We start from the raw sequence: 993,986 nt of genomic DNA on the forward strand, positions 1-993,986 counted from the left end.
GGAAGCAGATGCAGTATGTCTCACATCTCAGTAAAGCTTCCCAGAGACCAACAGTGGGTTCCCCCATGAATTTTCTAATGGCGCCAATCAACACTGCCTATGTAAGGCAAGGCCTCACCAGATGGAGAAAGCTCAACTTTTCCTACGCCCTTGAACTTTTGTTCTCTGGGCTTATTATTATGATTCCAGAACAAGAATTTGCTCTATAAAAGCAATCTATGGCTTTGGTTCGAGAGAACGTTTACCAGCATTGGGCTTTTCTGTTTCTTTTCTTTAACTAAACAGCTTCAGCAAGGCTATTTCCCTAACAGGAAAGAGAAATCAGAGTAAGCACCTGTGTTTCTCTGCTCTCCATCTCTGCCACTTGATTCCCAGTGTTCTAGAAAGTCCATTTACTTGGAGTTGTCTACTTCTGACTCTGAATCAATATCCTTTTATATGAATGCCTGACACTGAGTTTGTGTGAGGACCATGATGCCACCATAATATGTTTGTATTAATTCTCTGAAGATTTTCACTGAAAATAAAACAATCAAAATGTGTTTGTAAAGAACTCATGGATCCCTGCATCTACATTTACGCACCAAAGCTCCATGGTTTACATCTAACAGATACACATGTGTTTTGACAGAAGAATATATATTTGAGATAAAACAGGCCTCTTCTCAGGGAGTTGGGGCGGAGCTGACATGGATGTGTTCTTATTTATCAGTTAGAGTCTAATTCAAGCAAAAGGGAATGCATTGGAAGGGTCTCAGGGACTTGTAGAATGGATGGCAGGTTGAGGCACTGGTTTTGGAAATGGGATGGAGATAAGGCAGATCCTGAGAGCTAGAAGTTCAGTCATTTTCCACATCCTCAGTGAGTGGCAAGTACTTGGATTTGCAATTCCACCAGATGGCCTCAAAGAGGCTGAGGCAATTCCATGAAAGGAAATTTAGGTGCTATTAGGAAGGGAGAATAGAGAAAGGGCAATGGAAATCTGACAGCTATCCACAGCAGCAGGTAGCTCAGATAAGTTACATTATTTAAAGAAGAGGAGCATGGCCAGCTTTCTCTTATTATGAAAAAAATTACAGGCTTAAAATAAATAGGCCTAAAATCTTGGACATAAGGGAATTCAATTTCTAAAATCTAGTTCTGTAAACAAATAACCACTAATGGCCAGAAGGAAGATTATCAGATTGGGTATTTGCGTTTAATTTCTCAACCTACCACATTCCAAGAGCAGATTTATAGTCACTGGTGGGGAATGTTTCAGGGAACATTTGAGGTCAGGGAAATGTGGTCATTTGCGTTTTGAAGCACAGGTCTGTATGTTTCTACAGCTGTTGATTTACCAGCTCCTCTGGGGATGGACAGGCTTAGTTCATTTTGGCCGAGATACAGCAAGGCTGACTGATTCTCTCTGGTCTCAGAAATTATGGTTTTCCTTGTTTAGTACATCTGACAAGAGCGGGGGCTGGGGAAGGGTCGTCAACTGTAAAAGATGGTGGCATTTGCCATGTGTTGCTCAATTTGGGGATCTAGCATATTAGTCAAAAGGGGATTTGGGAGGAAATGAAGTTTGTCATGGTGGACCAGAGAGTTCATATCACTAATGGCAGAAAAATGTCCGCTTCTGTTTCTATTTTAAAAAATTAAACAATTATTACATTATTTTAACTTCAAAGGGGAACAGTTTGAAAGCCCCTGAGTGGTTGGTGGGCAGCCCAGGGTACTAACAACTCAGCCCCTCAGTCTGCTGACCCCTACAAGCAGCTGTTGTTGTTGTTAGGTTCCATTGAGTTGATTCCCACTCACAGCGATTCCACGTGGTAAAGTAGGACTGCCACATACGGTTTTCTTGGCTGTAATCTTTACAGAAGCAGATCACCAGGTCTTTTCTTCCGACAGGGCCACTGGGTGGATTCAAACTGCCAATCTTCCGGTTAGCAGCTGAGCACTTAACCGTTGCACTGCCAGGGCACCTCTACGGGCAGCTAATACACAATCTGAAACCATTTCCATTGTTTAATTTATATCCATAATGAATCTCTGATTAAAGGAAACTTAAGGAATACCACTGATGAAAATGAAGGCTGCTGAGGAGATAGAATAGTGAATAGAATACTATTCCTGCAAATTTGCCATAGCATAATCCTTACCAGATTGCTTAGTTGTTTTCATCTGATCAAAATTAAATTGGTTCAATATTAAAAACTAAAAATATAACAATGACATCCAATTTTGCTTGTCATTTGTTAGGAATAAAAACTATCTGCACCTGTGTTGTGTCATTTGCCAAGGAGTGCTTCCAATTAGCAGTCTGAACCCTTTCTTCTCTTGTCATTTAGAAGCAGAATTGACACTTAGCTCTCTCTAAAAACCTCAGTTATTAAAACCCAGATTTTTAAAAACACAATGCAAAGATTCAAAAACAGTTCACAGAATAAGTTTCTATTTTTGAACATTTTAAAAATCTTTTTAAAAAAATTAATTTTTATTCTTGTTGAGAATATACACTGCAGAATATACACCAATTTAACAATTTCTACATGCGCAATTCAGTGACCCTGATTACATTCGTCCAGTTGTGCAATCATTCTCACTGCCCTTTTCCAAACTGTTCCTCCCCATAGACATAAACTCGGTGCCCTCAGAGTTCCTTATCTAATCTTTTGAGTTGCTGTTGTCAGTTTGATCCCATATAGATAGTTCTTAAAAGAGCACATGCTCAAGGCAGCCATTCTTCACTAGTTAAGGCAAACTATTTTTTGGTTTTAAGAAGATTTCGGGGGTGTTTTTGGTTTAAGGTTTAAAGATTATCTCAGGGCAATGTTTCAGGGGTTCATCCCACCTCCATGGCATAAGTACTTAACTTTGAATCTGTGTTTGAATCTACATTTGTCACAAAATACGTTACTTTAAAATTAGTTGATAATTCATACTCTGTCTAACGTAACCAATTTAAAGTAAATGAAACAGTGCATGTCTCTTCTTAAATGTGATGTTGTTGTTGTTGTTTGGTGCCCGTGAGTTGATTCTGACTCATAGCGACCCCATGTGACAGAGTAGAACCTGCCCGCGTAGGGTTTTCTAGGTTGTAATCTTTACAGGAGCAGGTCACCAGGGCTTTATCCCATGGAGCAGCAGGTGTGTTCAAATAGCTGACCTTTCAGTTAACAGCCCAGTGCTTAACCATTGAGCTACCAAGTTTCCTTCTTATATGTGATAAAGCTGACATAAAGAAATACTTTCATAACAGTTGGGGCCTTTTGGCTGCAGTGGAAACTAACTGATTGCAACAGTAAGAGATGGCATGGGAATGTAAGGCTTTAGCCCTTGAACCACCTCCCCAAGTTTTCTTCAACTCTGTCCCCACCCAAACCACAAGTAAACCAGAATCTGAAAATACCAACAATCTTGCTATGTAAATGCTGGGTGCACAGTGCTGTCCCTTAGATCCTTCACTTGAAAATCCAGAGCTTCCACTAAAATCAACTCTTGCCAATGAAGGCACAAAAGACTGTGAGTTGCAAGTGGGAAAGCTCAAAGAATGGAGAAAAGTCTGAGCCACCAGCCTCAGAACAGCTCCAGGAACCCGGGTAACAGGAACTAGTGGGCAGTCTCTTCAGACGCGGACGTTCGCATTTTCTCAAAGCTTTTGTTGAGAATTGGATATGATTTGCCAAATTTCTTTTCAGGAGCATTTTGTGAGCCTCTTCCTTCTGTGGCTGCTCCAAGCTGGGTGCTCTGATGGTCTCTTGTCTGTGGTCTCAGCCTCCGCCCAATTCTATGTACATGTTTATACAACCTTCCTACAGTGTCTGGCATGAACCACATTCATCCAGGCACAATTCATGAGCTTCACCTACTTTATCTCTTTTGTGACCGGTTAGTCCTGAGACTAACATTCCCAAGAGTCACTACCTTTGGCCCTGTGTGTGGCAGACACTTCTCATTACCTACTCGATAACCATTATCCTCTTTTTCCTAGTTACCAGAAACCCAATTTTGTCCAGAGTGGCACCATGCACAGCTAAAATGTCGTTCTTTCTGATGCCTTTGCTACAGGGAGAACACATGACATGGATCTGAGTCTTGCAGAAAGCCTTCCGGGGATTTCTGGAATTCTTCTGCTTCTGTGATATAGAACCATTTCATCTTCCTTCTCTTCATCTTCATGTTCTTGCCTGGAATATGGACACAAGGATGGAGATGGAGCAGCCATTTTGAGACCATGAGGTATTGAACATGAAACCAAAAGTTAAAAATGCTAAGGGTAACAGGGTAGAAGGATACAAGGAGTCCAGAATGGGATGTTGTGGAGGCCATATCTGCCTGTAACCTTTGTTGGCCCCAGGGCAAAAGTACAAATGGAGGCCTACATGTTGTTGTTAGTTGCCCTCAAATCTATTCTGACTCATGGTGACCCCATGTGCAGAGTAGAACTGTGCTCCAGAAGGTTTTCAAGGCTGTGACCTTTCAGAAGCAGACCATCAGGCCTGTCTTCCAAGGCACCTTGGGGTGAGTTCGAACTACCAACCTAGTAAAGCACTTAACTGTTTGTACCACCCAAGGACTCCCATGGGCCTAGATGTTGCTATTAGGTATCGTCAAGTCAGTTCCAACTCATGGTGACCCTGTAGGACAGACTAGAACTTCCCCATGTGCTTTTCTTGGCTGTAATCTTTACAGAAGCAGATCACCAAGGCTTTCTCCCATGGAACATCTGGGTGGGTTCAAACTGCCAACCTTTCAGTTAGCAGCTGAGCACTTAACTATTGTGCCACCAGGGCTTCTGAAGGCCTACATAACCATGTCTAAATTTAAAAAATTATCAATCAAGTGAACAAACTGTTAAATAAAATATGTTCTTCCCTCCTACCTTGACAATACACTTCATAATGACAAATTTTAAAAATATGCACAAAGCTATAATGGTGATGCAGTGGTTAAGAGCTCAGCTGCTAACCAAAAGGTCAGCAGTTCTAGTCCACCAGCCACTCCTTGGAAACCCTATGGGACAGTTCTACTCTGTCCTGTAGGGTAACTATGGTTCAGAATTGACTCAATGGCAATGGGTTTGGTTTTTTGTTATGATGTTTATATGACAACGTCAGCAAAATATCAAAGACAGCTCAATATTTTAGTATTCTTTTCTGTATTCCAGCAAAGATTAGTCAATTGTGGATTATGATTCAGGACTTTACTGTGCCTTAGAACCTCAGTTATCACTGTAGAGGGGCATGGACACAACAATGTTGGGCGAGGCCTATCTGAATGAATGACTAAACTAAAACCACAACATAACCTATAAGTTCTGTTTTTTTTTTTTAAAGTAAATCTTGAATTTGGGCTTGTTTCGTTATGACTTATATCCTTCTCAAGAAAAAAAATACAAAACTCTTTTATTTTGTTAGTTTGAAGATATTTTTGGCTTGATTCTAGATGATTGCAATTTTACTCTACTTGTATGTCTTAACAGTGCTCTGAAAACCAAGCTCAGCTGAATAATTATGAAAACAGTTTTCCTAAGATAGAGTTTAAAGGAGTCCTTTATAAAGATTCATGATGGATGATAGCTTTCTCTTTTCTAAATAGCAATTGCACAGGTCACGCAGAAGGCAAACTTAATAGGTAGCTATTATGTCAAACCACAAAGAACCTTGGATTCTGTGGTGGCTGGTTCTCTGACCTCGCTGCCAACACTCAGAGACTTAAATCTTCTTGTGGTTTCAGATTCAGAAATGTACTCTTTCCATAACCCTTCTTGGATGAGTTGTCAAAGGGAAATGCTTCCAGAATCATCTTCATAAGAGCAGCTATGCTTCAGAAGAGTGGTTGTAAGTTCATAAAGGTTCAAACTATACCCAAGACTCTTAATGTACACAGACCAGACACAGGGCTTTTAGAAGACAGTTCTTGCTGATATCCTAAAGCCTACAAAGCTCTCCCAGGCCTGTGAGATCAGCCAGGCCTCAATCCATAGACTTAATCATATGAATTTTCAGTTTATTTCTACTTGTGGTCTAGACTAAGTTCTTGTCCACAGCCCCCACAGCGCTAATGTCTTCTGTCATCCTGCAGGAAGACTTGTTTCTTTGAGGACTTAGTCTCTTTTTCTCTTCAATTTTTACTCTACTGAAGTTAATTAATCTTTCTCCAACTATCTTCTACTTCCCTTAATCTGGATACCGCTTTGCTATTGTTTTACTTATGCAGAAGCTCTTGCTCTTGTAACATCCTATAGTAAATACATTGCTGTGCACATGCACACAGAAGGCACTGAAAGACAATGCATTCAGGTAGAAACAATCTGCTTTGAGAGGAGGTTATGCCTTACCTCAAGTTCATTTCTCTAGAATCTGAAAGATTACAATTTAGAAACTAGAATCTAGCATATGCCTCATTGGTGCAGGGAATTGTGGCTTAAAGTCAGGAAAGGTGTGTGTCAGGGTTGTATTCTCTCACCATATTTATTCAATCTGTATGCTGAACAAATAATCCAAGAAGCTAGACTATATGAAGAAGAATGGGGCATCGGGATTGGAGGAAGACTCATTAACAACCTGTGATATGCAGATAACACAACCTTGCTTGCTGAAAGTGAAGAGGCCTTGAAGCACTTACTGATGAAGATCAAGGGCTACAACCTTCAGTATGGGTTACATCTCAACATAAAGAACACAAAAATCCTCACAACTGGGTAACATCATGACAAATGGAGAAAAGATTAAAGATGTCAAGGATTTCATTTTACTTGAATCCGCAATCAACATCCATGGAAACAGCAGTCAAGAAATCAAAAGAAGCATTGCATTGGGCAAATCTGCTGCAAAAGACCTCTTTAAAGTGTTCAAAAGCAAAGATATCACTGTAAGGACTAAGGTGCACCTGACCTAAGCCATGGTGTTTTCAGTCACTTCATATGCATGTGAAAGCTGGACAATGAATAAGGAAGACTGAAGAAGAATTGATGTCTTTGAATTACAGTGTTGGCAAAGAATATTGAATACACCAGGGACTGCCAAAAGAATGGACAAATCTGTCTTGGAAGATGTACAACCAGAATGCTCCTTGGAAGCATACTTTGGACATGTTATCAGAAGGGATCAGTCCCTGGAGAAGGACAACATACTTGGTAAAGTAGGGGGTCATTGAAGAAGAGGAAGACCCTCAAGAAGATGGATTGACACAGTGGCTGCAACATTGAGCTCAAACATAACAATGAATGTGAGGATGGCACAGGGCCTAGCAGTGTTTCATTCTGTTGTACATAGAGTTGCTACATGTCGGAACCCTTTCCAAGGCACCTAGCAACAACCATTACGAACATCTTTCTGGTAGTCTCTACTTTCAGCCAAGATCCATCTGACATCAGCAGTGATATCCCTTATTCCACACCTTCTTCTGCATCTGGCTTGAATTTTTGACAGTTCCCTGTCAATGTATTGGTGTAAATATTTTTTAATTACTTTCAGCAAAATTTTACTTGCATGTGATATTAATGATATTGTTCAATGATTTCCACGTTCTGTTGGATCAGCTTTCTTTGGGATGAGCACAAATATGGATCTCTTCCAGTTGCTTAGCCATGTAGCTGTTGTCCACATTTCTTGGCACAGATGAGTGAGCACTTCCACCATTGCATCCATTTGTTAAAACATCTCAATTGATGTTCTGTCAACTCCTGGAGCCTTGCTTTTCACCATCGCCTTCAGTGCAGCTTGGACTTTTCCTTCACAACCATAGGTTCTTGATCATATGCTACTTTCTAAAATGGTTGAACATCGATCAAATTGTTTTAGTACGGTGACTGTGTATTCATTCCATCTTCTTTTGATGCTTCCTGAACTACTCAATATTTTGCCTGTAGAATCCTTCAGCATTGCAACTCAAGGCATGAATTTTTTTCTTCAGTTCTTTTAGCTTGAGAAATGCTGAGCGTGTTCTTTCCTTTTGGTTTTCTAACTCCAGGTCTTTGCACTTTTCATTATAATACTTTGTCTTCTTGAGCTGCCCTTTGAAATCTTCTGTTCAGCTGTTTTATTTCATCATTTCTTCCATTTGCTTTAGCTACTCAACATTCAGGAGCAAGTTTCAGAGGCTCTTCTGACATCCATTTTGGTCTTTTCTTTCTTTCTTGTCTTTTAAATAACCTTTTGCTTTCTTCATGTATGACCCTGATATCTCTGATGTCATCCCAAAATTTGTCTGGTCTTTGGTCATTAATGTTCAGTAAGTCAAATCTATTCCTGAGATGGTCTCTAAACTCAGGTGGGATATACCCAAGGTCATACTTTGGTGCTCATGGATTTAATTTTCTTCAGCTTCAACTTGAACTTGCATATGAGCAATTAATGGGCTGTTCCACAGTTGGCCTCTGGCCTTGTTCTGATTGATGATATTGAGCTTCTCCATCGTCTCTTTCCACAGATGTAGTCTATTTGATTCCTATGTATTCCATCAGGTGAGTTCTACATGTATAGTCACTGTTTATGTTGGTGAAAAAAGGTATTTGCAGTGAATAAGTCTTTGGTCTTACAAAATTCTATCATCCAATCTCCAGCATCGTTTCTATCACCAAGGCCATATTTTTCAACTACTGATCCTTCTTTTTTGTTTCTAACTTTCACATTCCAATCACCAGTAATTATCAATGCATCTTGATTGCATGTTTGATCAATTTCAGGCTGTAGTATTTGGTAAACATCTTCAGTGCCTTCCTCTTTGAAGTTGGTGAATGGTTTGTAAATTTGAATAATAGTTGTATTAACTGGTCATCCTTGTAGATGTATGGATATTATCCTGTCACAGAATATTATACTTCAGGATAGACCTTGAAATGTTTTTTTTGTGTGTGTGTGTGTGTGCTTTAGTGAAAGTTTATGGTACAAATTAGTTTCTCATTCAAAAATTTATACACAATTGTTTTGTGAAATTGTTTTCAATTCCCACAATGTGTCAGCACTCTCCCCTTTTCCACCATGGGTTCCCCAAGTCCATCCATCCAGTTTTTCTGTCCCTTCCGGCCTTCTCATCTTTGCTTTTGGGCAGTGTTGTCTGTTTGGTCTGGTATACTTGATTGAGCTAAGAAGCATGTTTCTCATGTGTGTTATTGTTTATTTTATAGGCCTGTGTAACCTTTGGTTGAAAGGAGGACTTTGGGAGTGGCTTCAGTTCTGAGTTAGCAGGGTATAAAATGTTCTTTTTGATGACGAATGTGACGCCATTCTTCTTCAATTTGTCATTCCCAGTATAATAGACAATATGATTGTCCCAATCAAAATGGCCAATACCAGTCCATTTCAGCTAACTAATGGCTAGGATATCAATCTTTATGCATTCCATTTCATTTTTGATGACTTCCAGATTTCCTAGATTCATATTTGTACATTTCCACGTTCACATTATTAATGGACGTTTGGAGCTCTTACTTATCATTTTGAGTCATGCCACCTCAGCAAATGAAGGTCCTGAAAGCTTGACTCCATCTATGTCCTTAAAGTTGTCTCTACTTTCAGGAAGCATCTCTTCCCCAGTCATACTTTGAGTGCCTTCCAACCTAAGGGGCTCATCTTCTGGCACTGTATCAGACAATGTTCCACGGCTGTTCATAAGGTTTTCAGTGGCAAATTTTTTCAGAAGTAGATTGCCGGGCCTTTCTTCCTAGTCTGTCTTAGTCTGGAAGCTCAACTGAAACCTGTCCATCATGAGTAACCCTGCTGGTATTTGAAATACCAGTGGCATAGCTTCCAGCATCACAGCAACAATCAAGCCACCAAAGAACAACAAATTGACAGAAGAGTGAATGAGTTATCACTGTAACTTCTATGATTAACACCTTCCAGTTCACAAACACCATATATAATCACATTGGTGCCTCATATGAACTCTTCTGGGCATGTAGCATAGATAATAGTATGTCTATTTTAGAGATGATAAGACTGAGGCTTAGCAAGTTTAAACATATTGGCCAAGATCAAGTAGCTGCTGGTGAGTGCCAGAATCAGGACTCCCTGCTCTCAAAGGGAAGAGGAGGGTGGGTACTCTGTGTAGTGCTGTGTGAAGGGGATATTTTGGAAGATTCCTATAATAAACTGAACTATACTGTACAGCTTGAAGTGGTTCTATAAGGAGACTGTCTGACCCTGGTTTCTCCACCCCATGCCAACACGGGCAGGTCTGGGTCCCCTTGTCACATGAGCTAAAGGTAGTTTCCTCCATGACATTGCTGTTGACTCAGGACTCTCATGACACTTTATCTGTCACTGTTTTTCAAAACAACAAGTATTTTTATAGAAATAGACCCTTTTACTACCTCTCTGGGTCATTTCCACAAAGTTTAAGAAAAATACTTGGTAAAAGAAACCATTCATTTTGGCTTCGCCCAGTAGTTTGATTTTGAGATGGCAGAGTACACCATTTGTTGTTGTCGTTGATGTTGCCCTCAAAACAAGGAGAGCAAGAAACATAAACACCTTGACCCTAGATAAAACCAGGAGCGAATGTTACAACTGAACTACGGTTAATGAGCACCACCCTCTCTGTCAGTTTGTTGTACTGTAGTGGCTATGATGCTGGAAACTATGCCATCGGTATTTCACATATCAGCAGGGTCACCCATGGTGGGCAGGTTTCAGAGGAGCTTTCAGACTAAGACATATGTGTAAAAAAGGCCTGGTGATCTACTTCTGAAAATCAGCTAGTGAAAACCTCATGGATCACAACAGAGCATTGTCCAATATGGTGCTAGAAGGTGCAAATACACCAATGATCATGAAGATGATGCAGGATGGCAATGTTCCGTTCTATTACACACAAGGTCATCATGAGTTGGAGTTCAGCTCATAGCAATTACCAACGACAACGTGATAATGAAGGGGGAAGCACATGGCAGCATGAGAAGACATAGAGGTAGGCACAGCTCTCCCTGCACTCACCTGGGCAGGCTCAGGGGCGGAAGGTGCCATTTTCTGTGGACAGGCCAGGATGAGGGGAGAGCTGAGGACAATGGCGTTTTTATAAGAAGCAGTTAGGTTAAGAGGAAGACCCTCAACGAGGTGGATTGACACAGTGGCTGCAACAATGAGCTCAAGCACAAAAATGATTGTAAGGATGGCTCAGGACCGGGCAGTGTTTCGTTCTGTTGTGCATAGGGTCACTATGAGTCGGAACCGACTTGATGGCACCTAACAACAACAACAACAACAAGTTAGGTACTGCCAGCCATTTCTCTTGCTTCAGTCAGACTCATAGCAGGGTTCTTATCGACGACACCAGGGAATCTCCTGAAGGGCTTTAAAATATGCTGATGCCCAGGTCTCAGCCCAGACTCTCCTCGGTTCAGAGGTGTAGTTGGGGCTGAGAACCACTGAGGTAGACTGAGCCTTCTGGCCAACAACACCCCTCCAGGCATGACTTCCTCCCCAGAGCAGTTGTTTAGATGATTGAGGAGTCTGGGAGAAGGAACTGGGCTCCACCTACCACCTCTCTCCCTCTGCACTTTAAGATCTACTGGCCTGCAGAGAACAGGTGACCCATCAACTCTAACCCACTTGGGGAGGCTGCCATTCTCCAGTACCGCTGAGTGGGTGAACTTAATTCTAGGGTACAGTGGGAGGATGCTCCCTTGGCCAGCAGACAAGAAAACACCTCTGAACAGCCTCAACAGTAAGAAAGCTGATATTTTGGTTTCCATCTCTCTGAATCCAGCATCCATCTCTCGGCGCTGTCTTGGGAGATGGCAGTGGTGATTCAGCGGTAGAATTCTCATCTTCCATGCAGAAGACCCAAATGTCATGACTCAAAATGAAAATAAACAGCTGTAAACATCCATTAATAATCAAAATGTGAAATGCACAAAGTATGCATCTAGGAAAATTGGAAGTGGTCAAAAATGACATGGAATGCATAAAGATCAATATCCTAGGCCTTAGTGAGCTGAAATGGACTGGTATTGGCCATTTTGAATCAGACAATCATATAAGCTACGGAGCCAGGAATGACAAATTGAAGAGGAATGGTGTTTCATTCATCACCAAAAAGAACATTTCAAGATCTATCCTGAAGTACAATGCTGTCAGTGACAGGACAATATTCATATGCCTAGAAGGAAAACCAGTTAATATGGCTATTATTCAAATTTATGCACCAACCACAAATGCCAAAGATGAAGAAATTGAAGATTTTTACCAACTTCTGCAGTCTGAAATTGGTCAAACATGCAATCAAGATGCATTGATAATTATCAGTGATTGAAATGTGAAAGTTGGAAACAAAGAAGGATTGGTAGTTGGAAAATATGGCCTTGGTGACAGAAATGATGCATGATAGAATTTTGCAAGACCAATAACTTATTCATTGCAAATACCTTTTTTAACGACATAAATGGCAACTATAAACATGGACCTCATGAGTTGGAATACACAGGAATCAAATTGACTACCTCTGTGAAAAGAGATGATGGAGAAGCTCAACATCATCAGTCAGGACAACGTAAGTGTCCGACTGTGGAACAGACCATCAATTGCTCATATTCAAGTTCAAGTTGAAGCTGAAGAAAAATAAAACAAGCCCATGAGAGCCAAAGTATGACCTTGAGTATATCCCACCTGAATTTAGAGACCATCTCAAGAATAGACTTGATGCATTGAATACTAATGAACGAAGAGCAAACAAGCTGTGAGATAACATCAATAAAATCATACATGAAGAAAGCAAAAGGTCATTAAAAAGACAGGAAAGAAAGAAAAGACTAAAATGGATGTCAGAAGAGATTCTGAAACTTGCTCTTGAACATAGAGTAGCTAAAGCAAATGGAAGAAATGATGACGTAAAACAGCTGAACAGCAGATTTCAAAGGTTGGCTTGAGAAGGCAAAGTAAAATATCATAATGAAATGTGCAAAGGCCTGGAGTTACAAAACCAAAAGAGAAAAACATGCTCAACATTCCTCAAGCTGAAAGAACTGAAGAAAAATTCAAGCCTCAAGTTGCAATATTGAAGGATTCTAGGGGGAAAATACTGAACTACACAGGAAGCATCAAAAGAAGATAGAAGGAATATACAGTCACTATACCAAAAAGAATTGGTTCATGTTCAGTCATTTCAGTAGGCAGCATATGATCAAGAGCTGATGGCACTGAAAGACAAAGTCCAAGCTGTAATGAAGACATTGGCAGAAAATCAAGGCTCCAGGAACTGACGGAATACCAACTGAGATGTTTCAACAAATGGATGCAGCACTGGAAGCACTTACACGTCTATGCCAAGAAATTTGGAAGATAACTATCTAGCCAACCAACTGGAACAGATCTATATTTTTGCCCATTCCAAAGAAAAATGACCCAATAGAGTGCAGAAATTATCAAAAAATATCATTAATATTTCATGCAAGTAAAATGTTGCTGAAATAATTCAAAAGCGGTCCTAGCAATATATCGACAGGGATCTGTCAGAAATTCAAGCCACATTCAGAAGATTCAGACATCATGCTGATGTCAGATGGATCTTGGCTGAAAGCAGAGAATACCAGAAAGATGTTCACCTGTGTTTTTTTGACTATGCAAAAGCATTTGACCGTGTGGATCATAACAAATTATGGATAACATTGTAAAGAATGGGAATTCCAGAACACTTAATTGTGCTCGTGAAGAACCTATACACAGACCAAGAGGCAGTCATTCGAACAGAAGAAGGGGTTACTGCGTTGTTTAAAGTCAAGAAAGGTGTATGTCAGGGTTGTATGCTTTCACCATACTTATTGAATTTGTACACTGAACAAATAATCCAAGAATCTGAGTTATATGAAGAAGAATGCAGCATCAGGATTGGAGGAAGACTCGCTAACAACCTGCAATATGCAGATGACACAACCTTGCTTGCTGAAAGCGAAGAGGTCTTAAAGCACTTACTGATGAAGATCAAAGACCACAGCCTTCAGTTTGGATTACGCCTTAACATAAAGAAAACAAAAATCCTCACAAATGGACCAGTAAGCAACATCATGATAAATGGAGAAAAGATTGAAGTTGTTGAGAGTTTCATTTTACTTGGATCCACAATCAACGCTCATGGAAGCTGCAGTCAAGAAATCAAATGATGTACTGCATTGAGCAAATCTGCTGCAAAAGATCTCTTTAAAGTGTTAAAAAGCAAAGATGTCACTTGGAGAACCAGGGTGAACCTGACCCAAGCCGTGGTATTTTCAGTTGCCTCATATTTTTTTTTCATATGCATTCAAAAACTGGACAATGGATAAGGAACAGCAAAGAGGCATTGATGCCTTTGAATTGTGATGTTGGCGAAGAATATTGAATATATCATCGACTGCCAGAAGAATAAACGAATCTGTCTTGGAAGGAGTACAGCCAGAATGCTCTTTAGAAGCAAGGATGGCGAGATTTTGTCTTAGGTACTTTGAACATACCATCAGGAGGGACCAGTCCCTGGAGAAGGACATCATGCTTGATAAAGTAGAGGGTCAGTGAAAGACAGGAAGACCCTCAACGAAATGTATTGACACAGTGGCTGCAATGATGGGCTCAGGCATAGCAACTATTGTGAGGATGGCGCAGGACCAGGCAATGTTTAGTTCTGTTGTACATATGGTTGCTGTGAGCTGGATCAGAATCGACAGCACCTAACAACAACTACATGCAGAAGACCCAGGTTCAATTCCCAGCTATGCATCTCATGTGCAACTACCACCCATCTGTCAGTGGAGGCTCACATGTCGCTGTGATGCTGAACAGATTTCAGCAGAGCTTTCAGACTAAGGCAAACTAGGATGAAAGGCCTGGTGATCTGCTTTTGGAAAGCAGCCAGTGAATACCCTGCAGATTACAACAGTCCAGCCTACAAACAATCATGGGGATGGTGCAGGTCTGGGCAGTATTTTGTTCTGTTGTGCATGGGGTGACCAGGAGTTGGGGAATGACTCTGCTCAATAGCAGCCTTTCGTGTGCAAAGTAGAACTGAGCTAGGGTTTTTTAAGTCTGTGACTTACTGGAAGCAGATAGCTAAGCCTGTCTTCCAAGGCACTTTTGGGCGGGTTCAAACCAACAACCTTTCTGGCTAATAATTTAGTGCTTAAGCATTTGAGCCACCCAGGAAGGAACTCTTTACAACGCAGTTGGTGGTGTTTAAGGCAAAATAAATCTGCATACATTGTGGTGGTGGGAGGCCTGTGCATGAAGGATTGGGGCCAAGGGAAAACATGGCTCTGAGCAGCAGGAATGGCTAGTAGAGAGGAAGAAGAAGAGGTGGCTGCTTGGATGGCTGCAGGGAAGGAGGCAGCAGTGACAGGGAGGGAACTTCCAGAGGCTCCCTGGTTCTTCATGAACTGAAAGTACATTGCTGTGCTGTGCTGCGCTGCGCTGCGCTGCGCTGTGCTGTGCTCCAAAGCCGCCTCCCTCTTCCCCCACAGAACCACAATCCAAGAGCGGTGGAAAGACTGAAACCAACTGTTTCGGCCTGGGATTGGGCAAATGTAGGCCTTGTACCTCCAGCTCCCAGTTCTTTAAAGACTTCTAGGAACCACAGAGGCCTGGCTGGGCAAACAAAGTGGATACAGAATGGAACACAAAAGGAGCTGTTTGCTTATGGGGGATTACGTTTATGTTAATGGTGGTGGAATGATTTGGAAAAGGACAGCAAGAATAGTACTCAATTTGAAGAATGTAATCATTGTCAATGCATTGTGCATGTAGAAATTGAGATGGTGCATGTGCTATTATGCGTATTTTCACTACAATACAAAAAAGCTATTCATGAATTTGTTACATTTGTCTTTTTTATTGTTGTTGAAAACATACACAGTAAGACATACACCAACTCAACAATTTCTACATGGACAATTCAGTGACATTGATTATATTCTTCAAATTGTGCAACCATTCTCACCCTCCTTTTTCAAATTGTTCCTCCCTTCCTTCCGCCTATGCTTCCTATCTAACTTTTTGAGTTGCTGTTGTCCAATATGCATTACATTTATATCTTATTGCAAACTACATTGCCTTAAAAAAATTTTTTTTTAAATGATCCAAATCTAGTAATCCATCGGAAGATGCCTGGATAGGCCTTTTGGAGACCAAGTGAGGACGCACTGATCCTCAGCACAGCTGAGGATGCAAATTTCTATAGACAGTGTCTCAGGATTAATGTCAGGAAGATGAGGAGGTGCACCCTTTCTAATGATCAAGGATTTTGTAATTTACTCCTTTTCCTCTATTTTTTGAATGATTATCTCCCCAAAAATCTGTTTTTCAATAAATATATATATAAAAAAGTCTGGCTGTGCATATAACCTACACCTTTCCTCTTAAGAAAATACATCCTTTTCTGAGATGTAGTACAAAGAAAGTTTTTCTTCCTCATGTGAAGTAGGAAACCCGGGTGGCGTAGTGGTTAAGGTGCTACGGCTGCTAACCGAAGGGTTGGCAGTTCAAATCCGCCAGGTGCTCCTTGGAAACTCTGTGGGGCAGTTCTACTCTGTCCTATCAGGTCGCTATGAGTCGGAATAGACTTGACGGCACTGGGTTTGGTTTTTTTCATGTAAAGTAAGGATTTTTGAGATCTGAAGGGTAAACATCTATCCTAAAAAAAAAAAAAGTAATTAATATTTCTACCTCTGACCACAGAATTGCTTAATAATTAGCATGGGTTTAGTCTTCACCAGATGCCACTTACATTCACCCTAAGGTATCCCTTATATGGACTGCCTATCCTAAAATCCTCCTGTCTGGCACTTTGTTTTACTATGGTGGTTTTCACATTGCTATGATGCTAAGTTACGATACTGTTATTGCAAAACCAACAGGGTCACCCACGGTGGACAAGTTTCAGTGGAGCTTCCGGACGAAGACAGAATAGGAAGAAAGGTTTGGCAATCTAATTCCAAAAATTTGCCAGTAAAAACCATCACTGTCTGACTCACTTGCTTCAGATATATCATCAGGAGGGATCAGTTGGTAGAGGAGGACATCACGTTTGGTGAAGTAGAGGGCCAATGAGGGCATGGGAGACCCTCGATGAGATGACTGGCACAATAGCCACAATGATGGACACAAACGTGCCTGCGATCGTGAAGGTGATGCAGGATGGGGCAACGTTTTGTTCTGTTGTTCATAAGGTCGCCATGAGTTGGAGTGGACTCAATGGCCACTAACAAAAACAACATCCTAATGTAGAGCCAGCTGCTCAGATAATCACTCCCCCAGCATTGAGTCCTTGTGGTAGATGGTCATGTAAATGCACATTCACTGTCGCCAGGAGCCGTGCAAAGCAGCCGCTCATCCGTCACTCATGGCAGCTCAGACCACTAGCAGCTGTGAGATGCCCATGAACAAGTTCTTTGTCCTCAAGAGATGAAGAAAGTCCAGGAGTCTGTTTACTACAGAGCTCCCAGTCAGAACAGTGTTTCAGTATTCGCGAGGTCTGCAACCTTCATAAGGTAGCTTCTACTCAGGAAAGCTGCTGATAGAAAATTAAAGCCCTTTACAAGTTTTGAGTCATCCCCTTTACAACTAGCTTAAGTAGCTTCATGTTTCCCACTCCTCCGTTACAAAAAATGTTTCAAACCACAAGTGCCCCATCCTCTGCTCAACCAGGCAAAATAAACACACACACCAGCAATGTCAGCACCGGCCTCTAGGTGGGGGAAGGGGGAAGAAGACCAAAATCCTAACAGCTCTGCAGCCATTCCCATAAGTCCATTCTGACACTGAGCAGTGTTGGCCAATGGGAAGCGTAACAAGAATTTCCTTTTAGGCTGAGTTATAGAAAGCTTTCGCTGTTGTTTTGGCTGGGGAGTGGGGGGTATTGAGGGGGAGAGGGGATCAGAATTTCCTGGTCCTTTTAACTATTGACCTATAATCCTGCACACATCTCTCCTCTTCTAGGTTGGCTATCATTATGCCAGATGGGGTCTTTCCACATAGCTGCCCCAAACCCTGCAGACCCCAATATCAAACACATTCCCAACAGGCAGGAAGATTGCTTAAGTCATACTGATGGCAATCTGGGCAGTCTGCCAAGTTCAGTCACGTGGTCTTTTCCTTCTGGGTAGTGTCCCCCTACATAATGATGAATGCCCTAGAATTAGGCCTGACCCAGAGTGGTAATTTTGTGTTAGTGGAAGGGTCAGGCATATCATTTAACTGATACAGACCTGAGTCCGAGAACCAGCTCTGGAGTTAACTGTGTGACAATGAGCAAACCATTGACATTGTTCTGGGACTCTTGGTCTGTAAATGGAGTCCTTGGCAGCTAATGACAACTAACAACAACTACATTGTAAAAATGCCTTGTCTTCTGGGGATTTAATAAACCAGGAATCTGGTCTGGAGGACAGGTTTATCTCTAGTGGAGGACGGTTCGCTTTGTTATTCTGATGATGATGATATTCCATGAGCACGATATTCCATGAGCACATCTCTTCACACTGTTCTCAGATTAACCAGCAACATCTGGTTGGATGACTGGGTTTGGTTTCACTGTTGCCAAGGGAGGTGCTGACTGGTTGGCACAAATATTCAGTATACTTGGCAATGATATTACTATATTTATTCTGGTTTATTAATTTATACTTTGTTTTCTGTGAGTTATATTACTGTAACTCAATCTAGAAAAATAATTTCTGAACATCCAAAGCTGTTGACCAGGTCCTGGAACCTTTCAGGCCTCACCAAAGCACTTCAGCTGAGGCCAAGTCTGCAACAGCCGGGAAGTCCACCTCATGTCTTAATTTTGTTGGTATGGAAACTGAGGCACAGGGTGTTTAAGTAACTTGCCCCAAATCATGCAGGGAGTAGTAGAACTGAGATGAAAGTCTAAGTTTCTGATTCTAAGTTTTTCATACATGTTGCTTCTCAATGGAAAGCAGGAAGAAAGGAAGTTCTGGGCTTTAGATAAGAATGTTCTAACGATTAATCGGAGTCCCTGAGTGGTGCAAATGATTAACACGCTTGTCTGCTAACCCAAAGCTTGGTGGTTTGAGTCAACTCAGGGACTCCTAAAAAGAAAGTCCTGGCTATCTGCTTCTGAAAAATCCGTCACTGAAAACCCTATGCAGCACAGTTGTACTCTGACACATGGGGTCACCATGAGTTGGAAATGAGTCAATGGCAACACATTATTGATTAATTATGCATTACCTGCACCATACACGCACTCCTTGCTGTCGAGTTGATGAATGGATTCTGACTCATAGTGACCTTACAGAACAGAGTATAACTTCCCATAGGGTTTCCAAGGCTGTAAATTTTTATGGAAGCTGACCACCACATTGTTCTTCTGTGGAGTGGCTAGTGGATTTGAACTACTCACCTTCTGGTTAGCGGCCAAGTGCTTAACCACTGCACCATCAGGGCTTCTATCACCATACACATGGAACCTGGTATCTTCAAGCCTAAAACATCCTCCTCTGACCCTGCATCTTCCTCCAGCCCATTTTACCTGTCTCTGTCCCTGTTGGCTTACTATCATCATTCTTCTGCCCCCAACCACATCCTGTTGCCAAATCCAAGAATCTGTCCCCTTCTCATCAAGTCCCTTCCACAGGACTTGATCAAGTTGAGCACTTTTTCTTGAAACTCTTTCTTGCCTTGACTACTGCAATGGGTTAAATCGTGTCCCCCAAAAGATATGTCTAAGCCCTGGTATCTCTGAATGTGACCTTATTTAGAAATAGAGTCTTCGCAAATGTAATTAAGTTAAAGATTTTGAGATTAGGTCATCATGGATTTAGGGTGGACCTTAAATCCAATGACTAGTGTCCTTATAAGAGAAAGGACAGGGAGATTTGAGACAGAAGGACAGAGAGAAGATGGCCATGTGAAAACAGGGGCAGAGATAGGAATGATGCTGCCACAACCTAAGGAACTCCAGGAGCCACCAGAAGGTGGAAGAGGCAAGGAAGGATTCTCCACTATGGCCTTCAGAGGAAGTGTGGAACTGTCAATACCTGATTTTGGACATATGGCCTCCAGAACTGTGAGAATGAATTTCTGTTGTTTTAAGTCATCCAGTGTTGATAATTTGTTATGGTAGTCCTAGGAAACTAATACAACTTCCTTGGCAATATATTTTGCAGACCCTATAGAATCCTATGGTTTACTGCTTCCTCCCTGTTCATGTGACCTCCATATTTGTACCCATTTCAAAAAAGGTGATCCAAAAGAATGAGGAAATTATTCAACAATATCATTAATATCACACACAAGTAAAATTTTGCTGAAGATCATTCAAAATCAGTACATTGACAGGAACTGCCAGAAATCCAAGATGGATTCAGAAGAAGACATGGAACAAGGGATATCATTGCTGATGGACCTTGGCTGAAAGCAGAGAATACCAAAAAGATGTTTACCTGCGTTTATTGACTATGCAAAGGCATTCGATTGTATGGGCCATAACAAATTATGGATAACATTACAAAAAATGGGAATTCCAGAACACTTAATAGTGCTCATGAGAAACCTGTACATAGACCAAGAGGCAGTTGTTTGAACAGAACAAGGAGATACTGCATGGTTTAAAATCAGGAAAGGTGTGCGTCAGGATTGTATCCTTTCACTATACTTATTCAATCTGTATGTTCAGCAAATAATTCGAGAAGCAGGGCTATGTGAAGAAGTCAGCATCAAGACTGGAGGAAGACTCATTAACAGCCTGCATTACACAGATGACAATCCTGCTTGCTGAACGTGAAGAGAATTTGAAGAACTTAGCGATGAAGATCAAAGGCCACAGCCTTCAGTATGGATTGCATTTTAACATAAAGAAAACAAAAATCCTCACAACTGGACCAATAAGGAACATCATGCTAAAGAGAGAAAAGGTTGACATTGTTAAGGATTTCATTTTATTTGAATCCATAATCAACACCCATGGAAGCAGCAGTCAGGAAATAAAACAAAAATTGCATTGGGCAAATCTGCTACAAAAGACCTCTTTAAAGTGTTAAAAAACAAGATGTCTTCCTGAATAAACTGAATGCTTTGAAGGCCAGTGTAGCAGGGATAGGGGTCTGGGGACCATGATTTCAGGGGACATCTGAGTCAATTGGCATAATAAAATCTATTAAGGAAACGTTCTGCATCCCACTTTGAAGAGTGGCATCTGGGGTCTTAAACGCTAGCAAGCAGCCATCTAAGATGCATCAATTGGTTTCAACCCACCTGGACCAAAGGAGAATGAAGAACACCAAGGACACAAGGTAATTATGAGCCCAAGAGACAGAAAGGGCCACATGAACCAGAGACTACATCATCCTGAGACCAGAAGAACTAGATGGTGTCTGGCTACAACCAATGACTACCCTGACAGGGAACACAACAGAGAACCCCTGAGGAAGCAGGAGAGCAGTAGGATGCAAACCCCAAATTCTCATAAAAAAACCAGACTTAATGGTCTGACTGAGACTGAAAGGACCCTGGTGGTCATGGCCCCCAGACCTTTTGTTGGCCCAGGTCAGGAACCATTCCCGAAGCCAACTCTTCAGACAGGGATTGGACTGGACAATGGGTTGGAGAGGGATGCAGGTGAGGAGTGAGCTTCTTGGATCAGGTGGACACTTGAGGCTATGTTGGCATCTTCTGTCTGGAGGGGAGATGAGAGGGTAGGGGGGATAGAAGCTGGCTAAATGGACACGAAAAGAGAGAGTGGAGGGAGAGAGCAGACTGTCTCATTAGCGGGAGGGTAATTGGGAGTATGTAGCAAGGTGTATATAAGTTTTTGTGTGAGAGACTGACTTGATTCGTAAACTTTAACTTAAAGCACAATAAAAATTATATATATATAAAAAAAGCAAAGATGTCACTTTAAGGACTAAGGTGCGCCTGATCCAAGCCGTGGTGTTTTCAATCACCTCACACGCGTGTGAAAGCTGGACAATGAATAAGGAAGACTAAAGAAGAATTGATGCTTTTGAATCAGGGTGTTGGCGAAGAATATTGAATATACCATGGACTGCCAGAACAAACAAATATGTCTTGGAAGAAGTATAACCAGAATGCTCTTTAGAAGCAAGAATGGCGAGACTTGTCTCACATACTTGGGACATGTTATCAGGAAGGATCAGTCCCTGGAGAAGGACATCATGCTTGGCAAAGTAGAGGGTCAGTGGAAAAGAGGAAGAGTCTCAATGAGATGTTGCAGTGGCTGCAACAATGGGCTTGAGGATAACAACAATTTTGAGGATGGCACGGGACCAGGCAGTGTTTCGTTCCGTTGTACGTAGGGTCATTATGAGTTGGAACCAACTCAGCGACGCCTAAAAATGACAACATAGGCTCCTACAGTTTACTGTTTCCTCCTCCTCAATGTGACCTCTGCTAGCTGGTATTCCCAGGGCTTACTCTGAGCACCCTTCTGAGCCCCTTTCTATTCTCTAACTGCACTCTGCCCCTATGTCAATCCATCAAGTGCCACCACCTTAAATACTCCCAAGTGTTTACCCCCAGCCCAGGCCATCTCCTTTGGTACTATTCTCTGGAGCACCCTGACTGATACACCAAGCTCTTTATTGCCACCAAGACTTCGCATGGACTGCCTTCTCTGCCCCCTTTCACTGGCTCTGTTCTCGGTATGGCTGGCTCTTTTTCACCTGTCTTGGTTTAGATTTCACCTCCTGGAAAGGCTTCCCCAACAACACTTCCAGAAGCCACTATCCATCACTTCCATTGTTTTCCATGACTAACCCTGCTTTAAGGAGCCCTGGTAGTGCAAAGGTTAAGTACTTGGCTGCTAACCAAAAGATTGGCAGTTGGAACTCACCCAGTGTCTCTGCCAGGGAAAGGCCTGATGATCTGTTCTTGTAAAGATTGTTGTTGTTAGGTGCCTTTGAGTTGGTTCCGACTCATACTGACCCTATGTACATCCTCACAATTGTTGTTGTGCTTGAGCCCCTTGTTGCAGCCACTATGTCAATCCGTCTCCTTGAGGGTTTTCCTCTTTTATGTAGACCCTTTACTTTAGCAAGCATGATGTCCTTCTCAGGGACTGGTTCCTCCTGGTAACATATCCCAAGTATGTGAGACCGAATCTCACCACCCTTGCTCCTAATGAGTATTCTGGCTGTACTTCTTCCAAGACAGATTTGTTTGTCCTTCTGGCAGTCCATGGTATTTTCAATATTCTTCACCAACACCTTAATTCAAAAGCATCAATTCTTCTTTAGTCTTCCTTATTCATTGTCCAGCTTTCACATGCGTGTAAAGTGACTGAAAACATCACGGCTTGGATCAGGCGCACCTTAGTCCTTAAAGTGACATCCTTGCTTTTTAACACTTTAAAGAGGTCTTTTACAGCAGATTTGCCCAATGCGATTTTCGTTTGATTTCCTGACTGCTGCTTCCATGGGTGTTGATTATGGATCCAAATAAAATGAAATCCTTGACAACTTCAATCATTTCTCCATTTATGATGATGTTGCTTATTGGTCCAGTTGTGAGGATTTTTGTTTTCTTTATGTTAAGATGTAATCCATACTGACGGCCGTAGTCTTTGATCTTCATCAGTAAGTGCTTCAAGTCCTCTTCACTTTCAGCAAGCAAGGTTGTGTCATTTGCATATCTCAGGTTGTTAATGAGCCTTCCTCCAATGCTGCTGCCATGTTCTTCTTCATAAAATCCAGCTTCTCGAATTATTTGCTCAGCATACAAATTGAGTAAGTATGGTGAAAGGATACAACCCTGATGCACACCTTTCCTGACTTTAAACCACACAGTATCCCCTTGTTCTGATCAAACAACTGGCTCTTGGTCTATGTACAGGTTCCTCATGAGCAATTAAGTGTTCTAGAATTCCCATTCTTTGCAGTGTTATGCATACTTTGTAATGATCCACGCGGTCGAATGCCTTTGCATAGGCAACAAAACACAGGTAAACATCCTTCTGGTATTCTCTGCTTTCGGCCAAGGTCCATCTGACATCAGCAATGATATCGCTTGTTCCACATCCTCTCCTGAATCTGGCTTAAATTTCTGGCAGTTCCCTGTCAATGTACTGATGCAATCACTTTTGAATGATCTTCAGCAAAATTTTACTTGTGTGTGTGTGTGTGTGGTTGTGATATTAATGGTGTTGTTTGATAATTTCCGCATTCTTTGGGATCACTTTTCTTTGGAATGGGCACAAATATGGATCTGCTCCTGTCAGTTGGCTAAGTAGCTGTCTTCCAAATTTCTTGGCGTAGATGAGTGAGCACGTCCAGTGCTGCATCAGTTTGTTGAAACATCTCAATTGGTATTCTGTCAATTCCTGGAGCCTTATTTTTTTGCCAATGCCTTCATTGCAGCTTGGACTTCTTTCTTCAGCACCATCATTTCTTGATCATATGCTACCTCCTGAAATTGTTGAACATCAACCAATTCTTTTTGGTATAGTGACTCTGTGTATTCCTTCCATCTTCTTTTGATGCTTCCTGTGTTGTTCAATATTTTCCCTGTAGAATCCTTCGATATTGCAACTCGAGGCTTGAGTTATTTCTTGAGTTCTTTTAGCTTGAGAAATGCCAAACGTGTTCTTCCCTTTTGGTTTTCTAACTCTAGATCCTTGCACATTTCATTATAATACTTTATATTGTCTTCTTGAGCCACCCTTTGATATATTCTGTTCAGCTCTTTTACTTGGTCATTTCTTCCTTTCGCTTTAGCTACTCTATGTGAAGGAGCAAGTCTCAGTCTCTTCTGGCACCCATTTTGGTCTTTCCTGTCTTTTTAATGACCTGACCTCTTGCTTTCTTCATGTATGATGTCTTTGATTCCTTCCACAACTTGTCTGGTCTTCAGTAGCTAGTGTCAACCTCTATTTTTTCCTCTTTTTCACTGACCCTCTACCAAACATGATGTCCATTTCCAGGGACAGGTCCATTCTGATAACATTAAGGACCAGTCCTATAATGATTACAGCCTAAAAAACCCTACAGGGTGGTTTTACTCTGTCACAGGGGATGTCTATGACTTGGAATCCACTCAGTAGTACCCAAACAACAACAATCCTGCTTACTTCCTTTATAGCACTTATCACGCTTTTTGATTGTGGGTTTATTTGTGTTTACAAGTTTATAGGCTGTGATTCCCATGTCAGAGTGCAAGTTCCACAGAGGCAAAGACCATACCAATTCTATTCACTAACATGTCCAGCGCCTAGCCCCATGCCTAGCACATAGGAAACACTCAAAAGATATTTGTTAAATAACTAAAGTACTCTTTGCACCTCTTTCTAGAATTCAGTGAGTGAGTGATAAGTCATATTCTCTATACTCAATACAGAGTCCCCAGGTGGTGCAAATGATTAACGTGCTAGACTGCTCACTGAAAGGCTGCTGGTTGGAGCCCACCCAGAGATGCTTTGGAAGAAAAGCTTGGCAATTTATTTCTGAAAAATCAGCCATTGAAAACCCTGTGGAGCACAGTTCTACTTTGACACACATGGGGTCGCTGTAATTTGGAGTTGACTTGAGGTAATTCATATCTGAGGGAAGAATTGACAACTGTATTATTCCAGTTCTTAGCAGGGAATAACTAGCTTATTCAAACTGGGTAATTTGAGATGAATTTATTTACAAACGTATGGGCAAGACACTGGATTAGTAACTGGGGGTGTGTATGGGAAGTGTTACCACCCTTAGGTCTGCAGGGGCCAGGGACTATATGGAGAGCAGAATACCAGGGGACCTTCCCAGGTTTCCATCTGTTGTTGCTGTTATTAGTTGCTGTCAAGCCTACTCCAGCTCATGGCGACCCCAAGTAAAACACACAAAAAACATTACCCTGTCCTACATTATCTCCAAGACTGCCAATATTTTCAAGTCCATTGTTGTGGCCACTGGTGTTTTGAATTCCTTCCAACCTAAGGGGCTCATCTCCCAGCACTGTATCGGACAATGTTCTATTGTAATCTACAGGGTTTTCATAGGTTAATTTTTAGAAGTAGGTTTCCAGACTTCTCCTCCTAGTCTGTCTGAGTCTAGAAGTTCTAATGAAACCTGTCCACCATGGGCCACCCTGCTGGCATTTGAAATACCAGTGGCATAACTTCCAGGATCATAGCAATATGCAAACCACCACAGTACGACAGACTGCCAAAAGGGTACTGGTTCCACCTTTAGCCCTCCAAAATTTTACTGCTGTGCTGTTTCCCTGGGCAATCTCATGATTTACTTTACCAACATACTGATTGCTCTTGAATCAGCATCTTTAGCCCCAGTCTCTCTTCTGGGCTACAGACAACAGGTATTTCCTGCTGCCTGGAAACAACACTCTGCATCTGGATGCCCTGCAGGACCTCAGAGTCATTTGGTAATGAGGAGTGCTAGAACCTCAGCCATATTTACCTTCTCTCTTTCTCTTGCACTCAGGGCTAAACAGACACCAAGTCTACTGACTCTTCCACCTAACATCCTTGCACCTTTCCCTGTCCCTTCCTCCACCCATACCCAAGTCCAGTCTCTTATCATCTCTCTTGGGATAGTCCAACAGCCACTCAGCCGGTCTTCCTGCCTCCAGCCTTTCCTAATGTATTTCTGATTGAGTTTCTCCCAGGCTGAACCCTTTGATAGTGCCTCTTATTGCCTGCAGGACCAAGTTCAAGCTCCTGAGCATGGCCTCCAAGGCGTGGATCTCTCTGGTGCAACCTTTCCTCCTTCATGCATTAACTGGGGGCTTGGCAAACAATGGCCTTAGAACTGTTTTTTTTTTTTAATGTTTTTTGTTGAGATATAATTCACATATCATAAATTTCATCCTTTTAAAGTGTACAGTTCACAGTGCTTTTTAGTATATTCGCAGGGTTGTGCAACTATCACCATTATCTAATTTCAGCACCTTTTTGTCATCTAAAAAAGGAACCTCACACCCATTAGCAGTCACTCTCTATTTTCCCAACCCCTCCAGCCCAAGATAACCACAAATCTACTTTCTGCCTATAGAGTCTTGCCTGTTCAGGATATTTCATACAAGTGGAGTCATACAGTGTGTAGCCTTTTGTCTGGCTTCTTTCACTTAGTATAATGTTTTCAAGATTCACCCATGTTGTAGCATCTATAAGTACTTCATTCCTTTTTATGGCTGAATAATACTCTTTGTGTGGATATACCATATTTTATCCACTTACCATATTTTATCCACTCATCAGTAATGGACATTTAGATTGTTTCAACTTTTTGGTTTTTATGTATAATGCTTCTATGAACATTTATGTACACATTTTTGTGTGGACATATATTTTCAATTCTCTCAGATATATCTAGGAGTGGAATTGCTGTATCATATGGTAACTCTATGTTTAACTTTTTGAGGGACTGCCAAACTATTTTCCAAAGAAGCTGCACCATTTCACATTCCCACCACCAATGTATGAGGGTTCCAATTTCTCCACATCCTCACTCAACACTTATTATTATCCGTGTTTTTGATAATAGCTATCCTAGTGGATATGTCTCAAGACTTCTTGTTTTTGTACAGTCTGATAACTAAAAATGGTTTTTACGTTTTTTTAAAGGGTTGTAGAACACACACACATATGCATGCGCGCGCGCGCACACACACACGCACGGGGAACATGCAACAGAGATTGTATGTGGCCCACAAAGCCTAAGAGATTTCCTATTTGGCCCTTTACAGAGCAAGTTTGCCAACCCCATATTCCTCTAGTCCAGAGAAAAAAATTACTTTCAACTCTGTTCTTTTGTTCACTCTGGTCTCTCTAGCTTAAATGCCTTCCTTTTTTTTTTTGACCTATTAAAAGCGTGTAAGGCCTAGTTTAAATCTCATTTCCTTGGGGAAAGCTTTCCTGAGTTCTTCACACTTCTAATTATATTTCCATGCTATGTAGCATTTTGTGAATACTTCCATTATATAGGCTTGTAGCATTCATCTCCTCATTCATGTTTTTTACTCCCTAGAGCCTGAGATTCTTGAGGCTACAGATTGAGTTTTTTTTTTCTTTCTTCTTTCTATTCCAAGTTTAGTGCTGAGTACACAAGTGTACTGAATTAATAATGAAGGCACAGAAGGATAAAACAAACTCTTTGCCCTCAGAAAGCTCAAAATGTAATTGAATGGAATATTATTCTGCCATAAAGGGAAACGAAGTCCTGATACATGCTATGACATGAATGAACCTTGAAGACATGATGCTGAGTGAAATAAATCAGTCACAAAAGGACAAACATCATGTGACCCCACTTATATGAAACATCTAGAATAGGCAAGTGTATAGAGACCCAAGTTTATTAGTGGTTACCAGGGGTGGGGGGAAGAAGACCCAATGCTTTGAGAACCTGAACTTCTGTTAAGGGTGATGGAAAAAAAATTCGGGAATGGATAATGGTGATGAACATAATTAATGTCACTAAAGTGTACATGTGAAGACAGCTGAAATGTCAAATGTGTTGTTACATATGTATTTACCACTGTAAAAAAATATAACTGTGGAGGCATCGCTTTCATCATAGGAGTGTGGTAAGTTGTAGAGACAATTCATTATTCAAGTGGTGTTTTCTGAGTGTATGCCTGTGCCCAGCACTGTGGTAGGTGCCAGGGACACACCTGAGAACAAGGAGGGAGCCTTCCAGCTCTCAGGAACGGAAGTTCTTGTCCTGTCTCGGCCGTCCCTGTGATTGCCTGGTCAATTCAACCACCTGGGCTGGCCAAGCAGGTCCCTCCTCCTCCATGCTGGCATGTTCTTCCACGATGGTGCTCCCCAACACTAAACAGCTCAGCACTAGCGGGTGATGGCCCAGAGCCGTGGCAGGCACCAGGCTTGTTTATCAGATCTCCCAGGCTCTTTCCAAGCCTTTGAATAAGATTAAACTTCCCCACCCCTTTGTGCTTGGGGATGGCCATTTTGACTTGCTTTGGCCAACAGAATGTAAGTGGAACTGAGTTGTGCCACTGCTGGGTAGAACCTTTAGGGGTCCCTGCGGCAGTGCTTAAGCGCTTGGCTGCTAACTGAAAGGTCGGGGATTGGAACCCACCAGCTACCCTGTGGGAGAAAGATGTGGCAGTCTGTTTCTATAAAGATTTACAGCCTTGGAAACCCTGTGGGGCAGTTCTACTCAGTCCTATAGGATTGCTATCAGTCAGAATTGACTCAAGGGCAACAGGTTTTCCAGTGTGATTTGTCATGTTTTTCTATTCCCAGGCTACACTGATCATGAGAGAATGAGGTGACTCTCCTGAATAGAAACCTCTGACCCATGCTGGACAGAACTCGTGGGACTGGGAGGTTGTTTGGGGTGCTGCCAGACCTAGCCAGTCCTAACCAACACACACCTTCCTGGCTGTGGGCATTCACCACCAGGGGAGCACCTAGAGGGGCTGCTGGCAGGGGGCGGGGGGGCTGACCTAGGTCCTGAAGTACAGGTCGGGCAGGGGTAGGAGGCGAGGGAAATGAGAGGGCCAGAAAGGACCCAAGGTGAGAATATGCCCTTTTCCTAGACCTTGGTGCTGCCCGCTGGAAAATGTTAACTGAGATCACTATTTGCAAAGACCTCATCCCATCTTTATTTTTATTCCAAAGGTAAAACTGCTTTGAGAAAAACCGTTACCCAATTTACCCCCTAGGAAGAGATTACGTTATAGAGCATTTTATTGTAGCCCTTGGGTGAACACGAATCAACCGTTCACTGTGGATCTTGTTTTGCTTTACAATGGATTCAGCAGTAAAATTTTTCTGCTCTTGTTGGATCACAAAAACACTCAGTTCCGGAGCACAGATGAGAGAAAAGAAAAACCACCACCTCGCATTGCCGCGGAGTCGATTCCGACTCATGGCGACTCCGTGTTTCAGAGTAGAACTGCTCCGTAGGGTTTTCATGGCTGTAATCTTTATGTAAGTAGATCGTCGAACCCTTCTTCGAAGCACCACTGAGCAGGTTTGAACTACCAACCTTTCAGTTAGTAATCAAGCACTTAACGGTTTGTGCCACCTAGGGACTCCAAAAGAAAAACAGCTGGTGTGTTTTCAGCACGACTGCAGGATAACAATGGTCAAGGCCTCTTGAAATGAATCATGTTCTTGTCCAAAGAGCAATTGGTGAGATCCGGTGATTGCATTGTGTGACCTGTCTTATGCAAGAAAGTCAAGTGCTAACTAATGAAGCTGGACTGGAATTCCTCACTGAAGTTTGATAAATGCTCCACATTCTTGCTGCAGGTGACATGTCAGTTTTCTGTAACTTTCATTAGCCCCATTGTTTAGAAATAATGGCATGAATTATTTTGGTACTGATACGAGCTAATTTATAAAAACTGTGTTAGGACTGAGGTGTTGATTGAATTCCAGGCAAATACTGTGACCAGCATGGCTCATTGCTTGTCAAGGAAAATTGTCATTGCTATTTTACTTGCTGGGGCTACCAGATAAAACAGAGAAACACATGTCCCAGCAAGGGTCCCCTGCAGGTGGTCTATCCTGACTAATGCAAAGCTGCTTTTCTCAATGACAGAAGGAGAGAAGGAACAAATGGTTACGCTTCACTGGTCAAGTGGTTGAATAACATTCTTCTGGGCCAAGAAGCACAGGTGCAGATAGATGTTTTCTCTGCTGGGAGTGTGCAAGCGGGGTTTTATGGGCTGAAAACTCCTATCAGAAGTTGATAAGGGAGGTTCTGGGCCATTGGCTCTTTGCTGATTGGAGAAGTATTTTGTCAGCCCAAAGTGTGAAAACACCTAAAGATGAATCATGCACGTGGGCCAGGTACTCCACAAAAAAATGATCAGTTAGCGTAAACACACACACACACACATGCTAACCTTAAACCTTGTAATCAGACCTTCTGAGGAAGTTGTGGAAAGTACACAGATAATGTGTAAACTCCCTCTGACTCCCAATTACAAGCAGAAAGTGAAATCTGACTGAAGAAAATGAAAGAATACCGTGAGGGAGCCATGGTCATAAGAAAGAAGCCAAGAGACTGAGGGACATGTGAAAAAAGGGTCATTGTGGATGGGTGGCCAGCCCCTGCACTGTCAAGGCTCCCCATGTGTGAGCATCCAGCGGCTTTGAAATGCCAATGGATTGAGCCATCTGCTTCTGCTCTACCCACTGCCTCCTCCGTGACTTCAGCCACCTGGTCCCTTAGAAGTGCAGTCCCAGGGCAAACTCCCTTACTGTGGTGCTGTGTTATCCATGACGTAGTGGCTGAGAAATGGGGCCACCAGTGGTTCAGTAGTAGAATCCTCACCTTCTATACGGTAGTCCTGGGTTCGATTCCTGGCTGATGCACCTCATGCACAGCCATCACCCATCTGTCAATGGAGGCTTGAGTGCTTTTATAATGCTGAGCAGATTTTAGCAGAGCTTCCAGACTAAGACTAGCAAGAAAGGCCTGGTGATCTACTTCTGAAGATGAGCCAATTAAAACTTTATGGATCACAACAGCCCAGTCCACCACAGATCACAGGGATGGCACAGGACCACGCAGCATTTCGTTCCATTGTGAATAGGGTCATCATGAGTCAGGGGCTGACTCAATGGCAGCTAACAAGTGGCTAAGGAAGGGCTTCCCAGAGTTAAGTTACAAAGTCGAGTGACTGAGAGCATTCCAAGACTGGAATTCTGAATGTTTTATAAATAATCTATCACAGACTTACATCTTCCATCACACAAATACCAAATTCCTAGAGGGCAGCGCTGTACCTAACTCTTCCACACAGTTTCCACCGCAGCTGCCTGTGGTGGAAAACCTCCCAGGACAGGGCTGTTCACTGAGTGGCGGAGGTCTCCATCAAAGAGTCAGAACTTATGACCTGGTTATTTTTTTCTTTTGGGGGCCTGATCTTCATAGTAATGAATGGAACTGGGAAGTATTTACATATGCCTGGGGCTCAGAACTCTAGGGATTTTATCATGGGAGATGAGTCAATAATCATGAATTTTATAGGTAAAGAAAATGAGTCATCCAGCACTCAATGTCAAGGTCAGGATTGGCTTCCCAGTGGTCAGCTTCAACCGCTACTACCCCAGGGTGCCTGTACTGATTTCTCCACTTCTCCCTGAGCCCTGGTTGGCCGGTGCTGCCCTCTAATGCCTCGCTTGGGTCTCCTGACTCCAAAATTCCCCCCTCTTTGAACTGCCTTGACCTTATGGCTCTGTTCTCCCTGGTGCCCTGTGAGAGGCCAGACCATAAGACTGCACTGAAAACAGGGTGACTGTATGCCCTAAGCAGTTACACAGATTCTGCCAACAAGTTTGGGGTCAACAAGCAACCTTAAAATGGGTGGAAGGAAGAAAAAAATCGAGAGAACGAAACACGGGCTGGCATTCGTCCACAACATTTCACCCACAAACTGGTTTAGGCCAGTGAGACAGGATGTTCTGCAGAGCAAAGATCATGTGATTACACAGTGTGAACAAACAGATGGTGTATCATTAACAAAATGCAAGGCTGCAATCCGTAGTCTCTCCAGGGTGTCTGTAACCCAGGCGATTTAATTAAAAGCATAAAAAAATAAAAAGTGACAAAGGCCAAAGTTTCGTACTGTTCAAAATCCACCCACTCATCAGAGTGGAGGGGCTGTCCTTAAAGGAAAGGTTCCCATATCTGCCCTTCCATCAAGTGTGACTGATGGCAGGCTGACAGCGTCTTTAGATCTGGGCTAGTGGGCATCTGTGGGGAGCCGGCCACGCAGGTGTGTTGCCAGGCAGAACAAGGGCAGCTCAGGGACAGTGCCAGCTCCCCTCCCCTTGCCCATGGGGAGACACACAGGAGAACAGTTGAGGCATGGAATGGAAAGTCAAAGCGTTCTGAGGATGGGAGGCCCAGGCCTTGTGCACAGTGAGGTGGCTAGGAGGCCCCCAGAGCCTGATCAGGAAGCTACTATCCTGGCAGAGGGCCCAGGCAGAAACGTGGGCTCCATCCGAGGCACGATCAACACAGTCTGCATGCGATGCTCCACTCTGCTACACACCCAGAGCCCCTGCCATTAAGCAACAGCTTAACCTGATTGTCAGGGGCACGTGTTAGGGCTGAAAAGTCTTCTCTCCAAAGTCCTGCTCCACCATGAGTCTCCCATGGCACCATCACAAAGTGAGTGGCTTCTGAGAATAGAAATGTATTTTCTCACTGTTCTGGAGGCTAGGAGTCCGAGATCAGGGTGTTGGCAGGGCCACACTCTCTCTGAAGGCTCTAGGGGATGATCCTTTCTTGTCTTTCCCAGGCATTCCTGGGCTTGCAGCTGCAGCATAATTCTGTCATTGCATGGAGTCCTTCCTGTCTGCCTCTCTTCTCCCGTTTTATAAGGACACCACTCAGATTGAATTCCCCCACACATCTGTTTGTCATACAGTTGTGGCTTGTATGTTGCTATGATGCTGGAAGCTATGCCACCAGTATTTCAAATACCAGCAGGGTCATCCATGGTGGACAGGTTTCAGTGGAGCTTCCAGACTAAAATAGACTAGGAAGAAAAGCCTGGCAATCTACTTCCAAAAATTAGGCAATGAAAACCCTATGGACCACAACGGAACATCGTCTGATATAGTGCTGGAAGACGAGCCCCATAGGCTGGAAGACACTCAATATACACAGTGGACACAACACTGAACTGAAGCATACCAATGATCATGAAAATGGGCAATGCTTCATTCTGTTGTATGTAGGGTCGTGAAGAATTGGAGCTGACTTGAAAACAATTAACAACAGCAACAGATTAGATTAGGCTCCACCCTACTGTATTCCAACCTCATGTTAACTGATAACATCTTAAACTGATAACTATTTCTAAACAGAGTCACATTCATAGGTACAGAGGTTAGGAATTCAAGATCTCTTTCTGGGGACACAATTCAATCCCTAATACACATCTACCAGTGGTGGCTCTGGACTGAAGTAGGCCTCCGTTTTCTCACCTGTAAAATTGTGATTGCCTTTTACTCTCAGGAGGAGTAAATGGGCTGGGCAGGTAAAGGACAGAGGACACTGGATGTGTTCTGTACTGAAGAATAATGTTGTTGGTGCCATTAACCGGGCTCCCCCTTAGGGTGGTGGCTTGTGTCCCATGGCTCCTTCCAACAGGAGGTGCATTAACCACCATGCTGAGTGAGAAGACAGGCTCCACTGCAGTGGTGACACTGAGCTGAAGGCTGCACCAGAAAACAAAAGCAGGGGAACAGGCAGGGCAGGGAGGTACAAAGGTGCACAGCCTGAGCCAGCCACATTGAGAAGGCCCCTGCAGTGGCAGGAAGATAGGGAGGCACCAGTTCACAGAGGATGCAAGCAATATCCAGGGACTTTATCCATTGGCAATGAGGAGTCACTGGAACTTCTGTGGATGAAATTGGTGAGAACAGATATGTGTCTTTAAAAAGGTTCTTCTGCATTTCGAGCAAAGATTCTATAGAAGAATTCTGATCAAAGCGGAGAGGATGCAGAACAGAATTTTAAATTCTCATGAAATCCAGATTTTCTGGGGCCACTGAGGCTGGATGAACCCCTAAAATTATTGCCCTGAGATAATCTTTAAACCTTAAACCAAAATATCCCCTGAAGTCTTAAACCAAACAATAGTTTAGCTTTACTAGTAAAGAAAGAGCATTGTGCTCAAATTGACAACAACAACTCAAAAGATTAGATAGGAAGGTTAGGGGTAGTGAGTTTATGTTAATGGAAAGGAACAATTCAGAAAAGCAGGGTGAGAATGGCTGCACAACTTGAAGAATGTAATCAATGTCACTGAATTGTACATGTAGAAATTGTTGAATTGGTGTATGTTTTGCTGTGTTATTTCCGAGAACAATATAAATAAATAAGTTCTTTTGTCAGTTGAAGGCAATGGAGCTAGTTGGGCCATGGTGAGTGATTGCAGGAGAAGAGTGCTGAGGATTTTACACTGCAGCAGGGGAAACGATAGGGGAGAAATAATGGATAGACTGGAGAGAGTTGGAAAGAGTGTAGGAATCTGTGAGGTAGGATGTTTTGATTTTTTAAAAAATGTGTAATCATGAACTTCAGAGCATGTAAATTAAAACCAGTTGCCACTGACTCAATTCCAACTCATGGCGAGCCCATGCGTGTCAGAGTAGAACTGTGCTCCATAGGGTTTTCAATGGCTGATTTTTTGGAAATATATTTCCAGGCCTTTCTTCCAAGGCACCTCTGAGTGGACTCGAACCTCCAACCTTTTGGTTACCAACTGAGTGTGTTAAACATTCGTACTACTCAGGGACTCTAATCTGAAAAATAAATGATAAGAATTTGGAGGAATTGTTGGTACGTCAACATCTATGGAGGTCGGTCACTTTCTAGATTGGGAAAACCCTAAGTAGAATATAAGTTGGATATAGCTTGATCTTAGCATAGTAGTGCATCCTAAATAAGCAGAAATCAGACCCCAAAGGCTTGGACAGAGATGCACATGTATACTGAAGGCTTTCTTCAGTGGCTGGCAAAGGGGGGACCACATAGCCCAACATATGCAATATTGCCATCTCTTCTCTCAGCACTCACTCATGATTTACTAGTACTTAGTACCCAAGGAGCCATGTTGGCACAGTGGTTAAGAGCTTGACTGTTAACCAGCAGGTCAGCAGTTTGAACCCACCAGCCGCTCCACAGAAGAAAGATATGACAGTCTGCTTCTGTTGCAGTTCTACTCTGTCCTACAGGTCCCCTAGGAGTTGGAATCGACTCAACAGCAATGTTTTTTGTTTTTTTGAGCCCCCTTTACATGCTCTACTCTAGATGCTCAGGATTGTGAGCAAGACCCTGAAGTCTCTGCTCTATGGAACTGGTGTTCTAGTGGGAGAAGGCAGACCAGCAAAAAAATAAGTAGATCATGTCAGATGGTAATTACTTTAGATTAGCCAGGCAGAAAGATCTCTCAGTTGCTTAAACTCTGGTCTGAATGACAAGAAAGATCCAGCCAGACAATGATTTGTATTTGAGGAAGAACCTTCTAAGCAGAGGGAACAGCTTGCGCAAAAACCCTGAGATGGAAACGAGCCTGACATGTTTCTGGAAAGGAGGTCAATGTAGCTGGAGCTCAGAGAGCAAAGAGGTGGAATGGTATGAGGTGGGTTGGAGAGTTCGTGAGGGATCAGATTACAAAGGCCTTTTAAACCTGGATAAAGGGTCTAATTTTTACTCCAGATGTGTAGAATAGCCACAGAGAGTTTGAGCAGACAAGTGGTGTCATCTGATCTATATTTTTAAGTGAGCATCCTGAGGCAGTCTGGAGAATGGCCTAGGGGTGTTGGTGGTGGAAGCAGGGAGGAAACCACTGCAGAATCCAGGCATGAGATGATGGCAGTGCGGATCATCCTCAGTGGGCTGAAGTGGGTGGCATGGGCTATGCCTTGGGCAGACAGGACTCGCTGAAGGATGAGAAGGTGAAAATGAAGGAAAAAGAAATCAAGGATACTTTCTAGATTTTAGGCTTAAGCAACTAGGTGATTAGTGATTCTTATACTTTGGAAGGGAGCACTAAGAGAGGAGCAGGTTTGGGAAAAGTAGAGGCTGAGACACCCATTAGACCTCCATGAGGAAGGCCAAGAAAGCAAGTTGGATACATGTGGAGCTCTGAGGAAAGGAGACACCGATTGGGAGAAACGAGACACCGATTGGGAGGCCATTGGCATGGATCTGGAGGGAGACAATGAGGGAGAATGCTTATATACGTGAGAAAGGCCCAGAACAAAGTGGCAGGCACTCCAACACTCAAAAGTTGAACAGAAAAATGGGGGAAGGCAGAGACTCAAACAAATACGTGTACACCAATATTCATTGCAGCATTATTCGCAATAGCCAAAAGTTAGAAACAACCCATGTGTCCAGGAACAGATGAATGGATAAACAAAATGTGGTCTGTCCACACAATGGAATATTATTCAGCCATGAAGAGAAATGAAGTTCTGATACATGCTACAGCATGGATGGACTTTGAAGATATTATGCTGAGTGAAATAACTCAGACATAAAAGGACAAATATTGGATGATCCCACTTATGTGAAATATCTAGAACAGGCAAATCCACAGACACAGAAAGTGGATTAGAAGTCACCAGGGGCTGGGGGAGGGGCGAGTGGGAAATCATTGCTTAAGGAATACAAAGTTTCTGTTTGAGGTGATGAAAAGGTTTTGGAAATAAATGGTGCTGATGGTTGCACAACATGGTGAATGTAATTACTGTCATTGAATTTTACACTTAAAAATGGTTGAAAGAGCCATTAAAAATAACAAACACCCCATTCTCACTGATTGGTTACTTTAATGAGCGAATGTAATGTGCAGTCAAAGAACGGAGTGGTCAGGTGTGTCAAATACTCCTGAAAGACCAGGTAAGGTGAAGTCAGAGGCAGACAACACAGAGACCCTTCCAAGATCAGCCTTAGCACAGTGGTGGAGCTGGAAGCAGGATTGGAGTGGGTTGAGGAGAAAATATGGGGTGAAGAAGTGGAGACATAAACTGTAGAGACGTCTTCAAGAAGGAGAGCAGGCTCATTACTCAGAGGATACTGAACTTCTCTTAGAGGTGATGCCAGTTTGGAAATGGTTAATGGTCGTGGTTGAACAACTCGATGAACCTAACGAATGTCGCCGCGTTGTGCAGGTAAGAGATGTTAAAATGGTAAATGTTTTGTTACGTATATGTTTAGCACAATTTTAAAAAAAGGAGAACAGGGAAATGGGGCAGTAGATGGAGAGGGGTGTGTCGAAGGAGGTTTGCTTTTGTTTTTTAAAGACAGGAGTTTCTAAGGCAAGCGGTAGGTGGATAGGTATGATCTAGAGGGGTGGGAAGTTGACACAAGAGAGTGGGAGGATAGTTTCAGGATCAATGTTCTTGAGAAGTCAAGATGGGAGGGGATCCAGAGGACAGATAAAGGGATGGCCTTAGGACAGCCTCCATATGTTTACTGATTATTTTATGCTGCTTGATGTATCAATAAGGAGCCCTGGTGGCACAGTGGTTAAGTGCTTGACTGGTAACCAAAAGGTTGGCGGTTTGAACCTACCAGCCACTCCACAGGGGAAAGATGTGCAGTCTGCTTCTGTAAAGATTACAGCCTTGGAAACCCTGTGGGGCAGTTCTACCCTGTCCTATAGGGTTCCTGTGAGTTGGAATCGACTCAATGACAATGTGTTTTGAGCCTATCAATACCTGAGGGAGAGATCCTGATAAATTTGTCAATTTCTCTTCTACTTCTATCAATTTTTTATTTATATAGCTTGAGACCTTTTTGCTAGGGGCATGTATGTTTAAAATTGTTGTATCTTCCTGGTGAATTAATAACATTTTCACTATATAGTGACCTTTTCTGTCTTCAAGTCTATTTTTTGTGATATTAATATAGTTATTCCAATTATCTTTTGGTCAGTAGTTTCCTTTTCCATCATTTTACGATCAACTTTTCCTACCCTTTTCCTTTAGGTGTCTCTCAAACAGGATTTGTTAAGATTCAATATAATAATTTCTGCCTTTTATCTCCTGGGTTTCATCCATTGATATTTTAAGGGATTATGGCTATTGTGATGCATAAGTTTCTACCATCTTAATGAGGGGGCATTAGAGGGCATGGCTACCAAGATCATTTATCTTTGCCAGTAATCAAAGAGCATGATCTGACAATTCAGGTGTGTTGATTGTCTTTGACCACTTCACAATAGTACTTTTATGAACAGTTTTGCATCTTGAGAAAATGTTATTTTCCAATAAAGTATGAAGACAACACCAAATCTTTGGGAAATTAATGAATCCACATCATTTCCCAAAACTTTTCTCAGGAAACCCCCAGAGACAGGATAATGTTGGGGGCAAAGCATGGGTTGGGGGCAAAGAACAGGCCTCTAGTCTTGGCTCTGCCACTTTCTAGCTATATGGCTTGGGATAAGTTCCTTAATCTCTCTGAGTCTTATTTCTTCAAGTGGGAATTGAGCCACATTCATCCCTCTGGGATTTTTACCATGAAAATGTAAGTGCCTGGTGCATAGCAGGTGCTCAGCAGGTGATTATGCCATTCTTCTTCTCCTCCCCCTTACCAGGGCCAGGACCTTGATGATGTCAGGAACATCCCGCAAACATTAGAAATCAGATGTGACATTGTGATTATTACTTATTAGAATCACTTTGTTTCCTGACTCAGGCGATTCATTGCAACCAAAAGAAAGATTCGTGTTGTTCCAGCTGATAAAAATTTTGCAAAACAATAGATGCTTTATTTCATCAGTGTTGGTTATGATGTCAGCTCACTCTGATATTGATTCCAGCTAATTACGAGTGTTTGAACTTTCTGAAGCTTTTTCTTTGCATATTTGTCTTAGGGCACTTAAAGTGTGACTTAGGTAACACGATTACCTTCTCAGGAATTCGTCGAGATCAAACCACAGATCTGAGTCTTTGAAATTGTGCCAGAAGGAATAAAAAGTTCCCAGTGCGTAAGAGCAGAAAAGCACGAGGAAGCTAAGGTGTTCAAAATTCACACCTTGTGTAGATGAAGTATTCTCTTTTCTGTGCAGTTTTGACCAATCAGATGCTAATAGAACAAGATATTGTTAACCATCTGTCACAGGTCTGGTCTTGCTACTTTTCCCTCATTTTTATCATCAAACATTTTGAGTGTCGATGTTGTTGTTGTTGGTAGCTGCCATTGAGTTGGCTCTGACTCATGGCAATCCCATTCACAATGGAATGAAACACTGTCCAGTCATTCACCATCACCATGATTGGTTGCTGACTGGACCATTGTGATCCACAGGGTTTTCACTGGTTGATTTTCAGTAGGTCACCAGGCCTTTCTTACTAGTACATCTTAGTCTGGAAGATCCATCGAAACCTGTCAGTATCGAAGGTGTTAGAATTAAATAATTTAAATGTAATTGATCATTTGGCCAGAAGGTATTTGAGTATCTGCTCAGTGCTCAATATTATGTTCATGCTCCCAAGAAGTTTGGAATCTAATATGGAATCAAAAAAGGAAGCATGAGAGAGAGGAAGTAGGAAATGCATATGCAACAGGAAAACCAGGCCACCAATTTGAGTTTTTCATGCATTCGTGGTTTGGCTAAGTTGGAAACATGGGTTAACCATGGGTTAACAGGTTTTCTAAAGAGGTTAATGGTAGACAGGTTAGGCACACAAAGTCTTGCATGCACCAGCAATGACTGCCACTTGCTGGCTGTGTGATCTTGGGCAAATCACTTTATCTTTCTGCACTCCTGTGTAGGCAGATGGTGGGGTGTTTCCACAACCATGAATATAGAATGATGGTACCTTCTTCAGAAGGTAGTTGTGAAGAGTAAATGAGTCAATTTATATAAAGTGCTTGCTGCAATCTTGGGCTTTCTAACCAACGCGCAGGGCATACAGGTGTGCTTCAAATGGGCTCAAGACATATTGACCCCAGGTACCTGGCTATGAGCACCCCCATTTGTTTCCCCCAGCATGCCTAAAACACTACATTTCCCGTGAGTGTCACAATGTTGCAAAGCGTGAACAGCACCCCTACTTCTGGTTCTCAAGTCTGAGAGTGTAGGCGTCCTGGTAGATGAGAGCTCTGCAGCGCATGAGGCCACAGTCAAGAGTTTGTCTTCAGTCTATTATCAGAGGTTTTCAAGCTTCTGTTTGATCCCTTGGCAGCAAAAATATTTGATACTTGTGACCACAGTAAAAGCAACTGAAGTGATCTGTGCCTCTTCTGTTATCAAGAGTCAAAATACAATTTGAATGAAAAATGTGAACAATGATTCTTCAGCTGATGCATTTGGACCAGGGCTACATTCCTACCCTCTTCTCCCATCACTCCATCTCTCAGATAAATTAAAGGCTGTCACTCCTTAATGATGTCATGTGGGGGAGTGGCTGGCCCTGTGCCGCCCTCTCCACCTCAGGACCAGAGGAGTTCAGGGATTCAGACTGACTGTGCCCCAACACACGCAAACAGGGAATGTCACACCCCCTGGAAGGTGAGGGAGACACATGGAACTCTTACACTCTTCACTCTATTTTTGTGGATGTTTGACAATTTCCATAATTAAAAGTTTTAAAAATTTGCACTGATTAAAAGACCCTTATATAGGATAATGAATGATATAGAACTATGATTCTTTTATTTTTGTTCTTAAGAAATTTTGTAAACAATCCAGAAGGTCCTTGTGCACCAATAACTTGTTTCTTGCTCTCTGATTTTTCTCCTTTCTGTCTTTTTGAGACTAGAGTTTATTAAAAGCAATAAACCATGAGTTGAGGTGTTCGTTGTTAGCTGCTATGGAGTTGGCCCAACAGGATGAGACTATTGTGATCCATAGGGTTTTCACTCGTTGATTCTTTGTAAGTGGATTGCCAGGTCTTTCTTCCTAGTTCATCTTAGTCTGGAAGCTCTGCTGAAACCTGGTCAGCATCATAGCAACACACAAGCCTCTGCTGACAGATGGGTGGTGGCTGCCCTGAAGTGCATAGGGATAGAACCTGGGTCTCTCACATGGAAGGTGAGAATTCTACCACTGAACCACCACTGCCCCTGAGTTAATGTTGTTGTTAGTCGACCCCATGTGTGTCAGAGTAGAGCTGTGCTCCACAGAGTTTTCAAGGCTGTGACCTTTTGGAGACAGGAAGCCAGGCTTGTATTCTGAAGCCCCTCTGGGTGGGTTTGAACTGCTAACCTTTGACAAGTAGTCAATCGCTTAACCATTTGTGTCACTCAGGGATGAGTTAAGGTAAATAGATACCAAATTAATAATAGTATAACAGCAGCAGCAAATATTTATACACTGAGTGTATAAGAGATAGGCACTTTTTTAAGCACCACAACCCAGTGGGTAGTTACTATTGTTATCCCCATTTTATAAATGCTAAAACGGAGGCACAGAAAGGTTAAGTAACTTGCCCATGGTCACACAGCCAGTAAGTGACAGAACCAGGATTCAAATGCAAGCCATCTGGTCTCATACTTCATGCTTTTTGACTATACAGTGTTGCACCAAAGTTTGACTTTGGCCCTGGTATTTGACCAAAATCTGCTATTTGACTTTGGCTTTGGAGGGACAGAAAGCCAAATGCCCACCTCAGTGCCATTTCTGGATCTCTGAACTTGCAAATGATCAATGAGTGTGTGATTGCATAGGCTACCACCATAGGGAGTCAGTTTAAATAAGAATATAATTAGCATAGTATGTTAATATCCATACATTCCATTTCAAATGCAGGTATTTTAGATACTCCTTGGAGACAGCAACTTCTATATCTCAAAATTTTGTCATAATTTGCGTAATCCATAATTATTATTGCATGAATAAAATGCTGCAGCAATTGATGATTGTGAAAGCTGTTAATTTTATGTAGAAAAAACCATAATTAGGAAAGCTAAAAAAAGGTAAATATATAGAGAAATAGACTGACAGCTAATATGAATAGTGAGGATGTGTTAGCTGGATAACCTTAAGAAGAACATTATACCAAGAAAGGTTTATAATATTTTAAATAATTGTGTAAGGCAGGATAAGAGAGAGAGAGATCATATCATAGTTCTGGTTGCAGAATTGTCTAACGGCTCGCATTTACAACATTAAACAAGACATTTAAGAAGTATATTTAATTTGTAGACAAATCCATTTTAGATTTTGGGCCTTTCAAGTAAGAGCCCTATTTGAGAGTCTTCACGTCTTGCAGGATGAATTAAAAGCAGAATGTCAGTTTTGCCACCTCCAAATTTCACAAAGAGAAAAAGTCTCCAAAACCATGCAGAGCAACATTCATGATGGATTATCTTCTATCTAGAAATGAAGACTGTGTTAGAGAAAAGTGAAAGATACCGTTTTGTTCTCCCGCCATCAATTGAAAGTAAACAGCTATTTAATGGCAGAACCACGCCCACAGGAGTGAAATAGGAGTTGACAATGCTGAGAATGTTTTTTTGTACACTATAATGTTAAATCTTTTAAAAATATGACTACCAAGTTTTTTAAATTCTACTACTTGAATATTTTATATATAATTTCAGATGCTTTACTATATTCCAGAAGCTGATTCTATAAGATATATTCATTTTTGGCAAAATACTGACTTTAGTTTAACATTGGTCAAAATGTGCTAAATTCCATAAAATAAGAATGAAATTTAAAGTTACCTTAAAAATTATAAAATTCAGTACAGAATTACAAAGCAATAATTATGGAAAATAAGAAATTCAAATATGGGACAGGGAAGAACTTACAAGATCCAACATTGGAAGGTAAAGAGCACGTTATCAGAGATGACCACAAGCTGAGTAATAGCTGCCACAAAAAACAAACAAAAACAACCTAGCATGGTTTGGGAGCATAAATCTGGCTCTGCATTTTGCATCAAACATTTATGAAATGTTAAATCTAGTGGGGGTTAGCAGTGACATATAGACATTGGACAAGGTGTAGAACTAACATGAAAATTATTTTTTTGTTGTTAAATTTTTTTAAATAATTTTTATTGTGCTTTAAGTGAAAGTTTACCAATCAAGTCAGTCTGTCACATATAAGCTTATATACACCTTACTCCATACTCCCACTTACTCTCCCCCTAATGAGTCAGCCCGCTCCCTCCTTCCAGTCTCTCCTTTCGTGACAATTTTGCCAGTTTCTAACCCTCTCTACCCTCCTATCTCCTCTCCAGACAGGAGATGCCAACACAGTCTCAAGTGTCCACCTGATACAAGTAGCTCACTCTTCATCAGCATCTCTCTCCAACCCACTGTCCAGTCCCTTCCATGTCTGATGAGTTGTCTTCGGGAATGGTTCCCGTCCTGGGCCTACAGAAGGTTTGGGGACCATGACCTCCGGGATTTCTCTAGTCTCAGTCAGACCATTAAGTCTGGTCTTTTTATGAGAATTTGGGGTCTGCATCCCAGAAAATTTTTTTTTTTAATGAATAGTTAAATGAGCCAGAATCGTTTCCTCAATAGAACAGTTGGCTAAGAGGCATCTTGATCACTTTTTCGAGAATGTGAAGGCTTTTCATAGAAGGATGCAAAAATGTTTTCCATGTCTATGTTCGTTGCTGTTAGGTGCCATCAAGTCTGTTTCGACTCATAGTGACCCTATAGGACAGAGTAGAACTGCCCTGTAGGGTTTCCAAGGAGCAGCTGGTGGATTTGAATTGCCAAACTTTCTGGTTAGCAGCTGAGTTCTTAAACACTACACCACCAGGGCTCCTCCATGTCTATGGAGGTCTGAAAAACAGCCAAACTGTTTCACTAAAATCAAGCTTCTTAGGAAAGATTCTATGCCTTTGTAAATCGATCAATCCGAAGACATTTAGTGAGCCCAGATTATTTGCCAGTCTGTGTTAGGCACTGGTGATAAATGAATAGATGGACATGACCCCTGCTGACCAGGTAGAGGAGGGTCGTGCCCCAGATATTAGGGACCACAGCCCTGGGGCTCAGGGCCCCTGAGCTTGTCTCAGGCATACCAAAATTTTGGAGATCTGAAAAATCGTATTGGTGACTAAATACAGAGAAAACCTGAAAAATGAAGTTAATTCACACGTAAGCATCAATTAAATGTAATATTACATCTACATTGCTAGCTTATAATTTATAAATCATAAAAATTCCATTACATTTGCAAGTTACCTGTAGGTTACATATTTTACTCCTTGCATGAATTCCCAGGCTTGCATGATGCTTGCTGAAATTGTCTTGACCAACCATAAATTAAAGGAGTTATTTCCAAACAAATAATTTTAAAAAGCAAAATCAGAAAAGTTGTTTCAAATAATTTATGCAAAGAAGTACATTTACTGTGGGACTCGACTGTATTTTAATATGTTTGATGTGGTGTTGGGGGGGCCCACCTGTAAGAGTCCTTGGATCTAAGGGTATTAAAACAGCTCTGCAACAGATGAGAGGTTTGTTTTGCTTTTGTGATTATATAAATGTACAACCTTTGCATATTTCCAAAGATACTAGAAGGTACACAAATGGAAATTTAAGGTAAACCCACATTTAGAGTCAACCACTAACATTTTGGTGAAAATACTTTCCAGTTTTCTTATGTCTTATATACATATAAGCAGATGTATGATATAATTCCCATACCATGCAATCGCCCTATTTAAAGTGTACAATTCAGTGGCTTTTAGTATACTCACCGTGCTATGCAACTTTCATCACAATCTTTTTCATTACCTGAAAAAGAAACCCTGTGTCCATGAGCAGTCATTTTCCGTTTCTCCCTAGCCCTTTCTCCTTCCCTGCTGTGCCAGCGCCTGGCAGTCACTGATCTACTTTCTGTATCTGTGGATTTTCCTTTTCCGGACATTTCATATAATATGTGGTTCTTGGTGACTGGCTTCTTTAAGTTTCATCCATGTATCAGTAGCATGTATCAGTACTGTATTCCTTTTTATGGCTCAACAATATTCCATTGTATGGATATACACCACTTTATCTACCCATTCATCAGTTGATGGACATTTGGGTGGTTTCCACTTTTTTCACTATTATGGATAATGCTGCTGTGAACATCTTTGCATACATTTTTGTGTAGATGTATGTTTTCATTTCTCTTGGGTATGTACATAGGAGTGGATTTCCTGGATCACAAGATAATTCTTTGTTTAACCTTTTGAGGAACTGCCAGACTATTTCCCAAAGTGACAGGACCATTTTATATTCCCATTTGTAATGTGTGAACATTTCAATTTCTCCACATCCTCTTCAACCCCTGTCATTGTCTTTTTTCTTATAGCCTCCCTCGTGAATGTAAAGTGGTACATAAATAGACTTTTGTTGTCATTGTTGTTGTTAGGTGCCGTCGAGTCAGTTCCAACTTATAGCAACCCTATGTACAACAGAATGAAACACTGCTCGGTCCTGTGCCATCCTCACAGTCGTTGTTATGCTCCAGCCCATTGTTGCAGACACTCTTTTTAAACAGGAGAAAAACAGAAGAGGTGACTCAATATGTGTTATTTTGCTAATTACTTTTTCATGTAGCATTATATGATGGACATCATTCCATGTTAAGAAATACAAATCTTGTACCATAATTTTAAGGGAGCCCTGGTGGCACAATAATTAAGCGCTCACAAGCTAACCAAAAGTTTGGTGGTTCCAATGCTCACCGACGCCATGAAAGAAAGACCTGGCGATCTGCTTCTGTAAAGTTTTCAGCCAAGAAAACCATATGGGGAACTTCTACTCTGTCACATCGGATCACTGTGAGTTGGCATAGGCTCAATGGCAAACAACAGCAATAACGGCTATGACCACCACAATTTTAAATATCTACATGGTTTTTTGCTGAAAATCAAAAACTAAACCTGGTGTCATGGGGTTCAACTCATGGAGACCCCGTGTACTTCAGAGTAGAACTCCATTCCACAGGATTTTCTTGGCTATAATCTTACCACCCAGGGCCTGTTGAAAGGAGACTCAATAATTTATTTAACTAACTGCTATTGTTGAACATTTCAGTTACTTTCCATGTTTGCTATTACATACAGCACTGCAGTGGTCGACCTTATACTTTTCTGTATATCTTTTTGTATTTGTCGCTTCTGCCATATGTTAAAACTTAGAACTTTTTCATTTTTAAGATCTTTGATATATATTGGCAAGGATTACTTCACTAAAATTCCACCCAGGTAGCCGTCTAAGATGCATCAGTTGGTCTCAATCCACCTGGAGCAAAGGAGAATGAATAACACCAGAGACACAAGGTAATTATGAGCCCAGGAGACAGAAAGGACCACATAAGTCATCAGACTACATCAGCCTGAAACCAAAAGAACTAGATGGCACCTGGCTACAACCGATGACTGCCCTGACAGGGATCACAACAGAGAATCCCTGATGCAGCAGGAGAGCAGTGGAATGCAGACCTCAAATTCTCGTAAAAAGGCCAGACTTAATGGTCTGACTGAGACTAGAAGGACTCCGGAGGTCATGGTCCCCAGACCTTCTGTTAGCCCAAGACTGGAACCATTCCCAAAGCCGACTCTTCAGACAGGGATTGGACTGGACTGAAAGATAGAAAATGATACTGGTGAGGAGTGAGCTTCTTGGCTCAAGCAGCCACATGAGACTACGTGGGCAGCTCCTGTCTGGAGGGGAGACGAGAAGGCGGAGGGGGACAGGAGCTGGCTGAAGGGACACGGGGAAGACAGTGTGGTGAGGAGGGATGTGCTGTCTCATTGGGGGGAGAGCAACTAGGAGGACATAGCAAAGCATACAAATTTTTGTAAGAGAGACTGTCTTGATTTGTAAACTTTCACTTAAAGCACAATTTAAAAAAAAAAAAAGCTGTAACCTTCAGAAGCAGATCACCAGGACTTTCTTCTAGGTCCCCCACGTGGGGTTCAAACCACCAACCTTTAGGGCTAATAGTCAAGTAGTTAACAATTTGCACCACCCAGGAACTTTTTTTTTTTTTTTTAATCTCATTTTCATTCAAATGTTCGTGATTACTAATGTGATGAAATATCTTTTCACATGTTTATTAGCCATTTAAAAAATTTTTTAAGTTACAGTCTTTGTTTTAGTATCATTGTATTAAGCTTATTGATTCGTAAAACCTTTTTAGATATTGTACCTGTGATTTTTATGTTTGTAGAAAATAAATTTGTCATCAGTCTGTTAACTCTAATTATAGTGTTAACTCTGAAAGAAACAGGTGACTAATTCAAGCTGGGTAATTGGAGCAGAACTTATTTCCAAAGGTAGAGAAGTATAAATACTTATTCAAATCTCTCTCTCTCTCTCTTTTTTTTTTCTATTATATGGTTTCTGGCTGTGGTACAGAAAGATTTTTGTTTTTGTTTTTCTCATCTCTACCTTATGGCAACATTTACCTATGTTGTCAAATACTTTAATTTTTTTTAAACACTAACTCTTTAATCCATTTTGCATTTACTTTTATGTAAGGCGTGAGGTAAAGATCTGTTTTCCCAAGTCGTGAGCCAGTGTTCTCAAAATTATTTGTTAAATAATCTTTCCCAGATGAGCCAACATGCTGTCTTTTATCCTATACTTAATTTTCATTTTTCCCTGGGTCTCTTTCTGAACTTACTATTCTCCATCACTTGTTATTTTGACTCCTATAGCTTGATAACTTTTAGAGTAAATTCCTCTTCAAAACTACTTCTCAAAAAAAAAAAAAAAAAAAGGCTTAAGCTATTCTTCACATAGTCCTTCCAAACAAATTTTACAATTAGTCAATTTCTAAAAACAAAACAAAAATTTTTAAATCCTAGTGTAATTTTTTTATTACTGTGGTAAATATGCCTGTAATAAAGCACTTGCCATTTCAACCCTCTTCATTTGTACAGTTGAGTGACATTAAGTCCATCATGTTCAGCCGTCACTCTTAACCATTCCCAAATTTTTCTGTCACCCTCAACAGCAGCTGTGTCCCCTCCCAATGGGATTTTGAATTGAGTTACATTTATAGAGTAATCTTAGGGAAGAGTTGACAGCTGTATTATTTAAGTTACCCAAAGGAAATATGTGGCTCTTTTGAACTAGGTGATTTGAGCAGAATTTATTTACAAAACTACATCAAGACACTGGGATTAGGAGCTGGGTGTGTATGTTTGTGGAGGTGGAGGTGTGCTGCCCCTACCTCTGAAGGGGCCAGGAGCTATACGGAGAACAGGTTATCTGTATGGAGGTGCCATCTGAAGGAGCTGTGACCTTTGGGTACACTTCTCCTGACCTCTGTCTCCTGCTGGTGCCTGCCACTGGCCAAACCCAACCAGAAGACAGAGGGCAAAGGTTCGCAGACAGGCGAGCCTCTTGGGCTCAGAGCAGGGTGGGGAAGGGTGGAGGCTGGCCTTGAAGGGCACATGCCACATGACCAGCTGAGCAGCCTGACAATATTATGTCACTGAACAAAATAGATGCAAAGCTGAAAAGTTGCTGCTGTTAGTTGCCGTCCAGTCAACTCCAAATCATGGCAACCCCATGTGTGCAGAGTAGAATGCTCCACAGAGTTTTCAAGGCTGTGATCTTACAGAAGCTGATCTCCAGGCCTGTCTTCCAAGGCGCCTCTGGGTGGCTTTGAACCGCCAAGCTTTCAGCTAGTAGTCCGGCACTTAACTGTGTTGAAATAAGAAAGTTAAAAAAAAAAAAAAAGACATTCGTTGTAAGGGAGATTTCATTCCCAAACAAAACCCATTGCATTGAGTCAATTCTGACTAATAGTGACCCTACAGAATGGAGTAGAACTGCCCCATAGGTTTTCCAAGGTGTAGCTGGTGGATTCAAACTGCTGATCTTTTAGTTATCAGCCAAGCTTTTAACCACTGAACCACCAGGTCTCTTTCTATTCCCAAGGACCCCAAAACTATTAAATCTACAATTAGGTGTGGGCTCAGGGCCTGTCTTAGTTACCTAGTGCTGCTGTAATACAAATACCACAAGTGAGTGGCTTTAAAGAACAGAAATGTATTTTCTCATGGTTCAGGAGACTAGAAGTCCAAATTCAGGGCGTGGCCATCAAGGGAGGCCTTTCTTTGTCTATTCCAGCTTATAGTAGCCGCCAGCAATCCTTGTAGGTGTGTCTGTCTTCCTCTTCTTCCTGTGTGTCTCTGCATCCATTCTGCTTTTTTTTATAACTCAGAAGTGATTAGCTTTAGAACCCACTCTACTTGAGTATGGCTTAATTAACGTAACAAAGAAAATTCTATTTCCAAATAAGATCATATTTACAGGTAGGTATTGTTAGTTGCCATTGAGTTGGCTCCAACTCATGATGACCTATGTATAACAGAACAAAACGATGCTTTGTCCTGCACCATTTTCATCATCTTTGATGCATCAGGTTTTCACTGGCTAATTTTTGGAAGTAGATCTCCAGGCCTTTCTTCCTACTCTGTCTTAGTCTAGAAGCTCTGCTGAAAACTGTCCACCACGAGTGACCCTGCTGGTATTTGAAATACCAGTGGCACAGCTTCCAGCATCACTGAAACATGCAAACAACCACAATACAACGAACTGACAGATGGGTGGCGGATTTACGGAGATGGGACCAGGATTTCGACACATATTTTGGGGGGACACAATTCAATCCATATCAGGGCCCTTCCTCTGTACTCTGAGGACTCTTTTCTCTCCCTATTCCTGTTTATCCTTCCTACTTATGGCGGACAGATTTATAAATAAAAATACCAGACAGCTAGTTAAATTTGAATTTCAGATAAGAACAAATAGTTTTTCAGTGTAAATATGTTCCAGGTGGAGTCCCTGGGTAGTGCAAACGGTTAGCACTTGGCTAAAAGCCAAAAGGTTGGAGGTTCAAGTCCACCCAGAGGCACCTTGAAAGAAAGGCCTGGTGATCTACTTCCAAAAAATTAGCCATTGAAAACCCTATGGAGCAAAGTTCTACTCTGACACACATGGGGCCACCATGAGTCAGAGTCCACTCCATGGCAACTGGTACATGTCTCACGCAACAATCTCTCCAGCAGCACTATCCCTGCTGGACTGGACTCACAAGAGTGGGTATCACGACCTAGTCCTCAAGCAGAACGCTGAACAGAATCACTAACAAAGTCTGAAAGTGCTCGTGTGCACCATTGCTCATTTATTTAGACCCAGTCAAAAGCAAACAGAACACTTTAAATTTATATTTAAGTCGCATTTTAATTTCTCTGTTGTAGGCCAGAGAAACCACAGGATGGGGGTGTAATGATGGCGGCAATCTGCCCAGGGAGCCTGAGACCACCTGCAAACTCACCCTGGTTTCAGGCAGCCCCTGTGGATGCCACCTCTGCTGTGTCCTGCCTGACTCCTCACGGGACCTGCATCTTGAACCACCTTGGCCCCAGGTGCCTCTGAGGCTGCACGGGGAGTTAGAATGGCCTAGAATTGTCCCAATTACATTGTTGGGTTGTTTCAGCAGAAAATAGGGAGAAGAGGGAGTCAAATATGTGGACATGATCCTTAAAGACCTTAATGATGGATGGTTTGGCATCCACCGACAACCCCATAGAAGCAGGTTGAATCAGAGCTGAGATTTTTTTTCCTCTGCTGAGATTGTTGACTCTGAGAAGGGTGATAGCATGAGAATTATTATATCAGTTGTTTTGAGTATGTGCCTAATAAGCCTAAATCATGGTGTTCAAACTATAGCCAAGTCACTTTCCTTTCCTCTAGGTCCATGAACAGCCAGTACAGGTCCTATTTTCGACGGGGACCAGAGAAGAACTTGTGAGTTAACAAGAAAAATGCATCGCACCTGGACAAACAACATAAAGCAGATGGTCTGTAAGAGAAGAAGGGTCAGTAGCGTTATAATCACATAAAAGGCAAAAGCATTATTCAGAAATTTATGATGAACTGTTTACCATCTCCCCTGAGAGCTGAACAAGAGGAAATTGGTTAAAATCACAATAAGAAGTTTACATTACAGTAAGAAAACACACACACACACACACACACACACACACACCCCACCCACAACGAGTGGTCCTGGATAAGATTATTGTAGTTAGGGTGGGATATAAATGTTTTGGTGCCTATTTCCCCAATATAGAGACCCTGGCATGTACATTTTGTGGGGGCTTAAACCACAGAGCTTTGAAGTTCAGAGGGATCCAAAGCTCTATGAAACCTGTTTATGAACCAGCATCTTAGATGAAAACATCAGTGATGGCAGACATCTGAATATTTGCCTAAGCAAACTTGGCTTCGGTGTTCTGCCCAGGTTTGGTGCCACTTCTCGTAAAGGCTACTTTGGATTAGGCATTACATCATCCCCTCCTTTATGAGCTGAAATTATAAAATATCAAGAGATGAAATTAAACATATGGGGCTGGGGGTTGTGAGACGTTCAGCTCTGACGATCTTTCTCAAGATAATGACATAAGGAGGCTTATTCACCAAACATGACAGCCTCTTCCTTGTTTGGACAGTGACTCGCCCAACAGAGTTGTTTTGGAAGCAACTAGAAATAGAATCGATTGCTGTTTGCTATGATATCAAAAACATGTGTCTTGGGCTGGGAGAAGAGAAAACAAAGAGGCAGCAAACGATTAGGGAGTGTTTTAAACCAGGCTATGCTTTGGAACATTTACAGAAATAAATGTATATTCTAGAAGCCATGACATACTCATGAAAATCCTTTTTATGAGAAACAGTAAAGCAAAAATCAGCCTTTGGTTCACCTGGAGCTCGTTTCCCCCAGAGTATTGTGGGTAATTGTAAGTCTGTTGCCCCTGGCTTCCTGGCACATCTCAGGTGGGACGACACTCTAATCAGCCCCAGGGGCCCATTCCTGTCCTTTTATTCTCATTTTATGGGAACATTAGTGGTTTTGGTCGTAGAATTCTAGCCTTCCACGCGAGAGACCCGGGCTTAATTCCCAGCCAATGGACCTCATGTGCAGCCACCACCCGTCTGTTAGTGGAGGCTTGTGTGCTGCTGTGATGAACAGGTTTCAGCAGAGCTTCCAAACGAAGCAGACCAGAAAGAAAGACCTGGCAATCTACTTCCAAAAGTCAGCCAGCGAAAACCCGATGGGTCACAATGGTCCGACCCATAACCAAGGGCCGGGCAGTGTTTCTCTTCTCTTCTCGTCTCATCTCGTCTATTCTCATCTCTTCTCTTTTCCTTACTTCCTCTTTCCTCTTCTTTCTTCCACCCATCCTTTCTTCATTCCATCCTTTTCTTCCTCCCTTTCCTTTCTTTCTATCTCCCCTCACCCTTTCGCTTTCTCCTTCCTCCTCTTTACTTTCTTCCCTCCCTCCCTCCCTCTCTTTTTAATGCCCCTTCTAATTCTTTTGCTCTTGTAATTCTCCCTTCCCCGACCTCATCTCTCTTATAGACAGCCATTCTAATGTATTTGGTGGGTATCATTTGGTTTTATAAGATCTTGCAATTGATGTACTGCTGTTTAAGTACATATATTTTTGTAACTTTTTATTTTAATATAATTTCAAATTTACTGAAAGTTACAAGAATAGCACAAGGAACTCTCGTATACCCTTTACCCAGACTCACTAATGGTTAATGTTCTGCCCCACTGTGCTTCATTCCCTCTCTCTGTCTACACACACACACACACACACACGTATATAAATATTTTTTTTCCCCTGAACCATTTAAGAGTAAGTAGGAAGCACTATGCCTCTAAATATTCCAATGTGTATTTCCTGAGAACTAAGAAGATATTCTCTTACACAACCGCAGTACAATGATCGAAATCAGGACATTTAATATTAATATAAAGCCATTCATTTTCTAACCCACATTCCATACTCAAATGTCATCTGCTGTACCAACAATGTCCCTTTTAGCTATTTCTCAGGGTCCAGGACCTAATCCAAAATGGCAGAGTGCATTCAGTCACACTCATCTCTTCTGTCTACTCTTGGCATAACTGGGCTCTTCTTTTCTCTCAGGTCTTAGTTTAGAAGTCACGTCCCTGGCTACTTATCCTGAGGTGGGTCTGTTACCCTTTCCCACAGCACTTTGTTCTTTAACTTCTCTCTCTCTATCCACATCCTTGTTTATTATCTTCCCCTCCGCTAAAGTCGATGTCCAGGGACATGGTCCTTGAGGATGGGTTCAACGAGTAGATGCTGGGATTGCCTGTCGCCACCGCACTTCTGAGCCGTGTGACCTCAGGAAACTTTAGTCCCAGTTTGTCCATCTGTGGAATGAGGGTGATGACTGTATCCACTTTGCTGAAGTTTTCTGGCGATTAAATGGATCTGTTAGGAGAATGAAATGAATCAATCTATGTCAAGCCCTAAGAACAGTTCCCCTCCTCACAGCCCCTCTTCTTGCCCCTCCCCCATCCTCCTCCTCCCCAGCTTCTAATTCTCCCCCTCCTCCTCCCCCTTTTCCTTCTCTTCCTCCTTCTCTCCTCCCTCTCCTTTTGTTTCCTCTTCCTTTTCCTTTTTCATCTTCATCATCACCATCATCTTCATCATTGTAGTCATTGTCTAGCATAGCACCTGGCACACAGTAAGTACTCAATAAAATACGTGTTGAACACTGGTGGCATAGTGGTTAAGTGCTACGGCTGCTAACCAAAGGGTCGGCAGTTCAAATCCGCCAGGCACTCCTTGGAAACTCTATGGGGCAGTTCTACTCTGTCCTATAGGGTCGCTATGAGTCGGAATTGACTTGACGGCACTGGGTTTGGTTTTTGGTTTTGGCTGACTGAGTTTAGACTGAGGAAACAACATTTTGTGATATCTCAGGCAGTGGGAGGCACAGAAAAAAGTGAAGAGTAGCAACAAAGCTTTTAGAGCTGTGCCGATCATCTTATTAAGCCACTCCATTCTGCGTATCACGACAAGTAGACGAGAGATGAGAAAAAGGAGATTCATGGGGTCCAACATGGGGGGGGTGAGCACTTTAACTTGATTTCCTGTGTACACAGGTATTGTGGGGGTATAATGTGACTGGTGTAGCAGTGTGGTGTGTGAGCATGTCACTAGGGAAAAGGGGGACTCCCTAGAGGAACATCATCATCATCATCACCTCTCTGTGAACCGAGCACTGATTATATGCCAGACTTCCTGTCTGCAAGGCAGTTTTGCGTTCCCCGCTTTGCAGATGAGGCATCAAAAGCATGGAGAGGGTAAGGCCACACAGGAGGCCACTCAGTGGTGGAACTGAGACCAACCAGGGACCTGAAAGGTGGTGGGCAGAGCCTATAGGGAGAGGAAGTGATAACTGTCTTCCCCTGAAACCGGAAACAAGAAGAGACAATGGAGAAGCAGCAATTTGTGGAGATTAATGTGACAGAACTCTGGAAGTCCACCCCATGAGTCCATTTTTCCCTGCCATATAAGTCAATTTCTAAGAGTGAGGGTGGGGAGGGGTATTGGAGACTGAATGAAAGATCTTCTATAGTAGGGGTTAGAGTCTCAAAGTGGTGCAAACAGTTAATGATCTCGACTACTAACCAAAAGGTTGAAGGTTCAAGTCCACCCAGAGATACCTTAGAAAAAAGGCCTGGTGATCTACTTCCAAAAATCAGCCGTGGAATATCTTATGGAGAACAGCTCTCTGACACACACGGGGTCACCATGAGTCAGAGTCAACTCAAAGGCAACAGCTTATAGTAGGAGCTGGGGGAATTATGCTAGAAAGAAAATGAGAGATGTATAAAAAAGACTGACCAGCTTGTGCAGCTTGAGTCTGCAGTTGGCCAATCCACAGGGTCCTGTGTATTCCAGAACTTTCTTTGACTTGGGAGCAGGAATAGAGAAGGTGGTTGGAGGTGAACAGGGAAGGGGTTAGGTGAACTGGTGCAGGGATGGGGTCCTGGGCTCAGGGCTCTGGGGTGGAGAGGGTCCGGGTGCCCGGGAGGCCTCACCACAATGAGTCAGTGTCCATGTTGACTCAGGAGGGAGGTCATGCTCTCCATAAACTAGGAGCGGTCATGGCCGAGGGAGGAGAGAGGCCAAGGCCAGGACCTTTGGACATGTCCACATGCAAGGAGGAGGGAGAAGAAGTGGCTGGGGGGGAGGGTGGACAAGAGAGTGTTGCATCCTAGAAGTGGAGTCCACAGAGTAACGGGGCAGGGTCCTCAAGGACAAGGCCATGAGGGTGACCAGGGCACTGTCAGGGACTCAGTTGCTTCAGGTGCCCGATTTCAAAACATGGAGTAAAGAAATGGCATCGGTGTAGTCTAGCACCTAAAACACAAGAAACACAAAATGTGTTTCTTTCTTTCAGAACTGTAAGCAGCCAAGGCTAGCCCAGCCCTTCCCATCGGGCCCCTGCCCTACATCATCTCTCTCTACCATGCTACAGGGAAGCTGAGTTGGGGTGGAGGCCAGGGTGGCTCCGGGGGGCCTGACTTCAGAGGAAGCTGCTTGATCCTCTGTGGAACTGTCATGTGGAAAATCTGTCTCATGGTCATCTCGACATTGCTGAGGCCCAGAGATGAAATAACAACATGGTCTTTGAGCATCTCATCCATTTTGGCTAATGTGAACAAAACGTTGTCACTGGGTGAGGATTTAGGAAAAGCCCTGACCAGTGTCAAGGGTGCTTGCTTTTTTGTTGCTGTTACTCCTTTCAGGCCCCCCAGGAAAGTGCAGACGTCTCCTTTCCCTATCCCTTCCCCAGAAGAGGGGCTTTGAAAAGGTCTGAGCTTCTTACTTGTACCCCCTGGTAGACCCGTTGCCCATCAAGTCGATTCTGACTCATAGCATCCCTATAAGACAGAGTTGAACTGTCCCATGGAGTTTCCAAGGCTGTAAATCTTTACGGAAACAGACTGCCACATCTTTCTCCCATGGTGTGGCTGGTGGGTTTGAACTGTAGACCTTTCGATTAGCAGATTAGCACTTAACCAGTTTACCACCAGGACTCCTACTCCCTGGTGGGGGGAGGTAAAAAGTTCTTTTTATTTGAGGCTCACTGAGGAGGTTTCATTGGATTGTCCCACAGTGAGAGAGGAGACTCACCCAAGGGTGAAAAAAGAGGGCAAATATGCCCCCCTACCCCAAGGCAGAAAGCTTGTGTAGGCCTGGGGAATGGGTGTGGGGACTTGGGGAGGGTGGAGGGTATCCTTGTTGGGTAGGGCAGGGGCTGCAGATCCATGACAGCCCTTGACCTTGACAGGGACCTCTAGGGTCTCATTGGCCAGAAGAGAGCTGGTAAGAGGCTCTGGGAACTCAAACCTGGGAGAGGAGGCCCCAGCTTCCATGCACCGAAGCTGGGCTTTTCCTTCTGTTCCAGAGTCTTGGATGAGCCAAGGAGGGACAAACGTACACTAGTAGTGACTGGCATTGCTGCCTACCTTGCCTGGTAGGAGTCGAAAGCCAGGCTATGTTTGATTTAGAAACATACTGTGACCGTTCTTGCATCCCAGGCCTTGCTGTAGGGGTGCAAGAGCCCACAGTTCTTGCTGTGGGTCCCATTCATTCCTGCCCTGCCCCAAAGCAGCCAGGTGGCTTTGGCACACGTGTCCTAGGTTTTAATAAATTTACATGGAAATCTTTGAACTCCTTTTTTTTTGTGTGGTAAAAAAATACATAACAAAACATTTGCAAATTCAACAATTTGTACCTGTATAATTCAGAGCCATTATGTTCTTCATGTTATACAACCATTACCGCTATCTTCTTCCAGATGATTTCACCACCATTGACAGAAACTCAGTGCCCCCTAGGCAATGACTCTCCTTGCCCCTTCCCTCCCACCACTGGGAACCACTAATAAACTTTGATCTCTATACGCTTGCCTACTTCATATAAGTAGGATCATACATATTTGTCTTTTGAGGACTGACTGATTTCACTCAGCATAATGTTTTCAAGATTCATCCATGTTGCAGCATGTCAAATTACTTAAAAAATTTTTTATTATGGTAAAATACATATAACATAAAATTTGCCATTTTAACCATTCTTAAGTGGACAATTTAATGGCATTAATTGCACTCAACATGTTGTGCGACCATCACCACTATTTACTTCCAAAGCTTTTCCATCACCCCGGACAGAAACTCTGTACCCATTAAGTACTAACTCCCTATTCCAAACTTACTTTTAACAAGAGATATTGAAAAACTAAGCTATCTTATCTTCAAAAAAAAAATGTGTATGCATTCACCCATAAAGAGAAATTAAGCCCTGATACATTCTATGATGTGGATGAACCTTGAAAACATTATGTTGAATGAAATAAGTCAGACATGAAAGGACCCCACGTATACAAAATACCTAGAGCAGGCAAATGCATAGATAGAAAAGTTTGTTAGTGGTTACCAGCGGTAGGTAAAAAAAAAAAAAAAGCAGGGGGAAATGGGGAGTTATTACTTAAGGGGTACTAAATTTCTGTTTGGAGTGTTGAAAAACTTTAGGAAATAGTGGTGATGTTTCCACAACATGGTGAATGTAATTAATGTTGCTGAATTGTACACTTGAAAATAGCTAATATTAAGAACCTGCACACAAGTGCTTACAGAAGCTTTATTCACAGTTGCCCAAAATTGGAAGCAACCAAGATGCCCTTCAATAGGTGAATGGATAAATGAACTGTGGTACATCCATATGATGGAGGATTAAAACCCCATTGTCGAGGAGCCGATTGCAACTCATAGCAACCCTATAGGACAGAGTAGAACTGCCCCATAGAGTTTCCAAGGAGCGCCTGAAGGATTCGAACTGCCGATCTTTTGGTTAGCAGCCGTAGCTCTTGTCCACTACACCAACAGGGTTTCCACAATGGAGGATTATTCAGTGTTAAAAAGAAATGAGCTATCAAGCCATGAAAAGACATGGAGGAATCTTAAATTCGTACTGCTGAGTGAAAGTAGCCAGTCTTGAAAAGGCTATATACTGTTCTGTTCTAACTATATGACATTCTGGGAAAGAAAAAACTATAGAGAGAGTGGAAGGGGGCCAGGGGGAGGGAGGAGGCCTATGAATATGCAGAGCCCAGGGCATTTTAAGGGCAGTGAAACTATTCTGTATGATACTGTAATGGGGGACACATAACATTATGCACTTGTCAAAACCCATAGGACCGTACACCAGAGAGTGAGCCCTAATGTAAACTATGGACTTTAGTTCATAATCATGTATCAACATTGATTCAATTGTAGTGAATGTATCACAGGAATGAAGATGTTAACAAGAGGAGAAGCAGTGTGCAGGGGGGAGAGGGTGTATGGGAACTCTATACTTTCAGCATGATTTTTCTGTAAACCTAAAACTGCTCTATAGGGTCGCTATGAGTCGGAATCGACTTGATGGTGACAGGGCTTTTTCGTTGCATGTTTGTTTTAAAACTGCTCTAAAAAATAATCTAATTTTAGAAAATGGTTAAAACAATGAATTTTTATGTATATTTTACCAAACAAAATGTGTGCATTCATCTCATGTCCCAGTGTGCACTCTGGCTCCAGACAAGGAGGCCACGGAAACAGGAGGTTGTGATTTCACCCCGATGCCAGGATGGCTCTGTAAACAGGAGGGACGACGCGTGTCACAGCCCGGCTGACACCCTCCCTGGGTGCACAGTGATTACAGACTGGACGGCACGTATTACGGGAGGCGAGGCTCTGACCCTGCCACCCTTGTGACTGTCACCTTTGCACGTGGCAAGTCACTTCTCAGTTTCCTGACAGCCCAGCAGTTCTTTAGGACCAGGAACTTTTTTTTTTTTTTCAAATTTCACTCCAAGATCTTTGCCATCCCCCCAGCCTGTACACAGCCCCAGGCTAAGCACTTCCGGTATGGCTGCTGTAAGGAAGACTGTCACTGCTCAGCCCGATTATATCATGATTATTTATATTCTATGCCTTCTCTTTCAAGAATATTTTTTTGACATTTGCCTTCTGGCAGAACAGGGGCCCGTGAGTGGGAGTTGCGGGGAGGTGGATTTTGGCTGAACACAAGAAAGCATTTTCTTAGCTAGAGCAGTTCAAAAATGGAACGGCCTGACTCAGAAGACAGTGTGTCGCAGCCTGGATAAGATCCTCATGCAGTCCCCCAGAAATGCCCTGCCCACACTCAGAGAGAAGTTTGCAGGGACTGATGGTAACAGTCTATTTCTGAGCACCTACTATGTGCTCATCATTGCTGACGTCAGATGGATCTTGGCTGAGAGCAGAGAATACCAGAAAGATGTTTACCTGTGTTTTATGGACTTTGCAAAGGCTTTCGACTGTGTGGATCATAACAAATTATGGATAACATTGCAAAGAATGGGAATTCCAGAACACTTAATCGTGCTCATGAGGAACCTGTACCTAGATCAAGAGGCAGTTGTTCGGACAGAACAAGGGGATACTGCGTGGTTTGAAGTCAGGAAAGGTGTGTGTCAGGGTTGCATCCTTTCACCATACCTACTCAATCTGTATGCCGAGCAAGTAATCCGAGAAGCTGGACTATATGAAGGTGAACAGGGCATCAAGATTGGTAGAAGACTCATTAACAACCTGTACTATGCAGATGACACAACCTTGCTTGCTGAAAGTGAAGAGGACTTGAAACACTTACTGATGAAGATCAAAGACCACAGCCTTCAGTATGGATTGCGACTCAACATAAAGAAAACAAAAATCCTCATAACTGGACCAATAAGCAACATCATGATAAATGGAGAAAAGATCGAAGTTGCCAAGGATTTCATTTTACTTGGATCCACAATCAACAGCCATGGAAGCAGCAGTCAAGAAATCAAAAGACACGTTACATTAGGCAAATATGCTGCAAAATACCTCTTTAAGTGTTGAAAAGTAAAGATGCCACATTGAAGACTAAGGTGCTCTTGACCCAGGCCATGGTATTTTCAATCGCATCATATGTGAAAACTGGACAACGAATAAGGAAGACAGAAGAAGAATTGAGGCCTTTGAATTGTGGTGTTGGCGAAGAACATTGGATATACCATGCGCTGCCAAAAGAACGAACAAATCTGTCTTGGAAGAAGTATAATCAGAACGCTCCTTAGAAGCAAGGATGGCAAGACTACATCTTACATACTTCGGACTTGTTGTCAGGAGAGATCAGTCCCTAGAGAAGGACATCATGCTTGGTAAAGTATAGGGTCAACAAATAAGAGGGAGACCCTCAACGAGATGGATTGACATGGTGGCTGCAACAATGGGCTCAAGCTTAATGATTGTGGGCACGGTGCAGGACCAGGCAGTGTTTTGTTCTGTGATACATAAGGTTGCTATGAGTCAGAACCAACTCGACAGCACCTAACAACAACAACAACAACAACTATGTGCCCTGGCGGCTCAATGATTAAGAGCTCGGCATCTAACAAAAAGGTCGGCAGTTTGAATCCACCAGCCACTCCTTGGAAACCCTATGGGGCTGTTCCACTCTGTCCTATAGGGTTGCAATGAGTCGGAATTGACTTGATGGCAGCCCTGGTGGCATAGTCGTTGAGAGTTCGTCTGATAAGGAAAAGTTGGGCAGTTCAAATCCACTAGCTGCTCCTTTGGACATGTTATCAGGAGAAATCACTCCCTGGAGAAAGGCATCATGCTTGGTAAAGTAGAGCGTCAACAAAAAAGAGGAAGGCCCTCGACAAGATGGACTGATACAGTGGCTGCAACAATGGGCTCAAGCATAATAACGATTTTGAGAATGGTGCAGGATTGGGCAGTGTTTCATTCTGTTGTACATAGGGTCACTATGAGTCAGAATTAACTCCACTGCATCTAACAACAGCTGCTCCTCGGAAATCCTATGGGGCAGTTCTACTCTGTCCTAAGAGTCTAAAGACCTGGTACCACAGCGGTTAAGAGCTCTGCTGCTAGCCAAAACGTCATCAGTTTTCAGAGTGGTAGGGGCCTGCAGACCATGGTTTCAGGGGACATCTAGGTCAATTGGCACAACAAAGTGTATTAAGAAAATGTTCTGCGTTCCACTTTGGTGAGTGGTGTCTATGGTCTTAGAAGCTAGCAAGCAGCCATCTAAGAGGCATCAATTGTTCCCAACCCACCTGGAGCAAAGGAGAATGAAGAACACCAAAGACACAAGGAAAATACTAGCCCAAGACACAAAAAGGGCCACATAAAACAGAGACTCCATCAGCCTGAGACCAGAAGAACTAGATGGTGCCCAGCTACCACCAATGACTGCCCTGACAAGGAACACAACAGAGAGTCCCTGACGGAGCAGGAGAAAAGTAGAGTGCAGAACTCAAATTCTAGTAAAAAGACCAGACTTAACGTTCAGACTGAGACTGGAGGAACCCCAGAATACATGGCCCCCCGACTCTGTTAACCCAGAACTAAATACATTCCCGAAGCCAACTCTTCAGACAAAGATTAGACTGGACTATAAGACATAAAATGATACTCACGAAGAGTGTGATTTTTAGTTCAAGTAGATACGCGAGACTAAATGGGCAGCTCCTGTCCAGAGGTGAGATGAGAAGGCGGAAAGGGATAGGAGCTGGTTGAATGGACGTGGGAAATCCAGGGTGGAAAGGAGGAGTGTGCTGTCACATTACAGGGAGAGCAACTAGGGTCACAAAACAATGTGTGTATAAATTTTTGTATGTGAAACTAACTTGAGCTATAAACTTTCACCTAAAACACAATAAAATATAACAAAAAAAATTTTTTTAAAAAAAGGTCAGCAGTTTGAACCCATCAGCTGCTGAGTGGAAGAAAGATGTGGCAGTCAGCTTCAGTAAAGTTTACAGCATTGGAAAATCTATGCGCAGCTCTGCTCTGTCCTATAGGCTGCTATGAGTCAGAATCAACTTGATGGCAACGGGTTTACTATGTGCCAGGCATGGTTCAAAGCACTTTTTTTTTTTTAATTGTCCTGTAAATATACATAACAAAACATTTGCCAACTGAAGAATTTTTACATGTACAATTTAGTGACATTGATTACATTTTTTAAATAATATTTTACTATGTTTTCGGTGAGATTTTTACACATCAAATTAGGTTCCCATTTGACAATTTCTACACAAATTGTTCAACGACTTCAGTTACATTTTTCACAACATGTCAACATTCTCTTTAACTGTGTTCTGCTTGTAACAGCGATCACACTCTTCATGTTGTACAACCATTATCACGATCCTTTTCTGAGTTAGTCCACCACCATTAACATCAACTCTGTGCCCCCTAAACAGTAACTCCCTCTTTCTCCCCTCCCCCGTCCCTGGTAACCACTAATGAGCTTTGGTTTTTATATATTTGTCTATCGGCAGTTCAAATCCACCAGGTGCTCCTTGGAAACTCTATGGGGCAGTTCTACTTTATCCTCTAGGGTGCCTATGAGTCAGAATCGACTCGACGGCACTGAGTTTTTTTTTTTTTTCGTATAAGTGGAATCATACAGTATTTGTCCTTTTGTGATTGACTTCTTTGCTTAGCGTAATGTCTTCAAGCTTCATCCATGTTGTTGCATGCATCAGGACCTCATTTCTCTTTATAGCTGATTCATATTTCATTGCACATATATGCTTGTTTACCCCGCTTTACGGAAGTTCACTTTACCCCACTTCTGTTTTGCAGAAGACTTACACTAATACCTGTTTTCGATAACCAAAAGAAATCGGAAGAGGATTTTTGCTTTTACAAAAAAAGGCAAAAAGCAAAAGTAGTGTTCAGCACTCATTTTGTGGTGAACCGTTAAAGAGGTAGCATGCACCCTGAGCAGCAAGAGCAGTGTCACCAAGCTCCTTCCCTGGGAACTACACTGTGCAAACATTATTTCTACTTTATATGGGCTGTGTATTTTTCATATCATTCCTGCTTTTATTATGTTAGTGTTATTTTAGGTTTTATGTGTTATTTGGTAGGTTATTTTGGGGGCCTGGGAATGCTCAAAAATTTTTCGCGTATAAATTAACGGTAATTGCTTCTCCACTTTACGCCATTTTGGTTTATGGAAGTTTTCAGAAGAATGCTCTGTTTTCAGATAGCGAGGGAAACCTGTGCCTCATTTTGTTTATCCATTCATCTGTTGATGGACATTTCAGTTATTTCCACCTTTTGGCTATTGTGAACATGCTTCAGTGAGCGTTGGTATACAAGTTTCTGTGCTCCTGTCTAAGCACTTTTATGCTAATAAAGTCATTGAATCTTCAAACAACCCCACGAAGCAGGCACTATTACGGCTTATTATTACCTTCATTTTAAAGCTGAAAAAACTGAGACACAAGGAGGTTCAGTAACCTGCCCAAGTCACAGGGAGCCCAGGTCAACACCTATGCAGTCTAACTCCAGATCCCATGCTTGTATCCGCTGCACTTTGTGATCCAGAGAGTTATGTAACAGAGCGCGGTGACCAGCTGCTCTGTGCTAAAAGATAGTTGACAGCATGAAACCCTGGGTTAGAAGTCAGGAGGACTGCTAGATTCCAGAGTCAAGACAACATCTGTTGACAAGAACTCTCTGAAAGGAAGCCCTATGATGGCCTGGCTGACTTTCTGCCCCAGCTCAGGGGAGTGGGCATGTGGAATGCAGAAATACAGGACCCACCACTCACAGGCTTCGCATCAAGTTAGTTTTGCCCCACCCACCATGCACCCTAGTTCTATGAACTGGATTCTTGCCCTGTTCCTGCCAATGAGTCCCTGGCTTTTGCTGCAGTTGCAGGAATCTGTCTCAGACTTTTCCCTAAGGCCTTGGTCATCTGCCCAGGATGACAATGTCTCTTATACTGCCTTACGGGGAAGTGGCAAGAACATCAGCCGTGGAATGTGGGCTTGAAGCCTGAATCTACCACCCCTGGAGAAATTGCTTACATTTCTAATCCTTATTTTCCATGGCTATAGATAGGAATAATATACCTATTTCATAAGACTGTGGTGGAGATCCCAGTGTACTATCACACAAAAGTGCCTAGCATGCAGCAAGACTCTACAGACACTGGTTGACTTTCCACTGTTTCCCACCACCATCTAGATTGGATTCCGACACTCAGCCCAGCCCTCAGACATTTAGCCCGTAAGGGACAGCCTGGGCCAGATGGGTGCCTTCTAAAAAAGACAGTTCAACAAAGTCCAAGGAAGAAAGAATTCTCTTGCATATGCATTTGCCCAGTAGTGGAAAGAGTGAGAGGGACCCTCCCTTTGAACCACTGCTCTGAGTCAGATAACTCTGGTGCCTCTTAGCTCGAGGACCTGCTATGTTTGTAAAATGAGAAATGACCAGAATATTCCTTACACTCCCTCTAGCTCTAAGGTGTTCTGATTCATGACCAAGGGAAGAAGGAAAACATGTATATAATAAAATAAAATGCTTTCTGTTGTGGTCCAAGAAAGAGGACAGAACTAATAAATCATAATCCAGCCCCCGTACTGCTCGGAAATTTGGGCTCTAGCATGAAGATGCTTGCTCTGGTTTCCTTATGCTTTTATTTCACAAAGGCCCAAAGACATGACATTTACTAATGCCTTGATAATAGATTCTAATCAGGTGAATTGCCCTAAAGGCTGTAACTTTACACTATACAGGCTTCTCTGGGAAATCTTAAGTGTTTATGTGTCACTTAGCTACAAGTAAAAGTACTTCACAAGCATTACCCATATTTATGTTTTCCTTGCAATAGTTCTGTTGTTAGTTGCCCTCTAGTCAGCTCGGACTCACGGTGACCTTGTGCGTAACAGAACAAACGTTGCTGAGTCCTGCGTGATTGTTGGTATGCTTGAGTCCGTTAGTGGCTATCGTGTCAATTCATCCCATTGAGGGCCTCCCTCACTTTCCCTCTACCAAACACGATGACCTATTCTAGCAACTGATCTTTCCTGATGACATGTCCAAAGTAAGCCTGTCAAAGTCTAGCCATCCTCATTTTTAAGGGACATTCTGGTTGCATTTCTTCTAAGACTGAAGTGTTCATTTTCATTTTAGGACGTTTTGAATATGAGTCTCCTCCTTTGGGGTGGAAAATTGTCTGCCACTAATTTGGGTAGAAAAAAAGGTCTCAGACAATTGATATAGGTCACAACCCCAGACTTTGCAGGTTGTTTGGAAGGGCCAAGGAGCCATTCTCAGCCCAGAAGAGGATTAGCTTGGGTGCCACTGGATTGTAGCATCATCTGAAGAGCTTCTTGTTGGCGATTTTACAATGTCCATGAAAAGGAACATGGGGGTGCTTTCTTTTCTGGGTGCATTCTGAGTTAGGTTATAATCTGGAAGAGGAGACTCCAGCCTGCCAATCTGTAAATTTCTTAAACCTTTTCTACAAAATATTTCCAAGGTCTCTTGGAGAATAATGACAAAGTAAGATCCACTATGTATACACCTCACATGGCTCCCTATCAATGGCCCATGGTGAGCTGGTCCCAGATGCAAGCATGGAAGTCGTCAGGCCTGTCAGGAGCAAAATTGAAGAGGGCTGGGGCATTGGTCTGGGGCTTTATCTTTTGTCTCCTCCCTTTTACCTGCTTACAGGTCCTCCTTTTTACAGGTATTTGTATTTTAAAAGAGAACTTTGTTGGTCCAAATGGATTTTGTAGAGGTGAAATGTAGGTGTCAGATAACTCACAAACTTGGGGAGTTCCCAAGGCTGCACGTCTGCTCCCACCTCCCCCCATATACCTTCTTCTCCATGACACAGCCCCCATCTATAGCATCGGGGCTACATAGCCCAACTTCCAAAGCCCTCCACAGGTTGTCCTAGCTTTACCCCTAGACAATTCTGTCGCCAATCTTTAGCACACACTCCAAAAAACCCAAGCCAAACTCGTTGACATCAAGCCGATTCCAACTCATAGCGACCCTGTAGGACAGAGTATAACTGCCTCATAGAGTTTCCAAGGAGCACCTGGTGGATTCCAACTGCCGATCTTTTGGTTAGCAGCCATAGCACTCAACCACTACACCACCTGGGTTTCCCAGTACACCCCAGTGTCCTGTTTTTCTACAAATGACATCCTAACTCCCACTGTAGGATCGGGCTTGTGTTGTTTCTTCTAGCTGGAATGGCCTTCCTTTCTTCTCCACCATTTGATCCCATCCATCTTGCAAGGGGCTACTCTGGACCCACCACTCTGCCAGTGAGCTGGCCCTGCTGATGGCACCTTTATCTGAACTTCTGTTGAGCATAGGGCCCCTACAATGAAATGGGCACAGAACTTCTGTTTTGTCATTGTAAGCCCAAGGTACACACCCATCAAACATCCTGATTATTTTCTTTTCCATTTGTTTGCAAATAAAAGTGAGTATACTGAAGATTTAATTGGCACCCAGTTTAACGCACAAGCAAATCTCAATTGAAATAAGAACCTTAACAATATCTATTTCACTGTAACTTGGCTGGTTAACCCAACTTTACAAATAAAAATATTATTTCCTGAGTTCAGAACGAGTTAAAACAAAAAAAGTCCTTTCTTCCCCTCAAAACAAACAAAAAAACCACAGCCCATGATTCTCAGTGGTTTGGCAGTTATGATGTAGTTTGGCAGTCACAGGATGATGTGATCACCTCGATGATGAGATTTGATATAATGTGATCACCTCTATGATGGGATCTGCTGTGAGTGGCCAATCAGTTGAAAGGGAGTTTCCTTGGGGGTGTGGCCTGCATCAAATATAAGCAGATTCTCCGGCAAGGCTAGTGGGCTTTTGCTCCTGCTGGCTCGTCTTCATCTGACTTCTAGGTTCTCGGGACTTGAGCTAGCAGCTTACCTGTGGTCTTGCCTGCAGATCTTGGAATTTGTCGGTCTTTGAAGCCTGTGAGCAAGAGCCCTCCTCTCTGGCCTGCTGATCCTGGGCTACGTGAATCAGGAGAAGTCTCTTTCCTTACCCACAGACTTGGGAAATTCCAGCCTCTATAACTGTGTGAGCCATTTCCTTTATATAAATTTCTCTATGTAGGTATTTATATGCTTTACTGGCTTTGCTTCTCTAGAGAACCCAGCATAAGACACTAATTTAGGTTATGATGCTAAATTAGGCCTCATGTTTTCAATTCATTCCCCAATCATCACATTTTTAAAAGAGCAAAAATTATAGCTCATTGTTTCAAAGAGGATTATAGTAATTCTATCTAGTCCCGATTTATTCATCACCCTCCTTATTCTATCCTGCTCTATGGCAGAAGGTATATTTAGTAACTTCTCCTCCCATTGCTCCCCAAGACAAGGATCTTAGGTGCTGTGAAACTTCTCACAATAAATCTGGATCCTGGAGTGGCACTTCAAATGCAAACACACTGTTTTCTACCATTATTAATTCTAAAAATTCTTTGTTGCCAAACAAACATACTTTAACTAAACTGGTTCAGGAAGCTGGAGGCATCTGGTTATCTGAAGCCCTGGATTTTTACGAGCAGAAAAATGGGTCTTACCATGTACTTGGAATCATAAGATACTTTTGGGGATTGATTGAAAGACCCTGGTGATCTTGATTCTCATCTTGCCTGGTGCCTTTTGGTAGGTGAGGAAGCCAGGGGTTGGATCAGGTGAGTAGTTGGCCTCAGGCTGTGTTGGCCATGCCTATAGGGCTACACAGGCCCAGTGTGGGGGTCACCTGACTACCAGGCCCAGCCTGGGGTCACTGACCATGCAGGCCCAGCCTGGGGACTCCTTCTACCACACCCATGGCTCTGGAGGACAGGAGGCCTGTCCTTGTAACACACAAACTCCAAAGTGCAGGATCCTAGGGCTTTGGCCTGGCTGGTTCTCTAGGGGAGATGGGATGATACTCATGGGAAGGACTTTGGGCAAAGGTAGGGGCATATCTACAGAAAACAGCCGCTGTGGCAAGCACTGACATTGCACCCCTGGCCGAACATCTGACACCCATCTTTTAGATAACTTTATCATAATATCAGCTCAAAAACACAAGTCAAGCTCATTTTCAGGAATGGTGAGTGTGGGAGGTACTGAGATAGGGTGCTGAATATGGGGGCGGAGAAGGGCCTGCCTTCTTCCTGGCTTCTCAGCACCAACAGATCTCTGCTTGGCAAGAATCGTAGGGATTCCGTAGAGCTGGTGTTACACTCCCTTGTTGCTTTTTGGTGGGTTCGAGGTTCCTATTAACAACCTTGGGAAATAGGAGTTTTCTTTCTTGCATGTGAGCAAATATATGTTTGGAAATGCCACCAACCACCAGTTGCCATTGAGTCAAGTCCGATTTACTGTGACCCCATGTGTGTCAGGGTAGAAATGCACTCTATAAGGTTTTCAGTGGCTGATTTTTTGGAAGCAGACCATCAAGCTTTTCTTCTGAGGTGCCTCTGGGTGGACTTGAACCTCCAATCTTTCAGGTAGCAGCTGAGCACGTTAACTTTTTTCACTACCCAGGGACTCCATGTCTGTTAATATAAGTTTGGAAATACAGTCTGGGGTGCCCACAGCTCTGCAGTGCTCTGGGCTGTTGGCCCTGGAACAGCAACTACTGACAGCTTTGTAAAGCTGGGGGAAATTAAGGCAGGAAAGTGTAATATACTGGGGTGCCTAGGTCTGTGGGTTAGAGGAAGCTTCTGGAAAACCGGGAGCCTCTGCCACGCAGGCTGGTGACTGGTCTGCCTCACGGCTCATTAGCCCCGTGGCCGAGTGCCCAGAGGTGGGTGGAAAGGAACAGGTGGTTACTCTCTGGAACATCATAAAATCCCTGCAAAGCATGTGCTTCGTTTTCAAGAAAGGTTGCCAAATCCTTGCCCTGGAAATGATTTCCAGATCTTTCTACTAGAAAAAAGTTTAATTTGGAGAATGAGGGAGAAAATGCAAAGTCCTGGAAGGAACAACCAATTTAGAATAAAGCTCCAAGATCTTTGAAAAAAAGGGGAGGAATGATCATATGAGAGAGCCTGTTCTCAGGACAGAGGTCCCCCACTTCTGCAAAGGAAACAAACAAACCATGGCAGAAGCCACATAGCTCTGGGCTGGCCCATACTACCTGTGTTTCCCCCCCTTAACCGTTCCTTCCACAGACTTCTGACTAGCTAAGAATTCACATGGATCTGCATGGACCCACGGCCCCCTTTTCCAGCTTGGAGAAAACCGTATTGTGTTTATTTGGCTCTTCTCCGCAAGCTGAACGCCACATACCACAGGCTGAGAGGGCCCCCAAACGTGGGCTCGTGGTCACGGCAAGTTGCATTAATCACAGTTTCTACTAGCTGGTCCTCAGGAACACTGCTCTGCTGAGCGGCTGATCTGTTGAAAGCCAGGGAGCACTGAGTCATCCCTTCTTTCAACCACGACATACTTCTGGGAATGTGAAGAGTACTCGGACGACGTGACATTCCTTAGCTCCCTGTCGTCAGTCAACTGGCCACTTCCTTTCTGGTCATGTTGCATCATCTTTCAGAACAGGACTAAACAAATGTACTTGAAACTTACATGCCTGTAGGAAAGAAGGCGGAGTACACATGGGAGCCCCACCCCTCCCTTCATAACACAGCCCTGTTATCCTGCCCCAGAAGAAGAGGAGGTGACCGTGATTGGCAATTGTTCTCTGGCATTTCCACAGGTAGGACAACATTATATAAGTTCTAGGCTGATCTCATAATTGTGAAAAATGACAACATGACGTTCAAGACAGGTCTCTTTCGCAATACATGAGCCTAAGACATGTGTGTATAAGTCAGTTTTGCTGACGGGCACTGAAGTTTTGAAACTCTCTGCCCCTTCACAGGAAAGGTAAGTGATCTCTGTAAAACCTTTGGCCTGTGGGCAAATGTTGGTACATCTGAAACCCAGAAAAATGTTATTTATTAACAGTAGAATTAATAAACAAACATGGAGGGCTTGCCAAGGGGGTGGTGCTGACGGTGAAGGATGCAAAGGTGAACCCAAAGGGAAACTGCCCTCAAGGCAGGGGGGTCCTGCTTGGTGGTGGAGCCTGAATCCTCGAGGCACCTCATGTGGTGGGAGGATGGGGGTGCACCAAGTAGTGTGCTGGGAGCGGGGAGAATTGAACCCTACCCAGGGAGGGTCAAGGAGTCTTGGTGGTGCAGTGGTTAAGTGCTTGACCACTAACTGAAGGTTGGCAGTTCAAGCCCACCAGCAGCTCCAAGGGAGGAAGATGTGGCAGTCTGCTTCCATAAGGATTACAGCCTTGGAAACCCCGTAAGGCAGTTCTGTTCTGTCCTATAGAGTCATACCATGAGTTGGAATTGACTATACAGCAAGGGATTTGGTTTGGCTTTGGTTTAGGGAGGATCTGAGACAAGGAGCTCCATAGGTAGGCTGGGAGGCTGGGCTGGGGGTGGGGGCGTACAGAACACCAGTCTGCACGTGTGCGATAGGAACGTCACATAGAGGGGTGGGAAAGACGACAACAACAATAGTTGCCATGGAGTAGACGCCAACTCATGGCAACCCCATGCTTGTCAGAGAAGAACTATGTTCCACAGAGTTTTCAGTGGCTGAGTTTTCGGAAGTGGATCACCAGGACTTTCTTCCGAGGCTCTTCTGAGTGGACTGGAATCTCCAGCCTTTTGGTTAGCAGCTGAGCACTTAACTGTTTGTACCACCCAGGGTTGCAGGGGTAGGAAAGTGAAGAAAAAACCCACAGATGGGGGGAGGGGGGCTAAAGCAGAGCACAGGCAGCTGGAGGTGAGGCTGGGCTGCTACGCAGGCAGGACCAGGCTGGAAGGAGACAGTGGCATGCAAGCCATTGAGACCCTCGAGTAGAAGAGCGCTCAGAGCTGTGGGATACAGAGGTTATCCTGGAGGCAGAGGGAATTGCAGCCTGAACACGGTTGAAGGTGGGGACCAGTTAGGGAGCCATGTTAGGGCTGTAAGTGGCCTGGGGCTGGGCTTCAGTGAAGGCAGAGGCTGCAGTGGTAATAGTAATGAAAGCTAATCATAACTCCCTCTTTTGAGAGCTTACCTTGTGATCGGGGTGATGCTAAGCACTTACCTGAGTTATCTCACATTAACATCAGAGCAGCATCTCTAAGTGGCAGGTCTCTTATTGCCCCATCTTATGATGAAGAAACTGAGGCTCAGAGGAGGGCAGTGATCGCTCGTGGTCACACAGTTTGTAAGCAGCAGAGCCAGGATTTAAACAGAGGTCTGTCTGGTGCCAGAGTTCAACCCCAACCACACCCTGTACTGTGGAATAACAGAACTGCTTGAAACTCAGTTACCTGAGGAAGAGAGAAGGCAGTGTCTACCAGGGGATGACAGTGACTAAGATGGGGGCAGGCAGGTGAGGAGGAGGAACATTGAACTAGTTTGGTTGGACCCAATGGAAATTTGATGCCAGCAAAACATCCATTAGTAGTGTTGACAGCCTGTGATTGCAGTGATAGGCCAGAGCTCAGATAAATTACTGGGGTTAGAAGTGTGGACTTGTTAAAGGGAGGATGTTGGAATATACCACCACAGGGAGACAGCGAGGTGCAAACAGTACTTACTATGGGAGCATAAGCTGGGGAGCACAACCAGGCACTGGGCTAAATGCATCCCTGTGACAACCTTGTGACACAGGTACTATTGCCATCTTCATTTCCTAGATGAGAAAACAGAAGCTTGGAGACATTGAGCAACTCCCCTAACGCCACATGGCTAGTAAGTGATAAAGTTGGGGCTCCAGCCAAATGAATCTCAAGGGCATTTGCACAGATACAATATGAGGAGAATTCACCCCACAGGGGTTAGAAAGCTGCACAGAGGAAATGTAGGTTCCTCCAGTTTCATTTTGTTTGTGTATCTGTCCTGTATTCTCTAAATTGTCTCCAGTTAATATGCTCAGTTTTCCAACAGGAAAAAAAAATGGCGGAAAAAGCAAAAAGGTGGAAGTGTAAATGGGTAGACTTTTTGGAAGACCATGTGCCAATGTCCAGCAAGAGCTGAAAATTTGACATCTTACTTGACTCAGCATTCCATTTTTAGAAGATAATCAAAGAAGCAGGCAGAGTTTTGTGTACAACGATGTTTAAAGCAGTCACTCCAGGCCCTGAACAATCGGACCGACAGACACCAGGCTCATTCACCTGTATTTCCTGTTGTGTTTGGTTGCACCACCATCTAGCACCATCTAGCATCTAGGAGTAATTCTAGATTCTTCCTTCTCTCTTCCTAAGAAGTTGCACTGAGTTGACCCCAACTCATGCTGACCGCATGTGTGTCAGAGTAGAACTCTGCTCCAGAGCTGTTATGGATTGAATTGTGTCCCCCCAAAAAGTATGTCAACTTGGCTAGGCCATGATTCCCAGTATTGTGTGATTGTCTTCCATTTTGTGATTTGATGTAATTACCTATGTGTTGTAAATCCTAACCTCTATGATATTAATCCCATTGAACTGGGAGCCCTGGTGGTGCACTAGTTAAGTGCTTGGCTGCTAACCAAAAGGTTGGCTGTTCGAATCCACCAGCTGCTCCTTGGAAACTCTATAGGACAGTTCTACTCTGGCCTATAGGGTTGCTTTGAGTCAGAATCAACTTGAAGGCAATGGGTTTTTATGATGTTAATGAGGCAGGATTAGAGGCAGTTATGTTAATGAGGCAGGATACAATCTACAGGATTAGGTTGTGTCTTGAGTCAATCTCTTTTGAGATATAAAAGAGAGAATCAAGCAGAGAGGAGAGGGAGCTCATTACCACCAAGCAAGAAGAGCCAGGAATAGAGTGCATCCTTTGGACCCTGGGTCCCTGTGCTGAGGAGCTCCTAGACCAGGGGAAGATTGATAACAAGGACCTTCCTCTAGAACCGATAGAGAGAGAAATCTTTCCCTAGAACTGGCACCTTGAATTCAGACTTCTAGCCTCCTAAACTGTGAGAGAATAAATTTGTTTGTTAAAGCCATCCATTTGTGATGTTTCTGTTATAGCAGCACTAGATAACTACGACGAGATGGGCTTCAATGGCTGATTTTTTAGCAGTAGACCACCAGGCCTTTCTTCTGAGATGCCTCTGGGTGGACTCAAACCTCCAGCCTTTCAGTTAGCACCCAGTGTGTTAACCATTTGCACTGTCCAGGACTCCTCTCTCTTTCTATGCACATTTTCTTGGTCCTTTAAAAAAAAAACCCAACATCCCTTTAAATACACTCTCTCCTTTCTAACCTCATGGCTACGGCCTTAGTCAGGCTTTCCTTGTCCCTTCTCTAGACCAACTCAACAGGGCCATTCTCCACATCCCCCTCTAAATGCTATTTGAATATCGGATGCACACACAGGACACTGCTCCCATCCCCTGCAGAATAAAATATTTCTTTAAACTACAGCAAATAATGAAGTGATGAGCATCTGTGCATATACAGCTTGTTTTTCTCATTTGAGTTATTTCCTTGGGATAAATTCCCAGGAATGGAATTCCAAGGTTAAAGTGTATGGCTATCTGTATGTATTAACACTGCCACACTTCTGAAACTGAGCATGAAAGCACTTATTTTTCCTTGATTCTTCTCCATCAGAAACATTTTTAGAGTATCTAGGGGAAAAAAAAAATTAGAATTTTTGTGTCCTAACTCTGCCTTGGGAGCCCTGGTGGCGCAGTGGTTAAGTGCTACAGCTGCTAACCAAGAGGTCACCAGCTCGAATCCACCAGGTGCTCCTTGGAAACTCTATGGGGCAGTTCTAGTCTGTCCTACAGGGTTGCTATGAGAAAGCAGTGTTTTTTGTTTTTTTTAAACTCTGCCTCTATTGTACTTTTTCCCCTTCTTAAATCAGGCCCAAGTTATCTTCTTATGGAGAAAGATTATTTTAATTTAAAAATGTGTGTATATAAGCAACCCTCTTCCAGGTTTTTGTTTGATTTTTCAATTTTGCTCTTAACATGCAGGTTATTGCTTCAGGCTCTGGAAACTTTTTCCTGATTGGCAGGTACTTCCCAAGTTTTGCAATATGGCAATTTCTTTCCAGTGAGCTCTTCGAAAAAACTGGCCAGGTGTGGTTGGGAGCTGGGCTTCCTTTCTTCTCGGTTTTCCAAGGAAATAGGAAAAAAAAAAAAAAACTGGGAGGTGTCATCTGTGTTCTAGTGGATAATTCATTCTCGCTGACATAATGAGCCATTTTCTCTTTTTAATGAAGGTAGGAATTTGCTAGGAGGGGCCTCTGAGTCTGGAGATAAAGAAGCTGTCCTCTGAATGAACTTTTTAGCAGTTTGGGAGGAAACTTCAGAATTTTCACTAGAAAAAAATGACAACTGAATAAGTGACTGGGCATCCTCCTCTCTGTCTGTGGAATTATTTCAGGAATCCTATCTGAGGAGATCAGTGACATGGGTACCTTTTAATGCCTAAAAAAAAAAAAAAAAAAGTTGCTGACTCACAGGGAGCCCATGTGTGTCAGAGTAGAGCTGTGCTCCATAGGTGTTATAGACGGAATTATGTCCCCCCAAATTATATGTTGTAAATCTTAACCTCTTGGAATAAGTTGTCTTTGTTACCCTAATGAGGCAGGAATAGTATAGGGTGTATCTTGAATCAATCTCTTTTGAGATATAAAAGAGATTAAACAAGGCAGCAGAGCAGAGACAGGGAAGACACATGTCCAGCCACATGAAGATCACCCAGGAGCAGAAGCTAAAAGAGACAAGGACCTTCCTTCAGAGTCAACAGAGAGAGAAAGCCATCCCCCTAGAGCCAGTACCCCAAGTTCAGACTTCTAGCCTTCTAAACTGTGAGAAAATAATTTGTTAAAGCTGCCTGCTTGTAGTATTTCTGTTATAGTAGCACTAGATAACTAGATAACTAAGACAATAAGGTTTTTAATGGCTGTGATTTTTTTTGGAAGCAGATTGCCAGGCCTCTCTTCTGCCTTTAATGCTAGACTGATATTATATGATCTTTTTGGGGCTAGTGAGGGGATTTTGTAAAGACTTAAATTATCAACGTAAAGCATTGGCCTCAAATAAAGCTTATCATCTCCAGGCCAAGTATTTTCCAGCTACATACCAGTTGCCATTAACTTGATTCCATCTCGTGGCAACCACATGCGTTCAGAGTAGAACTCCTCCACCGGGTTTTCAAGACTGTGACCTTTCAGAAGCCAATCAGGCCTTTCTTCCGAGGTGTCTCTGGGAGGGTTCCAACATCCAAGTGCTTAACCATTTATACTGCCTAGAGACCTCTTTCCACTACCAGTCTATCAGAGGCACTGGATTATATGAAGAACAACACAATAACAGGATTAAAGGATTAGACAGACTCTTTAACAACCTGCAATATGTAGATGACACAGTCTTGATTGCTGAAAGTAAAGAGGGCTTAAAGCACTTAATGATGAAGGTCAAAGTCTACAGCCTTCAGTATGGATTACACCTCAATATAAAGAAAACAAAAATCCTCACAACTGGACCAATAAGCGATACCATGATAAATGAAGAAAAGATTGAAGTTGTCAAGGATTTCATTTTACTTAAGTCCACAATCAATGCCCATGGAAGCAGCAGTCAAGAAATCAAACGATGTATTGCATGAGGCAAATCTGCTGCAAAAGATCTCTTTAAAGTGTTAAAAATCACAGATGTCACCTTGAAGACTAAGGTGTGCCTGACCCAAGTGATGGCCTTTTCAGTCACCTCATATGCATGAGAAAGCTGAAAAATGAATAAAGCAGACCAAAGAAGAATTGATGCATTTGAATTATGATATTGGTGAAGAATATTGAATATACCATGGACTGCCAGAAGAATGAATAAATCTGTCTTGGAAAAAGTACAGCCAGAGTGCTCCTTAGAAGCAAGGATGATGAGACTTGGTCTCACTTCCGACATATCAGCAGAAGGAACCACTCCCCAGAGAAGGATATCATGCTTGGTAAACTAGAGGGTCAGCTAAAAAGAAGAAGACCCTCAATGAGATGAATTGACACAATAGCTGCAACAATGGGCTCAAACATAACTACTAGTGTGAGGATGGTGAAGGGCTGGGCAACATTTTGTTCTGTTGTACATGGGGTTGCTAGGAGTCAGAACCAACTCAGCAGAATCTAACAACAACAGCAAGAAGGGAATCCTTTCAGGTAAAAAAAAAAAAAAAAAAAAAACTCCTAACAACAACAACAAAAAAGTCCTGGGCCAGGTGGCTTCACTGGAGAATTCTACCAAACATTCAGAGAAGAACTCATACCAGTACTACTCAAACTGTTTCAGAACATAGAAAAGGAAGGGATACTTCCAAATTCATTCTATGAAGCCAGCATACCCTGATACCAAAACCAGGCAAAGACACCACAAAAAAAGAAAATTACAGACCAATTAACTCTCATGAATACAAATACAAAAATTCTCAACAAAATTCTAGCCAATAGAATTCAGCATCATATAAAAAAAAATAATACACCATGACCAAGCAGGATTCATACCAGGTATGCAAGGATGGTTCAATGTTAGAAAATCAATCAACATAATCCACCACATAAATAAAATAAAATAATCACATGATCATCTCAATCCACACAGAAAAGGAGTTCAACAAAGTCCAACACCAATTCCTGATAAAAAAAACTCTCAGTATTATAGGTATAGAAGGGAAATTCCTCAACATAATAAAGGGCATCAATACAAAACCAACAGCCAGCATCATTCTTAATGGAGAGAGGCTGAAAACATTCCTCTTGAGAACAGAGACAAGACAAGGATGCCCTTTATAATCCTATTTAACATTGTGCTGGAAGTCCTAGATAAAGCAATAAGGAAAGAAAAAGAAACAAAGGGCATCCAGATTAGTAAGGAAGAATTAAAACTGTCCCTACTTGCCGATTATGTGATTATATATAAAGAAACCCCAAAAGACTTCATGAGAAAACTACTGGAACTAATAGATTCAGCAGACTAGCAGGATACAAGAAAAACATACAAAACTCAGTTGGATTCCTATACACAAAGAGAACTATGAAAAGGAAATTAGGAAAACAATGCCATTTATAACAGCCCCTAAAAAAACAAAATACTTAGGAATAAATCTAACCAAGGATGTGAAAGACTCATACAAAGAACACTATAACACAAAGGACTCCTTTCAGGTACATACCAAAAAACCAAGCCCTTTGCTGTCGAGTGATTTCCAACTCACAGCGACCCTATAGGACAGAGTAGAACTACCCCACAGGGTTTCCAAGGAGCAGCTGGTGAATTCAAACTGTCCACCTTTTGGTTTGCAGCTGAGCTCTAGCCAAAAGGGCTCCACCAGGGCTCCATAGCCTTCCCCAAACAAGGACGATCTGGGAAACACTCTTTTCAAATTCCTTTATCAACCTTCTGCGCTCACCTATTATCTCACCTGCTGTCTCATTCTCACAGATGAGCCAGCTATCACAAAGGAACATCCCCCTCTTCCCTCTACAAATAAACAGACCCACTCATACTTATCCTCATCCTATCTCCCTTGCAATCTGTTCAATAGAGGTTCCTGGCAGGCCCCCTGCTCATGCTACCCTAAAGCCTTCTGTTATTTCCTCTGGCCCTACGCTCTCCACCCCGACCCAGCTTCCTTCGTCTTGTTATCTCCCTGTGCCTTCCTTCCTTCTGCTGTTGGTTCATGCAGTGCTTCCTCAAAGCCCCTCCGTGTGTTCTCCTGGCATCTTGCTGCCCTCCTTCCAAGCACCAATACGGGGTCTTTTCAGCTCATTTGTGTCAGTATTTGTTCACTGTCTCCTCAACTTGACTGTGAGTCTGTTGGAGGCAGCGGCGCTGCTCATGATATCTCCAGTGGTTCATTCAGCCCAAACCCATGAGCCCAGACCTGAAAATGAGTTGCAAAGTCAAGGAGAAGGCACAACCTCAGAGTGCCAGGGAGGTGGGCAATGGTGCTGAACAGATCCTCCATGGGGAAAAGGTCTTGGGTTTTGATTCCTTTATTCAAGTTGATGTAATGCATTAGTATTAATACCAGAGGAGGTGGTAGCTATTTAGACAGAAGCACACTCAGAAGGCCTGTGGACACTTAGCAATCTCTCGCCTCCAATCTATCACCTGGTCAAAGCCTCCATCAGCTCTTAAGTAGACCATTCAAAAATTCTTCAGTGATGTGCTTCCTCCTTCCACCTGACTCTACAAGATTACCCTCTACGTAGCAGCTAGAATAATTGTCTAACAATTCAAACAAAATTACACCACTGCCCACTCATAACTTAGCATGACTTACCACCCGTTAGTGCCTAGTGCCTGAGTGGTACAAATGGCTAACACATTCGGGTGCTGACTGAAAGTCTGGAGGTCCCAGTCTATGCAGAGCCGCCTCAGAAGAAACTCCTGGTGGTCTGCTTCTGAAAAAGCAGACACTGCAAACCCTGTGGAGCACAGTTCTACTCTGACACCCATGAGTCGGGGTCATCTGGACAGAAACTGGTTTTACCAACCCGTTAGAACAAATCCTAGCCTTTTCTTGGCGGCCCTGGCCTGACCCTCCTCCTACTCTCTTCTCACCCCTCTGCTGTGGCCATACTGGCCTCTTTTAGGTTCTTCACACACTCAAGGCTTGTTTCCATTCTGGGCTCCTTCCCTCCCCCCAGAAATCTCTTCCCGCAGCTCTCCCCAGGGCTGCCCCCTCCATTTCAGGTCTACACTTAATTGTCACCTCCCAGGCACCCTGCTCTTGTATTGTCCTGTTTTGTTTCTTCCTAGGCTTATCTCCATCTGAGTTTTTATTATTGTTGTTTATTTTCTTGTTGATGTGTTTGTTGTTGTTGTTAGCTGCCATCTAGTTGCTCTGACTCATGGTGACCCCATGTGCAATGGAACGAAACACTAACTGGTCCTGCACCATTCATCCCCATGATCGGTTGCCAGTCAGACTATTGTGATCCACAGGGTTTTCACTGGCTTTTTTTTTCAGAAGCTGATCTCCAGGCCTTTCTTCCTAGTCCATCTTAGTCTGGAAGCTTTGCTGAAACCTGTTCAACATCATAGCAACACACAAGTCTCTACTGACAGATGGGTGGTGGCTGCACACAAGGTGCTTTGGCTAGGAATTGAACTGTCAGTTTTCTGGCATGGAAGGTGAGAGTTCTACCATTGAACCACCACTGCCCCCTTGGTTGATGTGTTTACTAGTACCCACCTTTTCCTTCAGAAATGAAGGTTCCCAAGAGCAGAGGCCTGTGCATCTATGCATCTCATCTAGCATTTCAAGGCTAAGTCTTCTGTGCCAAGAAGAATATCTGGGACAGCATAGGCTTGCTGAGTGGAAGAGTGAAGAAAATTTGAATTATTGTTAATTAAGAAAATTTGATTGAGGTGAAGAAAAAATACAGACAGTTAGGATAGCAAGAGCCCTAGGGTTCATCTAATCCCATACAACATCCCTGAGGTGGACATCAGACTTGATCTGACCACTCGCAGTGACAGGGAGCTACGTATGGCTCAGCAGACATAGGGGTGATCAACAAGAGTGACCAATGAGGTGACCCAATGAGGTGACACTACGCATCTTTCATGTGCTAATTTATTCATTGCAGCCCTAGTGGAGCACTGATTAAAGCATTCAGCTGCTAACCAAAAAGTCGGTGGTTTGAACCCACCAGCCGCTATGCAGGAGAAAGATGTGGCCAGCCGCTATGCAGGAGAAAGATGTGGCCATCACCTTCTGTAAAGATTACAACCTTGGAAACCCTATGGGGCAGCTCTACTCTGTCCTTTAGGGTTGCTATGAATCGGACTCGACAGCAATGGATTTTTGGTTTTAATTTACTAATCTCACCGTTACGGATTGAACTGTGTCCCCCCAAAACATGTGTCAACTTGGCTAGGCCACGATTCCCAGTTTTGTTTGATTGTCCACCATTTTGTCATCTGATGTGATTTTCCTATGTTTTGGAAATTCATCTCTATGATGTTAATGAGATGGGATTAGCAGCAGTTATGTTAATGAGGCAGGACTCAATCTATAAGATTAGGTTTGTCTTAAGCCGATCTTTTTTGAGATTGAAAAGAGAGAAATGAGCAGAGAGACATGGGGACCTCATACTACCAAGAAAGCAGTGCTAGGAGCTGAGCGTGCCCTTTGGACCCGGGGTTCCTGCATGGAAAAGCTGCTCAATCAGGGGAAGATTGATGGCAAGGAACTTCTTCCAGAGTTGACAGAGAGAAAGCTTTCCCCTAGAGCTGGCACCCTGAATTCGAACTTCTAGCCTACTAGACTATGAGAGAATGAACTTGTTTGTTGAAGCCATCCACTTGTGGTATTTCTGTTATAGCAGCACTAGATAACTAAGACCCACTCTCCACTCTAATTCCACCACTTAGCATAGCTTTTATTGAGCACATTCTCAATGGGGAATGCAGACATATAAGAAAAAAATAACGTAATTTGGTACTACAGGTGTGAGAGCTGTACCAGGTAGCACGGGAGGAGGCTGATGGTGAAGCCTAGGTTTAAATTCCAGCTTTGCCCTTTCCTAGCTGTGTCTCGGCATTGATAAAACACTTGTAAAGATTAAAAGGGATGGTGGAGGAAAGTGCCCCTCATAATGCCTACCACGTAATAAATGCCCCATAAATATTTGTTTCCCTTCTCCCATACAGTGGACAGGTGCAATGGTTAAGTACTTAGCTGTTAACCAAAAGGTTGGCAGTTTGAACCCACCCAGTGGCTCCATGAGAGAAAGACCTGACAACTAGTCCCTTAAAGATAGTTGTTGGGAGGCAGTCCAAGATGGTGGAGTAGTCAGGTGTTTCATAACATCCCTCTTGCAACAAAGAGCCAAGAAAACAAGTGAATTCAATATAGATGACAACTTTGGAACCCTGAGCATCAAAGACAAGGCTCAAGAATCAAGTGGAAGGAGAGACAGTATAAAAACAGTAGACATGGAGAATTATGGATCACTGGTGTCCTGCTACCTGAACCTGCATAATGTGGCCATATTGAGACAAAGCAAGCAGCATTCTCAGCCAAAACCCCATCACCTGGTGCAGCCAAACAGGTGTGACTCTGCAGTCATGTCCAGAGCCAGGCAGGAGTGCTTCCCACCCAGCAGAAGTTAAGTGGATGCACCCCACCCACCATGCCTACTCCAGCCCAATGTGCCAGAGGCCCACAGGTCTGTAGGGTCCCCCACCCTTTTCTCTCATCCCCCCACCTCATATGCAATTGTAGCACCCACCACTGCCCCACCCCCTAAGCTAGACCCATACCAGGGGCCCACTGGCCTGCAGCACCTCCTACAGCACCAGCAGTGCCTCCCATTCCCTTCAGCCACCCACACCAGAGTCTCATGGTTCTGCAGTGCCTCCTACAGTGCTGGCAGTGACTCCCACTTCCTCCAACCACCTGTGCCGGAGACTTGAAGACCAGTAGTACCTCCTACTCCTTCCAGCCATCTGCACTGGGGTTCTGAGGGCTGGTGGAGCCTCCCATTCCCTCCAGCTGCCCCCACTGGGGGTCCAAAGACCAGTGAAGCCTCTTACTCCCTCCAGCCACCTGCGCTGGGAGCCCAAGGACTGGCTGCACAACCTCCCCATGACGTGCTCTAGCGGACAGGGGCATGCCCTCCAAACAGGCACCTAAGAACAGGCAACATCCCCCCTGCCTTGCCCTCTGCAGTGCCCCCATCCCTGCAACAGGAGGCTTGTAACTGCTCCAAACACCACCACACAGCCCTTCCTGCCCATGACCACAGTGAGAGTTTCCACACCACCCACCTGGTAACTAACTGACAACCTGGGCACCCTAATCCTGACCACCCAGCAATCAGCAGAACACACACACAACACCCAACCCAATGACCAGGGAGAACACCCCCTGCACCCATGGCCAGGTAATCAGCCAGACAGATACATCACCTCACCAGAAATGCCAGCTACATTCTCAGCAGCCCCACAAGACCCAGTAAACAGAGATCCATGCTCATACACACAGTTACTGGCCCACCTACCCAGAGATAGGAGGTAAGAGCTTTAATGTAGCCAGATTAAAGACCAGAGTAGTATACACACTGCCTACTTGGATAAATCAAATCAAATCAAAACAAAACAATACAAAAATACAGGACACAGCAAACAAACAGACAATAAATAAATAACTTCTTGATTCCTTGGAGACAACAGATGATATAGAATCACATAAAGAAGCAGGAGAAGATGGCTCCAGCAAGTGAAAAATTGAAGAACCAGAAAACCTTCTGGAGGAAGAAACGGCAATGGAACTACCTGGTAAGAAATTCAAAAGACTAATATATAGAGCTGTCCAAGAGATCAAGGAAAACACAGACAAAACCAAGGAAAACAGACAAAATCAAGAAAAACACAGGCAAAACAATAGAAGAACTCAGGAAAACAATACTAGAACAAAATGACAAAATAAACAGACAAGTAGAAACCATACAAACACAGCAACTAGAAACCAAAAAGATTAACAATAAAATTTCGGAAATAGACAACTCAATAGAAAGATATTGGAGCAGAATTGAAACAATGGAAGACAAAATCAGTGAATTTGAAGACAGATCCCTTGGCACCAATTTGTTTGAGAAAAATCAGAAAAAAGAATGAAGAAAGCCTAAGAATTATGTGGGACACTATCAAGAGGAGATCGGAGATCCAGAACAGGGAGAAGCAATGGAAAACACAGAGAAAACTACCAAAGATTTGCTGGCAGAAACCTTCCCTAATATCGTGAAAGATGAGAAGATATCAGCCCAAAAGCTCAATAAAATCCATACAGGGTATACCCTAAAGGGAAGTCACCAAGACATATCATAATCAAACTTGCCAAAACCAAAGACAAAGAAAAATCCTGAGATCAGCTCAGGAAAAATGAAAAGTTGCCTACAAAGGGGAAACAAGACAAAGCTCTGATTACTCACAGAAACCATGCAAGCAAGAAAGCAATGAGATGGCGTACATAAAACCTTCAAAGAAAAAATTGCCAACCAAGAGTTATATATCCAACAAAACTGTCTCTCAAATATGATCACAAAATTAGGACATTTCCAGATAAACAGAAAGTAAGGGAATTTGTAAAAACCAGACCAAACTACAAGAAATATTAAAGGGAGTACTTTGAACAGAGAATCAACAACATCAGACAATAGCCTGAGATTAGGACACAGGACAGCATCAGCTAGATATAATTCTCGAAAATAAAACAAAACTAAAAGACTGAAAACAGGGAAACAGAGACTTCAATCTATCAATGATGATTACATCAAAACAAAAAAGAGGAAATAAACAGTGTAGTTACAGAACTTTTATATGGAGAGGAAGTCAAGGCAATATCAAGAAATAAGACTGGTTTAAACTTAGGAAGATAAAGGTAAGTTTCAAGGTAACCACAAAGAAAGTTAACAAATGTACTCATCAAAATAAAAAAAGAAGAAAAACATAAAGACTCAGTAAACACACACACACACAAAAAAAACACAAAATCAACAACAATGAAAGAAAAGAAAATCCACAAACAGAAAGAACTCAGCACAGAAAATTAAGTGGAACAAAGAAACCATCAATACCACAAAAAAAAGTACAACAAAATGACAGCAATAAACTCATACCTATTGATAATCACACTGAATGTAAATGCCTTTAAGGCACCAATAAAAGGATGGAGAGTGGCAGAATGGATTACAAAAAGAAAAGAAAAAAAAAACACTACTCATCAATATGCTGTCTGTAAGATATGCACTTTACACACAAAGGCATAACCTAAAACTGAAGGAATAGAAAAATTATATCTCAAGCAAATAATAACCAAAAAGAACAGAAGCGGTAATATCAATCTCTGATAAAATAGACTTTAAGGCAAAATCCACCATAAAAGATAAGGAAGGAAATAATATAATAATTAAAGGGTCAATTCACCAGGAGAACATAACCATAATAAATATATACGCACTTAATGACAGGGCTCCAAAATGCATAAAGCAAACTCTAACAGCATTGAAAAGAGAAATAGACAGCTCCAAAATAATAGTATGAGACTTCAACACACCACTTTGGGTGAAGGACAGAGCATCTGGAAAGAAACCCAGCAAAGACACAGGAGATCAAAATGCAACAATCAAGCAACTTAACTCATAGATGTACACAGAATACTCCACCCAACAGCAGCAAAGTATACATTCTTTTCTAATGCACATGGGACATTCTCCAGAACAGACCACATTTTAGGCAACAAAGCAACCCTCCATAAAATCCAAAACATCGAAATAATACAAAGCATTCTCTCTGATCGCAGCACCATAAAAATAGAAATCAATAATAGGAAGAGCAAGGGAAAAAAATCAAATACATGGTGTCATGAATTGAATTGTGTCCCCCAAAAATATCTGTCAACTTGGCTAGGTCATGATTCCCTTGTATGATTGTCTACAATTTTATCTTCTGATGTGATTTCCTATGTGTTATAAATCCTAGGATTAGTGGCAGTTATACTAATGTGGTCTACAAAACTAATAGTGTCTTAAGCCAATCTCTTTTGAGATATAAAAGATAGAAGCAAGCAGAGAGACATGGGGACCTCATACCACCAAGAAAGCAATACTGGAAGCAGAGTGCATTCTTTGGGCCTGAGGTTCCTGCACTGAGATGCTCCCAGACCAAGGGACGACTGAGGACAAGGACCTTCCTCCAGAGCTGACACAGAGAGAAAGCATTCCCCTGGAGCTTGTGCCCTGAATTTGGACTTCTAGCCTACTGGACTGTGAGAGAATAAATTTCTCTTTCTTAAAGCTATCCCCTTGTGGTATTTCTGTTATAGCAGCACTAGATGACTAAGACAAATAGAAACTAAATAACATCTTGCTTAAAAACCCACTGGGTATAGAGGAAATCAAAGATAGAATAAAAGAATTCCTAGAATCGAACGGGAATGAAAACACATCTTATCAAAACCTTTGGGACACAGCAAAACCAGCACTTAAAACTCAATTTATAGCAATAAACACATGCATCAAAAAAGAAGGTCCAAAATTCAAATATTAATCCTACAACTTGAACAAATAGAAAAAGGGCAGCAAAAGAAGGCCACAATCATCAGAAGAAAGAAAATAATAAAAATTAGAGCAGAAATAAATGAAATAGAGAACAGAAGAACAATAGACTCAACAAGACTAGAAGGTGGTTCTTTGAAAGGATCAACAAAACCAACAAACCATTCGCCTAACTGACAAAAGGGAAGCGGGGGAGGAAGCAAATTACCTGAACAAGAAATAAGATGGGCAACATTACAACAGAACCAACTGAAATAAAAAAGATCATAACAATACTAGGAAAAAATTGTACTCCAGCAAATTTGAAAATCTAGAGGAAATGGACACATTTCTAGACAAATACTACTACCTAAAGAAACAAACCGAGGTAGAAAAACTGAACAGACCCATAACAAAAGAAGAGAATGAAGAGGTAAAAAAAAATCTCCCAACAACAACAACAAAAAAACCTGGCCTGGACAGCTTCATTGGAGTATTCTACCAAATACTCAGAGAAGAGCACACCACTACTACTCAAACTATTTCAGAGCATAGAAAAGGAAGGAATACTGCCAAACTCATTCTATGAAGCCAATATAATCTTGATACCAAAGCCAGGCAAAGATACCACAAAGAAAGAACATTATAGACTAATATCTCTCATGAATATAGATACAAAAATGCTCAACAAAATTCTAGCCAATAGTATTCAACAGCATATTAAAAAAATGATTCATCGTGACCAAGTGGGATTCATACCAGGTATGCAAGGATGATTCTACATTAAAAAATCAACCAACATAATCCACCACATAAATAAAACAAACAAAAATAATCACACGATCACCTCAATTATTGCTGAAGTGGCATTTGATAAAGTCCAACACCCATTCCTGATATAAACTCTCAGCAAAATAGGAACAGAAGGGTAATTCCTCAGCATAATAAAGGACATTCATACAAAACCAACAGCCAACATTATTCTCAATGGAGACAGACTGAAAGCATTCCCCTTGAGAATGGGAACCAGACAAGGATGCCCTTTATCACTACTCTTACTTGACATTGTGCTGGAAATCCTAGCTAGAGCAGCAAGGAAAGAAAAAGAAATAAAGAGCATCCAAATTGATAAGGAAGAAGTAAAACTATCCCTATTTGCAGATTATATGATCCCATACATAGAAAACCGTTCCACAAGATTCCACAAGAAAGCTACTGGAACTAATAGAAGGATTTAGCAAAGTAGCAGATACAAGATCAACATACAAAAATCAGTTGGATTCCTCTACACCAACAAAGAGAACTTTGAAAAGGAAATCATGAAAACAATAGCTCTCCAAAAGATAAAATACTTCGGAATAAATCTAACCAGGAATGTAAAAGACCTATACAAAGAAAACTACAAAATGCTACTGTAAGAAAGCAAAAGTGACATACATAAATGGAAAAACATATCATGCTCGTGGATAGGAAGACTCAACATTGTGAAAAGGTCAATTTTACCCAATGTAATCTACAGATATAAGGTAACCTTGATCCACATTCCAACAGTACTCTTTAACGAGATGGAAAAACTAATCATTAACTTTATATGGAAAGGAAAGAGGCCCCAGATAAGTAAAGTATTACTGAAGAAGAAGGATGAAGTAGGAGACCTCACACTACCTGATCTCAGAACCTACTATACAGCCATGGTAGTCAAAATAGCCTGGTACTGGTACAATGACAGACACGTAGACCAATGGAACAGAACTGAGAACCCAGATGTAAATATATCCACCTATGGACAGTTGACCTTTGACAAAGGGTCAAAGCCCATTACAAGGGAGAAAAGACAGTCTCTTTAACAAACCGTGCTGGCGAAACTGGTGTCCATTCGTAAAAAAAAAAAATGAAACAGGATCCATACCTCACACCATACACAAAAATTAACTCAAAATGGATCAAAGACCTATACACGAAACCTAAAACCATAAAGATCATGGAAAAAAAAATAGGAACAAACACTAGGGCCCTAATATATGGCATAAATATAATACCAAACATAACTAAAAATGCACAAACAGCAGAAGATGAACTAGATAAATGGGACCTCCTAAAAATTTGATGCTATGCTTATCAAAAGACTTCTCCAAAAGACTAAAAAGAGAACTCACGGACCAGGAAAAAAATTTTGGCTACAACATATCCGACAAGGGTCTAATCTCTAAAATTTATAGAAAATTTCAACACCTCAACAACAAAAACACAAACAATCTTATTAAAAAATGAGCAAAGGATATTGTCATGGATTGAATTATGTCCCCCCAAAAATGTGTGTATCAACTTGGTTAGGCCATGATTCCCAGTATTCTGTGATTGTCCTCTACTTTGTGATTGTAATTTAAGTTAAAGAAGATAAGGGTGGGATTGTAATACCCTTACCAGGTCACATCCCTGATCCATTGTAAAGGCAGCTTCCCTGCAGTGTGGCCTGCACCTCCTTTTATCTCTCAAGAGATAAAAGGAAAGGGAAGTAAGCAGAAAGTTGGGGACCTCATACCACCAAGAAAGCAGAGCTGGGAATAGAGCACATCCTTTGGACCTCAGGTTCTTGTGCTGAGATGTTCCTGTGCGGAGATGCTCCCAGATCAAAGGAAGACTGAAGATGAGGACCCTCCTCCAGAGCTGACACAGAGAGAAAGCCTTCGCCTGGAGCCTGCACCCTGAATTTGGACTTTTAGCCTACTTTACTATGAGAGAATAAATTTCTTCGTTAAAGCCATCCACTTGTGGTATTTCCGTTATAGCAGCACTAGATGACTAAGACAGATATGAACAGACACTTCACCAAAGAGGATATTCTGACAGCTGACAAACACATGAGGAAACGCTTCTGATAATTATCCATCAGAGAAATGCAAATGAAAACTACAATGAGATACCATCTCACCCCGACATTACTAGCACTAATCAAAAAACCAGAAAATAACAAATGTTGGAGAGGTTGTGGAGAGATTGGAACTCTTGTACACTGCTGGTGGGAATGTAAAATGGTACAACCACTATGGAAAACAGCAGTATGGCACTTCCTTAAAGACCTAGAAATAGAAATACCATATGACCCAGCAATCCCACTCCTAGGTATATATCCTAAAGAAATAAGAGTTGTGACATGAATAGACATATGCACACCCATGTCCACTGCAGCATTATTCATAATAGAAAAAAGATGGAAACAACCTAAGTGCCCATCAACAGATGAATGGATTAACAAACTGTGTTACATACACACAATGAAATACTATGCAATGATAAAGAATAGTGACAAAACTGCAACCATGGATGAATTTGGAGGACATTATGCCGAGTGAAATAAGTTAATCACAAAAGGACAAATATTGCATGAGACCACTATTATAAAGAAACAAGAAAAGATTTACACATAGAAAAACAAAAACAAACAAATAAAAACATTCTTTGATGGTTGCCAGGGATGGGAGGGGAAGGGACGGATAGTAGACACATGTTAATTCTGGTGAAGGGAAAGGCAATACACAATATCGGGAAAGTCAGCCGAACATGACCAAGGCATAGGAGGACACTGAGAAGAACAAAAGAACAAAGGGCAGCAATGGTAATTACCACAGCAGGGACAATCCTGCAACAATAGCATTAACAAACACTAATTTATGAATGGATACATAGGTAGATAGGTTTGCCAAGAGGTGTAGAAGAGTGTATGGGAACACACCCACCTACAGATATAAGTTTGGTGGTGGATATTTCTACATACATAACTGTAGGTGCTGCTTGTGTATTAACACAGACCATAGAGCACACAAGGGCCACAGTCAGGGCAACTTCTTAGACATAACCAAACAGCTGGTGGGACAAAGTTCCTAGACTCCAAGGCAAAGGACCATAGACTTGGGGGACATCTACGTTAATTGGCACAACACAGTCTATAAAGACAAAGTTCAGCATACTACTTTGTTGAGTAGCATCCAGAGTCTTAAAAGCTTTACAGCAGCATCTAAGATACATCTGTTGGTCTCTTACCATCTGGAACAAAGGAGAGTGAAGAAAACCAAAGATTCAAGGGGGATCACATGAACCACAGCCTACACGACCCTGAGACCAGAAGAACGAGATGGTGCCCAGCTACCACACCAACCACTCTCACTGGGATCACAACAGAGGGTCCCGGACAGAGTGGGAGAAAAAATGTAGAACAAAAAATCAAATTCACAAAAAAGTCCAGACTTACTGGTCTGACAGAGACTGAAGGAACCCCTGAGATTATGGCCCTAAGACACCTTTCTGAACTGGAAATGAAGCCACTCCTGGAGACCACCTTTTAGCCAAAAACCATAGACAGGCCCATAAAATACAGTAACACCCAAGAGGAACATGCTTCTTAGAACAATCAATTATACAAGATGAAAAGGGCAACATTTGCCCAAAAGCAAAGATGAAAAGGCAGGAAGGGATCAAAAATCATGACAAAAGGAAACAGGGAATCCAGGGTGGAAATAGGGAGAGTGCTGACACATTGTGTGGAATGAAATTAGTGTTGCAGAACACTTTACGTACAAACTATCAAATGGGAGATTAAAAAAAAAAAAAGATTGCTGTTGCTGTTCTTAGGTGCCATGGAGTCTAGACGACTCCAACTCATAGCAACCCTATGCATAACAGAACAAAACGCTATCTGGTCCTTCACCATTCTCATAATCATCGTTATTCTTGAGCCCATTGTTGCACCCACTGTGTCAATCCATCTCATTAAGGGTCTTCCTCTTTTTCGATGATGATCTACTTTACCGAGCATGATGTCCTTCTCCAGGGCTTGGTCCTTCCTGATAACATGTTCAAAGTAAGTGAGATGAAGTACCGCCATCTTTGCTTCTAAGGAGCCTTCTGACTGTTCTTCCTGGAAGACAGATTTGTTCGTTCTTCTTGCAGTCCATAGTTTATTCAATATTCTTCACCAACACTGTAGTTTTAAATGCTTCAATTCTTCTTTTTTCATTGCCCAGTTTTTGTATGCATATGAGACAATTGCTTGAGTCAGGAGCACCTTAGTCGTCAAAGTGACATCTTTATTTTTTTAAGATTTTAAAGAGATCTTTTGCCAAAGATTTGCCCGATGCAATACATTGTTTGATTTCTTAAAGACTGTTGTTGTTAGGTGCCATAGAGTTGGTTCATACTCATAGCGACTCTATGTATAACAATGAAACACTGCCCTATCCTGTGTCATCCTCACAATCATTGTTATGTTTGAGTCCATTGTTGCAGCCACCTTTTCAATCCATCTCATCAAGGGTCTTCCTCTTTTTTGCTTACCCTCTACTTTACCAAGCATGATGTCCTTCTCCAGGGACTGGTTCCTCGTGATAACATATCCAAAGTATGTGAGATGAAGTCCCACCATCCTCTCTTCCATGGAGCACTATAGCTGTATTTTTTCCAAGACAGACTTGTTCATTCTTCTGGCAGTCCATGGTATTTTCAATATTCTTTGCCAACACCATAATTCAAGAGCATCAATTCATCGGTCTTCCTTATTCATTGCCCAACTTTCCCATGCATATGAGGTGATTGAAAATATCATGGCTTTGGTCAGGCATGCTTTAGTTCTCAAAGTGACATCTTTAATTTAATTGTCATTAAAAAGATAAGAAAAAAAGAAAAGACCAAAATGGATGTCAGAAGAGACTCTGAAACTTTGCTCTTGAACGTCAAACAGCTAAACTGAAAGGAAGAAATGATGAAGTAAAAGAGCTGAACAGAAGATTTCAAAGTGCAGCTCCAGAAGACAAAGTAGAGTATTATAACTACATGTACAAAGACCTGGAGATAGAAAAACAAAAGGGAAGAACACGATCGGCATTTCTCAAACTGAAAGAACTGAAAAAAAAGCCTCGAGTTGCAATATTGAAGGATTCTACGGGGAAAATATTAAATGACACAGGAAACATCAAAAGAAGATGGAAGAAAAACACAGAGTCACTATACCAAAAAGAATTGGCCGAAGATCAACCATTTCAGGAGCCAGCATATGATCAGGAACTGATGGTACTAAAGGAAGAAGTTCAAGCTACACTGAAGACACTGGCAAAAAACAAGGCTCCAGCAATTGACAGAATACCAATTGAGATGTTTCCACAAAAAGATGCAGTGCTAAAATTGCTCACTCGTCTATGCCAAGAAGTTTGGAAGACAGCTACCTGGCCAACCAACTGCAAGAGATCCATATTTATGCCTGTTACCAAGAAAGGTGATACAAGAGAACATGGAAATTATTAAACAATATCATTAACATCACACACAAATAAAATTTTGCTGAAGATCATTCAAAAGTGGCAGCAGCAGTATATCAACAGGGAACTGTCAGAAATTCAAGCAGATTCAGAAGAGGATTTGGAACCCCGGGATATCATTGCTGATGTCAGATGGATCCTGGCTGAAAGTAGAGAATACCAGAAAGATGTTTACTTGTGTTTTATTGACCACACAAATGGATTCAACTGTGTGGATAATAATAAATTACAGATAACATTGCAAGGAGTGGGAATTCCAGAACACTTAATTGTGCTTATGAGGAACCTGTACATAGATCAAGAGGCAGTCATTCAAACAGGACAAGGGGGTTGCTGTGTGATTTAAAGTCGGGAAAGATATGCGTCAGGGTTGCATCCTTTCACCATACTTATTCAATCTGCATGCTGAGCAAATAATCTGAGAAGCTGGACTATATACGACAAAGAATAGGGCTTCAGTATTGAAGAAGACTCATTAACAACCTGCATTATACAGATGACAGAACCATGCATGCCGAAAGTGAATAGGATTTGAAGCACTTACTGAGGAAAATCAAAGACTATGGCTTTCAGTATGGATTACACCTCAACATAAAGAAAATAAAAATCCTCACAACTGGACCAATAAGCAACATCATGATAAATGGGGAAAAGATTAAAGTTGTTGAAGATTTCATTTATTTGCATCCACAATCAACACCCATGGAAGCAGCAGTCAAGAAATCAAAAGACGCGTTGCACTGGGCAAATGGGCTGCAAAAGACATTTTAAAGATTTGAAAAACAAAGATGTCACCCTGAAGACTAAGGTGCGCCTGACCCAAGCCATGGTGTTTTCAATCACCTCATATGCATGCGAGAGCTGGAGGATGAATAAGGAAAAGACCAAAGAATTGATGCCTTTGAATTGTGGTGTTGGTGAAGAATACTGAATATACCATGGACTGTCAAAAGAACGAACAAATCTGTTTTGGAAGAAGTATAATCAGAATGTTCCTTAGAAGCAAGGATGGTGAGACTATGTCTCACATACTTTGGACATGTTATCAGAAGGGACCAGTCCCTGGAGAAGGACACCATGCTTGGTAAAGTAGAGGGTCAGCGAAAAAGAGGAAGCCCCTCAACGAGGTGGATTGACACAGTGGCTACAACAATGGGTTCAACTATAACAATGATTGTGAGGATGGAGCAGGACCGGGCAGTGTTTTGTTCTGTTATACATAGGGGTCGTTATGAGATGGAACTGACTAGACAGCATCTAACAGCAACAACAACAACAAAGAGGTGTTTTGCATTAGATTTGCACAATACAAACCTGGCAGTTTATATCTGAAAAAATTGGCCAGCGAAAACCTTATGAATAGCAGCGGAACATTGTCGTAAAGATTACAGCCTAGGAGACCCTATGCAGTAGTTCTACTCTGTCACACGGGGTCACTATGAGTTGGAATAGGGCACCCAAGAACAACAACAACTTTGTTACAGCAGTTTAGCCTTCACCTCCTTAATACAAGCATTTTCCCAGAAGGCTTCCCCCAAGGTGTTGATTTAGAATTGGACACTAAAGGATACGTAGGAATTTATCAACAAAAGGGTGGGGTGGATGAAAATTCCAGAAAGAACAAGCAACATGTATGTCAAAGTCTGGAGGCATGAAAGTCCTCAGCTTATTCCAGACACTGTTTCTCCATAAAAATGCCTTTCTGTTAAAAACAGAAATTCCTGGGGCTCCCACCACCCCCTCCCAGGCCTTCTGAAGTGGACTCCACAGGGGAGGGGCCAAGAATCTGATTTTTGACCTAGTGCCTCTGGTCATTCTCATGACCAGCAAGCTTAGGAAACCTTCGGCAGGTGTTCAGACCTCCATGGAAGTATCAGAACCTGTCCGGGAAAGCCGGATGGAGCCAAGAGCAAATGGTCTCGGATCTCATGAGGAATTTGAACTTTATCACCCAGGCCAATTGCTTCTTATCTTTTCTTTGGGGGAAGAGGTCACAAATTCTTTTAGATATTTAATGAAGGGTATAAACCCTTCCCAGAAAACCCTCCCCCAGCCCCTCTCCCCATATTCGAACACACTTTCAGGGACCCAAGAATCCGCTCTGGACCCCAGTGTAAGAACCTCATGGGTTACTCCAATCGAGAGGGGAAAGTGATTGGAGCAAAAGACAACTCTTCTCTCAGGGTAAAGTTGGAAAGGCAGGGCCCATAGCAGGAAGGCTAGCTACAAGGGCCCTGAGAAGCAAGGGGGGGATAGCAGTCTGAATCCAGTGGAGTTTCCGGGAATAAAGGAGAGAGATTAGAGACAGGAAGGATGACAGGTCATGGTGACTAAGAACTAGATAAGAGTCTGGAGGGGGCAGAATTCAAAGATGAGGCTTCCAGCTTTGAGAGCAGTATGGAGAGGGAACGTAAGAGAAGCGGGGTGGGGTGGGGTGGGGTGACAGTGACTTCAGCTCTTTGACATGACCAGTTTACAATGATGAGTGGAAGAGCTGTGAGGAATTCAGGCAGAGAGTCCTGGAAAGTGGTGGAAATTCAAAGTGCTCAAATTCAACTTCAGTTCACGTAAATTGAGTTTCAATTCAGGTTTAGAAGAGGGCCCAGGCTGAAGATTTGGAGGCTCTTTGGGTATGGGTGACACCTGATTTCCTGGTGCCATGGCTTCCTTCAGGGAGAGGCTGGAAAATGAGGACACAAAAAGCAAGACCCTAGAGACCCCAGCCTCTGAAGGACAGGTGGCAGAGGAGCCCAGGAAAGAAGGAGAGTGACTAAGGGCAGAAAGGTCAATTGGAAGGAGCCCTGACCACCACCATTGGATTGGGCTACTCAGAGGCCACTGGGGAACCTAAAAAGAGTCTTTCTTTGACAACTGTGCCTTGGTTATGTAAGTGAATGTCCTTGTCCTTAGTAAAGATGTATCCAAGCATTTAGGGACAAGGGGATGTGATGTCTACAACTTACAAGTAATTTGGAAAAAATACAGTGTATGTATTTCGAGAGAGAACAATAAAGCAAGCAGGGCAAAATGATAACAAGCAAAGAGTCTGGGCAAAGGGCTTGTGGGAGCTGTTTGTAATATTCTTACAACTTTTCTTTAAGTTTATAGAAAAATAAAAATCACCTTGTTTTAAAAAGAGCACCAAGGTGGACACCGGTGGGTTAGCACCTTTAGACTTTACTTTGGAAAAGTTTACTGGTGAAGGAAAGGCAAACGGGGGACAATGATAATTTGAGGGGTGACTTTTTCCATAAGATGAGGGGCAGAGAGGCTAGGAGGTGCTTGAGCATATTTGCTGGCTGGAAACATTGTGCCAGAGAAGGCAGAGGAGGCCACAGGGTAAGGAAGGGTCAGGGAGATGGAAAGGAAGAGACCAACAAGGTGGAGAAACCCCAAGCCTGTAGGATGGAGAGTAGAGGCCCGCCTTGGAGAGGAATGGGGCCTTCTCTTCTGAGTGCAGAAGAAGCAGAATAGAAGCCAAAGAGGCTGTCTGTTGGGAAAGAAGGGGAGGTGCACAGGGGACTGAGAAGGTAAGAGTTTCCTCCTGGGTGAGAGTGGAGACTCTGGGTGGCACAAACCATTAAAAGTTTGGTTACTACCCAAAAGGTTGGCTGTTAGAATTCACCCAGAGGTGCCTAGGAAGAAAGGCCTGGCAATCTACTTCCAGAAGGTCACTGCCATGAAAACCCTCTAGAGCACAGTTCTCTGCCTGCACACATGGGGTTGCTATGAGTCACAATCCACCTGAAGGCCAAGTGGTTTGGATTTTTGTTTCCCACTTAGAGGTGGGAAACGTGCCCCTGTGTGATGACTTCCCTCCCCACTAGCGTTGACAGGGAACAACTCCGGACCCAGCCAGACCTGCGTTAGACTGTTGAAGTACAATTGGAGGGGGCGGGGCTCCCGCCCACCTGGCCACGCCTCCGGGAGACCGCAGCCACAGGAAGCCATTGCCCTTTTAAGGCGCGGTCGGCAGGGCGGTGAGTCAGCGCCCCACCGCCCACGTGGTGGGTGCGGGCGGCCCGCCCCCGCGCGCCCCCGCGCATATTGGGGTCCGGGAGGCGGTGGCGGCCGCGGGCGGGACCGCGATGCGGGAAGTGGGCGCGCAGCGTAGGCTAGGCTGTTCCTCTGCGCCAGGCGTCCTCCAGCGCTGATGGAAGTTCTTTTTATGCCTTTTCAAGTGAGCACTTGCACGGTGGCACCTTCTTGTCGCTCTAGTGCCTGGAAGAAATGTACGGAGCTATTTATAGCCCATGTGTATTTTGATGCAACTCCTGCTGTATGTGGATGCAAGCCTGAGCAAGGGGCGCTGGGGTAAATCCTGGCTTTCCTACCACACATATTAGCGCCGTCTACGACCTGAGGGAGCCCCTCGCGTCCGGGAAACGCACAGACCGATATTCAGATGCTGGGCTAGGCCAGTCACAAGCTCAGGCACACGCAGGGATTGTGCAACCCATGCGTCCCCGCAGGGCGCTGTCGTTTCATCAGAGTTCCTCCCCAGCCTACCCCAGGCTGCAGGTGTGAAATCAGAGACCCAAGACTGGCAGGTGAGGCGCAGGAGGGGACTAGGGTGACGCAGTGGGCACAAAATTTAAGGGTGAAGGGGGACACCAAAAAACTCAGTAATCAAATAATATTTTAATGCAACGTTTTAAAAAATCAAAATGCAAGCAGTTTGTGATGAACAAAATACCAAATTTTTAAGTAAAGGCCAGCTCAGCGGCTTGAAGGAGACAGGAAGCTGATGGAATGCCAGGCCTCACCCTCCACTCCCCCGTCTCTCCGCAGTCCTCAATACCTGCTTTCCAGGGTCTGGCAGGTAAATGGGGGAGGAGCTGTGGCTGGCCTGTAGTTTTTCCTTATTGAGAGTACAATACCCTTTGTTTAGAAAATAGGTTTGTCCTCAAAGGATGCCTTAGGCACCAGTTGCCTTGCCCCTTGAGGGGCGGGAGGGGACCCCTAGGCCTGCTAACAGGGTTGGTCCCGAGGCTGATCCAAGTCTTTGGGGTGGAGCCACATTTGGGGCCATCAAGGATTCTGGATGCAAATGATGTAAGTCAATGTGTAAAAACACATTCACATAAAACAGGGCACAGCTCCCCTGAAGCCCACCCCCACGTGCAGTGTGGCTGAACCCCACAGGCCCCCAGTTCCACAGAAGGGAAGGGGGTCTCCTCACTCCCCCCTTTGCCTCCCTGCCCTTTCCCCCTTGGCCCCTGTCTACAATCACTTTCAAGAAAGACATTTGGATTTGTGAAAATGAAACTTTGCAAACCTGGTTTCAATCCCCCCCCCTCACCCCACCTCTCCCCCTAGGTAGCTGTTCCCCTCTGATGTCAGGCTTTTGAGAAAAATGATTGTCTAGCTTTGGATTCGATCTCCAGGTCAGACACACCCATCCTGGACCATTTTCCTGGTCCCTGCAGGGCACAGTGAGAGACACTGAACCCCCCTTGAGGGAGACAGTTTGGAGCACAGAGAGACTTCATCAGGTGACACGGATGATGGAATGGGGTCCCATGAAGACTCACTGCCCTCTCCTTCCATTCCATTCCAACGTTTGATGGAACGTGCTCTGTGCCCAAGAGAGAGGCACTTAAGAAATGTAAGAATACAGACAGATAGCCAGCGTGTGGTTGACTGTGACTCATGGCGACCTTTAAACACAATAGAACACAATGTTGCCCTGTTATGCACCATCCTCACCATCATAGGCTTGCTCGAGTCTATCATTGTGACTATTGTGTCAATGAATTGTACGGAGGGTTTCCGTCACCCTTGTTGGCCCTCAGCCTCACCAAACATGATGTCCTCCTCTAGGTGCTGCTGATCCTCCTGACCACTTGTCTAAAGCAACAGAGCCGGACAGTGTTCTGTTGCAATCCATAAAGTTTTCACTGGCTAATTTTCAGTAGATCACCAGGCCTTTCTTCCTAGTCTTAGTCTGGCAACTCCACTGAAACCTGTCCACCATGGGTGTCCCTGCTGGTATTTGAAATATCAGTGGCATTGCTTCCGGCATCACAGGGTCCTGCAAGCCATCATAGTACGACCAACTGACAGATGGGTGATAAGTAAGAATATAAGATGTGACATAAAGAAATGGATTTCAGAGCTGCCATATACTGTCCCCTTCCCATGTATTAATTCCTGGGGGTTCCCCAAGAGAGTGCAGACACGTAGTCCTGGAAGACAATCCTAGCAAAAAAACAAAAACCTTGATTTTGACTTGAATGTTTGGATACTTTTGCTATGTAAGTAGCTTCCTTGGGCCTGGGGAAACCTTTAAGGGTAATTTTTGGGACACTCAGCAGCCAGGCACTGCCCAGCTGCTGAAAAAAGCCCATCTTGGCTCTTTTTACATTTGCCTAGAGCACCTAGAGGAGTTCCTGGGTGGTGCAAACAGTTAACTGCTGCTAACTGAAAGGTTGGAGGTTTGAGTCCACACAGAGGTGTCTTGGAAGAAAGGCCTGGTGATCTACTTCCAAAAAATCAGCCATTGAAAACCCTATGGAGTACAGTTCTACTCTGACACACATGGGGTCACCGTGAGTCAGAATCGAATGGCAACTGTTTTTTGTTGTTTTTTTTAGAACAGCTGGATGTTACACTATCTCTCATGAGCCAGGGCGTTTTGAATTTATTTTGCATTTATTCTGTAACTACCCGGATTTGGCTGAGGTCATCCCTCCTTCAGCTCTAGCCTGGGGTGGGCGGGTGGGGGAAGTTTACTGTAAACCCCATTCCCTAGCAGTTGAGTTTAAAAAGGAACCGAGTATAATGCTCTTTTTGTTGGATTTTGCTTTTTCTTTTTCCAGAAAATGGGTCTGTGGGTGGCAGCAGACCCACAGTGCGTGGCAGAAATTCCGCAGCCTTGGGGTCTGTTATTTGGCTCCTGCCTGGAGTCCCCACAAGCCGCCTGGGGTGCCTTGCATACATTTTGTTTGTGGGTGGCAGGATGGATGGACCCAGGGCAAGGAGGAAGTGCAAAGGGGAAGGAGAACCACTAAAAGAGAGAGATGAGGCAGAAAAGACTTATGCCTAAACTGGCCTACCAGGGGCCAGGGAGCTCCTTCCAAGACCACCCTCATTCCAGATGGCCACAATACCACTGCAGTGTGGGTCTGGGCTTCCCACACCCTCGCCTGGGAGACCATTCACTGTTGGCGGATTTGTAGCATTAGGTGTTTCATCTACTCTTCGTGCCTCTCCTGTAGGAGGAGAAGAGGAACCCTGGTGGCACAGTGATTAAGAGCTTGGCTGCTAACCAAAAAGTCAGTGGTTCGAACCCACCAGGCGCTCCGTGGGAGAAAGATACGCTAGTCTGCTTCTGTAAAGATTTACAGCCTTGGAAACCCTGTGGGGCAGTTCTACTCTGTTCTATAGGGTTTCTGTGAGACTCAGAGGTGTAAGGAGGGGGGATAGAGGGGGCACTTCCCCCCGGGGGGCAAGGCCAAGAGGGTGCCAGATGAGGGTGCAAATCCCAGCCCCTCCCATCCAAACTTAGAGACTGCCCCAAGCGCTTGTCATTACCCTCACTATGCCTTCGACCCCACTGCGTTTTGGTTTAGGAGGAGAAGGGTTATTTCTGTCTGTTTGGATGCTGGTTGGAAGCCTCCTCACCTGGCAGGGCACTGAGTCACTAAGCTATTAGGCAAAACACCCCTTCTCAAATCAGATTTCAACTTTGAGCTATTTAAAACAATGCTTCCTTCTCTTGATTTCATTCCTTTATGTTTTATTCATTTAAAGGGTTATTTATTGAATAGTTTTGAAAATTATGAAGCTCAGAAGAGCAAAAAGGCACAAGCATTTTTAACGTTACAGTAGGCATTGTCGTTGTTAGCTGCCGTGGAGTTGGCCCCTGACTCATGGCGACCCCATGCACAATGGGATGAAACGCTGCCTGGTCCTGCACAGTCCCCATGATGCATTGGGGATCAGACTGTTGTGATCCATATGGTTTTCATTGTCTGATCTCAGAAGTACATCGCCAGGCCTTTCTTCTTTGTCTTAGTCTGGAAGCTGCACTAAAACCTGTGTAGCATCACAGCAACACGCAAGCCTCCACTGATATATGGTGGTAGCCATGCATGAGGTGCATTGGTTGGGAATAGAACCCAGGGCTCCCACGTGGGAGGCAAGAATTCTTCCACTGAACCACCAATGTCCCTACATTAGACATAACACTCTGCTTTAACTGTACAGTTTTCTGTGATTTGGGCCTAATTTGCTTATGTACATAATAAAATCAGGTCTATATTCATCTGGAGATGGGATGAGTGTTTAAAAATATAGTTTGGTAAAACATCAACCTGTTAGAAGAGAACAGTCTAAGTAAGGAACACTTGTCATGTTTCTATACATGAGTGAGGGTCAGTCTTGGCATCAGCTGAAACTGACAGATTTCAAAAGCAAGGGCTTCAGAAGCAGCCAGGGCTCCAGTTAATGCTGTCCTTCTAAAGCTACATTGAGGGCAGTGTGGTTCAGGGGTGGAATTCTCCGCTTCCATCAGGGGATCCAGGTTCAGTTCCTGGCCGACGTATCTCACGTGCAACTACCATCCGTCTGTCAGTGGAAGCTTGTGTATTGCTATCGTGATGATTAGGAAGAATGGCCTGGCAAACCACTTTTGAAAACCAGCCAATGAAAACCTTATGTGTCCTCAGGAAGGCCTGTCCCCTCCATTCATGAGAGTTCTAGGACTGAGATCTTTAGGAAACCAGGAAATAAGAATCGACTCAACGGCGAAGGGTTTGGTTTTCTTTTTGGTGTTAAATGGTTTACCCTTTTCTAAATAATGACAGTCACATTAACCTTAATTTATTTTATCTCATCAACTTCACTACTTTTGGAATATGTAGTAATTTACATACATGTTGTAAAAGATCAGAGGGAAAACATTTTGTCTACGTAGGAGAAAAACATGTTTATCACAATTTTAGAAGCCCTCATTTTGTATGTTAGTACAGGCAGTTCCTGGGTTACTAACGCCCAACTGACGGACAATACGTACTTGCCCTTTCATGTTACGTAAATTTGCCCTCACTTTGAAAAGATGGAACCAACAACACATTCTTTGATGGAACTCGCAACAAATTCTTCATCACAATCACCTTAACAAGCTGCATATTCAGCTTTTAAATCATTGAAAGAGCTTCGAGCCTTTTCTTGCACTAAACCAAAACCAAAGCTGTTGCCCCTGATGGATTCCAACTCACGGCGACCCTATAGGACAGAGTAGAGCTGCCTCATAGGGTTTCCAAGGAGTGGCTGGTAGATTCGAACTGCCAACCTTTTGGTTAGCCGCCGTAGCTCCTAACCGCTATGCCACCAGGGCTCGTATTGCACTAAAGCAAGGCTAAATAAGAACTGTATGCACCTATTCCAACTTACCTACAAATTCTTAAAAACACACTCAGGAACTGATCTCGGTGGTAACCCGAGGACTGCCTGTAATTTAATGTTGCTTTAAATGAATCTTCTCTATGCCCTAGATCTGGTTTGGATTTCTTTTCAAAATTGGATTTTGGATATAATAAAGCTAAGTTTATTTTAAAATATTCTACAGTTAGATGAAGATGGGTGTTTCTATATAATTTCATCTGATCTGTAAGATTTTATTATCTGATAAATAATTGGGGAAAGTAGCATCTCATGTATCAACACAGCATGGAACCATTTGACAAACTCTCTCTAGACCTCTTTGTCTCCCCAGTATCCCCAAGAATATCCATTTCCGGAGTCTGGAGACAAACAGGTGAGAGACTTTTCCTGACTGTAGGGACTTACCAGTTTAAAACAACACAAATGTGAAACCTTTTCTTCCTTGGAGATTTTTCTTCCCATTTGCTGGTGATTCACCACCTGGGCTGTCACTGGCTGTGCTCCTTGGCAGTCATTTGCTGATACTAGCCCAGCCTTTATTCCTGATCCTGGGTAGGAGACAAGGTGAAAGTGCGAGGAGGAAGTGGCTCAAAGCTCCCTAGGGATGGGGGCGGGGAGGAGCCAGAGTGGTAAGCCAGGCGGGGTCATCACCCTCACGCCACCCTTACATGCGTCTTCCTCATCGTCATCACCATTCTTACTACTGTAACTTCCATTAAGTGTCCACACACGGCGTGTGCAGAACGGAAGCAGGTGCTTCACGTGCGTCAACCCACAGCCACAGAGGGTCATAATCCCTCCTGGGGTTCCATTCCTCTCCAAGACGACATTGCGGGCACCAGCGAGGGGTGTGCTTAGGTGTGTTTCCTGCCTGAGAAGAGCAGCAAATGCAAGCTGGCCGCTGGGTCCAAACAGACCCCCAAAAAAACAGTTACCGTCAGTTGATTCCAACTCATGCGACCCCAAGTGTGCAGAGTAGAACTGTGCTCTATGAGGTTTTCAAGGCTATGGTATCTCAAAAGCAGATTGCCAGGCATTTCTTCCCAGGTGCCTCTAGGTGGGTTCGAGCCACCAATCTCTTAGTAGTTCAGCGCTTAACCATTTGTGCCGCCCACAGACTCCTAGGTCCAAAGAGAAGACCTGCCAAATCAGGCCACTCTATGTTTTGGCTTCTCAGAGAAGATGAAGCATTGTTAAAAATAACATGTTCATTCACTCAACAGATATTGGAGCCCCTGTAATAAACAGGCATTGTGCTATTGCTGGGGTCATGGGTGAACCAGACACACCCCCTGCCCTCGGTTTAATGGCTCATGGAAACGAACAAGCCCTACAATCTAGTATGAATGGAGGAAATAAGCATTCTAAGACACTGCTCATTCTAAGCCCAGGACAAGATCAAAGACAGCACAGACTGTGGCAAACAGAAGAAAGAAGGAAGATGAGTCTTCTGCGAGACTCAGGACCTCACATGCTCCAGTGTTAGGGGGGTCAGAAACAGAGCCCTGGGGGGAGGGCCCTGTAAAGGAAAGAGAACAGAGTCCCAGTGAGGAGCACACGTTCTGGAGAAGCAGGTCAAGGACGCTGTCCCTGGGAGAAAGGGATGAGTCACAGGCTGGGCACTCCCTGCCTGGAAGGGCAGGGCCAAGGGCTGTAACATAGCCATGGGAAATATGTTGTCTCCCTGGGTGTTACGTGGCCAGCCAACCTGACGCTGTCCACCCAGTGGCCACCGGTCCAGGAGGCACCATTCAGAGCCTGTGGAATCCTGGGCTCCACATTGAAGGGCCCAAAACAGGGAGACAGACTTTATGCTGTTCTCATAGCATACTGTAGGCCACCTGGGGACATTGGGAAAAATCCATCCTGTTTCAGGTAGAGCTCCTCAAATGTGCAGAATGCAGAGCAGAGGAGGGAGACGGTATCCACAGGCATCCGCTGGAAGCCTCCATCCACCAAAATCTGATGGCAGCATTTATTCCTTCACCCACCAGTATGCACTGAGCATCACCCATGTCCCAGGCACTGTGATAGGTGCCAGGGACCCAGTAGTGAACAGGCTAGACCTGGTCCCTGTCCTCCTGGAGCTGACATTTGAGTGGCAGGAAGCAAGCAAAAACCAAAACCAAGCATGTAAACAGATTAATTGCAAGTTGACTTAAGTGCTATGAAGAAACAAGGGGCTAATATGGAGAATATCTGAGGGGAATGTACAGAGGAAGGGGTAATCAGAGGAAGCCTTCTGGAGGATGTGAAATTTACCCTGAGACCTAAAGGAAGAGAAGAAGGTAGCTAAGCTTGGGGGTGGGGGGAGGGGGGTGGTTAGGGGAGAGACAGCAGGTGCAAAGGCCTTGAGGCAGGGAAGAGATGGGCATATTTAAGGAATGGAAAGAGTAGGATGAGGTGGTATGGAATGAGATCCAGGGCTTTCGGAGTTTTCAGCAAGGAGGTCACCTGATCTGCTTTATGTTTTAAGAAGGCCATTTTCTCTGCTACGGAGACTAGATTGTGGGGGGTTCTAAGAAATTCTTGACTTGCCTTGTTAGTGATTCTATCTCTCAGAGGAACTACTCCCAGGGAATGGCCACCATATGGGGAAGCTGTTAGCCAAGAGAAATGATAGAAACCTGAAAATAAGCAAGTATATCATCTTACCAGTACCAGTTACCATCGAGTTGATTCCAACTCGTGGTGACCCCATGCATGTCAGAGTAGGCCTGTGCTGCATAGGGTTTTCAGTGACTGATTTTTCAGATGTGGATCATTGGGCCTTTCTTCCGAGCTGCCTCTGGGTTGGCTTGAACCCGGTCTTAGTTTTCTCGTGCTGCTACAACAGAAATACCGCAAATAGATGGCTTTAACAAACCGAAGTTTATTCTCTCACAGTTTAGGAGGTTAGAAGTCTGAATTCAGGGTGCCAGCTCAAAGGGAAAGCTGTCTCTCTCTGTTGACTCTGGAGGAAGATCCTTGTCATCAATCGTCCCCTGGTCTAGGAGCCTCTCAGTGCAGGGACCCCTGGTCCGAAGGATGCGCTCTGTTCTTGGCACTACTTTCTTGGTGGTATGAGGTCCCTCAGCTTTGGGCAGTCCCATTATCCTAGTCCATCTGAATGGTGATCCTGCCCCCTTGGCCCCGGCAGGCCCTGTTCTTCTGTACCTTGGGTATGGCAGTCCTGTCCCTTCAGCTTTGGGCAGTGGATCTGGCCCCATCCCTCTGGCATGCATGAAAGGCAGCCCCACACTCTGGTCCTGAGTTGGTGAAGATCTGACTCTTTGAAATCTAGGAGCCTGTGGCCTCACCCTTTGAAACCCCAGAGGCCACGGCCCCACCCTTTGAGACCTCATGACTCTACTCTTAGAGACCCCAGAGGTCATGGAACTACCCATTGAGACTGAAGCAGCTCTGTTTCCTGTGTTCCATGTCTTTTCAGCTTCTGCTTCCTGGTTCCTTTGCCTCTCAGCCCCTTGCTGCTGGGGCAAGTGTTCCAAAGCTCTTTAGCTCTACTGATAAATGCCTGGAGGTGCCCCCACTCCACCAGGAAGCCTCCTGCACAAAGGCACTCTACTCTCTTCCTCCATGGGTCAGCTCCAGCGCTGTCTCGCAATGGTCTCCTAGTTCTGCCACTGCCATTTCTCTGCTGCTGCTTTTTGCCGTCTGTGCCATCTCCAGTGTAACAGCTGTCCTCACTTCCTTCTGAGTCCTCATCAGAATTGTCTTTGGTGCCCATAACTCCACCAACAGTCTCTTCAAGGCAATCTAGAATTTTACTGTTAGGCACTTTAAAACTCTTCCAGCCTCTACCCATTCAGTTTCAAAACTGCTTCCACACTTCAGGTATCTATTAGAGCAGCACCCCACTCTCAGTACCAAACTCTATCATAGTTACCTAGCGCTGCTATAACAGAAACACCACAAGTGAATGGCTTCAACAAAGAGAAATTTATTCTCTCACAGTTTAGTAGGCTAGAAGTCCAAATTCAGGGTACCAGCTCCAGGGGAAGACTTTCTCAGCTCTGGGGGAAGGTCCTTGTCATTGATCTTCCCCTGGTTTAGGAACTCAGCACAGGGACCCCGAGTCCAAAGGACATGTTCCCTTCTGGTTCTTGCTTAGTGGTAATGAGATCCCTCTAAGAAGTTGGGGGACACCGACCTAAGGGCATCACAGACCTCTTATTGCTCAATCTCGGGTGACATCCTCCTCCCTGGTAGCCAGGACCTGGACCTGAGACCTGGGCTTAGCTAATTGGATGCTGCTGCCTGACATCTGTGGAAGCAGGGCTGCTAGACAGTATCCTTGGCAAAGCCAGCGGAGATTGCGCAGGTAGCTGCATTGTTGTGTGCCATCAAGTCAATTCTGACTCATAGCAACACCATAGGCTATAGTTTTTATGGAAGCCGATCACCAGGTCTTTTCTTTTGCAGAGCCGCTGGTGGGTTTAAACTATAAACTATCAATCTTTCAGTTAGCAGCCCAGTGCTTAACCATTATGCCACCAGGACTCCTTCCTGTAAAGATTACAGCCTAGAAAACCCTATGGGGCAGTTCTACTCTGTCACATGGGGTTGTTATGAATCAATCTGATGACATCTAAAAGAAAAAAATACGATGGTGAAAATGGTTACCACACTCAGCTGCTAACCAGAAGGTTGGTGGTTTGAGTCTACCCAGAGGTGCCTCAGAAGAAAGGCCTGGCAATCTAATTCTAAAAAATCAGCCGTTGAAAATCCTATGGAGCACAGTTCTACTCTGACACACATGAGGTTGCCAAAAGTCGAGGGCAACTGGTTTGTCTTGTTTTTACAGCGTATGTGTGCAGTGTCTATCTAGTTCCAGCTGTTTTTAAAGCCTGACTCCAAGCCTTCCTAGTGGTTGCTGCCTCTCTCAATATCTTTCCAATAGATTGCCTTTCCATTTATAATAGCCAGAGTTGGTTTCACCCTTTGTAACTAAGAATCATGAATGGTCCCTTGCCCTTGAAGGGTTAATACTCCAGGCAGTTGAAAGTTGATTAGAAGTCTGGAGACATTGCAGCAGGGTTGAGGAATGGAAAATGCGTTCTTTTATCTGGTCCTAGGGTGCTTGATGGAGTCTTTAGGTGGCACAATGGGTTAAGCATTTGGCTACTAACTGAGAAGTTGGCAGCTCGAATCCACCCAGAGGCACTTTGGAAGAAAGCCCTGGCCATCTAAACAAATAATTTCTTTTATAAGGATCAGCACAAAGCTGGTCGCTATGAGGCGGAGGTTAAAGATGTCCCAAATGTCCAACTTTTCCAAGCTGCTGTACCACTCCGTCATCTGTATCTGTAACATCAACTGCTCCCTCCCCTCTCAGTGCTCTCCCTCCTGTCTTTGATTCCCTAATTTGCTGCAAAGCCTCACAGAACTCAAACTGTATAAAGGAAATGGCTCACGAGGTCGTGGAAACTGGCAAGTCCCAAATTCGTAGGTTGGGCATAGGCCTCTCGCAACCAACGTGGCTGCAGGAGCTGACAAACCCAAACTGGCAGGCAGCTCAGACCACAGGCAGCTGGCTCACAAGGCTGTGAAAGGTGCCGAATCAGGTCACACGATAGGCCGCTGGCCCAATACACTGTGAAGGCTGGCGAATCTCTGAATCAGCAGGTAAGACAGCAGGCCTCTGGGGAAGGTCAGTAGATCAGGAAGCAGACACGGGATCCAGACAGAAAGAGAGCCTTGCCAGGAGACACACATTTATCTTAGATGCAGGCCACACCCCAGGGAAGGGTATAACTTTAGTGAGGTTGGGGGTTGAGTCACTCCCTCCTGCAAGGCTACGACCCAAGACACACCTTATACCAGTCTTGCCTCATCAACTTGTAGAGGTCAGGATCCACAGCACATAAAATGGAGAACAACCACACAATGAACAACCATGGCCCAGCCAAGTCAACCCAGCCACCACAGTTTCCATATACCTTACTTGCATAGTCCCATTCAATCATTGTGTGTGAGTCACAAAGACCATGGCTAGACGGGCCTTATTAAGTAATTCATTGCACCGCACGATCTACTTCTGAAAGATCATAGCCATTGAAAACATGGAGCACAGTTATACTCTGGAGCACATTGGGTTGCCATGGGTCGGAATCCACTCAACAACTGGTTGGTTGGTTTAGGGTGCTTCATTGGCAGGGGGAGAGAGCAAGCAAGACCTGGAGCTGAGAAAGTAGCTGATGGAGGGGGATCTGCAGTGCGGGGGACCTGGGCTGTACTCTAAGCAAGGAGAGCTGTCGGTTTCTAAGATGAGAATGATGTGACATGATCCAAGAGTGAAGTATGGGGTGGACACAGTGGAAGTGATAATAGATTGTCCTGAGAAGTGAGCTGGGGCAGTGGGAGGAGATCATGTAGGAACAACTCAGGAGTAGAAGGGGCAGGTCGGGGACTTGGTGGAGCCAGTTGGGAGAAGGAGGAAGAGGAGGAAGGAGCTAAGAGGGAGAAGATGACAAGGGCTTTGAGTCATAACCTCCAGCTTTTGCCTTCACTACAGATAAAAATGATTGAATTCAAGGCTTCAAGGAAATGGAAAGCAGTTCTCCAGAGACCCTGGGCTTCCAGCTGTCTCAGCAGCAGTCTTACTGGTTTGCAGGGAAGGGACAGGGGGTGGTCCCAGGGCTTGCTGAGTAAACACTGTGCTTCCCCACCAATGTGCATGTAAAAGCTTTATACTTCACAGGAGTAGCTTGAAGAACCTTGGTTCTGTGAGTATATGCTGCTGTGGGAGCTGAGAGGTTTGGCTGGGGACTGTTGAGGATTTACTGGGGCCGGTCATAAATCCTCTTCCCCCACTGAGTTTATGACAATAATGGTGATGATGAAATTTAACATTTCAAGAGCTTCCTTGAAATGTTCCAGACGCTTCTAAGTGCTTGACACGTTTTAACTTATATTTAATAATCACAGCTTTAGGAGTGTTGTTGTTGTTAGATGCCCTCCAGTCAGCTCTGACTCATGGAGACCTTTTGTATAACAACATGAAACATTGTCTGGTCCTGTACCATCTTCATAATCATTGGTATGTTTGAGTCCATTAGTGGCTATAGTGTCAATCCATCTCATTGAGGGTTTCCCTCATTTTCGCTGACCCTCTGTTTTACCAACCATGATCTTCTTTTCTAGGGACTGGTCTTTCCTGATGCCATGTTTGAAGCAAGTGAGCTGAAGTCTTGCCATCCTCGCTTCTAAGGAGCATTCTGGCTGTCCTTCTTCTGCTCCAGGAAACGGGTACTCTTGTTATCCCCATATTCCAGGGCAATCGAGAGAGAAGTGCAGGAGTCGACAGGTGGAAGCCAGTGTCCCCTTCGTTACTGAACCGTGGGGACTTTGGAGAACATGGCTTAGGCTTGCTCGGTTTGCTGGCCAGTGGACTTGCTATTTCTCCACTAAATTAACAAGACATACCCAGTGAAGGTCGCTGGTGGCTCTTTACAAAGGCCAGGCCTCATCACCCACGGACTTCTGTCCCTGTCACAGTCTAAGCCCCAGGGAGCAGGGCAGAGCCAACATGGAGAGAGGGAGGGGGCACTGAGCCCTGCCTAGCCCCTTCTCCCAAATGCATCCACCAGGGAAGCTGCTCCCTCTCAGGGGAGGACTGAGTGAGGGGCAGAGAGAGGCCCCCAGAGTCCCTCCATCACAGGACCCCACATAGAGAATCTTCCCCAACCTGGACCAAGAAAAGGCTGACATGCTCACTGGGAGGTTAGTAGTGGTTTTTTCTGACACGGAGAACACAGTGTTGCTAGAAGGAAGGGTTGTCATTGTTAGCTGCCATCAAGTAGGCCCCTGACTCATGGCAACCCCATGTGTTACAAAGTAGAACTAACTGCTCCATGGGGTTTTCTTGGATGCAGTCTTTATGGAAGCAGTTCTCCAGTCCTTTCTTCTTCTTCTTCCTCTTCCTCTTCTTTCTTCTTCTTCTTCCTTCTTCTTCTCTTTGAACGTACGAGTTGATGGATTTTTTTAAGAGAGCACACGTGTTTAACCAGCAGTCAGATAAAGAAACAGAACAGTATCTGCACACAGAAGCCTCTGTGTACCCAGTCTTAGTCACCACTGCCCTCTCCCCCAAAGGTTTCCAATCTCCTGGCTTTTTTATCACCATAGATTAATTTTGCCTGTTTTGAATTTTATATCAATTAAATCACAGAGAATATATTCTTTTGCATCTGGCTTCTTTTTTCAACATTATGTTTGTGGGATTGATCCACACTGTTACATGTAGCATTTGTCCATTCACGTTCATTTCTAGACAGAATTGTGGAATGAATGAATTGTATGGGTACACCACAGTTTATTTTATGCAGTCTCCTGTGGGTGGACATTTGGGTTGTTCCCAGCTTTTGACTATTAAGAATAGCGCCCCTAAGAACATCTTCTGGTGCTAAGATGTAAATATTTCTGTTGGATAAATGCCTGGGAGCAGAATTGCTGGATCATAGGTTATGAGTATATTAGGTGTATGGCAGTAGTAGATACTGTTAAACATTTTTTTCTAAAGTAATTGTATCAAATTAAATTTCCACAAATGTATGAGTTTCAGTTGCTGTCTTATTTATCTAGTACTGCTATAGCAGAAATACCATCAGTGGATGGCTTTAACAAAGAGAAGTTTATTCTCTCAGAGTCCAGTAGGCTAGAAGTCCGAATTCAGGGCACTGGCTCCAGGGAAGGCTTTCTTTCTCTGTGAGCTCTGGAGGAAGGTCCTTGTGATACAGTCTTCCCATGGTCTAGGAGCATCTCAGTGCAGAAACCTCAGGTCCAAAGGATGTGCTCTGCTCCCGGCACTGTTTTCTTGGTGGTATGAGGTCCCTGCTCTCTGCTAGCTTCCCTCTCCTTTTATCTCTTGAGAGATAAAAGGTGGTACAAACCATACCCCAGGGAAACTCCCTTTACATTGGATCAGGGATATGACCTGGTAAGGGTGTTACAATCCCACCTTAATCCTCTTTAACATAAAATTGCAATCACAAAATGGAGGACAGCCACACAATACTGGGAATCATGACCTAACCAAGTTAATACACACATTTTGGGGGGGGGACATAATTCAATCTATGATATTCTACCCTTTGGCCGCACAAAAAATCATATCTTTGCAACATGCAAGACATATTCATCCCATCGTATCAGAGCAAAAGTCTCAACTCCAAGTCCAAAATCTAAAAATTCCTCTTCATCTGTGAAATCTAGAATACAAGTAATCTGCTTCCAGATGTACAATAATGGCAGAACAGGCACAAGCTAGACATTTCCATTACAAATGGAAGAAACTGGGGGAAAAGAAGGCATAACAGGCACCAAGCAAGTGAGCAGAACACATTACGTTAGCCATCATGGCTTTGAAAATAATCCTTTGTTCTCTGAGACAATTTACACAATGGCCCTGCCTACCAGTCTTTAGGTATTGAACACACTCTTCAGATTCTAAGTGGAGGCCCCTTGGCCCTGGGCTTCAGCTCCGCCTTCCAGGCTCACTGGGACAGCAACTCTGCTCCCTTGGCTTTAGGTGCACCATTCTCACAGTCCATCTGAGTGGCAACTCCACCCTTAGAAACACCAGAGGCCAGGGCTCTACCTTGTGAAACCTCAGAGGTCAGGGTCATACCTTTTGAGAATAAGGCAGCTCAGCTTCTTGTGTTCCTTGTCTCTTCAGCTTCTGCTTCCTGGTTTCTTGCCCTCTCGGCTCCTCGGGCCTCACACCCACATCTGCCCTGCTGGGGCAAGTGTTCCAAAGCTCTGTAGCTCCAGCAATAAGTGCCTACAGGGCACCCCACTCCACCAGGAGGCTTCCTGCGCACAGGCATCCAGCTTTCTTACTCCGTGGGCCAGCAAGCCTAGCTCCACCAATAAGTACCTGGAGGTACCACACTCAGCCAGGAAGCCTCCTGTGCACAGGCACTCGGCTCTCTCGCTCAGTGGTATCTGGCACTCGCCTCCTGGTTCTTCTGTTGCTGGTTCTCTGTCATTGCTGCTTCTCTGCCCCTGAAGGTTCTCTGCTGCTGCTGGCCCTCTGTCACTGCTGCACTCTATCCATTCACAGTTTCAAAACCACTTCCACATTTTAGGTGTCTGTTAGAGCAGCACCCCACTTTCTCAGTACCAAATTCTGTATTAGTCATCTAGTGCTGCTATAACAGAAATACCACAAGTGAATGGCTTTAACAAAGAGAAGTTTATTCCCTCACAGTCCAGTAGGCTAGAAGTCCATATTCAGGGCACCGGCTCCAGGGGAGGCTTTCTTTGTCTGTCAGCTCTGGAGGAAGGTCTTTGTGATGCATCAGTCTTCCCTTGGTCTGGGAGCATCTCAGCGCAGGAACCTTAGGTCCAAAGGATATGCTCTGCTCCCAGTGCTGCTTTCTTGGTGGTATGAGGTCCCCATTCTCTGCTAGCTTCCCTTTCCTTTTATCTCTTGAGAGATAAAAGGTGATGCAAGCCACAGCCCAGAGAAACTCCCTTTACATTGGATCAGGGATATGACCTAGTAAAGGTTTTACAATCCCACCCTAACCCTCTTTAACATAAAATTACAATCACAAAATGGAGGACAACCACACAATACTGGGAATCATGGCCTAACCAAGTTAATACACACATTTTGTGGGGGACATAATCCATGACAGTTGCTCTTCATCTTTACCAATACTTGGTATTGTTAATCTTCTTAATTTTACCCATTTTCTGTTGGGTTGCCTGTGTTTTTCTTTCTATTTTATTTATTGTGCTTTAGGTGAAAGTTTACAACTCACGTTAATTTTTCATACAAAAATTTATACACATATTGTTTTGTGACATTAGTTGCAATCCCCTTAATGCGACAGCACACTCCCCCTTTCCACTCTGGGTTCCCTGTGCCCTTTCAACCGGTTCCTGTCCCTTCCTGCCTTCTCATCCTGCCTCCGGACAGAAGCTTTGCATTTGGTCTCATGTATCTGATTGAACCAAAAAGCACATTCCTCACATGTGTTATTTTTTTGTCTCATAGTCCTGTCTAATCTTTGTCTGAAGAGTAGGCTTCCGGAATGGTTTTAGTTCTGGGTTAACAGAGCGTCCGGGGGCCAGGCCTTTCTTCTGAAGAGCTGCTGGATGAGTTCGAAACAGCCGGCCTTTGGGTTAGCAACTGATCACAAACCGTGTGTTCTACCCAGTCTCCTTAGAAGGAGGTGAGGATCCTTAAATTTAGAAGCCACAAGGACAAGGGGGTGTAAGGACTGGGCATTGACCAAAAGCCTCCAGAGCATGAAGGTGGAGAGGTGGTTGTTGTTAGGTGCTGTCGAGTCAGTTCTGACTCATAGCGACCCTATGTACAACAAAACACTGCCTGGTCCTGCACCATCCTCTTGATCGTTGTTATGCTTGAGCCCATTGTTGCAGCCACTGTGTCAATCCATCTCATTGACAGTCTTCCTCTTTTCCACTGACCCTTTACTTTACTGAGCATGATGTGCTTCTCCAGGGACCAATCCCTCCTGATACCATGTCCAAAGTAAGTGAGATGAAGTCTCAAGTCTCGACATCCTCGCTTCTAAGGAGCATTCAGGCTGTATTGCTTCCAAGACAGATTTGTTTGTTCTTTTGGCAGTCCAGGGTATATTCGATATTCTTCACCAACACCACAATTCAAAGACATCAATTCTTCTTGTGTCTTCTTTGTTCATTGTCCAGCTTTCATATTCGTATGAAAAAAAAAAAGTATGAGGTGATGGAAAACACCATTGCTTGGGTCAGGCGCACCTTAGTCCTTAAAGTGGCATCAGTGATATTGATAGGTGGAGAGGAGGGGGCAGAAATGAGGGTTGATGAGCAGGCAGGATCTATAAGGTCATGTTTGATTCTTTAGGTGTAGGGGCGAAGGTGACCCCTGAGTTCCCAGAACTATTCACTGAGACCTGGGTTCCATGAGGAGAAACATAGGTCAGTTTTAAATAGCTAAGAGATTTTTGGCCCCATGGGACACCCAGTGGGAGATACCAAACTAAAAACCAAACCTGTTGGCATCAAGTCGATTCTGACTCAGAGCGACCTTATAGGCAGAGGTGTAACTAAGGTATGGCAAGTAGGACATATGTCCTGGACAGCGCTTGAGGAGGGGTGCTAATGAGCAGTTTCTATTGGCCATCGCTGTTTCCATCACCAGCTGTGAGAGATCATCTAGCAATTTAAAAGTAATTGCCATAGGCACTATTTTCCGTAGTAGGCCCCTGGCTATAGGACAGAATAGAACTGCCCCACAGGGTTTCCAAAGCTGTAATCTTTATGGGAGCAGACATCTTTCTGCTACATCTTTCTGCAGCGGAGCAGCTGACAGGTTTGAACCTCTGACCTTTTGGTTAACAGCCGAGCGCTTAGCCACTATGCCACCAGGGCTCCTTCCTTTGGGAAATACTGGATAAAAATGCACATTTGAAGTCATCAGCCCATCCGTTGAGCAAGTATTTATTCAGCACCTAATATGTGCCAGGCGCTTTCCTAAGTGCTGGGAACGTCACATGAGAAAGATATCTGACCATATTCCCGACCACTTGGAACTTAGAATCTAGTGGGAGAGACAGACATACAACAAAACACATATAAGTAAAACCACCACCCCCCCCAAAAAAAACCCACTGCCGTTGAGTCGATTCCGACTCATAGCGACCCTACAGGACAGAGTAGAACTGCCCCATAGAGTTTCCAAGGAGCGCCTATCGGATCTGAACTGCCGACCTCTTGGTTAGCAGCTGTAGCACTTAATCACTACGCCACCAGGGTTTCCATATAAGTGAATACACGATGGCAAATTAAGTTCTAGGAGAGAATAACTGGGGGCTCAGGGAAAGTGTCTCATGAGTAAGCAGGAGATGACTATGCCTAGGAAAGGGAAGAGCACTCCAGGCTGGGAGAGCAACCATGTGGCACATGCAAAGGCCCTGTGGCAGAGGTTGGTGCGCTCAGGGAGTAAAAACGAAGCCAATGTGTTGGAGAGTCATGAGCACAGAGAGCTGCAGAGAGGAGGCTGAAAAAGTAGGCAGGATTGATTCTAGGTCCCATGGGAGGTTATCAAAGAGTTTTATGCAAGGAGTGAGAGGAGGCTCCTGAAATTAGTTCAGGCAGGAAATTCTGATGGCTTGGACTAGGGCGATGGCAGTGGAGATGGACAAAGGGGATGGATTTGAGAAATATTTTGGAGATAGAATCACTAAGCCTTGGTGATGAGTTGGATTTGGAGAGTGAGGGAGAAAGAGAGCAGAAAGACTCCCAGATTTCTGTTTGAACACCTGGTGAAGAGTGTTCCTGCTTACCAAGAGAAGAACTAGGTGGGGAGCCAGTGGACAAGCTCTGTCCTGTGCACGTTGAGTTTGAGATGCCACAAGATATCCAAGGGGAGATGTCAAACTGCTGATTGGAGACAAGGGCCTAGAGCTTGGACCAGATGTCAGGGCCACAGATAAAAAAGTGGGAAACATCAGCTTATTGATGATGTTTAAAGTCAACTTTTAGAGTGATCAGATAAGCTAGCCCAGGACCCAGTCCTGGGAAACCCCAATATTTTAGACAGTGGGTGGAGAAGTCTCTGGTGCAGGAAGCCAGAGGTGGTAGCTCAAGCAGTGAGAGTGGGTGAGATGTCCTGGGGTAGGAGTTTAGGGGGTGCAGTGGTTATACTGGAGAAAAGGATTGGTGTTGTTGTTAGCTGCCATTGAATTGCCTCCAATTCATGGTGAACCTACGTACAATGGAACGAAATGTTGCCTGGTCCTGTGGCATCCCCGTGATCAGTTGCTGGCTGGACTGTTGTGATCCACAGGGTTTTTACTGGCTGATTTTCGGAAGTAGATTTTTCTTGCTAGTCCATCTTAGTCTAGAAGCTCTGCAGAAACCTGTGCAGCATCATAACAACACACAAGCCTCCACTGGCAGATGGGTGGTGGTTGCGCATGAGGTACATTGGCTGGGAATGAAATCCAGGTCTACCACGTGGAAGACAAGAATGCTACCACTGAACCACCGCTGTCCCCAGAGAAAAGAATAGGATTCCCCTAAATATTTGAAGAACGACCATACATGAGAACGTAGACTCATTTTGTCTTTACTCACGGTATGGTTTTTGTCTTAACATAAGGAAAAATTGCCCAAACCCAGAACTGTGCAGAGGTGGTCTAAATGATCTAGAGGGAATTCAGCTTTAGATGGATGGTAGGAGGAGATGATCTTTTAACTTTGAGATGTTACTATTCTAGTTTATGTCCTCCCCACCTGTCTGTCATACTTAGTTTGTCGTACTCTGGCGGCTTGTGTGTTGCTCTGAGGCTGGGAGCTATGGCACCAGAATTTCAAATACCAGCAGGGTCACCCATGGTGGACAGGTTCCAGTGGAGTTTACAGACTGACAGACTAGAAAGAAAGGCCTGGTGATCTACTTCCGAAAATGTCCGTGAAAACCCTATAGATCACAACAGAATACTGTCTGAAAGAGTGCTAGGAGATGATGCCCCTAGGTTGGAAAGCACTCAGAATACACTATGGCAGCAAAAATGGGCTGGAGCATAGCAACAATTATGAGGATGGTGGAGGACTGGGCAGTATTTCGTTCTGTTGTAAATGAGGGCACCATGAGTCGGAGTCAACTCAATGACAATAGCTTAAGTCCTACAAAAGGGAAAGAAAAATTTGCTTTACGTCAGAGCTAGCCTTTTTATAAAAATATAAGTAAACTCAGTCATTGGACACGCGTTTACAATGGTCCTATAGTGCTCTGGGCACGGGAACGTAGAGGTGACTGACATGGGCAAAGCTGCCCTGCCTTGGTGGAGTTTAGGGATGGACACACTCAGTTTCCTCTTTATGTGCATATTTACCTTTTATCCAGAAACTGCATGTCAGTGGTCATTTCTGTATTTTTTAATTGATCACTGGAGCATAGCAAAAGATGAGCGTTGAAAAGACAAATGGATCAGTTCAACAACACATTAAGTCAAGAGGTTAAAAATATGGTCCCCAGCATTTACAAAGTTGAGTAGACATGTGCCTGTTCCATTCTCTCATCAAGTGAAACGTCCCCTTTCATTAAAAAAAAAATCCATGTATTTACCGCTGATGTAACCCGCAATGATGCAGGTGGTTAGACAGGATGTTTCAGTCCTGAGTAACTGGTGGTACAGATGCTTCATTCATCCCTCCCAGACATCTCTAAGCAGCAGGTCTGTGCCAAAGGAAGCCGTATAAACAAAAGCAGAAGTATTTGAAGCAAATAACAGCTCATGTGGTTTGCCCCTTTCTCAAAAACATCTCACTCATATTTCTTTCAATTTGCCTTGTCCCCCTTTAGAAAGGACCCTGTAGTGGTTACTAGCCCTTGTTATTCCTTCATCAGATATTTATAGGAGGCTTTTATGTGCAGGAAGGAGTCCTGGTGGCACAGTGGTTAAGTGCTAGGCTGCTAACCGGAAGGTCAGCGGTTTGAACCCACAAGCTGCTCTGTGGGAGAAAGATGCAGCAGTCTGCCTCCTTAAAGATGACAGCCTTGGAAACCCTATGGGGCAGTTCTACCCTGTATTATATGGTCACTATGAGTAAGAATTGACTCGATGGCAGTGGGTTTTTTTGTGCAGAGGGGCATTCATGGGTGGCACAAACAGTTAAGCCCTGGGCTGCAAACTGAAAGGTTGGCGGTTTGAGTTCACCCAGAGGCACCTCAAAAGAAAGGCCTACCAATCTACTTCCAAAAAATCAGCCATTGAAATCCTGTGGAGCAGTTCTACTCTGACACACATGGGAATTGTCTCCATGGCAAGTGGTGCTGCCCGGTGAATGGGTGCACCAGACAGATGTGGTCCTGGCCCCCATGGGGAATGGAGAGTTCTCCATGGCAGGGTTTTCTGAGTGCAAACAACAGGAACCAAGCCTGACTAAAATAAATGAGGGTTGGGGGAAGGATACAGGGAAGCTCGTAGAATGAAAGGAGAAGCTGAACAAGCAGGCCAGTGCGGCAGGCAAGGATAGATGGGGTTTGTCAAGAGAGCAGCAGCTAAAGGAGAAGTAAATCTGCTCCAGTTGTTTGCTCATCATCGCACATTCTAAGACCATTGTGCTCAGGGTCAAATTCTAGAAGTGGGAGCATGATTGATCAAGCTTCTGCCACACCCTCTGGGAAGGTGAGGTGTATTGGCTGACACCACACAATGGGGGAGAGTTAATTTCTCCAAGGAAAGTCCATTACATTCTAAACTTGTTGCTGTCAGTCCATTCCAACTCATAGGGACCCTACAGGACAGAGTAAAACTGTCCCGTAGGGTTTCAAAGGAGCAGCTAGTGGGTTCAAACTGCTAACTTTTTGGTTAGCAGCCACAGCTCTTAACCACTGTACCATCAAAATGCATGTTCTAGTATGCATTAAAACATATAAAAGAAGGAGAGATATATACCATCATCATGGATAAGAATATTCAGGATCTCATAAAGATACCCACCCATTGAAACCCTTTGCCATCAAGTTGATTCCTGACTCATAGTGACCCTATAGGACAGAGTAGGCCTGCCCCATAGGGTTTCCAAGGGTCGGCTGGTAGATTCGAACTGCTGGCCTTTTGGTTAGCAGCTGAGCTCTTAACCACTATGCCACTGGGGCTCTATAAAGATGTCAGTATACCTCATATTAATATATAAATTCAATATAATACCAATAACAATTTTAAAAAAGAAGTTTTGAGGATGTGACAAGCTTATTCTGAAGTGTAAATGGAAGAGCAAACGACCAAAATGAGTTAAGACCATTTTGAAGGAGAACAAGGTGGGAGGTTGGGGAACTTGCCTGGATAAATATCAGGACTTATTATAAAGCTATAGGAATCAAGATCTGTGGTATTGGCATAGAAATAGACAAATGGCCTAATGGAACAGAACCCAGAAACAAACCCACACATGTATGGAGTTTTGATATATGATAGATGTGGCACTGTAGATTAGTGATACAGGGATGATAGACTAGTCAATAATTGGTGCTGAACAAATGACTATGCATATGGAAAAAATAAATCAAGCCCCCACTTCATACCAAACACAAAAGTAAATTTTAGGTGAACTAAATGTAAAGCAAAATTTGAAAACATTTGGAAGAAAATTCAGGAGACTATATTAAGAAAGGATTTCTTAACCAAGACACAGAAAGTACAATCCATAAATAAATAAGTAAAAGGTTAACTTTTTAGAAAAGTTGTTGTTAGGTGCTGTCAAGCCAATTCCACTTATAGCGACACCATGTGACAGAGTAGAACTGCCCCATAGGGTTTTCTTGAAATAATCATTATGGAAGCAGATCTCCAGGTCTTTCTCCTGAGGAGCGATTGGGTGGGTTCTAACTGACAAACTTTTGGTTAGCTGTGCACTTAACATTTAGACTACCAGGGTTCCTTTTAGGGAAGTTAGGGACAGCCTATTAGAAAAATTAGATGTTGTTGATTAACTTCTGCTACACCGTGACCATCTTTTTGATTGCACTGATTGGATATTGTAGAGAGAAATGTTAAAGATGAAGAAATTGAAGTTTTTTTTTTTGTTTTTTTTTTACCAACTCCTGTGGTCTGAAATTGATTAAACATGCAATCAAGATGCCTGGATAAATACTGGAGATTGGAATGAGAAAGTTGGAAACAAAAAGAATTGGTAGTTAGAAAGTATGGCCTTGGTAATAGAAATGATACCAGCGATCACATGATAGAATTTTTCAAGACCAAAGACCTATTTATTGCAAACACCTTTTTTCAATAACATAAATGGTGACTCTACACGTGGACCTCGCTGGATGCAACACACAGGAATCAAATTGACTACATCTATGGAAAAAGATGATGGGAAAGCTCATCATCAGTCAGAACAAGGCCAGGAATGGACTGCAAAACAGATCATCAATTGCTCATATGGAAGTTCAAGTTGATGCTGAAGAAAATTAAAACAAGTCCAAGAGAGCCAAAATACAACCTTGAGTGTATCCCACCTGAATTTAGAGACCACCTCAAGAATAGAATTGATGCATTGAACACAAAGGACAGAAGATTAGACGAGTTGTGGGGTGACATCAAGAACATCATACATGAAGAAAGCAAAAAAATCATTAAACAGACAGGAAAGAAAGAAAAAAACAACAAACAAAAAGACTAAAATGGATGTCAGAAGAGTCTCTGAAACCCGCTCTTGAACGTAGAGTAGCTAAAGCCAAAGAAAGAAACGATGAAGTAAAAGAGCTGAACAGAAGATTTCAAAGGATGGCTCAAGAAGACAACATAAAGTATTATAATAAAATGTGCAAAGTCCTGGAGTTAGAAAACCAGAGGGGAAGAAATGTTTGACATTTCTCAAGCTGAAAGAACTGAGGAAAAAAATCCAAACATTGAGTTGCAATAATGAAGGAGTCTATAGGTAAAAAATTGAATGACGTAGGAAGCATCAAAAGACGAAAGGAATACACGGAATCACTGTACCAAAAAGAATTGGTCGATGTTAAACCATTTCAGTAGGTAGCATATGATCAAGAACCAATGGTACTAAAGAAAGTAGTCCAAGGTACACTGAGGGCATTAGCAAAAGAACCAAAAAAAAAAAAAAAGCCCAGTGCTGTCGAGTCAATTCCGACTCATAGCGACCCTATAGGACAGAGTAGAACTGCTCCGTAGAGTTTCCAAGGAGTGCCTAGCGGATTCGAACTGCTGACCTTTGGTTAGCAGCCGTAAGCACTTAAACACTACACCACCACTAGCGAAAGAAAGTCTCCAGTAATTGATGGAATACCGATGGAGACGTTTCAACAAAGGGATGCAACACTGAAAGTGCTCATTTTTCTATGCTAAGAAATTTGGAAGACAGCTACTGGGCCAACCAACTGGAAGAGACCCATATTCATGCCATTCCAAAGAAAAGTGATTCAACAGAATGTGGAAATTATTGAACAATAGCGTTGATATTATATGCAAGTAAAATTATGCTGAAGATAATTCAAACACTGTTGCAGCAGTACATCGACAGGAATTGCCAGAAATTCAAGTTGGATTCAGAAGAGGATGTGGAAAAAGGGATATCAGTAATGATGTCAGATGGATCTTAGCCACACGCAGAGATTAGGAGAAAGATATTTACTTGTGTTTTATTGACAAGGAGAAGGCATTTTACTGCGTGGATTATAACAAATTATGGATAACATTGCAAAGAACAGGAATTTCAGAACACTTAATCGTGCTCATGAGGAACCTGTACATAGACCAAGAGGCAATTGTTTGGACAGAACAAGGGGACACTGCGTGGCTTAAAATCAGGAAAGGTGTGCATCAGAATTGTATCCTTTAACCATATTGATTCAATCTGTATGCTTCAGCAAATAATTCCAGAAAGTGAACTATATGGAGAAGAACAGGGCTTCAGAATTGGAGGAAGACTCATTAACAAACTGCATTATACAGGTGGTACAACCTTGCTTGCTGAAAGTGAAGATGAAGCACTTACTGATGAAGATCAAAGACTACAGCCTTCGGTATGGATTACACCTCAACATAAAGAAAACAAAAATCCTCACAACTGGAACAGTAGGCAACATCATGATACCAAAAAACCCATTACCATCGAGTCAATTCTGACTCATAGTGACCCTATAGGACAGAGTAGAACTCCATAGGGTTCCCAAGGAGCGGCTGGTGGACTCAAACAGCTTACCTTTTGGTTAGCAGCTCAGCTCTTAACCCCTATGCCAACAGGGCTACTGAAGTTGTCAAGGATTTCATTTTACTTGGATCCACAATCAACACCCATGGAAGAAGCAGTCAAGAAATCAAAGTATGTTTTGCGTTGGGCAAATCTGCTGCTAAAGACCTCTTTAAACTGTTAATAAGCAAAAATGCCACTTTGAGGCCTAAGGAATGCCTGACTCAAGCTATGGTATTTTCAATCACCTCGTAAGCATATGGAAAGCTGGACAATGAATAAGGAAGACAGAAGTAGAATTGATGCACGTCTATTATGGTGTTGGCAAAGAATATTGAATATTCCATGAACTGCCAAAAGAATGAACAAATCTGTCTTGGAAGAAGTACAACCAGAATGCTCCTTAGAAGTGAGAATGGCGAGACTTCGTCTCACTTTGGACATATTATCAGGAGGGACCAGTCCCTGGAGAGGGACATCATGCTTGATAAAGTAGAAGGTCAGCTAAAAAGAGGAAGACCCTTGAGGAGATGGATTTACATGGTAGCTGCAACAATGGGCTCAAACATAGCTAGGGCTGTGAGGATGGCACAGGACTGTGCAGTGTTTCATTCTGCCGTGCATAGAGTTGCTATGAGTCGGAACCGACGCTACGGCACCTAACAACAGTAACACCTGAGACCATCTTTTCAATTGCACAGGTTCAGATATTGGAGAGAGAAAAGCATTCCTGATTTCCCTAGGGCAATTCAACTAAGGGAATTAGCGAACAGAGGAGCCCTCGTGGGTTATGGTTAAGCTCTCGGCTGTTAACTGAAAGGTCAGCAGATTGAACCCACCAGCTGATCTGTGGGAGAAAAGACCAGATGATTTCCCATAAAGATTAAAACAAACGAACAAACAAAAAAATTAAACCCATTGTCATCCTCTCAATTCCAACTCATAGTGACCCTAAAGGGCAGAGTAGGGCTGCCCCATAGGATTTCCAAGGCTGTAATCTTTAGGGAAGCTGACTGCCACATCTTTCTCATGAGAGTGGCTAGTGGGTTTGAACCCCTGAGCTTTTGGTTAACAGCCGAGTGGTTAACCACTGCACCACCAGGGCTCCTTCCCTGTAAAGTTTACAGCCTAGGAAACCCTATGGGGCAGTTCTAGTTGGCCCTATAGGGTTGCTATGAGTTGAACTCAACTCCATGGCACACAACAACTAATTTCAGTGCAAACAGCTTGTCCTCAACAACTGAACATAGGGAAAATAAACATCTGAGTCCGGTGGCTGCCATTTCCACCAAAAAAAAAAAAAAAAACCATAAAATGAAAACACCAACAGCAAATGGGGCAATGGTATTCGTGATGACTGAGTTCTAGTCCTCCACAAGAATACAGTAGCTTTGGTTGTTTCACAACCAAGTGAGTTTGTTTCCAACTGTAAAAGTGACTCATTCAGTGCCGGGTATCAACTTTATGGCCTTTCTCTGGGGGTAAAAACTGGAAAGTGCCTGAGAAAATATCTGTTTGAAATCTAAAGTGCTCCAGATAGATCCTGTTGCTTGTAGGACCAAGAGCTGATGGGGAGCTAGCAAATAATTAGATTATTTTGGTAATAAAGCTTGATATGTCCATAATAAAAGTTAATGAGTATGTGCATACTTTCAGACATTTCAAAAGAGTCCAGACTGAACATATTAAAAGGAATCTTTGTGTGTTTCCTCTGTAGAATTCCACTGAGAAGGATGTTGAAAGTTACTTCAAGACCAGCCTAAAGCCATTACTATGTATGTGTGTGTGTTGTTTTCTTTTGTCATCCAAATGGCCCACTTAGAAAAGCTCTGTTAGGTCTCTCAAAGTAGGCCTAGGCTGTAAACCACATGTCAAATAGCATGGAAACATTGATGTCAAAGGCAGAACACTTTAAAAAAGATAAAATAACATTTTCCTTGTAGTATTTGAAGCTTTCATTTCTTTTCTAAATGCAGTAAATACATCTTTCTTTCCCCACTGGAAAGATAATAGAATAGAAACAGAAAGTTGGTCGTAAATAGTTATATTCTGTTATGTTGTCGTGTTAAGTGTCATCGAGTGGGCTCTGACTCATAGCGACCCCATGCGTAACAGAATGAAACATTGCCCGGTCTTGCACCATGCTCACAATCATTGCTATGTTTGAGCCCATTGTTGCAGCCACTGTGTCAATCTATCTTCCTCTTTTTCACTGACCCTCTACCAAGCATGATGTCCTTTTCCAGGGACTGGTCCCTCTTGATAACATGTACAAAGTAAGTGAGATGAAGTCTCACCATACTCACTGCTAAGGAACATTCCGGCTGTACTTCTTCCAAGACAGATTTGTTCTGGCAGTCCATGGTATATTCAATATTCTTTGCCAATACCATAATTCAAATGCATCAATTCTTCTTTGGTCTTCCTTATTCATTGTCCAGCTTTCACATGCATATGAGGCAGTTGAAAATACCATGGCTTGAGTCAGGTGCATCTTAGTCCTCAAAGTGATGTCTTTGCTTTTTAACACTTTAAAGAGGTCTTTTGAAGCAGATTTACCCAGTGCAGTTAGTCTGATTTCTTGATTACCGCTTCCATGGGGGTTGATTGTTTAAGTAAAATGAAATCTTTGACGACTTCAATATTTTCTCTGTTTATCATCATGTTGCTTATTCTGTTATAATTGTAGAATTTTATAATTAGGAAGACCCTCAGAAGTCCTCCAGTCCAAACTTTCCCCGTCATAGAAGAGGAAATCAAAGGTCAGAAAAGTTGACTGACTTATCTAAGATCACCAGCTTCAGGTCCCTGGAGAGTTAACACATTCAAGACTAAATTTTGACTTTATGCATTTAAAATCAAGAATGCTCATAGTTAAGTCAATAGTTAAGATGATCACTTTGATATTTCATTTATTCATCCAATAAACAGTGAGCACCTACTGTGTGCCAGGCACAGGTCTCGATATTGGAACCACAGCTGTGACTATAGCTGACCTTATGGAGCTGATGTTTAGTGGGAGGGGAGGGAGATGCAGTGAACAAGGAATTCCACAGAATCAGTGCTGTGATGGAGCTAGGGGGCCCAGGAAGTCCCCTTTGAAAAGGTGATGTTTGAACTGAGACCTGGGTGAAAAGGAAGCAGCCTGCAAACTGAAGAGGAAGTGCCTACACCAGCAGAGAAGCACAAGGAACTGGGATGGAGGGCACACGGTTCAGGAGCCTTCAGGGTGGCTGGAGGGCCCTGAGCTAGGAGGCAGGGGGCTGCAAGGAGGGAGGCTGCCAGATGGGCCAAGATAAGGAGACTGGGTTTATCCAAGTCTAGTGGGAGCCTTGGGAGAGTTTGAAGGGAGTGATGGATCTGACTTCCAGTTTCTGAAGCATTATTTGGCTGCCATAGCAAGAAGGATGAATGGTGGAGGGGAGAAAATGGGGAGGAGCCTTCTGCAAGTGTCCAAGCAAGCCAATGGTGGTTTAGGTGAGGTGGGCGTGGTGGAGATGGAGGACAGTGCATGAATTCAAGACTCAGTGGCTTGAGTTGATGAGAGCCTGGCTACCTTGGATTGTTGCTAACTGGAAGGTTAGAGGTTCAAGTCCACCTATAGGTGCCTTGGAAGAAAGGTCTGTCCATTTATTTCGAAAAAATCAGTGATTAGAAACTGCATGGAGTACAGTTTCACTCCAACATACATGGGGTCAACATGAGTTGAATCAACTCATGGCAAGCGGTTATGATGCGCAGGTACTGTTCTGAGGTGCTAGGGTTGCAGCCACGTAGAAGACTGACCAGGCCCCTGCCCCTGGGGAAAGAGATGTACAATAAACAGATGTGCAATTAAATAAATAAATAAGCCAATCTCAGAAATCCATAAGGGCTTAGAAGTGAATTAAAGAGGTAAAGGGGTGGAGAGTTGCCTGGGCTCTTTGGTGAGAGCCGGTAACAAACACAAGGCTCGTGGGAGGGGTGGTCATGCCTGCCCCTGTAGATGGGGACAGGATTTTCATCTTCACCCTCAGGGCAAAGGAAGTCACCAATGGTGTTCAGCCAGGAAATGGCCCTGTCAGGTTTGTGGTTGAGAAATGTCCCTTTGGCTTCACTGAGGACAGTGGACTGGAGGCAGCAAGAGTGGACCCTAGAGATCAAAGGAGACTCGGTGGTTTGGATGGCAGAGGAGGGCATTCTGAGCAGAAGGAGAGGCAGTGAACACAGAGTGGTGTGGATGAGTGGACCCAACGTGTTCAGAGAGTAAAAGCTGCAGGGCCTGGTGAAGAATGGGTCAGGGAGGGCATGAAAGTGGAGTCCAGGAGGAAACCCAAGTTCCTGGGGAGAAGAGATGGAGAGAGGAGTTCATGAATGGTGTAACCGGTTAAGCACGAGCCTACTAACCAAAAAGTTGGCAGTTTGAATCTACCCAGAGGCCCCTTGGAAGAAAGAAAGACCTGGTGATATGCTTCTGAAAGGTCACAGCCATGAAAACCTTATGGAGCAGTTCTTCTCTGCAACACATGAGGTCACCATGAGACCCGACAGCAACTATTTTTTTTGTTAGAGCTAGAGAGGGTGCCATTTAATGAGAATGGAACCTGAATGACATCAGCTTTGGAAGACGATCTTGAGTTGAGTTTGAGGTACCTATGGATAAGGCGGAGGAGAGTTGGAAAAATGCAGGTGCGGAAAGTATGTGAATTTGAAATATTTCAGGGGGAAACAATAAGACTGTTAATTACATTGGATACTGGGGATGAGGGAGAGGGAAGTGACAAGGATGCCTTAGGTTTCCAGCTTATACCATTTAGAAACACGGTGGTACTGTTTTGTGGGGAGTGTCTTTCTAGTTTGTCACTTACCGTTCACGTTTGTTTTGAGTGGGGTCCTGGGTGATGCAAATGGTTAATGCACTCAGCTGCTAGTGGAAAGGTTGAAAGTTGGAGTCCAACAGAGGTGCATAAAGAAAGGCCTGATGACCTATTTCCAAAAATATGCCATTGAAAACCCTATGGAGCACCATTCTACTCTGACACACACGGGGTTGCCATGAATTGGAGCTGAAAGAATTTAGTTCACCGTAAAAGAGTAGTTTGTATGTTTTATTACCATTAGAGTGAAACACACGTTGGTCAAAGAAATCTGGGGCCATATTAAACAAATATCCTAGAACTAAAGACCTCAGTATCCTCTGAGAAATAATTTCAGGTCATGTGTAAACCCAGGGCTGAACTCATCATTTCTTCTAATATCAGAAGCTGAGTTTGCTTATGATGAAATCCCACATCATAATCTTAACTAAAATCGCTGAATTCCAGGTGCTACTAAGGAAAGTTTAGATTGTAAGTTGACACAGCATTCTTGTCCCAACCTGGGAAAGCTATTACCTGAAAGTTGTACACACCTACTGAATTGCTTCTTAAACAAAACAAAAGCAGTTTCCCTTGTTCCGAATACAAGCTTTCAGCCACAAAAATTAATTACATCACCTATAAAATTAGCCTTGTGTTTTGCATCCAAAGGTCAATGTTCAGACAGAGAAATGGTTTAGTGCCTTCAAACTCAGGGCTCAGCACATAAATATTGATCACACCGAGGACAGGAACTCATTGTACATGGTTTGTTTGCCTTATCAGGTAGTTACCTGGGGCAAAGAGTCCACGTCTGCTTCCTGTCCCGATTTCTCTTGCCCAAGAACTTGGGCAGTTGTTTATTTGACAGAGTGTTCTGTCCCATCCGCTTTCTTCTGGGAATAAAGGCACGGATGCTAAACAAATACATCACCTGGTCTGCAGATACCTCACTTCTGCAATGGGGAGAGTTCCAGGTGTTGGCTGGAGGATCCAACGTCATCTGTGAAAGAGAAAACAGCTGCTCTGTCCGCAGGAGAAGAGGAAGCATGCAATTGCCCCACGGAGGATTTTTTGCTTGCTTTGGTTAGGGTTTCAAATGTTCTCAATGGTTTTCATGGAATGTCTTGTCAAGCTTTTGATAGTGAAAATGAAATCACAGAGATATAGGCGGGCGATGAGCACAAACATGATCCGTGGCAAAAACACACCCTTCTGTTTTATTACAGTTTTCTATGTTTATAAAACTTGAGTGTTAGTGAAACATTGGCCAACTTGGCTTTCATCTGCCCACGTATTTATTTTGGCCATTCTTAGCGTTTATTTCGCAAGTTCTCATATTAACTAACTCAGGCAATTTTTACATAAGAAAGTTCAACTGGGCTCTGTGCCACAAGTTCAACTCTGCATTCTCCGTCTCCTGATGTGGGTCCTAAGGAATGGGTTTCTGTACCTTCTTGACAGAAATCCAAGTTAGACTAAATGAAAATATGCAGGCAGCCTCTGTCAACAAACTATTGTTCATGTTTTCTTACCCTGAAATATCCTAGTTCTTTCTTACTAATCATCAATACACTTGTGTGGTTATATCTGAATCTATTTTGCATCTCTTATTTTAGTCTTTTCTACCCATGGAGCTACGGGGCCATTGGTAGTTCAGGGGTAGGATCCTTACCTTCCATGCAGAAGACCAGGACTCAATTCCTGGGCAATGCACTTTATGTGCAGTCAACCACTATCTGTCAGTGGGGGCTTGCGTGTTGCTATGATGCAAACCAGGTTTCAGTGGAGCTTCTAGACTAAGATGGACTAGGAAGAAAGGCCTGGTGAAAATCAGCCAGTGAGAACCCTAAGGAACACAATGATTCCATCCACAACCCATCATGGGAACAATGGAGGACCGGGTAGCATTTCCTTCTGTTATGCATGGGGTTGCCATGAGTTGGGGGCTGACTGGATGGCAGCTCATGATAACAACAACTCATGGAGCTACTAATTCTAAACACTTTACTAGCAATTGTGCATTGTTACATTCTAATTTGCATTCCTTTTATTGCTTACTAGCTTGATTGGCCATTTGAATCTCCTCTTTCCGAATTTTCTGCTATCCTTTGCCCACCTTTTCTACTGGAGCTTTAATATCACATCCATAAAGGATACCAAGAATATCAACACTTCTTTTGCTGTAGAAAACCACCAAATACTCAGTGGACACGTAAGATGTCCAACCTGTAAACCTGTTGCCATCGAGTCTATTCTGACTCATAGCAATCTGTGAGTGTGACAATATAGTTATGAGTATGTGTGTCTTCTGACATCTACTCTGAATAACCTCTCTGACACCAACTGCAAATGCAGTTGATCTTCCTCTGACTCTCACCACACAGAATGAGGTCAGATGTCACACATTAAGGAACACAGTCCTCTAGACTGCCAAGTCTGCCTAAGACCTTAGACACCAGCTGTAAGTTCAGTCATTCCCAGGACACCTGTCCTATGACATGCTGGCTACAAATTCAGGGGCTCCCACTGCCTACTCTAACTAAACACTAGCCACAGTCTTGAAGGTCCCCAGGACACCTGCACTTGTGACCAACTGGCTAAAAATTCCAGGCTTCCTGTTACCTTCTTGGATTTGCTAACTTGGTAGAATGACTCACATAATCCAGGAAAGCACTGTACTTACAGTTTTATTACAAAGGAAACAAAAGAAGACCCACATAAAGTGAGGTCTGGAAGGTCCCCAATGAGGAATTTCTGTGTCCCTAAGGATGCGTTACCCTCCCAGTGTATCGCTATCTATCACCAAACAGAGAAGCTCATCTGAGCTTTAGTGTCCAAAGTTTTTAATGGGTTCTCACTCTATAAGCATGATTGATTGAGTCTCTGCCCATGTCGTTAAACTCAATCTCCAGCCCCTTCTCCTCCCTAGAGGTCAGGCTTATATCACTTGGTGGATTTTCCTGGCATGGCCAGCCACCACACAACATAAACCACCGCATTAACATAACCTGTCTGGTGTGGTCCTGAGGCTTCTAATCTCTTGGGAAATGCCAAGGGTTTAGAGGTTACCTTCCAGGAACCAAGAACAAAGACCAAATTCTTTGGGTAAAGTTAGTTCTTCGCCTCACAGCACCTTTCTAGTTCAGGCACAGTGCATTTGCTCTTTTATTTGTTCTAAATGTAGCCAAGTTTCATGAGATAATCCTTCCAACTAATTTTCCAAAATTCAGTAAACAAATTCATGGTAATATCCAGTGACCTTATGAGGAGGTATCTTGGTCCATCTTGTCCATTGTTGGATTCCAGTACCTAGAACTTCCTGGACCAAGCAGTTTTTTCTGTTTCTTGTCTCTCCCTACCACCCTTCCTTACCTTCCTCTCAAATACCTGGCCATGAGTGCCATGTGTGCTGCCTTTTGATGGGCTGGGCCATGCCACTAGGCTGGGGAGCCACTGGCACACAGCTTCCTGGGTCCATGCTACCATGCCTTAGTCCTTAGGCTCCCTTGGGGCATTTTGTTGTAGTTGTTATTTTATTTATTTATTCATTATTATTTGGTTTTGGCTTCTGTTTCTTTCTCTTCTTTCCCACACCCACTTAGCTCCACACATCACATCCTCCCCCTTCCCTCCTGCCTAACTGCACTGCATGCTAAACACTGCACCCCTGAGTGGCACAGGTGAAAACTACCAGATCCTGCCCTGCACTAACCTCCAGCCCTGCCCGTCGGTGCAAGTACATGCCATAAATGACCCATTGCCAACCCTTCCTCTCTGCTGGACCTACCCTGCTGTACCATAGCTGAGCGATGGGCCCTGCTCATGTGGCAAGGTGATGAGAAGTATTGTGCCCACAGACATGCAAACAACAAAGAACACCCAGCCTGCCTGCCCTGACATAACCAAATAAAACAAAAAAGCAGAATGAAACAAATCTACAATCAATAAATGAAGAAAATAATTCCTGAATGTCCTGAAGACAGCAGACAATATCAAAACATATAAAATAACAGGAGAGGATGGCTCCAGAAAGCATACAAAATAAAGTACCAGACGACCTAGTAGAAACAAAGGGACTACATTTGCTATTTGATAGGGAATTCTAAACTTTGATATTCAGGGCTCTCCAAGAGATGAAGGAAAATGACGGCAAAAATAGAGAAAAAATAGACAAAATCATGGAAAAGACAGGCAAAACAATGGATGAATTCAAGGAAAAAAAAGTCAAAATAAACAACTAGAAATCAGACAAAAACAGCAATTAGAAATTCAAAATGTGAACAAAAAGATTTCCGAAATGGACAATGCCATAGAAGGTTTTAGGAGCAAGTTTCAATCAATGGAAGACAGGATCAGCTAAATTGAAGACAAATTCTTGGCTACCACTTTGTTTGAGGAAAAATCAGAGAAAAGAATGAAGACAAAGAAACCCTGAGAACGATGTGGGATACAATCAAAAGCAAAAATTTGCATGTGATCAGAGTTCCAGAACAGAGGGAGAAAATGGAAAACACAGAGAGGATCATGAAAATTTACTGACAGAAAACTTCCCTAATATCATGAAAGATGAAAAGCTGACCATCTAAGAAGTTCAATGAACCCCATGTATGATAGACTCCAAAAGAAAAACACCAAGTCATATCATAATCACACTCACTAAAAGCAAAGATAAAGAATCCTGAGAGCAGCTTGTGAAAAATAAAAACTCACATACAGAGAGGAAACAACAAGACTAAACTCTGATTACTCAGCAGAAACCATGCAGGCAAGAAGGCAATGGGACGAAATATATAAAACCTTGAAAGAAAAAAATTGCCAACCAAGAATAATATACCCTGCAAAACTCTCACTTAAATATGGTGGTGACATTAGGACATTTCCAGATAAACAGAAATTAAGGGAATATGTAAAAACCAAACCAAACTTACAAGAATTAATAAGAGAGTCATTCAGTTAGAGAACCAACAACATCAGACAACAGCCTTAATCTAGGGCACAAGACTGCATCAGCCAGATACCAACTCAGGTAATGAAGTCTCGAAGATAAAACAGAACTAAAAAAATTTACAACAGGGAACCAGAGAGGTCAGTCTGTGAATGACAACATGGTCAGAACAATAAAAGAAGGAATAAATGACATGTAGGCACAGAACTTTCAAATGGAGAGAAAGTCAAGGTGATATCAAGTAATAAAAGACTGGTTCAAACTGAGGAAGATAAGAGTAAACTTCAAGATAACCACAAAAAAGTTAACACACCTACTCATCAAAATAAAGAAGAAAAACATAAAGTCTTAGTAAACACAAAACAAAAAATCTACGAGCAAAAGGAATTCAGAACAGGAGAGTAAGAGGAACAAATAAAGCATCAGCATGAAAAAAAACTTACAAAATGACAGCAATAAGTTCACACCTACCAATAATCAACTGAATGTAAATGGCTTAAATGCATCTGTAAAGAGACAGAGAGTGAAGGAATGGATTAAAAAACAGGACTTATCAAAATGCCACCTTAGAAACAAAGACATAAATATATTAAAAATCAAAGGATGGAAAAAAAATATCAAGCAAACAGCAACCCCCCGCCCCCCCAAAAAAAGCTGGAGTGGCAATACTAATTTCAGATAAAATAGACTTTAAAACAAATCCACTAAAAAGGATGAAAGACATTATATAATGATTAAAGGGACAATCCACCATGAAGACATAACTATAATAAATATCTACACACCCAACGACAGGCTCCAAAATACATAAAACAAACTCTAACAGCACTGAAAAGAGAAATTGCCAGTTCCACGAGAATAGTAGGAGACTTCAAAACACCACTCTCGATAAAGGACAGAGCATATAGAAAAAAACTCAACAAAGGTATAGAAGATCTAAAGGCCACAATCATCCAACTTGACCTCATAGACATATGTAGAACACTCCACCCAACAGCTGCAAAGTACACATCCTTTTCCAACACACTTGGAACCTTTTCCAGAATAGACCACATCTTAGGCCACAAAGCAACCCTCAACAAAATCAGATCATTGAGATAATACAAAGTATCTTCTCTGAGCACAATGCCATAAAAGTAGAAATTAATAACAGGAAGAGCAAGGGGAAAAAATCAAATATATATATGGAAACCGAATAACACTTAAAAACCACTGGGTAATAGAAGAAATCAAAGAGGGAATCAAAAAATTCCTAGAATCAAATAAAAACACATTGAACTAAGACCTCTGGGGTGTGGCAAAGGCAATGCTCAAATGTGAATTTATAGCAATAGATGTACATATCAAAAAAGAAGAAAGGGGCAAAATCAAAACATTAGCTACACAATTCAAGCAAATAGAAAAAGAACAGCAAAAGAAGCCCACAGCCACCAGAAGAAAGGAAATAATAAAGATCAGAGCAGAAATAAATGAAATAGAGAATAGAAAAACAATAGAAAGAATCAACAAAACCAAAAGTTGGTTCTTTGAAACGATCAGCAAAATCGACAAACCATTGGCCAAACTGGCAAAAGAAAAACATGAGTGGAAGCAAATAACCCAAATAAGAACCGAAATGAAGGCCTTTATGACTGACCCAAAATGGGATCATAACAGAGTACTATGAAAAACTATACTCCAACAAATATGAAAACTTAGAGGAAATGGACAAATTGCTAGAAACACACTACTTACCCAAAGTAACACAAACTGAAGTTGAATATCTGAACAGCCCATAACAAGAGATTGAAAAGGTAATAACAAAACTCCCAACCCAAAAAAGCCCTGGTCCAGATGGTTTCACTGAGAATTCTACCAAACATTCAGAGAAAGACGTACACCAGTACTACTCAAACTATTTCAGAACATAGAAAAAGAAGGGATACTTTCGAATTCATTCTATGAAGCCAGTATAACCCTGATAGGAAAATCAGGCAAAGACACCACAAAAAAAGAATATTACAGATCTGTATCTCTAATGAATATAGAAGCAAAAATTCTCAACAAAGTTCTAGCCAATAGAACTCAGGATCATATCAAAAAAATAATATCAAGTGCAATTCATACCAGGTATGCAAGGATAGTTCAGTATTACAAAATCAATCAACATAATTCACCACATAAATAAAAGAATCACATGATCATCTCAATCAATGAAGAAAAGGCATTGGAAAAGTCCAACACCCGTTCCTGATAATAACTCTCAGTAAAATAGGTATAGAAGGGCATCTATACAAAACCATCTCATAGGGTCTCTATGAGTCAGAATTGATTCAGCGGCAAGGGGTTTGGTTTTGGCATGCAAAACCAAAAGTCAACATCATCCTTAATGGAGAGAGGCTGGATGCATTCCCCTTAAGGAACGAGATAAGGTTGCCCTTAATCACCACTCCTGTTTAACATTGTGCTGGACGTCCTAGCTAGAGCAATTAGGTAAGAAAAAGAAATAAAGGGCATTCAAATTTACCAAAAGAAGTAAAACTGTTCCTAATTGTGGATGATATGATACTGACCCAAGCCATGGTGTTTTCAATCACCTCATATGTGTGCAAAGGCTGGAAGATGAATAAGGAAGATGGAAGAAGAACTGATGTCTTTGAATTGTGCTGTTGGTGAAGAATATTGAATATTCCATGGACTGCCAGAAGAATGAACAAATCTGTCTTGGAAGAAGTACAACAAGAATGCTCCTTAGAAGCAAGGATGGCAGAACTACATCTCACATACTTTGGACTTATTATTAGGAGGGATCAGTCCCTGGAAAATGATATCATGCTTGGTAAAGTAGAGGTTCAGCGAAAAAAAGGAAGATCCTCAGCAAGATGGATTGACACAGTGTCTGCAACAATGGGCTCAAGCATTACAATAATCAGTGAGGATGGCACAGGACTAGGCAGTGTTTTGTTCTGTTGTAGATAGGGTTGCTATGAGTTGGAATCAACCTGATGGCACCTAAGATCAACAACAATAACATGATACTATACATAGAAAACCCAAAAGACTCCACAAGAAAACTACTGGATTCAGCAGAAGAGAAGGATACAAGAAAAATATACAAAAATTGGTTGGATTCCTACACACCAATAAAGAGAACTGTGAAAAGAAAAGAAAGTCAGGAGAACAATGCCATTTATAATAGCCCCCTGCCAAAAAAAAAAAAAAAACTTAGGAATACATCTACCCAGGGATGTAAAAGACTTATACAAAGAAAACTACAAAACTCTATTGTAAGAAACCAGAAGAGATCTACATAAATGGAAAAACATACCATGCTCGTGGATAGGTAGACTCGACATTGTGAAAATGTCAATTCTACCCAAAGCAATCTACAGATACAACATAATCCCGATCCAAATACCAACAGCATTCTTTAAAGAGATGGGAAAACTAATCATTAACTTTATATGGAAAGGGAAAAGTCTCCAGATAAGTAAAGCACTATTGAAGAAGAAGAATAAAGTAGGAGGACTTGCACTACCTGACCTCAGTATCTACTATACAGCTACAGAGGCAAAACAACCTGGTACTGGTACAACAGACACATTGCCCAATTTAGAACCCAGATGTAAATTCGTCCACCTATAGTCACCTAATCATCAACAAAGGCTCACAGTCCATCAAATGGGGAAAACACAGCCTTTTTAACAAATGGTCCTGGCAAAGCTGGATATCCATCTGCAAAAAAATGAAACAGGACTCATACCTAACAGCATACACAAAAACTACTTCAAAATGGATCAAAAACCTAAATAAAAAACCAAAAACAATAAAGGTCATAGAAGAAAAAAATAAGGACAATGCTAGAGGCCCTAATACACAGCATAAACAGGACACAATCCATAACTGACAATACACAAAAAACAGAAGATAAGCTAGATAACAGGGCTCTTCTAAAAATTAAACACTTATGCTCATCGAAAGACTTCACCAAAAGAGTAAAAAGAGAACCTACAGACTGGGGGAAAAAAAACGTTGGCTACGACAAATCCAACAAAGGTCTAATCTCTAAAATCTACAGGAAAATTAAACACCTCTGCAACAAAAAGACAAATAATCCAATTAAAAAATGGGCAAAGGACATGAACAGACACCTCACCAAAGAAGGCATTCAGGCGGCTAAAAGACAAAAAAGGAAATTCTCACGATCACTAGCCGTCAGAGAAATGCAAGTCAAAACCACGATGAGATACTATCTCACCCCAACATAACTGACATGAATCAAAAAAACAGAAAATAATGAATGTTGGAGAGGCTTCAGGGAGATCGGGACTCTTATGCACTGCTGGTGGGAATACAAAATAGCACAACCATTTTGGAAAACAATATGGCACTTCTTTAAAAAGTTAGAAATAGAAATACCATATGATCCAGCAATCCCACACCTAGGAATATATCCTACAGAAATAACAGCTGTCACAGGTATAGACATATGCCCACCCATGTTCATCACAGCATTGTTCACAATAGCAAAAAGATGGAAACAACCTAGGTGCCGATCAGCGGATGAATGGATAAACAAACTGTGGTACATAAACACAATGGAATACTGTGCAACCATAAAGAACAATGATGAATCTGTGAAACATCTCACAACATGGATGAATCTTAAGGGCATTACGCTGAGTGAAATAAGTCAATCACAAAAGGACAAATATTATATGAGATCAAAATTATAAAAACTCATGAAGAGGTTTACATACAAAAAGAAACAATCTTTGATGGTTACAAGGGAGGGAAGTGGTGGGGAGGGAAAAACACTAAGTAGACAATAGATAATGGGTAAATACAGTGAAGGGTAGACAGTACACAATACTAGGGAAGCCAGCACAACTTGACCAAGGCAAGGTCATGGAAGCTCCATAGACACATCCAAACTCCCTGAGGGATGGAATTACTGGACTGAGGGCGGGGGACCATGGTCTCAGGGAACATCTAGCTCAACTGACATAACATAGTTTATAATGAAAATGTTCTACATCATACTTTGGTGAGTAATGTCTGGAGTCTTAAAAGCTTGTGAGCAACCATCTAACATACTCCACTGGTCTCACCCCATTGGAAGCAAGGGAGAATGAAGAAAACCAAAGACACAAGGGAAAGATTAATCCAAAGGACTAATGGACCATAAGTGCCACAGCCTCCACCAGACTGAGTCCAGCACAATTAGATGGTGCCCTGCTACCACCACTGCTCTGACAGGGATCACAACAGAGGGTCCCTGACAGAGCTGGAGAAAAATGTTGAACAAAATTCTAACTCACACACAGAAGACCAGACTTACTGATCTGATACAGACTGGAGAAACCGCAAAAGTACAGCCCCCAGACTCCCTTTTAACTCAGTAGTGAAGTCACTCCTGAGGTTCACACTTCAGCCAAAGATTAGACAGGCCCATAAAACAAATGAGACTGAATGGACACACCAGCCCAGGAACAAGGACGAGAAGGCAAGAGAGGATAGGAAAGCTGGTAACGGGGAACCTAAGGTTGAGAAGCGGAGAGTGTTGACATGTTGTGGGGTTGGCAACCAATGTCACAAAACAATATGTGTATTAATTGTTTAATAAGAAACTAATTTGCTTTGTAAACCCTCATCTAAAACATAATAATAAAAGAAATGCATATGATATCCTAAGTTTTATACAAAGATAAAAAAAGGTAGAGACATATTTTTAGTTTTCCTTTCAAAATCCTTTGGATGTATTTTATAGGCTTTTAGCCGTGGTGCTATATTAAGCCTATGTCTTCATTGGAATGATCCACTCTAGCTGCTAGGATCTTTGTTCTCCTTAACTCTTACATAAGGGAGCTTATTATTCCTGGATGGCACAAATAGTTAAGCACTCAACTACTAAAAAGAAGGGTGGTGGTTCACACCCACCCAGAGGCACCTTGGAAGAAAAGCCTGGCTATTTGCTTCCATATGATCACAGCTTTAAAAATCCTATGGAGCAGTTCTACTCTGTACACATGGTGTTGCCATTAGTTGGAATTGACTCTATGTCAACTAAATATATTTCTTTTTTGATCTTATAATTTTTATTACAACGCCAAATTTCCCTAATTCACTGGCTTGTACTTGTCTACCTTGAAACTAATTTGCAGGGCTATACAAACCCCACTTACATGGGGAGCAGGCAATACACCACCTCTGTGGAATGATCTAAGCAATTCCAGGAGAACCTCCTGCTCCAGGACACTTAATTGTGCTCATGAGGATATAGACCAACAGGCAATTATTGTAACAGAACAAGGGGATGCTGCATGGTTTAAAGTCAGGAAAGGTGTGCATCAGTGTTGTATCCTTTCACCATACTTATTCAGTCCGTATGTTGAGTAAATAATCTGAGAAGCTAGGCTATATGAAGAAGAATACAACATCGGGATTGGAGGAAAACTCATTAACGACCTTAGATATGCAGATGACCCAACCTTGCTTGCTGAAAGTGAAGAGGACTTGAAGCACTTACTGATGAAGATTGAAGACCACAGCCTTCAGTATGTATTGTACCTCAACATAAAGAAAACAAAAGTCCTCACAACTGAACCAATAAGCAACATCATGATAAATGGAGAAAAGATTGAAGTTGTCAAGGATTTCATTTTACTTGGACCCACAACCAACGTTCATGGAAGCAGCAGTCAATAAATCAAATGATGTATTGCACTGGGCAAATCTGCTGCAAAAGACCTCTTTAATGTGTTAAAAAGCAAACATGTCACCTTGAGAACTAAGGTGCGCCTGACCCAAGTCATAGTATTTTCAATTGCCTCATATGCATGTGAAAGCTGAACAATAAATAAGGAAGACTGAAGGGGAATGGACACCTCTGAATTATGATGTTGGCAAGGAATATTGAATATACTATGGGCTGCCAGAAGAACGAACAAATCTGTTTTGGAAGAAGTACAGCCAGAATGCTCCTTAGAAGTGAGGATGGCGAGACTTCATCTCACTTGCTTTGGACATGTTATTAGGAGGGATCAGTCCCTGGAGAAGGACATCATGCTTGGTAAAGAAGAGGGTTAGTGGAAAAGAAGAAGACCCTCAACAAGAAGGATTGACACAGTGGTTGCAACAATGGGCTCAAGCATAACAACAATTGTGAGCATGGCACAGGACCGGGCAGTGTTTCGTTCCGTGGTACATAGGGTTGCTATGAGTCTGAACTGACTTGATGGCACCTAACAACAACAACGAAAACAACAAATGTGCTGTCGAGTCAATTCCAACTCATATTGACCCCATGAGACAGGGTAGAACTACCCCATAGGGTTTTCTAGGCTGTAATGTTTATGGGTCCCAAAAGGTTTCGGGACCTTCACTTGCTGATGTGGCACGACTCAAAATGAGAAGAAACAGCTGCAACCATCCATTAATAATCAGAACCTGGAATGTACAAGGTATGAATCTAGGAAAATTGGAAATCATCAAAAATGAAATGGAGCGCATAAACATCAATATCCTAGGCATTAGTGAGCTGAAATGGACTGGTATTGGCCATTTTGAATTGGACAATCATATAGTCTACTATGCTGGGAATGACAACTCGAAGAGGAATGGTGTTGCATTCATTGTGAAAAAGAATGTTTCAAGATCTATCCTGAAGTACAACACTGTCAGTGATAGGATAATATCCATACGCCTACAAGGAAGACCAGTTAATACAGCCATTATTCAAATTTATGCACCAACCACTAGGGCCAAAGATGAAGAAATAGAAGATTTTTATCAGCTGCTGCAGTCTGAAATTGATCGAACATGCGATCAAGTTGCACTGATAATTACTGGTGATTGGAATGTGAAAGTTGGAAACGAAGAAGGGTCAGTAGTCGGAAAATATGGCTTTGGTGATAGAAACAATGCCAGAGATCGAATGATAGAATTTTGCACGACCAATGACTTCGTCATTGCAAATACCTTCTTTCACCAACATAAATGGCGACTATACAGATGGGCCTCACCAGATGGAACACACAGAAGTCAAATTGACTACATCTGTGGAAAGAGACGATGGAAAACCTCAATATTATCAGTCAGAACAAGGCCAGGGGCTGACTGTGGAACAGACCATCAATTGCTCGTATGCAAGTTCAAGCTGAAACTGAAGAAAATCAGAGCAAGTCCACAAGAGCCAAAATATGACCTTGAATATATCCCACCTGAATTTAGAGACCATCTCAAGAACAGATTTGACGCATTGAACACTAGTGACTGAAGACCAGACGAGTTGTGGAATGCCATCAAGGACGTCATCCATGAAGAAAGCAAGAGATCACTGAAAAGACAGGAAAGAAAGAAAAGACCAAGATGGATGTCAGAGGAAACTCTGAAACTTGCTCTTGAGCATCGAGCAGCTACAGCCAAAGGAAGAATTGATGAAGTAAAAGAACTGAACAGAAGATTTCAAAGGACCTCTCGAGAAGACAAAGTATTATAATGACATGTGCAAAGAGCTTGAGATGGAAAACCAAAAGGGAAGAACACGCTCAGCGTTTCTCAAGCTGAAAGAACTGAAAAAAAAAAAAAATTCAAGCCTCGAGTTGCAATAGTGAAGGATTCCATGGGGAAAATATTAAACGACGCAGGAAGCATCAAAAGAAGATGGAAGGAATACACACTCATTACACAAAAAAGAATTAGTCGATATTCAACCATTTCAAGAGATGGCATATGATCAGGAACCAACGGTACTGAAGGAAGAAGTCCAAGCTGCTCTGGAGGCATTGGCGAAAAACAAGGCTTCAGGAATTGATGGAATATCAATTGATATGTTTCAACAAACAGATGCAGCACTGGAGGTGCTCACTCGTCTATGCCAAGAAATATGGAAGACAGCTTCCTGGCCAACTCACTGGAAGAGATCCATATTTGTGCCTGTTTCCAAGAAAGGTGATCCAACCGAATGTGGAAATTATAGAACAATATCATTAATAGCACACGCAAGCAAAATTTTGCTGAAGATCATTCAAAAACAGCTGCAGCAGTATATCGACAGGGAACTGCCAGAAATTCAGGCCGGTTTCAGAAGAGTACGTGGAACCAGGGATATCATTGCTGATGTCAGATGGATCCTGGCTGAAAGCAGAGAATACCAGAAGGATGTTTACCTGTGTTTTATTGACTATGCAAAGGTATTCAACTTTATGGGTCATAACAAACCATGGGTAACACTGCGAAGAATGGGAATACCAGAACACTTCATTGTGCTCCTGAGGAACCTTTACATAGATCAAGAGGCAGTTGTTCAGACAGAACAACGGGGTACTGATTGGTTTAAAGTCAGGAAAGGTGTGCATCGGGGTCGTATTCTTTCACCATACCTATTTAATCTGTATGCTTAGCAAATAATCGGAGAAGCTGGACTATATGAAGAAGAATGGGGCATCAGGATTGGAGGAAGACTCATCACCAACCTGCCTTATGCAGATGACACAACCTTGCTTGCTGAAAGTGAAGAGGACCTGAAGCACTTACTAATGAAGATCAAAGACCACAACATAAAGAAAACAAAAATCCTCACAACTGGACCAATGAGCAACATCATGATAAATGGAGAAAAGATTGAAGTTGTCAAGGATTTCATTTTACTTGGATCCACAATCAACAGCCATGGAAGCAGCAGTCAAGCAATCAAAAGACACATTGCATTGGGCAAATCTGCTGCAAAGGACCTCTTCAAAGCGTTGAAGAGCAAAGATGTCACCCTGAAGACTAAGGTGCTCCTGACCCAAGCCATGGTATTTTCAATCACATCATATGCATGTGAAAGCTGGACAATGAATAAGAAAGACTGAAGAAGAGTTGACGCTTTTGAATTGTGGCGTTGGCGAAGAATATTGAATACACTGTGGACTGCCAAAAGAACGAACAAATCTGTCTTGGAAGAAGTGCAGCCAGAATGCTCCTTAGAGGCAAGGATGGCGAGACTACGTCTTACATACTTTGGACATGTTGTCAGGAGGGATCAGTCCCTGGAGAAGGACATCATGCTTGGCAGAGTACAGAGTCAGCGGAAAAGAGGAAGACCCTCAACGAGGTGGATTGCAACAATGAGCTCAAGGATAACAACGATTGTAAGGATGGCGCAGGACCGGGCAGTGTTTTGTTCTGTTGTGCATAGGGTCGCTATGAATCGGAACCGACTCGACGGCACCTAACAACAATGTTTACGGGAGCAGGTCGCCAGGTCTTTCCCCAAGGAGCAGCTGGGTAGGTTTGAACAACCAACCTTTCAGTTAGCAGCTTAGTACTTAACCATTGCACAAGGGCTCCTTTTTACTGGGATAGGCATACATTGAGTCACCTTAAGTCTTGGTAAGAACCAACTTAAGAGATTGTTCAAGGAACTCAAGCCTAGGAGTGGTGGAACCAGGATTCCCATTCGACTGTCTGGTGACATGTGTTCCAAATGAGGGTTGTCATCCCCCGATATCATTCACTTACTGCACCCGTCCTACCATCCCCCCCAAACATGCTTGGAATTACTTCTTGGAATTCGATTAGAATTTAAAGGACTTGGAATTTAACTCCAGCTCTGCCATTAAGCAGCTCAGATATTGTAACTGAACTGTTTCACTTTACTCACCCCAGTTACCTCATTTGTAAAATGCGCAGATTAGACCTAATGCCATACAAGATTCCTTCCAGCCCTAACAATCTGTGGTACATAAATTCCCATCTTAACCACATGCACTTCCATGTGTGTTGAGCCTGGATTCTGTGCTCTTGTCTATAAAATGGGGTTATTTAGAGACTTCAGCACTCTCTGAGAAATAGTTCAAACCATGCATTATCCCAGGGCTGAGTCCAAGATTCCTGTTATACTATAGCCGTTTTTGGTTTTTTTTAGGTGAAAGTTTACGGCTCAAGTTAGTTTCTCATACAAAAATTTATATACACATTGTTTTGTGACCTAGTTGCTCTCCCTATAATGTGACAGCACACTCCTCCTTTCCGCCCCAGATTTCCAGTGTACATTCAACCAGCTCCTATCCCTTTCTGCCTTCTCATCTCACCTCCAGACAGGAGATACCCATTTAGTCTCGTGTATCTACTTGAAATAAGCACACTCTTCACGAGTATCATTTTATGTCTTATAGCCCAGTCTATTTTTTGTCTGAAGAGTTGGCTTTGGGAATGGTTTTAGTTCTGGATTAACAGAGTCTGGGGGCCATGTCTTCTGGGGTTCCTCCAGTCTCAGACCATTAAGTCTGGTCTTTTTACTAGAATTTGAGTTCTGCACCCTACTTTTCTCCTGCTCTGTCAGAGACTCTCTGTTGTGTTCCCTTGGTGGTAGCCAGGCACCATCTAGTTCTTCTGGTCTCAGGCTGATGGATTCTCTGTTTTATGTGGCCCTTTTTGTCTTTTTTTTTTTTTTTTGTCTCTTGGGCTAATATTTTCCTTGTGTCTTTGGTGTTCTTCATTCTCCTTTGCTCCAGGGGGGTTGGGACCAATTGATGTATCTTAGATGGCCGCTCACTAGTTTTTAATACCCTAGACGCCACTCACCAAAGTGGGTTGCAGAACATTTTCTTTAATAAACTTTGCTATGCCCTGAAACCATGGACCTTACACCCCTGTCCCTGCTACTCTGTCCCTCAAAGTATTTGGTCATGTTCAGGAAACTTCTCAGCTTTTGGTTTAGTCCAGTTTTGCTGACTTCTCCTATATCGTGTGTTATCCTTCCCTTCACCTAAGATAATTCTTGTTTACTGTCTCATTAGTGAATTCCCCTCTCCCTCCTTCCCCACCCTCGTAACCACCAAAGAATGTTTTCTTCTGTATTTAAACCTTTTCTTAAGTTCTTGTAATAGCGGTCTCGTAAAATATTTGTCCTTTTCGACTAATTTCCCTCAGCATAATGCCTTCCAGATTCATCCATGTTATGAGATGTTTCTTGGATTCATTGTTGTTCTTTATCATTGTGTACTATTCCATTGTGTGACTATACCACAATTTTTTTATCCATTCGGCCTTTGGTGGGCACTTAGGTTGTTTCCATCTTTTTGCTATTCTGAACAGTGCTTCAGTGAACATAGGTGTGCATATATCTATTATGTGACCACTCTTATTCCTCTAGGAAATATTCCAAGGAGTGGGATTGCTGGTACTTCTATTTCTAGCTTTTTAAGGAAGTGCCAAATCGGTTTCCAAAGTGTTGTACCATTTGAATGGCTAAAATCATGAGCATTTCCTCATGTATCTGTTAGCCACCTGAATGTCTTCTTTGGTGAAGAGCCTGTTCATATCCTTTGCCCATTTTTGAATTGGGTTATTTACCTTTTTGTTGTTTTGCAGTATCTTGTAGATTTTAGAGATTAGACCCTGAGCAGATATGTGGTAGTCAAAACTTTTTCCCAGTCTGTAGGTTGTCTTTTTACTCTTCTGGTGAAGTCTTTTGATGAGCATAAGTGTTTGATTTTTAGGAGCTCCTAGTTAGCTAGTTTCTCTTCTGGTGTTTGTGCATTGTTAGTTATGTTTTGTATTCTCTTTATGCTATGTTTTAGGGCTCCTGGTGTTGTCCCTGTATTTTCTTCCATGATTTTTATTGTTTTAGGCTTTATATTTAGGTCTTTGATTCATTTTGAGTTAGTTTTTGTGCGTGGTGTGAGTTATGGGTCTTGTTTCATTTTTTTGCAGATGGATATACAGTTATGCCAGCACCGTCTGTTAGAGAGACTGTCTTTTCCCCATTTAAAGGACTTTGGGCCTTTGTCAAACATCAGCTGCTCATAGGTAGATGAATTTACATATGGATTCTCAATTCTGTTCCATTGGTCTATGTATCTATTGTTGTACCAGTACCAGGCTGTTTTGACTATCATGGCAGTATAATAGGTTCTAAAGTCAGGTAGTGCAAGGCCTCCTACTTTGTTCTTCTTCTTCAGTAATGCTTTTCTTATCCAGGTCTCTTCCTTTTCCATATGAAGTTGGTGATTTGTTTCTCCATCTCATTAAAAAATGTCGTTGGAATTTGGATTGGGATTGCTTTGTATCTGTAGATCGCTTTGGGTAGAATTGACATTTTCACAATGTTGAGTCTTCCTATCCATGAGCAAGGTATGTTTTTCCACTTATTTAGGTCTCTTGTTTTCTTGCAGTAGCATCTTGTAGTTTTCTTTGTATAGGTCTTTTATGTCTCTGGCTAGATTTAATCCCTAGGTATGTTATCTTTTGGGGGCTATTGTAAATGGTATTGATATGGTGATTTCCTCTTCGAAATTCTCTTTGTTGGTGTAGAGGAATCCAACTGATTTTTGTATGTTTATCTTGTATCATGATACTTTGCTGAAATCTTCTATTAGTTCCAGTTGTTTTCTTGTGAATTCTTTGAGGTTTTCTGTAAGATCTATAAGATCTCATTATCTGTAAATAGGGGTACTTTTACACAATAGCCATTTCTGAATGAAAATGCAACACTATGTAAGCTAAGGCTGGGGGGAAATGATTAGAAATCATTTGCTCAGCCTATCTGGCTGTATGGAGCCCTGGTGGCACAGTGGTTAAGAGCTTGGCTGCTAACCAAAAGATCGGCAGTTCCAATCCAGCAGCTGTTCCTTGGAAATCCTATGGGGCAGTTCTCTGTCCTATAGGGTTCACTATTTTTTTAAATCGACTTGACAGCAATGGGTTTGGTGGTTTGGTTTGTTGTCTATAAACCATGTGACTAGATTTTTCTAAGACTTGTAATGATATTAATAATAATGGAAATAGGGACTACCTTATGCAATAGACATTTTTATATAAAATGCTATGTAAGATAAGGCCAGGAGGATATGACTAAAAATATAGTGTTTGGGATGGCAATAAAAAGGCAGCCGGTTCAAACATAAACCAAAAAACCAAAACCCGTTGCCATCGAGTCGATTCCAACTCATAGCCACCCTATAGGACAGAGTAAAACTGCCCCATAGGGTTTCCAAGAATAGCTGGTGGATTCGAACTGCTAATATTTTGGTTAGTAGCTGAGCTCTTAACCACTGTACCACCAGGACTCCAGTTCCAACACAGAATTTTATTACATTTTGTTGTTTGTTGTTACATGCCGTAGAGTCGATTTTCAACTCATAGGGCCTCATGTGACAGCGTAGAACTGTCGGTGATTGGAACTCACCTAGCGGCTCCATGGGAGAAAAGACCTGGCAATCTGCTCCTGTAAAGATTATAGCTTAGGAAACTCTATGGAGCAGCTCTACTCTGTCACATGGGATTGCTATGAGTCAAAAATCGACTCAGTGGCACCTAACAACAACAACTCACCTGTCTAGTTCCTCCTTGCCCTTTAGGACTGATTTCCTTCTTCATTCTCTCTGCCATTGTGGGCTGGGTTTAGTATCTTCACCTGTATTCCTCTCTGAGGTCACACATTTGACATTGCATTGAGATTGCTTGTTAATGGCATGAATCTTACCCATACTCAGGGGCACAGAAACATCCATTTCAATTATTCGTGGTCAATGCAATAAAAGACGCACATCAAGTATACCACTTCTAGTAGTGTCTACTATATATGGAGTGACTAAGAGAATTAAACAATATATCTAGAAAGGTGGAAATTCAAATAATAAAAATTGGAAGATTATTTGGCTCTACTAGAGCTTCTATGAGTCGGAAAGGACTCCACGCCACCTAACAACAACAACAGAACTACAAAAGCAGTTCGAAAATTATAGCTAACCTTGAATGTTAGTAAATCAAGAAATGGAAGAAAACAATTTGGAAAATGAGAAATTGTTTAAGTGTTTGACTTTAGTAAAGAACATAATAAAAGAGACCTCAATAATTTCTTAGGTTTTTGTTTTGTTTGTTTTGATAGGTGCCATTGAGTCAGCTCCTACACATAGCCACCCCACGCACAACAGAATGAAACACTGCTGGGTCCTGCACCATCCTCACAATAATTGCTACATTTGAACCCATTGTTGCAGCCACTGTATCAATCCATTTTCTTGAGGATCTTTTCCGTTTCCTTGAGGGTCCTCTTTTTCACTGACTCTCTACCAAGCATGATGTGCTTCTCCAGGGACTGGTCTCTCCTGATAACATGTCCAAAGTAAGCAAGACAAAGTCTCACTATCCTAGCTTCTAAGGAGCTTTCTGGGTGGACTTCATCCAAGACAGATTTGTTCATTCTTCTGGCAATCCATGGTATATTCAATATTCTTTACCTACACCATAATTGAAAGGCATCAATTCTTCTTCGGTCTTCCTTATTCATTGTCCAGCTTTCACATTCATATGAGGTAATTGAAAATACTATGGCTTGGGTCTGGGGCATCTTAATCCTCAAAGTGACATCTTAGCTCTTTAACCTTTTAAAGATGTCTTTTGGAGCAGATTTGCCCAATGCAATATGTCGTTTGATTTCTTCACTGCTGCTTCCATGGATGTTGATTGTGGATCGAAGAAAAATGAAATCCTTGGCAACTTCAGTCTTTTCTCCATTTATCATGATGTTGCTCATTGGTCCAGTTGTGAGAATTTTTGTTTTGTTTATGTTGAGGTGCAATCCATACTGAAGGCTGTGGTCTTTCATCTTCATTAATAAGTGCTTCAAGTCCTCTTCACTTTCAGCAACCAAGGCTGTGTCATCTGCATATGGCAAGTTGGTAATGAGTCTTCCTCCAATCCTGATGCCCCATTCTTCTTCATATACTCCAGCTTCTCAGATTATTTGTTCAGCATAGATTGAATGAATATGGTGAAAGGATACAACCCTGAAGCAAGCCTTTTCTGATTTTGAATCGTGCAATATCCTCTTGTTCTTTTTGAACAACTGCCTCTTGTTCTATGTACAGGTACCACACAATGACGTATTCTGGAATTCCCATTCTTTGCAATGTTATCCATAATTTGTTATGATCCACACAGTCGAATACTCTTGCATAGTCAATAAAACACAAGTAAATATCTTTCTCTGCTTTTAGCCAGGATCCATCTGACACTGGCAATGATATCCCTCATTCCAAGTCCTCTTCTGAACCTGGCTTGAATTTCTGGCAGTTCTCTGTTGATATATTGCTGCAACCATTTATGAATTATCTTCAGCATAATTTTACTTGTGTGTGATATTAATATTGTTCAATAATTTCTAAATTCCATTGGATCACCTTTCTTTGGAATGGGCATGAATATGGATCTCTTCCCATCTTTGTTAGCTTTACAAAAAAGAAATGTTCCAGTTATTAAAGTTATCATCAATTTGATGAATTATCTTTGTGCTGTAGCTTAAAAAAAAAGATATCTGTGAAAAAAAAATGCAGCACTGAAGGTGCTCACTCCCCTATGCCAAGAAATTTGGAAGACAGCTAACTGGCCAACTGACTGGGCAAGATCCATATTTATGCCCGTGATAATCTTATTTCAAATAAACAAGCCATAAATTTTGAGCACTGATAATATAGGGAACTATTGTTAATTATTTTGATGGGATAATGTGTGTGTGTGTTTCTAAAGAATCCTTATCTTATAGAGATATGTACTGAAAAACGTACAGATGAAATAATACCTGGAATTTGCTTTGGAGTGTTGGTGGGGGCTGGGCAGGGTATTGTTGAAGCTGGGTGATGGGTCCTTGGGGAATCATGACACCCTTTTCCTATTTTTATTTATATTGAAATTTTTCATAATAAAAAATTTAAAAATGTTTCAAAGGATTTATAAACAAATTTATAACGTGGTTTCCCCATGTCCATCCTTCATTGCTATTTGCTTTCCCATTCCAGGTCTCTGTTCTGCCTTGTCCCTTGTCCTGCTTGACGATTCAGTTGCTACGAGGCATCTTTATATCCAGTGTCTTTAATCTGCCAGCAGATTTTCTTCTTCAGTAAGAATATTCTTCTCAAATTGCCCCCAACTAATCAGAGAAGAGACATTGGTTTTCTTTTCTATCCTTTTTCTGGCCTTCCTTAACTGTTTTTTCCATCACAAGAAAGAAGCCAAAAATGAGAATTATAGTGTTTCCAAGCAAGTGGGGAGTATCTGTGTGTGGCTTTTTCTAGTCTTAAAAAAGAAGCCTCTCTTCTAACAAGTATTATCCACTAAGAGAGACTCTGACATTCACATCCATTGGGACTCTCTGATGTTTTCCCGGGAAACTTTATCTCAGATACTGACTATTTTCTAATCCAGAGTCCTTCAGATTGTTGAAAGACCTACTACCCTACCCTATGAGTACAAATCTTTTCATTTAAGCAAAAAACTTAACAGATTTATGGCTTTTCTGAAAATTATGGTAAATAGGTATGTAACAAAACATTTGCCATTTCAACAATTTTCACATGTACAATTGAGTGACATGAATTGTGTTCATCATGTTGTTCAACCAGCACCCTTAGCCGTTTCCAGAATGTTCCATCACCTTTAATAGAAGTTCAGTGTCCTCTAAGTATTGTGCCTTCCTCTCTCCTCCCTCACACTTGCCCACGGTAACCACTAACAAACTCTGGATTTATTGATTTTTTATTAAATCTCTAAAAAGACACCCATGGTGGAAATTAACATCTCAAAATTCTTCCCAGGAAAACCTTCTCATAAAATCAGAATCCAGATGTGCCAGTTGCCACTTGCCCCAGGCAAATGAAGATTTAGGATACTGTTGATGGTGTTTCTATTTCTGTTAGGAAGGGAGTCAACTCGTAGTTTTGTGATGTTCAGTACAATAGTTTTCAAAATGGAACCTATATCTGAAATCTGTTTCCCATTCTCTGTTAAGAACATTTTTGTTTGTTTTGTATGTTATGAATAGTCTCATTGTGAAGATTTTAAAATGTTTTACATATGATCACAGTCCTTGGGTGGTGCAAATGATTAAGACACTCGCCTGCTAACGGACAGGTTAGAGGTTGCAGTCCACCCACAGGAGCCTCAGAAGAAAGACCTGGCAATCTACTTCCAAAAAATCAGCCATTGAAAACCCTATGGAGCACAGTTCTACTCTGACACACATGGGATCGCCATGAGTCAGAGTCAACTTTACGGCAACTGGTAACATATGATAATTCATCAAAACTTTGATTTCTCCAAAGAGGGAGAAATACTAATTCATAGATTAAAAATCAAACATTGAAAAATGCAGGTGTATTGGCTGCTGGGATAGCATAATAAGAATTAACATCCCCAATATCTTAACCTCTAAACGGACAAAATAGTCAATGCGGCAGAAACCCTTCTCCTCTGGGACTATTGCCTTTTGCATTCCGATTAAACAAGTGCTCTGGAGGACAAGCGGAACGGGGATAAATCTGCTCCTTTCCCTTTTTCCTAATTGAATATTGCTTCTGTTCGCAGTCAGCTGCTTTCACTGCCATCCCCAGCTCCTCTCAGAAAGGGGGTGTGTGCAGCTTCGTGAGCAAAGCTCCAAAGCACCATGGTGACATTATCCCATAAAAGTGTCTTCTCTTATTTTCAAGGTAAACAAATGTTATTGCCACCAGGAAATAGGCCACATGAAAAGAAACTTCGGGAACCTGGAAGAGTTGCCCAGACAGTAATTCTCTTCAGTTTCTAAGTTCATTACCCTCATTAACTGAAGTCAATGGGACAAAACACCAGGCTTCTCAAAAGACTCATCAACACGAAGCCTATCTATTTTAGACCTGTGAGCATAAAATAATTAAGCTTATTTTTCTTCTTGTTCACATTATGTTTTCCTTTTTTTTCCCCTTCTGATAACTACGCCTTATAATACCAATTGACCAACCAAAAATAAATAAATAAGCCAAACCCATTGCCATCAAGCCAATTCTGACTCACAGTGACCATATAGGACAGAGTAGAACTGCCCCACAGGGTTTTCAAGGAGCAGCTGGTTGGATTCAAACTGCCAACCTTTTGGTTAGCAGCCGAGTTCTCAACCACTGTGCCACCAGGGTCCCATCAGTTGACCAACTGTTGTCAAATCGATTCCAACTCATGGCAACCCTATGTGTATCAGAGTAGAACAGTGCACTACAGGGTTTTCCATGGCTGATTTTTTTTGGAAACAGATCGCTAGGCCTTTCTTCCAACGTGCCTGTGGGTGGGCTTGAATTTCCAACCTTTCAATTAGCAGCCAAGCGCATTCACTGTTTGCACTGCCCATAATACAGATTTCATATTCTGTATTAGAAAGTACTGTTGATCATGATCGATGATTTGATGGTGGGGGATGAACAGGGATGGATTACCCAATGTGCAAGGTAAACATGTGTTTAGGGCATCAACAAAACAAAGACACCAGTTGTCCAAAGCAAAGACCCATAGACGTCAAGCAGACAGGACACAAGGAAAAGTGAGCACCACAGTGGAAGGGAATTGGCAGGGCACTAAATGAAACTGATACCAGCTCCAGTGCGTGAGAATGTGCTGGCCAGAAATAAAGTTCACAAAGGGTCATGAGGATGCCCATGCACAAGGTTGTTTAAGCAAGAGGCCCCTACTACTTCAACACCTTCATTGACATCTTATAGTCACCTACTGTGTAATTGAAACTCCTTATCTCAGCAGGTCTCCTGGGAGTATACTATTTCTTTCCAATAAACAAGAGGTGGGGGTAGACTGTCAAAGCTAACTCTTGCTACAGTCACTCACTAAAAATTTTATAATCCAGTTCATCTCATTCCACTAACATAGCCACTTTTGCATTCAATCACTAATATTATAGTTTCATTTTAAAAAAGAAGCTACACCATAGATAGCTAAGACACACGCACATATGCACATATATGTATATATATATATATATATATATAACTCACATATCCCATTTGAATGCATGAGCAGGCAGAGGAGGGGAACCACAGATTATCAGTGTTTAGGGCCTTCATAGGCTTTAATCTAGCCCTGGAGATGAACATCAGTATCCAAAACCTTTCTGGTTTAGACAGTAGCTACAGAAGTAAGAGGTATCACAGGTAAATTGGTAAGAAATATGGGTGCCAATGGTGAAAGAATAACTCCTCTGAAGATGCAAGGGCCTCCATCTCCTTGAAATTTCTGGGAATCTGGGGATCTGAGATATGTCAGGACTTTCCCTCCAAAGTAAAGGGCAAGCTGCTGCAAAAAGATATGTTGAAGTCCTAAATCCTGGTTCTTGTGAATGTGACTTTATCTGGAAATAGGGCCTCTGTAGAGGTAATTAGTTACGATGAGATCATACTAGAGTAACGTGGGCCTGTAATCCAACATGACTGGTGTTCTTATAAGAGGAGAGGAGACAGGGAGAACACGGTGAATACAGAAGCAAAGACTGAGGTGGTACATTTACAAGACAAGGAACACCAAGGGTTGCTGGGAACCACCAGAAGCTAGAAGAGGCAAGAAAGGAGTCACCCCATGAATCTTCAGAGAGTGCAGCCCTGCTAACACCTTGATTTCAGACTTCTGACCTCCAGAACTGTGAGAGAATAAATTTCTCTTGTTTCGAGCCACCCAGTTTGTGGTAATTCCTTACGGCAGCCCTAGGAAATAAATACAGTCCCCTCCGTTAAGTAAGAAAAAGGCATGTGCTTGAGAGATGGCTGGATTTTGGAGGCAACATATGCCACATATGGATGCATTTACTGGTGGTGCAAAGGTTAAGTGCTCAGCTACTAATTGAAAGGTTGGTGGTTCAAACCCACTCAGTGGCTTTGTAGGAGAAAGACATGGCAATCTGCTCCCATAAAGATTACAGCTTAGAAAACCCTATGGGGCAGATCTACTCTGTCACATGGAATCACTGTGAATCAAAATTGACTCAACAGCACCTAACAATAATTTACTGGGTGATCCCAAAAACCACCAGTTTTGAGAGGGCACAAGAGTGAGAGAAGGCTCGTCAGCTAGACAAAGTACAATGCAAGTGGCTCTGACCCTTTGCACTAATGGCCCAGCCATATACCCTTGGCAGTCACTGGTCTTATGATGCACACCAACCCTAGAAGTACTGGCTTTCTATATATGACACTGAAATGGCCCCCTGAAACGTCAGGCAGGATGTCAGCTGGGAGTCCAGAACTTGAGAAGGTGGGAACTACCTTCAGGAGGTAGCTTGCTCCCACCCTAAGGCCATGCTTGGTGCTCTTTCTCTACCGTGAAAATATGTACATCCAGGGACCCATGTGTGGAGGTGGGAGCGATGCCCCTTTTCATTACACCCAAAATGTTTCCTCCCTGCTCCCTCTACTCTAGGCTCTGCTAGTTTAAAGATTCTAGTCTCCAGGGAACACAATAATGGTTCTACCTGAGACTCTGACCAGGCTATTTTCTGAATCTGAAGACTTTGGATGAATAGCTCCCTCTCTCCCAGAAGGGAAAGAGTTTACAATGTTGGCTGAAACAATGGATCCTATTAAGGGTATATTAGTTTTCTAGGGCTGCCATAACAAAGTACCGGCAGTCCCTGGGTTATGAAATTCCAACTTACAGACAACTCATACTTGCCCTTTAATGTTATGTAAATTTGCCCTCCTTTCACCATACTTATTCCATCTGTATCCTGAGGAAATAATCTGAGAAGCTGGACTATATGAAGAAAAAGTGGGCATCAGAATTGGAGGAGACTCATTAACAACCTGTGATATGCAGATGACACAACCTTGCTTGCTAAAAGTGAAACACTTACTGATGAAGATCAAAGACTACAGCCTTGAGTATGGATTGCACCTCAACATAAAGAAAACAAAAATCCTCACAACTGGACCAATAAGCAACATCATGATAAATGGAAAAAAGATTGAAGTTGCCAAGGATTTCATTTTTCTTGGATCCACAATCAACACCGGTGGTAGCAGCAATGAAGAAATCAAACGACATATTGCATTGCCCAAAATCTGCTGCAAAAGACCTCTTTAAAGTGTTAAAAAGCAAAGGTGTTACTTTGAGGACTAAGGTGCACCTGACCTGAGCCATGGGATTTTCAATTGCCTCATATGCATGTGAAAGCAGAACAATGAATAAGGAGGACTGAAGAAAAATTGATGCCTTTGAATTATGGTGTGGGCAAAGAATATTGAATATACCATGCACTGCAGAAGAACAAACATATCTGTCTTGGAAGAGGTACAGCCAGAGTGCTCCCTGGAAGCATGGATGGTAAGACTTCATCTCACTTACTTTGGACATGTTATCAGGAGGGACCAGGCCCTGGAAAAGAACAACATGCTTGGTAAAGTAGAGGCTTAGTGAAAAAAAGAAAGACGCTCAACGAGTTGGATTGCTACAATGGCTGCAACAATGGGATCAAACATAGCAATGATTGTGAACAAGGTGCAAGACGGGGCAGTGTTTTGTTCTGTTGTACCTAGGGTTGCTACCCACTCCACAGCACCTAACAACAACAACAAATTTGCCCTCACTTTGAAACGATTGAACCAACCCCTAAAAACAAAACAAAAAAAACCGTTGCTGTTGAGTCGATTCCGACTCATAGAGACCCTATAGGACAGAGTAGAATTGCCCCACAGGGTTGAATCAGCCCCTACTCACAACAAATTCTTCATCACAATCACCTTCACTTGCTGCAAGTGCAGCTTTTAAATCATTGCAAAGGCTTTGAGCATTTTCTCGAATTAAAGGAAGGCTAAATAAGAAACTTATGCACCTATTACCAACTTACATATTCAAAGGTGCAGTTAGGAACAGGTCTCATTCATAACTCAGGGACTGCCTGTACTACAAACTTGATGACTTAAAGCAATAGAAATTTATTGTCTCACAATTCTGGAGGGCATTTGGAAATCAAGGTGTCAGCAGGGTTGGTTCTTTCTGCAGGTTCTGAGGAAGAATCTATTCCATGCCATTCTCCTAGCTTCTGGTATTGCCAGTAATCCTTGGCGTTCCTTGACTTGTAGACACATCACTCCAATATCTGCAGTTGTCTTCACCTAGTGTCTTCCCCTGTGTGTCTGTGTCTCTGTTTTCTCTTCTTATAAGGACAAGAGACAGTGGATTAGAGCCCACCCTAAGACAAAACAAAAACCCACTACAGTCAAGTCAATTCCAACTCATAGGAACCCAAAAAGGTTTCCAAGGCTGTAAATCTCTACTGAAGTGGCCTACCCTACTTTACCTTAGCTAATTACATCTGCGAAGTCCCTATTTACAAATAAGGTCACATTCTGAAATTCCAGGTGGACATGAATTTTGAAGGAATACTATTCAACCCAGTGCAAAAAGGAATAAGGTAGCTGCTACATAATGGTGACACGGGGTCCTGATTCTGAACCTGAGGAATCTCCTGAGGCTCTTCCTTATTCTGCCTTGCCCAGATGCAAGGACTGACGGGAGGCTCCTGCAGCCCTGCCTACAGCCATTTCCCAGCTCCAGCAGGCCCCATACATTCTTCCTATTGGGGGCTCCACTGCTTCCTATCACGTCAATCATATTAAAAGGCACTCATAGTCCACATTACATATTTATGTTATTAAATTGTTTTAAAAATTATTGTGGTAAAATATATATAACATAAATTTGCCATTTTAACCATTTCAAATATACAATTCAGTGACATTAATTACATTCGCAATGTTGTACAACCATCATTTTAAACATTCACTTTCTTGATACTGCCTTTTGATGCATAAAAATTGTTAATTTTGATGAAGTCCAACTTAACTATTTTGTCTTTTGCTGCTCATGCTTTTGGTATCATGTCTAAGAATCTATTGTCAAAAACAAGGTCTTGAAGATTTACCCTATGTTTTCTTGAATGATATTAAATTTTTGAAGAAAACCCACCCAGTGCCATCGAGTTGATTCGGACTCCTAGGGACCCTATAGGACAGAGTAGAACTGCCCCATGGAGTTTCCAAGGAGCGCCTGGTGGATTCGAACTGCCAACCCTTTGGTTAGCAGCCTTAGCACTTAACCACATGCCACCAGAAGAATGTTTTATAATTTTGCCTTTGATATTATTATTAATTTTGATTTTTAGTATTCTGTCTCTGTGTTATTTTATATATATATATATATATAGCCAACATTTCTTTCAGATCTCAGTCATGTCCAAAAGTCCTTAGAATGTCTTTTGGCTCTAAGCATTGTACCTCAAGTGCCTAGGGGATGGAACAACTTTGTCCATGTAGAAAGACCACATGGCCAGGATCAAACATCTCCTAAATGAAGGTGTGGATCACCCCAACCAGCATAAAATTGGAACCAGCTAAGGATGCTGGTCAAGGGCAAATGAACAGGAATGCATGTCTGTACGTACATAAGCATGTAAATATGTGTTTGTTTAAGATTAATTTGCCTCCTCTTTTTCTTTCTTTGCTCCACTATTGCATGTAGATATTCACAGTGGCTAAATTTGCCTTGTAACCCATAGTTTGCACAATGCCAAGATGGGATTGTGATAGAACAAGAGGAACAACAAATTTTCCTCCTGATCCTGAACTTGAAACTGGATGCAGTAGTGTATGAGCTATTAGGTATTGGATGGTGTTTTAGACTGTGTTCTCTAGAGATGTAAAACATATAAATATATAGAGAGATTTATAGTAAGGAAATGGCTCATGCAGTTGTAGAGACTAGAACATCCCAAGTCCATGGGTCAGGCTGGAGGCTTTCTCCTGATTCATGTAGCTGCAGGTGCTGGCTAACCCAAGATTGGCAAATCAGACATCAGGGCTCTGGCTGACAGGCTGCAAAGACTAACAAATCCCAAGATCAGCAGTCCAGATGGCAGGCAAGCTGCTAGCTTAGGTCCCAAGAACCAGAGGTCAGATGAACAGGAGCCAGCTGCAGGATCCAGAGTGAGCAAAGGCCCCACGAGTTTCACCAGAAAGTCCACCTATATTGGATGCAGGCCACACAACAAGGAAACTCCCTTTCAACTGATTAGCCACTCACAGCAGATCCATCATGGAGGTGATCACATTATATCAAATCTCACCATAGAGGTGATCACATCATTATACGACTACCAAACTACATAGTAACTGCAAAACCACTGAGAATCATGGCCCAGCCAAGGTGACAGACAGCATTAATGATCACAGATGGTAAGGAGGTTCATTTTCATTTGCATATATAATAGTTGTATTTTACTTGGGGCAGTTCTGAAATTATTTGTATATAAAGCAGAATGTATGTGGTTGTTGGGTAATCTGAGGTTGGACTGTAATGAATATCTGTTATTTTTGCTTGCCTAGTATTCATTCTTAAAGTGTCAGTGAAAAAGAGGAAGACCTTCAATGAGATGGGTGGATGCAGTGACTGCAACAATGGGCCCAAACATAGCAATGATTATAAAGATGATGCAGAACCAGGTGGTGTTCTGTTTTGTTGTACATAGGGTCACTATGAGTTGGAATTGACTCAACAGCCCCTAACACCAACAACAACAGCCTTCATTCTTCTGTCTTCTGCTGTAGTGCCCCAATGCTGGTTGGGAATCTGCCCCTCTCCCATTGGATACAGTCTTGATAAAACTGTCAGTTAAAATGTTCCTCTTCCCACAGCCTCTGCCAGCCTAAGCCCAGAAGAATTAAATGGTGCACAGCTACCACCACCAACCTCTCTGACAGGGATCACAATAGAAGGTCCCAGAGACAGTGGGAGAAAAATGTAGAACAAAATTCAAATTCACAAAAAAAGACTTACTGGTCTGACAGGAACTGGAGGAACCCCAAAGACTATGGTCTCCAGACACCCTTCTAACTCAGAATTGAAGCCACTCCTGAAGTTCAGCTTTCAGACAAAGATTAGACAGGCTTATAAAACAAAAAAATAACACATGTGAGGAATATACTTCTTAATTCAATCGTGTATATGCGACCAAATGAGCAACTCCTGCCCAAAAGCAAAGATGAGAAGGCAGGAAGAGACAGGAAAACTGGATGAATGGACACAAGGAACCCAGAGTGGAAACGGGAATAGTGCTGACGCATTGCAGGCATTGCAAGCAGTGTCACAAAAGGAAACTAATTTGCTCTGTAAACTTTCACCTACAGCACAATAAAATTTAAAAAAAAAAAAAGATTACAGCCAAGAAGAAAAAATGTTCCTCCCTCTCCTGCCAAGTGCTGCATATGTAATTCAAGTTAAGTCAATCAGATGCTCTCTCCCTAAAGTTGGAATCCTTAGCAGAATTACACAAAAGTTTAAAATGGCCAGAACTGGGCCATCCCAGGGGGAGCATTATGATGAAATTAGGGTTTCATTTCTGTGACTTAGATCCTTGTTCTTCTTTCTAAGTCTGGTTCTTCATCTTCCCTTTTATTACTATGAGTTGCTCCATCTCCTTCTAATAAATTCCATTTTAGCTTAAATTGGCCAGAGTCATTGTTTCTGCTTGTAACCAAAGACTCCTAAGAAGAGATGGTGGTTGAACCCACGGTAGCAGATAGAACCAGCCCAGGAGCATGCATGGTGAGAATAGAAAATAAGGGACAATAGAGAAAGAGGCAGTGACATAGGTGACTCTAAGGTGCAGCCCAAAGGCTGAAGGAAGGGCAGAGGGTCAGTGAGACAAAGCCAAGGGGAGACATAATTATACACTGGAGCAACTGGGCGGCAGGGTCAGAATCTGCGGGGAGGTCAAGGGCTGATACGGGCCCACTGGATTCACTGATAGGGACGTCATTGTTGACCTGGATGAGAGCATGAAATTTCAGCCTAGGGATGGGGAAAGTTTGCTTTTAATGGGTTGAGAAGTCAGTAGAAATGAAGCTGTAGAGAGAGAGCACAGACAATATCTTAAAATATTGGTTGGGACATAGACCAGATAAAAGTGGCTTTCACAAGATGGAAGCCTTGTTTCTCTCTCACATAAATTTCAAACACACATCTGTTCCATGAGGTCATCCTGCCTACCCCAGCTCCTTCTACAAGTTGCTGTACTGCCCTCAAGTAGGTTGTCCTTGCCCATGTGGTCAAAGCCAGTTCACATTCTCATGCCCATGGTCCAATCATCAGGAAGGGGAAGGGGAAAGCCAAGGGCAAAACTTCTTTGAGAGACATTTCCTAAGAGCTTCCCACACCTCCCCCATTCAGATCCACAGGCTGAAACTTAGGGGCACAACCATGCCTGCTGGCCAGAAAGGCTGGCAATGCCAGCATGTGGCCAACCAAACTAAGGGGGTTTGTTTCCAAAAGAAAAAAAAAGGGGAGGAGAGGACAAAAGGGAACCAGTGAAATCCCTACTCTCAGACAGCTTTGCCAAGCAGTTAAGTTGTAAAAAAAAAAAAAAAGAGAGAGATGGGGAATAGCTGGAGGGGCAGTGAATGAAGAGGAGAAAGAGAGAGACCAATGTTGAGGCTGTAAGAAGGAGAGATAATCAATGGAGGGAGATCTCAGAAAAGGAGGGCACAGTAGAGTCAGTGCACAGACAGAGAACTTGGCCTTGGGTAGGTGGAAGGACCCCTTTGTACTGTCACAGGAGGGAAGAATGGGAGAAAATACAAGGAGGCTTGCGGGGTTGGTGGCCAGAAGTAGAGGGCATCCATTGGCTGCAATTTTCTCTGTAAAATAGGAAATAAAATCTCCTGCAACGATTGAGTGAGAAAGGGGACGGCTTGGTGTTTGAGATCAGGGAGAAGGCTTGAAATCGTCCTTGTTGAGAAGGGCTGGTTAGGGAAGCATGACGGATGGCTTGGCAGAACTGAGGGCACCTGAAGCTGATGACCATGCGTAGGATAGCCCCAGTCTTTGTGGCTGGGAGATTTCCACTCGTGGAGCAAGGCAGTCCAGGTGCAGGTTTTAAGAAACCAGATAGCTGGTGTATTCCTTTCCTGTGGCTGCTGTAACAAAATATCACAACCTTTAAACAAGAGAAATGTATTCTCTCACAGTTCTGGAGCCTAGAAGGCTGAAATCAAGGCATCAGCAGGACCACACTCTTCTGAAGGCTCTAGGGGTAGGTCCTTCCTTGTCTCTTCCAGCTTCTGGTGGCCCCAGGTGTTCCTTGGCTTGTGAAAGCATCTTTCCAATCTCCGCCTCCGTTTTCACGTGGCTGGCATCCCTCTGTGCCTGTCTCTGCAACTTTTCTTGTAAGAATACCAGGCCTCATTCTACCTGATTTTAGAACATGTTGTACAGCCACAGTAGTCAAAACAGTGTGGTACTGGTACAACAGGCACATAGACCAATGGAACGGAATTGAGAACCCAGATATAAATCCACCCACATATGAGCAGCTGATATTTGACAAAGGCCCAGTGTCAGTTAATTGGGGAAAAGATAGTCTTTTTAACAAATGGTGCTGGCATAACTGGATATCCATTTGCAAAAAAATGAAACAGGACCCATACCTCACGCCATGCACAAAAACTAACTCTAAGTGGATCAAAGACCTAAACATAAAGACTAAAACAATAAAGATCATGGAAGAAAAAATAGGGACAACGTTAGGAGCCCTAATACAAGGCATAAGCAGAATATAAAACATTAATAAAAATGACGAAGAGAAACCAGATAACTGGGAGCTCCTAAAAATCAAACACCTATGCTCATCTAAAGACTTCACCAAAAGAGTAAAAAGACCACCTACAGATTGGGAAAAAAAATTTAGCTATGACATCTCTGACCAGCGCCTGATCTCAAAAATCTATATGGTTCTATTAAAACTCAACCACAAAAAAGATAAACAACCCAATTAAAAATTGGGCAAACGATATGAACACGCACTTCACTAAAGAAGCTATTCAGGTGGCTAACAGATACATGAGAAAATGCTCTCGATCGTTAGCCATTAGAGAAATACAAATTGAAACTACGATGAGATTCCATCTCACTCCAACAAGGCTGGCATTAATCCAAAAAACACAAAATAATAAATGTTGGAGAGGCTGTGGAGAGATTAGAACTCTTATACACTGCTGGTGGGAATGTAAAATGGTACAACCACTTTGGAAATCTATCTGGTGTTTCCTTAAAAAGTTAGAAATAGAACTACCATACAACCCAGAAATCCCACTCCTCGGAATATACCCTAGAGAAATAAAAGCCTTTACGTGAACAGATATATGCACACCCACGTTTATTGCAGCACTGTTTACAATAGCAAAAAGCTGGAAGCAACCAAGGTGTCCATCAACGGATGAATGGATAAATAAATTACGGTATATTCACGCAATGGAATACTATGCATCGATAAAGAACAGTGATGAATCTGTGAAACATTTCATAACATGGAGGAACCTGGAAGGCATTATGCTGAGTGAAATTAGTCAGATGCAAAAGGACAAATATTGTATAAGACCACTATTATAAGATCTTGAGAAATAGTTTAAACTGAGAAGAACACATTCTTTTGTGGTTATGAGAGCGGGGAGGGAGGGAGGGTGGGAGAGGGTTATTTACTGATTAGATAGTAGATAAGAACTACTTTAGGTGAAGGGAAGGACAACACTCAATACAGGGAAGGTCAGCTCAACTGGACTGGACCAAAAGCAAAGAAGTTTCCTGAATAAACTGAATGCTTCGAAGGTCAGCGGAGCAAGGGTGGGGGTTTGGGGACTATGGCTTCAGGGGACATCTAAGTCAATTGGCAAAATAAATTCTATTAAGAAAACATTCTGCATCCCACTTTGAAGTGTGGCGTCTGGGGTCTTAAATGCTAATAAGCGGCCATCTAAGATGAATCAGTTGGTCTCAACCCACCTGGATCAAAGAACAATGAAGAACACCAAGGTCACAAGATAATTATGAGCCCAAGAGACAGAAAGGGCCACATGAACTAGAGACTACACCATCCTGAGACCAGAAGAACTAGATGGTGCCCAGCTACAACCGATGACTGCCCTGACAGGGAGCACAACAGAGAACCCCTGAGGGAACAGGAGAACAGTGGGATGCAGACCCCAAATTCTCATAAAAAGACCAGACTTAATGGTCTGACTGAAACTAGAAGAATCCTGGCGGTCATGGTCCCCAAACCTTCTGTTGGCCCAGGACAGGAACCATTCCTGAAGACAACTCATCAGACATGGATTGGACTGGACAATGGGTTGGAGAGAGATGGTGATGAGGAGTGAGCTATTTGTATCAGGTGGACACTTGAGACTGTGTTGGCATCTCCTGTCTAGAGGGGAGATGGGAGGGTAGAGGGGGTTAGAAACTGGCAAAACGGTCACGAAAGGAGAGACTGGAAGGAGGGAGCGGGCTGACTCATTTGGGGGAGAGTAAGTGGGAATATGTAGTAAGGTGTGTATATGTTTATATGTGAGAGACTGACTTGATTTGTAAACTTTCACTTAAAGCACAATAAAAATTATTTTAAAAAAAAGAATACCAGTCATAAAGAGATCAGGGCCCATTGTAATGATTCATCTTGTTGTTGTTGTTAGGTGCCATCAAGTTGCCTCCGATTCATAGTGACCCTATGTACAACAGAATGAAACATTGCCAGGTCCTGTGCCATCCTCACAATCATTATGCTTGAGCCCATTGTTGCAGTCACTGTGTTAGTCCATCTCATTGTGGGTCTTCCTCTCTTTTTCTAACCCTCTACTTTACCAAGTATGACATCCTTCTCCAGGGACTGGTCCCTCCTGATTCTATGTCGCCTCAGCAGCCCAATTTCCAAATAAGTAAATAAGTTCACATTCACAGGTACTCGGGGTTAGGACTTCAACCTATCTTTTGGGGGGAGGCACAATTCATCTCCTAACAGTTGGGCTTATCCAGTCAAAGTCCATATGAGGAAAGAAAGGAAGATGCTTTTATTGGAACAATGACACAAACATTTCAACACATCTCAGAGAATGCAGAACAGGAAAACACCTTGTGTGTGCCATAACAGACCTGGGGGAGAGTACTGGTGAGAATCCATAAAGTCAGACTTACACTTTTTCAGGGAATGCATGCATTTTTCTGAACAATGAGCATCATTCATTAATGTGGAACAAGCACAGACATTTTTTATTATGTTCAGAAAGATGTTGAGAGATGAGCAATAATGACCTTGCCCAGTCCACAAGTGGGGGAGGAGAGGCTGGTTGCCCTGCAGTGTGGGGGCAGCACAGGAAGGATACGGTCACCAGCCCTGGATCATCATAATTAGCGAGCGTCACGGGTAGAGAGTTTTACAGTCAGTAATAGTTTTCTGTAAATGAAAATTGCTCCTTCTCGATGGGCAATTTAGTTATATCTGAGTTAATCCGGGAAAGTATTATTCATCCCAGCTAAGACACGTATGAGTCAGCCAGTAGGCATCACCCACAGATGGAAAGAGGCACCCTTGTCCTTGCAGGTCTCAGAAGGTCACTCCAGTGGCCAGTGGTTTGAAGTTGTTTGTGCTCTGTCTTAAGTGTGTCTACATGAAGCCAGTAGGGTAACTGGTGATAGGATGGGGGAAGAGGGTCTTCCATAGCCTTCTCCTCCCAGACTCAACCAAGTTCATCATCTACATGCCAAATGTAGCCAAAAGACTTTCATTTTCCCTGTCATCATCTCCTTCACTATCAGTTTCCATGTGGAGCCAAGTTCTTGGGACGTGATTAGTATAATAACAACTACTACCTTTTTTCCTCAAGGTGATGCCCCCAGTTAAGTTGTATGCAACTTTCCACAAATGGGGGCAATGGTGGTTCAGTGGTAAAATTCTCCCCTTCCATGTGGGAGATCCAGGTTTGATTTCTGGCGTCATATGCAGCCATCACCTATCTGTCAGTAGAGACTTGTAGGTTGCTATAATGCTGAAAAGATTTCAGCAGAGCTTCCAGACTAAGCTGGACTAGGAAGAAAGGCCCGGCAATCTACTTCCCAAAATCAGCCAATGAAAACTCTATGGATCATAGTGGTCCAATCCACAACGCATCATGGGGATGGTGCAAGACCGGGCAGTATTTTGTTCCCTTGCACATGAGGCCACCATGAGTCAGGGACTGACTCAGTGGCAGCTAACAGCAATAACAATTATCAATAGGGAGACCAGAAAGAGAAAAGAAAGCTTCCACCTGCTTTTAAATGCATTCTGAAATCCAAACTTGAATGTAATGAATTTATTACTTTAAGTACATTATTTTGTAGTGTGTGAGTGTTCCCTGAAAGCTCAGCATAGCCAAACATTTTACCTTTTGAAACCTGGTAGAAGGTAAGTCACCCAAGTTTAAACCGAGTTTGGGAATGATCATTCACTCACTCCTGAGCACCCTGGCACCTGTTGGTCCCTGGCAGCACCCTCAGGAACCAAGGGCTGTCTGGGAGAATTACACAAAGCCCTTTATTCTCCAGCACCGCTTTGCCACTTTGTTTTTAGTGGGGCCATTTGCCAATAATGATAGCACCTTGTATTTATATACCTGTTACCCTTTGCTGTCGAGTCGATTCCAACCCATAGCGACCCTATAGGACAGAGTAGAACTGCCCCAAAGGGTTTCCAGGGAGTGGCTGAGGGATTCGAACTGCTGACCTTTTGTTTAGCAGCTGAGCTCTTAACCATTGTGCCACCAGGACTCCTGCATTTATATAGTAACTACAATTTCAATTTTGAATAAAGTTTCAATATCGAATATACTGTGGAAGAAGTACAGCCCAAGTGTTTCTTAGAAGCGAGGATAGCAAGACTTCATCTCATAGACTTTGCATGTGTTGTCAGGAGGGATCAGTCCCTGAAGAAGGACATCATGCTTGGCAAAGTAGAGGATCAGCGGAAAAGAGGAAGACCCTTGATGAGATGGATTGACACAGTGGCTGCAACAATGGGCTCAAGCATAACAATGATTGTGAGGATGGCGCAGGACCAGGCGATGTTTCGTTCTGTTGTGCGTGGCGTTACTGTGAGTCGGAACTGATTCCATGGCACCTAACAACAACGAAATTTCAGCACGATGCCTCCACGGTGTACAATATTTGTGTCCAGTGGGAAAAAAATAATATTCCCCATTTTATTATGGACAAAACGAGCCCAGAGCCCTTTATTTCTTGGGGAGAATCAGGCAGATTGCCTCTGGGCAGAGAATGGAAAATGTGTGTCAGTGGAGTGTGGATTAAGCTATTTGCCAAACATGATTTATTCCACTCACTGCAATTACGGTACAAATGAGTCATAAATACTATAATGATATGTGTAGATTTTTAAACATTAACCTAAATTTTCAAAGTTAGGATAACCATGGACTTAGGGTAAACTTGTAGAATGGGAGATTCTATTTTAAATGTATTTTAAAAACCAAATTCATTGCATTCGAGTCAATTCGAACTCCTAGCGACCCTATAGGACAGAGTAGAACTGTCCCATTGGGTTTCCAAGGAGCGGCTGGTAGATCGAACTGCTGGCCTTTTGGTTAACAGCTGAATGCTTAACCACTGTACCACCAGGGATCCTTAAATGTACATAAATGCCACCAAGTCCTCCGTTTATGCAGTACCTTTCTGTGGCTCTCCAGGTGTTGTTAAAAGGACAAATTAGCTTAGAAGGAAATAAGTCTGCTCATAAAAATAATTATAACTTAGCTACTATGTTTCAAGGTGTGCCCACGGGGCATAAGTGGTTAAGTGCTTGGCTGCTAATGGAAAGGTTAATGGTTCAAATCCACCCAGAGATAACTTGGAAGAAAGGCCTGTCGATCTGCTTCTGAAAGGTCACAGCCATAAAAATCCTATGGAGCACAGGAGGTCACCGTGAATCGGAATCGACTCCACGGAGACTAGTTTTGTAGATTTAGTATGTTTCAAGCTGTGCTGGCTGAATTCAAAGCAGATTGTAATCCTTGCATCTCATCTCCTTTCATTTATAATCAGGCGTTTGTTTGCTGGTGACATGAACTTTCTTCCCCCAATATATGTACACACACACAGTAGTGAATGGCTACAAGGACAAGGAAAACCCACCCAGAGCTCTGTGGGAAAAAAGACCTGGCGATCTACTCCCGTAAAGATTACAGCCTAGGAAACCCTATGGGGCAGTTCTACTTTGTCACATGCGGTTGCTATGAGTCTGAATCAATTTGACACAGCCAACAACAACAACACAGTATCAGACACTTCTGGGCCTCACTTCAAGTCCTGTCAGCCTCCCCCTTATTCCAGTGGGTTTGAGCAGGCTTCCACCAGCTTTGCCCAGAGGCAGCTGCACCTGCCTTAAGCCCATGGGAGCCTCTCTAGTTTCCTGTGTCCACCTTCTCTGATAGAGCGTGGGAGGCAAGGACCAACCATCATGTACTTCTGCCCAGCCCAGAGTGTGGGGAGATAGAGCCCCAGGGCTGCTCTTGACCAGCGGGGACAGGAGCTGGTAGGTACCTTCTCCCCCACCTTACCCCAGGAGGACAGTTCTGAGGCTCCTTTCATAAGGCTTCTCAGGGACCCACCAGATGCAATGACCTGGCCAACTCAGTAACTCATTCTTGTGTTGGCTTTCCCCCGCTTTTGTCTGCCTCCCCAACCTTCACTTCTGCTTTCTCAACTGGCACTCCCAAGTAAACTGTCTTCACAAAAGCCTTTCTTAGGCTCTGCTTTGGGGGGACCCAGATGAGGAGTAACTTGAGTTTATTTCACGAAAAAGTTCATTTAATTATTACTTCTAACAACATTTTTTATTTTCTACTCATGGAAATTAAATTAAATTTTCATACTCCGTTACAGTCTTATCAGTTAAACGTCACTTTCTCATAATGGGGAAACCGTGGTGGTTAAGTGCTAACCAAAGGGTCGGCAGTTCGAATCCTCGAGGTGCTCCTTGGAAACCCTGTGGGGCAGTTCTACTCTGTCCTATAGGGTCACTATGAATCAGAATTGATTTAACAGCAATGGATTCGGTTTGGTTTGGTCTCATAATGAGAAGCCCTGGCTGCTCAGTGGTTAAAGCGCTTCGCTGCTAACCTAAAGGTCGGCAGTTCGAACCCAATAGCTGCTCCATGGAAAAGATATGGTAGTCTGCGTCCATAAAGGTTTACAGCCTTGGAAACCCCGTAGGGCAGTTCTACTCTGTCCTACAGGGTTGCTGTGAGTCGGAATTGACTTGACAGCAACTGGTTTTACAGATCTCATAATGACACCTGCTGGAATGTTGCCTGTAACGTCTAAACAGCTAATCTACCTGTCAACCTTAAGAGGCAGGGTAGGGCAGTGGGAAGGAAGTGGACTTTGGAGTCAAACTGCCCGAGCTGCTAGTCCAGCCCTACCCTTTGCTGAATGTGTGCCCTTGGGCAAGTCACTTAACTTCTGGGAGTCTCAACCACCTCATTTGTGAGATGACTGTACCACAGTAAAACTAGACATTAACGACAAAGCAAGAAGACCTTTACATCTGGACATTTAAAAACCTCAAATAACTCTTAAATCAGTGAAGAAATTTAAAATAAATATACAATGAAAATATAACCTACTGAAATCTCTTTGCAAGAACTAGAGCAATCTTCAAAGGAAAATTTATAACATTTACCTATATATCAGTAAAAATGAAAATAAATGAGTTAAACATACAAATTAGGAAACAGACATACAAAAGAGGACAAAATCTGGGGAGGGAAAAAAATGACCACACTCTGGAAAGGCTGCTTAAGGAAAAAGAAAAAAGAAACAATGCTAAGAATGAAAAAGGGAGGAAAAAAAAAAACTACTAAATTAGCCTCCCACCACCCACCCACTGCCGTCGAGTCGATCTCAACTCATAGTGACCCTATAGGACAGAGTAGAACTGCCTAACAAAATTAGCAGAGACTTCAAATATAGTAAGAGATACTATAACCAACTTCATGCCAGTGAAGGTGAAAAACTTAAATTAAATGGCAAATTCCTAGAAAAATATATAACTTGTCAAAACTGACTGGAGAAGAAAATCCAATTCTCCTACGTTAATTTATAAATATAGCACAGTTCCAATGAGAGTACTATTAGGCTTTTTTCTGGAGCTAGACAAGTTGATTATAAAGGTCGTTTGGAAGAATAAACAAGGAATAGCCAGGAAAGCATAAGTAAATAAATGTAACGGCGGGAGATTTTTACCCCATCCAGATATTAAATACATAAGAGTAAATCTAGCAAAGATATACAAGACCTCTGCATAGAAAACTACAAAACATTAGTGGAATTAGTTTATAAGGCCCAAACACATGCTCATGAATTAGAATACTCAACTTTGTAAAGACATCAATTCTACCCAATTCCATCTACAGATTCAACGGAATACCAGTACAAATCTCAGCAGGAGTGTGTGTGTGTGTGTGTGAGAGAGAGAGAGAGAGGGTGTGTGTGTATAAAAATTAAAAAACGGATTTAAAAATGTATATGGAAATGCAAAGATCTAACAATCTAAAATAATCCTGAAGAAGAAAGACAAAACTGGAGGACCTACTCAACCCTGGTGCGTAGTGGTTAAGAGTGACAGCTGCCAACCAAAAGTCGGCAGTTCAATGTACCAGACGCTCCTTGGAAACCCAATGGGGCAGCTCTGCTCTGTCCTGTAGGGTTACTAGTAGTCAGAATCGACTTGACGGCAACAGGTTTTTAATTTACTATTTTAGGTATCAAGACTTTTGGGTTGTTTCCAATCTTTTGCTATTATGCATAGTGCTGTACTGAATTGCCTTTCGGATATATGCCGTTTTGGCATTTTTGCAGTGTATCTTTGGGATACATTCCTAAGAATGTGGTTGAGCACACTTTTGGATTAAAATCCATTTGCTTTTATATTTTGTAAACTGTGCATTCATATCTTTAGTCCATTCTTCTATGGGAGCATAGCCCCATTTTCTTCATTTTTAGAAGCTTTTTATATATTAAGTATTATTGACCTGAACCATATGAAATTGCTATTTTGTTAGGTCAAAAATTTTCAAATACCACCAACTTCAAGTGGTTCCTCCTATTATATTAATCCTTTTGTCTATGATAAATTTATAAATATTTCCCTACTTTGTCATTTCTCTTTTTGCTTAGTTTATACTGTTTTTTTGGCCACACAAATTTTATATTTTTATGTAAACACATTTATTAATCCTTTTCCTTACTGTTTCTGGAATTTGAGTCATAGTTATGAAAATTTCTTCTCTCCTACTTTATAGAGGAATTTTCTCATATTTTCTTCATTTTTACATCTAAATTTCTAATCTATTTGAAATTTATCTTGCTGTATGGCGTAAAAATAGGCTCAATTATATATTTTTCCCATATGTCTTCCAGGTATCTCAATACCACTTACTAAAATTTTTTCACTGATTTCAAATGTCATCTGAATTATGTGTTAAATTTCTGTTGGCAATTAGGTCTATATCTGGATTTTCTAATCTGTTTGATTTGTCTGTCTACATATGCATATACTAATACCATGCTGTTTTAATTATAGAGGCTTTATAATGTGCTTTAATGTTCTTTGAAACTATTATAAATGGTACCTTATTTTTTAATTTTCAAATTGTTACTGATATATAGCAGTATGATTGATTTTTCACACCGATGTATTCAGTGACCTTGTTAAATTTGCTTATTAATTCTAGTAGGTTATCAATTTATCAACCAACTGTGAATAGTGACAATTCTATTTCTTCCTTTTAACTCTTCATACTCCCTCACCCCACCCTTACTGCTCTGGCTGGGACCTCTAGTGTAATATTTGCTGTAGGATTTTTGTATATACTTATAACAATTAAAGGGAGCCCTGATGGCACGATGGCTAAGTGCTCAGAGGTTAACCAAAAGGTTAGTTGTTCAAACCTACCACTTGCTCCGTGGGAGAAGGACCTACAGATTGGCTCCTGTAAAGATTACAGCCTAGGAAACCCTATAGGGGCAGGTCTACTCTGTCACATTACTAATTTGCTGAAGGCATTCATCATAAGTGGATACTGAATTTTATAAAATGATTTTTCTGCATATATTGAGATGCTCATATTATTTTTCTTATTCTGATAAATGTGGTAAATTTATCATGCATTCCTGAAATAAACCTAGTTTGGTCATGATATATTAACCTTTATATATAATCACTGAAATGGATTTCCTAAGATTTTGTTTAGGATCTTATAAACAATAATCACAAGAGAGATTTTTCTTTCTTTTGCTGCCCTTGTCAGATTTTGGTATTGAGTTGATGCTGACCTCATAAAATGATTTGGGAAGTGTTCTTTCTTTTTCTATTGGTGTCATGTCTTTCCTAGATGTTCGAAAGAGTTCAGTGATGAACCCACCTGGGCGTGGAGTTATTGGTAAGAAGATTTTAAATTATGGGTCTGATTTAACAGACAAAAAAAAAATTGCTGTCAAGTCAATTCCAACTCATATAGTCCCATGTGTTTCAGAGTAGACCTGCACACCATAGAGTTTTCAGTAGCTCATTTTTCAGAAGTACACGGATAGGCCTTTCTCCCTAGTCACCTGGGCATAGACTCGAACCACCAACCTTTTAGTTAGTGGCCAAGTGCTCGCCGTACAGATTGAATAAATATGGTGAAAAGATACAACTCCAACGCACCCCTTTCTTGACTTTAAACCACACAGTATCCACTTGTTCTGTTCATACAACTGCCTCTTGGTCTATGCACAGGTTTTGAATGTGCACAATTAAGTGTTCTGGAATTCACGTTCTTCTCAATGCTATCCATAATTTGTTATGATCCACACAGTTGAATGCCTTTGCACAGTCAATAAAAAATACAGGTAAATATCTTTCTGGTATTCTCTGCTTTCAGCCAAGATCCATCTGACATCAGCAATGATATCCCTTTTTCCACGTCCTTTTTTTAATCCAGCTTGACTTTCTGGGCAGTTCCCTGTTGATGTACTGCTGCAACCACTTTTGAATGATCTTCAGCAAAATCTCACTTGTGTGTGATATTAATGATATTGTTAGATTATTTCTTCCTTCTGTTGCATTATCTGTCTTTGGAATGGGCACGTATATGGATCTCTTCCAGTCAATTGTCCAGGTAGCTGTCTTCCAAAATTCTTGGCATAGACAAGTGAGTGCTTCCAGCATTGCATCCATTTGCTGAAACATCTCCGTTGGTATTCGGTGGATTCCTGGAGCTTTGTTTTCCACTAGTACCTTCAGTGCAGCTTGGACTTCTTCTTTCAATACCATTGGTTCTTGATCATATGCTACCTCCTGAAATGGTTGAATGTCAACCAGGTCTTCTTGGGACAGGGACTCTGTGTATTCCTTCCATCTACTTTTGATACTTTCTGCATAAAGAGTACAGCCTTGGAAATCCTACAGGGCAATTCTACTCTGCCTTGTAGAGTTGCGATGAGTTGGAATCGACTTGACGGCAACGGGTTTGGTTTTTTGGTGGTTCTGTGTTAACTTTTCTCCCTTTGTTTTCTTCTTTTGAATTAATTATTTTAATTATTTCATCTCTCCATTAACTTGTTAGCTATACATTCTTTTACTGTTCTGGTGTTGGCTATCCTAGAGATTACAGTGTACAGCCTTTATTTATTAAAGTCTAAAGTAAATTAGTATTTTTACTACTCGGATAATGCAAGGACCTCATGGCATTTTAACTCTATCTTTCTTTCACCTTTTGTGCCATTGTTGTCACATATTTAAATTCTGTATGTATTTTTATGTATTTTAACCTCCAATAAGACTTCCCATTATTGTTTTTGTAATCAACATTCATTAGATTTACCTACATTTTTACTCCTTCTGTTGCTTTCCATTCCATCCTGGGTCCCCACACTTCCCTCTGGGATCATTTTCCTTCTGCCTAATGAATCCTCTTAACCCTTCCCTTAATGTCAATCTGCTGGTGCCAGACTATCTCAGTGTTTATTTGTCTTAAAATGTCTTAATTTGCCTTCATATTTTAATCGTATTTTCTCCAGGTAGAGAATAGAATTCAACACAATTCCTGTAAAAATTCCAACTGCCTTTTTGATAGGACAAGCTAATCCTAAAATCCATATGGACTTGCAAAGGACCCCAAATAGCCAAAAGCAACGTTAAAAAAGAACAAATTTGGATGATTCACACTTCCAGATTTCAAAACCTATTATGAAGTTACGGGAATCAAGACAGTGTGGTAGCAGTATAAGGATAGACATATAGATCAATGGAATAGAACTGAGAATCCAGAAATAAATGCATACATTTATGGTCAATTGATTTTTGATAAGGGTGCCAAGACTATTCAGTGGGGGAAAGAAGAGCCTTTTCAGTAAATGGTGCTGAGGCAACTGGATATCCTAAAGCAAAAGAATGAAGTTGGGCTGCTATCTCACACTATTATAGGAAAATGAACTCAAAATTGATCAAAGACCTAAATGTAAGAGCTAACACTATAAAACTCTTTGGAGGAAACATAGATATAAATCTTCATGACCTTCGATTAGGCAACAGTTTCTTAGACATAATACCAAAAACACAAGCAACCAAGGAAAAAATTTTTTAAAAGAATTTATAAATGAGAATAGCTTATAATTTTCTTTTATTGTATTAGTTTCCTAGGGCTGCTGTAACAAAATACCACAAATTGAGTGGCTTAAAACTACGGAAATTTATTGTCACAGTTCTAGAGGCTAAAAGCCTGAAATCAAGATGTCTGCAGAGCCATGTTCACTCTCTGAAGGCTCTAGGGAAGAATCTTTCCTTTCCTCTTCCTAGCTTCTGGTGGTTCTTGCACTCCTTGGTGTTCCTTGCCTTATAGATGCATCACTTCAGTTTCTGCCACTATCTCCGTATGGCCATCTTCCCTCTGTCTCTTCCATTTTTATAAAGACACCACTCAGGTTGGATTACCACCCACCCTACTCCAATATGATCCCATGTTAACCTCATTGGTAACATTTTAAAGACTGTGTTTCCAAACAAGGTCATGTTCACAACTACCAGGTGCTTCTGGGTAGCCTTGAATGTCCAACCTTTTTCTTAGTAGTTGAGAGTGTTAACCATTTGTACCACCAAAGAGATATGTATATGTAGACATATACTCATCTGCGAATGAGTACTCATAGTATACAGTATAGAAATACATATTATCTCCCTTTCAGTTCTTTGACTGCTTATACAAAAGACTAAAGATTTCGCAGTAATATACTTTGATTCAGGCAACCCTAGACTTACATATCCTAGTTGGGCTTTGGGTGTCTGCCCTTGCCTGGGACTGGAGGTACTTCCAACTAGAAAGGAGGAGAGTATAGAGAGCCCATGTGACCAAAGATCTAAGGTGCATCCTCCAATAAGCTTTATCGATGCTGAATTGGATATTGAGATTTTCATCTTTTTGACTTTCATGTCTATTTTGGGGTAGAACTTGGGAGGGAAGCTTCACACACCTATCATATAAAATTGAAAATCCCCAATGCTTATTATAAGAAAGACAATAAAATCATCTTATACTGAGAGGAGCCACCTGTATAGCCCTGTTCCATTCTTCTGCTTAAGCCACTCCCTTTGCCCACAACACTCCTGCCCTCCCGTCTACTCCTCCACCAGCCAGTGTGAGGCCTCCCTATCTGTCTACTCCCACTGACCCCTGTAGTCCATACCCTCTTCCTGGGGCCTGAACTAAGGTATTTTGTACCTATTTTTGTATTGTGGGAGTCCCCCAGTGGTGCAAATGGTTAATGCACTCAGATGCTAACTGGAAGGCTGGTGGTTTGAGTCCACCCAGAGGCACCTCAGAAGAAAGGCCTGGTGAACTACTTTCAAAAAAGCAGCCATTGAAATCCTTATGGAGCACAGTTCTACCCTGTCACACATAGGGTCACCATGAGTCGGAATCAGCTCAACGGCAACAGGCTTAGCTTTAGTTTATTGTTATTGTTGAGTTGTTATTGTTCTGAGCTTCTGGAAGACAGGGGAGTGAGATTGATGATACGTTGAGGTACTTTCCAACTGTCAAAATGTTTCCTTCTCTTGCTTTAATCATTTATTTGGAGGATCCATGATTTTATTGTACAAGAGAGCTGACCTCTCCTGTGTGTCCGAGCAACGGTCTTCCCAAGTTCTCCTGCTGTCCCCTGTGTGGCTCCGGCATGTCAGCCTAGCCCAGGGCTGTCAACTGTGCCGAGGTAAGTCTGGCTGATTTCATCTGAGATGCTGCTTTATTTGGAATTTTTATTAACTTGTTTCGTTCCATCGCTTCCAACTCCACATGTGTTCCATCCTCCTCCACAGGTCACATGGAAATGAAGCTTTTTATGAAGTTTCCCTCTGTTTAAACTGGAAAATTGGCAGCTGTGGGATTTCGAAGTGAGTCGGAAACTGTGCCGCGCTTGCGACATCACACTTCTAAAGATGAGGGACGTTTACGAGTTTGTTTATAAAAAGAGGCACAGCGAGAGTTGTGTTGACTTGGCTCTGCTTTGGAATTTTGACTATCCTAGATAACATCTCAACATAAACAGTTCTCACTTGTCCTTCCTGCAAGGAAAGGGGCTCGAGAGTGGACAGGAATGAAGTTCGATGAGATCAGTTAGCATTCCTGGGGTGGGTAGACGACTTCCATCAGGAATTGGTTTCCTTATTCTTAGGAATTGAACTGTGTCCCAAAACCCAATTTATTGTGAATCCTAACCCCTATACCCTATGGGGCAGTTTTACTGTGTCCTGTAGGGTCAATGGAAACCCTGGTGGAATAGTGGTTAAGAGCTACGGCTACTAACCAAAAAGGTCGGCAGTTCAAATCCACCAGGCACTCCTTGAAAACCCTATGGGGCAGTTCTACTCCGTCCTATAGGGTCACTGTGAGTTGGAATCTACTCAACGGCAATAGGTTTGGTGTTTTTTGGTTTTATAGGATTGATATGAGTCAGAATTTATTGGACGGCAGTGGGTTATACCTGTGGATGTAATCCCATTTGGGAATAGGGTTTTTTTGCTACGCTAATGACGCCATATCACTGTAGGGTGTGTCTTAAACCTTACCACTTTTTAGGTATAAAAGGAACAGATCAGGCACATAAGCAAACCCACTGTTTTGGGGTCAATTCCAACTTATAGCGACCCTACAGGATAGAGTAGAACTGCCCCATAGGGTTTCCAAGGCTGTAATCTTTATGGAAGCAGATTGCCACATCTTTCAGAGTAATGGCTGATGGGCTCAAACCCATGACCTTTCAGTTAGCAGCTGAACACTTACCTATTTCTCACCACCAGGGCACAGAAGCAAGGAAGCACCAATGGAAGAAAGGTAGATGCCATGTGGAAATCACCAAGGAACCAAGGGACACCGGGGCTAGAGAAGCTGAGACAAGGATCTTCCCCCCAGAGCCAAAAGAGAGAGAACCTTCCCCTAGAACCAGTGTCCTGAATTTAGGCTGCTAGCCTCCTACTGTGAGAAAATCACTTTTTGTTCTCCAAAATCGCCCGCTTGTAGTATTTCTGTTATAGCAACACTAGGAAACTAAGACACTTACTTTCCTCTTGACACTCTCCCGCCCCCAAAGCAAATGTGCCTTTCCAGAAAGATGGGTCTTAGAATGTCACAGCATTTATTGGGAGCAAGCAGGCAGCTGTGAGAGTAGGTGGTACGGATTTGACCAATCTAGGTCACAGAACAGTGAAGATGGAGAGAGGGTGCCAGGAAAGCTGACCAGGGGGCAGGAGGGATGAGGAAAGCCCTTTTCCTTAGAACTAGATTCTTGATGCAAGGAAACCTGGGCTGGAAAATAAATGGGCCTAATCAGTTCCAGACTGGCTCATTCACATAACTCTTGTTCACTGTATGTCACGCCAGCCCTCTACTGGCCCCAGTGACACCAAGGTACACAACTCCGCCAAGCTCAAAGAGCTGCCCAGTTAGCCAGGAAGACAGACAAGGAAACAAAGGCCACAGTATAGTGGCTGATCTGGGGTGAAGAGGCCAGATAACAGGCCAGGGGAGTCAGCAAAGGCTCGGAGGAGGGTCGCTGAGCTGACCCTGAGCTGATGCATTTCAGCTTGCCCTATTTCAAGGAGAAGGGAGAGGAGGGTCCTATAAAGGCCTAAAAACAATGATGGATCTTGGCAGAACTCCCAAATTGTGTATAGTGGTGCTGCCATTACAGTGTCTACACTTTACAAAAAGTCAAGAAGGTCTATGATGGTACTTTCTGCACAAGAAGACAGTTCAGAGGTCAGTTCCTCCCAAGTACGGGTGGCACAAACAGTTTGTGCTTGTCTACTAACCAAAAGGGGGGTAGTTACTGTGGGAAAAAAAAAGAGCCAGCCATCTGCTTACAGAAATATTAACCAAAAAAAAAAAAAAACCTACCCCATTGCCGTTGAGTCAATTCCAACTCATAGCCATCTTACAGGAGAGAGTAGAACTGCCCCATAGGGCTTCCAAGGAGCAGCTGGTGGATTCAAACTGCTGTTTTACTCTGTAACACACAAGGTCGCCATGTGACTGGATGGCACAAGACAATGACAGCATATGGTCAGGCATAACACCAACATGAACCTTCTGATGAGAAATGTCTTTCAACTGAATTCAAGGTTGCAAGCCAGAGGCACTGGACAGGTGGCAGGGACTGGCGAGCCTCCTGGCAAGGAGGCTGGAGGCAGGAAGGGTCTCTGCCCACCTTCCTTCCTTACACACCGTGGACCTCTGCCAAGGTCTGGATTCTGGGGACTCACTTTCACTGGGAACAACAGCTCCAGGGCCTCACCTTCTAAGTGGGGTGGGTGTGGGGCCAGTGCTGGGTCACCTTGGGTGTACCTTCAGACTCTGAAGAAGTGAAAAGTGGGGACAGTAAAGAACGATCTCTACCCACAGGGTCTGAAGGAATCACGCCCACTCAGGCTGTTGCAGGAACCCAGCTCTTCCCAGACTTAGGACCCCTGGCTGAGACTGAGCAGGAATCAGAAGTGCAGGATGAATTTATACTTATTTCCTTTAAACTTTTAACTCAGAAGACCAAGAAAATTTGATTTCAGAGATTCTGATTCCTTTTGACCTCAGTTTGCAAGGGAATTTAATCTTTGAGGAGCCCTGGTGGCACAATGGTTAAGTACTCAGCTGCTAACCAAAAGGTTGGCAGTTTGAATCCTTGGAAACCCTATGGGGCAGTTTTGTTCTGTCCTGTAGGGTTGCTATGAGTTGGCAACGGGTTTGTTTTTAATCTTTGCACTTCACTGACTCTCCAGAAACATGGCAATGGGCTACTGTTGTTAGGTGCTACAGAGTTGGCTCCAACTCATGGCAACCCATGTACAACAAAACGAAATGTTGCCTGGTCCTGCGCCATCTTCAAGGTCATTGGTATGCTTGAATCCATTGTTGTGGCCACTGTGTATTTTGAGTATCTTCCAACCTAGGGGCTCATTTTCCAGCACTATATAGGACAATGTTCTGTTGTGACTCATTGGCTAAATTTCAGAAGTAGATCATCAGGCCTTTCTTCCTAGTCTGTCTTAGTTTGAAAGTTCTGCTGAAACCAGTCCACCATGGGCGACCCTACTGGTATTTGAAATACTGGTTGCATAGCTTCCAGCATCATAGCAACTTGCAAGACACCGCTGTGCAACAAACTGTCATATGGGTGGTGTAATTATTCACACAGTAATCAAAAAGTAACAACAATAGTGGAAAATAAGTTCTCCTCATTGACTTCATTCCCTTTCAGCACCTGAAATGAATACTGTGAACTGGCTGAGGATGTCCTTATTAACTTAGCCACAGAGGAGAGCTTTTAACCTCACATGCAACATATCCTAACCAGCCAAGTTAATGACATGGTTCCAAAAATGATAACATTCATTGATTATTGATTAATAGATTGATGACAGCCCAGAATGAGGTCTCTAGTGACATGACACATGGCACAGACATCTAAAGTCTCTTAAAAGAATGTTGTATTAGTGAGGATAGGGTAGGCTAAGGGCACAAATAAATCCCAAATCCCATAAATAATTCCCAAGTCTCAGTGGTTCAACTCAGCAAGGGGTTCTTTTCCCTCTACTTCAGTCCACTGAGGAGCCCTGGCAACAAGTGGTTAAGTGCTCAGCTGCTACCAAAAGGTCAGTGGTTTGAACCCACCAGTGACTCCACAAGAGAAAGATGTGATAGTCTGCTCCCATAAAAATTACAGCCCAAGAAACTCTATGGGGCAGTTCTACTCTGTCCTATAGGGTTTCTATGAGTCAGAATTGACGGATGGCAAGAGGTTTGGTTTTCAGTCCAGTGCTGGTTAGGTGGCTATCCTCCAACAGTGACCCAGGAATCCAGCCCTCTTCTATCTTACAACTCTGCCATCTATAAGTTCTTTGCTAACAGCACGTGGATGAGAGAGCAAGAGTAGAGCTCGTACATGTTCTTAACTGCTTTGAACTGATCGTACCCCATCACTTCCACTCACATTCCCATTGACAAGAACTCAGTCACATGGCCCCACCCTGACCCAAGGGAGGCTGGGAAATGTAGTCTTCCTGTGTACCCAGGAAGAGGAAATGGTGTGGTGAATAGAGAGTGTTTTCCAGGCCCCATGTATGCAGAAAATCATTGTCTTCATTGTGTTTAATTAGGACCTAAGACCTATCAGCAAACATACAAAGCTTCGTAAGATCAGCTCACTTTTGAAAGTGCTCAAGATGAAATCTGGATCCTTTGTGGATGAAAATTTTCCTCTAGTCAGTTCAGTGCTTATACAACTGCTATTTCTAACTCTGATCAAAAACAAGAAGTGTCTTGACATTACTGAAAAAGAAGAAAAAATGGGAGGCCTCACACTACCTGATTTTAGAACATATCATACCGCCACACTAGTCAAAACAGCCTGGTACTGGTACAACAGATACATGGACCAATGGAACAGAATTGAGAATCCAGACGTAAATCTATGCACATATGAGCAGCTGATATTTGACAAAGGCCCAAAGTCTGTTAAATGGGAAAGAGACAGTCTCTTTAACAAATGGTGCTGGCGTAACTGGATATCCACCTGCAAAAAAAGGAAACAAGACCCAACCTCACACCATGCACAAAAACCAACTCAAAATGGATCAAAGACCTAAATATAAAATCTAAAATGATAAAGATCATGGAAGAAAAAATAGGGACAATGCTAGGAGCCCTAATACATGGCATAAACAGTATACGAAAGATTACTAACAATGTATAAACACCAGAAAAGAAACTAGATAACTGGGAGCTCCTAGAAGTCAAACACCTATGCTCATCCAAAGACTTCACCAAAAGAGTGAAAAGATTACCTACAGACTGAGAAGAAACTTTTAGTTATGACATTTCCAGTCAGTGTCTGATCCCTAAAATCTACATGATACTGCAAAAACTCAACTACAAAAAAAGACAACCCATTTAAAAAATAGGCAAAGGATATGAACAGGTACTTCACTAAAGAAGACATTCAGGTAGCTAACAGATACATAAGGAAATGCGCACGATCATTAGCCATTAGAGAAATGCAAATCAAAACTGCAATGAGATTCCATCTCACTCCAACACAGTTTTCATTAATCCAAAAAAATGTTGGAGAGGTTGTGGAGAGACTGGAATATTTATACACTGCTGGTGGGAATATAAAATGGTACAGCCACTTTGGAAATTGATTTGGCGCTTCCTTAAAAAGCTAGAGATAGAACTACCATGTGATCCAACAATCCCACTCCTTGGAATACACCCTAGAGAAATAAGAGCCTTCACACAAACAGATACATGACACCCATGCTCGTTGCAGTACTGTTTACAATAGCAAAAAGATGGAAGCAACCAACATGCCCATCAATGTATGAATGGATGAATAAATTATGGTATATTCACACAATGGAATACCAGGCATCCATAAAGAACAATGATGAATCCGTGAAACCTTTCATAACATGGAGGGATCTGGAAGGCATTATGCTGAGTAAAATTAGTCAGTTGCAAAAGGATAAATATTGTTTGAGACCACTATTATAAGAACTCGAGGAACAGTTTAAACAGAGAAGAAAATATTCTTTGATGGTTATGAGGGTGGGGAGGGAGGAAGGGAGAGGAATATTCACTAATTAGATAGTAGATAAGAACTATTTTAGGTGAAGGGAAAGACAACACACAATACAGGAGAGGTTAGCACAAGTGGGCTAAACCAAAAGCAAAGAAGATTCCTGAACAAACTGAACACTTCAAAGGCCAGCATAGTAGGGGTGGGGGTTTGGGGACCATGGTTTCAGGGGACATCAAAGTCAATTGGCATAATAAAGTCTATTAAGAAAACACTCTGCATCCCACTTTGGAGAGTGGCGTATGAGGTCTTAAACACTAGCAGGCAGCCATCTAAAAAGCATCAATTGGTCTCAACCCACCTGGAGCAAAGGAGAATGAAGAACACCAAAGAAACAAGGTAATTATGAGCCCAAGAGACAGAAAGGGCCACATAAACCAGAGATTTCATCACCCTGAGACCGGAAGAACTAGATGGTGCCCAGCTACCACCGCTCACTGCCCTGACAGGGAATACAACAGAGAATCCCTGATGAAGCAGGAGAACAGTGGGATGCAGATCTTAAATTCTCGTAAAAACAAAGGGCTTAGTGGTCTGACTGAGACTGGAGGGACCCCAGAGGTCATGATCCCTGGACCCTTTGATTGCCCAAGATTGGAACCATTCCCAAAATCAACTCTACAGAGAGGGATTGGCCTGGACTATAAGACAGACAATGATGCTGGTCAAGAGTGAACTTCATGGCTCAAGTAGACACATGAGACTATGTGGGCGACGCCTGTCTGGTGGCAAGATAAGAAAGGAAGAGGGGGACAGGAGCTGGTTGAATGGACATGGGGAATACAGGGTAGAGAGGAGGAATGTGCTGTCTCATTAAGGGGAGAACAGCTGGGAGTGCACAGCAGGGTGTGTATGGCTTTTTGTATGAGAGTCTGACTTGATTCGTAAACTTTCACCTAAAGCACAATAAATAAATTAAATAAAAAAAGGAGTGTCTTGAGTCCCATGAGCAAAAAACTGGGAGCTCTGCCATGTGCATCTTCGCACATGTAAACGTCTTGGTGGCTAAGGGAACAGGAATCCATGATGCCAAGGAGTTCCCCAGCACCTGAAGGAAACAGAATTAACTGTAGTAATTCACTGCCCTATGAAAATGGGAAGTTTTATGAAGCAAAAAAAAATTAAAGTTCTTTAAATTTTAGTAATTATTGTAAATGCCTAAAAGTACCCAGCAATAAAACCTGTGCTAATAAAAACACACCCTGCAGTAGAAGCATTTGTTCCTTGCAGGGATTATGCTGATTAAACAGTCGTAAACATGGCCCCAGAGAGCGCTATGCTTTTCTGTGTCATAATGCTAACTGGCTGACACTGTAAAGGACAAATGGTGACAACTGGGATGACAGGAAATGAAGCCAAGCAGGCCTTTAGGAGAGGCCTGAGTGTAAGGCAGGTATATCATGTTTATTTTTATTGATTGTATTTTTGATTTGATATTCCATACTAAAGCATTCAGTATGAGCAATGATAAGAACAGCATCTATCAGTCGGCAGGATCATTCAAATTATGTTAAAGTTGGCACATTTATAAGGAGCCCTGGTGCTGCAGTGGTTAAGCACTCAACTGCTCATCAAAAGGTCCGCAGTTCCAACCCACCAGCCACCAGCTGCTCCATGGGAGCAAGATGTAGCCGTCGACTTCCTTAAAGATTACGGCCTTGGAAACCCTATGGGGGAGTTCTACTCTGTTCTGCAGGGTCTCTATGTGTTGGAATCGATTCGAAAGCACATTTATGACACTAGGAGCTTTCACGTGGCTGTGATTCACTGTTTTATCTCCAGGAACAGCTGACGGAAGAAAATAAGTGGCTAAGTGACCAAATGTAGCAGGAGATCTGTGTCAGCCAACGCAAAGGCTTTTTTAAACAAAATACTTTTATGCTATATAAACAACCGGAGTCCTGGTGACACACGAGCCCTGGTGACACCACGGTTAAGAGCTCAGGCTGCTAACTAAAAGGCTGGCAGTTTGAATCCACCACCAGTCACTCCTTGGAAACCCTATGAGACAGTTCTACTCTGTTCTATAGGGTCACTATGAGTCAGAATCGACTTGACGGCAATGGGTTATGTAAACAACCAGGAGTTGCAGGTATATACATAGGAGAAAATGAGAGTTTGAGGGATGACCCAGTCACACCAGAATGGGTAGATGTTAAACCTGAGCTCTGAATGCGGAAGTTAATTAATAGGACGGTAAATTTAGCTCTAGTAATTATGCATTCAGAGACCTGTATTAGTTCCCCAGGGCTGATGTAACAAAATTCCACAAATGGGGTGGCTTATAAGCACAGAAATTGATTATCTCAGAGTTCTGGAAAGTCCAAATGAGGGTGTCGGTGGTGTTGATTCCTCCTGAGGCTCTGAGAGAGAAAGCCTCTCTCCCTCCTAACGCTCCAGGCATTCCTTGACTTGCAGCTGCGGAGTCCCAAGACGGGCTTCCTGTGTCTCCCTGTCTCTGTGTCTCTTCTCCTCTTTTGTTAGGAAACCACTCTCATTGAATTAGGACCCACCCTGCTCTAGTATGACCTCATGTTAACCTAACTGATAACATCTTCACAGGTCATATTTCCAAACGAGGTCACATTCACAGGTACAGGGGTTAGATCTTCAACATATCTTCCTGGAGGACACAATTTAACCCACACCAAAACCCATCCATTTTTAGGAAAGGAAATACAGCAGCCGGCCTTGTGTTCTGCAGTGTTCTCAGGGGGCTGTCGGTGCCCCTCAAGGACAGTCTTCAGGACACTGTCATGCAAAGGAGGCACACATTGCCAGCACCATGTGGTATAAATGCATGCGGTTTATTGGGGTAAAGCATTTAAGCAGAGGAGCAATGGAGCGCACACGACACCCTGAGCTCTCATTGCCCCCCGGACAGGTAAGCTTAGGCCAGGCGTAGTGGGACTGGGAGCATCAGGGGAGGAGCTCCAGGAGAGGGACCTGTGATGCCCAGATAGTCACGGGGAAGGGAGCAGGAACATACCTAGGTGAGTCTGTGACAAGGAACTTCCTTCCTGGTGGAGAAACTGGTCTGCTTAAAAGGGGGTATCTGTTGAGTTCACTCAGAGCCACGGAACCAGCGTCTTGCTCAGCTACTGAAAGGGCAGAGGAAATGAGCCTCGGGGCACCAGGGATAATCTCTCCTCACAGGGTCGGGGGCTGGAGTGTTGTGGACATTGAGAGGGCGGGGCCAAGATAGCTAGACCAGGACAGGCCTGAACAATGAAGAATCTCCCCGTATACCTCCCAGCTTTTGAGCGGTCCGCACAACTTTCAGACATCCTCCCAACATTCATGCAGTTAAAAAGCCTCTTTATATTCAGATCCTAGAACATAACTCCATTTTACGTACAAAGTACTTTTTTGCCCACTGGGTTTTGCAGAATGCAACAACTGTGTAAATCGGGAGCATATAGTATTTTGTTCTGTTCATATCTTTGCCCAGAGTTGTTCAGCACATCAGAAAGTGACGTTGCCATATACATACCAAGTACGGTGTTTGAGCTGTTCCCGCCACACTCCCATGCCAGGCTGTAAGCACAGAGGCTGCGTTCGTGGAGATCCTACATACGTGTGTGCAAGCACCTGCCAGACTCAGTATGCCTTCTGGTGTCGCAGTGGTTTTAAAACAGGTCAACAAATTCTTGGACACTTCTCCCTTCAAGAGGTGGAGCTCAGTTACCCTCCACTTGAGTGTGGATTAGGCTGAACTCTGGTGGCTCTGTGGTTAAGCTCTCAGCTGCTAACCAAAAGGTCGGCAGTTTGAACCCACTATCCACTCTATGGGAGAAAGATGTGACAATCTGCTCCTGTAAAGATTACAGCCTTGGAAACCCTATGGGGCAGCTCTGCTTTGTCCTCTAGGGCTCCTATAAGTAGGAATTGACCTGACAGCAGTGGGTTTTGGCAAGTGTGGGTTAAGGAATAGAAAATGGCAGCAATGATTGGGTCACTTCCTAAAGCTAGGTGCTAAAAAACATTGCAGCTTCCTCTCCCTTTCTCTCATATCACTCACTCTGGGAAGCCAGCTAATATATTGAGAGGACTCTTGTTATGGATTGAATTGGGTCTCCCAATAATGTGTGTCAACTTGGCTAGGCTATGATTCCCAGTTTTGTGTGGTTGTCCTCCATTTTGTGATCTGATGTAATTATCCTATGTGTTTTAAATTCTAACCTCTATGATGTTAATGAGGCAGAATTAGAGGCAGTTATGTTAATGAGGCAGGACACAAGCAACAGGATTAGTTTGTATCTTGAGTCAGTCTCTTTTGAGATATAAGACAGAAGTGAGCAGAGAAGAAAGGGACCTCAGTACCACCAAGAAAGAAGGAAGAGCCAGGAGTGGAGTGAGTCCTTTGGACCAGGGGTCTGAGTGCTGAGAAGCTCCTAGACCAGGGGAAGATTGATGATCAGGACCTTCCCCCAGAGCCAACAGACAGAGAAAAATCTTCCCCTGAACCTGGTGCCCTGAATTCAGACTTCTAGCCTCCTAGACTGTGAGAGAATAAATTTTTGCCTGTTAAAGCCATCCACTTGTGCTATATCTGTTATAACAGCATGAGATAACTAAGATAATGCTCAAGCCACCCTCTGGAGAGATCCTTGTGTCAAGGACCAGAGGCCTCCGGCCAACAACCATATGTGATCTTAGAAGCAAATCCTCCAGCCCCAGTCAAACCTTCAGATGACTTCAGCTCTGGCCAACAGCTTGACTACAACCTTAGAAGAGAACCTGAGCCAGAACAACCCAGCTAAGCCACTCCTGAATTCCTGGCCCACAGAAACTGTGAGATAATAAATACTTGTTGTTTTAAGCTGTGGGTTTAGGGGGCAATTTGTTAACACGGCAACACATAATCAATAGAATTTCTTACCTTAGACTGCAATTTACCTATTCGAACACATATTATTATATGACATCTTTATTTCTCCTTTATTTTATAATTAGGATATGATGACGAGTGACTGGAATTTTATTTGTATAGGTAAATTTGTATTATCTATGAATGTCATTAGGTAAGTAGAGGAACACCGGGTCTGTTTGGGTTGAGAATCTGAGAATCACTAGAGTCATGGAACAAACAAAAGGCTGTAGAAGGAGGAGGGGCTCTGGTGACGTCATGGTTAGCGCTGGCCTGCTAACTAGAAGGTCTGCAGTTTGAACCTACCAGGGATTCCCCACTAGAAAAGACCTGGCAATCTGCTCCCATAAACACTACAGCCTAGGAAATCCTATGGGACAGTTCTACTCTGTCCTATAGGGTCACTAAGAGTTGGAATCCACCGGACAGCATACAACCTCCACAGAGGGAGAAGAAAACTCTTTTTCTGGTTCTGCTATTCAAAAGCTGCATGACCTCATGCAAGTCACTTAATATCTCCAGGCCTCGGCCTCCTTGTTTTTGAAGTGTTGAGGTTGCACTACATCATCTTGCAGAGGCTTCCCGTTTGGGACTTCGTAATACATGAGTGAAGCTGTCTGCAGGCCCCAAAGCCCTTGATCTTGATTGCAATATGGTTAAAAATTCATCTGGAAGTAATTTCTAAAAGCAATTTAAAAGATTAAATGTGATGTATTAGACTTCCTAGAAAATATGACCAACAACGTTATGTTCTCAATTCTTCACCAAACACCTTTAATGCTGTGTGTATTCCAAGAGACAATTCTTATAACAAATGAGCAGAGTTTTTTCTGTTGTTGCTGTTGTAAAAATATAGAAACACTGCATTTGCTGATTTGTGAGCAGAGCTTTTGAAGGCCAGTTGTTGTTGTTAGCTGCTGTCAAGTCGGCTCCCGGCTCATGGTGACCACATGCGCAATGGCACGAGATGCTACCTAGTCCTGTGTCCTCTCCATGTTTGGTTGCAGATCAGTTCTGTTGTGATCCTCAGGGTTTTTCATTAGCTGATTTTCAGAAGTAGATTGCCAGGCCTTTCTTCCTAGTCTATCTCAGCCTGGAAGCTCTGTTGAAACCTGTTGAGCATCACAGCAACATGCAAGCCTCCACTGACAGACAGGTGGTGGCTGCACATGAGGTGCACTGGCTGGGAGGCAAATCTAAGTCTCCCATGTGAAAGGCAAGAATTCTACTACATCGCCAAAATTCCAAGGAGATGGACAATTCAGTAGCTACGATAACCAAAAATCCTCTCTGCTGTCCTGCCTCAGTTCCTCATAGTGTTTAACAAACGGCCTCACCACCTTCAGGGGTCCCTTCTCAGCAGCCCCTGGCATTTTTTCTGGAAAGGAGCCAGCAAATTGTTTTCCAATGGTATTTCTTAAAGGAAGCAACAGGAGGCAGACCAACCTTGCTTATAGTCTGAACACTCATGGCCAGTTTGGGGCATGGACCTGATGGGCTTCGTTGGCTTCATCAGCATCCTATAGCTAACCCAGTGGCGAGCCTCAAGGTTAGTGAGCTGGCTGCTTCCAAACGCAGGCCCTCGAGTAAAGAACCTAATTCTATTTGAAAGAGACGACCGCTGCTGACCAGGTGTCTTCTGAATGGATAAGTCCAGTCCATTGAGCTTAGTTGAAAAACAAGTTAAATGGAGTAAAAAAAAATCTCTTGAAGAGAGAGAACAACGCTGGCTGTGTTGGTGCCGTAAACGGAATTTGGCTCAGCAGGGGCAACTGTTTTCATCCCAGAAAGGATCACGGAGCTCTTAAGGGAAGTTTCCAAGAAACAGAAAAATAGTCCCAATTCAAGTTGCGGTAAATAATGAGGTGTCTGTCCGTTGGCAACTGAAATGTTGAGCCCAAGTGAAGTTGAAAGTGGGGAAGGCGATGAATACGCTGTAAGAGGCGGACTCATTGAAGGAGAAAACAAAGCATTTTAATTAATACCGACCGACTCACACACAGAAGGAACATCATGGTGGGAGGCCAGAGCAGAGATTTGTGGAGGTGGGAGGGTCCCGGCCCTTGTTGGTCCAGTTTAAATGCAGACGAGGCTCTTAGCACTCCAACTCCATCATGGAGTACAATGTACACCGAGGGCAGCGAGGGAGAGCTGTGACTTCTGTTCCATTGAAGTTCAAAAAGAACCTAAATGAGGTTAGTGGGAAAATTCAGTCAGGAAACAATGCTTTAAGTCATGCAAAAGTAGAAATAAGAGCCCAGAGGCATCAGAAATCATTCAATTCTAAAAAAAAATTTTTTTTAATTTTTTTTTTTTTTTTTTTATTCTACTGCCTTAAAAATTATTCAGGGCTCCTTCCTGGACAACAAAAACTATTTAAGAGGATGCTTTTGAGTGCGTAATTACTCCAAAGATCTTACTTTAGTTAGAAGAAGATTTGAGCCTCGGTTATAGATCACACTCCCCCTGGGTGGTGCAAATGGTTAAGGCCCTCGACCTGTAACTGAATAGTTGGAGGTTCAAGTCCACCCAGAGGTGCCTCAGAAGAAAGGCCTGGTGATCAACTTCTGAAAAAATCAGCCATCGAAAACCCGGTGGCCCACGATCCTGCTCTGACACACGGGGTCACCACAAGCTGGAGTCAACTTGAGGACAAGTGTCTTTTTTTTTTTTGACAACTGTCTTTTTATATTTTGAAACATTCTAATAATTTGTAAATGCAAGAATCCAAGAGTTTGATGCTATTTTTATTTTATTTTTACTGATTTTTTTGCTCTTTAACTTGCTTTTATCATAAAAAGAGCACACAGTCCTTGTAAAGCAACAATCACCACGAAGAGAACTGAAGTGCCTGAATTTAAAGGGTAAAGATACCTGCCCTGCTCCGATATCACTCTCCAGGAGGAGACCAGCTGCCCTCGGCCGAGTCCCACTTACGGCAATCCCATGTGTTTCAGAGTAGAGCTGTGCTCTCTATGGTTTTCATGGCTGTAACCTTTCAGAAGTAGATCTCCAAGGCCTTTCTTCTGAGGAGCCTCTAGGTAGATTCAAACCATCAACCTTTCGGGTAGCAGCCAAGTGCTTAACCATTTGTACCACTCGGGGACTAATTGTCCAGGGATGGACACTAGCATTTTATATATAGTTCCATGTGTAGGATTCCAGGTCCTTTCTTGGTTTATACAAACTGTATAAACATGTATCTCTTTTTTTTCTAAACTTCTACATATCTGCTTCTGTAAAGATTTCAGCCTAGGAAACCTTATGGGGCAGTTCTACTCTGTCATTGGGGTCGCTATGAGTTGGAATTGACTTGAGGGCGAACAACAACAACAGGTATAAAAAAGTAAAACCAACATTTACACATTCCTTTCCCTTGAGCAGTATAATCGCTAGTCTGAACCATGATCTAAACCAGAACACTTTCTCTCGGGAGAAGCCACCACTCAAAATGCCAAGTGCGGGAGTCAGAGCCACATTCTCACCTCCTTTCAACCTCCATAGTTGTTGAGATGATCCCAGTTACAGAGCCAAGATCCCAAGCTGGGTTGAACCTTGTAGCTCAGCCAGTCACTAAAAAGAAATGTAGATTATATTTAAGAACCCGTGGTGACTTGGAACATAGGTCTTAACCCGACTCTTCAAGGAGTGCCCGTAAGTCCAAAGCTGATTGTTTCATACCAGTCCAAGCTTTGGATGTTCTTTGAGGAAAACGCGAAAGGGAATATAGAAGAGCAATTTCATTAAAACGAGAAGGACAAATGAGTCCTTGTGTGAAAAGAATTTCTAAGACCCAAGAAACCTTTAGTGTCTAAACCCATCCAAAACTCTCAGGAGCTTGGTTTCTCAGTGTGGTCCCGGTTTCACCTACCCAGAAGTACCAAGCATGTTTGTTAAACTTGTCATCCAAGATCTACTGTTACAGATTGAATTGTGTCCCCCCAAAATATAGGTTGGGGTACTAATCCCTGGCCCCTGGGACCTTGTTTGGAAATAGGATCTTTGAAGATCTTACCAGATTAACATGAGGTCATGTTAGTGTGGGTCCTTAGCCCATCTGAGCGATGTCTTGTAAAAGAGGAGACAGATGTAGAGATATAGAGAGAGGAAGAACAGCCATATGACCACGGAGGCAGACACAGCTGCAAGGCAAGGAAACACAAAGGAATGCCTGGGGCTACCAAAAGCTGAAAGATGTTCCCCTAGAGTGGACAGAGAGAACATGGCACTACTGACACCCTGAATTCAAACTCTTAACCTCATGAAGATACGAAATTTCTGTTCTTTAAAGCCACTCAGTTTGTGGTATTTTGTTACAGCAGCCCCAGAAAACTAAGACACCAACTGAATCAGAATCTCTAGGTGATAGAAACAAGCATTTTAAAAAGCACCTCAATTGGCACTTAGCCACACAAGAATGTGAGAACCATTGCCCAAGAGGAGCGTTGGGCTTCATTTGAGAGGGAAGCCCTGTCTCCTCTTCTCTGGGGCTTACTCCAGGCTGCCTGGGGTTCTGATTCCACTTTGCCCCAGCCCTTCAGGACAGTCCAGGGTCCTGGTCTTGGTTCCAAAGGCTCTTTATAAGGAGGGTATATGTTTGGCAATCAGAATTCATTTTCCTGCAGCAGTATTACAGTGATGTTCCTGGACCAGCCCGTAACAATCTTTGGTATTAGCAGCACAACTTCAACTGAACCCATTCTAGTTGTTGTTTGTTGCCATTGAGTTGGCTCTGACTCATGGTGACCCCACGGATAACAGAATGAAACGTTGCCCGGTCCTGTGCCAGCTTCATGACCATTGGTGTTTGAGTCCTGGTCCCATTCTAGTTAGGTCAGATAAACGTATGTGTCTGCTTAGCCCTCTGCCAAGCATTGCAGAAGGGCACATAAACGAGTCCTGGAGTTTGTGATGTAGTGTAATTAGAGGGACTGTGATTTCGTGACTCTTTTCTTATGAAAACAGATCTTCTGGGTTCAAACTCAAGGTTTCAGGGTGGCTGCTGCTCCCCCAACCAGCAGAGTTGTAGCGATAGGAATAGTGTGAGTGTGTGTGGGTGTAGGGCACATCTGTGTGTGTGTCAGCATGTGTGCGTGCATATGTGAGTGTACATGTGTGCGCATGTCTGTGTGCACCTCTGTGTGTCCTGAGTGCATGTGTGAGTGTGCACCTCTGTGTGTGCATGCGTGCATCGGGCATGCGTGTGTATGTGTGTACAGGGAATGTCAGAGCCATAGAAGCACCCCTGAAGAGTGGAAAGCAGTATTAATTTGAGGACTGTAATAGCTGTTAACTACACACAATGTAAGAAAATGTGTCTTTCTCTACAACATGTGTGTAAACACTCTTTTCATGCACACACGCATCCACACGCACAGCCCCCTGGCCTTTGAACTGCCCGTATCTTCTGAATTAAGCGGCAAAAGACAGCCTGTGATGGGTCACCACCATTCTAAATCAAGGAATGGGATTGGGGGAGGGATTAGCCAGAGAAGATGGGATGCTGCTGTCCCCGGGAGCCTCAGCCTGGTCAGTGCAGGTCGTGGGGTGGAGCCCAGGCTGAGAGGCCTCAGCCTGAATTTGTTCAGCTGCACCCAACATCCAGCCCAGTGCCGGTGGAGAGTATGTGTTCCACTAACAGTCGCTGGATGAATGAGTGAATGACCCCAGAGAAGGGCTGACTGTACTGCACCCCAGTTCTATAGGAGGGCTTGGGGGACAGGGTGCAGGCCTATGACCTACCCAGTTCTGAGTTCAAATTCCTGCTCCAGCCCCTGACTTTGTGTTTGCTCACCCTCGCCAAGTCTCAGGGACCAAAAGAAATGGTGGGGATGATGCCAACTCCACCCAATTGTGAGGATTCCATGAGGTTGACACACAGAACCTTAACACAGCCCTGACACAAGGTCTGTTATTAAAAACCATGTTCATGTAAGACCACTTGGCTGCAGGCTTTGCAGTGTGTTCACAAAGTATAGGGAAAACCTGACCTTAGAACCGAGAGGCTCTGCACTGGCCAAGAATGCTTAGAAGGGGCCACTTCCTGGATTTTGTGGAAGGCTCCCTCAGACAGCAGGAACTGGGTCCTACGCACTCAACCCCAGGAAACTCGCCAAAGGTAGGGCTCTTCCACCACCTGGTGGACAAATTGGTATGGCAGCTAAGGTGAGCAGGCCCTCGACTCGCTGCACACTGCCTGTGGTCTGTTTCTACAGGGGATTTTCTCTGTATCGTTTGAGCCACAGCTGGTTTGTGCAATTATTCACACTACTCCCAGGTGTGCAAGGAAACTCTCGCTTATTTATTTACCTGTAACTGATCTGATCTCTTTCCTGAAACACCACCAGCCGGTTTGGAGGCTGTTTGGGAGAGGGAAATCTCTCTATTTACTCCATCACTGAGTCCTAGGGTATTTTCCTCCTAGAAGCCAGCTAATCCAGCACCACTATGTCACTGCCGCCCTCTCCCACCTGGGCTGGTCAGTAACTTTGGTCAAACCGGATCTAAATGGAGTCCAATCAGATCATTGGAACAGCCCCTTTGGGTCTGACTTGGTCTCTTTAGGATAATAACTTTGTCCTCGTGTTCCTTTCTAGGATGTAGCTAGGGGACAGGTAAGGGGCTCACCTGATCTCCTGGTGGGGGTAGGGGGGTGGCTCCTGGATTTGGTAGACCCCTGCCATTCTGAGGATTCTGCTGTGAAGTTGGCAGGGACCTTGCTGCCTCAGGTCCCTGCCTAGCCCTGGAGACCCCTCTGGGTCTCTTTGCCATAGTACCCGCACACCTCCTGGTCTTCCCACATGGAGGCTGAGGGTCACTGAGGTGCCCCTACCTCCAGTGGGGCCATGGCAACTCAGCATCCATGCACCCAATGGGAACCAAGGGAGGCTCACCGGCAACCTAGACCAGCATGCTGCTCTGCTCTCCTGGCTGGGCTGCAGCCACTAGGTGAGTGTGGGGCTGCTCGCCCAAAATTGACTCCTCCCAGGTCAGGAGCAATGTGAGCCCCTGCCCGGAGAGCAGCTGGGGAAGCCCCTTGACCATTACCTCCCTCTTTGCCCTCCCCTCTCCCCCTGCCATCCTCCCAAGTGCCCAGGGACCTAGGGGTGGGCTTCTTTCTCTTGTGTGTCCTCCATGTTCTGTCGGCCTCCTTTGAGGCTGGTCTCCTGGTTAGACCTCCTGACAGAGACCAGATCCAGACCGTTTCACTCCTCTACACTGTGGTAGTAGGCTTGTCCACCTGTTCCTTGGAAGGTTAAAGGTCAAAGATTTTTTTTTTTTTATTCCTTTATCAACAGTGCCTAGATTTAAAGCCTTTTCTTTTGCTGCAAACTCCAAATTTGAATATCAGAAACTGGATATTAACTTTTGCCTTCCTGGCATTCCCAATCTCCCCCTCCCTCCCATCGCCTCCGCCAGGCAGACAAAAGCTAAAGCAGCCCCAGCAGCAGAGCCACCCACCCCCACACCCATTTCTTCCCCTTCTGAAGTAGGGCCACCTTTCCCAGAGGCCCTGCAATTGGTTGTAGCTTGTCACTGAGTCCCAGCCAATGGAATGTGAGTGGGAGGGGCCTCTTGAAGGCCTGGCCCCACCCACAAGCCTTCTCTCTTCCTTCTGCGTCCATCAGCACAGAGTTAGGTTGCAGGATCCCAGGTCCCTGGATGACTGTGTGGAGCCCTCACCCATCAGGAACCACCCCTTGGACATCACATGGGTGAGAAGTAGACTTACTGTGTCAAGTCCCTGAGATGTTGAGGTTTACCGGTTGCAACCACTAACGAAATCACGGGTCATTTTGTGTGTAAGTGGAAAATAGAAGGGCCCGTGAGTATTTTTGTTTTTCAAACTGTTACTCCTGTTACTGTTGTTAGCTGCTGCTGAGTTGGTTCAGCTCATGGTGACCCCATGAACAACAGAACTGGACCACTGTGATTTTCAGAAGTAGATCACCAGGCCTTTCTTCCTAGTCTGTCTTAGTCTAAAAGCTTTGCCAAAATCTGTTCAGCATCACAGCAACCCTCTTCCATACGGAAGGCGAGGATTCTACCACTGAACCACTCTGCCCTCACTCCTGTAACAGAGATAAAATAAAATGGAAAAAGTCTTTTCCACCTTCTCCTCTACCTGGCCTCATATGGGGCCCTCTCTGCTACACCTCTCCTTCTTGATCTCATTGTCCACAGTCGTAGCCTCAGTTAGCTCCCATGTGCAGACCCATCTCCAGACCCACATCTCTGACGGCCTGGCCTACGTCCCTACTAGGATGCCTCAAAGGCTCCTCAAAGTCAGTGTGTTCCAAACTAAACCTATGACAGTCCCCCCACTACAAACCCCACTTTCTGCTCAAGGTGCTCAAGTTGGAAACTTCCTGGCACCCCCCGCTGTCCCTTCCACGCCTCCTACCTTCGATCTATCACCAAGCCCTGTTGGTTTTACCTTGTAAATATGTAGCCAATCCATCGCCTCTGTCCCTCCACCGTCACCGCCATCCCCTCCCACCTGGGCCATTGTGTAACCTCCTACCTGGTGCACCCACATCCCTCCTGGTCCCATCCAATCTGTTTCCCACCTTGAGCTGTATGGTCTTTTCAAAATATTAATATTATTTACGTAACCCCCCCCCAAATAAAAATTTCTAGATTTCTCATTGCTTTTAGAAAAAGACAACAGCCTAGTTCTGCCAGCTGGGCTCAACCTACCTCTCCGGACTCACCCCACCCCTTCCTTCAGCTCTTGTGGTCACATGTCCTCTCCTCTGATAAGGGCTCTGCTCCACCTGGGACATGCTGCTTTTCCTACTCAGCCTTCAATTCTCCTCTCAAGTGCCACTTCGTCAAATGACCCTCCCCGACTAGGTCAAATCCCCCTATTATAAACTTTCCTAGAACCATGTACCTCCCCTCAGTAGCGCTCCCTGCTATTGCAACTTTATTGGAGGCTGTATCCTTTGCTGTATCATTATTTGATTCAGCCCTCCTTGGTTCTACCCCAGGGCCTTTGCACTGCTCTGCCTGACATGACCTTCCCCCAGTTATCAGCATGGCTCATCCCTCACCTCCTCCAACTCTTTTCTCAAATGTCACCTTCTAGGTAAAGACTCGTCAACAACCCTATTTAAAGCTGCAACACCATCCCTTCTCCAAACCCCACCCATGATAACTTCATTCCCTGGGTAGTTTCTATCTTTTGACATACCCTTTATTTATTTGTCTTGTTTAATGTGTGTCTCTTCTAAAATGTCACTCCATGCAGTTAGAGACTTTTGTCTGTGTTCTGGGTGCCTAGGACAGTGCACAGAGTCAGGACCCAAAAGATTTGTTAGATAAACAAGTGGATGCAGTACAAACTTTCTAGGCAGGAGTGACTTAGCCATTAGGTACAGCAGGCGCAGGCCAACACCACGCAACACTTTTGGAGCCCTATGAAAATGTTTTAGTTTCTTTTAAATTCAGAAGGAAAAAACTGAACTTTGGGGTCAAATAAAATTCTTTAATATTTAATAGTAATACATTCATAAGGAGCCCTAGTGGCACAATGGCTAAGCGCTCAGCTACTAACCAAAAAGCTTGGTGGCTCAAATCCAATGCTCCTCAGGAGAAAGACCTGTAAACAATAATCTCCAAAGATTGTTGTTGTTACCTGCCGTTGAGTCAGTTCTGACTCACAGCGACCCTAAGTACAACAGAATGCAACACTGGCTGGTCCTATGCCAGCCTCACAATCATTGCTATGTTTGAGCACACTGTTGCAGCCATGGTGTCAATCCATCTCTTTGAGGGTCTTCCGCCTTTTCGCTGACCCTCTGCTTTACCGAGCATGATGTCTTTCTCCAGGGACGGGTCCCTCCTGATAACATGTCCAAAGTATGTGTGACAAGTCTTGTCATCCTTGCTTCTAAGGAGCACTCTGGCTGTACTTCTTCCAAGACAGACTTGTTTTCTTCTGGCAGTCCTAGGAAACCCTATGGGGCAGTTCTACTCTGCCGCATGAGGTCGCTATAAGTAGCAATCAACGTGATGGCACCTAACAACAGCACTCATTTTTACATCAACGCAGTGGTAAAATATAGTTTTTATTTATGTATTTTATGGAGGAAGGGTCCCCTCGGGCAAAAGTGCCTACAGCGCAGAAAAGTCGTAGTGCGCCCCGGTGTCTGGGGCTGGGGAGGGCTGGAAACCTGCCGCGCCCCGCCCGCCCGGCGGTGCCACTTTAAGGATGCTCTGCGGGTACCGGCGCCGGCGGCGGGGATGCAGGCGTGACGTCACGGCCCCGCCCGGCGGGGTGATGCTGCGGCAGCGGCGGTGGGCCGGGGGCGGCGGGGCCGGGACCGAGCTGCGCGCGCGGCAGGCGGGGACCCAGCCTCGGCCAGGGATGCCTCCTGTCTCGACCCACAGGTACCACCCTTTCCTCCCGGGCCTGGCACGGCTGCCCGGGCTCTGTACTGGGGGCGCCTCGACTTAGGCCCCAGGGGATCTGAGCGCCCAGTTTGGGCTGGAGCTTGACACCAAGACCTTTGTTCTTCTTGGATGTCTACTTAATTGAACTGTAAATGAGCCCCCATCTTGACCTCTGAGTGTGGAACCCTCAGGCCCAGAGGGGGGTAGCCGCTTGGTGACAGATTTATTTCACCCTTCGCCAGGAAGGAGAGGAAACCCAGGATCTGCCCTAGGCTTCTGCTCTGTGTAGAGCCTCGGCAGGCCTGCTCCCGGATCACCTGGGCAGGTGTCATCAGCTTCCGCTTCCCCCCTTGCCCGAGGCTGAACCCTCTTGATCCCCAAGGGCCGTTGTCTAACCCCTCCGGGCACCAGGGTTAAGCTTAGGAAGAGCACCAAGGATTTCTGCTTTCTCGAGTCGCCAGTCAAGGTTGAAACGAGAGGCTTCTAAGCCACTCAGTTCATTCCGTCCTCGACAATAAATATCTTCTCAAATGACTTCGGGGGTTACCATTATGTTTCTGTTTTTCAGCTTTTGTAAGGAAGTGGAGTCAGGCGCTTGTGAAATCCAAGTTCGGTGTGCAGCCTGACCTGGGGGTTTTCAGGATAAATTGACCACTGGGTAGGACCCAAATTGCCAAAGACAGAAAGTGAGAAATGGGCCGATACAGTAACTAGCTTAGTAAGTACAGCCCCCTAAGTCCACAGGGCCCCATAGTGGTCTGGGCAGATTTCCTTGGACTACTGAAATGGGAATCGGTAGAAGAAAGAAGAATGGGGAAAGGAAAGTGACCACAAGTGGCCCCATTGAGGGAAGAACCCTTCTCATATAGAGAAGTGGAGAAAGAAATGAAGGGTTTTGCCACACATAGTAAAATAATTTTCATAATTTTAAGCATTCTAATTACATGGACATTGTTTATTTTTATTAATCATTTGCCTCTTCAGCTTTCTTTGGGGTTCATTACTTTAAGCATTCTCTGAGTTCTGAAAGTACAGTAGTGTGTCTGGTGTATAACTTTTTGGGGGCCCAGGGTTATGTGAGCAGTTTTCTTTGGCTGAGTAAATGGTGGTGTAGTGTGATAAACACAGTCTGATGAATATCTGCAATGGGTATTAAAATTCTACTTCATTATTTTATATTTCACTTCCACTCCTTTTTTATGGTATCATTCAAAAATGATTTTTTAGAAGAATTTTTATTGTGGTAATAAAAATATGTATAAAAAACCATTTGCCAATTCAACATCTTTTATCTACAATTTAGTGACATTGATTGTGTTCATCATGTCATGCCACCATCACCCTATCTTTTTTCAAATGTTTCCACCACCATTAACAGAAACTCAGTGCACCCTAAGCAATGGCTGCCCCTTCTCCACTCCCTTCCACTAATAAGCTTTGGTCTCTGTTTATTTGCTTATTTAATCTAAGTGGAATCATACACTATTTGTCCTTTAATGACTGAAGTATTTGACTGAGCCTAATGTTTTCAAGGTCCATCCGTATTGTAGCATGTATCGGGACTTCATTTCTCTTTATGACTGAGTAATATTCCATTTCATGTATGTACCACATTCTATTGATCCATTCATCTGTTGATGGACGCTTCAGTTGTTTCCACCTTTTGGCTACTGTGAATAGTGCTGCAATGAACATTGATGTACAGGTTTCTGTTTGTGTTCCTGCTCTCAATTCTTTCCGGTATATACGGAGGACTGGGCTTGCTGGGTCATATCATAGTTCTGCTTAACTTTTTGAGAAACTGCCAAATTGTTTTCCACAGTGGCTGTACCATTTTGAATTCCCACCTGCAATGGATGAGGGTTCCAATTTCCCCACATCCTCACCAGCACTTGTTGTTTTCCTTTTTTATTTATTTTTTTTAATCATAGTGATTCTACTGGCAGTGAGGTGGTATCTGATTGTGGTTTTGATTTACATCTCCCTAATGACTGATGAAGTTGAGCATCTCTTCATGTGCTTGTTGGCTACCTGTATGTACTCTTTCTTGAAATGTCTGTTCAAGTCCTTTGCCCATTTTTCAGTTGGGTTGTTTATCTTTTTGTTAAGTTGTAGGAGTTCTTTATACATTCTGGATATTGAACCCTTATCAGTGGTTCCCAAACATTTTCTCCCCATCTGTAAACTGTCTCTTCAGAAATGTCTTTTTTAAATGTTTCTTAGAATGAACATTCATGAATAGCTTTTAATAAATGTATCTTACTATAAAAGGGTAATACCGAGCCACAAATCTGAAGGTAAGTTGTTAATGAAGACTTTTTTCAAGCTCAAGTTTAATTCTGGTTTAGATGCTAAAGGGGGTTTAAGTTGGGGATGTGAGGGTCTCACTTTGATAGGGCAGGCTGTAGTGTGTGTTTTAAAGCTGGGGGAGGTGGAGAGAGGATGGCGGAATTGTCACATCACAGGTAGAGTGAGCTAATAGTCTATTTTAAGTAAAAAGGGTCCCCTTTTTCAAAAATATACTTCTTTCATATGCTGTTTAAAGCTGAAATGCCTTCAAACTGGGCCCACAGTTCTTCGTTCCAAAATTAAAGGTAAAGTTTGTAATGCATATGAACTTAGTTGACACTATGGTGTAAAAATGCTGCCAGGAGAGAGAGGGTAAGATGTGCAGTCTGCATGAAGGGCAAGGGGCTGAGCACAGGCTGGAAGGGAGCTGGCCGCTGAGGCTGAATGTGGGGCTGTGACCTGCAGGTATAGTCAGTCATGTTCTGCAACACACCTGCTGCAAAAGGTCTCACTTCTGACTTCTAGAGACAGTCTTACTATGCAGTGTTCCAACTGGCACTCCATTTCTGTGGTTTCAATGAATGAAACCCCAGGGGATGCTAACGGCTACCTGGTTTTTGGAGGCAACACTAGCCAATAAACAGATATATAGGTCTATATAAGGCCTGATGAGGATGGCTCAGGACCAGGCAGTGTTTTGTTCTGTTGTGCATAGGGTCGCTATGAGTCAGAATCGACTTGACGGCACCTAACAACAACAACATAGGGCCTGAGCTAGACCCAGTAAAGAACATAAGCAAGGAGCTTAGCCTTTTAAATTTTACTCTTCATAAAGGAATTATGTCTTTAATAAAACATGTGAGAGAAGACTGAGTCTCTGGCTATGTCACTACAGTATAAAATCTATCTCTTAGCCAGGCTTCAAGCCCTGCAGGATCAGCTAATCCCTCCATGATGGCTTCATCTCTCAGCACACCTCCAGTGTGTCCAACTGTTGTACACATTTCCTTTACATGGTGCTTCCCACTGCTTAGAGCCCCATTCCTCCACTTTTTCACCTAACTCAGGGGCAAGAATGATGTCTTTCTCTTATCTCTGTGATCTCAGTGTCATGGTACCCAGCACTTAGCTATATGGAAGGATGAGTGGGTAGATGGGTGTTTGCAAGGGTGGACGGGTGGATGGGGGGATGGTGGATGAGACAGTGTATGGAAGGTTGGGTGGGTGGGTGGATATGTTGATGGATGGGTGGATGGATGAATATTTGGAAGAGGTAGATGGGTAGGTAGGAGGATGAGTGGATGAGTGGTATAGAATAGCAGATGGAAGGATGGATAGGTGTGTGGGTGTATGGAAGGAAGGAAAGAAGGGTAGATGGGTTGATGGGAGGGTGGGAGGATGGGAGGGTTGGTGGGCGGTGGCTGTTCGGAAGGGTGGATGGGTAAATGGGTAGATGGTGGATGAGAGAATGGATGAAAAGCTGGGTGGATATGTGGATGGATGGGTGGATGTTTGGAAGAGGAGATGGGGATGGAGGATGGGTTGATGGATGCATATAGAAGATGGAAGGATGGACAGGTGAATGTGTGGAAGAAAAGAAAGAAAGAAGGACAAAAAAGGAAGGAAGGAAAAATGAATGGAAGGGTGGATGGGTTAATGGGATGATGGGTGGTTGAGCTGTTGGTTGGATGGATGGATGGATGGATGGATGGATGGATGGATGGATGGATGGATGGATGGATGGATGGATGGATGGATGGATGGATGGAGGATGGATGGATGGATGGATGGATGGATGGATGGATGGATGGATGGATGGATGGATGGATGGATGGATGGATGTGTCATTGGGTTAACACAATATTCTGAATCCTGCTGGGGGCTCTCTAGATCCATTCATCTCCACCATTGGTATCTTCTGAAGAGAAGGAGGACAATCCCTGAGTGGGTGGGATGGTGGTGGGAGTTTAGGATGCAAATCAAGAGTGAGGAATTTTAGAATGATTCATGAAGAAGTTATTGACTAGCATTAGTGACAAGGGAGGTGATATGGTAAGTTAATGTCAGAAATAAGGGCCTCATTTCTAAAGCCTAAAACTAATTTCGAAAGAAAGTCTGTAATATTTATATTTGTAAATGACAAGCATCCTGGTCAGGAAACCTATGAACGTTGAGAATGTTTTTGTAAGTATGGGATCACTCAGGACCAGATTAAGGCATGTGAAGGCCCTAAGCACTGATAATCTGTGGTGCCACTTCCTCTGCTTACTCATGCATTTGGATGGGATATGTGAGTTATATATATGCGTATATATGTGTGTGTGTGTGTTTTAGCTACCCTTAATGTAACTTCTTTTTAAATGCAGCTATAATATTAGCAAATGAATGCAAAAGTGGTGGATACCATTTCACCAGAATGAGGTGAACTGGATTATATATCATTTTTAGTGGGTGCAGAGTACTAAGATTTTTACTATATACCACATTTGCTGCAAAAAGAATATTCCACATGTTCTACAACAAAGAAAATGAGTCAGTGAACTTAGCTGTTTCAATAAATCAATGTAGAATTCTGTTGATCTCCCACAACAAAACACTGACTTTCACCATTTTGCTTTAAATGGCTCATACTTCAATTTTGATGCTTGTTTCTTGATAAATGCTATGACTATAAATGAAAAGATGTCATAAAAGAAAATTTAATGATCAGAAAACAAATATTACAAGAAATTACTGTATTTTATTTTTAGATCTTTCATCTCTAACGTATTATAATTAAAAACATTTCTTTCTATTCTTTGCTCTTACAAATTCTTCAATGATTTCATCACAATCCAGCTGTCAAACATTATCTACTTCCATAATGAATCGTGTCTTTCTTGAATCGTTGTATGCTGAGGGTTTTTTAGTCTCTTTAGGGATGACAATGAGCGTTCTGTTGTGCAGTTTGTGATCATTAAAGTTAGGAATATGGGTAAAGCCATTTCAACATTAGGAAATACGCATTGTATTTTATCTTCTGTTATGGAATCATACATGCCTATGTGAGTAAAATTTGTCTTTCCTGAATCTGTAAACTTAGTTCTCATGTAAGAATGAAATTGTCGTACTTCTCTGTAAAGGTTTGTATTTAAGTCATCGGGATAAGCCTGCCCTAATTTCTTGGCTGCCTTCATGCATTCTTCATCAGGTATATCCACATTGTTTAAGAAGGAAAACCTATTTGAAAGAACTTCATACACTTTCGCCCTTCTTTTCATGCAAGATTCAAGCGTGTCAGTAATGGTGTAGGATGTGCTTATGCGAAATTGATCTCTGGCACTCAATACTTCTGAAGCACTTCCGTCATGTACTTGTTTCTTTCAGGTGCTTCTGTGACACCGAACTGCTTGATAATCAATATTTGCTTTGTTGTGTTTTCCAATTTTTCAAGATCTTCTCTTCAATTATGGAAATAGCCTGTTAATGGCTGGTAGAGAGCTATGCATGCCTTTACATTTACTTCGGAATCTTGGAAAGCTTGACTCATCTGATGAAAATGCTGCAATATGTTATTCCATATAACTGACATAAATATACACGCTCGTGTTTGCATTTTTGTTGGTGATGTTTTCAGCTTCTCTTCTGGTATCTTCTTTTTGTATCTGGGCTTCAGCGATACTTTCTAAGGCATCTAGCTTCTGAGTGTAAGGTTCCAGGACTGCACTCGTTGGCTCAGCATGCATTTCCCAACGTGTATTAGAAAGACATTTTAATACTCCATCGTTGCCTAAATGTGTTTTAAGAACTTCCCACCAGCGATTGCTGTACATGCATGCCATTGCTGCTGAGTTGATTCCAATTCATAGCAACCTTATAAGACAGAATAGAATTGCCCTGTAGGGTTTCTGAGGAGTGGCTGGTAGATTCAAACCGCAGACCTTTTGGTTAGCAGCAGCACTGTGCCACTAGGGTTCCAGCAGTGAGTAAAGGTGGCAAAAAATGGGTAGAGTAACTGAACAGTAGGGAAAAAAAATCAACTGCTTCCGGACAACAGTCTACTGTGTTACGTCCTACAAGGTTAAGTGACTGTGCAGCACATGGCGTGAAAATGGCATATTATTACATTCTAAAATTTTCTGTTACATGCCTTTATAATGCCCTGACATATTGGCAGCATTATTATAGGGCTGGCCTCTGTAGCTGGAAAAATCAATTTTGCAAACTTCACATAAATAGTGAAGTACTTGATTTGCAATTTATTCACCAGTCTGACTTTTTAAACTAGTAAATGTGACAAATTGCTGGACAGGTTTTCTATCTGTTGGAGATACATATCTTAAAACAATTCTTAGCTGATCTGTATGAGAGAGATCAGGAGTTGAATCTACAAACAAATATCAGACTATACTTATTTTACTGAAAATAGTTGATCAAACATTATCAGTTTATTAAGTTTATTAACTCTTCATACGTTGTTTTAGGTATATATGATGGGTTGCCCTTTTTGTGTTACCATATTTTGAGATATGACCTGCTAAAAGTGGATCAAACTGGCAACAAGTTCAAGTAAACCCCAAAATTTCTATTTTGTGGGGATCCAAACACTTCATTTCTTCCTTGAAAAGATAGTCCACATTCAGCCATTGTTAAAATGACAGCAACAACATATTGCAAACAGCTTTCCAATACTGATATTCTTCATTAATTTGTTTCCGGTTCAAGAGTTAAACCAAAGCCATGTCTATGGTTTAAATATGACTACATACAATCTCTGTGAGTTGAATTGTTTTCACGTTTACCAATCATGTTAGAGTTGTGCCAATTGTTAAATACATCCGTAGCAAATTGAGAAATGATTTAGGACTGAATAGTTTGCAAACAAAATGATATACAGAGCCAACTGATGGAGAATACAGTAGACACTCCTTCTTATAATTTTCACCATTATCTTTGCGCCCTAGAAATATATTCTGGCTACAGAACCTTACGAGTATTTTGAAATGGTCCGCTGTGATGTTGACAATCACTTGGCCCTCTTTTGGTCCAACAATTTACATCTTTAGAAGCAAAATTATCCACAAAGCAAGATCTGTAATTCTGTTATTGGTGGGGTCTACAGATGCAACATTTCAGATTCTAAAATAATTTCACTTTCTACACCATTATTAATTTTTTCACTACAGCAAGGAATGGATGCAGAATTTGGAACAAATTCTATTATATTGGAATTGCTATTAGTAATTTCAGCAGTAGTGGTACTAGTACAATGATTTGCACCCAATAAACTCAAGCGCTTAATGGAAGAAGTCTGTTCTGACTCATCATGTTTTAAAAAGGAAGTTAATTTCAGAATTGTCTTTAGGGATTCATAAACCCCTTTCTTTTTATCTTCTGTGAGCTTTGGTTTTTGTGCTCCACTTAGTTGTTACCATTCCATTTTACCTGGATATAAAATTATGTCACCTTTTAAATTTGGGTCTACCATAGAACATAAATTAGAATAATTGAAAATAAATAAAATTTATAAAACAAGTAAAATTTATAAAATAAAATTTACATTCAAATTTGGACATTAACATGAAAATTAGTAAGTAAAAAAATTGATTTTGGCACACGTGATTTTGTTCTTCAGGTCTGAGATAGTCAAAAGAAATAGTACTTACAAGGCGGTAGGAAATAATTTCATTCGTTTGTCATACTATGTTTGTTAGAAAGCCCTTTGCAGATCTCCATGAGTGTTTTTTGTCTTGAAATAATGCTTAAAATCTTGCACACTCGCTTTCCATTGTACTTCAGGATAGATCTTGGAATGTTCTTTTTGACGGTGAATGCAATGCTATTCCTCTTCAATTTGTCATTCTCCATAGAGTATACCATATGATTGTTCAATTCATAATGGCCAATACCAGTCCATTTCAGCTCACTAATGCCTAGGATATCAATCTTTATGTGTTCCATTTCATTTTTGATGACTTCCAAGTTTCCTAGATTCATACTTCATACATTCCAGGCTCCAATTATTAATGGATATTTGCAGCTGTTTGTTCTCATTTTGAGTTGTGCCACATCAGTAAATGAAGGTCCTGAAAGCTTGACTCCATTATCATCATTAAGGGTGACTCTACTTTGAGGAGGCAGCTGTTCCCCATTCATCTTTTGCGTGCCTTTCAACCTGAGGGGCTCATCTTCGGGCACTATATCAGACAATGCTCCACTGCTATACAGAAGATTTCACTGGCTAATTTTTTCAGAAGTAGACCTCCAGGTCCTTCTTCCTAGTCTTTCTCAGTCTGGAAGCTCTCCTGAAATCTATCCACCAAGTGTGACACTGCTGGTATTTGAAATACTGGTGGCATAGCTTCCAGCATCACAGCAACATGCAAGCAACCACAGTATAAAAAACTGACAGATAAGTGGTGGCCTAAGTCGTTGGCATTATGAAAATTGCTCAAAAAAAAAAAAAAAGAACTTGCAGATTGGGAAGGATCTATTTCTCATTCCTCTCTGGCTCTTTTGCCCCTTACTTTCGTAAATTATAACCCCATTAAGTGTATTCAAGATGGGGTGGGGGTGATTTATTTCTTCAGCAAGAGCATTTTAAAATACTGTAAAAGTCTCAGTTCTTCTGATTTGACTAAAAACTCACTCATTCACCTGAAATGAATGGATTTTTGTTAACCTCATTCAGCTGCCTTTAGGTGAGGAGGACATGCACCCGTTAGAGAGTGGAGGTATTGCTGCGACCTTCCATCATGTGAAGGAAGGCACTCACACCACCCTGAGTGCTTGAGGTGCCCGTAGGGTGTTCCTGCACCACGTCTGATCTCAACTCCTGTCTTATCTAGAGCTGCCGTAACAAAAAATACCACAAGTGGGTGGCTGTAAGAACAGATGTGTATTTTCTCACAGTTCTGGAGGCTAAAAGTCCAAATCAAGGTCTCAGTCATGTTGATTCCTTCTGTAGGCCTCTCTCCTGGTTTCTTGTGTATGCTAATGATCCTTGGTGTTCCTTTGCTTGTAGATGGGTCCTCACATGGCGGTTTCCCCCTGTGTGTCTCTGTGTCTATTCTGCTGTTTTTATACGACACCACTTAGAAGATATTAGGTTTAGGACCCACCTTAACTCTGATATGGTCTCATTAACATAACAAAAGAAACCCCTATTTCCAAACAGGGTCATATTTACAGGTACAGGGGTTAGGACTTCATCATTTCTTTGGGGGGGACACAATTCAGTCCATTAACACTTGCTCTCTGGTCCCCCGGGACCTTCAGAGAAGGGTAAAATTTGCCCTGGAAATAGCCCACGGGTCCTAAAAGAGGCTGGTGTCCTTTAGGGCCCAAGAAGCACCATGAGGCTGTTGGCTGTGCTCACTCCCTTAGGAGCCCATTTGTCTGACCCTCCTGGCAGGGCCTCCATTTGGGGGAGGGTCCCTTTGAGTGTCAGTGCGGAGACCCAAAGGACTGGGGTCTTCAGTGTGAGTAGGGAGAGACTGTCAGGACTTGGTCTCCATGGGCTGATGGGCTGGCCGCATGTGACGGTGGAGCCTATCACACCATCCACATGCGCAGGCTCGACTTTTGGGGGAACTCTGTTTGACTCTAAAGGTTCTCCAGCATGAATTCAACCTTTCTTGTATGAGAAGGGTGAGCAAATGCCGGTTCAGGGGGCGTTACTCAGAGAAATTGACTCTTAACAGTGGAGACCCTGGGTGAAGTAACTGTTGCCCCCGAATGGTCTTTCCTCACAGGCACACCCTCCAGCCCTCCCTACGATGATCCCCCCGGCGAGCAATACCCCTCCGGGAGAGGCCTTCTTCCCTACTTTGGCTCCTCAGGACTTCTGGAGGTCTCAGGTCTCGGGCTACTCGGGGTCTGTGACCCGGCACATCAGCCATCGGGCCAACAACTTCAAACGACACCCCAAAAGGAGGAAGTGCATCCGTCCCTCTCCACCCCCACCCCCCAACACCCCATGTCCTATTGAGCTGGTAGACTTTGGGGACCTGCACCCCCAGAGGTCCTTCCGGGAGCTGCTCTTCAATGGCTGCATTCTGTTTGGTATCGAGTTCAGCTATGCCATGGAGACCGCGTATGTGACCCCGGTGCTCCTGCAGATGGGCCTGCCTGACCAGCTCTACAGCCTAGTGTGGTTCATCAGCCCCATCCTTGGTGAGCCCCACCTCAGCCCCAATGGTGTATGGCCTCCAGAAAATTCTGGAAACCTCCAGAAGCTTAGCAGCTTGAGGGTCATGAGGGGACAAGGGAGAAACAAGAGTTGGATTCCACTCATTAGTATGGGGCTGTAGAAAAACGCAGGTATGACTGGTCATACCCCATATTATAAGTTACTTTATCTAACCCAGACAATAGAACAGGAATTTAGCAAACCCCAAGGATTACCATCATCTGTGCCAACCTATCACTGGAGAATCCAGACGAGTTTTGGCATCTGGGAAGTCCTGAAATTTCTTGGAATCTCACGGAAGGACATGACTAATTATAGCCTCACAGGTTCTAAGTAGAAAATTTAAGGAGAGGCCAAGTGATTTGTGAATCTGTTTATCTGTTCTCTAGCTGAGGGTTTTGCGTTTCATCATCTTAATCTTGATGCATTGAGATGTATGAGTGCAGGCATTTTAGGAATGTGATGAGATCAAGTTCCAGTGTTTGTCCCAATGGGCCATGCAGACCCAAGAAATGACCACTGGTCTGCTCTCTTTCAGGATTCCTACTGCAGCCTCTGTTGGGTGCTTGGAGTGACCGATGTACCTCAAGGTTTGGAAGGAGGCGCCCTTTCATTCTTGTCCTGGCTATAGGTCTGTTGTTTTGGCATTGAAATAAAATGAGAAAAAAAAAAAAAAAAAAAAGACCAATTGCTTCCTTTTAGGAAAATCTAAAAGAGTCTAAAGAGTCTTGGCCAAAGTAGTCACCTACAAAACTCGGGGCCCTTGTTAGAGTGTTGGCAGGGGGACCTCATAACCCAGCCTAGTCAACTGTGAGAACGTTCACTCTGATCATTTTTAAAAAGTTTTTTTTTAATTTAAAGATTTGTCAATAAAGTTCATCTCACTCCTGCTCTGCTTGGTGAAATAAAAATCCTGGTCCAAGTGCAAAAAATGGTGTCTTCAGGTGACTTCCAGTCAGTTCTGCTTGAAGTTTGATTTTAAAAGTTCCTGGGGCTCTACAGAGTCTAGCTTTGCATAGCAAAATGTCCAGACGGAGCTGGTCTGCGTTTTCTCTGGGTGACTCTTTGTTTTGCTGTCTCCAGGGGCGTTCCTGGGCCTCTCCCTCTTGCTGAACGGCAGGGACATAGGGATAGCCCTGGCTGACACGGCGAACAACCACAAGTGGGGCATCCTGCTCACTGTGTGCGGGGTGGTGCTGATGGACTTCAGCGCGGACTCTGCCGATAACCCCAGCCACGCCTACATGATGGATGTCTGCAGCCCCATGGACCAGGACCGTGGGCTGAACATCCACGCCCTCCTGGCAGGTACCCATCACAACCCCTTTCAGCATGGGGCGGGGGGAGGGGGGCAGCACATGTTTGCAGAGCCACATGTCCACGTGTGCATTTTCAAGTCCCATCCTCACTCCCTGCTTTAAAAAATTGGTTGTTAAAAATTCCAGTATATGGATAAATATGGAAGTGATTGAAAAAGCATAGTTCAAATAATACATTTCAACAATATTATATATGGTTATTGTTGAGGTGCGTGTGTGTGTACATGTGTATGTTGTTATTAGCTGCTGTCCAGTTGGCCCCTGACTCATGGTGACTCCATGCACATTGGAACAAAATGCTGCCCAATCCTGCACCATCCCCACGATTGGCTACGGATTGAACTGTCATGATCCATAGGGTGTTCGTTGGCTGATTTCCAGAAGTAGATTGCCAGGCCTTTCTTCCTAGTCCATCTTAGTCTAGAAGCTCTACTGAAACCCGTTCAGCATAACAACAACATGGAAGCCTCCTCCGACAGACGGGTGGTGGCTTCTCATGAGGTGCTTTGGCTGGGAATCAAACCTGGGTCTTCTGCATGGAAAGCGAGAATTCTACCACTGCCCCACCACTGCCTCTGTTGTATATATGTACATATACATGCCTGTGCAGAGCCTACTGAAGTCAGGAACAAGGCAAGAATGACCACTAACCCTACTAAGCCAATGCAATTAGACAGTAGATCTAAACAAGAAGTGGAGAGGGCCAAAAACATCAGCACTGGCATCAATGCTTGTACTTGTGGAAAATTCACAGAATTAACTGCAAAAGATTAAAAGAATTTAGTACGATGCTTGGTCATTAAAGTTTTATATAAAAATCAATATCTGTAGCTTTCCTGTTTCAAACACTTGCCTTGTTACAAAATAAAACGGAAGGCAAAATCCTATTTAAAATAGCAGTCAAAAAGATTTTTTAAAATCAAGGAAAAGACCTAAGATGTGGGCAGGACCTGCAGGAAGACTTCGAATGGCCTGGTGGTTGGAGGCACGGGCTCTGGGATCTGAAAGCCTGAATAGGTTCTTGGCTGCTCCACTTATTGTGAGGCGTTAGGACAAAAACTTCTTGGCTTCTCCAAGCCTTAGTCGCTTCATCTAGAACATATTGTTGATCTTTGGCCCAACGGTTGAGTGCTTCCATAAAGATTAAACCAAACCCACTGCTGTTGAGTCGATTCTGATGCATAGCCACCCTATAAGGTTTCCAAGGCAGTTATCATTTACAGAAGCAGACTGCTACATCTTTTTCCCTGGGAGCGGCTAGTGGGTTCAAACCCCCAACCTTTTGGTTAGCAGCTGAGCTCTTTAACCACTGTACTACCAGGGCTCCATAAAGATTTTTTTAAAAAAAAAAAAAAACAGCTTAGAAAACCCTATGAAGTGCAGTTCTACTCTGACACACATGGGATCACTATGAGTAGGAATCAACTGTTTTTGTTTGCTTTTAAGTATCCCTCTAAGAAAGGAAACCACCCCTCTTTTTAAAAAGATTTTTTTTATTGTGGTGAAATCAATATGACAAAACATTTACCATTTCAGTCATTTTTACGTGTTAAATTCCCTGCTTTGTGTGACTGTCACCACTATCCATTCCAAAGTTTTTCATCGCCCTTAACAGAAACTCAGTACCCCTTAGCAATAACTACCCATTTCCCCCTCCCCCCCACTCACCCCTGGTAACCACTAATAACCTTTGTCCCTATGCATTTTCCTATTCTGGATGTTTCATGAGTGGAATGATACAATATTTTTCATTTTATATCTGACGGATTTCACTCAGCATAATGTTGTTGATGGAGCCCTGATGGCACAGTGGTTAAGAGCTACCGCTGCTAACCAAAAAGTCAGCAGTTCAAATCCACCAGCTGCTTCTTGGAATCCCTATGGGGCAGTTCTACTCTGTTCTATAGGGTTGCTATGAGTGGGAACCGACGAGACGGCACAAAACAACAACGTTGTTGAGGTTCATGTATGTTGTGGCATGTATCAGAACTTTATTTCTCTTTATGGCTGAGTAGTAGTCCATCGTATGGATGGACCACATTGTGTTTATCCATCATCTGTTGATGGACACGTGCATTGTTTCCACCTTTTGGCTATTGTGAACAATGGTGCACCGAACATTGGTGTAGGTCCCTGGGTGGCTCAAACGGTTTGCGCTTAGCTACTAATTGAAAAGTTGATGGTTCAAATCCACCCTTCGACAGCATGGAAGAAAAGCCTGGTGATCTACTTCCATAAGATTACAACCATTGGAAACCCTATGGAATGCAGTTTTCCTCTGACACACTTGGGGTCACCATGAGTTAGAATTGGCTGGACAGCAACGGGTTTGGTTTGGGTTTGGTGTGGACATTGGTGTACAGGATTCATAAATCTCTGGGATTTTCTCTACCTGTCTGCAGAGGGAATTTACACTCTGCTTCTCTCCATAGGTCTCGGAGGAGGGTTTGGCTATGTTGTCGGGGGAATCCACTGGGACAAAACCAGCTTCGGGAGAGCCCTGGGTGGGCAGCTCCGAGTCATTTACATCTTCACCGCGGTCACCCTGAGCATCACCACCGTCCTAACCCTGGTCAGCATCCCGGAGCGCCCCCTGCGGCCCCTGGGCGAGAAGAGGCCCACCATGAAGAGTCCCAGCCTGCCCTTGCCCCCTTCCCCGCCTGTTTTGTTCGAGGAAAGTGCTGGTGAGAATGTCCCTTCTCACACTGCCACCAACTTGTACGCAAGCTTCACCAGCCCCATCTCTCCTCTCAGCCCCCTCACGCCAAAATACGGCAGCTTCATCAGCAGGGACAGCTCCCTGACAGGGCTCAGCGAGTTCGCCTCCTCCTTCGGCACCTCCAACATAGACAGCGTCCTCATAGACTGCTTCACGGGTGGCCAGGACAGCTACCTGGCCCTTCCCGGCAGCTTTCCCAGACAGACCATCAGTGTCAGCTTCCCCCGGGTCCCCGAGGGCTTCTACCACCAGGACCACCGGCTTCTGGAGCGCAGAGAGGCCGCCCTGACCTCCAGCTCAGATGGAGACATCTTAAGGGTGGGCTCCTTGGACACCTCAAAGCCACGATCGTCGGGGATCCTGAAGAGGCCCCAGACCTTGGCCATTCCAGATGCTGCAGGAGGAAGTTGTCCAGAAACCAGCAGGAGAAGGAATGTGACCTTCAGCCAACAGGTAAAAAAGCAAACCTCAGAGCGGGGGGCGCCGTGGGGTGTTAGATGACAAAGAGGGAGAGACTCTGAGAACGAAATCCCTGGGCCATCACTGAGGTATTAAAGAGTGCATTGATCTAAATAGACAACTTCATAAACATTTACCTCTCTGCTGACACATGAGTAAACAAATTCTGTCTGAAAGCGAGTCCCAGAGATGACGCTGTTCACGGCACCTAAGTGTAAATAAACCTGCTAAGTATAAACTGTCAAGGACCCCTGGTGGCACAACAGTTAAGTGCTCAGCTGCTAACTGAAAGGTCGGTGGCTTGACCCCACCCAGCAGCTTTGTGAGAGAAAAGACCTGGCAATTTGCTCCCATAAAGATCACAACCTGAGAACCCAGTAGGGCCGTTCTACTCTGTAGGGTCTCTGTGGGTCGGAATCAACTCAACGGCCCACAGCAACAACCGTAATCTGGCTACACACTAAACTGACAAACTGACAACTCTTTTAAACTCTGCCTCATATACCCAAAGGTCATTCAGGCCAGGAGTGTGCCTCTAGTGAGTTTGTTACACGCATCCTGTGCATTTTGTTTGTTTCTAATCTTCCTTCCCAGTGTCTGCAGCCCATTTTGGCTGAGAGAATCTGGTGTCAAAGAATTCAGGAAAGGCAGAAACCGAATGTAGTAAAGCCTGGCAGATGCTCTGGGCTTTCTCCTACTTCTGATGTTGTCTCTCCTGGCATCTGATATTGAAAACCCTGGTGGGGTAGTGGTTAAGAGCTATGGCTGCTAACCAAAAGGTTGGCAGTTCGAATCCACCAGCCGCTCCTTGGAAACCCTATGGGGCAGTCCTACCCTGTCCTATAGGGCCGCTATGAGTCAGAATCGAAGTGATGGCAATGGGTTTTTTGTTTTTGTTTTTTTTTTTTTTGCATCTAATATAGCTAACTCCTAGAGGCAGTAAAAACTCTGGGCTCTAAAAGGCAGTGATATGTTCTCCTATGAAGGCAAAGAAACTTCCAGAAGACTGTATGAGTTGTATTTAGTATACACCATGTTGGCTGAAGGGCCATGAGCTGGTTTGTGGGGTTTTACCAGCTTTCAGAATCCATGATCTTGAGGAGGTGATTTTAAATAAAAGAGAGGTTATTTTTTCATGTAAAGCAGGTGTAAAAGTAACGGTGCCCTGCCTGTCCTCAGGGGGCGTTTCAGGATGAGGGATAATTTCGATAAGATCTTGGAGTTCCTTAAGCATGTTGTTGTTGGTACCTGCCGTCAAGTTGGCCCCGGTTCATGGCAATCCTATGCGCAACAGAACAAAAGGCTGCCTAGTCCCGTGCAGTCCCTATGATCAGTTGCAGATCAGACTGTTGTGATCCGTGGGTTCTCATTGTCTGATTTTCAGAAGTAGATTGCCAGGCCTTTCTTCCTGGTCCATCCTAGTCTGGAAGCTTCACTGAAATCAATTCAGCATCATAACAACCCACAGGCCTCCACTGACAGGTGATGGCTGCATATGAGGTGCACTGGTTGGTCATCAAACCCAAGTTTCCCACATGGAAGGTGAGAATTCTACCCTTGAACCACCACTGTGCTCTTCTTGGGCATGAGTCCTATAAAACCCTGTTGAACCTGCACAGGTCCCTCCTGGGAGGTGCTACTGAAGACCGGGTGACTGAACACACAGCCCAACGAGATACGTGTGCTGGGGCCGCAGACGCCGCACATGGCTGTGTGTCACTGATGCGGTGCCCTGGCTCTGCCCACCCGTCTCGCATCCACATAGGACCCTGATGAACATGTCCTACTGTTCTGCTTCACCCCAGGGGGCAGATGCCCCTCCTCTGTGCCTAGGAAGACTCTCTGAATGACATCCTCTCACTGGAGACATATTCTGAGGTGGCAGCTCATTTTCTCTTTGTAATTGTTTGTCTTATTGACTTTTCTGGAGTGCATTCACACCTTTATGCTATTTGCATTATCTCTTATTGTTAGTGGAAACCCTGGTGGCATAGTGATTAAGTGCTACGGCTGCTAACTAACAGGTCAGCAGTTCAAATCCACCAGGCGCCCCTTGGAAACTCTATGGGGCAGTTCTACTCTGTCCTATAGGATCGCTATGAGTTGGAATCGACTCGACAGCAGTAGGTTTGGTTTTTGTTTTTTTCTCATTGTTAGTGTTCCTTTTAGTCCAGAGAGGGTAATTTTCACTTTCAATAATGCAAATCTAGTTTTGGCCTAATATACTAGTTACCAGCTGCCATCGAGTCATGGGGATCCCATGTGTTTCAGAGTAGAACTACTCTACAGGGTTTTCAAGGGCTGTGAACTTTCAGAAGTAGATCACCAGACCTTTCTTCTGAGGTATCTCTGGGTGGTTTGAACCACCAACCTTTCAGTTAGTAGCCAAGCTCTTAACCATTTGTGCTGCCCAGGGACTCCTTCCATTCTCTCGAACTTCATCTTGAGGAAGGATGCTGTGAACGTCATCTGAGTCATTGTAAAGCAGTCTTGATGTTCCCTGTGGCCATCTCAAGTGGTTTACGATGAGCTGCTAACCTAACTCTGTAACACATGGGGTCACCATGAGTTGGGGCAAGTCCATGGCAACTGGTAGTAGTGGTGGTAGACATCTCATGAGCTGATGTCTGGAAAGAGTGAAGAACTGAAAACCACCAGAGAGCTAGGAAATCCAGTGGTTGTCAAAGGAAAGAGATGATCTAACTGCTCAAGTCAAGGGCATTTTTAGCCGCATTCTTGATGAGACCAGAGTAATTAAGTTTACCAGGCCTCTTGTCAGCACGGGCTCATCCTGTCCTGCTTCAAAACCTCCAAACTGGCTTCTAGATACAGTAGTTCTTTAGATCTGGTTGAAAATCTCATTTGAATCTTTTTTTTTTTTCCCCCTTCTATTTCCATTCTCCATAAAGTATAGTTTAAGAATTTACTGGTCCTATTGCGAAATTTTCAGGTAAGTATAAATGATCATCTAACTACAAAGACAGTGGCCCAGATGGGGACGTAGGTGTAATTTTAGCAGTCTCCTCCAGCAGGCAGGGGTGACAAACTCCATGTATACGGTGCCCTTGGAACAAGTACTGTAAAATCTTTACTTCCTTTTTTAACCTGGGATATTCAGGTGTGGACAGCCTCACAAGCTTCCCCTCACCCCCACTCCAATTGAGCAGCCTCTCATCTTTATTCTCGAAACCTTTAACTTCCAAAATGACTCTTTTCATCTGACTGGAGTTCATACTACAAATGGTGGCAGAGCTGTTGTGGAATGAAACCTTCTCATTCCAGGATAGATAGATGATGGATGGATGGGTGGGTGGGTGAGCGGGCGGGCGGGTGGGCGGATGGATGGATGGATGATAGGAGAGAGAGAGGGATGATAGAGAGAGAGCTTCCTTCGAGTTGGCTCTGACTCATGGTGACCTTATGTACAACAGAATGAAATGTTACCTGGTTCTGCATCATCCTTAAAATCGCTGAAATGTTCGAGTCCATCATTGCAGCTATTGTTCCATCTCCCTCACCGTCAATGACCCTCTCCTTCACCAAATGTGATGTCTTCCTCCAGCGATTGATCCCTCCTGATGACGTGTCCAAAGCAAGCGAGTCAGACAATGTTCTGTTGTGATCCATATGGTTTTCATTGGCTAATTTTTGGCAATAGATCTCCAGGCCTTTCTTTCTGGTTTGTCTTAGTCTGGAAGCTCTGCCGAAACCCATCCACCATCAATGACCCTGCTGTTATCTGAAATAGCAATAGCATAGCTTCTGGCATCACAGCAACACTCAAGCCACCACAGTATGACAGACTGACAGATGGTGGTAGCCATTCCAGGAAGAGTTAAGCAAATAATGTCAGAGTATTTGTCCATCAAACGTTGTTTTTGAGTCCCAGAATGAAATCTAACCCTCACTTGTTGAAGTTTCAATTCTGTGACAATGGAAGTGTCTTGGATCCATCGTGACTCCTTGTCAAGGGTTGTGGTAAATGAATTGGTTCCTTGGCATGTTGACTTGGCCACCCTGTCCTCTGGGTAGATAGGAGTTCCACCTGTCCAGAAAGAATTCTGTATAGACCTCCCCAATCACCTTGAAATACGTCTTTCACAGCCTGCTCTTATGGAAAAGGAGGGACTCTGCAATGTTTAGATTTGAACTGACCTGTATTTCTTTTATTAACATTTATTTCAAATTTTGCAAGGTATAACTTACTCCCTGTGGCACAGATCTCGCAGCCAAATCATGGGCACACTCATGGTAAAATTCTATTCTTAGCTGCTTCTGAGTCTCTGAGGGGACACCCGTAAGTGGTTTCTACCATGCAAAGTGGTACTTGATGCTCGGTCAACCCCGTCTAATAAGAAGACAGCCTCACAGCCTTTACTTGTTCTGTTTCTGATTGACATTTTCATCACAGCAAAATATATACTTCCTTGGGGAGGACCCAGATTCGATGCTCTGATGGGTGGGCTTCGGTGGGCTTCCTCTGCAGGTGGCGAACATCTTACTGAATGGTGTGAAGTATGAGAGTGAGCTGACCGGCTCCAGTGAGCAGGCAGAGCAGCCACTGTCCATGAGGCGCCTTTGCTCCACCATCTGCAACATGCCCAAGGCACTCCGCAACCTCTGCATCAACCACTTCCTGGGTGAGCTCATGGCAAAGCCTCCCTGTGTGTCCCTGCCCTGTTGCTCTATGGTGGGGAATGGGGCCACATGACCCAGGGTTCTTGTCCCCATTGTCCTCCCAAGACACCCCAAAGCCTCAATTCACAGGAGTTGTCTCTGAAAAGGAAACTCCCTCCCGAGAGGGCATGGAAGCCATGGGTTTAGCCACCCAATCCCCTGGGCAGGCGTGGGGGTGGTGCCTGCCCTGGAAGACAGCCCCACTTCTCCAGGAAGGGGCAGCTCCAAATTAAACCAGGCATTACCGATGAGAAGGCCAGATACCTGAGTCTCTACTGTTGGCTCTGATTCAAAGCGACCCCATGTACAACAGAACAAAACATTGCCCAGCTCTGCACCATCTTCACAATCGTTGGTATGTTTGAGTCCATTGTTGCAGCCCTTATGTAGTGCCAACCTAGGGGGCTCATCTTGCAGCACTATATTGGACAGTGTTCTGTTGTCATCCATAGGATTTTCATTGGCTAATTTTCAGAAGTAGCTCTCCAGGCCTTTCTTCCTAGTCTGTCTTAGCCTGGAAGCTCTGCTCAAACCTGTCCATCACGGGTGACCGTGCTCGTGTTTGAAATACCAGGGGCATAGCTTCTAGCATCATAGCAACACGTAAGCCACCACGGTATGACAAATTGACAGATGAGTGGTGGATATCAACGTTTGGGCCTCCTAATTTCTCCCACGCATAGCTAGAGCATTACAATTCCGGTTTTGTCCCTTGAAGAGGAGAGACCAGGGAGCAGGGTGGGGCGGCTGGAAGGAGGAGGAGTGGAGATTAGCTGTCCTCTCAGCAGCAACACTCAGAGAAAGTGCAGAGTGCAAAACCTTCACACAATAGAGCCTATATTTATAAAAGTATACGTGTATTTTAAAACAGACTGAAAGGAAATTTACAAACACAATAAAAGACATTATCTCTGGGTAGCACCACTCTGGGTAATTTTCTTCTTACAGTTTTTGTAACTACAGAAATTACTCGTTACTTTTATAATCAGTAAAAATATGTTAGGAGTCCCTGGGTGGCACAAACAGTTACATGCTCAGCTACTAACCAAAAGGTTGGCGGTTCAAATCCACCCAGCGGCACCTCAGAAGACAGGCCTGGTGATCTGCTTCTGAAAGGTCACAGCCTTGAAAACCCTATGGAGCGGTTCTACTCTGCACACATGGAGTCACCATGAATCGGAGCTGACTCGACAGCAATGAGTAAGAACACGTTGGTTAAAGGAAGGGCCGAGATAGAACACTCACTCTTTCTCTCCTCTGCCCAGGGTGGCTCTCATTTGAGGGGATGCTGCTCTTCTACACGGACTTCATGGGCGAGGTGGTGTTTCAGGGGAACCCCAAGGCCCCACACACGTCGGAGGAATATCAGAAGTACAACAGCGGCGTCACCATGGGCTGCTGGGGGATGTGCATCTACGCCTTCAGCGCTGCCTTCTACTCAGGTGCCCGCCACTGGGGCAGGGTGCAGGCGGGCGTCTCTGGGGGTGCTGTCCTCTAGTGCATTGCTGGAGTGGGTCCACTAAGGAATGTTTGCATCACTACTGTTGTGGTTAGTTGCCATCGAGTTGATTCTGATTCAATTCATTTGGTGAAACTGCTGTCCTTTCTCAGTCACTAAGCAACCGCTAAGGGCCTGCCAGGTGCACCGCTCCACGCAGGGCAGTGGGAGCGGGTTGTGCAGGGGTGGGTCCTCTGAGCACCAGCCTCCCTAGAACTGGGGACTTGGGAGCGTCTAGACCACCGAGCAGAAAGGGTTGGGCGGAGGGAGAGAGGACACGATAGGGGCCCAGGGATGAACCATGAGGTCACCCCCCATGCAGCACCTCATATCTATCCCACTGGGTAGCAACTGGTCCAGAGAGAGGTGGATTGTGACAGTGAGAATGGGGGCAGGTGGAGCGAGAGCATTGTAGCCAGAGAATCAAGAGCACCGGTGGAGGTGGGGGGCAGAGTGTGAGATGGCCCTGGGCTTTGGGGCCCTGGTGACCCATGACGCTTTGTGTCAGGGACACAGGAGGGAGAGCGGCTTCACACTGGGACACCGGGTGCCATACCAGTACGGAACCTGGCTGGGAGACAAAACAGGCAAATCTGAGAGGTCAGCACACTTTTTCCGTAAAGGGCCAGATAGTAGATACCTCGTGCTTTGATGGCCGCACAGTCTCTGCCTCAACTACTCCACTCAGCCGCTGCAGCACAGAAGTAGCCGTAGACAATACATAAATGAACAGGGGGCTGTGTCCCGAGGAAGCTGTGTTCACGTTGACTGCAATCTGAATTTTGTACCATTTTCACACGCTACAAACTACTCTTTTGCTTTTTTCCAACCACTTAAAAACGTGGAAACCTTTCTCATCTCGTGAGCGTGCAAACACAGGCTGGTCCTGAGAGCTCCGGGTTTACCGAGCCCAGTTCTTTTTTAGTGAATTCGAGTCTCGCAGCCCAGGGAAGCAGAATTAGGACTTGGGGCGGGGTGGGGGGTGGGGGCGGCAGGCGAGAGCATAGTAGGGAAGAATTTGTTGGGTTACATTGAACTCTGCTGATGCGTCGGTGTCTGGAGGTTTTCAGTTCTTCTCCAGCTGGGGTGCAGTCACAATGCTGGTGCAAATGGTGAGCATGTGTGACTGCTAACCAAAAAGTTGGAGGTTCAAGTCCACCCAGAGGTGCTTTGGAAGAAATGCCTGGCAATGTACTTCTGAAAAATCAGATATTGGAAACCCTGTGGAGCACAGTTCTACTCTGACACACATGGGGTCACCATGAGTTGGAAGAGACTCCACAGCAGCTCATTAGAGCTGGGGTGGATCCCCATGGGGAAACAACCCGTTTTGTTTGATTCTGGAAAGCAAAGGTGTCTGTACCTCACAGTGGTCACAAGGACGATGGTGGCCACAAGATGAGAGGTTGGTGTCCCCATTTTTGGTAAGAAACAGAGAACTCCAGAATCTGCACAAATCATGGAGGCTTAGCTCAAACCCCTAAATCCCTGAGCCTCTTTGGTGTTTCAACCCCAAGACCCTGGGGACCTGACTGGGGCCAGTGTGAACCCCAGGTTCTGCCATCCACCTGGACAGCCTTGTCCTGGGCATCCCCTGGAGCTGCCAGGGGTCCCTCAGCCCTGTCCCAGGCTCCCCCAGCAGGTGTTCCGGTTCGAAGAGAGCTGTGTGCCATCTCCCACTGCTGTGGCCTTTGGGGTTGGGCCGGTGGAGGGGAGCCTTGTTGCTGGGTACTGAGGCGGCTCGCTGACTCTCCTCCCGCCTGCAGCCATCCTTGAGAAGCTGGAGGAGTACCTCAGCACCCGCACGCTGTACTTCATCGCCTACCTCGCCTTCGGGCTGGGCACCGGGCTCGCCACTCTCTCACGGAATCTCTACGTGGTCCTGTCCCTGTGCGTCACCTACGGGGTTCTGTTCTCCACCCTGTGCACCCTGCCCTACTCGCTCCTCTGTGACTACTACCAGAGCAAGAAGGTAGGCGCCTCCCTCTGCCCTGCCTTGGTCCGTGAAAAGGTTGGCTTCGCAGAACAAACCCCACCCAGAAAGTGTCCCTCGGAACCAGCTACAGAATCTGCAGGGCCCAGGGCAAAATGAAAATGGGGGTTCTCTTGTTCCAAAATTAAGGATTTTAAGATGGTGACAACAGGGTCACCTGAGTGCTGGGCCCTGTGTGACTGCCCTAAGACCAACCCTGATGTCCCCTTCCGCCTTGCTTCCTTTGCAAGAGCTCCCTCCAAACCTTGCACACCTCTGGTGGCAGCTGCCTCGTGCGTAAGGGAAACTGGGAGGTAGGGAGAGCAGAAAGGAAGGCCCACCCGCCTTTTCTTCTCTTTTGGCGGGCTTCTGGGTCACCTGTTAGCGCAGGTCCAAGCAATTCGGAGCCTAGGGTGAGGCAGGTGAGACATTCACCTTGGGCACAAAAAACTCAATAATCATGGTAAATGTGTGAGTGTGATTTTTTTTTTTTAATTAATTTTTATTATGCTTTAAGTGAAAGTTTACAAATCAGGTCAGTCTATCAGGAAAATTTATATACACTTTGCCATACACTCCTAATTACTCTCCCTCTGATGACATAGCACAGTACTTCCCTCCACTCTCTCTCCTCGTGTCCACTCGGGTAGCTTCTGACCCCCTCCCGCCCTCTCATCTCCCCTCCAGACAGGTGATGCCAACATAGTCTCATGTGTCCACTTGATTCAAGAAGCACATTCTGCACCAGTACCATTTTCCATCCCCTATTCCAGTCTAATCCCTGTCTGAAGAGTTGGCTTTGGGAATGGTTCCTGCCCTGGGCTAACGTAAGGTCTGGGGACCATGGCCTCCAGGGTCCCTCCAGTCCCAGTCTGACCATTAAGTCTGGTCTTTTTACAAGAAGTTGAGGTCTGCATCCCACTGCTCTCCTGCTCCCTCAGGGTTTGCTACTGTGATCTTTTAAAAAATCAAAATTAATGACAAAATTCCATGATGAACCAAACGTCAACGTTTTCAAGAAAGACAGGACTAGTAACAGTGCTGTATGGAGCCATATTAGGGTCTGAGACGAAGGGAAAAATCAGGAACTGTGATCTTGTCTTTATTTAAAATGTTGCTGTCTGGCTCATCATGGATTTTGCTTTAACAGCTCTTTTGAGAGAGAACTCACATGCCACAAAAGTCCACAGGTTTAAAGTGTGCCAGTCAGTGGTTTTCAGTACGTTCAGGGTCACGCGACCATCACCACAATCAACTTTAGAATATTTTTGTCACCCCAAAAACAAACCGTACCCATTAGCAAGCACTCCCCATCTCCTCCTGATACCCTGAGCCCCTAGACAATCACTCATCTGCTTTCTGTCTCTGTGGATTTGCCTGTTCTGGGTGTTGTAATGAGTCGAAATCAACTCGACGGCAATGGGTTCGGTTTGTTTGGTCTTGGGTGGTGTGGGTGGTGTTATTGAGTGCTGTCGAGTCAATTTTGACTCATAGTGATCTCGTATGACACAGCAGAATTGCCCCACAGGGTTTCCTGGGCTGAAATCTTTACGGAAGCAGATCGCAAGGTTCTTTTCTTCCACGGAGCCACTGGGTGGAATTGAACCACCAACCTTTCAGTTAGCAGCTGAGTTTGTAATTGTTGTGCCACCAGGGCGCCTTCCTATTCTGGATGTTTCGGACGAATGGGGTCATACAGCATGTGCTCTTGTGTGGCTGTCTTACTTCCCCTAGCATAATGTTTTCAAGGTTCATCCATGTTGTAGCTTTTATCAGAACTTTCTTTCTTTTTATGGCCAAATTAACACTCCCTGGATTTTCTGCAGTAACTTTGGTATTTTAAAATACTGCACTAAAATGTCATCTTGATTACTGAGTTTTTTGCTATGAGTCGCAATCGACTCGATGGCAGTGGGTGCTAATGTTGTGCCCCAGGATGGCCTGTGGAGCATGGTGATATGCAGTAAGCAGTTCAGAGTCTGACAGATTCAGCTGAGCTCTCGGCTGCTAACCCAAAGGTTAGAGGTTTGAGTCCACCCAGAGGTGCCTTGGAAGAAAGGCCTGGTGACGTACTTCTGAAAAATCAGCCATTGCAAATCCTATGGAGCAGTTCTACTCTGACACACATGGGGTCACGATGAGTTGGACCCAATAGCAACTGGTTGGTTATAGGCACTGTATCTGACAACGGTTAAGAAAGGGGATGAACCAGAACTCAGGATAGTTGTCTCGCAGGGCAGACTGTTTGTCTTGCAGGTGTGAGTGAAGGGAAAAAACCCAAATGCTTTGAGCCGGGAGAGCGTCTGTGCTGCCTTGGCCCTACCAGAGCCTGCGCTCCCGCCCGATTAGTCATGGATTCTTTCGATTGTTGTCATCCCTCTGAACACAAATATTATTAAACTCTTGGCTGAACTCCCTGTGCGCGCCAGCCCTGGAAAATGTGAACCCGCTGTGCGTGGGCTGCTCGGCCTCTTGGGCCTGCAGGAGACGTGGGCTCGGGTGCATTGCAGTGAGTCCAGCGTTGGCCTGGGCGGGTCCTGCTGACGCGTGTCTTGTGACTCAGTTTGCAGGGTCCAGCGCGGATGGCACCAGGCGGGGCATGGGCGTGGACATCTCCCTGCTCAGTTGCCAGTACTTCCTAGCCCAGATTCTGGTCTCCCTGGTCCTGGGGCCCCTGACCTCGGCTGTGGGCAGTGCCAAGGGTGTGATGTACTTCTCCAGCCTTGTGTCCTTCCTTGGTTGCCTATACTCCTCCCTGTTTGTCATTTACGAAATCCCTCCCGGTGATGCTGCGGACGAGGAGCACCGGCCCCTCCTGCTGAATGTGTGACACGCCCCTCCTAACCCCCCAGCCTCAACCTTGGACTCAGGCCTGTCCTGGGGTCTCAGGAGCAGGCCGAACTGGGAGGGCCCAGGTGGGCAGGGAGCTGGGTTTCATGTTGGATGTAAATATGTTATAAAACAATAAATGACAGCAGCAAAGCCTGCAGCGTCTAGTCGTGGCTCTCCTGAGGGGTGAGAGGTCGCCTGGGGACTGGGCTACTTTCATGGGTTGTGGCAGGACGTTGTAAGAGTCATTTATTGGAAGAAAAGGTCTAACTCAGTGGTTCTCAAATGGGAACAATTTTTTTCCCCTGGGAGACTTTTGGCAATGTTAAGGTATTTTTGGTTGTTGCAACTCAGGGTGAGGGTGGGGAAGTACTACCAGCCAGGGATGGTATTAAACATCTTACATTGCACAGGACAGCCCCCACAACAAAGAATAACCCAGCCCCAAATGTCAACAATGCTGAGGTCCTGTACATTGCATCTTGGGGACAGATTAGGGCATACAATGCTTGTGAGCCAGAAGGCCTCATAGTCTTTCATTCATTGATTCACTCATCCACCCAACCTTTGCAGCCATTGCAAATCCTATGGAGTTCTACTCTGACACACATGGGGTCACCACAAGTTGGACTCAATGGCAACTGGTTGGTTATAGGCATCATATCTGACAAAGGTTAAGAAAGGGGATGAACCAGAACCCAGGATAGTTGTCTCGCAGGGCAGACTGTCTTACAGGTGTGAGTGAAGGGAAAAAACCCAAATGCTTTGAGCCGGGAGAGCGTCTGTGCTGCCTTGGCCCTACCAGAGCCAACCATACATCCACCTACCCACCATCCATCCAGCATCCACTCAACATCTGTCCATCCATTCATCCACCCAACATCTACCCACATCCAACCATCCACCCACCTACTATCCATCCACCCAACATCCATCCATCCATCCACCCATCCACCCGCCCACCCATCCGTCCGTCCATCCATCCATCCATCTTTCATCCATCCACCATCTACCATTCATCCATTTATTTATCTACCATCCTTCCATCTATCCACTCATCCATCATCCTTCCATCCTACAGATATCCATCAGGTGCCCAGAGTGTGCCTGGCACTGCTAGGTGCTAGGGATCTGCCTTCACGGAGTTGACATGGCAACAGGAGAGATGGAGCCTACACTGAAGGTTCTATAACTGAAGATAGCGGTAAGTGCTGTGAACATAAGCAGGGCAGGAGGACAGCACGACAGGGGCAGGGAGCCAGGCTATCCTAGGGAGAATGACAGGGACAGGTTCTCTAATACCATTTGAGCAGTGCCCTTTGCAGCTAGGGAGTGATACCCGAGGTTAGAACCTGCTTTTTGTACTTGAGAGATCGCAGGGACCAAGATGCTTGGATCATAAAATGCCCCATGAAGTAGGAACACACAGCTGAACGGCACCTGTGTGAACACCCATCCTGCTCTCTGACTCGACAGATCCGTGACTCAGAGTTAAGAGAAAGAAGGCCAGGGCAGAGCCCATACTTCCCCCTCCACCCTCCATCATTCATCCCACAGATGCACACCACTCACCTACTGCACAGGCGCCCTCTGGGCCTGGAATGCGGGGGAGGGGGGTCTATAAACCCGCACCTACCTTCCAGCTCCTAATGTGTGCAGGCACCCACTGGGCCTTGAGTGCGTGGGGGACATAAGGACCTACACCCATCTTCTAGCCCCTACTGCGTGGGCCTTGAGTGCATGGAAAACATAAAAGACCGCACCTGCCTTCCAGCCCCTACGTGTGCAGATGCCCTCCTGATGTGCAGAAACCCCACAGGACACACAGGGCTACGCCTGCCTCCAGTACCCATTTATGGACTTGGATGAAGCTCAGACTTCTCATGGATTTCAAAGTCTCTGAAGGGCCTTGACCATCCTCCCATCACCTGACATCCCAGGTGAGGTGGACTATGGTTATTGACGGTCGTCCCGCCAACCAGGCTGTGAGCGATATGATGGCAGGGTTGTGGCCAAGACAGTGTGCCCACAGCACTAGAATTGGGCCTGGTATAAAGTCGGTACCTCCCTCACGATGCTTGATAATGTCCATAAGTTTGGGGGACATACCGCACATCCCCAATCACAGGTCCAAAATAAGCAACAAGGGTCCTGGGCTCACCACCAGCCTCAGAGGAGAGTCTGGGGTTTATGGAAGGGAGTATGTTCCATCCTCTGCTCTGTGACCCGGACGGCCAGCAGGGCAGGAAAACCATGACCCTCTGTGGGACACTTCAGCTACCCCACCACCTTGGCCATGCTCTTTTTACCTCAGTTACAACCTCCCCACTTCATCCATGAACTCCCCACCTGGGCCACAGCCTCCACACCTCATCCATGAATTCCTCACCTGGGCCACGGCCTCCTCAGTGCCCACCTGCTGCCCTCCTTGAGCCAAGGCGGTCCTACAGAGTCGCTGGGGCCCAGGCCTCTCCTCTCCATCCCCCTGATCTGGTCTAGGGTCTCTGCCTGTCCTTTGCCTCCAGCCTGTCCTTGCCAACCACCTTTCATCCTGCAGCTGGGGCAGCTAAAAACATGGGTCTGAGCCTCTCCCTCTCCCAACACCTCCCATGGCTGCTCAGATCTAAACTCCTCATGCCCAGTCTGGGCCTGTCTTTCCAGCTCTCGACTCCTGTATTCTATACTGTAGCCCTGACTCCTTAGGAGCTACAGACATACTCCACACCCCTGCCCACACTCTCATCGAAGATGAAGTGGCTTCCCAACTCTTCTCTACCCATCCATATCTGACTCAGCCATTTAGACCCATCTAGAATGCCCATGGCAGCAGCAGTCAAGAAATTAAAAGCCGTACTGCACTGGGCAAATCTGCTGCAAAAGACCTCTTTAAAATGTTAAAAACCAAAGATGTCACTTTGAAGTGCACCTTACCCAAGCCATGGTGTTTTCAATTATCTTATGTGCATTCGAAAGCTGGACAATGAATAAGGAATAAGGAAGACCAGAAAAGAATTGACACATTTGAATTATGGTGTTGGCGAAGAATATTGAATATACCATGGACCGCCAGAATAATGAACAAATCTGTCTTGGAAGAAGTACAGTTCTTTAGAAACAAAGATGATGAGTCTTCATCTCACGTACTTCGGCCGTGTTATCAGGAGGGACAAGTCCCTGGAGAAGGACATCACGTTTGGTAGAGGGTCACTGAAAAAGAGGAAGACCCTCAACGAGATGGACTGACACAAAGGCTACAATAGGCTCAAACATATCAACAACTGTGAGAATGGCAAAAGGAAACTCTGGTGGCGCAGTGGCTAAGTGCTCCAGCTGCTAACCAAAGGGTCGGCAGTTCAAATCCACCAGGTGCTCCTTGGAAACTCTATGGGGCAGTTCTACTCTGTCCTATAGGGTCGCTATGAGTCGGAATCGACTCGACTGCACTGGTTTTTTTTTTTCTGGGTGAGAATGGCACAGGACTGGGCAACATGTCATTCTGTTGTACGGTGGTTTGCTGAGTTGGAACTGACTCGACCGCACCTAACAACAACAAAACACCACGTTCTCTGTGCAGCCCACCCTGGTTGGAATCCATGAGTCCTCTTCCTGTGCCTTCATGCCATGTCATTTTGCCCTTTGTGGCTACAACCCAAGTGAGGTTATGAGCCAAGTGGGGTTCTGTGCTAAATGTGGATTCCCACCAAGTGGGGTCCCGCACTAAGCGAGGTGGGTCTTGTCGTCCTGCTTCATGTGTAGGTGAAGCACAGAGAGCTCAGTGACCTTCCAAAGTCGCACAGCTCTTTTGTGGTCTCCTTGGGCCCACAACCCAGTCCCAGGTCCTTAGTCCCATGCTTCGTCTGGGATCCTAGGCCCGTCCTCTCCATACCTAAGTTGCTTAGAAAACCTTTAGTTTTCCAGAACATGAGGTGTTGGATGGTTATCCTCTGGTCTGGGCTGTTTCTGCCAGAATTGCTCAAATCTTTGAGAGATGAATAGGTAGGCTCCCCTTCTTGCTTTGGCTTGTTTACCCTGGGCCCTCCTCCTAGACCTTTCTAAGTAAACACAGTTGCTTTTTGCACGCAGGAAAAGCTGTTCTCGACCCCTCTAAGAATCTGCCCTGTGTCAGGCACTATGCAGGGACATGGGCATGCTGCCCTGTCCAGCTCAGGCTTCCCTTCAAGCTCCCCAAAGTGGCCTTGAACTTCAGGTCTGTTCCCACCAGATGGCAGTGGGAACCAAGTCACAGAATCAAAACTGCATGGCCCAGGAAGTGCTGAAAGCCACGCCCTTTTGTTTTCCACAGCTCAGAAAACCACTTTCTTTACTTACAAATTCACTTTAAGACCAAGCTATGCTGATGAAAATTGTCACAGTTACTTGTTGAGCCTCACAATGAACTGAGAGGAGTGGAACTGCCCCACACAGTTTCCTAGGCTATCTTTATGGGAGCAGATTGCCAGGTCTTTTCTTCCGCAGAAGTGGCTGATGGGTTCAAATTGCAGACCTTTTGGGTAGCAGCCGAACGCTTAACCATTGTGCCACCAGGGCTCCTTGCGACCACCCTAGGAAGGTGGAATGTTACCTCTTTTACAGATCTGAGCCCTGAGAAAACTCAAGTACCTGGCCTGGGTCATACAGCACATAAGTAGTGGGGCTGGGATTTGAACCTGGGGCATCAGACTCCAGGCCTCACGGTGCTAAATATCTTTGGAGCCAATACTGAAGCCCACCAGGCCCTTGAGGCCAGGCAGCCTCTGCTCCCATCTTCTGTGCTACCCACATGGCTGCCAGGACCTCGCTGGGAGCTCAGGTCCAAGGGGGCTTCTCATTCCATTCAGAGGAACAGAGGCAGGAAAGCCTCTTGCTTGTGGTCCAGTGGCCATGGGACACCCTCTCAGACTATTCAAAACAAAACAAAAACCATGCTGCCGAATTCTGAAGCCACTTCTGACTTCTTTCCTCAGGTGACTTGAAAATTGTTCCCTGGTGCTCCTTGGACACAAACACCCCCAACTTCCTCTGAGAGCCATCCACAGAGTTTAAGAAGGACGCTGGAGGCAGGGCAAAAGGAACCTATCATGAGATCACAGCTCCCATCAGGTTTATCTTGAGGCTGGTGGCCTAACCCCGGGCTACCTTTGGGATACTGGGAACTGGGTGTGGCGTGTCCTTCCCATTTGGCTGCATTTTCCAACACAATGGCAGTCATTTCCCTCGAATATGCCCGAACCAGCAGCTGCTTGGGCCAACAAAGTCAGGAGCTCTTGGTTTTTTTCCTGCACTTAGAGAGCATTCGCCCAGTCCACACGGTGGTGGTCTGTCTTCATCGCTGGCTGTGAGCAGGTTCTGAGATCGCCTTCTGGGGAGACTTGGAGAGGCAAAGTAGCAGATGTTGGGCTTGGGGGCACATGTGGGGTTCAGCTGGGCCCATCACAGCTGCTCAGGGGGACTTCTCCCGGGGCTATAGGGCTATGGTTCTTAGAAATCATCCACCGCTGAAAATCCACTCGAAGTACATTTACTGAGCACCTACTGTTTATGTCCCAGGTGCTGGGGACTCAGCAGGGAACAAAAGAAACTCCATCTTCAGACAAAGTCTTTGCCCTCCTAGTAACACCTGCCCCTGGGCCCTGCCCCACCACCCGCAGCCTCTGGGCTTCACCTCCCCAGCACACTCATCACTCGGGGGCTATTGGGCCCCCTTGGCCTCCAATTCTCACCCTTTCTTCACTGCCATCTCCACACCCCTGCCTTTTTTTTTGGGGGGGGGGGGTATTTATTGTGCTTTAAAGTTTACAAATCAAGTCAGTCTCTCATAGAAAAACTTACACACACCTTGCTATGTACTCCTAGCTGCTCCCCCCCTAATGAGACAGCACACTCCTCCTCTCCACCCTGTATTCCCCATGTCCATTCAACCAGCTCCTGACCCCATCTTTCTTCTTGTCTCGCCTCCAGACAGGAGTTGCCCACATAGTCTCATGTGTCTACTGGAGCCAGGAAGATCACTCCTCTTCAGTATCATCTATCTTATAGTCCAGTCCAATCCCTGTCTGAAGAATTGGCTTCCGGAATGGTTTCAGTCTTGGGCTAACAAAGGGCCCAGGACCATGACCTCCAGGGTCCCTCCAGTCTCAAACCATTAAGCCTGGTCTTTTTACAGCAATTTGAGATCTGCATCCCACTGTTCTCCTGCTCCCTCAGGGGTTCTCTGTTGTGTTCCCTGTCAGGGCAGCGAAGGTGGTAGCTGGGCACCATCTAGTTCTTCTGGTCTCAGGCTAATTTAGTCTCTGGTTTATGTGGGCCTTTCTGTCTCTTGGGCTCATCTTTACCATATGTCTCTGGTGTTCTTCATTCTCCTTTGCTCCAGGTCCACACTCCTGCTCTTGCTGTGACCTTTGCCCTCACAACAGGTCCCCACTCAGGCCTTTTACAAAATACTCATTATCACAGGCACAGGCCTTCTCCCCTGGGTTATCTGAGGGGACCCTGGCTTGTGCCTGTCGCCTGGCAGCCCAGAGGGTGGGCACCTGGGCCTTGGCTGTCTTTGTAACCACTGCCACCTGGTGGCCAGGATCAGGAGGGTAGGTATTTCAAATCCATTTTGTAGGGGAGTGGAGGGGACTGTGAGTGACAACTGGTGACCAGGCTCATAGAAAACCGGCCTCTACCTAAACAGCTCAACAGTTTCAGGGTCCTTCCAGGGCCAAGTGAGTCTTAAAGCTCTATCTTAAATCTAATTCACCACACCAGGAATTCACACCTCAGCTGTTCACCAGAGGCCACACTATAAAGCTGATTCCCCCCAAAACTTCTAAGAATGACTTAAACCAGGCTGGAGACAGAGCCGCACTAGTGTCTTGAGAGACACTAGAGCAAACAGCAAACGCAGCTGGCGGGGGGAGTGGAGAGCACCAAGATGAAGGGAGAGACTTAAGGACAGAGAGAGGTCACCCCATGCCACGCGGAGGGTGACTGGCTCCCCAAGAAGTGCTTTCTGACACAATCTGGATTGAGTTTAAAGGCTCTCACTATCTGGATGTTCAGGCCGTTGACTCTACAGCATGTCTGCACTTTGTCACCAGGGAGCCTCCCTCTGCGGGGCCCCTTAACTTATTCATTTGTTCATTCAGCAAACATTCACCAAGCAAGTGCCTTCCCCATCCTAGAACCTGATCTAGTAATGAGGCGTCCAGGGCAGGGGGAGCCAGGAGGCCCACAGACAGCAAACACGGAGCTGGGTTGGGGGACACAGGGGCAGCTCCTGCAGCCTGGGTCCCTGATATGCCAAAAGGAAACCACAATTACAGGGACTTGGACGCTGCTCCTGGCAGACTGCTACTCAAGAAGCCACCTTGTGGGGAGCAGAGAACTGCGGCCCAGAACTGCCGGAGCTCCTGAGGCAGTTGGGAACCCAGCAAGGGTCCAGGGAGAGGACAATTTGGGTACAGAGACCTCTAAGGACCGACAATGTCATGCAGGAGAATCCTGCGAGAGCAGGAGAGTCCCAGGGCCAAGCCTGTGGCAGGGGCTGCAGCAAGAGGCTGCTAAGGCCCAGAAGGGGTCATGGTCCCCATCCATGGTGGAACCTGGAGCTCCCGCCCCCAAACTGTACACTACAGATAGGTAAGTAAATACAATTAAGCCTGTGCATACTTTGCTTACTGGTTAATCTGCCCCTGTATGTACCTCCAAAATTTGAGTTGGAATCTTTACCCTTGTACCTGTGTGATCCTGTGTGGAAATAAGGTTTTATGTTTATGAGGCCACGACAGCATAGGGTTATGTCCTAATCACTTCCGAGTTATAAACAGATTAGACATACACAGGGGCACATACTGGGGAAGACAGATGCCATATGAGGATCGCCAAGGAACCAAGGAACGCCCAGGACTACTGACAAGGAAGGAATCAATGTGGCCAAGACTCTGAGAAGACAAATCTATTTCTTCAAGCCTCCTACTTATGGTATTTGTGTTACAGCAGCCTAAGACAGAGTCCAGTGCAGGACAGACACTTCTGTGGTCTTGGGGCCTGTTAGCTGGACTCCAGGTGTCTGAGTAACTGGTCCTGTTCCCAACTCCAAGTTCAGAAAAGGACCTGGACCCAACTAGGCTGCCAGGAGAGGCTGAGAGTGCCAAGAGAAGTCTATGTTGATGCCAATTACAAAGCCCGAGGTCTCACCCTGTGGCTCAGAGGGCATATTGTAAGGTCCAAGTCTGGTGAGGGGCTCCCAGCTCAGATGAGGGTCCGTCATGCCTCCTCTAGCTTCCATGTGGAAGCACTTCAGCTGAGACCCTCACTCATCAGCTGTTGGCAACCACAATTGTACTCCTCTGCGGTGGGAATTTTGGGGGGTCTGGAAGATTGTGACTCCACACCTCCGCTGGTCATCCTTACCCATCGGATTAAATGACTCTGATTTACCCAGGCGGTGTCTTACCATGGACGTTTGTCAATATGGTGGCCATGCGCCTGGCTACACTCCCAGTCCTACTGACATCCCTAAAAAGTGCCATTTTCTCTGCCCATGCTGTAGCAGAAGGGTCTGCTGAGCCACTATGCCAAGCTGCGGTTTCATTCTCAGGAGTAAGAGGCAGAGGGGCACATGGGTGCCAGTTCATCTGGGTAGCACAGAGGTGAAGGCCCGGTTGGGGCCACAGTTGCTAGGTAAGAGCAGCCTCCATCCTCTCCAACAATCGAGCACATCCAGCAGGTATGCATTCAGTTCCTTCCCCGCGGCAGGCCCTGTTCCTCAGGGGAGCATGGCAGGGTGGTGACAATGGCCACTTGCCACAAACCTGAGAAACTATGGCCCCTTGTCCAGCTCTGAGGGCCATTTCTGCAGCGTACAGCTACGTATCGATTCACAAGATATTATTCTTGTCATTCAACCTTCCTGAAATTTGTCACTGCCCATTAAAAGCTGAAGTTTCATGAAAAGTATAGTCTAGATGAGAGGCCAGCAAAGATGGCACCCTGAGGCTCATCCATGCACCCTTCCCTCTGCAACCCCACTGGCCCAATCCTGCCCTCTGAACTCAGGCCCAGAACAACTGCCCACACACCTCCATGGCTAGTCTGCAGAGCAACACCTTACTGCAGCCCTCTGTTCTCCCCAATCACTGAAGCTGCTAGGCAGGACTGTCGCTGGCTAAGGACAGAGGAAACACTTTTGTGTATGCCACTCAGGCCCCTCGGCTCAGCAAAGCTTTTTCATGCCCTGGATTGGGCAGTGCCTGACAGCGTGGTTTCCCAAGCCTTTAGTGGTGTGCTGCAGACCCTGCCTGAGGACAGGTTACCAGTAGTAAGCTCCTGGGTTGCTCTTGCATCGTCTCACAAACATCTGGAAGCTTCCGGCCACATCCCAGATGACCACTGCTCCAGGAACATTCTTGGTGCTTCAGGAAACCGCCCTAGACAGTTTCTGAAATGACTGCATGAAGCCATTCTGGTGAACACTGCCCCCTTGTGGCCACATCCACACCTTACTGGGAGTCCGCTATACCTTCAGTGGATGAGACCTCCATAGGGGCAGGGGTGAATCCTCAACCTGGAGGGCAAACCTAAGCACAGGATGGTTTGGGGGACACTGGAGGCCTCAGGGAGCAGAAGGTAAAAGGCAGGAGGCACAGCCAAGAGTAAGAGCAGGTGAGGCGCTTCATGCCGACACCCTTGCAGGGTTGTCCACCACCAATTACAGAGGTGTGGGGTAACTGCAGGGGGAAAGAGGGACTTAGAAAGGGGAGGAGATGGTGTCCTTAGGCCTATTCTGAGGCCCTTCCTCCCAGATGTCACAGACACGGAATTTTCTGGAAGCCACTCTGGGAGGCAAACAGTGTGCTGTCACCAGCAGAGTCTCCAGCAGCAAGGAATACCAGACGCTCTGCTGCCCCCTACCCACCCTGGGGCACAGGTTAGGGGCAATGGCAATCTCCCACCCACTCACATGAATGAGACAGTTACTGGCCAACACCCAAGTGTTGTAGTGTAGCTTGGTTTTATTTATGTCCACAAATATTTCAAAAAAAATTACAAAATACTCAAATGGAGAGAACACAGAAGTCACAATTTCTGGGTGTCTACTCTGTTTACACTGTGTCATCTCATGGCAAACTACTCATATATATACATTTAGCTTCAGATATATATAAACGCAGCGAGCCAGAGTGTACACTCTGCTCTGCTGCTGCTGCAGTGGAGCACGAAGCTCAACCTCGACGATACTGAACAAGATACGTACGAAACACAGAAAAGCCAACCCAAAACTTCAAACAAAAGGAAGGAAAATCCAAAAGGAAACCAACAGTCGGGGCTGAAAGACACCGTGAGGGTCCGGGGCCATCCTAAACAACTGCCGCTGATCAGGGAAGGGGTCCAGGTTTGGATTTTTTAAGTGGAAGAATCTAAGTGCTTCACCTTGGGATATGGGGAGAAAACCAAAACCTAACAAGAAAACACCTTCAGACAGTTTTCAAGTACAGACTGCAGAGTACTTCACTCTCTTGTCTTCTTTGGAAAAATGGATGCTGGAGAGAGGAGGCGATGAAGGGTTCACTAAATGGTGGCCAGTGTGCTCCACCAGAAAAGAACGAGGGACGGAGAGCAGGTGGGTGGTGATGGCACAGGCGTCTGGAGCCGCGGGAGCCATGGGAACACAGTTTCCCACCCAGAGTCCTGCGTGGCACCACCTCAGTCAGAGCAGCAGAACCAACTTCCCTGATGGCCGCCACCACCACCCAGAGGGAAAACCACCGCCTTCATGCCAGTGAGGCCAGAAGTTTGATGATCAAGGGTTAATTTGAACTTGCCTCCCTTAAGGAGCTTAAGTTAAGGCAAAAATGGAATGAGAGAAAAGAAAAAACTACAAATATTTTCAACAGATAAAACCACCCTCTCTGTATCCCCACTGAAACCAACCATGGTGATAACAGAAACTGGAAATGCCCCTGATGCAGGTTTGAATCCAGAACCTGAATCAAGAGCCAATACCTGCTGGTTTCTTCCTGCCCCCATGCAGCTGGGGCCCTGGGCTCACCTCGTGTCCACTGACCCACAAGTGTCTCTCTCATGGTCCGACAATTCTTTGAAACGACCACCATATACAACTGTTTACAACGGCAGAAATAGCCCTCAAGAATCTGAGAGAAAAGGAACGGAAGAGGTCATGCCCGGGTGGAAAGCGTGACCACAGATGCAGACATCCCAGCATCTCCCCACCCTCTGCTTGGGCGAAAGTGCATGTTAGCAACTGGAAAGGAGAGGGAGGCCCTCTCTCACCAGGACAGCTGTGCTCTCAAGGGCCTGCCCCCTAAAAAGTGGAACCTCCGAGGTGGAGGAAGCCTGCTTTCTAACTCCACATTTGCAGCTAGGACTCTTGTTCCTACTTCCAGGATGAAGCTTGGGACTCAGCCGGTTTCCCAGGTGGGTTGCCTGCTCCTGGGGCAGAAATACAAGCTGCCACCCACACATCAACTGCAAGGTCTCAACTCGCTCAAAAGCAGTCTGGGTCTATGGCAAGGATGACTGGGTGTGTGTCCTCGCCTCAAGAACATCCGAATGATGACGTGCGTTCATCCTACTACTGCCCTAAAGGCAGACTTCGAACAGATTCCTTTGGCAAACATGTGTCCCGGGTCTTTCATGTGCTGAGTTATTTGTATGGAATCATTGTCTTTAACTTTCTAGAATGTTTATGAAATTTTCATAGTATTAAAAGAGAACTCATCCAGAACAATCAAATATGTATGCATAGAAATCTATAAGGAAATCTACAACCAGACACACACAAACATGTGCTTTCTAGCCCACAGAGAAAGAACCAAGGTGACACCGGGAAAAGAAAACAGACATTTAACTCCTGCATGGCTGGTGCAAAATGAAAGGGGTTCAATCTAACAGACGTCTGCACCACTGGCAAAGCACACGCTAGGAACAGACAGAAGCGAAAAATCAAAGCAGCCAAACAAAGACACAGTTTGTAACACTGTCCCTGCAAACCCCTGGATGCTCACTGTTGTGCCGGCATCTAGTCCCAAGCTTCTGCCCACTTGTAATTAGTAACGCCCATCTGCTCCCTTTAATTAAAGGGATAATTATATATAACTTTTTATTAAAAAATCAACTCTGTATTCTGTCAATAGCTGGTAGGAATTCACAATTAGTGACATGGCTGGAAAAAAATAGATGAGAATAGTAGTTTGTGGGAGGGGAAAAAAAAAGGCTGTTCTAAAATTATTTATTTACAGACTTAAAAAGCCATGCTGCAGAACTTTCTCAAATTATGAAGATTTCCTACAATGTATTAAAATAAAAGATTTCTTAAAAATTATAGTTCTTGGATTCCAAATTCATATATGCCGCCTGTCTGCAAACCTTGTGGGTTTTGGAACACACGTAACTGAGTGTGTCTGCACGCACAGTGAAGGGTGTGAAGTGGATTCTAGCACCTACTGAGAAACTAAGGAAGGAAGAGAAAACTAAAGCCAAACCCCAAGATTGCAGGGAAGGTTTCTGAATGGTCAGTCCAGTCCAGGACTCACTAAGTTTCTGGGGACTGTCATGCAGGGAGACCCAAACCAGTCTCAAGGAATCCTCTCTACAAACGAACACTAGGATGCTGATACATTTTTAGTTGTGGGGTTTTTAAATATATAAAGAAATCTTTAGAAGATAATTCTTTTTGCTTTTGCAGCTCCTATTGTATGTAAAAAGTCCTGTTTCTTCCCCCAAGAACTGGGGTTTCCACAGCCAGCGTTAACAAATAAATAACTTATAACTGCTTGTCACCTTCTTTCTTCAGTCGACTGGAAAGGAAGAAAAGGGTACTCAGCATCAGGCCTGGACAGGTGCCGAGCAGGTGGCTCGAGGGTCCCCAACCCTGCCCTAAGTGGCCTCCTGCATAAGTGACTGGCCCTCCCCCTCTCCCTTCAGGGTGGCCACTGCCCTCTGGGCTCTCTGTGACCAGCGTGGGTGGGGGCTGTTATCTGGCTGGGCCAGTGGCCAGCTGCACACATGCAGCGGCTGCCTCATGGGAAGGACCCCTGCCTTGGGGCCCGTATGACTCACCTGTAATAATCTTCCTGACTTGGTAGGTGGCCGCCATGCATGTGGGGGTGTCCGTGCAGCCACTGCTGCTCCATGGCCAGTCTCTGCAGCTCGGCCGACTGGGCATGCATGGCCTGCAGCTGGTGGGCTGCTGACATAGGGGGCGGGATGGCCCCCGGCAGGTCTCGAGGGTAGGGGGTACCTGCCAGACACACAACAGCCTCTGCTACAGGAATGGCATGGCATGGCATGGCTGGCTAGGACAGCCTGCCCACCACCTCTGCACCACTGGCTGTGGACGGTCCAGCCAGTCCTCCCCAGGCTCTGCAGAAAGGGGCCATGACAGCAGAGCCCCTAGGTTCCCCCTGCTGGGACTCCCCAATCCCCCAGGCCACCTGGGCTCCCTTCTCCTCCTTCAGGCCTCAGATGAAGACAGCCTTTCCCCTGCACCCTCAAGTAAACCAGGCGCCTCTGTGGCTCTCCCATTTTACATGCTCATCTCCCTGGCTCTCATCATGCTGCTTTGTCATCTACACAGCTCCCCCTGGAGGGGGCAGAGTTGGCCTGTCTTGCACACTCACGAGGTGCCAGTCAGTATGTGTTTGAGTACACCAATGATTAGCCGAGGGCAAGGGACCCGACCACTACCCCAACTCCACACTGGATCCTACCCCTCCCCGTGTCGACCCAAGTCTCACCCACGTCCCCTGAGTACAGCAGGTGAATTCTTACCAAACACTGGATGACGAAGCATCTCGTGCTCATGAGGCGGCTGTCCAAGAAGAGGGTTGGGGAGGGTGCCAGGGGGGTAGGGGAAGCGAGCCAGGTGTGGGCCTGCGGTCAAGGGGTCAACCAGTGGGTGTACAGGGCCTGCAGAACCTAGAAAAGGACAAAACCCCAGATGCAGGCGGTGCCCAGCTTGGGGGTCTCAGCACTCCACCCTCCTTGGCTGGGATTCCTGCTGAGCTCCTTCTCACCAACCCTGGTCACCAGGGCTGCAAGCACCATTTGGCTGCCAGCCACCCTCATCTAAAGCAGCTGCTCCTGTGGCTCACCTTCAATGAGTGCTCCAGAAAGGAGACCATGTAAACTGCATTTCTTCCTCTCGTTTCTGAGTGCCCCCTAAAGGCCACGATCCCCTGCTGGTTGTAGAGAGCCTTGCCTGCCTGCCTGACCTGTAACGTGTTCAAGTCTCTGCCCAGCCAGTGTCCCTAGCCCCCAGAGCTGCCTCCTGGTCCTTCACCCTCAGAGCCCAAAGGACCCACAGAATGTGTGGGGCCGGCAGGGCTGGTCTGCTGCTGCCTGATGCTGTTGGCAGGGGCTAGGCTCCGCAGTTCCCCTTGCTGGCAGCAAATCTTGTGGTCCTCCTTTCAGAATGCCACTCTTCCTCACCATCTCCTGCCCTAATCCTCTGTTCCAGGTGCCACCAGCCCTGGAAATGGTGTCTCCTCCCCTTCTTCCTGCCTTCTTTCCAGTCACACCCTCTCGTTGGTCCTGGGCAGCCAGCAAGCTCTGGCCTCAGGGCCTTTGCTGTTGTTCTTCCTCTGCATGAAGACGCTTTCTCCTCAGACCGCAGACTCATCCCCTCACCCTTCAAGTCTTGGTTCAAGTGTTACCGCTGGGGGAGGCTGTCCTGAATGTCCCTCCCCACACCCCACGGGATGTCTGCCCTGTTCTCGCCCCAGCTTTATTTCCCTCCAGAAGACTTAGCACTGGTCACAAGCTGACATCTATTTACTGTCTCCTGAAGCTGGAAGGTAAACCTGGATGGGGTTCTGCTGTATCTCCAACACCCAGAACTGAGCTGGGCAGGCCACGGTGCTCAAAAAACATGCTGAGTGAATGAGTGATAAGCAAGTACAAGAGCCGGCAATGGACTACTGGCCCTCATGTGGCATTACGGCACACCTGCTGGTTACAACAGCACCTAAAAGGCCAGCACAGGTGTCATCGCGCTCTCTGCAGCCTGTCCTACAGATTGGGCCCTGCCTCCTGCCCCACTCGCCTCAGCAAGCGCAGGCCACTTCTTGCCACCCTGACGACCTTCTCCACAGGGCCTAGGCTGCCCGGCACAGGGCCAAGAACCTGAGCTAGAGACAGGCGTGCCACTGGGCCCAGGGAACTGCCAGCCAAAGGCCCTGGGTTAGGGGCATCTCTGGGGACTCAAAGAGACAAAGGCTATCTGTGAGTCAAGCAGAAGTACGATTTCTAGGTGGATGAATGACTATTCTAAGGCCGGTCAGGAATCAGGTGATGGTTCAGGAACACATCTCTGCCCCTTTGAGAGCAACTCCATCTCTGGGCAGGCTCCTGACCTCCCCACTCCCAACCTACTTCACCACAGAGCGCCCCACACTAGGGCACCCACCTTGATGGAGTGGGTCCTGCTGGTGGAGGTGGAGGTGTGAGTGGATGTGGGAGTGCTGGTGGTGGTGTGGCGTCACGTTGAACATCTGCAGCCGCGCCAGGGGGTCGCTGGTCAGTGAGGCCATGCGCTCAGCGTGGATCCGCTCAGCTGCCAGTCTATCTGGGTAGCTCATTTCAGGCCGAAGCTGGGGGCCTGCCAGGGCCAGTCTCTCCCTCTCCAAGGGGTTCAGGCCCGGGTGGAATGAAGCAAAAGGATGGGGGCCAGCAGTGGGGGGGATGGTGAGGGCACTGTGCCGGGCGAAGTGCTCCATGGGGTTGGTGGCTGGGTGCAGGGGGTCCAGCTCCGGGGGCTTCACCTCAAAGCCCGGCTTCATCCTCTCCCGCAACTCGCGCTCCCGGATCTCCCGCTCTCGGATCTCGCGTTCCCGGAGCTCCCGCTCACGGATGGTGGGGTCAACATTGTAGAGGCCAGGCATGTGGTAGGCCAGTAAGGGGTCGGTGGGGTTGAGGGGCATGTAGAAGGGGTGGTTGCGGTTGGTGGGCGACATGACGTGGGGCCGTGCATACTCGCTCAGAGTCCGGAGGGCAGGCGTGTCGGGCCCAATGTACGGGGGCACTGCGGCAATGGTGGTGGGTGGGGGCTCGAAGGATGGCCGCATGTGGCCAGGACCACTGAGCTGGGGATCGCTGAGACGGCCTTCATGTGCTGAGCTGGACGCCTTCTGCTGCAGGAGAGGAGAGCATGAACCTGGCGCTTTCATTGCAGAGGTGGGCCCTGCCCTGCTCCCATCCTGCATCCCAACCTGAGTCCTGGCCCAGGACTGACTGGCCAGGCACAGGGACATGATCCAGACCCTGCTGGGGCCACACGTGCCTTAGTCTCACTTGCCTGCCAGCTTCCCCTGTCCCTTGATGAGTTTACGTATCTCGGAGAGAATGTGTATGGGTATCTGAGTGTGTATCCGTGAGTGAGAGCGAGAGCCAGTGAAAGAGAGATGGAAAGATAGGGAAGAGAGAGCATGCACCAGGTGCTAAGAGGCTAGGGGTCCCTCTCCTTCACCCCAGAGGCAGGTGCCTGGTGACCCAGCCTATGATGGCACCACTGTGCAGCGCTGATGGAGGGAACTGACATGGTCTGGTCACAGCTCAGAGTACTTGGCTCTTCTCCCAGATGCTCCCTTTAGTTTCTCTTACGCTCCTTCAAATTACTGGAGAAGGGCAAGTCCCTTCCTGGAAGGTCTCCCCACCCCCATGCCAAAGCTCTGCCCACCCCCACGCAGGCTGTCACCAAGTGACAGCCTGTGGATCAGCTTGGCCCTGCAAGGGAGAAGCGAAGGGGTATGTGGCAAGCATCTGGGGAAAGAGCAAGGCTGAGCACTGGCTCTACCAGGTGCCAAGTGGGGTGGCTCAGGGACGTGCGACATCCTCAGAAAATCTTGGGGTTCAGGCCTTTAAATAGCACCCCACCCTCTGGCTGCCATGAAGACAAACCAGGTGGTTCCCAACACAGGGGTTACAGCCACACCCCTCTGGGTCTGGCCAGTGCACTCCTCCTGCACACACAGGAAATGGGGTCTGGGCCACCCCCACCCAGCCCGACACCAGGACTCACAGCTGCACGCTCGGCCTCGCGCTCGCGCTCGCGCTCCCGCTCACGCTCTTTCTCCTTCTCCTTCTCACGCTCCCGCTCCTCACGGGCTTTCTGCTCAGCCTCCCGCTTGGCCTTCTCAATGGCCTCCTCCCTCTTCTTGGCCAGTTTGGACCCCGCCAGAGGCATGAAGTACAGGTCTGTCCGTGCACACGAGTTGTAGCCCCGGTCCAGGTGTTTGTAGAACCTGAGAATGACCACACCTCTCACTAGAGGCCTCTGCTGAGGCCTCACCTGCCAGGCTCCCACCCAACCCCACCTGTCCCCCACTTGCTGCCCACCTGCCCAGGGCCTAGACTCCTAGGAGCCATACCTGGCCGACTGGCTGGCATGGCTGGGGGTGTCCACCACGGTGGGCTCCGGGGATGGGCTCCTTGGTGGGGGCGGGGGGCTCTCTGGCTCCTCGGCCTCTTCCAGAGCCTCTTCCTTTATCTGGACAGTGGGGAGAGGGCAGGACGTGCCCCCAGGCATGCTGCCCCCTGAAGAAACAGCAGCAGAGCAGGGTGGCTGGGCCGAGGTACCAGGTCCCGCAGGTGGAGTGGAGGTGGAGGGGCAGGCCGGAGGGGTGATGGAAGGAGGGCCCCCAGGGACAAAGGGGTGCTGAGCGAATGAGGGCTGGGGGGCCACCTGGTGTAGGCCTGATGTGGGGTGGGCAGCAGCAGTGGGGGGCAGGCTCTGGCTCTGGGTCAGCACGGGGGGCTGGGCGGGGGAGGAGGGCAAAGGCTGGCTCTGTGGCATGAGCTGCAGGGGTGGAGGGTGGGCCGAGGGGGGGTGGTGTGTGGACAGGGAGCTCAGGGGCTTCAGTGCTGGTGGGGGCGGTAGGTTGGCATTCATGGAGAAGGGGGAGGGCCCTGAGAGGTGAGGTGGGTGCTTGTGCGCCTGTGGTGCAGGCAGTTGGGGAATGGGCGTGGTGGGGGGGGGCTTGATGTGAGGCATGGCCAAGGGGGCCGGTGGCAAGGGCTGCTCACGTGGGGGCTGCTGTGACTGCAATGCTGCCTGAGAGGCAGGGAGCTGCAGGGTGCTATGAGGGTGGGCTGCTGCCTGAGGGGCCCCTAGGGGGGCCTGGCCTTGGGTGGCCTGGGGAGGGAGGCCAAAGGGCTGAGGCGGGCCCGGATGCTGCAACAGAGGACCAGCCTGTAAACTGTGAGGGCCAGGTGGGCCCTGACTGTGCAGGGAGGGCTGGGCGTGAGGCTGGGCTGTGGTCTGGCCAGCCGGCCCGGTCAGAGGCTGCAGCGGAGGATGTGGTGAGGGCAGCCGCTGAGGGTGCAGGGCGGGTGCCTGCTGGATGTGGGTGTGGGGAGCAGGTGCCGTGGAAGCCTGCGGCTGGTTTGGAGGCTGGGAAGCTGAGGGGGAGCCCTGGGGAAGACCTGCTGGGACAGAGGGCGTGGGCCCTGAAGTGGAGTGCTGGGTGGCTCCTGGCGGGGCTGTGGAGGGAGTTGGGGCTGCCCCACTGGGAGCCTGCAAGGCTGGGGGCTGGGCCTGCAGCATCTGCTGCTGAGCCGAGGAGTCCGAGTCACTCTCGTTGTCCTGGGGGCTGGGGATGCTGGGGGACGTGCTGCGATTGTCCTGGTCGATGTCTTTGGGGTCACTGCTGCCCTCATCATTGACACTGCGACTGTCTGAACTCTCTCCCTCGCCTTCAGATGGTGAGTTGGGCCGGCTGATCTCCTAGAGCCCGAGAGAAGAAGGATGAAGGCTGCAGGAGAGTAGGGCCACTCTCTGCCCAGCACTGCTAGCACCAGACACACAATAAAACTTGCACAGGTGAAGCAGCAAGGTGGGCCCCACACTGTCCTGGGCCATGACTCTAGCGGCCTCCCTGAGAGACAGGGTACTGCCAGTCCCCAGTGAGATCTGGGCTGGGGCTTCTCAACAGGCATTATGGCGGCCAGCTGTACTCAACAGGGCTCAGCTGCAAAACTCACCTGGGTCTTGGTTTTCTTGGAGTTGGTCCTGTCCACCTCCTCCGTGTCTGAGGCTACCTTCTCCCGCTGGCGCTTGGTGCTCTTAAGAGGCGATGAGGCTTCTTCCTTAACCTTCTGTAGTGGGGAAGCCCACAGGGGCACGTCAGGCCAAGAGAGCACGTCCCATCAGCCTCAGTGAGGAGATGGTGACAGCTCGAAGACCCTCTGCTCCCTCACTCTGAGCTCATCTCCAGACGCAAGCAGGGCCAGGAAGGAACATGTATCCGGGAATGGGAATCACTTTGCATTGTGGGGAGGGAGACCTTCCAACTGCCTCCACTCTGCCTCTGAGGCCTTGGGAAACTGAAGGCCTTGGGAAACTGAAAGCAGAGGAAGCTCCCAGAGGGGAAGGACCAAAGGTCAGTGCAGGGAGCTCAGCTGGATGCCCTCTCTCTAGGACCCAGGCCTCCAATCTGCAGCCTTCAGGCCAGGGCAATCCTGGTGCCCCAGAGAGGATCCACTAAGGAGCTGTGGCCCAGGCTGAGAGAACTGAACACCAACTCCAGCCACACCAGGTTTTAATGGGAGGGGGGACTAAGCAGCCCCCAGCTGCCTGTCCCCAGCACCTCACCTTGGCCGATTTCTTCACTGTCTCTGATTTACTGTCATTGCTGGAGGTGCTGGCAGCGCTGGGTGAGTTCCGGCCACTGGAGCGGATGTCTTCATTGATGGGTGAGGCACGACCATCAGGACTGGCTGGTTGCTTCTTCCGACCACTGCGTAGTGTAGACATCTGCCACCCCAAACAGGAGGCTGGTGAGATTGGATTCCCACTCCCCGCAGGGACCCATCTGAGCCCAACATACACACGGAGCCCACCTTCTCTGGTAGCAAATGGAGCCCCCTGGCCAGCAGTAGGGACCCTGCCTCTCCCTCATTGCTCTGGAGGTTGACTGGCGCTATGGCGGGAGGTGAGGTGACTGAGTGGGCTCACATGGAAAAGACAGCAATTCTCAACTTAGACCCAAAGCATTCATCTCAAGAGACCACCCTGGAAGATGTCTGCTGGAAATGACGAGGCTTTCTGAGAGGCAGGAAGTCAGCCAGGGCAGTGTGCTCTCCAACTTTCTCCATACTGACAAGTACACACAAGCCATCTCTGAATCACCTCATGCTTTCTGTTTATTCCATGTAACTGCCCACTCTCCCAATGCAACCAAACTAAACCCTTGCTGACTTACTCTGACAGGATGGGAAGTGACCCAAAGAGATGAAGCTGCCAAATAACGTAGCTCAACTCCTAAAACCACCATTCCTGCAAAGCCTTGATGGCTCAGAGACTATGGCACAATGCTGAACGTTGGTTCACCAGCCCCTCCTAGACGAGCAGCAGCTAGGCTGCCAGGAGACAGCAGCCATGATGGGTCACCAGGGTCCAAGGAAGGCAGACAGCACCACCCATCTGTCAGAGGAGCCCTGGGGGGGGGGGCAGTGCTAGAGGGAGGGACCCTGAAGACGCCTCTCTTCCCAAGGTCCTGCCACATTTATGACCTGAGAAACAAAGTCTCTTTATGGAAGCGGCCATGAGTGAGTAGAAAAATGTACCACAAGTTTAAACTTGAAAAAAACAAAAAAAAACAAAAGAGTCTGCAAGATTAAAATAGCAAAGATATACCACACCAGAGGTGACTGGCGCACGGGAGAGAGGGAGTGTGAGGTGCTCAAAGAGACTGCCCTGAGTCAGAGACCCACGACCATGCTCTCTGAAACCCAGCTCAGAATGTGCACCTCCACCCTCAGCTCCCCAAAGAAGGCTGGAGAGGGAGAGAACCAAGTGCTCTTCCCAGCTCCACACTGGAAGCCAATGTCTTTGGGCAATTACTGTCACTTCAAGGGGCCTGTTTCTCTGCCTAAAATAAAACACACTACTACTTCCTCTTCTGGTGGGCACAGCCTTCGAGCATCCACCTGAGCTGGAGCTGCGTCAGAGCCCCATGGTTAGAGGGCCGGGTGGGTGCGTGGGAGACTCACCGAGCCACGACTCCGCCGCGTCCTCATGCTATGCTTCCCACTGAGCCCATCATCCTCCTCTTTGACGGGTTTGAACATAAATGGTGGGGGATCCACTGGCTTCTCGATGGGGGGGAGCTCGCCGTACTTCTTGAAGTGGATGCGGCAATCCGTGCAGAGCAGGATGTTCTCCCGGCCACCGTGGTGCCAGTCTTTAGAGGCTGTGTGAGGGGAAAGGTGAGGGTGGGTGTCTCCTTGGGGACAGCTGAGCAAGAAGCGCCTTTCTGTGGGAGCCCAGCCCAATGATGGCACCACGAGACCCATGTAGCACTGGGCTGGACAGACATCTGTTACTCAGACAACACAGGCGCCAGGGCTGCCCTGCTTCCTCCCAGTCTGGAGAGGTTTCAGAAACACCTGTTCATCACCCTGCCTCACTGCTGGGTACCCAGGAGGAACTCACAGCAGGCTCCCAGGAACCACAGTTGAGTAAGTCCTTCCTACCAACTGGACAATACCCAATGCTGACTGCTAAACAGGCGAGTGAAATCAATAAAGATTTTTTACTTTCTCAGCCCGGAAACACAAGGCAAATGTTCAGAACCTGGAAGCAGTAAAGCCCCCGCCCCCGCCCCACCCCTCCCAACCTGGAGATGAGGCACTCACTGGTGGTGAAGCAGTGGCGGCAGGCGTATCCCTTCAGCTCCTGCTCACTGTCCTCACTGTCGAAGTCATCCTCGCTGGCTGAACTCAGGTCCACTGGCACAGCGGGCACATATGGGGTGAGGGAGGGAGCATTAGGCTCGGCTAAGACACAGGGCACCCTGTGACCTCTGGCCTGCCCCAGCTCTGAGTCAAAGTGGCTCGACATGCTCAGGCGAGCAGAATTCATGAAGGACCACTCTGAATTCCTGAGGGGCAGTCAGCAGAATGAAGGGTTTATGTGCGAGGGGTGGAACTCTACGGCTTACCCGGGCAGATTTTGGGGGCTAATGTCACCACACTGGCATCTTGGGGCGGCTGGCATGGAGGCCTCTGACTGGCTGGATTTGACTTCGGAAAGTATACCCATGATGCTTTCCTGCCTCGCCCAGGCATCCTACAGAATTCCCTTTCCACTGAGCCATGCCCTGCGTCAGAACTTCTGGCCATTTGCATGTGTGACACCAGCGGCCTCAGGAGCAGGGCCTGGGCCTGACAGAGTGCAAGACATTATTCCTATGGTCCAGTTTTCTAGGGAGTGAAGGAGGAGTCATGGGTGGGCCTCACTGTCATCTTGAATTGCATTTCAGATCAGACCCAAGAGGAGGATGTTAGAAAGCACTTGTTTCTTCTCAGGAAAAAAGAAAACATTAATTTGACCATATTACTACCAAAAGTACAATAAGAACTAATACATCATCTACCAGAAAAATCTTCTCTTTAAGTACCAAAAATAGCTCAGGCCAAGGTCAAGACAAACTTTTGTAAAAAACTAAAATGACGTTGGATTTATTAATTAAAATGCAGCAATAATTTAAGAAACTTTCCCTACTGGTCCTAAGTCAGAGCTACATTTAGGTCATGCTTCACACACATAGGCACACAGGCACAACACATGCACTGATTCCCGGAGCCATCGGCTCCAAACCCAACTCCTGTGCAAAGACCAGCAACATGAGGTCTCCCTGGTGTGCTGGCACAGGGCATGGGTTCCATGGATGTGGCTAGGTATGAAAAGTCTCCCACCACCTACTGCAGTGTCAAGACCTTGCCCTCACTTACAGAATTCACTAGAGGGGGGCCTGGAGGGTGTGTTGACAGGTGTGGATGCTGTTCGGGTTTTAATCCTCCTGAACACGGCCTGCCTGCGGTGCCGGCGATGGGCCCGGGAGCTGGCTGCTTCAGGGGTTTTCTTCCAGTAGTAGTAGAAGGTGATTAGTTCCCCCTGCAAGAAAGAAGAGCTGGCTGTGAGCTCAAGTGTACACAGGGGTTTGAGTTTTAGATGTCCCCCATACTCCCTCTTCTGCCAGGAGTAGGTGAGTGAGTACAAGGAAGAATTCGCTCCTGGAGCTGTGAGCTGCCCGGCGGCTGCGCTGATGGGCCTGTTGAGACACAGGGCACAACTGCCAGGCATCAAGAACATTCGTTCATTCAGTAAATATCTGTGGGGTGCCTACTACTACGTGCCAGATACCTCGATGTCCTGAACACTGAGGCACATCAATAAACAGACAAGGAGAAAAAAATCCCTGTCCTTATGGAGCTTTCATCCTGTCTGTGTGTGTCTAAGTGTGCAGAGGATGTGGTCTTCACAGCATTCCAGTGAAATCATACCCACAATGCCTGGTCAGTTAGACTGCCCTAGAAACAAACACAGAAATTCAAGGAGGTGTGAGGGACTCAGACTAAGCAGAAGGGTCAGGAAAACAGAGACCAAAACCCAGGAGAATGCCCGACAGCCCGTACTTAGACAAGCTAGCACTAAGTCCTGAAGGTGATGACTGGGGTTTGACAAAGAAAGATTAAGAGGGGACCAACAGTGGTGCCAGTGCAGAGAAGAAACATCACACGTCACAAGGTCAGCCTTTATGGCTAAAGGAGCTCTTCTTCTTATGGCCCAGCAGGAAGGGAGGCAAGTCAGCTTTTTGAAAATACAGCAAGGGGATACAAGACCTAATGCAACTTAAAAAAGAAAAAGGCCTGGCCGGTAACCCTACTCCCAGGGGCTCAGTAGGCCTGTTCCTGTCACACCATGTATACAAACGGCAAAAGGGCACCCTGGTGAACTAAAGACTGATTTCTTAAACATCAAGATAAAGTATCTTTACCTGAGATTTTTAAGGCATCTTCTAAAACAGTGAGAGCCTCGTTCACATAGCTCTTTTCTGATTAAATCAATGTTGTAGAAAGTCAATTAACTCAGGCCAGACTACCACCATACCCTGTAACAACAGGCTCAAAAATACCAACAATTATGAGGTTGGAGCAAGACCAGGTGATGTTTCATTCTGTTAGACATAAAATAAGGTCACTCTGAGATGCAGCCAACTCCACGGCACCTAACAACACAGTGTCCTGGAAGCCACCCTGGGCGATCTGAGCCCAAAGGTGGAATGGCTTGGACAGGCACTACTCTGCCTGACTGAAAGCTCATTGTCCAGCAAATGGAGGAGTCAAGAAAAGAGAAGGCAAAGGCTTTGTTCTCCAGTGACCTAAAATCTTGTTGGAAAGACTGAAGTTGGGGAGACTAAAATAGACATATCAAAAAAGCATAAGTATCATACAACAAACTCTTGTGATTGTACCCAATCACAAGGGGTTTCACGAAAAACATTCCCAGAGCAAGTGGTGTTCAAGGATAATGACAACAAGTAAACTAACTGACAGAGAAGTGGGCATATTTTAGGTGTGCAAATGGCTTCTGCAAAGCAGGAAACATATACGTGCTGGAGGGGGATCTACAAAAATACCAGAGCTGGATATTTGCCTGGGCATTTTTCTGAGAAGTGGGATCACAGCCACCATGAGATCCTTGAAGGAAGACTATCACCAAGGAACTTCCGACACTTCCATAAACCTATCATTTCTTGGAGCTATGGATGTTATGTCCGTCTTTCCAATTACCACTTAACATGCTGTTTTGGTTCTGAATTAAAGATTCTTTCGTGTCACGCAAAAAGCCTCCTGCTCAAGCCCAGGTGAGTTCTCTCAGCCCAATACCTGTTCAACACTGGCTTAAAATCTGGAGATGTTTATGTGAGCAGCAGCTGGCCTTCAACTCAGGCTGACATGACTAGGAGCTCCTCAGACAAAAGCTACCAAATACCCCACTGCACCTCTCACCCCCAGGACTCAAAGCATTTCCCAGTCTGGACTTATTATCTCATTTTTCCCTTTATGTCTTAAAGTCCAGAACTGGCAAATGAACAAAGGAACCAGCAAAAAGTCAACACAGATTCCTCCTCCTGTCCCAGTTGCTACTGCAGGGAAGGGAGAGAGAAGCACCAGAGGAGCCAACCCTGCCTTATTTTCTCAGCAGGAGGCTACTGAAGGACCCCATTTGTACCCCACCCTTTGTGCTGGGGACCAGAAAGAAAGGCCACCAAAGGGTTTTAAGCAGGAGTGACATGATCTGGCCTCCATTTTAAAGGTATACCCTGGCTGCTGGGTTGGGAGGAGATCAGTTAGACAGCTACTGAACTAATCCAGGCAACAGATGATGACAGACCAACTGCCAGCAATGGAGGAAACGGTAGAAGTGATGGGTTTTAGGGCATATTTTCAAGGTAAAGCCAAGATTTGCTGATGGATTAAATGTGGGCTCTGAGAAAAAGGAAGAGTCAAGGATGAACCCAAGATTCCTGGCCAAGCAACTGAAAGAATGGAGTCAGCTGAGTGGGCTTTGGAGAAAGAGATCAGGAGATTGGTTTTAGACACGGTAAGTGTGAGATGCCGACCTAGCATTCCAGTCCAGGTGCTGACCAGGCAGCTGGAATATGAGCTAAGTTCAGGGGAGAGAGAGGCCTGTCTCTCTCTCTCCTTTAGCCTGGTAGGGCCATGAAATGTGTTCAACTTCTCCCTCTCCCTCCATTTAATCCACTCCTTCCTCTCACTCAGTCACAGCCTACTAGATGGGACCTCAGAGGCCCAATGGCTGGCTGCCTTTACAATCAACCAGAAGAGGCTGTAAAATGCAGTTTCTCAGGCCCCTACACTAAATCAGGTTCCCCAGGGAGTGCAGTTAACAAGCTCCCCATGTGATTCTGACGTACAGCCAGGTTTGGAAAGCATCTGTCCAATCAAAACCGTTTTACAGATAAAGAAACCAAAGCCTGTAGAAAAGAAGACTGTGCCTGTGAGCTGGAGGCAGTGTCTCAGGCTCCCTAGACAGTGTTCTACTCACCAGACCACACTGTCTCCTACTTTCCTCGGTCTCTCATCCCAGGCAATCATTAAAAAATCAATTTAAATGAATAGCAATATAAAAATAACTTCTAGATTCTCTCCTTTTTGACCATTTCTCTTCCCTTCTCTTGTCTCTAATAAAATACTGGTTGGTATCTGTGTTGTCATTTTATTAGGCCAGAAATTACTCTCACATCATGCATCAAGACCCCCTTTGAGGCATTCACTACTTCAGCAATGACAAGAGGGCGCTAAGTACTGGCCAGGGCTCTGAGGGCCACAGTCTGGAGTGGACCCTCTTTGAGGAAGCACGACAGGCTAATATGTAACGGGTGAAACACCACCCTGGGCCAGCGAGGCCAAGCAGCTGACCACCGAGGATGAACAGGAGCGTGGGCACACATACACACCAACTCTCAGTTCCGTGATACGGTAACTGAACAGAAAGGGAAAAGGCAGGAAGGGACTTGCTTTTCTTCTGATCTGTTTCTCCATCACATGCTACTCTACGAATGTAGGCTACAGCTGTCCCAGTGGGGACTAGGGCATCCTGAGCCCCTAAAGTCATGATCTAGAACCTCCTAACTCCTGGCCACTTTAGGTCCTACCTTGGGTATTCATTTATCTACACTAATCCTCTGGTGTTGGCTGGAGTGAACAAACTCATAAAGCTACTGAAATAAAACTGACCTGGCCCTAGTTTTCCTATGAGGAAATATGGAACAGAAGCCAAGGCAGGTTCCAGTTACCCTTCAAATGCTGTCAGGGTAGCACACTTCATCAGTTCAAAAGGTCAGGTGGTATAATAACTCAGGGCCCAAGTTCCAAGGATTGAAAGGGGGAAAAAAAAAAAAACCCCAAAGTGGGTTCACCTCCTCTCTTAGCCTGAATCATTTCAGGGGCTAGGGGATGACAGAGGCCTAGGATATAAAAGGAAATGTGAAGCTATAGGAGATGGGAGGGAACAAAGATGGGAGGGAAAAGCGGGTGGGAAGGTGCTACCCAGGTTTCTGCCAAACCTCAGTCTTACTTGATGGTCTTGACATTTCTAAACAGCACTTGTCTGTAACACAATATTGCCTCACACAGTTAAAACTGATTATTTCTGTTTCTCAAATAGGAATGTTTTGAAAGAGTCTCAAATGATTTTAAAAGGTAGCATAATTCATGGATTAAAAAAGAAGCCAAAGTTGAAGGAGGCTAAGAGACTGGCCGAAAGCCAGATACCAGACAGAAAAAAAGGCTCAGGCAATGTTCAGGTTCAAAACTTTAAACCTCTGCTGCTGCACCATGTCCTCTGGTAGGATGTGAGAAAATCAGGACACGAAAGAAAGAAACCTAATTCTAAAATAAACATCAACTGTGCCCATTATTTAAGTAACAGTTTTTGAACAAGACTAAGGAGTCCCAAATAGATTTCAACAGGTTAGGGCCAACAATCAAAATGACCAATGAAGAAAGACCCTCCACCACAAGTATAAAATTATAGCTGATGACAAAATGAAAGAATATACATTTAAAAATTGAAGCCAGGGAGATGGGGAGCCTGGAACTTTCATACATTGCTGGTGGGAATGAAAAATGGTCAAACCACTTTGTAATACTGTCTGGCAGTTCTTATACCATATGACCCAACAATTCTACTTGTGTGTGTTTACCCAAAAGAATTAAAAACATGCCACACAAAGACTTTTACACAACAGTTCATAGAAGCTTTATTCTTTTCTTTTCAGAACTTTGCCCTATTTGTTTTGGCGGGACTTTTTTTTTCCTTTCTTTTTTTTTTAATTGTACTTCAGATGAAGGTTTACAGAACAAACTAATTTCTCATCAGTTAGTGTACACATTGTTCTATGATACAGGTTTAGAAGCTTTATTCTTAATAGCCAAAAACCAAAAACAAACCAAATGCCCATCAAGAAGAGAATGGATCAACAAATTATGGAATAATACTTGGCAATAAAAAGGAACAAACTACAAATGCAACAACGATGAATCTCAAAAACATCATGTTGAATGAAAGAAGTCAGACATAAGAGTACATACTATATGAGCCTATTTGAGAAAAGGCACAAAAGTCACAAAAAGCAAATTAGTGCTTGCCTAAGGCCAAGGTATGGAACTACCTGCAAAAGGACCCAAGAGAACTTTTTGAGGTGACTGAAATATTCTATAAGTCAACTGTGGTGTTATTTATGTGCACAGCCCTGGCGGCAAAGTGGTTAAGAGCCTGACTGCTAACCAAGAGAGTGTCAGTTCGAATTCACCAGCCACTCCTAGGAAACCCTATGGGGCAGTTCTATTCTGTCCTATAGGGTTGCTATGAGTTGGAATTGGCTCGACAGCAACGAGTTTGGGTTTTTTCGTTTTTTTATAGTTGTTAAGGAGCCGTGGTGGTGCAAATGGTTAATTGCCAAACTACTAAACTGGAAGGCTAGCAGTTCAAATTCACCCAGGGCCACCTTGACAGAAAGGCCTATCGAGCTACCCTCCAAAAGACCACAGCCATTAAAAACTCTTTGGTGCACAGTTTTACTCGGAAACACATGGGGTCGTCATAAGTCAATATCAACTCAACAGCAACTAGTTTTTTTTTTTTTGTTCATACAGTTACCCAAACTCACTGAACTGTGTACTTAAAGTGGGTGTAGTTTTATGGTATGTAACTTCTACCTCAACAAATACTGACTTCAAAAAAAAGAAAACAAATCCAGGCCAGGTTTTATTAGTTGCCTCTCAACCACTGTAATGTCTCAGGGATCAAGCATTGGAATGGAGCGAATCTAGGCGGATTAGAAGCAGCATACTGGTGACTGCATGGGTGGCTAGGTCTTGAGCACAAACAAAAGAACATGTTGGGAAAGGCTTTGGTTCTACAAATAGGGAGTGAAGCAGCTCTGGGCCTCACCAGGAATGAAGTCAATTGAACTTTCATCAAACATGCATAGTGTGTACTGCAGAGACCCGCCACATATAAATTCAATGAACAAAAGCTGTTGCAGAAATCAATAGCTTACTGAAACATTAACACAGGCAATCATTGATCAAAGGCAGCTTCACAAAGGCAGCCTTGCAAATTAGCTCCTGCTTTTGCTTGCAAGCAAACACAGAGGTATAAACGTTGTCGACATGAACGGCCTATAATGATCATTTTGTTCCTGGTGATCTCACCTCATCTCACAACAAGGTCTCAGAGTCAACACATCTTACATCTCGGGACTGTAATTGCACACAGCATGATGAACTAAACTGGTTTAGTGCCTGAGCAAAGGAGGAAAAGAAAGGGGTGAAGGCATCTCCAGTTGACAGCATTATGGGCTGCAGCTCCTGCCAAGAGAAGTGTTCAACTCCATCAGTATATATTTAGCAGACACACTCACTCTCTGACTCCTTTCTTTTTTTGTGGGAAAGAGGGGTGGTAGGAGAGACTGAATTTTTCCAAGAGGTCATATGCAAGAAGCCACTGACAATGATACAATTTTGGCTCCTGGACTGAGGTAGCAGCTTTCCTCCCAGGGCATGATCTCCACACAGCAGAGGTCTTCTCCCTGGCTATACACTCAGCCAGGGCTGGAAAAATAAGCACCATCATGCTTCTCTGATTTTCCACAAAAAGAAAAACAAGGGCTGGGGGAGTAGGGGGGGAGTGAAGAGGAAAGCAGCAGCTCAGCGCAGTGCTTGATCTGGGTGCGTTGGGAGGCAGAAGAGACAAAGAACAGGAGCATGGAGAGAAGAGCCAGGGTGACAAAGGCTCCAGGCACCCGTGCCTTGTAATCCAGAGGCCTCCTGGGCTTGGCTGTTTGTAGTTACTAGAAGGGCTGTTTCCTCCTCCTCGGCCACCATTTTACATCTGTGCCCTCCTGTGTCAGGCTGCGAGCCCACCAAGCTCACTCACACATGACACAACATGTAAAGGCAGGCTTCATCAACAGCTCCCTGCACTGCCTGGGCAATCCAGCTGAAGCCACAGGGGCTGGGGCTGGGGCTGGTCAGTCCTGCCAATTCGATGCTAGACAGTTCTTCTATGGGTAGAGGGCCCAGTTCTCCTTTACCTGGGTTAACAGCTAATGAGCAGCATGTTCCAGGAGCTGAATGGGCACCACAGCACGCATGTGCACAGACATGTGTGGGCTGGAGTAGGGAATTGACAGCCTAGTGCTACCGGGGCTCTCCTTCCTGTCTTGCAAGCAGGTCAACTTACCTGCAGGCATCTGGTAAGCTAAAGCAGTGCCCGCAAACATAATGGAGACTTAATTTCCCTCAGGCATTGCAATGGTAAGGGAGGAGAACTGTAACTTGTCCTGACCAATTAAAACATTTCTTTTAAGTAAAATAAGCCACATGTCTTCCCTTTCATAAGGAGCCTTGGGGGAATCAAAGTGTAGAGCCAATGCTGAGAGGGGAGGCACGGTAAGTATTCCAAGTATCAAAGGCTCACTCTTAGCAAGCCTGTGTGTCCCCAGAGTGGAACACAGGAGCAAAGAGCTCCTCCTCCCCAGCTCTCTTATGCCCAGCACTAACTCCTCAGACAGGAGCCCTCCGGGAGGCTGGTGTGGAGGCAGGAAAAGGAGTCAATTCTTTTTGTCTCATATAAGAAGCAGAAGGGTACACCCAAGATTGGGTCCAGATTTTTTTTGTGATTATAGTGTGTTATTTCCTGAGAAGAGGGTGGGAGAGCTGTGGCAGACGAGACCCTGGGGCCCCAACACAGAGTGTCCACGGTGCTTACAGCCTGCCATCTACTATCACGTCTTTTCTTTAGATGTTAGGGAAGGTACATGTTTCAATTCAGTGCATAGAGCAGTGTTCCTTTAACTTCCACCCTCCTCACAACATGATTCCACAATTGCCAGAGAAGAATGATGAAGATCGCTGGTTCTACAGCTGTTAAGGCAGGCCCTGGAAATCCAGTGTCCAGTTCCTTGTACATGCAGACAGAGGGAGCGAGGGAATGAATGAATAGGAAGAATGAATATAAGTATGCATGAACAAAGGCAGGATCTAATCCTGGGCCCTGCACTAGAGTGAGCACACCCACCGCAGAATGTAGCCACCACCATCAGTGCCTTCTCCACTGGTGAGAGGAAGCTGCAATTAATTTCATCTTCACCACAAAGTTTCAACAGGTATTGTTCCTAGGCCAAGCACTGCTTACTAAAATGAGAGGCAGCCGGGGAGACAGCGATGGGGATGTAGGCTTGGAAGCTGCTCAAGCATAACGGGTTTATAGACACAGCTTCTTTCTGAAGCTACTTTACAGGGTATTTCTCTGAGTTCCAACAATTTTGCTCTTTTGCTCCCAAGCCTACCTACTACTGTCAGCTTTGACAACAGGCTGAGCTGCCTGTAATTATGTGATGGGACAGGACCTGCTATGTGGCAGAGCTGATGAACGTACACCTCCGCACACAATTGAGACCCCCTACCCCCCATCCCGCTGCAGGGGTTAGAAAGTAAGCATTTAGAAGAAACTATCTTAATTCTTTAAGACATTTTATTAACTGTGGAGTCCCTGGATGGTGCAAACGGTTAACGTGCTTGGCTGCTAAATGAATGGTTGGAGGTTCGAGTACACCCAGAGGTGTCTTGTAAAAAAGGCCTTGTGATGTACTTTGGAAAAATCAGCAACTGAAAACTTGATGGATCACAGGTCTACTCTGACACAATGTAATTACCAGCAGTCGGAGTAGACTCAATGGCAACTGGTTTTGTACTTTTTTAAAAAATTAATGCTCCTATGCTAAATATTCAAATATGAATATGTATGGAAAGAGTGGCTAAACCATCTCTATAAACCAAAAACCAAACCAGTTGTCAACGAGTTGGTTCCACTTAGGGCAACCTACAAATCTAAGTGCTAATGTGCAATTCGTTAGAAATCAAGGTGGTGTTTCACTGCTAAAATTTTATTTGAAAAAATATGCTAAAATTATCATCTGGCTCCTTTCTCTGGTGGTCCAGGTAAAGAGGGTGAAGAAACACCTACTGCTTACTTACTGGAGTGATCTAAAACTTTTTTTCTTAAGGTGTATTTTTCCAGGAAGAACTTGCAGCAAGCAATGAATAGTTATGAAGCAAGGCCCCCCAACCAAGCAGAGGCAGGAGAGAGAAGGAAACATGCTGTAGAGCTGTGTCTCAGACTTCATTCCCCAAACCGGGCCTCAAGAATGGTCAAGGTCCCAGAGGAGCTAGCCATGAACACTGTCTCCTGGGGCGGGGGGCGGGGGCTGCTCTACTGGAGAGATCTGAGCCCAAGGCAGAGCTCACCTCCTCCAGTTCCACAGCCGACTCTGCCTGGGCATTACAGCCGCATTCTTTCTTGGCAAAAGAAACTACTAATTCGAGGGCAGTGAAGCAAGTTAGCAAAATTTCCTGGCATGTAATCCTAAGCAAGTCATTCTTTCCTTTCACTCCTTGACATTCCCAGGGCAGTATCTGACAACTGTTTAGAACATCTGAGGTGAGAAGCTGGGCACTGGGTAGAACCATCAGCTATGTTTAGGAGCAGCCACCTTTTACAGATCTTTTTCCAGTGGGTTGCTGATTGTCTTTCAGCAATGACTCTGATAATTAAAGCAGTGTTCTCCTGGGCTCTTTCTTTTGTTAACCAACCAAATACCCTAATCCCTAAAGGAACCCCTGCCCACTGTCAGCTGGCTCTGCTGCTAATCATTCAATACTACCCTCTGTGGTCTCAGTGTGCACTTCGGAGAATGATGATCTGCTTGAAGGCACGCAGTAGAGAGGTGGCATTCTAGAATCACAGTCTCCTGTGCAAGAGGCTGGCGGGGGGCGGTGGGGGGGTCTGGTCTGACCCGCTGTTCAAGAGGAAGACCCTGCTGCAAAAGCCAGGCAGTGAGGAGGCAGCCTGTTCCTGGGCAGAGTACAGGGCATCCCTCCCTCCTTACCACCCTCCAGCTCCTCTGCTGGGGGAAGGCAAATGGGGTAGGGGAGGTGGTGGGAGAAGACTCTGCAAGTATGTGGAGGTCTCCTCGGCTTAACCTGTTTGTCATGGCAAGGCCTGACTGAAATACTCGGAGATGAGCCTGAAGCAGGTACCCTTTTTTAAAAAAAAATCCCAGTTGAGCGAGTTAAAAAAAAAAATATATATATATATATATAAAACCATTAAATTTGTTCAGTCCAAGGAACTGGAACAGATCAAGTCTAGCTCTTTTACCAAAATTGTACTAAGACCTTCTAAAATCTTGTTGTTTTAGTTGCTTCTATGGATTGAATTGTGCCCCCCCCCCCCCCCCCAAAAAAAATAGGTGTTGGAATCCTAACCCCTCTATCTGTGGATGTAATCCCATTTGGGAATACAGTTTTGTTATTTTTAATGAGGCCACACTGATGTAGGGTGTGTCTTAAACCTACTCACTTTTGAGATATAAAAATGACAGGTCAGGCACAGCGAAGCAAGCACCAATGAAAGGGAAGACACATGTCACAGGGAGATTACCATGGAATCAAGAAATGCCGGGTCTATACAAATGGAAAGACATCTTTCCCCAGGGTCTACAAAGGGAGAGCGAGAAAACTTTCCCCTAGAGCCAGTGCCCGGAATTGGGACTTCTCGCAGCCTAAACTGAGAAAATAAAATTCTGTTCTTTAAAGCCATCCACCTGTGGTAGTTCTGTTATTGGAGCGGTAAGACAGTTATTGGCCTCAGAGCCATCTGCAGATCCCACCTCTGGTCCCATACCTCTGCCACCTCCACTCAGACGTCCGGACTTGAGGTCCTGCTATGGCCCCTCACTGGTTTGGCCTGTCCCCTCCCACACTGAGACTTGGTTAGACTTCCCAAGGCCCAGCTCTGACCTATTCCTGTCCCTCTCCAAATGAGCAATGGTTCCTCAGGGCCCGGCTGCCTCATACTTCTCCCAGGCCTTCCCCTCTGCCCCCGAAGACTTTTCTACCATATCCCTCACCTCCCATGGCCTTTGGCTTATGCCAAATACACAGTTGGTTGGCTGCTACTCAGTGCTTTTCTTCTGCCTGCAGAATGCAGCCCCATGGAACTCTCACTACCCCACCTCGATTTCTGTGACCAAGTCCTCCCCACCACTCAAGGCTCAACTCAGTACAGAGGCCACCTTTTCCTTAAAGTCTTTCTTTCGCCCCCCAGCCCCATTAATATGACGTCTTTTTCACTCCTGTAACTTAATTTCTGCCTCTCTTCTGGCATGTACAGGTTCTCCCTTGGGCTGCAACCATGAATGAGCCTGTCCAGCTTCCCAAAGTCTGTGTCCATTTCATCTTTGAGTACCCTGCAGTTCTAGAACATCTTGAATACCCAGCATATAGGTATTCAGTAATCATGTGATGGAACGAACATTTCCTGAGAATTAAAATTCACCTGAATAAGTCAACTGAAACTAACTCTAAAATGATAAAAGTATTAAAGATAGGGGTTGCCAACTTTTTATTTTGCCAGGTAAGGTCATTAAAAATAATTGCTTCCTGAGCATAGAAAAGGACAGGATATTCCCAAACTCATTCTATGAAGCCAGCATATCCCTGATACCAAAACCAGGTAAAGACACCATGAGAAAAGAAAATTACTGACCTACACCCCTCAGGAACTTAGATGCAAAAATCCTCAGCAAAATTCTAGCCAACAGAATGCAACAACATATCAAAAAATTAATTCACCATGACCAAGTGGGATTCATTTTTTTTTTATGCAGGTATGGTTCAACATTAGAAAAACAATTAAAGAATCACATGATTTTATCAATTGATACAGAAAAGGCATTTGACAAAGTTCAACACCCATTCATGATAAAAATGCTCAGCAAAATAGGAATAGAAGGAAAATTTCTCAACATAATAAAGGGCATTTATACAAAGCCAAGAGCCAGCATCAACCTAAATGGAGAGAGTCTGAAAGCATTCACCTTGAGATCAGGAACCAGACAAGAATGCCCTTTATCAACACTCTTATTTAACATTGTGCTGGAAGTCCTAGCCAGAGCAATTAGGCTAGGTAAAGAAATAAAGGGCATCCAGATTGGCAAGGAAGAAGTAAAAGTATCTCTGTTTGCAGACGACATGATCTTATACACAGAAAACCAAGGAATTCTCAAGAAAACTACTGAAATTGAGAGAAGATTTCAGCAGAGTATCAGGTTACAAGATAAACATACAAAAATCAGTTGGATTCCTCTACACCAACAAAAAAGAACATTGAAGAAGAAACCACCAAATCAATGCCATTTACAGTAGCCCCCAAGAAGATAAAATACTTAGGAATAAATCTTACAAGAGATGTAAAAGACTTATACAAAGAAAACTACAAAATGCTTCTGCAAGAAACCAAAAGAGACCTACATAAGTGGAAAAACTTACCTTCCTCATGGATAGGAAGACTTAACATTGTAAAAAATGTCTATTCTATCAAAAGCGATCTATAGATACAATGCAATTCCGATCCAAATTCCAATGACATTTTTTAATGAGATGGAGAAACAAATCACCAACTTCATATGGAAGGGAAAGAGGCCCCGGATAAGTAAAGCATTACTGAAAAAGAAGAACAAAGTGGTGGGCCTCACTCTACCTGATTTTAGAACCTATTATACCACCACAGTAGTCAAAATAGCCTGGTACTGGTACAACAGATACATAGACCAATGGAACAGAATTCAGAATCCAGACATAAATCCATCCACATACGAGCAGTTGATATTTGACAAAGGCCCCAAAGCAGTTAAATGGGGAAAAGACAGTCTTTTTAACAAATGGTGCTGGCATAACTGGATATCTGTCTGCAAAAAAAATGAAACAAGACCCATATCTCACTCCATGCACAAAAACGAGCTCAAAATGGATCAAAGACCTAAATATAAAATCTAAAACGATAAAGATCATGGAAGAAAAAATTGGGACAATGTTACGAGCCCTAATTCAAGGCACAAACAGTATACAAAACATCACTAACAATGTAGAAGAAAAACTAGATAACTGGGAGCTCCTAAAAATCAAACACCCATGCTCATCCAAAGACTTCACCAAAAGAGTAAAAAGACTACCTACAGACTGGGAAAATGTTTTTAGCTCTGACATTTCTGATCAGTGCCTGATCTCTAAAGTCTACGTGATACTGCAAAAACTTAACTACTAAAAGACAAATAACCCAATTAAAAAACGGGCAGAAGATATGAACAGGCACTTCACTAAAGAAGACATTCAGGTAGCTACCAGATACATGAGGAAATGCTCACGATCATTAGCCATAGAGAAATGCAAATCAAAACTACAATGAGATTCCATCTCACTCCAACAAGGCTGGCATTAATCCAAAAAACACAAAATAATAAGCATGGAGAGGTAATGGAGAGGCCGGAACACTTATACGCTGCTGGTGGGAATGTAAAATGGTACGACCACTTTGGAAATTGGTTTGGCGCTTCCTTAAAAAGCTAGAAATAGAACTACCATACGATCCAGCAATCTCACTCCTTGGAATATATCCTAGAGAAATAAGAACCTTTACACAAACAGATGTATGCACACCCATGTTCACTGCAGCACTGTTTACAATAGCAAAAAGATGGAAACAACCAAGGTGCCCATCAATGCATGAATTGATAAATAAATTATGGTATAATCACACAATGGAATATCACGCATCAATAAAGAACAGTGATGAATCTTGGAAACATTTCCTAACATGGAGGAATCTGGAAGGCATTTATACTGAGTGAAATTAGTCAGTTGCAGAAGGGCAAATATTGTGTAAGACCACTATTATAAGAACTCAAGAAAAAGTTTAAACAGAAGAAAATATTCTTTGATGGTTACAAGGGGGGGGGAGGGAGGGAGGGAGTGGGTTTTCACTAATTAGATAGTAGATAAGAACCATTTTAGGTGAAGGGAAAGACAACACACAATACAGGAGAGGTCAGCACAACTGGACTAAACCAAAAGCAAAGAAGTTTCCTGAATAAACTGAATGCTTCAAAGGACAGTGTAGCAGGGGCAGCGGTTTGGGGACCATGGTTTCAGGAGACATCTAAGTCAACTGGCATAATAAGATCTATTAAGAAAACATTCTGCATCCCACTTTCGAAAGCAGCATCTGGGGTATTTAATGCTAGCAAGTGGCCCTCTAAGATGCATCAATAGGTCTCAACCCACCTGGACCAAAGGAGAACAAAGAACACCAAGGACACGAGGTAATTACAAGCCCAAGAGACAGAAAGGGCCACATAAACCAGGGACTACATCAGCCTGAGACCAGAAGAACTAGATGGTGCTCGGCTACAGCTGATGACTGCCCATACAGGGAACACAACAGAGAACTCCTGAGGGCGCAGGAGAGCAGTGGGATGCAGACCCCGAATTCTTGTAAAAAGACCAGACTTAATGGTCTGACTGCGACTAGAAGGACCCCAGTGGTCATGGCTCCCAGACCTTCTGTTAGCCCAGGATAGGAATCATTCCCAAAGCCAATTCTTCAGACAGGGATTCGACTGGACAATGGGACAGAAAAAGATGCTGGTGAAGAATGAGCTTCTTGGATAAACTAGACACATGAGACTATGTTGGCATCTCCTATCTAGAGGGGAGATGAAAGGGCAGATGGGATTAGAAGCTGGTGGAATGGATATGAAAAGAGAGAGTGGAAGGAAGGAGAGAGCTGTCTCATTAAGGGGAGAGCAATTAGGAGTACATAGCAAGGTGTACATAAATTTTTGTATGAGAGACTGACTTGATTTGTAAACTTTCACTTAAAGTACAATTTAAAAAAATATTTAAAAAAAAAAAAAAAGAATTGACCGCCCCCCCCCCCCAAACAAACACACTTAATAGGCACAAGTATGTAATCAAAATTGTTGTCATAACCCTGGTGGGCAATATTAGAAATATTTTCTACTGCCCACACGAAGAACAAACCCATGGACTATGTGAGATGGACACTGGGAGCCCACATCCATGAGGGTCCCCAATCTGCTCACCCTGCCTACTGCAACAGGAAACGCCCTCTGGCCTACCTATTTTTGGCTCTGGGCTACATATGTCACAGAGATGCACCAAGTATGTGGGCCCTTGCCTAACTCTTGTTTCAAAAGCAGGATGCTTCCTTCCCCAGGAAGGCTGAGAGCTTAGACAAGGCACAGTTCCTAAAGCAATACGGGTTCTCCCTGAGCTAGACGCTACAGAGGGATCTTTCTAAATTACTTCCAGCTAGAAGCATCTATTTAAAGTTTTGGCTTTGATCTGTGCTCCAAACCATGGAATTGGTTCGAGGGCCACAGGGTAGATATTCTGAACCTCTTCACCCTTGTTGTTGTCCTGCCCTTCAAAGAGCTCCGTTAAAAAAAAAAAACAAAACTTTTTGATTGGAGCCCCAGTGGTACAGTGGTTAAGAGCTCTGCTGCTAACCAAAAGGTTGGCAGTTCAAGTCCACCAGCCGCTCCCTGGAAACTCTACCGGGCAGTTCTACTCTGTCCTGTAGGGTCACAGAATCGACTCGACAGAAATAAGTCTGGTTTGGTTTTTCGCTATCGATTGATCGAGCAATTCCACTTAACCAAAAACAACAAGCAAACAAACAGATCTGGAAATGACTCACTTGAAGACAGAGCTAAAGACCACCTAAAATGGTCTAAAGCCTGGACTGAATTACGGGGCCCCCAGTTGTGTGGGCCACCACCTGCTGCTGGCACAGGTGCCCTGGGTGGTCCCAGCAAAGTGACAGGACTGGCCTTCACTTAACACAGAGCTTGTACCCTAGGGCCTACTCTCGAGCGTTTATTTTAGGTTTTACTGAGCTATTTGTTTAAGTAAAGACTATTAACATTTAAATGTAATAATGCCAACACCAGGAATCTCGTTTTCTCAGTAGGGCCTCCCAAACTTCAAGATTTCATTCGCTGAAATCCGTTTTCTTTCCCACAGGCTGAATACTTCATTATTTCCTGAATTCATTTTACTGAAGTTCAGCAACAAGGCAAGTGGGATTTCACTGCTGTTGGTTCTACCACCACATCACCTTTCTTAGAATTCCCAGTTCCTGTAACAAAACCACAATTCTACCAGCAAAGGGGAAGAAGAAAGAGTGGGAAAAAGAAAGCCATAAAACTGTTAAAACCGCCATTCTCCATCTCATAAACATTTTTCTATTTATCGGCCCTTCATTATATGTGCAATCTTATTATCCCTGCACAGCATCAAAGTGACATCCGTCAGGGTCACCCTATAAAATATACATCGGCAGTGTAACACTTAATGATGGGAGTGGGACGAGAGATGAAGGATAAGGGAGGAGGTTTGCTGCAGGGTGCTTTAGAGGGACCGTCATTCATGTCTATGCATTTCCCAAGGTGATAACTGAATGACAGGGGCTGGAGGGAAATCCATTTTGAGCTCAGAAAGGATAGTTAGGAGGAAAATGTTTTTGTATCGGAAGAATGTAATAACTGCCAGGAAGTGAGCACAGCTATTCTAGCAACATTGCTTCATGTATTTTATGGTTTTTATGGATGCAGAGCAAATTATCAAGTACAATCTGTTCCTGCAAGTTGAATTTTAAAATAAAGGACAGACTTCTTCATTACAGAGAATGGAGGGGAATACAATTTTGTCATTGTATCATGTTTATTTAATAAAAGGAGCAGCAGTAAAGATTACTCTTCAAAGCACAAACACACAATTACAGTACCATACTCTCTTAAGATGTGAAATGTCTCATCTCCCTTGCCTGAATTCTGGATTTAACCTAAGGTAAAAAAAAAAATTTTTTTTAAAGATCTTAGAAAAATCCAGACCAGCTTGTGAACTGAATCTGTGCTCATCTGAGCTCTTGTCTCACATGTGTGGCAGGGGCAGTCGTTTCTCACAGCCTGCGAGCACAGAGATTGGTACTGGAGCCATCCTCACACAAGCCAAGTGCAGGGCTTCATGGTTAGATTCTAGGAATGGAACCCAGAGAATCAGAAGGTGAGAATCACAAAGTCCTCCTGCCTGGGAGGCCGGCTTACGGAGTTGATCAGCAGCAGGGGAGACCCAGGTGGCAGTCCCCAAGTTAGCCTGGGGAAGAAGAAAAGGCATGGGAAAACGGAAAATAGCTGTCACTTACAACTCTGGCCCCCATGTGTGCACTTTTAGACCCCCTATATGTGGGGGCCAAATCTCCTAGCTGATTCCCGCAGCTCCTGACCACAGGTTTTCCACCCAGTTTTCCTCACAACTGCTTTGGTAACGACTCAGGAAAACCAGCCCAACCACGGAATACCTCCCAGATGCTTTGGGTCTCCATCTTCAAACAAATCTAAGACAGGTGGCTCGCTTGGAGGGATACAGGAAGACCATAAGATGGACAAACAGCTGCCAGTGGAACACAAAGGAAGTACCACCCCCACCTTCCCAGAGTTCCTGCAGGCTGAATTTTAAACCACTTTAATTCTTCGGGTCAGTTCCCACAGGCAAGGGCCAAACTCCACCAGGCCTGCCCTGCCCCCCAAGCACTGCATTCGCCGTGATCTGCCAACCGAGGAAGGGGAGGCCACATAGCGTTCATCTCAGGGACCAGAAAACACATGTGAGAACTCTGAACACAGCGCCCTGTGGTCCCGGGGATCTCCAGGAGATTATTCTGGGATACTTATTCAACAATTTAGAAAACACACACAATGTGTATCACCATGGGATTGGGTTGTAATTTATGAAAACTAAGGAGCGTCCTGGAGGTTAAGTGGTTAAACTCTTGGTTGCTAACCCAAAGATCTGTGGTTGGGACCCACCAGCAGCTCCACGGGAGAAAGATGGAGCAACCTGCTTCTGTAAAGATTACAGCCTTGGAAACCCTATGAAGCAATTCTACTCTTTCCTATGGGTCACTGAATCGGAATCAACTCTACTTGACAGGTTTTTTTTTTTTTTTTTTTTAATGAAAACTATGTGTGGATCCCCTAATTGCAGTTTGTGATATGGCTTGGAGGGTTCCTCCTCAAGGGTTATGGTCACCTCTAAGAGGCCCAGGAAGGTATGGCTGGCACAACCCCCCAAGCCCCCACACCACCAAAGGCTGTTATGCGTATGGAGTCCTGTAAGGCACATGGTCGATTTTTCAGGATTTCTGCATTACTGAGCTGCTTAGGGAACTCGGAAAGACGCTGCTGCCACTGTGGCACTGATTATCCAAGGAGAGCTGGGAGCTTCCTTGGCCACACAATACAGACGTCACAAAAGCAGGTAGGCCTAGAACTCTGAAACAAACCATGTGGTAGGGAAGATGCTCTTGGGCTCACTGGGATCTCTCCTCCCTGACGCAGTATGGCTCACCTTTAAAATTACTGTGCCTTATGTTTGCATCAAAGTCCTGCTAACTCTTGTTCTGGAGACAAACTGCCAATGTTGGTATCACAAGTGACCTCCCCACTGAACTAACTGGGAGTGTGGCAGGGAGAGGTATGCGAAAGTGCTGCCGGGGAATATCGTATAACCACACTCCTTCACCCAGTCTCAAACCAGAGGCTGGTTTGAGACATGAAGGTGTTCTTGGCCCTCTCTTGGGAAGTAATTTTTCCTTTGTGCCCCGTGTGGTTAAAGGTCACCCTTGGGCATTAACCATCTCTAACAAAGAGCTACACATTGCTCTGCATTCTTATTGTGCAAACCTGAGATCCCAGAAACAATTCGAAAAAGTCAATACATTTTTCATTAATTCAAGAGCTTTAAAAGCTTGAAAGTTTCCAGTTGTGGAAAGCCTCAACAACTGGCCTTTACTCAGTTCTGCTTAACATTCCAATAGAAGTGAAAACTGTTTGCGTTTAGGGAGAGCAGGAAGGTAAAAGTTTCCCTGTGAGGTGACTTCAGACTTGGGCCTGTGGCCAGGAGACCCACTCCCGTGAAGAAAGAACCAAAGTGGGGGTGGTGAGGCAGGCCAAAAAGCAGGACCCCCCCAGCCTCCCCTCAGGGCCTGGGCCTTTCAGAGCCCACTGCTGTTCTAACGGCTGCCTGGACTTTTCCAGCCCCATCTCCTACAACATTTGGCTTCGAGAGTCCTGCCCTCAGAAAAAAGGGGCTGATGCTTTTTCACTGTGTTGCCTCTGGCCCCCAGACCCTCTGAGTGGACTCCTGGAATGCCTTTCTCTGTTGCTGCCAGCCTACTCCCCAATTTCATTTGTTGTAATCCTAGCCAACTTTTGAGGCTTCTAATCATATATGGCACCTCATACATGCTATCTTTCCTGACCCACAGGGGCTGAGTTCTTTATAGCTCTGTTTCCAAGACTGCCAACTCGCTCCTACTTAGTTGCGACCCTTTCTTTCATGGTTTATACGTCACCAAATCTGGTAGGATAGTAAATTGCATCTATGACTTGCTTTGCCTCCTCTCCTTCCCAAACTGGACTCTAAACTGCATGTGAACAGGGCATGTGGCCACTCTAAGCTTTCTATCTCCAGCAATAATTAGCAGAGTGCCCGGCATGAAATACGTGCTCAGTAGCTGCTCAGTGACTTGAAGTAAGCTGCAGCACAGATACCCAGATACACTTCACCAGGGAATACACAAAACTGAGAAGTCACTAATATTCATAAAAATGATATATTTCAGTTCTGGAGATAAGAAACTTGGAAAACTCTTAGTGAAGTTTTTCAAAATTGAGATAAACATGTGTAGATGGGGAATCAGTTGTGGGCATCAAAACTCTTCAAGATGACTAAGTATCTCCACAGGACTATATCTATTTGTACACTAAAGTAAAAAATGAGTACCCTGATTCATTTTATTAGTTACAGTAACTCTCAAAAAAGAGAACGGCTTCCCTCTGCTGAGAATGCCCGAGTGTAAGACGAGGAAGGCGCTGCACAGGCAGTGGCGGTGCACGTGTGCCCAATGTGCACGCTGACGCCACTAGAACAGATGCCTTTTGTTTTTCTTACGAATCTGTCATGAACCACACAAACCCTGGCTTGAACTGTTCCAGGGCTGAGTCTTAACTTGAATTAACAAAGCTCTACGAGGATATACACTCTGGTCCAGCAATCCTTTTGGCACTAAAGAATAACTTCCATTTTTCTGAGGCTGGATGTTTCCTCTTTTCCTGCTGTGAGAATCTTCTGGATGTGTCAAGTGCACTCAGGAAGGTGGTTAGAGCCCAATGTTTTAAAGGGGAGTGGGTGAAAACACAGGCCAAAGCTCAGAAACAGGAGACACTGGGCACCAGACTCCTCTCAGGTGTCAGAGTTCAAACAGGCGTTCTAGGGGCAGGTAGCAAGTGACTCTGGCAGCGTGCCCACAGGCTAGTTGTCCTGCTGTGGCCTGACATGCTGACCCAGCGGTGACAGATCACTGCCTGTGAAAGTGTGCACACTTTCCCCCAGTTTTGCTGCAGTGACCTTAAGCCCACCTCTGTGCCCACAAGTACTCCAATGTCAGCAGAACCAGGTGGTACTCAAAGCTCCCCCACATGAATGAGAACATTCACTTCCTAAATTACTGCCTTGGTAATTTGGTCAAATTGGGGGAGGAGGAAGCAAAAGGGAGAAAGAGAAAAGAAGGGAGAGAGGGAGGAAGGGAGGGAGAAAGGCTAAGGAGAAAGAAAGGAGAGAGGCAATTAACTGAATCTCTTTCTCAACTGAGGTTCCTCATCTGAACCACAGAACTCAGACAACAGAGTAACTATTTTCTCAATTCTCCTAAGAATGAACAGAATATTCTAGATGCACAGGAACAGCGTTTATACGTTACACACAAGGGAAGCTTAGGGTATCAGGTGCAACTCTCAGAACTCTGAGAAAGGCTGGCACGGGCTGTACAATCTTGGGCAAGTTATCGAACTTCTCTAGGCCTCTGGTTCTTCATTTTAAAAATGGAGAAAAATAACAGCATCCCACTCATAACAGTTGTGATATTCAAAGAGCTGATACATACAAAACACTTAGTACAGTGCTTGGCATATTGTAAAATATCCATAAATGTGTGCTTTTTATTATTATTCGTTATATGACACTGGAACAAACCAGAAAGACCAGAGTGGTTGTGGCTGGCTGCAAGGCTTATTCTTTTGCCTCACTGGAAAATAACTGCATTACCTTCACATGTCAAATACAGAGCCCTCATTGAGGGAAAGCAAACAAACCCAATTTTTCTAGAAACAGCAGAAACATTAAATATTTTTAAAATTCTGACTTAAAAGAGCAGAATTGGACTGAATTGGGTACAAGTAAAATTATATTTAAGAAGAAACAAAGTTCTGAATGGTTCTAATGTTTTACACGGACCTGGACAACGAGTGAAGATGTATTCTGGGGTGGGTTATATCCATCACTGTGAGCCACAAGGTATTAAGGTCAAGCTCTGGTAATACCAGAAATTTCCCCAGTGTGGCCAAACAAGACCCAACACACCTTCTGCTGCAAATGACTGCTTCTCAGTCATTAACTACATCCAGTCGTTAACATATATTCGGCACAGACCAAAATACCACAGTGACCCAGAATTTACCTCTGAAATCCAGTGATGCAAAAGATAAGGCTTTACCTGCCTAGGTCCCTGTTCTTGTCCTAAGTTCTTTCCAGTCCTTCACAAGGCTCTCGTTTCTTCTCTGTAAACTGGGGATGGCTCAGCAGTACCTCCTCCTTGACAGGGTTGCAGTTAGGATTAAGGTCCCTAAGAGGGGCCTGGCACATATGCGCAATAAATGGCAGCTATTATTTTTATTCTCAGTTTCCATTTGGGAAAGCACTAGAAACTTAGAACTAAGTTCATCTTAAAGGACTATTTTAATTAACTGAATTAAAAAAAAAATCCTTCAAATAATGTTCTCTGCACGAACTCAACCAGGCAAATGACTTCCTTCCTCTCTCACGTCCCCCCAAAAACTACAAGTACTTTATCTAGTCAGAGAAGAAGGGAATGTTAAAGATAATGGAGGATATGGACATTTGGGGCAAGATCACAATCTGAGAGATAGCACAGGTCAAAGAGATGAACATTCTTTGACACATATCCAACAGCCTCCTAGAGATGACATGATGCAACTTAAAAGCCCAGTCCTGGCTTCCATTCTTAGGTAACAGCAAGAGAATGAGAACAAACAGCCTAATTAAACATTTCAGAAGAACTAAGAACAAACCCATGAGAATGCACCTGCCAATCTGTGGCAGGCTAATCTGGGGCTTACCAGCCATCCTCCAACTTCAATTCAGCATTACTCTGATGTGCACATTGTAAAGGTCCAGCTTGGGGGACTTGCAACATCCCATTATTTAATATCATGATGCTATAACTCCCATCTCAAAAGTGTCAGGGGTCATATATTTATGTCAAAAGTTATGCCTAATTATAATGAATTCTATTACCCAACTTTAAAAATATTCTCTTACACTAATGTGGAACATCCTAGAGTTTTAATATATCAACTCCAGATTGAAAATTGCTGGTTTAACATGACAAACTACTTAAACAGAGAAAAGATCTAAAAGACTTCTAGGAACATAAGCCAGAAAGAAACATATTTCTGATGCTGAGCTGAGGCTGGCAACAATGTTTTACAACTCCCAATATCACTGCAAAGCCTCCTTGAGCCCACTGACTCACGTGGGGGCACACTGCGGGCTGCCCTTCTACCACTGTGCTGCGTAATCAGGGCGCTGTGGGGGAGGGGTGTCTGAAGTCCAGTATCCTCCTGGGTTATGTGCATCCTCCTCTTGCTGCCCCACTTCTTCCCCTTGGGAAATGGTGTCATTTATGTAATGCTCCCCCACACCTCAGGTAAAGAGACTGTGCTGATGTGCCCAGAAAATTAATGTGCTGCTCTGGATGCACTGGGGTCCTGAAGCAACTACATCCTGAGCACGGTTAATCAGAAGAGGGAGGGATCCTGTCCTGGGAACTCACGCAATCACTTCAACAGTGACTGCCATTCGGCAGCAAATAAAGAGGCAGATGTTCCCTGCTTAAGACAACCGCAGAGGTAAGAGTTCGTATGCTAACCCTAGATAAGAGGAGAATTGGCCTGATGAGTAGCATTTAAAACTTCTTGTCACATATGATCTGGATCAGGAAGGCTCTGACGCCACAACCAGATGGATGCCGTGAAGGCTTTTTCTTTGCTCCCTGTAGTTACAGGGAACAGCACAGTTCTGTACACCTTATTCAACTGTTCCCAAGAAGCTGCTCATGAAGAAGTCAAGGACTACATGCTTTTCAATTACATGACTTAAATTCTAACAAGTCTCAACTAAACTTTGTCTCAGCCCAGCGAGCAGGAATGAGAGTCCCTGTATCTTCTAAGTATAATGCAGGATAACCCCTCCATTAACAGCTGCAGGCTAATTCCTCCAGGAAGTATGTGGAAGGAGAAGCCAGTTTAATGACACCACAATGCACTGGACAGCTAAGAATCTAGAATAGGGCCTCCTCTCAGGACAACTAACTCTGCTTCTCCAACGACTCAATGAAACAAAACAGGAAGGAGGGGGCTGGACTACACTGAGAGAGAAAGATAATCAAATACCATGTGGAACCTTGTCATGATCCTGATTTAAGCTAATCAATTATCAAAATGCATGGTAAGGACAACTGGGGAAATGTGATCATAGATTGGACATTGTTGTTTTTAGGTGCCATCGACTCAGTTCCAACTCACAGTGATCCTGTATACAACAGACGAAAACACTGCCCGGTTCTGTGCCATCCGCATGATCTTTGTTATGCTTGAGCCCACTGTTGCAGCCACTGTGTCAGTCCATCTCGTTGAGGGTCTTCCTCCTTTTCACTGACCCTCTACTCTACCAAGCATCATGTCCTTCTGCAGGGACTGATCCCTCCTGATAACATGCCCAAAGTACTGAGACAAAGTCTCACCATCCTCACTTCTAAGGAGCATTCTGGCTGTACTTCTTCCAAGACAGATTTGTTCGTTCTTCTGGCAGTCCATGGTATATTCAATCTTCTTCACCAACACCACAATTCAAAGGTGTCAATTCTTCAGTCTTCCTTATTCATCATCCAGCTTTTGCATGCACATGACGCAATTAAGAACACCTCAGTCCTTAAAGTCACATCTTTGCTTTTTAACACTTTAAAGAGGTCTTTCGCAGCAGATTTCCCCAACGCAGTACATCGTCTGGTTTCCTGACTGCTGTTTCTGTGAATGCTGATTGTGGATCAAAGTAAAATGAAACTTCTGACAACCTCAATCTTTTCTCCGTTTATCGTGATGTTGCTTATTGGTCCAGTTGTGAGGATTTTTATTTTATGTTGAGGTCTAATCCATACTGATGGCTGTGGTCTTTGATCTTCATCAGTAAGTGCTTCAAGTCCTCTTCACTTTCAATCAGCAAGTTGTGTCACTGCATATTGCAGGTTGGCAATGAGTCTTCCTCCAATCCTGATGCCGCATTCTTCTTCATACAGTCCAGCTTCTCAGATTATTTCCTCAGCATACAGACTAAGTATAGTGAAAGGATACAACCCTGACACACACCTTTCCTCACTTTAAATCGCACAGTATCTCCTTGTTATTTGGGCACAACTGCCTCTTCATCTATATACAGGTTCCTCATGAGCACACGTTAAGTGTTCCAGGATTCCCATTCTTCACAATGTTATCCATAATTTCTTATGATCCACACAGTCGAATGCCTTCACGTAGTCAATAAAACACAGGTAAATATCTTTCTGGTATTCTCTGCTTTCAGCCATTATCCATATGACGTCAGCAGTGATCCCCCATGTGTCTTGTCAGTTTGTCGTACTGTGGGGGTTTGCGTGTTGCTGTGATGCTGGAAGCTATGCCACCAGTATTCAGATACCAGCAGGGTCACCCATGGAGGACAGATTTCAGCTGAGCTTCCGGACTAAGACAGACTAGGAAGAAGGACCTGGCAGTCTACTTCTGAAAAACATTAGCCAGTGAAAACCTTATAAATAGCAGCGGAACATCGTCTGATACAGTGCTGGAAGATGAGCCCCCCAGGTTGGAAGGCACTCAAAAGATGACTGGGGAAGAGCTGCCTCCTCAAAGTAGAGTCGACCTGAATGACGTGGATGGACTTAAGCTTTCAGGACCTTCATTTGCTGTTGTGGCACGACTCAAAATGAGAAGAAACAGCTGCAAACATCCATTAATAATTGGAACCTGCAATGTACGAAGTATGAATCTAGGAAAATTGCAAATCGTCAAAAATGAAATGGAATGCATAAACATCAATATCCTAGGTGTTAGTGAGCTGAAATGGACTGGTACTGGCTGTTCTGAATCAGATAATCATATAGTCTACTATGCTGGGAACGACAACTTGAAGAGGAATGGTATTGCATTCATCGTCAAAAAGAACGTTTCAAGATCTATCCTGAAGTACAACGGCTGTCAGTGATAGGATATGCTTAGAGGAAGACCAGTTAATACGACTGTTATTCAAATTTACGTACCAACCACTAGGGCCAAAGATGAAGAAATAGAAGATTTTTATCAGCTGCTGCGGTCTGAAATTGATCAAACATGCAATCAAGATGCACTGATAATTACTGGTGATTGGAATGCAAAAGTTGGAAGCAAAGAAGTACCAAACCAAAAAAAGAAGGACCAGTAGTTGGAAAACACACTCTTGGTGATAGAAACAATGCCAGAGATCGAATGACAGAATTTTGCAAGACCAGCGACTTCTTCATTGCAAATACCTTCTTTCACCAACATAAACAGCGACTATACAGATGGACCTCGCCAGAGGGAACACACAGAAATCAAATTGACTACATCTGTGGAAAGAGATGATGGAAAAGCTCAATATCATCAGTCAGAACAAGGCCAGGGGCCGACTGTGGAACACACCATCAATTGCTCATATGCAAGTTCAAGCCGAAACTGAAGAAAATCAGAGCAAGTCCACGAGAGCCAAAATATGACCTTGAGTATATCCCACCTGAATTTAGAGACCATCTCAAGAATAGATTTAACGCACTGAACACTAGTGACTGAAGACCAGATGAGTTGTGGAAGACATCAAGGACATCATCCATGAAGAGAGCAAGAGGTCATTGAAAAGAAAGGCAAGAAAGAAAAGACCAAGACAGGATGTCAGGAGACTCTGAAACTTGCTCTCGAACGTCGAGCAGCTAAAGCAAAAGGAAGTATTGATGAAGTAAAAGAACTGAACTGAAGATTTCAAAGGGCCTCTCGAGAAGACAAAGTAAAGTATTATAATGACACGTGCAAAGAGCTTGAGATGGAAAACCAAAAGGGAAGAACACGCTCAGCGTTTCTCAAGCTGAAAGAACTGAAAAAAAAAAAAAAATTCAAGCCTCGAGTTGCAATAGTGAAGGATTCCATGGGGAAAATATTAAACGACGCAGGAAGCATCAAAAGAAGATGGAAGGAATACACACTCACTATACAAAAAAGAATTAGTCAATATTCAACCATTTCAAGAGATGGCATATGATCAGGAACCAACGGTACTGAAGGAAGAAGTCCAAGCTGCTCTGGAGGCACTGGCGAAAAACAAGGCTTCAGGAATTGATGGAATATCAATTGATATGTTTCAACAAACAGATGCAGCGCTGGAGGTGCTCACTCGTCTATGCCAAGAAATATGGAAGACAGCTTCCTGGTCAACTCACTGGAAGAGATCCATATTTGTGCCTATTTCCAAGAAAGGTGATCCAACCGAATGTGGAAATTATAGAACAATATCATTAATATCACACGCAAGCAAAATTTTGCTGAAGATCATTCAAAAATGGCTGCAGCAGTATATCGACAGGGAACTGCCAGAAATTCAGGCCGGTTTCAGAAGAGTACGTGGAACCAGGGATATCATTGCTGATGTCAGATGGATCCTGGCTAAAAGCAGAGAATACCACAAGGATGTTTACCTGTGTTTTATTGACTATGCAAAGGCATTTGACTGTGTGGATCATTACAAATTATGGATAACGGTGCAAAGATTGGGAATTCCAGAACACTTCATTGTGCTCACAAGGAACCTTTACATAGATCAAGAGGCAGGTGTTCGGACAGAACAAGGGGATACTGATTGGTTTAAAGTCAGGAAAGGTGTGCGTCAGGGTTGTATTCTTTCACCATGCTTATTCAATCTGTATGCTGAGCAAATAATTCGAGAAGCTGGACTATATGAAGAAGAATGGGGCGTCAGGATTGGAGGAAGACTCATTAACAACCTGCGTCATGAAGGTGACATAACCTTGCTTGCTGACAGTGAAGAGGACTTGAAGCACTTACTAATGAAGATCAAAGACCACAGCCTTCAGTATGGATGGCACCTCAACACAAAGAAAACAAAAATCCTCTCAACTGGACCAATGAGCAACATCATGATAAATGGAGAAAAGACTGAAGTTGTCAAAAATTTCATTTTACTTGAATCCAAAATCAACAGCCATGGAAGCAGCAGTCAAGAAATCAAAAGACGCATTGCACTGGGTAAATCTGCTGCAAAGGACCTCTTCAAAGTGTTGAAGAGCAAAGATGTCACCCTGAAGACTACGGTGCGCCTGACCCAAGCCATGGTATTTTCAATCACATCATACGCATGTGAAAGCTGGACAATGAATAAGGAAGACCGAAGAAGAGCTGAAGCCTTTAAATTGTGGTGTTGGCAAAGAATATTGAATATACCATGGACTGCCAAAAGAACGAACAAATCTATCTTGGAAGAAGTACACCAGAATGCTCCTTAGAAGCAAGGATGGCGAGACTGCGTCTTACATACTTTGGACATGTTGTCAGGAGGGATCAGTCCCTCGAGAAGGACATCATGCCTGGCAAAGTACAAGGTCGTGGAAAAGAGGAAGACCCTCAACAAGGTGGATTGACACGGTAGCTGCAACAATGAGCTCAAGTATAACAACGATTATAAGGATGGCTCAGGACCGGGCAGTGTTTCGTTCTGTTGTGCATTAGGTCGCTATGAGTCGCAACTGACTCGAGGGCATGTAACAACATCAGCAATGATATCCCTTGTTCCATATCCTCTTCGGAATTGGGCTTGGCAGTTCCCTGTCGATGTGCTGCTGCAACCACTTTTGAGTGATCTTCAGCAAAATTTTATTTGTGTATGATATTAATGATATCGTTTGATAATTTCTAAATTTGGTTGGATCCCCTTTCTTTGGAATAGGCATAAATATGGATCTCTTCCAGATGCTTGGTCAGGTTGCTATCTTCCAAATTTCTTGGCATAGATGAGTGAGCACTTCCAGGGCTACACTGTTTGTTGAAAGATCTAAATTGGTGTTCTGTCAACTCCTGGACCACTGTTTTCCACCAACGTCTTCAGTGTAGCTTGGACTTCTTCCTTCAGTACCACTGATTCTTGATCATATGCTACCTCCTGAAATGGTTAAACATCGACCAATTCTTTTTGGTCAGTGGCTCTGTGTATTCCTTCTACCTTCTTTTGATGCTTCCTGCATCATTCAGTATTTTGCCCATAGAATCCTTCACTATCGCAACTCGAGGCTTGAATTTTTTCTTCAGTTCTTTCAGCTTGAGAAATGCCGAGCATGTTCTTCCCTTTTGGTTTTCTAATGCCATATTTTTGCACATGTCATTATAATACTTCATTGGACATTAAGTAATATCAAAGCATGATCAGCAGTACTTTTTGTTGGTTATGATAATGGCAACGTGGTTGTGTAACAAAACATCCGGTTTTTAGTGGTGCACAATAAAATATACATATATAAGTGAAATGATGTGATGGCTGAGATATTTTTAAATCTTTCAAGCAGAAAAAGTAAAAAAGGTAGGTGAAGCAAAGGTGGTACATTTTGAGAACTGCTAAATCTGAGTAATGAGTTTACTGTACTGTTGGATTCTTATTCAGTTTTGAATTTAACGTACAAAAAAGTCACCACTCATCCATTTATAGAACCTTCCAAAATTAATGGGGCAGGCTACCTGAAGTTGTGGGAAGCACCTCAGGAGCATGTGTGTCTCGGAAGATGACAATTGGCCATGAGCATGCCAATCATGGGCATATTTCTCAACCGATAAAACGACTGTAATCACTTCAGCAACAATCTGAAAAATGAACCAAAAGCAGCATCTGACAAGTCCCTCCTGCTCACATTCTCCTCTAGGGCCTGCCCAAACGACAGTCGCATAGGGCTATTTCTGCCAGCCATCTGGGATCTTGGGTTCTCTATCTTCCTTTCCCAGAATTCCTAGGAAGACTAGGTCAAGCGTGGCCTTTGGCCTATGCTGCTCTCTAGAGGAAGCATAGGGAGAATACGTAGCTCTTGAATTGTTCTAGTTGTATTTGAGTTTAGTATGTTCACTGCGTAAAATAAAATCGGAATGGATTTCACATACAAATGAATGGTCAAATGAATAACACCAGTAGTCTCACAATATAATGAATGAACTATTAACATGCTTTATGACAGCCCCGTGGTCCCTCCTTGGAGAGTCTCAAGCTGCCTATGTGCCCCCTGCCCAACTAGAAAGTCAAGTCTCCTCAGGAGGCCGTGAGGTAAAGCACCCATACGCAAACTGCCATCAAGGTGATTCTGACTCATAGTGACCCTACAGGACAGAGGAGAACTGCCCCATAGGTTTCCCAAGGAGCAGCTGGTAGATTTCAAACTGCTGACTTTTTTGGTTAGTAGCCAAGCTCTTAACCACTACGCCACCAGGGCTCTGAGGTAAAGCACAGTCCCTGATAAAGTCACAACTGATCCAACAGACACTCTGGACCGATTCCTGAATGCTGAATGGTAGTACGAACAGGTGAGGCATCGGTGGCTCAGCCACCACTCATCTGTCAGTGGAGGCTTCTGTGTTGTTATGGTGCTGAACAGGTTTCAGTGGAGCTTCCACACTAAGATGGGTTAGGAAGAAGGGCCTGGTGATCTACTTCTGAAAGCCCTACAGATCACAATGGTTCGATCCTTACTCTTTATCAGGAGAATGGCGCAGGATCGGTCATAGTGTTTTGTTCCATTGTGCATGGGGATGCATGAGTCAGCGGTAGGCTCAAGGGCAGCTAACAACAACAGGGGCTGGTACGAGGCTACTTGGTAAGAGTTTTAAGCCCTGCTTTACGTTAACTCACAAAGGAAATAGGCATTCCCTAGGTGCAAAAAGGACCCTTCAGAGTTTCAGATAATGATGTATTTCCAGCTCCTGGTGGCAAGACAACACAGCACAGAACAAACCCATAGCCCAGGGAGTCCTAATAAGGTACTAAAACAAAATCCTGGTTGAGAAGAATCAAAGGAAATGCAAAGTAGCATGGTTTCCAAGCACATAATAAGTAATTTACACGAATGCAGACTTCTGACCCAATTGGTCTAAATATCAGCATATTTAAAAAAGGTGTAGTACTGTGGTTAACTAATCTCTCCTTAACAATTACTCATTAGAAACAGAAAGACAATACACACATACACACAAAACCTTGCCGTTGAGTCGATTCCGACCCATAGCGACCCTACAGGTCAGAGTAGAACTGCTCTATAGAGTTTCCAAGGAGCACCTGGTGGATTTGAACTGCTGACCTTATGGTTAGCAGCTTTAGCACTTAACCACAACGCCACGAGGATATACATATATATAAGTTGCATCCTGCATACATAAGGGGCTGAGCTTCTGTTAAGGATGATAAAAAAAATCTCGAAATGGATGGTGGTGACAGTTGTACAACATGATGATCGTGGTTAATGTCACCGATTTGCACATGTAAACAATGCTGAAATGGCAAATGTTTTGTTACCTACATCCAACCAATACATTACTGTCGAATCAACTCCAACTCATAGCAACCCTATAGGACAGAGTAGAGCTGCCCCATAAGGTTTCCGAGGACTGCCTGGTGGATTCCAACTGCCGACCTTTTGGTTTGTAGCACATAGCTCTTAACCACTACTACACCAGAGTTTCCAATATCTACATACTTACCACAATTAAAAAAAATCATAAGGGGAAAATAGAGCCAAGAGAACTTCTTAGGAACCTTTCTCATTCCAAGGCAAGAGGTACTTCCCACATCTGGGCACTACTAATAGTGACAGCAACAACTGTGAAGATGGCACAGGACTGGGCAATGTTTTATTCTGTTGTACGTCGGGTTGCTATAAGTCAGAACCAACTCCACAGCACCTAACAACAACAACAATGAGAACATTCACGAGGCTGTATTAGCTCGTGTAGTACTGTCCCATAAAGACATGAAACCCACACACACAAGGTTTCCCTCTCCACAGGCTACAGCTGTGAAGGCAGCAAAGGCATAATCCCACTGGCTGGACAAAGCAAACCGAGAAGCAGCCCCAAATTCTTTGGGTTGAATTTTAAAGTTTACCTCAAAGAGATAAAATAGGTGATAAAGGCTTTGAAATCTATTCTATCTATATTCTCTCAAGAGAAGGATGCAACATGGGATGTAGGAAATAAGTACGCGGGAGAAAGAATGAAAATGTGACTTGGAGAAACTGTCAAAGTAGGAAAGTGCGGAGTAAAGAAAACTCAGAACCCAAGTGGATCTAGAGATTCAGTGCAGTTTTATTCAAAATCCCAACTGTTATGTTTGTGGAACAAGGCAAGCTGACTCTAGAGCAGCCGTCTAATATACAACTATTGGTCTCTACTCATCTAGAGCAAATGAAAAAGAAAGAAACCAAAGACACAAAGAACAAACTAGTTTACAGAACCCATGGTCTACATGAATGACATCACCTGCCCTGAGACTCAAAGAACTAGATGGTGCCTGGCTACCAATACCGAGGGTTCAGACTTTAGACTCAGTAGATGGTCCTGGATAGAACGGGAGAAAAAAAAAATGTAGAACAAAACTCAAACTCCTGAAAAAAGGTCTGACTCACTGGACCTGTAGAGACTAGATGAACTCCGAAGACTACCTCCCTGAAATACTTTAAATTGGAACTCAGACCATTCCCAGAGGTCACCTTTCAGCCAAATGACAGGCTGGCCCATAAAAGAAATAATACTGCCTGTGAATACCGTGCTCCTCAAAATAAGTCTAGGTGAAATCAAATGGTAAACATTTACCCTAGACCAAAGATGAGAAGGCAAGGGGGAACAAGGAAGCTAAACTAACAGAAACAGAACCACCAAAATAGAAATAACAAGAATGCTGATGATAGATTGTAAAGAATGTAACCAATGTCACTGAACAATATGCATAAAAATTGTTAAACAAGAACCCAGCTTCCTGTATAAACTTTCACCAAAACCACAATCAAGTATTTTTTAAATAAAGACAAGCTGACTCCAAAAATTTTAAAGAACAAAGGAGTCAATAATTAAGACACCTCTGAAAAATAAGAACAAGGTGAGAAACTTGCTACAAAAACATTAACGATCATTCTAAAGCTAGACAGTAATGTACTAGTACAGGGATAGACAAATAGACTAATGGAACAAAACAGAACCCAGTAACAGATTCATGCATTTATGGAAACGTCATTTCTTGGCAATACAAATCAATGAAGAAAAGGTGGACTTCTCACACCTGCTTACACATATAGAAAATATATACCATACACAATATGTAATCAATTCCAGGGAATTAAAGAGACTTAAATAGGAAAACCAAAACTGTAAAACTTTTGATGTTGTTAGTTGCCACTGAGTTGATTCGGACTCCTGGAAATCCCAAGTGTGCAGAGGGAACTCCACGCCACAGGGTTTCAGGGCTGTGACCTTTCAGAGGCAGATGGCCAGGCCTTACTACTAAGGCATCTCTGAGTGGGTCTGAACCACCAACCTTTCGGTTAATAGTTCAGTGCTTAACAATTTGTGCCACCCAGGCACTCCATAAAAAAAGACAACAAACACAGGAGACTGCCCTTACAGCTAAGGAAGAAAGGCCTGGCTATCTAATTCCATGAGATTACTGCCACTGAAAAGCCTATGGAGTGCAGTTCTACTCCGACACTTGTGGGGTCACTATGAGTTGGAATCAGTTTGATGGCAATGGATTTTTCTTTTTTGGCCTTTACAACCAAAAAGCAAGATTTCTTAAATAATTTACCAAAAGCTCAAATCATACATAAAGGAAAAGGCAGATAAATTTAACTACAGTAAAACTAAGAATATATTATCTTAACCCTACCATAAAGAATATAAAAGGATAATACAGAAACTGGAAGCAGATATCTGCAACAGACATGAAAAAAGTGTAGTAACTAGAAGTCTCACAAATCAAAAAGAAAAAGACAATTGAAAAATGAGCAAAAGATCTATATAGGCCCTTCATGGATGAGGAAACATACATGGCCAATAAACGCATTATAAGGTATCTAACATCATTAGTAATCATGGAAATACAAATTAAAACTACTCAGATATTTCAAACTCACAACATTTGCAAATATTTTAAATGTTTGATTCTATCACGTGCTGGCAAGAATGTGAAATTACTGGAACTATTAAACATACCTGGAAAAAATATTGGATTAATTTGGTAAAATTGAAGGTATTTATATCCTAAAGCCCAGAAAAAGGCCCTGCTGGCACAGTGGTTAAACCACTCAGCTGCTAACTGAAAGGTTAGCAGCTCAAATTTACCAGCTGCTCTGTGGGAGAAAGATGTGGCGGTCTGCTTCTGCAAAGATTTACAGCCTTGGAGACCCTATGGGGCAGTTCTACTCTATCCTACAGGGATGACAGGAGTAAGAACTGACTCGACAGTAGTGGATTTAGATTTTTTGGTTTAGAGCCCAGAAATTCCATTCCTTGGGTATGAGGACCAGGAGATATGTACAAAAATGTTCACAATGACACTGTCTGCAAGAGCAAAAAAAGAGAACCAACAGGAGTATCCACCAACAGCAGAAAAAATAAATAAAAGGTGTTACATTCAAACAACACCGTGAAATCTTAATACATACGACATGGTTGAATCTCAGAACATAAAGGTGAATGAAAAGAGCAAGGTGAAGAAGTACATTCTTCCACAATGATTCCATTTATATAAATCTCAAAAACTAAACAATATATTGTATAGAGATACAAACACATGACGCAAGCCATAAAGAAAACGAAGGGAATGATAACGGAATAGTCAGGATGGTAGTTATCTCTGAGTGGAGAGGACAGGAGATGGAATTGGAGACGGGACCATCCATATAATCTAAAACTGCATGGTGGAACACGGGAGTTCATTTCTATACCATAAACATATTTTACAAAGATTCTTTTTTAATCTCCTCAATATTTACTAAAAACATTTAGAAAAATAGAGGATTGTCAAACATTCTAATTCTGCTATCTCAGAAAGGTTTCTCACCTCAACAAAGAATTTGGAAGCCATACGCGAGTACACTGAGAAAGCCAGAACTTGAAGGGACTGCCTTGTTTTTCCATGTTTCAGGAGTTTCCCTCCTTTGATAGGTGCAGTCTTATCACTTTTCTATCACTCTTTACTCGTGGAAAGTATTTGTTTTCCTTCTCTAACAGCTTTCCACCTTATACAGGTTCCAGTTTTTACAGGTTTTACTGTATTCCCTGTTCCTTAGACAACAGGACAAGAGGTTTACTCTGCTCCAGGCTCAGCCATTTCCACATTACAAATAGTTTCTCTTCTACCTAATCTCACTTCTCCCCACCCCACAACTGCCCATCATTTTAAAGTTGCTGCCTGACCGCCTCAGTTTGCCCGGTGCAAGGATCTCACACTTTGGTCTCCTGTTATCTATGTATGTGATCTCCTCAAACTTCAACGTGGACCTCAAGTTTCAGGTCTCAAACCTCTCCTTCTTTTACTCACCTCCACAGGGTCCTGCTGGGATCACTGTTTTCGTGAGTGACCTTAAGGAAAGCATCTGAAATGATATTCTAAGTTAGAAAACCATGTGTGTGCTCAAAGGGTGACATGAAGACCCTCCCAAGGGCTAGTTTTCAAAATTATCCAAATTGGCATCAAGTAACCTGAATTATGCTTCTAAATAGGCCAAAAATGACCACCCTGTGGATAACAAGTTTCCATGTTCATGTACAGAAAGTACAAATAGGCTCAAGTGGCACAAAGAATATGTCTGTGTAATCAAAAACCTCCCAACAACTTATATGTGACAGACTGATTGGATTTGTAAACGTTCACTTGAAGCTTAATAAAAGTTAATAATAATAATTAAAAAAAAAAAACCTCCCAACAAAGAAAAGTCCTGGGCCAGATGGACTCACTGAGGAATTCTACCAAACATTTATAGAAGTGAGTTAAATTCTTGTAAAACGTTTCCAAAAAATAGAAGAGGAAAGAACACTTCCTAGCTCATTCTATGAGGCTAGCATCACCCTGATGATACAGCCAGAAAAATACACCAAAAAAGAAAACTACAGACCAATATTCCCCATGAATGTAGATGCAAAAATTCTCAGAAAAAAACCCAGCAAATTGAATTCAAAAGCGTATTAAAAGGACTATACATAATGATCAAAGGATTTATCCTAGGAATGCAAGGGTGGTTCAACATTAGAAAATCAATCAGTGTAATACACCACATTAACAGAATAAAGGAAAAGAATCAAAATGATCATCTCAATCAAAGCAAAGAAGGTATTTGAGAAAATCCAACACCCTTTCATGATAAAAAGACTCAATAAGCTAGGAATAGAAGGGAATTCCTTAACTGATAAAGGACATTTATGAAAAACTCACAGCTGACATCACATTCAATGGAGGAAGACTGACAGCTTCCCCAATAAGATCATGAAAAGGACAAGGATGCCCACTCTCACCGCTGCTATTCAACAGTGTACAGAAGTCCTCTACCACCTATCTGTTAATTTGTCATACTATAAAGTGAAAAGTTGGTACACAGAAAATATACATCCACTCCTCACTCATTGACACAGTTAGGTTCCAAACACCAGGTCATTCCCCAAAAATTGACATTATGCGAAAATGGAGGATAATCCATCAGATCACAAAATGGAGGGTGACTACATCATTACACAACTGCCAGGTTACACCATCACACAACTACCAAATCACATCATTATACAACTGCCATATTACAACATTACATAACTGTCAAATCACATCATTATATAACTGCCAAATCATACCATCACATAACTGCCAAACCACTGAGAATCATGGCCCAGCCAAGCTGACATATAAACTTAACCATCACAGCCAGTATTACTCTTGTCTCGCACCTCAGGGTTTGTTGCTGCCAGATGTATGTAGTTAATAGGCAAAATAGACAGCAGATTTTTTTACAACTGTCGTAAATGTGAAACGTTGGATAACGAGATAGATAAGTGAGGAGCAGGTGTAAAACCCTTATTGAAAGAAATTAAAGACCTAAATAAATGGCGGACATTTCATGTTCATGGACTGAAGACTTAATATTGTTAAGGTGTCAATACTACCCAAAGTAATGTATAGATTCAAGGCAATCGAAATTCCAACAGTCTTCTTTGCCAAAATGAAAAAGCCAACTCTCAAATTTATATGAAACAGCAAGGAACCCCGAATAGTCAAAGCAATCTTGGAAAAGAAGGACAAAGTAGGAGGATGCACACATCCTGATTTCAAAACATACTACAGAGCTACAGTAATCAAAACAGCCTGGCATTGGTATGATGACAGACACATAGACCAATGGAAAAGAATTGAGAGTCCCGAAATAAACTCATACATCTATGGTCAACTGATTTTTGACAAGGGTACTAAGTCCATTCAACAGGGAAAGAATTGTCTTTTTAATAAATGGTGCTGGGACAACTGGATTTCCACGTGAAAAAATGAAGCCAGACCCATACGTAATCCATATACTATATAAAAAGTAACTCAAAATGGATCAAAGACCTAAATGTGAGAACTAAAACCATAAAACTCTTAGACGAAAACATATGAGTAATGCTTCAGAACCTAGTTTTTAACAATGCATTCTTAGGTATGACACCAAAACCACAAGCAGTAAAAGACAAAATAGGTAAATTAGACTTCATCAAAATTAAAAACTTCTGTGCATCAAAGGACCTTATCATTAATCTGAAGAGACAACCTATAGACTGGGAGAAAAGTTTTGGAAACCATACATGTGGTAATAGTTTAATGACCATAATATATAAAGAGCTCCTACAGTGTAAAAACAAAAGATAGCACAATCGAAAATAGGTGAAGGAACAGAATAGGCATTTCACCAAAGACGACATATAAATGGCAAATAAGCACATGAAAAGATGTTAAAAAACCAAGCCAGTTGTTGTAGAATTGCTTCTGACCCATGGCTACTCTATCTGTGTCAAGGTAGAGCTGTGCTCCACAGGGATTTCAACGGCTATGACCTTTCGGAGGTAGATCACCAGGTCTTTGTTCTGTCGTGCCTCTGGGTGGTAGCCAAGCACTTAACTGTGCTACCCAGGAACTTGTTGTTGTTGGGAGATATCACCAAGTTGATTCCGACTCATAGTAACCCCATGTGACAGAGCAGAACTGCCCCACAGGGTTTTCCTGGCTGTAATCTTTACAGAAGCAGACCACCAAGTCTTTCTTCTGCAGAGCAGCTGGGTGGGTTAGACTGCCAATCTTTCAATTAGCAGTTGAGCACTTAACCATTTGTGCCACCAGGGATCCTCCAAAATCCAACCCGTTGCCATCAAGTTGATTCCAACTCATAGTGATCCTACAGGACACAGCAGAACTGCCCCACAGGGTTTCCAAGGTGACACTGGGGGATTCGAACTGCTGACCTTTTTGGTTAGCAGCTGAGCTCTTAACTACGGCTCCACCAGGGCTCCTAGGAGATGTAACTCTACAGTCACAATGGGATACCACTTCACCCCCACTAGAATACCTATGATTTAAAAAAAAAAATCCAGATGTTGGTGAGGATCTAGAGAAACTGGAATATGCTCCCATTGCCGGTAAACCAAAAAGCAAACCTACTGCTGTCGAGTTTATTCCGACTCATGGTGACACTATAGGACAGAGCAGAGCTGCCCCATAGAGTTTCCAAGGAGCAGCTGGTGAATTCGAACTGCGAACCTTCTGGTTAGCAGCCAAATGCTTAACCACTGCACCACTAAGGCCCCCCCATTGCTGGTAGGAATGTAAAATGATACAGTTGTTATGGAAAAGTTTGGCAGTTCCATATGACTCAGCAATCCTGGATATATACCCAAAAGAACTGAAAGTAGGATCACAAACAGAACCTTGTACACTAATGTTCACTGCAGCACTATTCACAATAGCCAAAAGATGGAATCAACTTAAACGTCCATCAGTAGATGAATAAATTGTGGAACATATTACTCTGCCATAAAAGAAACGAAGTCCTGATATATGCTAATAACATGGATGAATCTGGAATACATTTTATTAAGTGAAATAAGTCAGGCAAAAAAGGACAAATATTGTATGATCCTACTTACATGAAATATCCAGAACAGGCAAATGCATAGAAAACAAAGCTCATTAGTGATTACCAGGGATGGGAAGAAGAGAGAAAGGGGGAGTCTTTGCATAGGAGGCACTGAGTTTCTATTAATGGTGGTGGAATAATTTGGAAACGGATAGTGGTGATGGTTACACAACGTGATGAATGTAACCAATGTCATCGAATCATACATGTAAAAAATGTTAAATAGGCAGATGCTTTGCTATATATATTTTATACAATAAAACAAATTTTTTCAAAAAGAACATGTTTGTGAACTAAAGTCAACTCATTCTTGTTTGTGTAAAGCACAGAAAACTAAGTATGTATATGCAGAGACAAAGCACTCAAATTCTCATCCCCCAACATGGTGGGGTGTGTCATGCCACTGTCTTGCTCCTCACAGCAATTCCAGAAATAAACGTCATCTTCTTATAAACGTCATCTTCTTACCATCATTCATTGATTTAAAAATGTTTTTGTCATTTGGTTTAGTGAATGTGCCTACTTTAGTAAAGTCCAACAGCAGAGACAAGCATTCAAGAGCCAAGGCTGCTGTGCCTCTTGTTTGTATAAACATCTTAGGCAAGAACTCTCCAACTCTCTCACCCGCCAAGTATGCCTCCAGCCATAAGAAACAACCAGGAGGAAGGGAGCAGAATTCTCTTCAGTTAACTGATGATTTTGTGGTCAATCTGAGGTTTCACTCCAGCTTAAAATTGAGGAAGCTGCTCCCCTAGAAGGCAGGAGATCACTTATCTCAGCAACTAGTCAACTGCAATGAGGAACTAAAAAGGTGCTAACAGAGCTATCTACCTACTGGGTAAACCAGGGAGTCTTTTTTTTTTTTTTTACAAGCACGAGGAATGAGATACAACTAGGGATTCACCTTCAGGCTGAGAGAAGTGGAGGAGCCAGAGAGGATCACAAATGGTTTCACTACTTCCCTCTTTTACAGAAGCCTCACTGTAACTTCCAGATGGAACAGCCCAAAGGCTAAGTGGTGCATGGCTTCACCTACCCAAAAAACCCAGTTTTGTTTGTTTGTTTGTTTGTTTCCCATTAACCCAAAAACCAAACCCACTGCCATCGAGTTGATTCTGATTCACAGCGACCCTACAGGACAGAGTAGAACTGCCCCATAGTGTTTCCAAGGAGCGGCTAGTGGACTTGAACTGCCCACCTTTTGATTAGCAGTCACAACTCTTAAGCACTGTGCCACCAGGGCTCCAGTGAGGAGCAAATCACGGCAGCAGTGGCGCCTGGCTTTTAAACACATCTACTTCTAGGCCTGTCAAGATCCAGAGCCAAACTGAACTCAGTTTCTTTGGCGGAAGTGAAAATATGCCATGGGTTAAGGACACAAGCAGTTAGATGGTGAGGGTATACACATAAGGTGGCAGGTATGCACAGAAAAAGAACACTAGATCCCAATATCCAAGAACTGGAAGCCACCTGTGAGCTAAAGCAGAGCCATTCTGCCACCACCAGAGGTGTCCTGTGATTCCCCTGCAGGAGCAGAACAGGAGGACACAGAAGAACAAAGTCAGCTGCTATCCCCACTCCAGACAGCTTTTTTCCCACAGAAGGAGGTTTTGGCCCTTCACCACTTCGCCCTCACCCCAGTTTGGGGAGCCACTTATCTGGTGAATGGGAATGAACCTGGTATGCTCGGTTCAGTGGCGCAGTTAGTTTTTGGAGCTAGCTGCCCACAAGGAGCATGTGACCTTTGACCCTCCTCTCTGGGGACAGGTGCTTCCCCTGGCCACTAGGTTAGGTCCCCTAATTGGAACTATATCATTGCAAGAGGCAGGATTCTGGCCCCCATTTGCCACTCCTCATTCAGAATTCAGAGAAGAAAGAAGGCGTGCTATTTACCTGGGTCCCCTGATAGAGCCAAATAATTGTGAAGATAGAGTCTCAGAAACCCAAGTCCAAAATTTTCCCAACTAAATTTCTTTTACCTGGTAGATATTAATCAAACAAAACCTACGGCTAATCGTATTTACCCAATTAAACTATTACAATCAGTTTCGTTAGGAAATTTTTCTATTCTTGCATAAAATAAACACAGATAAACATCTTAAAATTAGCTTGTTCAAAAATGAACTCCAAACTTATTTCCCATCTTAATAACAGCACTTCCACCTACGAAGGAGCTCACACAAACCTAGGAATCTTCCTTGAGCCTGTTCTCTCCCTTACCCACCACAGCCAATCCAACACCAAATCCCACTGGTCCAGTCCCTGCCTTCACTGCCAACACCCTCATCCGATCCCTTATCATTCCTTTCCTGATCACTCCAATAGTCTCCTACTGGATTCCTCAACTTCCACTCCTCACCCACAACAACTAGTTTCTCATCCTGTCTTAAAAAATAATAAGAAAAGGCAAATCTGATATTACTTCCCTGTTTGAATTTTTTTAATGGCTTATCCCTGTTCTTAGGATAAAAATACAGCAAGGTGTTCAAGAGCATGGATTCTGAAGCCAGACTGCCTGAGATCAAATTCTGGCTACACTACGTCCTACTGTAAAAAAAAAAAAAAAAAAAAAAATCAACCTTTTTGAACTTCAGTTTCCTTAATATGTAGTTCTAATCACAAATTAGATGAGTCAATGCACAGAAGGCACTAGAACAGTGCCCGACACCATCAGGAGATGTACACTATTACTGTTACTGTAGCCTGCAAGGTCACCACAACATCCTCCTTTTTGCTGGGTGCACTCCAGCTACAATTATTTTCTTTAGTTACAACTGAGTTCCAAACACCTGATCTAGGGTTTTTGAACTGGCTGGTCCTTTGGCCTCAAGAGCTCTTCTGATTCCACGCTTCCCTCTTCATTCTAGGCATATTCAACTAAATGTAACATATTCAGAGAGGCCTTTCTTGAAGTTAAGTACCTCTGCTGTAATTTCTCATAATACCCAGTTACTTTTTCTTTACAGCACTTATCAGGATTTATAATTATATACTTAAAGGATTATTCACTTAATTGGTCTTGTTCATAGATATAAAAGACCATGAACCAGGAAAGATATTCTTTTGTTTACTGCTATATTTCCAGCAACTAAGATAATGTTCAGCGCTCTGTAGATCTTCAACCAATATCTGTGGAATTGATGAGTATAAGGTACTTTGATACTAACTTGAGGCAACGGTGATTGAGTAGTAGAATTCTTGCCTTCCATGTTAGAGATTCAGGTTTGATTCCTGGCCAAAGCACCTCACGCACAGCCACCACTCCTCTGTCAGGAGAGGCTTGCATAGTGCTATGATGTGGGACTAGTTTCAGTGGAGCTCCTAGACTAAGAAGGAACAGAAAGAAAGGCCTGACGATCTACTTCTGAAAATCAGCCAATGAAAAGCCTACGGATCACAATGGTCTGGTCTGCAACCGATCACGGGGATGGTGCTGGACCGAGCAGCATTTCGCTCCATTGTGCACGGGATTGCCTGAGTTGGCGGCCAACTCAATGGCACTAAACTTTACAATATCAACTTGATTTATCTTTTTAGATTATCTAAAAAAAACTCACATGCTCAAGAGGTTACAAATTAAGCACAATGCCTCATTCTTATGAGATTAAAAATCTTACAGAAGACCTTATAAGAAACAGAAACCATCAAAATATACAACTGAAAAATCAAAAAAGGCCAAATGTAACCAAATCCTTCTGTTATCCTTTTAGTCTAATACTTTTACCTAACCTGGATACTGAATATCTGCAACAAGCTTAGGAGACACACTTTTCCCACTGTTACATCTCATTTTTCATTTCTAACTTTTGGTAAAATTTCTGCAGATAAAATATTCAATCCTCCCTGTTAACATTAAACACCTGCTTTTTGAACACAGTCCACACATCACCTTCTTCTTCCTTCTAGGTGCTTTCATTATGGCTTCAAAAAGTATTCAGCATTCACACTGCTGGGAAAGTTCACCTACAAGGATGTGGAGGCCCTAATGAGTTGTGCCCAGCATTTGTTAAGCCAGCACACCAGAGCAAGTATCTGCTGCAACATTATGGTGAGAACATTTCTGTTAAGTGGGTCATCTTGTCTGGAAAATTACAAACCCTGAAGGGATGCTTGCAATGAAAGTTTCAGCCATTCCTGAAGCAGCATGTTGACTGATTCAAGTGACACACGTGGAATGGCAGAACTGCAGTAACCATGACTGTACCATCCCAGTGGTCATTTTCAAGGGTTTCTATTTCATACAAGATGACATAAAAATTCTAATCTACATAGAAAAGAGTAAAAAAAGTTTTAACTTGATACTACCCAGTGTGTATGTGCAATAAAAACAGTAATAAAGTTTACTGTGAAACTATAAGAGGGAGTATGTGGTAAGCTTATTCTTAAGAAGGTATAAGAAGGTGCTCAGTCTGGACTTTTGTAGGAATTAGTCCTTAAATCCCCGTTCAACCTACCCAGGATACTACTTTGCATTATTTTATTTTACCTTTCCAGATATTTCTTTGATTTTTTTTCAAGTCTTAAGCCCTTTCCTTAAGTTCACCAATTGCTCTAGAAGGATCTAAATGTTACAGTTCTCATCTCCATCCCCATTAAGGGTAATAGGTGCCAAGGAAGATGTAGTGCTCTATCTAGTGAAGCCAGTGTGACCAGCGGCCCAAAGCTATGAGCCACAAAATCCATATCTTCTGAGCTTTTCCACTGGAGCACTAGCTAGACAGCAAGCACTACCCAGAAGACCTTGTTTCTCTTGCCAAGTCTAAACCTGCTAGACTTTGGGTGAGCACTCCTCTTCCCCATGCCTCATTTAATTCTACTGATAAAATGCAGCTGGTTTCTGACCCTAACAAGTCAAGATGCTTTAAGAATAATATGGAATGTTCATAAGGCATACTGGACTCCTCCCAACAAAAGGATCTAAACACAAACAAGGCATTATCTCTTTTATTAACATCTGTCAAATAGCATAGGTAAGATAAAACAATAACCTTCAACTCAGAGGCACCCAGAGCTGGGCAACTAAACCAGAGATAATGAAATCAACGGAAGTTTGAAAACATCGAGTTAATTATGGATTTACTGGCATTCTGGTAAAAATAAAATCCATGTAAACTGGAGTTTAAAATATCTCAAGACAAAACATGAAAATGTAAAAATAATTTTTTAAAACTTCCTTTATTTTCTCTCTAAATAATTTGAAGGGCAATTAGAAACTTCATATAACAAGAGCTCAAGGCCCAGTCTTACACCATGAAGAATGACCACCACCAATCTCTACCTGGCTTACATTACAGAAACATCTCTATAGTGTTGTCAAAAGATAACCTTTGATTTCTCCATTAAAGGTTCCTGAGAGTTTGAAGATAGCAAGATGGACGAATGAAGACTAATACTTTAGGAAGGCCAAATCAGCTGCACTTCTTGATATTCTATAATCCCAAATTTCTATTTCTAATTAAGATATTCTAACTGCACAGATATGGCAGAGTCAAATCCAATGCAAATTCACAAAATTCATCTTGGGCACAAAACTCACAGACCTTTCCTCATTGTTATTTGAAAAACTTAACAGAAATCTTGACTAAAAGTGACCTGACATACTATGGACAATTCCACATGGTACAATGTTTTTTTGTTTTTTATTATTTTTTTTTTGCTTTTAGTTTCTCAAAATATTCTAGGCTTGACAACACTACACAGGCCAAGATCATTTGACCATCACCTGCTCAATTAACCCTCACAGCCGCCCTAGGAGGTAAGTAATATTATCTCCATTTTATAGATTAGAGAACTAAGGCACAGAGAGATCAAGTAACTTGCCCCCAGGACAAAGAGATTGGAAAAAAAATTCACATACATTCCCATTTTCTAGTAATTTTATGTAAGGTGGAAGAAGTTACTCTAGAGATGATGGATTCATAAGTCACAGAAACTCACAACAGGAAGAGAAGCCTTTATCATCACTCAGTGCTTAAGGCTTGAGATGGGGAATGAGCAAGTAAAAAGTGATGACAAATTACAGTCTGAGTCCCAACTCTTAGCCATTGTCACCGAACTGCTTCAAGAGATTGTCATGAAGATGAAATAAGGTGAAATACGTGAAAATGTTATGTAAACCATAAAAGACATTCAAATGTATTTTTATATCACCATGTGGCAGTTTTCACATGAAGTTACACTTGTTTTATGTTTGTTTAGTAGACTGTAAGGGCAGAGAAAATACCTTACTAATTTTTATATCCTCAAGCATATACCAAAAGAGTCATCCATATAGGAGCTCAAATGTCTGTTGAGTGACTGACTGAATAAATGTCTAAATAAAATAAAAGAGAAGAAAACACATTTTAAGGACAAATGAGTCAAGAAGCATCAACTTGGAAAGCTTGTTACTTAATACTAAGCCTTCAGATAAGGTGCTCAGTATTTTCCTTAGTAAGATATTATATGTTATCCCCCCCCCCCCGGAATAAATCAAGTACTAGGGAACTAAAAATAAACTTAATAATACCCAAAAATGAGCAATTTCCTCTTTGGCCTTGTTTGTATTACCAGTTTAGGAAAAAAAGAAACCTTATTTCCTGTTCAGCTGTGCAGGCATCTGAGGACACTTGAGACTGGAGAGAGGAAGAAGAAAAGTGCAAGCAATGGTGGATTTAGAAGAGCAGCATGTTTGCTAATGACTTTGAACAAGGGGCTTTGAGGTAACAGTGCCAAACCTGTCTGGATCTTTCTGTAAACAGGTTAACTTCCTAAATTCTTTTGTGGGTATGTAAGACATCTGTGCTTCTAAACAATGAAAAAACAAACAAAACCTCAAATGAAAGAATGCAGTGAGAGTGCAGCAGGAACTATCAAGGGCCCGACTGGCTGAGCTGAGGAGGTGTTTGGATAAAAGGGAACAGTGAGAGCCCAAAGAGAACGGGGACAAATGAGACGTAACATTCAGATACTATCATTTCTAGTACTTACTAGTCTGCTCTGACAAGGCACAGAGTACAACCTCTCTCCCTATGCTTAAAGGATGGGCAGTCCCATAACTACTGACACAGAATGGATTCCAGAGAAAGATCTGCCTTCCAAGGAACTTTAGCAAAAGCTTTCGCACAAGTGCTAAGAGCATTAATGATTAATGAAAAAACACAAAATAGCTGGGCAGAGATAATCTCTTGGCAACGTATGATAATTCTCTTACTTCTATCCTCCAAGGACACAACGTGAACACCTACGACAGCAGTGAGAACAAGTGGAAGGAGAGGGAGGTATCCGTGGGGTGCTCGGAGGGGGCAAGGGCTGCCGTGGTATCACTTAGAATCCAGTCCGTGATAACGATTTTTCTATGTGGCCCAAACTTGAACCCCAGCTTCTAGATCTTAATTCAATGTGGTGATTGTTGTCCATGCCAAAATTAAAAAGCTGATAAAGTTGAAGAATAATGCGACAGGAACATGGCTTGAGAGATATCAAAACTCACATAAAAAGAGCCTCTCCTCTTGGAATCAGTTCCCTATTATCAAATACGAGGGGGGAATGCAGTTCTCCATTATCAAATCCTCTTACTCTCGACTAGTGATGGAATTTGGGAGGAATGCAACAGAATTCTTAAGACTTCTCAGCTATAAGCAGGACTGTCACCGCCTTTCAGCTGTGGATAACAATTAATGCAGTCAACAGTCTAATAAATCTAGTTTAGCAGTATGAAGCACTGCCATTACTCCTCTTTGTAATTATACTCTCAAAGGTAAAAAAAGCTCAAATTAAGTTTAAGAAAAATTTTACTGAGATGAAATTCATATAAAATTAACCACTTGACGGTGTATGGCTCAGCGGCACGTAGTGCATTCACAAGTTGTGCGGCCATCACCTCTGTCCAGCTCCAAAATACTTCCATCACCCCCAAGGAGACCCAGCACCCACTGAGCAGTCCAAATTAAGTCTTTTTTTTTTTTTTTTAAAGCTAATCATATTCATTCTGATATATCATGCTTTCCTACAAAGTGTCAGTTTATTCACTTTTAACAGAGTCTTCTCATTTTAAGGTTAAGTAAAAATTCAGAGTAGTGGGGATCAATACTCAGCAATAAAAGCTTTCCAATCTGTCCTGTGACGGTAAGACAGCCACGGAGAGCAAGTGTATGCCCCTGGGAGGAAATGATACCAGTGGCTGACACTTATCAAATGCCTACTATGTGACAGGTGCTGCATCTGCAACAGCGTCACACAGTGGCTAAGCATGGGCACTCTACAGCCAAGCCACCCGATTTGAGTCCTGATTCAGTGTGCTCTGTGTATCCTTTGGGCAAGTCAGCGTAACTTCTCTACCTCAGTTTCCTCATAGTCCTAACGTGAAGATAACAACAGGCCTTATATTTCACTGAGTTGCTACTGAGATTAAATGAGTGTAAAGTACTTAGAATAGTACCTGGCACATAATAAAAAACCCTCAATTCATTACCTATAATCACTGCCATCTTAATTTTCACTATAATTCTTTGAGGTAGATTCTATTTATGCTCCCATTTTCCTAGTGAGGAACCTAAATTTTACTGTGTCTAAACGACTTATCAAAAACTCCCAGTGAATGAGTGGCAGAGCTAGGCTCTGAACCCTACTTTGAGTTCTGTTTTCTGAGCAAATACACTGCAAAATCTATCATGGAACAAAATCTATCTTGTGATACTGACCAAATTAAGCAAAATCATGTGTGAAAACGTAAAAACCTCAACATGTCTCAAACTCTGCAACCCAAGTGGCAGCAAACCCAGCTTTCTATTCTTCTGATGACTCTTGATCCTTTGACACCCATCACCTCTGCCCTCCATGTACAATCAGCCCCTGGGTCTTCTGGTCTTTTCCATTCTCCCCGAGTACTACCCCCCGACTTCAGGGACTCAATATTCAGATTCCAACTACTACAATCTTCTGTTATTTGTCCTTTCTGGTTCCAGGTTATTTTCCAATAAACACTGCTGCCAGAGTAATCTTCAAAAAGGCTTATTTCAACCTTCAACTTTAGTTCAGCAATATAAATATTTCTAGTGCACCTACATGCAAAGCACTATGGCAGAGATAAATACAGCAAGACAGTCTGAAAAAGAAGCGTAAGATGGAATTCAGTAAGCAGAGCCAGATAAATGTCATAAGAGAGGTACACGCTCTATGAGATTTCAAAGGGAGTGATTATAGGTACTGCATCTCCTTTAGGTGAGGAAAGGATTAATGACGGAAATCAGCTTCGCAAATGTATAGGGTTTTCCACCCGGAGTAATGCAGGGGCAGGCATTCTGAGCAGGAAACTGCAGGAAGAAATACAGGACAGAAAAGGTAGCCAGGTGCTTCGCTAGGGCTTGAGGCGCACAAAAGGCCTTGAGTACCAGGTCAAAGAGTATTTAATTCGGCAGATAAACCTCCACAGCTCCCCAACAATCGTACATTTAAGGGCAGCTATTTTTTTACTATCTAGCCTCCAATGAACACCCCAGCACTATAACCCTGCACCCACAGTCATCCCCCTCAAACACAAAGCCCTCACTTCTGTGCAGTGCTTTCCCCTGGCCCTGTGGGCTCTGCTCAGGAACAGTTCTCCACCTCTCCCCTACTGCAGCTTTATTCTCCTCATCACAGAAAATTATACACACTCAAGACTTAGCTCAAGTCTCACCTTCTTCCTGAAGTGTTTCTCAGCCATCCCAGTCTAAACTGAAACCTTATACTCTTAACTCCTATAGAAATTGTCATCTCTACAACTTATTTGCCAATTAATCGTGCCATGCTTCTAATATCTCTGCTATCAGTCTTAAGTTTTTTTTTTCCTTTTTCTGATTATTTAATACATATACTTGTGTCTTAACTCCCCAGTGAGGTATTCTTTATAACTCTAGAGTTGGGGGCGGGAGGCCTAAATCTGATGATCACCAGAAAATACTGAGGAGTTTAAAAATAGATTTCATTAGGCAACTCTGATGACCAGCTGCGTATGGGATCCACTGCCTCATGGGATCTTGTCCAGGGCCTTGCCATACTCTGAATAATTAGCTATTACTATAGAAATCTGTGATTTTTATTTTTTGTATCAGTAAGAAATAGGTGCATAAAAATTAGAATAGTTTGAGATAATTTCTATTCCATTTAGTCCAACTTGAACTTTAAAAAAATCTAAGCGCTATTGCGTGTGTGTGTGTGCGCATATAAAACATCAGACCAAATTTTCAGCTCCGGTGAGGCTGAGAGTTCAAAAGAGTTTGTGGGAGAAGGGGTAAAAAGAATCATGCTACAAATGTTCTACAGGACTCTCCATTTTTTTCACAAGAAAATAAAAACAAAACAAAAAAACCCAAAACCTAAGGCTCAAAAATTTACTTCATCAAAACAAGCAAAATTAACACTGGTCACAATTGTTAAATTAATGAATACTGAGGGTAAAAGTCCAAAAAGCTGTCTGCAGAGTTGGGGGTGGACCAGTGTTACCCTTAGGAACACCGCTCACACATGCTCCTTTAGCCACCCATTTCTATTTGGTGAATTGTACATTTGAAGCACAAAACTTGGAAAAGAGGAAGCAAGCTGTGCTGGTCATGATAGAATTCTGTCTTTTTGAAAGCAACAGGCTTCCAGAACCTACCCCAGAAGAAAGCAGGGCCACACTTATCCCAAGAGAAAGACACCGAGCAGATTCCGGGACACCCATCAAACAGAAGAATCCATCCCAGTGCCCTTTGCTGGCTCACGAGAAGAACAGCTCTTGGACACAAAGGGATTACATATACTTACACTCCGGCACTGTAAGTTAGCCAAGGAATCCTGTTGTGCTCAACGAATTCCTATGATAATAATAAACTCACTTTCCTCCTATAAAAAGCAAGCCTCGCCCCAAACACACACTACAGAGGTTCTGCAATTAACCCTACCACTTTTAGGGCCCAGCTCTCAGCTCACTCCCACTTCCTGACCTGGATGATGCCTGTGAGAGCCCCATTTTTTCATGTTGCTGCACCTCAGCTTCTTCCTCTGTGCATGTGAAGTCACACTGGGTTTCCTCACAGGCCAATAGGGAGCACAGCTGAAACCAGGTATGGAAGGTGTTCTGAGTTGCAACGATGAAAAGAGTTATAAAGACAAAGTCAAGGCAATATTTACAACATTTTTAAGCTGCAACCATTTTTTTCTTTTGATATGGGGAACCACAGGAGATCAAGAGTGTCACTGTTGACTCCTGCTCTAGAAGCCTCTTGCCTCTGCCTGGTAGAAACCCCAAGAGAGGTCTACCATGATTTTTAACCTGACTACCAAAATCAAGACAAGTTGCACAATGGTTTCCTTGAACACTTTTAGTAGAGGTGTGGGAAATGGGCGCAGCTTACATAGCTTGTTACATTCTTTCTAGGAAAGTAGCCGTTAAAAGTAGAAAGCTAGCTTCCTAGACATATCCAAACAACTCATGGGATTGGTTTACTGGGTTAAAAGGTTTAGGACCACAGTCTTGGGGGACAATTTCGTCAACTGGCATAACACAGCTCATAAAGACAATGTTCTACATCCTAGTTTGATGAGAAGTGCCTGCGATCTTAAACACTTGTGAGAGGCTATCCAAGATACAACTATTGGTCTCATACGGAGCAAAAGAGAATGAAGAAAATCAAAGTCTCAAAGAAGAAACTAGTCTGTGGGACTTACAGCCCACACAAACCATGACCTCTTCTCACCTGAGACTAGAAGAACTAGATGGTGCCCGACTACCACTACTGACCATTCTGACCAGGGACACAATAAAAGGTCCCAGACAGAATGGGAAAAAAACAAACAAAATTCAAATTCCTAAAAAAGGCCAAATCTACTGGACCAGTAGAGAGACTATTGTCCTAAGATACCCTCTGAACTTGCAACTGAAGCTATTTCTGGAGCTCACCTTTCAGCCAAGTAACAGACTGGCTTTTAAAGTAAACAATATCACCCATGATTAACGTGCTCTCTTAAACAATCAACTACATGAGACCAAATGGTCAACATTTACCCGAAAGCAAAGAAGAGAAGGCAAGGAGGGAAAGGGAAGCTAGATCAATGGAAACAGAATAGAAGAGAAATAATGAGAATGCTGACACATTGTGAAAATTGTAACCAATGGCACAGAACAGTTTTTACACAAATTGTTAAATGGGAACCTAATTTGCCGTGTAAACTTTCACTGAAAACGCAATGAAATATTATTTAAAAAAAGAAAACCACTTCAGAGAAAGTTTTTCCCCTTGTCTCTTTCTGCCACAAAATCCTGGCACTGGACTCTACTGGGTTGCAGCTGCTTGTGTAATAAAATGCTTAACCTTGGCTAAATTAACCTCCTTAGACATAAGAGAAGGGGGAGCAGGGAGCAACATTAAGCTGATGGGAAGTAAACCTAATCAAAGCGGAACAGTAACAAAGGGCAGCAGAAACATTTCTACTGTATCACATCCCACAGGCTGGCCAAGAGCCCAGAATTTTCATTACAACTTTTCAAAGAGAAGGAGAAAAAATATTTCACAGAAGCATTATCAAGGCCCCAACCCAGGACGCCCTGCTGTACAACCAAAATTTGTGAGCAGTCGGCCTTTCATGGAGTCAAAACCCCAGCATGTGGAAAGTGTCAGGCCCTCTGTAGAGAAGGAGGGGTTCTTAGAAGGACTACCGTTTTGTTTTGCACTGAAGTCTCGGAGCTTCACAGATCATTAAAGGTTTCTGAACCACAGAGAATGAAGGACAGAGTTAAGGAAATAAATCAAAAGTTCCTCTGGGATGCACAAATGCCTGCTTGGAACAGGCTTTCACCACAAATATCCTCCACATTAAACAACAGGGAGGACTTTTCAAAATAAAAGCAGCAAAGAGATTCACTTTGTTATAAGCAATGTGCTTTCTTTTTTGGTGTGAAGGTTATATGTGCTATGCAAAACGCCTCCTGCCGTGAGGTCTAGGGGGAGGTGGATGTGGGGCCAGAGGCAAGGAGGGTGGTGAAAGAAAACAAGAATAAGTGAACATAAAATGAAAGAGAAATGCTCGGCTTGAGGGCACTCTAAAAAAGTTAAAATTCCTTGTAGTTACCTTAGGGGTAGAATATGAGGTGGTGGAGTGGTATTAGAAAAACAGTTTCTATCATATTTATTTCTTGCCATCCTTGCCTAAGAATTGAAATAATTTTTCCACAGCCAGAAAGGTTCTCTTGCTTTTCTTCAACACACAAAGGTGAAGACAGGGAAACAGACCATGTCATCTTGAACACAAGATGCAGAAGCATTAGTTGTTTCAAAACCAGCAGAGGGAGTACGGCAGTTAAGAACAGGAAATGGTCAACCCAATCTAAGCACTTGCCCTTATCCCAGACTATGGTTGTGAAGATGAGTTATATGACCTTCTGAGCTTGCTCTCAGAAGCCCTGGTGGTACAGTGGTTAAGCATTTGGCTGCCTCTCCATGGGACAAAGATGTGGACCCTGTCCTATAGGGTTGCTAAAAGTTGACCTTGCTCTCATGTTATTCAGCAACAGTAAACAGAGTAAAATGCTAGACTACCTACTCAGACTGTTACTCAGCTTATTATAAGACCAGGTGAGGGAGGAGAAGTGGAGCTACCCATACCATCAGGATAAAAAACAAACAAACCCACTGCTGACTCATTACGACTCTGAAGGAGAGAACAGAACTGCCCCATTGGGTTTCCAAGGCTGTGATCTTCACGGAAGCAGACTGCCACATCTTTGTCCTACAGGACACTGGTGGTTTTCAAACCACAGACCTTTCCGGTTAGCAGTCGAGCACTTTCACCATTGCACTACCAGTGCTCCTTACTGTCAGGATTCATTTACTATAATGGTATTTTTTGGAGTCCTCCCCCCACTAATCTGGAAGTGGAAGTAAGGGATCCAGGGAGGAGAAAGGCAGAAAATCCATTTGGAAACTTGACAGCAAGCACCAGAGCAACGATTTCACCTGAAAGTCCAGGGCTCCCACTTTATTTAGTCTGTGGACTGCATATTTCCAAAATTTTATTTAGGGGGTGGGTGGGAGGAGAGCTTTCTTTCAACAGCTGGTTTGAAACAAAAGCAGCAAACAGATGTCTGCTAAATGACTGTTCTCTTAATCTTCAGCCACAGTTTACCAAAACATATAGGAATGATGCCAATATGATCAGCATGGTCCTGGTTCCCAGGGAGTGCCTGGGTTTGGGGCAGTGATTAAAGCTAATGGTCTATCCCATGAGAAAAAAGACTACTATTTCACGCATGATCACACTGTGGTTTGGGTCAGCTCCAGGCATTAAAAAGGCCTAATTGACAGTTAGTCTGGGGATGTACTGCTCTATCAGGTAACACCTTTTATTAAGTCCTAGTATTAACACTTTCTCAATGTAGGAAATGATAACTGGGTTAAAAATACTCAAGATGGGCTCAGCTCAACAGAATAAACAGAATCTATAACATGACTGAGTACCACACTAGTGAGTGGGCACTGAGTTGACACCTATGCCTTGCTGAACTTGGGGACAGGGAGTGGGAGCGGTCTGTCTGCTCTATGCTGCTGGGGCTGTCTGCCATGTTCTCCTTTTTCTGCGTGGATAGCATTAGAGAGACACAAACTACAAAGGCCTGGAGGAGTTCACCTAGAATGATGGAGGATGCAGAAGCATGCTTGGACAGCACAGAGCCAGCAACCTGGGTGGGGGCATGGAAACTACCCTGACAACAGCTGAAGAAGGGTGATAGCAATTATTCAGCATGTCTCCAAAGGGCAGGACCAGGACAATATGGAAGGTAAGGTGGTTCAAATTTCAGCTCATTAAAAGGAAGACATTTCAAACAATGGAGTGGCCCAAAAGAACTATCATTGCATTTAACGAGCTCAATGTTACTAGATGTTCAGAAGCAGCAGGGCAGTCACTTTGTCAAGAATGCTGCAGAGGATTCAGGTACTGGAAAAATACGTCAATAGACCACGAGGACCCTTCAAGGATCATGCTTTGGCGAGGCACTTCAAACAAGTTTTAACATTTTAAAACACCTACCTATCCTTCAAAAAGAAAACCCTGGTGGCATAGTGGTTAAGAGCTACTGCTGCTAACCAAAAGGTTGGCAGTTCCAATCTACCAGGTGTTCCTTGGAAACCCTATGGAGCGGGTCTACTCTGTCCTATAGGGTCGCTATGAGTCGGAATCGACTCAATGGCAATAGGTTATCCTTCCAAAACTTCAGACCTTAACTCCATGTTTTCAAGGATGCACATGACTCCCCAAGCCCTCATCTTCAGGTCCTCTGACTCCCATCAACACTGAGTGTCCATATACAACCAGGCACTTTGTTCCCCTCCAACCTGCACTGTGGTAACCAAACAGAGAGATCCCAGGGAGCAGAGCCATGTCTCTTATTTTCTCACCAGGGGCAACATGCTCGGTAAGTTCTTGCCGAAAAACTGGTATTAGGAATATACTATAAACTTTTTACATTCACACTATCTAGTTAAACAACCTAAATCACTGATTTCTAGAGAAACTATACAACAAATATAAGTATTTACAGACATACCTGGTAAGGTAAAGTACTTAGCATATGGGAAAACTGTAATTTGAAATTGGTAATTAGAACAGAACACAGTGCAAAAGAAAATACACTTTAGTTTGCATATAAGCCGAACATACTAGACAAATGGATATTATTTGCAAACTTGCATATCTTAATATAAATACAAAATGACAACATAAAGAAGCATTATTTGTCCTTTAAATGCATTATCCTCGTGGACATAAAATGGCACAGAGAGGCAGATGGGCTTTTCTCCTGAGACACTTGGTAGGTTTACATGGTCAAAAGAAATAAGAACTTTGAGTTTTAATAAGTAAGTTAACGCAAAAGACAGAGCCAATTTAAAAATTTACCAGAAGAGTTTTTTTTTTTTTTTTTTAATTAAAAACTCACGTTCTCAGAATGTCTAGAGAGTTTGACCCCAACTCACTGGCTGCCTGCTCTGCTGAAAATGGCCATGTTGAAACTGGCCATTCGCTGGGCCTATTTCCTTTCATTTCTTCCTATCATTATACAAGTTCCAGATTCTCCTTCCAAAGCTGGAACACCTCTCTTGACAAGGCCACAAACCACTGACCTGATTCAACGCACCTTCTTATTAGCACATTTTCAAAACAGAGTATTTGCGGCAAGGAGAACCAAGTTTTGATCTTAGGAGGCACGTACCTAAATCAATAATCACCAAATCCCAAAGGCACTGGCTGGACATATGCTGCTCCAGCCCTCCAAACAACCAAACACCAAAAAGTCGCTATTTCTGGCCATACTCAAGAAAAATCTAAACCCAGAATATGGGAACAAAGAGACACTGGTGGCAGCTGAAAACTCATAACCAAAGCATCACAGGAGGAAATCTGAATCTATATAAATACATTTACTTCTCATTTACTGTCTCATTATCCAACATTTCACATTTACGACAACAGTAAAAAATCTACTTTCTGACTCTTTTGTGCATCAACAAGAAGGCAGGCATGGTGGCAAAAGCTGCGGGGCATCCCTGCCCTCGAGGGGGGTCTCCCGGTGGTCCCCAGGAAGGGGGGCAGCACTGCCCCGTGCCCTCCTGCCTGCGAAGGCACCACGTCCAGCTGCCACACAGTGCCGGCTTCCTCCACGGCCGTGAGGCCAGCCAGCGCCTGTTCTGGGTTCCCAGGTCCTATGAAGCCCAAAGCCCTGCAGTTCAAAACTGCTGTGGGGAGGGAAGGAAGGAAAGAGAGAGGCACTGGAGATGGTATTTGGAAAAAATGTCTGTGAGTTTAATGACATCCAAAGTGAGCCAGGCTCCCAGTGCCCTTGCAGGAAGCACAGACCCTCAGTGACTCACCAGGCCTAGAGGGCAGAGCAGGCTCCAGGGTTGTGAAAGCAGGGCTTGCAGGGGTGGGAATGAGCCCTGGAGGTGGCTCCGCAAGGGAAGCTCTGAGCCAGCACAGGAGGAAGGTGAAATGGTTAAACTGTGGGCCCTCCAGTCACACAGGCCGGCTTTATCCAGCTTTATCTCCTCCAAACCTCCTTCTCCACAGAGGAATGATCCATAACTGGACTCATCACAGTGATGACACATCGGTAAATCTTAGCTGTTGTTACTTCTAGGATCATGTTTTCTTAAAAAAAAAAAAGGACAACAGGATGATCTGAAAACAGAAAATAAAAATCCTCCTTTTCCATGTAAGGCCGATTTTTGCTTAACGACCTGGTCTTTGGAACCTAACTGTCGATGAGTGAGGAGTGGGTGTACTGTTCAGAGCATCCTCAGTGATGCTTCACTCACACAGCAGAGGCACAGGATAAAAATTCCAGAGGCTGTTTTCAAGATAAAAAATGACATATGATGGTGACTCACTAACAGACTGAAAAGAGAAGGGAAAAAAAAAAAAACCATAAACAGTCATCAGAACCTTTCAAAGCTGCAGAAATCTGGCAACACTGAACCTCCTCCACCTCCCCTGGCTCTCATCTCCAGCACTCGCGTGTGTACACACACATATACAAACACACTTTACCGGTCGTTCTGAAGCCAAGCTGCAACTGGCTAATGGCTTACTCTATTGCTTAAAACAATATTTTATTCTTGACTCACTCAATAAACCTGCTGAGAAAAATAAACAATGGGTTTCAATCTTATAAATACATAAGCTAGAAAACAGAACCAGTGTGCAAAGAGTAAGCTGATTTACTGCCTGTGATAAACAGAAACAGGAAGGTCCAGTGTGGCAGTGAACCCCAAGGCCTAGTTCTACTCTCTTTGGACTCTCGAGTTAGCAAGGATTTTCTGTCCATTACACGAAGTCCAAGGCCTGGGATGTTCTGGTCTTTAAAACAGCATTCAAGTAGATTATGAGAACACAGAACAAAAGATGAGGTAAATTTTTTCTTAAAAGCATTGAGGAGTTTTAATCTACTTTTAGGACCAATAATTACATGGCTATGGTTACAACGCAGTTTTATCCCCATATGTGTGTGCACGTGAGTACGCGCACACACGTATTTCATTTTAACAAACATTAGGTAAAGGCCTGTTATAAGACACTAAGGGTGATATAAACAGAACAAAAAATTCACTGCCGTTGAGTTGATTCTGACTCATAGTGGACCTATAGGACAGACGAGAACTGCCCCATAGGGTTTCCAAGGAGTGGTTAGTAGACTGGAACTGCTGGTTAGCATCTGTAGCTCTTAACCAATGCACCACCAGGATCCCAGAGGGGATATAAAAAGGTGTTTCGATGAGGTCCCTACCGTGCAGGCCTTACATTCTATATAAACACAAACACCTCTAAATGTGTATAGAAATGCATCAAAGTAAAGACAAAGCAAAGTTCAAAGTACAGGGCTAAGATAAAATTCTGCTAAGAGAGATGAGCCTGTGTTATGGCAATCGGACCATATAGGAAAGGGCTCACCTGGCCTCCAATGACATGCAGGAGAGCAGGACCTCTATAAATGAGTCTGGACACTCTCTATACAGTGACTATAATTTTCCAGAAAAGAACAGAAGCCTGGCTGACCCCTTTACTTGACTGAGTTCCATGAAGGTAAGTACCCTCTCACTCTGATATGGATTAAATGTGTCCCACCAAAACATGTGTTGAAATTCTAACCCCTATACCTGTGGATGTATGTGATCCTATTTGGAAACAGAGGTTTCTTTTTATGTTAATGTGGTCATAACAGTGTAAGGTGTGTCCTGAATCCAATCACTTCTGAGTTATAAAGAGCAGCATAGACACAGAGACAAACAATCAAAGGCAGATGCCATGTGGCGATCACCAAGACCCATGGAATGCCCAGGGTTAGTGACAAGGAAGCTAGTGACAAAACCCAGATTTGGACTTTTAGCTGCCAGAACTGTGAGAAAATTAATTTCTGTTCTCTAATAGAGTCATTTGTTTGTGGCGCTTCTTACAGCAGCACTAGGAAACTAAGACACAGTCAACTCAGATATCCCACCCTATACAGCACAGGCTCTGGGTTATCAAAGGGTCCCAGGAAACTCCCAACTTTTATAACTCTGATGCTTTAGACATCTCAAAGGCCAAATCCTGGGAATTACGATGACACAATTTAAAGGACCCAAAAAGGATTTAAGATGACCTGTAAGCAGAACAATCATATTTCCGAAGTGGAAAAAAAGCAAGGATCACTGATACTGAAATTTAATTGGAAAATTAAACATTTCAAAAAGAAAACTTAGCTAATGGAATTCTAGTGTCTCTAGAAAAGTTTATCCTGCATTTTCCTGTTTCCTTAACACAATTAATGGTTTTTGAATTATGTGAAACAGAAATAAAAAACTAGGGGGGAGGGGGTAGCTGGCTTTCCCACTGGTGAGTAGCTATGAATCATGTGAATAAGGCTGTAGTTAACGTTTTACTTCACGTTTCAAAACAATACAATTAATTTCTACTTTAATTTTCCTAAGTGAATTGCTCAAGGGTATAACTTCAAATAAGATTAAAATAAACCAATTATTCAAGACACATTTTAATATCCGTTTTCTAACAGAAAGATTTTTAGAACATCAGCAAACAGGGTTTTCAAGTCAAAATGGGCTCACAGATCTTATGAGGCTAAAAGGTATCTTATGATATAAAAAGTGAGCTGAGTGGATAAACACATTGAATATAAAATATAACCACAGTAATCACAACTTGTAATTCTTTTTAAAGACCATTTCAAACCTTCCATTTGTTTTACTAGCTTATAAAAATGGTTGAGTCTATTTAGGGTTAAATGTCATAAATGTCTCCACCTAAAAGTCACCTAGGTAACCAAGAGCCAGTCAAATCATAAGAAATACAGGCTAATGAATACCAAGAGCATATAAATTTCACCCTTGTAAGCAGCATTTCGTTCAATAGTAACTTTAAAAGTCCAAGGTGTTTTTCGTTTGAGTGCAGTTTCTACAAGTAACACATTTCATATAATTAAAAGCACTCTCATGCCATTCCCACTAGTTCTGATACATAGGATAAGGCTGGGGACAGACAACAGCATATATCTAAGGCCCTTGGCTAAAAAAATTCTCCTAAACTTTTAAGGCCTCCTTTTCTTTCCAACATCTACACTAAAAGTTTCTTACATGCAAATTACTTAACTGCTTTACTTACACAAGAGAACCAGCCAATCTCTCTTCAGTTACTGTAGTCAAAACAGGACCATTGCCCAGTCAAATATCCATACAGTTTAGGTTATCAGAGGTTAACAGATTCAAGCGTCTACTCCATTTTAATAGGAACAAACCCCCTGCACTGGAATCGCTATAGGATCATAGTAGTTGCTGCCAAAATGCAGTGCCTGTTTATACTGGCAATCACTTTTGCCTCGAATGGAAAATTCTAGCTGTCTTCATCTATGTGAGAATAAGTTATTAATGGAAAAGGTATGGCATACAAAGGTTTCTCCTTGTGCCTATCCTGCCAAGCCCTCAAAGTACTTATATTTTTCATGTGTAAGGGATGCCAGTGAAAGAAGACAAAACCTGAAAATACTATAAACCTGATATGTAAACTTCATATCAATAAGAGACAGTCATCCTTTCAAATAAAAAGGTTTCTGTTTGATATTAAAACAGGGTCTAGCCTAGTCTAACTCACATCCTATGATCAGATGCCACAAGGTAAGGAGAAGGACTGGTTTTTATATGAAATAAGGCCGGCGTTACAACTGTGCTTCTAGGAAAAAGCAGGCGTGAAAGAGAGGAAGACGGAAGCTATTAAAGAAATCGTATCATTGATAGTGAAAATAAGCCCTGACCCTATTCTGTATGTTTGAAATACTTTGTAATAACATGAAAAACAAAATCCAGCCCTGTGAAACAATTTACAATTTTAATAGAATAAATGTCTACATAGGCTTTGTTGTTGTTGTTAGGTGTCATCAAGTCTGTTCTGACTCATAGCAACCCATGTTCAACAGAAGGAAACACTGCCTAGTCCTGTGCGATCCTCACAATCCTTGCGATGTCTGAGCCCACAGTTGTAGCCACTGTGTCAATCCATCTCTCCTTGAGGGTCTTCCTCTTTTTCGCTGACCCTCTACTTTACCAAGCATGATGTCCTTCTCCAGGGACTGGTCCCTCCTGATAACATGTCTGAAGTACGTAAAATGAAGTCTTGCCATCCTCATTTCCAAGGAGCACTCTGGCTGTACTTCTGCTAACGCAGAATTGCTAGTTCTGGCAGTTCATGATATTCTTTGCCAACACCATAAATTAAAAGTATCAATGCTTCTGTCTTCCTTATTCATTGTCCAGCTTTTGCATGCATATGAGGCATATACCATGGCTTGGGTCAGGCATGATAGGATTTTCCAAGTCTGCATTACTATAAACAGCAGCACTTCCTAAACTTTAAAGTCCTTTTGAATCACCAGAGGAGCTTATCAAAATGCAGATTCTGGTTCAATAGGAATGCCTCCCCCTCCATCCCCATTCTGCACTTTTAAATAAGCTCCAGGTGCTGATGCTGGCCTGAGCACCTCAATGTGAATAGCAAGGACACTGGATATTTGTAGCAGAGGTACTAGGTTTAAAACTAGAGACTTTATAAAGTATCATTATGTAGCTACAACACATTTGCCTGTTCTCAATGGTATCAACCTATTCAGGAAGTCCGTACTTTGTTATGTAACATTAGATTAGGCATTACTGAAGCTAGAAAACTGTTTACCTAAAGCTATAATCTGAGGTTAAATAAAACTTCATGCTGAAAGCTCACACTGAAATACTAGAGTCATTTTTAACCCTCTTAGTATTAACAGTATCTTGATTACTCAGTCTTGAAATCCTTTCTCAACAGTGTTTGTTCTTTGCTGGGAAAATACGCCCTATGTAAAAGACGTTTTGCCTGAAGAAAAGAACTAATACTCAGTGCTTATATATATATTTAATAGAATCATTTCCAGAAATGTGGCTGAGAAAGGTGGATAATTTTCATTATTATTTCCCAAATTAAAAATTTAAATCTCCAATACTTTTCATTCCAGTATCCAAAGTTCAAAATAAAACAAAACAAAACCACATCAAAACTGGCTGCCTTCACTGGGCTCTTGCTTCCATTCAAAAAACAGTGACACATGTTCAGTATAGAAAACCAAGATGAAAGCAGACTTGCATGCTCACAAATTAATTTTTTGTCTTCCTGAAGACTGAGCTACGACAAGTGCCTCTTCTCTAGTTTCCATCTTGTATGTGCTGCTCAAGAGAAGATGGTCTTGTAGCTTAGCTCTCACTTCTCTTCTACCCAAACACACTTCTGGAGAGAGTTCAAGGTCCGCCAGTTGACCTCTAAGCCACAATTATGGACTAAGTCTCAGTGAACCAGCTCATGCAACCTTCTCTCCAGCCATGCTACAGTGTACTTGCTGGACACATTTCACGATTTCCTACCTTCATGCCTTTCCTCGTGATACTTCTTCCAGCTGGAAAGCAACTTTTCCTGTACCCTCCTGACCATGGCCTGTCAAAATCGTGTCCTTCTTTCAAGTCCCAGTTCAAATGGCCATACCCTGCAAGGGCCTTCCGGAAGCCCCTAGCCTCTGTGTTCATTTTGTGGGTTCTGAACCTCCACCAGGGCCTTTAGCACATACTACACCACGCAACGCAGCATGTAAGTGGTTCATCTCCCTGGCTAGAATGCCACCTCCCCAGGGGGCAGCGATGGTGCCTTGCTCCTCCTTTATAGGTACCCCCCCATTACAACGCTCAGTGGGTGCCCCAAATTTTAAAAAGTTGAACTATGCAAAATGTTTAGCTCTGGAAATGCGAAGTGAGTGAAAATGAGTTTCTAGCATAGTAAATATTAATGCACCACCAACTGGGTTTAGAAATAACATGAGCTTAGCCTTTATTGGTCTAGGTGCCCAAAAACGAAGCTAAAGCAATGAGGGTGAGAGTGTAGTATATGCCTTTTTACCTTCTGTCTCCCTCCAAAAGCTAGGGCTTTGGGGGCAGATCGAATTGTCCTCTGGCTAACCTATGCTGCACCTGAGACAAGAACGGCAGTGCCAGGTCACTAAGTGCTCCCTGTCAACCATCAAACACTAGCTGAATTTGTCTGAGTAACAGTAGCTAGAGCTGTACACAAAGGCCAGGATTCAAGGGACAATCATCCAAGTGCCAGACATGGAAAGTCTTTGGTTCAAATAATACAAACACATTCTCAGCCTGCAAGAAGATATGTGCTGCTGCCAATTGAGTAATCATCTCAAGGTTTTGAAGAAAATTGCAGTGTAATAAAAATCAAAATTATTTTTGAACCATCCATTACTTGGGAGTATTCATAACATGAGGTAATTAAGATTTAACTTCACTGATCATATAACACATTATATACATATGTTTATACTGTATAACATATATTATATACACGTTTATATATATCTATACCTATTGGCAACTAGTATCTACCTATCTACATTAAGCCGCCTATTTTTTCAGGTGCTAATATCAAAGGTCATGTAATTCATCTTCCCAACAATCAAGTGACAGTGCTCAAAGCAAAGCTAAGAGGCCCAGTCCCCCATGATCTTCTCCGAAGCTCAGCTACACAGCTCAGCTCACTGTGATTTATGCAAATGTACTAACACACAAGACTCTGATGTGGTTCAGGCCAAACTGTGTCTTGAGGGAGAAGAGGTAAACAGCCAAGGTGAATCTGAGATGCTCTGCCAAGACTTCTTACCGTAATTTACAAACTAATTATATAACCTACAAGCATATTGAGGCAACACAAATAGTTCTAGAGAAAAGGGAGAATTGAGGAGAAAGACAATAAACTATAGGGTATTTGCACAACCATGATACTAAAACATTTGACTTCCATTTATTCTCTTGGGTACTGTGAGGTTAACATGTAATATCCATTCAACTAAACCTCTATAAACATGTTGGTTTTCCACAACCAGAGCCACTATTCCCACTTCAGTGGGTAACAGTATCCAGAGGAAAGCCAGATTTAGCTCCTTTGTAATAAACACCAGAAACCAAAAGAGTTAGAAAAGCTGTTTATACCCATGTCTACCAGGAACCTTTCTCTGACATAGCATCACTGCACTGAATGAACTGTTAAGACTGGAAGTCTCTTCAACAGAGCTTCAAAGCCCAGGAAATACAGCCTTTAAGCTAGCCACTACCTTCTACTCCCTTTAGTTTTTCAATTAAAAGTGGTTTTGGCAAGACAGGTTAATGAAAAACAGATAATTTTTTTTTTTTTTTTTAATACAGGGTCAATACGTTTAGAAGTGGAAAAGTAAGTAACTGTACTTTTCATAATATTTAGCTACTGTATGTAGTATACAGGGTAGATAAGAAGAAAAATCATCTGTGTTTTTATGAACTTTTTTATAGACAATATCTCATTTAAATTCTCACACCAATTCTACCTACTACCTGTTGCCGATGAGTTGATTCTGGCTCATAGTGATCCTACAGGACCGAGAAGAACTGCCCCATAGGGTTTCTAAGGAGTGGTTGGTGGACTTGAACTGCCAATCTTTTGGTTAGCAGCCGCAGCTCTTAACCACTGCGCCATCAGGGCTCCATGACAATTCTAGGGGGCAAGAATTATCACCCTATTTTACAGACACAGAAATTATAGGAGAGACAGGTTGAACACCCTATGTCAGGTCCCATAGCAGGGGAGGCACAGGTAAGAACCATCACTTCACTCGCAGGCACATCAACAGCAGAAGATGTCCAAGCATTTTATAAAAAGATTGTAGTACCAACAAAACCCTCATACAAAGAAACATTATTATAGAAAATAATTTCCCAGTTCTTGTCAGGATTTGACCTGAATTTCCCAATGAATAGCTCAAAGCAGACCCCCTTCCCATAAAAAACAAAACAAAGCAAAACCCCATTGCTGTCAAGTTGATTCTGACTCATAGTGACCCTATAAGACAGAGTAGAACTGCCCCATAGGGTTTCCAAGGCTGTAATCTTTGTGGAAGCAGACTGCCATGTCTTTCTCCCACGGAGCAGCTAGTGGATTCGAACTGGGACCCTTTCAGTTAGCAGCTGAGCACTTAACCACTGCACCACAAGGGCTCCTTCAAGGCAGACCAACAGTTAAAAGAGATCATCAGAGTACTACAGTTACCGGTAAGGCCAAGAATAGCACACAGGTCTGCTGACCCTCACTCCGATGCCCAATCAGGCGTTTTCTTTTGGATGCTGACACCCTTCTGATGTTTCAAGTCATTTGAGAACAGCAAATAAATCAGTTAATAATTCTGGTAGATAGAACAAAAAACGTATTTGCTATAAAAAGGAACAGGATCATAAGATTTTTCCAAGGAAGCTTTAAACCAAGAATACTGGTACCTGAAAATTTTCTTTTCTTCTGCAGTAAAAATGAGCAATAACCTTTGTCCTCCCCTCCCCCTAGATTGTGAATGATTAGCATGGCTATGCTGATAATCTAGGAAAATGTAAAATGAGTGCAACTTCCAGCTGATTAAAATACAGATTCAATGCAAATGACAGCAGGACACTAGGAATGCCTAGCAAAGGTCAAGCCAAGATCACCCCCCTCCCCCATCCAGAAACAACTCTCCCATCAATTCCAGTGGCCCCACCCTGAGGAAGATGCTGGAAACACAGGAAGACTGCTGGGTGCCAGAGGAAAAGTAAGGAAAGGGGCCACATGATTGGTAAACAGGGACAGCAGAGGAGTGATGGAGAAGGGTCTCAATGTCTCAAGAAAGAGGTGCCTGGGAAAGAAGATCAGAGAACTAGCTCAAAAGGAAAAGACTATTTACTGAGTCCGACATCATCAGTAATAAGGGACAGCTGAGAAGAGATGAAAACTGGATTAGAAGAGCCTTACCTAGGTTGAAGATTATTCAGATCCATTTCTACTGAAGAGAGAAAAATGCTAGATAAAATTACCTACTGTTTCCAAATGCTAGATAGTAGTTCTCATATTTAATGCTTAATCTTGTTATAAATTTTTTTTAAACAAAAAGATAAAATATTTGTTGAGAGATTTCGTATATCAAATTCTTCATGGTTTGCCATTTTGAGCAGAGCACAGGGATCAACAGAATGTACTGAGAGGTTAGAATCTAGCCTATCACATCTTCAGGACATATCTACTGACGGATCGCTCTCATTTTCACTCAGCCAAACCAACATCCCTACAATTAGGGTAAAGGCACTTCAAGTTCTAAAAGTACATATCAAACTTCAAATAACTACAACACGGAGAAAAGTTGTGTTCCCCTTTCACTGTTCCACATTAAACATCTCTTTCCCATCTGTTCTATAAAAAACAATAAATATGTTGCTTGTATATAATTACATAGCATACATTTTGATCAATGTTTATATAACAGTTCTCCCTTTCTTTAACCATTCTCAAGATGAGCCATCTCAACATAACTGGATGTATAATAAATATTAACAGTTTAATCTAATTAGCATCGACTGACGCAAACCATCAATTTTACATGAAATCTCAGAACTCTTCTTCCCCCTGCTATGAGCTATCATTGTTCTTAAGGTATTATATAGAAAAAGTGTCCAGAAACAGCTCATTTTTAAAAAACAGAATCATAATAAGAGAAAATCCATAAACACCATCCAATTAGAAAACAAAAACAAAAAAACCCATCCACTTTTAGAATGGATTTCTTCTTCCATATCCTCCCTCTACTCCCTAAAAAAAAAACAGCTTGATGTTTAAGCAGATTAAATACTCCCCCTAGCCCCCACGCGCTGAAGAGCGCTCTTCCCATTTCTGGGTCCCAGCAAATACTGCGAAGTGGGTGGTCCTACTCCACCTAGAAGGAAGACTCTTCCCCACCTCCTCCATTAAAAAAACTACCTGGAAAAAGATCTGGAGGGCAGGCAATTATAGGTCAACAAGACTGAACCCCTCCCCCAGCATTCTCTTCATTTAACTTCACTCTGAAGCTTCCTCAGTAAACTCTCTTACCCCACGTTTGTCAGGAGTATTTAGTCAGATGTGACTCACAGCTTAGTAGAATATCAAAGGAATTTTTAAAAGCCCCATTTAAGCAACTTATAAGAACCCCTGTGTATTTGTCTAATGAAAAGTACAAACGTTTAGGGCTAGTATATAAAAACTACTCCTCAAAACACAGCAACACTAAATAGAGAAAAATTCCCAATATAACTCATAGTGTATTTGGCTACAAACCTTTAAATTCTACTGTGGGTTTGGTTGATAGCTTTTGCCAATTACCAAATCCAAACTATTGATAAATGACATTTCCTATTTCAGCTACTGTATTTAAAATTAAATGTTAATTCCCCACTCCCACCACCAACTAACCCTCTGTTCCCAAAGACTTTTCTGTTCTTACAGTTACAACAGAAGTCTGCTTTCTCCAGAGGGATAGGCATAATCTAATGTCTAAAATCATGAGCTAAAACTGAAAGGACAGTAAACAAATAGGGTCCTGGAGGGCAGCCTGAGTCTGAGCACCACACAGGGTTAAAGGAGACCATTTCATAAGATCAAATGCTGAGAAGCAGCAAGAGCAAAGAGGAAAAAATCAAGTTACACAAAGTCTGATTGTACTCACTGTTTCCTTATTGGGAAGCAGCTCCTTTCTAATTCTGAAGAAGTTCTTGCCGTACTGCCTGAGCCCCTTAACGAAGCGTTTCTGTGATAAAAGAAACAAAAATGGAATGTAAAAACCAAAAACAAAACAGGATGTCAGCAAAGCAAAGATGTCTGCAATCAGCAGAATAACAACCACAAAAAAGTCTTAGCTAGGGAATACTGACTAGTCTGGGTGGGAGAAATATTTCGGCAGCACCGCTGGGACCCACGGGCCAGGGCAGGCCCCGGACGCCTCATCAGACCCCCCATCCCACGCACACCACACAGGTCACTGCGTTGAAGAGAAGAACGTCCCCTGTCGGAAGCTAAGCAGCAATCTGTCCCCTCCGTGGCACCAAACACAGTGTCTGCATTGGTCCACGAAGGTATAAACAGCAAACGGGCTCCGTGTTTCAAGAAAACAGCACAACTGCTCTTCACCTGAGAATGAAGATTCCCAGAAATGTCGAGCAGGAGAGAGGGAAACTGAACCAAACCTGGTGACTCTTCTCCAGAAAGGCATCCGAGGGGATTAAAAAGCCCCTCCGTTAATCCGAAGAATTCACCAGGAAAGCACCGACATCGCGGAAGCCCACTGGGAGCCCAAATCCCTGCTGGCCTACCCTGCCATCTCCGTCATTAAAAGCCACTCCGAGCCACCGAATAAAGAATGCTGGGCACCCTTCCTTCCTCCTGACGCTTCCCTCACCCTCCCCTCCCCGCCCCCATTTCCTTAGCAGTCTCAGACTCTCCCCCAAACCCAGCCGGGAGACTTTCACTTTGTCCCATTCCTCCCAGGCAACTCCCTCCCCGCCCCGGTGGAGGCAGCTCCGTTGCCCAGGCCCCCACCTCGGGGGCGAAGCCTGGTCCCTCCACGCGCGCGTGCGGCCGACACTCGCACACCTCCCCGGGGCCCCCGTCAGCCACAGGTATGCGGGGCCAAGCCGGCCGCACAGTCCGGGCGCAAGAGACCACCGCCGAGGCCGCCGCCTGTCACTCGGCTCCGGCTCCACAAAGCATAGGGAGGCGGCGGCCGAGGAGGCTCGCGTGTGACCGCGGCGGGGCCGCGCGGCGGGCACGGGGCGCGGGGGGCGCAGGGCTGGGGCTGCCGCCGCTGGGGGAGGAGGCTGGAGCGGCGCAGAGCCGGCGCGGCCGCGGGCGGCTGCAAAAGGCGGCCTGGATCAGCGCGCCGCCGCCCCCACCCAGCCCCCGCCCCGGGGCTCCAGCCTCTCGTGACTCGTGTCTCAGTTTCTCCACTCCGAACGGGAGTAAAATCCAGGGCAGCAAAGCCCCCAAACTTCCTCCTACCGCGGCGAGGGTGCGCCCGCGGGCCCCGGGGAGCGCAGCGCGGCACTCGGGGCCCTGCTCTCGGAGCTCAGCCCCAGCCGCGCGGTCACCATTCCGCCCTCCGGGGGACAGCTAGCGGCGCGATAGCAGGGCTCTCACCAGCCCCACCCAGCGCCCCGGGCAGCGAAGTGGGGGGCTGGCCCCAACGACCCCCCCACCCCCACCCCGGCACTCCCTTCCAGCTTTGCGACGCTGGGACGATGCACCTAGGCGTCCACTCTCGCCAGGCCCCGGACATTAACCGGCACCTCGCTGGGAGCCTTTTCACAACTAAATCACCGCGGAGCTTCCCAGCCAATAAATCACCTGCCCACCGGGAAGAAGCGTCCCTCCCACTCCTCGTGCGGTGAAGACTTCACTGATTCAACCAGCCGGGCCAATTCGGCGAGGGGCCAGGCTGGGCCTGCAAGACTGGTCTGCAACCTCCTATTCCAGTTCTGAAAGCTCTACATTTTCGAATTTCACCCCTTTCTAATATATGACTCATTATTGCTAATTCTCAATATAATTCATATAGTTCAAAGGAAAAATCCGTCAGGACACAAGCAGCACACTCTCTAGTCTGAAGAGTGACCTTTTGTTACTTGAAAAATGATGATTCTATGATCAACACACATCCTGAGCCGCTTGTGTAGTGGGTTGGGCACTGGAGGTACAGACAGGCCTGGGATGGGCCTGCCCTCAAGGAGCTCCAGGCCAGAGGCAGGCATGTCAACAGATGCTGCTCATGGCCTGTAAGAAGAGGGTCCGAGGAACAAAGAGCAGTGGGAGGAACAGGAAAAGGAAGCAACTTATTCTGCTTGCTGAGGTCTCAGAAGACAGGACAAAGAAGAACATGAGCCTTCCAGGTGGGCTCCAGTAGGGATTCCAACAGAGGCCTGGGCCAGGAAGAGCACACAGAACACTCTGGGAACTGCCAGGAGGACAGGATGTGCAGAATGGAGTGCCAGCAGATAAGACTGAAGAGGTAGGGGAGGCTCAGATTGCAGAGAGCCTTTGAGGCCACACTGAAGAGTTATAGTCCTAATTGTAGGCTGATGGAGATGGTTAAACATGAGCATTACATGGGAAGACTGGGGAAGGACTGCTCCAGGTGGTAGTGTGGCATACAATGGGGACTGGGGACAGACTGGCTACAATGCATAGAGGCTAGTTAAAGAGGTTGGTGAGAGAGTGCAGGTGAGAAATGAGGAAGACCAACTACTTGCACATTCAACCTCAGTCATCAGAATTCATGCTTTTTAATCCACCCCTTCCACTAGCCACTCCTTGGAACCCTATAGAGCAGTTCTACTCTCCTACAGGGTCGCTATGAATCAGAACCAACTCAATGACAATGGGTTTTTTGGTTTGGAATCCACCCTTTAAGTACTTAAGTATTTACCGAGCACTGCTGGGAGGGATTAAAAAAAGTAGCCATGGACCTTTACTAAACTATGATTCATTTTTCGTAAGTAGGACCAATGTATGAAGTTGTAACAGAACAATCCAAGACATTATCCAGCCAAGCATAGAATAGTGAGGTGCACCTCATCAGTGCAGCAAAGGTGCCAAGAATAAGGGTGGACTCAAGTAGTCCATAGGAGCCTGGATGCATTCACCCAGCCAGTGGGGCAAGGGCCAAATGGTGAAGGTTGGACAGCATTTGTAGAGGTGGAGGGGATGTGAGAGGGCCCTCCATGAAAGGCACAGGTGGAGAATGGGAGGTGAGTTATGTGAGAGAAAGTCCAATGGAGCTGAGGTGGACAATCTGGCATGAGTCAGATAGTGAATGGCAGAACCACGAAACCTGAATGTAGGCTTGATGCCAAGTGATACACAACAGATTTACTAGGAGGGGCCAGCACAATGAAGACAGCATCTGAGAAAGGCTGATTCTGGGACATTGGCTAATGTGACAGAGTTGGACACACCTGAGTTCAAATTCCTACTCTTCTATTTATTATGATGTAATCCTCTGAAGATCATCCATTCAACTAATAATCATTAAGCACCAACCACATGTATTTATTCAAAATCCATACAATCTAAGAAGGAAGCACTAGTATTATTCCCATTTTACAGACAAGGAATCTGTGGTATAGATAGTTAAATAACCAGACCAAGGTCATCCAACTCTTAGGAGGCAAAGCCAAAATTCAAACGCAAGCAAAATCTAGCCCCAAAATCCATGTTCTTAACTGCCAACACTCTCTGTAAAATGGAGATAAGAGCCTACAATCATATTCTGTCATGGTACCATTATTGTGACCCTGCCCTTTCCTGTTAGCCCCAATATCAAATCACCAAGTCCTCAGTATTCTTCCCTTAAGAAAGGTCTCTCAAGGCCCTCCTTTCTACTGTGAGATCCCAGGCCAGGTACTAATAGCTAGCCTGTTGACTCATCTACCCATTCCAGCCATCTTATAAGCCTCTGCTAAGGATTTTTTCAAAACCACAGATTTCAGCATGTGACTCTCACACTGTCTTGCCCCCAGCCCACACCTAAGAATAGCACTTTGACCTCTGCAAGAGGGCCCTGAATTCAAGGCCATCCAAGATCCTGTCCCTGCCTACCTTTCCAACCAGATGCCCTATGACCCACACTGTGACCTCTGAGTTCAAGACTTAGGGTACCTTTTCTGCTCCTCTCGATAGCCTACCAAGATACCTCCATGTCTATCCAAACTCAAATCCCCCCTACTCCAAAATGATCACTCCCTCCCATTCATTTGGCATTTATTAATTTATAACACCTCATTTACCCATAGAGTCTATAAGCTCTGAAAGGGCAAGAATTATATCTTTTATGACCTTGCCTCCCTATAACACTAGGCAGTTGGTGCTCACCAAGTATTTGATATGTAAGTGAAACAAGCCAGGAGACAATGAAGAGTCTGTGGTAGGGTGGTCACAGTAGACATGGACTGGTAAGAACTGAAGGGCCTATTTTGACCTCTGATGACAGAGTTGACCTTGGCTCCACGGTACCATACTCTCTCGGTTTTCCTCATTACCACTTGGCCTAGTTCTCTACTTAACGTCTAAATGTTGGGAGTGTCCTCAAGGTTTCATTCTAGGCCTTCTGCTCTCCAAACTCCCTCCCAAGATGATCTCCACCATTCCACTGGCTCTAAATATCATCAAGTATTTCTAAGAGAAAATCTATGCTCTAAACCCATTGGGAATACTCACTTAATATCTCATAGACATCTCAAAACTATTTCCAGAAATATGAATCTGGCATTTGATGGTGTGAGGACAGATGTACCACAGCTCTTAATGTATACCAACACTATGCTATTGAGACCAAAGCACCATCGGCCTCACTTAAAAAAAAAAAAAGGGAAGTAAAAGCTTTGTGTGGCCTGTACTGTTACTTCTCTATGGAAAGCCACAACGCCTCAAAACTAGCAAAACATCTGTTTCTCAGAGACCAGCCTTTACCTTGTGGTTTACCAGAAATGTAGAGTAGCTTTTAAAAATGAAACAAAGCCAACCCATTCAGAGTAGTCAATGATTGGAATAGATCAATATGTTAAACAGGTTTCTGGGGCATTGGTCTCCTTTCCCTCTATAAATTCATCTTTCTTCAAATGAAGACCATGAGGTTTTTAAGGCCTTAATTTAATGATTAACACTATCAACTTATAAATACCTGTTACCCATTGCCATTGAGTTGATTCTGACTCACAGTGACCCTACTGGGTAGAGTAGAACTGCCCCATAGGGTTTCCAAGGCTGTAATCTTTACTGAAGCAGATTGCCAGTCTTTCCCCTGCAGAGTGGCTGGTGGGTTTGAACCACCGACCTTTCTGTTAGCAACTGAGCGCTTAACCACTGCATAACCAGGGCTCCTTATTAACTTATAAATAGACAGGTACTATAAGCTTCTATGGAAACCCCGGTAGCATAGTGGTTAAGAGATATGTCTGCTAACCAAAAGGTTGGCAGTTCGAATCCACCAGGCACTCCATGGAAACTATGGGGCAATTCTACTCTGTCCTAGAGGGTTGCTATGAGTCAGAATTGACTGGAATCAACTCGATGGCAATGGAGTATAAACTTCTAAGGATCCCTGGTGGCGCAGTGGTTAAGAGGTCAGCTGCTAACTAAAAGGTTGGCAGTTCGAATCTACTAGCTGCTCCCTGGAAAGTCTATGAGGCAGCTCTACTCTGTCCTACAGAGTTGCTATGAGTTGGAATCAACTTGACAGCAATGGGTTTTTTTTTTTTTTTTTTCATGAATGTAATCTGTTTCTTAATACCCCTCTGCATTCAGCATTTCCAGCGCTGAAATTCAAGGAATCAGGAATTATTTCTACCTCCACTAACTTTTCTGTCCCTGACAGTGTATACATATTAAAATATCAGAATACCAAGAGTGAAGGAGAAAGAAGAATGTCTTCGTTTAAAAGGCAACAAGTAACTTCAGCTCAGTTCCTGCTCCTAGTGCTGAGCAGCCCCACTTCTTACGCTCCAACAAGGCTTGCAGCCACTCTCAGACAAGCAGGTTCTGTGAATATCTTGGGGTGGCTGGCACTTGTTTCTCTGGTGCTGCTCTTGTCTAACAATATGACTGGACGCTCCTTGGGAAAACAAACAAGTCCTTTTTTATTTCTGAATCCCCACAGCCAGATGACATCCCAAAGTAAAGATACATTTATGGCTAGGAGATTTTTCTTTGCTTTGTTTTAAAACTTAGTTCATGACTGTGTTCCAACTTGTGCTCCCAGTTGTAACAGTTTTCCATTACCGAGCTAAAACTATATATCACCATTAGGAGTTACCTACCTATAAGTTCCAAAAAATATATATATATAAGTTCCTAGTACAGAAAATTTAACTCCTGGCTTTAAAAGCACTACCTGAACACAGTATTGTTGAACTTAAGTTTTAACATAATCTGGAAATCTCTGTTCCTCATTTTTGGTAGAATAGAAAGAATGTAAGAACCAAGCTCAGAAGTCCTGGGATCTAGTCTTCTCCTCTGTTTCACGAACGAAACAGCCACTTTTGAAATGGGAGGTACTAACAGGAATAAAAATCATCGGGTCAAAATGCAATAACATTATTGCTTACTATACTAGGTTCAAAAGCTCCTCATGCTACTTCTGGCCTGCCCCTGTGCCAGAGCCTGCCAGGCCTGAGTGTGTGTGGGCAATGACCACGTGAGCCTCCCCATGCTGACCCTCCCAGCCCTCGGGGTGGCAGTGAGGGCCTCAGATAAGTAACTCCATCATTAACCCTACTGCTCTGCACAAAAATCATCAATTTTTATATGTGCCACAGTATGGAAAAGGTAGGGAAGCACTGCCCTATGCAACAATAAATGGCTGCCACTTACTGTGTGACCTAGATGCACTGACTCATGTGATCATCACAACCACCTTAGGAGGTAGGAGCTATTTATTAATATCTCCATTTCACAGATGGGAAAACTAATCAGTCACCAAGTCTTTGGGATGGCAAGTGAAAACAAACAGGGAGGCTCAGAGGCAGGGTGGGACCTAGGAGTAGAGTGAAGGGAAGGGCACAGATCAGGATGCAATGGGGTGTCTGTTGTCTGTAATTGCATTTCAGGATTTTAAGTGTTTCAAAGACAGTCTCAAAATGTCTTCAGTGTCATACCAAATGCACAAAAAAATAAATCTGTAAACAGGCAAATAAAGGCTATATTCCTGTAACTTATTCTTGTCTCAATTTTTTCATCTTTTAAATTGGCAGTAAATAAATAAACAGACTCCACCCCATCTATCTGAAAAGAATTATTCTGAATATCTAGTTGGAGAGCACATACAAAATTCCTGGGCAAAGAGTAAATCTTTCAAAGAGCAAGTGTGGTATCCACTCATCTACATGTGACATTCCCAGCTCGGCTCATCTCTGTGTCAACTCCAGTGCTGGGTCTGACCTGTGTCTGCAGCAGGGAAGAGAAGCAGGAGAGAGAGGCGAAGCTACAGAAATGGCTAAAAGATAACTCTGCATTAACCCCTGGCTGAGAGCTTTCAAAATTAACTGCCTCTGGTGAATTTTAACTAGTGTATCACAGTCAGAAACTCACCATGACTTCTGCAAAGCGACTTCCACTCAGTCCTCTTACATAACTGTTTGGAAAACACTGTAGGTATTAAAATCATTCCCACTGTGAAAATGGCTCCTTCTGCTCTACCCTGTTTTCTGCCCAAAATTTAATGTTAATAACTTATCAGTTTTCAGGGGACTAAAGAGCAGGCGGACCTACAAGTAAGCAAACCACGGTGCCCCCCAGTCGAGATACAAGTGACACTGTAAGCCAAGCAGTGAGCAACGGGAGTAGATCCACTGCTCTTCTGAAGGCAGAGAGAGGCAGAAGAAAATCAAGACTGTCCCAAATGGGGTCCTTTGGTAATGAGAATACTGATGGCAGGTACGAGAAATTGGCACTTTTTCAAACATTTGTATTATGTGATGCTTACCTGTTGATCAGCGGCTTTTACTGACGACCACTAGATGAAAACTTATTAGCATTTCACCCATATAACCCTGTTGTTATAGACTCCCATCACCCCATATCTAAAACGCAGTTCCTTCTTTTTACTGTTGATACTACCTTTTATTGTTGTTAGGTGCTGTCGAGTCAGTTCCAACCCATAGCGACCCTGCGTATGACAGAATGAAACACTGCCCGGTCTGCGCCATCCTCACAATTGTCACGCTTGAGCCCATTGTTGCAGCCACTGTGTCAATCCATCTCATTGAGGGTCTTCTTCTATTTTGGTGACCCTGCCTTAAGATGCATAATTTGGTTTTTGGTTTTTTAGTATTTAAGATACTAACAAAAGAGTGACCTGAGTAAGGCACTATTTTTTCAACAAACAGTGCCAGAATCAATTTGCTGGGAGGACATGTATCAAAACTCATATTCAGCAAGCAAGCCATGGTGGGCATTTCCATGATTTGCAATATGTTGATCCTGATTTCTCACTCCACTTTATGTAGTTTTTGGACAATTTATCAGCATTATCCTCAGAAGCTAGTAACAATAGTTTAAAGACAGCAAACGGGATAATAATTTTAAATAACAATCACATTTTCTTGATGATTCTCAAATCTCTCCCTATATCTGATGTTTCACCCAAGTTAAGACTTGAACCTATACTTTCTATTCAGAGTTAAGTCTTCATGGTTGCAGGACATCATCATCTCAACATGGACACCGATAGGTCCTAGGCATCCCTCCTCTTCAAGGCAGCCCAATTATGAACTCAGAGAACTAACTTTCTCAAGTTACCCACACCCATACAGCTCCCTCAGGCCTCTATGCTGAAGCGGGGTATTAGCACAAGTGCCATACTTGCCACAGTACACTCTCCAAGGTAGGTCTCACTGGGTCCATTCTATCCTGCCCCAAAAAACCAAACTGATTGTGACTCATAGTGACCCTATAAGACAGAGTACAACTGCCCCCATAGAATTTCCAAGGAGTGGCTGCTGGATTCCAATTGCTGACCTTTTAGTTGGCAGCCACAGCTCTTTATCACTGTGCTACCAGGGTTCCATCCTACCCAAAGCCATCACTAATCACCATCAGGGCAAGCATTCAAGCCATGCCAGTGACAACAGAGCTGTCCTAGCACAGTAAGTGGGAGCTGCTAAGTGTTTTTATGTGCTAATTTCATGAAACACGTATTAATACATGCCCTAGCGGTGATCCAGCGTTACTGGGGGTAGGTCCCTCCAGGCATCCCCCTTCTTCCTCCAGATACTTTGACAAAGGCCTGTCATGAGCAATGGGAATCTACTTGACAGAAACTGGACTCATTATCCCCCCTCACCTTACTGTATGCACCAGTGCTGAGCTCTTGTATTCCCTTCCTGTATGCACCCTAAGATCCCCCAGCACAACCAATTCCATAACCACTGACTAGAGAGTTTCACCTCAACTGCTGAGTTCTTATGAAGGACAGTTACCTGGAGTCTCATTAGGTACTAAATCCTTCCAGAAATGTTCTATCCACCCCAAAGCCCAAGGGGCCTAAAGTCTGCCACCTCAGTAACTTTGCAGAACTTTAGCTCCATCTGGGGACACCTATCCTCACCACTTCCCATCAGAATCTGTCATAGGATCAAGTCTGTTTGCCTTAAAGTTCCATCTGTAACTTTTCCCTAATTCACATATCTAAGACCTCAAATCTCCCCAACTTCTCTCAGTGGGGTAGCTCACATTCTCTTAGCTAGTTTCCTGTGTCCCTAGGGCTCTCAACTGCAGCAGAGTTCTCCTGAAAGAAATCCCTAGCTTTTCCTCTGTTCCTGTTCCCGCTCCTTTTCCCACCACTTCCATCAATCCCCAAATCCTCTGGATTCATTCTTGTTTGGTGTGTTCCTTTCTGGTTTTGCGGCGACTCTGCTGACTGCAGGTCCATGTCACTCCATGCGGGATTACTGCACTAATCTTCCCAGGCCTCAGTGTCTCTCCGCTCCTCCCATTCTGCATATTAATATGCCCTCTTCTTTGAAACCCTGCAGTGATTGCTAGCAGGTTCAAACCACAATTGGTTCGCAGTCACCTATTCAACCTTGTAGTCAAGTAATTAGTGCAGTTCCCCCTCCTGATTCCATTCTCTGGGTCTTCGCAAATGCCTTTTCTTCTCCCCTCTGCTCATACAAATACATCAAATCAACTAATATTTATTGAGTACTACTTACAGTGAAAACACTGGGTCAAGATCATAGGCACTGAGCTAGGAGTAATTCAATTTCAATTCCATCCCCACCATGGGGTCCACTTTGCTCTCTCCCTTCCCTAGACAACAATTGTGTTTACTGTTAGAATTAACAACACTACTGCCATTGGAGTGTCTACCCATCTCCCACCAGACGGTGGACTCCTTTCCAGCAAGAGCTAAGTGTTTTACGTCTTTGTAATCCGCAAGGAGTAGCTAGTAGATAGGAACCAAGCAATATGACACTTGTTGGATGGCTGAATGAATGCTGTTTTTGGTCCTAGAGTTTTCCCCAAGACACAATGCATGTTTGGTATGATGGAGACAAAATTTTAATCAATTTTAGATTTATGTTCCTTTTTCCTAGTAACAGTGGAGAAGTAAACAAGATTTCAAAAAAAAAAAAGGGGGGGATTACTTGCTTGCTTGGACTCTAGGTGCAGAAAACATTCTTTTTTATCTACTCATATTAGAGGAATTAAAAAAAAAAAAAAAAGCACCTTAAAAGGAAACGTTATATACACACTAACGTAAAATTCTTAAACCAAAAACAGTGTCAAAGAATGTATGCTGCATATCCATGTTAAAATTTTCCCCACAAAACAGCTTAAATGAACCATTGATAATCTTCCAATTAGACTTCCTCAATCTGCATGTTTCACAACTCTTTATAACTTTAGTCTACACACAGCTCTTATCACTGTATGATATGATATATGGTAAGATTCTGTACATACAAGGGAAGGGGCTTTGTTTTGTCCACAACCATATCCCCAGCACCTAGAACAGCACTTGGCACATATGGCAGGTGATCAACAACCACCGCTTGCGTGAACAGGTGAATGGATCTGGAGGGGAGCGGGCTTAATCGCCCCACAATGCTATTTGTTCTCTCTTCATCTACTCTCCAGTTTGACTCACCATCTCCTGCAATGTATTTACTGTTAAGTTTCTGACTTGCTAACTGCCACCTATGAAATAATTAGATGCCCGAATTTCCTCTCAATTCAAACTTACAAGTCCCACTAGAGAAACCAAGCCATTCACTCCATGATGTCAGCTCAACATCCAGGATGAAGCCAATAATTCCCTGACCCGTTCAAAAACCCACTGCCGTCGTGTCGATTCCAACTCATGGCAACCCTATCAACTTGATGGCACACAACAACAGAACACAGCAGAACTTCCCCATAGGGTTTCCAAGGCTATATAATCTTTATGAAAGCAGACTGCCATGTCTTTCTACCCTGAAGCAGTTGGTGGGTTCAAACTGCAACCATTCTGTTAGCAGCTGAGCACTTAACCACTGCATCACCAGGGCTCCTTCCCAGGCGGTCTCAAATGTCAAATAAAATTCACTTCATTTTTCATTCAAAGACTACATGCCCAATGGGAAAAAGACCTCACGTTGGATGGTTTACATACCAACTGGGCCCACGAGCAAAGGCCATTGAGCCATTCTATATGTCTTTGTCAACGTCCCCCTGAGTTTAGAAGATTATGTTGAACACACAGAAGTCCTTTCATTATTACAGGCCTAGCAAAAAGCACTGTCACTGGGTGACTATCAAAAAGTATGCTTCAGTGGACTTTCAAGTCAAATGAGAACTGGCTAGTTTAAGCAGCAGCATTAACAGATGTAGAAATACTGCCAGCTAAGTACCTCTTGTCAATTACGGTTACACAGCTACACCCAACTTAAAAATAACCCAATGCTCAAATGGGCATTAGAGGCTCCTACTCTCCCTGTGATGTCACTGTACAGTCTCCACATAAATGCCCCTGTAACGCGGTCATAAACAGATCAATAAAAAGTTCACCTTTCCTTGGCAAAGTAGGTCTCAGCACAAGAAGAAAGAGGCATAAACTGAAAAAAGAAATATTTTATAAACTACAGGGGAACAAAAAAGTACAAATCTTTAGTTACCAGCCTTTTGCAAAAAGTACAAGTGAAAGAGTCTAGAACAGTGGCTGTCTAATAAAAATAGAATGTGAGTCATAAATGTAAGCCCAAGATGTAATTTTTAATTTCCTAGTAGTGCCTTATTTTAAAAAAGTAAAAAGAAACTGGAAAATTTTAATGATACATTTTATTTAACTTGATATATCCAAACAAAATATCATTTTAACATGTAATCAACATAAGAAGTTATTCAATATTGTGCTTTTTTTTTCCCATACCTACTCAGCAAAATTCAGTGTGTATCTTACACTTACAGTACATTTCAATAGACATATGTGGCTACCATACTGGACAATGTGGTTCTAGAATGATCCTTCTTTTTTTGTAAAATATTAAAACGCTAAAAGCACTGGAAGTTTTCCATTAGGGTGATGAAATAACTAAACTATCTCCTCACGTATCAATTATCTCTATATCCAATATTTCGCATTTACAATTATCTTGATATCCAGTATTTCGCATTTACGACAACAGCAAAAAATCTATTATCTGACTATTTTGCACATTAATGATGTACGTCTAGAAGTAAAAAACACTGAGGTGAGAGGCTTTGATGGTTATGTGTCAACTTGTCTGGGCCATGTTCTCAGTGATTTGCCAGTTATGTAATGATGTAGTTTGGCCATTATGTAACGATGTAGCCATCCTCTATTTTTGTGATCTGATGTGGTCATTCTCCATTTTCACATAACACCAATTTCACATAATGAGCTGATCTCTGGAAGCTAACCATGCTGAAATATGAGGAGAGGCTGTATATTTTTAGAATTATGGGTACTGGTACCAGAGAGTCCTAAAAGAAATAAAATCATATGTTGTTGTTTTTAGGTGCTGTTGAGTCGGTTCTGACTCATAGTGACCCTATGTACAAAAGAACGTAACAGTGCCATCTTCACAATGATCCCATTGTTGCAGCCACTGTATCTCGTCAAGGATCTTCCTCTCTTTCTCTGACCCTCTACCCTACACCAAGCATGATGTCCTTTGCCATGGACGGGTCCCTCCTGATAACATGTCCAAAGTATGAGAAACAAAGTCTCACCATCTTATTTTAAGGAGCATTCTGGCTGTACTTCTTCCAAGAGATATTTGTTCGTTCTTCTGGCAGCTCATGGTATATTCGATATTCTTTGCCAATACCATAATTGAAATGCATCAATTCTTCTTCAGTCTTCCTTACTCATTGCCCAGCTTTTGCATTCATAGGAAGCGAATGAAAACACAGTGGCTTGGGCCAGGCGCACCTTAGTCCTTGAGGTGACATCCTTACATTTTAACACTTTAAAGAAGTCTTTTTTAGCAGATTCGTTCAATGCAATACATCGTTTGATTTTTGCTGCTTCCATGGGTGTTGACTGTAGATTCAAGTAAAATGAAATCATTAACAACTGCAATATTTTCTCCGTTTATCATGATGTTGTTTACCAGTCCAGTTGTAAGGATTTTTATTTCCTTTATGTTGAAATGTAATCCATACTGAAGGTGGCAGTCTTTGATCTTCATCAGGAAGTGCTTCAAATCCTCTTAATTTCCAGCAAGCAAGGTTGTATCATCTGCATATTATAGGCTATTAATGAGTCTTCCTCCAATCCTGATGTCACTTTCTTCTTTAAATAAACCAGCTTCTCAGATTACTTGCTCAGCATACAGACTAAGTCTGATGAAAGGATTCAACCCTGATGAACACCTTTCCTGACTTTAAACCATGCAGTATCCCTTTGTTCTGTTTAAACAACTGCCTCTTGTATAGGCCTATGTACAGGTTCCTCATGAGCACAATTAAGTGTTCTAGAATTCCCATTCTTCCCAATGCTATCCAAAATTTGCTATGATCCACACAGTCAAATGCCTATGCACAGTCAATAAAACAGATAAATATCTTTCTGGTATTCTCTGCTTTCAGCCAAGAGCCAGCCATCTGACATCAGCAATGATATCCCTCATTCCACGTCTTCTTCTGAATCTGGCTTGAATTTCTGGTGGTTCCCTGTTGATGTACTGCCCAACTGTTTTTGAATTACCCTCAGCATAATTTTACTTATGTGTGATATTAATGATATTGTTCGATAATTTCCACATTCCACTGGATCACCTTTCTTTGGAATAGGTCCGTATATGGATCTGTTCCAGCTGGTTGGCCAGGCTGTCTTCTAAATTTCTTGGCATAGAGAAGTGCGTACTTCCAGTGTTGCACTGTTTGTGGAAACATCTTAATTGATAATCCATCAATTTCTGGAGCCTTATCTTTCACCACTACCTTCAGTGCAGCTTGGACTTCCTCCTGCAGTACCATCAGTTCTTGACCATATGCTACCTCTTGAAGTGGTTGAATATTGACCAATTCTTTTTGATACAGTGACTCTGTGTATTTGTTCCATCTACTTTTGATGCTTCCTGTGTCATTTCAATTTTTTGCCTACAGAATCCTTCATATTGCCAGTCAAGGCTTGAACGTTTTCTTCAGTTCTTTCAGCTTGAGAAATGCCAAGTGTGTTCTTCCCTTTTGGTTTTCTAACTCTAGGTCTTTGCAGATTTCATTATAATACTTTACTTTGTCTTCTTAAGCTTCCCTTTGAAATCTTCTGTTCAGCTCTTTTACTTCATCATCTCTTCCTTTCACTTTGGCTATTCGACATTCAAGAACAAGTTTCGGAGTCTCTTCTGATGCCCATTTTGGCCTTTTTTTCCCCCTGCCTTTAATGACCTTTTACTGTCTTCATGCATGACGTCCTTGAAGCCATCCTACAACTCAACTGGTCTTCAGTCATTAGTGTTCAATGCGTCAAACCTATTCTTGTATATAAATTCAGGTGGTTTTAATTTTCTTTACCTTGAACTTGTATAGGAGCAATTGATGGGTCTGTTCTGCAGTCAGCCCCCGGCCTTGTTCTGACTAATGGTACTGACCTTCTCCATCATCTCTTTCCACAAATGTAGTAGATTTGATTCCTGTGTATTCCATTTGGCGAGGTCTACATGGCAGTCGCAATTTATGTAGTTGAAGAAAAGTATTTGCAATGAGTAAGTTGTTGGACTTGCAAAATTCTCTCATGCAATCTCCAGTATTGTTTCTATCACCATGGCCACACTTTCCAACTACTGATCCTTCTTTGTTTCCTACTATTGTGTTCCAATTACCAGTAATTATCAATGCATCTTGATTACATGTTTTATCAATTTCAAACTGCAGAAGTTGGTAAGTGTCTTCAATTTCTTCATCTTGGCCCCTAGGGGTTGGTGCATAAATTTGAATAATATTAGTTCTATTAACTGGTCTTTCTTGTAGGTATATGGTATCATCCTATCACTGACAGTGCTGTACTTTGGGACAGATCTTGAAATGTTCTTTTTGTTGATAAATATGATGCCATTCCTCTTCAATTTGTCATTCCCAGCATAGTAGGCCAAATGATTGTCTGATTCAAAATGGCCAATACCAGTCCATTTCAGCTCACTGATGCCTAAGATATTATCTTCAAGAGTTTCATTTCATTTCTGACAATTTCCAATTTTCCTTGATTCATACTTCGTACATTTCAGGTTCCGATTATTAATGGATGTTTGCAGCTGTTTCTTCTCATTTTGAGTCATGCCACATCATCAAATAAAGGTCCCAAAAGCTTTACTCCATCCATATCATTAAGACTGACTCTACTTTGTAAAGTTGGCTCTTCCCCAGTCATCTTTTTAGTGCCTTCCAACCTGAGGTGGCTCACCTTCTGGCACTATATTAGACAATGTTCCACTGCTACCCATATTTATTTTATAATTACCAGTAAGTAAAATCTATCTTCCAGAACAACTCAACCAAATTCAAAAGCCATTATAAAACAGGGTAAACTGAGGCCCTAACAAGTAATAGGCCCTAACAACGCTGCTCCTACCATAGAGAGGCTCCTGGTCTTTCCGTTTCCCTTTCATGACAACAGGACATGGGCCTTGTTCAGGTAAAGGAAGAGCCCCCCAAAAAGGAAGAAAATCAATGATCAAATATTTAGAAAAGATGGTAGGGGTGGTGGTCTTAATTACAAAAGCCAAACCTCAGATATAAGGCCAACCTACACGGTGGTAAATGGTCACGGTTTTCTATTTTGGACACCCTATTTAGTTTTGCACTGTCCCCATACAAGATGGTTGTCACATTCAAAAGAGTTTCTCAAGGGAGGATCTCAAAATCAGGGGCTGATATTAGGCCTCCCCATGAGGCTGCTCTGCTGGTTTTTGTTTGGAATAATATCACTCCCATGACACCTCATTCTTGCAGAAAATATTGGTATTAAGGGAGCATGAACACAGCTGTGTGTAAACTGCACACACGAACAGATTAGATCTAATACAAACCTGCTAATAATGCATTTACATACGTAGCTGGATACACTGGGCTGCATGCAGAGTAGAGTTTGAGTTCCAAAGTATTTCCCTAAAATTTTACAAGAAGAAATACTCAGGTTGCTGCTAAGTCAGGCTTGGACCCTGCAGAAAGTGCCCAGAAATAGATACCTCATCCTCGTTTATAATCTTGTAGACATTAGAGACTCTATCTATAAAGGAGAAAACTGAAAAAGAGCCGTTAAACCATACTTTTATAGGAAAAATAAATCAATATAGGAGAATTTTCACAGTTGAGAGGTTATAATTATTAAATTTTTTTGGAGGGGGGAGGCAAGAGAAGGCAGTGTAGGCAGAAGCAGGAACAAGAAAGAATCTGGAAGTACAGGATTCAGGAGTCCTAAAATGAGACAGCTCTCCCTTCTCCTCCCACGGATGCCTAAACACACAAAGAGGAAGACCGACTTAAATGCCTGCTAAAATAGTGTATAAATAAGGCAGGGTCTTTGGATTTTTCAGCCAATCTTGAAAAGTAGTGAGAAAAGAGTGATTATTCCATGTATCATGCAGCCTCGAGGCTAGAGCACGGCTCCTCACCTTGGGTGGCTCACTCAGAGACCAGCATTCTACGTGCACTGCGCTAAAGCAGGACTCAGACATAGGCTAGAGGGAAGCTGGGCTCCGTGTCTGTGCTGGATTCTACCAGGGCCTTACAGATAACCTCAGGCAAGCCACTCAGCTCCCTGGGCCTGAGTTTCTCATGGAAAGATGATATCCCAACATCCTGATTTACCACAAAAAGTATTTTTAAAATGCTGAGTGTTCCAGTAAAAAAGTTAAAGAAATAAAAAGGTAATAATCCAACTAAGTAAAAATACTACCCGATACATATGTGGCTAGACACATAATAGCAACAAGCTCACTACAGGCCACAATTTGAGTCTTTCAAATTTTTTTTGCAATAAAACCCTCCCAAGAATATTCTTTCTCATTTTTTTCTTGATATGGTTTGTATAAACTCCTGGTTTGAAAAAATAAAAAAAAAGAAAAGAAACGGTTCCATTTCTTAGGCTTGGGTTTACGGTGCTTACAGCTTCACCAATAAATCACCTCCCAATCTGGGCTTGGAAAAGCACTGGCCATGGTTTGATTGCTCCAGCCTAAGGTTGCCAGGCAACCAACACAAGGGGGAAGTCTGAGAACTGCTGACAGATAGCCAAGTGGCTGAAACAACAGGCTTCTCTCTGTCAAAAATGTGTTTCGGAGAGCCACTTCCCCACCTCTGCTCTCTACTAAACACTACATGATTGTAAAATCAAAATCAAAAGGCTACTGTAATAAAAACACACTTCCTGCTCAATTACTAATTGTTGAAAAGCTGTGGGGAGGTCCAGATCACACAGTGGATGGCAACGGAAACGTGATACTGTAAATGAGATAAAGTCAGCAGCATGCAAAAAACCCTATCTAAATGCAGCTCTGCAGCTTAAGTCAGGGGACTGGAGCATGGAGCAGATCAGCTGCCTAAGAAAGCACCAGAAAGAATAAATTTTAACATGCTGAAGAAACAAACCAAACAGTAAGAAAGAAGCCCCAGGTTAAGATTACTTAATAAAAAAACCAAGAACATTCTCAATTGTGAAACACAATTTGAAGATAATGAATGTTTTCCTTCTCAAGTGGATTTCCTGTGGCAGCACAGGGGCAAGGAAGGCCAATGACCCTAGGGAACCACGCCCCCTGGCGCTTCTGGGGGGATTCCCTAATGCTAACTTGTAAACTGGGTTACAGGAGAAAGGAAGACGCTAGCACCCTTGGATAATGCCTAGTGATACCAGGTCTGAGGTCTGAAATGTTTAATGCACCATTTTAAATACCTACAGCGTGTGCCCCAAACCAGTAACACTATGCCAGAGTCATGCTGAGCGTCTGCTCTATTTAGTATGAAACCACTTTATTGAAACTGCCATCTTGGACATTTTGGAAACTGCAGGATTTAGAAACAGCCAGCACTTAGAGTACGGTTCTTAATCTTCTCTGTGCCATGGACCCCTCTGGCAGTCTAGTAAATTCTAAGCCATTCTCAAAAACTGTTTTTAAATGTAAAAATCATATGGGATTACAAAGGAAATCAGTTATAGTGAAACTGTTATCAAAATATTAAAAGAGGTATGACAGAGTAATGTACATGCTTTATTAAGGTATTAAATAAGACTAACAGAGGGGTTTGTTTATTTTTTCTGTGGGTTTTACTTTTGGGGGGCTGTTTTGGTTTTTGCTTTATAAACTCCTGGAGGGCATGCACAGTCATTTATTCAACACTTAATCACTAACACAATGTGCAGCCTGGTTTACTGCTCAGGACTGGCTGGCTGAGTCCTGGAAAAAGTCTACCAGGCCACCTGCTGGCCCTCTCCACACCGCCAGCCTGGAGTCCACTGCTGACCAACTTTGCCTGAGTTTTCCCAGTGCCCTGGGTCAGACCAGGCACGCATGGTTTGTAGGGCCACAGTCTGCAAACTAGATGTGCAGACATGAAAGACTTTGGGGGAATTTATTTCCAGGTCCTCAACTTTCACAGGTTCTTTTTCCTAAAATTCATCTACCTGAGAACGCTCTCCTGAGGGAGAAGCCCAGCTTCCTCTTTCCCACCTCCCCTTCCCTAACTGCTCTCTTCTCACTTTACTAAAAAAGGCACAACTCTTACCAACCTGCGGTGCTACCACAGGCACTGCCCCAGGTGAGATCTCCAGGGCCCCAAACAAAGGGTCAACTGGAAAGACTGCTGTTGTGAGTATAGACACAGTAAACAACTCTAAGGCTAGATAAAAAAGCTTATGCAGCAAGCCAGCCAAGTTCCAATTTGCTTTCAACAAAATTGAAGGAGTCCTAGTAGAGGTGTCACCTGATAGACTGTTGAAAATCATGTCTGGTGATAAATTGTGATTTTCTGGCATTATTATGGAAAGAAAAAAAATAACTGAATGACACTACCAAAACTATCACTCCCCTCTACTTATTCATGTAAACAGGGTCTCTGGGTGTTAACATCTACATACAAATGAAGAATAAGAATAAAATTGATGCAGAACACTTCCTCATTCTAATAGTAATATTCATCTAAGAACTAATGTGTTTAAAAAGCCCCACTGATCTCATTTCCAGGAAGGAATTATTAAACAAAAAGTAAAGTTATATGAACATTTATATTTATGTTGTTTTGATCAACTGTAGACTAATAATAATGATTACACAAAGTATTTTTACTTTAACACTTAATAGTTTTATGGTTAAAGGAAGTAATATGTACACATATTTTGATACACACACTTTTGTTGCAGGGGAGAGTGAAAGGGTGACCCAACAATAGACTACAATAGACTCTCAAGCACAAAATGCATTACATTATGAATAAAGTCCGTGGAGAAGTAGAATGAAAATATAAGTTAAAGGAGAAAAGACAAGATGTAAAATTTGAGTGCTAAAAAAGAGCTCATTTGGGTATATTTAAAATAGATGTCGTTGTGATCCATAGGGTTTTCACTGGCTGATTTTTTAAAGTAGATCGCTAGGCCTTTCTTCCTAGTTTGTCTTAGTCTGGAAGCTTGCTGTAACCTGTGAAGCATCATAGCAACACACAAACCTCCACTGAAAGACAGGTGATGGCTGCACTTGTGGTGTGTTGGCTGGAAATCTAACCCAGGTCTTCTGTGTGTCATCGTTATTGTTAGGTGCCATTGAGTTGATTTAAACTCATAGTGACCCCATGTGACAGCAGAACTGCCCCATAGGGCTTCCAGGCTGTAACCTTTACAGGAGCAGATGATCAGGTCTTTCTCTCTTGGAGCCACTGGGTGGGCCTGAACTGCATGCTTCCACATCTCAGCTAGATTCATTAGACTCTGGTTTTACTCAACTAAACCAAATTGTTGTCGTTAGGTGCTGTCAAGTTGGTTCTGACTCACAGCAACCTTATGTATAATAGAATGTAACATTGCCCAGTCCTGCGCCATTCTCACAATCTTGGCTGTGTTTGAGCCCACTGTTGCAGCCACTGTGTCAATCTACATTACTAAAAATACATGTTACTCTCTATAGAACCAAGATAGGTTGTACCACTGCAGAAGTGCTGTTCCACCAAGGTACAAACTATTATTTATTTGAATTCCAAAACTGAATTCACTGTTCAGGAACAGTGAAGAGCTTACACTCTTCAGTACGCGGATTACAGCGCCCAGCGATCTGTATTCTATCACTCCAGCTTCAAGTTCCAAAAAAACCATTTGGGTTGGAACGTTGTGTTAAAAAGGACTCTGAAGTTTCATTTCAGCTTACTGGGAGACAGTGCTGTGTTAGACAGTGTCTGCAATGAACACTGGAAGAGGATGTGGGTGGCACTTGCACTGCATATTTGCTACCCCTGCTCTAGATTCCACTCACACAGGCCCCTGCTGGTCCCTGAACAAGCCCTGCGCTCTACTGCCTCTGTACTGCCTTACATGGTACTTCCTCTGCCTGGGAATCCTGTGCAACATTGCTATGAAGCCTTTCTTGGGCTGGACTATCCAGCTTTGATTTCTGAGTTCCTCCACTCACTACTGGTGTGGCCCTGAGCAATTTTACTTACTATCTCATGCCTAGATTCTATCATCCTCCTCTGTGCTCCTATCCTTCTGTGCACCCCATCATGGAAATTCTCACCTTTCTTCCAGCACTGGGTTTTTGGGGATTTTTTTGTTTGTTTGTTTTTTTAATGCTGCTTCAGGTGACGGTTTGCAGAGCGAATTAGTTTCTTATTAAACAATTAATACACATATTGTTTCGTGACATTGGTTGCCAATCCTGCAACTGTCAACACCCTCCCCTTGTCAACCTTGGGTTCCCCATTTCCATTTGTCCAACTTTCCTGTCACTTCCTGCCTTCTCACCCTTGCCCCTAGGCAGGTGTGCCCATTGAGTCTCATATACATGGTTGAGCTACATGTATTACTGTTTGTTTTATGGGCCTGGCTAGTCTTTGGCTGAAGGATGAGCCTTAGGAGTGACTTCAATACTGAGTTAAAAGGGGGTCCGGGGCTGGAACCATTCCTGAAGCTCACTTTTAAAACAGGGATTGGACTGAACTATAAGATAAAAAATGATACTGGTGAGGAGTCAGCTTCTTGGCTCAAGTGCCTGAGACTATGTGGGCTGCTCCTGTCTGGAGGCAAGATGAGAAGGCAGAAGGGGGCGGGCGCTGGTTGAATGGTCACGGTGAATACAGGGTGGACAGGAGGAGTGTGCTATCTCATTAGGGGGAGAACAGCTAGGAGTACATAGCAAGATGTGTGTAAGTTTTTATATGAAAAATTGATTTGTAAACTTTCACTTAAAGCATAATAAATTAAAAAAAAAAAAAAGGGTACCCGGGGGCAGCATTCGGTTCTTGGCATCCAAGTCCACCACTGCCATTAGAATATTACCTCCTCAAGGCGGCATGGTCCTGTCTGGGGCCACCTGAGATGCAGAGTGCTTTGTATATGACGGGCCTTAGGGTAAATGTTTTTTCAATGGCAGTTCTATTATCAGTACCTGAGATATTTAGAGATGGAAGGGACCTTAAGAGGGCATATTTAAGTAACATTCTCATTTCTTAGACAGGATCAATGTTTGCCCAACCTACAGCAGCTGGTCCAAGGCACAGACTCAACCATAAATCAGATTTATCAACACCTTTGTTTTCCACCACCAAATTTTATCTTCTCTGCATAAATACACTAAAGAAACTATTACATTACTAGTAGGTGATTTTCTACAGAGAGATGAAAAGTCAAAGAGAGTGGTGGGTCCAGACTTTCTGGAGCCTTGGATGAACCCCTGAAACTATTTCACTAAGATAATCTTTAAAACGTAAACCAGAAAAATCCTCTTATTAGCTTAACTAGAAAGGAATGTCTGCCTTGAGCATTATGCTCTTTTAAGATATATCTATATGGGAACAAATGGACGATGGCAACTCGCAAGATGAGACAGAAACCTTACAGGGCAGTGAGTTTATACTAATGGGAGAGGAACAACTCAGAAAAGGAGGGTAAGAATGGTTAAATGACTTGAGGAATGTAATTAATGTCACTGAACTGTATGTGTAGAAACTTGAATTGGTGTATGTTTTTGCTGTGTATATTCTCAACAACAACAAAACAAAATAAATTTCAAAAAAGAAGAGGTAAGGGGAGGGGATAGAAAGGAAAAGAAAAAAAAAGAGGGAGAGTTGGAGTTTCTTGTTTCGGAGCAAATCACGAGCCAAAGAATAACAGGGCACACTGGCAGCACACATTCCAGAAAAAACCTTCCATATCAGCAGTGGATTTCTTTCCTGTGGTTTATTTGCCAGATCACATGACTGGCTGACCATTCAGCGGGGACAGCCCCGAGGCCTAAGATCAGTCTCTGCAGCTTTCTCCCCAGGCTGGCAGAAGACCCAGGGTACTCTGACTGAGGCAGGCTGGCATTGACAGGACCTTCTCAACACAATCTAAGATGGGTAACTGGAAAAAAATTTCTTGAGGCCTAACAAAGGATGAAAAAAATGTTCTTTACAATGAAGAAATGAATCATCCACCCATCAAGCTCCCTCATGTCTTTTTTCCACTTTAGGCCCTTAGGCCTGTTTGATAAAATGTATTTCGCTAAGGAAGCATCAAAGAAAACCAAACTGTAGTGACTCTTAAAAGGAAGCCCCTGAGCTAGACAGGACCCCAAAAGAAACCCACTTTTCCTGGTTCCTTCTTTACTGGCTACTAGCCAGAGAGAACATTCATCCGAAGCTACCACTGATTATTAAGGTTTTAACAAGAGCGAGATTCTTCTCTTCTAATTTTTTTCCTAACTCAAAAAATCATGAAAATGTTTTAAAGAATCTTTGGAAAAAAATGGTGTCACACTAAGCCTCATGCATAGGTTTTTGCTTTAAAGACTATTACGGGATTTAGCTTCCATACAAAGTTCCCATCTCTCCTCTCAGCCAAATTCAGTCTGTTCTAAGCTCTCAAAAGTTCTTGAGTCTTGAAGGCCTTTCTGGTCCTGATAATGAGCATCATATAGGCAATTTATGAGACATAATCCTAAAGATCACCAGATAAAGGCTAAGTGATTTGAATTATCAGGAAAACACACGCCATCATTCTTGATTGACTTGGATTATCAGTAGTATCCTTTGCCCAAACTTACTTAGAAGAATAATAACATGAAATGGGAAGCTGATTCCACTCTAACTCAGTCTCTTTGTAGCATAATTGGTTAAATCTTCAAAGCACCTACCTAAATTCAATTTACTTATGCTAACTGGGGTGGGGGGGGGGGGCGGGGGCTGGCCTTTCCCATTAGAATGCAAACTCCATGAGAACAGTGTGTGCACTGTTCTATCATCTATCCACCTCCAGAGCTTACTAAGTGCCTAGTATTTATTGAGTGACTGAGGTAATAATAATAATAAAAAAAAAATAGCCAGACTATATTCTGAGGCCAACACTACCACCTGCAATCTTAATTCTACATATTCTTCCATTCACAAAATTCTGCCTCTTCACCACTCTCCTCAAACTTCAAATTCTACATGTTAATTCAACTCAATTCAATTCAGCGCTTAAAAATGTAATGAGCCCCAGTTAGGGGTAAGGGGCTCAGATAAACAGATCAGCCCTCAGAAAACCGCATCATCTAGCAGAGCTGTGCATGGGGCTGACTCTTAGTCTCTTTCATCCACTGCACCTAAAATGACCACTGATGGCACACACTTCCTTTTCACCCCTTTCCCTGTTACACTCACCCCAATCCAGATTAGATCTACTTCTGACCAAGGACATTTGACTCTAGCAATCTCTCAATTGGCTTCTCATACTAGGGCCCCTAGAGACCTATTACCTTTTTTCTCTTGGTTCTTGAAACGTCCCCATACCAAAAGCTCCCCCTCCATAATATTCCTCTTCTACTTACTCATGAGCTTCACTCAAACTGGGTAACCCGCTACTAGCCAACCACCCCACATTCTTTTATGCCTTTGTTCTTCCCATTAAATCTACCAACTCTGCCTGGTGAAATTCATCCTTCAAGGTTGCTCTCAAATAACACCTCCTCCACAGAGCCCTTCCTGATCTCCCCTTCCAAGAATGGGGAGCATCATGTTCACGTCTGTATCCCTTATGGTCCCTAGCACAATGTCAGGAGCGGAACAGGCACTCAGGAAAAGCTTTACATTGTGTGATTGCTACCTCCTCTCTAGGTTGCCTATGGTGACAATGTTAAGCACTTAACACTCAAATAAGAACACCACATTGAGATGTGAGACACCTGTCACACTGCCAGGTAATGAGAAGGTGAGTGCTAACTCATGCTGAGACCTCAGCAGCTAAAGAACAAATGCAGCTTACTAATTTAAAGTCTGCGGTAAATTCTCTTCCTTTTGTACAAGGGAATCAGTATTGTTTTTTAATCTTGCTTCTAAAATGCTAAGCTTAATAAAAAAAAAAAAAATCACTTGAAAAATACAGAAAAGAAAAAACGAACAATGATGGGAGCAAAAGATTCAACTAAAGGAAGACTGACAACGGTGAACATGTGGATGAACGGGGCTTTACAAGTGTCCAGTAAGAATTGCACAGAGTAAGGTACATAAGCGCAGTTGAATTAAATGTAATATAAGATGAAAAAGAAGTCCTCCCTCTGGCTGGAGGTGTGTATAATTTTTTAAGGCAACTCTAAAGTTGGTTTCCATGAACAGGCAACACTGCTTGGTTTTGCTCTTTAGAAATCCACACCACTCCTCCATTTTGTAAAGACATTCAGGTGAAGGAGAGTGCCACCTCTCCTGCCTCCCCTCCCCCCACATTTCCTCATAACAATGGACTACTTACTTGAATGCCTGAAATTATTCCAAGCCGGTGGAGGGTAATGTGGTGGAATGCTTACTGACTCCTCTAAATGGATGAGCAACTGCATGATCCAACTCCAACTGTGGCCTAAAAAGCAAGCTAAATCTAAGTGGATCCTCTGAATGCTTGACAGCACACCTCCAACAAAAAAAAAAAGGTAAACTGATTATAAAGTCAGACGGTGGGAGACAAGCTACTAAGATCAGGCAGCTCTAGGGCCAAACACTTGGGAAGTAACCACAAAGCTGACAAAGAAGTTGGGCTGTCTCGTGTCTCAAAGGGTGATCTGAAATGATACTTTTCCAAGTTTTGTTACTGCTAAGAATTCCATTGTTATGTATTAGATTGAAAGGGAAGATTCCAAATACTCAGAGACCATTCCTTCTACTCTTTAAGCTGCTTTTGGAAATTTGGAGTAGGTTTGCCTGATGAAATCTACTGTCCCAAGTGGTAGTCTGCTGGAACCATGGGAATGATCACCACAGACAAGTAGCCCGATGTGTTCGACAAAAAAAGCTATTTTATTTTTTAGATTAATGTTAGATGGGTTTTGGGTCCCCAGTAAACTGGTTCCCCATATCTGTGCTTAACAAGCTCTTGTTGAAATCATTTTCTAAAATTCCCCTTGCAAAAAGCTATACCCAAGCCTGCCTATCTCTCTTACTCTAATTAGAGGCCCTAGATGGACAAAGAAAATGACTAATATTTAGGCTGACTGACTTGTTCAGAAAGCAGCTTATTAGCAAAAGTTTGTGACACCTCCACAAACTTAAACAATGGCTCCCAGAGAGGACTCAGAGCTGCTGGCAGAAGGACAAGTGGTTGCCGTAACACAATGCAGAGCAACTGGTTCATCCTTTTCTCTTCTCCACTGTAGCCCATAATACTCAGTCACACGCACCGCTATGTAGTCTATAAGATTTTGTTTTATTACTGCTGATGAGAAAAATTAGAAAGCTAAATGTTCAATAAAAAAATTATAAACCAGCTTGTAAGGCTACATAAGGAACTCTTAGTACTGGAAGGACACTTGTGTGTGTGCAAATTTCTTAAATAGGAATGACTCCAATAGCTTAGATAAAACATCTGGTCCATTTTACCTGAGAAGTAAAAGACTGGGAGTCACCTTGGAATACATCCTAGAGAAATAAGAGCCTTTACACAAACAGATATACGCATACCTGTGTTCGTTGCAGCACTGCTTACAATAGCAAAAAGATGGAAGCAACTAAGGTGCCCATCAACCGATGAATGGATAAATAAATTACAGTACAGTCACACAATGGAATACTATGCATAATAAAGAACAATGATGAATCCGTGAAACATTTCATAACATGGAGGAATCTGGAAGGCATTATGCTGAGTGAAATTAGTCAGTCACAAAAGGACAAATACTGTATGAGCCCACTATTATAAGAGCTAGAGAGATACTTTAAACAGAGAAGAAAATATTCTTTGATGGTTATGAGAGTGGGAAGGGAGGGAGGGAGAGGGGTATTCACTAATTAGATAGTAGATAAGTACCATTTTAGGTGAAGGGAAAGACAACACACAATACAGGAGAAGTCTGCACAACTGGACTAAACCAAAAGCAAAGAAGTTTCCTGAATAAACTGAACACTTCGAAGGCCAGCGTAGCAAGGGCGGGGCTTTGGGGACCATGGTTTCAGGAACACCTAGGTCAACTGGCATAATAAAATCTACTAAGAAAACATTCTGCAACCCACTTCGGAGAGCAGCATCTGGGGTCTTCAACACTAGCAAGCGGCCATCTAAGGTGCATCAATCGGACTCAATCCACCTGGAGCAAAGGAGAATGAAGAACACCAAAGACACAAGGTAGTTATGAGCCCAAGAGACAGAAAGGGCCACATAAATCAGAGACTACATCGGCTTGAGACCAGAAGAACTAGATGGTGCCCAGCTACAACCTATGACTGCCCTGACAGGAAACACAACAGAGAACCCCTAAGGGAGCAGGAAAGCAGTGGGATGCAGACCTCAAATTCTCGTAAAAAGACCAGACTTAATGGTTTGACTGAGACTAGAAGGACTCCGGAGGTCATGGCCTCCAGACCTTCTGTTAGCCCAAGACAGGAACCATTCCCAAAACCAACTCCTCAGGCAGGGATTGGACTGGACCTTGGGATAGAAAATGATACTGGTGAGGAGTGAGCTTCTTGGATCAAGTAGACACATGAGACTATGTGGGCAGCTCCTGTCTGGAGGTGAGATGAGAGGGCAGAGTGGGTCAGAGGCAGGACGAATGGACACGAAAATAGAGAGTGGGCAGAAGGAGTGTGCCATCTCATAAGGGGGAGAGCAACTAGGAATATATAGCGAAGTATATATAAATTTTTGTATGAGAGACTGACTTGATTTGTAAACTTTCACTTAAAACACAAAAAAACTTTTTAAAAAAACGTATATGCAAAAAAAAAAAAAGACTGGGAGTGGACAGCAGACTGAGAATGGCATGAGATACAGATTTCCTGTCAAACACACCTGACAGCAATCTTAGTAAGTTTGTCTTTTTCCCCTTCCTTCTCCTTTCCTTATCATTCCTTTGATAAGAAAACTAAGATCCAAGGGGGACTCGACTTCCCTGAGGCCACAAAGGTGGGTGTCAGTCTGAGGGCTGGTATCCAGTCCTTTGACTTTCAGGCCAGTGTTCTTCCCACAAGCCCTCTTGCTTGTGCCGTTCCCTCAAGCCCAACAATGAGTCTTCTAGACAGGAGAGAGGACATGACTTCTCTTCTTTCCTTCCAGACTCAGGATACTGGGGCAATGGCAGTCAAAGCTTTAACTATTCAGGGTATCTTAGGGCACTCTGATTTCTTAACATTTAATAAAATGATTTCTTAACGTTTAATAAAATGCTTCAGAATGTCAAGAGTATATACACTTAAAAAACAAGCTCTAGACACATACTTTAAATATTTACACACAGCGTTGGTAAACTTTTTAGCCCTCAAGCAGTACGGTGAAATTTCAGTCGTTCTGCTCCATTTCACTTACTTTTTGGTTCTTTTTTTACTTGAGGTACAATTGCACTTTTCCTTACCTCCTCCTTATTTGTTCTTTGGAATATTTATTTGATACTTCTAGTTCCCACTGCCGGAATTAACTGTACAGAATCTAGTTCTTCACAAGAGAAGAAAATATTCCAAAGGTGATAACGTAAGAGGAGCACACTAGAGGTTTCAAGGAAATTTGAGATCAGAGGTATGTTACACACACATCACAGTCTCAAACAAGACTGCCCAAGACAACCAGGCAGCCTTCAGAAACAGATTAGCAAACGAACATGCTGCTTTCGAAAGAGTTACAGGCTGTGCCGGAAGACATGCTGGTCAGGGTGGCTGGATGAACACTGGGCTATCTGCTGTGCCTCTTTCATTCCCTCTCTCCATTACTCAGTCTCTCTCACAGCAGAACATCTCAGCCACACACATTATCAACAAGTATTACGTGATGCTGAGAGAGAATGAGCTTTTTTTACTGGGACAAGAAATAGTTGCAACAATGGACTTAAACATACCAATGATTATGAAGATGGTACTGGACTAGGCACCATTTTAAGTTTTGTTCTGTTATACATAAGGTTGCCCTGAGTCAGAGCTGGCTTGATGGCAACTAATAACAAAAACAACAAGAAAATAAAACCACAGACCACTGGAAGGGGTTGGTTTCTCCTTCCAAGAGAAGCTACTGAGAAGAAAAGAGTGGGAAACTGTCTGTTTAATTCTGTAGTGCTTAAATGTGCACTGGCCCTGTGCAGTTGAAGGAGAAACCTCCCTTGACTGCAGTGGTTCAGATGCCCAGCCAAATGGGCCACTCCACTGAAGTGATTGGAGCATCTAGAGGAGAAGACAAACTCTGCTAGCTTTCTCTTTTATTCAACCAAGTCAAACTATGTTTTCTGATTATCAACCTTACACCAGGTCCTGGGCTAGGACCTGAGGATACAAGAATTAAGCTATAGTCCCTGCCCTCGAGAGTTCCTAGTCTAGTGTGAAGGGAGCCATAGGAACACCCATCACAACACAGTGGAGCAGATCCCAAAACAATTGCATGTGCTCTAAGCCTCAGTGGGAGCCCTGAGAACTGGACTATGCCCTGGCCTTCATCAGTAAAGGGTCATCCCTCATTCCAAAGTATCTCATGAAAGTCTGAACTTCTCACGAGAATGACGGTGCTGGAGAAAGAAAAATAACAAAACACTACTAAAGAATATTAAGCCACAACCCAGCATTCTCGTGAATGTAGCATTAAGCCTCCAGATACTGAGGATAATCATCTCAGGCTAGGACCAAGCAAATGCCAGTTGAAGAAAAAATGTGGTCACTGATCAGTGTCAAAAAAGCAATTCTAGACAGTGAGTGTCAAAAGCCCGGTTTTTAGTCCGAGGGGAGAATATTTTGAAAACATTTTCTCTTTCCACTAGGTGGTATAATTCAGGGGATGATATCTACTCCAGCCCAGCCCAGCTAGGCTATCCAAAATCTTCACTTCCTGAAGTACAAGAGTCAGGAAATGTCTGATGACATGAGTATATGCTACTCTGATAGAGGTTCTTGCTGCCTACTTAGGAAAAAATAGCTCTTCTCACAATGCTGAATTCATAGTAAATATTTGTAGTAAACATTGTCTAAAAGATGCTTCAAAACGGGCTCATCCCTCAGATTTCCTCTAAGTTTAGTGCTGGCCACCATGCCCTTTGTTGGCACAGCTGGGGATGTGACAATCCGGTAGAGAGACATGACAGAGAATTGTTTCCACTCATTTATATATGATGTTAACAAACATCAGTATCCTGTGAGTTTAAGTAGAAAAAAACAATCATAACAATTATTCAGGGCTCTTTGAAGAAAACTTGTACCGAGCAAAATTTTCACATCATTGCCACCAACATGCCTCATCCACCTACTTGCCCCAATCTTTCAAAATATGTAAAAAGTCACACAGATCTGACTTCAAATCCTGACTCTACCTCTCAGCAGCTGGGCACAGCCTCCTTGTCCTAAAACAGGGATGACACACACCTCATGGAGTAATGTTGATAATTAAAAAAGAAAATGGCAGCAAGTGTCTGGCACAGAGCTGGCCATGCACTGTGTGCTCACTAAGGTTACTCTCCTTCCTCAGTTCACTGGAAATGTCAGCAGTGGGGAGAAAAATGGAGGTCAAAATTCTGCCAATGATGTCATTTAAGGATCAAAGAAAAAGCCCTGAAGAATGATGGGCACAAGGCCTGTTACAAAACCAAAAAGCTTCAATCCGGACACAATGAGCTGGTACAGGAGTCAGGAATGCATGACTCAGAATGCTACATAACTGAAATCATGAAAATGCAGCCATGGAAGATGTTATGAAAGGAAGAAACTGAACAGCTTTGGTTGTCTTGCTCATTAATTAAAAAACGAGGTACAAATTTGGTGTGAACCACACAGGCATAAGATCCTTCAGAATTTGGATTTCTATGACCTTCTGACCTTATATCCTCTTACTTTACCTTAGCTCCATCCACATTGGCATCCTTGCCATTCCTGGAGCACATTCCCAAACATGCTTCCACCTCAGGGCCTTGGCATTTTGTTTGCCTAGGCCCAAATGCTTTGCAATGCTAGTTCCCTCACCTTTTTTAGGTCTTTATTCAAAAGTGACCTTCCTTGGCTACTCTAATTAAAAATTCAATGCCCCCACCCCTGTATTTCACATTCCTTCCCTATGTTTTCTCTCTTTAGCACTTAGTTAATACACTGTATATCTCACTGTTTATTATCTATCTTCCCCACCAGAATGTCAGCTCTATGAGGGTAGAAATTTTTGTTTGTTCACTGCTGTGTCTCCAACACGTAAAATAATACCTGGTTGAGTGTCAGTGCTCTATAAATATTTGTGGAATGAGTGAATGAATTTCATCCAGACACCTAAAATCAGACCTAAGTAACTAGATAAACAACGTGAAGGATTCCTGTCTTATGTTCAGATGGCTTCAACCACAATGGAGAACGGGCCGTCTTGCTCCAAGCTCCAATAGAAAATGTAAGAAACGCAGAGGTCAAAAGAAAGACTCTGGTCCTCCATGCTAAATTGGTGAGCCAAATGTCAAGAACTTAACCTGTCTTTCTCCCTATATGACCATCAAACATATTCAGCTTCCTAATATCTTGTACTCTATACATATGGAAAGTACACTGGAATCCACCCATATAAAGGTGTTTTAGAAAAATGTCTCAGTACAGCAGTCTTAGTGTCATTTACCAGAATGGAGGATGTTAGGGGAAGAAGAATGACAAAATACTACTGGGAAATATTAAAAAACCAGAAGAGCACTCTATCGAATGTAGCAATTAGGGGGCTGTTGAGGCCATTATTAGTTCTACCTGAAAGAGATGTTAGATTCAAGACGGAAGTATGCGAGAGAGGAGACAGCTTTATGTGAGGTAAAACTTTCTCTCATTGTAGATTTCCATTTTTTACTCCTGTTTCCTTTCCCCAACCCTGAATTCTCTTTACCAAGCTAATATGTTTCACTTGTGAAAATATTAAGGCTCCAATGTCACTATACATAAAATGTTACATACATACACATTAAAACTGACTCCAGCTCTGTTGCTAAGAAACTACAGAAGAAAAGAGGTTTCCATTCTCTTCAATTATAAAATAACCACTTTGTCTATGGGAGAACAAATGCAATCTCTCAAGTCCCCTTGTGTCCTGTTCTCATTTTTCAAATGAACAGAGGAAGATGATCGAGAGTGGCTGAAAGTATATGCTATCTCCATTTTTTAACATGCCCTTGAAAATGAAATGGAAAACATGGTTTCAATAACCAACTGTTCTAGTGTTTATTAATCTTTCAAGTTGAAGATTCCCCCTAGTGCTCCCCCTGAGCAAAAATGAAAAATGCTCCATAAAACTACTCTGATTTAAAAACATTATCCTAATCAAAAAAGAATAATTTAGAGTATGCTTGTATTCAATGTAGGGTTACATTCCAGGTCCTCTGTTCTGTTCTCCACAGCCCCAAAGCCTGAACATGCACATGTGCACACACACACAGAGAATCCTGAAAAACAGCACAAATATTTTATTGTTGACTTAAAAGAAATTATCTAAAAATAGGGCCAGGAAATAACAAACTAAAAAAAAAAAAAAAAAAAATGGATTTGTTAAAGAAGATGTGATAAAGGACAACCTTGTGTAAAAGAAAGAGTAACGGGCAAACTAATGTCTTTGACCACAGTCTAAAGAGCAAGCCTAGAAAGCAATAAAGCCATATACATGAGGAGAGGTAAGGTCACAGCTGAAACTTGTGGATTTAACCCAGAGGCAACGTCTGCTGACATGAAATACTGAAATAAATTTCTGAAATATCTTCCTTTTCAATGCTTTTCCTACCTCATTTACGGAAGAATTTTAAAGTGCATTTCTCTTTACAACTTGTTAGATAGTAGAATCTTTCCGCAAACTGACAAAATTGATTGCCTTACACCAACTTTTCTGTATATATAATTGATTTTTAATTCACTGTCTCATTTCTGAAAGGACTTGACAATAAACTCTATCTAGAGTATCCAGTTCTTTAAAGAAGGATTTGGTTCAAAGGGTGGTGGGAGTTAATCATGGGAAAAAAAGTTCCATTTCATCAATACTTGAAAACATTAGGCAAATTTCACCTAAATCTACATTTTTCTTTTTTAATATTAATGAATAATTTTACCATAGACCATAAGAATACTTAACAAGGAGTGAGGTCAACATTTGTGTAAGTACAATGCCAACATTTACATTCCTCTTACTCTTTCTACCCTCATACCTAAGAATCAAATTGTTCATAGAAACACTATTGACTCAGTTTAACACTGGAAAGAGTAGTTAGCAGAGGGAAAAAATCTACTTCAACCCTATGGGGCAGTTCTACTCGGTCTTATAGGATTGCTGTGAATCAAAATCGACTTGGTGGCAACAGGTTTAAAGTCTCTATTACGTATTGCATTAAATATAAAATGTCTCTATATTCCAGGCTAACAGCAGTTTCCAAGTGAATTCTAAAATTTCTTTAAATGAAAATTTCTTTAGAAAGTGGGAATTTCAATGTTATGATTCAATTTATATATATGCAAAACTGTACATAAATTAAGATCATAATTGCATACAACCATGTCTATACGTGAACAAAGTACGGAAGAGAGCAAGAAATCAACTGCTATATTTGAGTGATGGTATGTTAGCAGTGAGTTTTAAAATCCTCTTTAATGTTTTTTATAATGATGCTCTAACAAGAGGAAAACAGCACATACAATTTAAAAAAGGAGAAGACACTGAATGGGTTCATATTAGATGACTTACAGGATCCTGTTAACATCATCTTTCTTTGAATGACTACATAAAATGGCCAGCAATTCTGGAAATGTTACTATATTCCTAAAATTAATATCACATAATTAAATCTTCCCTTAGTTGCAGATATAAAATTTAAAACTAAAGACCAGTATTATGGACATCTTAAAGACCCATGTAATGATAACTGTGGGCTGTGGATGCTTCTCTTCTCCTTTGTCATTGTTCCCCTCTCTGCTGTCACCTCCACAATCCCCTGCTGCTATAGGACCTGAACTTTGGTTTTGCTGTTAATTCCATTTTCTACAGCTACCACACAAACAGTAAATAAAATTCATTGTATTTTTGCCTCACTAAGCAGCTCTGTCTTCTGGCACAACCAGATGCCTGGCATGAAAAGAGTGAACAATGAAAACAATGTTTTTTTTGGAGCCGACGTTCCAAAAAGGGCGTAACAAAGGCATTGGAAGATGATGCTGGGGAAAGACACCGTGCAAATAGATGTGGGTATTCTGTGTAAGTAATTCCCTGACCGGCCGCATGAGTTCATTGGATTACAAATATTCAGAAAATTAGCTCACCATGTCTTGTAAATTTTGAAAGAAGGATTTTCATTTATATTCATGATAAGCAGCAGTTTAAAATGAAGGAAGGTTTAGATGTTTTAAAATTTATGAACTTGTAAATCCATGTACGTGGGCAATTAAGGTTAATCACCACCAATGATGAACTCTCTTTGGATAAAAAATTTCATAGGTTATTTGTATCTAGGTTGCTCACAACATATTACCTCAAAATTGGTATAAAATATTTACCCAGGACGAAAAAGAAACACCCTCCAGTAATATCGGAAGCAGCAAAACCTTCACCTTGTGTAACACCCGGAGTTTTGTTACAAGCTAATTTTTGCTAAAAGCTAATTCAACATGAAAATAATTTCAAAAACCAACTCCGGCCAAATAGATGGAAAGCAAAGGGTGAAATGCACAGCTCAGTGGAGCACCCAACCTTACAATCTTGCAAGTCAGGCCAAACTCCCTGACTCCACAAGGAAAATGCAGGCCCTGAATTTTAAAAAAGAATTCAATTAGCATCCCCAGTATTTCCATAACCAACAGCTGAATGCTAATTAAGAGCACAGCATCAAGCAGCAATGGAATCCCAGTGCAATAAGCAACAACACAACAGCAGCAAATGCTACCTTCAGCTTGCATGCATAAATGAACAGAATTAATAACTATCCAAGCATGGAAGGGTGACTTAATCTGTTTCGATTAGGTGCAGTTCAGCCTGGGGCCTTTGTGTTATATTTAAATGTGTTCATCATGTTTAATTAAAAACCTAATAATCCACAGTTTTTCTTTTTTTTTAAGTTCTGATTTGTATTTCTTCCTCTTTCTCTTCATAAGTTCTACCGATTTGAATGACTTCCTAAAAACAAACAATACTTTTAGCATAATATAAGTGAAACTGGTTAGCTATCACTATAACTCTCACACACAGCAGCCAGACATTCCATCCTTACCCACACCATCTTATTTAACAAGCTTCATGAATTTACCTAGTATTTCTTCAGAAATGCTTCTATGAGCTGACCTTGTTTATTTAACCTGAAAGTCTTTTCCAAGGTGTTTCCCACAATCACTCCATTAAAGCAGAGTTCACCTGTCAATTTTCCAGTCTAGAATTTGACAGAAACTGACACATTCTGGCTTCAGTTCAAAATGATTTAAAGTATCTCAGCACCAAGGCAACTTTTAATACCACACCTAAGCTCACACTATCAAAGGTTGGGTGATATTATTACTATTAGTAGCAACAGTAGTAGTAATTTGGGAGGTCAGCTCTGGGTGCATGTAAAAGCTTTTCTCTTTAATGTTGATTCATAATTATTAACTATTAAAAGTTTTTAATATTCAGTTTTTATGCTTATCAAGTAATCTGAGAAGCTGGACTATACAAAGAACGCAGCATCAGGATTGCAGCAAGTCTCATCAACAACCTGTGATATGCAGATGACAAAACCTTGCTTGCTAAAAGTGAAGAGGACTTGAAGCACTTACTGAAGACAGTAGTCTTCAGTATGAGTTACACCTCAACATAAAGAAGACGAAAATCTTCACAACTGGACCAATAAGCAACATCATGATAAACAGAGAAGAGACTGAAGTTGTCAAAGATTTAGTTTTACTTGGATCCACAATCAACACCCATGGAATCAAGAGTCAGGAAATCAAAAGACGCATTGCATTGGACAAATCTGCTGCAAAAGACTCTTACAAGTGTTAAAAAGCAAAGGTGTCACCTTGAAGACTAAGGTGCACCTGACCCAAGCCATGGTATTTTCAATCACCTCATATGCATGCAAAAGCTAGACAATGAATAAGGAAGACTAAAGAACTGATGCAACTGAATTATGGTATTGGTGAAGAATATTGAATATACCATGGACTGCCAGAAGAATGAACAAACCTGTCTTGGAAGAAGCAGTACAGCCAAAATGTTTCTTAAAAGTGAGGATGGTGAGACTTCGTCTCACATACTTTGGGTATATTATTAGGGTGGACTAGTCCCTGGAAACCCTGGTGGCATAGTGGTTAAGAGCTAACCAAAAGGTCAGCAGTTCGAATCCACCAGGCGCTCCTTGGGGCAGTTCTACTCTGTCCTACACGGTTTCTATGAGTCGAAATCAACTAGACAGCTAAGGGTAAGTCCCTGGAAAAGGGCATCATGCTTGGTAACCTAGAGGGTTAGTGAGAAAGAAGAAGACCCTCAAGGAGATGGACTGACACAGTGGCTGCAACAATGGGCTCAAACATAGCAACAACTGTGATGATGGCGCAGAATCGGGCAGTGTTTTCATTTTGTTGTACATACGGTCATGGTGAGTTGAACTGACTCAACGGCACCTAACGGTAACAGAAGTTTTTAAATGCTAGATTAATTACCGTAAATGATCTTTTAAAAAGTATGAGTAAAGGTCATCAATATTTTACAAGCCTCTAATAAAGAGAAGCACTGTCCTCACTTAGTAAGTTTACGAACTAGAAGGAGGGACAAGACAATCAAGTCAGAAATGGAGATAATGAGAAACAGCTGGTCATCGTGCCACAAAAGCCAGCATAAAAAGGCAAATAAATGATGTAAATAGAGATGAAGATCAGCCTTGAAGGATGGTTAGGGTCTGGACTGGCAGGAGAGAGCGGTGGTCTGTACAAAGGGCAGGGACCCGAGAGACTCAGGAGGTGCACAGGCATGTCCGTCGGTGGCACAGCTAGAGAGTCACACCATCAAGGGCTTGTTCCGCCAACCCTCTGATAGGGGCAGGTGGCAGCAGCTTCAAAATATTCTTATGAATGCAAACGAAAACAACATCATGGATTTTAGATAGGAGTTGGGTAAAAAAAAATAATATACCAGAAGCAACAACGTTTAAAAATAACTAGAATGTTTCAAGTATACAGAAGAGCGGGAGGGCAAAAAAGGGAAGGTAGGCTCATTCATGCACTTACTTTAGCTGGGACACATTTGTTTTCCTTATTCTTATGACTCCTGGGTAAAGCAAATGCGGTAAATTCCACAGAAGGGGGCCACAGGCACACACAGCCAAAGCCTTATTGCGACATAAAACTAGTCAAAGATTTGATTTGGACACATTCATCAGAAACTTCCTTCAGTTTATCAATCAACTATTCACTCACTCTTATTTCTCTTTTGAGGCTTTAGAAAGTGAAACTTAACTTCCTATAAACAAGGGAACAGTTTGGTCCTGAGGCACTTCCAAGGCTGGATGACTGCCAAAACATTTCTCAAAACTTAAAACAAGAAGCAAACAGTAAAAATGAGCCCAGACGAACAAAGATTTATGCAGTTAAAGATCATTATCATGTGCACGAATGTAGACCACTTTGAAGTCATGTTTCATTTTTCAAAATAAAGGCAAGCTCTTTCTGATACGTAAGGGTCAGCTGCTAAAAATCCTTGGGCAGCAGCAATTGGATACAGTCAACATCTTACCTGATACGAGCAAGTGCTGCAGGGAAAGGAAGTTTGTTAAATAAGATGGTGTAGACAAGGATGGAACCAAAGGGAATGGCTGGCTGCTGTGTGTGAGAGTTATAGTGATAGCTAACCAAGAGACTACTTGGTGCTGTGGATTTTAGAAATTCCAGAGGAAATGATAACAAGGCAGAAATAAAGGAAGAAGAGAAGAAGGGTCATAACTAACAAGGAGCTGGAAGTCATGACTGAAAACAGCAACAGTCAGAAGGGGCAGGGAGGAAGGAAAAGGAGATAGAGCACTGTGATGGCTAATTTTATGTGTCTGCTTGGCCAGGGAGTGGCGTCCAGTGTTTGGTCAAACAAGAGTCTAGATGTTGCAGGGAAGGTATTCTTACAGATATAATTAACATTTATAATGACCGCAGTTTACATAAAGGAGATGATCCTCCATAACGTGGGTGGGTCTCATCAAATCAGCTGAAGGCCTTAAGAGCAAACACTGAGGTTTCTCAGAGAAGGGAGCCTGTCTCAAGACTGCAACATAGAAATCCTGCAAGAGTTTCCAGCCAGCTGGCCTGCTCTAAGGGTGTCTGACTCAAGAAGGCAACCTAAAAACTCTCCCCTGAGTTTCCAGCTTGCCTGCCTGCCTAACTGCCCTACAGATTTCAGACTTGCCAACACCCACAATAGCATGAGCCAATTCCTTAAAATAACTCTCTCTCTATATATACATATACATAACCTATTGGTTCTGTTTCTCTGGAGAACCCTGGCACCAAAATGAAATGGAGACAGAAGAGAGAAAAGAATTACACTCAAGACCTAAAGGAGAATAAGGACTAGGAGAAATTGTCATGGTTACACGTATGAGCAAGGACCTAAAGCATATAATGAGTTGGGCCGCAGCAATGGGATACAAGAAGACTGAACAAAATCTTGGAAAGTCTGGATAAACAGTCACATTTTACACATTCATTCTGTCCTTTTTATCTCCTTATTTCCACAAAAGCTTTTTGTAGAATTTTAAAATTATACCTATGCAACCTCATCTCCTCACATAAATAAGTTTACAGTAAGAAATATCACCAATATGATTTTTCAAACAACTAAGTTTAACATTTTTACTTTGGCTATTGTCTGAATAATTAAAAAAAATGTTTAATGCAATTTTCATTTCTTTACTATTCATGTAAGAGTTTTAATTTTTTATTTCAAAACAAGCTACACTAACTTCATCATAAATCTGATAAACTTAGAACCTTCAAGGACTCTTCAACTGGCACGCTACGACCAAACCTTCAAATCCCATTTTAGTCCATCTCTGCTGCCACCTTGCTTTTCCCCCATACCTCCCACCCACCCTCTCCCATCATCCATAGTCATTCTGTGAGCAAATTCTCTTGGCTCGACCTTCAAAATCTATCCAGGATTTCACCACTTCTCACCACCACCACCACTACTTCCTACTAAATCACTGGTCTCTGGCCTGCACTACCACAACAGCCCCCATATTCTACTCTCAGCTCAGCAGCCAGAATGACAGCCACTGTCCCCTCGAGTGACATCCTCTACTCAGAATCTGCTCACACCAAGCAAAGGGCATAGCCGTGAAGAGGGCTCTACGGAGCCACACCCGATCCACCCCCTCCTGCCCACCATTCACGTCTCCTACACTCCCCCTCCTCACTGCTCTCCAGACACATTTCTGCCTATTTCTTGAACATGCCAAGCATGCTTTCACGCTAGGACCTAGAATTTCCTTCTCCCTGATATCTAGAAGGCTCATCTCCTCACTTCACTAAGGTCTCTGCTCATATGTTACTTACCAGGCCTTCCCTGACTCCCTTACATAAAATAACGGCCCACCCAGTTTACTCCTCATCCTCATTACCTTACTCTATTTTTCCCCAGCGCATGGACCACCACCACTTGACATATATTGACTTAGGGATGGTCTTCTTAACACATTTAAGACTCATGAGAGGACTTTGTGTTCTTCTCAATATGGTGCCTAGCACAGTACCTGGCACACAGTAGGCACTCAGTAAATACTGCTGAATAAATAAAAGACAGCAGGATCAGAAAACCACATATTTCAAAATGTAGGCAAGGAACCTGCAATCAATATGTGAATCAATGCCAGCCTTCATCTTAATTTCATTCAACCTAAAGGGGAAATGCCAACAGTTAAGACTCCTTTTGAATGCTGTATTTGCGAAAGCACAAGAAATCTGTAAGCCTTTTACAGCAATACCTTTTAAGAGTCACAAGATGGAGATGTAGCTTTCTGAAGGCTGTCTGCTGGTACAGGACTATATGAGTTTGCAAATATGTATCTGTGGGCACATTTCTCTCTCCCTTCCCACCTCCTTTAATGGGCCAGAGCAACAGAATGGATATTTAAAATTCATTGTATTTATTTATTCAATCTCTGCTTCCTGCTTTTGATTAATATCCTTCAGTAGGTTAGGGGTCTTGCCAGCCCTCAAAATAAAAACAAGCTACCAGACCTAGTCTAGGTTACGTATCAACTGGTTTTAACATGTTTGTGTCTCCAAATAGTGAGATATCAAAAGCCAGCTTGCACCAAAAACAGACCAAAATTAACTGGTTTTTAAGAGTAACTATCAATTTCTTCTGCCTTTCCATGAAGCATGGTGGACACTTTCCCATCAGCTATGGAATCTACACTTACTGAAATCAATTCTGTACAATTATAAGGCTGAAAGGCTGTCTACCCCTTGACTGAAGGGCATGGTGGATGATCCACCATACAAATGGCTGACTGTTCCGAATGAACCCTGTTCCCCAAGTAGCACGGAGGTTGCATACCGAGAAGCAAACACCCCAGTGACACAGACAACAAGGCCAATGCCGTCGGCACTCACCACTTCATCCTCAGTCCAGCACTTTTCAATCAGCTTGGGCACAGGTTTCTTTACCAGGCGCTGCAGGGCTTTGCCAGCATCATAGCCACTTTCATGTAGCTAAAACAAACACAAACTTAGTTAACTGCACCAAAAAAACAAAATTGGAAGCAAGTTAATACAAAGCAAGCCTTGCAGTTATTCTCTTAATAGAAGAATCAAGAAAGGGACAGACTGACCTGCAATCATTTTAGTCAGCATGGTAATGGTTCTCATTCCAACCATCTCCCAGTTCCAGCTGTTCTGGGAGAGGTAAGGAGGAGAACATTTGGGCAAAAATAGGAATAGGATTAAGAAGAACAGTAACAACCAGCTATAGAGCATTTGGTCTGGCACAGTGCTAATCACATTACACACACTCATTATCATACTAATCCTATGAGGAAGGTAGTCTCTCATTTAATCCTACAGGACAGGAACTACAATCACTCCATTTTACAGATGAGGAAACTGAGGCATAAAAAGATCAAGTAAAGGTGCTCATCACATTGTATCAGTAGGTGGTGGAGCCAGGACTCAAACTCAGTCAGGCTGACCCTCACTCTTGTTCTACTCTCCCCAAAGTACCTAAAGACATACTAGATTGTGCCCTTTCCCTTTAGCATTTAAATCTTTCAAAGTGCAGTAATTTCACCGGAAATAATTTACAGTGCCTAAAATGCAACAGCTTCCTAAAGAAAATTCTGCAATAGTATACTAATTTTTCAGTACATACGAATGAAAATGTTGGTTTATCTACACATTCCCTTTAGGACCAGACTTAAAAAAAACTTACGTCTCCTCAAATCTAATAAACTTTTCTCACTCCACCTGTTCCTGAGTCCCAACGTGCTGATGTAGGAGAGAAGTAGCAGGTAGAAAGATCCTCTGACATAACAGCTGTCTCTGTTTTGGCTAAGCCTAGTATTTCCAGTGCATAACACAGCCCCTAAGGTGATACTCCAGCAACACTTGTTAAATGAACAAATAACAAGTATATGCCTTCAGCTGTTGCCCCATATAGACCCCCTTCCCCCCCCAAAAAAAACAACGCATTGCCTTTGAGTTGATTCCAACTCACAACGACCCTATAGGACCCAACCCAAGTCTAAATCTCAGTTCGTTTGAATTCATTCAGCCTTCTGTTAACTAAGTGACTATTATGCTCCAAGCAATGAACTAGGCCCTGGGAATGCAACAGTGAACAAAACAGGCAAAGAAATCCCTGTCCTCATGGAGGGGCATTCTGATCTTTTCACCTGTGCATCAGTCCCTTATTTGAACCATTCACAAGCATTCACTAAATACCCAGCACAAGACAGGCACTGTGCTGGGAGGATACAAACCTTAGTAAGTCCCAGTTCCTATTCCCAGGAAACTCACAAACTAGCGGGGATGTGTTATACGGATCCTGTCACACAAAATGACAGGATCAAGGAGATTATAATAACTACTATCATCTAGATGAGGGCAAAGAACTATGAAACTACAAGTAGAGAGAGTCCTGTGTTTATTCTTCAACTGCCTTCTCAGCAACTGCAGTAGGCCCAGGGCTGGGCACACAGTACGCCTACCTCCAGTAATTGCTGAATGAAATGAATAAATGAATGCTTGACACATCCCCGGCAGGTCCCTCATTTTTCTAACTATTCAACTGCTATTGGAAGGGATATCACAAATACCTTCTTTCAGAGTTCACTTAGTGAAACAGAAAGTATTGAAAATTAAAATTTCCAGGGCATTCTTGCAGTTGGAGGGCAACAATTTATTTTAAATTAAGACTGTCCAAAAAAGTCCAGGATATGTTAGCTGTAACAGAAAATCAACTATTTGTAAAAACCTACAGCAATGATCCATATTGGCTCCTGCTTAGGAGTGGTGGTACAGTGTGGGGGGCTGTATGTAATATGAATTTATTTTTATGACATTCCACCATTAGACTATTTTAAAAATACCACTATAATTTGCAAATGTTTGAGAACTGTCCAATATAGCCTCCTTTCAGAGGTATAAAAATATTAAAATAAAAATAGATTTTCTTATTTTGCCTTATACACAGAACAAGTAGATTATTTGCCAAGTTCTATTATACAGTGAGGGTTCATAATGAGAGAGCTTAAAAACATGGATTAGAATTGAATTTTTTTTTTAAAGCAAGCCTACTTAAGTAAAAAACACACACATCTTAGTGATAAATTTGAAATCAATTTAAATTAATCAAATCATAAATTCTTAAAATTATAGTAAATGTGTAATCATAAGGAGAATGATTAAAAACTACAGACTTTGGAACCAGACTGCCTGGGTTTAAATTCTAGCTGTACTACTGACTAGGTGTGTCACCTTGGGCAAGTTACTTTTCCTCTTGATGCCTCAATTTAGTCAACTTTAAAAATGGGTACAACATCTACCTCTTAGGGTTACTGTGAGCATAACATTAGAAAATACATGGAAATTGCTTAGAACTGTACCTAGCACATAAAAAACCAAACCCGTTGCCGTCAAGTCAATCCCAACTCATGGCGACCCTACAGGACAGAGCAGAACTGCCTCACAGGGTTTCTAAGGCTGCAATCTTGACAGAAGCAGATTGCCACATCCTTCTCCCGCAGAGCCACTGGGTGGATTTAAACTGCCAGCCTTTCACAGTTAGCAGCCAGGTCCTTAACCACTGTACCACCAGGGCTCCAACCAGGCACATAAAAAAAAAAATAGTATGTGCTAAATGAGTAATAGCTATTTATTTAAAAAAAGCAAAAGGAAAGGAAAAAAATGAAGCAGTCTCTCAATTTTCAGCAATTTTAGAGACAGAAATGAAGCAATCTCTTTCTCAATTTTCAGCAATTTTAGAGACAGAGAGTAACTTCAGAGATACAAAAAACATTTATCAAACAATAAAAACCATTGGTTTCACGTAATTATCCACGTTAGTACTTCATAAAATTTGATTCAAACTCTGGTACAGTGCACAGAAAAAAATTTTAAATCTTTAAGTGGCTGGTAACAGGAGATTACTCATGAGACCATAAGGCCCACTCTAAAGGTGAACCGCTGGGTAGATGAAGTTAAATCAAAATATCACGATGATCCTGAACCAAGAAAAGCCTTCAACTACGGCTGGAAGAGATCTTTCAAATAACTGGGTGAACTTGTTGTTAGCTGGTTGGTTTTTTAGAGAGGCACAATGCCCCTCAGCTAACGTTTGACTAACGTGCTTATTAGAGGGAGAAGCATTTTTCCCTAAACATACCCTAGCATTCACACTTCCTTTACAGATATTTCAGATCACACTTTTCCCTAAGGGAGCTGCTGCAATTTATGTGGTAAACTGAGCTTTCTTCCACTGCTCTGTTTTTTAAGTAACAAGTATTTTTTTCTCTTTCAATGATTCCCTGGTCTGCCTGGCCCCTTAAAATATTCCAACTCCTGACCTTTCCATGACATAAACCCAAAAAATATTTACCCAGTTTATAGCGCCTAAAATCCCTCCCACCGCTACACAAACACATATTTTAGGACTATTTATCAACAGTGATAAAACAATTACTGAATAAAGTTACGCCATTACTGTGCTGTCATCATTAATTCATACCGCCTACCACAAAAAGCTGGGACAAGTGCTATTCTGGCATACCCTCATCTTACAAACCAAAAAAAAAAATCTTTCCAAAGGGGCACTCTCTTCTTAATGTTACAAACATTTATTTCCACCTTTTAGCAATCTTGCCTGAGAAAATGAGAAGAGAGAGCCCTACATATTTGAAGTACTTTAATTATACTTTTAACATATTAAACGTTGTTATGGCCTACACAGCTTCACAACAGTGAAGGCTATCTTTAGAGCACTTCGGGAAAATTAATGGCATTCAGGACATTATTCTTCAACAAATATTGAGCACTAAACTGTGCCAGCCACTATTCTAGGTGCTGAGGACAGAGCTGTGAGTGACACAGATAACAGATATCAGGAATGTATGATTATGAATGGTATAAACTGTGAAAGTAGATAAAACTACTGTCTTAGTGTGTCCAAAACCAAACCAAACCTGTTGCTATCAAGTCAATTTCAACTCACAGCAATCCTAGTATGACCAAAAAAACTCAAACCTGTTGCCGTCAAGCACTTAATCACTACACCACCAGGGTTTCCAAAGACTCTTCCCTGACCAGGAATCAAATGCCAGCTGTGCCAGTGAAAGTACCGAATCCTACCTAGCCACTAGATCACCAGGGAACTGGCGGGCCTAGTATGAAACAGCTATCTAAATGTTCCATCCAATCTCTAGGGTCCTAAGAGCCTGGGTTTTATCTGCTTTCTTCATCATGAGAAAGTTCACTCCTGAGGATTTTCTTTCTTCAGATGGGGGAAAGAATAATGTTCGAGGAAGAGCTAAACTGGATATTTTAACTGTATTCCTCATGTAAATTAGATGTGTTAAATTTACCAAAGTACTGGCTATCTTATGTCTCTAAAAACTGTCATTAAAAATTATTCCCTTCACAGGGAAGGTCAGCTCAACTGGACTGGACCAAAAGCAAAGAAGTTTCCGGGATAAACTCAATGCTTCAAAGGTCAGCAGAGCAACGGCGGGGGTTTAGAGACTATGGCTTAAGGGGACTTCTAAGTCAATTGGCAAAATAAATTCTATTATGAAAACATTCCGCATCCCACTTTGAAGTCTGGGGTCTTAAATGTTATCAAGCGGCCATCTAAGATGCATCAATTGGTCTCGACCCACCTGGATCAAAGGAGAATGAAGAACACCAAGGTCACAAGATAATTATGAGCCCAAGAGACAGAAAAGGTCACATGAACCAGAGACTTACATCATCCCGAGACCAGAAGAACTAGATGGTGCCCGGTTACAACCGATGACTGCCCTGACAGGGAGCACAACAGAATCCCTGAGGGAACAGGAGGACAGTGGGATGCAGACCCCAAATTCTCATAAAAAGACCAGACTTAATGGTCTGACTGAGACTAAAAGAATCCTGGCAGTCATGGTCCCCCAAACCTTCTGTTGGCCCAGGACAGGAGCCATTCCAGAAGACAACTCAGCAGACATGGAAGGGAATGGACAATGGGTTGGAGGGAGATGCTGATGAAGAGTGAGCTACTTGTATCAGGTGGACACTTGAGACTGTGTTGGCATGTCCTGTCTGGAAGGGAGATGGGAGGGTAGAGAGGGTTAGAAACTGGCAAAACGGTCACGAAAGGAGAGACTGGAAGGAGGGAGCGGGCTGACTTATTAGGGGGAGAGTAAATGGGAGTATGTAGTAAGGCGTATATAAGCTTATATGTGACAGACTGACTTGATTTGTAAACTTTCACTTAAAGCACAATAAAAATTATTTAAAAAAAATTATTCCCTTCTAATTCAGCATGGAGAAACCCTGGTGGCATAGTGGTTAAGAGCTATGGCTGTTAACCAAAAGGTCTGCAGTTCGAGTCTACCAGGTACTCCTTAGAAACTCTATGGGGCAGTTCTACTCTGTCCTATAGGGTCACTACGAGTCGGAATCGACTCGATGGCAACAGGTTTAGCATTGAGCTCTGAAGGACTGAAATTATTTCATTTTGTGAAAAACGTTATGTGAGTTTCAAATTTTAAATGCTAATCACAACCACACAGGTACATCTACATAGTCATCGCATTCAGTGCAGACTTCCCAATAGTGCTAAGGTAAAAGGTTCTTTAAAGTGAATAAGATTTTCCACCATTTCCTTAGATAAAGTTGTTCGAAGAAACTGCAGTAAAGACAGGAGTGGGGGAGGCCTCAAATGTCTTAGAGCTTCACTTTGTAGCCACGGAAAAGCAATTAAAGCAATATAATTATATCTTTCTGTCCATTCTGCAGCCAAGTCAGGCTGGTAAAATCTGGGATTACATGCAATTTTAATGTAGAGTGTAGAGAATTGTACATTTTGGAACTACTGGGAAAAGCTACCATTGCGAAACACAGGGACCAAGATAGAGCATTCCGACTCAAGCAGCTTTCAGTCTTTCAGAGCTGCTGGGCTTAGATCTTACACCATCGCTATCACCCCACCGGCCACTATAGCACAACGTCGTTTAGCAGGAACCACTGTTACCAAATTCACCAATAATTTTTTTTAATCCAATATTCAAGGGAACATTTACTTATAAATCTGCCTCTTGTCCATATCACTATCAACCACACAATTGCAGTTCCACACAAGAAAAGCCTGTTTCCCCACAAACCAAAGGTCAAGCTCTTTTAGCTGGGGAATTTGATAAGGAAATGTTACTTTATCATTTAACCACACCTTTTGCTGTTTTCCATCAATTTGCCCTTTGGGCCCCCTGGGCTTGCCTCACAAGTTCCTCAACTAAGTGTTCTTTCCTTCTTATTGGTTCGATCCTCCTGGAGGCGCAAACAGGAACTCTCGCCTAGCAGATGCCCAGCCCTCTTGCATCACGCCTTCTGCCTTGACATCTGGGGAGCGCTGGCATAGTCCAGTGGAATGCCCCAGTCTCAGTCTAAGGTGCTCATACTATATTCTGTCTTCCATTCGTTCAACAGAGAGTTACGGGGAGGCTCCTCATGCCAGTGGCTGCCCTCGCAGTGGAGATGCAGTGATGTGCAAAGACAGGCATGAGAAAACAATGGAAGAACAATATTTCGATGTGAGACCAGAGATATCAGAGCAGGGAGATGTAATCCAGGGGTGCATTACAGAACAGAGATGCCTGACAGCTGAGGATGGACACTGAAGGGGACTCTGGTGCTAAAACAAGAGCAGCTTCTGAGTAACGAACTTCTGGTTTGGCTCCACTGTAATGAACGGAACCACTACAGTGACTCATTTAGAGCCAAAGATAGTGTGCCATATGTAACGGGGCACACCTAGCCAGGTGCATAGGCCTCCAGGTGCTCAGCAGGCTCTTGTATATAAACCTTCAAATGCCTCTGCAGAGTAGGGAGAAAAGCACAGGACTTGAGGCAGGAGAAAGATTCTTGTTTCCAGCTTGGTCACAAATCAGCTGAGCTGCAGTTTCATCTGTTAAATGGGCCTAATAATACTAGCCCTCACCAGTGTCAGAGAACTATGGAAAGCATTAAATGAGAGACGAGGTGTCAAGATACTCCGAAAAGTAAAATAAATATTTACTGGCAGGCTTCTGGAAAGAATAAATAATACTTAATGACACTGGATCCTAGTATCATCACGGGGAGTAATACTTTACTTGCATGGCTCTTACCTAAGACTACTCAAACAACCACAGGGTCAGGAGAGCCAACTATGCCAGAGACTGCAGACACAGTTGTCTCACTGCAGCCTCTGACCTCCCCGTGATTAGCAGGATCACGCCACAATAAGAAAACACATTTCTGCATAATTGCCCAAGTTGAATCTGCTACTCTCACTCTGCCTGACAAATCATTTCCTGCTTATTACTTTCTGTAATTTAATATATATAAGTGCTTTACTGGCAGGCTTCTCGAAAGAATAAATAACACTTAATGACTGCCTACAGTTTAATTAACTCATGATTGAACTTCTCATGGATTGCTATAAACATTAAATTATATCCTTCCTCAAGGCTGCCATGTATGGAAATCTTGTTTTAAGCTTTAACTCTCCTGCCTAAACACAATTCTGAAATTTCAGCAAATCTGTACATTAAACAGAGAGGCATCTGATTTTTATAAAGCAAGGACGAGGTTTTAATTCAAATAAGATTGAAAATGTGCACAAGTCCAAAGAGCTCAAATATATTACAGCAGTCATTAAACATCTCCGGATCTCAATCAGTCTGATTAGCATACACTCCGTGTACTGTATTACCACAAGGTTTCAAGTTTCTACTCTGGCTTCTCATCTTAGCTGCCATTTTCTGTCTGCGTGATGTTGCAAATAAATTTTCCTTTTGGCATGGCTCAGCTGTCAGGCACCTCTGTTCTATAATGAGTCCATGAATTACATTTCCCTGCTCTGACATCTCTGGTCTCACACATCAAAATATTGTTCTTCAATTGTAATTTATAACTTAATTTAAATGTCCCTTTTACTGTGACCTTTTTAGATCAAATGGTATTGCATCTGGCAATTTCTGCTACTCCAAAGCACCCTTTTGGAATTATACCCATTAAAATAACTGCAGAGAAAAAAAAAAAAAAACAGAGAAAGCCTATCAGACTTAGACTGTATTCAGGCTAAATACTAAATAATTGCAGTCCATTGAGAATGTTACTATATTTCCATAATCTTTTGCTCTATGCAAAATATACTGTTTACTCATGGCAAGAAAATGCCAAGATAACTTAGAAAAAGAAGTGGGATGCAGAATAGGTCTGAAAAATACTCATGCAGTTTTAATTATTTCAATTATTAACATAATGACAAAGATCTTTTGAAATCTGTTCAAGACAAAACATAAAAGGAAAGTTCCTCACAAATGATAGTTCACAGATATTAGTATATTTTCGTTCATACCTGTATCACCAATGACTTGATTCTAATTAAAAATATATATATATGACAGACATTAAAAAACTAGAATTAAAACTAAAGGCACAATGTTTATTTCTGCTCAACCATCGTCACTGAAATAATACTATTTAAGCACTAACAAAACCTGTTGCTGTCGAGTCGATTTAGACTCATAGGACCCTATAGGACAGAGTAGGACTGCCCCATAAGGTTTCCAAGGAGCAGCTGGTGGATTAGGCCTGCCTACCTATTGGTTAGCAGCCTGAGCTCTTAACCACTGCGCCACCAGGGCTCCATTTAAGCACAGGGATATTTCCCTAAATATTCTCATGGGAGGATGTTTTAGAGATAATGGCAAAGACACAAAATTTAACTGCAGAGACTAGGGGTTGAGGAAAAGGTCCAGCTAATTTTCAGAAGGAAACACACAGTAACTGAAGCAGCTGTCCCTCCCTTCCTCCAACACTTTCTCAATAACTAAGCTATTGTAAGAATTCCGCCAGCTCCTGGAATCACGGAAGAGATAGGAGGGGGACCAACACTTGCAGACATTGCACAGTGTGCTGAGAACTGTGTTAGGCTAGGCCTTTATGACTAGGATTTCTTCATTTCTCATACCACTCTTTTGTGGCAAGAGCACTGGAGGTGAGGAATTGAAACCGAGAGGTTCAGTATCTTGCTCAAGGCCACTTCCCTAGTAAGTAGCAGAGCTAGGATTCTAAGATAAACCCAGGTTCTAGGAGGAAGACTGAGACTCAGCCCCTGGCCTGAAATGTCTACACTGGAGAGTTTAGAACTGGCAATCTGGAGGGAATGATGGGCACAAGGACTTGTCTTTCAGCTGCAATGGCACAGCAAGGACACTGTCTTCTCTTAACCTGGGATGAGGATTAAGGTGAGTAGAGGGAAGGAGGGAACCAGCAGCCCAAAGACGAGAAAAGACATGCACACTAACAAAACATAATTAAGGGTATCACAAAAACAGACAAAGTGTCAAGGAATACTTATAGCAGTAACATTTACTCTGCCTGGAAAATCCAGGATGACTTCAGAGTAGGATCTAAAGATTAACAATTAGTGAAATATGATTAACCTCGTCTATAATTAATGAATAGCAACAACCAAAATCAAACAAATCAGAAACACTATTCTAGGAGCAGTCACATGCCTAGGCAGCATGTCACTGAGAAACACAGGTCATCACTGAGCCTATTCCTGGAGCAGAGCAAATGTTCACCTAGGAAGGCCAACTAAAAAGGCACAGGACTGGCTGACTATCAGGGGAAGCAGCACAGAGAGAAGTGTGAAGACCCAAAAATGAGGAAAGAAACTTTTACTGCAGAGGTAGACGAAAGCCTCTAGTAACCACGTGATGACACTAGGAAGTGCATCTGTTTTTTAAATTAACAGCAGGCTTTGACTTCCATGTGATGTCTACAGAAAGTGAACAAGCCTTAGAGCCCCACAGAAATGAATGTCAACAGTGCGTTTTACTGTACATTATTTACAAGAGAGGAGGAAAGACGGGATTGAGAAGGGAAACAACAGAGAAGCTAGTGATTTGTTGGAAACCCAGAGAAGCGCTGAGTCTGGAGAAACCAAGAAACTCAGATGAGAGAGTTAATAAGCAGTACTGGGAAGGGCAGCAGCCTGGAGAGAGGAGACCGGGATTTCCTCCTCAGCATCAGCAATGGGACTCTTCCTTTCTTTATTTGTAGGCAATTTTTGGAACTTCCCAGCGTTTAACATTCCTTTACTTTAGAAGGACTTGTTTAAAAAGGCAAAATATTAAAAATATTCTAAGCAAAATTTTAAAAGTAATAATATTAACATAATTTTTCAAAATAAAAAAATGAACAATATAGCCATTTGAACTGGGCCAAATTCGCCAGGTCAAGCACTTAACAGTGACCCATAGGTTTCACTTACACCTCCGGGGTTAAGGTTGTTGCTGTGGTGAGTTGCCACTGAGTCAATTCCAACTCATGGCAACCACACATATGCAGAGTAAAATTGCTCCATAGGGTTTTCAAGGCTATGACCTTTCAGAAGCAGATCTCCAGGCCTGTCTTCTCAGGTGCCACCAAGTAGATTCAAATCGTCAACCTACTGGCTAGAAATCAAGCGTTTAACCATTTGCACCATCCAGGGAGCAGGGTTAATTTTCAGGTCCCTATATTTGCTGGAAAAATTTATGCCACAGTCTTTACATAAAGTTATGGATAATTAATCATTTACACTGTTAACATGTAAATAACCTTACTTCTTAAAAACAGAATCTTTCCTCCTGCTTTCTGTATTTGAGTTTAGCCACAGGACATAAAGAAGACAAGGATGCTGAGGATCTAGGCTGCTAGCCAACTGTTCCTACTAGGATGACTCCTTAAAACAGCAAATAAATCTACTAATGATAAGACTCAGCTTAATGATTTAGAATGATTGTAACTCTGGCCACTGAGAGAAAAATTACTTGCAGATTCATTAATCTAGACTGTTTATGTTGTTTTTCTAAAGGATAATTATTTATCAGTTTAGAAAGACCTATGTCTGACCACAGTGGAAATGGTTCAGAGCCACAAGTGAAAATTAAAACACGTTTGCACTTAGTCCTAGCATCCTCATAGCTTTGAAAACAGAAAAAAAATATGTAAGGCTCTAAACAGGAAATTGGGCAGAAGACTACACGGTGACAGAAAACACACAATTATATCCATCTCATGTTGGCACTAGTGAACTTATTCTTGAAAATATATGAGAAAGGTCGGCTATGTGTCAAATTTAACCAGATTTCTTTTAGACAGTTAATAAAAAATAAAAATAAATTCAAGGCTAGTTTCATCAGTATTAAGAGAACATTTAAAGGAAGCTACTTAACTCCGGGGAGCCTTGGTGGCACAATGATTAAAGTGATCAACTGCTAACAGAAATGTCAGAGGTTCGAACCCACCAGCGGCTCTGTGGGTTCTTCCCTGACATACAGGGTTGATATGAGTCCGAATTGACTTGATGGCACACAACAACAACCACTTTAACTCCAACCCAGGAGGATTTAGGTACAGAAACCACTGCTCCCAACTAGTGAGGCTTAACAACCTTAATGTTGCTAGTTTTTGACAAGTAGTTTTACGGCTGTGTAAACAAGTCCACACTTTCTACAATTCTTTGGAGGCAAACACTGAAAGCATGTGAGGCTCCAGAGCTGAGAAAATTTCTGCTCTTTATCTGAAAATCTTAGCAAGAACAGAGCTTATAAGTAAGAAATAAGCAAAAAGCCTTTGGGCAACCAATGTCGTGCCTTCCAACAATGGAAGCCCCTCATCAGAGCCTCAGAAACTTGGTGCCTCACAATTCTGGTTTCCCATTCCAAAAACAGGTTTCAAGAGAATAAATCAGACTCTACAATTTCAAGCCTGAGTAGTGACAGAAGATAGCCTGACTATGGAAGACACACACAAAAAAACCTGACAAACAAGTATGCAGAGCAAAGATCTTAAGCTCTAATAGTCTCATATGATTGCTATAATGGCCACCAGTGATGGTCACTCAGAAGCATCAAGTAAAGGTACTTGATTTGAGAACATATGAAAATGTAGACTTCATTTCTTGGAGCGGGGGAGCTAACCTTCCTAAAAAATGCTTGGATAACAAGTGGTCCAAAGTATTGTGGTGAGGGGAGGGGAAGAGAGTGGAGGGGTAGTCCAGAGTAGTTATCTAAGGACCCTGTGAGTGACCAATTGTAGGGAAACATTCAGTATCCTAGAGAAAAAGCTGACAAGGGCGACACGTTGTCAGAGTTCAGCAGGGCTGGGCACAGGGCAGGGTTGTGGGACTGGAAATTGGAGCAGATGGCAGAGGCTTCTGAAAGTTATATTCAAGGGCAGCCTGAGCTTACCCAAGCCCATCTCAAAGATGAAACCAACACAAGACCAACTGGATCTTGCCCACGAGTGTTGCGGAAGGGCAGATGCCCTCCCTACTCTGGTGAGGCCAGGTTAGGACTAGGAAAGGCTGCACCCAGAGCTGCAGGGGTCTGGGTAGAGGCTGAGGAAGGAAAACATGGCAACGTGGTAGGTCAGGATATAATCTATTAAAATGGCTGTTATAAATGACAATTTTGTTATCCAAATAAATCTGTTCTGAGAAGACAAATAACACTCTTTATAGTATTTTATAAATCGAATGTCCTCAGATATTACAGAAATATCATATCACCACTAAAGATATTTTTATACTCTCAATATCAGAAAGTCTGATTATAACTGATGGAAAGAGACACGGAATAAAAATAAATTATCACAAAAAATTTAAATAAGTATTCTAATTTATTTTGTTTAATATTTTATATAATAGTAAAATACAACTGTAGTAGGCTAAAAAATGACCCTCCAAAAAATACCCACGTCAAATTCCTAGAACCTATGAACGTAACCTTACTAGAAAAAGGGATCTTTGCAAACATGATTAAGGATCTTGAGATGAGAAGATCGTGCTAGATTATCTGGGTAGCCCCTAGGTCCAATGACAAGGTTCTTATAAGAGACAGGCAGAGGAAAGAGACAGACAAAGAGAAGACAGACACAGAGAGGAGAAGGCAATGTGAAGACAGAGATGCAGCCATAAGCCCAGGACTGTCGACAGCCACCAGAAGCTGGAGGAGGCAAGAAGAGATTCTCCTCTACAGAGCCAGAAGGAGCGTGGCCCTGCAGACACCTTGATTTCAAATTTCCAGCCCTCAGGACTCTGAGAAAATAAATTTCTGTTGTTTTAACCATCCAGTTTTATGGCAAATTGTTACAGCAACCCCAGGTAACTAATACAACCAACCTTCAAATTGTGAGAATAAAAATTATTCAGGAGAGCTATGAAAAAGTATGTGCGAGATAAAATCTAAGGCTTCAAGTTAGTATAAGAAATATGTATGCTAGCACAAATACTATAAATTTTAATATAGTACATTTTAGAACTTACCTTTTATTCAATCTACTGATGCTTAAAAGTTATTTTAAAAAACAAACTGTTAACAAACGTTAACATACAAGCCCTTTTAAAAATCACGTCCCTAATTTGCTCAAATAATTAGCTTGACCAGGAATTTAATCTTGTTTATTGCTGAAAAACTGAATGATGAATGGATGATTTTATCAAAGTCTCTTCTTAAATGTAAAAAGGCTAAGGGCTTTAATCCTGATTTGCTGAAATACTTATTGTGCTATTAATGCTTAATATAGACTCAAAGATGTTAGAAGTCTGATCAACACTAAGTGGCCGTTTTTTACACCACCACTGGTACATCTCAGAACATTCTACCACTCTTAAGAGCAAGGAAAAAAAAATCACCCGAGAAGGATGTTATCTTAAATTCGTAAATGAACTTTCTATCTTGTAGCAAACAAAAGTCAAAGTTGAATGACATTTACTAAAGTCCCTGCTGAGAGCCTGGGAGAAAAGATGGAGATGCAGGGACAGGCTGCGGCACGAAAGGTTTCTAACTGGCTGAGCAGCAAATCCCCCAAACTGCTGATTCCCAGACCTTTCAAGAGGACTGCTGTAAGGCACTGGCCTCAACTCAAATCTTTCTCCTGATTTAAAATTAGTTTATAAATACAGAAGAGGGTGTGCTTATTAATTTGCAGGCTATAACCATACTTTATCTCATAGAATTATTGTGAGGAGTAAATTCATTCATTCATAAAAAGCACTAAAACTTCTGTCTAGCATGCAATAAGCACTCAGTCAACATACAAATTTTTAATTTTATTGTCCTTGTTATTATTAATAACACTAAGCAGTTGACCAACAATTTATACCTAATAAAATGAAAATGACAGTGATAAACATAAGGTCCTGTAGTTGGCTCAAAACTCAGCTGCAAAAATTCAGGATGAGAGAGATGTGGCTTAGCAAAGGCCAATATAAAAGGGAAATGAAATAGAGCAGGACAAAAACACAAGACCAAAAAAAAAAAAAAAAAACAAAGAAATGTGATGAGCACACATTCATATAAACGGAGACTGCATTTAGAAGATCGCCTTTTAAGATACTTGACTTGGTATTTCCTTGACACCTTTTCCTGATCAACCTGGGGAATGGTTGCTTTAGTTAAGGTGTTACCTTGGTAAGAGACATATACACAAAGCTGGCCAGACAGAAATAAAATGCTTAAATAAAAAAATGGTTAATACTGCAACATGGATGAACCTTGAAAACATCATGCCAAGTGAAAGATGCCGGACACAAAAGACGAAACATTTTATGACTCTATTTACATGAAATGCCCAGAACAGGAAAGCTCATAGAGACAGAAAATAAATCCGTGGTTGCCTACAGCTGGGGCTTGAGGGAAAGTATTTGGGAAAAATACTGACGGGCACAGTGCTTCTTTTGGGGGTGATGCAAATGTTCTAAAATTTACAGTGATGATGTGTGTACAACTCTATGATTATACTGAAAAACTTGAATCGTATATTTAAATGGGTGAATTCCATGGTATGTAAATTATATCTCAGTAAAGCTGCTATATAAAAGAAAGAAAAAATGGCTAAAGAAACTTGAGAGTGTTCCATATGGAAAGAGAAGCAGGAGGCTACAATTATGAAGGAGTGCATTCAAAACAAGACAAATGAAAAGAACCTACAGCAAGACTTTTCCCGTAAAATTATCAAAATCAAAATAGTTACTGTAATAAATAATAAAGGTGCCATTACCAGAGGTTGTTATATATAAGTGGCCTTTTATCTCCCCATCCAACCCTGAGAAATTTTGATTTCTATCATATTTAGAGAAAAGAACAGAGCAGGGTGTGAAGTTCAACTTTATATACCAACTACCATTTTACTTGGATCCAAAATCAACAGCCATGGAAGCTGCAGTCAAGAAATCAAAAGACTCATTGCATTGGGTAAATCTGCTGCAAAGGATCTCTTTAAAGTGTTGAAGAGCAAAGATGTCACCTTGAAGACTAAGGTGTGCCTGACCCAAGCCATGGTATTTTCAATCACATCAAATGCATGTGAAAGCTGGACAATGAATAAGGAAGATGGATGAAGAACCGACGTCTTTGAACTGTGGTGTTGGCAAAGAATACTGAATATACCATGGACTGCCAAAAGCAGGAACAAATCCTTCTTAGAAGAAATACAACTAGAATGCTCCTTAGAAGCAAGGATGGCGAGACTGCATCTTACATACTTAGGACATGTTGTCAGGAGGGATCAGTCCCTGGAGAAGGACATCGTGCTTGCCAAAGTACAGGGTCAGCGGAAAAGAGGAGGACCCTCAATGAGGTGGACTGACACAGTGGCTACAACAATGAGCTCCAGCATAACAATGATTGTAAAGATGGTGCAGGACCGGGCAGTGTTTCGTTCTGTTGTGCATAGGGTCGCTATGAGTCAGAACTGACTCGACGGCACCTAACAACAACAACCTAAAAAGACGCAAAATACATCCTCTCTTCACTTATCAACATCATTAGGTTCCAAAGACTGGGTCATTATGTGAAATAGGTGCTATGCAAAAAGGAGGATGACTAAATCATATCACAAAACGGAAGATGGCTATGTTATTACATCATTATATAACTACCAAATTACATCATTATATAACTACCAAATCACTGAGAATCATGGCCCAACCAACCTGACACACGTCCTTAACCATCAAAGCCAATATTATATTTCTCTTGCCTCGCACCTCAGTGGTTCCTTACTGCCAGATGTATTTTGTTAACAGGCAAAATAGTAGAAGAGTAGTTTTATACAACAGTTGGACATTCAAAACACTGAATAACAACACAGTTGATAAGTTAGGAGAAGATGTATTAAAGTATTAAATTTAAAAAGTTCAACCCTTCATCTAAATGAGACAAAGAAAACGAATAAAGCAAGGTGCGTTAAAAGCATTATTACCTAGAACTTTAGATTCAAAGTGAATCTATGAAGTTCTCAGTCCAAAGAGAGACACACAGGTAAATTTCTAAATACTTAAACAATTTTCAAAACAAAAGTTCAAAATATGTCTAATTGGTCAAAGAATAATGAATAAAAGCTAACATTTACATATTATCAAGCTGATAATCTACTGAAAAGATGGTGGTTATACCAAAAAATCTCAGCTGCAACTGCATGGCCTCTTAATGCATCGTCGCTTATGCTATAACTAACAATATCATATGTAGGCTCCAGCATCCTGTTATTACATAAATAAAATATTAGCAAAGGTGCTTGTCAAGATTGATTTATAAGAGGTACTGTTCTGAAATTTATTGGATTTCCATAATAAGAAAACATACAGCATATCAACTTTTCTCATTAATCTTTTCAATAACAAATCAAAATCCTGAAAGAAAAAAAAAATCATCCTACTTTAACCTAAGTCTGCAAATATTAACCATTTAATGCTGACTAATCTAAATGCAGCTCGGCTGCTAACTGAAAGGTCAGCAGTTCAAATCCATCAGCCACTCCTTGGAAATCCCCATGGTGCAGTTCCATTCTGTCCTATAGGGTCCCTATGAGTTGGAATCGACTTGATGGCAACAGGTTTGGTTTTTTTTTTTTTTTTAATCTAAATGGAGTAATAGTAAAAAGGGAAGTTTTAATTAAAAAATGTGAGTGTGAAATGAACGTCAGGAGAATCCTGATCACATGCTTTAAACAAACTTATAAAAGGGCCTCCTGGCAACACCTTACTTGGGAGCTCAGAAATACAGCACATTCCATTATGTCCCATTCACTGCAAAGCAAATCCACATCCAGATGCAGTAGTGATGCCCATTTAAGATGAACAAACAGAAAATCTCTGGCAGAAATTCTACAGACTTAATTTTTTACGACGAAAATGATCCATTGAGTACGCTTATCTGCACAGTCTGCTATGCCAATTTTACGATACCAAGTTCTCAGTGATCAAGGGTGATATATGGTTTGAACCTGATATATTTACTCAATCCACCAACAAACACTTATTACCTCTCTACCATGTACCAAAGGAGCCCTGATGGCGCAGTGGTTGAGTGCTTGGCTGCTAACCAAAAGGTCGGTGGTTCAAATCCACCAGCAACTCCACAGGAGAAAGATGTGGCATCTGCTTCCACAGAGATTTACACCCTTGGAAACCCTATGGGGCAGCTCTGCTCTGTCCTATAGGGTTGCTATGAGTCAGAATCGACTTGGCAGCAGAGGGTTTACCATGTACCAGGACTCGGGCTATAGCTGAGAAAACAAAGATGATTAATATTCAGTAGTTCACAAATAGCGGTATTTATAGATCAGAGATGAAAAACTATTAAGCTACTAGAAACTTTGATTTCTTTGTTGAGGGAGATGTGGACGTGCATAAATAAATAAGCAAGCAAACATATACTCTCTTGAATATATAAGAAGCTTAATCCAAATGTACAACAGCCACCCATATTTCTGGGAATAAAACTGTCCGGGCAGAGATAAAACCTTTGCTGCATGATTATAAATTTTACCTATATATACCAAGTATTATGTATGATTGTATGTATACTCATATACGTATGTTTAGCATTAGTGAGAGGACATAAACTTATAAAAATGCCAATAAGTTACTGAGAGACAGAAGTTGAAAGAATTTGGATTTTACTAGGAAACTGGAAAGGCGCCTGAGTCCAAAGAATGAAATTCAGTATCAGTTTAGTAAAATTAAGACAGCATGACATTTTCAAGAAAACCTTACTCTCAAACTATAGGGTTCTTCTACAGTTTCTGGGCATGAATATAAAGGTCTATTTTGTAAAAGGCCAAACAAATATAAGCACTAAGGATGGCTGAACTAACCTCATTAGTGTAATATAGATGGTCTACTCTATATGTTATATAGCATTGTTTACAAATTATATGCAATTAAAAGTGTTCAGATGAGCTGCATATGAGGAAACGCATACCTGGAACAGTATACAGAAACATTTCTATCCAAGTTCTTTCAGGAGAAGCACTATTGCTTCTTCATATTTTAACATAACATATACATTTATAAATGAAATAATTTTACATCTGTAGGTGCTCACAACTTAAAATGTAAAAATATAGTAAAACGTATTTTTGCTAGCATACACAAAGGAATATACCTGCCCATTGTCATTAAAAGCACCCTCCTCTTCCAGTAAGAGAGGCCAACACATCCATCAGTATTGCCTCTACATCACTACAAAATTGTTTCTTAGGTAAGAAGTCAAAAGATAAGAAATACATGTTAGCACGAATGAGCAAAGAACAACTGTGTACTGAACTAATCTGTAAATCCACCAATGGACCAAAAGTAATTCCAAGTAAGTCATGAAGCCATTATATATCTGTACATTTCCTACTTCTGTGATTCTCTAATGAGGTCTCTGCTATCAAGAATGTGTACATGTGGCTCAACATTTATACAAGCTGAGAAACATTTGCATTAAATTAAAATGGACTAAATACTTCAAACAAAAGGCAGAGCTTATCAGACTGGATAAAAGACACAAACAAGAACAACTATATGCCCACCACAAGAGGTGTACTTTAAATACAAAGACAAAACAACATTCCAAGTAACAAACTGGAAGAAGATATACCATGCAGACAACAAGCATAAGAAAGCTTAAGTGGTTCTATTAATATTAGACAAAATAGATTTGAAGACAAAAAGTATTACTAGACGCAAAGAGGGTCACGCTGAGACGGCAAAAGGGTCAATACATGAAGAAGGATATAAACATCATAAGCCTAATAATAAAATTTATAAATACATGAATCAAAAACAGAACTAAAAGATGATATAACCAAATCCAGGACTACAGTCAAAGACTTTAATTTCTCTCTCTCAGTAACTGACAATACCCAAGACCAAACCAAACTTGTTGCTGTCAAGTTGACTGTGACTCATAGCGACCCTACTGGACAGAGGAGAATTGCCCCATTGAGCTTCTAAGGAGGAGCTGGTGGATTCAAACTGACGACCTTTTGGTTAGTAGTCATAGTTCTTAACCACTGCAACACCAGGTCCCCAAATGACAATACGACTGACTAGATAAAAAAAATTAATAAGATATAAAAGATCTGAACAATAATACTAACCACCTTAAAGAAACTGACAATTATGTAACAGTATACTCGATAACTGTAGGATATGCATGCGGAACATTCAACAAGATAAACCTGAGCCTGGAAACATGACTAAACAGATTATGATCATAACACAATTAACTGGAAATCAAAAACGTTTTAAAACAATCTAGAGAAATCCCAAATATCTGGAAATAAAGCAGTTTAATTCCAAACAATCCAGGAGTTAAAGAAATCACAAAAAATATTTTTCATATTTTCAGTGGAATGATAATGAAAGCATAACAACCCAAATCCGTGGGATGTAGCTACAGCAATGCCCAGGGGAAATTACACCATGACATTGTTCATTAGAAAAGAAGAAAGGGTTAAACTCATTTATCTAAGCTCACAATTTGAAGTAGTGAGGGGGAAAAAATGAGCAAATTAAACCCAAAGGAAGTAGAAAAGAAATTATAGAGAATGGAAATCAATGAGATCACAAGCTAGCTATCTCAAAAGATTAATAATATTCATAAACCTCTAGCCAGACTTATCAACAGGAAACAAATTATCAATGTTAGAAATGAAAGAGAGGACAATATCACAGATGCTGTGGACATTTAAGAGATAATACAGGAATATATTGGACTTTATGCCAATAAATTTGGTAAGTTAGATGAATTAACAGAACATTTAAAAGACGCAGATTAATAGATTTTAAAAACTGAAACCTGAAGAAATATAAATTCTGAATAGGCCTACGTCTATTTGCAATTTCAAAACTTTCCGTTTAAAAAAAAAAAAAGACATAGCTGGGTTCACTATGAATTCTATCAAACATTTAAGAAGGGGGAAAAAAAAATCAATCCAACACAAACCCTTTAGGAAAACAGAGTAGGAAAAAACACATCTCAGCTTATTTTTTTAGGGCAGTACTACTGTGATACCTAAACCAGACAAAGATACTATAAAAAAGACGACTACAGATCAATAGCCATCACGAACACAGATGTAAAAGTCCTTAAAAATATTAACATATTGATTATAATAATATATAATAACCAAGCAAGATTTATCCTAGGTATGCACAGTTGATTTAACATTTGATATCAATCAATGTAATTCACCATAGTAACAAAATACAGGATAACTGCCATAAAAAAAAAAGCATCTGATAAAATTTTATGTCCATTAACAATAAAAAGCTCTTCAAACTAGGATGTACAAGGTAACATTCTCAATTTAATAAAGAGTATCTACAAAACCCTATATTATAATTAAGAGTGAAAGACTCAATGTTTTTCTCCTAAGATCAGAAAGAAGGCAAAGATGACCATTCTCATCACTTCTATTCAGCATGGTAGTGGTGTTCCAAGAGAATGCAATAAAGCATGAAAAAGACATAAAACCCCTGGAGATCAGAAGAGTTAAAATTGTCATAATTTGCAGATGATGTAACTGTATATTTAGAAAATCCTAAGAATCAACAAGAAAGATACTAGAACTAATAAGTGAATTTAGCAAGGTCCCAGGCTACAAGGTAAATGCATAAAAATTTACTGTATGTCTATCCTATTGACAAACAATTTGAAATAACAAAATCTCAAACAGGAATTTCTTAGGGATAAATTTAAATGATAATCCCAATCAAAATTCCAACAAGCTTTTTAAAAAATGGCAACTGATTAGCAAATGCTAAAATTTATATGGAAATATAAATGACCAAAAATAGCCAAAGCAATCTTAAAAAACAAGTACATACTGGAAGACTTACATTACATGAGTTCGAGAATTCCTATAGAGCTACAGTAGTCAAGATACCAAGTCAAGAAAAATACCAGAAGTAGTTGGTTTTGAATAAAGGTACCAAGGAAATTAAATGAGAAAAATCTTTTTAAGTAAATGTTACTCCAACAAATGGTACCTGTGTGGGAAAATAATCAACTTTGACTCCTGATCTTGCACCACTTACAAACTTAACTTGAAATGTATCACAGACCTAAATGTAAGAACTAAAGCTTCTAGATTATTGCACAGGATACAAAGAACATAAGAGGAAAATAACGATACACTGGACTTTATAAGGAAACCCTGGTGGCGCAGTGGTTAAGTGCAAATGGCTGCTAACCAAAGGGTCAGCAGTTCGAATTTGCCAGGCGCTCCTTGGAAACTCTATGGGGCAGTTCTGCTCTGTCCTATAGGGTCGCTGTTGAGTCAGAATTGACTCAACAGCACGGGTTTGGACTTTATAAAAATAAAATACTTTGCTCTTTGATAGGCATCATTACCCAAAAAAAAGAAAGGAAAGCCACATTCATAACACATGTACGGACCTGCACCCAGAATATAAAAAGAATTCTTACCACTGAAGTATAAGACAAATCAATTTTTTTAATTGGACAAAGGATTCCAACAGAAAATTCATAAAAGAAAATGTAGAAATGGACAATAGAACATGAAAACATGCTCAACATCACTAATAATTAGGAAATTCAAATTAAAACCTCAATGAGATACTACTACACACCCATTTTTTGTTGATAGTTGCCATCGAGTTGGCTCCTACGCCATCCTCACAATCCTTGCTATGTCTGGCCCACCACTGTGTCAATCATCTCACTGAGTGTCTCTCCCGCTTTTGCTCTGACCCTCTACTTTACTAAACATTATGTCCTGCTCCAGCAGTTGGTCCCTCTTGATGACAGGTTGGGTCGTAGGTATGCAAGACAAAGTCTCACCATCCTCGCTTCTAAGGAGCATTTTGGCTGTACTTCCTCCAAGACATGATTTATTTGTTCTTCTGGCAGTTCATGGTATAGTCCATATTTTTCCCCAGCACCACAATTCAAAAGCATTAATTTCTCTTTCATCATTTTTTTTTTTTTTCACTGTCCACCTTTTACATGCATATGAGGTGACTGAAAAGACCATGCTTGGGGCAGGCATGGTGTTGTTGCTCTTTTTTAGGTGCTGCTGAGTCATAGCGACCTCGTGTACAACTGAATGAAATGCTGCCTAGTCCTGTGCCATCCTCACAATCTTTGCTATGCTTGAACTCACTGTTACAGCCACTGTGTCAGTTCATCTTATTGAAGGTCTTCCTCTTTTTGGCTGATCCTCCACTTTACCAAGCATGATGCCCTTCAGGGTACTGGTCCCTCCTGATAACATGTCCAAATTACGTGAGACCAAGTCCTGCCATCCTTGCTTCTAAGAAGTATTCTAGCTGTACTTGTTCCAAGACAGATTTGTTCATTCTTCTGGCAGTCCATGGTATATTCAATATTCTTCGCCAACACCATAATTCAAAGGTGTCGATTCTTCTTCAGTCTACCTTATTCATTGCCCAGCTTTCGTATGCATATGAGGTGATTGAAAATACTATGACATACCTGTCATCAAAGTGACATTTTTCTCTTTTAAGATTTTAAACAGGTGTTTTGCAGTAGAGATTTCTTGATTGCTGCTTCCACCGGCACTGACTGTTGATCCAAGTAGAATGAAATCCTTGACTACTTCAATTTCTTCACCATTAATCATGATGATGTTTATTGGTCCAATTGTGATGATTTTCATTTTCTTTACGTTAAGGTGTTGCGGTGGATTAATTACTTTTGTGTGTGGCCTTTCTAGCCATGGTCTTGTAATTCCCACCCAGGCAACTGGGCAGGACTGTGTGAAAGGGTAACTGGCCCGCCAAGGGGACTGATCAGTTTTGCCTTAAAAGAGAGCCAATTCCAGAGCAGAGAGGAGGAGTCCACCACCACCAAGGTAGGAGAGACCAGCAGGAGAGACCTGAAAGCAGGAGAAGGCACGGTGGGCTTCCCTGCCCATGGAGAGGGAAAGCTGAGTGCCTCTGGGCAGAGACTGAGGGCCAGGGAGAGGCATGCTTGCGAGCACAGCTGGGGAAGGGCTATCCTGATGGAAGAAATGTATCCTGAGTGTTCTTGAGCCTGAACTGTAACTGTTAATTCCCTAATAAACCCAATAATTGTGAGTATTGTCTGTGAGTTCTGTGTGGTCATTGCAATGAATTATCAAACCCACTAGAGAGTACTATGGGAGAGAAAGCTGCTGTCAGACTTTGTAGAGAGAGGAGGCATGTCTGACCTCTGCCTCACAGGAATCAGCCTTGGGTTGTTGATCTTGATTCTCCTTCCCAACTGTGAAGTTAGAGGAGGTCAGATATCGCCCTCACGCCATTTTTATATGTATAATCCATAGCAGGGATCAGTCCCTGGAGAAGGACATCACGCTTGGTAAAGTAGAGGGTCAGTGAAAAAGAGAAAGGCTCTCAATGAGATGGATTGACAGTGGCTGCAACAATGGGCTTGAGCTTAACAACTATTGTGAGGATGGTGCAGGACTGGGCAGTGTTTTGTTCCATTGTACATCGGATCGTACACACGATCACTATGAGTTGGAACTGATTCTAAGGCACCTAACAACAATCCATACTAAAAGCTGTAGTGTTTGACCTTCATCAGTAAGTGCTTCAAGTCATCTTCATTTTTGGCAAGCAAGGTTGTGCCATCTGTATATCACAGGTTGTTAATGAGTCTTCCTCCAATCCTGATGTGGCATTCTTCTTCATACAGTCCAGCTTTCTGGATTATTTGCTCAGCATACAGACTGAATAAGTAAGGTGAAAGGATACAACCCTACCGCACACCTTCCCCAATTTTAAACCATGCAGTAACTCCTTGTTCTGCTTGAAGGACTGCCTCTTGATCCCCGGGGTTCAGCATGAGCACAACTAAGTGTCCTGGAATTTCCACTCCTTGTAATGCTATCCATAATTTGTTATGATCTAAAACTTCGAATGCCTTTGTGTAGTCGATAAAACACAGATAAACATCTTTCTGGTATTTTCTGCTTTTGGCCAAGATTCATTTGACATCAGCAATGATATTCCTCATTCCACATCCTCTTCTAAATCCAACTTGAACTTCTGGCAGTTCCCTGTCAATTAAAAAATGGATCTTCACCAAAATTTTGCTAGCATGTGATATTAATGATATTATTTGGTAATTCTCCATTCCATTAGATCACCTTTCTTTGGAATGGACATTAACATGGATCTCTTTCAGTCTGTTGGCCAGGTAGCTGTCTTCCAAATTTCTTGTCATGGATGAGCAAGCATCAATTGATGGCCCATCAATTCCCAGAGCTTTGTTTTTCACCAGTGCTTTCAGCACAGCTTGAACTTCTCCCTTCAGTACTAGAGATCCTTGATTATATGCTACCTCCTGAAATAGCTGAACATTGACCAATTCTTTTGGCTACGGTAACTCTGTGTATCCACTGTAATACTTTACCTCTTCTCCAGCTGCCCTTTGAAATCTTCTGTTCAACTCTTTTAACTTCATCATTTCTTCCATTCACTTTCCTACTCTGCATTGAGGAGCAAGTTTCAGGGTCTTTTAACATCGACTCTGGTCTTGTCCTTCGTTTCTGTCTTTTCAATGACCTTTTACTTTCTTCATGTATGATATCTCTGATGTCATTCCACAACTCTTCTAGTCTTCAGTTATTAGTGGTCATTGAATCAAATCCATTCTTGAGCCAGACTCTAAATTCAGGTGCAATGTATTCATGATCCTACTTTGCCTCTCGTGGACTTGTTCTAATTTTCTTCAGGTTCAGCTTGAACTTGCATATGAGCAATTGATGATCTGTTCCATAGTCAGCCCCTGGCTTTGTCTAATAATAGTGAGCTTTTCCATCGTTTTTTCCCACAGATGTAGCCAATTTGATTACTGTGTAATCCATCTGGTGAGGTCCACATGCACACTCATCGACTATGTTGTTAAAAAACAAGTATTTTGATGTGTAAGTCATTGGTCCTGCAGAATTATATCATGTGATCTCTGGCATCATTTTCCAACTACTGATCCTTCTTCATTGTTTCCAGCTTTGACATTCTAAAAAAAAAAAACCAGTGCCGTCGAGTCAATTCCGACTCATAGCGACCCTATAGGACAGAGTAGAACTGCCCCATAGAGTTTCCAAGGAACACCCAGTAATTACCAGTGCATCTTGATTATACATCTGATCAAGTTAGACTGCAGCAGTTTGTAAAACTCTTCAATTTCTTCATCTTTGGCATTAGTGGTTGGTGCATAAATTTGAATAGTCATATTAACTGATCTTCCTTGTAGGCATAAGGCTATTAGCCTATCACCGACAGCACTGTCCTTCAGGTTAGATTTTGAAATGTTCTTTTTGACAATTAATGCAACTTTCTCTTCAATCTGTTGTTCCTGGCACAGTAGACCATATGACTGTCACATTGAAAATGGCCAGTACCAGTCCACCATTTCAGCTCACTAATGCCTAGATGTTGATCTTCAAGAGTTGCGTTTCATTTTTGATGACTTCTAATTTTCCTTGATTCTTACTTTGTACATTCCCTGTTCTGATTAATAACGGATGTTTAGCCACTAGGATGGCTAAAATTAAAAAGGCTGAAATATCAAATCTTGATGAAGAATGTTAACAAACTGACCTGGGTAGTATGAATGATTTGCACTTGACTATTCTGGGTACTGACCTAAAGGTTGGCAGTTCAAACTCATCCAGTGGTGCTGTGGAAGAAAAGGCCTGGCGATCTGCTTCCTTGAAGAGTACAGCCAAAAAAACCCTATGGAGCAATTCTATTCTGTAACATATGGGGTCGTCAAGTGTCAACTCGATGTTAACAGGTTTGTGTTTTTGGATGAGAATGTAAGATGGTACAACCACTTTTGTAAACTGGCAGTTTCTCAAAAAGCTACCCACACACTCACCATACCATCCAGCCACTCCATTCCTAGGTATTTATTTATCCAAGAGAATTGAAAACAGATTTTCACACAAAATCTTGTACAACAATGCTCATAGCACCCTTATCTGTAATGGCCAAAAAGTCAAATGACCATCAACAGGATGAGTGGATAAACAAACTATGAATATCCATATAATTGAAGACTGCTCAGCAATAAAAAGAAATTAACTATTGAGACGTTTAACAACATGAATGAATCTCAAAATCATTATGCTGAAAGCCAGACTCAAAAGAGTATATACTGTATGATTCCATTTGTATAATATTCTAGAAAATGCAAGCTAATCTGTAATGACAGAAAATGTATCCGTGGTTACCTGTGGGTGGAAGCAGAAAAGGACTACGAAAGGGTATAAGGCAACTTTTGGGAGTGTTGGAAATGATTGGTCTCTTGGTTATCATATTCGTTTGACATGTGTACACATCTACAAAAACTCATCAAATTATGTACTTTTAGTCAGAGGAGTTTAGGGTACTTAAGTTATACCCCCAACAAGTCATTTATAAAAACTGCACACCAAAAATTTCATTGTTCACTGTGAAGAAAAAAATTTTGAGAGTCAAAATAAGTAATTCAGAAAAGCTTAAATTTAAAAATAGGTCCACACAACTGTCATAAAGAACTGATAGTTCAAAGACTCAATTTAAAGATTGTTCAGTTTTAAAAAATTAAACTATTTAAAACACACTTCTATTTATTCTGTACTGTTTATCAAAACCCTAAACAGAAGTATGGAATTCCTGGGTGACGCAAACGGTTAAGCACTTGACTGCTAACGGGCAAGGTTGGCAGTTTGAACCCACCCAGGGGCACCTGCGAAGAAAAGCCTGATGATCTACTTCTAAAAAATCAGCCACTGAAAACACTATACAGCGCAGTTCTACTCTGCGACACACGGAGTTGCCATAAATCTGAATCAACTCAATGGCAACTGGTTTGGTTTTCTATCTAAATAGACCTACCAGCATGTTCAGGAGCCCTGGTGGCACGGTGGTAAAGCGCTCAGCTGCTAACTGAAAGGTTAGAGGTTCAAACCAACCAGCTGTACCATGGGAGAAAAGACCTGACAATCTGCTTCTGTAAAGATTACAGCCTAAGAAACCCTATGGGACAGTTCTACTCTGTCCTATAGGGGTGCTATGAGTCGTAATTAACAGCAGTGGGTTTGGTTTTTTTTGTTGTTGTTCTTGTCTGTTTGTTTGTTTACCAGGATGTTCAACCTACTCTGATGTGTTCACGTAGCAGATTTCATGTATTTTAAATTTCTATTTTGCCCTTGGAGATAGGAAATAGACATTAATCACTCACAGATTTATTCTAAACTGATAAATGCCTAACTTTGTTTTAACTCTATGGTATACTTAGAAAAAATAAATACTCTCATATGATATTACTTAACACAGCTCAAATCCTCCATTGCCCCAAGGAGGTAAAAATAAACATTAACTTTTCACAAGATCCTTTTCATTCACTTCACTTTTCATTAAGGAAGTATCTGACTGAAATCCTCTTCGAGTCGTACAACCACAAAGTACAAACATTATAATAGCCATGAAACTCTTCCATTCACCCCAAAATGACCAGGCAATGCAGCCCCTCAGTAGCTAGATATACCTGCATTACCTAACCCCAGAGCCACCCTGGGCCAGCCTAGGCACGCAGAATTTCAAGCGATGGGAAGGTAGCTTCACAGAAATAAAAACACGTAAAAAACTAAAAACTCTCCGGCAATGCTAAAGAAAACTTCACAAGGAACTTGCCACAAAGGACCATGGGCAAAAATAGTCCAAATTATTTCTGTACAGAAACGTATTCTACAGAATCCTTAGAGTTTAGGATAAGAAAGGGATTAATCATATAAATTTAGGAAAGTGGCAGGAACAGACTTTTAATTAAATACAGTAAAATCTTTCTTATTCAAAATTTAACTGATAAAATAGTCATGAAAGCAGATTTTTTTTTCTTAATGCTTTTATACAAAAAACTCAACAGAAAAGCTCATATCAAAGACTTGCTTTGAATATTCACACCCTTTTCAAGATATTCTGAAATGACATTCATACCTACACCTTAGCCTCTGTCCGTAGTATCACCACTCTCTGAGTTTCAGTTTCCTCATCTATAAAATGATTTCTAAGGCCTTTTCCAACTCTGTACGTTCAGAATAAAGATTTCTTAGACAGTATAAAAACCTAAGAGTCTAAAAGGTGGAAAGTTGGCAAATATAGTTTATGAGAATATGGAAAAGAACATTCAGTTATTTAGAACATGACATATTCTCAGAAAGATCACTCAGCTTCCAACAATGGCACATACAAGAGATTATTATGTTATGTAATAACCACAAAACATAATTAGACCAGGAATAAATTTCAGCCATATCATTCAGATCTCTATATATATTTCTTCAAAAGCAAACTCAGTAGGAGAAGGATGCCTAAAATTCGGGAATCAGGGTTATTTTCTTCCCTCTGTTATGAACTGTTTGGATTGTTGGCATTCAACAGTCATCTAGCCTTTCAGAGCCTCGGATTCTTACCTACTTAAGGAGATTGGGATAGATGATCTCCAAAGTCCCTTCCAGCTATACTGACCTCTCAAGAAAAACACAGGGTATTTTAATTAATTTAGTTAAACATCGGAAGAGTTGCTTAAGTCTCAGGCTCAACAGACTGTTACTATACATAACAAGCAGAATCTTCATTAATGTATCAGAAATTGATCCCACAATAATTCTTTATTATTACTTCAGATTTGATGACTTCACATTAATAACCATACAGAGAAAAACTGTTTCATATAACTTTAAAACACATTAATTTTCCTACACAGCTCTATGGTATAAATTCTAAGGCCAAAAAGAAGTGTCCAAAAAAAAAAAAAAACCGGTTTCAGTAATCATATTGGTTGTAGCAGTGTAAGTGTTGTTACACTGAGCTGTTGTGTATCACAGAATTCAAGTAAAGGAGTAATTAACGGTGGTGTGCTAAGCAACCAGCTCAATAAAGTTAGCTTCAGCTTGTTTCATTTTGCTTTCGATTTTCTAAAGATTATTATTTTTTAAACTTAATTTTGTTTTATAATCATATAAAATATCCACATGGTTCCAAAGTAAAATCTACAAAAAACAAATTTGTTCAAAGAAGTTTAGCTTACATCCCTGTCCCTCCATGCACTTTCAAACACACAGTCTCAGATATAGTGAAGAAGGTTAAAAGCGTAGCCTCTGAATTTAAATCTTTAGTGTGAGACCTTGGATTGTGACTAAATCTCACTATATTTATTTCCTCATCTCTAAAATGGTGATAATAGTAGAACCTCCTTCAGAGGGGTGTTGTGAGGATTAAATAAGATCATGTGCATAGTACTGGGCTGGTGAGGTCTCAATAAATATTCACCACTATTATTAGCACCTCATTTGAGGCTCAAGACAATCCTGCAATCCCAGACAGATTAGGATATGAACCTGGAGGTGCCGCATCACTGGCCTAAGGTCAGGGAGCTCTATGACCAAGACCATGGCTTGTCTTTCAGTCCCAGTACCACATCATGGTACTTACTCCTGAGATTCCAGGCTACTGCACATCCCCTGCTCATTACACATTCCCTACTGCTAGCACAGGAAAAAAGGAACTTTCTTCTGCCTAGGGTGATGGCAAGAGACTTACCGTGTTCAGTGCATTGAGAGTGGTGTCATCCCGAGACGCTGCAACACAGCCATCTTCTGTGGAGCCCCCATCACACATCCCTGCAAATGCTGCCATGCTCCTTCAGGAAAGAAGAAAAAACATCAGCACGTACATTTTAGCCCTCAACTTTCAGAGTACATTTTCAGCCCTGCCGAAATTTCATTACCACATATGTGGTAAGCAGGATTCTCAGTTCTGCCTCTGCTTTTGCAACAACAACGAAAGTTTCCTCCCTAGGTAACCTTTCACTCACTCAGAAGGAGAAACATTACTCTTAGCCAGGTACATTTGTGTTCTTTCTTTCCATGCTTTACTAGTACTCGCATTTTAGTTTTGAGCAAGTAAATAAGCTACATCTATTTGTAACAATAGTAGGCTAGATTATAATCTTCTTAAAGAGAAGTTTCATAAACATATGAAATTAAAATTCTCTGAAACTTGACTTAATTCTTCTCACATTATACATCAACCACCTTCAGGTGAATAAAAAGGGAAAACAAAGAGATTAAGAACACTCTTGGGAATCATTTGCTCCACTTGAACATTCCCACCCCTACTGTGCACCACCAGGCATGCCATGCCAACCACAGAATGGCCAGAGCCACAATGCAGATGCCTGGAGCTCTGCTGCGGTGTTTTCTCCTGGTGCTCGTGGCTGAGGCTACAGTGAGTTAGCCCCAGAAATCACTGCAGACGAAAGGTTCTCTGCTGCTCTGCTGCTCTGTGATGTGTTAGGAACAGATTTAATCTTCTCTTTTGTAGCTTGGGCATTCGTAGGTGAGCAAGTAAGTTCACCAGTGTAATTACAGATAAATGCTCTCAGACAGGTAAGCCACAACAATGTCAAGTTCAGGTCAGGCACTAAAGAATATAGTCTCTGAGTAGAGATAACATGAAATCTGTAGCGGAATTTTAAGGTGGGCTGACTGACCCAATTACCCAACTGGATGACGTGGTGATAACTGCGTCCATAGCTTTAAGATGTTTTCCTTCTGATGAACAGTTCCAAAATCTGATGTGGAGTAAACGCCAACAAGAATTAACCCAGGAAAAAGGTGACTTAACCACGAAGAACAATTTTTCTCTGATAAGAAGGTCCAGGGCTCTAATTATAAAGACTATAACAAAATTTAATCCCAGAGAATACCTAATACATAAATAATTTTCGGGGAAAGGAAAAAGTTCATTGCCTATCAATCTGAATTGATTACTAATCTGAAGGTCTAATTCAGAAAGTGGGATAGGGCAGATTCCCATTACCTTGCTGCCCTCAAGTACATGAGGAGATCACAGTCATTCACTCCAGGCATCCAAACCAATTCTTCATGTTGGGTCACAGTGTCACCATCTGGAGAAGGAAATGGTTGCAAATCTGGAAGTTTGGCCTGTAAAACAAGGATGAAGAAGTTACAATCAAGGCACACAGAAAGATCTGTCTCCAACACAATGGCTTCCTAAGCCTCTTTCTGTAGGCAGCAGAGAATAAACCCTGAGTCATTTTCCACTGGGCTGGACCACATTCAGAATCATTCCGCCAGACAAGACTGCACAATGGGATTGCTTAATCTCTGCTTAACAAGCAGCAAACAGTATCAAAGTAAAACACTGCTAGCACCATCCAAAAGAGTGAAAACAGAAATGGAACTGTGTCAATAAGACAATTTAAAAAACAAAAGCACACCAAAAAAAAGTTTCAGGAGACAATAGCTCCTTGGTAAATAAGGGAAATAAACACACAGCTCCAATATAATAAATTTACAAAGAAAGCATGTAAATAATGAAGCCTCACCTAAGGATATTTGCTGAAAAATTAAATGAACTTCCCTACTGGATGAATGTTACTTTCAAGAGAAACAACAATATGAGTTATGGTCAGCATCAAAAAGACATTTTGGGGTAATAGCCTTTAAGCAATGGAATTAAAAACATAGTTGAATTAACCTATGGTGACAGAAATCAAACCAGTGGTTGCTTTGATGAAGGGGCAAGAAGGAACATTCTAGGATGACAGAAATATTCTGTATCTTGATATTCATACATCACAGCCAATTAAACAGTATACATAAGCAAAAAATTTCAGTAAATGAAGCAGGAAGAGTATAAGGTAGCACTGTGCAATAAAGTGAGAGCTACATGTTTAATTTTAAATATTCTAACAGCCACATTAAAAAAGTAAAAAGCAGATGAAATTAATTTTAATAGTATATTTTAACACAACGTATTTAACATATTATCATTTCAATATGTAAACTAAACTTCAAAACATTAATGAAGTATTTTGCATTCTATTTTTTATACTAACTTTCGGAATCTGTGTGTTTGCTTAGATCACATCTCAGTCTGGACCAGCCATGTTCCAAGTGCTCACCAGCCACATGTGGCAGTGGCTACCGTAATGGACAGCACAGGTATTTGGTATTAGAGAGCAAAGGGAACCATGATGAAATAGAGAGCGAGCCGTCCCAGCCAGGTGAATGCTGCCACGCAGGAATGCGTCCCAGTGTTTGTATATGCTCCAATTTTTCTTCCAAAATCCAGAAATCTTGATTTTATTTGCAGGTTCATGATTTTAAATCGTAGTTATTCAAGTTTAAAAAAAAAAAAGCTGTGTGGCAAAAATACAGTATCATCGCAGTATGTGGTCTTTGGGTTGCATTCTTCAACCTTTGTTTTACAAACCCTGAAATGTGTATCAAGCCCTGACTTTCTCCATACGAGGACATTTTTCTTTGATTTAGAATTGACTTTTACAATGTTTAATTGATGCCACAATTAGTTCTGCTTCATATATAATGAACAAAATTAAAACACAAGAGATATTAGTATCAACAGGTGGCTGTTGACATCAGTACTGAGCTCTGTTTCCCCAGCACCAAGTACAGTAAACGGTACAGTAAACAACAACAAAAAAAAAAAACCTGTTACCATCAAGTTGATTCCTACTCCTAGAGACCCTACAGGACAGAGTAGAACTGCCTGATAGGATTTCCAAGATGCTACTGGAGAATTTGAACTACCTATGTTTTGGTTAACAGCTGAGCTCTTAACCACTATGCCACCAGGACTCTCTCCAAAAATTGTTTGGGGGTAGGGAGCAAATCTCTAAAGAAAAATAAACTAGATATAACTAGACAGTTTACAGAAAAAGAAATACAAATGGCTCTTAATCATAGGAAAGCACGATCAACCGTGCTGACAAGAGAAATCCAGATTTTAACGACACTGAGATATCACTTCCCACCCGTCAGACTGATAACCACCAAGTGCCAATATACGAGGCTGTGGTGGGAGAAAAAAATAGCACTAAGTTGCTGGTGTGCATGCAAAATGGTATAATCTCTATGGAGGCGATTTTGGCAACATCTTCAAAATTACACATGCACTTGCCCTGTAAGCTAACTATCCCCCCTTCTGGGGACAGATCCCAAAGACATACTATCAAAAAATAAAAATCTACATACACAGGCTATTCATTGCAATACTACTTTTAATGGCAAATGTCCATCCATAGGGACCGGAGGAATAAACAGTTGTATCCACACAACTGAAGTCTGTGAAGTGGTGGAAGGGAATGAGGAAGAGCTCTACGTACCACCATGGAGGAAAGGCCAGAACAATTATTAACAAAAAAAAAAAAAAAAAAACAGGCGGTAAAAAGTATGTACGCTACCATTTATCTAAGCAGGGAGGGGAGAGTAAAAATAAGAAGAAACTAAAATCTTAAAAAAAAAAAAATTACTCATAGGGGACGGAGGGAACACGTGGAAGGGACAGGGATAGAAGCTTTTTTTTTTTTTTTTCCCACCATACTCTGTAGATTTGACGTTGGAGTCATGTATATTTCACATAATTACAAAAACAAAATACAGAATAACAAACCCTTAAAAAACTCTAAAACAAAATGAAACAAACAACTATGCATTGAGTAAGGAGCCATGGTGGTGCAGTGGTTAAAGCACTCTGTCCTATAGTGTCGCTATGAGTCGGAATCGACTCCACATCAACAGGTTTGGTTTTTTTTGGTTTATGTACTGAGTTGCTTCCTTTCTAGGAAGTATTTCAAGTAACTTTTAAACACATTATACAACCCTAGTGGGATATATTCTGAGGTCAAAAAAATTTTGGATTAAATCTGTTTTTAATAATATTGTTTGGAGCAGTATGAATACTGTTATTCTGAGTCATTGTGGATGTGTTTTATTTTATTAAAAATGGGATTTGAGGCATGAGAGAAGGATACAGATATAGATGAAAGAGATTAACACACGGGATAAATTAAAATTTGAATTAGAAGTACCAGTGTGAATTCACCATGTAATTTACCTTTAAATAAAGCAAAGTAAAGCATATTTCCTAACTCCGTCCCCAGAAAAGGCATAGAAACAGCAACCCAGGAGCAATAGACACTCTAGCATGTGGTCTCTAAATGCCCACTAAAACAAAGCAGGGCTCCTAAGAGAAAAGTTTAATCCCCAGTCTAGGCAGGGAACACACAAAAGATGAGGCATTAAAATCATGCCACAGCAGATAAAAGGAACCTATCAGACTACTTGGGTTGAGTCAAAAAGGAAGCAGAAGCAAAAAACAGGATAATTTAATCATTGATAAGCATACCTGTACTGGATTAAAAAGTAAAGAATTTTAAATCCATGGATTATTAATACTTAAAAAACTTACGAAGGAAAAAAACCTCATTGGTCACCACTGGAAGATGCTGGGGAACCAACTCAGTATTTTGAAAACTGATATAACTGGAAAGAATGAAACATGTATCTTGCCTTTCCTATGTGATCTGTACCTTCCAGGTACCAAACTGTTTATAAAGAGAAGTTTCATTTATTCAGCTAATAAATAAAGAAGGCATGACAAAATTAGAATATCACTATTTTGAAACCCCTAATAATGGATCTAAATAGGGTAAATAACAATAATCAGTGGGTGCTGCTGGGGTTGCCAATTACCATCAAGTCAATTCCAACCCACGGCAATCCCAAGCGTGCAGAGGAGAACTGCTCCACAGGGTTTTCAAGGCTATTATGACCTTTCAGAAGCACATGGCCAGGCCTGTCTTCTGAGGTGCCCCTGGGTGGTTTTAAATCACCAACCTTTTGGCTAGTATTTGACTTCTTACCTATTTGCACCACCGGGGACTCCCAATGGCTGCTAACCATCAGGAAAAGAGACGTAAGTACCTCCTGGTGTAAGCACTTAAGTCCATGAACTATTCTTGTGAGGGGGAGAAACCAAATAAAAATTTGATTAAACCTGTATATTTAACCACTAATTTTCAATAAATAAGAAGGACAAGCAAGCAAGTTTAATGACACATACACATGCAATCAGAAAAATCCGAACTGTGGAAAGTCCTATAGGACAAACCATCCAGCTCCTTCAACATATACACTGAGGGGGGAAAGAAAAAAGACTGAAGAGAAACTTATGAATTAAAAAAGATTTAAGAGACAGATCAACCAATTGCAACATATAGCCCTTATTTAGGTTCCAATTTGAACTGCAAAAATAACAAATTATGAGACAATTAAGAAAATGTAGATGTATGTGAACACCTGGCTATTAAGAAATTGCTAATTACTGTTAGGTGTGATATCCTATGGCTGTGTTTTTTAAAAGAACTCTTACCTTTGGAATATTTACAAGTAAAATGAGATGTTCATGCTTGTTTAAGAACAATGGCAGAGGGGGAGAGGGGAAGGTATGAGGGAGCATATAATAATAAGTTTGCCCACAAATTCATATTTGTGAGAGCTGAGTAATGAGGCTATGGGGGTTTTATCATACTATTTTTTCCCTTACTTTTGTACATGTTGACATTTTCCCTAATAAAAGTTACATTTTCAAAGAACGTAAATGTTGTCAATTTATAAAAAACAAGCTCTGTTATTTTTGTAGTGTTCGGAACTTTTTTTGCGGGGGGGGATGCATACAGAACACATTTTAAATATCACATAAAATAAACATCTGATTTTAAATGAAAGTATCAAAAATCCAAGCATAGTGAAATCTGTTCCTTTTCTATGACCTTCGGCATTTTTTACTTAAGAACTACTTTTTCTGTCATTGTAGGGGGAAACAGCTCTAAGAGTCTGGTACAAAGAACTAAACACACTGGAAACACAGGGAGGGAGAAGGAACGGGAGGAGAATACAGTGGCACCAGAGAGCACAAGACAAACAGACGTAATTAAGTACTACCAGGCACATACTGGATTGCTTGATTAAAAACGTCACTCCTACGCCTGAGGGCACAGGAAATACAGTCCAGAGGTGGTAGTCAGGCCCCTCTAATAGGCCACACAAGAGAAGGGTGTACCTGAACAAAGGGGAACATCGAGGGGCGTGTCCTCTCATAGCTTTATTCTTCCTGTATGAGTTATAATCCTACTTATTAGAAAAGAAGTTGTCTTCTAGAAATTCTATGATTCTGATGGTTTCAATGTTTAGGCTTAAATATCCACTCACTTCTTAATTCTTTCTCACTACAGAGTTAATATTCTTAAAAAAAAAAAAAAGGAATATGCAGCAATTCCACTCCTAGGTATACACCCAAAGGAACCGAAAGCAGGAAGTTAAGCAGATACTTCTACATGAATGTTCAGTGCAGCACTATTCACAATAGGCAAAAAGCTGAAAAGCCCAAGTGTCCATCAACAATGAATGGATAAACAAAACGTGGTATTATCCATACATGGAAATATTATTTAGCCATAAAGAGAAATGAAGTTCTGACGCATGCTGCAACATGGGTGAACCTTGAAGATATATGCTAAGTGAAATAAGTCAGACACAAAAAGACAAATATTACCCGACCCCACTTACATGAAATGTCTAGAACAGACAAATGCATACAGACAAAAGATTATTAGTGGTTACCAGGGGCTGTGAGGAGGGGAAATAGGAGAGTTATTGCTTAAGGGGTAATGAGTTTCTATTCAGGATGATGAAACACATTTGGAAATGGATGATGGTGATGGCTGCACAAGACTGTGAACGTAATTAATGTCATTGATTGTACACTTAAATATGGTTAAATGGCAGTTGTTTGTTACATATATTTTACCACACTAAAAAAATTTTGGAAGTGAATGAAAATAGATAAACTGACATACATACATATATGCTCAAAATCCAGAGAGAGAAACGAGCAACTAGACAGACTACTAAAACGCTCACATCATTCTATGAACTACCTGTATCACATGTCATGGGTATATGATGGCCACAGTGGCTGACTCCCCAACATCCAGACACAGAAATGAACAGCTAGACAGACTACTAAAACGCTGACGTCATTCTACGGGCTGCCTGTATCACATATCTTGGGTATACGATGGGCAAAGTGGCTGACTCCCCAATATCCATTCCAATTCAAATCACAGCCTACGCCAATCATGCTAAACCCATTTTCCTCATGATTTAGAAATGGACACATGACCCATTCAAGGCAGCAAGATCTGCAGGGTCTCTGGGGACCTTCTGGGAAAATTCTCTTTGTTCCTAACGGGAAGAAAAGAATGATCCAAAGCAGCCTAACATTACAAAATCAAAAACAGTGATGACTGGCATGAGGCCCTAGTCTGAAGAAACTGAATAAAACACACGAGGGCACAGGTCGTAAGACAACAAGCTTCCAACCAAAACACACCCTAACCATCTGGACTCTTTCTGAAGGAAAGGGTTTGTTTTTTTTGTTTTGTTTTATTTTTTCCGTTTTAAAATAAAAGTATGTGGAAAGCTAAAAAAAACTCTCAGCATTTATATAAAATTCCCTATAGCAATAACAACAGCTCTAGGGTGCTGCTCAACATAACAGAGGTCAAGCAGAATAATAAGAAACGGAAACCTATTAAAGAAGCTACTAAAATTTGATTTACCTGATGGCTAGGGCCAACTCGAATCTCTCCCTGGGTGCTGTTCAGCCTCCTGTCATGAAAAGAGCAGATGAAGTTAGCACAACACAGTTCTGACATAAACATTCACATGTTATTCAAGAAAAGGCATTCACTTAGACTAAATGGCAAAAACTCAGGATTAATTAGCTTCCCTGCTATTTCTAATATTGCCCCATCCATGTATACCCCCTACACACACATCTCTAAAACCTTTTTCCTCTAGAAACCTAACTATGCAGCTTCCCATCTTGAGTACCTTCCTATACCATCATTTTTTCACGCCTCAGAGAGACATATATTTCTCCAGTAAAATCCCAATCAGATGTTTTTTCTTTCTAAAGCATTTCAGGGTGCTATATTAAATACAAGTAGGCTAACTTACATTTCCTAAGACACACACTCTCATTCATTCATTCAAGAAACAGTTATTAAGTACCTACTACTGTAAGCCATGAATTCTCTGCAATCATATGCTTCTATAAAAATAAAAAAACAGCTTTTCCGGTAGGCCATTTTGCTTGGAGGAGGCCCTCAGACAGCCATGGTACCCAGTCAGAGTGGCATGATCCTGAAGCACCACTTCCAGAAGGACAAGCAGGGGTGTGTGACCACATGGTTCAACCAGCCAGTGCAGAAGATCTGCTGACACAAGGCCCGACAAGCAAAAGCCCACAGTGCCCTGCATCCTGACCTATCAGCCGTAAGTGCAGGTGCCACACAGGGCAGTATCACACCAAAGTCTGAACTGCCTGGGGCTTCAGCTTGGAAGAGCTGAGGGCAGCCAGCATTCACAGAAGGTGGCCTGGACAATCGGGATCTCTGTGGATTCACGCAGGTGAGCAAGTCCACGGAGTCCCTGCAGGCCAATGTGCAGCGGCTGAAGGAGTACCACTGCAAGCTCCACAAGTCTGTCTTGGAAGAAGTACAGCCAAAATGCTCCTTAGAAGTAAGGACAGTGAGACTACATCTCACATACTTTGGATATATTATCAGGAGGGATCAGTCCCTGGAAAAGGACATATGCTTAGTAAAACAGAGGGTCAGCAAAAAAGAGGAAGACCTTCAATGAGATGGACTGACACATTGGCTACAACAATGGGCTCAAGCACAGCAACAACTGTGAGGATGGCGCAGGACCAGGCACTGTTTTGTTCTGTTGTGAACAGGGTCACTATGAGTCGGAAACAACTCAACAGCACCTAAAAACAACATAAGGCAGGGAGGAGCCCTGGTGGCACACCAGTTAAGCACTTGGCTGTTAACTAAAAGGTCGGCGGTTAGAATCAACCAGCAACTCCGTGGAAGCCATAAATATTATAGCCTAGGAAACCCTACAGGGTCACTATGAGTCAGAACGTAACAACAATAACAACATAAGCCGGAAGTTGTCCTAGTCACTGGGGAAAGAGCAATGAACAATGTCCCTGTCTCCTTGGAACTTACATTCTAATTGGGGGGAAAAAAACCCAAAGAAACAAACAATAGGTCAGATGATGGTAAGTGCCAAGGAATTAAGCAGATGGTAAATGAAGAATTTTTTTTTTTTTTTTAAAGTTCTGTAAGTTGGAATAAACTTGACGGCAACGGGTTTGGTTTTTTTGGTTTTATACAGGACAGTCGCAAAAGGTCTCACGAGGAAAGTGAAACATGAACAAAGATGTAACCGAAGGGAAGAGGATGAGCCCCTAGGGTAGGAGGGGAAGGAGCTCATCTCATTCTGGTCTACGCCATTTCACTGCACTTGCAATGTCCTCCTGCCCTAGCTCTGAATCCTAATCATCCAGGGTCTTATGAAGAGCCACGATTTTCATGAAGCCTTTCTTGCTCTCCTGCCCATTTCATCTACACACCCCCAATAGAGTAGAGTGTTTTCCTCTAGGGGGGTGTGTGTGTATGTGTGCATATCATTTTTGTCTCAGGCTCTGCCCAGGACACTGACTAGGCATACAACGATGGACATACAAGTACAGTTCCTCCTCTCCCAGAGCTCACAGTTCCTAGTTCTCTATTACCCTCAACTTTGTTAAACAACTATCTGGGAAAATCCTTTTCCTGCCCAATGACAACGACCCTTTACTGTGCTTCATAGTCACCTCTGAATTTTCAACAGTGCCAAGCAGTGGGCTTTTACACAGTGAGAACTGCTCCGTGATTATCTGCTGACTCAGTCTGAGGTAGAGAGCACATTAAAGTAGCGAAAGACCCAAGAGGAGGAACGGCTCCTCATTTTCTCCCATGGATCTGATACCCCTACCCATTATGTGTAAGACTGTTAAAGAGAATTTGGGGAAACCTATTATTTATTTTAAAGCTCTTAAGTCCAGTACTTTCTTCTTTTAATCCAATATTTTTCCTTGTTTTGGCAAAGGTAGGCAGTAATGTGACAAAAGAAGAGAGAAGAGTGAAAGCAAGCAAAAAGAAGAGAAGACACGTGGTCCAGGCCTTGTAGCATCCATCCCCAAACACCAGAAGGACAGATCCAATCACTATCTTGACAAACATCAAACATTTCAGGAGAAATGGTACATAAATGCTACGGGGAATGATCAAAATTAGGAGGCTTCAAAAGGAATTACTCCCCAAAGTGGTTAAAATCTAAAGAGAACTTTGAAGGAGGTAACAAGCAAAACAGCCAGGAAAAACAAAAAGGAGGACTTGCCAAGTGGGGATAAAATCACACAGGCTGAAAGTGTTGATTTTAAAATACAAGTCATCTTCATTCCTTTAGAGGAGAATGGCATGTTGAGAAAAAAAGCTAGAAAGTAGATTGTTTGAGTAGGTTTATGTGGGAATTAGAAGGTATGTACAGGAATCAAATCAGCCAGGAGGCTACTTTAATCATGAGTGCTTCCTTAAGAAAAACAACCGGTGATACCACTCTTTCCCTTCCAACTTGTCCCTTTCTGTTTCAGAACTAGTCGTGAACAAAACACACTGCCAAAAGCTCTGGCCTTTATTTCTAAATACTTTCCAAATGCTTAACTGCCTACAAGTAAGTCTAACCAAAAAGTATCAACTCAGAAAGCTTCAGCCATAGCTTTTCTAGTACCCTGCGCCTAAAGCTTAACTTTCGGGTTCTTCTAGAAGGTGTATGTTATTCCAGGACTCTCAAACGACTGGTTACGAAATCATTCCCCTGTCACTGCAACATACAATGCTCTAGCCCTTGGAAATTCCAGGACTAACATTCCTGGTTCATTTTTAATAAGTCAATAATACCGTCATATTTAGCTCATAAAATGTGTTATAAAAATAAAACCAACAACCCCCAAAAGCCCTGTGTAATAGAACTACTTATATCCCACTTACTTCCATAAAAAGAGGCCAATACTATTAATACTGCTAATAATGATACAAGTTAGACAGAACAATGTATTGAGGTATCTTAAGAGCACACATCGGAAATTCTTTGTTTCTTTTGTTAATTTTATACCAATGAAGGATGGTAATAAGGTAAGGATGTTATGAAAAATCAAAATAAAACTAAAAGAGACTTTTTAAAGGTTTCTTTAAAAATCACCTTTTCAAATAAGTTTCTTTAAATCTTACATAACTTTTCAGTGTCAGGGTGTGGTAGCAAGGAATACAACAAAGTTATTTTTGAACAGGATTAGGGTCTAATGTGCACAGACAATGGTATTAGCCTTCCATGTCTGGGAACTACCAAACAGAGAATAAATGGTAGAAATACTCTCTAGGCTCGAGATAAAAAGAGACAGCAAAATATCTCATTAGAGAGAGCTTGATGTTATCTGATAGAAAAACTGCCAGAAAATGAACTGGAGAAGATGAAGTAGGTTTTGTAGAAAACGTCAGTGGCCAGCTCTATCTGGAGTCTACAGAACAATCACAACCCTCCCTCTTTTGATACCACTCACACTATATATTAAATTAAATGTTCTACCCCTAGTCTCATATTACCCTCTCCCCCTTGAATGCACCCTTTGCAATTCACACTTCACTATTAGAAGATGTAATCCAGCCTCTCTGACTATAAGCTTCTAGAGTACAAAAACTGAGTCTTAATTTATTTTAGGGATCACCTAACTCGTTGCTGACAAGTCAATTTCAACTCAGCAACCCTACAGGACAGAGTAGAATTGCCCCACAGAGTTTCCAAGGAGCGGCTAGTGGATTTGAACTGTTGGCCTTTTGGTTAGCAGGCTGAGCTCTTAACCACTGAGCCACCAGAGCCCCAGACATCCCCTAGAATCTAATATAGTACCTGTCCAGCATTATCTATGCATTTAGGATGACTTAAAACTTCCTTGGTTGCACAAATATTTCTAGACTACCTCTACCAGTTGCTGTCAAGCCAATTCCAACTCACGGTGACCCCATGTGTGTCAGAGTAGAACTGTGCTCCATAGGTTTTCAATTGCTCATTTTTCAGAAGTAGATCGTTAGGCCTTTCTTCCAACTCAAACCTCCAACCTTTCGGTTAACAGAAGCATGTTAACCATCTGTACCACCCAGGGACTCCTACTAAGATGTAAAACTTGACAAAAACCACCAGAAATGATGATTTAAATGCAATACCAACAGTTGGTAGAAAACACTGTTAATAATCTATATGTATAATGAAATTACTATGTTTTTCCTTTTACTTAACAGAGCAATTCTCGAACTTTTTGATCTCGGGACCCCTTGACACTGTTTAAATCATTGAAAATCCCAAAGAACTTGTGTTTATGAAAAATTTCAAGATATTTATTGATTGATTTAAAAATAGCAATAAACCCATTATATGATAAAATACATTTTTATGAAAAATAAATATTTAAACAAAAAACTCAGTGAAAAAGAGAGGATTGGTTTACAGTTTTGCAAATTTATTTACTGTCAAATTTCATAGAATTAAATTTTCTTATCTGCTTCTGCATTCAATCTGTTGCAATATGTTGTTTTGTTAAAGTGTATGAAGAAAATCCAGGCTCACACAGATATGTAATTGGAAAAGGGAAGACTATTTTAATAGCCTTTTCAATAATCTCGGACATTCTTTTTTATACTACACCAAAACACAACAAGTTTCTTAAAGTTTGTTGCAATGTGTGATCTATAATTTTATCAATGAACTTTTTGTGCTCTGTTACGTTAAAATCCACTGGTCTGTCTTGCCCTTGAATGGATCTTCTACCCAGGCATGATTTTGTATCATCAGGCATCAGTCATTTGAAAACACTAGTTCACGACATTTTATAGATCTTCCAAATATCAACACAATTTATCACAGAATATTTTTTAAAATTACATTCAGTAACATCACACCCATCTCATAAGAAAAGCCTTTAAGTGTAGGAAAATTTTAAGCACAGAATTGTGGGTCGATTTTTTTTTTTAATTCTAGCTTTTAGTTGAAAGCTCAAATTTTCACATTGGCAAATACTACCAGTTGAAATGACCACCTCATTTTATTTATTTTCAAGAAAAATTTCTGCCAAAACCCATCTAAAACAACTATAGTTTGTCAGTTATTTTTTCAAATAACAGCGGTATTTTATGAAAAAGGTAACTAGTTCAGCTTCTAACACAAGAAAGTACACAAGGGCTCTCCTCAAGACAATTATTGTCCCTCAGTATACAGCAGTAGTGTTTTATGTCACTTTTCCTTGCACCACAAAAAACATTAAAAAGACATGAACTTAAGCGTTGAGATTTGATAAAATTAATAATGAGGTCCACAAGCCATACTTTGAGAACCACTGATTATGACACATTCTGGACTTTAAGTTCAAAAGGACCCTATTCTAGATGATGCCAGTTTATCTTCCAACTAATAACAAAAATAGCTAACAATTGTGCACTTACTATCTGTTTAAGGTACTCTACAGTATTATCTCATTTCTATATATTAATTCATTTAATTAATGTTTTGATATTAGAAATGTTGCTTAATTAACATAGTAGCTCTGAGTAAAGGCTGAGTGTCCATCAACTAAGGGAAAAAAATCTAGACCAAGGACAGCGTAAGTCCCCAGTCAAGTCAGATGAAGGATACTATTCTACCAAATAGGAAACCAAATATGGAAAATATATCCCAGGATAATACAGGACACACACATATCTTTATCTTTGTCTCAGAGTCCCTGGGTGGTGCAAATGATTAAGTATGTGACTACTAACCAAAAGCTTGGTGGTTCAAACCCACCCAGAGGCACCTGGGAAGACAGGGCTGGTGATCTGCTCCTGAAAGGTCACAGCCTTGAAAACCCTATGGAGCACAGTTCTACTCTGACACACATGGGGTCACCATGAGTCAGTATCGACTAGACAGTAACTGACAACAACATTCTTGCCTCAGGGTTCTCATGTACATTATCTTAAATCCAGTTATCTTCTAGTTATATGATAAATACAAACAATATCACTTCACTGTCACTTAGTAAGTACTTTCTATGCCAAGCATACATTATCTCATTATTCCCAAGACAACTCTATAAAGCAGTATCTTCATTTTATTGACAATAACGATATTAATTATAACATTAATAAGACAACTAATATATACATTGAACTGCTATGACCGAGATCACAATGGAGGGTCCTGGGCAAAGCAGGAAAAAAACATAGAAAATCAAATCCATAAAAAAGACCAGACTTAGTGGTCTGATAGAGATTAGAGGAACCCCGGAGATTATGGCGCTAAGACACCCTTCTAACGTGGAACTGAAGCCATTCCCAGAGACCACCTTTCAGCCAAACAATAGACAGGCATACAAAATAGACAATAACTCCCTACAATGACTTCTTTAGAACAGTTAATTGTAAGAGAGCAAAAGGATAAAATCTGCCCAAAGAGCAAAGACAAAAAGGCAGGAAGGCGTAGGAAAACCAGATGAAAGGTAACAGGGAACCCAGGGCGGAGATGAGCAGAGTACTGACACATTGAAGAGACCGCAACCAATGTCTTGGAATATTCTGTGTACAAGCTGTTGAATGGCAAGCTATTTTGCTCTGTAAACTTTCACCTAAAGCACAATAAAATATTAAAATAAATTAGATAGACAGAACATTTACTATGCGCCAGGCCCTGAAAGCTAAGCAATTTCCATTTATTTTCTTATCTAACCTTAAAAACAATCCAGTAAGGTAGGTGCTATTACAATCCCTACTTTTACAGATTAAGAAACCAAAGCTAAGACAGGTCACGCAGCTGTCTAAGATTACACAGCTAACAAGTGAAGAAATCAGCATTTCAACCCAAGGTTACCTGACTTCAAAGTCAGAGATCCCAACTATGTTCCCATATAGCAGGCAGAGCTATTAAGTACCTGAACCAAAATTACACAACTAATTACAAGCAGCACCAGTATGAGAATACTTGTCCTTTTCCCTAAGTCAGTTCTACATTCATTTCAAGTACCGAAGCAAAACAAAATTATCAAAAAGAGTTTTTGTGTTGAAAGAGTAAACTCTAAAGAAAATCTACAAAAGTTAAAGGTTAGTTTATATAAAATATTAAAAAGCAAAAATGTTACCTTGAAGACTAAGAAGTGCTGACCCAAGACACGGTGTTTTCAGTCACCTCATACACATGCAAAAGCTGGACAACGAATAAGGCAGGCTGAAGAAGAACTGAATTATGGTGCTGGCAAAGAATATTGAATTATCATGACTGCCAAAAGAATGAACAAATCTGGCTTGGAAGAAACACAGCCAGAGTGCTCCTTAGAAGTAAGGACGGTGAGATTTCGTCTTACATACTTCGGACGTGTTATCAGGAGAGATCAATCCCTGGAGAAGAACATCATGCTTGGTAAAGTAGACAGTCAGCGAAAAAGAGAAAGACCCTCAACAAGATGCATTGACACAGTAGCTGCAACCATGGGGTCAAGCATAAAAATGATTGTGAGGATGGCACAGGACTGGGCAGTGTTTCGTTCTGTTGTACATAGGGATGCTATGAGTCAGAACCAACTTGATGGCACCTAAAAATGACAAGTTTCTATAACATCAATGAAGTGATAAAATTATAGTAATGGAGTATAGATTGGAGTCCCTGGGTGGCGCAATTGGTTAAACACAGACTACTAACCAAAAGGCTAACAGTTCAAGTCCACCCAGAGGTGCCTTATAAGAACGGCCTGCCAACCTACTGCCAAAAGATCTCAGCCACTGAAAGTCTTATGAAGCGCAGTTCTACTAAGAACCACGTGAGATTTCCATGAGTCAGAATGGACTCAGTGGCAACTGTTTTGGAAAACAGATTAGTGGTTGCCAGGAGCTGGTGAAGGCAGGGAGAATGGGTGTGACTGGGGATAGCACGAGGGACATCTTGGTGATGATAGAATAATTCTGTATCTTGATTGCAGTCATGGCTACACGACGCTATATGAGTGATAAAATGACACAGAACTATACGCACACAATATACCAGTGTCAACTTCCTGGTGTTGATATTGTCCTATAGTTATTATAAGATGCAAGCACTGGGAGAAAGTGAGTGAATGGTACATGGGACCGCTCCGTAATATTTTTGCAACTCCTTATGAGTCTAAAATTATTTCAAAATAAAAAGTTTTTAAAAAGTCAAAGGGAGAGGTAAGCTGAGTAATGTACTACAGAAAGACTGGTGATAACAAAGTCAGAGATGAGGAAAGCTGATTAAATGACAAAGAGAGTCCCCCAGAATATACTATTTAAACAGCTGAATAGTAGCTGAAGAAAGAACACCACAAACAGTTAATAAGTGATGAGGTTCAAGGAACTAGCACCCAATCATGTGTTTCTTTTTCACTATGTTTACTAAGGATCTCTGATGTGGGTTCATCATTCTGGATACATTCCTATGCTGTGAATTATACTACACACAAAAATTAAGAACTGTCACCATCTTCACCAGCAAAAGAAGGAATTTCTCTGTGTCGCTAATATAAATAACATGTTTCTTAAAACAGCTTAGCTTAGCTTTGGAATCTAGAAAATAGTCCCAGAAACCAAATTACAACTAATACGGTAAGTCATTGTGTTTACTCCTTGAGCATATACATATTAAAAAAAAAGAAATTCATTGTATATGAAATCTGATACAATTGTAACAAAGCAGTATCCATAGCAACTACAACTTAATATTTCAGTCCTCTTCAGCTTCAGTGGATTAAATAAAATGACAAGATGTTCCCTTTGAAAAGTAACCTGTTACCATGGAAACTGTTTTAGTCTAAGAAGTAAACAGGGACTGGACAGAATGGAGCAGGAAGCCTGCAACTGAATATCAAAAAGGGAGAAGCAGCATCTATGCAAAGGAGATGAAAAGGCCTGCTGGCCACACAGGGGGCTCCCAGAGAAGCACACACCATGGAAGCAGGAGACTGCCCCGCCACAGGGGCTTTCCCAAGAATATGACACGGTCGCTCACCCCAAAGAGAGGAGGTGTGAGGGAGACAACGGTCTGCTAACGTTCACTCAAAAAAAAAAAAAAAAGACACCCAAAGATCTCTACGTGATCATGGCAACTGCTTAAGACAAGAACCTGAGTCTACAATGGAAGAAGAGGTACAAGGACATGGGGTACAGGGGAGGAGACATGATCAGACATCTTTGCTACGATGCAACCAAAGGCAAGAAGTGGTAGGAAGAGAGGCTTTTACAGGGAGCTGGTGGGGCTTTCCATCATAACCCAGTCTCAACAGCCCAAGCCTGGCTCCTTCCCTAAGCCACGGGATGGAACAGCAGTGTGGCTTGGGGCCCATTCCCAAAGGGCTGCCTTGACAACTCTCAGGTCAGGCCCCTGCTCTGTGGCTGGTGTTGTGTATGTGAATGAGGTCACTGTGCAATCTTCCCCTTCCCTGTCCCTCAGATCTCACAACTCAGACGGTAAATAGTTCTTATCTTTTCCATGGGTGTTAAATTGAACAGGAAGAGCAATATGGCATCAACAGAAAGAAGACTCTAACTCACTCTACTTACTAGCACATTTATAAAGAAATCATACAGTCAGTGGGTCCAGAACCAAATACACCATACCTTAAGAAAATCAAAGGATAATTTACCAGAATCCTTTCTTTTTAGAAGGTTTGTGGGGGCAGGACTGAAAATATGGTAGGTAAGAAAGAAGACTCGGACAACATGCTAGGTTTCTCACATCTCCAGTATGAACACATACTTCTAAAGCAGTCTTCAGCAATGGAGGTCCCAACTTAGGAGCCCCACTATGGGGAGGGAGGAGCTGCTATGCACACTTGAGCCTAGATGTTCAGGTGCAGGGAAAAGGGACTTCGGAGTCAAATGAACCTGGATTAAAATTTCAGTACCAAGATTTTGTTAGCTGTAAGTGTGATCTTGAGCACGTAATTTAATCAGAGCTTCAGCTTTCTCATTTATAAAATGAAGTTTATAATGGCTACTTTGCAGGGTTGCTGTAAAAATAAAAGATGATCTATGGAAAGATGGAAGCACAGCGCCTGATGCATAGCAGTCATTACTATTATTAGCTCTAGGTACTAGGCAATCTGTGAGAATAGGAGCTAATCCCTCTATTATGTGTTCTCATAGCACCACCTATCTCTCCTTCAGCCCTTATCACAGTTATGACTTTATATCTGTGTTATTTTCTTCCATGGCTCTCTTGCCCTCTAGACTGAAAGCACCATGCAGGTAGGGACCAAGTCTGTTTTTTAGCTGAGCACTGTACCCCAGAGCTCAATGGCACTCACTAAATATATTTCAGTGAATATTCTAATGCACCCATTGCTTAACCATATAGCAACCAAGGGCTTTCCTGCAAAATTCATATTGTTACATCACCTATGACAGAAGGCCATACCTCCAAGCAAAAGTAATCTGAGGCAGGCTTGATAAACTGCTTAGTAGGAAAAAAATTCAGCATTCATCCAACGAAATCAAAGGACAGGCAGAGTCAGTCAACAACTTAAAGAGTTAATGTTCCAACTTCATACACAAACACAACAGTCAACCCAGAAACTTGCCCAAAATCCAAAATCATAAAATTCTAAATTTTCTCTGATAGAAATTCCTTAGAAGCCATCTGAGCCAATCATCTAGCTTAATACAAGAAGCTAAGGCCTGAAGTGATAAAGGGACTTTCAAGAGGGTCATAGCTAACTAATTAGTGAGAAAAATTCCAGTCTACAGAAGTAACTGCCTTTCCATAGGGTCCTCACAAGTATAATTTAGGGAGACCAGAACTAAAAATGTAAGTATTGGCTGAAGAATAATAAAAAATTTCCATGCTGACAAAAAGATGCAGTAAATATGGCCTCCATACAAAATAAAAATAAAAAAAAATTTTTTTTTTTTTTTTTACAAGACTAATGTCAGAAAAGGAGTCCCCAGGTGGCACAAACAGTTATGTGCTCAGTTACTAACCAAAAGATTAGTGGTTCAAATCCACCTGGTGGCACCTCAGAAGAAAGGCCTGGTGATGTACTTCCAAAAGAATCCCAGCCAGCCACTGAAAACCCTATGGAATGTAGTCCTCCACTCTGACACACATAGGATCACCATGAGTCAGAATCGACTCAATGGCAACTGGTTTGGATTTGATTTTGTTTTTTAAAGTCAGAAAAACATAAGCTAAAAACATTTTTTTAAAACAACGGGTGAGAAAGCTCTAATGACAAAGTGCTACAATAACCTTGTTCCATTGTCTAAATTTATTTGTTTTATTTCTCCTTCATTATGCAGTAACATACAATATATCTGTCAAAGACATGTAATTCTATTCCATCTGAGGCTCCTCGTGAGCTGTGCTGTAATCACCTGCTGCAAAGATGGTAACGGCTCTAAAGACCACAAACTTACACAAAGTTGGACTCACACATATAAAGTTTTAGAAAACTAACTTAAAAAATCCCACCACAAACAACCGATGACTACCCTGACAGAGAACACAACAGAAAATCCCTGAAGGAGCAAGACAGCAGTGGGATGCAGACCTCAAGTTCTCGTAAAAAAAACCAGACTTTATGGTCTGACTGAGACTAGAAGGACCCCAGAGGTCATGGTCCCCAGACCCTCTGTTAGCCCAAGACAGGAACCATTCCCAAAGCCAACTCTTCAGACAGGGATTGGACTGGACCATAAGACAAAATGATACTGGTCAGGAGTGAGCTTCTTGGATCAAGTAGATGCATGAGACTATGTGGGCAACTTCTGTCTGGAGGGTGGATGAGAAGGCAGAGGGGGACAGAAGCTGGCTGAATGGACACAGTAATACAGGGTGGAGAGAAGGAGTGTGCTGTCTTATTAGGGGGAGGGCAACTAGGAGTATATAGCAAGGTGTATAAACTTTTATATGAAAGACTGACTTGATTTGTAAACTTTCACTTAAAGCACAATTAAAAAAAAAAAAAAAAACCCACCGTGAATGAAGGCAATTTATAAAGCTGCAGCCTAAGCTGACTAAAATGTTGTCAGCTTTCTGCACACTGAATTCAAACTACACAATGAACAGGATGGAGCATCCCCTGACAAAGGGGGCTTTAGACCATGTAAGTGTGTCTACAACACACCTATAAAAGTCTCTTTGTTCCCAATAGGAGGTCTCTGGGAAATACTATAAAAATATAACCATCACCTTACTCCTCTTCACTGTAATGGTGTTAACATGAGAAGACAAGGAAAAGGAAGCAAAGACAGGCATTACCTCTCTCTCTCCCAGCTTGTACACACACACACACACACACACACACACACACAAACTTGCAAAACTACACTGGAGGAAGTGGTAAGAAAAAGACATCTAAGGCTGAACACACCATATATTACAAGATATGGAAGTAGAGCTTAAAAAAAAAATTACTTTAAGAAATATAAAGAAAAACATAAACATCCAGAAAATATAAGAAGATCAGTAAGTGGCAGTTAAGCATAATGGTCACTAATTTAATTACTATAATTCCTAAAACAATTCCTAACATTGTCTTAGCTGAATAGATCTACCATAAAAAGTACAGATGCTGTTGAGATAATCATATCTACATTAAATTGAAGTCTTGGCTTTTGAATTAATAACAATAATGTACTGAGCAACTATGTGCCAAACACTTTCATACCGTTTTCATCTTATCTTTATAACAACCATAACCCATTAACCCATTGCCGTCGAGTCGATTCCGACTCATAGCGACCCTATGGAACAGAGTGGGACTGCACCATAGAGTTTCCAAGGAGCGGCTGGCGGATCTGAACTGCCGACCTCTTGGTTAGCAGCCATAGCACTTAACCACTATGCCACCGGGGTTTCCATAACAACCATGAGAAGTATTATTTGTCTCCCTATGACTCTTGAGAAAACTGAGGTTCAGAGGTGGGAAGAAATTTGTCCAATGTCACAGTTTATCCCATGTCACTTATTAAAAAAAAAAAAAAATCACTTATTAGGTAGGTAGAATTTGAAACCCCCTCATATGGCTCCAAATCTAGTCTTTTCTCTTACCATGACATAGATATCATTCACTTATTTAACACATATATGCCAAAGGCCCATTTGGCTAGCACTCTATTGGGAACTGAGGCTACCAGGACAGACATGCTCCCTGCCCCAGAAGCTTAAAGTTCAATACAGATAAATAATAAACCAAACAATCACAAGAACTTTGGTAGAAATAATGTCTAATTATCCCAGCTGAATTAAATTGAACTAGACTCAAAGTACCACAGAGCATACAGCATGCGAACAAGTTAGTTTTCTTTCAGATTTGCTTTAAGCGTATGTTCAAGCACCTGTATCCTCCCGTATCAGAAACTGCTAAATACAGATGGTTATCAATTATCTGCGTTTACTTCAGAGGAGACCCACGAGTGCACACATAATTTCAAATCTGCATTTAGCTAGTAATTTCTGCCTTCTCGCTTCATCCTGTCAGACATTTGTTTTATAGCTTTAGAATGCCTCTCTGGTGGAAAGACAACTCAGTTCAGTAACAACCAAAAAGTAAAATGGAAAAAGGAAAAATGAGTTCAGTTCAGGAACACTGACTAACTGGAGAGTCACAGTCATAGTTAACACCAAGTCTTAGGTGTCACAGTCTTCCAATTCACAAGTTAACACACCACTGACAAGAGTCTAGGAAGTGGTCAACAGCAGAGGTAGGCGATGAGCAGGTTAATAAAGAGGGGTCAGTTAAACAAAAACAAGCCACCCCGGCTTTCAACCAATGACAGACTCTGCAGAATTTATGCTGGCGAAGGAACATTTTAAACGTAAAACTCAACCTCAGACTATGATTCAAGATTCTAAATAAAATAAGGAAAATATTTTAAATATTTTGTGAATTTTCACCTTTAAAACTAAAAAAAAAAACCCATTGCTGTGAAGTTGGTTCCAACTCATAGCAACCCTATAGACAGGCCAGAACTGCCCAATATGGTTTCCGTGACTATAATTTTTATGGAAGCAGACTGCCACATCTTTCTCCCATGGAGTGGCTGCTGGGTTAGAACTGCCAGTCTTTTGGTTGGCTGCTGAGCGCTTTAACCTCTGTGCCACCAAGGCTCACTTTTTCCTTTTTTTTTTTTTTCTTTTTGCAAGCAGCAAAATTAATTTTACTGATAATGCTGCATCATAAGGCAGTTACAAAAAGGACCCCATGACAACCAAAAAATGTTGGAATATGGCTTAGCCTTTGTAATAGGACAAAGGAACTTTCCTCTTACAAGGAGCTGAGAAAGAAAAGGGGAAACCATACTGATTACAAAGTACTATAAATGGGTGTGCTATATCTTTATGTCTTGAAACACGTAGTTTCTATATTCATCACTATTTCCTCATCCTCTGAAGCACAACAGGAGGGGAGCAATAAGCCAGAATGAAACTAACTAGCATCTTTTCAGTGTCCAGGCTACACAGCCTCTAATTTCACCCACCAAGAGAACAACTTCCCGCTGGCTGTTCCTTCACCTCTACCACCACCAGGGAAGCAGGTAAGCCCTAAAGCAGAAGATAGTTGGTCAGCAAATAACAATCTAAAACTATTTTCCTAACACAGGAAAATACAGAACAAATGTATATCACACAAAAAAATAGTCTAGTGACTTACTTTATTGGATTTGAAACAGCAGAATTTGACTCCTAACAGAGTGTTCCCACAAATCACAGTCAGTATTACAAGCCCTCGCCATCAAAATAGGTGGCTGCACCCAAACTCCATAAACCCAGATTTGCCCCAGACCAGGCCAGGACCACCAAGCCAGAGGAAGGAGCCTGATCCAAAGTGGATTCAACTATGACTACAGCTTCCTGTTCTGAAAAGAAGCTGGTGCTTTGGTTCACATTTTATTTGCTAAATGTGAAAAAAGTTTAAGAAGAGGTAAAGCTCCTAGAACAGAAAGGTACTTCCACAACTATTTTCCTAACAAGTATTCTCCTGACTCAAACACTCGATTTTTCCCTTCAGTCTGCAACTTGAGTCCTACACTGATCCCACATGTGAAGGTGCTGCAGCAACTAGTTCCTCTGGTCTAGAGAAAGGATCATTTTATACTTAAAGGAGAGAAGCAGAGAAGAAGAGCATACGGTGCTTCTAACTGGAGTAAAATATGACAAGTCTCAGAAGCAACATTACATGGTACGGGAAAGAGAGACTATCTGCCCTAAGCTCCCAAAAAAATACAGTTGTCATGGGAAGAGAGACCTCACGTTAATGGAAAAGTATATGGGGAAGAAACAACTAATAATAAACGTACTAATCCTAAATTATTCCTGTATAATTCACCTCCTTAATTGCAACCCAAAATTGAATCTGCTAGAATCCAGATTACAGGCAGTCGCTGGGTTACAAACCTTCGATTCACCGACAACTTGTCGTGAATAATAAAGCCTATTATATTAAAATTTTGAGTTAAATACAATGGTTCGTAATAACAAACACACGCACTACTTTGCAACGCTCATGAAAACACTGCGTGGTTTGGTAGTGTTTCTGAAGTGTTTTATATGCATTGAAAGGTAAAATACATACTACATACTAAGACAAACATCTGACTGACTAACACAGAAACAGTCACATGAACCTGTTCTGACTTACCTACAAATTAGATTTAAAGAACAGACCTCGTTCATAACGCAGGACTGCCTGTATACTTTAACAATATTTTCAGTGAATAGAATTCCTAAAAACTTTCCACAGAAATCAAGGGTGTCCTTTGACAAGAGTTGACCATACACAGCTTCATATTCATTTTACATAACTAGAGCTTATACGAATTCTCCTTGTATCATCACCATAGCACATTTCTTCCCTTTCTGATGAGTTTTTCAGTTTCACATTCTTTTAAATATGCTTGCTTTCATGCACTGAAATGAACAAAACTTAGGTGTCACTTCAAATTTTTTTCCTAACCTTTATCAGAAGAAGAAAGAAGAATAAGTAATATAATTCAAAAACTTCACTTAATATCTACTTAGGTAAGAATTCAACTTGTCCTGAACGTGCTTATTCTGACTGGTTCCTGAAGTTTAACCACAGTGAAAGCCATCTGTCTAAGCCTCTCTGCAAACATGATGCACAAGAAGCACAACTTCCCCTGGGTAGAAAAGGTGGGTGCCAGGCCCATGAAGCAGGGTACAAGACCTGGCCTTGTCATTGCCTGTACCTTCTCAGGCATCAACTACCCTCTTATTCCTCCCCTACAGAATTCACAAGTCACACAACAAAACACATACATGCATCTTCTGTTAAAAAAGAAATAATAATAAATACAACAATAAAACAAATATATAATGCAGAAGACCTGGAACCACAAATGTCAATGCGTAACCTTTTTTTTTTTTTTTTTAATTGCCAGGAATTCTCCATAAGCTCCAAAAAGAAGAACAGATTGCTTCCTTCTGACAGACTGATAGGACGTAACCTTTTATTATTTTTTTAATCCATTGTAAGATGATATTGTTACAACCATAATCTACAACTGTTCTCTACATATGTCAAAACATGCGCACCATTTCCTTTTCAGACTTCAGGAAAAGATCACAAGAATTATAATTTGCTCTAGCAAACAGGCTCTCAGTCAAAACAAGTTCCACCCACCTTTAAAGCGACCAATAGCTGCCCACCTACCACCCTTCCTAAAACATCCAAACAGAGCTGCTCACGGGCCCAGCCAGTCCCTGCCAGCCACAGGGCAACGGGCAGCCTGCAGGATTCTCTGCAGGTCCTGGAAGGCAAACAACAAGCTCGGCAACATACACACCCAGCACACCTCAGGTTAAAACGACACCAGGGGAAAAAGAGGTGAGGGGAAGAAGGAGGGAGAGGGCAGGGACGGAGGGACCCACAAAGCTTTACGTTCTGTATTTGCTTAATGCGTCTCTGGGTAGATCCCATTTTCTGAGCTCTGCTTTCACGCTTCGCAACACCACCTACGTGGCCAGCCGGGGCTGAATTAAAGGTTCTCAGGAACATGCACTATGAATGATGAAATGATTCATAAACATTTTCAGAAGTGAGAAAGAGCAGCAAAAACCAACACCGAGTCACCGTTTCAGTGAGGCCGGAGGAAGAGCGCCTACCTGCAGGGGCTGAATGGATCATCCATGACTAACAGAGGCTCTGGTGAATCTAGCTGTATTGCTGCACCTCTGCTTACTGCTAAAACTCTGTCCTTTTCTACTCTAACAACTCAAAATGGAGGCACATGCAGTCTGAGAGACCTCATAGAGCTTGCACTGAGCTTGTGCTATGACCTAAGCCTTCACGCAGAACGCAGAAACTTCCCCCTCACACTGACAGGACTGAGCATGTGCTGTGACCCTCCCTCATCCATACACTGTCTCTCAACGCAATCAATCTCAACCCTGCTGTTTCCGTAAATAAAGCCCAGCCAACAGACTCTGCAGCTTCTCCCTGCATACCAAGCTAGTGTGCAGGGAAGTGGGGCCTTCGCAAGGGGATCCCAGACAGCCAACACTGGGAACTCTGTAAGCCAGGCCACCGAGAGGCTTTAGCATGCCCTCCTCTGTCAAGATGACAAGCAACTTTTTTTTTTTTTTAAATAAATGGTGGTTTTAAATAGTAATATCTCCAAGAAAGAATCTAATCAAAAGACAAAGATATGAATGACTATACATGCAATTAACTAACAGAAATACAGCAACACATTTTAAAACATATCAGTAACTACTGAAGAGGGGCAGCTCTGTCAATTCCTTTTTGAAAACCTTAAAAGACCACACAAACAATCCTGACAAAGCTCTGGAGTGCTTGGTATTGTCACAGAGGTGCTAAGTCAGTACAGATGGTATAGCATGCAGGGTATCTAAAGTAAGAAGTTCTAAAATCTCCCAAAAAATAAATAGAAACATTTCCTAAAAGAATACTAGCCCACATATGCCTAACCTGAACAACGTACTTCCAATAGTAAGTAAGTAAGAACAGGGAGGTTCCAATCAGGAGTTACAATGACACCTGGCCACAAAACGTCTGAAAATCTCCTTTCAGCTCTCCTGATTGAAAGCTCCAGGCACATCTTTATAACGTTTACCCCCATAAAATCTGTTGCCTTAGAGCTGATTCCAACTCATAGTGACCCTACAGAACAGAGTAGAACTGCCCCATAGGATTTCCAAGGCTGTAATCTTTACAGAAACAGACTGCCACATCTTTCTCCCTGGTGGGTTCTAACCACCAACCTTTTGGTTAGCAGTCAGGTGGTTAACCACTGTGCCACCAGGGATCCTTAACGTTTACCAGGATTCATTTAAGTTTAATCCGCAAAGATTTCTAATGCCGTAAGCAAGGCCACACCATCCCTGGCATACTCAGCACTGTTAAGTATTCATATTGTCCATATTATCAGCCAAGACATTTTCTACCAAATACCTTAAAAACACATTCTGTATCTTCTCCCCTCCCTCACCTATCCAACAAGAGGCAAACTGGTCAGGCTGTCCGCCATATAAGAAATCCTAGATTGAGTTCTGTACACTTAGTTTCCATTTGCAACCTAAGAGGCAAGGCTATATATTATTATTTAGCCACCATTTAAAAAGAAAAGGAAAACTATGACCCTCCCTAAACTATAAAGAATAACACAAGGTAGGAAAGCGTAGTGCCAAATTTGTGTCCCAGAAATGTAATGAAGTGTGAAAAATTAAAACCTGTTTACAAAAACACTCAAGTATCCTAGAGATTTCTAAGTAAATTCAGAATCAATTCCATTTCCTTAATACTCCTGCTTATGTTATCAAATAAACTGAGATTAAAAATAAAATAAAAATAACTTATATACTACAGAAAATGTAATTTATAAAATATAAGAAATGCCAAATACGCTTCAGTTTTACTTTTGACCCAATACATAAAACAAATATCTACAAGTTTGGAGAAAATGTTCCCTTATTAGCACATAAGATGATACGCTTCCCAAAACTGTTGTGACTAGAAAACACTAGGGACAAATACATTCTAAAAACAAAAGCAATTAAATTAGAACTTACCAGCCAAATAAAAATGACTATTACCATAAAATAGTAATTTTATTGAATTCATCGTTATTCTGAAAAACCATGGGAACATGAACACAGTATAAAAATGGTTATTATACTAGCAAGTTAGGAAAATGAAGTTATGATTTTGGTCCCACTAAAAGTCCTGAGGAAACCCAGGTGGCGTAACGGTTAAGTGCTACAGCTGCTAACCAAAAGGTCGGCAATTTGAATCAACCAGGTGCTCCTTGGAAACTCTATGGGACAGTTCTACTCTGTCCTACAGAGTCACTCTGAGTCGGAATCGACTCAATGGCAACAGAGTTAGATGTCCTGGGACACTAAGAAAAATCACCAAAATCTAATGGCCTTGTTTCTCTGTCTTGGCTTCCTAATGCTGCTGTAGCAGAAATACAACAAATGGGTGACTTTAAAGAATGGAAATTGATTTTCTCACAGTTCAGGAGGCTGCCTGTTGCTATGGAGTCAATTCCGACTCATAGCGACCCTAGAGGACAGAGTAGAACTGCCTCACAGGATTTCCAAGGCTGTAATCTTTATGGAAGCAGACTGTCACATCTTTCTCCCTCGGAGGGCTGGCGGGTTGGAACTGCTAACCCTTCAGTTATTAGCTCAATGCTTAACCACTGTGTTACCAGGACTCCTTTTTAGGAAGCCTGAATTTAGGGCACCAGCTCTAGGGGAAGGCTCTATCTTTCTCTGTCAGCCCTGAGGGAAGACCTTGCTGTCTTTCAGCTTCTGTTACTGGGTTTCTTGGAGATCTTCATGTGATATCTATCTTCCCCTGTTTGCACGTCCTCCAGTGTCTAATTTGCTCTTCTTATAACTCAGAAGTGATTAGATTTAGGATATACCCTACACTGATACGGCCTCATTAACATTGCAAAGATATCCTATTTCCAAACAGGATTCCATCCACAGGTGTAGGGGTTAGGATTCCAACACATATTTTGGGGGGGACACAATTTAATCCATAACATTCTGCAATACTGGATCAAAGTAACACCTCTATTTGAAAATTCTTTTCATGTGTCTTTCCTGACACTGTAGTCTCAAATTTGTCCTTTAAATGCCACTTTGACAGACTATTCTTCCTTCTAGCACTCTACAAGGCAGCAAACCCTAAGGGTAGCTCTTAAGACCTCTTCTCGTTCACACTCCCCTGGAGAATTCACCCACTCTGCCATAATTCCAGAGGGCAGTAGTGATTTAGCGGTCGAATTCTTGCCTCCCATGAAGGAGAACGTGGCTTAGATCCCCAGCCAATGCATCTCATGTGTAGCCACCACCAATCTGTCAGTGTAAGCTTGCATGTCATTATGATGCTGAATAGGTTTCAGGGGAGTTTTCAGACAAAGATGGACTAGGAAGAAAGCCCTAGCCATCTACTTCTGAAAATCAGCCAAAGGAAACCCTAAGGATCATGATCATGGGGATGGTGCAGGATCAGGCAGCATTTAGTTTTGTCGTGCATGGGGTGACCATGAATCAGGCTCCACCACAATGGCAGCTAACAACCACCATAATTCCAACCATGACCCCAATGCAGACACCTCCTTGTCTCCTTACAGGAGGGCTGCCCTTCCTTCAGAAACCCTGGACCACTATGTACTATTCCTCCTGTACCTTAACTCTTCATTATATACCTATATGTACTGTATATGTCTGTATACACACACACACACACAGTGTATATATAAAATTCCAAACTAAAAGTTAAAAAAAAAGTATAAAACAGACAAATAAAAAATACAGTACTGACCCTCAACCATCACTTCTCATGGAATCTAGACAGTATATACAATAGTGGCAATGGCTGGCCTGCCCAGCTACCTGCTTCCATAGCACTTTAATCCCCAAAATGAGAGCCACTTAGCACCTAGCTCCAAATTCAATCGACCTCAGAATATGGAATCAGTCCTGCTTCAAGTCAGAGAAAATCAAAGTGCCCTGAAGCTTAGTGGTTTGGTAATTAAGTGATCCACTGGTTCACCTTTAACCATAAATTCCAATTCCAGAAATGGGCTCTGTTTCCATAGACGAAGCACTTCCTCACAATGAGTACACCTTGGCACTCTACTCAGTTCTTAAGAGCCTTGAAGACCTGAGCCTTGTTTTCCCAACTAGTCCTCTTAAACACTAGATGCCCATGACACTGACTGCCCACCTAGGCCTCCATTCTGCCACACCTCCTTAACCCATCATCTACCTTCCTGCCTGCCTTTAGGCACATACAAGCTACACACAGGCTGCCCTACTGTAAACGCATTCCCTGGAGTCCTGTGATCCCCAGGTACATCTGTATCGCCTCTGAATCCCAGCCCTCCCTCTCCTGTTAATCCCTAAACTCAGGTATTGGTTATAGTCTATCTTTTAAAAAAAGGCAATAATAGAAATTCTCCTAAAGCCTCTTCTCAGGGGGGACGGGGAAGCGGACAAGTAAAATTTGAGTCTAGTGAACAACAGGTGAAAAGCACTTCTGAGTAGGTTAAAGGGGAGCTGGGCAGGTGAAATAAATATACTACACTAATAGACTCCTAAAATTAAAAAAGCATATTATACAAAAAACTGAAAAAACACTTTGTACACTTACTTTTTAATAAGCAGAAAATTTATGTCTGCTCAAAGGTAAATAAGAGCTGTAACATGGACATTTCCTAGGTTTTACTTTAAAGAATATTCTATTTACCAGAAATAGAAACAATGTCTAAATGTTTTATTTACTAACAAGAAATTTTAAAACAAAGCCAGCAATAAGTACTTAACATTCAGGAAATTCTAGAGGGAAAAATGCTAGAAAAAAAATATTATATTTGACATTTAATTAATACTAACTTTAAATCAATAGAAAGGAAGCTTTCAGAAGCAGTTTGCTTAATCCTAGTGTGTGGAAGTGGAACTGAGTTTTATGTATTGATCTTATATCCAGCCAAAAAAAAACAAACAAACCCATTGCTGTCGAGTCAATTCTGACTCATAGTGACCCTATAGTACAGACTAGAGCTGCCCCATAGGGTTTCCAAGGAATGCCTGGTGGATTTGAACTACTGACCTTTTGGTTAGCAGCTGTAGCACTTAACCACTATGCCACCAAGCTTGCCAATTTATCTCATTAGTTCTAAAAATCTGTTCACAAGTTTTCACAGATTTTCTATCTTAAAAGTCACAACATCTGACTAATAAAGATTGGTTTCTTCAATCCCAATCCTCGCGGTTTTTCAAGTTTTATCAGATGCTGGAGTCCTCATATTGTTTCTGATTTTAGAGGGAATAGCTCCAACATTCAGCCTTTAAGTGTGGTGCATGCTGCGGATTTTTGGTCTAAGTGTCAAAGAAGTTTCATTCTACTGTTAGTTTGCTAAGAGCCCCTTCCCCTGCCCCCCCAAATAAATGGTGTTGAATGTTACCAAGTGGTTTTTCTACATCAAGATAATGGCATATTTTTTCTTCTCTAATATGCTAAGGTGGTATAATACGTTAACAGATAAATTAATATCAAACCATTCTTGTAGTCTATAAATTCAGCTTGTACTTTTTTTCATACTTTGCCAGATTCCATTTGCTAATAACATTTTAAACTTTTAACTTCCATATTCATAAGTAAGACTGACATATAAGTCTTACTTTTTCATACTCTCTTTATCTGGTTTGGGTATAAAGGTTTTACCAGCTTCATAAAATGACTCGAGGAACCTGCCATCTTTTTCTGTTCTCTAGAACAAAAAAATTTTTTTTTTTACTGGTAGAATTCTCCTATAAAGAATGCCTTGTTTTTTATTTGTTGTTTTTCTTTTTGGTCTAACAAGATGAAAAGAAGTGTCCTGTGAAAACTGCCTTTGAAAGAAGAAGACATTCCTTTCCTTACCCCCTTCCTCTATCTCCCAGGAGCCCTGGTGGCAAAGTGGTTAAGAGCTCAGGCTGCTAACCAAAAGGTCAGCAGTTCAAATCCACCAGCCATTCCTTAGACACCCTTTGGGGAAATTCTACCCTGTCCTATAAAAAAGGTTGCTATAAATTGGAATCAACAGCAACAGGTTTGGTTTTTTGGTTTTCTATCTCCCAGGCTGAAAACTGGATGTGATGACTACCATTCAAGAGTCATCTTAAACCACAAGGTAGCAGCTGCAGTGCACGATAGCAAAGCTAGGACCCTGATGACAGTGGAGCTGCCATACTAATCTAGAATTGCATCCCTTCACACTTTGCTTAAATGAGAGAGAAATAAGTCATATCTTGTTTAAATCTTTCATACAGTCCCTTTCTGATAGTTCTAATATTAAAGTTCTTGGGTGTGTATATTGCCATTTGTTTTATCTGACTCTAGTTGATGGCATGTGGTTTCTACCAATATGTCATCATTTTTGACTATGAACTCAGCATTTGAAGAGATTTTATTGGGGAGATCTTATGGAGTCTTGAATGAGGAATATGATTACCCAAAAATTTTACATATGTTACTTGCCGGGTGTCCTGGGGTCTCATTTGTATGAGACCACTTTTTATGTTATCTTCTCACCCTAGAGTTCTCAAAATTTTTCAAGGGTATAAGTTCAAACCCCAAATGTCATGGGAGCAGGGCCAAAATTTATGAATTACAAGAGGACTCCTCCCTCTCTTCCTCTTCTTCTCGGGCCTAGAGTCCCACACTCCAACAGACAGGTGTCCCTGTCACTTCCTTTAGTTAGGTGAATATTATCTAGTTCACCCTTTCACCAAGGAACTTTTAGCCCTTTGATGGTGTAGACTTTTTATAGGGCTCAGTTCCAACTCCCTAGCCCCTTTAGATGAGGGTCTCATCTCCTATACCCAGCGGGTGGCAGTTAAAACCAAGAGAGCCTTCATTAAGGCAACCAATCCAACTCCCTCTCTCACCACGGGCTGCTTTGGTTTTCAGTTTTTCTTAATTTTTGCAAGCTTAGCTCTGCATTTGAAAAGTTTTGTTATATTTTATTCAACATTTGCAGATGTCTTCTGTCGAAACATTTTTTTGAAATGATCAAATCTGGCCTTTTGATCTTTTTAATTAAAGTTCTTATAACTTTAGTAGGTTGTCTTTCCAAAGATGCATGTTTTCTCTCAACAGTCTCCACTATTTGCCACCTCAGCTAAATGTCATGGGAGTGGAAATGTGGATGGCAGAGGAAATGCAAACAGGAAAGTATTTACATCCAGCTCTAGCTGCTTGTTCTCAAAAGCTATACAAAGACCATGAGCTGTGGTGGGCAGAAAAGGTGAATCCACTAAAACAGAAGCAGAATTCGAAATGTCTCAAATCCAAACGAATTGAAATAAAGGAGTTCAACTTAGAAGATTTATGTTGAAAAAAGATGGTGACAATTTTATTTAGAACAGCCAAAAATCGGCAAACCACAGATGCCCAACAATAAGAGAACAGATAAATTATGGAAGATCCATATGATGGTATACTAGGTGCTCAATACAAATATTTTTGTAGAAGTTTTAACAACATGGTATTACGTATCCCAGAAATATAAAATTAATAAAGGAATGTATAATTATATGCATGTTTCATGTATATAATATTCTAGTTACAGTGTTAACACACATACACCTATACGCACGCACAGAGATATATTTTCAAGGAAAAAATACAAATATGGGTTATAGAATTATGTATTATTTCAGCTTGCTTCTTTATCTTTCTTTTGTATTTGTCAACTTATTTTCCCATGAGCTCATATTGTTTTTCTCACTGGAAAAACTAAATTTTCCAATGAGGCCAGAAGGATATTAAGTTGTCTATGAATCAATCTATGATGAAATCATAGAAGTTACGCACACAAGCTTTGGAGTCAAATAGGCTTGGGGTCTCCTGTTTGCTAATTGTGTGCCTCACATAGTTATTTAATCTCCTTCATATCACTTTCCTCATTTGCAAAATAAAGACAACACCAACCTCCCTGAGTTTTTTTAATAAAGGATTGAATAGATTAAACATTCAATAAGTGGTATTTGGTATTGATATCCCATGCACCTTTAACAGGTGGTACTACAAATTTGATTCCCTAGAGCGCTGGTGGCGCAGTGGTTAAGAGTTTGGCTGCTAACCAAAAAGTCAGCAGTTCGAATTCCCCAGGCGCTCCTTGGAAACCCTTTGAGGCAGTTCTACTCTGTCCTATAGGGTCGCTATAAGTCAGAATCAACTTGGTTGTTTTTTGTTTTTGTTTTTGTTTTGAGCCATATTCAGGAACATCAAATGCTACATCTGGTTTTAAATCTCTTAAAACCTGGTTCGGATGCCCTGATTTGATATTTTAGTTATCTTGAATGTTTACGTATTAACAGGTGAAAAAGCTTTCGCTCTGGAGTTAAGACAGATCAGAGTTTGAACTCTGCCCTTGCCCCCTGGTAAGCTGTGTGACCATGGGCAAGTTACTGGACTTCTCTGAGCCTAAAATTCCTTATCTTCAAAACTGAAATAATAGTACCAAACTCAGTGGATTATTATGAAAGTTAAATGAGATTATGCAGCCTCCCCACCACCACCTTCCCTCCTTGAACAATTCAGTCCTAAAAACATTAAAAGCAATTTAAAAGGGACCAGGGTGAGGAGAGTGTCCACATGGGATGGCATGCGGTTTCAAAGCCCAAGCAGGATTAAAAAAAAAACCGCTGCCATGGAGTTGATTTCGACTCATAGACACTCTCTGGACAGAGGAGAACTGCCCCCATAGGGTTTCCAAGGGGCACCTGGTGGATCTGAACTGCTGATTTTTTTAAGTTAGGAGCTGTAGCTCTTAACCACTACACACCACCAGGGTTTCCAAGCAGGGTTAGGTGGGTACATATGTATGAGCCTGACCCAATGCAAAAAGTCAAAGTCCAGGTAGGATGAGAAGACACCCATGGGAGGCAGGGGTGTGACAAAGCCTGAGAGGGCTGGGGAGGGTAACCAGATAGGATGGCAGCCCAGTCAGGAAGACAGAATCCAGTGGGTAAAGAGAAATTCCATGTACAGAATGTCAGAGTCCAAGCTGTGTGATGAGCATTTCTCCATAAGAGTGGATGGGGATGGAGTGTCATGTGGGGGAGAGAGCAGAGTCAGTGATAAGAGTAAACGTATTAAAGATATTGAGAATAGTGAAACAAGGTTTCTCACTGCTAAAAACAGAGATACAAATAAGAAAAAGGAGAACAATTAGAAGGGACTCTGGCATTAGATTAGAATTAGAGACTATCGTATGAACTCATGAACACACACGGTATGATACAGACATATATGTGAAGGTGAGCATTATATATGATACACACACACACACACACACACACACACACACACACACACAATACCCTAGCTCTGTTCACTCAGAGGACCTGAGCACAGTGACACAAAGTAATGAGCATACCCAGCACCGATCATGGTTTCTAAGCATCATTCTTCCAAATCTGGGACAACATATCAAGTGAACAGTGATAGCCATTGAATAAAATAGGAAACCATCAGTCCATTCTGATATAAATAAATAAATGAATAAATTGAATAATGAATAAATTTGAAGTTTGGTGAAGAAAGGGATATCTACATAGTCTCAAAGTACCTTCCCAAAAAAAATTAATTAACGAGGGAAAAAAAGAAACTTTACAACGGGAAAGCCTAGCAGACACTACCATATGAAACTGATCAAAGTGAACATTACCAGCAATGGAACAAATGAGAATTGTGTATCACCCGAAAGGATACATAGAAAAGGACACATGACTTTTGTGATATCCCTGCCACAGATACATGACCTGAATCTAATAATAATGAAACATCATAAATGCAAACTGAGAGACAGTCTACAAAATAATTAGCCTGTAATCTACAAAAGTGCCAAGGTTATGAAGTCAAGGAAAAGACTGAGAAACTGTTCCCAATAGAAGGAGACTAAAGGGACATGACAATTAAATCCACAGTGCTGGGCTGGATCCATTTGCTCTAAAGGGTCATTACTGAGAAAACTGGCCAAACCTGAGTGGGATGTAAGAATTCAATAATACTATTTTAATCATAATTTCCTGATTTTGAGGGTTGTATTGTTGTTATGGAAGTCTCTGTGTAGTATAAACAGTTAACTTGCTCAGCTGCTAACCAAAAGGTTGGAGATTTGAGTCCATTCGGAAGCCTCAGAAGAAAGACCTAGCAACTACTTCCGAAAAATCAGCCACCGAAAACGCTATGGAACACAGTTCTACTGTGACACACATGGGGTCTCCATGAGTCTGGGTCGCTGCTAACCAAAAGGCTGGCAGTTCGAACCCACATAGTGGCTCCACAGAAGAAAGACCTGGAGTTCCTCTTCTGTAAAGATTACAGCCTAGAAAACCCTATGGGGACAGTTCTACTTTGTCACATGAGGTTGCTATGAGTCGGAATTGACTTGATGACACCCAAGAACAACAAAAAAATGCCCTTAGTCATAGAAAATATACAAAATATTGGGGTGTGAGGGAGCCTCACGGTGACGATTTGCTCTCAAGTGGTTTATTAAAAAAAAAAGGGCTTTGTACTGTACTTGCAACTGTTCTGTAAGACTGAAATTGCTTGAAAACAAACTAAGATTAAATGAATTGTGCAAGTAAGACACACTGAGCAGTGACTGGCACACAGCACTAACTGCAGCCATTTATTTATTTTTAAAAATATTTTAGTTATTTTTGGTGGCAATATGCCAAACCTGTAACCTTTTATTTTTAACATTATTGCCATTGTCACTCTGCAAGAGATAAAAGTCCCCATGCGCCTCAAGCTTATGACTGCTACTGCATATAATGATAATAATATGTAAGCTTCAATATTTCTATAAAATTCCATGCTAGAAGGTAAATACTGTTTCTTCCAGAGCAAAAAAAAAAAAAAGGTGCTAAAATCCTATTCTCCTTATTCATTGCTTAATACAGATTCGGGGGCTCCCTAAGGAGACCCCAGATGGCATTAACAGTTAAGTGCTCAACTACTAATCAAAAGGTTGGCAGTTTGAACCTACCCAGAGGCACCTCGGAAGAAAGGCCTGGTGATCTGTCTCCAAAGGTCACAGCCTTGAAATTCCTAGAGTACAGTTCTACTCTATAACACATGAGGTCATCATGTGTTGGAATCAACTCAATGGCAACTGGTTTGGTTTGTTCTTTGGGGGGCTCACTGACATGGAAGGAAGGAAAGAATTAGAGAAGCTGCAGGCGATCACATTCTACCCTGGATAAGATTTGAGAAACACTGGATCTGAGCCCTCAGTTTGTTTCCCAAATCATTAGCAAGAGAATACTCAAGTTCAAGAAACAAAGATTACTGTCCTTAGATGCCTTTATGTTTGTCCAGTACCTCAAAGCCATTTAATCCAACAACTCAATCCTTTTGTTACGAATGGGCAACTGTAAGATGGTGCTCTCTTCTTTTGGATCAGGGCAGCCTGGGTTCTAATCCTTTGCTGCTGTGACTTCATCCTTGTGTCCATGGGCATGGCATGTACTTTCTGAACTCAGTTTCCACTTTAGCAAAATGGAGGTGGTAAAAGTTACCCTGCAGGTAGCTTTTGTAACCCATAAAGTTTTTTGTTGCTTCTTGGGACTTGCAAGAAGGACTACAAATTTTATTTTTGGAAGAAAAGGTTGAAAAATATCAATTTTTTTTTTTTTAATCCCATAAAAAATCCAAAAGCAAAACATAAGCTGCTTCCCAAGATGCTGTAATTTTCTGCCAGGTAGATCGTCTAGCCATGTGGTTGATTGTGCTGACATATATATGAGCCTGAGTACTGTGATTCTTGACTCTGCTTGGAATATTGATTATAAAATTCTTTGAAAACATACACTTGCTAAGAATGTAAGATAAATGGCTTCACTGACCATAATGAAATTGGTACAATAACATTTATGAATAAATAAGTGGTCTTAATGTGAAACATGACATCTGTATAGTCAGAGTATTTAAATGCAAAATCTGAGAGAACCAAAACTGAAAAAAAAATTTTCTTTTAATAAACGGATCTGAGCTTTTTATAGCAAAATGGACCTATCATATAACAATCAGGTTTTGCTGAATTCTTGGATGTCCCTTCCTACATCTTCCTACCTCTTTAAGTTCAGTCCATTGGCCAGTGCCTTTTTACTGTACCCTTCCTTCTGTGTCTATATCCTTCTTCTGTTCCTTCAGGTCTTCTTACCTTCCTGCCTGAGGCCAGTGAGTTAAGAGGTGAAAGAAGTCATGAAGTCCCAGTGAGAATAAAAGAGTTGATAATGGCCATTTGAAAGGAGTACACTTTATCTTCCTGGGACCATCTCCCTATTCCCGTCTCTTTTCATAAGCTACAGCCATCCTATTTTAATACAACCAGGGACATTGGTGTTTGGACAAATGTTTATAAGGTCTAACTGGCTTTATGTATTAAGGCTCTGAGCTGACATTTGTTGACTTTACTAAGTGTCTAAGCAAATTTTGGATCAAGCCGTTTAAATAAAACAAGAGCACAATAACGTTCTCTTGCAGAATACGCTGACAGAAGAAGTGACTGAGTGCTGGATCTTGTTCATATAGCAAATGTGAATGCTCCCCGGGTGTAGAAATGTCAAACACTCTAGAAGCAAAGCCCATTTGCCTAAGGGTTCAAAGTTTGGGGCACAATTAGATTCAAGCCTCTCTCATTTGTCAGCCCCTTGTAGCTTGTATCCTGCTTATAGCTAGAAACATCTGTCCAAAAAATTTTTGCCCAATTATGCTGGGTTCCTTTAATGCCATGGCTAACGCTTTTGCAGACACAATCCTTTATCTGAGATTCTCTGGTTCACAGGTTTTTCAGAATTCAGAATTGTTTGGATTTTAGGAAGGTACTACAGTGAATATACTGTATACTATGACCCCAGCAGTATCTGAGTAAAACCCCATATTCTATTTTTTCAGTAACATATGTGCATATTCATATGAAGTTAACTAAAACTACAAATAGCTTTACATCAATTCAAAACAAGTTTGGCCAACAAATGAGTTTTAGCACCAAACAGCATTTTTTTTTTTTAGCTTTAGGATTTCAGAATTGAAGATAAGAGATTATGGATCTCATTATCGTGGGTGCTTTATTAGTGCTAATGACTGAAACTCTAAGCAGAAAAATAAATAAAATATAAATTTATACCTAATAATATCAAGAGGCAGTCATTAGAACAGAACAAGGCGATACAATGTGGTTCAGTTAGGAAAGCTGTGTGTCGGGTTTCACCATACCTATTCAATCTGTACACTGAGCAAATAATTTGAGATGCTGGACTATATGAAGAAGAACATGGCATCAGGATTGAAGGAAGACTCATTAACAACCTGAGTTATGCAGATGACACAACCTTGCTTGCTACAAATTAAGAGGACTTGAGGCACCGATGAAGATCAAAAACCACAGCTTTCAGCAGGGATTACACCTCAATGTAAACAGAAATCCTCACAACTGGACCAATAAGTAACATCATGATAAACGGAGAAATGACTGAAGTTGTCAAGAATTTCATTTTACTTGGATCTACAATCAACACCCATGGAAGCAACAGTCAAGAAATCAAAAGATGCATTGCATTGGACAAATCTGCTGCAAAAGACCTCTTTAAAGTGCTGAAAAGCAAAGATGTCACCTTGAAGACGAAGATGCACCTGACCCAAGCCACGGTGTTTTCAATTGTCTCATGTGCATGCAAAAGCTGGAGGATGAATAAGGAAGACCGAAGAATTGACACCTTCGAACTGTAGTGCTGGCAAAGAATATTGAATATACCATGAACTGCCAAAAGAACAAACAAATCTGTCTTGGAAGAAGTGCAACCAGAACGCTCCTTGAAAGCAAGGATGGTGAAGCTACGTCTCACATACTTTGAACATGTTATCAAGAGAGATCAGTCCCTGGAGAAGCACATCATGCCTTGGTAAAGTAGAAGGCCAGTGAAAAAGAAGAAGACCCTCAGCAATGTGGATTGACACAGTGGCTGTAACAATGGGATCAAGCGTAACATTGCGAGAATGGTGCGGGACTGGGCAATGTTTCATTCTGTTGTACTTAGGGTCGCTATGAGTCAGAACCAACTCGATGGCACCTAACAAAAATGACAACAACAATGCCAAAGTAATTCCATGACAATCACCAAGAAATCCACCTTCCCCAAATTTTAAAGGCAATGAACCAAAGAATATAGAAAAGTCTGTTTCCCACTAGCATACATGTGTTCAATAAAGCAGTAATATTGCCAGAACCAAAGTGGACAACCAGGTCCCTGGCAAAAGACAACATTTAGAAAAATAATGGCCAGGTTAGGGAAAACATTAAGAAAGTAGCAGAGGACTGAGGTTTAAAAAGGAGATATGCAAACACATCTGAAACAGGCCTCAAACTCTCAGGGCTAGCTGGTGTGTTAAATAAATTATGGAAAACTATATAAATCAACTTTCAACTACTATCAGAAAATTGGCTGTGGGAAGTAGAAACCAATTTCATCGTAAGTTTCAGTTTCATCTGCTCACTTGGAGTAAAGGTCCTACATTTTTTAAGAGGAAGGGAACAGTCACCAAGGTTTGTAGAGGCAGAATCACTACTCCTTAATTTCCAGTGATCTTACCAATACATACAATATCTAACAAGTTTATTACCCAAATAGAACATTTTGACATTTTCTTTCCCATTAACTTAGATTTACCTAAATGACTGAGTCAGCATACACCACTACTTAACCATGAGTACACACCAGTACACTCATTAACATGGAGAGAACTACCAGAATCCAGCTCATCACACAGCCCCATCCCTTACAAAGTGGAAACAAAGCCAGAAACAGAGGCGAATTCTGCAAGGGTATGCACCCTGGGCATTCTAAGGATCACATTATGGATAAACCAGATGGAGGAAATGCAAAAGTTTTTCTCAACTTTCTAGAATCACATACACTCACTTTTCATCATTTGAACAGCTGTGGGAACTACAGACCCAACCCCAAATTTCAGAGATATAAAGGGGCTCCCAAGACCAGCGAGGCAGGGCAGTTGGCCACATACACAACTTTGCTCAATCTGAGGGTCGTCACTAGCTCCACTTCTCACAGTTAAATAGTAGTAGTTGTTATTGTTGACAGCACCTAACAACAACTACTCTTTAACCATGAGAAGTTTGAGATTTACCTCAAACTTTACTTGTAAGTAGATATTCAAAGGTTTCTTCCATTCAAGTCATCTAACACCCCTTAAGCACTTACCATATGCCAGGCACAAGCTTGGCATGGGGGAACACAAGTGTAGAAGAGAGCAAATGGCACTAGAAAGGTCAAGGCACTACTAGAAGAGACTTAAGATGCAGACCTTATAAATGGGCTGCTGCAAGTACATCTTTGTGTTACTTTCCATCAAGCTGGAGACAAACAATATCCTTCTAACGCATACCAAACCCACATTTTAAAACAAAACTGAAGGGAAGTATCATCCTCGATGATCTCCAGCAACACACAATGAAAAATGAGAGAGGAACTTGCATGAGTCTCTAGCTTACAAAGGCAGGTAACATATGACCTTTAAAAAGCATTCAGCAAAAACAGATGTATAAAAATAAATTTGGTTGGTTGTTATCAACCTGAGACCTGAATATTTAAAACTCAAAAGCTATTTAGCCAATCCACTAATACATTCTAACAGTACAATATGACAAGTAGTTAAATAAACCTGGTATCACTGAACGAACATATAAATCCAAGTTCAAGGGTTCCGCACATCACCTGGGCAATAAGAAACTAAGACACAACAGTCAACAAAGGCATATGTAAAATAAACACTTCAAAATATAAGATGCTTTTGAAATATTACCATTGACCAGCTTCTCTATCATTAGAACCTGCCATACTTTTGAAAAAGAATAGCTCAAACTTGACTGCTACCTAAAGAAAAAAGATGATCATTATACCATTATAGTTTTCTGGTTATCTGTTGAGACAGACAGACTGACTGGATCATATACATGCCCCCAAGAAAACTCTCATGTAATCACATACATTGTAGTGAGAACATGTTTCCTTTTACAGAACCTAAGCTGACTGTCCAAACAATAATCTAAATTTCACAGCTTCTCAGCGTCCTCTAGGAAAAATGTTTACACTAAAACGATACCCATCTTACACTTAATATAGTTCTTCCATTAACTTCCTTGAGCCAACCATCTCTTATTTATTTTTAAATCTTCATATTTGTAAACGTGTCCTGGGTATTCAGAACACAAACTACTTCATCACCTGCTAACATCTCGTCTTTGAAATCCTTAATAAAATATGTAGTCCCATGACTGCTACAGAGTAAATAAGAACACTCTATGAAAGTTCTCCCATTGCTAAATTAAACTAGGGTCTATTTTAGATATAAACAAAGAATTCTTTCTATGATATTATTTTGACCCTATTGCTTTTCATTAAAAAATAATAATTCTACTTGTTACATAGATTTTACCAAGACAGCTGAGAATTAGAAGTATCCATCTCACGCTAGTTATCGTACTAGATATTTCAGTGACTGTTATTGGGTTTTTATTACCAAAAGTGAACAAAAGAAATAAGTAACCACCAAACTTTCCATAATGTCCTAGCCTTTTCAATATATCACAGAAGGCTTGACAGAATATACCAAAAAAAAACCCAAAACCAAACCCACTGCTGTTGAGTTGATTCCAACTCACAGCAACCCTATAGGCCAGCGCAGAACTGCCCCATAGGGTTTCCAAGGGGCAGCTGGTGGATTCAAACTGCCGACCTTTTGGTTAGCAGCTGTAGCTCTTAACCAATGTACCACCAGGGCTACACGGAATGTACCTCAGGGAAATAATCTACCAATTCTTAATAAGCTCTAAACACAGATCAACTGAATTTATGCCTTTCTCCCTCCTTCTTTAGACCCAAATTTTCTCACTTTTCCTTCCCTTAACAAAAGTAAACAGCAAACAATAAGCTGCTTTAGATGAGAAGACATTAATTATAACTCCTCCCAAAGCAGTTTACTATAGGATTTTGGAACTGTTTTTGTGTATCTTATGCCTAGATATGTGAACATGCGCACGCACACACACACACACACACAAAAGTGAGAAAAGCAAAAGTTCTCAGTGAGTGAGCCCAAGCGACTGACTTACCTTGTCTCGGGATTGTAGCCTAATATGTAGAAAAATGAATCGACTCGGGCTTTAAACTCTCTGGCAGCAAATATGTCAGAAAAATGGGAGATGTTGCACTTCCCTCTGAAAATGAACAATACCAACAAAACATTAGTAATACCCTCAATGGCTCTGCAAACCAAAACACTACTGGAAGGGTAAGGATAGTGGAAGCATAAGACCAAATCCATGGTGCTCTAAGAACATGTAGAATGAAGGTACAAACTCCACACTTGATTACCTATTCAGAAAACTGGGATTCCCAAAAAGTAATAAAACAATGTCCAATAAGTTATATTTTGTCATTGCATTACTATTTTTTATACAACTTTACAACTTCATTTAGCTTGCCATTTTAACCATAAAGTAAAATTAATTAAATCACAAAACTAAACTGGGGGAGGACTGTGATGAAAGGATATTAAACAAACTAGAAATAAAGCTGAAAAAATTATGATCATAGATCAATTGTATTAAGAAAAATTCAGTCTAAAGCCTTTCTGAATCAATGCAAAATGGGTTTTTTTGTTCCTGCTATATAATGCCAGGCAGAAAGTATAACTGTTAAAGCTAAAAGCGATACCATCTGCTATTTCTCTGGAATACAGCTTCTGGCTTTTTTTTTTTTTTTTTTTTTTTGTATCCCTTAACAAGCAAGAAATAAACTGACTTAGAAATTAAGACCTACAGAAATTAACTTCTTTATATATGAGCTTTAATTATACAGTTTCCAATTTTTCAGCCAACATTAAATGATTATAAAGGAAAACACTTTCCCATAGAAATACTGCAGGCCCATCTACCAACAAAAGTTAAACCATATTACAGCTAAAAATTCTACAATATTATAAAACTCCTAAGTAGTGTTTCTATGCATTGCAAGCACCAAATGTAAATGTCAGAAACATTATACCATGCAGTACTGCCCAGCACACACACACATTCCACAAGGAATTTCCAGGGCTCTTGAGGCAGCAGGGTGGTTTGAAAACTCTAGAGCCCTCAGTGGTCACAGCAGGTAATTTTACAGTGAAGTGGAAACCAAAGGTTGGGATTAGATTAGATGAAGTTGGAGGATCAAAAGTCACCATTTATATAACACATGCATGAAAATTTCCAGGAATGTGGCCTCCCACTGGTTGAGCAGGATTTCCATTTGTATAAAGATTTCATGAGTGTGCATGCTAACGACATACATAACAGCTAATAGTCAAGATGATAATGACAAGAACTGGCTAAAGGGTATCAAAATGAGGATATTCATTCACTCCCCACTAAGAAATTAAAAGCAATGTCCTCCATTCCCCCATGGGCTTAAACAGCCTTGACGAAAGCCTCAGTAACATGCAGAAGCTAAGATAGGCTCAGACCATTTCCGTTTTTTAAACTAAATAATACCACTACTGACTTATTAAAGTACCTTTGGGAACTACAGATTAAAAAATAATCCAAGGCTACTGAGCACTTAAAATGTGGCTGGTGCAACTGAGAAGAAGTGAATTTTAAATTTTATTATATCTTAATTTAAATTTAAATCGCCACATGTGGCTAAAAAACTCAGTGCAACTGAGTCAATTCTGACTCATAGCAACCCTACAGGACAGAGTACAACTGCCCAATAGGGTTTCCAGGGAGTGGCTGGTGAATTCGAACTGCTGACCTTTTGGTTAGCAGCCGTAGCTCTTAACCACTGCATCACAGAGCTAAACATGTGGCTAGTGGCTACCATATTGGATAGCACAGAATTGTAAACCACACAGCTCTACTGAAGGTAACAAGATCCAATCAAAGGAAAATATGGACTAGGATTCAACATTCAAGGCCCAGAATCTATCCTTCTAGCATTAAACTGGAACTAAAATGAGTTTCTGGAAAAGAAAAAGAGGATAAGATCACTTTTACAAATAACAATCCCTCCACTCTGAAACTACCTACCATCTATCCAAGGTGATTTAGTCATTAAAGCCCAGAAAAAATAGATAAGCTCCTTTAGCGTTTAAATAGAGATAACAATACCTGTTTTACCTACCCCGTAAGGATATTAAGAAGACCAAATAAGACAGTCTATGAAATTTTGTATACTATTCAGTGTTATTTTAAAAAAACTATTCTGTCCATCACTGTCCATTATTAGATGAGCATGATAATAACAAACATTATTTTTTGTTTCCTCACTGTTAAATTTGGGTGGTTAATGTATTAATTAAAAGTACAGAAGCCCTAGCAATCCACGATTCTAAATGTCTCTTAGACATTTAGGCACTGGAAATGAGATATGTATTTCTCAATCTCAGCAGTACTGACATCTTGGACAGAGTAATTCTTTGTTGTGAGGAACTGTCCTGTGCATTGTGGGATCCTGCAGGATATTTAGCAGCATCCCTGGCCTCAACCCAGTAGCACCCCCTACATTATTATAACAATCAAAAACCAAACCCGTTGATTCTGACTCAATGCTACAAGCTGGGTTTCAAAGCAGAGCTGCTCCATAGGGTCTTCTCAGCTATAATCTTTACAGGAGCAGATCACCAGGCCTTTCTTCCGTGGCACCACTGGGTGGGTTCAAATTGCCAGCCTCTAGGTTAGCAGCCAATCACAAACTGCTTGTGCCATGCAGGGACCTATGTAACAATGAAAAAATGTTTCCAAAGATTGCCAAATGTCTCCTGGGGAGGGCAAAATTGTCCCTCACTGAGAACTGGTTTAGGAAAAGCCAAAAGCAGTAGAAATAGAAGCAAATCATGGTAAACAGCTTTGAAGCTGTAGCAAATGGGATTTTCTCTACCACTATGTCTTCTGTTTACTGTTTACTTATATGAAGGCTATTGATTTTTTGCATATTAATTTTATACCCTACTACTTGACTGAATTCTTTTATTGTTCCATACAGTTCTATAATGGATTTTATTAAGTTTTCCAGGTATACTATCTGTCATCTGCAAATAGAGATAGTTTTACCTCTTCTTTACCCTTTCTTGTGCCTCTAATGGCATTGGCTAATACCACTAGTACAATGAGGAAAGTAATGGGAATCATGGGCATCCTCTCCTGGTTCCTGATCTCAGTGGAAATGCCTCTAGTGCTTCTCCATTAAATAAAGATACTACCTTCAGGATTAAAGTATATATCCTTTGTCATATTAAGAAAGCCATCCTCAACTCACATTTTCTTGAGGGTTTATATCATAAATAGACATTGAATTGCATCAAAGGCTTCTATAGAAATAATCACATGGTTTTTTTCCTCTTAATTTATTAGTATGGTGTATCATATTAAAAGAATCTAATACTGAATTAACCCTGCATTCCTGGAATAAAGTCCACTTGTTCATTATATATGTAAATATATATTTTAATGTTATTCAATTTTTTTCAAAAAAACAGGATTTTGATTAATAAAAATAAAATTAATAAAATTTGATTACGAAGTTTTTCTCCTATTAATTCCCACTTTTATCTTTATTATTTCCTTCTTCTGTTTTTATTTACTTTGTGGTTCTTTTTCAAGTTTAAGCTGAGAATTTAACCTATATAGTTTTACTTATTTTTATTGGTGTGTTTACTGCAGTTAATTTTCCTGTGATCACTGATTTAAATACATGCCATCAATGCTGATACTATTTTTTCTGTCGCTCCTCAAAAATTCTTTAACTTCAGTTTGTAGTTCCCCTTATAACATGAGTTGTTAACAGGAGGTTTTAAAATTTCCAGGTAAAAGGGCCTTTTTTGTTCTTTTTGTTTGTGAACTCTAGTTTTATTGCATGATGATCAGATAAATGTTTTCTTTGTAGCTGATATGACCAATTTTTGAGTATGTTCCAAAGTACTTAAGAGGAATGTATATTGGCTATTATTAGGGTAATGAGTTCAATATAGGTGCCCTGGTGGTGCAGTGGCTAAGACCGATGGCTGCTAACTAAAAGGTGGGCAGTTTGAATCCACCAGCAGCTCCTTGGAAACCCTATGGAGCAATTCGACTTTGTCCTCTAGGGTCACTAAGAGTCATAATAGGCTCGACAGCAATGGGTTTGGTCTGGAGTTCAATATATGTCTGTAATGTTAAATGCTTAAGAATAAATGTAATCTAAAAAAAAAGTATAAAACACATACACAGAAAATTTTAAAACACTCCTGAAAGGCACAAAAATAAACCCAAAAAAAAAACAAAAAACATTTCCTGTTCATGGGTAAGAAAATTCAGCATGTCATTTCTCCACAGGTCACTAATCTATAAACCCAATGCAATCCCAATAAAAATACAAACAAGCTATTTTATAGAATGAGGCAAGTAATACTAAGGTTCAAATGGAAAAAGAAATCACTGAAAAGGGGGGAGGTGGGAAATAGCTGTACCAGACATTAAAACATACTATAAAGCTTTTATAATTAAAAGAGTGTGGTCCCGACACATAAACAGACAAACACACCAAGAAAACAGAATAGAAAGTCCAGATTTATACTTACAATATACAGGGAAAATAATACATGGCAAAGGTGGTGTCTCAAATCACTGGGGTAGAGAGGAACTTTTTAATAAACAGTGCTAGGACAACTGGGTAGAATTCCTCCTTAAATCTGGTGTAAGGAAAGGCTTTCTAACTAGGACTCGAATCCAGTGGAAATTTTTTAAAATTGGCATTTTAACTAGATAAAAAAATTTTTTTCAAGTTTTCATGAAAAAAATCAAAAGACAACTTACAAAAGTAGGAGAAAATATTTACAGCATATATCCTAGACTCATAAAGAACTTTTAAAAGTGGGAGGCAAAAAGACATGAGCAGACAATTCACCAAAAAAGATACAAAAACGTCCTTCAAAACATATGAAAAAAAGGGGAAACTCACACACTGTTATGAAATAAAATAAAACAAAACCATTTCTCACCTATTTGACTGGCAAAAATTATATAGAAAAAAAAAGATAACACATTCTATTGGGGTAACAAGCAGTCTCATACATTGCTGGAGGGAATGCAAATTGGTACCTGCCTTCTGAAGGGAAATTTGGGAATACCTAGCAAATCACATATACATAAACCTTTCAACCCAATAATTTCACTTCTGGGAATCTCCCCTAAACACAAACATCCAACAATAAGAAAATACATATGCACAAGGTCATTTGTTGCAGCATCGTTTATAAATGCGAAATCCTGAAAACAACCTAAATGCCCACACACAAGAGAGCAAAATAAACTTTGGTACATCCACACAATGGAGCATTATGCAGCTGTAAAGAAGAATGAGGATGATCTCTATGAACCAATACACAGCAATTTTCAGAACACACAGCTAAATGAAAAAAAGAGTTATCTATAGGCATGCTACTCTTCATATAAGGAAAATGGGGTTATATGAAAATACACATTAATCTGTTCATCTGTGAAAAGTAAATACAGAAAGTAAAGAAATTGGTTACCTATAGGAAGTGAATGGGAGAGAGAAGAAAAGAAGCAGGGAATGGAAACATGGTGGTTGACAGCTGTATCTTTTGAACCAGTCTGATACTTAGAAACTCAGCAAAAGGTACACATACCCACATACTTCCCCCAGCCCCCACCCAAAAAGACTAAATCAACTGGGAAGAAGCAAAAAAAAGCAAACACTAACAAATGAACCTAACTGTATTACAAATGAGTAACGCAACCAACTTAAGGGGTATGAAAAAATAGAACTGACCTAAGTAACTTTGGAAAATAGTATCTTGTCTGTATACTACAAAGCTAAAGGCAAAAATCTAATTAGCAAATGTGTTTCTTACAGGAATACGGGTTACAAATTCTAGAAACTAATTTATGAGTAGTCTAGAACTGAACAAACAAAAACAAGTGAATTTATCTTAAACAATAAGAACTGGGCTTCTCATTGTTGGAGAAAGAAGTTTTTTTTTATATGAGTAGGAGGGAGGATAAAATGAACCTTGTCGTGTTGGACTAGAATCCAAGTTATCAGTACCACCTCATGATGGAAGAATGAATGTATGGATGAATATATGCATGGGTCAGTACTGTATTTTACACAAATGCATGCCTTCTACATTTGTTTGCCAACCACACCCACCTCCCTCTAAGTATTTTTGTAAAAGCACTATGCTCATGTATAGTTAAATAAATATAAATATATATTTAATATAAACTATGTTTTTTATAGAGAGAGAGAGAGAGAGAGAGCTTGTTTTTTGTTTTTTTAACAGCAACGTGTAAAAGAACTGGCACAGCGGCACTCATGAAACACCTCACAGGGGGAGGACACGGCTGGCAGACAAACCTAAAAGGCCTGCATCATTTGCATAAAAATACAGTGTATTTGTACATATATTTCGTAGGTTTATCTACTGAAAGGTCTAAAAGCTAGTTTCTACATGTTATTATCCAATGAAAGAAACTAGGGCTCCTTGGAAAATGGTTGATTTCAATGAAAGGGCAGGGAAAATGCGAGTCTGGAACATCTTGTATAACCAGAAAATAAGTTCTCAAAAAAAGATGGAGGCTTGTCAAAAAATGGAGGGGCCAACCTGAAGTAGTTCCTAATACCCAAAGATGGAACAATTTGAGCAACAAAACAAATAATGATAGTGTTATAGTCCACAGAGTAAAATAAACATCTATTGAGTTCGTGGAAAACATGGTGGGCATAGTGGTTAAGTGCTATGGCTGCTAACCAAAAGGTCGGCAGTTCGAATCCACCAGGTGCTCCTTGGAAATTTTATGGGGCAGTTCTACTCTGTCCTTTAGGGTCACTATGAATTGGAATCGACTTAACAGCAATGGGTTATAAGTTCATACTGATATAAACAATTGATTGAAGGGATTCATGAGGAAAGAAGAAGAACTCTTCCCTAAGCAGAATTCCAGTTAATAAACATAATAGAACAAGGAAAAAAGAAAGCCACTAGTAGTCAAGTACCAGAGTAACCGTTGTTGGAGAAGAGATCCATTGGTAGATGCTAAAATCAGCAGGTTTGAGAAGAAACACAATTTGAAAGGTTTCAAAGTATCTCCCCAGAGTTAACTGTTAACTCCAGGGGAAAGATGCTTTCGGGAGCCCTGGTGGCAGTGTGGTTAAAGCACTCGGCTGCCAACCAAAAGGTCGGTGGCTGGAACACACCAGCTGCTCCATGGAAGAAAGATGAGACAGTCTGCTCCCGTAAAGATTTACAGCCTCGGAAACCTTACAGGGCAGTTCCACCCTGTCCTATAGGGTCGCTATGATTCGGAACCGACTCAGTGGTAGAAGGTTTGGTTTTGTTGGGTAAAGATTCTTTACAGTGGAGAAACCTGGCAAAAACCACATTAACCAAGTGGTCAAGGCCAGCATCACTAGTAATGAGACATATCAACATCACGAACCATGTGATAGGATACACTCAGGTACACAACATTTCGTGTGATATTCTTGCCAAAAAGCAAAACTTCAGTCCAATTATGTGAAAACCCCAAGGCAAAGAGAAACTGAGGGACATTTGGCAAAAAAAAAAAAAGATCAATGCTCTAAAAATGTCACGGTCATGACAGACAAGGAAAGACTGAGCAACCATTACAGATGGCACGAAACTAAGGCGAAATAATAACTAAATGCAATGTGGGGTTCCAAATGGGATCCTGAAACAAAAAAGGAAATTCAAATAGGGTCTTCAGCAGTTCAGTGGTTTTGCACTAATGCTATCTTTCTCTAATAAAGGTACTATTAGTTGTTAGGTGCCATCGAGTCACCTCCAACTCATAGAGACCTCATGGCCTGGTCTCATGCCATCCTCACATTTGTTATAAAATGTTCATGAGATAGCTTGGTGGAGAGATATACGAAAACTCTGTACTATTTTTTACAACTTTTTTGTATGTCTAAAAGTAACTCCAAAGAAAAAGTTTAAAAAACTATGAAGTATTCCAGGGCAAAGAGAAAGAATATCTTATTCAGTTAGGTGTTCCCAGCACCTAATACAGAAAGTCCTTTACCTCCAAGTGGGTCAATAATGTGTTAAATGATGACTAAATTAATAGACAACTTACAGTGTCTAATGAAGTACTAAACATGTATAGACAAGACTGTAACAATGCTGTAGGTCGAAGTTATTTCACATATAAAAACAACGGTAGATTAAAGCCAGGAAATAAATCTTAAGCTATAAAACTAAGAGCTTCAAGGCATTATGAAACTCCTTGGGGAACTTGCAGGAGCTAAAGGAATTTTTTAAATGCTAAAAATGGTTGGGGAATTGTACACAGATGTAATCAACCCATTTCAGTCCCTAAACATATATATGATTCTAGGTACCCATAATAAAGTAAGGAGATAAAATAATTCAGGATGAAAAGAGGGTGATTAGAAGCCTTAAAGAGTGAGCCTAGGGTTTCTTGGCCCTGGGTTTCCAGAAAATTCACCTCAAAACATCTTCCTGTAATATAAATTCCTAGGTTAAGACGATAGTTTATAACCTGACCTACCCTAGGATACTTTTCCCTCAAGTAATTATTTGAAGTAGGAAGCAGATAATCAGAAAGTTAGAAAACATCCCTCAAGCAGATGAGGTTTTTATGATCTCCTATGCTGCCTCCACAGATCCAAGCCTACGATCAATAGTTGACAATTCACTATGACAGGAGCATAGTCAACCTGGTAATGTCTCTGCCCAGGCCACATGTTCCCACTCCGATCACAAAGCAATCACTTCAGAGTCTTCTATTATCAATAAAATATTATACCTAGGGGGAAAACCGTAACAAAGCAAACGGATGGCAAGCTATGGGTTTATCAGCTTACTCGCAGAGCACCTAGAGATGGTTCTCTCACCTAAATTCTTTTTCCCATACCTGAAGTAATCTGACTATTCAATCAACCCATCCAACAGGCCAGATAAATAAACAGGTGCTAAACAGTTGCACCATCAATAAGTCAGTACAGAATTACATTTCACTTCTTCTCTTCTTCCTTTCACATTTTGAAGAACGCAATTCAGACTCAGTGAGCACGGTGCATCCACTCCTCACTAATCGACTATCGCGTTATCCAACATTTAGCATTTACGACAATTGTAAAAAAATGTACTATTTTTTGCACATTAACGATGTACGTCTAGCAGTAACAAATGCCAAGGTGCGAGCTGAGAGTAACGCTGGCAGTGATGGTTAAGGTTATGTGTCAGCTGGGCTGGGCCATGATTCTCAGTGGTTCGGCAGTTACAGAATGATGTGATTTGGCAGTTATGTGATGACACAGTCATCCTCCATTTTGTGATCTGATGTGGTCATCCACCATTTTCTTTGGAACCTAACCATGTTGGTAAATGAGGAGTGAGTGTGCTACTCTGAAAATAAGTGCTACTCACACTACTGAGTGAGAGACATTCTGCAAGGCACTTTTGCACACGTTTTCTTTCTAGATGTAGAATCAGAAGATTTTTGTATCAGGGCTCTGTCACTTAGTCATGTGACCTTGAACAAGCTTGTCAAAAAAATAGTTCAAAGGTTAACAAACTCAAGTCAGAAAGCTATGTGGTAGAAGCAGGATACAAAGTCAAGTCTTCTCATTTTAATCCAGTGCTCTATTATGCCACAGTGTCAGCCAAAAATACTTACCTGTACCTAGAAATTAAAACTCAACATACTCTATTCACAAAGCTAACATTACCACATCATTATTGATACATGTAATGAAATAAAAAAAAATAAACAGCTGTAGAAACGTGTAGCTTGAAAGGTAGGGATGAGGGACAGTCAAGGCAAGGATTCAAAACAGCAGTAAACCAATAATGCTGGACTTCAACACGGTTTCACAACTGTGAAGGTGCTCAGTCTCTTCCGGAAATGAATTTAGTTTGGAAGGGAAATACTACAATCTCATAATTTACACAGAAAAGGCCGCAAAGGAATTTGGTTTTCCTTTTGATTCATGGTGGCTAAAGGACAAAGCTCTCTCTCCTCCTTTATAATCTAAGAACCAGCTTAAAATTTATATATCAGTTTCCTCCTAAGTGAATGGAATAGACAAGAGTCCCCTCAGAGTTCCTGCAGCCACAACAAACTCATGTAACTGAGCAGAGTCTGAATTTTGAGAAAAAGGCTGCTAAGCACTCACATTATTAGTCTATTTCTACCTTTCTCTTTTTTGTTCTCCATGTTTTTTCATTACTTTCATTTGATCCCCTTTCGCGTGCTCATGCACTATTTTATTAGTCCTCTTTCAAAACTGAATTTATTTTGGCAGTAAACAAACAAAAAAACCATTGCCGTTGAGTCAATTCCAGCTCATAGCAACCCTCAAGGACAGAGCAGAACTGCCCCGTAGGGTTTCCAAGGAGTGCCTGGTGGATTCAAACTGCCGACCTTCTGGTTAACAGACATAGCACGTAAACACTATGCCACCAGGGTTTCCGTTTTGGCAGTACTGGTTTACATTTATGGAGAAACAAAAAACTCTTTTTGTGGATAAATGGTGAACGGAAAAATTGGAAGAAAAACTTAAAGCTTAATCCCCTCCCCACCCACCACCACCACTAAATATTTTTAAATCTAGTTTTGGTGAAGCAAAAGGAATAAACAGAAATTCCTGGGGGCATGGCCGTTCATTTCTGTTATTATTGGAGGTGATACTACAGGCAATGCAAAGGGCCTTTCCCAACACACTGATGCTGAGAACAAGGATGGATTACTGAACAACACTAAGTGCCATACTGATAACCACCGGATGCAGACAAACATCAACAAGTATTTACTGAGCACCTCCTAGGCCAGATCAACACAGGGACCACTTATTATCTGGTGCCTTTGAAAGTCATAAAGGGATACAGTATTCAAAGCTAACAGAAGCAAATTTAAGATGAAAGTTTTATAAAACAGCTACCGTTCTTTATAACCACTTTAAAGAAAACACCACAGGACAAAACAGCTAATCAGTAAGTGTTGTAGTCATATACACGGTGAAAAGAAGACAATGTGCTGTCATTTTAGCACTCCAGCCCTTTGTGGCCAGTGAAGGTGTAGTGACCTATGCAATTACATGTCTCCAGAAAATATCTGCTTGTAAACCTAGTCAGAGTAAAATTCATCTGGGTCCAGCTGGAGTTATGCGGGAAAACTGGTTCTTCTAAAATATGCTTAAATGAGATAAAAATGACTCTACAAATCTGAGCTTATAGAAGAACATCATGCTTGGTACAAGAGGAAGACGCTCAATGTAGCTGCAACAATAAGCTCAAGCATAACAACGATTGTGGAGGTGGTGCAGGACCGGGCAGTGTTATGTTCTGTTGTACATGTGGTCGCTATGAGTCGGAACTGACTCGACGGCACCTAACGACAACCACATCAATCTGAATACCTGTACTCGTTGCATTGAGTCAAATTCCAACTCGTAGCGACCTGTAGGGCAGAGCAGAACTGCCCTGCTGGGTTTCCAAGGCTGTAATCTTTACAGAAGCAAACACCCACATCTTTTTCCCAAAGAGTGGCTTGTGGACTAGAACCACCAACCTTTCAGTTAGCAGCCAAACACTTAACCATTGTGTCACCAGGGCTCCGTACAAATTTGAATACCAAAAAAACAAACCCACTGCCATCAAGTCGATTCTGACTTGAACAGCCCCTGGTAAATACTCCAATTTATCCATTTTAAGCAATTACGAAAAACATGTTGAATAATCAGTTATATATCTCACATAATTCTTCTAAACCGAAACTCAACCATTCAAAATTCACTTACCTCAACCAAAGAGAAAAGATGAAAAGAATGCAAAGCAGAGTAAGAAATTTTCCCAGGATCAATCCACATGTTTTATTTCTTATCCTCACAGGTTAACAATTTAATTGTTCGCATTTCTAATCTGTCCTATAGGGTCGCTATGAGTCGGAACCGACTCAACGGCAGTAGGGTTTATCAATCTGGTCAACTTCCGTTTAACTTGCTTTGTTCAGCATGCCAGTTCAAGACTAGAAAGCCACTTCCACAAAGACTAACAAGCTATGGGAATTTGGGAAGAAGCTTACAAAACAGGAATCTCTAAATTTATTTAAAGTCATATAAGAAGCCAAATCCAACCACATACACTATCTCCCCTACAGCAGGGATCAGCAAACTATAGCCCATAAGCCAAATCTGGTTCACCACTTGTTTTTGTATGGCCCATGAGCTAAAAATGGCTTTTATATTTTCAGATGATTAAAAAGAGAAATGAAAAGAAGACTATCTTGTGATCAGTAAAAACAAAATGAATTCAAATTTCAGTATCCATAAATAAAGTTTTATTGGAAGACAGCCACCCTCATTTGTTCACATGTTGTCTACGGCTGCTTTCGCACTAAAATGGCTGAGTTAAATGAGACAGAGACTGTATGGCCTGTGATACTGAAAATATTTACTATCTGGCCTAAAAAAGTTTGCCAAAACCTGCACTATAGTAAAAGTTCTTACTGATTTGCCTTGAAATACCTGGCTTTAGCTATGTAGTAGCTTTGCCCAAGAGACTCCCAATGGTTTTACTGAATACCATCATTATAACAGAAAATGTATTTTATCTCATTGTAGTTAAAAGGCAGCAAATTCCAATGACTTTAAAACCACATTCTTTAAAGAAGAAAGTAGTTCTTTTACTCCTTAATTATTTCCAGCAGGAAAAGGATTATAGGAGTATGAGTTGTCTTACTTCCCTTACCATTTAACAGGCCCAAAGTCTGCCATTTCTACATAAAAGACACCCAGAATATATTGATATTTTTTTCCTGAGACGGACAGAAAATATCAGACGGTACAAAGCAGGGGGTGACGGTACTGCCACTTTTGGGCATAATTATCTAAGCCCTTAAGACTAGCTGCAATATTACCTTCTGTCTCAGAATGAAATCTTCAATAAATTCTCTTCTTTTTAGTAGGAAAATTTTCATAATACAATAAATTGAAAGAATAGTTCAGTGAAAATCCCTATAAACTCTGCCTCCCTTCTCAATTGTTTAGATGCTGCCATATCTGCTTCTTCATTTCCTTATCTATCTTTTCTGGTCACAGTTGTTCAATCTTAGGAAAACAAATTAGAGACCAAGTGGGCAGCATCTGCCTAAAAGAAAAAATGAGAAGGCAAGCAAGTGCTGGGAAGATGGAGGGATAGAAATGGGGAAGGCAGGGTGGAAATGGGAAGAGTGCTGACACGTTTTGGGGATAGCAACCAATCTACATCACAGAACAATCTGTGTATAAATTATTGAATGGAAAACTAATCTCCTGTGTAAATTTTCATCTAAAACACAATAAAATGTTAAAAAAAAAAAAAAAAAAACAAGAAAGTAATTTAGAGATCACTATAACACTTTTGGAATAATGGTTAAGAGCTATGGCTAATAATCAAAAGACTGGCAGTTGGAATCCACCAGGCTCTCCTTGGAAACTCTATGGGACAGTTCTACTCTGTCCTATAGGATTGCTAACCCACTGCCGTTGAGTCGATTCCGACTCATAGCGACCCTATAGAACAGAGTAGAACTGCCCCATAGAGTTTCCAAGGAGCGCCTGGCAGTTTCGAACTGCCGACCGCTTGGTTAGCAGCCATAGCACTTAACTACTACGCCACCAGGGTTTCCGTATAGGATTGCTAGGAGTTGGAATCGACTCCATGGCAACCGGTTTGGGTTTTTTTTTTTTGTAGCACTTTCGGTTTTTTGATAACACTTTATCCTAAATACTGCAGCAAACAATACCAGGATAATAATTTTCAAGGGACTAAAGATACAGTAATACAGAGAGGGTGTTAAAGGCACACAGATAAGTGAAGATACAGGTAACCTCTGAAATCCCAATAACCCAACGTTAACACCAGGGTGTCATTTTACTGAGACAATGAGAGTACTTTGATTAACACGATGATTATCAAAAGAGATCAGGGCATTTTACCTCCCATTCTTAATGACTTCTTCCCATGAAAGACCACGCCTCTGGCACTTACCTAAGGGCAGCAGCATGGTAGGTGTCAACATAATCAGAAATGAAGAGCTCTCGGTTCTTGATAACGGGGTCTGTAATGACAAGTTCTCTTCCAGAGTCTGCCAAAAAATTAATTAAGAGGATATTAAAAATGAGCTTCTCAAAACAACTAGGAGAATTTTGCAAAACTTCTCTTTCAGATTCACCTCTCACTAAAGAAAGCACAATAAATAACCAGGGCTGTCCAGCATCTAAGGGTTCAGAATAGAAAAGAAGAATAATATATAGCAAGAACAGTGGGAACAAAGTATATACTTTTTGTCAGTTAATAAAGTATCTTGTTGGGTGTCTTTTACACCCTTGACTAAGGCCCTTCGGTGACAGAAGTAGAGATGGAAGTAGGTAGAAGGGGGAAAGAAGATGTACTGATTTTAAAATACACCATTATCTCTTTACCGTAATCATGTATTTTGGCCTCAATGTCAATAAAAAAATAAAACTGGATACTTTTAAATTACTTATCTCCCCATAGTATCATGTGATCCCCCTTAAAAGATCATTAAAACGGAATTTTAACAGGGCTCAAACCAGTGTTTGCTGAAATGCATTAAGGACAAAATGAAAACAGAAGGAAAAAGATAAAAAACATCTGTCACATTTTAGCAACATCAAATTCCAAAATATTTAGTGATTTTGTCTATCTTACTTTTTATCACTAAATATTCCAGAACTGAGTGAAATCACAGTTAAAAAGAATAACCTAAATACTCATTATAACATGGAGCCAAAATTTAACTATTTTAACAGAAAATTTTATAGTTTCAGAGAAGAAAAAAAGCTGGTAAGGTACAAAAGAACATCATTCTTCAAAACTGTGCTGATTACTGGTGTGTTGACTTAAAACATATCACCGAAGGCTATACAGGAGAGTAGAAAGAGAGAGGCATCACGGGCCCAGAGAGCTGGATCCCAACACTGGGTGATGCCAACACTTAGGAAAGGAGGAGCCTTGCCAAGTCCCTTAAGCCTCTGCAAGCCTCCATTGCCTCACCTAGAACTGGGAATGACAAATTCATATCATTAAGAAGTGACAAGTAAGAATCATCTAGCACGAGGCCTAGCACCTCTCAATAATCAATAAAATGGAACTATTACACATATGAACAAATGTAATACATACCTCCTTTGTCAGTAAGGTTACTGAGGAGAAACTACAATGTCAGAGGAAGAAAAAAAATGAGTTGCTCTGAAATACCTACCATCCTATTGTTCTGAAACTCTAGGACCTCAAATTAAATTTTTAAACATGATTCAGAAAGCTTTGCTATAAAAACTGAAGTTCACAACCCTGACTACAGATTACGGAAAAGGAAATAAAATACAATCCTACAGGGTTTAAAACATTATTTGATCATCACTAGGTGAGAAAAAGGAACAAAAAATAAAATTACTGTTATTTCTACTCTAAGTTTAAGAGGAAGGCACTATTAGTACACGTTCAGGGATTTTAAAAAAGCAAAGCAAAAATAATGAACTCAGGAAAATGAACAGGCCAACTATGTAGTTATTTATAAAAAGCTTTTATCAGAGGAAATTTATCATAGTGGTTTATCTCCTTGTAATGAATATCTGTTTTCAGACTTTGCCCAAACCTTAAAAAGCAAAGAGCAGAAGGAAACGTTTACCGTTTTCATTATGTCGATCCTGAACCAAATGCTGATACACAGAATCGGGAACTTCAGACTGACGGTAGTACCATTTGACGTTCATGAGTAGATGGTCCCTCTTACTCTGAAAAGGAAAATCTAACAGCATTAGGAACAGGATTTCAAGTGCCCAGTGATGCATACCACACCCATGATCAAAAGCCCCTGGAAACAGGAGGATAGGCAGAAAGGGAGACACACAATTACCGTCAGGACCACAAAAATACGTAAGTTAATTACGCGATCAAATTTTACTAAAATAAAAATTCTAGCCACAGCACCCCTCTGACCCCACCCCTCAAAGTTGCTTGTATTTCAGGAAAGTACATTTACCATACTTAAATCTGTACATCTCTCCAGTTTGATTAACTGATTCATTCAATATTGTATTTTTAAATTTACCATCAACTACATAATGACATGAATATATCTTCCCTTTATCTTTTTTTTTTATCTTAATCATTTTGGTATGTATTTATAAAATGTTCTAGCATGTCATCAAGGCTCATTAAGAACAATAAGCCAAAAGGAACTTGCCCAGGAAGGTCTGGCACAAAGTCATGTCCTCTCCAAGGTTTGCCTACCACCCAGATTGAATCAGATTCTCCCTCTACTTTAATGCCACAGAACCTGGCAGTTACTGCTACTATGGCAAACTAGCGTAACTGCAGACCATGGGTGGTCATGATGATGGTACCGCGACTTCACAGTGTAAGGACTCTGCCTTATTTATCCTGGGATCTCCAAAGAACAGAACACCTTCTACATAAATTTTTGTGAATGAATGAAGAACTCGATGATGATCAGGGTACCAGAAATGTTTATGGGGCACTTAACTGTTTTATCCCCCTGAAAATTAACTCTGCCACCAGTACATTCAAAGACATAAGTGATCACGCATTGACCTTCCACTGGAAAGCTTTGGGTCTACAGCCTGATGCAGATCATGTCTGCGCACCTGTTTCTGAAACATTTTAGTATGGCAGTGCACTGAGATTTCTCAGGCCTTCATAAAGTATTTTTCCAACCCTGGTGGGGGTCTCTACAGATGTCCACAAGGTGAGTGCAATATCATTCCTCTTAGTAGCCTCTACCTTCTCATCACAAGTCAACTGGTAGAAAAGCTAAAATTTAAAAAAAAAAAAGAAAAGAAAGAAAAATCCTCATTTTTATAAAGGAGATGGCTAAATCCTAAAATATTTCAAGAGTCTGCATTAATGAAGGAAGACACTTCCTGCTTAATGAGAGGTCATGCTCTTCAATAAAAGACCAGGAATGCTCAAAAAACCTTCGCTAGCTAAAATATTTAAGCCATTTAATGAACCAGAAAGACAACAACTGTTAAAATTCTTTACTGAACTCAAATGTGAAAAACGCTAACCCAAGTTAAATATTGTACACACCAAGATGCTAACTTTGCAATTAACTGTGTCAAATAGGCAAGTCTACAAAAATAGGGCATCATCACTGGTTTTAATAAAATGGAGTGTATACAATGAATAAACCCACTGCCACTGAGTCAATTCTAACTTATAGCAGCCCTACAGAGCAGAGCAGAGCTGCCCCATAGGGTTTCCAAGGCTGTGAATCTTTACGGAAGCAGACTGCCACATCTTTCTACCAAGGAGCTGCTGGTGGGTTTGAACTGCCCATCTTTCAGTTAACAGCTGAGCACTTTAACCACTGCATCACCTGGGCTCCTTATACAAAGAATAATTCTACACAATGAGTACTCTTGAATTTTTGTTCATTATGCACTTTTATACCAAAAATTTTAATGACAAAAAATTATTCTACACTGTTTATACTGTAGATGGAAAGAAGTGGGCAGACTAGTACGTTAAATAAATAGGATAAATGTTACTGCGTAGGAGTTTAGAGAAAGGAGTAAATGCTTCCAGCTGGGGATTATGGAGGAGGTAATACACGACCTGGGGTTTGAAAACAATTAGAAAGATTTCAATGGGTTCTTTCTGGGCAAACAAGAAGACTGGAGAAAGAGGTAGCGACAAAGTGTAAGACATATCCAGAGAGCCACACGGTCCAGCGGCTTGCAGCCAGGAAAACGCATTGGGGGAGGGTGGGAAGAACCTGGTGTAGTCTAGCCCATCAAAAAAAAAAAATAGTGAGCTTAAAAAGGACAACTGGGATCTTCTAACTGCACTGTCAACCAAACACAGAGAAAATGAGAAATAAAAAATCCAGACAAGGGCCAGCGGCTAGAAGGCTACATTTTCTTTCCCTGATAGAATGATAAAGACCAAGACCAGTATGAGAACACTCATCATAGAAAGATACTAACATGGGGAGGAGGCAGTGTCTGTTTGGGGTGTTTGGGGATAAACTTACTTGAATAAAATATACTGTCTAATATACCGTCTCAACCTCAGCACTGACATTTGGGCCAGATAATTCTCTGTTGTTGTCCTGTGCACTGTAGGATGTTTAGCAGTATCCCTGGCTTCTACCACTAAACATCAGTGGCACACACCCTACCCTCAGTTGTGACGACCCAAACCTGGTTCAAGCACTACAGAGTAGGAACTAGGAACGTGGACTACCGGTACTGGACAGAATGCGGGAAAGCCTGCCGTGATCCAAATCCCAGCACCACCACTTCCTGATTCTGTGACTCTGGGCAAGTTACTAAGATTTGGCAAGTCTTGGGTTCATTTTCTGTAAAATGAGGATACTGAAACCTACCTAAAAGGACTACTGCAAGAATTGCAAAGACTGAAACTGAATAGATACTCAAGAGAAGATTATTTTCTGGTAGTAAGTGATTGTAAACAGTGCTTCACAGAAATATGTCAAGACCTTTGCTGAAAACTGTAGGAGTTATTTCTTTACCAGAACATAGACTCTTTCAAGAGAAGATAGTGATCTCTACTCATTCAGCTACCAGGAATCCTTCAATGCTCACGGTGATGAATTACTTACTTGGGCACACAGGAATTCAGATCTATTTGCAGTCCTATCAGCAATGTTCTAAAATCTATACTTGATTTCTGCAACACAATTAAGATGTCTGAAACCCTGACGGGCAACAGAATGCCTTTTAGGTGCAGTAACTGGCAACTGTACAGCGTCTACTTTTCAGAATCAAGTCAGTGATTCTGAAGTATAGCGTTTCTGCTACCTTATGACCCAGGCACTTATTGATCACATACAAAGAAATTACTGCTCTGATTTATCTGTACCTAGATTTATGACTCTCAATATTAGACTTTACAAAGACAATTGAAGGACTACTGGATTTCCTAATGCAGTACTGCCCAATAACCAGGGAGTGGCAGCATTGTGTTAGAAACAAGCCTTCAGACTAAACACACGACACAAAAGTTCTGAACAAATTTAAATAGCTCTAATAAGCAAAATTTTCCTAAATAAATAGGCCAGTAAATTAAAGCTTAACCATCTATAAAGGTAGAAGTATGTTGTCTCTGAGAGTGCTGGACTAAAACCAGATAATCTATAGGATTCTAGTCCTATGTACAACACTAGTGCACTGGGAGTGACCTTGGTGAAGTCACCTAACCCTCTGAAAAGCAAAGGGATACAAGATGATTTCCATGTTCTCTTTCTATTCTTATAAGTTGACGTAGATAAAATGGGGGAAGGGCCCCTCACATTTTCTCTATACCAACACAATGGCATTAGCAAACACTACCACCCTAATGTCTAAAATATTAAAATGTCATCTTCTAGGAGGAAAAACAAAAGGCTACTTCCATGGAAGTTGATTGCTGCTACACTGAGGAGCAGCTGAAGGGAACAGAGTATCTCCTCTCCCAGTAAACACACCAAATCCACCTGAGACACTGCGCATTCCTCAAACGTTAACCACAAGAAACCTTCACCTTCCTCTCTAATACACAAAGACTTGCTCAAAATCACTGATAAGTACCCAAAAGGTACTTAGGGGTGATTTTATTAAACCCAAACCACCTGGGTTTCAATATTGCTTGGCAAGTTACTAAGAAAGCTATGTAACTCTGGGCAAATAATTTACCTTCTCCAAGCCTCAATTTTCTCACATAAAACAAGGGAAAAAACAATAGTCTCTACAACCCCACTAGGTTGTGAGGATTAAATAAATTAATATAAGTACAATGGATTGGCTCTCAACAAATGTTGGACATTACTCTCATTCTTTTATAGATGAAGAGATGAGTCAGAATATAAGTAGTCTCCCACAGGTTTTGCTTTTCTCAGATCCAAAATTAAGCTAGTAATAGCAATACAACCAAATAAATCCTGTAGGAAATTGGGGAAAGTACCTTAACTTTTACAATAATTCTAGAAGCATGTCAAGTATTTCTCACAAATACGTCTCATTATTTACTAGTGATATAAATGTATGGTTGCATAAAGATCAAAGTGTTTACAAATGACTTGCTTTAAAACAGAATTTGGAACAAAGAGGTAAGTGGTAAGAAGCTTCTCATGTGAAGGCACCCTGGGGTGTATTCTGAATACAGAGCAGGGCCCACTGGGAAGTAAATAATTTCCCACAATTTTATATTAAAAAAAAAAAAGAAAGATTACAGTGAGGGGGCACACCAGAGCTAAGCAAAACCAGCAAATGCGTGCGCACATCTACATCTGATGTGTTTCCCAGGGGTGGTGCTGCACTAAAAGGAAGAAGCCCTTTCTGCATCCAATTATCAAGTCTTCCACAGCCCTGGCCTGGGGTTCTGGAGAGTGTAATAGAGAACAAAGCCCGCGCCTACATTAGCTTAGAAAAAAGAACCTAAACATGGGTGTGGGAGCAGAATAGGGAAAATTCCAGAAAAGCCTTGAATGTTAGACGACAGCATTGAGAATTAAAAAATTCAGAACGGAAATTAAACATTGAGAATTAGATAACTGATGAAGGTAGACTACGGAAAAACAAGGCAAAGGAGACAGAATACACACCAATGCTCTACTGGGGGTATATTACTCTCACTAAGTCCTTGAGAGAGCAGTGTTTAATGGCTTCAGTCATTCCTGACTCTGGCAGAAGAGGGCAGGAACAGATGATGCGGTCAAAGATTATTCTTCTTTTGAGGTCAAAGATTACTTCAGGCACCATCTGAACAGGCCGATCTAAACTAAGCTTTCCTTATCAGTCAGAGGATCATCTTTACCCAATTTTTTGTCCTGGGTGGTAGAAAGGGTTTGCACTCAACTACTAACCGAAACATTGGTGTTCAAACACACCCAGCAGTGCCAGAGAAGACAAGCCTGGAGATCTACTTCAGTAAAGATCACAGCCAAGAAAATCCCATGGAACAGTTTTACTCTCTAACACAGTGGGTTGCCAGGAGTCGGAACTAACTAGACAGCAACAGGTTATTTTGTTGTTGTTTTTTAATCTTTATCTATATAGCTTTGTAGCCATTACTGATCAAAACAAAATTAGTGCCACCAGGGCTCAGGTCATCAAGGTCCACCTATCCCAGAGTTCTGCTCTGACATGGGTATGTATGCCAAGAGGTCAGAGAGAGAGCCAAAATAACCAACTCCATAGTCTTGTTCTCAAAACAGAAGAAAGGACTTTGAAATATCCCCTAGAAATAATCACACTACCATGTACTTATCTCTTTAACGTACTTAGACATTAACTACACAGTTTGTTCCCTTTCATTTGAGAAAGGAGGACAGGGAGTGAGGGTGATGAAATTTCCTATTGCCATCGAATAAACAAAGCATCTTGTATTGTCCTAAAACACCCCATCAAACTTTCCCAAGTATGTTTATGTGCGCAAGTGGGCCTGAAAGGATGAAAACATCCAAGAGTTACCCTTTACAGGCACTGTCCAATGCTGAGTGAACGAACGGACATGGTAGAGCTACGATCGTGGTGGGACCCGACATATCTCCCTCCCAGGGCTCATCCCACTTGAGTTTTAATTTAAATTCCTTAAACAGAATAAAACGGACATGGATCCTGTTCAGGGGCTGCTTAACATTTATTGGCATTTCCAAATGGACGTAACCTGGAACTTTCCAAGAGTCTACTCAGAACTAGCATAATGAATCCTTTTTAAAAGATAAACAGATGAAGGAAACAGACCACATCCATTTGATAAGCTACTTACTGCTTCTAGGCTCTAGAATCAAGGTTACAGGCTCATTTTCAAAACCTATGAGTAGCACTCAATCCAACAAACTATTTCCAAGAGTTTGCATCAGCATCTGGGACTATGTAAGAGGACTGAAATTGCCTTGTATTAAATGGTGAAGCATGAAGGTGGAACTCTGGGAGGGCAGATGATCTGTTACACTGTTTACAACCAAGATGTGCAAACAACTGGTTACATACAAATCCCCAGAAAGATGATGCAACTAAAAATGTGCTGAAACACAGGCTCTAATGATGTGAAATGATTTTCAAAATCACTGTTTCTTGATGGTATCTTGTTTGCTAAACTTCTACTTTTTGTTTAATTATGTTTACAGTTTAACCTGGATAAAAATCAATCTGAATATTTTGGTAGTGCCAAAAAGGTACATGTCAACTAAATCCTCTCTAATTGCTAACTGTGGAGTAATAACTTATTAAGGTGTTTCCTACCTAGGATTACAGTCTTTATGAACACTGCAATTTTCAGACAAGTGATTTCTGTATTTGCAGTAGAGAAACCAAAAATGAGTACAGGTGTAGCCTTGGGAAAATTCCTACCTCTTGGCATCTCCTGTAAACAGGAGGCTGAGTAATTCGGTAACCTTTGCTGTCCTTGTCCTCATACAGAATAATGGGTTTTCGTCACACACAAAGATAAGCTATATTTAATGTGGGCCTTAGGACATGGACAAATGTACCAAAATAAAGAGCATTCCTGTAACTTCCCACACACACCACGGCGTACAACATCCTGATGAAAACACTAAATGTCAGAAACAGGACTTTAAAAGGTTTCCAATGGCTGGATAGAAGGGTCATGTCAGCAAGATAAAATTTAACAGGTTTAAAAATGAAGATCCTATATTTGGATCCCCAAATCTGCTGCCCAAACTCAAACTGAATCCCCTTCTAAAAGCCAATATTCTTTCCAGCAGCTATGGTCGTTAGATCAGATAAATCCATTAACACAAATTTTTATTTGGTTCAAAGGATTTCCCAAAAAGAAAACCAAAACCAGAAAAAACCAAACCCACTGCCATCAAGAATCTGCCGAATTCTTCTTAATCCCTATATTCAGTAAAAACCTGTGCCAACAGTCCATTAAATTTCTTCTTTTAAAAAAAATCAAGCCCAAATACTATAAAACGTGACACCTTTGCAATACTTTTGGTTGTTGTTCGGTGACAGCAGTGGCGGTTGAGTGGTTTCTCTTGTTTTGAAGGCGTTAATGATGTTTTATACACGACATTGGCAGAGAGGCCAGAGAGCTCTACTACACAGCAATGGTAGGCTCCAATGTCGGAACAAACAGGAAGCTTAAGAAAGGTGGGGGAAAATCTGGGCTGTAGGTTACCAAAACTCTCTACGATGTTTCACAAATAGAACTTAGCCATCGCATTATTTTAAAAATAAAAATTACTAACGATTAAAGATACATCAGAGACTTTGCTATTAAAAACTGATGTTGAAATATCTTGAAAACAATGTCATTGAATCAGCATAGGCTTTGTGGAACTGGTTCTCAAACTTCTTAGTCCACGGATTCCTTACACTCTTAAAAATTACTGAGAAGTCCAAAGAGCTTTTGTTTATATGGATTATATCTATCTATATTTACTGCATTGGAAAATAAAATATGAAAAAAAATTTAAAGGAGACCTGGTGGTGCAGTGGCGAAAGTGCTCAGGCTGCTAACCAAAGGGTCAGCAATTCAAATCCACCAGCCACTCCTTGGAAACCCTATGGGGCAGCTCTACTCTGTCCTATAGGGTCGCTATGAGTCGGAATTGACTTGAAGGCAATGGGCTTAACAGGTATTTATTAATTTTAAAAAATAACAATAATAAACGCTACATGGGTACAGCAAACGGTTAAGAGTTTGACTACTAGCTGAAATGCTGGCAGTTTGAACCTATCCCGAGGCTGCTCCGGAAGACAGGTCTGGTGATCTGCTTCAGAAAGGTCACCACCTTGAAAATCCTACAAAGCAGTTCTATTCTGCACACGTGGGGTCAGTCATGATGAGTTGGAACTGATTCAATCAATGCCAACCAACAACCACCCCAGCATGTTAACACAGTGATTATAACACAAATAACTATAATTTTTAAAACACAAAATTTAGAAAATGAGTAATACATTATCACTAATCTCTTTTTTTGTTTAGCTTAAGAAAACAACACTCCCATCTGTTTCTGCAATCTGTTGAGACAGATCATATACATCATTTGGCCTTTGGAAACCTCCACTGTACACTCACGAGAGAATCAGAGTGAAAAGAAAATGATGTCTTCGTATTATTATGGAATAATGTGACTCCACAGACCCCACATCCACACTTGAGAACCGTGGCTCTAGGGATAAAGTCAACATGCTGCATATACAGACTGGTGCTGCCCTCTCAGACTTGGTAGTTCAACAAGGTAAGCACGTAAGCATGCTTCCTAAATAGAGCCATGACTAGAAATTTTAAAGCACAAATTCATTTAAAAGTGACATAATATTTTAAAATGAATGATTTTATTTGCACATAAACAATCAAGTGCTCCAGTAGTGAGCAACAAGTTAAACAACCAAGGGAAGAAAATCTAGGTAAGACGTCTCTCATTTCAAATTTAAGGCATTTTCTTTCTAAACTTGGAGCTCATAATGTCAAGAAACATTTAGAGTATGACTGAAACAAGTATGCACTAGACTGCACTAAACAGGTATACTCTAAAACAATGGTGAATCTATTAAGCTAAAAGCATGCAGGAAAAAAAGCAATGTGTGTAACTTTATATTTAGTAATCTACAATTCCAGACAGCTTTGTGGTTATTTCAAAAACGATCCTGCTTCCAGCCTGTGAAAACTGGCAACATTAAACAAAATCAACTCTTAAAAAAAAAAAAAGCATTTAGCTTACAATATTATATGACTCATCATCTTTTACAAAGAGACACATACCTATTTTCTATGGATCTCCCTCTCTAAGTGATAACCATTTTGTACTATTGCTTTCTGAATTAAACTGCAAAACTATACAGCTGATAACACAGTTAAATAAAATACCTTTTAACAGCACAAAGACCTTTAGAACTGAGTAAGTATTTGCACGTAAGGAGCACTAGAGATATAGACTTAGAAGTTATTATTGATTTAAGTAAAGTCAGCATGCATAGTAACAGGAACCCAATTACAGCTAGTAAATATTCTCAACATGCCAATAAACAAATTCAAATAAGTTGGATAAGAAAGGGGAAAATCAGTGGGAACACTAAAAAGTTATGTTTTTCTACTTCAATTTATGGAAAATAGCCTGTCTTATTTTAAATGTCTTCATTATTTTTTCTTCTCTCCTTTTAATGTAAACCAAAACAAAGACTGTAACTTCAATCCCTGTTAGCATATTTCTAACTGTTCCATCTATAACCATTTTTCTAATACAAACATGCCCTGACAGCTTATCTCAGTCCACATGCCAGACAACAAAGGCCCACTGGCTGCTGGAGAGGAGAAATGAAAAGCAGGAAATGAGAAGGCTTAGTTAATCCCCAGATCATCATCGATCAGTGTGTTCAGTCAAGTGTGAGCTGAGCTGGGAAAATGCTGCTTAAAAAAAGAGAAAGAGAGAAAGATACAAAGAGAGAAAACCAAAAAGCATATGACGAGAGCCACAATTCATTTTAAAATAGTGTAATTTTTGTGAAAAAGATTCCCCATCATATTCCAGCACCAAAACCAACATATATAATGAATGTTAACATCTTTTGAAATAAGACCTGTTTCTCTAAAAACCCTTTGTCTTCTTATCCTTCTTCAAAAACAAGTTTTAACTTTTGGGTTTTTATAGTAGGTTTGTCTTTTTATCAGCTTTATTGAGATATAATTTAGACATAATAAAAATCCCCTATTTATACTTTTGATTAGTTTTGATAAAAGTACACAGTTGTGTAACAACTACCACCACAATCAAGATAGAGAACATTTCCTTTAGCACAAAAAGACAAACTTCTTCTATAGGAATCTGTTGTGTTGTAAAAACTTGTGTGACAGTGATTGCTAAAAAAAAAATCTAATGTAAATTCCTTCCTCCTTTTTAATACACACAGATGTGAATATAGGGAAAAACAACCCAAGTTAGCTGTGATACTTAGTAGTATCTCCTATCTACTGCTGGAGGTCACTACAGAGCAGAACTGCCATGCCCTTTAAAACCGAAAAATTTGCTAGATAAAACTTTTGGGCTCAGACTTAACATGCTCTCGTGAAATTCAAGCAAGTTCTCAGAATATAAATAAGAGTTAACAATAATAATAGCAATAGCAATGAAAATAAATGACCAAAAACAATTCCAAATCAGTTTTAAGGTATCCTTTACTCAAATCCTGTAACAAATATTTACTGAGCACCTACTGGGCATCAGACATTATCCTAGAGATAGACACTGAGAATACAGCAGAGGAAAAAAGTCTGGGTCTTGTGGAGCTTATATTCCAAGGGAAGGACAGACCCTTTGCCAATCCCTCACCCAAAAGAGTATCAGATGGTAAGTGCTTTTAAAAAAAGGGTGGAAGGCATGAAGAACCAAATCTGCTACTTAGTAACCGTACCATCCTAGGCAAGTAACACTTATTTACACTGTTACTTAATCTCTGTGAGTATTAATTTCCTTAAGATTAGCAGTCTTCCCATGAAAGGATATTATGACTTGACTGCTTTGTGAAGACAGAGAAAGGTCTAGATACCTAGATTAATCCACAAATCAATTTCTCTATCTGCAGGAACAAGGCAGAAACCCAAGTGCGTATGCCTCTCTCAGCTACGGCTGTGCTTGCTCAAGAAAATTCCCTAAGGTTCTTTTACTTTCTCCCCCCCCCCTTTGGTTATCTTCATTTTTAAATCTTTTATTATTTCCTTTTTAAAAATTTCTTACGAGATACTTGACACACAGAAAGGTATAAAATAGTTTAACTACGTAGCAAACATACTTTAAGAAATACAACATTTCCAAAACTGAAGAAGCTGCCTAGACAGGATCACTGTTACTCCCCTAATCACTACCTTGAATTCACAGTTATCATTCCCATGCGTCATTTAGACTTTTACTTCATGTGTACACATAGCTAAACATATATTTAAGACATTGTTTTATATGTTTTACACTTTACATAAATGGCATCACACTCTTCAGGTTCTTCTGCAATCTGCCTTCATCCAGGTCCCACTTCATTCATTTTAAATAATACACACCTCAATGGACAACAGACCACAACCTGCTCATAAACTTTCCTGCCAATAGCCGTGAGTCATTTTCAGTTTGTCACTATTACAACCAAGGCTGCTATGAGCATTCCTATCATGTTTCTTTGTGCAAGCTTGTCTAAGGAACACAAAAGTTTCCTATTTAAATTATCTAAATTCCTCTGAATGTTTGGTTGTTGTTAGTTGCCTGCAAGTCTATTCCGACTCTTCGTAAACCCACGTATATTAGAATAGAACTGTGCTAAAGAGAGTTTTCAATGGCTGATTTTTTAGAAGTTGATAGCCAGGCTTTTCTTCCAAGGTACTTCTGGATAGACTTGAACTTCTAACATTTAGATTAGCAGACAAGCATATTAACCATCTACACTGCCCAACGACTCCTTCATATATATATCTAAGCTAAAAAACTACCTCTATGCACCACGGACTACCAAAAAAATGAACAAATCTGTCTTGGAAAAAGTACAACCAGTATGGTCCTTAGAAACAAGGATGGTGAGACTAAATCTCACTTATTTTGGACATGTTATCAGGAGGTAGCAGTCCCTGGAGAAGAACATCATGCCTGGTAAAACAGAGGGTCAGCGAAAAAGAAGAAGACCCTCAACAACATGGACTGACACAGTGGCTGCAACAACAGGCGTAAGCATAACAACAATTGTAAGGATGGCACAGGATTGGGCAATGTTTTGGTCTGTTGTACACAGGGTCGCTATGAGTCAGAACCGACTCAACGGCACCTAACAATAACAAGCATGTCTTCAGCTGTATGCCACAAGTGTGTTATATGTCCTTTAATCATTCACTGCAAAAATGCAGACATTTTGGTTTCTAAATACTATTCTACATGAAAAGAAAATATGGCTCCTTGAAGAAATACCTGGTTCCAGGTCTAGGGCACGGAAAGTACAAAATGAACCTGGAACAACTTACTATGCCACCAAGTAAGAATGTGCTCAAAGAGTAATAGGGACATGTCAAAGACACAGAAAAACCAGCTTAAAAGAGCTCCCACTGACCAAAGCTGAGTCAACAATTTAAGAATCAAACTATATAATGATAGAGGAGGTGGAGCCAAGACGGCAGAATAGACAGACGCTTCTGGTGAGCCCTCTTTACAACAAAGACCAAAAAAAAACAAATGAAACGAGTATATCTGTGACAAGCTGGGAGCTCTGAGCATCAAAGGCAAGCTTAGACAATGAACTGAGGGGTAGGAGGAGGTAGAGGCCATTCAGAAGTGGAGAGGAGTTACCGGACCTGAATCACGGGGAACCATCAGGCACCATTCCCAGAACAGTTTCCTCAGGGAGAAGCAGCCAGCCACACAGCCCACTCACACCTCTGAAACCTGAGGAGAAGGGCGTTCCCAGCAAAAGCTAAGTACTGGCGTATATTTTACCATGCCCCCCCACAACTACCCCCAAGCCAGCTTCAGCGGCTGAAACCCTAGGCCTGAGATAGACCCTGGTGAGCACCTAGAGCCATCCTCCCGGCCTTGGGGAAAGAAAAAATTTGCAACTAGAGGGAAAAGATAATTTGCTAGCTCCATTAACCAGGGGAGCGCAGGACAGAAGCGGCTCCTGTCCAGGCATAAACCGTCCATGGACCTTGAGCACCTTTCCCTTCTGCATGGACCTGTGTGGGCCTATTTTGGGAGAATAGGCCCTTGTTGGCAAACTCCAACAATTTCAGCTGTGCGGCGGAGAGGTGGGTGTTTGATGTCTGACATTGCTTTGCCTATTAAACAAGGTCCTCACCTACCCACATCAGGGACATAAGGACTGGTAGCTCCACTCAGGTCACCCAGCCACCCACGACAGGGGTCCAAAGATAACTGGTACCTCCCAGTCCTTACAACCAAAAACTTTGGGTGCCCATGGTCCCTTTGCAGAACCCACCCCCCAGCACGCTCTAGGGAACAGACACACATTTTCCTCAGAGACGCTTGGGGGTCAGTTCTCAGACCCCTGCCTTGTTCAGAGCATGACCCCCTGATGCAATCAGATACCGGTAGATACGCCAATCACCCCTGTCCCTCTAAGACTGTAGGACAGAGCCCGTACCACGCACTTGATGCCAGCTACCTGGAAACCTGAGCTGAATGTATACGAGAAAACTGAATGGACTCCTAGACTGATATACCTGATAACAGCTCTAGCCAGCTGGTGACAGGACACCAGAGCTCCAAAGGTGAAAATAATCAAGCCAGCTCACTCAAGCAACCCACAGGGGTATACCAAAACAAAACAAAGCAAGCAGCTACAACACAGTAAGCAAGCATAAACTAATACAATAACTTATAGATGGCTCAGAGACAATAGTCAATATCAAGTCACATAAAGAAACAGACCATGATCACCTTAACAGGCTCTCAAAACAAAGAATCCAGGGATCTTCTAGATGAAAGTGCATTCCTGGAATTACCAGATGCAGAATACAAAAGCTTAATACACAGAACCCTTCAAGACATCAGGAAGGAAATGAGGCAATACGCAGAACAAACCAAGAAACACACAGATAAAGCAACTAAAGAAACTAGAAAGATTATTCAGGAACATAATTAAAAGTTTAATAAGCTGGAAAAATCCATAGACAGAAATCAGAAATTCAGAAGATTAACAATAAAATTACAGAATTAGACAACTCAATAGAAAGTCAGAGGAGCAGAACTGAGCAAGTAGAAGCTAGAATTTCTGAACTCGAAGATAAATCACTTGGGCACTAATAATACATTTGAAGAAAAATCAGATAAAAGAATTTTAAAAAATGAAGAAACCTTAAGAATCATGTGGGACTTTATCAAGAGAAATAACCTAAGAGTGACTGGAGTACCAGAACAGGGAGGGATATCAGAAAACACAGAGAAAACTGTTGAAGATTTGTCAGCAGAAAACGTCCCTGATATTGTGAAACATGAACAGATATCTATCAAAGATGCTCGTCAAACTCCACATAAGGTAGATCTTAAAAGAAAGTCACCAAGACATATTATTATCAAGCTTGCCAAAACCAAAGATAAGGAGACAATTACATGAGCAGCAAGGGATAAAAGAAAAGTCACCTACAAAGGAGAGCCAATAAGAATAAGCTCGGACTACTCGGCAGAAACCATGCAGGTGAGAAGGCAATGGGATGACATATTTTAAAAATTACCTGCCAAGAATCATATACCCATCAAAACTGTCCCTTAAATATGAAGGTGAAATAAAGACATTTCCAGATAAACACAAGTTGAGGGAATTCGTAAAAACCAACCCAAAACTACAAGAAATACGAAAGGGAGTTCTTTGGTTAGAAAATCAATAATACCAGGTATCAACCCAAGACTAGAACACTGGGCAGAACAACCAGAAGTCAACCCAGACAGGAAAATTAAAAAAAAAAAAAAAGCAAGATTTAAAAAAAAAAAAGCCCAACACAGGATAACAGCAATGTTATTATATAAAAGAAGACAACATTAAAATAATAAAGAGGAACTAAGAAATGTAATCATACACCTTCCATATGGCGAGGAAGATACGGTGATACAAAGAAATAAAAGTTAGTTTTAAATTTAAAAAATAGGGGTAAATAATAAGGTAACCACAAAGGAGATAAATTATCCTACTCATCAAAATAAAATACAAGGGAAAAATACAGACTAAGCAGAAACAAAATCAACAACAACAAATATGAGGAAAGGACAATATATAAAGAAAACCTACTCAGCATATAAAATCAAGTGGGAAAAAGAAACTGTCAACACGGAAAAAAAGACATCAAAACGATAGCACTAAATTCATATCTATCCATAATTACCCTGAATGTAAATGGACTAAATGCACCAATAAAGAGACAAGAGAGTGGCAGAATGGATTAGAAAACAAGATCCATCTATATGCTGCCTACAAGAGACACACAGTGGACTTAGCGACACAAACTAAAACTGAAAGGATGGAAAAAAATATATCAAGCAAACAACAATCAAAAAAGAGCAGGAGTGGCAATATTAACTTCTGCAAAATAGACTTTAAAGTTAAATCCATCAGAAAGGATGAAGAGGGACACTACATAATGATTAAAGGGATAATAGACCAAGAAGATATAACCATATTAAATATTTATGCACCCAATGACAGGGCTGCAAGATACATAAAACAAACTCTATCTGCTTTGAAAAGTGAGATAGACAGCTCCACAATAATAGTAGGAGACTTCAACACACCACTTTCGGTGAAGGACAGGATATCGAGAAAGAAGCTCAATAAAGACACGGAAGATCTAAATGCCACAATCAGCCAATTGGACCTCATAGACATATACAGAACACTCTACCCAACAGCAACCAACTATACTTTCTTTTCTAGTGCACATGGAACATTCTCTGGGATAGACCACATATTAGGTCATAAAGCAAGCCTTAGCAGAATCCAAAACATCAAAATACTACAAAGCATCTTCTCTGACCATAAGGCCATAAAAGTGGAAATGAACAGCAGGGAAAAGAAATCAAACACTTGGAAACTGAACAATACCCTGCTCAAAAAAGACTAAATTATAGAAGACATTCAGGATGGAATAAAGAAATTCACAGAATCCAATGAGAATGAAAACACTTCCTATCAGAACCTCCAGGACACAGCAAAATTGGTGCTCAGAGGCCAATTTATATCAACAAATGCACACATCCAAAAAGAAGAAAGGGCCAAAATCAAAGAATTTTCCCTTCAACTTGAACAAATAGAGAGCAACAAAAGAAATGCTCAGGCACCAGAAGAAAACAAATAATAAAAATTAGACCTGAACTAAATGAAATAGAAAACAAAAAACCAATTGAAAGAATTAACAAGACCAAAAGCTGGTTTTCTAAAAAAAACCAACAAAATTGATAAACTACTGGCCAAACTGACAAAAGAAAAACAGGGGAGGAAGCAAATAACCCAAATAAGAAATGAGATGGGCAATATTACAATAGACCCAACTGAAATTAAAAGAATCATATCAGATTACTATGAAAAACTATACTCAAATTTGAAAACCTAGAAGAAATGGATGAATTCCTAGAAACACACTACCTACCTAAACTAACACAAACAGAGGTAGAACAACTAAATAGACCCATAACAAAAGAAGAGATTGAAAAGGTAATCGAAAAACTCCCAAAAAAAAAAAAGCCCTGTTCTGGGCGGTTTCACTGCAGAGTTCTACCAAACTTTGAGAGAAGAGTTAACACCACCACTACTACAGGTATTTCAGAGCATAGAAAAGGACAGAATACTACCAAACTCATTCTATGAAGCCACCATATCCCTGATACCAAAACCAGGTAAAGACACCACGAGAAAAGAAAATTATAGACCTATATCCCTCATGAATGTAGATGCAAAACTCCTCAACAAAATTTTAGCCAATAGAATTCAACAACATATCGAAAAAATAATTCACCATGACCAAGTGGGATTCATACCAGGTATGCAGGGATGGTTCAACATTAGAAAAACAATTAATGTAATCTACCACATAAATAAAACAAAAGACAAGAATCACATGATTTTATCAACTGATACAGAAAAGGCATTGGACAAAGTACAACACTCATTCAGGATAAAAACGCTCAGCAAAATAGGAATAGAAGGAAAATTTCTCAACATAAAAAAGGGCATTTAGACAATACCAACAGCCAACATTACCCTAAATGGAGAGAGCCTGAAAACATTCCTATTGAGATCGGGAACCAGACAAGGATGCCCTTTATCACCACTCTTATTCAACATGGTGCTGGCAGTTGAATAAGTCCTAGTCAGAGCAATTAAGGCTAGATAAAGAAATAAAGGGCATCCAAATTGGCAAGGAAGAAGTCAAAGTATCTCTATTTGCAGATGACATGATCTTATACACAGAAAACCAAGGAATCCTCAAGAAAACTACTGAAACTAATAGAAGAGTTCAGCAAAGTATCAGGATACAAGATAAACATACAAAAATCAGTTGGATTCCTCTACACCAACAAAAAGAACATCAAAGAGGAAATCACCAAATCAATGCCATTGACAGTAGCCCCCAAGAAGATAAAATAGGAATAAATCTTACCAGACATGTAAAACACTTATACAAAGAAAACTACAGTACACTTCTGCAAGAAACCAAAAGAGACCTACATAAGTGGAAGAACACACCTTGCTCATGGAGAGGAAGACTTAACATTGTAAAAATGTCTATTCTACCAAAAGCGATCTATACATTTAATGCAATTCCGAGCAAAATCCCAACGGCATTCTTTAATGAGATGGAGAAACAAATCACCAATTTCACCTGGAAGGGAAAGAGGCCCAGGATAAATAAGGCATTACTGAAAAAGAAGAACAAAGTGGGAGGCCTTACTTTACCTGATTTTAGAACCTGTTGTACCGCCACAGTAGTCAAAACAGCCTGGTGCTGGTACAACAGATACATGGACCAATGGAACAGAATTGAGAATCCAGACATAAATCCATCCACATATGAGCAGTTGATATTTGACAAAGGCCCCACAACAGTTAAATGGGGGAAAACGCAGTCTTTTTAACAAATGGTGCTGGCATAACTGGATATCCATCTGCAAAAAAATGAAACAAGACCCATACCTCTCTCCATGTACAAACACTAACTCAAAATGGATCGAAGACCTAATTATAAAATCTAAAACGATAAAGATCATGGAAGAAAAAATAGGGACAATGTTAGGAGCCCTAATACATGGCATAAACAGTATACAAAACATTATAAAGAATGTAGAAGAAAAACTAGATAACTGGGAGCTCCTAAAAATCAAACACCTATGCTTATCCAAAGACTTCACCAAAAGAGTAAAAAGACTACCTACAGACTGGGAAACAGTTTCTAGCTATGACATTTCTCATCAGCATCTGAGCTCTACAATCTACATTATACTGCAAAAACTCAACTGCAAAAAGACAAATAACCCAATTAAAAAATGGGCAAAAGATATAAAAAGACACTTCACTAAAGAAGACATTCAGGTAGCTAACAGATATATGAGGAAATGTTCACGATCATTAGCCATTAGAGAAATGCAGATCAAAACTACAATGAGATTTCACCTCACTCCAACAAGGCTGGGATTAATCCAAAAAACACAAAACAATAAATGTTGGAGAGGCTGTGGAGAGATTGGAACACTTATACACTGCTGGTGGGAATGGCAAATGATACAGCCACTTTGGAAATTGATTTGGCGCTTCCTTAAAAAGCTAGAAATAGAACTACCATATGATCCAGCAATCCTACTCCTTCGAATATATCCTAGAAAAATAAGAGCCTTTACAAGAACAAACATATGCATGCCCATGTTTATTGCAGCACTGTTTACAACCGCAAAAACATGGAAGCAACCAAGGTGCTCATCAACAGATGAATGGGTAAATAAATTATGGTATATTCACACAATGGAATACTACGCATTGATTAAGAACAGTGAGGAATCTGTGAAACATTTCATAACATGTAGGAACCTGGAAGGCGTTATGCTGAGTGAAATTAGTCAGGTGCAAAAGGACAAATATTGCATAAGACCACTATTACAAGTACTTGAGAAATAGTTTAAACGGAGAAGAAAACATTCTTTTGTGGGTCCAAGAGGGGTGAGGGACGGAGGGTTGGAGAGGGGTATTCACTAATTAGAGAGTAGGTAAGAACTACTTTAGGTGAAGGGAAAGACAGCACACAATACAGGGGAGTCAGCACAATTGGACTAAACCAAAAGCAATCAAGTTTCCTGAATAAACTGATTGCTTCAAAGGCCAGCGTAGCAGGGGCAGGGGTCTGGGGACCATGGTTTCAGGGGACATCTACATCAACTGGCATAATAAAATCTATTAAGAAAACATTCTGCATTCCACTTTGAAGAGTGGCATCTGGGGTCTTAAATGCTAGCAAGCAGCCATCTAAGATGCATCAATTGGTCTCAACTCACCTGGATCAAAGAAAAATGAAAAACACCAAGGACACAAGGCGATTAGGAGCCCAAGAGACAGAAAGGCCCACATGAACCAGAGAATACATCATCCTGAGGCCAGAAGAACTAGATGGTGCCCAGCTACAACCAATGACTGCCCTGACAGGGAACACAACAGAAAACCCCTGAGGGAGCAGGAGACCAGTGGGATGCAGACCCCAAATTCTCATAAGACCAGACTTAATGGTCTGAATGAGACTAGAAGGACCCCGGTAGTCATGGTCCCCAGACCTTCTGTTGGCCCAGGACAGGAACCATTCCTGAAGCCAACTCTTCAGACATGGTTTGGACTGGACAATGGGTGGAGAGGGATGCTGGTGAGGAGTGAGCTTCTTGGATCAGGTGGACACTTGAGACTATGTTGGCATCTCCTGCCTGGAGAGGAGATGAGAGCATGGACGGGGTTAGAAGCTGACAAAATGGACACGAAAAGAGAGAGTGGAGAGAGAGATCAGGCTGTCTCATTAGGGGAGAGAGTAATTGGAAGTGTGTAGAAAGGTGTATATGGGTTTTTGTGTGAGAGACTGACGATTTGTAAGCTTTCACCTAAAGCAAAATAAAAATTATTTTATATATATATATATGTATATATATATATAAATAAAATGATAGAAACAGGTTATAGCTCACCAAATAATAGAAAACCATGGGTCCATACTGACATAAATAAATGAATAAACTGAACATTTGCTGAGGGATAGGATATTTTAATAGCAACAAAGCACCTTCCCATAAAACGTTCATTAATTTTACAATGGATAAAAAAATAACTTTACAGTGGAAAAGCCCAGCCAACCCAACTGTAATCAAGTGATCAGAGTGAGCATCACCAATGACCGAGAGAAACTGTGTAATGCTTTGCAGGACGCAATGAGAAGAATACATCACTTCTGTGATATTCTCACCAAAGATCCATAAACTAATCTAAAAAGGAAGAAACACCAGACAAATATAAATTGAGGGGCATTCTACAAAATAACTGGTCTATAATCTTCAAAAGTAATCCTGGTAGTGCAATGGTTATGAGTTCAGGTTCTAATCAAGAGGTCAGCAGTTCAAATCTACCAGCCGTTCCTTGGAAACCCTATGGGGCAGTTCTACTCTGTCCTATAGGGTTGCTATGAGTTAGAATCAATTTGATGGCAACGAGTTTAATCTTCAAAAATATCAAGGTCATGAAAGCCAAGGAAAGAATAAAGAACTACTTCAGACTGAAGGAGACTAAAGAAATATGTCAATTAAATCCAACACATTTAGTTCTGAACTGGATCCTTTTCCTATAAAACACATTATTGGGACAAATTTTGAGGAATGATTGTTGACCTGTAGGTTATATAAGAAAATGTCCTTGTTTGTAAGAAATACATACTTAATTTCAAGGGTTGATGGGGCACTTGGTGACTTGTAAATGACTGAAGATAAAAAGTTCTTTGTACTGTACTTGGAACTTTTCTGTAGGTTTGATAAAAAATTGGGAAAATATATTACAGTGCTAATTTATAAAAGAGCATACATACAGGCATTGGTCACTGAAGACCATTATGACAAATAATTAGACTTAAAGTTGGGTATAATAATTAAGAAGAAAGTGACATGTAATTGTAAAGATAAATGCCAGCTAAATTACTTTCAGAAATTTAGTCTATGATAAAGATGGCATTTCAAACTAGTGGGGGAAGATGAACTTTTTATTTTTAATACATTGTCTCAAGATTAGTGGGAAGTCATCTTGAAAAAAATTAAGTTGTATCCATGCTTCATACTTTATACCAAAATAAATTACAATAGGTCAAAGACTGAAATGTAAAAAATAAAATCATAATGAGAAAAATTAAAATTAACTCAAGAATATATTGCTCAGATTGGCAAAAATCCAATTTGAAAACACTGCCAGCAAGAGCTGGGGAAACAGATTCTCATGTATTTTTTTACAGAAATATAAATTGGTACAACTCTAAGGAAGGGCAATTTGGCAATATCTATCAAAATTAGAAATATATTTACCTTTTTCCCAGGAGTACTATCTATGATAACTTATCCTAGAAATATATTTGCATATATTCAAAATTAACATAAACAAGTTTATGCACTGTAGCAACCTAATGTCCATTAACAATGAACTTAATTAAGTTAATTATGAAGCATCCACACAATGGAATACCATGAAGACTATATTTTTTTTTTTCTCTTTTAAAGAGGAAAGGAGATAAGAAACTTTTTATATACCAATACAGAAAGCTCTCCAACATATATTCTTAAAAGCAAGATGTGGAATAAAGTACATAATTTGAGAGCATTTGTTTGCTTATACTGTACCTGCACAGAGACACTTTTGGAGAATACCCATAAATGTTGATGACAATGATTACCTTTGTGGGGTGGGGTGTGAGGTGAAAGAACTTGGGCAGATAAGAGTCCAAGGATGGGAGGCAGTCTTGTCAGCGTACCTTTTCATATTTTTTGGCTTTTGAATCATGTGACTGAATGTATTACCTATTCAAAAATAATCACAGATTGCTTTATGTCACCAGCCTTTGTTTTCTTTCTACAGTGTATTTCTGCCTTTTTTTTTTTTTTTTTTTTGGTTTGTTATTATCAGCCTTCCAGTGAATGATAAGATAGTATATGACTAACAGAGTTGAACATGCACCAACCAGACTGTTTAAAAATAAAACTGAACAGGAACAAGCCTATGTAATTACAGTTGTCCACTGCCAACAGTTAAGGGCCCAATCGTTTTCACTTAAAACTTCTAAAAGTATTAAGGCAGATAAACACAAAGCAACCACACCTGTTCTCAATTGCTTGTGGAAGAAAGACACACGTTCCTTTGCCCTCCATACATGCCATCCTTATACAGACAACCTGACCTCAAAAACGATCACAATTTTACTGAGTCTAATGAGCCTTTCATAAGGTTTTCACTGGCTAATGCTTTTCAGAAGTAGACTGCCGGGTTCTTCTTCCTAGTCTGTCTTAGTCTGCAAGCTCAGCTGAAACCTGTCCTCCATGAGTGACCCTGCTGGTATTTGAATACCGGTGGCATAGCTTCCAGCATCACAGCAACGCACAAGCCCCCACAGTACGACAAACTGACAAGACAGTATGGATTACACCTCAACATAAAGAAAACAAAAATCCTCACAACTGGACCAATAAGCAACATCATGATAAAGGAGAAAAGATTGAAGTTGTCAAGGATTTCATTTTACTTGGATCCACAATCAACACCCATGGGGAAGCAGCAGTCAAGAAATCAAAAGATGCATCGCATTGGGCAAATCTGCTGCAAAGGACCTCTTCAAAGTGTTGAAGAGCAAAGATGTCACCATGAAGAGTAACGTGCGCCTGACCCAAGCCATGGTATTTTCAATCACATCATATGCATATGAAAGCTGGACAATGAATAAGGAAGACCGAAGAAGAGTTGACACCTTTGAATTGTGGTGCTGGCGAAGAATATTGAATATACCATGGACAGCCAAAAGAACGAACAAATCTGTCTTGGAAGAAGTACACCAGAATGCTCCTTAGAGGCAAGGATGGCGAGACTGCGTCTTACATACTTTGGACATGTTGTCAGGAGGGATGAGTCCCTGGAGAAGGACATCATGCTTGGCAGAGTACAGGGTCAGCAGAAAAGAGGAAGACCCTCAACGAGGTGGATTGACACAGTGACTGCAACAATGAGCTTAGGCATAGCAACAATTGTAATGATGGCACAGCACCAGGCAATATTTCGTTCTGTTGTGCATAGGGCCGCTATGAGTCGGAACCAACTCAACGGCACCTAACAACAACGAGCCTTTAAATATGGAATCTAGAATCTCTTACTGCACATAAGATATACCACTCAATGTTACCTTATAAAACCAGCCCTGAAATGAAAATATAATATTACCAATCCTATTCACATACTCAAAAGGGGGGGAGGGGTCATTAATTAGATGTAACTGAAATCTCCCCTGAAATAAAGCAATGAGCATCATTTTTTATCATAACATCTTTGTCTCTCTTTGCTATTTCCACAAACTCCTCTTTGATTACAGATTATGTCTTTCCAAGAAGACTGCTTGGCAGCAAGCTGCTAACAAAGTATTGATGGCAGTCCTCCCTGCACACAGCCTTATTAGCATTTCTATTGCTGCACTGCACACACTGGCCTTATAAATCACATACATTCAGTGTCGAGCACAATAACCAAACGGTTACCTAACAACTAAGGGGATTACAAATGCATCGAACTAATCTTTGAATATATGCTCTGATAATTAAATTCTATTATGGTTTCTACCTTTAAACCTAAAGGCAGCCTACATTGAAATCAAATGCCATCCACGGTGCCCTCACATTTGCCATGAAATGTCACTTATATAGTTCACATCCAATTACTGAACACAACCAGCCAGAGCATCTATCACTTACATTAAAACAAGCAGAATCCAGCAGTGGGGCTGTCGGAAGCCATCACATGGTTAAAATGGATTTCTCACCTTTCAAATATCAAGGGGTCCTCTTTCCCAGAACATCTCACTAAGGGCTCTGGCCTTCTCACAAACAGAGCTACCCAAGTTGAAAGAAACATTCAGAAGACAGGACATGCTGCAAAGCCCAGCACAGAGCTGGAGACATCTGCCTCTTGTGTTAAAATACAAAATAGTTAAAGATCCTTTATATGAAAAATAAATACATCTAAAAAAGGAGCTTCTGTCAAGCCTACTAGCGAAGTTATATTAATATCTAAGAAGTCATTGTCTTAGGCCAAGCATTCCACAGAAATGAGGCAGCCCACCTACCCCCAAAGATCTACTCATTTCCCAGTGTTTGAGAACAAAGAAACCTGCTTGCTTGGAGACCAAAGTTGACCTGCCATTAGGCACAAGACCATGACCTTCTGGGCTCTCCACTGTCTACCCGGGCTGGTGTCTGCATGACTTGTTGCAGGGACTTATGCAAACTAAATTCCACACACATTCAAGTTCTCTGCCTACCACCACCAAATGAAGATCTTTTAAACAGGGATCAAGATAACTTCTCTAATCCTCTATGTTCAGAAAAGCTTTTACTGTCAAAAGAAAACAACAGCCTGACTCTCGGTAATTAACAGATAATACAGTCACCACTTACTATTAACAATACTACCATATTCTAGAATTTGAGGTTGGAAAGAACTATAGAGGGAATTGTAGGAAACCATTTTCTAGCTCTACCATCAATGTTATGTCAGATAGGCTAACAACAAAAACTGCCAGAGTTCTAATTGGCAGTAAAATAATTATTGGGACATAAAGTGAAACAATACCCAAGAAAAATTTAATCTGAACACACGGAAGAGGAGACAGTGGAATCAACTGCCTGGGGAATTTATAGAGGCTACTGGCCCTTTGCATTTACACAGAAATCAGTATCGGGTAACTACACCTCAGATCAGGCTCTACGACAATGGTTCTTAACTTTTGCTGAGACTTATCTCTCTCAAGAAAATGTGTATTCCATGCAGACTATTTCATAAAATGTCTGAACTTTAGACGTTTGGTTTAAGAACTACTACACTTAGCACTACCTGCCATACTCTAATGCGTATTTACTGTCCATATCCCCACCCAGCACCCCAAGAGACCCTAAGGGCAGTGATATCACCAGTTTCGCTTCCAGATATTCCCAGGAGCTAAAACCATGTGCCTTGCTCATAAAAGACACTCTACTAAAGGAATGAATGAGTGACTGAATCAATGGCAATAAAACACACACATAGAAAAAGACAGAACTACCCAAGTAACAAAGTAGTCTAAAAAAAGGACTACTTAAAAACCACCCACCGCTGTCGTCGATTCCAACTCTTAGTGACCCTATAGGATAGAGTAGAACTGCCCCGATCGGGGCGGGGGGGGCGGGGGTACCTGGTGGATTTGAACTGCCAACCATTTGGTAAGCAGCTATAACTCTTAACTGCTACACCACCAGGGTTTCCAAAAGGACTACTTATAACCTACAATTTTAAAACCTTTACCTGGTCCTAAATCTAGTGAATAATATGTCTGATGCTCCTACATACTAACTAAGCCAGCTCCTCACCCAGCCATCTATTTGTTATAGCACATGAGTGGGGAGAAAAATTCTTTAATGTTATCCCATCACCATGAGGTACTACAAAAAAAAGAAGAATTTAAAAAAAACCATTAACATCAATCCTGCCTCATAGCGATCATACACGACAGGGTAGAGCTACCCCATAGGGTTTCCAAGGCTGTAATCTTTATGGAAACAGACTGCCACATCTTTCTCCTGTGATGCAGCTGCTGGATTCGAACCACCAACCTTTCAGTTGGCGGCCTAGTGCTTTAACCACTGTGCCACCAGGGTTAAACAATGCTCAAGGTAGATTACTCCTAGACAATTCATAAACACAAGCTGGCTTCTATAAAGCCAAGTTTTAAATAAACCAGTAACTTACAATAAATCATAGTTTTCTAAACAAAAATAAATCATATTTTCTAAACAAAAGTATTCCATTTTAGGTTCTCCATTTGTGCACATTATACCACAAACCCAGATTTAGCTTCTGTGAAAAAATTCATTATTGTGCCTACATCATGTAATAGAGCCAAAGAAATAATAATGTCTTGTTGTAATCAGATAATACCATGATAGTCTTTCCAAAAAGTGTTACAAATGCAATCAATCTAGTGTATTTTGTTAGTCTAGTCATGAGATTACAATGTGTAGTCTGTATCTTAAGATACCGTTATATGGTATAGAAAACAGCCACCAATTAGGTAACAAAGGTGAAACATTAAAAAAAAAAAAATTATAGGAAGCAACATATTTTAATGAGGGTTTATAAAACCTTCGTGTTATATTCAAATTTCACAAAAATGGAAGCTTCTTACACAGCAGAAACTTACAGTCTTTCAAAAATCTGGCCACATTTATCCTGCAATTTCCCTGAGGGAGGCAGATATCGAACAATGAAAGGGAAATGCACCAGGGTAATCATTTTAAAGTTCCCAACCCACAGTACCTCGCAAATAAACACTGCCATGCCATTTTCTAGTAAATATATCTGAACAGACTCTTAAGAGCTTCTTTCTGAGATCATCCACAAAAACATATGGTACATAAAGCATGAACTCAGACGCTCTCCATAAAGTCCTCTCAGTCGACATTAGGAAAAACACATATTATTATTTAAATATAATATCCAATTTCCTTCTATAAAAATGACATTCATAAAATGGACTGTATGATAAATATATAAAATTAATACAGTGCTATTTATGCACAAGTGAATTTTCTATATAAATATCACCAAAGCAACAAGGATATGAAAAACAGGGCAGAGGTAATTCAAACTAGGTTGCATCTAATTAGGTTGCACACTGTGTAGGAGCAAGGATCTTCTACAGGGTGACTATAACAAAACAAGATAAAAGGAGGTTAAAAACTATCAAAATACAAATAGTAAAAGGGAGAGATATTTCCAAAATTAACTAGCAATATAGGTGATATCAAGTAATTTGGCATGATCTTCACTTCAGCAGGCAAGCTACATGAAAATATAGTGTCATTATTACAAGAAACAATTACCAACCCAGCAGCAGTGAGACCCAAAGGGCCCAGACTGTGCTCTTGAAGTATAATTTCCCACTAAAAGAAACCAGGGATTCCAGAAGAAATGCAGATTACGACTCTGTTGCAGGAAATGTACAAGATGAGAATGGAACATATAGATAATAAGAAAACTGTCAAAGATTACTAGAGTCATATCAAAAGGACTCTGGAGCCAATATGTAGTGGTTCCCACTAGGCAAAGATGGGACAATCTGAGCTCCAGTAAGGATAAGAATTGCAATTAACTGAAACCCATGAAATACGTTTAACTCCATGAGTTCATAATGATTTTTTTTTTTTTTTTAATGTAATTGGTCACCTTGTGAGGATAACAGAGTACCAAAGCATTATTTAAAAATTGGGTAAAAAAGGGAAAAGAATCAAGCCTTCTTCCTGCCAACATGAAGCACTACTATGTGAAATTATTCCAGCTAACTGACTCAGTGGCACACCACAACAACAATAAATGAAAATGAAATGATAAAATACCACAATTTTCCAACTCCTAAAGAATTAATGGATACAGGCTAATAACATAAAAAAAGGAAAAAACATATTTTGTACCTCTGGATGAAAGCTAACTACACCACCTGCAATCTTACACAAAGGGATCATGCCTGAATATTATCAAGCCTCTGGAACCACAGCTACCAACACTGGAGAAATAAAGAATAGAGGACCATCTTTAACTGCATGATGCAATCAGTAAAAGCCAAATTGTGGGAAAACTCTCAAAGTCAAATGGCTTGAGTTCTTCAACAAAGTGTTAGGAAAATAAAGGGATGGAGGGGGAGAATCTGTAGATTATAATAGATTTAAAAGACACATTATGGGTAAGATTATAGCATACTGGAATCCACACTTGGGTAAGAAAGCTATATAGGAACATACAGAAATGATTACTATAAAAATCAGGGCAGTGGTTAATTTCGTAGGGAAGGAGGGGACTATCGTTATAGGGGGTCTGAGATGGCTGCCAAAGTTCTATTTTTTGACCAGACAAGTGGTTACGCACTATAACAATTCATTCGTCTATACAGATGCTTTGTGTGGGTATTCGTATCTATGCTTTACAATAAGATCTTTAAAAAAAAACCTACTAATATCATTCCTCACCTGTATTCAGCTAAAGCTCTGGGTAACCAGAGCAGGAGAAGGGGGTACAACTAAAGGACAAGTCACGTCAGGATAAAGGTGAACTTCATGCCACAGCCAGATTTCATACGGTAACTGGACGCAGCAGATGCACTAGATGCAGCTCAGCAGATAAAAGACGTATTTTACCATTGTTCACAAGTTTCTGTATCTTACAATTATGTGGTTTCTAGTTGAAAGACAAAATAGCACCCAAACCAAAAGCACTAGATTAGAAAATGTATGCAAGAAAATAGAGACACACATAAGAAAGCAGCTGGAATTGTCACAGGATTCCACAAAAGGAATGGACAGCTGCTTAGCACATAATAGACAATCCCTTCCCAGTCTGGGTTGATCAGACTGACATCCTCGGATTAAAAATACAGCCTAGGAAACTAAAATTTAAGAGTAATTTTGAAATATAAATGAGCAAAACAAAACTCATAAAAACCAAACTCCTAGCAACCTTATAGGACAGAGCAGAACTGCCCCATAGAGTTTCCAAGAAGCGTCTGGTGGATTCAAACTGCTGACCTTTTGGTTAGCAGCTACAGAGCTTAACTACTATAAATCAGGGTTTCCATTAGTATTTTACTTTTTTTTTTTCTTATACTCATAATAAATGCTTTGGGCATAAAGTTTCTAATGGGAACAACCTGCATCCAAGCCTGAAAAACTTTAAAGGATTCCTCACTTCCTCCCTCTCACACACATACCAGTTAGTCATGGTCAGAAAGTCCCGGACATTCTATCTCCAGGTCTTTCTCATTTCTTCTCTAGAGACCATTACTCAGGGAAAAGTGCAGGCTTTAAAATTATAGAGACCTAGGTTCTAATCTGACTCTGAATATACTATACGGCTTCAGGCAAATTACTTAACCTTTCTGAGCTGCCATTTGTAACCTGCCATCATGAGTTCTTCTGACCTCAGCGCATCTAATTCCTACCTCTAATTATCTCACTGGACTGTAACTGTTCTCTATCCAGGATGTAAATTCATTGGTAGCAAGGTCCTTTTTTTTTTTTTGCAGATAAACACTGCTCAATAATTTTAAATCCTCCCTTTCCAGCCACTCTCACTGTCCACATTCTGGATCAGACCCTTCATTCTGGTTCATCTGAGTTATTTTAGAAGTTCCCTAATTCATTCTTTCCAGCTCTCATTTAACCTTCTTAAAGCATAGTTCTGTCATCATGTGCTCACCTTGCCAAAAAATTCATAGTTCACCAATGGCTAGCAAATAAAATCCAGTTTGAGAATGGATGCGGGAAATGGTTAAACGACATGATAAACATAAGCTAATGTCACTGAGCTGTACATGTGAAAAATGTTGAAATGGTAAATATTTTGTTACATATATATTTACCACAGTAAAATAAAATCCAGTTTTTCAACATAGTTTTAAGAGTTCAACTTACCTTTCCACCTCTGTGTCTGGCTACTCGCTTCACAAAGCTACATAAAGACTCCAATATTCAACAAAAATACTCTGCCTTTATCTTTTGTTTAAAAAGCTCTTCTGTTCACCAAATTCCTACCACTTTTGGGCACCCTTGCCCAAGTCTCACACTCTGACACCATTCTCATACTTCTCAACCCCTCTCCCTCCCCAGTGTGTGGTGGTCCCTGACATACACTTCTCACCTCTAAACCCTTTGAGTGCAGAAGCCATTTCTATTCAAGGCACTGGGTTTTTGGGTTTTTGTTTTTTGTTTTTTTTTTTACGTAGCAGGCACTGTTCTAGGCATTGCAGCTAGAGCAGTAAATAAAACAGGCAAACATCTCTGCCCTCATGGAGCTGGTCATTTTGTTTTGTTTTGTTTTAATTTTTATTATGCTTTAAGTGGAAGTTTATACATCAAGTCAGTCTTTCATACAAAACCTCATATACACCTTGCTATATACTACTAGTTTCTCTCCGCCTAATAAGACAGCACATTCCTTCTCTTCACCCTGTGTTTCCGTCTTGTAGTCCAGTCCAATCCCTGTCTCAAGAGTTGGCTTCAAGAATGGTTCCTATCTTGGGCAAATAGAAGGTCTGGGCACCATGACCTCCAGGGTCCCTCTGGTCTCAGTCAGACCATTAAGTCTGGTCTTTTTACTAGAATTTGGGGTCTGCATCCCACTGCTCTCCTGCTCCTTCAGGGATTCTTTGTTGTATTCCCTCTCACGGCAATCACTGGCTGTAGCTGGGTACCACCCAGTTCTTCTGGTCTCAGGCTGATGTAGTCTTTGATTTATGTGGCCCATTCTAACTCTTGGGCTCATACTTACCTTGTGTCTTTGATGTTCTTCATTCCCCTTTGCTCCAGGTAGGTTGAGACCAATTGGTGCATCTTAGATGGCTGCTTGCTAGCGTTTAAGACCCCAGATGCCACTCTCCAAAGCAGGATGCAGAATGTTTTCCTAAAAGTTTTTATTATGCCAGTTGACCTAGATGTTCCCCGAAACCATGGTCCCCAAACCCCTGCCCCTGCTACTCTGGCCTTCGAAGCATTTGGTTTATTCAGGAAACTTCTTTGCTTTTGGTATAGTTCAGCTGTGCTGACCAGAGCTGATCATTCTTGAGGGAGAGACTAATTCAGATCTCTTTTCTCCTGCCTAATGGACTTAAGACAGTATTTTGCATACAGTATTTCTCAAATATGGGTTTTTGGGGATTTCTTAAATATTGGGTGAATTTAATAGAAACCATTTTAAAAGGCCAATTAACACTATGGAGTAGTTTAAATATGTCACTGAAAAACTGCATTGATTAAGGGTAGGGCTGCACAGCCGATTACTTCATTGCTGTCAATAAGGTACATACCTGTAAAAAGTTGAATTGGCATAAGTGGAGTGATAGATATATTTATAACAACAACGAAAACAAAAGAGTAGCTGCTGAGGCTGCTTATGTATAATCAAACACCTCATGGGATCTGCTTCCTTGGCATGGAGGTTTAGGGTCATGGTTTCATGGAACACCCCAGTTAATTGGCCTAATAACATGTTTAATGCTTCTGATCTATCTCCTAAGCCAAGGCATAGGGCCTAGAGTCTTAAAAGCTTGCAAGCAGCCATTCAAGGCACAACAATTGGTCTCTATTCACCTGTAGCAACAGACGAAGAAGGAGAGTCAGGAACAGGAGGAGGATAAGGAACGTGTGGCTAATTGCCTCCATGAATAGCTGCCTCCTTTGCCATGAGACCAGAAGAACTGGATAGTGACTGGCCACCATTACTGAACATTTTGATCTAAGATTTCACAGAAGAATCCTGATCAAGAGGGGGACTATGTAGAACAGAATTTCAAATCCTCATGGACTCCAGATTTTCACAACTGGAACAATAAATAATATCATGATAAATGGAGAAAAGATGGAAGTTGTCAAGGATTTCATTTTTACTTGGAGCCACAATCGACCCCATAGAAGCAGCAGTCAAGAAATCAAACAACATATTCCATCGAGCAAATCTGCTCTAAAAGACCTCTTTAAAGTATTAAAAAGCAAAGATATCACTTTGAGGACTAAGGTCACCTGACCTTAGTGTTTTCAATCACCTCATACACATGCGAAAGCTGGACAATGAGTAAAGAAGACTGAAGAAGAATTGATACCTTTAAATTATGCTATTGGCAAAGAATACTGAATATACCATGGACTACCAGAAGAATAAACAAATCTGTCTTGGAAGAAGTACAGCCAGAATGCTCCATAGAAGCAAGGATGGCAAGACTTTGTCTCACATACTTTGGACATGTTATCGTGAAGGACCAGTCCCTGAAGGATATCACGCTTGGTAAAGTAGAGAGTCAGCAAAAGAGAAGAAGATCCTCAGTGAGACGGAATGACAGAGTGCCTGCAAGCATACCACCAATTATGAGGATGGGACAGGGCTGGGCAGTGTTTTGTTCTGTTGTACATAGGATGCTACGAGTCAGAACCAACTGGATGGCACCTAACAACAACAACCAGACGTTCTGGAGCCATGGAGGGTAGATGAACCCCTGAAACTATTACCCTGAGATGACCATTAAACCTTAAATCAAAAATATCCCGAAGTCTTCTTAAAATCACACAATAAATTCTTTAGCTAATGAGTAAAAAAGGTTCGCCATGAGCATTATGCTGTTTTAAGATCTAAACCCATTGCTGTCAAGTTGACTCCAACTCATAACGACCCTATAGAACAGAGTAAAACTGCCCGTACAAGGTTTTAAAGGAGCAGCTGGTAGATATGAACTGCTGATTTTTTGGTTAGCAGCCTAGGTCTTAACTACTGGGCCACCAGGGCTCTAAGAACTATCTATACGGAATCAAATTGACAACAGCAACTTGAAAGATTAGATAGGAACCTAAGGGAACAGGGAGTTTATGTTAATGGGGGAAAAGCAACTCAGAAAATGAGGATGAGAACAGTTGCGCAACTCCAAGAATGTAATCAGTGTCGCTGAATTGTACACGTAGAAACTCTTTAACTGGTCTAGTTGTGAGGATTTTTGTTTTCTTTATGGTGTAATCCGTACTGAAGGCTATGGTCTTTGATCTGCATTAGTAAGTGCTTCAAGTCCACTTCACTTCCAGCAAGCAAGGCTGTGTCATCTGCATAACGCAGGTTGTTAAAGTCTATGGCTAGAGTCTTCTACATCACAAAAGTTTTCCTTCAGTGGCTCATCAGTGGTTTACTGACTGAGTGCTAAGTCCTGGGATAGGCACAGAGTAAGACAAATGAGGTCTTTGTTCTTAAGAGCTTTTATTCCATTGAGGAAAGGCAAACAAGCAAACAAACCATCAAGAAAATAATGTCAGAAGATGATCACAGTCAGAAAAACAATAAAGATATTAAAACTGGGCAACATCTTAGAGAGTGACTAAGAAGGAAAGCGGGTGACGCTATGGATAGGGTAGTCAGACAAACCTCCCAGAGTAGGTGACATCTGAGCTCACACCTGAAGAATGAGGAAGCAGCTATTCAGAGACACAGAACAAATCCATCAAATCAAGAAACAGAGCGCCTATCATCCACATAGGCCAGTACTAAGGACTAAGAAAAAAAAAAATTCTTTTTTTTTTTTTATCGGAAATGTTTAAAACATACTTTTCTCCCTCAAGAAGTTTAAAATCCAATTAGGGTAGTAAATTAACTCAGGAAACCAATTTTATGAAACTGTACAGAGCTAAGGAGACGGCTAGAGAAGATCTGTGACGGAGGAAAACGCGATCTGCTTTGTAACCTACAGGACATGCTCACATAAAGGGCCAAGCTAGGCTATTTGGTATTCTGATGCTGATATGTATGCCGCTGGAAAAGTACATAAATCACGCCTTTAAGCTTTCCGAAGTGGAACCTGAATTCTTTTTTTTTTTAATTAGTTCACATTTAGCAAGGAGGTATGAAGACAATGCTTCCAGGCATCAGGGTACACACACTGTTAATTTGCCAGTCTGGAAAATCTAGTCCTCAAATTGCATTTCCTCTACTTAGCTACAAAGTTATTTGACTTCCCACTCTCACAGCCTCCTCAGCCATGATGATTCACCGCTTCCCTCAGAGAGGCCCCATGCCTGGGCTCACCTAGAATCCTCTAGCAGTTTCTTTTTCTGGAAACAGTTGAAGAACTGCTCAGTAGAAAGAGTTCCCAGCCAATTAGTCTCCAAACTATCCTGACTCAACTGTATCATTCTGTCACTGTCTGGAGCAAGTGAACGTTATTCAGCCATTTTAGATATTAAGAAATGAGCATGAGCTTCCCCAATGTTTGCTCTCTATAAAGAAGAAAGCCAATGGGCCTCTTCCAACTGAGACTCGGAAGAGAGGGCTACAAGAGGTGTTCTGTGGCACTGCTGTCAGATCCACCATACCTTGCTCCAACGTTCACAGGTTGGCAAGAAAGTAAAAAATCAAGCCACCTGTGCTGGCCAATAAGACAAGTTTTTCTGTATGAAAAACTTGGTGGTATGAAGATGCTTTTCTGGGATAAAATAAGAGAGAAAGGTTCAAATTCTTTAAAGAGAATGGTCAAGAGGAAGATGCTCTGAAAGCAAGACAAGTCCTGACCCTCCCAGCAGCCATGGATCATTTGTGACCAATGTTGGTGCTCTCAGTAACAGTGAAGGGCAAGTTACCAGCAGCACTACCTTCGCTGGTTAAAAGAAAAAATGAAACACTATCATCTATTTTCAATGCAAAACCGACTATATAAACCAGTGGGTGGGTCCTGCCCCCACTCTCTTCACACACTCTAAATTCAGTCACTAAGAATTATCTGCATGATACGAATTACAGAGGACAAATGCCACTCTAGAGCAATGAGCAGTCAGTGGGCCCAATTTCCCCACCTAGAGCCCGCTCTTCTTTCCCTTCCACTATTACGTATCTGCTGAAGCCAGCTCCAAATTCACCAGTTCATCAGGCAGCCTGCCCCTTGGCGTTACCAAGTGACAGGTTTCACATTTTGTGCCTTTTCTTCCACAAGGCACATTCACCTACCATGGGGTGGTACGGCTTTCTAGCCATTTTAAAAACAAAAACTACTTATGTCCTGGCACCTCCTGCAATACATTTGCAATACCAAAAGGAAGAAGTCAGATCTTCTCTCAAAGGTGCAGCTATCATTCTTGTTTTAATCCCTTCCTCTAAAGGTGCCTAGTGCCAAATCCTACATAATGTGAGAGTTTAATCCCCACTGACTTAACACACCAGCAGGAAACAGGATTTTTTATAACAGGAAAAAATAGTGCAATGCCAACGTGAAGTATTACATTCATAGTGAGGACATTTTACAGTACCCCCCCATCTCACTGAAAAAAGGGCAAAAGATTTGAAAATGCACACAAAATTCAGTAACTAAGTCACAAACCACTTAATTCATATAAGCTTGTGTTTAAAAACCACCCTCCACTTTCACATTATACTGCAGTGACATATAAAAGACTCAAACCAATTTGAAACCATTAAAAGATACCCTGATTCTCACTTTTTAAAAATAGACTTTATTTTTTAGAGCAGTTTAGGTTTATAGACACAACTGCAGAAAATACAGCATCCCTGTTTGCTCCCTTTCCCTGCCCATGGTCTCTCCCATTATTAACATCTTGCATTCCTGCGATACATTTGGTACAGCTGGTGAACCAATAGTGACACGTTATTATTACCCAAAGCCCACAGTTTACATTAGGATTCACTCTTTGTGATACAGTCCTATAGGTTTTGGACTATGCTTAATGCCATGTGTCCACTACTACAGTAAAAAGATACCTTCTAAAAGTCATCTTTGTAAAGAGTTCCACTTCTACAACGCATCCTAGGAGAAACAAACTTAATTATTTGCAATGAAGACAATCCATGCTGGTTTAGAATCCCTGAGTTGCACAAAGGGTTAAGCGCTGGACTACGAACTGAAAGACTCGCAGTTTGAATCCACCTAGAGGCACCTCAGAAGAAAGCCTGAAGATCCGCTTCCAAAAGATCACAGCCATGAAAGCCCTATGGAGCATAGTTCTACTCTGACACACATGAGTCCGTCATGAGTTAGAATCAACTAGATGACAACTGGTTTGGTTATCCCATTTTGGTTGGTTTAAAATAATGAACTGTAATTCAGTTCATAAATTTAGTTCTAAATTTTAAAATATAAATTTACAATCTGTTGAAAATGTTCTTTTCTGCTAGCGATCACTCTACTCTGCTTCTGGTGTTCTTAGTACGTTCTTCATCTGAGATATGCTGTAGTTCTCCTAATCCTCAGAAACGGCTGCAGTCCCTCAGGTCACTACTGCTCAGAAACCCAGCTGCATTTGTGGATCTAATTCTGTGCTGCGTGGTGCTGACTGGCCTGTCTGTGACAGAGATTGCTCATTGCCTCCCCAACTTCCATTCTCCAGCCTTTTTCCTTAGTAACTGAGCTCCTCAATTACTAAATCACACCCAAAACCTCAACTTTGCAGCCTCCCTTGAAGATGCGGAAGTTTAAGCAAACAGAAGTTGTTAAGTAGGGCTATTGGAAAAGCTCTAGAAGCAGTCTGTCTTTGCCTGTGTGCATCCCTCTTTTCAGCTGCCTAGCACAATGTGTCTCAAAATAACTGTGGTAGGGGACCAGTTTTCCTCCCAGTCCACTGAGGATGAGTATTTTTATATAAGACAATTAAGATGCTGCACCAATGTCAAGGACCTATAAAAGTTACTAAACAGTTACTTTCAGTTTCTGTACTTATTTTATGACTGCCAACAAACAGTTCAGTCCATGGGCTACATTTTGAGTAACATGGACTTAGAATGTGAAGCTGCATCGGCCATCTTGAGGTAAACCTTCAGAATGGAAACCATGCACTAAGGACAGCGGAGCAGAGAGCAGGAAAATGGATGCCTGAGAACCATGGCCTCCCTACCAACCCAGAATGGCACAATCTGAAACTTGCATTACATGAGAAAACAGACTTTTACCTTAAGTCACCATTATTCCTGCTTTTATTATATACAGTCAATCCTAATCATAACTGATAATTCTACATTTGCATACCACTGTAAAATTTTCAAAGTACTACACTATTCATGGGAGAACAACCCTGTGAAGTAAGCAGGACAAGTATTATCCCAATTTGACGGATATGGAAACTAATGTTCTAAAAGATTGCCTTAAGTAAAACAGCTAGACAGTATTAATAGAGCTGAAAACAGAATCCAGCTGGGTACTCTTTCCACAAAAACAATCCTACCTCTCAGTGAAGTGAAAGTACTTCATCATGATGACACAGAATATAAATGATCAGGGGTGTGTGTACTCACAACAAATTACATAAAGCGTATATGCTACTGGGTAGAAAGACACAACAAAAATGCTTCAGTCAACTACTGAAGACAAAGGCAGATTTAATGCCCGTGGTAAGAGTGTACTGCATTTTATAGTAGTGACAGACCATATGTGAAAAGGAGATGGAAGGATGAAATCGCAGATGATTTTTACAATAATTTAGCCAGGAACACAGCAAATGAACTAAAATGAAATAATATATATCACGTTAGGGTAGACAGTGGCACAAATCCTCAAATGCTAGTCTCATAAAATGTGAAACACTAATAAGGGAGCAAGAAGCCCTGATGGCACAATAGTTAAGCGCTCGGCTGCTAACCGAAAGGTTGTCGATTTGAACCCAGCCAGCACCTTCACAGGAGAAAGTCCTGGCGATCTGCTCCCATAAAGATTACAGCCTATAAAACCCTATGGGTCAATTCTACTCGTAACACGTGGGATCGCTATGAGTCAAAAATCAACTTGATGGCAAAAAAAAAAAAATCAATTTGATGGCACTTAACAACAACAATAATGGACTTGGGTACACACACATAGCATCTGTTAAAAACAGTTTGGATGATACCGTCATGGTAATGGAGCCCTGGTGGTGCCGTGGTGAAGAGCCCGGCTGCTAACCAAAAGGTCAGAGTTTGAATCACCAGCTGCTCCTTGGAAACTTCATGGGGCAGTTTTACCCTCTCCTATAGGGTCGCTACGAGTCCGAATCGACTCAGTGGCAAAAGGTATCAAAGTAATGTTAATAATATACTGTCTTTTGATATAAACAAGGCTGTGAATCACTGTCAACAGGATCACTTCTGGACTGTTCTTTCAATGGTGAAGATAGGCTGGCACGGAACCATGCCTACTCACTTTCCAAGATGCCCTGTAAGCAATCGCATATTATTAAAAAGCTGCTGGTTAGAATCAACCATGTCATCTGTGTCTGTGGACTTGTTTTTCCTTGGGCAAATTTTCTCTGCTGATGTGTGTATCAAATGTCTCATTTCATCAGCAACAAACTCAAAAATATTTGCCTATGTCAATAAAAAAAAAAAGTCAATACTTACTGTTAAATCAGAATTAAACAGAAAACTCATACTTGTAATTAAACACAGGTACAAAAGGCTCTTCTGCTGTCCTGATTATTTTGCTCCAGTAGTCAAAACACACACACGCACACGAAAAATTAAGTCAAAACACACACACACGCACACGAAAAATTAAGTCAAAACACACACGTGCACACGAAAAATTAGGAAACAAACTTTAATGTATTTTATTATGTCCCTTTAACCTTTCAATTTTTGTGCACAGGAATAAGCCGAAAAACAAGTTGAAAATACATATCTAATTGTTTCCAGAGTCTAAGCATAGTATAAAATTCCTATGATAAAAAATTAGTAAGAATGAGTTCTTGCAAGGAATACAAAAACAAATAGGGCAAGGTGGGGGAATCAGAGATAGAGATACAGGCATGGCTATGGATACAAATAAGGAGCCTTGGTGGTGCAAGGGTTAAGAGCTTTGCTGCTAACCAAAATGTCTCAACCCACCAGCAGCTCCACAGGAGCTCCCCTAAAGATTAAAAAAAAAAAAAAATTACAGCCTAGGAAACCCTATGGGGCAGTTCCACTCTTACATATAGGTCACTATGAGTCAGAATCGACTTGATGGCCCACAACAACATGAATATGCGTAGGTAGGTAAGTGGGTGGATGGGTGGGTGACAGAAAGAGATAAAATATGAATTCACCAGCTCAAAGTAATACTGTATTTAAAAAAAAAAAAATTCTCCACTAACTCTGAAAACCATACTCAATATTTACAGATGCATGAGGCCACAGTGAAAAGGAAGAAAGCTTTGGAGGGACTCCTTCAACAAATTAGCTCAGCGAATTACAGGTCTGTGTGCAATATCAGGCCCCCGCCCTGTTCTTATAAAGTTTTACTTGAACACAGCCAGCCACACAGTCACAATCATCCATTTACATATTGTCTATGGTTGCTTTTGTGCCAACAGTAGAGTTGCTAGTTGCAACAGAGACCACAAAGTAGAAAATATTTATTACCTGGCCCTTTACAGAGAAAGCATGCTACCCTTTAGGTACAAACAGCATCTGTCAACAAGTAAGAATGTCAGCCGTCAGCCAGCTGACCAGGTGCACAAAATAAGAACTTCTCTGGGGACCGGGAAGGATGAGCCACGAGTTTCACAAACACCTGGATGTCTGTGTACTGTCTAGTCCATAAGATATAAGAATCTGTCTAGAAGTTTTTGACCCAAGGACAAAATATCTCCATCCAGTATGCCAGACACAAATTGGATTACGACATAGAAATCTAGTGAATTGCGCTGATATTTTTCTGCCTTGTAGAGAAATCCCAGTTTGAGTGAGAAAACAAATTTCTCTAATGAATTAACTTTAGAGATTTATGATATGGTGTAATGTAGCTTTGGTGCCCAAGTATCTCCCTACAACCTGAGAGAAATTTCAATTTCAATAATCCTAAAGGTCAAAAGCATTATTAAACATGACAGATGCCTGTGGCATGAGCCAGTAAAGGGGAAGTTAACTGAGTTTCACCTCCCACCGCTCTCGTTGGTAGTTAAATAGCAAGTGTTTAACCATGTAATTTGTACTGATGTTGATTTTTAAACCGACATTTGAATTCTCAAAAAAATTCACATTGCTTCACGTTAAAGCAGCATGTCTCTAAAATGATAATCTGCATAAGCCAATAGGAAGAAAAATATTTAAGACTGAAAAACTGAGTGAAAATAAATATCAGTGTGTTAAAATCCCATGACTAAGAGACTTAGATACAAAGGAATGTACCCTGCAGCACAGCTAGAGAAAACCCTGTCATATGATCATTGTCACAAGAAAGAATGTCTGCAAGCACAGCCTTTCAATCAGATTTAGACCCATTATATATATTAAAGTGTACATACAGGAGACATGATTTGATCTGGGCAATAATCGGGTCTGTAAAGCAAGGGAATTTCACTGTAATTTTTTAAATGAACATTTCACTGGGTTTTTTTTTGTTTTGTTTTGTTTTTTAATGATCAGTCCCGTTTACAGTTTTCCAGTCTGTCTTTCAGAACAATCCTTCCTCTGCTCAACTAATGGCAGTCACTGTGAGGATAATTATATTTCCTCAAAAAACAGCACGAAACTGTCACCTCATCCAAGCAGGAAATAAGACCAAAGGTTGTCTAGGTCTCAGTTCTTCTGCCTTTCTCCCCAAAACATAAATGTGCAATATGTCTCTTTCTTTCAAATAAAGCAATATGTTCAGAAGAATTCCAGCTGTACTCAATGCAACAATAAATTATTGTGACAAGACACAAGTGTGTACTCTATAAAGATTACCCCTCCACCCCCACTGGATTAAAGCATACAGTGACCTAGCCTGCTGTACTGACCCCTCTCTTTCGCTCCTGCACAGACCACCACCTGTGTCCTTCACTTCCTCACCCAGCCAAACTGGACCACACGGGAATGGAGGAGCTGTGAGTCTGGTAGGGAAAACTGGAAACAAGTGGCTCTCAATACACGGCTAAAGAGCAGCAGAGCAAAAGACGAGACCAGGTGGAAATATAGCACAGAGGAGAAAATCAACTACCTGTGGGAGCGCACTGGTTAAAGCGATTGACTAACTGAAAGGTCAGCATGTGGAATCCACCAATGGCTACACAAGAGAAAGATGTGGCAGTCAGGTTCTGTACAGATTTACAGCCTTGGAAACCCTATGGGGTCACTATGAGTCAGAACTGACTGGATGGCAGTGGGTCTGTGTGAAGACAAGGCTGCCTACAGATGACAGGTGAGGCCTGAGGAGCACTCCCAGCCCTCTAGCATATGTAAACTCATGGAGCTGGGTGTGGTATGGTTTGCAATGTTCAGAAGCAGCACGTAGAATGAGTCTATGGCTTGAGTCTCTTGGGTGAGCTACCACACTCCAAAACCTCTCTGTGGCAGCTGAGTGCTCACTCTGGCTGGATTCCATGCCCAGAAACCACTTCTTGGGTATTGGAAGTCGACCATACAGTTTTCAAAGACCTCTCTCTCTTTCCACCCTTTCTTCATTAGTCTCCCTTCCTTCTCGACCCTCTCCTCCTTGCACACACACAAGAGGGTTTTTTTTAATCTGATCATTTTTCTAGGGAAGCATAAATTTGATTTTACACTCTTCTTTAGTCTCGCCTCATGATTCCACTGATTTTACATTCTTCTTTAGTCTCGCCTCATGATTCCACTACAGAGACCAACATCTCTTAACATGGCTTTGTCCAGCCGTCCATGCTCTTTCTGCTGCTGAATCAAAAACTGCTTTCATAAACAGCTCTGGCTCTACCAGAAGTATATAAATATATCACACCATCCAATTTTAAACACTGAAATAGAAAGTCTTATTTCCCTTCAGACAGACTGTAGAAGGTCAGAAGGCTTCAAACTTCACCCGGAAGATTTCGATTGTGCTGGTCCAACTGACAAGACCAATTATATTTCCCTCAACAATACCTCCTGCATAACTTCTCCCAAAAGGGTGGATAATGGCAAAGGATTACCCATGAAGGCTCTTCCTTCTTTTCACTCCCTAGCCTTCTTATTATACCAGGATGAGTTTGACTATCAGCACTAAAATAGCACGGTGGTATAGGCAGTCCCCAGATTATGAAGGAGTTTGGTTCCTAAATCTATCTTTTTAAATCAAACTTGTATGTAAGTTGGAACAGGTACGTGAGGTTCATATCTAAGGTCAGTTAGTCAAATGTTTTTCTTAGTATATCGTATACAGTGTACCTTTCTATGCATAAAAAACATTAAAGAAACACTTTCAGATACACCAAAACATCTTTAACATGACACAGTAATAACAATAAATACTGATACACCTTGCAGAGTAGTGCCTGTTTGTTACTACAAACCACTGTATGTACCCTGAATTTTTAACATAAATGTAAGTTTTATGGGACTTGGTTCCCAACTACGCATTGTGCAAAAGTTCAACCTTCGTAACCCGGGGACTGCCTGAGGTTTGTTTTCACTCCCTGAGGCTCACAAAATGGTGCTGCTTTCTTTTTCAATCAGTTGGCTGAAATCCTACCAGCCACCTAACAAAGTGATCCCCAGATTAAAAGCTATAAAACAGAGGCAAGTCCAACTTCATATATAATTTCCTTCATAAGGGAAGAATATAAAGCAGCATTTATTAATCAATCCGTCAGGTTAATGTAATATGTCAAATGCAGCTGATGTTTGCTAAGGCTAACACTAATCTGTTAACCACCCGCCCACAACTATAATAGAGACAACAAAGAAAGGCAAAGCAAAGAAAAAAATTGTGTACATGTGTTCAATCCTGTGTTTAATAAATCCAAAAAATACAAAGCCAGTTAGGCAAAAGTAAATTTCCAATCTATTCAGGAGCACTGTAATATGGGAGGGAATTATCCAAAAGGAGTCAAAGGCAGATTGAATAGTTGTAATACAAAATGCCTGGCAAATCTTCCTATGCTGCAGACAAATCACCAGCTGAGGCAAATCCCAGATAATGAAACATTGTAAGAAGGGCTCTTTTTAATAATTTAGCCCATCAAGGAGTGAGTATTGATTCTTGTTTTCAGCAGAAGAAGAGAGTGTTATCTCCAGCCTTACAGCTCAGTGACAACATCAGGGAATTTAATCACAGTGCCTCTCCTGCCACCAATCCTTAAACTGTCACCTTGGATTCTTTGTCATTCCTCATCCATTTCCAAAGAACCCCTGGTCTCATGGATGCTCTGCCTTACTTAGAGTACCCTTAGCAGCATTTTAAATTCTGTAGATTACACATATCTCTGCCAATTATCACTTGCTAGCTAAATTCTCTTTTTAATAATGTAGCAAGGTATCAGATATCTTTGTGCATTCCACCGTGTTTGTTAACAAATCTGCTCAATATCTTAAGAGCAGATTTTATACTCAATCATAATGGTAGTGTGCCAAATCCCTAAACATCTGTGGATATTTTTACTGTATCTAAGAAGATGCTACTTAACAAAAGGAAAAATCAGGGTAAGATACCAATCGCTATTTCCCCATTCCAACACGGGAAGGTCGAGAAGTCCACTTGCAGGGAAACTTGACCAAATATTAAAATTAATGGTAATTCTAAACCAAGAGTATTCCTGCATCTCTAAATACTTGCAAAAAAAAAAAAAAATTTTTTTTTTTTTTTTTTTTTTTTAATTTTTTAGATGGAAAACAAGCCAATGAATTCTGATTCGGCAGTTTGTCTAAATCAAACTGCTCTCATCCCTGACAGAATGTTTTGCATTCAGGTTAAAACAAACAAGCAAGAAAACACCAAAAAACCAAACCTGTCACTGTCAGGTTGATTCTGACACTTGGCACCCCATATGTCACAGGGCTGACCTGCTCCACAGTTTTCTCGGCTATAATCTTTATAGGACCAGTTCACCAGACCTTTCTTCTTCAGAGCCACTGGAGGTTCACACCGCCAACTCTTGCCTTAGCAAACTGCACGTACCGCCCTACCACCCTCAACTACTGTCATTTCACTTTCACTACTTTGTTATGAACAATTTGTCCCGCCCACCATGGAGCACGTGGAAGTGGGAGTTGGGACAGTCAATACTGCTTCTAATTTGCCTTTAGGTGTGATCCCAAAGCATCTTTCCATAATCCTTTGGATCAAGATGCCACAGCCCCAAAGCCCTTCATGATCAAGATCACCACACACACATCTTCTATTAAAATCCATTGTCATCTAATCAATTCTAACCCATAGCAACCCTACAGGACAGAGTAGAACTGCCCACATAGGTTTTCCAAAGAGCAGCTCATATATTCAAACTGCCAACCTTTTTTGTTGTTGTTGTTGTTAGCAGCCGAGCTCTTACCCACTGAGCCACCAGGGCTCCAAAAGCCTGCTATTATAGGGCACCAAAAACATTTTATAGCTGCCTTTTTAGGTCCTTCTGCCTTTCCATCCAAACTATAAATTGTTACAAGGCCCTGGGGCACTGCAGCAGCACACTCCATTCGAATCAGGCTTCAAGGAGATTCATCGCTGTCAAAAGGCTACAGTGATGGGCAACGGCCTCCCTACTAACAATACATCCCTCTTGTGTGGCAACCAATCGACTACTTTCCTTTTAAAAGCAGAACAAGCTTCTCTCAGATAAAGATTCAAAAGGTCAACAATTAGCATTATAGAATACAGACATAAAATAAACAAAAAAGAAAACATAGTAAGACAACCTCATGCTGTGTTAGTTGAAAATTTTATTTGTACCTGTATATGATGTATATGTTTTTTACAGGTTACACAAAGCCGTAAGAATTCCAATAGCTAAGAAAAAAATTAAACTTGAGTCAAACCCACTGCCCTTGTGTTGATTTTGATGCATAGCGACATTACAGGACAGAGTAGAACTGTCCCATAGCGTTTCCAAAGCTGTAATCTTTATGGAAGCAGACTGCCACATCTTTCTCCCATGGAGCAGATGGTGGATTTGAACCAACTCTTCAGTTAGCAGCTGAGTGCTTAACCACTGCGCCGCAAGGGCTGATTCCACACACATCTCTTGTGGAAAGTGAAAGGCAAGATGGAGAAACACCCAGCAGTCATTTCCTTTCAAAAAACTGATTTTTCTGGCTAGTTGTGGCCAATCTATTCAATGCTATACTTTGTGTTGTTGGTTCCATCCAGTCACATTTAATGTATTTGTTTAAAAATAAAATCTTCCTTTACCTGATTTTAAAAAAAAAAATCAATGTGCCTTTTTTCGGCCTTGTAAATGTAGCAAATTAGTAAGACAACGGTTAAGGGGCACCTTCTCTGAGTCAAGAACTATTCTAGGCACTGGAGACCAAAAGATAAATAAAACATTCCCTTCTCTCAATCTAACAAAGAAGACAGACATATAAATAGCCAAGGCATGAGGAATGCTGGCCAACTCTCTCAGACAGGGCTGTGTGGGGGGTGGGGGGGACAGATGGGGCGGAGGGGGGGACAGACAAGGCGGTGGGGGGGAGACCAGGCTGGGGGGGTGGGGGGACAACAGTATAGTTTACATTTTCATGTCAATGTGTACCTGAGTATTTTTAACATATTCATTTCCTGAATTATCTATTTTATCACTTTATTATCAGAGTTCAGAGCCACAAGATTTTTTACTCTGAATTAAGTTTACATAAAATCCATAACTAGGTAGTGCTACTTTAAGTATCACAAACTAGTAACAAAGTAAGATTAACCCAGTATGTCACTGGCACATTTGTGCCAGGTAAAAGCAGAGTCAGGCCACAGAAAGCTACGCAGACACTTACAGTGGATTCACAGTGTTAACAAAGAATAATTAACTAAAGTGATAACAAAAACAAAAGGGTAGAAGTCTACGTATGCTAAATACTAACCTCCAACCCCCAAATTAACTGGGCCATAACAACAGTAACAAACTTATGTCACAAGTGGCTATTTTATTTCACAAAAACATTATCACCCATCTTATTAAAACTAAAGTTGGTACTTAGAATTTTATTGGTTTTGTAGTTTAGATTGAAATTATTTTTTAAATTATCTTCATAGCTATATTTGTATACAAATTATACCTAAGTTGTGTGTTGAAGGAGTAGGAAATTAACAGGGAAGAACCACAAAAACAAGTTTTTTTAAACCCATAAAATACTCAGGCCATGATCCCCTCTGCGTTTGGAACACTGGGTGGAGCAGAGTGCAGGCCTGCATGTGCTACAGCTAAAGTTGGCCGAGGCCAATGGGAACCTCCCGGGGAACTTCTGAAAAAACTATGGGCTCCTGGGCCTCACTTCAGAGCTACTCAATCAGTATTCTGGCTCTCCATCTAAGAAACTAAGGCTCAGAGAGAGACCAAGTAATGTGAAAATACAACTCATAAATGTTGTCGACAGGATTCAAACCAATGCCATGATTTCAACAATAAATAACTCCACGATGTATTTATTGCTTTTCATCAGTGTTTCTCTCCTCTTAAGTATAAAAATAAAATAAAAACACCTTCACAGGTTTTTCCTCTTTCCTACAAAAAAATCTAAAAATTCATAAAGTCCTTGTCCTCCTAATGATGAGAAATGTCCTGAGGGTTCAAAGGTTCTCCCTTCCATCCCCCTCCGTTCTTTTGTTTCACTTTACTCAGTAAGAAGAGACAAAAAAAATTCCACATTTAAATTAGTCTGATCTATTTTTCAAAGACAGAGCAGTCTAATTTGAGTAAAAAGTGGGTGACATTTTACAAGCACCATAGCAATTCAGACAAAAATAATTAATGGATGCTAATATTCGTTGCATAAGTTTGTTTCAGAATAGGATATTTACATAATCACAAAGTTTCTCCCTACAAATTACTTATCAAGGGAAAGACAGTAACTTTATAGTGGAGAGACCTGGCAGAAACAAACTTTATAGTGGAGAGACCCGCAGACACTCCCGTACCCAAGTAACCAAAGTTAACATCACAAATAATGTGACAAACTGAAATCATGTACCCCTAATGTAAGGTACTCAGGACACAACACCAATAATATATTCTTGCTCCCAAAATGCATAGCCTATATTTTTTAATATTCGTTGCATAAGTTTGTTTCAGAATAGGATATTTACATAATCACAAAGTTTCTCCCTACAAATTACTTATCAAGGGAAAGACAGTAACTTTATAGTGGAGAGACCTGGCAGAAACAAACTTTATAGTGGAGAGACCCGCAGACACTCCCGTACCCAAGTAACCAAAGTTAACATCACAAATAATGTGACAAACTGAAATCATGTACCCCTAATGTAAGGTACTCAGGACACAACACCAATAATATATTCTTGCTCCCAAAATGCATAGCCTAACTCTAATCATAAGGAAACAGGAGACAAACTACAAAAAACGGGTCTGTACTCTTAAAAAATGTCAATGATAAAGGCTGAGGAACTTTTTCAGATTAAAGAATACTAAAGAGACGTGGAAACTGAATGTAAATGTGATGCTGGACTAGATCCTAGGCCAGAAAAACAAATGGCTACGGAGGACATTATTACTGGGACATAGGGCAAAAGCTGCATATCTACAGATTAGATTAGTATTGTATTGTATCACTGTTAAATTTCCTGATTTTGATAACTACTCAGTGATTATATAAATGAATGTCCTTGTTTCTAAGAAATACACACGGAAATATTTAGGAGTAAAGGGCCAAGACATCCGCATTTTATTCTCAATTCAGAAAAAGTAAATACATACATATATACATATGATATAGAGGAAAAGCAAATGTGGCAAACGCTAATAACTGGAAAATCTGTGGGAAGGGTACACAGGCAGTTCTTCGCTGTTCTTTGAACTTTAAGTCTAAAACTACTTTCAAACAAAAAATCTTTTAAAAAATCAATAGCATGTTGAAACATACTAATAGGTGGAAATAGGGATCCCAACCCAAAATAAGAGATGGAAAATGAAGAGACACTAACAGAAGCTAAGCCTCTGAGGGAGCAGGCAGAAAGGCAAGATTCACCATCTCCTCACAGAAGAGGCTAGTGGAATTTCAATTTTTTTTGGGGGGGGGTAGGCAAGGGGACAAAAAGGGGGCTCCAGGCCATAGTAAACCAAGGAATAAAGAGAAGAAAAGACAACTTCCAATTAGCTGAAGAAAGGAAGAAGTCTATGTATCTGTAAGACAGGAACAAGTTGAAGTCTTCCTGTATTTCACTACATTATAAACTCAAATTCATTTATGGACTTAGCAAGAAACCTATTTATAATATGTTTATGGAGAAATGCATTCTAAGGGCTAAACAACTGACTCCACAACAGCGTCTAAACTCTCTGTGGTTACTATATACAACATTCATTTCTACACTAATTTTAAGAGTTCTAACAATGCTTACAGAAAATCTGTGAAGCTCTGAATTGAGGTTTATCTTATTTAAAAAAGAAAAATCTCAAGAAAGGTAGTTGCCACGTATATAACTGATAGTTTTTGTTTTTTTTTTAATACATACTAACAAATGAATGTAAAATTGTCCCAAAAATCTTCTAAGATTTTTCCACACAACACTATCAGTCAAATATTTGCCTTTTAAAATAGGGTAAGTATGCTCTTTCCCACTTACTTTAAAAAAAAGACAACTAAAGAAAGTGATCAAGTAGATGATCCGTACTACTGGAGGCAGGAAATAACTTTAAGCATTAAATACTGCACTTCTACATTACACGGATGAGATGCTGGTATCAACTATTTCTCAGTCAAGCTCAATGTAATATGGCAAGGAATTAGACATTTAAAGTAATTCAGCAATAACCAAACCCACTGCCGTCGAGTCGATTACGACTCATAGCGACCCTAGAGGACAGAGCAGAACTGCCCCATAGTTTCCAAGGAGCGCCTGGCAGACTTGAACTGCCGACCTCTTGGTTAGCGGCCGTAGCACTTAACCACTACGATACCAGGGTTTCCAATTCAGCAATATCTGCAGGCAAAAGAGAGGTAGGCTATGCCCATATTTCTGCTCAATGATCAAGATAAAGGAAAAGGGAAGCCTATATTCTTTGCCCTATAAAACCTGATGTAATCAGGTCCTGTGTGAGCGTGTCACCATTTCCAGGCACAGGTGAAGTGGATTATATGAAATTTCTCTATAATTAAAGGTTTACTAGTCTTAACTTAATCAAGCTACAATTTTATTATGCATTTCTGTTGTCAATGTTTAGGAATTCTATCTGCTTTTAAAAGTCCATCTACATTTCACCTTGAAAACTTCAAGATCGACTCTCCACCCCCCCCCACCCCCTCAATTTCCCAATCTAACTTTCAGGAAATGAAATCAGCTAAAAGCTGTAACTGAAATTTACTACTGGGTAGGTCAAGTCCTAGTACATTTCTTTTTTAAAAAAACTAATTAGCAAGGAGTAAAAATTCAGGATTTTCCAGAGAATTAAATGCTTATTTACGTGAAATTTTCACACACACAAAAAAAAAACACTAATAAAAAACATAGCAAACATTGCCAATCTCCACTCTTCACAAAGGAAACCCTGGTGGCATAGTGGTAAGTGGTACGTCTGCTAACCAAAAGGTCAGCAGTTCAAATCCACCAGATGCTTCTCAGAAACTCTATGGGGCAGTTATGAGTCGCTATGAGTCAGAATCGACTCCATGGCAACAGGGTTTGTTTGTTTGTTTGCTTTTGTCTCTTCACAAATGTTTTCATTACTCCAGCCACGAAGTAACAAGGCTGAAAAATATACCTCTTTCCTTCAACTATATGAATTCCAGTGGGATGAGAGGGAAAAGTCAGGGGTACAGGGAAACAGAATAACTCTAAATCTACTGAAATGATGAAAATGTACAAACTTCTCTCTCTTTCAGGCAGCAAATTTCTTGAAAATTGGTTCCTAGTTTCTAAAAATGGGCAAAAAATGTGACTGAAAATCTAAGATTTTTTAATCTCAGATTTTCATTTAAAGAATACATTTTGGGTTAAAAGGGGGGTAATACATTCATTTAAAAAGGGAAGAAAAGAGAAAAACCAATCCTCAATTCTTATATGAAATGGCAAGAGGCCCCAAATAGCTTTGAAAAAAAAGTTGAAAGAGAAGAACAAAGTAGGAGGACTCACACTTCCTGATTTTAAAACATACTTTACAGCTACAGTAATCAAAACAGCCTGGCACTGGTATAACAATAGACACATAGATCAATGCCATGGAATTGAGAGTCCAGAAATAAACCCACACATCTATGGTCAACTGATTTTTGACAAGAGTACTAAGTCCATTAGACGGGGAAAGAAGAGTGTCTTCAAAAAACGGTGCTGGGAAAATTGGATTTCTACATGCAGAAAAATGAAACATGATCCATGCCTCACACAATACACAAAAACAAATTAAAAAAGGATTAAGGACCTAAATGTGCAAACTAAAACCATAAAATTCTTAGACGAACACAAGCAAGGGCAATACTGTCAGGCCTAACTTTCAACAACAAATGATCAAATATAATAACAAAAGCAGAAACAGTAAAAGGCAAAATAAATAAATGGGATCTCATAAAAATTGAGAAAATTGTTCATCAAAAGACTTTACAAAAAAACTGAAAAGACAATCTACCAACTAGGAGAATATCTTCAGAAACCATATATCTGATATGAATCTAATAACCAAAATTTATATAAAACTTCGACAACAACAAAAAGACAAATAGCCTAACCATAAAATAGGCAAAGGACGTGAATAAAAATTTCACCAAAGAGGACATTCAAATGACCACCAAACACGTGAAAAGATGCTCAGCATCATCTATCAGAGAGATGCAAATCAAAACCCTGGTGGCACAGAGGTTAAGAGATTGGCTGCTAATCAAAAGGTCAGCACTTTGAATCCAACAACCGCTCCTTGGAATCCCTATGGGACAGTTCTACTCTGTCCTATAGGGTCACTATGAATCAGAATCAACTCGAAGGCAATGGCTTCTTTTGGTTAGAAGGGCTAAGATTTAAAAAAGCGGAAAATAACATGTTGGCGAGGATGTGGGGAAACTGGAACCCTTATCCATTGCTAGCAGGAATGTAAAATAGTACAGCTGTTGTGGAACAGTATTGCAGTTTCTCAAAAACTAAAAATGGAACTACCATATGACTCAGCAATTCCACTCGTTGGTATATACCTAAAAGACTTGAAAGCAGAGACTCAAAGAGACTTGTATACCAATGTTCACTGCAGCACTATTCACAATAACCAAAAGGTAGAAACAATCTAAGTGACCATCAATAGATGAATGGATAAACAAAATGTGGTACATAAATACAACAGATTACTTACTCAGCCAGTGGGAGAAATGAAGTCTTGTTACATATTATTGTATGGATAGAGCTTGAAGACATTATGCTGAGCAAAATAAGCCAATCACAAAAAGACAAATATTTATGACCTCTCTTATAAAGACAAGAAAAGGCAAATACATGGAGACCAAAGATTATTACTGATTAGCAGGGATGAGAGGGAGGAGGAAAAGGGGGGTTAATGGTGATGGAGAAATTGCACCGATTAAGGGAAGGGTTGCACAGCCGATCATTGTAATTGCTGTCAGTAAGTTGCACACCTGTCAAAAGTTGAATTGTCAAAAGTTGTGTGATATATTTACAACAATGACCAAAAAAAAAAAAGTAGCTACTGAGACTGCTCATGTACAACCAAACACCTCACGGGATTTGGTTCCTTGGTATGGATGTTTAAGGTCACGGTTTCATGGAATATCCCTGTTAATTGGCCTAATAATATGTTTAGTACTTCTGTTCTACCTCCTAGTTTGCTGTGTAGTGCTTAGAGTCTTAAAAGCTTGCAAGCAGCCATCCAAGGCACAACAATTGGTCTCTATCCTGGAGGAACAGACAGAGGAGGAGAGTCAGGAGTAGAAGGATATGGAATGTTTGGCTAATTGCCTCCATGAACAACTGCCTGCTTTGCCATGAGACCAGAAGAACAAGATGGTGCCTGGCTACCATTACTGAACATTTTGATCAAAGATTCCATAGAAGAATCTTGATAAAAAGGGGGAAGATGCCCCAAGAGACAGAAAGGGCCACATAAACCAGAGACTCTATCAGCCTGAGACCAGAAGAACTAGATGGTGCCCAGCTACCACCAATGACTGCCCTGACAGGGAACATAACAGAGAATCCCTGATGGAGCAGAAGAAAAGTGGGATGCAGAACTCAAATTCTAGTAAAAACATCAGGCTTAATGGTGTGACTGAGACTGGAGGGACCTCAGAGGACATGGCCCCCAGACCCTGTTTGCCCAAAACTAAAGCCATTCTCAAAGCCAACTCTTCAAAGATTAAACTAGACTATTTTTTTTTATAAGACATAAAATGAACTGGTGAGGAGTGCACTTCTTACTTAGTTCAAGTAGACAAATGAGACTATGTGGGCAGCTCCTGTGCAGAGTCGAGATAAGAAGGCAGAGGGGGACAGGAGCTAGGTGAATGAACATGGGAAATACAGGGTGGAGAGGAGTGTGCTGGTGCTTTACAGGGAGAGCAACTAGGGTCACATGACAATGTGTGTGTAAGTTTTTGTGCCAGAAACTGATTTGAATTGTAAACTTTCACTTAAAGCACAATTTAAAAGAGGAAAAAAATTTAAAAATAAAGGGGGAGGGGGAGAGATGCAGAATAGAATTTCAAATCCTCATGGGACTCTAGACTTTCTGGAGCCACTGAGGGTGAATGAACCCCTGAAACTATTGCCCGGAGATAATCTTTAAACCTTAAACTGAAAATATCCCCTGAAGTCATCTTATATACAAATAAAAGTTCAGGTTAAGTAGCAAAATAGGGGTGTCTTGATCATTATACTCTCTTAAGAACTACCTATATGTGATCAAATTGACAACAGGAACTTGAAAGATTAGACAGGAACTTTAGGGGGCAGTGAATTTACCTTAATGAGGGAGGGTGAGGATCACTGTACAACTTGAAGAACGTAATCAATGACACCAAATTGTACATGTAGAAACTGTCGAATTGCTGTGTGTTTTACTGTGTATATTCTCGACAATAACAACAAAATAAATAAAATTTAGAAAAAAAGAGGACGGATGTCAAATACCTGACACCCAATTTAATTGTACAAAGTGAAATCAAAGATAACAGAAAATGCCAATGTCCAGGCTTGTGTCCAGGCTTCTACAGACTGAAAAGGCTTTGATTAACTTTAGTTGTATTAAACTTTCTTCTAGTTTCTAAGAAAATGTGGCACCCTTGGAAAAGAGTGCTATCTCCTCTTCTATTCAAGGCCTTAGTATTTATAACAGATATCGCCAATGAAAGTACTACAATATCCTAAAGCCAGGGGGTAATACTAGAAACATTTAAGACCCCAAAACAAAGCTAAGCTAAAACAAAATTGCAAGTGCTACTCTATGGGCTGAAATATCTTTGGCAATTTATATTTGTAAAGCTAATTCTGGGGAACTTGTAAAACCTAGAAGTGCCACGGATTTTGCTTATGTATCTTTTAATCGAACACTATGAAACACCCCAAAAGTGCAGGGCTGAAAGGCATAATAGTGTCTGTGAGTAAGGAAAGGCGAAAGGGCCAAGTACCACCCCTGGAAGGAAAGGAACCTCGATAAAACTAAAATGATCATAAAATCTCACACAGAACTGTGGTAACAAAGAGACTGCTTAGACAGTGGGCAGTTATAAAATTACAGGGTTATTCAAATCTGTTTTTGAAAATGTGGTTTGATGTCCTCTAAAGAAGCAGACGAATATGATAGTAAAAGAGCCTTAAGAATAAAAATTGCTGACAATGAGCTTTTATGGGAGAGCAGAGTATGACAACAACCGTTCCAGGTGAAAGGGCTCCATCTGGAAGCTGGGTATGTGCTCACTAATGTTAATATCAGCCTTTCCACTGTAGGTCAGCTGGATGTTTTATTTTTTTAATTTGCTACATTAAAATTCAAGAGCTATTAATAATCTGGGTTTTTGGGTTATTAATAATCTTTCATTTAAATTGGTAGGATTAATCCCTGCATTTGTATTAGCAATTTTCTGAAAATTCAGTCCTTTTAACACCTCTCATTACAATCAAACATAAAAGGCAGTATCTCTTGTGATCTCTCTCAATGATTATTTTTTCGTCTAAATGTCAATAGGAGAAGCCACAGTAAATACTGAAAAAGCAGTACGTGCTCAGAAACTCTTGTACAGCTAAACAAGCAATCAGATTTAGAGTTCTTTTTAAGCAACAAGCAGGTAAGAAAAACAATTAGCTTTGCTTCTAAAAATAGCTTCTTTATGTTTTCTTGTTTTTAATTATTTTAAATGGTACAACCCAACCGAACAACCCACAGCCATCAAGTAGATTCCAACTCATAGCAACCCTATAAATGGTACAAGAAATGCTAAAAGGGTTTTCACACCATACTATTAATGCTGCTGCCCATTTACTCAAGACAAGGGCCAGCCTGTGCATAGCTCTCAGTGGCAGAAGCCATCTACTCTACAAAGTAGATGAACAGCTCTTTGGCCAGGAAAACTCCAGTAGAGGGGAGGCAAAGGTGGTGTCACTGCAGGGACCATCATGGAAGTAGCTGAGTCAACCGTGAGGACAATGAAAAATATACAAGGCCAGAGCCAGTTCCCTGGATTCAAACCTCAGTCCCATCACTTAGAAAAGGCAAGATCTTAAACAAACGTGAACCTCAAGATTCCTTGTCTGCCAAATGAAACAAATACCACAGATTTCTGCACAGATTAAATGGGTGAAAATAGTAGTAGACTGCCTGGTGCAAAGTAAATGCTCAGTGTTAGTTCACTTCCTTTAACAAACCCCTAGCTTGAAGTTTAAAATGACCCCCCTAAGAAAACAAAAAAAAAGTAACTCAAAGCTTTTACAGTTCTCAGTCTTCAATTTTTTAAATGTTTTCAGCACCTTTAGGAATCTATTGAACAGCATCCTTGGTTGAAAATCATAGATCCTCTCCCCAGAAAAATGATCATAAATATAACTTCGCAAGCAATTTCAGGAATTTTCACAGGCTCTCGTAAGCTCAAAGAGACCACCTAAGGGCCCCTAGACCTCAGACTAACAATGTCTAGAAAACTAATAAATTATTTAAAATCAATGTTTGTATAATTCAAAAGATAATGTTTAGGATTGTTTGCTATCTGCTAAGTACTGTGCTAAGCAATTTAATGAATTATTTCATTTAATCTTTGCAACAACCCTTCAAGGTAGGCGGTAGTATTATACCTACTTTACAACTGAGAAAACTAAGGGTTAAAGGTTAGACAGGGTTAAATTTAATTGTTCTACGTTACACAAGAAGAATATCAAAAGGAAAAAAAAGTTCTCTAAAAGGGTAATGAACCAAAAATAAAATTAGTGGTTATAAAAAAAAAATTACTGAAATTAAGAGCTCAACCTCCTAATACAATACTGTCTTATTTAAGCGTGTTAGCCACTCAGTGAAGGTCTTAAACACACAAAAAGATAATGTGTAAAAGATAATAATAATAATAACCCTAAGTAACCAAATACTACTAACTAGCCCTTGATCTCCTAGCAAGAAAGAGGATAGGTGCAATCAACATGAATGGGGCCCGCAGAGCCACATTTGTTACTGTGGAAATAAGCGTGCATTTTAAGTCCTTTTTAAATGGCTGCACCTTTTCTGCTTTGGACAGAACGTCTGCTATGCTGCCATGTAGTTTGCGCTTAAACTTTGTGATACTGCCAGCAGCTGAGGCAGAATCATCTCTGCCCAATCCAGGAAGGATCTGGGCAATGTCTCCTTCACCTCTTCCCACCCTCACCACCCTCACACTACCAGTGAGCAAAGGACTTTCTGCTAGAAAACGTCCCAGCTAACAGCCAGTATCCAAAATGCTGCCTTACTGGCACAGATAATTAAAAAATTAAGAGATAAGTTAAAAAATTATAAAATGTAGTCTTATGAGTTTATGCCATCATTAATGTGGAAACACATCACAAATATATACCTGAATAAACAAAGAAAGCAAAATTATGATGCAATCAGTGCTATCCTATAAAAACTAAATTAACAAAACTAGTCTATTAGGAAAGACATCTGGTGTATCATGGCAAGAAACGTTAATGATCTTGTCTGCAACCCAGCAATCAATTTCTTCTCCCAGCAGCTCCCTCGTTACACTGTATTAGATCTGTGTGCCTGCAGAATTTATGAGAGTTCCACACATGAGGGAGCTTTGCCAACTGGATCCGATTCAGATCCCTTTGGCAGCCTGAAGCATCTGTATTAAAGAACAATCAATAAAGTTAGCTTTCTGCAGCACCATCTTGACTGAAAGATTTATTATCTCACTACAGAATCTTTTCAAAGCCACATATGACATCTGAGTGCTCCACCCATCACAAAGTTATTTAAATCTCCAGTGGACACAAATATTTTTACTGCTAAGAAATAAATACTGGCCAGCACTAATTCTAATGTAAAAACTTTACTTAAAATCAATGCAATTACGGAGAAAATCTGAAATCCATCCAGCAAATCCTGGTTTGCAGGCATTGTGGCAAATGAACAGTCTGACAATAACATCTATACCGGCTAGAGGGTAAAGCAAGAAAATACCAGCCTGAAAGACAAAACCCATTTTTTAGATGTATATGTATATGGACACCCTCGTGGCGTAACAATTAAGTGCTACGGCTGCTAGCGCAAACGTCAGCAGTTCAAATCCACCAGGTGCTCCTTGGAAACTCTATGGGGCAGTTCTACTCTGTCCTCTAGGGTCACTATGAGTCGGAATCAACTCGACAGCAGTGGGTTTTTGTTTTTTTTTTTAATATGGAAACAAGATGGTAATTGGTAAAGGCTGAACCTTTAGAAAGAAGTAACACGATTTGAGTTGGGACTCTACTAATTTGTCCCTTAAAATGTCAATATATCTCCCAGAGATTAAGATCACAGTCTTTCCCCATTCCATACTGCACAGGCTGCCTGGTGAATCTTCTTAAGCAGTGGCCTGGGAGTTGGCTTGTCTGGGGGCAGAAGCCTAACAGCCCTCTACTGCCTAGCACATAAAATCTTCACTTGTCCAACCTTGGAGCTCCTCTACGATCTAGCCCCATTTTACATCTCTGCCTCTGCTTCCCCAGAGCCACTAACCTGTGCTCTTCGTGGACATCCTGCAGGTCGTCTTCTCACAACTCCCAGACTCGACAGGCTCATCGGTCTAGGCTGCTCATAGGGACAGGCAGACATGTATACCTGGAGGTCTCCTCTACTCTGCCTATCCATATCTTACTGACACGTCAAAACACACCAGCTCCTCAAAAGCTACCTACCTTCACAAAACTTTCCGAACTACCACAGCCCATTTAGAGCACTCTCTTTTCTTAGTGCCAAGATATTAATATTCTATACTACAATTTAACAAGTCATTATATGTTGACAATATCTTGTATTGTGGGTGTGTGTGTGTTATAGCTGTTGTCTTATATTATTTTACAATTGTTTCTTGAGAATAAATTTGAGCCCCACCATCAGATTACATACAAGACAGAGACAGGTCTTGAACTTCTTTATAGTGATTAAGGGCAGTATTGGGTACCCTGTAGTCGAACAGAACAATGTGAACCTGTTATTCGTAAAATTTTACTATTAAGTCTTCCTAAAGGAAGACAAATGTATACACAACTTTCATAAAAGGTGAGATACATTACACAAAAATAACTCACAAGGATCACCAACGTAGGTTGTCTTCTAAAGGGTAAATTAAAGCACTATACCCATTTCATCCTGCTGTGTCTCACACACCCCTCCCCTCACATTATCACCAGGTAACAGAGGAATTAATAGGGTACAGCTGTGAGAAGTATAGTTACACCCCAACTTGAGGTATGCGATAACTAGCATTACAGAAAAGCCTCACTGCTTCTGAGTAATACTCTATCGAACATCACCTGAGAGGACGGCACCCAAGATAGTTTAGATTCATGGGCCACGAGTCCCAATGAGCCTGGGAAAATGCACGTTCCACACTTGGACTCAAACTTACCCCCTTTTTTCCCCATTTCAGTTGCCAACATCCATACTCGCTGCTGATTGCCAGCTCCTGCTCCTTGCAGCAGCCCAGCATGCTCTCTGCTGGTGCCAAAATACCCTACCACCAAACCCCACTAACTTCTGGAACTGTCCTACAGGGGTAAGGTAAGTCCCGTATTTTGCTTCCTCTGTGCATGTACTTGTTACTCCTTTAAAAACACATACAATACAGCACATTTTTAAAGGGGCACTGGGGAGGGAGGTAATATTCCTTAAAATATTGATAGCTTTTAAAAACGGGATTCTCCTTACCCCTACAGGCCCTCTCCCGGCTTCAGAAAGATGTTGTGGTGGCTGTGATGCCACCGGCAGAGAGCATGCTGGGGGGTCACACAAAGCAGGAGTTGGAGATCTGCAACAGGCCTGGGAGTTGTGGACCTAAAAAAGAAAAAAGTTTTAAGTTAACATGCCCAATGCCCCCTCATGCCCTGGTTATTAGGGGCACTCAGCACACAAGTAGGTTATCTGCAAAATCCTTTAGAAATGGCCTCTGAAATCTCAGGTAGCTAATTTGTTATACCACTAAAGTTAACCTTTTGGCATTAATCAAGCTGTTTATTTCAGTATGAACAAACATATGACCCTTCTGGCTCCATACTTTATCCAGGTCCTGAAAGAAAGCAGTATGGTGTGTGCCCCTCGAAATAACCAAGTTAAGATGTGACACAATGCCAAAGCATAGAACAGTGGCATGCTTCGCTTATAAGGAAACAAAAATTCGGTGGCGGTACATAAACACAACTGTAAAATGAACCGCAAGTGGAAAAACTGAGCTTTCAGAAGCGTTTCTGATGAGAGACGCCAGAGGTAAGATAGGTACACAAAAAAGGAAATATTCAAGGCATTAGGGCGGCCAAAGAACACCTCTGCCATTTCACCAAGTCCTAGTTTAATTTTGTAAAGTTGAAGGTGAGGTAAATAGACAAAGGCTTAACTCCAGTGAACAAAAGACAGCAGTCAAATGAGTTTTTATTTTCTCACAATATAATGAGCAGTATAATGAACAAGGCACAGAGCATAAAGTTCAAGAAACACATTATTTGTTTTAGGAGCAAGATAACAGTTTGGTATGTATCACAGGTCTTCTTTAAAGGAAACTTTGTAAACACTGAGCACCAACAACAACAAAAAAAAAGACTACAGAGCATCTTCTGAAAGCCAGCACAGTCCTTTTAAGTACCATAAAAGATAGCTCAGACTAGAGAGTTTGAGTATGTTCCCATTCAAATATTCTAAATAGCATATGACATTCTTAAAAAACCTAACCAATTCAATTTCATGTGGTTTTAAATAAACTCAAAAGGCCATAAAATCTAAATACTTTATAACTTCTGTTCTTAAAGTTGTTTAAAAATTTAATATGCAAATTTTTAAATACTAAATCTTTTTTGTTTTGTTTAAATATTAAATCATTTGAAGAACTCCTGTTACATATAATTCCTTTGAGATGCAAAGACTCAGTCTAACAACTTTCTGTTAACCAAAACTTCAGTACATTCCATTAACTCAAAATTTGTTTTTGTATGCCTCTTTTAGATACCCCCCCCAAAAAAAGACAAATCCCAAGAAAATAAGCTAATATGGAGAATGTCTTCATCACACTCATTTTCTTTCTCTAAATATCACCCTTTACAGTACATCCTGGACTCTACACAGTGATCTTCCTGTGCTGTTGTCTGTGACTCCCAGTGCCTCGGCAACTGTAGATGCTTACTGTTTTAGGCATTAGAAACAAAGGCATCATTTCAAAGCATGTCACGGTTCTTACTTGGGAATCAGAAAACGTTTTGACAATATCTCAGTTTCTGTAACTTTCTTTAAGCTCTTCTAGCAGATTTTTCTTGGGCTATTTTAAGTTGGTGTTGGGTTCTTAACAAAACTATACACATATTACAAATTTCCAGTTCTAAGGAAGCAAGTTTGAACAATAAGACTTTACCAATATTCTTGCACAGCAGATCTCTGCAAATATCAGATCGTCTCAAACTTTTTTTTTAAGCTCCTTAAAAAAAATTAGAATACCTAGAGTTTTCTGCATTGAAAAAATTTCACATATAGAAAACAGGTTCAGTAAATAACATTTTTAGAAAATATTTTATGGAAGTAAACAGAATTGAACAAAACATTTTTTCAATTATTTCTTAAATACAGGATCCTAAAATCCATTTAAATTAGGAGAAAATGAATTATCCAACTTCATAGTATTGTGAGCTGTTAAAACTTTAAATGCCAAGTGGCCTATCAGGACTGTCACCCATGAGTGAAAACAGACTGCTGAGAAGCTGCATAAACTTACTCCACGGCTTCATTTTAAGTTCCACTGATGGGAATATCACCCTCTGTTTATAAGTCAACGTCCCAGTGCTACAAAACGGATGTGGTAGTTCAAACAAAAAGTCAACATCCTGCTTCATATTTGGGGGTGGGGGAAGAGTATATCTGACAACACCCCATCTGATCTGACCATGTCCAGCAAACTCAGGGCTAAGGGATTCCATCCTACTCTTGCCTCCTGGAAGGATTAGAGAAAATTATAAACTTCAAATTTACATGTAAAAAGGACATTTAATCCTTGCCCATGGGACCATGGAATAAACTCAATACCCTACGGCAGCTTATTACAATGCTTCTAGATAGCTGTCTTTATTAAAACAAACAAACAGAAGGCATGGCCTCCAGAAAAATACTTTTGCACCAAATCTGTAATTAACACCATTTCTTGACTTAGAAACCAACTGTATAAGTTAAAGAACACTCTCATGCTAACATACTGACTCCTGAGAGGTAAGAGCAGGGCAACTTACAGAAAGAACAACTCCTTGAAAGAATTATCTTAGTGGTACGTTAAATTAGTTCCTTAGGTAATACTGAAGTCATTGTGCTATAAAAAAAACATTTGATAAGGAACATTAAGGTTTTCATTTCATTATCCAACAAGTCACAACGCTATAACTGGGTGGTACTAACCGTTTTACGGGGTAAAGGGAAGAAAGAACTATAGAAAGAAACACTCAGTTCTGAAGGCACAACTTGAGGGATTGTCAAAAAGCGTGGGCAAAAAAATCACAGTTTTACACAGAAATAAATCATCATCATACTGTAAGGCATTTTTCTTAAGAGCTGGCCTTCTCTGTGATGTTCACATAAGCCTTTATTTTTATTTCTGCTAACAGTAAGCTATACGGAAAATTCAAAACCCAATATAATAAGACCTAAAATTTTTTTTAAGGAATAGTATTTTATTATTTAAATGCATAAAATACTATGCACTGCAGGCTAACCAAAGGTTAACCAAAGCAGATCTTTGGCTTATTTAATAGACAGAAGGTTAATTTGTAGTTAATCCATTCAGTGTAGCAAACAACTGCTATTAAAGTTTTTAAAACTTTATCCAATGAATTTTTCCAACTAAAATGTTACTTTATTCAATATCCAATAAATATTACAGACCTTAAATGTGCTAATAGCCACAGAGCATACATCAATGAATAAAAGAGACACGGTGTTTGCCCTTACAAAGCTTAAATCTAGAGCACAAGCTAAACAACATCATTCTTCATCATAGACCATACACTGGGCTATACGTTTTGTAGGCTTGATCTTTTAATCTAAAAACAACCTGCCTAGCAAAGTAGGTGTCTTATTTCCCAACGTTATAGGTACAGATAGTGGCCGTAAAAGGGTTAAGATGGAAAAGAGATGTGAACCCAGACAATGTGATGTCTACGTCCAAGTTCTCAACTCATGAACTCTACTGTCCCTCATATCTGCCTGGATACAACATATTCCAAATTCTGAATTGGTCATGTTCATATTAATGTAAATTTCCTGCTCCTCCCCGAAGTTCTTAATACAAGATTTCCCAAGTCATGCTTTGATTAGTCTAGTATTAAAATGAACACCTGCTTACTGAGCGTCCATATACCATACATTCTGTGCTGAGAATTAAGCTGGGATTAAATACACTTACGGTGGATAATACATAAATCTGACAACTAATTCACTGTGTGTACATATGTATGTGTACACAAAGAGTGCATGTTAATGAAGTCTCTAAATGATATCTCCCAGCATTATTTATATAAAGGTCTCTAACAAAAAAAAAAAAAGAGATAAGATACAGTTATTTATCCTCCTTCAATAAGTTTTCGTTTTAAAAAAGAAAAAAGTTTCTTGTGCATTTAATCCATTTCTGAGAAACTAAATTTGGTGGAGAGAGGATAGTTTCAATGGCAAGCAGAAACTAAGCTGAAGCTAATTTCTCTGCAGCCCCTTTTCTGCTGTACTGTCAGGGAAGGCATGAATAAAAGCTGATGAGTGGCAATCAGCTTTTGAAGTAAGGTTCTGGGTACAGACCAGGGATCAGAGAGGAATTCCAAATGTTCCTCCCCCAGCTGCTCACTTTTGACACGGGAACAAAGAGAGGGATATGGTATTAAATCATGAATAACCTGGCTCCACATGCACTGCAGTAATGGAGATGTGCCTCCTCCAAGGTAACTAGTGGTATGTATCCTTAGCTAGTCCACACTGACAATCAACACTTAGAATGCGTGCTGGTAGGGACATAACTGACACTACAGCACCCTCAACCATGCAAGGCTGTAACAATACATTTAGCCCAGTTAACGGTCAACTGAAAACACCAAAATATCCCCAATGACATATCCCCCACTCTAAGGAAACTCTAGGTAAATTTTAATTTTAAAGATAATATTCCCAGCTTTGGTACTAAACCAAATAGCAACCAAAATAAATCCCTGGTATCTACCCAAATAATATCTGCAATAATCTCAAATTCTATCTAGAAATTCATGTGGTATAAATAATACCTGAAGAACCTATAAAAACATAATTCTAGGGAACCAAAATCATACTTTCTTCTATTGTATGAATGATAGTTTCTTATTAGGAGTCCACACAGAATGCTCACTTAAGAGTATTAAAGGAATGGTGTGATTACTTATCTGCGAAAAAAGAATAAGGTATGAACTACCACTATTAGAGCCAGACAAGAAACTCCTTGGCATTATACTGAATGAAAATTACTAATCTCAGTGATCCTGTTAGCATTCTCAGATTCCATGATTATTCCTAGACAGCAAATTACCTCAATAATGCTTCTTAAGGCCTGGATTTTTATAAAAATTGAATTTTATCACTTTTAGTAAAAGCAAGAAAGAAACTTTCCTTTTATGACAGAGAGTGAATGGCTATGTCTTGAGAAAAGAGTTCTCCAAAGAAAAATGACATCCAGTAATGCCATGAGTTGCCTGTCCAACTGGAATATAAGATCACTGAGGGAAGGGACTGTTATCTTACACTTCTTCAGTCAGCTTTATGGTGCTGAGTTCAATAAAGGACGCAAAGTAGGTTTTCAATAAATGCCTTGGAAAGGCAGTGTTTATAGCCCAAAACTTTCCTAATCGCACTCTGGGACATAATGTTCCTTGATGCTAAGGACTCATTCTGGAATAAAACATTCAAATCAAACAAGTCACATATATAGACACACAGAAAAACTGTGAGAGGGCAGAAGAAAGGGTTGAAGATGTTTTACCGGGCTAACTCAGTTTCAATTAATGGAGATCCACTCAAGCTAGCCCAAGTAAGGTGCCTCTACTGAGAGGAAACAAAAAGGTTAACCTAAGAGAACCCAAGGTGAGGAAGCACGCAGGGCAGTGGGCCCCAGAGAATGGAGAACAGTGGCTGTGCCTCACTGCCTTGGGGCCTACTGCTCTCTGCAAAGTGCTCCAGTCCTCTGCTGGTCCCATCTCCTACCTCTCAGCTCAGCTTGCTGAGGGCTGTCCCCACCCCTCTACAGTGGGGGATTCTTGATTAATCCTTTCAACTTTGCTCCCACTGCTAACTGCCTCGGTTTCTTACTTTCCAATTCTAAATTCTAAGAAAGAAATTTGGCCTCGAAGATCATAGATTGCCATTCCATCTTACTATTCTTTCAAAGAACCAAAGATTTTGCAAGCTACTTATTTAGTTCAGAAACTTAAGCTGCAAAGCGACCTTATGTATCTGACAAACCAACCCTCTTTCTTCCTGCTTCTACGTGTACGTTGTTCCTAATTCCACCTTACCTCTCCTGCTTTCCTGAGTCCCTGCTCTTGGCTATTTGTTTCACATATACTTTTGTCATTGTAGTCAAACAAACCCAGACCTCCCAGTCTGTAAATAAGTCCATCCAAATGAAAACTTCCTAAACAATGAAAGTTAATGGAACATATAATTCACTTACCTTGAAAATTCTACTTTTAAAAAATCCAGCTCAGTTACTCTGCACTATCATAGTTCTTCCACCAATCCCAGTAAAAGTGTATGTTTCAAATATATCTACCTGTGTGAAATGGTAGTGGCCTTAGGTGTTTTGATGGTTAAATGTTAAAAAAGCAGAAACCACACACAGATCTCATCCCTATATGCAAGATGACTGTCTAATCTATCTTTCAAACCAGGACACTTTAGAGAGTTTAAAAAAAAAAAAAAAACAAGCCAAACCCACCGCTGTCAAGTCAATTCTAACTCATAGCAACTCTATGGGACAGTGTAGAACTGCCCACAGGGTTTCCAAGGCTGTAAATCTTTACGGAAGCAGACTGCCACATCTTTCTCCCACAGTGCAGGTAGCAGGTTCAAGCCACTGACCTCTTGGTTGGCAGCCAAATGTTTTAAGCACTGAGCCACCAGAGCTCCTCTTCAGAGTAAAAGAGAGCACTATTTAATAGTTTGGCAGGACAACAGACACAAATCAGGACATAGAGGCAGCTATGTTCTGTGACTACAAACTCAGGTTCTAGGGATATGCAATAGCAGAGCCTAGAAGACAATCCAGGTCCCACATAAAATTCAAAGACCCTTCTCTTCCTCTCACATAGAACTAGTTCATGAAAGGTGACCCAGGGTCCTCAGTTCAATAAACTTGCATTATGCTAGTCTCAGTGACTGGTTAGATGGTTCTTCGTTCCCACTTCTCAATTCTATAGCTTTTGCTACGTTTAACATCACAATTTTGCTTAATGTATACTTAAAAACGTTAAATACCTTATGCCAAAAAACCTACCATGATAAATTCATGATTAATTCTAATTTGTGGTGTAAAAAAAGAAACACAACTCTCAGTTACAACCCCAAATCAATTTTTTATTCTATGGCTAAAAAGATAAAATACATAATTAATCAATGACATTTCAAAGCTACTAGGTTTTTCATTGCTCCACTTGCCATGTTATTTGCTGTGGACAAAACCAACTCCAATTTCTTTCTTTCTTTCTTTTTTTTTTTTTTAATCTTGCAGAGAAACAAAGCATATTTCCTTCTGTCCATCTTTTCCCCTGAGAGCCTGGGCAAACTGGAGGGGAAAAAAATCTATTAGTAGTCTCATCTACTTGGTTATCTTTTCATATGTAGTACAGACAAACAAACAAAGAAGTGGGTATCCAAGAAATAACTACACTCCTTCCAGGAGCAAATATGTCATCATCTCTGATGTTCTTACACAACTACGAGTATGCACTGAACACAGAACTTGAAACAAAAACATAAGAAACAGCATTGTGTGATTTAGAAAAAGGTATCCAAACATACTGTACCCTACTTCACACATTGTTTTTGCAGTCTGCTTTAATGTGTTGTACAAGACCAATACTGACGACAGAAGCTTCAGCTTTTATTGCTGTTAATACCGTGAGCAATTACTGTAACTCAGCAGGAGCCTCTGCCCAGAATAGCAACTATCACACTGTAATCAGCATTTCATAAGAGATGTTGTTCAAACATGAAGGCACCTGCTAATGTGCACAAACAGTACAAAAGGCGTGCAGAATCAAATAGGTAAAAGATAAATCTTTGCAATTTTCCTTCATAGCTATGTATTTTCCACAGTGTGTTGGTATTAGGTTTAGTAAAAATCACACACAAAGACAATGAGCAGGGAAAAGAGCAGCAGCAGCAGCAGCCACTACTAAAACCAAACTTTTCTGGAAACAGGGCCATTGCCCAAATTTTCATGTCAGCACAGCATCTGTAAAACAACCTCAGAAGGAGGGATACAATAAATAGCAAAGACCTCTAAAAACAGAGAAAATTCATACTGACATAAAAACTGAGTAGAAAGCATTTGATGTGACACGATTAAACTGCAAGGCCATCTTGTAAAACAACCAGGGAAGTCAGAAGCAGCCTACCAAGAATAAATAAATCTTAAAAGCGAAAGGCACATTTGACTTTCTTTTAAAACACCAAGCCTATGTTACCTATGCAATACTGTTTAATAAAGAAAAATAAATGGCATGTAATTTTTTAACTAGCTAAATCAGAATATATTAATTGGATGCTTGGGGGGTCATCAAAAATGATGAAAAGAAACAAAAAGAGATGCAGACTTAAAGATCTTTTCAGACTATATTTACTTTTCTTTAGACTAAAGTATCACACACGATGTGTGTCGGAGCATAAATATTGCCAAAATTTAAAAAGGTTGTTAGAAATAAGCACCCATACAAAACTAAAGAATTAGGTCTTCTCTATACCTAAGAGTATAGAACAGTGATTCACAGTCTTTACGTACAAGAATTGCTTTTTTAACATCAAAATGTTTTTAAAAACCCCAAATGATAGTACTTTGTATTATTTCAAGTAGGAACTATTTGAGGAAAATACATAAAGACCAGATAATAAACAGTGATTATTAACTAAATATTACTTTTAAAAATAAGCAAATTTTAAAATTTACAACAGCATAGTCATATAGAAAAAAGCCCATTTGAAAAATAGCTGTACAGACACGAACAAGGTATATTTAAGACTGAGAATGCTTATTTGCAAAATCTCTATAGACATTCAGGAATCCAAAGCCTAAAGTGTGGGAACCACTGGTCTAAAACTAAGAGATTTCATAATGGATGATATCAACATTTATGTATCCAGGAAAAATTTTTAATGAGAAAGTATAGTAGCTATATCCCCCAAGCCACACTTCCCTCCCCCGTCACCCCTGGGAGGCCCCAAAAAGGCTCAAGGCACACTCAATTCTTGTCAAAATATCCAACTAAATTGCAGTTTCCCACCTGAAAACTAACCTTTGACTTATTTATGTTATTTTTTCCCACTTATCATCAAAATTCCTAAATTTACCTTATTTCAAGCTCCATGGTGAGAGGAAACAAACTACTTCAGAAACCCAAGGGAACCTCTAAAATTAGTCAGTCGCCAAATGAGCTAATAAAGGAATAAAAACTTCAGAAACATTATTCACAATGTAAGAATTACAACAATAACTGAAATGACAAAACTAGTAACAGCCTTATTTGAGTGCAAAAGTCACAAAGCAGTCTGCACTCAGAACTTGAACTAGCTACCACAGCAATAGTGATGGAAAAGCAATCAACACAGACAGCCAAGGAACTGGAAAAAGAGAAGGTGGAGAGTAGAATCAACAGCACATTAAAAAATGCTTACCAGTTTGAAGTCTTGAATGCTACAGATGAAATACGGTGTGTTTGGCCTCCGACTCTCGATATACACACAGTCTTTAAAAGAAAAAGAAATTTTAAAACAATGGCATTCTCCTTTAAGGGAACAAAGACAGGGCCCATACAGCCACTGTATAAGTAAACAAAAGACAAAGCACACACCTTGTAAATTCTTTTTCCAAAGGTGATATTAAATTACAAATAACTTTAAGCCAAAGGAAAACAGCCCTTTAGTTCTTTCTGACCACTTTTCTGGTAATTTAAAGAACCTGATAAAGTTTCAATTATTTATTTCAGAGTCCCTGAGGAAGAAGGCAGAAAAATCACATAGAATTAGCCATATTCAGATGAAGAAATTTAGATAAAGAGAAATTATTCGCTCAAGGTTACACACCAAGGCAAAATTTCAAATGTCTTATTCAGAGATGCTTCTGTGTGTTCACAAGGAGAAATGGCTTTGCCGAGTGCTACTTCATTACCAATATTTTGTGAAGAAATAAATTAAATATGTAAAGAAGACTAGCTTGAAGATGCTATTACAATGTCCTTTCCACCTAAACCAAAAAGAACTAACCTAATCTCTTGTGGATAACTTGCTATTAAAATTTAACCTAAACACATTTTCTTTTCTAATTGTAAAGAAAACCAAGGCATTCAATCAGAGCTGGAATGAAGTAAACCAAAGTACATTTTCCACAGGGAAGAAGAGTGCTTTCTTAAATTACATCTGACATTGCAGTGGTTGAGTAATTATTTTTGTTGCTTTCAACAACTGGGGTCTCAAAGTTTGCTTTTAAAAAATGGTCTGTTAACATACTTTTTTTTTAAAAAAAAAAAGCAATGATTTTTTTAAAAAGCAAGTAGTGGCTGTAATGGGAGGAAAAACGCTCCACGTTACAACCAAGATCATCATAAAGAAGAGAAGACATCTGTAGAGTCAATCAGCTCTTCCAGGGAGAAAGACCATGATGTCCACATTTAAAATGCCACTCATTGAATCCTTCCTTATGACCCTTCGGAATGAGTGCATCTTGGAATAAATAGCTCAAGTACTTGAGAACCCAGGTAGATTCCTGTTCTGCCTCATTTGTCATACATGTTAAAAGCCAAAAGCAAAGGAACACTGAGTTCAGTCACCCATCCAGAAGACAACCCACTCCCCCCTCCCACCAAGAGTACTAGCAGATCCACTAAGATGTAGGTTTTGAAGAAAAAACACTCATTAAAGGGCACTTCCTCCCAAGAAACTTTCTTTAAGGCATCAGGAATTTTGAGGCCCAAAGTCATTGGGGGTGGGGGCAGGGGGGCGCAAACAGGAAAGAGACAGAGAGAGAGAGAGAGAAGAAAAAGAAATTAGAATGCCAATTATTTAAGCATCCAGGATTCCCCAGACCACTTCTTTATTCAGGTGCAGACTCGGCAACAGAGATTCAATCCCTGAACCCACGTAAAACAGCTGCTCAGGAATGAACTACTGGCTGAGTTTTCTATCTGGTTCCAGAGTTCCAGATGCTGAAGAACTCTGCTTCAACACTCAGGTGACACCCATTTAACACGCTAAATCATCTTAACGAGATGCAAGAGAACTATTTCCACTGTCTTAAATATTCTTCTTCATACCCCTATTTTGGTATTCAAGTAAAAACAAGAAACCCATTCCCTAGATTAAAACTGTAGCTCCAACTTACACAAATTTACAATGACCCAAACTCTGTGTTCTCATCTCTGTTGTACCCACTACTGGTATTTCACATCTCTAGATATTTACTCAGTTCCACTCAACCTGAACGCAAATCATAGGTATAGCCCTCTTCTTCCTATCACCTCCCACGGAAAGCCGTATCTATTTTCAAATATATATTATCACATAACACCATCAGAGCCCACCTACTACTCACTAACTTCAAAACTAACTACTCCAACTTTCTTAAATCTCACCTGGCAAAAAGCATGCTGCTTTCCGGGGTCTGATCTCACTATGCCTCAACCTCTCCCAGGTTGCATTCTCCAACAGAAGCACCAACACACCTTAATCCCTCCATGTCAAACCCTCATTACTCCCTCATTCCACCATCTCCTCATCACAGCAACCTTATAATGATCCAGTTCCTGAGGCAGTAAGTTCTCAAGGCTCCTCTGTAAAGAAATGGCAACGCCTCCATTCTTTTACATAAAATCAACAATTTCCACATTCCCTGTTTGTTCCATTATTATCTGTTTCGAAGAGAGACAAGTGAGCAGAGAGCTACAATTAACACGGCAGGTGCAACCACTGAAGCTCCCTTAGGCTCCCACAGAGCTCTGTGATAGGAGGCCAAAGACGACCGGTACAGCATGTAGAAGCTACACAGCGGGGTCATACCTGAAACAGACCATGAAGCCCAGGCCGGAACATGCCAGGTGGGCACAGGTGCCGAGTGTGTACCAGAAACAAAAGCTGCATGGAGGCTGCCAGTGTGGATGCAGCACAAGGGCTGAGAGGAGTGAAGAGGCCCAAGAGAGGTCAGCGGGGAAGGGCCATGGGGTCCATTCCATGAACACCATGCTAAGAAGTTGGGGTTTGTCCCAAGCTGTATGTTGCCAGCCCAGGTTTGATACGTGACCTTCAGCCTTGCAATGTTCTGATGTCTTTCTGGTAGCTTGCTTAGGAGCCCCGCTGCCCTGAGCCTGGGCCCTCCTGGGCGTTCCACCCGCCCCTGGCCCAGGGGATCCTGCCCAGGGTCCCAGGCGAATGTGGAGTCATCACTGCCCCCCTACTTTAGGTACCTGCGTTTTACCCCTCCAGAGTGGCCCTTCTCCTTAAAGCCAGTGTAGCAGGTAGGACCAGTTCAAGGTTTGGAGACATATGCCTGTCCTCACCTAAGGAGGTGCTCAGAAGGGGCAGGCTCAGTTCTGGGAATGGGGTGTCTTCAGTGGACAGGCCACAGGCAAACACTATAAAATACAGCCTCAAGTGGATGTGCAAGCTGGGTGTAAGATGCATGAGGCACAGACACAACAAGAGGCCAGTGTAGCCAGAGAGGAGGGTATGGGGTAGTTCCTGAAATTGTAGACAGTGGAAGGTTCTACACCTCTACTTAAACCAAACCAAACCGGTTGCCATCAAGTCAATTTCGATTCATAGCAACCTTACAGGACAGAGTAGAACTGCCCCCATATGGTTTCCAAGGAGCGGCTGGTAAATTCGAACTGCTGACCTTTTGGTTAGCAGCCGAATGAACGCTTAACCGCTGTGCCATGAGGGCTCCATGCCTTCACTTAGGCTTCTAAAAAACAAAACAAAACCATTTGCTGTGAGACAATTCCAACTCATGGTGACCCTCATGTGTGTGTCAGAATAGAACTGTGCTGCACAGGGTTTTCAATGATTAATCCTTTGGAAGTAGATCACCAGGCCTTTCTTCAGAGGCACCACGGGATGGATTCAAACTGCTAACCTTTTGCTTAGTAGCTAAGCGCTTAACCATTTGTGCCACCCAGGCTTCCACATACTCCTAAGGGACACCTCTGTGTGCAGTCAGATGGTCTGCGTTGTCCACATAACTATCAACCTTGGATGGCAAACTATGAGGCTTCTTAAGCACACAGAAACTTAAAATGCACTAATGTGCTACCTGCACCCACCAAGGACAGGGTCTGGCATTAACAGGTCTGCGCATTAGTGCTGGTAAAACAAGACAGAAGTGAATTAAACAGCAGATGCTTAGATAGCAAGGACTACGCACAACTTTGTTCTTTTTACACAAAGGAGGGCTTTTTGTACACTTTTCATAATCAAGACCATCATTACTATTAACCCTCTTACTCTGAGAAACAAAGCAGCTATTAACTTGTGCATTACAAAAAAAAAAAAAAAAAAAAAGGCTATGTTATTTCATTTCTTACTGCAAAGTTACATTCAAGAAAATAATTACCTGTAAATATACCAGGATATATGTAACTCTGTTAGAGAAGGGAAGAGAGGAACATACTGCTATGACAAGGACAGCCATGACATCTACTTGCCTAAACATTACTCAGAGATATATTAGGGAAGGCTGCCTCCCACATGGGCCTGAGGAATGTTGCCATAACGGATAGCACAGAGTGAGAGTAGAGCCTCACACCTTAAGTATGGCATTGTAACATTTATTAGATCAAAAGCCACTTCTTTTTGTTTAAAAAGTTACCATTGAAATCCAAACTGAATCAAAGCTATGAATAGATGAGATTCCAATACACAAGGCTAGTCATTTGTACCAATTAACTGTACCAAGTGATTTCTATTAGTATTTCAAAACTTATACTTAAAAAGTCAGGTAAGCTCACCGCAAAATTAAGTGACGAAATGTGAAGCTCATTTAACATAAATAGTCACAAGACACAAAATGACTAAGATCATAGGTAAGATGAATTTAAATTTTTCAGCTTGCCATAGGAATAGATAAAAATACACTGTTTTGATCTGACTTTTCTAATCCATTTTTTTAAAGTATAAAAAATAATTCTAGTCAAACTTTATAACCCTCCCACCAAAATTAGGGTGATCCAACTAGAAGAGAACACATTTTAAGAAACAATTTGGAATTCAAGTCTCACAGGAGAAAAAAAATATTATTTTTCATTATTTTAATGATTTTCACAATACGACTAAATTAAGGCCCAACACTGTATTTCCTCCTTGTCTCATTAATTAAACAGCTATTGACAAAAATAGCTTTATATAAATGTTTACAGTTACTGCAAAAACAAAGTGGTTTACTTGGAAAGGGAAAGATGAGAACATGAGTCAAGAGCAATGTTAAAACATCAGTTGGAATATTTGCCTGGCAATCTTGTTTAAAGCCAAAATGATTTGCCAAGATCTTCATGCAATTTTATGAGAGCCTGGATTGTCTGAAGCTGGCTATAAAAACCAGTTTTAGTCAGTTGGATCAATGATCCTCAACCTAAAAACCCCTCATGGCCACCGTGAGCACTGCCGACCCCCCTTTTTTTTCTTTTTTTAATGAAAGTTAGCAGTTCTTCCAGTCCATGCTGATGCAATCCATTAAGTGCATAATGCACACTTTCAAAATTACCCATATGAAAACACGTATTTACCAGACTGAGCAAACGGTTGCTGCAGGGCAAACATATATTTTTTTAATCTTAAAATCAGCACGCCTGAAATGGGCCAGAAAAATGAGTGAGGCTATTACCATTGATATCAATTGTTCTAAACAACCCTTGATAACTCATTTTTTCTTTACTAGGGATATCTGGAAATGAAATCATGGGTCTAGGTTGAGACTTTTTCCCTAACACATAGTAGTAGCCTCTGCCTGGGAACTGGTCACATGACAAATTGACCCCAAATCCTTGTGGACAGGGAGCAGTAAAATCCATGATTTGGACAATTATACTGAATATGGGTGTTTTGGGCTGTTTCTCACAATCTCAACATAGCTTTGTGCCATCTGCAAACAGCAGGGCATTTGTTAATACGCTGGAGAAGGAAGTCAGTCAAAAAACAGATTCTCAAGGCAAAGAAAGCCCTCTCTTGCTTTTTCAGCCCTCAGCAAATCAGCAGGTTTATGTAAATAGAGCGAGAGCGAGTTCCTCTCAAGGGTAAAAAAGCACAGCCTGAGGCATGAGGCAGTGTGTCATCAGGAAACACAAAGAACCTGTCAGCATCTTCCCTGGCCACCTTCTCACAGCACACAGTGGACACTCACTCACCCGCTCATTTACAGGCAGCACTGGGAGCCAGCCTGAAAGCTGTGGGCGCGACATGCAGGCAATGCCCAGTCCCTTAAAGAAATTCCTCCCCATTAATGAGTCTTCACCTATTGGCCTTTGAAATACTTTCTTGTCCTTTCACAGAGCAGGGCAGTGCCACTCTAATATAATCTCTAATAGAAAACCCTCTGCTTAGGAAAAGCACAGATGAACAAAGCTTTGTTCACAAGCAAGTTTCCCAGAGACACAGCTGGGGAGGCACAGCAGTGCACACAGGAAGCTGTCCCTCAGGACAGCTGGGCATGTCAGCTTTCCATTCTCTCTCACAGGATTCCTCCACCCTCGACACCCCAAACCATTCAACGAGATACAAGTAGGTTGGTCTGGTACTGCAGAATAAAAAGTCCACAAGAATCTGTCTAGTTCATAAAGACATTTCTGATTTTCTGACACACAGAAAAGGTGTATATGCATGTGTGAACACATGCTGTGAAGAGCACTGAAATCCCAATTCCAGAATTCCAATACAGAGGCACTGGCATTCCCCATGGCCTCTAACCAGTCCTCTCACTGCTAGTCCCCCTATCTATAAACATTCAAGCCTATGACCGCCCCTCACTTCCATAAACGGTACACTATATTCTGCGTGGTAAGCACTCAAAAATTATATGAGGAACTTGAATAAAGACGCTGTAAAAACGGAAGTTATACAAGATCCTAGCAAGATAGGTGCTATGCTCTCTCAGTATGAACAAAAAATGCTGTTTTCTAATAAAACACTTTTTAAGAAGTAACTCCGGTGCAGGACGGCCTACTTTCAGTTTTGTGCTAGGTTCTTTTTGTGGGGAGGGGATACTCACATTGTTTGGCAATAGTGTAGAACCTGAAAAGAAAAAGGAAACAAACATTGGGAAAATGGGACCTCAGTAAGTGAAACCTTCCACTCCTTACTCTTACCTTTTGTGTAGAAGCCCATGCCGGACCCTGAAAACTGTCACCAAAATTGGCTGGTAACATCATTTCAAAGATTGTTAACTCTGGAAAAAAAGCTCTGAGGTAGCATGTATATGTGGTTCCTTCTTTTTAACTTCATGATAATTAAATTCCATGTATTCAAATGCCTGTAGATTCCCAACTAGTGCTACAAAACTTACATGGGCTTACCTTTTGCCTAAAAATAGAACACTATATACCTTAGGAGGTCAGCTGCTAACCAAAATGTTGGCAGTTCCAATCCACCAGCTGCTCCCTGGAAACCCTATGGGGCACTTCTAGTCTGTCCTATAGTGTCACTATGAATTAGAACCAACCCGAAGGCAATGAGTTTGGTTTTGATATATACCTTCTAGCAAACATTTATCCATCTTTATCCTGATTGCTAACCAGTACCAGTTGCCGGAGAGTCGACTCTGACTCATGGTGACCTCATGTATGTCAGGGCAGGACTGTGCTACACAGGGTTATCAACAGCTAATTTTTCAGAAGTAGGCTGCCAGGCATCTGTTCTAAGGCCCTCTGGGTGGACTCAAACTTCCAACCTTTCAGTTAGCACAAGTACATTAACCATTTGCACCACCCAGGAACTCCCCATTGATAACAGGAAAATAAAAATTATGAAAAAACCAAGATGGGGGAAGAGAGCGAGGAGAGCAGGTCATAGCAAATTAAAAAAGATTTGTTTGGATTTCCACATTTCTTGTTTCTCCTCTAGAAGTTAGGAAATCTTCTAATACATCAAAAATTTAACACTGATCTGAGATAATTATCTCTTTAAGAAGTGATGCTGCTGTTTTGAGATAATAGTTACAGCATGACCCTCCTTCCCAAATCAATCATATGCTACATCGACTTGCGAACTCTGTAAAACAGGAAAAAGCAAGATTATACTGACAGCAGCAGAGATCTTATTAGTTATACTGATATGCTAAATATCAGGCATGGTTCGACAATGCATTACTCAAGCAAAAAACATTTTAAGCACTCTCATCACCGCGTTTTATTCTGAAAATAGCCCCCCTGGTAACTCACACTGAATCCCTATTATGGAAAAGATTCTAGCCAGATTAACACCCAAACTTCAGTTAAGCCATACGGACCTGCTCTTATAGATTATAATGGCTGGGGTTTGTGTAGCACTTATGTGCCATAAGAGAATGCAGTTAATCTGGGGGGCGCGGAAGGGGATTTTAAAAATCAGTGACAGCCATCTACCCCACGGGTGCAAAGCACCTATGGCATGAGGGAAGGGAATTTGTTGGAGACTGCTCTCACTAATCTTTCTGCCCCCTTGCTGCCCTGTTGTACCTACCTTTCTAATACTTAAATACATGGATAACAACCCCACTCCTAGTTCAGTGAATTCAACCTACAGAAAAAAGGTCTGCTACAAAATCCAGGTTTGAGGATGACTGCTAATGGAAATGCTGACACACCCTTAATTCAAAGACTATAACAGGAAGATGGTTGAAACAATGTACATTTAAGAAACAAAGGCGGAGAGAGCCCCAACACATCTAAGAACCCTATGCTCAGTATTCACAGGAAAAAATAATCAGTGACAAGAAAAAAAAAAAATTTTTTTTTTTTTTTTTTTGGACAGGTAGGCTGATGTGCAGATTCTTCTCTCCCCACACAGCTGACAAGGAACAAATTGTTAGACTGATCTTCTGGTGTCACACCCCACAGAGCAAATTTCAAGCAACACTGCTTGCTCCATTTCAGAAAACAATGCACTGGGAGCCTGGCTTTTACAATAAATGCTTCAACCAATTTGCAATGCTCACTTGAAATACACAAGAGTATTAACAATGCCTGGGCTATAATTCTTATTTGGCGAATGATTTTATTATAAACTGGTATCATAGTGAATCCATTTCCTTTACGGGTTTTCTGCTGCTGTTTAATGGACTGTCAGTATAATTTAGATTTCATCTACTATTTAAACTCATTCAAGCCTTGCTCCTGGTTGTACAGTAAGTGGAACATATTTCTACTCAACAAAATGAATGGCAGCTAATTGTAGTCTGCAGTTCTCAGTTTTGCAAAATCAACTGCTCCACGGTTCAAGCATCAAGCTACGGAATTTCCCATGCCAATTATTTTTTCTATACTTTACAAGCATCCACATTTTGTAAGCCTTCCCTGTAAAGCTAATGTACATATTCATTTACCATTCTTTTCAAATATTTACTACCAAATTTCCAGAAAGAGTTAGGACTTAAAATATAAACACAGGCTGGCAAAATAAAAGTTTCATTACTAGTCTGAACAGAAATTATGGGTATATAATTTTTAAGTTGGCAAAACAGGTTAGAATTTTTGGTCTTACTATACATACAGGTGGAAACGCTGGTGGTGTAGGTTAAGAGCTATGGCTGCTAACCAAAACGTTGGTGGTTCAAACCCACCAGGGGTTCCTTGGAAACCCTAGAGAGCAGTTCTCCTCTGTCCTATAGGGTCACTATGAGTCGGCGTTGACTCAACAGCAACAGTTCCCTGACTTACAACAGGGTTTCGTTCTGACAACTCCATCATAAATAGATTCTAACGTAAGTCTAATACCTCATTGTTTTTTATTTTCATTACTATTGCCTTTTATTATTACTATCTTTATAAATCTGATCTTTATTTGTCTTTGCGGGTTGGAAACACAACATATAAACTTAGATACATTTTAATACATACATTAAAAAATACACAAATCATGAAAAAAAAGATAAAAACAATCAGTTATTAAGGTATGGTTCGTCGCAACTCAGATACACCCTAAATCAGGGGCTACCTGTATATGTGCATGTCTACATATTTTAAATATATCTATTTAACCTACTATTGGATGATTTTCGTACATACTTTAAATCAGTCACAATGTCAACATTAATTTTTTTAAGTAGGCTACGCTTACCATATGGATTTAGACACACAAACATGGCACCCAAACCCACTGCTGTTGAGTCGATCACAACTCATAGCAACGCTGTAGGACGGAGTAGGACTGCCCCATACGGTTTCCGTAAATCTTTGTGGAAGCAGACTGCCACATTTCTCTCCCACAGAGCGGCTGGTGGGTTCGAACCACTGATCTTTCAGTTAGCAGCCAAGCGCTTTAAATACTGTGCCAGCGGGGCTCCTTAAACATGGTGCACATTAATATATATTGGACTGAATTGCTTCTGAGATTGATAATCTGTTTAACAGAAATTTACCTTGAGTTTTATTTACCAGACAAGAGAACAATCCCACAGTGATTTTTATTCTTGAGTGATCAGTCTTTCACCTAAACATCCACACAGCTGTGTAAGAGATGTTTAAAGGAGAAAAAGATAGGCATACGAAGAAGCACCTTAAAAGAAGCTTACCAAATCAAGACCCAAACAATTACTTTAATAAGTACCCAGAATTTCCTGCCCCAAAGCTATAACCACCAGGGTCACAGTCTAACAGACTGAAGTTCACATAAATCCTGCTGGGATATAAGGAAAAGCACAAGACACTCATTTCGTTCCTTCTTTTAGCCTGAATGCTCTACGCCTGCTAAGCTTGTTTCTGATTTTCCTAAACCACATTGCAATCATGCCCCTTCCTATACCTTTGCACATGTTGTTCCCCTCCCCTATTAAGAGATGCTCTCCCTCAACTTGGACCTATCAAAATCCCAACCAAACTCCTGGACTGAAATCAAGCTCTCCATGTCCCTTCATGGTGTCCCTAATGCCACCGACTTCCTGTCTGTCCTATTCAGTTGGTATTTACTCATTCACTGCAAGTCACTGACATGTGACTTCACCCGAATGAGTTAAATTTCTCCCCATAAAATGAGGGATAAAGGATTAGCATCCTGACTATTTACATCTTGTCCCACCCCACCTCCCCAAAACACCTTCCACAAAGTTATAGACATAGAAGATTGAGATCTTAGTTACTGGCTGATCGATAAAACACTACTAATACTGTAACTGACAGCTAACATACCCCATTAAATTCTACCAGCTTGCTCAATGTCTATTACAGTTTCAGCAGGCTTCAGATTTAATCATTTGCTTTAATTTATATAAATTTCTAAGGGCAAATGAAATCTTTTCCCTTGCTCTTTTGTTCTACTCTTACCTCCTTCCTCTCTTCCTTAAATCATTGCTGTTTTTCATTTGGGTTGTTGTTTGGTCAGATGTTTCTTTTTTAATTGAAATCGAAGGCTAAATATATTTTAAAGAATAATTTAGAGCATCAAGTCATTTTCACATGACTAAATACTGAGACATCAAATTTTCCATGAAAGATTTTCAGCCCACTGTGAATCACAAATGTCATTTTGTAAGTATTCAAAAAATAATAATTCCAGCTACAAAATGATTTTCAATTATCTATCTCCTTAGGATTCTACATGCAGTAATTTTGCTTTATAATATATACATTATTCTCAGGTTAAAAAGTATTCCATGGGCAGTAGGAGGGGAGAGGAGAGATTCTTCTCCGGTAATCTGTCATCCACCTGTCACTTTTGTAATCAAAATTAGCACAGATCTCAGCAAGGTGGTAGTATTTAAAGTATTTATATGCCTCTTGTTTCCTAAAATGAGATGAGAGATTTCGTTCATTGTTGGGGCCACAAGTGGCTCTGGATGCTTTCCATCTGAAACTGTACTCAACACACTTCGACAAATGAGTGCAGCTGCTCTGGGCCAACGCTCAATGAGAGTTTTGCTTTAGCATGCTCCTTTTGTAATTTGTACCTTGAAAAAATCATGTTTTGAACATCTGCTCAGACAAAATGAGTCAGAACTCTGGAAAAAAAATTAGGCTTCTCTGTTTCAAACGAAGTGGTTAACAGGCAAGTCTTTCAAGACTACATTAAAGATAAAAAGTGAAGGTAAACATATTCTACAAGGAACAAACCCATAAACATATAAAACATCCACACACAGACTTATTGAACACCATTACCTTATGTGCCAGAGAAAACACTACGGTGAATAAAAACATTGCCCATCCCTTGACAAGTTTACAGTCTAAGAGTTAGACAGGGAAACAATAACTATATGTCTTCAATCATTTTAATTGTACTGTAACACACACTGCTAGCTAAGCCCAACATTCATTCTTCCCTTCTTCCTTAATATCAGAATATCTGATGTGTAGCTGGGCACTCCTCAGGATAAAGACCACATTTTCCAGTCTCCCTTGAGACTGGTTTGGTCATGGAATATACGTAGGGTCGCTATGAGTCGAAATTGACTTGACACAACACAAAAACAATAAATAGTACAGGCAGTTCCCGGATTATGAACGAGTTCATTCCTAAATCTGTCTTTAAGCCGAATTTGTACGTAAGTCAGAACAATTAGGTACAGTTTATATCTAATGTCAGTCAAATGTTTGCCTTAGTATATGGTATACTTTCTTGCATAAAAAACACTTAAGAAACACTTCCAGATACACCAAAACATCTTTAACATAATAATACAGTAATAATAATGTTTTCAGGTGCCTACTTGTTATTACGAACCATTATATGTACCTCAAATTTTTAATATAGTAGACTTTACAGGGGTTGGTTTCTAACTATGGATTGATTAAGCCCAAAACCAAACCCACTGCCGTCGAGTTGATTCCAGCCCTATAAGACAGAGTAGAACTGTACCAGAGAGTTTCCAAGGAGCGCCTGGCAGATTCGAACTGCCAACCTCTTGGTTAGCAGCTATAGCACTTAACCACTATGCCACCAGGGTTTTCATGGGTTGATTAGGCAGGCTAAACTGTTACTTTCTAAGATTAAGAAGCAATCTCTAGAGGTAGATGGAAATCAGGGAAAGCAAAGCCCACTACTTCCTCTCTGAAGAGGCTTTTCACAGGTAAACCAAGTTCCTAGGATGACCTCACCCCAAAGCTTCAAAAGAAAAAAAAAGGGATGGTAACTTGGCCTCCTGAAACGGGTTGGCATTTTGCCAGGGTGCAGGTTGTCAGTACGTACTGACTACACTTGGGCTACCCTTTCTTTCTCCTCTTCTGTTTGGGTTCATTTCAGGACTTGAGAGGGAATACACAGCAGCTCCTCTGACAAAAATAATAGCGATCAGTAATAAGCAAATTTTCTGGAACATTACTACTTACAAAAATTAAAGCTGACCAGAATTCATAATACAAATATTAAATTCTCAGAATATACTCCGTATTCTACTTCATACTGGAAAGAAAATATTCTCTATCCTGTCACAGCTTTATCTCCTTTCCATGCCAATAATCTGTGGATCAAAATTAAGAGTACACAAATGTGTCTCATCCTTCCAAGGAGATGGAGATTTGCTGTTCAAAGATGACATAAGGTCTAATGCTCTACCTAGACAATGCTTCTCCAATTTTGAAACCACAAAATCAGTAGTGTACAGATGCCAAAGTCCTTTGGTACACGAATGGCTAGTTAGAAAGAACTGTAATGGCAATACATTGAAATCTTTCAAAGTCCAGACGTATCCTTTAACTCAGCAATTCCAATCCTAAAGAATGTGATCAGAAATGAATATACGTTCATCACTATTGTTTACAATGGAGAATATCTGGAAACAACTTGAAGTCCAACAACGTACAGAACTAGCTGAATTGTGATTTATAGCCATTAATGTGGGAAGACCTAACTGGTGAAGTCTATATACACACTCTCAAAAAAAAAAAAAAAAAGAAGCTTTAACTGCACAAAATGAAATACGTAGGATTACAAAGAAAACAATGTATTGCAATAGTTATCACACTATGAGAAGACACAAATTTGTAATGCAATATATATATATTTCTTTATTGATTCATTACTGGCATGGCAATAAATTTTATACTATGCCTATGATGGAGCCCTGGTGGTGCAGCGGTTAAGAGCTCAGCTGCTAACCAAAAGGTTGGCAGTTCAAATCCACCAGCCGTTCCTTGGAAACCCTATGGGGCAGTTCTACTCTGTCCTATAGGGAAGCTATGAGTCGGAATCGACTTGACAGCAATAGGTTTGGTTTGAGTTTATGTTAAAAGGCATGTTACAAAACTGTGAACACCACGACCCCATATACGTTTACTAAGGAAAATGACAACAAAATGCTAATATTTTAGTGATTTTAATTGTTAACTTTTACCTATCTGAACTTTCAAATTTTTTCCTTAAAAAAAATGTATTATTTATCAAAAGAAAAAAAAAATCAGGAGGCAATTCATAGGGAAGAAATGAAAAAAAAAAGGACTGTAGCCAAAAGTATATTATAAATGTACCCATAGGGCGAAGGCAAAAAGCAGTAGGTGAATTCAGGGGAGAGAATATAAAAATGGAACGCCTCTAATCATAGAAGTCGGGTTACAGAAACTACACTGAAAGGGGGCTTGGGAATCCAATGGAGATAGAGCAAATGTTACAGCATTCAGAATCCTAACAGCTGGGGAATAATAGAAGTCAAACATATGACAGAACTGCTGGTCTCTACAAACAACCTGCCTCTACCAAACATGACCTGAATGTCAAAAGCAATTTTTAAAGAGACTGCACTCCATGATGCCAAGTATCTATTTTTTTCAGATAGTTGCTGCAAACTTCAAAATCATTCTCGTTTATGACCCTGAAAGATAACCCCCAGTCATTCTCCTTCAAAATATTTTCCAGCCGGTACAGAGTGCAAACTGGAAATCAGGTCACCATTGTCTAGCTTGCAAAGTAAGGTACAAAACTCCTAGTCAGGAAGAAGCATCACCTCCCCACGTCTGAGAACTGCAAGAGTAGTTCTCAAATGCGACTTCAAAACCTCAGGTGTACTTTTTCAGGATAAAACAGTGGTAATTAAACCACTATTTTTTCAGTTAAACTGTTCCTGATGATGTGAAAACACCAACATACCAGGTGAGAACTTTTCATGACATTTCTCTTCCCTCTGCTAAAGAAGAAAAATTATAATTATACAAAGTATTAGTAACATTTCCTCAATCGACTTGGTAATTGTACAGTACCTATGTTTTACAATAGCAGTACAATGGCAAGTTCAGGACAAGTGAAGTCTGAAAACTAAATACCACCTAACAATAATGACAGCCTGTCTCGGGGTCAACAGTTATACACAGCTTTAATAACACAGCACACATCAAAAAGTTAATGTAGAAAGTGAGAATTATGAAAAGCAATACATTGAAATAACATTACAAATCTGTATTATATTATAAACTCACTTCATTTTCGCCTTTTAAAAAGGGACTTATAGCCATAATCAAGGAGCCCTGGTGGCACAGCGTTTAACCACTAAGCAGCTCACCAAAAGGTCAGCGGTTTGAACCCACCAGCCACTCCTCAGGAGAAAGGTGTGGCTGTCTACTTCTGCTAGCCACAGTCTTTGCGACTTACACACAATGATTGAGTAGGACTATGCAAATAAGGTATTTGGAGCCTGTGGTGGTTAGAGGTATGTGCCAACTTGGCTAGGCCACGATTCACAGTATCATGTGGTTGTCCCCCATTTTAAGTGTTGTAGATCCTGACCTCTACACATTGATAAGGTAGGATTGGTGTAAGATGTGTCTTGGTTTGCAGCCTTGCAGGAGGGCGTGACTAAGCCCCCCCCCTCCTTTACTAAAATTACCTCCTTCCCTGGGGTGTGGCCTGCATTTAAGATACATGTGTGATTCCTGGTGAGGCGTTCTCTCTGCATCTGAATCTCGCCTCCAGTTAGTGATCAACTGACCTCCCCAGAGGCCTGCTGTCTGACCTGCTGATTCTGGGATTCGCTGGCCTCCACAGCCCCTTGGGCCAGCAGCCTATCATGTGACCTGATTCGCCTACAGTCTGAACTGCCAGTTTGGGTTCGTCAGCCCCTGCAGCTCCATGGGTCAGAAAAAGCCTACGCTTGACCCATGAATTTGCAACTTGCCAGCCTCCACAATCACATAAGCCGTTTCCTTTATACAGTTAGTGTGTTCATGAGCTCTGTGAGACACTGCAGCAAATAAGGGAACCTGAATACAGGAGGGAGAGTGCTGAGGGGAGAGGGAATAGTTGACGTTAGAGATGATGGAGTGGTACAGCAGCTTGGAGAAGCTGGACATTTGGGACACCTTCAACCTCCGCCTCATAGGAATCAGCTCTGTGCTTATCCTTAGAAATTATTCATACGTTTTTGCTGTGGTGGTTAGGTGCTGTCGAGTCTGTTCCGACTCATAGCAACCCTATGAACAACAGAATGAAACACTGCCTGGTCCTGCCCCATCCTTACAATTGTTCTTATGCTTGAACTCATTGTTGTGGCTACTGTGTCAATCCACCTCGTTGAGGGTCTTCCTCGTTTCCACTGACCCTGCACTTTGCAAAGTATGTCTTTCTCCAGGGACTGATCCCTCCTGACGACGTGTCCAAAGTATGTAAGACGCAGTCTCGCCATCTTTGCTACTAAGGAGCATTCTGGTTGTACTTCTTTGAAGATACAGTTGTTCATTTTTGTGGCAGTCCATGCCATATTCAATATTCTTCACCAACACCACAATTCAAAGGTGTCAATTCTTCTTCAGTCTTCCTTATTCGTTGTCCAGTTTTCACATGCATATGATGTGATTGAAAATACCATGGCTTGAGTTAGGCGCACCTTAGTCTTCAAGGTGACATCTTTGCTTTTCCACACTTTAAAGAGGTCCTTTGCAGCAGATTTGCCCAATTCAATGCATCATCTGATTTCCTGACTGCTGCTTCCATGGCTGTTGATTGTGGATCTAAGTGAAACGAAATCTTTGACAACTTCCATCTTTTCTCCATTTATCATTCATTATTCATATATTATTCATATAGCTTCCATAAAGATTTAGAGCCTTGGAAACCCTATAGGGCCATTCCACTCTGTCCTATGGGGTCACTCTATCCTACAGGTCACTATGAGTCGGAATCGACTTGATGGCAGTGGGTATGGCCATAATCAAACATAAAAAAAATTCACTATGCCATACCAATTTTTATTGATCAGCCTACGGTGAGACACATTAACACTCCCATCTGTTAAGCATCAGCATCTGCCCAGCACACAAAGAATGCCAGAACAATGGCTGCGAGCTTCAAGGGGATATAAAACAACCATACTGTTGCCTTTTACAGTTCATTTGACACATTTTACACATGACACTAACTGAACACACTGGACATTATTGAAAGGGCATTCCTTGCAAAGGTAATTGAATGTAATGACTGAAAAAATGTGGAGATATAACTGAGAAAACAAATTTAGGGGTAAAATGAGTGAACAAATGTGGACTATCTTTCATATGTAATATATACTTTGTTGCCTAATTAGTTTGGGCACATTTTTAGTGGTGAAATAACAGAAAAGATTTAAAAATACTAGATATTTAACGCATATATAATGATAAACAGTCTTTACATACAAACTTAATAAACTTGGTAAAACTATTTTAGAAGCTTATCCATTTTCAGACATTTTAAGCATTTTACTTAAAATATCATGTAACCTACTTATCTTCCTCCATTTATTTTTATGGTACTTAAAACATCTGCTGCAAAATTTAGACTAACACAAACACATGGAGTAAAACTAGAGAAGCATGTATTTTTTACATTTCCAGTATTTAGGGTAGTCAGATCTCTCCAAAGCAAACTTGTGCACACAATCATCTATGCTGCAGTATTTAAATGTTTCAAAAAAAAAGGGGGGGGGGGATGAAAAAGTAGGAAAAGAAACCACTCTTATGCACATCTGTTTTAAACTAATTCAACAAATTCAACAAACTGCTCCATCTTTAAATTCCCAGACAATATTTTTAATTTTGGCAAGTCTGGTTTTCTCAGCTGGTGAAGCTGTCAGAATAAATAGAAGGCGATATCTGGAAAAACGACAAACACATGGGTCAATGTCAAATACACGCCAATCTCAGTCAGAATAGAGCCAAATTCCTGCATTTCAATTTAAGTGATGTTATCCAACTCAAATATCACGCCACTTCAAATCAAAATTGTTTCCTTTTAAAAAGAGCTTTTTATAAAACTGATAGAGTATAACACATTAAACAACTCTTTCAGCAATTTCCTCAGCTACTACAAAGTAAAGCATCAATGTATAATTATAATAAAGGGAACATTTAACAATTAATTGAGCCAGCAAAAGCTAAACCTCCAGAGCTTAGGAGTTCAAACGCTTGCTCACTAAGCAAAAGGGCAGAGGATTTTAACATAGCTGCAGGAAATCTCAGTCCAATTAGACTCTAGGTAAATATAAGTCTCTTCCACTGTGATTGGGACTCTATTTGTCACAGTTCACCAGACTGATTTTAGTATCCAGCTTGCATATTCAGACAAAAAAAAAAAAAAAAACCCTGGACCCCTTCACTGTCTCTCCCCACACTGCTATATTATTAATCCAGTACCTCCAGGCTCCATGCTACACAGAGGTCTGAAGGCTATCGGCTTGCTTTTACAACCAACCAATAAGACACACAATGTACCACACAATTATGAGGTAATAGCACCTTCTGAAGATACGCATGATTAATGCCTGTTTATAATGGTGACATCTTAGCTAACTCACTTTCCTTCCTCGTTCAGTCTGATTTTATGTAGAAAATATGTACTCTCTTTCAAAAACAAAACAGAAATAAACACATAGGGCTTCAAAGGGACATCATTTGGGATGGTAATTGCTTCACAGGGATATTTTCTTCGCTGTCAAGCTTCTTGAGAAGAATTCATACTAAATCAGGGAGGAAAAAATCCCACAAACTACCTTATTTATAAGGAATTACTGGCAGGGGTGGGAAGGGGAGGAGGCTGAAAACACTACAGCTTAATACCTAAATACAACAGTACAAACATGTAAAATTTTTTTTTTTTTTAATTTTACTGGCTAGTTCAAGCAAATCATATTTTAAAATGCAACATAAACTACTAGGTGATGAAAGAATTTTAAGGACTTTAAAAGCAGTCTGAACTAGAGGTAAAGGAAGACTTCATAAGGGAAAAATGTACATCGAATTTTGAAGGACTGTAATCATTCAACCAGGCATCAAGGCAGGGATAGAGCATTTTGGACAAACCCATGAGCCAAGAGACAAGAAACCCACAGAGCAGGGGCTGGCAAACTATCTGACCAGATGCCTGTTTTTTTAAGGCCCACAAGCAAAGGATGTTTTGTACATTTTTTAATGGTTGAAAAAAAGAATATTTCTTGACACATGAAAATTATGTGAAATTCAAATAAATTAATAAAGTTTTATTGGAATATGCCCATTCGTTTACATCTGCATACTGCTGCTTTCATGCTACAACAGCAGAACGGAGAAGCAGCAACAGACTACATGGCCCACAAAGCCAAAAATGTTTACTATCTGGCCCTTTACTCCAGAGAGTCTGCTGAGCGCTGCTCCCTAAACAACAAGTAAAGCTGCTCATTTGATAATGTAAATTTTACATAGTAGAAGATGAGAATGTACAAGGGATTTACTTGATAGCAACATGTGCTATGGGAATTCATTTCCCGCATTTCCAGGTATCTTTGCATTCTAGCTAAAGGTACACAAACTATCTGTTTATAAACTGCTCAAGTATTTTTCCAGAGGCTAATATGTAGCACACTGGCCTGAAGTACACAAAGTACACCGTTTAGCCCAGCCCAGACAAGGATAAAAGAGTGCCTTCTAACATCACATCTGCACATTCCTTTTCATGTACACTTCACTTGGGATGAAAACTCACGTCACTTTGATTCTAGATCAGGGATGGCAGATATTCCCATACTTGAGCCCAAGAGAAATACTCTAAATTGATCAAAATACTCCTTCCAAGCAGACCTAGACCAGCCTGGGAATTGCAGGCTTTTTTAAGGGGCCCCGCCAAAACAATGCCTGCAAAAGGAGTTGCAATCTACCTGCTGTGCTAATCTAGATGAGCTCTTATATTCTTACCTATTCTGAACTTCTTTGCCATTCATTCTTCCTTTATCATTTTTCTTCTACCTTTTCTTGAGTGAAAACCATGTTTCTTGATAAAGAGGACAAAAGTAAAATGAAAGTGGAACAAGTATGGTTTCCGTCCGCTACTTGTGAACACGGCATTTAATAGACGGAGCTGGTGTAGCAGCAGAAACACTGGGCATCCAAGCCTCTGCGTCAAAATACTGAGTAAGAAGGGGCTCTTGATAAACCCTCTTTTTTTTTTTTTAAACCTCCTACAACATTTTAAATGAACCAGATAGATGCAAGTCTACTGGCCATGTTTATCATGATCCTCCAGATGATGGTCTTAAGCAGCAGTAAGTAAATCTGCAAACCAATGCCACCCAGTGAAAAGCTCTCTATCAACAATGGCAAACCAAACACAATGTGAGGCAAGTCCAATTCAGATTCAGAGAGAGGAGTTAAATACACACAACCAGTAATGTATTTTGACTGATCCACCAGAATGAAGACCTGAACACCCAAAGCCTATACGCATTAAGGTATTGTCTGCTCTCAAATAACCTTAGCCAAGATTTCACATCACTGAGATATTTTTTGAGCATTTGAGCAAACAAAGGAGCTTCCTGAGAAAATTTCTGCCTGGAGTCTGCTCCTGTGTCATAAAGTAACTTCATAAGGTGTGACCCCAAGTCAGACAGGGCTGGATACAATAGTGAGCATTCAACTGAACATCACTTTAAATATCCGTAAGGATGATACAGTCTTAAGAATATGAAAGAATTTAAAATCCCAAGGTTCAAAGCTCTTTATCTTTGGAGAGGAAACACATTTACATATCTTAGAATCCCATGATGTTCAACAGTTTATGGCCAAATATGAACTATGTTTAAAAAAAAAAAAAGCAATCAGGCAATGAATCCGAAGAGAGCTGCAGACTTTAGTGAATACTCAAAGAATTAGATAATGTGAGGTCAGAGGCCACCTCTTTTTGGAGTTTTCAAGGTTAGAAACTTGGTGACTACAAATATCTTCCTTTAGAAGCTACCTGTCTTTTTAAACCTAGGAGAATTAAGAATTCAGTAACTCCAAATAACTGGGATGGTTATTACCTTGTTTAAATCAATATGCATCTTTCATCCCTGGTCAAGATTCGGGATTAAGCATAGAAAATTTTAAGAAAATCAAAAGTATAATAATATTTTAGGGTTAATAAGAAATCAGGATATTTGAAATTTTCATTCTTATTACAGCTAAAAGAATTTGGCCTATTAGAATAACAGCCTTTTTTTTTTTTTTTTAATTCCTATTGAGAACAGTAACCTTCACCTAGCACTCTACTGTATGCCTGGCCCTTTCTAAGGGTCTCTGGGTAGTGAAAATATTTAATGCGCTCAGCTGCTAATCAAAAGGTTGGAGATTCAAGCTTACTCAGAGGCGCCTAGGAAGAAAGATCTGGTGATCTAAAAAAAAGAAAAGGTCTGGTGATCTACTTCTGAAAAATCAGCCAGTGAAAACCCTATGGAGCACAGTTCTACTCTGACACACGTGAGGTCCAGCATGGTCAGAGTCAACTGACCAAACTGGGTTAACTGGGTTGGGTCCCTTCTAAACTCTGCACGTGTTCGTGTGCATACTCATCTAACTCCCAGACCTTGACGTGGGCGCTCTCATCCCCACCATACTGAAAAGAACCCAAGGCACAGAGGTTGTCCCTTGTCTCAGGTAACTCGGAGAGCAGTGGTGGAAATGTAGACTGCCTTTGTGTAACTAATTCAGATGTGTGGTTAAAATTAAAAACTTAAGTAAATTTATGCACAGCACTGAAACATCTAAAAGAATTTTTTTAGGTTTGCTTCACTTATAGGTTTAATTTATTCAATTAAGAGCTAAGTACTTGGGAAAAGCTTTGTCTTAGGAGATGCCTTAAAAATAAAAATCAAGTATTAAATTTATAAAGGCAAGTTTAAATGTTGAAGATATTTAATTAACTGAGCTTATAAACAGAACCAGTCATAATTCCAAATTTTAACCACTGATTATTAAAATTTGTTCAACTTATACGTAGAATAAGACATGTAAGCTGAACTTTAAAAAAGGTAGCACGGTGCTTTTAAGGTGTAACTTTAACAAATCGAATACCAATTTTTTAAACAAAAAAAAATTCTGAAGTCTTTTCTGCATATCAATAGCAGTCTTGAGGGCGCCTCTACAAAAAGTCCTTCCATCTGCTACTCTGTATGTATGCTACTGCTCAACTCCTAAAAAAGCACAGCTGAGACACAAGAGAGGCCACCTAATACACATAGGGCTAAATACCACGGTCTGGAGATCATAACTCTGCCTAGGTTAAGAGGTAATAGTGGAATAAATAACTAAATGCCTACTACATGTTAAGACACTTTTTTGGCACTCGGGGTGTACATCAATAAACTGAAAGAACTCTGTCCCCTTGAAGTGGACCAGCAGGGAGACAGATACATAATAGACAAGGGAATAGAGGGATATGAAAAAGAGTCATTAAATGATGGACCAAGGTATTCAAACCAAGTATGAGGACAACGAGGGGATAAGGGCCTGTGAAAAGGTGGCATGATCAATGGGATGGAGGTCCTGGTAGGGTTAGACAATTGTTGGAGTCAAGACAGTGAGCAAAGTGAGCTGGAAGGCTAGAAGGTAGAGAGTAAAAACCAAAACCAAACCCACTGCTGTCAGTCAATTCGGACTCATAGTAGGACCCATAGAATTGAGATCATTTGATTACCAGAAAGCCACATTCTTGAATTTGATTACATTATTAGTTGCTTATAAAAATGTCTTCAAAGAATTATCATTTAAAATGCTCTTTCCCATTGTCATTGGCAATTTTTAAATGGCCACATAAAAAACATTTTTGTTTCTTCAAGAATACACACAAAGTGGCTCACTGTTTCTTATAGAGGAGTTTCTGCAATAACACAATACATATATCACTGGGAAAATCTCATGTTCTGGAAAAAATGTTCACTAAAAATAAAAGGGGCTTATATAAAATAAAGGGTTGGGGCTGGCTACTAAAAACCTATACGACTCTGTAATCAGATCACTATTTAAGAAATCAGTAATTATACCTCAAGAAATTTATTTCTTACAGCTGAAGCAGATACCTCAGAGTGCTGTACAGTGAGTGCCTGAGGGGATTAGTTACAATGTGTAAAAACAGCAGATGCTGGCTTGGAGGTACCAGAACAACGAGATTTAAAGTGGGGCTGTTATGACACTGGCCACAGCAGACGATGCAACCTGCTACAAGTGGAAGAGTGTAAGGCTGGGCGTGCACCTCTCTGGAGAGGGAGCCTGGGGTGCAGATGCTTATTTTCATTTCATTTTAGAGCTGAATGGATGCTCGACTGTGCAGCAGCCAAATCGAGGGTTTGAAATCTCACCTACTTTTTTCCTTTCCTGCTAAAATATAATCCTACATTATATCATATAATTATATATTATAATTCTACTCCCTCTAATCACATTTCTCTAGCCTAGGAAAAACTGCATATGAACCAGTATAAATTATACATTCTATTGACATCATTCCTCTATTTGCCTATCACATACATAGCAAAACAACTATTTATACATATCCATGTTAAAATTCTCAGAGATGTAGTGCTATAATGTGAGTCTCCTGATAAAGTGGCATGTACAATGAACAGGTTGTTTTTCTAGCCAACTAGCATCTATTTCCCTCACCTACCAACTCCCTATTTTCACTGTGGGGAATTACCTTAAAGTGCAGTTTGGGGGGCAAGCAATAAAGCAAGGTTTCTGCTAGCTTGTAAGAGTGGCATGGGCCTATGAAAAGTGGTTAAAGCAAAAAATGAATAGACATTTGCATGAAATTCTGAAGATAATACAATAAACAACATGAAACTCAAGCTTGACCAACTGGATTTACTCTTCTGGGACTGTGACTCAAGCTGGAAGACAGCAAGGACAGGAGAATGCTGAGAGCACCTATTCTAGTGGTAGCACCCAGATGGGATGGTAAGTAGTTCCCACTGACCACAAATCAGAACCATACTGATTCCAGGCAAGCTTCCAAGGCTCTTCTCCAGCTTCCCACCCATTCTGAGTTACTCCACTGTCTTAGTCATCTAGTACTGCTATAACAGAAATACCACAAAGAGAAATCTATTTCCTCACAGTCTAGTAAGTTACAAGTCCAAATTCAGGGCGTCAGCTCCAGAGGAAGGCTTTCTCTCTCTGTTGGCTCTGGAGGAAGGTCTTTGTCCTCTATCTTCCCATGGTTGAGGAGCTTCTCACAAGCAGGGACCCCAGGTCCAAAGGATGCGCTCTGCTCCCGGCACTGCTTTCTTGGTGGTATGATGTCCCCTGTCTCTCTGCTCTCTTCTTTCTTTTATATCTCAAGAGATTGCCTCAAGACACAATCCAATCTTTAGACTGAGTCCTGCCTCACCAACACAACTGCCACCCATCCTCCCTCATTAACATTACAGAGGCAGGATTTACAACATACAGGAAAATCACACAATACTGGGAATCATGGCCTAGCCAAACTGATACACACATTTTGGGGGGGACATAATTCAATCCATGACAACCACCAACAAACTGTCTTTTTGTGTGATTTGGCCAATGTTCTCCAGATTGCATTTAACAACTTTTAACACATACAACATGCTTCCTATTATTAGATCATAGAAACTACATATTTCCCTTTCAGTTGGTGAATTAAGGGTTCAAATTCAGTAACCAGCATTAATTTAAATATTCTGGTACACTTTACCTCTCCCCTGAGTATTAGCCTAAATATTCTGGAACAATTTACCTCTTAACCTTCAGCTTACTTCTCTGCTAATGACATAACTGTTAGGCATTTATCTTTAAAAATCATTCTGTATACATACCTAGCAAGTGAGAGAGAAACAATTTTTGAAAGCAGGTGAGATATAACTAATTTTAGGAACAAGAGGGAAAAAAGAGCAAAGTAATGATATCATTTTGTCTTTCTAAGAAATGGGTCTGTCCCTTCTTTTTCTTTCAACATAGGTGTGGTTGTTTTTATACAGTGAAACCTGTGAGAGCTGGAACTCAATGGGACTACCTTATTTTTCTGGGTCTCACAAGTTTTCTGCCTTTGACAGGGTACAACTTTACCACCTTCTTATTATTCTCTATTAGTGGGATATATTTGAGTTCTCCCTCTCTGACAGGTTTCAGCCTTACCCGGGTTCCTGCTTTCTCAGGTTTTAGTGTATTATTTTCAGTATATTATGCAAACATCTATTCATTCTTGGCTTTAATCACTTCTCATAGGCCCATACCACTCTTACAAACTAGCTGCGCAGCCTTGGCCTCTGAGCCTTTGTTTCCTAATCTCTCTAACTGTGGAACAATGCCTGGGCTGTACAGGGATTTCTTAAGGGCTAGAAACAACCAACTTGTATAAAGCAAGCTCAGTACTAAAAATAGAGGGTGTTTAAGAAACAGTGGTTACTCATTATCCATGGTTATAGTTCCCTCACTCCCTCATGTCTATTTGCCCCCTCGTTCACAGTTCCCTGTGTAATCAGGAGCTTATTTCTTTAGAAGATTCAAATTGTTCCCAACCAGTGGGTCAGAATTTAATTCCGAAGCCTCTGTTTCTCTTCAACGGTATGTATTGCATTTCACTTCAAAATCTAAAGCCATGAGGTCACATCTTCCTTTTCCCTTTAAAAAAGACTTTTCTGATCTGCCTAAGTTCGAGGCAGAGTTTTCTAACCATTCTGCAACACATGGGTGACAGGTGTGCTGGGATACTTATCTTCTCAGGCCTCAAGGAGGCAATGTAGTCGTGTTCTATTTGTGACCAAACTAGAAAAGGACTGGGAAGCAGTGGTGGAGATCACGGACTCTCATACTACTGATTCAGTAGATCTGGGGTAGAAGCTGAGACTCTGTATGTCTAACAAGCTCCCACGAGATGCCAATCTGTAGCCAACACATGGAGCAGCAGGCATCTAGAGAATACGTTTAACTATGCTTAGTAACCCTTTCCTTATGAAACTGAAGAAGACATAGTTAACCATTCTCAAAGTTTCCAGTATTTTCTATTTTTTGGTTAAAATAGCTTTGGAATAGCTGCTTATCTTGTTTCTTCTACCTCATAGAAATCAACTAAGGTGATAATTATTTATGTGCTAAAGAATTTTCTTTTACATATGTAAAATCTGAACAACTTCCCAATATACACTAAAAGGAATCATTTCTTGGGGCTTGGGGAAAAAAAGGTGATCTCACATGAAACAAAAAATGAGTAAAAATGGAATAAATAAAACAAATTAGTCCCCAACTGAAAGTATAGGATAATGGGATTAAAAATAAAAAATTAGTTTTCTCACTCTCCTGAAGAGAAACCGAAGCTCAAAAAATGTCAACTGCTCAAAGGACACACAACTAAGAGTGCTCAAGTGGTCACTCAAACTCGGATCTACCTAGCAACAGAGCTCCTTCCTGCCTCGTTGTGCTGTCTCCAAAGTAATAATCAGGTCTAAAGCTGAGGGTGCAAATAAGCAACCAGAGGATCTGGTATGCCTACTGGCAACTGGGATCCACTGAAAGACTTTACACAAGTTAATATTGGGTCACTATGAGTTGGAATTGACTCAACGGCATTGGGTTTTAGGGGGGTTTAAGTGCAAATGAACTTGTAACAGTGTCAAATCACCTTCATTCAAGTTGGACCTAGAAGTTCCTTTATGCTAAAATTCATGTTTCCTATTACACAAAAAATATTCTTGCTTTTGCCAAAAAAAAACTTCTTCCCCATCCCCAAATAAGAATGCCTAAGAAGATACCTTCATTTGCAACTCACATTTCCCACAATTCTTCTAAATATAAGAGACATGGATTAAAAAGTACAGCTGAATTGAGCTTTTATTTGCCCAATAAACTTCTGTCCTGGAGCACTAAATGTCAGGGTTTTGCCTTGCTTTATTTTGGAGTGGAAATGTTCATTTGTATGAGGAGCTGCCTTAAACAAGCTTTCAGTGATTCCAAGAACCAAGAGTTTGAAACGATATTCAACCTCTTAACAGTCACAGCCCAAGTTTTCAATGAAGAATTAATGGATACCTGTTAGGATATACTACGTGTTAAAATGCTGAAGACTAGCTTCTTTTAAATAGGAAACTGGATCGAAGGCAAATTATCCATTAAGAAAATAACTTAATGTTTTAACTTTACTTTTTCTTAAGTAAACTCTTCAATTGAAGTACAACATATATACAGAAAAGTGCAAAGAGTGATAAATTTTCACACAATAAACAGCCCCACATAACCTGTGCCATCATCATGAAACAGAAGACCAGAACCCCGGGGGAGCTCTGCATTCCCTCTTCTAGGCACCACTGAGCATAAGGGTCACCACCATCCTGACTAAGAACACTCTAGATTAGTTCTGCCTGTTTTTAACTTTAAATAAATGTAATTACACAGTACTGTACTTTTTTGGTGTCTGGTTTCACTCAGTCAATATTATCTTTGTGTCTACTTTTAACCTCAGTAGTTTTAGGAAGTATGTATATTCCATTTTGATTCACACTTGATTCACACAGGTTTCATTATTTTTTTAGTTTGGATTTTTTCCAGCTTAAATTCCATTTGCATCAACAAAAATTAACACTTTAAAGTTCACAGTACAATCCGTTCTAGGTTCCGGTACTTTTCAGTTCAAATTCCTAAAAACACTGAGAATGAATTTGCAAACAAAGGAAAGGTTTTATTTCACCTAAGAGTTCATGAACCACAAACTTAAAAAGTTCTGTCTTTTGTATATAAAATGTATCTTCATGTAAACTTTACTAGTTCATGAAAGTAGAAGGAACACAGATATGACTTGAAAATTCTCAGTCTTGATTTTTCCCCACTCTAATATATGTGGAGCCCTGGTGGCACAGTGGTTTAAGAACTCAGGCTGCTAATCAAAAGGTCAGAGGTTTAAATCCACTAGCAGCTCCTTGGAAACCCTATGGAGGGCCGTTCTACTCTGTAATATGGCATCACTGTAAGTCGGAATCGACTTGATAGCGCACAACAATGTATGTGGAGATTTCTGTAATTCTGAAAATATATCTAGCCTAAGTGAGAGAGTCAAAATTATCAGTTGATATGAGAGAATACAAGAAATGAAGAACCACCTTAACAGGCACTTTAAAAAAAACATGTTTCCTTCTCCAAATATCAAAGGATACTAATATGCTGAAATGGAAAAAAAAAAATCTCCCAACAATCTGAATTTAATTTTTTTTACCTGTTCTATCTGGATCAGGAATAAAGGAATCAAGCTTCCTAGCAGCTAGTTGAAAATAGCAGAAAAAAATTAAAATGCTACCCGACAGCAAACTTTAGCAATCAATATTCTATACTAAAGAAGCTCATAAAGGAAATCTGGCTGCACCAGCTGTGTAATAAATCAATCTGTTACCGTGACAGTCATCTCAAAAGTAGAGTAATGGTTGATAAACAACAAAGAAGTTAGATTAGACATAGGGCAATCAATACACAACAGAAATACAATAGTTGTTGCTTTGTTTTTTTTATTTTTTAATGAGTGTGTTAAATTATTCATTGGGAAATAAACGATTCAAGATAGATTTCCAAAAGTATTATTTTGACTTTGACATCATTAATCAGTCAATAACTGTTTAAGAGGTTTTCAGAAATTTACTCATTCAACAAACATTATGGAGCCCACACTGTGTGTACACTATTGTGGTTAAGTGCCAGGAATACCATGGCACACAGAAACAGAGTCGCTGCCTTCGTGGAGGGGGAGACAAACTATTAACAGAAACAAAAAGAAAATAATGACAGTTTATATATTAATATCAACGAATATTCTATTAGTAACACAATTATAGAAAATTATTACTGTTATAAGTGCTAGAAGAAAAGATACATGATATCATGGTAGTATCTACTGAAGAAATCTAACTAATCTGGGTGAAGAAAGGCAATGACACTGGAGTGGCGGAAGTGATGAAAGGATAAGAAGCAAGTGCGTTGCCTGAGGCAACAGCAAGTGCAAGGGCCCTGAAGCAGGAAGGAACATGGGCAGTATAAGTACAAGTCCATTATGCTGAGCGCCTAAAGACAAAATGAAAATAATACCAGAGATGAGAAACCAGAACAAGGTAACTGGTTATAAAGACTCCCTGGGGCTAAACCTTAGTCCATAATTTCTCAAAAAAAAATCTCTTAGAGAAATTCTCATTTGTTTATCACACCAAATAATCTAATATATACCTGTTCTCCAAAGACAAAGAAGTAATGTATCACACTGCTGGTCTCATTTTTTTTTTTTTTAGGTTGTAATCTTTCTTTTTTTCTTTAAATTGTACTTTGGAAGAAAGTTTACAGAACAAATTAGCTTCTCGATAAACAGTACACATACTGTTTTATGATACTGGTTAACAACCCCACCACATGTCAACATTCTACCTTCTCGACCTTGGGTTCCCTGTTACCAGCTTTTCTGTCCCCTCCTGCCTTCTAGTCCTTGCCCCTGGGCTAGCATGCCCCTTTAGTCTCATTTTGTTTCACGGGCCTGTCTAATCTTTGGCCGAAGGGTGAACCTCAGGAGTGATTTCATTACTGAGCTAAAAAGGTGTCCAGGGGCCATACTTTCGCAGTTTCTCCAGTCTCTGTCAGGCCAATAAGTCTGATTTTTTGTTTTGTGAGGTAGAATTTTGTTCTACATTTTTCTCCAGTTCTATCCGGGACCCTCTACTGTGATCCCTGTCAGAGCAGTCAGTGGTGGTAGCTGGACATCATCTATTTGTACTGGACTCAGACTGGTGGAGGTCGTGGTAGTTGTGGTCCGTTAGTCCCTTGGACTAATCTCTCCGTTGTGTCTTTAGTTGGTTTCATTCTCCCTTGCTCCCGAAGGGATGAGACCAGTAGAATATCTCAGACAGCCGCCCACAGGCTTTTGAGACCCCACGTGCTACTCCAAAAGTAGAATGTAGAATATTTTCTTTACAAACTATAACAATTGAGCTAGATGTTCCCCAAGATTATGGTCCTCACACTGCTAGTCTCATTTTTAACGACACTTGGGGTAAAAAAAAAAAAAAAATTTTTTTTGGAGGTACCTATAATTTATACTTAATCTGAGTATTAAAAGCAATTCAGAAAAGTAGAAAGCAAAAAAAAAAAAACAATTTTCATCTATGCTTTATATCCTAAAAAAACAAATGATCATTGAAGATCTATCATTCAAAAATTCTCAATCCATTGAGGACATCCCTTTATAGCATCCTGTAGAGAGCTGCTAAACATATAACTGAGTATATAGAATCTCTGCAACTGTAAGAAAATAATGGTTTTCAATCACTACAAAGGATGTTGTTGTTGTGGTTTATACCAAGAAACCCTGGTGGCACAGCAGTTAAGCGCTCGGCTGCTAACCAGAGGTCAGTGGTTCGAGCCCACCCAGGCACCTCACAGGAGAAAGATCTGACGATCTGCTCCCATAAAGATTATAGTCTAGAAAACCGTATGGGGCAGCTCTATTCTGTCACGTGGGGTCAGTATAAGCCAAAATTGACTCAATGGCACCTAACAACACACCAAGAAAGAAAACACAAGGGGAAAAAGAAAAAAAAAATCAAGCCCCATCTGGGACTCTAATCACAGTACCCTACTTCTGATTCTTCAGTTTAAGTAAACCTAAAGAATAGGCAATATTTAACAAACTTCCATTTAGAAAGCAGTAGTTATTTGGAGAAGGCAAACAAAATCTACAATTTGGAGAAGGCTGAAATGTATCCCCCAAAAAGAAAGGAAACCACTGAGAACATCAAAGTACAGTCTCTTTACCAAAGAATCAAACATCTACTAGGCCTTGCTGGGTGCAAACCACAGGCTGCAGCACTGTCACCCCCCAAGCAAAGGTGATCTCGCACCACGTGCTTATGCTTTGGTTGTCACAAAATTCTCAAACCAGTTCTGGCCTTCAAAGGTCCTTTATAATATATAAAATGTATTTATAATATATTTAACTTGCAGAGACAGCATACATTTTTCATGGTTCACAAAGGTTCTCAGATTTATGGAAATGATGTCTGCCTCTATAAGTACACAGGTCTTCAAGAACACTTTATTAAAAAGTTACTGTTTTGTAGGCTCCCTGGGTGGTATAAATGGACAAGTACTCGACTGATGAATCGCTTTACGTTTGAACCCACCTACAGGTCACTCCGGAAGGTCACAGCCTTGAAAACCCCATGGAGCAATTCTACTGTGCACACACAGAGTTGGTTATGAGTCGGAATCAACTCAACAGCAACTGGTCTGAGTTATTTTGTTTTTGTTTTTTATATTAAACAATGTCGTATCATCCTGAATGGATATGCAAGATGAAGGTATAACATTTCCCAAAGTGGTTTTCTCAAAACTGGTATTTCTCAAAAGACAGTCAACGGAAATAGGGTGCCATAGTCCCACAAATGAGAAAAACAGCAAGTTTTTTAATGTTAAGGAGATTTCCTTAATAGCAGGACTTCTCCGAGTCATTAATTGTGAAATCTCTCCTGATGGGATATGTGCAGCATTTCCCACATATATTTGACTACAGAGTTTTCAGGGTAGTAAACCTACTGACATTTATAAGGCAAAATGTTCCATATTAGACACTTTGAAAAAGGCTGATGTTCAATACTGCACAAAGTAGCTGACCATGATCCAAACAACCACATTACCACGATGCAGTTATAAAACTGCTTGCTATCAAGAGAAAGGGTAACAAATAAGGAGATCTATACCTAAAGGAGTTAATACATTCTGTTCCTTTCTCATTATCTACAACTAAATAGGCTTATTAAAAGCAATTTGTGGTAACTCCATAATGAGAGATTCTTCAGTGGTTAAGAAATTCATTCTTAGTGTTCAATATCTAAGTCTCAATCAAAAATAAATACTGATAGAGAGAGCTGGAAGCTGGCAAAATTGTCACGAAAGGAGAGACTGGAAGGGCTGACTCATTATGGGGAGAGCAAGTGGGAGAACGGAGCAAGGTGTATGTAAACTTATATGTGACAGTCTGATTTGATTTGTAAACGTTCACTTGAAGCTCAATAAAAGTTAATAAAAATAATAATAAATACCGATAGCATTGTAACCTACACATCACTAAATCTCTACAGCAGTGCTCTAACTTATCCAAAACCTCAACTGTGATTATTTTATGTCACATAAATACCATGAAATAAGAAACTGTACGTGTGAATACAAGTTTATTTTTAAGTTCTAATACTGATTATCTTTTGCAGTTCAAAACTTATCCCTGTTGGGGGGGGGGGGGCGGAATCTGCAACTTTTATGTGAAGTTCAGAATAGCGTACTCCTCAGTGAAATGGCTGTGCCAAGTTAATGAAAAAACAGCGAAGTCTCTTTAATCTCCCTTTCCTGGAAAAACATCAAACTGGGTGACTTTTAATCTGCTAATTATATCTCATATGAAATTCATGTCACTCCTCAGCAGTATAAGTAATTCAAACAAAATGATCTTAGCTAGCTTTACTGGCTTTTGTATCAAAAGTATCGCAATACGCTAAATTAAAAAGGAGGCTTTGCTGGTGTGCGGCCAGTTTTCAATCACTTGTTTCCTTGCATCTCATCTGAAAACTGGGTCTGCCTCCCTTTGAGCAAAGCCATAAGCCTTAATTCAGTGAATGGCTACAGTACATTTTCTGGAAAACCAAGCAGGCTAGTTGGTTTCATCTGTTACCATTGTTGAGAGAACCCGAAGCTCAACACTTTGGAAAAGAAGGTTAGCAGGAGCAATAAACCTCGGTCTGAAGGCCATTAAAAATACCTCTCTAGCTTCTGTTCAATCTTTTAGCCAACGTCAAATTTCCTGTTTCCAAGAAGCGCTAGGTTTACTTGTCCCCACCGTGTACTCCATTCTGCAGAGTCACCACACTAATTTGGGGTTGAAGATAAAAAGCAAGGATAAAGCCAAAAGATGAGAAAAACAAAGACAATGGTAAGAGAACAAGCAGCATGGGAAAGGAGGAAAGAAGTGTACACACACAAACCTGGACAGGAGACAAAGTGAAGGCAGACACAAGTAAGAAGGGGGTAAATCCAACTGACTAAACAGGGGTCAAGTGTTTACTATCTCACGTTTTCCTACCCCAAATTACCATCTAATCTTCTGGGTTCCCAAACTCCTTCCTTAACATGTAAAAAAGGTATGTATTTCATTTAAAGTTGATATCATCTCTCTCCCACAAACAGCAAATGCAATGCTCCTTACCTCCTGGTTTATAGACAACATCATCCTCAGTGATGTAGGATGTTATCTCGCCAGTGTCTGTTCTTTCATAACGAGATTTTTTTTTCGGTGGTTTCTTTTTGTTCTTCTTCGTGGACTCCTCCGTGGTGGCACTGTTGTTGTCATTGTCCTCGTCTTCACTGTGATCACTCTCAGCATAATTTTTTGCTCCTCCTTCCAAGGTACAGCTCCGGCGTGGCCTTGAATTCTCACTCTCTCTTGCTTTGTCTCTTTTATCTCTCTCTCGGTCCCGATCTCGGTCCCGGTCCTTCTCTTTGTCTTTGTCTTTGTCTTTGTCTTTGTCAGCTGTCATGATTCGCCACGTGCCTTCTTCTGTCCTCTCACGGCTAGGCCTCCGTGAAAGGTAGACAGTAAGCCTGGGCTTCAGTCTTCTGAATTTCTCACTCAATTCCAGGAAAAATCCAACCACTCCAATAACCCCAACGTTTCAACAACGCTATTTAGGAGAGAATAAAAGAGAGAAAATTTGATTTTTACCCTAACATTTTTTCATAATTCCTCCCTAAAATAATATTTTTATTAAATGAATCTCTCAATTACTCATGTTTTAGTTCTAAGAATTTTCTCACAGGAAAAATTTAGGACAAGTGTCATAAAATTTAAATATATAGTTTTTAGCCTCAGCTAGTAAGTGGTTTGGAGTTTTCTACCGTTATCGAGAATGAAAAATGTCTGAATGCTTAAGAGTAAACTGTATTTTCTGTATACCAATTGCTTTCTCCTTTTTAAAGAAAAACTACACCCTGATGGGGAACATACAATGGGTACATTTACACAAAAGGAACTTCTTCACAACCCACAATATTGACTTAAATGGGAAAGAACCTGTAGTAAAAACTACTTCCAACTGAAAAGGAAAAAAAAAAAACAAAAAACCATGGATGGCTTTGGAAACTGTCTCAGGAAGTAGCACCGCGCACGGCCTTCTGAAGACTCTCTCCAGCCACTTCTCCCGACTCCCAGAGCTCCTCTCAAGAGTGAACATAAGATTTGACTCAGTTGAAAGTAACAGCCTCCCAGCAAGATTCTTTGGCCTTCAATTATACTTTATGCATCTTCTAAGTCTACCGTTTTAGTTATTTCCCAGAAAAAATGGTTTCTCCAGAGACATATTATTTCTGCCTTAGCGTAACATAACACCTTCCAGAAACAACCTTCTATCTTAGTAAAGTCTAAGGTTTTTTTTTTTTTTTTTAAGAGTTTACAATGAGAAAAGGGAACCCCAAATTACAATCTAACATAGTTCTTATAACTATTTGGCTTTGTTTTTTTTTTTTTACAAGTCAGCTTTGGCACAGTCATAATAACCAATCATTTCTCTTTTGCAGTCTTCTGTTATCTTCCTCAATTATCTAATTCCATCATGCATCCAGCAGTCTTTGCTAAACACTTTCTGTGTCACATATTAGGAACCGAAGACACAAAGAGGGTAAGTTCATAGTCCTTGCCCTCAGTGCTCTGATGCAAAAATAGGAGGCAGGTGATCAATTTGAGAACCATCTGTTTCTCACTGAAGAGCAAAGATGTCACCTTGAAGACTAAGGTACGCCTGGCCCAAGGCATGGTATTTTCAATCACATCATATGCATGTGAAAGCTGGACAATGAATAAGGGAGACTGAAGAAGAATTGACGCCTTTGAATTGTGGTGTTGGAGAAGAATATTGAATATACCATGGGCTGCCAAAAGAATGAACAAATCTGTCTTGGAAGAAGTACAACCAGAATGCTCCTTAGAAGCAATGATGGCAAGACTGCATCTTACATACTTTGGACATGTTGTCAGGAGGGATCAGTCTCTGGAGAAGGACATCATGCTTGGCAAAGTACAGGGTCAGCGGAAAAGAGGAAGACCCTCAGCGAGGTGGATTGACACAGTGGCTGCAACAACAGGCTCAAGCATAACAACGATTGTGGGGATGGCTCAGGACCCGGCAGTGTTTTGTTCTGTTGTGCATAGGGTCGCTATGAGTTGGAACCGACTCGACAGCACCTAACAACAACAACTAACTGTTTCTCATGTTACTCAGGCCAGCTAGGACACAACACAAGGAAATAGACAACCAATTGATCCTCTTTATTTAGACAACAACAAAAAAATCAGCTGGCAATTATATTCCTCAGAAGCAAAGATGATTCTCTTCGATCATGCCAAAACCATAAAAATACTCTTAGGTCAAACCTGATACCAGAAAAAAGTTTCCCCGTAAGCACTCCAAACATGCTTAAACATTCAGGAAAATAAAAAATGTTAACAATCTTTGGAAGACAGACCAATGAAGGAGCAATAGTGCTGACAATCTATAAACAAAATTAGAGGGTTAAAAGCATGTAGCACAAACTTAGATTACTCCCTTCTTCAAAGGAAATATGCTTTCAGATAGGATTTCAATTTTCTAAACATATTTCAAGAAAAGGAAAAATTATCCTAGTGCCTATAAAAATTTTGCCTAGATGAATCATCTGCTAAATAGACAGTAAGTAATAAACTCCCAAGTCCCTGTAGGCCACTAGTGTCAGCAATTGAAAATACACAGAGACATATTACTTTCTCCACCGGGCTTAAGTTTAGAGCCTAAACAAGCAAATCACACAAGGGAAAAAAAATCCGCTAACACGGATGTTAAAACATGCCTCTCTGACACTGAAAACAGTGCAGTGGGTCTACTGGGGGTCTGAAAGGAACATGGAGCTTAGAGAGAAAACCTCCTCTAAGTCGATGTTTAGGACAAAAATACTTCCAGTTAGTTTAAGGGAAAAAAAGACATTCTCCCTACGGTTAACCAGATAACTGTCCCAGAAAATCACGTAAAAATATTATTTTAACATCCAAAGAGGAAAAACTAATTTTTTTTATATTCAACACTAAAAAAAATTATTCCCTATTAAATCATACAATGTGTTTCTATGTACAATGAAATATAGAGTTGAGTCTGCCAAGAGTGAGCAAGAAAGTAAGAAAAACCCAAGAAACAAAAGACATCCATAAAAAGAAATCCAGTGGTTAGATGTGACCAATTTTCAGATAATTAAGAATATTGGTGATCCAATGCAAAAGTCAATTCAATTACCATTTACGTTTGGCTCTAAAATACAGCTCGATGAGAAAATTTTTTTTGTCCTCTGTGTAAACCCAGTGCCGTCGAGTCGATTCCGACTCATATTTCCTCTGTGTATCATTCATAATTTTTCTGAGCCTCATTAGACAGTGACCGACATGTACCAATAACCTGGCATTTGAGAAAAGGGACCCAGAGACAAACCAGATGGCATGGAGAAAGGGAACTGTCACTTTAATTTCCTAGAGATGATCTACAAAGTAGACAATGCAACAACAGCAGCTTTACAGCAACACAGGGTATACAAAGCAGGTCCCTGCCGTTATCTCATTTCATTCCTTCTCTCAACAACTCTCAGAAGTGAGCCAGACAGGCATTGTCACCCCCACTTTACAGACTACAAAACTGAAGCTGAGAAGAGATCACCTGCACAATGCTATACAACCAATCGGTACGAGGCTGGGTTCTAAAGCAGTTCTTAAAAAAGCTAAATTCTATCTGACCTGATTATATTCCTTTTGCTACCTGGGCCACCAGGGCGGCCAGCTCTTCATAACCACCAGCTCTTCTTACACAGTGTGTATCCATGCTGGTAATTCTCACCACCCCCTCCCGCCAAAAAAAGACATTTTTCTCCAATTAGAAAGGTAAAAATAATTGAAAATGCACCAGTCAATCAATGCTTAACTCAGTAAAGCAGGAAACACAGTAAAAGATACTTTAACAAATAACAACAGAGAAAAAAAATTTTTTTAACTTAATAGCCAGAACACATTTCACATTCACAACAATCTACTAATTGAACAAAAGTCTCCCGAATGCCTAGTCACTGTTCTAAGCACCGGGAAAACAGCAGAGAATCACCGTGAAAATCTCTGCCCTCATGGAGCTTATGTTCTAGGGAGAAAGACCATAGAGAAAAAGATACTATGCATAGTACATGGCGTAGTGGTTAAGAGCTTGGCTGTTAACCAAAAGGTCGGCAGTTCAAATCCACCAGGCGCTCCCTGGAAACCCTATGGGGCAGTTCTACTCTGTCCTATAGGGTCGCTATGAATCAGAATCCACTCAATGGCAATGTGTTTGGTTTAGTTTGGAATGGGGGCAGGGGTGTGGGAGGATTGTGATTTTAAACAGAATGGTCAGGGAAGGCCTCACTGAGGTGGCATTCATCCTGAGTAAGAGTGCTAGAGAAGACGCCCAAGACAGATGAAGGGAGACCAGTCCAGCAGAGGGAACAGCAAGTGCAATGTCCAGAGGCGTGAGCAGCTGAGCCCACTCATGACACGGGAGACCAAAGGGTTGGAGCCACACAAGAAGAGAGAGAGGGTCAGAGATGAGTTCAGACAGGTAAAAGGATGGGGGAAGAGGGGCTGGGTTCTGTTGGGCCTTGTAGGCCACGATAAGGACTTTGGCTTTTACTCAAGTGACATGGGGAAACTCGAGTGACACTTAAGCCACTGGAGGGATCTGAGTAGCAGAGAAAAACATGACCTGAAGGGGTGCAGGGGCTACAGCAGAAAGACTGGTGAGGAGGCTTATGCAATAACCAAGGCAAGAGTTGAATGTAGCTGGGAGAGACTAGGATGGTAGCTGTAAAGAAAGTGAGAAGTCTTATTCTCTGTTTATTTTTAAGGTAACAGTCAAACAGAATATGTTGACAAACTGGGAGGTAAGGTATGAAAGAAAGAAGTCAAGAACGGCTCCATAGTTTCTGACCTGAGCAACTGCATGAATGAAGTTATCACTACCTGAGTTTTGGGGAAAGATCAGGAACTCAGGTATGAATATGTCAAGTTCAAGAAGCCTGTGAAAATCACATAGAGATTCTGAAAAGTCAGATCAAGGGAAAAGTCCAAGCTGCAGATACATATTTAGTTTTTGATTTTTTAAGCCATGAGACTGAATGAGATCACCAAGGAATTGGGTGAGAATAAATTTTTTAATAAATTTTTTTAAAACCCACAAAAACATTTATTACTCAAGCTCGGTGGAGAGAACAGGACTCATAACAAAACTTACATTCCTCTCACTAGTTTCCTGATTGATTCGCACCTCAACATTTTACCTTAACTGAGAAAACTAACTGGGGTCATCAGCAGAAAAAACAACAAGAAATTCAGTCACTGAGTTTTGTTTTAATCTAATCAGGGCCAAATACCTTCAACCAAGTCAATGTTACAGAACTAGTCCCCATTACTTAAGTTACTTCAATCTCTACATTTTACCGTTTCAAAATGAAGCCAACAACCATACACTAACACCTCACACTACCTATCAGAGTCAATTCGGATTAAAGGACTAGACTTTCAATCATGCTTTGGATCCAAACCTCATTTAAGAAATCCACATCCTGTCCCAAAACAGAACCACAAGGATACTGGACTGATGAGCCAAAATCCAGGTTCCTGACACTGCCATGTACTTATTGCTGTGGGCAAATCACTCTACCTCTCTGAGTCAGAGTTTTATCTCTGTAAAATGGAACAATACTTCACAAACCTGCTGTGAGAATTAAGTAGAGAACCTAAAACCAAATCTAGCGCCATCAAGTCAATTCAGACTCATAGCAAACCTACAGGACAGAGCAGAACTGTCCCATCGGGTTTCCAAGGTATTACATCTTTTAAGAAGTAGACTGCCACAAGTTTCCCCCTCGGAGCAGCTGGTGGGCTTGAAATGCCAACCTTACGGTTAGCAGTCAAGCACTTAACCACTGCACCACCAGGGTGCCTATGTGAGGTATAAAGGCAGCAAAAACATGGTCCCTACGCCTCAAGACCACCACTCATCTGGCAGTTTGTCTTATTGTGGTAGCTTATGTGTCATATCAATATGATGCTACACTACTGGTATTAAATACCAACAGCGTCACCCATAGTGGACAGGTTCAGCAGAAATTCCAGACTAAGACAAACAAGGAAGAAAATCCTGGTGATCTACTTCTGAAAATGAGCCAATGAAAACCCTATGGATCACAACAGAATACTGTCCCATATAGTGCTAGGAGACGAGCCCCCTAAATTGGAAGGCACTCAAAATACACAATGGCCACAGTAATGGCCTTGTGCATACCAACGATCATGAAGATGGCACAGGACTGGGCAACACTTCATTCTGCTGGATATGGGGTTGTCATGAGTCAGAGCCAACTTGACAGCAATTAAGAACAACAACAACCCCTCAAGAAACTTATTATCTATTTGGGGGGTGGGGAAGAAATTCATTCTAGTGCACAATTAAAAACTAAATGATGCAGAAATTACTGCAAATGAAATTTTTTAAATATCTCCTCTTAAAAAAAAAAAAAAAAAGATCATGTAAAACTGACTTACCCATGAAAACCTGCCCCTCCCTCCTGAGTTCTACTCATCTCAGTTGCTCAGGCCAGGCTCTATGTAGGACACTTGACTCTCACATCAAGTACAGTCCATGAAATTCAATTAATTCTTTCTTATTCAACCACAGCAAGAAATATTTACATCTGTCAAATGTCTAGCTACATACCAGGCTCTTCTGGTCTAGCAAACACATGCTAAATGCCTCTATAACTCAATCCAGTGCTCCAACTGAAATGTAACTTGACTATTTCAAGCCATCATCATCTCTCACACAGATTAATACAACTGCCTCCTAACTGATCTCTATAACTACAAATTTCTATTTGCTTTTTCCTTCCTTCCAATCCTTCGTCCAGTGCAGTTAGCCAACATATCTGACACACCACCACTTCTCTTTTTTTCTGTAACAATTTTACTGAGATAAAATTCATATAGCATACAAATTGCCCATTTAAAGTATACAATTCAATGCCCACAATTTTTCTTCATGTCTCTTCACACAGAGACCTTCATGTCCTGGCTGCCCCTTTACCTCTCCAGCCTCATCTCTCCCCTACTGCTCTCACCTCTGCCCCTCCTGTGTGCTCCAGACACCTCAAGGTGCTTCTGTCCCTGGAGCCTACCTGCTCTGAATATTCTTCCTCCCCATTACCTTCAGACGGACAATGGAATAAAACACTGCCCAGCCCTGTGCTACCCCACGATCGGTTCTAGATCAGACCATTGTGCCCCACGGTGTTTTCATTGGCTGATTTTTGGAAGTAGATCACCAGGTCTTTCTCCCTAGTCCATCTAAGTCTGGAAGCTCCAGTGAGCTCTCTTCAGCATCACAGAAATATGTGAGCCTCCAATGACAGATGGGTGGTAGCTGCACGTGAGGGGCACTGGCTGGGAATTAAACCAGGATCTCCCTTATGGAAGGCAAGAATTCTACCTCTGAACCACCATGCCCCCATTAGTTCAAGCTTCTAGTATGAATTTCTGGACCATTTCAATAGGTTTCTTGATTGGCTTCTTCAAATTCACTCCTTTGAACCTCTACAATCCTTTTCTACTGTAGCCAGGATGGTCCTTTTAAAAGGCAAGCATGATTATGTCAATACCCAACCTTAAGATACTTCAGTGAGTTCCCACTTTCGTTAGATAAAAACCCAAATCCTTAAAAAGTTCTACAAAGTCCTTACCTAGGCATATCTTACACTACTCTCCTGTATCCTAAGCCCAATGACACTAGCCTTCCCTCAGTTCCTTGAACACACAATTCTTTCTCCCCAGAGCCCTTTTGCTCACAGTCCTCCTCTAGTCTAAGATGTTCTTCTATTCTGACCTAGGTATCTCCCCTTCTTTGTTCAGGTCACAGTTCAGCAGCCTTTCCTGTCTACTATGACTAGGTCAAATCCCCTTCATAGCACCTTCCACAACTGTAAATTTACATTTAGTTGTGTAATGTGATTGTCGTCTCCCACCACCTCCAAGCTAGAAGTTCTGTGAGGGCACCGATCCTTGACTAGTTTTGCCGTCTGTTGTACTTCCAGATCCAAATTCACTGCCTGACACATAAAAAAAAAAAAAAAAATTTTTTTTTTTTATAAAGATGATTAATTATTTCTTTTCCCTTCGCTTCCTCTCACACATAAACTGGATCAATCAAGAGGACATTATGGTGAGACTTTTATTTGGGAAAGAAAATATTTCATGAATAAATAAATGAAGTGGTACTTGAGCTGGCTCACCAACCATGAAAAGGATAGGGAGAAGCAAAGAGAAGGAGAAAGACATTCTAGGTGGGAGGAACTTCATTAAAAAGAGCATTCAGTTAAATAGCCTGCCTTGATGACAGCTACAGGGAAAAAAAAGCTGTAGGAAATAAGTTTCAGCAGATAGGATGGAACGGATAATGGAAGCTCTTAAAATAATAAAGCAGCTAACACTCAACACTTAGTATGGGCTAAGCATTTCATTCTGTTGTATACAGGGTCACTCTGAGTTGGAAGTGACTCAGCAGCACCTAACAACAACAATAAACATTTTACACAGGTTAATGCATTTAATCTTCACTACAACACAGATGACTTTATAATTTATTGTTCAAACTGTGACAAATCTGAGAGTGAAAGGAGGCACAAAAAATTATACAGGAAAAACTTATGTAAACCAGATCATATGGTCATTCTAGCTATAGCCCTCCTAGTTCAATAGGTACTACAGGTTATGCACATATTACTTTATGCAAATAAAAGCAGAGAGGCTAAGCAAGTTGACCAAGGTCACACACCTATGTGTTAGCCCTAGGATTGAACAGAACTGAACCCAGGCAGCTGAATCCAGAGCCAACACTCTTAACCATAAAGCTATTCTGCCTTAAATGAAACCAAAAAAAAAAAACCCCATTGCCATTGACTCGATTCCAACTCACAGCGGCCCTAAGAACAGAGCAGAACTGCCCCGTACGGTTTCCAGGGCTGTAATCTTTACAGTTGCAGGCTGCTGCATCTTCTTCTCACACAGTGGCTGGAGTTCAAACTGCTAACCTTTCAGTTAGCAGCCGAATGCTTACCACTGCACCACCAGGGCTCCTAGTGTCTTAAATTACACGGTCTTAAAAGCAAAGTTATCCAACAGTAGGCTAAGCAACAGGGGGCTGTTAGAGGCTCTTGAGACAAAAATAGCATTTTGGAAACATTCACCTTGTCTGGCGGAAGAAAAAAAAAAAAACCCCACTGCCACTGAGTCGATTCCAACTCATAGCGACCCTATAAGACACAGTAGAACTGTCCCATAGGATTTCCAATGAGCAGCTGGTGGATTCAAACTGCTGACCTTTTGGTTACCAGCTGAATGCTTAACCACTGCGCCCCTAGGGCTCTATCTTGTCTGGCAGTAGGAAATATTTTCCATCAAGAGTTGTTAATACCATTCAAACAAGTTTGTTTTCAAATCCCTATCTCTGAAAGCCTAAATAAAGAACCATACACCTCAAGTACTTCTGCCTTTGCCATTTCTGCATTTACTATGTCTCAACAAATGCTTTAGCATTCTCCTTTAGGAACAAAACAAGATGGTCCAAGTGTGGAAGACCTAAGCGAGCTCCAGTTCTGCTGGACCCTGCCTCCAAGAGCAGCAGCTGCAGCCAGCATACAAGAGAAAACCTGCGAGGCACATTTCACACGGCTGGGCAACTTGCTTTCAAAGGGAAATCAATTTTCCTGTTTCCTTTCATAGCAACATGACTGGAAAAGAAAAAGTAATGGCTTTCACCCTGGAAAGGTAAATGTCACTCTAACACTTATACTCACTGGATAAGAAACAAGCCATTCTCATAAACAGCAACATGCTATGGAGAATACTTCTAAATATGCCAGAGAACTACTGAAAAAGCTGTGAAACCAACTCTGTTGCTGTCAATTCCAACTCATAGCGACCCTACAGGGCAGAGTAGAACTGCCCCTAGGGTTTTCAAGGAACGGCTGGTGGATTCAAACCGCCAACCTTTTGGTTAGCAGCCGAGTCCTTAACGACTGTACCACCAGGGCTGCGAAGAGGCTGTGAGGTAATGCTGAAATACGGAGTCAGCAGATGTGTAAGGTCATGCAGAGGTAAGACTTTTTTTCCTGAAACTGATGTGGATCTAAGAGTAGTTCTCCCATGCAAAATTAAGTGACTGGTGAAGTTCTTCCACTTGACCAAACCCTACCATTTAAGCAAATGACTTGGTTCTGAACCTGAGTTTGGTCTACATGTGCCCCCATCCTTTTCTCTACATTGGGGCATAATGAAATGTTTAAACCAAATCAACCCTACTAAGAGTTTATACGCTCGTTCCCCTAACACATGGCTTATTGAAGGAACCTAAGTAACTGCAATGGGATACACTGGTCAACTTCAGAGAGTGACTGCTGTGGTGTCAAAACAAAAGGAGACAGAATAAACTCCCCTCATCAGAGGTGCGCTTAATGTTAAGAGTAGCACTTGATCATCTCCTTGAGAGGCTTTGGAAAAAAATGGAGAGAACTAAAATTGGTGGACTCTGAGAAATCAATATCCTAATTCCCTCCCCCCAACCCCCAAATGACAACAATAGAACACAGGACCACTGCAGAGGGTGGAAAAAGTGTTCAGAACAGCAAAACTCTAGACTACAATCACCCAGTTAAAATTAAATAACCAAAAAAAGGGGGGCAACAACATTATAACCTAATAAGAAAAGGCTCAAACTTTACTACAACCAAACCGGAGGTGAATGTGGCTATTAAAATCCACAAGGATGAGCTCTACCTCTGCATTTGAGAAAGATCACCTTTTAAAACTGTAAAAAACACAGTATGGAGAAGTTTTATTTCAAGAAGGAAAGAAAACCTTCTTTGGGCCAGAGTAATGTTTAATACAGCTCCTAGGCAGCACAAACAGTTAAATGCTAGGCTGCTAACCAAAAGGTTGGTGAGTTGAGTCCACCCAGAGGTGCCGCAGAAGAAAGGCCTGGAGATCTACTTTTGAAAAATCAGCCATTGAAAATTCTATGGATCACAGTTCTACTCTGACACACCTGGGGTTGCCATGAGTCAGAAGTGACTTGAAGGTAACTGGTTTACTGGTTGTCTTAGTTATCTAGTACTGCTATAACAGAAACACCACAAGTGAATGGCTTTAACAAACAGAAATTTACCTCTCACTGTCTAGAAGGCTAGAAGTTCAAATTCAAGGTGTCATCTCCAGGGGAAGGCTTTCTCTGTCAGTTGTGGGGGAAGGTCCTTATCATCAATCTTCCCTTGGTCTAGGAGCTTCTCAGCACAGGGACCCTGGGTTCAACGGATACACTCCACTCCGGGAGCTTCTTTCTTGGCGGTATGAGGTCCCTCTCCTCTCTGATTGATTCTCTCTTTTATATGTCAAAAGAGACTGATTCAAGATACAACCTAAGCCTGTAAAATGAATCCTGCCCCATTAGCATAACTGCCTCTAATCCTGCCTCATTTAACATCATAGAGGTTAGAATTTACAACATTTAGGATAATTACATCAGATCACAAAATGGTGAGCAACCACACAATACTGGGAATCATGGCCTAACCTAGTTGATACACATTTTGGGGGGACACAATTCAATCCATATCTCTGGTAATGTTTAATATGCAGGAATTCTTGATCAGGCTTACTACCTCTATGCACACATAACATGTTCAAAAATAAGTTGGACAGGGTTTTGTTCAGTTTGCAGAGTTCCAAGATTCAAATTAATTTGCAATTATGGCACATAAGCCCTCAGCATCTGATGAAAGGAGATGACGGTGAATTTTATACCTAACTTAATACAATCGCACTTCACACACATATAAAATATCAAAACCACTCAAAATGTTCACTTCAATCCATGGGTACAAATTATATCAAGGGAAAAACAGAACCATAAAGCTCACCAGAGCAGTCCTTCAAAACACTTAGTATCTATGTCTTACATGAAAAGGCAAAATAGCTCTAACTAAAAGTTAGAAGTCTTGGTCCAAACTCAATTGGCTGTTTTCTATACACGAGCTATTCTAGTTGGATGTGATTCTCTCTAGGCTGACCAAACATATTACTCCATCATCTCTGTTAACTTGATGTCAAAGGGAAGAACAGAAGAGCCACCAGAAGTACTCAATTCCTGATGCCAGCAGCTCGTAAGTTAGCAGGAAGCCTAGGCCGCCACAACACTTAAATGCTGTAGCTGTAACACTGATCATCAAGTAAACATCCATCTCCAGAGCAAAGTCTCCATCAATTCCTCCATTAATGCAGTAAATATTTATTGATTACCTAACAGGTGCTGAGCATTGTTCCAGGAGCTATACTTATACTCATGACCAGAACACACAATTTCTAATCTCAAAGAGTTTACAGTCTAGTGAGGGAGAGAGCACTCAACAAACAAGTAAACACAGAATAGGTCAGTGTCTATCACTGCTATGCTAAAGCTGGGTAAAGGGGATGTGGGGGGGGGGGGTCATTAATTTATTTAAGGTGATCACTGATAATGGGTCATTTGAGCAGAGACCTAAAGGAAGGCAGCAAGTCATAGAGTGATCTGGAGGGAGAAGCATTCCAGGCAGACAGAAAAGCAAATATAAAGGCCTGAGGCAGAAGCATGCCTGGCATACCCAAGCAACAGCAAACGGCCAATGGGGCAGAAGTAGTGAGGGCAAAGAAGAAAGTTGAAGTCCAAGAGGTAGCTGGAGAGCTGCCTACTCAAATAGGAGAAAAGCCATTTCATGGTTTTGCATGGAGAAATAAGGACCTGAGTTACATTTTCACAGACTCCCTCTGGCTCCTGCAGGGTTACACCACACACCAGTTGCCATCTAGTCAATTAGGAAATCATTAATTCAGGCAAGATAATGGTAGTGAAGGCGTTAAGAAGTGGTCAGATTCTGAATACATTTTAAAAGTAGAGCCATCAGAATTTTGCTGACAGATTGGATATGGTGTGATATAGAGTCAAGGAAGATCCCAAAGTTTGGGCCTGAGCAACTAGGAGAATGGAGTTGGCACTTACTGATGGGGAAGGAAAGGAAAAGTGAGAATTCTGTTCCGGACATGTTAAATTTGAGATGCCTAGCAGACATCCAAGTCAAGATATATGTATGGATCCAGGGGTCAGAAAGCTCAGGGCTAGAGATATAAATCTAGGAGACCTCAGCATATAAGCAGTAGTGATAAACATAAGACTGTTGCTGGTACCACTTAGTCAATTCCCACTCATAGCAACCTTATATGCCAGGGGAGAACTGCCCCCACAGAGCTCCTTCCCTAGGCTGTCATCTTTACTGGAGCATATCACCGGGTCTTTTCTCCCATGGAGCAGCTGGTGGGTTTGAACCATCAACCTTTTGGTTAGCAGCCAAGCTAACCATTGCACTATCAGGGCTCCTTAAACATGAGAACTGGACAATGATCAAAACAAACTCCTGGGGATGAAATATTCAAAGTGGCAAAAGAATACTTTGAAACAAATAAGATACTATGGATAGGCCAAGTAAGTCTGTGAACTGCCAGTGAATATGCAATGACAGGATAGTGGAAAGACTTTATATCAAAACCATGTTTTAAAAACCCTGCAATAAAAGCAACACACTGTTTTATTCATAGTGAAGCCCTCTACATATGTAAAAGTTGCCTGTGGATAAATTCCATATTAATGATGTAATCCAACGGTGCATCTAAGAAAATCTGGGCTGCTAGGGTCCTGGCTGATCTTCACTTTAGGGCACACAGGATGGGAATACCTCCCCCTGCTGTCTCCCTGGGAAATACACAGGCTGTCCAAATAAAGGCTTCTCTCACGGGGGATTTGGACTACATAAGTGAATTGGAAAGAGAAAAACTGTTCGAAAGATTTTTACTTTGCCAATTAATAAAAGATGGTTATTGCATTAAAAAAAAATACCTTTCTTACCTAACATTTTTGAGCCTGAATTAACTAAATTAAAAGTTGAAATGGCCACATGAAACAGGGTGGGAGGGGAAAATGTAGTGACTAAGTAAATTCAAAGCAAAAATTCAACTCCAGAAAGATGAGATTTAAAAGGCTCACTAGTGTTGTTAGTCTGTGTCATAATTTGAATCCTAAAGAATTATGAAGTCACATAGAGCAACATCTATATATACTTCAGAAAAGCTTATGATTTTTAAATACTTGATAGGAAAAGGTTTAATTGGATTCAAAATCTATGTGTATTATCACATTATATTCATCAACAGAAGAAAGGGGAAAGCTGCTAGATGTAAAGAATAATACCTTTGAAATATAAAGAGATCAGATTAACGCATTCTGGTTAATGAAAAAAAAAAAAGATGTTTCCAGCCACTAAAGAAAAAGCAGTATTATTCTGTCATTTTCCAGCCCCTTCCTGAATGAACAAGTTTTTTCTTTAATGCTGATCTTCAAAAATTTGAATACATCCTCATCAGAAATTATATATAGTCATGCCTAAAAGCTGATATGAAAGTGTTTCCTTCACATCAGTTCAAATTTCGCACTAGAAATTTTGAAGACATTTCATTGGACACTTCATACAAAGCTCGTATGTATTATCTTTCCCTCATTATATTTCCTATCTTATAATATTAGAAAATATGTAATGAATTTTTCACAAAGTCCCATTTAAACACTCCCAGGATATCTCCAGTTCACCCCAGAATACTACACAAATATTGTTCCCTGTACACCACAATGAGGGAAGATGGGAAACAGTGACTCCAGATAATCTTTATAGTGCAAGCACTGTTCTACAGTTGACTGTTTAACATTTTCTGCACTTGCTGGCAAAATAGGGCTTACTCTACTATATAAATATCCAGAGTAGAAAAAGCTACAAAATAGTGGGAGGGAGGTCACTGCCCAGTAAAGTCTTAATTTCTAAATAAAGATTCTTACACACAATTACGTAGTCGCTGTCATCACCAGCAATGAAGGCAGCACTGTTGCCTGTTTTCCTGAGCACTAAAGTTCTCTCCATGACTAGGACTGGTACCTAAGACAGCCAAGAGTGAGCAAGTGATATATGACACCTACAACAAGAGGCTGAAACGTGCAGTGGCAGATCTGTGGGCAATACTAAGCGAAACAAGCACTTTCCATCTTGAAGCTTGAAAATGAAAAAATGCTCTAGAAGTAGAAAGAAGGAGATCATAAAAGGAAGAACAGGACAGCATAGGCCTATAAAGTATCACCTAAAGCTCCCACTGTGGGTGTCAGCAGGAACTGGAAGACTTTCACAGGCCCCTCTCTGCTTCTTCAGCCTCAGATATACAGGCTTCTGGCCCCAATGTATCAACCACATTGTATTGTCACAGTTTTCAAAGAGTCCCCTGTCAAAGTAAAAATAACTCTTAAGAATATCCCAGCATGTTTCTATCAAGTATTTACCCAAAAAAAAAAAAAACTTTAATATCACTTGCTCAGGGTAAAATAATTCTACCTAGGAAGCAAGAAAAGGAGAAGGGAAGGAAATGAAAGAGAAGGGAAAGAAAGAGGAAAGAAGGGAAGGGAGAATGAGAGACTTGAATACACTTAATCAGTAATAACTATAGAGTAAGGGAGCCCTGGTGGTGTAGTGGTCAAGAGGTTGGCTGCTAACCAGAAGGTCGGCAGTTTGAATCCACCAAATGCTCCTTGGAAACCCTATGGGGCACTTCTACTCTGTCTTATAGGGTCTCTGTGAGTCGGAATTGACTCAACGGCAACAGTTTTGGTTTTGGTTTTTGTTGTTAGGCTGTTAGGTGCCATTAAGTTGACAGATTATTAATACAACCCTGTAGGCTGAAAAAGAACTTTCTGATTTATAGACCTGAACATTATCATTGGAAGGAAAGTAATACAGACTTCTTTTTCAGGTTAATAAAGCTAAGTTTTCAGAGTTTACCAACCAAGTTTTTGAAACATGAAAGCAACTGAACAGCATCACACCTATGACAATAACTGGAAACACGGAGCTGGGTAAATGGAGGCAGGGTTGTGCATATCTTCTGCAACCAAGTAGATCCTCTAACAAGACTTGTATTGGTCATGTGTTGGCAGGCCTGACCACGCACCGATTGTCTTCTGAGATCTTTTCTTTCATCTCATATAGTGCCAGATAAAGAGACAGTGGAGCAGTTGCCATATTAAGTAAAGTATGTATCCCAACCGTTCAAAATCAGGTTCCCTCAAAAAAAACTTCCTCAATTTTGCTGTCAAGGAAAAATTAAACCTAGAAGCAAAATACTCATTCCATAATCCAACCACAAAAATATCAGAAGCTCAGTTGATTGCCCAATGTAAACATACACTGAAGAGCTCTAGTCTCTAGTGACCTTTAAGATTATCCTGGAAAATGCAAGCAAGGCAATATTCACCACGAGAGAACATAAATCCCAATAGTAACTGACAAATGTAACCTAGAAGGCCGAGATGTAAATGGAGCATAGGGTTAGAACAGCATTCTCAAAAGAAATCCTCTTTCTCACTTCAGCAAACAGGGGATTTCTTCTCAAAAGCTTTCAATGGAAAACTGCCACTTCTGATTAAAGTTAATTTGATCAAATGCATGAGACCTAGGGGAAATACACAGATCCCTTTCTTTACTCTTCTCCCTGCTTGGCTTTGCAACTTGCAAATTGACTAACAATATGAATAACTACCTAGAGACATGTGTGCCATTTTCAGCAACTGGTAATTTACAGTATTTTTTAACCAGTTGGATATGATATGTGTTAATTCTTCCCTATAGGTCTGTCACTTTTTATATCTTTTAAGCAAACGACATGATACAAAACAAGTAGGAAGCATTACAGATACATGTACAGAATTTTAGAATTTTGCAGAAAAGGTAGCTCTTTTGTCACCATTAAAAAACACACACGCACACAGACACTCCCAAGAGTAGAAAAGAGGTTTTAAGCATCCCAAAAGGCCCCACAACCACATCAACAACTAAGTCAAGCCTACTCTCCACCAGGATCAAAAACAGTAGGATAAATGTTTGTTGGTTACACTATTAACTTTTCCTGTAAAATTTAAGCTTGGTAATCAACTGGATAAGGCCCCAGGTGGCACAAATGGTTTGTGCTCAACTACTAACCTAATGGTTGACGGATCAAGACTACCCATCAGTGCTGTGGAAGAAAGGGCTGGCGATCTCCGTTGATAAAAATTACAGGCAAGAAAACCCTATGGAGCTCAGTTCTACCTTGTAACACATGGGGTTGCCATGAGTCAGAATCACCTTGATGGCAAGGGGTTTGCTGTTTTGCTCTGTGTTGTTTGTTTCTTTCTTTCTTTCTTTCTTTGTCTGTTTGTTAAATTAACCAGATGGGGATCAAAGACAGAAGAACTAAACAGGACATCAGGATTTCTATTTCTAGTTTTGACAGCTGGGTAGTTAATCTCACATAACCCAACAGAGAAAGAGAAGGAAAGCAGAAGCTTTGGGTGGGTGGCTGGCGAATGGAGAAAAGATTTTGATTTTGAAAAGTGTCAGGTCTGAGCTGCCTATTACCAGGGCCATCCAGACTGAGGAACCTACTTAGGCAGCTGGATGCTCAGGAGAAAGACCAAGGCGAGGATATGAACTTGGAAACCATCAGCATATAAGATATTTAAATCCATAGGAATGAATATGATGATTCAAGAAAAGTATCAAACGAAGGAAGGGTATAGCGCTAAAGACAGAAACTATGAGAACAGCCCATGGTAGCATTTTCCTAACGAAAGTCCTTAGAAAGAACATCTGGGGGCCCTATGACAGGTGCACAAACCCAACAATCTCAGCGATGAAACCTTCTCTGTAAAGTTAAGTGCAAGACACATCACTCATAAAGATTCTTACCATCTACACAGCTTACTGAAAGACAGACAGACAGACATGTGGGGGCAAATTCCTGTTCTTCACAATGGATAACACTGTGAAGAATGGGAATACCAGAACACTTGTGCTCAAGAGGAACCCTTACACAGATCAAGAGGCAGTTGTTCGAACAGAACAAGGGGATACTGATTGGTTTAAAGTCAGGAAAGGTGTGCGTCAGGGTTGTATCCTTTCACCATGTCTATTCAATCTGTACACTGAGCAAATAATCCAAGAAGGTGGACTATATAAAGAAGAACAGGGCATTAGGATTGGAAGAAGACTCATTAACAACCTGTGTTATGAAGATGACACAACCTTGCTCGCTGAAAGTGAGGAGGACTTGAAGCATTTCCTAGTAAAGATCAAAGACCACAGCCTTCAGTGTAGATTACAGCTCAACATAAAGAAAATAAAAATCCTCACAACTGGACCAATGAGCTACTTCATGATAAACGGAGAAAAGATTGAAGTTGTCAAGGATTTCATTTTACTTGGATCCACAATCAACAGCCATGGATGCAGCAGTCAAGAAATCAAACGACGCACTGCTTTGGGTCAATCTGCTGCAAGAGACCTCTTTAAAGTGTTGAAAAGCACTTTATTTTCAATCGCATCATACACATGTCAAAGCTAGACAACGAATAAGGAAGACCAAAGAAGAACTGACGCCTTTGAATTGTGGTGTTGGCGAAGAATATTGAATATACCATGGACTGCCAAAAGAACGAACAAATCTGTCTTGGAAGATGTACAACCAGAACGCTTCTTAGAACCAAGGATGGTGAGACTGCGTCTTACATACTCTGGACATATTGTCAGGAGGGATCAGTCCCTGGGGAAGGACATCATGCTTGGTAAAGTACAGGGTCAACAGAAAAGAGGAAGACCCTCAACAAGGTGGATTGACACAGTGGCTGCAACAATGAGCTCAAGCATAACTACAATTGTAAGGATGGCACAGGACCGGGCAGTGTTTCGTTCTGTTGTGCATCCGGTTGCTGTAAGTCGGAACGGACTCAGTGGTGCCTAACAACAACATAGCTTACTGTCATATTAAAGGTTTTACAAAGTCTGTGGGTAAAACAAGTGTTCAACTCATCAACAGAATCAAACATTCACAGTACATTTGCCAGTGTGATTCATCTCCACATTCCAAAGCTTATAAATGATCCATGCCACCTCTCATTCTTCCTTAGGACGATATGTATGTCATGCAAAAGCCAAGGAAAGGGGCAGAACTTTGCTGTGCGCACCAAGGACTGCTATCCAGTCAAAGTGAATGAGCACCATATACGGTGGAGATAACAGCAAACAGGTGGCATTTAGCAATCACCACCTTGAACTACATGAGTTTGGAGGAAGATACTGTGAACCTTTTTCTCCATTCCTGGACCCCACTTACCCTCTCAATAAACACCTACCGATTCTCATTTAGGTCAGCAGTTCAAATCCACCAGGCACTTCTTGGGAACTCTATGTGGCAGTTCTACTCTGTCTCACAGGGTTGCTATGAGTCGGAATCAACTCGACGGCAGTGGAAGTGGATTCTCATTTAAGAAAGATCACATTAGGTCCAATTTCCTCATTCAAGAAACCACCCCTCCAGTTCTCGCTATACAACCTTATTTCCTGACAACTCTACAATACAAACCTTCTGAATGTGTCCCCTACACTTGGGCTTACTCTCTTTCACCTTTGCTCACACTGTCTTTACTACTAGCTCAATAAACAATTGCTGAATAACTGCACATCATTCAAGTCCACTTCAAGTCCTACATTCTCTGAGAAGTTATCCCTGATACCTCAACCCATACCATGCCATTCTTGCCTTTCTTTAATTCCTATTGCTATTAGTTTATAACTTTGCGATGTAACATATATTACTCATATAAAACACCTTATTATTCACTGACTCGTATGTTTTATATATTGTCTCCCCTCATTCTTCTCTGTTAAGGGTGAGAGAAACATTATCTTCCTCATTGCTAGCTTTATAATCTCGGGCAAGTGAACTTCTCTGTCTAAACTTCAGTTTCTTCATTTAGAAAATGAATATACTAATATAATGTATTCCATGAAGTTACTGTGAAGATTAAAAGAAATGCTCCATGTAACACTAATCCACACAATGCCTAACAGATACAAGATGCCCAATACGTGTCAGTTAATCCTGATGATAACAAACAAACCATGTTCTACACATCTTATAGAACCCCCAGCACAAAGGCACTCAATAAACAATTTGCAGAAACAGTATGCTAGAACCCCTCCAGCTGATCCTAGGCAAGTTCCTTTGGTTTGTACTGATTAACAGGAAGAGTTGTCAGTTCTCCGGGTAGCTTTCCTTGAGTCTTCATTTCCCACTAAAGGGCTTCCATAGTCCTCTGGAGAACTGGTCTACCCAAGCCAACCTTAATCAGGTGTATAAGCATGGTCTACTAGTTTCAGCTTAGAACCCCAGGCACAGGAATTATGCCATATTTACCTTTGAAAGCAATCAAATATTTGATGAATGGACCAAATCCATTATTAGACTTTCATTAATCATTATGTCCTAACAAGCTTTACTCTTTTATAATCAAAGAGCACAAGTTCTTAAAGCAGAATGAAAAGGTTCTCATTAATGTTTTTCTTAAAACAGGCTACTTTTGGGGGTTTTGTTTTAAAAATTAAATCATAACTCTCCATCTCACACAGTAATAGTGACTTTATACTCCTTTTTCATTCCAACATTCTCTTTAAAAAAGCAGTAAAAGTACGTGTCCACAGAACTTTAATATGTCTGTATGAGGATATGCCATCAGATATTATTCATTTTATAGGCATATGAATCACTTAAGAGATTTAATCTAGGATTGTGGTACCCAATATGGTAGCCATTAGTCACACATGGCTATTTAAATTAAGCAAAATGAAAAATTCGATTCCTCAGTCACACTAGCCATAGTTCAAGTATTCAACAGCCACATGTGGCTAGTACTAGATGGTGCAGATAAAGAACAGTTCCATCGTCACATATAGTTCTACTAGGCAGTGCTGATCTACACCAAATGCATGTAAATAAAAATATTAAGAATTTATTTTCCCCATTTCATCAGTAAGCCAATCCCTTTTAATCAACTCCAATAGCATCAAGTACAAGAATATGCATAAACATGAACACAGGGACCTTATCCTTGGCTCTCACAAAGACAACAGATTTTTCTTACAAAATATAGGTGAGAGAGTCCCATAGCAATCTAAGGCTTTATTCTTCCATTCTTTCAGCAATTTATACAACTTGACCTGAGGGAAAAAGAGCAAGAAAGCATTTTTCTCCACTATACCTTTTATCCAACCTTTTATCCAACATAGTCACATCTGCCAAGATTTAAAATCGCAGGCTCCATTATCTTATACCGTCAGCACTCTTCCTCTGTAAATTCCCCCTTCCACACAGATCTCCTCTCCTCGCTCAACATATTATGCCATCACTCTAAAACCGGGGTCTAGAGTCTCTGGCAGATAGGCTATATGTAATGACAGTCAGGATAAAATCATAAGCCTATCCCCTCTCAGAGGATTTTTCCAATTCCATGCAATTGCTGTGTAAGTATGTAGGAGGCTGCACATTTTTCCTCATAATAAAAACAAAACTCCAGTTTCTGCAAAGCTGATAAGTTACCTCTGTATTTACAAAACAAGATGACAGGCAGGATTCCGTTTTTCTGCAAAACTAGAGCTTTTAGGGGCACATGTTTTCAATCACTTATTTTTCAAGAACGATTGAAATTATCTCCAAACACTCTGAGCACTTCACTTGTTTTATCTTCCACTTGTGCTGATTGTGTGTGTGTGTGTGCACACGCGCGCGCGTGCTGATTATCACAGGCTGCTCATACACAGGAAAAGAGGCAAAAACGTTGAGAACTCATGGCTTTGGGCAGGGTTATTACATAAAATTCCTCTTAAAACTTGAACCGTAAGTGTTTTTCTATAATACTGCAGTACTGGCTTTAAAACAATATTCAGGGAAGACCTTTTTCTGGGTGATGTTATGGCGGGAGTGTTATCACAGGGATGTGTAGCCAGGGATTTAATGCATTGGCAGAATGGCAGTCACATCACACCAACACCCTTTTCATACAGACTTACGGGGAAGTGGCGAAGACCAGATGAACTTGCTCAGTAATTATCACTCTGACTCTTTGGCTATTATTCCAAGAATGGGGTGGGAGGAAACAAAACACAAAAAGCCTGGAGTGTATGCATGAGTTCCATTTCTCTGGGACACTTCTTGTCACCTTGAGAGTCCCAGGTACCAGTGATCTCTGACAGGGAAAGGTCAGCCACCCCCCATGGAGGAAGCCAAATGTGAGTAACTATTCCTTTACATCTGAAGAGCTTCCAAATCTGAGAAGGCAAGCGTGGTGTTCTGTAAAGCAAATTCTCCCTGTGGAACTCTGGCTTAAATGCAAAGGATTCCACAGAAAATGGTTGCAGAAAAACTTCAAAACGAACCAAAAAAATCCATTGCTGTCGAGTCAATTCTGACTCATAGCAAACCTAAGGGACAGAGTAGAACTTGTCCTATAGAGTTCCCAAGGAGCAGCTAGTGGATTCTATCTGCCGACGACGTTTGGTTAGCAGCCGAACTCTTAACCACCAGGGCTCAAAAGGAACAGGAAAGGGCAATTCAAGAACCAGGACATAAAGTCATATGGATGGGGGAAAGAAAGGGAAGTAAGGAGGAGGACCGAGAACGAGTCTGGGGTGGGGGAAAAAAAAGTTGGCTCTTTAGGCATGAAAATCAGAATTATGGGCTTCCAAGTAAAAAAGGGAGACTATGAAATACAACATGTATGCTTAAAAAGGTCCTTGTAAGAAAAGAAAGTGCTCCGCCAGGATAAAAAGAAAAGAAAGAATTATGTCACCTTAGTTCCCCATTGGGGTGTGAAAAATCTTACCAATTTACAAGTGAGAGAGCACCCTTTCATTGTTCACATCCAACTCAGATTAGGAATTGCAAACTGAGAAAATGATAACCCAGAAAAAGAGACAGATAAATAAAACAGCAGGAGAAAATTACTTCCCACTAACAAGGGTCAGGAGCCCTGGTGGCACAGTGGTTAAGCACTCGGCTGCTAACCAAATGGTGGGCAGTTTGAAACCACCAGCCAATCCTTGGAAGCCCTATGGGGGCAGTTCTACTCTGTCTTATAGGATCACTGTGAGTCAGAATTGACTGGACGGCAACGGGTTTGGTTTTGGTGGGTTAATATGAGTCAGTCCTGCAGGAAGATGTGTCAAGGAAACATTACTGTGTATTTTCTACAAATGCTTAATACAGGTCAAAATTTCCAATGGCTCAACCACCTGGGTGGAGGGCCAGAGAAGCAGGAAGGCATGTAAAAACAATGAATGAAAATTCTTCATAAAATAATTATAAGCACTGAGAAATAGAAATGCTAAAAATGGAAAAACAAACCTTCTAAAAACGTATTTCCTGAGCTTTTCAAATCATTTATCTTTTTTAACTTACAAAAAATCTAACAGAATTTATCCAGGAAGAAAAAAAAATATTGGGGATGAGGGAGAAGACAAGAAGAGAAAGCAACAAATAACCTGTAACAAGCTTGCTCCTATTAAATAACTCTTACTCACAGAGTGGTAGAGGCGCTTCCAAACCAAACCGAATAGGAGTTTTAAATAAAAGAAATAAATTATATGGATCTTATAGATCATTATTGACATACTAAATTATTTATAGTAACCAGGAAGTCTTTTTCTTAGTATTTTTGTCTGGTGCTTTGAAAATAAGGTTTTAGAAGCCACATCTTCTACCTACTCATCTTTAAAGGCAAGACAGCTAGTTCTTCAGTTTAACCAAGCTTTAATTTCTATAGTAAATATTTTACTTTAGAACATCTGACTAACACTGTGGCAAAAGTGCAAATATTTGCTTAGGTTAATCATTCTCTATATATTATTTTACTCTCCCTGTAAATACAAAATGTGAGGGTAAATCTAAAACCATTAATGCCTAAAATTTGGGCCCAGATGCAAATGTATTACTAAATATCTCAATAAAACTTATCAGAGGCCTTCTATTAAATCAAGAAAATAAAAATGAAATTTATCTTTAACACTCTAGATCAGCACTGACAAATTATTTGAAGTAGATATTCATAAAGTCACTATTCATATTCACAGACCCCAGTAAAAATAAAGAAATACAGTCCTTACTTGGATTTTTCAATGGCAGCCTTAAGGAAGTAGAATAGGAATGGGAGGAGAAACTGACTCTTTCATATCCTAATATTTATACCTAGAGATTTGGACAAATACGGGAACTCAACTTAGTCTTATTTCACTTAGGTTTGAGAAGTAGGCACTTAAGTACAATAAACTGCATGCCCCAAAAGAATTCTGTATAGTGTCATTTCAGCATTATCAAAGACTGCCCTAAAGAGACTCCCACCACCTGTTTGTCAGTCTGTTGTACTGTGGTACCCTGCATGTTGCTATGATGATGGAAGCTATGTCACCAGTATTTCAAAAACCAGCAAGGTCACCAGACTTAGACAGACTAGGAAGGAAGGCCTGGTGATCTATTTTTGAACGTTAGCTAAAGAAACCCTATGGATCACAACAGGATATACTTCAATGTAGTACTCTAAGATGAGCCCCCTAGGTTGGAAGGCACTCAAAATAGACAGTGGCCATAATAATGGGCTCAAGCAAACCAATGATCATGAAGACAGCACAGGGCTGGACGACTTTTCGTTCTGTTGAACACTGGGTCACTATGAGGCAGAGGCAACTAACAGCAACAACAAATGAGACTTCAGGCTTATTCTGATCACCAGTCTCTTTTACTCTGAATCTCAGTCTGTTTTGGCTGATGACAAAGATTTCTGCCTTCCTCACCCCCGGGCTCTTCCCCTGTACTGTAGCTCTGTTATCATGAGATTAAGACTGTTTATTCATGGGTAAAATGGGGGCTTGTTCTTTTCTTTATACTACAGGCTGCCTATAACAAAGTAGTGCTCTGTATTCTTCATAATTTCATGATTAATAATTGCAAACAACTAAATTACATCTCATTTCCTTTATGGCATTTATGGAATGATACAATAAATTCTTCACGTTTCAACACAAATCTTGCTATCAACAGCACAGTCTTTGAATTTTCTTCGTAAGTCATACAATGAGTTTCTGTTCTACGGCATTATGAAAACAATATGCAAAGTAGGTAGTTTCTTTTTGTTTTTGTTGTTTAAGCGAAACTTCCCTTTGTGCATTTTTTTGTACTGCCTTTAATAATCTGTCCAACTGAGTATTATCCAATATAAACTTTAATAATCTGTCCAATTGAGTATTACCCAGGATAAACTTTTTCAACATGACTGTGACCCTGTGCTGTTTTATATCTTCTGGTTTCATCCAAGTCAAAATGTCCATTAGATAATGACAATAAGACCAAAGCCTTACAACACTGGGATGATGAAAATTAATGTTATCTACAAAATAAAGATAACTGGACTAACTCACTAAGGTCTCTATATCCAGGAATGTGAAGCACAGAAAGCTCTGGTAATATAACCCAGAATAAAATTTAGACAATCAAGAAATAACAGAGCTGGTTAGATGGACAGGGGAAACCCGGGGTGGAAAGGGAAGTGTGCTGTCACATTACAGGGATCGCAACTAGTATCACATAACAACACGTGTATAAATTTTTGTATGAGAAATTAACTTAAGTTGTAAACTTTCACCTAAAACAAATTTTTTTTAACTAATATAATGCCCTATTTAAAAAAAAAAAAAGGAAAGACTTATATTTCACAGGTACACCAGACACAATTAGGTTTTTCAGCCAAGCCTTTATTAGAAATGACAAATGATTCTTTTGCACTCCTTAATTCAATCCAAAGAGCAATCAAGAATCTGAGTCTCAGGAAGGTAACAGATTCAAAAGTGAGAAATAAAACTACTCAGTGCTATGAACTGGTAGAATGAGTGCTGGTTTGAGGGTCAAAGACCCTCAGTCAGACACTGGGTTTAGTTATTTACCAACTCCACACCTCAGATTCTTCACTTTCAAAGAATAAAAAAAACGGATGGAACTCAGCCAAACACTGTATGATTATGAATAACCCATCTTCAACTAACTTAAACCAAACAGAACAAAATGTTATCAATTGTCAATATTTTAAGTCCCAAATACGTGTCAAATTAAGAACACCAAAACTACAACATTAAAGCAGAAGCAGAATATGGGGGTCCACAAAAGCCAAGTAGCATCTCCTACCTCCCTCCACCATTTTTTCCAGGCATTCTACAATTCAATATCACAAATGTGCCTTCATACCCTAGTTTTTCCTTTTTCATGCTATTCCTGTCTCCAGACTCTTTACTTTTTCCCTAACTCTCTGCTGAAGAGTTGCACCAAAGGGCACTATTTAGATCTAACGATTCTACTTAAGGGCTGTCGTCGTTAGGTGCCATCGAGTCGGTTCCAACTCATAGCGACCCCATGTACCACAGAAAGAAACACTGCCCAGTCCTGCACATCCTCACAATGGTTATTATGCTTGAGCCCATTGTGCAGCCACTGTGTCAAGCCATCTCATTGAGGGTCTTCCTCTTTTCTGCTGACCCTCTACTTTACCAAACATAATGCCCTTCTCCAGAGAGAACATGATCCCTCCTGACAACACGTCCAAAGTACGTAAGACGCAGTCTCGCCATCCTTGCTTCTAAGGAGCATCCTGGTTGTACTTCTTCCAAGACAGATTTGTTCTTTCTTTGGCAGTCCATGGTATATTCAGTATTCTTCACCAACACCACAATTCAAAGGCGTCAATTCTTCTTCGATCTTCCTTATTCATTGTTCAGCTTTTGCATGCATATGATGAGACTGAAAATATCATGGCTTGGGTCAGGCACACCTTAGTCTTCAAGGTGACATCTTTGCTTTTCAACACTTTAAAGAGGTCCTTTGCAGCAGATTTGCCCAATGCAATGTGTCTTTTGATTTCCTGACTACCGCTTCCATGGCTGGAAACCCTGATGGCATAGTGGTTAAGCGCTACGGCTGCCAACCAGAGGGTCAGCAGTTCAAATCTGCCAGGCGCTCCTTGGAAACTCTATGGGGCAGTTCTACTCTGTCCTATAGGGTTGCTGTGAGTTGGAATCAACTCGACGGCACTGGGTTTTGGGCTCCCATGGCTGTTGACTGTGGATCCAAGTAAAATAAAATCCCTGACAACCTCGATCCTTTCTCTGTTTATCATGATGTGGCTTACTGGTCCAGTTGCGAGGATTTCTTTTTTTTTTTTTAATGTTGAGGTGTAATTCATACTGAAGGCTGTGGTCTCTGATCTTCATCAGTAAGTGCTTCAAGTCCTCTTCACCTTCAGCAAGAAAGGTTGTGTCATCTGCAAAACGCAGGTTGTTAATGAGTCTTCCTCCAATCCTAATGTCCCGTTTTTCTCTATATAGTCCAGCTTCTCAAATTATTTGCTCAGCATACAGACTGAATTAAGCATGGTGAAAGGATACAACCCTGACGCACATCTTTCCTGACTTTAAACTACTCGGTAATTCCCTTGTTCTGTTTGAACGACTGCCTCTTTATCGATGTACAAGTTCCTCATGAGTACAACTGAAGGTGTTCTGGAATTTTCATCCTTCGCAATGTTATCCATAATTTGTTATGATCCACACAGTCGAACATCTTTGCATAGTCAATAAAACACAGGCAAACATCCTTCTGGTATTCTCCGCTTTCAGCCAGGATCCATCTGACATCAGCAATGATATCCCTGGTTCCATGTCTGAATCTGACCTTAATTTCTGGCAGTTTCCTGCCGATATACTGCTGTAGCCACTTTTGAATGATCTTCAGCAAAATTTTGCTTCCATGTGATATTAAGCAAACTTTTGCTTCTATGTGATATTAATGACACTGTGATAATTTTCACATTCGGTTGGTTCACCTTTCCTGGGAATAGGTGTAAATATGGATCTCTGCCAGTCAGCTGGCCAGGAAGCTGTCTTCCAAATTTCTTGGCATAGATGAGTGAGCACTTCCAGCACTGCATCTGTTTGTTAAAACATCTCAATTGATATTCCGTCAATTCCTGTAGCCTTGTTTTTCACCAATGCCTTCAATGGAGCCTTGACTTCTTCCTTCAGCACCATCAGTTCCTGATCATGTGCTACCTCTTGAAATGGTTGAATGTTAACCAGTTCTTTTTGGTATAATGACTCTGTATATTTCTTCCATCTCCTTTTGATGCCTCCTGAGTCATTTAATATTTTCCCCATAGAATTCTTCACTACTGCAACTCGAGGCTTGAATTTTTTCTTCAGTTCTTTCAGCTTGAGAAATGCAGAGCGTGGTCTTTCCTTTTGATTTTCTATCACCAGCTCTGTGCACATGTCATTGTCATACTCTACTTTCTCTTCTCAAGCCACCCTTTGAAATCTTCGGCTCACTTCTATTACTTCATCATTTCTTCTTTTGCTTTAGCTGCTCGGCATTCAAAAGCAAGTTTCAGAGTCTCTTCTGAGATCCATTTTGGTCTTTTCTTTCTTTCCTGTCTTTTTAATGGCTTCTTGCTTTTTTCAGGTATGATGTCCTTGATGTCATTCCACAACTCATCTGGACTTCAGTCGTTAGTGTTCAATGTGTCAAATCTATTCTTGAGATCTATTCTTGAGGACTAAAGAAATTAAATTGCTGGACCCTACTAAAGAGAAGTGTTGTAATTTCTTAGGGAGTGGCTTTAATGAGCAGAAATTTCTTTACTTGGGTAACTAGAAGTCCAAATTCAGGGCACCAGCTCTAGAGGAAGACTCTCTGTTGGCTTTGGGGGAAAATCCTTGACTCTACTTCTCTAGCTGGCCATCCCTGGGAGTTCCTGGGTTTGTAGTCTTCCCCCCATGTCTGTTTTCTTCTGTGCCTAATCTGCTCTTTTATATCTCAAGTGATTGGCTTAAAACACACCCTACACTGATATAGCCACATTAACGCAACAAAGAAAATTCTATTACCAAATGGGAGTATATCCATAGGTATAAGGATCAGGATTTACAACATATATTTTGGGAGGACACAATTCAATGCATAACGTTGGCGGGGGGCGGGGGGGAATCTATCCACAAACCTCTTCAGTGACACAAAACTGTACAAACTATCTCTACTGCAGACCGTCTCAGGGAAAATGGTCCACCAGAGTTAATAGTGATGCTTTTGGCAGAATACCATATAAAGGTATAAAACCTAGAAGACATTCATTCCTGGCAGAAATTATAAACTGTAACTACCTATCTTCTTTTAAAAAAAAAAAAAAAAAACCCCAACTACCAACTCCCTGGGGGCTATACAACCTAATCTTAATTTTAAAAACTTACTCCACAGGCCCTCCTTCAAATCCAGATTAACAACAGTATTTAACAGGTAACAAGCTAGTTTTTGGAAACCCCAGCAGCACAGTGGTTAAGAGGTATGTCTGGTAACCAAAAGATCAACAGTTTGAATCCACCAGGTGCTCCTTCGAAACCGCATGGGGCAACTCTACTCTGTCCTACAGGGTTGCTCTGAGTCAGAATGGAATCAACGGCTATGGGTTTGGTGTACCCCCCACCTCCCACCCCTGCCAAAGCTAGCTTTTTCACTTTTTTACCTTTGGCATTAAAACATCACATCACATTAGAATGCTAAGAGGATCAAACCAAAAAACCAAACCCACTGGCATTGAGTGGATTCCGACTCATAGCGAGCCTATACGACAGAGTAGAACTGCCCCATAGAGTTTCCAAGGAGCACCTGGCGGATTCGAACTGCCATCCTCTTGGTTAGCAGCTGTAGCACTTAACCACTATGCCACCAGGGTTTCCGCTAAGAGGATGCCAGCAATAATAAAAGACAGGTACTAAATAAAATTTCCATCACAGTTGTGCTAAAGGCACAAGTTAATTTTTTCATGGCACCACTGCCAAAGTCTTCATTTTAAAGAATACTTCAGTGACCAGATATACTTTTAAGGAATCAATCCACCAAATAACGCATTGGGTATATTAAAACTTCGTTTTAATTACAGGCTAATTTTGCTGGACAAGTCAGTATCAAGCCGGGGTCATAAAACAAGGAATAATTTCTCATTTAAAAAGTTCCTGGCCTGGGCATACACAAAAAGCTCGACCTTCTACTCACACCACAGATTTAATGATGAAATGTAGAAGCTTATGAAATTGTTGCGTTAGCACTAGGTGTCAGAGATATAGGGGAAAAAAAAAGAAAGAAAGAAAAAAAATTTTTAAAAAAAGGAACTTAAAATCAACATTTCTCAACTAGGGATTTAAATAAAAGGAAAAAAAATGATGAATTAAGAGATAAATTCAAAAGTACTGGGTTAAATAATCAAAGTGGCTCCAAAAGAAGATACTCTTGACCAAAACACCAAATAAAAAAAAAGCCTGATACCATCCAGCCCTCCTCCTATTATATGCCAAGGTCTTTCTTTGTATCACAGTTATTTTTCCTGCAACAGAAGTTAACAGGGAACACAAGTTGGTCATCTCCTGAAGTTAAATGCCAGAGTTGGATCAGAAACCCCTTCACTAGTCCAGTACTAAGAGTTAACCTCCTGAGTTCAAAATCATAATTCACAGATGCTTTCAATTTAAGCAATCAGTTTCCAATTAAAGACTATATTGGTCCTTTTTTTACTAATCCTCTTCAGATGGCAACTAATAAATTTAAAGAACTATAAATCTAGCTTATTGGCTTCTCACTACGTTTTTATCTGCAGTTCTATTACTCCAAAAACCAGAATAAATTTTCCATCAATTATTTTTTCAAATGAGTGTTATAGAAGTTACAAGAAATTAAAGTTAATTAATTACAGAGAACCTGGGTAGTATATGTCAATACATAATATTTTATTTTAATCTTAGAAGAAGAAGAATTAGAAGATGAAAAGTAAGGAGGCAAAAACCCCTACATGTGCAAACCAGGTCCTCTACTAACAGTAAAAATGCAAGCCAATTTCTTTTTCTACAGTTTCAGATTCAGCACAATCCAGATGAATTAATGTAATAATTTACAAACTATTCTCAGTTAAATCAAATTCATCCACCAAGAAGCTGGAAATGGCTTATTTACCAAAAGAATATCAATTTCAACATGTAATTCCTGGCACTATCACTGTTGTTGTTAAGTGCCGTCGGGTTGGTTCTGAGTCATAACAAACCTATATACAACAGAACAGAACACTGCCCGGTCCTACGCCATCCTCACAATCATTGCTATGCTTGAGCTCCTTGTCGCAGCCACTTTGTCAATCCATCTCATTGAGAATCTCCCTCTATTTCACTGACTTTCTACTTTACCAAGCATGATGTCTTTCTCCAAGGACTGATTTCTCCTGGTAACACATCCAAAGTAAGTGAGACGAAGTCTCGCCATTCTCATTTCTAAGTAGCATTCTGGCTGTACTTCTTCCAAGACAGACCTGTTCGTTCTTCTGGCAGTCCATGGTATATTCAATATTCTTCACCAACACCATAATTCAAAGGTTATCAATTCTTTTTCAGTCTTCCTTATTCACTGTCCAACTTTAACAGGCATATGAGGTGACTGAAAACCTTTCGCGGTCAGTAGCTGTAGCACCTCAATTCTTACGAAACTGTGTGGCCATAACAGAGGAGGTGCTATTACTCCATGTCTTGCTAAAGAGCCTACACACCAAGTTTAGATTTTAGGAGGGCTAAATGGACTCTCCCATAGACAGAAACTTTTAGCTACACAACTAAACAAAAAACCCATTGTTATCGCCTCATAGTGACCCTACAGGATAGAGGAGAATTGCCCCATAAGGTTTCCAAGGCCGTAAATCTTTACAGAAGCAGACTGCCACATATTTCTCCCTGCAGAGCTGCTGATGGGCTCAAACCACCAACCTTTTGGTTAGCAACAGAGCAGCCGAGTACTTAACCACTGTGCCACCAGGGCCCCTTAACTACACAACAGTTAGAAGGGGTTTCTGAGAAGTCCTTTATATTTACTAAGTACATAGTATGGAAGATTTTTTTTTTTAATCCGAGTTTCAATACCAAATATCCCTATTTTCCAAATGTGAATGATAAAATCATAATCCCAGTCATCAAAAAAAGGAAATGGTAATTTTTTTTTTTTTTTTTTAAGGAATCAAAAGAAAAAAGTTATTAAAGTGACCTAAATAACGAACACTGACTTTTTTCATTGGTACAGTACTGCTCAGAATTTTTTCAATGCTCAAAAAAGTAACTGCTTTAGAGGTGCCAGATGAAGCCCGTTTACATAATCTAAGATTGCTCCTATGACATTCCAGGTGGTACAATTTATGCACCAAAGTAAAAAGGTGCCAAGTAAAATCCTACAAGCTGAGGAAGTTAAAAACAAAAACCCCACGACTGTCTGTGCTTAGGGGAAATCATCAGAAGTTCTATTTCAGACTTGTTAATTTTTAGATGCTTATTAGACATCCAAGGAGCCTTTGTGAAACAGTGGTTAAAGCGCTTGGATGCTAACCCAAAGATCAGTGGTTCAAATCTACCAGCCACTCCACAGGATAAAATGTGGCAGTCTCCTTTCCCAAAGATTTACAGCCTTAGAAACCTTATGGAAATTCTGGCGGCATAGTGGTTAAGAGTTTGGCTGCTAACCAAAGGCTCGCAGTTCAAATCCACCTGGCATTCCTTGGAAACCCTGTGGAGCAGTTCTACTGTGCCCTATAGGATCACTATGAGTTGGAATCAACTTGATGGCAATGGGTTTGGTGTTTCTGGTTACTATGAGCCCTGATGATTCAATGGTTAAGAGCTTGGCTGCTAACCAAAAGGTTGGCAGTCCAAATCCACCAGCCACTCCTTGGGAACCCTATGGGCCAGTTCTCTATCCTATAGGGTCACTGTGAGTTGGCATCAACTCAATGGCAATGACTTTTTTTTTTTTTAAATTACGTAGCAGTTACTTTTCTACTTGCTAGAGAGACATTAGTGAAACAAATAATCAAGAATCATTGCCCTTCAAGGGTTTACAGTCTAATGAGAGGCACAAGACAATAACAAAAATAAATACGTAGTATGTGAGATGACAAGTACTCTAGGGAGAAAAAAAGAAGAGAGTAAGTGGAATTCAAAGCAGAGACTGAGGGTCAAGGGAGCCCTCACTGGGACTTGAAAGTGGGCGAGTGGGCCACACAGATACCTGGGGAAAACATCTTCAAGGCAGAGAAGAGCCAGTGCAGAGGCCTTAGTGATCTTCACAACAGCAGTTTCCCTGAGGCAATAGGAGCAAACATCTTAAAATGGTATGGATTTCAGAGAAGAGATGAGAACTGGAGACCTGAAGTATAGAAAACTCTTGTTGAGAAGTTTTGCTGCAAAAGGGAACAAAAAAATAGACAATAGCTGGCAGAAGGAGTAGGGTCACAAAAAAGGGATTTTGGCTTTGTATTTGTTTTAAGATGGGAGTGTGTTTGTATGCTGTTGAGAGTGATCCAGTAGAAAATGAAACAATAACAATACAAGAGTCCAGAATTACTATTCCAGAGAGCAGGGGATGGAGACTTGGATTGGAGGGTCTGGCCTTGGACAGTGCCATGTACAACTCATCTACATCCTAGCAGGCAGGAAGATTGGTAGAGATGGTGGTGGGACTCCACAGGAAATAGAGCAGGAGAACAGAGGAGGAAGTATAAAAGGGGAAAGTATGAGAGTCATCTAGGAGAGAAGGCAAGTGAATGGACTAGGAAAATAAAGTATGCCTGCCCAGTAGCCTTTGGGGCCCACTGGAATTTTATGAACGAACTGGGAACCAAAACTAAGAAATTTCCCTACTCCGAGAGATAAAGGCTGGCTGTATTTCTATTAACAAATGGATTCTTCAACAACAACTGCTTAAAATGGCAAGTGTCTAACATATTTTCAATACGCAAGAATTGTAAAAGCAATGCTCTGGGAAAGTTGCAATTTCTCCAGACAGTATGTTGAAAGAGACTACATCCTATTTGCACATCTTATTCCTAATTGCTTTATTATACCTTGAAGGGAGTCATCAGTCTCCGAAGAATTTAATAACTATGGGTTGTAAGTTAACTCCCTTAGGGAGACAGACCTCTGTAAACAAAAGCTGGGTTTGAATGCCTTAAGCCAATTACATATGGTAGTAGTGAAGTATTCAGTTTAGTTACATTCTTACTGACAGAAGTCCAAACTTACCCATAAATGATTACCTAGGAGTATTCAATTAATCAGCAGGAACTGTCGTATAAAAATCTATTCTAATTATATTTTGGTGATGGTTGTACAACTCTGGGAATATACTAAAACCACTGAAGTGTATAATTTTAACAGATAAATTGTATAGTATAAGAAGTACATCACAATAAAGACTTTTTTAAAAAAAATCTATTCTAAACTCAATCTCAAAGGAACAGTTTTACTATCAGGAAGCAAAAAAACTTTTTTTTTTTTTGGTTAAAATTTCAATGGAAAATGGAGCAAATACAGTATGTTTTGATGACTTATAAACTTCCTAAGTATCTGCAAGTCTTTCAGGATGAAGGGTAGAGCTTAGGTTGGGTTGGGGGGAATGTTTTGGGGTTTTAATGAAGACACACTCAAATCAACTTGACTAAGAAAAGAAACAATCTGTAGATAGCCACAAATAACTCCTACAATCTATCACTGACACTCGTACCTGGACCAAAATAAAAGGATAAAATGTCCTAAGTACTAATTCAGGTAATGTCACATTACTTAGTTATAATACTTCACAGAAATTCTGTACTTCAAACCTAATCAGCAGGCCAAAGAATTCATAAGCTCTGAATTTTTTCCCTGAGACATGAAAGACAAAATCAGTAATTTCACCACATGGAAGTTTCAGCTTCTGTGACATAGGTCAAAACGTAAGAAGTGTCCAAATCAACTCCAGGGCAACGGGTTTGGTTTTTGGTTTAAAATACTACTCCAACAAAGACTAAAAATAAAGATTATATTCCTCTAAGCAAAGGGATTAGAAGAGTGAACTGACAAAATTAAGGTATTCACGGAAGGAACGATGGGTGTCGACGTCATAAAACATGGCTACTACAAGACTCAACCCATTTAAAAAAGAAAAAAAAAAGCCCATCGTCATCAAGTTGACTCTGTCTCATACATAGTAAGATCCTATAGGGCAGGTTAGAACTGCCCAATAGAGTTTCCAAGGCTGTAAGTCTTTATGGAAGCAGACTGCCACATCTTTCTCCCACGAGCAACTAGTGGGTTCAAAACACCAGTCTTTTGGTTCCCAGCTGAGCACTCACCCACTGCACCACCAGGACACTTCCAAAATGAAAACTATGAAAGCGGGCAAGTCAATTACCTTCTTTAGCATTGGCTCTCTTGGTTTGTAACCTGGGAAGCTAGCACCTGCTTTGCCTCCACAGTAAGGTACCTGTGAGGACCAAATGTGAGAATGCTGTTTGGTAGGTGTAAAGCCACCTGCAAACAGAAGCATAATCACCATTTCACTCTGGAAAAGCTCACTCTCTCTGATAAGCTATTGATCACCTTCTACTCTACGTGTCCAGAATTTATTCTCCTACATTATTTCTGTAATGGCTGTCTTCAGGCACAAACTTTTGTAAAAACAAGCAAAAACTGGGATGGGGGAGACTTAAGGCAGCTTATTGAACACATACAATATGAAAGAAAATAAATTTTAAAATAGATGAGGTAACTGAGATAATAGCAATAACTAAGACATCTTCAGCACTTACCTATACCAGCTACTGCTCTAAGAGCTTTCCATTTACCCTCACAGCAGCCCACGAAGGAGGAACAATTTACAGAAGGGGACCCTGAGGACACCCGAGAGAAGGAAGTTTCCTTGGGTCACAAAGCTAGTCCAGCAGCAGAGCCTGTACTCTACTATATTGTGTCTCTTTTCTTGGGACAAAGGAAAATTACAGGGGTGGCGGAGGGGGTTTGAAGAAGGTGAAACCATGAGTGATGTGGGACATAAAACGTACATATATGTATACAATTTCACTTTATACCTTTGGTTAGATACGGCCAACATTTTACAAGCAAATAGCTCAAAGGAAATTTTCTCAGTTAAAGAATTCTAAATCCTTAAGTTAAAAACAAACCACATGCTCAGGAAGAGGCCAGCTCTTTCTGGTACTAATACTTGAGCAAATTTTCTCCTCGAGGCCCCCATAAAGAGAGCAGTCTGACATCAAAAAGAGCATCCTCGGGAACACCTTTATAAAGCCATTCAGTACACCTAACAGTGCGTTCCACAAGGCTCCATATAGGTCACCGGCCTCAGAACAAGGTAATTCAAGTAAAGCAAATCTCCCAAAAGTAAGAAATGCAAAGTCTTTCTGGTAATTCAAACACAAATGTAGGGTTTACTTTAACAGGAGCTCTTAATGAGAGGTATACGGATGGGCTTCAGGGAGTCCATAAGCCATCAGCAATTGTAGATATGTGCCCAAATGTCGCAAACTCTGTTCTGGGAAGAAGGACCATAGTTTGCATCAATATTAAAAGAAATAAGTCTCTAATAAAGGACCCCTGACAACGGAAATAAGGAGCTGCATAACTACCAGGAGAGCCTAGTGAAATAGTCTTCATACCTAAGGCTTTGGGTAATTATTGAGCAGCAGTCAGGCTGATGTTATAAACTCTAATATTAAGTAACTAGTACTGGATAAATAGAGAGTCAAAATGCTCTAAATAAGCACAGCCAGAAAGCAGTTCTAACCTGATCTCATAAGCATTCGAATGTTCACTGTTGTAATTATTATTAGCTACAATAAGCTCCAAACACAGGAACAAATCTTCCTCATTTCTGAGTGCCATTCAATAAACGGTTCTTCAGTAAATAAAGAAATTAATGCAAATCTATAAATACCTAGGAAATAAGGATCTTGGCAGTACCTATACTTCTAAAAATTCAAAGTATTTCTTTCCCTCGCATAATGAAATCTTTTTGTAAAACGAGGAAAATAACATTTGCATCCAACTGCTAAAAAAATTACTACTACTACATTTCACATGAACCACAGCCTAACATCATTGTACCAGAATTATGCCCACTTTTTAAAAAGTCTAATCAGATTATATCATTCCTTTTAAGTTTTATGCCTTTATGCCCTCCCCCTAAAGAATCAAGAATGAAGCACATACAATATGTAAAATTCATGGTCCTCATTTCTCCTATCTATGGCAAATAGTAGGGACAACCAAAATTTCAACATAGGTGACAAGAAATGAGCACTAAAAAATAAAAATAAAAACATGACATACAACAAAATATTACTTATCCAATAATAGATGTTTGTGCAATAAACTTAAATCTGTTAGCAAAACTGAAAAAAACTTTCCCCCAAAAATCCAGACTGCTTTAGCCATTACATTTTTCAGCACTTGTTGTTCTTCCTTTCCATCCAAACATAAAAAGCTCAAACTGCTCCTGACCCAACTTAAGAGTAAATACCAATTGCCATAGTTCCTTCCATGAATATCTAGCATTTGTTATCATTCAGTATCTTGGGAAAGCTGAACATTCCATTATAGAACCTTTCCCCTTACCTATTCATGTTAGATTCACATTCTGTGGAAAGAGCACAGCCTACGAAAGAAAAGAGACTCCCTGAGTAGGTGGATCAAATATACACAGAGTTAGGTACTGAAGGACTTTTGTTGTTTTGGTGAAATAAAAAAAATACAGAAGGTTCACCATATAATATTAGATACGTCCAATGCACCAACTACACATATTTTAAATGATAACTATATGTCATTTAAAATGATAAATGGTTAGTGAGTAGAACAACAAAATCATTTTTAAGAGATAAATCGATAGCCTTTCTCCAATCTTACCGCTGAGAGAAGTCCACATTAAAAAAAAAAACCTATCTGCCTCTGTATGTGAGCACTCTGGTTGGTTATGCAAACTATAAATTGGCCCAACTAAGAAATTCGAAGGCAGTGCAAAAGGAAATATGTAATTTCAACTGGCATTTTACAAAAAGGCATACAAGTAAGGTTGCTACTGCTGCTGAGGTTCAAAACCAGCAGAGACCTGAATACACCACTGTTTCTAACCAGCTGTTTTTAAGTTATTAGTAGATAATCTGGTGAGCTAGCAGTAAATACAGCTGTGAACACAGCAGTACACACCATCTGGAGGCTTTTGACTCAAGCAATTTTTCAGCTGCACAGTATATTCACTCTTTTTGTTCCTTTGAAGCTCAGCAGCCACATATAAACCGACCCTTTTTTAAAACCACAGCTACAAAAGCTAATTCACTCTGTGGAAAACAAGACGTGAGAAACAGATCTAATCGTTCATTTTTAGAATGAAGTGATTATTTCAAATCTTTAGTGGCAGAAATACTTTAATTTTTATAAAGAACTTCCCATATTCACCTACTATAATCTTTAAAAACCTTCACAGCTAATTCTGATGAATAAAGTTTAAAATTTCTACTTTCAAAAGTGGCTCACATCTATTACCTCATTTTATCCCAAAAACCTGAACACAGATGTCAGATTAAAAACGTAAAATCCTACCTACAGAATGTCATTGCCATGAACCCAGCAGCCTCTTCTAGCTACACTACTGCTGCTATTCCTTCTCTCACTGAAAAACTTCTCAACACTTTCTAGTCCTCTACAAACCAGCTTCTACACATCACCGGGCATCTCCACCTCCTAGGTACTCTGCTCTTGCTAAATGCTCAGAGGTTTAACTGACTCCTATTTGAATAAACGGTGTTTATGTGTGTCTTCAATTCCCATTCTCTAACCCAGGATCTAGAACATACTGACGATCCCTCTCTGAAGCTCTCATCTCCCTCTATCCCTTTAATATTGCATTACCTTTCAGGCCCTCTGTCTCTCAAGCCAAGCTTCCCATCTTCAATTTCTTCCTCTTTCATATATATTTCCTATCTAGGAGGAGAGATGGAAACCCTGGTGGTGTCATGGTTAAGTGCTACGGCTGCTAACCAAAAGGTCAGCAGTTTGAATCCACCAGGCGCTCCTTGGAAACTCTGTGGGGCAGTTCTACTCTGTCCTATAGGGTCGCTATGAGTCGGAATCGACTCAGCAGCAACGGGTTTGGGGTTTGTTTTTGTTTTTTTTGTTTTTTTTATGAGGGGAGACCCAATGTCTGCCTCATTTGTTTCCGTATTCCCAGGCCCAGCTCAAAATAGAAAGACAATAAATATTTGTTGAATGATTAAACTAATTTTACAAGGAAAATTTTTGGAGAATGCCATACTCTATGATGTCCTCAAAAAGGACAAATATAACATCTAAGTGTCCCCTTCAGACAACATTTCTTTTTTCAGCTATACCAAAAAGGTTTGTCTGGCATGCCTTAGTCTTAATAAAGCCATTCTGCTTATTGTCCTGATTCTGTTATCCTCAACTGTTAACACAGTTTCTCCTAATTTCTCCTGCTATAAACTATAAACATTTTATAACTATAAAAACTAGCTTAAAAAAGAACAGGAACTTTTAAAGACCTGTCCATCTTCATATTATTTATTTGGGGGGTGTGTTTTTAATTTTTTAACAAATATATTTGATTTTTCCTAAAACTTCAAATATCTTCAAGAAACCCTTACTTGACTAGTTACCTTATCTTATTAACAGAGCTTTCAGGAAAACAGTATAAGGCCCAGCAATTCTAGATCTAGGAATGTACACTACATTTAAAGGGAGCAAAGAATTAACTATACTCAGATGCTGTCTCTTCAGCACTGCTTATAATACGTTTTTAAAAAATCAAAATGTTCATCAGTAGAGGCCTGGTTAAGTAACTGAAATCTACTCCTCATAAGTACAAATACAGAGAATGAAAAAAGCCAGAAGCAGAATCGTACATGTAGTATAATACCCTTTGTATGTATTTTTAAGATATGTATTTCCATATGCATAAAAATTTCTGGAAGATACACAGGAAACTAATAATATTGGTTACCTAACCCATGGAGAGTGGGAAGGAGCTATTTTTCACTATATACTTGTTTGCAATGTTTGAATTTTCTTAATAAAAAAAATTTCCATAAAGTAAATAAACTGTTAAAAATTTGTTTCAGAAGCTAAATTCTGAAACAAAGCTTCACTGAGAAATTTCCATAATAAAGACTTTTTTATAGTTCTAAATTTATCACAATAGAACTAAAGATCACTGAACAAATTCATCACCTTTTGAGTAGATGGAGTTTTTGTCCAGAAACACTGGCTTTTCTTTTCCAATTAGGATGTGTACTTGGATTACCTCAGCATAAGCTCCTTCCATTGAAACAGTGAGCTCCCCTTGTGTAAGAATGAACAAGTCACAAAATGGTGTTGGTTACAGAGCTGCAAATAGTGGGAAGGAACGCCCTTTTATAAAGGTTGACTTTAAAGGATGAGAGGTGGTCAAGTTTCACAGTTAAGAAAGGGGGATCATTTTATACAAGAATCCTGATCAAATGGGGGGAAATGTAGAACAAAATTCCAAATTCTCATGGAATCTAGACTGTCTGGAACCATGGAGGCTGGATGAACCCCCAAGATTATTGTCCTAAGGTATCTTTAAACCTTAAACCAAAAGTATCCCTTAAAGTCTTCTTAAAACCAAACAAAAGTTTAACTAGTAAAGAATGTCTGCCTTGAACATTATGCTCTTTTAAGATCTATCTATATGGAATGAAATTGACAACAGCAACTCAAAAGATTAAACAGGAACAGGGCGGGGGGGCGCGAGCAATGAGTTTATGTTAATGGGAAAGGAACAGCTTAGAAAAGGAGGTTGAGAATGGTTGCACACGTGGAATGTAATCAATGTCACTGAACTGTACATGCAGAAACTTAAATTGGTGTACGTTTTGCTGTGCATACTCTCAACAACAACAAAAATAAAACATCTTTTAAAAGAAAGAACAGGGGATCAGGATTTGGCTTGGAATTCTGGCTTCACTGCTCACTAGTGAACTGCCTAACCTCTCCAAGCCTCAGTTTCCTTACTTGCAACTTACAGAGATTTAAACCTGCCAGGATCAAACAATTTTTGCAAAGAGAGAACAATACTGAGAAAATGAAGGCATCCACAATCCTACCATCCAGAGACTACCACTGTTAACATTTGGTATATCTGTTTCTAACCCTATTCCTGAGCCTCTGTGGGTACATGTGGGTGTATGTATAACTGGACTCACACTGCATGAACCATTTAGCATCTACACTTTCTCCCACTTAGCTTTACGTGATATTTTTTACATAGTAATGACTCCTAACGGCTGCACAGTATTTTCTTTTATGGATGGGCCACGATTCAAACATTCCCCTTCTACTGTTGAGCATGCAAACTGATAAGTCACCCTCTTTCATTTCCTTCCTGTTCCATTTTTTCTTTCCTAGGAAAATTCTCCTCCTCCTCTGTTTCATCTGTGAGAAAAAATTGTTAACAATGGCTAATAAATACTACTAGTAGTGTGAGAAATACATTTTTATCAAGGAGGAGAAAAATAATGGCTTAAAGAGTAATGTTGAACTTCCAATATTAAACTTCTAAAAACCACTGACACGTCCAGAAGTTAACCTTGGAAGTTTCGTAAATCATCGTTTCCTTTTATTTGTTTTGTCTTCTTCCACTGGAATGTAAGTGCCACGAGAGAAAGGACTTAGTCTTGTTTCTATCTTCAGCAACTAACATAGTACCTAGAGCATAATTACTGCTTACTCTATTAAGCATTCACTATTATTAAGTGCTATGAATGTCCCTAAGCATTTTGCATACCCTCTGAGGTAGGTATTATCATTTTACCCGCTTCAAGTATGAGGAAACAATCACAAAGAGGTTAAGTAACTTATCCCAGGTCTCACAGTGAATAAGAGGTAGAACTAGAACTCAGGCAACATAGCTATTAACCACCATGCTATGACAAATAAACTGATGCATTACACCAGCATGGTTCCATGCCATAATATTAAAAACTGAGTTAGAGTATGTGGATTTTTCCTGCTTAATTAACTCCTTTTCATTACAAATGTATACATAAGTCAACTATAAACCAAAAAACCAAACCCACTGCCGTCGAGTTGATTCCAACTCATAGTGACCCTATAAGACAGAGGAGAACTGCTCCATAGAGTTTCCAGGGAGTGCCTGGTGGATTCCAACTGCTGACCTTTTTGGTCAGCAGCTGCAGCTCTTACCCACTATGCCACCAGGGTTTCCTTTCCATGGATTAAATAGATTTTGGAGGGCAAGTCTAAAACCCTGCTCACCATTAATATTTGGAATCTGAAAATATGGTCTCAATTTAAAAAAAAAAAAAACTTACAAAAAAAATTGTCTGGATCTAGGCTACTTCCCTGCTTCACTCTATTTTTTCCTTGGATTCAGCAATCTCTGCTGTCAATCTAAATGTTTTAATGTTTTTTAATTAGAGAAAACATTTTCTAGATGAGTAACTTTAAAATTATCACATTCCTAGAAAATGTTGCACTCTCTTTACTCAAGCTGTTTTAAGCAGGATCCATTTCTCCAATGAGTTTAAAAAAAAAAAAAACTTCCTGACAGGCAGGGGGCAAAGGATGAAAAGGTGGAGCACAGGGCATTTTTAGGGCAGTGAAACCATTCTGAATGATACTATAATGGTGGATACATGACATTACACATTTGTCAAAACCCACAGAAGGGTACAATACAAAGACTATGTATCAATTTTGGTTCAACACTGTAACAAACATACCATACCAAGGCAAGATGTTGATAATTCGGCGGGGGGGCGGGGGGGAGGAATAATATGGGAACTCCATACTTTCTGCTCAATTTTTCTACAAACCTAAAACTGTTGTTAAAAAAAAAAGTATTTATTTTTTAAAATATATATACTTTTTTTGTTGTTTTATAGAGTCATAAAAAAGATTAAATTAGATCCCTGAGGGACCAAATTACTGGGCTGAGGGCTGTGGGGACCATGGGCTCAAGGAACATCCAGCTTAATTGGCATAACATAGTTTATAATGTTCTAGATTCTACTTTGGTGAGTAGCGCCTGGGGTCTTAAGAGCCTGTAAGCGGCCATCTAAGATAAGACACTCCAGTGGTCTCACCCCATTAGGAGCAAGGGAGAATGAAGAAAGCCAAAGACATAAGGGAAAGAAAAGAGTAGTCCAAAGGACTAATGGACCACGACTACCACGGCCTTCACGAGACTGAGTCCAGCACAACTAGATGGTGCCCGGCTACCACCACCAACTGCCCTGACAGGGATCACAATAGAGGGTCCCGGTCAGAGCTGGAGAAACATGTAGAACAAAATTCTAACTCACAAAAAAAGATCAAACTTACTGGCCTGACAAAGACTGGAGAGACCCTGAGAGTATGGCCAGACTAAAGGGGCACACCAGCCTAGGGGCAAGGACTAGAAGCCAGGAGAGGGCAGGAAAGCTGGTAATAGGGAACCCAAGGTTGAGAAGGGAGAGTGTTGATATGCCACGGGGCTGGTGACCAATGTCAGAAAACTATATGTGAACTAATTGTTTAATGAGAAGATAGTTTGTTCTGTAAATCTTCATCTGAAGTACAATAATAAAAAATATATATATTAAATTAGATAATCTATATAAATTAGACCACCTAAGCATAAATTAGATAATCTATGTTTGTTTGTTTAGTATATACCTGGCATGTAATTATCAGTAAATATTATGAATATAAAAAAAAGTGTTTGTGTGTGTATATGTAAATATAAATAACCTATTATAAAACCAAGCCAGTTGCCATCAAGTCAATTCCAGCTCATGGCAGTCCCATGTATCAGAGTAGACCTGTGCTCCAAAGGGTTTTCAATAGCTGACTTTAAGGAAGTAGATCACCAGGCCTTTTTCCAGGGAACCACTGGGCAGACAGGAATCACCACCTTGGAGTTAGCTGCCAAGCGCTTAACCATTTTCACCACCCAGGGACATTGTAGATAGACAGGCTGATTGATTATCTACCACTTATCTGTCAGTTTATCATACTGAGGTGGCTTTCGTGTTGCTATAATGCTGGAAGCTATGTGTCATGGATTGAACTGTGGCCCCCAAAAATATATGTCAACTTGGCTAGGCCATGATTCCCAGTATTGTGTAGTTGTCTACCATTTTGTGATTTGATGTGATTATCCTATGTGTTGTAAATCCTAACCTCTATGACGTTAACAAGGCAGGATTAGAGGCCATTATGTTAATGAGGCAGGACTCAATCTACAGGATTAGGTTGTATTTTGAGTTAATCTCTTCTGAGATATAAAAGAGAGAATCAGTCCAGAAGGGTGGGACCTCATACCACCAAGAAAGAAGCGCCAAGAGTACAGAGTGTCCTTTGGACCTGGGGTCTCTGAGCTGAGAAGCTCCTAGACCAGGAGAAGACTGATGACAAGGATCTTCCCCAAGAACCAACAGAGAAAGCCTTCCCCTGGAGCTGGCGTCCTTAATTTGGACTTGTAGCCTCTTAAACTGTGAGAGGATAAATTTGTTTGTTAATGCCATCCATTTGTGGTATTTCTGTTACAGGAACACTAGATAACTAAGACATTATGCCACTAGTATTTCAAATTACCAGTAGGGTCACCCACGGTGGGCAAGTTTCAGTAAATATTTCAGACTAAGACAAACTAGGAAGCAAGGCCTCACAACCTACTTGTGAAAATCAGCCAGTGAAAGCCCTATGGGTCACAAAAGAAGCCTGTCCAATACAGTGCTAGAAGATGCACCCCCTAGTTTGGAAGGCACTCATGAAGATGGTGCAGGACTGGGCACCATTTCATTGTTATAGGTAAGAGTCACCATAAGTCAGGGCCAACTCAACAGCAACTAACAACAACATATTTATATATATCTCAACCTGAGCCAACCTCCTCCCCCTACCCCAGTCTCCTACACGATACCCACCAATGCCAGCCCCAACCTATTCCTATGTTCTTCTCTCAGTAATCTGGGCCTCTGAAAAAGGCACCACACTAGCCTTATGTATAAATACATTTCAAACAACTTTGCTTCTTTTACTTTTTCTCCTTTTTAAAAATGTAGTAGACAGCCTTAGAAGCCTGTGGTGGTGATAACAGCTCTGGACGGTATCTCCTCCACACAAGGGCAGACTGGAAGGAGATCAAACCATTAAGAAAACATGCCATTCACGTCACAATCAATTTTACAGCCCTGATAATCTGACCTTGTCACAGTCCTATTGAATAGACTCAAATCCATTCAATTTTAAAGTAAATACTTTCCAATCACTTGGTGCCAAAAACATATTGTAAAATTTAAAGTTAGCCACGCGGGCACCTGAACAGAGACATTTCTAAAAACCCTTCTATTAATCATCCAGCCCACAGCCAAACTGCTGTTAGTCAACAGCTCTCTGGGTCGCTTTGGTACAGCATAACATTGTAACAGAGACAAGAGACAAGGGGGAAACCTAACATTCCACCCATGTTATATCCACTGATGCTAACATTCATTGTTGTGTTTGAGTTTAACCACCTAATCCTAGAACAGTGAAAAAAGAACTCATGTTTTGTTTTCTAATAAAATATTGGGTTCCTATGTCATTATAAAATAGATGGTTCCTTTGGGTTTTTTTTTTTTCTCGTTTTTGGCTACTCAGACTACATAATAGCAAGGAAAACCCCATGACCTCGGAAAAGCACAATAAATGTAATACCTATTAATAAATTATATGGTTTGCCAATTTCCTCAAAATCAAAAATAAATCTCTCGCAACTAAACTACTACATGAGTAAATAAAAGCTTGTTTTGTTCTATCATTTGCTTAAAAAGCAAGCATGGTGGTGGTGAGAGAGGGATTAAGCAGCACAGCCAGCTAAGTCCATGAAACCTCCAGTGTAAGATAAAACGTCCCTGCAGGAGCAGCCAATGCATTCTGACCTAACAGCTGTACACAGTTGCAGTAATTAAAATGAAAAGCTAGCCTACATAACACACAGGCAATTCACTGAACCTCACTGACAAGTTGACAGAGTTCACCATCACACACTCTTCTCTCCCCAAACCTATGATGTAAAAAATAAACTGGCACATAGCTGATGGTATCTGGGTTTAAAAACATACATTCACTCAAGCATTTCAGAAATAAGCACAACCGCGTACACTGGAATATATCCTATAAGCTATAAAAACACATACACGCACAAAGGAAGTGGTAAAGCTACATTACGTCAGCTCTCGTCTCAATTCATAAATGCAAAACCACAAAACAAGAAAAAAAATCTAAACGGCCTTTTTCTGGAACCCTTCGCCAAGTGAATGAACATAGGCTAAGTCTTTAGATGTGTTACTGAACAGTGCTCCTTGATGCATCACTCTCAACAGCCACCGGGAAAGAAAAAGTGTAATCTTAGTCAATTCTATCATGCACCCAGATCAAATAACATTTCCAGCTCTGCCTGCCAAACGCCAGAGCCTGCCAGAGTACAATGAGCACTCAAGTGCTCTGGACTCAAAACCACCTTTCACTGGCCCCAGAGATCTTTATAAAATAGTTTAAAGGCTACTAAATTACAGAGTTGGAAAAAAAACAAATACGAGTTCCTAACTGCTGCTCGCATACTATTCTGAAGTTTCTGCTAAGCATCTAAAATGTCTGCCTCGTGTTATTTTACTAGACAATGTAAATATTCAAAGGAACTGCCTCTTAGAGCCCAAATCTAACACAGGCACAAAAATGCAGAGCCGGTTGTGTTTCTGGAACTAATTGCCCACAGATCAACAGGCTTACAGGGATATTGTTCCCGTCTGTGAAGTTTTAAATCATGTCTACTTTCAATTTGGAGTTCCAGTATTTAAAAAAAAAAAAAAAACAGAACTCAATTTTAGCATGAGATTTTAAGGACTTTGTCAACTCTATCCTCAACTTTTATTCGGTGTCTCCATCTTAAAGCACACATAATTTCAAAGGGAAAATTTAATCTCCCTGTTGACCGCTGTGTTCATTCATATACTTTTTTTTTTTTTTTTTTTTAATTTCCATATGGCTCAGAGGAGGCCTCCAGCCAAACAATGCCCCACGGAGCGCGGTGGCACATGTGCGCCAAAGCAGCTTAAAGGCTGAGAGTAAAACAAAGTAACCCATTACATGAGTTTCTTTCTCAGCAAACAGAAAGTGGTCAAGCAGGTCTCCCCGCCGTGGCTTCAACAGAGAACAAGATTTGAGTAAACAAGAAAAGGGGGGCGGGGAAGCAACTACCTCACACCAAAAAAAAAAAAAAAGGTAACAATTTAAACTTAAAGTAACCTTCTTCAAGACTACTACTGCATTTTCACTACTCTGGCCAACAACAACAAAAAAATGTATTTTGGTCAAACAAGCAAATTGTATGTCACTAAATGCAGCCCAAAATTACTTTATAATCAAGCCTATCAAATTCATTATATTTTTAAACTTAAATTTACTCCATAGTAAGCAATGAAGTTCCTAATGAAAGAGCGACTGCTGGATTATATATTGCTCATCTTCAATAACTTTCCCTTCAGAGAAGGAAAAAACATATATACGCATATTAAAAAAAAAAAAAGTTTTTTTCTGTCCCAAAGACGTTTCCTATTCGGTTATTTAATTGTGGTTTCCAGAGCTTCTGCAATTAAGAAAGTAGTACGCCCAGCAGAAATGCAATGGGACACAGCACATACTGATGCCTTAGTCCTTATTCCTGGAAAGCCGTCATCATTTTTAGTACTAAGTTCATCATTCTAGAGTCAGCTTGAACTCTGCCAGTCCACCCACCTCACCTCCGACAGCCCCTGCACCCACACTTGCCCAACTTCCTGGCCCGCAACCCACTCCCAGCACGAGGCCGCCGGCCGAGGTCTCCGGGCCACTTGCCTGCGGCCGGTCGGCGGCAGGAGCTGCCCCCGCGGACCTCGTTCTCCTCCTCCGGCGCCGGGCTGCCAGGCACGCAGGGCCCCCGCAAACTCCGTGCCCGCGGGCAGGGAGCGGACCGCGAGAGGGCGGGCGGGGCTCGGGGCGTGAAATGCACTTGCTAAACAAAAGGAGGCCCGGACGGCCGCAGGGCAGCGCGGCGCGGGCGCATCTCCCCACGCTCAGCAGCTTCGGGAGGCGGTGGCCGCGCGGGGGCCGGCCCGCGGCTAGGGGTGCGGCAGCTCCGTCCCGCGCCTACTGTCCGCGGCGGCTAGCGCTCCTTCAGCCCGGGAAGCCGGGCCGACACTGCCTCATGCTTATGACCCAGACGCCGGGAGAGAAAGAGCAGCCTCCCCACGACGGCGGCCAGCAAAACCCGGGCTGGAGCCCGGCCCGCTGCGCGCGCGCCCCTGCCCACTGCGTGCACGCGCGAACACACAATGCCGGCTTCAATTTTATCTCTGTCCTTGCTTGGCCAGCCTCCCTTCTCCCTCCCGACAGCGTGAACGGGAGGCTGCCTGATTGATGGCAGCTCTTAATAGCCTGGTCAGCTAGAAAATGCATCTGCAAGCAAGATATTAAAGAGGCAGCACATCCCCGTGAATGATCAGCAGTTCACACATCCCAGAGCTGCCTCTGCTGCTGCCAGGAATATAAATCCCAACCACCTCTGACTTCTAACAAATGCAGATGAAATAACCTACAATAACAGACACGCTGAACATTTGTTTCAAAGATGCACAGAAGAAAGAAGCTTTGTTTCGTGTCAAACATTTCTGACCCTGATTTTCCTTAGTTTAATAATTCTCTTTAAGTCATTTGTTTAAAAATCTTCCTCTCCAACCCCCTTTCCACAAGAAAATAAAGATCCATCTGCTAAACCCAGGAAAGCTTAAATTGGGACTGATGGAAATTCATCTAATAAGGAAGCAAAATAAATGCACATTACTTACCATGTGGCTTTAAATAAACATATAACACACTGGCTACCAGATTCCAGACTTCCTCATTAATTCAATTTTTATGTGCATCTCAACAGAATTACCAACTGTTAATTTCAAATTAGTTTCTCCTCCACTCACAATGAAGCCTGGTAAAAATATATCAACTTGCTGAAATTTATTAAAATTAATTTGAACTACATTTATGCCATGTGTTCCCCAGTGGTTAATAGCCTAAAAAAAAAAAAAAGATTATTAAATAAGACACTCCATAGGAAATTTTTTAAAAACTTGCTCCAATAAGAATATGAAATCAAACTATTAACTTCACTCAGTGTCGAGTCAAATTAGAAAGTTACAGTCTCAAATTTTAAATGATCACTTCTGGTATCTTTAATATTACACCTCTTACTTTCCAAGTGAGTTTCATGGAACTCTCAAACAGCTTTACAAATGTTAATCAGACTTCCAAGGTCCCAAAAAGTTGCTGAATTATCAAGTACCCTCTTATCAAGAGGCAGCTGAGATTTAGACAGATTAAGTGTTTTGTCCAAAGTCCCTCAACAAGGTGTCCTGGCATAGAATGGAACCCGGGGGGTCCTGCCTCGCTGACACAGACAACCCAACTAACATTCACATTTGCTCTTTAAAGATCAAGTTGCTGAAGCTTTCAAAGGAAAATCAGGTTATTCTACAGGAGACAGAAATATCTACTTGAAACTACTAACACAGTACGTGCACTGACAGCTAGAGCTGATGAAGCCTAATACAATACAAACCGGAGGTGGCCTACAGTACCAGCCCAGCTCTCCCATTCCTCAATGAGACCAACCTAAGGGGAACTGCGGCTTGGAAATCTACTTCATAATCACGTGGCTCTGAGATCACTCCATATATGTCAGAGATTAAATCAATTCTAAAGTCTAGTTACATAAAGCTACTCTTGTACTTAGACACACTTTCAATTTTCTAACCAGCTATATCCAGATACATGGCAGAACCTAAGCAGGATTTTTTTTTCCTGCAAACCATTTAAAAAGTGTCCATTTACACAGAGTTAGAAACGGTGGTGAGAATAGCCAAACAGCTCTGTTCTGAATTCATGCTGTGCCTAGTCTCTCAGGGGTTCTAAACGCTTTAACGGCACTTTGCTGATAATGCTCTTATGACACATATTCTCTTTCTTCTCCTGCACCCTCTGCTAATCCACACACACCCACCTCCCAAGCTTCCAGTTACACCAGTCTTTCAGTTTCCCCAAGCAGCCAGGACTTCTACCACAGGCCTTTACATGGCTTATTCCCACTAGAGCAGGAATAATCTCACTACACATATGCACACGCACACGCACAAAGCCAGCTCCTCCTTCAAATATCACCTCTTCAGAGATGCCTCCCCGGAGGCCCCATTCCAGGTCAAGTTCCTTTGTTAAAGGCTCTCAAAGAACCCTGTTCCTTTCCTTGAGAGCTTTTATCTCAGTTTGTAATTCACTGGTGTGATTTTCTGATTAACGTCCATAGTCCCCTCTAGTCAGTGAGTTCCATTAGAAAGGTTTGCTCATTATCAGATACCAGGTGTCAAGCACACAGATCTGTGAAATGAATAAATGAATTGAGGGCAACCACCTTGTTTTTTTACCTTGTTTTACTCACTTTTGTATATCCTCCACACAGTTCTTGGCACAAAGAAGCCTCTCTCAAAATAATATCATATATGCAAATAGCATGTTTTATTAATTAACTTTTAAAAGTCTAGTAAAACAAAGATTTTTATCCCCACTTTAAAAAGACGTAAATAACTGTCAAGGGTAACTCACAAAAACACTGAGATCATAACAAAGGTCTAATTTGCAAACTACGTTTTTTTTTGTAAAGAGTACAGCAGTCACCATTAATTGATTAATTTACCCAAGCCAAGTTCTTCCTGCTTACCTGGCATTTAAGCAATACTCAAATAGCAACAGGTAAACTGGATCGATTACTAAATCTTGGACACACACATAGAGAGCAATATAAACAGAATATAAAAATTTGAGAGCACATGGTACATGAGTTTGTTTCTCTGAATGCAAAAGTACTACCAAAATCTTACTGTAAGGGAGGGGGGGAGGATATAATCCTCATCTCTCTTACACACCAAACTTTTCTTTATTGTTAGTTTTTTTTTCTCTAAGTAAAAGACCTCTATTTCCCTGACATGGAAGGCTACATAAGACATAAAAGCTCTTTTGACTTGAGAACTCCCCATTCGGTGGTGGCAGACCATTCTGAACTGTTACCCCCCTCAACTCCTCAAAGTCAAGGACTCCTTTCAAACCCCATTTGTGTGAGCTTGTAAACCAAGAGATCTGCAAATGAGGAACAGGAGTCATTACAACACCACCACCAAGTTCTCAATGTTTTGCACATAAACACATAAAAAAGCAAAAGAAAAAATAATTGTTAAGATGAATAAAAAATATTAGATCTACACACCCCACCCTCCAAAAAAGTCCCTGTTCTTTTTGTCAGCATTCCACAGGACACTGCTTGGTCCTCCCATATGATCTCTCTCTGATCTTGTCTATGGCATTGCTTCCTTTTGTCCTAAGCTCCATTCCACATAAAATCCAGCTCCTGGCTTCACAGCACCCTTCATTTATCAAAACAGCCCTGTCAAGTTGAGTACCAATAACAGATAATGAAAGGAGACAACAGATGGGGTTAGAAGCAAAGCACTCCATATTCCACAGGCCTAAGCATGCAGCCAAGTGAGCTGACATCTGACTTTACACTAACAGTTATAATTAAATAGAAAGTCTAGTTAAACTAACATTAAAGCTATGACTGGTAAGAGAACCCAGAGGAAATGCGAAGTATAACCTTAACAACAGGGCCCAGGTTATTCCAGGCCCTTAACCTCAAATAACTACCAGGCACTTACTCTCTTCACCACTTTGCTCTGTCACAGCAAGGAAGACTAGGCCACACCTAAAGATGGCAGCTTTGGACCACTTACCAAGACCATCGAAGGGAGGAGACTGCATTTTTACTTGCAAGTTTAACCAGTAATATTCATCCAATAATAACTTGTGAGATCTGCCAATATTATAACTACCAAGTTTAGACAATCAATATTCCTTCCTATAGCATTATCTAATTCAGTCATTCAGATCAAATAATGCCGAAAGAATAATAAAGTCAATTAAGTAAGCAGAGTGAGTGAATGAAGGGTTAATATTAGTACTAGTTAGCTATGTTTGCATAGTATGTTAGGGTGGGAAGTTTGGTTTGCATTACTACATAGAATATGGTGTTATAATTTAAAGCAAACCATCTTCTTTCCCTTTTCCGACTCGCTAAAATGGTACCACACAACCAAAACTCCAAAATTTTCAAGATGAAAAAGAAAAACATGTATTTCTTTTGGAAGCGCCTCTGGATTTTTTTATTAGAGTAACATATGTTCCTACAAAAAATCCAAACAATCCCACTCAACAGGTAAGACTTATTCAAGTTTTAAATGCAAACTGAGATCAGATTTTTACAAATCTGAATTTATAGAATAATTTTCCTAATCACCTATCCATTCATTTATCACATCATTTTCCATTCAGTCAACATTTAATGATCTACTCTACAAGTGCTATTTTGTAGGTAAAGGTGCTGAAGAACAGAAATGTAAAATCTGAAATCTCCCTTTATCTCTCCAGACTTTCTTCTAGAATCTGTACATAGAAACATACATACACACACATAAGAACATATATATTAATTTGTCTGGGGCTCATCCTCTTGATTTTTATTTCACAAAAATGAAATCCTACTATTCATGCTATAAGGGAACTTGTTTCTCTTCGATTTACAGCAGATCATTAACATCCTATTCCTTTTTACCGCTGCACAGAGTCCTACAGTGTGGGGAGTACCATATCAGGTCCCTGATTGAGGGTTCTCCGCTTTTTTTGCTCTTATAAGCACTGCTTATGCACATTTTTGTGCATATATGTACTTCTATAAATACTGTAGGACTCTCTAGTTCAGTGGATACAGACTTTTTAGTCAGAGAGATGTTGGCAAATTGCCCTCCAAAAAGTGGGACCAAACATTCTTACCAACAGTTGGCCCTGTTCCTGCACTCTCACTCTCCTTTTTTTGTTTGTTTGTTCATTGGATTATGCGCCCCCCTGGATCTCCTACCTTATTGGCCATTCTCTATTTCTTTTGATGACTCTTCTTGATATAGGTAGTCAAGGTCTACAGCCTCTTTGTTTTGCCACTTCTTTGCACACTCTGGTATCTCTCATGAGTGAGAAGGACTCACTCTCAAGCTTCTTCACTGCTAGTAATTCCAAAATTTTATTTCTCTAGCTCTGAGCTTACTTTTTAGCAACAGATCCACATTTTGAAACGCCCTCTGGGTTCCACCACAATGGTATTCCACAGACACTCTCAAATCATCCTAAACCAAATCAAAGTGTTTTCCCATGTGATACTTGTGTTGCCCTGGTATAAGTATAAATAGCATGACTTTTTTTTTTTTTTTTTTGAAGGAAATTATATCCCAAAATGTATGTGAAGTCAGAATTAGCACATTAAACATAAACTACCACCAAACACTTCTAAGCTCTTAGCACTACGGATGACTCATATTATTTTAATAATAGCTGACTACCATTTAATCCATAGTTCACAAGTCTTAAACACACCTAGGTCAGGTGCATTTTACTACTAACAACTTTAAAAATAATTTTCCTAATCACCTATCCATCTGCTTATGATATTTAGTCGGCATTTAGTGATCTATTCGCATGTGTTTCTTTGTAGGTAAAAGTGCTAAAGAACAGAAACATAAAATCTCAAATCAATTAGGTTAGTGATGATAATTACATCCATGGGAAAAAACTATTTATATAGAGGACTACGAAAATACAAGTTGCAATAATTGGGCAAATATTTTATGAGTATTAGGGAGGAGGTGAGTTTTTATTTCCTTTCGTGCCAGAACCTGAATAAGTACCTACTATTTTTTATTTATTTAGCAATAAAACTAATGAGTTAATTTCAACCCAAAGTAAATACCGTTGAGATCTATATAATATAACGTTGAAAAAAATAACTAGAAATGACATCAAATTCTAAAAATCAAGACAGGCTGACCTTTAGTAAAACTATAAACAGCACACACTCCAAAATGAAATAGGTTAGTGCTACATTTAGGTCGGACATTAATTACAATTTCTTTTTGTTTTACACTTCCCAACACAGTCTTAAGCATATATAATATTTAAGAGTGATAAACTGCTAATAAGTACTCCATGAAGTACAAAATTATCAACACGATTAAAATATATCCTAGGAAAAAACACAACTTGCAACATCAAATCTCACAGGAACAGACAACAGAAGCTCTAAGCTCCCATGTGCACTCACTCACAGCAAACTCTTCTTATATAATAAGCCAATGAGAAGTCAAGTTTTAGTTTTTGGAAGTGTGCATGGATGTAAGACAATTAAAGACAAAGAGAAGAGGGAGAGACAGAAAGAGACCCCCAACGTTTTTAAGGACATCATCTCTATTTCCAAACTCACTAGAGATCTCATGCTGTATTGATGAAACTATAAAGTTCCAATGGAATGATACTTGGAAAGGGCAAAAACACAGTTAAAAAGAGAAATTTCTCATTTGGAAAAGAGTTACTGGTTAAAAAAAAAAAAATTTGTGAAGCAAAGAGCTCGGGAGCTCAGCACCTTGATGGGATGTTTAGAATGAGGCCCCATGTGTACCCTGAGCTGACAGTTTGTGATAAAATCAGTGGGGGGAACCAGCCAAGTTTATTGGAAGGAAGCTGTATGACAACTCAAAACCCCAACTGGAGTCATTATACCAAGAACTCAAAATACTAGCCAGACAGTCATTTGTATAATTAAATTAATGCACACAAATCCAAAACACTGCTTTGCCTTTTATTTTTTATTCTGATATGTGTTTCCTCTGACAATATGCCTCCAGTAAATGAAACCCTTCAAACAAAATCACATACGTCGATTTCAGGAAAAACATAAATTTATATGTTTTGAAAATTTTAATAAGTAACAATTGCCAGGTTCAACATCACAGGTAGCATTACTGATCTCATAATTTCCAGGTTAAAAACTAATCACTTCTCTCAAGAACGATGTACCTTTATTTCAAGAAGACTGGTCCAAAAAATATACTCGAGCATGGAATACATTGGCTAAAACAAAAATCAGACGCTAAAGTTTCAGGAATGTTCAACCTAAACAATACAGGGTGGTTTCTTTTCTTTTCTTTTGGCAAGGGGGGGGTTAGAGGTGAGTAAGACTGTCACAAAGACAAATGCTAAACATCCATTCTGGAGTTTAATTTTAACCGACTAGAAGAAGTAAATATTTGGGCTGCAGGAAGCACAATTTAGTACAAAGGAAGACGCAGGCTAACTTCTAATGTTTACATTATTTGATTAATTCTAACAATAAAATCTAAACACTGATCATCCCCTCCAATCTTCAGAGCAAGCTAACTCTACAATGAAAAATATGAGAGCCCTATCAGCAAGCTCTGGTATGCTGAAACGATTATAATGTAAAGCATGTTCATTCTCACAAGTGAAAGGAAATGACTGCCAAATGCTTCCTTTACAATCTCTCCAGAATAGGGCAGGTCCTTTAATGTGAGATTTTCCTGACATTCCAATTGTAGCAGACACTGAACAAACAGAGAAGCATTAAAAGCTGACCTGCTTCTATTATCTTTTATTGAAGGCCTAGCAAAGATCAGACATGAATGCAGTGCCATATACACTTTTTGTTGTATTAATCACTTTTATACTCGAGGGCATTAGAGAACTTTAATAGATTTTTCTTTTTCATGACAATAACCACAGGATGTAACCATAGCTATATTGGTCTTTTTCTCAGGAAGGTCAGAAAAGCTTTAAAAACAGGAAGTCTGTGCTATAAGGTTGAGAAATGTTTGTTTTAACAGTCTAAGACTTTATGGCTACAGTTTGCAGTTAGGTGTGACAGAAGACTAGAGTTTATTTTTTTCAGCCAAGGATTAATGTCCCTGAGGGAAGGGCCAAAAAGGTGCCCAAACAACTAGAAAAACAAATTATCCTAAAATAAGGCTTGTTATAAAATGTGAATTATAATTTTCCAAAATATTCTTCACCACTAAATAAGAGCTAATTTAGTTATGTGTGTTTAAGTGGAGGACGGGTAACAGTTTATCTTTGTGATTATTTACAAAAGCTAAAGAAAAACCACAGTAACCAATGCTGACAGCCTCCTAGCAACAATTACTTGTTAAGAATTGATACTTGCCATTTTACATGTGTTTTCTATTGATCACCTCATTTTAAATGATTATACTAATATCGATCATTGTAATCAGATGTTAGAATGACAGTCTGTCTTGAATGCAAATTTCTGCCAAAAACTACATCAACGCAGATTAATTAAAAACTTCTTTATCCAACAAATTGATTTCTGCTTTTAAAGGCATTTTTAAAAGATAATTTTAAAACTATACTACGATGCAAAACAAATTTCATATTATATCCAACATCAAAGAATACTTTCATTCCAAAAAATCCAACTTGACGATTCTAATTCTTTATCTAGTTATCCTTTGTTCACACAGGCAATCAAAAACAATGGCTTTATCATTTGTGGAGTCTATTTTATATATTAAAAAAAAAAACTATTTTAAATGTTATACTATTAAAACCTTAGGCCAGAAAGTCCAAATATTATACTACATATATCAATTTAAAATCCATTTGGATTCTAAAATGTACTGCCTGGAAAATCATAATATCAAGCAAAAGTGCTTTAAAATACAAACACAGACACACATACACAAAAACCACAAAGGGCTATTACCGCAAAAGCCTGTCGTTCATGTAGGGTGTGTTAAGAAGGAAACAAGTCAAAGTAATTTTCTATTGATGTTAGAAGACAATAGAGCAATTCTCCAAATTTTTGAGGAAAATTTGTTTCCAACTTAAAATTTTATACCCAGCCAAACTGCTCATCAAGTGTGAGTGTAAAATAAAAACATTTTCAGATATGCACAGACTCAAAATATTTACTTCCCATGCACCCTTACACAAGAAATTACTTCATAAATGATAAAGGGAATCAGGCAAAAACCCAAGAAAAATGATCTTTAACACAGGAGAGGCTGAGGGGATGCCTGGGTGACATGAAAGAGAAGACCCACTCCCACAGGTAGGTGGCAGAACTAGACACTAACTCAGGTAAGGGGTTCCAGGAGGGATACCATCAAGAGCAATGTATAGATTACTTGATATTTTCCACTACATCCAGAGGAGCTTTATATAGTTCTGTTGGAAAATTAGAGGTTGATTTAGATATAGGAACACACAACACTAAGCAAACAAATAAACAAAAAATGCAACAATTATTAACACCAGGAAAGAAAGTGAAAAAGTTGTACAAGAAAAGAAATTAAGTCATAGTACAGTATACAGATCAGCTATAACAATATACACTGCCATAATAACATTCAATATTGATTTATTACAAATTGTGGTGTAACTACATTGCGAAGATGGAGGAGAATGGAGGTGACATAAAAAGTCTAAATTCTAATCTCTCACTGTATAAAGTCAGCAAATAATGTCTAAAATATAAAGTAAAAAAATAAAATAAACATATTCTTTAGCAATATTCAGACAAATAACAAAAGAAATGGTTGCCTCTGGGCAGTGAGACTCAATTATGGGAGAGATGGAACAGTAACTATTATTTATATTTTACCAAAGTAAGCCTTGCAACTCCATTTGACTCTTTAAGTTCATGCACATATTATTACCTAGATAAAATTAAGCATTAACAAAAAGGTTGCTGAAAGACTTCAGTTATTTCTTTTAAAAAACTCACTGACATACACCATTACATTCTATAGAATGCTTTGGAACACTGGTGGCGCACTGGTTGAGAGCTACAGCCGCTAAGCAAAAGGTCAGCAGTTCAAATCCACCCGGCGCTCCTTGGAAACCCCACACGACAGTTCTTCTCTGTCCTATAGGGTGGCTATGAATCAGAAGCAACTCAATGGCAACAGGTTTGTTTGCTTGTTCTAGTCATTTGGTAACAGGGTCATTAGATTTCAGAACTTCAAAAAATAAAATAAAAATCTGGTCTTAAGCCAAAAAAGTAGCCACAGGTACCAGACCTGAAATTTCTTTTTCTTCACAGGGCAAGTTGTACTACCTTTTGTTACTTGCTGGCAAGACTCTTGAAATTTAGCTACTCCACAATAATAATAATAATCTCAAAAGAAAAGGGAAAAAAAACATAGAAACAATTACAAGAAATAAAAAATAAATGATATACCAACCAAACTCAATCACTATAATTCTAGTGTGTATAACTGACATATTACTAAATGAAGTAACAGCTATCAAGAGATAATTGCTATCAAGCAAAAGTGCAAATATATCATCTAGCTTCAAAGAATTTAACATGGATTTTTGCAATGATTTTTAGCATTTGTTTATTCTACGTACCATAATCAGCTCAAGGTATTTTTAAACAAGAAAATGGTTAAAAAGAAAGGAAAATCAAGGATGTTTTCAAATACAAGTTAGATAGAGGCAAAACTGCAAGCTAATCATCAACAGTGGTATTTTTCAGTACAGTATCTCCCAAACATAATGCCTTGTCTTTGATTGAGAATACTGCTGAATTTTAATGCCTCTGTTTTGTCAATAAAAAGTGTTCTATATACTCCACGAGTTCATTAATAATCCTCTAGGAAGACCTAAATTAAAGCTTGGCAAGCAGTCTCTCATGAAACAAAATTTGCTTGTGGTTTGTTAGAACTAAACGTGCCAAATGGCAAATTAAGATGTGGAAACACACTTTAAAGGTTATGCTTTGAAAATATTCAATGACTCAAAGAGAGGCATCATTAGGCGGTAGCAAAGCAAATACTGGGACACCTATTTCATTTGCAATCTGTTTAGTTTCAGACGGATAATTTTACGATGACCACCAAGAGCTGTTAGGATAAACTTTGAAAGGAGATAGACACGCACTCCCTAGAATTCCATTAGAGGGCTGGAAGGTAACCAGAATGGCTCTCACTTTCAGCAATAAAAGCAATAAAAAGAGTCCAATAATTCACATAGAAACTGCCATTGTGTGGACTACATTGTGTGCATTGGAGTCCATGGGAATGCTGACATGTACACTGCAAGTGGTGACTGAAGAGTCAATTAAGTAGTGGGAAAGGGCTTGCAGCAAAAATTTAAACTAAAAATAATCCATTTACAGGAGAGCAGAACAAGAAAAGCTGGCTAAACTATAATCAAACTCTGTATTTCCAGTTTCAATGGTAAACACAGTTGTTAAGAGTAGTTAACACACAAGACCATAAGTGCATGCAATTTCAAGTCAGTAACATCTGTCTTACCAATAGCATCCTTGTTATATCCTCCATTTCTTTGCTCTGAGAGAGAGAATGTGAAACAACCCAAGAGAAAGAGTGATACCCAAAAGAAAGAGAACAGCCAATTTATCTTAGGGAATATTGGGCCTTTCATATAAATTCCTAAAATTATAAATTCTAAACCTGTTAGATTTCTGGAATTTTACAGATTTTCTTTAAAAATAAGGTCAGATGAGAACCTAGACTCTCCCCCTCATGCTTTAGTCCCTACCAACTGAGGCAGTGAGCCCGCTTCGATGGTGAAGAATGGTAGAATTAAGACAACCAGATAAATTAGACAGGCAAAGGCAGTCATGTCTCACATTTCATGAGAAAAAAAGAAATGGTACAAATTATAAGCCACTGACCTCTGACCCAAAACAAGGCATTTAAAAAAAAAAACTGTTGCCATTGAGTGGATTCTGACTCATTGGTCAGTTGAAAATTTTTTTTAAGTTCTGGGGATAAAACTTGGTTAATTTCACCACCGGTGAGGTTTTGTCCTATGTATTTTTCCAGGTGATTTAAGTGGTGAGTGATGCTCTTCTCATATGGTAAATGGAGGCACCATTTCATCCCCAGCTCTGATGGAGCTTTCCAACGCAAAAGGGTTCCACCTCTTATGTCAGATGGGGTTAGCTTCAAGCACTACAATATACTAACTGTAACCTTGGGCAAGTCTCCATATGTTCATCTGTAAAATATGATTAATAATAGTACCTACTACATAAGATTACCATGAGAATTAAAAGAATAATTCAAGTAATGCCCTGAATGGAGTGCCTGTTAGGTATTATGTGGTCATGAACTCTGTCACGGATTTATTCTCCTAAGAACCTGATTAAAACAACCAGCCAGGGCCTCCATCACCCCATCAGTGAGGTTAGCGATTCATTATGTGTTTACATAGCACATCACTAGGGGGTGGGGGAGATACACAGCAAAATCAGTATCTTCTGCTTCATTATTGTCACCACCGCTACTGCATTATTTATATGAAAGGAGAAGTGTGACAGGTGCTTGACTGGGTCCTGTAGGCAGAGCATCTCTCGTGACAGTCAATGCCTGTCTCAGCAGCAAACTCCTTCCCTGCCTCCCCACACCCCTTCACCATCATCCCCGCTGGGGAAAGTACAGTGGAGCCATTCGGTGGCCACACAACATCAAAATGCTATTATCTAAGCATTCTGGCCATAGATTTTGATGAAATAAAATGCTCCATCACTAGATAATACCAAATTTATCCTTGAAATATTATTAAATATTCAAAGAGGCTCAAGGTGCATCAGAGTAAAAGAAAGAAGAAAAAAAAGTAGGGGTGACAGATAAATTTCCAATACCCAACCAAACCAAACTTGCTGCCATCGAGTCGATTCCAACTCATAGCAACCCTATAGGACAGAGTAAAACTGCTCCATGGAGTTTCCAAGGAGCACCTAGTGGATTCGAACCGCAGGCCTTCTGGTTAGCAGCCATAGCACTTAACCACTACACCACCAGGGTTTCCATAGGCACCCTAGTATATATATTTAATAAAGCAATGAAATTATACAAAGACCACCAACTTACAGAACACAACCATAAAGAAACAAATGACAAGATATTTTTCATCTGCTTAATTCAAACAGGAGGAAAGACACATGTCTATAAAAGTCAGGGTTTCTATAGAGTCACAAGCACTATATTCAAAATAATTTTCCTCATTCTATTTTCTCTGAACAAGTAAACGTAGGCCTACCTACACTGAATGGATTAAAAATTGTCACATTTTTCAAAACACTTAAAGTAACTTAAATGCTTACTGTGTCTACCACCATCCCCAGAGAGTTAATCACCCCCTTTTCAACGCTACGTGGAGCTCTTTCAGGGCGTGGAACATGTTTCATTCATTTTCTACTCCCAAATTTTCCTAAATAATTTATTCATTCATTTGAAAAAGTGTACTGATCCTACTATGTGCCAGATGCTTTATTCATTCATTGTAAAGGTACTGAACAGGCACTACTCCAGGCATTTGGAATGTATCTGTGAACAAAGTAGAAAAAGATTCCTGGCCTCATAGAGCCTACATTCAGCAGACGGAAGCAAACAATAATCAAGAGGTATAATAAGTACATATACAATATGTCCAAAGGTAGTACCTGCTAAAGAAAATGAAAAAGTAGACCAAAATAAAGAGGATTAAGAGTGTGCACCAGCTAGGGCGAGCACCAGCTGCAGTTCTAAAACCGGCAGTCAAGGTAGGACTCACTGAGAAATGACACTGAAACAACCCTTTAGGGAGATGAGGAAGTTAGCCAAGAGCACAAAGTGAATCTCTCAGGAAGAGCATTCCAAGGACAGGGAACCACCAGGGGAAAGGTTCTAAGGTGGGAACGACCTGGCTTGTTTCAGGGAGAAGGCCAGAGGGGTTGGAGCAGAATGGGTGGGGAGGGGGACTGTTGTTGTTAGGTACCGTTGAGTCAGTTCCAACTCACAGCAGCCTTATGTGCAACAGAGCAAAACACTGCCTGGTCCTGCGCCATCCTCACAATTGTTCTGCTTGTGCACACTGTTGCATCCACTGTGTCAATCCACCTTGTTGAGGGTATAGTCTTCCTCTTTTCTGCTAATCTTCTACTTTACCAAACATGATGTCCTTCTCCAGGGACTGGCCACTCCTGACAACATGTCCAAGTACGTGACAGGTAGTAGTAATAGGAGATGAAGTCAGAGCGAGCCTTACCTTAACTGTGTAACCTGAAGAGTAAAAAATTTCCAGGTGCACACACCCCGAAATTATATCTGTTTGAGCATGAAATATATCTAGAACCCATTACAATTAAAAAGGAGAAGTTATAATATTCCTCCTTCATCCCAATGGATAATCTTGCACATCTTGTTCCTGGAGAAGCAGCACCCCACTTTGAAGGTCCCTGCCCTGTGCTGTGCAGCATGGATGGGTTAACAGCTGGGAGCAGAGCAGAGGGTTTGCTTTCCTACAGTGCTTTGAACCCAGGTCTCTCCAGTTCAAACCTCTGCTGAGAATTTGCATTTCTAACAAGTTCCCAGGCAATGCTAATACTGCTGCTTAGGGATGAATTCTGAGAACCACTAGTAGAGCTGTGGTTCTCAACATTTATTATACATAAGAATCACCTGGGTATCTCATTAAACTGTAGAGTCTGATTCAGTATATCTGGGGTGGAAATGCAAGTTCTCAGCAGGGGTTCAAACCAGAGGGAGCCAGTTCAAAGTCCTGCGTTCGGCACTTGGACTTCCCTTCTGCCTTCATGGAAGATCCCCAGATGTGGGAGGAGATGATCGGGAAGGGTTTTACTCCCACCCAAGAGTTTCTTAAAGCCTCTTCTCCAGGTGGGAATGAGGGTGTGGGTGAAGGCAGGCACCTGACCTGGGCCAATGGGATTTCGCTACTTGGCCTCCTGCCTCACACCTGCTTCTCTCTGCTGGAAGGGCTGCTGGTCTCTGTCAGAAATTATAATTAAAATCTTTCATATGAATGTAAAACCCTCTATCAGTGACATGGAGCTAAATATTCAACTATGTATTACTAAATGATCAGCAGCTTTATTTTCTACATCAAATAATTTACTTTTATAAATAAATTTTTGTAAAAGTTTTTTTTTTTAAGTTTATTGTTTCTTTTCTATCGTATTTATTTTTATAGTTACCGTCTATATTTATAGCAAGTAACAGGCTTTTTAAATTTAGTAGTGATATAAAGTTTCATTTGAAAACAAATGTGTTTTAGTGCAAAAAGTGAGAATATTTTTAAAACATTAAATAACAATGCTGGTGGTATATGTCAAATGAGCAGAAATCATGACAGTATAAACGACTGAGGTTGAGGAAATAATACTGTTGTGGAAAGCAATACAGCGTGGGTGCCAAGAGGCACAGGCCATCTGTCTTCTTCCCCTCGCGCCTGGCGCAGTGCCTGGTACACAGTGCTTCTGCAAATATTTGTTGAACAAATGAAAAAGATAAGACCAGGATCTGAACATAGATGTCTCTGGCTCCGGGGTTCCGGTCCTAACCTTTCTACCAGTGGGGCTCAGTCGTGGCTACACAGTGGATCTCTGGTGAGCTTTTTAGAAACAGTGCTGCCTGGAGATTGAGGATAGGGCCCATCAGTATTTAGAAGGCTCCCCAGACGATTCTAACGTGTAGCCATGGTTGCACACCACTGCACCATACCACGCTGCCTTCCTAATTAAAGAAGTAATCACAGTTAAGTGCAATCAGCGTTATGCTGGGGCCACTACCACACCTAGAGCCCGGGAACTTCGCCTAGTCTAAAAGCCCTAGGGATAATTAACTGAGACCCGAAAGACTGAGAAGAATTAGCCAACCTGTGTATTCTAGGCAGAGGAATAGCATGTGCAAAGGCCTCCAGATGAGAGGCTGCATGATGAATTCGAGAACTCGTTTTCCTCCTATCTCTCCCACCTAGCGTAACCAACTGACAGCGTTCCCAGGACACAGGACCTGCAGGAACAAGTTGATCATCCTATCGTGCTACTCTGACCAGAGAAAGATATTTGCTAACATGATCAGTCAGATTCTAGGGCCCTGATTACTTCTCATTCACTAATGGGTGGGAAAATCATTAGGTACTAAAAGAGGCTCACTTTCTCTGATACACATTCTCTTTCTCTAAGGCAGTATTCCTAGGACATGTTGAAGTTCCTACCAGTTTGCATTCTCTTCTCTCCCCAGTTGGGTGCTAAGGGAGCAAGCAATCAAAAGATTTAAAGGAAGAGAGTGAGAATCAGATTTACTTTTATAATATCACCAGAGCTATATGACCAGAGGACAGCAAAAGTAGAAGCAAATGAACCAGTTTTGAGCCTAACGCTGCATTTCAAGTAACAGATTATGGGATCCTAGACTTGGTTGTAGGGAATCTGGTGACATAGTGGTTAACTGCTCAGCTGCTAATCAAAAGGTCGGTGGCTTGAACCCACCAGCCACTCCATGAGAGAAAGATGTGGTAGTCTGCTTCTGTAAAGATTACAGTCTAGGAAACCCTATGGGACAGTTCAGTTCTGTCCTATGGGGTCGCTATGAGTTGGAATCAACTGGAAAGCAATGAGTTTTGTTGTTGTTGTTAGATTTGGTTGTATGTAGCAGTGAAGATGGTAAGATCAAGAGACATTTAAGAGGCAGAATCAAAAGGAGTATACAATAATTAAATATGGGGGTATAGCAGAGAAAAAAATAAAAAATGAATAATTTTAGACATGACTTATAAAGCACAGGCTCTTCCCAACTTACAATCTCAGTATGTTCCAAAAGTTCACTGTGGATTCATCATTCAAAATTCACATTTCCAAACAAACAGTTCTATAAATTATAGTTTACATTTCCAGGCTAGGTCACAAATCTACTAAATCTAAAACTAAAAGGCTGACATATATTTCCAATGAAAAATTACAGAAAATACTGCTGAAAATTTTTTAAATGAATAAGAACTATTTTATATTTATTTTGAATGTTGATATTTGAGGCAAAAACAGATTTACGTGATGAAGGAGACACTTGCAGAGGGTTTAAATGGGTCTTCTGGGTATTTTCAAGGGCTGGGAAGCGGTTTCTTTATGATATTTGCTCTTACTTTAAAGTTAAAAGTGTACAGATTTCTCTTGTTTAGCGCAGGTATTACTGGCTCCACTTTCTACACTTAACCAGTTATAATCCGGGTTCGTTTTTGGAAAGAAATAGCTTCCTGAGGCAACCAATGAAGAACTGAAACAGAAAGTAGAAAGGCTGGACGTTAAATATTGCCTGAAGTGGAATGGGAAACCAAAATCCATTGCCAGCAAGTAAATTCTGACTCATAGCAAGCCTACAGGAGAGAGTAGAACTGCCCCATAGGGTTTCCAAGGAGCACCTGGCGGATTTGAGCTGCCGACCTTTTAGTTAGCAGCAGAACTCTTAACCACTATGCCACCAGGGTTCCCGAAGTAGAATGAAGTGATTAAGAAAAGACTGAGGGAAAAGAAGTAACACAATGTGTGTCACTATGTGTGTCAAGCCAGTATGGTGGAAGAGGGAGTGGTGGGAAAGACAGTTGTCCCTGATAGCTTTCCCTGGAGCATTTATCTCAGGACAGAGGTGAGAGGAGGAACACGATGTGTCATTAGTCAACTGTGTGCAGCCAACAGGGAAAGGACAAGGGGTCAACAAATTCTAAGCCCCTTATTTAAGTCTCAACAACCTCCATTTTTTGAGGTCCATCCCATCCTCAAGGCACTTCCCCACTTACTCCTACTGAGACAACTCATTACCCTTTCTAGACTCACCTGTCAGCAAGCCCCTCAATGGCCTCAAAAGGAAAAAACCAAACCTGTTGCCATCAAGTTGATCCTCACTCACAGTAGACGAGTGCTTACTCACTGTGCCACGAGGGCTTCTCTAATGGCTTGGAGTCTAATGGTCTCAGCTGACTCCCTGTCCAGCAAAGGTCAGTCATTTCTATAAAACTCTCACACGCACACTCCATTGTCTCCCCTCCTTGTCTTTCTGTCGTATCTTCCTGGAAGCAGATTTACTCTGTCACATGGGGTTGCTATAGTCGAAATCAACTCAAGAACACCTAAAAACAACAACAAATCTCAACCCCAGAATCCCTGGGTGGCACAGATAGTTAAGTGCTCCACTACTAGCCAAAAGGTTGGCAATTAGAACTCACCCAGAGGCACCTCGGAAGACAGGCCCAGTGATCTGCTTCCAAAAGCTCACAGCCTTAAAAACCCTGTGGAGCAGTTCTATTCTGCACACATGGAGTCACCATGAGTCAAAATCAACAGGAAGGCAACTAACAATAACAATCTCAACCGTAGACAAATTCACAAATCAATTTTCTCCACTCATGCCCCCAAGCTACACAGTGTTGCTGAATAAAAGTCAAGAAAGTACGTCAACTGATTTTATTCCACTCATTCAATCCAATCATCTCTAGTTGACTCTATTACATTTCCCCACTGTTTATTCCAAGTCTTTTCTGATCTGCTTCAGTACCTAACCTCCAACCTCATTTTTCTCACTTTCCTATAAATTAGCTCACCTCTTACTTTACTAAAAGATAAAAACATTCACAACTTCCATCTTTAACTGATATTTCTGTTTTTCACTCTTCATATTCTTTTCCATCCCTGAGGAAGAAATGACCAAACTTTCTCTAGATTAACTCCATTTGTACCCTTTCCTTAACTTCTTTCTTTGAAAAAATTATCCTCCATCTCCTCTCTCATTTCCATTTGCTGTCTATGGATTCCTCACTGAATTCTTCTCAACTAACAAAAATGTTAAAGTAAAACAATCTTCTCTCAGTCCCTTCACTGCTTCCCAACTTTGAAAGAATGGACCATGTAACTTTATCAATCTGTTCTTTCCCACCTTGAAGTCTGGGCTTCAACTCTTCCTTCTTTCTTCTCCATTTTCTATTCCCAAATCCTACATGTTATTCAGATTCAGCTCAAAAGCTTCTCTTTTCAAGAAGCTTTCCCTGATCCCTTTAGTTCTGTCTTCCTTAAAGAAACTACAATACTTGTCTTTTTATCATTTACCTTATTTGATTAGTATTATTCGTACTATCTTCTCTACCAGATCGTGAGCTCCTTGTCTTTACTTATGCATATACGTATGTATATGCATGTGCATATGTATATGTACAGTCATGTACCACATAACATCCATTTGGGCAATGTCTGATCACATATATCTCTCCATGGTCCCATAAGGTTATAATAGAGTTCAGAAATCTCAATCAGAGAATAGGACATAGCAGACATAACCAGACGTAGCAAACGAAACACTTTCCCACATGCAACACGTGTATCTCATGTCTCTTGTATACAAAGCAATTGCACTGCCAGGTGTATAATGGTACAGTACATATATAACCTATAATATATATGTCTTGATAGTCATAATAAACGCCTATGTTACTGGCTTATTTTAATGTGAAGTTTCCCTACTCACAAATAAAAAGTTTACCGTATAACAGTGCATGCTTCGACTTGTAAGCAGCAGTATCCAATCTTGTGTTCCTACAATGTCCAAATGACATAACATCCTATTTCACAGAACCTGTAACGGACATTAAGCAACTCACGACAATATATGCCTTGCACATAAATGATACCCAAAAATACTGGCTGAAGGGAAAAACAAAAGAAACTTTATTGAACATGCCTAGTGTATGTAAACAGGTATAATATCTACCACACATATATCATGTATTATGATTGGATAACTAGTCAGGCTCCAAGATGGCCCCCAATGACCACATCCTGCTATTCACACCCTGTGAAATCTCCTTCCACACTGAATTAGGGCCAGTCTGTGTGTCCAAAGGAATACCATGGACCCGATGGTATACAACTTCCAAAGCTAGGTCATAAAAGGAATTACAGCTTCCATCCTGGTGTCTTGGACTACTCAGCTGCCATTTCATGAGGACACTAAGGCAGCCCTGTAGAGAGGCCCTCATGGAGAAAGACTGAGGCTTCCCACCAACAGCCAGCACCAACATGGCAGCCATGTGTATAAGTCACTTTGAAGGCCCATCTCCCAGCCCCAGTTAACCACTGAGAAGATGGTAGCCCCAGCCAACATCTGACAGTAATCTCATGAGAAACCCTAAGCCGGAACCACCCAGCCAAGCCACTCCTGAGTTCCTGAACCACAGAAACTGTGATGGATAATAAATGATGGTTGTGATCATAAGTCACTAAGTTTTTGGTGATTTATTATGCAGCAATAAATAATACAATGACTAACAAGGATAGAAAAAATAAAAGTTCATTAATTAAGAACATGTTTCTATTTTTACTATCAACTCTAAATTATGGATGAAAATGAAGTTTCTTCTCCATTAGCTTCATTAGTAAATGAAAATATATCTACATGCCACCTCCCAACAGGGTTTAAAGATCAATGTACTATCTTCACATACAGAAACGTGTAATCAAGGAATAAAGTGTTATCTTCTATAATAGAAACCTTTAAAAGTTAATTCATTTTTAACTTAAATAATTACAAAAAATTAAGTGCAAAACCATCCCTGGTTCTTAATTACAAGACTGACAAGCTGAAAAAATGTGTAATTAAGAGCCATTTGCCCTATGCCTGTGAATGTGCAAAATTATACTCTACAGTATGAGCCAGGTATTCTAATAAAAAATTTTTAACATTTACTATGGATTTTTGTTATAATTTAGAGTGATAACGTGAAATTCCTGCCTTCTTTCTGCTGCTTTCCAAATTTATCTCATTCTTCTAATTATTTGCTGAGTGAACTATTTAATGCTAGCTACCTGCATATTTATCTAAAAAGAGGATACCTTTAATTTCTCAAAATATTCTCATGAACTGAGCAATCTGCATTTCCCAGAATACTGCTATTTTTATAATATAGTGAAACCTGTGAGAACTGGAACTCGCCAGACTCGCAAGTCTTCTGCCTCTGACAGAGTGAAGCCACCACTTTTCCACTGCCCCCTCTTTCTACTTAGTGGAAAATACCTGAGTTTTCCTTCTCTGACATGTTCCCACTTTATACAGGTTCCAGTTTTCTCAAGTTTTACTGTAGCAAGGAATTGGGAATAGACAATAATGGTTAAAAAAAAAAAAAAAAAACCTAAGTGCTATTCCTTTTTTGGAGAAGTTTAATCCAAAAGAAAAACGTTGAACTGTTGAATGAACCAGACCATTCTCATTGATGTTTTCCTTCACTAAGTTTTTGGGGCAAGCAACAGAGATAAAGAGAAGTGGAAAAACTGGATGGGTAGAGAAGGTACAGAAACTGAAATTATCTAAGCAATTTTTAAAAATCACATGAGCATGAGAGAGAATATGTTTATTCCATTTTACATTGCATGTTATTTTGCATGGGATAATTTTAAGTAAGGGTAGCATAAAATATAATTTGATGCAAGTGCCTAAAGAAAAAGAGAAGAATTCTAGAGGAAGAAAAGGACTCAGATCATACAGAGCGCACCCAATCTTCTCATTTGAGAAATGAAGAAATAGAAGTCCAGAGAGACAAAACCATTGGTATAGAACAGAATTCAACTCAGCTGAATGTTCCCTCCATGTTCCAAGCTGTCTCATTCACCAACAACCACAAAAACTAGAAGCCTTATTACATTTAATACTTTACATTTATAATGCACTGTCAGTTACAAAGGATTTGTGCATAGGTTAACTTAATTGACTTTATAAGATATATTTTAAATAATTTCCCAGTTTAAACACAAATCGAATTTTCTTTTTTGAGGTACAATTTTCTCATCCACTCATACGGTATCCTGTCCTTTTGTATATGACTTATTTCACTCTGCATAACGTTTTCAAGGCTCATCCATGTTGCTGCATGTATCAGAACTTCATTCCTTTTTATGGCTGAACAATATTCCATTGTATGTCTATGCCACAACTTGTTTAATCATTCACTTTTTGGCTATTGTAGGTAATGCTGCAATGAATACTGGTATATAAGTATATATCTGAGTCTCTACTCTCAAGTCTTTGGAGTATATACCTAGGAGTGGAATCGCTGGGTCATGTTTAGCTTTCTAAGGAACCAGTGAACTGTTTTATTCCACAGAGACTCATCTAGCAATGGATGAGGGTTCCAGTTTCTCCACATCCTCAGTCGTACTTGTTAACTTTCCACTTTTCTGGTAATAGCCATTCTAGTAGATGTGAAGTGGTATCTCATTGTGGCTTTGATTTATATTTCCCTAATGACTAATGATGCTGGGCATCTTTTCATGTGCTTATTGGCCACGTGTATATCTTCTTTGGAGAAATGTCTATTCAAGTCCTTTGCCACATTTTTTAATTGGGTTATCTTTTTTTTGTTGAATTCTTTGTATATTTTGGATATTAACACCTTATCAGATATATGATTTGCAAATATTTTCTCCCATTCTCTAGGCTGTCTTTTTACTTTCTTGGTAATGTCCTTCGATGCACAGAAGTTTTTTTATTTTGATTGCCACTTTTATTTAATATTATTTAGAACGTTCTAGTTAGTCATAGTAAGACAAGAAAAAGAAATGAAAGGTTAAAAAAATAGGGAAGAGGCAATTATTATCTGTAGACAATAGGATTGCCTAACAGAAAAATCTAAGACAGTAAATTGGGAAAGTATTAGAACTAATTAAGAGTTTAGTAATGTTATCGTACAATTAAAAAAAAATCAGCTGCTTTTCTAAATACTAGCAATAACATGTTAGAAATTAGCGAAGAAATGATTCACAATATAAACAATATTCCTGAGAAGAAATATGTGACTTACATAAACTCAAACTCAAAACCTTATTGAGGGCTTGAATAGAGAAACATACAATGTTCCTACAAGGAAAAAATCATGCCTTACTCTTCAAATTAATCAATACTATTTCCATCCACCGCAACCTGTCAGTTTGTCATACTGTGGTGGCTTGCACATGGCTATGACGCTGGAAGCTATGCCACCAGTATTTCAAATACCAGCAGGGTCACCCATGGTGGACAGGTTTCAGCAGAGCTTCCAGCTGCTGGCATTTATGAGAATGATGGAGGACCACATGACATTCAGTTCTGTTGTACTGTTGTACATAAGGTTGCCACAAGCTGGAACCGACTCATGGCAACTAACAACAACAACATTTCCATCAAAATCCCAATAAGTTTTTGATTCATTTGTTTGTTTTTGGAGAACAGGGGGAGGTGATGTGAGAAACTGACAAAATGATTTTAAGTTCTCAGGAGTCGCGCCACGGGCTTCAAGCATTGGTTATCCCAGTAAGAGAAGCCCTTAGTTCATGTTCCATTTTGACAGCACTCTCCCTACCTGCCCAACTTCCCAGTCATCCTCTTGGCTTTCAATGAGAATTTTTTTTTAATCTGACCCATTTGTTCCAAAATATCACACCGAATATTCCATCTTCATTAACTTGCTCTCTCTAACATCGTCGTCCCTATTTTCTTTGTTCTTGCCTCACACCTACCCAGAAAATCTTTGTTTGGGATAAGAGGCTCCTTGGTGCAGCAGGCAAGAATGCAAACTCAGGAGTCAGCCCATCTGTGGTCAAATTCTGACTTTACTGTTAACTCATGGTATAATCTGAGGTAAGCTGCTTAGTTTTTCCAAGCCTCGGTTCCCACACATATAAGTAATAATAGTACCTAACTTAAAGTTGCATGAGGGTTAAATGAGCTAACGAGTGTAAACTCGGCACAAGGCTTGACACTTTGCCCTAAAAACATTAGCTCCTATACATGAGTTGCTGGGCACTGTGACAAAATCACCCAAACATAAAGACTGGAAATGCCTCTGATTTATATCTTCCCATCTTAGCAGTCCTCAACACCATCCTTTTGCATGTCTCTAGTGAGCAAATTCTTCTGTTCCACAACTGCCCTTCTTGTGCCCACTTTTAAATGTGAGTATTCGTCAAAGTACCTGTCTATGGACAGGCCTTATACTCACTTTCAGCAATTTCCCCCTCCAAAGTTCTCAATTCCTGCTTACATAAATTACGATAATTACCAAATCTCTAGAACCATCCTCCCTCTTGAGCTTCAGATATATATTTACCCAACTGCCTATACCCCTCCCTGAATGTCCTACATGCACCTCAAACTAACATGTTCCACATACCTTTTCCTCCTCATATGTTTTTAGTATTAATTATTGGTACCCCCATCTACTCAAACAAAAAAATCTCTACTCTTTCCCCTCCTCCTCCCTACACCCAATCAGTTGCTAAGAATTATTGATTATGCATTTTAAGCATCTCTCTTGTCTCCTTCAGTACCACTGCCACCGTCTCAGTTCAGAATCTCATTATCTCCCTAGCTGGTCATCCTACCTCTAGCTTTGTTCACCCAGCCCCCCATCCACCTTTCCCTCAGCTATCAAAGCAATCTTTTTTAAAGTCAATTCTGATAATGTCCATTCCCTGACCAAAACTCATGGCTCCCCATTAGCTCTCTTTCACCCAAGCAGTGACTGATAATGATGATGATGCTAGTGTTTATTTAGTGTTAACTATGTGCAAGATAGTGTACCAAGCCTTTCCATATTTCACAATATCCTCATAAGATGGATAATATTATTATCTCCATTTCACAAATGAACAAACTGAGGGACAAAGATGTTAAACTGCATATGTTAAATAAAGCCATAGAGCTAGTAAGTTTCAGAACCAGGATTTAAACTCAGGCTCTGTACTCCATAATAAAAAGCTATTTGCCATGGGAATTCATTTGTTAGTCAACATAGCTTTCCCCTTTGGATCCTTTACCTACATATCACAAACCACCCACAGTACAGTGCAGTTAGAACTTTCATTAGAAAAAAGAGAGGGTGCTTAGAAGGGAATGTTGATCAGCAGTTAGACAGCTATCAAATCCCTAATGCCTTAGAAAAAAAAAAAAATGCCTTAGGAACATCAAATTAACCAACTATTACCAAAATTAAGGGGATAGGGTGAGGCAAAAAGGGATTAAAAAAAGGCGGAAAGTAGGAAAATCTAACAACTCAGCCTGAATATGCCTTCAGGTTAGAAATAAAACTGAATGAACAAAGTGCCTTTCAGCTTCTGAAAGGGCTTTTTTACCAACAAGAGATTAATAATTAGACTGAATGGCTGTGGTTTAATACAAACTATACAAATATGGGAAACCCTGGTGGCGTAGTGGTTAAGAGCTATGGCTGCTAACTAAAAGGCTGGCAGTTTGAATCCACCAGGCGCTCCCCGGAAGCCCTGTGGGGCAGTTCTACTCTGTCCAATAGGGTCGCTGTGAGTCGGAATCAACTCGATGGCAATGAGTTTTGGGTTATACAAATACGGTATTTTTCCCTCTAAACAGAATTTAGGAGTAGCCCCATAAGGTAGTAAAGGGAGTTTTTAAAAGGAGCAATATAAACTTTGAAGCAAAAAAATATTTTTAAGTGTTAATTATTTTTCCCCTTGAATCCGTTTTAGTATGCTATCCAACAAGGTCTTTAAAGGGTTCACCATCGACTAAAAGCATTTTCACCGCCTAATAAGCCTGAGCCCTATTAATTCAGACTGTGCTGCGTACATTGATTTTTGTCATAGCAAGGATCAACAAAAGTAACAGTTCTTCAAGTTAAGCAACTGCTCACAATGTTAAGTAGAAAAAATATGTCTGCTGTGAAATACATAGCATCCAAGCACTATTCAGTGCCAACAAAAGCTGTTATTTCTAACTTTAAGCAGGAAAAGGAAAGTAATCCCTACCTGTATAGAAGATAGTTTGGCTCTTTCAATAGTTCAGATAAAAAGCTGTAATGCTACGAAAGGATCAAAATTAGAGACAACCTACTTTCCAACTCTGAATTACCATCATTACATCACACAAATCATCAGGTGGGGACAGAATACACCAAAATAGAAATCACAAGCTGTAACAGCCTTGAAGGCAGTTCTTTCCCTTAAATGAAGCCTTTATATCAAACAAATCTATACAGTTCTGTGTATTCTAGCCTTTCACCAACTTGTAAATCAAAGATTTTCTTCCATAGCCCTTGGCAATTTTCCACATTTAATATCTGACAAAGGAATCCAGTTTTTATCTTCCCTATGCCAAAGCTATTCTATCATTAGACCCTCAAGTTATCATTATATTGCCTATCATATTAAGAAATATATTTATTTTATATTTGATAGTAACAAAAAGAACGCTGGATAGATATTTGCATAAACCAAAGTTGTTAATAAGTAGCTACTTCTCTGTACCTCCTTCTTTGGGTTTCTAGCTCAGGGGTTGGCAAAAGATGGTCCACGGGTCAAACCCTACCCACTGACTGTTTCTGTACGACCCACAGGCAAAGAATGATTTTTATATTTTGTAATGATTGGTTTAAAAAAATCCAAAGAATATTTCAAGACACAGCAAATTATATGAAATTTGAATTTCAGTGTCCATAAGTAAAGTTTTATTGGAAACTGCCATGCTCATTTATTTACATATTGTCTATAGTTACTTATTGCATAGGGTTGCTATGAGCCGCTATCTAACAACTTACTGGAGGGCTAAGTAGTTGGCGACAGAGGCAGTGTGGCACACGAAGCCTAAAATATTTACCAGCCAGCCTTTTACAGACAGCTTTCTGACCTCTGTTCTAGCTATTCCAAGAGAGTTACAAAACATGTTATTAAGAAGCAATGACCAGAAGGGGTGTAACTACTGAAAAGGAATGTGCTCTAACAGGCAAATCTGGAGTTGAAAAGGAAATTCCCTCAAGTGTTGATCAGCTAACATCTCTGTTTCATGAATTATCCTACCTCTGAAACTGCTCTATACCCATAACATGTAATCCTCTTATGTAGTATCTAAAGGTGTATGCTCATATAAAACAAGGCTTATTTAGACAGATAATTTGAAACATTTTATAATCAAAACTGAGAAAATTTGTTCTCTGAAGGAAAAGGAGCAACTGCCATCAAGTAGAACAAAATCAAGAAATGAAGACGGGTAAACTGGGTGTCTTAGTTGTCTAGTGCTGCTATAACAGAAATACCACAAGTGAGTGGCTTTAACAAGCAGAAACTTATTTTCTGACAGTTCAGGAGGCTACAAGTCCTAACTCAGGGTACCGGCTCTAGAGGAAGACTCTCTCTGTCAGCTCTGAAGGAAGGTCCTTATCTCTTCTGAGCTTCTGCTCCTGGGCAATCCTCACGTAGCTTGGCATCTCTCTTCCTCCATCTCTGCTCTGCTAGTTTAATCTCTTTTATATCTCAAAAGAAACTGATTCAAGATACATCCTACACGAATCCTGCCTCATTAGCATAACAAAGAAAACCCATGCCCAAATGGGATTATAACCACAGGCATAGAGGTTAGGATTTACAACACATATTTTTTGGGGGGACATAATTCAGTCCGTAACACTGGGGAAGAATTATAACTCTAAAATTGGTCCAAAGGACTGGGATGAGGTCTTAGAGATAGGGAAGCTTTCAAAAGTGTGAGAAATAAATCAAATAGTATATAGTGAATGGAATAAATAAAATGAATGGAACAAATTTAAATGGTATTTAAATCTTAGGTTAAGAAAAATTTCTCCTGTATTTTTTTAAAATACCAGGAGACTGGCAATTTACATTCCAATGGGGGAAGGGGACACTTAGTAATATTCTCTCTGTTAAAGTAATGTTCTACCATTACCTAAAATTAAAATAGAAAACAATAAGTCTGTTAATTTCAAGTTTGGAAATTGAGCAGGCACCTCCCAAGTGCTTTGTAAAATCAGGTTTAGTTCTCCTTAAAAATCTTTACCTTCTATTTGTAGATGCTGTATAAATGAATATCCAACCCCAAAGCTTTTTCTGCAAAAGACAGGCTCTAACTTCAAATTTTTTCTTCTAAAACATAAAATTCTATGGTTTACCCTCATATCATACCAACTCTGTATCAATTTTGAAAACACGCAATTTCATGTGAAAGATCTAATGTGACATGTGTTGTCTATTTTGCACACATAAATAAATATTTTATATTACCCTTTGTGATTAGGATGGAGAAAAAAAGATATATACACAGGTGATGCCAGAGGTGAAGTTAACACCCAATAATCAAAGCTAATACTCAGCACTCACTCCTGTTTCCCAACTGCCCTTTCACTGGGACAATTCTGAAAAATGTGGACACTTAATACCTGACATTAAAAAAAGGGAAAAAATTATGTTCCAAAGAAGAAATAGTTATGCCTAGGTAAAAATAACAATTTTATCCAAACCGAGGCAGAAAGCCATGGGAAGATGCAGTAACTCATAAGCAACTAGACAAAGCAGAAAGACAGAGATATTATTCCTCATTCACTTCAGCTGGTACCCATAAACTCATGTGAACACACACCAGAAACAGAATCCCCATAGTGATGTGTTTCTTCAATTTGCACTTAAATATGAGTTGACTTGAGGGCACTGAGTTGAGATCTTTCATCCAAGAATTTCAAAGTGCTTTACAAATACATGCATTTCAACCATGAATGGTAAATTCATATTATCCTAGATCAGGTAAAAAAAAGAGAAGCTTGAAAAATTGCTGTTTGTATATTGTATATGAGGTTATGCTAATAGACCAAAATTAGAACTAAAAGCTCACAATCCCAAATGGCCATCAGTCATACTAGTCACACTTAACCACTGGTTATGCCTACTTCCACACTGTAATAACACCAAAAAAAAAAAAAAAAAGTGGTAACAAAAATTATTTCCTGAATTTTTACGATAGCCTTAAAATCTTAAAACAAACCTAATATTCTAAGAGATTCATTAGCTTTTCCTCTGTAATCCCCACTGCTTTTTTAAAATACATATATATTATGTTTTGGGTGAAAGTTTACATAGTTAATTAGGTTCCCGTTTAACAATTTTTATATAAACTGTTTCAGGACATTGGTTACAATTTTCCCAATGTGTCAGCATTCTCATTATTTCCATTAGTGTTTGTTCTGTTTCAATTGATCCAGCTTCCCTTCCCCTCCTTGGCTTCTCATCTTTGCTTTTGGATAAATGTTAACCATTTGTTCTCACATAGGTGACTGTTTATGGGAGCACATTAATCACAGGTCGTATTGTTTATTTATAAGCCAATCTATTATTTGACTGAAAGGTGACCTCCAGAAAGAGCTTCAGTTACAAGTTCAAAGGATAGCTTAGCGCGATAATCTCCAGGGTTCCTCTAGTCTCTATTGGCCCAGTAGGTCTGGCTTTTTCTAGGAATTTGAATTTTGTTCTACATTTTTCTCCCATTATACCCAAGACTTTCTATTGTGTTCCTGGTCAGAATGGTTGGAAGCCCACTTTCTGCTTTTAAGGGAGAAAAAATTTAAAGGCTCCAAGAGGTCCTTAAACTTCAAAACAGTTCTTTCTAAACCACATTTGATGACTTATATGAAATGAGTAAAAAATACACAGATTAGATTTCCCCAGAAATACACAGAAGTTTAAAAGTTAGAGGAAAAGGTGGCTGGCATAAAAATGCTTTGGGTTTTGCTGAGCACAAACTTTTGACAAGTTTTGAAAAGTTCAACATTGACACAGACATTCACAAATCATGCATCTGGTTTCAACATTTCCACTTAAAAGAGATGTTTAATAACATGTCAGGATAAGTCAAATTCTTTCCATTTATTTGAATTCTCTAATAGAGGATAGATTTAGTTCCTATTCAAAAAGATTTGAAAACATAAGCTATACCATTCCATTTGTTTAATGTCCCACGAATGCCTGAAAAGCAAACTCAAGTCAATTTAACTGAATCAAAACGTGAATTCCTGTTTTCCTAAGCCAGTACGTTTTAAACCCAGCAAGGACATTTCCTAGGACCAAATAATGATGATCTATTATCTAAATAGCTTTTCCAAGCCAAACCAGAGCGCTTTGTTCCAAACTCAAATGTCTACCAATTTGGGACCCCATGTGGTGAAAACCAGTTCAAAAGACCTGGATTATTTTTTCCAAAGCAAAACCTTCAGTACAAGGGGAAGCATGAACATGCTGAGCTACACTGCCCTCTAGAGTCGCCGTCTGATATTTTTTTTTAGCCTGAAATTCAGTCATGTGCCACATAACGTCCATTCAGGCAACATCCACGTATACACCCGTGGTCTCGTAAGCTCAGAAATCCAGATCGCAGAACGGGACATTGGGGACCGGCTGGTGTAGCAAACACAACAGCTTCCTGCACGCAAGAGGTGTATCTGACATCTCTTGTATACAAAGCAATTGTGCTGCCAGGCAGATAATGGTACAGTACATAGTCTATAGTATACATTCCTATGCATAAAAAACATTAAAGAAACACTTCCAGATACACTAAAACATCTTTAAAATAATAATGTTTTGATGCATGTCACAAAGCAACACCCGTTTGTTATTACGAATCACTGTATATGCCTTGAATTTTTAATATAATAGGCTTTTATGGGGGGCTGGTTCATAACTATGGGTCGTATGTAAGTCAGGCATTCATAACCCAGGGACTGCCTGTATGTAATACGGTGTTTGCACAACATTCAAATCACATAATGTCCTGTGAACGTATCGTGGACATTAAGCAATACATGACTGTGATTAAATTCTAATCATTAAAAAAAAAAAAAATCATAAGGTCCTTCTAATTAAGCAATCTTTTGGTATTCCAAATTGTAGACTGACCTTTTTTTTTAATAATGGATTAGTAGTCATTACAAAAACGTATATTTCAATTACCCAACATTATTAAAGGCCAGTAAAGCACGCAAACAGAATCTTCTAATTTGCATTTTAAAAAAGAAGTTTTAAAATAGCTCGAATTTCAGAGATCTCTAGAACAAATATTAATTAACCCATTCGGCCAGGAGTTCTGTCTAGCAAAACCTCAAGTTCATATAAAACCCCTGCTGCCGTCGAGTCGACTCCAACTCATAGCGACCCTATATTTCATATATTTGACCACATATACAAACCTCAGGCCCCAATATAGCCAGTGTTCCCCAGGAACTACTGCAGCTTGCATTTGTCCTCTCAGCTCCCAGCAGTTCTCTGACCCACCTATTCTCTTGCCAGACAACCAGGGCCCTAAAGGGATTTTAAGGCACTAATGAGAAGCCAAGGCAACCAAGATCTGTGTTAGCTGCAAATCACAAACACTAATACCCACTTTTACTAAGCATGCAATAAGCAATCTACCAAGGACTCAAAGTAAATTAAAATTATCCCTCCAGCCTAAAAACTCAATAGGCACTCATAACACACCAACCCACTGCCGTTGAGTCGATTCCAACTCCTAGTGACCCTACAGGACAGAGTAGAACTGCCGACAGAGTTTCCAAGGAGCGCCTGGCAGATTCGAACTGCCAGCCTCTTGGTTAGCAGCCGTAGCACTTAACCACTAAGCCACCAGGGTTTCCCTTCATAACACACCATAACTTGGTTTTTTCTGATTGTTAATATTTGAGAATTTATTAAAGATATGCCTTACCATGTACCACCAGTAATATAGCTTGCTTCAGCTCTTATAGTAAATGACTAGAGTTTTTCTTCTTGTTTGTTTTAATCTAGATTCACATGAGACCATAAGTAATCATCCCTGCTCCAATCTTATTTAGGAAAAAAAAAAAATCTGTTATCTCTTCAACACCAAAAATCTATACCTCTTCAACATGCCTCATTTAAAAAAAAAAAAAAACTAAGAAGCTATGATCCACACCCACACATCTATGATTACTTTTGAAAGCAACCTAATAAAAGTAATCTTGGAGCTCCAATCCAGTATATAAAAGTAGTAGCATCCTTTGGAGCAAAGAAGTAATAGGATTTCCATGGGCTCTAGCACAGGGGCTAGCAATCAAGGATCCACACGCCAAGTGCCTGCAGCCTGTTTTTGTAAATAAAGTTTTATTAGAATACAAGCACAGCCATTCGTTTACATATTGTCTATGGTTCACTGATTTCCCACTACAATAGCAAAGTTGAGTAGTTGCAAGATAGACCATACAGCCCACAAAGCCTAAAATATTTACTATCTGGTCCTTTACCAAAAAAGTCTGCAGCCTCTGCTCTGTAACAAAGATCCCCAGTCTTCTCCAGGAAGGAACTTAGAGCTATGTCATGTGTGCAACATGGGAGAGGGGTTGACTTGGAAAGAGTGAAGGGAGTTAGAGCTGCTATTCACTCTATAGCAAAAATTAAGGAAATGATATGATGGGAACTCATTGGAAAGAAGAACTGAAAGACATATCTGATTCTTCCCATTAGACAGTCCGCATGAGGAGTTCCAAAAGACTGAAGGAAAAAAAAAAAAGCAGCTCTAAGGTTGTAAGTGATGTTACATTAAGAGCTCACACCTGAGGTAGGCCTGAAGCAAACTTCCAGATTAGCTCTAACAATGAGCATGAATATAACCGGGACTCGGAATAAATATGGGATAAATACCAAGGATTCAAATCCGTAAACCATCAAAATAAAGACCCTTTCTACAACTTACGTTATAAAATACAATGAATTCCTTCGAAAGTATGGAAAGTACAAAAATCAATCTGAAAATGGCTTCCTCAAACCCTGATTCTAATCTAGGGTTTGACTATCAATGAATTATCTTAGAGATATCACTTCTCTTTAGACTTCAATGTTCTCATCTGTAAAATAAGGGAGTTGGGTTAGATCTGTGGTTCTCAATATTTAGCATGCATCAGAATCACCTGCAGTAGTTTGTTAAAAACAAAGATTGCTGGGCGCTGAACTTCCAGTTACAGCTCTCATGTGTAAAGAACTTGAAAGTTGTCACTCCTACCATCACACCAAGAAAGCAGCTGAAAAACTGAAAATCAATGACTTAGATTCCTCAGAGAATTAAGGTAACAAGAAAATCACCACAACAAAATCTGGAGTGACAGGATAACACGGGGATTCACAGACAAGATTGGCTAACCTGAGGCAGAAGCTGATACACCAGTGGTAGGACACATAAATGGTAATTTTGACAAATTGCTGGAGACTAAGTGTGGACTAACTAGAGCATTAAAAACTCCTGGAGGGAGGAGGGGCCAAGATGGCGGACTAGGTGGATGCTACCGCGGATCCCTCTTGCAACAAAGACTCGGAAAAACAAGTGAATCGATCACATACATAACAATCTACGAACCCTGAACAGCAAACACAGATTTAGAGACGGAGAACGAACAAATACGGGGAGGCAGCGATTGTTTTCAGAGCCTGGAGCCAGCATACCAGTCAGGTGACCTTCGGCGCCCGATATGGGGCAAAGCCCAGGGGGGCAGATGACAGAAACAAGGGGCCTAGCCCTGGCCCCCGAACTCATTCCGGGAGGGGGCCCAGCCGGTTGGCGCGGGTGGCGTGGTGACACAGCCGGTGGGAAAAGTCCCCGGAGGCAGTGACTGGTCTTGGAGCGGGGAGAGCAGCGGCCCAGACGGGGAGCCGTCCCGCCGGGATTTTGGCGGACCGCGGGCACGGGGAGCTGCTCCACCCCCCTGAACTAAACCCGGGAGGGGGCCCAGCCAGTTCGCGCGGGCGGCGTGGCGGCGCAGCTGGTGGGAGAAGTCCCCGGGACACAGTGACGGGTCTTGGAACAGGGAGAGTGGCGTCCCAGCCAGGACGCACGGTCGCAGCGCAGTCGCAGGGAGCTGCTCCACTCGCCTGAGCTGACCCTGGGGGGGAGCCCAGCCGGTTCGCGGGGGCCGTGCGGCGACACGGTAGGCTGGACGGGGGGGAGTCCCCGGGAGGCAGCGACTGATTTTGGAGTCGTGAGTGCACCATCCCAGGCTGGCAGCGGAGGATCTGACCGTGACTCCAGTGGGCCAGACCCCCCAGGGGCAATCTCCACACAGCCAGCACACATAGGCGACGCGCCCCGTGGAAATGTCAGATATAATAGTCATTCCAAGCAAGACAACCAACTCTGGCTATATTCAGAGGTGCTACTCTCCTATCTCTCTGATCCCTCCCCCACCCTCCCCAGGCGGCTCCATTAACATCCGAATAGCCTGAGCCAGAGGGAGAACTCTGATAGGGATCTGACTGCATTTTTTTTTTAGCAGATTTTCTGGAAAAACTAGTTTCCCAGTGATGGCTCGGAGACAGCAGTCCATATCAAACCACGTAAAGAAGCAGACCATGACAGCTTCTCCAACCCCCCAAACAAAATAATCAAAATCTTTCCCAAATGAAGATACAATCCTGGAATTATCAGATACAGAATATAAAAAACTAATTTACAGAATGCTTCAAGACATCACAAACAAAATAAGGCAAACTGCATAAAAAGCCAAGGAACACACTGATAAAACTGTTGAAGAACTCAAAAAGATTATTCAAGAACATAGTGGAAAAATTAATAAGTTGCAAGAATCCATAGAGAGACAGCATGCAGAAATCCAAAAGATTAACAATAAAATTACAGAATTAGACAACGCAATAGGAAGTCAGAGGAGCAGACTCGAGCAATTAGAATGCAGACTGGGACATCTGGAGGACCAGGGAATCAACACCAACATAGCTGGAAAAAAATCAGATAAAAGAATGAAAAGAAATGAAGAAACCCTAAGAATCATGTGGGACTCTATCAAGAAGGATAACTTGAGGGTGACTGGAGTCCCAGAACAGGGAGGGGGGACAGAAAACACAGAGAAAATAGTAGAATAACTCCTGACACAAAACTTCCCTGACATCATGAAAGACAAAAGGATATTTATCCAAGATGCTCATCGAACCCCATTTAAGATTGATCCAAAAAGAAAAACACCAAGACATATTATCATCAAACTTGCCAAAACCAAAGATAAACAGAAAATTTTAAAAGCAGCCAGGGAAAAGAAAGGTTTCCTTCAAGGGAGAATCAATAAGAATAAGTTCAGACTACTCAGCAGAAACCATGCAGGCAAGAAGGGAATGGGACAACATATACAGAGCACTGAAGGAGAAAAACTGCCAGCCAAGGATCATATATCCAGTAAAACTCTCTCTGAAATATGAAGGCGAAATTAAGATATTTACACATAAACACAAGTTTAGAGAATTTGCAAAAACCAAACCAAAGCTACAAGAAATACTAAAGGATATTGTTTGGTCAGAAAACCAATAATATCAGATACAAGCACAATACAAGGTCACAAAACACAATGTCCTGATATCAACTCAAATAGGGAAATCACAAAAACAAACATTAAGATTAATTAAAAAAAAATAATACACATAACAGGGAATCATGGAAGTCAATAGGTAAAAGATAACAATAATCAAAAAGAGGGACTAAGTACAGGAGGCATTGAACTGCCAGATGGAGAGTGATACAAGGCGATATAGAACAATACAAGTTAGGTTTTTACTTAGAAAAATAGGGGTAAATAAAAAGGTAACCACAAAAAGGTACAACAACTCCATAACTCCAGATAAAAGCGAAGAAAAACATAACGACTCAACTAACATAAAGTCAAACACTATGAAAATGAGGATCTCACAATTTACTAAGAAAAACGTCTCAGCACAAAAAAGTATGTGGAAAAATGAAATTGCCAAAAACACACATGAAAAGGCATCAAAATGACAACACTAAAAACTTATTTATCTATAATTACGCTGAATGTAACTGGACTAAATGTACCAATAAAGAGACAGAGAGTCACAGACTGGATAAAGAAACACGATCCATCTATATGCTGCCTACAAGAGACACACCTTAGACTTAGAGACACAAACAAACTAAAACTCAAAGGATGGAAAAAAATATATCAAGCAAACAATAAGCAAAAAAGAAGAGGAGTAGCAATATTAATTTCTGACAAAATAGACTTTAGACTTAAATCCACCATAAAGGATAAAGGACACTATATAATGATAAAAGGGACAATTGATCAGAAAGACATAACCATATTAAATATTTAAGCACCCAATGACAGGGCTGCAAAATACATAAATCAAATTTTAACAGAATTCAAAAGTGAGATAGACACCTCCACAACTATAGTAGGAGACTTCAACACACCACTTTTGGAGAAGGACAGGACATCCAGTAAGAAGCTCAATAGAGACACGGAAGACCTACTTACAACAATCAACCAACTTGACCTCATTGACTTATACAGAACTCTCCACCCAACTGCTGCAAAGTATACTTTTTTTTCTAGCGCACATGGAACATTCTCTAGAATAGACCAATATTAGGTCATAAAACAAACCTTTGCAGAGTCCAAAACATCGAAATATTACAAAGCATCTTCTCAGACCACAAGGCAATAAAACTAGAAATCAATAACAGAAAAACTAGGGAAAAGAAATCAAATACTTGGAAAATGAACAATACCCTCCTGAAAAAAGACTGGGTTATAGAAGACATCAAGGAGGGAATAAAGAAATTCATAGAATGCAACGAGAATGAAAATACTTCCTATCAAAACCTCTGGGACACAGCAAAAGCAGTGCTCAGAGGCCAATTTATATCGATAAATGCACACATACAAAAAGAAGAAAGAGCCAAAAGCAGAGAACTGTCCCTACAACTTGAACAAATAGAAAGTGAGCAACAAAAGAAACCATCAGGCACCAGAAGAAAACAAATAATAAAAATTAGAGCTGAACTAAATGAATTAGAGAACAGAAAAACAATTGAAAAAACTAACAAAGCCAAAAGCTGGTTTTTTGAAAAAATTAACAAAATTGATAAACCATTGGCCAGACTGACTAAAGAAAAACAGGAAAGGAAACAAATAACCCAAATAAGAAACGAGAAGGATCACATCACAAAAGAGCCAAATGAAATTAAAAGAATCATTTCAGATTACTACGTAAAATTGTACTCTAACAAATTTGAAAACCTAGAAGAAATGGATAAATTCTTGGAACAATACTACCTACCTAAACTAACACATTCAGAAGTAGAACAACTAAATAGACCCATAACAAAAAAAGAGATTGAAACGGTAATCAAAAAACTTCCAACAAAAAAAAGCCCTGGCCCGAACGGCTTCACTGCAGAGTTCTACCAAACTTTCAGAGAAGAGTTAACACCACTACTACTGAAAGTATTTCAAAGCATAAAAAATGACGGAATACTACCCAACTCATTCTATGAAGCCACCATCTCCCTGATACCAAAACCTGGTAAAGACATTACAAAAAAAGCAAATTATAGACCTATATCCCTCATGAACATAGATGTAAAAATCCTCAACAAAATTCTAGCCAATAGAATCCAACAACACATCAAAAAAATAATTCACCATGATCAAGTGGGATTTATGCCAGGTATGCAAGGCTGGTTTAATATCAGAAAAACCATTAATGTAATCCATCACATAAATAAAACAAAAGACAAAGACCACATGATCTTATCAATTGATGCAGAAAAGGCATTTGACAAAGTCCAACACCCATTTATGATAAAAACTCTTACCCAAATAGGAATTGAAGGAAAATTCCTCAACATAATAAAGGGCATCTATGCAAAGCCAGCAGCCAATATCACTCTAAATGGAGAGAACCTGAAAGCATTTCCCTTGAGAACGGGAACCAGACAAGGATGCCCTTTATCACCGCTCTTATTCAACATCGTGTTGGAAGTCTTAGCCAGGGCAATTAGGCTAGACAAAGAAATAAAAGGTATCCGGATTGGCAAGGAAGAAGTAAAGTTATCACTATTTGCAGATGACATGATTATATACACAGAAAACCCTAAGGAATCCTCCAGAAAACTACTGAAACTAATAGAAGAGTTTGGCAGAGTCTCAGGTTATAAAATAAACATACAAAAATCACTTGGATTCCTCTACAACAACAAAGAGAACACCGAAGAGGAAATAACCAAATCAATACCATTCACAGTAGCCCCCAAGAAGATAAAATACTTAGGAATAAATCTTACCAAGGATGTAAAAGACCTATACAAAGAAAACTACAAAGCTCTACTACAAGAAATTCAAAAGGACATACTTAAGTGGAAAAACATACCCTGCTCATGGATAGGAAGACTTAACATAGTAAAAATGTCTATTCTACCAAAAGCCATCTATACATTTAACGCACTTCCGATCCAAATTCCAATGTCATATTTTAAGGGGATAGAGAAACAAATCACCAATTTCATATGGAAGGGAAAGAAGCCCCGGATAAGCAAAGCACTACTGAAAAAGAAGAAGAAAGTGGGAGGCCTCACCTTACCTGACTTCAGAACCTATTATACAGCCACAGTAGTCAAAACAGCCTGGTACTGGTACAACAACAGACACACAGACCAATGGAACAGAATTGAGAACCCAGACATAGATCCAGCCACGTATGAGCAGCTGATATTTGACAAAGGACCAGTGTCAGTTAATTGGGGAAAAGATAGTCTTTTTAACAAATGCCGCTGGCATAACTAGATATCCATTTGCAAAAGAATGAAACAGGACCCATACCTCACAACATACCTCACACCATGCACAAAAACTAACTCCAAGTGGATCAAAGACCTAAACATGAAGACTAAAACGATAAAGATCATGGAAGAAAAAATAGGGACAACCCTAGGAGCCCTAATACAAGGCATAACCAGAATACAAAACATTACCAAAAATGATGAAGAGAAACCCGATAACTGGGAGCTCCTAAAAATCAAACACCTATGCTCATCTAAAGACTTCACCAAAAGAGTAAAAAGACCACCTACAGATTGGGAAAGAATTTTCAGCTATGACATCTCAGACCAGCGCCTGATCTCTAAAATCTACATGATTCTGTCAAAACGCAACCACAAAAAGACAAACAACCCAATCAAGAAGTGGGCAAAGGATATGAACACACATTTCACTAAAGAAGATATTCAGGCAGCCAACAGATACATGAGAAAATGCTCTCGATCATTAGCCATTAGAGAAATGCAAATTAAAACTATGATGAGATCCCATCTCACACCAACAAGGCTGGCATTAATCCAAAAAACACAAAATAATAAATGTTGGAGAGGCTGCGGAGAGATTGGAACTCTTATACACTGCTGGTGGGAATGTAAAATGGTACAACCACTTTGGAAATCTATCTGGCGTTATCTTAAACAGTTAGAAATAGAACTACCATACAACCCAGAAATCCCACTCCTCGGAATATACCCTAGAGAAACAAGAGCCTTCACACAAACAGATATATGCACACCCATGTTTATTGCAGCTCTGTAACAGTTAGAAATAGAACTACCATACAACCCAGAAATCCCACTCCTCGGAATATACCCTAGAGAAACAAGAGCCTTCACACAAACAGATATATGCACACCCATGTTTATTGCAGCTCTGTTTACAATAGCAAAAAGCTGGAAGCAACCAAGGTGTCCATCAACGGATGAATGGGTAAATAAATTGTGGTATATTCACACAATGGAATACTACCCATCGATAAAGAACAGTGATGAATCTGTGAAACATTTCATAACATGGAGGAACCTGGAAGGCATTATGCTGAGCGAAATTAGTCAGAGGCAAAAGGACAAATATTGTATAAGACCACTATTATAAGATCTTGAGAAATAGTATAAACTGAGAAGAACACATACTTTTGTGGTTACGAAGAGGGGAGGGAGGGAGGGAGGGAGAGGGTTTTTTATTGATTAATCAGTAGATAAGAACTGCTTTGGGTGAAGGGAAAGACAACACTGAATACATGGAAGGTCAGTTCAATTGGACTGGACCAAAAGCAAAGAAGTTTCCGGGATAAAATGAATGCTTCAAAGGTCAGTGGAGCAGGGGCGGGGGTCTGGGGAACATGGTTTGAGGGGACTTCTAAGTCAATTGGCAAAATAATTCTATTATGAAAACATTCTGCATCCCACTTTGAAATGTGGCGTCTGGGGTCTTAAATGCTAACAAGTGGCCATCTAAGATGCAACAATTGGTCTCAACCCACCTGGAGCAAAGGAAAATGAAGAACACCAAGGTCACACGACAACTAGGAGCCCAAGAGACAGAAAGGGCCACATGAACCAGAGACCTACATCATCCTGAGACCAGAAGAACTAGTTGGTGCCCGGCCACAACCAATGACTGCCCTGACAGGGAGCACAACAGAGAACTCCTGAGGAGATCAGTGGGACGCAGACCCCAAATTCTCATAAAAAGACCAAACTTAATGGTCTGACTGAGACTGGAGGAATCCCGGCGGCCATGCTCCCCAGACCTTCTGTCGGCACAGGACAGGAACCATCCCCGAAGACAACTCATCAGACATGAAAGGGACTGGACAGTGGGTGGGAGAGAGACGCTGATGAAGAGTGAGCTAATTATATCAGATGGACACTTGAGAGTGTGTTGGCAGCTCTTGTCTGGAGGGGGGATGGGAGGATAGAGAGAGAGGGAAGCTGGCAAAATTGTCACGAAAGGAGAGACTGAAAGGGCTGACTCAATAGTGGAAGAGCAGGTGGGAGTACGGAGTAAGATGTATGTAAACTTATATGTGACAGACTGGATTTGTAAACGTTCACTTGAAGCTTAATAAAAGTTAATATAAAAAAAAAAAACTCCTGGAGACCCAGTCTTAGGAGGGAACGCCACACTTTCATGGTTTTACCTCCAAAAGCCCCAGCAGATTCTCATGTGAGGATCAGGGGAAAATTCCCTCCAGTTTCAAGCAGGAGGAGAGGAAAAGTAACCATTTTGAATTAGCTCAGAGCACTCTCCATAATGGAACTCTGGTGGCATAGTAGGTAAGGGCTATGGCTGCTAACCAAAAAGTGTGCAGTTCGAATCCACCAGCCACTCCTTGGAAATCCCATGGGGCAGTCCTACTTTGTCCTGTAGGGTCGTTGTGAGTCGGAATTAACTCGATTGCCACCGGTTGTTTTGGTTGTTATTCTCCTGTCTTCTAAGGAAAGCCTTCAGAACCTTATCTGATCTGGAGAAAGGACAATTGTTCAACTCCATCCCCCTCTAGCCTTCTTGTCTCACATACCCATTGCCGCTGAGTCAATTCCAACTCACAGCAACCCTACAGGACAGAGTATGACTGTCCCATAGGGTTTCCAAGGAGTGGCTGGTGGATTTGAACTGCAGATCTTTTGGTTAGCAGCCAAGCTCTCAGCCACTGTGCCACCTGGGCTCCTCCCATCTCACACAGGGAAGACAAAAAATGGCTAAGAAAGGCTTCTGGTCACAGCACAGGTACTTAGGCCAACGAGAAAACTGAGATCACTATAAGATCATTGAATGCTTCCTCTCCCCAGGACCTCACCACCACTACAGCAGGGCTCCAGTACAGCAACAGTGAATTGCAAACGAGAAAGCTGCAAGATAGACTATATTTAAGGAGGTCTTAGGAAAGCCCAAAGACAACAGGATGAAAAATAAACAAGAAAACTAAAGCCTCTAGCACCTAGAACAAGGAGCCTTAGAGGTACAACCGTTAAGTGCTCAGCTGCTAATAGCTATGTTGGTGGAGATTTACTCACGGGAGAAATACCAGTGTTCCGCTCCCATAAAGATTATGGCCTAGAAACCCCTATAGGGCAGTTCTACTCTGTCACATGGGGTCATTACGATTCAAAAATTGACTGATGGCACCTAACAATACCACCAAGAGCTACAGCAAACATTAAACATAGCTAGTTACTAGCCAGATTAACATAACACCTGACACTAAAAGCCTAATTACCTTACTCCTATTACCTGATAGATTACATGCACCTTTCAACAAAAAATTATAAGGTATGAAAAAAACAGTCTGAAGAAACAAAGCAAGCATCAGAACCAGACTGAGAAATGACAAGGACTTTTGAACTATCATACAGGGAATTTAAAATGACCATGATTAATATGTTAAGGGCTCTAATGGAAATAGTAGGCAGCATGCAAGAATACACGGCCATGTAAGCAGACAGATGAAAACTCTAACAATCAAAAGAAAATGCTAGAAATCAAATATACTGTAAAAGAAATGAAAAATGCCTCTGATACATTCATCAGTAGACTGGATACCACCAAAGAAAGAACTGAAGCTTGAAGGTATGTCAATAGAAACTCCCCAAACTAAAATGCAAAGAGAAAAAGAGCATGGAAAAAAAGAACATCCCAAAAGAAGAGGAAAAGGAGCAGAAAAAATATATGAATAATGGCCAAAATAGCCATTACAATGGACTCAAATATACCAATGATCACGAAGATGGCACAGAACCAGATGTTTCATTCTGTTATACATAAGGTCACCATGACTCAGAGCCAACCAGACAGCAATTAACAACAATAATGACTGAGAATTTTCCCAAGACTAATGACACACCAAACCACAGAGAACACCAGGCATGATAAATACCAAATATCTATATATATCATATTTGAACTGCAGAAAACCAATGACAAAGAGAAAATCTTGAAAGAAACCAAAACCCAAAAAACCCACTGCTGTTGAGTCAAGTCTGATTCATAGCAACACTACAGGACAGAGTAGAACTGCCCCCACAGGGTTTCCAAGGCTGTAAATCTTTACAGAAGCAGACTGCCACATCTTTCTCTCTAGGAGCAGATGGTGGGTTCAAGCCACCAATCTTTTAGTAAGCAGCCAAGCACTTTAGGTACTGCACCACCAGGGCTCCTGAAAGAAGCCGGGGAAGGGGGGAGGAACATGGGGAAGAGGGAGGAACACCTTACTGTAAAGGAACAAGGATAAGAATTATATTAGACTTCTAATCAAAAACCACGCAAGCAAGCAAGAAAAGAAGGCAGTAAAATATATAAGTGTTGAAGGAAAAAAAAAAAAAAAAGACCAGCCTAAAAATTTGTACCCAGTGAAACTGTCCTTCAAAAGTTGAAGAAAACTATTTTCTCAGACAAACCTGAAGAAATTGTCACCGTACACCTACCTGCCTTGCACAAAATGTTAAAAAGTTTTTCAGAGAGAAAGAAAATGATACAGGTCAGAAATTCAAATGTACATAAAGAAAGAGCATGAGAGAAGAAATAAACAAAGGTAAAATAAAATCTTAATTTTTCCTATTCCTTTCTTATCTAATAGATAACTGAGCAAAGTTATGATAGCAACAATGTATTGGATGATTATAACATGTGGATAAGTGAAATAAATGACAGCAAAGTTATAAGGCATGGAAGAGATGAATAGAAAATACTATAAGGTATCTACACTATCCATGAAGTAGTATACAGCATTATTGATACTTAGAATAGCTGTAAATGTGTACTGCAAACTCTAGATCAATCACTTAGATTAGAAAAAAAAATTACAGGACAGAAAACGGTATCATATAAAATTCTCAATTAAAACCAGAGGCAGAAAAAGAGGGGAAGATTAAAAAAGAAGAAACAAAGAACAAGTGCAGTGACTAGAAAACAGCTAAAGGCATGGTAAATATGAATCCAACCATATCAACAATTACTTTAAATGTTAATGGACTAAATACACCAATTAAAAGACTATTAGATTTAAAAAAAAGGAAACCAACTATATGTTGTCTACAAGAAACCCACCTTAAATAAAAAGGTACAGGTACAATGAAATCAGAGAGATGGAGAAAGATAAACCCTGCTAACACTAATCAAAAGAAGGCTGGAGTAGCTATATTAATTTCAGATAAAGCATACTTCAGAACAAGGAAAATTATCAGGATAAAGAGAGGCATTACAAAACGTTAAAGGGATCAGTTCTCCAAGAAAACATAACAGTCCTTAACGTGTGTGTTTTTAATAAGAGTCAAAACACATGAGGCAAAAAATTATAGAACTGCAAGGAGAATAGACAAATCCACTATTATAATTGGAGACCTCAACACCCCTCTATCAGTAACTGACAAGATCCAGCAGGCAGAAAATCAGTAAGGATATAGTTGAACTGAACAGCACCGTCAATCAACTGGATCTAACTGACATTTATAAAATACTTCATCCCAAAACAGCAGAACACACATTCTTCTCAAGCTCACATGGAGCATTCACCAAGATACACCATATTCAGAACTATGTCTCCCAAAAATTTGTGTTGTAAATCCTAACTTTCATGCCTGTAGTTTTAATCCCACTTGGGAACAGGTTTTTTTTGTTATGTTAATGAGACAGGATTAGTGCAGAGTGTGTCTTGAATCAATCTCTTTTGAGACATAAAAGAGATTAAACAAGCAAGCCAGCAAGAAAAGCTGAGATGGTGGGAGATTGATGCCAAGCCACATGGAGATCTCCAAAAAACCAAGAAACAAGCTGAAGAGACAGGGACCTTCCACTAGAGCCAACAGAGAGAAAGCCTTTCCCTAGAGCAGGTGCCCTGGATTCCAACTTCTAGCCTCTTAAACTGTGAGAAAATAAATTTGTTTAAAGCCATCCACTTGTGGTATTCCTGTTATAGCAGCAATAGATAACTAAGACAGTAAACAAATTTAACAAATTTAAGAGAACAGAAATTACACAAAGTATGCTCTCACACCACAATGGAATTAAAGCAGAAATCATTAACAGAAAGATAAATGGAAAATCCCAAACTCTTTGGAGATTAAACAACACATTTCTAAATAACACATGGATCAAAAAATTCTCTAAATTTAAAAATAATTTGAACTAAATGAAAATGAAAACATAACTTAATGAAAAACTGTGGAATGCAGCAAAAGCAGTGCTTAGGAAATTTATATCATTGGATGCATGTATTAGAAAGGGAGTTCCAAAATCAATAATCTAAAACCTGCCTTAGAAAACAAGACTAAAAAAGAGCAACATAAAGCAAGCATAAAAAAAAGAAATAATAAAATTAGAGAAGAAATCAATGAAATTGAAAACAGGAAATCAATAGAGAAAAATCACTGACACCAAAAGCTGGTTCTTTGAAAGGATCAGTAAAATTGATAAATCTCTAGCCAGGTTAACCAGAAAAAAAGAGAGAAGACAAAAATTACTAATATCAGAAATGAAAGAGAGCATCACTACTAATCTCATGGATATTAAAAGCATAGTAAAGGAATATTATGAACAACTCAATGCCCACAAATTCGACAACTTAGATGAAACAAATCACTTTCTTGAAAGACACAAACTACCAAAACTCACACACAAGGAGAAATAGATAATCCGAATAGACCTATCTCTAGAGTAAAAAAATGGAATCAACAACAAAAACTTTACAAAAAAATGACGTATTAGTCCAGATGGTTTTACTGGTGAAATCTACCAAATATTTGAGGAGGAAATGATACCAATTCTCTACAATCTCTTCCAAAAAGTAGAAGAGAGAGAATATTTCCTAACTCATTCCATGAGGCCAGCATTACCCTAATAGCAAAACCAGACAAAAACATTACAAGAAAGAAAAATTACAGACCAATCTCTTATGAACAAAGGTGCAAAAACTCTCAAAAAAAATTAGCATCCTATCAAAATTTCAACAGCCTTCTTCAGAGAAATAGAAAAATGAAATCCTCAACTTTATATGGAATGGCAAGAAGCCCCAAAGAGCTAAAACAATGTTGAAAGAGAAGAACAAAGTAGGAGGACTCATACTTTCTGATTTTAAAACATACTACACAGCCACAGTAATCAAAACAGCCTGGTACTGGTATAACAATAGACACACAGACCAATGAAACAGAACTGGGAGTCCAGAAATAAACTTACACATCTACGGTCAAATGATTTTTGACAAGTGTGCTAAGTCCATTCAATGACGAAAGAAGAATCTCTTCAATAAATGGTGCTGAAAAAATTGGATTTCTACATACAGAAAAATGAAACAGGATCCATGCCTCACACCGTACACAAAGACAAATTAAAAATGGCTTAAGGACCTAAATGTGCAAACTAAAACCATGAAATTCTTAGAAAAACAAGCAGAGGCAACACTGTCAGGCCCAGCTTTCAACAATGGATTATCTAACGATAACAAAAACATAAACAGCAAAAGACAAAATAAATGGGAGCTCATAAAAATTAAAAACTTTCAATCAAAAGACTTTACAAAAAAAAGTGAAAAAACAAGCTATGGACTGGGAGAATATCTTCAGAAACCGTATCTCTGAAAAGAATCTAATAACCAAAATATATATATAAAACTTCTACAACTTAACAACAAAAAGACAACCCAATTATAAAATGAGAAAACGACCTGAATAGACATTTTACCAAAGATGACATTCAAACGGCCACTGTCTTAGTCATCTAGTGCTGTTGTAACAGAAATACCACAAATGGATGACTTTAACAAAGAGAAATTTATTTCCTCAAGGTAAAGTAGGCTAAAAGTCCAAATTCAGGACGTCAGCTCCACGGGAAGGCCTTCTCTCTCTGTCGGCTATGGAGGAAGGTCCTTGTCCTCCACCTTCCCTGGTCAAGGAGCTTCTCCGGTGCAGAGACCCCAGGTCCAAAGGACGCACTCTGCTCCTGGTGCTGCTTTGTTGGTGGTATGACATCCCCAACTTTCTGCTTACTTCCTTTCCTTTTATCTCTTGAGAAATAAAAGGTGGTGCAGGCCGCACCCCAGGGAAACTCCCTTTACATTGGATCAGGGATGTGACCTGGAAGGGTGTTACAATCCCGCCCTAATCCTCTTTAACATAAAATTACAATCACAAAATGGAGGACAACCACAGAATAGTGGGAATCATGACCTAACCAAGTTAATACACACATTTTGGGGGAACATAATTCAATCCATGATAACCATCAAACACATGAAAAGATGTGCAACATCATTAGCCATCAGAGAGATGCAAATCAAAACCACAATGAGATTTCATTTCACTTCTACTAGGAGGGCTAAGGAGCCCTGGTGGCATAGTGGTTAGGAGCTTGGCTGCTAACCAAAAGGTTGGCAGTTCAAATCCACTTGCGGCTCCTTGGATACCCTATGGGGCAGTACTACTCTGTCCTATAGGGTCACTATAAGTCAGAACTGACTTGATGGCACCTAAGAACAACAGGAGAGCTAAGATTTAAAAAAAGAGAAAACAACAAATGTTGGCGAGGATGTGGGAAAATTGGAGCCCTCATCTGTTGCTGGTGGGAGTGAAAAATGGTATGATTGTTGTGGAAAACAGTGTAACAACTGCTCAAAAAACTAAAAATAGAACTACCATACCCATTGCTGTCAGTCAATTCCAACTCATAGCAACCCTACAGTACAGAGTAGAACTGCCCCATAGGGTTTCCAAGAAGCAGCTGGTGGATTTGAACTGCCCACCTTTTTTGGTTAGCAGCCATAGCTCTTAACCACTATGCGCCAGGGCTCCAATATGACCCAGCAGTTCCCCTCCTAAATATATACCCAAAAGGCTTGAAAGCAGGGACTCAAACAGATACTTATATATCATATTATTCACAATAGCCAAAGTGAAAACAACCCAAGCATTCATCAACAGATGAATGGATAAGCAATATAAAATGGAATATAACTCAGCCATAAAGTTTGACCATGCCACAACATGAACCTTAAAAACATGATGCTAAGCAAAATAGCTCAGACACAAAAGGACAAATATTATATGATCCCCACTTACATGAATTATCTAGAATAGCCAAAACCACAGAGACAGAAATTTATTAGTGGTTACCAGAGGCTGGTGAGGGGGAAATAGGGAGTTATTGCTAAAGGGGTACTAAGTTTCTGTTAAGGGTTGTTATGGATTGAATTGTGTCCTTCCAGAGTATATGTTGGAATTCTAAAAAAAAAAAAAAATTTTTTTTTTTTTTTTTTATACTTGTGGGTGTAATCCAACTCTGGGAGCAGGGTCTTCTTTGTTATGTTAATGAGTCCATATCAGCATTGGGTCTGTCCTAAACCTAATCACTTCTAGGTTATCAAAAAAGCTGATTAGACACACGGGCAGGCACATACAGGAGGAAGACAGGTACTATCTGAAGATGATGGAGGCAGATGAATCTATAAACCCAGAAATTCCAAGGACTGCCGACTACTAGAAGTCAAGACAGACGAGGAAGGACCACCCTTCTAGAGCTACATGCTGAATTTGGACTTCTAGCCTCCTGAACTATGAGAAAATAAATTCCTGTTTTTAAAGTCACCCATTTGTAGTATTTCTGTTACATCAGCACTAGTAAACTAAGGGTGATGAAAATTATTTGGAAATGGATAGTGATGATGGTCATGCAACATGGTGAATGTAATTATGTCACTGAGTTGCACACGTTAAAATGGCAAGTGTTCTATTTTATGTGTGTATGTGTGTGTGTTTTTAACTACAATAATTAAAACAAAAAAAACTGTAGAATCTAGCTGGTAGGTACAGGGATGTTCACCATACAATTCCTTCAATTCTTCTATACATAAACTATCAAACATTCCAAAAATTGCAAACATATAATAATAATCTGGAAATGGCTCTTGCTCTTGGTTCATAACCCATATAAGCAGAAGTGGCAATTATCAGAAGAATCACACTTCAACTTTTGTCTTTTACCCAAGTATATTCAAGTAAGGTAAAATTGCCCCAACTGTCTTATTTCCTTTGGTCTGTCAACACTCTTTTATGTAAGTACTTGGTCTTTACAAAAACAAAGAGTTCCCTATAGGTGTCTGTTATGTGTAAGGAAAAAAAAAACCTGCTGCCATCGAGTCACTTTTGACTCAGTGACTCCATAGTAGAGAGTAAAACTGCCCCATAGAGTTTCCAAGGTGCAACAGGTGGATTTGAACTGCCAACCTTTTGGTTAGCAGCCGACCTCTTAACCACTATGCCACCTGTAAGAGAAGCAGGCGGAGAACAAAAACAAAAATTTTCAGAGGGTCACAGTGTAGTATTTTCCTTCTTAGCTTCTTTTCTGTAAAATACCCAGAAGTCTTAACCAATAAAAAATGTTCTATCTGGAAAAAAAAAAAAATCAATGATTATTCTTACAATTTTTCTTTAGAGAATATATTCATCCCTCCTCTGACGATTCAGGAACAGAACCTTCAGGAGCATTCCTGGATCAGATAGTGCCATTCCAGCCAAGGGACTGCCTCAACAAGCCTAAACCGTCTTAAGATAACAAAAGTAAATGAATGTTTGTTTGCTTGTTTTGTTTTCTGGCAACCTGAAGGTCTTCAGTGAAACCATATGAGCATTACAAAAGACTTATTACAAAGACAGTGCTTGGTATGACTAAATATTCAGAACCTTTCAGTGAAAGACTTCACAGAAAACTGACATTAGAGCTGCGTATTCAAGTACAACCAGAATGCTCCTTAGAAGTGAAGAAAGTGAGACTTTGTTTCACACACATTGGACAAGTTATCAGGAGGGACCAGACCCTGGAGAAGGGCATCATGCCTGGTACAGGGTCAGCAAAACAGAAGACCTTCAACAAGATATACTGACACAGTGGCTGCAATGATGGGCTTAAGCATAGTAACAATTTTAAGGATGGAGCAGGACTGGGCGATGTTTCGTTCTGTTGTACATAGGGTAGCTATGAGTCAGAACCAACTCGACAGCACCTAACAACAGCAACATTCAAAGAGAGGCAGAAATTTGCCCAACAAAGAAAAGGGAAAAGAAAGGATATTCTAGTCACAGGGAAGAAAGCACAGAGAGCTTTATGGCTGAACTGCCCCTTTTTCCCTCTGAGGAGTCAAAAGTTAACTATACTTTCATTTCTTAAATCTCCAAAAATATGAGTTATTGAGAAAAGAGTCATACAACTTTGAGGTATTTCCATTTCTTCAGTTGTTAAACTTTTTAAAAAGAATTGCAAGCTGAAGAGAGCTCATGTGAGCCATGAACAGTTCTGAGCTTTATCAATGTCCAGGAATCAGGCAAAATTAATCAGTCCTAAGGGCAAAAACCAATAAAGAGGCACTAGTTTCAGCACTTCAATTTCCCTTCTAGAACGCTTCAACCTACAACCCTCAAAGCTCATATTCAATGAAAGTTTAAAAAATATTGGCACTAAATAAAAATTTTAAATACTTTTAGGTTGCTGTTTACCAGCAACCTAGCAGAAATTTTAAAACCCACTGAATGAGCAATAAATGTAGAAACGCAAACAAAGTACACTGTGGAAAAGAGAGATGTAGAGCAGACACCTATTCCAAGTGTTTGTCCACTTTATCCACCCCATTGTTACTGCCCTACCTCAATTCAAGGACCAAGCTATGGGTGCACTGTGGGACTGGACTGTCAAGCACTCTCGTTCCTCTGTTGCTCATGCTGTCCCTCTGCTTGGAAGACCCCCCTCCCCTCTCTCCATGAGGCAAAACTGCACTTTGCCAAGATCCAGCTTAGCCATTATCTCCTCTCAAACTCCTGATCAAAACCCTTCAGGTAGAAGTCTTCGACACTTGTTCACATCTTTACTCTGATACCTGCCACTCACTCTGTTACACTTAATAAGCCTCTTCCTAGTCCCAAACCTTCACGGCTATCTTTCTATCCCTGTCAGCCACAGTCCCCCACACTACAACAGCACAGTCAGTAATCATATTTACTGTTGTTGAGTGCTGTCAAGTCAATTCCAACTCATAGCAACCCTGTATGACAGAATAGAACTGCCCCATAGGGCTTCCTAGGCAGTAATCTTTACAGGAACAGATCGCCAGGTCATTTCAACCAGGAGCAGCTGGTGGGTTTGAATCCCAGGCCTTTCGGTTAGCAGCCATGCACTTAACCACCGCGTCACCAGGATTCCTTACAAACAGATTGACTACAGGCCTATATACCAGACACTGTGTTCAGTGCTTACATACAACAACCCTATGAATAATGTGAATAGCATATTATGAATAACATCACTCCAACCCTATGAATAGTATATTATTCCTATTTTACAGATGAAGCAGAGGCACAGAGGTCTTAATAAATTGTCCAAGGCTACGCAGTAAGTAAATAAGCCCTGGTGGCGCAATGGTTGTTTGGCTGCTAAGCAAAAGGTTAGTGGTTTGAACCCACCAGCCACTCTGCAGAAGAAAAGAACTGAGATCTTGGTCCCTTAAAAATTACAAAGCCAGTGCCCAATGCTCCTGGCTTTGAGGATGGAGGAGGGGCTCTGAGCCAAGGAAAATGGGGGAATGGGGAGATCCAGAAGCTGAAAAGGCCAGGGAACAGGTTCTCCCCAGGAGCTTCCAGAAGGAACCAGCCCTGCACACACGTTGATCTTAGTCCAGTGAGACTCAAGTAGGATTTCATACAAAGCTGTAAAGGAATAAATGTGTGTAGTCAATTCAAAAAGAAAAAAAGATTACAGCCAAGAAAACCCTACAGGGCAGTTCTACTCTGTCACATAGGATTGCTATGAGTCAGAACCAACTCAATACCACCCAACAACATTCCAAAATCAAGAAAAAGAATTCAAGTACCTAATATGTTCATGTGCTTTTTTTTCCTTAAATGTTTTTATTCTAACTGATGTATACTCTAACTGATGTGGCTTCCCCACAACCCCCTTTACCTGCCAGATGGCCAAAATGAGCTTTCTAAAGGTACACATAGTCTAATCGAGAGAAGCCAATCAATAAAATGAAAGTCAAAATAAGCCTCTGAGCTATTCTCTCCACCAAAACATCTCAGACATCTCCAGGGCTCCCTTCCTCACTTCTTTGCTCAAATGTCACCTTCCCCAATTATTCTTTAAAAGTGCACCCCCACCATTCCCACTCCCTCAGCCAAATCCTGGCACTCTTCTCCTTGCCTGCTTTACTGTTCTCCATAGCACTTATGACCATCAACATGTCTTTTCGCTTACTTGTTTATTGTCTTTTTTCTCCCACTAGAATGTAAAATTCACGAAGAAAGGGATGTTTTGGTTTGCTTTATTCACTGCTGCTTCCTCAGCACTCAGGACTGTGTGTGGAACACAGTGGGTACTTTTTTCTCCCACTAGAATGTAAAATTCATGAATAAAGGGATGTTTTGGTTTGTTTTATTCACTGCTGCTTCCGCAGCACTCAGAACTGTGTATGGAACACAGTGGGTACTCAATAAATATTGGATGGATGTATGGGTGAAAATAAAGCCCCAGAAATTGATCTTAACATTGAGATTGTGAAATGAAAAGCTTTCCAACTGGGAGTGAACATCTGACAGGAGATAATCCCTTCAATTTAACATAAAGCCCAAAGGACATTACAGAATTAAGTTGCTACTCAAACTATACCCAAAGATCACCTGCTCAAGTATGTTTTAACAAAAAGCAAAGAATCCTACATCCTGCTAAAATCACTGGAAAAAACCTTGCTATGAAAAATATAAATTACTTAAATTCTATATGTGAGTAGTTAGGGATTTAATGTCTCATTTCTCATAACATTATTAGGTCCAGACTAACTACAGATAGAATTCAGTTTCACATTTGTTTATAACAATTTTCTCCAGATGTAATTGTTATTATATCTGATATTAAAACTCAACAAACACTACAGAAAGACACATGTAGTTGTATACTTAAACACTCTCACTACCTGAGGTTCCTTATACATCGCAATATAACTGATAGGCAAACTCTGATGCTGAAAATTGTACATCGGGTGCGCCATTTGTCCATTAAAACAGAATAAGGAATACAGAAATGATCGAAATAACTCATAATGTTTATCTGGTGAGGAAGAGATCACGTTCAGATTTTAGTAAGGCAAAATAAATAAATATGTAAAATAAAACAAGAAAACACAGAAGTAAAGGTGTTACTGAGTCAGTTAACAAATAGTCAGCAGTAAGCCATGTGTCCACAGTTCTATACTGACTTGTGTAGTAAGAGACAAAAGAAATAAAACATAGGTCCCTACAGTAAAAGACACCTAAAATCTAGTCAAGAGACAAAATAAATAAGAGGCACTGCCTAATGGAGAAAAATGCCCCCAAAGTCTAAAACGGAAAACTTCAAAGTTACGTAGTCAAGAAAATAGAAATCACACATTAGAACAATTTTGATTTTTCTTTGACATAGCTGTTAATGTAGCGTTTTTCCCACCTCCAGTCAAGTAGGTCAATGAATAGAAACTCTTGAGGTATATATACTACTCTTCCCCACCGCTTCACCCCAGGCCGTTTTAATTACTTCCATGGTTACATTTCCCCCACGTACTGTTATTTGGCATGTCCAGCTACTATTAAGTATTTTCATTTCTGTCTCCCAAATCCTTTCCAGTCTGTTCCTTCCTTTCCATATCACACTACTCCAGGCAGTTTCAACCCCGTGAACAGAGGTTTGATGAAATTACTCCCCTGCTTAAAAACTTCTACTCCATTCCACCGTCCACTGAATAAACTCTAAATTCCTCAACTTCTGGTCCACCCCTTCTTCTCCATGCCCCACCCCTTCATGTCTTGCATACATTTTTTCACCACCTAAAGCATTTTTTTTTTAATTCCCTTTCTTTTCTATTTTTCAACATCCCTCTTACTTTTGAACAGCTCAGTTTAAATGTCACTTCTGTGAAGACTTCTTTGACCCTCACAATCAGAATAATCTGTTGCCTTCTTGGAAGGAGGCTGTCCTTCAGACAAGCCTGGTGGTCACTGTCTTCCCACTCTTCCCCCTGCTGGCATCTTTAGGCTTTGCAACAAACCCAAAGCCTGATAAGCAGCAGGGCTAAAGTAATGAAATTCTGCCTGGTGCCCAGTTGCTTAACCAACCTCTCCTTAGGCTGTTGGGCAGGAAAATATCCGTGCAGCAGCTCACGTACTTTGGAAGTATAAAACTGGCTGGAAGAAGGATTTCTGGGTCCCCGGTACAAAGTGGGGACACACGTGTTCCATCTTTGTCCAGACAGCTCTTGAGCCGGGGGAACCCACCTGTCATAGAACTGTTGCCTGTTGTCTACTGTCTGTTCTCCGAGAGCAATCAAAATGCTTTTCATTTGCCAACACTTGTTGAGTGTCTCATGTGTACAAACTGATAGGGTAAATGCACGTAACACCCATGGAGTGGTTGGTGCCGCTGGGTAGAATTCTCATCCCAATGGTCTGGTGGCTACTTGGATCTAGAGACAGCCTTTAAGGCAACCTGCATGTCATGTACTCCTCTGTATGATCAAAGCATTTTCTGTATACCTCTATTCAAATAGACTGTATCTATGTTAAATTGTAGTCTAATGATATCTTCTGTCTACCTGCCAAAGCACCCTACTCTCATCCCCTTTCTTCTAGAAAAGAACTCCTTCTTGTAGGAGCTAATAACATGATTTCTGTGGATCCAGAGCTGCCCAATCAAGTGTGCTGAATCCTCCCAGTCACCACGACTGGTTCAAGAATGGGCCCATATCACAAGAAGCCCAGTTGGAATCCTTCCAGAACTTTTATTAGAACTTTTACTAAAACCATCAGAAAGAAAGAATCTCTTTTTGCGGGATTCCCTAGCTATAGGGATATGGCCTAGAGCTGCAGATGGCCATGGCTGGTACAACATGAAGAAAGCCTGGTGAGAATGACACTAACACAAACGAAAGCAAAGGAAGGAGGTGGAATAAAAGAGAGATTCTTGCTCCTTCTCTGAAGCTCTGGGTCTGTCCAAGTTCACCCACAAAGCTTACAGGTTATATGAGCTAATAAATTCCCTTTTTTTTTTTTGAGCTGTATTTGTCACTTTCAAATGACACGGCACTGACGAATATAAGTCATGATCGTGGTCTAATTTACAATACGATTCTCTCTCATTTATGAGATTTAGACCTTCCCCAGTGTTCTAACACACCTCTCAGCCTTTGACAGATCAAGCGGGCAAAGAAAGTAAGGAAACAGTAATCCAAATATGAGTAACCAAGTTAATGTCAATAAAAATACAATGAAATTTGTATGAGAATATATCTTTTTTTTCAAGCACCTATGGAACAATTACAAGATTTTATCTGTGCTAGGCCGGGTTTTTTGGGTAGGCCACAAAGAAGCCCTGGTGGTGCAGCGGTTAAGAAAGGGGCTGCTAACCAAAAGGTCAGCAGTTCAAATCTACCAGCCACTCCTTGGAAACCCTATGGGACAGTTCTACTCTTGTCCTATACGGTAGCTATGAATAGGAACCAACTCGACAGCAATGGGTTTGGTTGTTTTGTTTTGTTTTGTTTTGTTTTGTTTTTGGGTAGGTCACAAAGAAAACCCTCTTAAAATATTCTAACCATCAGAAATTTTACAAGCCATATTCCCTAGCTCTATGCAATGAAGCTGGAAACTAGAAACAAGTGGGGGAGGAGCAGATTTAAACACTAAATAACTCTAGGGCCAAGAAGAAATGAAAATTTTAATTACATATAATGTAGAAAATAAAAACACTGAGAACAAAAAAAGTCACCCAAAATGACCAGATTCTTTGTCATTTAAAGTTCATAGTATGTTTTTCTAGGAAGCCATTTTTGCCAAAAGTGATTCATGGCAAAAACACTAAAAATATTTCAGCACCATTTTTTCATGACCTCAAAATTAAAAATTACATACCAAACACATTAATCGATGATGCATAATTCTGGTTGAGAATAAATTTAACATCATCCAAATCTTCATTAACCAAAAAAAAAACCTGTTGCCATCTAGTGGATTCCAACTCATAGCAACCCTATAGGGCAGAGTAGAACTGCCCCATGGGGTTTCCAAGAAGCATCTGGTGAACTTGAACTGCTGACCTTTTGGTTAGCAGCCAAGCTCCTAACCACTGCACCATCAGGGCTCCAAATCTTCATTAGAGGAAAATTTTCTAATTTCAATATCTTTAAATTGTTCTAAGAGAAGGAGAAAAGAGCTACCAATTAATTTTAAGAAGTCAGAAAAACTTTAACATCAAATGAAGAAAGGAGATCCCCACCCCCACGCCGCCTCCATCTTAGTCATCTAGTGCTGCTCTAACAGAAATACCACAAGTGGATGGTTTTAACAAAGAGAAATTTATTTCTTCACAGTAAAGTACCTAAAATTCCAAATTCACGGTGTCAGCTCCAGGGTAAGGCTTTCTCTCTCTGTTGGCCTTCTCGTCAATCTTCCCCTGGACTAGGAGATTCTCCATGCAGGGACCCAGGATCCAAAGGACGTGCTCTGCTCCTGGCACTGCTTTCTTGGTGGTATGAGGTCTCCCCTTTCTGCTAGTTTCCCTTTCTCTTTTTATTTTTAGGTCTCTACCCCTCATTTGGAGCCCTGGTGGCACAGCGGTTAAGAGCTTGGCTGCTAAACAAAAAGCTGGTAGTACAAATCCACTAGCCACTCTTTGAAAACCCTATGTGGCAGTTCTACTTTGCCCTATAGGTCGCTATGAGTCAGAACTGACTTGACAGCAATGGGTTGCCCCTCATTTGCTGCAACCCCACGCACAATTTGGGCGTAGAGGGGAAGCTGGGCAACAAACTGATGTTCTCCCACTCATTAATTTACATGTAACTCTTTTAGATCACTTTACTTTGTCTTTCTCAAAGATCTTTAGTTCCCTTTCCTTTCCCCCTACCATACAACTAAATTCCCCCTGGCTTTTACAGACATTCATTTCATCTATTCAACAATATTTAATGAACACCTTTGTTCCAGACACTGTTCTAGGAGGTTTGTGATATTATCACTGAAGGTTTGTGATATTATCACTAAACAAAACAAAGAACCTCCTCCTTACGTGGCTTACATTCTATACTTTCTACCAGAGGGAGGCGGAGACAATAATCAATCACCATAACATTCAGTAAATTGTATACCATGTTAAGGAGCCCCGGTAGCACAACGGTTAAACACTCAACTGCTAACTGAGAGGCTGGCGATTTAAACTCACCCAGTGGCTCTCTGGGAAAAGACCTGGCGGTCTGCTCCAGTAAAGACTGCAGCCTAGAAAACCCTATGAGGCAGGCAGTTCTACCCTCAAATGTGGTCACTATCAGTTGAAAATCGACTTGACACCCAACAACAACATACCATGTTAGAAGGAGATTAAAACAGAACAGCTGCTGTCGAGTAAATCTGACCCTTGATGATCTCATGTGTGCAGAGAAGAAGTACACTCCACTGGATTTTCAAGGCTGTGACCTCTCAAAAGCAGATTGCCAGGCCTTTCTTCTGAGACACCTCTGGGTGGGTTTGAACCACCAACCTTTTCTGTCAGCTCTTAACTGTCTGCTGCAAGAGTCTCCTAGAAGGTGATAGGTGCTATGAAATAAACAAAAACTGTTGTTGTTGGTGTTAGGTGCCATCAGGTTGATTCTGACTCAAAGCGACCCTATATAGGACAGAAGGAAACACTGCCTGATCCTGAGCCATCCTCACAATCGTTGTTATGTTTGAGGGCAGGGTCAGAAAGGCTGGTCACAGAAGGTAGGGGTGGGTGGGGCCAGCTGCCTTTTTCTGAAGGTGTTGTTGGAAACCATGGTGGCACAGTAGTTAAGTGCTACGGCTGCTAACCAAAGGATCGGCCATTCAAATCCGCCAGGCGCTCCTTGGGAACTCTATGGGGCAGTTCTACTCTGTCCTTTAGGGTCGCTATGAGTCAGAATCGACTCGATGGCAATGAGTTTGGTTTTTGTTTTGTTTTTATGTTTTGTTTTGGTTCTGGTTTTTAGCCCTGGTAGCACAGTGGTAAAGAGCTTGGCTGCTAACCAAAAGGCCAGCAGTTCAAATCCACCAGCCACTCCTTGGAAACCCTATGGGGCAGTTCTACTCTGTCCTATAGGGTTGCTATGAGTTGGAATCGACTTGACGGCAATAGGTTTTAGACATGTGGCCAGGGAAAGCTTTTGTGAGGAGCAACACTGAAGTGAGACCTAAATTATAAGATAGTACAAGTGAAGGAAAACCTGACGGAAGAAGATCCCAGGAAGGAGCTTATGATAAATGCAATGCACCTAGAGTAAAACAACAGAACAGACAGCGGGTCAACGTGACTGAAGCTAATGGAGCAAGTTAAAGGATGGTCAAAGGTTACAACAAAGACTTAGAAGAGCCAGACCATCTAGCAACAGAAATTTAGATTTTATTCCTAACAGGATTAGAAACTCCTGAAAAGTTTTAAGCAGGGAAATGCTGTGATCTATGTTTCTGAAAGATCACTCCCATTCCCATTATGTGAAGAATGGATTACAGAGGGACAAAAGCAGAAGACTAGAGAGGAACTAGGGGGCTACTGCTCCTAGAGCCATGCTGGCATATAGTCAGTAGTCATTACTAAATATTTATTGAATGAATGAAAGGATAAATGAATGCTGCAACACCCTAGGCAGAAGATGAAGACTAGGGTGGTAGGGTGGCAGCGGCACATGTAGAAACAACACTGTATTTGCACAATACCTGGTGACTGTCAGAAACCAAGTAGTCATAAAAGAATCAGTAGACATTCTTCTACTGAGCAGGGTCCAGGCTCTTTCAGCAACCTCTTGCCTACTCAGGCTGTGGTTAGGAACTTGGACTCTAGACTCGTACTGCCTAAATTCAGATCTTGGTTCCATTCTTCAAGAGCAAGTTATTTCCCCTTCTCTGCACCTCAGTGGGTTATTTCTAACATAGTAATCTGCTTGCAGGAAGAATCAATGAGATAATTCAGGGTTCCATAAGTATTGGCTCTTACCATCATCATCATCATCAGTAGTGCTGTTAGTAGTAGTAGTTTTTGTTGCTGTACTATGACTCCTCTCCTCTCTCAGCCTTTTCCTTTGTCCCTGCCTGCAGTCTCTTTCCTCTAAATACTGAATGCTACTGATGCCTCCCCAAAAAACCTAGTAATTGTGAACCAATTATCTAAGGTCAGTATGCAACACCCTTTTTCACAACTGTTAACTTCCTGAAAGCGCTTAACTGAAGCAGCTCATGCTCACACACACTATCGGTTTGTTTTATTAATATTTGATCTTCAGAAACTTTTCTGTATCAGGTGATTGATAAAGATCAGTCTACTAATGCCTAAGGTTTCCTGTCAGGAAAGCGATACTGTTAAATTTTCTCCAGAATAATGTTGATTAAATGACAAATTAAGTTTGCTTTTTTAACTTTCCAAAGCTAATCGATTTCAGTTTCTTTCAGAACTACTAAATATTCCTATTAAATTCTAAATTGTTACACCATGTTGTGCCTTTAAAATATCCACTCCCAAAATAAGACACCCTCTGACTCAAAGGCCAAGGATTTTAAAAAATAATAATAAAAACTTTTTTTATCAAGCATTATTAAAAGAAAAAAAAAATCATTAGTTAGAACTGCATTCAAAACCAAACCCACTACCATCAAGTAGATTCAAACTCATACACGCCCTGTAGGACAGAGCAGAACTGCCCCAAAGGGTTTCCAAGGCTGTAAATCCTTATGGAAGCAGACTGCCGCATCTTTCTCCTGAGGAGCAGCTAGTGGGTTCAAACCAACGGCTCTTCAGTTAGCAATCAAACACTTTAACCACTGCGCCACCAGGACATTAGTCATCTACAAATAGTCATGATGTTCTATCAGAATCTGCCTCTGATTTTTGTAAATTCTATGTTCTTTTTCCTGTTCTTAAATTTTAGCTTGCCACCAAACACATCATACTGTTGCCACTCACTAGCCCACATTAAATAGCACAGATTTTTATAAAATATCAATAGCGCCTTTAAATACAGAACTGGAAAGAAGATGTATGACACCAATTACTTCTTTATATCAAATGCCTTAAGTTGCTACAAAGAAATACTGTTGTTAGGCACAAAAGTTTTAGGATACTGTTTTCCTCTACCATGACAGCTGAAGCTACGCAAGTACCAAACGTACAGTAAGCGTACCAAGTATTCCTTTTAATAAACTGCCAGGAAAAAGAGTAGAGAAATGCTTCAAGCTGAAGACGTAGTGGTGGGTACAGAATCCTCCCAGCTTCATGCAGCAGCTCACTCTAGCAAACAGACTGGTTTAACTGCAGCAACCAGGATCCATCAAAGTCAGTCACCCCAGGGAATTCCCTGTAAGGGCTGGATTCTGTGCACATCTTCTGTAACTGTCAAAAGCTGTGCATGGTAGACAGAAAGAAGAAATGCTAAGAAAATATCATGCCAATAACCAACAAGGTTTCCCCATTGTAAGGATTTTTTCCCTGAAGAAAAAAAAAAAAAGGAATAATAATTTAATCAGTATTTTTCAAAATGAATTAATATATGAATATACATATATTTTCATTCCCTGATGTATCCATAATATAATGAAGCAAATGCTATATTAAAATCCTTTGGCTCTTGATGAAAATTGCGTGTGTATGAAAAAATCTTTCTTTACACTGAAAGACGGTAGTAGTTATATAGTAAGAGAAAGTAGAAAGATTGTAGTTAAGAATGGAAAAACTAAACATTTAAAATGGGAGTAGAATCAGCACTTTATTCTTCAATGTTGTTGCTGTTGTTGTTAGGTGCCATCCAGTCCATTCTGACTCATAGAGACTTTATGTTCAACAGAAAAAACACTGCCCCATCCTGTGCCATCCTCACAATTTTTTTTTTTTTTTTTTTTTTGGAGCACCTTCCAACCTGAGAGGCTCATCTTCCAGCCCTATATCAGACAATGTTCTGCTGTTATTTATAGGATTTTCACTGGCCAATATTTTTTAGAAGTAGATTGCCAGATCCTTTCTCCTAGTCTTAGTCTGGAAGCTCTGCTGAAATCTGCCTGCCATGGGTGACCCTGCTTGTATTTAAAATACCAGTGGCAGAGCTTCTAGCATCACAAATGACACAAAACCCACTACAGAATAAACTAACAGAGGATAGTGTTAGGATTTCATTTTACGTGGATGCAACAATCAAGGACTATGGAAACAGCAGTCAGGAAATCAAATGACATACTGCATTGGGCAAATCTGCTGCCAAAGACCTCTTTAAGGTATTAAAAAGCAAAGGTGCAAAAAAAAAAAAAAAAAGCAAAGGTGCCACTTTAAGGACTAAGGTGTACCTGACCCAAGCCACGGTGTTTTCAATCACCTCATATCCATACAAAAGCTGGACAATGAATAAGGAAGCCAAAGAACTGATGCATTTGAATTACAGTGCTGCCGAAGAACATTAAATATACCATGAAATACCAGAAGAACAAACAAATCTGTCTTGGAAAAAGTACAGCCAGTATGCTCCTTACAAGTGAGGATGGCAAGACTTTGTCTCACATACTCTGCACATGGTATGAGGAGGGACCAGTTCCTAGAGAAAGACACCCTGTTGGGTAAAGTAGAGGATCAGCAAAAAAGAGGAAGACCTTCAATGAGATGGACTGACACAGTGGCTGCAACAATGGCTCAAATACAGCGTGGATTGTGAAGATGGTGTAAGACCAGGCAGCGTTTCTTTCTGTTGTACAGAAGGTTACTATGAGTCAGAATCAAAGGGGCATCACCTAACAACAAGGTAATGAAGGCAATATTCTGATAGGACGCATATTTTCATTACTTGGCACCTACCTGAAAACCTCTTTGACAGGAGAATTTAAGAGGGGAGGGTAGAGGTGGGCAAATTCCATGTTTCTTCCAGGGACCTGATCTATTCCAAAGTCAAACACATGCCAGCCTGGTTAGTTTTGCTCTGTTGATCCCCTCTACAATACGGTGAAAGGACATGTAGAATATGCATGGTTTTTTATTCTGAGAAGCCAAAGTACTGTGCTTATTCCTACTGCAACTAGTAAACTAAACAAAGTCCCAGTGTTAACTCCATAGACTACCTCAGAGAAGCACTTCCTTTACAGTTTTATATTCTTGCACTAACTAAATCCTATATTCTTGTATTAAGTCACCACTAGATTGTACAAAAAGAACACTCCATAACTAAAATGCAACTGCTCTCATTAAAGACTGCAAAAAATTTAAAAGAAAAAGAAAGAATAAATAATACAGAAATAGCTAAAACCTAAACAGCTCTTAACAATTCAATCCTCATAACAGCCTTTGAAGGGACACTACTCATATCCACAGATGGCAATGAGATATAGTGGTCAAGTAATTTGTCCACATGTCACACAGCTAGCAAGTGGTAGAGTCAAGATTTGAACCCAGGCTGAGTGCCTCCTGACTCTGTGCTGTTATCCACTTCATTGTGCCACCTTTACAAATGGAAGGGGGGAAAATGGCTGTCATCCAAGAGAGTGTCATATGATGCTGAATTTTGACTTTGCTTTGTATTTCTAATCCTTTCACCTAAGAGAAGCACCTCCTTGCAGTTTTATATTCTTAAACAGAATCTTTAGCACAGAAACTTTTTCATTAATAAAAAAAGTAACACTATCAATATGATCGTCTAGTTATATAACATACGGAAGGCATTACACTACATGATAACTATGACTTTTACAAGCGATATTCAGGTACAGAAAAGAGTCTAGGAAAATGATACGCAACTGTAAAATGGCAATTTGGAAAACTTCAAACAACACATATTTTACCCTCATTGAAGGGACACAAATAACATGACCTGCCCTTGGTCATAAAACTATAAATGAATCAAGGTTTCCTGATAGCTAGCCAGTCCCCTTTCTTACTTAATGTTTGAAGTAATAAAACTGTTTCCTTTGTAGGAAACTGATAAGATCAAAAGAAATAAAGAAAAATAAATGAAACTAACCAAAGAGAGTTCATGTTGAAAAAAATTTAAAGTGCCAAACTTGAAACCTCCTTGTAATATATAAAGTTTGCTTTCACAGATAATACAAAGAAAAATATTTTCCAAAAATATTTTAATCAGTCATATTTAAAATTTTTTATTTAGAATTTATTAAACTGTATGTGTGTTGTTAAAAATAATAATAATAATCTGTCCTGCACTATTAGAAAGAGATGTATAGCATGTTATTTTAATAGACCTAAATGAGGAAGGATCAATATTATTTTAATTTTTAAAGGTCTGTTTATGAAATGCAATCATCCTTCATTAAAAATGCAGCAAGAGGTTAGTGTAAATGATTCATAGAGAGATCCTTCTCCAGTATAATCTTCCTCTCCTGGGAGTTTCCTCAGATGCTTCATCAAACCACTCAAGCTATTATTAAAACTGCTTCCCTGTGAAAAATAAAATAAAAATACACTTTCCCATTCCCATTCACCATTCCCTTTTCTTCTTGAGTGATTTATATCTTTTTCAGCCGAAAGTAAAATCAATTCTTCATATTCTACACATTTTTGTAATTATTCCTTTTCACAAGCATTTTAAGTTACGATCATTTTATAATTTTCCAAAACAAAGAATTCAGTATTTTAAAAAGTCAGGTTTTAATTTACTTATCTATCCTGATATTTCAATGTGGGTGCTGCTGTCTACTGAAATTTATCTTGTATTTGATTCATTTTAAAAGATTTTAAAATGTTAACTCATCAAAGTCAAGGCGCTCCAAATTTAAATTCAATTCTCTTTGATTTAAAAATGCTAATAAAAATGGCTGTTTCAATGCGTACATCTGGCTCATTATAACATTTAGCTTTAACTAATAAATCCTTAATTATTAAACTCTAGTGTTCAATTTCTTTCACACGGATAAGCCAAACACATATTGCTACAATTATAAATATCTGGGATAAATTAGTTACAACTTATCAAGAAAAAGCTTTCCTCTTGACTCTCCAGCTGTTAAATAAGATGCCAAGTATCTAAGAGACGCATGTTTGAAAGACCACCATTAAACATTTGGGCACTGCTGTATGTAGGTGCTGCATTTATTGGCTAGCAAATATTTAACTCTGCTGGGTACTCAAGCATAATGCACAGAGTAATTTGCTTGTGCAAATAGGCCAGTTTTTTTTCCAAGAGCCTTTTCAGAATAAATGTGTCAAAACCGAATGTAATCATATGCCCTAATTCCGGCTTTACAAAGCAGACGCTACCTCCACCCAACTTGATGTTTTTATTAACGTGTTACTGAATATATTTAATCTAAGTATTATTGCACATCATGACGCTGGTAAAGGTTGAAATCCCTCAGAGAGAACATGTTTGCTTTTAAGCCTTAATATATGCTAGTGAGTTTTTCTTTTTCCTCCCCCACCCCCAGATCCTTTTCGTCCCCCCCTCCCCCTTTTTAATCAGTAACATCGACTGTACTGACTATTTTACAATGGAGTCACACAGTACGTGTGTTCAATCGTTTGGCTTCCCAGAAGATTCATTACAGTTACATTAGAAAGTCAAATCAGGCAATTCTGCAGTCTAGTGAAAGCTAGCATATGAAAGGAGGTTAATACAAAAGAATTCCATTTTAAATAGAGGGCATTTAGGAGTTTAAAAAGCAACATTACGATAAAATTTTCAGGATATTTGTTCTGGCATCAACACATGCTTTACAGGTCTAATTTCAGAGATAGCTAAATGATTTTCTAGGAAAGACAGAGTATGTGTGGGAGGAAATGGTTTGATCTGCAAGGTCTGCCATTTTAATCATCCTCATACTAAGAACACTGCAGATGTATGTTTTACCCTCACTCATGGGGAAAGAATCCATGTGCTCTCCGATTATGCTGATTGAATAGGAATCAAGTCAAAGTCAAGGTGTATACGTTTAAATCCTTATAAAGGTTCTGAGAGATTTTAATACTTGTCTTGGGTGTAAATAAAATACTGGGATTTTCAGATCTCCATACATTGTTCATATGACAAAACCAGTAAGTTAATTGTTTTTTCCATGGTAAGCAGGAGGTATAGAAAAATCTTCTCAGGCATACATGTGTCAAACTGACACTTGTGTATAATGGTTTCCTTCTCACTAGGCTTCATGCCTCAGTAAAACCCTAACAAATCTTATTTGTTTCCATTGGCTTAGAGGTAAGCAAAAATAAAAACGATCTATTGAAATGAAGAGGAAAATGTAGGCCTCTTCATTCAGTACAGCAGATTAACAGAATACAAATTACAATTCAATACAAAGGCTCACTTTTGCATGAGCAATTCCAAAGCCTAAATATTGTGGCAACAAGAAAATAGCAGCTAGCAGTGGTAACAGACATGAAAGGCGGCTGTCTTCAGCACTACCTTTGGCAGCAGTTCAGATAGATGGACTTTGTAGGCCACTGGCTATGCTTAATTTAATATGAACCTAAATGCAGTCAAAACATCTGGTGCACTACTGATGGTTATCATGATAAATTAAATCTGACATCCCCCACAAACCCACTCAATACTCTATTTGTATCCTTTTACCTAAAACACAAAGCTAAAAATCTTCACTTTTTACTTTTAAATTTTGTTTAAAATTTACTTTTGTGTGTTTTATCTAACAGCAGTAGATAACAGATGTACTTTTAAAGATCAGGTTTTGTAGAGTCTGATATTTATACAATTTGAGGGGACTTATTTAAAAAAAAAAAAAAGAACTACAAAATTTTACATATAAAATGTCGAGGAACCCTCCCCAAGGGTCTTAAGAGGAGTCTACACAAGTGGTCCCTGTAGCTTAAATATCATGAGTTCATGGAGGGGAAGGGCAGTGTAAAAGACAAGACTAAATGGTACACCAAGTGGTACATGGAATTGGTAAAAAGAATGCAAAACTAAAATGCAAACAATTTAACTGACAACCTGCAGAGGAACAAAAGACTTTCTAGGCAGGTACATCAACAAAACATAAACTAACTGCATTCTTAGAACAGACTTATAACATATGTTTCTTAAATTCAGAACCCCAAATCTGTGATGGAACACTGGAACATAAGTACTATGATAAAGGCAAAAAACTCAATGAAAGAACCAAAATATCAATATTACAATAGGTACAGGACAAGGAACAAGTATAATTTTTATAAGCAACTATCTCATAAAACATAATTAATAATCTCAAATAATTTGTTATTAAAAAAGACAAAAGACCACTTGTAACTGAAATTACTGTCTAGACTGCTATATTCAAATTATTGCATTTTTTATTACATTGTTTTAAATGATATTTAGTGAACAGAATTAATTCTACTGCTATAGAAAATTAGCTTCACCCACATTCTTTTAAATAAAAAGGACCTAAATCCTGATTCCGCATCTGAAGGAAAGACAGCACACCATATGATAAATTCAGTACAATAAAAATGAGAACCGTATTTCTGCTAATTTTTCTCATCCTGACTACAGAGCTATAAAAAAAAAGTTATTAAAATTAATGCATCAAACTATCATAGTTCTGTCCTTTTATTACTGGTAATATTCTTTCTAAAATATTAGTCTGTTTTGCTGTACTAGCATATCTTCTTGAAAGTTCTCTTTGAAAATCGGGATCACTTTACGTTAGGAGAAAAGCATGCAATTATTTTAATTTGGCACTGAAAATAATCTCTTCAGTTCTAGCAGGTTTGAAATTCTGAAAGTCATTCCTTCCTTAGAAAGCCACTTATTTTTCTTAATGCTCTCAATGGTAATAATAAAGGTGAAAGATAATGAAGCTATCTTGCTATTCAACACATAGCAAAAAAAAAAAAAAAAAGTATCAAAAACTGGCAAATGTCACAAATAAACATTTTCCTGTTCCTGCTAAATAAATTTAATTTCTAATAACCACTGCCCTGTATGAACTTCCCCTACTTAGCAAGTTATAGTTCCATTTCTTCTTTTACTAACTAATCAATTTTTTCTAAAGTTAACACTGAAGAAACACCACTGGCAACTCTTTATCCACCCACTTCTAAGTAAATGAACCACATGGCCAAAATGAAATTCTCTTCTGCATCATTAATCAACTGAACACTAAATGTGATGCTCCATAAAAAGGGACCAAAAGTTTACAGATTTTCCCATAATTTTATCAGAGGAACAAATTTTCAAAAAGGGGAATGAAAGACATTTGCAGTTACTTTACAAGAGAGTGAAAAATTTTCAAAGCAAATTCTTCCTCAAGAAAGGAAAGCAAAAATATGTTGGAGACTGCAATTTTCCTTATCCTCTCCTTTGGAGAATATGATTTAGTATATAGTTTTATTTAAAAAACCAAAATCAGGAGATTTGAGTTCCAATTGTATTCCAATAACTAAGTCACTCTTCTGTTTTGATTGCTACTTGTGTGCAATTATACACCCACCAGGCTCAACTGCAAAACAGCCATAAAAAAGTTAGGATAATACAAAATTGAATATACATAAAGAAAACACTACAAAATTCAAATGTGAGGGGCAACATTCCTGCTGATAAATGTGATAATTTTTATTATATACATGTAAGCACTTACTGATTATTATGCCACTATTAAGGAGCCTTCAACGGCAGTGGGTTTGGTTTGGTTTTTTTATTAAGGAGCCTTGGTGGCAAAGCAATTAAGTGCTTGGCTTCTAACTAAAAGGTCGTCCATCAGTTCAAACCCACAAGCTGCTCCACAGGAGAAAGATGTGGCAGTCTGCTTCCGTAAAGGTTACAGACTTGGAAACCCTATGGGGGCACTTCTATGCTTTCCTAAAGAATCACTGTGGGTCGGAATCGACTCCATGGCAATGGGTTTACAGCACTATTACACAGCGTAACTCTAATTGATCACAGTCAATTTTCCATTGACCTTGGGAAAAAGAGAATTATCTGAGAAATGACTCAAAATGAATTCTCTACAAGTAGAATGTTGTATCTTTATGAAGAATATCACATTGTGAAACCTGAAAACACTCCAGTTTTAGGACAGGAATGCTCCAGGCCTATAAAATTTGAACAATCACTTATGTATCATTTACAATCTGAACAACTGCCACAGTCGAGAAAAGTCAGTTTTGGATAAAATGCTGAATAAAGTCCAAGTTGAATGAAAAGAAAAGGTCCTGGGTCAGAAAAGCCACTTTGTTATTGTGTATTTGGAGAGAGCTTAGTAGAGGTGTGAGAGACAATTTGCCTAATGTGGAAAGTAAGGGCCACCACGTGGAGGGCCAGGGGTCATAGGGAATGGGAACAGGAAACAGGGAACAGGTAATATGAAGCTATACCAAACTTTGGAACCAGGGTACCATAGGATCAGAAACCCAGCCATTCTAAATCTGGTATTTCTACTTTTTTTTTGTATTTACAATAATTATTTCTTTTTATTCTCCATTAAATAAAACTGTGAAAATTCAGCTAGCCTCAGTTATGCTGCATGAAAACAAAGGAAAAAGAAAAACATTTTGAACAAATTTAGCCTAAGATTTAATATGAAGCAGGGCCCCCTTTTGGATCAGAGGCAGCGGAACCAACAAGTATCTAATACTAACATCAGTTACCATTTACAGTAAGCATTTACTATGTTCCAAGCACCACAGACTGCATTATTTCCATACACTATTCCATGAATTGACAGACCAATACCAGGTTTTCAGTATCATCATCTCTATTTACACATTAGAAAATTGAGGCACAGAGAAGTTACACAGCTCTAACAGGTTACATGGCTGATGCCTGGCAGAACAAGGATTCAAACTGGTCTTTCTTCTCTCACACTCATATTCTCAACCGTTATGCTTTACTATCTCCCCAAAATGAGAATCAAACTGAAATAACCCCAAAGAGAAAGGAAATCTCAAAGGATGAGTTAGAGTTCTCTAAACAACACCCTCTATCCTGGAGCACTTCTGTCCTAAAACTGGATGGTTTTCACGTTTCACAATGTGACATTCTTCATAAAGATACAACGTTCAATACTATGGAAATTCATTCCATCTCAAACCTTGAACTATCCTCATTCTCAGTATCCATCTTCAACCGTGGCTTCTCAAACCAAAGAAACCAAACCCACTGCCATCAAGTCAATTCTGACTCATGGCAACCCATGTGTTACAGAGTAGAACTAACTGCTCCATAGGGTTTTCTTGGCTGTAATCTTTACAGAAGCAGATAATCACGCCTTTCTTCTGAAGTGCAGCTGGGTGGGTTCAAATCGCCAACCTTCAGATTAGTAGCCAAACGCACACTGACTGTGACACGTTTCCATCTGCCTAATGGCAAAATCAACCAGCTATCTCACAGAAGTCAGATTTTTTATCATCTTCCTTCTCAAATCTATTTCTTCTCCTGTTTCCCAATTTCCTAATGGCATACTATACTCCTAATTAACTATGCTTAAAACCCCCCAGTTAAGACTATGCCTTGCTCCAACCAAATCTAACTGATTTTACCTCTGTAACATCTCTCACATCTTTCCCACCTCTCCACTTGATTTGCATTACCTTTCACCAACATCCCATAAATGGCTGTTGGTGTTAACTGCTATCAACTCGGTTCTGACTCATAGAGACCCCGTGTAGAACAAAATGTTGCCTGGCCCTGTTTCATCCTCACAACAGTAGGTACGTATGAACCCATTGTTGCAGCCACTGTGTCAATTCATCTCATGAGGGTCTTCCTCTTTTTCGCTGACCCCCTACTTGCTGTTGTTGTTAGGTGTCGTCCAGTTGGTTCTAGCACACAGTGACCGACCCTATGTACAACAGACAAAACACTGCCCAGTCCTGCGCCATCCTCACAATCACTGTTTGAGCCCAATGTTGCAGCCACTGAGTCAATCCATCTCGTTGAGGGTCTTCCTCTTTTTCACTGACCCTCCACTTAACCAACCATGATACCCTTCTCCAGGAATTGGTCCCTCGTAATGCATGTGTCCAAAGTAATCAAGAGAAAGTTTCACCAAACTCACTTCTAAGAAACATTTTAGTTGTTTACTTCCTCCAAGACAGGTTTGTTCGTTCTTCTGGCAGTCCACGGTGTATTCGATATTTTTCACCAACACCATAATTCAAATGTCAGTTCTTCCATCTTCCTTTTTCATTGTCCAGCCTTCGCATGCATATGAGGTGATTGAAAACACCATGGCTTGGGTCAAGCACACCTTAGTCATCAAAGTGACATCTTTACTTCCTAAGCTTTTAAAGTGGGTCTTTATAGCATATTTTCCCAATGCAATACATCATTTGATTTCTTGACTGCTGCTTCCATGGCTGTTGATCGTTGATCCAAGTAAAATGAATTCCTTGACAACATCAATACTTTCTACATTTTTCATGATGTTGCTTACTGGTCCAGTTGTGAGAACTTTTAGTTTTTGATCTTCAAAAGCAAGTGCTTCAAATCATCTCCCCTTTCGGCAAGCAAGGTTGTGTCATCCTAAGGCACAACTATAATCATGTCCCTCCCTTGCTGAAAAACGAACCTTCAAAAGCTCATTTCCTACCAAACTTTCCCAACCCTTCAAGAATAAGATCAAATGCCTCCTCCATGCAACTTGTCAAAACCCTTCACCACCCCACCACCCCCAGAGAGGTCGCTGCTTCCTCCTCTGAACTTTGTAGCACTTTAGTAGTACCTCACTTGACCCTTACCAGTTTCAGCCTCATGTTGCAGGCATACAGGCACCATTTCCCTCCCAGAGGACAAGCTCCTTAGTAGTCTCTCACAGATTCTGGCAAGAAAACGGTGCACATGATAAGACACTCAAATATCTGACAAATGAATGAAAAATTCTGTATCAGCTTTCTGGGTATAGTATAAGCTTTTTATCAAAAGGACTGCATCTATTAACAAAACCTAAAAACAAATCTGTGAAGAAAATCATAATTTCTATGGAAGCAGCTCTTTTAAAATTTTTGTTTGGTTCCTAGTATAGTCAGGAAAAGGTGTTTATTTTATTTGAAGACTGAGAAGAAAGTAGCACCAGTCTAGGTCTAGCAGCATCAATCTATCAATTCACTAATGCTGGGAACCATCAGGTCATGTGGTCTCAGCTTTGGTCCTTCTGAAAGAAGCCTCAAGAGGGCTTTCTTCTGAAAATGCACTAAATGATCTGAGATGACTACTCTGTTTAAAACACTCTCCTCATTTCTTGAAAACTTCTTTTCCTAACATTCAGACTTCTCTTCCATAGGTCAGCTCCTCTTTTTTCCACCTTATGGTAAGTTCTGGAGTCCCTGGGTGGTGCTAACAGTTAATGTGCTTGCAGGATCAAGTCCACCCAGAGATACCTTGGAAGAAAGGCCTGGCAATCTACTTGAAAAACCAGTCACTGAAAACCCTATGGAGTATAGTTCTACTCTGACACAGATGGGGTTGCCATGAGTTGGAATCCATGCAACAACAATAACTGACATTTTTATGGCAAGGGCCTAGCAGCATGAAAAAATTAAGCCACAATAATGAAGACTAAAGAGTTTAAAATGCCTGGGTGACACGCAGTCATGAAAAATTAATGTTTTGCCCTCCACCAAAAAAACCAAACCAAACCCGTTGCAGTCGAGTCGATTCTGACTCATAGCGACACTAAAGGACAGAGCAGAACTGTCCCACAGAGTTTCCAACTACCGACCTTTTTGTTAGCAGCCACAGCATTTAACCACTACCCCACCAGGCTTTCCATAGCAAAGTTATAATCACAGGTAAGGAAGAAAAATAAAAATATCATCACAGCCTGGAAAACAGCAAAAATCTAGGCATGGAAGAGTTAAGGAAGTTACATCCTTGTGAGTTAAAGGAAATGCTCTAGTCTGTGAAATTTCCTATCTGCAAATTACAGCAGGTTTGGAGGACAAAAATGAAAAGAGAAGACTATTTACAGATATCCTGATGGAGAATGATAATATTTACTCAGTAAAGTAACAATCATAGAAATAAATCTAGATTCTGTTTTGTTTTGTACAGCCCTGCACATAGGGTTCTGATCCCCTCTTCAATTCAGAAATTAGAGGTCCTTCTTGAGAACTCCAAACCCAAAAAACCCACTGCCGTCAAGTTGACTGCGACTCATAGCGACTCTATGGGACAGAGCAGAACTGCCCCAAAGAGTTTCCAAGGAGTCCCTGGTGGATTCCAACTGCCAACCTTTTGGTTAGCAGACATAGCTCTTAACCACTATGCTAACAAGCTTTCCTCCTGAAAACTAGAAGGGGAGAAAAAAAAAAATCTATCCCCATGATCAGATTTTCCATGCAGTATTAAAAATGAACATCTGGCATATAATTCAGGAACTAAAGACAAAACTAGGGTATAGTTAACTGTATATATTTATTGCCATGAAAAAAGATAACCCAAGGTCAAACAGACCTCTGCCACCACCTGGGATGAACCAACCCTAGGAGGCTGGTTTCCCTTATCTCTACCTCTTCCATGTGAAAGAGCACCCCAAAGACAACCTGTCTCTGCGTGTTCTGTATTCAGCCCTCACCCAGTGGCAGAAGCAGCACGAAGTGGAAAACAGTGCACATAGGTTTCACATCACCTCTACTGCCAATGGCTCTGGGGGAAGAACTCTGTGTAGAGTAACAGCAATGCAATGGCTCTCTATATGATCTTACCCTAGTGTCATCTGTAAAACCGTGAGGGGAACAAAGGATACACAAAGATCATAGAATACTGCCTCAAGTTCAATTAAAATTGCAAGACAGAATTTCAAAAAAGAAAAAAAAAAAACTTTAAATGTTAAAAAAAAAAAAAAAAGAAGAATGCTACAGCCATTTGGCCAACTATATGGCAGGCACAATCCCTGCTGACTGGTTGGGAAAGGAAGTCTAGATAAAAAATTACAACATGGTGGATTAACTGCTAATAAAGGGGGGAGAGGAAGGGTTTCCAGGGAAGGCTTTCCAAAGGAAATTACATCTAAGCTGAAGCCCAAAAATTAAATGTGTAGGAGTAAACTAGGCAAAGAAGGGAAGAATGTTCTAAGATAAGGGAGGACTGGAAGACTCTAGGGAACTAATACAATCAAATTTGTATTTTTTAAAGATTGAAAGGTTCCAAAGAAGATAGGAAAGAGCCTACAAGCACAAGAAAAAATGCTCATCATTAGGCGTCAAACCAAAAAAACCAAACCTATTCCCGTCAAGTCAATTCCAACTCATAGCGAACCTGCAGGAGAGAGTAGAGCTGCCCCATAGGGTTTCCAAGGAGCCACTGGTGGATTTGAACTGCCGTCCTTTTGGTTAGCAGCCAAGCTCTTAGCCACTGCACCGCCAGGGCCCCCCTTTGGCATCAAAGAAATGCAAATCAAAACCCTAATGAGATACCACTTCACGCTCACCAGAATAGCTATAAAGGTAATCACAAGTGTTGGTGAGGATGTGGAGAAACTGGAACCGCCATACATTGCTAGTAGGACTGTAAAGTTGTGCAGCCATTTCAGGAACAGCTTTGCAATTCTTCAAATGGTTAAACATCGAGTTACTAAGGACCCAGCAATTTCAATTGTATAGTGTATGAATTATACCAACAAGGCAGTTATAAAACGAAATGAAAAAAAAAAACATTCACAATGGTGAAGAACACTGGGCGGGTACATGATCTGAACAAGCAGACCTGTATGGAAGTTATTATAAAGTAACTCAGGTAAGAGACAGTGGCCTGAACTAGGGTAGCGGCACTAGGAAAAAATGGAGGAAAAGGAAGCAATACTTGATTACAGACAGTGGGAGATGAGAGGGAGTCAATACTTCCCAGAGTTTCTACCTTGAATAATTGAGCAGCACTTACAGAAACCAGGAACACAGAAAGACATGTTTCGGTTAAGGGAGATTCGCTGCATTTTCAAGTTGAATTATATTTACAAAGACTGTATAAGTACTTGGAGAAGGTTTTGAGAGGTAGTAAGGTTTCCCAGGCAGGCATTTGTTTATTCAATTTTTAAATGCAATTTAATGTTAATTATATTTATAGATGGAACTGGATATTTAAAGGGAATTAAATCTGTTCAGGAGCCCTGGTGTCTCACTGGTTAAACACTTGGCTGCTAAATGAAAGGCTGGCAGTTCAAACCCACCAGCTGCTTCACCGGAGAAAGATGTGGCAGTCAGCTTCTGTAAAGATTTACAGCCTTGGAAACCCTATGGGGCAGTTTTACTCTGTCCTATAGGGTCGCTATGAGTCAGAATTGACTTGACAGCAGTGGGTTTGGTTTGAGTTTGGTTTTTTTTAACTTTATTCAACTTGAATTAATCCACACACATCAAAAGCTATCCTGTAAGTAATTTTTCTTGTATTATTATATAAAATTACTGGATTAATGAAAAAAAACAGTAAGATTTATAAATTGAATTTAAGACGTAAGGAAAACTAGGTTTTACATTTTCTAACTTCAACTACTGATTTTAAACACCAGTAACTATAAGGAGTTGTATATCACTGGCATGTAGCATTAGTATTTGGAAGTTAAGAAGCTCCAGTCTGATGGCTTCTCTCTATGAAATAGGAAGTGAGGTCATCTGTTCAAGAGACAGAATGGAAAAATGGGTGGTGAGAAAGGCGGGAACAGGAATCCTAGATTTAGGAATAGTAAAAACAACAGTGATGAAGAAAGAACGAGGTGGAAGGAAGGATACAGAAGGTCCACCTGGCATTGTCACAGGCCTAGTCTACAGTGTGCAGAACGTGACTTCACAGGGCCTGGATTTCACCGTTTCCTTTACAACTACTTAGCTGCCATGAGGACTATCTTCTAATTAATGTCGTATGTATTTGGTTACTCTAAGGTGTAAAAATAACGTTTCTAGAATTTTTATTTTCAGCCATAACTTAAAGATAGAAATGCAAAAATACATAGATAAAAAGAGGAAAATCAGTTTATATAATCAGAGCGTAGCAGACGAGAGCATTTGCCCCCGGGCACAAGTCCAAGGGCGTGCCAGATGAGGCACAAAATGACATTCCAAGACACCACAAATATAAAAAGCACCTGACTCAGGCAGCCAGACAAGAGGGGGAAAGGCGTTTCTGTGGACCCTACACCACTATGGATGTCTCTTCATCTTGAAATGGGGGGGCGGGGTGCAATTTAGAGACTGCTCTTGGGCGCTCCTTATCCTCGCTATACCTCGGCACCAACAGAGGAGTGTTTCTGCATTTTAATACTGACCATGGAAAAAAATCTTTCCATAAAAGAAATGTAAAATATAATATCTCTTCCAGAAGATAAAAGTATCACTTATTCATTATACTTTGAGATCACTCTCATGTCCTTTTTCCTCTAATCCCTAAGTCAGGATTCTAGACCAGTGTTGTCCAATAGAACTTTTGGTGATGACAGCAATGTTCTATATCTGCACAGTCCAATACAGTAGCCACATGTGGCTGTCGAGCCCTTGAAATCTGGCTAGTGCAAGTTAGGATATGAATTTTAATTTATTTAATATTAATTAATTTAAATTTAAATAGTCCCATGAAGCTAGTAGCTACCATATGCAACAGACAGCACAGTAGACTTTTCCACTAAAGAAAATGAAGAAATGTATAGGCCAGCTAGGGTGCCCACAAGTCCTAAGTTTAAAACATAATAAAAGGAACAAATATGTGAATTCATTCATCCACTCATTTAGGAATGCGTGTAACAACAATGATCCTTGCCCAAGAAGAGCCTTAAGAGAGTTCTAACTCCTTTAAGGCAAGACTCATGCAGCCTAAACAGCGTGCATGTGGTGGACTAGAGGACAAAAGAACCTATTTCAAAACCTAAGTTCCAAGAGTAACCAGTATACTTAAGAGGAGGAGCATACCGTCTTCACAGGGTAAGTGTTTATCATGCATCTTCTAAAAGCAAGGGGTCTGCAACCTACTTCCCAAAGTCCCAAACTGTCCTTGTAAATAAAGTTCTCTTGGAACACAGCCACGCCCAATTGTTTACATATTGTCCGTGGCTGCTTTGGGGCTACAACAACAGAGTTGAGTAGCTGTGACAGACTATAAAACTTAAAATAATTACTGTCTGGCCCCTTACAGAAAAAGACTGCAGACCCCTGTTCTAGGCTAAGGGCTGCAAAAGCTGTTTGCACAAGGTAAGGGACAAGGAGGCTCCACAGACCACAATCATCAACTTAAGAAACAATTCCTGACATATAAACCACCCTGGTTAGAGGAAAAAGTTAAACCTAAAAACTATTTTTAAAAATCTTAAATCTAAGGGCATTTTCCATTAATTTGTGGCAATGATATGAAAGAATAAAATTCCTTATTTACCTGGGAAAAAAAAACTTCTGTTGCATCTTATTTTTAGGAAAGAAGCAATCATAAGAAGAAAAAAAAAAAAACAAGCACATATGGAATATTTACTTAAAATACTGCATTTCCAGCCCAATCTGTACTACACAAGAATAACTAACCCATGAAATGACTGCCCAGGCATAACACGGTAGGCAGGTGATAAGAACAAAAACAAAACAAAACCCAGTGCCGTCAAGTCAATTTCGACTAATAGCAACCCTATAGGACAGAGTAGAACTGCCCCGTAGAGTTTCCAAGGAGCACCTGGCTGATTCGAACTAGTGACCCTCTGGTTAGCAGCCATAGCACTTAACCACTACGCCACCAGGGTTTGCAAATAAAAATAAAAGTATTGTCTAATTCAGAATGATGATCTTAAGACACTGAATTCCCAAATCATTTTAAAGGTTGTAAAACACATTATATCCACTCCTCACTTATCAATACTGCATTGGGCAAATATGCTGCAAAAGACTTCTTTTAAGTGTTAAAAAGCAAAGATGTCACTTTGAGGACTAAGGTGAGCCTGACCCAAGCCAATTGCCTCATATACATGTGAAACCTGGACAATGAGCAAGGAAGATTGAAGAATTCATGCCTTTGAATTATGGTGTTGGTGAATAATATTGAATATACATACCACAGACTGCCAAAAGAAGGAACAAATCTGTCTCAGAATAAGTATAGCCAGAATACCCTTAGAAGCAAGGATGACGTACTTTGGACACATTATCAGGAGGAACCTGTCCAGGACAAAGGCATCGTGCTTGATAAAGCAGAAGATCAGCAAAAAAGGAATCGCACCATGGGCTCAAACATAGCAATGACTGTGAGGATGGCAAAAGACTGAGCACTGTTTTGTTCTGGTATACATAGGGTCACTATGTGTCACAACTGACCTGATGTCAGCTATCAACAAAAACAATACTGATGTGCTCATCACTGTGATGAGTCCGGTTATGGATTGTTCCTCTGTGGAGAAGGAGGCTTGGAGGAGACAAGGCTGGATAAAGCTAGACTGTGTGACCGGAGGGGCCAGGGCTTAACCACTTCACCTTCCTCCTGTGCTGGGTCAGAGCTTTTCTCGCAGAGCCGCCTCCAGGGCTTCACTCCCACCCCTGCAAGCCCTGAGTTCTTGATCCCAAGCCTGCCCTGCCCTCCAGGCCTGCAAGTCACCTGGGAGGCAGAGGCATCAGGCCCTTTTCAGTTCACTTTCGGATGTCATTAAACTTGAACACATTTCTTCCAAACACCCTACAGGATGCGTCTGTCTTTCCTTCCTTCTCACCCACCAGCAGTTTTGAGCTGCAGGGCCTCAGGAGGCACTGGAGCTGGGAATCTAGAGCAGGATGCCCACAGTCTGGGTGCTACCTGCTCAGCCATGGTCGTGGAGGAGGCTGACCCCATGCAGCAGCTGAACTCAGCACCCCTGCCAGCAGGAGGGAAAGGAGGGGCGCAGGGGAGTGTAGCTCAGCTACCCAAAGATGTCCAGAGATCCTCTGTTTTGCCACGCCTGCCAGCTCACAATGCGCAAAGTAGTCAGATAGTAGGTTTTTTATTATTGTAAAGTGCCAAAGGTCAGATAAGGAGATAGTAAGTGAGAAGCAGATGTATTATTTTTGAAATACATGAATATATTGAAGATCTTGTAAAATAAAGTTTGAAACAACTACAAGTTTTGTCTTCTACAGTACAAAGAGTTGGTATCACTGAGCATAATGTCTTCATCTGTCATGGAGAACATTCTCACCTCACAAGATTATTGCGTAGATTAAGTAAGGTGTTTGCAAGGTGCAGTACCTGACACAGAGGAGGTACCTAGTTAAGAAAGAAAAATATATATACATTTATACTTACATATATTTCTATTGTTATTAGATGCCTTTTTTATTAGATGCTGCCAAGTTGGTTCTCATACTGACCCTATATACAACAGAATGAAACACTGCTCAGTCCTGCACCATCCTCACAATCATTGCTGTTTTAACCCACTGTTGCTGCTGCTATGTCAACCCATCTCATTTAGGGTCTTCCCCTTTTTTGTTGACCTTCTACTTTACCAAGCATGATGTCCTTCTCCAGGGACTGGTCCCACCTGATAACATGTCCAAAGTACTTGAGACAAAGTCTTATCATCCTCATTTTTAAGGAGCAATATGGTTGTACTTCTTCAAAGACAACAAATGGGTCCATTTGGACAATTAAGGCTTTACCACCAGTTGCCATCGAGCCGATTCAAACTCATGACAACCCCCATGCGTGTAAAGTAAAACTGTGCTCCACAGGGTTTTCAATGTCTGATTTTTCAGAAGTAGATCACCAGGCCTTTCTTCTAAGGAGCCTCTGGGTGGACTCATACCCCCAACCTTTGAGTTAGCAGCCGAACACATTACCCATTTGCACCACCCATGGACTCCCAAACTGGGGCTTTACTTTGTCAATTATACAAAACTACATTTTCAACATGATGGTGACATCAAGTGTTTTGGTCAAACCTAGATACAAGAGGAAATGTTACCTACTGATTAAGAGTTTTACTCAATTTACGTGCAGCACTAGTATTTACTATAGCTGTATTCCTCAGTAGCCTCTCCAAGGAAATGAAAGTACCTATTTTATGAAGAATGTGGGGAGGATTATAGTGATGTAGAACAGTATCGGCACATTGTGAGCACTCAATAAATGTAGTATTAAAAAAAACCTATGGCTAGTGCACTAACGGTAGGAGTAGGAAGGTAAACTAGTAAAACCTTTCTGGAGGCTAATTAAGTAATTCCTATTAAAACTTTTAATGTGGCTACTTTTGACCCAGTAATTCCACTTTTAGGAATTTTTCCAACAAAAACATTCACAGGCTTCTGTAACAATATTGACAAGGGTGTTAACTAGACTGCTGTTCATAGTGACAAAAAACTGGACACAACCTAAACATCTATCAGTAGGGAACAGGCTAAATTACAGCACTAAGGTAGCTTACTATGGAATACCATGCAATCATTAACAACTAGATTGACTGCGTGTGCTCTGATAAGGAAAAATGTCAAGATTATGTGGTTAAGTTAAAAAAAAAAATTTTTTAAAGCAAGTTGAAGTACAACATGTAAAACAATCTCATTTTTTGTAAAAAAAAAAAAAAAAAGTATATAGTATAGATGCTTTGCACAGAAAAAGTTGGAAAGAATGTATACCAAACTATTAACAGTTATTATTTTCCAGGCAAGAACTATTAGGTACTTTTATCTGCTAAATTATAGATTTCTATATTATGTAAATTTTATAATTAGCATATATTACTTTTGAAGAATGAAAGGTTGGTGTAAAGAAGGAAAGAATGGTGTAATGCCCTTTAAAATGAAGTTTTAAAAGACTTTAATATTGTGAGAAACTATGTTACAGATGTTGCTTTAGGAAAAGCTATAATATACTAAAAAAAAATATATACTACATATATAACATTACCCCAATTTTGTAATACATAAAAAAAAAAACCCAACCAAAATATTACCCCAGTTTTGTAATACATATGACTAGAAAAAGAGACTGGAAGAAAAGACACCAAGAAATAAATAGTTGTTATCTACAAATTCCAGGAAGGTAGGGGCTTCAACTGTTTGTATTTCTTGAAATATATACTTTTTGAATGAAAAAATATTTCTAGAAATAATTTATTTGTACATTTGACTGAAACTTACCAGTACTTCAAATATTTTGTTCCTGATACAAGATATTATGTTTTAACATATTCTCTTGAAGCTTCACTCCAAATAAAATTTTACCAGGTAAACTTGGGATTCCATCAAGGAACAAAGTAAGATTCACATACTTACTTTGATAAGACCTTTATTTTGGCCTGGTGCAACTGAACAAAAAAACAGTATTTCTAAGGAAAAGAAATGCACTTCTTTAAATTAAAAAAAAAAAATGACCTATTTCCACTGAATAAGTGAATGTCTGGTCTGTACCTTTGATATATAATATCAAATAAATAAGAATTTTGTTGACTGAATTATCAAAAAAGGTTTAAAAAAATTTTTAACCTCCAAAAACATCACTACTATTTGACATCCCAAATTTAAAGATCTATTAGTCAAACATCTTCCTAAACAGAGATGTCTAAGAAATACTTATTCTTTGAAACGCTATAGCAATAACGTGAAATTACATTAAATCAGATCCAGATGGTATGTCTTTCACAACTAGTCTCATCCAAAGAAAGCAGTTGCTGAAAATAATTTGCCATTTTTCTACAACTCGTATTAACTGAAGACAAAAAAAAAGAATACTGTCAATATGGAAATGTACAAGCACGGTATCATTTCCAGGATTTATAATACATCAAATAATGTTTTTATTCGCGTTTTACTTTTATGACTCAAGAGCTCTTTTATCCTTAAATTTTTTCATGAAATACATAAAACATATAGACAAGTTTTAGAGAATAACAAAGGAACTATGTCTCATCACCTACAGTTAACATTTTGCTATATATGCTTCAGATCTATTTTCCCTAAAGCAATTTAAAAAATCTTAGATATATATAGTTAGATCCTCTCCACCTACTTTTTTCTTTTTTTAGTATTTAAAAACGACAGAGTAGATGTACCAAGCTCTGGGGCCCCTGGATTTTTTTAATTCTATAATAACACTTTTTTTTTTATTCTGGTTAAACTGTTTACCAATTCGATATATAAATTTAAGCATAGGCAACAAAAATTTACTATGGTCATATGAACCTATCTATGCCAAATAACCTCAAAAAAAAAAAAAAAACTATTAAAGCTATCCTCAGGAAGATTATGAAATGGCTATCTTCCTCCCCATCTATATTACTGGCATTTGGCTCACAGCTTTGTTTTTCAATGATTCCCTAGCTCTGCACTATCCAAGAAGGTACACATCAGACTCATATGGCTTTAAAACACTTGAAATGTGCTAATCCAAATTCAGATGTAAATGTAAAATATACACCAGATTTCAAATAGTATGAAAAAAGAATATAAAAATTTTTCATTAATAATTTTTGTATTATTTACATGTCAAAATATTTTGGATGTACTGGGTTAAAAAATATATAATTAAAATTAATTTCACCTGTTTCTTTTTACTTTTTTAATGTAGTTACTAGAATTTTTTAAATTATATATGAAGCTCATATTTAAGGCCTTAGTATTTTTCTACTGCACAGTGCTGTCCTAAATTCATCAAAATAGCAACAGAATAAAAACTAGAGATTTTGCATCAAGACTTATAAAAACTTATGATCAACTGATTTTTGACACGGGTGCTAAGTCCATTCAGTAGGGAAGGAAGAGTCTATTCAATAAATGATCTGAGAAAATTGGATTTCCACATGCTGAGGAATGAATCAGGATCCATGCCTCAGGCCATACACAAAACGTAATTCAAAATGGATCAAAAACATAAATGTGAAAACTAAAACTATAAATTTTTTAGAAGAAAACATAGGGGTATGGCTGTGGGACCTAGTTTTTAACAATGGATTATCAGATACGACAACAAAAGCAGGGGCAGCAAAATAAAAAAACAGGCAAATGGAATCTCATAAAAATTTAAATACTTTTGTTCACCAAAGGCCTTTATCAACAAGTAAAAAGATAACCTGCAGATTGGGAGAAAAGTTTCAGGAACTATACACCTGATAAAGGTCTAATATCCAAAATACATAAAAATACTTCTACAACTTAACAATAAAAAGACAACCCAATCAAAAAATGGACAAAGGACTTAAACAGAGATTTCACCAAAGAGAATATTCAAATGGTCAACATGCACTTGAAAAGACACTCACTGCCATTAGCCATTACCTATCACCTTTGAGTCAATTCTGACTCATAATGATCCTATAGGACAGAGTCAAACTGCCCCACAGGGTTTCCAAGGCTATAATCTTTATGGATTATAATCTTTATGGATTAAGGCTATGAGTCAGAACTGACTCGAGGGCACTGGAATCTTTATGGAAGCAGACTGCCACATCTTTCTCCCACGGAGCGGCTGGTGAGTTCAAACCCTCAACCTTTCAGCTAGCAGCCTGGCATTTAACCACTGCGCCACTAAGGCTCGTTCCATTAGCCACTGTTATTGTTAGATGCCATCAAGTTGGTTCTGACTCATAGCAACCCTATGTACAACAGAATAAAACAGCTCAGTCCTATGCCATCCTCACAATTGTTGTTATGCTTGAGCCCACTGTTACAGCCACTGTGTCAATCCATTTTGTTGAGGATCTTCCTCTTTTTCGCTGACCCTCTACTTTACCAAGCATGATGCCCTTCTCCAGGGACTGATTCCTCCTGATAACATGTCCAAAGTATGTGAGACGTAGTCTCACCATCTCTACTTCTAAGAAGCATTCTCATTGTACTTTTTCCAAGACAGATTTGTTCCTTCTTTTGGCAGTCCATGGTATATTCAATATTCTTCACCAACACCACAATTCAAAGGCATCGATTCTTCTTAGGTCTTCCTCATTCATCATCCAGCGTTCCACTGCATATGAGGCAATTGAAAACACCATGGCTTACAGGTCAGGCACACCTTAGTCTTCAAGGTGACATCTTTGTTTTTCAACACTTTAAAGAGATCTCTTGCAGCAGGTATGCCCAAGCAAGGCGTCCTCTAATTTCTTGACTCCTGCTTCCATGGGTGTTGATTGTGGATCCAAGTAAAATGAAATCCTTGACAACTTCAGTCTTTTCTCCATTTATTATGATGTTACTTATTGGTCCACTTGTGACGATTTTTGTTTTCTTTATGTTGAGGTACAATCCATACTGAAGGCTGTGGTCTTTGATCTTCATCAGTAAGTGCTTCAAGTCATGTTCACTTTCAGCAAGCAAGGTTGTGTCATCTGCGTAATGCAGATTGCTAATGAGTCTTCCTCCAAACCTGATGCCCTGTTCTTCTTCATACAGTCCAGCTTCTCGGATTATTTGTTCAGCATACAGACTGAAAAGGTATAGTGAAAGGATACAACCCTGACACACACCTTTCCTGACTTTAAACCACGCAGCATTCCTCTGTTCTGTTCGAACGACTGCCTCTCGATCCATGTACCAGTTCCTCGTAAGCACAATTAAGTGTTCTGGAATTCCTATTTGCCATTAGGGAGATGCAAGTCAAAATCACAATGAGATGCCCACCTTACCCCCATTAGAATGGCAACAATCAAAAAATAGAAAACAACAGATGTTGGTGAATTTTGGAGAAACTGGGACCGTCATCCATTGCTGATAGGAATGTAGAATGGTATAGCCGCTGTGGAAAACAGTCTGGCAGTTCCTCAAAAAGCTGAACATAGAACTACCATACAATCCAGTAATCAAAATCCTAGGCATATACCCTGAAGAAGTGCAAGCAGGAACACAAACAAAAACCTGTACGCCAAAATTCATTGCAGCACTTTTCACAGCAGCCAAGAGGTAGAAACAACCTAAATGTCCACCAACAAGTGAATAAACCAAATGTGGTATATACACACAGTATTACTCAACCATAAGAGACATGAAGTTCTGATGCATGTCACAATGTAGATGAGCTTTGAAAACAAGTTGCTGGGCAAAATAAATTAGTCGCAAAGGGACAAATGCTGTACCATCTCACTTACATGAAATAAGGAAACATACAGGAACCACAGATTATGGGTACCAGGGCTGAGAGGGAGTAGAAAAGGGGGAGTTTTTGCTTAGGAGGCCTTAAGTTTATACTAATGGTGGCAGAATAACTCAGAAAAGGATAGTGATAACGGGTGCACAACATCAATAATGATCATTATCACTGCTGAATTGGCAAATGTTTTATTGTGTATAGCTTCACAATTACAAAAAAAAAAAAAAACTTAAAAAAAATACAAAGGTTAAAAAAAAACCCATTGCAGTTGAGTCAATTCCAACTCATAGTGACCCTACAGGATACAGTATAACTCCCTCATAGAGCTTCCAAGGAGCGCCTGATGGATTAAAACTGCCGATCTTTTTCTTTTTGGTTAGCAGCTAAAGCTCTTAACCACTATGCCACCAGGGTTTCCAAACAAAGATTAAGATGGTCAAAATGGTGGAGCTGTGGCTGTCACCTAGGCAATTTTAAGGGAAGAATACTATTTTTGAAAAAGCTCTCAGATTATGACTCTACATCAACAGAACACCCCAGATAAACCCTATTTGCTTCATTACATTTTACCCATGTGTATCTGGGAAGTTACTCTCCTAAAAATAGTTGATTCTTTAGTCACTTAAATGGGCTGAATACAGATCTAATAGAATTCATTCATTCACTAACAATTTTTATGAACTGGGTACCGGGGGATACAGTAGTGAACAAAACTGTGGCTTGCTTTCTGTAGGGGGAAGGGAGGTCATATGCAAATGATGAACAAGCTAATAAAAAAAAAAAAAAAAATCAGTTCAGAAAAGTGCTTTGAAGAAGTCATGTGAAAAGAAACAGCCAGTAAACAGTCTTTCAAGTCCAAGCCTATCTTTAGAATCAGCTCAAGTTTGGATGCTGTAGGCACTAGGATTATTTTAGGGGTGATAAATTAGTTATTTCAATGTGTTCATACTACAAGCTCATTTTCTGTGTAAATATTTTCAATCAAAACATTCTGCAAAAAACATGCACTGTTTCTAAGGACATCACACAAGAAAACGCTAGGCAATTTACGTGTCATTGTCATGATTCTCATAACACTTAAACATCCAATTTGGCTTTTAATGCTTACTTTAAAAAGTCAATGATTATTTACCTTTTTTCACTTAAGAAAAGCAAATGAGAATATCTTGCTAAAAACATGGCAAAATAAATTCCAAATTCTTAAGCATCTAGAACTTTCAACATAAATCTTCTGGTCCAGGAAATGGCACAAAGTCTCATCTGACATGGTCAACTTCTGCCACCACTCCCCTCCCCCGCAAAAAGAATAAATATAACCTCCAAAGCCCCCGGGAATTTATATATGAAATGTTAATCTGTGTGGCCATAACTACGCGGTTGAATTGACTTTTATAAATTATGTGTCAGTCAAGGAAGTGGTTAAAAAGAGACCCTTCACTAACTACCATGGGCTGTCAGTACATTCATGTGACCATTATAAATCACATCAATTTAAAGGCACAATACACCGTTAGGTGAGGAAAACAGAAGATGTTACAAATGTTCAATAATAATTGCATTTGGTTAGTAAATTACAGCACACTTGGAGAACAGAATATTACACAGTAATTAAAAGATAATCCTTAATCAATTGGCCTCAACCCACCTGGATCAAAGGAGAATGAAGAACACCAAGGTCACACGACAACTATGTGCCCAAGAGACAGAAAGGGCCACGTGAACCAGAGACTTACATCATCCTGAGACCAGAACAATTAGATGGTGCCCGGCCACAACCAATGACTGCCCTGACAGGGAGCACAACAGAGAACCCCTGAGGGAGCAGAAGATCAGTGGGATGCAGACCCCAAATTCTCATAAAAAGACCACACTTAATGGTCTGACTGAGACTAGAGGAATCCCGGTGGTCATGGTCCCCAAACCTTCTGTTGGCCCAGGACAGTAACCATTCCCAAAGACAACTCATCAGACGTGGAAGGGACTGGACAATGGGTTGGAGAGAGATGCTGATGAAGAGTGAGCTACGTGTATCAGGCGGACGCTTGAGACTGTGTTGGCATCTCCTGTCTGGAGGGGAGATGGGAGGGCAGAGAGGGTTAGAAACTGGCAAAATTGTCACGAAAGGAGAGACTGGAAGGGCTGACTCATTAGGGGGAGAATAAGTGGGAGTATGGAGTAAGGTGTATATAAGCTTATATGTGACAGACTGACTTGATTTGTAAACGTTCACTTAAAGCTCAATAAAAATTATTAAAAAAAAAATAATAATCCTGAAAGTATACTTATTGACATTGAAAGACACATGAAAATACTCGTATTTTACTGACTATGCAATAATTGCAAATATATATCTAGTGTGATACCATTTTTGAAACATATTATATTGCCTATGTAGAAAAAGGAGCCCTGGTGGCATAGTGGTTGCGTGCTTGGCTCCTAACCAAAAGGTTGGTGGTTAGAACCCACCAACCGCTTCACGGGAAAAAGATGCGGCAGTCTGCTTCCATAAAGAGTACATCCTTGGAAACCCTATGGGGCAGTTCTACTCTGTCTTATAGGGTCACTAGGCATCGGAATAGGCTCAAGAGCAATGGGTCACATAGAAAAATGCCTGGAGGGGTACATCAAAAATAGCTGAATTATCAGATATGACAACAAAAGCATGCATTAGTTATCTATGGATGCTTTTTGGTTTCTTCTTTTTTAACCCTATTTTTTTACTTCTCCAAAATGAACATCTACTATCAACAATTATATACTAAGGAAAACTAGAAAGTCATGTTTAAAGCAAGTTACAAAACAGTATTTATAGTATGGTATCAAAGATACTCAAAGACGATGAGATAGAGAGAAAAGGAAATTGGACAAAAGAAATGCCTAGGGTTGATAAGGCACTGGGTGATCCTTTCCCCTCACTCACTGAAGTCTGACACCTACTCATAATCTTCCTTCTCATCCAGGTCCTGCCATAATCCAGCATGATGGCAACAAGAAGATAGCCATCCAACAGCCAGAAATCGGATTCTTAGGTATCCTCTTTTCCAATGACTTCTACCTTCAACCCACAAAAAGCCACCTACTTATGCAGCCACAATGTGCTCCATCTCTGAAACCATCAATTCAAGGTATCCCATTCTCTGACCACAACCTCCAGCAATCCTGAATATTCAAAGACATTTGCTCTCCAGCCTCTACAAAACCTTTCCTTCTTTGATGTTCTTTTCTTCCTGTCAGGGTCTTTCAGATTTCATTTCCACTGACTCTGGCTTAACACTTGTTGACTCTAGAAATTCCACATTTCCCCCTTCATTCTAGTAACCTATTTGAAATCTATACCCAACTTAATTTACTTTAATGATTTAAAAACAAAAAAATCAAACCAGAGTCATTATTCTATCATACAAAGGAGAACCATGCTTTATCTCATCCTCTCAAGATGATAATCATTGAATTGCTCTTTCACTGGCAGATATTTTGACTCTTCAATGGTCCAACCCTCATCTCTTGCTTTCCTCAAAATTATTTCATTATTCTAGCACAGAAAAATTCAATCATGTGGTCTATCTAATCCTCATACCTCCTTTCATGATATTCATCTTTTCTCTCAATTTCTCATAAATCTTTCCCGTAACTGTTATGTCCTAACAGGAAATATACATGGTAGATGTTCAATAAACATTGGAGTGTTTGACCTCTCTCATCATTTATGCTTCTTATATTTAAATTTCACAACAATCTCATGAGGTAGGTATTACTATTATCTCCATTTTACAGATGAGAAAACTGAGGGCCAGAGAAATTAAATAACCTCCTCATTAATATAAAGTTACTATGTGGCAGAGCAGGTTCCTATGTGGCACAGTTTGCACTCAACTGCCAACCCAAACGCTGGTGGTTCAAACTCATCCAGCAGTGTCTCAGAAGAAAAGGCCTGGAGATCTGCTTCCATTAAGGTTACAGCCAGGAAGACCCTTCAGAGCAGTTCTACTCTGTTAACACATGGGGTCACCAAGAGTCGGAACTCAAGGGCCGCTAACAACAACGTGTGGCAGAGCTGAGAATTAAACCAGGCAGTCTGGCTTTGGAGTCTGTGTTCTGAACCATGATGCCACACTGCCTCTCAAACCGAAGTTTTTTACTTAATTTAGTTAAGTCAAGTTAACTGAATTTTGCTTAATTCAGCTGAACACATGGTTAATAATTGATTTCAACATATGATTGAAATAAACATCAAACTGTCACATAATTTACACATCAATTATAATAATTCTGAAGTTCTCTAGTATCAGCTTATCACTCATAATACAATAATATATTCTTTCTATTTTCACCAACCATTCCTTATATAAGTTTCCTAAATTGATTTCACTTTAAATAGCTCAGGGGCTTTCTAAATTTATCATTTACCTGAAGTTATCAGGTACTCCTCCCACCAAAAAAATCTCATTCTATTTTAAGTATGTAATGCACGATTTACCAAATTTTAAGTTTTCCTCTTTCATCCCTTTAAAAGCCATCAATATTTGAGCTTCTCCTTCAGTATTTTCTCTTTCATTGATTGTAAAAATATCATCAAAGTAAAAAATTAGAACTACTTATTCTAAGTGAAGCAATAAGTACTTCAGCCTTTGAAGGCACTGTTAAGTATAGCAAGAAAGTTATCAATGTTTTATCTGCTAACGTTTACACTGTAATCTACTAAGACAATAAACTATACGGCACTTTCAATTTCTGAAAGGCATTGGCTTATCTAAGAATCCAGATCTTTTTCTTTGTCCTTCTAGAAAAACACACCACTTAGTGTCCCCAAATACTTTTCCTATATTTTATATTAAAATTTAATAACGGAACTTACTATAAAAGGAAAGAAAGGAGAAAAGAAGGGAAGGGAAGAGAAAGGGTCTACCTTAGGTTCAATTTTTAAGAACTTTGTTAAGAAAAAAATAGATAAAATATGAAAATAAGGCAGAAGAGACTGAACAATGTATTTTCTAAATGAAATCAAAGAAAAACAGTAGCTTCAGACAGGTCATCCTGTAAACAAAATATGTCCTTTTAAAAAGGAAAGGTGTATGGCAGGGTAGAAAAAGACCTTCAACTACCCCAGACCTGAGTTTAAATTCCAAATCTGATATTACTAGCAGTGAAACCTTGCATAAATTACCCTCTCTGAACCTCTATTTCCTCATGTGGAAATTAGTAATAATACTACCTATCTTGAAGAAGCGGTTATTAAAAGCAATGAGAGAATACAGTGCCTAGAACATTCCTTTTTTCCCAACCCTCTCTCATATTCACCACACTGAGCAAACAGCGAGAACTGACTCACCTCATGCATGAGCCAGTGTGTAAAATCCACCTAACTTACATATTAGTAGACAAAGTATCAAAACAATTTTCATTGGCTTCATCCTGCACAAACCGTTATTTGAAAGTCTCTCTGTTGTATTCAGCTATAGTAAGATATTTCCTGATGTGTAATTTGAACAGGTCAACTAGCTTTACAGTTCTTTTGATCTGAGATTTGGTTATAATTTTTTAAAACGAATGTTTCTTTGTTACTAAATATAAGCACACTTTACTCTGAGTAAAAGTTCAAACTGAGCAGACTGTATCACATCTAATGCCATGCACCCATGTCATCTAGTTTTATTAAAGATGTTGCCAAGTCCCTTCAGAATTTCTAGAAATGAAAACAGGAAGGTGGAAGAATCACACGACACAAGGGGATAAGAAATTACTAGTCAACTAGTTAAATTTACAGCCAAAAATTATAAGACCTATTTATACATTTCAGCTGGTTAGTGGAAAAAAAACAACCAAGTTCTGTAATTATCAAGAATCAATGAGACTTAAAACTTCCTTTCAGACATACCTATTCACTTTAATTTTTGATAGTACTTGTGGTGTGATAAGGCAAACAGTACACATTTTAACCAAAGCAAATAAATACTGTATGTAAAAGACTTCACTTTTGATACATAGTTTAAAAGAAAATTGGTTCTGGTGTTTAGAAATGCGTGAATAGTATCAGAACTCATACTCTATCCTAATGAAATAATTCTAAATATAAGAAGTTACCTGTTAGAATGTAAGCTCAATGCGGACTGAGGCTTTTTTTTTTACCCCTGTTCATTACTATATTCTCAGTGTCTAGAACAATGTTTAGTACGTGGTAGACGCTCAATAAATATTTGTTGAATGGGGAAAAAATCCATACAATGTTACTGACAATAGAAAAAACTGAAAACATTTATGAAACATTATACACTCACTTAAATAATAATGACATTATATAATTACATGGAAATAAACTTTTAAAAGTTTTATATATATAAGCATTAAGAAAACTGGATTCTAATCCTAGCTGTGTCTCTAACTTGATTTGTGCCTTGGGGTGAATTACGATCTACCTGAGCTCCAGTGTCATGTATACTGCTTCTTCTCCTACTACTTCTCCCCCTACCAATTTCACAGGGTTGCTGTGAAACCAAACTGGAGAATGGTTGTGAAAGCATTTGGGAAAATAGAAAGAATAAATAGAAATGTTGCGTGGTGGTGTTATCCAACTTATTTAAGCATTTGCGTCTCTACAGACTGACAATCTTCCTGTATCATTATTTCCCAAATCAAAGTATAAGTAACACTAAGTATTTCATATAGGTCATGCTTGCAAGTTCTGTACATGAAGGTGCCACAGAAAACTGGAGACAAGAAGAATCAGGCTGAGGAGACACAGGGACTAGGCCAGAGATTGTGTGACCCCCATCCTGATCGCAATCTATCAGTAAGAATATACAGTCAGTGTCATCAGGTCTAAAGGGTGTAGGGCAGACAGAATTAACACAAGACAAATAGTTGCTAAGGATCACAAATGTATATCCTAACATAGGTTTCTCACCTGATTTCCAGACTCCTATATTTTTTTTTTCTATATCCAATTATTTTCTTGACATCTCCATTAAGGTGTCTAATACTTATCTTAAACTCAGTATGTCTAAAAATAAACTCTTGATCTTCCCTGCAAAATCTGCTCTAACAGCAGTCTTCTCACATCGGTTGATGGCAAGTCCATCATTCCAGGTGCTCAGCTCCAAAACTTAAAATCATCCTTGACTCCTCTTTTTCCCTACACTGAAATTCATCAGAAAATACTGTTAGCTCTACCTTCAAAATACATCCAGAAGCCAAACACTTCTCATTGCCCTCACTACTACCATCCTGGTCTGAGCTACCATCTCACATGAATTATCACTGCAGTAGCCTTCTACCTGGTCTCCTTATTTCTACCCTGTTGCCCCAGTCTACTGTCAACACAGCAGTCATAGTAACGGTTTTAAAATGTAAATCACATTGCATCACTTCTCTGCTCAAAACTCTATAATGCCACTCCATTTCAACTTAAGCCAAAGTCCTTAAAAGGGCCCACAAGGACACCAGACATATCTACTTGCCTCTACCCCCTTACCAATACATACTACATTTTGCTTCCATCTTAGGAGTCAGTACGGTTGTAGTGAGCTGAATGGTGGTCCCAAAAAGATATGTCCAAGTTCTAAGCCCCAGTACTGATGACTGGAACCTTCCTTGGAAAAAGAGTCTTTGCAGATGTAATTAAGTTAAGGATCTCAAGATAAGATCATCCTGGATTGAGGGTGGGCCTTAAATCCAATGACAGATGTCCTCATAACAATGAGGCAGACTGCATCCCACTTTGAAGAGTGGCGTCTGGGGTCTTAAACGCTAGCAATCAGCCATCTAAGATGCATCAATTGGTCTCAACCCACCTGGATCAAAGGAGAATGAAGAACACCAAGGACACAAGGTGATTACGAGCCCAAGAGACAGAAAGGGCCACATGAACCAGAGACTACATCATCCTGAGACCAGAAGAACTAGATGGTGCCCAGCTACAAGTGATGACTGCTCTGACAGGGAACACAACAGAGAATCCCTGAGGGAGCAGGAGAGCAGTGGGATGCAGACCCCAAATTCTTATAAGACCAGACTTAATGGTCTGACTGAGACTGGAAGGACCCTGGTGGTCATGGCCCCCAGACCTTCTGTTGGCCCAGGACAGGAACCATTCCCAAAACCAACTCTTCAGACGTGAATTGGACAGGACAATGGGTTGGAGAGGGATGCTGGTGAGGAGTGAGCTTCTTGGAGCAGGTGGACACTTGAGACTATGTTGGCATCTCCTACCTGGAGGGGAGATGAGAGGGTGAAGGGGGTTAGAAACTGGCGAAAAGGACACGAAAAGAGAGAGGTGGAGGGAGACAGCAGGCTGTCTCACTAGGGGGAGAGTAACTGGGAGTGTGTAGCAAGGTGTATACGGGTTTTTGTGTGAGAGACTGACTTGATTTGTAAACTTTCACTTAAAGCACAATAAAAATTATTTAAAAAAAAAGTCAATCACATAAAGAAAATGTTCTACATTCTACTTTGGTGAGTAGTGTTTAGGGTCTTAAAAGCTTGTGAGTGGCCATCTAAGATATACCACTGGTCCCATCCCGTCTGGGGCAAGGGAGAATGAAGAAAACCAAAGACATAATGAAAAGATTAGTCTAAAGGTCTAATGGAACGAACACAACTACCATGGCCTCCACCAGACTGAGTCCAGCACAACTAGATGATGCCTGGCTACCACCACCAACTGCTCTGACAGGGATCACAATAAAAGGTCCCAGACAGAGCTGGAGAAAAATGTAGAATGAAATTCTAACTCACAAAAAAAAAAACAGACTTACTGGTCTGACAGAGACTGGAGAAACCCTGACAGTATGGCCCCCGGACTTCCTTTTAACTCAGTACTGAAGTCACTCCGGAGGTTCACCCGTTAGCCAAAGATTAGACAGGCCCAAAGAACAAAACGAAACTAAATGGGTACACCAGCCCAAGAGCAAGGATGAGAAGGCAGGAGGAGACAGGAAAGCTGGTAACAGGAACCCAAGACTAAGAGGGGGAGACTGTTGACATATCGTGCAGTTGGCAACCAATGTCACAAAACAATTTGTGTATTGTTTAATGAGAAAGTAATTTGCTGTGTAAACCTTCATCTAAAGTACGATAAAAAATAAAATAAAAAGTTGGTCACGTCCTTAAAAAAAAGAGTGAGGCAGAGGGAAATGAGACACAGACACCCAGGGAAGGCCAAGTGAAAGCAGAAGCACAGATTGGAGTGATGAATCTATAAGCCAAGGAATGCCAAGGATTGCCAACAGTCAGGAGCTAGTTAAGACCTCAGAGGCTCTACAAGGAAACAATCCTGCCATCACCTTGATTTGGATTTCTGGCTTCCAGAACTGTAAGAGAATAAATTTCTGTGTCTGAAGCCACCAACTATGTGGCAATTTGTTAAGGCAGTCCTAGGAAACTAAGACACTACTCTTCCCTCACTCATTCTGCTCCTGCCTTAAAACCACTGACTATATTTCCCTGTGCCTAGAATGCTCAAACCCCAGAACTCTGTATGGCTAACTCCTCGCTAGCTTTAAGCTTCGGCTCAAATGTCACCCTCTCTTTGCAGCCCATCCTAAGTCCTCTATTTAAATTGCAACAACCACCGATCTCCCCCTACTCCCAAACTCCCTTCCCTATTCTATTTTTTCCTACAGCATTAACCACATTCTAACATACCATATAATGTTCTTAATTGTTACGTTTACTGCTTGCTGACCCACTAGAATATAAGTTCCACATGGGCAGTGTTTTTTTTTGTTTGTTTGTTTATGCTTTTTTTCTGTTTTGTTCACTGATGTATCCTAAGCATCTATAACTGTGCCTGGCAGATAGTAGCTGTTCAATAAATATATGCTGAATAAATTTGTTAAATGACTGTGCACACATCTTTTTCTGAGAGTCCACATTTTTATCAAATTAACAAAGAAATCTGTTACCCAAAAAAGTCTTCTAAATTTTTGTTGCCCAAAAAAGGTTCTAAATCTTTAAGCAGTTAAGGAAAAAAGGATTCTAAAATTCTATCTTAAAAGACTCCATCCCTAAAAAAAAGCAAAGCAAATATCAAAAAGCCTGCAACACCATGGCTTAATATCTTACACATAGCAGACCCCATAAGTTTAAATTTCATACTCCCAAAACCAAATTCTGCAAAACACACTCAACTTCAATTGAGTGGCTTGAGAAGTACCTTCACCCACTTTTCACAAGGCCAACTATACTGAGGGGTGTACTAAGCTAATGTCTATATTGCTAAAGCAATAAAGAAGAATGGCCAATGGTGTGAAGTACTCACATAGCCAATACCTAGCTAAAATCCTACTTAAAATGGGGGTGGTCAAACCCAAACGAAACGTAACTTGTCTCCCATCTTTTCATTGCTATACAGTAAACAGATGTTTACTCAAAATACAGCATCACTGTTTGTAAGGACTTGAGAAACTGATGTAGAAACGGATGTCACTGACATCTACAGCTTTACTGTGAACCATAAAGCATAACAATGAAAGGCAGTCAAGCACAGCAAAACTTGTTAATGGATTCTGATAACAGCAGAAAGGCACATACTGCATTATTATTGCTGCAACATATTTCACAGTTAATACCGAACAGGTCTAGTTGAATACAATCATACTAAGCACTAGAATTCAGCATATTATTTATCCGAGCATATATTCTTCAGACATACCTTTTCACACCATTACAGATGAGAATTTGTACATCTGCTGTTATGGAATCTTTCTTGTTCCATCAGCAAATGAATAAACATGACCAAGTCCCAGCCCTTACTTTCCCGGCTCCTTTCCGCACTTCACCAGTTTCATGACTTCAAGGATACGAAATCTACCAAATACTTTGAAGAGAAAGGCATTTTGAACACTGGAATCGACTCAACAGCACTGGGTTTTTTGGTTTAAATCATATTCAACAAGGTGTTTGACTTGAGCTATTCTTTTAACTAGCGGTAAAGACGTTCATCTCTCAGGACATGTCATTTCACCAAGGCCTAAACCTGAGCACTTCTCACCTCTATCACTACCACCCTAATCCAAGCCCCCATCATCTCTTATCCTAGATTACTGCAATAGCCTCCTAACCAGTCTCCCCACTTCCACTCCAACTGTTAACAGTCTCTTACACAACAGCCAGAGATCTTTTAAAAAAATAAATCGGATCCTGTCATGCCCCTGATCAAAACCATCCAATGACATCCCATTAACCTTAGACTAAAAGCCAGAGGCCTGATCATGGTTTACAAAACATATACAGCCCAGCTCCTGCCTCTCTCGCAGACCTCACCTCCTAAGTGCTCTCTCAGAGCTGTTCCAGTGTTCCTTGACCAAAACAGCATGCTCCCACTACAACTTTTACACTTGGTGCATCTTTTGTCTGGAAAGCTATATCCTGGATCTCTACACGGCTAGTTCCTTAACCTGCTAAAGGCCCTGCTCAAATGTCACCTCTTCAGAGAATATCCTATTTAAAATAGTTCCTGAATTATTCCTTAAATACCCTATTTAATAGTTCCACCTCCACCTGCCCCATAAACCCTGTCTGTCTCTCCCTTGTCTAAGCTAAACAGTCACCTCATTTTATAATCTATTTAATCTGAATAAGAATAAAACCCATTGCCTTCAAGCCAGTTCCAACTCATAGCAACCCTATAGGGAAGAGAATTGCCCCATAAGGTTTCCAAGGAGTGGCTAGTAGATTAGAATTGCCGGCCTTTTGTAGGCTCTTAACCATTGCACCACCAGGGCTCTGAATGAAAACAGAGATACATATTTCCTCATTCAAAATGAAACTCAGACAAAAACAAACGCTATGTTATAGGCCATTCACTATGAAGTTAGATGCAATGAATAAACACACACACACATTTTTTTTTAAATACAAATACAAGCTTTGGTGCATGGTTTCTTTTGTCATTTTTAATGTAATTGTATTAAAAAGAAGTGCTGTATGTACACAAAAATTTATGGTACTAGTATTAGATACAGTAGGGGAAAAAAATAGTGGAAATAACCTACCCAAAAACCCAGTGCCGTACCCTAAACACCAAATAATCGGTAAAGAAGTTAAGGAATATATATATTAAAAGATATCATGCAACCATAATAATAATAATGAGAAGAAGTACCTAGAAGCAGAAAGTGTTTTGGAGGCATTAAGTTTAAAATCCTATAATTACAACAACAAAAAACATTTATATTGCACAAATATTTACTGACCACATAGCATGTTCCTGATACACCCTGGCAGATAAGGAGTCAACAGCAAACAAGGCTAGCCCTTGAGCCTTTGAGCTCACCGCGTAGCAGAAGCCACAGACCAGTGAACATGCAATTACAATGTAGTGATAAGAAATGTCATGAGGAAGCACAGGTGCCATGGGAGAGCACAGCCCAGCATCTGCCCCCAACTGAGGAAAGCCTTTCGGAAGAAATGATGCCTAAATGGAGACCTAAAGAATAAACAGGAAATAACAAGGCGGTAGGGAGGGTAGGAAGCAGAAGAGAGCTAGAGAGAAGAGCTATACAGGTATGAAACAAACGGGAGTTTGGGGTGAGGCAAGAAAGAGAAGAAACCGAATCATGCATAAACTATAATATATAATTTAAAGAAACTAAAATAACTTTTTTGTTCGGATGGCAGGATTTTTGGTAAAATTTTCTTTTTTATAAAATAGGATACTAAATAAAAGAAACAGAGATGCTTTATTACCAACCACTTACTTAGACTTCTAAAACCTCATTTTGTCCTGTGGCTTTCTCTTCCTTCAGTCTACCCCACTGTTTGTCCAAATACAAGCAGGGACAGGAAGCATAATTAATACACACAAGTATACACATACCTCTTTACCAGGACTGGCCAGCACACTTCCTATCACCACATTACAAATTTGGGGCCAAAAGTACTCAGACAGACTTAACTTCCACAGTCCTTAGCTGCCTTGCTAATTTATTACCTGTTCCCCCATTCCTTTCAAGTACCCATAACTCTGTACTTAGCATTCTCAGCCTCTATTACTTGGTTCACCTAACTTACCTCGCCCTATTCCTCCCCACAGATTCTTCAACTCCAACTGGGCTCTCCCTACTTGACTCTATACACACCATCATACTCATTCTGCCTCAGGCCGGCCCATCTGTGGACTGTCCTAACCTGCTCTCCCAGTCTCTTATTCAAACAGTATCCATTCCATTCTTCAAGGCCCCACTCTTATCTTCTCTATGAATCCTGAGTGAATTTCTTTAACTCCTAATAATCTCTAGGTAACCTGAATTTCAACTATACTTATTTCTTGTGATAAACAATTAAGAGCTTGGTTGTATCCCACTTCTGTTCTAGATCTCTAAATGTATTCTTGCAAGCCTTGCCTCCTAGGCTGTGGGGCCAAAGGTAATAACTTTTATTTCTTTTACATTCCACTTACCATCAGTATTAAACCTAGAAAACACACATTCAGTAGCTACTGGCCGCTGACAGATTCTGGGTGGAAGGTTAAGCCAGGCAGCATTCAGTGCCACCTGTTCCCTTCTAGAACAACAGGTTTAAGCATCAAGATTAGGACTTGTTTTATGTGTTCCTCTAGGACAGGAAGTAGAGCATATATACTGATAATGCAAGAGAGTAAAAGGATAAATAAATAAATGGTAAAAAAAAAAAAAAAAGAAGATAAGCTTTATTCTTAATGTGGGCAAACACCACCATATTGCAAATCTCCCTAGCACCTTCTGTATTATTTGGCAAATAATATATAACAATAATAATACAAATTAATAAATCTATTTGGTGAATGAATAGATTTAATGTCAGAACCAGGACTTCGAAATGGTTTGAACCAGTTCAGACATGGCCGAGGAAGCAAAATCTGAAGAGATCCAGGTTTTTAAAATCTGGGTGAGCAGGAACGATAACCAGAATGGAAAAAGTTAATAGTTCCTGGAATGGGAGACTTGGAAGAGGCGTAGTGAGCCCAGGAAACTGAATTATTAGCAAAACTGTAGAGCAACCTACATTCAAAGTGGGGGGCTTGGCCACCATCTTTGAGCTAGACACAGCTGTTTCCCACTCTACGGGCAAAAGAGTTGGTTGTTATACTATGCTACACTGCCCTAAGATGAAGATTAAGTTTCTAGGAGGTTGTGACCCATAATTGTTCCTGTTCCAGTTATCACTGTGGTTCACCCAAATTTTTTAAAAAATTCACATCTGTTCCGGTGTCACTTCCTCGGCCATGACTAAATCGGGCTGAATCGGTTTGAAGCCACGGCCAGAACAGAAATATGGTGGTAATGGGCAAGGCTAGCAGCTTAGAGTTTAATTATTAAGGTCCCAAGGTGATCCCTATGTTGTTAGAAGAAAATGCTAGTGAATTTATTTTTAAATGACTTTTCAAATCACAGACATACCTTAAATTTTCTGAAAACTAAGAAAGCCATCTTCCAAGAAGAAAAAAGGCTGGGCTTTACTTCTTATTTAGGGAGAAAGGAAGGTTGGCAGAGGAGAACAAATTAAAAAACCCAATATTGTCCCACATATTTACAGAAAACATGTAAATCAGATCAGCACTAGATTTACTTGTAGCATGTGTCCACAAAACAACGCCCAGAGGTTCCCAAAGCAGTGGAGAAGCTTAAGGGCAAAGCTATGTCCTTCTGGTGTAGGACTCCCTTTATTTAGAAAGAGCTCTTTTTCCAAAGAAGGGGTTCAGGAAAATGAACGAAATTATTTTTATACAAGCTCCAAGAGAATGTTCTTAAAAGTCAACAGAATATACAGAAAGGCATTTCAGGTTCAGTTTCAGAATACAGGGTTAGGGTCTCCAACCTCTTTCAAGAGGTTTACTGTCTAGTTCCTAGAAACCAGAAACCCTGGTGGTGCAGTGGCTAAGTGCTACAGCTGCTAACCAAAAGGTCAGCAGTTCAAATCCACCAGGCATTCCTTAGAAACTATGGCAGTTCTACTCTGTCCTATAGGGTTGGTATGAGTCGGAGTTGACTCGATGGCAATGGGTTTCCTGGAAACCATCAGTGACACTGAAGACCCTGCTCATTTTTCTCCACTCACATTATATCAGGCCATACAGTCACAGTAAATGTGCTTCCTGAAGATAGGCTTTGAAGAACCAATTTGTTAATAAACAAGCAAGGACTTCTGTTGGTGGTGGTGTTTTAACTCCATAATGCTATGCAAATGTCTGGGGAGTATGCTCACCCCTCATTCTCTGGGTTGTCTGAGCATGATGTTTCTACTTTTATTACTGTTCTTTTCAGATTTTAGTAATTTTTGCTCATGTCTGTTCCCCCCTTTAGGTCATAAACTATGTGAGGAGAGGGACATTGTCTTACTCATTTTTTTTTTTTTTTTTTTTTAGTGCCTACCACCAAAACCAAACCAAACCCAGTGCCGTCGAGTTGATTCCGACTCATAGCGACCCTACAGGACAGGGTAGAACTGCCCCACAGAGTTTCCAAGGAGCTCTTGGCAGATGTGAACTGCTGACCCCTTGGTTAGCAGCCGTAGCACTTAACCACTACGCCACGAGGGTTTCCGAGGGTACATATAGTTACTCCAAAACAACCACCTCCTAAAAGAAGACAGATGACTATCACTGTGTCTAAAATGAAACTGAACCTCAAAAATGCAGCTAAACCAATTCAGTGTCATTAGAGCTTTCCAAACTAAAAAGGTGTCACAGATGAGCTCAAAATAAATCAAACTCCTCTCTCCTTGGTGCTTTAATAACATTCAATTCTCTGACACTTGCCCCGGATGTTAGACTCTTTTTAGTGGCATCTTACACCAAGTATTTTTTCTCATATTAAGAAGATTTAAAGAAGCTTTTATGATGGGTGGGGGGGAGGGGTAGCATCAAAGAAGCAGGGGTCTATTTTTATATTGGAGCTTAAAGTGAATCATTTCAGAGAGATGCACAGCCAGGGCTGAGGCCCACCCTGATGACAGCTGTATCAAAGGCCTGTATTTCCAAGGATCATAAATCACCACAGTAAGCATATCAACAGCATGTGGTACTCAGCAAGCATTTTGCAACCTTAACATTTCCATCCTCTACAGTCCTTTGATATCCTCAAAAATGCCTTGGATTTCAAAGGCAGCCCCACATCAACAAGGCTGGCAATCAGAATCCTAGAAAACCGCAAGAAGGGCAAGACCCAAGCAAAATGGACTTTGGATATGCAAGGAATTTGTCAGCACGTGTATTCTTCTAAGGGAGGGATGACCATTTCCTATAGATTCTGATTTTTAAGAGAAGAAACTATCCTAATATCCAAACCAAAAGAGAGAAAACTTAAATTACATGAGCACCCCATAGGAAATGGCACTCAAAAAGAAAGAAAGAGCCCAATATTAACTGTTTCTATCACAAATTAATCTTCGATTCCCAGAAAGCAAAAAAAAAAGGCTTCAGCACTTCCTTCCTGAACCAGCAGACTGGAATAAACAACTTCAGAGAGGGAAAAAAAAAAATGGCCTCTTCAATCATTTCAGAGGCTACAAGCTAACTTTAGCTCTTTCAATATTTTTAGATTAAAGGGCCCTGGGCCTGTGATTGAGGTGGCAGGAAAAACTGTTACCTAGTCCCATTCCTAACTCTAACAACAACCTATTGATACCATTCCCATAGTATTTTTCCACAAACAGTATTCTTACAGACTTCTGGGACTGAAAAATTGCTGAATTTATTGACAGAGAAGAAAATGACAATGGATTATCACTCTCATAAAAAAAATTTTTTATATGTCTCTTGTCATAAAATAAAAATGAAAGCCTTAAGGACAAAACACCTCAAAACAAAACAACAGTTCTCTACTATATCTAAACTAGTAAGCACCATCTTAGTAACATCTACATAAAAACATTAGGAACAAATATATCTACATGTAGTGTTAAAATGGGAAACATAGCAAGAAAATGGTGCATTTTTTCTAGACAACCTTACAGAGGTAAGTATTGCTAGATTAAGTAAGGGGCTACAATAGCCCTGAGTTCCTGCGTGGAAAAATAAGATAACCAAAATATTTCAAATTTGTAGAGTATTTTTATATTTTCAAAATATTCCCATATCTATTTTTATGCATTTATCTAGAGTTTATGCATTACTGTTCGCATTTGGCAGATAAGAAAGCTAGTCACTTAATCATAGTTCAAAACCCACAGTATAGGTGAAACAGGAATCCAGGTCTTCTCAGGCTGACTAAGAGGCATATCAAGCTTATTTATAATGCATATAGGCTATCATAGTTCAGAACATTTTAGTGAAGCAAAAAAGAAAAAAAATAAAAATAAATGAGTTACACAATACATACATAGTGTATTTAAAAGACCCAGTTATTCTCTCCTATCAAATCAACATCACATCTCTTAGCAAAATATGATTTCTAGAGTTCTGAACACTGTTCCCCCATAGGTCACCCAGTTCTCATATCTCACCTTGACCGGAATGCACACATTACACAAGAATGTTATTTTATTGTATTTTAGGACACTACCTCTAAGCCAGTAAACAGTCTTCCAGTGGAAATAGAAACAACTACAAGCTAAGCTAAAAGCCATATTAGAGCCACTGGATATTCACACTAGTCTCATCTTAAGTAATCACGCCAGTGACCCAAGTGTCAGCCAGAGTCATCTCCAATCTCCCTATGAAGAGCTAAAGGAAAAGAAAACCTAATTAGAAGATCAAGAGAAAACCCACTTTAATCAAAATTACAAATCAAAGACCAAAGGACGTTAAACCTGTTGCCATCCAGTAATGATTGTGACTCATAGCGGCCCTACAGGACAGGGCAGAACTGCCTCATAGGGTTTCCAAGTCTGTAATATTCATGGAATCACACTGCCACATCTTTCCGGCAGAGAGGCTGGTGGGCTCAAACGCCAACTTTTCAGTTAGCAGCCGAGCACTTAATCACTGCACCACCAGGGCTCATTAAAGGGTGTTAAGGTAGGAAAAAAATTCTAAGACATGAAAAAAATGGTTTAAAAAAGGGGGGGGTGTCAAAGGAAAAATATAGGAGATGTTTTACTTTAAAGGACTAAAATCAAAGTCATGAAAAATAATTTTCCAAACAAACAGAAAGCATAAAAATAATGGAAGATGAGGGGGGGTAAAATACAGAGAACCAAGATATTAAGGACAGTTTACTAAAAAAAAATGGGGAAATACATGTGTAAGTATTACATTAAAAAATCAAAAGGAAAGGGAACGATATATTTGGATCTATCAAAATCAAGAGAAAGCCATTTACTATGGGCCTCTGTCAGCATCTTTTCCCAAGCGGAACAACAACACAGATAAGGGTCCGAAACTCAGCCAGTAATAAGAGTTCCCGTTCTGTAAATCAGAGACCTGGTGGCACAGTGATTAACAGCTATCGCTGCTAAGCAAATGTCAGCAGTTCGAATCCACCAACTGCTCCTTGGAAACCTTATGGGGCAGTTCTACCCTGTCCTATAGGGTCGGTATGAGTCAGACTCGACTCGATAGCAACAAGTTTGCTTTTTATTTTTTGGTTATTCTGTAAATCATCCTTGGGCAACTAACAGGAGCTGCAAGATCCATTAGATGGGAACTACTACTAGATGATAAACCAAAAAAAAAAACAAAAAACAAACCCATTGCCGTTGAGTCGATTCCAACTCATAGCGACCCTAGAGGACAGAGTAGAACTGCCCCACAGAGTTTCCGAGGAGCTCCTGGTAGATTCAAACTGCCGACCTTTTGGTTACCAGCCGCAGAACTTAAACACTATGCTAAATGACAGAAATAGTTTATTCAGAACAAATCAAATTATCAGTATGTTTTTCTCCACACTAAAATATCTGTGTGAATCAACAGAAACATGCATAGACCAGATCATTACTGTTCTTAAACTGAAGGAACTTATTCATCTCATTCTAAACACACATACACTCCTTTAACACACACACTTTAGGAGCTATTAGGAAATCTCTGAAATAAAAGAATAACCAGAGTAGCCACAAAGGAGTTCAATCACCCACCTAAAAAACTGACTTACTCATTTTAAACACTTACCAATTTTAAAAACCTTTTTACCACAGAAGCCTGATTCATTTCAGATTTCATGTTCAAAACATTTCAGAAAAAAAGCTAAAAAGTTTGTTTCACCTCTAGCAGTTGGAAATCAGTTTCAACTACAAGTTGTTTAAAAGAAATCATTCCCCATCCAATACCAAAGCACTGAGATTCCAAAGCAGTTGTCATTATTAATTCCATTTCAGAACTCAGCTAGCCTAATCGCACTCTCAAGTAAGGGAGGGCTATAGACTGGAAAAATATCAGGAAAAGTTGCACGTTCCATTTTATATTTTCAGCCTAATGTGCTGATGAGTTTGGAAAGACAGGCAGGCCCTCCAGTTCAGTCAGCTTCATTGTTACTTACTACAAATAGTAAAGCAATGTTTGGCATCCAATTTTAAAATAATTGACTAAAATTCACTAAACTATGGATATTTAAATCCACCCCGTTTAAATGGGTGGATTTTATGGTACATGAATTATATTTCAATTTAGCTGTTATTAAAAAAATATTTTTAAATGAAAAACAAATATTCCAGGAAGGAATATGAAGGAAGTCCGCCATATAATATAAACCGTCTGGCTCTATTACTGAGAGCCCACAAAATGTGTATCTTAAAATTCTGATGTATAAAAAGATCATCAACTTCACTCGTGGTCAAAGACATGCAAACTAAGATGCTGTACACTTTTTCACCTATCCCTTTAGCAAAGACTAAGATGTTTCCTAACGTCTAGGGTTAGTGAGAAGGTAAATCAACACGCTAGACCACTCTTGGTATACTCTGGCATATCTTAGGGGGGAAATTTGTTAACAGCTTTCAGAATTAAAAATGCACATATCCACTGATTCAGCAATTTGACTTCTAAGAATTTATACGACAGACATACCTGTATAATTGTAAGCCAGTATAGGTATAAGGATGCCAAAAAAAAAAAAAATCAAACCAATGTTAAGTGTCCATCAATAAGAAACGAAAGTACATATTCACACAATACTCCACTATGCAGTTGTTTAAAAAGCAAAACATAAAAATGCTGAAGTATAACTGCAGATATTGACTTATATTAAATGAAAAAGCAAAATGCAGGATAGTATGTATAATGTGCACATACATGCTTACATCTGCATAGAAAAAATGTGGGAGAATACTGGGGGAGTAGGACAGTGCTCTCCAAGTTTTTTTTAACTATACGTATGTAATTACAGTGAGCATATATTACTTTTATAACTAAACCCAGTGAAACCCAGTGCCATCGAGTAAAAGCATGAGGCTTTCAATTCTCTTTCTGAAGCCACAGTACCATCATCTCTTAAGGACTTATCATTTTCTTCTACCTAGTACTCAGATGTGTACATATCTTATCATTTCCATTACTGAAAAAACTCATCAAGGCCACAAACATGTCTTGGTCATTTCTGCATGCCACATTTAATATACAAATTCAAGGTAGGGATCCCTCTCTCTGTCAAATGAAGCCTTACAGTGGTGTTAAATCTCCCTATGCTATGACCCCAACCTGTCTTTCCAGTACTTTATGGTTCCAGTCAAACCAGCCTGTTCTTCCTTTGAGAAGGACTCCTCTTCCAACTGCTCTTACAATTTGGTTCACACAGCTACCAGCAAAGGTTTCAAATACAATTTACCTGAGCTGGAAGAACTATGTCTGCCTATATCTGCTACAGAATTTTTTTAAAAAATTAAACCAAAAAAGCCAAACACCATTTAATAATCCTTATCATAGAAGCAACAAAAATGCTCACCATTTCCCATACTTCCCAGACCCTCTGCCTTTGTTCCATGCAATTTCCTGTCTAAAATCCTCTTAGCTACTTATCACAATTCCAGTACCATCAATCCTTCAAAACACTGGCTAAACATCACCTCCTATATGAAATCTTCCCTAAGCTCCCAGACGGTGCTAATTCTCTTTCTTAAACCATAGTACCATCATCTCTGGAGGCACTTATCACTTTCTTCTACTAGTACTCAGATGCACACATACCTTATCATTCCCATTTGTGAAAAAATTTATCAAGGGCACCATCTGTGCCTTGGTCATTTTATATGCCACATTTAATACACAAGTTAAACTGGTATTTCACTGCAGCATGTAATAAAAAGAGAATGGCAAGACTCTAAGAATAAAAAAGTATAGGCTATTACTATGTATTTTTATTTTAATAAGGTACCGGTTACATATGACAAACAGTATTTAAGAGAATGAAAGGCAAGGATCCCTCTCTTTCTGTCCTCTGCCCCAGTGCCCTAGTACGTCTTCTAGGAGAATCACTATGACCAATTTCCTAACACAGTCCTTGGGCACTAAAATTTTATAATACATCATAACGTAACTTTGGGTCTAAGTCAACAGAAATAATTTATTTAAGGCAATCAAATAATTGCACGAAATATATTTGTGTGCTGGAGCAAATAAAACTATGATGACCAATAGATGGAAAGATAAACTGTGTCCTATTACTTGCAAAACTAAAGTCTATCTGAGCTGCAAGATGATCCATTACTCATCATCAGGAAAATGACAGATCATTTCAAGCATACCTATGTTATTGTATGCCACTGAGTTGATTCTGACTAGTAACGACACTATAGGACTGAGTAAAACTGCTCCACAGAGCTTCCTAAGCTGTAAACTTTACCGGGAAGCAGATGGTCCGGCTTTTTCTCCCATGCAGCCACTGGTGGGTTCAAACCACTGACCTTTCGATTAGCAGCTAAGTGCATAGCCATTGCATAAGCAGGGCTCCTTAGCATACCTATAGTCCAAATTATTAAAGCTCTTCACAGTATCAAAACAGCTTAAGGAGTCCATGAAGACCCTCAAATTTTCACTAAGCTATGAAAATGAAGGTGCTAAGCCATTACAAACAACACATCAGAGGGATGTAGATGTTTTGTAAAGTTAGATTTTTTAAAGAATGAATATCAAATTACTAGCAATAAGATGCACATTTCTCTGATTTACAAATGGTAAGAATTCTAAGAGGTCTTTAACCACACGCTTCGAGTATAAAACTTATAATGAATCACATGAAAATGAAAAATATATACAGGGCCCATTAAAACCCGTTGCAGCTGAGTCGATTCCAACTCATAGTGACCCTATAGGACAGAGTAGAACTGCCCCATAGAGTTTCCAAGGAGCGTGTGGTGGATCTGAACTGCTGACCTTTTGGTTAGCAGCCGTAGCTCTTAACCACTACGCCACCAGATTGTTATTATAAGAATGTTCCAATCAAAAAGCTATTAGTCTTATTAGAAAATTAACCTAGCAATAAAAATCTGAAGCCATCACTAGATCAGGCAAATTTTAGTGCAAATTCTATACTGGATACGGTGAACTCATTGTTGTTGGTTGCCATTAGTTCTCAGCCCGACTCATGGTAACCCCACACACAATGGAAGGAAACACTGCCTAGTCCTGCACCATCCCCATGATCAGCTGGAGATGGAACTGTTGTGGTCCATAGGGTTTTCACTGGTTGATTTTCAGAAGTAGTTGCCAGGACTTTCTTCCTAGTCCATCTTAGTCTGGAGGTTCCACAGAAACCTGCACAGCATCATAGCAACACAAGCCTCCACTGGCAGATGAGTAGTCGCTGCCCATGAGGTACACTGACCAGGAACTGAACCCAGGTCTCCTGCGTGGAAGAATATAATTCTACCACTGAACCACCAATGCCCCCCAAACCCACTGTAAAAAACCCATTGCCGTAGAGTCAATTCTGACTCATAGCAATCCTATAGGACAGAGTAGAACTGCCCCATAGAGTTTCCAAGGAGCGCCTGCTGGATTTGAACTGCTGATCTTTTGGTCAGCAGCCGTAACACCTAACCACTATGCCACCAGGGTTTCCAAACCCACCGTAGTATTAAAAACCCAGTAATATTATATTCTTATAAACAATATTGTATTCTTAAAAATATAAATATAAAAATATTATATTCTTATAAACAATATTGAATGGTAAACTACCAAATGTGCTGATACCATATTATTCACTGGGGTGTATGGCACAGATTGCCAGATGCCATGCAATACTGATTTTTCCCTTCTTCCAAAATAACAGAACCTCTGTATTTTTGACTAGTCACACAGCCATCTCCACGAAAGCCTTCATTTTCTAGCTTCCCTTGCAACTATCTGTGGCCCTGTGATTTAGTTATAATAGGAGGGCCATAAGCAGAAGTGATGTGTACAACTTCTAGAAAGTATTGTGTACAACTTCTAGAAAGTATCCTCACAGGATGGGTATATAACCAACTTTTGCCCTTTCCTCCTTTCTGCTTGTGAGAGCACAGAACTGATGGCTAGAAGTAGAGAAGCTACCCTTGAGTAAAAGAGGCAAGTCACATGTTAAAGGTGGTGGAAGCTGGGGCCGGAATGAGCATGAAGGCACTACAATGGCTCAGGACTGCCTATGATTTACACAAAAGAAAAGAAACATCTATCTTGTTTAAGCCACTGTTATTTTGGGTTTCTGCCACTCACCGCTGAACCTAATCCTACCTAAAAAAAAATTATAATGAAAGAATATCATGTGTATTACTTTGCTAAACAATTTCTAATATATATTTTAAACTTACTAGGATTAAAATAAAAACCCACTTTTGATAATTCATATGACTAAGAAGCTCTAAAATGTTTTTTTCCCTATACTATATTTGACATATGAAAATATTATTATCAAGAATTTGTCAAAGACTCTGCTTCTTGAGTATGCCTTGGGGTCAAAATTCCATTAACACCTACCTCAGTAACACTATCCAATAATATTATTCAGTCATTCACTTCACAAATGAATGCCTACTGCATTCCTCACAGGCTAGGTGCAAGGTGCACTGAAGTCACCACCCCCTCCTGGAGTTTGCAAGCCAGCAACGGACTGAGGCTGCAGAGTCTGAATGCAACACTCTGGATGCCTCTTTTCTAGCTACCAAGTTAATTGTCTCCTTTCTGTTGTCATATTCTTGCTTCAGACTGAGCCTAATACGATTTGGCTCCAGCTTTCCTCTGCTAATATAATCATATAATCATATTCTCCAAAGATTACACTCCAGTTACCAAAATTAGAATCAGCGTATTACCAAAATGCCACAGTAGCCATCACTAATGGTTAGCCGCTTTTCCAAATGGCAAACCTTATCTATCACATGTCATTTTTTCTTAATTTCATCTTCAGAGGGTAACCTTATTCTTAAATTTGAATTTGAAAAGTACTTGCTAGGTCCTCCTAAATTCCAGGGACTGCTCTGGAAAAAAAGTCAGAATATAGAGCTGCTATTTTTTTTTTAGATAGCCAACTGCTTTTACTTATTCCTCACAGGCCAATAAACCAAGCTCACTAGAGAGCTGAAGCTAGACCAACAAGACGCCTTGCTCTCCCCATCCTTTGCCCTGCTGAACTCTCTTAAAGGAGGAATACTAATTTGACTGGGTCAGAGTCCAAACCACTGAGTAGACTCTGTTTATAAGTAGGCAGAATAAAAAGCTGCACATCTGTAAGAGGGTTTGCTATCTTGCTCTTGGTCATTTCTCTTACACTCGCTCTAAAGATTAATATTTGGACTTCTATGAAGTAGCCAGCCTGAAAGATAGTGGCATCCTACACCAAGTAAGTGGAAATCCCTTGCCTAGGCCTTAAGCTTAAGCAGTATACTCCAACCCTGTTTAATAGACAGCCCTGCACTGGTATTTTGGCCAAAAGCCCAATTAATAATAAAGTAGTACTTTGTTCTACGTATATAAGCTCTTTCAGGCACATCACAGGAAGAGGAACGGCTAAGCCATAATATTCTGATCATTTATTAATATCCCAAATCTCACCATTATTCTATAGTTTATGCCATTCACTTGGTGATGTTTCCTATATTCCAGAAACAGCAAAATTTTAGAGCTGGTACCATTGTTTGTTGCCATCAAGTCAATTCTGACTCATGGTGACCCCAGGGAAGGCTAGATGTCTAGATAATATCAATGAAATCAATAATAATAACAAAGGCTAATAGTTATTGTTCACATATATTTAAGCACTTCATATGTATTAATTACTTTGGTCCTCACAATAAGCCTATGAGTATTATTATTATCCTCATTTTACAGATAAGGAAACTGAGACACAGAGACGTAAGTAACTCACAGAGTTAATAATCAGCAGACTGGAGACCAAGTCCAGAGCTCTTAGCCACTTTGCTACAACAGAATAATGGTGGTGGTGGTTATTGTTGGCTTCTGTCAAGTGAGCCTCCAACTCATGGCGAACCCAAGCACAACAGAAAGAAATGCTGCCTGGTCCTGCACCATGTCCGTGATCAGTTGTGGATCAGAATGTTGTGATCCCCTGGATTTTAACTGGCTGATTTTCAGAAACAAATAGCTTAAGAGTAGACAAATCTCATCTGATATGTTTTGATACTTAGTGCCTGAAAGACAACCAAGAAGCAACTGCTAGGAAGCAAAGGTCAATGAGGATCCACATCTAGGAGAGAAATTAGGGCTACAGTTATAAATCTGGCGGTGGAGAGCAAACAGGTTTTAAAGGAAGCCATGGAATGAGGTCACCCTAGAAGATGGTGCTGAGGAAAATCTTAATGGCTAGAATCATGAGGGAAACAAATACTTAAAATAAAGCTAGCATATTTTAGGTCAAAATGATAATGCAGTAGAATGACAAATATTTTTGTGTATTTATGTATAATTTATAATATTTTACAGGTCAAAAATTTAATAGTTATACCTACTCCATGGGAACTAGAACAATGTTTCACATTTGTACATCATTGGAATTAGGATGGGTCTTACAGAGTTTGGAGCGCTGGCAGTGCAGTGGTTACAAGCTTTGCTGCTAACCAAAAGGTCAGCAGTTCAAATCCACCAGCCACTTCTTGGAAACCCTATGGGGCAGTTCTACTGTATCCTATAGGGTCATTATGAGTTGGAACCAACTTGATGGCAATGGGTTTTTGGTTTTTACACAGTTTAAACAGCAACTTTTTTTTCCTTTCTTAATGGTACATAAAATAATGGTGCACCTCACAACCAAAAGCATCTTAGATTCAGTGAATTACGTTTTTCAAAACACATCTAATTTCAAAAGTGAACATGCACACTAGTATAAGGGAAAACTTTCTGCCTTCAAGGGGTTTATAATTTAATGGAAAGAACATGATTAACACTAAGATATAAATGCAAGTAATAAATACTAATACAAGATATAAAATGATAAAACGAGTGAGAAGGTTAAAGGACTGAAGAAAAGGTACTTAAATGACTAGAAATACAGTGGCCAAACCCAAACATAAGTAGCCCTGGTGGCACAACAATTCCACGTTCAGCCACTAAACCACAGATTGACAGTTCAAACCCACCCAGCAGCTCCATGGGAGAAAGACCCGGCAATCTGCTCCCATAAGAATTACAGCCTAGAAAACCATCTGGGGCAGATCTACTCTGTCTGATAGGGTCACTATGAGTTGAAATCAACTCGATGGCATTTAACGACATTAACAAACCCAAAAAACTCAAGGCAATGTGGTCTAAGACAGTTGTAACTGAAATTATGGTCTAATGTATTATCAACAGAAAGAAAGAAAGAAGTAATATCTCAACCGGGGAAGAGGGAAAAGATAGAAGATGAATAACATGAGGTTTTGATCATGTCACTCTCTTTTAAGAACCGCCAACTACCTTCCAGTCAAAGTCAAGCATTCATTGCTTTAGGAAAATCAAGGGGAAATTTTTTTTCCCCTAATCTGCTATTATCTCTCTCCTTTGAACCCCTGTGATGGTTTTAAAATAAGCCATGCATTTTTTTGATACTCCTCCCTTAAAGGAGCTTAATTCTCCTCCCCTTGAGTGTGAGCTGGACTTAATGACTTGATTTTAATGAATAGGATATGGTAGATGGTGTGTGACTTAATTTTAATGAATAGGATATGGTGATGGTGATGGTGACTTCTGAGACTAGGTCATAAAGGCAATTGAGGCTTCCTCCTCCCTTTATCCTTCTCTCTCTGATCACTCATTACAAACCCAAAACCAAACCCACTGCTGTTGAGTCGATTCCAACTCATAGCGACCCCACAGGACAGAGGAGAACTGCCCCATAGAATTTCCAAGGAGCGCCTGGTGGATTCAAACTGCCATCCTCTTGGTTAGCAGCTGTAGCACTTAACCACTACACCACCAGGGTCTCCTCACTCATTACAGGGGAATCTAAATGCCATGTTGTGAGGTCACTCAAGTAACCCTATGTGGAGATCCATGTGGCAAGGAACTGAGGCCTCCTGCCAACAGTCAGCAAGGAATTGAGGCTTTCTGCACACAGCCATGTCAGTGAGCCATTTTAGAAGTAGATCCTCCAGCCCCAGTTAAGCCTTTAGGTGGCTGCAGCCCTGGCTGATGTCTTGGCAACTTCAAGAGAGACCCTGAACCAAATCCACCCAACTACGTCACTCCTAAACACCTGACAAAATGGAAGACAACCACACCATACTAGGAATCATGGCCTAGCCAAGTTGACACATAACCCCAACCATCGCAGGTTCCATATACCTTGTTTGCATGGTCCCACTCAATCACTGTGTGTAAGTCACAAAGATCATGGCTAGAAGGGCCATATTAAGTAATTCATTGCACGGCAACCTGACCCACAAAAATTGTGAGATGGTAAGTGTTTGCTGGGTTAAGTTAGTAAGTTTTGGTAATTATAAATAACTAATACAACCTCCTGTTTACCTGTGTTTTATTGACTATGCAAAGGCATTCGACTGTGTAGATCATTACAAATTATGGATAACACTGCGAAGGATGGGAATTCCAGAACACTTAATTGTGCTCATGAGGAACCTTTACATAGATCAAGAGGCAGTTGTTCGGACAGAACAAGGGGATACTGATTGATTTAAAGTCAGGAAAAAGGTGCGTCAGGGTTGTATTCTTTCACCGTACCTATTCAGTCTGTATGCTGAGCAAATGATATGAGAAGCTGGACTATATGAAGAAGAACAGGGCACCAGGATTGGAGGAAGACTCATTAACAACCTGGGCTACGCAGATGACACAATCTTGCTTGCTGAAAGTGAAGAGGACTTGAAGCACTTACTAATGAAGATCAAAGACCACAGCCTTCGGTATGGATTGCACCTCAACATAAAGAAAACAAAAATCTTCACAACTGGACCAATGAGCAACATCACGATAAACACAGAAAAGATTGAAGTTGTCAAGGATTTCATTTTACTTGGATCCACAATCAATAGCTATGGAAGCAGCAGTCAAGAAATCAAAAGATGCATTGCACTGGGTAAATCTGCTGCAAAGGACCTCTTTAAAGTGTTGAAGAGCAAAGATGTCACCTTGAAGACTAAGGTGCACCTGACCCAAGCCACGGTATTTTCAATCACATCATATGCATGTGAAAGCTGGACAATGAATACGGAAGACTGAAGAACTGACGCCTTTAAACTGTGGTGTTGGTGAAGAACACTGAATACACCATGGACTACTAAAAGAACAAACAAATCTGTCTTGGAAGAAGGACAACCAGAATGCTCCTTAGAAGCCAGGATGGCGTGACTGCCTCTAACATACATTGGACATGTCGTCAGGAGGGATCAGTCCCTGGAGAAGGACATCATGCTTGGCAGGGTCAGCGGAAAAAAGGAAGACCCTCAATGAGGTGGACTGACAGTGGCTGCAGCAATGGGCTCAAGTGTAATAAGGGTTGTAAGGATGGCTCAGGACCAGGCAGTGTTTCATTCTGTTGTGCATGGGGTCGCTATGAGTTGGAACTGACTTGACAGCACCTAACAACAACATCAATATAACCTCACCGTATTTTGTGTCTAAAACACTTAATTTTATCTTCTAACAGTTACAGCTATACAGATGATAGTCATGTGGAGCATAACGTTCTAGAAAGCTGTCCTTTTATCTTTACATTCCTGTAAGGCTTAGCCCAATGCACTGTACAGAGTAAGTACTTGTTTTTGCTTATTATTTACTGAAAGATTCTTGCCAGGGCTTATACAACTGACTGCAGCTGTTCAAAATAAAATGATTAAACCTTGAATAAGGACATAGCTACCGGAGTAGGGTAAAAAGGAAAACGATGATTTGATTGAGAGATGGAATGAGGGCTAATGGTGGCAACAATCAAGATGACTCCAGAATGACATGTGTATAAAGGTGGGAAAATAGTCATTTTGAAAATACTGGAGTGTAAAAAGGAGCACTGGTGGCCCAGTGGTTAAAAGCAATCAACTGCTAACCAAAAGCTCAGCAGTTTTGAAACCACCAGCAGCTCCCCAGAAGAAAGGTTTGGCAGTCTGCTTCCACAAAGATTTACAGCCTTGAAAACCCTATGGGGTCACTATGAGTCGGAATTGACTGAACGGCAGTGGGTTTGGGGGATTGGAGTGCAGCAAAGCATTGTGGTAACAACACTCAAAACCTGCTTCCCCAAAGTAAGGAAAAAAAAGTCATTTGGTAAGTAAGGATTAATTCCACATGTGTTCTTCAAACTGTGTTTTAAGAATCTGAATATCTTACGAGAAGTCCATAGGTACTCTGTGATGGAGAAAAAACAAACTATTGCCTTTCTATACTATAAGACATATCTAAGCCTTTAAAAGTACTAATGTATACTATAAATTTATTTCACCTCAGAACACTTAAAGTGCTTGCAGTATATTAGTATGCTATGAAAATGGTTTGGGAAACACTGACTTGGGTGGGCAGGTAGGCAGTCAGGTAGAGAGGCAGGTGGATAGACTCACAGAAAACAAAAGGAGAAAGGGACAAATGGAATGAAATCTTACCTAAGTAAGGAAAATCATAACCAACTCTCAGTTATGTCTATGTAGAGTTTCTTTACGCAAAATAAACTGTTAGAGAGAACAAGCTATGAAAAACAACAACAGCCAAACCAGAAGATATGAGAGAAAGTGAGATGGGAAAAACATGATAAGATATAACAGAAGAAAAAGGAATTTCCTTTCCAAAGGTCATCGCTCAGAATGTCTTCCCTGCCCTCAGCTCCTCATGTGTACCTCCATCAGGGCTGGCTTGAAGGGGTGAGCACCCAGGACAAGGGCAGCCCATCTGGAGGGCTGGTAGGTAGGTTTATGAGGTAGCCTTACCCAACAGTGATGATTACTAACAACTATCAGATACTCTCTTATCAAATTTTAACTAAAGGTACAAAGTGTCCCTAAGTAGTGGAAGTGGAAACAGAAGCATAATGACACAAAGAAATCAGAGATAAAACAGCTGAGTTAACAGTAAGAGGATTAGGTGGGCCAGCACTGGCTGTTCAGCACCTTTGTAAGGGAAAGCCACACCTTCCTTCAGTAAAAACATTAAGCATATTACTGTCCAACCTGAACAACCTTATGTGGTAGCCCTTCCAGGGAGTGTAGAATAGTGGACTGATGCCCCTTTGGGTCACATTCAATGACCCACATGTAAAGAACCTGGCTCTGGGTTTAACGAGGAGCATCCAGTTTAATGAGACCCGGTGATGTAGTTGTTAGGAGCTGGGCTGCTCATCAAAAGGTTGGCAGCTCACATCCACCAGCCACTCCTTGGAAATCGTACGGGGCAATTTTACCCTGTCCTATACAGTTGCTATGAGTAGGAACCAACTCATCGGCAATGGGTTTGGGTTTTGTTTGTTTGTTTGTTTGTTTTCCTTGTATCCAGTTTAAATTCACCTGAATGATGTTTTCATATATCAAATTTCTTTTTACGTCAGCGGCCAGAGTCTATGTAACCCATCAGGAATCAAGCAAAGCTGCTATTGCGTGGATACACCTCCTGGTGTGACCAGGTTCTGCAAGGGGGAGGAGAGGTTTCCACAGCCTCCCAGACAGCATTTCTGGGTTCCTGCATGCAGACACAGGCCCACAGTCTCACTTGCTCACACTATCCCTGGACACTGAATTGTGTTCACTCCATATATGTTGAATGCCACACTACCCTACCCCACCAAAGAAGTTAGGGGTCAGGATTAGACCTCTAGGGGCCTGGTGGGCATATACGGGTACTAATGAATGCGCACACACATGCTCTGCTGAGTGTGTGCATGGGCATGTGTGCTGGAAAGGGGCTTTGTAAGAAGGGGCTTCCCCCGTTGCTCCAAGACTCTGTCTAGCGATGCTGTACAGCCACGCTTGCTTGCAAGTTCTCTTTCAGGTTAATCTAGGCCCATAGTGTAAACACTGTCACCTCTAGATGTGGTATCCTTATGCTATACACAGCAGGGACAACCATATGCAGCCCTGGCAACAAGTTATCTAGTCCTAGTATTCTAGTTTCCTTGAGGCCCATTTCATGAGGCCTCACACTAAGGTTTAAATTTCTATTCCACTTTGAAGTGACTTGGAAGACTTTCTGTCCTTTGCAACCAAATAAGCTTACCGTATTTTAAAGCCTTCACAAATCACATGTATAGTAACTAGTTTAAAATTAGGGCAAGGCTTTAACTTCTGATGCAAAAGCCCAAGGCAAACGGGATGAAAAGATTCCTCAAATACCAAGTGGTCTATGAATTAGAGATCAATCATATCATTGTAACATAACCATACGAGGAAAAAATTCACATGTAAATATACCGCTCACAGTTATTGACATATCGGCAAATTTAAAAAATTAAAAACAATTTTATGCTGGCAGAAACAGGTCATTTTCAAAAAAACAATTCTTATAGTCATGAGCCACTTAACATCCACTGTACGTCCTGTGAAAAGGGGATATTATGTGATTTGAATGCTGTGTGAACACCATATTATTTTCTTATATAACAACTCTGAGATAGCAGAAGTATTTAATACCAAGGGACAGGGAGGGCACGGTCAATGGCTGCATGGCTGCGTCCCGGAGAAGCAAGGACAGGGCAAGAGTCCGCGCTGAGCTGGTGGGGCTCAGGGGACTGGGCCGTTAGAAGAGGCTGCGGGGCACTTAGAAAGTCTAGGCCCTTTGGAGACCCAGACAGCCCCGCAGGCCCAGTTTGCTGAGGATGAAATCTAGGGGCACAGGCAAGCACAGGGTAGATTCCCCAAACACAAGCTGGTCTGAGGCACAAAGGTGGTGGCTCCCTCCTGGCTACATCTGGTTAAAAAAAACATCTGGTTACAGCCGCTAAATCCTGTTCTCTAATCTGGATTTCTGAACTTACAGGACCACGAATGTATATGTGGTCGGATGTTGCCTGAACAGATGTTATGGGGTGCATGGCTATATTAGCAGTACTATCTGGTCTCCTGACCTAGTGTATGGAAGCATTATCATACCCTACATCACCGGGCACACCAACGAATTACTTATACAAATCACAACTCCAACCAAAACGCCAGTCAATAACTACCAGTATTTGGCCTTAACTTATTTGTGGTCAGATGCTCATTAAAATGACTTAAGCAATCTTAATTATCTAACGCATATTTAAATGCTCTTTTTTCCTTATTATTTAAAAAACACTAGAACTCTGTTAGAAAAGAAACCAAGCACAAGCAAACAAGCTCACCAAACTCACACTTAAATAGGACAAGCAAAGCTGCAACTTTGGAATAATCATCAGGATACAAGTAATTAACAATCAATTAAATATGATTCAAGATGAATTCCTGGTTGTTGAGAAACCCTATGATCAACTGCAGCACGACACTATCAGCAACTGACTACGTAAGACAAGAGTGTATTGTTTCAGGGAGTATGTGTGTGTGATGAAGTTCACAGCCAAACGGCACTAATGACTCACTTAAACATCTGAATTTTCTGCTATCTTAACCTTGAAGTCAACTGCAAAAGAAGCTGCCAAAAGCAGTAGGAAAGCATACTTCTCCCAAAAGAACTTGGTATATACAACTTATTTTGCTACTTAAATGTTTTTTTGATTACTGAGATTTGAATAAGCTGTTAAAGATACAACTAATTTTAAAAGCAATGGCTGCTTCATAAATCCATAATAATATTCAACAGACACAGCCTTTTAGGACACAAATCATATCCCTGTGTGTTGTGTGTACGTTTTACAGCACCTGGAATATTTCTGTTCAATATCTGTTCACTAATACATATAATTATTGCAGAACCTGACAGTGATTACTGTTCCACTTTTTCAAAACTTTTTTTCTGACTGACCAATAAATCAAAGTTGAAAAAGTAACAGTTGCATTTTATGCCTTTTTGTCGTGAATCAGTTCTCAGTTTCCTACTCCAGTTTCCTTGCAACAAAATATTGGGAGATAACACATTCAACTGAAATTACCTGACTCATTTGAGTTGTTCCCATTTCATTAAGAAAAATACACAACTTTAGAGATTATGCTTTAGGTTTTGGAAGCAAAGTGAATCCAGAATCACTCTCCCAGGAGTAGCCAGTCCAGAACAGAAGATGTTAATCTACACACTAAGTCCCTCTTTCCACTGCAAACCTTTCTAATGGTTCATTTCATTAAAACAATTGAAATGGGTTAGGATGTGTGGTAATAAAAACCCTCCAAGCCATTTATCCAGTGATTATCTCTGAAACTGCACCTTGGTTTAGAAGCCTTTGAGCAGGAATTTGGCTCTCTTCTGTTAATCTATGTACACACTTGTTTCATATTTTCTCTCCCCTCCAATGTTCATAAGAAAAAAAAAAACTAATCCATAGAATGAGTCATTCTATAAAATTGATTAATGTTTACATGACTATTGAAAACAACATTATCACATTTGCAAAATTGCTGAAGCCCCAATCCACCCCCAACTCCTCCTGGGCTAAGAGTTCATCCCTGAGGAAAATCTCTCTGTCCAGTGCTAGGATTTTCTTTTGTATAGGGTAGGTCTCTTGGACTTCTTCCTAACAATACTAAAAAGTTTTTTAAAAGTTTCCGAAACCAGAATGCAAATGAAACCCCTCATTTAGTTATTTTTTCAAGACAAACTATATTTCTCACAGAAGATGGAAAGGAGTCCTTGGAACTCACAATGTGTAAATACTTCTGATAATAAAACAAATTAATGTCAGGACACAGCCAATAATGTAATAAAGCCCTGATGGAACCGTGCCTGTCAAAGGGCATCTATATTAGCAGCTCAGGGAAGTGGCATTTGCAGACAGGCACTACAGCTGCGTTCAAAAGAAAAATCATTAAGCCTCAGCCGTTAATCCCCTCCCCCGTCCTTCAAAGCAATTAAGCAGAAGAAGGTGCTATTCCACAACCCACATGTATCCCCACCAACCTCCACCCTTGGCCCCGGGTGGGGGTTACGCCAGGCAGAACCCCTCAGCCCATTCCCTGTACAGTTTTCAAAGGCGCCTCTACACTAGCCCCAAAAGCAGAAAACCAAATCTTTTCTCTAACTCCTATTTACAAAACAAAAAAAAACTGACTGTTCAATAGCCAAAATACCTGTCCACGGAACCACTAATAACTCAAAACACACACAACACCATTTTGCCAAATATTAACCTGAAATATGATCTTTATAATCTCAACTCCAAAATAACTAACACAATCTATTTCTACCTAAAAAGGAAAACCCTGGTCACATTCATGACAGTAAGAGTCAAGTGAACAAATCACCGTCCCCAACAAAGTCAGGGGCAATGAGCAATATAATAGGAAAGGTGAATATCAGACCACAACATACAATGTAGGGTTTGATCTTTACAGACACAGAAAGAGCAGCAGAAACCAGGGCTGCAAAGGGAAGAAAGGGAGGTAGAGAATAGGAGACTCTGACCACGTTTTTGAGAGTCCTTTAGTTTCCAATGTACTCTTCTGCCTCTTGCAAGGTTGCAAAACAGGCCAGACATGAGATGGATGAAAGAAAGCTGAAAAAGAAAAGCACCTTCCCTTCCCCCATCTTCTCTCCTCTCTCCCCCAAAAAGAGCTGTGTTTGTCTGTGCAAACCTAGTCCAAAACATAGGGGAGAGAATGAATGTGTGTATGGAAGAACAATGAGCCCTCAGCCTGGTATTGTGTGTGTGTGTATGTGTGCGCGTATGTGTTTGTGTGTGTCTGCCTCTGCCTCTTTTCCCTTCGACCTCAACAACAGGGAGAGCTGGAGGCCAGCTTTCCACCCAGCCTAGGCCATCAAAATCAAAACTGGCTTGTAATTTACAATAGAATTAACTCAGCAAGCAAATCCATGGAAGGAGGCAGCTACCCAAAAAAAAAAAAAAAAAAAGATGATTTTATTATTGTATACATCCATTCTCTCACCCCTCCCCCAACACCCTGAGACTAAAGATATTAGTGTACATCAGACAAAAAGGTCTCTCTTTAAATGGAAAGCAATTAACACTGTTTCAAATCTAAAGATAAAAAAATAGGATGCATTAATTTGTTACATTAAAATGTCTGTTTTGTGATTCACAAAGTTTCCCTTTTACTAGTTACCTTTTTTGTTTAAAAAATTGCTTTGGTGAAAACTATTTCAGGAATCATACAAAACTACTTTCTAAATGTACCTTAAAATAGTAACACATACCGAAACATTTAAAGCACCCAGTCTCTCAAGGATACATTTTGCTTAAATCAATGTTTGAAGTCTGGTAACCAGAAAAATTGTAAGCAAACCTTGGAAGCAGCAGAGGGAAATGACAATTCAACAATGAATCATTTTGTTTTCCTTTCAGCAACTTCTCAAGCAACCACTTTCAACGGAAACCTGTAATACCTAACCCCCCACACACACACCTTTCGATATAAAACTACTTTATCTTCTTTCCATAACATTAAAGGAGGGGGGGGAAAAAGGCCACCCTCCTTCAGAGAGCTGAATTAAAACATGATAGTAAGAATTCTTTTCTTTAGTAAGAATTCTATTCTGCTGCAACTGATTTGGGGTTTCTCTATTTTGTAATCACACAGGGCAGAGAACTAGAAATTTCGAATACAAAGAAGGAATCTTCCCCGAGTGTGAAAATAAGACTTTCAAAGTCCTCCCCGCAAGACCCCCCCAATTCACATTCAAGACATTTACAGTTGTAATCCTTGACTTCCTTCCCTCCCCTAGTTCAGCCAATAATTTAGTCCCATAAAGCAGTTGAACCTCAGACAAGTACAACCAGAGTATGAGTAAGAAGCAAAGAAAGAACAGGCGTCAGAAAGCAAGTAGGACAGTGACCTGCCCGGGACAGGACCAAAGACGTCCCTGGCCCTTTCTTCCCCCAAACACCCTTCGTCCCTGCCCTCGCCTCACTCCCTTCGACTTCTGCGGCTTCTTCCCCAGCCTTTTCTTCCTGGCTTACCCTGGAAGAGGGGTTTCACCACCGACCCTCTTTCCCCACCCAATATCCCGTAGCCAGGACTGGAAGCCAAAAAATAAACCTCACAACACGGCGCAGCCAACTTGGAGACTTACCTTCCCCTAATTCGCTACACCATCAATAGGGGGGTGTTCGTGGCCCAGCTACTCGGAAGTGGAGGGCAGGGGGCGGGAGGGCCGCGGGCAGGGATGCGGGCGGCCGGGCTCAGGGCCGAGGAGGGCGGCCCGTTGGGACGGGAGGCGCAGGGGGGCTTCCCTGCCGTGACCTTTAGCGCGATTTTAAACTAGGCTCTCTCCCCCTCGGTCGGGCAAAGCCTTCAGAAACGGGCGCCCAGGCTCATGTCTGGTTTTGTTTTTCTGAGGGCGAAGGGGCTCCCTGACGATGATGGTGATTTTTTTTTTTTTCCCCCTCAACTAGGGGAGAAAATGAGGCAGACAATGTGGGAAGCGAGAGGAGGGAAGAGAAGGGAGGAAGGAGAAGACGGGCACCGAGACCCGGACAAGGGGAGCGTCTCGGGGCGTGCGGCAGGAATAGGAGGTGAAAGAGCGCGGGGAGCGGCTCGCGAGCGTCTGTGGAAGCAGCGGCACCTCCGCGATGGTGGCGGAGCCGCGGCGGGGCTGCTGCACGGACCCACCGCCCACTCCCAGCTCGGGCCCGGCCCACCTCGCAGTATCGTGCCTCCCTATTGGCTCAGCGCGCCGTGACCCGCGCGGGGGCCGGGCCAATGAGGGGCGGAGAGCGGGTGGCGGAGGAGAGGTTTCCCCCCTTTTTTCTCTCTTTAACAAAATGAGCAGAGGGGAAGGTGGGGAGCGGCCGAGCCTCCGGGTCGCCGCGGCCCGGGGCTGTAGGGCGGCAGGCTGGGCTTCCCGCTGAGGGGCGCGTCTTTGTGCGAGCCCAGGCTCCCCACCCCTCGTCGCGCCCCGGCACCGACCGACCGCCCCCACCCTGGGCTGGGCCAGGGGTGCTGAAACCTGGAGCCGCCGGCGGCGCGGAGCGGACAGGTCCGCAGGGCCAGGGTCGTCGAGAGTCAAGTTGCTCTAGTGTTTGCCTGGGTCATAATTTGCCTTTTCAGTCACTTCAGACACGGATTCATTACCCCGGGTGGGGTGGGGAGACGGGAACATATAGTGGATTTGAACGATTCGCTTAAGGATTCTTTGGAAATCCTGATGAGCCCGTTTATAACATTTAAAACATAAGTATGTGAATTGCACATGTAGAAATTGTTGAGGTGGTGTATGTGTTATGTATATTTCACCACGATAGTTTTTTCAATTAAAAATATAAATATGTATATGACAAAAGATAAATAAGAAATAGAAACAAAAAATTGATGAATTGCGCTGCTTATCTGAAAAAATGAATGAAGTCGGAAAGCCTGAAAAGTCTCCTCAGTGAATAAAGGGACTATAACCTCAAATACAGAAGGGATTCAAAAAAAAGAACATTGTACAACCATATGCTGTGTATTTGAAAAGTCTAAAAAAAAAAAAAATTACAAACCACCTTTTTTTCTTGAAGAACGTGGTATTGTGTACCACTTCCCCAAAACGCAGATAATCACAGGTCTATGATACTATAAAGACATAAGGAGAGGAAGGTGGAATAGACCAAATCCTCATTTTCTACATAATATAATTTATGGGATTGAAGGGTTTGGAAGTTTTAATATGATGAGCAATTTTTGAAATGCATGTCATGTTCATTGAGTTCTTGCACAGACACTGGCATGAATCCAGGGTGAATCATCAACCTATTGTTGGTTCATTAATATACTGTAAATGCTCATTGGTATCTTGGTTCTTAGACCATTCCCTCTTCCTGAAAGAGTTAAGAGCTGTGTATAATAGAATAATTAAGTGGTAGAACACAGCTCAGAATAATTCACTCCTCTATTAAAAATAAAAGTGATGATTTTGTCTTTGGATTATCTATTCAGATAATTATTAAGAATAATTTGGATTAGCAGATATTATTGGACTGTTGTCCAGAATATCTAAAAACAAATGGGTCATGCCATTACCTTTCTGAGTAACTTTCAGCAAGAAAAATCCTCTCTGCTGCAATTCCTTCAGCTACAAAATGAAAAAACCAGCTAATGGTTCCACATACAGCTGATCAAGTGAAAACTGAATTTTACAACATAATAAATTCAGGAAACTGCTTTAAACATCCTACATTTGAATGGAACTATTTGACATTAGTTTGAAAATAACAAGTGGTAAAAGTGCATTAGTTAGATGGCTTCAGTTTCCATAAAAATCTACATTTATAGAAGCACTATTCCTAATAAAGGTCTAACTCTGTGGTGGGTGAGTGGACAGTATTCCAAGAAGATGCCTGTAGATCCTGAACTGCATTTCGGCAGGAAGGTGAGAAGCTCTCAAAACTAAGAAACAGGATTAGGGAGTGGTGCTGTTTTTATTTATTTGTAAAACCATAGGTTTAGAAGTCTAGAAATTCCAGATAGTTACAAAGCATAATATTATGGTATCTGGGCTGCAAATTTAGCATACTAGATCTATTTAACTATAATAACCCCATGCAAGAATGTGGTCCAGCTACAAAGCCAGAGAATACGGCCTTCCTTTCAAAGATCTGAGCAGCTGATAATGTAATAACAATCATAATAAGAATAACTATTAAACCACTGAGTGAAAGCTTATTACATCCCAAGTACCATGCTAAGCCTATCACATTCTTTTGCCCACTTAGGCCCCACAACAGCCCTGGAAGTATGTTGTTATTATCTCCATTTTGAAGGCCAGGAATCTGGAGCTTAGAGAAGTTAAATAATTTGCCCAAGATTAAAGAGGTTAAATATCTAGTGGGCTTGTTTTTTCCCCTATGAAATTAGGAAAAGTTTCCTTGCTCTCTTTTCTGCGAGTTTTAGAAAACGGGAATTACATTGGTTATTGAATCAGAAAACAAGAAGGGACATTTGAGACTTTTTTTTTTTTTTTAGTGTAGGTAAAAAAAAAAAAGTTTTTTTTTTTTAAGAAGTGGAAACCCTGGTGGTGTAATGGTTAAGTGCTACGGCTGCTAACCAAAGGGTCCGTAGTTCAAAGCCTCCAGGCGCTCCTTGGAAACTGTGGGGCAGTGCTACTCTGTCCTATAGGGTCGCTTTGAGTCAGAGTCGACTCAACGGCACTGGGTTTGGTTTTTGGGTTTTAAGTAAGAAGTGATTTTGTTTACAGAGGTCACAACATTATTTAAAAGAAATCAGGGTAAAAGAGGGGTTATTTAATAAATTATACTGGGACAACTAGATAGGTATATGAGAAAACGGAAGAAAAAAAAAAACCTAGATTCCTACTACTCCTAACAGCCAATAAAAATTACAGATGGATTTTTTTTTTTTAATTTAAAAATGAAACCACTAATTTCTTAGGTTGAGTGTTGAGTTGACTGGTGTTTATTACTTTCTATAACCTACCTTTACAATATGTATATTCTTCGTATATGTCAGATATTTAATGATTTTTTAATAAAACCATTAAAAATATTAGATGAATACGAAAACTTTCTAAAATCATGGGATGCATTCAGAGCAAAGGAGAATGAAGAAAACCAATGACACAAGTAAAATATTAGCCCAAAGAACTAAAGGACCACATGAACCAGACTCCACCAGCCTGAGCCCAGAATAACTAGATGGTACCCAGCTACCACCACCAACTGCTCTGACAGGGATCCCAACAGAGGGTCCCAGACAGAGGGGGAGAAAAATGTAGAAGAAAATTCAAATTAATGAAAAAAGACCAGACTTACTGGTCTGACAGAGACTGGAAGAACCCCAGAGACTATGACACCCAGACACCCTGCTAGCTCAGAACTGAAACCACTCCCAAAGCCCACTTTTAAGACAAAGATTAGAGAGGCATAAAAAAAACACGTGAGGAATGTGCTGCTTAGTTCAATCAAATATATGAGACCAAATGGGCAACTCCTGCCCGAAAGCAAGATGAGAAGGCAGAAAGGGACAGGAACTGGATGAATGGACACAGGGAACCAAGGGTGGAAAGGGGGAATGTGCTGTCACATTGTGGGAATTGCAACCAATGTCATAAAACAATATATGTATAAACTTTCAAATGAGAAATTAACTCGAGCTGTAATCTTTCACCTAAAGCACAATAAAATTTTAAAAATAGAAATCATGGGTTAAAGAAACTCTTTCTAGGCATGACAGGAAACCCAGAAGCCATAAAAGAAAAACACCAATAAATTTTACTGCATGCACATGCATACAAAACAAAAAGCAAAGAAGTTTCCTGAAAAAAACCGAACACTTCGAAGTCCAGAGTAGCAGGGGCGGGAGTCTGGGGACCATGGTTTCAGGGGACATCTAGGCCAATTGGCATAATAAAATCTATTAAGAAAACATTCTGTATCCCACTTTGGTGAGTGGCATCTGGGGTCTTAAACACTAGCAAGTGGCCCTCTAAGATGCATCAACTGGTCTCAACCCACCTTGTGCAAAGGAGAATGAAGAACACCAAAGACACAAGGTAATTATGAGAGACAGAAAGGGCCACATAAATCAGAGACTACATCAGTCTGAGACCAGAAGAACTAGATGGTGCCTGGCTATAACTGATGACTGCCCTGACAGGGGAGAGAATCTCTGATGGAGCAGGAAAGCAGTAGGATGCAGGCCTCAAATCCTGGTAAAAAGACCAGACTTATTGGTCTGACTGACACTGGAAGGGCCCCAGAGGTCATGGTCCCCAAACCTTCTGTTAGCCCAAGACTGGAACCATTCCCAAAACCAACTCTTCAGACAGGGTTTGGGCTGGACTATAACATAGAAAATGATACTGGTGAGAAGTCAGCTTCTTGGCTCAAATAGACACATGAGACTATGTGGGCAGCTCCTGTCTGGAGGGGAGATGAGAGGGCACAGGTGGACAGAAGGTGGCTGAATGGACACAGGGAATGCAGGGTGGAGAGAAGAAGTGTGCTGTCTCAGGGGGAGGGCAACTAGGAGTACATAGCAAGGTGTATATAGATTTTTGTATGAGAAACTGACTTGATTTGTAAACTTAAAGCACACACACACAAAAAAAGACTGCCTTGGAATCCTTGTGCGGTAGTTCTACTCTGTCCTAGAGGGTCTCTATGAGTCAGGATAGACTCGACAGCAGCGGGTTTGGCTTTTGAGTGGGTTTTTCTAGAAAAAAAATTTTTTAATTAAAAGAAGAAAAAGATTTTTTAATGCATAAATATTTGACATCTCTACATACCATAATGGAGCCCTAGTGGCATAGTGGTTAAGAGCTATGGCTACAAACCAAAAGGTCAGCAGTTCAAATCCACCAGCTGCTTTTTGGAAGCCCTCTGAGGCAGTTCTACTCTGTCCTATAGGATCGCTATGAGTTGGAATAAACTAGATGGCAATGGTCATGGGTTTATGTACCATAAAAACACCATAGCGATGCAAGAAACAAGCAAACTGAGGGGGGAGGGGAATATTTTTAACACCTGTGATAAAAGGCTAACTTCCTTAATACAAACAGCTCTTACAAATTTGTAAAAAAAACAATCAATAGAGAAATGGACAAAATATATGGAAAAAAGTCCACAGGAAAATATGTGTCCAATAAACACACAATAATAGAGTCATAATGAAATAAGTATAAGTTAAAATCATCTCTCAGATTAGGAGTTTTTGTTTTTACTTTATAATATTCAGTAATCGATAAGGATGTGAGAAAACAGAAACTCTGAGACAGTCTGGTAGGAATGTAATCAGATCATTTTTTAGAATGCAAGTTAGCAATATCACTCAAAACGATAAATATCCGTACCCTTTGATCCAGCAACTTTCTTTCTAGAAAGCCATCCTACAAAAATCTTGAACAAGTGTACAAAGGTATATAAAAAGGCTTGCAATATTCTTTATGACAGAGAAAACTAGAGAAACCTAAACTTCCATCAATAAAAAGTGTTCAAATAAATTTTGTACAAACTTACTATGAAACCGCTCACGGCCTTAAAAAAGAGTGAGGTAAATCTGAATTGATACAGAACGATAGCCAGGAATCAGAGTTTAATGGAAAAAACACATCACAAAACAATTACATAAAGTATAATTCTCTTTATATAAAAATCTCACAAATTTGCATATACGTGAATAATTTCTAGAAACATATACACCAAACTGTTGACAGTGAGTCCACTGGTTGTGGAATAGAGAGTGGCCAGGGAATGGAAGACTGACTTTTGACTTTATCCACATGTTCTGTTTGATTTTTTTTCTTTTCATATCAAGCATGTATAATTTTTATAATTTAAAAAAATCTAAATTCTTTGAACATATGGCTGGTAACTAGCCTTCGTAATCTACCAGAAGCACTCAAGCTCTAGAACAAGTAAATTATTTTCCCCTAAAATGCCTTAAACAGAACTAGGGTGCTTTAGCAAGCATTGTAACAGACTGAAGCTTGTTTCTGTGCATTTTCATTGAATTGGGCTTCCATGTTATGTAGTGCAAATACAAGCCAGTAATGAGCTTCACCTACCTTCCATTGCACTTTTTCAGGCTGAGCAACCTTCCCACTGAGCCCTTGCCTGGCATTTATCCACAGCGAGTATCCACCTTAGGATTTGTTGTAAATCAGAATTGCTCCCTCTCCAGCTTTTTCCCTTGTCCAGGTAACCAACCCCTGGTTGCCTCTGGAAGCCCCTGCACTTGGAATGGAGAAATGGGTGATTCTTGGGCTTCTTATAGAGGGCACATATCATGCGTGTGCAAACTCGTGCACAGGTGAAGCTCATATACAGGTGATTTGATCCTGTTTGGATGTGACTAATTTTGGACAGTGGTTAAGGTTCCCAATTAACCTCCAGGCTCTACTGTGTTTTATTCCACCCAAAGTAGAAGTAGTTCTGCTTACCAACACACTTACAGATAAATCTCAAGGAAACCCTGCCCAAACCCATATCTGTGATTTGGTGGAGTGGACAGTTTTCCCTATGTGTCACATCTAGCCGGCAGATGCCACAGCATGTTGTCTGAGGACACTAGATGCCTTTTGGATAAGATCTAAACCCAACTTCTGACTCCTGACCACTTGTGGTTATTTGCAGTCTCAGAGGGCTTTGTGAAAGGATTAAGGGGAGGAGGTGCTGATTTTCATGGCCCTGGTCCAATTCCAAGTTTGAGAATTAGCAGTCCCCCTCCCTCTGTCTTCCTGCCATTTCCCTGAGACAGACGTGCTATTCCACAGTTCCTGTTATAAACAGCTGTCCACTGTTCACTAAGAGAAGCCAAAGAGCTGGCAAATTCCACCCTGGAGGAAGCTGCATTTTAAGATAAACATTTCCTCTACATCTGTTGGTAACCTACTTAGGGCTTACCTTGGAGGAAAGGTATTGTTTCCGGGGATATTAAGGGAATAATAACGGGGAGTTAAAAATTATAGCCAAACCCTATTTTGTCTAGATAGCGAACAATCAAGACTCATATTAATTGCAGTGGGGCCCTAGAAAGGAAGAGCCTCTTGATCAAGGAAAATAGATTTTTGCAACTGATGTCACATAACAAACTATGTGTATAAATTTTTGTACGAGAAATTAATTTGAGCTGTAACTTTCACCTAAAGCACAATAAAAAAAATTAATAATAATAATTAAAAGAAGGAAATAGATTTTAGATTCTGAAGTTTTATTTGGGGACTTGAAATTTAACTTCATATGTGGCGGGTGCTTTTGCCACCATAATCTGTTTCTTTAATACAAGGCATTTTACAAAAAGACCAGACAGACAGGTAACTCACCCAGAAGAAACAGTGAGAGTCATACTCTGCTGTCGAAGCTAACGTCTCTATGATAAAGGTACCTGGGACACTCACTTTCATGAATCCCTCCTTTTCATTCAACACAGACACACACACAGTCACCATAGTGTCATTTTCAACTCATGGCAACCCTACGTGTGTCAAAGTAGACCCATACCCCACAGGATTGTCAGTGGCTGATTTTTCAGAAGTAGATCACCAGGCCTTTCTTCTGAGGCATGTCTGGGTGGATTTGAACTGCCAGAGTTGGCAGCTGAGCACATTAACCATTTGCGCCACCCAGGGGCTCCGTTCAGCACATTTAAGGCATCTTCATTTCAAATTATCCACTTTCCGGTTCTTCTCAACCCCAAATGTCTCAAAGTTCCAGAATAAACTCTGTTATGTTCACTTTTTTTCATCTTAAAAGAGCATTTTAGTTCTGTTCCTTGTATTGCAAAGAGTGGAGACTCACTCAACATCTCCAAAAAAAACCGAAAGTAACAGGAAATTTATAAGGAGGCTGCTCCTCTATGGAAGCCCAGGCAAAGCTAAACAATCTGACCCCAGGTAGAGAAGGATCTAGAAATGGGGCCCCAGGGAGAGCTGGACCTCCAGTTCACCTCATCTTTCCACCAACTGGCCTGCTCACCCTTGACCACACGGCTTTTCTTCACATTAGAGCTTCTGCTTTCTTGTAATTCCAGCTCCCTCATAAGTTCAGCCTGTGTGTGGTCTCATGGCTTCTCTGCGTTTTCTGTAGCTTGTGACTTACAGCTTCAGCGGCTTGTGCCGCCTGCCTCGTGACTTTTGTATTTCCTAGTTAAAATTCCTAAGAGGGAGAAACCTAGCTAGCCCTGCTCATCATCTTGTTGTTGTTAGTTGCCATACATTCAACCCCCACTCAAGGCAATGTTACGTATAACAGAATGAAACATTGCCCATTTCTGGCTATGTCCTGGTCCCTGGCCCCTGGCCTGCTGTGGAGTGGGGGGGTTGCGAACAGAATGTCATGTGGCACAAAAGCAGAGTGCCTCAGGGCTCTTGTTTCATCAGGGACCCTGGCAGGGCAACTTCCTTCTAGAAGGGTCTGTGTGTATGGCAATGCTCTTTTTTTTTTTTAATGTTCCATTGTGATAAGAATATGTATAACAAAACATTTGCCAATTCAACATTTCTTACGTGTACAATTCAGTGACATCAGTTACATTCATCATGTTGTACAACCATCACCACTAACCATTTCCAAATTTTTCTACCACAATGAACTGAAATTCAGTGGTGCTAAGCAATGACTCTCCTTTTCCCCTCCCTCTGACCCCTCATAACAACTAATAAACTTCTACCTACATGTGTTTGCCTGTTATATAAGTAAGATCGTACAATATTGGTCCTTTTGTGTCTGGCTTATTTCACACAGCATAGTATATTCAAGTTTTATCCCCGTTGTAGCATGTACCAGGACTTTATTTCTCTTTTATGACAGAATAACATTCTATTGTATGCATATACCACCTTTTTTTTATCCGTTCATCTGCTGATGGATATTTAGGTTGTTTCCATCTTTTGGCTACTGTGAAAAGTGCTACAATGAACACTGGTGTACAAGACAACTCTTAGAATGGCACTCGGCATGGGTTGTGTCAAAAAATGTTGGGAATAAAATTGAACCTTAGCAAATAGGCGCTTCTATATCTTTTAAATAGACTTTATTTTGAAAAAACAAATTTTAATAAATTATTTTTCAGAGTTTTTAGATTTACAGAAAAATCATGCAGAAAGAACAGTTTCCCTTCCCCTACACACAGTTTATCCTATTATTAATACCTTGCATTAATATGACACATTTGTTACAACCGATGGGCCAATACTGATACATCGTCATTAAAGTCCATAGTATACACTAAGCTTCACTCTTGTGATGTACACTTCTGTGGATTTTGACAAACGCATAATATCATGTGTCCACCGTCACAGTATCAAACAGAATAGCTTCAATGCCTTATAATTGACCTGTTCTCCACCTATTTATCCCTACCCGTTCCCCACCCCCTGGCAACCAGTGATCTTTTTTACTGCATCTACAATTTTGTCTTTCCCAGAATATCATATAGCTGGAATCATACAGCATGTAGCTTTATGGGACTGGCTTCTTTTACTAGCAGTATGCGTTTGAAATTTCTCCATGTTTTTTCATAGCTTGACAGCTCATTTCTTTTTATCACTGAGTAATATTCCATCATACGGATATACCACAGTTTGTTTACCCATTCAATACGTTTTTTTATATTTATTTTTACAATGGAGTTTTGGCTTGTTTTATGGAGGAAGTAAAAAGTTATACTTATGTTGCCTTCTCTGGTCAGTGGGAATTCTACAAAAATGATCCCTGAAATGCATTCCTCCCAAAAGGCCTTCCACACAACCTTCAAAAGAGCTCGCTTACCTCCAAAATAATAGCAAGTCCTCACTCCAAACAAGGAGAGTAAAACTAGGGCAAAGAAAAATTATAATGGATGTTTGCTTTACACTGAAACACCATCTAACCTAGTAATGTGTGACCCTAGTTTTAATCTGAGGGCTGAAAGAAAAAAAAAAGCCTAGAGCTAGTCAGCCAGGAAGAGGTAACAAAATGACTTTCTACCAGTACATAAAAACTTTGGGTAAGTTGATGGTCACAAATAAAGGAAATTAATTTCAGTCTCTCTAATTAAGAATAAAATGGAAGAATAAAGAAACTGGTAAAAGCAACAGGCTCCTGGCCACAAAGGCATAATAAAAACTAGCACATGCACAGAAGGAAATATTATGATAGAGACAATAAAAGCCGAGAATTACCCAGTTATACTTTCCAAAATATTATAGAACTATTTTTTAACTTCTTTTAGGAGTCCATGACAATATATTAATGAAAATACACTTCCAAACCCATTATAGAAAACAAATAGTATGGACTAAAGGCTGTAAGGTGAAATGCAAAACTCAAGAAACTTTAGAAAAAAATTTATGTGTAGTTGTTGAACAAGACCCCAAAAACACAAATTGTTCAAAGATACATTTGACAGTTAAAGACTTCTTAAACGATAATTTATATCATAATAAGTGAAAGTCACAGATTGGGAAAAAGGCATTGTAGTTTCCATTATCATGGAAGGATTAGTGATTTGAATATATAAAGAAAGTTTACTAATCTATATGGAAAAGACAAATAGCCCAATAGAAAAGTGGGCAAAGGATAAGAACAGGCAATCCGTAAAACAAGAATTGTTGTTAGATGCCGTAGAGTCGTTCTGACTCGCAGCAACCCTACGCACAACATAACAAAACACTGCCCAGTCTTGTGCCATCCTCATAATCCTTGCAATGTTTGACCCCATAGCAAAGGATTAGAACAAGCAACCCATAGAATAAGACTTAGTATGCTCCATAAGCACAAAAAGATACTCAACCTACTTCTGTCTTAATTTTTGGAAGTTTCAATATACACATAGATGGTCCTTTTAACAACCTAGTCCCGTAGGTTCTTGACCATCTCTCTTCCACGGATTTTAGCCTCTGTCTTTACTCCAAACCTTGTATTTCCAAAAACTGCAGACCCACCCTAATTTCAATGTCATGCATCCTATCTTCTAACCACTTCCATCTAACCTTTTAATTTTTTTAATTATTCCTCTTGTACCCCAATGTCAACAATACTTTGACCCCAGTGGGATATCTAATCCACAGATTGTACCACCTTTTCTAAGGACTGTCTAGGTCCTAAAATTCAGGTCGACTTGTCCCTTTGTGATGCTAAAGAGATGATCTATATAAATAGTCTGTGTTCACTTGTATTTCTACCTACCCATTTTTTCTTAATAACATTTTTAAATGCTTAAATTCATATGGCAGGAAAAAAACTACCTACCTAGCTAAAATCACTAAAACGTATCACATCAATTTCTATTACCTCAGGTAAAATAAATGCTTTGCCTTAATGTTTGCATTAACTAATTTTTTTAATACTTTATTTTATTTTTGTTGTTGAAAATATACACAGCAAAACATACACCAATTTGACATTTTCTACATTTACAATTCAGTGACATTGGTTACATTCTTCAAGTTGTGCAACCATTCTCACTTTCCTTTTCCAAATTGTTCCTCCCTCATTATCATAAACTTACTGCCCCCTAAGCTTCTTATCTAACCTTTCAAGTTGCTGGTCAATTTGATCCCATATAGGTAGTTCTTTAAAAGAGCACAATACTCAAAGCAGACATTCTTTACTAATTAAGCTAAACTTCATTTGGTTTAAAGAAGACTTCATGCATTAATTTTAGTACAGACTTAAGATAGACAAATAAATATTAAATGTATGAAACTACAGGCATTTCTTTAGTCTTTCCAGGACATGTGGTTAGACTGTATATACATCATTGTGCATATCTGTGTGTTTGTGTAGAATCCTCCATTTAGAGTCAGATTCTTACCTTCCTTAGACAAGTCTGAATCAGTGCTAATATGTCATGACTGGATGTCCTCTCTCACCTTCCCTGCTTACATTCCGTAGTCAATCTTTGTAACCTCTCCTTTCGTGTACACCCTCAGCAAATTTCCCCTCTCACTTTCTAATATTCCCTAGGCAAAACCACAAGGCTGGTGATAATTCTACCTCACTGCCTGCTATGCACCTGTCCAGTCGAATGTGGCTGGAATCACACTGACTGGTTTCACTTTAAATTCATGACCACAAACCCCAAGTCGACTCTTAATGTCACTTGGCAATCATACAACACTTATTCAGGTTAATTTATCTTCCAGTTTTCCAGCCAATTATTTCACATTCTCATCTCCTTTCTCAGATCTCCAACACCTCCTCCTCACCTGATGACTTTGTTTTGGAGCTCACTGAGAATAGTGATGAAATCAGCAGAGAAATTCCACAGAGGCACACCTCCCCCAACTCACACACATCTACCCAACCATCTCTAAACCCCCACCCTCTGGCTTCCTTCCTGCTAGTCTAAATGAACCATCTCTGCTCCTATCTAAAGTCTAGCTCTCTGCTTGTGCGTGTGATCCCATCCCCAGGTATCACGTATGATAACCTTAGTAATTCTCTCCTCTGTCTGCTACATCAAATTTTGTCCTCTGCTGGGTCATTCCATTAGAATAAATTGTTTTTTTCTTCCACCTTCAGCCTTCTCTTGACTACATTTTACACCTGAACTACTGCCCTCATTTCTTTGCTCCCTTTTGTAGCAAAACGTCCTTGACTTTTTTTTTTTTTTAACCAGCTCTCAGTCAATTGTTGATCTCATCTAAACTCATGGCTTTAAAGACCATCCAATTGTTGATGATTCTAAAATTTACATCTCCAGCCCAGACCTCCCTCCTGAACCCTGGATTCATATACCCAAGAACCAACTCAACATCTCCACACTTGGATGTCTAACACCCGAAACCAAACCAAACCCTTTGCCATTGAGTCGATTTTGACTCATAGCAAACCTATAGGACAGAATAGAACTGTCCCATAGGGTTTCCAAGGAGCGGCTGGTAAATTCGAGGTGCCATCCTTTTGGTTAGCAGCCAAGCTCTTAACCACTGGATGTCTAATAAAAAAAAAAAAAAAAGATGTCTAATAGATATGTCAAATTTAACATGTCCAAAACTACACCTCTGAATCTCTCCCCTATACCTGCTACCTGAGGTCTTCCTATCACTTAATGGCAACTCCATCCTTCTAGTTGCTCAGACTAAAACTTACAAGTCTTTCATGCATACACCCAATCCATCAGAAAAAAAGCTGTTGGCCCTACTTTCAAACTATGTCCAGAAGCTGACTGCCTCTCATCACTTTCTCCATACCCCCAGTCCCAGTTACTACCAACTCTTTCCGAGATTATTGCAATTGCCTCCCAACTATTTGTGTCCCTGCTTCTACCTTTGTCCCCCCGTGGTCTCTCCTCTTCACATCAGGCATCAATCCTTTTAAAGCATAGGTTAGCTTATGTCACTTTTCAGGTCAAAACCTGATCATGGCTCTGTATCAGTCTAGGTGAGCCAGGCTATGTGGTAATAACAACCTCAACATTTCAGTGCCTTAAAATAGTGATCAATTCTTGCTCACACACCATGTCCATCTCAGGCAGGCAGTGGACCCCTACTCATCACCATCATTACTCATACTCTTGGACTTTCAGCTCAGGACACCATCTTGAATGTTTCTGGCCACCTTGCAGAGAGGTATAAAGCTCTAGAACATTTATCACTGGCTATAAAAAAAAAAAAAAAAAAATTTTTTTTTTTTTTTATATTAAGAGCTCGAATGGTGACTTCTCAAAGCTGTGGCCAGAACTAGTCACATGGTCTCATCCACCCTTAGGAAAGCCAGGAAGTGTCATCCTACCCTGTGCCCAGAGGGCAGAGAGCAAGAAACATTTGGTGAGCCATACCAATGACCACCACAGGTTTCTGGTGGTGCTCAGAATAAAAGCAAAGTCCTTACAAGGCTTATGAAGCCCTGCACACTAAGGCCCCCATCATCTCTCTGACCACTCTCCTCCTGCTCTCTCCCAGGTACAATTGCACCTGAGAACCTGTTTCCCCTGCCTGGACAGCTCTTCCTTTTACACATCTGCATGACTAATTCCCTCACTTCCTAACCACTTTATTAAAAATTACAATTCACCCCTTCTGCATTTCTACACCTCTACCCCCCACACACACCAGAAGGAAATTTTCATAAGGGTGAGGAGGGTAGGTGATTTCTCTGTTTTGTTAACTGGTATATCCCAATAGCTCAGGTAAGGAGGACCTAGTACATGGTAGGGACTCAAAAAGCATTAATTGAGTGAATGAACCTCACTAGCACTTTTTGTTTTTGCATGCCATTGAGTCAATTCCTACTTATAGTGAGAATAGGGCAGAGCAGAACTGCTCCATCAGGTTTCCTAGGCTGTAATCTTTACAGGGAGCAGATCACCAGGTCTTTTCTCCTATGGAGGGGGTGGTGGGTTCTAATTGCCGACCTTTCTGTTAGCAGCTGAGTGCTTAATTAAGCATTGTGACACCAGACTCCTTCTCACTATTGTTGTTGTTAGGAGCCATCAAGTCAGTTTTGACTCATAGTGACCCTATGTACAACAGAATGCAACACTGCCTGGCCTACACCACCCTCACAATCATTGTTATGTTTGAGGGCACTGTTGCAGCCACTGTGTCAGTCCATCTCCTTGAGGGTCTTCCTCTTTTTTGCTAGCCTTCTACTTTACTAAGCATGATGTCCTTCTCCAGGGGACTGGTCCCTCCTGATAACGTGTCCAAAGTATGTGAGACAAAGTATCACCATCCTCGCTTCCAAGGAGCACTCCGACTATACTTCTCACTAGTACTTAGGACAATACAATAGACCCACAAAATACCATTCCACACCTATCAGATGGCAATATTTTAAAAAGTCTGACAATAGCAAGCCCTGATAAGGGTGTAAATTGGTACAATCACTTTGGAGAGCAACTTTGCACTCAGCAGTCAAGTCGAAGATCAGCATATACTGTTAAAAAATTCAGCAATTTCACTTCTCGGTTTTTATCTTGGAGTAACTCTTCCACATATGACCAAGGAGACAAATTCAAGGATGTTCATAACAGCATTGTTTATAATAGGTAAAATTTGAAAAAAAAAAAATTGAATGTCCATCAGCAGGGCAATAGATAAATAACTGCGATATACAAGAGAATACCCTACAGCAGTTAAACGAATTAATTTAACCCACATGCATCAATACCAAAAAAAAAACTAAGAAATGTAAAGTTGAAGGAAAAGGCAATTTGCAAAGCATGGCACCATTTATATAAACTATAAAAACATACTAAATAATGGCATATGTATTTTATGGATACACATATAGATAGTAAAAATGTAAAAAATATTCACTAAAAAAGAGTCACACCATCTTCAGGATAGGTTACTTCTGGGGAGAGAGGCAGGAATGTGTGAAGGGTATTTCAGCTGTAGTTGTGATTTTTTTTTTAATATCTGAAGCAAATATGAAAAAGAACATTTTCAAAATCTATTAGTATGTTATATTCAGTGCTTGCTAAGTTTTTTTTTTTAAATATTCAAGAAAAACAAATAGTAGAAACAGGATCCTTAAAATATCACAAACAGAAACACAAAGTTCTCCTTCTCCTGGTATTTTTAGACAAATCCCTGGCACTCAGTTTATAAAGAATTTTAATCCAGTAGAGATAAGCTCAGCAACATTTGATAGGTAACAAGTGACCCAGTAAACAAAGGTTCCATTGCTTTGCACAGGATCTCATATTCTCTGAATTTGATAGAATTTAAGTTCCAGTTTAGGAAACAGTTCTTTGAAATGTGCCCCTGCTCAGAGTGGAGATAATTTTTATCTGCCTTCAATCTCCATGAAAAAGGCTTTAGAATCAATGCTTCTGATAAGCACTGGGTGAACTGCTGACAGATGATATAAACCAAAAAACCAAACCACTTGCCTTTGAATTGATTCGGACTAACAGGGAGCCTATAGGACAGATTAGAACTGCCTCATAGGGTTTCCAAGGTGTGGCTGGTGGATTCTAACTGCAGACGTTGTGGTTAGCAGACGTAGCCCTTAACCACTGCATGACCAGGGCTCTGACAGATGATCCAAAACTAAAACCAAACCCAGTGCTGTCTAGTTGATTCCGACTCATAGCGACCCTATAGGACAGAGTAGAGCTGCCCCATAGAGTTTCCAAGGAGCGCCTGGCAGATTCAAACTGCCGACCCTTTGGTTAGCAGCTGTAGCACTTAACCACTACACCACCAGGGTTTCCCTGACAGATTATATAGCACACTTTTTTTTTTTTTTTTTTAATATTTTGATCCTTGTTGATAGTTGCCACTGAGTCAGCTCTAACTCGTGGCTACCTTATGTATAACATAGCCTGGTCCTGTACCATCTTCATAATCATTGGTATGTTTGAGCCCATTGCTGTTGTTGGTTATTGTGTTAATCTATCTCATTGAGGGTTTCCCTCACTGTCACTGACCCTCTACTTAACCAAACATGATATCCTTTTCTAGAGATTGGTCTTTTTCAAAGCGAGACAAGCTCTCCCCATCCTCGCTTCTAAGGAGCATTCTGGTTGTATTTCATCTAAGACTGATTTGTTCATTCTTCTGGCTGTTGTCGTTGTTAGGTGCCATCAAGTTGGTTCCGACTCATAGCAACCCAATGCACAACAGAACGAAACACTGCCTGTTCCTGCACCATCCTCACAATCTTTGCTATGCTTGAGCCCATTGTTGCAGTCACTGTGTCAATCCATCTCATTGAGAGTTTTCCTCTTTTTCACTAACCCTTTACTTTACTTTACTTTTTACTTTACTTTCCCTTTACGGAAACCCTGGTGGCATAGTGGTTAAGTGCTACAGCTCTAACCAAAGGGATGGCAGTTTGAATCCGCCAGGTGCTCGTTGGAAACTCTATGGTGGCAGTTCTACTCTGTCCTATAGGATCGCTATGAGTCAGAATCGACTCGACGGCACTGGGTGGGTTACTTTACCAAGCATGATGTCCTTTTCCAGAGACTGATCCCTCCTGATAATTGTCCAAAGTACGTGAGACGTAGTCTCACCATCCTTGCTTCTAAGGATTACCTTGGTTGCACTTCCTCTAAGAAAGATTTGCTCATTCTTTTGGCATCCCACAGTATATCAACATTTCTTTGCCAACACCACAATTCAAAGGCACCAATTCTTCTTCGGTCTTCCTTATTCATTGGCCAGTTTTCGCATGCCTATGAGGCGATTGAAAACACCATGGATTGGGTCAGGTGCACCTGAATCCTCAATGTGACCTCTTAGCTTTTTAACACTTTAAAGAGATCTCTTGTAGCTGATTTGCCCAATGCAATGGGTCTTTTGATTTCTTCACTGCTGCTTCCATGGGTGTTGATTGTGGATCCAAGTAAAAGGAAATTCTTGACAACCTCAATACTTTCTCTGTTTACCATGATGTTGCTTATCAGTCCAGTTGTGAGGATTTTTGTTTTCTTTATGTTGAGGTGTAATCTATACTGAAGGCTGTGGTCTTTGATCTTCATCAGTAAGAGCTTCAAATCCTCTTCACTTTCAGCAAGGAAGGTTTTGTCAACTGCGTAACGCAGGTTGTTAATGACTCTTCCTCCAATCTTGACGCCCCGTTTCTCTTCACATAGTGCAGCTTCTTGGATTATTTGCTCAGCATACAGATTGAATAGGTATGATGAAAGGATACAACCCTGATGCACACCTTTCCTGACTTTAAAGCATGCAATATCCCCTTGTCTTTTTCAAATGGCTGCCTCTTGACCCATGTACAGACTACTCATGAACACAATTAAGTGTTCCAGAATCCTCATTCTCCACAATGTTATCCTAATGACCAAAGACCAGACAAGTTGTGAAATGACATCAAGGACATCATACATAAAGAAAACAAGAGGTCATTAAAAAGACAGGAAAGAAAGAAAAGACCTAAATGGATGTCAAAAGAGACTCTGAAACTTGCTCTTCAATGTCGAGTAGCTAAAGCAAAAGGAGAAAATGATGAAATAAAAGAGCTGAACAGAAGATTTCAAAGGGCGGCTCAAGAAGACAAAGTATTATAATGACATGTACAAAGACCTGAAGATAGGAAACCAAAAGGGAAGACATGCTCAGCATTTCTCAAGCTGAAGGAACTAAATTCAAGCCTCGAGTTGCAATACTGAAGAATTCTACAGGGAAAATATTAAATGACGCAGGAAGCATCAAAAGAAGATAGAAGGAATACACAGAGTCACTATACCAAAAAGAATTGGTCGACATTCAACCATTTCAGGAAGTAACATATGATCAGGAATCTACGGTACCAAAGGAAGAAGTCCAAGTTGCATGGAAGGCATTGGCGAAAACAAGGCTCCAGAAATTGACGGAATATCAGTTGAGATGTTTCAACAGACAGATGCAATGCTGGAAGTGCTCACTCATCTATGCCAAGAAATTTGGAAGACAGCTACCGGGCCATCTGACTGGAAGAGATCCATATTTATGCCTATCCCCAAGAAAGGCGATCCAACTGAATGCTGAAATTATCAAACAATATCATTAATATCACAGGCAAGCAAAATTTTGCTGAAGATCATTCAAACATGGCTGCTGCAGTAAGTATATTGACAGGGATGCCAGAAATTCAACCCGGATTCAGAAGAGGACGTGGAACCAGGGATATCATTGCTGATGTCAGATGGATCCTGGCTGAAAGCAGAGACTACCAGAAAGATGTTTACTTGCGTTTTATCGACTATGCTAAGGTGTTTGACTAAAATTCTTCTGGCAGTGCATGGTATATTCAGTATTCTTGATCCTTAGGAGACATAAATATAAATATCTGCAAATACTGTATAAATATCTTCAAATCAAAAAAATGATACTCAGTTAAATAAACAAGAAGTAAGATAGCAGTTGTTTAGAGAGGCATGATACTTGAGCTTGTTGTTATTCAAAAGCAGATCTTTGGAAATTGGAAGACTGATTCTGGGAAGACCTGTATTATCCCTGTAAATAGCTATTTTTTTCCCACTTGTTCAAGACTATTAGTTCTGTTCAAGACCTGTACGATGGTGTCAACGTACAAATAAATGTAAAGGTGAGAAAAATACCAAGTTAATGAAAGTTAAGAATTTCAAATCCATTAAAACTTATCTTAGAATCTTAGAATGTTTCACTGGGGTAGAACCCCGATATCATCTAGTCAAACTTTCTGGGTTTAGAATATCCTTAAACTCTTAAATACTATTGATGACCCAGACAGTTTCTATTTAGATGGGTTATATCTTCTGATGTTTATCCTATTAGATGTCTTTGAAACACAACAATATGCAAGTACACATTCCATGAGCTGTCAAAGCCATGATGCATCATCCCAGGTCACGTAGCTTCTGGGAAATTCCATTGTACACTCATGAGGGGATGAGAGTGAAAAAAGCAAATTAAACCTTAGTGTTATGCACTGAATGGTGTCCTCCTCCCCTTCAAAATATCTGTTGAACCCTAACCCCTGTATCTATGAATGTAATCCCATTTGGGAATAGGTTTTCTTTGTAATGTTAAGAAGGTCATACCACACTGTAGGGTGTGTCTTAAGCCTAATTGCTTCTGAGACACAAGAAGAGCAGATTAGGCACAGAAGCGAGCAAGTACAAACGGGGAAAATGCCACATGGAGTTTTCCAAGAAACGGAACCTGAAAGAGACAAAGATATTTTTCCTAGAACAAGACAGAGAGAGAGAGCCTTTCCCTACAGCTAGTACCCTTAATTCAGACTTCTAGCCTCCTAAACTGTGAGAAAAATAAATTCCTGTTCTTTAAAACCATCCACTTGTGGTATTTCTGTTACAGAAGTACTAGGAAACTAAGACACTTAGAATTATTATGAAGAAAGTTTTGACCTCACAGATCCGCTGAAGGGTCCCTGGACTTCACTTTGAGAATGGTTGGCTAATCCAAATCTCTTCTTTTTACAGATGAAGAAACTGAGGCTCAAAGAGGGTAAGTGGGCTCACTAGATTCCCAACTTACTGACTCTGTTGTGGGGTTTCCTAGAGTCAATGAGCCACAGGATGATTGTTGGGGGCGGGGGTTGGGGAATAGAGACAAGTATATGGAGAACAGTTCTACTCTGACACACGTGGGGTCTCAATGAGTCGGAATCAGCTCTACAGCAACCAGTTATGGAGTCAAGTAGCTAGTGTGAAACTAGCTAGTTACTCTACACTAGTTACCGGCTCTAGATTTTGTTCTATCACTAAGTGCTTATAAAGAGTGTGGTCCACATTTTAGGAGAAAGGAATAACCTCTTTTGCTCAACTTCTAAGGCAAGGATTCTTATTCTGATTCCAAGGACTCCTAGGGTACACATGACCCCCTTGAAATTATATGAAGAAAGCTTAAGTGCATATTTTTTGGAAGGAGGATCTTTAGCTCTCATCAGGTTTTCAAAGGGGGTCCATAGCTCAGACAAAGGTTCTGAACCACTGTTCTGAGGGAGAAGTCATAGAAGGATGGCCAGCTTAGTAGCTTTCTCTCCCCACTGTGTGTGGACTTTAGAATCAGGCTGCTTTTTCCTTTTCTGCCCACAGGACGAGACTTTCTACAGAGCTCTTGCTCTCCACAGACACGTGGACAGCAGCCTCCTCCATTTTTGAACCTTGGGTTTCACTGTCTTGTGACATGAAAACAGATGAGCACAAAACAGCCAATTCATTACAGTCACTTGAAGAATGACCTTCAGCTGTGGTAGCCGTGCGGTAACAGAGTAATTCAAGGCTAGAAGGTCAGGGAAGGGCTACTGCGTTGCGTAGAGTTTGTTTGTCCTTTCATTCTCTTCAGTTTGGCCAGAAGGACCAAATGTTCCTATAAATATGAACCCTGGAACAGTGACATTAAGGAGTCCTGGTGGTACAATGGTTAAGCACTTGGCTGCTAACCAAAAGGTTGTCAGTTTGAACCCACCCAGCCACTCTGTGGGAGAAAGTCTTGGGAATCTGCTCCCATGAAGATTACAGCCTAGAAATCCCTATGGGGCAGTTCTACTTTGCCACGTGAGGTCTGTAAGAGTTGAAATCAACTCGATGGCACCTAACAACAAAAACAACGACGTACGAAATTTTAAATATTTTAATACTTGAACACATATTGGATGGATCTTGGTGAACTAAGTTCAGTGCCGGTAAATTAAAGTAAGGTTTTTCTAACTGGAAATAGTAAATAAAAAAATTAAATTTGGGAAAAATAAAATCTGATCTTTTTATTCCTCCAACAATCTAAAGTTCGGTTTCATGAAAACCAAGTACTTCAGTTATTTGGCTTTGCATGTTCGTGTTCATTAATCAGCTGCACTTTCCAAAATCACATCATTTTTGGAGGACTCTGAGAAAATTAGTAGACGGATTTCTCATCTAAACCCCAAACTAACCCATTGCTGTCGAGTTAATTCCGACTCATAGAACCCCAAACTAGGCAGCATAAAAACAAAAAATAATAACTTTGATTGAACAAATGTTTGCAATAACTCCTCACTTGTTTTTGCATACTTTGTGGCACAATGAAATGATGTAATGGCTGTTATAGAAAAGGAAATTTATCTTCCAAGAGTTGTATTTGCTCATCTTCAATGCTGAAACTTGCTTAAGGTCAGTGAAGGTCTTCCCCCTTCCTCCTTAGTGGGATTTAATTGCATATTCCCCAGATCCCTACTTAAGTATTCTCTTTATACCCTGGAGGAATAAAAAGTAGTTCATTCTTGTGTTGTATCTAGTAAAGTATCAGTTTAATTACATAATTTTGGTCTGAGTCCAAAACAGCCTTTCACACTGTCAAAGGAGTTACAGGTTTCGTGATGAATGCCAAGACTGTTAAGACTGTATATTATGATCATTATGTATTATGTTCATCTTCATTTTACAGTTCATTATTTAACTGTGCTTATCTAAAAGGTTAAAGTCTTTATGGGATGATTTGGCTGATTCCTAACTTGGCTGATTTACAAATAATTCGCAACTGTCTTTGTGTCGCCATTATTTGTCTCTAATGACCTGATTCAAGGCATGGGGCCTTTAGATCACAAATACATCACTGCTGTAACCAGATACCCTTCCATATGTCCTTACACCAAATAATTACCAAAACCCGTTACTGTCAAGTTGATTCCGACTCATAGAGATCCTATAGGACAGAGGAGAACTGCCTCAAAGTGTTTCCAAGGAGCAGCTGCTTGATTTGAACTGCCGACCTTTTGGTTAACAGCCTGAGCTCTTAACCACTTCACCACCAGGGCTCCAAAATAAATAACTACTACCTCCTCAAAATAAATGTGATAGACGCTTATAGTATGGTAAATTGATTTTGTGTTGATTTTTTGTTTTTGTTGTTGATTTGTGACTTAGGAGACCCCAAGTGTCACTGCGTAGAACTGAGCTCCATAGGGTTTTCTTAGCTGTGATCTTTACCAAATCAGATTGTCAGGCCTTTCTTTCTCAGTGCCACTGGGTGGGTTAGAGCCACCAACCTTTTGGTTACCAGCTGAGAGCAAACTGTTTGTGCCACCCATGGACCTTGGTAGACTGATTTTTGACTAATTTTTCCCTCATTTTAAATCTCAGAAATCAGTACTCTAATTTGTAGCTCCCTGTCATTAATGCACATTAATGAGAGTCTTCGTATAAAGAAAAAAGCTGAAGAAATGGAAAAAAAAATCAAAAGATATTTTTCATAGTAAAATATTTTGTTTCTAATGAAACTAACTGAAAGCACAAAAATCCTGAAGAGATCCCAAAAATGCAATAAATCACTCAAAAAAGTAATATGCACTTAATGTTTATAGGGCTGTTCCCGCACTGGGGGGTGGGCGTAGGGATATGTTAGCCAGATTGTTGGGATTCTGGCCCGTAGACCCTCTGTCAACCCCTCCGTTACAGAGGGACACAGGCGATTTTTGAAGCATGCCCAAAAGAGAAAATGATTCCTTCATTCACATCTTAACTCAAAATTCAAAACTTTTCATTTACTAAAAAAATGATAAGAATGCCAAAGCTATCTATAATGATTAGGCCATCATACAAACATTTGTTCCTCACCTATGCAAGATCTTTTTCTCGGGAGCATAGTATCACTTTGGATTTAGCAAACCCATAATGCTTTACATTTCATCACTCACATAACATTCCTTTGAGGTTGGTAAGTAGGCTCCACTGAACTTTTGAGGGAACAGATTTGAATGGGTCACCTTGAATTACTTCGGTCCAGTACTGCAATTTTGTCAGTGAAGACATGGATGCAGGGCAGAGTGGTTAATCAGTAATTATCAAGTCAGGGGTTGGGCCAGGAAGGGTCTTTCCAAATAAAATAACTGTCTGCTGTGACTATCGGGGGTGGAGGGTGGGGGAATCAATATAGAACCTTACTCTCACTGCACAGAAAATAAACCTTAAATTACTTGTGGAGTTAAATATTGTTATTGTTGTTTTTAGTTGCCGTCAAGTCGATTCCAACTCATGGCAAACTCATGTGTGCAGAGTAGAATTGTTTCACAGGGGTTTCAAGGCTGTGACTTTTTGGGAGCAGATCACCAGGCCTCTCTTCCAAAGTGCTTCTGAGTGGGTTTGAACTACCAACCTTTCAGCTAGTTGTCGAGTGCTTTACCATTTGCACCACCCAGGGACCCCAAAGTAAAATATAACAAAAATATTTAAAACTAGGGGAAAATTTAGGTGACTGCTACCTCTTCAGTCTTCCAGGCTCCAAATGTTAGAATGCCCAGGCTCAATCCTCAGCCCTCTTCTCTTCTCTCAATCTATGCTCACCACTTGGCTGCAAGTCCAGTTCTCTCGTCTCTTACTCCCTTCTTCCACATACAATTCCTTCAGCCAATCCTCGATAAAAAAGAAGCAGAAATGATAGTAAGCCGTGATACGGTTGCGACAACTATTGTTGTGGTTAGTTGCCGTTAAGTCAGCTCCAACTCAAGGCCACCTTATGTACAGCAAAAATGAAACATTCTTCTGTCCTGCACCATCTTCATGATCATTGGTATGTTTGAGTCTGTTATTTCTGTTTATGTGTCAATCTATCTCATTGAGGGTTTCTCTCATTTTTGCTGGCCCTCTGCTTTATCAACCATAATGTCCTTTTCTAGCAACTGGTCTTTCCTGATGATGTGTCCAAGGTAAGTGAGGCAAAGTCTCACTGTCTTTGCCTCTAAGGAGCATTCTGGTTGTATTTCGTCTAAGACTGATTGGTTTGTTCTTTTGGCAGTCCACTGTATATTCAATATTATTTTCCAATACCACAATTCAAACTCAAACACATCAATTCTTCCGTCTTCTCTTTTTTCATTGCCCATATTTCCCATGCATATGGGACAATTTGGTGGTGTAGTGGTTAAGTGCTATAGCTGCTAACAAAAAGGCTGGCAGATGAAATCCACCAAGCGCTCCTTGGAAACTCTGTGGGGCAGTTCTACTCTCTCCTATAGGGTCACTATGAGTCGGAATCAATTCGACAGCAACGAGTTTGGTTTTTAGTTTTGGATAAGACAATTGAAAAAACAAGAGTTTGGGTCAGGCACGCCTTAGTCATCGAAGTGACATCTTTGTTTTTTAAAGCTTTGAAGAGGTCCTTTGCAGCAGATTGCCCAATTCAATATCATTTGATTTCTTGACTGCTGTATCCATGAATGCTAGTGGGACAAGTAGAAACAGGTAATGTAGTGAGTGGGCTTATTGCCCTGCAAAGGCCTGAACAAATGTATGTCATCCTTGTTGCTGCACTGGGTTCGGAACAACTTGGTCCCAGCTCCTACTTTCACACGTTGGTGTTCCAGGGAGGGAGCCACTGCCTCGCACCCCTCCCCCATACACATACTATGGGCTGATGACTCAGGTGACAGAAGGTTGGTGGGAGGCAACAGATGGAAGACAGTGAAGTTGGTCACAAAGCCCAACAATCAGTGGGACCAAGGGTTGAGCCCTCTAGTGGGCAGCGCTCCAGGAGCAGATGCAGAGTTCAGTGGAGGGAGGACACTTGAGTGACTGGAAATAGAGGGGTAGCCAGTTTTTTCTCTTAATGAACAATGGTTACTATCACTACACATTTTCTTTTCCATTTTTATATCATAACATGGTGACTCATGTCTGTACAACAAAAATTTCTTTTTTAGTTTGAGTATAAAGCTCTGTGTTGCTGTTGAGTGCCATTGAGATGATTCTGACTCATGGTGACCCCATGTGTTACAGAGTAGAACTGCCCCATAGGGTTTCCTAGCCTGTAATCTTTACAAGAGCAGATCACGAGGTCTTTCCCGTGGAGCTTCTGGGTGGGTTGAACCTCTAACCTTTCGATTAGTAGCTGAGCACTTAACTGTTGCATTAGAAGGGCTCCTTATAAAGCTCTGTAAAAAAAAAAAAACATTGCATTGAGTGAATCCAGATTCATAGTGACCCTATAGGACAAGGTATAACTGCCCCATAGGGTTTCCAAGAAGCAGCTGGTAAATTCGAACTGCTGAACTGGTTAGTAACTGAACTCCTACCCACTGTGCCATAGAGCTCTGTAGAAGCTTGTAATAAGCCTAACAGCAAAGAAGCCTCCTACAAGTATTGCCAGAAAGAAAAGGGAGAGACTGAGGAAAGTGGTTGCTTCCATTTGGGGCTTTAGTCATAGCTTTAGGCAAACCAGCTGGGAGTCACCAGGAACAGAAGGAGTGACGGGTCATCCCCACTCTGCTGGACCAAGTAAAACCAGGCAGGTGACTGGTGCAGATGCAGAGGAAGGTCATCCACAAATAGGTCAGATAACAGCGCCCCACAGGCTGAGCTCTAAGAGCTCCCTCAGGGCTCCAAGGCATGTGGCTGCCTCACAGAGCTGGGCTTGGGGCTCCCGTTGTGGGTGGCTCCCCAAAATCAACATGCCACCTAGCCCAGATGCTGCAAAAAAAGTATACCCTCCTTTGCTCAAGCCATCACAGCAGGAGCAGAGGGCCAGACGGAGGTGCTGTACCCCCATCCGCAGTCAGCCCCAACCACCCTCAGGCTCCAGAGGGAGAATTTATGGTTCCAACACAAATTAAGATAGGTCAGGACCTCAACATGGCCACCTGCTCCTGCCTGTGCCCTTGAACTGGTACTGCTCCTCACTGGAGTTCCATGCCCCCTTTCCTTTGCAAAAGCTTTAAAGGAAGGTAAGGAGAGCAAACCTCGAGTCACTGACTTTGCCAGAATGATTGTTTTCCTTTCTTTTTCTCTATTTTCTACTTAGAAAGGCAAAGCAACTGAATTCTTAATAAATCACTGTGTAATCTATTCTAATCAATGACTCAAATACTATGGGAGCCCCAGAACAGGCCTGTCCCATTCCCTGTTTCTATAAAGGAGACCATTAAGACTGAAACCAGTTTTGTTTCCAGCTGAGGCTCAGAGAAGTTAAGTGACCTGGCCAAAGTCACACAGTCAATTGGTGGCAGGAATCACAGCTTGGAGAGAGAGCCTCTCATATATTTTTGTCTACTTATCATCTGGGGCAATGGTTAAGTGCTCGGCTGCTAACTGAAAGGTTGGTAGTTTGAACCTACCCAGTGATTCCCCAGGAAAAAGACCGGGTTATCTGCTCCCATAAAAATTACAGCCTAGAAAATCATATGGGGTAGTTCTACTCTGTCACATGGGGTCATCATGAGCCAAAAACTGACTCCATGGCAGCCAACAACAACCGTTCATCCTTTTTCTGATTGCCACATGTGGGTTTTCCTTTGGGGTAAGGCTGGCCTGCCTTCAGAAACCAGGGGTAAGCATGTGACCCAGGCCTAGCCAATCAATGATTTCATCCCCTTGGCCACAGTGATTGGTTGAAGGATGGGCATGTGACCCAATTCTAGCCAATGAAAGTCAGGCTCAGAATTTTTGCTGGAACAGTTGGGAAAAAGAAGCTAGAGCTGACGAGCTAAACATATACAGGCATTGGGGGCTGCCAAGGCTGGAGAGTCTGCCTGGGAACAAAACCTATGCAGAGGACATCGCAGCTGAGAGATGAAGAGATACTGAGTCCTGATGACATTGTTTCCACCTCTGGACCCAGCCATGCCTAAAGCCACATGCCAGTATACCCCATTTTTGTTGAAGTCACATCGAATTGGTCACTACTCTTGCAAGTGAGAGATTCTGAACCACAAGGACCCCAAAACCATGCCCTCTCTTGATACCTCCACTAGTAATGGCCTCAGCTCATTTCTGCTCCTTGAAGCTGTGTTCACCTTTGAAATCCAGCACCTCGCTAGGTCCTGGCACAGAACAGGTTCTCAATAACAAGAGGATGAAGGGAGGAACAGAAGAGCACATGGGCTCTGCTTTGCTGTCGTTTTCTCCTTTGGATCAAATTCACTCCAGGAAGCCCTGAAGCCACAACAGAGCCTAAATGCTTTCTTTGCCTTTCCTCCTGCATCCTCTCAGTCACCCTGTGGGCTCTTCATTCTACTAGAAAGGAGATAATTAAGCAGAGACAAGTGAAATGGAAGCTTCCATCTACCACCTCAGAGAAACCATGTGTCAAACTTCAGAAACTTTGAATCATCCATGCTCTCATTATTTTCTTTCACTGTTTTATTGTGATAAAAATATACACAACTCCCTTCAGCCAAAGGTTAGACAGACCCATAAAACAAACAATGATACATGTAGATTAGCCATGTGTAGGAGACTAAATGGGCACACCAGCCCAGGGGCAAGAACTAGAAGGCAGGAGAGGACAGGAAAGCTGGAAGAATGGAAATGGGGAACCCAAGGTCGAGAAGGGGAGAGTGTTGACATGTCATGGGCTTAGCAACCAATGTCACAAAACAATATGTGTATTAATTGTTTAATGAGAAATGAATTTACTCTGTAAACCTTCAACTAAAGCACAATAAAAAAAAAAGCAAAAATATATTTATACATAACAAAACATTTGCCAACTCAACATTATGTACTATTCAGCAGCATTGATTGCATTCACTTGTGTACATCCATCACCACTATCCATTTCCAAATTATTCCACCACCATTAACAGAAACTCAGTACTCCTTAAGTAATATCGCCCCCCCCCCCCGCTTTCATTTTTCCCTCCCTCCCACCCTGGTAACCACTAATAAGCTTTTGTCTGTATACATTTGCCTATTTCATGTAAGTAGGATGACTTTAAATTATGGTGTTGGCAAAGAATATTGAATATACCATGGGCTGCCAAAAGAAGGAACAAATTTGTCTTGGAAGATGTACAGCCAGAATGCTCCTTAGAAGCGAGGATGGCAAGACCTCGTCTCACATACTTTGGACATGTTATCAGGAGGAATCAGTCCCTGGTAAAGCAGAGGGTTAGTGAAAAAGAGGAAGACCCTCAACAAGATGGACTGACGCAGTGGCTGCAACAATAGGCTCGAGTATAACAAGGATTGTGAGGATGGTGCAGGACGGGGCAGTGCTTCACTCTGCTGTACGTAGGGTCTCTGTGAGTTGAAACCGACTCAACGGCATCTAACAACAACAGGATCATACGATAGTTGTCCTTTTGTGACTGACTTATTTCACTTAACATACTACTTTCAAAGTTTATACATGTCGTAGACCTGGAGATCTACTTTCTAAAGATCACGGCCATTGAAAACCCTGTGGAACACAGTTCTACTCTGAAGCACATGGGGTCACCACGAGTTAGAAACAACTCAACGGCAACAGGTTGGGTTTTGTGGTTTGATAGCATATATCACAGCTTCATTTCTCTTTATGGCTGAGTAATATTCCATCGTATGTATAAACAGTTTTGTTATACCATGGATGTTTCTTCACGTTCGGTGCCATCCAGTCAGCTCCTACTCACAGTGACTCTGTGTACAACAATACGAAACCTTGCCTAGTCCTACGTCATCTTCACAATCAGGGATACAAAAAAAAAAAACCCAGTGCGGTCAAGTTGATTCCGACTCAGAGCGAACTTATAGGACAGAGTAGAACTGTCCCATAGAGTTTCCAAGGAGCGCCTAGCGGATTTGAACTGCTGACCCTTTAGTTAGTAGCCGTAGCACTTAACCACTACGCCACCAGGGTTTCCCAATCAGGGATACATTACCCAATAAACAAGGTACACACTGCTTATTTGTGCTTATTTACTAATCGGTAGTGCACAATTTCACCTGTTTTTTAACCACATCTGAAATTGCGCACTACAGATTAGTAAGTAAACACAGTTAAGCCCGTGTGTGCTTTGTTCGGAAACCCTGGTGGTGTAGTGGTTAAGAGCTACAGCCACTAACCAAAAGGGTGGCAGTTCAAATCCACCAGGTGCCCCTTGGAAACTCTATGGGGCAATTCCACTCTGTCCTGTAGGGTCACTATGAGTTGGAATTGACTCGAGGGTAACAGGTTTGTTTTTTTGTTTTTTTTTTTTTTGGTGCTTTGTTTATTGTAAGCCTGTGTATATCTTGCTTACTAGTTAATCCTCTCCAGCTTAGACAGTAGGTACCTTGAGCCCGTTGTTGTAGCCACTGTGTTAGTCCATCAAATTGAGGGTCCTCCTCTTTTTCGCTGACTTTCCACTTTACCAAGCATGATGCTTTCTCCAGGGATTAATCCTTCCTGACGACATGTCCAAAGTATTTGAGATGAAGTCTCGCTATCCTAACTTCTAAGGAGCACTCTGGCTGTACTTCCTCTGAGACAGATTTGTTCTTTCTTCTGGAGGTCCATGATACATTCAATATTCTTTGCCAACACCATAATTCCAATGTGTCAATTCTTCTTCGGTGTTCTTTATTCGTTGTCCAGCCTTCACATGCATAGGAGGTGGTTGCAAATATCATAGCTTGGTTCAGGTGCACCTTAGTCATCAAAGCGGTTTAAAAAGAAAAAGAGATCCCTTACCAAGAGAGGAAAGTCGAGTGAAGGGCTGGTCTGTGACTGTCTCTGGGTGAATTCCTGGCAGCCCTGTAGATGTCAAAAACGGCAGCTGCTCTGCTGGCTTGTGTGTGACAGACATTGTATTTGGCAAGAGCCAAATCCAAAGGTCTCCTGTGCTGTCTGAGGACATGTCCCTGGCCTGTGTTTGGTTCCTGAGGGATTCTGCTCTCCCAAACGTTGAACACCAACCACCTAATGGAGTCCCCACCCCACCCCCACCATGTCCATGGGATTCAGGTTCTGGCAAGGAAATGTAGTAAATGCACTGTTATTTTGCAGGGATCGGTTAGGACAAAGGATGCTCAACAGGCAAGGGCATAACATTGGTGACTCAAACACTTGAGGTCAGTAGTTAATTTCTATACAAAGGCTCTATGCTTCTGGGTCACTTGAATCGGGGTGGCTTGTTGGGGAGACATCAGTTCTGTGCTCATCAATGTGATCCACTACTGACGGAGGGAACTTTTATTTCAGGAGGAGGGGGCCACATCCATGCTGAGAGCCCCCCAATACACAGTCTTCACTGCAGTCAGAGAAGGGTAGGCCAAGCCTTTGCTTTTTCAGCCTTTGTCTCTGTTTTTTGCCCCAGGATTCCTATTTCTCTGTTGCTGATATATCCAGGGCTTATAGGAGCCCTAAGGAGCCCTGGTGATGCAATGATTAAGCATTCAGCTGCTAACTGACAGGTTGGCAGTTCAAACCCAGCAGTGGTTCTCTCTGCAGGAGAAAAGACCTGGCAATCTGCTCCTGTAAAGACTACAGACTGGGAAACTCTCGGGGGAAGTTCTACTCTGTCACATAGGGTCGCTGTGAGTTGGAATCCACTGGTGGCACACAACAACAGTAACAGAGCCCCTGGCCAGAGATTTACAAGGGCCTTTTAACATCACAGGTTCTTTCTGCCAAGTACTTTAGCCTCTTTGGAGGCTAACAGGATTGATTCGATGTTGGCAGATGAGGCCAAACATTCCACAAAAGCAGGGAAAAGCCATGAACAGGATGACCAAGAGAAAAGAATAAGGATCCGATTACTTCCCTCCCTCATCTCCTCTGTGTTCTTCCCCAGGTAGGGCAGCAAAAAGACCAGGGCCCTGCCCTGTGTTGGGTCACTGACACCCTCTGAATGGAATAAGAACCCAGAATAGCACTGGGGCAGAGCCAGCTTTCAAGCCCAGAAATCTGACCCCAGAGCACCTCTAGAAACAGGTGCTGTTACTCAGGTGGGGACAGAAGCTAGCACAGGGCACCTACCAGAAGCTGACAACCATCAAAATCAGCTGCCATGAGGTCAGTTCCAACTCATGGCAGCCCTCCATGTGTCAGGGTAAAACTGTGCTCCACAGGGTTTTCAGTGGCTGATTTTTCGGAAGTAAATTGCCGGGTGTTTTTTCCAAGGCTCCTCTGGGTGGACTCGAACGGCCAACTATTTGGTTAGCAGCTGAGTGCCTTAACCTTTTGCAACACTCAGGAACTCCATGGTCTGGACATCCAAAAAAGAAAAAACCAAACTTGTTTTTGTCAAGTGGATTCCAACTATTGACAGCCTTCTATGTTACAGAGTAGAACTGCTCCATAGAGTTTTCTTGGCTATAATCTTTATGGAAATAGATTGCTAGGCCTTTCTTCTGTAGAGACTCTGGGTGGGCACAAACAGCCAACCTTTAGGTTAGCAGTTGAGAGCAAAACATTTGAGCCACCCAGGGACCCTGGTCTGACCACAGCAGCATCCAAGTCAGTTACTTTGCATTGAATCTGCTGGTGTCCTTCAAAGCAGGTACATATGGACTTGTGAGCTTACTGGGTGGCTACCTTGGCCCTGCTCATTTTCAGAGTGCCAGGCTGGTCTCAGGAAGTCCCATTCCAAGCCCTCTTTTGCTTGTTTTTCTGGCAAGTGGCTGGCAATGTCAAACACAGCTGTGCTGGAGGACAGGCCCAGCTCAGCACCTGCAGTGCTGCTTTGTTTACAAGCAGGTGGAGGAGGCAAGAGGAGACCCACTGTTTTAAGACCCCGGAGTCTGGTTTTACGGCCAGCACAGAAAGGGTGGCCAAGTGGAGAGGGCAGGGAGACATGCCATTTCTTCCTTCTTTAACTCGGTTTCCTTCTCTTTCCCTTTGTTCCTTGAAAAGTCCTCAACACATAAAAGATTTGAGGGAGAAAGGCACTTCCTAAGAGGTCTAAAACCAAAGGAAGCCAAGGAGGTGGTCTCCCTTCCCTGCCCCCTGTGTGTGCTGTGACTGCCTCCACAGGGCAGGTCCTCCACACCATGCTGTAGCATCTGCGGTGATAGAAGAGGTGTTGACAAGGACTCGCTGTCCAGGAATTTCCCTTTATCCAATGACAGCTCCATTCACCTCACCAAACGTTGTCCAGAGCTTGGGCTGGCTTCCCCCTGGCTCCGAGCCTCCGTGAGCCACAGGATACAGGGAGCTCGGAGGGCAAACCATGTCAGTCAACTGTCCCTGGGGCTGGAGAGAAGGGCCAGAGGGCAAAGCCAGCCAAGCAGGGCCAGCAAGCAGGATGAAGCCACTCAAAGCTCGGGGAAGCTCCCACAGCGCCCCCTGCTGCTGAAGGCATGCTCCTGCGTGAACTGCTCCACCCAGGTCCCAATTTACCTACCGCCCAATCAGGTAAATAACTGTCCTGAGTTGACTCCAACTCATAGCAACTTTACATACAACAGAACAAAATGTTTCCTGGTCCTGTGTCATCTTCACAATCTCCATCATGTTCGAATCCATCACTGCGACTATTGTGCCAGTTCATCTCACCAAGGGTCTTCCACACCCTCTACTTCACCAAACCTGATGTCCTCCTTCAGGGATTGATCTTTCCTGTTGATGTGTCCAAAGCAAGTGAACTAGACAAAGTTCTGTAGTGATCCATAAGGTTTTCGTTGGTTAATTTCCAGAAATAGGCCACCAGGCCTTTGTTCCTAGCCTCTTAGTGTGGAAGCTCTGCTGAAACCTGTCCACCATGAGCTACCTGCTGGCATATGAAATACTGATGGTGTAGCTTCCAGCGTCATAGCAACACACAAGCCACCATAGTACAACAAACTGAGAGATGGGTGGTGGACTGTCCAACTGAAGAGTAGCAAAGATGAGCACCCTGACCAGGGCCAGCACTAGTGAGAATGAACGCCTCCTTACATTTGCCCCCTTGGTGCCTCTCTTCCTCACCCTAGTCCAGGCCCTGACTTTGGCCCTAGGATGGTGGACGAAGGGACCCCTCAGGGTCATACCAGTGGAGGCGGAAGCTGTACTAGCGTAAGGCTGGGGAGGAACTGGGGGTCACCTTTCTAACCCCATAACCCTCAGGCATAGTATGTCCTGGCTATGTGTCCTGGGCCCACATTAGCAGACAGATGGAAGGTTCAATACTGGCTTGGGGGCTCAGTTTTTCCCAGACCTAGCTGGGGTTTAAGCTCAAATAAAGCAACAATTTTGACAGCTCTGACTGCACAATAAAGGCTGTTTGCTTAATGATAACAAAAAACACAGCTGGGGGTGGGTGGGGTGCTGGAGCTGGCCACAGCCTTTGAGCACATTCTCTAAAACTGCCACCGTTTTTAAGTTGATCTGGTGATAGTTGTTAAAACTTCGATGAAAAAGAGATCGGATCTTTTCAATAAATGGTGCTGAGATAACTGAATATTCACATTCCAAAGAATGAAATTGGACCCCTAACTCACACCTTATATGAAAACTAACTCAAAATGGAAGGACCTGAATTTATGAGCCACACTAGAAAACTCTTAGAAAACAGGTGAAAATCTTCATTGGATTAGGCGATAATTTCTTAAGTATGACACCAAAAGCGCAAACAACAAAAGAAAAAAAATAGGTAAAAAGACAACCCACAGAATGGCAGAAAATGTTTGCAAGTCATACATCCGATAGTATCCAGACTATAGAAAGAATTCTTACAACTCAACAATGAAAAGACAACCCAATTTAAAAATGGCCAAAGGACTTGAGTAAACGCTTCTGCAACGAAGATATACAAATGGCCAATCGGTCAGAAGGTGCTCAGTATCATTAACCATCAGGGAACTGTAAATCAGAACCACAATGAGATACCACTTCACACTCACAAACCAAACCAAACCCTTTGCTGTTGAGTTGATTTCCACCTCCTACCCTATAGGACAGAGTAGAACTGTCCCATAGGGTTTCCAAGGAGCCGCTGGTGGATTCGAACTGCCAACCTTTTGGTTAGCAGCTGTAGCTCTTAACCACTGCGCCACCAGGACCCCTACACTCACAAGGATGGCTATAATAAAAAGGACAGACAATAGTAAGTGTTGATAAGGATGTATAAAAATTAGAACCCTCATGTATTTCTGATGGAACTGTAAATTGGTGCAGATACGGTGGAAAAAGTCTGGCAGTTCCTCAATAGTTTAAACATAGAGTTATCACATGACCCAGCAATTCCATTCCTAGGTATATACCCAAAAGAATTGACAGGATTTGCCTCATCCAAAAATCCGTACACAAATGCTCATATCAGGGCTACTTACAACAGCCAAAAAAGTGGAAAGAACGGGAATATCCATCCACTGGTGAATGGATAAAAAGGTGTACATACATACAATGGGATATTATTGAGTCATAAAAAAAGAATAAAATACTGATACATGCTACAACATGGATGAACACTGAAAACATTATGCTAAATGAAAGAAGTCAGACACAAAAAGCTACATATTATCTGATTCCATTTACTTGAAATATCCAGAGTGGTCAAATCCATACGGACCCTATAGGACAGAGTACAACTGCCCCATAGGGTTTCCAAGGAGCTGCTGGTGGACGCAAACTGCCAACCTTTTGGTTAGCAGTTGTAGTACTTAACCACTGTGCCAGCAGGACACCTCTTACCATGGGGCGGCCCCAAAAGCAAGTAGGCTCTTGAGGTAGTTGCAGTCACTTCTCTGGCCTTGCCCTTGTTTTTGCTAAATCTCCTGGCCTGGAAGTTTCTGGCTTCCCCAAGGTTATCACTGCCCCCCCCCCCCCGCCCCCGAGGATCCCAGCAGCCCCAGGCCATTTCCGACAGCTCAGAGAAGCCCAGGACTGTGGGATCCAAAAACTAACTCAGCATCTCCCAGGACCAAGGCATTTACCTTCCTCATGACCTTATGACCTCTTCTTGTGTAAATACCTTGAGGCCTGGTCCATCCCATTCTCCAGATTTTTCCCTCTCCTTTAGTTTTGTTGCTTCTGAGATCAGGCCCTTGGGATTCACCACCACGTTTTTTTAAAAATTGTGCTTTAGATGAAGGCCTACCAGGGCAAATTAGTTTCTCATTAAACAATTAATACACATATTGTTTGGTGACATTGGTTGCTAAGCCCATGACATGTCAACACTCTCCCCTTCTCGACCTTGATTTCCCCATTTCCATTTGTCCAGCTTTCCTGTCCCCTCCTGCCTTCTTGTTCTTGCCCCTGGGCTGGTGTGCCCATTGAATGCTATGTGTATTATTGTTTGTTTTATGGGTCTGTCTAACCTTTGGCTGAAGGGAGTTGTGTATATTTTTATGATAATAGAACAATGAAAGAAAATAACAGAATCATGGATGATTCAAAGTTTCTGAAGTTTGACACATGGTTTCTCTGAGGTGGTAGATGGAAGCTTCCATTTCACTTGTCTCTGCTTAATTATCTCCTTTCTAGTAGAATGAAGAGCCCACAGGGTGACTGAGAGGATGCAGGAGGAAAGGCAAAGAAAGCATTTAGGCTCTGTTGTGGCTTCAGGGCTTCCTGGAGTGAATTTGATCCAAAGGAGAAAACGACAGCAAAGCAGAGCCCATGTGCTCTTCTGTTCCTCCCTTCATCCTCTTGTTATTGAGAACCTGTTCTGTGCCAGGACCTAGCGAGGTGCTGGATTTCAAAGGTGAACACAGTTTTAGGGAGCAGAAATGAGCTGAGGCTGTTATGGGTGGAATAGAGCCACAGGGAAGCCTGGGGTATTGCTCTTGGGCTGATGGCAGCATGGTGTCAGGAGAGGGCATAGTTTTGGGGCCTGTATGGTTCAGAATCTCTCACTTGCGAGAGTAGTGACCAATTCAATGTGACTTCAACAAAAATGGTTCAACTATGTGTGTTATTGTTTGTTTTATAGGCCTGTCTAATCTTTGGTTGAAGCTTAGGAGTGACCTCAGTCCTGAGTTAAAACGGTGTCCAGGGGCCATACTCTTGGGGTTTCTCCAGTCTCTGTCAGACCAGTAAGTCTGGTCCTTTATTATGAGTTAGAATCTTGTTCTACATTTTTCTCCAGCTCTGTCCAGGACCCTCTATTGTGATCCCTGTCAGAACAGTCAGTCAATCATCACCTTTTTGAAAAACCGTCTTTGCAAAATCAAAAAAATAATAATAACACAAAGGTTCCCTTTCTTTTTCATGTTGAGCAACCAAACTTCAGAATCAACCAAGGTCCCACCAGCAGGGGGACACTGTGTGCCTTACGCATGGCACGTAAGGACACCTGTGTGGTTCGTGGGGTTTGCCCATTCAATTGTTCATTCCTGGGCACCTGGCATAGGTTACCCCGCAGTGAGGAAAATAAAGTCTCTGCTTTCACGGAGCTTGTGTTCTAGTGAAGGAGGAATAAAGAGCAGACACATAATATTTCAGGCAATGTTAAGTTCTCTGAAGAAAAATAAAGAAGGTGAGGGCTAGAGTGTCAGCTGGAGTAGGGGCTGGAGTGTGTGTGCATGCGACACTCCACAGAGACAGCAGCACCCCTTTCCTGGAAAGTGTTTCTGAAAACATCAGAGGCCCAAGAACTGGTTAACAATGCTGACTTGCCCAGACTCTGCAGAGAGGAGAAGAAATGGAAACTTTCTCATAAGAACTCCCTGCATGGGTCAGAGCCATAGTCAAACCCAAACAGCCCAGGGACTCCTTCTTGTAAGGTCGAGTTTAGCTGGATTGGGAAGAAGGCAGCTTCAGACTTTAGGGAAAGGGAGTTTGTAAGCACTTGTCTCAGGGGCAAGGTGCCCATGGCCTTTCAGGGAAAGGACGTTCTTGTCCTTGATTGGATCAGAGTTGCTGGGAGACCCCCTTCTTCCTCCCGGACACCCCTGGCTTTGGGATTCTGATTGCTGGAGGCCTGGCACATCATTACCTGACATTGCTACAACCCCTTTGGAGGTTGTGAAGGTACCAGAATTCATACATTATGTGGCTGTCACTCCTTGAGGACTTGCAGCATCACCTTGTAGGTGACAACACACCCACCAGCTTTCTTGTTGTTAGGTGCCATCAAGTTGGTCCTGACTCATAGCAACCCTATGGGACAGAGTACAACTGTCACATAGGGTTTCCAAGGAGCAGCTGGTGGATTTGAACTGCCGACCTTTTGGTTAGCAGCTGAACTCTTAACCATTAGGCCACCAGGGCTACACCGGCTTACTAGCCACCTGTTTAGGCCTGAGAGTTTCTTGACACAATGTTGTTCTTGTTGGGTGCCATTGAGTCGATTTTTTACTCATAGTGACCCCGTGTGACAGAGTAGAACTGTCCCCATAGGGTTTTCTAGGCTGTAACTTTTGGAAGAGCAGATCACTAGGTCTTTCTTACATGGAGCTGCTGGGTGAGTTCAAACTGCCAACCTTCCGTTTGCTTAACCTTTGCGCTACCGGTGCTCCTTTCTCTACACGATAGGGATGATTATAATGCCTACATCACCGTGTGTGAAGAGTAACTGAAAGGATTAGCGTGGAAGACTGGGACCCGCTTTGCACAGCAGCCTCTCTGTGATAGCCTGGGGGCACCTGAGACCCAGGGGAAGCTGCTACCCCTTAGTCTGAGCCTGCCCCTCCCTAAAATCATGCAACTGCGGTGATGGCCAAAAGAGGGAGCCCTGAAGGTGACTGTCATTGATTAGAGCCAGTCTCAAAAGTGGTGGTGGTGTGACAAGACGCTGGAGGGTTTTTAATTGCTTCTGAATTAATGTGCTTACTTCTCACCCCTGGGGCGCCTGGGTTTAATTACTGTCTTAGGTCACATATGCAAATGAGTCTGCTATCATTCATGGTCCCAGTGGACAGCAGCCCTGATTACAAAGCCCTTACACTCTGCAGCAAGACCGGCAGGGAGAAGCTAGATGCCAGTGGCCAGGCTGGCTGCCCATTAGAGCGGAAGGGAGGGCCAGTGGTGCTGTCCATATGCTGGGTCTAGGTGAGTTGTGGAGCTCAGGGTCGTGCCAGGGGAGGCCTTGCTACCTTAAGGCACTTGGGAGACCAGTTGGGGACAGCAGAAATGCCCTGGAGGATCTGTACTATATGGAATTCTTTGGGATAGAGTCTTTTACAGAAAAGAAAAAAACTGGGAAGATATCAGCCTGCAGAAAAGACCGTGGACCAGGGGTTGCAGGCTTAAAAGCCTTGGAGGGCCAGGCAGGCAGGGGGTTGTGGTGAACAGGAGTGCAGCTGCCATCAGACTGAGTGGCCAACTGCTACCTTCTCAGAAGGCAGACCCGGGGTTTTCCACTTCCCAGTCCGACTCATGGCAACCCCATGTGTATCAGAGTAGAACTATGCACCATAGGGTTTTCGATGGCTGGTTTTTCAGAAGCAGATTACACATGGGCCATGGCCTTTCTTTTAAGGCACCTCTGGGTAGACTGGAACCTCCAACTTTTTGGTTAGCAGCCAAACAGGTTAACTGCACCACCCAAACAAGTTAACTGCACCACCCAGGGACTCCACTGCAATCCATTAGAACCCAGACACTGGAGTTTTCACATGAAATCTGTTTTTCAGTTGTTGGCAACTAATTAGAATTAAAAAACAAAAACAAAAAACACTAGGTTGTCTGGGCCAGGTGTGGGGTGGGGATTGGCTGGGAAGGGGCACAAGGGAAATTTTGGGGGTGATAGAATGTTCTATGTTGTGATTGTAGAGCTCGTTTTGCAGGTGTATACGTTTATTAAAACACGTCAGACTGTATACTTAAAATGGGTGCCTGTTACAGAATGTAAACTGTATCTCCGAAAAGTCGATGAGACAGAAAGGGGAAACAGTGGAGAGTGGAGAGTTCCCCAGGGTCCTGGGCAAGCCCTGGGACCTACTGAATCACTCTGCATGTTAACAAGACCATGGGTACCTCATGTGTGCTAAAGACCCCTACCCCCCTGCCCTGTATCTCCTCTTACCTAGGTCTGTACTGTATCTGCGCCTGAAATGTTCAGTACAATTCCTATTATTCAGGGTGGAAGCCGTCGATGCGATCATTTATAGTACTTACTATACATAATAACCTATGAGGTAGTACTAGCGTTATTAGCCCCATTTTACAGATGGGGAGACTGCAGCACAGTTGCTAAGCGGAAGGGCCAGAATTCAACCCCAGGTAGTCCAGCTCCTTCTGTATCTGTCACCACGCCTGCAATTGTGGCTACCATGGGGGTGGGGAGGGGCATGGAGAACAGGTGTTGGGATCCCACTGCTTTGAAGAGGAAAGCTGACTTGGCTGCATCTACTAGCCACAGGCCCAGGTATGGAATTCCTAGCCAAGAAGTAGGCTCCTAACACAGCCCCCTCCCTTGCAACGTGGCGCAGCCCTGTGGACTGTGTTGATGGCATTCAGCTGCCATCTTCCTGTTCAAATGCACTCATTAAAAAGAAAATTACCAGGGATTGGGGCTTTTCCGGGGCAGCTTGGCTGCTTCCCATTGTCTCCTTGAAAAGCTGGCATTCCAGCCCTGCCTGGTCACCACCAAGCCTCCAACCCGTTCCTTTTACACCAATGGTTCTCAAGCTCAGCTGCATATTGTGAAAATACTGATGCTTTGGGTTCCACTCCCAGAGATTCTGACTTAATTGATCTGGAGTGAGGCCCTGGCAATGGGAGTTTTAAAAACTTCCCAGGTGATTCTAAGGTATGGCCACATTCGAAAACCACAGTTTCAAACTGTCAAGTGATTTTTGTTCTAATGCCAGAGGTCCAGGCATTTGGAGGTTGGAAAACCACCACAGAGGACGAATACATGCTCCATGAGAAAGCATTTGTAATATGAAGTGAAGGAAAACAAACACAAAGCCAGCCCACAAACTACTAATGTGCTAATAAAGCTATTTATTTTAAAAACACTTGAAATCCCTGTAAATTGATGTGGTCCAAAGGCATATTTAACATCTCAGGACCATCTTAAATGTTTCACTAAGAATGCCTTTCTGGAAACTTCATGTTGCCTGTTCTGCTTCAGAGAAGGTCCCAGAAAAAGGCCTGCTGGGCTCCAACTCTCCCCAACTTTCTGCCAGTCATTGTCAGAATCAGAAGTTCAACCACAGCCAACTTTCCTTACCTGGGACCTCTGTGTGCCCATGACCAGTGTGGCAAGGCACTCAGGCCCACCTGCAACAGAAATGCCACAGCCTGGCTCGGCAGCCTTCTTTCAAGGTCCAGTAAGTCTGAAAGGGCTCCTCCCTACACTTGCCCTCCAATCCCAAGGGTGTTAAATGCCTTTATCTGCCAGTCATTGTTTTAAAAACCAAGTGTCAAGAAATGTGACATTAAACCAAATTTTAAAATAATCAGAAGTTAAACTTGCTGCTTTAAAGTTGGGATAAACATATAGAACACATATAAACGTTACTGTTTATGACAACAAATACGCTGTCAGCCCAGTTCAATGAGCTACTCCCCTCCAGAATTGACTTTCAGAGAAACCAAACATTAAAACCTGGAGAGTCAGCATGCTTTTGGTTGTAGGCAAGACAGTTTATCATGCTAGGTGAAGGTATGACTTTGTCCTCATTATTTTGAGCATAGTTTAAGGAGATGTGTATGGGCGTCAAGTTGACAAGAGGTGGACTGGGATGGCTTTGTGATGTGCCAACTTGACTAGTCTCGTTATTTAATCAAATATTAATCTAGGTATTACTATGAAGCTATTTTACAGATGTATTTAAAGTCAGTTATCAGTTTGGTTTAACTAAGAGATTATCCTGGATAATCTGGGCGGGCCTGACTGAATCAGATGGAAGGTGTTAAAAGCAGGCCTAAGCTTTCCCCAAGAAATTCCACCTGTGAAATGACAGCTTCGCCCATGCCTGTGGAGTTCCATCCAGCCGCTCATCTTCCCTTCTGACTGGTTGCTCCAGATTTCAGATTTGTTTAGCCAGCCCCCATAATCACCTAGGCCAATTCCTTGTAATAAATCTCTTACTGTATGTATTGCCTACTGGTTCTGCTTCTGTTTCAAACCTGACACAGAAATAATAGCAATGAACGAACCAGGATGTCCACAAGAGGGCTCCGTAGTTCTGACCATATATTAACACACACAGAGGATTCAAGAGACTTAGATCGTTACCTTAGGGAAAGAAAAATAAGTTAATAAAGTATCAGACCTCTTCAAGTGGCAGAGAGCAACCACGGTATTCCACCTCTCTTTTAAATAAACGTACTGCCTCACACTATGCTTAGCACATTCCCACAACTGTGCCATCTGCCACATGCACTCTGTATCTGTGCTCCCCAGTACGGAACCCATTAGCTACATGTGGCTGTCGAATAGTTGAAGTAGGGCTGGTGAAAGTTAGGAACTGAATTTAATTGTAATTTACACAGGGTTCCCCAGACCCTTTAGATGTCTTCTTACCTCCTTGGAGCCGCCTTTTAACCATCCTTCCACCTGCTTCCCCTAGCAAGAGAACCTATATTGCGCTTTCCCTAAGACTCCCAGAATCCCTTGGGTTCAGACAATTAGTCATTTTGAAGTCGCTGCTCTTGAGATTATCTGAAATAGCACTGCATTTGTATTTTCTTCCACATAAGGTGTAGAATTTGAAGCCATGCTGCCTCCCAGCTCAGACCTTCTGTTCTGAGCCAGCTTCTGTTGAGAACACCCCTGTACCACCCCTCTCCCACCTTCTGCCGTAAGTGGCCTTCCCAACGAGTTATCCAAATGTCCTCAACAAACATCTCATCCCTTTGTCATGATGCGAGGCCTCTAGCAGGTGTACCCGCTCCTGTAATGCCCCAGGACCACTAAATGGATGGACATTGAGTTCACACAGAAGGACAGATGCACAGTGAGTATTCTTACAGGTTACTGATGCTTTATTTTGCACAAAAAACCACTGGGGATGTTGCCTGTTGACACCTTGGATCACACTGTAGCACACATGGCCCAACACTTGCTGGGAAGCAGGATGAGATAAACAATGATCTGGGCCACTCACATGATTACACAGCTAGGGTTTCCAACAGGGTTCCAGATGGTCAAGCTTGACTTCTACAGCAGCTCTAATGAAGCAGTGAGAACATCACCAGGATTGGGAGAGGGGAGTTAACTACCAAAGGCCCCGCAGTCCTGGTCTGCCGCCTGGAGCTGCCATGTGCATCAGGAGCAGAGGTCTAACTAGCTGACTGGGGGCTAGCCTGCCCAGAGTTTAGTTGGCGAAGGGGTTTCTGAACTTCTGGCCGGCAAACTTCGCCTTGCTGCCCAGCTCCTCTTCAATTCTTGGGAAGCAGAAGGTTGAAGAGAAAGGGGAAAGAAGAAAAGTCAAATCTCAATAATGCAGGAAGTTTTCCCACCCATCGATCTGGTCGCAAGGCTAAGCCCCACTCCTCCTGTTCCAGGAAGCTGAGAACCCAGAACTTCCCCAGTTAGTTCAACACAGTCTCTCACCCACTCAGCCTGCACGTCTAAGAGCAAAATAGCACTGCACTCTCTGTACCTCCCCTAAGTCACACTACAAGCTACTGTCTGTCTGTCCCTCTCCTCTCCACCCCCCGCTCCACATCCCTCAATTTTTTGAAGGGAACTCTAGGAGAAATGTCAGGATTGCTATTTCTTAGAATATAAAAACTCTTATTATTATTATTTTTTTAAATGGAAGGCCAACCCGGTTTCTTCAACAAGTAAGTAGTATGGGGAAAAAAGGAGGGAGAACTTATTAAAAGACACGATGAGTAAATCCTGTTTGGATCCTGATACAAACAAAGCATTTTGAGACAATTAGAGACTGAACAGACTTGGTATTAATATTATGAGATTACTGTTAATCTTGGGCAAAATAGTAGCAGAATGGTTATGCTAAAAAAATAAAAAAGTCTTTATCTGAAAGAGACATATACTATTTACAAGTGAAATCCTAACACATCTGGAGTTTGTGTTAAAATTCTCCAGCAAAAAAAGGAAAGAAAGTGGGCTAGAGAGAGAAAGCAGCAGAGGGCAACTCCTAACTGTTCCAGCTGGGTGATAAGTACGAGGGACTACATTCTACTGTTGTTTTTTTATGCTCGAAAATTTCCAGTATAGTTTTAAAGAAGGGGTAATATGGGACAAAGGAGCCCTGGTGGCGCAGTGGTTAAGTGCTTGGCTGCTAACCAAAAGGTCGATGGTTGGAACCCACCAGCTGCTCCATGGGAGCATGATGCAGCATTCTGCTTCCATAAAGATTATAGCCTTGGATACCCTATGACACAGGTCTACCCTGTTGTATAGGGTTGCTATGAGTCAGAATTGACTTGATGGCAATGGGTTTAATGTGGGACAACTTATGAAAACAAAAAAAAGTAACTAAAAAAGGAGCCAATCTGTGTTTAGGGGCTTCCCAAGGAGACACCAAGACAGGAAAGTGGGCAGTTACTATCTATTGGTCCTGAACAGGGTAACCCTGGTTGTTTGTCCTTGGGCAAGTTTCTTCATCTCTTTGAGCCCTGGTTTCCTCATCCACAAAACAAGAGCACTAAATTACATCACCACTAAGATAACTTTTTTTAGCTCTAAAAATTTTAAGATTAAATTGTCCAAAGGGATCCTGTGCTCTCTTCCACCAGGTGATGGCAGCACTATACAGAGCAGGCTCCCGCTTCTGGAAGAGGATCCAGGGAGATGGACACTCAGGAGTGGGGTTGCCAGGTGCTGTAGGCAGTAAAGGTTCTGTACCTAACTCTGCCTCAACTTAGAACTGCTTGGGCTGCCTTGCAGAAGGTTCAGGGCCCCTGCACTGTGCACCCCCGTGTGTGCACGACCCCGAGAGCCAGAAGCCTGGTGAGGGTGGTGTCCACACACAGCACAGGCATGTGTTATCATGTGCACCTCTTTACCTGAGGAGCTGGTTGTACTTGGCCAAGCGCTCAGATCGGCAAGGCGCACCCGTCTTGATCTGGAAGAAGGAAAAAAGGTCACATTTGCTTGGAGTGGATACTGAATCTTCAAGGTGTTTTGGGGCTGGGGAGGGGGACATGGCAGAGAGACAACTTCTTAAAGGGGATCTGACTCAAGGAAGGGGGGGCCAGAAGGGTAGGGCATCTGTGACCCCAGTCTGTTCAGGCTCATAAATCATGGCAGTTACGTGGACACAAGAAACAATAAACAAACACCCACTGCTCAAGAGCTTCGTTAAACTTAAGAAGCACCTCCCATCACCAAGAAAGTTCTGGGTATTTCCAGGGAGTGGAGATCAGAGAAAAGTAAGGACGCCTTTTCTTCTTTCATGTAGTTCTTTACCTGCCCAGTGCAGAGTCCCACTACCAGGTCGGCAATGAAGGTATCCTCAGTCTCCCCAGAACGATGAGACACCATGACGCCCCACCCACTGGACTGGGCCAGCTTGCACCTAAATGCCAGGAGAAAATCCAGACAGCATGACTCCATTTCCCAGGAACAACGGCCCCTTCTACCAAGTACCATAACGAGGCTGGTAATCCGGCCACCTGAGGAAGCCCTCCTGACACCATTACTTTTCAGTCCTGGGAGGGTCTGAGCCAAAAAAGGCCTGAGGGAGAGCTGAAGTGCTCCACCTCTGGGCTTTGTCGGGAACACAGAACTTGGGAAAAGAATAAAAAATGGCCAGGCCATACAAGGAACCCCCTGAACACACACAGCCCTAAGGACCTTCTCAACCCTTTAATCATGTTTGAAAACCTAGGTTCAGCCTCCATCGAGGGGAGAGAGATCAGTCTCCTCTGACAGAGCCTTCCACAGCATCATTCACTGAATAATGTTCTCAATGTGAATGAATATGTATTCCCTCCCATTTAAATTGCCCACGGCTAGAGCCATGAAGTCCTCATCATTGAGCCATGAGGGCTCAATACCCTAGCCCCTCAGTGCTACAGGTTACTTTAAAAGCTACCTGGAGTTCAAACTGGAACCCTGCCACACCTCCAGGGTAGCCTAAGTTCCTGTCAGCAGGATTCCCTAACCCGGAAGAATCTTATTCATGATGCCGCTGTTCTGAGAAGGCACTTACGCCTGAAGAGACTCAGTCACGGAGCCGATCTGGTTCACTTTGAGCAGGAGGCAGTTGCATGACTTCTCGCTCACAGCCTTGGCAATCCGCTTCGGGTTGGTCACTGTGAGATCGTCTCCTACCACCTGGATCCCTGAACTGGCAGTGAACTTTGCCCATGCTTCCCAATCATCCTGGTCAAAGGGGTCTTCAATAGACACCACTGAGGAAAAGAGACATGTCCCATCAAAGTGTGATCCTCCAGGTATGCTTAACTCCGATACCCACATGGCCTCCTTTCCTTTCTGACTTGCTGCGCACCTGGCCTCACACTGCTCTCACCTACAGCTAGTAACAGCTCCCTAACTCGTCCCCTGGAAGCTTGTCCCCTGCCAACCTGCTCCTGCAGCTGGGCACAAGTCACCCACAATCCTGGGACCCCAAAATTTTTTTTTTTTTTTTTTAAAAAAGAATACTTACCTGTCCAGGGTGGTTTGAGTTTACTGACAGAGAACAAGAAAAGAACTACAGACTTAGAAGTCTGAAGACTTGAGTATGAGTGTTGACTCAACCTCGAGCAGATTATTTACCATAGTAGTTAAATGTAGGGACTCTGGGATCAGACTTCTGGCTTGAATTCTTGCTCCACCATTTGCTGTGTGCCTTTGGCAAATTATTAAATCACTCTGTGCCTCAGTTTGCTCTCCTGCGCAATGGTACTAACAGTCTCCACCCTGTGCAGATTAAATAATGCACAGAGCCTACAAGAGCGCTCAGCTCACAATAAGCGTAACAAGTGGCAGTTGTTGTGACTCTCGAGGCTCAGTTCCCTCACCTGTACTACAGAGCTAGGAATGCATCTGCTCTGTAAGGTTGTTGCGACGATGACAGAAAGATAACCACACTGTAAATAAGTTATCAAATGATGGCACTGCTGGCACCTGAAGAGCTATGTCCTGACTCCTCTGCTGCACCAAGAGCCTTGGCAAGGCCCTCTGTGCACTGTGTGCAACATCGCTGGAGAAGCCCCCAACTGCCCCGACCCCCTACCCAATCCTTGTGACTGGCACCAACTAGCCAGATGCTTCAACGGCATGACCGAGTCAGCAGGCCTGTGGAGCACTCACCTGGGTAGTCCTTGATGAAGGACTTGTACAGGTCTGCCAGCTGGTCTGGTGAGATGTACCTGCTGGCATCATCGGGAGACTTAAAGTCCAGGTCATACTTCCCAGACCGGAAGAACTCCGAGGCAGCTACGTCCATGCCAATCACCACCTTGTCAGTGTAACCAGCTTTCCCAATCGCATTCTTAAGGAGCTCCAGGGCTGTAAAGGGATGGTGGGCACACGTTTAGTAAGCAGGCAGGTAAAGATAAAACCTCTGCGTAACAGCTGCCACATGGGCACCATAAAGAAAGAGCTAGGGATGCTTGGCACCAATGGTTTGAGTCAACCAGTTACTTTTTCTGCTTTGAGCAAGAAACTATTGGTCACAGCACCCAGTGCATCACCAAGTGGAGAATTCGATTATCGACTCGAACAAAGTCTTTCTCACTGACAAATGCTCCCAAACTTAGCACCCAGGATGAGCTGTGTTGGCCAAGATACAGTTACAGTGACTAGCTGAGCTCAGCAGTCCTGAGAAAACAGGCTTTAAATAGCCAAGGCTGGAAACTAAGAGCAAGCCCGTGGAAGGGGAGCCCTGGACAGGGAGGGCTTGTGCAAAGCTCTGCTTTCTGGTGTCAGCCTCAGGATTCACCTTACAGGGCAGTGCTGTCCTGCCCAGATGTCTCACATCAGATTCCCAAGCCACTGGGTTAAACCAGGTCAAACTGCTTTTATTCCAGGTCAAAAAATGGCTATTAGCAATTTCCCATGACTGAAAAAGCTAAGAGTAGAATGGAGATTTTCGTCCTTTCATCAGCTGCCCTTTAAGGCAACAGAAATATGTCTGAGCACTATTTTTCCTTCTAAATCACAAACCTCAGCAGTGAATTCTTGTGCTGTGACTTTCTACTCCATTCTCACGTTTAACTCTTCCCCAAAGGAGTCAAAGCAAAAGGCAAAAGAGAACCAAAGCCTGTTTAGATCTGACTGCAGCTAGTTATTGACCACAGCCCTGAAGAGCCTACATCTGTGTACAGAGATGATTTCAACCCTTTCTGGCTGCAAGATGGAGCAGGAATGTTGAGAGGAATAAATCGCCTCTCTCGTCAGTTACAAGTCAAATTATCAAAGAAATTCCTTATTATTTGTTGTAAATAATGAAGCAATAGCTCCCACTTTCTCCCCAAAACCCTGTTTGTAGCCTTGCACTTTTATACTTAATGATCAAAAGAAGTTGGAAAGACCACTGTCCCCAAAGCAATGTGTGGACAAGATGCATCCGGAGAGAGTGGGGACAACGCTGTGGGCTGGCAGAACTCGGGGACTCCACATGGAGCTTTTACCTTCTTTGTTCTCCAGGATGTTAGGGGCAAACCCGCCTTCATCTCCCACATTGGTGGCATCTTTGCCATACTTCTCCTTGATGACGTTCTTCAGGTTGTGGTAAACTTCAGCTCCGATGCGCATGGCTTCCCTGAAGTTTGCTGCTCCGACGGGGAGGATCATGAACTCCTGCATGGCCAGCTTGTTGCCGGCATGAGAGCCACCATTGATCACATTGAAAGCCTGGGGAGATGCAGAGAGAAGGTCCAGCACCCAGCCTGGAAGGCCCCATTACAAGGTTCACAGATGAGCCTGAGACCCAGTCTCCAGGGGAGCATTTGTGAGGCCAGGTATGGCCACAAAAGGCTCCTCTGTTCTCTGGGTAACAGTGATCCTGTCATCATGATGAGCACACACTGTTCTAAGTACCTGCTGTTATGTCAGCTAATGCTGCTCTCACTAATGACATAAAGTATGGTTATTATCTCCCATCACAAACGAAGGACCCGGAGCCCAGGGAAGTCAGGTCACCTGTGCAAGGTCACTCTGAGCAAGCGACACAGGAGCTGCTTGAGGCTGGGCCCTCCAGAGCCCACTCTTAACTGCTCTGCTGGGAGAGGAGCATGTGGAAGAGATCAGGACGTGGGAGGTCTTGGGGCCCCCTGCTAACACCCCAACTCCCCGCCTGGTAAACTCAAATAAGCAACTCACGGGAACTGGCAGGATAACTTCAGAATTGCCAGCCAAGTCAGCAATGTGACGGTACAGGGGGACCCCCTTCTCAACAGCTCCAGCCTTGCAGACCGCAAGGGACACGCCCAGAATGGCATTTGCGCCAAATTTTGCTGGAACAGAACAAGAGCGTTAAATGATGGCACCCCTCACTCACCCCTTTCTTCTGCTGGTCTCTCCCCTGTAGGTCCCACTGCTCAGCACTGCACCTTTTCCTCCCCCTCAGCTCTTACTTCCAGTGTCCAAACTAAGACACAAACAGGATTCCATGAGGAACCACCTTGGTACCCCGCAAAAAAAAAAAAAAGCCCTTTTGTTGGTTAACAGAACTATAGTAAATTCCAGGAATTGGTTGATTATAAAGAGCAAACCTCTTCTGAGTAACCCTAGACATGCTGCTGTCACCTGGTGATGCTCTTGAAATTTAATTCCCTCAGGCCACTCACATTTATTCTCAGTCCCATCCATCTCTATCATCAGTTTGTCAATCTTCTCCTGTTCCACAACGTTCAGTTTCTATAAGGCAGAAGAGAAGGTAAGTTTCTTGGGAGGGACTCAGGGCCACTCTATTTGCATTACCTCTGCACTCCTGTGAGGGAGTCTATAAAACCTCGTGAGCTGCGCAAAGTCGCAATCAGCTCTGGATTACACACTTGTTCTACAAGCACAAAAGGAGAAAAAAACTAAAACAAGAGAAAACAACAGTGAGACAGGAAACTGCCTTTTGCCTGCCTGAAGGAGATTACAGCCCCCAACAGAGTTCCAAGCTACATTAAATAAAGTAACATTGTCTGGTGCATTACCACCAAGTAACATGACTTTGGAGTCCTGGTGGCACAGTGGTAAAAGCGCGCAGCCACTAACTGAAAGGCTGTTGGTTTGAATCTATCAGCCATACCTTAGAAACCCTATGGGGCAGTTCTACTCTGTACTATAGGGTCACTAGGAGTCAGATCGACTCGATGGCAACGGGTTAATTTGACAACAAATGAATACACAAAATAAATACACAAAAACTTCATGGCTCAAGTGTGGTGTGCCCCTCAACCATCTGCTGCCACTCTGGGCTCTCCCCAATGACGGCACATTGCTGTCCTTTCATGGGAGAGATGATTTTTTGTGAATAGCCAAAAATCATTTAGCAAAATGTTTGATGATTGATCAAAATGAGTATTTTTGGTGAGATGAAAACACTAAAACTGGTGTTAAGTCTCAAAAACTGGCTCAAAATAATTTTTTCTATAAAAGCTGGCATTTAAAAATTTTATAGTTGAATCAGACAACTGTTATTTTATACATAACGTCCTGTAGATAAAAACTAAAACACGAAAATAAAAGCATCCTTAACTACCCCTGCCATGCCATGCTAACATTTTGGAGTCCTTTGCTTTTTTGACAAAGCATCGTTGGAAAAAAATACTCACACAAGCAGATGGCTTCAGAGGCCAATCCTCACTGACAGTTCAGTTGAATGTTTCCCTCAGGGGGAAAAACATCAACAAAAGCCCTATTCATGAGGCTAGTAGCGCCAGGTGAGGGTGTGGGGAAGGGCGCGGTGTGTATGCAGGTGCCCAGAGGCTGAGACCAATGGTGCACACTGCAGAGCAGTAATGAGAAATAAGTCTGGGACCAATGGGGCAGGGATCAATTACAGAGCGCCACAAAGGCCAGGCTAAGAAGGAGAGGGAGACAACCAGCAAGGACCCATTTGCCTTTGATTACAGGACGAATCCTAGGAGGCACAGGGAATAGGCTGTGGCTGTGTTTGAACTTGAGAGAGCTTCTCTAGACAGGAGTTTTCAGATCAGTCCCTTCTCGGGGAACACCATGGGAGTTACAGAGGAACGGGCTGTAGGGGGATAAACGAGATAAAAAAAAAAAAAAATCGCTGAGCAGGTAGGGCTGTTGGAGGTACCAGCCCTAATTCAACTACAGCAGCTCCATTTTTGATCTATTTACTATATTGACGTTCCAAGTAAGGTTTCAGTTAAAAAGATTGTTTAAAAAAAAAAAAAAGTCAATTCAAATATAATAACTCCACAGATCAAGAAAAACGAGTCTGTCACCATGGATACTAACTCCAATTCCCCTGACGAAAACACTCTCAAAACTCTTGGATTTTCATTTCCCAAATGTCAAGACAGCTGGAGGGAAGCATCAGGGCTCTAAGATAGTGTCCTGTTCCGCTGCTCCAACTCCATGCGTTAGTAGACATGGACGTACAGGTTGGGGGGTACAGGGCAGGGGGTGGGTTAGAAAAGGCTAGACTATTCTCATGCATTTGGACAGGGAATCCAAGCGGCTCCTTTAGCTCTCAGAGTAAGCTCTTCAGTAAACAGGAAGCCCACTGACCTGGGAATTGCTCTAATGACATTAATATACACATTGGTCATCAGGAGGAAGGCTCCTACCTTGCTAACCAGGGCAGGTGCAATAGTTTTATTGATATGCTCAACAGCCTTTGAGACACCTAAAAGGAACAAGCACATCAAATTACTGACATTAATTAAAAAACAGGCGTGAGCAACATTGCTGGAAAGAGCTATTGAAGATGTTAACCCAGATATTCAGAAGCCACCAGAAGACCTTCAATGGTACCTTCTTAAAGTCCCCATCTCCCTCTTCCCCCCCAGAATCAGAGGACTTTCTGGCCCAATCTGAGTGCTCTGACCTAGGACCCCAAAGGGTTACAGGCAAACACAGAGCAACCACCTCAGAACGTCTGAAGGAAGTTAGTTTGCAAGGCCATGCATTGGAGACATCAGCTGCAGAAAGATGGAAAGGACATCCCATGTATTACCTGGGTGCATAAGGCTGGCGCCAGGAACTCGTTAATATACTTAACAGGTCTGGAGACACCTGACCAGTAGAGATTGACAGAGAAGGAAAAAAGGCAGACTCAGAAGAGAACAGGCTATGAAGGATTCTGAGCGAGTGAGAGAGAGAGAGAGAGAGAGAAAACAGGAAGGCAGTGGAGAATATTTCAAGGACCATGAGTTTATTTCTTGCTAAGTATTTATTACAGTCAAGGCACAACGCTCTCCTGCTTTAGACAAAGACCCAGGTAGACTCCAAGCAATGGTAATGTATGAGAAAGGACTTTGCAATCCTTATAGTAGGACTAAGTACCATTTTACAGAGCCTTCCCACAGCACAAATACTGAAACTCCAGCCCAGCATTTCTCAGCCTAATTACTTTCCTCTCACCCCAGTGTGAGCCTTTTTAGACCTTCTTCTTAATCAGTCCCCCCACCCCCATCATGATATTTAAATCTACAATACTGGTACCTTTGGAGAGCTACAAAAAGTTGCAATATCTAAGGTCTTCGTCCCTGTTGAGAATGTATGCTCTATCTATAGAAAGCCGAAAGGTACAAATACACCAACAAGTCACCATGAACTAGCCCACCAGCAGCTGGCTTTGTAGGCTTCTGTGAATCAGTCAATAGACCAAACTAGAACAACTGACCTGCTGGTCACCAGAGTGGTAAACCATTACTAGACCTTCCTTTCCATGAGACTAGGGCTTTGAAGAAGGCTGAAGGCCTGGAAGGCCCCCAGAGCCCTCTGGAGAGGAGAGGCTTTTCTTTAGTGTCAGATCTCATTCTTAGGTTCCCTGGCCTAATTATGAAGGAGACTGAAGACAAACTGCATAGGAACAAGCATTGAAGCCCTTGGGCCTGAGGTTACAGGCTGTGAAAATGTCAGAAGAGGGAGTGGAGGCATAGAAGCTGCCCTGCAGCCATCTTCCATAGAAGCAGCTATGGGTCCAACGCTTACCTTTCCCCATATACCGGGTCTTATCATTGTCTCGGAGCTCCAGGGCTTCATAAATACCAGTTGAGGCTCCACTGGGTACGGCAGCTCTGAAGAGACCTGCAAGTTGAAAAGAGAGAAGGAACAAAAAACAGTACCGATTAGGAAATATAGTCAGAGCATCCGCCCTGTTCCTCTCCCACTCACAGATGGCATGGGTCCTTAGGAAACACTGTTACTTCCTTCTACCAACTGAGAGTCAAGTGGTCTGTTCTTCCTGCACTTCACATTTCTACAATTCTGCAATGCAGACCCTACTGCAAGGCTGATGATTTTCTCAAGTTTAATGGAAAAGTTCCAGAGCAGGGCCTCTCAAACTCTCAAGTGTCTACACACCACCCGTGGATCCTGATACGGGAGGCCAGAGAGTCCACACTTCTGGTGAGCTCACAGTGGGTGGCCTACAGCTGCTTTGCAGACCACACCTGAGTAGCCCCATCCAACGAGATACAACGCAAGCCTTTTGCGTGATTTTAGACTTAAGATGTTCTATTAGCTACATTAAAAAGTAAAAACACACAGGGGAAATGAATTTATTTTATTTAACCCAACATACCCAAAATATTATTATTTCAACACATAGGAGACGCAAATATTATGTGGTAGCTTACATTCTATTTTTCATACTAAGTCTTCAAAACCCAGTGTATACTTCATATACCACATGTCAAATGCCCAATGACCATGTGTGGCCAGCAGCTGCCACATGACCAGCACGTTCAAGCATGCTTGCTGTGTCACCCTTAGGCAGCTCTGAAATCAGGCTGCCAGGTTTTGAGCCTTCAAAGTATTGGCTCAAGTGTTCACAGAGGAATCTCTGCAGCTCGTTTGTTTCAGTTTGGACAGTGGTAAATGCTATTTTGAGGGTTTCCTGAACAACAGGAAAGCCAAAGACAGGATGGCTTGGGAGTGGTGGTGGTGGAGAATAAAGGCAATAAAAGGTATAAAGTTTAGTAGTATTAGGACAAAATTAAGCAGTGAATCACGCAGTCTTGCAGAAATACAAACCAGCCATCTGGCTAAAGCTACGCTATGCACCATAAAAATGGCAAACCCTGAAGAAGGCAGAAGGACAGACAGTAAAAAGAAAAGTACTGCAGATATCGAGTTACATAAAGTAGACAAGTTTAGGGGAGTAGGAAGTATAGGCAACCGCCCGAGCCGACTCTGGAGTGGAAGGAATTGCCCCACCTGGGGCATATGAAAACTGGTGAGTAAGAGGGATGGGAAGGCAAATGAACAAAGAGGAAAAAACCAGCCAGGTACCTTAATCAAATGATCTGTCAGTTGCCAGTACCACCTGAGTGACTGTCCGTGATAAGGACACACATTCTTCTTGGAACACGCACCGGCTGGCTATGTATCCATCAGGCACCAGGCCAAAGAGGAAGCAATAAAAGGCTCTTAACAAATTCCCCCTTCCAAGGTTTTTTTTTTTTTTAAATGACTAAGATAAATGAGCAAGATGGTTTCATTAATTTAAATCTGAATATTTATTTTCGTCATTTTAAAGTGTTTCAAATAAAATAAAATATAATTGTTTTCTTTAATGCCTATGGAAACCCATGTGGTGTAGTGGTTAAGTGCTACAGCTGCTAACCAAAAGGTCAGCAGTTCGAATTTGTCAGGCGTTCCTTGGAAACTCTATGCGGCAGTTCTGCTCTGTCCTATAGGGTCACTGTGAGCCAGAATCGACTCAACGGCAGTGGGTTTCATGCTTAAATATGCTCCCCCTCCTGAAATCTTCTGAAGTCCCAGATCTTTTTGCTTAAGTCCATTAATTTCTCAGTGGAAAGTTCCACCCCCTGACTAAGCAGCGTATTCTCACCAGATGAAGGGAAATTCTCAGCTCCTCTGAGAAACCGTGGCATTAGCCACAGAGCACGTGCTCTGAAGGAACCTCAGAACATGTGCTCACCATAGCCAGTGACCCAAGGCAGGACACAGGGAGGCTTCTAGTGCCAGTGAGTCTAGACTCAGAATCCTTCTTTTCCTGTGCGAGTGGGCTGGGTGGGGATGGCAGGCAGACGTGACTCACTGTGACTCAGCCCTGACTGGCAGGTCTCGGTGACCTCAGCACCGCTGAGCTCCTTCTGCCTGAAGTTCCTTCCCAACCTCCCCGAGACACTGCTGGAGAGAAAAAAGGGCTACAGAAGGGCTGATTTTTTTCCTTAAAGTTAAAAAAAAAAAAAAAAAAAACAGAGGAGCTCCTAAGAGGCCCCACTCTATTCTTTTTTCACATGGGAAATCTCCTCCTAGGGGAACTTACCCAAAAAAAATCCATTGCCATTGAGTTGATTCTGACTCATACCCTACAGGATAGAGCAGAACTGCCCCACAGGGTTTCCAAGGCTGAAATCTTTACAGAAACAGAGTGCCACACTTTTCTCCTGTGGAGCACCTGGTGGATTCAAACCACCAACCTTTCAGTTAGCTGTTGAGCACTTTAACCACTGTGCCACCAGCACCCTTTTACAGCATGGTAGGAGCCCTGGTGGTGCAGTGATTAAAGCACTTGATTGCTAACCAGAAGGTCAGTGGTTTGAACCTACCAGCCACTCCACTGGAGAAAGATGTGGCAGTCTGCCTCCATAAAGATTACAGCCTTGGAAATCCTATGGGGCAGCTCTACTGTGTCCTATAGGGTTGCTATGAGTCGGAACTGACTTGACTTTACAGCAGTGGTTTAAGAAAAAAAAAAAAAAAAAAAAGCCCAGTAAAAATAAGAGCCTCTGGGTTCTCCACCCTTGGTTAAAGGTGATTTCTGGAAAGAAAGTTAAGAGTGCTATATTTGCACTTGCTTGCATTCCCCTAATCTCCTTCCTTATCAAGGGATGAAGATCATTCTATCACAACCACTTTTGCTTATTTGGTCACAGAAAGCTGAGAAGCAAACTAGTGATGGGACCTCTTAGGGACAAGGCCCTACCTTACTTCCCTACCCCACTGACCTAGGAGCCAACCTATGTTCTGTTTTAAATGCCATCCAGGAGTCAAGGACTCCTTGCCTTATAACCTGCTCCCCACCAAGTCAGGAATCACAACCGACTAGTATGTACAGACCACAAGAAAGGTTTTCACAACAGGCTTTTTTTGGTCTAATGCTCTATGAATTTAAGTAGGTTTTAAAGATGGTGCGTGACTAAAGAACCACAGAATCCAAGTGGCACATACCTTTTGCAGTATAAAGATCAACCTCAACAGTGGGATTTCCACGGGAGTCGAAGATCTCTCTGGCGTGAATCTTGAGAATAGACATGGTGAGTTTCTGTAGGGGAAACACAGTTCATATTTTCCATAAACCAGAATGTGTTCATTACTCATTCATTCAAGGGATTGCCTCCGAGGCTTCCTGGACTAGAAGATGGCTGCACTGGACTAAATGCTGCAGGTAGGAAGGCTAGGTGAAGTGGAAACAAGTCTGCTGCAAAGTAATGGGAATTGCTCCTAAAAAGGTAGGTTGGCCCCAGCTTTGGAAGGCCCTAAACCAGCAGTTCAGGTCTCGTCCTGTAAGCAGAACAAAGAAGGCCAAAGCATGTGCACACCAGGGAGAAACCAAAACCACCTGTAAAGATGAATGTGGTGGCGGATACAGGACGGCTTAAGAGGAGTCTGAAACTGGTTACTGTCGAGAGTTTACGAGGCTTGGCATGGAAACGGAAAAGGGCCAAGCCCAAACCTAAGGGCAGAGGAAGAAAGGGCATGAAACTCACAAGAAAAACCATCTAGGCCAGGCCCCCCCCCCCCCCACAAGGTAGGGATGCAGGAGGAAAACCAAGCTTATAATGGAATACTGAATTAAAAATTTGGGGCATATTTCATTAAGGTCAGTGTTTGAGGAAGAAGTAGAATATTCAACTGATATCCAGTTACAATTTTGAGTTTGGTGCTCAGGAACGATGAGCTCCTTGGTCCGTGCTCTTTGTTACTGCCACTTTCTGGGCCTTTTGAATTTCCCAGTATTCGCATCTTTAGATAGGACACATTAATAATGACATCTAGTTAGTATTTCTCCCAAAGGGAATTTTACCCCATTTAAAAAACTCAATTCTGAAATGTTATGATTTGTAAATGGAAGAAAGATTGTCTTTGAACACCAGCATACGCCAATGGAAGGGGCTTCCTTTGAAAACGCACCTAAAAAAGAAAAGGAATCACAGCTACCAAGAGCAAATAGCAAGTCCTCCCAAAAGCCCCTTTCTTACTTCCCCCCCCCAGGAGTTCTCTAAGGAAGAAACTAACTCAACCTGAAGTGAAGTGGATGAGAAGAAATGAATTATTATTCAAAAACCGTTATCTAGCTGGGTTTCCCTCTAACATCTTCTCTGGAATGTTCTGAAGTAGCAACTGGCATCCTATCTTTTTAATCTACTGTAAGTTTCAAAATTTGATACCCAAGTCACTTCTGTGTAACAATGGAGCTTTATTCACTAGCCAATAAAAAAGTATCTAATTTCTACATACTATCACCCAAAAGGGCAAATTTGTTTAAAATTTGAGGTGCAAATAAAATGTAATACACCTTTACATTTATAGAAAAATCATTCTCCGAAGTAATTAAAGTTCAGCGAGCAGGGAGACAGCAAACCGGCTCGTGATCACTTCTGTCTGGACTGAATCCCGTTATCAGGCGCAAAACAAGTGGACGGGGCAGTGACCTGGAGCAAGTCAACCAACAGACCACACCTCCCAGGAGTCAAGACCAGTGTGGAGGAAACAGGCAGCTTTAAAAAATAAAATAAAAAATAAAATCTTTTTATGCCACACGAGGGCCCCTCCAGGGAGTAAGTCGGGGAGAGGCGCAGGGTACTCGCCTGACTCGGGCGAGGTCGCCTAAGGGCGTCCCCATTATCCACCGGAACTGTTGCAGTTTCCTCAAGAAGCACCTTCTAGAAATTATATAAGCCTTTGCGGCGATGGCTGGCTGGACACCCAGGCGCCGAGCTGCAGGCCCTGAGGCACTAGTGGGACGCTTGGGCTACTGGTGGGGAGAAGAGGAACTGCAGCTTTCTGGGCATCTCCCCCCGTCCCTTCCTCCATTTTAAAAAGGGTCTGGTTTTAATTATCACCCGCGCAAAGTCTGTATCCCTCCCCAAAAACCTTCCATTTGGCTACTCATAGAGAAGCGCCTTCCACCCACGACGCCAGATATCCTAAATGGTTTGCGTGTTCTAGTCCGGACTCTCCGAGTACAGTTATCTGGCCTTTCACTCCGTAATCACGTGCTGATCAGCATCTTCCCCTACAAAGAAACCTGGCGCCCTACACGTGCGCCTAGCGCCGCACCCGCGCCCCTGGGCCGCAGGAAGGGCACTGGGTCCTGCCAGGGCACACCGCAGGCCTCCGAGCGCATCCGGGAGCGGCCCGAACTCAATCTGCGGAGTGCCCAGACACACTCGCCGGAGAGCGAGGCGGGAAGTCGGCGCGCATGTCCCCATCGGTCCCGTCCGCGCCCGAACCCACCGCACGCCACGTCCCTGCGGGGAGGGAGCTCCCACAAGCTCGGTCGAGGAAAACCCACACGCCACCTGCACGAGCGCTCCCTTGGCAGGAGTCCTTACCTAGCCGCCGGTTCTCGTGGCGCAGGAAGGAAGCGGAGAGTGCTGCAGACACCAAGACGAGCGTTAGGCCAACTGCGTGCGACCTCGCTAACTCCCCGGGATCCTCTGCTCGCCGCCTCGCCCTACTTCCTGCCCGCCTAGGAGGCACCGCCCAGTGCCCGCCTCCGGGGCCGGCCCCGTCCGCGCCGCCTCGCCATTGGCTAAGCGCTCCGCCACTCAGGTCCTCGCCTCCCGGGAAGGGGCGGGGCTGCGGCTGCCGCACCGATCTCGATCTGGGGGCGATGACTTGGGGTCGCAGGGCTGGGTTAGGGACACTGGGGACCTGACTCCCTAGTGGCTATACGGGGATCCTGGCGAGCCCCGCTCCCCGTGGGGACCCCTGAGGAGAACAGGGACCTGGGGAGCCGGGGCCTGGGAGGGGCAGGGTGGCGCGGCGGGCATGAGGGCTCGGGGCGCCGGCACGTACTCCGAGTCTCGCACGCACTCGGCGTAGCTCCTGCTCCGGGCCGCACGTTTGGCTACGACCTTGGTGACGACCTTCGCGGCGCACCCTTTCCCGGCCTGCCTCCCGGGCCTCCCCCGCCCCGGAACTCGGTGCCCGGGAGTTGAAGCGTTGAGCGACCGCGCGGGGCGCACGACCCCCACGACCTGGACCTGACCGCGGCGAAGTCTGCCACGTTGAGTCCAGGAGGCCACGTGTGCCTGCCTGCGCCAGCGCGCAGTGCGCTGTGCGCGTGCCCAACGAGGTCAGGCACCCGCGTGTCAAGCCCAAGGTGACCCTGCCCCATTCACCTTGCCACGCCGGCTTGACATTGAGGATCAGGCAAGGTAGCTGAAAGGAAGGTTCGTCTTCCATAAATTATAGCCAATACTTAACCAAGTATTCTTACTCTGTGCCAGGCACATCTCCACATGCTTCCCCAGTGTTAATTCATACACTAGTGCCTGTTACTATTTCACCTTTAACTGGAGACTTCGTATCCCTCCCTTTCCATTATCTATGGAATTCGAGGGATTCGTGCGAACTATAAATGTAATGATTTGGGAGAGGAATTTCTTAAAGTACAGAACAGTAAGCAATATTCCACAGTGGTCCAGCAAATAAGAAACAATTGGTAGGTGCAGTGACTTTGCCATTGTGATCAAGATCTGATAGACCATTAAGAAGTCAGCTCTGCAACACATCCCCCACCCCAAGGAGGGGCTGAGTGGTCACTTCGTGTTCTAATACAGTTATTTTTGTATTTTCTCCATGGCCCTCCTGGTTTGTGAGTGTGAGGTCTTAAACAATGTAATAGATTTCCATATTTCCCATATTGCCTTGCATAGAAAGATTCAAATGTGTATTGAATTTAGTATTTCTTCTGATTAGCTCTTAAAACTGCTTTTCGTCCTTAACTCCTAGCATCTTTCTTGTCAAGCTTAGGTTTTCAAAGCATTGGAAAGATGAAGGCCTATGGGGTCCACAGTATTTGTTTTCCATTGACTAAGAAACAAAAATTTTAAGATTAAATTCAGCAAAAACACAACATGGAGATTGTAACATGGTTCGCTAAAGAATTATATGAATTTTGCAAGCAATGTTCGTGATTTCACCACTGCCGTTTTTGGCTGCTGGAAACCGGTATCTGAGTCCCATGACTCAGCAGTTACATCACAGCCAACATCTCTCAAGCCTTGTAAGGGCTCCAAGGAAATCAGACATTTAGAGCTCTTATTTTCAGAGTAATTCTAAGGCGTGGCCCTGAAAGGGCTCCAAACAATCCCTTTTACTTTACACCAACGTTGTTAGAGATAAAGATAATCAAGGCCCTCATAACTGCTGGCTGGCCAGAACCAGTGAATCTAGCAGGAAGCCAAATGCAGAACATGATCTGAGTCAGCTGCTGTTGCAAGATTCTTGGAGCCCACAGCTCACCATTATGAGCCAGCACTTGAACCTCAAATTGTAGTTCAAACATTAATGATTATTGGAGATGCCCTTTAAAGTGAGGTTGTTGAGCAATTTTATTGCGTGGCATATCAAGGGCACTCGCCTTGCTGGTGGTGCTCAGGTTACTATCAGCATACCATACCTGAAGCGATGCAGGCCGTCTTGCAGGAGATCTGCAGGTAGCGCTTGGATGGAGGGCAGGTGAATCTGCAGCAGCCTATGACCCACCTGAGGCCCTCAATGGTGCAAATGGTTAAGCACTTGACTGCTAGCAAAAAGGTTGGAGGTTTTTTTTTTTTAATTTTATTGCACTTTAAGTGAAAGCTTACAAATCAAGGTCCGAAAACTTACAGCCTTGAAGACCTTGTGGAACAGTGGTGTTACCCAGTACAGTAACTCATGGTGTCGCCCCCAACCCCCGTGGACCTCAGTTTTAATCATAAGATAATATGTGATAAATATAGTTTGTAAAGTGCTTAATTATAAAATTTCTTAGATTATGTGAGTACTAACAACAAAATTATTTTGTAGCCTTTCTACATCGAATTAAAACATTATTAGTGATAACATTATTAGTAACTGAAAGGAAGCCTTTTTTTCTTTTTAATTACTTCATTGTCAAAAAAGTTATAGATATAGATTCACAAATAATACCACAATATTGTAGCTAAAACACCGGCAAATTTGACAAAATCAACAACTGTAAAAACACTGGCAGCAAAGAAAACAACATTGCGTGCTCGTAGCTGGCAAAATCACATCATTCGAGGTGTCATTGTAATTGCATAACAGTGACAACCTTGACTGGTGCGCATTAGAAGGTTCAAAAAGTAAATCTGCATAGAGCTTTAGCCTTGTAGGTATATTGATAGATGTAGGGTTGCTATGAGTTGGAATCGACTTGATGGCAGTGGGAGTGGGTTAAGCTGGTCTTATGAAAAATGCTTTTGTTACAACTAACTACAGGATTTTTTAAAAAATAAAAATAAATTTCTGCTGAAACACTGCACAAAAATTTTATAGGCAAGTCATTTTGGTGTCACCCCCTCTGAAAGTGTCACCAGTGTGGTCTGTACCCCCTGCACCCTAGTGATGCCACCAAGTTGGAGTCAACTCCACTGCAGCTAACAACAAGGACCCATCTGGATTATTGATTCCATCTGTGGTATGTGCACCACTGGTTGGAAAACGCTGGTTTATGGAGAAAGGGACATACTGTTTCTGAAAGCAGCTCTCCAAACTTCAGAGTAGGATGAGGGGTCCAGGGAGGTAAGAGATCAGATACATACAGAAGGCCCTCAGAGGCATCTATGTCCCTCCTCATAATAGGCCATGAGGTTTTCATGTTTGTTTTTTTATCATTAAATATTTTATATATACCAAAGACTATGTAAGGATTATATGTTTTGTTGTGAGTTGCCATTGAGTCCATTCCGACTCATGGATAATAAATGAATGTCTGTGGACACACCACTAGCTTCAGAAATGGAACATTAGCAGTGCTGTTAAGGCCCCCTGTGTATCCCTCTTGATAACCACTAACCTAAGTTTTGTGTTTATTATTCCCTTGCTTTTCTTTATGGCTTTTTTTTTTAATCGTTTTTTGAACTTTATATAAATGGCATCACACTGCGTATAGTCTTTTGCTAGTTATTTTGCTTAACTTGATGTTTGTGGGATCAGTCCATGTTGACCCCATAGGTGTGGAAGTGTAGGTGGTTCTTTGTCAGTACTGCATAGCAGTCCATTGTGTGAATATTACATATTCTCCTGTCAACATATATTTGGGTTGTATCCACTTTTTTTTCTCCCTTTATAATGTGAATAATGCTGCTACGAACTTGGTTGCAAATGTGTCCTGAGCACAGATGCAAGTGTTTTTCTAGGGCCTATGCTTTGGATATGTTATCAGGAGGGATCAGTCCCTGGAGAAAGACATCATGCTTGGTAAAGTAGAGGCTCAGTAAAAAACAGGAAAACCCTTGACAAGATGGATTGACACAGTGGCTCCAACAATGGGCTCAAGCATAGATAGCAACAATTGTGAGGATGGCATAGGACCAGGCAGTGTTTTGTTCTGTTTTGTGTGGGGTCACTATCAGTCAGAACCAACCCAATGGTATCTAACAACAAAAACAACAATGCCTAGATGTGGAACTGCTGGGTCATAGGGTATACGCTTCTTCACCTTTATTTTCTAAAGTGTTTGTATATCTGTGTAGTCCAACCAGCAGCATATGAGTTCTGACCCAGTTTGAAAACAAAATATCAAATTCAGCTCTTTCCTTGCAGTTTTTTTTCTACAGATTAAGCCCCCTCCGATTATCAATTTACCACCCTTTCTGAGTCCTTCACTTAAAAAAAAAAAAAAAAAAAACTTATTTTTTCTCTCTGTAAATCCTAGTCAACACTCTACTATGGCTTTGGGGCACCTCTTAGGACTTCCTACTATCAACAGCCCACTCTTGTGCCTTCTTCAAAGATGACAAAGTCAGCTGTAGGAAGCAGGGTTTGGGCAAGGCTACCCTAGAAACACAGCATACATTCAGGGAGACAGGTGGGAGGACGCGGTATAGTTTTTAAACAAAGTCATGTGAGGTCGGCATTTGTCAGGTGTGCACAAATGAAGAGATTAAGGAGGACAGAGTCAAGAGGACCCGGGGATTGAGAAAGCAAGGAGCAGACACCCACGGAGCAGAGTTCCCCTTGGAGGAGCTAATCATGGGAAACCAAGTGAGGATTGAATGGGGCTCTAGGTGGGCAAGAGATTACTTTCAGGAAAATCAGTCCAAACAGGCCCCAGAGGAAAGAGTCTATCTTGGTATTAAAGAGCTCTTTGGGGATCCTCTTGGTGCCTGTCTTGGTTATCTAGTGCTGCTATAACAGAAGTACCACAAGACGATGGCTTCGACAAACTGAAATTCATTCTCTCACAGTCTAGGAGGCTAGAAGTCCAAATTCAGGGTGTCATCTCCAGGGGAAGGCCTTCTCTGTTGGCTCTGGAGGAGGGAGCTTGTCATCAGTCTTTCCCTGGACTGGGAGCTTCTCTGCACAGGAACCCCAGGTCCAGAGGATGCGCTAGGCTCCTGGCACTGCGTTCTTGGTGGTATGAGGTCCCCGCCCCCCTGCTCACTTCTCTCTCGTTTTAGCTATTGTAAGATAAAAGTTGGTGCAACCACACACCAGGGAAACTCCCTTTACATTGGATCAGGGTTGTGATCTGCAAAAATCCTCTTCAACATAACCTAATCCTGCCTCATTAACCACAGGCAGAGATTAGGATTTACAATACATGGGAAAATTTCATGAATCACAAAATGGAGGACAACTACACAATACTGGGAATCATGGCCTACCTAAATTGATAACACATTTTTTAGGGGGACACGATTGAATCCATGACAGTCCCTCAGTGCCTTAATCTTTGAAATGGGTGCAATAATACCAATTTTAGGAGGAGGTTTGGAGCAGTAACAGCTCTGCATTGCTCTTATCATCAGTTTGGGAATCATCGCTTAAAATTAGGACATATTTGTAAGGCACTGAGGTCTCTGAGTAGCAGATGCAATAGATGTGCCTGGCAGCATGTTTCTTTTCATGTTTACCTGTTTCTGCCTTTCTCTTCCTAGACTCCTTAAGGTTCTCCCTTGTGGCAAGGCCCAGGGCCCACTAGAGGTAGAGGTGCAGGACCCTTGAATTACCCACTCCAATGTGAGAGTCACTGGGAAAAGAACAGAGGTGGGATGATGCAGAGCAGGAGCCCTGGAAGGAAAAGCAAGCGCTGAGTTCTTCCTTCAGAAGGGAATTAACTCCTTGTGAGTCACTGAAAGGCTTCAAGATAGGGAGAAAGCTCTTCCTCCACCTATAACAAATAGATAACATTATTGAGGCCTTCCTTATCTCTTGCCAGGCACCACTTTGTTTATGTGTGGAACTCATTTATTTTGTCAACAATGCCATGAATGGGTTCCATTAGATCATCCCCAGTTTTCACACGGGGACACGGAAGCACAGAGTTTTACTGATTTGCCCAAGTCCTCAGCTAGTGAGTAGAGGCACTGGGGACAAACCCAGGCAGCCTGGCTCCCCAGTCTGGCTCCCCAACCTTTGCTCCCAGGATCCTGCTCCTCCAAGATGAGGTTCACCTAGTTCATGAATTTGGGTAGGATGCCACAACACTAAACTTAGTCCAAGGAGTCTTCCCTTAATTTGCATAGCTACACCATAATATAGCCATAAATACAATTCACTTGGGGTAACAGTTAAGTGCTTGACTGCCAATCAAAAGGTAGGCAGTTCAACATGAACCAGAGACTACATCATCCTGAGACCAGAAGAACTAGATGGTGCCTGGCTACAACCAATGACTGCCCTGACAGGGAACACAACAGAGAACCCCTGAGGGAGCAGGAGACCAGTGGGATGCAGACCCCAAATTCTCATAAGACCAGACTTAATGGTCTGAGACTAGAAGGACGCCAGTTGTCATGGCCCCCAGACCTTCTGTTGGCCCAGGACAGGAACCATTCCCAAAGCCAACTCTTCAGACATGGATTGGACTGGACAATGGGTTGGAGAGGGATGCTGGTGAGGAGTGAGCTTCTTGGATCAGGTGGACACTTGAGACTATGTTGGCATCTCCTGCCTGGAGGGGAGATGAGAGGGTGGAGGGGGTTAGAAGCTGGCGAAATGGACATGAAAAGAGAGAGTGGAGGGAGGAGTGGGCTGTCTCATTAGGGTGAGAGTAATTGGGAGTGTTTTTTTTAGCAAGGTGTATATGGATTTTTGTGTGAGAAACTGACTTGATTTATAAACTTTCACTTAAAGCACAATAAGAATTGTTAAAAAAATTTTTTTTTTTAAATGAGAAAAAAAAAAGGTAGGCAGTTCAGACTCACTCAGTGGCTCCACAGGAGAAAAACCTGGCGATAAATATTTTTGTTGTTAGGTGCTGTGGAGTGGATTCTGACTCATAGTGACAGCCTAGAAAACCCTACGGGGCAGGCAGTTCTACTCTGTCACATGGGATCACTATGAGTTCATGGCATCTAACAACAATAAGCATCAGGATTTGAGAAATATTACTCATGAAGTAATCATCCAGTTCATATCCACTAGATACAGTATCTTCTCTAGAACAAGTTTGCTCCTGGAAGAATCAAGCCCCTTGCACAGAGTCAGAGAGGCCAGATACATTGTATCACCACTTGAGATCCAGTTACAGAATATCCCCTATCTCACACTGGCCATAGTGTTTTCTGGAAGTTCCTACACAAAGGGATAAACGCTCCCTGATTTTCCACAAACCCCTTACGGTGTCCTTGAAGTGAGGCCTTTGGTCTTCTTCAACAGAATTCCTGACTGATCTTGTCTTTTGTTTGTTTGTTTCCTGGTGGTCAGGAAGATGCTGAGGAGAGGATAGGTTCCAGCACAGCATTGGTCAGAGCTGGAAGAGAAATGCAGACTGAAGGGAAGAGTGATTGGGTAGATTTATAACTGGTTGACTGGAACTCGGAGGGACAGGTCTCCAGCACTGTCCTGGAAGAGGGGATGGCTTGCTAAAAAGTCACAGGCCATCAGAGCTGGGCAGGATGGCTACACTAGGAGTGGCTGACTGCACTGGAATCTGCACTCGATGGGCCAAGCAAGGGCCAGACAAAGGCCTTTTGAGGGGCTTCGAGGTGCCTACCACATCCACATCCCCTTTGGAAGGGTTTCTCAGGATGAACTGGGGCATGGGTGACAGGCCAACCAATTGGAGCCTCTCCCTTGGGAAGTCTGGATTCAAGATAATTGATTTTTCTCCTGCAAAGCCACTGGGTGGGTTCCTCAACCTTTTGGTTAATAGCCAAGCACTTAAGCGTTGCACTAGTTGAATTCTATTCATGGCTAGAGAGTGATCCAATGGTAGAAAAATACAGATGTGCAGAGACATAGAGCAGCCTAGAAGCCTAGAAAATCCAGGAGGAAACATATTCAATGAGATAGTAAGAAGCTTAGAGTGGGAACTGCTGTTGAGCTCAGCAGAGCTGCTGTTGGGTGCCAAGCTACCCTATCCAGAGCTGTGGTGACATTTAAGTTCTCAGGAGGCTAGATGTGCAGCTGCTCTGATTTCTGCCTCTCTGCTTCCCTGTGATCCCACCAAGAGGTCCCCATACCTGAGGAACCTGCATGACTCTTATGCTTTGCAACTTGAAAGAGCCCAAACCCACCAACCCAGTGCCATCGAGTCGATTCCGACTCATCCAGCAAACTCATTTTGACCAGTTGAATATAGGTCCAAATCTGACTCAATGATATTGAAAAGAGAATGACAAAGTTCACAAATGGGGAAAGAGTGGTTTGAATTTGTTGATCCAATAACTATTTATTGAGCTCCTACTATGTGCCAGAGCCCTGGTGGCGCAGTGGTTAAGAGCTCAGCTGCTAACCAAAAGGTCAGCAGTTTGAATCCACCAGGCACTCCTTGGAAACCCTATGGGGCAGTTCTACCCTGTCCTGTAGGGTCTCTATGACTTGGAATCCACTCAGTGGCATTGGGTTTGGCTTTTTGTTTACTATGTGCCAGGCATTGAGTATACAGCCAGGAAAACAAACAATGCCTTACCCTCAAGGAACTTACATTCTAACAGAGTAGGAGGAGGAAAACCAATAACCAATTGCAGTCAAGTTGATTCCAACTCATGGCGACCCCACCGGTATCAGAGTAGAATTGTGCTTCATAGGGCTTTCAGTGGATGGTTTTTTGGAAGTAGGTTGCCGGGCCTTTCTTCCAAAGTGCCCCAGGTGGACTCAGACCTCCAACCTTCTGGTTAGCAGCTGAGTGCACTGATTGTACCGCCCAAGGACTCCAGGAGGAAGACAATTAAAAAAAAAGATGTGAATATACATGTGACCTTATCAGAAGTGATATTTGAGCAGAAACCTGAGGAGGCCAGTCTCTGGGATAGAGCATCCAGTAGATGAACCTCAAGGCAAATGCCTGGGGAGCTTGCCCAGTATGTTTGAGTATGAAAGAGAACAGCAAAGTTGAATGAGCAAAAGGAGAGTGCTGGACCTGAGGCCAGAAGGTAGGTGGGGTGGGGGATCTCATAGGCAATGGGAAGGAGTGTGGCTTTACTCATTCAGGGTAGTTGTGGTGGGTTTTGGGCAGAGGAATGACATGCTTTGACTTCTGCTCTAGAAGGATCACTCGGGCTGCTGTTGAGGAAAGACTAGAGGGTATTTCAGTTATCTAGTGCTGCACAACAAACCAGCCCAAAACTTAGTGACCTAAAACAACAGTCATTTATTTGCTCATGATTCTGTGGGTTGACTGGGGCTGAGTTGGGGGTTCTTCTGTTGGTCTCACATGGAGTCTCTCATATGGTGTTTTCAGATGGGAGCCTGGTAGAGGCTCACATATGAAGTAGCCCCTTAACCCTTCAGGGGTCTCTCCACATTTTGTAGTCTAGCCTAAGGTTGGCAAGCCATGGCCCAAGGGCCAAATTTGTTTTTGTGAATAAAATTTTATTGGAAAATACCATTTGTTTACATATAGTCTGTGGCTGCTTTCCAGTTACAATGGCAGATTTGATTAGTTGCAACAGAGATCATAAGGACCATAAAACCTAAAATATTTACTATCTGATCCTTTACAGAAAAAGCTTGCCAACCCCTGGTTAATCCCAGCTTCTTACACAGCAGCTACATTCCAAGAACTAGTGTCCTAAGTGGACAAGTTTCAGCCTGCAAATGCTAATGGACCCTCTACTTGCTGATGCCCATTGGCTGAAGCAGGTCACATGGTCAAGCCAGTGTCAGTGTGGGAGGGGACTACCTGAGGGGGTACTTACCGGAGGCATGGTTCGTGGAACCACCAAAAAACCATCTACCACAGGCAACAGAGTGTGAAACAGGGGGTCCAGTTGAGGATACCCTTGCACCCTTCCAGGGGAGAGACCATGGTGGCTTGGCATAGGGTGCACTGGAATCTGCACTAAAGGGGCCAAGCAAGGGCCAGACAAAGGCCTTTTGAGTGACTTTGGGGTGCCTGCCATATCCACAGCCCCTTTTGGAAGAATGAGAAATGACTGGATTTCTACATATATTTGCAACAAAGCAAACAGGTGTTGCTGATGGACTGGGTGTGGGCAAAGCACACAATTATTGATTTATGCTTCACCGACTTCCAAAAAGATCCTGAGGTTCCTTGTAGAAAGCCATGTGCAATAATATCAGTACCTGTTAAATCAAGATTAAAAAGATAAGCACCAAGTGATAGAGAGGAGCAAATAGGCAGGGGAAGTAAAACACAAACAAACAAAACCTTTCGGAAGCAGGCAGCCTTTCTCAATGAGTGCCCTTCACCTGCGACTAGAAAAAGGCATGATGTTTTGCTTTCATCACAGGAGTCAATACAGTTATAATAAAAATAGAACAATTTCAAAATAACAAAGATGTCTATGATGGGAATGGAGCCCCATTAGAGGTGGCTTCCTGGAGTAGTGCCCACTCTGAGCACATGAACTTGACGCCCCACTCAGGGACTTACCTCACTGCCAACATCAGGGCTGCAATTGGCCAGAATTATATTGATTATATTATGATAGATTTTGAAAATACTGTTGATGAGTTTGCTTCCACTAAAGTCAGGAAAGTAAAATTTTAATCATTTTTTCTATTGTGCTAAATATGCTTGTAACCAAACATTTGCCATTTCGACATTTTTTACGTGTACAGTTCGGTGGCATTAGTTGTATTTGTCATGGTGCACAACCATCACCATTATCTGCTTCCAACCTCTTCCATCACCCTTCACAGAAACTCAGTGTCTCCTAGGCAGTGAGTTCCTCTTTCCTCCTCCTTCCCCCCGTCCCTGGTAACCACTAATAACCTTCCGTAGATCTGTATACATTTGCCCGCTCTAGAGCTTTCATATAAGTGGGGTCATAGAATATTTGTCCTTTTTCTGGACCGACTTATCTTACTCAGCATGATGTTTTCAAGGTTCATCCATGTCGTAGCAGGTATCAGGACTTCATTTCTCTTTATGGCTGAGTAGTAAATGATTTTTTTGATGTAAGTAAAATATCTGAATTTAAAATAATGTTATGAGTTTTAATACACCAAAACTTTTGGATTTCTCAATATTTTTCCAACCACTTCAATGTTTTGGAAAAAAAATCAACCATTAAAACTACATAAAGACATCTGTTTGGGTGTACATGTTTCCTTTTGTGTCCATCTCCAATATTATGGGTCCTCTTAATTGAAGTTTTGATATTTTGCTCATCTTGATTTTTGGCATTAATTCTGACTTTTTAAGACACATTGCATTAAAGTATGCTTTCTCTCGATTGCTGAGTTTTTTGGTGCCCCTCTTCAATTTTGCAGAGCCCTGGTGGCTCAGTGGTTAAGAGTTTGGCTGCCAACCAAAAGGCTGGCAGTTCGAATTCACCAGCCACTGCTTGGAAACCCTATGGGACAGTTCTACTCTGTCCTATAGGGTTGCTATGAGTTGGAATTGACTTAATGGCAACAGGTTTTGTTTTGTTTTGTTTCCCTTATTTTTGCACCCCAGGTGAGTTCCTCACTTGCCTAACTCTAACCTGGGCCCAGGGTGATGTGGCAACTAATTCTTACCCACTGCCATCGAGTCGATTCCGACTCATAGTGACCCTATAGGACCCTAATTCTTCGTTTTTTACTAATAGAAGAATAACACCCAGTGTGAAGGCTGTGCTCCGGTGGATGGTGTTCAGTTCTGAGTAACAAGCCCACACTGGCCTCCAGGGGAGACTAGGCTGGGGAGGACCCAGGACTATGGTGGAGGGGAAAAAAGGGAGGACAAAAACTGGAGAGAGGATCAAATTAGGATAAAAATAGAGTGAAACGTTTCCAAATGACGTGCAGTTCCTGCTGTCGGGAGCTGTTCAGGAGTGGCCGGGGCATGTCATCAGGCGTTCAGGAAAGTCTGGGTCTGAATGTTGCAGCTGCTCCCTCTCTATCAAAAGGGCTTCGTGATCTATCCAACCAGTTGCCATCCAGTTGGTTCGAACTCATAGTGACCCATGTGCGTCAGAACAGGTCTGGCCTCCATAGGGTTTTCAGTGACTGATTTTTCAGAACCAGATGCCTGGGCCTTTCTTCTGAGGCACCTCTGGATAGACTTGAACCTCCAACCTTTTGGTTAGCAGCCGAGTGCTTAACCCTTTACACCACCCAGGGACTTCATGTATACTTAAAGCAAATAAAATTAATTTACTTTCAATTCATTTGAGATTTTTAGATTATGTTTAAGACAGTTTCTGAAACCTTGGGATTAAAACCAAAAACAACAACAACAAAAAAAAAAAACCCAAATAAACCAAACCCATTGCTCTCAAATCAATTCCGGCTCATAGCAACCCTATAGGACAGAGTAGAACTGCCCCATAGGGTTTATAAGGAGCAGCTGGTGAGTTCGAACTGCTGACCTTTTGGTTAGTAGCCAAGCTCTTAACCACTGCACCACCAAAGCTCCAAAACCACCCTAAAAAACTCTCCAAAACAAAAACTCACACACACACAAACCAAACAGATGGAGAATCAACATCCCAGGCTCCAGCCTCTTATTCCATTCAGAACAAACAGAGCTTTGGATCTAGGAGTTCAGCAAAGAAAGATGCTTCTGTTACCTTCCAATTAAAGTCTGCCCCACTTGGACACCGTCCCAGCCTCACTAACGCGGTGCTTCTGCACAGAATCCTGGCAGGACAGGGGCTTCCCAGGCCAGTGGCCAGGGCCCTCTTTGGCCCTGTCCCAGTGGTGTCCCTCGGCTCACTCAAGACAGAGCTCTTGCTCCACTGGCCAGGGTTGCAGACACCAGCTCCCCATGGAGTGGCTTAGAACGGGCCAGTGCTCCTTACACTCGGAGTTTAATTCGCATTCATTGGAAGAGTTGATACGCTATTTCCCGCTTACTGTAAAGCACAGTTTTTTAGTCCAGCTAGGAGCCGCATGAAGGAGCTTCGAGGGGTCCAAGGAATGCTTCAAACGTGGTGTGGTGTGTGTATTTTCTGTGTTGAGGAGCTCTACTTTAATTCCTGAAGGAGTTTGTGGCCCAAAAAAGATTAAGGATCTGCCATGAATTGAATTGTGTCCCCCAAAAATACATGTATCAATTTGGCTAGGCCATGATTCCCAGTTTTGTGTGATTGTCCACCATTTTGTCTTCTGATTGATTTTCCTATGTGTTGTAAATTCTGTCTGTGTGATGTTAATACGATGGGATTAGTAGCAGTTATGTTAATGAGGCAGGATTCAATCTACAAGATTAGATTGTGTTTTAAGCCAATCTGTTTTGAGGTATGAAAGAGAGAAGCCAGCAGAGAGACAAGGGGACCTCATACCACCAAGAAAGCAGCGCCGGGAGCAGAGCATATTCTTTGGACCCAGGGTTCCTGTGCTGAGAAGCTCCTAGATCAGGGGAAGATTGATGACAAAGATCTTCCCCCAGAGCTGACAGAGAAAGTGAGCCTTCTTCTGGAGCTGGCACCCTGAATACAGACTTCTGTTCTCCTAGACTGTGAGAGAACAAACTTCTCTTTGCTAAAGCCATCCACTTGTAGCATTTCTGTTAAGGCAGCACTAGATGACTAAGACAGGACCATTGCTCCAGGGTTTGCCCTGGACAATTTTGTCTTCACTCATCTATGTCTGTGGGAGGAGGACAATTATTTAACTTTTCTCTAAATTCTGTAAAATGTTGCTATGTTTGTATTTTCTGTCCTAAAATCTTAGCTTTCCAGTTTATGCTCAGGAACTCTGTCACCCGGGTTACAGAAGGAACTCATTCATTTTCTCTCCTCTCCTACCACCTTCTTTGGATGGGCCCACAGAAACAGCACTCAAAAGGCCCTCTCACGTGGGTCAACCCTGGCTCCCAGCCCTTTCTTGTAAAAATCTGTCCAAATTGTGCCTTTCACATGTGTTTGTTGTTATAGCGTACATCAAATTCAAAGGAACGTGACCCTTCTGGTTAGTTCTCATCTTGCTTCCCAGAAGTCCCTCCTCCTTCACCTGAAACCACTTGCTGTTGAGTCGATTTCAATTCATGGTGACCCCATATGTGTCAGAGTAAAACTGTGTTCCACAGAATTTTCCATGGGTGATTTTGGGGAAATAGGCCAGTGCTTTCTTCTGAGGCACCTCTGGGAGGACTTGAACCTCCAACCTTTCAGTTAACAGCTGAGTATGCTAACTGTTTGCACCACCTAGGACTCCCCTTTTATCAAAAGCCTTTTGATTCTGGGATTTCACTCTCTAGAAAAAGAAAGTCAGGAGCCTAGCTCAACATCTTATGGGAGGGTAAGAGGAGAGGGTCACCGTTCTCAGCAGGCAGAGCCCACCCCTGCCAGTTTAATTTGGAGCAATGCATTGGGCAGAATCTATGATAAATATGCCAGCAGAGGATAAACAAAAAAGAAAGAAACCAATTTCTACCAGCCCTGACAGTAATTTTTTTTTACCTTTTAAAGAGGGTTACATACCTTTTTTCAATTTGGGGCTCTCTCCCAAGAAAAAAGTGTACATTCTTGTATGCATTGACATAGAATATCAGGTGTTCTTGTACATAGGTAGAGGAGAGAGTATCCCCTTCTTGTTTGCTTTATGTATGAGCTATTCAGGAAAGCTACATGTAGCAATGTTTATTTAAAACGTTTCACTAATGGAACTATGATGCAAAATTAAATGCCATAACTGAGGTGGCAACACATCTGAGTTCTGATTTTGTGTTGAAAAATGATGCCAGCTAACAGTCTAAATAAAGTTACTTTGTCATTCCTCTGATGGTCAAGGTTTATTCATTCATTCAACAAATATTTGTTGAGCACCTATTATATGTCAGGTTCTGTTTTAGGAGCTAGGGATAGAACAGAAAACAAGACAACATTCTTGCCCTCAGGGTGCTTACTCTCTGGTTGAGGAGACAGAAGTAAATATATAGATTGTCAGTTAGTGGTAAATGTTACAGAGATCAATAAAGCAGGCCTATTAAGGCTGAGGAAGTCCCTGCGTGGTACAAACAGTTAATGCACATGGTGCTAGCTGAAAGTTGGAGGTTTGAGTTCAAAGGCACCTTAGAAGAAAGGCCTGGCAATCTACATTTGAAAATTCAGCGATTGAAAACCATATGGAGCACAGTACTACTCTGACATGTATGAGGAAGGAATTGCTGGTGGGGATTGTATGTATTGTATGTTATGTGACCCATATACAACAATTTCTCAATGTAAAATTCCATCAGTTTATATTTTTAGAGACTTTCTTAGTTTTTCTTTTTTAGAAAAAAATAGGGCATAAAATAAGCAACTGAGTTTTTCACTACTTGCTTTTAAAATTTCAGAAGTACTCCATGTTTGTTATGAAAAATTCAAACAGAACAGAAATGAATTCTTTCCACTTCCCTTCCTATTTCACTCCAAAAAGTTAACAGTCTGGTGTGTGGCCTTATATAAAGATGGATACATACTTTAAAAAAAGTAAAATGGGATAACTCTTCTGCAATTTGTTCCCTCTTACCTTCACTGTTGCTGTCGTTACTTGCCTTCAAGTTGACCTCCAACTCATGGCAACTCCATGCACAATGGAAGGAAACACTGCCTGTCCTGAGCCATTTCCATGATCTGTCAGTGGACGCTCGCCTGTTGCTATGACTCTGAACAGGTTTCAGCACAACTTCCAGGCTAAGACAGGCTAGAAAGAAAGACTTGGCAACTCATGGCAGCTGGAACAAACCCAGTGGGTCTGAGGAGAAGAGACCTGGCGATTTGCTCCCACAAAGATTATAGCATAGGAAAACCTATGGGGCAGTTCTACTCCATCCTATAGGGTCACTATGAGTCAGAACAGACTGGATGGCACATAATAACAATAGAAATTCAGTGTCCTCTAAGCAATGACTCTCTGTCTCTATGTATTTTTCTATTTCAGGTATTTCATACAAGTGGGATCATACAAAGTTGGTTCTTTTGTGTCTGACTGATTTCACTCAGCATAGTGTTTGTGGTATTTAATAATAAAATTAAACAACAAACTGGCCTTTATGTGCTGTGGCGAGGTGGCAACGATTCCTTGTTATGGGACTTTGCTCATTTACTTCCTTTTGCATCCCTTCAGCCCAGGGTACTTAGCATTTTCCTGCTTAAGAATGATTCCCTTCCCAACAAGAACACTGTGGGAGGGAGCAGTGACCTCACTACGGGGTACAGTGGTGCAGATTGTACCCCCTAGCACTGTTGGAGGGGGTGACACCAAAGTGACCCCAGGGTCTGCTGGCAGGCCAGTGCTCCTGCTGGGCAAGGGATGATCAAGGCAGCCGTAACTTGTCACCACCAACCACTCCACCCAGGCCCCCAAGCCCCAGCACCCACCAGTCAGGGTGTGGGCATCCAGTTACAATGCTCATTGTTTAGCAGAGAGGGTAGCCTTCGAGGGCAGAGCTGGAGGAGTGGGGCACTGGGGGGCAGGCAGGGCCCTCTACCCGAAGTGGCGGGTGGGAGAGGGTGGTTGGCTGGCCATCCCTGGCCACCCCTGGTGGAGTGGGGTGACACCATGAGTTACCACACTGGGTGATACCAACCCTAGTGATGCCACTCAGAGGGAGAAAGACCCCTTCTCCTTGCAGAGAGCCTGAGGGCTGTTAATTGTGTGGCAAGTGTGGGGACCAGGAGCCCTTTAGGGAGTTTCTACTCTGGGCTCAACTCTTATCTGTCCTCCACTGCCTTTGGGATCCTTTGACCTTCTGCTTGCAAGGGTTAGAGAGCCCTGAACTGGTAACAGAGCAGGCTTCCTAAAAGAGATTTTTAGGGACTTTTCAATTCTAATTTAAAAATATTTACTTTGGGTATAAAAAGGTCTGACACCAAGAACATAAAATATGCATAAAATGAAGTTCTGGAATTAAAAACTATTGAAGATAAAAAATTGTCCAGTGTCCAACACTGGACACTTGTGGCACATACTTGAAAACCACTCCTTTTGATCATGTCATAGATGACAGGACACATCTTAGATGGGGGACGAAAAGAAAAGACAGGAATAGAAGAGAGTCGTTTGCGGAGCGATAGAGACAGAGGCTCACATCTCTTTAATTGTTTTGAATAAAATTTCATTACAAACAAAATGATATTTAAAATGTGAGATATAAATGATTATGATGCATTGAACACTTGGTATTCACTCCCCGGCTAAAGAAAAAGAACATGACAGTTCTATGTGAAGACCCTGAGCCCAGCCAGATTCCATGTGATTTCCACTCCCCTCCAAGATGCCCACCATCCTGAAGTGTGTTTATCGTTCTATTGCTTTTCTTAAAAGTTTTATCACACATACTTGCTCCCCTAAATAATACATTGTTTAGGATCTCTTGTTCTTGAACTGTGTATAGATGGAATTATGTTCTATGTTTCCTCTTTCAATGTATCACCCCATTTCTGGCCCTCGCCTCCACCAGGATTTTTGAGATTCATCTGAGTTATTGTACGTGGTTCTAATCCACTCATCTTCACGACACAGTAGAGCTCTACTGTTGGGAATAATCGAAACTTTTGTTTTTGGTCTACTGACGATGGATTATTTGGGTTGTTTGCCATTGTTTGGTATTATAGACAGAGCTGTGATGAACATTCTGAACATTCTTGTATGAGTGTTTGATCCATGTGCTGGTCCCCTGATTTCCCACAGTGGCAACTCCTCCCATCCTCACCACCACCAAGTAGTCCTGCTGCCCTGCCTGCGCCCAGGTGTTCTGGCAGAGCACTGGGCTGAGCCACGTGAATGACTAGCTCTCTCTGACCCACTTTCTTGGTCTCTCATTCCTTGCATTGTCCTTGTATTTCAGTGCTGAGATTTGGTGGCATTATGGGTGGAATTGTGTCCCCCGAAAAGATAATGTTGAATTCCGAACCCCTGTACTTGTGAATGTGACCTTGTTTGGAAATAGGATCTTTGAAGAGGTTATCAGTAATTTAGCACGAGGTGGGGTTGGGTTAACCAGTAAGCAAGGCACGCATGGGCTTATTTGTGTTTATTTACTAATCTGTAGCACACAAAGTTGAAATTGTGCACTACAGATTAGTAAGTAAACTCAAGTAAACCCATGCATCTCTTGCTTATTGGATAATCCGTCCCTGGCATGAGGTCATACTGGAGTAGGGTGAGTTCTAATCCAATATGAGTGGTGTCCTTATAAAAGAGCAGAAGAGACACAGAAGGAAGACGGCCATGTGAAGATAGAGATGGAAAAATGCCGCCACAAGCCAAGGAATGTCTGGGGCTACCAGAAGCCAGAAGAGACATGGTCCTAGAGCATTTGGAGACAGCATGGTTCTGCTGACACCCTGAATTTGGACTTCTAGCCTCCAGAACTGTGAGACAATAAATATCTGTTGTTTTAAGCCACCCAGTTTGTGATACTGTGTTATGGCAACTTTAAAAAACTAATACAGGTGTTGCTTTCTTCAGCAATCCACCTGTACCTGTGAGATTCTGGGAGAGAATCAGACCTGGCCATCACAGGCACCAAATCCCAGTGAGGACTGCTTGTAGGAATCACACAAGACACTTACATCTTCCTGCGGCTCAAGCAGGATCTCTCTGGCTTCAGGCAGCCGCCAGGATTACTGAGCCAGCCTCAGCTTCCTGGGACTGGAAGAATGAAAATAGTCAGAAACTCAGCAAGCTGCCCAAGGCAGCATTGGCCACGCATCCGTGATATGTATGTTTTGGAACTGGCATGCTGTTTGGATAATATTTTTCCCCTTCATCAGCAATTTACAAGGTACTCACTGGCACAGCTCCAAACATCATGTCAGAGCTTGTGGAGGGAGCTGTAAAAACTTCAGTGTTTGATCGGTTTCTCCTTAACTTTGAAGTGAAAGAATGGCCAGGCATGTACATGGCCTGGCTATTTCCTGGGGGGTCCACCACTCATTTCACATTTTCTTGGAAGCATTTCTCTCTGCACCTTGCTTTATAGGACGGGAGGTTGCCGTCAAGTCGATTCCGACTCATAGCGACCCTATAGGACAGAGTAGAACTGCCCTATAGAGTTTCTAAGGAGCGCTTGGTGGATTTGAACTGCTTATCTTTTGGTTAGCAGAAGTAGCTCTTAACCACTCTATGTCACCAGGGTATCCAAACTACCTTCAGTAGGGCACTAATAGAGGGACTTTAGCTTCCCTTGTAATCTCCATGAAGTCCCTGGGTGGCGCAAACAGTTAAAGCCCTTAGCTGCTAACTGAAAGGTTGGAGGTTCAAGTCCACCTAGAGGCACCTCAGAAGAAAGGCCTGGTGATCTTCTTCTGAAAAATCAACCATTGAAAATCCTATGGAGCACAGTTATAGTCTGACACATGTGGGTTTCCCATGAGTCAGAAACAACTCAACAGCAACTGGTATGTGGTATGGTGATTTCCAGTAGTGCCTCCCCCAAGACACCAGAAAACATAATCTATATAAAAATAATGCACAAATGCAGTTTTAAGGCAACTTTGCTAGGTCTCTTTTCCAATTTAATCACTTTCCCAAGCCCCTCCTATAAAGAAATTCTGGAGCTACTGCTCACTTTGTATGGGTGTCCTCTACATCAAATTTCTCTATCCCAGTCTAATTTCATCTAGCCAAGTTAGCAGGGATTCCAAAGTGATTGTATTTGGTAAGATCCCTGTGACCATGTGACTGTGAGAATAATTTTGCTTTTCTAAAGAAAAAGAACCTTCATCATATAACTAAAAGATCTTCATGCATCAGCAAAGGCCATTTCTTTCATCTTTAAAACCCATTTCAGGTCTCATCTGTCTTGTCATCTCGGGTGACACTTAATGCCTCCACAGTGTCAGACCATTCTGGCATTTTATTAGTTTTCATCTGTTGCTTTGTCATTTTCCTCAGTAGCTGATTGACTGTGTCACAAGTCACTCCTTTCTGGAGGAAAGCATCCCCAACTTAGCCTGAAGGATTATACATATTAAGTTTAACTAAATATAAACTCATGATAAACGATTACCAAACTCACAAGGAAGCAAGCCACCATGACTGAGAATTAGCAGACCGTACAAACAGCAGACATAGACCATATAAGGATTTCATATAGTGGCATTATCTGATAAGGAGAATTAAATAACTAACAGAAAAAGGGGATGCTGCATGGTTCAAAATTGAAAAAAATACGGGGCAGGGTTGTATCCTTTCACCTTACCTGTTCAATCTGTATGCTGAACAAAGAATACATGAAACTGGATTATACGAAGAAGAACACAGTGTTAGGACTGAAGGAAGACTCATTAGCAACCAGCAATATGCAGATGACACAACTTTGACTGCTGAAAATAAAGAAGACTTGAAGCACCCACTGATGAAAGTCAAAAACTACAGCCTTCAGTTTGGACCATGACTGAACATGAAGGAAATGAAAATCCTCACAACTGAACCAATGAACAACATCATGAGAAATGGAAAAAAAGTTGAAGTTGTCAATGATTTTATTCTACTTGGATCAAGAGTCAGTGTCCATGGAAGCAGCAGTCAAGAAATCAAACAACGTACTGCATCAGGCAAATCTACTGCAAAGGTCCTCTTTAAAATCTTAAAAAATAAAGATGCCACTTTGTTTTTTGAAGTTACTGGGGTGCACCTGACCCAAGCCATGGCCTTTTCAATTGCCTCATATGCTTGTGAAAGCTGGACAATGAAAAAGGAAGACTGAAGAAGAATCGATGTATTCAAACTGTGGCATTGGTGAAGAATATTGGATATGCCGTGAACTACCAGAAGAACAAACAAACCAGTCTTAGAAGAAATACAACCAGAATGCTCCTTAGAAGCAACAATGGCAAGACTTCCACTTGCTTACTTTGGACATTTCATCAGGAAAGATCAGTCAATGCAAAAGGACATCTTGTCTGGTAGAGGGCCAACGAAAATGAGAGAAGCCCTCAGGGAGATGGACGGACACAACAGCTGCAACAACGGGCTCAAACATACCGAGGGTTGCGAAGACGGCTCAGGACTGGGCAACGTTTCATTTTGTTTTTTACATAAGGTCACCATGAGTCGGAGCCAACTCAATGGCAACTAACAACGACAAATATGAAATGTTGAAAAAAAAAAAAAGAGTAAAGCAAATAAGAAGACACTTCCAAAAATGACCAGGTAGTTTTTGGAAAGAATCAAATAGAATTTTTAGGAATGAAAATAAAAAACAGATTATTAAACGAAATTGGTCACCAGAAAGACTAAGTGGAAAAACCTGGCAAGAATGCGGTGCAGAAAGACAAAGAGAAAGAAACATGGAGGACTGAATGATAAAGCCTAACACTGGTGGCTCAGTGGTAGAACTCTCACCTTCCATGTGGGAGGTCAGGGCTTGATTCTCAGACAATGCACCTTATGTGCGACCACTACTTACCTGTCAGTGGAAGTTTGCATGTTGCTATGATGCTGACTTGACAGCAGCTAACAACAATAAATGAGTCTGACTGGAGTTCCAGAGGAAGAAGATAAAATGGAGGAGAGGCAATATTTGAAAATAAAATAGCCGAAAACATCCCAGACATATATAGATTAAAGAGGGAAATTCCTATGATCTTCTCAATAGATAGAGAAAAAGCATTTGAGAAAAGGCAACAATTACTTATGGTGAGAACTCTCAGCAAGCTGGAACAGAAGGAAAACATTTTGATCTTAGAAACTGTCCTTTTAAATTAGGAACATAAGTAGGACCTTCACCGTTACTGATCCTATTTCATATTAAACAGTTCTCAGGTAATGCAGTAAAACAAGAAAAATAAATACAATGTAGAAGAATTTGGAAGAAACCAAACTGCCATCATTTACAGTAGCATGATTGTCCACATCGGTGTTGTCCAGTAGAAATAAAATGTGATCCACCAGTTCAAAAAAGTTAGTAGCCACACAAAACAAAGCAAAAAGAAGCAGGTAAAGTTAATTTGACTATTTTATTTAACCCAATTGTTATAGATTGAATTGTGTCTCCCAAAGTTGTGTATCAATTTGGCTAGGCCGTGATTCCCAATATTGTGTAATTGTCTACCATTTTGTCATCTGATGTGATTTTCCCATGTGTTGTAAATACTACCTCTGTGATGTTAATGAGGCAGGATTAAAGGTAATTATGTTAACGAGTCAGGACTCAATCTATAAGATTAGGTTGTATTTTGAGTCAATCTCTTTTGAGATATAAAAGAGAGAACCAAGCAGAGAGACAGGGGGACCACATACCACCAGGAAAGTAGTGCCAGGAGCAGAGCGTGTCCTTTGGACCCAGGGTCCCTGTGCTGAGAAGCTCCTACACAGGGGAAGATTGATGACAAGGACCTTCCTCCAGAGCCGACAGAAAGAGAAAGCCTTCCCCTTGTAGCTGGTGCATCGAATTCACACTTCTACCCTCCTAAATTGTGAAAGAATAAATTTCTGTTTGTTAAAGCCATTCACTTGTGGTATTTGTGCCATAGCAGCACTAGATAACTAAGATACCAATGTACATGTACGCAAAATATCACTTCACATGTAATCAATATAAAAATTATTAACGAGATATTTTTCCTTCTTGTCTTGAGCTAACTCTTCAAAATCTAGTGTATATCTTACACTTACAGCCCGTCTCACATTAGACTAGCCACATCTGCAATGCTCAATACCTGTGTGGCTCTTGGCTACCGTATTGAACAGCAGACATCTGCACAGACAGATAGTTGCCATCAAGTCGACTCTGACTCATGGCGACATTATGTACAACAGAATGAAATATTGCGAGGTCCTACGTCATTCTCATAATTACTAGCGTGTTTGAGTCCATCACTGAGACTGTTGTGTCAATCCATTTCACGGAGGGTCTCCCTCACCTTCTCTGACCCTCTGCTTCACCAGACATCATGTCCTTCTCTAGTGACTGATCCTTCCTGATGACACATCCAAAGCAAGCAAGTTGGACGATGTTCCATTATGATCCATAAGGTTTTTATTGGCTGATTTTTCAGAAGTAGATCACCAGGCCTTTCCTCCTAGTCTGTCTTAGACTGGAAGCTCCAGTGAAACCTGTAAAACAAAACTGGCAAAGTGTTGACATGATGGGTCTGAATGATATGAAGCTGAATGATGAGTCTAAAGGAGCTCATTGTGCCATTATCTGTACTTTTGTATATGCTTGAGAATTTCTAAAACAATTAAAATATACATATTATCTTGTGAATGGAGTGGCCCAGGGCTCTGTCCTCAAACTGCTTCTCTTTTCTCTCTTCAGTCATGCCACTGTGATCATATCCTGCCTTCCAAATTTTTATCTCTAGCTGGACTTCTCTCCTGAGCTCCAGACATGCACATGCAATGGCCAGCTTGACCTCTCCCTCGGATGTCTGATGGTCATTTGATCTAACATGCCCATGGAGTGGTCGTCAGGGTATATTGTAGAGTGAACAAAGCCAGGTACAGAATGGGGTTGACGGTATGCTACCTTTTAAGAAACATGGGGCACAGGGACATGAAAAGGTATGTGTGTGTTTGTGTGAGTGTATTTGTTTATATTTCCAAGGAGAAAAAAGGCACAGTCACAGAAATATTGTTCCTGACCTGCCTCACTTTCTTCTGCTTAGAGGGGATCACCCCTAAGTAAGCCACTTGCCGATAAGTCCTTTCTGCAGCTCTGTCTTTGGAGTGTCCACATTAATCTATTTATCATGTCCAAAACCAAACTCCTGATCTTCTCCCCAAAACCTGCTCCTCCCACTATCTTCCCCATCTTGGTAAATAGCAGCTCCAATCTTCCAATTGTTGTTAGGTGCTGTTGAGTCAATTTTCAAGTCATAGCCACCCAGTGTGACAGAGCAGACCTACCCCATAGGGTTTTCTAGGCTGTAAACTTTATGGAGAACATCACCAGGTCTTTTTTTCCCATGGAGTTCCTGGGTGGGCTTAAACCACCACCCTTTCGGTTAGTAGCCAAATGCTTAATCATTGTATCTCTGGGGCTCCTTCCAATTGTTTAGGTCAAAAAGTTTTGGGTCACTCTTTGGTCTTGGCTATAGAAGCTAGATGATGAAGCAAATGTCATCATTTGGAAAGGGTTGCAATAAGATGCACACATTGTGCCACCGCTGTGGTTCTAAGGCCTACCACCCTCAGAAGTCGGCCTGTCACAAATGTGGATACCCTGTTGTCATGGATTGAATTCTGTCCCCCCAAAATACGTGTCAACTTGGTTAAGCCATGATTCCCAGTATTGTGTGGTTGTCCTCCATTTTGTGATTTTCCTGTGTTATAAATCATAACCTCTGCCTGTGGTTAAAGAGGATTAGGGTGGGATGTAACACCCTTGCTCAGGTCATATCCCTGATCCAGTGTAAAGGGACTTTCCCTGGAGTGTGGCCTGCACCACCTTTTATCTTACAAGAGATAAAAGGAAAGGGAAGCGAGCAGAGAGTGGGGGACCTCATAGGGCCAAGAAAGCAGTGCAGGGAGCAGAGCCTGTCCTTTGTACCTGGGGTTCCTGTGAGAAGAAGCTCCTAGTCCAGCGCAAGAGGGATGAGAAGGACCTTCCTCCAGAGCTGACTGTCTTAGTTATTTAGTACTGTTATAACAGAAATACCACAAGTTGTTGGCTTTAACAAAGAGAAATTTATTTTCTCACAGTCTAGTAGGCTAGAAGTCCAAATTTAGGGTGTCAGCTCCAGGAGGAGGCTTTCTCTGTCTGCTCTGGAGGAAGGTCTATGTCATCAATCTTTCAATTCATCTTGATTTCAACATTTAGTAGTGCAATAAATGTTCTGGTATTAAAAAAAAAAAAAGACAAAAAACAAAACAAATAAAGGCTTGGGGTCAATTTTCTCCTTTTCCTCTGCTATTCCACGCCCAATTCATTAACTCCTTTTGGTTCTACCTTCAAAATAGATCCAGGTTCCAAACATTTCTCCAAACAAGTCTCTTCACTTCCATTATTACCCAGGAAGCCAGGCCTCCTCTGGCCTGTGTTACTATAATTGCATGCTAACTGGCCGCATTGCTCTGCCCTTGCCCCCTACAACCTGTTCTCTGCACAGTGGCCAGAGTGCTTCAGTTAGTCAGATCTTCAGATCATGGTGGTCCTGTATTCACATCGGTCATTCAATCTGTCATAACCCAGCAACGGTCTCCTGACTGACTCAGAGCAAAAGCCAAAAGTTTTACCACGGCTTACAAGGCACTATAGCATGTGCAGTCCCCCCGCCCCCGGTCCCCCAGTTCCCTCTGTGAACTCATTTCCTGCCTTTCCTAATTTTGGCATCATCAAGAGACGAAAGGAAGCCAGTGTGACTGGATCAAAGTGAGTGAGGGGAAGAGAGGCACAAGATAAGCATGAGACATGGAGGTGGGCCTCTTGGATTGCCCTTCAAGAAAGAACCTGTCATTCAGTTGCAAAGAGTGCTTTCAGTTGACAGCCTCCAGCTTTTGAGCTAAGGCCATGCTGTTTTAGGCAGCCCCAAGCCAATGACAGAGACTGACCATCACTGCCCAGTAGGGGGGCAGTGATGGACCATATTTGCTCCAGAGCTCCCCATTGGGTTATGTGAGGCTGTTGGCTGTACACCATGACCTGAGGTTCTCTCTGCCCCATCCTGCCCTTCTCCCTTTGTCTTTAACTGGGGCTACTCCCAATACACCTCTTGCATGCCTTCTAACTGCTTGCTTCCTGGAGGACCCAACTGACTCAAGGAGTCTAGGGAGGAGAGGTAGACAAGGATCAGATCATAGAGGGCCTTATAGGCCATGGTAAGGAGTCCTATTTTATTTTGTTTCTAATGGGAAGCCATTGCATGATTTTAAGGAGGGATGTGTAATAGGATTTACCTTTAAAATGATTTCCCTGGACTGAATGAAGTCCCTGGGTGGCGGAAATGGTTAATGAGTTTGGCTGCTAACTGAAAGGTTGGTGGTTCAAGTCTACCCAGAGGCACCTCAGAAGAAAGGCCTGGAGATCTACTTCCAAAAAATTAGCCATTGAAGACCCTATGGAGCACAGTTCTACTCTGACACACATGTAGTTGCCATGAGTCAGAGTTGAGTCGATGGCAGCTAGTTGTTTACAGGGAATAGGAGACAAGGCGTCTGGTTGTGTTAGTTTAGGAAAAAGACATTAGTGCCTTCGACTAGGATTGTAGCCAAGAATGTGATAAGCAATAGTCGGATTCAGGGTGCAGTTTTGGAGGTAGAGCCAACAGAACTTACTAATAGATTGGAAGACCGGTGTGAGTTACTGAAGGTGGTGGTAGCATTTATTGAGATGGAAGAGGCTTGGAGGGGAATGGAATTGGAGAACAGGGGAGGTGACAGGTTGGAGGTACCTATCAGACATCCAGGTGGAGATGCTGAAAAGGTTGGAATTACAATACTTAGAGTTGGGAAGAGAGGTCAGGCTAGAGACAGAAATCCGAGAAGTGATATTTAAAGCTGTGGAGCTGACTGAGACGGAGGAGAGAGCATGCCAGGACTGAGAGCAGAGGCAGAAGGAAGGGAATGTGCTGTTTCTTAATCTTTCCCTGATGTCGCAAGCTGATAAACCAAAACATGGAGATATAATTTACAGCAATAATGGAAACCACAAGAAGCTGTTAGTAGCGGTTACCTCTGAGGAATGGGGCTGGGGACTGTGGGAAGTAAACGAACTTTCTACTTCATATGCCTCTGTTTGAATTTTATGTTATCATTTGCGTGTATTGCTTCTATAGTTAACGACAACAACAACTAGTAGAAAAAAATATATTATGGTACACACACAAAATGGAATATATTTCAAAAACTAAAAGAATGAAGTAACCTATGATGTATGTTCAACATGGAAAAAAAAAAAACCAAACCCATTGCCATGAGTTGATTCCAACTCATAACGACCCTATAGGACAGAGTAGAACTGCCATGTAGGGTTTCCAAGGAGTGCCTGGTGGATTCGAACTGCTGACTTTTTGGTTAGCAGACGTAGCTCCTAACCACTTTGCCACTAGGGTTTCCTCAACATGGAAAGGTGTCCATAATATATTAAGTGGAAAATATCAATGCTTCAGTCATATGTGTAATATAAACCCAACTGTGTGTGTGCATGTGTGTGTGTCAAGAGAATAGAAGGACACACACCACATGGTTAACAGTGGCTACCTCTGGGGAGTGGGCTAAGGGTGAAAGGGAAATGGAGGTGTTACTCGAAGCAGGTCCTGCTCGGTGCAGGTTCTCGTCAATAAAGACACACTGAGGTGAGGAGGGAGGAAGAGCGCTTATTGCAAGTGTGCTGGTGAGGAGCAAGGCAGTGTGTACCTCAAATCAAGCTCCCCAAACAAAGGGAGGCAGAACCTTTTATACCATCTCTCACAAGGAAATACATACAAACATCATGGACTACATAGATTATCATGGTACACAGGAATAGTAAGACAAATTGCATTTTTCTTTGGCATGTACACTAGTAAACTGGGTTTGACTGTCTTGAGCCACATCCAGTGCTTTGAGGGCAATGGACAGGAGGGGGCAGGTTCCCTTGTCTGAGCAGCTCCCAACTGAGCCACACTCATCGCCATCACCTAAGCTTTTGTTTGCTAATGGACAGGAGGAGTAGGCAAGCAGCTCCTGGCTGCGTTGGCTATCACAGGGATTTACTACATGTGGTTAGGCTATTTTATTTATTCATTTACTTATCTAATTTATTTCATATCATTTAATGTAATTATCATCACCCATCTGTCAGTTTGTTGTACTGTGGTGGCTTGTGTGTTGCTATGATGCTGGAAGCTATGCCACCAGCAGAGTTACACATGGTGGGTGGGTGTAATGGAGCTGACAGACTAGAAAGAAAGACCTGGTGATTTACTTTCGAAAATTAACCAATGAAAGCCCTATGGATCACAACAGAATACTGACCGATGTTTTGCCGGAAGATGAGCCCTTAGATTGGAAAGTACTCAAAATACAGAATGGCCACGACAATGGACTTAACCCCTCAACGATTGTGAAGATAACGCAGGACTGAGCAACGTTTTTTTCTGTTGTACAGGGGGTCGCCATGAGTTGGTGCTTACTTGACAGCAACTAACAACAACATTTTATTTCATGTCATTTCATTTAATTTTGTTTTTTACTACAAACACATATAACTTGTAGTATACAATTTTTGGAGCCCACACATGTTTGCTTGGATCCAATAAGGGGTAACCTGAGCAAAAGGGGCAATATCCTGTGTGTCTCTCGGGCAGATATAAGAAGGAGATGGAACTGAAGCAGCCGGCAATGAGATTCAGCTGGGTTTTTATCTTCCCTTCCTTCACCGTCCACTGGGTAATTGAGCCTCCATCTAGGTGGACTCCCAGTGGCATCCAGGAGGGTCCACTCTGTTTGACCTTAGCTATTTTCTCTTTTGTAGGAAAGGATATATATATATTTAACTGTGGTTTTACATATATATACACATATAAAACAGAACATTTGCCATTTCAACATTCTTTTCATCATTGGTAAAAATATACACAGCAAAGCATACACCAACTCGACAATTTCTACACATACAATTCAGTGACATTGATTACATTCTTCAAGTTGTGCAACCATTCTTACCCTCCTTTTCCCAACGCTTCATGCTCCATTAACATAAACTCACTGCCCCAAAGCTTTCTGTCCAGCCTTTTAAGTTGTTGTCAGTTTGATCCTATATAGTTTCTAAAAGAGCACACTGTTCAAGGCACAGTCTTTACTAATTAAGTTAAACTATTGTTTGGCTTAACAAAGACTTCAGGGCATATTTTTGTCTAAGGTTTAAAGTTTATCTGAGGGCAATAGTTTCAGGATTCATCCAGCCTCAATGGTTCCAGAAAGTCTGGGTGTCACGAGAATTCATTCAACATTTTTTACATGCACAATTCAGTGACATTAATTATGTTTGCCATGTTGTGCAGCCATCCTACTATCTGTTGGGAAGGACTTGTTTGGGGATTAATTTTCTTGCTGGGCAGAGTTACCCCGGGGCGCCTGAGGAAATAAAAGTGATCCATTTCCTTAATCCTCTTTGCTTTGTCTTCTCCAGTGGGGTGTTAAGGACAGGCCAGGGCACATTTCCCAAAGTGCCTGTGATTGCTCAGAAAAAAACCTTACATAATTGAGCAAGCAGGACCCTTGGGAATGCAGTGTACAGTGGCTGCAGACTGCCTTGAGCTGAAAGTTCAAATTTGGTGAATAGGGTTGTTTTGATTCATTAGACGCCTCATTCTTCCATGACAGGGTGATTCAGTGGCAGAATTCTTGCCCTCCATGCAGGAGACTCGGGTTCAATTCCTGGCCAGTGCACCTCATGCACGGCCACTACCCCATTGTCAGTGGAAACTTGCGTGTTGCCATGACGCTGAATGGGTTTCAGCAGAGCTTCCAGACTAAGACAAACTAGGAAGACCTACTTCCAAAAACAGCCAATAAAAACCCTATGGATCACAGCAGTTTAATCTGCAACTGATCGTAGGGATGCTGTAAGACCGGGCAACGTTTCATTCCATTGTGCATGGGGTTGCCACAAGTTCAAGGCTGACTAGACGTCAACTAACAGCAGCAATAACAATAAGAAGAAAGTCTGTAATTGCCAGCCCAGAAGGGCACCTCAGGCTAGCTTCTACATAAACGTGGTGGCTTGGGTGGGTCTCATTCTGCTAACCCAGGTGGCTGGCATGGATCAGTGACTGGGTCAGGGTGGCTCCTCAGGCGACCCTGGCCTGCTGGCTGGGCGACTGAGAACTCAGTTGTTGCAGACTCTGATGTTTGGCTGATGGAAAGTGGCACAAACTCACTGATATTCAAATCTCAAAAATTCTTGCCGTTATTTATTTTCTGAATTGTTCCTTCCCCATTAACGTAAACTCACTGCTCCCTAAGTTTCCTATCTGATATTTTGAGTTGCTATTGTCAATTTGATCCCGTATAGATAGTTCTTTTAAAAAGCACAATGCTCAAGGCAGAGAGTCTTTACCAATTGAGCTAAACTGTTGATTGGTTTAAAGAAGGCTTCAGTGAATATTTTTGGTTTATGGTTTACAGGTTATCTGAGGGCAATAGTTTCAGGGGTTCATCCAGCCTCAGTGGCTCCAGAAAATTGGGAATCCATGAGAGATTCTTGCCATTTTTCATGAGTAGTTTAAAAATACATTTTATTTCTCGGAGGACTCTTCAGAAACCATCCCAATATTACTCTTGTTGATTGCTTTATGTGTGTGTCCTAAAAATGCAGATAACGTGGGTACGTTTGCTTTCTTGATAAACTCATACTTTCCAGATTCTGAAGATCAAAGGGTCAGAGATGCAGGGTACCATCCCCTCTTGGGCACACAGGCAGGGTGATTCAGTGACTGGTTTCCAGATGAGAAACTCTGGCCCGGCTTCCCGCAGAGCGTGTTCCTCTCCTGCTTGCGACCTAACCTGGCAGACAGACGCAGTGTAGCAAATTCACAGAGGCCAGCCCCACAAAGAGGGAGAAGTTTCCAGAGCATGGGCTTTGGAGACTGAGTTGAGTACCAGTGTCCCGTAGACTGGGTTCTGTCTCTCTCTCTTCTTTTTTTTTTTAATGTTGTTAAAAATACACACAGCAAAACACACCAATTCAACCATTTCTACATGTACAATTCAGTGACACTGATTACATCCTTCAGGTTGGGCAACCATTCTCACCCTCCTTTTCCCAGTTGCTCCTCCACCGTTAACATGAACTCACTGCCCCTGAAACAGGCTGCTCAGCCATATCTTGAACAGTACCCAACCAACTTTTTTTCCTTCTTCTTTCTTCTTTCTCTCCTTTCCCTCCCCACCCCATCCCTGCCTCCAAGAAAGATCCTGATGTTAGCTCCCCAAATGGTTAAGCGTTAACCAATGTTTCCTCTAAGACTGTGGAAAGCAAGTGATATTGATCTAAGCCTGTCAAATAAGAAAGATGGTGCCAGACACCACCCCCCCACCTCCACCAGCCGTTGGGATAATGGCAGGAAAAGATCAACATGTTTGAGATACAACCATGGAAACCAAACAGAAGAAAGAGAGTGCACATTACATAAGCCCCTGAAGCTTATGGTCCCTTTTCCCTTAAAAACCCGAGCTGATCGGTAGTCTGGTAAGACAGACGACTTTAGGAGGAGCTCATTCCCCTCTGTCTCCACATACCGGTATATCTAATAAAGCTCTTGCTACCCACCTCACCCCTGTCTCAAGAATTGGCTATTTGCAGCAGGTGGCTCTAACTCACGAAATTGTGGTAACACCCCCACAAGCTTCCTATCTAACTTTGAGTTGCTGTTCTCAATTTGATCTCATACAGAAAGTTCTTTAAAAGAGTACAGTGCTCAAGGCTACACTGGGTTGTCTAGGAAGCACTGCAGAAGTCTGTCTGCGGAGTCTCTCTGGAGAGGTGCCCTAAGGCAGAGAGGGAGCAGGTCTGCGCAGAGGGAGAAGCCGACCCCAATATGGCTGTAACTGAGGCCAATTCTGTGAGGAACTTCCGGTCCCAAATTGAGACAAGAGGCCTGGGTCTTTGAATCCCTGCATCAGCCAGTCATTGGTGGGGCAGCTCCCTGAGGGCACGGAGATCTTAACATTGGATCTGTGCTCAGTGAGGGACAAAGCTGTCAGCAGTCAGTAGCCACAGACATGCCTGCTTGCAAGACGGAATCTGAGTGTGACCACATTAGCCATTACATCTGGTGCTGCCACTGATACCTACGTTGCTTAAGGAAGTTACTTAATGCCTCTGAGCCTTAACTTGCTCATCTGTAAAATGGGTCCAATAATACCCTACCTTTCAGGGCTGTTTTAAGGATTAGAGATAAAATGTATGTATTGCCCCTAGCATAGGGCCTGGCTTTTAGTAGTAGATGCTCAGTAAAAGTAACTGCTATTATTATTGCTGTTGTGTGTCGTCGAGTTGATTCAGACTCATAGCGATCACGTGACAAAGTAGAACTGCCCTATAGGATTTTCATGGCTATAATCTTTACAGAAGCAGATTGCCAGGTCTTTCTCCCAAGGAGCCATTGGGTGGATTTGAATCATCAATCTTTCAGTTAGCAGTTCAGCCCTTAGCTGTTGCACCATCAAAGAAACCAAAGCCAAACCTATTGCCCTCGAGTTGATTACTTCTCATAGCAACCCTATAGGACAGCATAGAACTGCCTCAGAGGGTTTTCAAGGAGCAGCTGGTGGATTTGAACCACCAACTGTTTGGTTAGCAGCCGAACCCTTAACCATTGCGCCACCAGGGCTCCTTTTATTATTATTATTATTATTAGTGGTGTTACAGAAAAGGGAATCATTCTTGAGTATCTGTTTGTTGGCCAGCTGCAGCTTTCAGTTTGCTCCATTTCTTCCTTGACCTATTTAATTCCATTCTCTTGGCCAAGAGCTACATGTTAACAAAAAGGTCAATCAGACAAAAAAAGAGGCCAAAGAACTTGCGTGCTGGAGTTCACAGAAAAGGCAGGCCCCTTTCCCAGAGCCCGTTTGTTCTTAATTTAGACATAACTCCAAGCTTGGCTATCGGCATTTCTAGCCTACGGGAGATCTGAAGCAACACCGGGAGGGCCGCGGAGGGGAGGCTGCTAGGAGCAAGCATGCTATCAGAAGCTGTGACCACCAGCTTTGCCAGAAATGCAGAAAATTCTTAGAAGCAGTACACGAATCAAGGTTTGGCAAAGTGTTGTTCACCATCATTAGGGTCCATAACTAAGACGGTTTGGGGGAATAAATATCAGTCTCACTTCCAGTGGTTAGAAATAGGTGAGGGCTAGGAAGAAGGCCTGGAAATCTTCTTCCAAAAACTGCCAAGGAAAACCCTATGGATCACAATGGTCTGACCCACAACTGATCACAGGGATGGTGCAGAACCAGGCAGCGTTTTGTTCCATTATGCACGGGGTTGCATGACTTGATGGCAGCTAACAACAAGTGGTTGCCAGGGGCTTGGGGGTGGCACCTGCCTTCTCACCCCGCCTCTGGACAGAGGCCGCCCATTTGGTCTCATATATTGACACACATTTTGGGGGGACAAAATTCAACCCATAACAGTATCTAAACCAAATAAACCAAACCTATTGCTGTTGAGTCAATTCCGGCTCCTGGCAACTCAATGCATTCCAGAGTAGAACTGATCCATAGGGTTTCCTTGGCTGTAATCTCTGTGGAATAGATTTTTTTTCCATAGCACTGCTGGGTAGGTTTGAACTGCCAACCTTTAGGTTAGTAGCCCAGTGCAAACCATTTGCACCACCCAGGGTCCTCTATGAGGTATCCAGAATAGACAAATTCATGGGGTCAGAAAGTAGAGGCTATTAGAGGCTGGGGGCAGGGCAGGATGGGGAGTTATTGTCTGACCGGTATAGAGTTTCTGTCTGGGGTCATAAAAAAGGCCTGGAATAGACAGTAGTGATGACTACACAACATTGCGAATGTACTTGATGCCACTGGATTTTACACTTGAAAATGGTTACAGTGGTAAAGTTTGTTTTGTGTACTTCACCACACACACATGCACAATGTTAAAATGAAATAAAGGAGTAGGGCAGGGTATGGGTTCCGCCCCAGCAAAGAAAGCAAATCTTGGGCGAAGCTCTGCTGTTTGATAGATCAAACAGGCAAGCAGGTGCAAGACTGTCAACCAGGGCAGCCCTGCAGCCTGTGAACCCAGGTGAGCTCTCTGCCCTTTCAGGGGCTCTGACAGCCTGTTGCACAAAAGGTTTGGTCAGAGAAGGTGACAGTATTCCAGCAGCAGGATTCCACTGACTTCCTGGGTAGAGGCAGGTGACAAAAATCCTCTCCCACATCCTTCTGGACCCAGAGCTGATTTTGAATCGTAAGCCTCAGGTGCCCTTGCACAGGATGTGGAACTGTGCTGTCCAATACAGTAGCCACTAGCCTCCTGTGGCTATTGAGCACCTGCAATGTGGCTTGTTGTTGTTAGGTGCCGTCCAGTTGATTTTGACTCAACCACCATATGTGACAGAGGGCTGCCCCATAGGGCTTCCTAGGCTGTAATCTTTATGGAAGCAGATGGCCAAATCTTTCTCCTGTGTAGCCACTGGGTGAGTTCAAACTGCCAACCTTTCAGTTAGCAGCAGAGCGCTTAACCTTTGCACCACCAGGGCTCCTTGAAATGTGGCTAAAACTGTTGCGTCAATTCTGACCCATTGCAACCCCACAGGACAAGGCAGAACTGCCCCATAGGGTTTCCAAGGCTGTAAATCTTTAGGGAAGCAGATTGCCATGTTTTTCACCCTCAGAGTGACTGGTAGGTTCGAACCACTGCTAACTTTCGGTTAGTGACTGAGCGCTTAACCACTGCACCATCAGGGCCCCTGAAATGTGGCTAGTAATGTGTAAAATACAACTAGTTTTCGAAGACTTATACAAGAACAAGAATCTAAAATGCCTCATTGATATTTTTAATTATCAATTGTATGTCAAAATGATGATATTTCAGATATACTGGATTAAATAAAATTTATTATTAAAATTAATTCCCCGTTTCTTTTTACTTTTTTAAACATGGCTACTAGAAAATTTACATTATAGATGGGAAGCCAGTCTGCAAAAACTTTATACCGTGTGATTCCAACTATATGACATTCTGGAAAAGGCAACACTATACCTGTTGCTGTCGATTCAATTCCAACTCATGGTGACCCCAGACTAGAACTGCTCCTTAGGGTTTTCTTGGCTGTAATCTTTATGGAAGCAGATCACCATGTCTTCCTTCCTCTGTATTGCTGGGTTCGTTGAAACCTCCAACCTTTAAGTTAACAGTTGAGCACAAACCGTTTCCACCACCTAGGGTCCTAGGCAAAATCATCAAAAAACAAACATTGCCATCGAATTGACTCTGACTCATTGTAGCCCTATAGGACAGAATAGAACTGCCTCATTGGGTTTCCAAGGCTGTAATTTTTACAGGAGCAGGCTGCCACGTCTTTCTCCTGTGGTAGGTTAGCAGCTGAGTTCTTAACCACTGGGCCACTAGGGCTCCCTAAGCAAAACTATAGACACAGTGAAAAGATCAGTGGATGCCAGGGGGTCAGGGGGAGGGGGGAGGGATGAATAGGTTGAGCACAGGGCATTTTTTATGGCAGTGAAACTATTCTGTATGACACATGATACTGTAATGATGGACACATGATATGCACTTGTCAAAACTGATAAAGGTGTATGTACAACACAAGAGTGAACCATAATGTACACTATGGACTTTAGTTCATAATAATGTATCAATATTGGTTTATCAACTGTAACAAATGTGTCACACCAATACAAGATGTTAATAATAGGAAAGACAGTATGCCAGGGGAGGAAAGGGTATATGGAACTCTCTGTAATTTCTGCACAATTTTTCTGTCAACCTAAAACTGCTCTAAAAAAATAGTCTATTAATAAAAAAAGTTAAAAAAAAATCATATATGTGGCTCACTTGATTCCTTCATCCTGCTGGTACCTGGGCGGGAGCAGCTAGCGTCTAGACAATATTCCCAGTCAGTTCACTGATCTCGAACACCACTCATTTCACCAATAAAAAATTATTTTTACCTCCTTTTTTTTTATGGTAAGCATGGCTTGGAAGAAGCACAGCCAGAGTGCTGCTTGGACGCAAGGATGATGAGATTTCGTCTCATGTACTTTGGACGTGTTATCAGGAGGGACTAGTCCCTGGAGCAGGACACCATGCTTGGTAAGGTAGAGGGTCAATGAAAATGTGTAAGACCCTCGACGAGATGGACTGACGCAGTGGCTGCAACAATGGGTTCAAACGTAGCATCGATTGTGAGGATGGTGCGGGACCTGGCAGTGTTTTGTTCTGTTGTAGGTATCGTCACTGTGAGTCAGAACCAACTCAAAGGCACCTAACAACAATGACAACATGATAAGTAAGAAGCCATCTAGTGTTGAGTAGAGATAAAGAAAGCCAAAAACCAAAACGCAACCCATTTCCATCTAGTCAATTTGAACTTACAGAGTAGGGTTTTCTTGCCTGAAATATTTACGAAAGTAGATCTCTAGTTCTTTCTTCCGTGGTGCCACTAGGTAGGTTTGAACTACCAACCTTTAGATTAATAGAAAAGAGAAAAACCATTTGTGCCACCCAAGAACCTTAAAGAGAGCCCAAGTGGGTTTTTGTTGAGTCTTTCAAATGCAGGCTTCATCCACCTCTGGAGTTTTGCATTCTCAGTTTAGGAGAGCTGGCTTCCCCTAGGAAGTAGATTAAAACGATTACCAGTTGCCATCGAGGCGATCCCGTATGTGTCAGAGTAGAACTGTGTCCCATCTGGTTTTTAATGGCTGCTTTTTCAGAAGCAATGCCCAGGCTTTGCTTTCAGGGTGCCTCCAGGTGGACTTGAACCACCAAACTTTCAGTTAGCGGCCGAGTGAGTTAACCATCTGCACCACCCAGAGAGTCCAGGTTGAAACTACCTCAGGCTCATCTATTCTGGAGCATCTTGATTCACCAAGGGAATTCAGCTCCTGAAAACCTACCTTGACATGTTGGGGGAAAACATTAAAAAATAATTAAAAAAAACCTACTTCCCTCCTCAACAAAACAAAACAAACAAACCAAAAACCCTAACAAACTTACTTACACAGAGCGTGTGCAAGAATTTTAAAGTAAATTACAGACACTATAATGTCCTGACCAAACTCTTAGCTCTTGAGACCACTGAGCTGTAGCTGAAACTCAGTACAACAATAATGTCTGTGATCACATTCAGCATCTTCTGTTCAAGATGGCGGGAAACTGAGCATTCCATTTTAGAAAGCTTTTCATCCACAATGGTTAACGTATTATAATGGGGGTTTAAAGGAGTCAGGTTGAGTTTTCTGGAACATTCGTTTATGCCAAACAGCTTCCCCATTGATGTCAAATCAAGGATATTTTATTGCAGAAGGGCACCACAACAAACACACCTCTCACTGTTTTCTCCTCTTAAAGAAAACACCACAAATTAGTGACCCAGAAGATCTGAATACAAACACAACAGAGAAACCGTTGTTTTGAGAGTTCTTTTCTGCTTAATTAATTCACACTGGCTGTCCAAATTCGTGCTCGGTCTGCAGGAAATTTTCAAGTAAAATGTTATGACAGAGTTTGCAGCAAAGATTTGGGGCAAGAATTTCTGTTTGCTGAGCTGTTACTGCAAGTTCAACAAATGTCAATAGAGGATCCTTCAGCAAATTAACTTTCTCCTGAATGGGTGCTTTAATCTCACCCTTCTTTGCATTCATTCCCGTGGGTACTGGGCTAACAAGACAGACACACATGAATGATGGAAACTGCTGGGGAGGGGAGGTGGCAGGAACCAACTGTTTATTTGAGAAAATTTGGTCCTGGCCTAAATAAAATTCTTTCTCTATCAATTTCAAGGAGCCTAAACATCTGTCAGAGTTTCTGAGTGGTGCAAACGGTTAACACACTCGGCTACTACGGAAAGGTTGGCAGTTCGAGTCCATTCAGAGGCACCTGGAAGGAAGTCCTGGGAATTTACTTCAGCCATTGAAAACCCTATGGAGTACAGTTCTACTCTGACACCAGCGAGGTCACCAGGAGTCAGAGCTGACTTGACGGCAAGTGGTAAAAATCTTCCGCTTTCTCAGTGACTGAGTGTTTGATGACCTGGGAAATGAGGTTTTCGAAATACCCATACAACATTTTATGGGCATCTTCTCATCCATCAGATAAGTTTCTCTAGGTCAGCATGCACTCTTCTTGACATTGCAGTGGGGAGATGTCAAGGTCATTCCTCTCTCCTGCTGCTCCTTTACCTTGCCAGTCCTCAGCTCTCTACTATCCAGCTATTTGCGATTACACCCTGGAAGAGCTTGGGTAAAATCAAAAGAAATAAAAATAAGAACTCTGCACGGTACTGTTTCTGACCACTGGATGTCATGAGTGCGTAACGTACGTTTCAGCTGGAAAAACTGCTCACTCAGAAGAAAGCAGCTTCATTCAGTATAGTGACGGTTCGGTTCTCCCAGTGTCTGTGCAGAGGGGCAGGGAGCAAGTAACTAGCTGATCACAAATGGTTTTGTTTGTGCAAGCATGATATTGAGGAGCAAACAAAGTGTGGGCAATTGAAGATAAGCAACAGCACAGCACTAAGTTCTTTGTGTTTTCTAGAATATTTCAATGGAGCAGCAGTTACTGGAGGAAAATCAAAACCTAAAATAAGATGCTCTTGGGACACTTCTCAAGAGTTCTGGCCAGGAAAGGTAAGTGACTTGAAACCCTTTGGCCTCAGATAATATAGAAAAAACAAAACAAAACCCAAAAAGCAAACCCGTTGCCTTTGAGTTGATTCCAACTCATAGCGACCCTATAGGACAGAGTAGAACTGCCCCACAGGGTTTCCAAGGAGCAGCTGGTGGATTCAAACTACCAACCTTTTGGTTAGCAGCCAAGTTCAGGACCTGCTAACCTGGCAAATTAAAATCAGGATGAGTAGCACAAAAGGACAAATACTGTATGATCTCACTTTTATGAAGTAAGCACGTATATAGAATCCACAGATTATTAGTGGTTTCCAGGGAGGGAGATAGAGGAAAGGGGGAGTTTTTGCTTAGGGGACACTGGGTTGATGTTAATGGTGGTGGCATGATTTGGACAAGGATAGTGGTGATGGCTGTACAATATGATGAATGTAATCAATGCCACTGAATTATACATGTAGAAATTGTTGAATTGGTGAATGTTTTGTTACGAATATTGTTACCACAATAAAAACAAAATCAGGACTAGTAGATGGACGCTCAGTGTCACTATCTTATTTTTCAATGACTTGTCTTTTCTTTTCACTAGGGATAGATGGATATACAGCTGCCATTGAGTGGATTCGACTCCTGAGGACTTCATGTAGAACAGAATGAAATGTTGCCCAGTTCCGCATCATCTTCACGATAGCCGGCATGTTTGAGTCCTCCATTGTGGCCATAGTGCCAATCCATCTTACTAAGGGTCTCGTTGGCCCTCCACTTCACCAAGCATGATCTCCTTCTCTAGCAAGTGATCCCTCCTGATGACATGTCGAAAGCAAGTGAATCAGACAATGCTCTGTGGTGATCCATAAGGTTTGCATTGGCTAATTTTCAGAAGTAGATCACCAGGCCTTTCTTCCTAGTCTGTCTTAGTCTGGAAGCTCCACGGAAGCCCGTCCACTATGGGTGACCCTGCTGGTAATTTGAAGTATCCGTGGCATAGCTTCTAGCATCACAGCCACATGCAAGCCACCACAGGACAACAAACTGATAGACAGATGGTGATATTTCACTAGAGACCAATTTTCTTGTAAATCGTCTTGAATACAGTTGACCACACTTTAGAATTCAGTATGATTATGGAATTTTCAGCTATACCAAGTTTTGAGATTAGTATTTTCTCATTAATAAAAATACTTTTGGTTCCCTCCTAGTGCTGGGGTGGTTCAAATGTACAAGTCAGCACCTCTGATGATTCCTCTTGGCTGTGGGAATTTGTCTGTGAAAATAACATCATTAACCTTTTTTTTTCTTTAGATTAAAAAGGGTCAACAAATTAAACAGAAAGTAAACTGGGGCTCTTGATAGGTTAAATCTCACACTTCAGAGGACAACAGGGTCATTTATAGCCAAAAGTGGGTTTGTAAGTTATAAGGATTTCAACAGTTTTTTTTTTTTTTTTTTAAACCCTATTCACATTCATAAGGTGGAACTGTTAAAATCTGGGCTTAATGAAAATTGAAGTCAAGGGGATAAAAACAGAAGAAAATATCCACAAATTTGGATAAGGCCTTAAAATTTTTTTTTTTTATTTCTATGCGTAATTTAACAATAGATGTTGTAAAGCAGCAGTCCAGCATCTGAGCAAACCCAGGAATAAATGCAGGACACACTTTTACTTTGAGAACACACCCAATTCTCCCCATCCTTAACTCCAACCACTTCTATTGTGGAACAAAGATACAGACTCAGAACTGAAGATTTGGCCATTCTTCAGAATTGCAGCTCAGGAAGAAATAGGAAGGACCAAGAGTGTCAGGTGAGTGTTTTGGAATGAGTGGTCAGAAAAAAACCTCTCAAAAGATGTCTCTTGAACAGTGACCTCAACTGGAGGAGGGGAGAGCCATGTGGATATCTTGGGGAGAGCATTCCAAGCAAGAGGAAGAGCAGGTGCAAAGGCCCTGTGGTAGGAGCTGGTTTGCTTGGCTTAAGGAACAGCAGAAGGTCAGTACCCCCAGGGCCCAGTGAGATGAGGGTGGAGCCAAAGGAGATGATGGTGGAGAGAAGGCTGGACAGGTGGTGTAGTCTTCAAGGCCATAGTGAAGACTCAAGGTTACTCTGAGTGGGATGGGAGCTATTGGATGGCTTTGAGGAAGGAGTACCATGAAGTGACTCATGTTTGAGAAGGAAACCTCTGGATGCCTGGTGGGGAATAGATGAAAGGGGCCAGAGTAGGAGCAGGAGACCAGGTGGAGGCCATTGCAGGTATCCAATCAAGAGAGTCATTGGGTTAGATGAGGCTAGTAGCATGTGGAGTGAAAAATGTGGTTTTCACTAGCTGACCCTGCTCACAGCACCCATATATATGTAAACCAGTCCAGGGAGGCTGAGATTACTGATCTCTGACACCAAATGTGTGGTGAATAATAAATCCTACTCCACATGCCACCTGTGTCCTGGGGAAATCTCAGCTTCCCTTCCCTGGACAGCCCAGCTCTCAGCTGCTCCACATAGTCCTTTCTCTCATCCCCATTCACCTGGGGCTAGGTCAGTGGGTAATGGCTTCTCCTGTTTCTTAGGTTCGATAGTCTTCTGGAACAACTTAAATTTACAATCCAGGGAAAGGAGAAATCTTTAATCTAACAGATAAAAAGGGTAAAAACACAAAAGGCGAGATCCAGGAGAGGGTCTCAGCACAGAGCTTTCATGTCACCAGGGGACACGCTTCCTCTCCCGAAAGCAGGTGTTCCAGGAAGCTCCAGTGAGCCTCAGTCTTCCAAGGCCTTTTATTGTCTTCACCATGTGTCCATGATAGATCGCATCATGCCTCCTGAGGCTTAGTTAGCATCAGCCCCCCAGGTGATCCCCCTTGGTCCATCAGCCCCTACTTATTGGCCTCAGGTTTGGCTCAGTTCTCAGGAACCAGGACCAAAGTTCTAATATTTACTGCAAGGGATTTCAACACCTTGCAATCTTTAAAAAATTCTTGCCAATTCCTCCATTTATTGTGGTCTTTAATTTCTCTCAGTAATCTTTTATTAGAGTTATTCATAGGCACTTGATCTTTTCTGATAGCATTGTAAAATGGTATATATACATATTTTAAATATATTTTTTATTTTAGAATAGTTTTAAATTTATGGAAAATTACAAAGATAGTACAGAGTTCTTGCAATGATATCGCCTTTAAAATAAAAAAATTAAAATTTCATTTTTAGTTATTGCTGCTATTATACAGCAAATAATCTGAGAAGCTGGACTATATGAAGAAGAATGTGGCATCAGGATTGGTGGAAGACTCATTAATAGCCTGTGATATGCAGATAACACAACTTTGCTTGCTGGAAGTGAAGAGGGCTTGAAGCACTTACTAATGAAGATCAAAGACCACAGCCTTCAGTATGGACTGTACTTCAACATAAAACAAAAATCTTCACAACTGGACCAATAAGCAACATCATTGTAAATGGAGAAAAGGCTGAAGTTGTCAAGGATTTCATTTTACTTGGATCCACAATCAACTGCCATAGAAACAGCAGTCAAGAAATCAACGGATATATTGTATTAGGCAAATCTGCTGCAAAAAAGACCTCTTTAAAATGTTAAAAAGCAAAGATGTCAGTTTGAGGACTATAGTGCACCTCACCCAAGCCATGTTATTTTCAATTGTGTTACAAGCATGTGAAAACTGGACAATGAATAAGGAAGACCAAAGAAGAAGTGATGCCTTTGAATTATGGTGTTGGCGAAGAATATTGAATATACCATGGACTGCTAGAGAAGAAAGAACAAATCTGTCTTGGAAGAAGTACAACCAGAATGCTCCTTAGAAGCAAGATGGTGAGACTTTGTCTCATATGCTTTGTTGTGTTATCAGGAGGAGTCAGTCCCTGGAGAAGGACATCATGCTTGGTAGAGTAGAGAGTCAGGAAAAAGAGGAAGACCCTCAAGGAGATGGATTGACACAGTGGCTGCAGCAATGGGTTCAAGAGTAGGACCACGCAGTGTTTCGTTCGGTTGTACGTAGGGTCCCTATGAGTCAGAACTGACTTGACCGCACCTAATAACAACAGCAACAATTATATAGAAATCCAAATATGTTTTGTATATTACCTTGTATATATCAAATTTGTATACTCACTTTTTAATTGTAATAACTTATTTATTGATCTTCTTGGACTTTCTATATACCCAATTATGTCACCTGTGAATAAAAGTTTTATTTCTTCTTTTCCGATCCCTAAACCTTTCCTCCGTTTATTGCATTGGCCAAGACCTCCAGGAAAATGTTAACACAAGTGATGGTAGCAGGCAACCTAGTCTCTTTTCTAATCTCATGGGAAATATTTCACCATTAAGTATGATGCTTGCTATAGATTTTTTTAGCTATCTTTATCAAATTAAGGAAATACTCCTTTTTCTCCTAGTTTCCTAAGAGTTTTTTTTTTTTTTTTAAATCACGGGTAGATTTTTATTTTCCTTTTTTGGATGGTGAATTCTATCAATTGAATTTTCTGCATATGTTAAAATTATTTTAATCTTTTTTTTTGTTGTTGTTGCTTTCATTTTCAAATCTTGAACCAGCTTTGCATTCCTGGGACAAACCCAAACTTTGTGATATTTTATCCTTTTTATATGTCACTGCCCTGGTGTTCTCTGAGGCCTTCAAAGAGATTAAAAAAATATTTTGTATGTCCAGAATTTTTAGTTTCTCTTGGTGAGGGAGTTGCTATAAAAGAAGCGAGTCCGCTTCTGCTGAGGTGGAAAAATTTAAAGATTTTTAATTTCTGTGTGTCTGTTATATATTATTTTTTCTTTCTTTCTTTCTTTTTTTTTGTTTTGTTCAATCAAATAGACTTATTAGTTAATTGGACCATCAGTCAATACAGGAACTGTAGGCTCAGCAACTTTGCCCAGCTGGCTATCTTGTGATGATGCTTTTGATCTGGATAGACTATAGCTGACAGGATGAGAAACGCTAATTCTGGAAATACCTCATTTCAGCTTTTGACAAGAACATTCAAGAAGCTTTTAGCCAAATCTCTCCAGCCTTTGCGAATCCTCTCTCAGTGATTTCTTTTTACCTAAATCTCTTCAGTCTGTAAGAATCCTTTCTAGATCTGTATGTCATCTCTTTTGTTTATTTTCCTTGTGAGAGACATTTCTTCAAGCTTGCAATACTCAACACTTAGCACTACAATGTAGTTCAATATTTAATTTTACACTTTTGTATTTCTTTTCAAGGCCAAGTTTGACCTTTATTAATTTCCGACTTTTACAAACATCTTCATGTACATCATTAAAAGCATAAACTTCGAACATTTTAAACAGTAGTTTTCAGCAGAATAAGATGTGTTTTTAAAACAGAGATGCAAACTGACTTTATAACCAACCGTCTTTGTGATTACAAAGTTCTTTTCCTCATGGTCTCGTTTTATGCCTTGTCCCCAGATTAACTATTGAAATTCTCAAGTGAAAATGAGTAAGACCATATATCATCCATAAAAGCAACTATTCTTTCATTGCATACAGACACTACATGGAAAGAACTAATCCTGTATTATTTGTTTTGTTAAATCTCTATGTGAAATTATTTTAAAGATTATTTCTAGGATACAGCTACATTTAGAAAATAAACTATAGAATTTTATCTGTGAGGTTTCTACTTCTGATGTTTGAAGATAAACAAGTAAATCATTCCCGTCATTGGGAACGTCGGCTTTCCCTCACGTGGGCGATTAGGTATACTAGTGGTTATCAAGTGCCATGGAGTCGGCCCCCAACTAATGGGCTGATTAACCAATAAGAAAAGTATGCACAGGCTTACTTGTGCTTACTTACTAATCTGTAGTGCACAATTTCACCTACCTTATTTATTGGGTCATCTGTCCCTGGCCACACCATACAAAACTAAGCCAAAAAAAAGCAAAGCCCTGCCTAAATCCTGTGCCGTCCCCATGATCAGTTGGAAATAGGTTCCTTGTGCTCCATAGGGTTTTTACTGGCTTATTTACTTAACTTTTTGTTTTTTAAGCCAAACAAGTTATCTGCTTTTTATTTTAATTGTGCTTTAGGTGAAAGTTTACAGAGCAAATTAATTTCTCATTGAACAATTAATATACGTATTGTTTTGTGACATTGGTTACCAACCCCACGATGTGTCAACACTCTCCTCTTCTGGACTTTGGGCTCCCCATTTCCATTCGTCCAGCTTTCCTGTCCCCTCCTGCCTTCTTGTCCTTGCTCCTGGACCAGTGTGCCCATTTAGTCTTGTACACATGGTTGAACTATGCGTGTTATTGTTTGTTTTATGGGACTGTCTAATCTTTGGCTGAAGGGTGAACCTCAGGAGTGACTTCAGTACTGAGTTAAAAGGGTGTCCGGGGGCCATACCCTCGGGGTTTCTTCAGTCTTTGTCAGACTAGCAAGTCTGGTCTTTTTTTGTGAGTTAGGATTTTGTTCTACATTTTTCTCCAGCTCTGCCCTGGACCCCTATTGTGATTCTGTCAGAGCGGTTGGTGGTTGCCTTAGTTATCTAGTGCTGCTGTGACCGAAATACCACAAGTGGATGGCTTTAACAAAGAGAAATTTCTTCTCTCACAGTCTAGTAGGCTGCAAGTTCAAATTTAGGGTATCAGCTCTAGGGGAAGGCTTTCTCTTTCTGTCGGCTCTGGAGAAAGGTCCTTGTCATAAATCTTTCCCAGTCTAGGAGTTTCTCAGTGCAGGAACTTTGGGTCAAAGGATGCACTTTTCTCCCGGCGCTGCTTTCTTGGTGGTATGAGGTCCCCCGTCTCTCTGCTTGCTTTTCTCTTTTATATCTCAAAAGAGATTGGGTTAGGATGCAATTTAATCTTGTAGATCTCATCAACATAACTGCTGCTAATTCATCTCATTAACATCGTTTACAACACATAGGAAAATCACATCAGATGATAAAATGGTGGACAATCACACAATACTGGAAATCATGGCCTAACCGAACTGATAGGCATATTTTTTGAGGACACAATTCAGTCCATGACAGTGGTGGTAGCTGGCACCATCTAGTTGTGCTGCACTCAGTTTGGTGGAGGCTGTGGTAGTTGTGGTCCATTAGTTCTTTAACTAATCTTTCCCTTGTCTTTGGTTTTCTTCATTCTCCCTTGCTCCAGATGGGGTGGGATCAGTAGATGTATCTTAGGTGGCGGCTCACAAGCTTTTTAAGACCCCAGACACTACTCACCAAAGTAGGATGTAGAACATTTTCTTTATAAACTATGTTATGCTAATTCAGCTAGACCTCCCCTGAGACCATGGTCCCCAGTCCTCAGACCAGTAATTGAGTCCATCAGGGATTTTGGATGTGTCTATGAAGCTTCTATGACTTTGCCTTGGTTACACTGTGCTGACTCCCCAGTATTGTGTACTGTCTTACCCTTCACCAAAGTTATCAGTTATCTATTGTCTAGTTGGTGTTTTTCCCTCCCTACCCTTTCCCTCCCTGTAGCCATCAAAGATTGCTTCTTTCTGTGTAGATACATTTTCTCGAATTTTTTAATAGTGGTCTCATACAGTATTTGTTCTTTTGTGATTGACTTATTTCACTCAGCATAATACCCTCCAGATTCATCCATGTTGTGATGAATCTGGAGGGTATTATGTTTCATAAATTCATTGTTGTTCATTGTTGCGGAGTATTCCATTGTGTGTATGTACCGTAGTTTGTTTATTCATTCATCTGTTGATGGGCACTTAGGTTGCTACTGTGAATAATGCTATAATGAACATGCGTCTGCATATGTCTATTCGTGTGATGGCTCCTGTTGCTCTAGGATAAACTCCTAGAAGTAGGATTGCTGGATCATATGATATTTCTATTTCTAGCTTTTTAAGGAGGCTCCATATTGTTTTCCAAAATGGTTGTACCAAATCCCATTCCCACCAGCAGTGCATAAGAGTTCCAATCTCCCCACAGCATCTCCAACATTTGTTATTTGGTTTTTTTTTTTGATTAGTGCTAGTAATGTTGGGGTGACATTGTATCTCATTGTAGTTTTGATTTGCATTTCTCTAATGGCTAGTGATTGTGAGCATTTCCTCATGTGTCTATTAGCTGTCTAAATGTTTTCTTCGGTGAAGTGTCTGTTCATATGTGCCCATTTTTTAATTGGACTTGTTTTTTTGTTGTAGAGGTTTTGAATTTCCTACAGGTTTTAGAGATTAGATCTCTGCCAGATATGCCATAGCCAATTTTTTTTTCCCAGTCTGTAGGTTTTCTTTTTACTCTTTTGGCAAATCTTTTGATGAGCATAAGTGTTTAATTTTTAGAAAATCCCAGTTATCTAGCTTATCTTCTGGTGTTTGTGTATTGTTAGTTACTGCTTGTATCCTATTTATGCCATATATTAGGAACCCTAGAGTTGACCCTATTTTTTCTCCTATGGTATTTATCGTTTCTGGTTTTATATTTAGGTCTTTGATCCATTTTGAATTAGGTTTTGTGTATGGTGTGGATGTATGGGTCCTGTTTCATTTTTTTGCAGATGGACTTCCAGTTTTGCCAGGACCATTTGTTAAAGAGAGTGTCTTTTCCTCATTTGATGGACTTCGGGCCTTTGTTGAAGGTCAGGTGACCACAGGTGGGTAGATTTACATCTGGGTTCTCAATTCTGTTCCACTGGTCAATGTGTCTGTTGTACCAGTACCAGGCTGTTTTGACTACCAAAGCTGTGTAGTAGATTCTGAGGTCAGGTAGTGCGAGCTCTCCTACTTCACTCTTCTTTTTCAATACTGGGCCTCTTCCCTTTCCATATAAAGTTAATAATTAGTTTTTCCATCTCTTTAAATAATGGTGTTGGTATTTGGAATGGGATTGCATTGTATTTGTAGATCGCTTTGGGTAGAATTGACATTTTCACAATGTTGAGCCTACCCATCCATGAGTATATTTTTCCACTTATGTAGGTTTCTTGCAGTAGTGTTTTGTAGTTTTGTGTAAGTCTTTTATGTCCCTGGTTAAATTTATTCCTAAGTTTTTTTGTGTTTTTTTTTTTAGGGATATTATAAATGGTATTGCTTTCCTGGTTTCCTTTTTGTACTTCCCTTTATTGGTGTATAGGAATCCTACTGATTTTTGTATGTTTATCTCATGTACTGCTACTCTGCTGAACCTTTCTATTAGTTCCAGTAATTTTCTTGTGGAGCTGTGACCCCAATACTCCCCAGCATGTTTTCTCCTTTTTCAAAATGGGCAACTGAGAGCTTAACATAACTAAGGCCATGATAAACCTCTAAGTTGTTCTTCCTCTGCCTGCCTCCTTCATATACCTCTGTTAATGACTTTGTTTTCACCAAATGTTAATGACTTTGTTCTTTGTTTTAAACTGATGCAAATAACCTTTTGTTCTGTCCGGACTACCTGTGGCCTACAACTCCCACCGGAAAGTTGGAGCCCAGGTATCAGATATGTATATCTTTAGCCTAATAAAGAAATGTCTGGCAGGGGACTACAAAGACACTTGCAACCCTTGTAAGATTCTTTATAAGCTCTAATGTAAAACTGCTCTTTGGGGCTCCACAGAGACAGCCTGTGCTGCTGACGGGTCCCCGGTGATGTATGGATCTCCTTAATAAACTTTCTCACTCTTTCTGACTTGGAGTATGTTTCATTGGCTCGACTGCTCTAAGGCACGGACCCTAATCGGGTAACAGTGCCTTTTGGGTTCTCCATGTATAGTATCATATCATCCATGAATAGGGATAGTTTTACTTCTTTCTTACCAGTTTGGATGCCTTTTATTTCTTTTTCTTGCCTTATTGCTGTCGCTAGGACTTCCAGCACAGTGTCTTGTTCTTGTTCTCAGGGGAAATGTTTTCAGCCTTTCTTCATTGAGAATGATGTTGGTTGTTGGTTTTGTGGTTTTGTATAGATACCTTTATTATGTTGAGGAATTTCCCTTCTATTCCTATTTTATTGAGAGTTTTTATCAGGAACGGGTGTTGGACTTTATCGAATGCCTTCCCCTTTTTCTTTTTTTCTGGATCAATATTGCAGAGGTGTGTCTGGGCACAAAGTAAAGGAGTCTATGTTTCTGATGCAGAGGCTACCCCTGCATGCTAGACTGGTGACTCCTGCTGAAAGTTGACTCATCTACCTGGATTTTGGTTATGACTGCACCTGGCAGATGGGCAACATTGGACCTTTGACCCCCTTTCCTCAGCACTGTTGAAAGTTTTTCAGGTTACAGAGTTGCTGTTCCACTCCCATCAGCTGACTCTGGTCACACAATTGTGACCCCTAAGGGCCCAGAAAAGTACCGGCAATCATGTGCTCACCCAACATGTTAATTGTTGTTCATCTTGTTTCTCCATTAGTTACCTCCATTCCTGGTGTGTTTGTCAATATTGTTGACTTAATACCCCGTCCTTTGAAGTCTCAATCCAATCTTTGAAGTCTCAATCCAACTTTCATCAGATTATGGTTTAATTTAGTGTGGTGGTTTCTTATGTGCTTGTGGTAGGCTGAAGAATGGCCCTAAAAGATGCCCATATGTATCCCCAGAATTTGTAATGTTACCTTATATGGGAAAGGGGACTTGCAGGTGTGATTAAGTAAGGCTCTTGGCATGGTAGATTATCTTGGATCATTTGGGTAGGCCCTAATCAGAGCCACAAATATAATTAATCAAATATAAACATAGGTCCTTATAAGAGAGAAGCAAGATGGTCAAAGGAGAAAGTAGGAACTGTGACAATGGAAGCAAGAGATAGGAGTGATTCCAGGAAAAAGTCGTGAGCCAAGGAACACAGGAGGCCACTAGACGCTGAAAAAGGTGAGGTAACAGATTGTCTCTTCAGGACCTCCAGAAGACCTTTAACCTAGTGAAAGCAATTTCAGATTTCTGACCTCAAGAAATGTAAGAGAATATATTAGTGTTTTTTTAAGCTCTAAGTTTCTGGTGATTTGTTATGGCAGCAGCAGGACACTAATGTGTGGGTGTTATGAATTGAATTGTGTCCCCCCAAAAATATGTGTTAGAAATCCTAACCTCTATACCTGTGGATGAAATCCCATTTGGGAACTGGGTTTTCTTTGTTATGTTAATAAGGCCATATCAGTGTAGAGTACATCTTAAATGTAACCACTTTTGAGCTATAAAAAGAGGAGGTTAGGCACAGATGCAAGTATAAATGAAGGGGAAGATACATGCCACATGTGATTGTCAAGCAATAAGGAATGTTGGGCCTATAGAAATTGAAAAAGATCTCCCAAAAGAGATTACAGAGAGCCTTCCCTTAGAGCAGGTACCCTTAATCTGGACTTCAAGCCTCCTAAACTGTGAGTAAATAAATTTCTGTTCTTTAAAACCATCCACTTGTGGTATTATTCTTATAGCAGCACTAAGAAACTAAGAAGGAGCCCTGGTGATACAATGGTTAAACACTCAGATGCTAACTGAAAGGTTGGTGGTTCTAACTCAGCAGCTGCTCCATGGGAGAAAAGACCTGTTAATCTGCTCCTGTAAAGATTACGGCATAGGAAACTCTATTGGGTGGTTCTAGTTTGTCTTGCAGAGTTGCTATGAGTCAGAATTGACTCGATGGCACCCAACAACAAGAAACTAAGTCAAGGGCTGTACTTGCATAACCCGTCCTTTAGGGATGACAGGCAAAGGTTAGGACTCAATAAAGATTTGGGATTGCTCATTGACCAGTTAAGGGTGGAGTTGAAGGGCACACAAACTTGCTTGCAGAAATAAACCTGAGGTGGAGTGCATTAAAGTGATATGAGCAAGACTCTGGCCTGCTCCAAGACTGTAGTAGGTACACCCAGCAAGAGATGCAAAATGGGACATCCAAATCCAACTGCAGGCCCTAGGGTGAGTTTTCATGGAGAAAGGGGCTCTGAATGTTGATGGCAGATTAAAAATACTTTTAGGAATTTGGTTCCTATTTTGCTTATACCTAAATTAACAACAGAGCCCTGGTGGTGCAGCGGTTATGAGCTCAGCTGCTAACCAAAAGGGCAGCAGTTCGAATCTACCAGCCACTCCTTGGAAACCCTATGGGGCAGTTCTACTCTGTCCTACGGGGGCTCTATGAGTTGGAACCGACTTGATGGCAACGGGTTTTGGTTTCTTGGTTTAGTTGTTGTTGACTTGATTCTGACTCATGGCAACCCCGCGAGTGTCAGAGTGGAAGTGTGCTCCGCAGGGTTTTCAGTGGCTGATTCCTCGGAAGTGGGTCACCAGGTCTTTCTCCAGAGGCACCTCTGAGCAGACGTGACCCACCAACCTTTGGTTAGCAGCTGAGCACCTTAGCAGTCTGCACTACCCCAGGACTCCAAATTAATAATAGAGAGGAGTATTTTCACCAGGGCTTTTTGGTATCGTTGTTATTGTTTGTTTTTGTGTATTTTTAAAAATAATTTTATTGTGGTAAAATATATATAACAAAAAAATTTTGCCATTTTAAGGATATTATTTACATTCACCATCTTGTGTAACCAACACAACTTTTTCCAAGACTTTTTCATTACCTTAAACAGAAACTCAGAACCCCATAAGCAATGTTACCATTTCCCCATCCCCTCTGCCCCTGCTAACTACTAATAAGCCTTTGTCTCTATGCATTTGCCTATTCTAAGGTTTTATATAACTGGGAGCATATAATATTTGCCCTTTTGTGTCTGACTTACCCAGTTAGCATAATGTTTTCAAGGTTCTTCCCTGTAGTGGCATGTATCGGAACGTCATTTCACATTTTGGCTGGCTAATACTCCATGTATGAGTGTACTACATTTTATCCAACTGTTGATGGACACTTGAGTTGTTTTCACCTTTTGGTTATCGTAAATAGTGTTGCCACAAATACTGGTGTTTGAGTCTCTGTTTTCAGTTCTTTGGGGTATATATCTAGGAGTGGAATTGCTGGGTCACATGGTAATAATATGTTTAGCCTGTTGAGGAACTGCCAAACTGTTTTCTACAGCAGCTGCGCTCTTGTCTATTCCTACCAGCAGTGGATGAGTGTTCCAATTTCTCCACATTCTCGCCAACACCTGCCTTTTAATTATAACCATCTTAGTGGGTGGGAAGTAGTATCACATTGTGGTACTGATTTGCATTTCCCTAATGACTAATGATGTTGAACATCTTTTCATGTGCTTATTGGCCATTTGCATATCTTCTTTGGAGAAATGTCTGTTTAAGTTCTCTGCCCATTTTTTAATTGGGTCGTTTGTCTTTTTGCTGTTGAGTTGTAAGGTCTGGGTGTTTTCTGATGTGGGTTACTGGTCTCCAGCAAGGAAGAGATGGGTAGATACGAAGGAGAAAATTTGCTGCTGGCAGACGTACCTAAACAACAGGTGTTGAATTTCAGGAGGATGCATGAGATTGGAGAGATACTATATATATATAAGGCTGGAGGATTGATCAAGAGGGAGGCCGGCGAGAGGAAGCACAGGTGTCCCCACAGAACAGGACTGGATTCAGCTGGTTCTTCTGCAAGTAAGTTATTAACATGATAATTTAGTTATGTGAACCCTTCACTGACATGGGCATAGCTGAAAGTTCAAAAGGAAATGAAGTTTTTTGAGTCCTTAAAAAAGGTGTTTCAGGGTGTGGGTATTTTAGTTACAGGCAGCTTCTGGGCTCTCAGTTCAATGGTATCCATTCTTCTTGTATGTGTAATTCTGACAAGTGTAATCAATCAGTCATCTGGTGTCTGGCCATGTAGATCAAAAACAGCAAATAGGAAGCCAGGAGATGAAAGTGGCAGCTAGCTGCCTGTGTTAGAAATACTAAAAAAAATACTAAAAAAAAAATAAATAAATAAAAAATTAATACATTAGGGCAGCAAAACTATTCTGTATGATACTGTAATGGTGGACACTTGACATTAGGCATTTGTCAAAGCCCGTGGGACTGTATAATACAAAGAGTGATCTCTAATATAAACTATGCGTTTTAGTTAATAATAACATGTCAATATTGGTTCATCAATTACAGCACATGTACCTCGTGAGTGCGAGATGTTAATAACAGGGAAACTGTGAGTGGGCGAGAGAGAGTATTTGGGAACTTGCTGTATTCTACTCAATTTTTCTGTAAACTGAAAAGTGCTCTATAGGATAAAACGTATTGCTGTTGTTATTAGTTGTCACAGAGTTGATTCCAACTCGTGGCGACCCCACGTGTGCGAGCAGAACCGCTCCATAGGGTTTTCAAGGCTGCGGTCTGTCAGAAGCAATCACCAGGCTTGTCCTCCAAGGTGCCTGTTGGTGGGTTCCAACCACCAACCTTTTGGCTAGTGGCTAGTAGTTGAGTGCTTAACCCAGAAGAGAAGCTAAAACACCCTGCTCTGCTGGGAGTTAACCCTTTAGTTGGTGGATTGTACTATACTAGGGAACCCTGGGGGAGGGCTGGAGCCCTGGTGGTACAGTGGTTAAGCATTCGGCTGCTAAGCAAAAGATTGGCAGTTCAGATCCATCAGCGCCTCCTTGGAAACCCTATGGGGCAGTTCTACTCTGTCCTATAGGGTTGCTATGAGTCAGAATCTACTTGAAGGCAGTGAGTTTGATTTTCATTTCTGGGGGGAAGGGCTGGGCATCAGGAGCAGCTAGAGATACCCGTGGGCATATATTGATTTTTTATTGATATATTAACTTTTGTTGATATATTAATATATAATTGATATATTAATAAAATCTATTAATTAAAAAAATCAATACCTACTTATGGGTTCCTCAAGCTGCTCCTGATGTCCAGCCCTTTTCCAGGACCTCTCAGTCTCTGTACTATCCACCACGAAAGATAAACTCTCAGCAGAGCAGGGAGCTTTGGGGTCCTTGCTGCATCTCCAAGACTGGTTTCTCTTCTGATTGCTCATGCCCTGGACTTATAAATATTTTTTGAATGTCATTTATAAACAGGGACACACATTAATAGTTGAGTAAACTCATTAGCTTTTTTTCTCAGTATCTAATGTAAGGACTTCAACAACCTAAGTTAGGGGTCATTTCGTGAAGGGAGAACTGTCTCATATAGTCATAGGTCCAGTGGGCATCAATATATAATAATGTTGAATAATAACAGATATTCACATTAGTGGGTCTCAGTCATTAGAAAAGTTTAATTATATTCAGCTTGATCTATTTAAGAAAGCAGGTGGGAGTATAACGCATTTTAGAAGTTTTAATCCAAAATATAAGGAGTCCTGGTAGCATGGTGGTTAAGCACTTGGCTGCCAACCAAAAGGCTGATAGTTTGAACCCACCAGTGGCTCTGTGGGACAAAGACCTGGCGATCTGCTCCATAAAGACAACATTCTAAAAAAACCCCATGGGGCAGTTCTACTCTGTCACATGGAGTTGAAATGGACTTGAAGGCACACAACAATAACAACAACAACTATCCAAAATGGATTAAATACCGTGGTGCTTATGCAGGGCTAAGCCTTTAACGATCTAGGAAGCTCACTTGTCCAGAATGACTCATCCTCCAGGACTCGAGAAAGCCAGCATTCTTTCCTGTACTGAAACAGAACAAGGGCCTGTCTGTATTACTCATGGCCAAAATGTACACATTCATGTGTAGCCAGACTTATTCTTCCATGCCAGTCCTGTGCAAACCTGAGTATTGGATTACCTGGGCTAACTGTGCCTTCCTGGCCACCTGGGCTGACCGTGCCTTCCTGCCCATCTGGGCAGACTATGCCTCCCTGCCCTCTCCAATTTCTTTGTCTCCTCGGTGGGCCTCTGCCATTGATCTGGGGTGGCACCAAGGAAGAACAAAAGCTCCTTTCTCATTTTTGACATTATGCTATGATGAAAATGACATACTTGTCAACTCACTTGACGTAGCCACTCAAGCTGTAGGCCATAGAAAATTAGGAATTTAGAATAAAAAACAACCCTGATGAGCTGGAGATATGGTTGGATGAAGGCAGAAGGAAGTTCAGAGTCTGAAGTGACATGCTTAAAGAAAAAAAAAAAAAACTCATGTTCAAGGTTAAAGGAAAATTTTACGGTCAGAAAAGACAGGCAACACAAGTGACCTGGTTATTTTGTCTGATTATGTCATTGGGATTATGCCACACAGAAGCTGGGAGGGGACCCTCTCTCTCTAACAACATGCCCTCACTCAAAGAGCCTATCTAAACGGACCCATTTATTGACATATTTACTTACTTTGGAGTCACTGGGTACTGCAAACAGTTAAGCGCTTGGCTGCTAACCGAAAGGCTGGAGGTTCAAGTCCACCCAGAAGTGCCTCAGAAGAAAGGCCTGGCAATCTACAGCCTAAAAGTCAGCCATTGAAAACTCTATGAAGCAAAGTTGTATTCTGTCACACATGGGGTCACCGTGAGTCAGAGCTGACTCCCCAGCAGCTGGCTTCTTTGGCTTTTACTCACTTTAACCACCTCTTCTCAACACTGGCCAGCTGCACAGATCGCTGAACAGATGGATGGGCCCGTTGCAGTGGGGTCTGCAGTGGGGTTGCTAAAATTAGACTCCCAACAGTAACAGTGCACTTACTGTCAGGATATGGGGTTGGAGGGGGCAAGAAAAGCAGCAGGGATCTTTAGGGAATCCCAAACACTAATCAAAGGACAGTGGAACCCTATGGGAGGTGGAGATGCAGAGTCATCAGTAGTGGCAGACACTCTTTGTTTCCTCGTCCTGGACTGTGTAGACTCCTCCCCCTGGAGCCCCCTTTCTCTGAGGGTCAGGTCTTCTGTCACGTGCCATGGCCTCTTCTTCACACACCACAGCCCTTTCTTCCCTCCCTCTCTCTGCAGTTTCTCTGCCCACAGCTCAGGCTCACTCAGACCCTCTCCTCACTGCGCCTCCCTTTGCATCTGCGTATCAAAACCTCCCTGGGATCTTCTGTGGCAATGTGGCTTTTCAGCATCAGCCCCATCCCAGCTGCCTAATTCTTTCTGCATTTCCCAATTCAGATTTCCAAGAAAACAATTTGGACGGGCTCAACTCATGTTTTCTTGCCAGATCAATGTCAGAGGTTCCTGGCGGGTCTAAGGATGATGCCCATCCTTGCTCTTTGCAGCAGGGGGGGCCGGGGGCACCTGTGTCATGTGATCTCCAAGGCGGCCCTTCTCACAGGGCCATGGGCACAGGCAGGCAGGGCTGAAGGAGAGGTTCTAATTTCTGAATATGTTGGAAAGGAGGTCCATGCAGAATTTCAAATTCTCATGGAATCCAGACTTTCTGGAGCCATTGAGGCTGAATGAACCCCCCAAATTGTTGCCCTGAGATAATATTGGAACCATAAACCAAAGATATCCCCTGAAGTCTTCTTTAAACAAAATAATAATGTTGCCAGCGAGTCGATTCCGACTCCTAGTGACCCTACAGGACAGAGTAGAACTGCCCCATAGGGTTTCTGAGGCTGTAAATCTTGATAGAAGTGGACTGCCATACCTTTCTCCCACTGAGCAGCTGGTGGGTTCAAACTGCCAACCTTTTGGTTAGCAGCTGAGTGCTTAACCACTGCACCACCAGGGCTCCTTAAACCAAATAACAAAACCAAAAAACCCCATTGCCGTTGAGTCGATTTCAACTCATAGCGACTCTATAGGACAGAACAGAACTGCTGCACAGAGTTTCCAAGGAGCACCTGGTAGGTTCAAACTGCCGACCTTTTTGTTAGCAGCTAACCACTACACCATCAGGGTTTCCAAACCAAATATTAAAAAAAAAAAAGATGAGCTTAATTAGTGAAGACTGTCTACCATGAACATTGTGCTCTTTTAAAGGACTGTCTATATGTAGGGGATCAAACTGATGAAAAAGCACCAGAAAAGGTTAGATAGGAAGCTTAGGAGGCAGTGAGTTTATGTTAAGGGGGAGGAATAATTTGGAAAGGGAGGGTGAGAATTGTTGTACAACTTGAAGGATATAATCAATGTCACGGAATTGTACATGTAGAAATTTCTTAATGGGTGTGTTTTTCTGTATATATTTTCAATGACAAAAAAGAAAATAAATTATTAAAAAAGAAATCCACATATATACACAAAATGATAAAGCAAATAGGGCAAAATGTTAACAATTAGAGAATCTAGGTAAAGGGATTAATGGAAATTCTTGGAATTAAATAGGAAATTTTCTGTAAGTTTAAACTTGCATCAAAATATTTTAAGTTTCAGAGACATTTAGATGATTACCAAAAAAAAAGAAGAAGAAAAAAAGAGGGAGAGTTCCATGAGTTGGAGATTCCGATTCCTTGGTTTTTATCTCATGTTTCTTTACTAACTTTCTGGATGACAATGGTAAGTCACTTCTTTTTCCCATAAAATGAGGGACTGAATAGATAATTATGGCTGACACATGTCATTTGCCAGGCACGGCTCCCAGTGTTGCAGGCAGATTTACTGTTGAATTCCAAGAGGAAGGTATTATCATTGACCTCTAGATGGGAAAACCAAGGTGCAGAGAAGTTAAATAACTTGCCCAAGGTCACACAGCCGGTAAGTGGCAGAGCTGGGCCTGAACCCTGGCAGTGTGGCCTCAGAACGCTTGCTCTAAAGCATGCTTTGCTTCCTTTGAGATTTCTTTTAGCTGCTGAGCATTGTGGTTTCAGAGGGATCTTTGCAGCAACTGATATTCCCTATTTAAATGACAACAGGGAGCCCTTTTGAAATATCCAGGAGCTCCTGTATTCACCTTCAGTGTCCTTGTTGGAAAACATGCTGCCAGTGCCCTCTTGCCTTTCCATCACCCCTCTGACTCCTGGGAAAGTGAGCAATGAGCTGCAGGAGGCCTGGGAGAGGCTTAATTCTGCCTGAACAGGACACGCCTCTGTATCCGCCCTGGGCTGCAGGTGCCCTGTGGGAACTCCGCCTGCCCTCTGTCTTCTTTGCCCTCTATGAAGGTCATGGGGAACACCTGCCTGTCAGCAGGCATAAACTCCAAAGTTTCCCCCTCAGTAAATTTCAAGGACTGTTTACCCAAGTGGACACACACAGATTAGGCAACCCATTGATCAGACATGTTTGGTTGGTTTGGGTGGGACTGAGGGCACTGCAGCTGTCGGAAGGAATACCTCCTGTGGAGAAACACGGACACCCACACTTGCTGGGATGGCCCTGAGGCATGTGCTGGGATGTGGCTCATGAGCTGTATGCTTGGGCTCAGAGTCAACCACCAACTCAGGATGAAGATAAGCACATGACTGCCTCCAGATGGGGTCCTCCATTTCATGCCAGAAATGGAGAACATGGAGCCCTGGCCATTTCCCCGGGTGTCTGGTTGTGGTTAGGAATCCTGGGTGTTGCAAAGAGTTAAGCACTTGACTACTAGCCAAAAGGTTGGCAGTTCAAACCCATCTAGAAGTGCCTTGGAAGAAAAGACTGGCAATCTGCTCCCAAAAGGTCACGGCCTGTAAACCCTATGCAGCACAGTTCTACTCTGCAGACATGGGGTCGCCATGAGTCGGAGCTGAATCGTTGGCAACTAACAACAACAGCAACTGGCTGTGGTCAGCAGAAGTCTAGAGGGCTGGCTGGTGTCCCTACTGAGACAGGCAGAAAATACCAAGCAGGATCTGGCCAGGGCTCCCAGGGCACTTGCGATGCCCCTCACCAGCTCCCAGTGCTCCGTTTGCCAGGGGCGAGGGGACAGGAAGTGCCATTGTTGGAGAAGCCCTTGCTACCTGCTCCTCACTGCCATGGGCATTTTCCCTCTCCCGTGGACCTGGTCCACAAAGGCTGTACTGTGTGGCCTCAGAAGTGAGTTTTCATAAGTGAAGAACTTTAATATCCAAACCCAGGGACTAATTGGCTGTGGTAATGACTCGGGAGGAGATCAGGTGAGTGTGCCAGGCACCTGGCCAATGGAGCCAACTCAGAAAGGCCCTTGTGGGGAGGCTGTTATTGTTTCAGTGGGTGCAGCAAAGGCTGGATCCGCCAACTGGACTCGGTGAATTGTTATTTACAGTTTCTGAACCTTTAAAAGAAGAGCTTCCCTGGGCTCCATCCTGATTCCTGACCTGGATGCCATGAGGGTGCTGGCAATTCTGCTGTCCCTGTTCCTCGGTGCCCTGGCCCAGCATGGGTCTGAGTGGACCTACTCAGGTAAGCCCCCACCCTTCTCTCTACAGAAAGAGTGCAACTCCCTTTCTTGGGGAAAGAGAGAGACACCTGGTATTTTCAGCATGGCCAGGTGGACTACTCATAATTTTGTGTTCTTCTGTTGCTCATGCTGGGTTCAGACACCATGTTTTCAATGTCTTGGAAGGCATGGAGAACAAGCCGAACTTAAGTTTCGATTAAGGAAAAGAGAAAATAGTTCTCCCCCATCACCAGTCCCTTCCTCACTTGCAGGTTTTTTTGCTCCAAGCCCTTTCCCACCTACAGTGTTGGCCCGTTCGAGAGCCCGCTCACCGCTTCTGATTACAACACCGCTTGCTTTATTGGTCTGCGTGAGTGGAAAGGGAGGTTGCTACAAAGGATGTCCTGTAGCCTCCCAGAGGGGGCTGTAGCCTGGTGACAGTCTTCCTTCTTGGAAATGCTGTGATACACAGTGTTCACCCTGAACATCTTGGCTTGATGAGAACACCAGCTACCTTTAGGTGGCCACCAGGCTGCCCTCTCTTGGTGGCAATGACCCTGATGAGAATTGAACGTGCACACTATCTGAAACCCAACTTTCAAAGGTGAAATAGAAAATGCTGGCATTTAGCATGGGCTCTGGATCACATGTGACCCAAAGACAGGAAAGCTAAGCCTGTGGAGTTTGTGGACACTAAACCATGTGGCGCCTGACAGAACTCCTGCCCCTCTTTTCCGTACTGGGAGTATACACGGGATGAGGGCCCAAGAGGAGAGGAGGCTTGTGACCACTGGCAGAGGCAAGAACAAATGCGGGGTTGAGCTTGCTCTTGGTACAATCTGCCCTTGACCCAGGCATCTGGCAAAGCATAAACGCAGGTGAACGCTATATCCTGTTAAGTCCAGGGACATGATGTGAGGGTCAGAAAGTCCAGCTTCAGAAGGCAGGACTGTGCACTCAGATCAACCATTCAGTTTGCAAGCAGAGGAATTCCATACACCTGCCTGTCACACAAAGACCCTGGGGCTTTCTGACTCACCTGGCCCACCTGTACTGGGGTGGTTCAGAGGTTAAGGAAGAGAGAGGAATAAAACAATGACAGTTTTGTCCTTTCCAGGCTCAGCCTTGCCTCTGAGACTGTGTGCTCCCTGGGAAACCACCAGAGGCCCCAGAGAACTTCCCAGGGACTACTGCAAGTGCCTTCAGGAATTACTTGAGAGACACCCCAATATTGGTAGGGGCGTGGGCCAAGGCATTCTAATTTATGAAGGGGCAGCTCTTGGAGCCTCTTGCCTTGGTTCTGGTATCCTGCTTCTGGAAAAAAAAATTGTTTAAAAACTGGTTTGTATTATTAGATGGAATCCCTGGGTGGTGTAAACAATTAATGCTCTTGCTTGCTACCAGAAAGACTGGAGTTCGAGTCCACCCAGAGGAGCTTCAGAAGACAGGTCTGGAGATCTACTTCTGAAATATCACCCATTGAAAACCCTGTGAAGCACAGTTCTACTCTGATACACATGGCGAGGGGTGGGGTGTGGTTTGCCATGAATCAGAATTGACAGGACCACAACTGGCTTTGTTTTGTTTTTTATTATTAAATAGTGAAGAGAAGAGCAGGGAAATAAAGAATCCACTTTTCTATTGACTGCAAAACCAACAAGTGGTGAGAGGCCCAACCACAAACTCCTTTGTTAAACAAGCTGTGCACTTACCACAAAGCTACTCCCTAAAGTGGGGAAGGAGAACCTGGGTTCCCAATGGCAGGCAAGCAGGTGAAACCAGGGTCCACAGTTGTTGAGGGGCTAAGTCATCCTCCATCACCATCCCTGCCCCTGGGACTACTCAACCTCTTTATAAAGAGAAACTTTTTTTTTTTTTAATCTGAAAAGATTTTTTAGTTTGTCATTCAATGTCATTTTTAAACCTAATGCTTCCTTAACCAAAACCCATTGCTACTGCCCCATAGGGTTCCCAAGGCTGTAATTTTTACAAAGCAGACTGCCACTTCTTTCTCTCTTAGAATGGCTGGTGGGTTCAAACTGCCGACCTTTTGATTAGCAGACGTGCGTGTAACCACTGCGCCACCAGGGCTCTTTAACACTTCCTTAAAAAAAAAAATTTTTTTTCTTCCTTAGTCGCCCTCAATTCATAGGTATAGCTGTCATCCAGGTGGTCTTTTCTATTCCATGAAACTGTAAAAGGGGTTGGGCGCAGGAAAACATGAGGGAGATCCTGCCGCCTGAGCTGGAGGGGGCTGTGTTACTGTTGCGGGCTTAGAAAGGAAAGCTGTGCCATTCAGAGGAAAGGAGGAAAAGCCCCTGAAGTAACATGGTAATAACCATGCCCAAGGATTTCAGCTGAAAAATAATACAAAGGGGGGAAAAAAAAGCTATGTATTAGACTTCCATTGCTTTCAAAGCACTAAGCCATGCTCCCAGGTCCAGTGTGGTTGCAAGCTGCAACATGAAAGTTAGAAATCAGAACCAGTACTCCAAAACACCCTGGCCCTTGGGGTTCACTTAAAAGTCTGTTTAGCCTCCTTCCACAGGCCCTGGCCTCAGCCCTGTGTGAGGTGGCTGGTGGGCGCAACCTGGGCAGCCCCTTCACCTGCACCCTGCTTGCTCTCTCATGTTTCAGAGGGGGCACTGGACCAGGAACACTGGCCAAGCTACTACCCCGCCTGTGGCGGGAAGAGGCAGTCACCCATCAACCTGCAGAAGAAGAGGGTGCGGTACAACCCCACCTTGAAAGGACTGAAACTGAAGGGGTACGAGGCCCAGCAGGGCAAGTTCTCCATAACCAACAATGGCCACACAGGTAAGGGGTGGGCAAGGGGCTCCCAGTCCCAGTAGCCCCTCACTGGCAGAGGGGAAGGCAGGTGATGGTCACCAGGAGCAGCAGGAGCAGAGATGCAGAGCCCAGCCTTGGAGCTCAAGGCCTCAGACAAGAAGGCTGACAACAGCTGTGGGACAAATATATATATATTTAAATATCCAAGAATACATTTTCATAGACTCCAGAAAAGCTTAAAGGCCCGTGTTCAGTGGAAAAAGGCCAAGGCACTGGGCCTCTTGTGTTCAGTGGAAAAAGGCCAAGGCACTGTGCCTCTTGTGTTCAGTGGAAAAAGGCCAAGGCACTGGGCCTCTTGTGTTCAGTGGAAAAAGGCCAAGGCACTGGGCCTCTCGTGTTCAGTGGACAAAGCAACACACACATTCTCTCTTTTTCAAAATTATTTTATTTTATTTTTGTTGTTGTTGAGACTATACACAGCAGAACATACACAAATTCAGCAATTTCTACATGTACAATCCGGTGACATTAATTACATTCTTCAGGTTGTGCAACTATTCTCACCCTCCTTTTCCAAATTGTTCTTCCCCTATCAACATAAAATCACTACTCCCTAAGGTTCCTATCTAATTTTTCAAGTCACTGTTGTCAAGTTGATCCCATATAGGCAGTTCTTAAAACAACACAATGCTCAAGGTAGACATTCTTTACTAATTAAGCTCAACTGTTGTTTGGTTTAAAGAAGACTTCAGGGGATAGTTTTGGTTTCAGGTTTCAAGATTATCTCAGGACAATAGTTTCAGGGGTTCATTCAGCCCCCATGGCTCCAGAAAGTCTAAATTTCATGAGAATGTTAAATTCTCTTCTTCATTTTCCCCCTTTTGACCAGGATTCTTCAAGAGAATCTTTAATCAAAATGTTTAGTAATGGTAGCCGGGCAACACTGTTCTCTTAATACTTAACTACCTGCCGCTCCATCTATTAAGTTCCTTGAGAGTGGAGACAATCTCTCATTCATCTTTCTCCCACAATACCAGGCACAGAACTTGGCATAGAGTAGGTGCTTAAAAATGTTCATTGTATTTGAAGGGAAAAGACTGGTACATAAAAGGATAAATCCTCAAATAGGCCACCATGTGGGCCTCAGGATTCAGAGCAGGTTTTGATCTTTGAAGGCTGTGGGGAAGGCTGGCATGCCCTTTTTTCCCTTTTTTTTTTTAACTTTCATTTTGAAATCGTTTTCTACTTGCAGAAAAGAAAAGTTGCAAAAATAGCACAGAGTTCCCATATTCAGGGGATATTCCCTAATATTCATATCTTATAACCATAGTATAATTATTATCAAACCCCAGAGTTAACATTGATACAACATTATTGACTAATCCACACGCCTTATTTGAATTTCATCACTTTTCCCATTTGTGGCCTTTTTCTGGTCCAGGATTGAATCCAGGTCCCCACACTGCATTTAGTTGTCATATTTCCCAAGTCTCCTCCAATCTTTGCCAGTTCCTCAATCTTTTTTTGGCCTTCATGACCTTGCCACATTGGTGGTTGTATCTTGAGCGCAGAAAATGCTCAGATCATGTTGTTTTTGTGGTCTGAGAAGAGGTCAGCTTAATTGATTGCCCGTGAGGGGGATGCAATGTCTCCTGAAAGTCAATTTTCAGAATCTGGAAGGTGGCTCATCAGGTTGATATTTGGGGACAAATACCTCAGTGTCACCTTTTCAAAGACACAGTGACAAGCTCAGAGTTGTTATCCTTCTCCAGGCTGCCTGCAATGTCCTGTGGATGTCACTTGAGAATTGAGAAATTCTGTCTCTGGAGGATTGTGTTTTGGGAAAACATCATTGTCAGCATCCCTATTCTTGTCCATGTGGTGCTAACTGTTCACTGGGGAAGCCCTGGCCTGGGTCCTGAGCTCCCTAATCCCCCAATCAGCTCCCTGCACAGCTGATTCTACACATCTCTTTTTAAAGGTGCTTCCATTTTTTTCATATGACTGTTGATTTTGAGGCTGACCACATCCTACAGAGCCCTAGTGGTACAATGATCAGGCGTTTGGCTGCTAACTGAAAGGTCAGTGGTTCGAACCCACCAGCGGCTCTGTGGGAGAAGACTGTTAATCTGTTCCAATAAAGATTACAGCCCAGGAAACCCTATGAGGCAGTACTACTCTGTCACGTGGGGTCAGTATGAGTTGGAATTAACTTGTTGGCACCCAGCAACAACATCCTAAGCACTAAATACAAAGCAACTCCACCAACAGAGGGCACGTTCAAGTCTTCAAGGCAAGATTCCTGCCTTATGGCATATCATGTTATGAATTTAATCATAGCTTCCCACTCCTTTAGACAATTTGGAAGGAAAAAAGGGCATCTGACAGACATCAAATACCTAATATTTGCTTTTTAAGAAAATGTATTTGTTTATAACCATCTTAGTTACCTAGTGCTGCTATAACAGAAATACCACACATGGGTGGCTTTAAAGAACAGAATTTATTTTCTTGTAGTTCTAGCGGACAGAAGTGCAAATTCAGGGCATGGCTCTAGGGATAGATCCTTCCTTGTTGATTTCAACTTCTGGTAGCTCCCAGCAATCTTTGGCGTTCCTGGGCTGATAGATGCATCTGTCTCCAACATCGGTCTTCCTCTTCCCCCATTTGTGTCTTGGTCTGTTCTGCTCTTTTTATAAGCAAAAGTGATTACGTTTAGGACCCACTCTACTCTAATGTGGCCTGGAATGACCACGTTAACATAACAAAAGAAAACCCCAATTTCCAAATAGGGTCTTCTTTACAGGTGTGGGGGCTAGTATTTCAACACATGTTTCGAGGAGACACAATTCAATCCATAACATGAACCATCTTTGATGACTTTAAATAGAAAGACCTTGCCAGTAGGACAGATGCTGCCTGTCCCTTTCCATAATTTCATGAATATTTGCCTTAGTCACTCTCTGAGTGTCACTCTCCACCTTTCCTTTTTGCCTAGCTCATTCCCAAAGATATAGATTTCCTTAGGGCCTGAGTCAGTGAAACCAACAAGTACAGTTGTCTGTCTGTAGTTCTTCTCTGATGTGACTGGTTGTAGGGCATGAGGCAGGAGGAAGCTAGGAGAATGATCCATTTTTTCTATCAGCAAGAGCCTAACACCCATTGATGATCACAGTCAGTGTGCATAAATCCAAAACCAAGAATCTAATACCAATAGTGTATTCCCTAACTTGCTGTAGAGTGCAGTTTCTTCTTTGGAAGACAAAGTGAGCCATGTCACAGAGAAATGGGAAAAGTTCTGGATGGCGTCTAGATGCACATTTCATGGCCCAGCTTTTCCCCTGACTGATGACTAAGAGCAGTCTTCCCACCCCCTTGAGTCTATTTCCTTGTCCATAAAAGAAACTTGTTGAACCCCAGCAGGGATTACCTTCAAGTGGAGCTGGCTTTTAAATTGGGTTAGTTCTAGAAGGCTACATGGAATGAGGGTTTTAACCACATCACCAAGAGGAGAGCTTTCTCAATGTGGCCTTATAAACAGTACAATTCTGGGTAGTAAGATTTATCAAAATAGCCACAAAAGGCCCAACTTATTATTCTTACACTTTGCATAAATTCCAAATTTTGCCAGGGATGGAGAGTGGAGCTGTGAGTTTCTACACTTATTGGCCATATTTTTTTTAAGGCTAGTAGGCTGGGACCTGCCATTCCATGGTCCTGCCCCTGACCTTCTGATGTTGGGCAGGAAGACGTGTGCTGAGAAGAGGTGCTTATCCCAGCCCAACATCATCATCGCCCAGTACCTGTCCTGACCTCACCCTGTGCCCTGAGTGCCAGCTACCTCCTCCCCACTGGTGGCCCTGCTCATGGCATTCTAAGCCAGTCTATAGTACTGGCTTGTCCTGGGAGTGGGCAAGTGGCAGGTGACCTGGGAGGTGACCCAATCACATCCCATTTTGCACCATTCCCGCTCTTGCTCTCTTTCCAGTGCAGATTAAGCTGCCTTCCACCATGCGCTTGGCAGCCTCTGATGACACCGAGTACATCGCTGAGCAGATGCACTTCCACTGGGGTGGCGGGTCCTTGGAGATGAGCGGCTCCGAGCACACCATTGACGGGAGGAGGTTTATGATCGAGGTATCATGAAGACCGACTTTCCTTATTAAAACAGCTAAAAAGACTTTTTGTAATGATGACAGTCAAGTCATCTTGAGATCAAGTTTATTTTTCATTTATTCAGCAACTATTGGATTGATCAACACTCTGTGTAAGGAGTACAGGCAGGGTCCCTGTCCCCATGGAATTCACAGCAAGGCAGGAGCTCAAAGCCATAGGGCGGGACCAGTCTCCGTGGTTTCAGCTGGACTTCTGCTTGTTAGATTTTCTGTCTGCCTTCTCACGCCTCAACTCCTCCTTAGGATGACTGCAGGTCTACAGTGGCCTCCTTGGGGGCAGGGGTGAGTCACATGGTGGGGTTCCCCTTATGGGACAAAGATCTCGGGATAATACAGAGGCTGTAGTCATTTAGCAGCTACTTCCTTCAAGAGATGGTTGCTCTGTGCCAGGCTGAGCTGGCTGCTGGAGATGTGGTCCCTGCCCTCACAGAGCTCAGAGTCGAGTGAGAAACTCATGGTCAAGTCCTCTACCCATGAGAGGGGACACTTCTCTTAGACTTTTCTCAGAGCTGGACTCTTCCCTAATCTGAAGGGGGCCTCCCTGCCCATTTGTTCCCCACTAGAGTTTCCCATCTTCTGGCTCAATGTCTGGTTTGCCTCTCTCTGGCTGCTGTGTCTCTTGAAATGAGGTATTAGTTTTCTCCACCTGCCCATGGCCCCAGGAGACCAGGCTGTGAGGTTCCATGGGGTGGTGGCTGCCCCATGAACATGGGCGGCCTGGTAGTTTCTGTTCTTTGGACCAGAAGGAACAAAATTCTCCTCTAGGTTCTTCGCATTCGGAAGGATAGTGTAGACTCCCCTCCCCCGCAGGACCCTGGCACCAAGGAGACAAGTATGAGTGCCCTCAAATGAATTCCCACGTGTCTCCACAGTCGGCTGTGGCCTCAGACAAGCGAAGCTACATTTTCTGCTGTTGGTCCCTAGCTCTTTGCTCCAGAAGGACAAAGACTCATTCCTACTTAACCCCCAGAGACCCCAGAGAACCTGGTGGCGTCATATGATCCCTCTAGACTCTGCCAGTTTGTCTGCTGGGGAAGGAGTTAGGGGTCAGGGAAATGCTCTCGGGTTACAATCTTCCCAGAATCCCAGTCAAACCCCTTCCATTCTTGGAGAATTTTATGGTCTTGGTAGATGGGGTTTGTAGCCCAGATGGAGGGAGATGAAGGCAAGAAGTTGTGTGCGGCAGTCTGAGGCCTTGGAAAAAGTGCTTTTCTTTTTTCTCCCCTTTCATGAAGTCTATATTAATTGCCATTGACATACCGTTTCTTGCCCCCACAGATTCACGTTGTTCACTACAACTCTAAATACAAGAGCTACAATATAGCCAAAGATGCCCCTGATGGTTTGGCTGTAATAGCAGCCTTCTGTGAGGTAAGTCAAAACTACGCATATGTGCCTGCATTTGAAGTTATCAGTTTATGTCCAAACATGGCATTAAGTCTAGATAAAGGGTCTTCCTTCCTAACCCTCTTCATTCTTCCCCGAGCTCACAATTCTTGGAGATCCTGACCTGATGGAGGATTGACCCCCTTTCCAGCCCTGTTCACAGTCACTGTGTTCCTCCTGTGTTATTAACCTCAGGGGCCTTGGAGGACTGGGAGAAGTGGGCTTAAAAGAGGTGTAATCACAAAAGAGTTGACTGGACACACCTGGAAACCCTGGTGGCGCAGTGGTTAAGAGTTATGGCTGCTAACTAAAAGGTTGCAGTTCAAACCCACCAGGCGTTCTTTGGAAACCCTATGGGGCAGTTCTACTCTGTCATATAGGGTTGCTATGGGTCAGAATTGACTCAATGGCAATGAGTTAGTTTTTTTTTTTTTTGACACACCTGGTCTGAAGGGCGAGAGAAAGTCCCATAACTTCATCAGACAAAGGAAACACCACTGCATTTCTAAGAAAATCTGTTGGGGGGACTTCTGGCTACGGTAGTGAGAAGTGGTTGACAAATCCAATCCCCACAAAATAAGTATTAAGCTGGTAAAATTGTCAAAAACAATCGTTTCAGCACTCTGGAAACTGACCAAAGGCAAACAACAAATTGAGAAGCATTTGTGAAAAATGACTAGAATTTTGAATAAGAACTATGGGAGTATATGGCCTTCTTGCTTGAGGCTATTTCCGTCCCCACCCTAGCTTGGTCAGTAAGGTAGTTTTATCAGGACAGGGCTGATCACAAAAAAGCAACTTCATTGCCAGAAGGGGCTGACTCGATTTGGGGTGAAAACTGGAACCCCACATGCCATGGCACTGTCAGCAACAAACAAACTCAGAAAACAAACAAGGAAAACTTGCAGCTCTGTTAATCTGAGGCTGTGATCCCAGTTGGGCTCAGTGGTGGACCAGGCAGAAATTGAATGAGGAGATTCTGGAAATGAGAGAACTATGTAGTTTTTACAGGAGGGACTGGTGGAAAGTAAAACCTGAGACTGACTTGAGAACTGTCTGAACTTTGAATGTGTTTCTCAATCCACACACAGATCCATCAGCAGAAGGTGGAAGTCTTAGGGGTTGAGGGGTTTCAGCATAACCTCTTTCTCAATCATTGGCTCACCATGAAGCTATGCTGACTCTAGGTGACCCCCAGGAAGCCAGGTTAAAATATAAAAATAAGTAAAAATGGAGCAGAGATATCAGTGGCTGGATACTACTGGGGAGACATATCTTGAAGATTAAGTCCAGGTGAGTTACTAAACAAATATACAAACAAAAAACCCTCAGGGGGAAAAAAAAAAAAATCAAGATCCAGGGTTGCCACCACATATTATCTAAAATGTCTAGTTTTCAAAAACAAAAAACTGGGGGCATGCAAAGAAATAGGAAAGTGTGAGCCATACTTAGGAAAAAAGGCAATCAATAGGAATGACTGAGTAGGCCCAGAGTGATTTAGTAGGCAAGGTCTTCAAAACAACTATTATAAATATGTTCAAAAAATTGAAGGAAACTATGTTTTAATAATTAAAGGAAAATAAGACAATGACTTAAAAAAAAGGGGGAAGGTTGAATCTTGCTAAAGAAACAAACTATAAAAATGTACCAGATGGAAATTCTAGAGTTGAAAGTACAATTAAAAAAGAAAGAAAGAAAAAGTCACTAGATGGGCTCAAAGAAGATTTGAGACGGCAGAAGAATCACTGCATTTAAGGATAGGTTGAAGAAATCATCCAATCTGAAGTTCAGAGAAAAAAGACTGATGAAAAATGAACAAAGCCTTAGAGACTCATGGGGTATGCCAATAGATATGTAATGGGAGCCCCAGGAGAGGAGAGACATAAAGTAGCAGAAAAAAAAATAAAGAAATAATAGCTGAAAAATTCCTAAATTTGATGAAAAACATTAATCTACTGATCTAAGAAACTCAACAAACTCCAAGTCAGATAAGCACTTAGATACAACATAGTCAAAGTGCTGAAAGCCCAAAGACACAGAAATCTTAAAAGCAGCAAGAGAAAAAGGATTCGTTATGTACAGGGGAATGACAACGCAATTAATGGCTGACTGCTCATCAGAAGCAAGTCATCAGAAGGCAGAGGAAAAACACATTCAAAGTGCTGGAAAAAAACCTGTCAACCAAGAATTCTATATCCAGCTAAACTATCCTTCAAAAAACATGAAGGCAAAATAAAGACATTTCCAGATTTTAAAAAACTGAGGTAATTTGTTGTTAGAAATACTAAAGGAAGTCTTTCTTGCTGAAAGGAAATTACACCAGACAGTAACTCAAAACCACAGAAAGAAATGAAGAGTACTGGAAATCGTAAATATAAAAAAATACAGTTATTTTTTCCTCCACTTACTTTCTTTAAAAAACATAAGATTGCTTAAAACATAATTAAAACACTGTATTGTTGGCCTTATAACATATGTAGATGTAATATACATGACAAAAATAGAAGAAAGGAGGGGGAAGAAACCAAGCTGTATTGGAGCGAAGTTACTATATTTTACTGGAATTAAGTTAGTATTAATTTGACGTAGATTATGATAAATTACATTGTATATTGTAATCACTTGTGCAACCACTAATAATTGAAAATGCTTAAATCGTAGATGAAAAGTATTTGTTTAACAAAAAAGAAAGCAACAAAGCTGGAATAGAAGAACAAAAAAGTCATAAGACATATAGAAAGCAAACAACAAAACGACAGTCATAAATTCAAGAAAGTTTGAATTTATGCATAGTAGAAGAGGAACTTGAGGCTGAATCAACACTACTGACTGAAAAGAACCATTGAAAATAGACCTTTTTCACCAAAAGCTGCTTTTCTATCTTTCTAAAAATAAACATTCATACAAAAATTTAGGAATGGTGTGGCAGTGGGTGGAACTGGGGCAGTTTTGCCTTGAACATCTGGCTATCTTCTCCCCAAAGTCCCGAGGAGGAAGAAGGGAGCTCATGAGATCAAGCTACTTTCATCATAATGAACATGACTGTGACCAACACCGCACCAAACAAGCTCGTTGGGGTTTTTTTTTTTTTGCAGTGACTTTGGCTACTCTCTACGGGCATCACCAGTTACTGAAAATCTCCTTTCCCTGGAAGCTTCAGGGAATGTCTCTCTTGAAGAGACTTAGGAGCCCGGAGAATAACCAGGTGGTCTCCCCCCAACATAACTGAGGCATGCTGCCTCCTTGCTTTCAAGGCTTTGTCCAATCAGCTAGAAAACAAAACAGCTGGATTAGTGGGGACAGAGCTGGAGGTCTCTTCACTTATGTTAACTGCTGTGTATTTTTCCTACAGGTCCAGGACAATATTGAAAACACATATTACAGTGAGCTCATTTCCCAGTTGCAGAACATCAGGTATCCAGGTAAGGGAAGCCAACACGGTTGCAGGAGGGAAGAGGAATGAGCAGGAGGAATGAATGAAGTAAAAGGCAGGGGAGGATGCAGGGAAAAGGTAAAGCTGATGGGGAGGGTGGCAGATAAGCCCTGCCGGGGAGCACACCCGTCTCTGCCCAGTTTCTCTGTCATAAACTCTAGCTGTAGTGTGCCATGACTAAACTTCTGAATGGCTAGGGTTCCACTACCAACCCACTTGCCATTGAGTTGACTCTGGCTCATGGCAACCCTACATGTGTCAGAGTAGAGCTGTGCTCCATAAGGTTTTCAATGGCTGATTTTTTAGAAGTAGATCACCAAGGCTTTACTTCTGAGGCACCTCTGGGTGGATTCAAACCTCCAACCTTTTGGTTAGCAGCTGAGCATGCTAACCGTTTACACCACCCAGGGACTCCACTAACTAGGGATTTCTTTAGTTAAGTGACGCTCACATCTGGCCCGAGCTGGCAATGATTACCTTATTTTAGAGTCAATTCTGGTTACTAAAGAGAGATGTTCTCCTTAGCTTCAAGCTGGGAAGTCTCAAAAGCAAAGCACCTCATCATCCCGCCTAGACCCACAGACACTTGGGGGTGGTCTCCCCTTCCCTCTGTTCCCAGGAGCCAGATACCTCGCCAGAGCTACCACCCACTCTCAGGCACAACCCTGACCCTGTAATCACCAAAAACTACGTCAGCTCTGAAGTCTTCACTTCATAGCCTCCCAGCTCAGGGACTTCAGTAGCCCCTTCTCATCCTCCACCACCAGTAATTCCTCTGACCTGAGTCCTCCCACTCAAGGGCCTCCATATTCTCACTACTAGTCACCCCTAATATCCTTTCATTTCTCCTTACCTAGCCTAGACTCCGGGGGTCATTAATATAACACTTCCCTACAAACACTCTCAAGCCTTCACCCTTCCACCCACAAACTCACCTGGTAGAGCCCCAAACCAACTCTTAAGTACTCAGAACCTGGGGTCAAATAGCTGAATGTTGCGGGACAGAGAGGCCGCAAAAACGTGTGACTAGTATTACTTTTATGGGGTCACCATGACTCCATAGCAACTGAAACAAACAAAAATAAATATGAATAGATACTAATACTGCCTGGAAATCCTACCATATTAACTCTCGGCATTTGCTTTCCCCTCTCCAAAATTATTATTTCACATTTTTTTCCTCCCTCCTGAAGCCCCCTCCCCCTGGCCCCAGCTCCTCCCTCATTGCTAATAACCTTGCCTCCCACTTTGCTGAGAAGGTGGAAGCAGCCAGTCAGAAACTCATTCATCTTCCTCCCATGTCTCCTGTTACAATGGATGAAAAATCCCTGCTCTTGTCGAAGACCAACCCTTCCTTCCACATGAGCACTGACGCTGTTCTCCAGGCCTTTTCTCCTGTTTTATATTCATTCTCTCTTGTATTGTTAATTTCCTATTCTTCCTCAATGGGGTCATTCCCCCAAGCATATCAGTCTAATATCCCCCACCTCAAATCATAAACACAACTATCTCTTGACCCTCACCAGACCCCCTGCTTCCACCCCACTCTTCCGATTCTTTTGAAAGAGTTGTGCTTCCTCACCCCATGCCACTCTAATCTGGCCCTACCACTCTGCTGAGCCTGTGAGGTTGCCCCTATTGGCCACTTTTCTACTCTTCTCTTAATTGACCTCGCAGGTACCTCCATTATACCATACACCACAGCTTCCATCCTGGCCACACCCCACACCACCCATATAGCTGTTCTCTTGGCCTTTTTCTGGTTATTGTTCTAAACATCAATTTTGCCACAATTTTGTCCTTGCTTGGCATAAAAAAAAAAAAAAAAATTTTTTTTTTTTTTTTTTTTTGGCATAACCTCATTCAATGCCGAGGTTTAAAATTCTTCCAATAATAAAACAACTTAGAAATCTTTTGCTTATTCATGGTATTATGCAGACTTCATGGCCTTGGTTGAAGAAGCCTATATGTGTATATGTAAAAAACTACATCCTCTTTGCCATTAAAAAGTGCAAAAGTGTTCAGAGAAGATGCAGCAAAATCCAACTCAATTCCATGTTGCTTTGATATTCTCTTGCTGAGCTCAGAGGTAAGCGCCATTGACGTGAACAAGACAATAACTCTCTAGATGCAGTGACGGCTGCGGCTACTGCAGAGGCTTCAGACACCCTGCAGAGGGCCCTCTCCCTACACACTGTGGAAGTATCTTCTCCCTACACCCCACCTGTAGCCAAGCTTGGTTCCCAGTGGACATAGCAAGAAGAACTCAGAACCAGGCATTTGGACCTTGGCTTGGATCTGACTCTGCTTTTCTATCTACTCACCTCTAAATGTCCCCAAACTGAGACTTTCTGGTACATAGCCAGAAGCCTCAAGGGGTCATAATTTATTTCTTTTATTGATCATAAAATGTATCCTTTGTCTAATGATAATGATGATGATGGCAGTTATAAGTATTTCCCTATGTTCTATACCAGCAACTTTATGAATATTATTCCCCTTTGCCCTCCCAGCGATCCTATTTATTCTCCTCATTTTAGAGACCAGGAAACAGCCTTGAAGGAGGTAAGCCCAGCCAAGGCCACTCAGCCAGAGGAGGCGTCTGGGCAGGTTCATCCCCAGAGTCTCTGCTCTTAATCCCTTCCGGGAAGCAGCAAACTGGGAAAATGTTTCCCAATGATCAGCTTCTAGGTTGTTCTGCTTAAATCAGGAGATTCAAATGTGGTGAAGTCTGAGCCTGTGCTCCCTAACATTCCTTTTTCCTCCTGTCCCCTGGGTTAGGACAAAGCACAACCCTGGCTGGCCTTGACATTAAGGACATGCTGCCCGAGAACCTCCATGACTACTATACCTACTTGGGCTCACTCACCACTCCTCCCTGTACTGAGAACGTCCTCTGGTTTGTGCTGGCAGAGCCCGTCAGGCTCTCCAGTGCACAGGTATGTGTGGCATTGCTTTCCCAAAGTCTCCCCTTGGACCACCTGGTTAATAAGAGTGCTCTCTGAAATCTCACCTGATATCAATACCTGGGGCTCCTCTGGCATTTGCCATCCACAGGGATACTTGTGCCTCACCTATATTGCCATGTGGTGGTCTTACTAGTGCTAGGCAGTGCTAGGATGGGGAAACTGAGGCATCAAGGAATCCAAGGAACTTAAGAGTTGATGCAAGCACCATAAGTGGAGCCTGGTCTAAGTCATAGGAAAAGAGTTACGTAGTGAAGGCAAATATTTATTGAGTGTTGCTGTCACCAGGCAGCATTCTAGACCCCTGATATACAAAACCCCTGTCCTCATGGAGCTTACATTCTAGCTTCTTAAATGGTCTCATGCAAGAAGGATAATGTCACATTTAGCTCTTTACCTTCTAAAATGCCTGTAATCCTATGAGGAGAAGAGCTATGCCAGTCGTCTTTTGTCCCCTAGCACGGCACTGGCGCATGTTGGTTGACCTGAAAAAAGGGACACAAATGTTACTGAGGTTTCAAGGCAAAGGTGACATTTCCTTCTGGGTGATGTTCTTCAGAAACAAACATTTGTTTCTTGTTCCTAAAGTTTTCATTTTCCTACTCCAGGAAAGAGGTAGAAAAGATCTCTATTCAAGGACACCCACACACAAAAATGTTGCCAACTAGAGGGGTCTGAATTGTATCTGCGTGCAACATGTTCTTGTAGACACCATGTTTGATTATAAGAAACATCATGTGCTATCTACTCTCACTTGGCATTTACCTTGAAAGGAGGAAATTGTTTTAATACAAAAAGACAAGACTCTCAAATTAGGCACACACACACACACATATATACATGCACAGGGCAAAACTGACTGAGTAATTACTGAGATGCCAGGCAACATCTTGGAGTCCTAGTGGCACAGTGGTTAAGAGCTTGGCTGCTAACCAAAAAGATCAGCAGTTTGAATCCACCAGCCACTCCTTGGAAACCCTATAGGGCAGTTCTACTCTGCTCTATTGGGTCGCTATGAGTCGGAATCGACTCAATAACAATAGGTTTTTAGGCATCATCTCATTTAACCCTGATAAAAAAAATCCAGAGTGGTGTTTTTTTTTTTCCTTTCATTTTACAGAGACAATCATAAGACAAAATAACAACGACTGAAAATAAAAGTGTGGCAAAATCTAACAAATGTAAACATACAGAGATCAAGGATGGCAATAGTAGTATGAAACAATGTAGACTTCAGGGTAAAAAAGTGTTAAATAGGACAAAGGAATATTTTATTTTCTACCAAGAAGTTCAAACAATCATGTATATTTACATACCAAATAATCTGTCAGATAAGGAGGCCCAAAATATAGGAATATCAATGATTGGAACAATACAATTAAGCTTGATTTAATTAACACATCTAGAATTTCATACTCAAAACAGCATACCCATTCTTTATAAATATCCATGCAATAGGTAAAAGAATTAGCCAACTATCATTCTACCAGAAAATTAAAATAAATTAAAAAAAATTCATCAGCCACACTCTCATTATATTATAAAATAACTGGAAATCAACACCAAAAGTATAATAATAGCAACAACAACTTATTTGGGAATTCGGAAACATTTTCATAAATAGCTCTTAGATGAAAAGGGAGCTCACAGGTGAAATTAAAAACAATATAGAATTCTGCTAGTATGGCAGGCTAGGTTACCTGATGTTATTCTGGTTTAAAAAGACAAAAAAACAACATGCTTCACAGAGATTTTTTAGGATATTTAAAAAAGAAGTATCAGTAGATGCATAAATTAATAAAGAATATTCAGAGACCATAATGTAAATAAAAGTGAGAACTCTCAGAAATAAGCTCAGGACTGCAGCTGGCTCTCACTTGAGGCCATTTGCTGAACCTGGTGAAATTATAGTTTGGTTTTCATAGACTTGCAAGTCATGGAACACTGGAGTCAAAGCTCAAAGACCTGGCAGAATAGGGCAGTTACTATGTAAAAAATATATTATCTGACAGCTTCCCAGAAGAATTGAAAGACATCAAACCATATATTCAGGAAGCCCATGAGTCAGGATAAATAAAAAGGAACCCACAATTAAATACATCACAGTGAAATCACAAAACATCAAAGAGAAAATTTACAAATCAACCAGAGAGAAAAGACAGATTATCATGAAAGAAGTATAATTAGACCAAGAGTTGACTCAACACAGCAACAATGAAAGCCAGAAGACAGTGGAATCATATTTTCGAAGTGCTGAGAGATATCAATAGCTAGCCTAGAATTGTATATGCAGGAAAAATACCTGTCAAGAATGTAGACAAAATCAAGACATTTTCAGAACAACAGAAATTACGCTTGCCACTTTGTATATTTCTGTTGTTTACTTCTTTCTCTCCCTTCTATTAATGACCAAATACTCATAGGGAAAAAATCAAATACTTATTTCAAGAATGAATGGAGGAATGAGTTTTGGAATAATACCTCTGGGCTTGAGATCTTCTCACAACTGCTTTATCAGGGTTTGCTAACTTTCAAATTACACAGTGCCCCTTCTCCTTTATAATTCACTTCATGTTGCCTGCAGGTTTGGACGCTAGAAAACTCCTTGTTCGCTCACCAGAATGAGATGCTCCACAATGACTACCGTAGGACCCAGCCACTGAACAACAGGGTGGTGGAAGCTAACTTCAAGTATTTTCCTAATCATCGTGAGTAAGATCAAGTATTATTTATTTTTTGCAATTTGTTGGTTCCTTGCTTTCCTTCCTTCTCTGGGTAAACCCATTTCTTCTACTAGCAATAGTAAGGAAAGTAGCACCATTTGAGCAGCAGGAGGCTTAGATAGGCCAGCTTGCACAGGGATTGGGGCCAAGGGGGCTGACTCATTTTCCCAGTTCACGCAGTGAGTGAGGCCAGTGAATAGACAAGAGAAGAGTGTGGGAATAGGCAACTTTATGATTTATTATCTACTGGTTTTGGCCAGAGACAGTTGGAGAAGTAAGATGTCAGCAGCACCCAGAAGTTGTCATAAGAGTGCCAATTTGTTTCCTCACATCTTTACCTTGGTCTATATTATAAATGGATACCCAACTCCTAGACATTCCCTCAAGGTGGGGTTAAGTAGACCACATATTGTTTACTACCTTTGCTTCGGTATCAAGCCTCAGATACCAGGCTACCAGAAGTAGGCAAGAGAAGTTCAGCCTCTGTTGGACCCTCTACTCCATTGGGTCAGGCTTCAACTGTGTTCTTGGATCACCTCATTTCTGCGGTTGCAAGAAAGTAAATATTCTGCAGTCTTCCCATCCTTATTTTGTCTGCTTCTCCATAAAGTTGTGGTGAACTGCACACATTCTCTAAATTCATTGTTGTTACAATGCATTTCTATTAGCTATTCCTGATACTTCTATATCCTCTAATAAAAGAGAATCCAGCTCCAATCAATATTGCCCACTTAATATTACCCCACTTTTATATGTGTCTTTCAAAACTTTAAAATCTGCCCCCCAAAAGGCCCATTTATGATTTTCTCCCTGTCTCTCCTTCCTGGTTCATAGATTGTTTTCGCTTATTTCAGTTTGCTCCTCCAACACAATACTAATAGAGGAAAAAAATGACACCACCTATAGTTATAATTTTCCCATCATATTGTTGTTGTTAGGTGCCGTCCAGTTGGTCCTGACTCATAGTGACCCTATGTACAACAGAACAAAACTGCCTGGTTCTGCACCACCCTTATAATCGTTGTTATGCTCGAGCCCATTGTCGCAGCCACTATGTCAGTCTATCTAGTTGACAGTCTTCCTCTTTTTCACTGACCCTCTACTTTGCCAAGCATGATGTCCTTCTCCAGGGACTGATCCCTCCTGATAACATGTCCAAAGTATGTGAGGCGTAGTCTTGCCATCCCCATCCTTGCTTCTAAGGAGCATTCTGGTTGTACTTCTTCCAAGATAAATTTTTTCATTCTTTTGGTAGCCTATGATATATATCCTATGCTATATAAAATATTAATAGCAACAATTACTTTTTCTAAAGGTTGAAAGTTTCTTAAACATGTCCAGCTCCTAGAAGCCAAAGAGAGCTTATACCTACCGGTCAGTCCCTTTGTTCTAAGTTTTGCTATGTTTGCCTGCTTTCTGTAACTATGAATTTTACATTATTCTTGAACAGGCACCAAAAAACTGTATGACATATGCCACATCTTAAATGCTCTTTCGAATATGGGGTCACTCCAATTTACCCTCAGGAGGAAGCTCAGATGTACCAGATACCTACCTCCTAGACAAAATGCTCCATGTTGCAATTTACATGTATGTCTATTGTGGCCCTCTGTCCTGAGACTCGTTGTTTAGAATTATTACTTCAACTCCCAATAAATAATAAGAGGGCTTCTTCTCCTTCCTTCACCCCCCGCAATCAAGAAATCTGAATTATGGCCTCTCTTAGCCAAAAATAGCATAGAAACCTGGGTATCATCTTGCTCCACTTCCACTCAGGCCCACATTTCCACACAGCAGTGATTGTTGGCTCCAGCCAACTCAGTTGTGTGACCCACATGATAATCTCATAGTTCTGTAGACTTCCACCCCAGACAGGTTAATGCGATCAATCTGTTAATGAGGAATGACCTAAGAAACCAAGGTCAGTTACGGGAACTAGACAACAGCAAATACAGACCTCTTCTCATTTATTTATGAGAAAGCACCTATGTACCCTGAAATAAGGGCCACTGAGAGTCACGTGAGAAACCAAGGTCCAAGAGTAGAACTATCTTCAAAATGGTGCGCCTTGGATTCTGGCAGCTTACAAGCCCAAATTCAGATACAGTGAAGACGCTTAGAGTCAATAGAAAGGGCGCATGGAGGGCATTTAAAGAATAAAAAGTGCTTGCCTTAAATACAGGCATGGGGAGTAGGGTCTAGTTGGCCTGCATTCTGTTTTCATGAGAACCTTCAAAGTTTCAGCCTTTTTCTACTAACAACCATTCTTTTTATGGGTACATTCTAGACACTGAGTTCAAATACTACCTAAGACAGATTCTTGATGTAGTCACTGACTTGGAAGGATCTACTGAAAAGAAGAAGCCTAAGAGAAAAAGTGATGATTAACCAGCCTGAAATGTACACTAGTACAAGAAGAGGGGGCCTCACCTGCCCTAAGAAATCCTGTGTGTCCAGATAATCACTCCTCCGGTTACCTGTTGAACTTCTGATTAAAACAGTGGAAGCCATCATTGATAAAAGGAAGTGAGATGGCTTAAATGTATGAGAAGGGACTTGAGTTAGACAACATCGATGGAAGTTGATTGGAATGGAAACTTAACTATCCTTCTGTTAAATCATTCATTTTGATCTGCCTAAATTGCAAACCAGCCTGACCTTCCTTTTAGCATTTAGATGTAATAAAATAATTTTGGAAATTTGTCATTTTAAAATTTCTCCTTCCTATTCCTTTGTACCACTTCAAATACCCCTTCTTTGTCCTTTCCTAAGGGATGCAAAAATGAGGGGATAGAGAGCAAGACAGGAGGGAAAGGAATTTCCAGGACCAAGATTAAGAATAAGAAAATAGATTCTCATATTGGGAACTTGTTGGTGGGGGCATTTGGAGCAGTGATCGTGCCCAGTGAGTAAAACAAAGGCCGGAGAAAAGAAAGAAGGCAGGCCACCAAAGAGATGGAGGAAGGAGAGATAACCCCATTGCAAACCCTGTCTTTATGAGTTGAATGGAGTCTGGCCTTTTTGTCACTAGACCTGGGTTCAGATGCCCTTCCTGCCATTTACTAGTAATGTGGGATAATAAAATAACCTGTCTTTTAGGGCTGTGGTTTGATTAAATAAGGTAGTGCTTGAAAAGTACGCAGCCGAGTGGCTATTATTTTTATTAGTCAACTATGCACATTCTTCCTTGCTGCCCCTTCCTTATAAGACAGGGAGCAAAGGCCCTGAGATCGGAGGGTGCCTGTTTGAGAAGTAGCAAAAAGATTGCTGTGGTTAGAGGAGAAACAAGTAAAAGAGAAACAGACTATACTATCAGGGAGGTAATTAAGGGGTTGAGTGTGGAACCTAGAGACTTAGTAAGACACGAAACAGAGGGGCCCCCAAATCTGCAAACGAAGTAACAAGAAATGGGCCAGGGCGCAGAAACAAAGCCATTCCCCAGAACGATGGGGCAGGGTATCTAAAAATAGCCTGCAAACTTCTTTAAAGTTGCGTTTCAGAAGCAACTGGAGACCAGGTCTAGGGACACGCGCAGAACATCCACCTGTGGCCGCTGTGTGACCTTCCACCGGGGCAGTGAGGGGCTACAGTCCCAGCCAGGGAATTGAACCCGGGAAGCAAGAGACTGTGCAGGCGCAACACCCCATAATAAGTCCTGCTACAAACCCCAGAGGCCTCCAGGACAGGAGCCATCTTGGAAAGCTGCTGCTTGCGCACCTTAGTTAACATATCTCTGCCTGTGTCTATGAATAAACATGAATCTTCTCCCACCCAAGAACTTTTAAAAACTCGGGGCCCATCTTTTGTTCTGTGAGATGAGGTTAAGCATTGCTCTAGGCCCTCCTCGTCTCCGCTTGCAAGCCTCTTCAATAAAGCTTTGCTCGTGTGGAAAGCTGCGTGCCTTACCTGCTCATTCTTGACCAGTGAGAGGCAACAGCATTATTCCAGTAACACTTACTGATTTTTTAACTTCCTCCTTTTCTCTAACTCAGCTCGCCCTCATTTTTCTGAATTCCTTGATCTACTCTCATTCTACTTTTGTTCTTCCATGTTAATATTCATCATATTCAAAATCATATTTATCTTCATTCAGCCCTCAAGGCAATCCTCAATGAAGTTCTATCATCCCCAGTTTTCAGGAAAAGAAACTGAGATGCTGTGGTGAAATGAGTTCCTTTATGTGGACCTTTGCTTTGGTTCTTTGGAAAAACATCTTGGAGGTTTCTCCCCTAAGGCCCGAGGAGTTACCTTTACCCTAGTTTCCTACCCAGAAGGGTTTGTTACTTTTGTCCAGATTGATATTTTCTGGGCAAGCTGTAAACAACTTGGTTTGATACTTTTTGTCTGGTCCTGGGCTGTAACCTGCCCTGTGATCGGTATGCACCTTGCAGGAATTGGTCAATAAACGATGCAAATGAAGTGTTTATAGCCTACGATGCAAATGAAGTGTCTATAGCCTACTATGCAAATGAAGTGTCTGTGGCCTACCAAGAGAGGACCGGTCAGTTCATGGCCCTGGTGGGAGGACCATCCCTTGATATCAACAAGGAGTTTGTGTATATAAGTAGCCAACCTCACAAAGGTTTTTCAGACAGAAAGAAGCAAGAAGAAAAGCAGAAGGAAGAAAGAAGAGAGAAGCAGAGAGAGAGAGGAGGCAAGGAACCTCCTAAAAGAACTGTAACATGTATTAAGGGCTGTGACATTAAAGACAGTGAGAGGCCCAGAAGGGGCCCAGCTGCAGAGTCGATGGTGACAGATGGTAGGACCTAGAAGAGCCTGTCCTGAGGGGGCTAAGAGGAGCCTCTCCTGAGGGGGTCAAAAGGAGGCCTGTGGTTAGGGCTGAAAGGGGGCCTGCACGGTTGAGAGGAGCTTAGAGAGCTGTCCTGCACTGAAAAAGGGAGACTTTGTCTACAGGCTTCCTGATCCTGATCCTGATCCTGAGTTGCACTCAACCACTTAACTGCAAGTATGGTCTGAGTTCTGTGTGGCCATTGCAATGGATTATTGAACCCAGAAGAGAAGTAGAAAGTACTGTGGGAGGGATGGCTGGTGTCAGAATTAGTAGAAAGGTTGGAGAGTGGAAGCATGTCTGAGCTCCACCTCATGGGAACCGCTTTGGGCTAATCCTGGTCATTATCCCCTCCTGAAGTTAGACAGGTTCTGACAACATGACTACTACTGCCACCTCATAGGAATCACCATCAGCTTTGGGCTGATGGTGATTCTCTCTCATTCTCCTGAAGTTAGAGGACTTCAGATACTACCATCTTACAGGTGCAGAGAGGTCAGGTGATTTGCCTGAGATCTCCCAGGTAGTAGGTGGTAAAGCCAGGATTCCAATCCAAGTCTTTTGTATTAAATTCCTAGTTTATTCAAAGACAGAAGTCTTCCCTTTCACTTATTCAGCAAGCATTTGTCAAACTCCTGTTAGTGTACATGTTAAGTACTGGGGGTACAGAGATGAGTGAGGGGTGGTTCCTATTGTATGGAGTTCATGTTCATGAGTAGAACAGATATTTAAACAAGTAATCACCATGTGATAGGGAGAATTCCTGTGTTCAAAAGCTCCATGGAGGAGCTGGTGCTTGGCCTGAGTTTTGAAGGCTGGGAAGGAGTTTGTGTGGTGAACACAGTGGGGGTAGGATGGGGACATCATAGGCAGAGAGAATAGCATGTACTGATGTGAAAACACATAGGGAGTGAAAGTCATTTGGTATGCCCAGAGCATCAGGTTCAAGGAAATTGGCAGAGAACGTGGCGTACAGCTAGGGGGAGGTGAGATCATCCTAGTGTCTCTGTCTGATTTTATCCTGTGGGTGATAGGCAGCTATTGCAGGGTTTTAAGCAGGGGAATGACATGATAAGATTTATTCTTTCAACCAGAAATGTGTCTACAATGAGTTGGAAATGCAATGATGAACAATACAGCCAAGTACCTTACACCCCTGTGAGGAAAGAGATATTATAAACAAGTGAACAAGGAAGTAAACAAGTAAGAGGACATATACTTGTACTCCGTGACCCACCCCGAGACTCTATCCCAAAGAAAGACTTGCAAAAAAGCTATTCATTGCAGCCCTATTTGCAGCAACATGGTGCAACCACGCAAATGCCTATCCATTGGGGGCTGGTCGCCTAAACCAGGGTAATTCACATAACGGAGGCCTATGCAGAGAATAATCTCTAGGCTACACTTCTGAGTGAAAAGAAGCAAGATGCAGAACAGTGTATGTGTGCATATATTTTCATGTATGGCATAAGAAAGTTTGGAAACATGAATATATTTAGGCACTGGCTTATGTTTTCAAACATAAACAAGGGAAAAAGAATCCAAAAATTATTTAAAGTGGTTTTCTAAAAGGAAGAGGTAGGGGAAAGAGTAAGACAATGGGGTTGGAAGATGGATTTTCCTGGGTATTCTTTGTTTTGTAGTTTTGACTTTAGAGCCTTGTGTTTGACATAATATAAAACAAAATTAAGTAGAAAAGAAAAAAATCAATCCCTAAACTTAAAAACACACTAAATCAATTGAGCAATTATATATTGAGTGGGTGGTATAAATACACATGGAAAAATTATTCCAAGTTTTTTCAAAACATGGTATTTTTATTGTTAAGACCTACTGGAGTAAGGAGTCCTGATGGTGCAACAGTTAAGTGCTCGGCTGCTAACCAAAAGGTTGGTGGTTCAAACCCACCCAGCAGCTCTGTGGGAGAAAGATCTGTCGACTTGCTTCCGTAAAGATTAGAGCCAAGGAAATCCTATGGGGGCAGTTCTACTCTGTAACACATGGGGTCTGTATGAGTAGGAACTGCACCCAACGACAACAACCTAGTGGAGTATATAAAAGACAAGAAAAACTGCAAAGAAGTCTTACACAGCACTAAGGAATCTTGTTAGTAATCATATTGGTGTTGTTATTTTGAAACTATTTATATGTGTGCGTGTGCTGAATGAGTGAATTAGCATCCAGACTACATAAAGAAATCCTAAAAATCAATGAGTAAAGGACGAACTACCCCATTGAAAAGTCATAAAAAGTCATGAAGCAGCAATCTGCAGAAGAAATAGGAATGATTGAAATACATGAAGAGTCTCAATCTCATGAGTAATCAAGGCAATGCAAAACCAAACCACAAGGAGATACTATTTCACACCCCCCAGACAGCAAAACTAAAGTCTGACAATACCAAGTGCTGCAGTGGACGTGGAACACTCTTCCGCTTCATGGGGAGGAAAGGAACTGGTCCAACCTCTCTGAAAGCACCTTTCAAGTTGAACAAGACACAGAAATTCCATCCCTAGGTATTTACCTTAGGAGCCCTGGTGGCACAATGGTTAAGTGCTCAGCTGCTAACTGAAAGGTTGGCGATTCAAATCCACCCAGCAGCTCTGCAGGAGAAAGAGCTGGTGTCTTGGTCATCTAGTGCTGCTGTAACAGAAATACCGCAAGTGGATCACTTTAACAAAGAGAAATTTATTCTCTCACAGTCTAGTAGTGTCGGCTCCAGGGGAAGGCTTTCTCTCTCTGTCCTCTTCCCCTGGTCAAGGAGCTTCTCTGCGCAGGAACCCCAGGTCTAAAGGACGCGCTCTGCTGCCGTTGCTTCTTTCTTGGTGGTATGAGGTCCCCTGTCTCTCTGCTCGATTCTCTCTTTTATATCTCAAGAGATTGCCTCAAGATATAATCCAGTCCTGTAGGTTGAGTCCTGCCTCACTAACACAACTGCCGCCCATCCTCCCTCATTAACATTATAGAGGCAGGATTTACACCATACAGGAAAATCACACAATACTGGGAATCGTGGCGCAACCCAACTGATATACACATTTTTGGGAGGACATAACTCAATCCAAAACACCTGGTGATCTGTCCTGTAAAGATCACAGCCTAGAAAACCCTATTGTTACTGCAAACCTCGGATTCGAGCCGCCTGCTGCAAAGCCAATACTGAGAGAGGAGAAAAGCAGCAAGAGGGCTTTATTGAACACAGGTATCCAAGAGACAGAGGGGGTTAAATTTCTCCCAAATTCTATCTAATTCTAAGGAGCTAGCAGTGGGTTTTATAGGGGAAGGTCAGGGTTACCTAATGTTTTTAAGCACGTAGCCCACAGATGGTCTTATACATCACAAAACAACTACTAGAAACTCTTTATTAAACTAAAGATACGCATGTCAGACATCTGGACTCTAATCTGTATGTTTGTAACAGGCTGGAAAAAAAACTTACATAAGAATCTCTTTGCTAGCAGAACTGCTCTGCCAAGTCCACTCTGGCTGAGATAAGGAGCAAGAAAGAAAGCTGCAGATCAAAAAGTGTCAGGCAGCTTTTCTAGCTGCCGTCTTGCAGGCTGAAGGCCATTTCTCAAGAGAACAAAGAAGAGAAGAGAGACCAAGGCCACAGGAGCTGAGAGAGCTCCGCACCCCTTTGGAAGAGACTGGTGCAGCTGGTACAATAAAAAATGTTTTCAGAGATTACTTAGAGCATCATTATGGCATTAATTATGTCAAGCTCTCAATCACCCATTGTGAATAGGAGAAAACATGTTGTAAGGTATTAGGGTGTTTGTTATGTTAAGAGTGGAACAGGCTGCTCAGCCCTATCTTGAACAGAACCTGCGCCATTTTCCAAGGACTAGAGATTAATCGCAGTTCATACAGCTTTTTTTTTTATACAGCTATACTAAAACAAATGAGGAAATATATCCTCTCTACTTTAATATTAAAACACTGGAGAAAATGTATTTTCTCTACTTCACTATGGTGCAGTTCTACTCTGTCACATGAGTGAGAATTGACTCAGTAGTCCCCAACAGCAGGCATTTATTTATCTTAGAGAAATTTCTTTTATGCATAAGAAACAGGTACAAGAATGTTCATAGTGGCATGACTTATAGCTGAAAAATATAGGAAACAACCTAAACACTGATGAACAGAATAATATAAAATAAATGACTTCTCACAGTTCTTACTATGTAGTAGTAGATAACAAATGAACTAGAACAACGTATATCCACATGGTAGAAACTCACAACCATGATGTTGAGCAAAAAAAGCAAGTAGCAGAAAAAATACATAGTATAATATTATTTATAAAGATCTGAAAAATAATAAAATAACTATATAGATATATAACATATACAGTGGAAAACACCAAATTCAGAGTAGTGGTTATATCCGTTACAGGAAGGAAACACAGGGCCTTGGACTGTGTCTGTAATGGTTTGTTACTTAAGATGGGTGGTGGATACATGGGTATTCATGACTCCTTATTACCTTTATTACTTTATTCCTTTTAAAAGACAAACCTGATCACATCATTTTCCTCCTCAAAACTCTGCAAAAGCTTCCCATTACATTTTGAATAAATTCCAAAGCTCCAATTGTGGGCCCAAATCATTTGGCCCCTGGCTACTTCTTGGACATCGTCTGTTGCCACTCTCCTCTCTGCTCACTAAGCTCCAGCCCTAGTATTCCTCAAACAAACCAAATATGTTCCTGCCTCCAGGCCCTTGCACATGCTGTTTCCCCTTCATTGAATGTAGGGCACAGTCCTCTTCTCTTCCTTGCTGCGCTTCTCCACCCATATTTACCACAACAGCCATCAGATCATCTTCTGTTTTACCCTCGAGACTGACAATGAGCTTGAGATGATTCTGGCTCTCTCAGGTGACACTGAAGTGAGTAGCTTCTTCACCATTTTGCTGTGAACCATGATCCCAGGGCTGGGCCCATTGCTATGTGATCTAGACCCATCTGTGAATAAGGGGAAGTGGTTGGAGAAGGGCACCAGACAGGCTGTGTCATGTAGGAGGGAGGAACTGTCATTCAGTTGGAATCCCAGTGGTCTGCAGAAATCCTCTCCAATGGATTGCTGGGCTGGATGAACCTTGCACTCACCGCAGCCACCCTGGACCAGCAGAAGACTCTGGTATTGGCCCAGGGCAGGAGCACAGATCCACATGCAGAGATGAGGCTGGTGGGACTCTGAGGGGAGAAGGGCAGGACTCATGCTCAGCACTGACCCAGCTGTCACTAACATTCTCATACCAAGTGTCACTCACATGAATGTTGTGCTTCAAACATTACCAAAAGTTCCCACCGTACTCATCTCATCCTATCCTGGTTTCTACAGCAATGCCACGAGGCAGGGACTCTGATTCTCAAATTGTTGTTGTTAGTTGCTGTTGAGTTGGCTCCAACTCGTGGTGGCCTTATGTATAACCAAATTTAACATTGCCCGGTCCTGCACCGTCATCATGATCACTGGTATGCTCAAGTCCATTTTTGCGGCTGCTGTGTATTTTGAATGCCTTCCAACCTACATGGCTTATCTTTTAGCACTGCATCAGGCGATATTCTGCTGTGATCCATAGGGTTTCCACTGGCTAATTTTTAGAAGTAGATTACCAAGATTCTAGCCCATCTTAGTCTAGAAGCTCTGCTGAAACCTGTCCACCATGGGTGACCCTGCTGGTATTTGAATTAAACTGGCACAGCTTCAAGTATCACAGCAACGCAGGTCAGCACAGTCAGACAAACTGACTGAGTAGTGGGATTCCCGAATTTGAGGTGGGGAAACCGAGATTCAGAGGTCATCAGCAATAAAACTGGGATTTGAAATCAGTCTCAGACTCTAAGCCAGTTGTCTTTCCACTCTTCTGTGATACTGCCCTTCAGGGGGAGGGAGGAGGACCTGGCTGTGCTCCTTCCCAGATGGCTAAAAAAGAGTCATCACTTTCAGCACTTCTGAAACAACTAAAAACACAGAAAAAAAAAAAAAAAAAAACCAGTGCCATTGAGTTGACTAAGACCAAAAGCTTGAATTTCTGAAGCAGCCTCTAGCTCTGGGGAAACTGTTGTTTTCCCCCTGAGGGCATTATTCCAGCATTTACAGTTCACACAGTGGTCATCAGCACTTGCAAGTGTGGTTTCCCACCAACGGGTTGCAGCTTGGGGATCAGCCAAGAAAGCCTTTTCTCTAGAAAGGAGGCTGAGAGCCTGATGCTGTTGGTGGACCCAGAAACTCATTCTCTCAGTGTTTCCTGTGGCCCTACTAAGCGCCTGGAGGTCACAGCGTGTGGGGAAGAGGCAGGCATTATGACCATGTGAGCACCTTGGGGGTGTGCATCAGGGAGGGGTCAGAGAGGGTGAGTGGAGGGGTGAGCAGGAGCTTGCCAGGCACAGAGGCCTGGAAGGACAGGACCAGGTGACCTGGGGAGGTCAGGTGGGTGTGGCAGCAGGAAATGAGTCAAGGGCCTGAGTCAGGGAATCAGGTCTTACCAGGGAAACCGCCCAGGCCCGGCCTACCTCCATCACTGTCCAAAGGCTTCCAGGAGCCTCTGGGGGAGCAGAGGCTGTGGCCTATTGTCCTCTTTCTGGAGAGCCCTACAGGGGACATTAAAGGAAGAGACCCCTCTCCTCCCCTCTGGGAGAGACAATGAAGATGGGCCCTGCTATGGACTGAACTGTTTCCCCCCAAAATATGTGTTGGAATCACAAACAAATTGCGATGGACTGCTAACCTGAAGGGTGGCAGTTTGAACCCATCCAGAGGCACATGGCAGAAAAGGCCTGGTGATTTGTTTCTGTTGAGATCAGCCAAGAAAACCCTGTGGGGGCAGTTCTACTGTGTCACATGGGGTTTCTATGATTCAGGATCAACTAGATGGCAACTAACAACAACAATAACATACCCAAGGATATTACCCCATTCAGGAATAGTGTTGTCTTTATTGTCTTAACAAGGCCATACGAATGTAGGGTGTGACCTAAACCAAATCACTTTTGAGCTGTAAAAAGAGCAGATTAGACACAGAAGAAAGCACAGATTTGGAGAGGAGAGGTAGATGCCACATGAAGATCGACAAGGGATGGAGAGATGTTGGGGCAACAGAAGTTGAGACAAGGATTTTCCATAGAGCCTACAGAGGAGAGCCTTCCCAAGAGCCAGTGCCCTGAATCTGGCCTTGTAGCCTCCTGAACTGTGAGAAAATATATTTCTGTTCTTTATAGCCACCCACTTGTGGTATTTCTGCAATGGCAGCACTAGGAAACTAAGATAGGCATCCAGTAATGTGGCCAAGGATCGACTGTCCACCCTGGGACAGTTGAAGGTGAAAAGTGGGTGCTATTCGTAATTAAGCTGGGACTGACTTGGGTAATGTGAGGCTCCCTGGCACTCAGGCCTTCTTGGCAGGAGTGAGGTGAGTGCAGAACGCAAATGCGCTTTTTCCTTTCTTCCAGGGGACTCCACTTTTGGCAAAAATGGGGTTGATCCCCCCACACATTTGGCCCCTGGTCTCTGGAAGAACTCTGTGAGAGTAAAAGATAGTGGGAAGCAGACCCTGACAGAGACTGTGACATTGCAGGGGCTGGTGTCCTCCAGGTTGAAGAACAAAGACAGCGAGAAAGTAAGACAGAGAATGTGGGTCACGGGCAGGTAACAGTGGGACAGGGACACCCCAGGGTCATTTCCTTTCATCCGGAGCCAAATCCTCTGCATTGGCATATTTTATTTGATTCAGAATCTTCTGGGCTCTAAAAAGGTCTCCAGAGCCAGCTAGACTGACACGGTGGCTGCAACAAAGAGCTCAAACATATGAATGATGGTGCATGACTAGGCAACGGTTTTGTTCTGTTATATATAAGAGCACCGTGAATCACACAGTCATTCTACTTTTTTCATTTAATCATCCCAGTAGATTAACCTTAAGCAATGTTATTGTTGTTATTAGGTGCCATTAAGTCAATTACAACTCATGGTGACCCCATGTCGACCCCATATGACAGAGTAGAACTGCCCCATAGGATTTTCTTGCTGTAAACTTTATGGGAACAGATTACCACGTCTTTCTGCCATAGAACTGCTGGGTAGGTTTGAACCAGCAACCTCTGGGTTAGCAGCTGAGTGCTTAAATGTTGTGCCACCAGGGTACCTTCTTAAGCAAAAAAAAAAAAAAAGCAATAGAATCCTTTATTATGCCCACTCCACAATGTGAAAACAGTGTGCTGGAGAGGTTAGGGCACACATCCCAGGTCTTGCATGGAAGAAAATGTTGCAGCCAGAACCTAGCCCTGGACCCTGCACTATAACGTGGGCTCTTGTCCTGCTGTCACCCTCATGCTCCCCTCAGCCCCACGAAGCTTGGAAAAGGGTCAGACGTGAGGGCATGTGGCTGGCGGAGTGGCTGCTTCCTTCTGATTCTGGCTTGCCCTTGTTTCCTGCAGACCCAAGGGACTGACTCTTCTCAGCCTGAGCAAGCGACCTTCTCCAGCAGGTGGGGACTAGGTTAGACCAGGGGTGCTAAATCTTGCTGGGAACTAGAATTACCGGAGTGCTCTTAAAACAGCACCAACTAAATCAGACTCCCTCGGCTAGATGGTCCCACCATGTAGCCACAGCGCCAGCACCAGCTAAAGATGTGTCCATGTCACAGAACCCAAAGGTCCCTGGGAGCTCCCCTTGAATGACTGGCAGGTCCTGTGCTAATGCCTTTGGGCCACTCCTGTGCCCACCCCAGGCCAGCAGGGGCTGTTGAACAGTAGCTCCACAACAGTGCCTAAGGGTGTGGGGCAGAGGATCTGCCATCTCGAGATGGGAGGAAAGACAAAGGCCAGGACGAAGGGTGATCCAGTGGAGAGCCTTAGCCAGTAGGATGGCCACTGATGGGAGGACCACAGTGAGATGCCAGGCCAGAGCACAGGAGCCTGGCAGAGGGGCCAGCGGGGTACCAGGTGATGGGGCTGGAGGCATATGGACTAAAAGCAACTTGGTCAAGAAAAAGCTGTCTGTGAGGGCAATCTGGTGAAAATGAAAATGTAATTAAAATTAATATTCCATGGAAACAGCCAAAATGTTCATCAACTAATGAATGGATAATAAAATGTGGTATATCCATACAATGCAATATTATTTGGCCATAAGAAGGAATGAAGTACCCAATTTTAAAATGGTCAAAAGACATGAATAGACATTTCTCCAAAGAAGATATACAAACAACCAACAAGCACATGAAAAGATGCTCAATGCCATTAATCATTCAAAAAAACCAAAACCAAATCCACTGCAGTCAAGTCAATTCCGACTCATAGCAACCCTATAGGACAGAGTAGAACTGTCCCATAGGGTTCCCAAGGAGCACCTGGCAGATTCAAACTGCCGACTCTTCAGTTAGCAGCCGTAGCTGTTAACCACTAGGCCACCAAGGTTCCCGTTAGTTATTACCAAAAACCAAACCCAGTGCCGTTGAGTCGATTCCGATGAGTCCATTAGTCATTTAAAAAAAAAAAAAAGGGAGATGTAAATCAAAACCACAATGAGATACCACTTCATACCCACAAGTACAAATAATAAAAAAGATGGACAATGACAAGTGTTGGTGGAGATTGAAATTGAAACCCTCACACATTGCTGGTGGGAATGTAAAATGGTGCAACCACAGTGGAAAACAGTTTGACAGCTCCTCAGAAAGATAAACATAGAGTTACCATATGACTCAGCAATTCCACTCCTAGGTGTATGCCCAAAATAAATAAAAACAGGTACTCAAATTTTTGAGCATGAATGTTCATAGCAGCATTATTAATAACAGCAAAAAGGTGGACACAACTCAAATGCCTATCAACAGATGAATGGATAAACAAATTGTGGAGTACAGTTACAATGCAATATTATTCAGTCATAAAAAGGAATGCAGTACTGATACATGGTATAATGTGGGTGACCTCAAAAACATTACACTAAAGGAAAGAAGCCCAGAACAGGCAAACCTATAAAAAACAGGAAGTAGATTTGTGGTTGTCTTAGCCTTTGAAGAAAGCCGTGGCGATCTACTTCTCAAAGATCACAGCCATTTAAAACCCTGTGGAGTCCAGTTCTACTCTGAAATTTGTTTAGGGATAGAATAGGGTACACACGCACACACACTCCACACCACCCCCCCCCACACCCCTCTTTGGTGTGGAACCTTGCAGAACTCTTTGATTGCAAAACAACTCTAGGGAAAGATCCTTATCTATTCTGCTTCTGTAGCCCAGTTTTCCTGTTCCTCCTTGCCTTCTCATCTTTGCTTTTGGGCAGATGTTGCCCATTTGGTCTTGTATACTTGATTGAACTAAGAAGCACATTCCTCACATGTGTTATTGTGTGTTTTATAGGCCTGTATAATCCTTGGCTGAAAGGTGGACTTTGGGAGTGGCTTTGGTTTTGAGTTAGTAGGGTGTCTGGGGGCCATAATCTCAGGGCTTCCTCCAGTCTCTGTCAGACCAGTAAATCTGGTATTTTTTTGTGAATTTGAATTTGGTTTTACATTTTTCTCCTGCTCTGTCCTGGACCCTCTATTGTGATCCCTGTGAGAGTGGTTGGTGGTGGTAACTGAGCACCATCTAGTTCTTCTGGGCTCAGGCTGATGGAGGCTGTAGTTCATGTGTTCCATTAGTTCTTTGGACTAGTATCTTCCTTGTATCTTTGGTTTTCTTCATTCTCCTTTGCTCCGGACAGGAAGGGATGAATAGGTGTACCTTAGACGGCCACTGCCAGCTTTTAAGACCCTGGACATTACTCACCAAAGTAAGATGTAGAACATCTTTATGAACTGTTGTTGTCAGGTGCTGTCGAGTCAATTCCAACTCATAGCGACCCTACATACAACAGAACAAAACACTGCCCTGTCCTGTGCCATCCTTACAATCGTTGCTATGCTTGAGCCTATCATTGCAGCCACTGTGCCAATCCATCTTGTTGAGGGTCTTTCTTTCACTGACTCTCTGCTTAACCAAGCATGATGTCCTCCAGGGATTGGTCCCTCCTGAAAATATGTCCAAAGTATGTGAGTGAAGTCTTGTCATCTTCACTTCTAAGGAGCATTCTGGCTGTATTTTTTCCAAGACAAATTTCTTTATTCTTCTGGCAGTCCATGGTATATTCAATATTCTTTGCCAACATCATAATTCAAAAGCACCAATTCTTCTTCGGTCTTCCTTACTCACTGATCAGTTTTCATAAGCGTATGAGGCAACTGAAAATATCATGGCTTGGGTCAAGTGCACCTTAGTCCTCAAAGTGACACTTTGCTCTTTAACACTTTTAAAGAGGTCTTTTACAGCAGATTGGAAACCCTGGTGGCGTAGTGGTTAAGTGCTACAGCTGCTAACCAAAGGGTCGGCAGTTTGAATCCACCAGGCGCTCCTTGGAAACTCTATGGGGCAGCTCTACTCTGTCCTATAGGGTCGCTATGAGTCGGAATCGACTTGACGGCACTGGGTTTGGTTTTTTGGCTAGTTTGCAGCAGATCTGCCCAATGCAATGCATTGTTGGATTTCCTGACTGCTGCTTCCATTCCTATTTTGTACATTCCATGTTCTGATTATTAATGTATGTTTGCAGCTATGCCTTCTCATTTTGAGTTGTGCCACATCAGCAAATGAAGGTCCCGAAAGCTTTACTCCATCCACGTCATTAAAGTCAACTCTACTTTGAGGAGGCAGCTCTTTCCCAGTTGTCCTTTGATTGACTTTCAATCTGAGGAACTTACCTTTGGCGCTGTATCAGACAACGTTCCACAGATACTCATAAGGTTTCCACTGGTCGGTTTTCTCAGGAGTAGGTCACCAGGCCCTTCTTCCTAGTCAGCTTAGTCTGGAAGCTCCTCTGAAACCTGTCTGCCATGGGTGGCCCTGCTGATATTTGGGATACCAGTGTCATAGCTTCCAGCATCACAGCAACATGCAAGCCACCATAGTATGACAATCTGACATATGAGTGGTGGCTTTATGAACTATGTTATGCCAACTGACATAGATGTTCCCTGAGATCATGGTCCCTGGCCCTCGGCCCCAGTAATTCAGTTCCTCAAGGTGTTTGTATGTGTCTAGGAAGCTTCTGTGACTTTGCCTTGGTTAAGTTGTGCTGACTTCCCCTGTATTGTTTGTTGTCTTTTCCTTCATCAAAGTTAACACTTGTCTACCATCTAGTTAGTGACTTCCCCTACCCACCCCTCACCTCCTGTGATGGTTAAGATTGTGTGTCAACTTGGCTAGGCCACGATTCTCAGTGTTTATATGTGATCACTCCCATGATGGAATCTACTGTGAGTAGCCAATCAGTTTAAAGGGAGTCTCCTTGGAGGTGTGGCCTGCATCTGAAAATAAGCAGACATTCTGGCTTTTTGCTCACTCTGGATCCTGCAGCTGGCTCCTGTTTGTCTGACTTGGGGCTTGAGCTCTATCAGCTTACCTGCCAATCTCAGGCTTGCCAGCCACTGCAGCTATGTGAATCAGGAGAAGCCTTGCGGTCTTGCCTGCTGACCATAGGATTCGTTGATATTCATAGCCTGTGAGCAAGAGCCCTGCTTTTCAACCTACTGATCCTGGGTTCACTAGCCCCTGTGGCTACGTGAATCAGGAGAAGCCTCTATCCTAATCCATGGACTTAGGATGTTCCAGCCTCTACAATCGAGTGAGCCATTTCTTTGATATGAATCTCTCTATATATTTATACGCTTTACTGGTTTTTCTTATCTAGAGAACCCAGCCTAAGACACCTCCCTAAAAAAAAAAAAAAAAAAAAAGACACCTCCCTAGTAACCATAAAAGATTGTTTATTTTTTGTTTAAACCTTTTCTTGAATTTTTAAAAAAGTGGTTTCATACAATATTTATTTGTTCTTTTGTGATTGACTTATTTCACTCAGCATAAGGTCCTCCAGATTCATCCGTGTTGTGAGATGTGTCGTGAATTTATCATTGTTCTTTATAGCTGCATAGTATTCCATTGTCTGTATATACTATAATCTGCTTACCCATTCATCTGTTGATGGGCACTTGGGTTGTTTTTTATTGTTTTGCTATTGTAAATAATGCTGTGTAAACATTGGTGAGCATATGTCTATTTGTATGATGGCTCTTATTTCTCTAGGATATATTTCTAGGAGTGGGATTGCTGGATCATACAGTATTTCTATTTCTAGCTTTTTAAGGAGGTGCCATATCATTTTCCTATGCTAAGGCATTTGACTGTGTAGATCATAACAAATTATGGATAATGTTGCAAAGAACGGGAATTCCAGAACATTAATTGTGTCCATGAGAAGAAACCTGTACCAAGACCAAGAGGCAGTCATTCGAACAGGACAAGGGCGTACTGCATGGGGTAAAATCAGAAAAGCTGTGGGTCAGGGTTGTCTCCTTTCACCACACTTATTCTATCTGTATGCTGAACAAATAATCTGAGACACTGGACTACATGAATAAGAATGTGGCATCAGGACTGGAGGAAGCCTCATAAGCAAGTTGTTAACAACCCGCAATATGCAGATAATACAACCTTGTTATCAGGTGGAAAGGAAATAGGCTTTTTCCATACAACACTGTGGGGGAGGAATCCAGGCAAAGAAAATATGATTTTTAATACAGTAATGTGGGTGCTCTGTCTCAACCTTGCTTGCTAAAGGTAAAGAGGACTTGAAGAAGTAAAATTGTCCTTACTCACAGATGATATGATCTTATACATAGAGAACCACACAGATTGCACAAGAAAACTCTGGAACTAATCCAAAGATTCAGCAGAGTAGCAGGATACAAGATCAACACACGAAAATCAGTTAGATTTTATACACCAACAAAGAAATATTGAAAAGGAAATCAGGAAAACACTACCATTTATAATAGCCCCTAAGAAGATAAAATACTTGGGAATAAATCTAACCAGAGAGGTAAAAGACCTATACAAAGAAAACTACAAAACACTACTGCAAGAAACCAAAAGAGACCAGCTGTTGTTGTTAGTTGTCGTCATGTCAGTTCTGACTTATAGCGACCCTATAGAATGAAACACGGCTGGGTTCTGCGCCATCCTCACAATCATTGCTATGTTTGAGCCCACTGTTGCAGCCATTGTGCCAATCCATCTCATTGAGGGTATTCCTCTTTTTCGCTAACCCTCTACTTTACCAAGCATGATGTCCTTCTCCAGGGACTGATCCCTCCTGATAACATGTCCAGAGTATGTGAGACGAAGTCTCGCCATTCTCCCTTCTAAGGAGCATTTTGGCTATACTTCTTCCAAGACAGATTTGTCCATTCTTTTGGCAGTCCATGGTATATTTAATTTCTTCATCAACACCATAATTCTTCAGTCTTCCTTATTCATTGTCCAGCTGTCACATGCATATGACTTGACTGAAAACACCATTGCTTGGGTCAGGCACACCTTAGTCCTTGAAGTGACATCTTTGCTTTTCAACACTTTAAAGAGATCTTTTGCAGCAGATTTGCCCAATGCAATGCGTCTTTTGATTTCTTGACTGCTGCTTCCATGGGTGTTAATTGTGGATCCAAGTAAAATGAAGTCCTTGACAACTTCAATTTTTTCTCCATTTATCATGATGTTGTTTATTGGTCCAGTCGTGAGGATTTTTCTTTATGTTGAGGTGTAATCCATACTGAAGGCTGTAGTCTTTGATCTTCATAAGTAGGTGCTTCAAGTCCTCTTCAATTTTTCAGCGAGCAAGGTAGTGTCATCTGCATACCACAGGTTGTTAATGAGTCTTCTTACAATCTTGATGCCCCATTCTTCTTTATAGAGTCTAGCTTCTCGGATTATTTGCTCAGCACACAGATTGAACAAATATGATCAAAGGATACAATCCCAATGCACACCTTTCCTGACTTTAAACCACACTGTATCCCCTTGTTCTGCTTCAACAACTGCCTCTTGACTTATATAGAGGTTCCTCATGAGCACAATTAAGTGTTCTGGAATTTCCATTCTTTGCAATGTTATCCATAATTTGTTATGGTCCACACAGTCGAATCCCTTTGCATAGTCAATAAAACACAGGTAAAAATTTTTCTGGTATTCTCTGCTTTCAGCCAAGATCCATCTGACAACAGCAATGATATCCCTGGTTCCAAGTTGTCATGAATTTAATTGTGTCTCCCCAAAATATCTGTCAACTTAGCTGGGCCACGAGTGTGATTGTTCACCATTTTATGTGATTTTCCTATCATCATGATGATATAAGATGGATTAGTGGCAATTATCCTAATGAGGTTTACAAGATTAGACAGTGTCTTATGCAATCTCTTTTGCGATATAAAAGAGAGAAGCAAGCAGCGAGACGAGGGAACCTCATACCAGGAAGAAAACAGTGCCGGGAGCACAGCACGTCCTTTGGACTTCAGGTTCATGAGCTGAGATGCTCCCAGACCAAGGCAAGACTGATGACAAGGACCTTCCTCTAGAGCTGACAGAGAGAGAAAGACTTCCCCTGGAGCTGACGCCCTGAATTTGGACTTCCAATCTACTAGACTATGAGAGAATAAATTTCTCTTTGTTAAAGCCACCCACTTGTGGTATTTCTGTTGTAGCAGCACTAGATAACTAAGGGCTAATGTTTTGATTTTGGCCCTTTAGTCTTTTTTGATGTGTGCATTTATTGCTATAAATTGACCTCTGAGCAGTGCCTTTGCTGCATCCCAAAGGATTTGGTATGATGTGTTTTCATTCTCATTTGATTCTAGGAATTTTTTTATTCTCTCTGATTTCTTCTGTTACATAGTTGTTTTTAAAGAAGGTGTTATTTAGTTTCCATGTGTTTGGTTTTTTTCCTTTGTTCCTCCTGTTATTATTTCTACTTTTACGGCATTGTGACCAAATAGAATGCTTTGTATTATTTCATTGTTACGGATTTTATAGAGGGTTGCTTTGTGGCCTAAAATGTGGTTTATTTTGGACCTATTTCCTATTGGGGTCTATTTCCATGTGTATTGGAAAAGTATGTATACTTTGCTGCTGTTGGGTGGAGTATTCTATATATGTCTATGAGGTCAAGTTGTTGATTGTGGCCTTTAGATCTTCTATATCTTTGTTGAGTTTCTTTCTAGGTGTTCTGTCCTTTACTAAGAGTGGTGTGTTGAAGTCTCCTACTATTATTATGGAAGTGCCTATGTCTCTTTTCAGTGCCATTAGAGTTTGTTTTATATATTTTTGACCCTTGTCATTGGGTGTGTAGATATTTATTAAGGTTATGTCTTCTTGTTGGAGTGTTCTTTAATCATCATATTATGTCCTTCCTTGTTTTTTTTGGTGGATTTTGCCCTAAACTCTATTTTATCTGAGACTAATATTGTCACTGCTACTCTTTTTTGTTTGCTTGATATATTTTTTCCAACCTTTGATTTTTAAAATATTTATGTCTTTGTATCTAGGATGTGTCTCTTGCAGACAGCATTTTGATGGGTCCTTTTTTCTCTAATCCACCCTGTCACTCTCTTTGTCTCTTTACAAGTGCATTTAAGCCATTTACATTCAGTGTGTTTACCAATAGGTCTGAGTGTATTGCTGTCATATTGGTTTTTTTTTTTTTTGTGTGTGTGTGTGTGTGATGCTGACATTTACTTTGTTCCCTTTACCTTCCTGTGCCAAGTTCCCTTTGTTTGTGGATATTCTTTTCATTTCTTTTGTTATTATAGATTTTGTGTTTACTGAATGTGCTTTTCTTCTTTTTTATTTTGATGAGTAGGTTTGTTAACTTTCTTTGTGGTTACCTTGAAATTTACCCTTATCTTCCCAAGTTTGAGCCAGTCTTTTATTATTTCATATCATCTTGATTTCTTCTCCATTTGAAAGTTTTATATGTACACCGTTTATTCCCCCTTTTATTGTTTTGACATTGTTGTCATTTACAGATTGATGTCTATGGTTCCCTGTTTTAAGCCTTTTAGTTTTGCTTTACTATTGAGAGTTGCCTAGGTTGGTATCTGGCTGATGTTTTCCTGTGTCCTAGACTCAGGCTGTCTGATGTTGTTTGTTCTCTAACCAAAGGACTGCTTTTAATATTTTTTTACGTTTGGTTTGTTTTTACAAATTCCCTTAATTTCTGCTATCTGGAAATGTCCTAATTTTATGGTTGTATTTGAGAGAGTTTTGCAGGATATATTATTCTTGGTTGGCAGTTTTTTTCTTTCAACTTTACGTATATATCATCCTTTTACCTTCTTGCCTGCATAGTTTCTGTAGAGTAATCAGAGCTTAGTCTCATTGTTTCCCACTTGTAAGTGACTTCATTTTTCTTGAGTTGCTCTCAGGATTCTTTTTTTGTCTTTGATTTTGGCAATTGTGATTATGGTACGTTTGGTGGCCTTCTTTTGGAGTGCATCCTATATGGGGTTTGCTGAGCTTCCTGGATGGTCAGCTTTTGTCTTTCATGATAATTGGGGAGTTTTTTGCCAGCACATCTTCAACAATCTTCTCTGTGTTTTCCATTTTCTTCCCATGTTCTGGAACTCTGATTTTTGCTCCTGATTGTGTCCCAGGTAATTATTAGGGTTTCTTCATTCTTTTCTCTGATTTTTCCTTAAAGTGCCATCTGTGGATTTGTCTTCAATTTTGCTAATTCTGTACCATTGTTTCAAATTTGCTCCTAAAACCTTCTATCAAGTTGTCCATTTCTGAAATTTTGTTGTTTACCTTTTGGGACTTCTAGTTGCTGTTTTTGTATGATTTCTAGTTGTGTGTTTATTTTGATGTTCTGCTCTTGTACTTTTTTCCTGAATTCTTCTATTGCTTTGTCTGTGTTTTCCTTGATATTGGCTATTTTTTTCCTTGGTTTTGTCTATTTTCCTTGATCTCTTTTCTAATCTCTTGAAGAGCCCTAAATATTATTCTTTTGGATTCCATATCAGGTAGTACCACTGTCTTTACTTCTACTGGAAGGTTATCTGATTCTTTCCGTTGGTCACTTGCTGAAGCCATCTTGTGTTTTTTTTTCTTTTTTTTTTTTTTTAATGTTTTTATATTGTCTACTGTCGCTGGCATGGGTTTGTTTTTGTTTTTTTTGTTTTGCTGTCTCTGGGACATTAAGGTATTGTTTTCTTTATTTATTGATTGCATGCTCATTTGTTTCATCCTCCTTTTTTGTTTTGTTTTGATATGTCAGGGCACGTGGGCTGGGCATGCTTTGCTACTTATTCATCTGTGAGCATGCTAGCTCCCCCCACTTTGTCTGGGTGGGCGGGGCAGCAGCAGGCAGGGAGAGCCTGCTGTGCTGTACACTGATTTGGTGAGATGGCTGAGGGAGGACTGGGCACTGTGCCTATTGATGTTGGTCCAGCAGTGTTCACAGCCCCTCACCAGATGGGTGGGGCTGTTGGACAGGGAGCGGTAGGGTGTTGCTTCCCACATTCCAGCAGAGGGTTGAGTGTTGGGAAAGGAGGGGCAGCAGGTCCTGTGTGACAGCAGGCCTGAGTGTTGGGGACACCGCAGCTATGGTGGCATGGCTGGGGTTGGCAGAAAAGGGTGGGAGGTGGTGTATGGGGCTAGGTGAGAGGGAGAAAGAAAAGAGAGAGAAGGAAAAAAGAAACGAGTAGTGTGGCTGGAGTTGGTTGGTGGGGGCACAGCAGACCCTGGGGCTGGTGGCAAGAGGGGAGGTGGTGAACAGGGAAAAGTGGGAGGAAGAAAGAAAAAGAAAAAAATAGTGGTGTGGTGGGGGCTGGCAGGTAGATCGGAGTGGATATGGGGCAGTGGTAGTCCGTGTGCTGGTGGTACTCTATCTGCGGTGGCAGAGCGGGGCTTCCAGGAAGAGCTGATGTACAGGGCTAGGTTGGGGGAAGAAAAGAAAAATAAGAAAGGAAAAAAGAGAGAAAAAAATGGTGGCATGGTGGGGGTGGCCAGTGGGGGCAAGGCATACCCGGGGGCTGGTGGGAGGGAGGGAAGGTGGTTTATGGGGCTAAGTGGGAGGGAGGAAGAAAAGAAGGAAAAAACTAGCAGCACGGTGGGAGCTGGTGGGTGGGGGCGGGATGGACATGGTGTGGCAGGCCAGTGGGCTGGAGGCTTTCTAGCCTTGGTGGCATGGCAGGGGCTGATGGGAAGAGGGGAAATATCATACAGGGCTAGTGGAAGGGAGAAAAAAATGAAAGGAAAATGATGGCAACAAGGTAGGGTGGGTGGACCCAGGGCCTGTGGGAAAGGAGAGAAGGTGGTGTACATGGCTAGATAAAAGTTAGAAAGAAAAGAAAAAAAATGGCAGTGTGGCAAGAGCTGGCATGAAAGGGGGGAGATGGCATACAGGGCTAAGTGGGAGGGAGAAAGAAAAGGAAGACAGACAAAAAAAGGTATGCAGTGGAAGAGGGCAGGGTGGGCCTGGGGTGTGGGCACGTACTGTGGACCTCAGCAGTAGGGGAGCCAGGATGGGAGTGGTGGTTTCCTTCTGCCACTCATCAGAGGGGTGAGTGGTGGGAAAACATATTTCTCTGATTACTGGGTGGTCTGTCTCCTGTTGGGAGCTCCGTGAAGTTGCCTTCCCATCCTCCCTGTCCAGGGTGCTTGTTGGCTATGTTTTAAGATGGCTGTGCTGTGCTGTGTTATTTGGCAGGGAGCCTCCACTCTGTATCTCTCCTCCTTCTCGGTTTTTCTGCAGTTTCTTCTTCCAGCTGGTGTTTGATATAGTTTTTTCTCCCTTTATTTGACGCTCAGCTTTCCAGGGTTGATGTTTGCATCTATTTTACTTAGTTCCTCAGATTTTTGCTGCAGAGGGATGGCATGACGCACCTGTCTGGCATCAATGTTGGCCCCACCTCCCAATTCAAATTTTTATAACTTTTATGAAATCTGTAAATATTATTTATTAAATACGGTTAATTTGTGATTCCAACTTTTCAAACAACACAGAGTAGGAATATGCTGAAAATAAGTTAGATGTGTAAATACTGAAAAACAAAAGAAAAAACAAAAAGACTTTCAGGTGTTATTAATTTTGGGCTAATATAATTTCCCTTAGATTGTCATTGTGAACACTTTTGTTTTTTTTTAACTAAATGACTGAGATCAATGTTCTTTTCCATAAGCATTCTCCTGGTAGCTGCAGAGTACAAACCACGCTTGTGCTTCCTATTCCAGTGGGAGTAAAAAGAATTGTGCTTTTTAAATATTCACACAAAGAGCTTCACATGGTCAGTGGCAAGCAAGTCCTCTGCAGAGCACATGGCCTGATCTCCAGAACTAGTGCCCAGGGCTGGGGTATCACTGGGTGGGGCAGGGAGGGGGGGCAAGCCAGTGGTGTTTCAGATCCAGGGGAGGAAGGCCACTCCTTCAAGGGCAAAGCTAGGCCTATTTGGGAGCAGAAACTGGGAAGACCCCTTAGCAAGACCTCAAGTTTCAATTTCCCAATATTGGGTTTCTGTAAGTTAATGGTTGGTACTGAATAAAGTTTTGAGAAACAAAACCTTTCTTAGAAGCAGCCTATTAGCTGTTCCATGTTGCTGGTTGTGTGTGTTCTCCTTACCAGAGCCAGAAATTTTCTTAAGGGCCTTCTGTGTTGGTGCCTTTCTGTGAAAAACAACAATAACAACAACAAAAAAACTTCTAACCAGAGCAAGGAAGGTGGGCAAATCACAGGGAGCTGAGCAGAGAAGGGAGTCACTGGGTGGTGCAAATGGTTAACAAGCTCAGCTGCTTACCAAAAAGTTAAAGTTTGAGTTTACCCAGAGGCACTTCACGAAAGTCCTGGAAATCAACTTCCAAAAAAATCAACCATTGAAAACCCTATGGGGCACAGTTCTACTCTGATACACATGGGGTTGCCATGAGTCAGTATGAACTCAACAGCAATTGGTTGGAGCAGAGATGGAGCTACTCTCTTGTGGCCACTCTGAAGATGGAGAAGCCTATATTCAGGGGATCCTAGTGACTTTCTGGAAACCCTGGTGGCATAGTGGTTAAAAGCTATGGCTGCTAACCAGAAGGTCAGCAGTTCAAATCCACCAGGCACTCCTTGGAACCTCTATGGGGCAGTTCTACTCTGTCCTATAGGGTTGCTATGAGTTGGAATTGACTCAATGGCAATGGGTTTGGTTTTAGCGACTTTCTAGTTTACCCCCTCCCATTTTTCAGATTGGTAAACTGAGGTACAGATGAGCAGTAAAGTTTTCATGGTAAGTTGCAAGCATATTAGGGACAAACAATAAAGTCCCTTGGACTGCTGTTCTTTCTCACACAGTCAGAGGTGAGGTGGTTTTGGGTGATGTTCCCTCTTGCCTCCATGTCCTGCACTCAACCCTTCCTTCCCAACCATGTCTCCATCTTCCACGTGACCCAACCACAGCTGAATGGACTGCTGGCCAGCAGTCACTCAGATTGCCCTTCTCAGGTCTGGACTAATGTGTTGGGAGCCACTGGCATCTGGAGTGCTAAGGCTGTGCAAAGGGGCTAGGACTGATGCTGGCAGACCAGGACCTCACACAAGTGGATGTGGGGGGAGCAGATGCTAAGTCCTTCCAGGGACAGCTGCTCTCCAGAAGGATGCAGGTGCTGGAAAGGTCCAGAGAAGGATTGCCAGGCCTCAGAGGGAGCCTGAGAAGGGGGTCATGGTGCTGAGGGTGGTGACCGATGATCTGCTAGCTACCACTGGACTGGTTGTTCTTCTTGCCCTTAACTGTCACAAAAGCAGACCTCAATCAAGCAGGCTTGTTTGGATTCCTCAGACACAACTCACTGTTTATCTCTTTTGAGTCTCAGGACCAACCAGAAAGGCTGGAGGGTCAGGTGCTATTATCTCCATGTTACAGACGAGAGAACTGGGGCCCAGGGAGTGTCCCCTAATCACACAACCTCTTAGTGAGTGTCTTAGTCTCCAGGGCTGCTGTAGCGAAATTTCACAAGTGGGTGGCTTTTAAGAATAGAAATTTATTCTCAAATTTCTGGGGACTAGCAGTCTGAATTCAGCATGGTGACAGGGCTATGCGCTCTTTCTGTCTGCTCTAGGGGAAGATCCTTCCTTGTCTCTTTCAGCTTCTGGCAGCCCTGGGCATTTCTTAGCTTTTGTTTGTTGGTTTGTAGATGTATCATCACATGGTGTCTTCCCCCCGTGTGTGACTCTGTTTCCATGTTTGTTCTCTTTTATAAGGACACCATTCCAAAGGGATTGGGGTTAGGACCCACCCTACTTCAATGCTGTTGTTAGGTGCTGTTGAGTCAATTCTGACTCATATCGACCCCATGTGACAGAGTAGAACTGCCTCATAGGGTTTTCTAGGCTGTAATCTTTATGGAAGCAGATCGTCAGGTCTTTCTCCCTTGGAGTTGCTGATGGGTTCAAATTGTCAGCCTTTCATTAGCAGCCAAGCACTTAACCATTGTGCCACCAGTGTTCCTTGCTTCTATTTCAATAGATCTCATTAACTTAACAGATTAACACATTCAAAGAAAGACTCTATTTCCAAACAAGGCCATATTCACAGGTACAGGGGTTAGGACGTCAACATATGCTTTTGAGAACATAATTTGGTACATAATGGGGGTCGGGGGAGAAGGAGCAGGAACTCAATTCCAAGTCCTATTCTCTGACCACGTTCTCACTCACTCCTAGGATTCCTGGGGCTGGCCTCTGGAACAAGCCAACAAGAGGCATGTGTTTATCCTTCAGGATGCAGTTGTGCAGTCTCAGCTCCACCAAGGCAGGCCCCTGGGCTGAGTTTTAGGGTCTCAAGACCCCAGCATCTTCCAAAGGTGGGGTATGTGCCCCATTAATTTCCCCACCCTGGCCTGACAATGTAATGGGCTGAGAAGATCTTCCCTCTTTCAGCAGCAGCATGGGAAAAGCATGCTAGGCACACATCTTTCTTAGATACAAAGATACAGATAGGCAAACAGAGCAAACACTAGGCCTTGGATCAAAATATCAGACAGGACTGCCACCTCTTGTTAAGAACGAGTGGACCTGACACCCCCTGGAGGGGCCCCTGATGCAATGCCCCCCTTCCATGGGTGCAAGAAAGAGAGCATTACATGTGCTGTTCTTTCTGTGTTTCACCCCCTCTCCACCTGGTGGGCTCTGCTTCACATCCTCAGGTCTTCCTCATCCATGATGGTCAGGTAACCCAGGATGCCCATTTAAAAATGAGGAGCTGGGGAGCAGGGAGGTTGATTCACTTGCTCCAGATCTAGAACCCAGGTCTCCTGTTTCTTAGACCAACGATCTTTTGCCACTGAGGGGAACTCATAGGCTCCTATCTCAAGCATCACCATCAGAGATTAAAAATCATTTATTTGCAACAAGCTTCTCTTTGAAAATGAAAACACTACAGTCAAAGTTAATAGATTAGGCCATTACTAGTAATTTAAATCTTTAGTGTGAATTCAATAGTACTTAGCAAGTGCCCAGAAATAATTGCAGAGTGAACGATTGTGGTGCCTTTTCTCCAAGTTTAGAATGATGGCTTTGATGAGGAGGAATAACTTGGAGTATCAGAGGCTCCTGGCGAGCTAGGATTGGGTGAGGGCCTGAGGTTGTCGGTTTGAGAGTTCACGGGTAAGATTAAAGATGGTACTTTAAAGATGGAAGGGGAGACAGTGCTGATGTCTATTTTATCTGCGTAGGACCATGACCTCTAAGCCAAACCAAGAGTGTAGATGGTTTCAGAACTGAGCTGAGGTGCCGCCAACCAAGCCCGATTGGGCGTGTGGCTACTCTACTGAGGGTTTTCACCTTTTGGGTTCTTGATCTAATCTAGAAAACTCTGGGAGCCACATAGGAATATCCTAGGGCACCAGCCCAGCTGTTACATTCTAGAAGGCTGGCAGGGGGAGAAGAGGGAAGTATGCAGGTACTCACTGGGTCTTGTGTGTTATAGATTGAATTGTGTCCCCCAGAATGTGCTGAAATCCTAAACCCTATACCTGTTAATATGACCCTGTTTGGAAATACGGGTTTTCTTTTGTTATGTTAATGAGATAATACCAGAGTATGGTGGGTCCTAAACCTAATCACTTCTGAGTTATAAAAAGAGTAGAACAGACACAGAGACACACACAGGGAGAAGTGGAAGATACGAAGAAGACAGATGCATCTACAAGCCTAGGAATACCAAGGATTGCTGACAGCTACTAGAAGTTGAAATAGACAAAGAAAGACCTCCCCCTAGAGCCATGCCCTGAATTCAAACTTCTAGCCTCCTGAACTATGAGAAGATATATTTCTATTCTTTAAAGTCACCCACTTTGTGGTATATTCTGTTACACCAGCACTAGGTAACTAAGACACCGTGGAATGTCCTACAATTTAGGTAAAGACACTGATGATGCCAAGCTCTGTGGGGACAAGTGGGGCTGTCCGTGGTTGAGAAGGCGTGGCCTGGGACCTTTGAGAGTCCTGAGGCAGACAGGTCAACCTGTGAGTCCTACCTTTCTATCACAAGTAGAAGGAACCACATCTGGATTTCTGAGCATCTACATGGGCCTCAGGGGCTCTGTGGGCATTAATAGTAAAATAAAAATAGGATGTAAAACTTTATGATCATGGATATAAAAACTAAGCAAACTTAATCAATGTAGTAAAAGAACATAAAATAATTAAAGGAAATGGCAAACATATAAAAAACAAAACAAAACAAAAAATAAGATGCAAAAGTATAACCATATGGATTATAACACATATGAATGGATTAAATTCTGCTATTCAAGGTAAAGACTCTTAGGTTAGATCAAAGAACAAAAATGTAGGACATATCTAAAACGTAAGACACAGGAAGATTAAAAATACAGGGATGAGCAGATACACACTAGGTAACTGCAAACAAAAAGAAAGTCTAAGCAGAAATTAAAGTAGAATCCAAGGCTAAAAGTATTAAACATAAATCGACTCGATGGCACTGGGTTTGGGGGTGTGATCAAACTGGCATGTCAACATAGCATTAGGTGAGGGTACCAAGAATACTCAAATCCTAATCTAGAGTATCCTTTCCTTAGAGGTCTCTGTGAGGAATAGCTATTGCTTTTTGTCCTCTCCAACAAAGAGGGTGTAGCAAACCAGCATGTGACACCCTCCGCCACAGGGATTGTTTTCAGGGATAGACGTGATTAAATGACCTAATCAGATCCAGTCCAAGAATTTTGGGGGACTCCCTGGGTGGCATAAATGGTTAAGTGTTTGACTATTAACCACAAAGTTGGCAGCTCAGACCCACCCAGAGGCACCTCTGAAGAAAGCCTGGTGATCTGCTTCCTTAAGATCATAGCCTTGAAAGCCCTATGGAGCACAGTTCTACTCTGCAACTCTCTGGGTCACCATGAGTCAGAGTTGACTTGATGGCAACTGGCTTACTGGTTCAAGTACACATATTGAAAACTAAACTCATGGTTCCCCTCCCCTCAAAACGTAGTACATTTCTTATGTTCGCAAACTCAGTAAATGATACCAACATACATTCAATGATGAATATAAAAAAAAAAGGAAGTTTTTTAAAGCTTTTAAAATAATTTTGGTGAAAATATACACAGTGAAGCCCTTTCCCATTTCACATTTCCTATACGTAATGATCATTGACATTCGTTAAGTTCTTCACACTGTATTAACATTTCTTGTTATTTCTGTTCTAGTTGTTTCACTCCCATTGACTTAAACCAGAGACTTTACAGTGGCCAATAAGAGCCCTAGAACACGATACGTCCACATACCCTAATCATCTTTCCAACTTCCTCTACTATTGCTCTCCTATATCTCACTCTGCTCCATTTCACACTGGCCTTTGGCTCCACCTACAACATGCAAGGCACACTGTCACCTTGGAGCCTTTTTCCTCTTCCTGAAAAAATCTTGTGTTAGGTATCTCCCTGGATAACTCCTTCACATCCCTAACCACCTGCCATGGATTGAATTGTGTCCCCCAAAAATGTGTGTATCAATTTGGCTAGGCCATGATTCCCAGTATTTTGTGATTGTCCACCATTTTGTCATCTGATACGGTTTTCGTATGTGTTGTAAATCCTGCCTCCATGATATTAATGAGGTGGGACAGGTGGCAATTATGTTAATGAGGCAGGACTCATTCCACAAGGTTGGATTGTGTCGTGAGCCAGTTTCTTTCTTTCTTTCTTTTTTAATAATTTTTATTGTGCTTTAAGTGAAAGTTTACAAATCAAGTCAGTCTCTCACATAAAAACTTATACACACCTTATTACATACTCCCAGTTACTCCCCCCCCAATTAGACAGCTCGCTCCCTCCTTCCAGTCTCTCTTTTTGTGACCATTTTGTCAGCTTTTAACCCCCTCTACCCTCTCATCTCCCCTCCAGGAAGGAGATGCCCACATAGTCTCAAGTGTCCACCTGATGCAAGTAGCTCACTCCTCATCAGCATTTCTCTCCAACCCATTGTCCAGTCCAATCCATGTCTGATGAGTTGGCTTTGGGAATGGTTCCTGTCCTGGGCTAACAGAAGGTTTGGGGACCATGACCATCGGGGTCCTTCTAGTCTCAGTCAGACCATTAAGTTTGGTCTTTTTATGAGAATTGGGGGTCTGCATCCCACTGTTCTCCTGCTCCCTCAGGAGTTCTCTGTTGTTTCCCATCAGGGCAGTCATTGGTTGTGGCCGGGTACCATCTAGTTCTTCTGGCCTCAGGATGATGTAGTCTCTCGCTCATGTAGCCCTTTCTATCTCTTGGGCTCGTAATTACCTTGTGTCCTTGGTGTTCTTCATTCTCCTTTGATCCAGGTGGGTTGAGACTCATTGATGCATCTTAGATGGCTGTTTGCTAGCGTTTAAGATCCTAGACACTGCTCTCCAAAGTGGGATGCAGAATGTTTTCTTAATAGATTTTATTATGCCAATTGACTTAGATGTCCCTTGAAACCATGGTTCCCAAACCCCTGCCCCTGCTTCACTGACCTTGGAAGCATTCAGTTTATTCAGGAAACTTCTTTGCTTTTGGTTTAGTCCAGTTGTGCTGATCTCCCCTGTATTGAGTGTCGTTCTTCCCTTCACCTAAAGTAGTACTTATCTACTATATAATTAGTAAATACCCCTCTCCTACCCTCCCTCCCTCCCCCCTCGTAACCACAAAAGAATGTGTTCTTCTCAGTTTAAACTATTTCTCGAGATCTTATAATAGTGGTCTTATACAATATTTGTCCTTTTGCAACTGACTAATTTCACTCAGCATAATGCCTTCCAGGTTCCTCCATGTTATGAAATGTTTCACAGATTCATCACTGTTCTTTATCGATGCGTAGTATTCCATTGTGTGGATATACCATAATTTATTTATCCATTCATCTGTTGATGGGCACCTTGGTTGCTTCCATCTTTTTGCTATTGTAAACAGTGCTGCAGTAAACACGGGTGTGCATGTATCTGTTCGTGTAAAGGCTCTTATTTCTCTAGGATATATTCCGAGGAGTGGGATTGCTGGATTGTATGGTAGTTCTATTTCTAGCTTTTTAAGGAAGCGCCAATCAATTTCCAAAGTGGTTGTACCATTTGCCATTCCCACCAACAGTGTATAAGTGTTCCAATCTCTCCACAGCCTCTCCAACATTTATTATTTTGTGTTTTTTGGATTAATGCCAGTCTTGTTGGAGTGAGATGGAATCTCATTGTAGTTTTAATTTGCATTTCTCTAATGGCTAATGATCGAGAGCATTTCCTCATGTATCTGTTAGCCGCCTGAATGTTTTTTTTAGTGAAGTGCCTGTTCGTATCTTTTGCCCATTTTTTAATTGGGGTGTTTGTCTTTTTGTGGTTGAGTTTTAGCAGAATCATGTAGATTTTAGAGATCAGGCACTGGTCGGAGATGTCATAGCTGAAAAATTTTTCCCAGGCTGTAGGTGGTCTTTTTACTCTTTTGGTGAAGTCTTTGGATGAGTACAGGTGTTTGATTTTTAGCAGCTCCCAGTTATCTGGTTTCTCTTCAGCATTTTTAGTAATGTTTTGTATTCTGTTTATGCCTTGTATTAGGGCTCCTAATGTTGTCCTTATTTTTTCTTCCATGATCTTTATTGTTTTAGACTTTATGTCTAGGTCTTTGATGCATTTGGAGTTAGTTTTTGCACATGGTGTGAGTTATGGGTCCTGCTTCATTTTTTTTGCAGATGGATATCCAGTTATGCCAGCAACATTTGTTAAAACGACTGTCTTTTCCCCAATTAACTGACACTGGGCCTTTGTCAAGTATCAGCTGCTCCTATGTGGATGGATTTATATCTGGGTTCTCAATTCTGTTCCATTGGTCTATGTGCCTGTTGTTGTACCAGTACCAGGCAGTTTTGACCACTGTGGCTGTATAATAGGTTCTAAAATCAGGTAGAGTGAGGCCTCCCACTTTGTTCTTCTTTTCAGTAATGCATTACTTATCCGGGGCTTCTTTCCCTTCCATATGAAGTTGGTGATTTGTTTCTCCATCACATTGACAAATGTCGTTGGCATTTGGATTGGAAGTGCATTGTATATGTAGATGGCTTTTGGTAGAAAAGATATTTTTACAATGTTAAGTCTTCCAGTCCATGAGCAATGTATGTTTTTCCACTTATGTAGGTCTCTTTTGGTTTCTTGCAGTAGTATCTTGTAGTTTTATTTGTATAGGTCTTTTACATCTTTGGTAAGATTTATTCATAAGTATTTTATCTTCTTGGGGGCTACTGTGAATGGTATTGATTTGGTGATTTCCTCTACAATGTTCTTTTTGTTAGTATAGAGGAATCCAACTGATTTTTGTATGTTTATCTTGTAACCTGATACTCTGCTGAGCTCTTCTATTAGTTTCAGTAGTTTTTTTGAGGATTCCTTAGGGTTTTCTGTGTATAAGATCATGCTGTCAGCAAATAGAGATAATTTTACTTCTTCCTTGCCAATCTGGATGCTCTTTATTTCTTTGTCTAGCCTAATTGCTCTGGCTAGGACCTCCAGCACAATGTTGAATAAGAGCGGTGATAAAGGGCATCCTTGTCTGGTTCCTGTTCTCAAGGGAAATGGTTTCAGGATGATGCTGGCTGTTGGCTTGGTATAAATGCCCTTTATTATGCTGAGGAATTTTCCTTCTACTCCTATTTTGCTGAGTGTTTTTATCATGAATGTGTGTTGGACTTTGTCAAATGCCTTTTCTGCATCAATTGATAAGATCATGTGGTTTTTGTCTTTTATTTATATGATGGATTACAGTACTTGTTTTTCTAATATTAAACCAACCTTGCATACCTGGTATAAATCCCACTTGGTCATGGTGGATTATTTTTTGATATGTTGTTGAATTCTATTGGTGAGAATTTTGTTGAGGATTTTCGCATCTATGTTCATGAGGGATATAGGTGTGTAATTTTCTTTTTTTGTGGTGTCTTTACTTGGTTTTGGTATCAGGGATAAGCTGGCTTCATAGAATGAGTTAGGGCAGGCAATTTCTTCTGAGATATAATAGGGAGAAGCGAGCAGAGAGACAGGGGACCTCATACCACCAAGAAAGCAGTACCGGGAGCAGAGTGGATCACTTGGGACTGTGGTTCCTGCTCAGAGAAGCTTCTAGATCCGGAGAGATTGATGACAAGGACCTTCCTCCAGAGCTGACAGAGAAAGCCTTCCCCTGGAGCTGACGCCCTGAATTTGGGCTTCTAGTCTCCTAGACTGTGAAAGAATAAACTTCTGTTAAAGCCATCCACTTGTGGTATTTCTGTTACAGCACCACTAGATGACTAAGATATCACCTAAACCAGCTGCCGAGAGGTCGATTAGACTCATGGTCACGCTCTCTGTGTTCAGAGTAGAACCATGCTCCATGAGGTTTTCAGTGGCTGTTACATTTGGAAGTAGATCGCCAGGCCTTTCTTCTGAGACTCCTCTAGGTGGATTTGAACTGCCAACTTTTCGATTAGTAGATAAGCACTTAATTATTTGCACCACCTAGAGGTTCCCCTTCATATACCTAGGTCAATGTTCAACTTTTTGAGGAACTTCAAAATTGTCTTCCACAGTGGATACACCATTTTATATTCCCACTAGCAAGGGACAAGGGTTCTTGTTTCTCCACACTGTCAACAACACTGTTATTTTCTATTTTTCTGTGATAGCTAGTGGGTATGAAGAGGTATCTGATTGTGGTTTTGACTTGTATTTCTTTACCCTATAAAGGAAAGCAATTTGTTTTTTGCATATTAACCTTTAATCTCACATTTTTGAGTATGACCCATTATTACTTTCAGGAGTTTTTTGTTGATTCTTTCTGATTTCTACATAGACAGTCATTTTCTCTTTGAACAAGGGCAGTTTTATTTCCTCCTTACCAACGTATAACACTTCTCAAATTATTTGATTTTTCTTGGATTAATCTGAGAAGCTGAACTATGTGAAGAAGAATGGGGCATCAGGGTTGCAGGAAGACTGCGATATGCAGATGACACAACCTTGCTTGCTGAAAGTGAAGAGGACTTGAAGCACTTACTGATGAAGATCAGACCACAGCCTTCAGTGTGGATTACACCTCAACGTAAAGAAAACAAAAATCCTCACAGCTGGACCAATAATCAACATCATGATAAATGGAGAAAATATTGAAGTTGTCAAGGATTTCATTTTACTTGGATCCACAGTCAACAACCATGGAAGCAGCAGTCAAGAAATCAAATGACGCATTGCATTGGGCAAATCTGCTGCAAAAGACCTCTTTGAAGTGTGTCTTAGTCATCCAGCGCTGCTATAACAGAAGTACAAGTGGGTGGCTTTAACAAAGAGGGGTTTATTTTCTCACAGTAAAGTTGGCTAAAAGTTCAAATTCAGGGTGTCAGCTCTAGGGGAAGGTTTTCTCTCTGTTGGCTTTGGAGGAATGTCTTTCTCACCAATCTTCCCCTAGACCAGGCACTTCTCTATGCAGGAACCCCACGTCTAAAGGACAGGCTCTACTCCTGGTGCTTCTTTCTTGGTGGTATGAGGTCCTCAACTCTCTGCTTGCTTCCCTTCCCTTTTATCTCTTGAGAAATAAAAGGTGGTGCAGGCCCCACCCCAGGGAAACCCCCTTTGCATTGGATCAGGGAGGTGACCTGAGTAAGAGTGGTGTTCCAATCCCACCCTAACCTCTTTAGCATAAAATTACAATCACAAAATGGAGGACAACCACACAATACTGGGAATCAGGGCCTAACCAGGCTGACACATTTTTGGGGGGAGGCAATTCAATCCATGACAGTGTTAAAAAGCAAAGATGTCACTTTAAGGACTAAGGTGTGCCTGACCCAAGCCATGGTGTTTTCAATCGCCTCGTATGCATGTGAAAACTGGACAGTGAATAAGGAAGACGTAAGAAGAATTGATGCCTTTGAATTGTGGTGTTGGCGAAGAATATTGAATATACTGTGGACTGCCAAAAGAACAAACAAATGTCTTGGAAGAAGTACAGCCAGAGTGCTCATTGGAAGCGAGGATGGCGAGACTTCATCTCACATTGGACATGTTGGCAGGGGGGATCAGTCCCTGGAGAAGGATATCACGCTTGGTAGAGTAGAGGGTCAGCAAAAAAGAGGAAGACACTCAATGAGATGGACTGACACAATGGCTGCAACAATGAGCTCAAGCATAACAATGATTATGAGGATAGCACAGGACTTGTACACAGGGTCTCTATGATTCAGAATCGACTCAACAGCACCTAACAAAAACAACAACGTGTATACCTTTTATTTCTTTTTCTCATTTTATTGCGTTATCTAGGACTTCCAGTAAAATACTGAATAGTAGTGGTGAGCAGAGACATCCTTGTCTTGTTCCCATATTAGCAGGAAAACATCTAGTGTCTAACTGACACTTATGATATTAGCTATAGGTTTTTAGTAGATGTTCTTTATTGAGTTGAGGGCATTACCTTCCTTGTTTGCTAAGGTTTTTAATCATGAATGGGTGTTGGATTTTGGCATGCTTCTTCTGCTTATGCTGATATATTCACATGATTTTTCTTCTTTTGCCTACTGATGTGATGGATTGCACTAATTGACTTTCTAATGTTGAACCAGCCTTGCATACCTGGAAGAAATCTCATTTGGTTATGGTGTATAATTCTTGTTATACATTGTTGGATTTTATTTCCTAGTATTTTGTTGAGGAATTTTGCATCTATGTTCATGAGATATATTGGTCTGTAGCTTTTCTTTCTTGTGAAGTCTTTGTCTGGTGTTGGTATTTGGGTAATACTGGCCTCATAAAATTAGTTTAGAAATATTCCCTCTGCTTTCTATTTTCTGGAAGAAATAAAAAAGAATTGGTATATTTTCTTTCTTTTTTGTTGCTGTATGTCACTGCTTTCCTAATTTATTTTATTTTTAAAATATTTTATTGTTTTATTTGAAAGTTTACACAGCAAATTGTTCCCATTTAACATTTTTCGTACAAATTATTCCATGACATTGGTTACAAATTTTGCAATGTGTCAGCATTCTCATTATTTCCATTCTGTTTGTTCTGTTTCATTTATCTACCTCTCTTGCTCCTCCTTGCCTTCTCATCTTTGCTTTTGGGTAAATGTTGACTGTTTGGTCTTATACAGTTTATTATTTAAGGGAGCACATTCCTCATGGACGATATTATTTATTTTATAAGCCAATCTATTACTTGACTGAAAGGAGACCTCTAGTAGTGGCTTGTATTCCAATTTAAAAGGGTTTCTTAGGGCAACAGTCTTGAGAGTTCCTCTATTCTCTATCACTCCAGTAAGACTGGTCTTTTTTAGGAATATGAGTTTTGTTCTACAATTTTCTCTCATTCTGTTTGGGACCTTCTATTGTGTTCCTGGTCAGAGCAGTTGGTAGTGGTAGCCAGGCACCATCTAGTTCTTCTGGTCTCAATTTTAGAAAAGGCCATGGTTCATGTAGGCTGTTACTCCTATGGACTAGTTTCTTCTTTGAGTCTTTGGTTTCCTTCATTCTCTTTTGCTCCAGACAGAAAGAGACCAGTAGTTGTATCTTAGAGGGCCACTCACAAGCTTTTAAAGACCCCAGATACTACTCACTAAGCTAGGATGTAGAACATTATCTTTATGAATTATGTTATGTCAATTGACTGAGTTGTCCCATGAGACTATGGTCCCGAGCCCTTTAATCCAATAAGGCAATCTTGTAAGGTGTTCTAGGAGGTCTCTGTAACTGTGCTCCCTATGTGCTTTATTATATATATGAATTTATATGTAGCACATCCAAACATGTATATACTTATGCCTAGAAATATACCTATATAAGCATGTGCATGTACTCACATATACCTTCCTATACACAGATAGCATATATTTCTACCTCTGTAATCACACACGTTTTGGTTGTTATTACTGTTGTTGCAAAATTGTATATGTTATATATAGCATTTACTATTATTGTCCTTTATTCTTGTGTACATCATAGTGTCTTCATTTACCTTGGTCAGGTTGTGCTGACTTCTCCCATATTGTGTATTGTCTTTCCATCACCAGAAATAACAGGTGTCTACTATCTAGAAAGTGATTCCCCCTCCCATCCCTGGTAACCATCAGAGAATGTTGCTTTGTGTGTGTGTACTATTCTTGACTTTTATTTATAAAGGTGAGACCATACAATATTTTGCTTTTGCTATTGTAAATAACGCTGCGATGAACATGGGTGTACGTATGTCTGTTTGTGTCACTGCTTTTATATCTCTAGGATATATACCTAGGAGTAGGATTGTTGGATCATAAGGTATTTCTATTTCTAGTTTTTTAAGGAAGTGTCATACCATTTTCCACAGTGGTTGTACCATTTTACAATCCCACCAGCAGTGTGTAAGAGTTCATCTCCCCACAACCTTACCAACATTTGTTGTTTTCTGTTTTTTGATGAGTATCATTATTTTCAGGAACAAGATGGTATCTCATCGTGGTTTTGATTTGCATCTTCCACCAGGTGCTCCTTGGAAACTCTATGGGACAGTTCTACTCTGTCCAATAGGGTCGCTATGAGTCGGAATCGACTTGACGGCACTGGGTTTTTTGGGTTAATGGCTAATGGGAAACCCTGGTGGTGTAGCGGTTAAGAGCTATGGCTGCTAACCAAAAGGTCGGCAGTTCGAATCCACCAGGCACTTCTTGGAAACCCTACGGGGCAGTTTTACTCTGTCCTATAGGGTAGCTATGAGTCGGGATCGACTTGATGGCAACAGGTTTGGTTTTGGTTTAATGGCTAATGATCACAAGCATCTCTTCATGTGTTTGTTAGCTGCCTGAATGTCTGTTCATGTCCTTTGCCCATTTTTTGATTGGATTGTTGGTCTTTTTATTTTTGAGTTGTTGAAGTTTTCCATATATTTTAGAGATTAGGCTCTTGTCAGATGTGTTGTTACCAAGGATTTTTCCCAGTCTGTAGGTTCTTTTTACTTTTTTGGTAAAGACTTTTGATAAGCATAAGTAATTTATAGGAGGTGCCAGTTATCTAATTTATCTTCTGTTGTTCATGTATTTTTAGTTGTGTTTGAAAGTGTATTTACATTGAAAATTAGGACCTCTAGTTTTGTGCCTACGTTCTTTTCCAGGAACTTTATAGTCTTAGCTTCAACATTTAGGTCTCTGATCCACTTTGAGTTTGTTTTTGTGCATGGTGTGAGGAAGAATTGGTATATTTTCTTCATTAAATGTTTGGTAGAATTCATCAATGAACTCACGTGAGCCTGGTGCTTTCTGTTTTGAGAGATTTTTACTTATTGATTTAATTATTTAACAGATGTAAGCCTAGCCAGATGATGTATTTCTCCTTGTATATGTTTTGGTAGATTATATCTTCCAAGGAATTGATCCATTTGCTCCAGGTTTCCAAGTTTGTGGACACAGCACTGTTCATAATAATCTTTTATTATCCTTCTATTGTCTATGGGATCAGTAGTAATGACCCCTCTTTCATTTCTGATATTAGTAATTTGTATTCCTGTGTCCATTGGTGGCCTAAATGGTCAAGTGCTGGTCTACTAATCAAAAGGTTGGTGGTTTAAACTCACCCAGAGGCACCTCAGAAGTAAGGCATGGTGATCTGCTTTTGAAAGGTTACAGCCTTGAGAATCATATAAGGCGATTCTACTCTGCACACACGGAGTTGCCATGGTTGGAATTTACTCGTAGGCAGTAACAACCTTTTTTTTTTTTCCTTACTTAGCCTGGCTGGAGGTTTATCAATTTTATTGATTTTTTCAGAGAACCAGCTTTTGGTTTTGTTGACTTTCTCTATTGATTTCCTGTTTTCAATTTTTATTGATTTGTTCTCTAATTTTTATTGTTTCTTTCCTTCTGCTTACTTTGGATTTAATTTGCTTTTTTTTTTTTTCTCCTTTTCTAAGACAGAAGCTTAGGTTACTGAGCTTAGATTTTTCTTCTTTTCTAACATGCCCATCTAATGGTATGAACTTCCTTGTAAGCACTGCTGTCTCTGCATCCAACAAATTTTGATACGTTGTGTTTTCATTTTCACTTAGTTTAAATATCTTTTCATTTCTCTTGAGACGATTTCTTTGTCCCATGTGCGATCTAGAAGTGTGTGTTACTCTGGGATGGTGAAGATTTTTTGAAATAGACAGCAGTGATAGACACTGTGAATGTTACTAACGCATTCGCACACTTGAGGTTAAAATGGTAAAGTTTATGTTACATCTATTTTACCACAATATTTTTTTAAATTCAACTATAAAAAACAAAAACAAATGATGCTTAGTTCACAGAAAACAACATATAGGTAACTTTGAAAGATTATGCAGCCTTTGTTATAAAAACATAAAATAAAAATGGGATACCATTTTTTTTGTTTTTAAATATATTTTATTTTTCGAGGAGTTTATGTTTACAGAAAAATTTTGCATAAAGTACAGAGTCCCCATGCACTGCACCTACACCTACACAGTGTTTGTTCTATTGTTAACTTCTTGAATTCCTGGGGTGTGTGGTACATTTGTTATAACTGACAAATTGATATTGATACATTATTATTAACTAAAGTCCACAGAGTACATCAGGGCTCACTCTTTGTGTTGTACAGTCCTATGGGTTTTGACAAATGCATAATGTCACGTGTCCATCATTACAGTAACCTATAAGTATAGTTTTGCTGCCCTAAATATCCCCTGTTCTCCACCTATTCATTCATCTTCCTCTTCTGGAATCCCTGACAACCACTGATCTTTGTACCGCCTCTATAGTTTTGACTTTTCCTGAATGTCATATACTTGGAATCACACAGTATATAGCTTTTTTGGACTGGCTTCTTCAGCGTAGTGGTTAAGAGTGCAGCTGCTAACCAAAAGGTCAGTAGTGTGAATGTACCAGCTGCTCCTTGGAGACCCTACGAAGCAGTTCTACTTTGTCCTATAGGGTCATTATAAGTTGGAATCAACTTGATGACAATGCAGTTTTCTTATACCTAGCAGTATGCATTGAAGACCCCTCCATTTCTTTTCCTAGCTTGATAGCTTATTTCTTTTTATCACTGAATAATTCTCCATTGTATGGATGTACCACCATCTGTTTACCTATATAGTTATTGAATGACATCTTGGTTGCTTCCAATTTTTGGTAATTATTAATAAAGCTGTTATAAGCATTTGCTACATATGTTTCTGACCCATTTGGGTGAATACCTAGGAGTGCTATGGCTGGATCAGAATGGTAGGCCTATGTTTAGATTTGTAAGAAATTGCAACTGTCTTCCAAAATGGCATTCCCATAGAATACTGTTTTTTTACCTTCCAATTTGGCAAAGATCAGTTTGTTAATAGTGTTGGTGATGGTATGGGGAAATGGGCACTTTTATATATTATTGGCAGAGTTTAAACTTGAACAACCCCTACAGTAGGCAATCTGGTAGTGTCTATCAAAATTTTAAGTGTACATTTTAAGATGCATCCTTTGGCCTAACAAAATTTCACTGGTAGGATTCATTCTACAGATATTACTCACATATGTGCATGAAGGGCAAGAATGTGGCTTGCAACATTTTCTATAGGAACAAAAGAAAAGAATGGTCTTCACTAGAAAACTGGATAATACTATATTTTTACGCAAATAATTCGCAGGTTATACTTTTTTTTCCAAATGCTCAGCCCCCTCACACATTATTTACCTAGGCACACTATGCACACTATACGTGTGAGTATGTTATTTACTTGGGTGCATTATTTGCGAAAAATACGATACATTATGGCCATAGACTGAATAAAATGTGTCAACATGGCCAGGCCATGATTCCCAGTATTGTGTGATTGTCCTCCATTTTGTGGATCTGATGTAATTATTCTCCATTTTTCGATGTGTTGTAAATTTTAAGCACTACATGTTAATGATGCAGGATCAGTGTGGGGTTTATCTCGAGTCACAGCCTTGCCTGAGTTATACCTTTTACCCTTTTTTGTGTGTGTGATTTCAGTGAAAGTTTACAGTTCAAGTTAGTTCCTCATACAAAAATTTATACACATAATGTTATGTGACCCTACTTGCTCTCCCTATAATGGGACAGCACACTCCTCCTTTCCACCCCAGATCTCCCATGACCATTCAAACAACTCCTGTCCTTTCTGCCTTCTCATCTCACCTCTGGACGGGAGCTGCCCATTTAGTCTCTACTTGAGCTAAGAAGCACATTCTTCATGAGTATCATTTTATGTCTTATAGTCCAGTCTAATCTTTGTCTGAAAAGTTGGCTTCAGGAATCGTTTTTGTTTTGGGCTAACAGAGAGTCCAGGGGCCATGTCTTCTGGGTTCCCTCCAGTCTCAGTCAGACCATTAAGTCTGCTCTTCTTACTAAAATTTGAGTTCTGCACCCCACTTTTCTCCTGCTCCATCAGGGAGTCTCTGTGGTGTTCCCTTTCAGGCTGTCATTGTTGGTAGCCAGTCACCATGTAGTTCTTCTGGTCTCAGGCTGATGGAGTCTCTGGTTTATGTGGCCCTTTCTGTCTCATGGGCTAATATTTTTCTTGTACTCCTTTTATCTTACCAGAGATAAAATAAAAGAGAAGCAAGCAGAGAGAGGGACCTCACTATCAGCAAGAAAGAAGAGGAGGGAGCAGAGCACATCCTTTGGACTCAGGGTCCCTGTGCTAAGAAACTCCTAGACCCAGAGAAAGAGTGATGCTAAGACACATGGAGGTCTCCAAGAAACACCGGGCCCATAGATGTTGAAAGGAGACAAGGACCTTCCCCCAGAGCCGATAAAGAAAGCCTTCTCCTAGAGCTGGTGCCCTGAATTTGGACTTCTAGCCTCTAAACAGTGAGAGAATAAATTTCTGCTTTTTAAAGCCATCCATTTGTGGTATGTCTGCTTCCGGAACACTACATAACTAAGACAATTATGGTCCATCCATGCAATATGTATCATTAGCTGTTAGAGAGAGAGAGGCCAATCCCTACGTGCTGTGCAGAGTGATTTCCAAGACATATTAAGTGGAAAAAAAAAAAAAAAAAGAAATCAAGGTGCAAAGAATAGGTAATCTACTGTTTGTGTAAAAAAAATAATTTGTGTTTATGTATGCACAGAATATCTCCTGATACACAAGAAAATGATGACAATATTTCCTCTGAGGAGGATGATTGAGGTCAAGAGTGAGGAAGAGATTTTTCTCTGTATACTCTGTATTATTTGAATATATATATTTTATCATGGGTATGTATTTCCTTTTCCAAATATAAAAGACAATTAGAATAATAAAATACGTTAAAAAAAAAAAAAAACACTGCTGTTGAGTTGATTCCGACTCATAGTGACCATATGGGACAGAGTAGAACTGCCCCATAGGGTTTCCAAGGAGCAGCTGGTGGATCTGAACTGCCGACATTTTGGTTAGCAGTGTAACTCTTAACCACTACGCCACCAAGGTTTCCAAAAAAATAAAATACATAGATTATATATATATATATAAAAGGACGGTTCCCAATTCAGTACTCTGACTACCCTGAAATTATTTTTTTGTAAACATATATATAACACATCTGCCAATCTAACATTTTTCACGTGTACAATTTTCAATTATGTTGTCATGTTGTGCAACCACCACCAATATCTGTTCTCAAAATTTCCATCACCATAAACAGAAACTCAATGCCTCTGACTTGAGGGCAACTTTTTTTAAAAATGGGGTGAGTTGGTATAAGGAAAGGTCAGGATGATAGAAGGTCTGTCAGTTACATCACCATTGGCTAGGGACACAGGGCAGGTCCAGAGTGATGTAATCATCCTGAACCTTCTACTAGGCGAGTCCTGCTAGCAGAAAGGAAGTTGCATGTAATTTTTTCTATTAATTTTACAATGTCCTCTGTGATTTGCCTGCTCCCTATATCTGAATCTACTCTTTAAGTCAGGGATCAACACACTACCCAGCCTCAGGTAAAATCTGTCCGATAGCTGCTTATTGGAGCATGACTACAACCATTCACGTGCATATTGTCTACAGCTGCTTTCAAGCTATGTGATGGTTAATGTTATGTGTCAACTTGGCTATGCCACGATTCTCAGTGTTGTTGATCTTGTTAGGTACCGTCGAGTCCGTTCCGACTCATAGCAACCCTATGCACAACAGAACGAAACACTGCCTGGTCCTGAGCCATCCTTACAATCGTTGTTATGCTTGAGCTCATTGTTGCAGCCACTGTGTCAATCCACCTCGTTGAGGGTCTTCCTCTTTTCCACTGACCCTGTACTCTGCCAAGCATGATGCCCTTCTCCAGGGACTGATCCCTCCTGACAACATGTCCAAAGTATGTAAGATGCAGTCTTGCCATCCTTGTCTCTAAGGAGCATTCTGGCTGTACTTCTTCTAAGACAGATTTGTTCGTTCTTTTGGCAGTCAATATTCTTCACCAACACCACAATTCAAAGGCGTCAATTCTTCTTTGGTCTTCCTTATCCATTGTCCAGCTTTCACAAGCATATGATGCATATGAAAATACCACAGCTTGAGGCAGGCACACCTTAGTCTTCAGGGTGACATCTTTGCTCTTCAACACTTTGAAGAGGTCATTTGCAGCAGATTTACCCAATGCAAAGCATCTTTTGATTTCTTGACTGCTGCTTCCATGGCTGTTGATTGTGGATCCAAGTAAAATGAAATCCTTGACAACTTCAATTTTTTCTCCGTTTATCATGATGTTGCTCATTGGTCCAGTTGTGAGGATTTTTGTTTTCTTTATGTTGAGGTGCAATCCATACTGAAGGCTGTGGTCTTTGATCTTCATTAGTAAGTGCTTCAAGTCCTCTTCACTTTCAGCAAGCAAGGTTGTGTCATCTGCATAAGGCAGGTTGTTAATGAATCTTCCTCCAATCCTGATGCCCCATTCTTCTTCATGTAGTCCAGCTTCTCGGATTATTTGCTCAGCAGATTGAATATGTACGGTGAAAGAAAACAACCCTGACACACATCTTTCCTGACTTTAAACCAATCAGTATCCCCTTGTTCTGTCCAAACAACTGCCTCTTAATCTATGTAAAGGTTCCTCATAAGCACAATGAAGTGTTCTGGAATTCCCATTCTTCGCAATGTTATCCATAGTTTGTTATGATCCACACAGTTGAATGCCTCTGCACAGTCAGTAAAACACAGGTAAACATCCTTCTGGTATTCTCTGCTTTCATCCAGGATCATCAGCAACGATATCCCTGGTTCCATGTACTCTTCTGAAACCGGCCTGAATTTCTGGCAGTTCCCTGTCGATATACTGCTGCAGCCATTTTTGAATGATCTTCAGCAAAATTTTGCTTGTGTGTGATATTAATGATATTGTTCTATAATTTCCACATTCAGTTGGATCACCTTTCTTGGGAATAGGCATAAATATGGATCTCTTCCAGTCAGTTGGCCAGGAATCTGTCTTCCATATTTCTTGGCATAAACAAGTGAGCACCTCCAGCGCTGCATCTGTTTGTTGAAACATCTCAATTGATATTCCATCAATTCCTGAAGCCTTGTTTTTCGTCAATGCCTTCAGAGCAGCTTGGACTTCTTCCTTCAGTACCATTGGTTCCTGATCATATGCCACCTCTTGAAATGGTTGAACATCGACTAATTCTTTTTGGTATAATGACTCTGTGTATTCCTTCCATCTTCTTTTGATGCTTCCTGCGTCGTTTAATATTTTCCCCATGGAATTCTTCACTATTGCAACTCGAGGCTTGAACTTTTTCTTCAGTTCTTTCAGCTTGAGAAAAGCTGAGCATGTTCTTCCCTTTTGGTTTTCCATCTCCAGCTCTTCGCACATGTCATTATAATACTTTGTCTTCTCGAGCCACCCTTTGAAATCTTCTGTTCAGTTCTTTTACTTCATCAATTCTTCCTTTTGCTTTAGCTGCTCGACATTTGAGAGCAAGTTTCAGAGTCTCCTCTGACATCCATCTTGGTCTTTTCTTTCTTTCCTGTCTTTTCAATGACCTCTTGCTTTCTTCATGAATGACATCCTTGATGTCATTCCACAACTCGTTTGGCCTTTGGTCACTAGTGTTCAATGCGTCAGATCTATTCTTCAGATGGTCTCTAAATTCAGGTGGGATATACTCAAGGTCATATTTTGGCTCTCGTGGACTTGCTCTGATATTCTTCAGTTTCAACTTGAACTTGCATATGAGCAATTGATGGTCTGTTCCACAGTCGGCTCCTGGCCTTGTTCTGACTGATGATATTGAACTTTTCCATTGTCTCTTTCCACAGATGTAGTCAATCTGATTTCTGTGTGTTCCATCTAGCGAGGCCCATGTGTATAGCGGGCATTTATGTTGGTGAAAGAAGGTATTTGCAATGAAGAAGTCGTTGGTCTTGCAAAATTCTATCATTCGATCTCTGGCATTGTTTCTATCACCAAGGCCGTGTTTTCCAACTACTGATCCTTCTTCTTTGTTTCCAACATATTGGTGAGAGGCGAGGTTCTGGGTGATCTCATGTTTGGTACTTTTCCACAATTTTGTCAGAATGAGAAGTATAGGGAAACTTGTTGGTTGGTTCTACTTTTGCTAAACAAAGTGATGAATGAGTCAGAGTCACAGTTTAAGTGCTGCATAAAAGATCTCAACATTGCCACTTATGCCCTGAAAGAAAGCCTTATTTCTTGTAGTAACAGAGTTGATACTGCCAAAAAACCAAACCCAGAGTCTTATCATAAGAGTGGCTGAATTCCCAACCTCAAGTGGTGCCTTAAGTTAAAGTAAGTACATTGATTGGGAAGAAATGGGATCTTGAAACTTGGGATGGGGACACATGGGCAGATAAACAGGAAGCTGGAGACACTGAGCCCCTATATTTCATTGAATTGCTCCTGCCAACGGGATCAGTTCTCTTACTTTCATCTGAGGCGATCACTCAAATCTTTGTCTGCAAAGCCACCCTCCCTAGGAAAATCATTATTCCTTCGACCCCCATCTGATGATATAAACCCAGCTGTGCCTGAAGAGTCTTTGAGATATTACCTGTGGCAGGGCCTGGGGCAAAGCCTGAGGTAGATGCCTTACAAAACATTGCTGAATGTTTCCAGGATCAACTTCCACCACCCATATTTGCTTCCAGAGCTATAACAAGACTTAAGTCCCAGTGAGCCCCAAAAGGTGACCCATGAGGAGGTAAGCTACACTCCAAAAGAACTGCTTGACTTTTCTAATATGTACAAACAGAAACCTGGGGAATATGTGTGTGAATGGCTATTAACGGTGTGGAATACCGGTGCAAGGAACATGAAGGTTCATCAGTCTAAATTTATTCATATGGGCCCACTAAGAACAGATTATTCACTCAGTGTTTCAGTTTGAGAGATTAGGAAAGGATCTAATAGTTTATTTGGTTGTCTCACTGAAGCATGGATTACAGGGTGGCCTATATTAAACAGAGGTGAACTACCAGACCTGCCTTGGTATACGGTAGAAGGAGATACCCAAAGGCTAAGGGAAATTGGTATGTTAGAGTGGATTTATCAGGTGAGACCCACAGACCCACACATGGAGTGCCCAGAAGACACACCTTTTACCACAACTTTGAGGAACAAATTTGTGAAGAAAGTCCCAGCATCCTGAAGACTTCTGTGGTTGCTATTTTATGTAAATCAGATTTGACAGTGGTAACTACCCTAACTGAATTGAGACACCTAACTAAAATGGGGTTGACTGAACCCCTGTGGTGGTAGGGGCCAAGTGGTGGCACTCAATTGAGAAAGAAAAGGTGGGTGTGGCTATCATAATGGATAGCAGAGTCAAAGCAGTAATCAGAATAGTCTGACTCACATGGAATTATGGTGTTGGCTACTTAGTCATAGTCTCTCTAGGAGTGAAGTCAATGGGAAATCTACTAAATATTTACTTGGTCTGTACAAGTGGGGGAAATCTAGGTCAAGTGAATGGCAGTCTGAGTTGAATTGCCAGGATAGAGAGTCATGGCCCCTCAATCAATTCCCAGAGTTGGGCCAGTTTGCAGACCCACAAACCCTTGAATGAAGGGGAGGCCGGGTCTCCTTGAGGAAGAACCTCACTACACTACCAAAAATTTACACTGTTTATCTTACTTTTAGCCTTCCTCAAAGAGATCTACGGCCTTTGACGGAGTCATTTTTCATCAGGGAAAGGAAAATGATCAGACTTTTTGGGGATTATTGGACATTGGTTCTGAACTGACACTAATTCCAGAAGACTCAAAACATCCCTGTGACCCACCAGTCAGAGTGGGGGCATATGGAGGTCAGGTTATTAACGGAGTCTTAGCTCAGATCTCTTTCACAGTGGGTTCCCAAACCCATCCTGTAGTGATTTCCCCAGTTCAGGATGCGTAATTGGAAAAGACACACTCAGCAACTGGCAGAACTCCCGCACTGGATCCCCAACATATGGATTCAGGGCTATGATGGTAGAAAAAGCCAAGTGGAACCCATTAGAAGTGCCTCTACTAGGAAAACAGTAAACCAAAAGCAGTACTGTATTCCGGGGGGGACTGCAGAGATTACCGCCACTATCAAGGACTTGAAGGATGCTGTTGTGTTGATTCCCACCACATCCCTACTCAACTCACCTATTTGGCCTGTGCAAAAACAGATGGATCTTGGAGAATGACAGTGGACTGCTGTAAATTTAACTCCAATTGCAGCTGCTGTTCCAGAAGTGATTTCACTGCTTGAGTAAATTAATACATCTCCTGGTACCTGATATGCAGCTACTGATCTGGCCAATGCCTTTTCCTCGATTCCAGTTTCAAAGGCTGACCAGAAGCAGTTTACCTTCAGCTGGCAAGGTCGCCAATATACTTTCACTGTCTTACCCCAGAGTATATCAACTCTCCAGGCCTATGTCATAATTTAGTCTGCAGGGACCTTGATCACCTTTCCCTTCCACAAGACATCACACTGGTCCATTACTTTGATGACATTATGCTGACTGGACCTAGTAAGGAAGAAGTATCAATGATGACTCTAGACATATTGGTAAGATATTTATTTCCATGCTTTGTTGTTGTTAGCTGCCATCAAGTCAGTTCTGACTCATAGTGACCCTATGCACAAGAGAATAAAATACTGCCCTGTCCTGTGCCATCCTCACAATCATTGCTATGTTTGAGCCAATCATTGCAGCTGCTGTGTTCTGCATGCTAGAGGGTGGGAAATTAACCCAACAAAAACTCAGTGCCTTCCACCTCAAAAAATTTCTAGGGGCCCATTGATATGGGGCATGTTGAGATATTCCTTCTAAAGTGAAGAATATGTTATTGCATCTGGCCTCTCCTATCACAAAGAAAGAGGCACAATGCCTGTGGGTCTCTTCGGATTTTTTTTTTTTAATTTATTTATTGTGCTTTAGGTGAAAGTTTACAAATCAAGTCAGACTCTCATACAAAAAGCCATACACACCCTGCCGTGTACTCCCAGCTGCTCTCCCCTTAATGAGACAGCACATTCCTCCTTTCCACACTGTATTCCCCGTGTCCATTCAACCAGCTCCTGTCCCCCTCTGCCTTCTCAACTCGCTACCAGCCAGGAGTCGTTCACATAGTCTCATGTGTCTACCTGAGCCACAAAGTTCACTCGTCACCAGCATCATTGTCTATCTTACAGTCCAGGTCAATCCCTGTCTGTAGAGTTGGTTTCAGGAATGGTTCCAATCTTGGACTATCAAAGCGTCCATCAGGGTCCCTCCCATCTCAGTCAAACCATTAAGCCTGGTCTTTTTATGAGAATTTAAGACTTGCACCCCACTGTTCTCGTGCTCCATCAGGGATTCTCTGTTGTGTTCCCTGTCAGGGCAGGCATCAGTGGTAGCCAGGCACCATCTAGTTCTTCTGGTCTCAGGCTGATGGAGTCTCTGGTTTATGTGGCTTTTTCTGTCTCTTGGGCTCATATTTACCTTGTGTCTTTGGTGTTCTTCATTCTCCTTTGCTCCAGGTGAGTTAAGACCAATTTATGCATCTTAGATGGCCACTTGATAGCATTTAAGACCCCAGATGCCTCTCACCAAAGTGGGATGCACAACGTTTTCTTAATACATTTTATTATGCCAATTGACCTAGATGTCCCCTGAAACCATGACCCCCAGATCCCAATCCCTGCTACTCTGACCTTTGAAGCATTTGGTTGTATTGTACTATCTTTATGTTTTGTGTTGCCCTTCCCTTCACCTAAAAAAAATTTTGTCAACTATCTAGTTAATGAATATCGCTGTCCCTCCCTCCCAGTTCTCTAACCATCAAAGAATATTTTCTTCTATGTTTAAACTTTATCTAGAGTTCTTATAATACAATATTTGTTCTTTTGCAACTAATTTCACTCAACATAATGCCTTCCAGATTCCTCCGTGTTATGAAATGTTTCACAGATTCATCATCGTTCTTAACTGTTGTATAGTATTCCACTGTATGAATATACCATAATTTATTTATCCATTCATCCGTTGATGGGCACCTTGGTTCCTTCCATCTTTTTGCTAATGTAAACAGTGTTGCAATGAACATGGGTGTGCATGTATCTGTTCATGTGAAGGTTATTTCTTTAGGGTATATTCCAAGGAGTGGAATTGCTGGGTCATATGGTAGTTCTATTTCTAGCTTTTTAAAGAAGCACCAAATTGGTTTCCAAAGTGATTGTGGCATTTTACATTTCCACCAGCAGTGTTTAACTGTTCCAGTCTCTCCACAACCTCTCTGACATTTATTAGTGTTTTTTGGATTAATACCAGCCTTGTTGGGGTGAGATGGAATCTTATTGTAGTTTCTATTTGCATTTCTCTAATTGCTCAATGATTCTTGGCATTTCCTCATGCACCTGTTAGCAGCCTGAATGTCTTCTTTGGTAAAGTGCCTGTTCATAACCTTTGCCCATTTTTTATTTGGGTTATTTGTCTTTTTGTTGTTGAGTTTTTGCAGTATCATGTAGATTTTAGAGATCAGATGCTGATCGGAAATGTCATAGTTAAAAACTTTTTCCCAGTTTGTAGGTAATCTTTTTACTCTTTTGGTGAAGTCTTTGGATAAGCATAGATGTTTGAGTTTCAGGAGCTCCCAGTTATCTAATTTCTCTTCTGGTGTTTGTACACTGTTAGTAATGTTTTGTATGCTGTTTATGCCACATGTTAGGGCTCCTAGCATTGTCCCTATTTTTTCTTGCATGATCTTCATCGTTTTACATTTTATATTTAGGTCTTTGATCCCTTTTGAGTTCGTTTTTGTACATGGTGTGAGGAATGGGTCTTGTTTCATTGTTTTGCAGATGGATATCCAGTTATGCCAGCACCATTTGTTAAGGAGAGTGTCTTTTCCCCATTTAACAGACTTTGGGCCTTTGTTAAATAGCTGCTCATAAGTGGATGGGTTTATGTCTGGATTCTCATTTCTGTCCCATTGGTTTATGTATCTGGTGTTGTACCAGGCTGTTTTGACTACTGTGGCTGTATAATAGGCTCTAAAATCAGGTAGTGTGAGGCCTCCCACTTTATTCTTTTTTAGTAATGCTTTACTTATCTGGGGCCTCTTTCCCTTCTATACAAAGTTGGTGATTTGTTTCTCCATCTCATTAAAAAATGTCACTTGTATTTGGATTGGGATTGCATTGTATCTATAGATTGCTTTGGTTAGAACAGGCATTTTTACAATGTTGAGTCTTCCTATCCATGAGCAAGGTATATTTTTCCACTTATGTAGGTCTCTTTTGGTTTCCTGCAGTAGTATCTTATACTTTTCTTTGTATAGGTCTTTTACGACCCTGGTTATATTTATTCCTAAGTATTTTATCTTCTCAGGGGCTAGTGTAAATGGTATTGATTTGGTGATTTCCTCTTCGATATTCTCTTTGTTGGTGTAGAGGAATCCAACTTATATGTTTATCCTGTATCTTGATACTCTGGTAAACTCTTCTATTAGTTTCAGTAGTTTTCTTGAGGATTCTTTAGGTTTTCTGTGCATAAGACCATGTCATCTGCAAATAGAGATATCTTTACTTCTTTGCCAATTTAGATGTCCTTTATTTCTTTGTCTAGCCTAATAGCTCTGGCTAGGACCTTCGGCACATTGTTGAATAAGAATGGTGATAAAGGGCTTCCTTGTCTGGTTCCCATTCTCAAGGGGGATGCTTTCAGCCTCTCTCCATTTAGGATGATGGTGGCTGTTGGCTTTGTATAAATGCCCTTTGTAATGTTTAGGAATTTTCCTTCTATTCCTATTTTGCTGAGAGTTTTTATCATGAGTGGGTGTTGGACTTTGTCAAATGCCTTTTTTTCATCCATTTATAAGATCATTTGGTTCTTTTGTTTTATTTATGTGATGGATTACATTGCTTGTTTTTCTAATGTTGAACCACCCCTGCATACCTGGTATGAATTCCACTTGGTTATGGTGAATTATCTTTTTGATATGTTGTTGAATTCTATTGGCTAGAATTCTGTTGAGGATCTTTGCGTCTAATTTCATGAGGGATGTTCGTCTGTAATTTTCTTTTTTTGTGTGGTGTCTTTACCTGGTTTTGGTATCAGGGATATGCTGGCTTCGTAGAATGAGTTTGGAGTATTCCATCTTTTCCTATGCTCTGAAATACCTTTAGTAGTAGTGGTATTAACTCTTCTCTGAAAGTTTGGTAGAATTCTCCAGTGAAGCCATCAGTCAGGGCTTTTCTTTGTTGGCAGTTTTTTGATTACCTTTTCAATCTCTTCTTTTGTTATGGGCCTATTTAGTTGTCTACCTCTGTGTTAGTTTAGGTAGGTAGTATGTTTCTAGGAAATCATCCATTTCTTCCAGGGTTTCAAATTTGTTAGAGTACAATTTTTCATAGTAATCTGATATGATTCTTTTAATTTCAGTTGGGTCTGTTATAATATCATCCATTTCATTTCTTATTCAGGTTATTTGCTTCCTCTCCTGTTTTTCTTTTGCCAGTTTGGCCAACGGTTTATCGATTTTGTTAATTTTTTCAAAGAGCCAGCTTTTGGTCTTGTTAACTCTTTCAATTGCTTTTCTGTTCTCTATTTCATTTAATTCTGCTCTTTTATTATTTCCTTTCTTTTGGTGTCTGAGGGTTTCTTTTATTGCTCTCTTTCTATTTGTTCAAGTTGTAGGGATAATTCTTTGATTTTGGTCCTTTCTTCTTTTTGTATGTGTGCATTTATTTATATAAACTGACCTCTCAGCACTGCTTTCGTTGTGTCCCAAAGGTTCTGATAGGAAGTGTTTTCATTCTCACTGCTTTATTCTGCCATTAATTTCTTCTATAATCCAATCGTTTCCGTGCAAACTGTTGTTCAGTTTCCATGTGTTTGATTTCTTTTCCCTGGTTTTTCTGTTATTGACTTCTAGTTTTATGGTCAGAGAAGACGCTTTGTAATATTTCAATGTTTTGGATTCTGATAAGGCTTTCTTTATGGCCTAATACGTGGTCTAGTCTAGAGAATGTTCGTGTGCATTGGAAAAGAAAGTACACTTGGCTAACGTTGGGTGGAGTGTTCTGTATATGTCTATGAGGTCAAGTTGGTTATTATTGAGTTTCGTTCTTCTGTGTCTTTAATTGAGCTTCTTTCTGGATGTTCTGTCCTTCACTGAAAGTGGTGTACTGAAGTCTCTTGTTATTATTGTGGAGCTATCTATTTTGCTATTCAATGCTGTTAGGGTTTGTTTTATGTATCTTGAAGCCCTGTCATTGGGTGCATAAATATTTAATATGGTAATATCCTCCTGGTAGATTTTCCCTTTTATCATTATACAGTATCCTTCTTTATCCTTTGTGGTAGATTGAAGTTTGAAGTGTGTTTTGTCAGAAATTAATATTGCCACTCCTGCTCTTTTTTCATATATATTTTTTTCCATCCTTTGAGTTTTACTTAGTTTGTGTCTTTAAGTCTAAGGTGTGTCTCTTGTAGGCAGCATACAGAGGGATGGTGTTTTTTAATCCGTTCTGCCACTCTCTGTCTCTTTATTGGTGCATTTAGTCCATTTACATTCAGCATGATTATAGATAGGTATGAGTTTAGTGCTGTCATTTTGATGTCTTTTTTTGTGTGTTGTTTCATTTTTCCACTTTTTTGTGTGCTGAGTAGTTTTTCTTTGTAAATTGTGTTTCTCTTTTTCACTGTTGTTGATTTTGTTTTTGCTGAGTCTATGTTTTTCTTGTTTTTTTTTTTTGATGTGTAGGATTGTTAGTCTCCTTTGTGGTTACCTTAATATTTACCCCTATTTTTCTAAGTTTAAACCTAACTTGTATCTCCCTATATTGTCTTGATTTCCTCTCTATATGGAAAATCTATGACTACTTTATTTAGTCCCTCTTTACTGATTTAATGTTGTCATCTTTTACATAATGACATCACTGATTCCCTGTTTTGAGCATTTTTTTTATCTTGATTTATTTTTGTGATTTCCCTATCTGGGTTGATATTTGGTTGCTCTGTCCTGTGTTCTAGTTTTGGGTTGATATCTGATATTATTGATTTCCTAACCAGAGAATTCCCTTTAGTATTTCTTGTACTTTTGGTTTGGTTTTTACAAATTCCCTAAGCTCCTGTTTATCTGGAAATGTCCGAATTTCACCCTCATATTTGATAGACAGTTTTGCTGGATATATGATTCTTAGCTGGCAATTTTTCTCCTTCAATGCTCTATATATGTCATCCCATTGCCTTCTTGCCTGCATGGTTTCTGCCGAGTAGTCCAAGCTTATTCTTATTGATTCTACTTTGTAGGTGACTTTTCGCTTATCCCTGGCCACTCTTAAAATTTTCTATTTATCTTTGGTTTTGGCAAGCTTGATTATAAGTATGTCTTGGTGGCTTTCTTTTAGAATCTGCCTTGTATGGGGCTTGATGAGCTTCTTGGATAGATATCCTTTCATCTTTCACAATGTCAGGGAAGTTTTCTGCCAACAACTCTTCAACAATTCTCTCTGTATTTTCTGTTATCCTTCCCTATTCTGGTACTCCAATCACTCGTAGGTCATTTCTCTTGATAGAGTCCCACATGATTCTTAGGGTTTCTTTATTTCTTTGAAATACTTTTCTGATTTTTCTTTGAATATATTGTTGCCAATTGTTTTATCTTCAATCTCGCTAATTTTGACTTCCATTTCCTGAGTTCTCCTGGCTTTCTACTGAGTTGTCTAATTTTGAAATTTTATTGTTAATCTTCTGAATTTCTGATTGCTGTCTCTCTATGGATTCTTGCAGCCTATTAAATTTTTCATTATGTTCTTGAATAATCTTTTAATTTCATTGACTGCTTTATCTGCATGCTCCTTGGTTTATTCTGCATTTTGCCTGATCTCTTTCTTGATGTTTTGAAGAGTTCTGTGTATTAATCTTTTGTATTCTACATCTGGTAATTCCAGGAATACATCTTCATCCAGAAGAGTCCTTGATTCTTTGTTTTGGGAGTTTGTTAAAGCAATCATGGTCTGCTTCTTCATGTGATTTGATGTCAACTGTTGTCTCAGCCATCTGTAAATTATTGTATTAGTTTATGTTTGCTCACTGTGTCCTAGTTTCTTGCTTTGTTTTGTTTTGATATACCCAAATAGGCTACTAGAGTGAATTAACTTGAGTATTGGAGCCTTTGAAGCACTAATGTCCTGTTACTAGTTGGCTAGAGCTGTTACCAGGTATATTAGCCTAGCAGTCCATTTGCTATTCTTGCATAGATTCAGCTCAGGTGTCTTGGTAGTTGGTTATCTAGTGTGTGGTGCAGGCTCTCACCTATGATCTTGGAGGAGCAGTGGTGACTGGTGTATGCACAGGCTTCTTGTAGGAGTGAGGGGGCTAGGGGCTGACAACCTTCCCCCGAGTGACTGTGAGGAAGGCACATGCCTGTTCTCTACAGCACTCTGGTGGGTGGGCTCTGCAGCCATACCATAGGCACCCAATGCTTTTAACTGTAAGGACTGGTGGGCATCACTTATCTTTTGTCCCATCGTGGGTGGCTAGGTGGTGTGGGTGGAGCCTCCAGTCCTCAGGTCTCTGCTGTGGGTAGGTGAGGGCCCTGTTCAACAGGCAGAGTGGTATGAAACGTCAAAAACCTGCCTCTCCACCACACAGCTGGAACAGTTACAGTCAGACCTCAAACAGATTCACCCTTGCAATTAAACAGCCAGATCCTATCTGCTGTAATGGGGCCACCTGGATCCTTGCAGTGGTGAAAGACAAAGTCTGTGGACAGCTTGTGCCTGGACTGTAGCCGCTTCTGCTCTGAGTTTCCAAATTAGGGGAGCTGGCAGAGTATTTTTCCCCTATTTGTTAATATGTTCCTTCTCCAAGGTCAGGAGAATGGCTCTAGTGCAGCAGGACCTATCTCAGGCCCAGGGAAATCAACTCATAATGAAGTCAGCTGGAGCAGATGGAGGAGGGATCAGATAGATAGAAGAGAGTTCTTTCAAAAGGAGGAGCTATTAGATTCGTGTGGTAAATCAGACAAAATCACTTATTTTGTGCTGAGAGCACTGTTTTATCTCAGATTCTGGAGGCATGTGTAAATTGAGTGTGCTGACTCAGCCCCTACTGTGGTTGTGCCAGGGGGTCAGGGTGCGCCACCTCATTTGCCTTCTTTCACTGAAGTAGTTGTGTCCAAAATGCCACTGCCAGCCCCATTGCAGTCACGCCAGGGGGTCAGGAGTGCGCCACTTTGCTTGTCTTCTTTAGCTGAAGAAGCCGTGTCCCGGAACACTACCAACAGCCCTGCCACACTGGTGCTGGGGAATCAGGGCTGAAGTGCTGCCACCAACCTGGCAACTTCTCACTGCTTCTGCACTGTCTCTCCCTCCCTGTCACTCAGTCTGATTCTTAACTTTGCCTTAGATGCTCGGGGTTCCTAGCTTGTCATATACATAATCGATTCACTTGTTTTTTCAGGTCTTTGTTGTAAGAGGGACCACTGGAAGAGTCTGACTACTCTGCCATCTTGGCCCCGCCTCCTCTTTGGATTTTAAGATAACGTATCCCTCATTTGGAAACCCTGGTGGCGTAGTGGTTAAGTGCTACGGATGCTAACCAAAGTATCAGCAGTTCGAATCCGCCAGGTGCTCCTTGGAAACTCTATCGGGTAGTTCTACTCTGTCCTATAGGGTCGCTGAGTCAGAATTGACTGGACGGCAATGGGTTTGGTTTCGGAGTTTATCTCTCATTTGTGTGTGCTACTCCGGCCTATTTATCAAGTGAGTCAAAAAGCTGTTAGCTTTGAGTGGGACCCAGAGCAAGAGAAAGCTCTGCAACAGGTTCAGGCTGACGCGCAAGCCGCCCTGCCACTTGGGCCATATGATCCAGCTGATCCAGCAATGCTTCAAGTGTCAGTGGCAGAGATGCTATCTGGAATCTTTGGCAGGCCCCTACTGGTGAATCACAGTGCAGACCCTTAGGATTTTAGAACAAAGCCCTCCCATCCTCTGCAGATAACTACTCTCCTTTTGAGAAACAGCTTTTGGCTTGTTATTGGGCCTTAGAAGAGACTGAATGCTTAACCATGGGCCATCAAGTCACCACATGCGCTGAGCTGCCTATCATTAACTGGGTGTTGTCTGACTCACAGAGTCATAAAGTGAGATATGCATACCAGCACTCCATTATTAAATGGAAGTGGTATATATGAGATCGGGTTTGAGCAGGACCTGAAGGAACAAGAAAGTTGCAAGACGAAGAGGCCCAAATGCCTATGATCTCACTCCTGTCACGTTACCTTCCCCCTCCCAGTCTGCACTTATGGCCTCATGGGGAGTTCTTTACAATCAGTTGACTGAGGAAGGGAAAACTTGCACCTGGTTTACAGATGGTTCTGCACAATAAGCAGGCACCGCTCAGAAACGGACCATGGCAGCACTGCAGCCCCTTTCTGGGTTCTCCCTGAAGGACAGTGGTCAAGGGAAATCCTCCTAATGTGCAGAACTTCAAGCGGTGCATTTGGTCATTCACTTTGCCTGGCAGAAATGGCCAGATGTGTGATTGTATACTGATTTGTGGGCTGCAGCCAAAGGTTTGGCTGGTCAGGGACTTGGAAGGAACATGATTGGTAAATTGGTGACAAGGAGGTATGGAGATGAGGTATGTGGATAGACCTCTCTGAATGGGCCAAAGACGTGAAGGTATTTCTGTCTCACGTGAATGTTCATCAAAGGCTGACCTTGGCAAAGGATGACTTTAACAATCAAGTGAACAGGATGATGTGTTCTGTGGAAAACAGTCATCCTCTTTCCCCAGTCACTCCTGTCATTGCCAAATGGGATCATGAGCAAAGCAGCCATGGTGGCAGGGATGGAAGTTATTCTGCTTTTCCCTTTAAAATATATGTTTTGTCTCCCCAATTACATAAAGTTTGGTAGATTTGATCCTTAAGGTTGTATGTCAACTTGCCGGGCCATGATTCTCAGTGGTTTGACAGTTATGATGTAGTTAGCCAGTCATATAAAGATGTGATCACCTCCAAGACGGGATCTGCTCTAAGTAACCAATCAGTTGATGAGGAGTTTCCTTTGAGGTGCGGCCTGTGTCCAATATAGGTGGACTTTCTGGCAAGGCTCATGGGCTTTTGCTCACTCTGGACTCTGCAGATGGCTTCTGTTCATCTGACCTCTGGTTCTTGGGACTTGTGCTAGCAGCTTACCTGTTGTCTTGCCTGCCTATCTTGGGATTCACTGGTCTTTGCAGCCTGTGAGCCAGAGCCCTGCTGTCTGACTTGCTGATTTTGGGTTCACCAGCCCCTGTGGCTAAGTGAATCAGGAGACACCTCCAGCCTGACCCATGAACTTGGGATGTTCCAGCCTCTACAACCATGTGAGCTACTTCCTTGATATAAATCTCTATATATTTATACACTTTACTGATTTTGCTTCTCTGAAGAACCCAGCCTAAGACAGTAGATTTCTTCACATGTCTTACAAATTTTTATATGTAGATACACACACACACACATCTATCTATCTTACATCATGCCTGGTAGAGGGTCAGTGAAAAAGAGGAAGACCCTCAATGAGATGGATTGACACAGTGGCTGCAACAACAGGTTCAAGCATAACAATGACTATGAGGATGGCGCAGGACTAGGCACTGTTTCGTTCTGTTGTACATAGGGTCATTATGAGTCACAACTGACTCAATGGCATGTAACAACAAGATCTACCTTAAGGAGCCTTTGTGGCACAGTGGTTAAGAGCTTGGCTGCTAACCAAAAGGTTGGCAATTCAAATCCATCAGCCGCTCCATGGGAGAAAGGTGTGGCAGCCTCCTTCCATAAAGATTACAGCTTTGGAAGCCCTATGGGGTAGTTCTACTCTGTCCTACAGGGTCGCTATGAGTTGGAATCAACTGGAAGGCACAAAAGAACATCCATCCATTCATCCAACCATCTATCTACAGAAAGCAATAAAGATATAACCATAGATACATATGCTAAATTTTAATAAATGTTCAAAGGACAAATGAGGCTCACTTTCAGTAGTCTGTACCAAGTCTTCCAGTGAAGACACCTAAAAAGTGTGGATGAAATAAGATACATTTTCCTAGAAGTACTCAAGAAATAAGATATTGAGGAACTGTTGGGCACAATTCAGAACATAGAATTGACAGAAGAGCCAAGCATTTCAGATGTACTTTACCAACAGGAGGCTGATTCAGTTAGAAAACTAAGTAAACAAGGTTCAGATGTAGGGGCAGAAGTTGGAGCTCAGCCTTCCCAAAAGTGGGAACCATAGCAATACAACACGAGGACCTCATGGCCTGGCTGTGAGTCATCCAAGTAAGAATCTCAAGCTCTGAATGTTTTAAGGTTTCTGAGATTGGTAGCAACTCCAGACACCAAGCATAGAAAAAAAAAAAAAAAAAAACCCTCTTTGGAATAAAAAAACCCTGTAACTTCAATTACGTCTTTAAAACATCTAACATACTGACAGCTGTTGATCCTTGACAACAAATACATGATTGTTGTACTTTATTTAGTATATGTTGAAAACTGTTCAAAAAAATAAGAAAACCTAATGAATATAATGTTTATCACAGAATATATTATCAGGTAAACAGGAAATGAACCAGCATAGACAACATAAACAGACACACAGATATAAAATGTATACCGTGGTCATGACGATGAAAGGCAGAAACTGGAAACAATAAATGACACCGTAGATTTGAACGGAATCAATCAGAAATTCTATACTGAAACATACAGTTACAAAATTAGAGTGGGTAGACGGGTTTAATATCATTCGATACACACAGCAGAGGATAGATTTCATGAACTTAAAGATAAAACCTGTTGCCACTAAGTTGATTCCAACTCATAGTGACACTATAGGACAGAGCAGAACTGCACCACAGGGTTTCCAAGGAGCACCTGGTGGATTTGAACTGCCGACCTGTTGGTTAGCAGCTGAACCCTTAACCACTGCACCACCAGGGTTCACGAACTTAAAGACAGGTACAAAAAAACAAGCAGAATAAAGCAGAGCTATGAAAGTTGGAAAACGCTCAAGGAAAAAAAAGCAAAAGGGGATAAAAAACTCATGGTAAGGAAGATAGAGGTGGGTTGAAGTGGATAAAACTTTTTTTCTAGTAATTCCCAGCTCTCTTATCTACGGACAATCTACTTTGTGTGAAAAACTCTCTCTTCAGGTTGTTTCTGGATTTTAAAAAATCTATTCAACACTTTGAATTTTATCTCACACCCTTTGTACCAGTGGTGAGATCCAGTAGTGATTCCACTGGTGAGATCACAATTGTTCTCAATCCTTAGTACCATTTGGGGGATGACCTTCCTCCACTCCCATGTAAAATTTCCTGTTCCTTTCACTGCCTTTTGACTACACCAGCTTCTTTCCATCTCCATTGCTCTTGTCTGCCCATTTCCCAGTCACTTACTCGACTGATTGACTCTGGAAGCTGGCTTATCCTTACCCTCTCTCCTAAATTCTACATCACTTCTGGGCTTCAGTGCCTGCATGGATTTTTATCTACTACTTTGGCCTCTAGTTTCATTGACCTCATTGCTGAGGATTTTCCACTACATTCCACTTCAAATAACCAATTCCATGGATCTGTGGTCATCCAGAAGTGCTTTGTGCCTCTGAAATCAATGACTCTCTCCAAAACATCTGCTCACCTCTCTAGAGCTTGACCCACATCTACTCCTACAGTCGTGCAGTTCTTCTGTCTCTTCTTTCTCAAGGCACTCATGGCTCTACTTTCAGACACCATGAATATAATGATGTCGTGTATCCAATTATTTTTTTAAATCAAGATATATTACCTCCCTGGAAATTCCATGTAATGCTCCCTGCTACTCATCAGTGAACTCTGTTTAAAAGATAAAAAAGTTTGTTGTAAATGTGTTCTTATTAGGGAAACTCTGTTCACTTTTTTTTTACTCATTTTTTTTTCTAAATTAAAAAAACAGAACATTTAAAATATTTCATTTTGGTTATGAACTCAGTATCACTGTAGATCACAAAAGCTTGGTCTGTATCCACAGAACTACACTGCTCTGAAAACCAGTAAGACTAGTTTGACTGCATTATTTAATGAGTATATCCTAATCTCAAATATTGGCTTTAGTCTGAAAAGGATATTGTCCTCAAAAAGTATAGAGAAAAAGCTGAGGGAGCAAAAGGTCAAATCTTTACAGGTACAGAAACGGGGGTATTTGTCCTAGAAAGTATAAGACCTGGAGAGTATCTGTCAGAATATTTGACTATTTTAAGAGTTCTATATAGAAAAGGGGAAACGCTGGTGGCGTAGTGGTTAAGTGCTACGGCTGCTAACCAAGAGGTTGGCAGTTCGAATCCACTAGGCGCTCTATCGGGCAGTTCTACTCTGTCCTATAGGGTCGCTATGAGTTAGAATTGACTTGACGGCTGTGGGTTATACAGAAAAGGAATTACATTTATTTTTTGTGTGCCCAGGTGGCAGATATAGGTTTGAAGGTGGGGATTTCTAGATGAGGAAGTCTGCTCTAAGAATGCAACGTTTAAAGAATAAGAGCCCCTACCATGTTTAATTACTGGCTTTTACAAAATGTCAGCCATCTGACAAGATTCAGCCATCATGTGGCAAGACTACCACCATTGTCCTCCTAGTGTTCTCTTTATCCAAAAAGACAGCTTTAAACTTTTCCTCTGATATATGCTGGATCCACATCCATCTCATATTTCTGCAACTAGTCTGGAATTGTGCCACAGATTAGGGTACCAAATATAAGAAAGAAAACAAAAAGACACATTCTATTTCTGAGAAAGACCTCCAGTGGTTACCTGCAGGACCGCTCTTCTTTCATTCCCCTTACCAGTCATCTGAAAATTCCATTTCATCATTATCTAATTCCACCCATCCTGCATTCATTAAAAGGCTGCCTGCTCTGTGACAGGCCCTGTTCTTTGTGTTGGTGATATAAAAAGAACTAGATGTGTTACAAGTCATGAGTTCATACATTCATTCTTTGCTTTAAGTGGTTGAGGGTCTTGGCTGTGACAGGCACAGAGTGTAGCAGAGACAAACAAACATAAGCTCTATCCCAAGAAGCTCTATTTATAGTGAGTGAGACAGAGCATAATCAATGTTATACTAGGGGCCAAAGAAGAGTACAGGATAGTACAGAGAAAGGGCAGCTGGGTTAATGATAGAAGACCTTCCAGAAGTGGTGGCCTTACAAAGGAGTCTTGATATAAAATTAAAGAACCAAAAATCTGCTGCTGTCAAGTCAATTCTGACTCATAGCAACCCTACAGCACAGAGCAGAACTGCCACATTGGGTTTCCAAGGAATGGCTGGTGGATTCGAACTGCCGACCTTTTGGTTAGCAGGTAAATGCTTAACCACTGTGGCACAAGGGCTCCAAACTTAAAGAAACAAAGAGGGAAATGCATTTTAGACAGGTAAGATGGAAATATACAGGCAGTCCTCAGGTTATAAATGAGATTCGTTCCTAAGACTGTCTTTAAGTCTAATTTGTCGGTAAGGTGGAACAGGTATGTGTGGTTCTTGCTTACCATCAAATGTTTGTCTTAGTACATAATATATATTCTGCTTCTCTATGCATGTAAAACACTAAGAAACACCTCCAAATACACTAAAACATCTTAAACATAATAATACAGCAGAAAATAATTGTATTTCTCTCAAATTTTTAATACAATAGGATTTATGAGAGTCTGCTCTTAAATACGAGTTGTCCATAAGTCAAACATCTATAACCTGGGGACTGCCTGTAGATGTTAATTAAGCAGGGGAGTAATATAATTAGATGCTGAGTTTAAAAACTAACATTCACTGGCAGTAGTGAAGTAGCTAAAGGATATGATTATGCAAAGATAAGCTCTTTGAAGCCTACTGTAACAATTATAGGATATTTGGGGCTTAAGCCTGGAAAAAGGAGCTCTGCTGGAAATGTGGACACGTAGGAGCTGATTGGGTTGGTGGTTGAATCCAAGAATATGTGTGGCTGTAGCACCTTTTCAAAGAAGCTTAAACATCAAGATTGTGAAAAGAGCTGAAACATAGCTAGAAGAACGTTCAGTTAGGGTGGAGAGACTTGATACTCAGGGCAAATAGAAGATAGAAGATGCTGAAGACGCTGGAGAGAGAACAAATGACTGATGGTGTGATGGATCAGAAAAGAAGGACGGGGACCCAGAGATGATGGAGAAGGCCAAATTTTTCACTGAGACTCTGAGTGTGGAGGTGTGGATGGGTGTGGGAGCAGCAACTTTTGTAAGGAGAGGCAGGAAATTGAGGAAGTCCCTCCCTGATAGCCTCTAAATGTATTCATTTATTTATTCATTCACTCACTAATTAAAATTATTTATCGAGTCCTTACTATGTACAGACATCAGATGCACAGATATCAGTCTGATTCAATCCATTTTCCAACCCTCATTAAAGGCCCACCAATCATGTAATACAGTAGTTGAGACATCAATTTTAGGGTCAGAGGGAGCTTTACGGCTTCAACTACTTTCTATGCCAAGGAGACTAAGAAATCCCACTTCAGATGCCAAACGCATCAAGTGGAAATCTCAGACTCCTGTCCTTGTTTAGTTCTGACATCAGCTACCCATGCAACATTCCCCCTCTGACTCTAGCCACCCAGAGCTAGGCCAGACCTGTTAAGTTAAAAGGACATCATCCTTCAGACTGCCAAATAGGGATATGCCAGCTTCAAGTCTGGAAATCTGAATGGCTCCCAACTTCTGCTGGCTAAGAGTCTGGGGGTTCCCTTTAACCCCTTTAGAATATCAACCTCAAGATCAGGGGACCCCAACCCCCTTACTTCTGAGCCTTTCAGTTCAGTAATTCACTGGAACTCCCAGAATTCAAAAGGCCATCCTTATGATAATGTTTTAAATACACCAAAAAAGATACAAATAAAGAGATGCAGGGGGCAAGGTCTGGGAGGTTCTCAGTGCAGAGCTTCCACATCCCCAGGACATGCTACCCTCCACATAAATGGATGTTTCTCACCAACCAGGAAGCTCCCTTAATCCTCTGACTTTTGTGCTTTTACCGGCCAGTCCTGCATGAAAGCTAAATTCTGACTCAAGAGGTTGGCATCAGGTCACCAGGTTATCCCTCTGATCTTAGTTGCCTTCACTGATTGCCTCAGTTGCAGTCTGACTATCAGGAACCTCACACAAAGGCCAAATTGCTTTTTGCAAGGTGGTTCATTACCTCACAGTTAGCAACTCTGAAACTATGTATATTCGAAGATTCAGCAAATAATGTATTGTGGATAATGAGAGCAAGTATTACTATTAGTGTTACTATTAGAGAAAGGAGTAAGATATAAGACAAAAGGCTAAAATGAACCCTGTAGTGTTGGACTGGAATCAGAAATATGGGTACAACCTTGTGGTTTTTAAAATATATACAGATACATATAGAAATAAGTATAAATATGTGTCTTTTGTTTTTTGTAGTGTGTATTTCCTAGCTCTTCCCACTTTGAGGGTCCAGTAGCAATAAGCATACCTAATTCCCGTATCTTGTTTCTAAATATCATTTTCTAATAAAAGGAACCAGGGTTTCTTGGAGAAAAGTCTGATTCCAGGGCTCAGGCAGGAAAAGGACAAGATGAGCTTTGAACAATGGCAGAAAGTAATATGCAAATTATAATGGAGACATGTCAAAAAAAAATCAGGAACCTACGGGGGGGGGCTTTAAAAACTAAATCTGGGACAGTTTGAGCAAGAAAAGAAAAGAAAAAAAGTAATATTGATTAGCCTATACTGTTAAAAAGAATTTAATAAATAAAGGGCAGAGAAGGGAAAGCTATTTCTTGCCAAATTCCAATTAATAAGCATAGAAAAATAATTGGAACACAAAATATCATTTGGTAAACACCACAGTAATAATAATTATAGGTAATTATCAATGGCTACTAAAATTACTAGGTCAAACTATGGTGAAAAACAGAACATTTGCATAGTATCAAAGTATCCTATGAAAGACTTACTAATTATAAAGGGTAAAATAGTTAACTGTACAATAGGAAAAAATTGAAGGAAATGCATTAAATATGAAAGCGAAACACTCATAAACCAAATATAAGATCAGTGTATTTAATCGTATGCAAAATAACATCAATAAAAACATTAAAAAAATACAAAACCACATTTGCTCAAGACTATTCCCTGCAGTCTTATTTGTAATAGCCAAAGACTTTAAGAAAGGTAAAATTCAGCTTGGACTGAGAAAGTAAAAACCAATGATGAGAACAGCCCCACAGTTAGAATGAAACTGTCATTTCCTCCCAAAGGCATAAAGTAGCTCTAATGACCCCTCCTTGCTCAGTTCTGACTACTTTCTGACTGCTTTCTTACTCACTGAGAAAGTCTGTGCTTTAATTGCACACTTTCAGAAATTTGCTGTTTCAAATTATAGCAGTAAAGATGTGTAATGGACTGAATTGTGTCCCCCCCAAAATATGTGTCAACTTGGTTAGGCCATGTGTGGTTGTCCTTCATTTTGTGATTTTCCTATGTATTATAAATCATAATCTCTGTCTGTGGTTAAAGAGGACTAGGGTGGGATGTAACACCCTTGCACAGGCCACATCCCTGATCCAATGTAAAGGGATCTTCCCTGGGGTATGGCCTGCACCACCTTTTATCTCTCAAGAGATAAAAGGAAAGGAAAGCAAGCAGAGAGTTGGGGACCTCATACCACCAAGAAAGCAGCACTGGCAGCAGAGCGCATCCTTAGGACCTGGGGTCCCTAAGCCTGAGAAGCTCCTCAACCATGGGAAGATCGAGGACAAGGACCTTCCTCCAGAGCTGACAGAGAAAGCCTACCTACCCCTGGAGCTGACACCTTGAATTTGGACTTTCAGCTTACTTTACTGTGAGGAAACAAATATCTCTTTGTTAAACCCATTCACTTGTGGTATTTCTGTTACGGCAGCACTAGATGACTAGCACAGGATAAAACATCCCACTTTTGACATAGTCTCTCCACTGTGAGTTCTTATATGTCTAGTAAGGTTTGAGGAACACCTAAAGGTTTTCCCACATTCCTTACATTCATAAGGCCTCTCCCCACTGTGAGTTCTTATATGTTTGGTGAGGTGTGAGGAATGCATAAAGGTTTTCCCACATTCCTTGTATTCATAAGGCCTCTCTCCACTATGAGTTCTTGTATGTGCAGTCAAGGCTGAGCCACAACTAAAGGCTTTCCCACATTCCTTACATTTATAAGGCCTCATTCCACCGTGAGTTCTTTTATGCGTGGTGAGGGCTGATGAATAACTAAAGGCTTTCCCATATTGCTTACAGTCATAAGGCCTCTCTCCACTATGAGTTCTTACATGTGTAGTGAGGGATGAGGACTGACTAAAAGCTTTCCCACATTCTGTACACTCATAAGGCTTCTCTCCACTGTGAATTCTTCTATGTTTAGTGAGTGTGAGGAGCACCTAAAGGCTTTCCCACATTCCTTACATTTATACAGCCTCGCTTCACTGTGAGTTCTTACATGTGTAGTGAGGTGTGATGACTGACTAAAGATTTTCCCACATTCCTTACATTCACAAGACTTATCTCTGTTATGAAATGTTTTATGTAAAATAAGGGATGAAGAACAACTATAGGTTTTACAACATTCTTTACATTCACGCTTACGATCTCTCACAGATGACCAAAAGGATAAGAAACTACAGAAATCTTTGCCACATTCATTACCTTCACAGCATTTCTCATCAGTGAGTGTTGTCACAGGATTCTTAAGGGTTGAGATACAAGTGAAGTTCTTCCCACATACCTTACATTTATGGGGTTTCTTTCCAGTAAGAGTTCTCACAGGAGTAGTTACATGAGAGGAACAACTGCAGGATTCTCCGCATTCCTTACACTGACGGGTATTGCATCTAGTGTGAGCTCTGGTCTGATGCTTATGTGATGAGTGATCCATGATGGCTTTTCCACACTCACAGCATTCAAAGGGATTTACTTCTTGAAGAATTCTTTTTAGCACAATAAGATGTGGAATCCAGCTGAAGTTTTTCCCACACTGACTGCCTTCATTACTTTCAGAGAGGTTGTCTACCGTATGACTTCTGTTAAAAATAGGCAACATACTGTTGGGAATAAATTTGCTCCCATGTTACCACTACCAAACACAATGAAACAAGCATAGTTTTTCCCCTGACCTGTCTCAGACTTCATAGGTTAAATCATCTAGCAGAGATATTACCATTATCGTTATCGTTTTTCTAAAATATGAGGCTTTCTGATAATTTTATCCAAGTGAAATATGTTTCAAATATTCAATATCTCACATTTACAAAAATGTTGTATTGTGAAAATTCTCTGAACACGTAATTTTACAGCTAGGTGTGTATACATACACACACACACACACACACACACACACACACATATGAATGGAGCCCTCGTGGCACAATGGTTAAGCATTCAGCTGCTAACCAAAAGCTTGACAGTTCAAATCCACCAGCCACTCCTTGGAAACCCTATAGGGCAGTTCTACTCTGTCCTATAGGGTTGCTATGAGTTGGAATAGACTCAATGGCAACGGCTTTGGTTTTTTGGCTTTATATATATGAATATGTTAGTATACATACAAAGATATATATATGTGTATTTTAATGTCATGTCACCTTAGGACTTTCTCCTGAGGTACTGTTTTCTCTTGTTTGAATGACACTCACCTCAAATGTCCCCTGTGGTTTTTATGCTGATCTTTATTGCCATGTGGTTCAAAGGTTTCTCCTAACATGTAGGACCGGGTGTTACTTTTCATGAATTGCACCATTATATGTTCACTGGATAACTTTTCTCCATCATTAAGGTTTTGAGAGACTGACCCAGTAATTCAAGTTGAGGTTCACAATATAAAAAAACAAAAAGGAACGGAATTATTAGTGGAATAAAGTGAACAAAGAAAGACTTAGCTACATTTTGCTAATTCAGCACTTTGGCAATGGTTAAAAAGTAATTTACTAGGAAATACTTCCATGATGATTGAGAGTGATGGTGCCATAAATAGGTGTATTTAGGAGAGCTAAGTAGAAAGATATTAGACACACTGCACATGTAGCATTAAAAGAGAAAAACGGTCTCCATGACCACAGGTGTCAGACAGGATTGCTAATGACAGAAAAGTAGGCTCAGGTATCTGTTGTTTCCTCAACCCAGAAGAGATTTTTTCTAGCTGACTGATTCAAATGTAATTCCCTTCATGCAGGTTGGTCCTTCAAAAATTCTTGCTTTCTTGGTGCTTTCCAACACAGTGGCCCTGGATAAGTCCTATCTCCACTAACCTCAGATCTTTTCGTTGCTTCTCTGGGAAAACCAGTGAGTATAGCTGACACAGTGCTCAGGGAGAAATGCATATAATGAGGGAAGACAGTGCAGAGCAATCAACATTTCCTTGACACTAAGCCAATACTTTGCTCTTCAGAGTCTCTGAAGACGTACAAGTGTGAGTTTATTTGCAGCAAAATAAGCATGTCAAACTAATAATAAACACAATAAAAATTTCCACAGGGTCCCAAACCACAAATCTCTCAGTGCCCCAAAGGAACCCCTGAAGCCAACGCTTACACTTATAACACTTAAGAGCCTCAGGGCTTTTAATCACAAGAGAAATGAAAACTCACTTTAGTACATGAAGCTTTATGTTCATGTGGGAAGGGCAGGATATGCAAGCTCCATAGACCAAAGGGCCATTCCTGTTTATTTAACAATTCATTTTCATTCTTCAGCCCAAATACTGGAACAAAGTTGATGAGTAAAATATTTTTGATCACTAAAGGAATAAATAAAATAATTTAAAAAAATGATGCCATTCTTACCTACTGAGGCCAGGTTTCTGAAGGTTTCCATCATCACATCTCTGTAGAGTTTTTTCTGAACAAGATCCATCAAAGCCCACTCCTCCTGGCTAAACACCACAGCCACATCCTCAGTGGCCACTGAGTCCTAAAACATTCCACAGATTCTGGATCAGCAAGGTACCATGTACTCCAGTGTGTACAAGAATGAACGGTAAGGCTGACAGTTCTGGAGAACTGGGAATCCCTAGGGATCTGACACAAGGTTCTGTGTTCTACCAAGGTCTAAACAACAACAACAACAAAAAAACCCCGTTGCTGTCAAGTCAATTTTGACTCATAATGACCCTGTAAGACTGAGTAGAACTGCCCCATAGAGTTTCTAAGGAGCATCTGGTGGATTTGAACTGCAAACTTTTTGGTTAGCAGCTGTAGCATTTGGCCACTACACCACCAGGGCTTCCGGCCAAGGTGTACTCTAGGATATAGCCATCAGCCTTCTCTCCTCACTAACTAGATTCACTTCCTTGCTGATTGCATCCTGTCTCACAGACCTCCAACACACTGAAATGATTTCTCTCAGTTTGACTGCAACTAATGGCAGTCTTATTTCTTTCTCTTTATGGCCTAGAACAGTTAGAAAGCACCAGAAATTAGAGAAATACTCTAATTCAGATCATCACTTCCTTGTGAACAAACAATTACACCTTCCATAAAACCCAGCAGACCACTCACCAAAACATATAGCAGAGTAAAGGCAGGACGAGGTATTAAAAACTGGGAAACACCATAGAATGTAGATTTTCTTTTTGCCCCTCACAGCCATGCAAGGACCAAGGGCCTACACAAACAAACTGGCAACCAAGGCCCTGAGCTGGTCATATTTTCTTGATTTCTAGGATATCACCAGGTGACAGGTGTACCTGCTGAAAAAAGAATACTCTTTTGGAGAATTATGAATTTTTATATGCCAGTTACCTATTTTTCAAAAACTCGGTTGTTCTGTCACCGTCTCTTTCATAGAGACAGACAAAGGGAATAAAAGTTAAAAAGAACTCAGATAAGACAGGAAACATGAAAAGCCAGATATCCCCCCAGTTCTCAAATTTCAAGACCTGATACAACCTGATACACCAATTATTAGTGACTACCCTCAACAAAGATAAATCCATACACCCTGACACGAACACAGTCTAGTGTTAGAAAATGACAAAGATCACTACCTCTGCAGAAATGAGGATAGCATGTCCTTGTGTTCGCTGACCAAGAAGAGGTTATGATTCCATTTTGTAATGACTGCACAACATGATAAATGTAATCAAAAGTCGCCCAGTTATACATGTAAACATTGTTGAACTGACAAATGTATTATATATAATTTTTATGATACAAAAAATAATTCTGTAAATAAGTTGAAGTGTAGATGGTTTACCTATTAAATTGCCTGTGAATCCTAGGAAACAGAGATTACACACCAGCCCTTTAGAGGCTCCGCTCCAAAATTCTCTCACATTTGCAGCCCCTGAAAGGCACACAATCATAACTACCTGAACTCTGACTAATGGACTTCCCTGGTCTGTACGAGTGACTTCTGTGAAATTTAACAGCACCAATCCATTGACTTCCTCATGTAGTGAGGAGACAAAAGGTGGGTGCTAAAACAGAGTAGCTTTAGATTAAGAAGACTCTTTTTGTCGGGGAAGTGGTGAAGTGAACTATCTATGTCATCTCTAATCAATCCTGATAGGATGGTGTCACAAAAAAAAAAAACTTCTGAGCTAGAGCCAAAATCCAAAAGTCTCCTCCACTGCAGTGGGCCTGGTTACATATTTTGAAGTCATCAAAAACCTTAATGTTCACTATACGATACAGCAACGATAAAGTGTTCCACGTATTGAGCAACTACAATTTGCGAAAGGTTTTGCAAAAAATTTTCAACACATTAGCTCATTTAGATCTCACGACACTTCTACAAACAAACAAAAAAAAAAACCATTGCCATTGAGTCGATTTCAACTCATAGCGACCCTACAAGACACAGGAGAACTGCCCATAGGGTTTCCAAGGCGTGCCTGGTGGATTTGAACTGCAAACCTCCTGGTTAGCAGCCACAGCTCTTAACCACTATGCCACTAACCAGGTATTATTTCAAATAGTTCATAGCTGAGTAAAGTTGTTGCTGTTGTTACATGTTGTTGAGTTGGTTCCGATTCATAGCGACCCTATGTACCACAGAACAAAACACTTCGTAGTCTTCTGCCATGCTCACCATAGTTGTTATGCTTGAGCCCATTGTTGCAGCCACTGTGTCAATCCATATCATTAAGGGTTTTCCTTGTTTCTGCTAACCCTTCCTTATTCATTGTCCAGCTTTTGCATGCATATGATGTGATTGAAAATACCACTGCTTGGGTCAGGCACATCTTCGAAGTGACATCTTGGCTTTTCAACACTTTTGAGAGGTCCTTTGCAGCAGATCTGCCCAATGCAACGTGTCTTTTGATTTCTTAACTGCTGCTTCCATGGGTGTTGACTGTGGATCCAAGTAAAAGGAAATCCTTGGCAACTTCGATCTTTTCTGTTTATCATGATGTTGCTTATCGGTCCAGTTTTTAGGATTTTTGTTTTCTTTATATTGAGGTGTAATCCATACTGAAGGCTGTGGTCTTTGATCTTTGTCAGTGAATGTTTCAAGTCCTCTTCGCTTTCACCAAGAAAGGTTGTGTCGTCTGCATAACACAGGTTGTTGATGAGTCTTCCTCCAATCCTGATGCCCCACTTTTCTTCATATAGTCCAGCTTCTCAGAGTATTCGCTCAGCATACAGACTGAATAGGTATGGTGAAAGGATAGAAGCCTGAATAGGTATGGTGAAAGGATAGAAGCCACACACCTTTTCTGACTTAAACTATGCAGAATCCCCTTGTTCTGTCTGAACAACTGCGTCTTGATCTATGTAGAGGCTCCTCATGAGCACAATATAGTGTTATGGAATTCCCACTCTTTGCAATGTTATCCATAATTTGTTATGATCCACAGAGCTGAATGCCTTTGCATAGTCAATAATAAAACACAAATAAATATCCTTCTGGTATTCTCTGCTTTCAACCAGGATCCACCTGACATCAGCAATGATATCCCTCGTTCCACATCCTCTTCTGAAACAAGCCTGAATTTCTGGTAGTTCCCTATCAGTGTACTGCTACAGCCGCTTTTGAATGATCTTCAGAAAAAATTTTGCTTGCGTGTGAAATTAATGGTATTGTTCAATAATTCCCACATTCGGTTGGATCACTTTTCTTGGGAATAGGCATAAATATGGCTCTCTTCCAGTTGGCTGGCCATGTAGCTGTCTTCCAAATTTCCTGGCATAGACAAGTGAGCACTTCCAGCACTGCATCCGTTTGTTGAAACTTCTCAGTTAATATTCTGTCAATTCCTGAAGCCTTGTTTTACACCAGTGCCTTCAGTGCAGCTTGGACTGCTTCCTTCAGTACCATCGATCCCTGATCATATGCTACCTACTGAAATGGCTGAACGTCAACCAGTTCTTTCTGGTATAATGACTCTGTGTATTCCTTCCAACTTCTTTTGATGCTTCCTGCGTCATTTAATATTTTCTCCATAGAATCCTTCGGTATTGCAACTTGAGGCTTGAATTTTTTCTTCAGTTCTTTCAGCTTGAGAAATGCCAAGTGTGTTCTTCCCTTCTGGTTTTCTATCTCCAGCTCCCTGCACATGTCATTATAATCCTTTACTTTGTCTTCTCAAGCCACCCTTCGAAATCTTCTGTTGTTCTTGTACTTCATCATTTCTTTATTCTGCTTTAGCTGCTCGAGGTTTAAGAGCAAGTTTTGGAGTCTCTTCTGACATCCATTTTGGTCTTTTCTTTCTTTACCGTCTTTTTAATGACCTCCTGCTTCCTTCATGTATGATGTCCTTGATGTCATTCCACAGCTTGTCTGGTCTTTGGTCATTAGTGTTCAACACATCAAATCTATTCTTGAGATGGTCTCTAAATTTCCCTAAAATAGGGTGGGATATACTCAAGCTTGTACTTTGGCTCTTGTGGCCTTGTCCTAATTTTCTTCAGTTTCAACTTGAACTTGCATATGAGGAACTGGTGGTCTGTTCCACAGTCAGTCCCTGGCCTTGTTCCAACTGATGATACCGAAATTTTCCATCGTCTCTTCTCACAGATATAGTCAGTTTGATTCCTGTGTATTTCATGCGGCAAGGTCCACGTGTGTAGTTGCTGTTTATGTTGTTGAAAACAGGTATTTGCAAAGAAGTCATTGGTCATGCAAAATTCTATCACGTCATCTCCGGCATCATTTCTATCACCAAGGCCATATTTTCCAACTACTGATCCTTCCTTGTTTCTAACTTTCACGTTCCAATCATCAGTAATTATCAATGCATCCTGACTGCATGTTTAATCAATTTCAGACTGCAGAAGCTGGTAAAAATCTTCAATTTCTTTGTCTTTGGCCTTAGTGGTTGGTGTGTAGATTTGAATAATATTCGTATTAACTGGTATTCCTTGCAGGCATATGGATATTATCTATCACAGCACTGTACTTTAGGATAGATCTTGAAATGTTCTTTTTGATGATGAATGCAGTGCCATTCCTCTTCAAGTTGTCATTCCAGGCATAGTAGAGCATATGACTGTCTGCTTCAAAATAGCCAATACGAGTCTGTTTCAGTTCATTAATGCCAAGGATATCGATGTTTATGTGTTCCATTTAATTTTTGAGGATTTGCAGTTTTCCTAGATTCATACTTCGTGCATTCCACGTTCCAATTTTTAATGGATATTTGCAGCTGTTTCTTCTCATTTTGAGTCGTGCCACATCAGCAAATGAAGGTCCCCAATGCTTGACTCCATCCACATCATTAAGGTCGACTCTGCTTTGAGGAGGCAGCTCTTCCCAGGTTTTCTTTTGAGTGTCTTTCACCCTGGGGGGCTCATCTTCCAGCACTGTATCAGACAGCGTTCCACTGCTATTCATAAGGTTTTCACTGGCTAGCGCTTTTCAGAAGTAGACTGCCAGGTCCTTCTTCCTAGTCTTTCTTAGTCTGGAAGCTCAGCCAAAACCTGTGCACAACAGGTGACCCTGCTGGTATCTGAATATTGGTGGCATAGCTTCCAGCATCACAGCAACACACAAGCCCCCATAGTACGACAAACTGACAGACACATGAGGGGAGTAAAGATAGAGGCAATCAATTAATCATATGCTCAGTGTTGCCCATATGGAATATTGCTGAGCCAAGATCACAAAATGCAGGTCAATCTGTCTTTGAAGACTAATTTCCTGACAAGTACATTTCTGTTCATACATGTACAGTTTTGTTGTTATTCTGGCTGTTATTCTCCAACAACACCTTGGATGATCCAGCCCTGCTGGATACTAGGGAGAGGAGACAATGGAAACATCCTATGTAATTTACACAACCTAGAGCTGCTATTCCTGGCAAAGCCCTGTGTTTCAGACATGATTTCCTCCCTGCAGACTCTTAACTGTGGCTACCTTCATTTATTAAAATGGATTTAGGTAATACTGACACAGAGCTTACTTTATGTTGGCAAAACAGATACAGCAGTGAACAAAACAAATATCTGGATGAATATGGATTGTAAATTCTTTGAGTGTGGAGAGTAAATTAAAAAATATATATATATGTCAAGTGGCAATATATTCTATGGAAAATGCGGCAGCAAAATCATCACTTTAGAAAACATGAGCTAGTGAAATCTGGCTTGGTAAGGGAAAGATGATCACACTTTCAATTCTAAAAACTTGGAAGCAGACTATGATGATTTTGAACACTCATATACATTTCACATGCTCATCGATTTCAACAAGTCCCAACGTAAAGGAACAGGAATCAAAGGGCCCCATTGACCTTCACGCCCAGGAAAGAGAAACTACATTGCTGATACCCAGAAAAAAAAAAGTCATTAGCAGTAGGCTAATCTTACAAATGTATGAAACCGGAAAAAGAAAAAAGCAGCATAAAAGGAATAGTATAATGGAACATGAAAATAAAGACCATAGTAATGACACAAAATGCAAATGAAGACTTTCGGTTTCTGGTCTGATATATAAGAAGCTTGGAAGTCATCACTCCCCTCCTCACAAGAAAAAACTTGAACATACTGAACTCAGAAAATTGAGGTCACAGGGCAAACTGGTGCCACCAAACTGGAGGGACACAAAAGCAGCTACAGAGAATCACCAGAGCAAAAACCAAGGAGTAGAAACTACCTCTAGGGTCAATATCAGCATAGGAAAACTTAAAAATGCAATTGATGGACTGCTGGGGTCTTGATGTGGACAAACGTCAGGGTTAAAAATGGTAGGTGGGCCCAATCTTAGGGGGATCTGCAGAGTTTGGTGAGTTTTACCTGCAGGAATCCTATCAGGTCCTCAGTGTGACCATTAGAAAAAAATCTCCTTGTGATTCTTGCCAGTAGGAGGAAGAGTAAAAGCAGCTATTTTGAAAATCTCTCAGAGGGTTCTATTCTCCCTGTCAAGGCCTGCCCTCAAGGAAACCTATTTTACCAGAGTCTAACTGACCTGCAGTAGTGAAATACCCAACTGCAGCCTCCAGCCCTGTCTAAACTTCCTATCTCATCAAAGTGGGTGAGGGGGGAAGCAGAGAAGCACTTGTACGGTTACTGCCCAGGGACACAGGCTCACTAAAAGACTGAGACTTAATCATTGGACCATACCAGGCTTCTTCTTTATCTACACCTTACCACAAAACCAACAGGGCTCTTATATAACAATAGGATTACAACAGAAAGAACTTTGAGTCTCAGACCTAAGAAGTCTCTAGGAAATCCAGGTGGCGTAGTAAAGTGCTACGGCTGCTAACCAAAGGATTGGCAGTTCGAATCCACCAGGTGCTCCTTGGAAACTCTATGGGGCAGTTCTACTCTGTCCTATAGGGTTCCTATGAGTCAGAATCGACTCGACGGCACTGGGTCTGGTTCTAGGAAATCCACACACAACAGGGAAGAAAAAAACAAACAAAACATAACAACAAAAACCAAAATAATCAGAGCAACTGACACCTATAGCAAACATTAAAACACAGACTTCTTTCGAGACAGAGAAAGGGAAAAACCTCATACTAAAAATTTTTTTAAAGGCCTATTTATTTACCTCATTTTCTTTTACTTAGTACATAATCTCCAGCTTTCAACAAAATACTACTAGGCATACTAGAGACAAATACACAGCTTGAAGAGACAGACCAAGCATCAAAATCAGTCTAACATACAGCACAGATTTTGAAATTATCAGACCAAGAATTCCAAGTAACTATAATTAACATGTTGTTGTTAGGTGCTGGTGAGTCGGTTCTGATCCACTGCGACCCTAGAGGACAAAGCAGAACTGCCACATAGGATTTCCAAGGGGTGGCTGTGGATTTGAACTGCCGATCTTTTGGTCAGCAGCTGAGCTCTTAAACGCTTGGACACCAGGGCTCCATTAACGTGTTAGGGGCACTAATAAATAAAGTATATAACACGTAACAACATACAGGTAATGTAAGCGGGGAGATGTAAACTGTGACAAACCAAAGGAAACGCTAGAAATCAAAACCACTGTAACAGAAATGAAGAATGCCTTTAACAGGTTCATCAAATGACAGGACAAAGCCAAGGAAAGAATTCATGAGCTTGAAGATATGTTAATAGAAACTCTCGAACCTGAAATGCAAAGACAAAAAAGAATGAAAAGGATGGAACAGAATATCCAAGAACCGTGAGACAATAATTAAAAGGTGGGACATCCAGGTATTGAGAGTACGAGGAAAAAAAGACAATAGAAACAAACAGAAGAAATAGTTGAGGTAATAATGACTGAGAAATTTAGAAAATGAATGACACACACCAAACCAAGGATTCAGGAAGTTCAGGGAACACCAAGCAGGAGAAAAGCCAAAACACTACATCTAGTGATACAATATTCAAACTGTACAAAATCAAAGAGAAAATACCGAAAGAAGCCGGAGGGGGAAAGAAAATCACCACCTTATTGAAAAGCATTACATCGGACTTGTTTTACGTAATTTAAGCAAGGAGACAGTGGAATGAAATACTTAGCGTTGAGAAAAAACAGCAAAACCTGACTAAACTAGAATTCTGTACCCCAACAAAATTATCCTTCAAAAGAGAAGGAGAAAAAAAGGAAAATAACAACTGTTGGCAAGGATGTGAAGAAACTGGAACCATCATCCATTGGTGGTGGAGATGCAAAATGGTGCAGCTGCTGCGGAAAAGTCTGGCAGTTCCTCAAAAAGCTGATTACAGAACTACAACATGACCTAGCAATCCCACTCCTAGACAAATTCCCCAAAGAATTAAAAGCAGAAAATCAAACAAAAATCTGTATACCAATATTCATTGCAGCACTATTCACAATAACCAAAATAAGGAAACAACCTAAATGTCCATCAACAGAGGAATGAACAAAATATAGTATATCCATACAATGGAACACTGCTTAGCTCTAGAGAGAAATGAAGTCCTGATAGATGCTAGAACCTGGATGAACTTAGAAAACATCATGCTAGTGAAATAAAAAATAAAAATAAGTCAGTCACAAAAGGACAAATATTGTATGATCCCACTTATATAAAATAGGCAAATGTATAGTGACCAAACTTATTGGTGGTTATCAGTGATAGAAAGAGGGAGAAAAGGGGGCTCATGGCATAGGGAACACTTGAGTTTCTGTTACCGGTGGAGGAATAAAATGGAAAAGTTAGTGGTAATAACTGCACAAAAGATGAACATAATCAGTGCCACTACATTATTGTCGCTCTCAAGTTGCTGTGGAGTTGATTATGACTCATGGTGACCCCACATGTGCACAGCAGAGCAGCTCCATAGAGTTTTCAAGGCTGTGACCTTTTGAAAGCAGATCACCAGGCTTATTTTTTGAGGAGCCTGTAGGTGGGTTCAAACCAACCTTTCAGCTAGCAGTTGAGTGCTTAACCGTTTTCACCATCCATTAAATTATACATGTAAAAATTGTCGAACTGGCTAACGCTTTGTTATATATATACTTATAAGTAAGCATATATATATATATTTAAAAATATTTTAAAAAAAGAATGAAGGAGAAATAACAACGCTTCCAGACAAGCAAATATGGAGGAAACTGGTTGCCAGCAGAAGTTCCTTGCAAGAAATGGTAGAAGTTCTTCAGAGAGAAGGAAAATGATATGAATCAGAAACTCCAATCTATGTAAGGAAAAGGAGAGCATGAGACCATGAATAAATAAAAATAACTAATCTTTTATCTTTCGTATTCTTAATTGATCTAAAAATTTATACCTTGTTCAAAATAATAATATTATATATTATATTATATGTTATATACAGAACTCTGGTGGCACAATGGTTAAGCATTTAGCTGCTAACCAAAAAGTCAGCAGTTTGAATCCACCAGCTGCTCCTTGGAAAACCTATGGGGCTGTTCTACTCTGTCCTATGGGGTTGCCATGAGTCAGAATCGATTGCAACGGGTTTGGTTTGTTTTTTTTTGTTTGTTTGTTTATATCATATATAATATTATAGGTTATATTATAACAATGTAATAGATTATGGTTTATAAAAGAAATGAATGACAACAATGTTATAGAGATAGGAAGAAGGAATTGAGAATACAGTTATAAGGTACTTGTACTACCCATGAAGTTGCACAGGGTCATGGACTGAATTGTGACCCCCAAAAATATCTGTCAACTTGGCTAGGTCATGATTCCCTTGTATGATTGTCTATCATTTTATCTTCTCATATGACTTCCCTATATGTTATAAATCCTATCACTATGATGTAATAAGATGGATTAGTGGCAATTATACAGATGAGGTCTGTAAGATTAGGTAGTGTCTTAAGTCAATACCTTTTGAGATATAAAATAGATAAGTGATCAGAGAGACATGGGGACCTCATACTACCATGAAAGCAGTTGCCAGGAGCTGAGTACATCCTTCAGACCTGAGATTCCTGTACTGAGATACTCCCAGAAGAAGGGAAGTCTGATGCATCACAAGGACCTTCCTCCAGAGCCGACAGAGAGAGAAAGCCTTCCCCTGGAGCTGACACCCTGAATTTGGACTTATAGCCTACTCGACTGTAAGAGAATAAACTTCTCTTTGTTAAAGCTATCTATCCACTTGTGGCATTTCTGTTATAGCAGCATTAGATGACTAAGACACCTAGTGTTACCTGAAAGTAGACTAGGATAGTGTAAGTGTATATTGCAAACTCTATACCCATTGTCACTGAGTCCATTCCGACTCATAGCAACCCTATAGGACAGAGAAGAACTACCCCATAGGGTTTCTGAGGAGCGGCTGGTGGATTTTAACTGCCAACCTTTTGGTTAGCAGCTTATCTCTTAACCACTGCATTGCCAGGGCTCCATGCAAACTCTAGTCATTGCTACCACTAAAGAAGAAAATTAAGAAGGAATTATAATTGATACACTAAGAGGGGAGAATATGGAATCACATACAAAACTCAATTAAAACCGGAGGAAGCAGAAAAAGACTGAGAGACAAAAAGAAAACAAAGAACAAGAGCAACGAATAGAAAATACCTAACAAACATGATATAGAGCCCTGGTGGCACAGTTATTAAGCACTTGCCTGCTAAACTGAAAGGTTGGCAGTTCAAACCCACCAGTCGCTAAAGATGTAGCAGTCTGCTTCTGTAAAGATGACTGCCTTGGAAATCCTATGGGACAGTTCTACTTTGTCCTATAGGGTGGCTTTGAGTCAGAATCGCCTCGATGGCACACAACAACAACAACAAAAACAAACATAAAGACATTAATCTACCTATATCAATAATCCCTTTAAATGTCAAAGATCTATATACAGCAATTAAAAGACAAAGAATACATTGTCTACAAGACAGTAACTTAAAATACAAAGACACAAATTAAAAGTAAGAGAAACTCGAAAGAAACATGGAGTAGCTATATTAATTTCAGGCAAAGCAGATTCCAGAACAAGAAAAATGATCAGGATAAAGAGGCATTACATGATAAAAGGGTCAATTCTTCAAGAAGACATAACAATCCTCAATGTGTATGTGCCTAACAACAAAGCACCAAAACGTGTGAGGCAAACACCCATAAAACTGCAAGGAGAAATAAACGAAGGTCAGTTACTACTTAGGCATCACAGCCCATAGCCTATTGCTGTCGAGCCCACAGCGACACTACAGGACACAGTAGAACTGCCCCATAGGGTGTCCAAGCAGTGGCTCATAGATTCGAACTGCCAATCTTTTGGTTAGCAGCTGAGCTCTTAAGCAGTACACCACCAAGGCTCCAAGAAGAGTGTAACTAAATAATTAAAGATCCTTAACGAAAAAAAGATAAAACATTATTAAATGATATCCAAACAGACTGAAATAAATGAAAAGATAGAGCATGCTCTTAGAAAGTTCTTCTCCCCAGATAGATCTTTACTTCCAATGCCCTTCCATAAAATTCCAAGCAATTATTTTTTAGAATGTCACAAAAAAATACATTAAAAATGTATTTGGAAGTGCAGATGTCCACAAATAGCCAGCATATTCCAAGGAAAAAGGCATGGGAGCTTGTCTAACATCTCATATATATAATTATACTTTGAAATATTTATTTAATAAATAAAGCCATAATAAATCAGACAGTGTAGTACCAGTATAGGAATACACAACTAGACCAATGGAAAAAAACAAACAGCCCTGGAAAAGGCCTGCCAATCTACATAAAATTGATTCAGGACACAGCAAGCAAGGCAGAACAGTGACAGAAAGCACATATACTTCAACATATGGAGTACACCAAAACCAAACCCACTGCCGTTCATAGCAACCCTATAGTGTCAACTAAACAGAGTCCCTGAGTGGCGTAATGGGTTAAGTGCTTTGCTACTGAGAGGTTGGTGGTTTGAGTCCACCCACAGGCACCTCTGAAGAAAGGTCTGGTGATCTGCTTCCAAAAAATCAGCTACTGAAAACCCTAGAGAATGCAGTTCTACTCTGAAACACATGATGTGACCATGACTCAGAATCAACTCTAGTTTTTATTTAAAATCAACTAATTATCTAATTGGAATAATTAATCTATTCCCATGTACTCCATATGCAAAAAATCAATTCCAGGTAGATTAGTTTTAAATACAAAAAAGTAAAACCACTTTCTGAAGTTATAAGCAAATTATCTTACGACATCCCAATGGAGAAAAAATTCTTAAGAGTAAGACATAAGGGAAGAGATTGACAAAGGCAACTATATTAAAATTTACAACTATTCATCAAAGCGGAGAGAAAATGAGTGAAAAGTTACATGCTAGGATTAAAATTACCAAAGTTTGTAAAGAAGATCTAAAAATAGGCATGGCCTTGTCAGTAGTGTAAAGTAATTACAGAATAAAATGAAAGTAATATACCACTTCACACTCTTTACAAGAGCAAAAATTAATTAGATAAGTAGATGGAACAAATGAATTACATTTGCACACTCTGTGGGAGCCAAAAGTTGTAAAATGCATCAGTATTTCCTAGTAAATCTGAAATGGCTGTGGTCTACAGCTCAGAGCTATTGTGCACATGGAGCCTGGAAAGAGAACAGAAGAGTAGCAATACTCACAAGAGCAAAAATCACACTTGAACCACCCAAGTCCTGTAAGCTCTACATGAGAAGGTAGACTGTGGCCCATTCGCACAATGCGAGCACATGCACACAGGCACCTGGGTAGACTAAGCTACAGATACCAACATGTGTGGAACTCAAAAGCATCCTGAGGAAACAAGTCACTGAAGAACTCATACAGAGTAATAACTGAATTTACAGGATGCTCAAAAGATTCAAAACTAAACAATATAGAGTTTACGGATTAAGAGCTGGGTGACAGAGCTACAATAACAGCGGTAATACTGGTAACAGTCACAAACTTCTACATACAGATAGTAACAAATCTCCAGGCAGAAGATGAGATCAGGGTGGGAGACACTGGAAGGCCATAAAACTGACCAAGGTCTATTTATTATCAGTGACTCAGATTACTATTTAAATTATACAGGAAAAGTTTATGCACTTCTTGTTTATGATATAGTTGACAATAGAAAGTTTAAAGCATTACTTAAAACACAAAAGAAATGTAGTTTTCACATATTAATTTTACATAGCCATGTGAAAACTCCTTCATTATGATTTTACTTACCTTAGTTCAGGTGGCTTTCATACCTAAACTATTGATATCGAATCTTAAAAATTTACATTTATATTCACTAGACCAACTATTGTAAATGCAAAATAATGGCCACAATCCAAGTGTATGTTCATGGTGATACAGTTAAAAACAACTGAAAAAATGAGGTCAATTGTATGTAGTATTCTGGAGTTTTGTAAGAATTTAAGATTTCAGCTCTCTATGCACTGTTAGGAAACCCTGGTGGTGCAGTAGTTAAGTGCTATGGCTGCAAACCTAACGGTTGGCAGTTCAAATCCACCAGGCGCTCCTTGGAGACTCTATGGGGCAGTTCTACTCTGTCCTGTAGGGTCACTATGAGTCGGGATCGACTCGATAGCAAAGGGTTTTTTTTTTTTGGTTTTGATGCATTGTCATGAAAAGATCACTAGGACAATTTGTTCATTAAAAAGTAAGTGTAAATCCCATACTACCTTTTGTGCAACAAACCAGGGGAAATAAAAAGTGTCTGTATCTATTTGTTTTCTTCTACATAAACACTGGCAAGATGCTTCAGACAATAAAGCTGGTTCTTTAAAGGAAGCTGGGGGAAGAGGGATGGGCTAGATGAGGACAACAGTATGAACAAGTCTTCATAAAGTATACTTTTAAAGTTCATATGAAGTTTCGAACTTTGACGGTATTATCTATTGGAAAAACATGATTTCAGTGAACTATACTGTACTTTTAAAACATGATATAAGTCAAATAAGATATTGTTTTTGCTAGGAATTCATGTTCGTAATAATAAAACCATTTAAAATATAACTATTTAGGATCCAACTGTTATAAACGGTCTAACACACTTGTACAAATCACAAAAGTATAAATTAGAGCTCTCTTTATAAACACAGGGCTAAAAAAAAAAATTTTTTTTTTTTTTTATCAGAGTCTGTATATCCACTTTATCTCTGCCAGGAGAACGCTTCTAAAATGGCTAAAATATCTAACAAATTTGGGGTTCTGGCATGGCTTGTTTAATGTTAATAGGAGGCTTTAAGAACCTTATCAAGATTTAACGAAACTTTAGAGTAACTTTTACATCTGTTAACATAGGCATTCCTTTGTGTTTGAGAAGTTAATATCCATTAAATTGAAAAATTCTCATTAGAAACACACCAAATGATACAGAAAAAAATTTTCCAGTGGAAACTGTAAACCCAAGAACTTAAATACACACATCTCATATGTTGAGCTTCTTTAGCAAAAGAGAGCACTTGAATTTTAGATTCTAATTCAAGGCTACGGAGAAGAATCAAAACTTAACTGGCATTAAATACCAGCTCTAGGCACAGGTGGGAGGACAAGGACCTAGATTGGGGCTTCATGCTTTCCACACACCTGAAAGCCTCAAGGCAAAAGCATTCCCCACTGGGGGGAAAAAAAAATGGGTCTGGTGACCACACAAAGGATCCAGCTGGACTGACTACCCCCAGCTTCATACCTTTGGTGACATCGGGACAGCACCAACACCACGCAGGATTCCATAAAGTCAGGGCCTTCCCCTACGAACTCTCTCCCCCCTTTTCTAACCCATAACACAATGTGAGAGGAGAAGCTATAGTTTTAGAACCGCACAGAAAATGCCCCAGTGTCTGTGGGAAGTCAAGAAAGCTGTTAAGAGAGATGGGACAAGGATGGCGCTGGAGGGCTGGGTCTCAGCCTCCACAGCCAGAGCTGCTCCATCTTCTGGCTCTGGACAGGAGACTCTGTCACTCAACACAGAGCACCAAAGCCCAGGGTGGGGATGTTAACGTCCTATAGTGCCAGGTCTGAAAGTCACATAAGGAAGGTAACCCCAAGCAATCTTGAAAAGCCATAGAGGTATAGAGGAAGGGCTCAGCAACAGCAGAGCAGGGCCTCAGGGTGCCTCCTAAGGCTCTGTCCCTTGGCCTCCTCTGCCACCTTTATTCTTCATTGAGAAACCACAGTTCCACAGCACACAGCTGGTCCTTCAACAATTCATATCAAGCCTCCCCGCATATGGTAAGAATAACCCAGTTCTCCATAGAACTCACCATTTCCTTGCTCCAGCTTCTGGAAGTCTAAGGGAATGTCATCTCTAAGCCCAAGAAATCACTTCAGTAAGAGAGATGGGAGTGGACGCAGAGTACTGGGCAGTTTGGAACCAGATGAATGATGTTAGGTCCACACACCAGTCAGAGCAATTGAAATGGTACCTGTGATTTATGAATGTGCGAGATGGCTGTCCTAGGTCCCCAAATGCCTAGACTGGTCTAGCTCTCCCTGCACCACACTTGAGACCTGAAATGGAAGAAGGGTGGGGAGGAAACTGCTGACTAAGCAGGGAGTGACAGATTTTTGGCTTCCCCTCAGACTCAGGGCAATGCTCCAACCTGAGGGCATTTATTTGCACTGAAGGCAGAACAGGCTCCAGTCTTCCAGGGTACACACCTGCACTCTTTATGCAGCTCAGTGGGCCTCTTCTTTCTGGTGACAAGACCACAGATGGAGGAATTTACTTATCCCAGAGCATGAGAAGCATCCAGGCCTGGCCAGGCTGGAAAACTTGAACCTTATTTCCTCCAAGGAGTCAGGGGTCCAATGTTAAAGCTATGGGTTCACCTATGTAACTTTGTCCCTTTTAGACCAGCACATGCAGTGTTATTTGATAATAACATGGGTGAATATCAAATAAAAGCTTTCTCTTTTGCTAGAGAAGCTCAACACATGAGATGTGTGTATTTAAGTTTTTGGTTTACAGTTTCCACTGGAAAAACATATTTTTCAAGTTTTGTCAATGAACTCATCACAGTTCATTCATTTTTAATTATGTGCAATTAAAACCCTTCTTTGTACTTAAAAAGATATTTCTCATTTTACTTACAGCATTGTAATATGTGATTGATAGTTTTCTTGTTATTTTTATAATTAACATTTCCTTCTTCCCCTTCACTTGCCCCCAACCCCACCTTTGTTCTCAAACCATAACACCATCAGCCCCTAAGTTTTTGAGAAATCTGGGAGGATTCCTGAACACTTTGTCTTTCAACTTTATAATAAATAGATCAACAAATAAATCAGAAAATTAAGTTTTCTCTTAAGGAGCCGTTTCCTGCCTCTGTTCCCATATCTTTCCACCCTGCTCCCCCTCCATGCTGACTCTTATTCTTTCATTTCTTGGTCTCAGTGTAAATGTTCTCTCTCTGGCATGATCTTTATGCTAGTGCCTCCCCTTTAAGCACTATCCTTCCTTTTATTATTTTCTCTAATAAAAAAAAAACAAACAGCTAATGTTGTTATTAGGTGCCATCAAGTCGGTTCCAACTCATACCGAACGTATGTACACCTGTGTACAACGGAATGAAATACTGCCAAGTCCTGCGCCATCCTCAAAATCATTGTTATGCTTGAGCCAATTGTTGTAGCCAGTGTGTCAATCCATTTCGTTGAGGGTCTTCTTCCTTTTCGCTGACCCTGTACTTTACCAAACATGATATCCTCCTCCAGGGACTGATCCCTCCTGACAACATGTCCAAAGTATATAAGACATAGTCTCACCCTTCCTGCTTCTAAGGAACAGTCTGGCTGTACTTCTTCCAAGACAGATTTGTTTGTTCTTTCCCAGTCCATGGTACATTCAATATTCTTGGTCAACACTCAACACCACAATTCAAAGGTGTCAATTCTTCTTCAGTCTTCCTTATTCATTGTCCAGCTTTCGCATGCATATGAGGCAACTGAAAATACCATGGCTTGGGTCAGGCATACCTTAGTCCCCAAAGGACATTATTGCTTCTTAACACTTTAAAGAGGTTTTTTGTTTTTTTTTTTGCATCAGATTTGCCCAATGCAATATGTTGTTTGATTTCTTGACTGGTGCTTCTGTGGCAGTTGATTGTGAATCCAAGTAAAATGAAATCCTTGACAACTTCAATCTTTTCTTTGTTTATCATGATGTTGCTTACTTGTCCAGTTGTAAGAATTTTTTTTTTTTAATTGTACTTTAGGTTTATAGAACTAGCTTCTCATTAAACAGTTAGTACACATATTGTTTTTTGACACTGGTTAACAATCCCACGACATGCCAACACTCTCCCTTCTTGACCCTGGGTTCCCTATTACCAGCTTTCCTGTCCCCTCCTGCCTTCTAGTCCTTGCCCCTGGGCTGGTGTGCCTCTCTAGTCTCGTTTTGTTTTATGAGTCTGCCTAATGTTTGGATGAGGGGCGAACCTCAGAAGTGGCTTCATTACTGAGCTAAAAGGGTGTCCGGGCGTCATACTCTTGGGGTTTGTCCAGTCTCTAGCAGGCCAGTAAGTCTGGTCTTTTTTTGCGAGTTAGAATTTTGGTCTACATTTTTCTCCAGCTCTGTCCGGGACCCTCTATTGTGATCCCTGTCAGAGAAGTCAGTTGTGGTAGCTGGGCACCATCTAGTAGTACTGGACTCAGTCTGGAGGAGGCCATAGTAGTTATGGTCCATTAGTCCTTGGACTAATCTTTCCCTCATATCTTTAGCTTTCTTCATTGTTCCTTGCTTCTGAAGGGGTGAGACCAGTGCAGTATGTTAGATGGTCCCTCACGGGCTTTTAAGACCCCAGACGCTATTTACCAAAGTAGAATGTAGAACATTTTCTTTATAAACTATGTTATGCCCAGTTGTGAGGATTTTTGTTTTATGTTGAGTTATAATCCGTACTGAAAGCTGCAGTCTTTGATCTTCATCAGTAAGTGCTTCAAGTCCTCTTTGCTTTCACCAAGCAAGGTTGTGTCATCTGCATATTGCAGGTTGTTAATGAGTCTTCCTCCAATCCTGATGCCACATTCTTCTTCACATAGTCCAGCTTCTTGGATTATCTGCTCAGCATACAGATTGAATAAGTACAGTGAAAGGATACAAGCCTGACACATATCTTTCCTGACTTTAAACCAAACAATATTCCCTTGTTCTGTATGAACAGCTGCCTCTTGGTCTGTGTACAGGTTCCAAGTGAACACAATTAAGTGTTCTGGAATTCCTATTCTTCGCAATGTTATCCATAATTTGTTATGATGCACACAGTTAAATGCCTGTCATAATTAATAAAACACAGGTAAACATCTTTCTGATATTCTTTGCTTTTAGCCAAGATCCATCTGATATCAGTAATGATATCCCTGGTTCCTCGTCTTCTTCTGCAGCCAGCTTAAACTTCTGGCAGTTCTCTGTCAATATACTCCTACACTTGCTTTTGAATGATTTCCAGCGGAATTTTACTTGTGTGTGATATTAATGATGTTGTTGCTGTTGTTAGGTGCGATCGAGTCAGTTCTGACTCATAGCGGCCCTATGCGCAACAGAACGAAACGCTGCCTGGTCCTGAGCCATCCTTACAATCGTTGTTATGCTTGAGCTCATTGTTGCAGCCACTGTGTCAATCCACCTTGTTGAGGGCCTTCCTCTTTTCTGCTGACCCTGTGCTCTGCCAAGCATGATGTCCTTATCCAGGGACTGATCCCTCCTGACAACATGTCCAAAGTACGTAAGACGCAGTCTTGCCATCCTTCCCTCTAAGGAGCATTCTGGCCACACTTCCTCCAAGACAGATTTGTTCATTCTTTTGGCAGTCCATGGTATCTTCAATATTCAATATTCTTCGCCAACACCACAATTCAAAGGCGTCAACTCTTCTTTGGTCTTCCTTATTCGTTGTCCGGCTTTCACATGCATATGATGCGATTGAAAACACCATGGCTTGGGTCAGGCATACCTTAGTCTTCAGGGTGACATCTTTGCTCTTCAACACTTTGAAGAGGCCCTTTGCAGCAGACTTGCTCAATGCAATGCGTCTTTTGATTTATTGACTGCTGCTTCCATGGCTGTTGATTGTGGATCCAAGTTAAATGAAATCCTTGATATTAATGATATTGTTCAATAATTTCCACATTCTGTTGGATCACCTTCAGCACTCTCTAATTCTAACTCACATCCTTATTTCTATACTTATTATTTCCAGCATAAACTGGGAGCTTGTTCAGTATGTAGAATCTCAAGCCCCACCCCAGAACTGCTGAATCAAAATCAGTATTTTAACAAGATCCCTGGGTTATCTACATTGACATTCAAGTATGAGAAGCATTCACTGATCTATAGCCTATAACTCAAGAAATAAGCATTCTATAACGCCCTCTGAACCACCTACCAAGAAAACCAAAAATACCAAACGCGTTGCTGTCGAGTCAATTTCAACTCATAGCGACCCTATAAGACAGAGCAGAAATGCCCCGTGGGGTTTCCAAGGAGCGGCTGGTGGATTCCAACCGCCGAACTTTTGGTTAGCAGCCAAACGCTTAACCACTGGACCACCAGGGGTCCGTGAACCATCTTCATCTACATCATATTACTGCACTATCTTCCTGATCCACAAACCAATCTCCCTGTCTAGGTCTCCTCACAGTCTTCCTTAACTTGTTCATAACAAGCTCCTGTGTGACGTCAGTCAATCATGGTTGTCATTTCTAAAATCTACATGCAGCACAAGAAATGCTTGATGCCCATCAGTGGCTGTCCACTGGCCTTCAAAAAGCCCAGAGTAGTCAGCATGGTTCTAAACAACCTGCTGCCACTGCCTCCTCCAATCTGGCTCACACAACCCCCTCCACCCCACCCACACTTTGTTTTCTCTGCATCAATCATTTCTGACTTTCATCAAGGAATGGATGATACTGGGTTCTCTGCTGCCTCAGGGATTTAAACCCTCATTTTTCCCAACTGAAATACTCTTTAATTCACAACGGTCCCAAATATACGTTTTAGTTCCAACGCATGTTTCTTAATTCTTCATCTGTCTTAAACATCTATAATCATTAAAGGCGGGGGGAGGGGGATTATATTTCTCACCATAATCGCAATTTTTGTATGACCAGCAATACTCAACAAAAGACCTGCCTGATGAAGCACGGAAAACAAAGAGGAGCCATTTTAGGCAGGGAAAATTGTGATAAAAAATATGCCCCTTGAAGTAAGAACAAACTTGAATTTGAGGTCAGATACTGCCAGTTAATAGATATTTGTCCATGGGCGAGCTATTTTATTTGTGCAAGACTATTACTCTTGTAAAGTGCGGCAAATACTCCTTACCTCACAGTGTTGTTTTGTGAATAAAATGAGCAGAGCCTGTTCCTTCTGAAATATCTCAATATATGATAAATATACATACAGGCCAACGAGTAATTGAGGACTGATGAGGCGCTCAATGTGACTGCAGTGTGTGCGTGTGCACGTGGGTGTCTGTGTGTTAGGGACTGGTGGCAGATGAGACCGAAGAATCTGGCTGAGGCCGGACTGTAAAAAAGAAAACAAAAGAATGGGGAGCGCGGTGTGTGGCAAACTAGAGGGGACGGGAGGAGGGCATTTAGATTGAGGCTAACTACCCTGGGCATCCACGAGGCCTGTGACTCTGCATTTTTCACAAACTCCCAGATGAAGTTGCTGGTCTGAGAACTACACTTTGGCTTAGGGAGGATTCATACGATTTCTACCTGTTAATGCACCTAGAGACACAGGTTCACCCCACCTATCGGCCATCTAGAAAGCCGGTGAGGCCGGGTGAGCCGGGATCTCTCTGGAAGCGGTGGCTGCGACGGCGGCTTCCCCGACTAGAGGAAGTCCCCAGGCTCTGGAAGGGCGAAGAGGCCAGGAGTGCGCAGGAGTGCGGGAGCAGCGCCCTTAGACTCCGGGACAGGAGGCTGCGGGGTCACCTAGTACCGAGTCAGGCCGACCGGCGACAAAAGCAAAACTACCTCCCACCGGAGGTGGAATTCCACAAAACCTGCTGTCAATCCGAGGACGCACACTTCCGCTTCCGGTTTCCGGGACGCTTGGTGCCGTAGGGGAGGGATTCCGTGTGCGAATTTAGAGGGCTTTTTTAACTCGTGACCGTAGGGTTCAGTGGCTCCAGTTTGTATTTGGGATCTGGTGAGGGCTGTCCTTATTTCCTTTACAGAGAAAAGCCTAGGTTTTTCTTAAATGCGTATGTGAACTGAAATGCGAATTTCAGTACCCAAAGATACCCCTAGAGAGCCGAGAAAGTTGGTATTTGCATATTTGGCCGTTTGAAAAAATTTTACCATGTTCTTTAGAGAAATAATTAGTTTGCTCTTCATAAATATTTCCCTGTCTTTAGAATTGTTAAGTCTCTGGTTTAGCTTCTGTTTCGTAGTTTGTCGTCTCCTGCATATCAGGTGTCTTTCCCTAGGAGCAGGGTACGGTCTGCAAACCCAGCCTGATCTCTCCGAGTGCTGAGGACCCTGGAGAGAGGAGTTCTCCAGGGTGAGAGGCAGGAAGACACCAGTCGTTCTGAGGGTCAGTAGGTAGAAGGTGAAATACCTTTGAAAAAGACAGCTATGAACAGTTTTTACTTTTTTCTCATATATACACGCATATAATAAAGTGCATAATGTGACTAAAGTGTACAACACAATGAATTTTTGCATCTGGATATACGCTGATACAACCTTTGAGATGAAGTTAGGGAAATTTTCCAGCACGCAGGAGGATTCCCTCCTGCCCTTTTCCCAGGTGATACTCACCCTGGGAATAACCAGTGTTCTGACTGTTACTGCCAAAAATAAGATTTGCCCATTCTTGGACTTCATATAATTGGAATAATACTGTATGAAGTGTATTGTGTCTGACTTCATCTAGTCAACATAACGTCCATGAAATTTTATCTATGTTATTGAACGTACCAGTAATTTGTTGTTTTTTGTTGATGTGCTTTATTCCAATGGATGAATATACCGCAATTTTTCTTATTTGTTTATTCATTCATTTTATTCTGTTGTTAAAGTTTGTATTGTAACCCAGCATTTGGTCCATCTTGCTGAATATTTAATGAGCACTGACAAAGGGAACCATCCCAAACCAGGCTCTTCTTGGCCTAGCCTGGACTGAAGTCAAGGGAGCAAGTGTGACTCCATCTTCACCCCTATATGCTTGAACTTTAGCTTTAGTATATGAGTGGAATTAAAAAAAAATTTTTTTTATTGTGCTTTAAGTGAAAGTTTACAAATCAAGTCAGCCTCTCATACAAAAATGTGTATACACCTTGCTGTATACTCCTAGTATACTCCTAATGAGACGGCACACTCCTTCCCTCCACTCTCTATTTTCGTGTCCATTTGGCCAGCTTCTGACCCCCTCTGCCCTCTCATATCCTCTCCAGACAGGAGCTGCCCACATACTGTCATGTGTCTACTTGATCCAAGAAGCTCACCCCTCACCAGTATCATTTTCTATCCCATAGTCCAGTCTAATCCCTGTCTGAAGAGTTGCTTTGGGAATAGTTCCTGTCTTGGGCTAACAGAAGGTCTGGGGACCATGACCTCTGGGGTCCTTCTAGCCTGAATTAGACCATTAAGTCTGGTCTTTTTCTAGAATTTGAGGTCTGCATCCCACTGCTCTCCTGCTCCCTCAGGGGTTCTCTGTTGTGTCCCTGTCAGGGCAGTCATCGATTGTAGCCAGGCACCATCTAGTTCTTCTGGTCTCAGGATGATGTAGTCTCTGGTTTATGTGGCCCTTTCTGTCACTTGGGCTCATAATTACCTTGTGTCCTTGGTGTTCTTCATTCTCCTTTGCTCCAGGTGGGTTGAGACCAATTGATGCATCTTAGATGCCCGCTTGCTAGCATTTAAGACCCCAGATGCCGAGTGGAAATTTTTAAGAGACATGCTTGCCCCTCTTTTTTTTAAAGTGCGGTTTTTGCTTGCCTTGCCTACACAGGTGTTCCAGGAAGAGAACAAATTGTGGTTAAGCTAAGCTGAGGAATATGTTTATTGTTAGAATAAGCTGATGTTAAATAAAGACAGATTTATAGCTTTTCTGTATCAAAACCCTTTTTGTCCCCTTGAGTATTATAATACTTAGCACTTCTCATTTGTAATCATTCTATTGCTTCAACAAACCCTTTGCTTTTATATTTTCACAGAGCCCACCATCATATTGCCGAAATAACCTAGTTTAACACAGACTGCAGATGTCTAGATGATTTAATGTTCCGGGAAACATAACTATAGTCAGCGGCCAATTATCAGAAGATATACCCACTTGATTCCTCTGGAAAAAATGTTTTTCTGACCCCCCTTATCATACTTGTAATTTTCCACACGCTTGTTCTAACCAGCCCAAATGTCAACCAGTCAGAAGTGTTTTAGCTGTAACTCTCTGCACCCCTGCTGCCTGCAGCAACGGCAGCCAGTGAAGATGAGTTTCCCTGTATCCCCAGCTGCCAGAGGTTGTCTTTGTGAAGCCTTGTCACCGTGTGCCCAAGCGGAACAGTCTGTCTTACCCAGAAGGATTAATTGCCTTCTCAACTTAAGTTGATTTTTCCCCTCTAAATAAATATCTCTTTAATTTGAATTTTTAAGAGTCTTAGTTTTACTCTTGGACAGCAGTTAGAAATAACATGTCGTTTCACAGGACAGATGCATAAGACCCACTAAAGAAGGATTTTAGTAGTCAAGGATACAGTATGTTAGGAGGTGAATGGGGCCAGCGGGTGGAAGTGTACACGATCCGGAGTGAATACCCGAGCACCAGAGGTGTGAGTGGGCCTGTTTTGTGGGGGCCTAGGGAATGGTTGCTAATATGAGAGTGTGGTCTGAGTGCGTGCTTTGTGTCATTGAGAGTTTTGACTGTGCCCTGAGGATGAGACTGGCACTGACTAGATGCATAGGCGTGTCAGCTTGCCTGAACTTTGCATGCACATAACTGCGCGTGATTGGAGGTGTGAGCAGCTGCGTGCTAGGGGGACTAGTTGAGAACGGGGACTCTGGAGACAGCCTGACTGGAGTTCCTGTCTCTTCCCTGCTCCTCCATTTCCTGGATTCGTGACTGTGGGCATGTCACATCACTTCTCTGGACCTCATTTTCCTCATCTGGAAACTGAGGATAATATTGCACTCACCTCCCAGGGTGGTAGAGCCCTGGTAGCGCAGTGGTTAAACATTCTGCTGCTAACCAAAAGGTTGGAAGTTCGAATCCACCAGCTGTTCCTTGGAAACCTTACAAGGCAGTTCTACTCTGTCCTATGGGGTTGCTATAAATCAGAATCGACTCAATGGCAATGGGTTTTCCCAGGGTGGCTGCCTGGCATTTGCAAATGCTTAATAAATATTAGCTACTAATATTAGTTATGGAGTCCCTGGGTGGTGCAAAGAATTACACACTCGGCTGCTAACCAAAAGGTTGGAGGTTTGAGTCTACTCAGAGTCACCTTAGGAAGAAGGGCCTGGTGACCTACTTCTGAAAGAAAACCCTATGGAGTGCAGTTCTACTCTGAAACACATGGGGCTGCAATGAGAATCTATTCCACGATAACTGGTTTGGTTTGTTGGGTTTTTTTGTTTTTTACTAATGTTACCGTTTTCTCAGAGTGTGAGTAAGAGCTGTTCTGTGGAGTTGTGTGAAGTCAGAGTTGTATCCGGGAGACAAGTATGAGTGTGTCCTTCCTGGGAGGGGCCCAGCATCCACTGCACACAGTTGGGCTCAGGTCACAGACTCTCCACCTTGGAGTCATTCACCTGCCGGATCAAGGCTTATCTTGTACACCTCCCCCACCATACCTCTGACATGGTGCGTGCATGCATGTGTGTGTGTATGTTTGGGTTCCCTGTGCAGACATGCCCCAAGGTACAGCCATATATTCTAAACGTTCACCTGGGCCCACACACATGATGACTTGGGCTGGCTCAAGGTGGTGGACTACTTTCACACTTTTATGGCAGTGAGTAGATGGTGGGGACTGGTCCCTAGGACTCTCACAGCCCCTCTGAGCCACTCAAATCCCCTGTGGGCCCTGGATATTGGGCTGGGGCAATGCCCAGCCTAGGCTCCTGTGTCCAGGAATGTCCTGCTTGTCCTTCTGGCCCTGACTCCCTGATCCCTGTGCTCATAGTCCACAGTGACATCCAGCATGCAGGAGTGCAGTACATCCTGTATTCGGTAATCTCCGCCCTGCTGGCTGAGCCACCAGCCGCATCATCTGTGTGGAGATCACCTTCGACCAATGGTGGCCCTAGCAGACACAGGCAACGCGGGAGGTCGTGCAAGACCTCAGGCACTAGGGTGAGCCTACCCTTAGGAAGTGAAAAGAGGAAGCCCAGCCCAACTTCCGTTTCTGCCGCCCTGGATTCTGAGAGTATATCATGCCATGTGCATACTATGCATGCATGTGGTCCTGCCTGTCTGAAATCTCCCTTTATCTGGTGAACTCTTAGGGATCCTGCAAGGCCGTATCTCCAGGGGATCCTCTAGGAAGCCCACTGTGCAGGAGGCCCTCTGTCCAAGATCTGGCTACACTGGCCTGGGGGTGATCCCCCTTCTCCTTCTAGGCCTGGGCATGCCGGGCAGGTCCTCTCATCCCCAGCATCACCCACTCTGGCCCCATCCCTAGCCGTGACTGCCGACCCTCACCGTGCCCCACCCAGCGTAGGGCGCCTGGAGTTTGACAACAGCGACTGGGTGATGAACAATGAGGTGGCCACCCATTATGATGCCATCGTGGACCAGATGATGCTCAGGGTGCACTTTCTGGAGAACACATTTGGCATTGACAGGTGCCCCCACGTAGCCTGGCACATTGACCTCTTCAGCCACTCTGGAGAGCAGGCCTCACTGTTGGTGCAGGTGCTACCCCAGACCTCTCCTAGATCCACCCCCTCGCTCACTCAGACCCTTCCCATGGCTCCTCGAACCAGCCCTTTCACTGGTCCCACACCAACCAGGCTCTACCCCTGGTCCGTTGAAGCCCTGCCCCTTGGCTGAGCTGTGACTCTGGGTCCTTTCCCACTCTAGCTCAAGCCTTTGACCCATCCCCAAGCTGATCAGGCTCAGATGGCTCCACTCCCTCCCTGACCCGTCCCTTGTCACACTCCAGCCCCACATCCCTTGCTATAATCCCAACTTCTCCCCAAGCTTCGTGGCAGGCAGAGGACTGTCTTACTTTTAAACCAGCTCATTACGTCTTTAGGCTGAGGAAGAAAGAAGGTCTCACTGAGCCAGGCCTCGCCCCTATCCACTGTGACCCAGCGCCCTTTCCTAGAGGGGAGGTGGAGATGGATTCCCGCCCTTTCCTGCTCTCCTGTGGTGGTTCTGACTCTTCCCCAAGCTTGGAAGTGTGCTGGAGACCTCCCTAGTTTCAGCCTTCCTTTCTCCCTGTCCTCTGACCCACCCCTCCCAAGCTGAGTGTGGGCTCAGGTGGTGGTGAGAGATGTGGGCACTGATTCAGACTGCCCTCTCCTGTTTTGTTACCCCCAGATGGGCTTTGATGGCTTCTTCTTGGGGCACCTGGAATATCAAGAAAGTTCAGGAGAAGATGCTGGAGATGGAGCAGGTGTGGCAGGCCAGCACTGGCCTGAAGTTCCTGGCCACCGACCTCTTCACTGGTGAGCAGGTGGAGGTTGACCTCATGGGTGTGTGACCTGTGTAGTTTCTGGGCTCAGAGGGCCTTGCACTTGATTTAACGCTCTGCTGTCACTGTCTTGAAATTCTTAATAGTTTATGAACAAGAGCCCAGCATTCTCATTTTGCACTGGGGCTTGCAAATTCCGTAGCCTGCCCTCGGTGGGAGGTGGCAGGCTTTGACCCTAGGTCAGGTCTAAGGTGCTAGGCCACCCCCTGAACCTGTGTGGCCTGCAGGTGTGCTCCCCAATTCATACAACCCACCAGGGGATCTGTGCTGAGACATGCTGTGTGACGACAAGCCCGTGGTGGACAACCCCTGCAGTCCTGAGTATAACACCAAAAAAAAGAAAAAAAACCTTTTTTTTTTTTCTTTTTTTTGGTGGGGCCGGTCAATTACTCCTGAGGTTGGCTGCTTCTCAGGCAACCCCAGCGTCCCGAGCCTATGGGACACAGCCCAGGCATTTCCTAATACCTCCTTACAACCTCTGAGGAAGGTAATATTCCATTCACCATCACCATGTCCTCCTCCTGGATTTGGACCCCTTCCCCACTGCACATACTCTCCGTGACCACAAGGTGGCCTGGTGCAGTGCCTCCGTGCCTGCATCTGCGTGGTCAGCCCAGGGGAACTCATGAACAACTGCTGGCTATTTTTATGTGTGTGTCCCTTTGCTCCCAAGTCCCATCATCTACTTTTTTTTTAGTAGACTATTTTTTAGAGCAGTTTTAAGCTTAGAGAAAAATTGTACAGAAAGTACAGAGTTCCCATATACTCCCCACCTCCTGCACACCATTTCTCCTATTACCATCCACTCTTGATCACATGTATACCCAGACATAGCCAGGTGGCCCGGGACACCCTGGCCTAAGGACTGCCCTATCCCACCTGCAGGGCCAGCACTACCACACCAACCACACCATAATGACCATGGGCTCGGACTTCCAATACGAGAATGCCAAGAACCTTGACAAGCTCATCCAACTGGTCAACACCCACGTCAGCAGTGCCTACCCATAGTACCTGTGTGCACATGTGTGCTTGTATCCCTGTGCCTCAAGCCACAGCTATTGGTTCTGTAACAAATTACCACACACTTAATGGCCTAAAACAACAGAAATTTATCATCTTACAGTTTTGTAGGTGAGAAGTCTAACATGGGTCTCACCAGGCTAAAATCGAGGTGTCAGCAGGGTTGCCTTTCTTTCTGGAGGCTCTAGGAGAGAATCTGTTTCTTTGCTTTTCTAGCTGCTAAAGGCTGCCTGCATTCCTTGGCAGGTAGCCACTTCCTCCATCTTCGAAGCCAGCAACACAGCATGTCTCTGAGCCTGCTCTGTCATCACAACTTCTCTCCTGTCCTTTCACGTCTTCTGTCTTCTACTTTAAAAAACCCTTGTGATTACATTGGGCCCAACCTGGATAATCCAGGATAATCTCCCCATTTTTAAGTCAGCTGATTAGCAACCTTACTTCCGTCTGAAATTTTACTTCCATTTCACCATGTGTCTTAGTCTGGGTTCTCTAGAGAAGCAAAACCAGTGAAGCCTATAATATATATATAGAGAGAGAGATTTATATCAAGGAAATGGCTCACATGGTTGTATAGGTTGGCAAGTCCCATGTCTGTGGGTCAGGCTGGAGGCTTCTCCTGACTCACGTAGCTACAGGGCCTAGCGAACCCAAGATCGGCAGATCAGACAGCAGGTCTCTAGCTCACAGGCAGTGGAGGCTGATGAATTCCAAGATCCAGGTAAGCTACTAGCTCAAATCCTAAGAACCAGAGGTCAGAAGAACAGGAGCCAGGTACAGGGTCCAGAGCAAGCAAAAGCCAGGGAGCTTTGCCAGAAGGCATACCTATATTGGATGCAGGTCACACCCCCAAGGAAATTTCCTGTCAACTGCTTGGCTGTTCATACCAGATGTCATCATGGAAGTGATTAAATTATATCATATCTCATTATGGAGGTGATTACATCATTACATAGCTGCCAAACTACATCATAACTGCCCAAAACCCCTAAAAACCAAAGCCATTGCTGTCTAGTCGATTCCAACTCATAGCTACTCCATAGGACAGAGTAGAACTGCCCCATAGGGTTTCCAAGGAGTGCCTGGTGGGCTCGAACTGCCAACCTTTTGGTTAGAAGCCATAGCTCTTAACTACTACGCCACCCGTGTTTCCTCATAACTGCCAAGTCACTGAGACTTATGGCCCAGCCAAGGTGACACACAACCTTAACCACACCATGTAACCTAACATACTCACAGATTCTGAGAATGAGGACATCTGTGGGGGGTCGGGGGGTTATTTTATCTCCAGGATGTGTCGGTGCAGCCCTTGTAAGCAGCCTATGACTGTGGTCTTGTCAGCACAGAAACTTGCTCATGTCTCCCATCTAAGATGCCCTTTCTCATCAACCTCATCCTCAGAGTTGTCTACCTGCCCAGTCTCCACGTCCTCACCTCCCCCTCACTCCCACTGCCGTTTCACCAAAACCACCCTAAGTCACCTCACTGAGGACCTTCCAGCAGACATTTCTCAGTCCTTCCTCATGCCCTCATCCCTGAGGAGACTTCAACACCCTTGATCACTTCTTCCTGGAAGTACTACGCCCTTTGGCTGCCAGGATGCCACTCTCTTGGTTTTTTTTCTGCCACTGACTGCTCCTTCGCAGACTATTGTACAAACTCTGGAAATTGACTTTCTGGGTTCAGATCCTGGCTCTGCCACTTACTGCCTCTGTGACCTTGAGTGATGATCTGAAGTGCTCTCAGCAGTTTAGTTTTCTCATCTATAAAACTGTTATAATGGCGGTCTCCACCTCACAGGGCTATTAATGAGAGAAAATAAATTTCTCTTTGTTAATGACATCTTATTTATGGTATTCGTGTTACAGCAGCACTAGAGGACTGAGACAAGCACCTACTGTGTGCTGGGCACTGGGGATACAGTACCAGCAGAAGGAGATTGCTAATAACCTTGTTCCTCCACCTTCCTCTGCTGAAAGTGAGCCTCCATTCATTATACAAATTGTGACCACACCAAACCCATTGACACTGAGTCGATTCTGACTCATAGTGACCCCATAGGACAGAGTACAACTGCCCCATAGGGTTTCCAAGGAGCAGCTGGTGGATTTGAACTGCCAACCATTTGATTAGTAACGAGCTCTTAACCACTTCACCACCAGGGCTGCAGAATTGTGGCATTTGGTACAAATAATTATTCCTGCACTATAATATCCAAGAAAATCCTATGGAACTATTCTACTTTTTAACACATGGGGTCGCCAGGTGTAGTTTGTTTTCAATAATGTCACAATTTTTCCATTTTCAGTAATAAAATTGAAATTATTTTTTAAAATTTAGTAAAATTTCAGGCTTATTCTTGCATCCCTGAAGTTCTTTCGAGGCTGGTAATATTTGGCTTTGACCAAATATTCATTTTCACACTTGGCTATTGGTTTGCACTTGAAATGTATATTAACAGCATCTGACTTGTGAATGTGCACACACGTGTTTAAGTATGTACGTGCATATTTGTGTGCCCTCTGGGAAGGCACGGACTCCAGGAGGCCTTACCACTTCTGCCCCCAGCAGCAGGCCAATGGAACTGAGTCCACGTTCTCTATTCCACTCTAGCCTGTTACCTATGGGAGCCGAACAAGGCCAACCTGCCCTGGCATTTGAGGGCCTGGGGGCCAGGAGGATTGGGATGCCCCATGGGCCACAATCCTGCCCTCAGTGCCCTGCCCCAGCAGAACAGTGAAACTGGATAACTTACTCCCCTATGCTAACGACCCCCACAAGTTCTGGACTTCTGCAGTTGGCCAGCCCTCATATGCTACAAGTACCTTAGCTACAACTTCCTGCAGGTAGGTGGGCACCTGGCTCAAGGGGGTGGCCAGGGGTCCCATGCAGGTGTGGCCACCACAACACACCCTGGCTACCAGGTGTGCAACTGGTGGAGACACTGGGTAAACCAATACCAGTGAGAATCATGACCCAGCCAAGTTGACACACGACCCTAACCATCACAGAGGAGAACTGGAATAAGAGGCTTCTATCTAAAACGTGGAGTCCTGGTGGCACAGTGGTTAAGAGCTTGGCTTCTAATCAAAAGGTCAGCAGTTCAAATCCACCATCCGCTCCTTGGAAATCATATGGGGCTGTTCTGCTCTGTCTTATAGGGTTGCCATGAGTCGGAATCGACTCAATGGCAGCAGGATCTAAAGTGGCTTCATCCCTGGGTGGTGTAAGCAAGCAACACGCTCAGCTGCTAACCGAAAGGTTGGAGGTTTGAGTCCTTGAAGAAAGGCCTGGTGATCTATTTCTGAAATATCAGCCATTGGAATCTCTATGCAGCACAGTTCTGCTCTGACACACATGGGGTTACCATGAGTCAGAATCATTGGTGGCAACTGGTTTAAGGAGAAGGCAAGCAGACAGTGACCTGTGAAGTCACCCAGGACACACTGCTAGGGTCAGACTTGAAGGATATGGTGTTTGCCACACACCCACTGACACATTTGATCTCCCAACAACCCCAGGAGGTAAATGCTGATAATAGTGTTATGCCTATTTTTCAGAGGTGAAAAATGAGACTGAGAAGTAACTTGTCCAAAGTACAAAGGCAGGATTCGAACCCAGGCAGTCTGCTTCCACAGTCCATGCTGTCTTGAGAGGTGATGAGCTTTCTGTCAGTGTAGGTATTCAAACAGAAGCTTGTTAACAGACATGAGGAATGTTGAGGGAGAGATTCCTACTGGGACAGAGACTGGGAGACAGCTAATGTCCATTCCAGTGTTGAAACCCGTAATCTTATGATGAGGTAGGGAGAGCATTGAAAAACTGGTCCAGTCAGCCAACCCAGGAGGGAGGGGCTCTGATGCTGGAAGATGGTGGGAGGGGGCGGTGGGGCCCTAAAGGAAACCTCTCCTGAGTTGGCTCCAAGATTCTATGCTTATATCCTCTCCTGAGCTCCACCATAGACTCACCAGGCAATTAACTAACACGCAAAAGGGTTTTCTAAAATAACCTGTCTTCACGAAGGCTGCGAGGGCCTGCCTGGGGGGTATATCTGGCCCTACACCTCAAGTGAGCCTTCTGCCCTAGCACAGCAGTCAGCCAGCCCTGAGGCCCAGCTCCCAGCCTTCCTGACCCCCCAGGCACCTGGTTAGCTTCAGGGAATGTCAGCAGTCAAGCCCACTCAGACAAGGCAGGCTCCACTGTGCCTCCTTGGCCTCAGGCTCCTCATCTGCAAAATGAGGCAGGTGATAAGACTGGTCTCTGAAACTCTTCCACTGCAGAAGTTCTGTGACTGTGGGGTTCAGGCAGAGAAGTGGAGGCCAAGCCGGGCTTCCAGAATATTCTGATCACTCTTGTTCTCAGTGAGAGCAGGACAGTCTGATTTGCTTAAAAGACTTAATTATGGAATAATTACAATTTATCAAATGTTTTCTTCATCCAATATATTGTATGTGTATCTTGTATGCAAATTAACTGTTAGTATAGTATTTAGAAGAAGAGGTCCTATGCAACCTATTTCATAAATAATTAAATTTCAGTTGGCAATAGTTTCTTTTGGGCGTGAAAATGGAATGTGCTGAGGTTTTTTAAAAGCTCATTTTCTTTCGAGGGCTTTTCACTCCCTTCTACAAATTGCCTGATTTGGCACATCCAAGTCCAGGTGTAATTGTGAATTCCTAATGAGTGGGGACTGAGTGAAGGAAATCCCCCGAGCCGAGCCCTATGACTGGACTCACACTTTTTCTTTGTGGAAACCTTGGCCTGTCCATCTGTCCTTATCTATGTGGGCATGTCTTTGGAGCACCTGGGCTTAAGCATGAAGATCAGTGGACCCATGGAAGCCAAGCAAAGTACAAAGGACTATTCTTTATTTCCAAATAAGGTATGGAACAGTGGCACATGGAGTGACTCAGCCTGGACCCCAAACCTCAGGACAGCAGAACTCTGATAATGTCACCTAGGGAGAGGCTGCCTGTCGTTGTCACAATCTGGAGCCCCAAGCACCTGACCCCGAAATCAAGCCCAACCAACAAGCATTTATTGAACACCTGCTAGCAGTGGGTACAAGGCCCTATGCTAAGCACTGTCAAGAACTTTGATCTCAAGGGCTATATCACCTCTATGGGGTAGATGATGGGCAAGGACGTTATTCCCATGCAACTGACCAGGGAAAGAAATCCAGGGGAATTCAGGGACTTACTTTAAGGTCATGATGTCTATGGCAAAGTGAGGACCAGACTCTGATCTTCAGGGTTGCACCATTTCCCCACCATGTGCCAGTCACCGGGAGAAAGTGTGTTTACTAAAGAGAAGTCAATTTTTTAAAGTAATCATTTCTTTTCCTATTTCAGATGCACAATTTGATAAGTTTTGACATGTGTATGGAGCCATGATAGTATCACCACAATCATGATAATGAACATTTCTATCACCTCAAGAGCTTTCCCAGGCACTGATCTCTTTTCTGTCACTATAGTTTGCATTTTCTAGAATTTTATGTAATTGGAATCATGCAGTATGTTTTTTTTTTCTTTTTTGGCTTGGATTCTTTTACTTAGCGTAATTACTTTAAGATTTATCCATATTGTAGCATGCATCAATAGTTCATACCTTTTCATTGGTGAGCAGCATGCTATTGTATGGATATACCACAATTTGTTTATCCACTCACATTTTGATGGACTTTTATGTTTCCAGTTTTGGCTATTACAAATAAAGCTGCTTCGAACATTTGTGAACAAGACTTTGTATGGATATATGCTTTCATTCTTTGGGTAAATAACTAGGTGTGAAAGGCTCTATCACAGCTTAGGTGTGTTTAACTTTCTAAGAAACTGGCAAACTATTTTTGAAAGTGATTGTACCATTTTACATCCCTATTAGCAGTGTATGAGCATTCCAGTTGCTCCACACCCTCATCAACACTTGATATAGTCAGTCTTCATAATTTTAGCCATTCTAATAGATGAGTAGTGGTATCTCATTGCAGTTTTAATTTGCATTTCTACAATGACTAATAATGTTGAACATCTGAGTGAAATTATTTTATATTATTGAGTTTTTAGCATCTTTTCATGTGCTTATTTATCATACATATATCTTCCTTGATAAAATATCTATCTGGTTTTTTTTTTTTTTTTTTGCCTATTGATAATACTACAATATGAATGAATCTCAAAGTAAACATGCTTAGTGAAAATATTTCCTACTATTGAGTTTTGGGAGTTCTTTATACATTCTAAATGCAAGTCTTTTCTCAGATACATAATTTGCAAATATTTCATTCTTATAACACTGTCTCAAAAAGCAGAAGTTTTAAATTTGTTGAAGTCCCATTATCAATATTTTCTTTTATGAGTCATGCTTTCAGTGATAAAGTTCACACAGATTTATCTTTTATGGTCTCTTATAGAATTTTTATAGTTTAAGGCTTTAATTTAGGTCTATGGTCCATTTTACCAAAACTCTGGTGGCATAGCAGTTAAGAGCTACAGCTGCTAACCAAAAGGTCAGCAGTTTGAATCCACCAGACACTCCTTGGAAATCCTATGGGGTAGTTCTACTCTGTCTGATAGGGTTGCTATGACTTGGAATCAACTCCATGGCAACGGGTTTGGCTTTTTTTAATGATCCATTTTGAGTTAATTTTTATATATGGTGTACGGTATGGATAAAAGTTCTTTTTTTAATTTTTTGCATATGGATATACAATTGTTCTAGCCCATATTTTGGAAAGACTATCCTTTCTCCACTCAGTTGCTTTTGGTCAAAAATCAGTTGTCTGCATATGGGTTAGCAATTTTATTTTTCTTTCTCAAAGTTATTTTGGGTATCCTAGATTGTTTGCATTTCCATAAAAATTTTAGAATCACCTCAACAATTTCTACCAAAAAAGAAAAAGCCTACTGGGAGCTGGATTTGAATTGTGTTGAATCTACAGGTCAGTTTGGGGGGAATTAATATCTTAACAGTAATGACACTTCTGATCCATGAACATGGCATATATCTCTCCACTTATTTAGGTTTTCTTTGATTTCTCTCAGTGATTTCATGTAGTTTTCAGTGTGCAGGTCTTGTACATTTTTTGTCAGGTTTATTTCTAAGTTTTTCATATTATTTGATGCTATCATAATTGGTACCATTTTAAAATTTCCATTTCTGATAATTCATTGGTATTATATAGGTGTTGTATCCTGAAATCATGTTAAACTCACTTATTAGTTCTAGTAGCTTTTTTTTTTTTAATAGATTCCATCAGATTTTCTATATAGAAAGTCATGACATCTGTAAATAAAGACAGTTTCATTGCTGCCTTTCCAATTGGGATGTCTTTATTTTTTTTTCCTCGCCTTATTCCACTGGTTAAAACTCACAGTACAATGCTGAATTGAACCCATATCCTTTTTTTTCCCCCGATCTTAGGAGGAAAGCATTCAGTCTTTAATAACTCTGTCTCTCTCTCTCCCAGAAATCCAGCTACCAAGACATCATGAAGCCCAGAAAGCCCAGGCCATGAGCATTTCAATTGACCCACAGCAGCCTTCAGCCGTCAGCCTTTGCGTCTTTTGGCTGAAGCTCCATGTGTCTGTGCCCTGCCTGAATTCCTGACCCACAGAAAACATGAGACTGTTATAGTTTCAAGCCGCTATGTTTTGGGGTAATTTGCTGCACAGCAACAGATAAACTGGTAATTAATAAAGTGATAAGTGCTCCAATGGCAAAAGGTACAAAGTGTTTCAGGAGCCTAGTGGTGAAAGGACCCCTCCCCCAAACCTGGATAGAGCAGGCAAAGTTGTAAAGGTACATTTAAGCTGAGTTTGGAAGGCTGGGTAGAAATTTGACAGTTTGGGTGAGAGGAGCATGGAAGCACCCCAAGACAGAAGACAGGGAAGTCAGAAAGTGCCTGGGGGTGGTGGCAGGAAACCCAGGCTATGCCAAGTGCTTGGGCCTTATAAAAGCTTAGGTGAGAGAGAGCCAGCCAAGGGCTGTGACATAGACCAGGTGTTGAAAGGTGATATGGGGCTCTCATCTCCAAGGAAGACACTAACTGACTCAATCCAGGGAGGATATTTGCTTGGGATTACTTTTCTGAAACTGGGGAAAGCCTTACCTCTCTTGTCCAACTGTCCCTGTGACCAACAGCACGGAGCTGTAAGTGCTGGCCAGGATCAGCTGTGCTACTTATGGCCACAGAGTAGAGAGGGGATGCCACCTCACCTGGGAGGGACAGGGCTCAGGGCTATGGTCTCAGCAGCATTGAGTTCCTTTGGTTCTCTGACGAACACATTGATTGGGATCCAAGTCTGCATATCAATTGCTGAACTTGAAACGTTTTATTTTTTAAAAATGTATTCATTCAGCATTCAAGTTTGGGTGCTACAGTAGAATCAGAGCTGCCCTAGAGGCACAGTGGTTAAGAGCTCAGCTGCTAACCAAACTGTTAGCAGTTCAAATCCACCAGCTGCTCCTTGGAAACCCTAGTGGACAGTTCTACTCTGTCCCATAGGGTTGCTATGAGTTGGAATCGACTCCATGGCAATGGGTTTGGTTTTGTTCGGTTTTGGTAGAATCAGAGACTTAAATCTTACCAATCAATCCTCACATATCTATCTGCCTGCCCCTAGGTCAATCATCCCCATAGTTAGCATTGGGAAAAGAGCCACTTCTCAACTAACTCAGGGACTAAACTTTCCAGAGCCTTCCAGTTGCCAGTTGGAGCCCCAAAATGGCAGAGCTATCACCCTTCCTCTGGAGATAAAAAAAAAAAAAAGATAGGGAAAGGAAATGAGGAAGAGGCCCTGGCGGAGAGTCCTCTCTCAGAGAAGGCAGCCTTGAAGGTGAGCACAAGGTGGGCACGTAGACTCTTTAAAAGGCAGTCTCTTTGGCAGGTGTAGAAGGCACGTGAGGCCCAACCTCTTTTATTTCCTCTTTCTTCTCTGGAATCTCCACCTTATTTCTCTTGGCAAAAATCTGGTTTATCTCCACAAATGTTTTGCCTTTGGTCTCAGGAATAACCACGTGGATGTAAACAGCAGTGAGGAGACAGATCCCGGCAAAAATGATGAAACTGTAGGCACCAATGGCCTCCTAGGGCAAGAAACAAAGAAAGCGGGGGTGGGGGTGGGGTGGGGGGGTGGGGGATGGGGAAGGCCAGGACAGGTGCAATGCTGGCCCAGGCTTGTGAACCACTAAGATGTTTCTAGGGGGCCAATTTTATTCTACTCTCGGAGGAGGAACACAGCTAGAAGATTGGGTCCTGCTCCCAAGTGTCAAAAAATGAACCCTAGCCTTTTGACAGGAGCCCTGGTGGTGCCAGTGGCATAATCCGTGGAAAATGGCACCTATGGCAAGCACTGAATTTGCACCGCTGTCCAATCACCTGACACCCATCTTTTAGATAGTTTTATCATAATATCTGCTCAAAAAGGAAAGTATTAGTTTTAACTTGCTGAATGATCTTTCACAGCTGGCAATGGAAACTGCAATGGTTAATAGAAACTGCTCTGCAGTGCTCCCCTCAAATGGCGCACAGGGCATGTACCTTACCTGCCGTACCTTAGATACGCCTCTAGGTGGCGCAATGGCTAAATGCCACAATGGTTAAGTGCTCAGCTGCTAACTGAAAGGTCTGCGGTTCAATTCCACCAGGGGCTCTGGAGGAGAAAAGACCTGGAGATCTACTCCCGTAAAGAAAACAGCCCAGGAAAATCTACTTGTCATATAGGGTCGCTATGAGTCAGAATCGATTGAACAGCACACAACAACAGCAGCAGCAGCATCTGCCTTTTGACAATGGCGACATCATGTCCTCTGAGCCTTAAGATGTTGACAACATCGAGTTGGTGGGCACATCCTCAGAAGACAGGAAGGAGGTGACAGGCGGGTTTCTCGCTCTTGCTCTAACTTGCTTTCTGTTGTCTGTTGAACTCACAGACCAGAGTCTCTAAGCAATGAGCCCTACATAGTTGGAGTGTCTGAACTCCTTCCGTACATGGGAAACTGGCCTATTTAAGGAGTTACCTGAAGTGGGTGTCACAGGTGTTTTAGGGAACTGTGGACACGTGAGTCTACTCTTGCTGAATTAGCACTCTTAGTAGAAGGGGGGCTACTGCTCCTTTCCCGGAGCCCCTTCTGCCTGGGGGTTGGGGCAGAGTGGGAGAGGAAGTGGGGAGGTGACTGCCCACCCACACTGCCCGTAGGCAGGTGTCCTCACTCACCTGGATGGAAGGGAACACAAAGCCAACAATGAAGTTGGTGGCCCAGTGCACAGCTCCATCCACCATGAATGCGGCCGGCCGGGACGACTGTAGAAAGATCTCGGTCCTCACCACAGATGGGACAGGACCTTGGGGTAGAGAGCACAAGATGGGTGGCTGGAGCAGGGCTCCCAGGAGCCTCCCTGGCTAGTGGTCTATGTCCTGCTCTGGCCTCCTTCCCAGGCATCTCAAGTATTGTCTATTCCAGATGGTCAGGAGAAGCAGCTGCTTTCTCCAAGCAGGACAGCAGCGTCCATGCATGCACTCCTCCCCTTCTTCAGTCCTCCTGGGCACACCAGGAGCTGAGCAGCACAGTGGTGGGCACAACCGCATCAGAGTTCACTAAGGCCAACACCATGATCTGTGTGGACAACCCTGCTGTGACCAGAAAGAGCCCCACCCATACCACAACAGGTGGCTGAAAAATCCACTCACTTGGTGAAGTTGGCCAGGGGAACCTTGGATTTAATTCCCCTTATTCAGTTTCTCCAAGGTCAAAGCTGCTCAAAACAGGTTTAGAGAAATGAAATGAAGGCTTCTCAGGAGTAGCGGGGAGCTGGGTCCATGGAATGAATGGGCCTTATTCTCACAGATGTCGGAGTCCCTGAGTGGTGCAAGGGGTTAATGTGCTCAGCTGCTAACCAAAAGGTTGGAAGTTCAAGTCCACCCAGGGGTACCTCAAAAGCAAGGTCTGGCAATCTACTTCTGAAAAATCGACCAATGAAAACCCTATGGAGCACAGCTCTACTCTGACATTCATGGGGTCACCACGAGTTGGAGTTGATTCGATGGCAACTGGTTTTCTTACCGGTGCCAAGCATTTTCTCAAGCCCCTTGCTCTCTGTGAGTGTCCCTCATCAAATTCTTAGGGAGGCAATTGAGAGACTGGCGCTCCTGAGCGCCTGTGCTAGGGACGTGCTGCCCTCCTCTGGCAGATCTGAGGAATGGCAGATGCCTGCTGGTTACACCTTCCCCTGGGTCTAAGTCAATGCTTTTTCCAACCATTTTGCCTTGTCTAAAATGTCTAAATGTATTTCCCCCGAACTGCCACCCCTTCCAGTGAAATTTTAATACCACAGATATAATACATATCTGTTTATGTACTCTATGTCTTTATATGCAAAAAAAAAAAAAAAAAGTTAAGATCCCCACCTCCCCAAGAACCAATTTCCACTCCCTTGGGGTTTTTTTTTTGGGGGGGGGGGTTGGTACTAGGAGCCCTGATGTTGCAGTGATTAAAGTGCTCAGTTGCAAACTAAAAGGTTGGCAGCTCAAACCCACCAGTCACTCCACAGGAGAAAGATGTGGCAGTCTGCTTCTGTAAAGATTACAGCCTTGGAAACCCTATGAGGGAGTTCTCCCTGTCCTAGAGCAGCTGTGAGTTGGAATCAAGTCAATGGCAATGGGTTTGGTTTTGGTTTGGGGGTGGTACAACCCCAGGTGGTGTAAACGGTTTGCACTGGATTACTAACCTAAAAGTTGGTGATTTGAACTCACCCAGTAACCCCGAGGAAGAAAGGCCTGGTGATCTGTTTCCGTAAAGATCACAGCCAAGAAAATCGTATGCAGCGGTCCTACTCTATAACACATGGAGTTGCCATAAGTCAGAATCAACTAGAAGGCAACTGGTTTGGTTCTTTTTTGGGGTGGGGGGTAGGGTTAGAAGTGATATGCTCTGTTGCAAGTGAATGGTCTAATGGATGGAGACAAGGGGTTATTCAAAGCCCCCCGAGGAAGTCGCCCTTAGGACTCCTACGTGTGCTGAAGTGCAACACTGTGTCACTGGGGAGGGAGCCTCTTCATCAGAGCCCTTCCCAGGAGGGGGGGCTGGTGAGGGGGTTACCTGCACAGCCCCCTGGCCTGCCTCTCCCTGTACTGTGGGGGAACGGCCATGTGCTCTGATAGGATCTGGCTTAAGCGTCACTGTCAGCCATATCATCTCGCACCTGACGGCACAGGTGATTACCCACTTTTCCCAGGAGGAGCCTGGGGTCTGGAGGAGGACAGGGGCTTGATACAGGCTACTCCACAGGCAGGAAGGAGTAGAACAAGCTAGAACCCAGGTGTCTAAACACACACTAGCCCATTCCCCAGAGGCCCTTCTCCCCCTCCCCACTCACTCATTTAAAGTGCACCAGTAAGGCTTCCTGCTGAAAACCCCGTTTCTCCAAGATCCTTAAATATTATTGCATTGGTCTTGTTCATGGCTGCATCCAAAGCTGGAAACACCCGCAGACTAAGCAGTTCTCCACTGATGTGTGTTAAATGGGTCAGTGCCTTTATTCTGGTTTGTGAACAGCTCTTTCAAAACAAAGATTCTCCAGGGAATGTTGACATTGGAGTGCTAGCAGTCAAAGCTAGGAGTCCTGGTGGTGCAATAGTTAAGTGCTTAGCTGCTAACCAAAAGTTTGGCCATTCAAACACACCCAGTGAGCCCTCAGGAGAAAGACTTGGTGATCTGCTCCCGTTAAGATTAACCAAAAAATCAAAACCAAACCCATTGCCATCGAGTTGATTCAAACTCATAGCGACCCTATAGGACAGAGTAAACTGCCATATAGTGTTTCCAAGGAGGAACTGGTAGATTCGAACTCCTGACCGTTTGGTTAGTAGCCATAGCTTGCCATAGCTCTTAACCTGGAAAACCCTATGGGGCAGTTCTACTCTGTCACATGGGGTCACTATGAGTTGGGATCAACTCTGTGGCACCCAAGAACAACGGCAACAGCAACATGAGTCAAAGCAGGGAGAACAAGGTGGCCACAGAGGGGAGGGGAATCTGGAGTGTGGGGCTCCCGAGAGGTAGGCCCAGAGCTGTGTGTACAGGGAATAAGGGAACACGGGACTGTGGTGGACAACTTAGCTTGGGACCCTGGGCTTGGAGGCCGACACGGGCAAGTAGAGGACTTCCAGATGAACCCAGGCACCACCAATGGGGCCCAGATGGCTCGAGCTCCCTCTTTACAGAGGCTTTTCTCTTTGTTGGGCTCTGGTCTGAATCTAGGCACATCCAGAGCCACAGAAGAAGATCAGTACGGCACCAGCCTGGCTCTCACATCCTTTAGGCTGGCAAGGCGAGGGAGGGATGCAAGTACTCACTGGGCCCGATGGAATGTCCCGCGATGAAGGCAAAGACACAGATGACACTGAGGTAAGACAGCTCAGGAACCGTGCTCTGTGGGGACAGGCAGGGCTGTCTGAGGCTGGGAAGGCCTGGTCTGGGACCTGAGAGTGTAGGTCAAGAGCCCTTCAAACACATGGGCCCACCTGTGGGTCCATCTTTCTGCTATGGGAAGAAGGAGCCACACCTGGATTTCCCAGGGCCTAAAAAAAAATTTTTTTTTTTTTATGTAACTATGTATATGGGCCTCAAGCGCTCTGTGGGTAAGAGAGGAGGATGAGAAGAACGATTGACATGTAGCCTTTGAATGTCAGTGAGTACTCTCATCAACCTTACCTCGTGGAAGAGTAAGATAACAGCAGGGGCTGCTGTCATTACTTGCAAGCTGGTGCCAGGTGCTATTCTCTCCCCCTTTACATCCACTCTCACGTATCTTCAATGCAGCCCTCTGAATATATTATTGTTTCCATCCTACGTGAATGTGCAGACATTTCCCAGAGAACCCTGAACACAGACCGAGAAGAGACTTTGCCTTTCAGGGACCATGGTGGCCTAATCACACGCTCAGCAGGTGACAGAGTTGGGATCTGGATACACTGTGCACTCTCTGGAGAGAACCCTTGTAGGAACCACAGGCCAGAAGAGCTGATAGACATCAACCCTCCAAAGGAGTGGCTGACAAAAAAAACAGAACAGTTTGGGCCAGGCATCTGGGTGAGCTGAGTGGGGAGGAGGGGACAAGTGTCAGACACGAGGGAAATGTGGCATGTCATCTGCCCATGGGCCCATGTCACATGGTCCAATCCTGGCCTGCCCCTTACTTGCTACGTGGCCTTAGGAGAGTTGATTTACCTCTCTGTGACTCAGGTTCTTCGTCCATAAGGTGAGGCTGAGAAAAATGGCCCCTTCCTCACTGGGTTGTTTATGAGGATTACATGTGTTGATGCTGGTGAAGTACTTAGAACAGCTCCCGACACGCAGTCAGCGCCCTATGAGTGTTTCCTATCATGATTGCTAGTTCAATGGGAGAAGAAATGGAGTCACTGGAAGTTGGAGTGACCCAAGACCACCTTGTTGACATGTGTGGCAGACCCTTGGTTGAAGGGCTCTTTGTACCTGCTGAAAGTTATCTGGACTTTCTACTATATATGTTTAGAAAATTACAAATAAAACGTACGGGTTTATTGCTGGGGTTAGCTATTGTGTTTTAATCGTGTTAGTTGCCATCGAGCTGGTTTTCAACTCCTAGCGACACCATGTGACCGAGTAGACCTGCCCCACAGGGTTTGGTAGTCTGTAATCTCTACAGGAGATCTCCAGGTCTTTCAGGATCTTTGCAAACAGACATCTTCCAATTCCTGCCCAATGGGCTCCTTCTCTGACATTCCAACCTGTGGGTACGTTGGAACCTCCAGCCTTTCAGTTAGCAGTCAAGCGCTTAACCGTTGTGCCACCAGGGACCTTGTTTTAATCTTACTCCGATATTATTACCAACTACTTAAGAGCGCCTATATCTTACTGTTTCTTTTTCCAGTTCATCCTGATCTAGCCTCCAAGGTGTTTTTAATAATAAACCCACTGCCTTCGAGTCAATTCCGACTCATGGCGACCCTATAGAACAGAATAGAACTGCCCGTAGAGTTTCCACAGAGCACCTGGTGGATTCAAACTGCCCACATTTTGGCTAGCAGCCATAGCACTTAACCACTACACCACCCGAGTTTCCATTTTTTAATAATAGAGACTGACATATATTTGGACAAGTGGTAGAATTTCAAGATAAGAGCTCTGCCCTTTGTTATAACCTAGAGAATTATTTAACAACATATTTATCAATCGGACCAGGCTCCTTTGCAAGAAAACCACATTCTTCCCACACTTCCTCCATCCCAACCCTCTAAGTTGCCTGGGGATGTTGCTGTTTGTGCTTCCGTGGAGGTTATTTCTTTCTTTAACTGGTCACATACAGATACCTTGGGAATCGACTCAACAGCGCACAACAACACAAGTCTGGAGCCCTATGGCGCAGTGGCTAAATGCTTGGCTGCTAACAAAAAGGTTGCCCATTCAAAACCACCCAGTGGCTCCATGGGAAAAAGACCTGGTGATCTCCCGTAGCTATTTACAGTCTAGGAAACCCTGTGGGGCAGTTCTATTCTGTAATACACGGGGTCACTATGAGTCAGGATCAACTGGACGGCACACAACAACAACTCTAGTTAACCTGTGGTCCACCCCTAAGTCTGTTCTCATTTTCCTGTATTTCTTGAATGGAGTGGTTTCTTCTTACTTAAATCCACACTTATTCATTATAAGCAGGTGTTTGCTAGGGTAGCAGCACTTGAGCATTTACACTGAAAAATACATATTTTATTGTAAATTGTTTTCTTTGTGCTCCTTTATCGTATGTTGTTGGATGCCACAGAGGTGATTCCAATTCACAGTGACCCATGTAACAGAGTAGAACTGCTCCGTAGAGTTTTCTTGGCTATAATCTTTTTTTTTTTTTAATTGTGCTTTAAGTTAAAGTTTACAGCTCAGTGTAGTTTCTTGGACAAAAATTTATACACACATTGTTAGGTGACCCTAGTTGCTCTCTCTATAATGTGACAACACACTCTTCCTCTGTACCCCAGATTTTCTGTGTCCGTTCAACCAGCTCCTGTCCCTTTCTGCCTTCTCATCTTGCCTCTGGACAGGAGCTGCCCATTTAGTCTCGTGTATCTACTTGAACTAGGAAGCACACTCTTCGCGAGTATCATTTTATGTCTTACAGTCCAGTCTAATCTTTGTGTGAAGAGTTGGCTTCGAGACTGGTTTTAGTTCTGGGTTAACAGAGAGTCTAGGGGCCATGTCTTCTGGGGTTTCTCCAGTCTCAGTCAGACAATTAAGTCTGGTCTTTTTACTAGAATTTGAGTTCTGCAACCCACTTTTCTCCTGCTCCGTTAGGGACTCTTTATTGTGTTCCCTGCCAGGGCGGTCATTGGTGGCAGCTGGGCACCATCTAGTTCTTCTGGTCTCAGGCTGATGGAATTTCTTGGTTTATGTGGCCCTTTTAGTCTCTTGGGCTAATATTTTCCTTGTGTCTTTGGTTCTTCATTCTCCTTTGCTGCAGGTGGGTTTGGACCAATAGATGCATCTTAGGTGGCCACTCAATAGCCTTTAAGACCCCAGACGACTTGGTTGTAATCTTTACAGGAGCAGATTGCCAGGTCTTTTCTCCCACGGAGCTGCTGCGTGGGTTTGAACCGACAACCTTTTTGTTAGCAACCAAGCGCTCAACCATTGCACCACCAGGACCCCTTCCTTTTATTGTCAGGACATTGAATTCATTTACTTACTTATGTTTGTGTGTGTAGGTAAGCGAAGGCATCCCTGAGTCTCATTTCAGGAGGCATGGTAAAGAGGGCATTGCACAATACTTGTATATAAAGGGGCAGGGAGTCAGCAGGTTGAAGAGAACCCACGTGGTCTAGGGTGCTGATTCCTCCCACCTCCCTGCCAGGTCCCAGTGGCCTGAGGGGCGAAAAATATGGTCCTGACCTGGAAGAGCAGAGCCAGTGTCAGCACGAGGCAGGCAAAGCCGCAGATGCCATAGCCGACCAGCAGAAGGCACCGCCGCCCTAGCAGCTCCACGGTAAAGGCCTGGAGGGGAAGGTGGGGTGAGGAGTTGCTCTGGCTCGGGGGCTCTGGGGCCTGTAACCTGGGCCTCTGCGTCCCCCACCCTCATTCCACCACTCCTCTTTGCTAGCCCTGCTGCGGGTTTATTGACAGGAGGTTGATGGTCATGTGGTCAGGCTGCACCCACTGCCCGTCACTATCCAAGTCATCAGCAGACCCTGGATTTCACGCCCCATTCCCAGCTGCTCCAACGGACACACAGGCTGCCCAGAATCCAGCCTCAGGGTGGGAGTGTCCCCCACCCCCATTCCTCTTCCAGGGCTCTTCCCAGACAGGCATCTCCCACTTCCCCGCCCAGTGGGCCTCTTCTTTGATGTTCCAAGCTGGGGCTCTGCCCTTTCCTATTGGACTCCTTTCTTTACTTCTAATACTCTTTCTGTCTCTGCTCCAACCCTCTGCCACCCTCACCAACAGCGGGCACTCGTCAAGGGCTGACTCAGTGCCCGTGTGTACTATGTTACTTCCAATTCTCTAACAACCTTAAAGGAGGGGCTGTTCTTCACCACCACAAAGAGAGGGCCACTCAGACCAGTATTTATGAAAAGGGTGGGAAAGGGTCTCAGATCAGCTTCTTCTCCAGCCTAATCCTCAGAAGCTGCCCCTCCAGGAGAGAGAGGCAGGCTCTCTTTCTGGCTTGAGTTTCTCCAAGTAGGAGAATGCAGCAGAAGGTTCTAGTCAAAGTTCTTTATCCTAGGGTAGGAGGGCTCAGATGACAGAGAATGGCCCTACCCCAGAGGGTAAAGGGGAGGGGAGCTAAGGGATCCAGCAGGAGGAAGGGTGGACAGACTCCAGGGAAGGGTTTGGAAATGAGCCAGGACCTGCTCCTCCTTCCCTCCCTCATTTCTCCCACCACTCTCTCCTGCCGTTTTTAACTCTCCCATCCCTGTCTCCCTAACATTCTAAATCCTCTGGAAGTTGACTGGGGCTTAAACTAAACCAGAAGGAAAAAAAAAAAAAAATCAAACCCATTGCCTTCAAGTCAATTCCAACTCATCGTGACTGTATAGGACAGAGTAGTACTGCCCCATAAGGTTTCCAAGAAGCAGCTGGTAGATTCAAACTGCCAACCTTTTGGTTAGCAGCCATAGCACTTTACCAGTGTGCCATCAGGGCTCCATGGAAACTGTAATTAAGTAATACATTTCTAGAAGAAGTTTAACCTCACAGGTAACCCAGGAACTAGGAATAAAAATAATAAGATAACTTGGGACAGGCCTAAAGAAAGGCCCGTCATGATCACATGGCTCTAATGAACGCACCTTTGTTGATTCACGTTTTTCATGGAGTGTAACTTGTTCAAATTCCCACATATGAAACTCTGAAGTAACAGTATCACACCAATGAGAACAGCACCAATATCAGAATACCAGTATTGCAATCACCGTAACCATTTCACAAAAGAAGAAACTTGGATGTGAAGGTATTTGAGTGACCTGCTCGAGTTCACATAGCTAGGAAGTCCACCTCCAGCCAGGAGCGCATGTTTCTCAGGCCACTCCAGGGCCGGTGCTGCCACCATCTCTAAGATGACTCTGTGTGGCTCCTCTGTGCCCACAGGAACACTGCTAGAGACTCTCAGATGGGAATGGTGCCTCCAGTCACTCACCGAGATGACGGTCATCACTATGTTGACCACACCAGCCCCCACTGTGACATACTGGGAGTACTCAGCCTCCACGCCCGCCGAGGTATAGATCATGTCTGCATAGTAGTTGATCTAAAACAAAAGCACAGGTGCCATGAGGAGAGGCCCAGAGGCCCAGGTAGTGGCTTAACTCTTCCTAACACTTTCCTTTGGCACCAACTGCTTTACTCACTCAACTGCCTATGTTTCCTGGAAGTGATCCCCCATTTTTCTCAGATCTGTGCCCTTCACACCATCAATAGATTCAGTTACAGCAAAAGCAACCATGTTCACACAAAGCAATGCCACCATCGGTTATGGCTGTGTGAGCAGGGGGTGGGTTCCTGGCACAGGCTGGACCAGTGACCCATCTTCCTGGAACCCAGCTCCATTTCAGTCTAGCTGGTTTCTTGTATAGAGGGAAAGGACCAAGGTGTGTTCTCTTGGGGACCGGGAAGCCAAGAACAATATTCTGGACAACAGAAGAAGGAAGCAGGCACATGGGGAGAGATGGAGTTGGGAGACAGAAAGAGAACTTCCTGGGCTTCATCATGTCATTCCACCCCTGCTTCTAGGCTATTCTGAAGGCCCCACTGCATTCCTGGGCTTCTGTTGTCTGAGGGATCTGGTTTTGTAAATTAAACCTTGTTTCACTTAAGCTCTTTCTAGGGCTGCCTGTTACTTGCAAACAAAATGTTCTGTGCAATAAAATGTGACCATCTATCACAGCCCTCTATTTGGAACTCTGGCTTCTCCACTGAGTCCCCAACTCATTTCTGCTCTTGTTCTTCCTGGATGCAGGGCCGAACCTTGCACACAGAAAGAATGCGAAGGGGGCAGTGGTAGTTCATTCAGTGGTAGAATTTTTGCCTTCCATGCAGGAGACTCAGGTTCGATTCCCAGCCAAGGCACCTGATATGCAGCCACCACCCATCTGTAAGTTGCTACAATGCTAAACAGGTTTCAGCAGGGCTTCCAGACTAAGATAGACAAGGAAGAAAGGCCTGGTAATCTACTTCTGAAATATTGGTCAATGAAAACTCTATGGATCACGGCAGTCCAATCTGCAACTTATCACGGGAATGGTGCAGAATTGGGCAGCATCTCGTTGTATTGTGCACAGGGCCGCCATAAATTGGGTGCTGACCCAACAGCAGCTAACAACAGCCATATCAATACTATCCATGATGTTGTTGTCAGATGTCATCGAGTCGATTTCAACTCATAGCAACCCCATGTGACAAAGTAGAACTGCCCCATAGGGTTTTCTAGGCTGTCCGTGGCATCAGGATTGGAGGAAGGCTCATAACAACCTTTGATATGCAGATGATACAACCTTGCTTATTGAAAGGGAAGAGCACTTGAAACACTGATGAAGATCAAAGACCACAGCCTCAATATGGTTTACACCTCAGCATAAAGAAAACAAATATCCTCACAACTGGACCAATAAGCAACATCATGATACATGGAGAAAAGACTGAAGATGTCAAGGATTTCATTTTACTAGGATCCACAATCAACGCCCATGGAAGCAGCAGTCAAGAAATCAAGGAGAAGCCAACTCTTCAGACAAAGATTAGACTGGATTATAAGACATAAAACGATACTGGTGAGGAGTGTGCTTCTTAGCTCATGTAGACACATGAGACTGTGGGCAGCTCCTGTCTGCAGGCGAGATGAGAAGGCAGAGGGGGACAGGAGCTGGTTGAATGGACACAGGAAATACAGGGTGGAGTGGAGGAGCGTGCTGTCACATTGTAGGGAGAGTAATGAGCGTCACATGACAATGTGTGTATTAGTGTTTGTATGAGAAACTGACTTGAATTGTAAACTTTCACTTAAAGCACTCACACGCAAAAAAAAAATCAAATGACATATTGCATTGGGCAAATCTTCTACAAAAGACCTCTTTAAAGTGTTTAAAAGCAAAGATGTCACTTTGAGGACTAAGGTGAGCCTGACCTAAGCTATGGTATTCTCAATCACCTCATATGCATGTGAAAGCTGGACAATTAATAAGGAAGACGGAAGAAGTACTGATGCATTTGAATTATGGTGTTGGCGAAGAATATTGACTATACCACGGACTTCCAGAAGTACGAACGGATCTGTCTTGTAATAAGTACAACCAGAGCACTCCTTGGAAGCGAGGATGGCGAGACTTTGTCTCACATACTTTTGACATGTTATCAGAAAGGACTAGTCCCTGGAGAAGCACATCATGCATGGTAAATTAGAGGGTTGGTGAAAAAGAAGAAGACTCTCAACAAGATAGATTGACACAGTGGCTGCAACAATGGGCTCAAACATAACGACTGTGAGGATGGTGCAGGACCAGGCAGTCTCGTTCTTTTGTACACATGGTTGCTATGAGTCAGAGCCAACTCGCCAGCACTTAACAACAACAACAACACTTTACAGGAGCGATTTCTCCTGCAGAGCCACTGGGTGGATTCAAACCACTGACCTTTCAGTTAGCAGCTGAGCACTTAACAGTTACACCACCAGGGCTCCTTAAATACTATCCATAATTGTTCACCAAATGTTTCTTGAGTTTAATTAATGCTAAACTGCCTTCTAGTGGATCCTTGCAAGAGCAACCATGCGCACAGCAAGCAGCCTGCCCAGGACTAACTCCTCCTTCTCGCCAACACCGGCTTGCTGCTCTGGGCTCAGCGGCTGCCCCCTGGCCCCACGTACCGCGTTGACCCCAGAAAACTGCTGCCCGGCCATCAGCACAATGACGGAGATGAGCTGCCACCGCAGAGGCCGGAACGTGAAGAGGTTGAGCACAGACAGGCGGCCCTCAGCCTTCTCGGCCTGGTCCTCCACACGCATTTCCTCTATCTCGTCCTCCACGTCAGCCCAGCCTCGCAGTGCCCTCAGAGCTGTGGGAGAGCAGAGCACGTCCCCCACCGCAGCCCCGTCTCCTCCACCGCAGCTTTTTCGGAGGTTAAGGATAAACGGGGATGGCTCCCCCTCGCCTCTGCCTGCCTCCCCACCCTGGCCACAGGGTGGCCATCTTCCCAGTGCTAAGTGCTCACCTGACCCTAACTAAACCCAACGTTCTGACCATGTCCCCACCTGCACTGCATCCCACCCTGATCACCCTCTCAACATGCCGACTAACTCTGATCCAACTCTAACTCTTACCCAAGCTCCAGCTGTGGACCCCAGCCCTGGAGCCCCCCTCCTCCCTCCATGGGTCTGCGTCTCCTGCACACACCCCCAGCCTGCTCTCCCCTCCAAGCAGGACTGGAGAGGGACAGGTTGGCAGGCATGGGGAGGAGGGGAAGGGAAGTCACAAGAGGGCTCTGACAGAGCAGCCTGCCTTGCAAATACCTCGTCGCGCTGTTTCCTCATCTCTTTTCTGGATCAGGGTGTAGCGGGGGCTCTCGGGAAAGAAGGGCAGGGTCAGGAGTTGAAGCAGCGCAGGGATCCCTGTGATGGCCAAGAGCACAGGCCAGCCTGGAAGGAACCAATGCCATGAACTGGAGACCCCAGGCCAGCCAGGGGACCCCTGGGGCTCCCAGCACCCCTCACTGACTTTCTGCCAGAACTCTCTCATCTTAGAAGGTCACTCGCCTGTGATGTCTCAGCCCTCGGGCGAGAACCAAGGACAGAAGGGACATAGTCCTTGCCAGCACATGGCTGCCTGGGGCCCACCCACGAAGGGGTTCCACATTGAAGATGGAAAAAATAATTGAAAAAAGTATATGGGCTGTTAATTCATTTTGCAACAAGAGCATTGCTTTTTTGGGGAACAGTGTATGGTTTACAAGTTTGAGCCCTGGAGAAAGTGAAGCCACGTCTTGTTCCAATGTTATGGTTGGAAGGGGGGTGGTCCCAGCGCTGACTGTGTGAGCTCCTTCTGGAAGGTTTGGATCGAGAAGGTAGTGCTGAGATTTGACCAAGAGCACAGATTTGCACCTACCACCAACCACCGCAATAGCTGGGGTGTGAACTGGACAGGTGATTTAGCCTCTCTAAGCCTCACTCTTCTCACCCGTAAAATAAAGACGATGATAATAATAGTAAATACCACAGAAGTGGAGGGGACTGAAAGAGACCACACTCACTAAGCACACAATACCAGTTGCTGTTGAGTTGACTGTGACTCATGGCAACTCCATGTGTGTCAGAGTAGAATTGCACTCCATCGGGTTTTCAAATGATATATGTATGTGTGTGTGTGTATATATATATATAAACCAAAACCACAGCCACTGCCATTGAGTTGATTTTGACTCATAGCTACCCTATAGGACAGAGTAGAACTGCCCCATATGGTTTCCAAGGAGCACCTGGCGGTTTCAAACTGCCAGCCTTTTGGTTAGCAGCCATAGGTCTTAACCACTATGCAACCATATGTATGTACATACACACACACACATACACACACGCCAAAAAATCTGACCCTGTTGCCATTGAGTTGATTCTGACTCATAGCAACCCTATAGGACAGAGTAGAACTGCCTGGTAGGGTTACCAAGTCTGTAAATCTTTATGGAAGCAGACTACCACATCTTTCTCCCATAGAGCAGCTGGTGGGTTTGAACTGCCAACGTTTCAGTTAGCAGCCAAGCACGTAACCACTGTACCACCAGAGCTCCTATATATATGTGCGTATGTATGTTGTTAGGCGCCGTTGAGTCAGTTCCTACTCCTGGCAACCCCGTGTGTGCAGAGTAGAACTCCTCCATAGGGCTTTCAAGGCTGTGACCTTTCAGAAGCAGATCACCAGGCCTGTCTTCCAAGGAGCCCCCTGGGTGAGTTTGAACCACCAATCTGTCTACTTAACTGTGTGTGCCACCCAGGGTCTTCATTGAGTCTTCAATGGCTGATTTTTCACAAGTAGATTGGCAGTGCTTTCTTCCCAGGAGCCTCTGGGTGAATTTGCACTTCCAACCTTTTGGTTAGTAGCTGAGTGCTTAACCATGTGCACCACTCAGGCACTCTGAAGCATGTACTACTTGGTGGCTATTAGCAGTAATAGGCCAGCCTGGCTTTCATTCATATCCCTGGGGTTGAAGCCTCTCTCCCTGAATTGGAGTATTTAATAGTCAACCACACTGGGGTAGTTTGGGAATCATTACCCCCACTGATCTTCCATTGGGCACCCACTGGGTTCCTAGGCTCTGAGTCCCCTCAAGGAACTGAGGGGACTGCAAAGACATTGATGGGCCTATTAAGGAGATTTGTGAATTTAGGTAATTTGAAAGTGTTTATTAAAAAAAGAAAGAAAGCAACCACTATGCTCACGCAGGCCTTAGAACTGGCCTGCATTCTTGCCCACATCCCTATTTCACACTCTTTCACACTTTCTCCTCTCTCCTCCTGCCTCCACCTCATCCTCTGCACCCTCACTCTCAGGTGATGACCTTGCCTCTGTCTACATGTGCCACCCACATGACAGTAACGGTGGCTGTGTTACCTGCTTGCTCCTGCATAGCTCTCCCTCACTATTGAATCCCTCCTAGGACTTAAGCGCTCAGTTAGGTGGGTGATTAGAACCTACCAAGTGGCTCTATGGGAGAAAGACCTGGTGATCTACTTCCACAAAGATTACAGCCTAGAAAACCTTATGAGGACGTTCTACTCTGTCACATGGGGTCGCTATGAGTTAGAATCAACTCGACCCCATGCAATAACAACAACAACAACAACAACAACAGGACATCTAAGTGTGCTGCTATTTCTCTCAGTCGGAAAGAAAAATCCCTCCTCTCTCAACTTCACTGTCCCTCCAGCTACCACCCCACTTCTCTCCTTCACTTTATAGCCAAGCTCCTTAGAGTTGTCTACACTGCCTGTCTCCTATTCCCTTCCCATGGGCTTCTGAACCCTCTCCAAGCACGCTTTGCCTCATCACCCCACCAAAACTGTACTCGTCATGGCCACTGGTGTCACCAAGGTCCATGTGCCCGTTCCCAAGGTCAACTCTCAGTCCTCATCTGGCCTGACCCATCCACAGCACCAGGTGCAGCTGGATGAGGGACTGACCCAGTACACCTGTGGTTCTGGTGTATTCCCCAGCCCTGCCCACCCTCCCCCTACCCCCACCCCAGCCTCTGTGTGCTGCTGGTTGGTTACCTGTGGGATTTCCCAGGATGGCCTGCAGGCTGAAGATCTGAGCTAGGAGGATTCCAAATATGACAAAGACCTCGGTCATTGTCCCCAGGGTGCCCCTCAGGTTCTTGGGAGCCAGCTCTCCCAGGTACATGGGAAGGGCACTGTAGGATATGCCTAGTTTGGGCAAAACAAAATCAGAAGAGGAAGGAACAACTCCCACCTCCTGAGACCCATAGCCAGAGATTTAATTCAATTCTATTTCATAATCCCTGAACTTCTCCGTGGGGTCAGCCCTCACTGGCAGTGTTATGGATTGAATTGTGCTCCCCCTCCAAAAAATATATGTTGAAATCCTAACCGTTGTACCTAAGATATGGATATGACTGTGCTTGAAAATGAGGCCATACCAGTATAGGGTGGGTCCTAAACCTAATCACTTCCGAGTTATAAAGAAAGTAAAATAGACACAGAGACACAGGGGGAAGACAGATGCCAAAGAACACAAAATCTGGCCAGCAGATGCCAGAAACAAGGAGAGAGGCTCACAGAAAGAATTGACATGGCTGAGACCCTGATTTGAACTTTTAGCCTCCAGAACTATGAGAAAATAAATTTCTGTTCTTTAAAGCCAGTCACGTGTAGTATTTCTATTACAGCAACACTAGGAGACAGGCAGGCAGGAGCCTACCCAGCAGCCCTGCCTCCCCTCAGGTCCAATCTTATCTGTTTAGCTTGAGCTCATAAAGAAACCCATTCGGAATGCTCAGACCACCACGGGGACATCCAGGGCATGACGAGAATTTCCACACCTTCCTTGTCACAGAAGACCAAAAAACCAAACCTGTTGCCATCGAGTCGATTTTGACTCATAACCCTATAGGACAAAGTAGAATTGCCCAATAGAGTTTCCAAGGAGCGCCTGGCAGATTCCAACTGCCGACCCTTTGCTTAGCAGCCGTAGCATGTAGCCACTACGCCACCAGAGTTTTCCCTTGTCACAGAGCGGGGGCTGTTTGTACAAGGGGAAGATCTCAGACCACTGTGTGCCTCTGAGGGGTGGGACTTAATGGCATCTGTTTTGCCTGGGTCTATTCTAAACCATATATTGCTTGCATAACTTTTTTTTTTTTTAAAAAGATGAATCTACTATAGTTAAGAAACGTCACTTGCTGGCAGACGTGAGTGAAGTCCCCAAATTCTGTATTCCTTTTGCTTGAAGACTCTAAACCTCAGTTAAAATGTACATCCTTCTCAGCAGATACCTCGTAAAGCCTTATCAGTTGTTTACACCTCAAGGTAAATGTGTTTTGTTTGGGTTTTTTTTTTGGCGTAAAATAACAAAGCCCCCGAAACCAAACCTGTTGCCGTCGAGTCGATTCCGACTCATGGCGACGCTGTGTATTACAGAGTAGGACTGCTCCATAGGGTTTTCCTGGCTGTAATCTTTATGGAAGCAGATTGCCAGGCCTTTCTTCCTCAGCACTGCTGGGCAAGTTCGAACTGCCAACCTTTAGGTTAATGGTCAAGTGCAAACCATTTGTAGCCTCTAAAAAAAAAAGAAAAACTACACCTGTTGCCGTCAAGTCGATTTCAACTCATAGCAACCCTATAGGAAAGAGTAGAATTGCCCCATAGAGTTTCCAAGAAGCACCTGGTGGGTTTGAACTGCCAACCTTTTAGTTAGCAGCCATAGCTCTTAACCACTATGCCACCAGGGTTTCTGACCCTTTAGGAACCTTTAAAATAACAAGAAGTTGCTATTTCTTCTAGCTCCTGGGTATCAAAAATGGTTTGCCCCTCAGCTGGTAATCAAAAGGTTGGCTATTCAAACCCACCCAGCAGCACCATGTAACAGAAGAAAAGGCCTGGCAATCTGCTTCCATAAAGACTACAGCCAAGAAGACCCTATGGAGCATGGGGCTGCCATGAGTTGGGATCAACTCGACAGCACAAACCAACACTACTCTCCTGATTCTGAACTTTGCTGGGCAGCTCCAACCCTGAGGTTGCCCATGGGCTCACTCATGCGCTGTAATCAGCCAGAGGGTTGGCCAGAAGGGAAGGTCCAAGATAGTTCCCTCTCCCATCCGCAGGGCTGGGTGTCGCTGGTTTTCTCAGTTCTCCACGTCCCCTCTCATCCTCTAGTAAGCTAGACCAGCTTCCTCACATGGCTTTCTTACAGCAAGCTTCCAAGAGCTAAAAGCGTGTTTTTAAAGATCCCTCCCTGATAAGAAGTTTTGTTAAGTAAAAGGAAGGGCATGCAGTTCACAGGGCTTGAGGATGGAGACAGGAGGCTGCTCCGAAAGCAGAAAGAGCCAGACTGAGCTGCGAGAGCCAAAAGGAGACCGCTTTCCATCAGTCCTGGTTTTAGCCTCGGCCAGTGGGCTTGGGGGTGTCTGTCTGGATCCCCCCACCAATGCGAACCTGAGCACAGGCTGAGTGTCGGCTGTCACCCCAGGTACCTGCACAGATGCCCAGTATCACTCGAGAAAAGATGATCAGCTCAAAAGACTTGGCCACTTTGCTGACTCCCATGAGAATGGCGGGCACGATGGCAAAGAAGTTGTTGATCAGGAGGGTCCCCTTTCTGCAACAACAGCAGAGGGCAGGAGGGCTGAGGTGGCAGCAGTCCCCTGACACCAACTCATGTTCTCCAAATCAGTCATTCAGAGGTGCCAGGAATGTGCCTGAGAATGGGATGATGGATGGGAAGACTAAGAAAGCAAGGACGAACGGGTGGAAGTTCCAGGAAGGAAGATTTGAGATGAAGGAAAAGTATTCTAACAATCAGGAAGGGGGAAAAAAAAGTAGAGAGCTCCCTGTCACTGGTGGTATTCAAGCAGAGGCTAGGCTAGAAGACCACTGCCAGGAACGTTGAACAGGGGATTCCTGCATCAGGTGGGGAGTTGGACTAGATGGTCTCTAAGGTCCCTTCCAAGGTGAAAATGAAGGTGAGGGTGTGAATGTCCGAAAAAAGCACTACGCTGGATACACAGTGCCTGCCCCGTCGATGATTCGCCCCCTTTCTCCTCCTCACTGCATGCCTCCTCTGCTGCCTTGCATCAGTGGCTGCTTTGCCCCTTCCCCCTCGCCTTGGTTTGGGTTTTGCCAAAAGAGATCAGAAGTGGGTCGAAGAAGGGAAGGGAGCCCCCTTGCGGTGGGTTGTGGTAGCTGGCTGGTCTCCCCACAATTGTTTCCAGCAGCTGGTAACTGCTTCTCCCTCCGCCCCTCCGGGCTGAAGGTGTACAGCTGTCAGCAGCCCCCAGTTCACTGCACCATCCTTTGGGATTTCCCCACACTGCCCAGACCTGCGAGTGCCACCTGGGACCTGACTGATACAGGTACACTGAGTCAGCCAAGCCACGAGGTGGGGCTCTGGTATCAGGAGCCAGTTCGTTGAGGGCTCTAAACAGAAATCCAGAAACCGATCCAGCTGAGTGGGCTACACGAGGGCTCCCCAGACAATCAGCAGAGACCCAGCCTAGCTTCCTTGGGTTCCTTTTCTCTCTCCCTGGGGCAGCAGAGTTCACATCAGCCCTGCAGCCCACCCCCCAGCCTTCCTGACCCCCAGGAACCCAGTTAGCCTCAGGGAAGCTTGGGCTTTCCTACCCACAAGGACAAGGCTGGCTTCATTGTGCCCCGTGGCTTTAGCCATCTCGTCTGCACAATGAGGAGGTAATAAGACCAATCTCTGAGATTCCTCAGTAGCAGAAGCTCTGTAACTGTGGGGTTCAAGCAGGGAAGTGGAAGCCAAGCCTAGGCTTCTAGAACATTCTGACACTCCAAACAGCCTTACTGAGAGCACACAGTCCAAATTACTAAAAAGCCTGAATTATAAAATAACTACAATGTACTGAATGTTTTCTTCATTCAAGTACACATAGGACGGCAAATTAACTGTTAATTATTTAGAAGAAGAGGTCCTATGGGCCGTGTTTCACAAATAATTTGATTTCGGTTGTCAACAGTTTTTTTTGTGTATGAAAATGGAATGTGCTGAGGTTCTTTAAAAGTTCTTTTTCTTTTGAGGGCGTTCCACTCCCTCCTACAAATTGCCTGACTTGGCACATCCAAGTCCAGGTGTAATTGTGAATTCTGAATGAGGAGGACGTGAGTGAAGCAAGTCCCCTGAGCCAAGCTCTGTTACTGGGCTCATGCTTTTCCTTTGCGGGAACCTTGGCCTGTGCACCTGTCCTTATCTATGGAGGCACGTCTTTGGAGCACCTGGGCTTAAGCATGAAGATCAGTGGACCCATGGAAACCAAGCAAAGTACAAAGGACTATTTTTTATTTCCAAATAACGTATGGAACAGTGGCACATGGAGTGACTCAGGCTGAACCACAATCCTCAGGACAGCAGAACTCTGATAATGTCACCTAGGGAGAGGCTGCCTGCCGCTGTTACAATCTGGAGCCCCAAGCACCCGACCCCAGTCAACAAGCATTTATTGAACACCTGCTAGAAGTGCTTACAAGGCACTATGGTAAGCACCATCAAGAACTTTGATCTCAAGGGCAATATCACCTGTATGAGGTAAATGATGGGTGCGAATGCTATTCCCATGCAACTGACTTATTATTAGCAGCTGTCAAGTCTCCCAACTCATGGTGACCCTGTGCACAATAAGGCCAGACCATTGTGATCTACAGGATTTTCACTGGCTGATTTTCAGAAGTAGATCACTAGGCCTTCTTCCTAGTCTGTTTTAGTCTGGAAGCTCTGCTGAAACCTGTTCAGCATCACAGCAAAACCCAAGCCTCCACTGATGGAAGGGTGGTGGCTGCACTTAAGGTACATTGGCCAGGAATTGAAACCGGGTCTCCCACGTGGAAGGTGAGAATTCTACCACTGAACCACCTCTGCCCTCCTCTGCGACTGATCAGGGAAAGAGATCCCAGAGGAATTCAGGGATTTGCTTTCAGGTCATGAGGTCATGGCAAAGTGGGGACCAGACTTTAGACCTCTAATCTTCAGGGTTGCACCACCTCCCATCACATGCCAGTCACCAGGAGGTGTGGTTTACTAACTTGAAATTTAAAGGAGCAGCAGGCCTCCTGCTTGCTTACCTGCCACACTTAACAACCAGCAGGCCAACGACCAGCGATCCCAGCAAGCCGCCCAGAGGAAACATGGACACAGTGGAAGACCACAGGATCAGCAGGACATTCTCGTCCATGAAGGCCCCATGCCGCTCAAAGTAGGTTTCGTTATAAAATGACTTCAAGAGCTGGAAAACATCACCCCATCCCCAGCAAACAGTACTGTGCAGCTCACGAGAAACGATGGTCTACGTGTTCTCATAGTACAGGGGGACATTTCTGTCAGCACCCTCCAGGACTCAGTGAACCTGCTGCTTCTCGGCTGTTACCTAGGTTGAAAAATCTATGGTATGATGGTCAAGGTGAGGAGCCAGACTGCACAAAATCTTTTTCTGTTAAATAAGTCACTTTTCGAAGCCATACCTCACCAAGAGGAAACCTAAGAAATATTCTTACTAATTGTATAACTTTGGGCAAGTTTCATAGCCTCTGTAAGTCTTAGTTTCCTCATTGGTTAGAGAGATGGCTTATATCCCTAGAGAATCTGCGGGCACTAAATGTAATACCGTGATGGCACATTGCTTGACTTGAGAAAAGATGTTCCACCAATGGTAAGAATTACATGTGTGTGAATATACGTCATGAGCAATTAACCGTAGCACCTCCTGTTATGGACTGAATTGTCTCCTCCAAAACCATGTGTCAACTTGGCTAGGCCATGATTCCCAGTATTGTGTGGTTATCCACCATTTTGTGATCTGATGTGATTATCCTGTGTGTTGTAAATCCTAACCTCTATGATGTTAATGAGGCAGGATTAGAGGCAGTTATGTTAATGAGGCAGGACTCAATCTACAGGATTAGGTTGGGTCTTGAGTGATCTCTTTTGAGATATAAAAGAGAGAAGTGGGCAGAGAGGATAAGGACCTCATGCCACCAAGAAAGACATGCTGGGAATAGAGTACTTCCTTTGGACCTGGGGTCTCCTGTGCTGAGAAGCTCCTAGGCCAGAGGAAGATTGACGACAAGGATCTTCCCTCAGAACTGACAGAAACAAAGCTCTCTCCTGGAGCTGACACCCTGAATTTGGACTTCTACCCTCCTAGACTATGAAAGAATAAATTCCTCCTTGTTAAAGCCATTCACTTATGGCATTTCTGTTATAGCAGCACTAGATAAGACACCTCCTATAGCAGTCGGCTGCAACAGACGTAGCTCTAAACTAATGACATTGATTTAAAAAAAAAAAAAAACAGAAGAATTAGCATATGCAAATAAATGGTAATTGTTGCTGCTCCCCCCTGAAACACTGGGTCCTGTCCCCTCTGGCCATTTCAAGGACTTCTTGCCTGCAATTGTCCCCTCTCCATCCTGCATCACTGGTCCTTCTCTCTCCACCCCAACCCACAAACATGGCTCCTACCTATAAAAACTTAACCTGACCACCTCAACTTCCTCCAGTTTATTGTTGTTGTTAGTTGGTGTTGAGTCAACTCTGACTCAGGGAGACCTTATGTATAACAGTACGAAACGTTGCTGGGTCCTGCACCAACTTTGTGATAGTTGATTTGTTTTAGTCCATTTTTTTGACTATTGTGTCAAACCATCTTATTGAGTGTTTCCCTCGTTTTTTGCTGACCCTCTATTTTACCAACCGTGATGCCCTTTTCTGGTGACCAATCTTTCCTGATGACGTGTCCAAAGTAAGCAAGTAGAAGTCTTGCCACCCTTTCTTCTAAACAGCATTGTGGTGTATTTCTTTTAATACTGATTTGTTCGTTCAGATCAGTTCCCTCCAGCTAAGCTCCCTTTGTTTGCTTCTCTTTAAAGCAAAATTCCAAAAATGACCTGTACTCCCTGTCTCTACTTCATTTGGCCCATTCTCTCGTGAACCCACTCCAATCACGCTTTTGTCTCCAACTCTCACCTCAGCTGCTTTTGTCAAGGTCACCCATACAAGATCAAAGCCAGCGGTCAGTCTCAGTCCTCATCTTGACTCTCCCTACTTGACTCACAGCCTTTACTAGGCCTTGGGAACACTCTGCCCCCGGCTGTCCACCACCTGTCAGGGGCCCCTTCTCTGTTTCCTTTGTTTTCCTTCTCCCCAATCTGAATCCGCAGGGCTTAGTGCTTGACCCCTTCTCTTTGTCCTCTATAAGTGGTCTTCCCAGGAAGAGGGCAGCAGGACTGAGGGCCAGTGTGACTGGGCAGGGAATCCAGGTCCCCCTAGTATCCCATTGTGCCTAGAGAGGATGACACTTGTTGGGGGCACATGTCCAATCACCCCCTGGTCTCCAGAATCAGGAATCCAAGAGGGGCATGAGGATGCTGCAGGGAGTGAGGGTGGGAAATGGAAGCCTCTGGGGGGAGGATGGCGGCCTCCGTGGAGTAAGATGGCAGTTGTCTCCCTGCCTTGTAGACCCAATTCAACTGCCCACCAACCCACCTTGTACCCACCCTGTGTGGCGTGTTGACCACGGCGATGTTGTAGCCATACTGGAAGGCAGAGCCGAAGGCCGCACTCAGTGTCGCCAGCACCAGCGTGGGCTGGAGTCCCTGTGGGAATCGAGGGCCATGTTCAGGTACTCTGCAGGTCTGGCCCTGGCCAGGCTGGGGCCCAGGATCCCCAGCTGTGACTGGGCCTCAATTTTCCTTCAGCTCAGACCATATGTGGGGTGAAGGGGAGCCATACCCAAGGAAGGTAGAGGAGGTAGCTTGGCAGAGAAGGTGGCCCAAGACTGGGGAGGCTCAGGACTCTGAGGTGTCTGAGAAGGGGGTGGATAGCATTATTTCCTGTGTCTCTGGCCATGCATTTATTCTTTTCTTGAAGATATATTTGAGCACCTACTATGCCTGGCCTTGCACTAGGGGATGCCACAGGGAAGAGGCCTAGCAAAGCACTGCCCTTGTGGAGCTTACATTCTAGTGAGGGGGAAAAAAAAAAGGCAAACGAATACAATAATTCCAAATAGTGACATTGCCATGGGGACAATAAAACAGGATAATAGAACAGAAACCAGAGGGAGGCCATTTTCAGCAGGGTGAACAGGGAAGGCCTCTCTGAGGAAGTACCCTTTGAGCTGAGACCTAAATGACCAGAAGGAAGCAGCTGTGTGTGGGGTCTGGGGAAAGAATGTTCCAGAGAGAACAACAGACAGAGGCCCTGATGTGAGAGGACACACATAGCTTGTCTTTCCCCCAGAACAAGGCTACTGGAAAAGCTTTCGCTGAGCTTGCTGTAGCACACTTTGCTAGCTACCACAACACCCAGAGGCTGAGGAGGGAGCAGCGGAATTGGGGTAGGTTCCGTGGGCCACCTGTGAGTTGGTGCCTCCCAGAGCTCTACCCAATCAGTTGGTTCAGAGCTGTGGGCCCTGGACCAACCTACATACTCCTCTGCTTGCCTATTACAACTGCATACCCCCACTCCCACCTCACTCCCATGCCCACCCATACTCCCACTCATACCATCACCCCTCCATACCTAACTCCCACCACACCTCCAGCCACAACCCAACCCCCACCAACACCCTCACCCCCACCGCACCTTCACCCTCACCCTCACCCCCATCACACCCTCACTCTCACCCCCACCTCCACCAACACCCTCACCCCACCACACCCTCACCACACCCTCACCCTCACCCCCACCACACCGTTACTCTCACCCCTACCACCACCACCGACACCCTCACCCTCACCACACCCTCACTTCCACCCTCACTCTCACCCTCATCACACCCTTACTCTCACTCCCACACCCACCCCCAACACCCTCACTCCCACCAACACCCTCACCCCCACTGTCACCATGAGGAATTCAGCAACTGCCTGCCTGCCTACAGCCCTAAGTCAGACACACCCAGTTACAAGACAGACAGAAGGGCAGGATTTGGGCATTTTCAGAGGTGAACTCTCCTGCCATAGGGTAAGGGAACAATGTGGAGGTGGGGTGGGGAGAGCTCCTCTTCTCCAGTGTCCTCCCATCTCCCAGCCCTTCACCAGAGCAGGACTCCACACTCCCACCCTGAAGTGTGGGAATGGACTTTTCCCTCCCGCTGCTCCCCACCTCCCCCCCACCAGGCTGGCACCCCCAGGAGGCCAGGGCCAGGAGGCCACCTTCAAGTCAGCACCGTCCCTCCTTGCTAGAAGCCCTCCAGAAGCCCTCCCCTTTCTCCACCGAGCTTCCCGGTGTGGTGGGACAGGGACTATGGTGGTGACTGTTTGCCGACACTCACCCCCTCCCTGTGCGAGGCTAGCTGGGGAGGCAGCGTATCTTTGTTCTTCATCTTTGTTCAGGTAGGAGGCAGGTGCGCTTTGCTCCCAAGTGGCACCTCAGTCCTGCTCAGTGGGCACTGATCACGGCAGAACTGGCTCGCTCTGTTCTGGACGGTGTGCATTTATTGCCCTGTGGCCTCTGGACCGTGCAGACTTTCTCCAAAAGCACATTTGCCTTGGGTGTATTGATAAGATATGTGTTGGTGTTTTACCAGTGATAATCCCACAGCATGATTTTATCTAAGACCAAAACCAAAGTTTCCCCATTGCATCAAAATTCATTGCTCTCAAGTCAGTTCTAACTCCTGGCAATCCATGCGTTTGTTACACAGTAGAATTTCTCCATAGGGTTTTCCTGGTGGTAATCTTTTTTTTTTTTTTTTAATTTTTATTGTGCTTTAAGTGAAAGTTTACAAATCAAGTCAGTCTCTCATACAAAAACTTAAATACACCTTGAATCGACTCGGCGGCACTGGGGTTTTTTTGGGGTATACTCCTAATTGCTATTTCCCTAATGAGACAGCACATTCCTTCTCTCCACCTTCTATTTTCATGTTCATTCAGCCAGGTTCTGACCCCCTCTGCCTTCTCATCTCCGTTTCAGACGGGAGCTGCCCACCTAGTCTCATGTGCCTGCTTGAGCCAAGAATCGTGCTCCTAACCAGTATCATTTTCTCTCTTATAGTCCAGTCCAATCCCTGTTTGAAGGGTTGGCTTTGGGAATGGCTCCTGTCTTGGGCTAACAGAAGGTCTGGGAACCATGGCCTCCGGGGTCCTTCTAATCTCAGTCAGACCATTAGGCCTGGTCTTTTTATGAGAATTTGAGGTCTGTATCCCACTGTTCTCCTGCTCCCTCAGGGGTTCTCTGTTGTGTTCCGTGTCAGGGCAGCCATTGGTTGTAGCTGGGCACTGTCTAGTTCTTCTGGTCTCAGGCTGATGTAGTCTCTGGTTTATGTGGCCCTTTCTGTCTCTTGGGTTCATAATTACCTTCTGTCTTTGGTGTTCTCCATTTCCCTTTGCTCCAGGTGGGTTGAGACCAATTGATGTGTTTTAGGTGGCCGCTTGCTAGCGTTTAAGACCCCAGACGCCACTCTCCAAAGTGGGATGCAGAATGTTTTCTTAATAGATTTTATTATGCCAATTGACCTAGATGTCCCCTGAAACCATGGTCCCCAATCCCCCTTCCCTGCTACGCTGGCCTTTGAAGTGTTCAGTTTATCCAGAAAACTTCTTTGCTTTCAGTTCAGTCCAGTTGTGCTGACCTCTCCTGTATTGTGTGTTGTCTTTGCCTTCACCTAAAATAGTTCTTGTCTACTATCTAATTAGTGAATACCCCTCTCCCTTCCTCCCCGCTCTTGTGACTATCAAAGAATATTTCCTTCTCTGTTTAAACTATTTCTCAAGTTCTTATAATAGTGTTCTCGTACAATATTTGTCCTTTTGCAACTGACTAATTTCACTCAGCATAATGCCTTACAGATTCCTCCATGTTATGAAACATTTCACAGATTCATCATTGTTCTTTATCGATGCGTAGTATGCCATTGTGTGAATGTACCATAACTTATTTAACCGTTCATCTATTGATGGGCACCTTGGTTGTGTCCATCTTTTTACTATTGTAAACAGTGCTGCAGTGAACATGGGTGTGCATATATCTGTTCATGTAAAGGCTCTTATTTCTCTAGGATATATTCCAAGAAGTGGGATTGCTGGATCCTATGGTAGTTCTATTTCTAGCTTTTTAAGGAAGCGGCCAAATTGATTTCCTAAGTGGTTGTACCATTTTACATTCCCACCAGCAGTGTGTAAGAGTTCCAGTCTCTCCACAACCTCTCCAATATTTATTATTTTGTGTTTTTTGGATTAATGCCAGCCTTGTTGGAGTGAGATAGAATCTCATTGTAGTTTTGATTTGCATTTCTCTAATGGCTAATGATCATGAGCATTTCCTCATGTATCTGTTAGCTACCTGAATGTCTTCTTTAGTGAAGTGCCTGTTCATATCCTTTGCCCATTTTTTAATTGGGTTGTCCTTTTGTTGTTGAGTTTTGCAGTATCATGTAGATTTTAGAGATCAGACGCTGATTGGAAATGTCCTAGCTAAAAACTTTTTCCCAATCTGTAGGTAATCTTTTTACTCTTTTGGAGAAGTCTTTGGATGAGCATAGGTGTTTGATTTTTAGGAGCTCCCAGTTATTTAGTTTCTCTTCTGGTGTTTGTGCATTGTTAGTAATGTTTCATATACTGTTTATGCCATGTATTTGGGCTCCTAGCATTGTCCCTGTTTTTTCTTCCATGATCTTCATCGTTTCAAATTTTGTATTTAGGTCTTTGATCCATTTTGAGTTACTTTTTGTCTATGGTGTGAGGTATGGGTCTTGTTTCATTTTTTTTTGCAGATAGATTTCCAGTTATGCCAGCACCACTTGTTAAAGATACTGTCTTTTCCCCATTTAACTGACTTTGGGCCTTTGTCAAATATCAGCTGCTCATAAGTGAATGGATTTATGTCTGGATTCTCAATTCTGTTCTATTGGTCTATTTGAATACTGTGGCAGTATAATAAAAAAAAAAAAAACCCACTGCTGTCCAGTCAATTCTGACTCATAGCATAGGTTCTAAAATCAGATAGTGTGAGGGTTCCCACTTTGTTTATCTTTTTCAGTAATGCTGTACTTATCCAGGGCCTCTTTCCCTTCCATATGATGTTGGTGATTTGTTTCTCCACCTCATTAAAAAATGTCATTGGAATTTGGATCAGAACTGTGTTGTATCTATAGATGGCTTTTGGTAGAATAGACATTTTTATGATGTTAAGTCTTCCTACCCACGAGCAAGGTATGTTTTTCCACTTACGTAGGTCTTTTTTGGTTTCTTGAAGTAGCGTCTTGTAGTTTTCTTTGTATAGGTCTTTTATGTCTCTGGTAAGATTTATTCCTAAGTATTTTATCTTCCTGGGGACTACTGTAAATGGCATTGATTTGGTGATTTCCTCTTCGATGTTCTTTTTGTTGGTGTAGAGGAATCCAACTCATTTTTGTATGTTTACCTTGTATCCTGATACTCTGCTGAACTCTTCTATTAGTTTCAGTAGTTTTCCAGAGGATTTTTTAGGGTTTTCTGTGTATAAGATCATGTCATCTGCCATAGAGATACTTTGACTTCTTCCTTACCAATCTGGATGCCCTTTATTTCTTTATCTAGCCTAACTGCTCTGGCTAGGACCTCCAGCACATTGTTGAATAAGAATGGTGATAAAGGGCATCCTCGTCTGCTTCCCGATCTCAAGGGGAATGTTTTCAGACTCTCTCCATTTAGGATGATGTTAGCTGTTGTGTTTGTATAAATGCCCTTTATTATGCTGAGGAATTTTCCTTCTTTCCCTATTTTGCTGAGAGTTTTTATCATGAATGGGTGTTGAACTTTGTCAAATTTCTTTTCTGCATCAATTGACAAGATTATGTGGTTCTTGTCTTTTGTTTTATTTATGTAATGGATTACATTAATTGTTTTTCTAATGCTGAACCATCCCTGCATACCTGGTATGACTCCCACTTGATCATGGTGAATTTTTTTTTTGATATGTTCTTGAATTCTATTGGCTAGAATTTTGTTGAGGATTTTTGCATATAAGTTCATGAGGGTTACAGGTCTGTAATTTTCTTTTCTTGTGATGTCTTTACCTGGTTTTGGTATCACAGGTATGCTGGCTTCATAGAATGAATTTGGGAATATTCCGTCCTTTTCTATGCTCTGAAATACCTTTAGTAGTAGTGGTGTTAACTCTTCTCTGAAAGCTTGGTAGAACTCTCCAGTGAAGCCATCTGGGCCAGGGCTTTTTTTGTTGGGAGTTTTTCGATTACCTTTTCAATCTCATCTTTTATTATGGGTTTATTTAGTTGTTCTACCTCTGTTTGTGTTAGGTTAGGTAGGTAGTGTGTTTCTAGAAATGCATCCATTTCTTCTAGGTTTTCAAATTTGGTAGAGTACAATTTTTCATAGTAATCTGATATGATTCTTTTAATTTCAGTTAGGTCTGTTGTGATATTGCCCATCTGATTTCTTATTCAGGTTATTTGTTTCCTCTCCTGTTTTTCTTTTGTCAGTTTGGCCAGTGGTTTACCAATTTTGTTAATTTTTTCAAAGAACCAGCTTTTGGTCTTGTTAATTCTTTCAATTGCTTTTCTGTTTTCTATTTCATTTAATTCTGCTCTAATTTTTATCATTCGCTTTCTTCTGGTGCCTGAGGGGTTCTTTTGTTCCTCTCATTCTATTCGTTCAAGTTGTAGGGATAATTCTTTGATTTTGGCCCTTTCTTCTTTCTGTATGTGTGCATTTTTTATATAAATTGATCTCTGAGCACTGCTTTCGCTGTGTCCCAAAGGTTCTGATAAGAAGTGTTTTCATTCTCATTGGATTCTATGGAATTCTTTATTCCATCCTTAATGTCTTCTATAACTCAGTCGTTTTTGAGCAGCGTATTGTTCAGTTTCCAAGGGTTTGATTTCTTCTCCCTCTCTGCTTTTTCTGTTATGGATTTCTACTTTTATGGCCTTGTGGTCACAGAAGATGCTTTGTAGTATTTTGATGTTTTGGATTCTGCTAAGGCTTGCTTTATGACCTAATATGTGGTCTATTCTACAGAATGTTCCATGTGCACTAGAAAAGAAAGTATACTTGGCTGCTGTTGGGTGGAGTGTTCTGTATATGTCTATGAGACCGATTTGGTTGGTTGTGGCATTTAGATCTTCCATGCCTTTATTGAGCTTCTTTCTGGACATTCTGTCCTTCACCGGAAGTGGAGTGTTGAAGTATCCTATTATAATTGTGGGGCTGTGTATCTCATTTTTCAATGCTGCTAGAGTTTGTTTTATGTATCTTGCAGCTCTGTCATTGGGTGCATAAATATTTAATGTGGTTATATCCTTCTGGTAAATTGTCCTTTTAATCATTATATAGCCCTTCGTAATCCTTTGTTGTCGATTTAACTTTAAAGACTATTTTGTCAGAAATTAATATTGCCACTCCTGCTCTTTTTTGATTGTTGTTTGCTTGATATATTTTTTCTATCCTTTGAGTTTTAGTTTGTTTGTGTCTTTAAATCTAAGGTGTGTATCGTGTAGGCAGCATGTAGATGGATCGTGTATTTTTATCCATTCTGCCACTCTCTGTCTTTTTATTGGTGCATTTAGTCCATTTATATTCAGCATGATTATGGATAGGTATGAGTTTAGTGCTGTCATTTTGATGTCTTTTTTGTGTGTTGTTGACTGTTTTTTTTCCCACTTAATTTTTTATGCTGAGTAGTTTATATATTGTCTTTTCCTCTTATTTGTTGTTGATTTTGTTTCTGCTGAGTCTTTATTTTTTCTTGTATTTAATTTTGATGAGTAGGATTGTTAGTCTTCTTTGTGGTTACCTTGATATTTACCCCTATTTTTTTAAGTTTAAATCTAACTTGTATTTCTTTGTATCACCTTGTCTTTCTCTCCATATGAAAGATCTATGGCTACATTTCTTAGTCCCTCTTTATTGTTTTAATGTTGTCTTCTTTTACATAATGACATTGATGGTTCCCTGTTTTTGGTGTTTTTTTATCTTGATTTACTTTTGTGATTTCCATGGCTGGGTTGATATCTGGTTGCTCTGTCCCGTGTTCTAGTCTTGGGTTGATATTTGATATTATTGATTTTCTAACCAGAGAATTCCCTTTAGTATTTCTTGTAGTTTTGGTTTGGTTTTTAAGAATTCCCTAAACTTCTGTTTATCTAGAAATGTCCTAATTTCACCTTCATATTTGAAAGACAGTTTTGCTGGGTATAAGATTCCTGGTTGGCATTTTTTTTCCTTCCATGCATTATTTAAGTCATTCCATTGCCTTCTTGCCTGCATGGTTTCTGCCGAGTAGTCCGAGTTTATTCTTATTTACTCTCCTTTGTAGGTGACTTTTTGTTTATCCCTAAAAACTAAAAATTATCCCTAGCCACACTTAAAATTCTCTCTTTATCTTCGGTTTTGGCAAATTTGATTATAATATGTCTTGGTGACTTTCTTTTGAGATCTACCTTATGTGGAGTTCGACGAGCATCTTGGATAGATATCTTCTCATCTTTCATGATATCAGGGAAGTTTTCTGCCAACAAATCTTCAACAATCCTCTCTGTATTTTCTGTTATCCCTTGCTCTTCTGGTACTCCAATAACTCATAGGTTGTTTCTCTTGATAGAGTGCCATGTAATTCTTAGGGTTTCTTCATTTTTTTTTTTAATTCTTTCATCTGATTTTTCCTCTAATATATTGGTGCCAAGTGTTTTATCTTCAATCTCACTAATTCTGCCTTTCACTTCCTCAATTCTGCTCCTCTGACTTTCTATTGAGTTGTCTAATTCTGTAATTTTATTGTTAATCTTCTGAATTTCTAATTGCTGTCTCTCTATGTATTCTTGTAGGTTATTAAATTTTTCATTATGTTCTTCAATAACCTTTTTTTTAAAATAATTTTTATTGAGCTTTATGTGAACATTTACAAATCAAGTCAGTCTGTCACATACAAGCTTATATACACCTTACTCCATACTCCCACTTACTCTCCCCCTAATGGGTCAGTCCTTCCAGTCTCTCTGTTCATGACAATTTTGCCAGCTTCTAACCCTCTCTACCCTCCTATCTCCCCTCCAGACAGGAGATGGCAACACAGTCTCAAGTGTCCACCTGATACAAGTAGCTCACTCTTCATCAGCATCTCTCTCCTACCCATTGTCCAGTCCCTTCCATGTCTGATGAGTTGTCTTCAGGAATGGTTCCTGTCCTGGGCCAACAGAAGGTTTGGGGACCATGACTGCCGGGATTCCTCTAGTCTCAGTCAGACCATTAAGTCTGGTCTTTTTATGAGAATTTGGGGTCTGCAAAATTTTTTTTTTTTATCCCACTATTCTCCTGCTCCCTCAGGGGTTCTCTGTTGTGCTCCCTGTCAGGGCAGTCATCGGTTGTGGCCAGGCACCATCTAGTTCTTCTGGTCTCAGGATGATGTAAGTCTCTGGTTCATGTGGCCCTTTCTGTCTCTTGGGCTCATAGTTATCCTGTGACCTTGGTGTTCTTCATTCTCCTTTGATCCAGGTGGGTTGAGACCAATTGATGCATCTTAGATGGCCGCTTGTTAGCATTTAAGACCCCAGATGCCACATTTCAAAGTGGGATGCAGAATGTTTTCATAATAGTATTATTTTGCCAACTGACTTAGAAGTCCCCTTAAGCCATAGTCCCCAGACCCCCGCCCTTGCTCCACTGCCCGTTGAAGCATTCAGTTTATCCCGGAAACTTCTTTGCTTTTGGTCCAGTTCAGTTGAGCTGACCTTCTGTGTATTGAGTATTGTCCTTCCCTTCACCTAAAGTAGTTCTTATCTACTAACTAATCAGTAAATAACCCTCTCCTACCCTCCCTCCCTTCCCCCCTTGTAACCACAAAAGTATGTGTTCTTCTCAGTTAATACTATTTCTCAAGATCTTATAATACTGGTATTATACAATATTTGTCCTTTGGCCTCTGACTAATTTCACTCAGCATAATGCCTTCCAGGTTCCTCCATGTTATGAAATGTTTTGCAGATTCGTCACTGTTCTTTATCAATGCGTAGTATTCCATTGTGTGAATATACCACAATTTATTTAACCATTCATCCGTTGATGGATACCTTGGTTGCTTCCAGATTTTGCTATTGTAAACAGAGCTGCAATAAACAAGGGCGTGCATATTTCTGTTTGTGTGAAGGCTCTTATTTCTCTAGGGTATATTCTGAGGAGTGGGATTTCTGGGTTGTATGGTAGTTCTATTTCTAACTTTTTAAGATAACGCCAGATAGATTTCCAAAGTGGTTGTACCATTTTACATTCCCACCAGCAGTGTATAAGAGTTCCAATCTCTCCGCAGCCTCTCCAACATTTATTATTTTGTGTTTTTTGGATTAATGCCAGCCTTGTTAGAGTGAGATGGAATCTCATCATAGTTTTAATTTGCATTTCTCTAATGGCTAATGATCGAGAGCATTTTCTCATGTATCTGTTACCTGCCTGAATATCTTCTTTAGTGAAGTGCGCGTTCATATCCATTGCCCACTTCTTGATTGGGTTGTTTGTCTTTTTGTGGTTGAGTTTTGACAGAATCATATAGATTTTGGAGATCAGGTGCTGGTCGGAGATGTCATAGCTGAAAATTCTTTCCCAATCTGTAGGTGGTCTTTTTACTCTTTTGGTGAAGTCTTTAGCTGAGCGTAGGCGTTTGATTTTTAGGAGCTCCCAGTAATCTGGTCTCTCTTCGTCATTTTTGGTAATATTTTGTATTCTGTTTATGCCTTGTATTAGGGGTCCTAACGTTGTCCCTATTTTTTCTTCCATGATCTTTATCATTTTAGTCTTTATGTTTAGGTCTTTGATCCAGTTGGAGTAAGTTTTTGTGCATGGTGTGAGGTTATGCGTCCTGTTTCATTTTTTTGCAAATGAATATCCAGTTATGCCAGCACCATTTGTTAAAAAGACTATCTTTTCCCCAATTAACTGACACTGGTCCTTTGTCAAATATCAGCTGCTCATATGTGGATGGATTTCTATCTGGGTTCTCAATTCTGTTCCATTGGTCTATGTGCCTGTTGTTGTACCAGTACCAGGCTGTTGTGACTACTGTGGCTGTATAATAGGTTCTAAAATCAGGTAGAGTGAGGCCTCCCACTTTCTTCTTATTTTTCAGTAATGCTTTACTTATCTGAGGCTTCTTTCCCTTCCATATGAAGTTGGTGATTTGTTTCTCCATCACATTAAAAAATGTCATTGGAATTTGGATCGGAAGTGCATTGTATGTATAGATGGCTTTTGGTAGAATAGATGTTTTTACTATGTTAAGTCTTCCTATCCATGAGCAAGGTATGTTTTTCCACTTAAGTAGGTCCTTTTTAGTTTCTTGCAGTAGTACTTTGTAGTTTTCTTTGTATAGGTCTTTTACATCTTTGGTAAGATTTATTCCTAAGTATTTTATCTCCTTGGGGGCTACTGTGAATGGTATTGATTTGGTGATTTCCTCTTCGATGTTCTTTTTGTTGATGTAGAGGAATCCAAGTGATTTTTGTTTGTTTATCTTATAACCTGAGACTCAGCCAAACTGTTCTATTAGTTTCAGTAGTTCTCTGGAGGATTCCTTAGGGTTTTCTGTGTATAAGATCATGTCATCTGCAAATAGAGATAATTTTACTTCCTCCTTGCCAATCTGGATACCCTTTATTTCTTTGTCTAGCCTAATTGCTCTGGCTAGGACCTCTAGCACAATGTTGAATAAGAGCGGTGATAAAGGGCGTCCTTGTCTGGTTCCCATTCTCAAGGGAAATGCTTTCAGGCTCTCTCCATTTAGAGTGATGTTGGCTGTTAGCTTTGTATAGATGCTCTTTATTATGTCGAGGAATTTTCCTTCAATTCCTATTTTGCTGAGAGTTTTTATCATGAATGGGTTTTGGACTTTGTCAAATGCCTTTTCTGCATCAATTGATAAGATCATGTGGTTTTTGTTTTTTGTTTTATTTATATGGTGGATTACATTAATGTGTTTTCTAATATTAAACCAGCCTTGCATACCTGGTACAAATCCCACTTAGTAGTGGTGGATTATTTTTTTGATACGTTGCTGAATTCTATTGGCTAGAATTTTGTTGAGGGTTTTTGCATCTATGTTCATGAGGGATATAGGTCTGTAATTTTCTTTTTTTGTGATGTCTTTACCTGGTTTTGGTATCAGGGATATGGTGGCTTCAGAATGAGTTAGGTAGTCCGTCATTTTCTATGCTTTGAAATACCTTTAGTAGTAGTGGTGTTAACTCTTCTCTGAAAGTTTGGCAAAACTCTGCAGTAAAGCCATCTGGGCCAGGGCTTTTTTTTTTTGGGGAGTTTTTTGATTACCGTTTCAATCTCTTTTTTCGTTATGGGTCTATTTAGTTGTTCTACTTCTGATTGTGTTAGTTTAGGTAGGTAGTGTTTTTCTAGGAATTCATCCATCTCTTCTAGGTTTGAAAATTTGTTAGAGTACAATTTTTCATAATAATCTGATATGATTCTTTTAATTTCAGTTGGGCCTGTTGTGATGTGGACCATCTCGTTTCTTATTCGGGTTATTTGTTTCCTTTCCTGTATTTCTTTAGTCAGTCTGGCCAATGGTTTATCAAATTTGTTAATTTTTACAAAGAACCAGCTTTTGGCTTTGTTAATTCTTTCAATTGTTTTTCTGTTCTCTAATTCATTTAGTTCAGCTCTAATTTTTATTATTTGTTTTGTTCTGGTGCCTGATGGATTCTTTTGTTGCTCACTTTCTATTTGTTCAAGTTGTAGGGACATTTGTCTGATTTTGGCTCTTTCTTCTTTTTGTATGTGTGCATTTATCGATATAAATTGACCTCTGAGCACTGCTTTTGCTGTGTCCCAGAGGTTTTGATAGGAAGTGTTTTCATTCTCGTTGCATTCTATGAATTTCTTTATTCCCTCCTTAATGTCTTCTATAATCCAGTCTTTTTTCAGCAGGGTACTGTTCAGTTTCCAAGTATCTGATTTCTTTTCCCTGATTTTTCTGTTATTGATTTCAACTTTTACGGCCTTTTATGTCTGAGAAGATGCTTTGTAATATTTCGATGTTTTGGATTCTGCAAAGGTTTGTTTATGACCTAATATGTGATCTATTCTAGAGAATGTTCCATGTGCGCTAGAAAAAAAAGTATACTTTGCAGCCGTTGGGTGGAGTGTTCTGTATAAGTCAATGAGGTCAAGTTGGTTGATTGTAGCAATTAGGTCTTCCGTGTCTCTATTGAGCTTCTTACTGGATGTCCTGTCCTTCTCTGAAAGTGGTGTGTTGAAGTCTCCTACTATAATTGTGGAGGTGTCTATCTCACTTTTCAGTTCTGTTAAAGTTTGTTTTATGTATCTTGCAGCCCTGTCATTGGGTGCAAAAATATTTAATATGGTTATATCTTCCTGGTCAATCGTCCCTTTAATCATTATGTAGTGTCCTTCTTTATCCTTTGTGGTGGATTTAACTTTAAAGTCTATTTTGTCAGAAATTAATATTGCTACTCCTGCTCTTTTTTGCTTGTTTGCTTGATATATTTTTTTCCATCCTTTGAGTTTTAGTTTGTTTGTGTCTCTAAGTCTAAGGTGTGTCTCTTGTAGGCAGCATATAGACGGATCGTGTTTCTTTATCCAGTCTGAGACTCTCTGCCTCTTTATTGGTGCGTATAGTCCATTTACATTCAGCGTAATTATAGATAAGCTTATGTGTTTAGTGCTGTCATTTTGATGCCTTTTTATGTGTGTTGTTGACAACTTCATTTTTCCACTTTTTTGTGCTGAGACGTTTTTCTTTGTAAATTGTGTTTTCATCATTTTCGTAGTATTTGACTTTATGTTTGCTGAGTTGTTATGTTTTTCTTGGTTTTTATTTTGAGTTATGGAGTTGTTATACCTCTTTGTGGTTACCTTAATATTTACCCCTATTTTTCTAAGTAAAAACCTAACTTGTATTGTCATATATTGCCTTGTATCCCTCTCCATATGGCAGTTCTATGCCACCTGTATTTAGTTCCTCTTTTTGATTATTGTGATCTTTTACATATTGACTGCAACAATTCCCTGTTTTGAGCGTTTTTTTCTTCTTAAAATTAATCTTAATTTGTTTTTGTGATTTCCCTATTTGAGTTGATATCAAGATGTTCTGTTCTGTGACCTTGTGTTGTGCTAGTATCTGATATTATTGGTTTTCTGACCAAACAATTTCCTTTAGTATTTCTTGTAGCTTTGGTTTGGTTTTTGCAAATTCTCTAAGCTTGTGTTATCTGTAAATGTTTTAATTTCTCCTTCATATTTTAGAGAGAGTTTTGCTGGATACATGATCCTTGGCTGGCAGTTTTTCTCCTTTAGTGCTCTGTATATGTCATCCCATTGCCTTCTTGCCTGCATGGTTTCTGCTGAGTAGTCTGAGTTTTTTCTTATTGATTCTCCTTTGTAGGAGACCTTTCTTTTATCCCTGGCTGCTTTTAAAATTTTCTCTTTATCTTTGGTTTTGGCAAGTTTGATGATAATATGTCTTGGTGTTTTTCTTTTTGGATCAATCTTAAATGGGGTTCGATGAGCATCTTAGATAGATATCCTTTCGTCTTTCATGATGTCAGGGAAGTTTTCTGCCAACAGATCTTCAACTATTCTCTCTGTGTTTTCTGTTATCCCTCACTGTTCTGGGACTCCAATCACACGCAAGTTATTCTTCTTGATAGAGTCCCACATGATTCTTAGGGTTTCTTCACTTTTTTTAATTCTTTTATCTGATTTTTTTTTCCAGCTATATTGGTGTCAATTCCCTGGTCCTCCAGATCTACCACTCTGCATTCCAACTGCTCGAGTCTGCTCCTCTGACTTCCTATTGCATTGTCTAATTCTGTAATTTTATTGTTAATCTTTTGGATTTCTGCATGCTGTCTCTCTATGGATTCTTGCAACTTATTAATTTTTCCACTATGTTCTTGAATAATCTTTTTGAGTTCTTCAACTGCTTTATCAGTGTGTTCCTTGGCTTTTTCTGTAGATTGCCTTATTTCATTTCTGAGGTCATCCCTGATGTTTTGAAGCATTCTGTAATTTAGTTTTTTATATTCTGTATCTGGCAATTCCAGGATTGCATCTTCATTTTGGAAAGATTTTGATTCTTTAGTCAGGGGAGTTGTAGAAGCAATCATGGTCTGCTTCTTTATGTGGTTTGATATCGACTGCTGTCTCCGAGCCATCACTAAGATATTGTAGTGATTTATTCTATATTTGCTCACTGAGTCTTATCTTGTTTTGTTTTCTTTCAGTATACATAGATGGGCTACTAGATTGCGCTGTCTTAGTTGTTGTAGCCCTTGAATCACTTATGTCCTATTACCAGGTGGTTTGGGCTGTTACCAGATATATAAGCCTAAGAGTCCATTCACTATTCTTGAGTAGAATCTGATTTTGTGTCACCAAGTGTGTGGTGCAGACTGTCACTTATCCACCTAGAGAAGTAGTGGTGATAGTTGTGTGCACCAGATTCTAGTAGCAGCAGGGGTTCACACTCCGGCGGGGGGGCAGGATGCTGACAGGCTTCCCCCAAGTTCCAGTGAGGTAGGTGTGTCTCTATTCCTAAAGCACTTTGGTGGGTGGGCTCTGCAGCTGTACCTTAGGCCCCCAATGCAAGTACCTCTACAGATTGGTAGGTGTCACCCTCCTTAGACTCCTAAGGCAGGAGGCTAGGTGGTCTGGGGGGAGCTTCAGCCCTCAGTTCGCTGTTGTGGGTCAGTGAGGGCTCTGTTGAATACTCAGAGATATCAGACCTGGGAAACTTGTCTTTCCAGTAATCCACTAAAACAATTACAGTCAGATCCCTATCAGAAATGCCTTTGCATTATAATAGCCACCTTGTTCCCTGTAGGGATGAAAGTCCAAGACTGTGGATCACATATGTTTGGCTGGAGCTGGTTCTGTGTTTTTAGTCCAATTAGGGAAGGATTTTTGGTCCCTGGGTTTTTTGTAGCTGCTTCTCTCAGGCCAGGAGAATGGGTTAGGAAAAGACCAAAAAAAAGAAAAGAAAGAAAAACCGCAGTGCAGTTCACTCTCTGGCTCAGGAAATTCCAATGTTAATGAAGCCACCTGGGAAGGGGAGGGAAGGGTTCAGATAAATAGGAGAGAGTAGCACCCCAGAATATAGACAAAGTTACTTATCTTGCTTGGGATGACTGTTTTATCTGAGATTCCTGAGGGGCACGTCGACTGTGTGCACTGGCTGGGTAGAGATTGCCCCCGAGGGTCAGGCCCACGTCCCGTGCTTGCGCTGTCTCAGAAGCCATGGCTACTTCTTCTGCTCCCAGTCCAAAGCTCAGCGCCAAGGTTTCCTGACTGGGACGCTGGCTCCTGGCTCCGAAAACAGTCTCTGCGTCCCTGTGGTTGTTCGTTCTCAGTCTGTGTCACTCAGGTCAACTCTTTAGATCCATGTTTGATGGTCAGAGTTCGTAGATTGTCGTGTATGTGATCTATTCACTTGTTTTTCCGAGTCTTTGTTGCAAGAGGGATCCGAGGTAGCTTCTACCTAGTCAGCCATCTTGGCCCTGCCTCTGCTCTTGAATAACCTTTTTAATTTCCTCAACTGCTTTATCTGTGTGTTCCTTGGCTTGTTCTGTGTTTTGCCTGATCCCCTTCCTGATCTCATTCCTGATGTCTTGAAGTGTTCTGTATATTAATCTTTTGTATTCTGCATCTGGTAATTCCAGGAAGGCACCTTCAACCAGAAGATCCCTTGATTCTTTGTTTGGAGAGCTTGTTGAAGCGATCATGGTCTGCTTTTTTTATGTGATTTGATATTGACTGTTGTCTCTGAGCCTTCTATAAGTTATTACATTAGTTATGTTTGCTTCTTGCTTTGTTTTGTTTTGATATGTCCAAATAGGCTGCTTGAGTAAGCTAGCTTGATTATTTTCACCTTTGAAGGTCTAACATCCTGTCACCAGATGGCTAGAGCTGTTATCAGGTATATGAGCCTAGCAGTCCATTCACTTTTCTTGCATGGGTTCAGTTCAGGTGTCCAGGCAGATGGTCATCAAGTGTGTGGTACAGGCTCTGGTACAGGCAGGGGCGATTGGTTTAGGTACAAGTATCTGGTTGCAGCAGAGGGTCATGCTCTGAACAAGGCAGGGGCTGACAACCATTCCCCAAGTGTCTGTGAGGAAAGTGAATCCCTGTTCCCGAGAGTGCACAGGTGGGTGGGTTCTGCGGGTGGACCATGGGTACCCAATCCTTTTGGTTGTAAGGACTGGGAGGTACCAATTATCCTTGGACCCCTGTCACGGGTGGTTAGGTGACATGGGTGGAGCCACCAGTCCTTAGGCCCCTGAGGTGTGTAGGTGAGGACCCTGTTTAATAGGCAAAGCAGTGTCAAACATCAAAAACCCACCTCTCCACCTCACAGCTGAAACAGTTGCAGTCTGCCAACAGGGGCCTATTCTCCTGAAATAGGCCCACACAGGTTCATGCAGGTGGGAAAGGTATTCAAAGTCCATGTACCACTTATGCCTGGACAGGAGCCACTTCTGTCCTGAGCTACCCAGCTTAGTGGAGCTGGCAGATTATGTTTCCCACCAATTGTGAGTTTCTTCCTTCTCCAAGGCTGGGAGAATGGCTCAGAGCACTCAGAAGAGCCTACCTCAGGCCCAGGAAATCGACAGCCACTGAAGCTGGCTTGGGGGCTGGGGGCATGGTAAAATATACGCAAGTACTTAGCTTTTGCCAGGAGCACCGTTCTTCTCTGGTTCTGGAGGTGTGAGTAGGCTGCGTGGCTGGCTGTCTCTCTGAGGAAACTGTGTCTGAAATGCTACCCCCAGCCCCACCGTGGTCACTCCAGGGAATGGTGTCAGAGGGTTCCCAGCAATTCAGGTCTGGCAACTCTTGTTTCTGAACCATCTCTCCCTCCGTCTGCCACTCAAACTGTTTTCTAACTTTGTCTTTGATGTCCAGGGTTCCTAGCTTGTCATAAATATAATCGTTTCAGTTGTTTTTTCGGGTCTTTGTTGTAAGATAGATCGCCGGAAGTGTCTGGGACTACTACACTATCTTGGCCCCGCCTCCTTGGTAGTAATCTTTACAAAAGCAAATTGCCAAGTCTTTCTTCCCTGGAACCACTGAGTGGCTTTGAACTGCCAACCATTAGATTAGTAGTCGATCACAAGCCATTTGCCGCACCTGGGGGCCTTCAATTCCACCAAGCAGAGGAAGAACAATATCTGACATCAGTCCCTAGAAACAGGAAGCTTGGGAAACCAAGCCAGGCTCCAGCCTGAATCTATTGTGTTTCTTTTGTGTTATTTCTCCATATATACTTCCTTTTATGAATTTGGGCTAATTGTCCATTTGAGGGAAAGAACAAACTACAGACTTTTAAAGGACTGTAACTTTACTATTTCTAATTACACTTAATAGTATTAGATACAGTACAATAATCAAACACAGATGCTCATTTCACAGTTATCTCTACTAGCAAAACAAAAAAAATAATAGAGAAGTGACTGAATAAATTATGACAGGTTGATTGGTTGGAATACTGGGCTGCCACTTCAAAAGATAACTATGAAAATTATGTAGAAATGTGGAAGCATATTATAAACTTTGTGCTAAGTGACTATTAGTTTTCTGGGGCTGTCATGGCAAATTATCACAAAGTGAGAGGCTTAAAATAACAAAAATATATTTTCTCAAAGTTCTGGAGGGCAGAAGGCTGAAATCAAGGTGTTGGCAGGGCCATGCTCCCTTTTAAGACTCTAAGGAAGGACTTTCCCTCGCCTCTTCCATCTTCTGTTGGTCCCAAGTGTTCCTTGGTTTATAGATGCATCGCTCTAATCTTTGCCTCCATGTTCACACAGCCCTTTTCCTTCTGCATCTGTCTCTCTTCTCCTCTTTTTATAATAACATCAGACATGTTAGATTAGTGTCTACTCTACTACGGTTTGATGGTTAAGATTGTGTGTCAGATTGGCTGGACCATGATTCTCAGTGTTTGTATGTGATCACTCCCATGATGGGAGCTGCTGTGAGTTACCAGTCAGTTGAAAGGGAGTTTCCTTGGTCGTGTGGCCTGCATCCGAATATAAGCATATGCTCTGGCTTTCTGCTCACTTTGACTCCTGCGGCTGGCTCCTGTTAGTCTGACTTCCGGTTCTTGGGACTTGAGCTAGGAGCTTACCTGCTGAACTTGGGGTTCATTGGTCTTCACAGCCTGTGAGCAAGAGCCCTGCTCTCTGGCCTGCCGATCTTGGGTTCACCAACCCCTGCTGCTACGTGAATCAGGAGAAGCCTCTATCCTGATCCACAGACTTGAGACATTCCAGCCTCTACAACCTCGTAAGCCATTTCCTTGATATAAATCTCTCTCTCTATATATATATATTTATACACTTTACTGGTTTTGCTTCTCTAGAGAACCAAGCCTAAGACATCCAGTATGACCTCACATTAACTAAGTACCTCTGCAAAGATCCTATTTCCAAATAAGGTCACATTCACAGGTACTAGGCATTAGAACTTCAACATATCTTCTTGGGGAACACAATTCAATTTGTAACAGTGACCAAAGTAGAATACATTATTGTACCTGGATAAAAATGTGTTTGCATGTGGACTACAGCATGAAGGGGCAACTGAAGAATAAGAGTATGTGAGGTCCTTGTTTCTCCTAATAGCTTTATAAAAATCACATGATAGCATCTCTCCTCTAACTTCACGAGGAGAGAGAAATCAAGATCATAAGTATCAGCTCAAAACTGGTCCATGTGAGGTGGAGGTCAAACACACCTCCACACTCCAACCAATTCTGACACTAGCCATCCCTCCCATGGCACTCTCTATTTCTCTGCTCGGTTCAATAATTTGCTGCAATGGCCACACAGAACTCACAGACCATACTCACAGCTATATGGTTTATTAGGGAAGTAACAGGGTACAACTTGGGATCAGAAATGACTCAGGATATAGTTCTTCGATCAGAACAGCTTCTTGGCTGTGCCACAGGCAGCCTGTCTCTCAACCCTTGGCCCTTCAGCCCCTGCCCTGCTCAGGCAAGTTTACAAAGCTCTGTAGCCCCACCAATAAGTTCCTGGAGGCACCCCACTCTGCCAGTAAGCCTCAGGCTGAAGGCGCTCAGCTCTCTTCCTCTGTGGGTTGGCACACCCGCTATAGCCAACTCACTCCATGCAGTGGGAAGCCCACCACACCATCTCGTGCTGTCTGCTGCCACCATTTCTCTGCCATTGGACTCTGCCATGCTTACTGCTGCTTCTTGCTGCTGCATGTTATCTCTCACTGTCTTCAGTGTTACTGCTCTCTCTGTCTCCTATGTCTAGGAGGTTCTCAGTGCAGGGACCCCAGCTCCAAAGGATGTGCTCTGCTCACAGATCTTTTTCTTCTTGATGGTAATGAGATTCCCCCCCCCACCCCCCGCCACCGCCTCATTCTGGGACTGACTCCCTTTAATCCTAGTCAGATGGCAAAACTGACCAATCCCATTGTTAGGGTTCCACATGCCTTATTTGCATAGTCCCACCTCCGCAAGTGGGCCACACACTTTTTTGCATTATTAGTAGACTGTTCAGAGCATTCTGGCTGTACTTCTTCCAAGATAGATTTGTTCTTCTTTTGGCAGTCCATGGTATATTCAATATTCTTCCTAACACTATAATTCAAAGGCATCAATTCTTCTTTGGTCTTCCTTATTCATTGTCCAGCCTTCACATGCATATGAGGTGATTGAAAACACCATGGCTTGGGTCAGGCACACAAACAAATTTGTCTTGGAAGAAGTACAACCAGAATGCTCCTTTGAAGCAAGGATGGTGAGACTTTGTCTCACATATTTTGGACATGTTATCAGGAGGGATCAGTTCCTGGAGAAGGACATCATGCTTGGTAAAGTAGAGGGTCAATAAAAAAGAGGAAGACCCTCAATGAGATGGACTGACAAAGTGGCTGCAACAATGGGCTCAGGCATAACAACGATTGTGAGGATGGTGCAGGACCGGGAAGTGTTTTGTTCTGTTGTACATAGGGTTGCTATGAGTGAGAACAGACTCAACAGCATCCAACAACGACATAGAAGAGTCCATTTCTTTGCCTTTTCCCGCTTCTAGAGGCCATCTGTATTTCTTGGCTCATGGCCTCAGTCTCCTATCTTCAAAACCAGTAAAATCGGAGTGAGTCTTTCTCGTGTTGCAATCTTTCTGGTTCTCTGCCTTCTTCTGCCTCTGTCTTCCCTTGGACCCTCCTGGATAATCCAGGGTAATTTCCATCTCAAGGCCAGTTTATTGGCAACTGTAATTCCATCTGCAATTTCAATTAACTTTTGCCATGTGACATACTCACAGTTTCTGGGGATTAGGGTGTGGACATAGCTGTGTATTCTGCTTTCCATAACTATCTGCCAGTTTATTTCTAAAGACATTTGAACGCCAGTCTACTGGATCTTTCAACTTTATCGGCTGATCTAATTCTGTCTTCTTCTGGCACATCTCCTGTCTGGGTGGCTCACAATGCCTATACATAGTTTAATAGCATTTGATTGAACTCTGTATGTCTCTCCTGCCTTTCTCTGAGTCTGCCACAACAACCAAGTCAAGCTGGTGGCAAAACCAAGCTCCTTCCTGCTGTTCCTTCTGCTTGAAACACTCTTCCCCCAGATCTCAGGTCAAATGTCACCTCCTGATTCCCTAAGACTATTGCCCCGAGGTACTCTTCAAACCTTGAACCAAAACTAATCTCCAAGGTCACCTTGTAGCTAAAATAACAAATTGGCTCAAAAAATAATGAATATCACCCGTAAGTACTGTGCTCCTTTAAAAAAAAATCACCTATATGAGATGAAATGTTCAATAACTACTTTTAAACAAGGATAAGAACGTAAGGGGCAGGGAAACTAGATTAATGGAAACAACAACCAGAACAGAAATAATGAGAATGTTGATGCATTGTAAAGAATGTAACCAATGTCACTGAACAACTTGTGCAGAAATTATTGAATAGGAACCTAAACTGCTGTGTAAACCTTCACTGAAAACACAGTAGCATGTTATTTTTTTAAAAAGTCACCTCCTAGCAGGAGATCAGTGGGATGCAGACCCCAAATTCTCATAAGAAGACCAAACTTAATGGTCTGACTGAGACTGGAGGAATCCCAGCGGCCATGGTCCCCAGACCTTCAGTTGACACAGGACAGGAACCATCCCCGAAGACAACTCATCAGAATTGAAAGGGACTGGTCAGCGGGTGGGAGAGAGACGCTGATGAAGAGTGAGCTAATTATATCAGGTGGACACTTGAGATTGTGTTGGCAACTCTTGTCTGGAGGGGGGATGGGAGGATAGAGAGAGGGAAGCCGGCAAAATTGTCAAGAAAGGAGAGACTGAAAGGGCTGACTCAAGACGGGGAGAGTAAGTGGGAGTAGGGAGTGAGATGTATGTAAACTTATATGTGACAGACTGATTGGATTTGTAAACGTTCACTTGAAGCTTAATAAAAGTTATTATAAAAAAAAAAAAAAGTCACCTCCTTGGAGAGATTCCCCCTAGGGCCACCTTTTCTAGAGTAATCCCCACCCCTCAACTGGCACTCTCTAACACTACCCTGACTACTATCTGACATGAGTTTAAGTATTTCTTTACCTGTACTTTACCATTAGATCCATTAGACTCACTGCCTGGCACAAAGTAGGTGAATGAATGAATGTCTGTGATTCGTGATGCTCATGATAAGCCTCCATTCGTATACAAATCCCATCCATTCTTGAAGGCTAAACTTACAATGGACCTTTTCCTTGTAGGCCATTTCAGTTCAAATCCATTCATTCACCAAATGTTTATTAAGTGCCAACAAGTGTCAAGCTCTCTGTTAGGCATGGGAGCTGGCCAGAAGATTAAGATGATGCTCACAGCAGACACATAACTAGATACAATAGTCTTTCCCATCTGTTGACTCCTAACCCATGTTTCATTTTTGCACGTGGTTTTTATCTTCCTGGATAGACCATAAATCTCTTGAAGACAGAAAATGCCACGTGGGTATTACACTGTGTCCTGGTGCGGAGCAGAATGTTGGCTGATCTGAGCCCCTCAACAAGTGCTCTATGAGTTGGCTAAGAAATAGTAGAAGGGAAGAAGAAGGGGAAACACTTGTGTAGCTCTGTGGGCAAGAGAACTAAATTGGGCAGATTGCTAAAGTGAAACCCATGCAAACGAGGGGATCATGACAATGATTACCTGACTCCTCATAGTTCCCCCAGGAACTGAAAAACCAGTCCTCAAGGAAGCAGATTGAAGAGAGCAAGACCCTGTGTCACTAACATTCCAGATTGGAGCTTCAGATCTCTCTGTTCCAGAAGCCCTTCCATCACTAACCAGAGCCTGCTGAGTTGATTCTGACTCATGGTGACTTCATGTGTGTGAGAGTAGAACTGTACTCCACAGGGTTTCCAATGGCTGATTTTTCAGAAGCAGGTTGCCAGGCCTTTTTTCTGAGGTGGCTCTGGGTGGACTTGTACCTCCAAACCTTTCAGTTTGCAGCCCTGTGCACTAACCATTTGCATGGCCCAGGGACTAATATGGCCAGGCTAGCCCCCTTCCCTGATGTCCATCTCCCAGAGGTTGAGCACCATCAGGATCCAGGGCAATGCAGTAAGGGCTTCACAAAGGGAAATCTATTCAATTGAAAGGACTGCCCTTTATTCTGTGATTGCATCCTTTCCACATAGTAAAATGTCCTTTTTTTAAAAAATACTTTTTTCTTATTATAATATCGATAGGAGCTAAATTTCTTTTCAATGTTCTTATTTGCAAAATAAAAAGTAGGCAGTCCAATGTCAGTCCACCAACTTTTGGTCTATGAAATCCTAAAGCATGGAAACCACTGTTCAAACCTACTTTCCAACTCCTAATCCGGGTTATAAACACGTAGCCTTGGGGCCGGCCACCCTTGTCCAGCTCTGCCACCTGCCCCACTTGGCCCTACTCTGCTCTACTGTCCCCACTGCCCAGACTCCTTCATTCAGAAACACAAAATAAGTGACTATTGCCCAGGGATACTCTTCAAACCATGAACTGAAACTACCCTCTGAAGTCATCTTTAATCCTTTCATGACTGAATTAAAACTAAGAAGAAAAATTTTGTTAATATAATGTTTTTTCATTAATGGAATGCACACAGAATCATTGAGTATGTCTGAATTGAATATGTCCCTCTGGACTCTGGGGGTAGGACTGGTGGGATGCATATGTCCCATTGGATTCTGGGACACATATGTGCTTCTGGACTCTGTGGTAGGTTGGTGGGACACATATGTCTCTACAGGATGCACCACCTCAGACAAGACCCTGTATAAAGAGTAATTTGCAGCACAGACACGTTTCTTCCATTTCAAACAGTTATATAGGTCCCCACCAGCTGGCAGTATATACTGAAAGTGGGAAAGAAGTTTCCCAATAAACCCAAGAGGCAGAAATGTAGGTGGGACTTATATATCCTGCTGCTCACGGTAAAGAAAAAAAAGTTTAGTTCAAAATATAAAGAATGTCAATCTTAAGTATTGTGCTCTTTAAAAAAATTATCTACATGAAACCAAAGGGACAATAGTAATTCTAAAACATAAATGAGAAATTTAGGGTGCAGTGAGTCTAGATGAATGGGGGTGAAACGACTACAGCAGAAATAATGAGAATTGACGCAATGCGAAGAATGTAACCAATGTCACTGAACAATATGTGTAGACATTGTTAAACGGAAGCATGTTTTGCATGTTTTGACGTGTATATTTTCACGAAAAATAAATTAAAAAACAAACAAACAAAAAAGAAACAATTATGTAATGAGCCCCCACTATGAGCCAGCCTGTTCTAGGCGCCATGGATACAGCAGTGAGGAAACAAGCTTGGTAATCCCTCCTGCCTTCAAGGGGCCTCCTAATTCTTCCAAACTGCCATTTCTCCTCAGACTTCACTTATCTTGGTACTCAGCTTGCTCCCCCGTCCAACAGTCTCCAAATTTTGAATACAAACCTCCAATATATGTATTTTTATAAATTATAAACTTACACAGTGTCCTTGAGTAGAGCAAAGGGTTAAGCACTCAGCTATTAACCGGAAGGTTGGCAGTTCGAATTCTAACCAGAGGCACCTCAGAAGAAAGGCCTGGAGCTCTATTTCCAGAAGATCACAGCCTTGAAAACCCTATGGAGCACAGTTCTACTTGGACACACATGGGGGCACCGCGAGTCAGAGCTGACTCGACAGCAGCTGGTTTGGTTTGGTTGTTGGTTCATATAGATATACATGTTGTGGAAGTGATAAAACACTCAAACAGAAATTTCAAAGGAAGGAAGGAAAAAATAAGAATAGGCTCTAATATTTTTCCTCTGCCTCAGTTGTGGTTCTTGCTCTGGCAGTCTCCTTCTGCCCGCACTCCCCTTCAGCTGCCCTCCCTGAGGTCACCGGGTCATTGAATCCAGTGGACACTCCTTTTTTAGTCCCAATTAACTGCAGAGCTAACAGCTCCATCTTCCTTGGTGGCTCCTCTTTGTCCCTTATTTGATGGGCTTCCCTCTCCCCCTTTTATCTTCCCAGTCTGTGTATTGTAGGTAATTTTATGCAGACTTGGGGCTTTAATTAATCTATTTCTGGATCATTGGGAAAGAATCTGATCCTGCCTCCTCTTGGGCTCCTTCTGTCTCTGCTTCAGGGGGCTGGAATAAGTCTTTAATTTGCCAATCAGGTCGTGGCACTCTTGGGCTCAAGCCGGCCAGCAGCTTCCCGTCACATTCAGAATAAAATTCCAACTCCTTCCTATGGCTTTTTTTCTCTGGGCCTCTTTTCTCTCTCCTTCTCTCTCTTTCTGTTCCAGCTCCACTTGCCTCTGGCTATCCCTCCAGGCATTTGCAATTGTTCCACAAAATACTCCTGTGTGTCCAGGCCCTTTTGTGGCCAGCTCCCAATATTCATTCGAGGAGGCCTTCCTCGACTTCCCTCTAAATACAGTAGTTCCTGTCTCTGTTACCCTTGCCACCACTACTCTATTTTTCTTTACCACACCTCTCACTCCACTTTATGAGTTGAATTGTGTCCCCCCAAAAACATGTGGTGGAATCCTAACCCCTGTACCTGTGGGTGTAATGTAACATAATGTAATTATCTTCCATAATGCATTCTAATGTTATGTTAATAAGGCCATATCAGTGTAGGGTGGGTTCTAAACCTAATCACCTCTGAGTGATAAAAGGGGCAGATTAGACACAGAGACAAACACATACTGGGAAGACAGATTCCATGTAAGGATCATCAAGAACCAAGGAACACCTGGGGCTACCGACAAGGAATCTATGTGGCGAGATCCTGATTTGATCTTTTAGCCTCCAGAGCTGTGAGAAATTTTTGTTCTTTAAAGCCACCCATTTGTAATATTTGTGTTACAGCAGCACTAGATAACTAAGACACTCTACAACGTGGTTTCCTTCAGTGCCATATCCCTAAAGCCTGGAACAGTGTGTGGCACATAGTTGGTGCTGTTGTTTGTTTCTCCAACATCTACATCCTGTTCTCCTGAGCTCCAGAAACATGTGGCTGACTCCCTTCTAAACATCTTTGCATGTTCCATGGGCTCCTCCAAAAACGTTAATATCTTGTCCCAAAACCTGCCACCCAACTCCTGAATCCATTCACCATTGGCCCGCAGCAGAAACCTGGCAGGCACATTAGGCTCCTCACCTCTGATGACCAAGTGGCAACCAGATCCTACTGGATCTCTCTCTGGATTCTCTACCCTGCCCACGCTGTCTCTGTTTGGATCCTCATTATTTCTTGCCAACTTATCTCCCTGCCCAAGACCCATCCCCTTCACATTCCTACCACAGCACTTTCTAAAACTCAGTGATCATGTAACTCCAGGATTATCTTGAGGATCAAATTCAGACTCCTTAGGGTAGGACACAAGGACCCACAGGATCTAGTAAGCCCCCGCCTCCAACATTTCCAGCTTTACTTTCCGACCAAACTAGTTGGAGTTCCCCTAAACACCTCTGCGTCTCTCTCTGTGCTGTTCCCTCCTGGAACCTAAAACGTCCATTCTTTACCTTCTTACTATGTCTTCTCCAACTGGAGAAATCCAATTCATCTCTCTTAATTCCATACCTCTCTTCTGTGCTCCCATACCACCAGGCCTATACATCTCACCTCTCATGGTATTTACTAATCCATATGTATGCACATATCTATAGATAGGTCTGTATGTAACCACCAGTATCTATATTAAGCTGAACATGAGTTCATACTGACGTCTTCAACTCTAATTCATTACCACATGGATTATTCTAGACTCCTCCCTTTGGTTATCTGTAACCTCCCACTCCAACAGTGAGATACCTGACTCTCACCATCTGCCATCCATTTACTTAATTGTTCAATCCAGTAGACACCTACAGTGGTCTCTCACTGTATTTTATTTGTGGGCTTATTGGTCCTCAAGATCAATGCTCATTCCCAAGCACTATTAATAGCTAAGAGCACTTAA

The 993,986-nt window shown here is 41.7% G+C and overlaps 6 protein-coding genes across 20 annotated transcripts; 2 read left to right on the forward strand and 4 right to left on the reverse strand.

The window, feature by feature from the left end:
* The first annotated feature begins 69,681 nt into the window (after positions 1–69,681).
* Positions 69,682–219,445, forward strand: SLC45A1 (solute carrier family 45 member 1). Its single transcript, XM_049877818.1, has 13 exons — positions 69,682–69,788; positions 107,962–108,540; positions 168,324–168,371; positions 172,048–172,179; positions 172,286–172,360; positions 203,386–203,806; positions 204,361–204,453; positions 204,906–205,130; positions 207,574–208,313; positions 212,806–212,959; positions 214,262–214,438; positions 216,261–216,466; positions 219,030–219,445. The coding sequence occupies exons 6-13, from the start codon at positions 203,410–203,412 to the stop codon at positions 219,294–219,296; spliced, it is 2,259 nt and encodes a 752-aa protein (XP_049733775.1). The 5' UTR covers positions 69,682–69,788; positions 107,962–108,540; positions 168,324–168,371; positions 172,048–172,179; positions 172,286–172,360; positions 203,386–203,409; the 3' UTR covers positions 219,297–219,445.
* A 1,992-nt stretch (positions 219,446–221,437) lies between these two features.
* RERE (arginine-glutamic acid dipeptide repeats) lies at positions 221,438–704,553 on the reverse strand. Of its 7 annotated transcripts, none has more exons than XM_049877802.1 (23): positions 503,672–503,745; positions 503,348–503,431; positions 501,437–501,563; positions 494,456–494,581; positions 436,664–436,769; positions 435,001–435,097; positions 421,055–421,159; positions 386,495–386,543; positions 379,864–379,988; positions 378,583–378,682; positions 348,567–348,665; positions 308,074–308,154; positions 242,036–242,198; positions 240,938–241,030; positions 240,293–240,492; positions 238,893–239,054; positions 238,283–238,396; positions 236,671–238,025; positions 236,322–236,544; positions 234,711–235,434; positions 233,075–233,221; positions 232,364–232,544; positions 221,438–232,101 (listed from the first exon to the last, which is right to left on the reverse strand). In XM_049877802.1, exons 2-23 carry the CDS (start codon positions 503,362–503,364, stop codon positions 232,068–232,070), a joined length of 4,428 nt encoding a protein of 1,475 aa, XP_049733759.1. In that variant the 5' UTR covers positions 503,365–503,431; positions 503,672–503,745; the 3' UTR covers positions 221,438–232,067. The 7 variants fall into 7 exon arrangements, with proteins under 7 accessions (XP_049733759.1, XP_049733760.1, XP_049733758.1 ...); XM_049877799.1 differs by lacking the exons at positions 501,437–501,563; positions 503,348–503,431 and adding exons at positions 536,585–537,059; positions 704,013–704,553 and having other exon boundaries at positions 221,453–232,101; positions 234,711–235,431; positions 503,672–503,742; XM_049877797.1 differs by lacking the exons at positions 501,437–501,563; positions 503,348–503,431 and adding exons at positions 536,585–537,059; positions 704,013–704,553 and having other exon boundaries at positions 221,453–232,101; positions 503,672–503,742.
* Positions 704,554–746,244: 41,691 nt separating this feature from the next.
* On the reverse strand, positions 746,245–762,053 carry ENO1 (enolase 1). Of its 2 annotated transcripts, XM_049877819.1 has the most exons (12): positions 761,928–762,053; positions 759,541–759,634; positions 756,331–756,426; positions 754,962–755,020; positions 752,997–753,066; positions 752,530–752,663; positions 751,839–752,061; positions 750,517–750,714; positions 749,411–749,612; positions 748,666–748,774; positions 748,263–748,321; positions 746,245–746,669 (listed from the first exon to the last, which is right to left on the reverse strand). In XM_049877819.1, the coding sequence occupies exons 2-12, from the start codon at positions 759,623–759,625 to the stop codon at positions 746,600–746,602; spliced, it is 1,305 nt and encodes a 434-aa protein (XP_049733776.1). In that variant the 5' UTR covers positions 759,626–759,634; positions 761,928–762,053; the 3' UTR covers positions 746,245–746,599. The 2 variants fall into 2 exon arrangements, with proteins under 2 accessions (XP_049733776.1, XP_049733777.1); XM_049877820.1 differs by lacking the exons at positions 754,962–755,020; positions 756,331–756,426; positions 759,541–759,634; positions 761,928–762,053 and adding an exon at positions 754,263–754,528.
* A 57,964-nt stretch (positions 762,054–820,017) lies between these two features.
* On the forward strand, positions 820,018–840,348 carry CA6 (carbonic anhydrase 6). 2 transcript variants are annotated; one of them, XM_049877823.1, is made up of 8 exons: positions 820,018–820,185; positions 822,800–822,979; positions 826,941–827,089; positions 828,406–828,498; positions 831,866–831,935; positions 834,728–834,885; positions 837,497–837,624; positions 839,923–840,009. In XM_049877823.1, exons 1-8 carry the CDS (start codon positions 820,110–820,112, stop codon positions 839,927–839,929), a joined length of 861 nt encoding a protein of 286 aa, XP_049733780.1. In that variant the 5' UTR covers positions 820,018–820,109; the 3' UTR covers positions 839,930–840,009. The 2 variants fall into 2 exon arrangements, with proteins under 2 accessions (XP_049733780.1, XP_049733779.1); XM_049877822.1 differs by having other exon boundaries at positions 820,019–820,185; positions 837,497–837,620; positions 839,923–840,348.
* A 63,060-nt stretch (positions 840,349–903,408) lies between these two features.
* On the reverse strand, positions 903,409–928,123 carry LOC126072531 (zinc finger protein 699-like). 7 transcript variants are annotated; one of them, XM_049877825.1, is made up of 5 exons: positions 927,875–928,123; positions 922,379–922,625; positions 907,104–907,230; positions 905,958–906,108; positions 903,409–905,345 (listed from the first exon to the last, which is right to left on the reverse strand). In XM_049877825.1, exons 2-5 carry the CDS (start codon positions 922,379–922,381, stop codon positions 904,595–904,597), a joined length of 1,032 nt encoding a protein of 343 aa, XP_049733782.1. In that variant the 5' UTR covers positions 922,382–922,625; positions 927,875–928,123; the 3' UTR covers positions 903,409–904,594. The 7 variants fall into 7 exon arrangements, with proteins under 7 accessions (XP_049733782.1, XP_049733784.1, XP_049733783.1 ...); XM_049877827.1 differs by lacking the exon at positions 922,379–922,625 and adding an exon at positions 907,818–908,005 and having other exon boundaries at positions 927,840–928,123; XM_049877826.1 differs by lacking the exon at positions 922,379–922,625 and adding an exon at positions 907,818–908,008 and having other exon boundaries at positions 927,840–928,123.
* Positions 928,124–943,654: 15,531 nt separating this feature from the next.
* On the reverse strand, positions 943,655–968,889 carry SLC2A7 (solute carrier family 2 member 7). The gene is made up of 12 exons (XM_049875873.1): positions 968,825–968,889; positions 967,044–967,142; positions 964,614–964,774; positions 962,009–962,133; positions 959,568–959,720; positions 956,817–956,942; positions 956,175–956,362; positions 953,454–953,564; positions 951,710–951,811; positions 948,145–948,220; positions 945,007–945,134; positions 943,655–943,876 (listed from the first exon to the last, which is right to left on the reverse strand). Exons 1-12 carry the CDS (start codon positions 968,873–968,875, stop codon positions 943,655–943,657), a joined length of 1,542 nt encoding a protein of 513 aa, XP_049731830.1. The 5' UTR covers positions 968,876–968,889.
* Positions 968,890–993,986: the final 25,097 nt, after the last annotated feature.

The sequence above is a fragment of the Elephas maximus genome, chromosome 3 (assembly GCF_024166365.1).
Source record: "Elephas maximus indicus isolate mEleMax1 chromosome 3, mEleMax1 primary haplotype, whole genome shotgun sequence".
In the NCBI taxonomy this organism is placed as follows: Eukaryota; Metazoa; Chordata; class Mammalia; order Proboscidea; family Elephantidae; genus Elephas; species Elephas maximus.

What these genes read in the sequence shown, in the direction of transcription:
- SLC45A1 (XM_049877818.1), top strand. Translation starts at nt 203,410, where the DNA reads ATGATCCCCCCGGCGAGCAATACCCCTCCGGGAGAGGCCTTCTTCCCT. An exon ending in GTTCATCAGCCCCATCCTTG is followed by an intron (nt 203,807 to 204,360) that starts GTGAGCCCCACC and finishes GCTCTCTTTCAG; the next exon opens with GATTCCTACTGCAGCCTCTG. An exon ending in CAGCGCTGCCTTCTACTCAG is followed by an intron (nt 214,439 to 216,260) that starts GTGCCCGCCACT and finishes TCCCGCCTGCAG; the next exon opens with CCATCCTTGAGAAGCTGGAG.
- RERE (XM_049877797.1), bottom strand. Translation starts at nt 536,915, where the DNA reads ATGACAGCTGACAAAGACAAAGACAAAGACAAAGACAAAGAGAAGGAC. An exon ending in CCAAGAAAACCAAGACCCAG is followed by an intron (nt 238,026 to 238,282) that starts GTGAGTTTTGCA and finishes CTCGGGCTCTAG; the next exon opens with GAGATCAGCCGGCCCAACTC. An exon ending in GCTTCGTCATCCAGTGTTTG is followed by an intron (nt 232,545 to 233,074) that starts GTAAGAATTCAC and finishes TGTGTCTGGCAG; the next exon opens with GTACCCCCTACCCTCGAGAC.
- ENO1 (XM_049877819.1), bottom strand. Translation starts at nt 759,625, where the DNA reads ATGTCTATTCTCAAGATTCACGCCAGAGAGATCTTCGACTCCCGTGGA. An exon ending in CACCTGCCCTGGTTAGCAAG is followed by an intron (nt 753,067 to 754,961) that starts GTAGGAGCCTTC and finishes TCTGCCTTATAG; the next exon opens with AAACTGAACGTTGTGGAACA. An exon ending in GTGACTGAGTCTCTTCAGGC is followed by an intron (nt 748,775 to 749,410) that starts GTAAGTGCCTTC and finishes CCTGGCATTTAG; the next exon opens with GTGCAAGCTGGCCCAGTCCA.
- CA6 (XM_049877822.1), top strand. Translation starts at nt 820,110, where the DNA reads ATGAGGGTGCTGGCAATTCTGCTGTCCCTGTTCCTCGGTGCCCTGGCC. An exon ending in AACCAACAATGGCCACACAG is followed by an intron (nt 822,980 to 826,940) that starts GTAAGGGGTGGG and finishes CTCTCTTTCCAG; the next exon opens with TGCAGATTAAGCTGCCTTCC. An exon ending in GCAGAACATCAGGTATCCAG is followed by an intron (nt 831,936 to 834,727) that starts GTAAGGGAAGCC and finishes CCCCTGGGTTAG; the next exon opens with GACAAAGCACAACCCTGGCT.
- LOC126072531 (XM_049877825.1), bottom strand. An exon ending in CAGAAACCTGGCCTCAGTAG is followed by an intron (nt 906,109 to 907,103) that starts GTAAGAATGGCA and finishes TTACTGGGTCAG; the next exon opens with TCTCTCAAAACCTTAATGAT. An exon ending in AACCACAGGGGACATTTGAG is followed by an intron (nt 905,346 to 905,957) that starts GTGAGTGTCATT and finishes TATTTTTAACAG; the next exon opens with AAGTCATACGGTAGACAACC.
- SLC2A7 (XM_049875873.1), bottom strand. Translation starts at nt 968,875, where the DNA reads ATGAAGAACAAAGATACGCTGCCTCCCCAGCTAGCCTCGCACAGGGAG. An exon ending in CATCCTGGGAAATCCCACAG is followed by an intron (nt 956,943 to 959,567) that starts GTAACCAACCAG and finishes GGTTCCTTCCAG; the next exon opens with GCTGGCCTGTGCTCTTGGCC. An exon ending in TTGTGTTCCCTTCCATCCAG is followed by an intron (nt 943,877 to 945,006) that starts GTGAGTGAGGAC and finishes TTCTTGCCCTAG; the next exon opens with GAGGCCATTGGTGCCTACAG.